The sequence below is a fragment of the Polyergus mexicanus genome, unplaced genomic scaffold (genome assembly GCF_030449975.1).
Source record: "Polyergus mexicanus isolate NDT 795.1 unplaced genomic scaffold, iyPolMexi1.0 SCAF_1, whole genome shotgun sequence".
NCBI lineage: Eukaryota > Metazoa > Arthropoda > Insecta > Hymenoptera > Formicidae > Polyergus > Polyergus mexicanus.
Window position 1 is genome coordinate 4,022,612 of NW_027223321.1, and position 1,048,082 is coordinate 5,070,693.

General features: G+C 35.4%; 86 protein-coding genes, 5 long non-coding RNA genes, 3 other non-coding genes and 1 pseudogene across 217 annotated transcripts; 44 read left to right on the forward strand and 51 right to left on the reverse strand.

Annotated features, from left to right (window-relative positions):
* Positions 1–863: 863 nt before the first annotated feature.
* LOC138932091 (uncharacterized) lies at positions 864–7,753 on the reverse strand. 3 transcript variants are annotated; one of them, XM_070293667.1, is made up of 7 exons: positions 7,500–7,753; positions 6,175–7,381; positions 2,984–3,181; positions 2,519–2,628; positions 2,292–2,370; positions 1,963–2,149; positions 864–1,742 (listed from the first exon to the last, which is right to left on the reverse strand). In XM_070293667.1, exons 4-7 carry the CDS (start codon positions 2,585–2,587, stop codon positions 1,541–1,543), a joined length of 537 nt encoding a protein of 178 aa, XP_070149768.1. In that variant the 5' UTR covers positions 2,588–2,628; positions 2,984–3,181; positions 6,175–7,381; positions 7,500–7,753; the 3' UTR covers positions 864–1,540. The 3 variants fall into 3 exon arrangements, with proteins under 3 accessions (XP_070149768.1, XP_070149761.1, XP_070149777.1); XM_070293660.1 differs by having other exon boundaries at positions 6,175–7,753; XM_070293676.1 differs by lacking the exons at positions 2,984–3,181; positions 6,175–7,381; positions 7,500–7,753 and adding an exon at positions 2,844–2,887.
* Positions 3,658–8,086, forward strand: LOC138932107 (dynein intermediate chain 2, ciliary). The gene is made up of 14 exons (XM_070293689.1): positions 3,658–3,784; positions 3,946–4,065; positions 4,135–4,336; positions 4,400–4,483; positions 4,581–4,747; positions 5,551–5,634; positions 5,838–6,024; positions 6,115–6,276; positions 6,347–6,490; positions 6,706–6,812; positions 6,912–7,089; positions 7,168–7,399; positions 7,495–7,728; positions 7,849–8,086. The coding sequence occupies exons 1-14, from the start codon at positions 3,728–3,730 to the stop codon at positions 8,024–8,026; spliced, it is 2,136 nt and encodes a 711-aa protein (XP_070149790.1). The 5' UTR covers positions 3,658–3,727; the 3' UTR covers positions 8,027–8,086.
* A 472-nt stretch (positions 8,087–8,558) lies between these two features.
* LOC138932081 (ribitol 5-phosphate transferase FKRP) lies at positions 8,559–11,887 on the reverse strand. Of its 2 annotated transcripts, none has more exons than XM_070293646.1 (4): positions 11,741–11,887; positions 10,789–11,583; positions 10,440–10,697; positions 8,559–9,981 (listed from the first exon to the last, which is right to left on the reverse strand). In XM_070293646.1, exons 2-4 carry the CDS (start codon positions 11,251–11,253, stop codon positions 9,211–9,213), a joined length of 1,494 nt encoding a protein of 497 aa, XP_070149747.1. In that variant the 5' UTR covers positions 11,254–11,583; positions 11,741–11,887; the 3' UTR covers positions 8,559–9,210. The 2 variants fall into 2 exon arrangements, with proteins under 2 accessions (XP_070149747.1, XP_070149737.1); XM_070293636.1 differs by having other exon boundaries at positions 10,789–11,594.
* A 233-nt stretch (positions 11,888–12,120) lies between these two features.
* LOC138932149 (N(G),N(G)-dimethylarginine dimethylaminohydrolase 1) lies at positions 12,121–16,637 on the forward strand. Of its 2 annotated transcripts, XM_070293715.1 has the most exons (6): positions 12,121–12,506; positions 12,733–12,835; positions 12,952–13,049; positions 13,761–13,817; positions 14,578–14,673; positions 14,861–16,637. In XM_070293715.1, the coding sequence occupies exons 1-6, from the start codon at positions 12,249–12,251 to the stop codon at positions 15,113–15,115; spliced, it is 867 nt and encodes a 288-aa protein (XP_070149816.1). In that variant the 5' UTR covers positions 12,121–12,248; the 3' UTR covers positions 15,116–16,637. The 2 variants fall into 2 exon arrangements, with proteins under 2 accessions (XP_070149816.1, XP_070149823.1); XM_070293722.1 differs by lacking the exon at positions 13,761–13,817 and having other exon boundaries at positions 12,123–12,506; positions 14,861–16,636.
* On the reverse strand, positions 16,267–35,856 carry Ncc69 (sodium chloride cotransporter 69). The gene is made up of 18 exons (XM_070293693.1): positions 35,286–35,856; positions 28,730–29,192; positions 21,989–22,148; positions 21,817–21,912; positions 21,028–21,219; positions 20,731–20,907; positions 20,474–20,613; positions 19,952–20,251; positions 19,526–19,751; positions 19,325–19,446; positions 19,081–19,216; positions 18,757–18,968; positions 18,431–18,672; positions 18,117–18,262; positions 17,706–18,030; positions 17,479–17,633; positions 17,278–17,386; positions 16,267–17,203 (listed from the first exon to the last, which is right to left on the reverse strand). The coding sequence occupies exons 2-18, from the start codon at positions 28,991–28,993 to the stop codon at positions 17,068–17,070; spliced, it is 3,138 nt and encodes a 1,045-aa protein (XP_070149794.1). The 5' UTR covers positions 28,994–29,192; positions 35,286–35,856; the 3' UTR covers positions 16,267–17,067.
* Positions 35,857–36,211: 355 nt separating this feature from the next.
* LOC138932134 (ubiquitin-like protein 7) lies at positions 36,212–39,627 on the reverse strand. 2 transcript variants are annotated; one of them, XM_070293703.1, is made up of 5 exons: positions 39,274–39,627; positions 38,756–38,961; positions 38,447–38,583; positions 37,652–38,299; positions 36,212–37,077 (listed from the first exon to the last, which is right to left on the reverse strand). In XM_070293703.1, exons 1-4 carry the CDS (start codon positions 39,419–39,421, stop codon positions 37,681–37,683), a joined length of 1,110 nt encoding a protein of 369 aa, XP_070149804.1. In that variant the 5' UTR covers positions 39,422–39,627; the 3' UTR covers positions 36,212–37,077; positions 37,652–37,680. The 2 variants fall into 2 exon arrangements, with proteins under 2 accessions (XP_070149804.1, XP_070149796.1); XM_070293695.1 differs by having other exon boundaries at positions 36,212–38,299.
* Positions 39,628–40,353: 726 nt separating this feature from the next.
* On the forward strand, positions 40,354–46,167 carry LOC138932162 (uncharacterized). Of its 2 annotated transcripts, XM_070293734.1 has the most exons (11): positions 40,354–40,616; positions 40,806–40,900; positions 40,969–41,123; positions 41,242–41,372; positions 41,445–41,580; positions 41,653–42,031; positions 42,157–42,692; positions 42,992–43,364; positions 43,458–43,786; positions 43,876–44,110; positions 44,198–46,165. In XM_070293734.1, exons 1-11 carry the CDS (start codon positions 40,538–40,540, stop codon positions 44,558–44,560), a joined length of 2,811 nt encoding a protein of 936 aa, XP_070149835.1. In that variant the 5' UTR covers positions 40,354–40,537; the 3' UTR covers positions 44,561–46,165. The 2 variants fall into 2 exon arrangements, with proteins under 2 accessions (XP_070149835.1, XP_070149844.1); XM_070293743.1 differs by lacking the exons at positions 40,354–40,616; positions 40,806–40,900; positions 40,969–41,123 and having other exon boundaries at positions 41,282–41,372; positions 41,664–42,031; positions 44,198–46,167.
* On the reverse strand, positions 44,950–46,930 carry LOC138932175 (protein FAM177A1). The gene is made up of 3 exons (XM_070293756.1): positions 46,591–46,930; positions 46,024–46,152; positions 44,950–45,935 (listed from the first exon to the last, which is right to left on the reverse strand). The coding sequence occupies exons 1-3, from the start codon at positions 46,873–46,875 to the stop codon at positions 45,663–45,665; spliced, it is 687 nt and encodes a 228-aa protein (XP_070149857.1). The 5' UTR covers positions 46,876–46,930; the 3' UTR covers positions 44,950–45,662.
* Positions 46,931–47,696: 766 nt separating this feature from the next.
* Fzr (fizzy and cell division cycle 20 related) lies at positions 47,697–52,087 on the forward strand. The gene has a single exon (XM_070293779.1). It carries the CDS (start codon positions 48,009–48,011, stop codon positions 49,497–49,499), a length of 1,491 nt encoding a protein of 496 aa, XP_070149880.1. The 5' UTR covers positions 47,697–48,008; the 3' UTR covers positions 49,500–52,087.
* Positions 52,088–52,101: 14 nt separating this feature from the next.
* On the reverse strand, positions 52,102–55,260 carry Nop5 (nop5 ribonucleoprotein). Its single transcript, XM_070293767.1, has 4 exons — positions 55,058–55,260; positions 54,417–54,493; positions 52,654–54,323; positions 52,102–52,252 (listed from the first exon to the last, which is right to left on the reverse strand). The coding sequence occupies exons 1-4, from the start codon at positions 55,100–55,102 to the stop codon at positions 52,197–52,199; spliced, it is 1,848 nt and encodes a 615-aa protein (XP_070149868.1). The 5' UTR covers positions 55,103–55,260; the 3' UTR covers positions 52,102–52,196.
* A 961-nt stretch (positions 55,261–56,221) lies between these two features.
* On the forward strand, positions 56,222–56,521 carry Nd-b12 (NADH dehydrogenase [ubiquinone] 1 beta subcomplex subunit 3). The gene has a single exon (XM_070306483.1). It carries the CDS (start codon positions 56,222–56,224, stop codon positions 56,519–56,521), a length of 300 nt encoding a protein of 99 aa, XP_070162584.1.
* Positions 56,522–56,613: 92 nt separating this feature from the next.
* LOC138932200 (meckelin) lies at positions 56,614–60,987 on the reverse strand. Its single transcript, XM_070293792.1, has 13 exons — positions 60,711–60,987; positions 60,471–60,638; positions 60,073–60,374; positions 59,737–59,931; positions 59,417–59,668; positions 59,193–59,347; positions 58,958–59,123; positions 58,559–58,843; positions 57,955–58,422; positions 57,599–57,867; positions 57,342–57,522; positions 56,976–57,186; positions 56,614–56,905 (listed from the first exon to the last, which is right to left on the reverse strand). The coding sequence occupies exons 1-13, from the start codon at positions 60,931–60,933 to the stop codon at positions 56,682–56,684; spliced, it is 3,099 nt and encodes a 1,032-aa protein (XP_070149893.1). The 5' UTR covers positions 60,934–60,987; the 3' UTR covers positions 56,614–56,681.
* Positions 60,988–61,012: 25 nt separating this feature from the next.
* On the forward strand, positions 61,013–70,771 carry LOC138932206 (uncharacterized). Its single transcript, XM_070293804.1, has 3 exons — positions 61,013–61,162; positions 65,705–65,910; positions 68,668–70,771. The coding sequence occupies exons 2-3, from the start codon at positions 65,730–65,732 to the stop codon at positions 69,384–69,386; spliced, it is 900 nt and encodes a 299-aa protein (XP_070149905.1). The 5' UTR covers positions 61,013–61,162; positions 65,705–65,729; the 3' UTR covers positions 69,387–70,771.
* A 60-nt stretch (positions 70,772–70,831) lies between these two features.
* Positions 70,832–72,195, forward strand: LOC138932213 (uncharacterized). The gene is made up of 3 exons (XM_070293817.1): positions 70,832–70,931; positions 71,195–71,391; positions 71,586–72,195. The coding sequence occupies exons 2-3, from the start codon at positions 71,356–71,358 to the stop codon at positions 71,973–71,975; spliced, it is 426 nt and encodes a 141-aa protein (XP_070149918.1). The 5' UTR covers positions 70,832–70,931; positions 71,195–71,355; the 3' UTR covers positions 71,976–72,195.
* A 497-nt stretch (positions 72,196–72,692) lies between these two features.
* Positions 72,693–90,100, reverse strand: Fln (flightin). 3 transcript variants are annotated; one of them, XM_070293958.1, is made up of 3 exons: positions 89,621–90,100; positions 73,423–73,662; positions 72,693–73,080 (listed from the first exon to the last, which is right to left on the reverse strand). In XM_070293958.1, the coding sequence occupies exons 2-3, from the start codon at positions 73,623–73,625 to the stop codon at positions 72,837–72,839; spliced, it is 447 nt and encodes a 148-aa protein (XP_070150059.1). In that variant the 5' UTR covers positions 73,626–73,662; positions 89,621–90,100; the 3' UTR covers positions 72,693–72,836. The 3 variants fall into 3 exon arrangements, with proteins under 3 accessions (XP_070150059.1, XP_070150052.1, XP_070150068.1); XM_070293951.1 differs by lacking the exon at positions 89,621–90,100 and adding an exon at positions 74,397–74,570; XM_070293967.1 differs by lacking the exon at positions 89,621–90,100 and adding an exon at positions 74,512–74,546.
* Beg (malonyl-CoA-acyl carrier protein transacylase beg) lies at positions 76,180–78,138 on the forward strand. Its single transcript, XM_070304899.1, has 2 exons — positions 76,180–77,249; positions 77,434–78,138. The coding sequence occupies exons 1-2, from the start codon at positions 76,417–76,419 to the stop codon at positions 77,873–77,875; spliced, it is 1,275 nt and encodes a 424-aa protein (XP_070161000.1). The 5' UTR covers positions 76,180–76,416; the 3' UTR covers positions 77,876–78,138.
* Smd1 (small ribonucleoprotein particle protein SmD1) lies at positions 78,325–79,971 on the forward strand. The gene is made up of 4 exons (XM_070304915.1): positions 78,325–78,435; positions 78,623–78,699; positions 78,876–79,073; positions 79,235–79,971. Exons 1-4 carry the CDS (start codon positions 78,422–78,424, stop codon positions 79,315–79,317), a joined length of 372 nt encoding a protein of 123 aa, XP_070161016.1. The 5' UTR covers positions 78,325–78,421; the 3' UTR covers positions 79,318–79,971.
* On the reverse strand, positions 81,687–86,135 carry LOC138932268 (superoxide dismutase [Cu-Zn]-like). The gene is made up of 3 exons (XM_070293938.1): positions 85,276–86,135; positions 83,030–83,254; positions 81,687–82,421 (listed from the first exon to the last, which is right to left on the reverse strand). Exons 1-3 carry the CDS (start codon positions 85,441–85,443, stop codon positions 82,167–82,169), a joined length of 648 nt encoding a protein of 215 aa, XP_070150039.1. The 5' UTR covers positions 85,444–86,135; the 3' UTR covers positions 81,687–82,166.
* Positions 89,065–101,698, forward strand: LOC138932248 (uncharacterized). Of its 4 annotated transcripts, none has more exons than XM_070293918.1 (6): positions 89,065–89,150; positions 89,644–90,106; positions 97,777–97,841; positions 98,449–98,664; positions 98,895–99,145; positions 101,078–101,698. In XM_070293918.1, exons 3-6 carry the CDS (start codon positions 97,785–97,787, stop codon positions 101,178–101,180), a joined length of 627 nt encoding a protein of 208 aa, XP_070150019.1. In that variant the 5' UTR covers positions 89,065–89,150; positions 89,644–90,106; positions 97,777–97,784; the 3' UTR covers positions 101,181–101,698. The 4 variants fall into 4 exon arrangements, with proteins under 4 accessions (XP_070150019.1, XP_070150028.1, XP_070150001.1 ...); XM_070293927.1 differs by lacking the exon at positions 89,065–89,150 and adding an exon at positions 89,222–89,238; XM_070293900.1 differs by lacking the exons at positions 89,065–89,150; positions 89,644–90,106 and adding an exon at positions 94,751–94,860 and having other exon boundaries at positions 101,078–101,695.
* Positions 96,331–116,871, reverse strand: LOC138932298 (uncharacterized). 2 transcript variants are annotated; one of them, XR_011446761.1, is made up of 3 exons: positions 116,851–116,871; positions 115,216–115,345; positions 96,331–96,469 (listed from the first exon to the last, which is right to left on the reverse strand). It is a non-coding gene; the product is annotated as an uncharacterized lncRNA (long non-coding RNA). The 2 variants fall into 2 exon arrangements; XR_011446762.1 differs by lacking the exon at positions 116,851–116,871 and adding an exon at positions 115,965–116,116.
* Positions 103,596–106,618, forward strand: LOC138938146 (CD63 antigen-like). Its single transcript, XM_070304925.1, has 5 exons — positions 103,596–103,822; positions 104,300–104,488; positions 104,886–105,050; positions 105,532–105,753; positions 106,057–106,618. The coding sequence occupies exons 1-5, from the start codon at positions 103,760–103,762 to the stop codon at positions 106,120–106,122; spliced, it is 705 nt and encodes a 234-aa protein (XP_070161026.1). The 5' UTR covers positions 103,596–103,759; the 3' UTR covers positions 106,123–106,618.
* On the reverse strand, positions 107,544–107,615 carry Trnad-guc (transfer RNA aspartic acid (anticodon GUC)). Its single transcript has one exon. It is a non-coding gene; the product is annotated as a tRNA-Asp (tRNA).
* Positions 109,835–109,907, forward strand: Trnav-uac (transfer RNA valine (anticodon UAC)). The gene has a single exon. It is a non-coding gene; the product is annotated as a tRNA-Val (tRNA).
* A 159-nt stretch (positions 116,872–117,030) lies between the features above and the next one.
* Positions 117,031–314,613, forward strand: LOC138932219 (uncharacterized). 7 transcript variants are annotated; one of them, XM_070293831.1, is made up of 16 exons: positions 117,031–117,397; positions 120,998–121,428; positions 197,055–197,135; positions 198,506–198,731; positions 251,516–251,626; positions 292,769–292,902; positions 299,113–299,203; positions 303,419–303,667; positions 304,543–304,807; positions 305,418–305,874; positions 306,262–306,529; positions 306,967–307,339; positions 307,566–307,858; positions 308,158–308,400; positions 308,676–308,826; positions 311,304–314,613. In XM_070293831.1, exons 2-16 carry the CDS (start codon positions 121,388–121,390, stop codon positions 311,582–311,584), a joined length of 3,264 nt encoding a protein of 1,087 aa, XP_070149932.1. In that variant the 5' UTR covers positions 117,031–117,397; positions 120,998–121,387; the 3' UTR covers positions 311,585–314,613. The 7 variants fall into 7 exon arrangements, with proteins under 7 accessions (XP_070149932.1, XP_070149941.1, XP_070149950.1 ...); XM_070293840.1 differs by having other exon boundaries at positions 307,572–307,858; XM_070293849.1 differs by having other exon boundaries at positions 303,419–303,643.
* Positions 314,614–316,599: 1,986 nt separating this feature from the next.
* LOC138932306 (tetraspanin 6) lies at positions 316,600–327,366 on the reverse strand. Of its 2 annotated transcripts, none has more exons than XM_070293998.1 (5): positions 326,724–327,049; positions 319,155–319,352; positions 318,596–318,769; positions 318,159–318,374; positions 316,600–317,865 (listed from the first exon to the last, which is right to left on the reverse strand). In XM_070293998.1, the coding sequence occupies exons 2-5, from the start codon at positions 319,281–319,283 to the stop codon at positions 317,791–317,793; spliced, it is 594 nt and encodes a 197-aa protein (XP_070150099.1). In that variant the 5' UTR covers positions 319,284–319,352; positions 326,724–327,049; the 3' UTR covers positions 316,600–317,790. The 2 variants fall into 2 exon arrangements, with proteins under 2 accessions (XP_070150099.1, XP_070150091.1); XM_070293990.1 differs by lacking the exon at positions 326,724–327,049 and adding an exon at positions 327,163–327,366 and having other exon boundaries at positions 316,607–317,865.
* A 395-nt stretch (positions 327,367–327,761) lies between these two features.
* On the reverse strand, positions 327,762–332,609 carry LOC138938154 (23 kDa integral membrane protein). 3 transcript variants are annotated; one of them, XR_011447650.1, is made up of 6 exons: positions 332,384–332,609; positions 330,724–330,912; positions 330,440–330,604; positions 329,975–330,190; positions 329,630–329,904; positions 327,762–327,780 (listed from the first exon to the last, which is right to left on the reverse strand). XR_011447650.1 is itself a non-coding variant. In XM_070304938.1 (5 exons), exons 1-5 carry the CDS (start codon positions 332,444–332,446, stop codon positions 329,737–329,739), a joined length of 801 nt encoding a protein of 266 aa, XP_070161039.1. In that variant the 5' UTR covers positions 332,447–332,609; the 3' UTR covers positions 329,226–329,736. The 3 variants fall into 3 exon arrangements, 2 of the variants coding, with proteins under 2 accessions (XP_070161039.1, XP_070161052.1); XM_070304938.1 differs by lacking the exon at positions 327,762–327,780 and having other exon boundaries at positions 329,226–329,904; XM_070304951.1 differs by lacking the exons at positions 327,762–327,780; positions 332,384–332,609 and adding an exon at positions 332,049–332,126 and having other exon boundaries at positions 329,226–329,904.
* A 685-nt stretch (positions 332,610–333,294) lies between these two features.
* On the forward strand, positions 333,295–335,489 carry Csn5 (COP9 signalosome subunit 5). 4 transcript variants are annotated; one of them, XM_070294195.1, is made up of 5 exons: positions 333,295–333,333; positions 333,836–334,001; positions 334,077–334,311; positions 334,396–334,590; positions 334,757–335,489. In XM_070294195.1, the coding sequence occupies exons 2-5, from the start codon at positions 333,850–333,852 to the stop codon at positions 335,213–335,215; spliced, it is 1,041 nt and encodes a 346-aa protein (XP_070150296.1). In that variant the 5' UTR covers positions 333,295–333,333; positions 333,836–333,849; the 3' UTR covers positions 335,216–335,489. The 4 variants fall into 4 exon arrangements, with proteins under 4 accessions (XP_070150296.1, XP_070150288.1, XP_070150270.1 ...); XM_070294187.1 differs by having other exon boundaries at positions 333,315–333,401; XM_070294169.1 differs by lacking the exon at positions 333,295–333,333 and adding an exon at positions 333,340–333,494.
* On the reverse strand, positions 335,469–346,955 carry Ap-1gamma (adaptor protein complex 1, gamma subunit). Of its 14 annotated transcripts, none has more exons than XM_070294056.1 (16): positions 345,879–346,088; positions 343,988–344,099; positions 343,643–343,704; positions 343,115–343,307; positions 342,884–343,030; positions 342,478–342,793; positions 341,677–341,694; positions 340,583–340,993; positions 340,265–340,495; positions 339,957–340,178; positions 339,646–339,773; positions 339,307–339,556; positions 338,722–338,998; positions 338,483–338,643; positions 338,294–338,386; positions 335,469–338,211 (listed from the first exon to the last, which is right to left on the reverse strand). In XM_070294056.1, exons 2-16 carry the CDS (start codon positions 344,005–344,007, stop codon positions 338,110–338,112), a joined length of 2,631 nt encoding a protein of 876 aa, XP_070150157.1. In that variant the 5' UTR covers positions 344,008–344,099; positions 345,879–346,088; the 3' UTR covers positions 335,469–338,109. The 14 variants fall into 14 exon arrangements, with proteins under 14 accessions (XP_070150157.1, XP_070150176.1, XP_070150149.1 ...); XM_070294075.1 differs by having other exon boundaries at positions 343,115–343,298; positions 345,520–346,088; XM_070294048.1 differs by having other exon boundaries at positions 345,520–346,088.
* A 287-nt stretch (positions 346,956–347,242) lies between these two features.
* Positions 347,243–348,847, reverse strand: Arfrp1 (ADP-ribosylation factor related protein 1). The gene is made up of 5 exons (XM_070294222.1): positions 348,554–348,847; positions 348,317–348,487; positions 348,071–348,152; positions 347,648–347,819; positions 347,243–347,504 (listed from the first exon to the last, which is right to left on the reverse strand). The coding sequence occupies exons 1-5, from the start codon at positions 348,644–348,646 to the stop codon at positions 347,405–347,407; spliced, it is 618 nt and encodes a 205-aa protein (XP_070150323.1). The 5' UTR covers positions 348,647–348,847; the 3' UTR covers positions 347,243–347,404.
* Positions 348,848–349,257: 410 nt separating this feature from the next.
* On the reverse strand, positions 349,258–353,404 carry LOC138932385 (lysosome-associated membrane glycoprotein 1-like). The gene is made up of 5 exons (XM_070294153.1): positions 353,253–353,404; positions 351,656–352,167; positions 351,289–351,514; positions 351,017–351,205; positions 349,258–350,896 (listed from the first exon to the last, which is right to left on the reverse strand). Exons 1-5 carry the CDS (start codon positions 353,299–353,301, stop codon positions 350,757–350,759), a joined length of 1,116 nt encoding a protein of 371 aa, XP_070150254.1. The 5' UTR covers positions 353,302–353,404; the 3' UTR covers positions 349,258–350,756.
* A 454-nt stretch (positions 353,405–353,858) lies between these two features.
* On the reverse strand, positions 353,859–356,845 carry LOC138932378 (coiled-coil domain-containing protein 7). The gene is made up of 6 exons (XM_070294141.1): positions 356,505–356,845; positions 356,129–356,416; positions 355,880–355,988; positions 355,304–355,651; positions 354,894–355,215; positions 353,859–354,818 (listed from the first exon to the last, which is right to left on the reverse strand). Exons 2-6 carry the CDS (start codon positions 356,395–356,397, stop codon positions 354,286–354,288), a joined length of 1,581 nt encoding a protein of 526 aa, XP_070150242.1. The 5' UTR covers positions 356,398–356,416; positions 356,505–356,845; the 3' UTR covers positions 353,859–354,285.
* LOC138932407 (P2R1A-PPP2R2A-interacting phosphatase regulator 1) lies at positions 356,680–363,471 on the forward strand. The gene is made up of 6 exons (XM_070294207.1): positions 356,680–357,257; positions 358,044–358,714; positions 359,551–359,614; positions 359,906–360,294; positions 360,463–360,606; positions 360,931–363,471. Exons 2-6 carry the CDS (start codon positions 358,602–358,604, stop codon positions 361,157–361,159), a joined length of 939 nt encoding a protein of 312 aa, XP_070150308.1. The 5' UTR covers positions 356,680–357,257; positions 358,044–358,601; the 3' UTR covers positions 361,160–363,471.
* A 357-nt stretch (positions 363,472–363,828) lies between these two features.
* Positions 363,829–369,930, forward strand: Def8 (differentially expressed in FDCP 8 homolog). Of its 3 annotated transcripts, XM_070294254.1 has the most exons (10): positions 363,832–364,156; positions 364,606–364,818; positions 365,023–365,314; positions 365,516–365,686; positions 365,878–365,931; positions 366,220–366,461; positions 367,231–367,466; positions 367,819–368,041; positions 368,752–368,823; positions 369,843–369,861. In XM_070294254.1, exons 2-8 carry the CDS (start codon positions 364,609–364,611, stop codon positions 368,033–368,035), a joined length of 1,422 nt encoding a protein of 473 aa, XP_070150355.1. In that variant the 5' UTR covers positions 363,832–364,156; positions 364,606–364,608; the 3' UTR covers positions 368,036–368,041; positions 368,752–368,823; positions 369,843–369,861. The 3 variants fall into 3 exon arrangements, with proteins under 3 accessions (XP_070150373.1, XP_070150355.1, XP_070150364.1); XM_070294272.1 differs by lacking the exon at positions 367,819–368,041 and having other exon boundaries at positions 363,829–364,156; positions 369,843–369,930; XM_070294263.1 differs by lacking the exon at positions 365,878–365,931 and having other exon boundaries at positions 363,842–364,156; positions 367,819–368,823; positions 369,843–369,869.
* Positions 369,859–372,858, forward strand: LOC138939031 (phospholipase A2-like). Its single transcript, XM_070306497.1, has 4 exons — positions 369,859–370,147; positions 372,042–372,201; positions 372,484–372,624; positions 372,789–372,858. Exons 1-4 carry the CDS (start codon positions 369,859–369,861, stop codon positions 372,856–372,858), a joined length of 660 nt encoding a protein of 219 aa, XP_070162598.1.
* Positions 372,859–373,405: 547 nt separating this feature from the next.
* Su(r) (dihydropyrimidine dehydrogenase su(r)) lies at positions 373,406–380,799 on the reverse strand. The gene is made up of 16 exons (XM_070294238.1): positions 380,470–380,799; positions 379,734–379,844; positions 378,696–379,028; positions 378,048–378,356; positions 377,642–377,968; positions 377,296–377,506; positions 376,943–377,127; positions 376,404–376,619; positions 376,158–376,322; positions 375,854–376,006; positions 375,658–375,778; positions 375,144–375,406; positions 374,545–374,721; positions 373,980–374,204; positions 373,741–373,898; positions 373,406–373,617 (listed from the first exon to the last, which is right to left on the reverse strand). Exons 1-16 carry the CDS (start codon positions 380,518–380,520, stop codon positions 373,545–373,547), a joined length of 3,078 nt encoding a protein of 1,025 aa, XP_070150339.1. The 5' UTR covers positions 380,521–380,799; the 3' UTR covers positions 373,406–373,544.
* Positions 374,818–379,254, forward strand: LOC138932461 (uncharacterized). 2 transcript variants are annotated; one of them, XR_011446776.1, is made up of 4 exons: positions 374,818–377,861; positions 378,071–378,304; positions 378,709–378,804; positions 378,905–379,254. It is a non-coding gene; the product is annotated as an uncharacterized lncRNA (long non-coding RNA). The 2 variants fall into 2 exon arrangements; XR_011446775.1 differs by having other exon boundaries at positions 378,709–379,254.
* Positions 380,249–385,044, forward strand: LOC138932426 (odorant receptor Or1). Of its 4 annotated transcripts, XM_070294285.1 has the most exons (8): positions 380,249–380,774; positions 381,367–381,545; positions 381,976–382,268; positions 383,252–383,778; positions 384,082–384,181; positions 384,246–384,353; positions 384,412–384,567; positions 384,881–385,044. In XM_070294285.1, exons 3-8 carry the CDS (start codon positions 382,008–382,010, stop codon positions 384,932–384,934), a joined length of 1,206 nt encoding a protein of 401 aa, XP_070150386.1. In that variant the 5' UTR covers positions 380,249–380,774; positions 381,367–381,545; positions 381,976–382,007; the 3' UTR covers positions 384,935–385,044. The 4 variants fall into 4 exon arrangements, with proteins under 4 accessions (XP_070150386.1, XP_070150402.1, XP_070150410.1 ...); XM_070294301.1 differs by lacking the exons at positions 380,249–380,774; positions 384,412–384,567 and having other exon boundaries at positions 381,254–381,545; XM_070294309.1 differs by lacking the exons at positions 380,249–380,774; positions 384,881–385,044 and having other exon boundaries at positions 381,254–381,545; positions 384,246–384,333; positions 384,412–384,557.
* Yip2 (yippee interacting protein 2) lies at positions 382,750–387,768 on the reverse strand. 2 transcript variants are annotated; one of them, XM_070294331.1, is made up of 8 exons: positions 387,572–387,768; positions 387,075–387,241; positions 386,854–386,985; positions 386,393–386,657; positions 386,059–386,234; positions 385,743–385,943; positions 385,446–385,600; positions 382,750–383,776 (listed from the first exon to the last, which is right to left on the reverse strand). In XM_070294331.1, the coding sequence occupies exons 1-8, from the start codon at positions 387,588–387,590 to the stop codon at positions 383,734–383,736; spliced, it is 1,158 nt and encodes a 385-aa protein (XP_070150432.1). In that variant the 5' UTR covers positions 387,591–387,768; the 3' UTR covers positions 382,750–383,733. The 2 variants fall into 2 exon arrangements, with proteins under 2 accessions (XP_070150432.1, XP_070150423.1); XM_070294322.1 differs by lacking the exon at positions 382,750–383,776 and adding an exon at positions 384,997–385,369 and having other exon boundaries at positions 387,572–387,764.
* Positions 382,858–382,929, forward strand: Trnag-ucc (transfer RNA glycine (anticodon UCC)). Its single transcript has one exon. It is a non-coding gene; the product is annotated as a tRNA-Gly (tRNA).
* Positions 387,769–388,519: 751 nt separating the features above from the next.
* LOC138932468 (E3 SUMO-protein ligase RanBP2) lies at positions 388,520–401,213 on the reverse strand. 2 transcript variants are annotated; one of them, XM_070294364.1, is made up of 14 exons: positions 400,974–401,213; positions 399,831–400,056; positions 399,559–399,735; positions 399,166–399,478; positions 398,668–398,972; positions 398,500–398,597; positions 398,300–398,420; positions 394,826–398,023; positions 391,700–394,738; positions 391,239–391,484; positions 390,478–390,834; positions 389,953–390,272; positions 389,420–389,545; positions 388,520–389,328 (listed from the first exon to the last, which is right to left on the reverse strand). In XM_070294364.1, the coding sequence occupies exons 1-14, from the start codon at positions 401,043–401,045 to the stop codon at positions 389,266–389,268; spliced, it is 8,661 nt and encodes a 2,886-aa protein (XP_070150465.1). In that variant the 5' UTR covers positions 401,046–401,213; the 3' UTR covers positions 388,520–389,265. The 2 variants fall into 2 exon arrangements, with proteins under 2 accessions (XP_070150465.1, XP_070150455.1); XM_070294354.1 differs by having other exon boundaries at positions 391,700–398,023.
* A 448-nt stretch (positions 401,214–401,661) lies between these two features.
* Positions 401,662–405,485, forward strand: LOC138938167 (zinc finger protein 260-like). 2 transcript variants are annotated; one of them, XM_070304962.1, is made up of 8 exons: positions 401,662–401,752; positions 402,291–402,485; positions 402,578–403,675; positions 403,746–403,850; positions 403,932–404,090; positions 404,226–404,494; positions 404,664–404,744; positions 404,827–405,484. In XM_070304962.1, the coding sequence occupies exons 2-8, from the start codon at positions 402,324–402,326 to the stop codon at positions 405,095–405,097; spliced, it is 2,145 nt and encodes a 714-aa protein (XP_070161063.1). In that variant the 5' UTR covers positions 401,662–401,752; positions 402,291–402,323; the 3' UTR covers positions 405,098–405,484. The 2 variants fall into 2 exon arrangements, with proteins under 2 accessions (XP_070161063.1, XP_070161070.1); XM_070304969.1 differs by lacking the exon at positions 401,662–401,752 and adding an exon at positions 402,101–402,188 and having other exon boundaries at positions 404,827–405,485.
* Positions 405,486–407,179: 1,694 nt separating this feature from the next.
* LOC138938177 (PEST proteolytic signal-containing nuclear protein) lies at positions 407,180–408,855 on the reverse strand. The gene is made up of 3 exons (XM_070304982.1): positions 408,681–408,855; positions 407,891–408,090; positions 407,180–407,759 (listed from the first exon to the last, which is right to left on the reverse strand). Exons 1-3 carry the CDS (start codon positions 408,715–408,717, stop codon positions 407,517–407,519), a joined length of 480 nt encoding a protein of 159 aa, XP_070161083.1. The 5' UTR covers positions 408,718–408,855; the 3' UTR covers positions 407,180–407,516.
* A 2,585-nt stretch (positions 408,856–411,440) lies between these two features.
* On the reverse strand, positions 411,441–418,408 carry LOC138939039 (aminopeptidase N-like). The gene is made up of 12 exons (XM_070306510.1): positions 418,325–418,408; positions 417,069–417,567; positions 415,925–416,392; positions 415,487–415,670; positions 414,839–414,992; positions 414,463–414,544; positions 413,638–414,005; positions 412,866–413,146; positions 412,458–412,648; positions 412,001–412,306; positions 411,842–411,911; positions 411,441–411,578 (listed from the first exon to the last, which is right to left on the reverse strand). Exons 2-12 carry the CDS (start codon positions 417,545–417,547, stop codon positions 411,441–411,443), a joined length of 2,721 nt encoding a protein of 906 aa, XP_070162611.1. The 5' UTR covers positions 417,548–417,567; positions 418,325–418,408.
* Positions 418,409–419,062: 654 nt separating this feature from the next.
* On the reverse strand, positions 419,063–429,085 carry LOC138939048 (adenylate cyclase type 10). Its single transcript, XM_070306522.1, has 30 exons — positions 429,079–429,085; positions 428,700–428,834; positions 428,319–428,594; positions 427,897–428,020; positions 427,519–427,679; positions 427,300–427,437; positions 426,978–427,197; positions 426,406–426,709; positions 426,048–426,175; positions 425,808–425,966; positions 425,616–425,721; positions 424,959–425,375; positions 424,576–424,667; positions 424,295–424,447; positions 423,923–424,010; positions 423,696–423,834; positions 423,337–423,477; positions 423,004–423,153; positions 422,839–422,920; positions 422,478–422,698; positions 422,134–422,289; positions 421,896–422,011; positions 421,504–421,824; positions 421,203–421,342; positions 420,739–421,031; positions 420,392–420,590; positions 419,740–419,879; positions 419,548–419,659; positions 419,276–419,414; positions 419,063–419,206 (listed from the first exon to the last, which is right to left on the reverse strand). The coding sequence occupies exons 1-30, from the start codon at positions 429,083–429,085 to the stop codon at positions 419,063–419,065; spliced, it is 5,001 nt and encodes a 1,666-aa protein (XP_070162623.1).
* A 5,578-nt stretch (positions 429,086–434,663) lies between these two features.
* LOC138938831 (golgin subfamily A member 6-like protein 22) lies at positions 434,664–440,250 on the reverse strand. The gene is made up of 6 exons (XM_070306143.1): positions 440,194–440,250; positions 439,010–439,958; positions 438,296–438,918; positions 437,725–438,078; positions 437,452–437,642; positions 434,664–437,063 (listed from the first exon to the last, which is right to left on the reverse strand). The coding sequence occupies exons 1-6, from the start codon at positions 440,248–440,250 to the stop codon at positions 436,952–436,954; spliced, it is 2,286 nt and encodes a 761-aa protein (XP_070162244.1). The 3' UTR covers positions 434,664–436,951.
* On the reverse strand, positions 439,856–502,147 carry Brp (ELKS/RAB6-interacting/CAST family member bruchpilot). 3 transcript variants are annotated; one of them, XM_070294375.1, is made up of 20 exons: positions 498,803–502,147; positions 482,513–482,662; positions 478,560–478,656; positions 477,332–477,387; positions 469,277–469,465; positions 460,873–460,947; positions 457,958–457,969; positions 454,934–455,101; positions 453,254–453,421; positions 450,026–450,289; positions 449,280–449,666; positions 447,653–447,955; positions 447,350–447,502; positions 447,063–447,251; positions 446,652–446,791; positions 444,165–446,373; positions 442,017–442,274; positions 441,477–441,664; positions 441,114–441,168; positions 439,856–440,842 (listed from the first exon to the last, which is right to left on the reverse strand). In XM_070294375.1, exons 1-20 carry the CDS (start codon positions 499,592–499,594, stop codon positions 440,807–440,809), a joined length of 5,889 nt encoding a protein of 1,962 aa, XP_070150476.1. In that variant the 5' UTR covers positions 499,595–502,147; the 3' UTR covers positions 439,856–440,806. The 3 variants fall into 3 exon arrangements, with proteins under 3 accessions (XP_070150476.1, XP_070150486.1, XP_070150491.1); XM_070294385.1 differs by lacking the exon at positions 457,958–457,969; XM_070294390.1 differs by lacking the exons at positions 457,958–457,969; positions 460,873–460,947; positions 469,277–469,465 and having other exon boundaries at positions 498,803–502,143.
* A 3,257-nt stretch (positions 502,148–505,404) lies between these two features.
* Positions 505,405–510,272, forward strand: LOC138932499 (beta-hexosaminidase subunit beta). Its single transcript, XM_070294402.1, has 7 exons — positions 505,405–505,678; positions 506,107–506,329; positions 507,548–507,669; positions 507,913–508,285; positions 508,552–508,844; positions 508,994–509,256; positions 509,633–510,272. Exons 1-7 carry the CDS (start codon positions 505,499–505,501, stop codon positions 509,808–509,810), a joined length of 1,632 nt encoding a protein of 543 aa, XP_070150503.1. The 5' UTR covers positions 505,405–505,498; the 3' UTR covers positions 509,811–510,272.
* Positions 510,273–513,680: 3,408 nt separating this feature from the next.
* On the forward strand, positions 513,681–517,292 carry LOC138945031 (transcription factor SPT20 homolog). Its single transcript, XM_070316200.1, has 3 exons — positions 513,681–513,691; positions 513,765–514,233; positions 514,635–517,292. Exons 1-3 carry the CDS (start codon positions 513,681–513,683, stop codon positions 517,290–517,292), a joined length of 3,138 nt encoding a protein of 1,045 aa, XP_070172301.1.
* A 2,285-nt stretch (positions 517,293–519,577) lies between these two features.
* Positions 519,578–551,763, forward strand: LOC138939055 (hydrocephalus-inducing protein homolog). The gene is made up of 78 exons (XM_070306535.1): positions 519,578–519,688; positions 519,776–519,994; positions 520,063–520,318; positions 520,436–520,574; positions 520,774–520,901; positions 521,047–521,248; positions 521,333–521,519; positions 521,906–522,030; positions 522,117–522,210; positions 522,447–522,670; positions 522,753–522,820; positions 522,883–523,097; positions 523,241–523,480; positions 523,598–523,725; positions 523,894–524,080; positions 524,189–524,427; positions 524,555–524,652; positions 524,716–524,821; positions 525,058–525,239; positions 525,485–525,723; positions 525,812–525,994; positions 526,146–526,284; positions 526,416–526,606; positions 526,720–526,941; positions 527,589–527,825; positions 527,900–528,052; positions 528,105–528,195; positions 528,311–528,493; positions 528,627–528,877; positions 529,085–529,224; positions 529,319–529,466; positions 529,527–529,744; positions 529,960–530,156; positions 530,341–530,631; positions 530,737–530,907; positions 530,970–531,141; positions 531,275–531,682; positions 532,480–532,670; positions 532,737–532,927; positions 533,188–533,308; positions 533,415–533,533; positions 533,655–533,732; positions 533,935–534,067; positions 534,148–534,240; positions 534,353–534,768; positions 534,942–535,042; positions 535,126–535,252; positions 535,357–535,467; positions 535,642–535,884; positions 536,110–536,330; positions 536,527–536,653; positions 536,894–537,030; positions 537,194–537,436; positions 537,562–537,865; positions 537,944–538,204; positions 538,284–538,611; positions 539,021–539,308; positions 539,590–539,834; positions 540,144–540,437; positions 544,200–544,467; positions 544,560–544,779; positions 545,157–545,384; positions 545,487–545,791; positions 545,880–546,039; positions 546,104–546,299; positions 546,374–546,607; positions 546,706–546,875; positions 546,953–547,157; positions 547,224–547,798; positions 548,134–548,269; positions 548,813–549,103; positions 549,245–549,445; positions 549,545–549,658; positions 549,778–550,011; positions 550,201–550,428; positions 550,494–550,639; positions 550,784–550,967; positions 551,677–551,763. Exons 1-78 carry the CDS (start codon positions 519,578–519,580, stop codon positions 551,761–551,763), a joined length of 15,336 nt encoding a protein of 5,111 aa, XP_070162636.1.
* Positions 551,764–551,825: 62 nt separating this feature from the next.
* LOC138932514 (neuralized-like protein 2) lies at positions 551,826–553,966 on the forward strand. Its single transcript, XM_070294427.1, has 4 exons — positions 551,826–551,901; positions 552,319–552,737; positions 552,875–553,207; positions 553,281–553,966. Exons 2-4 carry the CDS (start codon positions 552,365–552,367, stop codon positions 553,397–553,399), a joined length of 825 nt encoding a protein of 274 aa, XP_070150528.1. The 5' UTR covers positions 551,826–551,901; positions 552,319–552,364; the 3' UTR covers positions 553,400–553,966.
* On the reverse strand, positions 553,754–557,004 carry Nachrb2 (nicotinic acetylcholine receptor beta2 subunit). The gene is made up of 7 exons (XM_070294416.1): positions 556,734–557,004; positions 556,487–556,531; positions 556,170–556,279; positions 555,588–555,798; positions 555,277–555,451; positions 554,923–555,075; positions 553,754–554,614 (listed from the first exon to the last, which is right to left on the reverse strand). Exons 1-7 carry the CDS (start codon positions 556,953–556,955, stop codon positions 554,256–554,258), a joined length of 1,275 nt encoding a protein of 424 aa, XP_070150517.1. The 5' UTR covers positions 556,956–557,004; the 3' UTR covers positions 553,754–554,255.
* A 701-nt stretch (positions 557,005–557,705) lies between these two features.
* On the reverse strand, positions 557,706–564,458 carry LOC138939058 (uncharacterized). Its single transcript, XM_070306549.1, has 16 exons — positions 564,366–564,458; positions 563,891–564,087; positions 563,576–563,620; positions 563,395–563,504; positions 563,034–563,247; positions 562,508–562,685; positions 562,284–562,436; positions 561,637–561,968; positions 560,448–560,526; positions 559,997–560,202; positions 559,593–559,637; positions 559,414–559,523; positions 559,021–559,234; positions 558,563–558,740; positions 558,345–558,497; positions 557,706–558,043 (listed from the first exon to the last, which is right to left on the reverse strand). The coding sequence occupies exons 1-16, from the start codon at positions 564,412–564,414 to the stop codon at positions 557,706–557,708; spliced, it is 2,601 nt and encodes an 866-aa protein (XP_070162650.1). The 5' UTR covers positions 564,415–564,458.
* Positions 564,459–565,223: 765 nt separating this feature from the next.
* On the reverse strand, positions 565,224–576,235 carry Gogo (golden goal). Of its 2 annotated transcripts, XM_070294448.1 has the most exons (16): positions 575,332–576,235; positions 572,698–572,844; positions 572,201–572,447; positions 571,665–571,869; positions 571,241–571,462; positions 570,960–571,109; positions 570,428–570,770; positions 569,807–569,937; positions 569,493–569,738; positions 569,074–569,326; positions 568,657–568,872; positions 568,307–568,475; positions 567,965–568,141; positions 567,530–567,668; positions 567,030–567,228; positions 565,224–566,936 (listed from the first exon to the last, which is right to left on the reverse strand). In XM_070294448.1, the coding sequence occupies exons 2-16, from the start codon at positions 572,756–572,758 to the stop codon at positions 565,876–565,878; spliced, it is 3,819 nt and encodes a 1,272-aa protein (XP_070150549.1). In that variant the 5' UTR covers positions 572,759–572,844; positions 575,332–576,235; the 3' UTR covers positions 565,224–565,875. The 2 variants fall into 2 exon arrangements, with proteins under 2 accessions (XP_070150549.1, XP_070150540.1); XM_070294439.1 differs by having other exon boundaries at positions 565,224–567,228.
* Positions 576,236–579,076: 2,841 nt separating this feature from the next.
* Positions 579,077–582,977, reverse strand: LOC138932538 (SCY1-like protein 2). The gene is made up of 7 exons (XM_070294458.1): positions 582,338–582,977; positions 581,980–582,218; positions 581,445–581,783; positions 580,986–581,288; positions 580,467–580,851; positions 579,982–580,357; positions 579,077–579,885 (listed from the first exon to the last, which is right to left on the reverse strand). The coding sequence occupies exons 1-7, from the start codon at positions 582,759–582,761 to the stop codon at positions 579,366–579,368; spliced, it is 2,586 nt and encodes an 861-aa protein (XP_070150559.1). The 5' UTR covers positions 582,762–582,977; the 3' UTR covers positions 579,077–579,365.
* Positions 582,978–583,238: 261 nt separating this feature from the next.
* LOC138932545 (ubiquitin carboxyl-terminal hydrolase 8) lies at positions 583,239–592,202 on the forward strand. The gene is made up of 11 exons (XM_070294471.1): positions 583,239–583,978; positions 584,056–584,414; positions 584,507–585,407; positions 585,528–585,697; positions 585,968–586,106; positions 586,220–586,375; positions 588,618–588,854; positions 589,040–589,144; positions 589,225–589,431; positions 589,606–589,961; positions 590,221–592,202. Exons 1-11 carry the CDS (start codon positions 583,700–583,702, stop codon positions 590,333–590,335), a joined length of 3,024 nt encoding a protein of 1,007 aa, XP_070150572.1. The 5' UTR covers positions 583,239–583,699; the 3' UTR covers positions 590,336–592,202.
* A 1,391-nt stretch (positions 592,203–593,593) lies between these two features.
* On the forward strand, positions 593,594–675,108 carry LOC138932567 (uncharacterized). Of its 3 annotated transcripts, none has more exons than XR_011446786.1 (7): positions 593,594–593,904; positions 594,441–594,636; positions 595,545–595,635; positions 637,658–637,745; positions 669,030–669,181; positions 674,444–674,693; positions 674,815–675,108. It is a non-coding gene; the product is annotated as an uncharacterized lncRNA (long non-coding RNA). The 3 variants fall into 3 exon arrangements; XR_011446787.1 differs by having other exon boundaries at positions 593,594–593,864; XR_011446788.1 differs by having other exon boundaries at positions 593,594–593,864; positions 594,581–594,636.
* On the reverse strand, positions 599,233–631,916 carry Hgtx (HGTX homeodomain transcription factor). The gene is made up of 4 exons (XM_070294493.1): positions 631,130–631,916; positions 622,321–622,431; positions 614,463–614,674; positions 599,233–600,331 (listed from the first exon to the last, which is right to left on the reverse strand). Exons 1-4 carry the CDS (start codon positions 631,914–631,916, stop codon positions 600,116–600,118), a joined length of 1,326 nt encoding a protein of 441 aa, XP_070150594.1. The 3' UTR covers positions 599,233–600,115.
* On the reverse strand, positions 662,600–667,199 carry LOC138938186 (odorant receptor 13a-like). Its single transcript, XM_070304994.1, has 10 exons — positions 667,119–667,199; positions 666,520–666,663; positions 666,057–666,176; positions 665,316–665,433; positions 664,643–664,904; positions 664,210–664,332; positions 663,569–663,659; positions 663,319–663,455; positions 662,762–662,894; positions 662,600–662,693 (listed from the first exon to the last, which is right to left on the reverse strand). Exons 1-10 carry the CDS (start codon positions 667,137–667,139, stop codon positions 662,631–662,633), a joined length of 1,212 nt encoding a protein of 403 aa, XP_070161095.1. The 5' UTR covers positions 667,140–667,199; the 3' UTR covers positions 662,600–662,630.
* On the reverse strand, positions 668,697–675,288 carry Hop (tyrosine-protein kinase hopscotch). Its single transcript, XM_070294482.1, has 12 exons — positions 675,015–675,288; positions 674,304–674,602; positions 673,773–674,135; positions 673,337–673,546; positions 672,970–673,247; positions 672,545–672,863; positions 672,330–672,486; positions 671,861–671,982; positions 671,467–671,620; positions 670,490–671,194; positions 669,556–669,902; positions 668,697–669,357 (listed from the first exon to the last, which is right to left on the reverse strand). Exons 1-12 carry the CDS (start codon positions 675,117–675,119, stop codon positions 669,012–669,014), a joined length of 3,405 nt encoding a protein of 1,134 aa, XP_070150583.1. The 5' UTR covers positions 675,120–675,288; the 3' UTR covers positions 668,697–669,011.
* Positions 675,289–675,855: 567 nt separating this feature from the next.
* On the forward strand, positions 675,856–678,135 carry LOC138932577 (polyubiquitin). Of its 2 annotated transcripts, none has more exons than XM_070294524.1 (2): positions 675,856–676,009; positions 676,733–678,135. In XM_070294524.1, the coding sequence occupies exon 2, from the start codon at positions 676,740–676,742 to the stop codon at positions 677,889–677,891; it is 1,152 nt and encodes a 383-aa protein (XP_070150625.1). In that variant the 5' UTR covers positions 675,856–676,009; positions 676,733–676,739; the 3' UTR covers positions 677,892–678,135. The 2 variants fall into 2 exon arrangements, with proteins under 2 accessions (XP_070150625.1, XP_070150634.1); XM_070294533.1 differs by lacking the exon at positions 675,856–676,009 and adding an exon at positions 676,147–676,166.
* A 664-nt stretch (positions 678,136–678,799) lies between these two features.
* LOC138938191 (NPC intracellular cholesterol transporter 1 homolog 1b) lies at positions 678,800–686,832 on the reverse strand. Its single transcript, XM_070305008.1, has 23 exons — positions 686,616–686,832; positions 686,268–686,479; positions 685,706–685,836; positions 685,477–685,606; positions 685,165–685,357; positions 684,965–685,057; positions 684,450–684,667; positions 684,124–684,222; positions 683,852–684,054; positions 683,326–683,526; positions 683,025–683,233; positions 682,832–682,944; positions 682,320–682,500; positions 682,103–682,230; positions 681,580–681,834; positions 681,083–681,246; positions 680,697–680,812; positions 680,395–680,537; positions 680,019–680,209; positions 679,635–679,866; positions 679,312–679,425; positions 679,025–679,187; positions 678,800–678,935 (listed from the first exon to the last, which is right to left on the reverse strand). The coding sequence occupies exons 1-23, from the start codon at positions 686,830–686,832 to the stop codon at positions 678,898–678,900; spliced, it is 3,744 nt and encodes a 1,247-aa protein (XP_070161109.1). The 3' UTR covers positions 678,800–678,897.
* Positions 686,833–688,719: 1,887 nt separating this feature from the next.
* Sif (still life) lies at positions 688,720–727,699 on the reverse strand. Of its 8 annotated transcripts, none has more exons than XM_070294547.1 (29): positions 727,486–727,699; positions 725,618–725,802; positions 725,301–725,419; positions 724,864–725,071; positions 724,192–724,439; positions 723,292–723,847; positions 721,803–722,156; positions 721,168–721,224; positions 720,910–721,081; positions 717,860–718,087; positions 716,461–716,590; positions 707,586–707,731; positions 706,860–707,127; positions 706,150–706,293; positions 705,601–705,783; positions 704,347–704,622; positions 704,082–704,252; positions 703,415–703,601; positions 701,925–702,191; positions 701,120–701,400; positions 700,799–700,993; positions 700,284–700,392; positions 699,511–699,690; positions 699,314–699,432; positions 698,846–699,022; positions 698,569–698,756; positions 697,511–697,905; positions 696,925–697,146; positions 688,720–696,624 (listed from the first exon to the last, which is right to left on the reverse strand). In XM_070294547.1, the coding sequence occupies exons 1-29, from the start codon at positions 727,653–727,655 to the stop codon at positions 696,446–696,448; spliced, it is 6,114 nt and encodes a 2,037-aa protein (XP_070150648.1). In that variant the 5' UTR covers positions 727,656–727,699; the 3' UTR covers positions 688,720–696,445. The 8 variants fall into 8 exon arrangements, with proteins under 8 accessions (XP_070150648.1, XP_070150710.1, XP_070150668.1 ...); XM_070294609.1 differs by having other exon boundaries at positions 704,368–704,622; positions 727,513–727,698; XM_070294567.1 differs by having other exon boundaries at positions 727,513–727,698.
* An 8,441-nt stretch (positions 727,700–736,140) lies between these two features.
* Positions 736,141–738,783, forward strand: LOC138938196 (BRCA1-associated RING domain protein 1). The gene is made up of 8 exons (XM_070305021.1): positions 736,141–736,331; positions 736,645–736,830; positions 736,957–737,116; positions 737,296–737,376; positions 737,501–737,697; positions 737,789–738,007; positions 738,089–738,198; positions 738,274–738,783. The coding sequence occupies exons 1-8, from the start codon at positions 736,261–736,263 to the stop codon at positions 738,762–738,764; spliced, it is 1,515 nt and encodes a 504-aa protein (XP_070161122.1). The 5' UTR covers positions 736,141–736,260; the 3' UTR covers positions 738,765–738,783.
* Positions 738,784–739,437: 654 nt separating this feature from the next.
* Positions 739,438–741,842, forward strand: LOC138932612 (reticulon-4-interacting protein 1, mitochondrial). Its single transcript, XM_070294622.1, has 6 exons — positions 739,438–739,782; positions 740,114–740,346; positions 740,446–740,655; positions 740,718–740,830; positions 740,927–741,194; positions 741,279–741,842. Exons 1-6 carry the CDS (start codon positions 739,536–739,538, stop codon positions 741,384–741,386), a joined length of 1,179 nt encoding a protein of 392 aa, XP_070150723.1. The 5' UTR covers positions 739,438–739,535; the 3' UTR covers positions 741,387–741,842.
* On the reverse strand, positions 741,423–749,538 carry Trprs-m (Tryptophanyl-tRNA synthetase, mitochondrial). Its single transcript, XM_070294636.1, has 10 exons — positions 749,463–749,538; positions 748,987–749,223; positions 748,544–748,732; positions 747,918–748,329; positions 747,522–747,816; positions 742,791–742,958; positions 742,452–742,714; positions 742,258–742,379; positions 741,894–742,164; positions 741,423–741,715 (listed from the first exon to the last, which is right to left on the reverse strand). Exons 1-10 carry the CDS (start codon positions 749,536–749,538, stop codon positions 741,484–741,486), a joined length of 2,265 nt encoding a protein of 754 aa, XP_070150737.1. The 3' UTR covers positions 741,423–741,483.
* LOC138938316 (uncharacterized protein C18orf63-like) lies at positions 743,783–746,836 on the forward strand. The gene is made up of 8 exons (XM_070305209.1): positions 743,783–743,916; positions 744,547–744,700; positions 744,830–745,007; positions 745,183–745,297; positions 745,403–745,493; positions 745,672–745,899; positions 746,274–746,675; positions 746,753–746,836. Exons 1-8 carry the CDS (start codon positions 743,783–743,785, stop codon positions 746,819–746,821), a joined length of 1,371 nt encoding a protein of 456 aa, XP_070161310.1. The 3' UTR covers positions 746,822–746,836.
* An 805-nt stretch (positions 749,539–750,343) lies between the features above and the next one.
* LOC138932641 (uncharacterized) lies at positions 750,344–759,334 on the reverse strand. Its single transcript, XR_011446803.1, has 4 exons — positions 759,075–759,334; positions 751,251–751,363; positions 750,752–750,999; positions 750,344–750,587 (listed from the first exon to the last, which is right to left on the reverse strand). It is a non-coding gene; the product is annotated as an uncharacterized lncRNA (long non-coding RNA).
* On the forward strand, positions 750,761–757,479 carry Egl (Egl_like_exo domain-containing protein). 3 transcript variants are annotated; one of them, XM_070294648.1, is made up of 8 exons: positions 750,761–750,841; positions 751,333–751,429; positions 751,507–751,699; positions 751,841–753,331; positions 753,424–753,504; positions 753,599–753,843; positions 753,951–754,336; positions 754,496–757,479. In XM_070294648.1, the coding sequence occupies exons 4-8, from the start codon at positions 751,922–751,924 to the stop codon at positions 754,852–754,854; spliced, it is 2,481 nt and encodes an 826-aa protein (XP_070150749.1). In that variant the 5' UTR covers positions 750,761–750,841; positions 751,333–751,429; positions 751,507–751,699; positions 751,841–751,921; the 3' UTR covers positions 754,855–757,479. The 3 variants fall into 3 exon arrangements, with proteins under 3 accessions (XP_070150749.1, XP_070150764.1, XP_070150757.1); XM_070294663.1 differs by having other exon boundaries at positions 751,900–753,331; XM_070294656.1 differs by having other exon boundaries at positions 750,803–750,936.
* Positions 759,335–760,340: 1,006 nt separating the features above from the next.
* Positions 760,341–766,872, reverse strand: LOC138932644 (uncharacterized). Of its 4 annotated transcripts, none has more exons than XM_070294693.1 (6): positions 766,729–766,872; positions 766,106–766,293; positions 762,547–764,318; positions 762,302–762,472; positions 761,764–761,895; positions 760,341–761,633 (listed from the first exon to the last, which is right to left on the reverse strand). In XM_070294693.1, exons 3-6 carry the CDS (start codon positions 764,302–764,304, stop codon positions 761,475–761,477), a joined length of 2,220 nt encoding a protein of 739 aa, XP_070150794.1. In that variant the 5' UTR covers positions 764,305–764,318; positions 766,106–766,293; positions 766,729–766,872; the 3' UTR covers positions 760,341–761,474. The 4 variants fall into 4 exon arrangements, with proteins under 4 accessions (XP_070150794.1, XP_070150785.1, XP_070150805.1 ...); XM_070294684.1 differs by having other exon boundaries at positions 766,018–766,293; XM_070294704.1 differs by lacking the exon at positions 766,106–766,293.
* On the reverse strand, positions 765,362–765,932 carry LOC138939063 (phosphatidate cytidylyltransferase, mitochondrial). The gene is made up of 2 exons (XM_070306561.1): positions 765,480–765,932; positions 765,362–765,418 (listed from the first exon to the last, which is right to left on the reverse strand). The coding sequence occupies exons 1-2, from the start codon at positions 765,930–765,932 to the stop codon at positions 765,362–765,364; spliced, it is 510 nt and encodes a 169-aa protein (XP_070162662.1).
* Positions 766,873–767,526: 654 nt separating the features above from the next.
* Csn6 (COP9 signalosome subunit 6) lies at positions 767,527–769,572 on the forward strand. Its single transcript, XM_070294722.1, has 5 exons — positions 767,527–768,018; positions 768,255–768,538; positions 768,632–768,797; positions 768,874–769,067; positions 769,164–769,572. The coding sequence occupies exons 1-5, from the start codon at positions 767,799–767,801 to the stop codon at positions 769,302–769,304; spliced, it is 1,005 nt and encodes a 334-aa protein (XP_070150823.1). The 5' UTR covers positions 767,527–767,798; the 3' UTR covers positions 769,305–769,572.
* Positions 769,573–769,946: 374 nt separating this feature from the next.
* On the reverse strand, positions 769,947–778,420 carry LOC138932678 (uncharacterized). 5 transcript variants are annotated; one of them, XM_070294752.1, is made up of 15 exons: positions 777,835–778,420; positions 776,713–776,850; positions 776,395–776,591; positions 776,076–776,217; positions 775,874–775,988; positions 775,540–775,734; positions 775,147–775,299; positions 774,775–775,054; positions 774,378–774,653; positions 774,092–774,302; positions 773,037–773,224; positions 772,650–772,942; positions 771,921–772,157; positions 771,165–771,347; positions 769,947–771,089 (listed from the first exon to the last, which is right to left on the reverse strand). In XM_070294752.1, exons 2-15 carry the CDS (start codon positions 776,841–776,843, stop codon positions 770,931–770,933), a joined length of 2,760 nt encoding a protein of 919 aa, XP_070150853.1. In that variant the 5' UTR covers positions 776,844–776,850; positions 777,835–778,420; the 3' UTR covers positions 769,947–770,930. The 5 variants fall into 5 exon arrangements, with proteins under 5 accessions (XP_070150853.1, XP_070150861.1, XP_070150879.1 ...); XM_070294760.1 differs by having other exon boundaries at positions 775,874–775,970; positions 777,835–778,419; XM_070294769.1 differs by having other exon boundaries at positions 770,993–771,085.
* Positions 778,421–780,892: 2,472 nt separating this feature from the next.
* Jbug (filamin-type immunoglobulin domains fbug) lies at positions 780,893–811,253 on the forward strand. 3 transcript variants are annotated; one of them, XM_070294732.1, is made up of 40 exons: positions 780,949–781,191; positions 783,607–783,986; positions 787,073–787,197; positions 787,614–787,744; positions 788,240–788,453; positions 788,540–788,657; positions 788,871–789,058; positions 789,278–789,433; positions 789,680–789,821; positions 789,897–790,102; positions 790,280–791,765; positions 791,845–791,980; positions 792,193–792,272; positions 792,347–792,514; positions 801,565–801,711; positions 801,787–802,014; positions 802,086–802,400; positions 802,607–802,825; positions 802,930–803,250; positions 804,405–804,626; positions 804,706–804,893; positions 805,055–805,259; positions 805,326–805,463; positions 805,557–805,730; positions 805,808–806,115; positions 806,197–806,425; positions 806,514–806,642; positions 806,722–806,937; positions 807,076–807,252; positions 807,339–807,578; positions 807,660–807,803; positions 808,493–808,651; positions 808,746–808,894; positions 808,995–809,181; positions 809,268–809,530; positions 809,612–809,783; positions 809,867–810,085; positions 810,161–810,357; positions 810,547–810,849; positions 811,105–811,253. In XM_070294732.1, exons 2-40 carry the CDS (start codon positions 783,617–783,619, stop codon positions 811,171–811,173), a joined length of 8,838 nt encoding a protein of 2,945 aa, XP_070150833.1. In that variant the 5' UTR covers positions 780,949–781,191; positions 783,607–783,616; the 3' UTR covers positions 811,174–811,253. The 3 variants fall into 3 exon arrangements, 1 of the variants encoding a protein (XP_070150833.1); XR_011446818.1 differs by lacking the exons at positions 804,706–804,893; positions 805,055–805,259; positions 805,326–805,463; ... (15 more) ...; positions 810,547–810,849; positions 811,105–811,253 and adding an exon at positions 803,492–803,590 and having other exon boundaries at positions 780,893–781,191; positions 804,405–804,494; XR_011446816.1 differs by lacking the exons at positions 804,706–804,893; positions 805,055–805,259; positions 805,326–805,463; ... (15 more) ...; positions 810,547–810,849; positions 811,105–811,253 and adding an exon at positions 803,492–803,630 and having other exon boundaries at positions 780,893–781,191; positions 804,405–804,492.
* LOC138932721 (uncharacterized) lies at positions 794,564–801,153 on the reverse strand. Of its 6 annotated transcripts, none has more exons than XR_011446826.1 (5): positions 801,047–801,153; positions 799,954–800,877; positions 797,199–799,308; positions 796,824–797,029; positions 794,564–796,012 (listed from the first exon to the last, which is right to left on the reverse strand). It is a non-coding gene; the product is annotated as an uncharacterized lncRNA (long non-coding RNA). The 6 variants fall into 6 exon arrangements; XR_011446827.1 differs by lacking the exons at positions 799,954–800,877; positions 801,047–801,153 and adding an exon at positions 799,620–799,705 and having other exon boundaries at positions 797,199–798,343; positions 798,425–799,308; XR_011446828.1 differs by lacking the exons at positions 799,954–800,877; positions 801,047–801,153 and adding an exon at positions 799,620–799,705 and having other exon boundaries at positions 794,564–795,439; positions 795,646–796,012.
* Positions 811,254–813,363: 2,110 nt separating the features above from the next.
* Hey (Hairy/E(spl)-related with YRPW motif) lies at positions 813,364–824,534 on the forward strand. 3 transcript variants are annotated; one of them, XR_011446820.1, is made up of 7 exons: positions 813,364–813,598; positions 813,881–814,234; positions 815,148–815,391; positions 818,271–818,884; positions 819,462–819,676; positions 822,175–823,365; positions 823,819–824,534. XR_011446820.1 is itself a non-coding variant. In XM_070294798.1 (6 exons), the coding sequence occupies exons 3-6, from the start codon at positions 815,269–815,271 to the stop codon at positions 822,567–822,569; spliced, it is 1,347 nt and encodes a 448-aa protein (XP_070150899.1). In that variant the 5' UTR covers positions 813,364–813,598; positions 813,881–814,234; positions 815,148–815,268; the 3' UTR covers positions 822,570–823,757. The 3 variants fall into 3 exon arrangements, 2 of the variants coding, with proteins under 2 accessions (XP_070150899.1, XP_070150913.1); XM_070294798.1 differs by lacking the exon at positions 823,819–824,534 and having other exon boundaries at positions 822,175–823,757; XM_070294812.1 differs by lacking the exon at positions 823,819–824,534 and having other exon boundaries at positions 817,085–818,884; positions 822,175–823,756.
* A 1,576-nt stretch (positions 824,535–826,110) lies between these two features.
* On the reverse strand, positions 826,111–828,176 carry LOC138932716 (uncharacterized). The gene is made up of 2 exons (XM_070294827.1): positions 827,915–828,176; positions 826,111–827,441 (listed from the first exon to the last, which is right to left on the reverse strand). The coding sequence occupies exons 1-2, from the start codon at positions 827,957–827,959 to the stop codon at positions 827,187–827,189; spliced, it is 300 nt and encodes a 99-aa protein (XP_070150928.1). The 5' UTR covers positions 827,960–828,176; the 3' UTR covers positions 826,111–827,186.
* Positions 828,177–831,322: 3,146 nt separating this feature from the next.
* Positions 831,323–835,270, reverse strand: LOC138938204 (serine-rich adhesin for platelets). The gene is made up of 3 exons (XM_070305031.1): positions 835,055–835,270; positions 834,724–834,930; positions 831,323–834,620 (listed from the first exon to the last, which is right to left on the reverse strand). Exons 1-3 carry the CDS (start codon positions 835,164–835,166, stop codon positions 832,396–832,398), a joined length of 2,544 nt encoding a protein of 847 aa, XP_070161132.1. The 5' UTR covers positions 835,167–835,270; the 3' UTR covers positions 831,323–832,395.
* A 725-nt stretch (positions 835,271–835,995) lies between these two features.
* LOC138938211 (gastrulation defective protein 1 homolog) lies at positions 835,996–838,335 on the reverse strand. The gene is made up of 2 exons (XM_070305043.1): positions 838,215–838,335; positions 835,996–838,140 (listed from the first exon to the last, which is right to left on the reverse strand). Exon 2 carries the CDS (start codon positions 838,137–838,139, stop codon positions 836,181–836,183), a length of 1,959 nt encoding a protein of 652 aa, XP_070161144.1. The 5' UTR covers position 838,140; positions 838,215–838,335; the 3' UTR covers positions 835,996–836,180.
* Positions 838,336–838,573: 238 nt separating this feature from the next.
* Positions 838,574–841,896, forward strand: Polr1f (RNA polymerase I subunit F). The gene is made up of 3 exons (XM_070294888.1): positions 838,574–838,972; positions 839,347–839,489; positions 839,557–841,896. Exons 1-3 carry the CDS (start codon positions 838,746–838,748, stop codon positions 841,209–841,211), a joined length of 2,025 nt encoding a protein of 674 aa, XP_070150989.1. The 5' UTR covers positions 838,574–838,745; the 3' UTR covers positions 841,212–841,896.
* Positions 841,604–843,776, reverse strand: LOC138932761 (basic helix-loop-helix ARNT-like protein 1). The gene is made up of 2 exons (XM_070294899.1): positions 843,686–843,776; positions 841,604–843,428 (listed from the first exon to the last, which is right to left on the reverse strand). Exons 1-2 carry the CDS (start codon positions 843,729–843,731, stop codon positions 843,244–843,246), a joined length of 231 nt encoding a protein of 76 aa, XP_070151000.1. The 5' UTR covers positions 843,732–843,776; the 3' UTR covers positions 841,604–843,243.
* Positions 843,700–860,248, reverse strand: Cyc (basic helix-loop-helix ARNT-like protein cyc). 3 transcript variants are annotated; one of them, XM_070294861.1, is made up of 14 exons: positions 860,218–860,248; positions 856,456–856,903; positions 853,755–854,204; positions 851,936–852,007; positions 849,905–850,142; positions 847,613–847,705; positions 846,797–846,914; positions 846,015–846,197; positions 845,091–845,337; positions 844,833–844,971; positions 844,539–844,657; positions 844,392–844,468; positions 843,936–844,099; positions 843,700–843,873 (listed from the first exon to the last, which is right to left on the reverse strand). In XM_070294861.1, the coding sequence occupies exons 1-14, from the start codon at positions 860,231–860,233 to the stop codon at positions 843,700–843,702; spliced, it is 2,538 nt and encodes an 845-aa protein (XP_070150962.1). In that variant the 5' UTR covers positions 860,234–860,248. The 3 variants fall into 3 exon arrangements, with proteins under 3 accessions (XP_070150962.1, XP_070150971.1, XP_070150979.1); XM_070294870.1 differs by lacking the exon at positions 843,700–843,873 and having other exon boundaries at positions 844,037–844,126; XM_070294878.1 differs by lacking the exons at positions 843,700–843,873; positions 843,936–844,099; positions 844,392–844,468 and having other exon boundaries at positions 844,535–844,657.
* Positions 860,249–863,014: 2,766 nt separating this feature from the next.
* On the reverse strand, positions 863,015–870,648 carry LOC138939068 (uncharacterized; annotated as a pseudogene).
* Positions 870,649–871,095: 447 nt separating this feature from the next.
* Positions 871,096–872,554, reverse strand: LOC138932768 (nitric oxide synthase-interacting protein homolog). Its single transcript, XM_070294911.1, has 5 exons — positions 872,281–872,554; positions 872,088–872,199; positions 871,609–872,006; positions 871,412–871,520; positions 871,096–871,323 (listed from the first exon to the last, which is right to left on the reverse strand). Exons 1-5 carry the CDS (start codon positions 872,454–872,456, stop codon positions 871,252–871,254), a joined length of 867 nt encoding a protein of 288 aa, XP_070151012.1. The 5' UTR covers positions 872,457–872,554; the 3' UTR covers positions 871,096–871,251.
* Positions 872,551–874,187, reverse strand: LOC138932773 (protein SREK1IP1). Of its 5 annotated transcripts, none has more exons than XM_070294933.1 (2): positions 873,081–873,626; positions 872,551–872,641 (listed from the first exon to the last, which is right to left on the reverse strand). In XM_070294933.1, exon 1 carries the CDS (start codon positions 873,540–873,542, stop codon positions 873,090–873,092), a length of 453 nt encoding a protein of 150 aa, XP_070151034.1. In that variant the 5' UTR covers positions 873,543–873,626; the 3' UTR covers positions 872,551–872,641; positions 873,081–873,089. The 5 variants fall into 5 exon arrangements, with proteins under 5 accessions (XP_070151034.1, XP_070151058.1, XP_070151043.1 ...); XM_070294957.1 differs by having other exon boundaries at positions 872,561–872,641; positions 873,149–873,631; XM_070294942.1 differs by lacking the exon at positions 872,551–872,641 and adding an exon at positions 872,648–872,738 and having other exon boundaries at positions 873,081–873,627.
* A 323-nt stretch (positions 874,188–874,510) lies between these two features.
* Hsp90 (heat shock protein 90) lies at positions 874,511–877,323 on the forward strand. Its single transcript, XM_070294971.1, has 3 exons — positions 874,511–874,839; positions 875,142–875,260; positions 875,343–877,323. Exons 1-3 carry the CDS (start codon positions 874,690–874,692, stop codon positions 877,240–877,242), a joined length of 2,169 nt encoding a protein of 722 aa, XP_070151072.1. The 5' UTR covers positions 874,511–874,689; the 3' UTR covers positions 877,243–877,323.
* A 1,698-nt stretch (positions 877,324–879,021) lies between these two features.
* Positions 879,022–886,240, forward strand: Tudor-sn (staphylococcal nuclease domain-containing protein 1). Of its 2 annotated transcripts, XM_070295221.1 has the most exons (10): positions 879,022–879,160; positions 879,285–879,448; positions 880,143–880,264; positions 881,574–881,716; positions 881,785–882,279; positions 882,375–882,855; positions 882,959–883,589; positions 883,657–884,106; positions 884,188–884,394; positions 884,492–886,240. In XM_070295221.1, exons 2-10 carry the CDS (start codon positions 879,398–879,400, stop codon positions 884,597–884,599), a joined length of 2,688 nt encoding a protein of 895 aa, XP_070151322.1. In that variant the 5' UTR covers positions 879,022–879,160; positions 879,285–879,397; the 3' UTR covers positions 884,600–886,240. The 2 variants fall into 2 exon arrangements, with proteins under 2 accessions (XP_070151322.1, XP_070151313.1); XM_070295212.1 differs by having other exon boundaries at positions 879,022–879,448.
* LOC138932945 (methylosome protein WDR77) lies at positions 884,725–903,775 on the reverse strand. Of its 5 annotated transcripts, none has more exons than XM_070295293.1 (5): positions 887,873–888,614; positions 887,420–887,753; positions 887,220–887,347; positions 886,861–887,053; positions 884,725–886,732 (listed from the first exon to the last, which is right to left on the reverse strand). In XM_070295293.1, exons 1-5 carry the CDS (start codon positions 888,000–888,002, stop codon positions 886,528–886,530), a joined length of 990 nt encoding a protein of 329 aa, XP_070151394.1. In that variant the 5' UTR covers positions 888,003–888,614; the 3' UTR covers positions 884,725–886,527. The 5 variants fall into 5 exon arrangements, with proteins under 5 accessions (XP_070151394.1, XP_070151402.1, XP_070151419.1 ...); XM_070295301.1 differs by lacking the exon at positions 887,873–888,614 and adding an exon at positions 903,571–903,775 and having other exon boundaries at positions 884,726–886,732; positions 887,175–887,347; XM_070295318.1 differs by lacking the exon at positions 887,873–888,614 and adding an exon at positions 903,093–903,244 and having other exon boundaries at positions 884,726–886,732; positions 887,175–887,347.
* Vap33 (VAMP-associated protein 33kDa) lies at positions 889,265–895,498 on the forward strand. Its single transcript, XM_070295384.1, has 6 exons — positions 889,265–889,424; positions 891,722–891,877; positions 892,036–892,145; positions 892,308–892,490; positions 892,588–892,689; positions 893,119–895,498. The coding sequence occupies exons 1-6, from the start codon at positions 889,352–889,354 to the stop codon at positions 893,284–893,286; spliced, it is 792 nt and encodes a 263-aa protein (XP_070151485.1). The 5' UTR covers positions 889,265–889,351; the 3' UTR covers positions 893,287–895,498.
* Glut1 (Glucose transporter 1) lies at positions 898,457–930,430 on the forward strand. Of its 25 annotated transcripts, XM_070295017.1 has the most exons (16): positions 898,457–898,854; positions 899,144–899,451; positions 906,039–906,387; positions 907,736–908,652; positions 913,551–913,743; positions 914,235–914,345; positions 914,743–914,838; positions 915,017–915,177; positions 915,392–915,751; positions 915,988–916,219; positions 916,321–916,533; positions 918,193–918,417; positions 918,655–918,794; positions 920,307–920,339; positions 924,534–924,631; positions 928,064–930,430. In XM_070295017.1, exons 4-16 carry the CDS (start codon positions 907,835–907,837, stop codon positions 928,165–928,167), a joined length of 2,784 nt encoding a protein of 927 aa, XP_070151118.1. In that variant the 5' UTR covers positions 898,457–898,854; positions 899,144–899,451; positions 906,039–906,387; positions 907,736–907,834; the 3' UTR covers positions 928,168–930,430. The 25 variants fall into 25 exon arrangements, with proteins under 25 accessions (XP_070151118.1, XP_070151100.1, XP_070151131.1 ...); XM_070294999.1 differs by lacking the exon at positions 899,144–899,451; XM_070295030.1 differs by lacking the exon at positions 899,144–899,451 and having other exon boundaries at positions 928,076–930,430.
* Positions 930,431–930,778: 348 nt separating this feature from the next.
* Med27 (mediator complex subunit 27) lies at positions 930,779–936,442 on the reverse strand. Of its 6 annotated transcripts, none has more exons than XM_070295337.1 (7): positions 936,183–936,442; positions 935,948–936,064; positions 935,583–935,819; positions 935,151–935,423; positions 934,740–935,040; positions 934,394–934,576; positions 930,779–931,358 (listed from the first exon to the last, which is right to left on the reverse strand). In XM_070295337.1, the coding sequence occupies exons 3-6, from the start codon at positions 935,753–935,755 to the stop codon at positions 934,442–934,444; spliced, it is 882 nt and encodes a 293-aa protein (XP_070151438.1). In that variant the 5' UTR covers positions 935,756–935,819; positions 935,948–936,064; positions 936,183–936,442; the 3' UTR covers positions 930,779–931,358; positions 934,394–934,441. The 6 variants fall into 6 exon arrangements, with proteins under 6 accessions (XP_070151438.1, XP_070151472.1, XP_070151462.1 ...); XM_070295371.1 differs by lacking the exon at positions 930,779–931,358 and having other exon boundaries at positions 934,258–934,576; positions 936,183–936,291; positions 936,355–936,412; XM_070295361.1 differs by lacking the exon at positions 930,779–931,358 and having other exon boundaries at positions 934,258–934,576; positions 935,952–936,064.
* A 68-nt stretch (positions 936,443–936,510) lies between these two features.
* Positions 936,511–944,220, forward strand: LOC138932802 (breast cancer type 2 susceptibility protein homolog). Of its 2 annotated transcripts, XM_070294985.1 has the most exons (12): positions 936,516–937,025; positions 937,118–937,199; positions 937,427–937,568; positions 937,662–941,230; positions 941,370–941,520; positions 941,587–941,799; positions 941,872–942,082; positions 942,176–942,324; positions 942,410–942,672; positions 942,771–942,954; positions 943,199–943,477; positions 943,707–944,220. In XM_070294985.1, exons 1-12 carry the CDS (start codon positions 936,971–936,973, stop codon positions 944,112–944,114), a joined length of 5,706 nt encoding a protein of 1,901 aa, XP_070151086.1. In that variant the 5' UTR covers positions 936,516–936,970; the 3' UTR covers positions 944,115–944,220. The 2 variants fall into 2 exon arrangements, with proteins under 2 accessions (XP_070151089.1, XP_070151086.1); XM_070294988.1 differs by lacking the exons at positions 942,771–942,954; positions 943,707–944,220 and having other exon boundaries at positions 936,511–937,025; positions 943,199–943,286.
* Positions 944,050–969,428, forward strand: LOC138932911 (uncharacterized). Its single transcript, XM_070295232.1, has 6 exons — positions 944,050–944,115; positions 945,018–945,338; positions 946,115–946,162; positions 966,801–966,905; positions 967,357–967,820; positions 968,019–969,428. The coding sequence occupies exons 2-6, from the start codon at positions 945,051–945,053 to the stop codon at positions 968,803–968,805; spliced, it is 1,692 nt and encodes a 563-aa protein (XP_070151333.1). The 5' UTR covers positions 944,050–944,115; positions 945,018–945,050; the 3' UTR covers positions 968,806–969,428.
* An 11,441-nt stretch (positions 969,429–980,869) lies between these two features.
* On the reverse strand, positions 980,870–982,201 carry LOC138939072 (probable splicing factor, arginine/serine-rich 7). The gene is made up of 2 exons (XM_070306588.1): positions 981,999–982,201; positions 980,870–981,341 (listed from the first exon to the last, which is right to left on the reverse strand). Exons 1-2 carry the CDS (start codon positions 982,199–982,201, stop codon positions 980,870–980,872), a joined length of 675 nt encoding a protein of 224 aa, XP_070162689.1.
* Positions 982,202–990,781: 8,580 nt separating this feature from the next.
* On the forward strand, positions 990,782–1,038,167 carry LOC138932919 (thyrotroph embryonic factor). Of its 5 annotated transcripts, XM_070295271.1 has the most exons (7): positions 990,782–991,250; positions 997,114–997,143; positions 1,031,500–1,031,645; positions 1,032,966–1,033,203; positions 1,033,894–1,033,997; positions 1,034,169–1,034,306; positions 1,034,536–1,038,167. In XM_070295271.1, the coding sequence occupies exons 1-7, from the start codon at positions 990,890–990,892 to the stop codon at positions 1,034,620–1,034,622; spliced, it is 1,104 nt and encodes a 367-aa protein (XP_070151372.1). In that variant the 5' UTR covers positions 990,782–990,889; the 3' UTR covers positions 1,034,623–1,038,167. The 5 variants fall into 5 exon arrangements, with proteins under 5 accessions (XP_070151372.1, XP_070151345.1, XP_070151347.1 ...); XM_070295244.1 differs by lacking the exons at positions 990,782–991,250; positions 997,114–997,143 and adding an exon at positions 1,003,821–1,005,472 and having other exon boundaries at positions 1,033,849–1,033,997; XM_070295246.1 differs by lacking the exons at positions 990,782–991,250; positions 997,114–997,143 and adding an exon at positions 1,003,821–1,005,472 and having other exon boundaries at positions 1,031,500–1,031,633; positions 1,033,849–1,033,997.
* Positions 1,038,168–1,039,200: 1,033 nt separating this feature from the next.
* On the forward strand, positions 1,039,201–1,043,765 carry LOC138933001 (juvenile hormone epoxide hydrolase 1). Of its 2 annotated transcripts, XR_011446906.1 has the most exons (9): positions 1,039,201–1,039,307; positions 1,039,491–1,039,599; positions 1,040,229–1,040,421; positions 1,041,029–1,041,270; positions 1,041,468–1,041,583; positions 1,041,671–1,041,867; positions 1,042,137–1,042,371; positions 1,042,521–1,042,894; positions 1,043,543–1,043,765. XR_011446906.1 is itself a non-coding variant. In XM_070295397.1 (8 exons), the coding sequence occupies exons 1-8, from the start codon at positions 1,039,249–1,039,251 to the stop codon at positions 1,042,786–1,042,788; spliced, it is 1,419 nt and encodes a 472-aa protein (XP_070151498.1). In that variant the 5' UTR covers positions 1,039,201–1,039,248; the 3' UTR covers positions 1,042,789–1,042,945. The 2 variants fall into 2 exon arrangements, 1 of the variants encoding a protein (XP_070151498.1); XM_070295397.1 differs by lacking the exon at positions 1,043,543–1,043,765 and having other exon boundaries at positions 1,042,521–1,042,945.
* Positions 1,043,766–1,048,082: the final 4,317 nt, after the last annotated feature.

The following is a 1,048,082-nucleotide window of genomic DNA, read 5'->3' on the forward strand; positions in this document are numbered from 1 at the left end:
AAGTAAACGTAATATAATAAATTAATATACCTGTATTATATGTAAAGAGAGATATTATTTTGAATAACGAATGAAATGATGACCTTTACTGAGTATTACTTAATCCGTAAACGACCAAGCGCGCGTTTTGCAGCAGAGGAAGTCTTCAATTACTCGAGGATCTTTGTCGAACCCATAATTTCCTGTGACTTGGAAATGCGATTCCGCAAGGCCACATCGATATTTAGCAACGATATTACCAAAGACCATCCTCCCCATGATCCTCAGAATTGTAGAAAAATATCGGTTACCTGTTCTTCTTCAATTATAGCGCTTAATTATGGTTATTTTTTCTCGCCGTCATGCGCGAAACGTCTTCCTGTATTGCATTCAGTCGATGCGCAAGTCCCTCTAATGCAATTTAATAAAAGTGTAACATATAGCAAACTTGTAATTCCACGTTCCACATATTGTTGGCGATCTTTCAAAATCTAGCGTCAATCCTTTTCGTATTCTTTCGTAATGCAGTATTACGTATAATAATCGAAGAGAGCAAAGTCTTATAAAAGAAAAGATTATCTATTTTTCACGCAACTAAAAATCATCAAATGGATACTATTTCTAATTATATTAATAGTTTTGTAATATATTATATTATCTAAAACACAAATATTGTATATTCGTTATCATATAAAAAATATTTGTTATATATATTCGTTATATATAAAATAAAAAATAAAGTAATATTACAAATGAACTCTCTCTTATCATCTAAAATCTAAAGAAAAAAAGAAAGTTATAATTGAATGTAATATTTTTATAATTTTTTAATAAAAAAATAAATAAAAGGCATTTATCTAGAAACAAAAACAACACTGAATATATGAATAATATCCCTTAAAAAATTTTAACAAAATTATTTTTCATGTAGAATTTTAATTAGATGGAAATAGAGAATAAATTAAATTGTTATCTTAATTAATTTGCTAATTCGATACAAATGCGCTTAAGCAATACGCCGCCTAAAGCCCAACAAATATACCTGCCGCAATCTCACGCAAAACAGGTATTGCAAATGTCACTGATGCCTAGTGAATGTTGAGAAACACCATTTGAATAATATCCTTAGCAATAATTGCTTTGATCACGAAGAAGAAAGTATTGTTTCCAATAAATCGTTACATTCATTGAATCGGTTAATCCTTTTACTTGGATGTCACTTCGCAATTGCACTTCTGCACAAAGTAGTTGATACTCGAACGTTAAATAACGACAATAGGAAGCTTTATAAATGGAACAATTTGATAAAAAACAGCAGTTTAATAAAATAAATTTTTAAATTTAAGCACGTTTTCTCTGTAAATAATGTAATGTAATCTCTGTAAATAATTCGTCATAACACAAAATAAATTAATTTTATAACATAAAATAAACTTATAGAAAAAAATATAACTTCATAAAAAACATAATATATCTATATTCTCTTTGTTCAACAACGTATTATCACTTAAATAATAATCAATCAGTTTGAATTAATAATCAGTTCAATGCACAGACTATATTACAGTATATGGCAATGGCAAGCAAAACATCCAGTAGGTACGTAAGTTTGCATAAAGGGATGTGGTGGCTGCGCTGGGTCCAGGTTCAAAGAGTCTTCACTTTCATCGCTTAACTCCCCGATGCTGAATGTATCTGTGAGATCTTGTTTGTGCTTTGAGGAATCCTTTGATTTCGCAGGAAAAAGAGTCAATTCATCCTCACTATAATCATGCATCAAATAGAATGCATTAATTAAATTTTATTGCATGTTCTTCACATGTTTGTATAATATTCTTTATATTATACAATCAAACTATATTTATTATATTTTTTTAATGAAGAAACATATATGTATATATGATAATGAAGAATTAATTGTTAAATATAATAATATATGTCAATGTCATCTGATAATTCTTTGTATATATGATTATTTAATACCTTTCACTTTCACTATGCCAGTATTCAACTAGAGGAAGATGTTCCTTATTCTTATGCGGTATAGGCAATCTTTGGATTGATATCAATCCAGTAGAACTAGTACTACTTATATTTTCATTGTCATATTTTGGAAGCTTTATATAATCTGAATTACGTTGAATTCGCTTTGCCTGTTCAATGCGTGTCTCTGCAAAAAAAAAAAAAAAAAAAAAACGTTACTTATGTAAATATATATATAATTACGAAACAACAAAGATTATATAAATTACATTAATTAATGCAAGAAATCTTGCAATAAAATATGTAGAGTTAGAAGATTGTTTCAGTACCAAGTTTTTTTTGTAACTGTTTGGTTGTATTCCGCTGAGAAGCCTGCGTGTGATTACTGCTGCAACTGCTATCACTGCCCTATAAGAGATTAAAACATTCTTGCACCACTGAATGTTTTGTTTCGCACATATCATTATTTACATATAAATATTATAATCAAGTATCCCATATGATGTAAGACTAATAATGAACATCAGTCAATATGTTTATCGAGATGAATATTTACCAAAAAGAGTCTTTCGTCTTCCACATGGTTAACAGCTTTAGGATCACTATCAATACCGCTATCTTCCATACTTTAAGGCATTTATAAAGAAAATTGGCTTCTTAACTCATCTAAAATAGAAAGAAACCTTGACATTAATAATTTTGTCTTCTCACTGACCAAGCATGAAAGGATTATGTAAAAATTGATATAGCACAATATGTAGACATGTATTGCAGCTAGTAACACTATTATTTATAGTAAATCTTGATATTTAAATGTCAATATGTGTAGAGGTTGTGTAAATGTGTCAATACTCATCCACACAGAATTTCATATATATTACTTTGGAATTTTCAAAATCTAATAATACATATCATTTGTTGTTATGAGAATTAAATAAAACAATATGTTTTATATATTTCAACCACTGATATCTGCACGATTCTATACAATAATTTCCCTGCAACTTGTTGGAATGCTCACATTATTATGGTATAGTCCATTATTGATTTTCTCTGTGGCTAATATCCAAAGAGATATAACCGTGTTTGTCTCGGCGGTATAAAGAAAAAGCAATGATAACGATTAAAATATCATGTCCCAAAGGATTATGTAAATTTCAAACATTTTATACATCCTTAACAAGTTTACAAACCATATGATTTTCACATATTTACTCCCCTATATGTAACAGAATAAAAATAAACATTAAATAAACTGTAAAGTAACTGTAAATTTATTCATACTTTTAATAAAATAAAGATTATATTTAAACATATATTAAAATGTTGAAATATATTACTTCAAACTAGTATTATACACACTCTACAAACTGACATCTGACATCAAAATCAAAAATCAAACGTATCCTAGGAAACTGTAACAGACTTTTCAGTATTGAATGATATGTAGATAAAGGATATTTGGAGTTTTTATCTGTTATACCCTTTATACATTATCGTATTATATTTTGACAAATCATTGAAACATAATATTTTTGAGCTATAAAATAGATTTGATCATCAGATCATCGTTGCAGGATTAAGTTTTTACTTTTTCTTATCACTAAATAGTAAGTCATACTGCACAGATATTAGAGAGAGAATATACATATTGAATATGGTATCTCCTTAATAACAGTACATGAAGGAGTGATTTATCAGCTAATTATTCGCTACACTGTTGCACAATTACATTGATATAATTTTACAACACACAAAGGAAACAATGGCACCAACAATACCAAAAAAGATATCCTCCAAAGTGTCGGAGATAAGTAAAGAGGTACATATCTTTTGTCATCATGACAATATTAATAAAAAATAAATCTCGTATCTTATTAGAATAAGATCATATATATACACACACACATATATGTATATATATATATTTTTTATATATATATAGAGTTATATTTACAAACTCACATTTCATAATTTTAACAGCCTATAAGTTTAGGAAGAAGTATGTACATATCACGACAGGACTTAAGTGCTGGTGATATGGACTGGATGCGAGGAAAGATTTTGCTAAAACCAGATGATCAACTGCAATTAACAGAAACTGTATGTTTTATTCCTTTGCTTATCTCTTTTAAATGTTATTGAATGTTTCTATATCTGTATATAATATAGGAATTACAAGAGGAATTCGCCAAAATATTAACTATACACAATACAAGGGTACCAGACTCCTTAGTTGAATGGTCATGGAAATTACGTGAATTTGTAAGATTACCTCCTCCACCGCATTTATTAACTCTACTGAATGTAACCGGCACTATACTACACAAAGACTCTGAAGAGGCCAAAGTGCAATTGGCAGGAGGAATTATTGGTATAATCTTTCGTTTACTGATGTAATAATCAATGTGCTAAATAAAATAATCTCGTTATATAGCTGATGGTCAAGAGGAGGCAGTAGACGAGAAACTAAAGCATGATGAAGCTGAAGAAGAAACAGAATATAAAAAAGAGGAAGAAGGTAGACATAGAAGAAATATCAACTATATATAGTTATTTAATAAATTACGTATGATCCTTGTATATTTTTTAAATATATACATATTACACAAGAACAGCAGAGGAAGTCGACAAAACGGTGGAAGCGATAGCCGAAGCTGAACGCGAAATGGAAGCTGAGCCAGAACCTGAAGAGGATGAAATAGAAAAAGCAAAGTCTAAGAAAGTACCTAATCAATTCAATTTCTGTGAGAGAGCAGCATTGACATATGATAATCCTATGAGGGTATGTACATTATATCTCTTATTTGCAGGGTTGGGAAGTAACGCGTTACTTCTAACGCCGTTACCGTTACAGTTACTTTTTTTTTATAATGAATTGGTAACGGCGTTATTTTTCGTTGTCTGTGACGGTAACTGTAACGCCGTTACACTTTTTCACTAACGAATAACGATTTTAACAGTTACTGTTATCGTTACTTTGTTTTTGACTAATGGCTCTGGAACATAAAACGTGATAAGAATGCCGTAGCCAATCAATCATCTTCTTATATTAAAGCCGCAAAGATGTCATCTAAATGATGATACCGTAAAGCATCAACTTCTCTTAAAAATAAATAAAATATTTTGGTAAAATTTATTCGATAAAGGAAAGATTTACCTTAAGAGATTAAAAATTTATATGTTAAATTTATATGTTAAATTTATTAGTTAACAATTTATATTATTATTCAGTTTATGATTTATATCTATTATAAATTAATAAAAAGAAGTATAAAAATGTAAACTTGGTATTTCTATATTAATATTAAAAATTCATGTATTATATTAGTATTAATTGTAATATACTAATTTAATATTAATATATTATATAGTATCGAATTAATATATTATAAACAAAGTAACGGAAATAGTAACAATTCGTTAGTTTTTGAGTAACGGTAACGGTAACAAGTTACTTTTATAAAGTAACGTTCCCAACTCTGCCTATTTGTACGAAACAACAATGTAGATATTATAAACTCTGTTTCTCTGGAAAGTAAAAGTATTGAAAATGATATATACAGAATAAAATCAAATATTTTGCAGGATATAAGCACACAAACTATACCTCCACCTACTGCAACCTTCAATGCTAGTGTCTTTCAATGGACTATCTTTGACGAGTATCAGGTATAAATACCCTCTGTCCTGATTAGAGATAAATCATTTTATATTCGGTGGAATACACATGTACACAGTATAAATACTTTTATATTATGCTATTTTCTATTAAATAAATATATAATTAACAAAGAAAGTAACATTATTTTAATCGGAAACATATAAATAAAAATATTATATACAAATATCGATATTTTCATTATTGTTGGCAGGAAGATTATGCTCAACAACAACGCGAGAAAGAAAAGGAGAAAAGAGTGCCATTAACTCAACCAAAGAAGGAGGATGTGAAGAAGAAAGCACAAATGGAATCTTTAGCAATGACAAACAGAATGCTACAAGCAGTAAAAACATTGGAACGAATGGTAAATCAAAACATTTTCGACGACATATCTCAAGGTAGGCGCTCTTTTGCGACTCCTTCTTCAATAAAACTTTGTATAGCATTTCGAATACATTTTTTTTTCCAATTGTCCAATTGTTATTTAGATTATAGATATTGGGACGATCCAAGCGATGAATTTAAAGATGGCGAAGGCTCTTTATTACCTTTGTGGAAATTTTCTTACGAAAAGACTAAGAAACATGATGTCACGGATGTGTGCTTCAACAGCAGATATTACGATCTCTTTGCAGTCGCTTTTGGAACACGTTAGTAGAATATATATCGTGTTTTCCTCGCAATGTTCATAAACAGTAAATGAAAACTTATATATTCCAGTGTCATTTAATAATTCCATAACAAATGGCACGGTATGCTTATTCAGCTTGAAGAACCCATCGTATCCGGAATGGATCTGTCCAACAGAAACTCCCGTGATGTGCCTAGATTTCAATGCCCAACATCCATATCTTTTAGTTATCGGTGTGTAATATAATAATATCATGTATGAAACATTTATTTTATCCGTCATATGTATTTATTAAATGATATAAATGATAATTTCACTGAAAATCTTTTTTCAAAGAAATATTTAAGTCAAATAAAATTTGCGATCTGCAAGTTTCTGCAGAAACTTGTTATATTACTATAATACTGTGTTGCTACATATATTCTAGCATTAATTAATTAACATTAAGGTACCATGGATGGAGCGGTAGCGGTTTATAACATAATGTTACCATCGTCTACGCCACAATATAAGAGCAACGACGTTGTACAAAAGCATGGAGGGTTAGTATGGGAGGTCTGTTGAATCTTTTAGCTCTAACATTTCAACATACAATTGAAAAATATCTCTGTGAAAACTTTCAATTAGAATAGAAATTATATTGATTATATATAGATTCGCTGGGCGCCTGATACAGAAGAGGGAAACCTGGCATTCTTCAGCGTCAGTATCGACGGCAAAATAAATCACTGGGTGTTAAACCAGAATGATCTCGGTCTCACTACCGTTATGACATTGTTCCTAGATCGGCCGCCTATTCCGGGACCGGACGGCACGATGATTACACTCAAAGGTAATGCCAAGCAAATAATAATAAAAGACAAGCAGGAAATCTTCTTAAACGTTACGATTATATGGCCTTTGAATTCAGGATGCGGAACGTGCGTCGCATTTCATCCCGCCGATCAGAATGTTTTCCTGGTAGGCACGGAAGAGGGTACCATGTACAAATGCAATACGGCGTACAGCAGTATTTACATGAGGACGTATCACGAGGCGCACACTATGCCGGTATATCGAATAGTCTTCAACAAATTCAATTCCAGTATCTTTGCCAGTTGCTCAGGCGATTGGCGAATCAAAATCTGGGAAGATGAAAGACCGTAAGTTAAATCTTCAATATCCGCATATAAATTTAATTACGGCGATACATTATATTACATTATATTAATATATGTGTGTGTATGTATATATATAGGGAACCTTTATTCATGTTTGATCTGGGTGTTCCGATTGGAGACGTTCAATGGGCCCCATACAGTTCAACAGTGCTCGCCTGTGTATCAAACGATGGCAAAGTTACGGTGTTCGATTTAAATGTTAACAAGTACAGACCAATCTGCAGTCAGCAGATTGTCAGTAAACGAAAGAGCAAATTAACCCGATTAGCTTTTAATAACGCGTTGCCGTTTATAATAGTCGGCGATGATAAGTAAGTAATACTTTCCAACTTTTGCATATTATCTATTTAAATTAATTTTTTTATTTAATAAATATATATTTTATTTTATTTATAATTGTTTGTTTATATTTAATATTTAATTTTATACAGAGGCACTGTGAATACACTAAAACTATCCCCAAATTTACGGATAAAAGTAAAAGCAACAAAGAAACAACTACACTTGTCGCAAACAGAGTTGGAATCGATGAAATTAGAGAAGTTGCTCAGTTTTGTACGAGAACCTCCAGTATTGATTCCACCTAAAGATGTAAGAACAGTCAGCTAAAACTGATATGTCAAACATAAAACAGATTATAATTTTTTGTAAACAATAGTACTTTATTAATATTTGTTATAACAGATGGATATATATATATACATATATATATATATATATATATATATATATATATATATATATATATACATATATATATATATATATATATATATTTATTTACAAATAAATTGGCACTAATTATGCAATAAATGTCAAATAGTTCTACAAAGTAGTTTATGTACTTGAATTTATATATATTGCTTGAAAATATCATTATATAATAATAGAACAATTCCCAGCAGCCACTGCTTAATACGATGAAACTAAATAAATTGATTTAAATAATCCAAATAAAATATATTATTTACGTAATTTTCTGACTAAAACAACACATAATTTTTATTCTTGAAGTTTTTCCTTATTTCCTCTTAAAATTACGATTTTTGATTGAGCAGAACTGGAACAATCAAATTTCTATAATATATAAATATTTACGAAACATTTCTAATCTTGTAGAATTGTTCAAAATATATTATATTATTTTAAAATGCTTTTTCTCCTATCAAATAAAATATTTTTAAAATATTATGAAATTTTAAATCTGTTTTTAAAATCGTTAATATTAAATATTTATAAATCTCTCTCTAATATGGACTATATTAGTATCTATTAATGAATCAATAGTAAAGCTAGTTAAAAGTTAATATTCATAATAGAAGTGTATTGAAAAATCTATCAACATCTATATCAATAAGATTTAGTCAAAAATACTAAGTTTATTTGGCACAATATTAACAGTTCAATTCATGCAAGAAGGAAGTTTGTGAATTTCACTATTCTAAGCTGAATTATTCAGAGATGTTAAGATAAAATTTGATAACAATTATTTGTCGTTATTCCTTATTGAAATAGGGTCCGAATAAGGCAAATAGAAATGCGTTTACGAGTCATTCCCTTAGAAGGGAGACATTGCAAGAATATCGAGTTGCAATTTTTATTCAGATCTCAATATCTTCATGCATAAATAATTCCTAGTATCATTAGATACATGCATAATCGATATAATTATCAATTCGATAGCAACAATAAATGTGACTTAGCCGCAACAAGTACCAATTTCTTGATCAAATGAGGCAACTAATATTGCCATAGACTCCCGCGAATAATTCGCGCAATTATTCGAAAACGAATTAATTGAAAACAAATTTACCTGGTAATTCCGGATTCTCTATCACACCTTTGAAATATTTAAGCTCTAAAAAGTCCCTAATGTTATTTGGGCATGGCACTTGTCTACCGGCGAACTCGATGCTCGACATCGGATGGAGAAAGTGCTCCGGAAAGTCCCGGTTCTTCAGAAACCATGCGTCCTTCGTCATGGATCCATTGCGCGCGTAGAATGGCAGCAGGTTCACGTGCAAACGATTAATCCTGGAATACTGTACCTTGAAGAACTCGCCCTCCGTCGCCTTCTCCCAGATAAAACCGTCATCGTCAACAACTGGCTTACTCCTTGCCCTGACCAGCCACGGCGACCTCGCTAAATCGTCGCGGTTCAGTCCAATTTGTACTTCGTGATCCCACGGTAAAATATCGCCGTGTCTCATTCCTCCCAGTAGCGATTGACCCTCCAACCAGAATCGTATGCCGACTTCCTCCAGTTTGTCAATAACGTGATGGGCGACTTTTCTCAGTCCAGCCAAACAACAAGGCGGCGTATATCGATGCAGATAGAGATACGACGGTACGCCGTTTATTACCGAACCAAAGCACCTCGCAGTTTCCCGTGAACAACCATACCATTCCACAGAACCGGAAGCCCTCGTAATCTTCTTTATTCCCAATTTCTCAAACATCAATCGCTCCCGCGTACGATGCAATTGCTGCATCTTAGATTGTGCTTGTTGGTTTCTATATAACGGTTTTCCCCCGTTGAATTGATAGTTTTTCAATATATGTATCTAATAACACATATTACATCATCGTAAATACTTATTTAATCGCAGTGAACATAAATGCTAAAATAAAATAATAGGGTTTCTTTCTAGTAAAAAATATAAAAAAAATATTAATAATTTTCCACGTTTTTAAATGGAAATATGCAATGTATAAAAAATACTTACCACATAAATAAAATAGTTTTAAACACAAATTTGTGTACTAATAATCACTGACACAAGAACACATGATAAAAGACAAAATGTTCATAAAATATATGTTATATAGACATAAATGTCTATATTTTAATTTTGCATAAATCCATGCAAAATTGTTCCATGATTATTTAAATCTAATTTAAATAATCATGGAACTATGGCAATGCCACATATGAGTAAGTCAATGAATTTGTCATAAAATAAATGAAGCAAAATAAAAACAATAAATGATTATCTTAAATTAATAAAAATAGATTGCAAACCTTTACACCAATAGCTGCCATCTGGATGTACAAAGCATCCATGAAGGGTAGCAGAAACGGATCCGATAATCTCCTTAAAATTTTTGTTTCAAGCATAGTTACATGCTTGCCTGTTACACTATCACATTCTGTTCCTGTAATCCGTGTTATCCTCAAACTCCACTTTTTCACTCTTAAATCTAACTCGAGACAATGCAAAGCAACCTTCCCTATTGGTACAATAACTACTCCTAAATTTGACACTTGCGAAACGGTCTCCTGTAAAAGATGCACCAATGAAAATAAAAACGAGTTATATATCCTCTCTTAAAATATTTCTTTGCGTATATCGTAACAAATGTATATTTACCTGTATAACTTGCTTGGTTGACAATCTTGTTGCATCAGGCATAAATAGGACAAACTTGGTGCGTATGTAAAAGAGTGGATTTCTCTCGTCAAAAGACTTATTGAACTCGGGTCGTAAACTGATCAGCTTAACGTTCTTCATACTCTCGTTAGCGAAGTCCAGCTCCAACGGCGGATACGGCACTTCATCGCATACTATCAGGACGGGTATCTCCGGGAAGGAATTCAAAACTGACTCCACCATGGACGCTACATCGTTTTCGAAACTCTCAAATTGTCTGATGACAATAGTGACTAGACGGGCCAAGCGTCGATGAAGTTTCTGCGGGGGTTCGTTCGTCCCAACATTCGACGTCAATAAGCCCAGGGTGTTTTGCGCCGCGAACAACCGCCATATCCTGTGCCAGACGATGATGTTACCCAACAACGCGAGCACTAGGACCGCTCTGACGATTCTGAGCCGCATTATTATTACGGCACGCGACGCAATATCATCTTATGTCATCGGTGAAAGACGGGTATCTACATCACTCCGGTGTCGAGTTTCGGTGAACGTTTGACAGTTCGAGTTATTTTTGCCATGCTGAGACAATTTCCAATTGAATTTATGCGAAGGTCATTTCGTTTGGCCCAATAAAATTTCACGCGGTTACGAGGTTAACAAGTTTTTAAACGAAGCTTTATTTCTCGGTGTAGGTGAACGCCTATGAAGCGTTCCGATCGATTCCGAAGGTTAGGTATACTAGCTTGGTTAGCCCGATTAAATTTCATTTGCTCTTTTTTTTCATCGTGTATGCTGTAACATAACTTGTAACATATTACATACATTGATTGTAACGAGATTTTTTAACGGATATGCTTTCTTAAATATATAATACTATTTAATTTGAGATATAGAAATTGCGAAAACAGTATTTTAAAAATTTTGCAAAATTTTATCAAAGTTAGCTTACAGATCATTCAAAGGTTTCTTGAAACTAAAAATGCGATTTTTGACGTAATTATAGAAGAATATGCATTCGTAGACTAAATGCATCATTGTGATCTCATACTGAAAATTAGCGTAATTGCGCTTTATTGAAAGAAAGCAATCCTTGACCTTTTTCCTTTGCGCATTGAATACCGGCATTTGAATATCGAATAAGCTTACGTTTAGTGATTTTACATATCAAGTCATCATCTTACGCCATAGAAGTAATACAATATAGACTATGTGTATCGATCAGATTGAATTAGGATAAAAGGAACTAAGATTTCTTTGTCCTGATTGGTCAATTCAATGCTACTCTATCCTATGAGTAGTATTTTTGAACGCACCCTAAACGGGTATTCCTAGCAGATCGCGATTGCCGGGCCTGACCGCCGCCGTCATTTCGCATCAAACGTCAAACGTCAAATTCTAGCCGTGCGTCGCTTTTCCGCGCGTTTGCTCGTTGACGAAAATAATATATCTATACGAGCATGCCGCTGCACCGGTACACGCACGCAATCCTGTGCAGGATCCCGTTGTCGCTGCGCACACGGGGCGAGGTGACATTGGACGAAGCTAGGACGCAACACCTGGCCCTGGCGCAGCTCCTGCGCGAGCTAGATGTTGACGTCGTCGAGATGCCGCCTGACGAAAATTCGCCGCTTTGCGTTTTTGTCGAGGACATCGCCGTCGTCTGTAACGGCATCGCCTTGATCGCCCGACCGAGCGAACCATCACGTCTCAAAGAGGTATATATTATTATTTAGATCCTTTATTTTATATATATATACATAAGATTCGAATTGGTACCTCGTTGACAATTGAAACATTAATAACGTATGACTATGAATGTTGAAAAAAATTAATAAAATATATTGTGTTGTTAATAATAATGATGTTAGTAATAATAATCACATATTTTAAAATAAAGTTGACTTAATTATCGTTCCTATCTGAATTATAGCTATTTTTCAGCTTGATATCATCAGAGCTGTTTTGAAGAAAGAATTAGAAATACCGCTTATAGAAATAAGTGACAAGAATGCTCGCTTGGACGGAGGAGATGTCCTCTTCACTGGTAAATTCTACACTTTATATTAAATATATGGCTAAATACTTATATCCGACTTGTAAATATTGAAAATATTTTGAAGTTTCTCATTTGCTAATATATAAATAAGTGTCTTATTACAGGTAGAGAATTTTTTGTTGGGCTTTCTCACTTTACAAATGAAGCGGGAGCACGAGCAGTTGCTGCAGCGTTTCCAGAATATCCATGTGTACCTATTAAGGTCAGTAATACAATTCTGTAAAGCTTACAATTTAATATATGTATATTATGCGATATTTGGAAATTATTAATATTTTATATATTTTATTTATAATTTTACATAAAACAATCACATTCTTCCCATAATTTACTAATCAATCATGTATCGAGTATATATATGGCTTTATGCATAAAAATTAATATAAATGTGGGTCAAAATATTAATAAAAGAAAAGATATCTTTTATTTATAAATCTTTTATATTCACATTTTTTCATGCAATATTAATTTACAAGATTAATCAAATCTACATTTTGTATTACTTCGTAATATAATTCCTATTTCCATTTTTGAAAGCATTTACATCTTGCATCTTCATTATATGTATGTATGTATGTGGAATGTTTCATGATTATTATAAATTGCTTCAAAAATTAAATCAGTATTGAAATGCAGTTATATTTACTAATCAACTTTTTTTTCCTTGTCTTTCAGTACTAGATTTATTCTTGAAGTTGATCACATTTAGAATGAAACATCCTGTATATTAACAATATACATAGATGCATGTTTCAATTTAGTAGTAACAATAATTTTATGTAATTTTTTTTTTATAGCATATTATATGTTTTGTTTATAGAACATATAGCAATATGTGCCTTTTAGACTTGCTTTGAACCTCGATAGAAAAAATATCATATTCACTCACCTATTTTTCTAATGTTCATTTAAGGTGGGTGATGGTGGTGAAGAGGTGATAGTGGAGAATCTTACCTCAGCTCCTCTTCAGGTTTGGGTGCACTAAACTGTGATTCTTAATATTTTATTAATTATAAAAAGAAAAATAAAAGAAAGTAAATAACTTCACAAACTATAAATGCAAACTTGCACTTATTTTAAAGATTATTCTTTTTATATGAAATTATTTCAGATTTTTATAAATTGCTTTAGGAATAAAACAGGTTACATAGATACCTGCTTAGCACTTGAGCTGTGCACTTGAACAATATTGCAAACTTATTCACTCACCTTAGCATGCATACAATTTCATTTAATTTTAAATGAAATATTTAAGGGCATTTCTCATTTTGTTTCTATTATCATTGTACAGATATTATATAATTGAGTATAAATCTAGTGTATGCAATTTTTAGATTATACACATTTGCTTTTTTTATTACATAAAACACTGTGCATAATTTGCTGATACATTAAGAATTATTATACTACAATAATGCATTAAAAAAATCGTGTTATAATAAACATAACATTTTTATAAATATACATATAAAATATATTTAGAGTTTAATAAAAAATTGCATTAAAAAAAAAAATTTTGATTCATCAAATAGTTTATTAATAAGTAGTTTACAAAACTGAATATAATAATTATTTTCAGTTTATTCAGATGGTGTTGACAATTCTTAAGAATATGTAATGTATGAAATATGGTAAAATTACACATTGATTACGCAATACATTGCAATACTTTAATGATTATCTCCCATCATAATTTTTGAGATAGTAACTCATGGTGATCTTCTGCTTAGGTGGCTGAATCCAAACGCTTGAAATCACTAGTTACAATGGCTGGTCCAGATGTTATATGTGTAGGAGCTGGAAAGGAATCTCAAGAAGTTCTCAAGGTTAATCTTTATATATTAATGTAAAATGTTAAAAAATTATTTTACACGAGATATTATCCCAAAACTTTTAAATTCATATAACAAATATTATACTCTTTCTACAAATTTGGAACAAGGTTTTTTCTGAGACTAATGACTCAGTATATAAAAAAATTACGATGCTTATCTCTCTTGATTCAAAATATAGAGAATCGAACGAGAGGCAACATACAGTTACCAAACATTGACCGTGCCCGAAGACGCAGCTGCTAATGTGCTGTATGTGAACGGCACGCTCATTCATCGGTCGGAGGACGAGATCCCGCAATCGAGTAAGGTTTTCGCTGAGAAAGTAGAGTTCCCCACTAGATCACTGCGTTTGTCTGAATTGGCAAAGGTTAGTTCCGGGTTGTCGTCCTGTTGTTTATTAGTGCGCAGACCGCGACATATTCGTAGCATTTAAACGGGAAAAGAAAATGAGATATATTCCGCGATTTCTAATCGCAAGCTACATACATCGCCAGTGTTATCCGTGTACACAAAACGTAAAACCAAATTCTCTTTTCTCGTCGAGTCTGCGACGAAACACGATGCAATGCATGACATACAATGACGATACGTCATTCCAACATTCTGATAAATATTTTTTAACTAATTTAAAGAGTTACTGTATCATTCTTAGTATTTCTTATGAGAGAAAGAGATTTAGTATTTGAAGAGATTATTAATATATATACACATATATATACACAATTTTTATATATTTAGAGTAGAAATGTAATATATTCAGATTTTATATTAAGTTATATTTTATATCTATGCTTTTAGCAAAAAAACTACACTTGCCATTTATTTAAACTTTTTGTTTTTTTATATACATTCTTCAATAATTTCCTAAGTATTTTTTGCTCTATTTATTGTTTGTTTCGTGCAGCTTTTCCTTCTACGATATCCTAAAAAAATATACTATAATACATTTATATCTCATAGTCCTCAATATGAATACAAGTATGGCACATACTATAATATGGCACAAATCCAATTTTATATATAGAGATGAGGGGTTGGAATATTGATTCTTATTATAGCATAGAATCGAATCGAAATTAATGATAGATTATTTATAATATGAAAAATTTACACAATTAAGAAGGATAACGTAAATTATCAGTATTCTGACTCCTGCAACATATCTGCAACTAGTCTGAAACGTGTTCACATTAAAACATTTAAATAAATATATATATCTATCACCTAATAATATATCGCAAAGTTATCGATATGTAAAAGCATAATAGTTGTTACTGTGAAATCATGTTTATCAAAGTTACATAATTAAAAGTTTAAGCACAAAAATCGACATATAAAATTTCTGTTTAAAATTTAATACACATTTGAGACACTACGCAATATATTTCAATCATCCTTAAATCGCGATATCACCGATTTTATATCGTATTTATGGTTAAAAAAAATATGAAATGTTTGCTATGACAACTTATAGTATTTTGTACACAATGTACACAATAATAATGAGATTAGGTGATCTTATATATATAATGCTTTACAACTTGTGTATGTGTTCACTCTGTGTTTAAAGAAAAGAAATATCGGCATTTATTTTTTATATTATTTTCCATGATACAATATATATATAGTGCTTTTAAAACATTATATCAAGATTATAAAACAACACATATAAAAATAGGCAAATCTTTAATCCAGTCAGTTGTATGATATTTACAGAATCTATTATAATTTATATTCTGTATTATACATAAAGATTGTCAAAAATCTATAAATTCACATATGTTATACATAGGGATATAAAACTTTTTACAAAAATTGAGTTTTTTGAATATATAGACTATAATAAAAAGCAATTTTTTAAAATTACCAATAAATTACCAATTACAAAACATATTCCCCTTAAAAATTAAAAAAAAAATATTCATTTCAAAAATTTAAGTTATTTAAGATAAGGCGCACACAAAAAAGTTGCATGATGAACAAATAAATAATGTTACAGATTATATTTGTCACATTTTTATCATCGTTTAGTTTATAAAGCATAATTAATCTCTTTACAATCAGACTTTGTCGGAATTTTTGGGGGATAAAAGAATATCCTAGTCATTTAAAAAGATGTGACACAAATATCTATGAGAGATTATTTATGATGGGCACATATTCTTCAATAACAGTTCACTTGCATTTTCTCACAATAATGATGAAAGCAATAATAAACTAAAGCATATATCATTAGCATTATATATGTATGACTTTAAATTTCTGTGATAATCAAATCAATTTCCTCTGTATATACAGATGATTAAGTCTTTCTTTTTTCTTATAATACTGCGATTGTCACCAGCTGCGAGAATCTATTTTTACATGTAAATCTTTCGTCAATTATTATGAGTAAAACGTTAAAACTGATGTGTGGTTACCCCGTACTAATAAAAATGGTGGCATATCACGCGTAAGCGTCTCTAGCCATGCCATGTAAAGAGGCGCTGACACAGCACCTTTCCTAGGCATTGGAAGTGTCCTATACAAATACAGTACAAATATTAATTGAAATCTATCCAAATACATAACAAAGTATGCGATGTAAATACTTACATAACGACTAAGTTTGCTTCCATGGAATTTTCAAGTAATAATTCACGCAAACGTAGATGTCTGTTGGTTTTTTCTTTCATTGCTATAAGTTCCGAATCTTTAATAACATCTGAAACGAAAAAGTTGTGTTTAATATATAGCCAGTATTTATAGAATTGTTATTTATAGAATAAACTCATAAAGAGAGAAACGACTTAATACCGTCATCCGAATTTTTCGAATCAGTTGATTCCTGGAAGCCAGCTATTAATGAATCGAAGAATGTCTTTGTACTGGTTTGTGCCGGTTTTGAAATATCTGGTATGACTTTCAATGCGGAATAGTCTATCCGAAATTTTGATAGGAGACTTGCCACGCTGCGAAAAAATGAATATTAATTATCGAAAACATTATTTTCCGTCAAAACTATCGCTAAAAAAAATGCTTACTTTCTTTGCTCGTATTCTAATTCAGAATTTTTATTGGCGAGCGCAAATACCCTTAATTTGCTATTAGACCAATTACGCCTCGTGCTAATAATGTAGGGCAAGAGAAGCGTCAAGCCACCGTCATCATACAGCCACCACACGTCGATAGTACCTTTCTTATGCTTCCGTTGGAACTTCGTTACTACATTAAGTATATTCGTGATTGGCATTATATTTGATCGATTTTCACGCTGCTCCTCGGAGGAAGGATTGGGATATTCGTTAATGGTTTTCGAACGTCTTGGCGTGGGACTGCCAGGCATTGATATATCAGATACACTACTAGCTGCAATGATTATCATTCAATCATCATTTCTTAGAAAAAAAGGGAAATGATTAAAAAGATAAGAAAATATGTAATTTCTCAAGAACCTTGGCTAAGCTGCGAGAAACTTTGATTGCCTGGTATTGATGTAGGCATGAGTCTCTTTTGCTCCTCGATATCTCCGACCGCGCTGTAATCCAAACCTTCCTGAAGCCGAAGAAGTGCGACTGCTATGTGCATATCCAGAGCTTTGCTGCAAGATACAAACAGAGAAAATGAGAATGTAACGTAGCATATATTTTGTCGGAGGACTAATAAAGAAAGAAAAAAAGAGAGAAAGATTATCAAAATTAGAGCTTCTACGAAATTACAATTGATTAAGATATGACACAAGACTATATACGAAAACACAGCGACTTACTGCATAATGTTGAAATACATATTCAAATTATTTTGGGGACAAGTGGCCCAATCTTGCTTATAACCCATTAACAGAATATTGGGTCTCATTTTCCCGAGTCCGGCAGCTTGTAGAAGCGAAGTAGCACCATCTTGGAAGCTTGCGCCGTCCACTAGGGAGTAAAACGCCTTGATTTTGTTCGCTCTAAGCCAGGAAGAACAGTTCTGCACCATGCTATTGCGCGTCTTGTACGATATAGGTGTCTGAAATACACGAACATGAATGTGTTATGACACACATTCTATCGCGTGAATAATTTAAATCAAATAGAAACCAACGATGGGTACCTCGACAATATGGCCACAAATAAATAAACTTTGATGTTTGGTGATATGATGAGCGAAATCGACGAGCGAAGATCTCATATTTGGCGCGCCAGTGAGAACCAAGAGTTGCGGTCTATAATTTTTCACGTGCTCTTCTACTCGGTCCAATTGTTGCACAGCGGTCAACGCGTTATTGTAAGTTTGGGCTTGTGTGGTTGAACCCCAATTTACATCTATAATATATATTCGTCGAGAAGAACGTACGTCACACAATAAAACGCGTTACATAATCTTTTTTGCTTTTTAATCAATGCTTAAATAAAAATTAATTTTTATTGAAATTACCAGGCTTTCTATATGAGACTATTAAATATAGCGCTAAAACTACGCATAACGTTATTAGAGCCGTCCACCATGAGATCAGGAACATCACAGAAACGCAAAGAATAGCGCCAGCAAGACTAAGCCACATGTTGTAATACTAGAAAATAACAAAAATTATTATCAAATAGAAATAATGCGAAAAGATATAAAATATATAAAAATAAAATAACGCCGCAGAGATATGTATATTTTTATGATATTATACCTTGAAAGTTGGCCGCCATCCGATTGGCTTAGCAAGAGAAGCGTGAAAGGTACTGAAATTAATGAGAGTATAAGCTGCCAAAAAGAAGTTCGAAATAAGCGGCGCGATCGCGTTCAATTCACCTGAAAAGAAATCGAATTACACATATTTTTGAAAGAAACAAATATCTCGGTTAAATTATAGAATCTTTTTATTGTTTACCGATCAAGATGAAACCGACAGCAATGACAAAAGTGAGTAAATAACCGCGAATCGGTTCCTTGTCTTTTTCTCCACTAAACCACACAATTCCCGGATACAGCTTATCAAGACAAAGCGCTTGGAATACTTTCGGTGCTGAGACTAACGATGCTAAGGCACTTGAAATTGTAGCCGCAAAACAACCGGCATAGATGATAGGACCGAAAGCGGAAACTAGTTGAATCACCTATAATACATTCACTTATTTTTACATTCAATTTTATTTTTCGGTAATTGGTAATTGTTATTCATAAATTTTTAAATATCAATAATATATTATCAATACAACTAATATTTTAGCAAATAGTTAATTTCATATTTTGATCTAATTAAAATCTTCAGGGAATAATTTTATTCGAATTTCATTAATAATTATTATATAAGCACCTCGAAACTGTTATGAGTGCCGTAACTGCATCCTTCTGTACAGTTAAAAGCCGTTTGGTATTTACTCCAAGTGCGATTGGCATACTCAATGATAACCGTATCATTTTCGATCGCAGTACTATTGTTTGCGTTAAGTATTGATAGCACCGAAGAAGAAGTATACGTCGACCATAAATCAGTAACGTTGCCGGATGCATCTCGCATAACGGTACTCCCGACCATGATCGCCATCATAAGATATGACAGCGATGTTAATATAATCGCTAGTAGAGTGCCTTTCGGTATTGCCGTTTGCGGATCCTGTCGAATACAAAATAAAATTCCGAAACTGCGCGGAAGTTTCGCGTCACGTGTAAGATTCTCGCTGATTTCTGCGATTAATTGCGATGATAAAGAAACATAGCGCAAGTTTCTTCATCGCTCTTTTATTTAACTGATGAATAATCAAATAGACAATAATCGCATCGAGAATTGACAACATTTGAATATTTCTCTCATATATAGATGAAAGGATCAAGTTACCTTTAAGTCACCAGATATGTTCGCACCTGCCAGAATACCTGTTGCTGCTGGGAAGAAAATGGCTAAGACCGAAAAGAAATTATGTTCCACGCCTTCGCTATATCTATAATTCGGATACAAATTCTCCTTAAACAGTTCGGCTGCAAATCATAAGTAAAACTTTTAAATTGATACCCATACTTGTTAATTATGATTATGAGGTGTATATAAAAACATCGAGGGAAAGTATACCATAAGGAATATTAATGGGAGATTACCGTTGTATCCGATAAATCCTTTAGCTCTCTCCTCCTCGCTTTTGGGACCGATGAAGGTGCCGATCATAAAATCGCCGATAGCCAAAAGGAGGATTATTAGCAAGAATACTTGTGCCTTTGCTTCCCATTCCAAACCGATTATCACGATTATTAGAAGTACAACTATTGTTATACAGCCTAAAAATATAACGCGTGTTATTTGCATCGCGCTCGATATGATTTTAAAGCGTGAATTAAAAACGGGATCATTATTAAAATGTGAATCCTCTATCAAACTTTTAAAGCGCGCTTACAAACCTATAATCCTAATATCTGTAGTCGCACAATCGACTATACAGAGGTTGAAGGAACCAAGACAATCCACTAAACTCTCACAAAATCCGACCACGTACATGGAACAAGCGACAGCATTCGCCAAAGAAAATATAAGACCTATGGAGCCTCCAAACTCGGGTCCCAATGATCTGGAAATCATGTAATATGTTCCACCTGAAAAGAAACAACATGAAAAGTGATGTGTAAGCTTTGATCAATCATGCTAGTTACCGTCGTATCGACTTATAACAATTCATTGAAACGGTTTACATATGTGCACACAATTATGAAAGTATTAATTAGCCCGGAATATATTACATTATCGATCGTATAAACGAATTAATAAGAGGACGATCATTGGCTTTAATCATCTTTTATTCTTCTTGTACATTCTTGGGAAACTTATATTCAAGAGTCCTGATTTTGTTGTAACTGATATATGAGCAGTAAAATATTATAGAAATATATATTATAACATAATTCAGTAAAGAATGATATTTTTATATGTATCAATTTTTTGCGCGTAATTATTCCGATATGAGATAAAATATACATAAATTCTTTCATCTTATTGAATGATAAAAAAGATATCGCAACAATTAAATTGATTTAGTTGTCTCAATCCAGAATTATATATATATACATATACATAGTTTTTAAAATATATGTCCCTTTAATTTTTGGTATCATATAATCAAATTATAACAGCATCTTGTTAGCATCTTTTTTTTATTTTCTATATGCTCGATATTTCTATTGCATATTACATACCTCCTTTGATGAGACCATTCGTGCTGATTGCTGACATCGACAAGGATGTGATTGTCGTGACTGCTGTCGTCGTGAGAATCAATAAAATACCTTGACCTGGAATGACACTGACGACGTTAAAATCTCTAAGAATTCAATTAATCGAAGAATGATTCGATGACAGAGCACCCACCTATTCCGGTCTGCGCTATAACCCAGGAGAGTCGCAGGAAGAGCATCACTCCCCAGATGTTGAGAAGACATCGCATAAGCACTCCTTGAATCCATCCAAATTTTACTCCGGACGCCGCGGATTTTACTTGCGGAACAGTTAACGTGTGCGATCCTGGACCCTGCAAAAAAAATAATTATTTCGATAAACCGATTCGTTGAGGAACAATTTCATTCCTAAAACCGTGTCGTTAAAAAATTGTAGCAAGTTGATAAAATCGGCGCTTCGAAAGAAATGTGATAATTTTTATACTAAAAGAAGATTATAATAAATATGAATACGAATTACTTTTTTATAAGTAATATTTATTTATTTCGAAATATAAATATTCATATATTTTATCATAATATATAATTTCATGAATAGTATATATAGAATTTTACAGTAATATTTTATATGACTCCGTGATATATACATATATCCTTCATTCGATTTAATTTTCACCTAATGAAATTTTCATATTTATTATTTTTTATTTTATTATCATTTTTACATTTTTATTTAATTCTTTTTTTCTCCGATTTTCTTTAATTTCATTTTCATGTAATTTTCATTTAATTTCAAGAAAATGACATTTACTGTATTCTTGGCGCCGTATCTGCAATTAATCGCATTTTGTATTCCTACATCGTCAGCAACTTACAGATTGTCACACGTGTGCATCGCAAGGACGTGTAACTATGCGAGATTTTAACTTGAGATGAAAATAAAAAGAGAGAAGAAAAGAGATTGATGGGGTCTCTTCAGGAGGTCTCGAGTTGAGATTTTCTCGAAATGCCACAATCTCATGTGCCATCGAGAATTGATTGTTCTTCCATGCAAATCGCGTAATCGCGCCCATAAAGATTATGGACGCGGTCTGCTTGTAATTACGCGAGAAATTATGCTCCACCGTGTCGTCGGGATGTCTTCATCAATCCGATGGGTAATTGACGTACGGAGAGCCTTCAAGGTCGACGCTCTGAACGGATCAAAACGATTTCTCGCAGATGACGAGACGGCGACGTTTAGATGTCACCTAATGGACCGCGTACGTTTACGCGATCTCGCGCCTCATCTCGCGATTAACGAGATTAATTTGATGATGTATTGAGATTTAAAGACGGTTATCGAAGGCATTGAAGGTAATTCTGGAGGTCTCTATAGGAAGGGTCGCCACTCGGCCAATGAAGTCTTAACGATTTACGTAACCAAGCCTCACATCCGCTACGACGCTTCTCGATGAGAAATTTTTCGCGAATTGCACGCATGAACGACAATCGTTTGATAAAAAAAATTGGATACGTTCTTGTATAACAATGTCTGAGAAATATGAGTCTTTAAGCCTCCATGTATTCTCTCGAAAAACATTGTCTTGTGACAATATTTGAGCGATATTGACATATCATGATGATTAATTATTCCCGGACGACTTTGTTGAAATATTTACGGAAGTCTTTAAAAAGAAAGAATAATTAGATCGAAGCTTTTAAAATGTCAATGTGAGCAAATTGAAATAAATGCAACGAGAAGAAATATTTACGTATAATTTACATCAGGAGATGAGTAATTATTTAATAACGAGAATTGGATGTTTGATCAATTGCTTTCAATTCGATTTTGATTGGATTGTAAGCTTTCTCGAACGTTTTATAAGTCTCTCTCGGACAAATGATTATTTCAACCCGCAATTTTCCATACGATGTTACATACTTGAATATTTTATCTTATATATGTATAAATTCTAGTATACTTGCAAAATTATTCTTGCACATTTTCACAAAAACAATCTCGCGATAATTTGTCTTCTGTATTTGATGCGCTAAATCTTATAATTTTTTATTATGTAATCATAATAAAATATAATGTAATCATGTATCCTTCCTTTAATTGGACCCTATTTATTATGTTATAAAATCAAAAATAATCAACAATATACGATCTTTTTTCTTTCTATAAAAAAAAACTTGTAAAAAAACCCTATAAAAAAATTAAAAAGAAATATGATATTAAATCAAACCTTTCGTATTTATATACGTATGTACAAACGCGCATGTCGCACACAAGGAGCGTAAGTTGATTACGACAGTGTATGACATAGGAAAGAATAAAGACCTTCTATATAAATAAATCTCCTTTCACGTGTTCTCTCTCATATGTGTTTGTATCCTTCACTACGAACAAATACGAATAATACGCCTATCCTCCAGGGACCCATGATTTATTCGGGGCACGCGTTTTACTGACCCCATTGATACCGCCATATCGTGCAATTGAATCTGTCGTTCGCAAAATCATGTGGGTCGCAGAGAAGTAAAAGAAAAACCTACTAGGCATATTTTTTTTTCGACACGATAACGTAATTATTATGTATTTATATTCTTATTTTTATTCTATATTTTTGCAAGATTCCTTACGTGTTTAACAAATATCCAAAAATAAGAATGTAATATAATTATATTTTTTTTGTACATTTTGTGTTAAACAGATCTTTCACATGTTTGGAATTGGAAAACATATGTGCGCTTTCTTTCTATTTTGGAAACTAGGACTCTGTCTCCGTGTCCTTCGTGTGATCGATTTGATTTAAATCGGCAATTGATCGCGATCATGCATGCGAAACATATAGTCATTGAAAATTTTAATGTTTGCTTATTCATCAATATAATTATAGGCACAATTCCGGAAACTATTTATAATGACGAGTCACGGGATTTGATCAGGTATTTTTTTTACGACACGCAGAATCAATATGCATATCACGATATCGTATTAAATAAAAGCGTATTAAGAATCAATCTTGCGTGCAAATAAGGGTGAACGATATTCAAATAAAGATAAAACTATTTGCGTATTTCGTCTTTGGCGTTAAATACGAGATATAATTATCGATATCGATCAAAGTTGAACGATAAATGTAAACGGGGAAAATTATAAATATCATAATTTGCATTCAGAGCTCTCTATTTAGTTTAATTTACGTCAGATCGGTATCGAAGAGTCACGTTTCTTTATGCGAGATATTCGCAAATAAACTTTCTTTCAAATCTGTTAAATTCATCCCATTACTTCTGAAAGCAATCAATACTTAAGTTCAATGTAATAATCGCACTTGACGTGGGTTAATTGACTTTTTTATTTATATTACACAGAGCTTGTAATCTAAAAAAGAGAGACTCATTAATTAAAGTCAATTAACGGCATCAACGTGACCCAAAAAATTGCATCACATGACGATGTCACATGTAAGAGAAATGTCAATTATCAACAGTTTAGTTATGACTGTAGAACTCGTGACATATATATTCGTTTGTTTAATTATGATATCTATCAACGTAGCATAGGACAAACGGATCCGTGTGATCTCCCGTGTGATCACATTTCTGGAAGGGGATTGATTTCTCGGTTAAGAACTACGCCCTGTCTTAACAATGCGTATGAGCTGATGAGATCCCTCTGGGGATATTTGTCATCATTTCAAACGATGGACTTTAATTGTCCGAGTGAACGTGAGGGTCTTCACTTTGACCCAACGGTTGCCGCGACGGGTCGCGTGATTTCATATGCGTATATATTGTGTGTAATTCTTCTCTGAAAAAATTTCCTCACTCGCATTAATGAAGCATGACTAACGGCGCAACATCTGTTGTATAGATAATTCAGCTTTACGCATTGAACGTAACGCTTTCTATACGTATCTCGCGTTACGTCACAAGTGTATTATTGTGATATGTACAATTTATCCTTTTCTTTTCTACTGTTTACATTGGTATATTCGAAATTCAAATTTCTCTTCGCCGTTTTCTAATTACATTAATATATATATTTTTTATTCGTTATTTCTAATAATTACACTATCGTAATTTCTAGTATCTTTCAGATATAATTAAAATATATTTTTTATAAGAAAAAATGTTTAGATCTTCCATTGAATTTGAGATATTTTGCAAGATGTCATTTTTGCATTTACTAATATTTTCTGATTGATTTCGTAACTTATTTGTACGAAGCGTTCCGTCGATATCTATACAGGATACGCGTGAACGATTTACGTGACGCTTTTTCTAAATTTATTTAAATGTATATGAATTCTCTCTTCGTGATCGCGTCTTTCCTTCATGTGTAAACGGCCACCGTCCCGGCTGTACAATTTTATCCCCTTTCTCTGAGAGCCGTGAGAGAGGGAGTTTCCTTTCACACGAGCTATCTAAATTGTCTTACGATGTGTCGTATAAAATTTACAAAGTATTGAGACAAATACTTTTTCGTCGCTTTTCTATTCGATTGAAATTTTTGTACCGAGCAATCTCGTATATTTTCTACGAATCGTGCAAAATTGCACTCTTGAAAAAGTGTAAGTTATAATTATGTTAAAAGATGAAAATATAGTTTTTGAAATTTAAAACTAGTGCATGTATGTAATGTGTGCAGCCGAATTACAAAGTATGAATATTTATAAACGTCAAGTCAATCATTATTCTTCGCCGATTTTTGCAAAGAAGAAACTTTAGTTGCTGAGCAAACATAATTTTTTATGGGTATTGCACAATGAAAATGAAATCGAGCATTATAGAAAAACTCGGCGAGACCTTCGTATTTGAGGTATATCCAAGGATATCCACGCCTGAATAATGCGTATATACAATATAAATGCTTATGAAAAAAATCTGGAATAATAATGACTGATAAAAAAAAAAAAAAAATTATATACATAATTAATATCAAAATAAATTTATTTGAATTTAGTTATCATTGTGCAACATTGCAATTAGTGCAATATCGGTGTGTCGTATCTGTACCTAAAACAATATTATTAAAAGTACAAACTACATGTGCTCGAAATTAGTCATTGCAAATATTTAACGTCACGTTGCAGTGTTACGCCGTTTGATAACGGTACCACGTTGTGCCGTAAAGTTGTGTCGACGTAAACGGATTGTCACGTAAGACAATAAAGATTCCAACGGGCTGCGTTCGGGGAGCATGCTTTTAGCGCTAAAAGCGTGCACGCCGAACGCAGCCACGTTGGCATGACATTATGCTTTCAGCTCTTTTGTGAACGAAAAGATAGATATGTAAACCGAAAAGTTTTCCGCTTGTGAACAAAAGCGACGTCACTGCGAGACGAAACCTCGGCGCCAAACTTGCATTCAAGCGCGGATTAATTGCACAATTAACAATCTCGTAATCGTGCGATGATTTATGAGTTGTTCGCGCGAACCTAATTAATACCGTATGTCGTGCTGGAAATTCTCGAAAAAAATGCGCGCTCGTGCTGCTCTATTTACACATTATATACGCTATGACAAAAAAAAAGGAATATATATATATATCAGTGATTCATGAAGAAGAAAAGTTTCCTGGTATAATTTCAATCACGATCATATATAAAGAAATAAAATTATTTTATTTGAAGAAGTTATATATCTGAGTAATTAATAAACTGGAAAAAAAATATATATATATATACATATGTTTATTTTATATTTAATCTTTTTTATTTCTCTTTCGAATTTAAATAATTCTACAGTAAAGCTTCGGATTAAGTTTTCTGAAAAAAATCACACGTAAAGGATTATGCGAAAAATTCTTTGTTGGTACTCTGATATTGCTACGCTTTTCTGAATCATTTTTTTAGAGCACGTGTCTATTCCAGAAACTTTCGCGGTATGTACCAGATTACAGCCCGCACATACGGGACCGGTTAATTTTAGATATTAATTCTACCGAACAAAAAAAGAGAATGAAACAGATAAGAGTGAAAAATTCGAAAAGTCGGTGAATGTCAGCATACGCGCGATGTGTCTGACACGTAAGAGTATCGTCAAGGATACCATACATCCGGCGTGTATTGATAAATTAATATTTATCTGATACCCCTATATACATACATTTGCCCTTTACATCGCATCGTTTTTTCAGATTTACGATTTTCTTATATTTCTAGTTTCGTAATCGCGGACGATCCTTCCGAGAAATTCATTATGCAATTCGATACTTATATCTTTACCAAGCGAATTTTATTTATTACACCATGAAATATTCATATCTAAAAAAAAAAAATATCGATTTTAGACGAATTAATGACCGAACAATAGACAGATGTAGTACATTGTCCATGGATTTTCCTCGTAATGTGTCACTCTTTATCAATATAGGGTTTGGGTTTATCGCTTCATTATAATATAATCATGTAAAATATTAACATGTTACATTGCGTATGTAAACTTTGTTACGATACGCTTGGATTATCGTATAAAATATTTTATCAGAGAATTACGAGACGTTATAAATAAAATTCTCTGATATCGTAATCATTTTATGCTGTAACGTCTTGTATGAAATTCTCAAATCTTTCTCTTCTTCGTGTAGAAATAAACTTGATCTATCATAAATACAATTTTAACAACTAGCGCTACCACTCTTCATTGTATAGTATTTAAATTGCATATTTTCTTCGTCAAATTAAAAAAAAAAATGATAAAATTAATTTTAAATTTCCACTACAAATGCAATATCGTGCAGAATTATTCGAATAAAACTGAGAAATTATATTTGTAATTTATGAATTTAATCTAGCTAAAAAATATATTAATTTTATCTCAAATTTTCTTTTATACCAAAGACTTTCGTCAAGCAGTTCAAACATATTTTATTAACTATGATGGAAAGCTGTTTAACTCGCGGACAATATTGCCTTCAGAGAAACCATTAAAGTCTTACCTTGTTGAGAAGAGTGGGATTGTGCAACTCGTCCAACGAAGGCCTGTGAGCCGCCTGGATGCTCATGATATTCCTGTAATTGTCTAGTCTGGGCAAGGCCTCCCTGGTCATGTGCCTGAGGGACTTTTTGGTCTCTTGCTCGCCAAGGAGACTGGCCCGACCTTCAAGACTGTCGACCCGATTTACGTGAAATCTGGTTCTCCTAGGATTTAGCTCCATTATCTCCGAATCGGTATCGCCGTTTATTCCGTTTTCGTGTGCCATATTTTTGTTAATTTCGTCTTCTTCGCGTGTTCTTGTTCCTTTCCTTCTGATGTGATTGAAAAACGCACTGCGATTCAACGGCCCGATTGATCGCACGTACAATAGTCGTTCAAACAGCAATCTAATTTCTCTGCAGTTTCCTCTTCGGGAATTTATTGATTCGTCAAGGCGGTTGCCCGATAACACCGGTCGTGATTACCTGTCGACAATCGTTATTTCAATGTTACATTTAATCCTTTCTTTTTTCAGATTTTTCTAAATCTAGACACATTTTTTTTAACTTACAAAATAATTTTAAGAAATATTTGAGATATATTTTATTTCATTTTAAAAATATACTAGCTCCTTTTCTAGCGTTTTTATGTAAAAGACATTCTAAATTTTATGGATTTTTATTCTTATAATATTGAAACAATAATTTTACAGTATGTATTTTAAATATTAATTAAATATTCATTATTTGAAAATATTCTAATTATTAATTATAAAATAGCATAGTTGTGAATGAGCAATATTCATATATTGTTGTAAATTAATATGTCAAATTTGTTTCCATATGTGATTGCGAGGATTGCAAATTAAAAATAGAGTACTATGCTTCTGCTAAAGATTAGAGCTGGCAGTTTATTCGATTTGACGTAATGTTTTGATTAGGCTTAATCAAATATACTTTGTAACTCGCGGAATGTTTATGTTTTTATTATTTATATTACGTCTATAATTGCGAGTTCAAAGTTCGACTGAAATATCTCAACATGAGAAATAATGAAAGCGTAGAGATTTTGCCAATGTGATAACGAATGAGGAATTTCTGATAAAATACTGAATTGTCGATTTACCGATTTTAGCACACAGTCCCGATTTTATATAAGATAAAGTTATTTACATAAAACAAGTTGAATGTATCATGTAAAAATCAATCGAAAAATCACAACTAATATTATCAATTCTTTAACAATATATATTATCAATAAAAATTAATTTATTATTGATGGAAATTGATATTTATATTATCCCGACAATTTTCCTTTTTTAAAAAAACCTGTATGAAGTTCGAGATTAAAGTCTCACAGGGTTCAAGGTGAAAAGCCACAAAGCGAACCTCTTCGCGTTGACCTTGTCCACTTCACAATAATTAAATAACAAGCATCGGGTGGGTGTGCCAATTATAAAATTACTCTCGCCATTTAACATCGTAAATTCTACACGATTATCTCTAGTCCCTGGTGGGTTAATGCACGAGTTTATTTAATTATCGAACAAACCGGGTCTTTTAACGCACTATTTTCCGTGACACATCGCCTCGTATTTCCACGTGGAAACACGCGTGTGACAGCGATTTCCGGCCCCGACAGTCGGAGTTTTATCGAATCATTGTTACTGTAATTACGACAAATTACTATAAGTCAGTAATTTATCGTCACAAAAGGATCTACGGTTTATGCACTCTCTGGATAGATACGTTATTCTGAACGATATATAAGTTATTTTGAACGAATTCTGATAGATATTCATTCCTAGAATTATAATTATGATGAAGCATTTACATTGTTAATTATGCCGTTAGCTAAATTATATTCATTATTTGTGACAGTTTTAATAACTTTTATATCTTTATATAAAAAATATATATATATTATTCGCGATTTCTTATTCGCTATAAATCTTACCGTCACGAAATTTGCTGAAGATATCGATTAATATAATATGTAATACAAACGATAACATACCACGTGTGTCAATCGACGGCTATATGCGAGTGTGTCTAATTAATTCGACAGACTGCCGATGTAGCATCTCAATTTAAATCGCGTAAATTTCATAAAAAAAACTGACGCGATCTCAATGTTAAACTCCTCCATTATGACAATCGCGTGATTATTCGCATCGCGCTAGCCGTGAATGCAAATATGTTAATTAGCAGCTAAATAAACGGTATGGTCTTTAAAAAGTTCATATGCAAGATCGAAGTGTTTGCGCCTTCGCCGATGGCGCCTCTTTATTGATGCTTTATTGATGCCGCCGTGTTGAACAAGCGGATGCGAAATATTGCCGGGAGAAGCTTTTTTAAGACTATCGCGGCGCCCGCAAGACGCAAGCGACGAGATAAATCGTCGACAGTTAGGCGATTTATTCAGTGTATTGCATCAATTGCAACATTGCGATGCACCGTGCAAAGATGGACTTCGATGAGGGTGAAAAAAAAAAAACGCGAACCTACAATTTGTATCTAATGTATATTATCTGATACGAAAAATATTAAAATTTTGTGGCTGAAACTCAAAGCCTCAAAAAGGTAATAATTTTTCTCTCTTTCAGAAAATAAATTCTTCTATTGGATATCGACTGCATTCGAAGAATCATTTAAAAGAATAACCCAATCTTTTTCTGATGTACAATATCTTAAAATGTCGTTCACAATTAATTGATTTTAGTTTCTATGCTGCAGGCCCGAAATAAAACATGATATGCAAAAATAAAATTCATGGTCGTATAAAAGATTTCGGCGATTCAGAGTCGGATGATCATCCCAAAAAAAAAAAAAAAAAAAAAAAAAAATTAAAAAAATAATTCTCTCACGAAACGCAAACGTGACAAAATTATTACATCAGCATATTTTCACAATCGCAGACAATTAATGATAAAATATGCCAATCGCTAGTGTCATAATATCCGAATACATTATGAGTCGCATCCGTCATTTTCAAATAGCGACATGATTTCAAATTATCGTCGTCGTCGTCTTAAAATTGATGATGCGCGAAGAATATCTAATATTCTCAGATTCCTGAGTAACGAGTTAATCGGAGAGATGTTCAACAATATAAGTTTCAGTGCAATATTATAGATAATTTGACAATAAGAATAAGATCTAGTGGAATGAACATATTTATACATATCTAACGTTTCTTAAAAGAAATTCTTAAAAGAGCATTAATTAGTTAATAATATATAATTATATTGTTTCTGATATTATTTTCCTAATCTTAATTTTAGTATACTTTTCTAACGGAAAAAATATCATTTAATAATATGCGTTGATAATTAATTTCTATTTGGTAGATGTGTGCGAAAAGTTTAAAATGTAAATGCGCTGAAGAGTAGTTTAAACCGGTTTACATTCGGATTTAAATCCATATTTAATTGACGGGAATCTTTATTAAACCGCTTGGAATCACACACTCTCCTTCTGAATTTGCCATCGCACTCGTTGCGAATTTGAATAAACCAGTTTGTGTGAAGCGACCTCAAACTGAACGCATATATATTATGCAATGTTAAATCACATAAAATATATCGGCTTCTCTGAACTGGAATTTTAAGCCAATATTCACAGAAACATGATGATATTCTGAGAGTTGCTTTTTACCTGTAAAAAACAATTCTCAGAAAAAGATTTATAAAATAAAGCGCATCAACTTGCAATCTACAGTTATTCGATAATTTTATCCTAATCACATTAGTATAATTTAACCAATCGCTATTTAAACAATTTGTACACAAATTCCTAGCACATCCTGCGATGAAACTAATATTCTATATCATTCTCGAGAAAGATGATAACGTAACATATGCTAGTGCTGTCCTATTCTTAGCCGTGATCTGCAAGTAAAATAATCATTTATAATGCAATTGAAATTATAAACTTTCAGACGAATACGGCCTCTCGATAACAGCTACGTGGCTTTCGTTAAATGCATGATGCACGCCTGCCTACACTTTTTTTTTTACGAAAAAAAAAGTGTGTTCTCTCATTGCGATCAGCGAAGCGTTGCGATCATTATCCGGGAGGCTTGACCATCATCAAAATCAAGAGAGACATTGACGAATTTATTCCTATCTGCCTTTTATATAGTATGCCATAAAATACGTTCGACAATATTGCGATTTATTAATAATATTACAAGAGCCAGTAATCTATATTAATGCTAAAACACGAGATACAGAATATTTTAACTTTTAATACAAGAAATTATTTACATCATAAAATCATTAAGCACTATATGCTACAAGTTTGCAAAATAATTTGAAAGAAAATAATAATTTTAAATCTATAGTAAAAATTACTATTTTTATTACATAATTCAGTGTGATTGCCTAAATCAAGCATGCGAAATCAGAAATCAACATGCGGTTCTACTATTGATAAGAGCTAATCTCGGGAGGCTTAATTACACCGGTGATGTATAATCGGCTTTGGAAATTATTAAGATTTGAGGAATACTACAATTATTTTGTAGAAGAAGAGGGAGAAAAAGAGAAAAAAATATAGACGTTTAAGGAACTCGAGGGATTCATCCGTTCTATTTGCGGCTGTTACTTTTTACGCTTTCTTCCTTCGCATCAGCTGATCGAATTCCTATCGTAAAACATCTATATGAAATTTATATGTGTGTGTTTAAAATATTCTGGAATAATTCTAATAATTTAAAAATGTCCTATAATTGAAATTAACTTGTTATAAATCATATTTTTATTCAAAAATTCTATATAAAATTCATCTTCTGTAATTCTTCTCTCTTAAATTTATACTATCGTAAATAAAAAAAAAAAAAAGTTGTGACGAATTCTAGTAATCTGTTAAGACTAATTGATTAGTAATAATCCGTCGCATTTCTATAAATAAATATAACGAAGAAAATATACGCCGAACATGAATTATGCGAAAGGTGTTAATAAAACATCATAAAATATAACTTTACCGGAGGTAGATGTAACTCTGTTAGAGTAGCCATATTTAGTTCTAAACGCGCAATGCTAATCCAAGGATGCGTATATGGACATGAAAGATGACGTGCCATTAAGATAGATCTGTATAACAATCTATCGATTCGAGTTTATCACCATTCGTTTCGCCGAAGGTAAGCATCTTGGATATTGCCTCTAATAAAAAATAGTATCCTATTCTACGTAGTAATTTTACGACCTTTCGCTCGGCATTGTCGTCAATTCCATCTTATAAAAGAAGGCCGAGTGCATATTTTATTTCGTAAAGCGATTTGACAAGCTTTCGCTTTGCTCCTCAGATTTGGCCTCTTTACTCGAAGATCGTATTCGAAATCATTTTACTCTTTATATATCATTTTTTTTCTTTAATTTGTTCGGAAGGCGCGAAACGCCGATTGAAATTTACGAAGACAGTTTCGCGGAACAAGACCCACAGATCTCTTCTGTAACATCAGAATGATCTACGGGAAAAACAATCAGAGAGAATATCGTTTCTCGGAATTGTTGCTGCTTTAAAAAAAAAAAAAAAAAATTAGCATGTCAATCGCATTAAATATTTTATTTCATTTTATATTTCTCCTCAACATATTTTAAATGAAAATTGATAATAATAAGATAAAATGTACAGTGCAAAAAGGTTCTCCTCGTTGAAAGGAAAAAAATTGATATTTTTCTTAAAATCATGCCAAATAAAAATCGAAAGAGACCAAACAAAATATAAGAGACAAAGAATCACTGCGCGAGATCATCTCGTGGAACAGAGGTTGCAGAAGAGACGAATGAACATTTAAAAACTGACGGCTTAGCAACGCCGACCGATGCCGCGAACGGTGCCGCGGCCTTTATTGCGAATGCGAACATTTCCATGCAGGGCCGGTGCAAGGCTAAAATCCATCGTTATTTTTTTTTTTAATTTTTGCATCAGACAATACGTAGACAATAATCAAAAAATAATATATATCCAACAGCGCAGTTTTTTCAATCCTTTAAAATTCAATACAAGATATTTTCTCTTACTAAGAGAACTTTTCGCAAATTATGTCATTTATTAGCATCATTATTCTACTAATTTCAAAAGAGATGGAAGATGCATGTGTAGACGGTGATTTTTCGTACATCTAGGAACGGATACTGATAAGAAATGATAAATCTAGTCGTGGAAAAAATTGTCTACATTATACCGCGATTTAAAAAAAAAAAAAAATGAAAAATTGATTAAAATATAGAGCGAGAGCTACAGAGATTCGTCTTATGTGAAAGATCTCCGTAGATGTTTTTAAATCCGTCCCTGCTCTCGCACGCGACCGGCTCGTTTGGCCGCAGACAACGCGCCCACCCTCGCGAAATCAGGGAGAGCGCATTCTCGAAGCCGCTAAACGCGGCTGTCGGAGACCGGTCGTTCCCGTCCTCTTCGTCGTTTGTGAACTCGTGACCCTTGCTAACGTAAAATCCGCGAAGAGAAAGAATGAAGAAAACAAATTCTGATACTTCTGTCGCATGTTTACGAGATAAGAACCAGAAGGTTGAATACTTGACGTTAAACAAGCGGTGAAAAAAAACTCACGCGTTTTTGACTGTTGACCTTTTCGTTCGTTGAACACACGTTCTATAAGCGCGCGGGATATCCAAACGAGATTAGAATCTTGATTTTCCCATAACCTCTCGCACCATAGATCTGTCGCACGTGGTGTACTTTATCCTAACAACGAACTTTTCGAAAGAGCCATCATCGCGTCGAAATGACGAGAAAAGCGGACTGACAGATCCTTTTTCACGAATTTCTCCTGTTTCTCTAGCGATAGACACGTGTTGAGTATATCTCTGTATGTCAGACGTCGCGAACACGTGCTACTCGTGTCGCGCACTATGACTGCGAGATTTGAAGCACGCTCCGGACTAGCACGTCTAAACCACACGAAATCCCGATTCCTACTGACGGACCGTGGCACAAATCCCCTTTTACTTATGAGTCTCGTATACGCTCGACCCGCTTCGAAGCGTAAGCGCGCGTGGCCGGCAACCGGCATACGCACCAATGCAACGCAGTATTGTGTCATGTATATATTGCACCTCCTGCAATTGAAACTGCTTCATTCCTTTCCTTTTTTGAATACGAAAATAACTTTTGCTATTTATGCAATCTGTAAATACAATAACTAATGCTAAATAGATTTATATAATTATTACATTGACAAATCATAATGATACAAAGCTCTTAAAATATAAATTGATCATGCCACTTCTTGTAAATTTTATCTTTCCATGACATCATGTTAGATCTTATTAAAGTTTATATGAGAGGCTCATATATAAATAAAATTATAGAGTTATATATATATATATGAATAGAATAGAGAAAAACTGGAACAGAAAAAAAAAGGAAATTCTAGGATATTGAGATTTTTCTCTTATGATTCGATAAAATATCTTATACAGAATATCTTAATTTTTTAAAAATAAATATATATATTTTTTGCTAGAAAAGGAATTGTTCTATACATTATTTTTAACTATAAATATCGTGCCAATTATATTGAATGTACTTATTATTGAATATTCTATAAGTTTTCTTCAAAAATACGTACATTCAAAAATAATTTTTCTAACAAATTCTTCTTTATGTTTATGTAAAATTTGCTTCAACTGCCGAGAAAAATTATTAATTAAGTTCATATTTTTGCATAATTAATCTGTATAAATCCTATAATTGAGATTATTAACAGTGTTATTATATTTACAGATAATTACTGCTAATAGCTCTTAATGGTCAACATTGTGTGTCTTCGATTTAACCAATCTTAAATCTCGTGTAAATAATCAGATAAATCTTAATCTAACATCACTTATAAGACGCTTAAGACTTTAAGAACACTCAAACGATGATACATAAATAGTACTTGCAGATGTTATATCTATGCACAATTGTATAAATTTTCGCGACTCATGCGATTTCGCATTAACGCATACGTCACTGCTAACATGCGTGACGCATTTATTCTAAGAATTTTTGGCACATCTTGAAGCGTTACCCCACATGGCTCGCACATGTATTGATAATCTTCTATTACAATTTCTGCCTTATATTGCACACATTTGTTTGTTAAATAAAATTTTTTTCATATATATAAAAGCGGGGAAAATTATATTAAAACACTAAAAAATTAGTTATAGTGATTAATATTTTAAAAAATTATCACGACATCAATGTTAGAGATCTTATTAAATTACATGTATGTGTTATACGTCGATTATTTTTCAAATCATTATGTCAAACTTCCACTAAATCCCTGATCACACACACGTCTTTGTTATGCTATGTGAAATTGGTTGTTCGTACATAGGCGCGTTAAAAAGAACTGAAAGAGATATGGTATCAATAGTGATTAGAATTTAGAGATAGCTACGATAGAAATGACACAGGTCACTTACATTATAACAGCATATTAGCACATATAGTGCGGGAAAAATAATTTGTGAGTCAATGTTTTATTTAAACGAGACAAGATATAAAATAATCGAAGATATAATTGATACATAATTGTTAATTCAATTTTATTTAATATGATAAATAATATTGATCTTTCCGTATATCATATATTTTTTTGCAAAAAATGCTGAGTATATTGTATTTAGGTCTGAAAAATTAAGATAATCTTTAAACAAGCTCTTGAAAGATGGAAAAGTTTCATAAATTCTACTATATCAACGAAAACAGTAAAGATAGTGAATGATATATATACAATCTCATCAAAAATTATATAAAAGACAACCTTTTCTCAAGTAATAATTTTCATACTTGTACACATGTTTTAACAGCTTATATATATATAGTTTAATTGATTCTCACTATATACGGAGTATTGCAGATCTAGAATGAGATATCTAAATATTTTAAGACATTTTCTATTTATACAAAGTATGATCACTTACATATCTCGTCTCATTATTGTTGTTGCCCATTAATTATCATTAAAACCGCTAAATACGAGTTCAATCGCCGCCTGCACATCACCATTGGTAAACTGCAGAGCCTGTATGTTTACCGTATCATCTTGGAGACCCATCTCGTGCATCTGCCCCAACTGCCGTTGTAAGTCGGTGACCGGCGGTGAAAATGGCGGTAACATCGGTGGCAATGGAGCCACCGGAGATGCGGCTGTCTGTTGCAAATTTGGATTGGTCGCGATCGCGGCTTGTCTCATCGCTTCCATAAACATTTGAGATGTAATCACGCCAATATTCTGGTTGGCAGTTACGGGTTGATTGACGCTGCCGGATGTGGAGGATGGCGGATTGTCTGGCCGTTGTGACGTCTGCGAATTTGCGACCGCTGGTATGTTGGGGAAGCGCAAGTTGTTATCGTTTACAGGATGCGTAGCGAAAAAGTGTGCGATGTCACGCGCCATCTCCTCTTCGAGACTCATGTTATCCACGCTATAGGAACGCGCGGTTGTAGGTTGCGAACTAGCCACCGAAGTGCTGGAAGAGCCACTGGAAGCTGTATTTTGCGCTTCCTCGTGCACGGCAGCCGCGATGTTCTGAGCCGCCTCGATCAATACTGGATGCAACTCTGCGATTCTGAATATGTACGTAAGAAATTTAAGTTCATCGCGCAAATTTCATATGAATAAAGTACGAGATAATATATATTTTCCTGATGACAATTTTTGCATAAAATCGCTGAATATGTTAGTTGATGCAAATTAATATCATATATCTAATTACCTTTTGACAGTATCAACATCTGTGAAATGTGCCATTAAATCTGGATCCTGTAGCATAGCTATGGCGACAGAATCTTCGTGCAATCCAGGAGAAGAAGATATAATATTGTCTATCACCTCTGGTCTTTTACTTAAACGCTAAAATATATAAAAATATTTATTTATGTATAATTTCTGTACTAATATTTGATGATAAGTTATAAAGGATAATTATTTGATACAATTTATGATTATGATTTTTAAAAAATGAGAAGCATAAGACAACTAAGCAGATAAAAGTTAGCGGAAAAATTATTTAAATAATACTTACATGCAAAGCGCTTCTAAATGCAGGCATCTCATTAAAAGACTTAAATGCTGATGCCAATTGTAAGATAGAGTCTTCTGATATGTATCTATTTGGTGCTGGCAATTCTGGTTCCTTTTTTTTCAATGCATGCACCATCGATCCATTTTTCAATCCAATAGATTCTACTGTTGCATCATCCTCAAGTGTAAGTCCACAATAAATAAATTCTAAAGGAAAAGGAAGAGAGAGATAAGTATTACTATTATTTAATATTAGATTTATATCAAACATTTACATCAAAAATTCTAATCTTTAAGTTCATTAGGAGTTAATATTTTATCAGGGAAAAAATATAAAACAAGTCTATCATTTTTTTCTAAAATTTTTTAATTACTCTATACATAGAATAATTTTAAGAGATATATCCTAAATATAATAAATCCAAAAAATCTATCATGTTGAAGAGTCAAGATTAAGTAATAAAGATTACAAATATCTTATGACAAAGTTTATCTTCAAATAGCGCAACATCATTTTACCTAACGAATCCTTGGACAAATTCCATCTTCCCGCGGCTTCCCGTTTTAATTCCTCCACTTTCGTTTTCAGATTTATGCCACTCAATGTGATCGGCATAATCATCTCAGAATTTATTTGTATTCTGAATAATAATTCTATGGTCATCATAATTAAATAGATTCTAATTCACAATATGTGACCGTTCGATTACGTCTTTTATATATTTCTTTAATATTTTATTTAATAACTTTTTAGCCAAATTGCATAATCATCCGTTAGATTTTCTTCTTGTTTCACGTTTTCTCATTCGTTCTTGAACACAAATCCACGTATAAACAGTAATGCAAATTCATATGCGCGCAAGTTTATTGTGACAGCCATGATGAGTCATAGATCAAATATCGAATAAAGTTGTGGACACTACTTCAAAATTTTGGAACGATTATCCTAAGAAATTTCGCAATGTTGGGTTTCCTGTCTTTTCTTCTCTAGCAGGGGAATTTCTTACAAAATGGTTGGAAAACATGACGTAAATAAACGAGAAGAAAAAAATCAGATACAAACTTTCTATTCGAGCTTTTCATCGCACATTCGAGTTTTCTATTATTTCATGCTCGTATGATTATACATGATCTATACAAATGCAAAAATGCTTTAGAGATAATATAGGATTTATATAGGATTTGTCGTACGACAAATGTAATATCGGCCTTAGAGGTGACGTGTAAACGTAGTCTATGTTTCAGTTTTCAATTTTAATTTAAGAATCGGAAAGATTATGATGACCTCTGTCGGCCGGGCGTGAACTATTAGATTCGTTTTCTGCATATTACGGCTAAAATAAAGAGAAAATCGTATTCTAACTATGATATTTATAATCAGAAATATCTAAATATTTTTGCTACAAAACGATTTTTTGGAAAAATTATCAAAATAAAAATTCGAGAACTGAGGGTGCGAACCACAGACTTCTATATATTACTATATTTTGGGATGCTCCTGACTTTAGTCCATTCTATATATGTTTATGTTTTCTACATTGCCTATATATATATATATATATATATATATATATATATATATATATAGGGTGTCCGGCAAGTAATTGACCAAACTGTATACACCATCCGACATCGCATCGAACTGCTATGCTATGCGAGATCGACGATATGACCGGCACGATTTCTGACAGCTGACAGTGGAATAATACAGAATAATATCCCAACGATGCCAGGCGACGCGCCGCCCTGACCTTCGCAAACGGCAAGTTGAATTCGAGCAGAGATGCAAGGAATTTGCGAGAATATTCGCACGGCGATCGAACACGGACGTACTGACATTATCAGATCGCTCTTGGATGCGTGTATGTATTGCAAACGTGTCAATACGACGAAGTGTTTACGATGCGAACATTTTTCATCCCGCGTTAATACATGTTCGCATGATTGCACGAAAGTTCTGTTGTATTAGGATGTGATAGTGTATAGTGTTTGGATTATCGATCTTTCTATTATCTGTTTTATTGTTTATATCATCGATCTTTCTGTCATAGGTGATAATGGTAATGCAACAGAAGGCATTACGAAAGATAAGATATTAAACCAACCGGTTTTGGAAGAAGGAACTTTTTTATCATATGCCTCAAAGGTTTGTAATATATTCCACCATTTATTATTTTAGATTTTCTAATTAAACTATGTTTTCTTTATGCTTAGACCAATCAAGCAGACATTGTGCGAACACTCTTAAATTGCGGTGCTGATCCAGCTGTACAGAATGCAAACGGACATAACGCAGTAGATGTTGCTTCGAATGATACAATACGACGTATTTATATAGAGGAACTGTTAAGAGCAACAGCTGCTTCTGAGTATGTAAATACTTATTACAATTAATTTTAAAATGTTTTTTTCTTTTAAATAAAGGTATAGATATCTCTATGCATTAATTACAATATTAGATACCATAGCTATATACTTTTTTTATAGGGTAGATAGAGTAGTGCAATTGTTAGATGCTGGATTAGATGTTAATTCATGGGACTCGCAAGGTAGTAAGAACACACCGTTACACTGGGCAGCATGTTATGGAAACAAAGAAATTATCACGTGTTTGCTTGGTAATATACAAACCAGATATGATAATTCTGTGGCTCAACAAGGTTTTTTATTATATTAGCATCTTTATATAGATAAAGGAGCCAATGTAAATGCCGAGAATGGTTGTGGCGCGACGCCATTACATGACGCAGTGAATCGCGGCGATGTCGCTATTTGTCAGGAATTGTTACAGGCTGGTGCAAATCCTCACATACGAGCTACTAAAGGGTGTGCAGAGTAGATTAATTATATGTATATATCTTTTTCATGTATGTATTTGCAAAAGAAATGTTTTTTCAGAACGTTTACAGGGAAAACGCCATACGACCTTTCCAGAAAGAAACAATCTCTACATTGTTTCTTTCAAAGATTTATATCAAATTTCTTAAACGAAAACGAAACGATGCACAGTCCTACTACATCATTCACAGAGACAAACTTTTGCCAAAAAAGTCTCTCTAGCAATATGAGTCAATTGTCAGTCGAATCTAACAAGTCTTCGGATCCGGTGTATGATGTACCTTCGCGTGACATAGGTACGGATAGTCCTAGCAAGTCTAACGCCGATAAAGGAAGCATATATAACTTGTTGTGGCCACAGCCAAGGGCTGTGGTTGAATTGAAAAACTTTACGGCTCCATTTATTGCCGGAAAGGAGCTTTTTATATCAATAATACAAGTAAGAAAAGATATATTCGTTTCTCTTTTTCGAAATTATAATCTTCTGAATCTTTATCTTGTTGGAATTTTCTACAATTTTATTTTATATTCAATTTCTTATTACATGTATAATTTATTTCCTAGGGAAGTGAGTCTGTACATAAAATATTAGATATATGGGAGGTCAGTAGAACTCATTTACTCGAACTGGGTCACGATGTAAAAATTGGCGAGGTGCAACCTAGTTGCGGCAAACTGCTCAACGACAATACGATAGAATGCACTGTGAATAACAATCTATTTAATATTACGGATGGCTATCAATTGCATATTACGCAAAACTTCATTAAAGTGAGCGCCGGAAGTTTAGTGGGGCTGCATTACGCGGTCTGCACATTTGTGCAGATTCTACGTCTGAGTAAGAATCGAAATAGATCGGAGCTGTGCGAAATAGAGCCCGTCTTTATAAAAGACGAGCCGAGATTCACACACCGCGGTATACTGTTGGACATCTCACCCAGAGGACGTATACCGACCCTAGAATATCTTTTGCATATTATTGATCTACTGTCGTCGTTTAAAATCTCGCATTTGCATCTCTATTCCAGACTTATACCGAATTGTGACTGGCAGCTCTGTTACTCCAAATCTGAAATGGTAACACTGGATAGATATTGCAGGTACAATTACATGTTTGTTAGAAAAATTGTAAGGTTATTGTTCTCGAATAGATTCTAATATTTTATATAAACTTAATTATTGGAATTATTATTATTTTTCCTTTTAATTTTATCTTTAATCTATGTTTAATAATTCTCTATAACTATCTTCTATATATATTCAATTATTGTTTATTGTGTCATTATTTTTCTAAATATTTTTCTAAATATTGTAATCCCTAAAAATTTTCCGCTCGGCAATTACATAAAAATTAAAATTTTCTTTACATATAATAATTAAAATATATTAATTTTCTCAGGGATCGGCATTTAGATATAGTGCCCACGTTGGATGTCGATTCTAATGTCGGTCAGCATCACTTGACACAAATGTGGCCTATCTTTCAAGAATTACTTGCAGTATTCCCTAGTTTGAGTTACGTTCACGTCGGCCCGCGATTAGCGAGTTTATTAGTGCAAGCTGACAATTTCGACTTGAACGCGTCTGTTAACGATACAATCGAAACGGATATGTCGGAAGTATTCAAGTCCTATTCGTGCCTTCAAGAACTCTGGCATATTCTCAATCTAAGCGCGAACACAACTCTACTATTATGCTCCAATGGCCTACATTCTAAACCCGAATTCCACAATATTCCCACTAATATTATACTCGTTGAATATGGATTTCAGGTAATATTAAATTTCTTTTCGCGATTTTCAGTGATAGATTAGTAGAAATGTTTAGAAAACTTATGCAATATTTATTAAATATTTATGTTACAGGCTGATTATGATTTTTCTGAATGGACAGAAGCGTTCAGAGTAGCAGGCGGTAACGTTTTACCAAGCTCTGGTACGGCTAGTTACAATAGTTTAGCAGGATGCCCGGCGTCAACATATGCTAACACGAGGAATGCGATAAAGACTTCTTTAGAACAGAATTCGATCGGTATCGTTGTCGCACATTGGTCGGGTAGTCATCATCTTACACCGCATCCTTTCGCATGGATCGGTTATTTAGTGGCGGCTGGTTTAGCTTGGAACCCAATGACGGAAATAGACTTAGGTCCTGATGATAATTATGACATGCCTGAATTATCTCCATCAATTAGGTAACAATCGCCGTAAAAATTATAATTGTACATCATTATCAAATACATTATTGCTTATTTTGCTTAATAAAATAATTGTGTTACTTTAGGGAAAAATGTATCACGAAATTATTAGACATACACGTGTTTCAAGACTCGGAGTTTAAAATCGGTAGCGCGATACTAGAGTTAGGACGTTTAGACACTTTGGTATTAACGTTAAGCAAAAATCAGGCAGTTAAAGACCTGCAACAAATACCAGATAATCGCGGTTCTACCTTATATAGATTATTAACTGATCCAGATAATGTGAACCTAGAATATCTCTCAACTGATCTATTCGCTGTAAGTAGCTCGTTTAAATATAAATCTTAATTTATTAAGAATGAATAACACGAGATAAAATAATTGCGAGCAAATTACTGTTTGCAGAAAATGACGAAGCAAATTAAACGAATATCCCACTCCTTGTACGAGGCGAACTTGTCCTCCAAATTCGCATCAATGGAAATACAGGAATTGCAACTAACATCCGATTTGATGCTAACGGCCTGCAAGATCGGCAGAACTTTGATCGGAGTCGGCGTAAATCCGAATAGTAACATGGGGCTCGCAGTCATTAATCTAGGAGTATCTAACTTACCGCCTACTTTCAGAACTGACATAGCAAACAAGATGTTGGCTCACATAGAGCAATACAAAGGCTCTTGGCTGCAAAGACATTTGCCGCAGGGCCTTCAGAGCTCTTTGCTAGTTTTAACTAGTGCACTGCATAGATTTGTGCCAGACACGTAAACTTTTTTGTTTTTTAAGGACATAATATTTTTTATTTGCATCAAGCATTTTAAAGAACACAAATGTTTATTTTTAGAGCAATTTTCGTTTGAAACGTTAATCGACAAAAGACTGCAATGTAAAAATATACACATGGTAAATGAAATACATATAGGATTCTAAGATAAACTCGAAAATTGGTTACATTGAGAGCAATATGTACTTGGATATTTACATATTATTATATTGATTATTATTGTACATTCACTCACATGTAATATCATTTCCTGATGTTTGATTAGCTATATTTACTATGCTGGAAGAAAATAATAACTTTTTGTTACGAAAGCAATTTTATTTGTCAAAAAATTTCAAAAAAAATTTTATTTTAATAAATGTACATTTATTAATTTTAATAATAATTTTGTGAGAGTCATGGTTGATATAATTAAAACGGCAAATTATTATATATTTGATGGCTATATCATCTATTTCCATATGGACATATGTGCAAATGCAAAGTTTGAAATTATTTTACAATGAGGTAATATATTTTTTATAATATCAACACATTTGATACAATTATCATATATCTTGTAAGAAATATATATATAATTCATGCAATGTATAATATTAATACATAATGGTTAATTATTTTTTAGGAAGAATGATAAAACTTCCTATCATTATGAAGTAACACACACACGCGCGCGCGCGCACACATACACACACAGTTACATATTAACATTATTTAATCAAAATTAATTTAAATTTAAATCACTTTTTCTTATCTTTCATGTATTGCACATATTGTAATAATTCTTGTTTAATTTTTTGTCTCATCACAAATATATTTTTATACAACTGTTAGTTTACATTAATTAAAAATTGCATGAAAAAATAGCAGGTAAATTTATTCAAGCATATTATTTCCATTTGCAAATTTGCTAGTGAATTTTGAATATATGGAGTGACGAATTCTATATTTTTTCTATTCCTCTTTTTTTAATAATAAAGATTATACAACAATATTTTGATGCTTCTAAACATGGAATTTATGATACATATTTTAAGTCCTTAACAAAATAATTTTTTTGATATAAAATCTATACACATAACATCATTAATTATGTTCATTTGACAATATAATATCATTATTTATAAGATTATTTCTCTTTTTATCATTCCATCCACCCATCTCTAAGTCCTGCTTATTAAAAATTTCCCTTTCAAGTGCTTGTAATCTATAAAATTCATTGATCTCAAATTGATATTTGGGTGCTGTTATGCCAAAGAAGTTGGCCAGACATTCGCCGACATAATCACAACCATCTAACATTTTTGAACTGATCCATATGGTTTGATGCCATGCCCATGGTAACCAATTCATATTTTTCTATAAAAAAAATGTTTGTCATATATTATTTTTATATTTTCATTGTAAAACCAATTTTATTTTGTATAAAATTTGTATTTATAATTACAGTATCTATCTGTGATACGGTTTTACTATTTTCTAGTATGTCAACTTCATCTTCCGACGAATATTCCTCCATTACACCATCCGAAAACTGTAGTACCCTTTTTGGTTTCTTGCTTAATTTATGTGTGCACTGCATGTTAATATATTTATTACAGTTTAAAATCTATTACAGTTGTAGTTTATACAATTCTCTTATATGTATAAAAAAATTTAAAAGATCAATTAATGGCTCAATTCTAAGAAACTGTAATGTATTTCAAATTAATATATTTAAAGTGAAATCCTTAAATATTTTGCTTTATATAGAAAACACGAAAATATTCTGCATCATTAAGACAACTGTACAAACATTCCACTGTTATCTTATTTCATTACTGTTCCTATGCAAACCAATATAGTATCTCATACTATATAATACAGATTATGATAAAAATCCATTTATATCCAAAGCCTATGCGTCTAAACTTCTCTTATTTGTGACATTACTCATAAAAAGCTTGAAAGAAATGGAAGAGGTTATAAGCGATATAAAACGGATTTCAATGATTCATCAATGAACCGCATATACCTGCGTTTCGGTATCTGAGTTTTCCTGCAAGATAACGTTGCTCAAATCGCAGGCGTCGTCCTTTTCTAGCGTCATCGTATCTTGCGATCGTATCTTACAATAGACAAAACTTTCCGACCTGCGTCGCGTCTTGACAATTCTTGACAGTACATCGAATAAACTTTCTCTCTCCCTTTGTTTACTATCCAGATGATTCATACGCAATGAATGACGTTGAAAAATAGCGAACGCTCGCGATCGAAATCCCAGTAGTTTTTTCGTTACATCGATCGATGATACTCTCATAATGTATTTTGCAATGTACTTTGTTGCACATTCAAAAATGCCATTCTACAATCTTTTCTTTTTAATAATTCGTTGATAGCTGCATCGTGTATGCGCAGCTGCATACAATATGAATTATTGCTATGGACAAAGTTAAAAATCTATTTTAAAAAGTAATGTTTACTTTATGATTACGGTTTTTAATGAAGAAAAATTGTTAAATTGTTATTTATCTCTTAGTGGAAAAATTATTGTTATTATAATGAAAATTATTATTATAATCATCTTTTTGTAGCTCCTATCCTTTCGATTGTACATATACATATCTAATTTTGATATGTGTGTTTTTCCAGTTTTGTTTCGTACATCTGACATAAAACAAAATAAATAAATAAATAAATAAATATATATATATATATATATGTATATTTAAATGTAAGAAAAAGAGAAGAAAAGTTGTGGAAAAAAAATATAAGAAGTTAATATAATGAAGCTGATAAATCAAAATTCCATTATAAAATAATATTTATCCGTACTATGACATTTTCCATATATAAAATTCGATATCCCCACGTCATCTTTATTTCACAGCTACGTTCGTATTTCGCAGTGTCAGTAAGAATATTTCGATTGGATGCGTTCAAAAATCTTATCCATAGGATACAGTGGCTTTTAATTGACCAATCAGGATAAAGACATCTTTAGTTCTTTTTGTTCTGATTGGTCAATTAAACGTTACTTTACCCCACGGGTAGTATTTCCGAACGCGTTCATTGATGGAGCGAACGAACTCTCGATTCTCGAATCTCTCGAGAAGTTGAGTTCAACTCGACCACTCGACGTCGAATGGCGACATGACGGACGGTGGACGGTGGGTAACAGAAGCTTGAACTTCTGATCGCACATCGTACCAAGAGTCTAAACGGAACGTACTCCAAACTCCAGACTAGGATGAACCGTCGTAGCTCTTGTAGATCTTGAGGAGCGGTGGCTTCCCCGGGAGTCGAACGCGGAATCGAATACAGCCTATTCAAGTCTCGTGTAGATTACGGCAGAACGTGAACGGCAGCGCGACTGTGCGTTAAGTATGTGAGTACGGGTGTCGAGACGCTTCTCCGAGCGATAAAGTGTGCGGGGACATCTTTTGTCGTGTCATGTTCTATCACGAGTACGAGAAACGGCTAGTGAAGCCGGTGGTGGTCGGCGATGGCTCGTCGCCGACGACGGGTACGACGCTGTTACCTAGTTCTGCCGCCACATACTCGCCCATCTACTTTTCACCTACGAAGACGTCGGCCTGCAACAATAGCTACGACCGTTTCATACCCACTCGCTCAGGTAATAATTGGCAAACCACATTCTCCATGATCAGCGAGAACGGTCGAGGCGGTCTAGTGGCAAAGAAGACACGGGAGAATGGCGAGGGCAGTCGCGATGGAATCGCGTACTCCTGCCTGCTCAAGAACGAGTTATTAGGAGCGAGTATAGAAGACGTCAAAGGCCAATGCGAGGAGCGCAGAGTGCTATCGCCATTGGTGACCAAGAATCTCTTCAAGTATACCACACCCACCAAGGATCGGACATTATTGGATCAGAGCTCCCCTTACTCTCTGTCGCCTCTCAGTGCTAAGAGTCAGAAGCTACTGAGGTCACCTAGGAAAGCGACTAGGAAAATTTCGAGAATACCTTTCAAGGTACTGGATGCTCCAGAGTTACAGGACGACTTCTATCTGAATCTGGTCGACTGGTCCTCCCAAAATGTTCTCAGCGTTGGTCTAGGAAGCTGTGTATACTTATGGTCAGCGTGCACCAGTCAGGTGACGAGACTGTGCGACCTATCCAGCGATGGCAACAGTGTTACCTCCGTCGCCTGGAACGAACGAGGCAATTTGGTGGCGGTAGGTACGCATATGGGCTACATACAAGTGTGGGATGTAGCGGTGAACAAGCAGGTGAGCAAGCTGCAGGGTCACAGCGCTCGAGTTGGAGCTCTGGCGTGGAACGGGGAGGTTCTTTCATCCGGCAGCAGGGACCGGTTGATACTGCAGAGGGACGTCAGGACCCCGTGCGTTGTTGGCGAACGACGACTCGGTGCTCATCGACAAGAGGTGTGCGGTCTTAAATGGTCACCGGACAATCAATACCTGGCATCTGGTGGCAATGACAACCGGCTCTATGTATGGAATCTACACTCCCTATCACCCATTCAGACGTACACCGAACACTTGGCGGCAGTTAAAGCGATCGCCTGGTCGCCCCATCATCATGGTTTGTTGGCCTCCGGTGGCGGTACCGCAGATCGTTGCATTCGCTTCTGGAACACGTTGACCGGCCAGCCGATGCAGTGCGTCGACACTGGCTCGCAGGTCTGCAACTTGGCATGGAGTAAGCACAGCTCCGAACTGGTTAGCACGCACGGCTATTCTCAGAATCAGATTCTCGTATGGAAGTACCCGAGTCTCACGCAAGTGGCTAAACTTACCGGTCACTCGTACCGGGTACTGTATTTGGCGATGTCGCCGGACGGTGAGGCGATCGTCACTGGTGCGGGCGACGAGACTTTACGTTTCTGGAACGTCTTTAGCAAGGCGCGCAGTCAGAAGGAGAACAAATCCGTATTGAATCTATTCACGAGCATCCGGTAAATTGTAATCGGACGGTGATCATCGTAACGAAGCATCGCTAATCGACGTCGTCTTTTATTATGTATTTTGTACATAACATATATACACGTACACATGAATAAATATGTAGTATTTTCTATAAAAGAATTATATATATATATATAGGAACGTATATATATAATGACATTAATAGTAGACAGAAGATAAAGAGAGATTGGAGAGAAAGCTATATAAAAGTAAGAATTACGCGGTGTTCCCAACGTATAAGATAAGTTTGTGGATTCTTCGTACAGCTTACAATATGCGTTGAGTACTTGTGTGCAATACCCGTCGTTATTCTCCGGTAGAGGATATATAAATTGCCTTTACAAAGAAAAAGAAAAATTTATCCATTCCGGAGACTATCGCTACGAGACGCTTCATATTTTTTATGCACTTTATATACACTTATTTTTATACTATCGCTACACTATAGAATTGTGAATATATTTGTACACAGAGCATCCTGGAAAGCGCAATTTTAATTAGGACAAATCTGTGGTCGATTTTTTTGTTAACTGAATTAAAATTGTAAGAATATTATATAATTGAGCTCTCTCTTAGGATTTAATATAAAATCATTTTTTTATTTTTATTTTTGTCACTCTAATTCTGATTATTATATTATTTTGTTTAGAGAGAAAGAGAGACTCAAATTTTGATTTTGTTTTTTGCTTAACGAGGCAGTTAATCATAATCAGGGAACTTTTTCTTTAATGAAAATCGATTTCAGATTCGTCATCAAATCTAATCAAGTCGTTCTAGGACACTCTGCATAAGTTTAGATGTATTCTATATGTCATAAATAAGATGCATTCAAACTTCCTACAATGAACTATGAATAGAAATGTGTGCTGTTTTCTCGTACTATTCGGACGCCTAATTAAAAATTGAAATAATGAATTATTTTATTTACTATAAAGAGAATAAGATAAGATATATAAGACCGTAGACGCGATATCATTTCTATTAGATGTAATATCGTGTACGAAAATAGATTATGTATAGGAGAAACACTATAAATTATAAGTTGTCATTATCTATGTAAAAACGTACCTGAATGTGTAGGGGCATAATATTTCGCGAAATTTATAATACATATTAAAATAAGACAAAAAAAGGGGTAAAAAAAGAGAGATCAACGTGCGCTACATTAATATAATACGAATCAAAGTCCACTAGTCAAATCTTTTTCGGACTCGGTATAAATTTATTGATATAATATTTTCTTTAAATATTTATAGATAAGATTCCCTTTTACATGCGCAACGTGACATCGTTCTCTAAGTAATAAGATTATCATTTTTCCAAAATCAACACACACTTAAATATATCAAAGTAAATTAAATCCTTTCACTTATATTTTCAAATAGCAATATTTTATCTATCATCAATCAATGCTTATTGTATTTCTTATTGTAATTACATATATTTGATAGAAATGATACTGTCTACGGACTTAGCAAATGTGAGAATGATTTAAATGTTTGATAAAGGAAGCATCTTGTATTTCAAAAAGATATACTTTCTTTTTGTGCAAAATGTGTGAACTCTAGTATATATTGATACAGATGGAAATTTATTAAATCTATGATGTATTATCGTAGATGCAGTCATGCATGCATCATGATCTAATAAATAAAAAAAAATCAGATATTTATAGAAAATGTATAGAAAAAATATATAAAACGGAATTTATATTATTGCTTTCGGCAAATTATATACATTAATATCTATTATCGTACAATATTGTTTTCTGATTTTAATTCATTGCGTGCAATGTGTTCTCTATATAGAAAATATTTTATCATTTGTCATTCTGCAAATCACACAGAAATACAATCGTGCTAATTATGATAAAAATATTTCTTTCTTATGAATAGGCTTATATTCTAATGCAAGATATTTAGCTAGTTAGAAAGTTTTGTAAATCTATTATTAATTCTTCTTACTGACAAAGTTACACGCGAAATCTATCATATATATAATAATCATATTTGTGTATACAATCTAAATATAGTTATCTTTTCAGAAAAATATAAAACTGCGAAACAAAGTATATATTAATATATATACAAAACATAATTATACTTTCAAAACTATTGCGTAACTATTGTATAATTGCCTGCAAGTCAGATAAATAAATGTTAGAATAAAGTATTCAATAGATTTTCACAGATATATTTGAATATTATGGGGTAAAATAAAGTGATTCTGTTATAAAAACCTTTTAGTCTCCAATTTTAATCTACAATGAAAAGCGAGCAGTACACACACACACATACGCGCGCGCGCGCGTGTGTGTGTTAAAAATATATAATAATTAAATATAAATAGAATTATAATTATATCAAATAAAGAAGCTAATTTAATTTTATGGTTAATATTATATAATACTTTGCATATTTTATCATTCATTTACAAAAAATTGCTATCGATTTTGAATTTTCTAGGAAGAATGTATATAAAAATTATATTTATATGCATTAATGTATTTATTAAAATTATATAATATTTTACATAAAACAATTTTTTAATATATATGAGGAAGAAGCAGAAAATATTGATGTAGATCAAGTCTGTTATTCTGTTTGAATTCTATTTCATTTATTATTTTACAAAGCAATTGTCAAGAAATATTTAAAAAATTCTTTTTTTAAATAAACAGGATGAACAACTTTATTTATCTTGTTCCAACTTCTTTTTATCTTTCTTCCTTTTTTTCTTTTTTTGTCCTGTAAATAGAAATTTATATCATATTATATCATATGTTCTTATTCGGATTAATATTTTACCTAACCTGATTTATATAAAAGAGAGTTACTTTATTATAAGTTGCGACAATAAAGGAGTCTTGTGTTAGCATATGTTTCATTATAAGTGCAAAAATATATATTGAAAATCTATTTTAAAAAAGCTATAAAAATCTACTGCAAAAAATGCAGCTATTATTTATTAACGGAAAATTTTAAAAATGTTAAATATTTTTGGAAACTTTACACAATTGTTTTTAGTAAAATCGTATTTAAATCATGTAGTAGCAAAAAACTGAGATATCTAATAGAAATATTATATTATCTACATATATCTAAAATTTGATTATTATTCACTCATTCTACTAAATTTTTGCGCTTACCCTCGTTAGTTTCAGAAGCTTCAACTTTGATTGAAACGTTTGTTTCTATAGTTTCTTCAACTTTTACAGGTGCTGCCTCTATTGTTTCGACTGATTCCTGCATTTTTTTCTTCTTCTTTTTCTTTGATACATTTGATGAATCCGTTTCAGTTTGTATTTCTTGCATACCAGAAGATTCACCTACATCTTCTGTCTTGATCTGTTTGTGATCTGTACTATGTTTCTTTTTTTTTTTCGCTGAGCTATGCAGCTCTTCTTCATTTTCCGGTTCTTCTGCGCTACGTTTTTTCTTTTTTTTCGATGGCGAATCCATCTCCGTTTTTACTTCTATCTCTTTTTGCATACTAGAAGCTCCTTCTGTTTCTTCCTTTATGGGCTCTAGACTATGTTTCTTTTTCTTCTTTTTCTTGGGTTCTTCTTCGCTCTCCTTCGTATCGATTTCCTCAATCAATGGCCTCTTATTTGGTAGAGTCGAATCGACAGATGCTGAGTACTGCATGTATTCATTTTTGCTGTGATACTTCTCAAACTGTGCCTTCGCTTTAGCAGTGCCACTGATGCGGCGTATATTACCGGCCTCGAGTTGCTTTAGTCGTGCCTCTAGATTTGCTTTGTGTTGTATGCCAAGATCATTCCAATATTCATTTGGTTCGTTAGGATCTACCGATAAGAAAGCATCAAATCTGGTTGCTAGAGAGGCTTTCGCAGCCAACATTCTAGATATTTTGCCTTTGTTCTTACTCGACGATTGACCGACGAGTTGTGAATGATAAATCAAGCCATATTTGGGAGTATTCTTTTTCGATTTGAGTGCACGGAATAACGCTTTCTCCGCGCCGAGAATCTGCAAAGTGGACGCCGGATGTTTGGCGAGACTCGTCAAAGAACCGGCTTTTGATATTAGACGCGCGCCGACCAATTCGCCGACGAGAATGGACAGGTTCGGCGCCAATGCATTCATCCTGGCAGTCAGATAGTCGCTCAAATTGGCTCGATACTGGTGGAGCTCCATTATCTCTTTGCACAAATATTGCATATGCTCGGCGTCATATTCTGAAATCTCTGAGCCCATCGAGGTTTCCGCGGCTTTTTTCACTTCCTTTTCAATCTCTTCCGGTAGGATATCCGACAAATCACATGAGACGGCGTTCTCCCGTTGACCGATTGTTCGCATTGTTTGCACATAGAGCATGTTGTCAGTTACTATTCTGCCCAGTTCGGGAAAATGCCAGCCGTACCATTCGCGCGCTCGCATTATATAATTGTTAAGTTCCTTGTCCAGATCATCCAGTAGGCATACCGCCTGTATTACCATAGTATCGATCTTATCAGGCGAGAACTTTAGTTTGTATCTGGAAAGACTGTGTGCTAAGCCCAATGCCATGGCCGACATTTCCTTCTTGGTCACTCCAGTAATCAGACTGTCCATCTGATTCCTGATACATCTCATCAATTCTTGTATTGCTGTGTTACTGACGCAAGACAATTGCAGTTTGTCTCTAATAATGCAGCCCAGTTTTGCATCAGAAACTGCCAATTTTTCAAGTTCAGTGCAGCTGCTTTTTAGCGTTTTCTTCAGAGACTTGGATAATTTACTTTCCACAAGCGCCGTTGTAGCCGCTAGCGCTTCAGTAGTATCTTCAAACTTATGAAAGTATTTTAATTTAACTCTGTAAAATGTAAAAAATGAAGGTTGTTGTTTAATAAATTGTAATACAACCAACAAAATAATTATTTCATTAAAAAAGTTATAAAATAGTTACATTTTACTGGCATCTTCGGGAGTTTCAAAATCCTTATAAAGATTTTCTGATTCGGTAAGTTTATTTTCATCCAGTAGCTATAACAAGAAATAATGCATTGAAAACTTTATGATACATCAAATAATTTTGATACTAAGTATATATACCATCAAACTCAAAGAATATGTTAATATGAGCCACACATATATATAATATTAATGTATTACAATCTGAGTTAAATATTTACTTATTGCCAAGAGTACACGAAACAAAGCATCTTTGACTTTGCTTTATCTTCTTCAAGTAAATCTATATGTAATGTTTATAACTTTAAATAAAAACAACTTAAAGCAAGATCGTAAAGATTCCATGTATTTTTCGCAGGAGATTCGCATTGTGCTATTTGGTCTGTTCTGTTCTTAATTAATAAACTGAAATTTTGAAAAATCTGTAACGCGTTAGTAACGGTAACCCGAGTTACTTTTATAAAATATCTACAAGTATTAAAATCGATTAAATAAACCGGTTTTATAAAATAGTTTTATAATCCTAGAGATTCATAATGAATATCCAGTATTGAAAAGTAAGAAATGAAACATGACTGCCACGTGCATTGTTTAGGTTAAAAGCGCGTTCACGCTTTATAGCAAATATTGATTTACCTTGAAGATCGCGTACCCCGCCGGAGTCTCGAATAGCACCAACATGATCGCTGTTTATTATCTTCGTTACTTGTAACTTGTTTTTTTCATACAATTAACGATCTTGTCGACTTTAATGAAATCAATTCTAGCTTCTTTTCTGATAGATTTCTATTTTCCATTTGAGCGGGATGAAGACACGAAGAATTTTCTAGGAAATGGAATGGAAAGATAAGCCTTTATGGAAATAAAATACATAGATGGAGCAGTATTCCGATAGAGGCTCGGTTTTTCACCAGAAATAAGATGGCGCTGGAAGTTCATATTTTTTAATAATTAACAGCTCAAACGATTGCTTCTTAATTGCTTCATATTTAAGATCGTCTTAAGCCCGTATCAGACTTCGCATTAAAAATTGAAGATTGAGAATTAAAGATTGAAATTTGATTTTAATCAGAACAAAAGGGATTAAAATTTCTATGTCCTGATTGGTCAAACTTCGATCTAGAATCTTGAACCTCAATCTTCAATGCATAGTCTGATACGGGCTTAAAGCCTCTCTCTCATAAAGGCTCTCTAGTCTATATAATAATCACTAGCTGCGCTCGGAAGCGGTTGTCCAAGCTAAAAGCATACGCCTATTGGCCATTCGCTTGATTAACCAATCAACACGAAAGGAGGAAAAATATCTCTAAAAAGGTATACTTGCCCCTCTGAGTTAACTTTATTATACATGGTGTGTGTGTGTAAAAGCGAAACTAGTGTTAAAGGGATTTAAGGTCGGTTGCTTCTAAAGGTAATTATGTAATTTTAATTGAATAAATACTTATCATATTTATATACATGATAATAAATAATAATTTTCATAATGTATAATGTTACGATATATTTTTTATATATTTCTGCTATTTACAAAGTCAACAGTGTTGAAAAATTAACCTCTATGTAATAATAAAAAAAAAAAACATAATTAAAAATAAAATATAATCATTGAAAATCGTAATACATACTATGAAGTATTAAATCACCATTAGAATTTTTCATTAGTATACAATGTGAAATCGATTCTGTTTAGCATGATCCATATTAATCAATAATAAAAAAAAGAAATGAATAAATAATCAATAATTCTCTATAATATTTATGGTATATATAATATGAGATGTGGACACATATTTTCTACAGATGGGAGGTCACAAGACCCAACCGTACAAAATACCGAGTCCTGATGTTTATAAGATAGAGGATGTACCGAAACTGAAACATGTTCAAGAAGAGTTAGCTAAAAGGGGTCTGAAAGATCCTTGGTTGAGAAATTATGTGTGGCGCTACTATCGTACTCAACCATTATATATGCGTAGTCTAGTATGTTTAACTAGAGGTTGGAAAATTGGTATACCAGCGTTTCTGATAACCATAGCTGTTGAACAATATTTCGGGATTGATTACTCAGGTCATGGGCATCATGATGATGGTCATCATTAATATTCAGTTTCTATATTAATGTATGATATGGAATAATAGAGATATCATTGTAAAGGGGTGTTAGAGTTATACATTATACAAATAAATTGTGAAAGTAATATTTAATGTGTGTAGTTGATATTTGTTTAAATAAACAATATTGTTTATATAATTTTTATGGTTACATTAGAAATCTTTTATCTAGTAATGATGTGTTGCACAGATTTCTCTTAACATTACATTTGATAGCTATCAGGAATAGTTGTGATACAAGAACTGTCATTATACAGGCGAAACTGTAAGAATTATACGTTGCCAAAAAGAAGGCAAATATGGTGATCTCGAATGTCGCCAATAGCCATTCGTTTCCATAAAGTATCACTTTGTTGAAGGAATAATTGTTATCTGCAATAAAATTGCCTTTAAAAATAATAATTATATTTATTTTTTTTTATCATCAGGGATTGTGCATTACCAATATAGAAGACGGATTTATCTTTGGCATTCACGAAAAGAATGTCACATAATTTCTCTAGTATATGTTGTTCCTTAATTATATAATCCTCATTTTTCGAGTAATGATCTAGAAATTGCATTAGGAACAATCTTACTTTTGACCTCGTTTCTGATAATTGTTTCCAATTTTTAGAAGGTGAATTATTCCCTTTTAAAGTTCCTATGCTTCCCTGTGAAAAAATTTTAATAGGTATTAAATGTATAATAATTATTTATAAAATGCATAATATATTCTTGCTTTAAAAAAATATAGCGACATAAAAATTTCTTTAATTTTGTCATGTCTTTTTTTCAGTAATACATTGTGTAACGATCTTGAACGTACATTATCCTTTTGTCTCATGAGTTGATCATACAAAGATTTAAACGACTGGGTCAATGATACTATAAAAGTCTGATCAGTTGTACCCGGTACCAGACCTCTGTGTGCGCACAAGTTATCTTCCTCCTTTTTTAGATTGCTTATTAGAGTAGGAAGATCAGTATCCGCGAATCCATGTACTGATCTATCATAAAGTAACAAATATCGATTACATTTTTCATCATATTTTATTTTGCAAACGTCTTTCTTTTTTAAATTACCTTCCGTGGATGTAAAAACCGTAATAATTGTGCGCCAAGACAAATACGCTAATGTTTGCGACCGAACATAGATCTACAAACTTTTGAAGTCTGTTTCTGATATATCTTTCGTAAAACGTAACGCGGATTAACCATTGTACGAAATATGCGAATGCGTATACAAACATGCTAACGGCATATTGTAAGATAAAATTATTGTCCGCTTCGGAAGATTTATTCACGGCGGTCGATTCCGGTACCGCCAGCATCCACGATTCCATATTGAATATCTAAAATAATACATGAACGCGCGTATCATTCCTCGAATCTTTTATACGACAAATATGAAAATGTTGTTCTACGTTTATATTTCCGACCTGTAAAATACACAGGGTATAAATCGATTGCAACGCCACGTTTATTTTTCTTCTCGTTTGCAATTTGCACCATTCGTTCGCGACGAAATATGTTCTCCAAACGCTGATCGGAAAATTATGTACATAACTGTGCTCGGTTGCCTCCCGCAAGGGAGATCTCGCGAGCGAACAGACGGAAGAGAAATCCGGTGTGTATTTCTCAATCGAAGAAGACTTGGCTATTTCACTCGGGCTTATGTTTTTGTTCGTTTTATGCGATCTTCTCTTTCGCTTGGATGCGATTATATCTGACGTTATTCTCGAGGACTTGCCTTCGTTTCTCGGAAATCTATTGGAGTACAATTTCCGTAAAGAGGTATGCGGAGAATCATACTTCGATTCGTTATGTATCGTTCTCGGTTGCTCCCAATCGATGAAAAATATGCTCAAACCCCAATGCTGATAGACGAATCCCATCATTTCTATAATCTAAGTTTGAAAGAAAATCAGGGATTAATATTTTTAAAATATTATATATTTTATTAAACTCTTTGTTTCTATGCAGAATAGTAGAGTCTTATTTTCTTTATCAATTTCATATATATAAAAGTATCGCGTTACTTACTTTAAAACTGAATGCTATAGTAATGTATGTTTGGATTCTTTTCTCACTGTCTTCATCGGGGAGTAGAATATACGGTACAGTTTGGCCTTTGTAAAAGATAAATAGATATACACACACGCTGATACACACAAAAGTAATCATATTTCCAATCGCGCCCATAGCGCAGATCAAAAACCATAATAAAACTACTATACTGAGATTGCCATTGTAATTCCATTTATAATAATTCCAAGCTCTGATGCTGGAAAATATCAAAGCTATTCCCGTCAGCGCTCCAATAGTTATCTAAAAAAAAAAAAAAAAAAAAAAAAAAAAAAAAATTGTTTTTAATATAAAAAGATAGAACAAAATATAGAACAATGCATGTAATATTTTTTTCAACGGCTGTGATTTTTTTACCTCAATGTTATAATCTATATCGTTATCCTTTAATATAAATGTAACTTTGTAATTTATTAGAATGTCGGAATTGTTGAGGAAATCTTGAGATGTTAATTCATCATATTCCACGATTAAAAAGGGTGCAAATATTTTGCCATGATCTTTTCCACTTTGAACGTTCACTCTGAAAGAAGAATTTTTCTTATTTTTCGATTGTTTGTATTAAAAAGTGCTTTCCGTGAAAATCACTTACAAAATAGTTAGAGATTTCATGTATCGAAGCACGGAGAGTTCTGACGCTTTCGTGAATCTACTGTTCATAAATATTGGTAATGCTTTGAAACCGCTTACATTGTCGATTAAAAAAAATTTTCGCACCAGTTGCTGGCGTAAAACTTCCTTAATATTCTACGAAGAAACATAAAATCTTTCGTTATTATATTTCGTATTATTAATATGTAATGCACATAATTTTACCTGATCCGCCGATTTAACGATCACGGGCAATGCATGTATAAAAGATTTATTGTCTTCTCTAAATATCAAATAAGGAGACAGAAATTCCATTTGTGCGTTCAATAATTCTGCAGCGGTGGTCTTGCATTTTTTCTTGAAATTTACACCAAATCTCACGTTCCTCAAAAGTTGACACGGCAGAGTCGGCCTGCCCATAGATAAGAACTCGCCGTTCAACGCAAATCTTGCAACTGCGAAATCCAAGATGCTGCTCTACAAGTGTACAATAAAATTCGAGATATACATACATCGTAGAATACGTGCACATTTTTATATCTTACATTATCCCCTTTCTTCAGGCTGTATCTCTCGGATATTTTCGTATTGTTCATTATCGCTATAGTGTTCTGTTTACTATAAAACAACCATACAGGCGCCATAGGAGTATGCATGAAAAACATGCAAGCTATACCGTCACTATAAAGAGTCAAGGCGCATATATTTGACAAATGTTCACATGCCATTCTATCCTTTTTCTAAAAAAAAAAAATTATTAAGATTAATTGTGTTATAAAATTATATATATATTATTATTGTAAATATATAATATTTTAATTATGTGCAATATAATCATAATTATTTTAATATTTTTAAAAAAGAGTTTAAGTATCGTGTACCTTGCATAGGTGCACTGCTATTTGTAATTCACTTCTCAGATAGTAGCTGTCTACGCTTTCGCTTCGAAATTTCATCAAGTATGTGTTTCTGATATCTGGCCAGTCAGCGATGTCATCCTTATGTAGACAATAATTTCGTAATCTTACGTGCGTTGCGCTTGAACATACGCAATTAACGTGACCGTTATATTTGCGATTGTCGCACGGTAAACATTTGGAACAGTCGGGAGATGGATAAGTATCTTGGACGCATGTTACACAAAGTACAGTATCCAGCAGCACACCATTAATATTTCTATCCACTGTAAATAATAGAAGAAAAAGTATAAAATTTATTTGCTAGATAAATAAACAATAAAATAACCAAAAAAAAAAAATTCTAAAGTTGTTAAGATTACATTTTATTTGGTTCGAAGAACAGTTGCATGTTGCATTTGCACGCAGGATGCAATTTCCTCCATCGGTGGTCACGGTCATGTTAGGGCCGCAGGTGGTGCAAAGAGGATTGCCGTTCTCTCTCTCGAAACCGATTGTTCTGCTGAACCTGTCGCACACACATCGCAAGCCTAATAGAGAGAAAAGCGCGTGGAAATTAAATAATAAATATATAATAATCGCGAGAAAATTTATGAACTTACGATTCGCGGCTGGCTCGAGATTCTTACTGGCGTCGCATCGCGAGCAGGATAAGGAAACGGTATCAAAATACTCATCGTATTTACACGAATTCGGTTTCCAGTACTCGAATACCTCGTGATTGACATTGAAAGCGTTCGCGAATGTCGAGAAAATAATCGCAATCAACACCAGATGACTACTACGTTGGATGTAATTCATATTTGTTTGCCACGCGGTCACCATGCCGACGTAAGTATCGATCACCCGTTATGCGTCGGTTCCCTACCGGGGGAAGCTTCTTCAGCTACACGACCGCAAATCCGAATTACTACCAGGAGGATAGAGGTAAGTAGGGAGAGCCGCGGAGAGAGTGGGAAATAATTCGAACATCTCGACGACGATGTGGGAGTTGCGCCGCTACTTTCGAGGAAACAGCATCCTGAGGGATAACATCTCGTGACGATCGTTTTAGGTAAGGGCGTCCCGATTTTCGCGCCACGATTTTTCGACTCGAGGAAAAAGAATCGATCGCGTTATCAATCAATTGTCACGCGTACGAATGTATCACGTGTACAGATCGCCGATAGTGCCCGAACGCAGATCTCGATTGCGAAGATCTATCGCAAATATCTGCACGTATTACAGTGTATTGCATCGATAAAATATATATTAGGACGATTTTTTTACGTGGATTTTTTCTCTCTTTTACGTATTTTTATCTCGTATTATTAAAAATTAGTGTAGATTCTTGAAATTAAAATATATATTTTTTTTTAATCATTTTTCTGATCACTCGCATAGTGAACGAAATTAACAGCATTCATCGTACGCCATCGTTTACGTTCCTAATTAGCTGGCATCGTTAATAGAGTGCTGAAAGACATCATCCATCATAATTAAGATTGCTAGATTATAATCACGCGATTAAGATGCTCCGCAGTTATATATATTTAATCTTCTGCATGTATATAAGAAACGTCCTCTTTTCTTTAACAATCGATCAAATAAAATATATATAATTCTCGCGTGAATGTAATCAATTTAACCAGGCAACTTTTAATATTACTACAATATTTTGCGAATCTCATTAACATTTTCTACTTTTTAAAAATATTAAAATAAATTTTTTTCATATAATTTTAAAAAGGTTCATGTGTTTTCTAGTGTATAAATGATATATTAATAATACATAGTGTAATTAATTTAATAATTAATCCAAATGATATTAACAAATTCAAAATACAATATTATTATATGCTTATTATCGAAACTATAGTGCCGATTATATACACAGGGATTATTTGGTAATCGATATCATCGTTTTTAAGTGCCGTCTGTACCAGCTAAATTTGGCGGACTTATGCAACGAGAGAGAACTAACGCGGTCTGACACCATGAGTGCCGTTTCTACTGGCTAAAAATTCGATTTACACAACCATTTGTAAAACGCACAAAAAAATTTATATAAATTTCAGGAAATTAATAACACACATACACATATATATTGTAAAGTAATAATTAATGCGATAATAAGCATTATATGCACAGTATTATATTAATAATTATTTATTAATCAATTGCCATTCTTGGTTATTTAATAGTTCGCGGATTATTAATTAAGATATTTACATACTCATTCTCATAAAACGTATAACGATAACATTATTAACTTAATATCATAAAATATAATAGCATTGTTGAATAAGAATTAAATATTAGCTTAAAGTTGTGCCTTTAATATTATGAAAACATTACATTACATGTTTATAGTATTCTTTATCGCAGCTAGAAATTAATGTTAGATTTATAATATATTTTTTATTAAAAATTATTTTCGGGACTATTAAATTCTTATTGCATTTGCAGTCTTCCGTTTCTCTATGAGATATACGTGTATACGGACATCCGATACCTTGTGCAAATTGATACAAGAAGACGACGGCGCAATTGGCGACGATATATTTAAGTCTACCGGTCTAAGCGAAAATTCGGGAATTGAATAATTTACAGGATCTAGCGGTTGCTGAGTCAGAATCTTCTAAAACAGTTGGCATTATATCCTATACGCCGCGATAACTCATAACCGCATTTGCATGTCCGGCCTGTCGTTGATCTGTTTCACTGCCGTTGACGCTTTCTATACGGTATCGCGTAAAGCGAGTTTTAGTGAATCCCGGGATAATTCATCGCTCGCTCCCACTAATAGCGTGAGCCAAATATTTCACGTATTGTTGTAATAGCGTCAGTAATAGCATCATAATTTCGTTACTACTATTTGCGTAATGGTAATTCTTATTGTTAATCGAAAATGCCGAGAATTTTTAACAAACTCAGTTGTTAAGTGTGTAATTTTACAAATTAAAAAATATTAATTATATATATTATATTACTTAAATATATAATAAACACAGTATTTCGATATTAGTTCAATACAAAAATTTTTTTCGGTTTTTGCACATTTTTTTTTATATCGAGTTATATACTTAAATATTGTAATTAAATTTGATTAGTTTTAATCAAATCTAAGAATTTATTGTCAATTTGTACTCATGGTCGAATCGATTTATTTCTATTTTCATATTTATATATGGTCGTTTGCAATACTAATCGCGCATCTTATGCCATATGTTTTCCTTAATATTGTATAATCATCCATAATATCAATTTCCTTAATTTTATTATCATTATCACATACTTATTATTTTTAATATTAATTTTAAATAAATAATTTTTTAAATCGATAATTTTTTTTTTCTCGAATATATAGATATTACTTTTATATATTACGTGACTTTTCTGAATGATCGTACAACTTGGAACGTTTAAACACGACGGTTACACATCGCGTATAGTAAGATACCGAGGATGCATGAACGAATGATTGAGTAATGAGTCGATACGTTCTAAATCATAGCTGCTTTTCTAGCGAACGGACGCCAGACACGTACAAGCCAATTAAATCGAGCTAACAATCTAATTGAAAGAAGCCTGGCTATAGCTTGTCGTCTTTTGGCACGTGCAATTCGACAGAAAAACCTATTCCACCGAGGAAGAATACATCAGCGCAGATATCATTTTCACTGTTTATTCCGAGCTACGAATTTATTTTTGACGTATCGCGCGAGACGTAATGGTTATTTCGAACGATCGTTATTATTGGATATATTTGTGTCGATGATCCGTGATATCCACGAGCCAGCAATAATGCGCATCCCCTTGTGTATTGTACATGTAATAGATGAATAAATCTGCCGGTGTCTAAGAATCATCATTTGTCAAAAAAAGAGTTTCATCATCATCGCGTTTTTGTCGTGTCGTGTTATGAAGATGCTAAATTAAAGCTTTGAAAATTTTCACGGATTAATTCTAATAAAATTTGCCAGCATCAAAATAAAAATCATATAAATTTTATACTTATTGTTAGATAACTATTTTATTTATTAAGCTTGTATCTTTTTTCTGAAATCTGCAAGCTAATCTTAATTAATTGTAATTAAGAACTTTCCATTAAATATCAATGTTTAGTATAATTGACTCTTTAGGATTGTAAGAATTTTAAGCTCTTTGCTTATATATAAGCGAATACTCGAACACAAAAAAAAATGTACACATATTAATTTATTTATCGTTATATCAAAGAAATTCTCTGCTTAATATAGCTCCTCGATAATTTAGTCAACAAAAATAAATCGATCGACTCATAGCCCTCTCATTAGCCTACATTCGCGATAATATATTTCTTGCTCCAATAAGGCTACAACCGACTTAAAAATAATTTCTAAATGAAAGATCTCTCAGCGGAGGCGGTCGAGGAACATAAATTTTCAATATAAGTTGAAAATTTATAACACGACGACGTTATCGTGTGTTTGTTTCAATTAAAAATCAATTTAATCAAGAACAAGTGTAAATAGTTCGTGGATCTTGCCGCTCTGAGCTGTAATCTCAGAATTAAAGGCTGAAAATGCAATAATTAAAATCACGCTTTGAGTCATTATGTCTGATTTTTTTTACCGCGAATACAGACACAAAAATCGGCTCTGAAGAAGGAAAGAGTGGGCGCTCAGGGATTCACGCCTTGTATTCAGGGAAGCTGTGTTAGCCCGGGCCTCGTGTGCGCCGTGCCAGTTCAGTTCACGGGCACCAAATTAGATACGGGCTATTTTCGATCGGCGGTACAGTCGCTCGCTCCAGTTTGCCCACGATGACGACTTAAATCATCAAGAGAGAATTCACCGAACTTTTGTTACACGCAATATAGCCCGCGTCTCTTGGAAGCCACGTGGAGAACGACAAGAGAGGTTCTCGAGTCATCACGTGTCTTACTCTAACGGAGTTTGATTTTCAATAACCGAAACATTCGTTTACATGTTAGAATTAGAACTCTTATATTAATAACAATATTGTCACGAAATATCAATGCCTAGTCGATATTAAATCAACAGACTACATGTATCATTGTATGTATAAAGTTTATATGGCTAAATGTAATGTGATACGTATTAATCATTTGGTACATAATAATTAATTAGAGTATTTTATAAATAATTGATTTAATAGAAAAAGTAATTGCAAAAAAATATTTTATAAAAAGAATGTTTGATACGATAAAGTACATATATAAAGAAAATATCAATTTATATATTTTTATAGAATATTGAATACTATTTTGTTGCACAAAAACCAAAGACACACATATACATATCATTTTTCTTATAAAAACAATCTGCACTTTATATTCTTAATATAATTTTTATTATAATTTCATTATATAATAATTAAAAATAATAAAATTTAACGTAATTTTTTATCGATTATCATATGCAATTATTTCATTTAATCTTTCTCGTGTTTTGCTATAAAATATGATTTAAAGAGTTCTATTGAGACTGGAATTCGAGTTGTTCCGAAGAGATATCGTATATATATTCCTTCTTTCTTCCTATATCTTATCCCTTTTCCCTCATAATTTTATATACGAAAGATCACAGCGCAACGTGTATCTAATTTGCAGATAACAGAAAGACAGCCTAATCGAGATGTCGAGGCCAATCCTTAGCAGGCCGCGCACATTCATCTACGGCAGCAACTACGACAAGGGCGAGTCCTATTACAAGCCCATGGTCGACCACCTAGACCGGAAGTACAGCTCGCGGCCGTTGTTTTCGGAGCCGAGAAACTCTCTAGCCGACGAGATCGCGGCGCGCCGTAGCGACATCGGTAACCTGTTCAGTCGTTTTCCGAAGTGGTTTTGAAGGAGTGTTGCAAAAAAGACTTGCCAGATCCTCCTCGAGAGATTGTCGATGAGGCTCGCGCTAAATAGATATTCGCTATGCAAATCAAATACTTGAGAGAAAAACTCTTATCCCCTTCCCCCTTCCTGCCATCTCTCGTTCCGACTTCCACGACTCGCATGATCGATCCACTTTGCGACGAGGTATTTGTCAATTGTGATTACTCGCCTTGACATCGCCTCGATCATCCTCGATCAATTTTCTGATCAGAGGAATCGTGATACAGAGCTCGAAATTAGGATGTGAATGGAGAATCGTTGCCCAGGATTTGTCATCGTTAAATGAGATTTATATTAATAAAAAGAGATATCAAATACAGAAAAAAAAATTATTTTATCTAATATTCCCAGATAGGTCCGGAAAGAGCAAAATATCGTCATTTAATTCTAGCAGGATTTTCTCTAAATTTGTGTAACATATATTTATTACATATATATTCACAGCACAACACATTAAAAATAAATTACATATTGGATTCAAAATGGATCAAGCATTATTCCTGCATTAATAACCAATCTTATTGTATTAGAAGAAAATTGTAGATAAATTAAAATAGATTATGATGAAGAATTGTAACGAGAGATATGTAAATAGTTAGATATTTCTTAGACGCAGTCTCTTCTTTAGTATTATTAAGATTAAAGCTTGCTGTCCTGGTAATCAGCGAACGAGGTCTTCACATTCTAACGGTTTGACTAGATTTTGATGTCATCCTTTTGCGTGCATCGATCTTTATTGTTTTGCCTGCCGTCTATAGTTAGTCTTTTAATCTTGATGTATCATTTTGTTTGAATAAACGTTTTGTTTCCTAAGTACACGTGTCTTTGCGCGAAAAGTTTTAGTGTGATTATTGTACATACGTTGCGCTTGCTGCGATGATCGTTTACGAGATCAGCTTCTCAAGAATCGAGTCGCAATTCAGATTCTGACATCGTGAAACTTGATCTTCGCCGTTAATTTCCGGACATTTACACGCATGCACATAATAACATATACTCATGTCTCACATCGACACAGACACAGTGAGGTGATTTATGAAAGATATTTCACATGTCTTCTTTAGAGTAATACATCTGCAATAAAATTGGCAGTTATCGTCCAATTACCGACGAATAAATTTATGTCCCTACGTAGGCGAGCAAAAATCAGTATCAATAAATTATCGGTTGTGAGAAATAGCAGACTTCCTGGGTCTCGATCCTACGAGGATGTCCCAGGAAAAAGAAATAAGAAAGAGTATACCAGCATTTTTTCATTAGAAAAATTTGTCTTTTTCTTTAGTGAAAATTAATTCGTGATTAATTTATTTTTTTTACTTTGCATTGTTAAGAATTGTTTAAAAATTAAGAATACGTATCAGAAGAGATTCTTCTATATGTCTAAAAAATTGCCACATCTAAAAATAGCAAGATAAAAGATCTAAATATTTGATAATCTTACAAAATTTAAATAATTAAACGATATCTCTAATTTTTTTATCAAGAGAAAACGCGAATGTAATGTTACCTGCTATAACTTTACTTATTTGGAACATCCTGTATGTTTCTAATAGTCACAGATGGTGGCTAACGCGGAGGATGAGGATGAGTGTTGTGCTTGACGTTAGGTGCAACTTAGTTTATTAACATAGTCAGACACACATTAATGGGATTTTGTAGATGTGCCAGATTGTTAATACGATGCGCATCCGAATTTATTTTTGATCAAACGATGCTAAAAATACATGCAACCCGCGGTATAAAATTTACTTGGCCAAAGACGAATCGTAAGCAGAGAAGTATTGCAATGTAATTGATACAAAGACGGTGCTGGTTTCATATAAAATTTTACGAACCAATAAAATTTCACAGATAATAGCAATGTAATTTCAATTTTGCATAATATTTGCGTAATTTGCAAAAATTAAATAGATAAAATTATTTTCTAATGCACAATTTTTTTTATTACACGTAGTATATGGTAACATATGTAAGTTTCCTCTTTCTTATAATATCTATTTTTTACATATTTTATATAATTTAAAACATAATAACTTGTTAATCTTTTTAATAATTTTTATGTCACTGCAAACTTTTATTACGATTAATGCATTTTTGTTGCTGTTGAATCTAACGTCAAGATATATTTTTATTAGAATTCTAAGTTAAATTATAACCAGTGCTGGAAATAAAAATCTTTAATTTTGCAGAAAAAGAAAATTGGATTATGTCACACGATTTATATCTCGATATTTACTTATCGCATATAAAAAATGTGAAACATTATATTCTAAATAAAGACATTTCGAATGAAATATTGTTTTACCTGCATCTTCCCTCAGTATACCATCACTGGTTATAATTCATTATATCCTAAGAGTACAATTAAAATAAAATACTTAAATTTTATGATATATCTTGATGATACATAGAGACATATTTATTAATATATTTTTAAAATGCGCAATTTATAGCTAACATGATTGAATAGCGACCTTGCGAGATTCTCCATCTTTTCTTCCTCTATCCATCACTATCTCTCATCAATTGACTTTCATCATTTTCCATCTGAAATCGTTGACGCTACTTCGATCGATATTACTTCTCGGCGACATGCCCATCATCGCCCATCGTCCATCATCGCTCATTATCGTCCATCTCCACTCGCACAAGTCAACGCTCTTTTCTGATATCGGTTTTTGCAGGCACGCACGACCTCTCCGGTCCCCGGACCGGTTCCCTCGGCCGCGACCCTGACCTCGACCTTGACCCCCGTAACCGAGCTTCCCAACTACCGCTCTTGACCGACCCCCCGCTAGCCCTCGATGACGAGGACACCGTCTACGACAGCCGTGGACAACGCATATCAGCGCGACACAGGATGGGCGACGAGTTCGTGGACGACGTGATGGCAACGACCCGCCGTTTTCGAGCTCGAGTGGCGGCGATGAACGTCGAAGACGAGCTCGAGGCCGCAACCAGCGCGAATCAGGCCAGAAGAAGCGCCAGCGATCTTCTGGAGAACGCGATAACTGCCAGGAAGGGCATCAAGTCGGCGATCGAGGATGCCGAAAGCAGTTTTAAGAAGCGCTCGAAGCTTTTCGACGAGATCGATCGCGCCGACGAGGGTAAATCTACGTTCGCCAGGTGGACCAAGCTGGTCAACGAGGATGACGATCTAATACCGGCCAGCGCAGCCGCCAGCCGAGCCAAGCAGACGAAGGCGCGCCTCCATGATCTTCAGTCAGAGATGGATGAGATCGCCGAGAGGCAAGCCAAGAGGGAACGCAGAACGGCGGCTCTCAGGGCGTTGGTCAATGAAACAATGCCCGATACCGATGTCGTTCAACAATCGTTGTCGAACATCAGTAAGAAGGTGTCGGTACGCAGTGCCGAAAAGTCGGAGAAGCACGTCAGTTTCTAGACGAGGAGAATTTTGCGATCTATTTTAGTTTTCACGACGGTGTTTTACAATTGTATAGATATATTGTACTCCGAAGACTTCTGAAGTTTTCTGATCCGTGGAAGAGAAAGAAATCCGATTTTAATATAAAGTTTGTCACGGTTACCATGCAAAGAGATTGCTAATTTTTTGGAAAATGTAGCTAAAACAAAAGCAATCTTTTCGACCCATTATATGTTCTTATTTTAATCTAAAATATGCAAGAATACAATTTTATTGTTTGTTTAAAATTGTTCTTTAAATAATTGAAACATATGTGTCAAATACAATTTTTAAATTATTTAATTATTAGAATATCCGCATATATACATATATTGCATATAATATTTTTAATTTAATTAAACTTTTTGTCTATTTCAGTTACAATTCAATATTACGATTGTAACTCGACTTGTTGTAAAACACACACATTATTGTACTTTACTTAATATATGAATATAGAACTTTTCCAATATATGGTATATGCCATTAAATATAAAACGACCACTTTGCGTTGTTGGCAATCATGCAATTACAATGTCGTCAATTTGTTCGTGAAAGAAACGTACGTCAGCTATATTAATGGTATTTAATTGATAATAACGTATCTTGGTGCTCATATACTTTCATGATATACGTACGTTCGTTTCACGTAGCTCTATAATCATAAGTGTATTAATATGTTAATATGCGAGGCATATCTTTTGAAAATATATTTAATCTATCATTTTTTATTCAATTAAAGTATTTTTTTTTTTTTATTATAATTGAGATTTACTAGTTCTATTTTTATTTAGATTATTTTTATTCTTTTTATTATGATCTAATTAATTATGATTTTTATCTATTTAATCATGTTGTTTCTATCTATTTAATTATGATTTTTATATAAAATTCGACGAATGAGTTTAATTGATGTGTTTAATTGATGAGTTTAATTGATGTTGCGTCAACTGTATCTCTCAATATTTAATATGTATATATTTTCGATCGATATCCCTCGCATCGTGATAATTTTTTGCTTTTCTGCTCCTCGATCTGTGATTCGAACGAGCTTAAATGTTGATTGTTCCTAATGAAAGAGAAATACATTTTAGAAAATCTGCAAAAAAATATTCTCATATATTAAATATACTTATATAAATACAATAATCGTACTGTCATAATTGCTCCGAAACATTGCCGTTTTCAGAGAATTATTTTCCGTTATTATTTGGGGAGCACACACTTTGTAATGCAAATTTTTAAAAACACTGTTTTCAAAAGAAGCGCGACATAATCTACAAAACTTTTGCCGGAGAGATTCAACATATACATATATGTAAACTTCATCTTTCTTATTTATGAATAAATCTCGTTTGAAAATCTTTTTCGAGAAGAGCACTGGTATATATACAGACAATGAGTGACACGTGTGTGTACTACAAATTTTTTCATGTCTCCTTTATATATTGTGTATCTTCTTGTGTATCTCTTTTCCTTTCTTTTCCGCATGCAGACCTTTCACTAGCTGCATAAAAACTACAGGTAAGAATTTATTTTATGAAAGAAGAAAAATTGATAAATATGATTCTTGAAAATTATATAACAATAAATTAATATAAATCCATCTAACTTTATTAAAATTTTTATATATCGTCATATACAATGTATAACTGTATGTTTATATATATAACACAACTGGGGTAATTTTACACATATAAATGATGATAATTATTATAAGTAAAACATATATTTATTAATAATAATAATAATAATAATATCTTAACACGAATCCACTAACATTTTAGGTTCCCGTGATCTATCGGGAAATCATGACAATTTTTATGATGAACTGGATTTTCTGGTCGACGGACGTGGTCGACCCATTCAAGAAGATCCTTACGAAGACGATTTCGTGATAAGTCATCGACGTTTTAAGGAACGCGCAGCTGCCGCATTTGAGGAAGATATGGCGGAATTGAGACGCAAAAAACGCGATATGCAGGTTGAATTAAACGAAATAATATATTAATATAATTTGCAATTCAAAATTAGATTAAAATTTAAAATAGATTTAAAAAAGTGGCTGCAGCGTATAATTGTGCGTATATCTATGTAATTATAGATCGGCCAATGAAGTATGAATTACTTTACTTTATGAACATTTTTACCATATCTGGAGGACTTACTTTCTTACAGGATCGCATCTTTGACGTGATCGATCTAAACGCTGAGATCGAAAAGGCCAAGAGCACGCTGGAGGCAGCCGATATAATGTTCCAGCGACACGCGACAAAGTTCAACAATCAAGATAATGACGAACAGGAGATGTTGTTGACCCAGAAACTTGACAGAACGCGCAAGATCACCAATATGGAGCTGGTGCCGGAACAACCGAAGAAGCCCAAGACCTTCCTGATGAAGTGGTCCAAAGTACCGGTTGAGGAGCCAGAAGCTGGCCAAGCAGGCAGACAGCGCAGAATCAACTCGCTGATTGATACCAGCGAAATTGGCAATCCGCTGGAAGCTCTCGCGATGCAGCCGATGAAACGGAAAATGTTAAAGAGGAAGAAAAGTGTTTCGTTTTAAGAGCCGAGCGTGCTCTTTATTGAATATATTATATGTCTAAAATTTTTCAAAAAAGATTTTAGAGAAAAGTTTTTTTGTGGGATTTGAAGAATATTTTTCAACATATATATTAGATATCCTGAAATATATTAATATAAATATATTATAGATATCCTGAAAACAAGTTTTAAGATATGACAGTGTATAAGGACAATGTATTTTTTTTTTTTGCGACGAAAAATTGGTCATATTGTCAAAACAATATTCTGTAAAAGCAACTTGTTATTTTTCGTTATAATCCTTGATAAACATAATATTTAATAAATATTATATTTAATAAATATTAAATATATTTATTAAATATAAAACTATGCGAAAGAATATTTGGGAATTCTATTCTATATATATAATTCTAAGCGATAATAAATACAAATCCTATATAATTTTATCTAAAAGTTTCTGCTGGAAAAAATAAAATTAATTATATCAAGTATCAGCTAAAAAGAAAGATACAATAACGCGATAAAGATTCGAAAAAGCATTTTTTTTAACATTTGAAATGTTTACAATGCTGTATATTTTATATAATGCCAATCTCTATCCGGTCTCAGTTATATATTTTATTTAAATTACAACACATTATTGTCAATATTATTTTATAGAAAGCATCTAATAAAAATTCGTGGAATCGCAAAAATACGATATAATAAAAGCAATTATATTAATGTATGTGTCGAATTCGATTATAAGACATATATTAAAACAGAAATACTGATAAATAGATGCTTCCTTTGGTAGATACATATGTGTGAATGTGTGAAATTTAAATGGCCTTTTGACGATTACTTTTTTCGCTTTTAATAGAGCAGGAAATAAATTTCCTTACAAGATCTTTTGATATTTAAGGCTGTAATAAGCGCGAGTATGGTAACTGTAATGTCTGGACGTGAGTTCCATATTTGTGATGTACTTCATATCAGCCGAACGTTTGAAACTCTTATCCTTATTTTTCTGATCGTAAGTTCTCATGGCTCTTTCTGCCCATTCCTGGGGCCTAGGTGGCTCACGAAATATGCCCTTCTGCCTCTGATTGAGATAGTCGATCACATCGTCGTAATAATTCTTCCTATTGGATAAAGAAGATCGTTCCAAGAGAAGAGATCGAGTATTGAGAAATAATTAATCGATCGTCATCGTGATTTTAAAATATTACAAGTTTAATACTTGGTACAATATATATGATAATGAAAAAGACAATTATATATAAATATTTCTTATAATATTTAATATTATAAATCTATTTTTTAAAGCAAAATTTTACTTAAACTATTCAATTTTATGAAGTAAAAAAATTTTCTTTGCAGAAAATTACATTGTTTTTAATTTGAATTTCAACCTGTGCTTTAATATTCTGATTTAATTTATTAAAATCTTTGCTTTAATATTAATTAATAAACGATCGACTCACCTATAATCATAAAGATAGGCGTAGTTAAGGAACAATGGTCGAACCCAATGATGATTGTAATGGGGTGGTTCGATCTTTTCCAATTTTAGAACTGGCTTCTCAGGAGCAGCTCCTTCAGCCGGCGCACCTTCTGCTGCACCTTCGGCAGCTGCTTCGGGCGCGGTTTCTTCTATCTCCCATGCCGCAGGTTCATCGTCCCACATGATAGTTTTGACACAAATTTACTTCAATATTAAGCCTCTGCAAATATTAGTAAAGGAGAGGATAAACGAGTAAATTTGTTAAATAAATAAAATTAATCAATTATTTTCAGATTATTACTATTTTTAATAAATAATTAAAAATAGTTACTTTGGTAATCTCTATCTGGTTCTTTATACATAAAAATTTTTTTTTTTTAATATCAGATTTTTAAAATATTTATAAAGCTTTCCATTTTCTATTTATTGCCTTTCTATTTATTTGACAATATAAAAGTCTGATCAAATGATTCGATTAATTCATTTTTCAATAAGATATATTTAGCCGATTGTGCATATATATGTATGAAGAAACAGGTCATCGTAAGATACAACAAACCGTTTGGCTAAAGTATCAATTGTTATTTATGGCGAAACTAAATGTCGTACCGATCTCCGAATTGCGCTCAAACATCTTGAGTAATACTAAAGTAATACACATAGGTTACTCTCTCTCTCTCTCTCTCTCTCTCTCTCTCTCTCTCTCTCTCTCTCTCAATTATAATTCTCTCTTATCATAAACAAATCAGATAAAATAATGACGATTCGCAAAATCTATGAATTCTATATAAAATATAAATATCTATTTTGTCGTTGAAATTTTATAATATTTCCTACATGAATCAAAATCATAATTCTTTAAACGAGAAAGAAGACATAAAAATCTTAAAGTGAACGATTTAAAAGTGATCGCACAGAAAGTTCCGTAAAAATAACGACGAAAGGCAATCTCACTCTGTGTGAAAACTGTCGTTCACTTTGTATTTTTTTTTTTTTTTTCCCCGCGATACAATCGGGGGTAGGATGTTGGATTCGTGCGATACTTGCTTCTCGATGCACTTGCACGTACTGCAAAAAAGCCACCCTTCTGCGCGCCGCGGGCTCGCTACTCTCGCGGACCTAACGTTGTTTCGCTTTTATTTTAGCACTTCGAAATCTTTTGCGCCCCCTTTCGTACCTTCGAAAATGTGCGTATACCTATTTCGTCAGAGGGAGGAGGGGGGAGGGAGGGAGGGGGAATAATTTGGCACGCGATCCGCGACAATCATTGGCGTGCGGTGACTCCTCTTCTCTACGTGTGCACACGCACACTTATGTCGATAATTAACCCGCGATAATTAACCTGCGCTTTTCGTCGCTTGCGTAACTTCATGGACGCGTTGACATTGAAAAGTCAATAGTTAATCCCTTGGCTAGAAAAACCGATGTAGATGTTAAAATCAAAGAATGATGTAATTAAAATTTTTTTTCGACGTGTCAATTAAAATGTCCGATGTTTAAGTATCGATAGTGATCATTTCTCGACGTGTTATATTTCAAATAACTTTTTTTTTCACTCTACAAGAGTTTTTTATGTGTGTAAAAACATATGGAAAATATATATAAAATTATCTAAAAGGATAAATATTGCAAGTTAGCGTCGAAATAAAATAAATGTCAAGTTAAATTACATATATATATATAATTTTATTAATATCTTTCATAATTAAAAAATTCTTATTCTTGCTTTCATTCTCTTTAATATTCTGTAATGATTCTAAAATTTTTACGCACGCGATATTTATACATATATAAGAGATTTTATTGTTTGACACACACGCGAATAGTTATTACTATTTATAGATCAATTACTGTGGTCTAACTTTAAAGATTTGTGTGCATGAAATGATTTTGCAACAATATCATTGACATCGTACCCTGGTTTACTTACTATTTATGTGTAAACAAGATTAAATACATAATTGGCTCTTGTAACAGTTAAAATGTGCTATCAATTTGACATCATATCAGTCGACTGTTATAAAATGTATTTAATATCTGCATATAAAAAATACAATAAAAATGACTATATTAAATTTATTACTGATAGTAATTTTTTAATGTTACACTCACAGATTATTATTTAATTATCAGATTTAACAAACATTTAGATTTAATCGATTTAATCAATTACTCATTTCACTTGAAAGAAATTAATAAATATAGCTTTAAAATTAAATTTTTGAAGAATAACACAGTTTATTTTAGTTTTATACTTGTAAGAAGAAAATTACATATATATAATTTATTATCATCATTTTTCCTTTCAAATCGATAAGAAAAATCATTCAGAGAATCTTAATTCGTCGACACCATTTGAGAAAAATAAACTTCGCATAATAGATGAAAGAGTATGGATAGCATCAGAAAGAGATGAGTGCGAGGAAAAGAACACGCAGCGATGTGTAGAGTCGCGCGTCTACTTAAAGCAGATGTGTTTGGATTGATCGAACGCACGTGCAGTCGTGAAGCAGTGTACTTGCTTAAAGCAGATATGCCCTTCATCGAGCGCGCGCACGCGCGCGGAGATCGCGTAGCCGCGTACTTGCTTAAAGTAGATATGTCCTTCGTTAAACGCGCACGGATGTCATATAGTCTAGTGCACGTGCTTCCTTAAAGCAGATGATACGCGATTCATGAATATAATACACTAATATATATATATATATATATATATATATATGCATCAAAGGATGATTTTACCGGTAGTGCCAAAAAGTAAATGTGGCTAAATAGTTTCGATTCTTAAAAGTGGATGGGGTTGTTGTACGCCGGGGGATTTAATCATGGCCGCTCTCAGGCTTCTCTCTGATAGTACGCGTGGTTGCGATTTTAACCTCGAAATATTACACCACAAACATTAATGTAAACTAATAATTTGCACGTGACATATGAAGCATAGTTCGAAATACGTATTCGAAATCAGCATGCCAGCATGTTTTCGTCAATAACGATGCTTCAGCGAGCTCTGTTCGGTAAAACAACGTACGGCCTGTCTCGTTTGTTGTCCTTAAACCGGGTTAATAAATTTTCTGGTTCCGTTCCTGCGAAAGAAGATGACAGCCCGTCTAATACAGATGAATCGCAAAATAAATCTTCCACGAGCGACATCGAGACTCCCACGGGTGAGGAGAATGTTACTCATCTTTTGAAAGAGGCTGCCACTTACAGTGATGCTAAAGATACGAGTTGGATGACGAGTCCTTATCCCGCTGGTGCTCCAACATCTGTCGAGGAGGAGACAGTCGTGAAACCAAAGATCGATCCCTTGGATACCTCCATTGTGCTTTTTCCGGGACAGGGCACCATTAAAGTCGGCACAGTACAGAAGTACTTGCGCTTTCCGCAAGCGAAAGAGTTGTTCGAAATGGCCAATGAGATTTTAGACTTTGATCTACTAAAGTTGTGTCTGAAGGGTCCCCAGGAGAAGCTGAATCAGACACGCTTTAATCAGCCAGCCACAGTACTAACTTCTTTGGCTGCATTGGAGCAGCTCCGCGAGGAGAGACCTAGGGTGTTTGAAACTTGTATAGCGACTGCAGGTTACAGCTTGGGAGAACTGACCGCTCTGATTTTCTCAGGCGCTTTAAGCTTCGAGGATGGCGTCAGACTGGTCTCTGTCAGGGGCAATGCTATGCAATATGCCTCTGAGAAATCGCCTCAGGGAATGCTGTCGGTCTATTGTCACCCGGATGCTAAATTATCAGAGGCATGCATAAATGCTCAAAAGTGGGCGCTAGATAATGGTGTAGAGGAACCAGTTTGCCAGTAAGAATTATTACATATATTTTTAAATTATATTTGTATTACATTATGGGAATCTGATATAGATACTTGAATTATTACAAATTTTAATTTATAGTAATTGAATTGAAATTTGTAGTAATTTATAAACAATTGATAAATATAACATTATTGTATTCAGATATTGTATTGATATTGTATTTTATAGGGTGGCAATATATCTGTACACACAATCGAAGATATTGGCTGGAAATATTGAGGCCTTGGAATATATAGAAAAGAATGCAGGGAAGTATAAACTTAGTAAGTTAACCAGACTGCCTGTATCGGGAGCATTTCACACAAAACTGATGGAACCTGCGCTCAAGTCCTTTGGCAAGATGCTCTACACAACACAATTTGATAATCCTAGGTGTCAAGTTTATTCGAATTACAAAGCACATCCTTATAGCAATCCAAAGATGATTAAAAAATATTTGCTGAAACAAATTGTATCACCTTTGAAATGGGAACAGTGTATGCAATTACTGTATAACAGACCTCTAGGAACGGCTTTCCCACGAACGTTCGATGTAGGATCGGGAGGAAGAATGGCAACAATCTTGAAACTAATTAACGCAAAGGCGCACGATCACTGTATATTCGTCTAAGTTCTTTTCTGACTATAACATAAGAGAAACCATAAGTACACATTATTATTTTGTACATACTTCGCGAACTTTATTATAGTATTGTTTCAATTGTGCCTCTTACATGCAAGAAATAAAGGAGAGATTGGAATTTTATATATATATATAATATTTTACATTATTTAAATATATAATTTGACGAAAATCTCAACAAACATCTTTTCCTAATATTCTCTAATATAGATTCTATTATTTCTTATTAAAAAATTTATAGTGGATTTGTAATTTTATTTTAATTAATAAAGAAGGATATTTCTCTTGATGCTATAATATTTTATATATTTTTATAGAGTACTATTTATATAAATATATAAGAATATATATAATGGATAATCTTTATGAAAAATAAATAACATTTTTTCGCGAGATGATGCGTGGTTTACTGCCATCTATGATGACGAGAAAACGTTCAAGTTTATTTGGGTCCTCCATTTAAACTCTGATCAAAAGTGCCGGGCGTGGGATACTCGCTAGTATCTATAATTGTATCATTAAACTAGCCTTATCATGAAGCTCGTAAGGTATGTAAAACATATAAAAAAATGCAAAATTAAAGGAGATATTATAAGAAAATTAAATCGCTCAAGCACATAATGATTTATCTGCGAAAAATACATGTGTTTCTTTGTACAACATAACCTAAACGTTCAACACTTTCGTGCAAAAATATTATTTATCAAAAGATTAATGCCTTTGTGCTTTTTTCAGATTTTTGATGAAACTCAGTCACGAGACTGTGACAATAGAACTGAAAAATGGAACTCAAGTGACCGGTACAATTACAGGTATATCAATAAAGAATTTGTTATTATTTACTTGGATATTAAGTTAGGTTAGGACTTACAAGATTAATGTGTAATAATTCAATCTATAATTATGAAGCTTTAATACAGCATTTGAAGGAGGGTTATTGTTATTGGAACAGTTTATTAATTATAAATTAAATTTTATTCTATTGCAGGTGTAGACGTGGCAATGAACACACATTTGAAAACAGTGAAAATGACGATAAAGAACCGTGACCCGATACAATTGGAAACTCTAAGCCTGCGAGGAAACAATATTAGGTATTACATTCTGCCGGATTCTCTTCCCTTGGAAACGTTGCTGATAGATGATACACCGAAAGCTAAGGCTAAGAAGAAAGAAGCTGCAAGAGGTACATAAAATATATAATACATACTGAATATAAAACATTAATTAATAATTATAACTTTTTATATTATCTGACACAAAATGACACTTGTTTAGAGATTTTTTGCAATTGTAAAAATTTTCTCATGTTTTAAAAATTATTAATCGTATTATTTGTATTTGCAGGTGCGGCACGTGGCAGAGGACGTGGCGCTAGGGGTGGTAGAGGCGGCAGGGGTGGCCGAGGTAGAGGGAGAGGCAGGCGATAGTAACTTTATATTCTTCACAAGATGACATACAAATTTTTCTATCTTAAGAAGAGAAAACCAAATTTTTCTAATTTATATTACGATCATTATCCAACTAATTTTATAAAGAAGCATCTATAAAAAATTGTTTATTAATATAAAAGAATTGATGCTAAATTTCAAGATATGAGGTGGATATTTATTTATTCACAGATTTAAGTGTAGTGTACATTAATACAGGCATTCCAATATTTTAATTATTCGGTTTTGGAAAGTATACACTCAAAATGAATATTTGAAAAAATAATAATAATATGAAAAGATGACGACAATATGGAAAAATGTATAAAACTGGTTTCCTCTTCAAACAATAAAATCGAATTTCCTTTACTTACCATAAAAATTAACTTAGTTTTCAATCATGATTTATTTAATATAATTCTAATTTCTATCAATTTGTGTGAATCCAACACACTGTAATATTAAATAGCATTAATTGTGCACGTTTTCATGAAAAAAAGTCAAATCACAAATTATGGTCATGAGTATGCACGATATAAAATCACGATGGTACAAATTATACTTATTTCATATTGAGATTATCAATGACGATAGCATTACAAACTATTTGATTAAACTAGATTAATAAAACTTTTTCTGTACGAATTAAGTATTACGAGGACTTTCTGAATAAAAAATATTGATAAAAGTAATCAATGTTCCGTTAATTATTGCATTTAAAAGCGATTGTACATTATAGTAGACTGCTTTAAGAGTTCGCTTTTGTTATCCGCGTGACGAACTTCAACGTAAACTTGTGCTTAACCATTTCTGTCAATATTAACGTGAGGCGTAATCACGACAATTCGTGACAATGTAACCCATAACTCGTAACGATCCATCCAACAAAATGTTCGCGTATGATTATGTGGAGATCATCAAAAAAGTTAATCATCGAATGCGTACAGTTTGTCATTAGATGCGGTCGCAATAATCACGATATCGAAGACTTGGATGATATACCGGATTACGATGTCCAGGATGTTCCTAGTAATGTAGCGTTATAAGCCTAATATAGTAGTCTTTGCGCCGCGGTTTCGAGAAATGCATTGTCCTTGATTGTAAAGTGATAGTAGCGAAAAAGGGGGTCATTGTAGTAAAAGGAAATCGACAGTGCAAAGTGATTATTTAATTAATTTTTTATATATAATTTATAAGAACATATATAAACATATAAAATTACTTTTGTAGATATAATTTGAAAAAATACGATCATAGAATAAAAATATAATCAATAGAATGTCTGGAGAGATAAATTGTGTCAAGACATTGCCGAGATATACTTATTACAGTTCATAACATTGTAAAATGTATCGTGACGAAATGAGATTTCGCGATCGATTATTCCTCGAAACAATACAAATCATTGACCGACTTTGCTCGTTCTCGGTTCCGCGGCGCAATCCGGGGCGGAATCGATCGATATCGCAATTCCCTGGCATAGTTTAAAGTTGCGGCGAAATATAGAGCATTCAAACGGTGAGTTCAATGTCCTTGCAGTTCATTTCCAGCCGCGAACATTCGCGCTACCGTGGCAACCGTGGCACAACGACCTCCAGCATCGACCGGATGCACCGGGCACGAGGAGGACTTCGCCGCCGGAAGTGGTTACCAAAATGTTGCGAGCCCTAGAGGAGATGGGCGAGCCAGTGGGACCATTGGCGGTCGAGAAGATGCGCGGGGATGCGTCCAAGTCCTTAGAATAAATAACGAGGACGAATCCTCGAATCGCGCAGATTCAGCGACTTCGGGTCTTTTGAACCTGGATTCTCTAGAGTTCATTAATACTTTGGACTTCCCGTATTTGTGGATTCTCGATAGAAGTGAACGATTTATCTATGTAAAATATTCAACGTTTCGTTTTATAATCTTACTTTTCTTCTTTTTTCTTATTGGCATATTTAAGTTACGTCCTAGTTGTGTAATAATTGTGTGTGCGTATAGAAATAAACTGACGCGTACGATGCTTGAAAGATCCAGAAATTTGCAGTTTGGAATTCTTATTAAAAATCATTGATTAAATTTTTAATATACGATCGTGCATTGTGTGTTATATTACATTGTCGAATTTTTATTTTATCGAAAAATGTATATTGGCGATAAAAACTATAAAACAATAAAATCTCATTTTGCGATAAAACTCGGTCCGATTTCCGAATTGAATTTTTCTTCAATTCTTGATTAACCATACGTTGATATACGCTGGCAATGACTTCATTTTTCAAGTTTCCCAAATTTCATTGTAATGAAAAATTCGGACCATGTAATTTATCTAGAGAAAGGTTAAATAAGAATATACAATATATATGTGTATTCGATACACACTCTCGGTTATATTTGTAATTTATTGATCGGTACAAATGGACGCAATTAAATTAATAGTGAAATGGCAGTAGGCGATGTTTCTTTTAGTGAACTGATCGTGAATGTATTAAAATGCGCACTAGTATGATTCACAAATTTAGCTAACAAGAAGAGATATCAAAAAATAAAATATACATATAATAGTTTATTTCAAAACATTTTCGAGATCTGAAATATAGAAAGAGGAAGTTTCATAAAAATATTTCAACATATATAAAACAATAAAGAAGATATAGCATCCAGCTAAATTTTGGAGAGCAGAAAAGAGATTTTAATTTTCAACAAGAAATATATCGTCTCGTTCACTATGCAAGTACATTATTATTATTATCGAAGATGCCGCGTACTACGTAGTATCATTTCACGTAAATTTTAAGTACGACAGCCTTCAGTGAACAATGCATGCAATAATCGAATTCGATTATGCACTGTTTAAAAAAGTCCTTTTACAAAAATCCGATGACACCGCAAGCAACACGGGCACCCGCTGACCCGGTCTTGAGACTCTCCTCGGTACCGCCGCGACCGAGATCGTCGGGTTTCTCGTGGATCACCAAAGCCCTACCAATCGCCCCACGAACACCCACTAGGCTCAAGTAGTGATCTATGCCATCGATACGCGCCACTCCATCGTGCCCGACCTCGATATTACCGAGATCGCCGACGTGACGCAACGGATCGCTCGGTGCTCCGTGATTCACCTGAAACGTAATCGCTCTTCGTTTACCGTAATAGAATGGAGAGAGTTTTATAATATGTTATCGCGACGGCTCAATCCGCGTGGTGCGAGGCTATCAATTTTGCGCGATGTATTTGCATCTTGGAGAGTTTGATGAAACGACGAAATAATTTAGTTCTTTTTTCTTTTTTCAAATATTTGAGAAAATTCATATCTGCAAATTTTATATTCCCGATATTTTCAAATTAATTTCTCTTCGAGGTCTTAAGAAAGTAGGTCAGCCACTTTCATACAACCCTTCGTTTACGAATGCAAATCTCATCCTGTTACATGCATATTGCTGCAAAAACGGTAACTGCGAGAGCAAATAATCCAAAGAATGAATTTTTCATGATGCTATTCTGGAAATATTTCGCACAATTTGCAAAATTTTCCATTATTCTTGTAAACTTTTAATTTTATAAAACAATAAAACAATATGTGATTGATAAAACATAATAATAAGTTTTCTAATATGAAACTTGCATCTCGTATGTACATTGCTATATTTTCAGAAATGGCTAAAAAGATAATTTTATTTATATTTTGATTGCGAAGCACGTAATTAAAATTGCAACGTGATGCTATTACCATGTACGGATTGAAATGCGGTCCGGCCGAATTGCAGCCCTTCGTCAGATCCCCTTTCTCGTGCACGTGGAATCCGTGCAAGCCCGGCTTTAATCCCGTGATTGTTCCCGTGACTTTCACCCCTTCGGGATGCTGTTCTAACGTTAGGATCCCTCGGGGTCCATTTACTGCCATACCATCCTCACCGAGAGCTTTCAGCTCCACCACGGCCTTCAGGCCGATTGCCTTCAGACACATTTTAAAAAAGCATCGTATTTATCTACATGTCATTTTGGTATAAGTCAATGTAAATTTTATTTTATTTACTGGACCTATATTTAGACAGGCAACATCGAAAACAGAGATAGATAAGAAATATAACGAAATTTATAAACGTTTATATACGGACTATGTTATGTTTTTCAAATATTTCTTTGTCGATCTCAATAATTAAATTTTTTTATCAATCTCAACAGCCATCGAGAATCCACGGACTCGCAAGTTGGCGGAACAAAAAATCTACGCAACATGATCTACGAAAGCAATTTGTTACAGCTCGATTAATCCATGAATGCAGCGAGCGAAGTGTTCCCGTAGGAACACGTAGAGCGGAAATTGATAATAATACGTCCGCGTATCGAGTGATACACTATAAAGTACTCGCATGAACTTCCCGTCTAATTTAATTTATCTCCTGAATTGCATTAGTCGCGCCGCGACTTTACCTCGCGCGACTCCCATGGATGCGTTTTTATTTATTTATTTATTATTTATTTTCTTTTTTTACACAAAGTTGTACGGTTCACGGGTGAAGCAATTACCGGTGCGCGGCTACAGGGTATAATCTACACGACGATGAAACGACTAGTAGAAACTACGCGCAAGGTCGGACCGAAGGGAATCGTCGTGCAACTTTGTTAGAATTGGACGAACGGTCGCAGTGAAAGCGTCGACGGGGTGACCCGCGTTACTCGACGTCCTCGACGTGATGTTTAAATAACTTAATGGCTAATTATGGAAATTTCCGTATATTAATGATGCGCTATGTGGTTAATGACTAATAATAGAAGGCGCGCGCGAGGTGGATATGCATGGATCGACGAAGTGTATCGCCACGTTCGTCTCAGTATCCTAGAGAAGTCACGCGCGTAGAAATGTTTACATTACAAGTACATGAAGAGAAATAATAAGATAAAATAATTACACGATAATAAGTACACGAAAAGAGTAATATATAAAGTATTGTAGTTTAAAACGATGTATCGCTTGACAAGATTGAAGGAAAGCGTGTATATTTTTTTATCAATTAATATTCACAAAAGTGTCTATAAAAATAACAATAATGAAGTGTGTATATTTTTGTTTGCTTTCGAATTGGCTATTCACATTTTTTTATCCTTAATTTGTGACTGAAATAAAAATATATATTGATATAAAAGTTAAAAGTTGATACAACTCTGTGATATATATGTCTGCATATATAGATATTAATAATAAAATAAATATAATTTTAATGTATTATTTTGCGAGTAATGTTAAATAATTATTACTTCAATGACATTTGAAGAGATGACGCTTGTAACGATTATTAATAGATAGTAACCGTACGCCAAAAATTTTATACATACTGAATTGAAGATCAATAATTTATATTAATATCAATAAACAGCGAAATATACGAAATAATTGTAATGTTCGCTAAAGGGAGAAGTGAAAGGATGAACATTTTCATTGAAATCTGACGAGATTACATAATTCATTTCAGATCATGAAAGGATTCGCGTGAAACTTGGAATGATGTAAGGTGAAAAGATGGATCGGCAATTATCCGATCGAAATTAAGAATTTTAAAGTATGATTAAGACTCCAGAGATTGATTGCTTAAAACTTTCTTTCAAAAATGAAAAAGTAAAAACTGCGAATATTCCTTTGTATTATAACTTTATGATGGCATTGTCCTCCCAATGACATAATATCTTTTTCATTATAATTTTCCATTTATAGATATCAAAATATATCTATTATAAATTCACCATGAAATTTCGATGATAACAGAAATAGCGATTAAAATATCGAATTTTTATATTTATTTCTTATATTTTCAATAATTATATAAAAATAGTAAATTCTTTCAAATTATATATATAAACTCACGTGTAATTGAATATAAAATACATTATCGGAAACGATATCGATTTTCAGTAATTAATATCGGAATATTAATTGATTGAATAATAAATAAAAAAAGCAAAAAAACAAATACGTACGAAATAATACGGTTCCATGTAGACCTCGTAAAGATCGCTTCTGGTCCCAGGATAACCCGGTAAGCTTCTGATGAATAATGTTCTGTCGTTCATTGAGACCATCATCCTATCGTACGGTCCAGCCCTCGCGATCGCAATCATACCGATCACTATCGACAGCCGCCACATCTCGCGAGTTTAGGGAAGCGCGCCGGACAAATTAGCAGCGATTTGATCCTTGCGAGGAATTCTCCAAGTCGATCGGAGGATAAAGCGAGTCTGACGATAAAGCTCGATGGTGTCTTCGAGACTTGCCGCTGTTTCTCCTTCTCTCTTATTTGCTGTGCTATCTCCTCCTTCTCTTGCTCCTTCTCCTCTTCTTCGTTGACTAGATCGCAATAAGATCTGACAGTCCGAGACTCATCCACTTCCCGCGATAACGATCTTCGCGCCGTACCGATCAGGGAGCTGCCTTCAAGACCACCGCTCTTCGAAGACTGCCCTCCTCGGAGGAGAAGAATAGGAAGACGAAGAAGAAGTGGTAGAAGCCACCGGTTCGATTCTCCCGTGGCGTGTATTTATGCGTTACGTCATCGGCGAGTCACGACGAGGACGAGGTAAATTGGCTCTTGGGTACCAAGCTTGAGAGACAGCTGAAACACCGGGAGGTCTCGACCACGAAAACGAATAATATCGAATTCAGCGAGACACTATCTTGCGGATTACCAACCGCCACCAGAGCCGCGAATGCGAAACGCGTTGGCCGGTGTTCACTTTCTTCTTGAACGCGTCGAATCGGTGCTTCGACTGGACGTGCGTGCACTTCCATGCTCGTGGCAAGAGACCAGCCGGGTGAAAGCGAGATATACCCGCGGGCGCCTCTCGCTACGGGCTGACGGATCGCTTAGATGCAGCAAATTGATACTGCAGGTTAATCTCGCCAGTCACATCTACGCGAACACTAAAAACTGCGAAAACCGGGACGCGCAATTTTCGCGGTTATCCAACCGGAATGGTGATGGCTATTGCGCGATTTTTATCGCCATCATGGAGGATGGTAATTGACCCGAATGATACGTTATTTTTAAAGAGGATCTAAGTTACAGAATATTATTAATAGCTGCATCAGAGAATAAATTATCGTGCTAATTTTATTAATATTTCACGCGCTATGATTTATACAAAATCTTTCCCGCTTAAAAATAAGAAGCTTATTTTATCGAAAGAACGCAATTATATTACCTTATAAGAATGTAAATAATATCGTAAATAATAAATAATATATCGAGTAATCATTGATTCGTAGAATTCTTTTAATTATAAGAGAATATACCTTTAATTTTGGGCAAACACACACGAGCGAAGAAATAAATAAAAATTAAAAGTTTATGTAAAATAAAAATTACACAACATATCTTATACGATACCGATTCTGTGTGTGAAAAAAATGATAGAATCTTCGAACTCTATATTATTTGTGGGAATACGTATGAAAAAAATATATTAGTAATGCTATTAGTAATGCTCAAATGTATAGTATAATGTAATCATAATATAATGTATAGTCATAATATAATGTAATCATAATATAATGTAATCATAATATAATGTAGTCATAATGTATTAGTAATGCTCAATTTAAATATCAAAAGGCTAATAAATTTAATCTTATTAAAATTCATCATAAATATTAAACGGTTCTTTCTCGTTACCGTTGATACTGGCACATTAAAATTTTACCGAATTGTTTGATAGATTGTCAGACACGTTCAAACTTTCATTTCTTTCAAAGATTCTAAGCACGGCATATATGAGTTTTAGTCGGATAATCATGACAATTCACATACGCAAACGCGAACGAAAACCGGACTCCGAAGATCGTAGTGACGCGTTATTTATTGAGCACGCTAATGATTCGCGTTAAGTGTCCTTTAATTCCGACGATGCCATAATTCGATATCGTTGTCGGGAATACGCAATGAAATGCGTTGGATTTTTCATAGTATTAAAATAACGATTTACGATTATGCGCGACTATAAAACGTGGAAAACAATGAGTAATAGCTCGATGAGAGAGAGAGAGAGACACGAGGCAAAGGCTATAGAATCCCCCAGTATCCGAGTGTAGATAGGTAGGTCAAGCACGGCTGGATAATATCACTTCAAGGTGATTGTACTAGTTTGACAGTCTCGAGAGTACAATTCTAGATGAGAATGGGAACGTTTCGAATATATTACTTGGCAAAATTTGACCTGTACACAAACGGCCTTAGCATCTGTAAACGGAGTGCGAATACCAAGAAATCCGTCATTAATTCGGAAGAAGACGGTGCTATTATAGATATTTAACCGGTAATGCTAATGGAATTTGTTTTGTACCTTGGTGCTAATGAAAAATGATGCCTGCAAGGTTACTCAAATATTTCCAGTTTGATTTGCCGTAGTTAATTTTATCATTAGTAAAGCAGTTACTAAGTAATATATCGTTAGTATATAAAATGCATTTTATCTGAAAATAAAATGAACAAGAGAAACTTGATGAAAAATATGACTTTAATACTATACTTGAGAATATGATTATATAATTAAGAATTAAGAAATAAATATATTAAAAATGTAAGTCTTTATATTACATCTTTGATGATAAATTTCGAGATATAGATTCTGTCTATATATGAATTCTGGGATGCAAATTTTTCTATAAACGTGGGAAATTAACGCAATAATTGTGTCACGATTGGCACAAATATAGATTTTTCTACATATTGGATTTAATGGTAGTAATATGTAATTATAAAGTTTTTATTCTCTCTATGGAAGATAAGATATAATAGAATCTCTCTCTATAATGAGAAATGATACCTATCTCTGTTTGAACAACATAGCGTAATCATCGATTGCTGAAATTTATCTTAAGAGATATTTGCGACAATCTCGATACGCAGTTCGAAGTTGAAGGCTCGTATCTCAGAACGTCCAAGAAAATCTTTTATCTTGCAGCAAAAAGAATTGTTCCTTTGCTTATGCAGGGTCAAGGAGACTAACTGACGAGGTGCGTCGTAATTTCACTGTTTCAAGATAAAAAGAAACGTCTACGCTATTGCAACTTTATTATGTATAGCCGTAGCGCAGTATCGAGTGTGTATATATATATAAATATGTGTGTGTGTGTGTGTGTGTGTGTGTGTGTGTATGTCAATGAAAGGAGTCAACAGTTTATATTTCGTATTGATCGACAGGAATTTTTGCGCAAGAGAACCTTGTCAATCACCGCGTTCGTTATTGGCAGTGTTTCATTATCTCCGTCGTTTGAAGATCGAACTGTCCGATTGATTTAATCCTTTTTAGAGCGCTGAATCCGTATCCGTCGAGAGAAAATCTTCTGATTTTTTTATATATGAATTGTTTTTTCTATGGCTATAAATATTTCAAAAATTTTTTAGCACTTAATAAAAAAAATTATTAAAGAAATTACCTAATCAAAAAATATCATAGAAATACAATATATTTCAATTTCAAAAATTTTCTGAATTCTTTTCGTGATAGAAATGTACGATTGTTATATACGAATACATATGGAGTATCGTCCTTTCATCGATTTACGAAATTTATTTTTGTGACAAAATAACTTTTTTTCGTTCTAGTTTTAAGTGGAATCTGAGTGAAGTACTATAGAACGACGTTATTCGATCGGAATATAGCTTGAATATGAACTGATGCACAAGGCCTATAAAACCTTGATGCTACGTAACAACTAAGAAGAGGGGAGATAAAAGACACACGGTATACGCGTAGGTATGTGCAATACGAGCAATCCGTAATCGTCCAAGGAAGGCAAGTGTCGTAGGTGTTTTCCATAGGTTTCAGTTTCTTCCAACTAATGTTACCGTCGACGTGTACGTTTGTTATGTCTTTTCATGTTTGTGTCGCTTCTAACTCGTTAATCATTTATCATTGACGCATCTAATATAAAAATATTTATCGGTATGTTTATCAGCGTTATAATACAACTTGTTCATTCAGCAATTAAAATCTGCAAATTTTTTTGTGCCAGAGGGATAATTAAAAATCCCAAACGTTAGTCTCTCGATCCAAGAAAAGAAAAATATCTCTCTCAACAAATTTCTTTCACATTGGAAAGAAACAATTTAATTATATATTTATCTCGTGTAATGCATGGTTATAATTTAACTTTTATATTTGGTCTTTTGTTAAAATTCACGCTTTTTTCATTCTTGTCGCGCAAAAAAAAAAAATAACAGATAAGAATAAGAGCCTTGAATACTATCACCGAGAAACGCAAACGGATATTTCCACTTCATTTGCGGCTGTGTCGTCAAAAAGATAACACGTAACATTTACTTACTTATTGTGCCGTCGTTTTTCCAGGCAATTCGTCGGATCACAGTTGGAAGATATCCGCGAAATATTTTTCGTGAGTGGCATCGTTGCCGAAGAGAAGATCGTGAATCCACCAGAATCTTAAGAGGGGATCCTCGGGGTCGACGATCGATCAGGTGTACGCAGGACCGGCGCACCTCTGAAAAGAGAGAATCAACATTAAAGTCGCGTAATCGTGATAAAGGCTGCAACAGCGAGAGAGAGATAGAGAGCGGTCCTCCTTTCTCATCTCTTTCTTTCCCTTTCTCTTTTTCAAACTCGATTCTTCAAATTTCCTCATCGTCAGACGCAGTCAATGGTCGACAGTTTTAACTGCACGATCCACGTGAGTGTGCATCGATAACGTGTGTCGCAGAGTGAGGCAATATTAAGGAAAAGTAGTGTCAAGCTTGCAGTTGTCCGTGATAGACGAGTTTTAGCCACGTGAAAAATACAGCAGAATCTTCGCAAGGTAAGAAAACAATACTTTTCTTACATTCGCCAAAATGTATATAGTTTGTGTAAATTAGAAAAAAAACTTAAAAAAAGAGGGATAATTGACGGCTCCAATAAGTATACCGGAGAGAAAAAATATGTTAAATGCTAAATTAGTAACAATTATATTGATTAATTAATTCTTTTAATTCTTAAATATTTTATGTACCTAAAAACTGCTTAATATGTTAATACAAAAAATATATTTTTTAAAACGAACATTAACATTTCATTCGTAAAAAGTTTCATGCATATTCTTTCCGTTTTTATAATGATCCGTATAATTAAACTAATCAGAGAAGCGCTTTATTCTATGCTATTGGAATTTTTCACAACGATCAAGCGAGATCGATTGCTTTTGGAGCATATAAGAAGCGCCTGATAAAGAAAATATGTTAAGATTGAATAAGCATTAATAATGCATCATTAATTATGCAATTACTCCTATAACATTCACGTTTACATGTGCGCTCTCATAAATATCATACATGATTTCGATTTGTGCGATCAAATGAAATATTTCGATTATACGTTTTCATATTCTTCGCGTGAATTTAAATTTATAATATTGAAACGGTTGCATATAAATACCATTTAACAAACAACTATCTACTTTTAATTTTCATGATAATTAGACTTATGACTTAAGATAAAAATAAATGCACAGATAAGATAGAGCATCGAGCGGAATTAGCATAGTTATAACTGGAATTAAATAAATATGCGAATTTCTGTTCTAATATTTTTACCTTCTTATATTATTATACGTTTTTTCCCGTTTTTATTTTACAGCAATAAACCATTTATATCCAAATTTCTCCAATTTTATTTTATCGATTAATTAATATATATATATAGTCACATAACTTAATATATTTTATTTAAATAATATTTGAATATTTCTCACAAAATCCCGCATAAAATCTCTTTGTAGCATGTTAACTTGTGAAATTTCTCAATATATTTTCTTATTCAATTATCTGTAAATATTAAATTTACAAGAGGTAAGTTCTGAGTCATAGAATCACACAAAGCGCATATGCAAAGGCACAGCGATTATCTTGGTGACTTATTTATTATGTGAAACGCTCATTGTTGAACGGCATTGGACACTATGCGTTATACTATAACATGATCGTTCGAAATTATAAAAAACTCTTCATGTATTTTAATGAAACATTATGTATGCCCGATTTAATATTTAATGTTGAATACAGTTCTTTTCTTTAAGAAATAATAACTGAATGTTTTGTAGAGTTGCGATATAAATGCAATGTCATGACATGTTTTTTGTTTGCGTTTTACATGTTTTTGATAATTTGAGAAAGTGTTCGATGATTTAAATAAAATCTATGGAATTGTTCGGCAAAAAATTATCCATTCTACGAATATAAAAATTGCGTTGCAATCTTTTCCTTAAAAATATTTCAAACGTATTTTCACGATTCCAAACACGCTGGAAGTTAAAGTGTAGCTGTTCGGAATACCGTTTCGGAGGCTCATGAAATTAAATAAGGAATCGCAATACTTGGGCAACGAATTTTTCTCGTGAAATAAAAATCGTATCGTAATCTTCGCGCACGTGTGATTCACTTCTCCTCTTTTTTTTTCTTATTTTTTGATCCACAACTTGCTTAACTCCGTACCTGTGAGCGACAGCTACATTAATATTCGATGTCGACGTCATTTTACAAAGTCGCGTGCTTTTTTATTTTGCGACATATCATGTCACGCGCAACCGGAGTGCATATCCTTATATTCGCGCTCCGCTATTTCCAAGATCAAACTATTGTAGTTATAATTGTTGAAGGATTGCGTGTGAATACGAGCGTGCGTAATTTCCGATTAATTTCGCCAGACATAATATCACATCAATCATAATGCCCTGAGGATAAGTGTATCATAATAGTACGAAGATCGGAATAGATCTTTCAAACTTTTTTTACGAGACTATGTAAAATCGAAAAAGCATATATTTTCTCCACCATATCAAAAATTATCGAATATCTAATTTAGGAATATATTTTTATCATATTACATATTTATAATAACTAATTTATTAATTACAGTTTTAATATTCTTAATTTAATGTCGAAAATAAAAAAAATTAATATTCTGAATATATAAAGTAAAAAGATCATTGTTACTAGAGAATTTTAATAGTAAGTCCATCTCAGTGTAACAATTCTGTAAATATAAAACGTAAATGTATTCGAAATGTATTTTTTAATGTCTGTTCATTATGTGTTTGCTTCGCGAATTAATCGAGTATTACATATATGGATTAGCAATATTTTTTTGTCACTCAATATTTTCTTATCACTCAGTTTCATATTTGAATCGAAGTGGTAGAGCGATATTTTCCAATTTTTACTTTACAGGAAGCCGTGTTAATTTCCCATCTATGTACGCATATAGCAGGAAACAATAATTACAAAGTTCCAATTGTGCGAATACTGCGTAGTCAAGCTGCCAATCAGAGCTCTGCAAATGCAATATCCGGTTTCCTTTATAAAGAGAATCTAAGCACACAAAGGACACTTCAATCCGAAGCATAATTATCCCCACTTAGCCAGGATGCACTATAAACGTCCATCAATCTCGTTCGATTCACTCGAAAATATATCACGATCGTTCGGATTTTGCTATTGTCGATGCGATAAAATTTGTGATAATCACCAAAGCACGCTGATTCTCTCTGATCGTGATCGATCTCTTTAATAATTCGAATTTTATCTAGGAATATATTTAAGATTCGATTATGAAAAAATTCTGACTATGAGAAATAGCTTTCAAAAACTATGATAGGATCCAATATGTAGATGAGACATTAAAACATAAAAAAAATTATAATTAAAATTTTTCTGACGTTTCTATTGCACTTTTCCATTTCTTATAGTGTCAATTATTGTATTCTATAAAATTCAATTTGTGTCTTTGAGCATATATAATTACTATTTTAAATAAATATCATCTTATGACAAAAGGAATGTTCATATTTTTCTCATAATAAAGGATGTAAATTCCATGCAAATATGTATTTATGTTTGCGTGATTATGTGTATTCGTATATTTATAAAATTGTATAAGAGACAAGAAACCTCTCATCTATAAGTCTCACGTGATATAAGATATTATGTTGAAAAATTTATAGAACGCGAAACGGAAAAATCTTGAAAAATAATAACAACGATAAAAATAGAAGCAGCTCGATATTACTTGATAATTGTATTACGTGCGATTAATCGTAATAGGAAAGATGTTACGCCGAAGACAGTTGTATCAGTTATAATAGGTTTTGTTAAGAAGAAGAAGAAAAAAAAAAACACGAGACGGCAAATTATTTCTAATAATAAACTCGTGAATCACATACGTTCATTTTCAATACGATAATTATGCGATAACTAACATTAGTTTATGATATCGCTTACGTGTCGATTTTATATTCACCTCAACTTCGCCTCATCTATGCGATAACGGAGGAACGCATGAACATTCTTGCTGTTTTACGGAATTATGAAACAAAGCATTAGTTAACGGATTATGTAAATTAAGCCTCGAATTCTAAAACATTTTTAGTGTTGCTGCTATAATTGATGATACGCGGATATATTTTCTTTGTTTTATGAATGAAATGTCATTGTCGAGTCTCAGTCCATCGATCGACCTAACACGCGAAAAGATTTAAAGTTGACGGTTTCTTCGCGAGCGTTAATATATCGCTAACAATGCTAATCTCGCGTTCACTACGTCGATAAGTTCGTGTACGTTCATCGGCGACATACTTTACTGCAGGTGATTACTTCAACGGATTCGTTGAGCAGTCGTTCGTGAATATCTAATATCCTTCACTATTATCCTATTAATTTAAATGGCACGTTTGTACCGCGTGTGGCACGTTACTGCCTTCCTTGTAATAGTCAGCTTCAATCAAAAGTAAGCTTCTAACACTCAAGTCAGTAAATACATTCAAATCTACGTCATGCGATTTTACGCGAACTTTAATTAAAGCAATCATGTTTTCGCATGTTTACGAATACATGAAGTTTCTGTATATCTACTTTTTTTTATACATTAAGTTTTTATATATCTATTTTTTTACAATAAAATATAAAGCTACCGCGATGGCCAGTTTTAGAAATATTTTAGAATTCTATGCAATACGTATATTCCCGTATCATTTCTCAGCTTTAACAACATGTTGCGTAAATACATTACGCAATATTACCATAAATTGGTATACTACGTTTCAAAAAGTCAAATCTTCCTTTTTTTCAGAACGTATATAAGATAATAAAAATAATGTTACACATTCTACTAAGCTTAAATAATTGTGCATGATTAAATTAAAATTAACGTGCTAATTGTCAGAAGGGATAATAGAGAGTTGACCTAATTTAAATTATTATTATATCTTTTAATATATTTTAAATTATTATATGAGTCCCATATATTTCTGATCGTACGAAAGGAGACGATGCGCGAGATTGGTCGAAAGATCCGGAATCTTCCGTCATCTTCAATAATCGTCCGGTGGTGTTGGAGCATGATCATTTACGAGATACTTCGCGGCTGATTTATCTATGAGTTGCGGGTGGGAGATCAACATTGGGATCCTGTGACGATATAAGAGGAACATGAGTCCAGCAACTGCAGTCAGTCAGTCAGACAGTCAGTCAGTCAATCAGTCATTCGGTTCTTTAGTGTTCGGTAAAATTGTGTCCGCGCCCGGTAGGTTCCCTTTCACTTTTCGCGTGCATGCTCCTCTCGCCGATCGGTCGTCGATTTATTTTATCGCGTCGAAATTCCGTACCTGCGATGTCAAATGATTCGTTATACAATACGATTTATCTAATCGTGGCGCATCGTCACGTAAGATATTTTTCTTTTTTTTTTTTTTTCTTTGCAGTAGATCGCTATTTTATCTTCATTCTTCCTTGTCTTATTTTTAAGTTTATCTCTTAGCGAAAAATCTTCGAAGTTTTACAGTTTGCGTATGTTGTTGAACAAATTATTTAAAACGGCTCGATATTCGTTTTCTTCAAACAAATCCAAAAATTCGAAAGTTTGAAAATTAGCATAGACAAATGTTTAATTTTTTAAATAAAAAAAGAAACAAACAAACTGTAATTATATATTATTATATCCAAAACCGATAATGCGTGAATCAATATTTGCATTGCATATAGTAGACTTGGTACACTTACGTGTACATAAATAAAATATAGATAATGAATAAGTAATCATAATATTTGGTGTATAAAAAGATTTTCAAAAACAAAATTTATCTTGCTGTAGAGAGAAAGTCTAGTTACTAAATATAATGCATTGTTGTCGGAAATGCCATGGAAAACTACATTGGAAAATCGGCTCGTACATTAGACAGGAACAGTCTACGAGCGCGACACATAATGTCGATATACCTATACACATGGCGTAGATACGCTAATGTTAAATTCAGTAATTACGTGGTCAATTGCGCGGTTTATCAGGGTTTAACGTTAGAAATAACGGCTCTCAAATTGAAGGTTGCACAGGCTTTCCACGGTAACACTTTTAATTGTAAATCATGCAATTAATTAGAAGAATACGATTGAACATTCATATTATTTCTCGCAAAATATTATCCTATCGCATTAATAATATAAAAATTATACCGAGTAGAAGAGTTGAAGAAATTCTTTTGGAAGTGGATTTATTGAATTAATATAGTATAAATATATGTATGATATATTATCTCCAACTTTTTTGTGTTTCGGCGCTTCAATCTTTATTTGCATACATTATACACAAATCTATTTCAACATCATCTAAATACTTTGTAAATTTTTTTCAAGTCATGGTTCAGTGCTGAGAAATATGGGAACGTATAATAAGACATTCTCCTGATTAATCTAGAGATAATGTAGGGATATAGTCAATGAATATGTTCGAGTAATTTACGTAATATGTGAAGTCGTTTCCGAGGTGGGAATGAAAATATGTTGTGCTACGTGCTTGTTAAGTGTCCGCGAAACACGACATCAATTTGCGTCGCGCTTATACATTAAAACGCATGAATAAAGCTGATCGATGAAGTCGCGCAGGTGTTGTGGATGAACACCTTTAGCGTGGATCGATATTTCCCGGAAGCTATTTCATTCGCGAGCTCCATGTTCGTGTGTTCGCCGAGTTTGAATCGATGCTTCCACTCACCTTTTACGGTATCTGGTTCACTGTAGAAAAATTCCGCTGAAAATGTTTTAATCTTGAAACGACTCGCGAATCCGTTGCCGCTATTTCCTGGATCGTAAACTTTCCAACAATCCTTCGCATGTATTTTGTAAAGCACCGACAAAAACTGTAACAATAACAATAAAATAATTTATATATAATTGTATAGCAGTAGTTTTAAGATGATTACTAAAAACGGGAAATATATCGAAAAAAGTTTATATAATAAACCCTGAGATAATAGAAATATTTATATCGACGCAAAGTATATCAAGACTGATAAGAACCTTTTCAATAAATACACGGTTGTATTTTATAAAGGCGAGATGAGAAGAGAGCGCGTAAATTGGCAGCAATTTGGAATGCCTGGAATTTTATAACATTAACTAGAATTCTATCGAAACAAATTAAAGAAAAAAGTCTTTGTGTATTATAAATCCGCAAAAAAAAAAAAAAAAAAAAAAAAAAATTATGATAATAATGATATATATTGAGCAAAACTAATAGACTTAATAAAAAGTTGAAACATCAAAGTATACAACGACTCTATTTTTAACTCGATATAGTATCATTCGTTGCTATTGTTTTACATAAAATTACATAATCCTACTGATTAAACGTAAAAAAATTCTCACATGCGCCACTATGACGTAGCTTGTTATATATTTCGATGGTCATCTGATAGCTAATGAACAACAATAAGAGATTATACATCTAACAAGCGCGATAAAGGAAAATATAAACGATACGATATATGATTGACTGATTGTAACATCACTCGATAATATAAAGTGACGCGAAAGTGGCTTTTTCTTTTCCGTTAATCCAGTACCTTTTTTATCGTATTTATATGCGTATTACAAGAATATATTGATTAGTCTTTTCCTTGCGAGTCTACCACCGACGAGCAACGCGTAACACAAAGTCATTGATTCAACGTTAATAGATTCATCTGATCTAGATGCGCACCGATTAAATTACACTTGTGCACGTGACATGTGCAAATGGATCCAGATCCAGATCTAGAAATTACTAATCGTTTTTTAATAGACAAACGCGATGAGAAATCTTCCGGATTAATTTAGAATCGATTACTATCCGATTGTAATTTTTGATCGAAAGATTATTCGAATTTTTCGTATCTCCTCTCACAAACGAAATGAAATTATATGACAAAGTGTTTGTTATTAAAATTACATTCGTCATAAGATTTGTAAAAATATTTTTCACGACATATATTTTTATACCCTGTGACAAAGTTAAAGAAAAAATTATTTACTTGAAAGCGATAAATGATTATTATTGCAACGACTTTCGAGTAATCTTGATTATTACGCACGTAGCAATCACATTCGACGAAAAAAAAAAGAAAAAATTATTATAGATATACTTTTACACACGACGTCGTTTAGTTTTTTGTCATTCTATTTACAGTTCACACGATGAGTCGAATGGTCGCATTATTACTATTGACAGCTGTAACTGTCGTTACAGCCGAGGTATGTATGACAATCCAAATATTATGCATACTAATCCGTTTCCGCGATAATGAATAAATCATCAATCGATTTTTCAATATAATCTCGATATAATATCGTATAATGCATGACAAATTATTATTGTAACAGTCATTGATTGTAATACATGATATCCCATAAATTGGAATAGTCATCAAACGATCTGTGAATAACGATGCATTTGTAATATAATATATGGAAGAATATATAAAGTGTTTTTAAATAACATTACGAGAAAATTTCATCCACGATAATACACAAATGTCAGATAAGAGAGAATGTAGTTGATTAATTTTTTAGAAGAATAGAAATAAGAAAATAATTAACTTTATCTTTTTGACTTCGATAGCACTTTTTTATTTTTGAGTCTTAAATCTTAAAAGATTTAATATCGGAAATTAAGAATCTGTGAGAGAAATTGACATCCAATTAACTTTCCATTGAGAGAAATTTCTTTCACGATTTGGACGAAGCTTTTTGCTGTTCTTCGGGAAAAAAAAAAAAAAAAAAAAAAAAAAAAAAAAAAAAAAAAAAACGTTAGGGATTGTCGTTGATAATCGTACTGATCGCATCGAATCGGCTCGATTAGGAGATGGTGGCGGTCGTTCGCCTAACTCCGCACGACCTTAAGGGAAAGAACGTCACGGGTAACTTGAAGATCGTTCAATCCGTCCCGAATGGGCCCGTCACCATTACGGGCTCGATCCATGGACTTACCGAGGGGCTTCATGGTTTTCACGTACACGAGAAGGGAGATCTGAGCAACGGTTGCGCATCCACCGGAGCGCACTTCAATCCTGAGAATGTGAGCTCTCTCGACCAATTTGCCTTTTAATCTCTCGCTATACTACAATTAATTTCATTACTGTATCCGTCCACGTGAAAAATTTTCTATTCTGACATAAAATTTTTCTCACGATTGTTTCTATCTTATACTAAAAATTCAAAGATTCAATATGTTTCTGGACCATTTCTTGCTTCAATAATTTCATTGATTATATTCTTCGAAATCTGCTGACATTATTAATTCGTTAGGTGACTCACGGCGGACCGGATGACACTGTGAGACATATCGGCGATTTGGGAAATGTCCAAGCCAATTCTGCGGGAGAAGCGATGGTAAATATCACTGACAACATCATTTCGCTGAGCGGACCGAACAATATCCTAGGACGAGCCATAGTCGTTCATTCTGCCGAGGACGATCTTGGCAAGGGTAACCATACTCTCTCCTCAACAACTGGAAATGCCGGGGACCGTTGGGCCTGTGGTGTCATCGGTGTCCAGTAGGTTTTCCCTTCATTGTTCTCCCATTTTCTCTTGTACTCTCTATTTTTTAGACATTTTTTCGTATTTATATTTCCAGAGTATAAAATTTATATCTTTCTTTGTAACATCTATGTATTATTTATAATTAATAATTATAAATTGTACATAAGTAAGAAGTGTTTCACATTTTCAGTGAAATAATAGAATTGAATTCTTTTATTTTCATTACTTTAACGCTTATTTGTCGATCTATTAATTGTCGGTCACTTATTTGTCACCAATAAATGTTCATTGCAAATTTGCTACGTAAATATAATAGATAAATAAAAAATAACAGATAGCAATAATATATCTTTGTTTAGTGTAGTAAATGTTTTTCTAATATTTTGCGTATATAATATCGTTCATTATATTTTGTGTATAATAATAATGTTATAATATAATTAATAATATTTAATATTATTATCAAATTACAATATTAACGCTATTTGTGAAAATTCAATGTTTCTTGCATTTTTGCAAAAAGATCGTCGCGCCTCATTGTATTCTGCACATTACAGAAAGATCTGAAATACTTCGAAGGGAAATGTCAGCGGTCAATGGGACGAGAGAGAAGGAGCCCCGTAGATTTGATTAGAAATACGTCCCGATTAGGATTGAATCGATATTGTTGAAATGCTACTCACTTATAAGACGCTTCTTCTATAAAACACTACGTCTTATGTACGTCCTATGTCTTTTGTAAGAAGAACCTCGTCGTTTGTCTAATAAATTGAATCGTAGAATTAGTATAGGAGCGACGTTTTATGCGATAGAAATCTAATGTAATTCTCTCCCTTGACTGTGTTATTTTACGATGTCTGTCCGCCTTTTATATGTAAACTTGATGATATTTTAACACACAGTGTATGTTGTTTTGTCCTTCTATGTTTATTCCCCGATGCATCTCTCCCTCTCTGTTTCACATCTGTGTTTCTCGTGTATCTATCTGATAACTTTTCTGTGGTGACGATGATGTCGTAAAAAAGTATTACATTAAAAAAAAAAAAAAAAAGGATATGCGTTGTAATGTCAGAATACTACCTCTATAACATATTTCATGGTCACGCACATTTAGATCCAAACGATACGCGCATTATATATGTGCGAGTTAAGAGAGAAGCCGGTTAATCTGCCTTTTTTGTTCGGATTATATTTTAACGCTAATAAAGTAGTGTAGTAATAACACTTTGTTAATTTACGAGCTTCCTCAATGAGATAATATACAAATAAAGTTTAAGGTTGATATATTCCCGCTATTACTTCTCTAGCAATTATTCAAAAATAACGTCAAATAGTTATATCATATCACATTAATTGCAAAAGTTGTTAATGCGTTATCGATGTGATAAGAACCGTTATACTAAAAGAGAATATATTTTCCAAGAAATATAATAAATTGAAAAATATTTTAACAAGCTTCCTCGCAGATCACAATTTGTTTACATTGAAAGAGAAAAGCATATGTGTCTTATTTGTATCAATAACATTTGTCCCGCATTTCATACATTTATCTTCTTTACATATTATTGACCATGTATTCGTTATTCGAGCAATACCAAATACACACATTATTGTTTTCCAAAATGTTTGTGATATTTATTCACTTATGACTAATGCAGTATAATCGCGTATACTATTTCTTTGCAATTCATATCTACTTAGTGCGTTAAAATAGAACGCATCAGAATGTAATTGAATGTAGAAAAATCTTACGTCTCACTATGCATTAATACGTTTCTACGTAATTAGCCTCATTGTCAGGGCAAGCGAGTATCGTACAATGTAGTTTGCGCCGTGAAATGTTATTTCACCAATTTCCGAAAATCCCGATGTTTACAAACACGTAATAAGATGCGCAATTCAATTAACAATGTAATTATCGATCTCTTCAATATTATTGCTTTCAGATCGCCGACAGAGAGTTGGAATTCTGGTTCGTTTACTACGCCAAATATATCGACCCTTGTGATATTCTTCCTCGTCGTCGCTTATCAACATTTCAAATACTAACAATCCTGCGGAAGCTTGAAATAATTTCGCATCTTACGTACGAGGATAAATAAATTAGCTACAATTGTGTCCGCGCGCAGTTCAAAGCAGGGAGCAGCATAAGAGCTCTACAATCATCGATTATTCGTCAATTACACATCAGCAGTAAAGAATAACCAAAATTTTTAATGACAAACGAGACGTATGTGTATGTTACGGAGTAGCGAGGTGTTAGCGATTGTTATCTTAACGTAAACGTGACTTAAAAGCACTAACCGATTACACTATAAATCTCATTATGATAAATCGACGAAAAATGCAACGCAGTAATTGCATTTACCATGTACCTGCGAATGTCGAATTACTTGCTCAAGTTAATGCATCGAAGAATTAATATTTTGTCATATCTGGTCATTTAAATCAATTAAATAATAAATTTTTTTATATTATAGTATTTAATATTGTGCAATTTCAACATTATCTAGAAGCACTTAATTTGCGCATGCGTGCACCTTACATCTGAGCAAAAAATGATTTTTACTTGAAACTATAATATATGCATAAGATATATTATGTGTTGTAATTTGCAATATTGTACCTTAATTAATTAGGAAAAATGTGCAATAATTGAGCAATATATATATATATATATATATATATATATATATATATATATATAAGTGTCACTTATCATATAATAGTCAGTTTCGTTAGCATTATTCGTATACTTAAATATAATATAATATTACCTATTAATATAATATTATCTATTTGTTATTCGTAATGTGCACTTTTGCACATGTGCAAACTGCAAACTTTTTTCTGTATACGTCTCTTTTAGCTGAGTCTCTTTATTGTTAATATTACTTGTTAATAAGAAAGAAATTTGGTAAAATAAAATTCTTAATTGATGTAAACTTTATCTTGTTCTCTATTATCAGCGCTTTTATCTAACACATATGTACAAGCTTAATTATAAAATTATTTATCAGTGAATTAAAATAGTTAAAAAAATACCCTTATTAATATTAACAAATATATATGAATTATACAAAGGCCAGATTTTGGGGAAAAAAAAATGTTTGTGGCGATGAACTTTAAATCGTTGCGTGTTATCACTATGCATGTACTATTACGTAGATAGGTATAGCTAACTGAGGAATGAGCGCGGCAACTATATTTATCGCGCTCCCATTACCCTATATACGTGTTCATAGTACAGCACGAAACGGCGGATTTACCTGCGAATCTCATCTGCATGCGAAACAAGCCACTAAACAAGCCTCGAAAAAAAACTCTACGTATGTATTATAGAGACGCCTATCGCGGGCATTGAATCACGAAAACGAAAACGTGCTCGCAAGTCGTTTATGACCCACTTTGTGTGTGTACATATACAAGCGGACATATAGATAATGTGACATTATCGAACCGCCGAGAGGGATGATCGTTTAACGCGATGTGCTCATAGTCCGTCTGATCTCTGATAAAATTGTGGTGGTTTGCGTTCGCATCCACGCATCGAGCTGTCGCTTCGCCGCAATGCAGAACGAAGTAATTAGAATTAATTAAAGTATCCGCCGAGACAGCGTTCTGTCATTTTACAAATTGATAAAATAGCATGGCTATATCATATGTCAGTCATACGTCAAAACTGATATTGCCAAAAAATTGTATTACTAAATAGAACGAATATTAAAACGGAGTTAAATAAATGTGAAAAAAATTAATTTATTCATAAATTAATAAATTTTGTGTATAAATTAAAAGAAAAAATAATTTACGTAATTCTATTTTTTAAGCGTTATTTTATCTCTGTTTTAATAAATTACTTTCGAGTAATCAACATAGCGAGATATTGATTAAGTTATTTCCTCGCATGCAAATTGATCAATATTTTTATCTCGTTTCATCTATGAAAATACGTAATTTTTATTAATCTAATATAATCTAAATATTTCAAGTGGCATATCACGTCGATGTCTAAGAAAAGTTATTGAAAAAAAAACGTTACATATTTAAACATTTTAAATGTACGAAGAATCGACAGATAGAGGTCAACATTTAACGTCTCATCGACATGCGAAATGTAATCGACGAAAGAATTTTCGTGATTTCGCGCGTTGTCAGTTGACGGCCTTCGGATCGATGGCTCGGGTTAAATACAAGTCAAAGAGGACATCGAACCCGAAGCCGAGAGGGTGGTTCACTTAGCAAAGTGTGCTTTTACGTACGCTGGCAAATACCGAGTGTCCTCTTTTTTTTTTTTTTTTCTTTTCCCTGGAAAGAGCCAGGTTGGCCCGGGTTAGAGGTGAGCAAGGTGACCATGGTTACCATCGGTGACCACATAATATCTTTTGCCCGGGATCGCCGACCAATGATAGGCTGGTAACGTGACAGCCGTAGCAGCCTCGTCGCCTAGACTAAGGGGCACAACCTAGATCGCTCCCACTAACTGTACGGCTGTCGTACGGAACACAGAGTCGGTCGATTATGCGTCTGATTTCTTGAACCCCGCGAAGTGTCGTGACGTCGATTTCAAATTAGAGTAATAAAGTCGAGATAATAATATCAATTCTCTCGCGAAACAGATTGCTACCATGGAGTCCTGCGGGATGAATGTCATCAAATACATCCTCTTCATCTTCAATCTGGTCTTCGCGGTGAGTAGAGATGGCAAGAGCAATCTTCTTGATAATCTCGATAGCAAATGTCCTTTCAAACTGATTTAAGAAGTATCTTCTTTTATTTCTTCGTGCTAATTTTCTTCATGTGAGATTCTGAGGATTTATCCAATTTTTATTGATTTTTCTGGGAATGCACATGATATCTTCAGATGTCTGTCTTGTGCGTAAAAGGATTCGATGATTTGTGATAACATGTTTCTTAAGATGCATAGTAATCTTTGGAGGATTGTACCTCAATTAATATAGAGAATATAATTCCATTCATTTCTTAGTTAAATATTATAACAGAGATCATTCTTAGAAAATAATTTTAGTAAAAGATACTTTTATATAAAAATAAATATGCATATTTTTCATTTTTTAAGTTTTATTTTTGGAAAAAATCAAGATGTAAAATAGAATTTTGGAGATAAAGAAAAATGCGTACAATTAAGTTAAAATTAATTTTTCCAGATATCCGGTATAGGTATCATCGCGGCCGGCGCGTGTGTATTAGCGGATGTTGGTGAATTCGGTCACTTTGTAGAAGGCAGAATAATGGCACCGCCTATAGTACTTATAGTTGCAGGAGCTATCGTTTTCATTATAGCTTTTCTAGGGTGTTATGGAGCGATCAAGGAGCACTATCACATATTAATCGCCGTAAGTTAAAAAATCAATATACCGCATCAAATATAGCTCAAAAAGATACAATTTTATCCATATTAAATAATTATTGAAATAATAACAAATAATTTAAAACTAAAATCAACATATGAATGCCAATTTAGAGCCAGCACTGGTTTCGAAGCGTATACTTTACCTTAAATTATAAATTAGACATTTGTCATATTTTAAATGGACGTTTCGGTCCCTCTTTGGATCTTTTTCAGCGTAACATAATACTAAAACAATAACATCGCAAGTGTGAGTTATATATAAATTATAAAAAACCATCACATGAGTCGATTGCGAGAAAGCAAAAAAATATTGTTAAATAATAATTTTAATATGGTAAAAAGATTAAATAAATGAATGTAATGTCACACATAATTTATAGTTTGCGGCCGCGCTGTTAATAATTTTCGTGATTGAGCTCGCGGTGGGCATAGCAGCGGCGATGTTTAAAAATGATTTCAGCATGGCAATGAAAGACACTCTAAAAGAATCGATAAAGAATTATTCGGAAACTGACAGGATGGCCTGGGACAACGTGCAGAAAAAGGTCAGTATATTGAATCTGAAACGCAGCGCGCTAATGGATTTATCAATACAAAAGCGAGATGATAAAATCAAATGTACTTTCCATGTCATGGAGAAAACAATAGTAAGCCGGCAACTCCCATAATGATGATAGGTTGCATGAAACGATCATCGCGTGCAAATAGTCGGCGAGCAATTAAAGTCATTTCGTTATTGCGAATGTAATTACTAATATATTCACAATGTGCTCCACTTTATAGCTTTGCTACATTAATAATATTTTATATTTTAAACTTTTTATTTTTAAATTATTTTTTTTTTATATTCCTATATCTTAAATATGTTTCTTTACTTCGGAACCAAAATAATATATACAGTATATACAATATATACAGTACGCGAAAAGGATGATTAATTTTCAATTAAATTAAATTAAATTTTTTTAAAAATAATTGTTTAATTAAATCCCATTAATACGTCAATCCTGTCTGTTTATACGATAGTTGGAATGTTGCGGCGTGGACGGTCCTAATGATTGGACCCCGGCTAATGGATTTATGTTAAGTTTTCCGTCCTCTTGTTGCAAGCAAGATCCGCAAGTGATATGTCGGGTTGGTGATGATGCATCGGTGTATCAGATGGGTTGCTTTAGCAAGTTGGAAATGCGGGTCCACAAGGGCGCTACGGTTTTAATCGGCGTGGGTATCGGGATAGCTTTCGTGGAGGTAAGTAAACTTTTCGTTTTTACTTGTTATACAAGATATTTTAATTAAATATGTCAAGCCGATACCGTGTTAGAATTTGTTTGGTTCTTATTAAAATCAAACTAAACAAGTTTTAAGCAAGAGCGCAATAAGAAAAGATAAATAAATATCTGAACGTATTGACGCAGAAATAATGTATGTTTCTAAAAAACATGATTTAATTGAAAAATTATATACTAATATTTACTATAATTAAAATGAAAAACGTATTCAAAATTAGCAATATTTTAAATCTTGATATAAAAATATATTTTCTTTTTTTAGATCGCCGGTATCATCCTAGCTTGCTGTCTCGCTGCAACCATAAAAAGGGAAACCGATCATAAATGAAACGAGGTGTATTAATTTCATTTTTTATCGCGTTAGGCTAAATCCGCTGTCCCGTCAAATTAAAAATTCTGATGGTAATACGGTATAAAAAAATTTACATTTGATTTCGTATCGATGAATCAAGAGATCAATACATTCTTCGCGAACTAATTATTATGAAGTTCATTTATAATATAATATAATATCGCGCATTGTGACTTTCTGCTCGTTCTTCGCGCTCGTCTCTTACAATTAGCAGCACAATAACGGATCAAAAACCTCAGATTTAAACTTTACTCGTATTTATCACATTTTGTAACTATGCCGTGCTTCTGCTTTTATATACGCAATAAATATCCGTTCCCGAGAAAACTAGAGAAATATATTTCTAGAATAGACCAAAAGAAACATTATATATATTTCCTTTTAATTGAAAGTTATATCGCTAATTATTAGTTTATAACTATAATGTACATTTTACAACAAATACCACAATATAGAATAATTATGGATATAATTGGTGTGCTGTTGATATTTGTCATATATTAAATATTGTATCATTATATGGTATATTATATTATATAGACTGATATTTTGCTTATTAAAAAACCAATTTTTTGCGTGTTTCTATAAATGTGTGCCTAATGCAAATGTAGATTGTATAAGAGTGTGTTTTTATGTGCTATTAATGTATATCTGTATATTCCTACAATAACTATTTTGTTATATTAAGCATTAATAATTTTTATATATCGTTTCATTTTCCTATCTACGATAATAATTATAGATATTTTAATTTGGCATATTTAGTGCTTAATTTGTCTGTTATACTGTTTTATATTTTCTATAAGTACATAAATAGCAAGGTAGTGATTTTCTATATAAATAAATTATCTCTTATGTGTATATATGTCATATACTTAAATTATATATACAGTTTTATATTTACAGAAATTCTAACACACAGGATATTAACTTACAAAACTTTCTAAATTTTCCAAGTTAATATCCTAGCTAAACTGTCAATAAAATAATGACAGAATATATTTTTTTATTAAACGAGATTGATATGTATCAAAGTATTCTCTATTAAAAAATAGTAAAGATTTAAATCAATTTTATGTGTGTAATGCAAATAAAATATATTTAAAAAGAGAGATTGGGCATTAAAAAAAAAAATCGCGCACGTGATACAATATAAAATTTTCATTAAAGATAAATTAACTATAAATTGAAACAATTGAATAAGATTTTAAGAATATGTTTGTTTGTATGTATGTGTGTGTATGTATATGTATATATGTATGTGTGTAGTGAAAATGCTTCAATCGACAAAATTTTTATTAAATTTGAAGAATTTTGTAGAATTATATATAGATAAAAAAGCCAATTTTGGTTAATACATAATTATGATTTGGAAAAATATATTGACAAAAAAAGATCTCCCCGGCGGGGAATCGAACCCCGGTCTCCCGCGTGACAGGCGGGGATACTAACCACTATACTACCGAGGATCTTGATGTACAAGTAGCTTATCAAACATTATAAATGCCAATCAAACTTTAAAGTATTTAATTGTAAAAAATATAGATTTTATATATAATAATTATGCGCTACATTTGTTTAAGTATATCTATAATGTGTCATATGTATAAAATAAATTCGATAAATTTTCGTATTATCGATAAAGTCGGAATTACTAATACCAGTCACCGATTCATTAATTCAATGTTCATAGTTATATATTAATATATAATCTAATTTCATTCGAAATCTCGTAATATATTAATATTTATTAATGTGAATAATATGTTTTAAATACAAATGGCAATTTAAATAAATTATCATAGATATTTGTCATTCATTTCTTGATAATAAATAATTAGATATAATTATGATTGACATATAATCCGTGATTATGCGCATTGTAGAGACATAAATCATAATACAAATCCGACTAGTAACACAATTCATTTCATAAAAACACATTATAATTTTTGATATTTTATAATATTCCTGTATAAAATATAAAAGAAAGCACTCTACAATATAAACATTACAAATTAAAACATAGTTTCCAATAGCAATGTCGTTATAAAATGTCAAACGTTAATATTATAACGCATAAAATTATTATTATTATATGTTGATACTTTGTGATACTTTGTAAAATATTTTAATAAAAATACAATTTGTATTATTAACATATTATATTGTAGAAAAATATAGTACTGTTTTTGGATAATTAAAATATATTTTTGAATGTATTCTTCCATGTATGTGAATGTGATTTGAATGTGCGTGCGTGTGTGTGTGTGTGTGTGTGTGTGTGTGTGTGTGTGTGTGTGTGTGTGTGTGTGTGTGTGTCAAATCGAATAAAATTAAAGCGTCTCGTGAATACGCAAATGTTTCGACGAATTAATTTTGTCAATATGCAATTTTAACGTTGCCAATTTGGGCAGATGTAAATCGCGCGTGCGGAAAGTGACAGAATGCATTCGCAATTATTAATAAATGCAATGCGTTACATATAGTATTGCGTCAGGGGATGATTTAACGAGCCTACAGCGAACATCGATTTATGGCAATTTCTCACGTTGATCAAAACGGTCAACCGATTGCTAGAATAATCAAACAATCCAAGAAAACATTGATATTTATTCTTTGATAATGATCCAATATAAAAAATTTTATAATTTAAATTGTAATATCTGATTTATATTTAAATATAAAATAAGAGTAAATTAAAAAAAGAGATATATTAAAAATGTGTTACTTAGCATTTCAAACTCTCAAAAATACATAAAATAGAAAATATATAAAAATCTACACATATAAATTCTAATATACTAAAAAGTGTTTTTCCAGCTATTGACGGTTATTCCAAAACCTATGGAACAAACTACAATAATTTTACTTTTGTTTCGGTATTTTCCCTTTCGAAAAAAGGCATGAAACTTCGAACTCGAATATATCGATGCGTTGAAGCCTCTTTTTCGCGATGCGAAAATTGGCTGTCTCGCTTGTGCGCTGCGACTTGCTTCATTCGTGTTATTTGCGACTGTCAAATCATGCGAATTTTGAGAGTTTGACAGTTTGTGAAAGAAAAAGTTAAAGTTAGAAAAGAAAAGTTAAAAAAATTGGAAAATGTCCATAAATAAAAGCGCGCACGCAGCGCGCGCCTGTGTATTGTTCTAGTATATATAAAATATATATAAAATTTGAAAAATAAATCTCGTTTGATTTTTACACATATATACATGCATAGACATACTAAATATATCTAGACCGAGTGTTGAAAAGTGGGAGCCGAGGTGCACGTAGAAAAGAACATACTCTGTTTCGTGCCCCTTGCCTTCTCTCTCGCTCGCACGTTGCATGACGAGAGAGAGCGCTATGCTATGTCCTTTTCTACGTCCCCACTTCTTAAATAAAAGCAAACGCTCGGTTTAGATATGGTATACTATGTCTATGTATACATACGTGTATCACAGTTGCCATCTGTATAACATTAGACAAAGTCATATAATTTATCGACAGCGAGTACAAATGATATGTAAATAAATGTCTGAAATGATTTTATAACTCATATATACAGAAATGATTATAGATTCATATATGATAATGTCTTCATAAATTTTATAGTATTAAGTAACGCAATAATTCGAAAATAGGAACTGTATATAAATGTGTGCTGTTATTCACAGGCACCATGCTGAACCTAAGTTATCGAGGTTCCGTGGTGTAGCGGTTATCACGTCTGCTTTACACGCAGAAGGTCGCCAGTTCGATCCCGGCCGGAACCACTTACTTTTTTGCAATTAATATTAATGTAAGTAATTAAAATATAGGGCGTTATATATACGGTCACTGATAACTGTAGACTCTATAAATGTCGTTGCGCATGTTTTTTGATGTCAAAATACGTAGCCGTATACAAAATAGCGATTTTAATGGATGCTGATTAACAAATGTAAAAGTTAGGAAGCATACACAACGGACAAAGAGAGAAAAAATGTATTTACTTCTTCATCTTAAAATATAAAAATATAAGAGACTGAGATACTATAATCTTGACACTTATGCAATTCTTTTTTACGCGCGCGTTTAATTAAAATATATAAAATATCTTTCTAAGACTTAATTTATTAATAAAACATATAGAAATTGCACAGTCTTTATAAGAAAATCGTTATAAGAGAGAGCGTTGTAAGCAGAAATCTTCTTAATTTTTTGCCTTATATTCTTTTGTTTTAGAAATCAAAAGAAAGGAAGATCAAAGGAAAGTTTTTTTTCAAGCTTGACAAGATAAGAATCGCTGTAATATTGCGGTATTGGACGTCGGCGTCGTCTCCGACAAAGGCTTGAAAGATTATTATGACCCTCATTTAATTCGTATAAGATTGTATCAACGTGATACTTATGTACACGCAAAAAAAAACAGAGTAATACATATATAGTTAATTGTTAATTATTATATCATCAGTAAGTACGAATTTATTAAGCGTTACGTAAATTTTAGACTAGATGTTATATAATTTTGCGAAAAAAAGAATTCATTATAAAGTTGTAATTCTTATGTTTTACAAATGAACGAAACGTTCGCAATTATTATGTCATGATTCTTTGTTTTAAGTGGCACGCACACAAGATTCGACAATTTTGGCTTAAAAAAATGTTTCGCGAAATAATCTCACCATATGAAATATTTACAAATCTTTACCATACAAATGTTTGCAAATCTGTAACTATCTTGTATATCTGTTTTTCGTAAAAATTTCACTGGAAAAAAAAACACACACAAATTTATTCAACTCACACACTTGTGCCTCCGATTGTTCGAAATGCAAAATTTTGATCCGTATAGCGGAACGAGAAAGACAATTCGCTTTAAACACGCATCGATATTATCGCGTTCATTATATCTCGTCGTCGAGAAACAAGATACCGAAAGACACCCGGAATGAAAAAACCGGACCTGCTCTGGTTGCAATGGCAAAGAAACAGTTGGCTGAGCGCAGGTGGAAGACCAGATGGTACGGGTCCAGGGAGATAGTGAATGAAAGACCAGAATGTTTTTTTCTTCTCTCTCTTTCTCCTTCTCTCTCGGAGTTGAATATAAAGAATGTGACAAGATGGATACAAGTGCATGAGCTGAATATCAATTTAGGGTTTCCTGTCGCGATCCGCAATGCCACCGGTTGACCCTTTTGCCGCGACATCAAACTATGCTAATATGATTGATCGATCTCAAAACGTATAAGTTGAATTGAGATTCATTCAATGTAATTTGATTCCAAATCATATTTTAATGTAAAAACATAATACTAAAATAGCAATCTCTTTTTATTTTTTAAACGTCCGTCAAAATATTTAAATATCATAGATAAAATTTTTAATTTTATGTTAAGTAAAATGACATTGCTTATTGAGAAGATAAAAAGAAAGAATTTTGTATAAAAGTTTTCAAAAATACCAAACTCTTTCTAATTGGATTCTTATAGCATCGAAGAAAAAATTATTAAAAACGACGATCTCAGAAGATAAAAATTTATTTTAATTTGGACCGAATCTATTTGCGATCTACATAAGAGATCCCGCGATGTATTTAACTTAAAAGTTTTATTATCTAACTAAGAGCCACTCTCTCGTAGAAGTCTCTGATGAGCAACCAAATAGAGCATGAAACTTTCAATAGCAGCTCACTTGAAAGTTTTGCTCTCTGAAAGTCCCTTTCGATAATAAAGCTGTCAAGTATGAACATCGTCTTATTGACAAAAGATAAGATCAGTTATTCCTTAATATATAAAAATCTACCAAAGTGACATTATATAACAATTAATAGTTCAGAAAAAATAATAAAAAATAACAATTTTATTCAAAGAAAAAAAAAGATAAAGGAAGAAAAAAAAATCGTTTTTTTTTTTAATTAAATTTTATTTGGACTCTGAGTAAACTAATGTATCACGTATATATATATATATATATAGAAAATCAAAAAATCTTTTATTTTAATTTTATATATAACAGAATATCTTATGTTCTTTGTCTAAAAATGTATATTAAACTTTTCAAGTTGGAAGAATGCACACGTTTAAATCAGCTAATTATTTTCTCTTCTAAAGATTATTAGTTTCCCGAAAAATCATCATTAAACTCCGATATTATACGTATATTTAAAAGCTAAGAAATGCGCGCGATATACCTCGGAAACGATTGATAGTTACGATTTCACGGTATTATTTCGAGGCCACAGGTGGACTGTTGAGAAAGGATAACGCGCGGCGTCATCGTTCAGAATAAGTAGATGCTCGCTCATGAATAAGATGCAATTAGTGATATACCACCCGCGTAGAGCGATCAGTTTCAATGACGGGTTCACAAGCGAGCACTCGATCCCTTCGATTTTTTTCCACCCTTGCCACTCGCGCATACGTATCCTGGCGGGGACTACCTGTTCGAAGAACCGTGAAATCTCGAGAAACCAGTCCTACTACAACGTTAACATTGCCGGCGACGTTCACCTGCAGCTTCTTTCGTTCGGTTCATCATTCATGACGATTAAACTTGACCCCGAATTCTTTGATCCCATCCCCCCGATGAGAAATGATCCTCTCCTTTTTCCCGTGATTTTTCGTAACGCGTGTTCACGGCAAAAAATTTGTCCCACAATGTACGTATAATATTGAAAATAATGCAGTAATCAATTACATTTATTACGGTAAAATTCATGTCTTGCTAAATTTACACGAAAATTTATCTCGCATTATATATACACATATAAAAGTTTCTACAAAATTATTTTAATTATTAAATTCCTTTCTATATAAAATTACATGTATCCGTCTTAAGTTTATATTAAATTTTGTATTCAAATCACAAAAATTTATATCCGGATTATAACTAATATAGTTTTAACACGGCTAAATTTTCAATATTTTCAATAAAGATTTATTTTTTCGGGTAACCTTCCAGATCGCAAAACTCATCTAATCGACAAGCAAAAGTAAAATGATAAGTAATAAAAGTTTTTTTTTTTTTTTTACTTTTCTTTCCTCTTCAAAATGTCTTTTATGTCAGAGACGGTAGTCGTAAAGGCATTTCTTGTTGCCAACATTTTCGAAAGAGAATTTTAACTCTTCCGTTTGACGGAGGATGCGGAACGGAAGGAGCGGAGAAGAAGTGTGGAAGAGGAGAAGACGTTGGCAAACTACGCAAGGAGATGCATCCGCGGGCGGAGCTGCATCTCACCGGTGGTGCAGCGAACGAGAGAAAAATCGATTGCATCCGCGCCGAGAGTCCGTCCGCTCAGCTGTGCGCGGCCGCTCGGGAATTCGGCCGTGTCCCGAGAACGCGAATCCGAAACGATATTGAAACAATTGGCATACACGATTAGCCGTTTCGACGACGGTTAAGTTTTCGGGTGCAAATTTAGACACACGCGAACTAAATCATTCATTTGAACTTAAAAATACGCTCTCGTTTGCGCGCGCGACGAAATATCTCGGAAAACTTGACGCGTACCTTCATGCATACATATTTGCATTAAGGAAGAGCGACTGCATTCTCTCACTGTCGTCGAAATTGGACCAGTTATCATATCGAAGCAAAACTTTAAAGCGAAACGTTCACTTTTAATTTAATTAAAATTAATTTAATTTTAAACGTTTTAATGTTTTTTATTGCAATTATTCCAAATATGCGTTAAAACGAGAAAAGGAATATAAAACTTTTTCTTATATAATATATAAATACTACTCTAATATCGTAATATGCCTTTCGCGATAATAATCCATTTATAAAAATTTGCGTACAAATAGATATCTAAGATTAAATGCACGCTTCTCTACATATTTCTCTGGTTATTGCAGTAAGTAAATTGTACTGTATACATTAAATATATATTTACTTTAACCAGCATTTGCACACGGTTTCACTGCTCTGTTTCGAATGAATGCTGTGAAGAGGTAAAACACATGGATTTGCATAGGCACGTATATGCATATGTATGGCGTGGACAGATGTTAAATGTCCGGCACGAACGCCGGCAATGCAACGCGGTACGCATCTAAATTAATTTTGCTCTCTATGATAAATGGTTGCTATAAGTATCCGACAAATTGCGCGCACAGAGTTGTATTCAAAGAAGCGGCAACTCGCAATTACGCGCATTTGAACCACGTCAATCTTATAGATATTTCAAGGAAGTCTTTTTATAGTCGATTCAACATATGTACCCTATTATCTTTTTCCAAGATTAATTCAGCGATCAATTCAGTGGCATATCTTTCATGCCGTTTCGTGAAGAGCTTTGACCAGATAATTCTGATTAATACAAACGCGACGTACATTAGTTATCTTATCTTATCGCAGGTCGTTTTTCGCGATGTTATTCAATTACATTATAGCATGAGAGAGAATCGTTGCGTACTTTCATGAAATTTCCGTACACAATCAAATTATATAAATATATCATAGACAAACAAGATTGAATAGCCGAACAGTATGCATTCTATATATTGTACATACAGTTGTACATATAATTTGATGCGCCTAATTCCATTATTGATAAAATTATCATAACAATATGATAGTGTTGAAAATAATAATTGTGTGCTTAAAATAATAATGTCTCAAGGAAACAATTATTTCCATCAAGTTGCCGATTGATTAATCGCGTTAATTTATATTTTATGCTATTTAAAGGTATAACTTTTTTAAAGAGACATATATCCTTTTTTATAAATAACATAAAATCATTATCTCTGCTTTAAAACCGCGATATTTAAATACAATGATAAAAATCTTTCGCAATAAAATAAACTCCTTAAAATTCTTTAGATAATAAAATTTATTATATATGTATATTATATAATATATATTTTTCAACGCATCGACAAAAATCTTTCGCGATAAAACAAATTCCTTAAAATAATCTTTCGAGCAAGTAATTATTTCCATTTATATTTTATACGAATGTAATGTAGAATTCTTTTAACAGACATGATCTGTGAAGTCACTATCTTTGCGACACTTTAACATTTTAAGACCGTGATATTTGAATACATTAACGAAAATCGTTTGCGATAAGATAACGTTGCTGAAACATCTTACCTTGCAATATACGAAAAAAGAAATGTGCCGTTGCATCTCGGAAGCATCCGGTGTCGATGTTTCAACCTGGATCCATGTTCAGGGTCGTGCTTTGCATCGTCATGCATCGGATAAATTAACACAGAGTTTCCTATAAATGATTCATTCATTAGAGCTCCCTATAAAATTTGTATACTAGGGTTTTGTTCGTGTCTTAGCAATTAGCGTTTCTACATATCATATATCACTAGGCATTATTGGTTGGACGCCTCGTATCTAGATATAATCGTACTTCATGATTGTCCGTTAAATAATAATAAAAAAAAAAAAAAAACTAAATTTTTTATATTAATAATATATTTTAATATCTTGAATGGGTTATTTTTTTATCTTTAAATCTCGTGTCTATACATGTGTGAGTTTCCTTTGCGTATATCGGGGATCTTATAAATGCTAAATTTTCTCGGAATTCTGAATTACACGAAATGCACGAATCGACATAATTATTGATCCATAAGAATTAACTTGCGCGACGTATTTTCGCTAATACTCAAGAAGAAAAAGATAAAAAGTAAAAGACAGAAAGAGGGTTACATTGCTGTTATATCTGCGGCGAAAATATGAGAGGGCATCGATAAGCTTTCAAAGTGCTTTACAATACGAGCGTTCGTATCCAGCAATTGTATTGTAAAAAAAAAAAAAAAAAAAAAAAAAAAAAAATCGATCGAGCAAAAATCTAAAAATATTTATTAATTAAAATAAGTACGTACTTCTTTCCACCGCTTGCTCTTATCTACAATAATTGCTCCATAAACTTCCATACTGTTGAACTCGAGGCACGTATTAATGAAAATAAATATCCGGCGAATATAGGGCTTCAAAAAATCAACAAATATGCGTAACTCAGTATCACTTGATTCACTTGCGGAAATATTTCTCGAAATTCGCCTGCCTCGCGAAAGTGCACCTCGTGAAATGCCTAGGACGAGCAGTGGGGCCAACTTACAATTAGCCGTTCGGTAGTGTTCAAAAATCGACATAAATGCGATTGATGGAAAATGCCTAGTGATTTTAGATACCACGAGTGCTAATCCATTTTAATAATTCATAATATATATGTGACGTATTTCGATATTTGTGAAAAAATGTAAGTAATAATTCTATTATTACCCGCATTACGATAATACAAAGATAGGAAAGTAGAATCAAGTGCTTAAATATCATGTGCAACTCTAAAATTTATTTCAAGCTTGAATTGTGTACGCTTACTAATTTATGAGAAGTAACTTGAGTGACGGATCTTCGGTAATATTCAAGGAAGAAAAAGATAAGAAAAGGAAAAGACAGGTTTACGTGATTCTGTTATATTTCTGACGAGAATATATAAAAGAGCATCTACAAGGTTTCAATTTGCTTTATAAGACACAAGTGTTCGTATGTATCTAGCAATTATATTCTACAAAAATGGAAAATCTAAAAATTTACTAGTTTATTACCAATTTACGTATTTTTCTCCGCCGCTCAACGTCAATTTAATCGCTCGTAAACTTCCACATCATTGAACTCGAGGCACGCGTTAGCCAAAACAAATATCAGGCAAGACAATACGGCTTCAAAACATCAACAAAAACGCGTAAACCGATGAGTATCACTTACCAAAGTATTTCTCGGAATTTGCTCGGTTCACGAAGGTGCAGCTGCCTAGGACGCGCAGTGGGGGCAACTTAGCCGGTTGGTTGCGGGGAGAGTTCGTGGTGCGCGCGACCAAGAGAGGGGATAGCGGGATACGCATGTCTCTGTCTCTCGCTACGAGCTGCTCAGTCAGTCCGAGTTCGGCGCGCGGTCGGTACGTACGTCGCGTCATCCTGTGCGTGCGCGCGCGCGCGAGTTTCAACACGTCTCTCCGTCGATGCGTTCTCCGTTCAATATAACAACGTATCGTATTGGCGTCGCATCGCTCCTCCGTTGTCCTCTCGTTCGCACGTCGCGCGGAATCGCGGTCACCGGGTCGAATTTCGAGAAACGGGTCTCGCGTCGCGCGCGGGAGACGTCCGTCCCGTGCCCGCGCCTAAAGTCCGCAAGTCCCCGAAGGTGCCGAGATGCGTAGGAAGCCGGCCAGCATCGGGATCGTCGATCGCGTCGCGCATCCCGTGAGGCTCGTGTAACCGGAAGCTGTCCTTGGAAACAGAACCGGCGAAATGAGGTGAGTAATCCGATCGATATTCTCTTCGGCTCGTCCGCCATGTCCGTTGCTCGCGCTAATTTTTCGAGCGATTTCGAAAATCACGTGACGTGACGTCATTGACAAGAGCGGGGGTGAATCGCGTCGGATTTCAAGCGATTCGGAGCGCGCGAATATTGCGGGTACCTTCTCCGAATTGTCGGGAAGGCGAACGCCGATGTTCTAGTTTCGAACTTTCCGCGCGCGATTATTGATCGTCTCGTGATCCTGGGAGCGTTCTACGAGATGCGAGCGCAACTTTTAATTGACAATTCGATATTTTCAAACACGGACGATCGGTGAGTTACCATGTTAGAAATTTCATCATGGTCGTAATTTTTCGTACTTATTAACGAGCGACGAGCGCGAAGCGCGAGCGTTATCATTCATCGATGTTTGCTGAAATATGAAAGATTACTACGGCGGAATATAATTTCCGCTGATTAACGTGCGATATTAATTATTCCGATATAAATCAAGCGTTAAATCGTCCCCTTGTTTCTACGACTATATTTGAGATGGAGCTCGTGCTACTTGAACATCGATGCAATCGCGCGGTTAATACAAGTTAACGAACAACGGAGCGCTGCCGCTTGATATGCACGCATCCTACGTGTTTCGAAATATATAAAGCGAATATTTCAGCGATACATTGTTCGGATTTTCAAATGATCAAGTGAGTAAGAGGAGCAAGCGGAATACTTCATAATTATGAAGATATCTCTTTCGATATAAACAGATGCGTTGCAATATTCGTGAATATTTAGATCGTTCATTGGTAGCCATTTTGAATATTGATTTACTTGAATACATTAGCAGTTTGGTATATGATAATGATAGAGTATCTAATTTTTACACATAATTAAGCACACATAATTGTTTTAAAAAATATAATATTTTAATAAATTTTTACAACATTTTTACACATAATTGTTTAAAAAATATATTATTTTAATAAATTATTAATTATGTAAAATCGTACATATATTTAGTGATTTTTAATATTAATAAATTATTTTAGAATAGAGATTTTCTAAAATAAGAATACTTACTGTATTTAAATAATGAGTGGATATTTCTATAGATTTTTCTCTCGGTTAAAAAACATATAAAAGCTCATTCTAAAAATATCTTTTTATGAAGTCATAAAGTGAGATCATTAAAGAAAAATTGTTTCTGATTTGATCATTGTCTAGAAATTATTGATGAATTAATTTACCGGGCTAGAAATAAACATGATTTCTATATTAGAAATTTATGCTAAATATATTTTAATTATTTTTATTATTAACAAAACATGTTATTTATAAAGATATTGGTATCAATTTTTTAATAATTTCATATTTAATCTACTTCTACATTTTTTCAATCAAATACGAATAATTGTGATATATCGTTCGCGTATGTATGTATTTTGTTATAAAAGCGATTAAAATTATAACAATATTCAGCGATAGCTGTTGATATTTACCGTGATTTTTTTTTAATTTTTCGTCTCTCGGCAAAATGATTATAATCATATCATTCGTGTTCGTATATCGTGCAGATACGCTGTAATATTCATTATCAATATAATTTAAATATACACATACATAACAAATAAGGCCCGAAATAACCTTTGAACAAGAGGAGGAGAGAGGAGGATTATGCAATTTCGTGGCAATTGGATGTTCAGCCACATTGATCGTGATTGCTTGCAAACCAATAATCTCAGAAAGCAGATTAAGATCATTCTAATACGAGCCTAAACGTCACTTCCTATCCCGCTATTCCCGAGAATCGGAAATCAATGATTGCATTGCTCTCGTATTTGCAAAACACACGATCATGTTCGTTTAATTTTCGTCGTGAGAATTAAAAATTTTATTTCCCATCTATAACCGATATTGACCGATCAAATGTCAATATATTTGACAATGGACATCCCACCGCGTGAAACTTGGATGATAAACGAACGCAGATATATTTGACTATATTCTATAGAAATTTAACACGATGTAATTTTCAATATCGTTCCTTTTTAAAATTCGATTTGAGAAATCTTTCATCTAACGATAAAAAATTTCGAGGTAATTAAGAAGATACATAATTAAAATTTCAATTAAATTCTTTTGAAGAATATAGTATGTAATTAAGGCACTTCGTTAAATACAGTTTCTTTTAGCATTTATTAATAATACTTGCTTATTGTATATGTGGGATTTCACGCATAATAAGATAGCATTTTTTTTTTACAATTTATATAAGGTAAATGAACTAATAGAGCTAATAACTTGTCTTGCAATAAGAACATCCCTGTTATTCTTCGCTCAGAGAAAAAAAGCACGATGCAATATTTATCATAAAAGCGAATCAATTTTCCTCGGTAGCCGACAAAAGGTGCACGTCCCCTCGGGATGCTGTCGATTAATTATCGTCTTAATTAGAGGGACGTGATTTATTATTCGTTCTTTAATCATCGAATTTCTCAAGAAGCGCGAGAATTTTCGATCTTATTTATCGGTGTTCAATTAAAGCAACGATTTAAAAATGACTTTTTGATAAAAGCCCTTTGTACGTGCAATTTTGAGCAAGCGTTCGAGATATCGATCAAGTCTGTCCCGCTCGACGACGATGACGACGCTCTCTCGAAGGGCGATAAATTATTCCGCGACCCCCCCTCTCCCCCCGGAAACAGGATAAACATTTGTCGAGCGGCGTGCTTTATTATTTATGCGATCTTTTGTGAATGGTAAATAGAATCTTCGCGATCGTGTTGCGTTACGTACTACACATCGATTTGCAGTCGTGTCGCATAAAATGGCGCAACACAATGCTGCAGCGCGATGACAAAAAAAAAAAAAAAAAATAAAATGGATTATCGTTCGTGTAACGTTTCATGTAAACCTGTATATTTAACGGTTGCACGCGGAATTGTTGTTACTTGTTAGCAAACTTCCGCCAACGGAATAATACACCATATATATCAAGTATCGGAATTTATTCTCTGCGCACGAGAAACAATATCGTTCCTTATATAGTATGTAATATAATTTTGAGTTAAATGTTTTTTTTTTTTACATTTTAACGAATTTACGTGTGATAAAAGATTACGTGTGTTTATAAGAATCTAATTAATGTGAATATTTTTATAGTTTTTTAAGCAATAACCGTGACACACATACTGTAATATTAGTCAGAAAATATTTAAATTTTGCTATTTTGCAAGAATGTTCTTCTAACATTTCACATAAATTGTTTTGTGGAAATAAATTTTTTAAATAATTTCTTTAAAAAATATCTTTGTAATAAAAGAAAAAAAAATCTCTCTTACAATATAGATCTACACACTAAATTTTTTCTCTAATGAATTTATTAGCCAATTTTATAAAAGGCTATATTAGAAACCATTTTTAATTTAGTTATTTAAAATATTCAACACGTTAAAATTAAAAAATTATGTTTAATCGTAACATTGTTCTTTTATTTTGAGGGGAAAAAATCTCGCCATTAATAATATATTTTAATTATTTCGTACGTGTCTACATCTACATTTCAATTTTGCATTAATTTTAAGTACCATTGCTATTGTTCTGATTGCAGGTGTACGGATAAATAAGGACGCTCAATAACAGTGATAAAAAATTACTTGAAAACCACGCGATTCGTATTGTGATCGAAAGTGATTTCGCGAAGGGATTAAACGACGACGATTATTTATTTAACCGGTGAACGCCGATCATCGCAAAATCGATCAAACTTCGCGACGTGAGAAACCAGAGACCGCGCGCAAAAAAAAAAAAAAAAAGAGAACTCTCGTCCGGGAGAGATCATGGTGTGACTCGTGTACGATCGACAAAGAGATCTCCCGGGAGATCGACGAGATAATACGGTGATAGTGTGATTCGGTAGTGATCAGTTGTGATACTGGTGCTTGATAGCTGCAAGTCGGAGATCCGTTAGCGCTTGGGCCTCATCCTTATCGGTTTACTCATGCTGGGAGTGCTGAAGCGGCGCTGGAAGCCATCGAAAAGGTAAATGAATATAATCACGTCCTGTCGCCGATTTATTATGTCACGTTGTATTGAGCAGGCTTGTGAATAAATTCTCTATTTACATCGAGTAATCAAAAGAGACCGTGATTTTAACAAATATGTTTATAAAAAAATATTGCATGTGTGTGTGACATAATATTGACTCGTTGATTATAATATATATCAAGAAAATATGTTAAATTCAGATGTACATAATTAATGCGAGCTTTACAAATATTCTAAATGTTCGATGATTGCACGACTTTTTTCATTACCTGATTTAAATGAAAAATTTGATCAGATGACAAACCTGTTCTTTTTTTTATGCATTTTATATATATTTATTTTCTTACTTTAATTCTTTAATTATTGATAATCATATATTAATATTGATAATGGAATTACCCTCTCTCTCTCTCTATACTAGGTTATTAAAAATAATAATATACTTTTTAACGCGAGAGAGAAAAGAAAGAATAGAAAGTAAGAAACAATATATATAGATTTTTACAGAGGAAGATTAATAATTTTTTTCTCAATCAAAAATTCTTTCAACCTGAAGAATCGCGAAGTAAATTCAATATTTTACTTCTCTTGGAGTTTTTCTTAATTAATACATTAGATAATTAATGTAAAAATCCAGCAGTGCTTTTTTGTTCTTAAAAGCGTTCTTTAGCGGATCTATTTTTTATATCGATACAATTTATTTAAAAAACAAAAAGCATTTACTTATCGCGTTGTAAGCTATCTGAAATTTTTTTTATCTCTTTCGTATATATCTCTAACAGCAGTTGATCAGGAAGGTAATACATTAAAAGATAATGGTGCGGAAAATTGCATTAGTCTAGCTGGCTAAGTTCGATACAGCTTCTACTCGAACTAATTTATTCATTTTTCGGAGATGGGAATTAATCTTGGCTCAACTTTAATCGGTATCGATTAATTTTGAATCATCGTTGACTCTTTGTATATCGCGATGCAACGAAAATGAGATTAAGTGATAGTATTTCACAACAATAATTCGAGCACTCGCGCAGATTTGTTCGCTTTTTAAAGCGTAGAACGTACTCGATATTATTTTTAACGCACCTTTTAATGACGTTCCTTTAGCGATGCTTTGAAACGCCAGTATATATAATCATTAATCGTTTCCATTTTATCGCAATTAAAAATATCTCCACATGCGTCGAATCAATTTTAATTTCGTTCAATATTACGAGCGTATATATTTTTTACAATATTATTTATTATTTAATTTATTCATGCTAAATTGATGCTTTCAAGCATACAGTATGATTTTTTTCATTAAATCGATGTATGAGTCTCTCAGAAGCTAAATTGATAAACTCAACTATTTTTATTTTTAAAATTTTAATACATTAATTAGGGCACTCTAATTATATGTTCTAAAAAATTTATAAAAAGTGTAGCTGATCAGTTTGATTTCTGAGAGACTCTCGTATATGATAGTGTTATTTTTTTCTTGCTGATATTAAATGTGTGACTAGATATTAATACGCCTTGACATTTAAACGAGATAATTTATTAGTTTCTCATTCTCTTAGTATATGATATATATATACACACACACTTGTCGAAACAATTCAAAATACATAACTGTGACCCGCGTACAATCGCTCGTCACGACATCGCCACGAGACGAGTGAATCAAACGGCTGTCACAGGCCATATCGATAATGCGTCAACATTGCAATTGACATTGCAATTCCGCAACTGCCGGGGTTTAAATAGCCTCTCGGGGGATTAATACGTCGTGGAGCGTCTTAAAAAAAAAAGCAATCAACGCGCATCCTTATTCATACATGATAAATTATGCTAACGGTTGATGTCACCGCGCATACGCATCCTCGAGCAACATTATTGACAGTTGGATAAATAATTCCGTGCGAGGGACGAAATGACGCGACGCACGCCGCGGCACATGTGATTACGTATTGCCGCGTATTGCATAGCTTAGCATAATGAACCTCGTCTCGAGGCCAATTCGTAAGAATTATTACAACACCTGCTGCGCGCCGAGCCCTTAATTAATGCTCGTCTTAGGTCCCCGTCGCGCGGAACGAGACGTCAACGGCTGAAAAAAGCGGTAATACCGGAGGCGACGCGATAACGCGGAGAGCAACACACGAGAAACTGTGTGTGACACGTTGGGTATAAATTTTCTCACGAACATCGTAGCGCGCAACTCGCGATTAAGACTTCCATCTCTCGCTCGCAAGTTATCGATGATACTATCGTGGATTATAATCGCGTCTGCCGCTAATTGATAACCCAGAGCAGATACATCACGGCTTTATTAAACGCCGTTGCAATCTCCGTGAGAGCTACTCGTGCGGTAGATCGATAGAACATTTGTTTTATTTTCTTTGCACCGATGTTCCGCATTTTTAATATTCTTTTTCGGAATATATATGAAATCGGTATTAAAATAATTTTTCTAGTTATTAGTTATTGGGAACAGTGAGATGTTAGAAATATAATCAAAGAGAACTGAAAATAATATTTAAAAATTATATTTTAATGAAATATAGCAAAATATGAATAGGATTTACATGATAAAAAGTTTTATTTTTTTTTTTTTTTAGAGAAATATAACGATTAGCATATAAGAAAAAATAGTAAAATATTTGTAAAGATAGAGAAAAATATTTTTATGAAAAAGCGATACCATCTTTCTTATCATTAACATTTTTATCTTACTTATCGCTTACACTTTTTATCAAGATTTCATGTAAAATCGGACATCGATGTTTCGCGTTCTGAGAATAAGTCACTTTATATTTCTAATCCAAGCTAATATTCTTACGTCGCGTAAATATTGCCAGCTTATATACGCAAAATCATTATCGAGCCGCCGTCCTCCGAGCGTCGAGATAGAGTGGAAACACGCCGCGAAAGCAGCGGGTAGCCGGAAATTTATGGCATGGTGCGGGATTAGTTAGGCGAAGCGCGCTTTTCAAGGCAGCTTTTCTGAAGCTCGACGGCAATTAATTCGCGCGCGGTTTCGAGTCCACCACGTCGGCACGCAGGAATTTACGCGCACGACATTCGCGCGCACAGAGAGAGGAAGTTATACGCGGCTGCGGCGGCGGCGAGCTAATTTTAGAAGTATCACCGCGACCGATCTTTTCTTCGCGAGAGCATAACCGCTTAACTGCTAGAATGTACCAGCGCTTGTGATCTTGCGTTCGTATTCCGCGTAAAGAGAATTGCGAAGGAATGCATTTTATAATTTATTGCGGTATCGTTTGATGAGCACGGAATGCATTGCTACGTATATTAGGATGTTTCTAAAATAATCGATGCAATTGAATTGAGACGTCTGACAGGAAATAATCGCTAATCAACATTTACGTATTGCGCATAATGTTGAAAGATTATATATAATCAAGATATATATGAAAAAAATGTATTTTTCTTAAGTTAAAAAATCTAATTATTTCTATAGAGATTTTTATAGCATTTTGGAACTAATTGAAGAGTCTACATTTTTTATGTTTTTATATTTTTCAAAAGCTTAAAATGTTTGTTTTTTTTAGATACTAAAATTTTTTTGAATATTTTTTTTAGAATTATATTTTGACAAAGTTTTTTGCGTAGTGGAAAATATATACCAACTTCCTGAAAAAATACAGCTTTAAAGTTTTAGAGAGAAATCCTGTGAAACATTCTGTATAAATTTCATTTACAATGTAAATGTACCGCCGCGCACACTAAAAATTGATACCGTAAATTGCATTGAATTTGTTGATAACATCGGTTAGCGAGCCAAAGTTAAATGCAATTTTCACAAGCAGGCTTTTTATCGTCGAATTGTGGGAAATGCGTGGAAAATAGAAGATAAGACATAGAAAGTTCCGAGTATACTAATGAAATTACATACGTTCGTCGGATGCTCGGGGGGGGGGCATTAGCACTTAAGATTTTACCAGAGTAGTCACGGGTTAAATCGAGACTGGTTTAGACACGAAACCGATGCTCGAATAAGCAGTAGACGAAGTGGAAAAATTCGTGTTTTCGAGTAATTTAACCCTTTGCAGTTCCATGTCGAGATGCGCTTGACACACATCCTGGTTCATTCGTACCAATACTTTTTCGAACACACATTTGAAAGAGCTTCGTATGGAAATTGATATTTTTGAGGAACTCGGATTTTGATGTTATAAACAGACAAAGATGATCTATATATTTATATACCGACAATGATAATTCAAAAATTGATGTAAAGTGAATTTGTTTATATAGTATCGAAAGAGTTCAATTAATTGAGATTTTATTATTCTTTTAAGCTCTGTTGAAAAAATGAATATAGTTTTTAATCTTTTATAAAGCAGATGACAAGTCAAATTATAAAAACAGAATACTAAATATCGAGCGATTTTTCGAAATGTCCTTCGATCGTAAAGAATTGAAAAGCTTCACCCTTCTTTCATTCCCGTTTTGAAACCGCGTTTCACGCGTCCCGAGTTTGACACGTGTTTATACAGTGAGACACCGATGTTCGTTCGGGCCATCGCTCGTGAAAGTCGTGCTATGCATGTGTTTCGAGCTGCGTTTTGTTTTCGAACCACGTATGCATCTCAATGCACCGCAATTTATCAAGCGCGTGTGTTAACTGAACATTGCCAGGGTTTATTAAAAAATTTTTACGCATTTTACATAAATAGTTATGCCGTTACGAAATTTTCTTTATTTCAACATCCAAGTTTCCTCAATATAGTAATCGAAAATGTAGATTTAAAAAAACGTGCACGTTGTAAAAATATTTTAAAGATATTTTTCTTTTAATTCAGGATAGTTTAACATTCATGAACATTTTTACATTGTATTTTTTTATTTGTCAAAATAATAAATTCGTTTTCAAAAATATATCGATGGCATTATTACATTATTTGTATTTTGCTAAATATATTTGCAAACATGTGTGTGTTTATAAATTGATATACTAGTTTTGTATAAAATAATTATTTCTATAAATTAATTCTCTTGGAAATGACAAGTTATGTCATCGGAGAGCATTATTAGCATTTTTGGAGAGGGCAATGACAGGACCAGTTGGCGACCAGTAGGGTCAACGCGCTTTCTGATGCTGGGAACAGGTGGAGTGGCATTTTTTCAAAGGATGATGGTGATTTTTTTTGTAAAATGCATCTGCTCAGAGACGATGTGCAACATTTTAATGCAATATTTTCGATAATATTACATCTAAGTTATATAAGGAAATAAAAGAAGTTGAATCGGTTGTTTTTTTATAAATTTTTTATTAATTTTATTTTTTATTAATGATTAACCATGTATATTTAAAAAATGCAAGCGTAAGAAATATCTTACTGTTAGATTCAAGAATTAATTTCACTCTATTATATTTATTCTAATAATAAGTTTTGATCGATATATGAGGGCTATCAAAGTTTGTTTAATCCATCTAGGGATTTCAAGTTTAATAGAAATTGTGCCATAAATTGTTTCAATCGAACCGCATATACTAGCTATGACGATCAGTGTATAAGTAACATTAATCAAATCAATAATTAATACACTTAAATCAATGGTTATGTAATTAAATTTCTATCGATATACCGAATGTACGCATTGATTTATATTCTCCAGAGCGAAATTAGTAATTACGTTCGAAAATGAACGACGTATAAGTGCACATTTTAAAATTATTTACGAAAGGCGCACGCTAACTTCGCATCGTAATTGATCATCGGGCGATCAAAGGTCTTATTATGTGAACTTTATGAGATACCGCGTTCCGTATACTCGGATTGCTATCATTATTCAGTGCAATAATTGCTCTGTAATAACGGAACAGTTCGATGCGAAAAATTATTAATTTAACTGTCTCGTTTTAGAAAAAATAATGACAAAAAACGTAAGCAAAAAAATTGTAATTACGTGAAAATAAATCTTTGCAAAATGTTGTATTTTAATCAGATAGTATAAATTAGTTCAAAAGATGTTTAAATCTTTTACATGTTTTTTTCGATTCTTGTAATATTTAGATATGATGAAGAAGGAACATTTATTAATATAATTTTAATCTATTTTATAAGAACAAAAATGTGTCAGTATTTAATCTTTTTGCGTCGTAATATAATACGTTTTAATTTCGATTTTTTTTTTCGGGCTCGCGATATTTTTTCTGACGGCAAGTTTCTCAATTACTATCCCGAGCGAAAATTAAACGATGATTGCGGCACGAACCAACAGTATGAGGACGACGAAAATCGTAGAGCTGACCGACTACGAGAATAGTTTTTGGCGTGCGATAGAGGGTGGATATATAGGTTGCGGAAAATGTAAATCATGCGGGACATGCGGGAAGATGCACCACAAGCGTGCGATGTCTCAACGAGACGATCACGTTTCTCCATCTCATCGTCGCTCTTTCTCGTCGGAAGTTTCTAGTAGTTTCGTGTAGTATGCTCGCGATGACACGGCCACAGTAAACGAATTTGGCGGCATAAACGCTCTTTACGTCTGCGAAACACGCTCGGTTGTTAACACGAATGTCGCGTCATGAGCAAAACAGAAAATTAGTCCGTGAAACACTCATTTTCATAATCGTTGAATGGACAAGAATTTTCTTAAAATTAATTTTGTCATCATAATTGGGCGTATAATAGTAATGCAGCTACATAAATTTTAAAATTTTTTAATGCTTACAATTAAACGAAAATCTATTTAATAAAATCGACTACAAATTTTTATCTGTCAGAAATTTTTTTTTTTTTTTAAATTTGCGTAGCGTAAATTTTAACATATATTTTCTCCCCATTTTCTTCGACGCGTTTCCGCAATTTCATAGCATCTGTAGGATTCGGCGTTTCTTTCTAAAAACACACGGGGTAGTGCGACATTGTTGAATTTGTGGAGATCGTCAGGATTAAATGGAGCGTCACTGTTCGAATTGGAATTCGCGACTCGCGTGGGTAAAACGTGGATGTTATGCACCGACTAATTCGCTAATTGGAGGGCGCAGGGACGTGCAGCAAATTGGACTAATACAGAGCCAAACGGCGCCTATAAATACCGGCATCGTGCGAGTCGCGCACCATCTTTTCGACGGCTTTCCGGGGATCCGGACCGCGTTCTCCGCGTTAACGTATGTGGTGTTCCGGAATTTATAGCGCCGATTATACAGACGGCTAATGAATACACGAGCGGCCGGCACGTTTAGAACTTTTTGATTGAACCATGAATCCGTGAGCACGCCAGCGGATTTACGAGCTCGTCCTCCCTGTACGAGATGTACTCCATATCAGATGGTCGATCATATCTCCGTGAAACGTTTTATTTTATATAAAAAATTATATAAAAACTTTCGACTACGTATTGAAATTTAATATACGTATGTTCCGTGAATATTTTCGTAAGTATATTATACAACTTTAAAAAAAAAAAAAAAAAAAAAAAAAAAAAAAAAAAAAAAAAAAAAAAAACATTGCGCGACTAGAAGAACGATGATGATGATTCATACTTCAACGATGGTAACACGCGATGCTTCTACCGCAAATTCTCATCGCAAGTGATAATTTTTGCGCTGTTAAAAACCGATGACTAATATTTCGTAATCGTTGTTCGAATCTATTTAAGGTAAGAAAGGGGACATTTTTCCAACGGAAACGCGAATTGTTTTCGCTCGGAAATCGTTTGCGTGTTCTCGCTCGAAGACTCGGAGATTAACGGGGGCGATATGTTTGAACGTGCCACCGTGTATATAACGGTTCGACGGGGGACTCGAAGGCAGAAACCCGCTATGTACATACTCACCCTCGAGATAATACCGGGTGGCGCGCTCCTATAAAAAGTTTTTAACGACCTTTCTAAATGCATTCGGTGCCTCGTCGCGACCGTCATCGTGCGACAAGAGCATCCATTAGACCGGCCTTACTTACGCGTTTCATCGTGTCGAAGTGCGACAAGGGCGGCTTGACGCGCCAAGAGAATCTTCTTTAATAGGCAATAACTAATTTTTTCAACAGCCATCATTTTCCTTATAAGTAGATCGTCAAAATGAAGTTATTACTTGCATTAATTACGGCGTACAGTTTACAGCTCTACCGACGTAGAACCATAAATGTGCCTTCAGCTTGTAATCTTCCTTTATTAAATGAATTACTTAAAAAAAAATAACTTATTACAATAATTACATTCAGACAACTACCCTAACTTTTTTTAAAACATGTGTTTTTTTTTCCCCCAATTATATCGTAAATATAATAGCTTGATAAATTAAGATTGTAGGATAATTAATTATTTTTTGGCGTAACATGATAAATGAGGATATAGTAGGACGTATCTGAGATATTAGAAATAGCTAGCGTGGTGAAATAGTTAAGTATACGAAGCCATATATTTGACTCCGACGTAAGAGCTTTATAATCACCTTCCTTCGCGCTCCGTACAAAATTAGCGTCCGATTCAACGACCCAGGTAAAATCCGAGTGTTCTTTCGTCTTTCGTCTTTCGCGTCGGGTAGATGAAAGGTCGAGGCTTTTCTCGCACGCGTGATGAAAAAGGTAACGACTTGTTTCGAGCTGGGATCGACGATTTCGACATGATGGAGTGGGAAAGAGAAGGCTCCGCGACACGCTGCTCATTCTCAAACTCTCGCCATTCAGACCGCAAGAAATGTCGCAATCCATTACGCGCGGGGTTCATTCATGAAAATGTGGCCGGCGCACCTTCTGCCTTTCGGCCATCCTCCCAGCGACATAAATGGAAATGATTCCGAAGAAACTAATTTTGTTGGGAAAGATTTATTTATAAGTTGCATCTTTTAAAAAAATTGTTTTTTAAAGTTTTAATTATATTGTTGGTATCGGTTTCTTTTAAAAATGGAAGGCACAATCAGCCAATTTCGATTAATCGAAATTAATTATTTGATCTTTGGACTTTCAGATTTATTCGTAAAACAAAATCCGAAAAATAACAAATATTTATGATAGATTTTCGCACAAGCTGACATTGTTTTATATTTAATCACGATTTATTTGATCAGCTATCAATGAAATAAAATTCTATGCGAGAAAATATGATATCTGACTGAGAATACGAGGATTTGATATGTTGGAACGCGAGCAAGCAGGTCGTGCGAAAATTCGCGGACGATTCTATTTACGGTTCACGCGCGTTATCGATTAAACAAAGGCGCCTGTTCTCATTGACCTTTCGACTCGATCCGCGATGGCGGGCCCGCGATTCGTGCCAGCAGCGGGGAAAAGGTGAAAAGACCAGGCATAAGTTCATCCGCGTCTAAAGACGGTACAACGTACAGTCGCGTTGTCGCGTATATTTAAATCTACCTGTCTGTATTCGTGCGAGAATGCAAATTTTGTCGGACGATTTTAGTCGAGCACGATACGACGTTGATCGCCTTTTGCGTGCGAGCACATACGCGCGAGATAAGTATATTTAAATTCTTGTGTATTTGAATATTCAGATAACGAGGGGAAAGTTATTTGATCGGAATCGAAGAACGCTATTGTTTACAATTTATGTGCGATATTTGATGTTTAAAAAAAGATAAATATATATATGTATATCTATTTTTAAATTGTACTAAAATATATTTATTCCTCGAATTAAAATGACTTTGCTCTTGATTTTAGTATAGGATTTGATATTATTCCGTCTTATATATAATTTTTTTTATATTTGCAGTTAAACTTCGCTTTTCAGTATGATCTATCGGAAATATTAGTTTAATTTCAGAATTATATCTATATTTCTAGATTGGATATTTTTTCTGATTTAAGCTTATTGCACAATGCACACAATGTTGATTGATTATGTTAGAATGTTATAAATGTATTGAGCTATACTCGTCTTGGATTTAAGCCATCAAGATTTTTGAATGCTATTGCGCTGTATTTCGTTGCAGGCGTCATAAATTTACGTCAAAACATTTTGCAATGTATTTATAATCACTTTGAAAATAATTCTCTAAATTGATTTTATTAATATGAAGGATAAATATTAAATACAAAATAAAATAAAGTAAAATAATATTTTATGACATTTATATTAAACGCGATAATTAAATAATTATTTAAAACCTAATTTAATAAACTACTATTAAGAAATAAAACTCTCGCAGTCCATGCGGAAATTTATTACGCGTTTCTTCGTATTTTCCGGTACTTTCCAGGTCAGCAGACATCTCTTCCGTTTTCTTGCATAAGTTCATAAACATGTTTTCTTTCGTTCGTCGAAGTAATTGCACGTCTCGCTGAAGTATCCAGCAGACACCCGGACGTCGTGATCATTTCTTTCTAGCCTGAGCATGCCGGGGGACGTTCCCCGGAAAACGCATGGCAGAACAGTATATGCACGCCTGGCTGCATCTGCATGCCCGCTCATTTCCACTGTTCGTGTTTTTCCCGCGGCGGAACTAACAACCCCTAAATGACTCGTTCGAACCTTCTACAGCAGTGTTTCTCGATCTAATGCACGCGAGAAAAAATATAAAATTTTTTATACGATCCAATCTTATTTTAATTGTATGTTTCCTCTATTCTTTTCTCACAGGGAAGAATAAAGAATTTTTACACGCAATATTTTATTTATCTGATTCTGCAATATCTGATTTTTATCTTCTACTTCTATCATCTAATCAGATCTGACTTTATTTAAAAAATTCATATATTATTTATTACATAATTTATACAAAATTATTTTTATTATAATTAAATTTAAATAAGATAAAATTGTTTTACCCGATCAAAATTAATTTGCAATAATATTAATCAATATTAATATTCATATGTATTTATAGCTTTTTTCCTGAATGAAAAATAGATTAAAAAAAAAACGCTTGATGAAAAATGTATTTGAGAAACACTGCTCTACAGCATTGTACGAAACCCTCGCCTCGAGGGTGCCGCGAAATTACATGTTGCGCCAGAAAATTGAGCCGAACACGGGGAGACGACTTATGCCGGCAGACTATCCTCGGTTTGTTATAACGTGCGATGATGGTCGCGATTTTATAATCGTACATACAATATCTCTGCGATTCGTTCTTTGACGAGATTCGCGATGCGAGAGAATTCAACCCGCTCGTGTAACACGAGCTTAACTTCGCTCATTTGCAACATAAAGTAATTCGTTCATGCGAGACGATTGTTTGCGCAATAAATATCCCGGAGCAGTTTTTGAGAATGGCGATGGTCCTTTATGGGGATTGAGTCCCCTATGTTTTTTAAACGACGCACTTTAATTGGATGAACATGATATATGCATAATAGAATGTTGCGATAATAGACCGATATCATCTTTGGAACGGAAAATTAGACAAACATGATAGGAAAATATTATGTAGAAGAAATATTTATTATTTTAATTAAGGGGCGGCGGGGGGGGGGGGGGGTTTGAAAAATTGAGAAAATTGGATATATTTTTCTTGCGATGAAAAGTAGAATGGGAAAGAATTGATATAAATCTGAATTATAAATATAGTTTCTGGATATATATGATTATATTTTATTTTACAACTTTTACTTGTTTATTTTCTTTTCTACGATTTTCTTCGCTTATGCGACTTGATAGGAATATAGCGCATTACATTGCAGCGTTATTTAAAGTTTCGTGTCGTTTAGGATTACACGGATACAATGTGTTTCGTGAAACAACGACTCGTATTTCCGCTCAAAGATACGTCTGGTTCTCAGGTTGTCTCCCATCGAACTCAAGTGGTATTTTAAAGCCCATTCTGCCGGAAGTGGTCGGATACCGAAACCACTTCCGAGTGCCGGTGACAATCGCTTCTCTGAGAGCAAGTCTCCCCTGCATTTTAAGAGCAGTCTACCGATGAAAATTGAACGGGAAGCTGTAGGGATGCGATATTGATTTCTTCTTATTGAGCTCATCTAACAATAAGTTTATTTTAATCTGGGAAAAATTTCACATTTTTAGCAGTTTACAGCTTTTATACAGTAATTTAGTAATTTACAGTTGTATATATATTCTCTTTTTATTCGGCCATTATATTAAATCAGAATATAATGAAGATTAAGATTAATAGAGTAAAAAAAAAAAAGATCTACGAAAAACAAGATTATTTCAAACGGTTTCAAATTAATAATACTTGGATAAAGAAATTTAGAAATGAAATATATACTATACGAATGTATATTTATAGAATATTTATCAGATTAGTATAAGAGCTATAGTATAAATATGTATTAAGTAATACCATCCTTAATAGTAAAAATTGCAGAAAATTAAGATTCTTGTTCCTTTTTATCGTAGCTGATTCTGATTGATCGCAAAGTAAAAATCTCGTAATTTTATTTTGCCAATTAAATTAATACGGATATCTCTCCCTTTGCGATATTAATGTAATATACTTTCGCAAATATTACCCGTCGCAATTTCCATACCGATTGTGTCGTCGATATTTCGTTATCTCTGCGTGAGGTTTGATGCGGTTATGCGAATCGACGATATCACGAAATCAAGACTAAGTACTAACTTAGGCCTTCTTAAACGCTGGTTGGCGCCGTATGTAAACTTTCCGGTGCCGGTCTGGTACATCACTATTATCCATGGAATCACCATGCAATGCATCCTGAGGGGTTATAGGACGGTACTTTATGAATGGCGCGATAAATCTCGTGTTATAGCGGGGTGTACGTGTGCCGGCATTAAATGCACGCTTAATGCTCAAAGCGATTTATTACGAGGTTATTATGCCGCATTGACCCGTTCTTCTCATCGCGGTACAATAACCATTTCATAGGAGGGGAAAAACAATCGATCGGCAACGCGCTTTCCCTCTTCGCGAACAAGGAACTTTCCCGAGATTGTTATCTCGCGGATGTTCTTCGGCGCAGCCTCCAGTGATTCTACTCGGGATATATTCGAATAACGATTACAACCAAATTTTATATAAGTTGAAATAATTGACAACTTGTCGTGAGAGGAACGAATTCTTAAAATTATACAAACGAATATAAATTATTTATCATTTTTTTATAAATAAATTTTTAGAAAAAAAACTTTTTTTAAAAGTTTTAATTAAGATTATTATAGACTTCTTTATGCGTGGAAGCTTTAATTAAGTAAAGACTTCAGAGATTTAATCTGAATTATATATACATATTTGAAAGATATATTCCGCGTTTTTTTTTTAAATTAAGGAAAAGAAATAAAAAGGAACGCAGCGTAATAATAAATAGAAACAGTCACGATTATTCGCTGGGCGAATAATTTATGTCAGACCTTTTTACAAGAAGAGACGAACGAGTTCTTTTGGTGAAAATAACCTTGGCATTTGGCCGCACGATAGACAAGAGTATATTTCTCTTAATTTTCTTTTTTTAATCTTGCACGCTTGAAAATAATAAAAGCGTCGAATATAATAAACAATATAATTATAACTTTTTCAATATCTATATATTCAGTGCTATAATTAACCATGCATAATTATTTAATAAAATATACAGGGTTTCGTGTATCATAGGGATTCTTTAACTATCGATATGCAAGTTCATGATATTCGATGACAAAATTATAAATTTTATAACATTATTGGAAATATATTGACAAAAGAGATATTGATTTTTCTCTGATTGTTTCCATTTAATATTTAGTTTCTATTTAATATCAAAAAGTTAAATGAAATATGTATATACATAGTTGAATGAAATTGTAAACAAATGAACAAAAGGATAATTTTATAACATATTCTCTTTGATCATTTTTCGCGATTGGAGCGGTGAAAGCAGTGTATGCATACAACGAGAACCAATGCAATTCGATCATTTGTTACACGATTAATTTATTTTGCAGTTAATTAATGCATGAATCGCGACAGATAAAAGGAAATCTCAATCGCGCCTGTTAATGATCTAGAATCTAGATCGATATGTTTTGCCAGCGTCAAATGTTTCATTATATAATATCGCGAGTGAGATTTTTATTCGTGAACCTTATCGATATTATTCATAATTGTAACATTTAATTGGCAGTTTTTATAAATGTTTACAATAGAATGGACGCTCGCTTCTTTCGATTTGGCATATTCGATTATCTCTTTAAATGCTTCGACTATCTATCAATCGCAATCTCTTATCGCTGACAGTTTGACGATCTCAGAGACCGTTATGTGTTCTCTCTTATTACGCACAATGTGTATTGTGTATGTCGCGAGATGAAAACTCGCTAGCCATTTTCAGAGATGCGCCGCAAAGCGAAAGAGGTAAAGGAAACAGTTACTTGACCTGTAATATTTTTTATCTATAAGCATCGCGTAGTTTTTCAGTTTGATGGATCACATTAAAGCGAAGTAGCTCTCAGATCAGAGCTTGTAAGAAAGAGCACGTTCTTCGTCAATTTTGTTCTGTGAAATATGGTTGCTATATTATTGATTTCTAAGGAGTTTGTTCGTTCAAGTAGAAAATTGCATGTCATATAAAATTTCCTATCTTCGAGAAAACTACATGACATAGAAAATTTTCTATCCTCAATCTTTTGATCACGTAATGGCGTTGATTGTTTTTATTACAAGATATTCTTTTTTTGGAGTTTGTAATATAAATTTTATATATTGTTATAAAAAATATTTTTTTTCCGCATTTATTTATTTATATATATTATTTATTAAATTTATAAAACAAGCTTCTTGAAATAGAAATTATAAAATTTTTAATGTTTGTCTAATTGCTGCCGCAAGTGGAATGAAATGTTATTTATTTGACAGTTCTTTGGTATATTATTTAATTATTTATATTAAAATTTGTTATTACGTAAGTCACGTGTAATTATGTCGCGCCATGTAACAAATTTAAAAATTAAAATCGAAACGAGAGATCGTGTTATACAGTAATTTATATTAAAATTCTGCGCTATTATGTCACGCCATGCATTTGTGGCCTAAAATAAAATTTTATTTGTAGAATTTTTATTTTTATTTATTTTGACTCATTATATTAAAATTCAATATTAATACATTTATTTATATCGGCGACCTAAAAATTACAGTTCTTCGAAAACTGCGAATTCTCAATATCAACATTATATCGTTGTCATCATTATAACTATCTCAGAGAATGTCTGGTACTTGAAACGGGATCAATGAATCTCGATCCTAATAAATTCGGTTGCTCGCGCAAATTTGAGTTGATTCCGTACTCAAATCTGTGCTCTGAATTATTCGAGCGCGAGTGTAATATCATAAATGGAGATTGGACTCTTTTGTCGGAACAGCATTGTCGTGCGTCAATGGCTCTCCTCTCGAGGAAGATGCGAACGCGGATTGATTCGGACGGCAACCTCTATATCTCTCTTTTTCGCAAAAGGGGAAGCGAAAAGTTTGTCGTTTTCGCGTATTTGCCATTTTCCGAGCAAGCAAAAGAGCGAGCGAGAGGTCGACGAACTCAATCGCCTTACGATGAGCGTGCAAACTGTGTTCTTGCCTCGACACGCTGAATAAAGACTCTTGTACCTGTCGGGCTGCCGTTCGTACAGGGTGTCCGGTAGTCGCGCACTTTCTCTCATTCGCAGATGCGCGATACGACCAATACAACATCCTTTCACAATACGAGGAAGTAATAAGATATTCGAATTATTAATAAAACCGAAGTGCTTTACTTTGTGTTAAGAATTAAAGTGTTTGTGCATTTCTAATACGATAACGAACATATTTTTACAGCTTTTTTATGGTAAAAATAAATTGTGCCTGCTCTAATATTATTGCTCGTAAGGAGAGGGGAGGACTTAAAATTTTATAATATAATAAAACCTATAACGATTAATGACATCTAATTATATTAGTAGATCTCTTTATATTTTTATAATTTTATTTTAAAAATTATTCATATTATGACATTTGTGATGAATAAAATTGAAAAAATTGAGCGAAAGTGATATTTAATTTAGCGATATCAAAATTCAAATTTGTATTAGAAAAATTATAATTGGAAAAAAATGCGTTACTTCTTGGTCATTCTGTATGTTGAATAAATAAATGATTTTCTTTCGTGTCTTGCACCTCTTCGATGAGTTTTCTAAGCGGTCTATTATTCTTGACATAACATCATCGAGTCGTGAAACATTGACACAATAAGGGACACCTCGAGAAGAGAATGTTGTGAAACTTTGAATTTTTAAAAATTCATATTTTATTCTCGTATCAAGTAACATTGAATCCGATTTCAGATGTTTTATATCTTTGCTTCTGAATAATTTAATTAGTTTAATAAATTACGCATATTTCGAATAAAAAATAAATATGTACGTGTATTACGACTGTATTATTCGAAAAATTGTATATCATATGCATAAATCTCTCGATAAATTTCAGTTTATAATAGTAGCTAAATAAATTTTAGAGAAGGCAATTAAAAATTATAGAATATAATCTATTTTTTAATATGTTTTATAGAATAAAAAAAAAAGTTATAACATATAAATAAGTTATTTTGAATCGCAATATCATCTTTCTCAAGAGTTCGCATTTATTAAGAGAGATGCAAGAGTATTATTAGACGTACCTTTTTTAAATATTGATGTGAATCAATTCGCACTTTTATTTAAAAATAATTGTGCACGTGTATTTTTATATCTCTTTCATTGCATTTTGTCTTTTTAATTATTCTTTTTAACTCGATATACATATACACTTGTGTATCGACTAGAAACTAGATTCTTGTTAGGATAAAATTTATTTGCAAGTAACTACTGAAGAGAACAATTTGAAGAAAAAAAGAAACAATTCTGCTATTCTTAAATTGTATCTTTAAAATTAATTTTTTTGTAACTGTAATTGAGCTTTCTCTATAATTAAAGCGTAACATGGTAATTGGTTTCATGGATTAATTAGTTTTATGAGTTTTATTGGGGCATACAAAGGGATGCCTCGTCGTTTCATGGTTTTGTATGAGAAGAAAATTTATTTAAAGTACTAATATTTTTATTGATTTATCTAATGAAATAATATAACAAATATAAAATTGAGAATAAATTTTAAGTCGATTAAAGAATGTCAAGAGCAAAAAAAGAACATAACCTGCGCGATATATTTTCTGAGAAATCATTCAGGTTTTTGAATTTTATATATATACATTTGAACTTATCTTGAGACTTGTACGCGATCTCTCGAGAAAACTGGTGCACGTAGTCGGCGCTTGGAATTTTCCAGAGCCCGCGCACGTTCGCGGGACTACCCGTGACCGAGTCTGAATGTCGCCGGGTGGAGGTTTATTGATTGGGCTAACTCTCGGGTGCCCCACCCGTCGCACTCGTCGCCCGCGAATATAGTTCAGCTGCTCGCCCTCGACATTACTGACCTACTACCACGTAGCGGCCCTTACCGAAGAGCTTACGGTGTTGCTCTGAACGCGGAATTTCGTCTGGGGAAATTGAGAGTCGTCACCGCTATCGGATCCTCTGCCGAGCAGCTGCTCGGAATTAAGTTTAAATTCGAATTCTCTGCGCGCGAGAGCTAATTAGCAATTCGACTACGATCGATTCATTTCAGTTTCTTTCTTAACGAAATGAATTATTTTCAGATAAAGCAAGAAAAATTACAGAATGGAATAATGTAGTCATGCAGGCATTCCTGGAACATAAAGTTCGAACTCTCCCTAAACGTTGATTATATTATCAATTTACTGCTGATTGTTTATACTTTCCTTATTTAAAAGAGAAAGAGAGAATAGCTTTTTAATATAAGAAATTAATTATAATAAAATATAGATAAGTAATATTTTCAGAGAATGATGATATTGAAATTGCCTCAGCATTATAGAAAGCGTATTATAAAAAATACAATTGACATAAGTCTTTATAACTCAATCGTACGAAAATTACGGTAATTAATACATTGTCGGTATAACATTTGCAATATACATGCAATTAAGTCCACATATACGTTTCTTGAACTGTGAGAACGGATTATACCGGCCTATAATTTCTCTTAATTAATTACTCGGTGCGCAAAATAATACAGCTGTACTATAGATTATGAAAGAGACTAGAATACACTGTAAGTATTACGTAAGCGACAGATACGCCCGCCATAATCTACGCTCTTAGGCTTATCAGGTGGTGTAATGCACGCTCGTGTCGTAAATTAATGATAATGAAGATCGAAACGTAGACGCGCGCGAGTTTTGCCAGGTGCGCGAGCACATTCGGGCCATAATAAAATAATTCAGTATTACGAGACCGGGGCTCTCACGCGTAAGACTCGCGCGTTTATCTGTCATTCCCGCTATATTTTACGCAAAACTATTTGCGCATAGCCTAATACCTAAGACCGTTTATCACACTTTAAATAGCCAATGTGTTACGATTATTTATATCTCTGCCAGATTCTTCTCTCCTCGCGCGCGGCCATACAACTGCATTTGTTATAATAATGAGTACACATGTATTCCTCTCTCGCGAGAGAACTTTGCGCAGCACGTCGTAATGGAGAGTCCAATAATAATATCCAACGTTCGTGCATGAAATTCTAACGTTTTCATCTAGTCTAATTACAATACATGTAGGTACATCGTAAAATTACAACGTCGTAAATATCTAGCTAATATTGTGTTAAATTAGTTACATTATTTCACTGTTGTATTTATTACCCCCATTTTGCTCTTCTTTTACATTTTAACAGGAAAATGGAAGTAATTATCTCACATATATATATTTTTTTTTTTTATATATTTATATTTATAGGACGTTAATATAAGTTTGTTTCATACATAATTTTGTACGCGAATGTTCTACATACATAAGAAAATATAGAGAATCATGAATGAAACTCCGTGTATATGCAGATACGATGTCTGTCGAATAAGAAAAGATTTCATATTAATTACTCTTTCAGATCTCTCTCTATCGGTTAAATTTTTTACATGGAATAAAATTATCATATTTCTCCCTCCTTGCGTTAGTTTTTCACAATCGACACGACGATTTCAAGACCTCGAGAGAAGCCGAGAATCTCGGGGGGATGCAATATAGAGGATCCTTTGTTCGTTTTTTTATGCACTACAGTCGCGCCACTCTTCGTGTTTTACTCGTTGTTCGATAATCTCGACCTCGCGGCAACAATACGCGCTCGTTCGATGACGCATTATTTCATCGGCCGCCTAATTATTCGCACGATGCGCACACTCGGTCTAATGGGTCACTCGGCCAACGATCTATCGCTCGCCGTTAATTACGGTAATTCTTTTCGAGTACATTGACCTCCCTTAACATTGCTGGATGCGCAAGCCCGGAGGGATTCTCTCTCTTAGAAGGAAGAATTTAATTTGATTAGCTAACTTCTTGACAAACATATTGCATTTAATTAGTTCTGTTATGTACGCATTATTGATTTAATAACTATTTGATAAAATTACATTACTCGTTGATTTTTCATGAAAGAATTGAAATTTTTATTTTTTTAGATTCAAGAAATTATTTTTTTTTAATTTTATAATATTTCTTTTGGAAATATAATATAAATATAAATATAAGATTTTAACTTTCTATCGCTTTCAAAATACAACTGTTGTAGTATATCCTTTTTCAGTTCTCTTTGATTAAATTTCGATAGCCTGTAGCTTTAAATTTCTTAGATACTTTGTTTACTTTGCATACTGTATTTAGGTTATTTAGTTATTAGGTTATTTAGTTAAATCAATTTTTCTTATGTCGATCATTCATATTCATCAACATTGACGTAATGGCGCGCAAATATTTGATAAGCACGCATCGAGCCGATGAAATATTCGAGCAATAAAATACACGTGCTCTCGAAGTAACTGAGCTGCCAAAAAAGAGCCGCTGAAAGGCAATTTTCGGGTTGTTGGGTGATATTTCCTACTCTGCGATATGCTGAGTTTCAAGGATTGCCTGGGAGCGATCCTCATCCTACGACTTTACGAAAGGGTCGTTGAAAATTCAGAGCGCCATATGTGAATTTTATGAAAGGGTGAATCGGAGGCCTGATCAGCTGTACGGATGCATTTTATAGAGCAATTATTTTCCGTAAATGCCTGTGTCATTTGGTTTAATTTAAATTGCAATTTTGACTGTCCCAAAGCGTTAACGAATTGATTTTGTGAAATGCAGTTAGAGAATATTCGTCAATTTATTATACGTTCGTGCTACAGATGATTAATGATAAATGAACGAAAATTGGTTTATCATATTAATTAAATTCAGATATGATTTTTTAATACAATTTTATTATAAAGCTACAATATATTATTTCTATATTTCACATTTTTAATATTTTCTCAAGAATAATAACCTGATGATCAAATCAATAATTCGGAATATTTTGATTCTCGTGAAACTAAACACTTTACACATTCGAGAATCGTACAGGATCACTATTTAATTTGATTACGCGAAATACCTAATCAAACATTTATTCATGAATCTCCATGAGATCTGTTGTCTCCATGATGTAGCTCTCTTCGGTAACGGAGAAGAGATTTTCCGAGACTCTTAAACAAATTAATTAATTAACGCACTCGGTAAACTGCAAGCAAAGTCTTGTTTTTATGGCGTTGTTTAATTAAATTAGCGTACTTGCCATTAAAATGTCGACAAAAGGCGTGTAGCCTGTTTTTTAAAGCTATTTGTCAACGATAAGCTTATATTCCGGAGTTTATATTAAATTAATGTAATTTCTTTTTTATTCGAGATCACCATAACTTATAAAAAATTGACTTTAAAACGCTGATAAGTATGTTACATAATCGCTAATGCTAATGCAGTTCCGCACTTGCATGTAATATCGCAAAAATTACTCTCATTGTCTTATTAATGAAAAATAAAATTAAATTAAAAAATTGGATATAAAATATGGAAGGATAAGTATTAGATTAAAATAATCAAAATATTTTTCTTGACATTCTAAAATTGGATTTAGATCTTTTAGATCTGTCAAAATTTTGATATATAACCAGGACATTTCAAACACACGTTGAGACACTGACATTTATACACTCAAAGAGTTAAATAAACGTCGTGACGAAGATAAGCTCGCACTCTCACGAGTCCTCGGCGGTCCTTCGTAGCAATACTTTTAGCGTGGTTGACGTTTACACGACATAACATTACATAATTCACACTACCCCGGGGACCACTTCCGTCATTCCCACGCGTTCTCGTCGTTCATGATACAGTGAAATCGATGATTAAACTGCACGGCTGTCTGGACGCTTTTAAAGCTGTGCTTAAAAGTGAACGGTCCAGAGGCTCGAGTACGAGCGACCTGAAAAAATTATGATAACAGCAAGAGAGTCCACTTAACGTTCCCGTGTCGTATTAGTTTTTGATTTCGTGCGAGCGTATCGTATTATATTTTATCACCTTGTCGTGTCGCGCATAACGCGTTCGATACACTTCTTTTCTTCTGTCGGACACTTAAAATTTTTAATGTCTTATTGCAATATGATAATTAATCTTAATTTATTATAATATTGTTTCTTGCATTTTTCTCTATTATAAAAATTTAATAATTTTGTTTACTTTTTAGATCATAATATTCCAATTTGAAATATAATCTTATTTAAAGTTAATTTATCTTGTTTAATATAATATTAATATTGTAGGAATTATTTTATGATTGTTATATATATAATATATGATATTATTACATTTTATAAAATTATTTCGTCAAGTTTTATATTATTAATTAATGATACGAAATCTAGGCAACATTATCTACCATATATACCAAAAGCTTTAACACTCGAGTTGTGATGTCATGCTTGCCAGGCTAAAATTTAAAAAAAAATTAAAAAAAAAAAGGGTGAAGATTACTCTTATATTATTGCTATTATAATTTATTAATTTTAATGTAAATAATAAACTCAATTTTTTCAAAAATATAAATACGCGTAGGCGATACTATTCAACATTTGTTACATATTTGCGATTGGTCAATGTGAATTATTAGACGCTGATATTTTTCACGGACAAAGACGTTTATCAATCGTACATGATTAATGGTAAAAAAAGAGCATAGAAACGTTCGCTTGAAAATTGTCGCGATTAATCAACCCTATTCGAGTAATGCACCACTCGCTCGTTAATATTGGCGCGGACGGATAATTCAACGAGTGCCTTTAACAATAAACTTGGCTCATCTAGTTAGTCGCACGTACGCGCAAATCCGGCTTTCTCCGAAAGCTCCATTAAGCTCGGCGCAGCTCGAAAATCACGATTTCAGGCTGAGAAAGTGCGGCACGATCGCAGACGAATGATTCAATCGTGCGATTATAAAAATGAATCTGCACGGTTCATTTGGAATGATTATTACGAATGAATCATGCGAGGAAAAGTGAATGCAATATATGTAAATATTGTTTTTGCAGAAAAAGATGTATAGTTACTTTTCTACTTTCATTCATGATAGTTGCTTGGTTATCCGAGATGAATCATTTGGAATGAAACGCAAGTGTTTTATTTTGAATGATAAAAGAAGCTTTTCTTTACGCCAGGAGACTGTTTGCATAGAAATGATTTATATATCTACTTTGATTACACTATACGGCTTGTGGCAATGGAATGAAAGCTCATACGCTCGATGCATTCACTTGGGATGATTCATTGATGGTCGACTGTATAAATTGGCCTTAAGCTCGGAGGCGTCGATCGAACCCGGCAATCTCGCCAATTGCACATTCGAAGAAACGAAGGCGATTCCGCATGTAGGCTGATAAATATCATCCACGCGAGCACTCTCTCATTGCGCAATCCAAATAATCATCATTATTATCGCCGTCGTCCTCGTTGCACGGTGGTACAACGATAACCGTAATGCCAATTATTTTCTCTTTATGACGGATAATCGTGAGAGAAGTTATTGACTATCCAATTATTGTCACATCGATACTTGTAATTAATCGAAAGCAAAAATACGAAAGAGAAAATCGCCTAAAATTGCACAGACAAATCAGGTTTTTAGAATACATTTACATAAAAATATGATAAAAATAATAATTTTATAACGATAATAATAATATGCAATATAAAATTACATATCAAAAATTTCGGTCCATTTATCAATACAAGAAAAAAGAATATATATATATATATAAATTTTTTTTTTCAAGCGCTTAAAAATTTTACAAAAATTTCTGTGGTGACAAGGTTTTCGCGGTTGGGAATCGATGCAATTTGCAAACTCGATACATGTCCGGGAGAGCATCCGTCATCAGACCACACGTGTACAATGAAACGCAATACCGATATTTGAACGCGCACTGTCGAAGGGACGGAAAGTTCGGCTGACTTTCCAATCACGTCTCTGGGTTTTATTGAATTTCCCGATGCGATACGCCAATCACTGTTATAAAATAGGAAACGAGAAAAGTGTCTCGACTTGCGTAACGTATCGCCGCTGATGAACCGAGATACATCTCGACGTTCTGATATTGCGTAAGATAAATGTGGATGTGGAAGAGAATCTCTTGTCATGTAGAGTACGTTTAACGCTAAACGCGATAGAAAATACAATGAATAATTTTCGGTATATAATAACGAATAAAAGATTTTTTGAATCAAGAAATTATGAAATCGAAAATATTGATCGACACTTGAGAGAAAAATAATTTAAGAACAGCGTCTTTTCACGGATATATTAAATTTTTTTTTTTTGCGTCAAAGACAGCTAATTTTTGTTTTTCGAAATTGAACAAATGTCTTTTTTTTTTTTTTTTGGCCAATGGAATCTGATGAATAATGGGCTGCGCGTATCACATCCGACTTGGAACAACCGCAGAGAGTCGCGCGCGCGGTAACGAGACCGACGAGCAAATTGGCAAAGCGTAGCGATCGGTATCGGCAATCTCGCCGATTGCACTCGGAGCGGAATTGAAATGCAGTGTCGTTCTTGCGCAGCGTGCCGTGTACTCGCTGAAAATCACGATGAATCGTCGATGTCGTCGCGTACTCATAAATTTTTCAAAATCCCTCACTCGCTTTCGTTTAACTATCGATGAATTTTTCAATCTACTCGCGAGAGGTATATTATTGTAAAAACGTCTATCATTCAATTTTTTGGCATTTATTCGCGTCGCTATCGTTCGATCGTTCATTGATAGGCTTCTTCGAAATTCACGATGCTTTGTCTCGATTCAGTGCTATTAATTTTTCAAAATTTACACTCGACAAGGAATCGTTTCACATAATAACGACATCTGGATGAATACGACGATACACAAAAGTTGACAGAAATAAAAAATAAATTTTATTTTTGTGTGGTCGATCTCTTCTCATGCCACCTGGAACGTCAATTTACGATCGGTTTGATTAAGACTTGGATAATGTTGGCGATGCTGTTCATAAAGGGGAAGAAGGAAGGGAAAGGGGAATGACGACCTTTTGTGTTTTCTTGCCAGCACGTGACGCCGGCACGCATTTATAATCGTGTGGCTGTTCTTTCAAAACCATCGCCATTAATCCTGCGCCTATCTGATATATCGGAATTTCTGAAACAATATTGGCGGTGCACCTTCGCGCAATATTAAGGTTACATAAATCACCATTGCCTAAGCGGCGATACAGTGTACTGCGCGAACCGTGTGTACCGCCATAATTTCGCCGATGATCGATCGTCTTCCTGTTTCACTTATTTTTGAAAATGTCGTTCCCAAGGAAGCGGGAGATGGATGATTTATGTGGCTATTTAGCATTTTACGTTAACAGCTTTCGGCAAATTGGTCACAAGGTCTAGCATTAGACAGCTATATAATGGAAAATTAAGGTGGAAACAGCGCTTTGCGACAAGAAAAATATGCATTTCGGATAATAATAAAAAAGTTATATAAAAGTTAAATATAAAAATAGACAAAAAACACATCTGCAGTGATTAAAATTGTGATAATATACAAATAATAAAACTAGCAAAGGTTCGTCTTGCGAGAATTTAATTAATTAAAATATTTAATATTTGAATTAAAATTATTATAAATTTTAATTCTCTCTCTCGAAATTAGGTGTCTCTTGTCTGTAATTTTTATCATATCGACCTTTGCATCTTGCATAATCATCACGTTGAGCACACAATGTTTTCTAAGAAAAGAAATTCTATCTTATGCCCGTACGATGACGCAAACGTTTCTAATCGCGAGTATATCGACACTCGTCCGGGCATCGTCGACATCTGCACAATGACGTCTCGTGGTTTCCTGGTTGGTCTCGGGTGAACATATGCTGAACGCGACTACCAAGGCGAAATCGAGGTGGGCGAGGTGAAGGAAGAGATGAAGCGAAAGATGCTGAAGAGGAAGGCGAAGAAGAGAGAAACCGAACGAGCTGTTGGAGCGCAGACTGGTTGGCGTCCTCGTCTCCTTCGTGAACCGCATTTCAATCGGACCTTGTGTTAAAGCAACCCGCGCTTATACATTCTTTGACCTTCGCTGATGCAGTGGTAGATCGGTGCGTGTACATGCAATGCCGTAACTAGGGGGTTGAAAATAGAAATAATACGAAATATTCAAATTAAAAATATTATAAATGTATTATATATAACTCATTTTCATAATAATATTATGTCATACAAAATGTGACGAAATGAAATATCGTAAAGCGATGAATGATTTAATATTTAATTAAATTAATAACTTGAAAATTTCCAGACTACTTTTTAAAAACTTTCTTCATATATACGGTATATGTTTAATCTTTATGAAAGTATTAATAAAAAGCTATAATTTGTATGGAACATTTTTCATAATTTTTTCATGAATTTCTTTCTGAAAATATTCCAATTTCTGAGTTTGAATAACAACTTATCGCGACATTTTTCCAATTATATAAATAAACCGAGATAGTGCGGTGGAGGGAGATTTACGTTTCTTACGCCACTGCAGGATGCAATGTAAAAGGAAGTCAGGTAAATGTGAATCGATGGCGAGTCCTATTGAAAGCAGAAGCTCCGTCGACCAAGAACGGGCAGAACGTGTTCTTTTACGTCATTCCGGAGTCAACGCACTGCTTTTTCCGACAATGTGACAGCGAAGCACCTGCGTGCACACACGCGATGGAAGAATGACGAAATGAATTACTGATCGTCACAGTCGTGTGCGTGTAATTATTTTAATTACATGTTTGCGATAATTATTGCAGCGATAATTATGATATGCTTGTTACAATGGCATACAGGCAAAAACTTTCCGGAAACTAATTAATGGGAATCGGTTACGCAAATAATTAGTCCGCAAAAGTACAGAGAGTATTTTGACATTAGTAACGCGAAATTGTTAATGTTTTTACTCAGCATTACCAGTTTATTGTTATTTTTTTATTTGATATTTAACCAGATGTCGATATCTGGCTAAAACAGAATGACACTTACGCTAACAAGATATTATCGAAACGTCGAAACATTCCCGATAAAATTTAATATTCTTAGGCGATTCGCGAATTTAATATTCTCTATATTGTTAGTCTCGTTATGTAACAATTACAGAACAAAAATAGCAACATAATATCTACGATTTTTACGCTAGAGCTATATTATTACAGTAGGATATTTTTATCAGCGAAAATTTATTGCCCTCTGATTAATGTGGGAATAAAATAGTAAACGCAATTTAATATGCCGGGCAATCGTTTATTTATTAATACGCGACTGGAGTAGCGCGTAACTACTCGATAATTGCTCTCAGAAGTTCGCACGGCATAACCTGTCTCCTTTCTCTGCAGTTTATGCCAGGGCAGAGCAAGATTAATTGGGTCAGGGAATCGGCTGCGAGCTAATGTCGCGATAATTAACGGGATATTACGCAAATTATAAGTAAATGTCGTCGCTAGGATGATTCATAGCGCGCGAGCGCCAAGTTAAATACGGTATCCTGCCGATGAAAATAGTTCGACATGATAAAAATATGGATACAGGATAATTTATCGTCGTTGCAACCTTTTCTCCATATGTAATCCTATTCGCAAGCGTGCGTGAATTGTCTAGTAATTCTTCAACGTAATTTGTTCCTTTGATTGTGCGCTCGCGTAAAGTATGTCGCTTTCCTCAAGTGATTTAAAGATTATAGAGAAAGCTATTATATGCGCCACCTTAAAACTACTTTCAGAAGCTATTAAATAATTCTATATTAGTGATCTATGAAGGTGTCATTTCAGTATTTCTCTCTATAGTAGTAACACAATTTAATATAAATTTAAAATAAAGTAATACGAGCGAAATATATATAAAAGCTTTTTACATTTTTAATTATACTTTATATATCCATTTTTGTACAATGCACGATACACAAAATCTGCAGTATAAATATAAATTACGATTATCGCATCTGGATATTAAAGATCATTGAAATTTTTTTTTTTCCGTTATCCGAAATTACATAAGCCAAGTATAGAATTATGTGAAAGCAGGCGCAGGTGTTTTAGTTACGTAGAGAAAATTCATAAATATTACGAAAGTAGTAAATTACACGGTTAAAACTCGTAGGATAGTTTATTAAGCGAGAAATATGTTATTTCGCGTTGTTCGCAAAACGCGAGCAACAATTCACTTAGACAATCGCGCGGTGAATCGTATCTCGATTACGTATATTCGCAACAGGTGGACGATTTTGGCAAACTTGCTTCTCGCGCGCGAAAAATGTGACAGATGACACGCATGCAGTTTTACAACGTGAATTTCGAAGCACCGGCGAACGATGTATTTCGTCGCCGCGTGGCATGTAGATAAGGATCATATTACCATCGGGGACCCTTTGCGAACGCAGGACGTTAATATGCATATCTCCGTATGCTCTTATTCGGCACACAAGCAGGTGTGCACATTCGCATTTTGCAGTTGCGCCGGTTCCGTGGCACGTACTCGACTTGTTGCAATTACGAAACGACGATGTAACGATGCAATTTTTACTGGGAAATACTACGACGTAGATTGACAGTCAAAAATATTCACACCTCATTTTTTCCACGCGATTTAAATGCAAAGTCTTTTTTTTAGATTTTCCGAGTCTCCCGACGTAAAAATATTTCTTTCCCTTAATTTAAAATGTTTCATGCATGAAAAATCGACTGTTTAATTTATCGTTTTTTATATGTGTTATTCATTATATATTCTTTCTCGATTTTATATATGCAGTTTTACTTCAAAAGCACGTGCAGCATAATTTGTCGAAAATCACGTTTATCCATCGGCAGCTAATTTGTCGCAATAAAGTGGGAATTCTTTGCGTGAATTAACGTGACGTTTTTGGCGAGAAACGAAAAGTCTTTGCTTGAATGATCGCGGGTCCAGTTAACGTTAATTGAACCATATTACGGCACAGCCTGTTCGTCCGTATGTGGGCCGTATAGACCTTCGACGGGGACCACTCCTTCACCTTTGCTTTTTACAAAACTACCTCGCGTCGATTCTGCACGCGCTCAAGGTCAATGCATTCTCCGCTCGACAAGGTTCTTCCTGCATGAGTCTCATGAATGTTGAGATAACCACGCGTGAAATATATTGTATCCTGTCAATTTCATTCCACGTCTAACTTATTTACATCCTGATTACAATCACAACTCGTTTGACACTGATTGTGAGAATCCTTTCGTAATGTTCGCTTATTTTATATAATAGAATGTTAAACAGAATTTGTTACATGATATATAATAAAATTATTATACACATTTCTAATTATATCTTTTCTATAAATTTTTATAAAAATGTAATTATCGTATATGTGTATAACGACTTTCTTTTTTTGTTTATTATGTTATTCTTGCAAGTAAATTGGTATACACATAAAAATATAAAATCTTAGAATTAATAAACAAAAAATTATGCAATATTTAAAAAGAAGTTAAAGTAAAATATCAGAGAACTCAATCGTCTCTCCTTCTCTCTCACTTTCTTCTTTTAAACTTGGTGTTTTTAAAAATGTTTCTTTATGTACTTGAAATAATATACAAGAACTACTAATATATTATAATTATCATACAAAGCAATTTGTTACAAATAAGTTTATATTTTTATTAATGTATATTATTTATTTATGTTTTCAGGTAAATGATTGAAGACAACGCTCTTACAATTTAATGCTATATTGTGTCCATGGTCAAAACTTGCGCAGTGAGTAACGACAAATATAATTCTATGCCATTTATGCGAGCAACATTAATTTCGATCCGCTATTAGCCTAATATTTATACGCGTCAATTTTAATAATTTATTAATAATGAGATTTAAATTTCGTCGAGATTGTAAATTTTAATTAGGTTCCGCTTATTGATATTTACAACTTGTGATGAATCTAAATTATCAGTCGATCAACCTGAACCGACTACTCGATGAAAGAAATGTGCATTTTTATTTTTATCGTCATTATTTCTGCCACTATCTATTCACGTCACGCGCGTTAAATATCCATGCATGCAGAACAGCCGGATCGGCGTTAGTGGGTTAAAAAAAAGCGGCGGTTCGCGAAAACCAGTAGCGCGCGAGTAGCGCGTTGCATTACGAATGGATCGAGATTAATCGCTTCGCGCGCCTTTCGGTTAATCGGCCGGCGGTGTTGTTGCACTCGCACGCATCGCGATTCGGAGAGCGGCGTCCTCTGACTCACGAGCGAACTGTGTCAGAAAATGGAGCGCGACTTCCGAGTAAACGACATCTTGGCCCTCCTCGGTCGTCGCCTTTCTCTCTTCTGCGTTCCGCAGTTTACGTTTTCGTATTAGCAATTAGCGGCGTGCGTCGGAAGCTTAACGGGTGGCGCGAAACTACCGCTCTTAGTGCTCGACCGATGACACGAGCCATCCTTCATTGCAACCGTTCAGGAAACCAAGTGTCTTCATGACGATATTTCATTCGGGAAGAAATTTATCGAGTTATTAATATAAAAATATAAAATTTCTATTATTACAACGTTAGCAGTCCTTAATTTGACTTTTAATCTTCAAGGTAAAAGTATGTGACATATATATATATATGCACGTAATAAATCTTCAGCATTAATAGAAATTTGAAATATAAGCGAGTGTATATACGGCGCTGTTTTAAAAAAAAAACCGGATGGTTTATTATACGCGAGGGATCAGGCGTGATTTTTTGCGCCACAGGATGGTGCTCGTGTCGAGGAGGGGAGTCGAGAACGATAAGAAAAAAGGGCGGCAGGGGAGAAAGAGCGCCGAACGAGAGAGAAGTCGTTCTCTCAAGTATTTATACATCCTCGCGTTCGCGGCTGCGGGAGACAGGCGCTTTTCCTAGTAGACCCGGAATAGATGCAGAAGAGAGAAGGGGGGAACGCAACTGAGAAGACGAGAGAAAGAGGTAAGGATGCTCGTGTTTCGGAGGCCCTTCGACCTCTTACGACCGCATTGTTAATTACAATTTGTTTTCCTTTCGCTCGCCAAACGTGCGAGCACCTGTGCCTATATCGACGTTCCTGGAAAAGTCACGATGGAAATTGCCGACAGTCCCTTTAACGACGATTGTCGTTTATTCTTGCTACATGTGTTGTGGCTTACGAACCTGTTCGCGGAAACTTTGTCTAAACGGATTCTAAATATTGATTTCCCTTCAATGTTCGAAGCCAAACTTCACTGGATCGAACTTTGTGCAATTCTCTTACGAGCTGAAATTGTGGCCTTCAATTAGATAGCTTTTATGTTAAAAGAGAGGCAAAAGCTCTTTTCTTAAATTAAAGAATATTAAAGATAATTAAAGAAAGAGCTTCTTAAAGTTTTCTCAATAATAAAATATTATATATATATATATATATATATTATGTGACAGGAATAATTTAAAAAATAATAATATATAAACTTTAATGTATTTAACAAAGCAGTCTTTGAATATAAATATAAAATATAGATGAATCTATAAATATAAATTAAAATGTTAATAGATTATATCGACAGTCGTTTCTCGCTTAAAATAACAAGAGAGAATAATAACAAGAATAATAGCAGTACGTTTTAACGGAGATGGTTTTTCCGCTTGGTCGGAAAAAAGAGCTTGAAAAAAGAGCTAAATATCCAATTCCCACGGAAACAGAATCGTATTCAGTTTCGTAGGAATAATTATCTTATCTGCACGCGTATCGCATCATATTGCAATCTGGCGCGTGCATTATTTGCTTGCGAAGTTAGCGCACAGAAGGTAATCCGATTACTTAATTGCACCGATGAGCTTCTCTGTGCGAATTTAATTGCGGATGTAATGACGTTTCGTCGCTCCGTATCAAACGGTTTTACATATCGATAGATTTCCCTAACAATATGCGTAAACATATGCACACAGAGGCGTATAAAGTAATAAAAACTACACAAGCAGAAACTAATTTATTTATTGCATTTGTGTTCGATATTCCGATAATAATAATTCTCGTGTTATTAGCGGCAAAATTATATACTCGTTACAATTTGCATTCGCGTATTCAATGTACAATTTATCTCGAGTGCGTTTATTTTCAATCTCGCGCTACACTCGATTATAATAAACGCTGAAATATAATAAATGGTGAGGAATTTAAAGAGTCAACTACGCCTTTTAATTTTTGAAATATTTGCACGAATATTTTCTTTTCAGGGTTGCCGAGTGCGTTAAATGATTTTTCAAAAATCAGCTAAACATTTTTTTCATTGCTAGACCTTTTTGTGTGTAAAAATCTCGATTATATCCGCGATGCGGAAAATTAAATCCGGTGTAATTCCCCTATTCGTGAAATCCAAACAAGAGACAGTCCTATTTTTTTTGGTGATCGCGGTAGCAATTAACTAATTACTGGACGACATCTCGACACATCGCCGCGATTGTAAGGTCGAATTTTCTCCGATTACAAAGAGCACCGAGCAAGAACGTTGCTTTGTTTTCCACGTTGGCTTAGCCCGGGAGAGAGACACGTATACCATCTGCGGATCAATAAACTGCAGGAAAACGGAGTATACTCCCTCGTATGAAAAACACGGAGTATGCTCGAGCCAAGATTTCTCGTCTCAATCGAAGAATCATTAATTTAAAAAGAAACTAATTTCCTATATTAATATATATGTATAACAAATAGAATTAGAAAAGATACAGTTTATAATTGAATATTATAAATTGAATATTCTTTTAATTTAAAATACGCTACATATATTTTTAGTTATAATAATGTAGATAGTGACAATATAACAACGTTGAGAACACGTCTCATTTAATCATATATTTTTTATATGGCTGAAAAATATGACGAAAAATTAATTGTAGCAATTCAATTGATTGTGCGAGACGTACACATTATCAGATATATCTTTATATATTCCCAGTTCGAAGACATATTTAGGACATAGTTAACATTTGTCAAACTCCTTTCTCGCTCTCGTCTTTAAAGAAAGATTTATTTCCGTTGAAATAATTCAACACACTAGTTTTTTCGGCAACGTGAAACTTGAAACATTCTACATTTCATTCTACGAACGGAATAAATCTACCTAGCCTATCTTCTTTTTCCATTTGCAAGAACAGAAGCGCCTTCTCTCTTTCTCGGCAGGCCGGATAAGAGAGTCAAGTAAGACGGTCCGAGAGGCGCGGGAACGTTGAATGATAGAGAGAGCGTGGCGGCGAGCCGAGTGGAACCGAGCGGAATGAACTGAACTGGTGAACGCGCCTTCCTCTCCGCATCTCGTGATCGCGAAGAGAGGAGTAAAGAGTAGTTACCGAACGGATGAGTCACACTCACTGCCGCGATTGCTGCCGATACTCGGCGGCGTGTAACCGGCTGGCAGCAGGCCGCGATAGGTCGCCGCACCTTGCCTCTTCGTTCCTCTTCGTTCCCAAAGAGGCTTCCCCCCGTTTAACTCTAAACTCGACAAACCCAAGTTTAATTCATGTCGTGCTGAAAGATTGAGAGTTACAGTCGAGATTCGAAATTTAAGTTGATACATATCAATTGTCTTTGATATTCTTCTTAATTTTTTATTGCAGGCGTACCGCTTTTATTGTATAATTTTATTAATCGCATAACTTTCAAATAATTTTTTTTTTTTTTATCTATGGAATATCGAAATCTTTATTTGAGTATTGTCTCGATCGAGATTTCTTATGTTTTGGCTCAAGATGGAGTTTTCGCTTTGCTAGTGAAGTTTGAGCGAAGGTTCGGACACAAAAGACGCAACGCGTCGCTGAGAATGCAGCGGAGGGTAAAATTGGATCTACGTTCGTGGAAGAATGATTCGCGTCATTGATTATGAATCCGATGGGAATTCGCGCTCTGAGAAGGGCTGAAAGGGGGAAAAATCCTACATTTATTTTTGTTTATCGAAGCATATATATAATTGTTTCTTTTCCCGACAAATATTTTTTCGACGAATCGTGATTTATACATTTTTGTCAAGAATAATTTTTCGTTATTAAAACGTTATTCCGTTAAATTAAAAATAATTTAATTCGAGCATAAAGCAAATTCAACGTTATTCGTAAAACTTACTTTAAATATCCATATTTCTACAAATTCCCTGTTGTGTTAATCTTGCAAGAAGTCTTCGCATTAATTATTCATCTTGAAAAGTACTGAGAAAAATGCAGTGGCTTAGAGATTAACAAGAGACGCGATGTATTTCGCCATTGAAATATATCTCTGAAAAGGATGAGATATAGAGCGCTCTCCCTGGTCTTATAATGATTAAAAAAATCACCGAGATGACTAGCGAAGGCATTTGCAAGGGGGAGAGATAGATCTCCATATATTTCAAAGGGGTATTTTCGCGCACTTGGTCGGTTTTAATATACCGACCTGTCGCGTTTCTTCCGGCCGCGTCGCACATCTCTTCATCTCTCTTGAATTCTCTCGTCATCGCGCGTGTCACGAGTTCAAACGCCACCGGGCGTTATTACGAGGCTTGTATACCTCCCCGACGACCTCAATTGCGTGAGGTTTTAGTTACAAATGCAATGCGAGATTTCTCTACGAAAAGTCTGACAACGAAGTTTGTATAATATTTTACCTAAAATATATCCAAGATAGAATTCTTTGTTATCTATTTCTTTCAATTTATTGTACTTATATACGATTATTATATAATATTCTCTAGTCATAATTTTGGAAACACCTTTTTAATTAATATTATACATATAAAAAAATGATAAATATGTTTTTTTAAGATATTAACATGCAATAACGTATATATCATACGCCATATCTCCCTCCATATAAATATTTTATTTTTAATTATACACGATTGTCTTTCTCGAGACCGTAGAAAAGGTATACGCATAAATATCGGCGTTACGTTATCAATGGAGCGTCACTCTTGACACTTAAGTGAGGGAATGCATGATTATTTTTAAAACTAGGCAGGAGGCAGGATCTTGGGAATAGCCTGGTCTATGGTTGGAAGCGACGAACAGGCTCTCTCCGACGTTATTTCCATCTGAACTTGTTTTTCGACGCTCGGGTCTCTTCTGCTATAGAATTTCCTGACGAGAAACTCGCGTGGCTCGCGCTCGATCGGCGTTCCCGAGGAGATTGCTCTACGTTCTCGATCGTATCCATGCGATGAATAACTCATTCCATAGATCTCGACTTTAATAAAAAAAAAAAAAGGAAAGAAAACGCATCTTTCCTTATATTTTCACTTCTTTATTATATCCTTTCGATGTATGTATGACATTTGGATTATGGCGACAATAGAAATATGAGGTCGAGATACAAATGTATTACGTAAACTCTCTAGGATAGGATATAATAAATAGAGATAATATCACGTTATTCTTAAAGATATCCGCGAGATAGCGGTATGACGTAAAGAGCTCTCGGGTTAGCTTTGTCGCGGATAAAAGCGGCGCATTGAAACGGAATGACATTAATCATAGGGGACCGTATTAAAGTCTTCATTTAGTCGGGCCCACATCTCGGACGGTGGCACTAAACGAAGATGTTTTTTGCCGCTTAGTGCGTGGGCTCGACTGGATTTCGTACTACGCGCGTAGCACTTTTGTGACGCGTGTCCGTTCGTTGCCTGCGTAATCGCACGCAAATAAGCAGTAATTCTCTGACTCGATCCAGGAGCGGCTCCGAGAAATGTCGGTGCGATGCGCGCGAAGATATTTATAGATCTTTGAGCGTATGCATTTTACACCGTCATATTGAATAATGGCAAGATAAAATCCCTTTATAACGATGTACAAGTCCACAGACGCGAAATCCATATTCTATTGGGACAGGAATAAGCGATAAAATATTAACATGATTTTAATTTAAATCTCCAAGCGCTTTTATTAAATATCCGCAAGATGCGATGATTTGACTATAGACTTTATCTGAAATATAAATGCATTCCGACGAGAGAAATTTATATTGCAACGCTTTCCAGGATTTTAATATGATGTTGAGGTGGATAATAAGCGAGTCTGGTGGCGGTGTATTTCCGGCGATCGTGTTCACAGTTGGTTACTTTTTTTTTCCACGTGGCATTAATCGCTTCCATCGGGATATCGATTATCGGAGCCAACGCGACGTATCGTGAAATATAACGAGGGATCTGGAAAAAAAAAAAATACCCCACGTACACACACACACACACACACGCGCGCGAGATATTGACGTACACTCGCCTTTCGTTACGCGTGTCTTTGCGATTTAACTTCTTGCGCGATAAGATCTCGAGAGATTCGAACGGATCGATACTGTGACAAAGATCTGACCTGGTTTCCGCGATTTGACATTGTATTATCGACCCTCCGCTTCCGCCTTTGCTCCTCGAATCTTTTCCCCTTTTCCCTCGGGAGCATTGTCGACGAAGCGAATTAGCATTTTATCAGGAAATAGTAGTTCGTCCTTGCGCATGACCGTAGTTCCTGCCTGCAACTGTCCGAACCGTTCAAGCTGATATCCTAATCGCGAGATTAGCCGCGCCAGACGAATTAATCAACCTCTAAAGCTTATCGGTTCTAATTCCGTGGAGCGTACGTGAGATTGAAACGCATACCTCTCGATAGTTCCTTTATAAAGGAAATGAGATACCTCTATCTTCCTTTGTATTTGAAAATTATCGTGCTCCGCGAACTTTATTATATTAAGATTGATCACATAAGCTATATAAACTCGAGCTTTTCTATTAGAGATATCTGATAAAATTCTATCATAGATATCCGATAATTTATATCTCAGGAAGTCTAGTTTAGTTTCTTTCTACTTTATCATAGATAAAGATAAAATCTTGTAAAGTCGATATCGTTATGAAAGGAAGTAGTAGATTTTTGTGATTTTATTCTCTGTATGTTATATTGAAAATAAAGTAAACTAGAAAAATGTAAAGGAAGAGTATAAATGGACTTATAAGGATATAGGAGTAAATTCGATTCTTATGTGATTTCTACTTGAGCATTACATTTAATTAGAAAGAAAATTCGCGTTCCTCGAGCCCCGATCTCTCTTCGTCATAGCAAACGCCAATTATACCGGCTAGCTTTAAGTGCGCAAAATCTCGAATATATTCTTGTCTTAGGGGTAAGTTTTTTTAATCCAGTTTCCATCGAGAGATACGTAGTTACAATTTGAGGCACATTGCTATATTTTCAATAGTATGAAAAAGATATTGCAAAATCTTTCCATTATCATATGTATCTTTATATAATAATTAATCTTATTAAAACAAAATTTTCAATAATTACACGAAATACACGTAAAATTATGAAATATCTTTATAGCATTAAGAAGCTGATTTTAATTATACGTCAGACAAGATCGTTAAATGTTCACTTTGCTTAGATCGAACATAAGAGAACGTCGCGAATTTGTAAGAATCTGCATATAATTCGCATTGAAGAGGACAGATGTACGGTCGCATGGCGCTGCTCGTGTGCACTTAGCGTCGATTAAATCGACGTTTATTATAAACGCCGGTTAGTGTCTAATGAGCGACGGTACGTGCTCATTAACGATCCTAAAGGAATATCGAGCAAGGGGGATCGCGAGATCGAGGAGGCGATTCGTCCCGCTATCGGCGCGTCTTATCGTAAATGTGATCGGCCGCGGTGAATTTTTTTTACGACGTCGTAATGTACAATCAGCGTTGCGCAACCATCTCTCTCGTCTTACATCCACTACTCTCTCTCTCTCTCTCTTCCTCTTTTAGTGGAATAGTGCACGAACAGTGCATCTCGATAAAGGTCTATTTTTCTCCGTGACATTTCTCTTTTATGTCTGAAACGCGCACGCTTGGATCTCGAGGCGGCACGAAGATCGAGGTGTAGATGTTATTATGGAGATCGCGTTACCTCCGGTAGAAATTACGTAAGTTTTTATGCAGCTAGCTGCACTAACGAGAGCCTCTTCCCCGAACGCGTGTTATATCACCGTTATATCGCGCGCTCTGTAATACGATCGGAAGGCATCATCCTCCCCTTCGGCGATCTCAGCTCGCAATGCGAGCGTTCTGTTAATTCATCCGAGTTCTCATCTCCGATAATGACTTTCACGTCTACGTGTTCGCTATTGCCCTTTGTGCGACGAAGCTCGTTCGAAATTGCGCATTTTTCATTAAGTCCGCGGTTTCACCCTTTTGGCTTGTCCCCCCGTCGGGATCCCCCCCTCTCGAACGAACGGTGCGCGAAATGGCGTCGGGATGTACGGGTTCAATCGTCGATACGGGACGGCGTCGGATTTTCCACGATTGCACGATAATAAGTATTCAATTTTCGTCCGCGGACGAGGACGAAACGCTGGAGAGGAAAAGGGGAGGGATCATAGCGCTTTATGCTTGCGACGTACGTTATTACCGCGGGGCTTAATTGCTTTTCGCAGAGATAACATTAGCGCGCTAATTTCCCTTTTGCGGTGCGCAAAGCGACTCTCGAGATAAACTTGTTCGCCCCCCCCCCCTCTCATCCCCTTCTGTTTACCTACGTTCATTAGAGTCTCTCGTCTACGCTTTATATTATCTCTGTAATATCTTCCTTCCGCGGTACGATGCACCTGAACGAGGCTCGATCTAATAGGCCAAATAAGCAGTTCGCGTTTACACGCCCCAACTATTCTTCTCCGTAATATTTCAGCGGGGAGTGGGGGTATTAATGCCCTAAAGTATAATGTAATCCAAACAGCTCAGAAACACTTGAGACGTCGGACAAATAAATTGATACAACAATTATGACAATGGGATATATAATTAATTCTTGCTAATGGCAATGATTTACATTAATATGTGAATGCTTGATATTAAAAGCTATATAAAATGTAGCATCGTTTTCAATATTGAATTAAAGTTAGAATTTTTAATATCGAATTATATATTTTTAATTGTTATTATTAATCATGTTTTACCAGAAATACATTAAATATTCAATCTAGAAATAATTTACTGCTTCGAATCTCTCTCTTTCTGTTTATTATTTCCAACATTTTATCAATTCTGTTACGTTTTTTCGCTACCGAAGCACCGAGTTTTGCCTCTTGAATATTTCGCGCGCGTAGATGATATCGTATATTCATATTGTCATTGAAATTATATAGCTTTATCCTAATTATACGCGCGGCTCTCCTCAGGAAACATGCGCATAAATCAGTACGTAGTAGGAAGCGAATACGCGCAAACGGTTTCGGCGCAAGTCGTGCGCGAGCCCTTCGAGATTCGCGGAACGATCTTCCCCTCCTATTATCTCGCCCCTCTCCTCTCTCGACCCGCAACACATCCTGTCTTTGGGCGTCGCTTCCGCGCACATAATGCAACCTCGTGGATGCGCCTGGGCTAATGCAAATTAAGCCGCGCATGCATATTAACTACGTGTTGTTCGCGGCGCGGCGGATGCGTCGCGCGATATAATCTAGCTGTACGCAACACACATTTGCGAATCCGCAGCTACGACTACGGCTAGATTATTCGCGGATACCCGTCCGCGGAGCGAAACGATACTTCGGGATTACGACGCGGTCGTACTTTATAGTTTTAATGCAACTAACGAGCGGAGCCGAGGCGTCGCGCCGCGTCGCGTCGTTGGAACGAACGGACGATTACTCGCCTCTTGATCCTTGTTCCTGTTCAGAGAATTGCAGGGAGGGAGGGAGGGAGAGAGAGAGAAATAACAAAATGACGATTAAGGATATTTAATTAATCCTCTCGAATGCGAATGCCAACCGCGACGATTTATGTATTTTTTATATACACGCTAACTCTTGCGGTCGCACTTTGCGCATTGCGTTTCGCGGCAGCTAACGAGTTCAACGCGTCTTGCGGTTTATAGAGATAGTTATAAATCGTGACAGGTAGTTCGAGTGAAGAATCAGTGTCGCAGCTTCTTTTTTAAAATATTCTTTTTCTTTTTTATTATTTTTTAAACCTTTGAACTATTAATCATCGTGTAACTTTGAATAATGTAAAAATTTATTATTAAAACTCAAAGGAAAATAATGGATCGCGATTTTTGTGCCCAATAATAAATTAAGTGTCTCAATTCATGCCGTCTCTTGTTCGTCTCTTAAAAAAAAAAAAAAAAAAAAAAAAAGGAACGGTAATTCAGCCTCAGACACAGACTTCCGAGTTCGTTTCGTATCGTTGTTCGATTGCCACGTGATCATAGATCGGGCATAACGGCGCTATGCATACAATACCAGTCGTAGGATTTAGCGATTAGGCAGAATGCAACGGGTTCGCAGATTGCTATCGTCTCTGCGACAAGTGGGAAGGGAAGGCTCGATGCTCGCTTAACGCGGACGAAAACGTGTCTTTGCGATATAACCGTCTCGCATCACGCAAGTTGGCGCAATTAATAGCGGCGTATAGTAACTCGCGATGATGCCTGTCATTTACGCACAGTAACTCTTGCTACACCTAGGAATTTCCTGATTCGGGGCACGTCCCCGTTTACGTGTCTCGCGAGTTAATCGTCGGGCGTGCGACACTTTACGTTGCGAGCAACGAGAACTTTTGCAACTTCGGGAAGATGGAAAATATTTTAGATTTCTAAGAAATTCGTCCTAGAAATTTTCTAGACATCTTTTTAGTTCAAATAGTCATTAATTCTATTAATAATTATAATTGATTGTATTTTTATTCATTATTTAGAATGTAGTTTATGATCTATAAACTAGAGTTTTTCTAGAAATCTTATTATTATTTACATTGAAATAGATTTTATTGAAAATTTTGATTACGAGATTTCGTTGAGAGATTTCATTTATTAAAAAGATATTTAATACTAATTATATGTGAGAAGCAATAAAAAATACTTTTGTCGCGACAGAAATTAATATCGGAGATTAAATTATACATCAAATCGATCTAATTGATGACTGGACGGGTGATTTAATCGCTTACGGAACGTAATCTCTTCTATCATCATATTTATACAAACGGGATCAATCCTCGCATTTGCGATCCTATGTATCAAGCGTGGTACGAACGGGATCGGAAATTACCTTCATAATCGGACGACTCGTCAAATTAGCATCAGCTAACGATCAAACGGAGTCTAACAAACGGCGGCAACGAAAGCTCGGTAAGAATTCACCACGGGACACCGCAACGAGCCATCAGATATCAGCCGACCGTGTTACGAGATGGCGTAACGCTATCTCGACGATCACAGAACGAGTGTGTAGCGAACGGCTGATCCTGTCGGTGCGCGGTAGTATAACCATGGTCAAGGAAACTGTAACTGTATACGTATGTGTGCACTACCTGCTAAATTTCATCCACCGACCGATAAGATGAACCTTGGTACACGCGTGCTGCACTGGGATTCTCTCGAATCGCACTTGTACCACGTGAACGTGACTCGGGAGTATTTTTTCGAACGTCATATCATCGGATATGCGATAGCTTTGATCGCGAAAGCGAAAACATCGGGCGCACATAGTTAGCTGGCTAGGTCACGCTTCAACGAGCCCTGCACCGGAAATTCCCTTGCAATTAGCAATATCGCCTTCGCGATTCGTCTATAGAATGTCCGGAGCGGCATGTTCGGATAGTGCGACACGTGGTTTCGAGGGATTGACATTTAAGTCAAAGGCTAAATTTTAAGAACAAGATCACGCGACTGGCTCTCTTTTGAACGGATATGTTTCTTAATCATTAAGATCCCTTTGTAAAAAAGGCATGAAACCTCGAACTCGAATATATCATCGAAGCGTTGAAGCCTATCTTCCGCGATGCTGATTGGCTGTCTCGCTTGTGCGCTACGACTCGCTTCATTCGTGTTATTTGCAACTGTCAAATCATGCGAATTCTGACAGTTTGACAATTTGTGAAAGGAAAAGTTAAAAAAATTGGAAAATGTTCATAAATATCGTAAAAAAGGCGCGTCTGTGTCGTTCCAGTGCTAGTGAAATAAAATTGAGCGTGACGACAGGAAATATGTCATCTTTGCACGCGAGTGCGATAACACGCGACGATTTGACGTTTCTCGAGAAGAAAGGAAAAAGCACGCGTCTTTTTCGTAGATCCGATTGTCAATCGAGCGCGTGTTCTCCGGGATCGGTACTGCTCTTCCGCTTTAATTTCGTCGTTTCTCGCCCCCTTAAACAAGGCGTATTTCTTCGGATCTCGTTTTACGACCGTCGGGCGAGATCCCGTTTGTAAATCTTGCGAGCGATTCTTATAAATTTCTTTCCCGTCTTGGCGCGCGGACGTCGATGGACGGTCGTCGTTTCTCATTCGCCTCTCCCGTCCATTCGGACGAACATGTAAATATTTTCGGGTTCCCGGGGCACGCGAGACATACACATCCCGACTGTATATGCTTCGTAAAAGATTCGACGGCGTCAAGGACGCGCGATGCAACCGGGGTGTGCATGCTAGAAGAGTACGCATCTGGTCGTATATCAGAATCCTTGTATAGATCTCTTCGTGGCGCGGTTCAAATGCATCGGGGTCAGCATCGCAAGACCACACGCGTGCCTGAAAAAAGACGACGTCCATTCGCGAATCTCGGAAGAAATTTATATACATTCCGCGCGAGATCTCCGTACGAAATCTTGTTCGATTCTCTCTCAGCCAAGTCGATATCGAGAGATATTATCGTCTATTGTCGTAACGGGAGGATAAAGCATCGCTCTGGTAAAGATGCTTAACACATGAGCGCGTTTTATTGTTCGACGAATGGCGATGTGGGACGCCCGGAAGTTTCGTGAGGGATACGCGGGAGGTCGCGTGATCATTTCGAAAGTTGTTTTATGTAGGTGCGGCGTTATATATATATACGCTCGTGCCTTTATTGCCTCTTTAATTAAGTAGAGATGTCAAGGATCGTGCGCGCTTTCTTTTTATCGCCTCGGGAGAGATTCTTATATGACGGTTACATGGTACTATCGATGTTATACGTTTGATTAAATCTTGTATTCCGCCGATGTTTCTGTCTTAATTAACTTATTATTGTTGAAAACTTTATCGCGAATCTGTTTTATATTTTAAGAATTGAGGAAACTATACTCGGGATATTTATTACAGATATCTTTGCGCAATCAATTCAATGTAAAACAGTGCTACTCGTTTATTTGTACTGAATTTTTGCACGAAATTCACGCATTACGGACATTCCAATATTTTCACGTCGCAATAAAATACGGCGAATCGATTTCCGCGGTGAGTATCTCATGTAATATCCCGTACATACCGCGGGATGCACCCGGTAGGAGAATATGCGACGCGTCGAGAAGGGAGAATGGAATAAGAAAGGATTTACAGTGTCCTCGCGAAGGTTTGACACCAAGTGTCTCGGCGGACCTTCGGCCCTCGCAGATTCAATCGCTCGTCGTTAATGCAAATATCATTTATGGCCGATTGTCGAGAACGGTTGCATGCCAAATATTAAACACGCACGCTTTTGTAATCGCATAATACTCGATGCGTCACCCGATATATACAATACAAGATGTCTCGTAGGATTTGTGTCGTGGAGAAGAGATCAGAAATGTTTCTTAGCTAATTTGAAGAGTTGTATTCTTTGCGAGAATTCAAGATAATCTCGTATGATACATATAATTTGGTATATCAAATTAAAAAATAATATAATATAAAAAAATGCATTTAATTATGTATATACTTTCTCGCTGATTACGTATAAGTTTAGAAAGACATTTTTCAAGTTTTTTTGCGGATGCGATAAGAGGTAAAGCAAGGGGAAAAAAAAAGTGGCATCTTTTTATCCGTTGTATCGTTACTCGTACGCTACTTTCATCGACGGAAATGATTAATATGCGGAAAAATCATGTCCTTAATTCGCCTTGCATGATTGCTATATCGCACAGGCAATCTGTCGTGCATTTATCGCTCGGTTTATGCGCATAATGGGACAACGTAAGGGGAGCGAACGTAATTGATTGACGGAGGTGCAAGATGTCTGAAATCTGAGGAGAAACGGACACTCGTTGCGGCATTATTAACGCAAAAAGGATGATGATCCCGTTACAAAGAGAGCCACGAAATTAGATCCGACGAAATCGTTCGATGTTGGATTTTATCTCGAGCGTCATCGTTGATCTTTTTATCTCTTGCTACCTTAAGATTAAATGTATACTTGAGAATTTGGTTATCGAAAAATCTGGGACGGTAAAACTCAACTGTGGGCATCGATCGAATGGAAATAAGCGCTTTAAATCTTAATCTCAACCATAAAACAGATAAAAAATCACGTGCCTGTGTGCGACGTGAGAATCTTATATATAATCATATTAAAATATTTTATATGTATGTGTGTGTGTGTGAATAAAATATTACATATTATATAATTATTTATCACGCGATATCTGATATATGCGAGTATATAATTTTTTCATATGAAATAAGAGTAGATTGAATGAGTAATCATTGATGTATCTATCGATATATCCATTTTATTAGAGTTGCTTTCTAAGAATAAAGGTCGTAGAATCGCGTAATCTGTTGAGAGATCTACGACGGGACGATCTCGCGTACAGATCCCAATGCGATCTTTATCTCGCGTTTCGTCGAAAAGGGTAAATTCCTCGTTTGTTTTTTTTCATCGAGTGAAAAAATATGAGACCCGCTCACTCTTGCTCCAGTCACGCGGACAAAGCCGTCAAAAGTCGAGCAAGAGGAAGATGCGATCGTATCGGACGAATTTATTTCAATTTTTTTACGCCTCGCTGGGAACGATCACCGTTCCCATGTTAACCTGCTCTCGTTGCATCTCTCGTTTCATCTACTTACAGAAAAAAGGGACGATAATCGCGTCTTTCTCGCATTCCATTCGTTCGTCGCGACAAATGCCATAAAACGCGAAGAAAGAACAGATATTTTTACGGATAAAAAAATTCTAGAATGATGAGGGAACTGGAATATTTATCGAAAATTAAATACACTATCTCTATACAGAAATAAAATAAAATATTGTAAAAAATAAAAGCAATAATAAAAAAAAAGTACGAAAAATAATATCAAGATTATCTCTTTCAAGAAATTTTATTTAAATTTTAATAAAAATTTTATTTAAATTTTAATTGAATTTAATTATTTATTTAATGCTACGATGTGCAGAGAAGACTCGAGTTAATATTTCTTCAGAAAAAGACTAGAGAAACGGAACCATAATCTTACGGAAAATTTTTTTCTTTTTCTTTTTTTTTTCTCCCGGGAAAGAACACCTTTTCAAAAGATCTCTATAACAGGTATCCCAAGAAACACGTGTAAGGACCTTTTTGACAAACGTGTATTTGGTAACGAAAGGTTCAAATTCGAGAGAAAGAGAATTCGGGTATATCTACGGGGAGTACAAAATAAATTGTCAGCCCGAACTAATCCGGCATTTGAATCGGCATTTGGATCGTCGCTGCACGTATTGCACTAACGAGCAAACACACGCACGCACGCACACGAGCACGTATCGTGGCAAGGTGAGATCAGATGCTAATCCCGCTAATCCCATTAGGGAACAAAGTCCGAAACCAGTTTACTGAAAGAGGGGACAGGTCGAAAAGCTGTAGACAGCGGAGGAGATATTTCTCAGCGCGTCCGCCCGGTTTGCCATAGATGAGGAATTGAGATAGCAGGCCGTAGCTCTCGGGAAAGCCTAGAGAGCTGTTCCCGAATCGTAAATTTATTCGACCGATAAACTAACCGTAAGAACTGTGCCAGGAATCGCGACAGCACAATTATCGCGCGCAGTTGCAACGTCGACGAAATCGAACTGCGAAAATGCCTGCTGCCATTAGAAAGTTCTGGAAAAAACCATTAAATACTAGAAGCGCTCAATCAAATAGATTATTTGATCAAGTTGTAGTTTCAAACTTTACGTTTTAACTTGAAATAGAAAAATATCCAACGCCATCCAACATATTCACTTTATTATTATCTACATTAACTATGTTATTTTATAGCAATTCTCTCACTATTTGTAAAAATGCGGTTTACTTGCAAAAATTAGCATAATGTAAGAGGTAATGTAAAAGCGAAAGTTTTAGATGGGAGGAAAACAGACGACTCTGTTGCAAAGTAATTCTAGTAGATTATCAAGATTAATCATCATTAATTATATATATTTATCACTGTCCCAAGTAATTTTAAAGCATTAAAACGGCGAAATCTATGGAATTTCTCTTTTTACGGTTTTATATTTCTTCCGCGAATACATTTTCTTTTATAAAAATTCACGCTCTCTAGTATTTAGCGAAATCTATACTTTTGCGTTATTCTATTTTAAATTGCATTTAAGCATGTTTGATAAATTAAATATCCGTTAAAATAAATTATATTTTTAACGCGTTTTCTTTTCTTTTTTTGCATAGAAAAAATTCAGGTTACATAATATGTATTTTGTAGTGTAATCGCGTAATACCAGTTATTCGAGATACCTTGGACTTTTATGTCGCACGAAAAATGAATCGTGGCATATTTTAATACGGAAACATATAAATCATTTACACGCGTGCGCGATTCTCCGCACGCGAGTCTCGTATAAGTGCGAAGAACGTTGGTGAACGTCCGCCCGATGTGGTAACGGGTCAGGATTTTCCGCGAATGTTTCGTAATAAGTTCCCTGGAAGAAATACCACGGCGAGAGTCCCGAGCTCTCTCCGGTGCACTTCCAAAGGAAAACCGGTAGTCGTAATTCCAGTATATCCAGCGAGCATCGCACGGAGCCGAGCCTTAACGTCTAGACGCGCTCGAGAATACAGCTTCTTGCTCGGAGCTAAAGTCCGAAGTGAGATAGAAAGAGAGAGAGAGAACAATGGCAACGAAAGAAGCGCGATGATAGTTTACGTGCATTTTACGAGCCAGGTTAATTAATCGAACGGTATATAAGCAGAAATACATACGATTTATGAATATAATGGGATGTGAAAAATATCGACTATAATAAATCGCTCTCGTTTCTTTTATCGTGCACATGTATTAAAAGAGATGAATATTTATAAATTTACGCGAATAAAAGGAGATGTGTTTGATACGCGAGATTTATGACATTTAGTTATGGCATTATATTAATTATATACACCATATTTTATTTCAGTTATGCGCTAAAATGCATATATTTTCTATTGTTAAGAATTTATGATTATTAAACTCGTAAAGTGTTATATAAAAAACACGATATATATTTAATCGACACTCTCTTTTTTTTTTTATTTGAAAATATTACGAACAGTAGTATACGCTTAATTAATATGGGTTTGTAATGGGCTCGCCGCGAAATAATTTTATTCGTCGTCTATCTTCATAAGCCTCCAGCGGTAGAAAGTTAATTTAATGGTACGTCGTCGATCATTAGGCATAAATTGGTCATACGATTAACGTTTGCTTCTTATTAAATAGTTTAACGAAGCAAGTTCGCGCGAGCATGATTTTCTCGCCAAATAAGGAATATATTTAATAAAAAAGAAAAAAAAAACGCGCCGTATATCATACACAGGGATGAAACTTATTTTGACATCTCGTTCTATTTACGAAGAATTATTTCGAAGCGTGATTAATTCCTCGATACATATATACCGTTTGTACGCGAGTGTGAAAATTATTTCGTGATTAAATATCGTGAAAGAAAAAATGGATCATATAAAAATTTAAAAAACAAATTCTTAAAGTGCACTATAGAACGTGACATTTTATAGAGTCGAGTAGAAATCACCGGAAATTTCGAAGATTTTTTTTTCTCTCCATAAATCATGTCGCGATACCCGACGGGGTTACGGCTTTCCCATAATTCATTTTCACAGTTATCGGACTTGCGTCCCCGGAGATGTATCTGGCATTAAGCTACCGTCCATCGATGAGTTTCATCATTTTTTCGACTATGGGTTACGCGGCTTAGCGGGACGGTGTTCTCTCACCAGGAAACTTTTATACCGTCGTAATTATTTACACGACAGCCGTATAGAGAGAGGATTTCTGGTTGCGGTGGCAAGCGGTGGCAGGTAGGACGCAGGAAGTATAAATCACGATGAGGAATGGACGACATATTCAATAACCTCGCAATAAAGTGGGACGAAACTTTATTAGGAGACGCGTATATGGCGGTAAAAGAGAGCGGGGGCGGGAGGGGGGGATAGAATCATGAATTTTGTCCCTTTCGGTATTGTCGTCCTCTATAAATCGTCAGATTAATATCGTCCGTGTGAGAATCCGGGCAATCGAGAGAGATCGGCTCGGCTGTAAAAATCGTGTGATTTAGGAAATCGGATACGATTTCGCAGAATTACGATCGCAATATTCGTATGAGAGAGAACGCGCCGATATTTCCGTATATAGTCGCCAATCAAACGTGAAACTGTCGTTTGAAGAGAGAGAATAATGGGCGATTCGTACACCTTTATTTTCTATATTTTTCAGATAAAAAGATCGCCGCAATGATAAGAATTTTGTAACACGATCACATAATATTCTAAAGTAATGATACCAATATCGACGATGTTTTTATGCGACATAAATAGACGTTTTAGAGAACCACCGAGCTGAATTCTTACGATGCGTTCTTTGACCAATTTCAAAGGAATATCCCTTAAGAATAGAGATCGATATCAAATTCGATTTCAAATTACGGTATCCCCGGCAATTTTTCACTCGATTGCAACTCAACTGCGAGGATACGTGTACCTTGTATGTATCGCGACGTTTCGTCCTTGTACGCAATGTTGTTGCTTGACAAACAAGGTACGTCTCGGTCGCCGATTACACTTCGATCCCTTCGGAACGGCAATCATCGTCGAGGTCGAGACTCCGCGAGACGATAGAGACTCGTGCACTTGGCTCACGCTGCATTATTCCCGAGTGCAATCGTGGGAGAGTTTCCGGGCGGCGAGAGAGCGGCGATTTGTCCGCCTGTCAGGCGGGAGGAAACACGCCGCGTCTCGAAAAGGGAAGGAACACCCGAGAGAAGTTACTCGGGGGTAATAACCGAACGATGTGCCGGCTGAATTGCCTCGGACCGAACGAGCAAGCAAGCAAGGCAACCGGAGGCGGATCCGGTGTCACGTCACGTTCCCGTATATCCCGCGTCGGGATGATGAATGCATCGCGTGTCTTGTGGATCACTCTATTCCGCGCGAGAGCAAACTTGTCGAAGGTGATCCGGTCCGATTTCCGCTTTTCTTACCGAGCTTGGTAACAAATGGATATCTTTTGACAAAAACTAAAAAGTAATAAACTTTGATTAGCTTAGAGAAATTTCTTATTCGGTAAAAGTTAGGATATTTACTTTAATTCTGTTTCCTAAACTTGTTTAAATATGATAAACTAATCTAAAATCAATATTCAATTTAACTTTTTCGACTTGCTCTATCTTATTACATGACATTGTGTTGAGAATATTTCAAAATTAGAGAAGAAAATGCGTTTAATATTAAGAAGATTTCAAATTTCACGCATATCTAAAAAATAATATAATAATTTTATATCATAAAATATATCATATAAATAAAAAATTATATCGACAGGATATTATGACAGGAAAAAAAGGCGAGTGTCGCAGATATGTAATAATAACCACACGCGTGCCGATAATCTTTGTACTACACACACACACACACACACAAAAGCGTATGGCATCGAAACGTTGTTTTAAAGCCACGGGAAAAGCAGCTAAATGCTTTGAACGCGTGCCGTCGACGGCACGCATAATCACGTGGATTCCGCGACGGTCCCCGAATTAGCCTAATCGTCGGTCCTCTTTGATTTCGATTCGTTCGCGCGGTTGCATCCTGAATGAGCCATTAGCACCGAGGCACGTGCGCTTCACAGACAGTATGACGCTTTCGCTACTGCCGCTGCCGGTCTGCGATGTGTGAGCTTCGACGATCTCCCGAAATAACTCCCATCCCCTCACACATGCAGAATGCACTCCTCGGCAGGTGCAGCGCGCCGATGATGCGCTCACGCAATCGAAATGCGCTCGCGCGTTTTCGCGGAAAACACGCTCGGTGTTCAAAGCTGTCGTTCCTCGTTTGCCTCTAATTACGCCAACTATTAAATTTTATGACATTCTCAAGGAGTGAACATCTTGCTAAAAATATTAAAAGTATACGAGGAAAGAAAATAACTTGATGAAAATTTAAGCGACTTTTCGATATAAGTATTTTTATACGAAATAAGGATATATATATAATTTATATTTAAAGATATGTTTCAGTTGTTAATGTGAAATTTGGAAAAAAAAAATAAATTTTAATATTTATTAAATATTTGAAAAATAGAAATGCATTTTCTCCAGCATACATTGCCAAGTTTAATTATGTAATCGTGTGGATATTTATTAGTATCGCGAAATATGAATGTCGTAGCTGCATTTGTGAATTAACACGGAAATTCGAAGGAGGAAGGAAGAAGATTTCGACGAATGCTCGGATGACTTCGCGATAAATAAGGAGATCCGACAGTCGAGACGATGCGACGCATTGCATCGCGAATCAAGACACTACACAAAACAGCTGCATAAAATTCAGTTTGCGTGCCAAGAAGATAAATTTAAAGCGCGTAAATTTTAGCTGCACCAAAGTACAGAATCTTATTTTTTGTTTAGCATATCAGGGAGTGAAACATAAGATTAACAATAACATGAGATATTAATCTTTAAATATTTTCCCGTTTATTTTAATATACTCTATTCTATAATCTTAATCCTCAGCTAATTATTATACATGTATATATATTATATCTACTAAATAATTATTATGACTTATAATTCAATTTTTAAATATTAGAATTTTTATCCGGTATTAATTACCGTAATATTTCATTTAAAATATTGTACGAGGGTGTTACGCGACACCTTGTATACTTGGTATGTATATTTTCTATATATTGCCAAGCTTTTTCTACATTCTGTTTTTCCTATATAATTTTTATAAATTTAATATAAGAATTATTTTATTATTCCTATCATGTCTTCAATTATCGAACTTTGATAGTGAACTTTAACTAATAAGTAACAAAGATAATCGGAAAAAAAAAACTAGTCATATTATTTTTGGAATGTTTCTTTTTCTCTCTCTTTAAAATGCGCCAACAAATTCACAGCAATTTACATATATAATCAATGAATTAAATTATCGATAATTATCATCACAATTATATATAATTTCATACAATTACATTATAATCACTTATATACGAAACTCTTTTTATCGGTATAGAGAGAATATTTTTAATATTATTATTTTTGGTATAATTATTGTATATATATGTTAAATATTTTGTCAAGGACTCTCTCTCTCTCTCTCTCTCTCTCTCTCTCCCTCCCTCCCTCCCTCTCCCTCTCCACAATCAGCTCTAGTATGCGGCGACGTAAACACGCTATTGTTGATGCGCGATCGCTTTGTTGTCATTCGCGTGGCGAAATTGGAAGGGCAGGCAGTGGTATAAGACTCTCCGTCGTAGCATTACACATTTCGTGATCGTGCGAAGAGAGATGTCAAACGCGATCGAGTAATCGGAGTAATAGAAAAATGTGATACATCGACTCCTTATTAATACATATATGTGTGTATATATATTCTATATATACATATAATTCTATCTATTTATATATACGGAATCTATGCGTTTAAAGTATATTACGGATACGATACTGAATTTTGTTGGCATATTTTTGGACGTCTTAATAATCAAGATTCGCATAATACCGCGGTATTAAAACGAAGTTGTCATTTTTGAATTTCCGCTACTAACAGAACACATGGTATATATATATATATATATATTGTATATATGGAACAACTCGAACGATATCGCGATATATTTATTAATAAATATAATAGTAATTAAAGTAATTAATTTCGTATTTTATTAATTGCGTTCAAAAATTTATTTATCTATATTTTGTTTGTACATCGATGATGATTTGTTAAAATACGTATTTTGCAAAATTTATTCGATCGAAATTTATCGCGCGACCATTAACTTTGCCATCGTTTCTCTTTCATCGCAATATAATCAAATGCGTATCGCGTACGATACGTATCATCGGGAATGCAATTTGTCGCGCGATCGTCGCGTTCTGATGATGATAGTGTGCGCGCGCGATCGTAATTAACGTGGTTCCGTGAATGAGAATCGTGCGAGTGTCGTGCAAAGGAGCAGCAAAGGAGGAACATAAGAAAGGAGGAGGAGGAGATCTGAAAAACCATCTGTCAACGGCGGAATAACCGTCGAGTGAGTAATTTACGAGTGATTGTTAGATGGTAATTTATTCACGAATATTAAATTGTCGTGAATTCATCAGCGGATTTTCAAAAAAAGAACATTGAGAAAATAATACGCTATCAAAGTATTCGATAATTGAAGAAATAACGTATATGTTACATAATAGATTTTTTTTTTTTTTTTTTTTTTTTTTTACTTGAACTAGAACTAAATAAAATTAGATATATATTTGAAAGTTGGAGAAAAAGAGAGGAAAAACGAAAAGAGTGCCAAAAATTTGAATGTTGACTTTCTCTCATATGTTAAATATTTGTCATATATTGAATTCATTTTAAAACATAGGGCAAAGTATGTGAAAAAATTTCTCTGTGATATGTATATAATATATATGTATAAATTATATAATATTTAGAGCACACACTTAAATTTAATTTCCCTTGGTTCGAATATTCCGGTAACCCTTTTAAATAATGATAAAAATCGATATCTCAATTTTACGTCAACGTATCAATTTTTTGTTGGATAAAATCTCGTCTAATAGAGTCACTTCTCTCGCAATGACGAAAAATCTCGAAGGGCTTCTTGGAATAAAGGGAGAGTGCCACCGAGAATGACCGGTTTCACAATAGTGTCGTAACAAAACTAACAATGGCCACAATACCGCGTCGCCGAGCATGTATTCTAGAGTTCGCGGAGGGTCCTCTTACTCGAATTAGGGTGACAATTCCTTTCATCTGGGGTCGAGGACGTACGATGAACTCTCGTGTAATTCGTCATCCTGATAATATTAAAATTGATCTCATAATAAATTTAATAATCCCCTGCTTATAGTATTATGTAAGAGAGATATAAAACTACAGTTGGCGCGACAAAAGTTCTTACATAATGCGTAAAATTTAAAATATTAAATTCCTAAAATAACATTAAAAAAAAAAAAAAAAAAAAAAAAAAAAAAAAAATTAGAAAAATTACAAAGATTATAAATCTCGTAAATTTGGGAACTTTTCGTGCGCGCGAGAAAAAAGGAGATACGTCACGCACATTTTGTCAATTTCTTATTTCACACATACACATACACAAAATCACTTAATGCTAATTAAATTTTAATTAAGTTTGCGATATTCTATATTTTGATTACTCGAGATATTTGGTGCCGGCCATTCACATAGTGTTTGCTCCCGCAAATGATGAAGAAACGTTTGATATTAATATGATGTGCTAACAAAAGGCAAGTCAGAGAATCTGGTGGAACGTTGTATTCCATCAATTACACAGATATTTTAAAATTATAGAATTGCTATTTTTTTATGTGAAATTTTCCCCTGATTTATGTATCGATCTTGTTTGAATAAAAATATAGTAAATTTTTTTGAATAATATTTTTACGTTAATTTGCATTATAAAAGATTTCGAGAGAAAGATTCTGATAAACTAAATACCGGAATATATTTTGTGTGTATGTAAGATAAATATCTCTTTTCTATATCGCGAATCTGTATTTACGCACATATATTCTACCGTTGAATCGAACATTGAGGCTCGCGGTCCAGACATCGAGTGTCTCTAGAGCGGTTTGTACGTACCGCGGTGACTCAATCGTGGAATGTTGCACGCGCGCCATGCCTTGATTGCCTATCAGACCTCTCGGTCTCTGGTATTCTATAAATAATACGACACACGTACGCGTCGCTCATGAAGGAAGGTGTCGACGGTGTCAACGAAATGGCCGTTAATTAATGCCGATCGCGGCTCGGAGACGCGTCACGCGATGCTGTTCCGTCTTCACGGAATTATCGAGAATCATCGAGAGTGAAATGTGCATCCTATTTTAACGGACTTTACTCGCGTTACAAGGCTTTGACATTAATTTTGAGATATTCCAAATCTTATTTTTTTCTACTTCTTTTAATAATATAGGTATAGGAGAAGAAACGCGCGTGAAAAATTGAACGAAACAGATTAAGCCGTTAAAAGATCTATTACTAATTTTTTTTTTTTTTTTTACCAAGTTTGTGATGGAAATTTTATATTTAATCTGTATTTCTTTTTGGATTTTTGTGCAAGCTTCTAATTTTCATTTTTTCCACTTTCTCAATATTCATTTTTCTGAGATATTATTGAAATTAACTCTCAGTGATCGATTAATTATTTTCATGAAAACTCTGCACGTATAATTTCGTACATTTTAATAAGTTTTCTATTTTTTTAAACACGATTTGATAAGAAAATTATCTGTTTATTTTTTTTTCTTCTCTATAAAAATAATAATTAGAAATATATGTCTGTTTCTTTTCTTAAAGTCATATCTGTGTTGAAATTATATGTTATTCACTCCTTTAAAGAAGTGAATTTCATGGAGCTGATCCTAAATTGGCCATCGACGTAGCCTGCGCATTCTGACAATCGTGTATTTCACCTGTGCATTTTAACGCACATTTTTATTGTTCTAAAATGATACCTTATAAAATACGTCAAGAGAAGGATAATTTTTCTTTATTCATAGTAGTCAGGACTGAGATGAGGCTATTGGTTATCGAACGTGTCAATCGAGTTATCGAGTGCACGAATCGATACGAAGTTTAAGTTAACGATCGAATCGAAAATTGTTTAACCGCTTTAAGAGTTTAAAGCTTTTCTCGGTGTTATACCGCCATATGTAGCACGTGCATAATTCTTTTCAATGTTTGCGCGTCTCGCTGCTTTCTCTCTACCATGTATGATTCTTTTAATTTATAATTACTTAAAATTTCTCCGACAAACATTGTCTTGGTATATATAAGCTTTGGGTGTATATCTCTTTTTTAAGATTTGACTTTAAATATTTTTACTCAGTCTCGGAATTGTCCAACATTAAAGTTTGAATTATTTGAATTTCGAACAGCAATTTCACTCTCTAAATAAATAAATAAATAAAAAAAAAATACGATTTTGTTATAACATGCTCTGTAGCAACGATTGCTTATCCAACGCATAAGTAAGCGCACAACTATAAATTCGCGCCTCTTATTCATTTGATCTTGTAAAGGCACAGTCGTAAAATAAATGCTTCTCGTAGAAAAAGTTCGAAAGCTCATACGATTCAGACGTCTCGCATTTGTTCGTTTTTAGTGCCGCACATTGATAGAATGCGAATATGCGATCCGACTCCGCGACTATACGATTACTTTAGTCTCCTATCGTCTTTACATAACTTGCTGAACGCGCGTGATATTTTATGATCAATTTGGATCTCGTCGTAGTCGAAGCGTTTCGATATCAACCTTCTAGAATTGAGATAGAACTGAAATCGCTTTCGCATCGGAAATATATAATGTATGCTCTGTTTAAAAAAATATTTGTCCGATTACGGGCAATTTTCTCCGGCGATTTAAGATCTAAAATATCTGGTTCGAAATTTTGCTGGATCACAATATCTTCGGAACAACTCTTTTAACATTCTATTTACATATTTGATATTTTTATTTAAACATTAGGCGAATAAAAAAGTAAGTGGAAGAAGCGATTAGTTTTCGAAAATTTTCTTCTAAATGATCATCGAGAATAGATGAACTAATCACGGATACGAGACGGTTCGTATATCCAAGATGCATCGCTAGATGCACCCGGAGATGAGATGACGTACATGCGGTCGCATAAACGCGCGCATACGGTCATCATTCGACGACGATTTAAATGCAATGGGAGGTCGCACCGATAAAAGAGTGAGTCGTGACGTTGCACGAGAAGTCGCACAGGACGCGATACCCACGCAATGCTTTTCATGTTTGTTACATCGAGAGAAAGAGAGAGAAGGATCCTCTCATTCATGCTTTGAATGGCTTGCTTGACTGTTGATTTCGTTCGAAATCGTCGATCTAGCGCGATCGTCTCGCCGTGAATATGGAACAAATAAAAGGGATACGATAGTTTGATTTGTTGTTTTCGAACATCAACTACATACATGCTCAAAAAGTATCGTAATAAGAAAACTTTTATACAGCGATAACGTGTAACGCTATGTGATTTTATCATGTGATTTTATTTTTATAATACAAATTATTTATTCTATTTAGAAACGAATTTCTGCAGAAACGATCTCTTTATTGCAAAGTATTATTTGAGAAAAGTTGAAATTAAATTAAAATCATAGATAGGAAATATAAAATTATAAAATTTATTGTGGATTTTAAAATAATATTTACAAAAATTTATTATATATTAATTCATATTTTAAGCAATGTTATATATTGTAATACGGTTAATTAAAAAGTATGCTGTATGATAGGAGTACTAGTCGAGCTTGGAATTTTTTCTCCCAATGGCCACTTGAATACGATAAGCCTAAGATTTGAGATCCACTCTCGTCTACGTAACTTCCTTTTGCGCGCCCGCACCATTACTGAATAATCTCATTCCAACGACCATTTCGGTCAAATGGTGCCGGAGGGCGACAACGGTGTGCTCTTTTTCGGAATAGCAGCCGCACCCTAAAAACCGAGTGCCCCCTTTCTGCATCGAAATAGCGAGGATGATCCGTCGAGATATCTACGGTCGCCATAAAATTCGGGTTAAACGTGATTCGATTTAAATAAAATTCTGCGGTAAAGAAACCTTTTAATGCAGCGCTCCGTCATAGTTTTATTCTGTATCTGTTTATCGCAAATCCTCGAATATATTTTTGCTCCTTGATATCGCAAACGTTAAATTTACGTTTCCATAAAAATTATTATTTTACATTCGAGAAAGAAATTAAATTAGGAATATTTTCATTCAAACTTATTTATTTGAGATCTTTCAAAGTGGATCTTTTAATTCTTCAAATTTTATTGAACTTTGCATATATAAAAGAGCATAGAGAGTTTGAGCGATACGATACTCGCCATTTATTCACAATCTTCTGTAAACGCATCATGGCAGCCTATATGTCATCGCGTTCTCTCTCTGTCGTCACGATCGAGCGATATATTGGATCGGCGGGATCTTGTCCTTTGCATCGAAATGAACGCGCGGATAAGCCGATACGCGCGGAGGAGTAAAGAGTAAATTATCCATTGAGGATGAAGGTGGCAGGGGGAAGAGGGGTGGTCTTCCTCCTCCGGTCATTTATTCCGAATGAGGTGCCCTGAAGGCACTCCCGAAACGAGTTTCGGTCTCCTTTCTCCACGCTCAAGTCGAAAGGAGTGCCGATATCGGGGGCTCTTTTTTTTCCGTTCTCTTGCTTGATCGGATACGGTTAAAGCCGAACGATTACATCGTTGCTCTCTGTCACTAACTGTCACTAATATTGATTTTAACAATATCAGAGTTTTCTCTCTTTAGAACTGTATATTTCAATTATCTCGTACCTCCTGTAAAATCTCGCATGATCCGATGTGAAATTTTATTTTAAATAAATTTTATCTGCTAATACGATTTTTTAATAATATCGCTAAATTTTTGCTATATATATAGTAAATTTTTATATCTGTTTGCAAGAGAATTTAATCATGTTAGAATATAAAGACATATTAAAATTTTGTGGTGAACAACCATGACATATCCGATCGCTTTTGTTCGCGGGGACGCTTTGTTACGTGTGTGAAATCGTGTGTGTTCGACGATTTGATTGTTCTTTCTTTTATTTACTCCACGTCGATCTGGTATCTACGGCTCATAAAGCGACACGTCGAGTGCGAAAGCTCGGACGATTGCCCGACGCGTGATGGAACGCTGTGTTATTGTTTAATGATCCGTGCGCAGTTTAAGATCGCTATTGAATTCAGGCTTCGGTTGGTCCGATAAAACTGATTAACGGCGCTTTCGTAATAATTGCATCTCCAAATGTATAGCTATATGTGTCAATCAAGAAACGAATCACGTGTATATATATATATATATATATATGGCAAAAAATTAGCACACAGTATTACGTATGATAACGCGTACGATATTATTACGTCGAGATTGAAATGCTCCATTGAGAAAATTAGAGCCGTTAGTTAGGATATAATAAAAGTTACGATAATTTTTTCAATAAATGTGATTTTTGAAAAGAAATTTTTCCTCGACGAACATTTTCTCGTAAGTAAAATTTTTAAAATTCTGCTCACATCGTCTTCAAAAGAAATTGAATGACATCAGATCTTGCAGTGGATGTTTTCGGATGATTACAATTACAAAGTTGGCAAGTAGAAAAGTCAGATATGGACGGATACATAAGACTCAGAAATAACAGTCTATTTCTCGTTTGTATCAATCTTCTTTCTCTTTTTTTTTTTTATGTATATAAGGTTTATTTCTTATAGAAATATTTTCAATAAAATTTTTCGAGCACGTAAATTAAATTCTTTCTTAATCACCGTCTCAGAAACGTAAAAAATCATATATTTCGCGATTACAAATGAATGGAGAATAGAGATAAAAAATGTTTCACTAAAGAGATTATTTGCTTGCGAGGCTATTTGGTTCTACATGATGATCGTGTATGTAAACCGCATCGGAGTTATTAGTTTCTTGCCGGGTCGCCAGAAATTCTGCACATTACGTGGAACGGTCGGTGTTTTTGCGCGAGTCGCTCGCGGGTGCGATTAACGCTTTTTCGCGGCGACGCCGGGTCCAAGTTACGGCGAACAGTCGCGACTGCAATTTCGCGGTGACGCGAATCGTTTTCCCGGGTTTCTTTAAGGTAAGATTAAACCGCGGCGAAAAATTTAACGAACGCGCGAGACGTCGTTCATATCGTCGACCGCGAAGGCGATGTAAATCCTCGTCCCGCTTTTCTCCTCTTAATGCCGGTTATGTCGTCGACTTGCGGGCAGATGCGCATCGTGTACGCAAGTGAATGCGTGCGTGCATTCGTACATAAATTTCATGGAGACCGTAGCTAATTAGATATATTAGGAGAAAGCGGATTAAATAGAAAAGTCTCTTTTTATATATATATATATATATATATAATTGAAATAATTTTTATATTTTCTCTTTAGATTTATTTCTTTAGATTGTGATTTCTATAGTTTTGCGTTCTGTGTAAGCTTTGAAAAATATAATAAAAATGAAAATTATAACGCGCGTGAAATTGCGAAATCGTTTTTTTTTTTAATAATGGAGAGTATTGCTGTTGTGTAAGGAGCACATTTTAGTCCGCAAGCGATACAGATCTTATTTCGCACTCCAGTTTCGAAGTAACGAACCCACCTTATCATTTTATCGTCCATCGCGATTATATCCCGCAAAATAACATGGGGATATCGCGGTCCAACCGCAACCCACTCACACGGCACTATGCGACGACGCATTTTTTAAATATTGCATCTGAAATTTGATGGGCCGCTTTTATAGCGCAACGCGCGCTACGCTTTTACACATTTACAGCGTGTTTACGATACCCTCGCGCGAAATCGGCCGAGATAAAAATAATCTACTCAAGAACCGTCGTAAAAACACCGGCGTGCTCAATCTCGTTCGATCAAAGTGTCGATATTATATTCTAGTATCCTGTCGGTCTGTCGTCGTCATAACGCGGCGCCAGTCCTCCAGGAGCGGGCACCATTAATCCTCGATGTGAGACGGACTACTATAGTATTTCACGAGCTAAGTACGCGGTTGCGCAAGGCATTGACATAACTGCTGATAACAACGCTGACTCAGATTGACATCTGAAAGCACGGGCGACGGAGAGCGTGGCCGACCTTAATTAAAATGAATGTTTTTATCGAACCAGTTTCGCTACGTGTCTCGTAATCTGTCGTCGCCTTAATTTACGATCGATTTGTCTGGAAAAATTTTTGCTCGCGCCCAAGTCGTACATCGTGTATAAAGTCGCGCGTTTATAACGGAGAAAATGATCCTATCGTTGAATCGCATTTCGAACAAATTCCATATACAATATCGAGAGATAGATGTTCATTTATCCTACCACATTCTTAGGAAAGATGAGATATACGGATAATGTTCTATGTGCAATTTTTATTACCGAATACTTTATGTGAATATTCGAATATTGCTATTACGAATCATGACGAAATTCTTACGCTTATGTTTGATAGTTTCAAATGTAACAATAAACTTTCATCTATACACTCTCTTTCGCAATTAGATTATGTTAGATAATTTCTATATACTCGCATAACTTGTAGAGATGTCGACTTGCTTATATTCTTATTTTACATATCATTGACATACTTCTTAATTATTTTTTCTGTTATTGAGAAATTATATTCGCTGGATAGGCAACATAATTGCATAATCTTAACAGAATGAGATAAATGAGCTTTTGTATTCAATGTAATAATCTTTTTACAAAGTAGAGAGAAACTGAAAAGGGTATGAGGGAATGAAGGTAACGATCAAACAAATTTTAGACCGTAATTAAACTCTTAATTGCTCTTTAATGAAAATGTTCTTTCCATACGGTCGTCGGATTTTCGCGTGATCGACCGTGTCCGATGTTTCCCTCGTCGAGCAGTGCGTTAATCGACCGTATTACAATTACGTGAAATGTGTCTTTTTTTTTTTCCACGGGTCGCAGCTGATGTAACCCATCGAGATATCGAATTTGCGCACGCGTCGAACATATGTCGCGTATGAACCGCACGAGACACGTGATGATCTGGCAAGCCTTTGATCAGGACGGTCATTCGCACGCCCAAGGTACGTCATTCACAGGAAATCGATCTCTAGACCATCATATAGAATGTCTCATAATATAAAATCTCAGATCTTCCACATCTTTTTATATTAATCAATTAATTTTATTATCAATTAATTATTCTAATTTCGAGAAAATTAAAATTCTCTTATTCACAAAATTTTAAAATTTGAGCGGTTCTATCTCATTTTTTTTTTTGCATTGCGTTTTTATATTGGACGCATTCAGCGTCTTCTTTAGATTATTTAACGCAACATTATTTTTCTAGAAAGTAATTTTAACAGCCGTTTATTTAAAAGCGATAAGAAATGCGGAGACAGAAATGAATGTGTATTTATTTAGTGGGGAAAACTTGAGAAAGACTGCGGTGCCGCATATTGCACGTATATTTGTAAAGCGCTTATATGAAGTTACGACGGAGCGGCGAATAAACTTGCGGATGCACCGATCGCAGTATAATAAAGTAAGAGGCTTCCTGTGTGTGCGAGCAAAAGCGTTAGAGTCGCAACGCGGATAACCGCTAAGTTGTAAACGAACGATTTAGCGGGTGGCGCGTGACTGGTGTATAAATCGCTGTGTCTACATTCACAATTATTGCTTTACATGACACGAACCGCATTTTATACAGCGTCGCATTATTGCGACACATTGCGCTCGATTTTACATCTTGATTAACGGGGAGATCTATTTAGGTTTGAATATTGCAAGATAAATCTTTAACAGTTTGTATTTTAAAATTGCGTTTATATCTTCGATAGCACAGCTTTCATAAATTTTTAATCGTCCAAATCGTGCTGATTCGACGACTTTATCTAATTTAACAAAGTTGCTTTTATGTATTCGATGAATCTGTAATATAATTTAAGGCACGAAGACTGAGAATTTTCACGATTCCAGTATTTCTCTTCCCCCGTGGGAAAGGACCAGCTTCCCCTATCGCGGTTTTGTTCGCGCACACTCTTGATTTCCACCCTTAAAGAGGGGAACGCCGTTCCCACTGTTTGGAAACCTCTACCGTAACAGAGAGCAAACATATGCAAAACCAACATCCCGACTTTTTATTTGCATAGTATACTAGTCACGGAATAAATACATTTACATATTACAGTAACAGAGATATCAAATCCTTACTCGTTAAACGTGAAATTTTAAATCGCATTTTAACCTTTTTCGCAATTTTAATCTTCGGGAAAGATTAAAATTGCACTCTCTCTCTCTCTCTCTCTCTCTCTCTCTCTCTGTTTACACAGAGATAATTAAAAGTTTAATATTGTAAAGCAAGATGAAATTCGCGAAATAAACCTTGGCCGAAGTAATCTCTCCCGCGAGGTGATAAGCTTCCTTTACATATGCTTTTGTGCTCGTTATTAAAGCCGAAAAATAATTGGCCTCGATTACTCGCGTTATTATTCATTGCGAGTTTAGCAACTGCATATTAATCCCGCGAATGAACATTCGTAACTAATAGCTCGTTCCGCGCGCGCGTGAAATTGCTCTCGCGAACGATTTCGGGCGAGTGCTAACAAGGAAAGGTACGGGATTAACGGAGCTCGCTACCGCCTGCCCCGCTCGCCCTGCTCTCATGAATCGTAATTACTAATTAGACACGAACCGGCGAGCTTGCGGCAACGGTGGCGCAAACGGCAAATCCGTCGGGACGTTGCTCGTCGAATGAAGTTACGCGAAAGCATCTCTGCGGAAATTCCGTCCTCTGTTTGGTATTGAAACAGAGAGAGAAAGAGAGAGAGAGAGAGAGAGAGAGAGTGAGTGAGTATACATTCTTGTCATCTATCTCGCATTTCCCGTCTTGGAATCTTTCTCGAAAATGGTGACGAGCCTGACATTTCGTGTTAATGCACGAAAATGCAAACTGCGTGCAATCCTCTAATCGTGGGATAAATCAAGAGTATTTATATGTTTCGAGTAATATCCAGACATAAAATATTCATCTGACACGTAACAGAGAGATGGTAATATTTCATAGAAAATAAAAATTGGCTGATAATAAATTTAAAAGATTGAAAATTAAAAACTTTGATTTTGTGACATGAGATTTTTTTAATTTTAGGAGGCCATAATTTTTCGCCGTTTTTTTAATATATTTGAGATTACATATCATGATAATTAAATATATGTGAAAGCAAGCCATATGATATTCGCCACATTGACATTCGTCACAAGAAGCAAATATAAAAATTAAAAGTTGCATTTAATATAGTATATTGTTCCAAGTAATAACCGTATTATCCGTTGTATTATTATATCGCAGCCGTTAATTTGTGTCGCACGTAAGAAAATAGTTTAATACACTCCGGAGAGATTCTGGGAAGATGCACATAATCGAGGTTTATAATGTCCCACGAGAGAGGAGATCGTTATCGGGCGTTAATGGCACGCGAAGTTTCGTCCAAATAATCTCGTGACAAAGCTATAGTTCCATCATCTCGAAATTCCGTGATTAAAGTTAGGATTCAACGTTGGGTCAATAAACCGACAAGCTTAATCACATATGCGTTCAGTTAAACACACATATTGCGCGGCAGCTTCCGTGATTAAAATTAACAGTCGTAATGAATCCGTAAACAATTGCCCGATACGAAATTAATATCGCGCCACAAACACATTACGGGATAACCGCGCGAGGCGAGCGTTACACATTCGCTGCATTGTTATCGCAATTATCTCTATTCTACGTTCTTCTGCAAAGAGCTCGAGTAGAGCAGTGAGAATAGTATCGCGTCAAACTGATGTACATTGTCGTTCCTTATAACACCGGGGATTCACCCTCGCGGGTGAGGCTCGAGGGGCAGTCGCGAGAACATAGTTTCGCTTAATTTGGCGAGTCGCCGCGGATAATCTTGATAACAATACTCGTGCGATTTCGACGCACGTGGAGCATAACGACGGTGGTCGTCATCGTCGTCGTCATCATCGCTTATCCGCGAGCGGCAGTTAGCAGGGAGAAGGAGAGAAAGGGAGAGAAAATACGAGAAGAAGAAAGAGAACGGGGGAAGAAGGAGCAGGTTGGCCGTCTCTGTAATTTGTAACGTCGGCCATTCGAGCATGTAACTCTGTAATGACGAGTAACGATCGCGCCGATTGCGTGGCGCAGCTGCACGAAGCTCAAGCTAGTCCGCGCTTGGGTACCTCGGGGCGATCAGGTATGCGTATGTATACCCGCTCGATTGTTCGTCGGGTAGAGAAAAGGACGAGAGGGTGCCCTTGGTCCTGACTATCCTCGGATTATTCTCGGCAAAGGAACCTGACGTCGCGGCCTCTCTCAAACTGTAACTAGATGGATGGCTCTCGATGGGGAAATTTATTCTCGTAGGCTGTTTAATCCCCCTGCGAATAATTAGGATAATATTATATCGGAATGGAAGGTAATTATTAGATAATTCGTAGCAATAACCAGATGACGATTTTCTCTATTTTAATTCGATCGATAGCTATAACGCAGCGCTTCGCGCGCTCGAAATTTGCCGAGTGATTTAGATAAAAAATTTAATTCCGAAGCGAAAGAGCGAATCGAGCCATTAGCGAGAAAGTGAAATTAGGGATGTTCGATGTTCGATTAGCGTCATATAATTGAATCGTGCAGAGTGCTTGAATTTCTTACATATCTAACGTGTTGCATTATTTTCATCCATCGATTGTGTGTATTACGTTTTCCTGTGTAACAATATTTCATAACGGACGGGTATTACATGCGGTGGGCGCACTATTGTATTACGATCGTAACACTTAATAGAGATACGCTAGATAGAGATGCGCTTAGATTCGTTACATAATCCAGTCGCGTTTAGGCTCAGCTGCAGTTACGTTAACCAATCTCGGCTTAAGCGATGCCTCTTTCTCTCACTCTCTCTTTCTCCCTAGATCATCTATAATCCGATTTATAATATATAGAGAGAAAATTCAATCAATCATCCTACAGCTTGCTCTCCTCTATAATGTACCATAATCAGTTAGCATTAACGGCGCTAAACTGAATTCTCCTTTCCCTTTGTCATCGCTAAAATTATGATTCAGAGAGTATTATTAATCTGCTGTCAATGCTATCATGCCATCAAAATTAATACAGAATAGATTTTCTTTTATATATATATATATATATATAATGACGTATTATATATTATACACATTTATATACAATCGAAAAAATATATATAAATTATAAATTGAAAAATATATCTATATATGGCTTGTAAAGATATGCGAAAATATGATATAAATAAAATATATATATTTTGATCAACAAAAGTAAAATTTTTATGACGAGATTGAGAGAGAGATGCCTTTTTGCCGGGTGAAAAATAGGACAACATATTCCCTATCCCTTCATTGTCCCAGAACGTGTAGCCTATTTTCAACCTGAGCATCATTGACCAGAGTACCAATGGTCTCTATAACCATTGAGGACACTCGGCGACCAGCTCATTGTACTAAAGTACTAGTCCGCTTGGTCAACCAAAGTGTCATTTGTGGACCACATGGTACGTCTGACTAACACGAGCACCAAGAGCATACTCGCGGACATCTTTTCAGCCAGATTTGAAAGGCTTATCGAGTCGCATACGACGAACGCGACCAGTTTTCGAGGCACGTATAAGAGTGGTTTTTTTTTTCTCAGTCCGTATACTCTCTTTCGATCGTCGTTCGCTTCGTCGGCGCGACTCGGATAAATATTCAAACGGAGCATTTGGCCCGGTGCGTGCGTGGGAGATCACCCACGCGGCTCTCACGCATTCGTAATGTCTAGTGGACGTACGTATCTGCGTGCACGGGCATAAGCGCGATCGAATAGCGAGCGTGGAAAATTGTACTCGATAAATTCGCCCCCGGACTGGGCGATCGGCCCGGCCGTTGTTGTTGCAACGGATCTGCTCGCCAAATATTTTTCTCCGCGAACGACGGCGAGAGAAGGGTCCGGAACAAGCTACGTTTTCGCGTATCTCGGAAAATTCGACAGCGTGCGTAAAAATTCGAATCGCGATCATCCACACGCGATAAATCCGTGCGCTATTCTGTCAATTTTCTTTTGTCTTTCCGGACCGCGTATTCCGCGAATTGGGTCTCTCTCTCTCTCTCTTTCTTTTTGTGTCTCGTAATCCTCTATCGGAGAATTTATTGTTATCCGGAGAATAGAGTGGCGCAGACTTGAGGCTGTTCCCGTTGGTTTTAAATTTTTTCATAGAGAGAATGATTTCTTTAAAGAGGATATTATATAATAAATATATGTATATATAAGTTTCGATATATTATAATCTTTTTGTATTTAAGAGTATTAAATCTCTCTCTCGAATACGTAGATGATTATGAATTTCGATATAAATTATATGTGACACGAAGAAAGAATATCTTTTTGATAATAAATGCACTATTTAACATTGTGTGAAAGTAATAATTTAATAAAATCAACAAAAAGTTCTGTTTTACATTTTAAATTATTTCGTTAAAAAAATTGATAACTTTTAATCGTATTTTCCATAGATAATTAAAAATATAAATAAATTACAATTATATATATATATTTTTTTTTATGTAAGGAGATGATTTTTTTTTTCCCCAGAATCGAAATGGAGAAAAAATTATTATGAAATTATATATAAAAGGACGTATGAAAATGATAGTTTAGATTTTTTAAATTATTTTACGCTCAGCAAGCGAGATAATGAAAACGAAACGACGAAATTTTAAAATCTAATAAAGACCGATCGGTGCGCGATTTTAATGTTCATCGTGTGCTAATATCACAGTGTGCTCCGAGGATGCTAATGCTCGAAAAGTTATAATTATCTCCGGTGACTGTGGGGAAAAAAAAAATTCAGTCCGCGGGAGAACTGTCGGGAGAGGCCGTCGCGTGAATTGCCACGTGCACATCGGCCGGCATACGCGATAATATCTCTTCGTACATTATGCACAGCTTTCCGGATAGCATACGCGGGGCGTACACGCGCTTCGCGCGATGATGGGGCTGCCGGCGTATGGCGTTATCGGACGACCGCGACAATGGCTAGAATATTGCCCTGTCACGGAAGCTGTTCGCAGTTACAAATCTGATTTTCATTACCGACGAGATGAGAACTCGCCGCGCGTAAATCTTACGCCATAATCGACCGCGAAACTATGAATAGCTGCAACGCGATGCCTACGCGTCCGCCTCATAAACAGCCTGCGTTTATGCAATTACTTATCCCATTATAGGATGCATGGAAGAAATATTTGTTTTACTTCGACCCTGAAATTTGACAGAATAATGGCAGCAATAAATGTCTTACCGTAGGAACTTGTTAATGGAAATAAAATCATAAAACGACGCTCTCCCTCTCTTTATGGAATTGATTGATTGAAATATCTTGTCGAAACGATTATAAAATGCAAAACTTCAGGCTAGAAATTCGTAATTTATGTATAATAAATATTCGACGATTATGTTCGTTGAGTGATTTTTCTAAGCAGCATACACATATTTCATCACAGCTAGTAATAGCAGCGCACGTGCTAATTACAGTCCACCTGTCATTACACTTTTGCGCTTAATTGCGAGGTCACGCTTAATTATGGCTCAAGGAGACGATTAACCCGATCGCTAACGTCGTTCCTGCCGTCCGACATAACGCCTTGGAATTCACTGCTCGCCGAGTGCACGCTTAATCCGGTACACGCGGTTTCGTTAGATCTTGTGGAGAAAATGAAGAGAGGAAGAAAGAGAGAGAGAGAGAGAGAGAGTGTTCTCGAAGAGAGGGTGAATTTATAACTGGCCTGGATAGAGAAACCGTCGTGAGAGGCGGACTCTGTCAACAGCGCAATGACTCACGGACTTGAGCCAAGTCGACTCGCAATCCTATCGGCTTCGCTTAGAATTATAGCTGGTTATACCGAGCACTCGCATATGATTCAGCCGGTAATTACGTTTCGCGATGCGCGTCCCAGCTCCGAAATAGATTTTCCGGAACGCGGAGGAACGCGCTGCGCTCTCATCTGCTGATGGTGCATCTCGAGCGCCACGGTGTCTTCGAAAAATGTCGTTAACGTTGAATGAGAGAAACGAAGGAAAGAAAAAGTATCGATATTTCGAGATGAGAGAAAAATTCACACATTTAAAAAATTAATTCAGACGCCGGTATCGCGCTTTAATTCATTTACATAATGCAATGCGCTACATCTCGCGTCACGTCAACTTGTCATTGTCATTTTTAACATAAATTAACGCGAGAGCGCCGTCGATTGATAATAGGCGATCGATAATCATTCGTTGATGTATGATTCTTCGAAACGGCCGCCTGCCCCCGCTCTAACGGATGTCTACGACTCGAGACCCGGTTGACCCCCCCCGTAATTCATTCACGACGAAGCCGGTTGCGCAATTTCCGTACGATGCGGAAGACGATGATGCAAACTAAATCCATTCGCGCTCTCCGACACATCGTGTAAACTCGACATTTAAATATAGTAGCGATAAATTGATAAGCGTTGAATATAATGTGCGAAGGATAATATATATATATATATATATATATATATATATATATATATATATATATATATATATTAAAAATATAATAATTAAAAATTAAAAATATAATATATTAAATACAATAATAATAAAGCTAACAAAAAATATTTACATCACAAATATATAAATAAAATGTAAAGAGTATCAATAATATTCTTTTGATTAATTACGTGTAACAGACTAATATAAAACAGATAATTATTTTTATTATTAATTTTCGTAAATGTTTTGAGTAATTTATAATCGTAAAAAGTTTTATAACAAATGGAGAAATTTCGATCGCTTTTGATTAAGAATCACGTTTTTTTTTCGAACACGAGCTACGAGAGCATCAAATTAGCACGGTACTGTAAGTTCCAAGAGAGTATCCATGATGCAGTTTCAATATTTTATTCAAACATTCCGCCCTCGAGTCTCTTGATTAGTCACTGTCGATTCATCCGACCTGATCGGAATCGCGCTTATCAACTTGAAAGTCACGAGAGAAAAGGGAAGGACGGGGCGAGTTATAGCAAAATGATTCGCCCGCCCTTCATTTCGCGTCCCATCCCACGCATCGGGCGAAAGGTGTTATTCGTGAATGGCACATCCGGTCGGAAGTAATTATCGTTCGAAAATCGGATAGAGTATTTTTCAGTAGAGTATTTTTTCAAACGTACCGCTTCTCCCGCGCGAGTCATATTATGTGACTTGTCATCGCTGCCCTCTTTTTCCCTTCTTCCCTTCCGAAGCTCGTTAAGATCGGAGACTGGATGTGACTCCGTGGCCTTTGCTTTTCCGAACCCTGTCTGTTAACTCGGTTGTCAAGCATGTGACGGCAAGAAACGTAGGAACTTGTTGCAGTGCAACAAGTTAAAATAAGTGGGCTATTAAAATAAACGTTTACAAATATTATAAAAATATTATTTTTATTATTATGTAGAAAATTTTGATAATTCTTTTATTTAAATATTTATCATATTATTATACTTATACAGGAAATATGTTTTAATTATTTAAAATTTGGGTTATAAAGATAAATTATTGTTCTAAAGAATATCTTGATTTAAGATCTAATGTTTTCTTTAATATTTCAAAGCTTTTATTAACTCTCAACAATCTTTAATACATCTGTTTTTTTGTCTTTTACATATTATAATTTGAATTTTTATATGTTATAATTATACATAAATTTCTTATCAAATATCTTTTTTATTACGAGAGAAAACAAAATATTTTTGATTCTTGTATCTTCGATCCAAAACATGTGATATCTCCATTTTGATTTGTCCGCATTCATTTATCTACCTGGAGATCGAGTGAACCGCGAAAAATAGGAATTATGCACCTGCGTTGGAACATTTGTTGTTCCCATCGATAGAGAATTTCATTCTCACGAGACGGCTCGTTCTCCTCGGCTTTCTCGGTCTCGTCGTCTTGGTGTGGCGAGACTTTTGACCCAGAACGAGAAGGAACAGTCGAGGAACGATGCCCGAGCACGAGGAAGCGATAAATATAACGTTCAGCGTTTCAGCGACGCATGAAGTGTCCCGCGGTGCGGGCCGGGCGTCGTACACGACTAGAAATAGTGGCAGAGTTGTGTTTATTGCAGGTGCATTCTATGAGCGAGATACGCCTGTTTACGCGAATCCGCCTCATCTTGTCGTTGCACTCGAATTACCGGGGCGATGTAAATTTTCGCGCGGCAAGACCACGCGTTATTTCGAGCAATTAACTCTGAGCGATGTACGATCAAAGCGGGGTCGAGTCATTTTTAATTTTCAAATATAATTAATATAATGGAGAAACACAGAGACAGAGAAAGAGTAAACTTTCAATCGCATAGGAAGCCTCGTAAAAATTGCAAAAACCAATTGCATCGCACGATTGAGTTTAATATGCATATTATTAAATTTTTATAACGGGTACTACGATACAGAAGAAAAATTCTAACCGTTATACAAGTTATATAATTATATCACACTTGTATAATTATATTAAATGGTATAATTTAATTTAATGATCTTTTTTCCCGTTTTCTCTTTATCATTGTTTTTTTACAAGTACAGATGGTTAACTGTGTACATATATACATATAGTATACATGCGTATATGCACGCATAATTCATCGTAAGTTACGTGATTGTAAGTTATAAATTGGATGAAAGTTTAAATTGTCTCAATTTAACTTAATTGAAATTTTAATCGAAATAGAATTTGAAAGCACACTCTCCTTCTCTCGCCAAACACGAAGAGCCTTCTATCTCAATCTCTTTGGGAGATTTTTTATCTTTCGGAAAAAAAAAAGCTTCCCCGAGCCCATCTGTATAACTTCGCCCGCTATAATTTCCATAATTCGCGCGTTTTCCTGAAACGCGCGATCGCTGGTGTCCGTCGTGCCTCGCTTGTCGATTTTATCGAGACGACGGGGCGATGAAAAAGGGAGCTTCGTTGCGCGGATAAGGGTGGGAAGGGGAGGGACGAAAAGGGGGGAGGGTAGGGAACGGTGAATATCGTTCCCTTTGTAGCGGAGAGTGAAAATCGTAGGGTGTTTTTTAACATTTCGCGTTTTATCACGCGATCCGCGCGCGCAAAGCGTCTCCTTCCCTCGAAACGCGGATTCGCGCAAAATGTGCATTAAGGGCGCTGTCTCCCCTTTCCTGCCTTCCGTACTCGTCGTCTATCCCGGTTCCCCGGTTTAAAACTGCGAATGTCACACGCATTGGGAACGTGAGAGGGGAGACGCGGATTTTAATAAACGGAATGGAAGTGCTCGCTAGAGATCGTTCCTCGAGTTTACGCTTCAGTATTTCTTTCGATTAAAGCTGAGTGTATAGACTTCAAAGTATTATAAGGAATTATAAAAAGTATACACTAATTTTCATAACTTTACCGAACTACAAAATAATTAATCGAGAATATATAATATTTAACGGAGAAATGAATTTATCCCTTCTATTTTATATTGAATGCAGAATTAATATGATATAAAAATAAATACGTAATGATAGATTTAATTTAAAAACGGAATTGATATGTTGAATATAAAGTTCACTGGATAACTTTTGCACATTACAAAATTCCACATTACTGAGGAAAAGGGAAAATTTACATATTTTTTTGTTTTAATATTAAAATTAAATATAAAATTTTTAACGAAGCACTCATGGAGAGAGCTGATACTTTTTCATGTCGATTCACGCGAATCGTCGCGAGAGATATATACGCACATTCGAGGATTAAAAAGGGGGAAGCGCGCTTTTTTTTTTTTTTTTTTTCCCAACATTCGTCGTCACGGTCGTCGTCTGCGACAGAGGTCAAAAGTTCTCGCTCGTATAAGCCGATCATTTCATTTTTCGCAACTGGAGGGATGAGATCTCGTCGTCGCCGACGAGATATTCCGTTAGTTTCCTATGAAATATTTCGAAGCCGTTAAGATGGCGTCTCACGGGAGACGCGATCGGGGGATATGTCGTATGGGATTTCATGGGGTGCACACGATCTCTGAATGCGAAATCCCGTTCGACGGCCATTCGACATTCCGGCTTACGGCTCATTCATAAGTTATCGCGTACAAATGGACGGCGAAAGGACAAAATCCGATTATCCCGGGCGCGGGAATTTAATAATTTCCGAGGTTTTACACGGGATGTGGCAAATTGCGCCGATGTCTGAGGTATGTCTGCGGCTGTTGTCTCACGTAATGAATAGTTTTGATACACATAGTTTTGCGAGGAGTAACTTTTCGCACGATAACTAATGTTCGATCATTTCCGGGCTTGAAAAAGTAGGCACTTCTTGCCATATATATATATAAAAATGAGCAATTTCATGAACGTTAATCAACGTTTTAAAAAAAATATTTTTTTACACAATGCTAATATTTGACGATAATTTCTTGATTATATAAAAAGATAAATTCCATCGAAAAGAGTTCAATGCAATTTTCTCGATATTATAAACAGTTTGCATAGAATTTCAAATAAATGGTATTACATATACGTATCGTTATTCCTCGAGACGCTCTTTCACAAGAAAACTATGAGATCAGAGCAACAGAGAAATAACTTTAATGACGTTTTCTTGCTTTCAAATTAACAATATACCTCTCTCGCAAAGACATGAGAGACATACGGTAACGTAACTCACGCGCTGAGAAGTATCGCGGATCCTTTCGTCGTTCTCGTTAGTGCACGAACGAGTTGCACGAGCTGCAGCATCTCGACGCGCTGTATTCCTTTCCCTTTCTCTCTCTCTCTCTCGTACGCGGAGAGGAATATAGTGTTACATTGCAAAGACGAAGGGGACTCGACGCCCGCTAATGCACGTGCACATCCGACACCGGCATCGTTCGAGGAATATTCGCGCGACGGGTGTACCGTTACCGGGCTGCGGACACTCCGCTGTATCTCGGTTATCGCGGATTACGTTGCGCGAATAGGAAGGAGTGCGCTGCGATTTCTTCGGTAAATCAGACTCGCCTTGTCATCCGAGTCTCCGCAGGCATCGAGTATTTACGATTTATCCTTGCGCTCCCAAAACCGAGTCGCGATAAAGAATTCTTCTCGTTAATTTCTCGACAGGCATTATTGCTTAAAGAAGACTCTCTTTTAATTATCTCTCTTTGTAGAAATATATTCCGTTATATCTTATTATATATGCAATAGAAAAGATAGATTCTTCATTTAAAAGATATTTAATTTTATTTTAAAAAAGTGAGAGAGCTCTCTTTCATTCCTTTTTTTATACATCTTCTATTTAAAAAAATTAAATATTGTATTTTTGTATTAAATCGATTCGAGTTAAAGTAGAATTTTAAATTGTGCAGTTTGTTTTATGACATACATATATACGTTAAATGAGCAGGTTAAGCAAACTCGTTTCGATGTAATTATGAATCGTCGCGTAGGCTTGCAAATTTTTTGCAACGACTATGCGATACCGTCGTTACGTAGCCAGCATTTTTGCCGGCGGTAATCTTATTTTTCTGTCAACTCTTCAAAGGCGTCCGGTTCTTCCGTCGTTTTTACTCCCGTTGTGGAATGTCAGGCACGGCGAGCGCGAAATAACTCGCTCCCGATCGTCGCGTTTCCCGACGTCGGAAGACGTAACGTTGCAATTTTTACGACACGCACGTAAAGGCGGTTCCCGCTCGACAAATTAGGTTTCTCGAGCACACGAGGAACGTTTTCGTGCTCGACGACGACGTAGACGAAGTGTCGAGTTGTATTTTAATCCATAACGCGCGAATCCGAGACCGCTCGATTCTTCGCTAATTCCCGGAGCATTCTTCTCTCCCTTTTTCTCTATCCCTTTTTATTTTACGACTCAACGATCTAGCAGTTGTGCTATAAGTTATAAGAGAGCGAAGCGCAAAGTTGCTGAAAAAGAGGATAAACGGCGTGGCTAAGTGCCGTTGCACGTTTTGCGCAGAGTTGCCTCCTTGTCAGATGCATTCGCGCGGCTTTTACTGCGAGAGGAAAGGTCGGGAAACATTTGTGAAGAGATTTTTTTAAGTGTCGGATTTTTTCTGTTTCTTTCCTCTAATGAGTCGCGTATTATCGTAATGCAACGAGAAAACAGCATTTTTTTGCATCTTTTATAGAAAAATATTTTTGAAGCGAAACTTTAGATGCTGTTACATTTTGTCGATATAACTAGCATTCTTCCCCCTTTTTTCTTTCAAGAAAAGAATGAGATATGATATCGAAAAAACTTGTTCCTGTTTTTGCTACGAGTTGATAAAATGGAGCCGGAAAATACTTATGACCTTAGGATACTGAAAACATATATATAAAAGAGAAAGAGAGAGAGAGAGAGAAAGCGAGAGAAACAGTCCAAATATAAGACAAGATGATTTAAAGATGATTTAAATATTGAATTATTACTTATCGCCTGACGCGCGGTGGGAAAAAAGATTAATTGCGAGTCTTCTCAGAAAGAGAAGAGGATTCCATCGAACATCAACAAATCGGTAAATCACGGACGACGCACTTTTAGATAGCTCGCCAACGTGTACCGGGTGCAACGATCAGCGCAGAAGCGCGGTCGAGATCTGGCGTTAGACACAGAAATACCGTGGCGGTGCATGATTCTAAGTGCTCCGTAATAGACTTTTGGGAAAGAGGCGCTTTTAGAATTTCAGCGAGGGTGATTCACTTGCTCCTCTTCCATCTCCTCCCTTCCCCTCCCTGTCATTCCGCGTGAGAATGCGAGGAAGAAGAGGGTCAGCGAGATTTCGCCGCGCTTCCATATGGACGCAGCTGTCGCGCGACCCATGTGCGTGTGTTCGATGCTTATATCGGGTGTAACCTACGATCGAAGCGATCGTATGAATCGTATGAAAAGCGATCGATATTAATAGTACGACCCTTTTGATTTAATTAAAAATTTCCTTTTGTTTTTTATACTTTTTACGGGTTTGTGTATACGAACTGTTAGAAAAAATTATCCCCACGAATTCGCGTGTTGATATTCGACACCCGGTATCGCGACATCTCACGCATCGGGACTTCCTGGTTCCCAGAGCGTTATGCGCATGCATTCGCGGACGGGCGTAAACACGCACGCGCGCGCACACACACGCACGCACGCACGCACGTGCGCACGCACGCACGCACGCATGCACGCGCCGTGGAAGATCAAAGTCATTCGTGCTAGATATTTCATCGCGGCCGTCTGAGCGACTGCCAAGAGCTCCAAATGCGGCGGTCCGAGAGGATTTGCGAGCGGAAGTGAGAGATCGCGAGGAAAGAGCGAAAACATCGTCGTCGGACGCGGATCGAGATTGCACGATGTGACGAGGATGATGCTATTGCGATCATTTCTTGCGAGAAACTCACCGCATTTTTTGTTTTTGATTTTTTGTTTTGTTTTTATTATACCTAAATTAATGCATAAAATAGAGAGTCTCGACTTTTATCTCGATTTTTATAATTTTATAGAGGGAATAAAACTTGTTAGCGAATATGGGAATTTTGCTCTCATATTTTTTAATTACTTCCTAAAAAAATACGCAGAGCAATTCTGTCTGCGAATTTAAATTTTATTCTCATTCGATATCTAATTTTATTCGTCGCAGCTGCAGCACATTTAGCGTTCCGTAATATTTTTTTCGATATCGAGTTATTATTCCATCGAATTTCGCGATTATGAATTATTCGTCTGACCCTGGCTGGTTTGTCAAGCGACGGACGCCAGAATTATCGGTCGATATCGAGCGGTCGGGCTCGATGAAATATGAATATTGAAGTCGTAATGCACAAACGCAAAAATTATTACACCTCTTACGCAACGCGCGGAATGACATTTTCCGAGCCTCGCGCTTTTCATCGCGAGCGTTTCTCGAGCGCGATACTCCCTGAAGGCGCAGTTTCTCGGGGTTTCGCGGATGAAAGCGCATCTCGATCGTGACTCCCGTATCTCCGGGCGAAATTTATGCCCGAGTCTCTTTAATGATTCTCTCTCTAATCGTTTATCGGCCGCCATAAATCCACGCGCGAATGTTAAATCGGAGTTCGCTCGGTTTCAATCGGAAAGTCGTGATTACGTTGTAGATCGAAATGGAAAGTGCAAGGAATATGGATGGTGGTTTCTCCGGGCGGTCATAAAGGGACGATCGAGATTTCTAATCTATAAGCATTGACTAATTAGTAGTCTATTATTTTTATAATTATGTGGGAAATATATAGAAAAATACACATATAAAAAAATTTAAACTCGTTTTAAGCAAACTTTCCTTATTTTTGCGTTTTTCAATAATAATTATTATATAAAAATTTAGATATATGTAGATACGTTTAACTATCTTGGAATTATATTTACATCACGATTGTCGAACTCCGTTACCGATTAGCAACGAGAATAAACTTGAAAAATTACCATCGCGTCGTTATTCGGTTTTTTTCCATCAATCAACTAATCTTAGAGTACATTCAACTATGATATTGGACATAAAATAGTCTTGGATAAATTATTCGTTTGCTATTGTTAATAATAATTCCGTATACTTTTCAGGGCTTCCAGCGGCCGCGGACCCGACTCACCCCTCAGCTCGGATCTGGCGCTTGACAAGCCTCGTCCCATACCATCCCCTCGGTAAGTCAATTGATATTTTAACGGAATTACGTGATACGCTAATTGATATAAAATTTCTAAGTAATTTAAAAATCAATTACGATATTGCTATAAGAATAACAATCGATTCCAATATTTTATTTACACGCTACTAATTATCTTCTTCTTTTAACGTTTCTATTTATTTTTGATCGATTATATAAATATTTGTTTTCTCTTCAAAAAATCGCGACCACATTGGCGCTTTTTTAAATTTGCAAACTATAAAAGATACGATATTTAATTCGACACAACGATATTGAATGTTCTTCCTTCTCGTTCTTTTCTTTCAAACTTGACAGTTTCGCTGTTAAATGACGATATACTTCCATGTCTTTATCGATTTTGCATTTTTGTCGCCGAAAGCGACGAAAGAGCGGCATGGAAAAAAGAGACGAGCATTTGCATAGGTACTTATGCATTTGCATACGCGTCGCGCAAAGAGACTTAAGGCTAGGTGAATTTAAAAGGTTTGTGAAAGAATAAGCGTCGAAAGTGGAGCGGTTCTTACTCTGTAATCCTATCACGCAACGCCGCTCCTTCAGATTATTGACATTGATACGCAAATGCATCTGTCCGTGCAATATCGGTCATCGCGTCTGCACACTTGAACGCCGTGCGATGCTAACACTACGAAGTGAAAAAAATTGAGGGAATAGCCTTTGTCAGTACACTTAAAGTCGGTCACTCTCTTCCGCTTGCAAAATAACACTAGGTCGTGCCAGAATGCATGCGTGTCGATGCGAGGCTATTGCCCACTACTGCACTGGTACTGCAATTAATTGCAGAATGTAATTAAATATAAAGCATTCTTATTAAAAAAGTTAAATGGAGCAGTGAACATTTGTTATAGTACAATATATAAAATAATATATTTATAGTACTAATATATATATATATATATATATATATATATATATATATATATATATATATATTAAACATGTGCAATTTTAAAAATAAAATATTACTATATTAATAATTAAATATTACAATTAAATATACAATAATTATTCTACAATATTAGCTCCAATTTATTATTGTAATATTATATATTTAATAATACAATATTAATTTAAACGTTGAACATTTAAAACACATGTTAGAAAAAAAATAAGTTTGATAATTAAATTTCAAGTTGAAATTTCGAAAAAACCATGCAATTGACAACATTTTAACTTTGAATAATGTTTAATATCTTTTAAATACATTATATAGAATATTTTACATGTAAAAACAAGAAAAATGAGCGTATCACTATTTTTAGAAGATCGATAATTATCTGATACATCTGAAGCATCATCTGCTGTTATCGAAGCGTTCTTCAATCGTGCTTTTACCCTCTGTTGCAGACAAATTCACCCCTTGTACGGGGAGAAGGCTGGGCTTTTGGGTTACTGCGATACGGTCGGTAACACGGAGAATTTTCCACCAGCCCCCAATATTGTCGTCGAGGGTGGTAGAATCGAGTTTGTGCGCCCTTCGCAAGATGGCACGACGACACCACGAAGAAACACCATGTCCAGAGCTTCCCAGACCTTCAATGAGCAACCAGAGGAGAAGTCCGATCCCGCCAAGGTAAGTAATACGACGATTGAAGATACATATTTTTGCTATCTTTTATTATCTAATAATGATCCTTTGACAGAGAGAGAATAGGATCAATCGTAATAAAATTCGATGAATTTATAATAATAATTATTATTATATTATCTAAATGTATTTTTATGCTGCATCTAAATTCTTGGACTATAACACTTTGTTACCTTTATAATAATCCTTGTTAATTATTTGCGATCTTAAGACTTTGTCCTTTATCGAGTGAAGATCGAAAGCTTTTTCCACGGCGCCCCGAATGAACGAGACGAAAACTTTTCGGATCCTAATCACGAGCGTCGAGTCGAGCGTCGTAATGAGATTTGTCAGCGATGATTTTCGCGTCCTGACAAATCAGATCTGTCCGGTCTGCGACTCTCGAAATTCCTTTCTCGCATCCAATCACGTTGTTCGATCTCGTGTCATTCAAACGCTCCGCTTATCGTTCGCGGAGACTCGCGGCTAACCCTTTATACCCTTCATGTTGTATTCATTCGACGTAATTGATTTTCTCGATAGAGGAAAGGGCGACCGTAGGATTTCCATAGTAAATTGGATCGCGCTTTCTCTCTCTCTCTCTCTCTCTCTCTCTTTTACTCTGTCACCCTCGTCGTTGGAGCGAAAAGAAGAGAGCATTATTCGTCGTACGCGCGAATACGACGATTACTCCGAAATTAACAATGTTTCGCGTGTTGCGTAATGTTGACAACGACGACGACGACGACGGCAAATCTAATGAGTTAATGAAATTTATTCGACCCTCCTTTCGCGCGCGAAGAGCGATTTTATAAGGCACGTCACAGACATTAAACTCTTTTGCGATGTTGTCACGTGCAATTGCATTTGCATGCATTTAATCGAGCTTCTTTCCAATCAAGAACGTTTACGCGAGCACGATGATTTATTCGGGAATTGAATTCGAAGCAAAGTGATCGATTAAATTTTTACCGAATAAACTAAGCGATCGGCTGCACAGAAAAAAATAGCCGATACTCTTATCAATATTTTTATTTTTATCCTGAATGGTATAATAATGTGGAATAATTTATACGCCGAATTTTATTTGTGCACGCACTAAACAAATTCACGCAAAGTTATCTTACGCCATATTTTATTGCATATCAAGTTTCGTTCTCTTCGGTTCCAATCGCTGCGAAATGCAATTTTGCGTCCGAAATGAACGCATCCCTAAAACGTCACTACATGTAACAATTTTTCTCGCAATTCAATTTGTTAGACTTGTATAACTTTTCAACAAAGTCTTGATCGAATGAAAATATTGCTTCGCAAACTCATCAGACATGATCAGACTCCAGTTATGATTGAGTTTGGATTAAATTAAATGTTTAACAATTCTCCGATATGCATTTCGTATTAACGATTGAAATTTAAAGCCGAATAGTAACTAACAAATTTTATGCTTTTTCTTTTCTCCAAGAAAATATCTTACACGCCTCGCGATAAAATCAGATAAGCTTTAGAAAAATCGCTTCGATTAATGATCTTGTCGGATAACCTAAGTCGGGTCAGTCACGTATAGTTGTAATAGCTTTTATCTTGAGATATTACATCCTTTTTTAAAGATAAGAACATTGATCTATAGTTACTTAAAATCTAGATATACCTCGATTTACTTTAGAATAGTCACAGTTTTTATCGCGCAGTCATGTTTCTACACTAATCTCACTCGGTACATTAAAAAATTGAATTTTGATTTAATCTAAAATTTTATCCTGCTATTTAATATAGCCTTATTTTTTATTTTAATTTCTTAATATCTTAATTAATATCGTATTATATTTATATTTTAATTGGATTCATTAACAGTGGCCAACCACTGTATCAAATATAATTTAACCCAATTTGTGACTAAATAATTAATATATTCATTTTTCCTATATTTTCATATGAAATTTCGTACACATTTATAAAGATATTTTTGTAAAAAATCTTTCTCTCTTTCTTCGATAGATTTCTATTAAAATTACGTTATCTCGTGATCAGTGAACGAGAAATATCCAACGTTGGATTAATGTCCCGAGATATAGAGAGCCTGCGCTGTCATTTTGCTCACCTCGTATTAATTATTGCTTTAAACGTCTGCAGAACTCTCCTTTCGTCAATTTTATATCGCGCGATTTATTTAACGGGGTGACTCGTAATGTTTTCCGACAGGCGCACAAAGGCAGACGCGTTATTCATTCGGATAGCCGTGCAAGATTTCCGACAATGCCAACGGCCTTGGAGAAGAGCTCGTCTCGAAAGAAGTTGTACAAGCGATCGGTTATAATATTACGTCCGTTTCACGTTTCCGACAATGAGCATATAACCAGAGAGTTATAGTTCGCTAACTTTTCCTCGGTTACATCGATCTTGCTGCGCGAATTTTTTTTTTTTGACTCTGGGGGATTGATTTCGTTGAATTATCGATAAGTGTTTTCCTCGAGATTTGTTTTTATCGTCGAATTAGAGGTACCTTAAAGCACAAGATTCATGATATAATTATAATTAAAATTATCATTTTAATTTGTGAAAGTTGACTCGCTTGTGTTATCGCTATTAAAGAGATGATCAAATTTCGAATCGGTTGTTCTTCTTTCACCCTAAGTCGACACATTGACCTTCTTGACGATAGAAAAAAATTAATTAGATCAACGCTGGTGTCCACCCTCGAAATCCACCGATTTAATTTATTCAAATTTATGCGAACGCGGTTTCAAATTGAATTTCGAATATACGGATTTGCGAGAGACGTCTCGTTGCCATATTTTCGTCGCGAGCAAAAATGTTAGCTTTCAATTTGCATGATAATAACGTTCGAAACAGGTTCGGATAATGAGCGAGACATCATCCGGTAAAGGGATAGAGAAGTGGAAAAGTCGCGACTTTGGTTGCGCAAGCAGGGCTCATAGTCAGGGAGATTCGCATGGTCAAGTTAATACGCTAATTGCCACATTCAAAGAGCGGAACTAATTGAATTAAACGATGCAAAAAGTTTTCGAAATTAGCATGAATTAGCGAAACCGCGCGCTAGCCTCTTATTGTGGTGGTCGGTCATTCGGAACGCGTCTCTGTCGCGTCCGGAAGTTATTTCGTCGTTTGAAAAAAATTATTGCTTCCCTTTACTTTTACCTATTCGTAAGAATACCATCGTGTATTTCTATCCTTCAAATCTGCGAATATCAAGGTTTTTTACTCGGAAAGAATAAAGAGTTTCAGATTGAAACTATTTTTAAAGATTTAATTTAATTTTTTTTTTATACATGAACAATTCTTCTAGATAGGTCTCTTAAAATATAAATGTCATTCGATCGGCTTATCTTTTCTTCACGCATTCTTTCCCTCGTCGAATATACTCGAGAATATTTTGTTGTCGCGCGAATCGACGAGAGATTCCGCGACGTTTCGTCGATATGGCTTAATATGACGCGCGTGACAAGCAGTACGTCGGATAAGACGGATAAAAGCGCATATCCTCCTTTCTCCCTCTCGTACATTATTTCGGTACACAATGCAAGTAGTAGTACGCTTGGATCGGTGGAAAAAAAGCCGCTAGAGACGCGTCCATATTCGGTTCTCTCAGCAAGGATGACGGCGGGATTGGCAGGTTGGATCGACTCGACGCGGCGTCCCGTGAAACGAGAGGGACACCACGGGACGCGAAGCGTCGTATCGTGTCGTGTCGGTACACGCGCTCTCTCCCTCTCGAATACGCGCGCCATTTTCCGTCCTGACGGACAGTCCTATATTGTATCCGCGGACGCGTGCTTTGAACGACAGCGCTGATACTATATGTAGGCGTCGCCGAGAGAGAGAGAGAGAGAGACGAGTCACGACTCTCGTTTCGAGCCGACGAGCTCGTCGAATAAAGGCCGGAATTTCGGCTGACGAGCACCGTCCGTAACTATCGGGCAGGGACGCAACTACCACACGTTCGCAAACTATGTGAGCTATGAGGGAATTGTATCTCTTTTCCTCAACGAAGAAATCGAGGAAGAAGTTACGAAAAAAAAAAAAAAGAGAAATCTCGAATTTTTTACAATTTCACTTTACATATTATCGAAATTATCGAGATATCTTTATAAAAGATCTTTCTTAACAAAAATAAAAGATGAGAAGAAGACACCGTTATAAGATAATACTGTGTCCCTTACATGCAACCTAGTCGTTTTACTCAGAATTTGGCGATTAAAATTTTCCTCTTCCAACACATTCGAGTGGCACAAAAAAATAACAGATCATTTAATCTTAATATCGTATCGGCGCGCTTCGTAAAAGATGATTTCATGAAAATTGCAGCTGCAATATTCCTCGCTGCAACTGCAGCACGCGCGTTCGCGCGAATGCACGCGTGGCATCGTCGGCTTTATCGCGCTCTGCAGGTTGCTATTGTTTCGTTTACCGCGTCGCGCGATCATCGCTGCGAAAATATGACGCCCGCCGCCATCGTTTTGTCGCTATACGGCCGCCCATGACATGCCGAGGGGATAAATTAGTCCTTCGACACACTCGCAGTTTCATAACGCGTCGAGTTAACACCGGGGGAACCGCATTTCCAGTCTGCTAATATCGCGTTAAAAATTTTAGACGGTTAAAATGTTTGGGTGTATTTTTTACGCGTATGTGCAATAATAATCGAGCCAGTTCAAAAAAAATTAATATGGCATTTATGCAGGATCGTATATTAGATCAGAATTAGAGTCGAATAAAAATAATAATCTGTTATATCAAGATAAATGTGTGATACTGAATTTTCGATTGTCTTACGATTCGTACATTATCGTAAAACATTTCCGGACCGACACGTCTCGTGGCAATTGCACATCGTTTTCATGGATCATAAATATTGCACGATCACATGGCGCATTAGTCATAATACTAGTCTCACGCGTGACGTCTTCAAAAAACGGAAGCATGCTCGGCCGTGCAATGCGTCATTAATATCTCTCCGCAGAAATCGCGCTCTTACGCAATTACAGTGCACGAATGCAATTAGAAATCTCTGCAAATCATGCGATTTGTCATGTACGTGTGCTTCAAGGTTTACGCATAATTAATATTTTAAGTAGGCATTTAAATGGCGCCCTGTAGCGCCACGTAATTAAACATACGTATGCTTGTCATATGAAAGTCTTGAGATACTTCATGCAATTATTTGCAAGAAAACATGAGTTGAGTTAGTAGTTTACAAAGGTAAAAGGAGATTTGAGAAAGAGAGAGAGAGATAGGGGTCTCATTGAAATGGGAAATATTGATCACTATCAGACTTGGCGACACTAATAGTGCCATATGTCATCTTTATGATAAAGCGACTGCTGGAACGTTTTGGAGAATAAAACGCTTCTCTACATGCTCTCTCTCTCTCTCTCTCTCTCTCTCTCTCTCTCTCTCTCTCTCTCTCTCTCTCTCTCTCTCTCTCTCTGTCTGTGTAAAATCACGTTATTAGATTAGATAAAATCTTAAATCCCTTTTACTAAGCACTCAAGATATATCACTGTCACCACGTTATGATGGATGATACCGTATTAAAGTAATATATGTATAATCTATATGCTTCTAATTAATTATGCAAGATATCATCCCATGTCTTTCGCTTATACATATCTTGAAACAATTTTTATTTACATATTGATAAATTTAGAAGCGAATTTTACATAATGAAAAGCTCTTATTTGTATCGATCTCTTATTTGTTGCAATCTTCTTTCCTAACATTAATTATCTTGGCAATTTGTTTAAAAGAAAAGTTTCGTAACCGTCTCGTCGCAATCACGATCCATTTCTTAGTAAATTTCTAATCATTTGCAAATGTCAAAGATTATTGACATTTCATCCCCATAAAAGACGGAGGTTTAACTTTCCATACCTATAGAGAGGAAGTCTGGAAATTTTCAGACATTTCATACACACGCGACGAATCGACATTGTTTCTACCGTCATGTTTCACATGGGGAAGAACGAATTAATTATTACATCAGAAATTACCGAATGGGATAGAAGGAGAGGAGAGGAGGAGAGAGAGAGAGAGAGAGAGAGAGAGAGAGAGAGAGAGAGAGAGAGAGAGAGAGAGAGACTTCGCGATGAGAGGTAAATCTTATCGTCTCGCTTTCCAATTAACGCGCGGGCGAAAATCTTCGATTAATCAAAGTGCGGTAAAGTATACGCGCGGCGTTTTTTTTTTCGCGCTCCCTCGTTAAGGCCATTGTCCCCGTTAATTAGTGCGCGACGCACGTGCATAATTGCCGAGAGTTTATTCGCGACTAATTATAAATCCCTAATTAGCCAGCCGTCAGACGTGCTCTCGTTGACGACGAACGGCGTGTAATCGCGCGACGATTCTCCGGTGTTAACATGGATACGGTATCCTCGATGACATCAAAGGCGAAATCGACACTTCGTCTTTCTTTAATATATATAATTAATTAATTAAAATTCTGGCTTTATTTTCAATAATTCTATAGTTTTCGAAAATGATTCATACTATGAAGAAATATAAAATAAAATGAAAAACTATTAAAAATTAAACCAGAATTTTTTTAATTATGAGTTTCCATGAAACGATAACACCAGCTTTACAATATTATTCCGTATCATTCGTTCGTACAAAAATACACGGCCGTGCAACATAGTTTGATAGACGTAGATTCCAGTCAATTCGTAACGAGCCGAGAAGTGTCATCCGAATGCTGAAGGATGACACGCGCTGAGATATCAGCATCAAAACGGACATTTACGCGACACTCGTATGTGCCGCGCAAACTCGCCATCATCGTCATCGTCGCGATGTCCCATCGTTACGCCTACATTTATAAGCCTTTAACCACCTGCCATATCCACGACGAGAGAACGTGTTCCGCGTCAATGAATGCGAAAACTCCTCTCTACGGGAGGATAATTTGTGTGTCGCTCACACCGTTACTCTCGCGCGTAATGTTCATTAAACGCGACTCCGCTAGCATCGGCATGCTCAGCTAATTAGCGATGCAGTTAGCAATTTTGTATCGCTGCGCAGAATCCCTCAACTACTAGATGGGGGCAAAGAGTTAACGATTCCAAGCTAGTTCAGTCAAGCAGCCGGCCCTTACGACGTGAACTGTATAATTAACCTAAGCGGTAGGAGAGCCGGGTTTAGAAATGAATAACTTTGTCGATCTGGAAAGATTATTATCAGGATTATCAGGATTATTATCAGAGCTATCAGAATCTAGCATCTTTCTGCTTTTTGTTCATGATTACTTTCTCTCGACGATTATTTTCCAAGCTGATAATTATTTGGAAAAAAAAAATGCATTATCGCGCGTATTCTATTAAAATTAAAGACTAAATGAATTTTATCGCAAAATTACTACAGTTTGCTTTCTGTCTCAACGAATAATTATACCATTGTTATCATTGTATTGAGATAAAATGGAAACTCAATATGAATTGAATCTAGTTGATCTTCCCTAATGAATAGAATCGTCTCATGTCATGTCGGCGATTGGGAATTTTTTTTTTTTTTTTCAGATAGCATTTTAATTACGATGATGTAACGCGATGCGAATCGGAGAAGGCGTTGCTTAAATTTCCATTGCGATCAGAAATCACAGAGCGAAGTAACGAGTAGAGAACCATACGAGATAATCAGACCGTCTATGAAAGCGTGGAAGGCATATTATTCCGAGGAACGAATCTAATTACCCATTGTATAACGGGAAAGCTAAAAATAGCGTTGTACGCTCGCATAAATTTTTCACACAGGATCTATTCCACGATACTCTTTTGCGTGTATCACGTGTAAATTTCGTAACATTATTATATCGCAAATATTTTGCAGTTGAATTAAATGCGATATGATCTGTTCAGTAATTCGCAGCGAAAATTTCTTTTTAATCGAATCTGTTTTCATTATCAGAACAGAAGAGAAAGAGAGAGAGAGAGAGGAATATTACCCGTTCGAGTCGATTATTTCTATTTCAACGTTAATGACACCACAGCGTGTGCATAATGTTATTATCAGATTTAGTCTGCGTCACACGCGCAGACGTCGCTGATACCGGGGATTTTGCAATTAAATCGCGGACAGAAACGTAATCGGCAACGGACGGTCGTGGGATCGATTAAAAACAACAGCGCCGAGAATTATCTCCAATTATTTTGGCCCGGTCAAAATAACAGCGTTACGCGCCGCGTCGCGTCGAATTTTATAGGTGGAATTGCATTTGCGGCATCGATACAACTGCACATTCGTCATTGCACGTTCGAGCATCTCCGATTTCAATGCATTTTCTATCTAGGATTTACCGTATGGCTTAATACGCTAATTATCAATCGGTTTTTACGGAGTAACAAATGTCGATATTATACACCGGAAATATCGGTAGTTTATCATACAATATCGGTAATCGATATTCTTTATTAAGGATACAGAGAACCGCAGCAATGGTGACTTGATAATAATATCCGTATATAATGCGTATATAATTAATGTAAAAATATACGGAATCTTTATAAATTTTTTTTTCATTATAAATCTTTTACGGTTTATGTATTTCCAATTATTAAATAGCCAGTACAAAAGGACCTAATGACTAAAAGCCCGGATGCAGCGATTATTGGTGAAACTTGTAGTCTCAGGGGTGCATGAACGTCCGACTGACGAAATGCCATTTATCATACTTAGTGCAACGGCTTACGATCCGGGCTAATATCCCGTGAAAAGCAGCCGCTCGAATGAAAGTTCGGAAATTAATCGCGGTTGAAAGGACGAGCTTTGTATACGCGGAAGTTGGCTTAATAGATCAGATAGAAATCGAAATGATGTAATTATTCTGTTATTATTATTACGTAATCCCCATAAATATAATATACATTGTAAAATATAAATTGTATCTTCTATCTATTTTTCGCATTAAGATGCATTTTATAAAATAGTGTGAAACTTTTTTTTTTGACATTACGTTATTCTTTCAAGAATTATATTATTATTTAATATTTTATGACTATTAATTATAATAATATAAATATCATAATAATAAATTGCGATATAAATCAATATACATACAGCATTGTTTAATAAAAATTTATATTATATTTATTGATAAAAAGTTTTAAGCTAGCATTTATCTTTGGGTAAAAAAAAAAAAGATCATTTATCTGAGATATATGTATATTCTCTTTGTCTCTCTCTAATTTGATATAGAGTTACGTTAAATATCTTTCATATCTTAAGCAGGATATTAACGTAGTTTCGCTCAGTACACCGATACACTTTACGACGCAAGTGGCAGCATACGTGCGAATGGCGGTTGTTAATTAGCTACCATCTCGTTTCCTGGAAACCGGTATCATGTAGAATGTAGATAGCCGATTGCGCGGATGAAGAGCGGAAGATGCCATTGCGGGATCGATACGGCCCTGGGGGGGGGGGGGGAGAAACCAAGACGTATGTAGCCGATTGTGAGAGAGCAACTGCCTCGGGTCGTACAGGTGGTCGGCTAATAATAGCTTATACATACATACATACATACATACGTGTATCAGCGAGTTCTAGTACGGTATCTAGCTAGGCTGACGTCGTGTCTCTACGGAACGCGCGAGCGAGGTTTCGCTCGGCAAATGTTAATGCACGCTGTTAACGCGAACAGCCCGTAGAAATTTCCATTATCTATTAATGGCGTCATTAGTCAATCAGTCCGGAAAGTGCTATCGTGCCTATTAGAGAAGCCGCTGTGAGCGGAATAGGGATATAATTTACGAACAGAGTAAAAAGATGATCTTTTTTTTTTTTTTTTTTTTTTTTCCCCACGTGTATCATCTCTCAACAGGCGGATATTTTAGATATAAATACTCGACAATATTTATTATTGTCGCTTTGATAATTGTGTGTGACTAGATAAATTAAAATATATATATGAAATTTTACCGAATCTCTCGTTGATCATTCTAATTTGATTTTTTATATCTTTATAGATATTTCTCTCCTTCCTCGTGATTCTTTAATTTAGCTTTATATTTTTTTCGTATCATAGAGAAGGTAAGATTCGAGTTTATTAATAAATTCTTTGCATCGACAAACAAAATAAAAATAAAATAAAAAAGAAATACACGAGGATAAGTCACCCTGGCAAATTTTTGACCGCCCTTTTTGCAATTACCGAACGGAATGCGTTTCGAGCACTTTGGCGCCCACTCGAATATAACGACCGGTATATAGTTTGGCAGCAACAGACGTAATTACTCGACCCTTTGAGGTTTCGGACCCCTTGCCGAAGAGGCCGATATTAGTAGGATCGTAAACCCGAATTGAAGCCCCGCGTATAGCCCTCGCACTCTCTTCGGTCCTTGTATGTTACTCGTATAACCGATGCAAACAGGGCTGCGTTTTCGACTGTTTGTCAAAAATTCCCGATGGCAAATTGTGTAGCCGCCATTAACGCAACGGGGGCGTCGCGGTATCGCGTGTCGCTGCAAAATTTCCGAGCGTGAGATTCACGGAAAGCGCCGGTCACTCGTGACACGACCTATCAACGGTATTACACGATAATTGCGATTATTACGGCGGTTTGTATTGTTAGTCGTTGACCCCAAACTGCATAATTACGGAAACAAGTGCTTGGCGTAACCGCGTCGGTAGAAATAAAGTACGGTACTGATCCGCTGGGATAATTTACAGGAAGTTTCTCAATGTATTGTATAATAGATGAGATATTCTGAGAATTATTCATTGGGATATTTTATGCGCTGAAAGATTAATGAAGAAATAAAAAAATTTAATTGATGCAAAGTAAATAGAAAGTTTAATTTAATACAGGGGAGACTTTTAATACACTTTGATATTTTCAGATATTTTATTAAGAAAGAGATTATCTTTCTTCTTCTTCTTCTTCTTCTTCTTCTTCTTCTTCTTCTTCTCTCTCTCTCTCTCTCTCTCTCTCTCTCTCTCTTTCTGTAAAAATTAATCTATATTTATTATTTATATTTTTTTGCTTTTTAATTATTTTATATGCTAGTTTTCTATTAAGCCACAATCATAAAAGTTTACAAAGCATTTGTCGAAGCATATGACGCAAAGTCTACGTAATTCAGTTCATTAGTTGCCTGTTGGAATGTCCATTCAGTTAATCACAAGCGCTTTCCTGAAACGCGAAAATGGCGAGAGCTTCACTAACTTGAAAGTCGTCTCTTCAAATGGCGGGACAGGTGATGCAGGAAAGTAACATAAGTCTTTCTTTTTCACGGGTAATCAATGGAAGACAGGTTTCCAGGCGTACGACACGTGTATACAGAGTGTCTAAGAGTAAACGTGTGGCTCATTAATCTATCAATTTTATCGAGAGTTTTCTTTCTTCTTCTATGAATATTTAACATATTTTTCACTTTTTCATCAACTTAATGTTAAACATCAATCTGCAATTACACGCATTGAAATCGCATCAAAACAAATTACACTTAAAAGTAAACGTCGAGAACAAGCTTTCGTTATATATAATAGATGGGAAAATTAATTAATATAAATTATTTTTAATAACTTTAATAATTATTAGCATCTTGATAACTTTGTTGGGATATAATCGGCTTTTTAGATTAATCGAAGAGTTTGCGAATTAAAGCAATGCCGTTAAGTGCCGCGACACTCGGCGTTAAGTGCAGGAAGCCGGGAACCTGTTGCGGGGGCTGCACTTAACATCTATTTTCAACGGAGTTCTCGAATTACCGCATGCCGATCGTAATCGATTATGCGCTCGATTCGCGACCGATCATTGGATCGATTTGCGAAACAAACGCCCTCGCGTTATGAAATGACCATTATCTGCGATTAGTCACAATTGTAGAAGTATGCCCGTTACTTTGTTACGGTCGTCGAAATTGTAGGCAGGATAATCCCCCTTTCCCCTCTCCCAAATCAACTTTATTAATAGCACGAAGTGCTATTAACGTGAATGTGAAATTTAATAGAAATTTATTTCGGCATAAATACCGAACAGAAAGTTAAATATAAATTGACGTAACGACGATATGTCATTCGTATCACCAGACTTTGAAATTAATTATCTTAAAATATAATAAATGCGCTTTATTCATTTATTTCTTCAAACATTGTATAACGTTATAATATATTAAAAATAACGAAATAACATCACGAAATTCGATGTATGGTAATTTTAACTGAACGAAAGCGTGACATCTCATTTTGCACGATGTAATTGAAATATGTAAAGCAACGCAACGCGGCACACGCGGAAGAGACGGGTACGACGGAACGAGATATGTTTGGCCCGCTGTATTCAGGTCTCGCTGAATCGTCCACATCTGCCGGACGATATTTCCTCGTTAGGCGTCTCCCCGGTGATGTGTAAAAAGCAGCAGATATCCGCTGGTTGTACTATAGGGCGTCCTGCAATCCTTTAGGATGTTAGCAGGGTGAGGGCGCGCGGCGTAATTATTGTTAATTAACATTTATGGAGACACGTACAGGCTTTTTAGTATCTCTCGGTGATATAGACGGACGAGCCGTCATCGCGATCCATCGACGAAGCCGTCGACCCTATCTGTTAACGATAAAAAGCAGCTATAAATGATGTAGATTCTGCGTTGCTACTTCACGGTTTTTTGATATTTTTTATTCGTCGATTAATGAAAATATACATAATTAATAATGTATATCGAGACAGCGGGGTTAATTATATGCATCGTCTGCCAGAAGATATATAACCATCGAGCTCGAATAAAATTACCTGCTCAAAGATATAAACATCGTGAAACGTCTGAAGCAGCTTCGGTAGCTGCAAAAATTACGGTACCGTAGTAAAGTATAAGCATCGACAAGTATACGCCTCGGGGAAGCGATCTTAATTACCGGCCTCTCGCTTTATCACGATCGTTCGTTATCTCGTGACTTGCTACTACTTCCGTAGCCCTACGATTTTGTTGAAAACAAGCCCTATCGCGGCAACTTGCTCTTCTCGAAAACAACGTGTGCCTTTGATCTTTCTCTCTCTCTCTTTCTCTCTCTCTTCTCGTCGTTTGAGTTAAAATTAAACGCAGATAATCTGAATCGAGGTGTGTAGTCGACGGAGAACAATAGTCCCGGCTTGTTCGCGCGGTGACAACCTCCATCCTTCTTTACAGCGAGATCAAAGATCGCATCAGCTCTCGTACCGTGGATGTTTTTTGCCGAGAAGGGGAGAACGGGGATGGAAAAACCTTTTCTACTGACAAAGAGAGCCACGGCGCCCTCTTTTAACCGGGCCATCGAATTTCCATAAATCTACCCTCGCACGCGGTCCCTTTAACACCCCGTTTCCAATCCTCGTTGTTCCCGTGATGGAGGAGCGTCGAATTGGCGAAGAAAGGTTTAAGTTAATACGCGGCGACACGATCCAGGCTAGACACGGATCTCTCCCTCCTTGCGCGAAAGAAAGACATCGATTCTGTCTGACGCATCGTGCGTCGAAACTAGAATATTCCTTTCACAGTTGTTTAAACTTGACAGCTTAATCTGACGATTGATTTAATATTTGACATGATTGATTGAATCAAATATAAAGAAATAGAAATAAGAACCAACGTGAAATATCTATTTTACTCTTTTCAAATCATATTTTTACAATTACTATTTATAATTATTTTACATTTCTTTAATATTTTTCCATTAATATATTGTATCTCATAAATTTAACGTTGTAAAGTTTTTTTTCAAAATTTTCAAATTTTGTTCTTATAATTTTACGTCGTAATCATCGAAGATAGAAAGAGCCAATCACTGTGGAAACACTTTTGTATTGCCATGACAAGCAATCGAATGTCGATATTATGATCGTCTCTCCGATCGATGCTTTTAAAAATTTCGCTTCGCTCAAACGGCAACGGTGTTATCGATATCTTGTAAAGGGCTTCGGACGAACAGACAGGAAGGAACATCGATCCCGTCTATCGGGTGCATCGTACACTAGAAATCCCGATACCTCGACTTTCTCGTCCCCGCCGTCGTTTCACTCCCCTTGCTCTTCCGCCCCTTCTCGCTCGCGTTCTCTTCGACGTCTCGTCGTTTGCGCTGCAAACCGGGGGGGATTTACATCCCGACGCCCTCTGCCAGAATTCATTAGCCCGTCCCCCATGTGGCGTATTCCTAAAAAAGATGGCAAAGAGATTTTAATTGGCTACTTGGGCCACAGCGATAGGCGTCGCGACGTCGAAAGCGCAACGGCGTTGCGAAAAATCGGCGGTATATTATTATATTTGCGTTATATTTTCTTCAACTCTGCAAGACAATGCTTTCGCGCATGGTAACGATTGATTTGATTCTTGCATAATAAGGAAAAAGTGATTTCATGGGGGAAAAAAAAAAATTTATACTGAAATATTTTATAACAATATTATTCTTTGTTGAAATTATAATTTAATTAGTCTGTCTTTGAAAGAATTACATATTTGATAACATAATTTTTTATGTATTATATTCCGTGAAAAGAGATGGCGGCATCTCTTGCGCAGAGAATTGCGTTGGCTAAGATTCTATTTTCCATCGAAATTTGTTTTGATCTCATCGCTTTTAATTTACTTGAAAATATATGATCAGATATTAGATTTTCCTGTATTAAACTTCCTATAAAAATGACGAGAGATACACTATTTTATCACGCTCGTATTACGATCAAAGCGAAAGTTAAACGTCAAAGAATCGAGCGGAGGGCGAGAAGGGATGGAAAGTGCAGTCGCAGTAGCGATGCAACGGTTGACATTTTGCAACGCGTCGTCATCGTCGGAACATTTTGTGTATCGTGAGAGACGAGAGAGAGAAGGAGGGGGGGGGGGGGGAACGTTATCAGACACTATCGACGATGACAACGTCATGCCTTGTCTCTCCTCCCTCCTGCGTCTTCCTCCTCCCATCCTTATTCCTGTCATTCTCGTCACCCTCTCTGGACTTTCGACCGCGACTACCCCCGTTGTCTTCCGTCGGAGCCCAGTCACGCGCGACTACCGAGATAAGGCTCGCCATCATCGTCGACGACAAGGTCGAACAATACCGCACGCCCCGCGTCACGAAAACCGAGAGAACAGAAGAGAAAGAAGAGAAGATTTCATCTCGGGATAAGATTGCCACGTGATGCGTCGTGCTAATAGTGCATTTCGAGCTTCCCGTCTTCTCTCGTGATTAGAACATGATTTCCACCTCGGTGGTTCTGCTGATTCAGACATTTCCCTTCGATTGAGAAAGAGTATTCAGTGCTTTATTTTTTTCTCACTTTTCTAAGAATTCGATAAAATTAATGTTAAAGTTGAGACAATTTAAAGCAATGAATCAATTGGATAAAATTAGAATTTGTAGATCATTATAGCGAATTATAGAATTTAAATATTTTAATAGAGATCTGTCGATCTTTTTTAAATTAAATATTCGAAGAGAAAGCATAGAAATCAAAGATTTCAGAATCCAAAAAATTTTGATACAAAGAGTTCAAAATTGACAAATCCTTCTTAGAAAACAACTCAAGATATATAGGTTGTAAAATTTATTATGCCCATAACATTCGAACACTCGATTATCTTAGGAGCCAAGAAATTTATTAGATAGTTTTCTGAATCTCTCAATCTCTCGTTGAATTCCCCGAATCCCGGTGACAGTTCGAACGCGAAGGATTGTCCATACGAAGATTAAGCAAGCGTAGACGAAAAATTATGAAATATCCAAGGGTTCAACGAGCCGAGATTACGATCGACAAAAAGAGGTACCTAGGGAGAGAAGCACTCTTCGGAGGGAAATTCGTGCTGTCGACGTTGTAATCCCTCCGATTCCATTAAGGATACCGCACTCTCGTCGCTTTCGACGGCGCTTTTCTTCTCCCACGACGCGGTATCGAAATATAGCGCGATTTGTCAGGACGACAGAGTAACTCTTTTTTTTTTTTTTTCGAAGGCTTTCAACATGTCGCACAGCTTTTGTCCTTTGAGTCCTCCGGGACTCTTTCCGGAACCTTGCATACCCGCCAAATCGTCCTAATAATTCACAGCTTGGCGTTCGGAAGTTTTATTATTCACTTAAGAATAATTTTCATAAAATATAAACATTTATATGCGTTCTTGTGTTTGTATACATTTTTAAACAATTTCTCTTAATATTATTATGCAATAATATTGCCATCGTATCTTGATTCGCAGGATATTTATTATGAAATGTTTATTCTTTACGCAATTTTTTTTTCTTTATTATAATTTAATTGCATTAACTTGGCAGATATTAATTTTTTTTAATTATCATCGCGATATTAAAATGTGTTTTTTTTATCTATAATATTAAAATGTGCTTCTTTTTTTATGTTTCAGGTATGTGACAACATCAAATGTGCACATGTTTATGAATACTGTAATACGTGAGTAAATTTTTTTTTTTTTTTTTTTTTTTTTTTTTTTTTACATAAATATCTCTAAAAATTATTAAGATTATAATAGAAGTAACATGTCATTTTCTGTGAAGATAGTAACGCCGAGTTTCGAGAAGAAAATTTTTATTTTCCAATGTATAATCATTTATTGTTTTATATAATTGTGAGATTGTATGTTTTATTCGTCTATGAGATACGCAATATGTGTTTTATTTAAAAATTTAATTGTTCTGTGTCATGTTTGATGCAAGAATGTCAACAGCAATTTACATTTCTGATGAACCAGCAATGAGGAAATTCTGCGTTGCAGTTTCTCAGTTGCTGTTGTAAATTTCGACAAGCGAAGCGCTGCAGTTTACAATGTCTAGACTGAACTATCGATTTCCGTTAATACCGATCGTCCGAGCACATAGAGACGGCTTGAGGCGGTTGACGCATTTGCATCTTTATCGGTTGCTAGATAGAAAAAAGTTGGATTATAAAGTATCGCTACGATTTTACGGGATAATACATCTTAATATACATACGTAGAGTATATAAACTTAATCTTACGCTCTTCTGTATAATCGAGGCTATAATACAATTATATAATATTATCATTTTAAATAATTTTTTATACAATAATACTACAAAATGATATATAATAATAATAATAATTGAATTTCACAAATGCAATAATATCACCACTAATTTGCATTCAAAGTCCCATGAACGATAGCAATATACAAGTTTATATATTGCTGCCTGTAAAAAAGAGGGCGCGATTTATTTGACGCTATCGGGAGGATATTGCGACGCAACGATCGTTGCCGCAATTCGATATCGCATTAACAATCGTTGCGTCTAAAGGGGCCTTTATTCGGACACGTGGACGACGACGTGACGGGGACCATCCACCGCACGCCGGTCGACGCGATAAATTCGCGTCGTCGATCGTCGACAGTTTGCGTACTCGGCATCGCCGATAACGCCGGCCGCGGCGTGATTGACATACCGGATAGAGCAGGTGGAGCGACGGGCCGGCGGATGAGTTATCGATTTCGCTCTCGATTGTATTGTATAATACAACTTCTCCCCCACAATCGGCCGGTTTTGTATCGCTCTGTCTCTGTCTCCTCCTCTCTCCCCTTATGAACCCCCTTACACCCCAGACGTCTCTCGCTCCTCTACATTATCGAAACCGCGTTCGCTATAACGTCGCCATCACGGCGGTGGTGGTATTTTCCTAATGAATTTCCTGGCGACGATTGGCAGTCCACCGCGGCAGATGGCATGCGTCGATATACCGCAGGAGAGAAAAAAAAGAACATCCGCGCGAAATTAGCTTTGGTCGTCCCCGAGGGGGATGTCGAACAATCTGCAGCGGCATTTTAATTCGCGACCGCGATTCTTTATCGTAACTGCGCGCGCAGGTGGAACTCGTTAATTAAAGGATGTAATAATCGCCCCGGTACGCGCGCGTCTAGTTGGAAAAAGTGCCGACATCATTTTTGATATCCGCAAAATATGCGATCGACGATTTTAATTTCGCACGTCTCAAAAAGGATTGGATTATTAAATTTCTCTTTCTCTAAATTTTTTAAAACTATATAATGATTTTTCTGCTGAATTGTTCGAGGATTTTCTTAATTTTAAAGAAATCAAGATTTTGAATAATGTATGTTAAATTAATCAGTAATTAAAATTAGGTTAATTTTATTAAGAAGAATTTTTTATACAGACCGTGTCGAAAATTAGTCTAGTTTAAAAATTTTGATTGATATAACATGATATACGGTGACCGAAAATCCTAATTTCTTAAAAAGCATGAAGATTATTTGATGAAAACTTACGAAAATCATTCCAATTCGATCTCGAGCCACGGATTTGCATCGTTGACGAGCGAGCGCGTTAGACCATTATGGAAGATTAATCGCGTCTAGGAGATTAATCAGGAATTATTCTTCGATTAGGCAACGCTCGTCCTCCTTAATCTCGGCACGAAAATGCGTCGCTGGCGTGCCGTGCAATAATCAGTTCGATTGAAACAGTCGAGAGATTAATGATCGTCTCGATGGACGCGCGAACTACCGACGAGGATAACTTCGACAGAATTTTTCAGTCGATTTTTATGAACGATTGAAACCGACGTAATTTTTATGAATTCAATATTTCATGCTGTAGATGCAGAGAACGATTTTACGAAAGTTCTTTAAATATATCCCGATATTTTATAATATTTATCTAATAATTGCACAGTATTTTATTCGCATTTATTTATATGTTCCTATAATTAATTTAGAACATAAAATTGTGTTTCATTGCGAAAAAAAAAAAGATCCGATAAATACCGATGTCGACGCACAAAGTTATCCCGATTTCGGATTTTTTATCCGCTCTGTCTCCTCTCATGCATATATTCATTTAATTCGTCGAAAGCGAATTAAACGAATTCGCATATCTGTCGAGCAAATTTGCGGATCCATATCGGCCATTCACGCCATTTGTCACTGTTAGCTCGCTGCCCGCTTCATTATCTCGCTAAACCTATCCCGTCGAATCTCGGACGGACGGAATGAAGGATCATCGTCGCGGAGCGAGTTTGCCCGGAACTGACAACAAGACGGAGCGACGTCTGAAATACAGTACTCACCCTCGCAAACGAGCGGATCTCGTGATCGCGCGCGATGGCTCAACGATCTCGTATACATTGAAACGCTTATTTCGTCAGAATAATGAAAGTAACTTCCGTCAGCGTTGCGAAGGAGTTAGACGGAGGAAAAAGCAAAGCGAATACATCTTATCGCGATGAATTATATTTAGACTTTTTTTTTTCTTTCTCTCTTTCTTAAAGTCGATTGGTTCGAAATTTTCTTATTGACGATCAAAAGGATGGGTATGGCATTTAATACCGGAGACATAATTGAAAGAATATCAAATTAAAATTATTTCGAATGCAAGCTGATGCTTAAAACGTTGGACTTTTTTACTTAAAGTTATCTCATTATATTTTTTAATATTTCTTGATATACACAAGCAGAAAAAAATTTCCTTTTTTTTTTTTTTTTATATTTAAGATTATTATTTAAAAGAGCTATGGGAATTTTCATTTAGCTCTACGGTAGCCTTTCTATGAATCAATATACTTGACCATCGCGGTTTATACGCACAGTTTATACTATAGTTAGTAGCGATACCTTTCTCGAAGAGAGCTGTATGGTACTTTGTGTGAACTCACGGAAGAGCCGTTAAGGCAACATTAAAGCGACATTTCGACGACTGCGAGATTGCCCGCAGTTTCCAAGACCGCATCCTCTCCCTCTCTCTCTTTCCCTCTTCTTCTCCTCGATCTCTCTCGCCAGCGATACGCGCGTAATGTCGATTCTCCTAGGTGATCATTAAGGGACTTTACGACACCGTAAAGTTCCAGATACTCGCCAACTGACCTTTTCTGAATGGGTAACGCTTATTCGCCACCCTCTTCGATGAGACAGATGGGTACTTCATAATATAAAAAAGAAATCTGCGTCGAAATATATTCGCAAAATATCTATCTTCTATCTGTATCGGTTTATAAATATCACTTTTCTTTTGAAATATTGCAGTATTTTTAAAGAAAAAGATTTCTTCGTATTCTCGCGTATATCTTGGCTCACTATTTTTATTTATTCGATTATTCTTTATTTATTAAAGTATTACTTTGTATTAAGGAATCATTAACTTTCATACACGCGTATTGCAGTATTAATTAGTAAATACTTTGTCTTCAAATATAATATCTCATTTTAATAATTCATCAAATTTTATTTATAAGCTAATAATACATCTATTGCGGTTTTCGAACCGTGTTTGTTTTAACCCTTAGCTTTGCCTTCTCGGAAGCCTTGGGAGGGTTTCCTTTGTAGTCCCTTAGGAAACTGGAGGATTAATTATTTCATTGTTTGCTCGAGAATTTGATACATTATTAGTAGTCTATTTGCATAACTTCATATGTTGTGATTCAATATTTCACTTTTACCATTATCATCTCTTCAATCTAGAATTCATATTCGATAATTTCGAGATAACAAAGAAATATATTTTCTAAATGAATAACTTGTTATTTAATGTTCGTCAAATAAAAATTTACTTTATTACTCGTTTCAATGAATTTACGAATTATTACGTTATCGCGATCTAATAATTTCACTATTAGAAGTCGTCATCTTTTTTTTCGACGCAATCAGCTTTACGTGTTAACTTCGTTCCGTGATCTTCGCGCTCTGCGTGAAACTTCGTTTCGCACGTTTGACGAAACGAGGCTGTCATTTAATTATACAGTTACCGATTGCGCCGGTCATTGTCGTTTTCTCTCTCGAGAAAGTTTCGGCTTCCTCGGTTCCGTCTCTTTTATGTATTTTCCTCGATCCCGCGTGTTAATGAGAATTGGAAGCGAGAAAACTCGTCCCGTCGCGCATCGCGACGTTGAAATAACTAACGAGGTCCGGCCGCGACGCACAAAGGACATTACATTCGCCGATGAATTCCAACGAATCGGACCCACGAATCCCAATACGGGGTAGCTTTCCCTTCGTCAGATGGTCCCACGTCTACGCCGTTTCGCCCTCCTGTCTATCGCACCGTATTTCGTCCTCCCTTCGTTGTATCTCTCTTTCCCTCTCTCGTGCCGCTTGTGTGTACCTTGCAGTATTTCACTCGGCCAATTTAAACTGGTTATTCCACCGGCGACACACCAACACCTGGTACCCCGGGTACGCCAAAAACCAGCTGCGCCGAATCGTCGGAATACGACGTGTCGGCGATGCACTCGGATTACGGGTTTTTTCGCGGGGATCCTTAATGACACCGGTGACGGACGGCTGGATGATGCATCGCGTGATGTATGTATGCGCCTGCACATGGCAAAACTCACGTTGTGTGCAAATAGCCTTGGATGTTTAATTGCATATTGAGATGAAACGTTAACGATAAGGATCACCGAGTGAAAAGAAGATTGCGTCGTTTTATTAATTTTTGCTTTATTTAGTTGTTCAATTTTGTGTTAAGCAAATAACGATGTGGACCATTAAATAGGACTCTTGCGAGTTACGTATATTTCCCTTAGCAATCTCATAAATTGTCAGAAACGACGTCGTCGCGCCTCGTTTGCACTCGAGTCGCACTCTCGACTCTTTTCCGATCTCTTGAACAAAGCCCTCGCGAGGGTTTATCGAGGCGGAAAAGTGACTTGGCCGGTACGATACGCGATTAACGCGGTTTGCTGCGAACACTCGCGGAAAAGGCGGAAATGATCGTCGGCCTATTTAGAGCGCCTCGCTCGTAACGCGAAAATAAATGATCTCTTCTCATGCGACGCGACGAGGAGAACCGATCGTCGCGATACCGGATGCTTTATGACGTTACGTGCAATTGCGAAATCGGCGACGGAGTTTGCGAACGTTCATGCGATCAAGAGGAAAACAAGTAGTGGAGTGGGCGAATCTCAAACAGTTTCGAGTAAAATATAATAATTTGCAGGTAGAACTGTCTTTGCAATTTATTTCTTTTGGCTGTCTTTCTCGAATCACTAAATGATATATATAATAATGAATAATATTAATATATATAATAAAAAATATATATTGTGATATAATAATAAAAAATAACGTGGCGACGAAAAATCATGTGTCTTAATAAATGTTTCCGGAAAAAAAAAAAAAAAATTTATATACGAAGGTATATTAAAAATAATTATATTCTTTCAATATTTTAAAGATTTGTTCATATAATTTTGATATTATTAATTTATATTATAAGATATATTAATAATTTGATAAATGAAAATTCTTACTTTAACGGTAGAAAAGTATGCATTACTATTAACGCATTAATATACACTAAGAAAGCATTTGCGAATAATGAAAGAAGTTTGCGTGTAATAGTACATTCGTCAAATTCGAGCCTGCCACGGGTAACGGTTTTTCAACAACGCGCAAAAGGGCGGAAGAAGATACTTTCCTCTACCCGTATTTTGGGGCGGACAACATTACAGGGGTTTAGGAGTGTAATGGCCGACCGGCCCTTCGTTCTGCTTGTGGCAGGATGCGTAAATAATGACCGGCGTACCGCACAGGAGCACATCCTTGCGTCATGATTTATTGAGTCGTAAAAAATCGCGTGGCTATCTCTTGGCATTTCCCCGGGCCTCGGAATCGAAACATTTTCCTTATTAGCAACGTCATGTACAAGCATGGTTTCAGGACAAATCGAGGCTTCATACATTCTCTGAAATATATATTAAAGAAAAAAAAAAAAAACTAATTTTTATAACTGTAACGAATTATTTATAACTGTATTTTTGTCTACAAATTTTAGTTTTATTTAATGAGTTTGGATATTTTTTAGATGCTATAAAACTTTTTACATTCTCTTGATTGTTAAAAACTTTTTATGCAAAAGAAGAAAAGATATATTTGTATTCGTATCATCTTAATATAAAAGTAATAAGAGAAAATAATAATAAATTAGTTTGATCAAATTGCGAAATGTATAAAGCTTTTCCGCGCGCACACACACACGCATTGTTAATTTTATCTACATACTTATCTTACCGTGTCACCCAGGAAGGAAAGAATGAACGGTGCTTGAATTTCGCTTGAAAGGAGCGGCGCGTTATTCCGCAGTAGGTGCTCCTAGCGATTAAGCTCGTACGCGATCAGGATCCCAAGAGGTCTTCGTTACGCGGTTATAATACGCCGTTTTACGGAAAGCTCGTCGGAATGGCGGCGACGAAGATGAGAGGATTTCGTTAAGTCCTTTGCGCACGAGATAGGTCGGTTGTCCTTTTCACTCCGGCCTTTATTCTTTCAGTCAGGCTCAGCGTAGAAGCGATTCCGCCACGTGCTTCTTCCGAAAGAGCTTTTCCGCGTTTCTCTGCCACTTGCGGAGAAGAAAGTTAATCTGCGATTATATCAGAGATTCGCAAAAGCATGCCGAATAGAAGAAAGAGAAGTAATTATACTGGACGTGAAATGAGGTCAATGTATATATCTTTTATTCTAGTGTATTAATTTATTTCGATAAGAATAGATGAAAATAATAACAATAATATATAGAGGAAAAAAAAAATATATATATATATATAAATATGATAAAAAAACAATTTTATGTGAATATATTAGGTGTACAAATAAGTTTCCGCCGTTTTTTATCAAAAATTGGGCATTTATTGTGAAAGAACGGAACTTAATGTTTTGAGTCACTCCCAATGTAAGTGCAAGTTCTTCTTGCGTTTGGCACGAATCTTGATCCAATAATGCTTCCAATTCCGCGTCTTCATACACTTTCGGCCTTCCGCTACGTTCTTTGTCTTCGATGTCAAATTCACCGTTCTTAAACTTTTGAAACCACTCACCACAACTTCTCTCACTTAAGGCAGCCTCACCATATGCTTCTACAAGCAATCGATACGCCTCAGCTGCAGATTTCTTCAAATTGAAGAAGTAAATCAAAAGTTCCCGCAAATGACGCTTATTCGGCTCAAAACTCGACATTTTCGCACACAAAAGAATATATTATACTGATAAAAAATCGCTAATATTTTAAGGTTATGTTATTGACTGATGTCCAATCTTACGATAAGGACGTTTTACATCTGACAATTTTAACCATAACTTACTGGTGGCGCCAACTTTTGTCAAACGGCGGAAACTTATTTGTACACCTAATAGAAAATGTTTAATTTGATGAAATGTCAAAAGCACGTATCTACGCGTAATAATAATATAATTTAATACCGCAGAATTATAAAAAGAAGAATTTAAAAAAAGAAAGCATGCCGAAGAAGGTTTTTCGGTATATTTCGCATCCTGTTTCTTGTCGCGCGCGAAACTTTCTTATTCGCTGATTTTTATAGGACCTCGATTTCAGACGTCAATTAAGCAGCGGGCGGTCCCGTCGTAAGCTTCCTTTCGTACGATCTCCGCCATCGCTCGTATTTCAGCCGTAATTTTCGACAATATGCGCTATCGAGTGTCACAATATTGCCATGTTATATTACGGAAAGATTGAATTATATTCTTCATTTACGTTCAATAATTAATTAATCAATATAATATAAATCAACCGTTATACATTATTTATCCTATTGCGAGCGTTTAGGTATTTATGTTTTAGCAATAATTCAAAATTATATATAATATTATCGATGTGACGTTTTTCACTCAAAATTGGCTCCATATATATAATCGGCCAAGTGTTTCCACCGGGGTTTGCATGCGCGTACATATTAATGACGTAATAATTCGCATACGCGGCGGCAAATCTCGACAGCGGCGGCGGCGGCTGATTCGGGAACGAGGCAATTAATCGCGCCGTGGCGCAGTTGTATCGCGACGTGGTCGACCGAGCAATTAATTAACTGTTTAATTTAGATCCTATCGGCGGAGATCGTTCCGTTTGGCCAGCAGCCTTTCGATCGTCCCCTTTATCTTCGCCGATGCGAAAGAATTATCCTCGTGAGAGGAGAGAGAGAGAGAGAGAGAGAGAGAAAGAAGGGGAACGAAACGGAGAGAAAAGGGAAGGCAAGCAAAAAAAGGAAGAGGAGAGATCGAGAGAAAACAACCTGCTCTCTTCGTTCGTCTTCCTCTTTGTGTCGATATCTTCCCTTTTTTCTTTTGTCTCCTCTCTCTCTCTCTCTCTCTCTCTCTCTGTATGTGTGTGTGTCTCTGTCTCTCTGTCGACAGAATGTTAATTATCGCTCGCATGAGTCTCGTACTCTCGCGGTTCAACTTCTCTTAAAAATTCTCTCCTCTCCCCTATTTACGGCGCCTTCGTGGCTGGCCATTTTTTCAGCGACAAGTTTAATTATGCCCGCCGGGCGCTCTGTTTATCCCCCTTTTCTCCCGGTTTCTTTGAGACGATCATAACTGCGCCACGACGGTCTTCGATCCTTTTTTCCCGATGGTGATCGCATCGTCATTATTACACGAGAACGCACTGAACTTCAATTCAATTTAATGTTGCTGAAATAGAATTTTGAGAATATCTCATTATCTTTGATATTAAATAAAATTCTATGGACCATTCAAAAGGATTGAGTGATCTCGCATGACTTAAAGATTTCTTAAAACATTTTTAAATGTTACTTTTTTGCAAATTTACTTTGTTGGAGTTAAAAATGTTTTCCTTTGACACAAGATTATTTTAGTCTGAAATTCCAATAGTCAGTAAGGCAAATACTGAAATGAATTGAAAAGATGCAAAATGTGCTCCTTACTTAATATAATCGCTCGATAGGTAACGCGACGTTGCGTGCGACTTGCGATCCACGGCTTGAATAGCCACTTCAGGATCGCTCGACAGAAATCGAGACGATCCATTGTGCGCGTAATGACGTTGGGACGAAGCTTTAATTGAACCTGATTCCATGTAATTGCGAAACGGGCTCTCGGTCCTCAATATCTCCGGTATCATATTGATCGGGCGGAGTTCACATTTTTTTCGATAGCCACCAGGTACTCTATTTTATGATAGATTATAAGAAAGAGAGATGAAAAAAACATTTTCTCTATACTCGCATCTATGAACAGGATAAAATCGTTCAGTGATAAGATTTTGAGATATAAAAATTACATTTTCTTTTTTAATACGATATATTTTTTATTGTATAATTCTTAATTTAAATAATCTTTAATTGTATAAATTTTGTTTTTAATTTTTCTAACCGCAAGATGTATGTTTAAAAGAATTACATGAGATAAAGATTGAATTATTTCGATTATTTCAGAAATCATAATTATATTTAGTTTATAATCGCGATAATTATTGGGAAGATGTGTTTATATACTTGAGGATTAAACATATCTAGAAACACGATAGACATTATGATGATAATAGAACATGGATTCTCGAGTCCACCCTCCTCAATATTCTGTCTATTCGAGCATCAAAGTTTCCATGGTTAAGACCACGTGGTGTAATCGATCACCTAACGATTGTGCGATTGACACTGCAGGTCATCAAACAGAACTATCCGCGACGGAGAAAATCTCGGGTTTCACCCTCGATCAATCGACGCATTCGTCTCCGAAGATTTGATCTGCCGTGGTCATCGGCACGTGATCGACTTCGTCCCGATCCGATGCATCAATCATCGCGAGTTTTCGTTCAAGAAATCATTCGTAATAAAATTGCGGAAGAATCATCATCGCGTAAACTTTTTCTCGACTTGTGCATATGATAATATGAGAATTAGAGTTATATTTCATTATAAGGTTTTAAATTGAATAATTCAGATAGTAAACGCGAATTATTAAATTTCGAAAAACATTTCTCAATATTAATCGTTCTGCGATTAATAAATTATTTTCACGATGGGGTAAAATCGAAAACTTTTTCAGTGCGAGGAAAGATAATAAAAGATTTCTCGCGAATTAAATTTACATTTAAATTTTACTCTTTCTCTCTCTCTCTCTCTCTCTCTCTCTCGCAGTCCGTCGAGCAGAGATTTTTCTTACACCCTCTTCGAGAAGCACTTTCCTCCCTCGGGATCGACCCGCGTCGGCGATTACTAACTCGCGACAAGTCCGAAGCGATTCGTCCAATGATTCGCCCGCATGTTCGCAAATCCCAAACGATCTTTCATCGAATGGCCGCCGAGATTTAACTCTGATTATTAGGACGTGCGCCGGTAAATGCTGCCATTATTTCTGAATCGTTCTTAGGTCGTAGAACTATTGTTCTCCTCCATTGATTTCGCTTCCTGCTACTCGAGATAGAGAGAATGAGAAAAAGTGAGAGGATTCCATCTCGTCGCCGGAATGAGATGCTATAGCGACGCGATAAGCGACGATGATTCCTGTACGTGCGACGAGATATAATTCCTCTTGATCACGTAAAGCATTCTTTATTTGCTTGCTCAGCTCTTACGGAAGAGTAAGGAGAGAGTAATTACGAGCTCGCGAGATAACATGTGCGGAGATAAATGAAATGCGCGATCTTCTCAATCTGTTCATTAATGGTTGATGTGAGGAATTTATTAATACACTTATTAGACACAAATGTATTAAAGTATGAAAATTTTAAGAAGTATACTATATTGCCTGTGTGAAAAGTATGCATTAATAATAATTAATTGTCATTACCACTATAAAAAAAATTAACAATAAATTAATAAACTTTGAATTGTTTAGGTATAAATTATAAATATTAAAATTACATAAAATCTGAAATCGTATATATGATGTATTATATACCATATGTATATTACTAGAGAGAGAACATACTCATACAAAGCAAACAATTTAAAATGTCACGGTCTTAATTAAAATTCTAGTATTTTCGTTTATCTTAATTTATTAAAAGATAGAGAGGAAAAGAGAAGGAGACAGTTCATTATACCTTCTTCTAGCCATTTTACACATTGTCTACTGAGTATGACTACAATTTAAATCCATTAACTGTTCGCGTAAACACATACTTTATCGCGAAGCAGGAAACTGACGTGCACGTCGATCCAATCTTAAACATCAACGTCCGTCATTCCGCATAAATCGTCGACGAACAGATTCTACGCAATCGATAATTCGCTAATAACATCCGAGAATCTTTATTGCAATCCCGTCTCCCTTCTACTAAATATAACCGGAACGTCGGAATTCCGTGCTAAGCTCATGAGAAATTTCTCTCTGATAACCATAAATCGAGCGCCCTGTCAGGCCGGTACAAGTATGCGGCCGCTGGTAGGACGGGTTAATATTGGCGAGCAAGCGCTAGCAGCGGCAGTATGACTCCTCGGATATTCAGGAACGAGAACGATCTCGCAGAGCGAGAGCCGGAAAACCGAGAACCGCCTCTTACTTAGACGAAGGAAGACGATTATCGTAAATAAGACGCGCTAGCTATCTGGTTCGTGGGTGTTCCAGTAGCGGCTTTCCCCAGGTCTCGATTGACAAGCTAATTCAATGTTTTAATTTGGAAAAAAGAATCTCGGCTATCGTACTTTATGATTATTTTTTTTATTTGAGATACGTATTCTTGAACCCCCCTCTCTCTCTCTCTCTCTCTCTTTTAAAAATATATCTTATATATTTGTTATCGTCTCGTGCCAGATAGTGGCGTGAAAATTTTTGAAAAAGAGCCGAATCTCACGGCACGAATGAACACGCGTATCGAACGAGCGATAAAAAGGCAGAATAAATCGGGCCCGTCCGTCGTACATTTTAACGCATTGAAATGCATATGCGTTCTGAAAAAGCACTCGGAATTCTCCGGCTGTGCGCGCACCACTGTCAGTAATGCGGGATGTTGATGCGAAACAGGCCTAACGATTTTCGTCACATTATGCAAACGGGCGCGAGCTTGCAGCCACCACCCGGTGCGCACTCGGGATAATTAAAAGCACAGCGGTGCATCCGCGAAAAAACGAGCGACCGGATTATCCCTCCGCGGAACGTTCTTGCGAAATTTTATAAATGGAATTTATTTTAAAATCTGTACTTTTAAATTCTAGACTAATTAATCAATATTAATTTTGAAATCGTGCGTTCAAAATCAAATTAAATTCTATTATCTTAGTTCTAATTAACGAGAGGTATCGTAGAATAGAGAGAGGGAGAATCTCATTAACATTTCGTATGGCTGCTGCGAAGCGATTAGAAGATTATCGATGGCGATGTTGACTGCCGGCAAAAACGAGCATAAATCTCTGCTCCAAACATCATTACCGATCATTTGAGGTTCTTCTCTCGCGCCGAAGATATTTCTCTCGGCTTCTGCCTATCGCGTCTTATAACTCGCGAGGTAACCGCGAGCTATTTAACGCCGTTACCTTTTACGGGAAACAATTAAGTGCGACATATCTCGCGAGACGCCGACTTGCATATATTCGTTCGAGTAAATATCGTACATACATGCAGTATACGCGTTTATGTATGCGTATGCGAGTATGCATCCGCGAGATTTTCAACGAGCGAAGTCATTAATCGCGTTATGGGCGCCGCCAAAGCCAAGGTCATTGCCGCTGAACCTTGCAAGGTCCTGTCAACGTCCTTCTTCTCTTTTCTTTCCGCCATCCTTTGTCCTTCTCCTCACTTAAACCTTCTGGTCGCGATGACATTTAATCCCGAGACGCGCGTGCGAGATCTCCCTACGTTGAACACGCGAGGTCGATTGTCGGCCTTTTTAATCCTGCGACCATTCGCGAAAGTTTGTCAGAAGGAAACTTGGAGAACGATAGACAGAAACAGCTCTCTAATAATCATTAAATATTTTTATTTCTTTTTTAATTTTTTGATAGCTGCACTCGTAACTTCGATAGTCCCTATATAAAAATGCGTACAAAAATTCAACCGTTCGAACATCGAAATGCAATTCATACTGAAGGTAAAAAATTCTATTATGAATTATGAAATGTCATGTTTACGTATAGAGTGTCACACACTTCGCGATTTATATACGATAAATAAAATTAACTCAAATAATTCATCGCCAACTATAACACTCGATGCAAGAACCCTAGATTCGCTTTATCTATTCATCTATCTATCTATCTATCTATCTATCTATCTATCTATCTGCGTCTCATCTCGTCGGACGTGCACGAGTACGCGGATATAACCGCAGACTGAAGGAATGCCTAATGAGCCAGACATCTCACGTGAGAGCAATCATTTCCATAGGGACCGCTTATAAGGACTGCCGCCGTTGCCGCGCCGGCGAGGGGACGGTCGCGCGGAGAGAAAGGGGGAGAGAAGAGGGGGATAGAAAGAGCGGGTGGATAGAAAGAGAATCGTAATTCAGAGACGAGCGGAAGTTCTCGCGCGTGGTCCAACCCGAGAGACCCGAGATTTGAATGTAAAACGGGCCGAATGGCCGGCGATCAAGCCGCCGCCGAATTAACTTCGTCTCGCTAAATCCTCGGCGAAAGCGTGTGTTGCGTTTGTGCATGTGTGTGTATGCGTCTGTGTGTATTTGCATGCCCATCCACAGCCGCAGTTCTCCGCCTGCCACGCGAACGATAATGTCCGGCATAAACGTGGAATTTTAGATTTCGTCCGCGCATAATACCGTCTGGCGAATGCACTGCTCTCTCTCTCTCTCTCTCTCTCTCTCTCTCTCTCTCTCTCTCTCTCTCTCTCGTTGTATTTATTTATAATATTTGCGGGAAGAGAAATTGTGTATTATTTACGTTGTACAATTGTTTTATATAAAACGGTTAAATTCACAGTGGAAATATAAATGATACTGCCCTTTTGGTAATTACTTCTGCAATATAATTATTGATCAAATCGTTTACCAAGTTTACTCAATGGAAATAACAATTTAATAATATTTATTAAATTCAAACAATAATTTTTTAATGAGGGTACAGCAAATATTATTTTGTATGGTTTAAAAAAAAATTTATATATATGTATTATTCTATTTAATTATAATTTAAGCAATTAGATTGCGTAATAAATTTAATTAAAACAGATAAACACGCAGAAGTTTATTTTTTTTTTTGCAAAAGATTACAAAAAGACACGATTAAATATTCTCTTTTGGTATACAAAGAAGGTAAAGAATATCATTAAAAAATACCGCATAAATTGCAAAGATAAAATTTTACCTTTTCTCGACATTTCTTCAGATTTTCCCAATGTTCTCTGAAACATTGGATGAAATCAGTTCAAGCAAGAAGGAATAATGAATATTTATGCGAAAGGCCGTGAAAATGTCTCGTTCGCAGCTTTTTTTGCTTTTTCTTGATTACGTGGTCGAATCGGAAGTGTGCTTCCCATTTGTTCGCTGCCTTCAGAAAATGAGTTGGCACTGATATTATTCTATCGATCGATGCGATAAGAAGGATCTCAACGTGAGTAGTTATTCTAATGATTACTTTGCGAAACTTTCGAAGATATTGCCGAATTTAGCGTTGGAAAAGTTTAAATCTTTACCATTTTTTTTTCTTTTTTTTTTTTCGTTGTAAGAACAGAAATTTACGAGAAGTAATTCTTTTCTTGAGAGAGAGAAAATTTTCTCAGAGTATTCGCGATGAATAATTCAAAATAACAATGCACTTGGATCAACTCTTGAAATATTCCGAGAAAAGATAAGAATAAAAACTTGAAATTTTTTATTACGTAGCGCATATATAAAAGTATATCCTTGAAATATCGTTATCATATATAATACAATATCATATCGTATTCCCAACTTTGATCTTCCCGATGATTCTTTCGACCGATTGGTCCTCTCAACGAGTCAAAGTATGTCGCGATGTGTAATTGACACAACGCCTGTTTTCCGATTTCAACTTTTATCGAAAGGGATGTTGGACGAGTCCAGGAAATCTTTATCAGAGAAAGGGCTTGTTCGGAAATCGTAGGAGTGGATCATTACTCGTGCACTTTCTCGAAATATTTTTAATTACGCTTTCCAATCGCGTGATACAGGATTATGGACGACGAAGATTTCGTATACATTTCGAGTAAAATTATTCTAACTCTGGAATCAAATTTATCTTCTTAATCTCAGGGCGTATTCTCGCGGAGATATTCCTTTGTCCGCCAACACATAAACAGCTCGATCTTGAGAGTGGTATGCAAACGACGGGACTTATTAAAGCGCGACGACGCAGGGACTGTCTTAGCAGGCGCTTTATCTCGCGTGCTGCGTTTGGTCTCTCCTTAATTTGCGTTGCTGTTGCGATTGCACTCGTGCGCCCGTCTCAAATACCTGCTTGCATCTCGAGAGAGTCGAGGCGGCGGCTTACGTCAAAATACCATTCTGGCACTCGAATCAATTGAGCGGCGAGAAAAAGCGGCGCGCGGAGCGCAAACAGCCTCCGGCGGTTTCGCTTTCGTTGCTGACGTTGGCGTTGGCGGCGGTTACCGTATTTGCCGGCGGCGTCAATTTGCACGATGCTGTTGCATGCATCGCCAATTACAAACCGCGACGTACTTCGACTTGACCGATCGGTCGAGGGAATCGTCGAGAGGAGCGAGGTCGAGAATAATTCTCGAGAGGGGGAGAAGGAGAGAGAGAGAGAGAGAGAGAGAACTCTCTTACGTCGAGTACCAGATGATGCATATTCACGAGCAGTTCGCGGAACATCTTCTCCGGTGCACTTAATGCAGGCTTGAGAATCGACCCTCGCGAAATATTCTGATAAACTCGCGATAAAGGGAGATACTCTTAAAACGAACGAAACATGCGAATCTTCGATGCTGGAAATTTCACCCGGAATAACCGTACGATTAAAAGAAGCAAGATATATTCGAATAAAATTGTGTTAACGCTATAACACTAATGTGATAACAAACATTAATACTGATAAATAATATTCTGAACGAGAGATTATTTTCGCGCGTTATCTTAGACGTCCAAGAGAATCGTCGAATTATTCCAACGTCAAAGTATTGGAAACGCGAACGATACTCTGCGAAGTTGCGACCAAGTTGAACTGGAATCCAGAAAGTATTCCCAGGCCGCCTCCGGTAATCCCTTAATAACCGATCGTGGTACTCGGCGGTCTATTATCCGCTCGTTAGGCCGAGTCCAAGTTTCGCATCTCTTCGAGTCGAGATATCCGGATCGCCGCGAGCCGGTTAAGTGAGCGAACAAGGAGAGACTGTCGGGGCAATTACGAAGCGGGGGCTCCGTTACATCGAGATGAAGAGATCATCGAGGACCGCGTCGAGGGATACTATACCGAGATCAGGAACAGATCGAATCCTCGAAGGAGCCCCGGATAGATTGGCAAGAATGCTTCGAGCCGTAACTTGTCGTGAAACTGAAACATGAAACTTGAAGCATGGCGAATGAAAGGAAAATAGACGAGGAGAAAAACAGGAAAGGAAAGGAGAGAAGAAATGGCGAGAAAGAAGAAGAAAAGCAAGGAGAAGAAGAAGAAGATACGAGAGGATGGATACATGAATGGACTGGGCAGTCAACATTCAAGAGATGGAGAGATAATAGAGAATGGCGTGTTCTTGTTTGGCGCCGAGCCTTAAGCTTAAGAGGATTCGCGTTTTATGCAAACTAGGAAATTACGTCCGTTACGTTTGTCTGTATGACATTTAAATGAAGTTGCTATCACGTAAAATAACAAGTAATATAAATTGTACAAGAAACGAATAAGAGTTTCCTATACCGAATATAAATGAAGATATTTTCATTCGGCAAAGATCTCCGTCAAGACTAACAATATTCTGCGATTTATTATTTTTCGATATACTTATTTGGGAAACAAGAAAAGATATTTTTTTAATATGTGCTTTCGTCGCTTTGTCTGCATAGATTTACATATTAAAAAAAATATCCTCTCTTGTTTCCGAAGTAAGTATATCGAAAAATAATATTGTTAAGCTTGACGAAAAAATAGCTTACCCAGTTTACGCGTAAAGATTTGCAGGTTCATAAGACGATGTTATCGTTGGCTATTGGTTTGCTTTTTCCCCTCGCGGTTCGATTACCGATAATTTACGGCGTCGCGTGGATCAAATAATCGTCCTGGCATGGGATAGAAACACATCCACCCACCGGAATAACGCTCACAGCCGGACATTATCGTTGTCGACCGTTATCCTCCGCCTGGTCCTTTCGCTCCTTCTCCTCTTCTCGTTTCCCTCGTTTACTCTCGTCTCTATCTACTCTTTCTTTATCTTTTCCACGTGGTAGAGACCACCGTAGCGTAATTTCACGTTCGATCGGCCCTCAAGAAGAAAAAGAGACCGACGAGACCTACACGCGTAAGATCGTGGAACATGCTTCCTACTCGAAGTTTTCTCGAGGAAAAGCAAGGATGGTACGGCGAAACATTCATTGGCGGAATGGCTTAGCACGCGAATCGCTTTCTTACCTTCTCCGACAAAAGCGAAGCGAATAGAAATGGCTGTTGGGCATTTTGAGAAGCAAACGCTGCCTTTTATTCCGTTCGATTCTCGTTAAAACGGAAAAATGTATTACATCCCACGATAAGATATCTATCTACATTTTAAGTTCGTATTTAAATTAAGCTCGAATTCAAAAATACTAGAAATGCGTGGAATTTAAAATCTAAGAAATGTTTAGCTAAGCATTTGAATACTCTATATATTAGTAACCAAAAACTTTTACATTCACATAAATGTCATAATAATAATAATAATAATAATAATAATAATAATAATAAAAAAAACTTACTCAGACATTTATTAAAATAGTAGAAAAATAAGGAATTTCTGTAGAATCTATATATAAATAGTTAAAAATGAAAAATTTTTTATGTCGAATGACTACAGATCACTGGTTATAAAATAACTAACCAATTTGAGTTCTATCGAGATAGAAAGGCGCGTGACATTCGCGCGAATGGACCGATAATGAGAGATTCTCTCGTTCCTCTTTTGCGAAAGCGGCGTATGATTTACTCTCTCTCTCTCTCTCTCTCTCTCTCTCTCTCTCTCTCTCTCTCTCTCTCTCTCTCTCTCTCTCTCTCTCTCTCTCTCTCTCTCTCTCTCTCTCTCTCTCTCTCTCTCTCTCTCTCTCTCACTCTCACTCTCACTCTCACTCTCACTCTCTCTCTCTCTCTCTCTCTCTCTCTCTCGTGCGGCCACACACTCGATTATCAACGAACAATCCTATCGCTCGCGCGTGATTCATCGCGCTTGGTAGCAAGCCACAGGTCATCGGCTTGTGAGATTTCCCGAGCCGGTGGTCGAGGGTCGATTATATCGTTTCGCCGATACAACACCGTCTCTCCTAAGAGCATAAATAGCCATCGATTCGAATGCATACGTTGCTATAAATGTGCCTTCTTAATATTTGTAAATTATTATAACGAGGGCATTTTCGCGCGTTTAATTTTATTTTCCAGCTCGGCTTTCCGGAACCTTGCGATTCTCGAACGATAATAATATCCTCGGTATTTCATACACAGGAATTATATATATTTAGTATCGACTTCCACGTAGCAAAAACGATAAATTGATGATTTATCATAAATTTTTAACTTATGATACGTTGAACGATTTAATTTTTATATTGAATTCTTTTATAAGAGAGGAATGTAAAATATATAATCTCGACATTAATTTTATTAAATTGGAAAATGAGGCAAATATCCGAGAAATTAAAAATGCAAGGAACATTTTCACTGGTACGGAAAATTCCGAGCGTGCGCAAGTCAGCCCAACCAATATTCCGTGGACGTAAAGATTCACCTATAATAAATGCAATTCGACTAGAAATCGACTGCTTTGGTCGCGCGCGTCAGCCGATGCGAAAAATAACGTCGAGGAACGCGGGCGCGCAAAGGAAGGAGGGTACGGATGGAGTAGGAAATTTGCTTCGCAGACAGGCTCGATCGGTAGAGGGACTTAAAACGAGGTTCTTTGTCTAGAGTGACTGGAGTGAGTCTCGGATACTTTATAAACATAGGCTTTACCGAGCCCGCGGGATTACCGGCTTTACCAATTTTCAAGCCGAACGGTAAGTTGCAAGACAAACACGCTAGAAAAACAGATGTGGTTTTGCCGCAAGTGGCTCCGCGTCCGTTTAAATCCTTACGTCAAATAGTCGAAAAGTATTTTCTAATGTAGCCCTCTGGCTAGAATGTCGCGTTTAACATACTTGTCGTTGCAACCAGAGTCTTATATAAAAGTCTAGTTTATTAAAAGAGATGGTGTTTATATTTAAAAAAATGAGCGAATTCTTTTTTACACTTTATCAAACTCTCCAAGTTATTAAAATTATAATAAACACGTTATTATAACGAAAAGGTCCATTTTAATTTTACGCAAAACATTTTATTAAATTTTTATTATTCTTCACTATCTTTTTTTTTTTTTATTTATTAAAGATACACCGAAGTAAGAGATAATTTAGTCGTTACACAAAGATCCGCGAGACTATCGTGGTACGAGATGGCGGCGAAATTTCTCGTTTTCGCGCCGTCCGCCGTAAATTTCGCGAATAACGTCGATACGATAAGGACGAAAAACGTGCGAGCAGGGGTCCCGGCCGAGCCGGGGGCCACGAAGGGATTCATCATCAAGTACGGTGCTGCTACGGCGAACCCATAGGAGCAAGCCGAATCGATCTGTTAGCCGATAATTGAAATTCTCCTTGCGCGGGCTTTCATTTTCCATCCAGGGTTGGATGCCCTTTGTGCGCGCCCTGCGTCGAGGCTAAATCGCATCGATAAGCTGGCGGCGCAAGGTCGCTGCCCTTACTAGTCTAACATCGTCGTGTAATCAATCCTTTGTCTACCCCCGTCGTGCATCTACATTTGGCTTGGCATGCGTATCTTTAGATGTGCATCGACCTGCATACAATCTATAACCGTGCATCGCTGTGTATCTCCGGTAGAAAAGGAAGATCGAAGTTACGAGAGAGAGAGAGAGGGAAAATTATGTTACATTAGTTATACATTTCAAGGGAAGAGATTTATATATATATCTAAGAAATATTTATCTTTTTATTCTTTCTCGTTTATTTTGAGAAAAACATTAATAGCGCAAGATCGAGAGAGGGAATGATAACAAATGGAAGGTAATAGAGTTCGTAGAGTGATGCCAGACTGCAATTATCTGTAATTGTGAACGGATTAATCTGATTAAATGGTTCACGATGGTATCGTCTTGTCGGGTAATAGATTAGAACAACTATATATACGATCCGCACCAATGAATCGTGCGTGTGCTGCGTAATTTCATTTCCTTTCAGAGACTTATGTAATTTTATCTGCGAGAGACAGCAATAATCCTTTATACTTAAATCAATTTCGAAAGAATATAATTGAACATCTGCAGTACGAATTTTAGGAAAATATGGATTGGTTAATACAATCGTTTGCGTCAAAAATCCATTTTCTTATACAAATTTTATTTAATTTCTAATTAACAAAAGACGCGTACACAAAGAAGTTAATTCTTTCTAATGACAATTACAAATTACAAATATATATTTTTATGCATTGAAAAATATTCCGCAGACTTTTGCCATGTTAATCTTCGAATCTCTGTAGCCTTTGTGTCGTATCCATCATGTAGACACTTTTGACAGACAAGCGAACGAAGCTCGAAACGATCGCACGATCGACGGCAGGGTGCGTACTTATCGTCAGCAATATAAATAGCGCGACACGCGTGCATGCGTGCAAGCCGATGCATCACCCACCTGCGTGCACGACGCATGTGTACCGAGAGTAGTTTCATCTCCCGCTGTACGCGGCCGCTCATTTCGCTCGCGGTTATCATGTCGTTGCAATTAATCGAGCCTGATTGCGAGACAGACGGCGATACCATCGGCGATGGTTCACCGTGCGACTTGTTATCGCGCAGGGCCGTCAGTTTAGAAATTAGAAAGAGCAACGCATAATCGCGCTAATTTCTCGATGCGGCTTATTCCGGTCGCGTTGCTTTTATCCCGCGCTCAAAGTAAATTAGAAGCTACGAGAGAGAAAATTACCTCGCCGGAAATTCATTACCGGGGGCCTCTTGATTTAAAAAATTTCACGCCGCTTCGGAGCATTACGAACGGCTCTAGATATAAAGGCGGGATGAGATAGTTAAATTTTTAATTTTATTCTTTAATAACAGGTTAAGAATGTCGATTCTACTTTGTTAAGAGAGATTTACCTTAATTAAATATTAATTAAATGAGGATTAATACAATGCGTTCTCTAGATTTTTTTCATCTAAAGTATAATTTAATTATAAGTTTTCTCTTCTCTTATATGATATTAAATTTATTTTCAACGACTCATGATTCCCTTAAAAGTTAGCGTACGTAAATTTACAGGTATATTAATTGCATTATTCTAATCTAAAGCGAGCATGCTTCCCGACAAGAATGCACGGGTTAAAGACCGGATTCTTATTACTTACGCACTTGCAGCTAAAGCCGCAAACGCGTACCTATATCATCGCTAACGAACGGTCGCATAAATTCTCCTCTCTTCCCGTCAGTCCAAAACCAAGCGCCGAGAATATTTGCGCCTCGCGAGACGTGCAAATCGCGACCTTACAGATGCAAATGTAATTCGACGGTTTACATACGCGTCTGATTATTTACGATGTACCCTCCTCTCGCAGAGCTCGAATGGATCCTGCATTCTCGATATCACCATAATAATCGTAGGAATTTAATCGCGCGCTTTCCCATGTTAAATTACACTAATAGCAAAAATAAATTTTTCCACGCAATCTTACGAGTCGAGGATCTATCGGACTTACATTGAATTCCAAGTATATCGTATATAAGGTGCTGTGGAAGTCGCGTATATTCCCAAATAGCGCATGTTCCTCGTTCGTTCAGGATCACCGGTGATCTATTCGCGCCTGTTAAGGCACGATATCTTGCGCCTTCTTGGAAAGCAGGAAAGATCCGAGAGATGCCCGTGCATTAATCGCGTTATCTACTTATCCGCCTCTCTCTCCTTTCCCCTCCCGTTCATCCCTCTTTCTCTCACTTTCACGGCTCAACGACGACGGTAATTCACTTTGCACCCGCCACCTTGAAGAGGCATCGACGACCCTTTCGCAGCCGCTCGAGCACTTTCACGAGCGCAGGAACCATTATCCGGGCCGACCGTTCTGTTTTAACATAAGCCAGAACACCGAATCGTGTACGCCGTTAACCCTTGCGACCGCCGGCAAATCTGGTGTTCGTCTTGTATAAGTAACACTCCAATAAGTAGAGGGAATTTCGATTTACATTATTAAATATACCGATACAAAATCGATACAAATATATATATATATATATATATATTTTTTTTTCTCTTAATCTTCCAAATTATTCCTAGGAAAATCCAATTATCGTAATAGCTGATGAAGAAAAAAATGGCGCGGGAAAAATGGGGACGTGCCGCTTCGAGATAAGCGGCGCAAAACATCCGCGCGGTTTCTGAACGAGCGGTGAATATACAATACAAGTTGCCGTTTAGTCGCGAGATTGTAGAAGCAGTTAATGTTATTAGTTTGTTTTTCCGCTGCAGGTAGTCACACGTTTTGCGCTGGATATCTTTACGAGTAATAATGAGTCAGCCGGAGAGAAATTTCGCGCGCAGAGACTCGCCGTAATTTATTTCTCGAAATACTTTTCTCGCTCACATTGTGCTATCCGCAAATACTTTTCGCTACGAATTGTTGCGTACCCAAATGGTAGATCGAATCGCAAAACACAGAATTTTGCTCTGCTAACGTGTGATTATACATATATATATATAAAATATATGTATAAAATGTTATTTTATCTTCCTGCGTCCCATAAACTGTCAACCTGAGTCTCGAGAAACACAGAAATTCTCTTATAATATTTTATCATATATATAAAATGCGCAACCGTTTTATTGTCCCATATCTCATAAATTCTTGCTTCTATTTTATTACGCTTCGCGATGTTAATTCTAAAAATCAACTACGTCAAATAACTTGAGTCGAAGTTATGAGTAATTTTTATATTTCGGACATTTTTTTATTTTGACACACATTTCATGTGTTTTGTATAATTATTATTTCTCAATAAATATGTATATATAAATTATACGGAAGAGTGGAATTCAAAAGCTTTGAATTAAAATTGCAATTTTGCTTGTCCGCTTAGAGATCTCGAAAACTCGTTAGAGTTCTACGGAAGCTTATCATGAGCGGACGTAATTATTATCCCCCCTTTTAACAGAATGATAAACGAGCTATGACGTGAAACATGCGTGAGCGCGGTCGTTGCTGCTGTGCCGCAAAAATTAGATTGCGTGTCCGACGAAAAGACAAATATAGAGATGCGACCCTTTTCGCGGAACGACTTCGTAACGACTTCGAGGGCTCGTTTCGCGCTTCTGATTCGCGCTGGCTAATAAAATCAGCTGTGTCGCTTCGCGCAATGACGACAACGACGACGATTAACACGAGGATAATTGAGAACAACGCTTTTGAACGAAGTTATCGTCCCGAGAGGCGCGGGTTCGCGCGATTACGCGACTGCCTGGGGCCGTCCCGAATTCCTCGTTCCTTCTCCCTCTCTTTCAGCGCACAGAGAAACAGGTGGAAAGGGTTACTTTACCGTGAACTCCCTCTAATTATTTTGTTTCCGTAACCGTGGCGACAAATGACGAGGGCCACCGGATATGTAGGGTCACGGGATAGTCGGCAGTCTCGTGTCTTAATTCGGGAATTCGTATGTCGAAAGCTCTCTTTCTTGAAAACGATTTTCGGAGAAAATGACTTTGACTCCCCTCGCGTTTCTTGAATATATATACTTATATTCTTATTTAGTTATAATTATGTTTGCTAATATCGTTGTAGATGAAGGAACTGACAAAATTAGTTCATTAATAAGAAGCAAATAAACTCTCTTGGCTGTTTATTGTGTAATTTAAATTATTCGCAATATACAGGCGTTTAAAGTTTAATTTCGCGATATCAGCGGCGTGAATGATTCACCCTTCGATGGCGAGACGGATGGATAGATGATATGATTACCGTGTACAAAGGCACGAAGACTTTTGAATGTCCGTGGAGAGAGCAGCGAGACTACCCGCGGAGAAAAATCGCAGCAACTTTTGACGGCGTGTAGCGCATCGAAAGGCGCGAGGCGCTTCTCGTTCCGCGACGAGATGGAGAAAAAGAGAATGCTGAAGCTTTTTTTATCAAAGAACGTACGGTGTCGAGATCATGTTTTGGCTCGCGACAGGTAAAACCTTCTCGGCCCTTACGTCAGAACCGCATCGAAACGGATCCGACTTCTTATAATTTACCATGAGGCCTATTCTAAGCATACAATATTTAATGCAATTTTAATTACTTTTATTTATTTCCATCTAAAATACTTTATAAGTTTATGTCGAATGGCAAAAAACCGGTGCTTAGTCAGAGAAATTTCTTGTTAAATGTTATAAGAAAAGAAAGGGATATTAAAGAACAATAAGAAAAAGAGAGAGAGAGAGTTTTTATTTCTCTTAATTTATATTAACTAAATAGATAAAAATAAATATTTCAGTAACACTTAATATCTTTCGAAGAAAAACTCTAAAAACACAATAATTATCACCTAAACGCATATGTTGGAATTAAAATGTGATTTTGGAACATCGTATTTTATTTTCTGACCAGCAGCTGGTTGTTTCAGCCGAATAGAGTATTCGATATAAAGCGAGACGTTTCGCATAATTTCACCGCGAAGAAATCGCGCCATAATCCAGCGACGCAATCATCGCGCTCGATGTCGACACGTGTATCAGTCCGTGACGTGACGAGGGGAAAATCGCGCGAAATCACTTCTTCTTCATCTCCTCTTCTTCCTTTTCAAGATGCGCACCTGAGCCGAGTTGTCACCGAATGTGCGGCGAGGCGAGGTTTTTAACGAGGTGACCACCGCGAGAGAGTGAGGGTGACCGTATTATTACGGTCGTTTCAGAAACGCGAGAACGAGACGAAAAGATTGAAAAAAAGAAATACGAGAAAGGACAGTCCGAGAAAACTCGTAATAATTGAAGAGATCTCGCGCTCGATTTTTGAGAAAATTTGAAAATGAATTAATTTTCAGTTTTAAAGCAAATGTTCGCGACAATCAGCCTTTCGAAATGTATTAGCGTTAATAGCATATTCCACGATTAATTTGAAATCAATATTTGCTCTTACAAGGAAAACATCATGAATGAAGTAATTACATATTTTGATACTTGTTAAATAATATATGTACGATAATTGACACGATAATTATTACTGAGGAATAATTAACACAATCAACGCAATCAGGGGTGTGACTGTTAGTTATTAGCGGTTGGCGATGTTTAGATTTCTAATTATTAATACCGCCTTGTGACGTTGATTGTATCAAAATAATTGCGATATAATTTAATTGCGTGCACGACGTAATCGATTAGTATCGCAAGCGGCGAAGGTGAAGAACATATAGCGGCTCTACGCTTTGCGGATTAATTTATGAGCCTCGGGATCGACGAGAGGCGGTCGTCGCAATCTCACGACTCCCACGTGAGAGCGATGTCGCGAGTGCTAATCTGCGGAAGATGCAATAGACGAACGAGGCGTTCGGGGTTTCTTGGTGGCAAAGACCTAGGGAAGGTATAGCAGAATAGCAGTCTCTATACACGTGTCTTATTGGCCAAACAAGACAGGGAATATGCATGTTATATTCGATTTTTGCATTAACGTAGAAAAGATGCGTTATAATATTTATTTTATTTAGCTATAATATTTTTTTTTTAGTAGTTATTGTGCCCGGATAATACATTCGGATCTTTTTAGAAAAGTTTTTCATTAATATTAATTATTTTTTCTTGACATTTTAAGATATGCGTAGTTTCATGCTTTACATTTATCACATATTTCTATGAATGTTAATAATTTTTGTGAAACGTATTAATATCCTTTGAAATATATTAATATCTTAAAAAAAACACACACACACACACAAAAACAGAGATTATCGTTTTAAATACACATTTGTTTTTATTGTACAAGCATTTTGCCGGGATATTAAATTCCGATTAAACGCAAACAACTCGTAAAAGGGCAAATACCACAAAATTTGATGGTCGCAAAAAAAAAAAAAAAAAATCACGCCTGTTATCCTGTTATTTTTTTATGGTATTATTATATATAATTATGTAATATCTCGGTGTGTTATTAAAACAATTTTAATCAAGGCAAACCTTTCCACAATGTGCATCGTCGATGCCGCCCGCATCCTCGTCTCTTTGTTCCACCGAAAGACAAAGGCTTTTCAACGGTTAAAATTATCTTGCGTCCTGCCTCTATTTTATTACGAGCAAGAGACATATGTTACGAGTTTTAAGAGATTATTAAGAGAATATTAAGAAATATTTTCTTTTGCGCAGAATTCTTTTGTGCTATGAAATTTATGAAAGTGAAATAATATAAGAGCTGGGGAAAAATATTAAGAAAGAATTGCAGATAGGCGGAGAAAAATTTATTTTAATCGAATAATGAATCGAATATAACGTATTCGTATTTTTCGTGATATTAAAATTTTACAAATATCAAGTAGCTTCTTTTGTCTTCGAAATCATTGTCTTTTCGGATGATGCGAGAAGAAGTACCTTTTCACGAGTTTTCCATCCGCGTTTCATCCTTGATCGAAAATGCCGTTCTTACTCTCCTTCCCCAATCTCTTGTTCTCTTTATCAACGCGCTCCTTACACCAAGCTCCTTTCAAGACAACCTTCGATCTATCCTCTTGACATCATCTCGACTCGGCACTCCTTGCTGCTGGGCCTCTTCACGGCGGCTTTAGACTTTCATCGAATTATCTTTGGTAATTATTTAAGATACTCGAATTCAAAGCGGGTTCTCCCTTTTAATGGGCAGCAAATGTCCATGTGACATGCTATTATGAGGCTGTACGTTTGAAGGCCCTTTAAGACTTGAAAGGGGACGAGATTTAATCAAGCGCGTATTAGGTTTAAGTTGCCGGAGCTTCTGCGATTTCATAAAATCGATGAAATAAAGCAAAGAATCATTCTGGAAATTCTACTATTTTATTATTCCAAAATTTACAAAGCGATCTGTATTTAATATTTTCGTTCAATAGGAAATTGAAAATTTATTCAATTTAAAAATCTAATCGCGTTTTATTAGAGCTCTGGATTTCAAAATTTATCTGAAAATTCCCGTCTCACGATAAACTAGTTGCTCGACGACGTTGTCAACAAGTTATTCAAAGCTCGCCGCGAGGGAGCCGCATAAATTGCGTCGTGATCCTTTAGAGACTATCGATTAGAGCTGAGAGAGGGAGAGAGAGAGAGAGAGAGAGAGGAGGGGGGGGGGGAAGGAACTGTGTTACGATGTCCGCCATGTCCGGTCGTGATTTCGCCGAATAGCGATGTTTAGAATTAATGTACCGTAACAGATTCCGATGCGACGTGCTCGCGCTGAATGGACATTCACGAATTTCCCTTTACGACTATTGGGATCGAGCCGTGGATGGAGAACTGGAAGAAGGGATTAAAGACGATTCTAACAATTTACGGGAGATGTAATTTGCGAATTCAATTCGCGCCTCTCTCATACGACCGTCGTCGCACGTGACAGCAAACCGGATGGCGACGCTGATTTATGCGTCGATAAATCGTCTTAGGATTGAACGAATATTGCTGTGTTCCGTCGTGCGTGTTAAAGCATCTGTCAATGCGCGGAACTTGGAAGTTTGCACTGTCATTTGAAAAGAATTGCGGAAATTATCGCGCAATATCAACCAACTGTATAAAGATATCGCGGATTATCTAGGGAAATAATTATAATTATTCGTGAAATGAATAAAATTTTAAGTGAGATAAAATTGATGAGTATAATTAATAATAATTGCACATTCTTTATAATTTCCTAGATAAATCTTGTATCAGTTCAATTAGTGACTTAAAAATATGGGAAAATCAAAAAGTCGAATTTTTAAATAACGCACTTTTCAATTTTCATCTTGTCTAAAGCGTGATAGCCGTGACCACTGACGGTGCATCTCGCGACAGTCGTGTGACACAAGAGTACGCAGTCACGCTTTGCTTATTCGTCCCACGCTATGCAATATCCAACACGGATACGCGATATTGCGATCAATGCCATTGGCTTATCTGGAATAAGATCCGAGTGTCGGGGAGGACGTGTGAGAATCTCGCCGCGAGATCGATTACAGCGTATGTACTTACATGCTCGTTCCGTTCGAGCGAGAGAAACCGCTTTGTCATCCGCGCGACAGCATCGCGAGAGGAACAGACGCACATGTACAACCACGCGTCGCGGGAATATTTAATTTTATCCACGGGATTAATTTCTCGCCGGGCGGGTATTTTTTCCCTCTTCGTTATTACGAGGGCAAATGCTGTCGCGAATGGGATTTGAATAAAAAAGCAATTTTCCATGTGCTGTGTCATTATTTTTCTCCTATTCATTTTACGAGTACAGAATGATTTATTTAAATGTATTTTCGTAAAAGTAAAACAAGGTTCAATTCGTTATTAAACGAAAAAAATGAGATTGCACACACAATCCGCACGTAATAACTATCATATATAATTTTTCTTCTATTATCCATCGTATCATAATTTTTTTGTGAAAATGATTCGGAGATATTATTGAATCATATATTTTTTTTTTCTCATATATGGAATAATTATAAATTTTTTAAACTTTGATCTCCGGGGATATAAACTTGGATTTACCCTTATCAAAATCATTCCGGTTATTTGCCTTTCATTTTCGTTTAATTCGCGTTCATGCGCATAAAAAAATATTGCCGCACACGACTATATTTTTGGCATCTAATCTGCGTATAAACAGCTGCGGTGGCCGACTTATCTCCATCGCGACACGAAATATATATGCCCACTTAAGAAGGATTAAGGATTTCCTTTTCGAGAACGATGACGCCAGATTCTGAATGCAGCCAAGTGCAAACAAACATGCTCGCTCAGGCGGTTAGTGATATTAGATAACTGTCAAACTCTTGTCATTTGTTTTTTCATCGCTTTATGATGTCTGATAAGATAATAATTATCGTTTTTAAATTTAATAATAATTGATTAATTTTTTATAGGAACAGATATCAATTTCATAATTTTACATAGCAAATAAAGCAGCAGGGGTTTATGATTTTAATATCCTTCCAAGAATACCGTTAATATCGTTAAGACGGCAAAAGCCGATAGATTAAACGGCTAATAAATCTTTAATTTCACAAATTAGAAAGATAATCGCCGCGCTCCTGAGATTCTTTCCCGCTTTCGAGCAATAATCGTGAAATCCTTGCGAGCAAAATCTCGCTCATCCTGTCTTGGATAAATATATATCGGCTGATTGAGGAATGCACACTCGTTTCTTATTCGTTCGCTTCGTCCCGTCCCATGTTTTTCACCCCGTCGGGCTTTCGGGGATTTAAGGGTATTTCTTATTTCGAATACCGCGCATACCGTCGTCGAGATCTCCGAACGACGATCTCTCGCATTTCATAGCCTCGTAAGATTCCTCTCACAACCGTATACAGATTATTGGGACGTAGTTGAATTATCATCTACCACCCTCGTTCACAGGAATCGCTCAAAGCGATTCGTTCCGTGCCACTGGGTATATTATATTCGATTGATACGCAAAAAAATGATCAATAAATAAAATTTATCTTATATTAATAAGATTTATTTATAAAAAAAGGCTATCATATAATATAATTATTTATACAATTATTATATGTTTTATAATTATTGTGATAAACATGTATTTATCTTCCCGATTTTATTAAACTTTAATATCTGTAAAAATTTTTAGAGGGGAAGATCGGAAAAAAGCAACAGAATGACACACTGCAAGTCGAACGATACCGATTCGATATTTTGTATCGATCGTCAATGTTCTCTCTCTCTCTCTCTCTCTCTCTCTCTCTCTATCTCTCTCTTTCTTTCTTTTTTACATTGCGATCTTTCATCAATAGCACCTGTACGGCTTTGTTCCTCGACAGACGGGCCCTTCGTTTCTATTAGCCACCCTTCGAACTCTCTCGAAGCCACCCTTTCTCTCCCGCGTTTCTCGTTCACGAGTAAGCTTGAGCACCCATCCCTCTTCTTCCGCCGTCCCTGAAGCGACCTCGCACCCCTTTATCCAGCCCCCATTGTTCTTCGTCCTCTGACGCCGTGGCAGCAGTTGCACCTTAAAGGTGCACCATCCATCGAATTTTGCCAACGTCTAACTTCCTTTTTACGTGACGCGCAACGACTGCCAGGACGCGGACTACAGAACACGGCGAGATAGCTCGAGGGGTTGAACGAGAGATCAATGTCCTCGATAAAACGTCGCCTTCGCAGCTAACTTTTCGTTGTCGTTCTTCGCTTCACTCGAGGGGAACGAGAATTATGTCTGTATTTCGCATTAATTCTTTTTCTGGAATTTTATTCCGAGGTGCGGAATCCTTTAAAAAAAAAAAAAAAAAAAAAAAAAAAAACTATGATAAAATTTAAATGAGAAAATGATTAATAGAAAAATGTTGCGAAAAATACATAATATTTTATTAGAAATATGACGATTAAAATTTCATTGTGTATACAAAATATAATAACTGTCGGTATCTTGTTTCGAACAAGCAAGCGAGATAGTTGATTTTTGAATAATTTTTTATTTTTCTTAAATTAAAAGTGATATCGATCATTCCATGAATGTGTTGTACTTTATAAATAATAGTCGATCACTCGTAATAATCTCGAATAGACGAAATGAAAAAATAAATTGCGATAACGTTCCTCGCACATCGATCATGCCACGTTATTTGATCAATTCGTCGGGTTTCGCTCGAGAGAGAACGCGTTTTCTCTTTTTAACTTGCAAACAGCACGCGTTTTAATTGCGTTTCACGACATGAATGTATGGGCCGAGTCGCGATTTTAGTTGGCAAAAAATCACTCGCGATGCATCCGAACTGGATGCGTTCGGAGGAGATGGCGCGATTTCTTTTATCTCCCTCTTCATAAAAGATATCTCCGTGTCTTCATTTCTCATTCTTCGAGTACGACGATATGAATCGGATGATACGACGAGAGAAACCTGCTCCGACCATGTGGAAACGGAATTCGCGATATCATAATAGGCACCGTAAATTAAAATGTCTCCGTTCGACTAAGATATAAGCACATTGGAAGGGAAGAAGAAGGTCTTCTTTCCTTCTCACCACTCTCTTTCCCTCCCGATGTCCTAATCTTTAGTTCCTCCGCTTCTTTTATTACTTCCCTCGCCCCTCATCGTCCCTTTCGGTTTCATCTTTCGGGGGAATCAATTCTCTCGGGCGCGCTTTCGAAACACTCCCGCAACTTCTTTATAAAGCCCGCGAAAAGGGACCGAAAACGGGCACAAACGAGCAAGCTTATACACGTGGAGTTTCGGAAAATGGCGTGATAGAGCGACGACTAGAAGGATTCAATCCCGAGGGAATTTAACGTCACCGGAAATTCCGTCCGATCCATTTACGATGCGATAAATTCGCGAATGTGAACTAAATCATACGCAAATTACACTGAAACGAATATCTCGATAGTTAAAATCTCAACGAAATATTGGATCTACTTATTTCTTTGTTTAAAACAATTCTAATTTTATATTCTGTTAAAAGATATAGATTTATTTAGAAAGAGAGAAAATATGTAGATTTATAATGAGTCATGTTTAAAAAAAAAAAAAAAATTCAAATTATTTGTATCGTATTAATCGACCCAGATTAGATCCGAAGAAAGCGATTCCTCGATCGGCATTCACTCTCGCGCGTTATTGTTGCCCGATAAATATGTAGACGTGCAATCGTGCGGAATGGCCGTTAAAACGACGATGCGAGGCACGGCGGAGCTCCACGGGACAAGTTCGTAAATATCTGAAATGAAATCTGGACGGGCGCGAGTAAATAAAGATAACAATGTGTCGATAAAGCTTATACCGCACGGAAGGGAAACGTCACAAGACTTTCGTCTATAAATTCTATTACTATTACTCCTGTATAGAGTATATGCCATCCGCACGCCATGGCAATAAAACGCGATATAACGCATTCTCGAAGCAATTCTATGGTGAACGATACCTCGTCTACTACAGGTTGTCCCAGGAAGATGATGCGAAAAGGAAACGACAATTGTCTGAGTGAACTAGGAACTGAGGCATACGTGAAACAATATGATGTTTGAGAAATAAAGTATGAAAAATATTTTCAACGATGCGATAGATTATAAAAAAATTTAGAATTAACAGATTTTTCTCCATAAATTTATATATTACTTAATTTTTATTAGGATTTTAATTTTTGATAAATATAATATAATATTATATAATATAAGATAATACTTGTGTCAGATAAAAGTAATTACAATTCTCGAAATTCGCATCCAACTTTGATTTAATTATCTCTGACGCGTTAATTATGTATTCATATATCATATCTTGAGACTCGTGATTTTGTTGAGGCCTATAGAAGAGAGAGCCGGCAAACGCGGTGTGTATTTTTCTATCGACGCCGGTCGTCGCCGCCGCGGCGCCGATGATTTACATAGCGATAAACTAACGCCTTGCTACGGCGGCCAAAAAACGCGTTTGATTTATCCGCGCACTTTCGCCAAGTACTGGACTTTTGCCAGGCCGGAAGGTCCATCTCGCCGGAAATGACGATCATAATTCAGTGTCCATCCAGTGCGAAAGAGGGAGAGAGGTACGTACATTCGTACCGTGAAAACTCGGAAGAAAGTCCGTCTTGCCGGAATTTACATAAAGAACGCGCGCCTTTTTGTAGAATCGATTCACTTTTAGCACTTTTGTATAATATACATAATTGCCTCGAAGATTTTTGCGGACTCGATATTTGTTTTAATTTTTTTAATGTTAATGTCTCTCAAGTTTTTTATTCTTTTATTCGCAATCACGTTCCGGTGATTAAATTCGAGTCTATCAACACTCGAGAATAAATCGATTTACAATTGAATGTCTTTTTATTTACCTTGGACGATTAAAGTCAAGGCGCAGTTGATGGTGGAAATTAAAGCCGGGACGGTTTTTCCGTCATGTTTTTGCTTGCTTGGAAAGGAGGTCGCAGACGTAGAACGCTGCGGCTGATGGCGTTCAGGAGTCAGTTGGGTTTGATTAGACGTCGGTGAGGCAGGGCAATACCTTAACCCTTCCGTGTCGGGGTCCACCCTTCCGCCGGGATGCTCCGGAGAAGGGAGGAAGGAAGAGGAAACGGGCGTTTGCAATTTAACGGAATCTCTGCATATAGAGTGGATTCATCGCGGGTCCGCACTTTAAATGACGTCCCGGAAGTCCCCGTGCTAATTCTACGGGTCCTCGGACGTGTATACCGCCGGTGTGCCCCCTCGACCTTCTCTATACCGTCGGGTCCGCGCCTTAATGCAGGGCAAAACTGGTTATGCAACGTCGGCGCTCGTTATAATTGCGGTCCACGACCGGGGAGAGAAATAAGAGCGTTTCGCTAAACGGCCGTGGAACACTTGCTTGCAACATCGTTTGTCAATCCATTGATATTTATTCCCACCGTATAATATATCGCGAATTAAATATAGTCATTATTTCGACGAGCGGGCGAATAATATTTGCAACGAGATATCGATACGTGATATCGGTTACAGCTTGCTGATATTATCTCTCGGCTTTTGTGTTTTGTCGTACAAATAATTTAATATAATTAAATCGTTTTTGTCGAGTAATAACAGTGATACACAGATATTTGACGAGAGATATAATATTCTACGGTATTTATTTCAAATACATATGATATCATTTAAATAATTGATTATTTGACATTTAAATTATTTTACTCGACGTGCAAAGTTTATGGAAGCGAACAATCTTATGGTTTACGAGAGATTGACTTTACGGTGGTATCTGTCATTGAATTCATTTGCATTATTATTCTATTCTTTTAGTAATTTGTAATTGATAGCCCCGTGTATAATCTTTCATTCTGAATTCTCATCAATTCACTTCACATCGCTGGGTATCATATTTTAAATGTCGTATCGTTTAATCAATATCAAAACGTGTTTCATGAATTTGCTTATCATTCGTAACGACTCAGCAGAAAACAAAGTAATCAAACATTCGTACTTCAGTTTCATGTGTAGAGAGATATCGCGTACCGTTCTAGCAACATTTTCCTTCGATACAAAGAATGACTGTGCGTCACGAAAGTCTTTACACCTTTCCACCACGCAGCTTCGTAATTATTCGTGACGTGATATATTCTACAATAGAGTACGATCCACTCGATGATTTTCTTTTTTTACTATTAATAATTCTGAGTTTCTTTCTTTCTTTTTTTTTTTTTTTTTTTTTAAAGAATTAGAAAAATGAAAAATAATAGAAAAATGTAAAATTATATAGTGTTATTTAATTTTTTTTTAATTACAATATTATATTTATTTGATATAGGCATAATATGATATAATAATATAATATATATATATGCTTATGTGTTTTATCCTTCAGAAAAATATTTTCAAAAATAATAATTTTTTGTCGAAAATTATAGCGCATATATATAAAAAAACTTTTGGATATACTTTTAAAATTCTGTCGTCGAAGAGAATTTCTGAAGAGAGATTTACAAGTGTATAACCGGAGTTTCGGAAGCGCAGCCGACGAGAATAATTTCCGGTTCGCTCTGCGCGAATGCTCTCTCGCGCGTTACTGCGGATGGATTTAAAAATAAGTAGGCGCACGCGGAAACGCGCTGTCTGTTCTCGTGTGCGGGATACGGGAACCGTTGGTGGCAAACAATGAACGCGCGTTGTATGGGGTGGACGGAGGGGTCGAGAAGGGTGAATTGCGACTACGTGCCCGGGCATACGAATTCGTTTACGGATGTACGGGACGGAATTGGGGAGAGAGGATCCTCGACGCCGCGTCGGCGTCTCCTTGAATCTAATAGATCGCGCCCAATACTTATGGTCAAATCGCGACCAACAGCCCCCGGAGACTAGGCAGGGGTTCGCTCATTACCATTCCGTCCCGGCGCCGTGGCTTCTCTCCAATAACCGTTGTTGATAATCAGAAATGCCTTGCGAAGATTGTAAATCAATTCCAAGGACGGCTGCTATGGCGTCGCCAAGCAAAATGTTGGAAGTTCTGTATGCTCGTTTGGATAAGTTCCAATTCGATATTGGTATAAAAAAATTAATATCTCATTAATTAAAGTCTTCAAAGCAATAATCTAAATTTGAATATTTTTTGACAAGTGATAATAATTATTATTTGTTGACACAAGCAACGGATAAATAATATTTTTTTTTTTTTATTTAAGTCATTTTAACTTTAATAAAATTAAAATCCTAAGTGCGTTTTTTTTTTATATATAAAAAGAGTATTATCTCTAAATTATATTATTTAAATTAAAATGAAATTTCTCGCTGGTTTTATCTTGTGGCTTCTTTGGGATTATTTAAAAATATCGATGTCTTTCTCGGCGAACCGCAAGCAGACAAGAATCGACCTAACCGACAAGGTTTCTCGCTTTCAGGAATCCGATTGTCCGCCGTACATCGGCGCGGTAATCTCCAAGTATACGAGAGGAGAGTGTGATCTCTCTCTCCTTAAAGTTTAAGCCCCTGTTAAGGCAGCTTAAAACTCAAGTAACGGGAATTACGCCGAGAATATCCCGTTGAAAGTTACGGACGGATTTCGGAATTGCATCGCTCGAGACGGGAAGTTAATTAGAAATCAGTGTAATCGTGTTTTCGATCGATACGTGAGCTGCGTATGAAACATTGCATTCGAGTTTTTTTTTCGAATACGAATATAATCCCAAAATTTATATACCAATTTCAATTAATCTTCGTGCTACTTATGCGCGCGGCGTATGGAAAACTTGTCCCACAATGATAAATGCATACTATACATACGTAATTCTGTCACCCCTTGCTGTTTTACATTTCACATTTTGCATAATTCTTTGTTATCTGTTGTTACAGGAAAGCTTGGAAGAGCGAGTGCAAGAACTGGAACAAGCGTTGCTGGCGGAACGTATCGCGGCTCAACGAGATCGAGCGACGATTACGAAGTTGCAGCGGCAAATTAACAAGGTACGTTGTCCTTTTCAGGACGATAAACTCGTCTCTCGGTGAAAGTAAAAATTTGGGAAATAAACATGAAAGACTTAATTGAAGTAAAAGTATTAATGTTCATCTGACTTTTTGAGATTTCGAAAGAAAAGAAAGTTATTTCTAACATGATTAAAAGAAAGTTGATCGCATGAGAAATTTATTTATAATACAATGAAAGGATTTTTAACTCACAATATGAAATTATCCAATTTTAATAATGATCGAAAATTTGACTGGAATGGAAAAGTAAATGTATACAAACAGGTGTGGAAAAAAAATTATTTTCTAAAAAAGATTTACATATCGCATTTAAAATTTTTATCCCAAGTTTTTACTTTACTCCGCCACTTTCCTATAACGAGAAGAGACTAAAGTGACGGTAAGATACGTTAGTATCGGCTCGAAACCGCGCACAGCAGTAGCAGCAGCCAACTCGATCAAACTTGGAAAGTTAGTTCTATTCCTTCGATCGGTCGAAGCATCTGAAAACTATAGTCTCCGTCTTGCACGGAGTCGCCGATCCGTTAACTTGGACCAGCTCTCTCCGCAACGAGATTGCAATTGCGAGGACGGTTCAAGTGGTATGGTGTGGCGGGGTAGTCTCGATCTGGTCCAGACTCCAGACTTGCACGCGCGGCTGACTGCGCCGGCTCTGCGGATGCGGTGGCATTCGGCGCCGCGTTTGCCGTATCAGATAACAGGCGACCCTCGTAAACCAGACCCCGCAGACTGCACAAATACCCCGGGTCCCTCCGAGATAGGAAGCGAGTGGGAGAGAGCGTCCCTCGCCGTAATCACGTTTCTCTCCTTTCGCGCAGTTTATTCGCGTTATGTCACTTCCAGGGAGAACGTCCTAACGCCCGGCGCCCCGGTATAATCGCCGCCGACTGATTTATTCCGTTGCCATTGATAATCTCACGACGCCCGGGATCGTTCGATACGTTATTGCCGATCGTCCCCGTTGATTATAACGCGAAATTATCATCCGGAAGTGTGTGTCGCGATTTAACTATTATAGTGATCAGATTAATTCATTTAAATTCTAACATATTAGTATAGTTTTGTCAATAGAGTGGCGATAATTAACATGATTATTTTATATTTTTATAAAGCGACGTATTTAACTAATTACTTGTAATATATTATGTATATGATTTTCTTTTACGTTTATAATTTTAAAAGTACTAATTTTTAATTTTATACTTATCGGATATAAAAATTTCTCTATCATATAAATGACGCATAAAAAATCTTTTTATGCGTGTGTAACGGATTTCTTTAAATATTGAAGCTCTTCTCAAAGTCGGGTATAATTTCATGCTAAAGGAATCATTAAAGCAACGCGTACAACGTACGCTGTGACGCGAATAATAAAATTTATACACTTGCGTTACATTAAACGAAAAAGATTTTGCGTTTTCATATAACATTTCGCATTACGCGATATTTCATTATCGCGTACGAACGATACATATGTACTTGCACCACATTTCATTTCCCGTCGCGCAATTTCCAGCGTAAAGCATTTACCTCGCGATTGCCTCGACGTTTTCATCGAGATGAAAAGATTGCACGCGTGCACACCGAGCGGTGCAATAATTCCGAACTCATTCCGCGTTTTAATCCATTTTACCTTTTCCGGCTGAATCGGCGACGGAGAGAGACAAAGAGAGAAAGAGAGATAAAGAGCATCCCGAAACGCTCGCTATCGTAAGACGGACCTTCCGGATAGGATGAGGATGACGGGTACGTAGTGTGCTTTTGACATGCCCTTTTCCGCGCCCCTTTCGCAAGTCTATAAAATATCACGACAAAAACAAGCACGGGCGGACGAAGGGTGGCGATATCCCTTTCGGGTCGGGATAATCTCGCGTGATTTACGCGTTTTTCGCGAGTGTCCAAATTATTTATCGCGCGTTCTGCGATCGTAAGATGAAATTGAAAGAGTGCCCGTCGATTTTCCTCAAATCATCCTCGAAACTGTTACAGGATCACGAACGTCTCTTTACACGCACGTATAACACTGCGTACACTGATCGAGAAGGATGCTAAGGGTTTTTTTTGTGGCCCTTTATGCTCCTTTGTGTGAGATTGCACATAATTGTATAATAATATATATATATATATATATATATATATATATATATATATATATGTCGTTTTTATAAGCTGCATTTAAATTACATGAATATAAATTTATACCAACGATATTGGAATATCGGAAAAAAAGCTTGTTGATACTAAGACGAATAATTAAATAATTCAATTAACAAGAATTATTTTCTAAATCCTCTTCTTTCATAGCGCGAAAAATATTCTTGCGACGCGAGACGATTAGAATCGTGAGAACTAGCATGTCGGAGGGCAGATAAAATTAATTATGGTGCGTGGAAGAGCGGATACGTCCTTTTTTTTTTTCTCGAGAGACGCAACAGCTAATTATTCACCGGGCAAGCGTATAAATAATTCTAGCAAGATACACCATAAATTCACTGAATACTTTTCTAGTGACGAATGTTGTCGGTGTATATAAGTCGCAATAAATCTCAGCTACGCTATGTGGATTAGATCTGTACCTAATTTCTGTCGAAATTAAATCGCGCGACACAGCCCAAGAATTGAGAAAACTAGCCGGTGATCTCGCAAGATCGACCGCTTTTGAGTCGAGGACCGGTCGGAGGAGCTACTTGCCTTCTTATCTCGTTTTTGTTAACTTCATTTATCCTTCCAGGCATCTTTCCAGGCGTATAATTTAGATGCAGTTTCTGATAGTTGCCGATCTCATTAATCTTACGTGTACGCCGCCGCTGCGCTGGTTAGTTTATATTTACCAAAGATATATAATTATTTCACGTCATTATTAAGATTATGCGTAGGGGAAATAATTATAATTTATACGCAGCGTAAAAATATACGTATAATAGATACGTTTAATGATGAATAGATGAAAGATCGAAATAATATCTCTTTCGACAAAATTAAAAATTAATTACACGTTTTAATAATCGAATTTACCTGTACAATTGTTTTGATGTTAATAATATATACAATAATAAAAAACGAATCACTTGGAAAAGAAGAGGAAAAATGTAATCTTTTTGATTTGTTGTATAAAAATTGTACAAGAGGCAAATATATATATATATATATATATACGTGTGTATGTGTGTGTGTGTGTGTGCCTCAAAATTATAAAATATTTTACATGATACACACATAAATAATCTACGATAAAGTAATAATATAATTTATTAAAAGGCACCTCCCTCTCTCTCTCTCTCTCTTATACTCGACATATGTCTGCGGAATTATTGGATCATCTGTCATTTTGTCGTGAACGAGATATTGTATTTACAAAAGTCCCGGGAGGAAAATCTAATATACTCCGGAAAATGTGCCCGCGATAGACACGAGGACGTTAGAGGAGTCGGATGGATTGGTGTGGGGGAAAGGATAAAGAGGTTCCACGTGGTTCGACGGTGAGACGCGAGGACCCCCAATCCCCTCGAGTAAATTACATTCCCGGCAAGCCGTATCGGATTATCCTCGCGCCTCGGCGAGGATTCGTCCAGACCGTAGGAACTTCGCCATATCGCTGTTCTCGCGCGCGCGAGGATACGAAAGTTTAAAATCTCTCTGGCAGGAAGCGGGAGGGGGAGAAGGACGGAAGAGTTCGCCGGGTTTGGCGCATTTCACCGTCGGATTATACCAGGAGTGAGTTATTCTCGTGCCAATCTTACGACCATTCTTGGTAGAAGCGATAGAATTGCAACGCGAGTCGCGACACGCGGTAGAGAACATCCTCCTCTTTCTTTTTCTTTCTTTCCTTCTTTTTTTTTTCTTTTTTCTTTTTGCACGCGCGAACTTTACCGGAGGCGTTGTCGATCGAAGGCGACGAATGATAGTCGTATATGCCACAAGTCAAACGATATGAGAAAATTTATCGCGCATTCAAATGCTCGGCGTTCCTTCTTTCAAATTAATTTTTATAAGCGACATTTAATATCAATTATGGAGATTCTTCATAAATTTCTACTCGATGAACATGATTTCTTAATTACAATTACGATTAATATATATTTGATATTAATATACATCGTAAACTATAGTGGATATATAGTCGAATTATTATACAGGTATTGAATTGTATGACGTATGTATATATAACTATGTTGAGAGAAGCACTTTTCGCATTTTCCGCATTTTCGGCGGAGTGTGCAAAATTTTTTGCTCATTCGCCAGCGACGTCATCACGATGGCTCGCTAAAGGGCGATAATTCGCGCGTTCTACCGCGACAAAAAGCAGGAATTAGTCCTCCCTCGAGAGACTGCCGTCGTTAAGACTGCACTTATTGCGATGTAATAAGCGTCGTTTTTCCCGTCCCGAAGCTGGACGGAATTACTTCTGCGCGGTGCGGCTCGTTTTTCATTATTCAAAAGTAAGATGAAACTGCGATCCGCGTGCTTCTGCCGCGTTTTTCTCCCCGACTCGTCGCTCGTACAAGGAACAAAGGATATTTCTGGGGTGGATTAATGGCGGGTGAAAGCGAATTTAAACGAGACGACAACGATAATCCATAATACGAGTAGATGCAATTTCACACCCACAGAAAAGATTTCCGGATCTAACGCTATTACTCTTCAATCTATCATAAAATAGGATCGATATAACGACAATCATATTTATTATTGAAAAAGGAATATTTTAATCTTAAAAGTTATTCTAAATACAAGAATATATAAGCTTAGATTTGTATATGTTACTCTTGTCTCAAGATAGTAAGACAATCTTATTTAATTCGAGAGAGAAGAAAAGGAATTATTGATTTAATTTTAAAATTGTTTTATTTTTATACCGCATAAGGTTGCGATACGATTAAATATGTGAAGAATATTTTTTGTCTCGTTATCAGAAACGCAACGAGTGCGTTGCATCGAGAATTTTCTTTGGCCGTAATAATAATCGTTGCGCAAAAATATATCTCGTTTGCTCGTTATCGCATTCGAGATGATTCCTGACTGCATTTTCATTCGTACGCACATTTCGCCGCGCTCTACGCTCCGCGCATCTTTATATCTCGTAGAGATATCCGTGATTCCGATTATAAGGGAACCGCGACGCAATATTGAAAGGGGAAAATTTATTCATAAATATATATGTTTAAATATTTTTAACTCTTTATCAAGCAAATGATTCTTTCGTCTAATAACAATTATTATTTCGAAAAGCCTGTTTAATTATTTGCAGAGTTAGTAGAAGATTGAAATTGAAAATTTGAACTTTTTTAACATATATATCTTTGTTATCGAAAGTAGATTTATTTTAATACGTTACTTAAATTAAATTGCCACGTGCGTAGAGAGTATAATGATAGAAAGTTAGTTAGTTATTAAATTACTTTCTAAAAACACGTTTAAGCATTCCTTGGCAAGATTCTATTTCTAAAAGATTCTTCATTAATATAAAGATTTAATCAAACGTTAAGGAGTTGATACATGTCGCAATCTTCTCGCATGCGCGTTTCATCTCTCTGCATAAATAATGTTCGTATGAACTACGGACACTCATCGGTATTAGTTAACTGCGTCATTAAGCGAATTAATGATGCGCGCGCCTCGCGCTCTTCGCTATCATAACGGGAGACTAAGAGGTTCACGTTTATCTTGGCAATAGCCGTTTACTCGATCGCGACAAGCCTAATCACTGCTTTCCTCCTTCATCAGTGAACACCGGTGCCGTTTATGCGTGGAGATTGCAAATTATTGTCGCGATTAACGAGCGAACCTCGGACCCGAATGTAATTGATATTACACCCGTTAGCGTTAAACCGAAGAAACATTAGCTTCGTTTAGAGCATCAATTTGAATTACATTACATATTTTCGAAGCGCCATTTGCTTGCGACAAGCGCTGAAATATTTACGTGAAATTATTTATAACGTATTGGTGATCACATAAATTATCGTCGTATAGTAATAATTATAATATAAATTATATATATAAAGGATAGAAAGAATGACATACACATTACTGTTCAGCGATTTTCTATCTCTAAAAATATACTACTCTTACTATCATTATTATTGATCTTGTTTCTCTCTCCGCGTTTCTCCCTCTTATATATCGCGAGCATCGTACAAATATCGTGAAAAAGCCGCGCGTATTCGTGGATTCAGGAGCGCAATGAAAGGAATGCTTGTAAACGATCCTGTCTCGACGTCGTCGCCGACAACAGTGGGAAAGGAACGCGCGATGCACTTCGCATAGGAAATCCGATTCCTGGACGCCGCGGCATGCAAAACAGCACAATAAGCAGGCAATAACAGAGGACCTTTTATTCCGGCATGACAGCGCACTGACTGCTGCGTGTCTCTTCTCCTTGTTCCGAGAGAGACTCGAAAGGAGAAGTGTGAGAGGAGTTTAAAAGTTATTTTCCATACGAACGTATTCTATTGTAGTTTTACTTCCCAAAGTTACATTGCATTTTCTTGTACGATTATATCCCAGTTATAAACGTGAGAGGAGAATAAGAATATGCGTCTTTTTAAACGAAAAATTTATTATGCGATTGTAATATTATTTTATTACTAGCTAATGACATCTAAAATTTAAATCGATAAATTTAAATTCTTCCCGATTGTTTTTCTCGCGCTATCAATAAATCCGACTATATGTCTCCATCTTACCGAATAAATTACGTAAATCCAACGATCGCGCGTTAAACGATTCTTTTTTTCGAAAAAAATTCGCCGTAACTTTGGATTGACTCGTGGCTGATTGAACTCTTTCGGTTACCCCCCGATACTCTTAAATATCGATATGCTCGACGAAGCATCGAGTTCTGCGGCGGGGAAACGGTCCCGAAACTTATTGCCGTTTGCGGGGATGCGTTCTGTTAACCTAACCAGCCAGAACGAGCGGAACGAAACCGGAGGAGGGGTGAGTTTTAAGAGCCCGGCGTCGCCCGGGCCGACTTATGCGCCGGCTCTTCCACTTGCTCGATATCTGGCGCCGAGTAAACGAACGGTTGCTTCGGAGTCCGGTGCCAGGAATCCGCAGGAGGGTCGAACAAGAATATTATGTTTCCGTTACGACGTCCTTGTTTGGACAGGCTTGCTCCCGACTGGATCCGGATTTCGGGGTGTTCACGTGTCAGTATTAAGAAATAATGCGAGTATAACGAGGATTACGTAAAATATCGCTCGATTTCGTTGAAACTGCCAATTTTGCAATATTAGAGAATGACTGAGATTACACCGATAATTTTATAGTATAATATTGAGAAAAATTCTATTCAAATTATACCGGAATTGGAAATATTTTGAGATCGCGGTAATGGAAAATAAATTCCCCGGGATCGCTAGAATTGAAACCGAATTGCTAAAGTCGAAACTTTTTCAACATTATTGAAACTGATATTGATTGAAGCGGTGTGTAGGCAGTGCGAAAGCTACCTCTTTTTTTCCCCCGTCAAACTTTGATATAGTGGATATCGGTGGAACAAAGTTTCCATTGCGGTGTAATTTCATTGAATACTCGCTCGCGGTGTCTGCGCCGCTACATGACAACTCGATGCAACCAAGTTTTGACAGCGCTGACTCAATTTTAAGCTCCGATGCAATTCGGTGCAACGACACAACAATCGTTTTTTATAGATATAAAAGATTTTTGATTGATGAAACTTTGTAAATTTTGCTCTCTCTAGAGAGAGAGAGAGAGAGAGAGAGAGAGAGAGAGAGAGAGAGAGAGAGAGATTGTTTTTCACATGAAAAATATCCTTGCTTGTAAAGTTCCAATACATTGCGTGTCATGTTTTTTTAAATTGTAATTCCATACGGATTACATTTACTTTTTAATGTACATTAATATTAAGAATTTAATTACAATATGTATATTGTAGAGTAAAGACGCGCATGCAAATAAATTTCTTCATGTATTATATGTTAAATATTATGGTTAAACATTGTATATTCAGTTTTAATTAATAGATTATTCGCGACACGTGTTAGGTTTCTGCGATACGAGATATTGAAACTTTACGATCGATCTTCGCTGTTTTTCGTAGAAGTAATTTTCTAAATTAACTTTCCACACGAATGTGAAATAACTTGCGTCCCATACATATCTGGGATCCAAATCGTTGCGATGCTCCCCGAGGCGTAAAACGCGTATCTAAAGGCGCACGCGTGATTCCTTTAAGTGCGAAATCACTATCGCGGCTCCGGCCTGTCGAAGATCCACGACGTAAACATGGTACAGAAGTGGGTCGAAGGAACGTAGTCGCGTTATCCGGGAAGGCCGGATCGCTTTTAAAGCGACTTTACGGCCGCACTGGAAATTCGGCTCTCGATGGTCCTTTTACGGGACGATATCCTGGCGAGATGAACTCTCAGACGATACAGCGAGATAGCGAGAATTCTCGCATAAGAGATAAGCCACATATATAACCGTTTATGCGTCGTAAGATCTTTCCCGTATGTACGGTATACGTTATCTCTCTTTCGTTCTCTTTAACTTGATTTTTTTATCTTAGGCACAATTATATAGAACATATTATTTCTCAAAAGAATTCACTGTCTACTTTATATGATTTTACTTTATAGTTTCTTATTTTTATATAATAATAATTCCAATTTTCTTAGTCGCTAAATTTTTCAGGACGATAGTGATATTTCTTAATGCTTTTATCTCTTCTCTTATCTTCGACGATCTTTACCCCCTTTCTCGTTCGCGAGTTGCCTGGGGCATTAGACGTTAAAAGTCTGGTTTGTTAAAAAAGAGAAAAGAACTTCCTTAAGTTTGCGTGAAGAATCGAGAAAGAAAACTGAAGGCAACATTTTTCACACGGCTAGAAGTATCTCTGTTGGAAGTAAAAGTGCTTCGTCGCGAAAGCCTCTCGCGCTCAGTCGAGGTAGATGTACGTATTTCTCGAACTTTGAGGCATTTATTTAATCTCGGAGCGAAAAGAATCCCACTGTTAGATACACGAGAAAATACAGATATATAGTCGGATAAATAGACAAGCGTAGCGACTTATACTTACTTTAGTCGAATTTTAGATCGCGCTTTCGCTCGCGATTTTTCCAAACTTCGAGGAAAATGCGTCGGGATGAAATCTCTCTCGCTCGCAACTTTATTAACGTAATAGCGCACCATATTTCCTCGCAATTTTTATTCTCGTAATGAGATTTTTGCGGTACTCTTCCCCTTTTATCCCTCTTCGTGCCCTCCCCTTTAAGCACTCGTCGGTGATGTTAGGGGTTAATAAACGGGAAATTAATTCTCGAGGTTATACGAGTGTCGCGATTCAGGACCAGCTGTGTCGCGGCCAGATATAAATCTAATTAATCCCCGACCTTATATACGTCTCTCGTTACAGTCGAGGAGAGGATGTCGAATAACTGGTAACTCGGTGCGCGGAATAAGCGCGTTATTACGACACGTTGTTACGTTTGGCGATGAGTATCGCTTGACGATGCGACAACAAAGAGACCCCCGTACGGTGCAGATCGACGGGGCCCCGTGTGCGGGCGTGGATGTAGACCCTCTGCGAAAGAGCCAGAGATAAACTTAATTGAATGGCGCGGTCGCCGACACGAACTGCCGTTTCATCGTTCTCGTCGTTCTCGTCGTTCTCGTCGTCGTCCGCATTTCTCGTCCTAGAATAGCACCGTTTCTCCCTTGCGTTAGCCTGCGTGACATACCGTCCGGTGATCAAGGCCACTAAATACCTCGGATCACGTATGTCATTACGCGAAGGCGGCGTAGGGAAACAGCCGCCGGGTCTAATAACGAGACTGCGAATTTTCATTACGCGTGCTAATGAACGAAAGGATTATATTTGCATTTTGACGGAGAAAGGGATTAAGAGAATGTTTAATCATGCAATTTAAGATTACGATGTGCGAGAATAAATTTTTTCGCAGAATTTAAAAAAATTAGCGATGATTCGTGTGCAAATTATATGGGTCGAAATACGAACGCAGAATTTTGATCGATTAATATTGCTGTCGTATTTTTATAATTAAGATGTTATCATGTTAGAATGATAAAACATTTCTTAAACATATGAATAGATCGATTAAAGGAAAACGCGAATAATTGTAACATGAATAATATATTAAATGTATGATTATAAAAATTGCACAGATATATTAACAATTTTTTGTTTAAAAATCACAAAAATATGAAAAATTATAGAAATTGAAGATAAACTATTGTTAAACGTATCTATGGTTAATAATTTAAAGTGAAAAATGGCGAATATCGAAATGTGAAGAATAAACTTATAGCGAAAGACATGTTTGGTCCATTAAAAAAGATATCAAGAATATCAAGTTTCAACTGCGATTCGAGAACTCGTCTACTTATTCGCCATAAATGCGGCGCCGTGTCGACGATTGCAAAAAAGCACGAGAAAAGTTAGAAAGACGAATAGCGAGGAAAAATGGCCAAATACTCAAGGAAGCGTGAAATGTCTTACGAAAAACACTTTTAGTTAGTTGATGCGGGCTCGATGAAATTCGGCAGAGAATAATATACCGGAAATTTGTTGCTCTAGCCCGTATGAAATGCACAAGAAATTAATTATGTAAGCAATGTAAACAAAAAAAAAAAAAAAAAAAAAAAAAATATCATTTCTATGCATAATTTTTCCTATATAGCTAGTTTTATTTTTTTTTATATAAATTTATTTTATATAAATTATATGTTTTATAAAAAAATGTATGATATAATTTTTTAATATATAAAATGATACACAAATTACGTTGACGAACACTAATCGTGTTTGAAATGTTTTGATACTCAAATATGCATTTAAGTAATGAATAAATTGAAAGTTTTAATAATTAAGGACACGATTAATTATTAATATCCATGAATGACAAATAATTTTAGGCTCAAAATTGTACATCTGATCGAGTTGTTTAGATTCTTTCGTTTTCTTTTATTCTGTTGTATATTACCCGCGATCATTCGTACCATCGAATTGATACCGCCACAATATCGCTCCAATTGATAATATTGCCCGACTGATAGTTCGTAAAATAACTATACGAAGCAGGATGCTGGATAGAGAAGAGAGCATGTATTCAATGGCGAATCAGTAGGCGAGGGACGACTGTGCGAATCGTAACAATAAGCGTACGAAAATGTATCGGGGGTCGGGTGCGAAGATTGTCGATGAGCGTGTATATGGCCGCGTGGCGCCGTCGCGACGGGCATTTCCATCCCGTGAGAAGAGGAACGAAGGGGGAAGGACGACACATCGATATTAACCCGTAGCCTTCGGCGGTGGCAAAAACGAGGCTCCCCGTTTAAAGCCGCGAACGCGCGCCGTCTCTCGATAAAACGAAACGCGGGACACGTGTTTGTCGACGGCGCACAATAGTCGGTGGATCTTAACGCGCGTATCACGTTCAATACAGTCCCCATCTGGATGTAGCTATTTGTCGAATAAAAGAGAAAGAATAACATAGAAATGGAAAGGGAATGAGACAGAACGAAAGTACATATTACTTTTATTCTGTATAGCTCCGAATATAGTTCCTTTATATATAATTTAACTCTTCCTTTATAACGATCATTTTAAAATATTAGCTTTTTAAAATGAGTTTTTTCGCTCACTCTGCATATGTATGTATGCAACGCATTACATTTTTTTATATATTTCAAATGAAAATATATAAATGTCAAGATATTTTTTCTTCTCGCTTAAAATATATTTTTTAAATCTTTAAAAGAGAATCCATTCGTGCGTTAAAAAATAAATTTAGGTCCGCCATTTCTGCCGTTATAATTCGGCAATTTCTAACGTTTCCCCTCAAAAAGTTACGGGAATAATTTCGTGGCACATTTGTGCGTTACCATGACAGCCATGTCAATTATCCGACTGCATAATGACGCGAGCGGACAATAATGAGCAACGAGCCGCTCCTACGGCGTTGACGTATCGTTGATATTTGCATACGGCCGCAATTTATCTCGGACGTCGACGTAAAGTGAATCTTAGAATTGCCATGCCGTCAAATCCCGCTTCCACGCGGCGAGAGAGAAAGGGACAGATCCTCATCAGTCATTCATTCCCGCGGGAGTCACCCCCGTTCAGCCGGAGAAGGAGCTTTCCACGGGAAAGCTTCTTCTCTCGCGAGACGCGGGCACGATTATCGATTAAGCATCTTACTCGAACGAGTCTGCCAACAGCCTGTCGAGAAAACTTTGTCGGATCGCTGAAAATCTGTCGAGCGAAGAAAATTATCGAAAGATAGTGATGATACAGAGATGCGATACAGAGATAATCTTATACCATAACAGGACGTAAAATCTCAAAATATTTCAACAATGAACTCTATTATAAAAATTAATAAAAAAAGTAATATAATTTAGATTTTTTAATAGGCAAATATAATAAGCAAATATAATATTCTAATATTTTTTTATAGCTCTCTGATTTTTTGTAAGTCTCTTTTTTTTTAATTCTAATAAAATAAATTAATAATCATATGTGACAAATATAATGATGCGACATATATTAATAATACTTTGATTAACTTCTTCAACTAAAATTTATACATTTTTGTATGAAGATTACATTGTGAAAATTTTTGGATTTTTCAATTCTTGATAGCTTTCTTTTGAAGAGAAATATACCAAATTGCTCAAAGAATCTTATAGATGAAACGAAGTGCGAACAACCGGAAGCATGAAAGAAGATAATAACGACAAGCAACATTCGTTCCGCGAATTCCTTTGATCCATGACAGGCTCTCGAATGCAGAAATCTCCAAAGAAAACGAAACGAATCTGAAGAAATATTTCCACCGACGGGTTCTCAAAGGGATCGAACCAAGGGCTCGTGTTTTTAATTCGACGTCCGTAGGATGTCTTCGTTATATTTTTCCTTCTCTTCGATGACGACGACGACGATCGTTCCCATCGAAGTTTCTCGGAAATTTTCATCGGGGCGAGGGTCCGAACAGAGTGGAAAAAGCTCCGAACAAACGCTTTCTCCGGGTCGTTACTTTCTCCGAATGGGGCACGAGCAGAGGAAGGTCGCAGCCCCATCGTGAACCGGAATAAACGAAAGGACAATCCCGCGCGTACACGCCGCAGGACTCCCGCTTAATCGCGCTAATATCCTTTGTTTCCCATTTCGCAACTTCTTACGCGCCTCCCTTTTCTCCGCGGAAAAGCACGCCGACCGTGAAGGGAAATGCTACGAGGGATGCAAGAGGTGGATTAAAATTTCGCGCTACGATAATTCTCGCGAAACTTTCACCCTCGCATTTCATTTTCCAAGCAGTCTCGAAGCTAAAACCTGTCTTTTCCTCCGCATACGCATTCAACCGTTAAATATCCGAATCTACATATTGCCGAAGCAAAATGCTATATGACAACCAATGAAACGACGATAGATATAAAAGAGATGATAGTAAAATATAAACGTTATAAGCTCCTTCAAGTAGAAAGGAAGATTTTGAATATTTATTTTTCTTTTTTATTTGACAAGTTAAAAGAGAACAATAATATATCGTATATATATTTAAAATTTGTGTCAAAAAACTTATAAAGCGAAATGATTCATGAAGTTAATTGTGTATTCCATCAATTTTACGCATCTTACAGATGCGAGAAATCTTACACAAGTTGAAGAGAAGATGCGCCCAGTTTTCTTCGCAGAATCGCCGCTGTCGCACGATTTCGGTAAAATATTTTTTAATAAAAGAGATCTCAAAGGGAGACAACCATGGCGGCGTCGATTTGGCCGCATCTTCCACGGAAAAACTTGAAATTTATAGTCGAGTTCTTTCTCTATTTCCTTCCTCGAAAAAAGAGAAGAAAGGCGATTTCCGCTTGCATAATATTCAATTACGCTGTCGGCCTTCCGGAAATGGTAATTGCTTTCGAAACTACTCGGAGTGCCGCTTTACTCGCCGGGACGCGCCAGAATATACTAAAGGTCCCGAAGGAAGAAAGTGATCTCGCTAGCTCTTCCCGGGAGCTACTTCATCGCTTCTTCGTCGTTTCAAAATCTCGCCAAAGTTATAATGAAGAGATTTTTGCGTCGAGCGTTACCGGCGCCACGAACGTTTAATTAACATCGTGTTTGCACCTGAAAAACCGAGTGCGCGCATTTTACCTACCTACGGCCTACGGTAATTATTAATGTCAATCTCGATCAAAATCAGTGATCCAGTAAATAATCACGGCGAATCACTTTCGCTTCAGAATTATATTGAAGATTAATTACAGTGCGATATATGTAAAAATTATGGATATATTAGATATCATTCGACGAATACACAAAACGCAGAATATGGGGATGGAAATATTTTTCCAATTTTGATGATAATTTTCTTGCAATTCTTTGTGCCAATGTCTTTTAACAGACGTAAGAATTTTAGAAATTAAGAATATACGCGCGCAAAAATATAAAATGCCCAAATAAAATGATACAAATAGTATATATTACCGTTACGTTATTTTTACCAATATCTTTTTACGTTTTTGCTCTTATTGGATCGCAAACTTTGTAAATTAATATTTCAAAAAGCCGAAGAGGATAAAGCTTCGTCTCGGATCAGAGGAAAACGCCACGTGTTTCGAAAGCGATCGGGACGAAACGAAACTTAACCGGGAACCTGGCGCGCAACTTGTTAGCAATTCCCTTCTCCGGTGAAATGTATTTCTATGGAAGTTAGACAAGCGTCGTTTACCCGTCGGCGCACAAGGCAGGGATGATGGCGAGACAGACGGGAAATTCCGTTTCCGAGGAGAAAAGCCACGTAGTAACATAGAATATAGACGCAGAATAAATTAACGCCGTTACAGTTTCGTCGAAAGGTATTCGTGACGTATTACGTATGCGTGTAGCTTGATTTTGTAAACGTGACCAGCAGATTTGACGTTTTGAAAAAATTTACAGAAATATTTCCAAAGTTTGAACGATTAAAAACTGAGTGTATGAAAAAAGAAAAATGTAGAGAATATATATATAAATTGAAATATTTATATATTTATAAAAATTATCGTTCCGATTGTAAATTCAAATTTGCATACAAAATTCTAAAACAGATTGAAAATTAAATTGAAAATTCTCATCATTAATAGAAGAATTTTCGTAAAAAAATATCGCGTCGAGCAAGAGATGCAGGTGGGAAAAATCACGAAATCGCGAGTGTAAAAGGAAGATGAAGGAAGGTCGATGAAGAGACGACGAGAAAACCAAGTTTGACGTCGACGATGACGGCGAGTAAGGCGGAAAAGGTTAAAGGAAGGAAGACGAGAACTACGGAAGGGTGGATCGACCGCTTCTCTCGAACAAAGTTGAGGGCTGCGAGTGATGATGACTAATGTACGTGCGAGCAATTTACATCCCACTTTCTTCCTACGAGATATCCTCCCGTATCCAGGACCCACCCGTTTCAAGGCGATTCTCCTTCGTCCCGTAAGTTCTCGTAAGCGTATCGTCGACCTTCCTTCTTCACCCTACACGCCCTTCTCAAAACCCTGAACTTCCAAGTACTGAACGGCGACGTAATCCTCGTGTCGAGACTGTCTGCGGGAAAGCACGCCGTGCAACCATCAAGCCGACGTTTTGGCAAATTGCTTCTGTTTTTATCATGTGGGAATATTGCCGCGGCCGACAACCGGCACGGAAATATACACGGATGACCGGGACGACTTTCGCGGGATTAGATCGTTACGAGTTCTTTTTAGTTTGCCGTCCGCTGTAAAAGCGCCTCGCGCTCTATTGCCGTAAGAAACGTATTTGATTCTCGTGACTACTCTCGTGTAATTTTCATCAAAACTAGTAGCTATGCTAGGAATAAATATATTTTCATTTCCGCATCTTAAAGTAATAGAAAATATATTTGCTAGCACCGATACTGGATATATAACGTAGAAATGATATACAATTAGAAATTAGAAAAATAAATATTAGCTTTTACTCTCTCTTTTTCTTTACAAGCAAAAGTATTAGAGAAAATAAATAAATAATCTATCTTATTAAAATCTTTCCACAAGATAATAAATTAAAACCTGAGATATTCTCAGAGTACGGCAAGATTTTTTAAAGATATATTTATAAAATTAATACTAATATGTAATGAGTTATTATATTATTTTATTAAATATTATCTCTCGTGACTTTCATTTCATATCGATGGCATAGTAATAAAAGGAGTTATTTTTGTATTTCATTACACGCTGCATGCAGATAATGACATTGTATGTAGTGTGTCGCTCTGAAAAACTCCCCGCGGCTTTATTTCGCGCGGTTGTACATGACAGGGTTTGCGGTCACTTTTAGCTGCATGTGTGCATTGTGTCTCGCGAACAAAAGTGCAAATGACGTCGACATGCGGCCGGCTATTCGGAATATCTCTCCACCGCGGAATATCTTCGCGCGTCCCGTTAATCGAGTTCCCGTTACGAATTTGTATCTCAAAGGAAGCCTAACGACGTTACTTGGGTCCCGAAAAACGTTGACATAAAAGCCGGTGATTAGTTATGCAGATTTGTATCACACGCGCCGTTAGCATCGATTCATCGACGAGCGTTACAGAGTAACCGCCGAGACAACAAAGGACCTTCTTGCCTCTCGTGTAACGCTATCAAAACGCAGCATATAAGGGTGGTCCTCTCTCTCTCTCTCTCTCTCTTTCTCTCTCCCTCTCATGCGCGAATGCGATTTACATTCTAATCGAGTGCTGGATTCTACGGTCTTCGTGCTGTTTGTATTCTAATGTCCCTCATAAATTATATCGTAGTCGTTACAATAGCGAATTGTAAATAATCATTACATATTAATGTAATAATTAAAAATGTATTTATATAGGAATGGAAAATTAAGTGGAAAATAATAAAATATTAAGACTTTTTAAATTAATGTAATATTAGATTCTCCACAATAAGATTTGAAATTTTCGCGTATTAAAAGGATAGAAATCTTTTTCCATATAATTTTAGAGAATATATAATTGGTAAGATCATCCCCGTCTTCTTTCATTTGCTCCATGTAAAAGAATACAATATCGAGTTACAAGATAACGACTCTGTTTCGAAATCGCAGAGGACTGCCACGACAATCAATAATCCGTCTCGAGAATGGAAATCCGACACGACTCAAAACTATTCTTTTCGGGAGCTTTTGCGTCGCACTTTTCCGAATCGGTCGCGAAACATTGATCAACGCGATTCCGAGGTATAATGCGAATCCGAGGGCGACGATACATCAATACGCCGAGACAAAAAAAAAAAGAAAAAGAGAGACGAAGAGAGAGGGAGAGCCCTCGGGGGCGGACGAAGTAAATTCGAAGGCGTCAGGGATGAATGATAGAGGATGAGAGCCGGAGGGTGCGTGAAGGACCGAGGAGTGAAAGGAGGGAGAAGGGAAAATTCTCTCTCTACCCTCCGGATCTTACGGCGATGCGACGCGTCGCGTCGCGACGCGACGTCGCAAACAACCTGGGCGGTATATTGTCGTCACGAGACGCGTTCGGTCACATCGATCATTAATGTCAGGAAAAACAATCGCGAACGAGACTACCGTAATCTCCCTTTGCAAAGAGTTTTATTTCGGAGAAATTTACTATACAGGGTGTCTCGGAATCGATGTAAAATAGCTTGAAAATTGTATCGCTAAAAAAATCACTGGTACTGAAATATTTATTAATTATATATATATATATATATATATATATATATCAGAGGCTCTTTGTAAATACAATCTTTTTACAAAGAGTTTAGATTTTTTATAAAAGGACAGGCCTGAAAAGAGAGATTTTTATGAAAAGACTGATTTTTGATAAGGAGTTTGCAGCATATGTAAATAAATTAAGTATTAATTATCTTTGATTTTCAATAAATTGATGTTTACATTTTTTGAATTCACGTTTCGTGTTCCATGTAAATTAATGTACGAAGGAAGCTCTGAATTTATTTAATCCAGGATCGGAGAATTTGCGAGCAAAAGATTTTTTGGACCGCATACATACGTGACATTTTTGCACAATTTTTCTAGCAAAATTCTCTTATTTTTATAGCGCATGTGTTTTTTCCAAGAGAAAAATGGCGTTTAAAAAACGCAAGCAGTTGTTATATTTTCGTTTTTAAATCCCCAGCTTTGTGCCGCGCACAAAGCCGGTTTCATTGTTCCCGCGGGGGCTCTATCCTTCCGAATCACTCGCTAAGGCTAATTCACGTCGGAAGGTAATCTCTGTTTACGGTGCACGATTAATCTCCTATCGCTCACGCATATTTATTACAGCGACACGGCGTGCTGCGCGCGCGTGTGTTTGTGCACGGGATACCCCGCACGGATGCCCGACACGCGGTTGCGGCCGTGAGATAGAAAACGATCGGAAGGGTGGAAAAACACAGTGGCCGCGGTATTTTGCAGAAGGGTTGAATCATGCGGGGGCGGAGAGTATGAATGCATGAGGCTTGGCCACCGCATACACGCCGTGTTTCATAAATTGCGGCTCAACTCGCTCGCGCAGGGGAAACCGGGATGCTCCCCGATTCTTTATAATAACCCGGGTGGAAATTTGTGATGGATCCTTCGCGAAAGGGAATGTGTTCGATACTAAATTAAAATCTATATGGAAACCATTTAGTAAGTTACAGACGGAAGTATCTTATATGGGTTTGCGATTTTTAATTTGAAATCTATTAGAGGCATGAGAATGTGCTTTATAGTATCGCGATGTATCTAACAAGTATATTTAGATATAAAATATTTTTTATTATTTAAATAGACAAATATCAATGGATAAAATAAAAATATATATGTATTGAAAGATTGATTTAAAAATATTTTTTCATCGAGATGGGAGAAAAAGAGAGTTTTGTAAGACTTTGTTCGAGATTTCCCCATGTGACTCTCTTACGTCAATAAAACGGCGAATAACGTATTACCCGGTATATTCGACAATGTCCGCACAAAGCCCTTTAATGGATTTCTACTATTTCACTTGTAGCGGGCCGGACTGGTATTTAGCATGGGCCACGCGTATCCGATAATCGGGTGAAATTCATGCTCGTTGAATACTGTACAGACTCCGGTGTCGGTTTCAGCTATAATTCCTCGTTACGAAGCGCGGTTGTCAGCTCATAACGGTGGAGAGACGAGATAGGACGAGGGAGAAAGAGCAAGGAACCAAGAGAGAGAGAGAGAGAGAGAGAGAGAGAGAGAACATGCCAACATCCCTCGCCATTCTACTTTCAAATACCGCGAGAAACTTGCCAGCTGCGCGAATTTTATTCCGCACGACTCGCGTCTTTTATAAAACGCAACGAGTGCTCATAAATTTTCATCGGTATAGAATATAGAGCTTCAGCGTTTAACGTGCCTATTTTTCATATTTATCGAAATCATCGTATCACGATACATGCAATTAATTATCTCGTGCAGTATTTGTTCTCTCAGTTTAATGGATAATCCAGATTATAATTTTATCATGTTCAATGCATACATTAACATATAAGAACGAAGCTTTTCAAGATCACTTAACAAACACATGTTACTGTCATTGAAATTAATCTGAAAAAATTAATTTAATATAAAAATAATGGAAAACATTTATCTATACTTGTTGTTAAATAAAATATATAAATTGTAGATTATGTTTTATTACAATCTCTCTCAAGCCAGTTTTTTAAATTTTCTACCATACATAAATATTTTCGTAATTAAGCTAATAATTAAAGTTTTATCTTGGAACAAATTCCCTTAGAAAAATATTAAATATGCAGATTTTTTATTAATTTATCTCGACATCAAAAATTTATCATTCACGGAAGTTGCGCAATCACGCTGAAATAATATAGAAAAAATTGACAATCCGGCGATGATTTCAAATTGCAAACGACGGTCTCTCCCTCATATTAATCCCCACAATTTTGCTCCCGTTGCAGTTGCAATTGCGCTATTGTATCGTACGATCCGTTCTTACGCTCGAGCCGAATGACGATCTATTAATCACGGTTGCAGCACGCAAGGGCAAATCGTTATTGGCCATCGGTAGTTGCTGGTCCCAGATCAAAGGACGCCGTTGCGCAGTGAGCGAGGTCGATTGGCCGATACGTGAGCGTTTCACGTCTCGGCGACTCCTCCAGGCGACGATTAACCGCGGATCGTCATGCGTTCATTACCGGAGATCCTGTCCCGTACGCACGAATAACGCGCTTGTCCGTTATAGAGCCAACGCGCGATGAAGCGCGCACGCAATTTGCCCGAACTTCACGTGCGGATCTGGCATCCATATACAGGATGTCACTAAAATCCTCGGATAAACAAGCGAAACGTGTTTTAAGACACGTCTGTTTTATAGCATCGCGATAATTTTCTCGATCTTAGAGACTGAGAGCATAAATGGCAAAATCTGGTATTTTCCCTATTTAATTTCAAGTAGAATTATCGAAATTTTTTGATTTGATAAATATAAGTACGCGAGAGTGCTGTTGACGTTCAGATAATTGCGACAAATGAGAATTAACGGCGAAACATCCGTTAATTATCAAGATACTGAGATATTAAGTAGGAGCAAGTTACATAGCTCGGTCAAATTCCCGCAAGACTGTAAATCTTGTATCCCAGTAACCCATTCTTGATCGCGCCAAACTAGAGACCTAAGCAATGACTAACGACTGAACCAGATTAGGGCAAGGTTGCGCGATATGTTTGCGGTTTACGACAAGACTGCCTGATCGGTACACAACTTTGCACTCCGACTCGTAGCCATCATTTCGACAATGGACCATCTTGCATAATGAAATGACTATTTGCAGGATAATTTCTTGTCCCCTCTAGCACTGTATGCTCTTTGCAAGAAGCATTAAGGGGACAAGAAGTTACGCGGGAATCGTGGAATTAAACTATTATTTCTCTTTAAGAGGAAGACGAGAATATATAAAATATTCATTTGGATTTGCATTTTAATGAAATAATGTATCATTAAGAGATCATAATATTTCGCATATATAAGAATAATAATTCTCTGATAACTCTTGAGTTATATTTCATTTTTTCATCTTTTATCCAATTTAAAATTTCATAGAAATGTTATCGAGAAGATGATTCGATATTTACGGATACAAAGAACATTTTTGATATATACTTTTCGAAAAATATCTAAAGATATACAGACATTTACAATTCTAATTTCTAAATAAATTGGGGCATACATTAAATTTTTGTTGACTTGAGATTCTTTGTAAAAAGATTGTTGCAATATTACTACATATAAATGATAAAATTATTTTCTCTATGTTTTATGTTCACATAATAAGGGATAATTAAATCAATAATAATGATACGAATCTCGCTCATGTCGCTCCGATTCGAGGACGTGAGAGTGTGTAGCGCTGATTATGATTTAAACAATCCTGATGCGCCGTCGAATTCCGTCGAATAAATTCCCATCCCGTTTTTGTCCTTCCCTCTAATGTCCGGATTGCCGTAATGACGCGCGTTATACCTCGAGATTTCAAGCAAAGCCGCGCAATATCTCCGCCAAACTCGGCCCTACGATATTCCGACTATCTCTCCGGATCCGCACCCCGCGTCGCCCCCATCGTCACCCTCCCCACCCAAGGGGCTTTATATTACGCGATGGAGAGGTTTTTATCGGAGGGCCGCACTCCGCGCCTCTCGGTCCCTTTAATTAATGGCTAAACGCACGCTCGCAAAAATGCGCGCCGTTTCCGTCCGGCGAATTAGTCGGCGAGAGAGAGAGAGAGAGAGAGAGAGAGAGAGGGAGAAAAAGAAAGAAAGAAAAAGAGAAACCCTCGCGTGAGTTAGGAACAAAGGACGAAAGGGTCGCTCTGGCCTCACTGACCCACCGAAGGACACGAATCCCGTATCCACGATTGACCATTACTCTTCCTAGTAGGTGTCACACAACCAGCGCGATAAAATCGGAACGAGACAGAGAGATTAGGCGCGATTATGCTTTACGTGTTGGCGGTTGACGTGAAACGTGACGTGAACATTATTATTCCAGAAAGAAATAAGAAGAAAGAGGCCTTGATATGCAAATTATGTAGGTCTGGTGAAAAAAAAAAAAAAAAAAAAAAAAATCAATATTTAAAAAAAGAACGCGCTAAAAGCTGATGAATATTTAAAGCGTTTTTAAAAAGCACAGTGCTTAAATTCACAAGTTCTTCCAATGTATTGAAATAATAACAAATAATATTCGTATTTCAATAAACATGTATATAAATATTGGATATTAAAAATTCCTATATTAATACCAACTCGATTCTCAATGGCTTCTCCCGAGTTTAGTTAGTTGCTAGTCAGCTTGATTACAAGTTTGTTAATTATCACGACTTCTCCTGCCATTCGCTTAAGTATAATAGCGAGAAAGGTAACGGAAAGCTCTTCAACGTTATCATCACGTGCCATTCTTGTTCATATTCCGGTAGACGCTGAAAAGCTCGCGTCGAGCGTGTAAAAGCTCTCGACGAAGAGTCCTTCATGCGGAATATCAAATCAAGATTCCGCCTCCTTCGTCTTCTCTTTCTTCCTCTCCTCCTCCTGCCACTCCTACCGTTCATCTCCTGCTAGACTCCGTATCTTTGCTCCGTATTCCGTTTCCGCGAGACATGAAAGCGCGACGTCTTTGACATCGAAATATGTATCGCGGCGTGCTTGATATTTGATACGCAAACTTACTAAGCTTCATACGGCTTTGTCAAAAATCAAACTTACTAAGCCTCGTACGGTTTTGTCAAAAATCAACACGAGATAATATTACAAATTAAATATTAATTTTCAAAAGTAAATCTGGAATCCCTATTTTTCATAGATCATTCGATTACAACATATACGTAAAAATGTTGAAATCTAATATTTATCGAATATGTAAATTCAACGAATTTTGTGTTATTGTACGTATTCTTTCAATTTCGTATAATTTACAATAAATTTTTTTTACAGTAGATTACAATAGATTATTACAATTTATATAGATACAATCGTGCAGAAAATATAAGAAAATTGTGGAAAATATATAATATTATATTGTATGTAATTACAATTTACATATATAATTATAATTTATAGATGTAATTACAATTTATAGATACAATTCAATAATTGATGCTACCAGCATCTAATATCTTCAATATAAGAAATTTTAAAACTTTTATTATTTGATTATTATGATATATATTTGATAAAGATTCAAATAAATCGGAAATAAAAATGTTAAAAGTTATTTAGTTTGAATGACTTTTTTTCAATATTACAAATTATTAAATACCGATAACATTCATATTTGAATTTAAAATATAATATAACTTTGATTAAAATAAATTTTTTTAATTTACAGAGAATACAATGTTAATACAATTTAACAAATAAAATGTTACATAAAATATTAAATATTAAAGCTAATACAAATGTTATACATATGTATTTTATATATTTAAGGTACATTTTTACATTTTTCATAATTAAATTTAATTTTTATCTATAATTTTTTCATAATTGCTTTGTTCATCTCTCCGATATTTTAATAGTTTTAGTATTCTTTTAATTCTCAGTAAGATTTAATTCCTTAGAAATCTTAAGAAATTAAATGTCTATCTTAATTTAAAATAGTTTTAATAGTCCTAACAATGTTACTATTGCTGGCTAAGCCAACGGGAATCTGGGATCATCGAAATTTCGGTGCGCGCCCTAATCGCGCGCCCTGATCGCGTGCCCTACTCACGCGCCCTACTCGCGTGCCTTAATAAAATGAACCGTATGTTCCTTCCGTTGGGCCAGTTGGACCTACCTTTTGTTGATATTTATTATGGCTACATCTAACCAGAAATGTAGCTTCGATCTCTGTCAGAGATCAATGAAGGAAATAAATTCCTTCTGTTGCCGGCTAATTATTAGCGCCGGTGCATGAGCGTAATTTTACGCTCGTTTACGGTCGTGAAACATTATGATCGTTTGTCATGCATCGTTTTATAACTTTACTTTAATTAATATAATGCCAAGTTATCAATCAAAATTAATCGATTAAGAAATTTTTATACAATAATACAATATTATTTATAATAATATTATATACAATTTATAATAAAATAAAATTAATAAAACATTCATATGTTATATAATTTAATAGATTGATAATTTGGCTTTACATCAATTAAAGCAAAGCTTTAATTAACTTGAAAATATTGATGAATGGGCTATACGAAATTAGTATAAAATCGGCGCAATATAAGAATAAATTATTACTATTTCATATAATTCATAAAATTACTAGCGCCTTCTTCATTTCAAATTAAATAAAATTTATCAATTAAAAGAAATATTTTATATCTTTTTCAAATTTTTGCTTTAATTTATACTGCAAATTATACCTATAATATGTTTTAATGCATATTAAAAAAATCGAGTAAAAATTATCTAATTCAATCTATTTTAGCCCATCCATTTTGAAGCAACGGATCTATTTACAATCTACAATCTACATTTACATCTATAATATCTACGAATCCGTTACCTCAAAATAAAATAAAGTACATTACTCACCGGCACTGATGCGCAACAGCGGAGTTGATGGTCTTGAGGCTACGTTGTCTGTAACATACAAATATAAATCCCAAATTATAATTAATATTTCGTGCGGAATAGTTTACATCCGATGCGTCCAATACTAAACAGCTCTATATATATAGAACAATCTTATAAATTATAAAAAGACTTTTCTTCACATAGAAACTTTCATCGGATTTATATAAAAATCTTTCTTTTTAATTTTCTCTTGTTTATTTCATTCAAATAAAGAGATCAGATTAATGCGCGTACGCGATTTTTAACAACTGATATGCAAATAATGAATACTCACCCTAGAGTTGCTGCGCCGATGCAGGATGCCTCTCCTAGGCCTCCTCCTCCTCTCAGGATGCCAGGGTCCGCTACGTTGATCTGCAACATACAAATAGAAAATCCAAATTGTCACAGCATTCAAAATAATTAAATAAAATATTAGATAAATAAAATAATTTTATAAATTTTGAGAAAAAACACTACTAATAACTAAAAATTCCATATAAAGCCGTAATCTAAAAGTAGAAACTTTTACAAAATTGTAGCTTTTATATAAAATCTTTTTATCTAAGTCTCTCTTGTTTAAATCATAAATAAATCATCAATAAAAAATCAAATTACTATTTCGCGATTAACTGCTTGATTTAAATTGCACGTACGCAATTAATAAATAATTAATATACAAGTAAAAAATTACTTACGACAAAGTTGTTCCATCGGTGCCCGATGCCTCTCCTAGGCCTCCTCCTCCTCTCAGGTCGATTCACCCGCTTTAAACGGCACTCCCGCACTTTTATTAAAAGATCACTTCCGCACTTACACGCGCGATACTTTGAACGACACTCCCGCACTTTCGAATTTCGGTACGATCGAACCCCGCTTCACGTGAGAATCATACTTCGAGTCGACAAGTCGGGAATTCACCGATTACTTCGAGCAAAGGTTAAGCGGAAGCGGAAGAAGACGAAATCGATTGATGGAATCGACGCGAATGGGGTTCGCTCGACTCTTGACCCGCGCCTGCTCCCATCGAGGGCCGACTAGAACTTCGTTAGGAACGATTTCATACGAACCACCAAGTCTCTATCGTACAGACTGAGCCGGGTTTATCGTAAGGCTGATAGACGGGTCGAGAATGAAGATACCCACCTCCTAGGTGCTAACAATCTAGATCACTTCGAAAGCGGGAGATCAACTTCTCTAGCGAGCAAAAATCGAACCTAATTAATACAGCCGACTCCTCAAATGCCAAACATGTTAGTATTGCTACAATGTGCTGTTAGACGGTACAAGAGAAGGGACCCATTAACGACGATTCCAAAACAATCGACCGAACTCTAACCGATTCGGGCCGAACCGTTCGTCGGAGCAGAACGTGCCCTCAACAACCGATTCCTGAACCGAAGTTCAAGATTAACCGCGCGAACATGCATCTATACTATGCACGAACATACGTTGCTACGCGGCCGGCATTCACCTCAGCCGCGATACTGAGGCGTTTTAACGTTGCCCCTATATTAATATATTAAATTTATTAATACATAAATATTTATATAATATATAATATTAATATAGTATTAATATTAATTGATATTAATATAAAATTAATTATATTAATAGGTATTAATATATTAAATATTGCAACGCTGAGGGATATCCCATTTAGCCGGCAACGAAGTATGATCCTCGATTACAATCGTGAAAACGAGATAGAGGTCCAACGCGAAGACGCGACGACGCGATACCGCGCCGCGACAACGCGACGCATCGTTGCTCGTACGGCACGATGACGGCAACGACGACGCACTAATGTGCGTTCAACGCACAAATGCGCGTGCCACATATGAGCCATTGTGCGACTCGTGGCAATGCTGTACTGACACGCGACGCGAAAGACGCAAAAGCCGTCCGCGGCACGATGACAGCACCAACGATACGACGAACCGTCCACGGTACGATGATAGCAACAACGACACTGGCTATTTTCTTTTCCGCGATCGCGTTTAGAAAAAGAATTTGACCGAGTGTCTCGCGCACCACTACTTTACTGTTCGAGCGTCGCTGTATGAATGATAATAAGATCGTAAGCCGTAACACATTAACAATAGCGCGCACTAATGTTTACGCCGCCAAGGTCGAATACCGTGTTATTGATAATTCGCTGCCGAAATATTTTACGTACTATAACGTACATACAAGCGAAATATTAAATCATATAAGTATATTTTAAATTATATTTTAATTATTTATTAATCAATAGATATACTACGGAGCCTTTCGTTAAATTAATTACTCGATCTTGCGATTCGATTATTTCATTACTCGTTCCAAATGCGAGTAATATTTAGATCGTCGAATAGTCGAACGCGATAAAATACCGGAAGAGAAAGAGAGAGAGAGAGAGAGAGAAAAAAATATATTAACTTTACAATATTTAATTGAAATTTAATTGAACTTTAAATTATTTAATTAAATATTATTAAAGAAATAATTATTGCTCATAAAGAGAAATAACAACAAAACGATAGTTTATTATTTCGACTTCTATCACTACGTTTCTTACTCGAATAAATGAAATAAAATTTAATTAAAATTAAATGAATAAATTACGCTAAATACGCGCTTCGAAATTTATCATCGCGATATAATTAACCTATGTAAAGAATAATTAATTATTAATCATATTAATCGTATCAAATTATTCCTCGATAGTTGGCGCGATCACATTTGCAAAAGGAATTTAACGCAGCGTCTCGCATCACTACTTTTCTGTTCGCGTATCGTCGCGTGAATGATAATAAGTATTGTAAGAAAGGAATTTGTGACGTAGCATCCCCCATTATTACGGTACTATTCAAGTGTCGCCGCGCGAATGATAACAAGGCCTTAAGACGTAAACAATAGAATGCTATACGTCACCAAGGCTGAACGCCGAATACTTTGTTAATATGTTATACGTTGAAATATTTTACATACTATGACGTATATATATATACGCGGAATATTATATTATATAAGTATATTTTAAATTATAGATTAATTATTAATTGATAGATATACTACAAAGCCTTTCGTTAGGTTAATTACTCGATCCTGCGATTTGATTATTTAATTACGCGTTCTCAATCCGAATCACATTTAAATCGTCGGAAAGTCGAAATAAAGCATCGGACAAAATATATTTAACTTTAAATATTGTTAAAGAAATAATTATTGCTCATAAACAGAAATAGCAACAAAACGATAATTTATTATATTTTGGACTTCTATCACTACGTTTCTTACTTGATTAAAGGGATAAATTGCGCGAATTACTTGCATCAAAATTTATTGTCGCGATATAATTACGTATGTGATTTAACGTATGTAAAAGATAATTAATTATATTAATTATATTAATCGTGTCAAATTATTTTCCGACTTGTCACGATCGCGTTTGGAACAGTAATTTGACGAGGCGTCTCGCACCAGACGACTTTTCTATTCGAGTATTGTCGCGCGAATGATAGTAGAGTCAAGGCATATAAAAAATGGCATTCTAATGTTTACGCCGCCAAGGCTGAATATCACGTTATTATTGACAATTCGTTGTCGAAATATTTTCCGTATGACATGTACATATGTATATACATACAAAATATTAAATTTTATATATATATATATATATATATATATACAAATATTTTAAATATTAATTCCAAATATTTTAAAGATAAATTTTTTCGTAATTCCGGCTTTTTATTCTGGGTAGTATACCACGAGATATAAAAGAAACTCTTAATAATTTTATGCTCAAACTAATATTGCAAGAGATATCGTGATGTTTTAATCATTTTTATTATTATTTATAAAAACTAAATAGCCAATTTTATAATATTTTATATAACACACACACACACACACACTTTTTATAATATTCTAATAATATGCGCAGCTTTCATCGAGATATCCACTTTTAAAAAGGCATGTTCATAAAGGCAAAAATCGATACTAGCAAGTACTGTTATCTTTTTTCCGCGATGCTGATTGCTTATCTCGATGCTGCGCTGTGCATTATTTTATATCAATAAAAGCCTGTCATAACTGAGCGACGCATTTGTCAGTTCAAATATTAAATGTGTGTGTAATTTTTATTTAATTGATTTTGAAAAAAAGACGGAGAACTATGAAAGTTATAAAGAAAATGAATGGAGCGCGTACTTGTAGTGTTTAATATCTAAAAATGTAATGTTTATGTAACATTTATATATACTCCGTCCAAAGAGAGAATAACATCGGTTCGCGCATAGGCAAAGTGGGGAAAACATGGCAACATATTCAATACCGTAGATATGGCTTCTGTGCGTGGAGATCTGCGGATGAGTTTTCGTCCGACCCTATGTTTATTCTCTCTTTGGACGGAGTATAGATTATTTTTACATCAACTTTTTGATTATTAATTTTTTTTTTAATTGATTTACCAGAAATTTGAAATAATATGTTATTCAGACGATAATATCATTTTGATAAGTTATATATATATATATGTATGTATACATAGCTTGATAGTATCTTTCGAATTAAACGCTATTCGTGGGGAATATATTATTTACTCTACATATGGTGAATACTATTTAATTATCAGAAATCGGCGTGATGCTATTGCAGCCTTCGTCGGGAGCATCGCGATTTCCCGAATCGACAATAAATCCGTTATCCAACTCGAGATTCTCGAATCGTTATTAAACGGTGGTTACGGCCGATATGGTCCATCGATTTTTTCCGGGGAACAAATAAAGCCACTCGTGTCCGGTCCTCCCCCACCCGATCCCCACGGGAGAGGCAAATTATTCAAAGGGCCTCTGCCGCTCTCCTCTCCCGCGAGCGCCATAATGCGAGTGCCCGCCGCTTGTACACGGGGTTGTATGCGGAGGGGGGGGGGGGGGTTGCGTCAGACGGTACCATAAGCACACTACTGCATATGGGTATCGGAAATGCGCGTAGATCACGCAGGATTATTCGGACACCCTCGGCGATCCCTAAGCTTTGTTAGATGCATGCTAATTGCCATGAAGGCACACATCCATGTATGTCACGTACATCTACAGGGTGTCTCAATCGTAATTTTAATTATCGGTCTTTTTGGCTCGTCTTTTAGAATCGATTTTCTCTACATTAAAAAAATACTGTTTTTTTTTTTTTTTTTTTTATTCAAATTCAAGTAAGCGCTTTAGAGTTGCTCGAAGTTTTATTTTGAGATTTAATGCCGAGATGGTTTACACGTATGTACTGAATATTAAAAGAATTTTAACAAGTAGTGAGCTGCTTTAAATTTTTTTTCAAAGAATTCGCGATTTTAAATTCGCCTGGGAACACACGTAAACTTAATTAAATATTTATATTCTTTAAAATTAAGTATGTTGATTTTGAAACACCGTGTACATGTGTATATATATTCTTGTATCTATGCAGAAAAATGATATGGTCGGCGTACATGAACGTGTGTGTGTTTAAAAAGGAAAGGGCGGTTAATAGGGGACGGCGAAATCCACCCCTATAGACATCCTTTCGAGAGCAGTACGAGAATAGTGTAGTCCATAAACAGACACGCAACAAGGAAGGCGATACGGGGCAAAGGATCACGGGCAGGATTAATCTTGTATATCTCACTTTCTCTAAGGGGGTGCAAGTTTTTCCAATTTCGGTTTCTCTCCCATTTCAGTGAAAATGTCTCTTGAAAAATATCTCGTGTGAAAATAATTTTATGAAGGATTAAATTTTTATCGCTCTTCTTTCAGATTTGTATCAGATTCGCTAAGTACAGAACTAATTTAGAATTTAATGAACCAATTAAAACTATCATGACGAACGATTCGATCGGCGAGAAAAATACGAAATATCGATTATTCCACGGTATTAACGCATATAATCCCCTTTGTGTGTGTCGTATCACTTCTACGCATTAAAGAAATAATCTCTCATGTTTATGTATGTCGGTGTTCTCGCATCCTTTTAATGCGCGCTATGAATTTTTTTTCAAAGCGCGCCAGACGCCGGCGACGGCGGTCGAATATTTTTCGCATTATGTTAAAAATGAAAGTACGATCCTCGAAGGCGGACCTCGCCGCGGATAAATCACCATGTGGGGTCGACTCGGTCGTGGAGGAAGGCGGCGGAAACGGCAGACGGGGATGAGGACGGGCGTCTCGCGTAAAATCAGCTTAAGGGAATTTTCAGACGTCGAATTCCCGCAACGCGCGAAAGTTCTGGAAGAGAAGCCTTCTTCGCCATACTCGCGCCGACCCTAATCACTTTTAAAACGCCATAAAGCGGATTAGCCGTAAGGGATATTACGGGCCAATCGAAGTTATGAATTCATTAGGCGGAGGCGCATGGAGGTAAAACGAGATTACCAAGTCGTGATCGAAGTTGCGGCTATCTGTAATCGTCCTAATTCCTTTTAACGTCGTTCTAATCGCGATATTTATTGTCTCATACAATTGATACTCGAAATTTGCATAAGATGGTCGCGGACATTGGTAAAGCGCGATTTAAATATTTAATGAAAACAATTCGAAATGGTTATAAAAGAATGTATGATAAAAAGAGATTATATTTTTATAATTCTCAAAATATTCTCAAAGTAAAACAAAATCGAAATTAAGCATCGCCTTCTCTTACGTATCGTTTGGCGTGGCCGATCTTGTCGTAATTATAGAGTCAATCAAACATAAACCGATGCTTGCTTTGGATGGACCCGGTCGTAACCGTAGCTCGTATGGAACAGGACGCGGGGGTGCGATTTAATTAATTAGGGAAACGACAGTTGCTCGACGACAAAGGGGTTAGTCCTTAGTCTGTATCGCGCTATCGATTTTTTTCTTCACTACTTTTGTGCACCTGTTCCTGCTCGGTTTCTACAATTCCGGGGGAAAAAAAAAAAAAGCGTTTCGAAAAATTAAAATGTTTGTATTATATTGGCAAAGTTATATATGTATAATGGTAATATTGTTGCGACGTGTTGTGATTTACACGATGTAATATATTCTAGATTTATCTTTTTTTTTGTACTTAAGAGAATATTTGCACGAATATGTCCAAGAGAATGCATAAGGAAATATTTAAATAATTATTTAAATATAATAAATTTTAAAGAGATATTTATAAAAGAAAAATCATTCTGTGATTTTATAGACTTTGAAGAAAAGTAAATTCTGTTTAAATATATAACTTTGATTTCTAAACTAGAGTACAGCATTAGATCGTTCAATCTCCGCAATATTTGATATAAAACGTACGAATTAATAGCGATCGTGACTCGCTATCGTGAGATTTCACATTTTCGCTCGTCCATTCGCCTTGACTTTCCGCGAGTCACTCTGTAAAGTGTATTAACAGGTTGCCAATATCGCGAAGGGTCATAATCGATAAAAGGGGGTCGACGCGGTTGACGGTCGACATTGTGAGGCGAACAATTTAATATGCCGGGACAAGATCCTCTCCGGTACGCGTAGGCAGATTCTTAGGCGAGGTACCCTCCCGCATACCTTATCTGTCTTCTGGCAGTCACAAAGCCGAGATCTCTCCCGTTTATTGGAAAGCTCTGCCATCGACTAACCTTAGACGCGCGGGATAAAAGGGGAACCCCGCGAGCTCTCTCGCGGTATTATCGATACCGTCGCCCCGGCAGAGATCTACCAGTATGTCGTCTGAATGTTGATGCTTCCCGGGGCAATTTGGGAGAAGTCTGGAATTTGCATGACATTCCGTTTTGAGCGATCGCTCCGAACGAGAATGTCTCTCGACGACCTGAATAATTGACGAAACTTCCCCCCCAAAAAAGAATATATAAAAGGAAAAGAACGGATGTCAGATTTACGAGATATAATGCTGCGATGCGAAAGGAATGCTATTAAAAATAACGGGACATGGAGAGAGAGAGAGAGAGAGAGAGAGAGAGAGAGAGAGAGAGAGAGAGAGAGAGAGAGAGAGAGAGAGAGAGAGAGAGAGAGAGCTATTACATTAATCTATATTAATCTATAATATGTAACATTTAATATAACGATTTTAATATATGATTATTATAATATATTTTTATTATTTATAATAAAATCAATATATAATAATAATGAAATATTGATTTTATTATAAATAATAAAAATATATTATATATATATATATATATATATATATATATATATACTACTTTTATATGTATATAGTACTCATTTCTCTTAAAAGGAAATGAATATAAGATACACACGCGCGTATCTCTATAGCCGTTAATTTTTGCATTATTTTCAAACATTTTCACGATTTTCGTGATCCTTAAAAAATCTCACTTCCTGACTACTTTATCCACGTTCTACGTCTTCGTCAATCGGCCTCGCTCTCAGCGCGAGAATTTTGCAAACTGAACACGTCCGACTCGGCATGACGACGATGCGACTCAGCGTGCAAACGTGCAACCGGAAGTCCTCGTTGGCTGCACGCGGCCACACGTACGCGCGCGTGTACGAAGGTTGTAAAGCGGGTACACGGGTTGTGGGCATGCGCAAAATCGTGCTCACGAGGGTTGCAAATAGTGAGTCAGAGTCGACGAAGGGATCGAGAAGGAAGGGAGGAAGATCGCGCCGTCGCCGCCACCCCCGCCACATAGGCCGGTTAATCGACAACAGCGACGGGTTCGTCAGTCGGTCGGAAAGCGTCGTGGCGCGACGTGGCTCTTCGTGGCTTCTCTCGACGACGACGACGACGACGATAACGACGTGGATAGCTCGCTGTTGCCCGGTGTTACTCGACGACGAACACGAGGATGCACGTCGACGCCGCGCGTTTCGGATGACGGAGGCGGAGGAGACGGAAGGAATATGTCCGGTGGCGAAGTGCGGAGCGGCAGTTGACGGAGATGAGAAGGACGAGAGAAAGTGACAGGCACGTTTGAGAACGACTGAGAATGTACCTTGGCTCGCGGAGATGACCGATCGCTTGGCTCGACGTCGAGGCTGAAGAGACGAGTGCGTGACGGTGTAATTTAAAAACGTCTCTCCCTTGAGCGGAGAATTTTGATCGACGGGAAGCGTTGCCTTGGTCCTGCGGGGACGCGGGCCACGAAATCCTCTACCTCGAAAATTCGTGATATATCTTTTGTACGTATCTTCTAAGGGTTGCTTCTCTCAAGAGACCTAGATGTAAACGCGATCTATTGGATTAGCTTTCACAAGCTTGACGGAATCTGCTTGAGTGATCGAGCAAGCTTAGTAACAAGGCAAGTCAACTTGATGCGACGAAACAGGCAAGCTTAAGCAAGCGTAGGAAAACTCACTCGAGAATATTTTTAATCGCAGAAGGTTTCATTTCCTGGGAAGCTTTTCAATCTTCCAGCGAGATACTATTATAACAGCTGCGACGATTTACTAAACAGCTGCGACAATATCGCTTTAAGGGGTAGCTCAAATATATTGTTGAACGGTTCGCGTTGTCGTCCGACGTGTCGGAGTCGACGAAGAAAGACGCGAGGGTGGCGGAGACGAGGAAAGGTGGTGGTACGGTTGTCGTAGTCGATGGTAGTCGTGCCGGTCGAGAGAGCAGCTGCGGCGGCAATAGTCGTAACACTAACGGCAACTACAGTAGTGGTAGTACAAGCAGCGACAGTGGTGTTGACATTAGTGGTAGTGTCATCGACGTAGGTGCTGGTGGTGGTGGTAGTGGTGTTGCCGGTGGAGGACTGTCGTGCAGGGGTGGCTCGTTGCGACTCGCAATAAAGGGACCGGTGGAGGGCCCGGTGAGTAGCAGCGACAGCAGGGTGGCCGCGCGAGTACACCCGAGTTGGGGAACGGGCGCGAGAGGGGTGGGCCCCTCTGCAGCCTCAAGACAGGGGGGATGTCCCGCGGTCGACGACGTGCCCGGTCGCAACGTCGCCATCGGCATCACGACGCGGAATCGTTTGCCGATGGGCGCCAATCTCACTAAGCAGAGCAGGGTAAGTTTTTCTCCTCGGGGGTCAACACAGGCGAACGGCTTTTGAAATGAGTCTTTTTTCGTCAACGCATCGTGCATCGTGAGATGTAATCTATGGGGGAGAGACTGATGTTGTCTTCCGAGAGATCGTAAAGAAGATTTTCAAAATATGACATATAATTTTTGAATAAATCAACATTATCCTTGTTAGTTTTTATATTTCTGGATTATCTTTATCAGACACACATTCCTTGATATTCTTCAAAGAGATTAATTTTTTCAAAATATATATGCAGCAAGAAACATATACTTTATATGAAAAAATTATTTAAAAATTTATTAAATAATAAATATGAATATATAAAATATATCCATATATATATATATATGATTACAAATATTTTATATTAAATCTTAATATAATTATTAAAAGAAAACAAATGTATAATGTTTCATTTTCCATATCTAATACGAACATAATACATTTCTATCGATAATAAGATAACTAAAGAAAAATATTTATACAGAAACATTTAAAAATTGCGATCTGAATAGAAACGATATACGATGAATGAACGGTATTGTAATAAACACGTGGTTGTGAAAAAAAATAAACGAGAATATTCTCGGGCCATTAAAACGCTCGCAGGTATCTACGTAGATATCTGCGCTCGTGAGAGACAGCCATTCACCAGGGATCTTTCGGTGCCGATGAATGAAGCATTCACGCATTTGTACCCGCATTGGAAGCGCACTTTCATTCGCTTTCGTGACCTTTGCAATTTCGTCGATTGGTAGGCAAAAATCCTCACGAAAGTCTTGGTCAAATTGGCGAATACTTACAATTATTGATACAAACTAAAAACACCCGTGCGCGTTTCTTCTTAATTAACATACCAAACAGATGCAAAAATTTTCTAGAGGAAAATTAAAGAATTTAAGAACTTTATAACAAGGTAGAACTCTCGATAATCTAATAAATAATTATTACAAGGATCTATTACAATCTATCACTTTACTATTCTTTAAACTGGCTTTAATAATATCTTGCTATAGATAAAATGAATATCATATACAAAGCAAATTGATTTCAACAATATTTGCAAATCCACCACACGAACGTTTCGTTCCGAAATAAAATGACTTTGGCTAAATGCAAGAAAAAAGGAACGTCCCACGATATGTATATGTGCTTGGCTGTGGTAATTTCTGTATGATATACGTGTGCGTTTAGTATTGGATGATTGCATAAGTTCGTGCCCGATTTTCATAGATGGTATTAAGTTGCTGCATGGCGGAGTTCTATTGTTTTCGTGTGTTAATTGTTGCTTGCACCGAATAGATGACGTTGTTTTATGTCAATTTAGCGTCAGACATTGTTCAGATAAGTCCATTTGTGCATAAGAGAAATCATTAAAAATGGAGAACGAAAGGTGCATTTGTCGGCATGTAACGCTATATGAATTTCGGAAAGGCGTGAGTGTTGGGATTGCACAAAAAAATATTCAAAGCGTTTATTTGGACCGCGCTCCTGCTCTCCGAACAGTCAAAAAGTGGTTTGGCAGATTTCGAAATGGTGATTTCAACATGGAGGATCAACCCCGCTCTGGACGGCCTTCTGGCATTGATGATGACATTGTGCATGCCTTAGTGGAAAGAAACCCAAGGATTACTACTGATGATATTGCTGAGAGGCTGAATATCGATAATTCAACCGCTTTTCGTCATTTAAAAAAGCTTGGATACATTTCCAAGCTTGATACGTGGGTGCCGCATCTCCTGACTGAAAGGAATAAGCTGCAGGAAAACTGCAGGAGTCGCAATGGGAAATTCTGCAGCACCCGCCATATTCTCCAGATATTGCGCCTTCAGATTTTTATCTCTTCCGGTCTTTGCAGAATAGTTTAAATGGCAAGAATATCAATTCCGAGGAAGCTGTCGAAAACCACCTTAGAAACTTTTTTCAAGAAAAACCAAGTTCTTTCTTCAAAAATGGAATCGACAAGCTTACAGATCGTTGGAAAACCATTGTAGAAAAGAATGGAGACTATATAATTGATTAATAAAAGTGTTATCTCTAAAATATAATCTATTGAAGTTTATATTTAAATCGGGCACGAACTTATGCAATCACCCAATATATTAGATTAATTAGATAACTGTCAAAATTTCCTCGGAAAACAAATATCCGTATATCCGTATATTCGTGCCGTCCAATATATCGAGCGAACGTGAGACTTTTATTCGAGCGCTTTATTGATACGTAACAAATGCGTAGCGCATTATTATTACGCGATATAATACATCAACTACGAACATTGATAACGGGCAGTTTCACGTGAGAGCCGGTGTCGTTGCTCCCGAAACGTGCTCGTTATCATCGAGACTGTTAACATTAAATCACAACGATAGCGGCTCTAAAAATCACGTTAAATCAATTTTTTATGATAACATTAAAAGCTCGATTTTTGATGCTGAAACGCGAGATTCTTTTCTTTCGTACGATGCAAATTATATATCGTGCTAGAAGTGAAAGAAAGAGTTGTATCACGAACGAGTGTTATTTTTATCATTTTATTTTTATTTTTCCCGCGATAAATTCCGTCCGTTATCGTATAAACCGCAATCTTTTAACTAATGCGAAATTTTAACAACGCGCACGCGAGATACTTTGTATCTTAGTCTAGAAAGAAATTATTTTATAGTTTACAATCTTATATTGTTACCTTCGAAGCGACAGAAAAATCAATAGTAAAATGCACAGAATTTTATTGCAAGGAAATTTCTAACACTCGTAAATAGACTGCGGTAAAATCATTGCGGGTGAACAACGACTGCTACGACTACTGTCTTGCGCAAACGAGAACGCGAGGGATGTCTTATTGTATACCATGCTTTTCTTCCCCCCACCCCCCCACCCCCTCTCTCTCTCTCTCCCCCTTTCTTACAATATCCTTCTGTGTTATTCCCTCGTAACTTCTCGTGGGCGAAGAAGAGCCGTGCGATTCCCGGCGAAGGTGCGAAAGCGAGCCGGCCTGAAAGATTTATCGGCGTACTCGCGGAGAGGATCGAGGATCGCAGACACGTGACCTAGCTATCAATCCGGCGGAGAAGCGGAAGATGGTACTACTCTCTTCTGGCGGTAGCTCGTCCCTTCATCCTTCCGTCTTCATTCTACGTATCTGTCTCTCTTTCTCTCTCGACACTTCGCTCACCACGTGCACGTCGAAAAGCGACGGATCGACGAATCGCCACGAGTTGGGAGAATTATTTCGCTCGCGATGAATTATTAACGAGCGCTTTCCGCGATCGGATGGTCTCCCATGGAGAATTTTGCCGCTCATTAATAATTTGCCAAACTCCGATGATGCAGTCTCCCTTCGGCGCGTTGATTAGGCTTGACTTCCTCGCGCATCTTTCTGCAACCTTCCGCACGTGGCCCGAATGAAATTGCGGGCACACGTGCGTATCGTTCGCGATGGAAGGGAAGGAAGAGAGGGGGAAGGGGATTATTCGAACGCGTGTAGGACTTCTCCGTGGGGTGTCTTTGAGGATTAGATCAGTTTTCTCGCACGAAACTCGATTCGGTATATCCGATGAAACCGAGAGCTTGTTATCGCGTGGAGTACAATAAAGTCACGTTATAAATTTGTTCTTTAATTTGACTCAAATTTTAGTAAATTGCGTTGATTTGCTATTATAATAGAATCAAATCGTAACATCTTCAATAAATAGCCCTATAATTTATATTAAGTGAATAATAATCATAATATAGATAAATAATATATTTACGTATCTCTCTAAAAAATAATATTTTCTATCAATTCTTCTTATTTTTACAATCACTGTGTATTAGACAAATTCATTTCAATTCTTTCCAACATTCCACATACAAATACAAAAGTTTTTCTCTTTTTGATTTCATAATTTCACGTAATGGAAGGAACATTTGTCATCAAATCCCGTGATCTCGTGAAATTCTAATAAAAAAGTCGCTAGTATTCGCGATTCGTGTCGTAAAATCCTCGCGATTTTTCCGAGACGACCGAAATCACACTCCAAGTGGAAATAACCTCACAAATACGACATTCTCGATAGAAGACAGTCTCGAGGAGGGAGAGAGAAATTCGTCGGGGAAAATCCCGGGCAAGGGAGGGAGGAAAGAGCGTTCGTTAGGATTTAAGGTTGCCATAAATCCGCTTTGGCCATTTCTTAAACCCTTCGGCGCGCGAGTGGCGGCCAGTCTGGCTTTTACCAGATTGTATTCCTCGATATCTCTCCTTTGTACCCCACATCCTCAAATTCACCCGCGTCCTTTCTTCGGCGTACTTTTTCCCTGATCGCAACGATATCCGCCAACGTCGGCAGAATTTTTACGAACTCGATTGTAAACGCGACGAACCGCGAAAAATCGACTTTCAGAGCGAGATGGGTGAACGTTGTATAATTACGAAGATATTGGACAAAATTGAAGAGGCATTGTATATTGTGCTTTACAATTTTTTAATACGCATTATCTAATGTGTGATAATCTATTGATTTTCTATTTTCTCAAGAATACTTTTTATAAAAAAAATTTAATTAAAATTAAAATATTATCAGTATAAACGCTATATTTTAGATAGAAAATAAGAAAACGGTATTTTTATTTTCATGTTAATGACAATCATGTTGATAATTGATTTTCAGAAAATTGATTTTGATATAATTTATTTCGTCGAAGAACATAATTTAAAGAAACTATATACATATATATGAGAGAGAGAGAGAGAGAGAGAGAGAGAGAGAGAGAGAGAGAGAGAGAGAGAGAGAGAGAGATTATTGTGAGAAATTATTATAAGATTTTTATTCTTCTATCATCTCATTTCATTTCTTGTATCATTCTATCATTATTTTTTTTTTTTTTTTGTCAAAATTATTATCTTCTTTTAAAATTATTGCTTAAATTACAAAAATTATTACTTTTGTTGATATTTTTACTTGGCCCTCTTTTAATTTCCGCAGTTATTTCCAACTCGTCCATAGGTTTATCCGCTTATCCTCTAATAAGTCTTAGGAGACTCGTGTCCTAGAATCCACATAAATCTGACCATTCGTCTTTCTCCCAAAGCCGTTCGCTGCTATTGCAAATCTGAGAGCATTATTATCTCGCGCCGCATCCGAAACTTCGTTCTTCCCAGCTTCCTCCAGCCAGGGACAAACGACAATTTACGGCCGGACCCGAGATAGCCGCGGTTACCGGCGGGTTAAATCGCGTGAAATACTGCTTTCGGCACATTGGTCCGGCACAATTATTGATGGCACTTGGTGAGAGAGCGCGCGCGGATAGAGGAGTCTGGGTGGATCCCACAGACTCGCCACGCGATCCGGAAGGGCGCAATCAATGTAGCGTGCGGTGCTTCGATTTAAATTCATGAATAATTTCCTCCCTCACACTGTCTGCTTGCCGGTGCGACGCGGCGATCCAAAGATGGACGAGTTTTTCGGTTGTCGTCGTCTCTCGGTTTTCTCTCGGTCCACTCGCGGCCATCGATTCATCGGATTTCGCGAGGATCGTCGATAAATTTCGCCGAATTCAGATTACGAACCAGATTTAGGCGTGATTCTAGCAAGAATTACGTGAATTCACTATTCCCATTTGAATAATTTATTCGCGGACGACGATTATTTACATCATTAATCTATTCAATTGGTTATTTATAAATTGATAATGATATTAGTTATCTATTTTAATTGATAATGATATTAATTATTTATAAATTAATAATGATGTTAATAATTTATAAATTGATAATGATAGAATTATACACAATTGATATCTTTCCAATTTATTATCTATAATGATCAATCGCTATTCGAATAATTTATTTTTCAATATTTTCAAATAAAATAATTATATCCTTGTCATCTATGTATGAAATCATATCTATAACTTTGTTATATGTAGAAAAAAAAAATGATTTTTTTTTTCCATTTATATATATATATATATATTTGTGGAATATATCTATATTTTTTCTATATCACGGAAAATTTAGCTGATTGAAATTATATCAGGTTTAAATCTGCTGCGAAAAATTCCGCTGATTGCCCGTCAACAATATCGATCGCTTTCCCTCGCGATCGGGGGAAAATGAAAAGCGAGCCAACGATCCAACAATGATTTATTAATCTCGCCGCTCGTCGCACGTTACCACGAATAAATTATGACGAGTGCGCGCTGATTAATTACAAGTCAATTAACGTCCATCCTACCACCGCATCGGCGAAACGAATAACACGACAACGCACTGGCGTGTCCATCGTGCGACGCTACGAACACTTTATTAAATCCGCCATTAATTAATCACACTCATACCGACGATACCTTTTCGCGACGCGCGATTGCTCGTATCGACGTCATTATTACCGATTCATTATTCACGACTGTCGCAACGACGCAGTTTTTTTTTTTTTTTTCCCCCATGCCCGACGCACGTCGCTGAATTTTGCATCGCCATCGTTCCATCGTCGCGTTAATTACCAATTTCTCTCCCCCTTTCCATCCCTCTCCCTTTTACTATTTTTTTTTTCGTCTACCTGGCCGCCATTAATAAATGTCAACGTTTGGATTGTCGCAGAGGGAGGCCACGCAACGAGATGTGGAACGAGAACGCCGGCAACGAATGGAGGCCGAAGCTCGGGTACGCGAAGCTACGGCTGAAGCTGAAAGAACACGCTCGAGAGTTCATCATCTTCAGAGAGAGCTGGCCAGGTGAGAAATTTCAAAGTTTACCGCTTTCCGATAAAGAGTATGACAGAAAAATGCGAACATCATTAAAGCAAAAATCTCGCTGAATAATTCCGCTTTCTTTGATTTTCATCTCGTTCGTAAGATCTTTAGTCTTCTAAGTTCTTCGTTCCATATATTTTACTTCTTCTTTGAATGAGATATTGGAAAATTATTTTTTCTTTATCTAAAAAGATTGATCATCTAATCAAGCTTAATAATTTTTCTACTTCTGAATTATAATGTCTTGCATTTTTTTCGGACCATATTCTGGTGGCTAAATTTTCGAACAAGTATTTGTTTTGTAAAATAGATATATAACTCTCTTTCTTCAGCAAAAAATGATATAATATAAATTTCGAATCTAAAAGATATGTATAATATAATAAATAAAATAATGCAATAAATAAAATTACATAAATAATTTAAAATATAATTTTTTAATTTCTCAAATAATAATAATCTTTCTTAAAGCGGCGATTTTCACTTTTTTTTTTTCTTTCTTGTAGATGCCTAAATCGTTTTCTGGATGCGAATAAAAGTTTTATTTGGACATTTCTGATTTTTATCCGATTAACGTAAGCAAAAAGCGCGAAAAGGGTAACGGAATTAAAAATTGACAGTGATTGTGAAGCCTCGACCAATAATTCGAGATCGTCGTTCTTTCGCGTCCTCTCCATAATCATAGTGTCGCGAAAATCGCTTATTTCATCGGACGCCGCGCACAGACGGCACTTTATTTTCTGCGTGCAGACCGCGCGCGCGATACATAAATATAAAAGTATCAATGTAACGTATAAATAATGAGACCGCGCGCGTTTCCCACGCAATAACCAGCGGATCCGATGGTAAATCTTCGATATTGGCTCTCGTTCAACAACATACCACAACCCACCTAAATGATAAAATCCTCCCTTTGCTTCTCCTCTTTGTTCCCTTCTTCTCCCGCTCCGATTTATTATTATGAATATCGAAACACCATCGTGCGTTTGCGATGAAAAATTCGATAACATTGGTTAATTACATCGTTTTCGTGTTAGAGAAAAAGAAGAAAAAATAATTTTTGATATGAAAGTTATATTAACGACATGAAAATATATTATTTGCCCTGTCTTGTATATATTTTCTTGTATTTTAAAGATATAATTTCAGATTTTCAGAAAGAGAGAAACTCTCTCTCTCTCTTTCTCTCTCTGTTTATCAGCTTTGTTTTGTTAGATATTTTAATAAATGCATATATGCTAATACAATTTGAGAGAGATAAGTTAAGATATCAAATAAAACATTACAGATATTTTTAGAAATTATTTTAAATTTATATTATATATAATATATATAAATGTAATTTATATTAAATATATTATATTAATATAAATGTAATTTATATTAAAATCTCTAGTATCGTTTAATCGTTTTGTATGTGTGTTCAATATTTTTCCAAATATACTTTTATTAATCCCTGTAGGATATTCGAATCAATTTTGCGATATCCTTCTGGAGAAATGTTATTAGCGAACTGAAATGGATTTCTTTATCGAGACTGTATACACTTTGTGCGGATTGTTCGGCGAATTATTCGATAGATTAGTTGATCCCGAAGGAGAGTCCTCGTATATATTATTTCTGTCAAAACCAACGATACGTCTCGCCAAGTCCACGCTCGGAGAGCTTTTCAAACGCGGTCCTTTGATTCGGAACCATCGAGTAGACAGAAAAAAAAGACAAATCTTCTGACATTTTTTCCCATGGATCAATAACATGCCGTAGAAATTGAACTGGCTACCCGACGACCGGACTTTTATCGCTCTCGACTGGCAGATCGCAGACCCATATTCCAATGTAGGAAAATATCGATAGTGCTTTTATTGAAAATGTTATTGTTGTTGAACGATTAATAGATTGCTTTAATTTTGACAGAAATACTTTTCCTTGTACGAAATAGTTTGCGAGACACTATTATTTGTCCGTGTCTTTTTTTCTCAGAATTTTAGGATTCTTTTTTCCGCAAAATGTCAGAACAAAAATAAATTTCAGGATTAAATGTAGGATTAATGAGTGGAGTAAATGTAAAATTGTGAAACGCGAAATTTTCAGAGGTCTTCGCGTGATCTATACGAATTCTTATTCGTTCTGTACACGCGGTTCCCGGAAAGAATAGCCCGACCAACCGTCATACAACACGCATGAGCGATGCGTGTACAGCAAATTGATATCTCTGTTTTACAGCGTGCAACGTGACATAATGCATTACAACCAGCCGGATACGTTGGCGTGACGGTTCTTTCCGCTGCCGTGAATGAATAATGACGTGTGTACTCATCTCGTCCTTATCCCTCTGCCCGTATCCTTTACATCATTCCTCACGCCCTCTTATGCTCGTTCGCAATTTTTAATTCCGACGACAAATTAAAAATTGCGACCCTGTCGAATTTCAATCTTTCGGAGGCGCCTCCGCGAACATGCCTCGCATTTAAACTCGCGATACTAATGTGATTCTTGCTATATGTGTTGAAAATGTATAAAATGATAAAATATTAAGAGTATAAAGTGAATAAGAGAGTATTAACATATGTTAATTAATATACGTTAAGTATAATATAATTTTATATAAACTCTAAACATATACATATCATGCGATATCCTTTAAATTAAAAGTTTAAGCTATTTCCTTTTTAAATAAATATATATGTTAAAATTATTTGAAATTTATTGCCTTATATATTGTTAACAAGAGCTTTTATTAAAAATTATTGATAATAACGAATATTAAGCGATACATTCTTGTGGAACAGAAAATCTTCTGTATACATACTTTTACTGTTTTTTTTCCATCGTCGACATAAATCAGGACTCGAGTGTGCGCTCTAAAGTAGTTCGTCGAAAGTATTTTATGATAACGGCGCGGTTTTACAAAGGACCGACTGGGCCTTGGACGATACTTAAAATTCCAAGTTTCGGAGTCTCGGACTGTGCGCGCACCGTCCGCTCGATTAAACGTGATCTTTTGTTCCCACGGCGGTCACACGGTGGAATCTAGTCGCGCGATCACGGGGCGAATTAAAAATGCGGCCCTCGTACTGGAGGCGGCTTTTTACGAGCGAGGCGTCCGCGTGAGAGAGAAAGCGCGCGGCATTATTTTTACGCGGCCAGACATGAAATTGAATTTTCCAAGCCCTTTCGCCGACGCGCCACTGTAGAGGCTCCTATTAATGCACATGTAGAAACAATGCAACCCAAATAGCTGTACGAGCAAGCCGTGGAGAAAGAGAATGTGGAAGGTAAGAGGATTTCGCTTCTCAGAATTCCTCTCGCATAGAGACATTTCGGAAATACATTTATTTGTGATCGGCATAAATAATTCAAGTATTCAATGAAACAACTTATATATCGAGTAAATGATAAATTCAATACAGCAATAATTAAGTATCAAATCTACATTGAACGTATATAAAAAAAAAAATTCTAAAGTAATATTTATTAAAAATACTAATTAAGCAAATTTGTGTAAAAAAATTTAGAAATAAATTTTATGTTAATAATGATCGAACATTGATTAAAAATTTATTATTAGAATGTAATCTTTCTAATGAATATACAGTAAAATATAGGAAAATAGAAAAAATAATATTGCAATCGTGTATAGTCATGTATAAATCTAGCGAGAAAGATTAATGACAACTATGACAAGTATTGTATTCGCGATGCGCGTTAATTATTTCGCGCGAATGCGAAAGCAAATCGAGCGTTTTCGAAACGTTTCGCCGGAAATTAATCTCGCCCAACCGGGTCGTCGAATCCATTTTACTGGCGTCGATGAGATCGTTACGGGGTAATTTTAAAACGCGTACCCTGTGTATACGAATACATCGAACGTGGCGGAACGAACGTTAATTCACGACCGATGAAGTTTCGACGTGTCGTGACGGCGACGTAATAAACGGACGGACGGATCCGTCGCGCGTCGACGTAGAATCGTGTCCCAGCAGGACAACGCGTATAAAGAGAGCGGGCGTAACAATTTCCATATGATAATGACGCCGACGAACGCACAAACAACCACGCATCGCGTTAACGCGTCGTGCGCGACTCAATGGTGGGTGCGTTTGCGCCAATATCTGTTTATTCTGGCGAGTCTGAGTTTGCTAAACTCACACGTGCGTGTGCGTCGAGACGTGCGTGTGAGTATCACTCACGCGACTATCGACACGTGTAAACAGTAATTACAATAAGCGCGACCGTAAACCTAACGTCACCCTAACGTCACAGATTCGTTCTCGGAAACGGAAAACATAAACTTTATGCGTGAAATCTTGGTTCTCTTTTAAAAATGGAGATTTTCTAAATACATAATAAATTAAGAATAGAGTAAATAAAGAAATATTCGTAATAAATTAAATAAAGAAGATGTCAAATGTGAATTTCAATAAAATAAGCGAGCACGTATATAATCAAATAAATATATAACAAAATTAAATAAATACATGAGAAAATAAAAAATTATTAAACAGATAAATTTTAACAGCATCTTCAGAACAAATCAATCTACTTTAGATCTTTTTGAATGGCTACATCCGAAATTAACCAGCGTCTTTTCGTATGCAATTTGATGCTACGCTGTACCTTGGAATCATCGTAATCGAATTTGCCGAGCAACAGTTGTAAATCATGAGGACCGGCTTGCTCGTGCCATGTGTTCCGAGCGAAAACAGAGAGAAATAGAAAAGCGAACGAGAGAGGGAGATTGAGGGAGCAGCGTTGCTTGGGGGAACTACACCCTCTGCTTTAAGGGTGCAGCAATTGCGAGCGCTACTTCGACGATCGATCGCGCTCTCTCGCACGGTCTCTCGTACTTCGTCTAACTAAAAATGTAAAAACGACAAATGGCGAAATATATTCCGTGTTGTTTGTAAAACTTTATAAGGATTAAAATAACTGTGATAATCAGGAAGAAATTTTAAAGTATTAAGAATCGATAATTTTAATTACAAAATATTCTTAATGTAATTTCTTCAAGAATATTTATTTTTAAATTTTGACAATGATAGAATCTACGACGATATATTTCACTTTATAAATATTTGTGTGGCTTGATCACATCGAGCTTATTATTAATTTAATACAACACAGATATCTGAATTATTCTAGTCAAGATAATAATCACGTTAGAATATATATTGAAGATTTTATATAAATAAGTGAGTATATATTATAGTAATCCTTATAAATTCTTTATATTTAGCCATCCGATTAGTTAGCGAAAGACAATTTCCCAACGCGAGTTGCGAATTTATTCTTATTAAATGTCAACGCGGAATACAATCGAATTGAAACTCTCTCGCGTAACTGGCTCGAAAGTTACTTCGCCAAGGACATAAGCAAGGATATCTGTCCTGTGGGGCTCCCCGATGGGAAGATGGAGGGTGTTGCCAGGCGCTGCGTCAACCTCTCGCTCGGTCTCCCTCGAAAAGCTTAAATCGGCTTCATATCTCAGCCGCGCCCTCGCATCTCTAATCAGATCATTAACCTCGCGGTGCGTACGCGCATGAAAAGATTTGCCATACAAAAATTTTTGATCTTTCGATTTACTTTTTCATGAATAATGCGTCAAGAGAAACTGGTTTGATACTAAGAAAATGATAATATTGGATAAAAAATACAAAATGTATTCGGGAATAAAAAATAACAAGATTTGAGTTTTGAATTTCACGCGCAATCATCGAAAAGATATCTGCAAACATTTTTGTTTAGAAAAAGCAGTCGATCTTTTTAAATTGTGAAATTAAGCTTTTTTAAGAGAGAATAAAGAGAAGAAATATGTCTAATCCATAATATTTAATATTTTATTTGTTCGAAAAGAAATTGTAAATTTATAGAGAATAGAGTGGCATTTATAATTATAATTCAATTCTTATGTAGTAAAAACAAGATAAAAACAGATAAAGTCCGAAAGGAAAAAGAAAGATACTTCTTTTGCGCGAGTTTATCTCGCGAGAAGAAAATCCTTCTCGTCGAAAGTGAAGCTCTTCGACCAAGGCGAGGTCGACGAGAGAGCAAATAAATTTCCCGGCAGTACAATAGAAAGCTACCGAGGAGGCTACCAGAATGGTCTCAATGGCTCATTCAATTAGGATCTTTTCAACGGGGATTAAAATCCGGGAGCTTCCTCATGTGGACGCATCTGATTTGTTGTTGCAGGATGGAGGAGTCGTCGCGGAGCCTGCTGCAACAAAAGCACCGGGCCGAACAGCTGAAGCAGGAGAAAACGGCACTCACACTTTCCTACGAGGTAAATAAAATCGTATCTCGTCTAAAATTCTCTTTCGTGTGGAAGTTAAATAGCTCGCTATTTCTTTATTCATAATCTTTATCATATATCTCATTATCAAAAAAAAAAAAAAAAAAAAAAAAAAAATTAAATACAAGAGTTTATTGTATAGCGTTTAATTTATGAATATTGATTAAATTAACATTGTAGTTTACATATGATTTAGATTTTTTTATAAACGTCATGAGAAATGCAATGCTGCAACGAACTTATCTCCGGGATATCATCTCTTTGTCAATCAAACAGCGTGACATTACACGCGAGACAAACGATGTATGATAATCGCTGTTGATACTCGATCAGACGACAATCGTGTATTTAGGGAACATCGCGTATGTCGTCGTGGGAGTTCGGTTGACGGTGGAAGCCGGGTATGTCGCGCGCGATGACAGTCCCGTAAAAGGTTTCCCCTTATCCAATAATACTGCTCGCCTTCACGGCAACGTGCCCTTATTGTATTTCACCGCATGAGCACTCGGCCCGGATTGTCCCGAGCATTGTTACAAACGCGAATTTAGCTCGGTTCTCATTATTAAACGTCAAGTAGCATACCCTGTCGCGGCAGGCTTTTGTTCTCGTTTCGCGCACATCGTTTCGTATAATAAGGATCGAGCGTTCTATAATAATTTCTCTATCTCAGCCGCTTTTGTCAAAGATTTATATAACAATATTCTTTTTTCTTTTGTCGAAAAAAAAGTTTGTTTCATTATATTTTCTCTTTCGAAAGAATAATAATTTATAAATATGCGACTTTCAAGAAAAAATCGAGCAAAATGAAAAATATAATTCTAAAATAAATTATTTTATGAATGTATATATTTACCTTCAATATCTAAATTTATAAATTGCTATATTTAAAATTAAAATATATTTTTCTAAATTTGTATAAATTCCATTTACATTATATTGTATATCTTTTGTCAAATTTATTGTTATAATTATCAATATGACAATTTTATAAAGAATACGCATCTTCCACAGATAAATAATATCTTAAAAAAAAAAAAAAAAAAAAAAAAAAAAAAAAAAAAACATTCTGATCTCATTTTTTAATATTTTTTATATTCTTATCAATTTCAAAGTAATTTCCCTAGGTTAACCAAAGTTAAGAATGAATATATGGTAATCGTTGCAATATACATGATTCGCGAAACGAAACTATTCTAGAATCGATGCCGTCATTCTATTCCAAAAAAATAGCATCGATATAACGAGCTTCCCGCGTGCTCTCGCTTTTCGTTTCCGCAATTCGTGAGCCTCGTAAAGCGGGCGATGATTTTTGGCGTAAAACGCGTATGCGAAGGCATAGGCAATAAAGGGAGGAAACAGTAAACGCGGACGTTTATACTGCCGATCCTTACGGCACGCGCGCTATCTCGTTCACGGGCGGTTTGCCCCTAAAAGAGTCGTACCGTACCGAGGGTATTCTCTCTCAACGCCTCCCTCCCCCTCCCCCGCGATAACAGCAGTAGCAGCAAGGGGAACGAGCGAGCGAGAGAAAAAAAAGGGAGAGAGACAGAATATCGCCGTTCCCTACGAAATAACGTTTAATATCGATCGTCACTCGATCCCTGGGTTCAATGTCGACCCGCCATCGCCTGTCAGTGACAAGCCGCGCGCAATCCCTACGGGAAGCGATGTATAACGTTATATCTAAATGCACGAGTGTACGTACTTCTATCGTTGCACGCGAATCGGTGACAATCTGCGAAAAAATAGCCGAGTCGAATCGAATGACAGGTGAGATCCAATAATGGAGACGCTGAGAATTGTGAAATTAATTTTTTAAATGAAGAGAGAAATTTTGAGGAAACAACTAAACTTCAATTATAACATCCAATATGAAGAATATATAAAATATTGTAATAAAATTAAATATTATAATCAAATCAATTTTTTTCTCTCTATAAATTTATCTCTCTAGAAATCTCTTAAGGAGGAAATTCGATCTCTATTAATGAGTCCCAAATCAGCTGATTTTTTATTGCAAAAAAAAAAAAAAAAAAAATTTCAAAATCAATTCATTTTCCGAAATTAAATTATTTCATCAAGTAGAACGTACATGAGAATTTTGAAACGCTTTGTATTTCGAGAAGTAACGTACATCGACGAGAATTCGCAGAAGGCAGACGGTCTGCATTTTTTACTCCCCCTTAGACCAGGGAACGACAGAAAATCGTTGGTTTCCTCACTCGGTACGACGCGAAGGTGTGTTAGCGAGGGCCGAGTGTTATAAATCAGACACACGCACCCTCTATTAGCACCCCTGTCCCCGACAGAGGTCTCCGCAGCCCTAATTCAACGTTAAACTCCTTTCTGCTAATAACGGCCGGTTATTATTACCGCGCTCGAGAACGCGAGTCGCGAACGGTTCGCCGTCATCGCCGGTAAACAATGTGCTTGGATCGTTCGTCGAAACTTCTCCGACTTGTTTCCGCCGTTTAAAAACTCAAATCCTGATTCGAGGCAATAAGTAATAAGAGAAGCGAACGATCACGAGCCGCATCGAACGTAATTACTTCCATTCGAGGATGGAAGGAGGCCTGGTATATAGAAGTAGTGACGGGTTAAAGTTTTTAGAAGTCCCAGGTGCAAATTAAAACTCTTTATCCTTGATGATACTAAAAGTTATTAAACATTAAAAAAACATCTTCATCTTAAAAAGAGTGTATGAGCAATAGTGGCGTTTCAAAAAAAGATTTGAGAAAATATTCCATAAAATATAGAAACATTTTTCAAGAATAAAATTGGAAAAAGTAGAATCATATAATTATTATATAGACTCATATAATTGTTATTATATGTTTTTCATTAATTTCAAAAGCCGATAAAACTGATAAATTAATAAATATTTGTAAAATATAATTTTTAATAATTAATTAAATTAAAGAAAAAATAAAAAGCTGGATTCCTAAATGCATCTGAAGTCGTTATTCACATGTACTTTCACGAACGGACAATTTAAGAAGCAAATGGCAATCGTCACGAATGCCACGGCATAATTACATCGATTTAAGAATAGAAGTAAGAAGATACACTCGCGAATGTTCCAGGTATTTTAAGAATGGATAATTTAAGAACGGGTTCCCCGTTTTGTAATGAGACCGTTTGCCGAGATAATTGCGGAAACAATCGTTTTACTTTGAACGAAGTATTTAAATCTACGCGATCCGACCGGTCAATTTTTCTTCCCTACAGTGACCGAGTTAAAAACACGAACATGATCTTTAACACCCAGGAGCCAAGGAGCGACCACGGCAAGTGAGTCACTCAGGCTTGATAGGATCGAAACAATCCATTAGCGCTTAATTTTAACGACTGTCGGGAATTGAGCTCTAACGCGTGCTATAACGTGCGGGATATTTATGGAGCACTTCTGGCCTTCGTCGGCTCGCAATTTTTTACTTTCACGCCGAGATTATGATCATGTGTGAATGTGCTTTAAATAGGATTAAAACTACCGAATGTACACTCAATGGTGTTCACCGAGTAATATAATTTATGTCTTAAATTTATAGATCGGAAAATCTATAAAATCTTGTGTTTTAAAAATTAAAACATCCGGATGATGAATTTAAAATCACCTTTTATACTATATAAATTTTGATATTTATAACAAAATGCGATATATGGAAAATATCAAATAATTGTAATATAATTTTAAAAAAATATATTTTTATAATCTGATCTCTAAACTTTAGCTTCATATTTTTTTTCTCTCGATAATTTTAACTGAAATTTACTTCAGCAAAATATCCAGAGCTTCATCGTTAAAATGTTTAATATTTCGAAGTAAAACCTTATGTATATTTCATGTTCTAAAAGTACCAACAAGAATAATTATTATTATATTCAATATTAATTAATTAAACAATAATGATAATGTTGTATTAATGAACTAATAATAACAATATTGTAATAAAATCCCTAGATTATACATTAACATATTATTATATTGTCTTAATAAAATGTTACCTGGGAAATATAATCCTCTCACTGTTATAACAAATTCCACATTATATTAATCATTGTATATGTTATTACGTTGCGTTAGTAAAATATATTCTTATAGCTATAATTATCCTACGTTATTATATGTAACATTTCGTGTAATTGGAGACAACGATCGGATATAAATACGATAATTCTCGCGTGTCGCACACGCTTGCTTTGCAGGCACGCGTGCACCAGTACCAGGCGCAGATATCGAAGCTACAGCTGGAGAACGAGTCGATGCGAGGTCAGCTGCGCGGTCTCGAGGCAGCGTGCGCCGGTGAAGTGCATGCCGCGCTCGTGGCACGTCTGGCGACCCTGGAGACGGAGCACGCGGCCCTGGCGCGGGACGCCGACGCTCAGCGTCGGCAATACGAGCGGTGTCTGGACGACGTCGCCAACCAGGTGGTCCGCGCTCTCCTATCCCAAAAGGTTCATCGCTATGCTCTCGTTACCACACTTCCTCTCTCTTTCTCTCTCTTTCTGTCTCTTTTCATCCTTTCCGAACAGCTCGCATCCGCCGTTATGCGTAAAGACGCGTGCTTTATGAACTATTACATAGAATGCGAAAGAATCATGTCTTTAAATTTTGAAATTATCTAGAAAATTTGGAAGAGAAATTTCTGTAAACACATGGTTTTGGAAAGACTTTCTTTTTGCAGTATTAAGTTGAAAAAATACTTGACTTTGAATTTTGATTTTTATATAGAAGAGAAAAAATTCTTTTATTCAATTCTATTGTATATTTTATTTGAACGAACTTTGACGTCCGATTAATTTTTTTTATAGTTTTTTAGCATCCTATAATGTAATATCTAATCTCTCATTTATAGAGGATACGCGCTAATGTCGTTCGGGAATATTAATCCTTTGAAGACTCAAGGAGTAATGCCAAAAAATATGTTTTCGCTGATATTATATGCTATTCCCTATTTTAAGGAAATAAACAGTTCAGAAAAAAAGTACATAATTAATATATATCTTGATAAATATATTAAGCATTTTTTTGATACGAAAATAATTTATTAAATTAAACAATTAATATGTTTATTAATATTAAAATAAATATTTAAATTTTGCTGCAATATACAGAGACTAACTCAGTCTGCTATATTATTATATTTCGTCTTGCTTAAGTCGATCAAGCATATATTTATTTTTATCAGTTTCACTTAAAAAAACATCGTCTTAAAAGGATTAATCCGCCGCTAACATGCTTCTCCCTATCTGCTAATATGCTTCTTGAACAATATCACCGAGAAATATATCTGATAAGAGTGCTAACGGTCAGTTGGTTATCTTTTTAGGGTCTCAGGGAAGAAATAGGCGCATTGCAAAGACGTATACGAGAGCTCGAGGCTCAGAACCGAGCGTTGTCGGGACTCCTGGCGCAGGCTGCCAGTCCCGGAAGTCCCACCGAACTGATTCAAGGAATTCTTGAGGCTGGTCCGGCCGCCCTGGTGGCCGCTTTGGGCCTGGACCCCTCTTGGGTACCTTTATCGAGGCCGCGTTCCCTCAACTTACAGATACCCGTGATGGCGGCCACTAAGTGCCGACGCAACAGACCTCTTGGTATTAATCTTTCATTATGATTAACATTTTGTCTCGTAAAAAGTTAAGTGTATTTAAAATAGATATAATTAAATTTTAGATAGACCGCTTTGAAAATTTTGTTTATCAAATTGTATTAAATGCATGGCAGGATTGAATATAATCCATATCAAAAAGTGGAATTTAATATTTGCAACTAAAAATTAAATAAAATTGCAACTGCTAATTTCATAAAAATCCTCTATCAATCCAGATTTTCTTTTATGATTTCGTTTTTCGATTCGATATATTTTTCAGAATAAATTGCACTTTACAATCGCGGATAATTTATATTCTGTAAATTGTTGATCACATTATTACAAACGTCACATATTCCTAATTCGTACACGCATCCGAATTGTTATATAAGAAATTGAGAAATTAAATACAACCTATCCATAGTGGACTCTTAATTTTAATAATCTCTCTAAATCCTCAAGTTTCTCGCTCTTGAAATATCGATATTCTATTATGCTTTAGATGAAATTGAACATCAATAATGAAATACAATGCAACGCGATAAGATAAAACCGCGACATGCCTATTCGGAATTTCCTAAATTTTGGGGACTACTTGACCAAAACGTTCGCAGCGCAAAAACCCTCGGAGGAGGAGGGCAGCGAGAGTCCGGAGAGCGGTAATCGCGACGAGGGTTACTCGACCATGTCGAGCGACGTTCAGGGAGAGGGCACGCGTCAGGAACCATCCGCGCGCGGTCTCGAGGATCTAAAGGAGGCCACCGACGAAACTGAGGCCGATGTGTCGCCGGATGCGCGTCTCGTCGCCCTCGATGCCGGCGATCCGGACGTTCTCTTCCTACCTCTGAATCTCACGGTGGGCATCAATCCACGCCACAGTTATCCGCCGACCAAGGATTTGTTGCCGTATCAACACGTGATGCGCAGCTTCTCCGACAGTCACCTTTGCCTCAAGCTCACTACTACCGCGAATTTCACACCATATAAGCTGCCCAGTCCCATGGGCTCGTCCTCCCTTCTACTGGTAGAGGAGGAGGGTTGGGATGCCGAATACGTTCAACAATGGCTCAGGTTTGTTCGCGTGTAATTGCTGGATTATGATGGCTTGATTAAAGAAACAAGGAGAGCGGAATAAATAGAGAATATAAGTCTCCTTTGATATAAATTTTCAATTCTTTTTAGTGTTATTCGACTATAGTGCTTATATAAGTATGTTGCTTCACGTGTCATTAATTAGGTTAACATATTAATAAAAAATTCGCAAAAATATTTCGAAGATATATGCAAATTATGTTCACGTATTTGTTTATAAAATTCGCGTTACGATAATATAACAATGCACGTATTTTACGAAACCAATCCAGTCGAAAGAAATCGTATTCTCTTCTCTGGAGTCGGTAGATTACAGACACTCGTCGATTGAACGTGAAATTGATTAGATCTCTGCGCGGATTTCAGGCTCGATGACAGCAGAAGCGCGCAACAGCATCGAGACCTACTCGAATTGGAATACGACAGAGCGGAGCTGGAAGATTGGAGCTTCTCCCTGTCCACGGAGGACCTCGTACAAAATGAATCCGCAATGTGGAAGGAGCAACCGGCTGCTACAAACACGCCCGCTCTGCCGGCAATCAAGGAGCATAATCTCCTGGAATTGGAGGAGGACGCGAACGAGTGTCTGTGGAACGGTGCGAGCTATCTCGCCGATAGAACCGGGGGAGAACTGGTACGTTTATCGATTGCACGCGATAACGATAGAGAGTTTTGTGACGCGTTTGCTTAGTTACCGAAATAATAATATTACTTACATGGCAATTCTAATTCACTAAAGTTTAATTAATTCTGATGAATATAAATGCGCATACTATATTGTTTCACAAATCAACTGTTTATTATTATAATTTTTTCAACTAATATTTAATATTGAAAATATTTGCTCAATTATTAATTGAATAATTATTTTTGCTTGCTTATTATTTTTTCAATTTTTAAATTGTAATGTGATTTTTTTATATTTTATCAGAAAAAATATAACAAAACATCCAAATTTGAATTATAATTATAAAATCAACCTTATTTAATACGTTTGTGTTTTTTTTTCCGAGATATATCCTTTGCAAATAAAAAAACTTTCAAATGATAATTTTCTACTTCCCATCCTAGGTCGCGCTTTTAATGGATGCGAGAGCGACGGGACCCTGGCCATACGCTTCGAGTCCCGGTGCGTCCTGGAGCAGCGAGGAAGGGGTCTTGGAAAATTCAAGCAAGCGTTCATCAGCAGCGCTGTCCGGCTGCAGCGACGATCCCGATACTCCGTCAATCGGCACCGACTTTACTAGAGACTTTTATCGGCTAGTAAAGTTCGAGAGTACCAAGAGCTTAGCTAGTACATCGTCCAGGAGCGGCAGACCGCCGCCGGATAGAGAACAAGCACTTCAAAGCGTCTTATCTTTTATTGCCGAGCAACAGATGTATCTCGCGGAATTACCGAACAATCCCGTGGAACCGCATAATGTCATGTCTCACTCGGCCGAAGGTAGGCTCTAATTATATATAGTATCTATAAATTATTAGCAATATAATTAGTCGTATCTACTATTAAATTCGAAAAACCACATTATCCATTTCTCATTCGAATTATCATCGACATAATTATAATAAGAAAAGATAAAAACAATTGAAAAGTATTGTTTAATATAGCGATAAAAGACTGCGAAATGTCAAATACTGAAAAATATTTAAAGAAATTTTGAACGCGGTAGTTACAGAAGTGGGCACTAACAAAAATGATTCCGCGGGAGAGACAATGGTCATGGAAATGGAAGGATCATGCGCCCAAGAAAGTAGCGGCAATACCGGAAACGCGATCGAAACGAGCAGTAACGATGAGCTACTCGATCAGATACAAGTACCACCGTTGGCACCTGAGGAGAGGATTGTAAGTGCCGTCTCGTGTAATGGCGGCATCTCGTATACAACGGTAGCGCCGTCGGAATTGGGAGCCGTTCCCGAGGAAGATGAAGAGGTCGCGACTTCCTCTACGCCCAGTACGGTTGTAAGTTCTTCAAATAATACGCGAGTTTACGGGAAAAAAGAATTTTCAAAGAGTAATTTGTACAATTATTTATATTTTTTTCTTCTGTAAAAAAAAATAATTTGTTCACCCATACGAAACCTTGCTGGTATTTATTTTGCTTAATTATTTTAATATTAGTTATCAATATAATATTTTTTTAATAACGCTGTGATAATATCGGATTAGTATTAATTTATATTTCTGTATTTATAAATAAAATCAATATTTTATTTTCTAATAAAATGCCTTGCTGTAATGATTGCGAAATATTCACACAGGTAAGTCCGGCGCGAGCAACTCTTTTCGTGGAGGGTAGGGATCGAACATTAAGTTTTCACGAGCGCGCCACATCCAAAGATGTTATAGACGAGCTGAATCGTATGATTCGGAAGGGTGAGGATCACACTACCGCTATCACTAATAATGAATCGCAGGTAGTGCTAGAGAAACTGGATCTCGCTTGCTGCTGTCCGACAGGATGGGTTCACGTTGAACGCGATATTGACTTCACCGACCCTAAAGTAAGTTACCCGTCGAAATACAAAATCCTCATTTCAGTCATTAATAAATTTCAAATAAGATAACTAAATAATAATGCATTCGATAAAATAACTATTTGTTCTACTATTTTGCCAATTTATTGGATATAAAAACACATTATTAGTTACTAAAAATTATCTATTTGATGAAATAATTATTTTTGCATTAAAATAAAAGATTTTAAAAATATATTGCTTCACTTCATTATCGCTATGTTTTTATTTTCACACGAAAATGCAATTATACTTCCGTTTAGGCCAGAGCCAATCTCTTAGATGTGATGTTAGCAAGCAGCGAAAGTTCCTCGGCGACATCGAGCAGCGGTTCGGCGGGCAGCGATTCGGGGGATGAACCACCTGATTACCGCCACTTGCATAGATTACATCGGTACCGACGACAAAAGAAAGGTATTTGTCCCTGGGTGGTATCTATTCTTAAGTAAACACCTTTATTGTGCCGTTTCCGCGCATCACCATTCACCACCTTTTCACAAAACTCATAATTCTTAACCTTACACGATTTTTATCAATGTCAATGTCTAATGCTTTCTATCGATAACCATTCTTTTACGCTTTTCTTTTGAAATTTTCACGAAATTTACTAATCGTTAGTGCTGAAAGCTTGAAGCTAAAGTATTCGATTAACAAAAATCTAGCGTACATATTGCCTATATACAGAATATCTAACTTATCATTTTATACGCAATTCAATTTGATAGATAAAATAAAAATTGCTACACTGATTTTACATCAGACAGATTTTAGTTTATATAAGAGCTAATATTTTAATTCTTAATAAATTTCGTATTGTTCTTATAAGATTTACATATTATGTGCTTTATTCGAAAAAAAAAAAAACTATTTTATCATTATTAAATCCCAAAGAAAATAGATCCATAAGATAATAAATTAGATATTCTGAGACGTATAGTCATATATTGTTAAAGAAAACAACCTCAATATGACTCTTTAAAGAATTCTGTGGGTGGTGTGTGAGCAGCGCTTGCTTTCCTAAGCTTAAGATGGCAACACGTCTACACTGTTACACCTTTCCGCATTGACACACATTCGAAACTGACGTTGCATCGTCACACATTGTGTCATGCACTCATTTTGAGGTTTTATTCTTGTCTACTCGATACTAGCAATCAACACGGTACAATCACAGTACAATTGACGCTCGCGCCTAGTAGCTCTTTTGCTGTACATAGCCTTTTCCATATTTTCTGTTCAGATGGTAGCTCCTACGCGGTGTGCTTTGATTGTCACAAGAAAAGCTACGTAGTTCGGCTTAGTGACGATCAATTTCTATAAAAACGACATGACCAATTGGGAGGAATACATTGCCGCGCCGGGGAGCCTATTTCGGCCTGAACTGAACCAGTGTACGCCCACAACGGACTTATACGATTGGTTTATGCTAACAGAATTATTAACCGACAAAGAAAACGTTCCTGGCGTAGTGCCTTCACGCAATTCCAACTCTCTTCTTCTCGCTTACGTATATTTGCGTGACCTATTTGACATACCGTTCGAAAGTCTTGTGGACAAAATACAAGAGTATATTAAGTAGAAAAGACTATTGATAATATATATAGAATCAAATGAACATATAAATCAAATGGCATAGAAGGAGATTATTGTGTGTAATTAAACATAGTGCAATTATTTAAATGTACTAGTTTTATGGATAATCAAAGAGAGATGTGTGTGTGTGTGTGTATATAACTATCTTTCTAGAAAAGTGCAAATATAATAAAATTTAAAATATCCAGCAAAGACTTTTAGACGAGAATGCAAATTGGTGTGCAAATGTCATTTAATGTTTTTCCAAAGTAAAAAAGTACAGCGCAATATGAGACAGATATGAACGTTACGTGTATCTCGTATTATAAAATGGAATAGTTTATCACACATGGAATTGCGTCAGGGTAGATCGAGAATAATTACTTTCTCTCTCATTGTATTGCGAGCGAATCGACAATTTTCAAATCTTATTGGCATGTGCAAGACCGTTTTAGCATCTTCATCTTCCTTTCTGACCGCTTCATTTCATTATATGTCTGACTATATTTCATCATTAATCTCGTCGCACTAAGGATCATTTTTAATTTAGCAACATGAAATTAACCTATTCAAATGGATTCCTTTTTCCCGACTTCATGTAACATGTAACATGTTTAATTACATATTAATGCGATTTTAATTAATTTATCATTTTTGAGCGAATCATAATCATGTCATAAAGTAGATTGGACAAATAACGTGCGACAATTTAACACAAAAAATTTGTCATAAATTAATTACATGCAAATTTTAGAACTTTAATTCCTCAAATTGATACTTTTATAAATATAAAAATATATACATTACTGGTCATTTTGCACAAATAATTCAATTGCCATGTTTCAACTTGTATTAAAAAATTTGTGATAATTTAAACCTTAAGCTTGAAATTAAGATAAAAAGAAATTTTTAAGAATATTTACATGACTTTTGTCTATTATAATACATCGTACGCGCGTACAATTTGTCCGATTTACATCGTCCATTCGGTCGTGCACCCGCCAAATGCCTAAATTCCGAATAAAAAAAGTCCACGGAAGAAAGAGGTGTAACCGGTGCGGTGAAGCGATGGTGGAAAGCGATAGGCGAACGGATAGAGGAATCGTAAAAAAGAGAAAGAAGGAAGAGAAAGAGGATGAGAGAGAGAGAGAGAGGGGGGAGACGTGAATACGTGAGAGTGCTAAGCCGAGCTACTCTGTGTCTGCTAGAGCCGGTATAGAGAGAAGAGAGAAAGAGAAAGAGCGCAAAATCGAGTCGATCGAGTGAAGTCTGAGAGCAGCATCTGTTGACCCGCTGCTGTGTGCCCTTGGTTTCTTCAGCGTCGGCGGTCCAGGCGCACCGCGTCCTCCGGTTGCCATCTATCTGGGGCTCGTCCCGGCCATCGATCATCGGCCGTGGCGATGACTTCTTCGTGCGCTACGGGGACAAAGAGCGCGAGGCGGTGGCCTCCTTCGACTTCCTCGACGAGTTCGTTGCGGCAACGATGGCGGCCCCCTCCTCCTCCTCGCTCGGCTCGGACGGCAGCCCCTTCGACCTGGATGATGATCTGGCGCCGTGTGTCGATCTCAACAGCGACATCATGAAGCTTTCGCCACTTTAGGAATGAAATATCGGGCTGATTTCATAGAACGCACAACGATTTCCTAGATGCGCGCGCATAAGCCTTTTCTAAGTAAAAAAATCAATCCAACTGTCTTAATCCTTTTGATATCGGAAAATCTAGCTTTATTTTAATTTTTTTTTTTCGACGAAAATTTTTCTTATTTCAAATGTGTTAAATTCTCTATTTTTATATTTAACATATGTATAGAAATGAGAAAATTATAATTTTAAATCGAATTTCTTCAAAGTTTGAAAAAGAATACCGCACGATAAAGGCTCGCGAATCTATTAAATGCAGCATCATGGTAAGTTTGCTTCATAATCACACCAATTATAACGAATCAAAATGACGAACCACTTAGTGGTCTGATTCTATTTAACGCAGTGAAAGGTAAAACAATAAGTAACTATTCGCCACCGATTATATTATTCTTTCCTCATCGACGAAGATCAATTATTTTGAAATATTAGGCCAATCGTTCACCACGTGAACGCTATTCGTTTACGATGAATAATAAGGACGAAACATTATTCTACAATGTTTTCGATGTCACGTTTCGAGTCTTGAAATTTCGTATAATCGTGTGGATTTTCTTTTATCACATGATATAATCGAAAAACTCAAAACGTCGCGTGTCGAAATAAATTAACGGTTTAAGACAAGTGTTTATCTTGTCTTTTTTTTCTGCGAGCTTCCTCTTACTTGAGATACAAATAATCCTATAGTACAGTCGAATGTAAAACAGAAAAATGAGAAATCGATGAGAGTAAATTGATCCAAGCCAGATCCAAATTGGATTCAGATTCCTAGCTTTCCTAGATACAGGCAGAGTCCTGTTTGGAATTCAGCCTGCAGATCGGATTAAATAGGACAACGTCTATCTCTAATATCCGTTTTCAGCATGCAATCCAAATACATAAATTTTGTGTTACATTCGCGCTGTGCTTTGGTTCGCTAAATAAAAAGGATCTACTAATGGGTATGTGCGGATAAATATTAGTCAAAGAATTAGCGATAAGGATATGTAAGTTGTAGTCGATCTGTGACAGTAAAATAACGTGTACGGCGGGCACGAATCGCCACAATTGGAAGGCCCTCGAAGAAATGAACGCACACTAGCGTCGTAAATATAGCTGTAATCTTTTTACGAATATTTCGGATATTGTATATCACGGTTGTTACAAAGAGCAAGATCTTTCTGATAGCTTAAAAAAAAAGATTAGGCGACAAGATTCTTTTATAAATATTGGATTCGTCAGGAAATATGTTATGCATAATAGTTGAATTTCTTTTCGTAATGAATTAAGAGACGTAATAATCGTAATAAAACAAAGATTCAATGTTTGATAAATTATAAATCCAATATTTTATAATTAGGATTTTTTAAACTGAGAATTAAATAATTCCGACAAACTCCGCGAATTTAATATTTGTGAAAAAAACTGTGGAGAAATTATTTAATTGGCGCTAAACTGTCAGAGATCTTGAATGTGATTAAGAGAAACGTCGTTTCCATCGAGGATGGTGCATTTTAAACGATACAGGTTGTCATTGAATAATTGTGATGACTTCCGAGGAAATATATGTCGCAGCGCGGTCACCTTCCAAAGTGAGCTTAGAGAGCGTAGACTAAGAGGTAGTTGTGTCGATTTTTTATGAACCGTTATCTATTTTATACTCCTTTACTCCCTCCTCTTACCTTCCCGTCGTCAATCGTCAACGAGCGTCGAAAGATTCGCGAAGATCGTTAATCGATCATTCGATCTATGCGCGACGAACTATTTTCTTCTGTCCTTAGAGATATAAAAACGTAAACGAGCCTGTAAATTTCGCTTCCGAACTTTGTAATATAATAGATTGTGAGAAAGAGCGAAAGAGAGATAGAAAAAGATAATCTTGCGTAGAGAAAAAAAATTGACAAAATAATGATTATTTTGTCGGATGAACGAAAGGGGCAACTTCGGTGCCCCTTTCGTACGAAAATCGTCGTTTCGAGGCGACTTTTGAGTAATGCGTTTGGTCGAATTATAGACATAATATCATTAGTGTATACGTATGTTTAAGGTAACGATAGAGATCAAGATTATTTTACACGTAGTTGTATACCTGTATGACAAGAGTACGAGGATCAATATTCAAGGTGGTGAGGAGGCTGCATGGACTTTGAAAGTTGTCTTATATTTGCTCGCATTGCTACTGTTCTAGTCAAGCAAGTGAGACCATCAATTCATTTTAACAATCTTGTCAATTTTATCAACACACTACATTGTATAGTGTATTGATAAAAATGTATCTCCTCGTTCATTGAACAAACATTGAGATATAAAAAAAATATTCGAATAATTTGAAATGAAATTTAACCCACGGAGGATCTCATCCGGACTCTGTGATACATTTCATTTTCTTTCAGATAATATTTTGCAAATCTTGAAAATAATAACTTAGGAACTATTAAATTATCTTTGTGATGTCTAATTAATACCTTATACGATCATGATCATATATACATATATTACACTGTTATTATTTATTAAATAAGATGTAGATCTATTAAATGATGAGAAAATTTCATTAACAATTATGTAAAAAAGAATGTATTTTCTAATTTATGCCGATTAATCAATGCTAATTAGCGGCTATCTTAACACGCAAGATTACTTCCGATAAAATACGCTGTTGCTATGCTAATTTAAATCAAGAGAAAAAATATTGTAATTTATTTATTTTAGTCATTATATTTTAATACTAATAAAATGCAAAACCGGTTGTAAAAGAGAAAAATTTTATTTCTAAGGAAACAACTTTCGTCCTGCAGCCTGAAAATAATAGACTAACGACATAACTTTAAGATGTTTGTAAGTTTTACCTAGGGACCGTAGGCCCCACCTTTATTCCCGGTCGCAGTAGCAGCAAAGTCAAATGAAGAGAGACTTTTGCTGAACGACACGATGTACATAGTATGTATTATAGCTCAAAACGCAGATGTAAGCAATCCTCTCTTGAACTTAATAAATAATGACAATATATGAACGTAAAAAAAGCATTTGTCACTTGAATTGTTGTCGTTTATGTTTATTTATTGGTGTGCAAAATTGGACATGCAATTTTATTGCGCAGCAACAGCAGAAGCAATAGCGCAGCAATAATAATTGCATATATATTATATGTCGAAAACGATGAAAGAGATAATAAAAGCCAAGACATGCACAATACAATAGTTCAATATAGTGTAAAGATTTTAATTTTAATTCAATATAGTAAAATTATGTTCTTTTAATCATCAATAATAAATAATCCATTGATTTTGATTAAAAATAATAATTAAGCTTTGAGATAAGAGAATGTATTACCAGGAAAAATATTCTTCCTATACAATAATGCATAAAGATAATAATCAGTCAAAGTAATTCAAAATCCTGAAATTGAAATGATTAGTATCGGGGAAATTCAAAAAACAGATCATGCGATTAAATACAGCATAGTCATTCGCTCTACGTAATACTGATTGATTTAATCTCAAAACGTTAAACTAATTTATAATGTAATTTTTGACATAAATTTGGACGTGTCGATTTTAAATGTGATAAATTAACTCGTACGCGCGCGAGATAACATGCGAGAAAATTCAAAAAGTCGAACTTGACTCGCGAATTAAAAAAGATAGTACAATTTCGGTCGTTTACGCGGCAAACGTTCCCGCTAAAAAAAAAACAAAAGCGCGGAAATAATAATATCGATATTACGACACTGTTGTTGCATTGCATGTCGATTTTTGCGGGTACTCACCATGAGATAAATGCTAAATATGCACCAGAAAAATGAGCACAAAAATAGATATATTGATTTTATTTTTCGCATCTCTCGATCATTCATTCTAATTTTGCTAATCGCGAAAACGAGAAACTATTCGCGCGTAAATCGCGAATCACGTTTACTGAATTCTGTTCGTAATACATGACGTTATATCGAATTTAATTTAACGCGATAACGATTCACAAAGCGATCTAATGACATGTAAATGTAAGAAATTACATCCGGTATCTTAAATTTTTAACGATATGCAGCATTTATGAAAAGTGCGGAATATGAATATGGCGTCGTTATCGCAGTCGCGGAGAGAGAGAGAGATTTATTCACTTATTATTAGACAAAAATTAATGAAAAAGAATTTACTTGATTACTACTATTTTGCGTCCCATTCTGATTCTTGATTTCGTAGTTCAACGGGCACAAGAAGAAACACACACACAGTGCTTGTTTGAAAAAAAATCACTCGACCAATTTCTTCACGATATGATGCGACCGGCGGTTCGAGTTTAACTGACTTCAAATTCAAGGGGGCGTCTCGGTCTCATGCGCGCCATTCACGAGTCCGAAGATAGCCAGGCGGGAGCAGGCAGGCAACATACAAGTGAGAAAAATGATCGATGAGTGCCATCTTAAGTGAGGAGAATTTACCTAAATGAAAAAGACGGGATAGCATGATTGGCTACGCCATATTGTTATCACTTTTTAATAAAGACTATGTTCAGGAATTATGCCAACCCTGCTAGTAACATGTTGTCATTCTTGTTCACCGAATATTCATAGTTAATTCCGGAACACAGCCAAAGTGAGATATTTCAACTTGAAATAGCGCAATTACATTATACACACACACACACACACACACACACACACACACACACACACACACACATATATATATATATATATATATATATATATATATATATATGTATTTTATAACCAAATACTTGATACGCTGCTTTCGTGAATGTAAAACAGCAAACATGATGGAAAAAACAAAGCCGCAATAATCATAATATGATGTACTCCAGCATTATTCTTATATTTGTTAAAAACTCGCACAAATACATTTTCTCATTCAGTTATTTTTAAATGCTTAAATTCCAAATAAAACTGAAAATTACGAAAAAGATATCAGTAGAGATTTTGAATACGTGAAAGAATGCTAAATCAAACTAGTCTCTGCTGATGTAGAAAAGAAAGATCAATCGTATGAGCCTTTACCTTTTTTTTATGTTTATTTAATTAATGTACAAAACTAGACAGAAAGTTTGTCTCGCAAGAAAAGCGATGGTAATCGTAGGTGCGTTTATACATTATGTCGAAAACGGTAAAATAGATAATCGAATATACACGCGTAATGTAAAAATTCGACGATGAAAGATAATCTATGAGAATTTAACAATTTTATTTGAATAATTATTTATGTACCATGCCCAGCTTTTATATACGATTTATCGCCGCGGCTATTGCTAAAATACTTATATAAATGTGCGTCCCTTTATTTGTTTGTTTGTAGTGCACAGATACAATGATGGGATTTCTTAAATAAAGTAGCTTTTATTATAAGACAAAAATACATATAGATTTATATAGGTAATATCCGTACATACTGTGTGCTATACAAACAAAGTGAATTTTATGTAAAAACACATATGAAAACTTCGTGTTTTTTTTGTTTTGTTTTTTTTTGTTTTTTTTTTAATAGCAATGTTAAATCTTCTTTGCAGGTACGATCTTGTAATTCATTATGAAAAAATCTTTATAACGTTAACTTTGTAAAATACTATCGCCCCTTCGTAATAAGTATACCAAGTATTTTTGTTTAAACTCGAACGATTATTCGGAACGATTTCTATACGTTAAATAATCGCACAACAGACATTTTATTTTGTTTCGTATTTTTCTAATTGATATCGAGAATAGGTATAAATGTGAGTCAAAGTAGTACTGTATCAAAATATATAATCGTATAAAAAAATTTTTTTTTTTTTTAATATTTGATCTCGGAACATAATCATTTACGATAACTTTCATTGCTAGATCGTGCGTCGAGTTCTACATTAGATTCCTAATGTATAATTTAGATTCCTAAAGTTAGCAAATAAAAAAATATTTTATCGAAAATATATTATTTTTATGCTTTTTAGTTACGATTGGCGACGCGCAAAGAGACTCGGAAAATATAAAGAGGCACTTTGCTCCATATTTGTTTTCTGCTTGAAAAAAAGAAAAAGTATTTTAATTTAGCCTATTGTGTACGTAAAGCGTAAATATTTTATCACATATCTTATAGGCAAATAGACGCTGACAGTAGTAGATAAATAAGAACGTTGTTGCGTATTAAGAAGTTTCCCACCCGAAACGGTGTTGATGTTCGCGATGCTCCATTTTTATACGCTGTACCCTCTGCGTTCGGCATTCTTTATCGAATTCGCCAAACATAGCGCGAAGATGATGCCGATCAGCTAAGAAAAAATTGAATAACACACACATACAATAACTGTAAAATATTTATACGCGGGAGCAAACGAAAAAATTGAAGAGAGCAAAAAATTTATATATATTTGAATACCTGAATGATAAGAAACTTTTTTGAGCTTAGATAGATGCAAAATTATTATCTTTTATCGCATCTCTCTTTTAGTTATCATATCTCTTCGATATATATTATATATATATATATATATATATATATATATATATATATATGATAATTTTATTTAATATCTTTATAATCTTGTGCGTGGAACTTATTTACCTCGATTGCAGCGATAACCAGAGCGATGCCACCTAATATTGCGCATGCATTCTTAAAAAGGTCTATTAGCGCGTCTACGCAACCCTTGTCGTAAGCTTCATGTTGGGAACATATTGCATTTGCATCGTTTACATCTTTACCGCAGCAACTTCCCGGAATAGTCATATTAAGAACTTTGTTAAAATCTGCAGAACTTTCAATGCCACAGCATTCCAACTGTAAAAATTCATTTTACATAGAAATTTTGATTATTTATAAATCCAAACATGTATCTATCCATTTAAACTATTTTCAATGTTATATGCAGTTATTATATTCAAGATCTCTAATAGTATTTTACTCAACTACGGCTTAGAAAGCCGAAAATTCAAATAACAACGCAACATAATATATTGTTTTATATGCAAAAAGACTATTATTTCGAAGAACCATCTTACTTCTTTCTGTATTAAATCTACAAACTCCTTCTGTGGTTTATCTCGGTAATTGTTGAAGATTTTGAATGCATATTCATTCTTAAACTTGATTTCATCGGCATTCTTCAGTGCGACAAATGTATAGATCGCGACAGCCACTTGTATGATCAGGATCGTTAAAAGTAAAGATGCAAACTGCGTAGAAAATATATCAGATAAAATTGTCGTGTGTTAAATGATTATGCTGTTTGATTCAAGCATAATAATCGTAAATGTGTAATGTAATTGTTTGAGAAATATACTGTTAACAATGCAATAAACTCATGCGAACATATCTTTGAAATAATGAATAAATAAGGCAGAAACTGAATATAAGAAAATCAGTAAATATAATAAATTTGTCTTCACGCTTTAATTTCATAAATACGTTTGTTTCAGTTCTATAATATTTTCAAATTTATAAATATATTAAATTTGATGTTCCACTTTTGTTTAATATTTAAATTACTCAATGTATCATAGATAAATTTGTGCAATGCACGTAAAAACAAATCAAGATTGAAATTGATGAAAGATTTACCGTGACGATCATGCAATGGCTCTCGCGAATCGCTCCACAGCATCCGAAGAAGGCAATGACAAAGATGATGCTACCGATGACGATCAATGTTATCGATGGGAACACAAGATCACCAGTAATCTCTTTCATCTCTTCGGCATACTTTTGACCTCCTATACGCACTAAAACGCCTACGACCAAGATAGCCAGCCCGCATAACTGCAATAAGAGACATATCACATATCATCATACACACATGTATCATCATCATATATCTCCAATACCTTTCTGTTTTATATAATTTAATTCTGTTTTCTATTACTTTTTTGCTATTTTTAATATAATTTCATAATACACTTTATTTTATTAATAAAGCTTATAATGTGTCTTTCTCGCCATATAGGACGAGGATGATTATTTCACGATTTTCTTTTTTATATGGAAATTAATGATAATGATCGCAACGTATATATAAAAATCACAGAATATGCAATGTATTATTATATTAAAAATATATGACAATGTAAATTATTACAGATATCACATAAACGTTATAACAATATATCACAAAAATCATAATATATTATAAATATAAAACTGGAGATCAATATATATATATATATATATATATATATATATATATATATATATATATTCGCGAATGTAAAATTTTTTTCTAAGCAATTTCTATTATACTTGCATGCATTTATGTAGTATTTTTGATCTCGTTACTACTTAAATATATAATCATTAATAGAAAATCAATCAATCAAATCACGTACAATATATTTTAGAGCGAGTTTGGCCACTCGATTGCTAATAAGCTGTTGTTGCCAAGTTCAACATTGTTGCCCAATAATATAGGATAGAAATAGATAAAATGTATAAATGAACGTACATTTACTAATATTTACGTTAAACGTCCCCCGATATCTAGAAATAGTCCTTGAAACATTGCCTATGCGTTATTTTTACGTATTGCTATGCTCTCTCTCTCTCTCTCTCTATATATATATATAATGTGGTCGATCTTGAGATCGCCACAGGTGGATTAATACATTTACTCAAGACGTAAGTGAAACGCGAACGACGAACGCTCTAACATATGTGCGTTCGTCCGATCGAACGATTCAACATCTTTAATAATTTCCGTCCTAGTTTCAGAATAATCAGAACTCTATTGTAAAGTACATCGTCTATAAAATGACGCATGAAAAGGCACAGCTCAAGGAAAAAGGAGAATTCTCGGAATATTGATGATGTCAACTGGGATTTTATTAGTGGTCAACAAAAAAAAAGCGATAATAATGGTCAATAATTAATCGCTTTCGTTAATTAATTTTAATTACTTTTGGTTTTATTTCAGGACTCACTGAGCACGACGATTGTGCATTTGGTTGGGAAACATTACTGCAGAGAATACGATCTTTATTGCGGCAGGATATCGAAATTATGTGCATTGAATCAGTGTGAGTGATAAATGTGTGTATACGTTATACACACGTGTGCGCTGAGATGACATCATCGTATTCATTCTCAGATAATCAACTTTCTTCGAGATTAAGCATGCTTGGCGACGCCGATGTCCCCGCTTCCACGGAAACAACTCGTATTTCCATATTTTCTTTGCAATTGCCCCAATTTCGAGATGATCGTTTAATATAAGCGTGAAATTTCAGTTAAATGTAGTATTTTGAGATAAATTCTTATTGGCCACTTTTAATGCCGAATGTACGCAATAGAAGTATCGAGGTTTCAAAGAGAATCGAGACGGATTTTTCATACGGTTACTATATGATGATCAATAAGAGAAGTATCGATTGAATGGCTAGAGGATGACTGTTCAAGGTCCGAATTAAATATTTACTCACGTTCAGAAAGAGGTCGAAAACGCATGATTCACCTCGTTGCACAATATGCGAATGCGACGTATAGATTTTTCGATATACGTATGTGAAAGATACGAGACAATATATAATAATACAGAAATGTTTACGCTCTTCTTTGATAGAATTAATATTAATTTTAAAATTACTTGAAACATCACACATAGATAATACGATAAGTAATCTATTATCAAATATAGACTTGTTTTATATCATTTGTAAAATTAACAAGAATGATTAATAATATCTGAATTACATGTATCTCATAAAATTCTTTAGCTCCGCAGATATTTTCAGATAACGAATGTGAATAACAATTAATCATCGCCGATAACTAATTGGGGAGCTTATTTTGAGGATCATGTTTCCGCACAATGATTCGCGTTTCGAATCTGTGACAAAATCAACAGATGAATTTCGCAACTTTATAAATACAGGTCTTTGAAAAAATATATACATACGACAGTAAGATTACCCGCGTAAAATAATACGGTTATTTATATTACTTTTTTTTTCCATATACTGTCTCATTTTTCTCTTTCATAAAATTTCAGAAAACATACAAAAATAAAGAATTGTGAGTTTCATAACAAATTTAATGCGCATTGAGATCTATAATCACGAGTATGCAGACATGTAAATGTTATAATTATGGAAAATGATACATCGGGGAGTGCCCATCAGCGCGCGCATTAGCCTAATATCAGGAAACCTGACGAAGAACGGAAATAACAAATTACAATATTATGGAATACGCAATATAATACGAATATACAGAAAATTCATGCGCAGAGTTATACGGAAATCACGAGGAAGATATCTTTCATCGTAAAAATAAAAACTCAACATAGATAATTCTTGAGCGGGAGCGACTAGCTAGAATAATCAATATTAGAAATATTCAAAAAAGATAATTCCTTTTTAGAGAGGATTAAATAAATTTTCTCTAATCTGACAATGAGAGAAATAGTGATTCTTTTAATTATTTTTATTCATGCCCGATATTATTATTCATGATTTAATAGATGTGATATATTAATTTGCCAGAAACAATATTTCAATAAAATATTAAAATTGGAGAAGTCAGTTTAATTTATAAATAGGATTATCCGATTCTCAAAGACTGGCAAATCGTAATCCTATATCCTTTTCTCGGAATATAATCGCGTTGACAGCAAACATATCGTTTAGATAACATTTCGCTATATAATTAAATATCAATAATAATCAGAAACAAACATGTCACGAAAATAATCGATAAGACGACATATGATACTCAATGCTATCTGTAAAAAATGATTATATCGACATTCGAAAAAATATTAGAATAAAATGTCACAATTTTAACTGCACGAAATTTTTTTTTAATGCAGCTATACAATTAATTTTTTAATGCGAAGTACATTCGCATCGTTTATTAATCTCATTTATAATTTTGCAGCGTATATTATCTCGTAAAAATTATTGATTATTCTAAAAAATTGTGTGTTGCAAATAATTTTGAAAATAAGATCTGTTACTTATGTGTTCGGAAAATTTCGTCAATTTATATCTGAGAAAAACGTTGCCTTTATTAGATCATTATAATCTGCCTTAAATGTTAAGTAGCTTTTCATATATAAATATATTGCTTGATAAAACATTCGCCCTCGCGAATTGTTTCGTAAAACAAGATTGTCGAATATATCAGTTTTCTTGAGCATACCCAATATGCAGGCACGTTGCACAAGTTTGCATAACTAATCGAGAAATCGTAAAATAAATAATAACGGAAACGGTATCCTGGTTGTATGTCGCGGCTTTTGATAGAAGAAAAAAACGCAAAAAACGATGCAATTATACGCGTAACCAGAAACATATACATAAGCACTACAATGAACGAGTAACATTGAATATCATCTTTTTTTTGTATCATTTTTTTTTTGTAATGTATATCAAGGATATAAAAGAGCTCATAGAGCATTGTTATGTGTGTTTGTGCAATTTTTATTATTGAATATGTTAAAAAAGAGAAATTAGAACATTGTCATATATAGCGAACTAATTCATTAACAAAAATACATAATATATTTTATATCGAAGCATCGAACAATGTTTTTTACACGTTTTTGTATAACAATAAGATCTCATCTCTAAATATGATAGCTACTTAACTAAATTAATAGAGTTGTTTAATTAAATTAATAATAATGACTTAGCATAACATGATGTGTTCCTTCACGCATAATTATGCAAATAACTTCTAGTTACTTTATCCATATTTGAACAATTAAAACAATGCTATTATTAAATAATCAACTAAAATATAAAATAAAAAGAAAATTGAAAAAACCTGATCCTAATGATAAAGAAATAGATAAAAATAGATCCTGATTATAAAAAACGAGATAAGCAACATTTATGATATATGCCCGTTACATCATTTCACATGAATTGTTCGATAAATATTCATCGATTTTATTCATGATAATGAATAAACGTCAATGATTAATTAATTTGTTAAACAGAATATTCTTTTTGCTTTATCGAGACAATTGTGGCTCGACCTATAAATAGAAAATTTACATATACAATAATATTTTTCAACATATCTCATTGCAATGATATACGGCCGTTTATCTCTCAGCGAATAACTACAATTAACGAGACTAAACAAAGATGTTTTATAAAGGAAATAAATCGTGCATTAAGAAAAATTAATTTGCGAAAACGAGTCAGAGAAAAGGTGCTATAAGAAATGGATAAAGTCATTCTCAGGAAAGCAATTATTATCTTTTTCTTGCAATTATCTTGACCTTTTCGTGACGTTTCAGATTCTCTCGCAAGCAAATTCATTGATGTCAAAATGCATGTTATTGTGTGCAAAACTTATCAATCGTGATTTTTTAAAAAAACGAAACGCACAAAAAAAGGAAAACACAGTAGAGATAGATTTAACGATTAAGATTTTTCCGAAAGAATCGAACGAGCTTTGATTCTCCAATGGGAGATAATAAATATAGAAAATGAAAAGCGTGTAAAATATCTTCAAAACTTCAGATCAAAAATAAAATTTCTGGCAAAACAGAAATTGGAAAACGTCTGATTTTTAAAGAAGCATATATATTAACAATTCCGTATATATAATTAAATCTCATACAAAGAAATTTCGATTAAAAATTTCAAATTTATTTCGATAGAATGATCATAATGTATATCAATAAATATTATAGTGACCATTAATAGCGATGATAGATTAATCTTGACATGTTTCTCGATCACAATTTCATTCCTCATTAATTTATGGAAAATTTCTTACGCGATCGATATATCCATGCTGCTTTTTTTTTCGTGATAAAAGATTATCTCAATGTTTTTCTTCAGTCTATCGCTGCTGCTAAAGTTCGCGTATCAGTGCATAGCCAAGCAACAAGATCATGTCTGTTAATTTTAGCTACTCTATATATAAGTGTCTGTTTACTTCTACGAAACAAATGTATCTATCATCGGTACACGATAGATGGATAAATAAATGCAAACGAGGCGATATTAAATTACGCATAAACCTCAGCGAACAAGAATGTTGATAAGCAAATACAATGTCACAAGTTACCACAAATCAATTACTCAATTAATCTAATAGATCCTTTTCTTTTTATTAGAATTATAAAAATCTATTCCAAGTGTAAGATGTGAATATAATTATATTATAATCAAATAATAAAATTATGTATTTATGTCGAATGTATTTTAATTGAAACAAAATTAAATCTTACGCCAATTTTTAAAATAATGATCTAGCAATGGTATTTTTTTCTTCGATGCGTATATTAAATCGTATATTAAATTTACGATTACAGATTACAGATTAGAAAAGAAAGAAAATATTTAGCAATACCGATAATATATAAAATACAGGATTTTACACTCTATATTCTATACGCGATCAAACAATTATTCCTAGATTATTTCTCTTGGGATACATCCTCTTTTTATCCAGAGACGTACTTTTAGAATAATAAATTTACGATAATTCAAAATAATGATTTCAGCCTTCACTTGTATCATCATGTATCATATATCGACTTTCGACGAGGGGAAAAGATGAGATGGGAGAGAGATACCATAGAGTTTCTCTTACGCAACATGATTCTTTGTCCTCCGACGACACAACAAAAGAACGAGTTTCATGGGCGTTTGGCAAAATTCAATGGGCGATGATGACTACGACTATGTAGGAAAAGAACGAGAGGGGAGACCTTGGGAGTAGTAAGAAACGATTATTGTGAACAGGCCACGGTAAGCAAACCGAGCGGAAAGGAAGATCGTAAAGAAGGAGTCCTCGTGACGTTCTCAAGAATGTATCGAGTGAAAATGTTTCAATTACGTCATCAAGGATATTATCTTTTCCTCCGAATTAGGATCAGTTTATCGCAAAGAAGATGTTGCGCAATTATGAGTGTGTATGAGTTTTTAAATTACGCGACTTAAAGAGCTATATACTAATTGATACTTTGGTGAAACGATTATACACGTATCTCTTCTCCTTTTATCTTTCTGAACACATTAATGCATGATTTGTCGTTTGTTGTTACAAGTATTGTTTTTACTGCCAAGAACACAGCTCTCGACGAAACTTTTTCGTTCGTCTTTTCATTATTATTTGTAATTATTTTTATACACGACGAGATGTTAAAGGCCAGAAAGAAAACCATGATCGCTACTGCTAATGATAATAAGATTACAATGCGATAACAATGAATGCAATGGATTGGATGACTTTATCGATTGATAAATGAACACAATGATCGTTCTAGTCGTAGACAGAGAATAACAAAAAGTATGAACTATATAACTTTTGTGACAACAATGAAAATTCAAATAAATGTTATTTGATAACGTGCAAAGATAAATCGATATTCGCGATTGAAAAATTATGACAGGTGCAAGCGAAGAGATATGTAACACGTTCATTACGAGGTTTATATACGACTGGCTGTTGTCAACCTTGAGGTTTTCTCATTATGAGTCACGTTTACGTTTACGCGAAGACAGTTCTATATACTAAAAGCTGACTCACACGTGAACACATCTCTCTCTCTCTCTCTCTCTCTCTCTCTCTCTCTCTCTCTCTCTCTCTCTCTCTCTCTCTCTCTCTCTCTCTGTCTGTCTGTCTGTCTTTCTCTCGCTCCAAAATCAATTTACACAATACATTTATTGATCTAAAATAATTTAAATTTTATAATTTAGAATATTTAGATGTTGCTAAAGGAGCCATTATAAGACGTTGGGTCTTTAAATATTTAAAAGGAAAGTCGAAAACACACATATGCAAGAATGTACAATCATATGATCTCTCGTGGATCACGTGCTAACAAATTGCTTTTGTACCATCAATAACTATGCGACAAAATAGTGGCAAGTGACATTCTTTATTTAAAGAGATCCTTTATTTTATTCAATGAAAAGGCATTTCTTGTATCACACATATCATATAAATAAACTAAACGTTCAATATCTTTTTACACTTGTTGCAAAATTCTTAGAAAATGTTATTGTAATAATAATCTCGTTACTATTGTACCACAAGAAGACGCGATTCACGCATTTCAAGGTCGAAGGTACGCGAGATTGAGCAACAGCATCACCGACCAATTCGCCGAACGAATCGGTAAAGAAATTCTACGAGAAACTTGTTTTGTTTTACGTACAAAAAGTGGCATACCTCACATACTTTCGCAATTTACAACGTTAGATGCACCATCGTTCGATTTCGATCGTTTCACTCGAGCATTATCTTCGTGTCGGAGAAATAAAGCGAGAGAACGCACGGAGACGTCTATTCGTAGACGTGATAGCTTTTATAGAGCTAAAAGTAGTCTCTGCAACTCGCGTAACGGAATCTTGAGGAACCCGAATCCTTTAGACGGTACGAACGATTGGAACTTACGGCGATTTTGCAGTCGTTAAAGAGACGAAGATAAAGGGCCTATGTAACCGTTTTACTTTCACGCGATAACATGTAACCCTCGAGTTGGACGTTTTTATGCCGACAGTTATCGCTAAAAGCGAGACATAGATATGATACGGTGTTATCTCTATAAGGTTATGATGCCACGCAACGTCTCCCACGTCTCCCTTTCCCTTTTTTTTCTCATACTTACCACAAAAATGAAATTAAATATAAAGAGCAGATACTTGATCATTCCCATTCCGCACCCCATCTTGATCGTTGATTTTCTAATTCAATGGTCAGAAGTGGAGGAATTTTGCGAGGACGATAAATCGAAATTCCGATCGGCGGTGGGACGGATTCACTCGCGACACACCACGACACGATCGGCGGTTCGAATTTAACTGAGCTCTATTCAAGCGCCGCTTCGCGCGGCACCGTCACGACGATGGCGCCCGAGTTTATCCGAAGTTAACCGAAAGAGCGATAAAAAAAAAGCGCGCGCGCGCCAAAATTGCGCTAGATGTCGTGGAATTCGTTTTCGACAAATACATCGATAGAATATTGCCATTCATATTATCTGTGTATTGTGAAATGTTACAATCAAGCAGTACAATATTATTCCTATTTATAGAATACAATAATTTTCATATATCTTTAATTAATGTGACTGGAAATAATAATTGGGGAATTCTGACATGAATCGCCGATGATTAAATAATAATATCACAATATATATACAAGAATGATAAGATTTAGTAGCTGAGAAAAATACAATCTTAAGTTAATGTTATTTTAAATAATTAGGAAAGATTTTAAGTAGAAATATCTGAAACATGAATAAAAATTAAATAGAAGTATCATATATAATTATTTAATATCAATTAATAATTTGATGAAACACACACAAAAATATTTATGTGATATCATATTTATTATTTATTGTAATTGTATTTTAGATCAGGAAGATCTTGATATTCGAAATTTTTCTTAAGTTAATTTTAAATAGTACAATATTGTCTCAATCTAATCTTATTTGCCAAAAGTAGATGCCAAATTATAATTAAAAAAATTTGATTATCGAAGTTTCGAATTAATTTGATATATTGTATAAGTTAAATTTTTAATTATACTTGTAAAAATGAATAATTAGCACTAAATTAAAAATTTTTTATGTCTTGAAAGCGAAAGTTTTAGATTAAATATATAGAAAGAAGTAATATCTTTATAAATTTTTAAAGAGGGATAAATCGAGATATAGATATGACGTGTGTGATTAACGGGAATTTAGTCATCAGTATGAAATGCTAAATGACGTCGCTCTAAAAATATGTAGTTGAACTTCGTTTTCATTGTGCGAAATATTTCTTTAAATGAAATAGATAAGAAATTTGTTGAAATGTAACACTGAGAAAATTATCTTAGTGAAATTTATTTTGTCATATTCTAATTTTTTATTCATTTTTTGTAAATTATTTTTTAATATATAAATTATAGCCTTGACTGTAAGGATAAGGAAAGATAAGTATCAATGGGTATTAAGTCGCCTACTAAAATATCAAAACATCTTACTCAAACACATTTTTCTTAAAAAAGATTGTACATTCACGCGTTCTTAGTATAAAATAGTTTCCATTTTCATATACAGCACATATTACATTCCCAAAAACAAAAAAAAATTTGCACATTTAATATTAAGAACATAACGAAAAGAATTCGAAAAGGAATCAACAAAAAACATAAATAAAAAACTATAAGATATATAAATATGAATAAAAGTAAAAGAAAAAGCTGCATTCGTACTAGTTTTCCGATTATTCCGACAACGAACTTATCTCTCCTGATTGCGTTTCGTTAGTTTATCTAAAGTCAAGTGTTCTTAGATATTGTAAGATATACGAGAATGATGCGTATATACCGGATATCTATGTTACTTATGTCGTTGATTGTATAAAGCATTGCACGGTGCACTTGATTGCCTATGACTTTCGCATATTGTTATAAGATATTTTAAGTACAAAAACTAATCTAAAAGATGCAGACTTTGATATTATGCTCATTATACGTTAACAAACGGATGCTATATTTCTTAAACAAAATCATAATGTTCGTAGTGGGTTGACATTGCTAAATAAAATAAAAAATTAACAAAATATAAAACTAAATTTAAAAAAGCCGATATGTTGGTCGACTATTAGAATATAACAGCAGTAATGATAGGTAAACAATAACTTGACGCTATTTTTCAACTGCGAATATTTCAGTGTTCTAAACTATAAAAAATCGGCGCGCGCGCGCGCGCGAGATATTTTATTTAAGAGATTTAAGAAAGGCAGTAAGAATAAGATGAAGAGGGCTAGCACCATACAAAATAATATTTTTTCTTTCTTCATACAGAGAGTGAAAAATATTTTAGAGATAAATTTTTATGTAAGTAAATTAAAAAATTTTTATTTTCGTTTGATTTTAACAAAAATTTCAATTGAGATTTACTTGTGAAAAAAATGAATGTCAAAAGTTGCAACGAATAATTATGCGATCTCGATATTATATCCGAAGAAAAATGGAGTCGCAAATTTCTTCAAAAAATAAAATATTTGCTAAAATATTTCTTCACAAATCTGGAATACTCTGTATGATAGGAGTAATATCAATATCACCTGTACCTGTATCTGTACCTGTATACTGTAGATATTGTTACCATGCGAAATGTATTTCGCATATCGCAGTGACGCAACATCCGTAAATGACACACATCTTCGTCCTTCGCGGTTCGCGGCGTTGGCTAGGACTTGTCAGAATTGTGCAAATATTTTGATCGATGTGTTAAAAGGACGTTCTTAGTATCCGGCTCTTGCAAAGACAAACGCTTGGCTATTTCCGATGCCTTTCTTCTATCCATCTTATCTTTGTAAATTCTGGCATAGCAAGTCGTACACGCTATGAAAGAAACCTGGAATTGAAACATCAATTGTATGATATATTGATTCGTAAAAAAAAATTCCGAGAACGAGATTACGCACTTGTAACAGCACGGAACACAACGTAAGTAGAAAAACGTGAAGGAGGATCGATTTTGTCCGATTTAACACCACGTGCTGACATCCCCGCTTGTAAATAGTAGTACAAACGCCTTCAGTACCGTTGTCGTTCTCTAGGCTCGTCGTATTGCAACACGACCAAGGAATCGCATCCATACCACGATAATCGGAAGGACCGTCTATTCCGCAACAATGTAACTAAAATTAAATTTAATTATATTTGTTACATCTTTTTTTAATTTCTCTCATTTCGTTTTATTTCATTAAAATTGTTTTATTATATTAAGTTTATTAAACGTAAAATTTGTAGAAACAAATCTTTATAAAAGAAATATAGATGCTTCAGATAACCGCGAAATATTACGAGTCTGTGTATGTGTTTATTAAATATCATACTCGTAAGAAAAAACTTAATATTTAAATATGTGAAAAAAATGAAATTTTTACGGTAGATTGCATATGATCCCAGGTAGATTTCTCATCCGTGATTGCGAGAGCAAAGATCTCATCGTGTTGCGCGGATGGCAAGATCTCCACTTGTTCGTGTCGTACCAAGGCCCAAATTCCGACACCGGTTTCGACCAGAGCGATAATCGATAATGCTATGGCAAACTGAACATGTGGAAAAAAATTAAGTATATTCATATTTTTTCACTTAGAATTTAATTTCTATTTTTTTTCCTTTTTTTTTTTAATGAACATCAAAGAGAGAAAGTGAGAAATCGACTTACAATGATGACTTGGCCTCTGTTGGAAAAATTGAGGAATTGCCAGATGAACCAACCGATCCCGCAGGTGATAACGCCCATGGCCAGCAAAGTGGCGGATGAGCCACACACGTTATCAGGTGTGACCGGCGCATATTCATGCAGCTGGTAAATGAAATAACCGGCGAATACGCTCACGATCGCGCCGGAAATCTGTGAAAGAAATGAAAGATTCTTTATAAATAATAATCATTCTTGATATTCATATTTTATACAGTATGTTGTATCAAAATATATATAACAATGACTCGAAAAGATATTTCTCGAAACTATCTATTTTAATCAATACTTGTCAATCATGCCGCGCGCTTGTATAAAAATAGACTTCAAGATAAAAAGCGATTTTTCGAAATGATCACGTTCTCTTCTCCGAAATGACAAAGTAAACTTATATAGATGATGTAAGCTGTATAATGGGAGTCACTGATAAAGAGAGAAGACAAAGTCTTATCTAGACAGGCGTAATATATATAGTTTGATTAAAGTAAACTACGTCACATACTTCGCATCACTATCACGCTAATATCACGATTGCTATCTTGAATGGAAAAATAGGTGCTAATTATTAAATATCAGTGGGAGATTTATCACGAAATAAATTTTAATATTGAGAGAGAGAGAAACATGATATTTCAAGTAAATACATAAATAACATCTAAGTAATGCAAATTCAAATTTATAGAAGAAAAGAAAAGATTATATTATTATATTGTATATTATCTCGAAAATTGTCGCTTTGTTTCAGCGATATTTTTACGATCATAACGGAATATAGTGTTAATTAAGGTCGTTCTGCAATTGTTATAGTGTCTCCTTCAACTCTTATTGACTTTTATTAATCAATACATACGTAAATTAAGAGACCATGCATTTTTCTAATTGAGAAATATCAAACGATAAAAGAATTGTTTCAAGAGCCAAAATTAACTTGATATAGTTTGAAAGCCCCGAGTATTTTATAAATAATAATTTCGGATAATGTATAAAAAAAATTACAATGTCTATCTTTCTTTTTTAATGTTTATAATTATATATATCCATAATTCCAAATATACTGTGCGAATGTGTGTAAGTTTTGTATTTCGAAAACGATAATTATAGTTTTGAAAGTTGAGATTTAATTATAACAAGATACTTAAAAACTAAAACGTGATTCTTTTCGTTTTAACAAGGAACAAAAAGTTTGGATTGTTTTTACAATAAACAACTGGCTTATATAACAATTCCCATTAGAACTCTTAATAATTTAATCCTCTCTTTTCACATTCGTCCCAATAATATATATTTACTCGATTACTCCCCAACACACCCAACATAAGTATACATGCACATGCACCGATACCACCACCACAGGCAAATTATGGTCCGGATTGGCGCCGAGCACAAAAGCCACCAATTACATGCGACCTCGGCGACAGCTACAGCTGCGCGATCGATCATAATAATAGAAAGTCCGACTAAATCCCGATCAGCTGATTGACAACACGGTGGACAACTGCGCGACGAGGACCGTTTCGTCCGGTCGAGATTCGATCCTCTTCACGCGCAATTGTCACTCGCGATGGGAGATCGCGAGAGAATGAAAATAACGATGCTAAACAATGATGGATTCGGTGAAACTTACGCCGAGAAGGATCGCACCGGCGATCAGGCAGTAGCGGAAGCAAACGAACGCCCGTTCGCCCATCGCGTTTATAAATAGTGCAACGCGACAGGCTGCTATTCGCACGCGAGCGTCCGATGTTGTTGCGTGTCCGTCGTCGCCACGGTGATCGGATGTTAAATGGCCCTCGTTGGCACGCGGCAATATGCGTGCAACGCGCGCTAAAAAACGACGCGCGTTAACCAATCAACCGGCCGCTTTTCCGGAAGCAGATATACCCACTATTTGCGGAAAAGCGGGAAAGTTGATTAGTCACAGTGCGTCTTTAAAAAAAAATGACGATAGATTTATATACAATATTTATTAACTCTTAAATAGACTTTTATTAAGAGAAATCATATTCTGTCAACTCTCTCGAGATTATATTATATTGCTTTCTTACATTTTCTTATGTTATCTTTTGTTATGCTATTTTGTGTATACAATATTATTATTATTTCTATCTAATCTATCTGTCTAGAGAAAAAGAGAGAGAGAGAATTATTTCTTTTTTATGTATATACTTGATTCATTTCTTTACCTCATTTATTCATCCTTTCATTGTTGGCGAGTAAATAATAAGTTTTCATCAGGGTGATTTTTTAATTTAGGGATTAAAATAATTTCGATGATGTATTAAATATGCTATAATATTATATGCACTCTCAAGTATAATTTAATTTTTGACTTTTGATTGCATATATTAGTGATCCTACTCGTACCTTTATCAAGATTTTGTTCTTGATCGCAGGTGTAAAAATAAAATAAAATCAGCTGTACCGAAAGAATGTTGTCGCAGAAGGAGTATCGATATTATATTATATCGCAACATCGATATATCGATAATATCGGTCTATCGATACTATTATACTACAGGTATTTATATATCTATATATATGTGTGTGCGTCCTGTCCTAACCATTGAAAATATAGTAAATTGATATAAAACTGCCAACATAATAATAATTATTTTAGCTATGTCTAAGTTGATCAGTGGATTGTAATTAGCACATTTGTTTTAAAAAGTATAATTAATCGATTTATATACTGTTTGCAATAATTGTATTGACCGATGACAACTCGAAACCCTTCGGTATCCTTAACCTTACTCAATGTGTTAAAAATTTGAAGATTTAAAAGTGCTGAATAATATTTTGTAGAGCTGAAAACAATCTGAACAAAAAAAGAAAAACATATTTGTTTGGAGATGTGTTTATTACACGTCTCTAGTAAATAAAAATATTATGATATTTAACGATCTTTTCTTCTATTTACATCTTAAGGTCACTTTTCTTGTATTTAACATATAAAGTATATACTCGCATTTATCGCGTTAAGCCTACAGTTCTGATGTTATAATAAAATGGAGGTTCTGAAAATTATCGCAATAATTTGTATCATGATAATTATCATCAATGTTATTATCATTGGCAGATATATTTGGCGAAATGGCTGGACCATCCTCTGAACAGAGCGGTATTGCTCAGAAGACATGGGAGTTATCGAATAACATTGAGACTATCAGCACCATGGATGAGATTTACAGATACGATAGGAAAGAACAACATGATATATTAACTGCCAAACCATGGGAGAAAGAGTAAAGATACTAATGACTTGAATATAAAAAAATTAGAAGCATTGACTATTCTCTGCCTTTCCTTTTTGTTTATAGTCCTCATTTCTTCAAAGACATAAAAATATCTGCATTAGCTTTATTAAAAATGGTTATGCATGCACGATCTGGTGGAACGTTGGAGGTAATGGGCCTTTTACTTGGTAAAGTAGCAGCCAACACGATGATTGTAATGGATTCCTTTGCATTGCCAGTCGAGGGTACAGAAACTAGAGTGAATGCTCAAGCTCAAGCTTACGAGTACATGACAGCTTACATAGAAGCAGCTAAACAAGTATATATATAACTTCCTGTAATAAAAAAAAAATTTTTTTAATTTGAAAATAATCTATAGTCTGTATAATAATTTATCATTTAGGTCGGTAGGCAAGAAAATGCAATTGGTTGGTATCATAGTCATCCTGGATATGGATGCTGGTTATCTGGTATCGATGTATCCACCCAGATGCTTAATCAAAATTTTCAAGAACCATTCGTCGCCATTGTCATTGATCCTGTGAGAACTATTTCCGCCGGCAAGGTTTGCCTAGGCGCATTCAGAACTTATCCAAAGGTACATATAAAACTTTAATGTTTCAAAATTAGAATGAACAATCCATCCTTCTAAAGGAAGAAGATTAAAGATGCTCTATCTCGTTTCTAGAATTATTCGAATTCATGTGTTCTTTACAGCGAGAAAGCACTATAAATTATTTTACCAATCGTGTGTATTTGTGCAGGGATATAAACCAGCAAACGAAGAGCCGTCAGAATATCAGACGATACCGCTGAACAAGATTGAAGACTTTGGTGTTCATTGCAAGCAATACTATTCTTTGGAAGTATCCTATTTCAAATCCTCACTGGATAGACGACTACTCGATTCATTATGGAATAAGTATTGGGTGAACACTCTAAGCTCTTCCAGCTTATTGACAAACGCGGACTATACCACTGGACAGATATTCGACTTGTCGGATAAATTGGAACAGTCGGAGTCGGCTTTGGGTAGAGGATTCGTCCTCGGCGGCACGGATCCACACGATCGTAGCACAGTAGAAAAACTCATAAAGGCGACTAGGGATAGTTGTAAGACCACCATCGAAGTTATTCACGGTTTAATGGCACAAATAATTAAGGACCGATTATTTAATCATGTTGGTAGTAATGCAACTTGTGATCCTCAGCAGAAGCAATAAGGTGTATTCTGTGTGTGATAATCTGCTAGAGGATATGCATTTGTAATAAAGATATGTACCCTCCTTTATAATCGAAATTTTTTTAATTACTTCACAAAATATTCGATTAAAACTTTTTGGTTTCTAGAATTCCCTTCTTGAAAAATTGATAAAATTAAGATACTAGTATTGATGATATTAGTATTGAATATTTTTCTTTATGAAAATATGGTTCAAGTGCATGAATATATCGGATGTCAGAAACGTAATGGAATAAAAATACATTTTATTTTCACACCTTGATTCGCTAGAAAGTATATATACAGCATTTTTATCATTAATCAATATCCTCATATATGTATATATATATATATATATATATATATATATAATATATAATATATATATATATATATATATATATATATAAAACCAATATATAATATATTCAGAACAAGTAGGCAGAGCAAAACCCCCACTGAAGGGCTGACGCACTGTGTCATAGACTTTAAGGACAAGGCCACTCAGAAACGCACACCCACCTGTTCTATTTTATATACTTCTATACCTTTCGCGCATTCGCATCTCTCATAAAATATAAGGGACGGAGCTAAATGCATATAGTTATATCAATCAATCAATCGTAAACTTAATCGAGAAGTTATACAAAAGATATCCCAATTGAAAAATCAAAAATATACGCGATCGAAAAGAAAAGTGCCAGAACGACGTTCTTAATAAGAGATGAATCTTTGTGATATATACATACACATCTACACTTACATAATATTACGTGCTATAGTGTTTTGTCACATCTCAGAGCGAATTAAATAATTAAGTACAACAGCATGTTTTAACCTAATTCGTAGGAAAGTCTAGAGAAAATAGATATCTGAAAATCTGGCCTGCCACTCTATTGCTCCCGACGTACTATATATTCATCTGTCTAAATTGTATATACCTATTATAGAGAACTCACATACATATTTGTCGTTCATCATACGTGAAAATTCGACAAAGTAAGTATAAAATCGTACGAACATTATATTAAATGAGCGATTTTTTTATCCATACACATCTTTTTTTCCTCTTTTCGACACATATATCATATGTACAAGCGATATCTATGACATTGTAAATAATTCAAAGTGAGTCGAGTAAAATTAGAATTCACAAAATGAAATGATAAAAATCAATAGAGACATAAATATATACCGTTATACTTGGCTGTTAATTTTGTTAGTGTTTACACTGCAAAAAATACTTAAAAAACAAACTATTGTCGAGATATATATGTATATATAATTCTTTTTCGACTTTATGTTCTGACTTTCTTAGACTACAGTTTACAGATGTGAGCAAAATCAATCTCGAAACATCAGCTTTTATTTTCTATTTTGTAATAATTTTTCAGCCAAGATACTCCTCAAAACTTTATAATTTCTCTCGCGTTTATATCATAATTTTCATTAGAATTAATTTAATAGAATTACATAAAATGCATTGAAACACTGATAGAGATACTTCGTGAGAATTAATATTATTCGAACATGATAAAGAGGATTAATTGGTCGATAATGAATTCCCGATCTTCCATGATTGGATGCAACATACATACGCGAGACACATAACATGACAATCAGAATTCAGCCCTCCAATGTTACTCTGTATTCTGAATATGAATTTGAAATTGTAATCGCGTTACATACGTAACACACTCGTGCACTGTGGGCGTCATATGTATATGTTCAGTAGCATGTGTGTACATGTATATGTGTGTATGCATCATTTCCCTCGGCCCTCCAAATGATATTTCTCGAAGACGAAAACATGAATATTATCGTATTCGTTATTGAGTTAACAGCTCTATTGTATACACATATTATAAAGAATCCCGTTTCGAGCTTTTTTTTTCTTATTTCCCCATCGCATAAAAGAATTTCTTTGTTTTTTTATATGTCACGATTATATTTACAAAACGATTGCGCGAGTCTTATTCGCAATGTCTTACTTATAAATGTAGCAGTAGAAAAGATTGATTTGTTACAGTGAAAGTTAAGTTTTTTAAGTCAATGTTTCTTTTTGGGATAACAACAGCACTTTCGGTGACGAAACTTCCTCTGAATCTACCTACTTATCTATCTCTTCCTCCCTTCCATCCTTTCCCTGTTTTATGTTTCGTTTCTTGGCGTGTGATGCATCTGACATGTGTATCTATAGTGTGTTTTTTCTTTTACTCACTTTCCTATATTTTCGTTTTCTAACTCATTTAATTTATGTAAGAAATTACGTGCTAAATTAGTAGCCGTAAAACAGCGGGAATGCAAACAATCGGAGCACAATATTTTTCTCAACTCTCTCCGCATCTGTTTCGGTTAGAAAAAATATTTACATCTTTTGTTCTTCCTTTTTTCATACACTTTTGCGGCATGTTGCGAGAGTAAAATACTTTTACGTTCGCTCGTTGTAACGAAGCGGAAACGATAATGATATACATAACGTAATTTTGAAAGATTTTAAATGTTAGCATCACATTATTCGCGACTGGAAATTTACCGGAACTCGACCGAGCACAAATTCGTGATTATTTTAATATATATGCGGCAAGAAAATTAATACTATCGAAAAAATTTTTTGTTGCAAATGAACACACCGTACAATCGCATACGAAATTAAAAAATGTGTTTTTCATCCAAAATTTAGGTCATATCTTATTCATGCCGCATAAGCAAGAGTTTAGTTATTGAATTGTGCTGTTATGTATTAGATATATCCATTTGCTAACTTGCACGTTTTTGCTGTTTCTAACAAAGATGAAACTTGTGTTCCTTTTTTTTCTTCCCAGTTTGTCTTCAAGAATCGATTAATTACTTTTAGGCAGGCATATGTACAAATGTTGTTTGTATTATATCTTGTCACTGTGATGTTGAAGCTGGAAAGTTATTAACTTCTGTCTGTTCCAAAACTGGCCCAGCTGGACCTGTATACGATATACGCAGTCTCATCCTTAGCACTGCCTAAAGAATATAAAAGAAATAGTCGATTAAAAATTAAAAACTCAAAAGAATTTTTGTAAGGTAATAAGTATTGGCAACTGACCCTATTCATATTTGTGATTCTCAACACTTGAGTTACTTGACCATACGGTGGAATAACAGTACCCGATGGCGATAGCATTTGTAGTTGGAATGTCTAAAAGTGGAAAAAGTCAAGCAAATACATTAAACTTTTTTATATATGATAAATAATCATATACATATATGTAAATTCATATAAATCATGTCTAACCCTAGGAACTGCTGCTTGAAACAGAAAATCAGTTAAAACGGTGCTTCCAGAATTCTGAGCCGACATATTTATAACTAGCAGATCGGGGATATCCGGCAGTCTCTCTAATTTGAATGTTATCTTAAGCCCCGATTTGTCCAGAACAACCATACTAGGTAGTTCTACAATAAGAATCATAATTATAACAATTTACGACGCAAAATAAATTCACGATATTTTTTTAGAATTCCATAACAAACCATTTTGAACTGAGGAAGTACTGAGCAATCCATCCACTAAGAAGTTACTGGTATTGGTGGGACTAAACATCGGTGCAGATGATGCCTGCGGTTGTAACGGTAGCGTAGGAGTGACGGTAGACGTAGGCGTATTCAAATCCAAACTTCCGAGTAAGTCCAACAGATCGTTATTATGCGCTACCGCCGTCGTACTAGGCAAAGCATTTTTATTGGTGATCGTTGCCGCCGGTATCGTCATTCCTACATCCGTAGTTCCAAGTAAATCTAGAAGTGCACTCTGCAAAATTGTAAAAAAAAAAACGAAATGTTAGCGACACAATTTAATTCTCGATATATTTTTCATTATTTAAATTTGGTTTTCTGCCAAATGTATTTTTTTAATATTGTTAGAAATTTTGTATATTATATATTATTATTTTTTTAGTTTCTTCACATATATATCAAAAACAAAAAAAGAGAATAATTGAAAATATTGAGATAATTGGATATTAAATATAAATAATTATATATATATATATGTGTGTGTGTGTGTGTGTGTGTGTGTGTGTGTGTGTGTGTGTGAAAACATTAATACTATATGCTTACTGAATCAGATGTAGTCGTGGTTGATTCTAAAAGTGTAGAGGATTTCTCGTCTTCTGGTTCTGGCTCACCGTTCACCATGCCTATAATGCCATTAGCCTGTGGTCGAGCAGTCTCCATGGGCGGCATCCTCTCAAGTAACGCGGGTCGCAGATGATCATACTTTCGGAATAACTGCGAGAACTCGATACCTCTCTGCTGTAATTCGATATGCAAATTGCTACCAAACGTATCTATGATCTGACGAATTTTCCTGTAATAACAAAATATTACATGATTATACATTTTTAAAGTAGATCTTTTATATAGATAGTCGCGCGCGCAAACTCGCGCGATACTCACTCGTGACCTTTCTGAAATCTCGTACTCAATTTGGTAAGAGACAATAAGGTATATTGTTTCGTAACCACAGTGTTCTGAGGACTCCAGAGTAATCTCTGATACACATCGATAACTTCATCTTCTGTCAACTATAATAAAAAGTTTCATAATAAAATAATAACAATTATTACGAGAGATTAAATAATCGTATATACAACAAAATTTTCAAGAAAAATGTAATTAATGGCAAAAAATAATGATTTAAACATTCCATCAACAATATTGAAGTATTGTTATGTGTAGAATACCATCACTACTATAATCAAACCTACATTGATTGGAGTTTCGACATCTTCCGATGGCGGACTGTACAACAATAGATCACCATATTCGCCTATACACCATGTGGCAACTTGTGCCAAAGGTTGCTTGTCTGATGTATCTTTTTCTAGCGCATGCCACAACGCGCTAGCAGCGTAATTCTGTTGAGGCTGCGTCTCGGATATTAATTGTATCGTGCACGCCACCACATCGTCACGTACATAATTACCGGCCTAAAGATTAGAAGAAGATTCCATAATTGTTCCATGATTGTTTCGCGCGTTCGAATTCCACTTTACGATATTGTGAAAATACATACAGCGACGAGCACTTTAAATAGAGTTTCTAGATGCCAACGTTTGTTCGGAGCGAATCTTTCCGCGGACATCACAATATTGCTGCTGCATTGAGCTTTGAATTCCGGATCGGCCCGTTCCAAAAACAAGAGCAATTCTTTCATCATGTTTCTGATATTATTGGAATTTACGAGCGCGAAACTCAATTCCATTGCGCGCCTTCTAATTGACACATCCGGATCCTTTAGACATTCCTGAAATGAATGTCAAAGACAAGATATTAATTACAATAAATCATTTGATTTTCATCATAAAGAAAAAAACAATTATAAATATTTTACTAGAATTGTCGATCGATGCCTCTGCACTGCGCTCGTGTCCACATAAACCGTCTTCAGCAATGTGTTCAAAGCCACATATCTGATATTCTTGTCGTTATTCAGTAAAAATCTGCCCAATATATTGACTGCTAAAACTCGAAGTCCGCTCTCCGATTTGATATCCATGATGGACAGAACTGTTTCATACAATATAGTGTTACCAACGTTTTTGCTGGTTTCCGTATTGGTGGCGACTTGAGCAAGGATATCGTTCATGGCTTCGGACGCATCGACATCGTTGCGTCCCAGAATACGAAGAAGACGCAGTATTTTCACTTGCAGAAAGGGGTCTGATACTCCGGATACATCATGCTCGGGCGAGTATCCGGCTAGGATCAAATTCTTCAGGATTCTTACCAAATTTGGCACAATCTGCAATAAGACTTCTATTTATTTCCAAAGACATTGCGAATTTTTATTTAACGCCATTACTTACATCAAATATCAAACATAAGAAATAAGGTTGACAGAATACATTATGGAATAATATACACTATCATGTAACATATGTCAAAATAAAATAATGTAAGCACAATCGACTTAAATAATATTCAAAAGATTTGATTTCAGAGCTATATTTAAAAATTGTCTTGGATGCAAATGATATACAAGTATATATATTAAATTCATTAAATATCTATATCATATTGTTACAAATTATTTAGTTAAATATACAATAAGAGAGATAAAGAACTCGATTCATAAACAAGCTAAGATAAACATGCAACTATACAAAATACCATCATGCCAATTATAGGTATTACAATTATAACATCTCTGAACATATAACTACTTTTCCAAATAAAAAATTCATACATATAGAATAATAATATAAAAGATTTTATATAATATTCCTATATATGAGTAGAATATACATATATATAAAAACGTAATTTAATAATTAAAAAAATAATATAATAAAAAAAAGTAGAAACAAGATTTCACGATTTTTGGTAGTTCACATTTACAACATTTAGATGAAGTAAAAGAAAAGAATGAAGCCTGAGTAATAAGCATACATGCAAAAATACAGAGAACTTTTATATGCATATTACCTCACGGTGGCCGCATTCCTAAGAAAGACAAAATCAATGCTTATATTATATATATTCAAAATTTAAAAGAATCAAATTTTGCATTAACTTTCATAAGGAATATATTGTATAATTGTCCTATAATAAAATGACTTTTTCCCCGAGAAAAAAAAAAAAAAAAAGAATAGAAGAAAGAACTCGCGGAGATCTTTGTGCATATATAAATAAAGTTGCAATATAATTTATTTAGAACACAAGGAACATGTATCATGAAAGCAAAATAAAACAGAATGTGTTCAAAGTTTTGATGTTATATTAACATAAAGTAATAACGATTTCTTTTTCCTTCTACTGCTTATAAATTCGCTAAGAGAATATAATTTGTGGTACTCTAATATTTATGATTCTCTCTTTTTCTCTCTAGCGTTAATAAAATATTCTTCTGAATAACTATTTCGCAATTATCTATGTTCCTATAAAAGTTAAGACTGCATTCTTTTCCATCACTATCACGCGAACAGACCGTAATTATCTAACAAACGATATTCCATTTCCTAAATTATCTAATAAATAATTCCACTACTAGATACGTACACTAGATACTCCTCCAGCAGATTTCTCTACTACTACCAATCTTTGATATTGGCCACACTAGATAGATCAAATTATACGGTCGTATGATAATTAATCAATAAATGATGCAATAAAACTATGACTCGGCGAGCGAGATCATATTTACGACATCGAACTGCGTGTCTACAAAAACCTGTTCTAAGACTAATGAATGTTGTGCGTTGAAAGCGAGTATTTTTTTAAATATACCTTCTTGAAATGATTCAGCGTGTCAATGCTGTTTTCGCACATTTCCGTAATAAGAGTGACACCTGTAATAAGCACTCCGTGATTCTTCTCAGTGATCAAGCTGCGAGTGGCCGGCAAGAACATTTCCATTAACTCTGGCACACGTCTAATGATCCGAAAGGCGCAAAGCGCTGCTTTCTTCCGAATGTACGCGTTCGGTGATTTCATCAATCTTTCGACCTCGGATGCTAGATCTCTTGCCATTTCTGGCGACGCAATCGCACCGAGAGTGCACAACGCCAGACCGATAACGAACTGTGTAGAACTATTCAAATCACTGTCAACAGATAAGGAAAATAAAGTTTATTAACCTTTTTTCAAAAATATATACTGGACATGTTAACATCCGATAAAAATCCGGAATTACTTTTTTAAACAATTTGTGATTAAGAGATGTACGTCCTGCCGCTCGTCCAACAACAGCATGGCTCCGAGATAACCGATTCGTTTATCTGTGAATCTCGGGGAAGCGATGAGCTTCAAACATTCCAATTGACCGAAATGTGCCGGGTATCTAAAATGGGTATTTAAAAAATAATATTCTTGTGACAATATCACAATTAATATTGAACATTATAATTCATATCTTGGTACAAACCCCAGCATATGTATGTACAGCAACTTGGCGATGTTACGACATCTCCAAACGCTGTCCTCTTCTCTAAACGTCGAACGTATATATGCACACTCCTTGTTCACAACTGTCCTCTCTTCCGCTGCCGTTCGTGCGGCTCGAATTTGTCTAATCAGATCCCTCAACCGTGTCGGCGCAGGCATTCTAACTGTTGAGACTTTTAAAGCGTGAAAAAGTCATCAGTATAAATTATCACTAACTTTGGCAACCGCTGATTCCGCTTACAAATAACTTTGTAAATCAAGTGAAATAAAAGTGCAATAATGAAAAATTCCTGAGAAGAATTTGGATAAAGCACTTTTCTATTACTGAGAATCTCATTGCTTAAATATGTTACAATATAAAAACTCACAACTTTTAAAGCAATTTAAAAGATTAATTTTTAAAATATGGAAGAATATGAAGAAGCAAGTAGCAAACAGGCGGAATCAGATGTTCCAATGATTAGCTGTTACAGTCATTGTAAGTCAATTATATTAACAATACACCTACCTCTCTCCACAGCCTCATTGAAAGCTTGCTTTATGGAGGCCATATTAAAGGCTGGGTTAAACCTGAAAAAATACACACCCATGCTATTTTATTAGTATCAATATTCTACTGGTTAGATCTATTTATCATGCAATGACACTTGTTTATTTAACGACCTAATTTTATCGCAACCACTTTGATGTTTCATATTCTTGCAAAATATAAAATATAATGATGTAACAGTAAATATAAAATATAATGACAAAAATATTATAAATGACTTTCTCTCACTATCATTTCTGTAGCTATTGTCACAATTCAAGATTGATGTAAATACATGTGTGAGATTGTATAGTTATGTATTACCCATGTTCTGAGGCATTCATTGTTTCTCAACTTGAGTTTTGAATCTATGCCACAAGCTTCACAAAAAAAAACCAAGTGCAGACGAGTATAAAACACGAACTCTGCTATCCTCCTAGTGGACACAGGACAATGACAATATTATAAAAAATGTTAATATATTATATCAATAAATTACATTAATGAAGACTCTTATCAAAACAATGAAAAATATCAAAAGGAAAATAATTCAGTCTTCTGTGCCAATAATGCGACAAAATTGTAGCTTAGATTTTATATATATAAATTTTCCATAAAAGTGTGCGTCTAATGCTCTGTCCTAGTCCACAAAGTGACTTTGCAGTTTTCAATTGTTGCACATTTTACTTATAAAATAATGTTATATGTATATAGCAATGTTATGACCACATTTAAAAGACTTCTCTTCATTGCAAAATGATTATTATATACATTGTCAAAATTAACATGTAAGCATATGATTATAATCGTATTTTGTTACTGAGTTTTTCGCATAAAAGAGAAATATGAAAAATTGTTACGTAAAATCTAACATTCTCTATTAAAAATAATCTAAATATATATACAATTATTGACCACTCCTGAAAATCTAATCTCTAATCTGTCGCAACTTTGAGAGAGAAAAGCGACACAAGCACCTTGAGATTACCTTAATTAGAAGCTTATCCAAGAGACCATTAGCTACATATAGTGACTGTACACTTCATTAAACACAACTTGACACAGAAGACGGAATACAAGAGAGAAAAAGTTTCAAAGCCCTTTCTGAAATAGGACAGTGGACATGAGGATATATTACATATCGTCTCACGATGTGTCTCGCGTTAGGAGCGTGAGGGATATACCGGGCTTGGAATGCATTGTCGATCGCGATGGAAAAAGGGGCACAATAGCAATACCAATCAACTATAACGAATGATGTCACTGCGATTTCACGTGCCAGACTCCCGCAGCGCTCAACTCGGCCACGACAGCATATATCGTGTAAAAACACGAGGGGGGACTTGCATAAGGAATCGCGACTCTAAGTCGAGGGTTAGCCTGCAGCTGTCATGCATCGTTCTCGTCGCGATCGGCGCGAACGGTCCGGATCATCTCCCGAAGAGGAGAGGCCAGCAACTTCCTGCGTGACGTGTATTCGAGCGCGGGAATACATACGCGATGACAGAAGCGGACCCGAGTATTCGCCCGCCACAGGATCGGCGTGGCAATGTCGCGATTAGCCCCAGGTGATCTCGCTCTGTGTTTACATCACGAACGGGATTACACTTCGAGAATCGAATCCGATCCGAGGCGAAGTCATCGCCGGATGAATCCACCGTAGAAATCTCGGAAGACGCGAACTGTGCGCCCTCACGCTCCTGCCTTCGCGAGTATATATGTATATAATCGTATGCGTGTACTCGGAGTACTTGAAACGCCACCGGTGTCCATCCTCTCCCCCCTCCCCCTTCTATCCCGAGAGTCAGAAGATCTTTCGATTCCGGGAACGCGACGACGACAACGTGGATACGTACCGTGCGGCGTCGTCGAGTTCCGTAAAGACGGAGGCTAGTCTCTAGTCTCTAGTCAGCAGAGCCCCAAGAACATAGCTCCGAAATCCCTACCTATCACGGTCGTCGACCACACGGATCACATATATACACACACACACACACACACAACACTGCACACTAGCTGTCCGCCCGCGCGAAAGACGTGCACACCTGCACACCCGAGGTTTCTTCCCCTTTATCGCTCTTTCTACCTCGCACCCTTTCACTCTATCGCCTCTCCCTCTCTCTTTCTCAACCCTGTCTGTCTCGTCGACGACAGGTCGCACGGAATTTCGCGTGTCCGTGCGCGAGGACGGGAGGACTTAAAGATGGCCGATCACCTGTCGTCGACGTTGTCATTGACGTCGTCAGGGACTTTCCATGGGGAAGCGCGATGCGAGGGGAGGAATACGTCTCTCGTTGAATTATAACCTCGTGTACTTCTGCACTCGATTCGCGCGAGGATGACGACAACCGTCGAGGAGGAAAACACGCGGGAAGCGCCGTGCGTTACGCAAACTCCACTTGTGTATATAGGAAATAACATCGCGGGTATATGCGTGTGGCACCATTGCGCGCATACATAGGCGCGAAATTCAGATTCCGCGAAAGCGGTGAATCCAAAGTAATCTAAGATTTACGGAAAAAGAAAATGATAACGTCGATAATTGCGTCTTTGCTACGATTATACGACCATTATACGACCATACAAAAATCTCAACTTGCTAGAATTATTTTGACTACGGATTCGGGAAAAAGAAGCAATTCTTTTTCTCTGCCTCGTAATAAGATAGCGGAGTTTTGTTATATTCGACATTGTAAACCGTAAAGTCCTTTTTAACAAGTTTCACTGCACGATATATATACATACATACTGATAATATACTAACATTGTTCTTTTTTTTCAGATACATACAAAGTGTGTATAGAGGATATGTGATTAGAATAATGCAAGGTATTGTTTTTGATAAAGCATGAAAGACGCTTATATTAGAATTTACGTATCTATTTTCATATATCACATGAAGAATGAAATGTGATATGCAGTCCTCGTATGAAAACTAAATTTTCAACAGCCATATTTAGTACTTCGTATGTGGTATATGAATATATGTATTGCAAAAACGAGTTGACTAGTTTAATTTTTCCTTCTGTCTCCTCAAACATTGCTCCGAACAATGTTAATCTTCAAGAAGAGAAGGATCAAAGGCTAGTAGCTCGTATCATATACATTCGAAAGTAATAAAAGCCTTCCATCTGCTACATTATAAATCGAATAAATCACCTTCTGTTGAGTTCTGGCGGCAAGACGCTCCAATTCTCGGCTTCGTAGTAAGGCCACATGGTGTATGATAATGTTAAACAAATAAAGAGATCCAATCCAAAGAATGTATGTAGCGCAAAAATCACAATCTATATATCAAACAGCTTACAGCTGTACGATCAATTTTGTACGCTCTTTATCACTAACATAATAGAGCAACGGGATAAGGTGCGGACATTATCTGATCTCTTATCTCTTTGACTACCTCGATATCACGCACATTATCATTCATCTTATATCATTCTCATTCACAATACTGGCAATTTAAGATCTGGTAGTCTTTTTTTTAATCATTTTGCAATAGTATTGTAGACAATAATATTGTAAAAAATTATAAATAATCTTACATATACATGCAGTATCTCATATGCAAACATAACATAATTATATTTGTTTAAATAGAGGCCGATGAAAGAATACATGTTAAAAGAAATTCTTTACTTGTAGAAACACTGTACACACATGGCATGAATATATACAGTGCATCAATAGTATTATATATAAATTATAAAACAGGAATGTATTACACACACACATACACAACTATGATAAAGAATTGTCATCTTGATTGCGAGGCGGTCGTACATCACTGTTTCTCTTGACACAATCCACCAGCCAGTGTATACCTTCGTCTACACCATCCCTTTTTTGAAATAAGAACCATTATCTCATATAATAAATGCAGAAAACATGGTTCGTGAAATCTTATGTAGCATAAAAAGATGCTATTTTATTTCTCAAAATTCTATATACTATGCAACAAGATAAAAGGCTAATTTTACTTACCCATTAAGTGCCGATACAGGCATTACCATACAATCTCTCCGACCAATTAAATGCGCGTTTTGATTGAATATTGGTTTTACTTCTCTGACACCCATACAATCAGGTACATCCTGTTTATTTGCTAGCACCAGTAATGGTACCCCTGTTAGATGCTCAGACGATATCACTTTATCTAAAATTAAGTTTAATTTATATTGCATGTATTCTATCACTATTTGTTGTCTATTATATGTCTCATTAAAGTATGTAAAAAAATAAAAGAAATTTTTAATCTCACATATTAAAATATTTAAAATTTTATTAAAAAATACATTTTTAAGTATTAAAAAATTTGTTTTACATTATTATTTTACACACAATCTCTCTTATAATTTATTTAATTTATCATTAAACAATCAAACATTATTAGAAAGTGTACTTTACCAAAAGCTTCTTTGGAATCTGGTATTCTGTCACGGTCGGACGAGTCGACAATATAAATCACAGCATGAGATTCTGCGTAATACTGAAAATGAAAAAAAGTATACTCTTAAAATGCTATCAATATGATGTAAAGTATTATTCATACAATACCACAAATAAAAATAAGATATGGACATAATAATGCATAGAGAGAAGACAAGAATGACAATACGCAATATACAATGTATTAATTTCATTATTAATTACTTTATCCCATAAAGATTGTAGCTCCTCTTGGCCACCGAGATCCCAGAAGTTGAAGGAAACACCGGCGATGTCGATCTTACCAATATTCAAGCCTACGGTGGTCGTGATCTTGCTCGGATTCATTCCCTTATAATTCTTCGTGAATTTCGTTTTCGCCGCTTCCAGATAAGTCTAAAAGAATCGTATAAAGTTCCTCGTGTCGTAACCTCTAAAATCGCAATATCCTAGAGTAAATACCGTTTTTCCTGCATTATCAAGGCCCAAAATTAATATGAAATACTCGTCTTTTTGCACCAGATACTTGTACAAACCATGCAGCAACGTGTACATCTCAATTACCCGTTGTTGCGCTCGCTAATACAATTTACATTTCGTATTGTTTACATTTTGCATCTACATTTCTCAAAAGTTAGGTTGGCGGCCGCCATTAATAGGCAAGCAAGTGTATACATGTGTATATATATGCACACATCATACATTGATACGTATATTTGATTCTAAAATTTATTCGTTTAATTTAATAGAATAGTGTTTGATTGACCAATCAAGAAAAAATAAAAGAAAATTTTTATCAATCAAACGCTATTTTATTCCAATGAATAGATTTTCGAACAAGTGTCTCATCATATATGAATCAAAGCGTCAATAAAAAATCATTACCCTGATATTTTGACTCATTTGAGAAATTCTCTACCAGAAAATACTATACGATTATTCCCGTCATTAGTCATGTACATATACAGGCGGCATGAGACAACATATCAGCATATTATATTTAATATATAAATTGTGAATAGAGTAACTATATATATTACTTAAATTGTTTCAAAATTGCCAATCATCATTCACTTGGATGCAATTTCGATAAAAGAAAAATACAGAAAAGATTAAAGAATTTCGAGTATGCACAGAAAATATAATATTAGAAGAAGGAAGAGATATTTTGGAAATATTCCATTTTTTATTGTTTAGAATGTCGATTTTGCCTAGTCGCAATAAATGTACTTATATAATCCAAAAGTAGTATTACTACTTTGTTTTATATGTACAGTGCTTTATTCAATTATGTTTATACGTTTTATTTAACTCTTTTTGCCCTCTTTCCACTTTTGCTTCACTATTTGCTTTCACATTCAGTCTTGCCACAATAGATTACTTATGAAGCAGCACAGTGCATACGCAGAATTCCCGTTAAACTCTAAAATTTCATTTTTTTTTCTTTTTGTACAAACATTAGAGATCTTCCTTTATATCCTCACATTATTTTTTAGATAAAACTTTTCAAAAGCAACAATGGTTGTAAAAATACAGTACTTTCCATTAAATCCGTCGTTAAAATCAGTGCTTCTCTATAAGCAATTATTATAGCACATATTTATTTTCTTTTTAAGACTATCATTTACATTAAATAGAATAATTTATCCAGAAAACAAAGTTTCTGTAAAATTTGCCTAAATATATATAAGGAGTTGAGCTATCATTTTGAGATTATGTTTTATTTTTTTAACGTTAACTAATGATTTTTTATATCTAGAAGATTGCATTGTTCGCGTGTTTATTTCAAATTAAGTGAAGCACAAACTTTAACATTAAATCGACTTAGTGGAAGCGTGCTTCTTCATACTATTCCTGGTACGCTCACGCACGCATACTTAGGGCTATATAAACAACAGCTATTATTTCACAGTACATTTAATAAAAAGAATTCGGGTATGAACGTAACGAAAACACAGAAATATCGATATATGTATAAAGTGCGACTATAAAGGCATATCGCATTATAGTAAAATTAAAGTCAAGAAAATAATTCTTAAGAAAAAAAAAGAAAAAAAAAATATATATATATATATATATAAGGAAAGCTTCATGTTATAATGTATGTTGTGAAGCTATTGACCCAGCACGAATATCTACGTTTTAATGTCATATGTGTCGATCAAAACGAATTTCTTTCTTATTCTCATTCCATGTTATAAAATGTTTATGGAAAATCAAACAATCGTTTTCTCTCTCTGCTAATCAAAAATATAATAGCAGTGCAGATATAATGCAGATCTCATATGACTTATCTATATTAATTCATTCCTATCATAGAGTATATCGTCCTTTTGGAACAGAGCACGTTGCTTCGGAATTATCACCCACTCTCGAATATCGATTCAAACCGCTTTGCGATACATATCGATAACGCATTTTTTCCCTCTTTTTTAATTTAGCCCTTCCTTTCCCACAAATAGAAGAGATAACTTTATAAACATATAAACTATACTTTTTCTTTTCTTAATCGTGTCACAGCCTTCGTGGCTATAGAACACAAAAAGTACAACTACATAAATTTTCAATAAGACAATTGATTCCATTAATGGAAAATTGCATAAAAAAATGAATTTAACAATTAAAAGAAAGAAAAAAAAAAGAAAGAAACCTCACGAAACTCGGCTTACATACTAAGATAACCGCGGGACTGACTTCGTCTGCGGCCGACAAGGTATGCGATTAGTACGACTACCACTAAACCCGCCAATGCACAACCCACTGTTATAGGAACGATGTCGGGCGTGTCGAACGAACAGTCCTTTGCTAAAAAAAAAATATATATATATATATATATATATATAAATAAATTTATAAATTAGTAAATTATACCAATATGAGAATATATAGCAGAAAATAGATACGATAAAAACTTATGACACCCACCTAAACCAAAAATAGTGGTGTTGTCATTTCTAAAAGCTTGGAACTGCAAATTGGATACTTTGAGTTCTCCTACAGTATCATTTCCACCTTTGAAATTTAAGTTCAGCGACTGTTCCTTCAGACATCTATAAGAGTTGCTCAATCCAGTGCTGAATTGTGGTGCCATATGTATCAGCGTCACTGTTTTATCTGAAGTGGCGTAAAAGTTTGTCTTAGAAAAAAATGTGTAAGAGATCAAAGTGCAACTTTATTTACATTAGATGAACCCGTACTTGACTTATCAGTCGGGGTTTTTTCCGCTGCCAAAGAGATTTCTAAGTGATGAAGAGAATACAATTTATTCGTCTCATTCTTTATAAAGTGTAATGTGAAGTTATTTTGAACTGTTAGTGTAGAATTATCCTGCGATCCCCATGATAATGTCACATTTTGCTCAGATTCACCACAATTTCCTGTTGCATTACTATTACTGGGTATATCCATCACTTTGTGAAATGACTGTGAAAGAGAAGTACAGAAATAACATGGATACTACATATACTTGTACATAATAATGTAATCTTAATACTAATTTCACTTAAATTTATATTAAATTTTGATAATTATTTAACATATATATTGCAATTTTAGTATACTTACCATAGTGGTATTGGTATAAGAAACATTGAATTGTGCAGCCATTTGGACTATAATACACAACTTATTGTCCTGCTGAACTTTCCATTTTCCAGTGCTTGGGGGTGGGAGTGGTGTTGTCGACACTGGTGTTGGTGTGGTTGTACCAGGTACAGCGGTTGTAGTTGGTTTAGGTGTAGATGTTGTAGTTGGTGCAGACGTAGATGTAGTTGGCTGAGATGTAGATATTGTAATTGGCTTAGATGTAGATGTTGTAGTTTTAATTACAGTTGATATGCTTGTTGGTTTTGTTGTAGGTAAAATAATCATAGAATCATTTGAAGGCATATTTTCATTAGAAGAAGCCCCTAAAGTAGCTGACTTATTTGACTCTGATAGAACAGATGGCACATGTGCATCTTCGTCGATCGAAGGTAGTTTAGTGGTTCCAAATAGCAACTCAGAATTTGTAACTATATTGTCGCTGATCAAGTTGACAGGAACACTTGTGTTATTGATGACATTCGTGCCGCCAGCTGTTAAAATCATACATGTACAATTACATTTCTATATTATACCAGGCCAACTTTTTTCAACTTTCAAGGTCATATATAAATAAAGGTCTTCAAAATAGGAAATAATATAAGAAAAATAGTTTCTAAAAGCAGATTAATTATAAACCTGTTTTTGAAATTAAAATATTTTTCAATGTTTTCTTCCACCTCTAATTTTAATATACAAATTTAAAATACGATATAGACTATAAAAAAATTTTATATATATACACATTATATACATTATTAAAAATTGTATATATATACACAATATCTCTATATATTATTTTAAATATATAAATTTTTTCTAGAATTAAGTTGCTCATATTGCATATTCGTTAATGATAAACTGCGAAATAAAACTGTCAACTGTGTTAAATAAAAAAGAACAAAGTTAAAAAAAAACTTCAATACTATAGACGGAAACGTTATGCATATATTCAGCAAATTAAAATCATTTTGAATTCATAACGATAGATTTAATGAGAGAGGCGTCATCTGTAGCCGATTAAATCTGCAGTTTTTCGCAGAAAGGCGATAGTCCTTATCACGTAATATAACATACAATACAATCGAACAAGCGAGATGCGAGATTTGGTTTCCTCCTTCCCGGTTCCCGGAAGAACTTGTCGCAATGTCATCTCACGCATACGCCAAGTGATCGTTTTGTTTTAAGCATTAATCATCATGCAGTGAATCATGCGAGTGCTCCTGCACTCGAGTTTCCCGTTTAACAATATCCTTGTTCAAAAAAAGCCGAACAGTAGATAGATACGATCGCCTCATCATGGCGTCTCAAGAGAGTTGAAGGCGCAATTATTAATTTCATGCGCGGTATAGCTATTGCGATGCAAGAATAAAATTTTAGAAAAGCAATGTAATATTTCTTTCTCCTCTTTTTATTCGTTGCCAAGAATCGTGCACGAAGCGACAACGATAATAGCAATGACGATGGGAATCGCCCAACATCGCCGAATACATGTTGCGAGAGTATATTTCCGCGAATACCAGCTGTCTTTGTCACACGACGATAATGAAATCGCAAACTTCGCCGCAAATTTGTTTACCTGACATAATCGTCGCGGCCCAGCACAAAAGCAGCAGCGGTCTCAGCATATCGTCAAACGCTTGAATAAGTTAGAACAAGTCTGGACAAGTGAAGTCGGAAACTACTATGGTACCGTACGTATGTGCACAATCTGCGCGGTCCACGAAAATGAAAAGTCTATCGAAGAAACGCAAGGATTCGAGAACAGCGTTTTTACTGCCATCTGTCCCGACCATATTCAGTATGACGAGTGGGGATAATGGCGGTTTGTATGAATAAAAAAGTGATATAATTTTGTAATAAAGTACATTGAAATTTTTTTCCTTGTTATAGCTACATAAAAATGACGAGAAAAACGCGACAATTAAGATATTCAGTTTGCCAATTGATAATTGAAATACGACAATTTACAATTCTCTATAAAGAAATTTTTCATGAAATATGTATAGCTCAGTATATAACTTTATTTATAACGTAATTTATTTTTATAATTAGCTATTTTGTGTGAATACACAATTCATAAAATGAAAAAGATCACATACATTTATAATTTTTATTAAAATAATGAAGACAAAATCTTTAATATACAATGTACTAAATATCATTTTGAATAAAATTCCCCAAAACTAGTATATATATTAAAACTAATTAGGATAAATGAAAATACCAGCCATTTATTTTACAAAAACTTTATAAGACAGTAAAACTGTATGTGTGAGAAATCAAAAAAATAAAAGAAATGTTTTAGCATTAATTAATTCATAAACTAATATCATATAAATTTTGCAATTTTATATGCATACGATCATACTATCTATCACATATCACATATTCAATGTGGAAAAATATTTCACAGAATTAGTAGCAAAATCCGCTTATTGCTTCCAATATGAGTTTGCGATATATTCATTTTGATAATCTCACAGATAAAACTCTGTTGTAGCGATAAACATATATTTAGATATATAAACATGTAATATGTACATGCGAATATATTGTCTTAAGCAGCACAAGGTATTATTTACAATCGCTTTACAATAAAAGCAGAGAATTTAAGGCACAAAAATGTAGTGTGATACATCGTTAGTGTCTTCCATAACCTTAGATTGAAGTAGCTTGATTTCAAGCCTGAGTTTTTCCCTTTCCATCTCTTGTTTTCTTATTTCGTTTGAGTAGCAATTAATCTGCAACTTCAATTTGTCCTTCTTCAGTTTCAACACTTCAGTTTCGTGATATAGTTTTCCCTTTTCGGCGCGCAATACTGCCAATTGTTCCTGAAGCAATTGATGACTCGTTTCATCAGATAATACTACCTCTGGCGTCTCTATATCACACTTCACTATAGGTATCGACTTAATCGTCGTATTCGTCTCGCTCTCGGGCCCGCTTTCTGGTTCCGTTTCTATGGAAGTATTTTCCTTCATGATCCAAATTCTCGAATCCGCTTCGTGGAAGCTGTCAGGTGAATTTGGCGACTGTTGCAGCGTCAAAGGATCGACTTGCGATTTGTGATTAGGCGAAGCAGACGTTTCTTTTGTAACTTTCTCGATGGTGGTAGTCGGAGCGATGGTTTCTATGTCTAAAACTGATATGCGAGGTTTCTCTTTTAATTTTATCACATATTTTTATTGTAATCATTATAAAGAAAAAATCAATTTACCACGCGACTTCGGCGATTGGCTATCATCTACCGTGTGCGATAAGGAATCGTTGCAATAACTGTTGAATTCCCTCTCGTCGACGAAAACGGAACCATCCGCGTTAACAATAGATTCAACTATCACTGAAGGATCGCCATTCTCCATTATCAGGTCACCCACTATTTCTCCATCAGCTGTTATTATGTCACCTTCGTTATCCGCTCTTAATAATTTGTCCTCGTTTGTATCAATCTCATCGGCTACCTCTTCTTGCATCAATTGACCGCTATAAGAATCTTCACCATTGTTACCCTCGCTCACTTCTAACTCTGTCGATAATCTCTAAGAAAATAAATTTTTTTTATTCATATTATCATTCATACACATACTTGAAAAAGACGAATGTAAAATAAATATAGTTATGTCTCACATCTTGACCCCAGGCAGATTCCTGTTCTTTTTTCATTCTTTTTATGGTTTGCGCGATCTCATCTTCTGATTCAGGATACATTTTTCTATTGCTATTTCTGGTCTGCATCTTTTCAATGTCATGAATCTTCTTAAATAACTGATATGCTCGCTCTGGTGTGATATCTCTCTTCTGCTTATTAGCTGCTGCTATATTGAATAGATCTTTAGATCGCAATACCTTGTTAGTACGCAGTCGCACATACTCCCTCAATCTTTTACGATCAATGTGTAATTGCAGGAGGTCTTGAACTTCTTGTCTGATTTCACCACAGAGCTTTCTTTCTTGTGGAAGATTCTTAAATAATTCCTATTGGATAGAATACTTTTTTGTAAAAATCTAATACAAATATATAACATTGTATAGTATTAAAAATCATAAGACCCCTAAAACAATATTTTTTACTCAAAAATGAAATCTTGTATAAAAAAATATTGATTTATTTTGGTATCCAGAATCATTTTTTTTAAATTCAGAATATTATCATTCATTATAAAATTTTTCTCATACGTAGGATAATAAAATAAATCTGTGTACCTCTGAGATTTCATGATTATGTTCATTATTGACACTTGTTACTTCCAACTTCGTGCCATCTTTAGATGCCCTGAGCATAATATGAGCAGGACAATTTGTTCGTATAGATCTGTAACATGTATCAGTAAGAACAAAATATTGTATTAAAATTATAGACAAATATTGATACTTATATGTATCATGGATATATATATATATATATATATATATATATATATATATATATCCTTTAAGAAATAGAAAACTAACTGAGATTGTCTTCTGCCAGCACCACGTGGTAAGAATTTCTGGCCACCGTAAATGCAAGCATATTTTACAGAATAATATTTTAATCGCTCGCTAATGGGTCGTGCAGTCTTCATATGAGCTCCACTAACAGTTCTACTATCTCGCCTCCAGTAATGTACCAGACTGTGTTTTGAAAATCTATCTAACTTCTGTTCCAGCTCTTCGTAACTATCAAACATTTCCCCCAAGTGGAAGGATACATCATCATCATTGCCAGTGTTCACATCCATTGTATGGATAGCAGTCAATCTGCGCAACAAAAATCAAGAAGAGAATTAGCCAGATATTTTCAACAGAAATTCGCGACTTTCTTTCTCAACGCGAACAAAACTTTTACCATCATTATCGTGTAATCTCCGTGTCTCTTCGAAGAAACTACAACTTAAATCGCGGATTTTTTTAACGAATCAAAGCTCGAATTCGCGATATTAGAAGAAAGGTTAGCATGATGCAAATAAGCGTGAATTAGGATATTTGACTCAAGGATATTGCGACAATATCGTCGTCGGCGTCATTATCGTCGTTATCGTTGCTCGATCGAAATTTGAATCGCCGACGATCGAGCGCGATGCGAACGACAACATCGTTCACTGGGAGTCGGTTCGACCAAGGAGGACGAGAGGTGAGGTTATACAACGCGCTGTCGTTTTGACAATTGGCGTGGCAGAAGCCGCATGGGGAACCGTGAACACAGACAGATCGAGCTTCAAGAGGAGAACCGGGCGAGCAGGCGACCGGGCATCTCCGATCCTTAGCGGCCCGGAATGTGAGATTGAATCTACTATGGCGCGTGTGGTGCGATAAATTACAGCTATTTTGCTATAAAGGAAAAGCTCTACGTACCGCGCCGATCACGTTGCAATATTCTCGCGAAGAACGCGGACGAGTGACGACATCCGTCAAATTTTCTTTCACGGCTTCCGCTCGCAGCACGACAATTTTCGAAAAGAAAGATCGTCGCACTTGGTGGAACGGCTGGGAAAACTCTTTCTTAGAATAATTGTTTGAAAGAACCTTTGATTTTGAATTAGTGCAGAATTCGCTCTAGAGAAGTTTTCGGGACGCACAGTGCGATTTGTAAAAATACTACGTACGTATTTGGTTCGTTGTTGTTCCCAACTATAACGGATAAACATTCAACTAATATATAGATACATACAACTAATAATATATATAGATTATTGCAATATTGCATTCTTACAAATTATTCATAGAGATAAGTTGAATTGTAAGAAAGATTCCAGTCAAAATTCGGACATAATAAGAGAAATAAGAAATATGGCATTAAATGTAAGAATTTGTAAAGAATTAAGATTATGTAATATTGAAGATTGGAATATGATCAATCAGAACAAGAGTTAACATTTAAATTCCTTTTTAATCTTCCATTTTAATCTCTAATCTTTAATGCGTATAGTCTGATATGAGCTTAATCCTTTATAATTATTTATGCTCAATATTCCTTATTCCTTTTATCCAAGCCCTAAGATTATACAGCAATATATTTGTAATAATTTATAAAAAGTACTATATGCTAAAATGTGAATATATATATATATATATATGCAATATTGCAGTCATATCATATTTGCAATATTGCAGTCTTGCAACAAAAAATATTTCTGCAATACTCTCTCTAGAAGTTTTTTGATATTCAAATTCGCGTTTTGTCCGGAATAAAAAAATAACTAGAGGAAATCAAAAGGAAAGAAATGAAATATATGCCATGTTATTCTTGATACATCTGTAAAACAACATGGCGTGGCCAATCACGTTTCATCTGATCCTTTCCAAAAATTCTCCAAAAATTTACAGTTCTCTCCTCCAATTATTTCTCGTAGTACATACTCTATGATCTTGTCGCGTACTTGTGCAGAAGCCACAAAAGAGAGTGGTCGATAAAATATGTCGCATCATCGAACGAACCCCGTACAAATACAACAGCATCCAGCTTCTAATATCGACAACAGCAGCGACGAGACTTTGCCAGACTCGCCCGACTTTGATCTGTCGGCCCCTTCGCGAACCGGTCCCGAATCATCTCGATTACTTCTCCTTGGGTGGCTTATCTGTGAAGTTCGTGTACGACCGCGATAATTGTGTCTTCCTCCGGAAAATGAGTCTCAGGGAAGTCGTGAAAAAGACTCAGAGTATGTTCTTCAGTATCTTCCCGAAGATAATGAGTAGTTAAATACATCGATGCCCGCGACAGCAACGATAGCCGACGAAGACGACGTACGGTGCTACAGGGAGGATCGCATCTTGCCGCAATCGAGAAACCGTCGCGAGAACTTCAACGGAGTCGACGACGAAAGTGACGTTGTCGGGTACTTTCGGGCTATTCACGAGATCTCTTCTATGTGCCTCTACCACGTGGACGTTGCACCACGTTGTTTCAATATATTTGGGACTGCCGCGTGCCGCCCCGTCAATCATGGATGTTGACTGTCCGATCGTAAGCTTGAAGCGATCCAGCAGTGCGCCGATGATTAACGAGATTAGCAGCGCGACCATGTCCATCACTACACCGTCTACATCATCCTCGAGGTACGTCTGCAGATTCTTTTTGTTTGTCCAAGAGAATACTCTAATTGTGCCCTTGAGTATAGCACGGTTGTTGTTCCTGATTCAGGACAATGATACAAGAATCATTGGAGGTCTTTGAGATCCAATCCTAAAGACTAGTATGTACCGTGTAATTGTAATTATAATATTATTTTTCATCATCAGGTGTTGTTATTTGTGGTTCTTGTGAGCGAATAATTAATATATTGCTCGCTCAAATTGCATAACTCAAAAAGTATCAGCATTGCATGAAGTGTTAAATGAGACAACAATTCTTTTTCCAGATGCATGTTTATGTAGCAAGACAGTTTCGTGTATGTGTTAATATACATAAATATATTTATATAATATTAGATTATTTCCCCTATCGGAAGCAAAATCGAAAGATAAAAACATGAGTTGTATAAGAATATATAACCATATATAAGCATTATACTTATTTTAATATTAAGAGTTTTTAGAAATACATAGAAATGTAAGAAATTATATTATAAAAAATATATGTATCTATTTCTTATTATGATTATTGGTAACAATTTGCAATTATTTTAAATATTGATATAAGTATTGCGTATTAAAATACATAAATCTTTTTTTAAGCTACATTTAATAAATTGTAATTTATACAAATGCTGCACAACTTGTACAATATTTAAGATAAATTAATTAAGATTGAAATTCTGCCTATAATTTCAAACATTTGTCATATAATTCAATGAGAAAATCTTTCATACTATATGTCAACAATCCTGATTTTTGCGTAACTAAAAAATGTGCACTAAATTATCTTTAAATATTTCTTATGTTATTATTTGCAGGGATGCTGTGTCAACCTACAATATATTTTCTAATTCTACGCGTTCACGACGCTTCAGCACCAGTGTAAGATCATGTTACTTGCGTGCTCTCTTATTTTTCATTAATCAGTAGTCAACCTAATTATTTGATACTGATCAGGTATTATCTATATTATTTTTCTTGTTACTCCGATAAATGTATCATTTGTTTTCTGTTTTATAAGATAAAATTAAATTAACATTGTAATTAATGAGAAAAACCTGATCAATAACAAATATATAATATTTATTTCACAATGTTATATACATTATATAATTTCAAAGAAACTATTGATATTCTTTTATTTCAATATTTTTTCATTTTTTCTATTTTTAGAGTCCTGGTAATGTTCCTAGATTGACACCACGTGTGAGTCAATTAAGACAGGAAGAATGCGTAGACGTCGCTGGCCGGGAAGCTGCACACGAGAAGGAAATTCACAGTGCCATGCAAATATCGCAATCGTGGGAGGATCTCACTTTGGAGGCAGAAGGACTATCGTTCAAAGACTCAGAAACTTCTACACAGCAGCTTAACAAAATGGAACGACCAAAGAGGCCGTTAGATCCTCTAAGTCTAAATCTTTCCATTATTGGCTCATCGCAGTGTTCTTCACCTTCGCCCACAAGATCGGGTTTCAATCAAAGACAGTGTTATTCTCCCAGCATTCATATTTGGAAGAACAATTTGTCTCCTAGTCCTACGAGAAAAGCGTTTGCCACAAGGTAGATTATATTTTGCACACTGCAAGTTTATCTCATTTAAAGTTGTTGTTACTAGAAGATTACATAAACTTGTTAGTTTTATCCTAAAAAAAAAGACTAGTTATAATTTATACATTATTTTTTCATGTTTACATTATTATTTCTTATGGATATCATATGAAATAACAGGCGCAGCTTAAGTCCTATCGCGATAAGGCCAAGCTGCTTAGGCCCAGTTAAAAGAAAGTTTGAATTAGACGAGACGGGGATGGATCATAATTTGCAGCCACCTGCAAAACGTACTTCTGGTTTATTGACATCAGTTGTATCCAGGTACACTTTTACATTGATCCTTTTTGTATTTTTCCTAAAATCACAATAAGATTAGTAAATTATACTTTTTTGTTATATATATCAAATATTTCAAAGATTTGGACGAGTTACAAATTAAAGTTGAAAAAAAGGAGAAATTAATTTGTTAAAATTAAATTGCCAAGATCTTAATTTAATTAATTGACTGCACTGAACATCTCTAGATTTTTAAATATTGAGTCAAATTATCGAAGAAACGATCGTTTTCTAAACATAAAATGACGAGTATTTATGGGATGATTTTATAATATAACTTATCAAATTCTCTAATCATTTCTCCTGCAGGCTGGATACACTATCCAGCCCACTTCCAGGGACTATTAGTTCTGTTGGCACACCTGAGTCATTATCGAGCGCGGATTCACCTAGTTTTTCCTTCCGGCCAGTGGACAGTCCGTCACCGGTTCGCGCAGTTCCGAACAGTGACAGCGATTCCCTATCAGATGCGAGTAATCAAAGTAAACCGACAGATCACATGCGTGTCGATCAGATCAATCAGGACAATCACAGATGAACACGAGAGATCGTTGTCGGACGTGTGAGAGCTTAGAGATTTAATGTCTCATATTGGTTATTTTTGGCATATCGATGTAGGAAATATGATATTTGCATATTGAATCCAAAGCTCGGTGTATCCTTCTCGTCGATTTTGTTCAAAGTGACAAAAGACAGTGTTCTCATAATGGATCACTTGGAACTTTAGTGCAAGTGTATCTTATAGGACAAGCACCTCTAATAGTTCTTCTTTTGTATGAGTAACTGTAGCGCCAAGAGTGTTCTCCTCCCTTTATTATGCTACTTATATACATATCGACGGGAAGACGCTTCATGTGTCCCGTAATCGTATCGTTCTGTTAGATTTATTCCAGAGTGAAGCATGTTCGTAAAATGATTCATTCTTTTTTTTTTTTTTTTTTTTTTTTTTAAATAGCGATGTACAAATTCTGTATGTATGCGATAATTACTTCCTCCCTTTTATTATCCCCTGTTTTGCTCTTTGTCTTATCCATCCCTATTCTTTTTTAGCTTTTGTTATCTATTTGTAATGTTTGATAAATCATGTTTTGAACATTGGATAATTCTCTATCCAACGGGTTCCAACGATCGTAATTCTTGTAATTTAAAATGTATTTGTTACATAGATGATCAAAATTGCATCTCGCGTTTAATCACAATGGCTCTGTAATATTATATAGACATAATTTAAACATATACAGGTTGATGCCTTTAATCTCTTTCTTATTATATTCTTTCATTGATATCAGTGGGACTTGAGTTTGTTTGCATTTTCAGCATACATTTAGCGTTGAATGCGATAGTTTTGAAAATCTTCTTAGAAAAAAAATACGTTGAAGGCGATGAAAATCGTAAAATATGTAAGAATTTAAAATACATCTGAGAACAAGTTTAAAAGATTAGGATGTCTTTTGAATATTTATCTCGCTTTTCAGATGTCGTCCGAGCTTTTTAGAGAGAGTATATATATCCTGCAAAGAAATGTCTTTTCGAAGATCAATAGTAACATTAAGAAAATTTGTGAATATTCCCCGTTTTTCTTAGTTACAACTATCAATTCGTCAGAAGATCGATCAAATGTGAAATTCGAGTCCCAATGTGTATCTAATATTGTAATGTATGTACACACACATACATACACAATGCCCTTGTATTTCATGAGATAATGATCTTGTCCTGCATATAAATAATAACAATAATATATAGATGCGCATTTGTGTTCTAGATTTTTCGGAATACTATACGAATAACTCTTTCTCTTTTTCCTTTTTTCTTTGATGCTTTTTTACGAATAATGATGTCACATAGATTCTGCAGGATGTTTTCTTTACTTAAAAACCAAAGCATAAGTATTAAGTTTACTATATTATAGTTAGTATTCCCCTTTGCTCTCCCTCCCGCCACTGTTCTTTCGTTTTCGAGATGTGTGACTTCACGTCAACTTTCGTGAAATCGATTAAACTCTTATCTTTATATTTCTGACAAAGTATAATCTCTCAGAAATCTCATAATACAATATATTGTGCATGATTTTTAGATCAAACGGAGCATTCCATACAATTTCAATTGGCATTATTTTTGGAATATATATTTGTATAAATATATATAAATAAAAAAATATCAAGATTATATTTATATGTATTTATATAAAGCTAGATTTCAGAAGTAGTTTGACTGATAATGCTACGAGAATTTGACTGTGCCAGAAAATAATAATATGGAATATGCGCAGGAAGGATTGTATAGATCTTGTATGCGTTCTAAGATGTATACCTCGAACTTCCTCTCGCCTGTTAATAAATTGATAATAGGATCATATATTATTTATAATTTTAAGCAGTGTAACGTTAAAGATTTTTATTAAAAATCTGCATTTGGATTCATACATGCTTTGATATAAAATGTCCCAATCGACTTTTGAAGATTTTGACATACTACTTTCAGATTTTCGTGATTCCTTGTTAGAATATAGCTATCATAAATAGGACCGTAATTATGTAGGATGCATATTTTTAATAGGAAATAAATGATCTGGAAATGTGAATGTGAAACGTCGTCTTTGTGCATATAATGATTGTTTTATAGATTTTTCAAGATTTAATATAATTTAGTGTAGTATGGTCGTATAGTGTAAACCTTTAACGAGAAAAAGTGAATTTTCCAAAACATACATATGCTTCCTATATCTGAGACTGAACTAATTTACATAGAGTGTACACACATACATATACACACTATAAAATTCTTTCTCAAATATATATTTTGAATTCACACATGATTATGTTTTTTAAATATCTTTTGTAATAATATTTATGCGAAAGAAAAATTAAAGCGTCCTAATTTATGATAAACAACTTTTTTATGCAGCAGTGATCTTTTATTGTTTAAATATTTGTTTCGAACAAAAATTGGTAATAAAAAATTATTTATATATTATTTAATCATGAAAATGAAAAATTACGAAATATTTATTAATTGTACAGGCATTGTAAGTTCTATGTAAAATCTCGTTATGTTTTCTAATTTCATAGATATTACAAACGAAATCTTTTGTAGAAAAGAAATAAATTGTTTACAGTAAAATCTGTTTTTTTTTCCTTTTTTTAGATTTCTGTGGTAAAATTTTACTTTTAACTTTAACCGAATTAATAGATATTGATTAATTAAACTAGTTTTATTCCAGGAGTAGTTACAAACAATTTCGGGATAAGAATCAGAAAAATCAAATTTCAATTTCGCGCTATGAAAATGCACTTCGTTCATATCAGCTGATTTCGGAACACAGCCTTTTATTTGTCAAGTATAACCTGAATTGTCCATTGAGAGACATGCAAGAGTGTCTTTTAAAACTTGCATTTCATTCATTAATTTATTGTTAAATTTTCACTTTGTTGTTGTGAATTGTGCGTACATCATTATTAAATGCATTGAATATATTTAAGTGTATTGAGGCGGTGGCTTGTGCAGTTTCATCTAAAAAGCATAATTTAAAGTGGTATGTATACTTTTCCTTCAGATTGTTTATTTTAAAGCTAAATTGATAAAGAGTATTCTAAAAAAGAAGTGCAAAGAGAAGAAAATATAGAAGTATTTATATAATGGGTAATTATATACAATCGATATTTCAGTTTCCACTTAATTTTATTTTCAAATTGTATATTCAATTTTATCAAATTATATTTCTATATATATGTATATATAGTGTATAATTTTTTAAATATATCTATTAGCTTTACTTGATTGTAATAATAACATGATATAAAATATTGCTCTCTTCTTCCATGAATTAAAATGCTTGAAACTGATTTAAGGAATTAAGAGCAACAAAAGTTGTTATGAAATGCTTATCATGACAATAAATATGATGATATAGAAAGAACTTTTTTTTCGTAAGGAAATATGGCATATATCTTTATCTATTTCTTCTTGGTATGTGTTTTGTAGAAAATGGTAGATATAAAAAGTAATTCTCCTATCGTTGGAGAAAGTGATTCACATTACGAGTCAAGAATACGAGCAAATAGTTCTGGTACAGGAACGTCGACGCCGTCATCCTTTTCTGATTATATGACAGGAGAAGCAGATGATAGCTCTGACAGCAAGGGAACTATTCCATTCAGTCTAAAATCAGTGGAAACTATGCTCTCATTATCCAAAGTATACAAAATAATATTTGAATAAAGTCAAATCTCTAATTGATAAATTAATGTATATAAAAAGAGGTGAAATTTGTCAAACATCTATTTTAATTAATTATCAGTATATATCTTTTGATTAAAGAATGGTTAAATTTATTTAATTGACATTATTTTATTATAAATGAAAAATGAAGGAACTAACACAAATTACCTTCTCGTTTAGGATGCTTCCGAAGAGGATCTTAAAGAAATGGTACACAAGTGTAAGTTGATGGTGCTGGAGAGTGCCGAGTGTTCAGATGAGCGTAAATGGCTTGTTCGACGCCTAATCGAGTTACGTTTACGCGCGCAGGAGTTGCGCGAGACCTCGGACGAGAATCTTTTCGAAACTTGTGTGATTCTTGGGCATCACTTCGTGCCTCAAAAATACCACATCACCACATCTGGTCCGGTTTACTGCGATCACTGTAGCGGAGCAATCTGGGCGATGCTGCAATCGTGGTATATGTGCAGCGGTAAATGTTAAACAATTTAGCATGCCTCGATCATATTGATTAATGAACACTAATATCTATATATATTGTATATATATATATATATATATATATATATCAATGTAGATGTTGAGTTAATAGAATTAATGAATAACTGCAAATCTTGTTATATCTTGCTATATCTTGACGATTATTATGAAGATGTGATATTTTTAATTTCAGATTGCAAATTTAGTTGCCACTGGAAGTGTCTGAACAACGTGTGCCGTGTTTGCGTACATGTAATCGCCAGCGAAGCCGGCGGTTACACCCATACGAAAGATATCTGTCCAGAGCAAGGCCTTTCGAAACAGAGCTACCGTTGTGCAGAATGCAAAGTGAGAATAACATTTAGTAAGTATTCGATGACTTTAGATTACAAGAGAGTCAGATCAATATTTTGCTAATAATAGATAGATAAAATAAACAGATTGTCTATTTGTTGTTTATTTTATACATCTGCTTATTACTTCGTTTATTAATAATTGCGCGCGGAGATATCCTATGAGATAATAATAGTAAGTATATTGTTGTCTTCTTGCAAGCTTTCTCAAAAGGATTATCGCTATCTTGTTTCGGCAGTTCGTTTAAGCATACAGGTATTTGAGATATTAATATCTTTACATTAACAACGTTATCACAAATGCATATACATTATCACTTTGATGCAACTTCTTTATAACTCCGTTTTCATGTTTTGCTTCAATCTTTTATCACATGTAATTGTATTAGGAAAACTTTTGTAAAATTTATCGATGATAGTAATAGAATTTTCTGTTAAATCAACCTTACATCAAGTATTTACATTTCCTGTAAACATATTTTTGTTGAATTGCATAATATTTATGATTATGTACAATTTGTTAATGAAGAAATAACGGTTTTAGAGTCGGCGTGGGTAGAGCCGCGACTTTGTGACTATAGCGGTCTGTATTACTGTCAGAGATGCCATTGGAATACAGCTATGGTTATTCCTGCGAGAGTGATCAGAAACTGGGATATGGAACCGCGTCTGGTGTCCCGCGCCGCGGCACAGCTTCTTATGCTCTTGGAGGATCGTTCTGTATTGCCGTTGGAAGAATTAAATCCGAAACTCTTCACTCTGGTTCCGGATCTGTCGCTCGTAAAGGTGAGGCCCATTGTGTATGTACAATATATATCTGAAATATATACAAAAAGAATGCTTCGTTCAAGAGATATTGTCTTCTTAAGGTATAGGAATATAGGAATAAATAATGTCGAAATAATCTAGGTTTATTCTATTTATTGCTTTACAGTAACAAAAATTTAATTATTAAACGTTTTGTTCAAAATGATGGCCTCCACCTCGGAAACAAGCATTACACCTATCGATGAGAAAACAAGTGGCTGATTGATATTGTATGTTTGTAATTTCTTCGCATGCTTACAATATTTTCCGTCTTAGCTTTGTTTGCAATGTAAACACAAGCCTGTCAATGATCTTCGATTTTCAAAACAAAAAGAAGAAACATATTGACATTATTCATTTCTATAATTCTGTAATTTTAAATTCATATCTCAAATTTGGCCGTATAACCCAGGAATACCCTATATATATACTTAGATTAATAAAATCAACTTAAAAGTAACTATAGATAAATGTTAATTTTAGATTAAATATATTTTTTTTATATCTTTGATATAAAATTGTGAAGGATTTAAATGATGTATTTGCAATATTTCGTGATTACAATATACAATATATCAAACTATTAGTTATACTTCTCTGCAATAAATATGGTAACTTTAATCTGAGAATATTTGTATTTTAAATAATAATGTGACGAAAACTGCGCGAAAGAATTAATAAATTGATAATATCTATATGTATATTCAGATGCAAAGATTAAATCAAATTTTAATTGATTAAATTGTAGCGAATGCGAGGGGAAATGCAAATGATGAAGAGATACTTGGTTCTGTGCTTAGACGCTTGTGCTCAAGGATTACCGTGGAAAATCGGGTTGCGCACGCATATGATTGAGAATTCAGGTAACTATTCCATCAAGGATCTCATCGATCTTCAGAGTGGCATTCTTCTGGATGAACTTCGGGCCGCATATGATACGATGCATGCGCATATTACGCAGCAATGCGAGCTCTGTAAAGCAAGGTAACCATTTATCCTTTCATATCGATACAACTCAGTTTTTATGTCTAATTCATATATTAAAATCTTTGTTGCCAACTATTTTTGAATTTAATATGTAGAATAATATTTGTGGAATTTTTCTCTTTATTTTATAGTCGGTATCTTAAAACGTCTATGTTTCTAGTATCTTAAAAATTTCAATTTTAATTATTGTCTATAAGAAAATATTCGACCTCGACATAACTCAATCTTTATGCCGAATTCATTTGTAAAGACTTAGAACTACTAGAATAATAGGTGTAGAATTTCTTACAAAAAGTGTATTCAATTATTGATATAAGAGCTAATTTAAAGATGTTACAACGTTTCTCAGGGGACACTTATGCGAGATATGCAGCAATGACGAGATCATTTATCCGTGGGACGCGAGCTCGATTATCTGTTTGCAGTGTTCGGCGGTGCATCATCGCGTTTGCTGGGCTAAACGCAACCATTGCTGTCCACGTTGCGCGCGTTTGCAAAAACGTCACGCTTTACAGGGAGAGGATACTGCCGAAGACTGTAATACAGACGAAACCGCGGACTCTTGAATGACAGTATGAAATGCAGCAAAGCATTGTAGAATATGATTTGTATAATCGTGTAACGATTTATATTTAGTACCTGTTATTTTTTTTAAGCAGATCGAAGCAATTTTAGTCTTTTTTTATATATATATATCCATCACTGCATATATTAAGGGTTGTATAACATCTACTTGCGCTATTTTGTAATGTACGGTCTAATTACTGAGGTTATTAAATAAATGTATTTACATTTATTGCGTCTTTTAATAGTCGATATATATTCGTCGCATTTTTTTGATAGTTTTTTTAATGCGCGAAGTACCGGAAATGTATTTTACGTACACAAATAGCGTAATCGTTCATACACGCTGCGTGTTAACGATTAATTATGATGTTATATTTCTATTTTCTGCACAGAGAAGAATGCTGATAATAAATCATCCGGGATATTGTACAAATGTGTAATGCGTATCATTTTATCACATAATGATCTAAAGGATAAACAAAGAAAAGGAAAGATAAACATGAAGTCCATGCTAAATTCACCTATTGTCAATATACATCGTCGTTATTTACTCGAGCCTTTACACTTTTGCTACTTGTATACTTATTTAGATAATGTGACATGATATATGCTAGTAAAATTTTTTTGACTGTGTTCTTGACATTTGCACAAGTGTTAAATGACACTATTCTATTTATCGCAGCGAATTGTACATGCGATTGGTTTTGTTTGGTAGATGTACCGGCGGTATTTAAGTGAAGTGTCAAGTTGCTGGAACCAGTTCTTGTCATCATTTAATCGTAGCGAGGTAAGCGAACGCAACGTGTGCTACTACAATGCGCAAATTTTCGCAAATAGATTAATAAATATCGAGAAGGTTTCGTCTTTTCAGGACAAGTCTTGAAGAATCTTTCCAAAACTTATTAATTTATTTGACGGATAATATATTATACTTAATTTATTTCATGTTTTTTATATTAATTTATTTTTTGTTTGTTAAAGCATTTTGATACAAGATTGATATTTTATATTATATATTTTTTCTAATTTTTTCTATTTTATATTATATTCTTTTGTATTCTATTTTGCGTTAATAGCTTCTATATTAAATTCATTTTCAATAATTATATTAATTATTAATAAATAGTTTATTAATAATTATATATAATTATGATAAATAGTTTATTAATAATTATATATAATTATGATAAATAGTTTATTAATAATTATATATAATTATGATAAATTATTAGCTATTTATATCTTGTGTGTGAAAAAATATCGTTTTGTTTTTCCGCTTCTCGCAATGAAATTAATTAGAACACACACAACGTCGAATATTAATTAGTTAGATTTGAAACATCGTTAAAACATCTTCACACTTTGTTAATTTATATTATTTATTTTCAATAAATACATCTCCCTCATAAACAATTAAAGGAAGATTAGATATATGTATATTATTGTAAAAAAACTTTGTCTGAAATATTTTTACATATCATATTCCCATCTGTAAATAAGGTTCCGATCATTAAGATTTCCATTATAGACAATATACTATAGCTGTATTCCAAAATTCACTACTAGTACTGGAAATCTATAGTTTATGTAATGTATATTATAGATTTCCAGTACTGGTAATGAATTTTGAAACATGGCCTATCATTTGTATTGTAATGTCTTAGAAATAACAAGAAATATTAAAAGTTAAGTTTATTTTATCTTTAAATTCATCTTTTCTCGATTTGTTAGTCATATACAATATATAGCAACGTATGCATCGTGTTTATTAAGAGGATGCTATCGTTCTATTCTTATTAATTTTAGGTGAATAGATAACACGATGTCACGTATTTGCCTATTCGTACTTTTCCTCATCCTGAGCATTGGTGTACGATTCGGTGATTGCGAAAATAACACCATTTACGGAGATGATATAAATTGCGTAAAGAGCGTACCTGGTTTGGACAAAACTCGTTTATCATCTCTTGAAAAGATTATAAAAAGGCTGAATCTACCCATAGATGCTATCGACGGTATTATTAAGAGAAACAATAGGAACAGCAATATATTGCGAGGATCCTTCAGCAACGTCTTCGAAAAAGTTAAAGATCATGGTATTATTTTTCCAGGTAATTCAATCATTCCATAATACAAGAAAATTCGCAGAAAAAACACTGCAAATATTAAAAGCGAATATTTGAGGAGAAAAAAAACTTTCTGATATAGAGCATTATTTTATTAAAAATAAATATTTTATTAAATATCTGCACATACAAATATATAGAATATCTTGTTAATATTTAGGATTACCGAATCTGTTTTCAATATTTTGCCAATATCTTTTTTACAAAAAAATATTCTTTGAATTTATTTTATGTATTAAAAATATTCTTATACCCAGTGAAAGTTTTTATGACGCTATCAATTATGACAGAGTTTTTTAAATGAAAGAATATTACCTAAAAATATGACGGTTTTACGATCTTTTTATGTAGAGTCTTTAATTCTCGATTTTTATTTCTATTTTTATTAGCAGATTAGAAATGAACCAAAAAAAAAAAAAAAAAACTATTCGCTGCAGTACATACGAACGGATATAATTATTGAAGCTGATATATATCTGTAACGCGCGCGCACATCAAAATATATTTTTATTCTTTTAAGCTCGCGTTTCTAAAAAAATATAATGTTATAATTATTAAAATTGATAAAATGGAATACATAAGTATAAAAATGAAGTCACGGAAATTTTTTCGCAAGATTCAATTATAAAATATTAGAAAACCTTTACTCTTTGGCAGTCTCATAAAATTTAATTTAAAATGTGCAAATGTGAGTCTTCCTTCGCAGATAGAAAAAGAGAAAAATACTAACAATAATTATTTATTGGAATAGAAAGTTACAGTAAACGAGACATTAGGAACAAATATTTGCAAAGTTCCTAATATTAGAAACATGAAATTAATTTAAAAATTTTTTTAAAAATAAATTTCTCACATGTTTTTTTACCGCGATTAATAATTCTATAATTAAAGTAACGATATTGAGAGAAAAATAAAAAATAAAATTTTAATTACGAATTATAAAATATATACACAGACATCCCTGCCTTCAACATTTACATTATTTAAATTCAGATTAATTATGTTGGATCAATTATATACGGATAAATGAATATTTTGTATAATTGATTAAATTTATTTAAAGGTCATAGATATTTATGTTAATTGATGGTATGTGATACGATCACGCGTGAAATGCTTACAAAATATAGAAATATTAGAATTAAATTCTACATTCTAAATAAAATAGCAATACTATATTAAAGCAATTTTTACACATATGTGGAATTAGTATATTTATTAGATAGAATAAATATTAATTGTAAAAAAAGTATAAACGAGCTTTGAGAGATACATTTTGATCATTGCATACGTTGAAAAGAAGTTATTGTATTGCAAGTCATTGTAAAGACTTGTTGGAAAATTCCATGATAATAATAAAAAACATTGGATAGAATAATCGGTTACTGATATACATGATGTATATTCAAGGATTTTTTCAATAAATCTTTTTCCCTTTTTGTATGCAATCAGATATTGCCGTAAATACAATCAAACATGTATAAAACCAAACTATATAACTTTCGCAATTTACTTTTTTATGTCAAAAAATGTTTGGGCTAAATGCAATTAAATATTTTAAATTCTTTTTCTTATTATTACATTGATTTATGAATTTATAGATATCTTTTAAAAAATTTGAGATAGATAAGTTATACATAATACAAAATTTATTTCTTTTTATCAGTTACATATATTCCTGCAATAATGATCATTCGATTAATATTTTACTCACTATTCTCTTGCTCCTGCATTAGAAATTTATCACTTATCAAAAACATAAAACAAAGTGCATACGTACTTCTGAATCTTATAAAAAAAGAATTAATTATGTTACTATTGTTGATTAGAATTTTTTTGCTGTCGTTTTTTTTTATCTTGCAATGATCATACTTGTTAGGAACATTCTGGTGCGGCGGTGGAGATATCGCCGAAAACGAAAGCGACCTCGGCCGTTTCAACAAGACGGATACCTGTTGCAGGGCGCATGATAACTGTAAGAACAATATATTGGCCGATGACACAGAAGTCAATCTCATAAATAATGGTATTTTCACGAGGTAATTAAATGCAAGAGATAATTCGAGCATTACTTCCAACACTTATTGTGTTGAACATTCATATTTAGCATCATCTGAAAGAAATGTTATATGTATAACTTTATTTATGTATGACATGTATATATAAAAATCTACCAGTATGTAAGTTTTCTTATCAAATCATATATTTTACATATCATCCTTTTTCATAAAATGATAGATTTGTTTGATTAACGTTAGCTTTATCAATAATTTTTCATTAATTTCTTCTTTGTCAAATTGTTGTAATTTTTTTGACAATAGATCAGCTTGCTCCTGCGATCGCGAGTTCTACAAATGCCTGAAGAAAGCTGACAACATAATTTCTAAAACTATCGGAGATACATATTTCAATATATTGCAACCGCAATGCTTCGAATGTATATGCCCGATAGATGGTTGCCAGTAAGACAAATTTAAAAGATAAATAATAATAATAATGGAAATAATTTCACGTAGAATATATTAATATTAGAAGCTTATTTCAATTTTTTTGAATGTTTGCATTAGACATCTTAAAATATAATGTAAATTTAAACTAAGTTTTATATAAAAACAAATTTTTTCAGGCCTGATGATGATACGGCTTGTAAAAATCACTGCGAGAAGTACGGATGGTTTGATAATTCCAAGTTTTAGTTAATCATAACAAGTGATTCGATATTGGCGAAGTAAAGAAAGAGATCCTTGCATATATTTAATCGTGTACGTAAGATTTTAAAGAATCCTCGTACTTTTGTAGTTTGTTATTCTTGACATATAATCATATAACAGTTCGTTATTCGTAACATAACGATTACAGATTTAAAAAATTTATCATTTTTTAAATGAAAATCAGTTTTTAACCAGCCAGTTATCAGTTTCAATATTAACCAGTTTTAAATAACAATTAAAATTAACAAGAGAGAGTTAATCTAAGAGATTAATCTAATTTATTTGAGAGGCTTATTGCACACGCTTTACTCTAAATTTATGTTATACGATATGCAGTAGTGTGTATATCATAATACCCACAATTATATTTTGTGAAAGCAACAGAATTTTATCATCGTAAAGACTTATTCACATTCTTTATATATCCAACTTTTTAAATTAAATCCTTTATTAATGACGCTAATATACTTAATTCAGAATTGCTACATGGTTTATTAATAATAATTGCATAATGCCATTACACGATTGCTAAATATCATTTATTCTATTATTATACAATATAATTTTATTACATGTTGATGTTAACAATTATTTAATAATCAAGAGCTTGTATGTGAGAAAATTATGTTAATATAAAAATCGTTCGGTAATAATATTGAATAGATTATCGCTTAACAAATTTCGACTGTATTTTTTGGCGGTACGCCTCTTTTAATTACATGCGGAATTGTTTTTGGAACCATACTGAAAAAATTAAGGAACATATATATACATACAAAAATAATAAAAATAAGTTAAAAAATAAAACTGAAATAAAAAATAAAGTATAAAGACAGTTTATAATATTTTATTATATTTAAAACTTACGTGATGCAATCGATAATTGGACACACGGATAGACAAAGTGTACATCCGGTGCAGTCGTCTGTTACTTTGGGAATGTGGGTGTCAGGATCAAAGATGATCGCTTGATATCCGGAATCTGCGCAAGCCATGTAACATTTGCCGCAATTTATGCACATATCCTGAAAAGAAGAGCAATTATGTAGATGCGTGAGACAGATCTTAATATTAGGAGAATGATTATAATTTATTATTTTACGTACATCGTCAATCAAAGCAATTACTTGCTTCTTGTTATCCAATTCTCTGTAGCTGCCAATGTGTACTAACGCTTTGCCGATTATGTCTTTGACAGTGGGTACCGGCGTAATTGGTCTTGGGGTGGGTCTTGTTACTGTCATGACTTTATCCAAAGGATTCGAATTAGCTTTCAACTCGGCTATCTTTTGTTCGCGCAGTTTTTGGTATGCGCCAAAATACGGTATATTCTAATATAAAAGTTTTTAGATTTGAGGTAAAAGTATTGTAAAATATACAAGCTTAATAAATACACGTTATCGTAATAAAAGAAAGTACGCGTTATCATAATTTAAATATTTTAATAGAAATTATTAATTTTATTATTACATACATATAAAATATAATTCATTAATTTATTAATTTTATATTAATATTATTTCGAAAACAAAGAGAGGTATAACTATTTCTTAATCAAAACTTTATGTTTAAAATTTAATATCTGTAACTTTTTAATTTATCTTTGATTAAATTTGCTTTTGCTTACGTTGACATTTATCGAAAATTTGACAAATGATTGATAATACTTACTTTACCAAGAGCATGTTGCAAGAAAACAGGCTTGCCTTTTTGATGTTTTTTTATCGTTGGGCTCTGACCGTCCCAGTCCTTCATCTGTGGTAGACTTTTCAAGTATAATAACGCTTTTAAGCCGGTTACGTAATCATCTATCACAGTGAAGTCTTGATTCTGAATGGCACTGCAAATCTATGTACAATATTAAATATTTGATTACAAAATTGCAATGTAATGTTTAAAGCGAAAAATTTATATTTTAATTTATTTTTGATGAATAATATTTAAAATTATCGAGAGCTCCCTCGACATTTAAATTTACAATTTAAATTTAGTTTGAAATTTGTATTGAATTTTTCTCGGATACTTTTTACATCAAAATATATTTTCCCGATAATTTTGACGAATTATCAACGTTAATCAATAAGAACATCGGATAAAAAAGTTTATTATCGTTGAATTTTTCATTGTATTTTTTTTATTATCTACTCTTAATTAGTTCTTTTTTTGGAATTGCTCTGATGTTTTGTGCGCTAATTATTTTAAGTTGATAAGAGAGTAGTGGAAGACAGTGAATAAAATGAAGAGGAAAAAGAGATGGAAGCACGCTATACCTGGATGACCGATGCACCGCAATGCAAAAACTGCAAAGCGACATCGGCTGAGTCGACACCTCCGGCGCCAAGTATTGGAAAACCTGGAAGATGCTTCGAGATCGTCGAGATAGCCCTCAGAGCTTGGGGCCTGGTAGCGTTTCCCGACATCCCGCCGTACGTTGTGGACTTATTAAACCCTACCGCTGGCCATGGAGTCGCATCAGCGTGAAGTCCCATTAATCCTGATACCGTATTAATGGCGGTAACGCCATCGGCTTTACCTATATTAAATATTAATTATTATCTAATTATTAATTAATTATTAAAATTTCTAATATATGTGAATTTTTATAAAAATTTGACTACATTGAAAGTTTTGTAGTTATATAAAGTTGCTTTAAATATTTGATATTATTTTAAGAAAATAAAATATTTAAATAATTGTAATATAATTCTTGTTTCTGCAACGTTACGATTTATTTTTACATATAACGATATAATTTGATGTAAATTTCAGAATAATTTGTATTACCCTCATAAGCTGCCTTGGCAATCGATAGAATATCGGTGATGTTGGGCGTCAATTTTATAAAGAAAGGTATCTTGACGGCTTCGCGAACCCATCTGGAGATGTTTCTAACTAATCCAGGATCCTGAAAAAAAATCAGTTTTATTTTTTATCCGTTTATACTTTAAGCCTGAATATAAAAAAACAGGCACACACAAACCTGTCCACAGGCCAGACCCATACCAGACTCGCCCATACCATGAGGACATGATAGATTTAATTCCAAGCCGTCAGAACCTGCTGCTTCCGCTTTTCTCGCCAGTTCCGTCCAATCGGCTCTGTTATACGTGCACATAATGCTCGCGATAACAATCTGTGCAAAAATATATAATAAAATCTGATAAATAAAAGATTTATAAAACATTAACAATTTAGTTAAAATTCTTTTAATTTTATTATTATAATTCTATTAAAAATTAAAATTGTTAATTCAGCGAACAGCTGACACCGTTAACAGTGTATACCTTTGAAGGAAAATCTTGTTTCAGTTCCGTGATACTGCGGCACCAGTAATCGGCGGTTTTCTCGGATATCAGTTCGATATTCAAGAAGCTACCCTGCTCGGGTCCATAATGATGACGGGAGGTTGTACCTTTGATGATGCGCGGAGATACGTTGGTGACGAGATCCTGAGAAGAAATATTAAAAACATGAAGTTAGAATTAAAATATACATGTCGTTTTTAACTTGACTACTCTTTGATGAAATACTTTATCCAAGGAGAAGGTTTTCGTGACAGCGAAGGCCCAGCCCGCTTCGAAAGCACGTCGGATCATCGCGCTGGTGGTGCAAGGTGGCGCGGAAGCCAGACCAAAAGGATTCTCGAATTTTAGCCCACACATTTCAATGCTTAAGTCAACGTCATCGATAGCGGTATGAAATTTCGGTAATTGCGGAGTTTCCAGTACTGTCAAGCCGTAAGATTCCTACATGATAATCGAACCATGGAAAAGCAGTCAAATCGAGAACATAAATTTGAAATGACGAATAAAATATGAAATAAAAATTTAGGCAAGTAAAATTTTATTTATTGTATTTTTTGTGAATTTATCGAAATAAGATATTTGTAAAATAATTATAAATTTATTTTTATTATTTTAAATTATTGTTATATTATTACATTAATAATAATAGAGCTATATTTATTCAGAATTCGACAAAAAAAATCCACGCTTTTGTGTGGATATTTCTTGAAGAGTTTAGATTTTATAATTAATGGAGAGAGATATTGTATTAACTGAAGATATACCTGTATGTATTTGTGAATATACCAAGCGGCTGTCTTTCCGTCGTTCACGGATTCTACAGTTGTTTGAGCGACACCAGCAAGATCTCCTCCACAGAACACACCTGATACCGAGGTCATCATCGTATTCTCATCAACTTCCGGCAAATTCCAGCTGTTCATCTTAAGTGGCGCCATGGCATTCTTCACTGTTTTCATCATAAAGATTTTTTTTTAATTGCTACGATTTTCTCTTGCTTCTCTTTGTTTATTTAATTTATGATACTGATACATTATTATTATTTTTATACACTAAGAGGGAGAGATTTTTATGATATTACATTAATATTTTAGCCGAATATAATATTATCACTCACCAGCAGGATTGTATAATTCTGATCCAAAAGCCGAAATTACAAAGTCCGCTTTTAACACGAACTTTTGTTCTTCATCTTCTATCCATTCGCCTTTCTCGTTTTGTTCGGTTCTGCAAAATTCGATTGCAAAAATCCTTCCATTGCGAAGAATGACTCGGTTTGGCGATTGGAAAGGTATAAATTCGCACTTCTCTTCCTTTGCAAGATCCATCTGAGAACAATTTTAAAGTCTCAAATTTTGCTACCAAATATATGTGTGTTCTAAAGTTTAAATTCTTAAAAAATAAAAATGTTTAAATTACAATTTTTGCATTTTCAGATTAGAGTTTAAATAATGGAAGATTACCTCTTCTGGAACAGCTCGTACGTTGGTGAAGCCTTTCCGAAAGACGACAAAGACCTTTCGGGCTCCACACCGGAGAGCGGAAGTGGCACAATCGAAAGCAGTATCTCCCGCACCGAGGACAATCACGTTGCCGCGAAGAGACGGAAGTTCCTGGTTACTCTTGCAAGCGCACATTCCCGGCTTGCTACCTTTCGCGACGGCGGGCAGGAAGCTCTTTGAGGTAAAAAAGCCCATTTCCAGCGTGAGATTTTCGAAGATCGGTATATTCTTCGGCTCGGGTAATCCGATTCCTAAAAAAATTGCTTTATATCCGGCATCTTGAAGAGTCTAAAAAATTTGTAAATTTATTTATAATTTAAAAATGATAGATAACAAATCTCTCTATAAACTTTCAAATTAATTTTACTTGTATTGTCAAATCATTTTCAGATAACGATCTTCCTAATTCGATCTTCACTCCTAGATCCCTAACGAGATCCACTTCGAAATTGACAACGTCATACGGAAGTCTATATTGCGGTATTTCGGAGGAACTTAATCCGCCTATATATTTTTCTTTCTCAAAGATCGTAATATCGTCATAACCGAATCGGGCGAGAAATGTCGCGCATGAAAGAGAAGCTGGTCCACATCCGAGCAGGGCGATCTTCGTGTTTGCATGAGGTACTGTTTGATCGGGTATTCTAATTTGAGAAATATTCATCTGCTTGAAAACCTGAAAAAATGTATGAACGTATAAGCTACAAATTACATCCATTATTTAACCATTTCACATATACACAAAGCTAATTATATATTATTTAAAATACATATAAAAAATTAAGTAATATATGATAGATTCTATTATTGCATATCTTAAGCAAAAAATTAGAAAAATATTAAATCAAATTTCCATAGTACAAAATTTAGAATTTAGAAATCGAGAAATTTTATATGCAAAATATTTAATTATTTTAATTAAGATGTTATAAGAGCATTATTAAATTATTTCGTTTTATTGATGTTATATCACAAATTATCGAATTAAATATTACTACTAAATAATACTGCATACATCCATTGCGAAGTGTTGAAGACCGCCGATGTTGATGGGTCCTTCCTCGGTTGCATAAAGGTTGCATCCGCCCACACAAAGGTCGCTCGTCGGGCAAACCATGCCGCAGGTAAGTCCAAGAGGATTGTCCGACAGGATTGCCTTGGCCGCACCATAGTAATTCTTGTTGGAGATGGAAGTAATGAAAGACTTGATATCTAATTGTGTAGGGCAAGATTTTTGACAAGGTGCATCAGCGCACTTCAAACAACGCGCAGCTTCCCTCAATGCTCCGCGCTCGCTCAAAGTAGTATGCTTGATATCGTCGAAATTCTTTGTCAAAGACACGCAACTCTGAGAGAGGGAAAAGAAAAATCTATATAAAGAAATCGGGAAGAAAAGAAAAATCAAGATACAAAAATCAATGAAATATTCTTTGCATTATAACATATTTCATAAATTTTAAAAAATTATAAAAATATAAATATATCTTACAGGATATATTGTTAAGAATTACATATTATAATTAACATTAGTTTTATCAATTAATCCTCTTTATAAAATACCTATATGTATTCAATAAACGCTTTCTTGTTCTTGATCAAGATAAAAAAATATAATTTGATTTAGATATTAAAATATTTTATTAAATTAATTTTTATGTGATCTGTTAAATTTATTTTTTGTTATATTTTCTACTACGTAAAAACTATTCGATATAATTGAAAAGTACGATGAGAATTTAATGTAATTACACAATAGTTGTTAACAATATAAGAAAATATATAACGACAGATAATCTTATCAGTGGAAATTTTTTTATCTAATCTAGATATTTTTTAAATTATTTTATTAGGATATACAGAAAGTATTAAAATATACATATATTTTATATAATTATATTCCACGATATGAATTATAGAATATAACGATATAATGTACGATATAAATTGTATATATATATATATATGTATAATTTACCGTTTTATTTCAATCAAGCTACGAGAATAATTATTTATCAATTTTATCAAAGTAATTGATTCAATTTAAACAACTTACATCACATTTCTCGTGAACGTTTCTTTTCCAGTGCTGCTTGTTTTGCTTGGTCAACGCCGATGGCAAGAGATTTGCATAATATTTGGACTTTGGATTAATGCTCAATATATTCTAAAAGATATAATTCGCCCTTAGTTAAGAAAAATACCAGAAACATGTTATCATAGTTTCCGTTAATATAGTATAGTTCTAATAGTATAGTTCTTCTTTTTTCAAGAAATAAATAAAAGTTGCTTGAAAGATATCTTTATTTTGGAGATAAAAATAATAATTATAAAATAATGTCATATTTACAAAAATATATAAAAAATCTTTATAATTATTCTCTGTGAATACAAAAAGATATATAAAGAAAAAGTATATAAAGATAAAGAAAGAAAATAAAAAGAAGAATTTAGAAAAAAATTTTAGAACAAAATAGAAAATTATACATTGTAATTGATAATATCCATAAATATGAAAAATAAGAATAAGATAAAAATTACGTAATTTATTTGCAGAAAAAAAAATTTTTTTAAAGCTGAATTTTTTTTCCTGGGGCCCAAAAGAAAACGGTTTCGACATTAATCTGATAACATTCTAATCATTCAGAGTTTCAGATATCTTCCCGATTTTTCCGAGTCCCAGATCCTCTCCCGTCTTTTAGGAAATTTTAAATTTTGGAAATAATTAGGAAATCATTAGGAAATGATTTAATTTTACATCATCATTATTCACGTCGAAAATGCGTACTTACTTCGATATCAGGGACATCTTTGCTCAATATGATCGACGATAGTGATGCCATTCTTCAGAGCGTATACGAAATTACATAGAGTTTTATGCAACAGCTTTATGCACACATACACACACACACAGTGGATCGACAGCGGAAAAACCGGTATAGTATAAGGAGTTAAATTGCGATAAGTTTGCAAAGTGACAGGTAACTGAAGCAACTTGCCTCGAGTTTACCTGCTACAAATATCGAGATTCTTGGTCACGCGACAATTCACTTCGACATTTGCGTTTATACTGCTGTGTTGAATGCTGAGTCTGATTGTGAGTAACCACCACTCCTGATCCCTCACTATATGAATTATGACTACGCAGCTTGAGATAATCTTTATAAAAGTATTTAGAACATACGAGCTTAATTGATATAAAGTATAATTTATATTATATTTTATCTTATAATATTTTTAACATTGTTTATTATATCTAGAATTTTTATGTCTGTATCTAGAATGATAAAAAACTGATTTTTCCATAGGAAAACCCGAATATATTCACGCGTTAATATTATTCCATTCCATTTATATTTTGTATATAAAAGCAATTTATTTAAAAAAAAAAAATATTAAAAAAACAAATTTTTGAGATTTTGATTTAAGAAAAATTTATATTTATTAGATTTATGCTTTACTTATTTAAAAGTTTCTTGATAATATAAAAATAACTATATTATTATCGTTATCTCAATAAATTGTCTCAATATCACATATAGCTGTCACAATAGATCACGAGGAAATACTGTTTGCTTCGCATTGTCTTATTTCGTAAAATTACAAAGGGACTTATTGCTATACACACAGATAAATTGCTTTCGTAATTGCGCGTAATAACCCTGATAAGGCTTACGATTTACAAATAGTATGCGTGCATGATGAAAGTGGAGCGTTCCGATTGATTATAAAGCCAGCGTTACATCACGCTATAATTTGTATTGTGAAGATTTCATGGAATTTCAAATTAGAGGATTTCGATTGTTTCTCTCAAATTAGAGGATTCCGTCTACTATTACAGGAGCTTCCCAGTTCGATTGATTCAAAGGTACAATGGATTTTCGATTGACTATCGTATATTGTACCTCTTCGTCTCAGTGAATTATTACGAACGTTGAAGCAATTTTCTTAAACATAAAAAATACGTAACATAAGATTACACAAATATATATAAATTACACGAACACGGTTTTTTAAGCAATTAATATTTTACTTGTAATTAATTTGTAAATTATAAAATATTTGTAATTTAAAAACAAAATTAATATCCGTACGTGGAATTCCTGTGAAAATATCACAAGTTTTGATTGAAATTATTCAATATGAGAAAATAAAATAAATTAAATTAACGATCAAAGAGCAATAGTGATTGTGATGTATATATAAAGGAATATAAAAAAACTATATACAGAGAGTAAATTTATGTTCGTAAAATATTAATAAAAAAATACAATAATTGCCATCAAATTAAACTGTAGGTATTCATGACTTGCTGTTATTCAATTGGAAAATGACAAAAGAACGAAGAACAATCGAGCCGAATTTTCACTTGACGGTGAGCCTATCAATCATCTACTTTTTGGGAACCTGGCCACCACATGCGAGCAAATACCGGATTTTATATCTGCTCTATACCGTCTTCAGCTTTATTTTCCTTTTGGGTATATTGCTTGCCGCCGAGATAGCAAATGTAATCGCCAACCGGGGAGATATGTCGAAAATCATTGCATTTGCGACCATAATGATGACGAATTCCATTCACGCTTCCAAGGTCAATGCAATTATTTTTAATTATGATTTTCATGTCTAGTAGAAAGCATATAAAACGATAAACGACTCAATTACATATACATATATACACATATAGACTCATTGTCAGTAATAAATCTATGCTCTTTTTCTCTTATATCATATCTTTATCCGTTTATACAAGAAAAAAATAATTCAAAGGATCATTTTTGTGTGTAAAACTTTTGTACAATTATAGATTATAAGCATTAATTTGCTCGAGAAAATATGAGAGAAATAGGCATATAGGCATTAAATAATTATGTATATTTATATATAATTTACACATAAATAATTTTTAGAACAATGAATAAGAGAAATAATATAATCTTTGTATTTTTTTATTTATATTATCTTAAATATGATGTATTTTCATTCATTCTTCATTCAATCTTAATTACATCTTGATTATATGTACAAATATCAATATTTATAGTTTTCTTTTTATGTTTATGTTATTAAGCGATAATAATTGTAAATTACAATTTTCTAATTTTTCTATATTTAAAAACTAATTATTTTAATCGATTTTAAATGTATATCTAGTATCAAATATAGAACGAAATCAAGGTGCGATGGTGGTGTAATGGTTAGCATAGTTGCCTTCCAAGCAGTTGATCCGGGTTCGATTCCCGGCCATCGCACACCTCTTTTTTTTGTATTCTTTCTAATATCTTATATATGTGATAAAATCATTTAAATGATTGTGATAAAATTTTTTAAATGTATTCATTTCTTTCTATTAATTTTTACTGTCGACTGCTGCCAATCGCAGGTTGGCAAAAAATGGAGTGAGTACGCGTTTTTACGAATTAACATTCTCCCATCATACAAATATTTTTGTGCTTGTAACTTATAATTTTATTAGTGTAATTATAATACATTTTGTTAGTAATATTTATAAAAAATGTTTATAAACATTTTTAAATTTTTTATCTAATTTCTATTGATTTATAATATCTTTAGGTGATTATCTTTCTTTGTCGTCAAAAACGGATACGGGCTCTCCTGGACATAGCCAACAGTCCCGCATTCAGTCGCCACGATAAAAAGAATCAGGACCTGCTTATAAGCTATACGTGGAAAGGTATTTTTCACCACGCGGTTTATCAGAGCTTTGGCGCGATAGCAGTCTTCTGCTGGGGTATCACTCCAATTACCGATCTGATTGCCGGTCGTTCACGTCAGTTGCCCATGGAAGGATGGTATCCTTATAATGTAACAAGAACGCCGGCATTCGAGATTACTGCAGGACATCAGGGCATCGCGATCATAATCGCTTGCTTCCATAATGTAGCATTAGACACGCTGATCACGGGTTTAATCACGGTCGCCTGTTGTCAATTGGCAATCTTAGAGCGAAATATTATTTCGATAGATATGGGAAAAAGCATGCAGAATGATAAGGACAAATCATCGTTTCTCGCCGAAGGGAAAGTCTTGTCTTATCAGCAACTTAGACGATGCATTATCCACAACAATATGATATTTCTGTAAGTCAAAAAATATTTTTAAAAAGATGGACAAATATTATTATAAAATTTAACATATGAATACATTTTCAAAATTATATTAAATTGTGTAAAGAGATATGCACAATAAGAGATTCAAAAATTATGATTTATGTTGTGTGACTATTATATGCAGAATATTTAATATTAAAATCGGATAATTTATTACAGATTTAATGACCGTAAATTTATTTTACCATAATTATCAAAAATAAAAGAATCAATTAAATCAATTATTGGGCAACTGAACTTTCTTCCAAATAATTAGTTTTTTTTTATTTACAGTTTCACGAGGGAGATTCAAGACATTTTTAGTACCATTATCTTTTTTCAATTTCTCTCGAACTGTATTATCATTTGCCTCATTGCTTTCAACGTATCACAGGTAGATCTAATTTGTTTCAATTGGCCTGCATATGCTCAGTCTCAATTGATCCGTTGTGCTACAGATGAAAGTTTATATCCCAGCAGTGTTAATCGGTTTGGTAACATACATGTGTTGCATGACGTACCAGATATTCATTTTCTGCTGGCACGGTAATGAGCTACATCTCCATGTGAGTATTTAAACCGATTTTCGCGATTAAGTGCAAAAGAAACACACATGATTTTTAGAGTACACGTATAGTAACGGCCGCGTATTCGAGCAACTGGTTCTCCAATACTGAAGAATTTAAACGCAGCCTGCAAATCATAATGATGAGGGCTCATCGTCCATTTACTTTGAGCGCCGGCAATATTATGCTACTGTCATTGGATACTTTTGTAGAGGTTCGCGTTTTGTTAAAGATCTTAAGATATTTAAAATAATATTCGTTCTCTAAAGAAAATCCACTAATCATATTAAAACTACATTCTCTTTTTTTTTTTAAATCTGGTAAAGCATAAACGTCAATTAATCTTCAATTGCATGATTCAGAAATTTATATCTTAATTTCTTAATAGTAAAATATATACACATTAAGATTTTTTTAGATTGATTTTAAATATTTTATCCAAACCTAATTCTGAGATTGCTTTAAATTTTAAATAATTAACATTTTTAATTATTTATAATAAAATTAATAATTTTCGTGTATTTTAGATATTACGGATGTCCTATTCGATTTTTACAGTACTTCAAGGTTCTACTATCTAATGATGAATTCATCATTGACATTAAATTTTGTAGCTACATTCTGTTTTCTTTAAATTACACGAGTTTCAAAGAATTATTAATATCTTAATTTTATTTAACATTATATATATCACACTCTGTATAAAAATATGTAAAAGTGTTGTATATAAAAATATTTTTTTATGATTTGTCTATGTATATAATTATAAATCATTATTATCATCACAGTAAACGATAAAAAATTATTAATCTTGTTTGTTTAGCATTGATGAATTTTCTGCATATTACTTTTTTTTATTATTTCGCGGTGTTTATCCCGTTTAACGTTATTAAACGTCGAAAAAATTTAGTAGATCAGCCTTTTCAGTTGATTATAGCGTTTCTATCATCACAGCAATGCCTTGACCGCCGCCAATACAAGCGGAACCGATAGCAAACTTTCCGGCCTTTCGTCTTCTGCAAAAAAAAATATATATATATATATATATAAAATACTCCTATTAACAAAAATATATATAGCTTACAAATGTACCTAAGTTCGTGCACCAAATGAGCGGTGATCCTGCTACCCGAAGCCGCCAATGGATGTCCCACGGCAATAGCACCACCGTCCACGTTCAATTTATTCAAATCGAGATTAAGATCTTTTGCACAGGCCAAAGTCTGTGCTCCAAATGCCTCATTGATCTGAAGAAAATGATGTAATTAATGCACAGGAATGGTAAATATGAATATATTATATTATTCATTATTTTTCACGTTATTTATTTTTACACTTTCATGTTAAAAATGTTATTTAATGAGATAAAATTAAAATTAAAAATCTCACCTCAACCAATTCTATGTCATCGAGTGTTTTGCCTGTAAGTTTAAGCAAGTTCTTGATTGCGGGTGCAGGACCAATTCCCATTATACTTGGTTCTACGCCAACAATGCTGTATCCAACCAAACGCGCCAATGGTTTTAAGCCTTCTGTCTTGACAGCTTCTTCGCTTGCTAAAATAACAACGCCGGCACCATCACAGATACCCTAAAGAAAAATGAGAATGTAATTAAATTAATTAAAATCTGAAAGACAATATAGTTTATAGTATACACAAATATTGCTTTACATATTAAAAGAATTAAAAGAAAATGCAGCATACCGATGCGGAAGCAGCTGTGACTAATCCATCTTTTTGGAAAACTGGTTTTAGTTTAGTAAGACTTTCTATTGTCGTTTGCGGACGCGGATGTTCGTCCACATTGACAACTGTATCCTGTTTCTTAATTTTCACTTGCACAGGCGCTATTTCTTCATTAAAACGACCCGCATCGTTGGCTGTAATATGTTCATTTTTTTTCTATTAGACACTCTTAAGTTGGAGGAACTGTATTTAATAATGAATTAGAGATTCTATTCTATTTTCATTTATTTACTCTTTGGTAAATACAATAAATAAAATTTTATATTAAATAGAATACTATATTGATCTTTACCAGTTTTCCAGCGCTGCTGACTGCTCAAGGCAAACTGGTCAACCTCTTCCCTCTTTAAATTGTATTGAGCACCGAGTTTCTCCGCAGTCAAACCCATTGGCAAATTGCAATAGGTATCAAGTAATCCAAGCCAGAGTGAGTCTTCAAAATCAAATTTCTGACCCAAAACAGTTCCATAACGAATGTTTCTCACAACAAAAGGAGTTTGGCTCATATTTTCTGCACCACCCGTTAAGACAATCTTTGATTCTCCTGTTAAAATGTTCTGCAAAAAATTATATGTTGCTGTAATAACATTAATTTCTGTACTATTTTTTTACATTTATATATTTATAATTGCAATCTTTATTTTATATATTTTTAGAATTATATATTAATTTCTCTATAAAATTTGATATTGTACTAATATTCTTCTATTTTTACAAATTTAATATTTTTAAAAAATTATATAATCAACCAACCTGAGCTCCATTAATAATTGATTGAAAACCAGAACCACATAATCTATTTACACCAAATGCTGGTCTTTGCAACGGAATTCCTGATTTCAATAAAACATGCCTTGCTAGGAAACCTCCATCGGAAGATGATGACTATGAAATGAAAGTTAGAGGTATGTCAATTCGTAAGAATTGCAAAAGGATTCATAATTGTCAATTGTTGTAACGTGCACAACACTTACTACCAAGACATGTCCAAATATAACACTGTCTATCTTCTCTGGTTTTAGACCTGCTGCCTGAATTGCAGCGGTTGATGCAACAATTGACAAATCAGTTGCGCTTTTATTCACAAACATGCCACCCATTGTACCAAATGGGGTGCGCTTTGCAGCAACAATAAAAACACCTATAAAAAATTTCAATATCCTATAAATTAACAAGATAGCAAAACAGTTTACATATATATCTTTAGTTTTCTTTTAAAAAAATTAAGAAGTGCAATTAAAATAGACTTATTCTACCTAAAACAAATATACTCTATCTAAAACATGATTATTCACTTATTTTTAAAAATACAAAGTGTTAACAAAACACGATTTTAAGAGTTCTATTTTTAAATTGCGCATATTTAAACTTCGCGATTGTTTGCGAAAAGATTCTTTCATGCTATCAATAATATATATTATAAAATAAAATAAAAAGTATTTTTTCTCGCACGCGATTCACATATATATACCTTTTGTTACGACGGACATCGTGACAAGACACTTCCTCTTTTCTACAAATTTCTAGGACGCAATACCACCAGATTGGCGAGACACTTGGAGCTGTTCTAACTGGAATCTGATGAAAACGATGATATATTTACTTGTGACAGGGTCAAAGTCTGTCTGTGTAATTAATAATCAGTTGGTTTATCGAAGTATGTGCTACATCATGGATGGATCAGGAGAGGGGATCTGCATTTCTCTCTCACCTTCTTATCATATACGATCTCACACATGCATACGTATTTTGTACATGTAATTATAGGATGTTCAATAAATTATAATGCAGTCAAAAATACAGTTTTATATATATGCTATTTTTATATCAAAAATTATTCTCCAAAACCATGCAATTCAACGAAAATAATTTATCTAATATTCTTTTTCACTTGATTTTTTTTAATACGGAGCATTGCCTTCTTTCCATTATATTATAATTAGAGACATTTTGTATATAACGATGATTAAATAGGTGCTAAAATGTTTTGCAGCTCTTTTTTTGCTATGCTTATCTATTTTCTTCTATCTCTCAACAGTTTAATATATATATAATATTTATAAATGAAGTGCAATTATAAGAATGTTTTTCTCTTTGAATATTAAATATTTAATGAAATCATACCATTTTGTAAACTATTAAAATATATATATTTCACTATAAATGGCTTCTTTTATTATATAGTTTTTGTTATTATTACAAACTTTTTTAGTGATAGATAATGATATATGGATTTATTTCATCAAAATCTTACAGCAATTTTATTTCTCTCCAATATGCATATAAGTTTGTGATTGTGAGAATAATACACATTACTTACCTGACAAACAAATACAAATAGTTTTTAGAAGAAATACTTTAATGAAATATTTTACATTGCATGTGTTATATATTATTAACTATATTAGTAATGTCCTTTATTCGATAATTTCTATTTCAGTTCAAAAAAGATATTACATCTTATTACTAGATATAACCATAAAATCTTAATATTTACAATAATCATTAATTTTAGTGATGCAATGATTTTGTAATCTAATCAAGTATAAACATTAAGATTTTTGCGACTTAACGTGATCATTATAATCAATTAGTAAAAAATAATCAATGTGCTATTATCTTACTAGTGAGCATTCAATATGTACTTGTTGCCAATACAATTTTCAGAAATAGATTGTTCAAAAACATATATTTTTATATAGTTACCGATACAGTTTTAATAGTTCAATATAATTAAATGTCTTCATTACGAAAGTGTGTGGTTTTGGCACATTTCATTAAAAAGAAAAAAGAACGAGAAAGATGACTCATAGATTAGTACAAAAAATAAATTAAATGTGATGTTTAATCTTTTCTATTTTTTATATTATAAATAAAAATTTTTTCATAGCACATATAAATTATTACTACGGGAACTTGCACTTCTTCACATTCATATACAGATAATTATTGTACTTGTCAAACCATGTCTTGTGTGTGATTCTAAAAAGGAAAAAAAAGAAGAAGCTACATGTAACTCTAGCACATGTGTGTTTTCCCTTACTTATTGTTAAAACTTAAAGAGGAACGACGAAGAAACAGTACGTTTATTTTTATACTATAATAGGAAGATAGTGTGAAGTATCTATAATAACAGCGTGTCAATTATCAACTACTTATATTAGATCAAGATCCTAAGTCTTCTTCTTGATACTCGACAACACCGGCTTGTTTCGCGCTATCCACTCCCTGCGAAGTAGTACATCATCTTGCATTTTCCATACATTTTCAATCTTAACATAATGTATATGGATAAATTTTTTTGTCAAGCTTTACTTACATCTTCGAAAAACGTATGCATTTCTTGCGCTGCTTGCGCCGATGAAAAAATTGCTTTCAGAATTCTTCTCACTGGAGGTTCTAAAGCGAAATCGATCCCATTCCAAATACATTCTTTACCTTCCACCTTGATAACGCAAGAATAATAAGTAAAAAATATGATATATATTTTGCAAAAAAATATACATAATTTTGTTGATAGTTAATTTATATTAAAACAATGCATTCAAATCCAGAAAAATACGAAATATAAAAATTCTCAGACATATAAATTAAACCAAATAGACCTCACATATTTTTTCGAACAAGTTACTTATAAATCGCGTTTATTTTCAATGTAAAAATATTTTAAATCTCTCTTTTTCTCAATTATCTGTCACTGGAGAAAAAGAAAGAAACTTATTCGTATTATAGCTTAGAAACGTAATGACATTGTTCAAATCAATTGCTGCACGTTATGACTTTTTCGTATAAAATAAGCAAGAGAAAAATCAGACTTGCAACATATTATTCGTTTATGAATAAAATTATTACCTGCATCACTGAATCCATGCTGATGATAGTGTTACTGGCATATTCCTCAGAGTCGTCGAGCTTCAGTGCGATTCTTTCTGCGTAGATCTCGGAATCGTAATAGATCGCCAGATTTCCCAAGCCTACGATTTCCCACTCAGTTTCGTTCGGCCATCTCGCGAATACAGTGGCACGTTTTTCAATAATGGGAATCATTTCCTGATCATCTTCATCGTCTTCCTCTCCATTTTCGACATCTTCCTCATCATCTTCCTCCTGATTCACGTCATTACTTTGATCACGTTCTTCACTCTCCTCCACTCTGCCGATGCATCTCTCATCTATGCAGATATAAATCAGTATTAAAGAAGCCATATGTTTATGTAAATTTATACAAGTATTTTTAAAACATACACTTTAAATTTAAATAAAAAGTATATATACATCTCACTGAAAAGGAAACAATCATGTTCAAAGGAAATATTAAGAAACAATTAAAAGCATTTAACGTATAATAGAAAGATTATAGATTATTATAATTATTACCTTGAGTATTCTTCTTTTCTCGCAATTCTTGTTGAATCTTATCGATGTGCGCCTTAAACTGACGGGCCACATCGGATGATTTAAATTTAATCGCTAATTGTTCGGCACAGGCTTCCTGCTCAATATAATTAATGCCTGCCCACATCCAAGCCTGGTCCGATGTGGAGAGTGGATGGAACTCTACATCGGGGGTGAGAAGGAAGTTGCAAACAATCTTATGAACTTGCTCGCGGCGTAGTAATAAGCGATAACTGCCGTGACCCGCATGATACAGAATCTTCATCTCACCGACACCGCGCTCCTTCCACTCCTTCGTAGCGTTATCGTATCTGTATAACTTGGCTCTATGGCCGAACACTGCAAACCAAACAGAATTCAAATAATATATGTATAACTTTGGAAATAAATGATATTCCAATCTTGTCGTGAATACATTTTTAAGCAAATATGGTTTTATTATTACCATATTATTATTAGTTGATATATTACTAGTTGATTATTAAGTTTGTCCCTATAATAACGTATTTATTTTTTAGATAAACTAAATAATTTTCCATACTAAATAAAAGAAAAAATAATAATGTAAAAACACACACACACATATATATATAATACAAATTACAAATAATTTTAACTCGATAATAATATATTAATATAAACCAGACAATAATTATTTGATAATTATTTCATCAACAAAATTTTGAAATTTTTCAAATAATATTATAATATTATTTAAAAAGTATATATTTAAAGCAACACACCTTTCTCTTCATCTTCTTCTCCGGTTCGAACTTCAATGGCATCTGGTAAAGGTATAATAGGTTCAAATTGAGGATCGTGCTCCTGTTCGTTATCCACTTCACCATTGTCCTCTTCATTATCCTCCTTTTGTACGGAATCTTCATGCAATTTGTTCTGATCAGTTACCGAACTATTCAGCGATGATGATGCGACAGATTTCGAACCAAACACTGTTGATCCCGCACCGGCAAATGTAAAGTTGGGATCTAAAAGAAATACCAGTTCGAAATTTTATTATAACCAATTTCATACAATCAAGAATATAAAGAGAATAAAAATAATATCAATAACATTTTAATGAAATAGAAGGAAGAAATTTTCATTAACAAACAATTTTAATTACTTTATTAATCTGAATATCGGACCTACTTGAATAGCAATAGTTAATAAATAGTCTTCTTTGTATGATTTTGTGACGTACCAACTTTGAAGGCTTCTGGTTGCACCGCCACCGAAGCAAGTGCCATGAACGATACGTTGTTCGTCGAGAAAAAATTGGGGCTGTCCTCATTCTTCTGGACATTGTCTGACGATTTCGCTCCGAAAACGTTCGATGTCGTCGTTATGGTTGTCGCGCCAAAGATGTTCGTCGTTGCCGGTGTCGTACTGAAGATGCTTGTCAGCGTTGTTGGTGGCGCCGTACTGAAGATGTTTATCGTCGTCGTTGCCGGTATAGTACCGAAAATGTTTGTCGACGTCGTAGAATTATCGAATGGCCAAGGACCGAACGTTGGCACGCTAGTGATGGTAACGCTAGTGTTAAACACTGAGTTATTTGACTGATTAGATGTTGACGTGGCGACGATAATGTCGTTGGCCTTGGAAGTTGGTTGCATGACTGCCGAGGCAAACGAAAACGAAGGATCAGTTCCCATGGTAGTAGTTATGGTCGACGAGAGTGTTTTCGTAATAGAATTCGTCGTAGTGGTGGCAGTGAAAGTTGTCTTCGTGGTGTTGAAGGAGTTGCCATCGCTGTTCCCTCCAAACATAGATGTTTTCGGCAAAGTCGCGTTCGTGGTCTTGGAGGTGCCACCGAAGATATTCTTGTCAGCGTCAAAGGAGAAAGTAGACGCTTTAAATATGGACGCGGTCGAAATTGGTTGACTAAATATCGATTGTACAGGTGTGTTAACTATATCAGAAGTAGTTGGTTGCGTGGTTTCAGCATTAGAAAGACTGCAGATCTTGATATTCTCAAGCGAGGTACTCGTTGTCGTTTCGTTGCTGTTGAACTGTGGGTTCATGCCGAACGAGAAAGTTGTAGTTTTCTTATCGTTGAATGATTTCAAATCGCCAATGCCAAAGCTCATCGTGGAACTGTCAAAAATGCTCGATGTGGCTGAAGATGACACGAACGTCGTTGGAGTAAGCTTCGTGAAAGAGAATCCATTTTTCACAGACGTAGGCTGCGTTACATTCTGAGTAGTATCAATATTTTTAGGATCATTCGACGTATTCACGTTCGTAGCAAGTTTCGATAAATTTATCACTTTCTCTTCCGGTATGGACTTCCATTTCGTTGAGTCTTGTGCAGCGATATCCGGGTATAATACTATGCTCGGTTTTCTACAGCCTATGCAGCCGGGACAATCTTCCTTTCGTTTATAAGCGTAGAAGTTCTCCGGTAACTGCAATTTTAAGGCAGCCGCCTTCTCTTCCGAAGTGACTTTCGTTTCGTAGATGATTTCGATTTCCTCGACCGATGACCAGTTCGTCTGTATCGGTGTTCTTGTTGTTGCAGATTTGTTCACTTTCTCGTTACTGCTACTAGTAACATTCTCTCTGGCGTCATCAATTGCTTTCTTGAAATCCGTCGCGATCTCGAATGTCTTGAAGCGGCAGGCCAACTTCATATGCTCGATCTCGCCGTCGCTATAATCCGCTGCGGCCCACATCCATGTTTTTTCGTCCTTCCTTGTGAACTCTATCTCGTCGGACAAATGATGATTCAAACACAGCTTCAATACGTGTTCTCGTCGCATGAGTATCCGCAGCTTGCCAGTCTCTTTGTGGCGCAGCAACTTGATATCACCCAATCCACGTTCTTTCCACTCCTTCAACGCAGTATCGAATCTAAACAGCTTCGTCCGATGACTATAGAGCACTTCCTCATTCTCTTCGCCAGTTTTCACCTCGATCTTGTCCGGTAATGGTATAACTGGCGAGAAGTGAACGTCTTCACTTTCCGCCACTTCATCTTCGCTGGTCTCGCCGCCACCACTGCCAGGTGATTTAGCCGGTGACTTGGCTGCAAAATTAAAACCAAACGATTTGGTGGGAGAACCAAAAGTAAACGGTGAATCGCCCGAGTTAGCGGTAGTTTTCACCGGGGTACCAAATACGAAGTTGGTGCTTGTAGTCTTCTCGGATTTAGATGAAGCCGTTTTCGCACTATCAGCGCTTTTATCCTCTGTCTTCGGCATCCGGAAACTAAAACCTGTACTGACAGTCTCTTTAGGAATGCCGAAAGAAAACGTGGTCATCGTCGGCGATGCGATGGAAGAGGACAATTGGAAGAAGTTAGTCTGTTGTGGTTTGGGCGGTTGTGACGGATTCTTAGGCTTGTCACAGGCGACGCAATAGATGTTCGTGCTAGAATTGATAACATAGCAGTCCGGACAGGACCAGGAACCGGCGGGCGACTTGAACAACTCCGACAACGGCGGTTTATCGGAATCGATAAGTTTGTCGTTAGCGATGACGGAGCTGCTCTGATGACTCACGGTCAAAGACGGCGACAGAGCCTCGCAAGCCACGCATTTCATATCTGTAGCGTTATTCCTAGTATAACAGCCGCGGCATTCCCAGGAACCGATTGGTGGCTTGAATAATTCCGACAATGGGGGTTGAGATTTCGCCTGTGCGTTTTGATCCTTGTTATCGCTTGATGACGCGTTCTTTCCAAGCTCTTTTGCGACTTCACTTGGGCTGCAGCCCTTGGTTAGTTTCTGCTGGCAGCTCGATACGACATTGTAGAACTGTGAAGCTAATTCCGAAGTATTGAAGGTCGCGGCATGTAATGACCAAGTTTTACCGGGTTCCTTGGCGTCTCCCGGAACAGTCCAATTGACAACTGTAGTGCCGCTCTTATACGTAAACGCCATGTCCAGAGGTATTCCGTGACCATAAGCCATGGAGCTTTTATCGTCCGTCAGTAGCAAGCGAATCTTACCGGATTTCGTGTCTAATAATAGCATTATTAGTCCTGTACCTTTGTTTTTCCACTTAGCATTGGTGTTGCTACTGTACTGACATTGAAGACTTGCTGTTCCATTGAATAACTTCCATTCGCTTTCAGACTGCGGCTGTATTTCCTCATTGAATCTCGGCTTTATAGCACCGGGTGGTGGCAAACGAGGTCTTCTCAATCCTGTGGAATTTTGAGCGGATGTCGCGGATGAGGTAAATATCGGTGATATATTCGGCGTTGCACTTAAATCAGATGGTTGCGAGATCGTTACTGCAGTCAAAGAGAAAAGAAATTTTGCCGATTGCGTGGAGGCGCTCGTTGCTGTGGTCGTTATAGTTTTCACAGCTTCAGACTTACCCTGCGATTTGAACGTAAATCCGCTAAATGGACTGACTTTTGGCGTTTCTTCGATTTTCTTAGAATCATTCGCCTCGACATCTTTAACCTCTTGGATGATAGGTTTTGAACTGAAAGAAAATCCTCCTAATGTCGTCGTGCCCAGTTTCGATTGGTCCGATAAAGCTGCTTCTGTTGTCGAACTTATCTTGGCTTGTTGCGTCGGCTGTGCTTTCTGAATCTTGGACGTATCACTGGAAGGAGTGGAAGTTTTATCAGCGGTCTTTTCCGAAGATGTTTCGGTTAGACTGAGTCTTGCCTGATCAAAGGCCTCCTTGAACGCCATCGCTTCTTCAGTGGTCTTAAACCTGATGCAAAATTTTTCCAATTTTACTTCCTCGTCGGCAAAGTCGTTAGCGACCCAAAATAAAGCCTTGTTATTGTTTGTCATGGGGGTCAATTCCGTATCTGGTCTTAGCATGTGATTCGCACAGATCTTTAGCGTTTGATCGCGACGCATCAGCAAGCGTACCTTACCCTCCATGTTACGTAGCAGTTTCATATAACCGACGCCGCGCTCCTTCCATTCCTTATCGACAAATCGGAACAGTTTACCTCGGTTGTAATACAGAGTATCCTCGTCTTCTTCACCAGTGGTAACTTTCACTTTTGCGGGCAAAGGTATGACCGGTATAAAATCTGGTATCGGATCGTGTTCCTGTTCGCATATTTCTGCGGAGGTGTTTGGCGATTCAATCGGTTCGTAGATAGGCTTGGAGATATTATCTGCTTTATCAAGTGTCTTAATATTAGTAGCATTATTCTGAGCATTTAACAGAGTATTGCTGAGAGTTGTATGGGTGATCGTAATCGTAGACGGCGTATTGGGCGTTGTAAAATTGGCGTAGATTGGTGGTACGTTAATGTTAGCCGGTGTTACATAGACAGTAGTCGGCGGTAAATTGACAGTGGTCGGTATAGTGGCCTGCGAAGGCATGGCAATCTGATAACAATGTGGTGTGTTCAATGAAGATGACGATTTCGTCGTCATTGTTGTTGACGCTGTAGCTATTGTCGCTGTCGTTATAGGTGTAGAGAAAGTGACAACCGCTCCTCCTCCCAATCGATATTGCGGTGGTATGGTGACGCTCAAGGTCGGTTGAATAGACGGCACTGTGGTCGGTAATGTATCGGATGTCGTGATAACCACGTTCACGGGCGGCGCCTTGTTTACTGGTGCATCTTTGATGATCGTCGTGGTTGTTGTTGTCATCATCGTCTCAGGTTTCGTCCGCGGTGTCTCGATTTTTTGTTGCAGCGGTATCTGCAATGACGGATTCGTCGCCGTTGCTGCCGGCATAAGATCGGGCAATTGCGAAGAAAGCGTCGATTGGAAAAGACCCTGCTGCAACGGATTATCCGGTACTTTTGATTGATTAGGATATAGTACTGGCATTGGATAAACAGTATGCGGATACAGGGATGATATAGCCGCTTGAGCATTTGGATCAGTAAATGGTATTCCACCCTGATAATATCCTTGGAAGGCGGCGGCGGCAGCCGCTGCGGAAGGATATACCAGCGACGAATATGGATGCCGAGCGTGCTGGGATGCGAATATGTTACCGGAGATCGAAGATGCCGGTCCGGTTGGTTGATTCTGGTAGCTCAAATCGGTGTACTCGTCATCGTCAAGGACGTAGAAATCGTCGGGTTCGACGGCAGGTTTGACGTTCTGTTGCTGTTGTACACGCTGCTGCTGCTGCTGTTGTTTCTGATTCTCTTTACGTGATTCCACAACTTCCTTCGTCAGAGTATCCACTTTCTCATTTAATGTTTTTATCTGCGTCGTCATGTTCTTCATCTGTTCCATCAGCTCCTGCATCTCATTGTCCCGGGATTGCATGATTTGACGTATCTGGGCATCGAGACGCTCCGGACTTGGACGCGCTTCCGTACGATTCTTCGATAGATTCAAGTAATCTTGATATTGCAGTCTACATGGCGTGCTGGCATGACGCGGCGTGCGATGAGCATTCCTTTGAGGAGTGCTTAGCATATTTGAATTATTGCCAGTTAATGTATTCAGCAATGTCGGATTTGTGACTGCATGATCTACGGCACTGTGAGTGGGCGAATAACTTTCATCGGATATATTATCGATGTCATTTCTACTCAAATCGCCTCTGCCAAGATCCGGATCTATCCTTTTTAATTCGTTCTCGATGTCAGTAATATGAGTACCAAGTTCGGCATTCAGCGGGTGCTTGGGATTCGTGCCGGGACTACGAAGCCGGTCCAATGTGAGGTAGAAGCAGTTTCTTGCCTTCGTCAACATTATGATGTGCTGCGATCGCATCTCTGATGTCAGACTCTCACGAGGTGTGGAATTTACTATCTCATCTGCAAACATTTTGTAGATTTGCGCTTGCTGGAATGACGCCTCCGGGCATTTCAGCGCCTGAAGAGCGTCAATTGCCTGCTCATATTGCTTGTCGCGTACGAGCCGCTGCGCTAACAACAACTTGCCTTCTTCAAGGGCGTTTGTCAACTCGAAGTTATTCATCTCCTTGCCCTGATAGTTAAATAACTTTGATGATGACATACGTAAAGTTTGATTATTCTGCAGTCTCTCCAACAGCGGTATAGCGGCGGTCCAATACAGCTCGGAACGTGCTTCCCATCTAGGAATGTAGGCATTCGCTGCATCTTTCTCTTTCGTTACCTTCGCGCGATAATGGAACATGCGCGCCAAATGCACCAACAATACTGGATGCATACCGTGATTGCCGATGCAGCGAATGACTTCCAAACCTTGCTGCAACTCCTGCCGCAGTTCGCCGATATCGCTGTCTACGTCTTGTCGTTTAGAGCACATTTTATATGCGGCGGACCACCATTTTTCCTGATTGATAGTAGATAGAGTCGCGGTCAAATCGACCGGCAGTGTCGGTAGTCTTTCAGGATTGATGAAGCTACCGAGTTGTTGTTCCTCCAGAATGGCGGACGAACAGAGTATCGCTGCGTTGAGAAATGCGTCGATATCGAGGAGACATAGTGTGTCAGGTGCTGCCTGATTTATATTGAATATCGAAAACTGCAATGTTGGGAATACACGCGAGTATTGATCTGGATATGGAGCGTCTTTATGCTGAGGTCGATTCTCCATCCCGAACCAGATTTGATGATGTAAAGAAGCAGGCCACACTTCTTGTGCAACTGCAAACAAATAATCATACTTATTGTATTTTATTGTTTAAAATTATCGTTTTAATGATTTAAATTATTGCAATTATAATAAAATTGCGTTTAAAATTATAACTCTCTTTAGATATAATTCATTATTATTAACAAAAATCTTAAAACAAATATATAGATTTGCATGCATCATTATTCTCATACATATGTTGTGTGTAAAATAGTAGATAATATAATTATAGTACAAATTTGATTATTGAAATTCTTGCATATTTAAAGAAAGATTATTATACATACTTTGACTGTAATGTCTTAGTTGACTTGCAGTGCAAAAACGTAGAGGTGAATCAGAAGCTGAATAATTGCAAAAAAATGAACTCTGCATATGATCGAGATGTATTCTGGTTACGAAAATTCTCTAAAACAATGTAAATATATATTTAAGATAGTATACATCTAAAATTTGAAAACTCGCATAAAGTTAATCAGATATATACCTGATAGATACGCTCTCTCCAGAGTCCTGTGCAAAATTTATCAATTCTATCCAACAATTTCTTTGTATCATCCCTGGCATAGTTTTGAAGAATGTAACCTAAAAAGGAAGGATAGTATTAGTAAGGATATTTAAGGTATACAAAGTTTGTCAAACATCTCTTGCATACCAGCTTGACAGCAGCGATATGCAGCCTCTTTGATCCATATATTTAATTGATTCTTAGATGCGTTATCCTCTAAATGTAAGCCTATACGGGTTTCCAGCGGAGTCATATGTAAAGCAATTAATAATAAAGGCGCACATAATCTTCCCGCTTCGCTCCAGCTACCTTGTTCGCGTTTCGTTTTGCGCAGTAATAAACATGCCAAATGGAAATGCAATTGACCCCACATGTGTGTAAGCAAGTGCTCCATAAAGGGGTGCTGCTTAGAAAAGTTTTCTAGCTCCATCTCATATAGGTTTTGGTCAAAACTAAAACATAACTTTTATTTTATGCACTGCAAAAACAAATATATAAAAAGAGTACACATTATTTATGTAATTCATACAATTTGCTGAAAGTTATATTTTCTATAAGCTTCCATTTCATTATTATTCTACAAGTTCTAAAGTTGCATAATGCACAATTTAGTTTATTGTTAAATATATTACTCAATGCACATACTTGAATACCGCTTGTGTTGCTTCTGAAATGCTTTTCTTTATTTCATTGCCTTGTTCCTTGAGACACAATGCTGCATATCTATCCGATACAGATATATAGAAAAACCAGAAGGACCAATCAGAAGATTTAGTGTCTTTACATTTTGTTAATAGCTCGTACAGTATTTGATACCACACAATACTGTTTCTATGACAAATATCAGCCTCCACACTGGCAGCATATTCATAAGCTTTAATAAATTTGCGCTCTGATATATAATGATTTAACAATTTGAAGGGAAGCTGGACATCATTTGGTCTTGCAATCATTTCAGCTAAAAAATTATTTACATATATATTAATTCTTGATCTCTGTAATCACTCTTTATTATTCAAGTAAATGATATTTACTTACATCTGATAAGTTTCTCGAAATCTTCACCGTTATTGTTTGGTCTCTTTATAGTCAACAATTTCTCTTTTAATTGAAAAACTACTGGATGATGTGGAAATTGTCTATCAGCTCTATCTATCCAATATTCTATTTTATTGACATCCATTCCTATATCCATGTCAGCCAATAATTCACATACTATAGAATTAAAAAAAAATTATATAATAAACTTATTATATACTATTGCAAAAATATTTAAAGTATAAGAGACTATACAAATGTTAATTTATTACCTTTTAGGACAAGATCATCTTGTCTGCCTTCAAGTTCAAGAGAAATTTTGTACTCGTTTAAAGCTGCTTCCTTTTGGCCAAGAGCTTCATACGCCTGACCCAATAACTTATGTGCACTAGCTGAACCATCTCGTATTTCTAAATAATTGGATACATATCTTTTTGTGGATTCGTAATCACCTACTTGATAATACAATTTGGCAACATTGTAACAACGAAGATCTTTCTGTAAGGAAAATTAGATATTAGATTTTAGCTCACATCTAAAAATAAATTAGAAATCCAAAAATAATTAAAAATATAATTTGATAATAGATTATATTATAATTGGTTCATAGATTTTTTTATATTCAAGTAAATAAAAGATAAAATTCAGATAAATTTTTTTATCGTGATATTAAATAATTACAATTCATTAATTAAATAATTTACATTCATATTTTATATATATATAAAATATATCTTATTCTTTTTCTCTCTTACACATGTTTTTTCTATAATTTTTATCTTAAAAATATCAGTAGAAAATAAATTAATAAATTAAGAAAAACTTTAAATAAAAAATAAATTCATTTACTAATTAATTTCTTGAAAGAGGATCAAAATCTTGTATGGAAAAATTCAGAATTTCGAAATTATGTTTTCATCGTGAATCTGAATTCAGTTTAAAAAATGACAATCAGGCAAACATCGGCCTAACATCGACACATATCTTTACCATAGGACGTCTAATGTAACTATTAAATAAATAAATAAATATAAATACGACACTTGTCATTTCAACCATAAAAAACAAAACTCGATATTCAAGATTTTATTACGATAAATAAATCTATTATAAAATATAGCGAAAGGGCGATTGTTATTGTGACAATGGTTTCCCGCGAAAATTCGCCATCATCGATTTACGTGTCTACTCTCGCCTGGCTTTGACGAGATTCAAGGTCTCCGGTGTATCATACCTGCCGAGACGATATCGCGTGAGATAGGATGCCAAACATGTATTTGTTCGTGATCGGTGTCGTCGTTATTGCCGAGTAAAAATGATATGGAACACTCGTTCGGCCGTGTTAACCGCGCAAACGTTACAAGAGAGAAAGAAAAAAAAAACAAAATTCTCGCGCACCGACGAAGTAACCTCACCTCATTCTCGTTTCGTAGTTTGCTGAAGACATTTTGGACATGACGATCGACATCCTTCTTCGACCGAAACATGCTGTCAGCTGGCTGGATACCGGCCGATTCACGCGCCTTCACTCTTTCGTCACAATATTAACGATCACCACTATTCTTGTTCGTTCGGCTATTCGTACACTTCTTCCACAGCGGTAATCACACGCAAATTCGTTTGCAACGCACGTCTTTCAAACGGCTTCGTTGTATTCAATGCCGCCAATCGCGATGGTCGATGATGCGAATATTCCCTAGGAATTTCTGCAATCGGAAAGACGCTAGAAGTGCTTCGAAGCGTTTAATTGACCAATCAGGATAAAGAGAGTAAAGATTTCTTTATTCTGATTGGTTAATGCAATGTTTCGAAGCATCTCTAGCGTCTTTTCATAATTCATTGAATTGATCATATATGTTTATCATATATGCTTTGTTATAATGTAGGTACCATTTGTTGTTACTTTTTATCGTAATATATTTTCCATTACTGAAGATTAGAAATACGATGGTAGAGGAGATCATTAATCCCAGCAATAAACCGAAAGTAAGAATATCTATACTGACAATGGGATACCTGTTGCTAAACCTTTCATATACGCGAAATAGAAAATTTTCTTCAATACAAATTATCATTACAGAACAAAACAGCTCGACCTCGTCCGGTATACTTGTGGAATGTATTAGACGTGCAAAAGTGGTTGAGGCGACATTGCAGTGATTATTATCAGCTATATCACGAAAAGTTTCTACATGTGAGCATTTCTTTTTGTGAAATCTTTGCTCATTCAATCTGTGTTTTTTCCAAATTTTACGTTATTTTTTTCCTCTTATAATTACCTACTTAAACGCATTTGTTTCTGTAAGATATCAAGTTTGAGACAAGATTGCTAATTTTGCAATAATTTCTTATTTAAAGACAATACATTTTATAAAGAATAAAAACAGTTTCTATCTCTCTTTTTAAGCATGACATTACAGGAAGGGTATTGTTAAGAATAAACGAAAATATTTTGCTGCGGCTCGGTGTTGATAATGAGCAGCACAGGATGGACATATGGAGGGAAATTATGAAACTGCATCTCAAAACAGACATGCTAGAAATTAGAGATATAGAGCGACGCAATAATATGAACTTTGATTAAACTTATATGCAAAGCTTTTATACATTTTACATTTATATTTTTATATGTAATATGCAGTATATATTTGACATGAGTTATAAAAATAAAAAAGATTGAACCTCTAACATGTATTTATTTTTTAATATAATGCAATTTGTCTTATGAACAGAGAGAATTTGCGGATCTTGGTTAAAGATTGATCATGGAGACAAAAGTAAAATCTTTTAATAAAATTGAAGATGAGAAAATATATACATATAAAATATGCCGTTTGTGTGGAGAAAAATCAGTGTGCTATGTCCCAATTTTTGAAGAAAACAATTGCTGTATTCCAGAAAAAATAAGCAGATGTTTACCAATTATTGTAAGTTGAATAAGCTATATCACATTTTGTGTATTTGAAACTATACTTATGGTAATTTATAAACTGTAATATTACTTGATTCATATTTCTAGATTTCTCCAACAGATAATTTGCCTTCCAATATATGTAGACGTTGCCTATGTCACTTAAACATTAGTTATGGACTAATTCTTACTTCGGTGGAAATAGATGATTGTTTACGAACGCAATTAGACCAAAAACAGGAAAATATCTCTAAAGATCAATATGGTGTAATGTCTTGCGAGGAATCTGAAATATCTAAATTAACAAATGCTAAATTACTGTTATTAAGAGAACTAAAGAAACGAGCTATTGGTGGCCCAACTGAATGTGATCTATGTGATTTAAATTTTCAAGATGTAGATGCATTTGATACTCATATGGAACAATCTCATTTTTTAAAATGGAGATGTAATCTTTGTGATAGCAGCTTTTATCAATCTAATGAGTTGATAACACACAAAATGTTAAGGCACAGTGGTAATATTGTAATTTGTAGTAGCTGTGAACATGTTAATGATCAAGGAGATAAATGGAAGATTACAAATAAGAAGAATATCCATAATCAGGATAAGCAACAAAATATTGATGAGAACAATGATTCCAAGGAGGCAGTTGCAACTTTTACAGTAAATGAAGAAATAGCAACATCATTAATTAATATAGTACAAACTGAAGATGATATTATTGAAATAGAAACTGAAAGCAGTCCAGTACAAATAGACTCGGCAGAACAAAGTGATATTAATTCTGATTCAGATACAGATAGAATAATAAAAAATTGCAACATACTTTTGAAGAAACTTAAAATGTTCAACAAGCATAAAGAGAAAGAACGTTCATTTTGCGATATTTGCAAGATCTATTTCGGGGAGGATCGATACTTTGAAGCTCATAATAAAATACATGAAGAAAAATCTGTAACTTGCACCATTTGTTGTATAGAATGTTCGTCCATATATGAATTATTTCTTCATAAACGTACAATGCATGATATGTATAAAAAAATACAATTAAGATATGTTTGCAATAAATGCAATAAATTTTTCACAAACAGTTGGCATTGGGAGAATCACAATGAAAATAACTGTGCCAAAATGGCTAATAAGTATTGCAAATATTGCAATACAACATTTGCGACGCATTTTAAATTGACGCGTCATTTGAGGGTAATTTTGTTACAAATTATTAATTCAAAAATGCTTGCATTGTATATTAAAAGTTTTCACATACTTCTAGAAACATAAATGGGAGATGATCAATGATCCAACTGTGACTATTTATAAATGTGTTGCTTGCCCTAAAATATTCGTTGACAAAGAATTATATGAGAAACATAGAAATGTATGTATATATATTGTGCATTATTTAATTATGTAAAAAGGCGTTAACAATATTAGAGAAAACTTCTTAAATTATTTGTAGGTGCACGATCCTGAATGCTGGGATAAATTTAAATGTACCATATGTGACCGACCATTCAGCGACAAGTCTCGATTACGAAAGCATTTAACTATTCATGAAAACAACAAACTTCATCAATGTGATATTTGCGGCCGTCGTTTCCTGCACTTACACAATATGGTAAATTTACTAAAAATTTATGGCAAACAATAATATAAATATATATATTTGAATACTTTTTTATTGGAAGAGAAAAAATTTTTTATCATAATCATAATGTAACTAACGTTGTAAATTTGTTTCATAATTTTCAAGACAATGCATCGTAAAATTCATTTTGGGCATAAATGCAGTTATTGTGACACAGTTTTTAAAAAAAGACAGGATCTAATAAAACATATACAAGAGTCCCATGATTTGGAGCCAGATGTACAGAAACTATCTAGTAAACTGTACATGAGCAACATTTATATTTGCAGATTCTGTGGCAAGAAGCTCAGCACATATCAATCGGTAATTAATCATGAGAGAATTCATACAGGAGAAATGCCATTTAGTTGTCCCATATGCCACCGGTCTTTTCGGTAAGACACATTTGTATTAATTACACAAAGTTTTAATTATACAAAGATGTTTTCTGACTTATTTTTATAATTTATGTATTCTCCCTTTCCCTATTCCTCTCTCTCCCTCTTTCCCTCTCTTCTGCCTTTTCTGTCATTTTAATTTCACTGAATCAGGAAATTATTTCAGGAGTTATACTTCTAGATGGACTCATGTACAACGGCATCAAAAAGGGAACTTTATATGTGAACATTGTGGTAAATCTTTTAGGTAAATTTATTACAATTTTTATTTGTGTGTTTGAGAATGCATGTAAAGTAAATAAATACAATATTTTTTATTATGTTAATAGTTACAAACAAAATTTGACCATGCATATTCAGACACATTTGCCAGTGGAGGCTCGTAAATATCAGTGTAATATATGTGAGAAAAAGTTTATGAGAAACAGTCATCTGTCTATTCACAAACGTATCCATGAGGGTATACGACCTTTCAAATGCGATGTATGCTCATTAAATTTCACACAAAAGGGCGATATGAAACGGCATCGTATGCGGCATTTCAAACAAGATATAAAATCGAACAATTTGCAGTCTAAAAGAGAGAAAGAACAAGCTTAATAATTTTACTTTGATAATTATAAAATTAAGTTTAAACTTTAATAATTATAAAATTCATTCATGTTTTTTTATTAACATACAAATAAATGAAATAAACGCAGAATATATGGTATGTAAATTATAACAATATTATTATATCAATTTAATATTTTTCTTTTTAATATAAATGTGATTTGTAAGATCTCTATATAGAGTAATTATTTTTTTTTTAATAATAAAATTTGTTTTTTTATTCATCGTATAAAGTAAATAAAGTCTTTAATGTATTGTTTTATGAATTTATATTTTAGATACTGATAAAATTATTTCTGTTTTGTTAGCTTGGTTTAAATCAGTATAAATTCTGCAAGTAGAAAGTATTATATATAATATATATTTGGACTTTGTAATTATATACATATAAAATATATATATATATATACATGTATATTAAATAGTCTTATAATTTTTTATAATCTTTTTGTCTATATTTCTTTTCATTAAATTACTTTGTTATATATAATAAAACATTAAAAATTTCTATAAAGTAGTAATTTTGGTATGAATATATGTATGTATTCCAAACTTAATTGGAGAAGAAATATAAGAATATCAATAAAAAAAAATTTTGTTTGTTTGTTTGTTGAGATTTAGATAGTCAATAAATATCTATTTACCCTATGTTTATATGAATATGTAAAAATAAATGTCGTAAAGTTCTTTAATGAAAGTCAAACTTAACGTAAATCCAACCGGAAGTGCAATGGATCCGATTCCATCAGATTTTAAACTAAAGAGAGTTGCACTTCTACATTACTTTATGATTATAGCATGTTTCCGGTTTCGAACCTCTCTATGTAGTTTTCGACACGCAACGTGGTATTTTTACCCATTAGTGGACGGAAATTGACGGAAAATCAAAAAGAAAGAAAGCAGAAAGAAAATTCGCTATACAAAATGGTAATTTATATTGATTATCGTTGTTAATTCTTTTAAATTGGTACTTCGCGCATTTCGTATTCTCGAAATATTTTCGAGTGTGGAATGAAACCAAGCGCAGAACGTATTTTGGAAATGTTTAAATTTTACGAGAAATTAATATTCTTTTGTGTCAAAACTGTATTTATCGTAAAGTGGCCATGTGACTGCTGTACTATTTAATTATTGCAGTAATATTTTGCAATCTATATAGCATATTTTGAGCATTAAATCGTATTCCAATTATAATTTATTTTTATTAGATATAAACCTATTATGTATTTGTAATTTATTGCAACATTAATACATTTTAGTACATTTTGCTAGTGTATTAGTATATATTTGATTTAATTCTGTATATTTTTTACAGACTTGCAAACGCAGGAATGGTGGACGTGCCAAGCATGGTCGTGGTCATGTTAACCCAGTACGCTGTACCAATTGTGCTCGCTGCGTTCCTAAGGACAAAGCAATTAAGAAATTCGTAATAAGAAATATTGTCGAAGCTGCTGCTGTTAGAGATATAACAGAGGCCAGCTTTTATCAATCCTATCAGTTGCCGAAATTATATGCCAAGCTTCACTACTGCGTTTCTTGCGCCATTCACTCTAAAGTGGTACGCAACAGATCAAAGGCTGATCGTCGTATCAGAACACCTCCTGTTCGCAATTTCCCTAGGGTAACTATAAAAAAATAATTATTAATATAATTTTAACCAAATAAATTAATATATTTTATTAAATTCGGAATAAGAGATAAGAATATCAATGATCGGAATATAATTATTGCTTTATACAAATTTTTAAGTGTTTTGGTTATTATATATAACAAAATATTTAAATGTAAAGAATATAAAAGAAAACTAAAATTTGAAATTAATTGATATACATATGCAATTATATAATTGTAAAGTCCACAATATATTATATATATGTACGATATTTTTATTTTCAGGATTTGCGCCAAGGTCAACAGAACAGGAAATAATTTTATTATGTAAAATTGAAACTGCAATAAAAATTCATAAAACTATAATATTTAAGACTTTATTTATTTCATATAATAATTACAGAGCATGATATTATTGCTTTTATTATTTCAAGAAAAAGAGATAAATTACATGTATTATTTTATCAGGAATTAATGTAGCATCTGGCAATTCATTACACGAAAAAAACAATCGTCAGATTCTTCAGAACATGCAAATTTTAGATATAGATTTATTATACATAATGTGCATAGAGATAATAGTCTATAGATTAGCTAATATCCTCCTAAGTCTTGAAGCAAAACTTTAAATTTAAATTCTATCAATGAATTAATTACATTTCATAAAAATACATGCATTTGATTTTAGCAAGAACAAACTTTTAGTATTTATGTGAAATTAATGTACAAGTAATAATTCCCGAATATACATATATATGTATATATATTTAGATATATACTGCAATGGAAAAAGTCATTTATTTGCTTCTTCCATTGCCTTCTTCAGCGTTTTCTCAAATATTTTTTTCGAATCGCAGAATCCTTGCTTTGTTTTGCCGAATGAATTTGGTCCAGCTGATGTCGGTGTCTCACGACCGATATTTCGCATCCTCATCCTCGCTTCCGCCGGCATCTCCTCTGGTTCATCATCTTCGTCCGTATTAAAGACAGAAGCCACTGTTGGTTTTTGTACTGTTGTTGCTTTTGGAGCTGGTTTCTAATTAGAAAAAAGAGAACTTTGTGCAAAACAAAAAACAAGATAAATTTTTAAGAAAAAAAAGATTTTGCAGAAAACCAAATATATATGTGTATATATAGAGTATCAAATTGCGAAAATATGTCACTTACTGAAGCAGAACCTAATTTAATTTGAATTCCTTTCTTCTGTTCATTGCCAGTCTTTTTCCCGAAGCCAAATGTTAACTTTTGTTTCTTAGCATCGGATTGATTGCAGTCATCTGAATCGCAATGCTCCTCGGATCTGATCGGCGAACGGTCCCTATCCCTGTCATCTCCTCTCCTGTCCTCGGCTCTGTAGACACTTGACCCTGATAACGTCAAACACTGGCAAAGTTCAGATCAAGTTAAACAAAGTTGACTTTTTAACCGGAAATCTTTAAGCGAGTTATGCTTAGTACAATATTCATCTCCTATAAAAATTCAACAATTAGAAATTAGTTTTATAATCATAGTAATTTAATTTTCTGTAAAGTAATTATATTATTCATAGGAGATTTTAAAATCATAAAATACAAAATACTCTTGTAAAATATAATGTTACAATATACTTTTTAATGTAAATGTGCATAAAAATTAGAAATTAGGTATTTTATTTTATTGTTTAAAGAAAAGCAATAATGATCGCATTTTTGGTACAAAATACATCTGTCATAACGAAACGTTGTTAACTAAAAGTAGATGGATTAGCAAGATAATATATTCTAAGCATAATTAATGTTGCCTATCTTCCTTGAAAATATCAAATTAAAAATTAATTTTCAAGCAATTCTGCAATTAATATTTCATACAGGATTGTATATTAATTATCCTGAATATCTTCGCGCGCGTCGAGATATTCGCGATATAACGAGTGTTATTTAGATTGAATATAGCGCGTAATAGATAAAATGAACAAAACCTTTTCTATAATCGTCCCCGGGATTCCTCCTGGACATCTTGTTGAGAGCTGATATCTTGTGGACGAAGCTCGAAATAAGTTTATCCTGAACAGCGATCTATCCGGAATCCGGAGTATGCGAAATAACCTTCAAAAATCGTTACTTAAGTTATCCTTCCGATTATCTCGTCTGCCATTGTCGCCAACCTACGAGATTTGTGAAGCCATAGATTATAGACATTGTATAAGGATAGACTCAGCATAATAAATATTTTTCTATTAGCCAATCAACGTATTGATTCTGTAATTCAGGTGAGGATGAAAATAACAAAAACGAGCGTATTTACTAAAAAACTTACAATTTTATTGGTCCAAAATTTATATATTCGCTCATTTTTGTAATTTTTACCCTCACTTGAATTACAGAATCGATACCCAGAATATGTACGTATGTCAGTATCGCACTCGTACATGAGATATTAGCCTTTAAGCACGAAGGATATAACATTTTTTTCTTGTGAAACAATCTCAAAAATAATTTAATGTTATACAGAAAAATTATTTATTCCTATATATATTATTTGTGGAAGTGATAAATTCATACGGACAATTATTATTTTCTAGTAAGTAAGTTTAATCGACTAACGTAAATATTAACGTTAATATTTATTTCTTGATGCGCATTTTTTGTACTGTCTTTCATAAATAAATGTACATATACATTACTATGAGTAATTAAATTTTTAATATTTAGAGTTTGTAATTAATGTTACGAAGAATTAATTCGCACTATGTTTAAAATTTTGGATTGTTGAAATTAAGTTAGTAAATATTTTCTAATTATGCTTTTCACTCTTTTATAAAGAGATGAAGATCTCTACATATACTTGTTTTATTTTTGCTTATCTAAGATATGAGAAATGATTAAAAGATCCATACAACAGCACTAATATACATTAATTCTTTTTTACAGCAAAAATGAACATTGGTTTAATTCTTAGATCGGTGCACCAAACAATTAATTCTATTCCCAAAATTTTAACAACTGGAATTGTTCAAAATATATTGGTTCGTAGAATCCACTATATATGTGACAGGCAGAAATTAAGATACTTATTGAATAGTAATTTTAGTCACGACACATCCTCTTTTCTGCGACCAATGCTACCTATATATGACTCAATATGTGGTTTAAAAATGAAAGGTCGCTTGCAACTTCGTTGCAAGGACTGTTATTTTGTATGCAGAAAAGAAAGATGGTATGTGATGTGTAAAACACATCCGAGGCACAAACAAGTACAGATGAAAAAGAGAGATTACAAAACGTGGATTCTAACATCAGCTTCGCAAAAACCATTTCGAGGCTGGTAGTGAGATATATAGATTGTAAACCTTGAAATATAAAATACCAATGTACAGAACAAATAAAATATTAATATTTCCAACATATAGCACATGAATTGTTAATGTGTTTGTTAATCCAAAGTTATAATATCCATTATTTCAATTTTCTATACTTTTGTATAGGAAATTAATTTGCATAATAAAAATTTTATTTTTGTTTTTCTACCAAGACTAATATTTTCACATACACAAATGCATACACAACTCTTAATATAATATAAATTTTTAAAGATTTTATTAATAGTTATTCCATTTTTATTATTTAATGTTAGAAGGACTATGATACAGCAAATTTTGATATGATATTTGTATCAAACTGAGGAATTTTTATAATCTATGTATTTTCGGTATATTTGAATGCAGAAAGATTCTTCTAATTTTATTTTTTAAGTGTGTAGCGCACAATACACATAATGTGCATAGACAGTCTTATAAAAGTTGTACATGTGACACAACAAATTTACAGCATGCTATCATTCTTTCAGGAAATAATATTGACATAGAAATAATCACTCAACATAGATAATTATGGGAAATACATATATAAAAAATAGAAAACAATATCAATAAAAATAATACAATCACAATTATATAACAATAGTAATAGAACATAGGAAGAAAGTGTTAAATCATGGAGATTGTCCTACAACTATTGATTATTCTAAAAATGCTGTGTAATCAACAGTTATAGTTATATATTAACAAATAAATCTTGTTTTATAAAAATTGAAAAAATTAAAAAATGACTATCTCAGTTATAACAATAATTAGAAAAATACAATATAGTAATCAAGTTCCATACAAATTATTATAAAATAAAAATGCAGATATACTATAAGTATCAACAAAATATAACTAATAAAATACATTAATACCAAAAATATTTATATAAGAATACAAATATATATGCAAATATAAATACTATTATTAAAAAATTTTTAATATTAATATATAAAAAATTAATATTAAAAATACAAATATTAAAATTAATATTAAAAATTTACATAAATTTTACTTAACATTTACACAATATTAACATTTAAAATATAATATTTGTATATGTTATCCTTATATAAAATATTATAATAAATTGAAAATATTAAAATTAATATATTTTCAAAATATTAACATTATTATATTTTTGATATTATTATGGATGATATTAAATATTATTATGGATAATATTAAAAATATTAAAAATAATTAAAACAAAAACAAAAATAAATTAACACACCAAGTATTATATTTAATAATTAATAGTAAAATAAATATAAAAGTAATATAGAAACATTTACGATACAAATAAATATATATATATATAAGCATTGCAGTTATCATTTTCTGTTAATTATAATACATTATATATGAGTCTTCTGATTAATTATTGACTGTCTCCAATTTTTGTAAACTACGGAGATAGTTCATCTGACGTTTGATTTGAGACTGGCGTATTTCAATCTTGCGTTGAACATCCGAAATTAGTTGTTGCATATTGTTACTCACGAATGTATTTATCTAGAACAAATTATTGACAACAATTATTGATAAGAAATATATTATCGCGTCATAAGAGATAACATTCATTATAATATTTTTAATTTCTAAAAATATATAATTCTTTTTCATATATTCATTATAATCTTGATATATATAGAACAAGATATGTTTAAAATATATATGGCATATATATCTAATGATAAGTCTGATTGTGAGAAGTTAGTTTAATTAAATAAAGCTAATAAAAATAAACATAAATTATTTGGATTTATATAATTTACCTTGCCAAAATGTTCTTTAGAATTTACATGATTAATAATATAAATTAATGCTGCAACTGGACTGATTTCTCTGCACAAATAAAACAGCAGAATTATAATTAGTTAAATTTTCACATAATTATGAACAGTGTATATTTACGAGAAGAAAAATATTATTACCTCGGTTTAGCTCTGTTAAAATTTTTTAATATTTCGTCTAATACTTCATTCTTTCTTACATGCTTTGCAATAATAAAAGAATAAATACTAATACGGTCTCTGATATGTAAATTTAAAACACTACTTTCCCTTCCCATCAGCGTAAGAAACACCTGGATCGTTCTAAAATCATTAGAGCAAGTTAAAGATCTTAAAATTTTATCATCGCGTGTCTCTTGCCATAAATGTAACATATTTGTCCAAATTGGGTCGCTTGCTTTCTTCAAACCGTTACAATATGTCCATTCCTTCCACCACGGCAAAATACTAATATTTAGAAACAAAGAAAAAAACATATTACAAAAGTTTACAGTCTGGTATATCTCGCTCGATCAAATAATGTATCATAAAATATTGCAGATATGCAAAAAATGTGATTATAAGAAAGCTGTGATTTCTTTTATAAGAAAAAAATTACTTGTGCGTTTTAGGATATTTCAGATGCTGTACCAATACTTCTTTAGCCATATGCATACATTCGCGCATTTCGAAAGTACATGCCCATCTGGTGATCTCTTCCCTTAAAGATTTCGTATGATTAATATCGTTAGGATCTTCATCGTATTCTATATCCAGAAGAAAATCTTCCAGCATAGGCAATATTTTTCTCTAAAATCGTTAAATAATATAAAATTTGGCTTATGTTGTTACTTATGAAAAGCATGATATATGCGTGTGAGATATATATATATATATATATATATATATATATATATATATATTTTTTTTTTTGAGATCAACACACAATCATTGATACAAAATTTATGCTTTGTATGCAACAACTTATGAAATATTTCTTATTGAAGAAATCCATCACTATATTTACTTTGATCCGTTCGGTTCTTTCTTCTGGAAGCGAAAAAATACTCGATATGCGTTCAAAAGCTTTGATCATAGGATACCATGCTATGTAATCTTTTTCTTGGTATAGATAGCTTGCGATTTTCCAGAATAAGGAAGGACGAAGTTGTTTCGCTATCATAAAATGAAATGCGTCATCGATAATTTGAGCACGATTGAGAACATGTATTTCCGTATATCTTGGAGAATTCAAATAATCCGCAATTTTTTTCCAATTTTCATAATTATATCTGACGCGATAATATCCTGTTGTGAAAGAAATTTTTTTGCATTTATTTAATTGCACTTTCTTTTTGTTTTATATTTAAAGAAATAAAAAAGTTCGGCAGAAATTGTGTCTCTTATAAAAAATGTATGTCTTATATAATATGTGCTATCATAAAAAAGATTATAACTTGTACAATACTATTTATAAAATTATTGTGATACTTGATTTATAAAATTATTGTGATACTTGTGCTGTTCCGGAGAATAGTGTTACGTAGAATTTTGTATAAAATAAAATTGATTTTTTTCTCCAAAATTAATAAAATGAATTATATGCAAGAATAATTTATTAAATTAAATTTAATTAATTAAATAATTTAGTAAATTAAATATGACACATTTTATACTTTTATAAAAGATAACACGAATACACAATAAACATTCCAGCAAATGGTATCGTTAGATGTCAAAAGGACGTGCACTTTCTACCTGGGATAACAATATTAATGTACTTATCAGTTTATATTTACCAGCTTGTTGTAAGTTGGCTATTATCCAACCGTTTTCTTCGTACGGCAAGGAAAATTCGCAATACATAAAATTTTGCGTTTTTATCCACTGACCGTGAGAAAAGAAATTTTGGAAAAAATTGGGTTTAGTCTGCGTAGTAATAGTTACAGGTATCCACCAAGACTCATTTCTTATTTCGGATTCTTTTAGCAGCACTATCACATGTTTAGGATTATCTTGTATTAAATTTACTACAGGATAATATGTTTGTTTTATCCAAGTAGCCATATTCTGCGATACATTAAACGTGTATTCTTTAAATGGTGATTTGTCTAATGCAATTTCCATAGCGGTCCAGAGATCATTGGGAGTTGCCGATTGAAACATACTAAATTTATAAAAATTATTATTGTTGATAGTTACACACTGTAATGGAAATTGCATTAGAGAATATAACATTATTACTAATCATTTATCAATGCATTAATTGATGTGGCATAATTTATATATATGTAATCATTTAGAAATATAACTTAATTTTTTATTTAAAGTATAATCTGCATTTATTATGCTTAATTCTTTAATATTTTAACGATTTAAACAGCCAGCAATGTGTAGGGGATAGTGCGTATGGAAGGCCCCGGTAATGCAGCTAGCAGTACTCAAGGCCCTTTCACATAAAACATCATGGATTAAGGGGAGTCTTTTTAGTGAGCGCGTGTCCCACATAGCCCCCACCGGACGGCCGGCGGGGTGATATATAATGTATTTTCTCCCCTATGTAAAAAAAGATTCTCTAATGAGAGATGTGCGTGTATAATTATTATATCAGAATTATTACTTACTGATTATTAAAATATATATTGAGACCTTCTCGAAACACATCAGTGGTAAGTATATGTTGTAACATGCGCAACATTGCAGGTACTACAATAATTCATATCATAAAATATGATTAAATATGTTTAAAATTTATTTTAACGCCCAAAATTCGTGAACATATATTCATGATTTGATAGAGAAAAATTAATTTTATAAAAGTTTTATAATTATATGTTCTTTTCATTTTTTTTTATAAAATAAATTTAATGTACCACTACATTGTAAATAAATTTATTTAAGGCTAGTCTCCTCTATTCTTTTAGTCTTCTCTATTCTACATTCATGTTCACGAATTTATAAACTTATAAAATGTATAATTATATATTTACTTAGCCTTACCTTTAACGTAACGTGAAAAAGATAATAAATTAATTTCAGAAGAATTGCTTGTCTGTGATATAAGCGGTTTCATAATTAAATCAGTATCCAAATGGAGAGATTCGTGTTGAATCTGGACTACAAACAAATTCAATATCTGAAAATTTGGAAAAATCTGGAAATAAAAGTTTTGATGTGTATAATCAAATGGATACTCAAGCGGAAAAGATGCTCGCATTAACAATATTGCATGCTATTGCTGAAAAATATAGTTTTGTTATAATTTTTATACGTTATTAAATTTGAAAATATATATAATAAAGTTTCTTTATAAAATCATTGAAATTATTATATAATTTATATGTATATCATGGTATAATATTAAATGGAATTTTCTAATTAAAAAGAAAAATTAATCAGAAAATTGGATAAGATTAAGATTAAAGATTAATTTAAATTAAAGAAATTTAATCAGAAAACTTTTTGATTTTAATCTCTTTCTAGTAGAAGTTTATAAAAATTGAAAAGAATCTAATGATTAGTATTTTGATACTTATTTTTGTTTTGATATATTCAATATAACTAATATTATATATATTGATTAGGAATTTTAATTTTAACAGATTAGATATAAAAATAATTATAAAAATTTAATGTTAAAAAAAAAACCTTATCAATAGCATCCATTCCGAGCAATGTAGCAATACCATCGTTCAGCCAAAGATAAGACAAGTAATATGGGCTGACCAGATTACAAAACCATTGATGTGCTATTTTACGTGCTACTAAGGAAGCTACTTTTATTTCATGAGCCACAGGATCTATTTCTTCACTATACATAATATCTGTTTCTCTAAAAATTATTTATAGATAATAATATATATAAATATGTATATGTATGTGTGCATAAAATCTTTATTAAAAGCATGCAGTTTAAAATATTTGTTGAACTCAACATAGTCATTAAAATACACGCGTTTTTAATTTCCTTAATTTTGCATGCTAATAAATTAATTTTGTCTTTATATAAATGCCTTTATATTGTTCTTATATATATATTGTCTTTATATAATAAATTAATATTTTTATTGGTTACTTTTATATTACCTATAAAAAATAAGCCTCCAATTTTCCATGCCATTGTCTTGAAAACCCGGAATTACAATATGTTTCACTATTGAATCTTCTCTCAAGTTCTTCAATTCAAACGTAGAATTAAAATACTGTTCGACATTCTTAGTAACATTTTGTGCGAATTTTATATACTGTGCCGAAAGTTGTCTGCACCATACGTTGATATCGTTTTCGGCATCTTTATTTGCATACGGATTGCCATCATAATCGGAGATCATAATTGCTATGAGGTAAGTTGGCATTACAGGAGTAGTACGAAAAACTGACCACATCATGTCATCTTTAATTTGAATTAGGTTTTGTAACGGCATATTCGATTGAGCTGTCCAATTCTTATGATGATATATTCCAATGCGAAAGAGAGCCCTGAATTTCGGCTCATCCCAACATGGAAACATTCGTCGAGCTCCAATTGCCTTGAAATGTGATACAGCCAACCATCTAAAACAATTTAATAGCAATCTGTTTATATTGTTTGATACTCTGTTATACGCGTAGATTTTGTCATCAAAACAGAATTTTATAATTTACGTCCTGTTTCGGAGAGGTCAAAATTTTTATCTCATTTTAAAAAGATTTTATTTTGTTCAATAAAACTGCAAATAACATTCTATCCCTCGAATTTATTGTTTAAAACTGGATATATGAAAACATGAAATAAATTAATTCTGATCGAAAATTTCTACTCTTGTAATATATACATTATATAATGTTCATAAAATTTTGAAATATAAACATTTATAAATATTAACATTTTCTATTAATAACTAAAATCTCTTATCTAACTTTAATATGTTTCAATTTAATAAGATTTAAAATATTTCACAACATGTGTGTGTGTGTGTGTGTGTTAAAGAAATACAATAAAATCAACTTTTTTTTGTTTAAGATATTAATGTATTATTAGCATAGAGAAATATAATGTAATATATTTATTAGATATCAAGACATTTTTTGCATGTCATTGGAGAGCTATAAGTTAAATAATGTTTTATTAAGTTCTATGTAATATATAATTTAAAACTTTCGGCATGTCGTGGGGATCATATTATTGTCAATAGTTTTTATAGCATTATATAAAGATGCTACTATTTTTAATATCTTAATATTCACTCACCCTTTATCCCCTTTTTCGTTTATATAAGACGTTTTGTAGAAGACTTCTGTGTCATTATTTGAAATAGTCTCAAATTTTATATCCAAAATGTAATTCCCTCTTGATAATATATGATTGAAATATAATGTCAAAATGTGCGTTTTATTATGATATTCATATTTTATTGGTTTGATGGTTGCTTTATCGACTTCTTTTATCAACTTGGATTTACGTATTATTACGTAGGAATGTGCATGCAAACGTATGTTTCGCGTTGGATGAAAAATTTTTATCTTGATTTTAATTCTGCCGAAGAAATTTAAGGTGTTTGTATTGTTGTCTTGGGTAAGTATTGCCAGTTGGACGTCATAAAATATCGGTATCACATAGTCCGGCAAATAATGAACTCTAATGCTGGAATCATCTTTCCAGCTTTCGTTGACAGTATAAGCGCCAACGAATAATAAGCTGCTGCTCAATAACAGTCTTAATAATTCCATACCAGTTTTTATTCAAGTACCTACGAGAGAACAATTCTTTTGTTAGAAAAGAAGTACACATTCAAATCGTAGAATAGAATATATGATGGAATCTCTTTTATCTTTGATCTTTATATAAGAAAAATAAGAAATTAGCGCAAGAAAAATTATAGCAATTCTTTTTTATCGAAAGAATATACAATCTATTTAGAAGAAAAATTTGATAATTTATTACACACGATACGATATGTTAACGTTGGTATTTTTATCTTATTATATAATTACATTTTAATAAATATATATATCTGTATTTTTAAAGTAAAATTATTCTACTCTACTTATGATATTTGAATATTTGAATAATATCATATATAAAAAAGAAAAATATTTAGCTTGATAATCAAATGCTATTTCGAACGATTTAAACAACATTCATGATTAATTTATGTTTTACTTAGGTAATAACAACAAGTTATATTAAATAAACACGTTTCTTTAAATATATGAAAAATACAACTTAAATATTATCAGCTTGAGATACTTTAACTTGATATATAAGAAATCTAGTAAATAATATAAGCTATGATAATATAATTTCTCATGAAAAAAAATCAGCAAAACAAGAATAAATGAGAATTGTTTTGATAGCTCTTTGCATGTATTTGGGTATAAAATTACATGCCGATTAAAATACAGTTCTCTTCGTAATAATTAGTTATATTATTAGTTATATAATTGAAACATTATATTATCACGAGTTATTAAATCGAAAGTATATCTACAAAATTGCGATCTTACCATTTCCAGAGAGCATCGAGAACTGATGATATTGTCGGCGCTTCATATCATAATCGATCCGTAATCTCCCACATTTCCATGTCTTTCGACAAGGTCTTATAAATATTTTGATGGTAATAAACATATCAACAGGAGATAACTAACATAACAGTTAAATTCAAATACTTTTTTTCTCGAAAGACACATACACGAATATGTACACAGCCATGAAAATAATTTTTTTTACAAAGGATCATTTCTCTTCGTTTGTATCGCAACTTACATTTGTACATTTTGTATAAAATTAATAGAGAATCTAAAATTAACGAATTTTTTCATACTTTAATTTATACACAGAGATGTTTATAAATTTATTATGGGAGACAGATGTATTATAAGAATTTCATATATATATATATATATATATATAATCATTAAAAATATTAACATAAATATAAAAATAAATCTATAATATGTGTGATTATATATAATCATTAAAAATATTATAATAATATAAATAATATAAATATAAAGACAAAGATAAAAATAAACCTAATATATGTAAATGCACGGATTAAAATTTTTTTTATATTAATAAAAAATCTTATAATAATATTTATATTATTATATCAATCATAATATATTATTATAACATGTTATTAATTTATGAAAATATTTATTTTATTTTATTTAAGGTTACATAAAAATTAAATTTAACAGATATATTTATACAAATAACATAATATGTGTTATAAATATTTACAAAATATATTTCGGCAATGGAAAGGTAAAAGGTATCATGATCGATTCGTTAATATTTACTTCGTCTTGTTCATAATCTAACTTAATAGTTTTTTCTTTCCATAGATCTTCATGTATGGAAGACATGGCGCCCATCCAATTCTGAATAAATGATGTAATAAAATTTAACTATCGAAATCACATCAAATTATAATAAAAATTATGTCATACCTGTTGACAATGATTTGCCCATGTATAAATCATTCTGTTATCTACCTTCATAGATAATTTTTTCGCTTGTTGTAGCATATTTATCGCGGCATTTTTTCGCGATTGGGTCATATAATAGTAAGCTTTCATCAACATATATCTGCGACGATTTTGATATCATAATTATTCCAATAAAAAAAGTAAATTAAAATTGTAATGTTCTTAAAACATAATTTCAAATATTGCAAATAGATAAAATAGAAAAGACCAATTAATAGTTTTTTTTTTAATACCTGGGAATCGCAATTTTTACAATCTTTATCATATTTTCGATATGTTTGAATATATTTTTAATTTCTGTCATTGTGCTTAGCGCGTTGATGTTTCTATTACTAACTTCTCGCACTGCAAAATTGTGACTTTATCTTGGTAACGACGAAATACGAATATTGTAACGATTGAGTACTCTTATATTTTTTTATTACCGTACAAAAGTAGCAATCCCTCAAGTTTCTTCAACGCCGTAATCGTCGCCGTCACCTTGTGCTCGTCCACCACGCTCTCGGCTGTTACGTTCCTGCTGTTCCAAACTTTCACAGCTTCCCATTGCTCCGTTCTGATACACCTTTTATAAGATACACACACACATATATATATATATATATATATATATATATAGGATGTCCCGAGATCCATATATTAAGGGTATGTTTTTTATTGAAATTGTTTAATAAACATATGTTCGTAAATGTTTCTTAACAGGAACTACAATCATTGAAAATTGATGTGAATATTTAAAAAAGAAAAGAAAGAAGACATTTAATTTAACTTATTTATTTACAAATGTATTACAAACTTTTACAAAATGTAAACAATATCAGACTGACAAAAAATGTTTCAAATATTCACATCAACTTTCAATGGTTGTAGTTCTATTAGGAAACATTTACGGGCATATTTTTATTAAACAATTTCAACTCTAAATGACTTCAATGTATGAATCCCGATTCATGGGACACTCTGTATATATATATATTAAAATGAATCTCAAGAGTTTTGATTTTAATAAATATAATAATAATGATTTATTTTTTAATTAATCTCAATTATAATTCATAAAGTAAAGGTTTTCTTTACCACAGCCACATGGAGGTGAAATATCGTCTCTCCGCTTCGGGATCGTGCAAACTGATTATGGACTCTCCTTCTTTAAGATAATATTGCTCGCAATTTTGAAATGAGAGGATTGTAATGCCTGTGTCGAGTTGTACGTCGGCGCAAATAGCGTAATACCATGTGCGGCCCGATTTTTCTAAGTCATTTTCCGACGCGAATTCTATTATATATTAAATTTTTCGATATGCTTTTGTATACAATTAATTATATTTACTTAATCTGTTATATAGTTTATTGTATATGTATTTGATAGATTCCATTTGTTAATAACTGTTCATTTTCAACAATTGTGATGACTGAAAGCTCACCCAATTCTCTCAGCAAAACTACGACTTCTGAATGACGACGTGAAATCATGAGCAAGTGCGCTAATCTCGGTAGTATAAGCGTTTTGAGAAATACGGAATCCATGGTTTGCGCCATTCTCGACACGATAAAGCCGATTCTGATTGCTTTGCTAATCTCTCCTCTCAACCATCGCGAGAAAAATACTCCAGCATAAACTTCAGCGATGCCTTTGAGCTCTTGGAATTCGAGAAAGTCCCCTTTTTTTGCACATATATCGAGAGCCTGTTTTTCCAAATAAGGAATAACTGACCGGCTAAAAAATATTAATATTATTTTATTATTGTTTTAATAGAAAAGAAAATGAGATTTAATAACGCTACAAATGTGGATCATAATAGTTTTTTTATATCCGCGACGATTATCAGTTTGATAATTTTATGAAATTGAAATGGATTTTCTCTAATTATTTGATCTGACAATATACCTTTTTCGATAGACGTGAGCAGTAAGCATCATGTTCGTAAATGAAGTGCAAAGCGTAAGAAAATCTCTCGACGATTCTAACGTAGCATTCAAGCTCCATATAGCTGCTAATCGTGCATGGTTTCTCATTCCTTGTGTTCCCTGCAAATATTCATTGATTATAATTTTATCAAATCTCATAAAATTTTATGTAAAATAAGTTTTAATATGTAAAGCGATAATAATTTGCTTAAAAAAAAAAAAAAAAACTATAACTCTATTAACTCGGATATATCTTTGCAGAGCAAAACAACGTTTCTTACTCTAAAAACTTCAAACATTTGTGCTAAGCAAGTAGCCAATTGCTCGATATAATTTATAGTAAGCTCATCGACGGTATCGATTCTCCAAGGCTTGGGACAAGTCAGTTTCCATCTTAATAACTCGAGTTGAATTGTCGATTTCAAATTAATCGGGAAGTTGTGTTCAGGAAAATGATAACCCAGACTATTCATTGCCTCGTTCAGTTTTTTCTTCGCTTCGGAAAGTAGACCACTTTCCAGATGGCATCTACCTTGAAGCGTTCGAATTTTTGCAATGATATAAGACAGGAGTATCGATTCTTCTTTGTGAGTTTCGAACATCTGTCATTGAGAATCATTATTTTTTTTTTTAAGTTTATTGTTTATTCTAGGATATTTTTATTCCATCTTACTTGCTGAAGCACAACTTCAGCATCATTCAAAAGTCTACGAGCTTGAGGTATATTGTTATCTGTCAAACAAACCTCTACAAACTCCAGAATTGCCATCAAGATCATGTCTGTCTTTCCTAATGAAAATAAAGCAATTAAATTTATGTAATTTATAAAATAAATAAGGAAATACATAATTAATTATATAATCATAAAATAAAAAAAAATCTTTCTCTCTCTCTTTCTTACGTCGACTCACCGATTCCTTGACAATGATCCAACATTTGCGCGTAGACAGTTATTAATATAAGGTGGCATTGGCAGTTGGCAAAGTCAACGTTAGAGAAGGTTTTGATTGGTTTCCTGACTTTTCGGAAAATATTGAGACAAATCGGTGTTCTTTCTTGTCGCATATCTTGTGCAGATAATATATTTATACATTATTAGAAGATAGCTAACTTTTTAAATATCATTAATACACATATATCATTATTGCAACATGATATTAAAATCTTTGTCAATTTTAAGATTTTTGCATTGTAAACCAGATTCAATCTAGATTCAGAGTTGGTTTAGACTAATTCTATATATAATATATAATACCGTCGTCTGCATCTTCTTTGAGAGTGTAAGTCGCTTCTTCAAGTTGATACGTTTCGGGAAGCTCAATAGTTGTTCTCCTCTTTTTAATTTCTTGGACGATTGTTTTGCCTAATAATTTTCCAAATTGTAACTCACCACATGCCATACATCGTCTGGTATGTCTTTGAAGGAATTTTAATGCTTTGCTGTGCAATTCTATTTTCTGATTTTCTGTGAGTGATCTTCATATATAAAAAAGTAAAATACAATTTTATTAATATTTAAAGTATTATTTATTTGTAGAATTTAAGAAGGACAATTTCAAAATATCTTAATATTGTTATTGATTAGAATTATATGGCAATAATAAAACTATCAATACCTGTAAGTAGTTTCGCGAAACATTGACATTTTGAAACGGATTAAACCGCAAGACGCGTATCGCGGCAAGTCAGCTAATTCATCTGGATAAATTTTACTTTCATTATTATAAAGAATTTTAACGATACACATGATCTCTTTATACAAACTTTTTTTAAATATATACCTCGTATTATGAGGCCTATACAATCGCACTCAATTTCTGTCTCGACACTAATCTTTTTTATATTTCTGTAAAATACCAATGGCCTACCACTCGTAGTGAAATCACCCCGCGCACACCCAAAAATTCGAATTTCGAAGAGTTTTTGAATGGCTGCGATAAAAATAAATATTACCTTAAACATTCTTTTTTGTTTCCTTTTAATCGCGTATATACACGTGGTTAAATTGCGTAATTATTAATATAAAAGATAAAATGATACACGATAAATTCTAAATACATCACTTCAATTTAGAAGATTATTATATGATATTTGCATTTTCTTAATTTGTTTACCGAGTCCAATTTCTCTAGCAGGTTTATCTTCCATTAGATATCGTAGCATGTCTCTATTAACAATTTCTCCTAACACTGATGCGCATTTTAGTAATAGTTGATCCAATGGTGTTAATGAGTCGAAGAGTTTCAAGATCATTACTGCTAGCATCATATAATTGTATTATAATTAATTGTAATTGTTTTATATAGAAGAATAAATAACTGTACATAATGTGTCTATAAAATAATAAAACTATATATATATAATTATTTAAATAAAAAAAAAGTTATATTAGGAAAATATATAAATATATCCTTTAAAATTGTGGAATTCCATGCATGAAATGATAAATTAGTAATTATCATTAATATTTTACCGTCCATTGTCATCTCAGCATTTCCCTCTTCTGGTACAAAACCTTTCGCGAATTTACAAACAGCGATCTTTTCTTCATCATCAATTGTTTCTGATTTATGAACGGCCCGTTGCAGATGTAGCGAAGTTATTGGACCATTCTAAAATTAAAATCACGTATCACTTATTAACCACTTATTAATTACTTGTTATAGAATTATTGAGAGAAAATTTCTCTTTCTCTCTTACTCGATAACTTGTCCGATACATCTGCCATTTGTCTGAACGATTTTCTTCGTTAACATCGTTTTTTTGCACGATGTCCTCTGGGACAAATCTAAACAATTATTGATTGGCATACATTTGTAATAATTTTATACTAAATACTGTTAATTTAATATATTAATATTATATTTGTAATTATTACAAGGAAAAACATTTGTTAAAATACTATCTACGATAAAATTTATAATAGATATTATGTGTTAATTCGTATTCCGTATTATTAAACTTTAAAATTTGGCTTTTATGTAATTTTACGTTACATTGCTATAAAAAATTTTTGTTTTATATTTGAAAAAATATTATCGATTAAATTAGAATCTAAAATTAAAATTAAACCTTTGTAGCATAGTGATGGGGGGGAGTACGTAACCCATTTCTTCGGCTAGCGTTTTGCGTACATACACTATCAAAAGGCTGCCAGATTGTGTAAGGCTTACCAGATAACTTTCTATCCATCCTGGATTACCAAAACTTTTTTCTTGGATCAATCTAAAGAAACAAGAAGACATATATATATATATATATATATATAGATGCATAAATTATACATGCAAATAAAAATCCATATATCTTCCATTTTTTTGATAAATATTATTTGCATGTTTAAAATGACTAACTTTTCGAGTTCAGGAGGAATTCCGTACACATGAAGGATCTGACACGCTAATGCTGCGTGATACCACTTGTCTATGTGATTCAACTCAATAATCTGTTAATAGTAAAAGACAATTTATATATTTATGTGTATTTTTTTTACTGAATTGCAAATATAAAGAAAAAAATATATATTTTTAGTTGAAAAACAGATTTTAAATGTATATAATTGCTATTTCTTATCATATATGAATCATTTTTTTACCTAATGTAGATCAAATTTTTTACAATACACAGATTTAGAATATAAAATGATAAAAAATAATATTTATATAAACAGTTAAGAAAATATAATATTTTTAGATAGAATAATTTTTTGACTTTGTTTTTTAATTGATATTCATACTTGTGCTCTTTCGAAAATGCCAGGATGCATTTCGTATTCTCCGCCGAATCTGTGTCCGATGCTAAGAACAAAGAAGATCATGTTTCGTCTGGTCATCGTGCGAAATAATAACATGGATTCATTATCCCCATACTGAATGTCATCGATGATCATCACCCATAGTTCCCTAAAGCAGCTTCTCAGCAGCTTCAGCAAAAACTTTCTTAGCATCTTGCGCTTCTCTTGCACGGATAGAGCCGTGTAACGTGGGCTCATCGCGAAATGAACGTTGAAGGGCTGATTGAGGGCGCATAGAAATTCAGGTTCGCGTATCCGGCCTAGTTCTGACATCAATCTATCCTCGCGTTCTCTCGGGCTGGTGGTGATGTGAAAATTCAGCGGCTTAGAGAAGATCATGTGAATCAAATTGTAAGAAGCCTGTGCTAACGATAAGAGAGAAACCATTGATTTCCATCTATTGTAGTTCAGCACCAATCTTTAAAGCTTAATTCGAAGAATTAATGCCAAATAAATATTTTTTAAATAAATAGTTTTATATATATATATATATATATATATATATATATAACAAAATTTTTAAATAAAATAAAAGAGAAATATTTTAAGTGTTTCTAAAATTATAAATAAATTAGATAAAAGCAGAAAAATCTTGTCAACCTTAGCGTCGTTCATCATCAGGGAGATATAACTATGTGGTATATCTGTGGGAATATTCTGTGCTATTTCATCCAACAATCTTGTTTTCCCAATTCTCGGCTCGCCTCTGATAATTAAGAATCTTTTTAGCGTCATTAAAAATTAATACTTGTAAAAATTAAAAATATTTAAAAAGATTAATCTAAAATTTACTTTATAATTAATGTGTTGTATTCGGGCTTTGAATGTTCCGTTGTTTTGTCCCTGATAGAATATTCTATCATATTTGTCAGTATCTCTTGGAAAACCTTGATCTCTGCTTCTCGGCCGAGCAAAGGATAATTGCTCTCTGTTAATTCAGGCGTAGTAAATCTGCAATAATACGTCAACTTGTCGCATTAAAAAAAAAAAAAAAAATTTTACAAAGATAAATAATAATTACCAAAAAATTACTTTGTCTGTTCCTGAAACTCGTATACAGGGCCGATGTTCGTGATTCCTTTTAGATGTCTCGGCTCTTGCAATATAAAATGTCTCGCTTCGAGACGAGAATGCAGGAAACTCTCACGATCGCACACCACCTAAAAAAAAATTAAAATTACGTTAGTATAAAAGAGCCAAAGAAAAATCACTTTTATCACTTTTAAATGCTAAAACTTACTCTGTTAAAAAATAATCTATACCAGTTCTAGTTTTCAATTTAATTTTTAATTATAGCTAAAAATTTATCTATTTAGCATAATATGTATAATGAAGATATTTGCACACAATTAAAATAAAAACGGAGAGCGAATAATTATAATTCAGTTACTTTGTTATTGTACGCGACCATCAAACGTGCCGCTTTGTTCACTGACATTCCGATCACGGTATACTCCCTCCGTAAAACGTGACCGATTACACCGCAATATGTCATCCCAGTGGTAACGGCAATCGTAACGGATTTTATATTATTCATCGCTAAAAGATCTTGTCGCAATCTGCTGGCGCATCTCAATCCGATCTGCGATTCCAACTCATGTTTATCGCCTCGCAATCCGAATACGCAGAGGAATATCAGATCCTTGTCGAAGAGGGACGTCTTGTTCACGCATCCGTGCATTTCACTGACTAGTCTTGATGAAAAATATTACTAATTATACGCACTATTAAAACATAACTACGTATAATCCCTCTTTAAATTAATTTTTATTCAACAAATTGTGATAATAAATAAAATTAACATATGTATAATAAATAAAATTATTCGCAGCTTGATGCATATATATATATATATATATATATATATATATATATATATATGGATAAAACTGTGTATAAATATAGCTGCTTTTAATATAATTATGAATAATAATGAAATGATGATTTTGTAATTGCGCTTACTCGCAGACTAATTTATAAGTCTTGTTAACGAGCGAGATCAATCTTTCTTTATACACATTCGCTGTAATGACATTGATGAAGAGTATGACTACTTGTCTCATCTCTGTAAGATGCTCCAACGGCTCGTCCAATTCAACGGATCGTATCACTGGTCTGGGAATGTAGCTTCTCAATGAATCTTTCAATAGTGCTTTAGCTACCCTGATGACCTTGGGCCTCACTGCACAATTCATAATTGCCGGACGTGATCTTCATATCGAGATGATGTAAACGAGAGTATTATAACGAGGATGTTGTACATTATTATTCTTTATAAACTCACGACTATAATCGACTTGTTCAAAAGCATGTTCCTTCCAACTATCGTCTATCTGATCCATTAAAGTTATACTACTCACATCGGTATCGAATGATGCTAAAGCAAAATCTCTGCGTTCTAAATGTTCAATATCTCCGTCATCTAACGATTAAAATTATACAAATATTATTATTTGAAAGATTTAATACTTTTATTTATTGTTTTAAATATAAAATTACGTGCCGTCCTCAATGTCATTACGTATATCTTGAGTTTTAGATTGATACCACATTGCCGAGCAGGCTATGATCAGAGTATGTATGCCATCCGGTAACTTTTCGTGGATATACTCATTAGGATTCGCCCATTGCCAGCTACTGGGTGCCACAAGAATATCGCCTCCCCTAGAAAAAAGTTGTAATATTAATTTGGCATTTTTTTTTTATTATATTGTTTCCATGAAAAACAATAAAGTGTAATACATAAATTGGAAAAATACTATATTCTTGATATCCATTTATTCTTTCATATAAATTTAAAGATAATAATATAAAAATAAGTAAATGATTTTTTTTTATTTATTTGCACAATGTATGAGAAATTAAAAGTTTGTAATATTACCGACATAGTCCTTCGGCGAGTTTTACATCCCAGACAGGTTTCCCAGTGATAACATAATATGACAACGTTTCTGGATCACCAATAGACGTGAAGTACGTCTTTCCAGAAGCAATGGCAAGTTTTACTATCAAAAATATAATAGAGACTTAATAACTTATAATAAACTTTTAGAAACTGTCGGTTTTGACACACACACACACACACACACACACACACACACACACACACACACACACACACACACACACACACACACACATATATATAATCTTAGAAGTTATTCTTATATATATATAAAATATAAATTATTCAATCATATATTATTGAATTTTAATATAATTTGATTTTCATAATTTTTATAGTGTCAAGTTTCTAAAATGTTAAAATTTGACATTTTTGCTGAATTTTTAGCGCATTTAAACCTTTGAGAATTACGCCGACATCGGTTTGATAAGTTCCGAAATGTTTCTGTATGACACACGCGGTTTGCATTGCCTCTGTAGCGATATCGCGCATAAACATCCCCTCTTGGAGCTTCCACATTACTATGAACGCGTCGCCGGAAAATTTCACCACGTCTCCGTTATGCGAGAGAATTTCCTGCACCATCGCACCGATGTAGCTGTTCAAGGTTTCCGACAGTTTGGATGGACCGCCGACACCGGTTTTCGTATATTTTTCCGTGAGATCTGTAAAGCCTACACGCGTAGAATTAAAATTACGCGTGATATTATTAGGATAATGATATTAATTGTGCACGATTAATATATAAAAATCGGACAAATGACTGAATGATACCCAACCAGAAATGTCACCGAGCAACAACGTCGTATGATATTCCCTGGTTTCGTAAGTGTCATAATGATCAAGGATCTCATCGGGACACATAGATGCGAATATTTTAGTATGTTGCTCCAATCGAATACGCGAGGTTCGCTCTGCATTATAGATTGTCAATTAAACACATCTCAATTTTTATTATAAATTAAATATCTTATTGACGTTACTGATGTATATATGTGTTCAATATACTTTGTATTGCGCTACTATATATTTAACGCGATCTTTATAATCGAAAGCGGTAATTAAGTTAAAAAATTGATAAACTACGTTTCTATGCAAAATGTAAATAGGTTACATCTTAACTCAAATGTAACTTTTTTTTTGTATTAATCAACTTACCTTCCATTACTAAAGAATTCACATTTATTTCTATATATTCGTCATTTCTTTTTTTCTTTTATATAATATAATTTAAAATTCTTAAATTATTTACATTAATTAGATAATTACTTATAAACGCTATTAATTTCTATATATATCTATGTATTTGCAATTAAAATAAAAGAAATTCTATTCAGATGTAAGCTTCTAAGAAAACTTCAGATATTATATATGTTACAATTTCGTTGTTTATATAAATTTTACGAATTATATATTTTATATGTATAATAATGCATATATTATTGCACATAGTATATAATAAATATCACTGACAAAGTGCTGTTAAAACCATTCAATTTTTTTTTACAATTAAGCGAGCTTGATGAGCCTTTAGATAATTAAAAAGAACAATGATATTTCCAACCGTAAATTGTAATAATAATAGAAAAATTTTTTTCTCGATTCTTTTTGAAAATAATTTTCTTTCTAGAGTAACTGCATTTCTGTTGTTATCAACTATGTTTATTATTTCTTCTATACTTGATCGTTATATTTTCTGAAAGAGATCGTTAGTATACAATGGATTTTTCAAACTACGTGAGTATCCATAAGGCTGGCTATTTTTATCTTTGTCGATGATACATAGTTTAACTAGATATGTTCAAGAATAAAAACATTGAGGAATTAATAAATAAAAATTAGTTTTTCTTTTGTGAGATATTTATTCAATTCAATCGGATTGCTCGGAGGCTTGCAGAAAGGGAACGATCAGCGTCAACAATAAATACACTCGTCGGACAATAGACAATATGTGTTTATTTAATAGTCTCGCTATATATAGATACTTATATATACGACTTGTCCGCTCTAACAGATCGCTGCCTACAACGTGATGGCCGAATTTTATTGTGCCTGGCCCTACTAGTCCTTATTGTGCTTGAATCTATAATAGGTCGACGTCATCTCATTTGGTTTACTTGCATAGTTATTTAGTAATCCTTCCTCTTTTTTTTGCTTCAAACCATCGATCGCCAACTAAGCGAGAGTGGATTATACTCGCTATTGTAAGACATCGCGTTACACGAAATCGACTCGTGCTGTTACGGTGATCCGTTGCTACGTAACGAATTGTCATATTGATTCATCAAAATTTACTAAACACAAAATATGTTTTTATATTTTTAATTATCTGCATTTATACATTGTAAAAATAGGATTAATATTTTTTATAATTTGTAAAATATATTTTTTTCTAATTTACATGTAAATTTAAATTTATTTAAAAATAAAATATTTAATATGTATATTAAAATATAAATTCCACAAAATTTATATATCTTACATATATCAGATATACCAAAAATTATATTAAATTTGTTCAAGGCATGAGATAATTTGACAAATAAAATAAACAAGTTGTAAAAATTAAAGCATCTCATCGGTACTTACTTGCATCATAAGATATAATAACAGTATCTCCTGCGAATTTATATTAAGAACGACAGACGAGGCAATTACATAGGTATATCAAAAAAAGACAGCTATTATATAATAACAACATCGATAAATCTTCTACACAACACTATGCAATAACGAAACGACTCTTCTTATAGCGCGCAATAAATTATTATTATTAACAGATATTATATGTATATATGTACGTATATAATATATTTATATTTATAGAAAATTTGCGATTCAACGATTTATCGTAATCGCCACGTCAATCGGAGTATCTATTATACGGAGGAGAGTATTCGCAGGATACATTTTTTAAAGCAAAATTCTTGCCTCTTCTGGCAATCGTTTCGCCATCGTAGAAACGGATCGTCGCACCAAACTCCGTCTTGAATTTTATTTTTTTAGGACTTCTTTCATTCATATAGACCGTGAAGAAGAACGCAAAAATGCGAAGCGCATCGTGCACGTGCCTGCGCGCGTATTGACGTACATTAATTACAATATTTATTAATTGCGATGCGCCTCGGTTGTGTCACGTGCTATTTAATGTGCACGTCGATCCGCGCAAGCAAATGCACGCGAATATCGCGAGCTCGAGCGAATTCGTTCGCGATATCTGCTGCCAGGAATTTACTCCGTTGTTCTTCGATGTACTTTCCAGCGTGTATGATGCATTTTATCTGTAAAATTATCTGCAAAGCTAAGTTAGTATGTATTTAAAAAAAGGTACATTTTTCTTCGTTACGTTTTACTTATATATATATATATGTATATATAACATATATAAACTCTATCACTTCTTTTCTGTATTTATATTATTAGTAAAATTGTCATTTCGAGAAATTCTATGATAAATATTGCATTACATCAAGAGGAATTTATCGTAAGAACGACGATGTAAATCCAGCGATTTCGAAGCGGGGTGTAACTAAAAAATTTCAGACGAGAACGCGCACACAATTATTTCGCTTCATATATCTTCTTCTTCTTTTTTTTTGTTCTTTTTGCTTTTTACGACAAACGTGACTCGTTATATAATGGCACACAGCATGGCAGTTGCAACAATGTACTTTAATAAACTGTTACTTTAATTAGCTTATTTCTTAACTTACTTCGATAAATCTTATCTTTAGGTTCGTCGCACTCTTCATCGTAATTTGCCAGTATATTTTTCTCTTTCTCTCTCTCTCTCTCTCTCTCTCTCTCTCTCTCTCTCGTTTATAATCATCAACTCTCCTGCCCGTGGCCGGAAATCACCGAAAGGCGAGAAAAAATTATAAAAAATGAACGTGAGAGCAATTTGTTGGAGCGATTTTCGGCAATTTTCGGCGGATTAAGCGCAACACTCGCTCCATATATACGCGATGGTTAATTAATTGGCGTCGCAAAGACTCTCTCTCTCTCTCTCTCTCTCTAGGCAAAACAGGATCTATCTCACTCGTATTCTTGCTCTCTTTTTCTCCCACTTTCTCTCCCTCTCTTTCACTCTCTGTTCACTCTCAACGCGTACTTTTGTTACACACTTTCGCGACATTATACTTCCGCGTTGTCGCATATATTATTATCATCCGCTTAGATATATACACGCGATCGAAAGTTGTATTGCGTCAACTTTTCTTCGAGATTATTAACGATAAATATTACACAATAATTTAATCAAGCGTTCTCCCTCGTGCGTTTCTTCTTTGTTAAATTCGTTATCAATTGTTCACTTAACGATTAAACACGTAGAAATTGGAGAATAGAAAAGGAGTGGCTTGGAACCATATCGTACCGGTATCGAGCCTTATCAGATGCATTGGATGCTGGATCTATTCTTCTCAGTGAAAATTTTCTGCAATACACCGATTACCAGCATAATGGAGAAAAATGATGATAAAGATAAAAAGCCTCGATATTTGTTATATTCGACTTTTAAAAAATCAAACATTTTCATATATGATAATCGTCTTTTGATTTGTCGCACAGAATGTCGATTTCTGTTAAATCATGATGTGTTCAAAGCCTTAATTTTTTTTTTTTTATCTTAAAGCAGCATCCAATAAGGATTGCGATTACACCGGTACGGTTTTCCTTACAATATTCACATAAAAATCGTACTTTTTTGGTATTTTCTTATCGCGGACACTTAATAATCACGAGTCAAAAAATAATATCAAGACCGCTTTTCTTTCGCTCTCTTTCATTCGACCTCTCACTCTCGTCTCACTTTACAGTCTCGCTTTAGGATCATCTTGAGTGCCGTATAAACGGTGAGATTCGAGGGGAGGAAGATTTGAATAATAGCCGATGGATGATTTACACAGCGAAAGATCTATCATGATTTACGGGGTTAAATATCTTCTCGAGTAATTATTTTGGAAAACGATTTCAGGCGTGAGAGAGCATTAAAAAAAAATATTTAATGTAATGTTTCTCCGAACGAGAGCCACATTTTATTTAAAGATATAATTCGTTGACGGAAATGACAGCGCGATGTTTCTAGATTGTGAACAAGAGGATCAAGTGACGACGATTGTTGCTAAGAAAAATCGGGCCTAAAGTTTAACGAGTGCTTATTACGCTACCGATTATTACGTTTCTAACGATTTTAGGCGCGATCTGTTGCGAAAATCAGTCGCATCCTCCCTCTCCTTCGTTCTCTCACCCGAGCCATTTTCATCCTTCGGATGCGGACGACATTGATTCTATAACATCGAAAGAAACTCGTGGAGTGTGTATGTGATCGGATAATACATTACTATTATATTATATTACGTTAGTATTAGAATCTATTAAGTCAACAAGAAATTCGATCCGATATTTTGTCTGTCTGTCATTCTTCCGTTCGTGCATATATCCATTCATTCAACACGGTTTTTCGCGAAATAAAAATCGCAAGATTCAGATTATTATCAAATTATGTTTACATTATGTCTACATCTACATTAAAGAATTAATATCTAAATTCAATATTCACACGCAACATCAATCAAAATTAAATGAAACTTAAAAATTTAAGAAATACCCCATATACACTATCATAAAAGTGAGATATAAATATTATTGTAATTTCCAAGAATAAAAAATTTCAAATTTTAAGAAAGTAAAATGCTCTTAATTTTTTTTTTAAATTGAGATTTTTATCAGGCGCACATTTTCATGCATCAAACATTCATTCCGTGTTAACAATTGTGTCAATTAACGATAATATTAATTTTTTCTGCTTATTTAGCTATATATGATGTAACACGATGATATAGGCTTGATATGACGGTGGCACACATTAACTAATTGTTTCTTTTTATTTTTCTCCCATCTTCCTTCCTCTCCACCTCACCTTCGATCTCTTGATTCGTTTGATGCGAAAAAGATATTTAACAATTACGTTCTCTTTTAGGACAACAATAACCGCAATTCAATTCGAAAATTACAAAATGTAAACAGTTGGAGGTGGCATAATTAAATAACAACAGCGCTATTTTTTTGTAAAAATTAACTTTTTAATAATATCTCGCATATCACTAATAAAATTTTACTATTTCTAATATTTTTATAAAAATATAAAAAATTTCACATAAATAATATTTAGATGGTCCAAGCAATTATTAATATGTCAATTATTAGATTGTCTGTATATTTGATTTTTTTGTAGAATATTCACAAATTTAACATAAATATATTTCTTTCACGAGATTCTTACTTTACTTTCCTCATTGCTCTAGTGATATTGAGATTATTTCATCCGCATGTGTATCTATTTGAGATTAGAGGTCAGAAGTAAGAGAGGAAGTTTCAATCGCGGCGACGTATGCCATCCTTCGGACATAAATTGCAGCCAAGTATCGCAATAAATATATAAATATTTTTCTAGAAAATATAATTAAATTAAATTTTTTGAAAGAATTAAGCATTATATTTTATGAATTAAATATCATTGTTAATAAAAAAGTAATGAAAAATTTATAAATATTTTTATATATAGTTATTAATTTAAAAAATATTGATGAAATAAGAGAGTAGTAATACATTTTTATCCGATTTTTTAGATACATTTTACAGCTCGCGACACTTTGCTTCAATAAATATCTATATCGTGCACAATACGCACTTTGATTCCAGCTTATAGATGCCCTAACGTTTAAATATATATTAGAGTCGAGTTAATAAGTCTTTTTTTTTTGGATCTAGTGGTTCGTAGACATTTCGTCGAGATGCACAGAGGCGTCGGAATAATAAACTAATGAACGGGAAATGGATAAACTAGCAACGAGAGAAGTGCTGTCGTATACCCGCGGAATTCACACAAGAGGTATTCTCAAATATTAACGATAAAATTTTACACTTTCAACATTTCGTAATTAACTCACCGCAATGGCAGACGCGACGATATTAACGGCGAGCGAGATCGAACGATCGTGAAACGTATCATCCGACGAAATTTCTCTCCGTTATCGTTCCTATTTTACGATACGTTATCGCGTTCGAGTTTCCACAAAAAAGCAATTATTTACTCGATACTCGAAAATGTTGTATCTGTTTCAGACTGCTCGCTAAACTTGTCTTCAAACATTTCCAATTCTTTAAAACATCTTATTTGTATCAAGTTTTAACGGTAATCAATCGATTACTCGCATAAAGAGAAAAAAGAAAAAGTAATAAAATATCGCATTCTGCATGTTCAATTATGTCATCAAATTCATAAGCGATTATATATACTATATTATTACTCCTTAAATGCATTTTGTCGCAGATATATACAATGTATGATGACATATCTCGCTTTAACTTAATGTAAAAGAAGCAACGCTTATCATTAAATAATTTACATCATCACAAGTTTCTGTTAATATCTTTTTTAACAGATTGCCTTTATAAGAATCTATTTATTTAAAATTGAGATTTAAAAGATAAATTTTTTTTGCGATATTTTATTACCATCTGTTGTCCTCGTACGATATACATATACGTAGTAATTCTACAGTCTCGAGTATCCGACAATAAAGTACATGCAGATTTTGTTCAGTCAGATATGCATATACACGAGATGCTATAGCGATATATTCCGGGAGCGGATATAAATCTTTAAATGGGGATTCAAGAGGAATATTTCTCGACGATCGGGACTATCGCATACATGAAAGAATAAAGAAACATAAATATAATATTATTTGCAACAGACTTTTTAGTGCCTCGGCCACGTTCTCTTGGCTTCTTGCGACACGTATCGGTTGCAAGAATTTAATGCAACATTCTAGATAATATATTCAAAAATATATCTAAAAAAATGTTTAGTCTTTTAAACATTAATTTTTCAAAATCTTGAATACTGAGGAAGATTCTGAAATTAATTATATACTTTTCAATTAATTCTCGAGAAAATTAAAATAAATAAATAAAAATGAAAAGAATATAAAGTAATAATAATGAAGCTAATTTTTAATTAGGAATGCAACATGATATAAATTCTTATTAACTTTTTCTTATAATTTTCTTATTTTTTTCATCGCTAAGATCAAAGTAATTAAACAAAAAATGTAATTTTAATTATTAACAGATGCCGATGAGTATGCAAACTCGTATCTGTTCTAGCGAATCCTTTTATATATCCATGATAAATATTTGGATATTTAAAAAAATAAATGATATCCGGAAATATCAAGATCCAAAAAATATAAAATCGTAATTTATGCGAATCTTTTATTGTTTCTTTCAATCGTTAATCTAATCTATTTCTTTGCAGCTCTCTAATTTAATTATATATCTACTTAGGATTATAAAAGAGAATATCGGAGAAATAAATATGAAATAAACTCTTCTAACAAATCGTCAATTTTTTAACAATATTGTATGTTGCGCTGCAAAGAATTGTATAATAAACAAGTTGCACAAATATGTATGTTTTAATACATTATTGCAACAATAATAAATTATGACGTCTACGACGATCTAGACATTGCTGAAGCTGTTTAAAAGAGAGAAGATAAACTTATAACATATCTTCAAGCTAATCCATCCAAAATCATCGTACGTCATCCTGTTATTATCGTATTTTATACATTGTAAATAATCGGATGTTAATCAATTTGAATTACCAGCAGTTTGAAGAAGCTTCCGGCTTCTTGATCTTGTCAATTCTTTCAAGCACAATGTGCCACGTGGACGATGAGATGTCGATGTTAGTGATGGATGATGACAAAGAAGATGATGATGATGATGATGAGTAATGAGCGATATATAAACAGGCGTGTTGGTTGTTGCTGTAGTTATTATAGGTGATATATTGTTTTACTGTTGGTGTGTAGTTGTTGTTTGTTTCGGTTTCTTTTCCACTATGTTTCTAGGGATGCTCTATAGACTGTCTCTACGTTTGCGAATGTGTGTGCGTATGACAACATTGAGGTAACGAAGAAGCTGATACTGGAAATATCGTAGAAGAAACCTCGAGTACTTATCTGGCATCCTGTTGATGAACTTGCGAGTTATCTTCTCCGTCTCTCATATTGAAAACCGTCGATGCCTTTGTTCTGCAAAATGTCGCGATTCTTTGATTAATTAAATATCTGAAATATATGAAAATTTTTGGGATACTACACACAAGTATAACAATCACTTACAATAGTTTTTATTTTTTAAATTGTTGAATAAAAATTCTTGTATATATAATAATTCTTGTAAATTATATAAAAATAATAATTAATATATATTATAAATAAATATTATAAATTAGATATTATAAATTAGAATAAGATTCATAATATTATCATCATATACTGCTCCACACTCGATAAATTATTTAAAACTTATATATATATTGATTTTGTATTATTCTCTTTGTTCATCTTTCTAATCATATTTTAATTATATCTTATCAAGAAACTTTTGACTCTGATTATTTAATCACATAATTTTGCGAACTTTTAATTAAAAAGAAAATTATTGGCAACTTACGAATGTTCGCAACTCGCAGTAACTGTTACCGGCGAGCTGTCGCCATTCATAGTAGCTGGTCTGGATGGATTAATCTTGCTAGGATGATCGTCAAAGGGATTATTATTATTGTTATCGTTGTCGTCGGAAATTTTCTCAGTTAATTGCGGTATTGTTTCCAATTTCAAGTCCAGATTGATACTTTTTTCATCCTAAAAATATTAATATCAACGATTAATATTGTTGATATTATGAGTACAAAGAATTTTCAGCATTAATAGATTTCCAAATCACCTCCTTTCTTAGCCTATCGAGTAGTATCTTCTTATCAGCTTTTAGTTTCTTTGCTTGATCCGCTTGCGTCAGAGTTTTAATACCTGAATGTTCCAGCAAAGCTAAACGAGCGTCCTTTTCGGAAAGGGCAAGTTTTAAAGCTTCGCGTCTGTCGAAATCAAACTGTTGGCTTGAATTAACTTGAAAAACGCACTTTGTCTGATCCAATTCTTGCAGCTGATCGGTCTTTTCCTGGTTCGATTCGAGCAGTTTTTCTTCGGTTTTGAATATTTTATAAAGGAGCGGTTTGCATGTGATGCATTTCATGGCCGAGGCGGCATGCATAACTGCAATCTTTTTCTCCAAATCGGCGATCTAAATAACAGAAAATTTTTTGAGTATTATTCTACAGCGGCATTGTAAGTAATTAATTAGAAATTAAAAAATATAATTAAATTATAATTTATATTATCAATATTTTTTGGCAGATAAATAGATTTTATTTGTAATGACTATATATTATATCTCGTTAACTCAAACGTGTGCCATATAAAAGAACTGAATATATTATGTAAATATTTTCTCAACTCACCCTTTGATCTGCCTCCTTTCTAAGCTTCTTTTCATGTTTAAATTTTCTCTCGGTCTCGTCCGTAATTGTGATACTCTGGCGAAGAGCCGCGTCCAACTCTTCTATCTTGCTCTCTTTGTCCGCGAGATCTTCCTTCAATTGAACTTGTATCTTCTCTTTTTCTTTTAGTACCGCAATCAGCTCTTCAATTGCGACGTCAATCCTCTCACCAAGCGAAGTCTCCAGAGAATTGACTTCCATCTCCAGTTCTTGCACCCTCTCGTTTTTTATCCTGATCGTCTCCTTTAATGTATCGATGTCTTCTATCATGTACAATTCCTTTTCCAACTCGGCCATTTCTTTCTCCATTTTCAAAAGCTTGTTCTGTTGTTCGACGATCTGCTGCTCGTATTTCTGTATTTTGTTATCTTTTTCCGAAATGTCGTATCCCATTTCTTTCATCTTTTGCTCTTTCTCTCGCAGCTCCATTTTTAGGTTCTTATCTTGCTGCTCGACAATCTGGAGCTCGTATTCTTGGAATTTTTTATTTTCTTTAGAAATAATATGCGTCACATCTTTCATTTTTTGTTCTTCTTTCAGCTCCCAGGCCATTCTATTGTTGCTTTTTTTCGATGTATCTCCGTCTAAGAATAACGAAGGAATAAAAAATAATATATGGTACATAGATAAAAATTGAATAAAAATTGAATAAAATTTAATAAAGATTTTATTTACTGGATTGATTTTCCCTAAATTTCGACAGCTTCTTATTCAGGTCAATGATCTGGTTTTCTAACTGATCGATCCTGCACTCCCGATCTTGCAGCTTTCGCTTAAAACCGTCGACATCATACTCCCTAACGTAGTCTTCCAGGCTCGTCACCATCTCCTCCAGTTCTATGATCCTCGTTTTGTCGATCCCTGGATTTGTGAGACTGTATTTCTGGATACATCTTTCCAACGCCACGATATGTTCTTTATCGAACGATATCTGATAACGCAGATCGCGCATCTCCTTTACGTCTTCCTTGAGAAAGCCCTCAAGCTCCTTTACGGCGTCCTCTAGCTCCTCGATTCGTCTGGACTTTCCGTCCATAATCTTCTCAAGATCGCGCAGTATCTGTACGTCCACGTTTTCCCGTAGTAGGTTTTCCAGCAATGCCATTTCCTGCTCCAGTTCGACGATGCGTCGATTCTTCATCTCTATTTCCTGCTTCCAGGTCTCTTCGACTTTCTCGTTCATTTTATTATTGCTATCTTTCTCGGAGGATTCTGTCGTTTTCCTCGCGTGATTTTTTAAAGAATTATTCAAGGCTATCACTTGCCGCCTTAGCGCAACGAGTCGCCGATTTTTCGTATCTGGATTACAAAAATTCTTGTATATTTCCGTCTGCGTTTCGACGTTTTTGCTCGTTTTGTCGTTTTTTACGTTCTCGGAGCGTTCCAGTTGTTGTTCCAGTTGAACAATACGTTGATTCTTCTCCTCTACTTCCTTCTTCCAGGATTCATTATTGCTCGAGTCATTGAACAAATCCTGGGAGCGTGCGGTATATGTGCCGAAGCGATGTTTATTGGCAAAGTGGCAAAATGACGAAACATACGGGATGAAGATAACAGAAATAAAGAATAAGGAAACATACAGGAGAAAATAGAGGAAGGTGAATGCATGGTGTTTTAATTCAGGCTTTTATATGTATGTATATGATGTGTGTGCATCGGTCGGTGCGAAGGATGCAGAAGTATGCGTCTTCAAATAATTTCATGATAGATCCTCGATTTTCGTTATCAATCTATTTATTTTGCGAGAGTCTCAATATATTTTTATTATTATTATTATTATTATTATTATTATTATTATTATCCAATGAATTATCGTCCTTCTTTTCTTTGTTGGTTTTTTTCTTTTTCTTCGCGTCTGCCGTTTGCCATCTGATTTTCTTTTCCTCTTTTTCTCTCTTGAATATATTTAAACTCATATTTATATTTATATTTACGTGTGTGCATACATATATACACCTACATACGTATATTTTTTCGCGGCCGTGTAGATAATAGTATTTGTATATACAGGTAAATGCGCATGTGTCCGTATTTCTTGTGTGTACGCATATGTATGTATATATATACTTCGGTCTTTCTTCGATATAATAATAATTAATTAACGTTATTGTTGCCGTTGTCGTCTTCTCTCGCGTCGTCTCGTTAATATTTATATTTATAATTTATCCTCTGTATATTTATACCTGTATTTATATTTATATCTTCAATATTTATATTTATATTTATATGTCAAGTTATTGTTGTGTTATTATCGTTATTATCCTTTCGCTATAATTATTAAATACGTTAACAATGGTCGCAGCATTTTACGTAAAATAATTATATGTCTCGACGTGTGTTTTGTCCATCGGTGGATCTACGTCGATCCTTCGTTTAAGTCTCTCGTATATCTATACTCGTATAGTCTTGCTTAATAATATGCAAATTGTACTAAAAAGAACGGAGGAGAGGCGTCTCCAACAAAAATCGACCTTAGAACAAGCTTTTTAGGAAACCGGCGGGTCCCGCCTGTTCGCAATGTTTCGAAGACGCAACATATTTGTGTTTTGTTGTTTATTATATTGTTAACATTGAAGAAAAGCCGAATGGAAATACGTATAGGAAATAAGCAACGATGTGCATACAGAGTGTGCGATTGTCATGTATGCATCCGAAAGCAGCATGGAAAATATTAGAAGACACGTAGTTAGTAGAGAATAGATTATAATATGTAAATTATAATTAATTTATATATTTTTTATCATATATTATTGAACAAATAAATATAAGATATACTGACCTCTTGCTGTGCAGTTGTAGCTTGTTTCAATTTGGCTTGTGCGGTTTTGAGTGCACTGCAATAGAAAAATCAAGAGTGTTAATAATGTGAGACATAAAATTATTATTTTTTCTCTTGAGATAAATATCATTTAAATTAATAAAAAGTTCATATAATGCATATCTCTCTTTTATAAGTATATTATACGTTAAATATAAGCATATCTTAATGAGGAAAATCATAAAATCGTGTATTTTAAAATATATTGTTATTGTTTTATGTTTGCACTATATTGGTATGTTTAAAAGTAAAATATTAGTACGGTAAATAATAATTATACGAAACATATTTGTATCGCATTATCATATTTCAGATAGCACTCACTCTTGAAGATCTCTGATCTGTTTCTCCTTGGAGTTTTGTTCCTCCTGAGTCATCTGCACAAGCTGCAGTAGCCTTTCGGTTTCGGCAGAGCTTCTGCTCGATTCTTCCTTCGCCTTTTCCAATTCCTTCTCGGCAGCTTCTAAAGCCTTTTGCATTTCCGCTAATCTTTTGTCTGGTGCTCCACCACTCTATGCATGTCAAAGCAAACTTATTGCGTTAGAAAGAAACTGTCTAAGAATAAGATAAATCATAAGAAAGTTCATAAGAAATTTTATTAAATTTTATCTGAAAAATCTACATTATTATAGTAATAATTATATATATTAATAAAAATTTATTAAAACACTTATTTATTAACACTTGAATTCCATATTTTCTCAAATCTGAAAACATTTTGTGTTATAATTTACATTATCATTTTTGTGCTATTAACTTTTGTGAATTTTATTCCAAAACTATTCGAAAATTATTAAAAATTATTAAAATAATCACATATATAACTATGTTAGAACTAAAATGCTGTGACAAGAATGCAATCACCTTCTGTAGTTGCTGCTCCAGTTGGTCCATTCTTGCCTTTCTCTTCTTCAGATCCTGGTCGAGACTCTGGAGCATCCTCTCCTTCTCCTCCGTTGTTCTAGCTTTCTGATCTATGAACTTTGCCCGTTCCTCCATCTGTCTTCTCTGCTCTTCCAATTGTCGTTTTTGTTCCTCCATCTGTTTCCTCTCTTGGATAGTATCGGCGCCAGCTTTCGCGGCGCCAGCTTGAAGTTTCTTGTTCGCCTCGTGCAAGTCCACCTGCATTTATGAAGAGATCGACTGTAGCGTACTCCTCGCGTTTTTGTCGCATGCACGTTTTATTCTTTTTTATTTCTTTTATTTAGCAGAAAATCAATTGCGAGATAAGAGAGAAAGAGAAGCTGATGTGTGCCGTAATGATAATGACCATTCCAAAATGAAAAATCGACGATCGTCTACTTGCACTTTGGCTTAACGTGCTTTTCTATAGATATCTCGTTTATGCGTAAATTTCAATTTCCAAAGTGCAATTGGATCCCAAAAGGCTATCGTCAACCCTCGATCTTCTCGCTTTCGCAGAATTCATCAATACTTCATTTTTGCCAAATAATTCGTATTTTACATTATTGTAAAGATGTAAGATAAGAAAGTAAATTTTTAGAGAAAATCGAGAGTGTTGTGTTCTGCCGGCCAAATGATCGATGTGATAAAATTATGAATGCATGATAGATAAATTATAATAATAACAATAATAATAATAATAATAAAACGAATCAAACGCGACGTTACACACAGAAACTCTTCCATATCTAATGATTACAGCAAGATGTACATACACAGAGATATATCGTGATAAAAAACGTGGCGAATATAAGATAATGTATATCTACGATGAGAGATATATTTACATGAGCAAAAATGCCCAAAATGTGCACCGATCAGAGAGAGGAGGATACCGTTCATCGTTAAAATTAATTTACTTTAAAATACCGTTGCTGACACCGTTACATTAATTTCTTGCATGAAAAATATCTATGTATAAAAATTTAAGAGTTCGACGAAAAAATCTCGAAAGTGAAGCGATATTTCCCCATCTCATCGATGCAGTGCATGCTATCCAACATAAAAGTATTCACGATTACTTTTTGCTGTCATATTAAATACGCGACATAAACACAGCAGTAATAGTAATATGATTAAATATAGTAATAATAATAATTGAGAAAAAGCGAGCGGGTAATAATCAGTACTTTTATTTACTTTAATTTTTAATTAAAAATTGTATTACTTAAATTTCTTTTCATTCAATCTTATCAATTTCTTTTTATATTATATTTCTATCATCTATATTTTTCATTTTCTCACGCGCTCGCTTTCTTCAACAATATGATAATATAAGAATAATAATTACAATGCCGGTGCGGGCAACCAAAAATACAACCATAATGATAATAATAGTTAATAATAATAATAATAATGTATTACCGAGAGAATAATAATGACAATAACAATAACAATGACGTAACAACAAAGAGAATAATATAATCATAACAATAAAAACTTCGAACATATTTCGATAGCAATGAGCGACAAATAGCAGTGCTTGGAAGAAAGGAATAGTCTTTTCGAGAAGAGAGGAATCGTGAAAGGAAAAATTGGAACAAGAATCGACGAACTCCTTAGCGAAGGGACGTTGCGCTGTGCTGCGATATCGTTGTCAATAATGTAAGATAAAAGAGATGCGCACGCGTGAATGGTGCATAGTGCAGCATATCCGGTTGTCTCTCAACGTATGAGTTACGCATATATTTACACACATATATATCTGTTTATTATATGTATATATATATAAATATATTTTTTCTGTCAACGTGTGTGAAAGTCCATCAGGCGTGTCTGTCTTCGGAGAAGAGAGGGAAGAAAAAAGAGAAGAAGCGAGACGTTTTTCTCTTCGCTCTTTCGACGAAACGATTGACTCGATTGCATCGGGGTGATCTTTTTTTTTTACAGAATGCGGGCGGAATGCGCGGGATAGTGGTGATGATGGTTCAGGTACTGATGGAGATAGTGATGGTGCTTATGGTAATGGTGTGGATGGCGAGTGACGTGGACTATCATCAGCAGCGCGAGCGAGCGCGGCGTGAGATCGGCACTGCTGCGGCCGCTAACCTGATTCTTCTCCAGTTCCTGACACAGCATCTCGAGCTGCGCCTGGAACCGCTCGCGTTCCACTGTCGCCTGCTTAATCTCCTCGCGCGCGCGTTCCAACTCCTTCTTCAGCCTGGTAACCTCCTGGCCGTTCTGCTGCGAAGGCTGCTGCTGTTGCTGCTGTTGGAGCTGCTGCTGCTGTTGTTGCATGGTGACCTGCATCTGTTGGATCTGCTGCTGATGCGCGTGCAGCTGCCGCTCCGTCGCCTGTATCCGCTTCTGTAGCTCGCTGGCCTCGCGCTCAGCCGTGTCCGCTCGCTGCCGTTCCGTCTCGCAGAGTTTCCGCCACTGTTCAAGCTGGGCCACGTCGGACTGCGTCGTCTCGGCCCCGCGCGACGCCAACTGCTTCTGCAATTCTTGTACTCGCTTTTCCGCCTGCTCGGCACGTTGTCGTTCTTTCTGCTGCGCCTGTTGAACGCTCTGCACTTGTTGCTGCAATCGCTGTACTTCGCGCATCTGTGCATCGAGCGCTTCCTTGGCAGTGCGATCGGGCGTCTGCGCTTGGGCCCGTTGCTGAAGACGACGGGCCTCCTCGCGCTGACGCTCGAGCTCGGCCTCGTTCGCGCTCAACTCCTGCTGGAAGTTCACCAACATCTCCTGCGATTTCTCCAGCTGTATCACTAACTGATCGCGCTCAACCTGCAGCTGCTTCGCGTCCGCTTCTAGCTTCTCCTTCAACTTTTCCGAATGCTTCTCCCGATTCTCCAGGATCGCTGCCATCTTGTCGCGCTCGCGCTGCGCCAACTGCAGTTCGTACTGGAGTCGGGCGAACTCTTCGTTTCCAGCAATCTGCTGCTGCTGCTGTTGTTGCACGCGACGCAGTTCTTGGCGTAATGCCTCGCGTTCCTCCCGCAGTAGCTGAACATCCGCAGCGAGACGTTCAAGTTCCTTCTTAGTAGTTTCGGCGGCTTCCTGATATTTGGTGGTCTGTAGATGCGCCTTCTCAAGTTCCTTCGCTAGTCTACCGGCCTCTAGTTCGACTTGATCGCGTGCCACTATAGCCTTGTCCAGGCTAGCGCGCAGACGTTCTACCTCGATGCTCGCGCTCTCTGATCTTGTCTTACCCTCGGTTTGCATCAGCCGCTCCAGCCGTATGATCTCAACGCGCAATTTCTCATTATCCGCTTCGAGAGCCTCCGCCCGCGATTTTATCTTGTCGTGCCGATCACGTATCTTCTCGGCCTCGATCCTCGCGCGCTCGATCTCCGAGCGATTACGCTCCTGCTGCGCCGAAGCCTTGCCAGTTTCGTCGCGCGCCCGCTCGAGTTGAAGCTGCGTCTCGTGCAGCTTCGTCTCGAGCTCGGCATTGCTCGACTGTGTTCTCTTCAGCTCGGCCTCGCGGCTGTCTAGCCGCTCGCGCAGCTTGTTCACCTCCTGCTGTAGCCTACTACCTTCGCTTTGCCACTTTTCCTGCTCGTACTGGTATTTACCTCGTACGCCCTCCGCACGCTCCAGATCGGCGCGCAGCCTCGAGGCGTCCTGTTCGGCCTTCCGTGCGCGCTCGAGCTCCGCCAGCGCCTTCTCCAGACGGTCACGTAGTCGTTCCACCTCCAGCTTCGCCCACTCGTGCTCTTCCTTCTGCCGCTCCTGGTTCTCCTGGTACTTGCCGAAACGGGTCGCGTACCTCTCGCACTCCTCACGAGCGCTCTCCGCTTCGGTACGCAGTCGTTCCGCCTCGGCCTGCGCCTTTCTTACCTCAGCCTGCTGACGATCGTGCTTCTCGTACATTTTTTCGATCTCTAACTGCATACGCGCGAGCTCCTCCTGCGTCTTCTCCGTGGCCGCCTGCGCCTTGTTGAGCTGCGAATGCGCGCGCTCCAGCTCGAAGCTGATGCGCTCGTTGTCGCCCACCACCTTCTCACGCTCGTTCTGCAAGCGTCGTAGCTCGATCTGCGACTTCTCGTAACGCTCGCGCACCATCTCCAGATCGACGCTAAGCCGATCGATGCTCTCCTTCGACTTCTCCTCGTGCTCCTTGGTGCGGCCGAGCTGTAGAGCCGCGCGATCGTACATCTCCTGCACCCGGGTCAGTTCCTCCTGAGCCTTGCGTGCCTCCTCGCGCGACTTGGCCGCCAGCATCTGCTGCTTTTCCGCCTCCAGTTCCAGCCGGTCCTTGTCCGCCTCCATCACGTCGATGCGGTTCTGCAGACGGTACACCTCGCTCTGTCCCCTATCACATCGCCGTGAGATATTTAGCCTCGGAATAGCCTCTGCCTTTTTCGTTACGATCTACTTAATTTTCTACATTTGCGAAAATTCTATCATGTATAAAATTAAAATGTGTGCATAAAATTATTTGGAATATTTTTTTAAATATTTCTTTTTGTATGATAATATTGAATCAAATAAAACGTTAAGATATCGCTACGTTTACTGAATGTAACACTCGTCGGGATATACTCGAAACGATTGAATCCTTCCGATGCAGATACCCGCTAGACGTATTACCTATCATATTTCTCCAGCATCTTCTCGAATTCCTTTGTGGTGTTCTCCCGTTCCTCGTGAGCTTTATTCAGAGTGTATTGAGCTTTCTCCAGTTTCTCCTTTAAGATCTGGATTTCAGTCAGAGCGTCATCTCGCTCCAACTGTTTCACCGCACAATTCCGAGAAAAAAAAATTATTAATTTTATTTTTTTCTTTTATCGTAAGTTGTTTTTTTTTTTTTTTTTTTTTTTTGCAAAATGATATTATATCTACATTAGTCCATAAAGCGAAACATGCTTTATTATAGAAACTAAATAGTAATATAGAAACATATATATATGTTTCTTAAGACATTATAAATAAAGAGACTAAGAGATATAAAAAGATAATGCAGTACTATAACAAGAATAGGAAGAAATTAATTATTCTCACCGTCAATTTTTGATGAGTGTTGTGCGCCTTCTCCCATCTCTCCTTGACCAAATCGAGTTCCGACAGTATGTTCTCCTTCTCACGTTGCATCTTGCCAATCTGATTCTGCTGCAGTTCTATCCTCTCGTGCATCTTCTCCATCTCCTCCTGGAAGCTGTCCCTCTCCTTCTGCAGCCGTTGCATTATGATCTGAAGAAACGATCATGACACGAATTAAATTATTATTGACGGTCGATTTATAAATATAATTCTTATAGTTAATTATATTTTTGAATTATTGTACTCACTTGAGCCTTCTCGTATTTGTCCTGTAATCGATCGACCTCGAGTTGAATCGCTTCTCGCTCTTTCTGCATCCTCGTCGACTGTCCTAACGCCTTATCAAGCTGACTCTGCAGATTCTCGAAGTCGTAGTTCTGTTTCTCTCTCTCCATTTGCATCTATAATAATTATTTCATCGTAAGTAATTAAATCAATAAATAAAATATATACATAATTTAATAAAAGTGTTAACAATCTTTTGATATATATATAGGATTAAAGATGAAATAAAATGATAAATTATTTTTGATTTATTCGAAATTACTTACTCTACGAATTTCCGTCTGCGTCTTATCGAGCTTTTCCTGCAGCGTATCAACCTCGCTCTGCGTCTTATCCAAAAGATTTTGTAACTTGTCCTGCTGAAGTTGTGCCTTGCCTAAGGTGGCCTGTGTACGTTCGAGCTCCTCTTGCGACTTTTCGAGCTCGCCAATTGCCTTGTCCCTTTCGGCGTGAAGACGAGCCACAGATGCTTGTGCTCGATCGTATTCTTCCCGCAGACTCTCCTGTTCCCCTTGAGCGTTCTCCAGCCTAGCCTTGAGCCTGTACACCTCGCCTTGACTTTTCTCCACCTTGAACGATGAAAAGGAAAATTTTGCTGACGCTTTTCGCTTCGCATATTTAATCACAGGAAAGCAGTCTTCGAGCAAATTTGAATGCTTTTCCGCGAATTAATCATGCGTGCGTGTATTCGATACTCTTAAAAATTTTTAAATTTTGTAATTTGTTTAAGAATTTTTAATCTATAAAAAATTACATAAAAAGGAAAACAATCACATTTCTTTAATGTGAAAATTTATGCGTACTTCTAACATTGTTGATAGAAATGTGTCTTTTTTATACTCTTTAAATGGCGGTGGAGAGTTCCTCGATTACGAAGAAATTATTTGAAACACGAGACTGACTTTCCACTTTTAAAAAGATTTACATTATCCATTCTTGTAACACTTTTTACTCCCCGTCATTAACTGGTATCTTGACGCGTAAGAATCGCGCGGCAAACTCAACGGCAAGCCGAGCAAAATGTGAATTTAAGGACGCCGTTTAACCGTGTTCCTTCCATGTTCCAAGCGAGTGATATGGTAATGCGCGCGAGCAATTTTCCAGTCACTTAAGCGGCGGAATCGTTACTCTGCTATCGGTTGCAGCTCAGAGGCGTGATTGGAAATTGGATTCTATTGGAAGGATGAAGATAGCACAGCGAAGAAAAGAAGAACGAGGGAAAATTTTGAGATAGATAGATTAAGGAACGTGTTCGAATCAAACAGCGATTAAAATCGACTGCAAATACGCGACCGATACGGACTAGGTTCTCGAGGAAAATGCTCGTCGAAATGGAACTGCCGCGTCGTGGTCCAAAGCGAACCTTTAGTCGTCCATTAATAGACCACGGTGTGACGACGCGTGCTCCAGCAAAGTAGTTCAGTTTACTTCTGTGCCGAACAATCGATAAGCGTTGTAATTGGCATATAAATAGCGCAAGGGAAACGCCAGAAATCGAGATATTTCAGGCTTTTGCTAGATTGAAATGTTTCGAAAGAGAGCTTCGTCTCTTTCGCGATTTTCAGGACGAGTGATATTTTCATATTCCCGTAAATAACAATTCTTACTAGAACGTAATATATCAGTTTATCTTGGTAATGTATGGATCAACGATGTTAAAATGTAGCAAAATATAGCCTTGATGAAAAGTATGGAAAGTACTTTTAATAAATTATGACGAACTAAACTTAGCAGCCTTCGTAAAAAAACCGCAAAATTTTTTAATTTTTAATACATTTATTGGTGACGCAAGAGACGTATATTTCAAATATTTATTTAATATAAAAATTCATATATCATATTATAAAGACAAGTATTATGATAATAAAATAAAAAAAATAAAAAAAAAATTACCTTCTCTTGCAAAGTCGCGGCCTCGGCACGCGCTCTCTCGTTGTCCGCTTGCGTTACCCTCAGCTCCGCCTGAGCTCTCCTTAATTCGGCGGCTGCTTTGTCAGCCCGTTCCTGAATGCGCTCCATTTCCTGGGACGAATTCAATGTGCCCCTGCCGTATCCCTGCGATCGTTCCATATCATGCCGCAGCCTCTCGTTCTCGAGTTCCAACCTGGCTAATCGCTGCTTCGCAGCCTCCCAGTCCGCGCCGCTGCGTCCGACCTCGGACGCGGCCTTGTCCAGCTCGGCCTTGCTCTTGCCAAGTTCGGATTGCGAACTTTCAAGCTTCGCCTCCAGCCGGTCCTTTTCCGCCTGTGCTCGTTCCAATCGCGCGCCCAATTTCTCGACCTAGCGATGAACACGTAGACAATTGTTAGTGACAATGTATTCTCTTAAATAATGCATTATCTTTTTAGATTTCTATAATTTATGAAGTTTGTTATAAATGTAAACGTGCGACAAAGGTATATAAGAGATTAATTCTATATATATATATATATATATTGCAAAACAACAGTATAAAAATTAAATTAAGCTTAAATAAATTTAGGGAAGACTTTTGTATTTTTATCGTATTTTGTAAATGTTCTTGTTGACTTTATTTATTCATCACATAATCTTAATTTAGTCTTTTCTTTCTGAGCAAACGATTTAACTGAAAAAATTTATTAAAAATTTTTTTCGTTTAATTTTCCATTTAATTTCACCTCAGACTCCAAAGTATGTATCTTCATTTTATACTCGGCGAGCTCTCTTTCATGCAATTCCCTTTCTTCCTGCTTCTCCTGCTCGGCTCGGTCTCTTTGCTCGCGTAATTGAGCCATTTGCTTTTCTTTATCTCCGATCGCCTCCTCAAGGCTGCTAAGTGCACCCTCGCTACTGCAATGATGCGCCTGCATCGCCGTCAGTCTGGCTCTGGCCATGTCGACCTGATTATCCTTCTCCTTCAGCAGGTCCTCCAAATTCTCGATCTGAAGTCAACAACGGACTCAGTCATAAGACGAGAAGTTATTTATCAGTCGATTTGTTAGTATGAATGAAAATGTTAATTTGATCTTTGTATATACAAGTGATACTCTATCCTTTAGTAATTTAAATAATTTGATTTCAAAGTCAAATTTCGACGTTATGGAAACTTGTATATCTAATGTTACGTTTGTATATGTTAGTATAGTTAATTATATTATATATATTTTGTATGTGAAAAAAAAAATAAAAAGGCGTGAAAAGACAAATTGATATATCGCGGTTATACTACATTTAGAAAATTAAATTCGGGTTAATTTTTATACGAATCATAAATTCAACGCGTTAATCGCTACGTAGCTAATAAAGTCCCATGAGATATCAATGAAGTTGTTAATTAACATAAAGTCACCTCATCACCTACCTGCCAACGCACTTTCGTCGGTCTTCTTTTATTCACATAATCATATTCATTGTCAGACATCATCGTAACGACAGGCACGCTAATGTAAAAATAAATACGGTGCTCGTGTCAAAGCAAATAATACATTCTGTGAATAGCATACGTAACATAAATATTGTACAATTATATGATTACGATGAATAATGACGACACAAGAGACAATTAAATAAATGAAATATATAAATTACAAAGTAACTTATATACATACAAGCGCATATGATATTATATTGTAAATTATACGATAACATCGAATAAAATAATTGCCTTACTATCATCTATTAATCGAATAATAAAATAATTAAGAGTGAAAGGAAGGGATCTAGGATATTTTATATTTTTTTTCAATTAATATAATGTCTCCTCTCTTTTGCACAGAACATAACGCAAAATAATCGCAAATAATCGCCGTTAACAACATAAATTTTCTATTCACGTAGAAATAAATTCACTAATAAAAAATGGCAGCACATAATGCAAACTTATATTAAATCGCAGGACGAGTTTACTATCCGTCCTTCTATAAATCTACTGTCGTTTTATGGATTTAATTTCTTGCTGTCAATCGTAAAAGAAAAGATTCTAGAAAGCATACGGTAAAGAATAAGAAGGAAACTTAATTCTAAAAAATGATATTTTATCGTCTACAAAACGCAACAAAAAGGTGTGGTGCGAATTTAATACAGAAACAAAATGTGACGGAGAAACACATGCGGGCGCAAGCACAGTGCAAACGCAACGCAACGTTCTCGCAAACTGCATTTGCGCCCGCGATTACTGTACATCGACTAGCAAAAACATTGCAAGAAACGTCACATATAAACGCGCGCGCGCACATCACATGCCATCCGAATCGACGGCCGAATTTCCGACACTCATGCGCATTCTCTCTCTTTCTCTCTATAGCATTGCAACATCACTGGGAAAATGGTACATATTAACATTGAATACACGCCTCGCTCCTTCTCAATCGTCCCGACAATTAGTACTCGGTACTTTGCATGAATACACGTTGCGCGCCCCTAATTCATGAAGCTGATGAAGCGATAATCAAAAGCGAAGAAAGCTCTGTCAAAGCAGGTTCAAAATCATTTTCATACGGGCAATATATTTTTTTTATAGCATTTATTACATAGGCAACAAAATATAAAACAGAATTTTATAAAATTTATTGATTTTGCGTCTTGAGAATAATTAAAATTGCAAAATTAATTATAATGCATGATTTTGATACACCATTTTCATTCTCTGCTTGATATAATATTTTTTCACATCTTTTTTTATGTAGATTATTAATAATATTATTAGATATAGTTATACTCTCAAATTTTGCTTAGAATTTGGCGTTAGCAAAATATTTGTTTTTACGACGGGACATACGCGAAGTTCTCTCAGCTTACTATATCCTGGTCGTCGCACATGCGATCGATACCGATGCTGAATTACCTAGTATCAGTACACGTACGACATTCCTCGTCGGATCAACCCCTGGAATTTCCTCAAAGAACCGATTGCAATTCACGAGGCGATTGATTGAATTCGTACTTGTACTCATGCGCATTTTGTTTCTCCATTATGTGGAATGCGAAATATACTCTGGTCGATTATAACCCTTTCGTTCCGAATTATTTTGACATTAAAATAGATTTCGTATCTTATTTTGACAATAAATAATATTAGTTATTTGTTATATCTATTTAATCAAAATCTATTATATTTTACCTCTTGATATACTGAGACAAAAAGGTTCGCCAACATATGATGTGGATTATATTTGCTGTTATAGATGTAAATTTTTTTCAGCAATTATAGCTTTCTAAAATAAATAAATAATTTTTTCAAATAATTTTTTTGATAATTAAGATGATACACACGGAGCTATTTTATTATTTAATCTTACTGTTTGTAGCGCCGACTTTTTCATTCACATGCAAAAATCAGACAAAGATGATACTATCTATTATGCAAGAGCACATTGCAAGCATGATAAGGTTTCTATAGTTTTAGAAGAGATAATGAAGAAAAAGATATACGATAATAAAAATCTTTATAGCTCTTTCTGCAGTGTTTTTTTTTTTTTTTGATAATGAACAATTATTCTATCGACTTGCAATCTGCTCAAGGTAAATATTTCCCTAAGCGCTAATTGGCTCTCGCGTGATAAGAAAAGACACTTTACCGGACTCGTCCGTTTTTGCATTTGCATCTTTAGACGTAAGACCAAACGGTAAGAAAATTCATTTCGCGAAAGTTGTCTACTTCGTGCCGGCAATCTTCTCGCATAATGCTCGTTCGTTCCGAGAGTTATGAATCGCGATGAAGCGTGGTAGGATTCTTGATGAATATAAAAGTACGGGAACAAATAGCCGTGCGAGAATAGTCGTATTGTGAAAAGCGGATAAAAGTGGATGAAAGTAGACGAGAGCAGTATGAAAATAGACGAAGCCTTTCGAAGATTGCGACTTCAATGGGGAAGTTTAAGCGGTATAAGGGTGAGAAAGAAGCTCACCTTGCGCTGCAGAACGTTGATCTTGCGATCCTTGATATCCATGTGATCCTTGATCTCGGTCAGCTCGGTGTTCATGCGATTGCGCTCCTGTTGCGCCTGCATCGCCGCCTGCGTTTTCTTCTCAATCATCCGGTTCTTCTCCTCGAGCCGCTGTCGCATCTCCTCGACCTGCGGAACGCGCACATTTTTCAATTTCCAGGATTGAGAGTAAAAGACAGTTTTTGCCGAGGGCTTAGTGCGAGAAGGAAAGTCTTTAGGCGAGTCCAATCCGGAATATTCAACGCGCAATATGTACGACGCACGTACACGCGACGCGACGCGAAGCGCCGCGACGTCCTGGTCGAGGGTGGAGAGGCGAGAAGAGAGAAGCTCGACCCAGTTTTCCGCGACGGCTTGGCCTTTCTCTCGCCGTTGGTGGCCTCTCCCGGACACGTAATTTGCTGCAGCCTTAACTTGACTTCCGACTCGTCGGACCGATTTGTCAAATAGCTGATCGACATCATATGCCGATTATACTTAAGCCTTTTCAAAAGTTTCTTCCTCGGCCCAGAAAGGCTTCTTCAAAGGCTTAGGATGTTTTTCTCTTTTTCCTCTTCTCCCGAATTTATCTTACGAGATTAATCGAAAGAGATTTTCTTGATATCTTAGTCTGTTTGATGTTTGATGAATGATATCAACGTAAAATTTGAACAGAAATAAATAATCGTTTTCAATTTTTTTTATTGTTAAATATATTTTAATTATCATAAATTTCAATTTATATCGATTTTACAAAATATGAGACAAGGATTCAAAATTCTTATATCTTGCAGAAAAATGAAAAAATCTCTTTCCGAATTGGAAACAAAGATAAATTTACATTGAGAATTCTTTGAGAGTCAACATTTTTTTATCACCTCGTTCAAATTCGATTTCGCAGCTTTGTTCTAGTTTTGCTTCACGTTAGATTATCGACAGAATTTTTCAAACCTCCGTATTCATCCCGGCTTTTATCGACTTTTTCTAAAAGAATTCGTAAAGACTCAAGGAAAAATATAAGGGTTCGTGAAAGCTGAAAAAATTGACTCGACTTCTTTATTTACAACGGCAATCTCGTATGTACGTTTTCAGGTAATAGCATTAGGATACAGTATTTCACTGTTCTCACGTAATAGAGAATGTATTCGACAAACGTCTGAATTTCGGAGGTGCGGTTAAAAATTTGGTATCGATTGCGGGCGCGTTCTAGTTTCGAATCGGTGTGACAGAAAACAATAAAATCGATGGTAAACTTGTTTACCGAAAATACATTTGGCAAAAATCCTTGTAAATTCTCATGTATTTAAAAACTTTCGTAGTCTTGAAGAATTGTTCTCTTCGAAGATAGAAAAATAAATCTACGAGAAAAACGATCAATGAGATAATGGCAAATTTACTTTAGAGCTCAAACTCCTCAAATAAGATACAAAATAAACAATTATATAAATAATTATAATACAAAAAATATTTATAATAGTTTTAAAAAACTATTTTTTTTTTTTTTTTAGTAAAAGATTTAGAAATTATTATTTTTTATATGTATATCTTTCAAAATCTATTTCACAACTTGATATTATTTTCCGTGAATGATAAAATTCAAAAATATAATTTTGCAATTTTATCTTTCAACGTGAAAATTAGAAAGATTGAGCTTATACTCACATCGGCCTGCAGCATATTATAATGCTCCTCCTTGGCGCAGAGAGACTCCTTGAGCACGGCGATGTGCCTCTGGTAATCTTGGTGTTGCTCCTCCAGCGTTTTCATCTTGGCCGACATCCCCAGCAGCTCTTGGTCCCGTCGCTGTACCTCCGTTCGAAGCTCGTCCAGCTGCGAAAAGATTCGTCGTCCAGGAGAGGATCAGTCCCTGTGCCCCGACCGTCTTGGCGACGACGACGACGACGACAACAGACGGTGTAACGACGACGGCGACGAGCAACGGAGGCGTCAAAATTGCCTGCCGGCTCTCCGCCATGCGATCGAGTACGACGACGGCGATAATAAAAGTCTTATAAAAGCTCGGTGACAGATATATTTTATCGACAGCGATACTTCACGCAAGATCGTAGCGGTGGGTTCGTTTAGGTTTGAAATGGAGCGATCGATGACGGAAAAATGAAAATTCTCAAGAAAGATTGAAGAAATTAGGAAAAGTAGTCGCAAGATTTGTTACTAATTAGAAAAATTTAATGTTTCTAATTTTTTAATTTTTTTAAATAACACCGTAATAATCTCACAATAGAAAATATTTTCTCGTTTGCTTTTATATAATCACTTTTTTGTACCTGCATCGCGGCGCATATTTTAAAATATTCCTGATCCAAATTGTGCGCGAAATTGGTTTCCGAGGGAACAATCTTGCGGGATATAACTACGAAGTTACTTAATTGCCATTGGACTTTGACACGAGTTGTTCTTGAGAGAAAGATCGGGATTACTTTAATTAAAATTACGTTGACGTAGCGCGAGAGGATCGATCCGACGAGAAGTTTCCGTGTCGTAGATTAAAAATTAAATCGCATTGACACATCCTGCTTCGATCCCACCGCTAGTTTTCGTTTGCCTATGCGACTTTCTTGATTCTCGATCGACTTAACGAAGGATATTGATGTACGAGCTATTACAATCGTGACCTAATTATAAAGTCAAACAAGAAGCTACGTAAGCGAGCACCCCAGTTTCGGTTTCAGATCTAAATTCAAGAATTGCTCTCGATTCCTTGAACTTTAATCTCTCACATACACAGAAAAATTTATTAATACATTTTCTAATTTTAAAATAATTTTTTTTTTCCTCTTCTTTCGCATATCTTTGCGCTAATCACGGTTAACTAACTTCTATCTACAACGGCTAAAACTATAATCTAGAAAGAAGAACGAAATCGTTAAGTTAGTTAACCTGTCGAAATTGATCGACTTAATTGACCGAACTGGTAGCCTTGATTATACACAAATTTCCCGGGTATATAATAGAGAGACAAAGAAGAAATAAAAGGAAAAAGACATCGTCGTCGTACTCGGATAGGATTTGTACAAAGCATGCAGCGTAATCGATGCAAACGATACAAAATCACGAACAGTGTTTCTTCAGAGTGTAAAAAATATACATACATATTTTATACATGAAACTATATATATATATATATATATATATATATATATATATATATTCATATATAAGTATATATGTATATGCACAATGTGTATAGAGCGAAGTATGATGGAAACAAAATGTCACATAAGGAGGGAACAGGAAAGATAATCTTTCGAAGGTACACAGATGTTCAGGATATGTCATGTCAATGTCTCTTACTTTCGTGTACGTACCTACGCTCGTCTCTACACTGATGTTGTCGACAGGCCATGTGAATGGAGCTCGTCGCGACATAACGCCGTTGGCGAAATCTCGCGACGATCTCGAAGCAGAGTCGTAACATACGTAACAGCTACTACTAATAAATTAAGCTAATCTCTATCTAAATAAAGAGGCCCTCTTTGAATATAATAGTATTGCAAGAGATATTAGTTTTAATTTCGAAAACGAAAGAAATGTCAGCTTAATTGAAAAATAATAATAAAAATTGAAAAATTAAAAACACTTTTTTAAGGCAATTGATTCGGAATAGTATGCAATAATAAATTTGAATAGATTGTTCGATTTTGATTTTAATATTTAAGTAAGTAAATCTTATTTTCTAATAGTATCTTCTAAAATTTTTATTTTCACAAGAAATAATATATTTCGTATTTTCGGCCAAATATTTTTTTGGCCAAATGTTGCTTAGAATTTTTTCGAATGTATAACAGCCTTTTCTAGTGTATAACAAAATAATTTTTTTATTTCCTGTAAAATAAAAAATTGCGCTTTTGAATGTAATAAATGATTCTAATTAAATACGAAAATTACTGATATGAACAAGATAAAAGTAGAGGACCTCTGTCATGCGTTTTGCACTACATTTAATCAAGACACCAGAAGAGAAACGAGCGATCAATGTTTCTTTTCTCAAACGTGAGACTATTCGAGAAATATGCATTGCTGCATATATCCATTTGAGAAAAAAAAAATTGAGCTCGCTCCCGTCTAGTATCCAGCTATCGATTAATCGACAGCAGCTATTACGGCATTTATTACGGCGAGATTATCACCTCGCGTCTATCTTCAAAATCATCGGCGAAGTGACGAAGATCGGTGACTTCGTCGCTACGACGACGATGACGTCTACGTGATTATCTACGGTGTCATTAAGCCGCACACACACGCACGCAGACGCACATGACGATATTGGAATGATAAGCGGAGGTGAACGAAAGTCCTTCGTTCCTTTCGCTCTTCCGACAAGGGATTGACGATTGATCTTATGAATTTGACGATGAGTCTGGGAGTGTGACGGTCTTTCTCTAAGGAACCACATCGAGGTTTTGTCTAGAGACCGATGTGTAGTTTTTACGTGAGATGCGTGAGATATAATGATTGCGACACACAGTCGGTCAACGATTCACGCCAGTAGAAAGACAGAGAGTTTGAGACAGAGACAGAGAAAGAGATATACAGAGTAACAAGTACAGTGACTACGGTATACATCGAGACACTCCGTTACGTAATATGGTAATCATGTAGATGGAAACGGAGGGGGAACAAGGGTGGCTCGGAAGAGCTTCTTGGGCGGGTGAAGAATTTCCTTACCTCCTCAGAAAGCTAGAATATTGGGGCACCACGTTTAATAATGCTTCACTCACCACGAAGGCTGCCCAATTCCGCTATCCCTCTTTCGGATGAAAGTTTCCGCTCGTTATGTGTCCATAAGGATCTATCTTAAGAGTCCAGAATTTTCGATCTTAATTATTATGATAGATCCCTCGGCGAATTCGAAGTTGATTTCGCATTGAAGAAATTTTTCAAAAAGTTTATATCTTTCTTGTATATTGCAATCTTTTATTAAATATCTTGATAATCCATACAATTTTTAATTATATAAAATATTGAAAGAATTTACTTGAATTCACATGAGATATGACAGTAAGATTTGATTGTATAAGTTTATATAATTTCGCGAGAAATTCTTCTTTGTTATCAATATTATGTTTTATTTTAATTAAGGAAAAATCAACTTCAAATTAATCAACAAATCTAATATTTATATAATTAAGATTAGAAAATTTGGAACACATTTATATAATTTAACACGCACGGCTTAATTAAAGATTATTAGTTGTCATTAATTGTTTCACTAATTTACATTTCACTAAATTCTTAAATTTATATTTTATTATTTTCGAAACGTTCCTATAAACTATGACTCGTTACTATAAGATTCATTATTAATCTGTCCGATTGTAAGAAGAATTCTGCGGAATTAGGGACTGCCATTCAGTACTGACTTATCGTTAACTTAACTTTATCTTAAATGCTAGTTATACCTTAAGATCTATCGGGCAAAAGGTAGCATTTTGTTTATCTACGAGTCGTATTGTTAAACTTGTCATTTATCTCAAAGACATTATTTTGATATTTCAATTTTGTTCAATCTCCCCCAATTAACGATGTAATCGCAAAATAAGAGAAAATGATTCTTATAAAATAATTTTTGTAGAGCCTATCTTTTATTAATAGTAAATACACTTGCCTCGTAAATAATTAACGTTATCTTGATATAAGCGCCAAGTTCTTTCTTTTTCTTGCATTTCTTTAAAAATCAATTCAAAAACTATATATTTAATTCTTTTATTACTTATAATGTATTTTTTATTATAATATATTTCAAATTTCATGCATAAAATACGTTTTAAAGATAGACTCTAAGAAATGTCTGGACACAAACTAGATCGTAGTTACAGATAGCCGAGATTAAAAAATACATCTTTCTACGCGACCAAAGAAATTATTCTGACGAGACCCGTAGACAAACTGAATGATCCTCTCCGTCTTCTGTAGACGGGCTACCGAATTAACGGGCTCTCCCGACAGGTAATCCGACGTTCGTGGACGATGATCGTCGTCCCGACGTACACGTATGTCTTATGCGCACGTCCACGTGCGTCTTATCCGAACGGGACGACAGAGCTACATGGCGGATGCATTTTCTGCTCGCGCGTGCAGCATGCATACAGCGCCTCGAGAGCGAGGTCGGCGGGGGTGTATCAAAAGGGAATCGATAATGAGGCATGCGTCTCGCTAATTACGACACCAAGGTAAAAGAAACGGGAGAGACAATTCAAGAAATGGGGATACGAAACGATGACGGCGGGCTTGCTTCGTATACTTGCCGATGACGAGTCACGTGGTCGTTGCGCGAACGCTTGCGCTTAAAGCGACGCGTTTTTCTCGACGATGATCCTTGACGATTGAAAGGATGACGAATGGATAAGAAGCGATTCTCGCTTGATGACGCGATCTCGCCGAGAGAGTTTGCAAGATCGTTCGATAAAAACGATGCTGGACGAATGAGCTTGCGGCAATTCCTCGCGATTGGTCCTCTCGTGATAATACAATCTTCTAGATTTTCTTACAATTATCTTTTACTATAATTTAGATTCTGGATTATAAAATATTTTCACAATGCATATATAATTTTGATTATAAAATTTTTAATAATAATTTTCAATCAAGATTAATTAAGATAATTGGTCTTTGATTCTATTAACGAAAGGGTGATATCGCGAGGAGACTCGACGAGGAACCTCGGCGATTATCGATGATAAAGATAACGACGATAACGAGGTGAATAAGTGGCTGCTGCGCGATGATGTAAATTATATCCACGTAAACTCCTAACGACGCATGCAACATGCTGGATCTAAGTTCCCATGCGAGTTGCACGATCAAAGAGAGACGATAATGATCATCATGAAAGCTATCGATCGATCTATATCTCGTGCGATGATTCTCGCGATGATTTTCCATATATATTTATTAACTACTTTGCGACTCGATGATTATGAAGAAATGAGAGCATCCGATGAATTCGATGATTAGAGAGAATGATTCCATGGCGGTGCAAGAATCGATATCGAATCTGAATCCAGTGATTCAGATCTAATGATGCAAAGCTGATAAAATTATCGATGATAATAATGCTTTCATATAGTGACATCGATTATCGTGATCGAATACTATGGCTATTGAATTTTGTGGACCTTTAAGATGACGAGATGAGGCGAAGAATATGAAGTGCGTGGCGCGATGATCTTGACCCTTGATTGATCGTTTTTGGGTGTCGTATGGCGAGTATTGTATTGATGCTTGTGAGTCGATGTGATTTGGGTGCGTTCTTCTCTTAAATGGGACAGGAAATTATAGTGAGCAAGGAAAGGATAGAGAGAAGAATGAGAAACGTGAAGAATATACATGAATGCGATGTGAGACAGCATAGGAACGTAATTTGGGTTTTTTTTTTTTTTTTTTTTTTTACGGTTATCATGATAATATGGTGTGGGAGATTGTAAATTATCTTCGTTATTGTTGATTGTATTCTTGATCGGTCGAGAAAAAAAAAAAATTTGAGACAATCTGAATGTCTGGTAAGTTCGTTGACATGATCTAATCGGTTGGATGATATCATTAAAATTAAAATATATAAATTTTCGATGAAAGTGTTTTACCAATACTCGACTTGCGTGTTGAGATTTTTGCGTTTGGAATGCAAAATGCAGTTGTCTCATCCGCGAGTACTCGACCTGCGCAAACAAATTTACATCCACTATTTAACTTTTTTATGGATTTATTTTAATATTTTTTTGTCCGAGACGAATATATAAGGAAAGAAAATATTTTCTATAATTAGCGCGCAAAGCCTTTGTGTCATAATTCCATCTTTAAACTTTTAACTTTGGAATTATGATATTATTAGCAATACCAAGCTTTAGCTAAAATAAGAGTTACATAATTTTCCACAACATTATGTTCTGAAATAAATGTCAATAAAATATTTAATTATTTAGAAATACACAAATATATTAATTTAAATTTTTTTAAGAAAAAAATGACGTTTCTCGAAGAGAATTTTATGTAATATTAAGCAATTATAATGTATTATTCGTTATAAATTTTAACTAAAGAACCGCGATTTAGAATGAAATGAGCTGCAATGGATGTGTCGTTGCGATCTACAGCCAAAGAAATAAATAAATAAAAATCAATGATCTCTCTTCTCCTTTACGCGTGATCCATCACGGTGGTTCCTCCGTAGCATCCGCCAGGGTCTTGAACCTGCTGAGGATCTTAAGAAGGATCAGTTTCCGCAGAAAATCGCGTAAAAATGAGCGGAAACAAGAGGTTGAAAACGCGCGAAAACAAACTCGCCTCCTTGCGTTTTTTTTTCCATCACATTATTATTATCATTATCATCATCAGTATGGTGACATAACAATTTTCATAATTATAGTGCCGGTTTTCATTATCGCGAGAGCGTATATCGCTCGTCTCCCGTCCAGGAGGCGCAAACTCCGAAGAGGACCGTTTTGTTTAAGCTTTAAAGATGAGGCTGACCTTGCGAGCGTGTGAAGCAGTCGTCCCAAGGACGGCGTTTCGTCTTTCGCACGAGTGAGATCGCGGAACGTCGGCCGAGGCGGCGGAAAATATCCGGGTTGTCGGAGAGAGGGAGAAATCGGTCTTTCCCTCCCTGGGGAAACCGTCATCCCGGATCCCGGTCGTCGCGGTTCCATCCTCGAGATGATACGGGAGTTTCATGGAGCGGAGGGAGCGTGAAACGGATCGGTCAGGTCATACCCAGCTCGACCATTGCAACCACATTTTGCAAACGCTTCAATCAGGATGCGTTTAATCGTGTCAATTAGTCAACGTTCAGCTTCCAACGTACGAGCAAGTGAAATGACGTTGCGTGTCGGAGATCTTCGCGTTACATAATCGAATGTTCACCGATACGACGCCTTACGATCTTATACGAGTACACGGTAGAAAAATAAGGATTGTCACAACCTCGGAACGGCCTCGGCTATCCGGCCTCGGCGAGCGGGAATATTTTGAGCGTGATATGTTTGGAATAGAACGTGCGTCATCTCGAAAATCATCGATGTTAGAGACTCGACTCGATTAATGTATTATTCGTCTATAATTAAGCCAGGTATAGCCCGTAACACGTATACTATTTGGATGCGTTTGAGAAAGAGAAGGGTTTAGGAAGGAGGCTGGATGCAGAGTTAGATAAATCGCTGTGAGCTACGAAAATATACCGGCGGAAGCTTCAGGTAGACTTTTTTTTCTTACCTATCTACCTACACACGCATCGTACACGCACACGCATCTCTTCACATATTGTGTATGTACCATATATATATTTTTGATAAAAGTATTTGTGTGTATGTGTGTATAAGTATATATATATATATATTTATTTATATATAGACGTAATTCTCTGCGCTTCCCATTCAAATAATTTCTCTCTTCTTCTCTGGTAATCACCATTTTCATTATTTTCAGTTTCTCATCGCGCATCCGCAAACAACATCAACATTCGTATAATAGACATATCTTCAACAACGTTCTCGTAAACTCACGATCTAAGGCCTAAGAATTTTAGATACGCATGGTTTTTTCTAACCGCGTTGCAATATATCAGCTACCGAATTATATATGACTTTCTCGTTGACTTTCTCACCGCGGGATCTCATCCGAAATCCTCGCGTACCAAATCTCCCTCTTATCTCGCGCCTCTTCGATTATACTTCTCTGATCTAACAGTATCGATGTCCAATGCATGTTTTCTTTTTAATATTTCAGAATATTCAATTTTTTCCCGACATTTGTATATCCAAAATATCTCTATCGAATTTATCAGATATTCTGGATACAATGTCGCAATACCTAGAAGCTTATTATAAATTAATTGTTATTATTTTGTATATAAAAAAATATATTTATAGAAAAATTATTTTAGATAATTTGTATAACATCGAACACATTATTTGTATAAGAAAATTCTATTAAAATAGATATAAAAAATCCATTAAATACTATTTAATTTATTAATAACAATTTTATAATTTTATTTAAAAAAATATATATAATAACATAATTAAAAAAGGCATATTAATAAAGAAGAGAAATCTAGATATCAACTGATTTCTCGATATTCAAGAACAGCCATTGGACGTCTGACTGCATCGGTCTTGTTCCACTTTATTCGCGTAGCGGAAGCGGATAGCCTTTCTCTCTTGCCATCTGGAGGACCATTATCAGAAGTGAACGGAAGATCAGAGATCATCCGAAGACTTATCGCGTTACACATAAATAGAGGGATTCTCCGAGCGTATTTGAGGAGTACAATCTGAAAATTCCTCGCGTTGGAAATGATCACGTGTTACGCGGGCGCGACAGAGCTCGTTGCCGAGGAAGTAAAGTCTTCAGATCTGACATGCACGTTTATTAGATTGCCGTTATTTCTTCGGCAAAGCTATTTAAATCTTCAAGCGAATTTCTGACGTTTAGTAGCTATTCTATGACTTACAGAATTATGATCCCGCCGTCGTAAAATATCTACGTCTCAATATTGTGCGTAGTACAAATAAATTTTCCCGAGAGATACGTTGATTTGAGAGCTGTTACTTCAAGGAAGTTTTCAAATTATCATTTAAGAAGCCTCGTAAAATACAAAATTTTTATAAAATATTATTACAACGTATTTATATAAACTCGCTTCTTTTTTAAGGATTCTCTATTTAAGTTCACATGTTTATATTTTAATTCGCGATTTGATAATGGTATGTGGTAGCTGCATTATTATTAAAAAAATTTCGTTTCTGCCAAGATCTTGTATTTCGTCCACGAATGCGTGTACTTTTCCATCGCGAGATGTTTCATCTAACGCCCTGCACTCCATATATCCTATCGTTTAGGAATCACCCTGTAAACCTACGACGTCTAAATATAATTCGAGTCAAAAAATAGTGAACTCTGCGTTTCGGGATGTCGCGTGACGAGAAAAAGGATATCGAGAGGTAAAGAAAACAGGTACGTGTTAAAATGTATGTGTATGTATGTAAGAATCTGTGTATCTGTGTTTGCGTGTGTGTATATGTGTGACGGACACGGTCGACGAGAATCGGTGAGAAGTAAAACAACGCCCGTTCTACGAGTCGACACTATGAATACACTTATGGCGATATTATTTACGTTAATCTAATCCCATGCTAAAATGGCTCTTCTAAAGCTCTTCTAAGAAGGAAGACGGGAAAATTAGCGACGCAGCGGAGATAACGCGACGTCGGGAATAACGCTAGGCCAATCACACGCGATGAAATACATTTTCGCTCATCTAGATAATAACTTGTTCGCGTTGAGTCGCTCGTATCAAGCAAAATGTAATTTGCAAAGTTTGCAAGTTTATTCGTTTTAATTAACATATACTTGATGTGTTTTTCGAGTTTGTGTATCCGTACTCAAGAGCAATATATACTTGGGAGCAGGACGTTACGTTGTTTAGGGAACGTTCGTGCGATAGATTCTACCTAACGATTCCACTATTTACAGCTACAGACTCTATTTGCGATTAAATATTCGCGCTATCGTCTCATATTCTATAATTTAGATACTAGATATGCAAGTATTCGGCTTGGTACTAAATATTCAGCCTTTATTTAGATTTTGAAATTAGATATAGAACTTGTTCCATATTATCACAATACATATAATTTCGCGAAAAATGTTTCTTTCTTCGCTTATCACTTTGCTATGTTTAATTATCGCTCTCCAATTTTTTATTCTTTTTTTTTTTTACTTTTCTTTGAAATATAACTTCTTTCTTCCTTCCTCTTTTCGTCGTATATAATGATTTATTCAAAATAGAAAGCAATTTATAAAAAAAAACAAGTATTAGTACCAAGTGTCTCTTTCCGAAGACTTTTCAAACTATTTGTATCAATTGCTGATGAATTATTAACAGGGCTCTGTTTCGTAAAATTGCAATGTTTGTAATATTAGATGGAGAAATCTCTACAAAATGTCATTAAGTTATTTCTGAAATTTCATTTAAACTGTAACAAATAAAAAACTATTAATTATAAATAACGCTTTTAAGTATGCTAATAATATTGATTTAAGATCTAAGAGATCAATTTCATTTCTTAAAAAATACTTTTAAATGTACAGAAGATTGAATGAGTTATTTTATCAAAAATTTGATTATCTTATTGTCTTACCGATTAAATAATTGTTAAATGTCCGAGTTTAGTTAACATTTAATTTAGTTAACGAAATAGAAACTCGCGTAATGATACTCACAGACACATTTCTTAATCATTATATTAAAAGTCTAATTTTACGAAACGCAGCTCTTACTTAAAGTCAGGGATGTGTCGTGGCGCGTGGCTCGAGATCGATCAGATTCTCGTCGATCGCGTCGTCGTTTTAATTCTCACAGATTCCTAAACTTTGTACGCGTGTAATAGAGAAAAAGACGAGGGAAATCGAAAGACCCTCGCGCGCGGAAGTCGCCGTCTCGGCGATCCGTTTTTGCATCAACGCCAGCTCTTCGGCTTCCTCTCCCTTCAACGGAAAAAACTTCCTACATATTATGTACGCCCGCCCTTCTCTTCGACCTTCTGTCACCTCGATTCTTTTCTTCGCGACGATTTAGCCTCTTCACCGAAGACGATCATTTTCCTTGCTTTTGGATAATCATCCTCGATAAAAACAACATATTTTTCTCTCTAATTTTGTTTCCGAATTGCTCTCATTTCAATCCAGTCCTCCGATTTCAATGGCTCCCGAAACTAGCCGACGAGGATTACGACGACGACGACGACGACGATGATAACGATGAAGACGACGATGACGATGATGAAGATAACGACGACGACGACCAAGACGAAGACGACGACGCCATCGTGATCCTCGTGTACCTGTGTACCGGAGAAGAAACTCTCGACCTCCCGCGCCGTCCCAGCTGTCACCCTAGACGGTGTCGTTCTTTTCGATGCGCACGTTGTTGATGAAGAAACTTACTTGCCGTTTGAAGTTCAGGTCGTGCTTGTTGAAGGTGTGAGCGTGCAGCGCGAGGGCACCCGCCGCCGCCGGCTCTATTTGTTTCAAGTGTTGTTGCATTTGCTGCTGCTGCTGTTGCAGCTGCAACTGATGCAGCTGCTGCTGCTGCTGCTGCTGCTGATGCAAATGATGATGATGGTGATGTTGATGATGGTGCAGCTGATGGGGATGATGGTGGTCGGTGGCGTAGCGATCCGTATACGGATTGACCACGCCAGTGGTGGTGCCCGACGAAATACCTGCCAGGCAAGAGGAACCGCCACCGACCCCGACACCACCGCTCATACCCAGCCCGCCGCCGCTTCCGATGGTCCCACCTGTCGAACCGGCAAGTAACGAACTGGTTAGTGGCGCGGACGACGCTTGGCCACCGTACGGTACCAGCGAGGTCATCATGGACGGTCCCCTGACCAGGGCCAACGTGCCGGGCTGTTGCTGACCACCCAGGCCGGTCGGCTGCTGCTGCTGCTGCTGTTGTACACCGCTGCTCGGCACAGCGGTAGCTTTGAGCAATTGCTCCCGTAGTCTACCGCCGCACTCCTTAATACGTTGCAACTCAGCCTCCAGTAAAAGCACCTCCTTTTCCAGGGTCGTTATCCGCGCGTCTTTTGTCTCCATGATAGCGGTCAGGGTGGTGCTACCGGGCACGCCGCCTGGAACCGCCACGCTACCTCCGAGGACGGTACCGCCGCTCCCTGCACCTGCAACCCCCGATACGCTACCTAGTCCGATGATGCCGGACCCTGCGAATCCGCCTATGCCGCCGGCCACCGGCTGTCCCGAAGACGCAGTCGAGGCATACGCGAGCTCCAGCTGTGTCTGCAAACTCTTCAGGCTCTCGTTCGTCGCTTTGAGCTCCTGATATAACAGAAGCAACAAACGGAGAAGACGGTTATAGGTCGTCGATTCTTTCTCGCGCCGCAGACTTTCTCTGTCGTGTCTCTTTCTTTATTTTTATGTCTGTTTGATGATGTAGTTGAGATGTTGTCTGATTTCTTTGATTTTTATTTTCTTGAATGTGAAATATGCGGTGGTACGGTTCAGAGATGTGACTACGGTGGTTATGGTTGAGTGCAGCTTCGCTAACGCATGAGACTGCCCCTGTGTTTGTTGTTTCTTTTGAAGTTTGTTGACAAAATTTTATTTCGTTTTGTTTTGCGTGCTGTCAGCGATACCGTCCAATGCTTTTTCTATGTCTTTCTCTTTCTCTTTGTCGTGTATTTAAACTTTATTTAATAAAATAAACAAAAGTCATTTGGAAATCTCTGTTACATAAAATGTAAAAAGCACATTTTTGCTCATTTTACGCACTCTTCTCTTCCTGACATATTCATTTTTTTTAATCAACAAAAATTTATCACAAAGAATACGATAATTATATTGCATACGCAGATTTTGAAAAATATTGTAACACAAAATGATACATAAAAATATCTGTTTTATCTCAATTTCATAGGCGTATTTATATTAGAATAATAGCGATAAAATGTTCTGTGGTAATTTGTGCGGTAATTTTTCATCTTTTTATAAATAAATTGACGGTTTTTTATTAGAATTTTCATCTCTTTATAAATAAATACTAAAATTCGAAAAAGCATTTCTCTTCGCTATGCATGCTGACAGCGAGTGGCACAATTTTTGCGCAATTTTTATCCACCAATCTCTCCGTTCACGGGACAGTCTCGAGGAAGCAGAAGTGGCACCGGCAGCGTCCCGGTTGACGAAAGAAAAGCGACGTATCGCCGAGCTTCCTTCTTCCAAAACAATCTTCCTCGTTTTCTTCTCTGACATAAGGACGTTCTCGTCACTCCGAATAAAAAAAAAAAAAAATGCGATCGAAAAGTCAATCGATTCTCTTCGTCGATCAAAATTCCAAGATATCCCCTCATCCGCGCGTCTCGACATTCATTCTTCGTTCTCCCTTTCTCCCTCTCCCTCTCTCGAAATTAGTTCTCTATTTAATTTCAGATTTGTCTTTTTTCTCTTCGATTTTTTTGTTCTAAGATTCGATCGACACCACACTGATCACAGGCGATGATCGACGATCGTCGATCGGCAACGCCACGTTAAGTCTTTTTGACGATCTCACGGTCGCAAGGTCGCACGCTCTAACATTCCAATGTATTTGTGTGTGCTTGGTTTACTTTTTTTTCTCTATATTTTTTTTTTTCACAGTGATCCTCTTCCGGACGCCGGGCGCCGCCGCAGTTCTTTCGCCCACCGCGACGTACGGCCGACATCGTTGTCCATATTTCTGCGCGCGGCGTTTCGATGATTTCTCATCATCGCGTACCGTTAACACATTCCTTACGTCTTTTACAATTTTTTTTTTCCCCGTTGCGATCATAAGGCTTATTCTATATAGGAATACGCGAGGATCCATCATAGTATCGACGCACAAGACGGCGATTTCATAATAATTGCTAATTCGAAACGCGGCCACGTCGCATGGACAAGATCTCATTCGGATGCATGTGCGGATGCGTATCGGCGTTCCACGATTCTGCGTAAAGAGATTTGAGTTTTATCGATTCGATGTAAAGAAAAAAAAAAAATCATTATTCGCCAACGAGCCAGGGAAAGCATCCGCTATTCATCGAGCTAAGCAGTCGCACGCGGATACGCACCTTGATGAGTTCGTGTGTGATGAGTGACGGGGGTGCGAGCAGATCGATGTATTTTCTAGAATGAATCGTAATCAATATGATATACAACGAGCAAATTTCAATCTTAGAGAGAGTATATAAATATATAAAATATAGAATAATAATATATATATATAAAATAAGGACACAAAAATGTGAAAATAAAAAATGGAACAGACAAATAAAAATATAGAGGATTATGCAATCGAAATTCCTTTCAAGTCAGATCTCTAATTAGATATATTATAAAAATTATCAATAATGTTACGCGAACCCCGTGTGCTGGAAAACATCGATCTGTCGAAACTCCCGATACTCGGCGAATGGTGTTATGGTAGAGAGGATAAGACAGTAAGATTACGCGAGGAGAACGACGTCGTGTTATCGCGTCTCGCATCAGGTCGGTGCCAAACAGTCGCAAAGTCCTCCCTTGGGCCTGGGATCGGCTCGCCTTGACGCGACTTGACGACTTTCGGACCGTCCCGCTGCTTGTGCATCGATAACGACGGTTGGCGATGATAGCGGTAAGTCGTGATGGGCAAGAACGTGTCTGAGGCGTACAAGAACGAGAAGAGAGAGTATATATATATAACTGGGCGTTACATTCACAGTCAATCACAGCCGAGATGATATGGCAGAACATAAATATAAAAGGTATATGAGAATGTAAATCTATAATTTATGGATTTTTATACATATGTATATACATACGCGATAAATACGCTCATATGTATGTGTACGTACATATTTAATATATGAGACGGTGCATATATATATATGTATATACATATAAAGAGTCAAGACATTCCATATGTATAGAGATATATACGCGGTAGAATGAGAGGATGTGAACGGTATATATAGCGGTATAGATATCATATCAATGTGTGGCTTATATAGTGTGCATGTAAATATATTGAAAAAAGAGAAGATTATAAAGTGTAATATATATATATATATATATATATATATATATATATATATATATATATATATATATATAATATATATAGATATGAAAAATATTCTCTTACAGAGGATGAATCAAAAGTCTCGTACAGCCTGACGTGGATTCTTTCGCGTGGTGTATCTCGTCCATCCTCCTGTTCGTCAAAACTCGGCCCGAACGTTGTTTAAAATACGAATATGTCGTTGTTTATCACTTTTTCTTTCTCCCTCTTTCTTTTTGTCGCGCGTGTATGTACAAGCGAGAAGAACGTCAATCTCTTTTTTTGTCTCTGCTACTCTCCGGAATACTTTGCGTTTCCAGATTCATCGTGTATTGTCACGAAAGGTAAGTTTTAACGGCGCGATGTACATTCTCGAGAGTTTCGCTGTCCGGAATCGATAGGCGACGTGAAAATTCTCTGGACATGTGACTGCGAACGATCGCTCACTGTCACTGAATGTTTCGACTGTTTCGAGAATTTTATTTCTCGACATTTTTTTTTAGAAAGTTTCAAGCGTAGAAAGAATCAGATCTGATTGGTTAACATCGATAAATTGATGGAATATATGTTGACCCAGAAAAAAATATTTCGATCAATATCAGTGATATTTATTTTATACGAAACTAATTTCTGATTAGAAAGTTCCTCATAATTGCTAAAGATAACCGAATCGTTATTAAATTATTTGTATAATAATCATATTAATTAGATTGAAACTAATAACTGGAAATTAATATTATGCTGCGATAATAGTCAAATATACTAGTTGTACTTTTAAGGATTGAAGAATTTATAATATGATAATTAGCATGTATTTAATTTAACAGCATATTCGTCGATAAATATGAACTAATTGCAACAATATATTTGAATAAATATTTTAATCGCGACGATGAATTTTATAAATGCGGATCATTAATTATATGAATACCAATTCTTTCGAATGAATTTATTATTTGCGAATCAGTCAAGTCTTTATAGGATTGTGATCAATTATAATTTGTAAATATTGTTTAATATGATTGAATGATGCAACGTTGCATATATTTTTTTTATTAATACGAGAATTGATTACACGAATTAACTGTGTATATCATACACAGTTAATATATTTGTTTAAAAAATGCAATCGCATTTTTGCATAATCTCTTTTCTCTATTATGATTCGTACAACAATTTACAAATTTATAAATATTATGCGGTAAAATTTTGATCAGTAGCGTATCAATTTAGACATGTGACCAATTAAATCGATCTTTCTTACCCTTATCATTCCTAATATGCTTGAGTCGTGTGACGTAGCGATGATTTACGTAAACGTATCATTGATCGAGAGCCACTGTACGAGATACGCACATTTATATCTACACAGACACACGCAGAAAACGTAAAATGTCCGACAATGAATGAAATCTTGGCGAGGATTTTAGACAACGACAAGACGAGAGAAGACATGATGAGCGTGGATTATTTATCTTGATGTGCATAAGGAGAAAAAAGATTAGTCAGATTATTCTCGCGATGGAGTTTAATTTGGTTTTCAATTCAGCATGCGTATAATTTCGCGACAGTGACGGCAAACTTACGGTTATACGATTTTATTTCGATGGAATAATTTTTGTATCATGTAATAAATACTTTCTCTTATTATTAGTTGTATATCTGTTTTCATCTCGTAAATTTATATAAATAATAAATGTAATGAAAAATTTATTTTACATCATATAAATTTGCACTTAAAGAATATCCTTACATAATTTTGCAATTGCCACCTTTTAACTTTGAACTTTATCAAATTTTAAAATAAATCATACATGCAATCTTTTTTGTCATGTCTCTATCCTTTCTCTGTCTCTCTCTCTCTCTCTCTGTCTCTCTGTCTCTCTCTCTGTCTCTCTCTCTCTCTCTCTCTCTCTCTCTCTCTCTCTTTCTCTCTCTCTCTCCTTTTGTAAAATTTTCACATTACAATTGATTTCAATCTTTTCGTGAGTTGCCATTTTTGCATACGGTGGCTCTCTCAAAGGCAAATTACACAAAGCGTATATTATACGTACATATCTACATGTACACGTGTAACATATCCTTAGAAGCGTATTTAATTATTCAAATACTATTTCTATAAATTATTTTATTAAATTATTTATATAAAGTTACTAAAAATAAATATCTTGCTAAAGAAAAAAGAAATTTAAGTCAAAAAACATTTCACTTTTTACAAAGTAAATTTCGCAAAATTGATTTCAACTATTTTCTCCTGTATCTAGATTGCGTCCAAGTAGCATTAATGTGTGTGATTAGTGTACCTGTTAGGTCTTCCGTGGCGGAGCCTGGCGGGGGAGGAGGTCACGTGCGTGTCGCCGATCCCTAATTTCGAGCTACGTAATGGTGTTGTGCATGTAGTAGTAGTAATTGTTGTTGTAGTCGATGATGGGGATGACTCGCAATGACCGTGACGATGATGGTGAATGGTGATGGCTGATCATGTAGTGGTGGTAGTAATTGTATTTGTGATTAAAGGGAGATGAGTGACGTGATGGGCGGATATGCGGGCGTGATATTTCCCCACGTGAATGGGGATAGAGTGGCTCTAACGTTATTCTTATCGCCTACACATCCAAAGCAGCTCATTCCACGCATTCCAATCGCAGCTGTTGTTATTTTCGAATCTCGTAATTAAGTCTTGAATTTAATCATGCCGCTCGTTCGCTTCCTACGATCGATAGTGTTTTTTTTTTTTTTTTTTTTTTTTAATCGTTTTGTTCTTGTTGTCGATCGAGTTCGATTCTGTAGCGGCACGATTCGTCCGATGACTCGCTAATTCGGTGACGTATCGTATAACTGGATGATTCATCTAACGTTTGATCTATCAAATTAGGTTAATGGAACAAATTATGTAATTTAGCTTCGTTACGCACCGTGAGTTTAAGTTCTCACTTTTCATAGAATATTGTATATGTCGGTTTGTGGTATTGTTTACGGAGAGCTGATTGTTAGATAAATTATCTCGTTCGTCGAGGTCATCGAATAAAGAGATTGTGGACGAATCGTTTTTGAATTGTTCGACATGTATGGTGCAAAAAGAAAAAGGCATGGGAGAACATGTGGCTTTGCATACGGGATTAATGATTCGTATGAATTATTGAGGATTACGTGTTCTACTTTTTGTTTAATACATATTTTTCAAAAACTTGTTTTAATTTTGTTCAATGTATTTCAATACGACTAATTATCTGTTTCCTTTTATAATAATTTTTGTTATCTGTTTCACGATTAAAAAAAATTTAGATAATAGCGAAAAATATATAATTATATAAAATTATACAAGTTTTATAAATTAATGAATTACATTATTATTTATGTAGTTATAATAATTACATAAAAATATGGAGCGGATTTGCAAAAAAATTTTGTTATATAGCTTGATATATACATGCAACATAAAGGGGCAAAAAAAAATCTGTTAACATACCTAGTAACTTTAGATTTTTAAAAGTTTTAAAAAAATGTGCCATAGAGAGATTTATATTCTAATAATTTTCTTCGTTTTTAATTTGAGAAATTATTATCTCGAAGGATATCTAAGGTACATTATTTTGAAGACTTTGCTTGAATTACGGCAATTAATTACGCGCAACGAGATTGCAGCTATTAATTGCGCTCGCGCGCATTTGCCGCGTCGAGAGATCGGGTTATGCCCGGAGAAATTCGCAGTGAAAAGAGAGGAAATTGGACCGAGTAGTTTCCTCTTGGCATCGAATGTGTCCCGCTTCCTCGAGCTAATCAGAACGTCTTCTGCACGTTTGAGACGCGCTATTTCATTTATCTCTCAACGGGAATTTAGAATATTCTTATTAAAGATAATAGAGCATATTTTTCGTCCATGCGAATTTTATTCACCGATAATAATAGCAAATAAGCAGCTAATTACGAGATCGAAATTAATTAAAATTTTGTTATAATTTTGATGAATTTGCTCCATCGATGCTACGAACGTTACGGAAAAATACAACGATATTGTCATGTTTTCATTGTTTCTAGCATCGAGTTTCAAATTCTTGTCGAGATTATATACCGGTTTTAATCTCGGCGTAGAACACGAAGGACTTGTCGAAGGATTTTGAGGGATCGGTTGATATGAAATTGGACTAAGATACAACGATGATAACATGATACAACGCTCGTGCTGCTAAATTGTCGACACAATGAACAACGAGACAAGCCTTGATGCTAGTGCAATTGTTCGCGCAAGAAAGTTTGCTCGAAGATCGTAAAGTATATTTTCAGGAAGAGAAAAGAGAACATTGTGCGCGGCAGTATTTCAGTGATAGAATGACAGAAAAAATGAACGAAAGGGAAGATTTATTGTGCTATTAATGACTCTAATATAATGTTGACGTGCTTGTTACCTCTAGTTCGTGCTCGAAATTGCACACGGAAAAAAGGAAAACGGATCTATCAATTTTTCTCTTTGCCGAATCGCTCCCGAGTGCCATTCAAGCTATATGGATTCTAAGTCCTAAGTCTAACAGGCATGAATATGAGGGTGCAAGGAGACCGAGCGAAATAGCGAATGCGATGTTGTTCGTAAAGAACATTATTTATGCAATCGACTATGATAGATTAATTTGTAACAATTAGTTCTCTAATATATATTTTCTCTTTATTTCATAAAAATTTTAATTAAATAAAATGATAATTTCTACTTTTTTATTCCCTCAAATAAGTACGTTAAAATTTGCCAAAGCAATAGCGGAGAAAAAAAAAGATTTGCAAAAATAAAATTTAATATATAGAAAATTGAATCGTTCAATCAAATGTAATGCAAATAACTTTTTAAATTTTTTTTTTCAAATCCAAATTTTACTCAACAATATTTTGGACGCTCTGATAAACTACAGAAAAACTGTACAATAAATATAATAAATTTTGCAAAAAAGTATGTGGATCGAAAGCAACACTCATAAAGAAATCAAAAATCTAAACGCGAGCATGGCGCGCCGTGAAAATGGGTCAAAATATGTGGAAGAAGAGAGCCTGTAGGCGAAATAATAGTGAGTTTCTCGAACGACCTCGCATTCGTGTATCAAGACCGAACTATAAATGAAGGTAGGGCTCTATAAACGCGAGAACTTATCTCGGGAATGTATACGAACTACGTCTGCTCTAAAGAAGACCATCTAAAGACACGGATTGCGTGAAGAGCAGAGTAGAATATATGACAGTGATGACGGTGACAGTGCTCAGAGAAACTTTTTTACGACGTTAACAGTCGGTACGAATGCGCTCGTTTCGTTATGTGACGATATAGCGGAGCAGCGACAGTTGCTGAGTGAGAGTAAGCGATATGGGGAATTTATATATCCACGCTTCAAAAATTCACGTTGACGGATTTCCGTATCATTCCTATGAGAGTGTTGGATTTAACGCGAGGACTTTTTCCTGCGATCTTGTCGACAAATATCACCGAGATGTATGCAAATTTTCAAATCAAGCGAATAGCATTCGTTTGAAATATTTATCAATGCAATAGAGATAGTCGAAATTTTGTAATATAACCCCATGTAATTTTTATTAAATTTGCGACTTCTTTTCGCGGCAATTCTGATCATGATTAAACTAAGTTTACAGTTGCTATTTACGACGTCATCTGTGAACTCAGTAACGGAGATTTTTCTCGGCTTTTTATATTGTTTCGCGTTTCTTACTTCTACCATATAAGTTTATGGGATGTCAGGGCGCGCACACACACGCGGCGTTAAGATATTCGAGTATTCCGTAAAATTAAACGAGACGATAAACCAACAGCCGCAATAAAGCGAAGACTTGACAAGCGTCTCTGGGAAACGAGGCAAACTCTTTCTCAAGTTATTTTTCAGAGATTTTCGCGATCTTCGTTCGCAATGAAAATAGGAATAGTACATCACTGCGTTTACGGGCGTGAATTTTTGAAAACTCTTGTGACGGTGACACGAAGAGAAAAGTGCATGTTTAAAACACGCGTGAGAAAGTAAACCCACAATTACGTGCACATTGAACGCGAACGAGGGTGCGAGTATGTGCGTGCGTGTTGAAAGACGAGGGATGTACGTATGTATAGGTCTTGCATGTGTCTGTATACATATATACGCGCGCGTATGTATAATTCATGTGTAAAATTGCCGAGTAGTGGCGCAAAACCCGTCCATTTTCCAGCTCCCCTTTGATTCGATTTTTTTTTCTCCTTCAAGGAGAAAAATGTTAAAAACTCCGAAATAAACGGAACATTACGACCTGGCTCGAGACGCATCGAAATAGTTTGATTTCAAATAACGACGTGCGTTGAATAAAATTACGTTACGAAAAGAGATATCCTAACGAGATATCTTACAATTAGTTGATTAATTTCATTCTAAACTCGATTATCCTTTTAATTTATTTTCCCCTTGCGTAAGCTTGTATCTTTTCGAGTAAATTTTTAAAAGATTACAGAGAAAGAAATTGGGTGAAAAATAAATCGTAATTAAGTAAATTTTGGTATAAATGTTATCTCAGTCCTAACTATAGCAGTTTTATCCGCGAATTCTAAGATTCACGAATGTTTCCTTCGCTCGCGAATCTTCGAAATCCTCGAATCTTCGAATCTGATAATCAGATTTTTGTGTCGTGATTCTGAATCGGATTTTCAATCTGCCGATTACCCGTGCCTGTTGACCGAGGCGTTGCGTTAGTAGTATAGTTCAACCGTCTCTGCCTATCACCGGCCCCGATCTTGCATGTATACCGTACCTTAATCTCGTCCCTATTGCGAAACACAGAATGGAGAACCCTTCCGCTCGCGAGAACCCGATCGATTTCGGGGGCAACGATCGAGTCGAGTCGCACGAGACGGGCGGAGAGGCTCGCAAAACCCTGTTGTGGTCCCTGAATCGAGAGTGGACCGTCTGTATAAGGATAAGGGCTACTCCACTCACCCCCTGGCGCTCGCTTGTGCGTTTTCGCTTTTGTTCCAATTTTCTTTTTGTTCCTTTCTCTTCTTTTTTATTTTCTCAAATCAGATGACACAGAAGTTCAAGCGTGAGCACGATAATACGGGGCGAAAAGTAAAGCCACTGGCAGTGCGATAACTGCAAACTACTTGCAAGCAAACTACTCATACAGAATAATGAATAGCGATTAATGTTAACGCATACGTATATATACATATATATATATGTATATGATAGTATAGACAAATTTCGAGAAATAATTAATATGGATAAATAAATATATATATATATATATATATATATATACACACATATGCGCGCCGAAAATGCATAATGAGCGTTGATCGAAATGTGAGTGACACACACAGATATATATATATATATATATATATATATATATACATATATACGCGATGCATAATGTATATATACATATATATACATTTAAATTTATAATTATGAATATATGTATGGCGACACGGATAGAAATAGCTTAAGGACCTGCTTCTGGGCCATCGACTGCATTTGCTGGAACATGATCCTTTCTTCCTCTTTTCCTAAAACAGCAGAAAGTAACGAGGAACTCTTGGGGGAACTGTTTGGTTCCAGGTTCACGGATCATCGATGTAGTCATGGATGTGTGTGTGTGTGTGTGTGTGTGTGTGTGTGTGTGTGTGTGTATATTTGGTATGTATGAATAAAGATTTGATAATTATTGCAGTAATTTGCTCAAGCGCAATCTTTTTTAATTTTATTCTACCTCTACATATTATGATTACTCTTGTATAATAATTAATAGAATTATACAGTTCAATTAATAGAATGTATATACAATATTTAATCATAGTTCTCTTGCAATTATAATAGAATAATATTATATTAAAGATAATATTTGATAGAATTAATAGAAATTTAATTTAATAGAACAATATTATAATAAAAATAGAATAAAATTTCTTTTTTTATATTAATATTGCTTCTATCCATTTATAAAAATAAAATAGAGAAAACGTTTTGATATATTAGTGCAGCGCATTTGGAATACTTACGTATGCCAAATGCAAATACGATTTATTATTTTGATAATAATAATTGTGTCGTGAATATTGAAAGTTTTGTTTATGACACGACTTTTCCCAACTTTCCCAGTCGCTTTTTTCAACTTTTTATAGTATTTTTATATTTCTCCGTGTAGAATTATTTTGCGAGATTAATATTCTCTCGCGTGTTGAATCTTCTCGTTTGCGCGCTGTTATTTTCATAGCGAGTTTATATGGATCACAATAATGCTGTCAAAGGGAGCAGATTTGTCCGCTTAGACGAGTTACGGTCTACGAATTTAACGAAATAATTCGATCCACCTTTATGGTGCCTCGTCGAGGCTAACGACGGTATTTACGCGAAAAATTCGTTACAGAAAATTAGGTTCTCTTCGTTGGAAAAGGATGCCCGGTAAAATATCAGGTGATGTTCATTTGTAAACCAGCTATTGACTTCACAAAGTTTATTCAAATTATAATAAATTTGATTAAAATTATGCATATTATAATGTATGGATTTTGGCATTATGAGTAAATCTGTCTATTTTCCACTCAATTCATCTAATTTTTCGATTTTTCTCATGATTCAATCGGTCTTACAGTCACATATAAATATTTCTCAATAAAATGAGATATCGAGAAAAATGATTAATTAAGATAGTTTAAAGAAATTGCAAGCAATGGCTCACCCATCCCCTTGTTCTGGAGCATCTCGAGGAGCTTCTTGATACTCTCATCGCGAGCTTGCAGCGTTTGCTTTTGCGTTTCTATTCTTAATTCCAATTCCTGTAACAGAGCAAAATCAATAATTAATGGTAAACAAATTATAATAATTAAAAGTATTTTTTTTTTCACGTTTTGTTGCTTTTATTAACAATCATACTAATTCAAAAAGATTTTTGGTTTAAAAAAAATTATTATTATCTTATTATATTTACATCAATAATATCTAATTGATCATATATTGCATATAACAATTTTTACATAAGTTACGTTAAACATGTACCAATTTAGATATTTCCAAATTCATTTGATTGTTATATAAATTGTACAATAATATATACATATATTTAACAATGGAACCACATGTGTGTGTAATCTCGATGCTTTCAAAATGTTTTATGAATCTATTATTTTAAATCTACTGGTTGGCAAGTACAAGCCATGCATAATATTGACTATTTAACTAGTTGTGTGGAATGTCATAATAATTTATTTGAAACAATAGGCAACTTAATTACGCTGAAAATGTTAATAGACTATCTTAAGATCGTAAAATTGTTTCAGCATCTGCGGATGTATCACCGGGAACGTAGAATTGAAATGGATTAAGATGAAGATTCGACCAAACGCATACATGCATACATAAACATTAAAACAAAATTGGCACTACTTTATAAACTTTTCATATTATTGTACAAAATCCAAATCGAGAATAATTTAAAAACATGTAAAAACAGATTTTTTGTTAAATTTGAAAATTCGATTTTTCTTTAAAATATTTTCTCTTAAAATATTTTTTGATATTTGCAGGAAAAGCTTTGCAAAATATCATATGTCTTCCAAAGTTACATCAAATGCAAACTTTGACAGGATGGATAAAAAATATACTATATTACTACTATCATATATCGTCAGCTTTAAAAAAAAGATTAACATTTCGAATCATGTAATAAAAATCTGTTTTATAGCGAAGGACGAAGAACGCTATTTTTATAAGATTTCGTTATTTTTGTAAAAACTGATAATGTGTCTTTATAAGCTTTTTACACCCGATTCGCGCATACACACTATAAGAATAGAAATATCTTAACACACGAATTTATTAACATATACCGAAGCATATACGTTTTTTATATATGCTCCGATATATTCATATGTAAAAACATTTCTATGTGTTAGTCAACAGCGAATAGTGCCACCCGCTTGGCGCCCACGTAACAAATTTAGCGCGTCTCTTTGACGGCGAGGAAAGTAATTAGTCTGGAATTAGACGCCCGCTGCTGGCCTTCTGTCGGTATTTTCCCTCTGTGCGAGAAGGAACATTTGCGTACGATATTATCTGAGAGCTTGGACGATAGCGCACGCTGTGAAAATGCGAAAATTCTACGGCCGAGACATCAAGCGACACCTGATAATTAATTCGATTAAACTTCTTATCGAAAATCTTTAGAAACCTTTGTACAATCGTATATAGATATGCGTCTCTCATAGATAGTATTTCAAAAAATGCATATTATCTAGTGTCAGTCCTTTTAATCTCGAAGTACTATTACCGATATTGTCGACAAAGAACTATACAGTAATCTTGCAAAAATAAGATTATAAATCTAAAGTCGTATACTGAATCGAAATTATAGAATGGTGAAATAAAAACGCGGTTATATTGCACTGTCGTAATTAATTTTGGACATTTCAATTTCCAAAGACTTCATGACAACGGTAGACTCGGTTGTTGGTTTTGATAATGGCGAGAATTTACGGAAAGACGAGATATCAAGTGCATAAACTGGCGAATAGCCAAAGACGACCAGTTGCTTCTCTACTTCCTAATGTTGTTTCTGTACATTTGACCTGTCTGCGACGTTTCGGTCGCGACAATTTTCATGCTTACGGACAAATATCACTCCATTCTTTTCCAAAATGAACTACTTCCTGGAGGAATGTTTCAGTCAATTCAAGATCTCTTTAAATTATCGTGTATAGACAAATTGCACACGCATACACGCATTTAGCATAAATTGTTTTTATTTTGTAATAAAAATAAAATACCGTACTTGATAAAAAAACTGATCTAATTTTATAATATATTAAATGTAAAAATTATTAATAAGTATTATGTATCGAAAGTAGTATTTTGTTAAATAAAAAAAAAATGTAGTGCGCGCGTTGTTGAAATTAAAAATAATAGTATTTATATAAAAAATATTTCTACAATATTTTCTCTCTCTCTCTCTCTCTCTCTCTCTCTCTTAAAGTGATGTACTTCAAGTACTAGATAACACAAAGAGCTGTACCGAATAGCCGAGTATTGGTTTATATAAATGTCTTTATTTATAGTTAGATTTTTTTTAAAACAAAAATTGATATTTATATGTTTTTTAAATATATTTAAAATATTCATACTTTTTAATAAGTATGGAAGGTGTGTGGCGCTTTGATTAGATGCCTATATGCTGTAATTTGATGTTAAGCGTATCAACGACGCTGTTCCCTGCCGTCATAGGTGATGAACTTAACGAAATTATCACGGGGAGACTGATATTCGCGTTGCCAAGGTTCCCAGAAGCATTCTGACCGTGGTCAGATAATTTTGTTCGTTCAGACAATCGGTCGTTTACCTCGCACACGATCTAAATCCTTCGTCTATTTCGGTTCGAGCAAACCCGCATGGTGTACGAGAAGTGTCAATAAACCACGGGCCATATCGCCAGATTATTTCGCGAAAGATTTCATTGCGCGCATCACACGTGTTCACCAATAGATACCAATAGAATAATATAAATGGGCTTTAAATAAATCGACGATATATATACTCTCTTAAATGGAATCAGTGTATTATCACTTATAAACAATGGCTTCAGTTATAACTATAGTACTGCAAACAATGAAAGACTCTTACTGGGAAGAATCAATTAGTGATATAATTTTTTAATGACATTTTACTCCCATTTGAAATCTTACTGCCATAATTAACAAAACATAAAACGTAAAAATATAAATGTTTTTACTAAAGGTCAGTGAAATACTCACTATTTTTTTGGTGAAATCTTATCACTGCTTTAATCTATTAATTAAAAAAATCATATCGAGAAAAAAAATTTATCAAAACTGTAAAAATCAAGATCGCATTGCCACAACTATTGTTTTGAAAAATAATTATAATCCTCCCGCGTACGATTATTCAAAATAAAAGAGAGATATCAATTATATAAAAAATACATTAAAATTCATAAAATAGATGAAACAAAATGTATATAATAATAATTAAAGTTTTAAAAATATTCGTAAAAAAGATATCGAACGAAGTATTTCTTTTAAATATAGAAGCTGGGACATACGACAGATGTTTGCAGCGATATCGGAAGATCGAAAGATAATGCGAAAATATACATACATATAATATATCTGGCAGCCAAGCGCGAAAATGTTCACAAACATCGGGAATATCTTCGAGTCGACGAAAGAGAAAAAATAAGAATAAGAAAAAGGAAACAAACAATCCGACCATCTCAAATTTGCGCACCAACTTGGGAGTCTCCGTTTCTTTTATTGCTCCCTTTTATCGCACTTATATCCCTTTTATTTCCAAATCATAATGGGATCCCTCTTCTCGAAAATGCGAAAAACATTCGCGATGGCGTGCGCCATTCTATTTCGAGCCCATGACTGCATTATTTTTGACATAAGACGCGGAAAACCGACCTACGGTCACGCCGGCTAAAATTAATCTCGCAAACGCGCGGCCGGAAATTAATTTTCCTTCGAAAAAATTCGACCAGAAGCAGAAAATATTAGATTATAACGCCATTTTACAGAGATAATTTTACATCGCAGTAAAAAGAGATCAGTTTAAATTCATTTTATAGCTCAGAGAAAAAGTAATCTCGTAATAATCTAGACGTTAATGTTCATGACTTACCTTTATTGTATCACGGAGTATGGCGATTTCGCGAGTCAGATGCTCGTTCTCATTGTACAAAACTTCCATTTGCTGCTGTATCTCAACATTTGGCCCGCGCATTCTCATTCTGAGCTCCTCTTCCAGTTGACGGACCATCATGCTTTGTTTCTGTAACAAAAAGTATCCATAATTAATCTATGAATACGATAATCTACTATATATTATTGACAATATATTATAAAAAGAAATTAAATATCAAAAATTTCTTCATCGTCAAAATCTTTTATCTTTTGAATTCTTAAATTGTTTTAAATTTTATTAGTATTAATAAAAGTAGAGAAAGAGACAGAAAAGAATTTTTTTTTTAATACAAGCATTCAATAAAAGTATTAATAGAATAAATATCAATAAAAATATTAATAAAACTTGGAACAATCGTAATAACATAAATATTATACAATTGTTATTTTTAGATTTAAAATTATCCACATCTATAGCAAAGACTATAAACGCGTAAACTTTGGAAATTTTAAAACGTCGAAGTGATATAGTTTGTAGGAGTTTGGTTGTGCGCTGTTTGCACGATATATTCGCTTGAAATATTAGCAAGAAATAAAAGTTTAATTGTGCACGCGTTGTTACCCCGACAATTGTGTTACACGGCGGAAACTCGCTGTTTGTCCCGGTCGTATGAATGTTTTACTCTCGTATAAATGTATGGTAGACTCTCGAGTGGTATTGTTCCATCAAGATTCTCTGGTCTCAGCTCGTCAGACATCGTTAATGATGCCGGCGACATAAGCGCGTGGGTGGATAAAAGTCGCGTCGGGAAAAAAAAAAAGATTTCCGTCTGTACTTCTGGTGTAGCAGATTAACAATCGCTTGTGTTGATGCACACCGACGTGTTGTCTCGTTGATGAAACGCTTTGCGCATGCAACGCACGTCTCGTCACGCTGATTTAACGAAGAGTGTTTTAATTTAATCTAGATTCAGAGAGACTTTGTGTTCCTGGGAAAAAAGTAATATATTTTTCTGTATATGTTGTATGTTTCTTATAAAAAGAAAATATTAATGTAATGTAAATGCGTGAATGCTTCTTGTGCGCTTTATCGTAAAACATTCTTTTAGTCTTAATACGAGGATTATTTTTAAAACAATGAGAAATGTAGAAAAAGTTTAGTTGATTCGAGACAATATGTTTAAATCGGAAAAAAAATTAATTATAATTTTCAATTTTAAAATTTATAAAGATCTTCAATTCTGTCTTTTTCGTTACGTGACAATATGTTTAAATCGGGGAAAAAATTAATTAATTTTCAGTTTCAGAATTTATAAAGATTTTCAATCGTGTCTTTTTCGTTATATGACAACATGTTTAAATCTAAGAGAAAATTAATTAATTTTCAGTTCCAGGTTTTATAAAGATTTTTAATCATGCCTTTCGTTTTGTAATTGTAATATATATATTGGCCGAATATACTACGAATAATATGAATAAGCGACAATAAATTTAATCCCGAATAAAGAGATTGCTGTATCAAACGTTACATTTATCGCAATATACAGTATACGACAACGAGATTTAAAAAAAAAACACAATAAAACATTTTATATAAAGAAAGACATTAGCTTTGTTGTAGAAAATGTCTGTATGTATATACAATAAAAGTTTCGTTTGTCGAATATTTTCAATTGCACGGGAGGATCGCGCGCTAGAACGAACATCTACGAATGAATATTCCTACGGAAGCCAATATGTTCAATATTACCGATTGACCTGATTTGACATGCGTGGCATCAGTGCTATGCGATGTTATGCAGGATGAGATGCGAAGGAAGGGAATTGCATTCTAGCATGCGCAACGTCATTTCCCCCTTAATCATCCATGGTCTCTGCCTGGTCCGCCCGCCCTATGTTCGAATTCTTGTTTATAAATCTCCGCGAATAGTATATACAGAAGTCTATTACATCTTATTATTATCTTAATATTTATTATTTTATATTGCGATTTATTAATGCGGATTTTATTTTGTTAGTAGAAATTGTATATTATTTATTTATCGTATTTATTTACTTTTTAACGTTAAGTTGATAACTATATTTCAAACATTAAATTTTATTTATAATAAAATTTTGTTTTGATATGTTAAGGTTACTTGTCTATTTACATGTTTAAAGTTTTATTCGTCAAAATTCTTAAATTTTTGTTACACAAAAAACTTGATGCGCGATTACAACTTTAATTAAATTCTTATCAAAAAGAGATGAAATGCTACAAATTTTTTATAAATGTTTTGGAAGTATTACATTTATATTTTAATAGAATTTACAGGATATTTATGTGATATGAAATATCACGAATAAAACACGATGAAAGAATACATACGTATACATTTGATACATATTCACGGAACATAAAAATCGAACAAAGAGAGTTAAGTGCTCGTAACTCTTCGTCAAGATCAAATATCGTTTAACATCTAGCACGTCGTTTGGTGAAAATATATATAAAATTTGCAACGAGTGCTTAAGAATTTTTTTATCAATTTTATTAGCAGACTAAGAAAAGCAAAATAAGAAAAGATTACGATATATTCGAAGATGTTCAATATCGAGATATTCAAGAAATGTGCCGCACTAAATATTACTTTATGATTACAATGCGATAATAATTGTGCGATCGGAGTTGCTATAAATATTATGTAAATATTTTATCAAGACACGACGCGAGCGAAAGGTTGAAAATTCAAGAAAGAAAAAGAAAGATGTAAGTTTGAAGTTTAACTGAAGCCCCTCTTAAGACGAGATCCTATTAACGTTCTAGTCAACTCTAGTCAAGTCCCTTCCAACACGCATTTCCGATATGAAAATCGCTGGTCTATCTTGCATCTCATAGATACTGATAACTACTACAATTACAATTGCAATATCAATCAAAAAGCTCGCAAATATTTATCGAGAGGAACGATAACATCTCATGATGACTTAGAATTTTCGTTGTGCGCGCGTATACATTTAACTAAAAAGGAAAATTGTAGTAATTCTTTTTTATATATATATATATAATACATGATTTTATTTTTATGCAATTAATAATAATAATTAATTTTAATTAATAAAATTAATTTAACAACAATTTCTTAATCTGTAAAATATTATTAAACGTTAAGAAAAATTTTAAAAAATTTTCTAAAAGAATCTATCGTGTTGATTTATGGCTAATATATAATTTTTATTTTCTTTTAGTATCTTTAAATAAATTTATTGATATTGATTAATTTATATATATTAATATTGGATACATATAAATAATTTTCTTAAAAATTATTTTAAAACGATAATTGTTAAAGAAAAAAAATGCCTGCAATTTCTATTATCGGGTTGCTTGCGTATTTTTCACTGCTCAACCAGCTGTGTAAATATATACTATTACTGTTGACCCCAGCAAATCTGAAAATAGCATTAGTAGATTTTATCAGGGACTAAAACCGCAATCGACCGGCAATGGTTCTAGTGAACAATGTTCCACTGGTCAAAAAAACACGATTTTCGCGATCTGATTTTAATCAGCGAACGCAAGCATGAAGAATCGCTTCGTGTTCGATATCGATTTTCTGTGATTTACAAGGAGTATACAGATTCATACAGTTATGATGCCTATTTACTCACACTGTACGAATCGGAAGTTCTGGAAATAAGAGAGTACATGTATCGCCATTTCGCAAAATCGTTAAATATTGTATTTGCGGCTTTAATTTTTTATTGTTTTTTTTTTAATCTGAGCTTCCAATATTGTTTTATTTTAGATTGTAAGTACGTGAAAATTTTAAATACATAATTCTAATAAAGCTATAATGAAAAGTTAAAAGTATCCGTGGCCGTGAAATCAGAATGATAAAAAAGTCTGCGATCGATTCTTAAGTAGACATGGCGTATAAAGCGTCCGATCGTAAGAACTACATAATCGTAATTATATGGTATATCGAGGTCTTGGTTTTTCTTGGGGTCATTGTACCCGCAGATCGATCTCGACCAAGAAACGAGGTAGAGGCACGCGGTCACCTTTCTTAGGGAAATAACGATCGCCTTATCATAGCTTGAATACTTTATACATCCTTCGAGACAATTAATATTCAGAATTCTTATCCGTAATCTTCGTTCATCTTTAGCGAAAAAATACAGTACACGCATATGGTATATACATAAAGTATGTATACATTAATTTACGCACGTATATAAGAAAAAAAATATTTATATATATATATATATATATATATACATGCATACGAGAAACCCGGATCGATCTTGCTTGACAGGATGGAAACTCGAAGATGCTGTTATCCTGGGAAGTAATATGGTAGATCCGAAGATAGTCAGTAAGTAATAGTTTCCAAGGATGGGAAAATGATCGCTCAATTTTTGACAGCGGCCGCAATAAACAGCCCGACATTTAAAATGTTTGCATTACAATGAGTAATCTCGATATTTTTACCGCTCGAGGAAAAATATTATTTTTTCAACTGTCAAGGAAATATCAATCGAAATGCTTTTTTTAAAAATAGTAATATAATAATAAAATGTTTACTCTCTGTATTTAAATGATAAAATACGGGTAAATAAATCAAAATCATTGTACGCATTAAGTGAACCAAGGAGGATAGGCAAAGAAATATAAATGCTTATATTTATCCATGAGAATATGGGTAGATTGGATTTTCGATAAGACTTTCTGCGTGTTTCGAATCGAACACTTTTGATGATGCACCCCAACAGATCGTTAGACGATTGCAACTCCAGCGTAGAAAGTCTTTCATCGAAAAGAACCTCGTCTCGATCTTCTTTTCGCTTGACTGATTTCCGGGCGAGCTTCTCAACGAGGTTGTTATCGATCGATCGTGCGGTCCTTTGTCGTTCGTATCTTGTAAAATCCACCTTGGCGTAACCACCGAGTAAATGTAGCAAAGCGGTGGATGCAATCGCGCGCGTCGCGATTAATAACGTAACGTTGTAAGTACGCTTTTATGGTAGTTGTTTCGAATCGATTCTGATGGATCGTGGAATTAATTTCTGAATTTATTAGATTAACATAAAATGCAGCGGATTATAACAAAAATATTATGATGATGTTTTTATCAGCCATTACAATTTTAAATGTCAAGTGTAATATTTGAACAAGTAACAGACTTGTTTTGTTAAATTTAGATTTAATTTACATTTAATATTGAATTGTCATCGTAGAAAATGTACAATTTTTGTGCGCGTGTTTTTAAGTTAAATCAAATTAGATTATATCTAAAAAATATTATTTTCATTAAATTAATATTTTTTAATTTCTAAATTTTTAAATTAATATTTTTAAAGCGATGATCTTTTTAATTAATGAAAGAAATTTTATATTTTGTATTTTTGTTGGAAACTCATTGCGTTTACGCGGATTCCATTTACACAAGCAATTATTCATCTTGACATTATATTGTATATACTCAGCAATGACATTATACAATGACATTATATTCATTTATCGGAAAAAGCTTTTCTCTTGCAGGCTTTCTTTAAAGCTTCAAATTTTAAAAACACGTGTTAAATTCCGAAAAAGCACGTCGTATGAGAGAATGGGGACGAGACGGCGGATGATGGCGGAGGCAGAAGCGTTATCGAGCGGTACCGACCCACCCCCTCCATCCTTCTCTTGAGCTTTCCTTCTCTCTCCCTCTTCTTTTCTCTCGCTATGTGTCAGGGGTGGCATGCTCTTTATCGCCCTCTCTTTGTCTCGCTCATGTTTTCCGCCCACTCTTGGCCTCGCATATTACACTAGCGAAAAAGAAACCGGAGTACATCGGCCGGGGGCTTTCCAACCGATTTTCCTGACCGATCATCCTATGGCCACCCTCATCATCGCTCGCGTATCATCGACAGCTAAATGGAACGAAGCATAAACATCCCAATCCTAAATATTTCCCGAAACAGCATTTTTATGTTCCAAATAAAAAAGCGAATAATAGATTTTTAACTATTAAGTTTATATGATGTATTGATGAGATTTTTAACATCATAAACTATTAAACAATTTTTCAGATATTTGTAAATTATATATCCTACATAATTACATATTATGGAATGAAAAATGCAATTTTAGAATCTTTTTAATAATAAAAAATATCTTGTTTGTTTTTATATAAACGCTTACTAAATTCGATTTATACGGATTGAATTTATAAGTAAAATAGATTTATTGCCGCAATTCATACATTGTTCATATAGCAAATATTATTTAAAAAGTTTTGCACGCTATACACACGAAAGTATATTGGAATAATGATCGTAAAGCGATAAATTACACGCGCGCTGTTAAATTCCATACTGCATTGTGCTGGAGAAACTGACGTCACAGATCGATATTAATATATTTAAGAAGCTACGTTGAAATTTGCTTCCGGCTGGCAAATAGAGCAACTCATAAAATTTTCAAATGTTTTGCTGAGGTACCTTACTCTTTGTCGTTTTTTTCTCGCTACTTGACCTCGTTTTTCTTTAAAATGAAGGCTTAAGATCTAATATATACATATTATTGCAAAAGAATATCTCCAATCGCAAAAAGATATTCGAAATTATTTATAATCGCTATCTTCAAAGGAAAATTCAAAAATATGAGAACTTTCAGAACTTCTCGCTCGTAAAACATTATCGTGGATTTTTCCGATTTTATTACTAAATCGATATGATACAACGTTAGTTAAAGTTGTCAATATTTTAATGTATTATATAATATAATGCATAATTATTTTATATATGGACAATAAATGTACAGGATAATATAAAAACATATTTTCTTTTTAATGTAACTCTTTCCATTTGTCATTAAAAGAATGCCGTGATCATGATCTGTGAAAAGCAGGCTTCAAATGCAAAAAGTTAAAATCAACCTTTAATATTTTATGTATTGCATTAATTTTGCACGCAATTTTTATATATACGTAATTTTTATTCGTCGAAAATGCAATTATCTGTAAATATTTTAGGTTTCGTGATGGAGTTTAGTTTTCTTGAGAGTAACTAATTAAAAATCTTACAAAGCATAATAGAATAAAATTCTTCTGACAAACTACCTCTGCAATATTTTGAAATACTCTTAAATATTTTCAACAGATATGCAAAGTACGATAGATATCTGTTCGGGCGACCTGTTCTGTTTGTATTTCTTATGTATGTTATATTATTCCTTTCTCTCTTTCACCGAAGTATAAATTGTCTTTTGTAAAGAAACTCTCGGTATATTCGAGCGATAATAAAGCTCAAAATAGTTTTGTTTAAATTTTGTATCAGATAGAAAAGCTCGATTATTATCTTGCCTATTTTCTGCACGTTTAATGTGCATTCTCGAATTTTTAACCCGCAGCATTAATCTCGCGTCATATCGCGTGGTGAAATTACAACGAGATACACACGTCGACCCGTATGCTAATTACGTCAGTACGTGGAAAATAAATCGGGAGTGATATCGTTGTGACGAATCAAATACTGAGAAATAAAATTGTCTCGCGTTCATGCGGATCAATAATGTATCGCTCGCAATACGAAAAAGTCGACATATTTTACTATGAGATTTTTTATATTGTAACAAAATTGTTAACTAAAAATATTTATCAAATTGATCAAAAATTAATTAAAGAGATAAAATTAAAAAGAACATCTGTCTGTTTCTTTCCTGTAAAAAAATCACAAAAACAAATCACATCGATTATCGCAGTTAAAGCTACAATATTTTTGTTCATCGCGCAAGAACGGTCTCGTGATTCTCGACGTCTATTGGCAGCTTTGTTCTCTCTCTTTCTTCGTGTCTCCGCAAATCTATTTCAATCTATGTTGCAAACTGAAACGAATCGTTCGCGTGCGCATCCATTCGCCGGCGAATGTCAAGAGACAATTGATTTCTCTCCCCACCGTGTGCCAGGTGCATCAATTGCTGCAATTCGCATAACATCTGCGTATAGATGTGATGTCGCCGACAAGTGTTTCGACAATTTCATCGGTCGTTACAATTCATTGCTACTTTTATTGCCGAACACGTTTCCGTTACGAGCAATAATCTATTGTATAATAAGATGTATATGGAATATTATCAGAAATCTGGGCGTAGGCGATGTAAAGTGATACTGTATTCACATCTATCATCTGGTTTGTTAAGTTCATATTTTATTGTAAACACGCATAATAAAGAACGAATTAAATACATAATATAATTTTGGAAAAAAAACAACTGTATTAATATATCTTGTTTTATATCGTCGCAAATATCTTTTCTTGTCTTGTAAAATTTTGTCGCTACACAAATACGGTAAACCTAAGATTATTTAAAATATTTTTAAAATTACAAAGAATATTTTCTAACAGATAAAAATATAAAAATCTGTTTACATTAAAAAAAACATGCAACTTTAATAATTATCTCTCTATCTAATTATATATTTTAATTTTCAGCTTAATTTTTTAGTATCGAGGAAATCAATTTGTAGCAATAACAATTTTACATAAGACGGGAACATCCAACATAATACGCTAATAAAAATATATGTAAAGTTATTTTGTCAATGAAAACTGGAAGTATGGGATAAACTTGTAGAACGTTATTTAGATCGGTATTTTTTGTGGTCGATTAAACCGAGCAGCGCGCATACTGATTAGAGAATATCGATCGCACATATGCGGAAAAGTAAACGTTTTCCTTGATAACGTGCGAGTGAAAGCATCGATCGTAAATGTCAAATAAAAGTAGAGTTTAATGGATGTCTCCAATATAAACCAGATGTTCTAGCATTCGACCTAGATAGAAAGGCGAGTTTTCCAATAAAATACATTTCTCAACGCTCCAACATATCTCTGATTTATTGATAACATAGTTTATCTAATTGAAAAATAATGTACAGAATTTGTACATTGAATGAGCGCGTAAAATGGAGTATAGTTTGTAACTTTCGCGATTGAGAAGTGAATAAAATCACTTTTTGTTTTGTTTTATATATAGTTACTTATTACAATATATATTATTATTACTCTATAAGTTTCTTTAAATTATTACTCAAATTTTCTCTAAACCTTGACTAAAATTGATACTTGACTCTATAAAATAATTTCTCTCTGTCCATAATTAAAAGTAATAAGAATTCTATATATTCTAGAAATATTTTAATTTTCGCATTATTAAATATAATTTCATTGAAGCTGGATACGATAACGAGATAGGGAATGTTATTAATCTTTTTATCTCGCGCAAAAACAAGAATTTTTGAGATAGAAGCTCGAATTATTGGAAACGATATTTTCCTTCTACAATATATCGTTACATGAGATAATGTTTCCGGTTACGAGAGCTATCTCAAAACAAACATAATAAAAATAAACAATTTAATAGTAATAATAATATTTATTAGAATTTAATAGTAATATTTATTAGAAATAATTTATTTTTACAAGAGACAATATGTGTGTAACTCTCTCCAGATTATTTTAACTAAAATTTATTAATATATACATTCTTCAATATCTTGATATACTTGATTGGAAATACTATATACCTGCGTTTTGTAAATTCGGTTATTTTTCTTGTGAAAGAAGTTTTGATCGGTAATGGTCATGTAAGAATTATAGTGTTTTATATTCTGTGTCGCGACAAGCATTAGTAACTCTATCAAAGAGAATATATGGTACTAGATTTTTTTCTCTATTTAATAAAATGTTTCTCACATTAGTTTCTTGTGCTATTTATTATTTCACACATTTATCAAAATAAATAAAAACAAATTTTACAAATAAAAGTACAATAAGTATAATGATTATTTATTAATTGTTAAAAAATTCAGATTTATTTTTTAAAAATATCTTTTAACGATATTTAATTTAAAACATTAACAATTTGGAAAATAATTTTCAAGTTCTTATTAAAATTGTTTTTTTTTTTTTTTTTTTTTTTTTTCTATAGCAGAAAAAGATGTAACAATACATTATATTTTTTATTAGAAAGACGTTATACAAAATTCTTATATTTGACGGTTTATTAGCTTCGATGGTCATTTGAACTTCTTATAAAATTCATGTAAAACATTCTCTCTTCAGTATTCGCGTTTATCTAGAGCTCAATTTATTATCAGTGAAGTCAGCGAAGTTTTTTCCGTTCTCACAAATCCGTTCGATATCGATTGCGTCCGAGGCTGGGCTTAGTAAGCTGTATTTTCCATGCCTCAAAATTGTCGCATAATCGATTATAGTTCGCAGCTAAAAAATCTTTTTTCAAATTTCGACAAACATTTTTTCTTATATATAAATCGAATTATATATATATGTATATATTTTTTAAATTAAATAGCTATAATTTTTTGAAAGAAAAAGCACCTTATAAAAGAGCTAAGCTTGTGCAAATGCCGTCTACTGGCATATTGAAAAAGTTATTTTCTTATTAGGTAGATGCAGTGTACATATATATATTTATATGGATTTATCACACACACACAGTAGCGGTCATATTATATATATTGTTTATACGGTACTAACATCCCATATAGTTTGCATTTGCATGACATAATATATTATGTATGTGCATAAATAGTTTCTATAATAAAAATTATTTATATCAAGTAATCCTTCGCGTGTTTTATAGTTTACTATATAATTATCTGTAAATTATACCGTTAGACATATAATGAATATATTATGTGTCACGTGAATAAAATAAAATATTACAGTAAAATGCAGGTATGTTGCATATTAAAGTTGATATATGACATTAATAGGGTAATATTTGGCACAGCGTTTCCATATTTATTAAAGATTAATATAGTTTTAACGTCATAGATGTAAATGTTGAACAAAGATCTCTCAGCCAAACAGTGTCAATATGTTTTACAAATTAAAATAAAAAATTAGACAGCCAATAATTAAACGAATCAGAAGTAATGTAATAAATAATGTTTTTAAGATTTCTGCTGAGATCTCATGTATCGTGTGTCACTTGTATATTGGCATTTCACATTGAATGTATTATATATATATATATATTTCTAAATGTATACACTCTCTCTTGACAATTTAAAATAATTGGCACAGATTTATTCGCGCTATTATTTTAGCCGCCATCAATTGATAGTAAAAATTTTTCTCATTGAGGAACTCATTTCACGCTCATCTCACGCTCTCACACATGATATAGATTTTGTAGATTGTCGTCGTGTAGAGAGAAAAAGAGAGATGTACATGCTATATATCCGTATATATCGATCGGCCTAAATATAACAGAGGCGTATTAACGAGACCCTATGTTATATATTATAGTATAAATATGGCGCGACTGCATTGTTCCGAGTTTACAGCGACTAAGTCCGCGCGATTTGCCCTTGCCACGAGAAAACGTTTTCAACGTCTCAAGGATATTTCCCGCCGTTGATCGCCGGGTCCTTCGACATTCCGATATTTATTAATCATTCATCGGCGCCTAGAATAAACAGCAGCCCGATCAATAAGTACGACGGGTGTAAATACGGGTATATACGTAAAATAACATTAGCGGATAGAAGAAAGAATAATAAAACAAATATCGCTATTAAACTTTTATTAATAACCCAAAGTATAAATAAAGTCAATGAAAGTTTAAGAAATTTTTCCTTAGACAAACTTCGAAAGAGAGAGTTCCTTTAACATTATACATCGCTCTCGTCCCTTATATTGTAATGTGACATCGAGTAGACGAAACGGTTAAGAAACGGGAGAGACAGGGAGAATACCGGAAAGAAGGAAAGGGAGCGTATTTGTAACCAGACGACGAGATTCCCGACCTGGTTGTGAACGAGCAGATGTGAGAGAAGAGATGGAAACTACGAATTCGACAAGATCCAACGGATACGAAAATAGAAAAGGTCACTGGGTGGCTCGGTAGCAATTAAGCGAAACGAGAATCTTATTTTTCCATTTGGAAGAGATGCAACACGTGAGAAATTCTGTATTCGCCAAAATTAATGGCAGTATCCTTCAGTTGAAGAAAACAATGAATATATTTCAGCTACTTATCGGGAATAATGTTTTATCAGGTATTATTTGTTGGAAAAAATTCTTTTGAAAGTTAATGAATAGCAATTTCATGTAATATTCATTAAAAAAATCAACTTATTTTACTTCGACTTTTCTTTCAATGTAGTATTTAAATATTCGACGAGTTTGTATTAGTTATCTTCGTTGGTTCCTACAACATTGTGAGTACCACGCGTTATGACAGCGCAGGATGTGAACAATAAAAGAATAATTAAGAATACCGAATACAAGTGCTGCATTATGCCGCATTTTTCTTTCGGTGACAGCACAATAGCTGTCGTCCCTAAGTCAGCCGTCTTCGTATAGACGCGGCCCTGGATGGCAGCTGCAACTCCAAATGAGTTACAGTGGCGTGTGAACGTTCATGAGATGAGGGACGGTATTGTCGGCACTTAAACACGAACAGATTCACATTCTATGACTACGCCTATATATGTACAGTGTAAGCTTCACATCCAAAGAAATGACATAAGATAGATACAGCTCGCTCATTATTTGCTATTCATCTCGTCCATTCGCATTTATTTTTATCACTTTTACTTGAACGAGACAAATAGAGAGTTATTTGTAAATAAATTAAACTTTCTAATATGCAGAGATTTATCTGTTTATTTGCTCATCTCATAAAATATGATTTAATGTATTATTTATATTAAGTCAGATATGACGTTTAACCTAAGAATACTTTTATAATTATAATAAAAATAATATTAAAAATACAACATTTATAAAATTATGTGTAGAAGTTAAAATATATGTTTTGAGTAAACATTTAATATAAAATCAAAAATATCATTTAAGCAAATTATTGAATAAAAAGAAAAAAGAATTTTTAATTTTGCAATTACATACTTTAACATATAATATCGTAAAAAATTAAAATAAAAAGAAAAAAAAGGAAGAGGCAGGTTGCCAAGGTTCTCAACATGTTTTACGCATATATGGTATATATAATGTTTAGTTCATTGATGTTATGTTGCTATTGCAGCAATTCTCTATATAAAAGATAATTTTCGCCTTATCGCAAAATATTAATCGAAACATATTAGTTAAAAATATTACAAAATTGTAAAAGTTAAACGATATTTCTTACGAGGCACATATATACATCGCGCGTCAATATCGAGGCACCTTGAGATGGAAGAACTAATTTCGCGCTCGCGCTCGGGCCGCTTCTTTTCACCCCTGTCGCTGAGAGTTTAATGCATTTTTTGCACGTTCTCGGATTCCTGTTGTTAATGGAAGGAAGAGGAAGGACGCAGGAGGTCTACCGGAGGCTGTGCGGATCGATCGAAGACTTCCACTCGAGACGAGAGAGAAACGAATGAGGATTATTTCTTTCGACGTTTCTTTCTCGTCCGCGTGACTCCTCTTTCTCTCACGACGCGACAAAGCGATTATTAGCTTGCTCAGCAGGTTCTGCTGACTTTTCCGGAAAATTACACGCGATTTCTCGTACAGTTCCTCGCGATGACAGGTCGAAGAGATTCAAGAAGAATATCAAAGTAAATAAAATTGCGACGATTAATGTTATTAATGTTTGAAAAACAGAAATTAAAATAAAACCTTAATAATATTTCCTAGCAGAGAGCCAAGTGCTATCTCATATGAGATTATTAACATGAACACACACATCACTGGGAATATTTTACGACGAAGATTTCACATTTAATTAAAAGCATTTTTAATTGCGTGAGATTTTAGATTTAAAATAGGATAAACGTGGGCATTTTTATTTTGTTATGCAAAAATTATGGATATTATATTCGAACGAGATATATATGTTTCACGCGTGCGTTAATTTTTAAATTATATTAACATATTTTTTTTATAATTTAATATAATTATTTAATTATAATTATTTTTTATTGTTTAATTAGTTTTCATTGTCCTCGTAACAATAATAGAAATATCATTATTTTTATTTATATATTTTGCATAATAATATCATTCAACTTAAATCTTCATATTTTTTTAACAAGAGAAGCGTTCCGATTACTATTGATTGGACAGACAATATAGAATCGTATAAAAACGTTGTCAGTATAATTTACAACAACCGACTCGCCCATGATTGCGAATTTCGTACGAAGCAAGTCGGGAACAATGGATTGATGTGAATCCGGTAAGCATCCGAATACATACGTCACAAGAGAAATGCCTAACTGCGCGCGCATTTACTTCGATACAGGGGTAAATGCAAAGGGAGGTAGAGACATGGGCAACCGGCCAGAGAAATCTAACTCTGTGAAATTCTTTCACTCGCGGGAGCAATGACTCATTCGACGCCATCGTGCACGGGAAACGCGTGTACCTACGTTGACGAGAAAACGCACGCACGTACGCACGTGTAAATCGTGTGTAATCTTCAAGTATGAATTTCATTGATCTCGTCGAAGAAAAAGGATAGCAAGTAAAAGATATATTATTTTCCCCGCTGTTACAAACCGCGGCGGCATCGTTCTTATGCGGAGATTGATAATTTTTCGTCGAGACGATCTTATCAAATTTCGAGTTTACAGGAATATTTAATATTTTAGAATATTTAATATTTTAGACGTGCTGCGTCTGCAAAATTACAAAAAGGATGAGATAATAACACTTAATGAAATTTTTATTTTTAAATAATATTTAAAGGATTGCATAAAAATAATATAGAGGAGCTATAATTCAAATCAATGTATTATAATTATTGTCATATATTTCGTTATTATTCTGTCATACAGTTTGACAGAGCTTGCAGAAATATGATTTTATAAATTAGACAATGTATCAAATAATTCATTGTAAAATATCTTAAATAAATGAATACGAAAACAAATTATGGCGTGAGAATACGTATGTGCGTATATGTGTGAAACTTGTTGCTGTGCCGATTATAAATGATTAATTCAACATTCACTCAATACGCTCCGTATATTAATTGATACGGAATTTGATAAATGCACGCATCACCGTAATGATTTAATTACTACAAAAGCCTCAGTGGTCTCGATGGTGATTATGCGACGTTCTCGCGAAATCGGCATAAAGGTGGCTCCCCCTTCATGTTGCATTTTTAGCAAATCGATAATAAGTCTCTGCAACAGTATATTACTGCAGAATAAACTCTACCGCTATTTTAATCCAAGTAATGCATTATGAAAAGTTTTGATCATCTTAATGCCGCGGATTCTTAGTGACGTCATGAGACTGTAAAAGAATGTGATTCTGTATGTGTTTCAATTTTTAATTTTTAAAATTCGTCGCGAAATATGTAGAAGATACGTATTCTCTTTGTAAAATGAATATAAGATACTAGGAATGTTTCTGTGGAGAAAATAATCCAACGCCCTTGTAAAAATATCGCGCTGTTTCGTCAAAGGGTTTCTCCTCAAAAGAGGTTTAATTCATTTTCGTGCGACTTATATTTTAATATATCTTTTTATATGTATATGTAGTCTCTTTAGTTTCTTCATCTGGATACTGTTTTAACAAGAGATGTTATATAATTCAACAATTTCGGGAAGGAAAAGGGCAAATAATAATCTATTATTTTTCTAAAAATTCGTCACCCTTCTTTCATCTCGAGCTTAGCTCATTTTCGATTGATTAATGTTGCATATTTTTTACGTTATCTCTCTCATTCATTTGTCTGTATATATATATATATATATATATATATATATATATATATATATATATATATCACTCAATAGTTACACGCGCAACATAATTTCTGGAAGATAACGATTTCTCTTCAAAGGGTTAACCCATTTTCTGGTTTTCATTATGCCTCGTTACGTGCGTTTACTTTTTAAGCGTACTGGCTAAAGCAAAATAGGTCAAATAGACGCGTTAAAGCATGCGACTTTGCGGTTGCGAAAGGAATTATCGTGGAACATGGTGGATCCCGCGACCTGATTTTGAAAGGATGGCCTCGGCGCAAGGACGCGCGTGACATGTCAGCCGCGACGATCTCGGTCAGGATGACGTTCCGCGCATTATCGCGGTTTTCCGAGATGGACACTTCGCGACATTTCAACCGCAACGGCTCTTCGAGGGCTAATATACGTAGTTCGTATCCTTGCAAGACCAACGGAATCCGATAATCGAACGGCGATACGCACAGAGAGAGAGAGAGAGAGAGAGAGAGAGGGGGGGGGGGAGATAGACGACACACGCACTCGCGAAACTAAAACCGCGCGGATCGACCGAGTCGCAGATTAGAATTAGCAGAGTCTCGACTGACCTGATTCTCCGAGTTAAGCAGCTTGAGTTGCTCATTGATGAGACTGTACTTGGTACTTTCCTCTTTGCGCAGCGCTCGTTCCTTTTTCAATTCCGGGCTCCAAAACGTTTTGATGCTATGCATCGAGCTGCCAAGCTTTTGGTTCGTCAGCTCGAGTTCCTTCTTCAGGTTGCCAAGCTCCCGCTGCAGATCGTTATTCTGATGTTGAAGCTCGCCGATGTAGCCACCGCTGTCACGTAGCATGTGCGGATTCGGGCTCTGGCGGGCCGACCTGGAGCCGTAGAGCTCATCCTCGAGGTACAGGCCGCGATCGCGGCTACGCTCGCGGCTCGGCTCGCGTATCGGCACGAATTCGCGATCATGATCGAGTACGCCGGCGGAGGCACGGTCGAGGCTGGTGTAACGCGCTACCATGCCCGCCGAGCTGGACATGGCGGGTCTCGAGGCGCTTCTGGATCGGTGATGTCCGCCCCCACCGCCCCCGGTCGACATACTCCTGCCCCTCTCCTCGAGCATCACGGGACTGCCGAGATCCTCGTCGCGGGAGTAGTACGGGCTGCCCAGCTGATGGTGATGGTAGCTACCAAAGCCGATGTGCTCAGGCGAGTTGTTGCCGCTGCGTGTGCCCCGTTGCTTGCGACCCCCCAGAGGACTACCGCGACCGCTCGCATAACTACGCGACGGACTACGGTCGACGGTCGGCAGTTCGCCTACGCGACGACCGCTGCGTGGTGAGCGTGTGCCACCACCGGGACCTACCACGCCACTGCTCGAGTATGGGTCCCGTGACATTATACGAGAAACTCGTAACGCGCGAACCCGTACCCCGTTCTCCTTCTCTTCCTCGTTGTTGTCACCGCAAGATCGTTCCGAGTCAGTGTCGTCTCTTTAGCGTCTCGTCAGTATGGTCACTTCTTCCTCTCTTTCTTTCTCCTTCCGTCTCAATCTTTCCTTTCGTTCTCGCGCGATCGCTTTTAAATTAAACAACCTCCGTGTGTGTCTTTTTCTCTCCCTTTTTCGGCAGTGTTCGTTCCCCGCGAGAATCCAATTATTATCGGATCTCTAATATCTCATGCTCTCTTTGTCACGCCTCGTGACCGTTTCCCTCGTCTTCCTCGCGCGTTTTTACGCTCATATCAGCTCTCAATGGGTGATCCGATTAACGAGCGTTTTTCCGTTCGACGCCCGTGGAACGTCCGTTCGTCCGTCCGAGGATTCAGTTAGGGTAATAATCGAAGGATGGAAGCGTGCGGCTCCAATTTCGACGATCGTCTCCTTTCGGGCGACTCGATCTTCGCTTCGTTTCCAACTTCGTGCTGCAGCATCCGGTTATGGCCGATGACGACGTGGACGATGCGCTTCCGGTCTCTCGGCGTCTTCGTGATCTTCGATGCCAAGACGTGGACACGACGATGGTGTGTCCCAAGATGACACGCGAGGATGTTTCTATTCTACGTACGATAGTGTGTTCGCAAACGACGAGCATTGACGAGGTGGACGTGATCGATCCTCGGTCCTCGTCTTTATTCACGTCGCGAGACAGTTCTCTTTTTTTTTTCTCGTCGAGAATCGGCCGCGCGTATCGCCGATGTCAACGTAGACCGCCAGTTCGGTCTCTTCTTTGCCGGTCGATCGACCTCATCTTCCCGTCGCGACGATGATCCTCCGCCCGATCAATCTTCTCTCCACCCACGCCACCACCGTCACCACCTCTTTTTCACCTCCTCTCCTCAACGAGTACAACTTCCGCGTTTCTGACCGGCGTACTACTACTAGCGAATAGTACTATTACGCGCGTGGGTCACTTCGTACTCGGCGGCGGCGGCGTACGACGAGGTCACGACCCTCGTCGGCCCGAGGATCGATCTTTGACCTTCTTTCGATGGCGTAGCCCATCGAGCGAGGGCGAATAGAGATCGAGGGGGAGAGAGAGAGAAAGAGAGGCAGTCGACTCCCTCTTCCTCCGTCTTTCTGTTTTTCTGAGCCGACGCAATGCAAACGAACGAACGAACGAACGAACGAACCCTCTCTCGCGTACCCTCTCTTGTACCCTTTTCCGGTCTCTCTCGCTCTCTCCCTCGGCCTCCGGTCACGGCGTTCCGAATCCAAGAACCGCCCTTTCGCGAGCGAGCCAACTCGACGAACCGAACCGATTACGTTCCCTTTCTCGCGGACCTTGTTCCACCCTCGTGTGCGAGGTTCCGCGCCTGCGTGCGTATTACACGCGTATGTCGTTTCCGTACGTCGCGTGCGTTCGTCGTCGGCGCACCGCACACTCACACTCTTTCACAGGAGAATATATATATCGCCCTCTGTCTCTCGTCTTCTCTCTTTCTATGCGTCGCGCACCGGCGTTCTCGTTTTGCGAAACCAGCGCCTAAGGTCTCTTCTTATCGATTTCATTCTCTCGCTTCTTTCTTCCTCTCTCTCCTTCTCTCCGTTTTTCCGGTTCCGTCGTCGTCGTCTCGCCGCTCGCGCCTCGTGGACGATGCCCGATGCCGGTGGCTCTACTCGATTCCAAATGAGACGCGACGGCGACGCGAGACGAACGGCAAATCAACCCCCGTGACCGATCCACCGATCAACCGACCCATCGACCGACCGACCAACCGATCCAACCGACCAACCGCACTACACTATCCACCGTCCACTACCGGAGCACAGCCACTTCCGTGCACTGACGCCGCCACCGACACCGCCGTCGTTACCGCCACCGGCGTTCGCCACCCTCGCGTCTATCCACCCTCTCTGTGTCTTTTTCCTTCTCCCTCTCGATCTCTCTATCGTTCGCGCAGTCGAACACGGGCCAGCCACCCCACACGTATACACACACATACACGTTCGCGATTGCGCGAGCTCACGATTACTCCCCCGTTCAGCGACGCGTTTGTGTATGTATATGTCACCGGCCACCACTAAAATCGCGGAAGAGACGAGGAGGAGCTTCGGCACAACGCGCGACGGATACGCGCGCACTGAGAGAGTACTCTAATACCAGCCGGCGATTGTACAAGAGAGGCCACCCTTTACCTACCACCACCATCAGCATCATCGTCGTCACCAACCACCGCCACCATCACCACAACTACCACCACCACCGGGACGACTGCCGGCGCCACCTTCGTAGAAACGTCACCGCGAATCGTGTCCCTACCCCGCGAATATGTTCTACGTATAACGTCACTATCGTTATCGTACTAGACATACATACATATGTACGCATATGTGTGTATATATACATACACACGCACACATCAGTGGATCAAGGTAAAAGCGCTGGCAGCACCACCGATCGACGTCATCGACATCATCGCAACAGCTATCACGCCGAGGCGTATCACCCGCTCAATTTTTTTCTATAAAATTCTTCTTTTCCCCTTCTCCAATTGTACCCCCTCTCATACCGTTAATCACCCCTGACTACCCTACCGATGGCGCGACGTTCTCTATGGTGGTCGCCCCACCTTCGGGGTGCTTTTCCAACGCGCAGATGCACGCGCGGATCCGTGTGTAGTCGAGAATGCAGGGTACCATGCAATTGTACGATGCCACTGGATGGCAAAGTTTGCAAAAAAATTTCCGAGTTTTAAGAATTTTTGAGCGTTAAGGGAAAATAATAAATTAAATTAAATTAATAGCATTAAAGAAACATTTAAAATGGTTTGATCAATATTTCGAAAAAATTTGCGTTACTCTACACTTTTAGCAAAATCATTCAATGTCTAAAATAGATTGATGACAAATTTTTTTAGATCAATAATTAAAAAAAGCAATGCATGGATTATTAATTTTTATAAAAAATATGCTGTTTTTTTCATGACAAATTTTCATGCAAAAGTGATTAATTATCAATAAAATGCTCTCTTTTTATACGTCTTAGACTTTTCTTCCTTAAAAATCAATATTTTTAATTGTAAGCACGATAGAAAACCTTTAATTGTAAGTATAGTTGAAATTTAATCGCCTTTATATAGTATACATTTTTTATACATATATGCATTACTTTATATATACATCACAGATACATTTCAACACGATTTTTAATATAATCGAGTTTTTTTTTAAATATTGCTATATATATGTCATATTGTTATTACTATATTTTATAAAGTTTTTAATTTAATATTGAAGAAATATTTATCGGACATGTTCCAGAAAATACATGGAAGTTTGCGGATTATTAAAGTGATTTTAGTCAGACTTGTGTTATCGCTTGTTTCTGCGGCAGTTTTTAATAAAAATAGTTTTATGTATAAAAGATTAGCGAAATGAGAGCCTTTTTGGGGCGCTCTGATACCGTACTCCAACCCTGAATGCACGTTCATTTGGAGTTTCCTCTCCCTTCGCCCCTTGACGCCCGTTGACCCGGCGTACGAGAGTCGCAATCAATGAAGCTACGATTCACCGAGCAGTAGCGTATCATGACACAATTAAATTAAGGAGGTTTCTCTGACGTAATAAAAGTCGAGTACTGAGCATAGAACTATGATACGAGTTGTTACTATTTAGAAAAAAGATTTACAACATATTGCGTGATCAATTAACACTTGTCTTCGATCGCGCATTAGCGTGAGTCGTGCCGTTAATTTATAGTCTTTTCTCACGTGTCAATTCCATTCATAAACCTAGCAAGTAAATTTGCGATTTGTTTTGAAATATATAATATTAAGAGAAATATAAAACATTTATAAAAAATATAATAATTTTTTCATAGATTTAAAGATAAAGAAATTTAATAAAGTATATATATTTATAAAGTTTACGTCTTGCCTTTAAAAAAATCAGCAAAATTCTGAAACAAATAGTTGAATTTTAGAAAATTAGCTTGTAAATGGGTTTATTGGAAAAGTCACAGATATAAACAGCGAATATATGTGTATAGTCAAAGTTTGTGATGTTAATGATATGACGTTATAATTGTCATATCAAAATGTTCTGTACATTTTCATTGCATCTCAACGAAAAAGATCAATCGATTCCATTGATTAAACATATACATTAAATAAATATAAACATAAAGTTAAGGATCAGCTATAATTTTTAAATACCGTTGTTTTTCTTTTTAATATTTCGCAGTACTCTCATTTTACTTTTATAATCGGATCTAATTGCGACTAACCCATCAAATTGATTCACATTTTTTAGCTACGGAAGATTATGTGAGGAACATTAATCAAACATTTTTATATAATGCATTCTTGAAAGTATATCGAAAAGTTTGAAACAACTCGAAATAATTTTATCTATCGGATGTGATGTTAAATGGAAAATATTTAATAATTAGTAAAACTATCATGAATATTATCGAATAATTGATCGCTGTGCCATAATAATAATAATTCGTCGACGTCGATGCCGGAGCAATCGAGAGATCGTTGACCTTTGCACTCGACTGTTTGCAGCTTTCTGTTAAATCTTTCGATAGTGGCACATTTGTGATAAAGTGATCTTCTTGTCCACAAGATACATAATATCATTTGTAAATAATATACGATCAATAAACTATCAAATTTTTTTACGGATAAAGCGTTTAATAAGCAAAACAAATTTTATCGCTTTTATTGTTTAAATATTATTTAAAGATATGATAGCTAACAAATAGTACATTACATATATGTTGTATATTTGTTATATATTTTTTAAATAAATAAATTTAAAAAATACGCTTTTTATCATATTATTATTGATAAAAATATTATAAAACATATTATCAACAAATATACACATTTAAAGATAATTAATTAATTTTTTATACCTAAATAAAAAATATGATAAAAGATTGGACAAATATAGATAGAATTCAAGATTAAAGATTTTGAAAGATTAATCTTTCTAAGTGATTAATATTGTATATCGCAGTACTTTAAGAGTGTTTTTATTAACATTTAATTATATAATCTAATCGTGTTATCTTCTTTATGATATTAAAAAATATCAATAAATAATTACTTTGATAATTTTGTTAACATTTTTAAAAATCTCGTGTAACTTTTATTTGATGTAAAAATAGATTTAATATATGTGTGTATGTGTGTAAAGATAGAATAAGAACAAAATATCAACTTCAGAATTAATTAATATTTGACAGCTTTCTATTGCTATTTCATCCATATTAAAATCTATTTTAATTTTATTAATAAATAAATATATATCATTTACTTATTTATTAATGACAAATATTAAAAAAAAAAAAAAACGAAGAAATATAGCAGAAGTAAATTAAGTCTGCTTTTATCTAACTGATATTCATAACATAATTAAAGATTCATAATACAAATATTAAAAGTACCGCAAAATAAAAATATATAAAAGAATTAAGAATTTGAGAATTTCTTTATCAGTTTTCTCAAAAGTTAAAAAATTAGAATTATCAAGAATAATTGATGCATTCTCAAATGTTTATATATATATATATATGACAAAACTTTTCGAAAATGTGCAGCCAAAGATTTAAAGATAAACGGAGACTGCGGCAAGATTACATGAAGACTGGTTATTCCCACTTGACCGTGAAGCTCTCTCGGGGACCAAAGTGATAAAACATAAGTGGTGCAGGCTAAGGTCGTTACCACTATCATGCATACGTGCGTACGGTTCTGCAGCATCCTGTGATCGTCAGTAGACGATGACCACTCGGTGGCATCACATCGTTCCTCGATTGTGTACCTAAATTGCTTTTCCTGACGCAAGACGGACATGTGGAGCCGCGCGATCATTCTGATCCTGGTGACCGCCGTGCCCTGGGCGACCTGCGAATGGCATGCGGACGCGGGTCCATGGTTTGAAGCGACAAAGGGCGAAGTCTGGCCCATGCCAAATTCGCGTGTGGTAAAAGAAGATTTCTATTTGTTGCGACCATCCAACTTTGATATCCGAGTAAGTCTTATCTTTATTTCTTTTTAATACACTTTATCTCTTATCCAATATAGAGAATAAACTCATAATCAATTTAAATCTTTTCTCTATCGTAAAATTAGAAGATATGACAATATTTTTGTTATATACTGTTATTTCCAATTTTATGGTATCTTCGTGAATAAAAATGACACTTGCATATTCGCGAAGCGGTTGTCTTTTGAACTATTATCTCGTTCGATCTCCAAAAACGGAAAGATTTAATGGAACAGTGATCGATTTGTGATTATTTCACAGATTTCATAGCAGTAATTGTTTTGGCTTCTATGATTTGTTTTTCCACTTTGTTTATTTTATTTCTTCAACGTATATATATCGTAAAATAATATGAATTAAAAGCTGATATTCTGACTTTATGTCTCTTTTAAATAACATTATTATTCGCAAAGGTAAACGGCGAGACATGTGATATAGTAACCGAGGCGATAGAACGGTATATGAGAATCATCTTGACGGAAGCAAGAATAGCAAGATTAGTCACGGAAGGATCAAGAACATGTGTTCGGGATGATCCCCATTTCAAAGGCACTCTTGAAGCCCTAAGCATCCGTCTTTTGCAACCTTGCGAACAGAATGGCGATCATTGGCCGCACTTGTACATGAATGAGTCTTGTAAGTTTCTACACTATACAAAATTATGCTACGTAACACAGATGCGATTGGACATAATCTTTTAATTTTATTAATTTTTATTTTTATTATAATAAATAATTATATTTGTTAAGTTATAGAAAATAACTTAGGTGCATTTTAAAAACAGATAAATTCGATCACTTAATTTGTACACGTATTAATTAATTCATTTATGATTCGGATGAATGTTCCGTGTGCAGCGACTAAGTGAGGTTGCTCTCTTTGCATATGCAGCATGCATTACAAAGTAATAGTGCAACAGCAAATTAATTGAATGATGTCAGTGAGCAATTCACTCGTAGCTCTGATCTAACATTTGCCAACTTACATCGATAACGGGCTTGCGTGTGCGTAAATTAAATTTTTCCGGCTTTTAATAATGTCTCCTCTTATCGAAGCGATGTTAAACCGGTTTAACTTATTTAAGTTTAATTGATTCGATGGTTCTTGAAAGTCTGTATGCATTAAATAATACGTCGACTGACAAACAAACAATAAATAGTGACGAGTAAAGGATAAAAAAATCGTTAAATTGTTAAACACAAACTCCGGTATTATTAACTTTGTCTTCTCTTAACAGAGATAGAGATTACATATTTATCTTTTCTAATTGCCTATAATTCTCTGGTTGATTATATGCTTAATTATTATTTGCTTTATATATGTTTTACAATAAATAATTTTTAATAATTTTTTTGTATTTTAAAGAGTTACAGAAAGTATTTCTGTATACTGATAGAGGATTAATATTATATATCCGAAAATTACGAAATATATGAATTTATATTTTTTTATATTTGTGTGTGTAGGGTTTGTAACAATTAATAAATAATAATAAAATTAGTAGTTAAAATTAATTTTTTAGTTTTCTTAATTTATTTCTTGTGCTATCTGACTATATCTGAAATTTTCAAAACTTCGTTGCTTTGATATTCGAAACTGATAGTAGAGAAAATTACATTTAATTTAATTAGATTAAACCAAAGCGATTCCGCGTGATGCGAATGTGCGCAGAAACATGTAAGAATTTTCAGCGGATTACGTAAAATAATGCAATCGGGAAAACAAGGATAATTTTAAACCGCTTCCTAGTTTCTTATCGTGTGAAGCTGATGATATAAAGTCATCATCGATGATTAATGAGCAAGAATTCTACGATTTTATTTTTCTTTATGCGATTTAACACATCTTTTGCAGATAAACTTGAGATAAATGAAACATCATCAGTCGCCGTTCTCCGGGCCGAATCCGTCTGGGGAATCCTTCGAGGCCTCGAGACTTTCTCGCAGATTTTGGCACCATCCGGGGACGGCCCGAGCGTAAATATATAAATATTTATCATTCATTACCGTAAGCAAAATATTCCAAACTCGATTTCGATAAATATGCATGTTCTTGAAATTATTTGTTAAAAGAAAATAATTTTCAGGATGCAGCACTTATAATCTATTTTATATCAATTTTCTCTCTTTCTTTTTCTTTCTGCATAGATATTATAATTCTCGTTTGCGTACGATAAAATCAATTTAAATAAAAATCGTGAATTTAATCGTGTGTTATAGTTGAAAGTAAAATGCCAGATTATCGTGGACGAGCCGAAACTACCGCACCGCGGTCTTCTACTGGATACCTCTCGGCATTATCTACCCCTGTCTGACATCCTGTTGACACTGGACGCTATGTCGTACAACAAGCTGAACGTTCTTCATTGGCACATTGTCGACGATAACAGTTTCCCATACCAAAGCACTAGGTATCCCGACCTATCCGCTAAAGGCGCTTACCATCATTCGATGATTTATACGCCTAACAACGTGCAAAAGGTCGTCGATTACGCGAGATTACGAGGGATTCGAGTGATGCCCGAATTCGACACACCTGGACACACTAGATCGTGGGGTCTGGCCTATCCAGAATTATTAACCATATGTTACGGTAAATAAAACAAAATAACATAATTTACGTAAATTAATTGTGATATGTTTATAAAAGTCTGTTAACAGACACAAACGATAGTTTAGATGCGCAAAAATCTACACGTATTTCTATTTTATATTCTTCTCTAAATATTATTTCGTTATACTGGACTCCTCATTGAATAAAATCGATTAAATAATTAGCCGTTAAATCTATAACATAAAAAAAATTATAATATTATCTTCAATAAATTATATAAATTAATCCGTTTATATATTCATCAGACTCTTCCGGGAAGCCGAATGGTAAATTAGGTCCGTTGAACCCGACGAAGACGGCGGTGTACGATTTCATACGAAATTTGTTCTCCGAGATCGTGCAAGTGTTCCCGGATCAATATCTTCACCTGGGTGGTGACGAAGTACCCTTCGATTGCTGGGGCAGCAATCCGGAAATTGGCGAGTACATGAAAACGCACAATATGTCCAACAGATACGAATTGCTCGAAAACCAATACATAGCCAAGATACTCGCGATCAGCAAATCGCTGGACGCCAATACTATCGTATGGCAAGAAGTGAGTGTGCTTTTTTTGCAATCTTTCTTAAATTTTTTTTTTTTACCATTAATAGTTGACATACCCGTACCGTATAATTATTATTATTGTATAATAACATTGCTATTTGTAAGTTATTTTTTTATATATGCGAATTACACGGCTTATAGGTTTTCGATAATGGCGTCGTCCTACCCACAACTACCGTAGTGCATGTTTGGAAACTACCGAGCTGGCAGAAGGAGCTCGAGAGAGCGACAATCGCAGGGCATCCAGTTTTGCTATCCTCTTGCTGGTATCTCGATCACCTCGCTAGCGGCGGTGATTGGGTGAAGTATTATAATTGCGATCCCTTCGACTTTGTCAATGCGGCCAATGCTACTCATTTAATGCTCGGCGGCGAAGCTTGCATGTGGGCAGAATTTGTCAATAAGTGAGTATCGACTCTCTATTTTTTTAACGACGCTTGTATGCAAAAATCTATGGATAGGTTTTTATGAATAGGTAATTAATTGGACGACAGCGGAAATGATCTTGCATTTTACTTTCAATTGTAACACGCGATTTAAGATTTTCAGTTAAACTGACAAGAATTAAATTATAATTGTCAAGAATTAAAGCAGAATTATATGGCAAATTCACCACGATTAATTCTGTATAATTTTACTTTTTATGTGAAAATGTTTTCTAAAGATTTACGACAACGCGTACTAAGCAATAAAATAAAGTATAGACAGTAGTTTATTTGATCTTTGAGATGAGAGAGAATGTACATCGAGTTTTTTTGTCTAGCCACTGTTTATTTTTAGAAATAACGTACACTCGAGGATCTGGCCACGTGCGAGCGCAGCAGCCGAACGTATGTGGAGTTTCAACAAACAAGAAAATACAATTGCCGCTAAACGTTTGGAAGAGCATGCCTGCCGTATGAATAGACGCGGTATTCCCGCCCAGCCGCCGAATGGACCAGGATTCTGCGTGATATAGTCAGTTCCCTATCAATCTAATGCCCTGTTTAATTCATGTATTATATTATACTCGCGTAGCGAGGTATACGAACCGCCTTTTTGCGTTTATTCATTCATCGGTATTCATGTGTTTCTTAATAAATATAAGTTGAATATAATATGTATGTAACTTTATACTTTTTTACATCACGTATAAAATTAAATAAATTCAGCAGCGATATTCACAATCATGTATTAATAATAATTAAGAATGCGCTTTAAATAAATAAGCGCTGAAACTTTGAAAGATAATTATAAGTGTATATATATATATATATATATATATATATATATATATATATATATATATATACATACACACACAAACATAAATTATTATATAATTATAATAAACTATAAATTTGAAAAATGCAGTTATATTCGATGTAAAGTTATTTTGTATATTTTTAGATATTAAATAAAATTTGGTTTGATTATTTAATCCTTGATGTAACAATATCAAAATATCTACCACATCTTTCGTTTGCATTACATCTATTTATTATTCCAGCCTAGCAATGTCAAAATCATTATCTATTATTGAATGCAGATATTGCGACAAAGATACGATGTTGCTTTTGTTACAAGCCTTTTAGTCGAACTCGCGAACCATTACTGGAATGTATCACCTGAATGTATATCGAGAGTATTGTTGAACGTGGACATGCGGTGTCAGTTGCATTCCCTACAAAAGAAATCCCTTTGTCTAAAATCAAACAGTTGTGAGGAAATTGATTTCCGCTGACGATTAAAGTCCATTTCTAAATACTTTTTCATCAATAGTATGTAAATGTTGTTTATTAAATAATCAAATCTAAATGCAGCTAACGTTGTGTTTTTACTCACGATTGACAAATTAACATAACGCGTTTACAAATTATGGAAATTAGCTGACTAAGGAAAGTCTGTCTATATTTTAACGTATCCGCTTATTAAATTGTCTTTATTATCCACATCTGCATTAATTTTAATATTTTATCACAAATTTTGAACTTCTTTTATCTTAGAAAAAATTCTATTTATCGCAAATTCGAATATTTAATATTCAATATCTCTTGGTAATTAAATTTTTAATCATATTAATATAAATTATAAAATCTTGTTATTTATTAGCGATGCTTGTAATTTTTACAAATCCTTATCAATATTTAAACAGCGAATGTAGAGACTAGTCCAAGATCTCTTGCTATCGATAATAAATAACATTACTTAATACTTACATCTACTATAAAGATAGCAATCCATATCCGCTACGCCTTGTATACTTTGAAATGAGAAAAAAACGGGAATCACCGAGTGTGATTCTCGTGCGTAATTCATTCCACGAAAACGATCTATCGTTTTACGTCACCAAGGTTACCGTTAAATAATCTCTAGCCAATTAACGAACATGAGAGACTGACTTTAAAAATTTCGAAGTATCTCTGGACAGCAATCGACAAAATTCCAAGTAACTTTGAATGATTTTCACGACAATAAATGTAATTGCCTCTCGATGGATAAGAGGACCAGCTGTCATTGACTTAATACCAGTTCACACTTTTCTGAATTCTGAACAAATAAATTATCAATTATTAATATTATTCAGAATATATTCTTGGAGAATCATGTCGAGGTAAATTTTAATAAAATATTGTCATTCTAATATGATTTAATCAGAAAGATATCAATGCAATTTCAAACATCCAGGCAAATATTAAGCTAGCATTATTATTATATTAACTTTCCAGTATAAGTAACTTCGTTTATAGTTAATTTCTTAGATAGTGAAAAACAGAAAGAGTGAATATTTGAGTGAGAAATTAAGAAGCGTTTCACACACATAAATCATATTTAAACCGATTTTCTTCTAAATTTAATAAATATGTTATATATTTCAAATATGTGCAATGTTAATAAATAATTCAAATAATATTTATCTTGTTTATTAATTTGTAATAATTATCTTGACTTTTTCAATAATATGCAATAACGTGGACATATTAAATTCCAGAAATTGCAACAATTTGTGTGCTCCTCCTCAACCACCGTACTGTCTACCGGCATGTTCGACCCCATGCCCTATAATTTGTTGCACTCCACCTGTGAGCTATCCCTGCATGCCTTACGTGCCCCGTGTTCAATGTAAGATAGCTTGTCGGCCTCCTACACCGAAAGCTACTAAAACGGTGGTATGTTTGTTATGCGAAATACTAACTCCTGTTATCTCTATAATTTTTTCTCGAATAGAAATACTGTATATTGCGATAACAAAAAAAAATTATCAACATGTTTTTATTGAACATGTTTATATTGTTTATATTGAATTGTACTTGTGTGATTTTGTGATAAGATACAAGTTTATTTGTAACAGGCATTATCACAGAATATCTCATATCATTATTTTTTAAAGCAATTTTTCCATTGTAGTTTAGTTTCGAGTAAATAATTTTTGTTATTATTTCGTGTACATTGAGATATAACATATACAGACTCATACTGTGATAATATTTTATCTGATATATATATAAATAAATATATATATATATATATATATATAATATGTATATGACATGCAAATTTTTAAATTATTTTTTTGAAATTGATATACACGATTATTTTGGGCTAACCCTTGTTATTTCTTTAAAGTAAAAGATAATTAAGAAAGAATTTTTGAAAGGTTTATCTGCCACCCTGTTCAAACTGCCCCATGTCCAATCCGCCGAAACTAGAAGTGACATATTTGCCGCCCTCACCACCCCCTCCACCATCTTGTTTTTACGTTTGCAAAACGGATTGCGTCCCCTGCATTCCACCTTGCCCAAAGCCAGCAGCCATACGCCCCTCATCTTGCAGAATGCTTTGCCGTAAGTTTATTACCATATTTTTCGTTAGAAGAATATTTATTGTTGATATTAATGTAATTTTCTCTTTTTGCAGCACCTTGTCCCCCTTGTTAGAACAGTGTTCTAATTGGCAAGTCACTCATAATTATGCAACTGTATGCGTCATGAGTCTATGTAAGCGCAAAAATACGAGCTTATTACATGAAACGCTTCAGTGATAAGATTTAAAATTATGGAGTATTGTATTGTAATATACTTTGTGATTTCTGATAAATTAAACTAATTATATACTTATATTTTTTTCTGGTGTATTATAAAATATTATAATTTCTATGTATATATATATATATATATATATATATATATATACATGTTGTTTTTACAATGTGTATTATAAATTGTAAAAAAAGCTAATGTAATTGTTACTAAAATATAAAAATATACTCTTATGTTATATTTACACAAATTTTGATATATTTTATTATATATGCTTATCATAATTCCCCTGAATAAAGAAAATAAATATCTTTTAACCTTTTCTACAATTTAGTGTTATCCCTGTTAGTCAGCCGTTCTCTTGTACAATTTTACAAATAAAATTAAATATAAACAAAATTAATTCTACATGCTAATATATTTTTTTAATTATAAACAAATAAAATTTCTTTCTCTCCCTTTCTTGTTAATATAAGTATATATTTATAAGAAATTAATTTGTAATTTATATATATATATATATATATGTATATACAATATATTTACACTATATATAATTAATGTATACTTTATATGTATATAATATATATATATATAAATACATATATTATATGCTGTGATATACACACAAAATATATATATCCATGGTAACTAGGCACGCACTTGTCCCTCTTTTCTTAACACGTCAAAACTCGCGATTTCCTTTCGGCGGTAATGCAAAATCCGATCTGAGAATTTCCCTCGTCAAGTTTAAACGATGATTTTTTGACAGCAAGTATCGCATTACCCAATAAGCAAAATTAACGATAATGAAAAAGAGGTAAGAATATTTCGAAGAATATATGTTAAATTAATAAATTCAGAAAATTCCCATTTAACAAATTCTTTTTCAGGAAAGTCTCAATCGAGAAGAATTCTGGATACAAAGAGTTATCTGCACATACAAGCGTAGCAAATTTACAAACTATCGATATAAGCCATCAAGAAAGTTCGCGATCTACAAAATCGCCGTCTGTACAAAACTTGGACAAATCGCATTCGTTAAACAATTTCGCGAAATCAGAAAACAAAGATAAAAAAAGAATGCTACCGGATGAGATGCAACCTCCAAAAATCAGATTTAGCTCTCGAGACAAATCGAAAGAGACACATTTAACTTCTTCGCCACGACTCAAAAGTTTCCCTGCCGAAAAGATCAAGAAATTGGACAATCAGCCAATGTTCTTGCCCGAATCAAACGGCGCTTTAATCGTACAAAACCCTCAAGAAACTGACACCTTCTTCGCGAGTTCCTCTATCAGAAGTAACAACGGTCATGGTGACGCGATACCTGCTACATTATCATCATATCAACAATCGAAAGTAAATTTAAAAAAAATTTCTTTTTTCTTAATTTAAATATAAATTAATTGATAATTGATTTAAGTATAAATTAATTTATACAACCATTTCAATTCTTATTTAAAGTGATTTAATTTAAAAAAATAAAAAATAAAAAAAATATAAATATATCAAATTAGTTAATAATATATATTTCAAAAATTATATAAAAAATATTTACACATGTTAAACATATACCTTAATATATGTTTGTTTGTGTGTGTATATATATATATATATATATATATATATATATATATATATATATATAATACGATACATTTTTAATATTATTATTACTATTAAATATAATTTTGCTTCTATGCAGGAATATAGAGTAATCAATTTTTTTATTAATGCAATTTACATTTTTTTAACCGCAGAGTACATCCAATACGGATCAGCAACAGATTGTGGCTAACCATCAACAGATTTATGAAACAAGACCGCATTCTGAAAACTTGCTCACTCAACCCTTTGCGTCTCCCGAAAGACATCCTTTCGTATCAAGCATGTCCCAAGGAACAATCGCCTGTGATCGATCACTTCAAAACCCATCCGCGACGATTAATCAGCCGGTAATCATTGCAACTCCGACGCAAGTCACAATGTCGCAAATGCAACAATCTTCGAGTAATTCGCATGCAATTACCGATCAAAATCACAATGAAACATCCGCTCTTGTTAGTGGATGCAAAAGACAATCGATTGGCGGTCAAAACGTAGTTAATCATAAACAAATGTTTATACAACCGAAGCAAGCAGCGGTACAGGACGCAAACGCGCCGTTAAGTGATCGATGTGCCAGTAACTGTCAAAATGTATATCAATCTCAGTTGCATGGTCCATTTCTGCAAAATTCTCAACAAATAAATGAACAAACGCAGCACAACGCGTATCATCAGCAAATGTTGCCGCAAGCTCTGAATCAAGTGCAACCACCAATAATTGATCAGCGACATCTACATAATAATTCAGGATTCTATGGTCATTATAATCAACAATTATCTGCTACACAAGCTTCTGGATATGGAATGACTTCGCCACAAGACATGACAGTAAATCAAATGAGATTGATGCAACATAATTTGCCTATCCATAACCATAATCTTGGATATTCTGTCAATTTTCAACCGGCATGGCCGCAAAATGATCGATGGATACAAACGCCAAATCAGCAACATTTGCATCAACAATCCCCACAACAATGGCAGTATTATCGTCAAGATAATAATTTCAATCAAATAGATTCTAAAAGCCAAGGTCAGTCTAATCCATCACAGAACCATAAATATACTAATCAACAATCGGCCACGGAAGCTGATAATCAACAAAATGATGGGAAAAAGAAACTGCAATTCACATCTGATATGATACGCGATCAGGAGCTGCTAGTTTCCACTATGAGGCAACAAGGTATACCTGAGGAGATCATGCGTCGTCAATTTGACGCATTGCTGAACGAACAACAAAAGCATCTAGTTTATCTCACGCAATTTCAACAACAGGAAAATATTCCGGATGTAAAAAAAATTCGTCTTGTGCAAAGAAGAATAGAGAATGAAGAAAAACCGGAATGGATGATACATATTACGCCACCACGAATATCCTACAACGAGATTGAGAGACTGACGGCACGGCAAAGAGATCAAAAGAAACAATATCAAACAGACGGTCAATTGCCGGAAGAAATGAACAAAACAATGACTGCTCGACAACAAGATTATGGCCAACAAAAAAAGCAAGAAATAAACAATCAAGCTAATCTGCCTCAACAGATGTATGTTCAAATGAATCCTCATCAATGGCAGCAACAGATGATCAACTGGCCATATAAAAATGATCATCAAACTTATACAGCCAGTCATCCTTATGATTATCAGCAAAATACATTAAATAATATGTATCATCAGGCAAATCCGACTTTAAACAAATACATACCATACAATACGCGTTATAATCCATATTACTCGCAATCTGAGCAACAAAAAATTTGGCAAAACAAAGAACATAATCCAACTTCATCGAATTCAATTGATAATCAGAGACTATCAATGGACTTCGTACGTTTCGAGCAGAATAAGAGACCTACCGAACCTTCTAGCTTGCTAAAGATACGGATGTACAAAGAAATGATTCGTCCTCAGAAGCGGAATAACGGTTTGCAGGATCCAAACACTATACAAAAAGTGCTGGAAACACTGAAGAATCCGTCGAGTAGAAAAGGTCTCGAATATCTGGCCAATATTACTAAGAAAAAATCCGTCATTAGATTGAATGGTGCTCAAGATTCTAACGAGATTCCGGAAGATATGCAACCGCGACTATCCGTAGAAATGACCCCGCAGCCTCAGAAAAAGATCTCGGCAAACGGTTTGGAGAACACAAGGAATCCTAATAATCCTGTGCCATGTATTATGCGACCTAAGAGAGCCGATGAGCCCAGGATAAGAGAATATCCGCGACAGATGCAGAATGCAAAAATTTGTTACAGTATGCAAGCCGAAAAAGAGAACGGCGCGGTAGCGATTAATAGCGATCAACAGCAATGGCAACCGCGAGACCACGCAGTTTCCTACACGCAGGATGCGAGATCAATTCCTCACGATCGACAGAATGTACCTGTAACGCAAGGATGTCACGGCAATAATATCCCGGTCTTCCAATACGCAGGTGCTCCTCCTCAACATTATCATCAGATGCAGCAATATTATCTAAACGGACAGAATTTAGCCGGCCACAGTGGCCAGGGCGACGTTGTGAGCATGCAACGACCGGATGCACCGGGCGCGATGAGAATCGATCGCGCCGGCGGTGATACCGGTGAGAAGTCGAATGCCGAAGGGGCGACGAAGCGCGTAGATATGCAAGCGATACAGCGAACAAACGTTTATGGCCATCCACCGGAAATCCACGAGACAAGAACTATCGGAGGTATCACGTATCTCGCCAGGAAGCCCGAATACGCCTCCAACAATCTCACCATTTCACCAAATAAATTAATCGCGAGTAGACATTTGCAACCCCCGAGAATATTTTAATTTGCCAGCCTAATCTTATCTTACCGAGTTCAACTTTTCACTCTGTGTCTTGTTATGACGTTGAATATGCAAATTGTTGAAATTATTTTTTATACGTGCTTTCATTTTATATGACAAACGTAATATTTTATGCATATTTTATTACGCTTTTACATCTAATAGCGAATTTGATAAATAATAAAAGTGCAAAGTTAAGTCGTCATATTCTAACGCAAGAGAGTTAAAATGATTTTTTAATTTATATATTTGTATAATTCTACTTCTCTCTATATTTAAATTATTTAATTAAAACAAAGTTATTTATGTGAGTAATATAGCGAATTCATTATACGATAAAATATTTACTTAGAGTGCTATTTTTTATGTTGTGTTTATTTTTTATGTTATATTTATTTTTTATATTATGTTCATTTTTTTATGTCAATATTTCAAGAATATACCTTGCAATTTGACGTTTAATTTTTAAAATTTTATTTTTTATATATATTTTATGTGCGTGAACATTCCAATTTTTGATATATTGTGTTATGTATATTTCAAATACAAAATACTATCGAGAAATGTTCACAATTTTTGAAAATGTAATAAATAAATATCTAAAACGTTAAAACTAACAATTTATTGCAGTAGTAAATTTGTTATTGTCTCTTTCTTCTCTTTCCCTTTCTAAAAAAGGCATGAAACCTCGAACTCGAATATATCGAAGCGTTGAAGCCTTTTTTCCGCGATGCCGATTGGCTGTCTCGCTTGTGCGCTGCGACTTGCTTCATTCGTGTCATTTGCAACTGTCAAATCATGCGAATTTTGATAGTTTGACAATTTGTGAAAGGAAAAGTTGAAGTTAGGAAAGAAAAGTTAAAAAAATTGGAAAATGTCCATAAATAAAAGCGCGCGCGCAGCGTATTGTTCTAGTGTAATAAATTTAACAAAATAAGTAATTTTTATCATGAGAAAAATCGATAAATAGAACTCATATGTTAATTTAATTAGATAAATAATAGTGCGAAGTAAGCGATACAATGCGAAATCGATTATTAAGCGTGACAGATAACAATTTGTCAATATTTATCTTTCAAGTTTCGGTGCATAAGATATTTACCGGTATTAAAATTTATACAAAATTTAACAAGTATATTTAACATGGGCAAACAGAGGCGAGATTTTATGAATGAAATGTATAATATTATATGCGAAATAGAATGTTTGTAAGTATATATGTATATTTGCAACTTTTATTTATATTTATATATAGTTTGCTGAAATTAATAATTTATTAATAGAACGTTTGATCAAATAAAATCTTCGAGTATTATGATATTCATAAAATAGACAGACATTCACAGAATGTTCCTTCTTTTTTGTTTTGCCAGAAAACCCGAGCCCGAAGTGTGCAACGTGAGCTGCCCCCCTTTAGGATGTCCCTTAGGACCCTGTCCGGGGATGTGCTGTACAAAAGGAATCTGCGATCCTTGCTACGTGTCGAAGATGCCGTGCAATCCTTCGCCTCGTTGCTACATCCCATATTGTTTAAAAAACTGTGCACGTAATGGGGAGCGCTCGTCCCATCCCTGCGGTTCTTCATCGATATACATAAATCAACAGAACCCTTGTCCACCTTGTTCGCCTTATAACCTTATGCCGATTGTATCGCCTTGTTACATATGGAATCAATAATTTAGAACGCATAGTTTCAAAATGGAAATAAAATCTGTTAATTATATAACATTGAAAAAAATATTTCTCATTTTATTAAATAAATTGAAATAAAGAATCCAGATTATGCTTAAGAAAATTGTATTTTTTTTTCTATTTTTTGTTGTTACGATGTTTTTATATAATTTTATAATTTATTTTATATTTATTTTATATTTTTATAACTTAACATAATTTTGTTCTATTAGATCTCTATCTATGTGTTTGATATTACTATTGAAAATAATTATATTTTATATAATAATCCAAAATCTATACGAAAAAAAGCTTATATGTATGCTTTGATAGAGATATATATGTATTTTTATATGTATTTTTATACATGTTATTTTTTCAATCTTATAAATGAGGCTGACAAAATAATCAAATCGACAAGTCGATTATCAATTTTAGATATTAGATGCAATAGTATATTCTACTATTTTCAATGCGTATCGATGATATCTTGATTAATAATATAACCGATTATTTTAATTACATTTAGCAATAAATGAAATCTTTATTCGGGGAAAAGAAAGAGAGAGGTAATAACAAACTAAATACAACATCTTCATAGAATATTAATATAAAGAATGGATGAGAAAAAGAGAAGTCTGACTACATGTTACCCAATTATACATAATTCTACGAAGATACTCATGGTTTTAACCGATATAAAATCATGCGATCAGAGAGAACAAAAAGTCAGTTTTAAATGTAGAACAATTTATATATATATATAAAGAGTCTCAAATTTGCAATGTTTATCAATTTTATTAATGTTCTTGCAGTATGACATGATTCCCTCGGAATACATCGAACAGATGCTAATGAGCGTTCAAGAGAGGGTCGATTATTTACTAAAACCAGGTCGCAGTATAAACGTACGGCCTTTATGCGATAATTGCGAAAGCCAATGCTTCAAGGCTATACCTAGCATTGTTCTCTTTCAACAATTCATTCCTGGCAATGTATACAATATGATGCTCACAATTCGGAACGTGACAAAAGTAAAAGAGTTTCTTCTCTAAAATTTTAATACACAATACACAATTCAAATCATGTACTATTCTTCAAGTTATACAATATTCACGAGTTTAACCCCGAATCCCCCTTTTTAAATGTCACGTCGCAGATGTCGCGACGCCTAAAGATCTCGCGCAACCCCGATCCTTTCTTTTCCGTGGAATATCACGGGTCGAATTATAGCACTATGGTAGCGCCAGGACTCGTTCACGTTTATAACGTCAGATTCAACCCGGTAGAGAAACGAGACTACGAATATCGTGTCGAGTTTATCAACGATACCGAAATCTTTGCAGTGCCGGTAATTGGTGAGTAAAAATTACGTTTATTATATATATATATATGATTATTATATATACAATACAATTATTGAACATACGGTCACTTAACGCGGAATAATGCAGGTCAAGTTAATACTATTTTAGCTATCGGTCCGAGACCTATTCTAGATATTCCTGATCGGATCGAAATACCAGCCACCGCGGTGAAAATTCCTTCCTCAAAAACTATTTTAGTACGCAACGTAGGAGATATGCCGGCAATCTTCAATTTTTGCTCAGATAAGTATGTGTTATATTTGGTTAAACAATTTTATAACAAAGTTTTTTTAAGAGATTTTTAAATAATATCTCAATTTTCTAAAATGCCTTAAACAAAATAAATAATTATATGAAAGAATAATTTATATATGTGATTTATATTTGAATCTGTATATATATATATATATATATATAATATTATTCATAAATATACTTCGTTATAGTCCAAGTTTTTCCGTCGAACCGTCAAAAGGCATATTAGAGGAAGAAGAAAGTATGCAACTTACTGCAAACTTTTTATCCGAGAAATCTGGCGAATTCAAAGCAAATCTTTTTCTTAATTATGAATCAGGTATTGATAAGCAATTAACTGTGTAAAAAAAGAGAGAGAATTAATATTAAACTTAACGATAATAATTTTACGTGTTAATAAGATTAACTTTTTCATCAAAAAACATGAATTTATATGTAATACATACATATATAAATTATTGCAGGAGAGAAACTTTGCTTAACATTACAAAGCTTAGCAATAAACTGCACGATTCGAATTGATAGAGGTAGTGTCAGAATGGAAGACACTTATTTAGGTTTATCTAGAAGCAAACTCCTGACAATTCACAATAGAAGCGACTATGTCGTGAGATTCCAATGGATGCGTTTTAAAGACAAGAATGCTGATATACAACGAAAGGAAGAGTAAGCATAAACAATTATTATAATTATTTTTTCGCCTAAAGCTTTTTATATCTATTTTTGCAATTTCTCGATTTTTCGTGACAGATACAAAACGTTATTTCAATTGGTGCATAATACCGAGATGATGCGTTGTGTCAGTCTCGTTCATTACAATATTTGCCTGCCAGATATTCACGAACTTATCTGCCAGCGGATTTACGCTGACGAAATTGCTTCCTTGATGAATGAGAATTTTTACTACAATCATATGTCCTTTCTTCTTATGCCTGAGGTGACCTTTTGTGATAATTTTCGTAGCTCTTGCAATTTAATAACGTTGTAACGTCCTTATAATCATATAATAATTATTTTGTTTATTTTTTTGTTTACATATTGTTACCAATTATATCGTTGAAAGTATATGCCAAAAACATTTCTTAAATTTTAAATTTTTTTCTCTTTTTATTTGTTAAATATAATTTAAATTATCTCAAGTTAAAAAAATAATGTATAATATTTCTTTAAGAATACTTTTAACTAATATTTATTATAAAATATTCAAATAAAAGAAATATTTAAATAAATACGAAGATTCTATAGAAAATATTATAGTTTTTAATTTATACTTAATCACGTCTGGCTTTAATATCCTTTTTAATGTCCTAATGTATTTTTCAGAGAGGCGAAATTTGGCCTCAATCTTCTGCAGATATTACAGTGTTTTTTCGAGCCATGGAAGTAGGCGAGATATCGAGCGTTGCTTATCTTGAAGTAACAGGTCGCGAGAATAGAATAGCCCTGAGGTTACAAAAAGAACTAGTACAACATTATTTTCAAAAAGTTTCTCTTGTCTCAGAATTTTCTCATTAATTTTTCGCTTTGATTGTAGTCTCCATGGAACAGGCAAGGGGCCAGTTTTCCATCTCAATGTGATTACTATCGATGTTCAGAATATTTTTCTGTGTTCTGTGCACAATTACGAGGTAGTCCAATGAATTTATTTCCATATAAAAAATTTGCAATTTGCATTTGATACAACTATTTTATAAAAAATGTATTTTTATTGAATTTTTAAGATGTTACGGTCGACATTATTAGAATTATCTGACAAATTTATTTATCGAAAATTTATACTATTAGAAATTATTTTTCTCCTGTTTGTAGAAATACACATACGTTGCATGATAAATTATACAAACTTGAATTATTTATATTCTAGATTGTAGCGGCAAATAAAGGGCATATTTGTGGTACGCTGATTTATAGAGCAAAACCGACAGATTTTGGTGGCATAATTAATATTACTCCGTACGCTCTAACATTGAAACCAGACGAATATAAATCATTTAATTTATCATTTTCTTCAAATCGAAAAGGGGACTTTATAGAACGAATCGACTTTGTCGTTAAAGAGAGTTTGGAAGTATTATCTTTGCATATCAAGTACGATATTTACATTGGATAATTGTTACAAATTTTTATAAATTTGATATAAATGTTAATATATATATTTTTTTATTTATAGAGGATGCATTGTATGCCCAATATTATATTTTGATAAGAATAGTCTTGATTTTGGCGCAACTGCCTTAGGTATGCTTGTCATAATTAATACAGTTCAATTAAAAATTGCAATTTCACGTATACATTTGCAGGGTTTAGCAAAAAACAAGAAGTAAATCTTCGTAATTTATCCTTGGTTCCGGTTTCGTTTAGCGTAACAGTAATGGAAGATGGAGATCAGACACCTCTGACTCACGAAGAGTTTGCAGTATCTGAAGCGAAACCAAGTTTTCCAACTAATCCTCGCGAGTTTATAATAACTCCACAAAAAGGAGTGGTACAGGCGCACAGTTCGCTTAAACTAAGGGTAAACTACATAACGTCTTCGAACATATAGCTTATAACAATTTGCAAGTAAAAAGTTAATCGATACAATCTTAATTATTTTTTAATTCTTTCTAAATTAAATAATTAACGTAGACTGTTTTATAATTTTATATTAAAATATAGGTGACATATACAGCGAATATAGTTCGAAGTGGACATTTGAATATTCGAGTCGACATGTGGGATTCGGATTCGGATCCAGTAATACTACCGATCTCGTTTTGTGGTGCAATTCCCTCTCTATCTATTAAACCCACGGAAATTTCTATTAGATTTTCTTTCATCAACTTCCCTTACGCTCGTTCTATCAACGTAGAGAATAATTCTGACTTGGATGGATATTTCTATATAATACCGCAGACGGTAATTATTAAACTAATTTTGGAAGATAAAACTTAGCAACAGCACACTGTTTTGTTCACTATACAAAGAACATGTTATTAAATAATGCAACTATTGTAAGCTAATTTTATTCTTTAGATATCCGAGAATATATCCATAGTATATTCACTGTCATCCTACCAAGGTTTTTTGAAAGCACGACAATCGAAAACAATTGACACTACTATCATCACCAAAGTTCTGGGCAAACAAACAACTACATTAAAGTACAATAATTAATACAATAATTTTTAAAATATAAAAGTTAGAAAGAATAATTCTTTATCTTTTAATTCGAAAAGATAAGAAAAATGATTCTGATTTGTTTTAAGACGTTTATATACTGTTATTTCTTATTTAAAAACTTTATTGTATTTTTTTTTTTTTTATTTCAGCATGCTGACAATGGGCGAAGAGGCTCCAGTTACATCTTGTACGATTATATGTACTGGTCAAGGGCCAGTAGTATCCGCGCAACCCACTTGTCTCAATTTTGGGGAGATACAAGTGCTTGAAAATAAAATCATGAATTTTCGCATAATTAACGACTCGCCGATACCAGCGCAATTCAAATTAACATCAGTAAATATTTTTCGAATAAATTGCTTTAAACAATGAATTTATAGAATATACAAAAAAATAAGAGAAAAATTACATTTCAAAGTTATCTTATTATTATTATACGCTTAGCGTAAAAAAAAATCACTGTGGCTTGTCGAGCCAACCTCTGGCGAAATTGGACCGAACGGATCTACGGAGATTGAAGTTAAAATATTTTTATGTGACACTGGTAAATACATTGACAATATAATCGTGCATGTCATCAATAGTCGATCGATTTCCATTAGTGTGATTGCGGCTGGAATTGGCTGTAGTGTCGTTTTTGAGCCGCATATATTTCCAATGTTTGACATGGGTTTTCTTTTTAGGTAAAGAATATTGAGAAAATGTTAATGTCTAATTAATTTCAATGATCAAGTAGTAGCAAGAATTATTTTGTAATATTCATTACTTTAATATAAAGTGTATTATATTCTTGACCCAAAATTTTGACAGCCATCAAAGCCAGAGTCTGCCAATAACGATGAAAAACTTTGGCACGCGTCATTGCCAAATAATATGGTCAAATACTCCAGAAGTGCGCATTCAAAGAAGCCAAGAATGGCCAACGTAATCATATAATCTTTATTGCAATTCATAATTTAAATTTTGCCAAGATGCTAAAAATTGTATTTACAGTAGGAAGTTTCAAATTGAACCGCTCACCATAGAAATTCCAGCGAGTGGTTCTAATGTAGTCCAATGCAAAATATTCTGGGACGTGTAAGTTTCAATTAAAGACTTTATATTCTTAATTATAAAAATATATAGATTAATTATACAAAAAATTTGATTACAATTAAAAAATTATGGGCGTTGAATTTACTCAGCTTTCTTAAAGTCGTAAACTTAAATTTACAATTTCATATCGCAAAGAATTTTTTTCATATAGCGTTTTTGCAATTTTATAATTATTATTTTTAAAATAATAATATAAAAAAGTTATTTTTATATTAAAGCAATGAGATTTTGACAGAAGATTGGTACGTATTTGGGCAGATTTCTGGACAAGGAAAGCGAGAATTGATTGGAATTTCTGTATTTAAAGCCACCTTTACGGAGCCACGAATCGCGTTCAACAAGAGAGAATTAACGTTTCGCATTGATATATGTCCCGAGGGAGAAGAATTGCAACAGACAGGTAAAAAGTTGTAATATAGTGTACTATGTATTCAAAACTATTTTGACGAGATGAATTATACGGTAGAATAACGCAATTTAGTATTCCATATTCATATAGCATCTATAAAGTATTTTCGTATTAAAGTTTGTTTCATGTAACGTAATTGAGATTTATATATTATTTAAATTTAGGTATAACTTTATAAGACCCTTTTTTAAACAAAATAATAATAATATGGATTTTTACTTTGCTGATTCTTTTAGATGAACTAGTCGTTACAAATCAATCGCGATTAAATTTAAACGTTCTATTATATGTTGAAGCTCCCTTTTATTTAATAATCGATAAAAAAGAGTTCAGACATAAAAGAAAAATCATTCTAACGAATGGAAGCGTCACGTCAATTCCGGTAAAGTTTTTGCCAAATATAAATCTCGATAATCCTTATTCGCGGAATTATAGCAGTACACTTTGGTTCGAATATGATGAACATCCTAATAAGGTATAATGTTGAAAGATTCTCATTGTTAATACATATACATATAAATCGGTTTTATGCACAAAATTATCCACGATTATTTATTTTTTAGGACAAAATTAAATGTAAAGGTGCCGTAAATTTCCCACATATTAAGTTACTTTGCAAAGATTTGATTATCAATTGCGTTTTGGGTTCAAGCGCTGAGAAAAATTTGAGAATTACTAATAATGGACCAGTTCCTATAATGTACAAATTTCTGTGGGCTGGAGAAAGTATTGAAATTCAACGAAAGGTATGTGACATTGGGACAATTTTTTTGTCAAATTATAGTTATTTATATACATATAATTATATAGCAAAGAACTAGTATTATTAATTGTTACTCTTTTAATAATTTTGAATAACTGACAGCATAATTATATATATATATATTTCCTCAATAGAACCTTACAGATCGTTCAAAATTGGAAATTAATGTACAAAACAAGTTTAATCATCGCTTCTGTGAAATAAGAAAAAATTTGGAAACCCAGAAAAATGAATATGAATCTGCAAATACGTTGGATTTATCAACATCATACGGTATATATATAGGGTTAAAAAAAAGATTCAATATTTATATATCATGATTATGGCGATTTATAAAAGCTCTTGCAAAATTTTATATTTATTATGTAAATATGTTATCTTTTCTATATATATTTTCGTATCAGAGTTGCAAAAATTGGAATCGGAGAATTTGCTAACGGAAGTTCATTCTGAAACGCTAGATGAAAAGCTCGAAAAATTAAGAAATATTTTTGCCATGACAGAGATGCCTTGTTCACCGTGCGTAGATGATCCAAAGATTCTTACTCTGATAGATTCCAGTGTCGAACTTCCCTCAAACGAGTTACTCGACGATGTTTGTTTCTTTCTTATCAGTGAAATTTACTCTTCAATTATAATTTTCACGAATATTATATATATCCTTATTAAATCATTAATATGTTGAAGAGAGTTAATTTTGCAAAGTAATATGTTATCCAGATACTTGATATTGTTCCGCACGAAGGCACTCTTGTTCCATACTCTTCCCAATATGTGCGTTTTATCTTTCACGGTTATCAGCCTATGCAGATCAAAGTTGTTGCGCTTTGTGATATTTTTCGGGGACCTACCGAAATGGTTAATGTGTTTGCCAGTGCAGATATCGTTCAATATGCTGTTGATAAACAGGTTATCGACTTCGGTCAACAGGTGAGTCGTCTTTTAATTTTGATATCGTCATTTGTAACTTTTAAAAATATAATATTTGCATATTCCATTATTAATTTTTATCTTTAATTATATATTTCATTTTCATCTTTAATACGCCGCAATAAACAGATTGCAGACGATCCGCTGAAATTTTTGTTTTATCGTAATACAATATTATTTTATATAACATTAGCTTTATCATCATAAACATTATCTCTCCATTTCTACAATTGTTTATTAAGAAATTATTGCGATCGTGAGATTTTGGCATAACGTTTTCAACACTTTGATTAATTTTTAATATATATTTCAGTCAATATATAAATAATATTTTTTTTCATACTTTTTAATAGCCTGAACATTTTTACTTATGTTACAATATTTTCCATCTTATTCATAGTTGACAATTTAAATTGAAACTTCGTTAATTATGAGAAATAGTATAGAATTATATGTATTATATATATCATATATAAAATAAATAATTATACAAAAAAGCGATTACTATAAGTTTAGAATTCCAAAAGATTAAGTAAAATTAATTTATGTTTAATTAAAATTAATAAGTTTTAATTAATTAAATTTATTATTTGGTTATAGTTCAATATTCATTCGTAGTTTAATAATTCAATTGTGTTGATCCATAGTTATTCGGTGAATTGTGTCGGTCGAGTTTCACTTTGGAAAATCGGAGCATAATATTTCTGGACTATAAGATAAACAAGAGGGATTTAGTATCCATCGCAGAAAATGTCGACCGTACAATCGACGCATTAACAATCAAGTCGAGTAAAGGATCTATAGATCCTTTATCCTCAATAAACATTACGATAGAATTTCAACCGATGCTACTTGGCGCTTTCAAAATAGAATTTGAATTGCATGTAATTACACAGGGTATTCTTATCAAATTTTATAATTAAAAATTGTTTTTCATTTCGTTAGTATCATTATTTAGGTGGCTCATCTGGATCCACTGATAATTACTGCGAAAGGTGTTACAAGTTATTCCCAAATTTATCTCTGCACCTCACGTGAAGTTTTTAAGCGACACTCTGTAAAATTTGGATATTGGGCAATCCAATTATTAACTCCGGATTACATTGAAATGGTATGAAATTTTGGCTTTATATAAGAAAAAATTTTAATATTTTACATTGCAGAGAAAACAAGAAATAAAAATGCAATGTAATGAAATAAATAATGATGAATCAAAAAATCAAGTGCCTGAATGGGATAAGAGAATCTTATTAAGTAAGTTTGAATATGATTAAATCCTTGATTATGAGATAATAATAAAATATATAATTAAATATAAAATTGGTTCATTTAATAAAAATATCATAATTAAATATTAATTGTTTTAAAGATGACAGATGGGACTTGATTTCATACGATGAAATATTTCCTAGTATTATTGATATCGAGATGGCAATTGACAGATTTCTGGCAGTTCAATTTATCAAAGAGAATACTTCCACCTTGTTAAAACATTCTATTTTGCGTAAGAAGGCTGTTATTCCTTTTCTCTATACCCCTGAATATATCATAGGTACATTTACGAAAAATATTGATCTTTAAATTAATTATTCTCAAATTAACTACAATTTGATTTATAGATAATTACGAGACTTAATTTGCAACGCTCAGAATGAAGTAATTAATGATATAACAAATATTTTCAGACATGGGTTATGTTACGATCGATCTTCAAACGTGTTACTCGACAACGATTATTAATTACGGGCCTTGGAATGTGGAGGTTGCAATAAAAAAATTAGAAAGAAAGCAACTTGAATATTCTGGCATTTCTATGCAATTTGAGAAAGCTATGTTAATAGTTGGAAAAACTACATCTTTGACTATTACATGGCAGCCAACTTCGGCAAAATATACTGAAAGAAGCACGGAAGAACGGCATTCAATTTATTTAGAAGTAAGAATAATTTTTTATTTTGCTGTTTAAATAAAATATGAACGAATAAGTTATGATACTTTCTCTGGAGTGTGATATATTTTAACAATAAAATTTAATAATAAAAACAATACTAACGTAATATATTACGTAAAAAAATATTATATTTAAATAATTAAATATCATAATATATAATTTAAACAAATATGTATTATAATGTTTTTTTAGGTATCTCGTGGTTCTACAATTCCTGTTATTATAAAAGGCATCATTACGTATCCATTTGTGCATGTCAACACAAAATTATTAGATTTTCAAAATGTCATTGTGGGAGAATGTTTGATGATGAGCATTTTAGTGAAGAACGAGTAATATATCCTCGTTTAAATATACATATTTAAAGCTTTATTAAAAGACAGAGATAAATATTACAATAAAGATTATTTTTTTATGACGTTCTAGAGGTTTTGTCGATTGTTGCTGGGAAGCAAAAATATCGACCATACGTAAGAAACAAGAAGACTGTCCATTTCAGCTAAACTACAAATCTGATTTCCTTCCATCTGGTTGTTCAGAAATCATCAATGTTTTTTTTAAACCATATAAAACGGTACTGAATACAAATTTGTTAGTATGATATAAATACAAACGAATTATTCATCATTTCCAGTGTCGCGTAGAGGCGAGTCTAAAAATCATTGTTAAAATGGGATTGGAAACGCAAACGATAACGTTACTTGGTCGCGGAGTCGATCGTAAACTACGAATAAGCGATCTGGACATTAATTTTCCACCCACAATACTTTTTACTGAAGTGCAGGAAAAAATATTTACGATCGAAAATACTTGCGATTATCCCGTGGAATTTTTCTGGCATCATCTCGATAGGTAATCGATGTAGGCAAACATAAATTAAATATTAATTAAATTATAAACAAAAGCGAAATAAAAGAAAACAATAAAAAAGATTCTACGTATTTATGCAAATTGTCATAAATAAAGATATCTGGCTATTTTCTCATTCTGCGATTAACAAAAAAGCAATGATGATAGATGAAATGACGTGGAATGAATTTTACTAAATAAATCGATGCGTCTCGCAGTCTTTTTCTAGAGGAGGAACGACTTGCTGAGGCACTAACTCGTTACTACGGAGTTGAAGAAATCCTATTACCGCCTCGAAAACTTGGAGAGAGAATGTCATCGTTTTTAGTGGAATTCTATAATAATCTCATAAGTGAGATGTCGTATGCCTTGTCAGCGGAAGCAATTGAAGAAAAAAGTATCACCGCGTCGAATGGTATATATACCATTAAGAGTCCTCGAAAAAAAAATTTTTTTTTTCCTGGAGATCACCTATAATTGTAACTACAAGATGAAAAAGATCTTAAAAATTAATTATCTTATTTTTTTAACAAGCAATATTTGTTTGAAAAAATTTTTAAATTTAGATTATGACGTAATGTATAATGATGTTTGAATAGACAACGACGAACTGGCAGAACACATGGCTAGAATACGAGTAACAAGAAAGTCATCTAATACATCAAGATTATCTGATCAGCACTCTCGGCAAAAATCGAAAATAGATCTGCAAAAGGAATCCAACATCGATAAACGGCAACGGAAAAAATCTACCAATCATTCATCTACTTCCATAGATAATATAAAAAAGGATTGTCCACCTGTGTCAGTTTTCAGCGAATTGGATTTTCCTCGCGAACTGCTCATATTGCCAACAAGCGATCCCGAAGAGCTTCAAAATCTTCTCCTCTGTGAGTTATTTTATCATGAGAAAATAAATGTTTTTACGATGTAATTTTTATTTAATTTTATTTACTTGCTAAAATAATTATTATAGCCTTTATGTTTTTTTCAAGGTTATATAGAAACTTTACGTAAAGATCCCAGCTTCTATGAGAGAATGAAAAACCCTGTAAAAGATTTATTCGATAGTCTCGAAACAAAGACAATTCCAGAACTCGAGATAATGGATCCTTCGCAACCGGTCAAAAAAATTTGCATCATCTTTCACGGTGCACCGTTCACTGGTAATTTTATATACGGTGAAGATATACGTAAACAATATTTACTAAATTGTTGTATTGTTTAGAATATCAAGAAACTGCTTGCAGAAGCGCTACAATATTGCAAGTACCAATATTATGTATAGATAGAGTCATTATCGAAGGTATAGCACTCGACAATAGTTGGTCCTCCATTAAACTGCGACAGATTATCGATGAAGCTTATCAGAAATATTTATTAGCGCTGGAAAAACACAAGTAATTACAAAAAATTACTAAAAAAATTAAATTTCTATGTATAGATAAATTAAATAGTCTGTGTTTAGAAAAAGATTTTTATATTTTCTTATTAAAAATAAAAACGAGAGAGATTTAAAATTTTTCACATCAGAGATATTTTGGAAACTGGACTGTCAGCAAAAAAGGAGATTGGCATTGAAGTCGCGGAACATAAACAAAAAATAATCTCAAAGGAAGAATCACCTAAACAAATAAAATTATCGAAAGCAATTAAACTTGAATCAGAAGCGACGACAAAAATTGATAAACATATCGAGAATGACGCTCAAGAATTAATTATTTTATTTGAAACGGAATTTGCGAAGATTCCAAGAGAAGAGGATTTGAAATATTTGGATTCTGTGAGTCTTTACGAATGTAAAATTCAATCTATTTTGCTACTGCAGAAAATTCTTCCACATAACGCGGCGACAGTTGGATCAAAAGTCAACGAGAATGATCAGGATAACACTTTCCTCGGAATTGAAATTGACTTGTTCATTGAAATTCTTCGAGAAAGGTAACATTTGACATACATCAATCTTTAAATAATATAAAAATATTGCATCTCTCAATTTACGTATTATATTTAAGTAAAAATATACCACATATCACAAAATATATTTATAATATATATTTATATAAATATATAATATCTCTGCAAAAATGTTATATCTTACATTTAATTAATTATGCCGATATTTTATATTAATTGTAGATATTAATTCATGGTAAATATTCGGATTAATTTATATCTCACGGATCGTTTTCATTTTTATATATATTGTAAAGGATTATTTATATATATATATATATATATATATATATATATATATATATTGTTGAAATCATTTTTACATATATTGTATATTTTTAATTCATGTAGTCACATTAAAAGCTGTTAACGAATTACGAGAAATACATGAAACACATTATTGACAAAATATACATGACCGTGCACCTATCCCGTAAATGTAAACAAACATTTTTTCGTCTAGTCTACAACAAATACAATATACACAAACTTAACTTTTCTTAATATTACTTTATACTACCTGAAAGAAAGGCATTAAAACTATGAAACTTTAAAATCGCATATCTTTGGAACCAGAAGAAAGTGCCACAAAATTCAAAGCGTGTATTACTTAGAAATATACTCTCTACAATGTAGAAATAAAAATAATTCGTGAGATGTTAGTTAATCCGAACATTTATCTAATTCATTAAATATTTGTTTTGACTATAATTTTCTGCATATATATTTTAAACTCTTTTAATCTTTTCTTTATATAATCTATTGCTATTTTTAACAAGTAGATTATCGTCGTCAGATTTTAAGAGCGGTTTTATACTCCAAACTTTAAACAACATCTTCTTCGAAAGTGATGTTAGCACGCTAATCGTATTACTGAATATAGTAGGATACGTAGAATATTTGTTGTTTGTAACTTTTCTAAACTCAATGGATAATTATATTCGAAAAATAGAGGAATTACGAGAATTAAAAGGTAGATTGCAATATATTAGGTTAAATTATAAAAATTATTAAATTCATATATTGATTATCTAAATAGCACAAAAATTAGCTGAGGAAATTGCTAAGAAAATTCAAGAAATTGATGAAATGTCATTATCTGAATATGAACTGCTTGCGGAAGACGAAAAGAAATTCTATTTGGAATCAACTTTACCAAAAAAAAAACAAGAAGCGCTACAAAGGCGAATGCAATTTGTACAACGGATGACGGAATTAAAAAAAAAAGAAGTATTGACTTTACGATTTAACTTTAGGAAAACCTAAATTTTCGGATTTCTCTATTTTCTTTAAAAATTAGTGTGTAGAATATATTGTATATATATAACTATTAAAGATATTTCTATTTTATTCTTTATTGCCAATAATAATGTTGTAATTTTATATTTAATGTTATGTTTATGTTTTTCATTGCCATCAAATTGACAATGCATATTCTACAGACATTACCTCAGCAAACATTTCATAACACACGCATTAATAAAAATAAGAAAACAAATAAGAAAATAAAAGATGGAAAAACTAACAGTCAAGAGGAAAAATCTCAAACTTCTAAAGCACCCATCAGTGAGAAAGAAATTCGGGATCTCAAAGAGCCAAAAAGTAGAAACGATTCTAAATCAAGTAATAATAAAATTAAACAAAACATTACGATAAATTTATTTTTTAAACAAAGAAAATTATAAAATTTAACTTGCGATTTGCAATATTACATGACATTTAGAAAATGAAGAAGTATCGAAAGAATTGGAAAGTATTGCTAATGCTATGAATGATTACTATAGCAGCCTTCAAGCCATAGAAAACATCATCAAAAATTGGGATCCTCTTAAAAAAGTAAATGTCCGAAAATATTTTACAAAACTTTAATTGTTCTCCCTTAATATTTAAAAATTATTTAGTATTATGTTTACATGTTATATAGTATTATATAGTATTATTTTTACATATTATATAGGACGCACTGTTTACGGCAAAGAGCAAAATTTTGAAAATTGATAACAAAAAAGATAAGAGTTTTGATATCAATAAAGAGGTAAGATATAATTTCAATTTTAGTTCAATACAACTTATAAATTTATGTAAAAATCGTATTAAAAAATATAATAATTATATTTAGAATATAATAAAAAAATTATTGCATATTTATACAGAGTGTCCTAGAGTCAATTTGCCTTTAGCGGATGGTGTAATGGGGCACATGTATATATATTCGTACAATTTAATTATTTTTACAGACTTATACAAATGAATATATAAAAGAATATATTCATATCTGGTATGTAAATGCCACAGATCCATGGGATCGAGTGATGTATGATGTGATAGTTAATCAAATAAGCGAAAATAGCTTTATTAAGAAAGCTCTTTGTAAGAAATATAAATATCTTTTTAAACCAGTATTTGTGTATCACATAAAAAAATTATTGAATAATAATATTTAATATTAGCTCTTGAAATCGCACCAAAATCGGATCTTGAGCCGAGAAAATACTATATTCTTAAGCCACGAAACATAAAGAAACGGGATATTAAAAGTAATGGCAAGTATCTTGTCAATGTAATTTGTGATAATTGTCCATCTGTGATATATTCATCGCAAAGACGTACTAATCGTTAAATAGTTAATCGTAATAGTTTTATGTTATTAATTAGGAGCTTATCAAATCGTCTCGTTATCCACAATGTCTGACTCCATAATGGCGAGCAATTCTTCACATATTAGTTTAATTAATAAACAAGAAAATCACGCAGAGAATTCAAAGCGCAAGAAGCGTGTCATCGACAAAACTGAAGAACCATCATCAATATCATTAAATACATCAATAACAGAGAATAAAGATGCATCTACAAATGCAATCTTCGAAGTGATGCTAAAATCACGGTGGATTTTGCAACCCAATGAGAGTCAGAAATTCAAGATCCGATATCAACCCGAAAAAATAGGAATTCATCGACAAACGTACGCGTTATCTATCATCGATGGCAACGATATCAGTTATGATATTAACGTTCATGGCATCGCCGATGTTCCGCGACTGGATATGAATCCTAACACTATTTTTTCAAAGGTATAACAATTTTTTTTAGACTTACAGATGTACAAAAACGCAATTATTATTAATTAATATTGATATTAAATGATCATAAATTACATATGCAATTTTTATTAAAATATCGCGAATAAATAGGTATTTTAAAAAAATAGATAGTTTTAAAAGTAATAAAAGATGTTTTTTTTTAGGTTCAAGAAACAAAAATAAATAATATAATTGATCCTACATATTTTTCTGATACTGGTATCTACGATTTTGGATCCTTACTAGTTTTTCAAAAAGATAAAAGGTTCGGATCAAACAATATTAATATATCTAATGATATATTAAATTATTAATAAAATAAATTACGTATGCATAATTTGTAAACAGCGCCCATCGTCGCGAAGGGGAATTAAAGTTCTGCAATATATCTAAAATTGATGCAAAGGTGTCTTTTTTTCTGCAAGAAAATAATCCAGATATTTTTATTATAGAACCAGAGGAACTTTATATTCAGGTATGCTATTATCTTATATTTTTTTGTAATATGTTTAATCTCTTTTATAATTTAATGTATATATACACAAGATATCAAATTATCTTTTGTTATTTAATTTGTAGGCTGGACAATGTGGATTGCTAAAAATATCTGCAGGTGTTACGAAACTGAATTCATTTACTGATAAGTTGCATATATGTATTGCAAATAATCCGCATGTGGATGTAATCGAGGTTGTTATAAGAAAAATATACCATACGCTTTTCAATTTAAAAATATCTAAAAAACAATTGTTCTAAAAATTATTTTTATACTAAAAAAATTTTTTAATTATATTTGAATAAGAAAGTTTTATTTTTATTATTTAAAATATGCAAAATTACACCAAGAAACCCATAATATTTCAGCTTCGATGTAACGGCTCGAAATTGGACATTGAACTTGATGGCAAACAATTGTCCTTTGGTCAAGTGCTTCTGTATAGAAGAAATTATCTTGCTTGTTTTATTCGGAATAGATCTCCAGTTGAAATTTTCTGGCATTTGGATCCTGATGGACCCCTAGATCCTCAAATATCATTTACACCGATCAAAGGAATTGTTAAACCCCAGAGTGATGAAAAGATCGAATTTTATTATCACGCAAGCAAAGTAAAAAAATTCAGTTAAACTTTTGTTAAATGATATTAGCTAAATTATATATCAATATTTAGTATTAAAAATTTTAATACTTGTATCTTATTTAATTAAATACAAATTTTACAAATTATTTTAATACACAAAAATAAAAAAAAATAAAAATTTTCTCTTTCTCTTTCAAATATTTTTAAATTGAAAATGTGTGTAAAACTTTCTTTTCAATATATTTTGTCTTAGATTGGAGTGATCGAGGGAAGCTTAACTTTTAATGCTTTCTTTCACGAAAATGATGTGGAATCTATTTTTGTGGAAACTCTCACTTTATTTGGCGAAACGTACGATGTTGCTATCGACATTAATCATGCAAATCCAATCGACTTAAAGTGCGTAAAAGTTGGCTTTTCTACAAGTGCAAATTTCACAATAACTAATCGGGGACATTACGAAGTTAAATATGTGTAAGTAGAAAAATATATTTAGCAAGTTCATATATTCATATCAAAATACTATAATTAAAATTTCTTAATTGACATAATGTTATCAATATGTATGTAAATTGCAAAATGTTCTTATATAATTCTTTTTTAATATTAAATTTATGATATATTATTAATATGTATGTTATATGTTAATTAAATTAATAATTATAATCAGCATTCTTTTGGAAGAGCAACACAAATTGGCTAAGATCGCATCGAATTTGCCTTTAAAATTAAACGAAGACATTGAAATTAATCCTATTACCGGTTCCATTCAACCAAAAAAGGAGATTACAGTACAGGTATTTTTCAACACAATTCTTTTTTATTTCTTACATATGATAAAGAAGTAAAAGGAAATTTTTATATGTATATTTGTTATTTTTATACAATTATTTTATATTATTTAAATAGAACCATTAAATTATATTAGTGATAAATAATTATAGACAAATTTAGCTTTATCAAAATAACAAATAAAAGAAAATAAGAAAAATACAAGTTTTAAAATTAAACTAAAATATAAGCTTATTTAATTGCAGATAACTTTCCTACCAAAGAATGAAATTATTTTAAAAGAATGCCCAATACTTCGATGTCATCTTCTCGATATGAATAAAGAGACTGCTGTGATTGCGGAATTTCCTTTGAAAGTTTCCTTAGTTGCATATTATACTAGGTGGAACATTTTATCTGAATCTAATTAACATTTAATTTAAACATTTAAAGACCTTTTTTTTCTTCTGGGCATTTTTTTTTATTTTTTCTTAAGATCTTAATTTTTGTTATAAGGTAAATTATAGGTGCATGAAACTGTACTGATTATTTCTTTCCAAATATAGATTTCGCATTTATCCTTATCCCGAGATAAATTTTGCTTCACTCGGCATATGTACCAAAAAAACGATGTACCTTAATGTGGAAAATACTGGAGAATTTTTGCTTTATTATTTTATTGAAATAGCACCTATCAAACATCCATCCAATCTTTACATGACAGAAATCAAGCTGGAAGATGCGATCAAAACTGACCTTGACAAAACATCGGATATGCCAATGAAAAGAGATAAATTGCGAATTGATAAGTAAATTTTTAAATATCTTATTAATTAAATTTAATTAATAATTGTAAGAATAAAAGTATCTGTTCTAAGAATAAAAGTAACGAAAACATTTGTTTTAATACGCTAATATTTAATTATTCTTACAGGAGAACACCGGAATCTACGGCTATGTTAAAGATTGGTCCTTTTACTATAACGAAAACCGGAGGGAACATTCAACCAGGAGAAATCGATACTATAACAATCGAATGCTATCCAGAATGTGTGGGTTCACTTGAAGAAAAAATAATGATTCTCGTGCCCGATAGCATTCCCGAAGATAGAAATGGCAAATTAATAAAATTAACCGTTAACTCCTGCATACCTAGCGTCGATTTGCAGAATCTCGACGCTATGTTCCACGAAAATCACATTGTGGATTGCATTGAAGATTTTATTTGTCCAAAAGAGGTATCTAATTTTTTCCGAACTCTATCTCGTATCCACAGTTAAAATCAAAAATATTTTTTTCATTGTATGCTATATTAGATTGGTGCACACACCATATTCGTACGTCAAGAGAAATGCCTGTATTTTCGTCACGTTAGCGTTTCACACGCTCACACGACATATCTTGTGCTTTACAACCGAAACGTGATACCTGCTGATGTAGAACTGATCTTACTCGCAGAATCATTTATACCAGAAACTGCAAAATCTGACATCTTTGTGCTGACACCCGAGAGAGAACGCATTCCGCCGATGAGTCATAAAAGATTCGCAATTTCGTTTAATCCGACGTTTATGCAGGTAGCATTTTTGTTTTATAAACTCAAATATCAAAAATTATATTGTATTTAGTGTTTATAATCACTGTTTATAATCACAGACATGTTATGCAGCCTTCGAGATTGCAGTCGAGCTTCCCCCGCATTTAAGGGATGAAAAGTTTTTCGTGAAATTAGTAGGACAAGCTTGCGTACCACAAGTGACAATTATAGAACCACCGAGCGGAAAGCGAGAACGAATTGTTCTAAACTTTGGTCGTACGCTTGTGAATGATTCTAATGAAAAAAAATTCACTTTTGAAAATGTCGGTGTGATTCCAGCAAAAGTTATTGTCGAGATTTATGAGAATTCAAATTTTCTCTTTACTCTCAGTACTTGTGACAGTACAAGAAACTACTTGTCAAGTAGTTGGAACTATGGAGCCGATAGTTAGTTTTGTTTTTCTATATATTAATTAGTAATAATTTAAGAGAGAAGTAAATCTTTCGCAAGACAAATTTATGAGAATTTAGGCTTAAAAAATTCGCAGACATCTAATGAAACAAATCATATTTTTATATTTTTATATCTTATATAATTTCTCCAATTATAATTGAAATTATTTAAAATTATTGTTGTCTTTTTCAATAAAAAGTAATTTTTTTTTAAATCTAACACAATTATTTTTTTTTTTTATTTTAGATGTATTCTTTGATTTTTTTTTAAAGAATCCAATTTCTAAAAAGAGTAAAAAGAGTATATAACATACACAACATGACATAAATATATCTTAGTAATCCAAAAATGATGAAGTGATAGATAACTTTTACGTAACATGTATAAATTATTAAATTACAGTGTCGAACGATCGATGCGTTGTAGTTCGTTTAATGCCCGAAGAAAAGACATCGTTCAAAGTAAAATTTATTCCGCGAGACATCGGCAAGTATGAAGGTCAAGTGCGACTATTTATCACCGATAATCCCTACGAGAATTTGATAATTGATTTAAAGGGCGAAGCATACACAGAATCAGTTATATTAGAAGGGTTAGAGCTTACAAATATAAAACTTGATTTTATCAATGAAAAGCGCGAGTCTAATATTAAATCGCGAAAATCATCAAAGCCAAACAGTACAGTGGAAGGTAATGAAATTGCGAAAACAATAGATAGATAAGAGCACGGTTATAGAAAATATCTTAATTCTATTTTAAATTTTATGCCTCTTGTCTATCATTTAATTTTTTAATAAATTTTTATCAATAATATTTATTAATTATTATCCATTTTCAATTATTCCTAATTTCATAAGAGTTTTATTGTTTATAGCATCAAAACTTTACCAAAAAAATATTTATTAATTTATCATATTTTTTATTAATCTCTTTTTCGTTTCTTGTTTTTGCTTGTGATTTATATCTTACAGCTTTGACGCCGAGAACACTCCCAGTGTCATTGGCCTATAAGCTGGATTATAGATATTGCTTTGTCAATAAGATATACAGGAAGAGCTTCAAAATTGTCAATAAATCAGTGAATCGGTACTCACGATTTCAATGGAACGCACATCTCAATGTTGTACTTACCCCATCCATTGGTCATCTCCAACCCATGACTTGCAAGGAAATTGTTGCGACATTTCTTTCTTCGGAGCCAGTGAATTATGTCGACGTATTAAAATTAACAAGTTTAAATTCTGTCAATTACCACTAATCAATATCTTCAATTTGCATTTATTTGATAATAATATCCTTAATTTGATATAAAATATATAAATATTTATATTTTTTCAGTTTATATATTCTTGAAATTTCTTTTTGTAGATAAATTTAGAATAAAAGTAAAATATTGTCACAATTTTATTACAAAATCAGATTTTATATCTTTATATTAATTATAGTGGTAGTTGGAGTTTTCTTTATTTGGTATTGTTGCATATTAAATATATATAAACTAATTATTTCCAACAATAATTTACAGACGTGTATCGATTGCACGATTTGTGCGATTGATCTTGCTGATCCTTCGAAAGAATCATCCTGGGATGATCGAGAGACAGAAGTGCGATGGGTAGCGATGAATCTTGATAATGAACAAGAAATAAACACAGAAACGTTAGCTAGGAAAGCAGTCGAACCCGTTAACGAACCAAGCCATGAAGTGGTACCTGGTACGACGAAATGCATTCAAGTATTACTAAATGCGATTGTGGCATTCTCCAAGTATTCTTGTCCCGTTAAAGAGATCACTTTTAAGGACTCCTTAATGTTTCAGGTAACAATAATATATTCGATTTATATCATTTATCTTGCATCCAAATTAGACTATAATTATTTCAATATAATTAGATTTTTATAGTTGTATGTCGCGCGAGTATAATTTATATATTTTCTGATAGATTTTAAAATAATATAAAAAATATATTTATTAATTTATAAATTTTTGTTAAAAATTTATTATATATATCTTTTTAAATATTTTTTTAAAAATTTATTGCTCTATAACAAATTTTATTTTTATAGACATAAAAATTTTTAATTTTTTTCTCGATATTTATAAAAGTTTATAAAAAGTATTACAATATTTTAAATTTTAATTGTCATCAATCTATAACAATCTTTTTATATTCTATAAAATTGCCTTAGTTATTATTAAATTATTTTATCCCCTACGATTAAAGTCCACACATCTGATTATTTAATTAAAATATAGAATAAAAATTATAAATGACTTTGCAATCGACCGTTTGCATCGAGTTGAAATATTTATTTATAACATAGAGATTTTTTGAATTGGCGTGTCCGCGAACAGACGGCATAAATGTCACGGAATTCTAGCGATAAAATGCAGACCAGCTCACTGTTGGTTTTATATCAAATTCAATTCCGAGTGTTGTTTACGCGTAAAACAAAAAAATATATCCACTCGCCGACAATGAGTTATTCTATCATTTTTCGATTGAAATATGAATCTTCTACATATACATGAGTAAAATTTGATTTTCTTTTATTTGATTGATCATATTTTTAATGTTTTTTCTTTGAATTATATATATAAGTTATATATGTGTGTAGAACATATTTATCTCAATAACATATATTTTTAAAAAATATTTATATATAAAAAGATCTATTGTGCCAGAACATAAATTTTATTATGTATAGTATTTATATTATGTAATACCATATATTAATTTTTAATAGTTAATAATAATTTTTTTAATAAATTAATCAAGAAAAAAAACTTTATTAATAATGCAACAATACCAAACTATTATAAATATATAAAAAATAATTATTGCAAATGATAGGTTCGACAATATCACTTAATAACTGACATTTTTTTCAGTTATTTTAAAATAATTAATATGAAAAATTAATAATTATAGATAAATATATTAAATTATTTTTTAAATAATTTTTATTTTAAATTATTTTTAAAGTTTTTCTATATACCATATATATACATATATATATTTTTTTTTACGCATAATATTTATTATTTACCAAAAAGATGTCAGTCATTACAGTTCAAACCTCTCAATAAAATTACTCACCGATCATAATCATCTGCTTACAAGTCAGCTCCTGTCTGCTTACGCAGCTCCTGTAAAAATTATATAATTTTAATTTGTTTATATAATTTTCACTACAAAAAAATTTGATGTAGGCATATTACAGATATGTGCAGTGTCAAAATAGGTTCTAATTTTTGTTTGAATTTCTGTAAATAATTTATCTCAAGATAAATTAGATCTTCTTTCTTTACGTGATTTTATTATAAATATATAAATATAATTTTTTTTGTAAAATAATAAATTAATTTACTACAAGTTAATACATTAGAGTAAATAATAAATTTCTAAAAAAAATTAATTTACTCACCAAAGTTTGGCACTCGCCAAAGTTTTAACCCCTCTATAAAGGGATCCTCTCGGGACTGTGCAGTTTCGAATCTACGATGAATATCCGCTCTCTCACATGTAATTGGAATAAAAGTACAACTAATTACTATCGCGTACAACAATCGACATGATCATCGCGCGACACTTTATTCGGCACTCCCAATAACGGATTTTCCGTTATGCGCGTACTTTTACGGAAGAAAAAAAGGCGATTTCACACCATCGCGACGCGCAGCGACTTTCACGGCATTCCACGACGCATATCACGAGATATAAATGCCGCGTCGCACAGTTTAATAAAATTTCAACCACATTCACGCTACATATTCCCGATATGCATTAAATTCAACAATGCCACGTTTAAAAATTATTATGTTTTGCATTATTGCAATGCTAATTTTATACACGACTCATCTTTAATAACGGTTGCCCGCCGCGAAATAACGAAGACGATTGACTTTACTTTGATACGCAAAGCTCAACAATCAGCACGATGTAGCATTATATTTCGATCGATACGTACATCGATATCACGAATAGAATATTGTTACTATGATATAATTAAAACAATAGATGATATATATTTATTAAATATACGCGACTGCGGTCGGCAAATAACCGCCATGCATGCACAACCAACTTTACTCCGAATCTCGAAAAGCATATAATGTTTGGATCGCGGATCGAATATCGCAGAGAAACAACTACTTATTTGATACGCGTATTTTATATCATTATCGCTTGACAGTTTATTTAACATTTTGAATGTTTATTTATACGCAAAACTTACTTTTAATGGATAAATAATGTGAAAGTTGCGGAGCGACTTGGACCGCACTTCGACTCGTAGTTCGGAACGTTCGGCTATGTTTGGTTCCGCTCGGTTACCCACCCTATTATACTATACTATACGGTCGGCAAATGGCCACCACGCATGCGCAGCCAACTTTACTCCGAATCTCGAAAAGCAAATAGTGTTTGGGTCGCGGATCGAATATCGCAGAGAAACAACTAATTATTTGACACGCGTATTTTATATCATTATCGCTTGACAGTTTATTTAACATTTTGAATGTTTATTTATACGCAAAACTTACTTTTAAAGGATGAATAATGTGAAAGTTGCGGAGCGACTTCGACCGCACTTCGACTCGTAGTTCGGAACGTTCGGCTATGTTCGGCTCCGCTCGGCTTGCTTCGGTTACCCACTCTATTATACTATGCTATGCGGTCGGCAAACGGTCACCACGCATGCGCAGCCAACTTTACTCCGAATCTCGAAAAGCATAGTGTCTGGATCGCGGATCGAATATCGCAGAGAAACAACTAATTATTTGATACGCGTATTTTATATCATTATCGCTTGACAGTTTATTTAACATTTTGAATGTTTATTTATACGCAGAACTTACTTTTAAAGGATAAATAATGTGAAAGTTGCGGAGCGACTTCGACCGCACTTCGACTCGTAGTTCGGAACGTTCGGCTATGTTCGGCTCCGCTCGGCTTGCTTCGGTGACCCACCTTATTATACTATGCTATGCGGTCGACAAATGGCCACCGCGCATGCGCAGCCAACTTTACTCCGAATCTCGAAAAGCATAGTGTCTGGATCGCGGATCGAATATCGCAGAGAAACAACTAATTATTTGATACGCGTATTTTATATCATTATCGCTTGACAGTTTATTTAACATTTTGAATGTTTATTTATACGCAAAACTTACTTTTAAAGGATGAATAATGTGAAAGTTGCGGAGCGACTTCGACCGCACTTCGACTCGTAGTTCGGAACGTTCGACTATGTTCGATTCCGTTCGACTTGTTTCGGGACCCGCGCTATTATTCTCTAGACGCGTTTTCCACGTGACGTTTGCAACGCTCGCGAGATTATTTTTCTTTCATATTGTTCAAAAATTAAACAGATAATACTTGCGAATGGCAAATATTATAAGACATTCTATATTATATACAGCGCTCGGCAAGTAACTACCACATATTAAGCGCAGCAAACTTATATATGTATGAGGCAATATTATATTAATGTATGATTAGGCGCGTCTAGTAACTTTTAATTTCTACGATTAATTGATATACAAGAAAATACAATTAATAATTTTCTGATATGATAGACGCGCGAACATGTATTTACTTTTTCGAATATTGGCACCGTCGATGTGGAGTACACGTGGCAAATAAATATGGATGAGCAGTATCCAAGGAGATTGATCGCAAATTATTCGCGATCTACGCCGAGATCACGAGGAAATATTCGATCTAGAGCTAACTCATCAATATATACGTTTCATGAACGACGTCAGCGACATAATCCAATTTACACGATGACAGAAATTGCCGAAAATATAAAATTAAATCGTCAGCAGGTCCTATCGTCTCGAGGTTTTAATTTTCAAAAGTTTCAAAGATTCTAATTTGATGATTTTAGACAGAGAAATTATATTAATTCAAATATAAAAAAAAAATATTTGCAGAGAGTATTATCGAGGTAAAACCAACTGCTTGTCCATCCGATCTCTTCAGCAGCAGTGCCGGGTTGACAGAGCGAAGTAGTGACAGCTGGTCAGAAAGTGACAATCTGCCATATGGAATTCATCCTGAAAAGGGAACTTTATTACCGGGCGAATCTATAGAATGTATTTTGCGATTCTCTCCCATGGATGTATTCGATTATAAAGCTCATCTTACATGCAAGTATGATTACATACCCATATAATCATTACTCATTTATTTAATATGTCGTTTAATTTAAATTAATTTAATTATTTTGTGTTTTTATGTAAATTATATAATAATATATATCAAATATTTTATATAAAATTAATTATTTATTTGTAATATATATAATTTATTTAACGTAAATTGAAAGAGAATACCTGCGCAATTAATTTTTACATATTCTTGTTTATAAAACATTATTTTTAATAATAAAAATACTAAAAATCAGAATTAAATTAATCTGAAAATAATTTGGTAATAGAATCATAATTTGTTTATTTATGAGATTTATTGTATGTATAATCCTTAATATTATCTGTATATATATGCACTTCTGTTTATTTAATGGACAGAATACAGAATCTCGATCCAGAGCTGTCAGAATTGATTATTCCCATTGCGGGAAGAAGTTTGTTACCGTATTGCCATTTCGACATACCGGAAAGCGACTATTTATCCGGCAATAAACGTAACGCGAAATTGCCAGGACCAATCGATTATCAATCGATCAATGGATCTCTTCCGCAAGATACGAGAGTAATTGAGCTGAATGTAATCGGGATCGGCGACACTCACGTAAAGTAAGCAATAAATTTAAATATAAATATATATATATATATAAATACACAAATTGTATGTTATGTATTGCATATAAATATTACATTTATTATCACAAATCTCAGAAAATTTCGAATGATAAATCCAACATCGGACGACTATCATTTCATCTGGAAAGATCGAACTCGTCGTATTGAAAGCGAGATATCGAATTTCCATTGCGTGTTTCCTGAAGGAATTGCTGAGCGTGGGAAACAAGTCGATTTCGTTTTTACGTTTCTCGCAGAGAACATTGGCACTTTCGAATCCTTCTGGTTATTCTCCATTGAGAAATATAACTTGGAATATCTTTTTCTGTTTGTCGCGATTGTCAGAGAACCGTCGGTTTGCTGTTCGCTTGTCCATTTGAAGATGAAACCAACCGTATTAGGTAAAAGATATCAGTAAAAAAATTTATAAATATTATATTAATATTATATACAAATTTTATTATATATTTGTTTTTTTGTTCTCCACAGGCGTTAATATACGAGAACCGATAAGCGTAATCAACAACGAAGAACTTCAGCTTTCCTTTCAGATCGCACGAGACTCTTTGTATTCTGAAGGACGTGTTCAGAGCTTGAAAATAACGCCTATGAATGGTATTTTAAATCCAAAGGACAAACAAGTTTTTTGGTAAATGAGAATAATCTTGAATAATAAGAATTTTTTTGTTTAAATAACGCTTTTTATAATATAGGATCGAATATCAGTCTACATTTGTGGGTGAATTTCAATTTTGTATAAAATGCATTGTAAAAAAGTTGAAGATACCGTTGACTATATTTGTTACGACAATGACATATGATATTATCGTTTCGGTTACATACGTGGATCAGAATGGTCAAGTCGTGCAATTAAATCAAAATGAAGAAAATATCATTGATTGCGGAAAAGTGCATATTAAACTATTTTGACTAAAGCTAAAAAAATAATTTTAAGGATAATACACATTTTTTTAAACTTCTAGATAATGTTAAAAGCGCCCTTTAGTATCATATTTGAAATAACAAATTCAAGCAAGATGGCACTTTTTTATTCTTGGGACTTTGGCATGACACCGGAAATAATTAGCAGAAATATATATACGATTACGATGCAACAGAAGCAGAATCACGTGGTTAGCGAATCGCGATCCAATTGTTGCCTCATCATTAAGGCATTACAAAAAACAATAATAAAAAATCATTCCATTTTCTTGAAGGTATTATTCTTATTTAAATATTTAATACGGTATTTTAGTAAAAGATGTGAAAGAAAAGATGTTATATATATATATATAAATTTATTTTTTTTATTCAGATTTCTAGAGGACCGACATATCGATTAGTCTTGCGAGCGACTGCGAATAAACCGGGTTTAGAGTTCAGTTTTAATCATTACGACTTTGGACCTTGTTACATACGAGATATCACTGCGGCCGCATATCACGTCGACTTACATATCACAAATTTAGATGATATTCCATATATGTAAGTTGTTTTACAAGCTGTTTCGTGTGAAAGAAAAAAAAGAAAATTAAGATTAATAGACAAAGCAATTATCGCAGATTAGAATGCAAATTCGAAGAGAAACCACACATTTCCGCGAATCTTGACGCTCTTTCAGAAACAATAACTTCTCGATCAAGTATCATTATTCCAATAAAATTTCGTCCTCTAGAACAGCTGCATTATCGCGACAATTTACATTTTATAATTAATTCGACGATTGAGAAAAAGATTATTATAACTGGCGAAGGAATTACATATAAAGTATGTTATCATACATATAAAATATGTATTAGAAATTAATTTAATTCTATTATTCTATTATGACAGATTCGTTTAGTAAATCCGCGCGACAAATTAGTAGATCTTGGCAATTTATCGATTAACAAAGCAATCATCAGGAAAGTGCCAGTGATCAACGATGGTCGTGCTGCGCTCGAGTTGAAGTTCGATCTCATGAAGAATCTACCGGGATATGGACAATTTCGCGAACGAATTCAAGTGTGTCCAAGGAAGATCCATGAGGAAAACTCCAAACTGGATCAAACTCGAGCATCGATTAGTGAAACAAAACGTTCAGATACGTTTGATGTGATTCTTCAGACTATCGATCCCAATTTGTCCGAAGTTCTCGAGATTGAACCGGCAGAATCGATCGTACTTCAATCGGGAAAAATCGTGAATGTTATCTTGAAATATAAATCTATGCGAAGAATGCGTCCTTTTGTTACTAAAGTAGCTTTCCAAACCAATTCCACCATTCAGCCATTATTTATTCTACGCGGAAGTTGTATAGGAGCGGAATTCCGTCTGAATAGAACTTGTATTTCTTTCGGTATAATCGTTCAAGGTTGTCTCAGCGAAGCAAAAGTAGTGCTATTAAATATAGGAGATATTGGTGCTAGGTTGGTATTATTATAATTAATTATTGTTAATTAATTTAATAAAACAAAAACAATTAAAAATTGTAATAATATAGAACTTTTTATTCATTTTTAAAATGAGAAAACTAATTTTTTAAATCTTATTCTTTTTTTTCTCTTCTTATATGTGTTTTAAAGTTTTCGTGTGATTTTTTAGCGAATGATTTAATAATCATCTTTTACTTTTCATATGATTTTTATTCGTATATATTATAAGTAATTTTCATATTTTTATTATTAATCTATCGCGTAATAGAAATATTAATTATTCAAACTTATTGAAGTATCACATAATGATACATGATTTATTAATTCAGATTCAAGTGGAACACATTAAAATTGCCACGAGATTTTAGCATTGTTCCTGCGACTGGCTATTGCTCTCCCGGTATGAACGTCAACTTCATTGTCAGTTTCCGACCTACTCAACATGACAGTTTGATCGAGGGCGACGTGAGCACACATATAACTTTTAGCTTTCTGTTCTTGTATATACAAATACTCGATTAACTAAATTCCATTAAACTCGTACTTTTCGTATAATATACATCAGACATAAAAATGGTTTATTATAAACCACATTATTCTTTATTTTTTAAATCATGTTTAATTTTCCAAAGTATCTTTTCCTTTCAGGACTCGAGAATTTTGGAATTTCTCGTATATGTACTTGATATATATTCCTCCAAACTTTATTATGTTTTAATGAATTAGTTCAAAATTATTTTAATATTTATTTTAATCAATATAAATGTGAATATTAGTTCGAAAAAAATCATTTATTATTTCAAAAATACATTATTATATTTTATATTAAATAATTTAATACTTTAGAAAGCATATATACATATTCTAGTCTATTACATATATTAATAATATGCAAAATACATACAATGGTAAACAAATGCCAAAACCGGCAGAATCTCATAGAAAAATATAGATATTTTTATATAAGATACAGTTTTTAGTAAGGAGAAAATTTTACATTGTTTTCAGGCAATGCTTGAAATTGAGAAATATAGAGTTCTCGGCATAAAAATTACTGGAGGTTGTTGCAAACTACCTGATCCAAGTGACACCTTATTCTTTTCATGTCACGTTCGTGAGAAACTAATAAAATCTATAAACATCGAGAATGACACTGCAACTCCTTGGAAACTAAAGCCAGAGGTTTTCGGTGACTATTTCTTTATCAACGAGTTCTTACACATTCCTTCAAAAAATTTTGCTACCTGTACAATTACTTACGCCCCTTTGATTATGAACAGCGAGAACAATCCTCACAAAGTAATTAGAGAAAAAAGATACTTGACGAATTTCTCTTATAAAATCTTTTTTATAATTTTATAAAAAATAGAAGATTTTCTTATATAATTCTTTATATGAGCAACAAGTCAATAAATGTGATATTTCCATAAACTGTCTCAGGGTACATTGCTTTTGAAGCTGCCGGATGATAAAGCACCTTTGGTATATTCTCTTCAAGGGCTGAGTCTAGCTCCACAAGTTCTCCAAAGGATTACACGTCAGTTCCCTGCAAAGACAAAGTATACAGAATTATTACCTGTCTACAACTGGATGAGTAAGCGGCAACGATTCAAATGCAAGATTGAAGATTTGGAGAACAAAGCTTTCGTCAATGTATAGAAACTAACTTTGAGCGATTGAAAATGTTGTATTAATTATAAAAATTTTAATGTTTTTTTTGTAATTTCTTTACTTCTTTAGGCTATTAAAGTATATACTTTGGTTGGTAACAGTAAGATAGATGTGCCATCGAATAGTCAGCGAGACTATCGCGTAGAGTTTCACTCTTACAAAGAATCGGAATATAATTTTAAGGTAAATTATTAATTAAAAAAAAGAAATGCAAACAAATTATTATTAAAATGAAAATTTGCAATATACAAATAGAATAAAATTTTTTAAGTTTTTCTAAATATATATGATATTTTATTCAGATAACGTTCATTAATGAAGAGGGTGAATATCAATTTTATGAGCTTCAGTACAATGTTACAAAACCTGAAGAAATCGAGTCGATCAAATTGATTACTGCGGTGCGATCTCCGGTGTGCCACGCTTTAAGACTCGATAATCCACTTAAAGAACAATACATAATATACACAGCGAAGTGTGAGCATCCCTGCATCACGATCTACGATATACCAAAACTTGTGGCACCTTTATCCAGTGTTAGTAATATAAATATTTATCAAAATAATTTTTATTTTTCAATATTACTGTAAAAAATTGTATTAATCAAAAAGACTATATATACAATTTATATATATATATATATATATATATATATATATATATAAAAGAAATTAATTTTTTTTACTAACAAACAATATAACTAACAATGGACATAAATGCAACAGGAAACTATCGGTATAGAATATCATCCTATATATCCTAGCGAGGAGTCTGCAATAAACTTGGACGTTAATTGCGAAGAACTCGGATTGTTTCCCTACGAATTGCGATTGCGAGCGATGCCAGCACCTGCGGAAAAAACGACGCGCATCGTCGCGATGCTCGGTGCTTCTGCCACCTTTTCTTTGACCATAAGCAATCACGCCAAAGAGAATGCAACGTTTGTAATCAAGGTAAATATAAAAAAATATTTTTACCATAATGATTAAAACGTGAAAATTTTGTCTTCTCATTCTAGGTAAATAATGAATGCCTCATAACTCCGAGGAATATCGAAGTACCGGCGTTGAAAAGTGCCTCATTCGATGTGATTTACGAACCTTACGACATCGATAACGTCTCCGCTACTTTGACTGCCACGTCCGAGATCGCCGGGGAATTTATGTATGATAATTTGTAGTTAAATTATTTATATTTATCTTGTTAATTGTTTCGTTTTATTAAATGTATAGTTAAAATATAAGTTAAATATGTATGCAGGTATGTATATATGTAATATAATAATTATTTTATCTAAATTATGTACAGATTTCCTCTCGTCGGTACATATTCACTACCAAAACCACAAGGACCATATGTAGCTACTCCTAACACACCGATTTTTATACCATTTAAAAATATGTTTAGGGAAATTAAATCTTTTGAACTTATCTTGGACAATCCTGAAACTTTTGCGACAACGACATCGTTGGAAAAAATTAAACAGAAACAGGTAATCTATAGAGATATATATATATTTTTAAAGTATTACTTTAAATTTACTTATTTTTGAAAATGGAATTATTCGTCAAATACAAACGTACAAGATCTTTATCACTAATATATATATATATATATATATACATAATCCAGCTTTTATAAATTAATATTGCAAGGTAATCAATATCGTCGTTCGCTTGAAAGATGTATCAAACGAAAAGAGGGAATTGAAAAATGACAGCTATCCAATAACTGGAAAACTCTTAATATATTGTACAGACCCTAAGATTTCTCACATCAACTGGACTTATTATTTAAAAGGTGTATATGACTGACACAAATAAGAAACGTATCAATATTTAATATATGATGATATTAATATTGTAGCTTATCGCGTATGTCGAATTATTTAGAACACAATATAAAATTTTATGATTAATTAATGATTGTATAATCTAATTATATTATTGTAAAAAATTATTTACATTTAATATTCTACATATTCTGACATAGACTGTCAGTACTGACAATATATAAGAGGTCATTCATGTACGTATATATATTTCATTTATTCATATATAACACAACAGTCATCATATGCTTTCATAGTTGACGTTTTGTACTGAGTTGTGTTCCAAAATTTATTCCTTGGAGTAAAATAGCGTTTAATTGACAAAAAATTTCTTTGTCCGGATTCAATCAAACGTTATTCTGCTCCAAAGAACAAATGTTTGAATGTAACTTTGGCGAGGAGCGTCATATCTAGATGTCCGAACAGTATGATTGTTGACAGTCACAATCAGCTGTAGCAGAGGCGTATCGCGCACGCGTGGACAGTGCGGTGCTGTGGTGCTTCACTAAAATCACTAAAAGAAAAAGAAAAAAAGTACTAAGTACGTCCATAGTCCATGGTGATTTGCAATTTGCAATCTTTATGGTAACGACAGGTAACGAATCTTCGCTTCGTAAATATAAAAGTGTAATAAAAAACCGTTCTCGCTAGACAGCTGCTCGCATCGCGTGTCAACATGTGATTCTACGAAATCACGCCTTTCAAATTAGACAAGGCGATGGTTCCGAAAATCTAATCCTTGACGAAGACTTACGGCGGTCGCTAATTTCATATAATTTATCAAATTCATTATCTATCGAACACCGATCATTAATCTTTATGAAGAATATTTTTTTCTCAGACTCAAATTAAACTTTCCTTTCTTTCCGAACGAATAATTAATAATTATTGAACACAGTCAAGAAAATAAATCCGGCGAGTTCCGTTGAATGAAATTTGGAGAAACAGTTCATATTAGTTGATTTAATAAGATTAGGCGTGCACATGGTGCATGCTACCCTGCCACTTGTAGGCGATTTTCTTTGGATGAACATATCATTCCCCTGCATCGTGTCACCATGAGTGAAGAATTCAAGAAAATAGTAACAAGATTTCATCCTATCCATGGTGAGAATATTCTCTTGTGTGAGGACAGCACGGTGGCGATACGCACTACGAGTTTCGCCAACTCAGTGGCCTTCAGCGAGAAGCCATTGCAGCCGGGAGAGATCTTCCTCGTGGAAATCGAGAAAACAGAGAGAGGATGGAGTGGACACATGCGATTAGGGCTTACACTAATCGATCCTGCTTCAGTCAATAATAATCTACCCCAGTATGCGATGCCTAATTTAGTTAGATTAGGCAACACATGGATCCTCGCTATAACTAGGAATCAGACTATCTGGGATAACTTTGATGGTGGTCTATCATCTACATATACCTCCCTTACAGGTTAATATCTATGATAGCTATGATAATCTGAAACTATTTATATATTTTTTTGTTCTATGCATTTAATGTATTCTGTTCTATTAGAATTATTGTAGTGTATATTTTATTAAATATTATGTCTTTATTTATTATTAAAGGTATACCACCAGGAATACCAGCCAGAGAAAAAAAATTGGTCACAGATGGAGTCAACGTGCAGACATCACGTGGTGTCATTCCATTCAATGCTCTGAAGCCGAATATAGATGGTTCCTCCCAGTGTATCTTGCCCACAGACGTTGGTAGTCGAATCGGTATCATGTATGTGCCACAAGCTGGTTGTCCTGATAAAGCAGAGATGCATTTTATCATTAATGGTGAAGATCAAGGCGTATGTGGAAAGGATATTCCCTATAAGGCAGGACCTTTGCGTGCGGTAGTGGATGTTTATGGTACCACGAAACAAGTTCGGATAATTCAGCTATATGGGGGTGAGTATTTATATTAAATTTTGTTTTTTTTTTGCTTCAGCAGTTTCTATATTGTTTCTATATGTCTCAACAGTATCGACACTACAGAGCGCGTGCCGTGATGCTATATTGCAATATACTAAGAGGAACGCAGTTAATCTGCTTCCACTACCGAGACTATTAAAGGACTATCTGTTGTATCAATCACAGTGAGAATCAGCTCACATTCCACTTATACATACATTTTTATACATGTTTACGAAACATTTTCCATTAATTTTTTTTTTGTTCCCAGTATCATATAACATATCTCCAATGTTTAATATGCTTATATATATATATATATATATATATATATACACATACATACATACATACATGCATACATGTATATATACACATGTTCTAAGTTTTAAGTAATGAAGAATTATCTCGATTCATACAAAGTCTTTTTAATTTATTTAGACAATATTTGTATATGTTTTACTCACATTGGGAACGGTTGTCTGTGGCTTAATGTAAATTACGCTCTTAGTTTTCAACATTTGTTTTCTTTAATATGGACATTTAAATTATTGTGTGTACATAATGTAACGAAATGAATCGCTGCATCGAGAATATCAGCGAAATTGCATTGAAAGTTTAATTGTAAGTATCATTTGGACATGACTATGTTTATAAAATATAATATAATGCTACACTTATATGTAAAACTTAACATATTTTTTTACCTTTTACTTTCCTTATTTTGTTGCTTGTTATGAAATATATAATGTGGAGTTAAATCATAACTTTCACATTATTGAACAAAATTGAAAACAAATGATACTAACATAAGTATCCAAAGCAAACTTGATTTTATAAAATAAATGTATTTATAAAAAGAAAAGAAGAAAATCATCTGCGTCTTGCAAACCATGACTATGAATCTCTCTCCATCCAATATACTTGTTTTATATTTTTTGTTATATGAGAGATAATTACGCTATTTAACAAAATATTAAAAAATATTTCTTTAATAAACAATTATAATATTCAAATATATATAATTAGTTTGTACATTAAGGACTTATGGTATTACAGTATAATATGTAGGAAAACACGTGCTTAGCAATATGATATAAGTGAGAAGCACGCTTAGAAATGCAAACCATCCTACGAGTACTATGACATATCTCCATGGCGATTTCTTGTTACTTGATTGTACAAGATCGGTATTGTCGTCTGCATCAATCTCTATTTTTGCCGTTACGGCTGGATCTAGGATGCTGACTAAAAGAATCTGTCCGATTCGACTGCGCAATATGGATGTCGTGCCGACTGAGATCCACGTGGGCGGCTCGGTGGTCAATTCTTGCAAGTGTCGCAGGATACTGGTGAGGATGAGAGTAAATGATGCTATCGCGAAAGAGCTCTCGTAAAATATGACTAAAATAAAAATATATTTATAAGAGAGATATTTCTCTTTTACAATAAAACTGATAAATAAAATAAAAATTAATTATTAAAAATTATGATTGAAATTTGTAGGATTCTATGAATTAATTAAAAAATCATATTGAAATATTCTCCACAATTATGACTCCACATATTGTCCACAAGTATAGCTTCTAATTTTGAATGAATTATGTTAATAGAATTTTATTTCAGAAGATTTAATTGTCAAGATTATTTATTATTGAAAATTAAAATTAATATAAATGCAAATAGCAAGTAATTTTTATTGTTATCTGTACTTAGTTTAGGAACGTTGGAACCACTTTTCGGCACTTCCCAATGTACGTCATGTAAACATAATAAGTGACAAATGAAACTGAGATTAGCAATCATCATCCGCTCGAAAGATTTCGGTTCTAGCCACAATGCCGTCAGAGTTATCACCATTAGCACTGTGAACATTGTGTAAAATTTCAGATATCAAGGTCAACGAAAGAAGCACGTTGAAAATTTTATTTATTATATTTATTTATCAACATTAAATTAAAATTATTTAAAAAATGTAGTTATACATATTTGATTGAATTATATTTATAATTATAAATGATTTGATTAATATTATTAAAAAGTAACGCAATTTGCGCGATACATACCTATAGTAGGCGATATATACGCAATGCGTATGATGCCCCAATGTCTTCTTAGAATAAAATGATAAGACAGCATTTTAGCTGTGGAACCCAAATTGTATTTGTACCTGCCTTCCCATTTTGTTACGTACATTTTCAATAAATCCCATTCAACATCTTTGGAATTTAATTGTAATGACTGTAAATACCGATTTAATTTACAAATTTATAAAGAAGAAATAAATATTAATAAAAGATCATTTCATATATCACGCAGATATCACTGATCGAGATATGAAATTAATGGAAAATAAATAAACAGATAAATTCTATACCATGTTCTGTAAAGGAACAAGTTCGATTTCATCACCGGAATGCGACCACGATCCGATTTGTATGGTGCAGTTCATGGTGTTGTATGGCCACCATGTATTATCCGCGAAACAATATGTAATATATTTTGCTGGCATTAACGATTGAACCGTTCCCTCTTTCCTGACCCAACATTTCGCCTGACTATAACCCAATAAGCTTTCTCCGATTCGTCTAAATATGCAAATAACTCGATAAATATCTTGGAATTAAGTCAAGCAATATTGTTCTGCTTGGACATAAAAAAAAAGCAAAATCAAAATATTTTTTTATATGTTAATCTCAGATTGTTTAAACTTTAAAATATATATGGTTCTTATCACACTTGTGACTGAAACATATATAAGATTTAATTGAGATAAAGAAAAAGATATTAAACGAAATTTTTAATTTGAACTTTAATTATATATAATTTGATGTAATCATGATGAAATAATCTATGTTTGTTGATAAGTTTGTTGATAAGTTTAAAGTATAATGATAACTATTGATAAGTTTAGATTAACACATTCTTAATTACTAAGATACGAGAATATATTGCTTACTCGTTATGTATTAAAATGTCCGGAAACCAAATTTGACTACCTGATACAGGTATCGATTGGATATTATCGTATTGTTCAGGATTCCATGTCAAATGTGAATCATGCCATCTCTGTCTCAACAAGGTATTAATATATATAAATAGAACGTTTGTTTTAAAAATTTATATCAAATCATATTATTCATTAAAATGGAAGCATTCATAGAAACATAATCCATCGATCGAACAGCTTAAAATTAATATATGTGCATATCATTTTTCTATCATTTAAACTTATTTATAGGGATATAAAATATATATACAATTATGCAAACTTACCATTGCTATCCATGCATGTAACTCGATGAATTCTTCTTCGTTATTCTAGACAAATAATTTATAGCTTTAATTAATGTGTTCATATAATTTTTGGTTTTGTAGATTGTGTATTCTTAGCCTACAGTTTACAGTTTAAAGTTGCAAAGAACTTAAAACATAGAAAAGATGTTTTGATTAATAAAATATTGATTTTTATGGGGAATACGAGGAGTTTTTTATCGTAAAAATAATTTTCATAGATACTTACATAACGAAGAAAATGCGGTATCATTCGGAACGTTACTCGCGTCATGTTATTGTTGTTCTGGACTGGTCTTACTTCGGAGTCGTACTCGCAGAGGAGATGCCTCTTCAGTTGCATCATAGTCGATTTGCTTTCGACATCGTTGCAACTGCTACTTGCTATCACATCATTATATATAACATCGAGAATAAATAATAGGACAGAAAAAAGACCACTTCTACTCATCTCGAATATATGACGAACGATGGACGAATCTAAAACGACTGAATAATTTAACGAGTATTATGCGAGAACAGAACTGATGATAATCATACGCCCAGTGAAATATAAAACTGCAGATCTCGAAGACCGCCCCTTCAACAACAAACTCTTATCGCTTTCAATATATATATTTGGGTCATTTCTCATCCACAAATAACATATATTTTATCAATGAAAATATTTTTCATTATTTGTTTTTTACGATCTTCTAAATTCTAAATTATATATTTAATATATATACATATATAATATATATTGACAGTTTTTAAAATTATTAAATTAAAAGCTGTCATAATAATAATATTGTTATTTATATATTATTTATACGAATCATAGATAATTTTTAAGCAGGTAGAAAAAATAATATAAATAAGAACGTTTATATATATATATATATATATAGTTTATACAAATTTATTTATTTTTACTGAATCTTTATTATATGTGATGTTTACATACATTCATTATATATGGTACCTATTTCGCAAGTAAATCTTTCGAGATACTATATTCTTTCTAATAGTTATAGATATAATTATTAACTATTGCGTCTTTTCATATTACAGAAATTACTAACGTATAAGAGAATGTTATTAATAAGGTTGTACTTTAATTAAAAATAACATACATGTGATTATTATTTATTTTAATTAATTACAAAAGCAAAAGCAAGATTATTTAAAAGACTTTTACAAAGGAATGTTTTATCCTTGATTAACCTGTAGGTACAAGAGTAATTAAGATAATGGCGTAAGTGAGAAAAACGCAAAAGAACGACAACCATTCGACGATAGCGGCAAAATTTCTCCAAGTTTCTTTCATCCCAGATTTTGGAAGGTCCGAGCTGTCTTCAATTACTATGCTTTCACCTGATATTTTAGACTCTTTATCATTTAGGATTAGGAAACGACCAGCCTTGTTGCTCAAGATAAACATTGTTGTGGATGAGATCCAATGTGGCATATCTATACTCATATCTTGCAGTTTGCGCAACAAGATCGTCAAGATTAATGCGAAAGTAGCCAATGCCAAGGAGTCGCGATAGAATAGCACTGCGGAATGTGTGAATATGAAAAAAGTGATTTATTATTTGATTTAAGTTTCATGTATTTCAAATGTTTGATTAATTTTGATGAATGTTTCGATGTATTCTAATTTTTTATTCGTCCTAATGAAAAAAAATCTCATATATTAAATAAACTTAAATTATGTTTAATATATATTCTCTAGAGAGGTATTATAGAATAAAAAAATGTCATAATCTTAAAATTATGAAATTGGAATGTCTCGAAATTTTAATCGAAAATGTTCTTTAGTTCTGCAATTATCTTTCTTTACAGTTCTAATACTCACTTATATTAGGGGGATTTATACCATTATATGGCAATTGCCAGTGCAAGTCGTATAAGCAAAGTAAATGGCAAATGAAATTTACACTTGCAACTGCCGTTCGTTCAACTGATCTCGAGTCTAACCAAAGCACTGTCAAAGTGAGTAGTATCAAAGCTGAAAAAAGTATATAGTTAGTTTAAGTATATCTCGCGATTTTGCTTTTATGAGGAATTGCCTACCGATTGCCGGTGTGATAATAGTTTTGTGATTTATAGCGTGATGCTGAGTTAACAAAAATGTATAATCGATCTTTGGGAAAGTGTCGTTCGGACAACATTTGTATTTTTTAACATGTTTCACTGCATCTACAAATTTCAAGTCGTATAATGTATTATTTTCATAACTGTCCATAGAAATCTGAAATAAATATAACCAAACACTATTATTTTTCAAATAATATAATGAAATATATAAATCTACTTATAAATAGAATAAAAAGATATTATAGAAAGAATAATCAAATAGTAAAAAAACTCTTTTGCAGTAACCCCAGATATATCACATTAAATTAATTCTACAATACTTAATTCTTCAGCATTTTATTGAAAGTATTAAATATTCAAGAAAAAAAGAGAAAGAAGGATATTCATGAAAAAAAGAGAATTACAAATTATAATAAATACAATAATTTACATACTCCGTTTTCGTCCAAATGGAAATCTATTTCTTCCCCGGCATACGACCATGAGCCAAGTACAATAAGACATGTTTGTTGATCGTAAGGCCAATAAGTGTAATCGCCATCGCATTTGGATATTAATTTCACAGCCGGCACGCAAACGACGGAACCCGTATTGAAGACTAGACAATCCGTTATATCCAGCCCAAATAGATCGTTCGACATGTCACCACTGAAAGAATTATAATGGTAATTATTATTTTTTTATGTCATATAATTAATATATAGATAAAAATTGAAAAGTTTATTACGATAGATAATTCATCTTAAAATCGGAAAAAATATTTTAAATCTTTTTAATATTAGCATAACGTCCTATGTATTAATAATAGTAATACAATGCTAACTTACGAGTTGTATACGCTTAGATCGGGCACCCAGAGTTCATAGGAGTTTACGTGAATATAATTAACGCCGTCAAAATTATTTGGTGTCCAAGTAAGATGCGTGTCCGTCCAGGACTGTTAATTAAATATCTGATAATTAAGAGGAAAACGAGCCATAAAAAAATAAAATATTCCGCAACTTACAAATGACATCCAGCTGTGGAGTGTTAATATACCTTTGTCCTCGAGCTGTAAAAGTAAAATTAATTAATCTTTTTTTTATCCGTTACTATATGTTATTTATAATAATTGTAAAGATAAAAAAATTGCGCATGAAACTTATAGTTTGAATAATAATGGCGTTTCTAATTGTTATTAGAAAATAAAAATATATAAGACAAAGCCAGGTTAAAAAATGTGATAATACGAACATTGTTCCCAAAAATATCACGATTTCTTGAAATAATATATATATAGAGATGTTAAAACACACACACACACACATGAAACATTTTTTTTAGTTATTTTAAACCTTTATATATCTTTAATTCTGTTCATAGAATCCGACCTTTTTCTAATAATGATTTCTTTTAATGATTTACACTTACGAATTCCATCATCTTCGGTATCAACCTCAGAGTGACGTTGGTAACCGTTTTGGGATGATTTGGACGGACGGTGCTATCATACTTGCAGAAAAGATATTTCTTAAGTCGCAGTAATGGCGTTGTGTCTTCTAGATTTTTACATTCTCGTGTCACAACATCCTCTTGCATTTTTAGGAGAGTGGCAAAATCAGGAAATTTGATTGAATCTAAATATTTAAAAATCAATTTGTTAATTAATATATCTGATCGTTGTCAATTAATTTTAATGTATATATTATTTTTAATTAAAATGATTCTTCTTACAACGTTACGTTCACAATGTAAAAATGTTTTTTTTTTTTATATGAGAGATGATCACGAAATATAATTCTTCTATATTATTACATTGAAGAGATACGAAATAATATATAATTATTATTATTTAATCAAGACATGCAATTGTCATACGTACCAACACAACTCTGCCAGAGAATAATAAAAAATAGGAACATTCGTAATATTCTCATCTTGATCAGTATGAGCCAACGGCTCTGAGTCGACTAATTCTCTTTGTTATAATAACAGAACAATTTTATCAGATGCCTCATGAAATTCTACACTGTTGATATACTAGACGCCCCTAAAGTATCGATTTTAATTTGAGAGTTTTATGATAATTAACTATATATATATACAATCGTGTGCATGGCTCGAGATGAAAGTGTGTCTTAATCAATCAAAGTTTGCATTTTCTTGAGATTCTATTCTTGTAAATTTTTATTGTCTTTATTTGTAGAATGCTTCAAATCGATGTCATAAAACTCTTGTAGCAAAATATATATTTGTGATATTTTTTTGAAAATATTAATTTATATTTGAGAAAATATTAAGTTAGTTTCTTAAAACAAAATTTGAAGATAAATTAAAGATTAGATTAAAAATTGAGAATTTCAGCTTTTTTATACTACTATATTATAATTATGGGTTTAGTTATCAATATATCTATTAATATATTCATTTTTGTACAGATTTTTGAAATCTGCATAAAAGTAATTCTTTTATTTTGGATAAAATATAAATATTAGTAAAATGGTAAAAAACTTAGGATCTAAATTTTTAATTAATTAATATTTTTTATCACTTATATGTTTTAACTAGACACATACTAAATTTTTAAAAAATAAATACATAGAAAAAGAAAAATAATTGGGAAACAGATCTAAAAACTTTTTAGTTATATTTTATTTATTTTTTTTTTTTATTACAATTCAATGTAAAAAATGGGATTTATTTACATATTCTGTATGTGCAGAATAGATTATATATTAATAGAAATTGTCATTACAGATCTTATATTTACGTTTTAATGTATCACTATGTAAAATAGCACCACATTAACCATATTAAGGAAATTGATAAAGAACACATCTTATTTTTATAAAAAAAGATTTTATTATTATTATTATCATTTACAATTATTAATTAGTTTAAATCAATAGACTTGAGTCAAAATGATAAGCAAGAATTACGCAGAAAAATTATGATACTTTAAAAGGTGCTTCAAAAACATCAAGACAATACATTTTTTAAAACAATAGTGAAAATTATAGAGGGTATATTCTGATGTTAATATTTTTAAATATAAATTAACCAATGGGTACAAAAATGATCAGCGTGATGATATAAGTAAGGATCACACAGGTAAAAGACAACCAATCGATAATAGTGGTAAAATATCTCCAAGATGGTTCCTTCATCTCCACTTCAGATTTTGGAACATTTGAGTTCCCTTCAGTCATTGTATCTTTATCTACCATCTTGATTTCATCATCCTTCAAGATTAAAAAACGACTAGTCCTGTTGCTCAAAACAAACATTGTCGTAGATGAGATCCAATTTGGCATCTCCGTGTTCATGACTTCCAATTTGCGTAACAAGACCGTTAAGATAATGACAAAAGCAGCCAAAACAACGGATTCACAATAAAAGATAACTACAGGTAATAAAAGTAATTTATTATATCGAGAAAAAAATTTAATTATATATTTTATTTATTTATTTATTTTATAAGTTTGATTTTAATACTAATTGATATTTTTTCCTTTGCAATGTATTATAAACTTTATAAAGACATTATTTTGATTTAGTAAATATTTCATGTACGCGCTAAAGCTGTTAATTATAACAGATTTCTTGAGATTATTTAAATTAGAATATTTTTTTTTTTTTTGAAACTTATAATATTCTTTGACTATTATTTTCTCACATATTTTTTACCTTTATATCCTTTATGAATCTTATTACTCACCTATCTTAGGCATATTAATATTGTTGTAAGGTAATTGCCAATACACATTGTATAAGCAGAGCAGATGACAAATAAAATTGACGTTTGCCAATACAACTCGTTCCACCGATTTTAGATCCAGGCAAAGCACCGTTACAGTAAAACATATCAAAGCTGGAAGGAAGTATCAATACTTATTGTTAGCTTTATCCTATTTGGTTCTGCTCTCGCTAACTATTGCTCACCGATAGCAGGTATAACATTAGTTATGTGTTTTATGCCATGATACCGTGTCAATAAAAAATTGTAATCAATTGTTGGAAAAGTGTCATTCGGACAACATTTATGCGTTTTTATCTCTTTCACCGTGTTTATAAATTTGAAATCCCATTTCGTGTCATTGTCGTAACCGTTCATACTAATCTGTAAAAACAAAATTTTCATTTTACAGCAAGAATGTTTTTAGATGTCTAGATTTTAATGTCTCGAAATAAAATTATTCTTATATTATAATTCTTATTTATATAGCAATCATGCATTATATAAATTGCTAATTAAATACGTAGTAAGAAAATATTTCATTTTCTAATTAATTTCAGATGCATTAACGTGATTCTACAATACAAAAGTTTGATTAAAAGTAACATTTATGTGCAGGGAGAATATATTTTATGTAAGAAAAATTGATGAATTATTTTCTATAACTACTTATAGATTAAATAATTGCAATAGTAAGTAATTTTTAATTAATTTGATTTTGCAAATACATACGCCTTCTCTATTTAGCTGATAATCGACTTCCAATCCTGTATGCCTCCACGAACCAAACGTGATGCGACATTGATATTTGTCGTAAGGAAAATAGGTGTAATCGGGATCACATTTGGCAACGAATTTCACAGCCGGCACGCAAGTAATGGAGCCCTCGCTGTAGAGCAAACATTCCGTCGTAGGTAAGTGAAGTTGATTATCCGACAAATCGCCACTAAAAAAATCGAAAAAACGATCATTTATATTACATAATTATATGAAAAAATGAGAGTTGAAAAGATTAGTGCGCAAGAGGCAATTTATCTTAAAATGAAGAGAAAAAGATAAATTTTCTTCAGTTATTAAAAAAAAGTCAACTTACGAGTTGAAGACACTCAAATCGGGTGTCCAAATCTCCCAACTCTTTACACGAATAAAAGTGATCCCGTCATAATCGCTCGGTGTCCAAGTAAGATGAGGGTCAGACCAAGTCTATTAACAAAATATTTGATTAAAGCAAGAATGAGGGATAATAATGCTATCTATAAGAATTGTATACTTACAAGTGATACCCAACTATGCAGTGATAATATAGCATAGTTGTCTTCCTGTAAATAAAATAATTTAATTTTTTTTATACGCGCTATGTGTGATATATACTTTATTTAACAATAATATAGAATGATAAGAAAGAATAATAAATATGTGAAAATTAATAGTATAAAATCTTTATTTTATTAAAACACATGTTATATAAAGAAAAATTTATAAATTTCACATTTTTGGAAAATGATGCTTGACTCGTTATAACTTGTTATTTCATAATTGATCATAATTGAATTATATAATTCAAGATATTTTTATAATTACACTCTTACTAATTCTATTAACTTTGGCATCAGCCATAAAGAGATGATGGTGACATTGGTCTTGAAATTATTTGGATGGACCGAAGTATCATAATTGCAAAGAAGCTGCCTCTTAAGACGCAATTGCGGTAGTGTTACATCATTCAAATTTTTACATTTTTGTACCACACCATACAAATCCGAATTCTTGCCGGCAATAAAAGTGTCTGTAAAAAATTTTAAGAGAATTTTATATTAAATTTTAATTGATAAATCAAATACATACATAATGCTTTATTAATATTAATTAATATTAATATTGATTAATGTTACTTAACTTTAAATATTATTTTTTATTAGAATATACAATTCTTGTAAGATAATACAATCATAATGTAAATATTATTTTGAGATTTATATGACATATCTGGGATGTTACTAAACTTAAAAAAATATGTAATATCACGATTAATTTTATTTTGTCACAGACAATCGTTTCACGTACTAGATCGCCAGAAAATAACGAAAAATCCAAACACCTGTAGTATCCTCATCTTGATCGGTACGTATCAATGGTTCTGATTCAACTAATTCTCGTCATTATTCTGCCAGAATAACTGTCAAACGATTTGTGACATTCGATGTTACTGATATACCAGACGCCCCCAAAGTATATCGAGCGATTTGAAAACTTTATGTTTATGATATCCAACACAATAAAGACAATCGTAATTACACAATAATAATTAATCAAATCCAACAATTTTTCGAGATTTTAGTAATCTTGCGTTATTATTTTATAGAATATCTTGAATTGATAAGTTTTGCGACGAAATACCAACGATATTTTCGAAATCTTTAAAATGGGATCAGAAAAATAAACAAATATTTTGATAATTAAGTAATAAAAAAAGAATAAAATTAGAAACAATGCAATATAAATACAATACATCGAGACAAGAAAATCGAAAATGTTTTGAATACAGCATACCGTAAAAAATTTCAGTTTTTTATTTATTGCTAAATAAAATATCAAGGTAGCAGATAAAGTTGCAATTAAAATCTTAAACTGAGGAAATAAGAATTTCAGCTTTTATGTATGATACTTTATTAACAGCTTTACTTACCTTTAATATCGAGATATCTTTTTCTCGCGTTATTATAATTAACAATAATTTAGTGAAAGACTATGGAAATGTTACATACGAGAAATGTTTATTTCTATGTCGGGTACACGCGGTAATTTCACAAAACATTAACATATCACAGAAATTAACGAATATACAGTGCGTTTAATTCTTAGTGCATCGATTTTTGTGCAAATCTCGAATATTATTCCAGATTAGATATAAATTAGCAGGGTTGTAAAAATATCATAGCATCTAATTTTTAACTGACAACATTTTAAATAATTTGTACAATATTCCAATCGGGAACACAGAGAGTTCCTTTGAAACTCTATAATTAATATAATGAATAGTAAAGTATAGAAGCGAAAGTGTTATTGAGGCAGAGTTATAAATATTCAAAATGGCTATAATTTAATGCGATGGACGGAAAACATATTTACATATTTTGTGCAAGTAATCTACACATTTAGAAAAATAGCGATTAAAGCAATTACATTTGCTTTTCCGTCCTTCCGCGTTTAAAAAGAAAAATATTATACGTAATCATGAGAGACGAATTGACACGTTAATTGTCATTTACTTTTAAAGTCTTTAAATTGTTGGGTCATGATCATTATTGTCTATAATTACTTGATGAATAAAAAGTACACATGCAACATTTGCGGAATATTATTACGGGAATATTATTATGGGAATAATATATAACACATAATAAAAAAATTGAAAAAAATATTTATATAATCAAATAAAAATAAAAATATAGCATTTAACGTATCAACGCGTCTTATTTCCCGAAACGCGTCATCTTGCCGATGCAATGTTCTCAGCTGTAAAATAGCAATGATCTTTATTGCGTAACCATACGTAATAATTACAATATAGATTTCACAGATTCGCTCTGTTATCGATATATTCGTCATCGTCATCCGCGAATTTGATGCCGTCCTCGTTTTCTCGGATCAGATCGTAGAAGGAGTCGCGCGATTCCACCTTCATATCGCTTTCGACCCCGTAATCCGGACTCTGAATCTCCTTCTTGGACAAACTGATGTTGAGATTGTCCGTCGTCAGTCTTCGAGCTGTCGCCGGCGAGTTTAATCGCGGCCCCGAGAATTCAATCATTGGAATATTAGTGCAATCAGACAATTTATTAGTCTCTCGAGGTTGCGTAAACTGCATGAAATCTCGGTATTTGCACTGGTTGCCCGTTACGTTCAGAAGAATATCCGACCTGGAACCGTCTTTGGCATCCTGAAGATCCTTCTCTCTGCCATCCACGCATCCTTGTGTCTTCGAACTCGATTTACCGGACAATTTACTGGACGTGTTCTCGTTCTTGAAATAACGATTCCTCTTATCCTCTTGGGAAACATCCTTCGTCTTTTGATTTACATACGACCTCGAAGTAGCGTGATGAAGTATTGCGTCTTCGGCATGCCTCTTCGAAGTCTGCTTTGATTTTTCCGCTTTCTCTTCTGATTTCGCTACGTTATCGGTGATATTTACATAATTACCTTGTCGACTATCTTTCGATGAAGCATCTTGCTCCTGGGAGATATTGAATTTAGTGGCTTGAAGGCGATTAGGAATGATGCATTGCGTCCTGTCAGCCGCGAGCTGACCGCACAAAGATTCTTCGCTTACCCGGGTCCTGGAGTCTTCCAGGATCCGGTGGATCGGCAGCAGGCGTTCATTCAACCTGACAGCTCTGCTTTCGCTGCTGATGCTATCCTCGGACAAGGCGCTACCCCCCGACGACGAGTCGTTCTTCGATGACGAGGACGAAGACGTCGAGTCTTGGCGCTTCTGCTCGAAACTGCTCAGTCTGGTCTCCTCGACACTAGAGGCGAGCTTTTGTCGCATTCGCCGATACTCGGCTGGAGTCAAGGTCGCGCCCTCGGTGATCTCCTCCGGCAGTCGGAACAATGCCAGGCTTGCCGTCGTGCCTTGAAAATAATCCGGTTGATCCGCAGATGGATCTTCAGAATCCTCAGACATCGACAACGGGGGAATCCATAGGAGAAAAGCTGGATCCATACCTAAATACGAGCCCGGAGCGGCGCCGGCGTTGGCTACGTTGTAATCGTAATAGTCCAGTTCCATATCCGTCTCCGGATTAGTCAGGCTGAATTCCGAACCCGGTCCTTGAAGCAGTCGCTCGCGATTTCGACGATCCTTCGTCTCTTTACCGCTGCGTAATGTTGAAACGCCTGACAATGGACTGCTCGTCGACGAATCCTGATAACAATTTTACGGTCTTTTCAGGAGACGGCATAATTCTTCGATTTCTTTCTCAATTTTTTCGAAATTATATTATTTGGTTGTGAATTTATATAATTATCTTAAATTTCTCATCGTATTCAAATTGTTTCGATTTGTTCAACATCTATTCTCAAACATTTTATTATTACAATAAAATATTGCTATGTTATTAAAATTATATAAATAATATAGTTCCCATTCTTGATTGTATATACTAACTTCTGTTTTATATCGTTTCAGATAAAATACACGCATAATCGGATTAAATTTTCTTTACCTTGGATTGCAAAGGATTGAACGAGCGATGAAGTCTTGCAATATGAGGGCTATCGGTGATGCTCGCTATGCTTTCACATCTCGTATCGTCCAACATCGGCTTGTCCACTGCCAGGCTCTTAGATCCCAAAGTGCGTAATCTGCAATATGTAAGTAACATACAAATTATTAATTATCCATACAACTGTCAGAGATATTCCAAAATATATATAGCTAACGATAAGAGAGATATATTACTTGAAATATTTTATCTTTAACAAAAATTTAGTTATATACAATATTATTTTATATAATAATTGTTTATTGCATGACTTAATTCTTTGTTAATTTATTAGATATTTTACGATTTATATTGCTCAGCTATGTGTTTTACATATGTAGATATTATTAAAATAACAGATATTTACATAAAATCTGATAAATTAATTATAATTACTTGACTGGTTGGGCATATTTTACTTCTGGCTGACCAACTGCCATAATAGCTGATATTATCGATGGTGTTTCATCATTAATATGCAGTTTGTTCGGTATTATACTTGTTTCCATAGAGCTTTCTTCGTTATCTTTCATTTTCAAAGTAGTAGAGCTCAAACTGGTTTCATCTTCATATCTATTACAAAAAAAATATACATAGAACGCGATGATAAAATATTCAACGAGTTGATAGCGTATAGAATAAATAAATCATAATATTAAGTAATATTTATGCATTTTTCATATTATAAATGTTAAAGTATTAATTGCAATATATTAATCACACAAATTTATTACTTACTCTGCCAATGTTTCTGAACTATCATAGCCATCCTCTACCGCACAAGGAGCCAGTTTACGTTTTGAAAGTCTTGGTGTACATTTCCTTGACAATCCCACTAAAGACGCGACTTCCGAGATTAATGTCGTAGAAGACATCGATTTTGCTCGTTCCATCGTATCGCTACATTCTGACAATGAATAATTCGCATATTTTTAGTAATTCTAATATTTATGCTTATAATACACTTGTTGTAATTGTAATTAATTCAATTTAATTTTAATTGCGTTTATCTTTAATCTTTAAGTTTGTAATACGCAGTAATTTTTACCATTTCAACTATCTGTTTTGTTATTGTAAAAGATATTCACCGGAATATTCGCTTAGAGTATCCAAATCTTCCGCGATATGATACTTTCTATATTTCAGTGCAAATTGCAATGCTAGAAAAATAGATATAAAGAATATGAGTATCAAAAGAGATGCTGTAGCCAAATGCGCAGGTCCCCAGAAAATCCATCGCTCGACAGTAGGGGTGGAACTCGTTTCCGAGGAAAGCAATGTCTTGTTCTTTTCGTATAGTTTCTCTAAAAATAAATTGTGTAAATTATATAAGCATATCAAATAATTACAATTATATTTTTACAATGATGTTATAAATTAAAGGATATGATAATTTAATATAATTAATAATCCTATTAATTTATTTAATACCATAAGATTTTTCATTGAAAACACATTATTATTAAAATTTTGTTTTGTAATTTATGTTAATTTATAACGCTTACGAAACATGCTCGCGTGTCCCAGAAAACCACCCACGCAGGAGTCCCCCGAAGCAATCGACTCGTCGCTAAAGAATTCCAACAACAAATTTTGACCCGAGGAGAATATCGTTTCTGTGGGCCCGCTCTTGTCAAACGCAATATCCGTCAACAATTCCGCGCTTCGCGAATCACCGTCGCGGGCACGAAAGTATTGTCCTGGACAGGGAAATTGCGTTTGGTCCAAATGCAGTCGGATCACGTAGTCAGATTTTGCCTACGCAAATTGAAATTAATCGATAGATATCTCATCTTAAAAATGAGAAAGAGATAAAAAATCTTATACTTGTTTCATCTTTTGCGATTAAAAGTATTTAAAAAAAATTATATTCTGTTTCGAATATAAAAATAATACACTATATCCATACAGAGAAAGAATTTACCTGCAGCAGCCAGAAGGATCGACCGGGACAGGCTTGTGTATTCGCCGCTAGGATCTTATTTAAGATTTGATCGTGGAAATTTATAATACAACCGCATCGACATTGAAGGCCGATCTGAGCTGTAACTTCCGGTCTCGTGGCCGCTAATGTCGTTCCGTGTCGACACTCCCATCCCTCAGTGTTCCACGCTTCCTGAAAATCGATTCTGCCGGTGCCGCCGCACGATTCCGTCTCGACCGCTTTTCCCTGTTTCAGAACATTGTGTGTCATTAGCTTGCTTGACTGTCGTTCGTCGATTATATCGTCAAATTTACCTGACAAAATTTCGCCCCGTATTTCGGGGGTGGCGTATCGCAGAATCGATATCGATTACGCGTTCCACCCACGCAGGAGCTGCTGCAAGGACTCCATGCGCTCCAAGGACCCCAACCGGCCGCATCGTTTTCTACGTTAATAATTAATATAAGAAAAAAGAAAAATATATATATTTATATATAAGGAGATATGTTTCAGAGATTGAACACTTTTGTCTCTCGACACAAAAATTGCTTAAAAACTTTGACTTTGAGAGAGTGGAATATGTTTTATAATCTTCTATATTATTTTTAATCCAGAGAAATTTAATTAGATTATTTAACTTGATCCGTTCAGTTATCCATGATTCAGAAATTATAGATGTGATGTTGATATTTATAACTCGGGTAAATTAATTAAACATAACAATATACTAATCAAATTAACTTGTGTTTCAGATTAATTCCATCGGAAATTGTATTTATCCTATCGTCTCTTCTGACCTAGATCAAACAACGAACAATCGTGAGGCTCGTTAAGAAAATCAAATTTACGTGTCTCACGATCTCGACGGCAACTAAGAGGCGATAAATCCGTCGAGAATAGAGGTTTTGAAACGAGCGCATTTGCATGTCGCTTACCTAGAAGCGGGAAGGTGGGTATACACGCGAGCTTTACTTCCGCCATCGCGCCGGTGATCGCTTGGCTCACGTAAACGAAGCAGTACTCGATGAACTTCTCGGTGAAGATATCGCAATCGAAGTTCAATGAATGCTTGCCCGGCGCCGCCTTCAATTCCGCGATATAATGCAACGCGGACGGCGGCGCCAGGGAACTCACGTCTGCCCGGAGGCGACCATAGACACGCACGCGATCGCCCTGAAGACGACACGCTGGATACTGGAAGAGGACTGATATGCCCGCCTCGCAAGGATAGATCGAGCTTGCATGAACGTTGAAGTTGAACTCGTCGGACCATTCCACCTGCATGCAAAAGAAAAGAGAATTGCGGTCTTACAGATGTTTTTCCCAATTAATTTACTTAAAGTGCAACAAGCGCGCAAATTGTACATTAATAGTTTACTATCTTGTAATAATCACTTTTTTAATCAACGTCCTCTGATGATAATTCCGTTTTAATTACTTAGAGTTAGGAGCTCTTAGAAGAATTACCTTTATGTACGCGCTTGTCGTCGGCGCGGAAGGGTTAATGTCCGAGGCCTTTAATCTAAGTGCGTAATTTCCGGCTAATCCGAAAAAATCGCACTTTAGTTCGATGACCTTTGGCGAGGTGAAGCCGTTTATCTCTTCGTAATAGAGCACCTAAGAAAATTTAAAAATATGAGAGAGTAGATTATACGAGAAATTTTATCATTTGACGAACGCAAGATTCTTGCATACACTTTTCGCATACGTGGTTTACGTAATTTATTACTTTTATATGTAGCACTTACTTGCGTGCGGCTATTATTCTGTGGATCGCAGGCGGCGGGAGTGGTACCGCAATATATGAGCTGCAAAGTATAAGCCGCTACGGGAACGCCGTTGGCAGGCACACATGAGATTCCATTGTACTTTATAGTCGCTATTACCGGTTGACTAGGATATGTACCGAAGTGTTGGGATTCCAGGAGCATAGAAGGGATTGGCCACTTTACATCTAAGGCACTGCTCATCTAAATTTCATTCCAATTAAATCAATTCTCCGCAGATCATTAATGTCACACATGTAACGTTCATTAAGAGTTCATTAATAATCTTCGAAAAGAAAATGTATAAAATCAGAACGTAAGTTTAAATTTTGATTTTTTCTGTATACATTTTACTGCAATTATATATTTATAATTTTTTTTCTTTAACATTAGCTAATGTGCTCACCTCAATTTCAGGTAGCCCAGCAATGGCAGTGTTGTGTCTGGCAGCCACGGTTGAGAACTTGTACTGAAGTCGTAGTGTATAAATTCCGCCACGCGAGAAGACACCACAAGGTATTATCACAGAAATATTCTCACCCTTATGCGGTAAGGTATCGAGAGGGAAATCACCAATCAATTCCGACGTGAGGCCATCGACATATAGTACTCTGGAAACAACATATGTAAATGCAATCTATAATTTTATTCTTTTAATCATAATTAATTCTTCTCTTCTTCTTCTTCTTCTTCTTAAAACTAATAATTATTATTTCATCGTTATTTTATGCCTCGAAGAAAACGTTAGAAAATATCTATAAAAATTATCTCACGACTCTCTGCAGGCATGTATATATTGCAAATGTGACAACTTCATTTTATCGATATGCTTTTTTTATTTTAATGCTTGTTGTCAGACTTATTTAAGCATGCGTGTAAATTACAAAAAATTTCAAGACGCCGTGCGTGTTCGTTGAATTGTTTTATGGCTTTCTTACATACCTAAGCACGAGCGGTTCGTCACTCCCATTAATTTCATTTTTCTTCGGATCGATTTCATCTTTCTCATCTTTCTTCATGCCATTTGTGTCGTTGGTGATCACGATATTGGTAGATATCGTGAAAGATTCTGTTTCCGCCGAATCTAGGATAAAAACTGTCACATCGCCGGACAAGGCTATATAGGACGGAGGAGCGACAACTTTCAATAAAATCGGCTCCCTCGCGTCTACTATCGATCTCGTGATATCTGAAACCGGTAAACACGAGCCTAAAGACACGAGTACTTCCTTTATTAATAGCAATGTTGTTAGTCAATAATTAATTAATTAAATTTAAAAATGTAAACGCAGTATGTTATCTAAAATTAGACTTAATTTAATAGAAACATATGGACGAATAATGGTATTTTAATTATAAATTTAATATTTTATACAGCATTATTATTTTTTAAATCTTTTATATTAAATAATTTTAGTACAATTTTTAATGATTATTACCGCATTTTAGAAGAAGGATGATTAATAATCCCAATGATATCCGTTTGGATGTCCAATTCATGTCCGGCTCTTCATTGATGACTGCCAGGGCTTAACCGAGATATTTCGGTGCCCCGGACAAGATAATAATTCTGCGTCCCTATTTTGCTAAGAGTAATAAAAAGGTTAGCATTGAGAATTTTGGCAAAGTTAAATTAATATTCAAAGTACACAGGTAATTATTATAGCTCAATTAAGCTAATATAATTCTGATAAAAAATAATTTCAAATAAAGTAGGACATGATAGATTATGTTCAAAGAAAATAAGCCAACGTAACCCAGATTATGTCACGGTAAGCCAGAATAATGGATGTTTCTATGAAATCTGAAATATTTTTAACTCCGGCGATAACTATCGTGCACATCATGCGATTGAACCATGTATATGTATTCTTAGAAAAATGCCACATTCTGTGATTATACTTTAGCGTTTCTTAATAATATTAAAGAATACTTTATATAATTTAATGATTTTTTCAATTTTATTTTCAAAATGCAAATGATCCTCGCATATGTTAACGCAAGATATATACGCTCTTAGATGCAAAAGCAGTGTTTCTTATATGCAAATAAGCTAGTGCTGGTAGCAGGATCGCTTTGGGCCAACGATCAAAGTCATCGGGCGGCCTGCGTGCGTGCGTTTTGCACCCCCGCGTTTCGCTTCTGAAAATCTGCAGCCCTGTATAATTGCACATGTTGCACCCTTAGGGCGACCCCGCAGTCGCTTCTCGGAGGGAAATCGAAATCGGGCATCGTCCTTTCGCGTTCGTATCGATCGGCCGCGTCCCTATACTGTACACCGTTTCAGAAAATGAATGTACGTATACATCCAACTGCAATAAAGGATACGATTTTTTATATCTAAGATAATGTTTGCGAAACTAATGAATAATATAAATAACATTTACAAATTTGATGATTAATATATTTAACATAGAATTTTGCATTTTTAATGCACAATAGTATATGATATAAAATGTGGTATCTATAAAAAGAATATTTTATATAGATATTGTTTATAGAAATCTCTATGTTTATCTTTTATAAATTTATTTTAAGAACATTCTTTCCTTTCAGCAATGAATTATTTAAATTTTTTTATTTATTTTATATATATATATTTATTTATTTATTTTAAACTATATATATATATATGTGCGTGTTTGTTTGTCTAAATTATTTTTCAATGTATACAGATGTTCAAAAAATATTTGCACATATCTGTGAAAAACGTGACTGGTCTCTGCGGGGTGTCTCGAACCCCCTGACGATTCTTTTCACCGTGGCGTAAAAATGGATGGACCCTTCGATAAAAGTGCTTGTTAAAATCAGGATTTCTCGCTGCCTACGTGCCTCTGTTAATTTTCCAGAAACCACGATCTGTGCATGAATCTCTCGCTACTTAAAATATGACAATTAAAGAACTAGAAAAAAAGTATTTATACATATATAATATCACTATATTAATTAAAGTAAGAAAACTATATTGAATTAGAAACTGCGGAGAACATTATCACTTTTTATATTACCTTTATTGTAATTTGTTTTTCTTTTTTATTAGGCAAAAAAGTAAAATTATATTGTATTATTATCTTTTTTATTATTTAATTAATTAAAAGAAGTTATTATATAAAATAAGTAATTTGTCTTAGGATTCTGTTTAATATTAGTTGTTAATATTAGTTAATAGTGTTCAGAATTTGCAATGACTAATGTTAAGATAATAAATGATATCCAATGTAGACAGTCCACGTGTCGGAATGATGTAGAAAGTGATATTTGGCTTGATTATGCAATTGGAATAATGAGTTTGATGCCATGTGCGAAAGGGAATACCAAACGCACGCAAACAAACATACATTGCTTATCGCTGCAGACATGTATGGTGGTGATTAACATTGATATATTGAGATAAACATCGCCCCTCTATCGAAGAGGCGCCATCGAGTGCTTTAAAAATGACAATCACAAAACATGCAGAAAATATATCTACAACTTGTAGCGAAAATAAACCCTATTAATTTTTTAACGATGTTTATGTAAATTATTTTTATTATTTATGTCATATATTGAGTAAGAATATATATTCTTTCTCAAGCAAATCTTTAACTCAACTAAGAAAAAAATGTATTCTGAAAGTAATTGACAATATTATTTACATTATTTATATTCCTCTGTGTTTAATTGAAAATCTCTCTTGATTGTTAAAATCTAATCCGTGATTTTATTTTCTAACACAAAAAGATTTGAATGAAATATTAACTCAAAATTAATTCGATGCAATTAATTGATGTATGGTAATTAATTCCAAGTCTGCACAATTTTATTTTTTACTTAAAATTTGAAAGATCTCATTCATCATCTATGGTCTCAATTATTTCTAAATGAATCTTATGAGACTTATCCAGGATTTAATTAATCTCCAACCGTTATCAAACATCTTAACATACTTCTCAATAACAATATAAAATATCAAAATGAAAGATACTTTTAAATATTTTCAACATATTAAATAATTAATATTTTTTTATATTTTTAAGTAAAATATCTTTAAATATTTTCTTAATCTTTATATTTTTTGAATATCAACATACTTTGCTCACGTAATGGCCTTATCCGGATGCATTCCTCATCTTCGCCAGCGCAGTTTGATCGCATGGGATCAAAGCACAGTAGATGAGCTCGATCGCCAACTCCGACCTGATCGATCGATCTTGCCTCTCATCGATTCTGTGCGCAACGATGCGTCGACAAGCACGTCTTGCTGTCTTGCCGTCAATCGAAGGACGGACCGAGGGTGCGCGGCTACTTCGGCGGCGACGACCTTCTGGAATCGATATCGAGAGCCCGGCCACCACGCGCGAAATTACCGATTCGCCTATCCACGTCGTACAAACACCCTCGCGCGCATCCCTCGCGCGTTCCGAGGGTCAACCCTCCACGGACACGAAATTATCCTCCTGCCGAAAGGGAGAACGCCGACAGTGTTTACGAGACGCTAAGAAACTAATACTACTTTTACTCTTCTTTCTTTTTTCCCCTTTTTTAATAAATAATGAATGTAATGGGTTTCGATTTTTCTTTTCTAATAATTATTTTGTTACAGATTTAAACTCTGGAGATTTATCTTGAGAAAAGCATCCATAGCCACGATGTTTGAACTTAGCACAAAGAAAAATAAATATTCTTCGCCATATTCTTCGATCGTTCCCTTGGGAGAATGCTGTCAACACTATAATGATGATGACACCGTAGAAATTATACCATCTGAGATCGAGACAAGATTTAATAATTCAATGTCTAGCTTATTTTTTACAACTTTCTATAATCGAATTGTTTTATCATCACTGTCACTCTTTTATCAAACATTACAGTATTAGATTATTTCGAAAATTTAAGGGAATTTAATAAGATTCTCGCTCGACGACTGAGGGGTCCCGTGGAAACGCGAAACGGGGAGCAACTGCGCCGGGACGACGCGCACATCGCGACTAAAGCCGGGGTCGCCGACCACCCCTCTCTTCCTTTATCGCAGAGACGGGGTCGAATTGCCGCCACCACAGCCGCCCGCACCCCCGTTTATCGTTCGGGGTGCGCCTCGAGAGTGACCATTATGACAGAAGGTTGGCTTCTATGAATGAATGCTCGATCTATACAATGGCCGCGCCACGCCGTTGCGTGTTTTCGGAGCCGAAAAGGCAAGACTGATTCCGTCGGGGATGACGATTCGATCTTGCCTTCCTAAGGAACGATGAGGAGGTGATTGCAAAGGCGCCAGAATAGGGGGTGACTTTGAGCAATATTGGCGCTTCGTAGAAAGAGAAGAGATGATGTTGGTAACGTCAGATGAGAACGACCAATGTAATATTTACATTCGAGAGTAGAAGGAAAAAAATTATTTATATGTTGGATATATATAATTTGTTGACGACTTCTTTATCTCTCATTAACTATATTAAAATTGTTCTTTATAAAATCTAGATTATATTGATGTGATATATAGATACATATATTACGTGATATTATATATCGTATATTGTTCCTATTGAAATTATATTATTGGCAATATCAAATTATTAAATTAAATATGGATCAATATATATATCTCAATTTTATTCGTCTATAATAATTAATAAATATATTAGTGATTAAGAAATATTGTACAAACTGCGAAGAACTATATTACATTTCTATAAACTTATATTGCAACACTAACTTATTTTTATCCACTTTTTGTAGATAAAAATATAGCAAAGGAATTGGAAAAAGGAATTTATACAACGCGCAAAAAAGGATTTCGCGTTCAGAATGCCGTATTTTTTTATTCCTCAATAAGTCATCAGATAACGAGACGTAGCGATAATTATCGCGAATAATGTGTTCTCAAACCAGTGAGGGTTTGAGTACTTAACTTCCCGGGGTGCGAGCCACTTACTTCCATAGCCCTTTGTGGTGCAAGTCCAAAGAGAATGGAGGGCTGTTACAGAGGGAGACATACCCAGCCAATTAACAAACGGAGTACTCATTTAAAGTTTTCTTTTTTTTTCTTCCTCGTCGAATTTTTCCTATTTATTGTCTATCTGTTCGACAGAGGACAAAGGGTGGTATTCTTTTCGTCTCGGCACTTCTTCTTAGGCCATGATGGTAACGATAGTGTATACAGCTTGAATAATCGATACTTTCACCATTTCTCCGTCGTTGAACACGCAGACTGTTATCGGCGTCTGTGAAACCTAATTGCGTGGTGTTCCGAGAACAAAGGAATTGGTGGTTCTTTATGACGAACGATAACTACAACAATAGGGCGAATGTCCTTTGTCAATGCAAACCCTTGTTTTTTCGATTGTAAATCCGAACGAATTGAGTGTATGAAAAGAAAATATTAGCCGATGAAAGAGAAAACTCGTAGTTTATATATAAACATTTATATATAACGTAAAAAAATGATCTGAATTAAATATGATACAAATTATGCATATGAAAGCTAATTTTTATAAAAAGCAATTGGATAAAGATTGTAAATTCGTACGAAACGGAAATGCATTCTTTATATAATTATTAATAGCAAAAAGTATGATCTCATAAGAGTATGTATAACATCTGAAGCGATTTATTAAATTTAAACAGTAATGTACACACAACATCGAAATAAACAAGAATAAACAAATAAGAACAATAAAAACAGATTAGATAATATAATATTACAAATGCGTACAATCTATACAAATATATGCTTTTTTTACAATTTCGTCGAATTATAATATTATATATGATCCAAGATTCCTAACAGCACACATGTTCAGAGGACATCCAGAGACCATCCAGAGGTTATTCAAAGGATGTTAATATCTTCTGGATGTCTTCTGGATACTCTCCGGATGTCCTCCGGAGAAGGTGTGTTAGGGATATTACATATAACAATTACATACATAAGTACAATCAGGGAAATTTAATATTAAAACTCAGAGATATATATTATGTGTAAAATGTTGAATAAAATTAATGTATTGTTTTAATCACTCGTCACAAATAACATTTAATCATTTTATAATAATAAAGAAATATATTATTGTAATAAAGAAATATTTTTTGAATCTTTGTAGCTTATTTATAATATTGTTATATGATGAAGATTAAGCAGATGCTAGAAGATAATGTTAAATTCATTGAATCATGTTAATGAAATCTACAGATTATAATATATGTGAGTACAAGCAATGTGTTATTACAAATTGCAAAGTATGAAATAGAAACAACGATCTATGATTCTGGATTATATTTAATGTGAGTAATGTCTATATTAGATATTTCTTGCATTAAAGTTTTCCTTAACCCGCGACCAAGCTATATATACATCAAAGCGTGAGAAAGTATGGCAAATTAAATCACGATAAAAATATTATACATTTCTGTATAAAAAACTATATGACTTCCATTTTATTATCACATTCGAAGTTACTACTATTCTATTCTGCATTTGTAGTAACTTGTAACAAGTTTCATAAAGTATGGATTAATATTCTTTGAAAGATATACTTCTAGCAATTGTCGACTATATGTGTGAGAATGTCTTTATATATAAATATATATAACTACTTCAATAGTTTGTAAATATTAAAACGCGAAATATACAATAAAAGTGACGATCAAGAAAAGTCAAGAGAGGATTTCATATATAAAAAATGTTATCGATATAATATTGTCAGAATGTGAAAAATATATGAAATATTTCAATTTCGAGAAAATTATACAAACATATTAATTTCATGCTAAATGTGAATGCATTTTTTTTCTATAATTAATCTTTTTTAAAATTTCTTAAGATTCACAATTGAATTACTTTACACAAAACATTTTCTACAAAAATGTATGTAACAAAAATCTAATTTATCATTAATATATGTATAATATTGCAATTAATTGCTCGTACTGACATAAAAAAAAAGAGATCTATTATTTTATAATTTCTTATCAAATAACGGTAACTTTCATCTTCGATAAAGCTGCGAGAAATTCCAGAGATAAAGAGAATATAATATATTACAATCGCGATATCAACCGTGTTATCGTATCATTGCTACTATCTTTTTAATTTTATCATAAATTGCAAATGGATTTATGTTACTTATTAACTGAGTAAATCCATGATATCTTGTGTGGATGAATTAGATATGGGTGTATTGGTTTGTGTATTAGTTAGCGACATAAATGGCTGTAACGTTCCAGGAAAGTTTAAATTTGGCTTAATTTCTGGCTGTGTTGTAAAATTCATATTATTCTGGGGAGTGATAGCATTCCACATCGATGTGGATTGTTGCAAATTCCAATTTATAGGCGCGCTTATGCCATTGGAGTTCCAATTCATCGGTCTATTCGTGGGAACGTTATTCGGCATTGTTTGCGTTGGAGATGTTAAAAATTGTGAATGCGTTAAACTATTCTCATTATACTTGTACATAGTATTTTTAGAATAATCTGACTGCGACATAGTCGATTTTGACATGGATAGATTTAATTCATCTAAATTGTTTTTCAGCAAAGTGGCGGTTAAATCCTTTGGTTGTGGTTTTATAGGTTGTGACACAGTCCTAGGAGTCAATATAGATTGAGATTGCAATCTTTGATGCGCCTCTTGCTGCTGAATTAACCTAGAAAATAATTTTCAAAATATTTAATAATGCAATTATTAATACGAGATAAATGTATGAAATATATAGAATCTTCGAAATCTTGCTGAGACAAACCTGAGCTTATCCTCCATGGTTAATCCATTTTCAATGTTTACAGGTTTGGGATTAGCGTTCGAGGATAGAATTTCGGGCGTCAAATTAATGTCACTTAGGCTATTATTTTGCATAAAAGAGGGTGACGTTACTTGAGAAAGCGCTTGATCGAATTGTTGTGTCTCGCGACGTACTGCATCCAATTGTCGTAACGCTTCTCGATGTTCGCTAGTTACTCGATTTATCATATCAACGACCAATGTAGAAAGAGTTTCATACTGTGACATGCTAAGATTTTGCTCTATGCAAAGAGGCAATAGGAATGGTAGTACTTTTGTTGCCAGTATTTCTTTGCCCATACCTAATTTACTATGAGTGAGTAGCATTCTGTAAATACCTGGTGACATCAGAGAGATCTTTTTTAAAATAATATTCTAGAATAAAGTTGAAAAAAAAAGAAAAAAAATTAATTTTTTTTATATATGCATAAAATATATGAATATTACCTATAATAGCCATTAAAATGGCTGGTTCGCCAGAATGAGGAACTTCTTGTAGAAATGGTAATATCTGATCGAACACCAGCCAACGATCAAAATTCGGCAACATTTTCGCGAGACACAGTAAACAGTTAACGCGAATTCCGAGACTAGTAGATTTTTTTCCTGGCACCAAACAAATCTTTTTCATTCGCGGCAGTATAGCGTTTTTAATAACTGGTCCCTCGATCATCGTCACTATGTTCGGCAACGCCGATAAGCAGAGTTCTTGGAGCTGTTCCCATTCGGATTCCAATGCACGCAGTAGCATAGGCACTATATCGGTCTTAATGACACCCGTAGGGCACAATTTCAATAGTAAATTTATATTCTGCATGAGAACTAAACTGATCTGTAAAAGATACATTGTATAAAAATTATATAAATATTTATTATAATATCATTATTGCCTTATTTTTATTTAGTATCTACTGCACAATTTATTATTTCATTCTGTTTTGCATAATTATGAAAGTATGTACTTACTTGTGGCGGATCTTCTAAAGCAAGAACAGGTTTTAAATTAGGAAGGATATGTTCTCGAAATTCCTCTATCTCAGTAACTTCCATAACTTGCAGTATACTCGGCAATACAAAGGGTATCATAGGTGGATTAACCAATTCTTTATAAAGCGCTGGTAATACTCTATGAAGAGCAACCCTATGTGGCAATTGTTTCAATAGTTGTGGAAGACCTTTGTAAAATTGCGATTTTTGAAGATTATCCCATTGGAATAATTTGTCCAAATAATTTAATGTCTTAACACCAATATCAGTAAAATATTCAATCTGCAATAATGAAAACAACAAAATAGATATTATCAATTATATTTTAAGTATCTAATTTAATCAATTATTTTAAAAAATTCAAAATTTTCGATATATGCTGTAAAAAAATTAATTGCGGAAAGTTTCTCAAAGTATATTACTTCAAGAAAATGCTACCTTGATGAATTGATGAGCATCTAATCTCAATTCTGGACTATGACTCAACATGAGCTTTACAGTATCTCTCAGAGTCTCGGGAATTGGAAGCAACTTTGCCGAAATATTGGATCCTTTGAAATTTTCTAGAAAACGTCGGCACTTTCCCAAATCATTGTGTGATTCATAAAGCGATTGATGTTGCGAGGAATGTATTGTATATATCAGCATGCCTAATGCAAAAATATCGCTCGCTGGTCCGTTACTACTCGCTAATATGCATTCGGGTGCCTGATAATTTAACTGAGGTTGCACAACTGCTGGGAGTGTCGGATCATATTCCTGATACAACCATGATGGCTGTAACAAAAAAAGTGCAATTTTATTAAATTAGATCATTTAATAATAATAATCGTCTGCTTTGTAATTTTAACATATAAAATATAAAAATTGAATATAATCATTTATATATTTTTCTTAACAAGTATAATTAGTTTCTAGTTATATTAAGGTGTATTAATATAAATAGAATTTATCATATTGATAATTTTTCTACCTGTTTGCTGTCTGGATTTTGATTTAAGGCACAGAAGTCAAAGCCAAATATCTTCCAAGCTCCATGGATATTAATAACAATTGATTCTGGACACAGATTCTTATGCAACAATTTTACATCGCTATGTAGAAATGCCAGACCTTCTCCCAATTGCAACAATCCATAGCGTATTTCTATATCATGTAGTTTGTAATCTTTCAAATTTGCTGGAGTTGGTTGAGATATATTCTGATAATTACCTAAGATATTTTACATGTAAATATTATATATATTAAAAACTAAAACTCGCTTTTAATGCAATTAATTTAATATCTTTAATAATATAGAATTTAAAATATATGAAGAAAGATTTGTCTACCTAATACATTAGCCAGACTAGCAAATACTGGTTCAGTTGCAAACGCGAGACTGTCCCTCGATTCTTCCAGCGGATGTTGCACAATCAAAACTTGCGGATGTCTCAGTTTTGTCAACTGCATCACACCTCGTTTCAGAGTCTCCAATACAAGTTCACGATCAGCTTTGACAGACCATTTATCCAGCATGCGTTTCTCAAAGACAAAAATAGCGGCTTCCTGCTTAGTGGACTTTTTGTAACCGCTGTAAATCTTCCACAATAATCCTGGTCCAGCGCTCGCCACATGAGCGGTCGCTTCGAATTCCCTGGTAACAGGATTGCCAGGTAAAACGCTAGACAGCTGTGACAAACCGTACGCCGTATTTTGAACGGTATTGCTGATAGTATTGCTGACTGTATTTCGAAGTTTGTTAAGAACATCCATCCTGGTCTGGTCACTTATTACTCGATAACGATGTCTCCATAAAAAAATATAATTTTTCGGATTAAAATAAAATAATTATTTTTCAATCTGTGTGCTTTTAAAGAGATCGTATTCTTCTAAATATGAATATTTTTTCACAAATCCTCTCAAGCTGCACAAGTCACTGCTGTCAGTATATCACCATGAATCATCGCATCATCAGAGCATGAAATTCGTAGTACGAGGTTCTGAAAGATTATCTCTTTATACACTGCGATGAACTTTTCTATTTTCACTGCTAGTGACAGACAGAAAATACTAAACTTCAACAAACTTGATTCAGAACATGTCCAAAAAATTCGATGTGTGGAATTGCCTTAAGGTATCTACTAGAAAATTTTTGTTTCTGGATCCCAAAATATTGCTAGTTATAATCACTAGAAAACGAGCTCTTCTATTGGATATCAGACATTTATATGTCGAATGTCGTAGTATGAATATTACATTACGAAGAAGAGTTGCCGTCCTGTAGAATCATTGTACGTTATCGGCGACCTGACGATTAATGATGAATTAACCTCGGTCTCGGCGAGACTGACATCTACAATTCATGGAGAGATATTTTAAATCGCACCGTGAAATTTCTTTGATTTGGAGTATAAATTTGCATGGCACTGCGTAGAAAGGAAAATTTGACTGTGACGTCGCGGTTTCCTCGGTAACGTGACGGCAATACATAGTGGTTGATGGTTGACAGAATCTCGTCAATGTATCTTCCAATATGCATCCATTTCCACGAATCGCTATGACCTGTATGCAGTCCTAAATAGATTAAGCAATTAACATATATCTGTCCTTTGACTGACAGCAGTTTACACTGCTGTCACTATTATCACTGTGTATATTGCGTGTATATTGTCACTGTCCTAATCTTGTGCTGAAGATTGTATATCGTGAAAATGAGCATAATGTCTGACGTAACAAATTTACATAAAATAAATTGCATAAATGATCTCGTACAAAAAGCCATGATTAATTATGTGGGAAAGGAGCCACATAATATATATTCAAGACTTCCCACTTTGCGACAAAAATCTGAAGCAGCGAGGAAGAAAGGAGATGATGAGACTGCATACATTTTTTTAAAAAGATGGTTAAATTCGGTCGAATGGATAAAAAAAACACGGGATTATAAAACTGGTAAATCAATCTACTCCACAAATATGACTGTTGATCAGGTAGGAAGCTATACAGCATGTGTTGTTAGGATTGTATACTATGTATGTCGTATAACATATGAATGTTTATATTCTAGATAAATGAAGTGAAAAGCATACTTGCAGACTTAAAACAAAAATTAGAGATACGCTATGAGCTTAATTCCAAAAAGCATAGTAATATAGTAGAAAAAATGGAGGTTGAAACAGATGGGATAGAAGTATCAGAGATTTATGCACCAAACAGCGACATAGGCTTGAAATTACCAGAAACACCAACTGATGATCCTTTATATGGTGATAGTGATGAATTTATATCATGTACTCAATTGTATTATCTGTTACGAAAAAGTAACAGATATTTGATCATTGATATTAGGCAGAAGATTAATTATGACAAATCTAGAATATTATCTGATAAATGCATTAACATTCCACAATCTGAAATTAGACCAGGGTAAATAAATCTTTTTTCTATCTTTTATAATTTTATTTTTGTAAATTTATATTTGATATCTAAAATATTTCTTATAATAAATTTATTTTCAGAATATTGGGTTATCATTTGTTGAAATATTTACGTAAAGATAAGCATTCACATGATTTATATACTCATCGATCAGCACAGTATGTGGATGTTATAATCTTGCTGGACTGGAATACTACGCAAGAGTCTCTGACATCCACCACTCATATACATATATTAAAGAATATTTTAGAGGAATGGGATCCTGGTACAAAGTATAACAAAATTAAGATTCTAAATGGTGGATATCAAGAGTGGTTGCAGAAATACCCAGCATTCGCGACAAACCCCAATATAGATAATCAAATAACTGAATCTAAAAATATTGAGAACGAGATTTTAGAGACGATCGAGTATCCTGAATGGGTGAACGAAAACGAAATAGAGATCACAAAGAGCAAGCTAAATAATACAAAAGCCTCCAATGTCGATGTCAATGAGGAAATGAATAAAGGTGACAAGTCGGTAGTATCCAAACATGCCAGATCGAGTAGTAAGGATGTTATTTCTTCAACCAAATCCAAGAGTTTTACTAGTCAGATAACGATATCAATCGATGGCAAAGGATCGTCTTTGAGAGTTGGTGATAGTTCGAATGCACAACGATTAGAGAATCCAGATATATTAGTTCCTCAGCATAAAATATCATTGAACAAGGTGCCGCAGAACGAGATGAACGCAAAGCCAGTTATTGATCGCAGCAGCAAACCAGCTGCTTTGAAGACGTATGACCCGCGATGTAAAGAAATATTAAAGTTAAAGAAAGAACTAAACGAACTAGCAAAGTCAAAATTGAAGCTAGCTGAGGAACTATTAAATCAGGAATGCGAGCTCTATTCCCAGCGTGATGACAAGTACAGTGCCAGTGATGAAAATTATTTACGCAACGAGATAAAATCTCTAAAAGTTAAATTGGAGGACATGGTATTTATTTATTTAACAGTTTATTTTAATAGTTTTAATTTTATCACAGTATAGAGCCATAAATAAATTGTAATAAATTTTTATAAATATATAACATTTTTATTAATATTTACATTGCAGCACAAAATGTATCTCAAGATCGAAAATGAATTTAATATGTATGCAAAAGAAACAGATACAATTAAATTTAATCCTAGTGACGACAAAGAGAAGAATAATCTTGAATTCAATCTCTCTCTTTTGAAAAACAAAATCAAAGAAAATGAAAGCAAACGAAAAAAGCTACATGAGTAAGTATATATTCAATTAAAATATATATAGAAATTGTATTACACAATATATTTTAATAAAATAACAAAAAATACAGTTCGGTACAAAATTAGAGATAATGCCAGAAATCATTCACTTCTCTTATATATTAATTATTTTAAGCTATTATGAGAAGCGATTTTTTAAATAAGTAACATGTCTCTCTTTTTTATTTTATTAAAATTAAATTTTATAAATAGCAAGTTTGTTTTTTGATTTTATTGAATTCGTGTTATATTGCATGATTGTAGAGATTTTTTGGAAAGGGAGCGCAGGGAAATAACAATGAGACAAAATGATAGTGATATTCACAAGGAACCTTTAAAAACGGATAGTTCATCCATTAACACTGGCTTGGAGCGCTCTTATTCAAGTCCGAATTTACTGCAGGTACGAATAATTTTGCGGTACATTCTTACAATCAGTTTGTTCTCTTTTGTTTATCTATTTAAAATAGCAATCGCATAATTACACACGAACATTTCTGCGTTAAATTCCATTAGTTGGGAGATCGTAAAGCACCTCAGGTAGATAGAACTTCTAAGCCCTATATATCACCTCGCAAACAGAATGGATCTATTGGGAATGAAAACGTCAAAGTGTCTCCTCTTAATTGGGGGAATCGGGAGGAACGAATGACTCCTATTCACGGCAGTGTTGTAAGTACTTATCCGGACAAAAATGTGTGCGGGCGCTTTCCGGTAAAATTCTCTGATACGATCTCACAGACACTATTTATCGCAGCTTTTGCTTTCATTAACACATTGGGGTATTGGGAATGAATATTCATCTTTCAATACAATATAATAAAATTGATTACAAAACTGATAATGGTGTTGAGTTCTTAGTTTTCCATTTCATATGATGCTTGGCATAACATGTATGTATGATACTGAATGATATACTTCCATCATAATAGCAATACACGATCCTAAAATGCTCTTTATATAGATATTGAAATATCAATTAATGTTACTATTAGAATTTAATCTAAAAATGTTTTGAAATTTTTTTAAACATTATTTCAACAATTTAAAAATTGCTTATGTAATATAATTTAAAATATATAATTTTAAATAGAAATATATACACTGCAAAAAGCTGCTCTCATACACAAAAATAATGTAAATATGTGAGAAAGAGAGAGAAAGAGAAATCTCAGATTTATAATAGTTTGATGAAGAACTATTCTATTTTAAAAGTTATTTTAAAAGCAAATGTAAGGTAGTAAATAGCAGCATAAGAGGAAAAGATAAATAATAGTAAAAGTAGAAAGAAGAAGGGAAGGGGGCCGAAAGTATGTAATATATTGTATATACATACAGCTGATTATTAAAATTGTATTTAACAAGTATTGCAATTTTAATGGTCAGCAGTATATTCGTTCATATGTGATAATCGTCGAAATATAATCAATAAGATCTCGAAGATACCGATAAATATGCGAACCTCTACAAGAACATGTGTCTAATAAATATGTCGCGATGAAATGAAATCGAAAAACTTTGCGATTCGTGGAACACGTGTTCTACAGTCACGTGCTATATAACATAATGAATGTATGAGCACGTGTACGCGCACACATTTTAACACAAGGGTGAGGTTTCTTAATCCAATCTGCAGACTTTCGATGATTAGTGCTATGCACATGCACACGTGCTAGTATCCGAACAACATTAACCAGATTCGTGACCGCCTGTCAAAGGCGCAGTCTTCCGAAATTATCTACGATATTTACGTTATAAAGAGACATTTTCTACAATTATTAAAATTTATTATAGTGAAAATTTAATATTATCCCAAGAAAACCATTATATGAATAAATATCTTAAATAAATATATATGACTGTAAATTGCTCATTAATTTAATAGTATAATGTTTAATTATAATCTAATGCACGATAATACAGTCAAGCATATGTATGGATATAGTGCTTATTATCTTATGATCAAATAATCTTTTGTTGGAATGTGGTGGAAAATGTTAGACAATGGTGTATCTTCACAGAAAATTTATTCCACTGCAATTGCTTAATTATTTTAAAAAGGTAGTCACTAAAAAACAAATTGTGTAGTTTACATTAATGTTGAAATAATTTATCTGATACAGAGAGATATGTGATTAAAAAATTAATCACTTCGTATAATGCAGCATCTGGGATACATCAGTGCTTGTTTTAAAAATTATTGTATCTATGATATTGTGTGAATATATCTCTTTTAATACTTCTGTATAATTCTGTATAATTATTTATTTTGTGAAACTAATTAACTTAATGAATCTTTAACTTATAAAAATTCCCATACACTTCTGTCCAAGTATTAAATGCCATTTATATCGAAAAAAAAAAATTAAATAAGTCGTTTATTAAAAAGCAATAAATAGTAAATTATCTATTTATAGATATATCAAAATAAATACTTTATAAGTTTCGATTGACCATCGCATGTTGTTTAAATCGATATATCCCCTCGCTCTCTCTTAATTACATCATGCTTGAATATAGATCGCGTAGTTCTATTCTACAATTGCAAATTTCTAATTTTGAGAAGAATTAATTATTTGCGCGCATTTATTCTTTTATCGTATTTGAAAATTTTACAAAAAATGAATATTTAAGACGTTTTCGGTAATCATGAATATTATGAAAACACAATCAAAATTTGTTTAAAAGTTTTAATTTAAGTATGTCTGGAGTAGGCATTTAAGATTAAAATGGAGTGTTATGTATAAGAGACGAGTGGTAAAATTAAAATGTATCTTCCAACGAAAAAATCTCATTAATATATTATCTTTTGTCATAACATGAAAGGTGTATGGTATGCGTATGTGTATTTATGATACATTGATAGAGTTGATAGTGTGTTGTATCAGTAAAAGTAATTTTTTTATATTTACAGCATCCAGGCATAACCGGCTTGAAAAACTTGGGCAATTCTTGTTATATGAACAGTATCATTCAATGTCTGAGTAATACAACGAATTTGGCGAAATACTTCACCGACGATTCATACGCCGACGATCTCTATATAAGTAACGATAATATGACACAAGGCCAAGTCGTGGAGGAAGTGGCTCAAGTAATTAAAGCGCTATGGAGAGGCCAGTACAAAAGTATATCTCCTCATGATTTAAAGGTACTTTAGTTCTTATTTTTAAAATTTGAATTCTAATCTTATCTTACTTTCAAGCATTAAGTAAATTCTGAGTCACTCTATTTTCTATTTTTTTATTTATACTTGCATTTGAATTAGATTTTATTCTTTTATATTGACTTTTATATATATCAATGTAATTTTTTTTTCAATTCTATCATTACTAGGTCGCGGTCGGGCAATACAAATTACAGTTTGAAAGTTACGAACAACAAGATTCTCATGAGTTTCTCACGTTTCTTTTAGACTGGATGCATAATGATCTTAAAAAGGTAACAAGTCTATGCTTTAAAGTGATATAATTAGTGTGAAGACTAATTACAGAGAGATACCAGAAGTCTTTTGTTTATAGGAGGCGAAAATGCCGATCGAAATGACCAATGCGGAGAAAGAATGGGATAAGGCGATGAATTCTCAAAGATCCATAATATCGGATTTATTTTTTGGACAACTGAGATCTACCATTACATGTTCATTTTGCAAGCAAGCGAGTACTACATATGAGACATTTAACAGTTTAACCATGTCTTTATCTCAGTCTAATCGGTGTACTTTAAACGTGAGTATTTTACAAAATTGTATGATTATCTGAATGGAATATTAATCTTTTCTCTTTGTATTCATAATATAAATAATTCAATCGATTAAATTATTTACCGAAGCGAAAAGATATATTGCGTTTTGTGGGAATTATATGTTTCGTGTGTAAAAACGTTTCGTTCTTTTATGTTAGGATTGCATGGAGAAGTTTGTGACGGGACAGAAGGTGAGCGGATGGAAATGTCCCAAGTGCCAAACACCCCGCGACGCGACAAAGAAATTTGATTTCGTCAAACTCGCGCCCATCGTCGTGATTCACTTAAATCGTTTCGCCGAGAGTGGCGGATGGTTGGAAAAGCGCAATACCGCCGTTGATTTTCCTCTCACGGGATTCAACTTAAAACCTTATCTCGTTATGGAGAATACAAAAGCGATCATGACGAATAATATCCGCAATTACAATTATACTCTCTATGCAATGTCCAATCATTATGGAACGATGGATGGCGGTCATTACACAGCATTTTGCAAAAATGCTACTCAGAATAAGTATGTATGACAAATTTGAAAAATTTATTAAAAATATTAAAATTATTTAAAATAATTTTTAAAATAATTATTAAAAATTATTAAAAATAAAGCGTTAAATTTAATGTCAACTTTTTGTCTTTTTACAAGTTCTGTTATTAGAGAGTTATTAATCTCTTATAAAGCGTAATTATTTTTCGATAAATTTTTTTTTAATTTCTAAACATTTGTTAATGTATATATATATAATGTATATATATATAATAAATAATATTTACAGATGGTATAAATATGATGATCAAACTGTCACGGAGGTATCGCCGAGCCAAGTAAAATCTCAAAACACGAGTGCCTATTTATTGTTCTATACTTCATTTCCGAATACGATCATGTAGTATGAAGATGTGACCGCGGACGCGATTAACACTCGGTTATGACTAAAGTCTTAATTTTAATATAGTACTGTGTAATCTTTCTCTTAAGTATAATATTGCGCTAAATCTTAATCTTACTATTACGAGGAAGATTACACAGTAATGTGATCAATATTCTGCAGATATGAAACGGTATATTTTGTATTATAAATCCTGTACATGAGCAAAAAGAAAAATATGTATAGGGGCTGTGACGGTATTGAAAGCTTTATTGGTGCTGGCATTCATTAAGAATATGTAAATATATAGAACGGTGGCAATTCCTTTCTGTATTTCCATTGCAGTTTTTGCCTTAGAGAAAAAGTAAAATATAGTTCGAGAATATTTTAATACATATATGTATATATAGCTTCATATAATTATGTTTAGATATATTAGTCAGATTACATTGGATTCAGATACAAAATACAAATTATATTCATTAGCAGCATCATTTGTACTAATAGGTATAGTATTTTTTTTTTCGTCGATTGTTTCCTTTTTATTTGCTTTTGTATTGAAACAAAGCGATAGAGGCCATATAGTTCTTTGTCTTATCGAACAGTTTAGTTAAAATTTTCGTAGACGAAAAATTTATTTGAATTAAAATTCATTATATTTTTAATTGTATTTTTTACGGATGATCATCAAAAAAGTGTTAATTATTGTGAATAATAGGTAAAACGCATATATCATACAATTTAAACCGATTGGCAGCATTAACTGCCTTCTTTGCTGCGCTGCCAATATTGTTGTAATGCGACCATTTTGTACTTGAAACGCTTTATTGAAAGTTAGAAACTAAGTTTGAGAACTTAAATGTAATTAAGTTTCTTAATGGCTTGTATATAACAGAATGAGAGAAAAAAATTTTACTTAAAAAAATATAAATAATTAAAATTCCGTTATGTACGAGTCATTGTACGCTCATCTATGAATGGCTTAGAACAGCCCAAAGAAATTATGTTTGGTAACTAATCAAACGTAACATCTGGATATTTAAATTATTGTTTCAGTGGATATATAAATAATAAACCAAATATTCAGATAATTACGTTTATACACATATTTACATATATATATGTTATGAGATTCGCGCAAAATTTTATAAATCTAGCCATTAAATAGCACTCGCAAAGGCTAAATTAAGAGAATTTAACGCAAAACTCAATAAATTCATCATGCAACTCGCTTTGTTGCTATATACAATTATATGTACTTTATCTATCAGATGCATAATATACATTTAAGACCATAATGTTGTCGGAAATGTCAATAACATCACCACAACTATGTATAATATATCTTTTTGTTTAATTTTTCCCTTTTTCAACAATAACTGTAGTTAAGTATATGCAACTTTTCATTTGTTTATTTTTCTTTTATGCTTTATCTCTCACTCTGATCGTTTAAAAGTGTCTTACTAATTTATGTCAAATATACAATTCGAGATTTCTTTATGCATTTCTGCAGATATATGCACGCGAAGCGAAGAAAATTTGCGCGGTTCTTCCTATTTACAACTTATATAACGCAACTCTGAAAATTAATTTTGCAGACATACATTTAATGAATAATCGATACTTAATAAATATGAAAAAAGGTATTTTAAATATTTTTAATTCGATATTGTGAACCGTTTTGATTTTTTCATTGATCTTACTGTCATTCTATCTACGTGAGAATATTAACAAAAGTTTGCTTCCTTGTTGGATTAATACTTTTCTTTTGTGATCGGACGACTTATGTCTGTATTACAATTTAATAAATGAATTGCTTGATTTTGGACTCTGAATTATGTAATATTTTTGAACATTTATATTTACATAGAAAATAAGAATTAAACCCTAATGTTTTATTTTTTCAATTATAAATATTTTAATATTTCCTTCCAGAATTCATGCGTATACATTTGAAAAAAAATCAGATTTCAAAAATGTATTAATAATCAAATCAGTTTTTGATACATTAGAACGAAATAATAAAATTAATATATCTATTTAAATATATATATCAAACTATAAAAATTGACGATATAATTTTTTTTTAGTTTAGTTTTGCAATACTTTATATAATACTTGCTTACATCTCTATAAATCTAATTTACTTCTGCTATTATATTTATTATTATAACGTATATATGTTATTGGTGCTGTCTTGACTCTTTTACATTTTATGAATTACATATAAACACGTATTCGTATATTCGTTTATTTGTGCCAGAGAAACGCGATATAAAATCGGGATTGGGGGATTCAAACGTCGCGGCCCCCTCACAAAACTGTCGAACTTCAACGCGTCGTTAATAATTTTCGCACAATCTGTAGCTCAATACACGTTTGCGCGATCCGAGCCTTAATCGGAAACTTCTCGCTATTTTTCTCGGCCGCCACCCTCGTTAAGACAATTTATATTCTTTTATCCTTTAATGCGGCTCTCGAGTGCACCCCTCCCGAAACGCTGTCGACGGCCGCGCACGCGGAACACTCGGCCCCCTTCTTCCTCACAACTTTTTCCATATTCCAATTAGGGATATTTCCCATTGATTTAAGGCCCGGTCGTCGGAAGGCGAGCGAATATTAACGGCTTAACACTGCGATAAATTTACAGTGCCGATATGCCGCGGGTATATCTCCTCCCTCGTGGTACATACCCCTCCTCCCCCCCTCGCCGTTCTAGGAGCAGGGTGAAAAAAAATTCCCCGGAGAAACGCGACGGTCAGGACCACGCGCTTACGCGTACGCCGAGTACTTTACGAGTTGTAAAAACTCTCGTAACATTAATCACCGTACTTATCCGAAATCGATACCCCGAGGCTGCGAGTATGAGCGGGCCGTGCGTGTCACCGTCTGTTTACGAGTGTTTCTTTCGGCTCGTTTCTTTCGCCCTTACGAAAGAAGAAAAAGTTATTTCGCTCCCGGGTTGCACGCGATGCAGATTATATACATAGATCTCTATGAGAAATTGAAAACCCCATAAGTATCACGCGCTTTCTCTCTCTTGCTAAATATTCTTATTAACAGAAACCGCATTTCCCATATGCGTCCTTGTGTTTTAAATAATTATATTGTCTTAACATATTTGTATTATATATATATATATATATATATATATATATATATATATATGTTTTATTATATATGTGCTTGTAATTATACTATTCGCGCCCAAAGGACACTGAATGCGGTAATTTTTTCAAATGTGTGTGCCATTTGTCATGTGCAAATCATATATAAATAATTAAAAATATTTTATGAGATTATGAATTTCTCTCCTTCAATAGCACAGAATGAAAATAATCGAGCTACTCCACTGAAAAATGACAAGTAGTTAGGTCAAGGTTTCGTCCGCCGTAACATCCGTGGCGCCGGCAGATGGCGCTTAAAGCGATTCTTTTAGATGTGCGTCGAACGATCTATACAACAAATCGAAACATTTAGTTAGTGCTGCTGTTGATATTCCGACATGTATATCATTGCAGTTGATTACATGAATCACATCCATATTTTTGGTAAATATTTAACATCCTACTCGTGATAAAAACTTATTCCGTACGTAAAATATATACTCCTTTTGAACTTTAAAGTAGATCTACATCAATCTCACGAGTTTTTGTGTCGAAAGATCTTGAGCAGAATTTTGAAAGATTAAACGTAGCCATCTTGACTCTAATAAATATTGCATATTTATAATAGATATGTCGTGTATAATAGCATATGCATATTATATATTTATTTCACATACACAGGATTAATTTCTATAATCATATATCTGTATTAACTCTAACAACACATATCTTTAAGATGTCCAGAGGACATCCACGGGATGTAAACATCCTCTGGATGATGTTCGGACATCTTGAAAATGCGTACTATTAAGGAATATTTTCTTTGCATATTATATGGCTTAATATTAATTTTTACTTGCGACACTTTATGTGTCACATATATTTTATATGATTATGAGAACTGATTGTGAACATTATGTATTAGACAAAGTAGATTGCAAGAATTTTTTATTTCTGTATGCATTCCTTTTTCTTAACATATTAATTTAACATTACGGAAATAATCAAGCTCCTTTCTAGGAGACGAACAGTAGTTACGGTCAAGGTTTCGTCCGCCGTAGTTCGTGGCGCTACATACAGATGGCGCTCAAAACGGCTCCTTGTTTCAAACTAGATAAATAAATCGTAACGGTCAATTAGTGCGGGATTGTTGGTTGCAGGTTGCTGCTTCGATGCATATATCGTTATGATTCATCACGAATTACGTCGTATTTTGGTAAATATTTAATATCATTCACGATAGGAATTTATTCCTCACAGTAGATGCTTTTCTTAAACTTTGAAATAGCTCTGCAACATGAATTTCGCAAGCTTTTGCATAGAAAATTTTTGAATACAACTTCGAAAGATTTAAGGCAGCCATCTTAGCTGTAATAAATATCACATATCTAATAGATATGGAATGTATTATAGTGGTAATATAATTCGAAAGAGAATAACACATACGGGATTTATTTCTAATCACACTATGTATTAATGTGTGCATTCATATAAGCGCGAGCCTGCATATTGTGTGTGTGCGTATGTGATTAAATCAATCGATTATTTAGAAAAGAAAATTAAAGCATAAATATGTGATTAATTTGCGAAAAATAAATATCTTTTTAAAAAATTATTTTAAAAAATTGCATTTCTCTTTCTGTCTTTTATTCAAATTTTTTACATTCTTAAAATCGATTAATTACGCATTACTGCTCTTTCTTTTAATATTTAATATATTCGCGAACAGCAATCTCCTGGAGCTAACAAGTTGCAAATAATTTCACCAGACATTATATCATATATATATATATATATATATATATATATATATATATATATATATATATATATATGTGTACAGATTACAGTATAGCTGTGCTTTAATCAGAATACAAAAGTACACCAATTAACAGCACGTTTGAAAGTTCGTATTATATGTAAAAAATAAAAAAAGTATTAATAATTGCATTATATGTATTAAAAAAAATTATATTGTTGCTATTATTTTAATTTTATAATTTTATCACACGTTGCATTATATAAAGCCAAATTTCTGTTAATGTCATAACTACAATCAATATATATTACGTATTGATAAATAATAATATAAAATTTATACTAACATATATTTTTTATTTACAGATATGTTGGATGGGAGAAAAAAATCCATGGATGGGACAATCTAGGAGCATGTCTCCAAGGGTCTTAGGAGCACGAATCTGAATCATCACTGGTGAGCGATTATATATTTTTTTATTTTATGCCTCTTCCCAAGTTTTCTTTACTTTATTTACATTATTGCACAACATTAATTCAACAAATAAATACACTCCATATGTTTTTATTAGCTATATTTCAGACTTTATATTTTTTTTAAAGAATTTAATCTTCAGAATTTGAAATAAAATAAAAACACGCAAACATTTTAATTATGAATATTACTTAATATTGTCGGCGTTAAAACATCTAGTTTCAACAATGTTTTACTCTAAATTTTTTTATTTAAGATTAAATGAAAAACGATGTATTAAATAACTATTTTTCTCCAAAATTATAAAAAATTTCGATTGAATAGAAACGAAATTTATCATAAAAATAGTTTCAATAAAAAACTAAAAATTGTATATGTAATAATTGATAAACAGATGGGAGAGGGTAAATGAAGTGAATGGATTATGAGATATACAATATAATTCTACAATTACCATAATACGTGTTCCATTTATTAAATTGGAGATATAATACACAAGCGATAGATAACACGTATGTATAATTTATACAATATTTTATACAGATTGTCTCTACCTCTTCAAATAACAATTTACCTAAGTTTACTGTACAGCAATGTGTGTTGTCGGATACTCGATAGACGTTACAAGAGACTTTAGGATGCGCTTTAAGAAATAATCGCTCGATTAATTGCAACGCGCAAAATAACGTTCTTCACTGTCCTTTTTTTTTCTATGTTTAACATTTTTTGATCAGCCTTTTGAATTCAGAGTTTTGCCCATATGCTAAATCTTTCTGAACATGGCGATTAACGCTTATCAAGTTCTATGATTCGTATTCTCGTCGCACTTTTGGCTAAAGATGGCAGACTAAATTATAAATTTGCATTTCAGTAATGATTATATATATATATTTCATAATCATTTTTTACATATTTTAGGATAAAATTTTTTAATTTGAATTCTTCTTATTAATTAATTAAATTCTTTTATCAAATTTGTTTGGCACGTATATAAAAGTTTTTAAAAAGCAAAATTTTAATATTTAGTAATCACATCACACAGACACATAATTTTAATTATTTTAATAAAAAGGCTACACTTGGGTAAGTATGTATATTCGATTAAAATATCTTTATATTTATTGATGTATCATGAATATTCTGATATCTATATATTTTAAAATAGAATTATTAAAGTATATAATAAGGACTTCACAGCACGCATCGTATAAGTATAAAGTAAAGTTTAGTACATTCTGTTAAAATAATATCTTTAAACTAGGTAAAATAAAACTTGGGATCAGGCAACCATATTTAGCACTAATCTGCGGCAAGAATACAAAAGGTTCGTCGTTTTTAGTTGCACTTTCTGTATTTTGTTTTTCCTTTTCTTCATCTCTCTCTAAAACCAGAATATACACTTGTCTCATTTTAAATGCAGAAAATGTAAGAAAGTGCAGCTAGAAAAACGGAGCCAGAGTTACGAGTTTAGACGCACGCCACGTGCGATTTATTTGTGTGTGTATATGCTATATTTTTCTATATTTCTCAGTGTTTTTTTTTATATTTTAGTCTACAATAGACGATATCTACTTATTTCACTTACGCGTCTAAACCGAACGCCGTATTAAATACGTTAGATATCACATTCACGTTTATCGTTTATCTATTATACATAATATACAGTCCATAATATAAAGTCCATTTTTCGTAGAATTTCTCGACATGCATTTATTTTGGATGTATTTCGAATTTCATATAAATTTTTCCCCGATTATCTCTCGAATATCTTTCTTGTAGATCTCTGACTTTACCAAAATTTGCAGAGAAACAAAGCTAAAACGATAAATAATTGCCTTTATTTCTTGCAACTGGCATTTTTGATAATATAAATAAATATCCGTACATATATAAAAAAATAAATGAAATAATTTTCTAACGATTTTCAATCTTTTAAGCAAGAAAAAATGCCTTTAATGACTTTGCATAATTTTAAAATTCTCATAGAAAAATGAATATTTATTTCTAGAAATTTTTTCTTTTAACAGAAACAATATCTTTATATATCGATAACAAAAAAGAGAGCAAAAATCATGTCGCGTCGCGCAAAATATTTAGTATTTTATAATAGTTTACAGTTTACACTCATTAAAGATCATCAATTTATTAAATTATTACTTTGCATTATTTGAATTATAATTTCTCAATGCTGTTGAAATATGCGATCAGAAAATTGCAAGAAATTAACAGAGAAGGATATTTTCTTTTATTTTCTTAAATAAATAATATTATATCTCTGTCATATTCGTCATATTTTGTTATATTCGTGAATCCGTAATATTTAAACAACATGTTTCCCGATTGACCAATTAAACGCGGCACAGAAAATAATATTTTTTCCAATCCCCCAATATTTATACATAAAATTATTTATTTAACCGAGAGAATGATCTTCCCGCGTCATTTTCTCAATGATAGTCGACTAGTTAGAATGGCGTACGGATTGCCGGGTCCTTGGATTTATGGTTATCCATTAAAACACCTCCTTGACGGGGGCTGACGTTACGTCGTCGTGCGTTGTTTACCATATTTGCCGTGCGTTGTTTGTCAGATGGATAACAAAGCCCCAGCGACTAATCTGCCATCGCGTAAGCAGCTCGGCAAACCCTTCCTATCGATTCCTCCGTATGCTCTCGCAGCGACTAAATATGTACACACGATCGAGAGATTTTGAGAATGATAACACACATTCGCCTCTCTCGGAGGGTGTTAACGATATATATTTGAACGTGTCGCTACATTCTCTTGTCAAACACGACGCGTAATTAGAGCAACGAAGTTATCATACGATTCTATGTCAAGTTGATTTCAAATTGGTAGATACATGACAAGTTGATAAATTTACATGACTCTCAGGTTTTTATCGATATCACATTTTATCGATAACTTAAAAAATAATGTTACTTTATGATTGTATGTTATTTCATCTGTTCCGAAAAAAATTAATTCGTACATAAATGTCGGTATTTAAAATGCAATATATCTGTCTAATGAGCCAATTCAAATTATGTTAAAAGACTCATTTAATATACGCTAGATTCGTATTTATCTCTTGGAGCAAGGTAATCGTGAAGTATTACCATAGTCACAAAAGCAAGCCCAGTTTATGATAATAAATTGGTGTCGTAACTGTTCGCGATTAATTAGACTTTCTCGGGTCGATAACCGCGCAATCGTCCTTGAATCGTACTTCGTTTGATCGAGCGACACTTCAAAATTTCAGGACCGGCGACATTGATCGTGAAATAGCGACATAGTCTTTATTATTGATATTTTAAATGGTCACATCCATCATTCAGATCAATTAAACATGATATATGTATATGTAATCAAAATTCAAATGGTCACTAATTGTAAGTCATATTGTCGGATGGCAAAATTACAGCGCATCAATTTTTTTATTCGGTCTCTTCTCGAGAAATTTCTTTGCTCACTTATTATTCTCGATTTTTCTGAATTAATTCGAAAGAACAAATGCGGAATATATTTTACGCTTTACATATTAATTTATATATATATAATGTTCAATTCCGATATAAATAATTATTCTTTGGTTAAAATTTAGTCGAAACCGAGTCGCTAGTTCTTGAGCACTCACAAAATCCGCCATCGACAAAATCAGCGTGTATTCGCAATATTTCGAAGCCAATCGAAACATCCGTTAGAATCGATCAAAATTATGACGGTCGCCGTAAAGATCTATTCGCTCCAAGAAGCCACGACTATCCTCGACTATAACAGCACGATTGCAAACACTATCGCGAAATGCGAAGATTAGATATATCAGGCATCTTACAACTTGCGCGTTTTCTCTCGGCCGCCTTAATAATATCTTTTTTTTTCAAAATTAATTTTTAGGAAAGACTAGGGAATGATAATTAAAATTCTAATCAAAATCCAAGTATAAAATCCGCTCGAAGTTAACTGCAAAGAGAGTACACCCCTTCTCTATTTCTTGATAAATCTTTTATCTTCCGTTTATAATTCAACAAGAATCGACTCCACACAGCATAAATATTCTCGCGAGAGAGATTTCTGCTCTCTATTAAATTTTTTGAATCGTCTCTTGTGCTCTTCGCCGTTCGAAAAAGACGCGCGACCTCCCGGACATTCCGTACATCACTTGCGATGCCGCGTTAAGCGTTCGGCTAAATCACGAAGAAGGACACGCGTACACACACTCTCACGTACGTACGTCACCCCTTTTTTTTTTCTTCCTCTCTTTCTCTGCGCCGCCGTTCAGTCGTTCCGCGATCATTCGCGAGCCGACACGCGCATTGTTCACCGAACAAGCAGCGAGGAATCCTTTGATACGCGCCGCCCCCGGGCCACGCCTTAGCCTTCTCCTCCCGCAACCCTCTTTTCCCTTTTTTCGCGTCCCCGCGTGTCCCCGAGTCACCCCCGCCGTCCGGACCGGCGGTTCTCAATGCCTGTATTGCTGCTCGAGCTCCCTTCGCAGCCTTTTCGCGGCGGTTTCGCCGCCGGCGCCACCGCCGCTACCACCATCGGTTTCCGCGTCGCTGCAGCCGTCCTCACCCTCGGCGACGACGCCCTCGACCTCCTCCTGCCGCCGTTTCGCCGTCGCCATCTCCGCCGCGTGCTTCTTCCGCCACTTTGTCCGCCGATTCTGGAACCACACCTGAAAATCGGATGCTCGTATTAATAGATTTTCAATCATGATTTTATATTTCATGTATTCCGATATTTATTCGATTAAGATCGAGTTCAATATTTAATTCTCATTTACAACTTAAGGTGCTAATTGAATATTCGTGTTTTTTTTACGCAATTTTATATTGCTTGTAAAACGATAAATGCGTAAAATGATAAAATTATAAGCACTAAATGAAAATATATGGAGGATATTTGGTGAGATGGTTTTTTAAATATTTGCATTTATTATGTTAATTTTTCTCTCCCGATTTTTCCGAAGAATGAATTAATCTTCGATATAATAATCTCTATCGCGAAATGGCCGTTCCACACGGATTATTGAAACTGCCGACATCTCTAACCCTCGACATCTTTAACATTGCTCGCTCGCGATCTCCATTCGACCTCTCTCGATTAATACGCTGGCCTCCGGCTCTAGCGGGCGTCTATAACATTTGAATTAACGGGTCCCGGAGAAAATTCATCGGCGACCAGCCTCCCGCGGGGACTGGGGGGGGGGAGGGGGGCTTGGAAACGGCGTTAACTTAAGGTGCCCCTCCGCACCTATAAAGCTCGAGATACACAGTAGGAGTCTGTGTCCCCACAACAATGTATTTAATTAACGTAACGGGTGTCAGGGGAGCACGGGGGAGCTTCACCGTAGCGCGATTGCACCCACAAACCACCTCCGATCCATGCCAGCCCATGTGGCCCCGCTAAACTCCTCCTCCTCCTTCTCTTCCTGCTCTTCGTCCTCCCTCCTCTAGTCACCCCCGTTGCCGCCGCCACCGCCGCTTTTCCGTATCCAACCCCAATCCGCAGGCTTGTTCAATGGCCGCCAAGTCGAGAGCTTAAATTAAAGATATAAGCGTCTCGGTGAGCGAGCGCGGGCGCGAAGCGGTAAACGAATTAAAAAGTAAACGGCCGGCCGTAAAAGTTAATGGCTGTTCGGATGAAAATTAAAATACTCGAGGAATTAAGATAACGGAGAGGCAGGCGAATGGACAATCTGCAGGGATTGACTGCAGGCAAGCGTCGGACGTAAAAAAGCAGTTCGGCCCGGCAACGAAAGTCCAATTTGTATTTCATGCTCGGCCTTCATGAAGAAATAGAGAGAGAGAGAGTATAAAGGAAAGAGATAAAGGGTAGAAGAAGACAGGAGACGAGAAAAAAGATTAGGGGGCGCTAAATTTAGTCGTCGTTAAATTTAGTCGCTTGATAAACAAAAGATTACTCGATTGTTTTATCCAAACTAAATAGAATATCATAATTGCATATTTTAAAAAAATCTTTTCCGATTTAATAATTTTTCCTACATTTTTTAGCGTTCTTCTTTTCGAGGTATGACATACAGACATATCATCGATAAATAAATATCTCAATTATTATCGGAGGAAGAAAATGTGTTTTTGAGACACCGTGTTAATAATGCATTCATTTATGATATTATTGATAAAATATTGTATTCTTCGTAATGTATAAATATTTCGAAGGGAAGAAATAGATGCTCGGATGTGGATCGGTTACACGCAATCGCGATAAAGAAACTTCTTCCGTCCACGGCGATTCGTAATTTCTAAAATATCGTTCAATGAATCGGAGAAACTGAGGACAATCAAAATTGATGCTAAGTTTACCGAACTCTCCCTCGGGATCGCGTGCGCGCGTGAAACGACCTAGTTTCCCTCTATTAGTATCGACCCTGGTTTGCTTTGCTCTAAACAAACTTTAAAGACGATAAAGCATTTTTATAGTTACATCTTTCCTAAATTCAAATGCGACATTTCATTTTTCCAGAAACGCGCGAATGCTGTAAATAAAGAATACTATTATTTTTTTTTTGCAATACATGAATTGCTCGATGAAATATACATTTCATCAAGATTACTCGATATTTATAAAAGAATTGAAAAATTTATAGCCAGTTTATATTCCGTTTTATTTCTATCAAAATACATATGTAATATTTTATAAAATATTATATTATTTTTATCAGAAACATATATTTCAATAAAATAGCATTTGCTGCATAATGTTGAGAATACTCTAACATTTCTATTTTTTTTATTTTTTTTATCGTTTAAAAATTTACAGTAGCTGCGTTGCATAACATAGATACAAAGGTTTCTCAGCGATTTAGTGTCGAAAAAATAAAAAATCGGCGATTCGCCCTTTCTCGACGAAACGATAAAAAACCGATTTGGGGATGCAACCGCAAAGCCTTTCCGATCGCTATTCTTTAAATTGTCACGACTGATACAGTGCGAAAATGTAAATGCAAAGGAAGTCTTGGTCGGGATTCATCCATCTTATTTTTGAACGCATTAGTCACGCGCACATTGTGAAACGGGGGCGGGGGAAAAACCGGTGGTCGTCGTTTTCCCCTTTCTTCCGCCCTCCCTCTTGTTCGTCCCTCGTCGACGACGCTGCGCGTCGTCTCACAACTGTTCGATTTATTAAATCAGGATTATCTAAGCCCATTACATTGTCCCGCGAGCTAGATACAAAACCGCATTTGTAACTCGCGTAAAGCTCTTAGGGCGGACCCGCGGAGAGCGGCACTGATTTCCGCGGTCATCCATCTACCCTCCACCTCATCTCTCCATGTTTCCTCTCCCCCGTCTATAACAGATAATACCGATAGCATCTGATCTCGCAGTTGATATCGCCGCCGGGACAATTTATTATGCGAAAGATTACGGCCGTGTGACTCACTTTTCGCCCTCGTGGAGCGACAAAATTCGCGCGGCCAAGTTCTCGTTCGAATCGAAACTCTATGATGAGATCACCTCGTAACTAGGTAGTTTAGATAAGTGGTAAATTAACTGTGTAATTAACGTATGAACAAAATACAGTGTATAATTTTGATCCAATTCTCTAAGCAATTTTACCATTTTTATAATCTATTTTATTTTTATTATTTATTTTAATTGCATAGTGTGAAATAATTCAAACAATTTTTTTAAAATGTTTTTCTGGCAATGTAGAGAAAGAGATGAGCGATGTTTTTTGGACATTTTTGATGTTATGACAACCTCATTAAAATTATTTTATTAGGGACAGTTTATATTTTATATCGAAAATTTCTCTAGCAATTAAAAATATTTTTGTTTAAATATAATTATCATATTAGTAAAAATTTTCTTTAAATGTTCAGTTTCAAAAAAACAACTCTCATACGTCGATTTCGAAATTAGCTTCTTAATGAAAATAGAAAAACAATAAAGATAACCGATAAGTGAAGCTGAATAAAGTGTAGCAGAAAAAATAAAACGTCTAAAACAGACGCTCCAAGAAAAGGGATCGGAAAATAAGCAAAAATTGTAAGATGATGCAAAACATAGATGTAGATGAAAATTTGGGAAAACATAGAGAGAAAGAGGAACTTTGAAACGAGCGACAGATTGGGACATGCTATGGAAAGGGAAACGAAAAAGGAGCGAGTTAGGAGTTTGCGAGAGGGAGATAAAAAGAGGTAGATAGAGATAGAAGAACTGTGTAAGCGTAGAAACGGATTTCGATGTAAATGCGTGGAAAGGAAAGAAAACTGCGGATCACAGTTGCAAATTGCCCCTTCTCTCTTGCTCCACATTCGTGTATATTTATTGCGAGATGTCATCAGCGTCATTCTGATAATCCTAATCAGTTTTTATTTCTGCTTTCGACGGGAAGGAAAGATTACATTAGATATGTGTCTTTCGTCGTTACTTACGGAATACGAATTGTATTAAGCAAATAAGACTCTAAACGAAAAAGTAATAAGTAATAATTTAACAAATTTAAATTTATTTAAATTTGAAAATATCAAATTGTATATGAAACAAGTTGTTGTTAACATTATATATATAAAATGTTTTAGGACCGAATTGTCAATAACACTAATTATTCGGCCTTGGTGGGATATACAATAGCCCGCTAATGTTTACGTGCTTCGGCACTCGGCACTGTTATCATATGCGCGATATCACTCGAGCAAAATGTAATACATGCGAGACGCTCTGTCAAATTTCTTTTGTCAACGCGATCGCGAAAAGTATCGGGAAATAATTTGCAATGAATTAATATTAAATTACATATCAAAATATTATTAAGGTTAATGAATTATAATTGAGTAAATTATCAGAGACAAAACGACGTTAATAAACGAAAATTTGATGATTTTTTGTGGGAAGCGAATCGCGCTTAAATGGAGCACTTTCGCGAGAAGATTCTCGCTGATTGTCAAAAAGTCAATTAAACGGAAGCGTTGCCAGAAATACGGGAAAACTTCCGATCGATTGAATTACGGTATTAAAAGACCAACGAGCGCGCTCGCAGAACGAACAAGAGAAATGCATCTTAGCAGGTAAAATTCAAGGGAGCAAAAGGAAAAGGAATCATATATTTTCTATGTTTTCTACATTCAAAATAAAAATACGCATTATTAATGTCTTGGCATGCTTATCCAATAGCTATTACTCGTGTTCCACGTACAAAGCACTTAATAATCCAAATATAAATGCATTAATCTTTTTAACTTTTATTTAATTCGTTCAATAATTCTATCATATCTCACGTAATTGTGTTGATTATTAAATTTAAAATGGGAAGCTTAAAAATATTTTATGTTAATTATAATTTTTATGTCAAATTTCTTCAACTTATAAACTCGAGAAAATCGTAAATCCTTTATTTTATACGATTAATGTGCGATCAACCAAGATCAACCAACATCACTGCCGTCGTCGCGTCGATGAGGGAACACGTTACTCCCTTTTTTTAAAATTCATATTCGCGTCCGGCACGTAAAAAAGATGCATCGGAGCTTAAAAATTTATCGACGGCTCTTTTGAATAATAAGCGAACCGACCAATGACGTGGAAAACTTTCGAGTAAATGTCACACATGACTCCGCACGCATCATTAAGCATTACCAGCCCCAGACACGTTTAACTGAATTTTATCCTTATAACTCTTTCTCTCGCATATCTTTCACGCGTACGCGATCTTTATTTTAAATTTTGATAATTGTGACATATGAAATATGATATTCTATCTTATATAACGGAGGAAATGTCGTTTATTATTCGGTATAATCATGTTACTGTAAAAAATTAAATATATTCGCAGAAAGAAGTAACATTCAAAGAAAATTAATACGCTATAATCTTGGTATTTTTTGTATTGACAAACTTGTTAATCAGATCACAAATCACAATTAAGACTTTATTTTAGCAAGAGAGAGATATTGTTTTTCACGCACACAAAATATGCGACATCTATTAATATTGTCTACTAAACTAACTAAATACCTCATAAAATAACGAGAGGAACAATAGTTTTAATATCTCTTTTTTACGATGGCATTGTGACCGCGATGGAAAAACTTGAGTTTTGCCTTTTGTCATGTTGATGCGCGCGGTATGATAGTATAGCGAGAGATATATCTGTGTGATGCAAACAAAACTATTGAGCCTCGACCGATGCCCTTTAACGCATTGACTGCTCGGGCTTCTTTTAGTATAAAATTTGCATTTACGCCATATGGCGTGACGCGACAGCCTATTTGTAACCTACCGACCGGGGTGGAGTAACGAGAACTCCTAAATGCCATCAAACCGAGAGTGTTAACCGCCGCAAGCTCGATATTTGTGTCACATGTTACATTAGCTTTGTCGTAAAGCAGGTCGATGATGGTAAGAGCACGTTTCTATCGATTTGTCAAAAGTGCAGAGTGAATAATTAAACGAACGATAATTGCGAGATTATTTACGATCGAACAAGGAACTATGATTTTGTTGTCTTTGCTTATAACATTTTATTTTGCATTTTTTTTTTTATTAATATTAATTAAAATATAATATTGATAATTTATTATAATATTATTTTGTCCGTAATTTTTCTTTCACAACGTCTTTATAATTCACATTTTTTAGCATTACTAGAAATATGCTTGATATATCTACACATATATATTTTAATATTTAAATAATAAATTTAAAAATGTATTTATTGCGCGCATGTGGTTTTCGCTCATTTCTCCAGGTACAATTTAGTTCTACTAGGAATATATCAAGATTGCATAAATATGATATATATATATATATATATATTCATGCATTCTAGAGAATTGGAAACGATTCTCTCATTGCACGCACCCCTCGAGTGATTTGAACTACATGGGTGTCGCGAATCGCGAATCGCGGCCGCGATTTCGCGTCGTCGATCGCTTCGGAGTAATCCACGGTTCGCAATATTACAGAGTGCTAGTAGCAGAATGTTTCTTCGAGTAATAAGTAATGCGATCTCTTCGCGAGTATGGCCGGGAAGAGAGGGAGGGAGGGAGGGCGAGGATGTTCCGAGGACGACGGAGGGTAGTTGGCTTGCCGGCGATAATGCGCTCCTCTGTATTCCGTTGCCGTAGCGCCTCCCCATATCGATATGTTTCCTCTCCCTCTCATCCCCCTCTCTCTCTCTCTCTCTCTCTCTCACTCTCTCTCTCTCCCTCCTTCCCCCTTTCCTCCCGCGGCACCCCCGCGACTCCCGACCACCCATTTGGCCCCGCTCGGAGATCAAATGGCTTCACCGATTCGCGTTATCCCCAATATTCTATTTTTATTTCGGAATCAAATTTCACGGCGGCCGTCGCGATCTCGACGAAATTTTACGGCTCTCTTTCTCTCTCCTTTTTCCTCGGCAGAGGACATTGGTGGAATCTTTCGCTCTCAGAAGACTCTCGTCGAGACGATTCGATCTTGATATTCGCAACGTTGTTATGGAGTACGTTATGAGATTTAATAGCGCTTTGAAATGAAATAAGCATATCGCGATATTATTATTGTCTTTTTAACAAACGCATCGAACAAACTTTTTGCAGTTTAAAGAAATATATTTATAATTAATTTGTAAAGGATTTCCACGAAAGAATTTTGAGCAGCTGCTCTTAATTCTTCGAGATATACTCTCCCGCTCGCCGTACGTCTTAATAGGGCAAAGAATTGTTTCTCTCTTTTATGTTATAATCCCCATCGAGAGATGCTCCTGCGTTTATTAAAATGCTCCCTATTTAATTTCCACGTGGCGTGTCTTCGCGTTTGAAATATCTGTTGGTTAAAAACTTTGTCGGTTCAAACGGAAAAAAAAAAAAAATTGACCAGCATCTTATTGTCGTTTTATTGTCATTGTTTCTTAACATTTAATTTACACGTTATGATAGATATTGTTAACAAAATTTTTCTGCTTTAAAAAATATATGTTAAACGAGAGAGAGAGAGAGAGAGAGAGAGAAAAAAAATTGTGTCATTCTTGTTTTGCGATATATTATTTAAATATTTCATTCACACATAATTTACTTTGTCTGTCTCATACATTTGTAAAGTTATTTCACAAGTTTTTGAAAATGATACAGAGTATCTATATTTCATCAAATCGTCGCTATGATTCGCTTCGTTGAAAATCTTCTCTGAGCTATATGTATTCAGCGGTCCTCATCACCGATCCGCGAAGATGATATATGTAAATGCGATTCGAAAATTTATTGTCATCGTCTGTTCGCGGTTGCAAAAAGCTTGCTCGGTTCTTCTTATAAAATCCTCGAGAAATTGCTTTGCTATAAGAGGAAAAATTGCAGTAATTCAAGAGGAACCTAATAATCCTCCGCCATTGTTATCGTGCAAAGAAATATAACGGGGGAATATTAATATATATATGTTTGATGATACTGATACATTGATCAAATCTGATCGGAGGATTCTCTTCGATAATTTAGGAGTAAAACTTCCATTCATATCGAACATGACTAACGTCATAAGATTTGTGTGATTTCTTGAATCTCGATGAATTAATAGAATATCTATAACATCCACATGTTTATTAATAAAATATAAAATTGTTTCGAGAAACAAGAGAGTTTTTGCAATAGTTACTCTTGACTGACTTTGAATTAGTTTTTTGCAAATGCAGAATGCAACTCTAATCCGAATTTTCGGAAACGTATATTTGACACGTGACACATGTATGTGAAGGAGTGATACATGTCGACGCATAGCGTTGCTAATTTCGACAAGAAACGCATTATGTAGAATATCTTTAGACGTTTAAACACGGGCGGTCAACTGACTCGATGATGAACACCCGTTAATCTGAATACAGCGAAACGATCTTATAATGATATAGTATATAGACACTTCATATATGTGTTTCTTATGTATAATAATTTCCTTTTAAAAATATAAAGAGATACATAATAAATTATGCATCCCTGCATAAAATTATAAAATACATATTGAAACGCAGATATGAATATATGTCTGTGGGATATTTTTAAATTTATTGTAGTATTATTATTGCTTGCTATCGCGTGATTTATCTAATATTAATTTTTAAAAATTATAATCTGGAATTGTTTCTAGATATCTTTATATTTTTATATATCTGTTGCTTCTTATAAATTAATTCAATCGGTTTTATATTGGAATAAAACCTACATTTCCGGTATTTCGTATTTTTATGACGGACAATATATTTTTACCATTGCGTTATTTCGAAAAGCACAGCAAACATGAAAGTATCTAAGCATAGAGTGCATTATAATAGCTTCTATTGTGCCCTTCGGATGCAAATGATACGGTGTCATCGGAAAGCAATTACCGCGTGCATCATCGGGACGCAACAGCGACGCGCGTCCGGTTTATCAAATCATTCGGATCATCGAGATTTCTCGCTTTAATAATCGCAATAATCGAGCGAACGTAACCGAACTTTGCGCTCGCGAGCGAGATATTCACTTTCCTTGCATCGGTATCGAAATATTGAACCCCCGGAAAAAGGCTCTTAATAATTTCCCGAGGTCGGCCCATACAATTACGCGGCCCATAAAACATAATGGCGCCTCGGGCGCCCGTGTATACACCCCGATATAATTCCGAGCCGGCGATCACGACGAGATCGTTCCGCTGGGCAGGGTCGAGCGGAAGGAAGAGAACGAGAGCGAGAGCAAGGGGAGGGAGATAGATGAAGTAAGGTGAGATGCAAGATGAATAGAGAAAGAAAGATCTGAGCAACAGCAGCTACTGAGGAAGATGGTTGGCAGATTTGGCCGAAAAATAAAGTCGGTTCTGTCGAGAAGGAGAGAGAAAGAGGAGAGAAAGTCGAGGCCGAGTCGGTGGAATCGCGGGCATTATGGAGTCAAGTACATGTGGGCCAATTTCGAGGGTACGCGAAATGTGGTGCGGTGCGATACGTTGCGGTGCGGTGCGGTGCGGTGCGGTGCGGCACACTGATGGTAGTAGGAGTTGAATGAAGGGAACGCCGCCTGCTGCCGTGATTTATCACACTACGCCGCGCACCGCTCGGCGTACATACACCGCCATGATGATACATGGCGGAGACGGAGGAGACGCGGGGAGGAAGAGAGAGAGAGAGAGAGAGAGAGGCCTTCCGCCTCGTACTAATTGACGTCATCGATATTGGTATCCGTCGACGAGCAGATTACTCCGCCGTAAACAACTCGGCCCACCGATCCACCCGCCCCGAGCCTCGCCGGTCCCCTCCGTCCCAGCCGCCGCGCGTTCTGTTTGGATGGGGAACTACCGCGCCACTTTGCCATCAGCCATTACTACTACCGTCACGAAGGGTAAATAGGGATACGTAATGCACGTTGTAAGGCCATTGCGTTTCTACGTGTGCTGGTGATCCTATCCAGCGTTCGTCCCTTTTTGGAGGAGGCGCAGTCCTCGTCATAGCGCAGGGCCCATTTGCGACATGTAGTTTGATATCGTGTTTAATGTGTTGGGGATGCTGCTGTTTTCAATTAACTCGGAATGGTGTACGATGTTTTGCTTAAAAGTAGCGACGAGGGGGAATTGATTAGACATAGGAGCGAACGATAAATGACGATATGAACGTTCTCCGATGATAAGATATTGATTATTGTTTTTTTAATAGTTTTATAATGATATTAAATGAATAATCATTTCTAATAATTATGTAATAATCACAGATAATAATTTTTAGAAGCAGATCATTTTTTATAATCATTTTTTTTTATTTTAATAATCTTTAAATATTTATAAAAAATATTCACACATATACATTATTTTTATAAAAATAGAAAAAAAAATGTATAATATATACATATTTGTAAGATATTTTTTAAGATTTATTTCAATATTTCTTCTTCTCTAATGTATATATTTATATTCTGAATATAGGATATAGTATTAGGCTTCATTCATTTAAATCATTCATAAATATACAGAATATATTTAATGACACAAAACCAGACATTATTTTAAAAGCAGACTCTTCGCGAATTTATTCAAATCTGTAAACATAATTTATAATAACGGATAGGACCCGTGAACAATTCAGATAATAATTACACGACGCTGGAGATAACGGATTAACTAGCTCAGCAATATTATAATATAACCACCTCTAAATATTTCCATTCACCGTAAATCGCTTCGATAAAGAAAGAGATTGCGCAGAACAATCACTATAGTCGCTGACTTTCTGTCACAGCAATGAATCGCGACTGCCACACCCTCGACATCATCTGTACAAGAAAGTATCTAATCTCATTGATTCACGGTCGATGCCATCGCTACACACAACCCTGTTTAACCCGCTTCGTTTTCCGTTCTCTATCTCTTTCTTTCTCTTTTAACGAAAAGCCTCAAGATATCAGTCCGCTCTCGCGCTCTTTACCACCCTCGGAGCCCACCATCTATCCCTCGTTCTCCTCGTCGCGATATAAGAGAGAGATGTAAGATAGAGCGCCTGTGCGAAACAGGGGCGTTACGGTCTTTAACTCGCAAATGCTCCGCGTTCACTTTGCCGTATTAGATTCTAATAGGGGGATACACACGCTAGTCGAGAGGGTCATTCATACTAAGAGAGAGCTCTTCGTCTCATCTCGTCGCATCGCATTGCACTTGACTTGCCTTAACTGAAGGTTTACGTGGTCTCTGATTAAATCATGCTATATCATTGCCAATTTCATCGACGACAAAGTCGGTATCATGGCAGCGACTAATGATAGTCGGATTTGTTTTTCTCATGTATAATTGTCATGAAAGGAGTGACGAATCTAAAATATTTATTTAAGAAAATTTATATAAACAACTTACAGGTACATATACGAAGTGCGCTTTGATGTAGAATTATATTGAGATAGTACTTTAATTTTTTTTTTTTAAATAACGCACGCGACACTATCAAAATTTTAATTTAGAAAAAAATAAATATATTTCGAGAAACTAAATTATTTTGTCAAAAATTCCTTTCACTGATTTATTAACTGAGAGATATATAATTTATGTTTTAAAAATTTATACACAATACAAAGTCATAATAGAATAATTATTTGTATAGATGACTGATCTTAAATTTATTATTATATATACAAACAAATAAAATAAGTTTCACATGCGTACGTTGTATGCAACAAAGTTGCATACAAAGTACTACGTATGATACATTTGTATCATTTATATTAGCTTAGATTACGCGTATATATTACCGGAAAATATCTCATTGCGAGAATTTATGCGAACCAACCGTGCGCATTATGGAGAGAAGCTCCTTCCCATGAAGGATATAGGAGTCATATTCGAGCAGCGACGTTCGGTTGATCGAATATATTAACGTGCGGGCAATTTGTACAGCCTGACGGATATAACCCCGTACCGAGTACCATCGGCAAAATGTATTCCAGAGATTACAGCTACTGAAATCCGTCGCGCTATTAGACGAAAAAAAAAAAAAAGAAGCCTACTCGCGCGCGCGAGCATCGATAAGATATACGTTTCGATAATGAAAAAGTTATAAATCTGGAATTGTGAAATATATGACGGACCGATATAAATCTTCATCTGGCAGCGCTGCCAAATCCCTTCGTACCACGCGCAAATCCCTTTCCAATATTGAAAAAAGTGATAGGTCCAGTATGTAATGATCCGGTATTACCCGAAACCGCGAGGGAACGGTATCGATCTATCGTTGTTATTCCGCTCGCATCGACCGCGTCGTTCTGTATATCCTCTCTCGTGTATTCAATTACAAGATATCACTCGCAAATAAAACATTCGGTCTGCATGCTGCATTATACATATCGTTACAATTATACAATTTCCTTGACTACAAATCACTTAAGGGATTACTTGAAACATATTTTTTTTTAAGTTTTTTTTATAACGAGATTTTTTCCGCAAATTTTTATATTTCTAGGAATTTAATTCTAGTGATAGACAATATTTATTTCAGACGGATATATTTTTTGGATTGTGTTTTTTTTTTTTTTTTTTTTTTTTTTGGTGTAATCATAGAATTACTATACAAAGTGGCAGCTTTCAATCGATATCACAATTTTTTTTTTCTCTATCGTCTATCGCATAGATACGTGTAAGTTACTGCGAGTAACTTTGACGATCATCGCGCTCATCCTTCGAGAAACTTTAAAGCAAATCATATATCGCGAGATAACGGGGAATTCATTGGGGATGCTGATATAAACAAATCCACCCTTCTACCACTTTTTTTCCCCGCCCCGAATCGGCCGGTCACGCAAAAGAGTACGCGGGTATATATTGTCGTAATATTTCGAAAAACGCGCCGGCACACCGGGATCCGGGGGCAATCTCGCCCTCGAAGATGGCATATACGTGAAGGTGAATCGCCTCTTTCCGAGGAAATCCGAGGTAATTGAATGCTAACCCTCCTCATCCCCGCGACGCGTCTCCCCCGCCGCGCCCACGTTTCGCGCAACCCCTCCTCGTCCGTCCTCCGTATCGCGTCCCTCATCCACTTCCTCCCCTCTCTCACCCCGTGGGTTTCAGGGGGCGCCATGCTCGCACTCTCGCTTCCCCTTCGCCATCACTCACCGACACAGACTTGTAGCTTTCAATAAAAATGTAAATATGGCGGCGTAGAACGAGCCAATGACAGGGCTACATCGACGCCCGGAGTCTGTGAGGGATAGATAGATAGAAAGAGAGAGAGAGAGAGAATGGGAGAATCCTGCTATGCGGCAGGGGTTGAGGATTTTGGAATGGGAAGTTAGCTCTCTCTTTCCCTCTCTTTCGGAGGGTCGAAGATGGCGAAGGAAGAGAAGAAGAGAGGAACGAAGGGCGAGAGGTAGACTTCGACTCGAAGCCGAAAGTGGCAGGCGGAGGAACAGGTTGAGGAGCTTGCGGGGAAGGGGCGCAGAGACACATCCATGGAGGGGAAAGAGGGGTGCAAAAGCTTCCACAAACGAAAGATGGAGAGAGAGAATCTCTCCGTCCTTTCGTTCACCGTCACCGCGGCCTCACCCGAGTTTCATCCATGTCTCACCCGATGTTCCTCGTTCTCCTCTCTCCTTTTGGTATCAGGATGAGGGAGGCGAAAGGGGGAGGGTGCACCGTGGACGTCCGTGAGAGAGCGACGCCGAGGATGACGCAGGTGCCGCAAAGCTTGACACGTCTCCGGCTGTTTTGTCACCTTCCTTTATCCTTCGAACTTTTTTACCGACTACCTCGTTAGATGCCCTCCCTTTCCCGTCCCCTTTTTCTCGCACCCGTATGCCCTCTCCGCTTCGCGGGCGGGGCGCGTTGATGGAGTAAGCTGGGCGACGAGCGGGACGCTTTTTAAAATCGCGCATCCACGCGAGCGAGTCGCTTTTTGCGGGTGTCGTCGTGGTGAGTTCTTTCCCTCTTCTCCTCCCGAGCCGTCGACGGCCGATCGTGGAGGATTTCTTTTTTCGGGGGAGATTTTTCGGCCGCGGATTATTCCCGGCGCGCGCGGATTTGCGTTTTCGCACCGAGGCGATGGCTTGATCGATCTCTCGATGTCAGCAACTAACTCGAAGACAAATGTCTCTTCGCCTTTTTCTTCTCGAAGCGATATAATTTTGGACATTCCTTGAATTGCCGAAATATTTGAAACGTAAATCACGCAAAGCACCGTATTAAACTTTTTCTTATACGTAATCCTAAACTTTGAAAGAGATATCTTCATTTTTGCAGATGAATGTTAAGAATTACCTTCTCCTTTTATAAAGAACGTAGTATCTTTTAAATAAAAACTTATTATCAGGCAAATCAATCAAAATATTATTTGCGTTAGATTATCGAATGAAAAACGTATTATAATGTTACCTTGACTTGAGATTCCGACATTCCGAGGGCATATGCTAATTTGGCGCGCTCTGGGCCGGCCAGGTACTTGGTCTGCTCAAAGGTCTTCTCCAGAGCGAAGATCTGCTGTCCACTGAACGTAGGCCTCGTGTGCTTCTTCTTGCCGCCATCGTGTTCCCCGGTGCCGCCGCCCGCGCCTGTCATCGCTTGCTGACAGCCCAGCTGTTGCGACACTGCAACATTCGCGTCACCCGATCAGTGGTTCCTGAATATATCCGTTTCGCTTCGCTGCGAATGGAATAATTAGCCTTAACTGAGAGAGAGACGCCGCTTAACTTATCCTTCAATGCGCGCCAGCATGCGGAACACATATACTCATACAAGAGATTAAACATGTGATTAAGTATATCCGCGCTTTTTAAAGATACAATCATATCTTACAAATTTATTCTATTTTTCCTCGAAGTTTTTATATGTATATATATATAACCGATATTTCAGAAAAAATCGTGATATTTAAAATGTATATATATACGTTTGATACTAAACGCTAATTCTTTCGGCACCGATCGCGTCGACCATTAAAATAAAAATCGGCGACTTGCATTGAAATTCAGCTATCGCTTAAAAATCCACAGCGGAATTTTGATATCGCACTCACGACGAGCCGGCTGCGAATTTTCATTGCGCTTTCGGTAACCGCGTGCATCCGATCGTGTGTGCCATCGTATAGATATTCTATGGTATCCCCCATGATCTCTTGTCTGACTCGCAGAACGAAAAGGGGAAATTGCAAGCCCCATCTGTGACTTTCTGTCGCGACAAGTCATAGAGAAATAGTGCCACATTTTACTTTGTTACATTAATATCAATCTCTTCTCTAGATTATCTCTATAAGTAAGAACAAGTGTGTGAACATGTATATATATATATATATATATATATATATATATATATATATATATGTGTGTGTGAAGCGAGTGGTTATACTATAACTTCTTAATAAATCTGATTTTGTTATATTACTAGTATGCTAATTTTACAGCACAATGAAATTTATTTAAGAACGTGCAACGTGCGCGCTATTGTATGCACTTGTTCCATATACACACTCACCTTCATTTGTTCTACATAGGAAAAATATGCCTGCGATATATCTCGGGGCATAATTAGCTTCCGTGTTATAACTGTAAGAAGTATTTCATTTTAACCGCAGTTCGAAATTAATTCGCCGTTTCTGGAATTAATTACGGTCCTTATAACGTTGGTAATTATTGCCGCAGCCATTTAATATTTTTCTCTTTCACTGGACCTGCGATTATAACACTAATTTTTTAATGAAATGTCTTCTCTCAATTACTCATATTTTATCTGACATAAATCACTCTTTGCAAATCTTATTAAATCAATATTTAATAAGATCGATATCTCTTGTTAGTTTTAATTATTTATACTTATATATAAACTGATAAATAGAATGCGAAACAAGTGCTATTTTTCATATTGGTTTATTTTTCATATTATTCTCACAGTATAAATTATATTATATTTCTTCTTTGAGCAACATTAATAATTTAGAAGTTAAAAATTATATTTTTGGCATTTATAATTCCAAAATATTTAATTAATAATTATTAATCCCTAGTATCGGCAGTAAAAATCTTTCATAAATTAAACGACTTTATCCTATTTGTGCGCCCGGTTCATCATTTTTAATCTCGGCCATTCGGTTGCACGGTCCAAGTCTTAATAAGGTTGGAAAAAAGAGGTCCGAGAAAATTTTCGAGAACGACAATCGAAGGGGGGGAACGACTTATGCGGAAACAAAAGGGGGGTCGCACACGGTTCGATGTGGCATGTGGGCGCGTATATACAAGGGAGCAAAAGGGACTCGGAGGTGGATAGAAGGAAGGAAGGGTCGTCGTGACGCGGTACAGTGTGGGTTGTGGGACTTTAATTTAATAAAGCAATTTGTAACGGAATACGGAACGAGGCAATAATGGCCGGTCGGCGGGGAGGGTTCTAATGAGCTGCTTACCGCACTCCAACCCCCGGGGTCTTGGACGACGACGAAGGGGGAAAGGGGGTATACGTTTCCCGCCCTTGGATATCCCTCTATTCGTCCTACTAAGCCGTCGCGCATATTTCCGCAGCCACCTCCACAAAACCCGATAAGTCTGCGTTTTTTATCAAAATTTGTACGCGTCGCATACGATGCGCCGCGGGATTTCTTTCGCGGTATAATTTCAGACTTACTTCTCGAGATGAAGCGTTATCGGTATCATCGACGATCGCGTAATTCGTCAGGGAACTTGTGAAGAATAATTGCGCATTCGTAATTAATCGTTACTCTTAAATCCAGATTTGTATTCCTATAAGAAGACTTTAACAAGAAATCAAGATGAAATATTAAAAGTAAAATCGCGTGCGATTGTAATATTTTAATGATTGTTTTATTTTACAGTGTATAAATTTTCAAGATGTATATATATATATATATTGTATATAGAATTAATAATCGAGCAATATGTAAAGGAAATATTGCACCTCAATACACACGAAAGCTTTTTAATTAAAATACTTCCTTGAATTTTTTAAACAAGCCGGATATCCGGTTATGTTCGGTCGTTCTGACGATTTATTGCCCGACTTTTTCCACAAAATATTTTTTTCGCATGGGAATTTGAACCGGTGATATAAAGTTTTAACACATCCACATCGATACCATACCAATTCCAATTGAATCCCGCCAATGTCTCGCGCTAGCTTTTTCGGCAAAGAACAAATTAATAAGTGGAATGAATAAAATAAAGCGTCAATTTTCACAATCTCGAAAAAACGATTGCCATGCAACGAAAATATATAAAATTCTTCCAGATTATTCCATTTTTTCTCACACGCGAATAAAATCTGCTGAAAGGTATCCGTCTATTCATTTAGGCATTAATCAATCAAAGAACTCTTTATTTTCTGCACGTGGCAATATTTGTCAGCATATTATTCTTCACTACGCTAACGGATTCCGGATTAATCTTTATAGCGTGTCGCGGCGCAAAGTGATGGGTGCGGAAGGGAGGGCTACGCGTAGGACTATAATTTAATCAGCCGATTTAGAGTGAACAAGTGACACGCGCGTGTCAAACAGTGTATGCGAGCGAAATCACTCCGTATAATGCGTATATATCGATACATCTATACACATACGCATTAGACACGCATACTCGCGCCACCGCCGCGGATAACGCCCCGATGTCCGATTAGACGAAGTATCGGCAAATTGATGCGTCCGCCCGCACCGTGTCGATGTAAATCAGCGGCAGGTGACCGTATCGGGAACGTTTCAAAAAAAAAAAAAAGAGGAACGATCAAAAACGAGACACCGCGCGCGGCCATTCGTAATATTCGTTATCGGCGAACGGAAGTTCGGGTGCGAGGCTCGACGCGCTCGATTGTTCGATTTATGCGAGGTGAGCGACCCCCCGCTCGCGCGGTGTCACGGATCGTTTTATCCACCCGAGAGTTCGGGGGCGAAACAAATCATTCGTGGTAAAGATGCGTCGCGATTCGGACATGGAGAGAGAATGAGAGAGGTGGTTGACAATCTTTTTACTATTTTTTTGAACGATATCAGAATCTCTTTTTTTTTTGCGTATGAGTGTTTTAAAATAGCAAACAGAAATCGACGAGATAAATTTATAATAATATTAAATTATATACGTACAAAAACATGTAATTCGTTAATTTTGTGCGCACTAAGTCTCACATTAACAATTAATTAATCAATATCCAGAAATAATGACGCCTAAGCTGAAAAATAAAAATTTTCCTGAGAGGAGCTTTACACAAATACACACACACACACACACGCGTGAATTAAGATACAATATTAAAAGAAATAACTTCTAACGAGAAAAAAAATATTTCTATGCGCATATATGGTATACATTATTTATATTCCAAAATAACAATGATATTTGAATGCAATATTTTTATTAGAGTAAGAAGTCAAGGATGACGCAGGAGGATGATTCGTCACTTTGACGTAATTGAATCGAATATCACTCGGCCTCTAAAAAGCATGATAGCTCGTGAAGGGGCTGCTCGCTTCATCGACGACGTGAGTAATAACGGCGCGCATCGAGTCGACTGGCGTCCGAGAGAAATGCTTTATCGAGTGTACAAAGTATGTTGTCACCAAAAGTAAATGGATGCTTAGTTAATTCGAACTAACGAAGGCATTCTACTGCACTGATCACGCGATATCCATTATTGGGGCACCGGCGCGGATCGGAAGGGTCACGATTATTACTGATTGCGAGAGTACAAGAAAATTCACAATCATATTTTTATCAGCTTTATTTTACTAAATAATAAAAAAAATGTGAATATTGAAAATAATAAAATTAAAAAATTAGCATTAAATTATATTAATATCGGTTAATTAAATGTGTGTGTCCAATCATAAAAAAAATTTTTGTTTTTCATACAAAAATGCATAAATAAATAAATTTTATATACATATATTTATTTATTTAGTTTTGTATGTAAAATAAAATTTTATATATGTATAAAAATATATTTCTAATAATGGTATAAATTTTTATTTCATCGAGGAGAATCATTCTTGATTTTTCTGCCAATACTATATCCCATGAAACACACTTGCGAGATATTATTGGAAGCGGTCGTCTTCTCTCCCTGCTAGGATGATTTGCTCTCTCTCTCTCTCTCTCTCTCTCTGGATACATTGTGAGTAATAACAATATATACATTGGCCGACCTAAACCGCCGGAATCTCGTCGCGTCAGCGACGTTTTCATTACTGAGTTCGCTTACGTGACGCTTACCCAGACGAGTTTCATATCCATAAAGCCCAGCCGATGAGGAAACGGGGAAGAGACAAGAGAGTCGGTGAACGCGGGGGAGAAAAGGAGAAACGCGGAAAAGAGTGGGCGGTGATAGCGTGGAAAAAAAGCGGCCAAGTGAGAAGGAAAATACAGGAAGGAGAGCGGCAGGAATAACACAGTATACGTCGTCGATGTATAAACAGAAACAAGGTGCATGCTATCCGATGTTCTCGTTATGAGAATGGGAATGAGGGGAAGAACGTGCGGATGGATAGATGCCCATCATTTTTGGGAGAAGTTCGTGTTTTATGCATAGGATGTTATATGGAAGCGAGATCGGAACGTTATGTTTATACGGGGAGAATCTCTTATATATATTATGGAATAATATTAATTAAAATTATTAAATGTATGATAGAATATTTAATAATTAATATTGATATATAAAGAAACATATTTTGATATCTTTATATATTAAAAACATATAATACGGTAAAGTATTTATAATAAGAAGATTAATTTTTCAAATAAAATTATAAAAGATTCAAATTTAAGATTTTTTTACATTTAAAGAACGTGAATATACAAGTGGATAAAAATTTAAAAATTTTTGGACGAGAAAAAAATGCTTCTATAAATATAATTTTTATTTAATTTGATTTTAAACTGAGATTTTTAATCAATATTCAAATTGTTTTTTGATTATTTTTATATTTCTCTAATGCTTTAACTGGTAAAAAATGTGTTCTCAATTCGATGCAAGTATCAAATGAACATCGAAATGATTATTATCATCACTATCCTTTGTCATGGAAGTACGAGAGGGAAATAAGAGCGATGACAGGAGAAGAGAGGAGGGGATGGATGCTGGTCCAGAAGCTGGTGGTCTATGCTAGTTTATCTCGAGTATAGTTGTATCCCAATACATACGGTGCGGAGGCATAAATAGACGACGGTTCCCGTGGCGGTCGTTCGGCAATGCCTCGTGAGAGCCATGAGCCGATCAACGTTTTGCCCCAGAATATAAAATATACCGGGTAGCCGGCGTAACTCTTACGATTCGTACAGAGCGGGGTGCGCGTTGACTGGTTGGCCTCTCTCCCTATGGCAGGAGGATTTGAATCCGCCACCGCATGTACCGGACGATAGAAAAGGCAGGCTGGCAGACACGAACGCCTCCACCTCCCTTACCTCCACGCAGTTAAAATATTGCCGGAGTTATTCGCGCGAGTGTGGAAAACGTAGCCATGGGGAAGGGACGGCAGCTCCCCGGGGGTGGAGGCAGGGTTGATATTGAATACGATGATATCCCGGATCCCGATGCCGCAGCGCGGACTACCGCCACCACCCTCTTATTCGCCCTTCACGATACATACGACACGCACTCTCTCTCTCTCTCTCTCTCTCTCTCTCTCTCTCTCTCTCTCTCTCTCTCTCTCGTGGCCGTTGTGTAACAGCGAACATCCGAAACACACACGTGCGCCTCCACATGGTGTGTCCACGTCCGCGTTATACACGCCGGCATTTTACCGTCCTCCTTACGTCGCGGCACATGTGCCATCTCGCGCAAGGAAAGGGGGAGGATTAGGGGAAATTGACGTATGCGCGTGCTGTCCTTCTCCATCTTTTACTTTCCATCGCCATTCGTCTCCGTCCGTCTCACCGTTGGAAGGGAGACGAAACGAGATGTCACGTGTTCTTTTACTTTGTGATTTTTTTTCTGCGGTACCCTTAATAATCTTTTCGTAAGGGCGGGGGTGTATACACGATGAGCGATCGGCCGTACTACCATCGGGGATGTCCCGGTATGTATATCGGAGGAGGGGAAAGGATTCCACTGGCTAATTGAGCGTGAACCGTCCAAGTGCCCGAGGGAGTGCAAAGGGTGTGTGTCGGCACTTGATAACGATCGGGATCGACCTGCTACGATCGTCGCTGCCGATGTCTACACGTTAATAGTAATTCAAGTGCGTTAAATGTCTAAATAATAATTTTTGAATATTTGCAATTTAATTAAGTATGTATATATACAATTTTTGTTATACCAATGAAACTGAAAACTCATTAATTCAAATCAATTTTAAATTCTAATATTTCTCGCGTATAAAGCACGGTTTCATCTATTCTATTTCTAGCATTACAAAATTTTATCAAAATGTTATAAATTTCTATAAATATAAAATATTTTCAATTTTAATAATAGTCATTCTATATGATATTTTTATAAATTTTAAATTTAATATTTTAAATTTATAATATACATAATAGGCTAAAGGGGATACAATTTTTCTGATTCTCTTCGAATCGATTAACATACAGATAAAGACCATTAGTACAATTACATTTTCAAGCGGTCAAGTTTGTGGTTTATACGTCATATACATGTCGCCTTTAGATTGAGAATCCCCTATTCTTTCATGACCGCGGGTTCCTCGCCCTACGACTTCCTTTCCCGCGCTCTACGATGGTTTCCACGCATTTTTTAAATTCCTCCCCGTAGGCGACCTACGCCGGGAGAATCGCTTCAAACGACTTTCCGGGCACGCCGTTTCAAACGGAGACACACGTTTGGCAGCACGTGTTTCTTCACTTCGGCCCTGTGATTTTCCTACCGCGAAAGCAAACACGCACAGCTGTCAACCTCGCCGCAACGATACTCGGGGAAGGTAACGAAACATCCTCAGGCGGTCGAGATGTAGGATGACAATATACGTATTTAGAAGTAATAACAATATATCCCTCTGCCCCGAAACAATACTCGAATAAGATAAGGATGAGAAGAGAGTAAGAAAGAGAGAGACAAATATAAATTAAAGTATCAGAAAATGGAGCAAATGCAATTAAATATAATTTGGCATTTTAAATAATAAACACGTAACTGATTAACTGGTATTAATACGCTATTTTATATTTTATATTAAATATATTATTTAAGAGCATAAAATATATATTCAGTATCATGAATATTTAAAATGGTATTCTATACATATATATTATAATATTAATATGTAAGAAATACGGAAAACACTTACGTGTGTGTAATCTTGCTCGCCATGCGAGAGGATCGCTGACTAGTCCTTGAAGACCCGGCCAATAGACAGCGGGGTGTCGTGGTTCCGTTCTTTGTTGAAATTGCCCAATACCTGGGGAAATAGACAAATAAATACTTATATATATATATATATACATATACGAATTTAAGATTGTGATTATTTTAAAATCTGATTTGCACATCAGCAAACTTTCATTCTTGCTTGTTATTGCATGTTTACAACATATTAAATTTTAATCTTCAAAGAAAAATTGCAGTGATGCGGAAAATAAAAATGTGCTTTTTTAGGAAAAATATGCACATATTACGTATAATATTAATAACTGATATTGCGGGATTAGAAACGAATACAACAGACATATGCTTTGGTTCGATCGTCAATACAGATAATGATATTGGATTTATGATAATTTAGATAACAGCACATATATTGAAGCAATAATCGAAAGAAGCCGTAAAATGCAACGGCGAGATGTAGAATGTGAGCATGCGTTTACTGACGGAATAAAACAGCTTTCTCGGATCGATCGCCGGCCAAGCCATACCCATTTTTCCACGTAAAGCGCTTTATTAAGCTTCAGTTTTTTTTTTTTTACATCTGTGCGATTTATTTCATATCATTTTTATCATTCGTAATTTTCATACAACTCGCATCCGTCCGCAATGTGCAAACGGAATTTAAATGCTGCAATTTTATGAGCCGCACGTCATCTCGTAACAGATTTCAATCTCATTTTTTTTTTATATATATAATTAAACGCCAAATTGAGAAAATTACAAATGATCCCGTTATAATATTATAAATAGTTTTAATTTCACCTCCGGCTTTTATAAATTATAAGAATTGCAAAGAAAGGAGATTTTTATGCTTTAATTATGAAAATGATATGATCATTTACGTTGCACAATTTGAATATAATTCGCGATAAAAGTACTGATAAAGCTACACACACATACACACAAATGAAACCTATATAAAAAAATTATTGGAATATCAGGTGGAAGAATCATTTTGATCGTTTAAATCGAGCTAGGTATTTTAGCTCGATAAAAATTTGTATCTATATCGAATCTAATGTTTTCGTTTAGATTATCAGCGACTATACACTTGTACACACGTATACATGATACCAAATCCATTCGCATCCTCGAGAGAGATTTCTTCTCGGTAGTTCTCGCTATACGGAGACCTTAATGATCCGATCCCTTGAGCGCGAGAAATTAGTCGACTTAAGCCGGAGCTCTATACGAGAGAACGGCAGCTGGGAAATCAAATCGGTAAATATCGGTCGTCGAGATCCGATGGATTTTTTGTGGATTAAGGAGGATTAGATTGATCGACGGCGCAATTTTCCTCTCGAATCCATCGATCGAAATGCGTGAATCGAGTAAAAGATACGTCGGAGAATTATGATCGTTTGCTTTTCCAAGATTTATTATTCACTTATCGTCTTTAATAAAAAAATAAGTATGTACGTATGTGTAATATACATTCATGCGTGAGAATTTTTGTAATGTATGCTTTTAAGAAGCGATTTTTTTTTCTCGAAAAGAGTCTATTGTATGATTTGTGCATTTTTTGATTGATTTCAAAGTATACTTTTTTTTTTTTTTTTTTTTTTTTTTTTTTTTTTTTTTTAGAGAAACAATAGTTTTATTTGGACTAATTTTGTTATCAAAAATTATATTTCTCTGAAATAATTAATTCATAACTATTAAGAGATTTGAAAAAATGGATACTGCTTTTTGCACGAGATTATAAGTTACTGAATAATTGCTCTTTTATAAATTTTTTCGTGAATTTTATGTAGGATGATATTATATATATATACTCTCATAACTTTCAGTAAAATCTAACAAGTTATCTTTGTAATTTCGAAGGATTATCTGTACCCACGTTTAATTGATCATCACCAAATAATAGCCCATATATTCTCAATGTCTTTCTCGCAACATATCCTCTGAGACATCCACGATACAATGTCGTTTGCTATAGAAAGAAAATACTAATCATTCAGCGATCAACGACACTCTCGTCTATAGTCAGAAATTGGTCATCGCAACTGAAAGGATGATTTGACTCCCGGTTACGTGGGCGCTTAATTCGTTTCGGGTGCGCGTTTCTCTCGCCTATCTATGCTTGTTCGTTCGAACAATAAAGCGTCATTTCCATTTTATCCCATCGACGCCGGGAATGGATGGGAATACGCGTCCGATACGATCGTCCGATTGCCACTCCTTTTGTCCTTTACGCCGAAATCAAACGGAATTTATAGGATCATAAACGGCTAAACCCGCACACGCTCATCAACAAAAATACCCGCGATCGTGTTCTTTGTCTGCGAGCCCACGTGGCGGAATCCGACGAAGGAAAGTAGAGGAGAGGCGAGTTCTTCTTTCGATTCTTAAACGGACCCCCGGCACGCGCTTTTACGACGCGTCGCTCGAAAACGGATTTACTGTGTGAATCGGGCAATTAAAAGCGTTTAAAAGCATGTATACTTAATGTTCGCGAATCCTCAATCTTAATTTTAAACATTTCGATAAATTGGGCAATCAATTTTTCGGAAATTTTTAAGATAAATCATTATTTCTCATAGCTTTTGAAGATTAGAGGTAAACATCTCGGTTAAATATTCCAATTAAATTATAAATTTAAAAAAATCAAAATCCATTTAAGAGATCAAATTAAAAGAATAGGTCTTTTACATTTATTCGCAACTTCGGAGTTTAATTAGTAAGGATTTTTATGTCTGCTCAGAAAATCTATCGATACGTTATCATTTCTCTCAAAAAAAAGATCTACTCTAAATCGCAAGCTAGAACGATCTATATATATATGATGTCTCGTGTAATTCATCGGATTACTACTGATCAGGAAAACACGGCATGCATTTGATCGTAAGTCATAAATATTTGAAGCACTGTCGCGACGAATAAGCCACGTGACGATGGACGCCCCGGCGAAATATTTATTATTTAATACCGCACATTTTGATAGGCTTTTTGTCATTTATACAGCGACGACCGGCAGTCTCGCGCGCGTCCGGCGAGAATTTAATTAATGACCACCGGTGTAAAGTATGTGCGCACGCGGGAGATCGATCGGTATCAGATGTCAATTAGCGGCGCGCGTTGCGAATCGCATAATCGCGTTGATGATAGTGTGGTAATGTGAAAAAAGAAGAGAGATCCTTGCACGAACTTTGCGATATCAAATTAATTATAATTTACCATTTTTCTAGAGATTTTTGTATATAAATATCTTTTTTTTTTTTTTACAAACAATTTTATAAAATTATTTTTAAAATATACCGATATTTTTTAATGAAAAAAAAACAAAAAATAATTGTTTATTAAAGCACTTAGTATTGCATACTTAATCGAAGAAGAACGCAAATGACATCACTGTATCTGCATATCATATTGATATAAATAAAATGCAACGATGTTTTAACAGGGAAAATTTATACGGAAATAGATATAATATATGTAGTTGTGGAATACGTATGTATTGGGTGGCCGTCTATAATTCTAACAAAGCGAAATTTGCGCACCGCTACACCGCGTCGTAAATACGAGCTGCGCTACTGTCGTATTTGTAATCGTCGTAATCTGTCTAATACGACAATGAAGTCGGTTACCCATTAAACCGTTATTGAAACCGTATACGATTACGCGAATTACGGTAGTTTCGACATGCACCATTGTGAGAGACACACACGTGCACCAAAACGCTTAGGTATATATGTGCAACGCGTCAATTGGAAACACACAGGCAAATATCGCGCAAATGCGTTTGACAAGATTACACAGTAACGATATATGACTATTTTATTTCGCCATGCTGAAATTCTGTTCCGTACCAAATATATGGTATGTGTATCATTGTTTCAAAATACTTAATAATTTCGCGTTTCGACATAAAATATTCAGAAAAGTATTAACGTTTATAAGTAGATATTAGAACTGTGTAGAAGAGAACTACATAAAATCCAGTTCGATTATTAAACCATTTAGCAGCATAAATTATTCAAGATATAATCTTTTCTGCAATTTCTATATTTCAAGATTTAGCTCATTTGATTGAACATGGCTTTTTGCACAAATAAATATGTTCAAGAAGCTTTCCTCTTCTTCATCGATTCCCTTACTTCACTGGCTTCAAATTTATTCATCAAATAAGTACGTTTATTTCGAGCGATGGAACTTTTGGGGTGTCTTTTAACACAATTAGCAAAGACAATTCAATCGCGCGTGTATTTTCAATCAACTTTCATATAAATTTTCTCTATAAAAGGTATCTTATTTGGTAAAAATGCGAGAAAGATTCTAAAATTTAGCAAGATTTGGGGGGATGAAAACGCCGAAATTTACGATATAGAAACCAGAGCAGATGTCGCACAATATTTTCGAGGTTTCTATTACAGGCGATAAAAAATGGAAGACACACGTGAGAAGCCACATGGGGGTGCGTTGAGTAGTTTCTTTTCTAGGATGATGTGTGTGAATATCTGCTTTCAGGATAAACATACCGCCTCATGATATTCGATTCGGATACGTGGAGCATTGCTCTATTAAAACATATACTCTTACAGGATGATCTAACTTTAACATAAATATCTGATTCTAATTTTTGCGATATGAGAGAGATTAATATTAAATCCATTATTCATCTTTAAAATAACGGTGAGATAAATTTTCCCTTGTAACTTGCGGAATAGCAATTTTAAAAATGGATCGCGAAGTAACAACGGTAATAATACAACACGATTTCATCGACGTTGCAAAAATCCGTGAGATGTAATTCGTCACGAAGAACGGTACAAGAACGTAACCGCGATATTTTTGCAGCGATGTTTTCAAAATTGAATTGCTTTGCGCACACGTTGCATCGCATCCCGATACCGGGTTTTTGCTTTATTTTTTTTTTTTTTTTAGAGGGACGAAGAAATAAATGATATTTATGACAAGCTGTTTTAGCGTGGTCGCGATGATATAACGCGATTTATCATCTTTATTATTTATTATCGCTATTTTTTATCATCGTCGTATTGTTTTACTCGGCGTTTACTGCCGTAGTTTATCGTAATGCAATCTTTTTGTACATCCAACCGCAAGTGGACCATGTCTTACGCGTTCTCTCGCTCAAATCCGAATTCGCCAGCAAGCCACGTACGAGCATGGTTGTCAGTTGGTTAACCCGCAATATCCTAACTTCCGCTCGTATATGGTCGCCCTATTTGGCCATCACATAATTCGCGTTCTATTGTAAATTCAATCATCTATGGTATATACAATAATATATTGTTGGCTTATTTTATTTTTCTTCTTCGTATATTATTCAATTTAAAATATAATTTTATTATAAAAAGTGTTAAAAGAAGATAAGGAAAATTTAACAATAAAAATGGGAAGTAATAAATTACAAATTTTTACCATGCTGTAATCTTTTAATCGGATTTGATAATCAAATAATTATTTTTTCGATAACCACGAAAACAGAAAATTCTCAAAAAATATAAAGAATATAAGTGGCCAAGATTCTTAGGAATATATAATCTGCAAACTTTGATGCATTCGAATAAATAAAAATCTTTTTGTTTTCTTCCTAAATTTTATAATACTCTTAATCGAATTATTAGTATAATTATGAAGTCAATATTTTTTTAACATTTAAAATAAAACGTTATCATTGCAAGAAAATAAAATCAATTGCGTATTGCTGCTCTTAATGATAGCTCAAAATTTTTAAGTGTCGGAATTTGTCACGTTATCTTTGAGTCACTATATTACACACGCAGATATATTATCGTACGATAATATTGAATTCACGATACCACGATTAACACATTTCGACATGCGAAACTAATAAATCGCGAATATATTAGCGCGCGCTGCTTAGCGATTCGTTATTGCGAAGCATAATCGCGCTCTGTCGGGAGCGAATCATTTAGAAATTTAATGTCATGAATGTTAAGTAACGCCCCTCGTTTGCGTCGCTCGTTAATGTACCGGGGGAGCAGGTAATTCGGTAAGCATAAATTTTAGAGCCGCCATTCCACCGCGCTTCCGGTCAATATTTCGATCGTGCCATATTCTTATTCGCGTTTTTACTGTTTTTTTGATTGCTGTTACAAAAAGAGGCCAGACTGTTTATAAATTTAGCAATTAAAATTTGAACAAAATAATATAATACCAACGTTTAATCGATAATTATCTCAAAATGCGAGAATTGCTACTGTTATTCGCGTTACTCATTTAGTTATAATTATTAGATAAAGTTTTATAGATAAAAGCTGTTTTTATACAATTATCGAAGAATATTTTAAAGTTGTTTGAAATATATTATTACATCTGTATTATCATATTCCTAGAGCTTTGTAATATTTTCTCCATTGATTGTTACATTCTAAAGTCAATATATTTTTTTGATTCACAATATTCAGGTAGCGTTCGATAAAAGGAGTGATAAAGTTATTTTATCGGATTATAGATTATAGACCGTGATACCGACGTTTATGAATTAAACCCACGTCTCCAGATATTATCGCGATATTGTACGACACGTTATTTGTGAGAAACTTCATAATACGACCCTATCTTCCCTTCATTGCAACATCGACCCTCCGATAATTCTAAAATTAAATACACCCTACATATTTCTGATAGATGAAGAATACAAGGTGACGTGCAAAAAATTTTTTTTAATGAAAATATATTCGGAAAATACGATCTCATATTAATAATTCTTATTTTATGACAGATATTCTTCTAAATATTTATCGTGAAAGATAATAATTACACGAGCTTGTTAAACTGACATCGATTCTCTAAATAATCGTGTTTTATAATTTAATCTTCTGATTGATACTATTGGGATAAAATTTGAATTGTATTAATTATATCCTTTGTCGATTCGAGCGTTATTATTAATGACAAATCATTTAGTGTCGAGAATCAGTAATGCACTCTGTATTGTACTTTTGTATTTATCTTGACGTATACGCGCGGAGTTGAACGTTGCACGTGGGCACTCTTGAACGTGACATCTTTTCACAAGATTTCAAGGCGATGACAAATGTCTTTTGCTTCGTGGCACGTCATCCAATGGAAAAGTTATTATGCATAATTTGCGACATCACAAACGAAGCCTTGATGACATAGATTATCAACAATAAAATATGAGGAAACGACATTCTAAAAGTGAATCGAAAGCATGGATTTACATTAAAGAATATATTTCGCAAAACATTAGATCTTTCATTATGCAAACTTAATGATATATCTTTAACTCTGTCATGAGAGAGAGACGAATTTTAAGAAACTAAATATTTCAAATGGATATAATGATTGAATCGTTTCAGCAACAGTTTTATAATAACAACATTTTTATTAACTTTTATCATCTTTATACTTTACAATTAGTTAATATATATATTTTTATGATTCTTATTTATGTGCGTATTTGTGCTTCCTTGCTGCATTAATGAATGTAAAATTGCGCCTGAATTATATCTCTGTTCGTTAGATTGGAACGGGTTAAGCAGGCGATAGTGATTCGCGCGAATCGAAGCGGAAAATCAGACTTCGACTATGTAAATCCGTGAATTATATGCCGGTCGCGATCGTATCGAATGCAGAGATAGTTTCGTAATAGATTCGTAACTCCTAGTCGCGCTTTCGTCTGGTCCGCGGTTGTTCGATCGACCATCCCTTGGTAATTCTACGATTAATGCGTTCAATCCGTCCCGCATTACACGCGCGCTATCGCAGCACGCGACGATTTGCGTGGAGAACACAATCGGTTTCCAACCGATTTTCCGTTGCGTAAACGCGCGAATGGCGAATTTGTTACCGTTACAGATGTTACTAATATCTACGAACATCAATAATTCTTGACATTAATCTTCCGACGCAACGTTTACGATGTAATTTTAAACAATATTTCTGTTGAAAAACTGTGTTTGTTATTGTATGGTAGTTATTTTATGTTTCAAAATCAAGCTGTCGTAAGAAAATTCAGATTGTTTGAATTAAGTTTTTGTATTTTAGAAAAATGTGATCGCAACAAAACGCTATATATAAATTATTAATATATTTATTATCAAAACCGTTCCCATAAGATTTCCCAAAAATTATTTCCAGACTTTCAAGACGTTTCGATGGTACTCTTAATGAATAGTAATACAATTATTAGATACATTTACAAACATTACATAATATTCATGAGAGGGAGACTCTCGAGTAACAGCGAATTCTACGTTAAATATCGATGATACCATAAAAAAGTTTGATATAAAATGACGCGAAGAGTTGTTTGAGCATATAATATTTATATATATCTCTCTGAAATTTAATTATAACAGCCAGAAAAATCTACGTGCGGATTAGATATTTAGGAGATATTAAACGGAGAAATAAAATATTTTTTTTTGATTAAGTGGCATATATTTGAATAATCTTAAATGTTTGTATGTGTGTATTATATATCTTGACTTTATCTCTCTTTTTTCTCGCTAACAAGTTAAATTTTCAATACTGATTATAATTTTTAGGAGAATAATATTTCTTAGAAATATCAGAGAATGCCGAAAGATTTATCGATAGCGCAAAATATTTGTTATTTTAAACATGGTTCACAATCATATACATATATATAATATTTTCAAATACATCTCCGTCTGTGATATCGAGTATTTATCTTATCTGGATTAAGACGGTTAACCGCGTGTGTGTAACCGCGTTGTCCAAGTTTATTGAACTTGGAAAGACGGTAATATACGCACCCGAGGACGCCGTGAAGCCGGCGTGCATGGCGTACCGCGGCGCGGCCATGTGCTGGGGATGCGGTGCCGGCGGGAGGGCCCCGTGCGACGCCGGAACCGTTGCCTGAGGGTGGACCGTCGCCGTCGGTCTCGAGAGTATTGTGTCGATGCCGTGAGGGTTACTGCCGACGGAGGTGATGGAGGTCGCCGGGCTGTGTTTGCCGCTACCGGTGGGCGACGATTGACCCTGGGTAATGGTAGAGAGCGGCGGTACCGTGATACGCGACAGCTGGATGCCGCCTTGTTGCTGCTGATGCGACGTATGATGTTGCTGCTGGTGCGACTGCTGTTGCGGCTGTTGATGCTGCTGATGCTGTTGTTGTTGTTGTTGTTGTTGCTGCTGTTGTTGCTGCTGCTGTTGGTGATGACTTCTCTCCGCCATAGAATGCAACGCTGCCAGCGGCTGGCTACCGAGCATGCCACCGCCAGCTGCGCTCAGATTAAGGAACTGTAAAACGTGGGGCGCGGCCGCGGGAAAATCGTGAAGCCAGGGTGGCCGCGGTGGCGGCGGCGAATGGCTCGAGGCGGGCGGTGGTGAACACGAGCCCAGCGAGGAGCCCGCGGACGAGCTACGGTCGCCCTGGTCCAGGTGATGATTGTTGTTGCGTCGGTGCGCGTCACCGAGCGACGATGACATGTTCTCGGCGACCTCGAGTCCACCGCCCTCCGGCGTGGAGCGCGATGGCGGGTCCGGGCAAGCGTCTCCGCTGTCGGCGCAGGCCTTGCCGCTGGTCAGAGAACATACCATCTCGCACCACGCATAGTTCGGTAGTGAGCGAAAAATCTTAACTGATGCTTAGAGCCGCGTGTCTGATGAGGCGTGCGGTCGTCTCTTAGAGCCGCGGGGTTTCTCGCGCACAAGGTATACCCGAAGACCCTGACTGAACCAGCCTGATGCGATGAAGATTTTTCGACGCGCGACGGTTTTTCACTTAATTCGAGCAACGACGTTCGATTACACGGACGACACGAGACACGTCCGGCACTTATCGCGATCGCGATTGTCACTGCTGCCTAGAAGGAAGAGCTCTTTTCGCTCCTCCTTTTTCTTAGACCGTCGCTCGCACTTGGTTGCTTTGATTTCTTCTTCTCCTATCTCCTTCAGATCAATCACTGATCCCCATGATCCGCGAGCGCACGGCGCGTTGTCTGCGCGCGACAGGCTGCCGATGCACGTTCCGCGAGTTGCGATCGATGAGCGGAAAGGTAGTCACACCGCACACTGTGAACGGTCACCGGTTTGCCGGTTCCGTACAATGACATGGAGAACGGGTGATCGGCAAATTAGTCGCGGACTGGGTTGGTCGCTCGAACGATCGACTAGACGCGCGGTCAGGAAGTCGTCACCCGTGTCGCGCCGACGATAACCGTGAGCCTCGCCGAATGACTCGCCGTGTCGCCAAATGGTATGCGATCAGGGTGCATCGAGCGCGCGCACTCTTCTCTCTCCGGCGGGAGATCGAGTCTCTCTCCCGTGCCTTCGTCCTTGCCCTCGTCCTCGCGCGCGCGTTCCGGAAATTCCGCGTCAGGGGGAGAGGCAGGTCGGCCCTCGACGCCAGTGGATTGGCGTTCTATCCATGGGTCGTTTAAGTGTTTGGGGGCGGTACCATCATCGGATTGGTCGACCTGGTGGCGTTTTACCGGAAGGAGAGGTGTTCCGGGCGGGGCCTCTCAATCTCGCGTTAGCTTCTTGTTAAGCGTCTTTCATTGTGTGTTTAAATTCGTAATTTATGATCCCGACTGAATAAAACAAGAACTTGCTGGTTCGTTCGCTCACTCGCTCGTATGTTCGCTGGTTGCCTGGCTGGATGGCTGACTGGCTGGCTGGCTGGCTGGCTGGCTGGTTGGCTGAATGAGCCTCTTGGCTCTGAGACTGGCTCTCTAGTTTGTTCGACGACTGGGCACCTCTGGCACGACTACGGTGACACTACTGTCTCGATAACTTGCTTCCTTCCTTCCGTCGTTCCTTTCTCGCTATACCTACCCATCTCCCTTTTACCCTCTCGCTTCATTATGTCTCGCTCTATCTTTCCCACCCGCTTGACTCCTATCTACCTACCATCGCCCCGACCTTTCAGCCAGTCAAGTACGCGTAGACACACAGAGCAAATCGAATTATTTGCTGTCGATGGTCCATTTGGCCTGCTCCTCGCTCGCTATACATATGCCGATGCACGTGTCAACGAGAATTCGGTTACTTCATCCCGATGAACCATCGTCGCGCCGCGGCGCGCGGCTGACGTAACTAATGTCGGATGAACTCGCCGGCTCTCTCCGACTCTGGCAACCGACCAATGTAATGTCGGCCGCTTCGTCGCTCGCACCCGCTCGTCTATTGGATCCGCGTTTTAGACTCGCCTTCGACCGAACGGATAATTTACGGCGGTCGACTGCACTTTGCGCCCTCGGTTATTAAGCGTCGTGTAGGCGGCCGATTGTGCGCTTGCTTCTTTCTCTCCCTTCTTCCCTTTATCCTCGCGCGGAAAAGAGTTTCTTCATTCGACGTGCGACCATTTAAACCTTAAACATATTTCGCGCAAATTTCTTTCGCGCTGCATGCGCGAGCTAAATATTTTTAAACTTGGCGTAATTTCTATCAGTCTTATTTCGCTCGAACGCTGAAATCTGTTATTTTTATATTTTAAACGTAGATTTTTCTGTGGTATTACATGTTCTCAATGTTTTTACAAGTATACAATAGAAATTATAAACATTTAAATTATACAGTTGTGACATTTAATTTGTGAAATCTATGATATAGCTAATCCATAAAATAATACTTCGCTACAAAGCTTAATTCTCGGTAAAGCGTGAGTTGTGAAAGATTGAAAACTCTTCTCTTCTCATAGACGTGACATTTTGAATGACGGTTTATATTTGCAAACGCGCGATACTTGCATCATTAAACGCGCGCGTATCGAGATCGATCGTTTAAGAGTAATTATGCTAATGCGGCCCGATTATGATGAAGGCACGAAATAAGCTTACAGAGTATCATCATTACCACGTTCAAATACGTGCGTATTATTAATAATGAAACAATAATGGATATTATTAAAGCAGCATGACGCAATAATAGCCGGTGAACAGCGCAATTGCCAATATATTTGTTGCACCGTATTAATCACCAGTCATATTAATACTTATACACATTAGAAAGTCTCTTACAGTTCATTTCTTGCTGTAAATATTACATTATCTAAATCGCGAAGAAAAAGATTATTTAGATGTTTTTTTATTTATATAATTTACACAAACTCTATACTTTAATAAGGATTTCTAAAAATTTCTATTTTTATTTTTTATATAATATTTATATAGAATGCAAAAATCTATTTAAAATATACTGTGTTTACACATTATTATATCGTAAGTCGGACAATTATTCTTGTGAAATATATATTTCTGTTGTACCTTCCTTATTTAATTATCATGTCGATTTTTATACTTGGCAAGGGACAACGACGTAAAACGGGGAAAGGGCCGGCGGTAGCGGTCGGCATTCTTCCGGGGAGACGACCGAGCGGGATTTAAATCTATTTTATTTGACCCTGAAGGATCAGTCCTTTTCATGAAGAAAAGCGGCTTCTTTTCGTAGAGGGACGCGGACGGAAGAGAAATTCTCATCGTCCCCTTTTTTCGTCTTCCGGATGCGCTTCGGATGCTCCTCGAAAATTATGTAAAACTCGAGGAGCGGCAGGTATTGATTCCCATCGCCGAATATTTTACGGCGCGTATTATTTTCGCGAGGAACAATCATTCGATCCGGCGAAATCGTTCGGATTCCGTTTGCGCCAATTTTTCGTCAGCGAGAAATTCGGTTTCAATCGGGACGATATCTCGTTTACGCGTCGTATAACGGATCACTCTGACGACGAGGAAAATTATTTTCCCAACGAATGCGCATACATTCTGCAGATGCGTAATGACTTGTAATAAAGATTCGACATTGAAATGGAAAATTTCTCATCTCTCGGATTGAAGATTCCTTGCGCGATATCTTTTATATTATATTCTTAATAATTTTTTGAGTATCTCTTTTATTATTTAAACACATATTACTTCTCTTTATATTTCAAAATCTATTGGCTCGATGATAAATTATTGTACGATAATCTTCCTTTAATCAATTTTTTCATGGTTCCTTTATTTAATTATTACAAACAATTAAATATTGTGCCGAGATTTTTTTTTTTGTTATTATTGATTATTATATCTGTGTAGAGTGGCTTCTATTATGAGGTGGGTTTTTCTTTCGAAATGTTTGTATCGATATTCAATGCGAATTGAGTGGCAATAAAAGCGTTCTTATTTAAACAGTATTTGCGCAGGATTATGTCGAATAATTTGTTAGCTCCGATAAGCGCAATAAAACATACCATATGTCACTTGTGTTCGTGAAGTATTAGTTATGTCGCGTATTATTACGTCTACAATTGCTATAGCAAGCTTATCTGTCAAGTATGAATATATTCTTTCTTTTAATAATAAAACAAAAATAAAAAATTACGTACGGAAAGTGGCGACTATCGTAGTTTACGATATGAATATAAATAAAATTCTTTAAGATCTTGCATGATTTAAATTGTTATTATTATTTAAAATTTTTTTCTGTTTTTATTTGTTTGCATTTGCAAATACATGCGAATAATTTCGAAGGCGTTTCCAGCAGAACAAACAATCTTTAAACACTTTTGACACCCCGCGTAATCGCTTCGAGATACAACGCGTGCACGGGACATAAATTTGTCGTTAAAAACTACGCCCATTATTCGATTTCCTTTCCCTGCAGATAGTCGCTATACAAATTCGACTGCTTGTATTCTGGAAGTCCCATCCCTTAATCCTCCCCGTCGATGGCTGCCTTTTCCCTAAAGCCCCCTCCCTTTAGTGGACCCCCTTTCTCTTCCGTTGTCCCTACGTTTTGGGGCGGAATTATTATGCAGAGACCAAAGTGTCCCATAAAATCGCGCAAATTACACGCTCCGATGCGTGTCTGAGCTTCATCGTAGTGATTAACTGACAATAACGTTGAAAATCGGTAATTTGGCGGTGCCGATTAATCGTATATTTACAGCTTGCAGAGGATTCTTTGCGATCGTTTAGGGCTTTACGTGTGCATCAGCTGTCGTGGCTGCTTTATTGCGTGACGATGAGTTAATTTGTCGGAAGATTAACTTCTATTAAAGGTAACAAGGAAAGCGAATATTTACACGATCGTTAAACGCATAAAAATTACAAAATTCGGATTTTTCAATAAATTGAATTTTTAATTAATATTATATATATATATATATATTTTTTAATCAATTTAAGTATACATATAAAGGATAAAGAAAGTAAAGGAAGAGAGAAAAGAGTGCTTTTAAAAAATACGTGTTACAAAAAATAAAACTATAGCTATTTTTTATTATTTTCAATATTATTTTAATATCCGATTATCCATTTCTTAAATATTTTCAAACTCCAATCGATATTTCTTTCCCTTCCTCGATTGGAAAAATATCTTATTCAGATGAGGATTAACACTCGTGTTTTTTTTTTACGTACCTTGCTCTTCCTTATTAGATTGTAAACGCGGAATTAGCAGTCCGTTCGCACATCCGAGCAGCATTCACTGAAAATCTTCATCTACACGCGAAAGGAACACGTGGAACTCTACCGTTACCTATCTACCGTTGCCGGCGCTCTAATTCGTATTCACGGCACGACCGCTCGTCGCATGATCACGCCGTATGGATTCGAATCCGAGACGCATCGGAAGTTTGCGATATCGTTTTACCGCCTAACTCACAAAGGACACGAAACTTTTGTCGGTGTGCCCCTCGGCCGGATAATACGTTTTCGTCAAACTTTGAAACAAGTGTCCGGGAAAAGGGCAGCCGAAGAGACGCGCGATCGTCGTCAAACGTGATTTTTTTTCTCCCATCCAATCGATTCGCGATTATTACCTCGCAAATTGTTTTCGGATGGAAGTTTGAGAGGCGCGAAAGAGCGGTTGATTCTTAATTCATTATTGCATTTATGTATGTACGATGCCGAGAAGTATCGATTGGCAGTAATTTTGAAGGATGAAAAAAAGAAAGGAAACTGGAAGAGAATATTCAATGCAGTGTCCTTAATTTTTATTTCATTTTCATTTTTATTTTAGAATGATTACATATTCCAGATTAATGTTGATCATAGACTTTACAAATATAAAATAAGCATGGTAAAGCAAAGTGATAATTGTAAACTAAAGATTAGATTCTTACACGATAATAAATATTTTCCCGATTTTTCGTTCAACATACGAGCCAATTTTTCTTAAACATCAAGAGAGCAAAAAAGAACATCCATTTACATGAAATTGATTTTAATCTACCTTACGACAGGAATTCTGTCCCTTCGACGGGCAATCCATAAATTCTTTTCCACGCAACATTTATTTATATTATACAATATATGATATATATGTATATATACTACAATGCACGTATTCTTTGACAGGCGCTTCCTTCCGTCCGGGACGACGACGGCAGAAAATGGAGCGTCGAGTGCGCGGCGTCTCGTCTCGACATCTCGGGGGGCGGCTTCGGTAAGTGTGACCTAATTTTACGGAACATCGCCTCTTATTAATGACGCAACGAAGCGAGGGGCAGGTGAAGATAGCTATATAGCTGGCTGTCAGTGAAGAAGTCATTTCGCGCGGACACCGGGCCCCAGGCGCCATTGTGCGCTTGCGACTCGTCACACGCCGATGATTGCATTATATTAGGCGTGTAGAGTCGATCGCTCGCCCGTGGATAATCCATATCATGGCGGGCCCGTGCGGCAGTTATTCCCTTATTCATCTCCCCCGTAAATAGCCCGGGCTTTTTGCGCGGCCCGGGATCGCCTTTGCAGTTCGGCTGCATATGGCCAATATTGTTTTATTTCTACCCCGACATTATATCGATCGACTGCGTCGTAAAGATGTCGATCTCGCGACGGATATGATTTTTCGAGGATCGAGGGATGAGAGTTTTTTATTAGCTTCTCGCTATAAGATGTTTCTTTAAATTAATTAAAAATTTGTACTCGATATATTTAAAATATATATGGACGAGGGCATTTAATTACACGAATATGAAATTATTCCTTTTATCATAAATATGGGATTTAGATAACAGAAATATTTTTAGGTAATACAAAAATGGATATTTGTTTAATGATTTTAATCTCGAGTCATACTCGCGATATTGTTAATGAGCTATCTTAACCCTTTGGGGAACCATATCGCGTAAGCCTCATAATTCATCTCCGTGTAGACGGTAAACAATAAGGCAAACTTCGCGAAAACATGTGGTAATACCGGAAAGGATAGATATATATTATTGTACGAGATAGCTGTGCTAATTCGAAAATGAGAAGATCCATCCGATGTCAAGAAATTTCGTAAAATTAATATGCACCGGCTGGTACGAAGTGTGGCGGACACATAATTTTAACCGCAACGGTCCGAAATGCTTACATACGTGTATTCAACGAACATTATATCATCCGAAATTAAACATTATTTTATTTCTGAGATACAATTTCAGATACACACACATACATGTGTATTTTTAAAACCCTAACAGATAAATTATTATTTGTAGTTTTATGCAAAAATGTTAATACGTAACATGAATTATGTTTTTATTATATTATTAGATAAAATCCATTGCAATAGTAGATTTAACATCAACGACGATGATTTCCCTACGCGGCGCAGCTATAATGTCGCGGAAATAGACAGCGAATGCGATCCGTCTTTTTAAAATACTATTCGTCAGGAAATAATTCGACAACCCTCCTCGTTCATATTTTACACGCGGACAAAACGTGTCTAAAACGGCTATTTCGTCTCCGACACAACGGTGCGACCGAGAAGTAGTAGTCCTATCCCGGATTTAGCTGGGTAGCCCTCTCGACTTCAAAGGATTAGGCGAAGGATGCGATAGCAGGAAGCCGAGATGTTTCTCGATCAGTTGCTCTCTCTCTCTCTCTCTCTCTCTCTTTCTCTCGCTCTCTTTCTCTCTTGCATGTAGTTTTACATTTCGTCACATTGTTGCGCCGACATTTATAAATGCTGGTCCAGCGGCGGCCGATTATGATGACGAGCGGAAAGCGGAGAAAAGAGCACGGGGGACCGGAGATGACGTTAGTATGAATCGTAATGCGGTGGGACGATGGTGTGATTCAGCGAAATCAATGCGTCTTCAGGAATACTGAAACGTTTATTAGTGCCGCTTCATCATTTCGCGATAATATTCGCGGTCACCTCGCCGATTAATGAGCCGGGGGCTCATCATCGCTTTGAATACGGTGGTATCCTTTGCAGAAGTCTCTAATAGCCGTACATCCTTCTTTAAAAACGTATTATCGCGCGTGGATGATCTGCGCCGAATAATATTTTAATGAAATTCGAATTGAGATGGTTGGTATCATGTTTTCATTACATAAACAACGCGCGTCGAGATAAGCTAACATCGATACGGAAGATCGTTTTATATTGCATTATATGTATAAAGATAAAAAAAATTTTGCAGTATAAAAAACATATTGTTCAATGCGAATTCATAATAAATTCGAGAAAGTGATTCCACAGCTTTTCTGTATGTAAATTTTGTACAGATATAACGTGTGTATGTGAATACAAACATACTACGTAATTAATTCAACTGATAGAGTTAATGTAGTTAACTATTTGCATTTATAACTATTTATATATTCGCTTGAACGAGTAAACAATTAATGTATACAATTAACATACAGATTATTATACGGCTAATCGCTGTTGAATTTTAAATGCAATACGCTATTCATTGGTATCGGATTCGGTTGTCAATTCTGTAAATGACTACTAAAAAACGAATTGTGTATTTGTTCTATTTGCATAATTTTATATTATTATCTCCATAAAATATGTACTCAATAGCGTAAAAATCTATTGAAAATTATTATAAATATATAGAATATTTTTCGCTACGCGCACATTACGCATTCATTTCTATTAATCACATAAAGTCAAATCTAAAATGTTCATTCATTTTGTTTAGAAGAATAAGATATTCTCCAGCCACATATAAATTATTCATTAGCAAAAAAAAAAACGTTTACGATAAATACATATTTTTCTTTTATTTTAAACGAGAAACGCGTGTTTCAGACACCGATTATCTTTTTATCACAAATTTGAGTTTAAATCACTTTCGCTAAAATCGAGCAATCTCCGATGGAAACATATAATGTCGCGGAAATATCAAATTGAAAACAGCAATTGTAAAAAGTGCATTCCGGTGATCGAATGTTCGATTCCGAGTGCGGGTAATCGACGCTTCACAACATCGTAGCGCCATTAATGGCCTTCTGGTGATCGGTGCTTCTTTTCTAAGGCCACTTTATATCCATGGCTGTAAAATGTTTATACGATCTACCATAAAAGATCGAAACGCATATATTACGCGAACAGGGTGTATCGTATACATCGCGATACACAAAACACATACATGACGTTGAAGACCGTACGGGATCACTGGGACGTCGTTTTTACGATCAAACGCCATAACTACATTCGTCAGAATTATTGAAATTTCCCCACGTTTCAAGATATTAAAACCGGGATATAATATGGCCGTATTAATCATTCGTTCGTCGTCAAATCTGTTGAAGCTTGAACGCGCATATTCATGGTGTGCAAATCGATTTACGATTTATCGATGCATCAATATTCGAATTATTTCGACATTAACAGATAATCGAGGCGAATCAATTATATTTCCGGGAGATTAACAGCACGATTATACATATCTTTTTTTTTTTTTTTTTTTAATGTCAAAATATTTTATGTGGTAGAAGGATGCGGATAAGAATACTTTATTAATTTTTTTCTTTTGCTACAATGTAAACTTACGTAATACAATATTTTAATCTTATTTTTATTTCATTAATTCGTAACTTTACCACAGAACTATAATTAAATTTACAATACAAAATTTTGATAGCTCGCGTTAGCTGCGAAATAACGTCAGTTTCATATGAATCCGATAAATCCGATAAATAGCCGTCATAGTTGAAATTAACTATTTTAATTGTATTTTTGATCGCTCGTTTTTGCAGTGGGAAAAAAATTATTAAAAATTGAAGGTGGTTTTATCATACGACTTTAGCTCCGATCTATATAGCATTCTCGGTTGTGCGATCGCAACCCGTTTTTTTTTTACTTGGTGCAACACACACCCGACGATGCGATTCACGTTGCACCCAAGTTAGGTGTAAAAGCGAGACTTCCAGCAGCGTGCGTGTCGCCACCGGCCATCAGATACCCTATGAATGGACCTATATAACGCTCGGATGCTTTCTCCGTACGCTCACGATGACTGATAGACCGAGGAAGGACACTGACTTAAGCCTGTTTGTCGGCCCTTACCAGCCTCGGAGCAGCAGCTGTATCCCCTCTCCCCCTCTTCCTCGTTCTCGTTCGGGGCACCGGATCCTTTCAGGGGGCTCCCAACAAAAGCGGCTGTCGTATTTGGACAGTATTAGCGTTAAATTTGGTCAATGAAATGGTTTAACAGGAGACTGCCGTAGAATATGGTACTGGGGAGAATCTACCTTTGATCCGAGAGAATTTCTCGTCGCCGATACGTGATTGGCACAATTGTGTTATAACAATATAAAAGTGAAGCGCAGTAGTGACTCTTTTAATTCTAAAATACGATTAACATTGTATTAAAATTAATTATATGAATTGTCAAAGAAAATTCTCGTAACGATAGTTTATTTTAAGAAGGAACGCAAAGAACTGTACACCGTACAAAGCGCAACACAAGTGCAAAGATAAATCCGATGCGACCGGTGAAAGCGAGCTAATTAATTATGAATACATTGTACCACTTCCGGATTAAACATAAGAATAATTGGTTCGTTCAAGAAACATGATACGCGCCTCGCCTTCGAACAGTCAAGAGCTCGCTACTTTATTCGGTTATTTCAATTAACTATTTTTTCTCAGCCGTAAATTTTTTATTAATCACCTTAAGCATTCGAGTAGATTATTTTTAATTAGTATACAATAGATTTTTCACGTATAAGTTACGTAAAATGTTATAGGCAAAGTTCTAAAATTATATTCATTATTTTACATTTGACGTGTACATGAAATATGTAATAAACACGGATTTTTTTTTTTACAACATCAAAAATATGATCCTCTGAAATGTTGCAATTGATCTCACTGCTGATGTAACTTTTTTTTAAGAAACTATTTTCTCTCCAAGAGAAAAGAAACATTTTTTGCATAAAAATAAAAGTTTAAGAAAAGCAAATTGCACTAAATGTCAAAATAAAATTTGGCACGGTGTATTATAAATCATCCTTATTTTTTTAACATTATGCTAATATGCATATGAAGATGTGCGTGAATTGGAATATGGTATGATAAATTAGTAATAATACAGTTAGATAGAAGGAGTAATTGGAGTTATCTGTTAATCTTGACGCTATTGTATCGCCATGTTTTATTGTTATTACCGAGCGTTGTCTACGGATCGAGGGGACGGACAGGAAAGAGCGCGGGGTCTGCGACACTTAAAAACAAAATTCACGCCGTTAAATCGAGCTGTACGATCGCTATCTACCCATCCAGCAGCAAATCTCGCACCCGCCGCGGCATCCCTTCCGACATGGGAGAACATTTGAATTCTCCTCTCTGCCTCCGCTCTTCTCTCTCTCTCTCACGCTGCTGTTTATATCGCGGATTTCTGACAAGGGTGCCAGAAACATCCGCCTCGACCAAATTATCCTAAACAAATTCTCCGTTACCTTGTCGCACAAATTTAATTTGTTTATGTATCGATGCATATATCATTATTGGAAGTAATAGAAGAAGATAAAGTAATTCTTAGTCAATTGTTATTAACAATTGTTATTAACAATTATTATTAATTATATGAATATATAAAATATAAAAGTTTATTTATTTACGAAATATATAATTATACTTATTAAAAATCATGAAAGTTAAGTTCAAATCATGTTAAAAATGGTTTTTATAACAGAAAATATTATATTATCTCTTACATTTTCCTTTTTTTAAATTTTAGATTAATTGGAAATATTTCGGAAAAAGATTTGATTTTTATATACATATATAATTTTTTATATATATTAAATTTTCATACGATTAATCAGAAAAAAAAAATGTTTCTGATATTTATAAATATTTTAGTTACATGCTTTTGAAGTATTGTTTTAAAATCACCGGTGAATGAGTTTGTGTGGTTGATTACTGATAAAAAGAATGTACGTAACAATATATATACTTTTTATACAGAGATTCAATTATTATGGATGAGCAATCATTCATCGTTTTTTCCCTGACCGAGACGTGGATTTGTTACGCGCGACACCGTTGCCGTTATTATTATTTATCCACTTTATTAATTCTTTAATTCCTCCGGCATCCCGGCGGGTGCGGCGTCGTACGCGCCGCGGAATAAAGACGGGGGCCCTAATGCATCAATGTCATCGCGAGCAACATTGTTCCCGGCGCAACAACTCGCGCTCCTAACGACGTATTTATGACGTCACGTTGCGGCTTAAATAATAACCAGTCGGTGATGGATGGCCGCGGTGCGGTGCGGTGCGGTGCGGTGCGGTGCGGTGCGGTGCGGTGCGGTGCGATGCGGTGGCCGCGTAGAAAACCGACATCATTATTGTGATCGGAGAGGAGACGAGAGAAGGAGAGGGAGAGAGAGAGAGAGAGAGAGAATCCTCTCCCCCCCCCCCCCGACTACGTCGAGAGTTCTACGGCGGATTCCTCGCGAGCGAGTATACAATGCTTTGCACGGCTAACAGATGCAACTAATCTCTCCGTATTAGCGAGAGCTCGATCACGTCGATCTCCCACCGTTCGCGCTGTCCTTCGTCCTTCTGGTAGCCCGCAGGACACGCCTCTGATCGGTGCTCGCGCGATTTGATCCTACACAGGGTGTTTCTGATCTAGCGATTTACCTTTCACACATGGACTAATTTGATCAATCTGGAATCATTCTTGCCTTAACAAAAACGTAGAGGGATCAATAGCTCTCACATTATAGTAAGTGATGTTTCTCCGTATACTGTGTGTGAAAATTGTATTTTCTAAGAGAGAAAAAAGCTGAGGGGAATGTGCATATATATTTCTTAGTATATATGTGTGTGTACACAAATTACAATAATTAGAAGGATGTAATTTTTTTATTTATTTATTCTCCTTTTTATTTAATTAAATGTTTATATACAGAATCTATTTCTTAATAATCAGTAACAAGATAGCTTTCGATTTTTAATAATCGTTTTATTTATGAAATCACGTAAATTCTTAAATTATGGATAAATTATATAACAGTCTCTACATTTGTATTACATAAATACATATATATTTTCTTATTAACCTTAAATCAATTAAAGCAATCCTCCGCGACAGGAACCACTAGAAAATATGATGTACACTCGTAGAATCCAACGATAGGGCCCTGTGGGCGGGACCCTGGACAAAGCATAGTCAGCCGCAGGTTCATTACGATCTCGACAAATCGTATATATATACCAGGAGCCCGGGAATTCCCCGTATGATTTATAGCGCGCGCTCTCAGCCAAGGAGAGAACGAAGTGTCGAATAATCTGGTTCGCGCGGATCTGCCACGACCGAAAAGAGAAAGAGAGAGAGAGAGAGAGAAGAGGAAATGACTCCCGCATTGACTCGTGGGAGGGAGCGAGGGACGAGAGCTTCCCTCCGCGCTCTCTTTCTTTGCTCTGGCATTTTATGTTCGTGCGCCTTTTTCGGGAGGCATCCGGACAAACGATTCCGGAGCTGCACTTTTTCAGTCACGACGACGCGGCATAGAAACGCATCTCACACGCGGCACAATGGCCGAGAGCGTCAAATTAGACGGCGCAGGTCAACTGCATGGGCGTCTCGGTCCCCTCGTCTGGTTCGTGACTTTTGGCCGAACTCACTGAGAGCCGAAACACATCGGCGGCGGCGATGATGGCCCTCCTTGGCGCGGGGCCCAAAACCAGGGTTCTCAGTCCCCCGGATATAGGGTTGCCCTCTATAATGCCATAATACAAATAAGCAGTCAGTCGAAGTCAGTCGCTACTATGCGCCCCAGCCACGTATTGCCGCGCGTCGGTCTATTATATCGGTTCTTGATCTCTCTCCGGCCATTATACGTTCTGCCTCTCTTTCTCCTCTTCTCCGGGTACCCTTCTCTACTGAATCGCGTTGCAAAGTCACTCGCAGCGAGCTGTACTACTACGGTATGCTGTGTAACAGTCGCTCCCTGCCTCTTTTCATCCCTCGCATAAATGTACACGGTGGATATACACGGTGTTCCGTATATTCCGCTCTTAAATTTTAATGCTAGCTTCTTTGACGAATTAGCAAACGATAAATATTTTTTGTGATTGACATTTGAAGGAATTGTTATTTTTATAAATCTCAAATTAAAATTCTACTGAAGCAAAGTTTACTTGAAATTAATATAATTTCCTTATTAATTATTTGTCACTAAAACTGAATCGCTAATCGTTTAGAAATTATTTGACATTAAAATAAAAGTAATTGTCGTAAAAATTTAATAAATCAGAAAAGCGGAACACCCTGTATATGCACGGACACGAGCGCAATCGCACCCATGCAGTACGTTCTCTTTGTATGTTGAGCAGCCTGCAGAGTCGCTTCGCTGCGCTTTCGGATCATCGTCGGTGGTTTCGCGTTGATGTCCCTTGCTCGAGAGCATTGCGATCAGGACTGCGACATGCTTAAAGACCCCCGTTTGTTTCTTCAACATCCCGATTCTCACGTTGCTCCTTGTAATAATGATCCGAGAGAGATTTCTCTGATTTGAGTATCATTGAGAGATTATTAGCTTTTTATCAAATATTTTTACATTCAGAATTTGTCATATTTTTTTAGACATTCATATTTAACAGCTATTCTTAGATTTTAGATAATGTGTATAAAAGATGTTTAAACAATTATTGATATTGTAAGATTTACGGTTATATATAATTTTATATTATATATCAAAAATTATGAGAGAGAAAAAATTTTATACAAGGATAACATTCAAATTATTATATACTTCATACAATGTAACTTGACTTTCTTTTTTTTAAACTGATGGCTATAATTCTGAAATACAGAGATTGTTACTTTCGCAACTGGGTATTCGAATGAACGCGATAATGTCTTCGACGATGTCGCGATAGTAACGATGTAATTAATATGTCGTAAAATTTCGGAAAGATCGGAAGTCGAACGGTTGCTCAGCTCGATCGAGCGAACGCGCGAGCGGATTGGATTAAATAAAAATTCATTCCTTAAAGTTTATAATGGAATTTACTTACCGATTTCGCCTTTTTTAACGAGAAACTTTACAAGCCACGGCTGCTAAACACGGTAATGCCCCAGCGCGGAAACTTATTTAAAACTCCTCATATTTCGATATGCCCTTCGCTTCTCCCTTGTACCTTTCTAATATCCTGAAATATACGCGTGACATGGCGTTAACTAGAGAATCTCGCTTTTTGCGGGGTAGGATATAAAAGATATATCGGATTCAATGTCGCACAATACAAATAAATTTCTCAATCACAGATTTTTCAAGATAAAGTTTTGTCATTAGAAAAAATCCGACTTGAATTTTTAAAGTAGATTTCCACTTTTTCTTTACTTTCTTTTTTTTTAATTTATTTTAAATAGGCTTTAAACTTTAAGCTTGAAAACTTTATCTTGCATTAATGAAAAAGGAGATATTTTCAGAATCACTGGAATTTGATTAAATCTTATAATTAATATTTAATTAATATTATAATATAATTAATATTATATAATATGATATAGATTGATCTATCGATTGAGATGTTTATCTCAAATGTATATATGTATATAGAATGTCGAATCGGCGCATTCTTTTTATGTGAGAAACGCGATAGATCATTTCACTAATAATTTTTCATCGCACAATTCACGGCACAAAACTCCCAATTTCCGCGATACATTAGCTTCGCGTCGCAAAACGCATCCACTTACGCAAGAGACGCATCCCTTCCCTGTTCTTTCGTCGTGACAGAGACGGGGATAGAGACGGGGTTAGGCAGAGATCTATCGGAGAATTAGTGAGATCTACAAGTTGCATCCACGCGAGTGAGAGAGAAAGTGTGTATGTGTGTGGGAGCGGACTTAAACTACCGAGCTCCGAGTGCGGATTTTCCCCCATCTTCGCCCCGGTTTCACGGACGCATCCCGCGCCACCCTCGCCAGGAACTCTCCCTCTCGCCATTTGCCCTCTCCCTCCCCTTGATACCCTTGTTTCGCTCTCGCCGATTTAATCCGGGATTCAGCACTCAATTTGGTGCGTTACACGGCGGTTTGTATGCCTCAGCTCGCCTTACCAGCCATATTCGCTACATACACACATATACATACACATTCTCTCACCCTCTTCTCTCTTCCCACGCTTCCCTCCCGCGCGTATTACCTACCTACCTACCTATCCTTCTCACACACAGGAATATATATACGCAAAGACACACACACATATACATACACACAGCAACCCGCCCATATCTCGGATCGTCTCGTCTCTTGTTTCTACTCGGTTCCTCCTCGTTCTCTCGCGACCAAAGACCGCTACACGCCGTCTACCTTCTTTTTCTCCGTTCCTCCTATTCTCTTTCTCCCTCCTTTTATCCTTCCCCTCATTCTGTCCTCGATTTCTCATTCTCTCTCTCTCTCTCTCTCTCTCTCTCTCTCTCTCTCTCTCTCTCTCTCTCTTTCTGTTTTTATCCTTTATCAACATTTCTATATCGCCGTCTTTCTCTTTATCCCTTAGTAGTCACCGTCTCTATCCACGAGAGCAAGCACCCCTCCGTTCTCAAGCGCTCTTTCTATTTCTCTCTTATTGTCCCGAGAGAGAACACTTGCCGACGCTCCTGATGTTTCCACTGTCCGTCTCTTCCTCCCCTCTCTATTGCCACCGACGCAAACGGCGTCGTCACCACCGCCGATGTCGCCTTCCCACCCCTTTCTTCAACGGCACTACTTGAATCCGACCTACGTTTTTCATCCCCCTATGTTCCCCTCTTCCTTCCCTCGAGTGGAACCGAGCGAGCGCAAGGCGTCGTCGTCGTCCCCTCGTTCGCATTTAAATTAGATTAGATAAGTTAATCAATGCGGTATTCAAAGTAAAACCCGGGATTTCGTGTCGGCCGGCAAGAACGGACTGGCGGGATGAGGGTGAAAGGAAGGAAGAGGGGAGAAATTATTGGCAGTTAGAAGCGCGATCGCTCAATTTCTCGCGAGGGGTGAGGGAGGGGAACGAGGGAGGAAGCAGGAGTAAATGCGGGGGTTAGTCGACCGATGCGTGCTTTTACTTTTTCGCGTATCGAGCCGAAAAAAATCGTAGAAATCCTGACGTGCAGTCGTCACGCGTTCGCTTACCGAAATTTATAGCGAATGATCGCGAGTCTCATCGCGATGTTGAAGACGACAATAATCATCGTGATTCTCGGCTGAATTTGTTGCGTTTTTTTTTTTGTGAATAATCTTTTGAACACTTTGGATACTTGGCGATGGTGTTATCAGTCGTTGTCGGGGTCATAATCTCAGGGAATGTTGCGGTTGTTAGAGATGTTCGATCGGCTAGATAATTAGGGTGAGGAAAGAGTGTATACTATATCATTTAGAGCACAGAAGAGGGAAAAGTACAAGCTCGTAAAAATCGCGTATTATTATAATATCATAAAATCTCAATGATTTGTCACAATAGCTAAAAAAAGTCTTATTTTTATATTATATATATATTATATATATAATTTTATATTATAATAATTTTATATTATATATATATATTTTTATATTATATATATATATATATATATATATACTTGCAGAATTTGTAATTAGATAAAGCTAAATAATATTTCTTATTATTGGAATGGGATAATAAAAAATTGTTATCAGTATGCTATGGAACATTTAATGTATTTTTGAAATTTAAGTGCGATCTATTATTTAATATATTTGAAAATTTCAGACGTAATTTAATATTAAGGCTCTTGATTTGATTTTTATCATTTTGGAGTAATTAGTAATAGGAAATTTTTTTTTTAATACATTGTAATAGATTGTTTTATATTAATTTTTTATAGGCATAAAAGATATTATTTTAATAATTTCTGAATTATTATCAATAATATTACATAATTTGATTTGTGTGCATCTTATGTGAAACACAATACTATTGTTAATTAATTTTATAAAACCTAAGAGCTATTATATTTTCTGCGCATTAAATGTATTCGTATGTTTGGCAAAATGTATTCGTAATAGAAATGATAAATTGCATTTAAACTTGAGATTTTTTTTTTTTTTGTTTTTTGTCGCGCGAAACGAAGTTGGAATACGATCAGAATTTCTGATAAAGGCGAAAAGAAATCCGATTCATTTGGCCGGGAAACATTTGGCCGGTTGCCCTAACGCGACGCTCCTTTTAATCACCAGAAATGTCTACTAAAAGCACTCGAAGCCGCTCGAAAACATCGAGACGACCCACAACTTTAATCTTCCTTCGTTGTTAGTGCTGTACGAGTGTCTGGATGTTCGTTCTATTTAAAAGTCATATTCGTTTCATAAAAGGAACGCGTTACTGAAAACCGCACGCTCTCCACCCCGATTTACGCATGCATTTCCGAGACGAGGGCGAGATTCCCCTAAATTTCTTACACGCATCTATTTGCTGTGGATTTATAGAAAATAACGCAAATTATTCTTGTACTGTCAATCTTGCATTATAAATAATTCTCAAACTCTAAAAAAAATTGATAAAAATGTATAGAATAATTACAAGATTATTATATAATAGCCTCAATTTGATTCACTTTAATAAAATATTTGTGTCAAAAATATAGTCGGAAATTTTGTTAACGAAAAAAATGGTGAATTTTTATTTTTCTGGGATTATTGATTATTTTTTAAAATTATGTTGCAATTTATATAAAATTTTCTTTTATCTCTCGTTAAATGAAAACATGATACACATTTTGATCTAATATAACAACTATTTTTTTTATTCTAGACACAACTTATTCCTCTTTTAATTATAAAGTTTATAAGCAATATCTTGGTTTAATTAGGATCGCGTTTTCTTGCTGAATTAACTTATTAATGCGGGTTTTACATGTGATGTCTGATTGATCAAGAGTAGATTGCAATATTTGGCAATCATCTGTTCTCTTTTTTAATAATATATATATTTTTTAAATAATATGATTGATAACACGTATCTATTTATGCGTCTCTCTGAGCAAATAGCGGAGTATCTTTGAGGAACATCGCTCATCGCATAACGTGCGTGAGGGTGTAATCATTAACAAGCAAATCCGTTAATTTTCGAAATAAATTTTATTGGCAAATGGGCAAGATCCGACAGGGTGCACGTGCTCGCGCGTCAGATCGCGTCTACTTTTGAGAAATATCGGTGGCAGATTGCGTGAAGTTTATCCATTGCGGTGGAAGACAAATCGACGCAGGAGGAAAAGGACCCTCTTAGGTACATCGGTGGCTGACAAACTGACCAAAGCCATCCTCCCGCGACCCTCTCGACCGCCACATTATCGGAAGCTTGTGGACAGCGGGACCATTTATACTGTTAAAAGTCCGACGATAGAATGGAGGAAAGAGACCGTGAGACAAAGAGAGGCTAAAACGAGATGAAATCGTTCTCCATTTGGTAGCGATACGAGCGCAGTTTATTGCGCGTTTGCACAATGGCTGGCTTCCAAATCGCCAATAGCAATATTATCTATCCGTATGTGTTTTAGCGGTAATCCGTTTGATTTCAATCCGTCGAAAACTTACATGTAATTTAAACAAGCGGACTTTCTCTGTATATATTAAAACTCTTTCTTGTTATATTACTATCTGCGAGAAAAAATTATTCTTTATTCGTTAACGACATTTATTAAATATATTCAAAATTATCTAAAAATATCACTAATAATAATAATAGGAAAAAATTGTTGTGTAACACAAAGGCATTATAAATATTAAAAAATTGATTCAAATATTTTAAATTACATTATCTATTTATTGTTTGAAAAACAAAGTATCGTATAGTATTAGTATAGCTATAGCATATCAATGAATCTCATCTATGCTTCTCGTCACAATCTGCGCGAATAGTTTCATAGTTTCGGAATCAGGCTTGTTAGATAACTTTACAAAGGCGATTCGCTTGAGATAATCAGCGAACAAAATGTATCCCAGGCAGTCCGCTTTAACCCGGCGGCAATATGGCTGAACGAAATGGAGTGGAATGCCTGCCTGGGTGCCGGATGGAGTGAGTACGGTCGGCGTAGTAGTTGGTGGGCTATAATAACGTATAAAGTAATTAAGGACATCGGGCGACAGCGGGCGGAGGTGGAGGACGACACCAGAGAGGACGACGAGGATCCCGACTAGGGGGAGGGCAGGCAAGGCAGGCAGGCAAGCAGGAAAACGGACAGGTTAGGGAATGCGACATTTACATAGTAATTAAATCGCGGGAGCAAGTGGGGCCGTTGGGGGAGATACCGGTGCTCGAGCAATTACAGACGCATTAGATTGCGGTAAGCACTTGTTTATGGCCCGCCCTGCCTCTCTCCGCTCTCCTCGCTCTCCGCGCTCGATTCTGTTCGGCCGTTTCTATTCTCTAAAGCTGCTCTCTTCTCCTCCTACCCCTCTTCTCTTGCTCTTTTTTTTTTTTTTTCGAGTCACCCGCTACTGCGATGCACTAGTTTTGCACTTTATACCGAAAACACGCTTCACTTCTTTTTCAAGTATTAAACGCGGATTTTTAGGGAGTAAAAGAAATTTGAGGCAGGAGATAGAAAATATACATCAGGCTGTTATAAAATTACAAGAATTATCTTTTCAATTTGTAAGTAGAAAGTATGTCAATGAGGAGATAACATTTCATAAATTTTGCTTTATAAAATATCCATTAGTTTATTAATTAACGCGTTACGATTAATATGAAAATTTTTAGTTATTTTTTTATTGATTTTATTGTAGATAATAATAAGAAATTGTCGATATCTTAATTTTAAATAAATTATAATAAAATAATTATCCTAAGGTATAATTAGATTGCATCAGCAAGCGCTACTCTATTATTATCTCATTTCATTCTTTATTCTATTCTAATGTTTCGTTAATCGTTACGTGTTCCGCTTGAGCGATTTTATTCTCGAGAATCCCTGCGACGCGAGAGTATATACTGATAGACACTGATATCTACTGATGTACGCACGTGTTAATTCACCGTCCCATGATGGCCGACACGGTCAGTCGCTCTATCCCCTATAACCCACCCTATTACTGGCTTATGTTCTCCTTAATCCTGTGTTCTCGAATCAAATCGTTTGATCCTAGTTCGGCCACAAACCCCTCCTCGTGTCATTTAAGATTCAGATTTCGCCGCGGATTCAAATTTGATTTCAGATCCCGGCTTACTATGAGTACGAATATCATTTGAATCTCAAAGTGCTACCCGGGAATACGGGTTCTTAATATAACAAAAGAGTATCTTGAAAAAAAAAAAATCGTCTTCTCTATAACAAAAGAGATAATGTCGGAATAATAAAAATTATACAAATAATGAAATTCCGAGTAAATAATTCCAATGTTCTAATGTTTTGCATGGAAAATTAGCATGACTTTTTAATCCACATATATAAATATTATTAGGAGACGTTTCTAATTAGACACTTGCATTTTTTTTTTTTTTTTTTTTTTTTTTGAAAAATATGAAATTTAATAAAAATAAAAAACCTCGAGACTTTTTTGTAAAATTCGATAATTTTTTAAAAATATAACTCTTCTCTTGTTTTTTATATCGTCTTTAATTATTCTTGTCTTCTCGATTCGCGAAATTGCTTCCCCATTGCGTTTTAATCCTATCGATGTACGATGCGAAGTGGCGTTTAATATAAAAGCGCGCCGGGTGAGAGATCCCTGAATTATTAATTATAATGAACAACAATCGAGTGACGCCAGGCCACGGGCGGCGGTGGCGGTCGGCGGGCCGCATTTATCTTAATGACATCACGGCGTGATGCACGAGCGGTTGAAATGTTAAGTAACGATATTAATAAATAGTAGAGTCAGTGCGTGCAACGCGCGGTATAAATGGAGACCGGGGAGGGGAGGACTGCAACCCCTCGTAGTCGCGAATCCTGGCCTGCGGAACCACGCACGCACGCGCGCGCGCGCGTGTTCCGTGTGTACGCGCGCACCCCGGGTGCGAGAGAGGGTGTCGTGAGTTATGAGGGCTCTGTGATATCGATGCATCAATTTGACTAAACGAAGGATTAATTTAATAACAAGTCAGCGGATGAGTCGTCGGATGATGTATAGAAGGAGGGATGAAAGAGACGCGTTTCGAGAGGGCGAGGGAAAGGGGGGAGGGGATATATGGACCCACGACGTGTTCTTTGTACCGTCCACTTATGGTGGGTGCTTGATACTATGTAAACACGCGTCTCATCCGATGGAAAGAGAGAGAGAGAGAGAGAGGAGAAACGCGAATGCTCATATGGCGAGATTTCACGCCCTCCCCCTCTTCAATAAGATTTTTGACGTTATTGTATTCACGTTCTGTGATTTAGTATCATAATACTAAATGTAGCATTGCGTTAGTCAAATATGTTATTGTGGTATGAACAGGGACACGAATTATATACAAAGATATGAGTTATTTAACAATAATGAGAGGAAAATAAGAGAAAAAAAGATTTTAATGTAAGATTTTATAACAATGTTTTCCTGCAACTTGCAAATAAAGAAATTAATGTGTGTTCTATGCCTAGACAAGCAAAAATCTTTAATCAAAAAACGTTCACAATTTTTTAAGAGATTTAGCAAAAAAGAAAAAAATTTGCAAAACATTTTTTATCTTGTTTATAGCAGCCTATGTAAATTTTTTTTTTTTTTTCCTAAATAAAATAACGATTGATTAATTGTATGCATCTAACGTCGAGATACTTACATCATCTGCAATCTGCTTATCTTTTACCGCGGAAAATCGAGCATATTGTTTTACAGCGAAAGTTAGTCTCTTTTAAAAACTTTTGTCTCTCTATGAAACTGGAAAGTATTGTCTTATCGAGGCGTACAGAATATTTCGTGTATATGATACGATAATATATGGAATGAAAAGTTTCCCCCTCTCCTCGGAACTGTTCTCTAATAATACAAGGAATCGAGCATTCGTGCAATCCACTCTGAAACGTTTCGCCAATACGCGGAACAGCGGGTGGCGCAGAGAAGTAGCGACAGCGGCGGCACGAGAGGGAGGGTTGGAAATCACTTTCATCGCGACGTAATGTTACTAAGCGACAACTTCTCTCGCACCCTCTATCTGTCATGCCAATTAACCAGCCCTCCTCTCCAGCCGTCGTCCTACGGGCCTCTCTCTCTCTCTCTCTCTCTCTCTCTCTCTCTCTCTCTCTCTCTCTCTCCGGGAAAAGCTATCGGCTAGGATTTATGCGACCCTTCAGAGCGATATATTTTTCACGATTACGATACTTCTCGGGTCAATGGATTATATGATATTCCGAGTACGGGGTGCATCTCAAGGTGGTGCAACGAGAGAAACTTTTAATGAGGGGCATTAGTCGTCGAGATTCGTTCAAAAAATGGTGCAAAATTTGCGAGTGAGAAGAACGGATAAGAGGATAAGTGCCTTTTACATTAAAATGGAAAAATGAGCCATACAGTTGCCCAAGTGTGTTAAATATGTTGTTGCGAGAAAAATTAGCCTGCATATTTTATCATTAAAAAGCTTCCTCCTCCGAAATGCAGATTTGCACTTTTCCATTCTACAATTTTTTTTTCAACTTTTTACAAAATTGTCATAGATAAATATTACTTCAGAACATATCAATACATTATCGATTATTGTTTTGCAGGAATATTTGAAGCGGCAGATGTCTCATAAAAATTAAATTAAATCATTTTAGAATGAAAATTTTTTTATCCATAATAAATTTTAAAGATTATAGACAACAATAATATCACTAAGAACGATCTCTAATGGCAAGGGAAGGGAAAAGGGAGAGGGAGGGGGGAGGGAGGGAGAGAGAGAAGGAGCCTAAAGTGTGACGGATTAATCGCCAAAGAATCTCTTCGTACTCGCCATAAGGCGCGGGATAAAACACACTCGCGCGCACTCTCGCATCCCGATGATGACGCAGAGAAAAAAGATACAGGAAGCCATGATAGCAAAGATAAAGAAGCAAAGGGGAATAAGAGTGAGTGCCAAGAATGAGCGGAAAGCGTGTCGGCGGTTCGAGGAAGCAGGAGAGCGATATCGTAAAGTAAGTTCGTGACGTGGATGACCACCTCGGGCTCTCCTAATGGACAATAACCGCGATATATCATCTCATCCCGGAAGGATTCTCCTTCCCTTCTCTCCCTTCTCCCCGGGGCAACTGAGTGGCTATTTCCGTTTCTGTATCGCGATTTTAAGCATAATTATAAATACGCTATTATATTTTTGTACATTTGTGTATCATGCGTCATTTCGGCGCGATCGTTCGATGTCGAGGTTTATTTTGCAAAAAAATCGGTGGATTAAAAGAAATCCAGAATTTCGTAGTGTATTTTGCAAATTTATAAATTTCTTGCTTTCGAAGTCAGAGATTATTTAAAAAATTAAAAAAATTCTACTATTGTTTTATGTATTATATATGTGTCCTTTTCTATGTTATTTTTTATTTTTATATTAAGTTCAGAATATAATAATACATCACAATCATTTATTCGAATTTTATCGAGATTTATTACGAAATATTTGCGTTTTCTTATTGTCATTACTTTTCGTCAAGTTTCGTTATCATTGATACCGCCTCTTTATTTATTAAGAGATGATCTAATATCAACATCCGTAATATATATAGAGAAGCTTCCGTTTTACGATTTTTATTTCGGAAGAATGAAATTGCGTTAAATGGGATGCGTGTTGCGGTTTCATGAACGTTGGCGGAAGACATCGCGACGCTCTCGCGCAATCGCAAACGCAACGCTAACAATGCGATCGTTTGAAATTCAGTTAAAGGGCGTCCCTACAATTACGGGGCGTCGGACGCCGGCGCCGGCGCCGGCCGCATCAATAAAAGATAGACACGGCATATACGAGACTGCATCTCCCGCCGACGCGGACATTATCAGCGAACGTCAAATCGATTAGCGCGATTAATAACTGCGAGCTGCGGCGATCTTGGGGATGCGCGCCCTGTTCTCTCTTTTATTATTAAATCCCTTCGTAACCAGACGTGTGATTTCTTAGCCGTTTTGTCGAATCTTAAATGTTCGTATTCCTCGATGAAAAGATGGCAAGATAATTATGTAAATAAGACATTTTGAAACGCGTTAAAGTAAAATATGAAACTATAATTTAAAGAGAGAACTTATTGTTTTTATATTTCTTTAAATAAACAGATTTTTTGCCTATTACAAGATATAGCCCTTAATAGATTATCCTCGCGAAATAGGATGATGAATATTCTTCCTTCGTGCGTATAATGATTCGTACGAGATATCTATTATTTTAATTTAAAGCCATCCTTGTTTCATTGGCGTCACATTAACGGACTAACGAGTAAATCGAAAGGAAATTCCTCTCGCGATCCGCGTGAAATCGCGCATTCAGCTTCGAGAAACGAGACAGAACGGTATCGACGGAGAACGTATAGGATTCATCCATCGCCTTCGGCACTGACGTACGACGAAAAAAGGCTCGTAAAAAAGGCGAATCAATCATAAAGTTTAGCCTTTTATTCCGCAAGAGATGGGATAGAAGGGCGCGTTCGCGCGCGCTACGGGTGGATAGAGGGTGGCGCGGGGGAGAGAAAAGGGGGAAGAGAAACGGAATATAAAGTTACGTCGCACGTTTATTTCATTCCCGTTGATCCAATAAAAGTCCCAATAATAATTTCGGATGTTTTCCGATGCAACATGTTTGATTTAGTGTCGGACATTTTGTGATCGCATATCTGCCTCGTAAATCTCGTCGCGGTGGCGCCACTGCATAAAAATATCAAACGTCGATGTGTCCCGCGTTCAACCCCAATCCCGGACGGTAAAATATTGCCCGCGATTCCGCGCGACGGAAATAGCCTTTCATGCCCCGCCGCCTGATAATTCCAGAATTTCGCAGATTTATATCCCGGAAAGGTTATAGAAGATACGCGCTCGCTCGCGACCGATCCCGCCCGTTATTATTAATCGCCGCGCGTAACGATAAAGTGGGACGTTTAATTTTTTTTAAATTGCCCTCCCCTAACGAATATCTCGCCGTGCCGGCCAGCATCCACCGTAGCGCAGCTCGCGCTGTCCGGAAAAATATACGTCAAGATTATGCCGGCCGATTCGAGTACAATGTCGCGATCGAACGGTCGATCGGATCCGCGCCGCGCGTCGTGATTGAAAATAAAAAGAGTAAAAAAAAAACATTGAGAGAAAAATACGATCGCGCCACTTTGTGGCACGTGATTTTGATGGCGGGCGTATATCAGTGCTCTGATGGTTGCGATCGTAGTCCCGATGCCCATAATGGCAGCTGTGGTAGCTGTAGTTATGTTGTAGAATACGTTCAACTCTGGCAGGGGTAATTGCAACATATGCGTTTCCGGCATAATCTCTTAGAAATAACGCGAAAGCTGATTTATAACGTAAATTGTAACGAGTATCGCGATTAGTACTTTATAATTAATAAACGGAATTTTTTTTTTTTATGTATATTGTTTGGCAACGGCGTCTTCCCGGTTCGTACGGTAGACTCTCAATTTTCTCAAATGCACCGAAATAATACAATGAGAGCAAGAATGAAAAGATAAGCTCCTTTCTTCTCGATTCGCGCAATGATACTCCGAAATGAAACGATACCGCGTACGGACTAATGCCAAGAAGGAATTTATCCCGATGCGCATCTGCGATTTTACGTATTCTGCAGAATTATTATTCGCTTTAGCTCAAACACGAAGTGTATATGTAAGTGTACGACGATAAATTTCTTTTCCATATTTTTCACCGTTGCCAAATTATTAGAATTAAATTGTATTGATTAAAATTATACACTACGAATGAATCAGTGTAATTGTGTAATGGAACGAGCACTATCGTGTCTCTCTCTCTCTATGATAAATATTTCACGATCGTTCTTTTTTAATAATTCTACGATGAACATTTGATTAATAGCCGTGATTTCTTAACGACTTCACGGTGACTATCGATTTTATCATTAGACGATACTTCAACTCATTTATACCGCTGTTAATTATTCCCGTTTATCTTATGTTCCGTAATGTATCTTTTATTATCCAACCTTTATTATTCTACAATACTCATACGAAACGTATTTTCTTATGCTGTTTTTGTTTTTCGCGTAACACAAAGATAGAGAAAAATGTAGAAGTTAGTAACATGTTAATAGAACATGTTAATAATGAAGAGTAAAATATAGTAATCTTATTGATCGAGTCGATTACTCAGACATCACTGTTTTGGCAGCAACACTTAAAGCTTTCATGAGCCAACAGCTGCGTTATATCTGTTGTATTCTCGGCAAAAATTTAGCTCGAGCTACTTTGAACTCAAATAAACGGAGCACAGGACTCTTTTTCCGGATTCCTGGCAGAATTCGTCGATGCTACATATATTGGCTCATATCCACATCGCAAACTTAACGCTATGTTTGAGGCACGAATAGAGATTCGTATAAAGTACGAGAGTCGAATTTCGCGATTCGAAATGGGAAATTCTATCGGTTTAAACACCGATGCTTCTCGCGTCTTGGCAGATCTATTTATCTCTTATTCATGTATTAGACATCAACGAAAGGAACAAAGTGACAGCGTGTCTAGTTTAGAAATAATGACATTTCAGTGAGAAGGGTTTCTCTTAGGCGTGAAGATTATTGAATTGCACGAGACAATGCGAATGGAGCGCGCACTCCCATTGGAATATTAAAATAATCTGCCATTACTTTAATAAATCTATCCCTCCGCGTTTTCCAGTACTCCGTTCTCGAGTACCTCTCCTTCTGCCTCATCTTCTTTTCCTTTTCTGTTCACCCTACCGCTCTCCTCGACCCGCCTTCTCGAGCTCCTTCGCGCGAGGCAGGCAGTCGCAGATGTCACTGTACCCCTAATGAGCGCGCTATTTTTCACGAGTATTTTTATCCCGTTTATTGGCTGCCCGCTTCACAAACTGTCGGCTGGATATTAATCATCCGGCTCTTACAACTCTGGTTTTATTTCCTCTAAGGATAAAGAATGGTAGAGGAGCGGCGAGGAAAATCAAGGGGACGGGAACGCTCTCCCCGTCGCCTCCTTCTCCTCTCCCGACCCCTTTCTGTCTTGCTCCTTTTCGCGAGCTGTTCCTTCATTAATGTTATTAAACCGGCCTCCACAGACGCCGCCTCGCTTGCCGTGACTTTATCTCGCGACTTACGACCGACCTTTCGCCGATTTTGGTGAATCGTAAACGATCAGAGCTTCGTGTGAGTTATGAACGATGCAGCATACTTCGCTTCTACCTCGTACAAATTGCATCGACACATCTAACATAAGCGAGTTTTTCAATTTCAGCAACGCGAGCAAAATACTATATATCTCTTGCGATGTCGTGTGTGTATATGGTATATATATATTATTCAAATGTAGCTGTTGAAAATTGTCACTTTGGCGATTTGTATGTATAATATTATACATTATTTTTTTATTATTAAAATAATTAGGATACCTCTACAGTTAATGCATTTCTCTGATTTTTTAGTTTACATTTTGCTAATACTATCTTAAATACCTCAACGATTATTCTAAAAACATGGTTACATATTCTGTCAATATATGTTACAAACTTATATTTTTTCTTTATTATATCTACATACACTTATTTATATCTTGCAACTAATACATTTTTCTTTTTTATATAAAGAAGAATTTTCAATTCTGTCATTGATAAAAGTATCCTTCGATTTGTGTCTAAACGTGTAATACGAGATAATCGTTTGATGTATCTTAAGAAAATGAACATTCTTGATTCTTGATTGTCGTAATTCACGCATATTAATTACGGTGTACTTTTTCTTATCAATCCGAAATTCGGCAGGAAAATTACGCAAAACCAAGCAGTCAAGATAAACGGGCTGAAGCATCGCCTAATTATTAATAGCACTAATTTTTGCTAGAATAAAATAACTATAAAAAATCAAATCGCTTTTTATAGAATTTTTTAAATCCATTTACATAATTTAATAATCGTAATAAATAATCGTGTAATGAATCTAATAAATACATTTTAAAAGTGCAATCATGATTATATGAATGACTAAAAAAAAATGTTGCGTTAGATTAAAAATGATTCATGATAAAGAAATTTTTTATATATTTTCCTTATATAAATAATAATACAAAAGTGGATATATTATTTACCGTAAATTTTTTATGACTATATATTCGTTGCCGATAATGAAGAGAGCACGATAATCTCGCAATATCATGTGTAGAAATATATCTGCGATTTTATAAATAAGCGCATCTCTTGCGGATAAAGCGAAGTTTAACATTTTCTTACCAAAATAATGAAGCATCCATAATCTTGTGGTTTCAGCATGCTCGAGCATGATTTTGATTTCATCGCGTATCTGTCGCAACGTCTAATCATCCCACATATGTTCCAATAGTTCCCTAAATTGAAAAGTAAAATTATAAACAATAAATGATCATATGTTAATTAAAAAATATAATAAGAAGAAAAATATAATCCGGATTAATCTGTGTTTTCTTTATTAGGCTACCGATCGATATGTTAGCATATTCACAACAATCGAATTTGCATTTTTTTAAGAATCTATAATTTTATTTTATTATGACATATTGATTATTTTTGTTCTGCTATAAATATTTTATTATGTATAATTATTCGTACAAATGATAAGATAAATTGTAAAAATAACAATAGATGAATGACTTAATTGTAGATTTGACAAACGCGCGCACGTCTATGTAACAAAAATTTATTAATGCTAAAATAAAAAATTAATCTTGTTAAATGTCAAGTATTAGGAACGTAAATAATGATCGATTGAGCTACTTTGTCTATGAATTTGATACGTACATTTGATACATCTGGAACAAGAAATCTAATGTAGATAAAAATGTTAGTATCACACTGTCACAATTCCATAGTAAATTCAGATGTAAGAATATTTAATATCTAAAACATATGTTATTAGTAATTGATAAAAGTACAAGAAAGTGGACATTATTTATCGAGGGATAATTACTGAGACATATTGACTAAATTAATTAAATTGCTAACGTGATCAAATTCTTATGTATAAATTTAATGAAATAGTGTTGTAATATGTTTAATTAATAAATTTCACAATTCTCTATTAAAACAGATAAAAATTTTTTTAATCAATATTTACAAACGAATTATGTGAATATTATATTATATAATTGTGTATATATATAATACAGAAAATATATATAGATTATAAAATATACATATTTTTCATACAATTACAATTACATGAACAAATGCAGATGCTAGCAGAATGGTAAAGTTAACGATTCTCATCAAACAAGCGTTCCATTCGCTTTGATAAAGCTACAATAGAAGATAGTAATCGATTGAAGAAATCGCTTCAACTTGTAGTAACGTTCTCTACGAGATGTTCCATTTATTTCGAAGGATATAAATGGATTGATTGTCGAAATGAGAGTTCATTATTGATTGTCGCTTTATTGCTGCTGTTGTCTCATTCCTTTTTTAAGATTTACTCAATTATTCTTATCATTCATTCGTTTCATTCAATTTCGCGAGATTATTAAGTGAATTATTTATAAGAAAAATCCACGCGTTTTTTATAAAGAGAGAATTTTTCAGAGGCGTTCAGGTAATCGATTGATAGCGCGCGTACAGTATTCTAATAATATTATGGAAAATATATATATAATCACAAATAAATAACATTAACTTAAATTCATAGTATTCGAAGAAGGATTAATAAATCTTTAAATAAATGATGATTTTTTTTTTTTATTATTAGAATACTAATAGAGAGATCGCATAATATATTTTAATTATTTGATTGCATTACTTTTATTATTTTTATTTTTCGTTAATACTGCTTTATATTCCAATATTTTATTTTTTTAAAAAAGATTAACATGAATTTCGTCAACATAAATTTATTTTACTTATAATATTACATTTATTTCATGTACACTTATTTATCTGTACAGATAGCATTAATATACTTTTTCTTTTACTAAGAAAAATTTTTGATATGATATTGTATAAAAAAAAGATTAACACACGTTCGATATAGCATTTTTGAAATGGGTATTTTCTACATTATTTATAATTAGCAGAGGCATTTTTAATAAACATGCAATAGGAGATCGTCATTTGAAGTACCTTCAGGAAACGCACATTATTTATCTTTTGTTTTCATTTGCATGTATCGAATATTACTAATTTCTCACCATTCCAAAACTTTGTAAAGACATCACGTAAAACTTGCAGGCAGTCAGGACAAGTGGGTGGAGGGATCGTCTCATTATTAACAATAATGAATTCTGCTCCGAAATAACTGCATCATACCATGCAGAATTATATCTGCAAGATCAATTTTTTGTTTTAAAATCATTATAACTGTGCAATTGCCAATTAATAAAATAACGAGAAGACATTTAATTTAAAATAGATGTTAATTAAATAAAAATTGGATGCCGATTTAAAAAATGGATCTAAAAAAAAATTTTTTATGATATTTTATTAAAGAGAGAAATATTATAATTTATATACATATATCGTATATATTTTTGGATAATTCGTATATATATTTATCGTATATATTAATGGATGCGTTTATCTTACACATATATTTTTTCATTTTTAATAAATTTTATTAATACCAATTTTTTCTTTTTATTCTTAAATAAACAAATTTTATTATCAAGACACTATAAATATTATCGAGTGCCAAAAATACTTTAAAAAATATTAAATATATATTATTGAAGAAGTAAATTATACTTACACTTTCTCACATATACTTGAGTTCATATCTGTGATTCTTTGTCCCATGTAATTATGTATGAATAAATAACACAACATTGTACTAGTTAAACTGATAGATCTAATAGCTACTTCCATATCGTCGATAATGCTTGATATCTGAAAGTTTCGATTTTAGTACTTTGAACATTTTTAGTACTTGATAACTGATAACACTTCGTGAGATAAATCATCCAAAATATGTTACTAATCCATTTTCGCTGTCAACATACCTGCGTTAACGTAAAGCTTAACGTACATATACATCCTATGAGATCCACTAACAATATATTTGTATAACAAGTCTCAATTACATCAATGAATCTTGTGAAAAGAATGTCTTATGAAAAAAAATATATTATATTATACATATATTATATTATATATATATATATATATATATATATATATATATATATATATATATATGTGTGTGTGTACACATATAATATTTATATTATATGATATTTATTAAAATTATGATTTAAAAAAATCTTTTTACATTTAAAAATAAATATTGCTGACTATATACAATAATTTTTGTAATTATAAAATTAATAGACGAGTAATAATTATAATTTCTTTGTTTTCTATATTATTATATCGCGTGAATCATAATTTATAAATAGTACTTTTGAATATAATTAAAGAAATAATTTTAACAAATTTCTTAAAGCATGATTTGTATTATCTAATTTAATACAAGTAACGATTTTTTTTCTTATCTAAAGTCGTATAAAAACGGACAAATGCAAGTAAGAGTGTCATTGTTCAATTCTTTTTTAAGCTTGTTTGCAAAACACAATAAAAATTTCTTTTGCATTGAGGTCACGGAAAATTAAATTACACTTATGCATTAAATAAAAATACAAACTGTATGATGTTGTAATGTAGCCGTACAAAATACGCCATATTTCCACATCTTATTCTTGTTCCACAATTTAAATCATTTTCTGCTGCGCTCCCGATAACGTAAAATAAATGCTCCGCGCGATACCTGTCAAAATAATCTCAATATTACTTCTATATTATATAGAAAAGACCAAATTTATTCGAATAAATTTTTTACGCAGAGCAAAGGAAGAAATAATTAATTATTTTCTATGAGAAAAATAAAAAATAAAAGATAAAAAAATTAATCTAAAAAAGGTAAAAATGGGCTTATTTTTGACATTTATATAGAAAGTAGAAAGAAATGATATTTTTATCTACTTATATTCAAAAATTAATAAACAAATTGTATGATTTCCTTTGGGGGCAATATATAAACTACCTATTTTTTTTCAAAATAAGGCTTAATTTCTTACCCTAATAACTTGTACATTGCGCAAACGTGCTGTGTGAGAGCTAGAAACAGAGTGGAACCAGCAAGAAAAACTAATGGTGAAATAACAAACATGATGGACATGTAGAATCGAATTAAGTAAAAATACCGCTCCTCATCGATAAAGAAATCATAATCAAAAGGATTTTTTCGCGGCCGAGACTCATTCATGGGCGATATAACATCGAGAATTTCTGGCATATACATCCATACTAAGTACATACTCATAGTTCCATATGTTAGAACTGAAAAATTTGATAATTGTAAATCTTTTAATATAATCATTATACATATATAACCACGTGTACACACAAGATATAAATTTTGGTTTTGAAATCATATTAATATTTGAGTTCTCCATTTGAGAACCTTTGATAAGAGATATTAAAGTGATATAAGATTCAAGTGAATTACAATAAAATACAAGGCATAAATGATATTCAAAGTATGATTAATTTTTAATAATTACGAACATCATTTCTCTTATTATATTCAAGTACAAATGTCTCTCTCTTTCTCGAGAATGTTCAGTTTAATTATAATTCGATGTAGAAAAAATGTAAAAAGAATAATTGTCACATCGTATACAGAAATATAATTTCAAATTCACAAACAGAAATTTTTTAAATAATAGAGTAATTTAATATTTCTCTTACGTGTATAACAAATCGTAAATAATTTCGTGATTTCGGCATGTTGATGCATAATCCTGATTTCATCATCTGTTTTTTGCAAAGACCAATCTTGCCACATACACTCAAATAATTTTTTAAACTAAAAAGTACATGAAGCACAATAAATAGATATACATTTTATTATAAAATTATATTATTTTATTATAAAATAGTAATAAGGAAAGAGATGGAAGGAGATAATATATTTTGTCTATTCGGACATTTTCAGCGTTAGTATGAACATAATAATGAAATTTAAAAATTCTACAAAATTTAAAATTTTATTGATAATCATAATTTATTTATATTGTTTATTTTTATTGTATCACTTTTTTTACTTTATGAATATTGTTCATAATATTAAATGATAAGAAGAGTAATGTGATAATGGCATAATTAAAATCGGACTAGTTATTTAATTTAACAAAACATGTCGCAAACACACACGTATACTCGACAACAGAAATGTCTTAACACATAAATTTAAATATGCACGTCAGAGCATACATGGAAAATACATGTATGCTCTGAGATGTGCATAAATTCATTTTTAAGTGTTAAAGCATTTTTATTCCCGTGTGTATGTACATATACATGTAAAATTTATAAAAATTATTTTTTGGGAAAATTTTATTATTTAATATAAGTTTTATATACTAACAATGCAAGTAATATGTCTTATTGAATTTTATTAAGAATAGAAATAATAATAACCAAGTTTACTTTGTCTAAGTTCCCGATATGTATAAATATATGGTATAAGATCCCAATTGTAATCATCAATGCTTGTATCACAAACACCATGAACTCCCTACCGATATTAGACGTGAAAATGCTATTTAGCTGGAAATATTTTATTAATTTTTAATAAGAATGAAGGGATGAAGATATAATTGTTTTTCAAGAGATATTTATCAAAAAATGTTTGGCTAAATTTCTCGCATAATTAAATCTTATTTTAATGGATAATAAAATAAAAGAGGCTCTAATATATCAAATATTCAAAAAATTCAAGTAGAAAATGGATTAATAAGAACCGAGTGTCAAATTTATTTTAATGAATATAATGAACATAATATTTAGTTAAAAAGTTTTAATTCTATTGTACTATTATTTAAAAACCTTTTATTTAAAATTTATTAATTTATAATATTTAATAAAAAAGAATAGCGCGTTGTAATTATACCTGAACAAATATAATGGATAATGTGATGACAGCAATAATGCCTCTAATTAAGCGAGCGCTCCATACGCTTTGATAAGGCCATAGTCCACTGGCCATTAATAAAAATCGGTTCAATTTGTAATAACGCTTTTCAGGATGTTCCATCTATTTTAAAGAATCCAAAAGATTTGTTATAAATCGGGATTCATGGTTAGTTACTTTGTTATAATTATTGTTATAATTATAATTGTTTCATTACTTTTTTAAAGACTGACAGATTATATATACTTCTACTTTTTCCGGTCTCACAACACTTATCGAAAGAATATCAAATTATATTAAAAAATGCGAAAAGTTTTCGAAGGTATCAAAAATTAACAGCGTATGTGTAACATTTAGCTAATAATATGGGAAAAAATCTCGATAGTACGCGTAAAAATGAAGTAGTTTAAATATTTAATCACAATGTTTCGATTTTATATGCATTATGACTTATAAATCTTGCTAATTCTCTAATTTATAATATTCAAAATTAAAATAAAAATATCGTCAAAATCGGCAACTACTTGAACACAAATGATAACGTGATGACATTGATAACGCTTAAAAAACGAGCGTACCATTCGCTTTGATAAGACCATAGCCCAATAGTCGATAGGAGAAATCAGTTTAAATTGTAACACTCTTCGACATGTTCCATTTACTTCGAAGGATCCAGAAGAACTGATTGTTGAGGACGAGCTCGTCATCGATCGTTGCTTTGTTACTATAGTCGTTTTACCTCTTTTAGGATACACTCGATTATTTCCACCTTTTATTATTTTTTTGTTCTTACATTATTGGACGTATATTTATGAAAAATGCACGCGTTTGACATAAAAGCGAGAGACGTCTAGAATATCGATCGGCAGCATGCATGTAATATTCGGCTAATAGCATGAGAAGGAAAACATCAGTGCAAACAAAAATTGCCTTCATACAGTTAGTTTTTTGCACGCGCGATTACCTCGCGGTGGCAGTATCGCGAATATTCTTTAACTATTACTGAGTAAGAAAAGCGAGCAACGAAAGGGAGTTATAATGTAAAGAATATCCGAAATAGAAGAAAATATTGAAGTGATATATTTTACACAATATACGACGATAAAAAGTCGCCAGATAAATTCCTCTTATGATAGAAGATGCGTCGGAAATGGAATTCTAAACGAAGTTGTAATATGGTAAATTCTTTAATACATTTTTAGTACATTTCTTAAGAATAATTCAAAATTGAAATGTTGAAACCAAAGTATTTCTTTCGAAAAAATAAATGAACAGATAAATTGATATTTATCTATGTTTAAATTATAAAGGACTATCGATACATCGGAGGAATTTTTGCGTAAGACTAGAAATTAACATACGAGAATCTTGATTGAACGAATTTCCTATTGAAATAAAAATTAGTGTCTTCTGAAAACATCCTATATTTCCGTGACAACAAAAAGATCGGACGGAAACGCGAGATATTTTAGTATTCTATAAGTAACTCTTGCGAATATTGTGAGGTCTTTACATACAGGTATATCAGTTTCATGTGTACCTTGTGTGAATAGGTGAATTTTCTACGAGTATAAAGAATGTGTGTGGCAAGAGGAAGAACTTGAAAAGACAAGAGAGATTTCCCCATTTTCTCTTTCTTGTAATTTTTGTTTCGTGTGAGTCGCTACTTCATTAATATAATATTTGATTAAATGGACTTACATGTGAATGCTACTGCGTTACTCAACCTCGCAATTTATAATCGATTTTAAAATGAGCCCTCTTTCCCGATGCGTCATACTTTGCATGACAAAATTTTTTATTCCGCGATTGCGAAATAATATATCGTTTCGCGCGAAGATCGCATTTCAGTTCGACGAGGTAACTTCGAGGAAGGGTTATAAACTCGAAGAGGAGGAATACAAAATTAATGGATAGGATCGATGCAAATCGTATTTGCCTCAATTATTATCTCAGAGCATATTTATGTTTTTAAAAAGTAGTGAGAAAGGAGATCGCATGGTGTTCAATTATCTACATATGTAGATGTGATATGGCGACATCATATGTTGCATGTGACAATATTTGACATATTAAAATAAAATACTCAAACCATATATTTCATATAATACATAAAATAACGACAAAACCATCAACTAGATATATTTCTATGTAGAAATATTCTTAATTCTCATAGCAAAAATTTTTTTTATTCTTATAAAGTATATTTCTTAAAAATCTTGGATGTGGAGAGGAGAGAGACAGGAACAATAGTTAAAAATAGTTTTCTATATATTGATAGATACTTAGATACTTATACATCTATAGATTATAAAAAAATAAAGACAGCTTCTTGCGAAAGATTAATCAATTTCAAACTCGTCAAAGAATCTCTCATCGAAATAAAATCATGAATGGATGTCGCGGAACATTTATGTATTTTAAAAATAATAGCATTTCACGTCCGAAGCTGTGAATGAAAATAATGTTTTTTAATAATTCTTTAATAGTTCCTGGATGCGTCGGCACAGAATAGGGAACGGTGGCCTTTTATGACTGTCTTCATTCCAACATGGATACATCACTTCCGTATACACTTCTAGCGAAAGTCCGGCCGGACAAGGAAGGCGAATGCCGTTCTCCAACGCTATTATAAATTCAGGTAAAAGATTGTTCTCGTCAATATAAACCTCACCGTTCTTAATATTGTTAATTATCCGGTCAATCTTCAGATTCGGTTGCTTGCCGAGGCTGAAGATCTCGTACATCGTCACGCCAAACGACCATATGTCCGAGCGCGTTGAGAATATATTTTTCTTTATGCTCTCCGGTGCGTACCTAAGAATATCGTCCATTCTACACAATTGGGTATACTACAGATCGGCACTCGAAAGAATAACCCGGTTTTCAAAATCAATAAAAGTTTCATTCGCAGCGAAAAAATATTATGTTTAAGAAATTATTTCGTTATTTGACTATCATCGAAAACTATTAGCATAGTGAAGATTAATATATTTTCTTTTTTACTATACTTACCACCTCATTGGAAGATGACGCGATGTTGTAAAGCTATAATAATCGTTCTCTTTTTCTTGCGCGAGACCGAAGTCACTAATCTTCACTTGAGTTTCGCTAGCTACCAGAATATTTCTCGCTGCTAAATCCCTATGAATAATATTCTTGGAACTAAGATAATCCATACCAGTTGCGATATCTAGCGCGTAGTATAGCAGTTTTCGTGTGATCTTCAATACATTTTTATATTGTTTTCTTTGATCATGTAAACATTTCAGCAATGAGCCATGCTTGACAAACTCCATAATTAGACATTTGGGTTCCCATATAATGCCTAGAATTTGCACAATATTTGGATGCTTGAGAGCCTGAAAATAAAAAGATGTTTTATACTGTTTTCCATAATTGATTAATTTTATTTTATCATTCATATATATATATATATATATATATATATATATTAAGAATTAAAAATTAAAATAATATTATGAATTAAATATCATTTCTCCAAGAATTACATTATGCAAACATTCTCTCTTAGAAGTTTTTAAAATTTCTTCATACACTACTGTTGTAATACTAAAACTGCATTCTACATACATGTTATATCTTAATAATCAATACATATAGTAGCAAATTTAAAAAGAATAAAATATTTCTATATATATTAGTGTAGAAATATTTTATTTAACATGTATGTAGAACGTAGTTTCAATATTACAATGGTAGTGTATAATGGGTGCTTTCCATTTAGTGACTCAAGTCGACACAAGTCTAGTGAAATCATCATTTGTGCTTCTTTCAATAGTGAACAACAAAGATAGAATGATACTCTGTGTCGACTTGAGTCACTAAATGGAAAGCACTCAATGAAATTTTGGAAACTTCTAAGAGAGTGTTTGCATAATGCAGTTCTTGGAGAAACATTTAATTCAAGGCAATTTGTGTGATTTACCTTCATAATATTAAATTCTCTTTCAAAGTCCTTGTCAAACCTTAACTTATCTTTATCAGATATATCTATTGGAGGTTTGTTCGGTATTTTAACAGCTATCTGCTGCATCTCTTTGGTCTTAATATGCATACGCATACCTATGTATACTTTACCATAGAAACCTGTACCTATAATATTATTTTTATGCACAAACCAACATTCGTTCTTGAAAACATCCTGCATCAGACCGAGACACGCTTCGCATTTCTTTTTAGTGCAGCACTGTATTTCATCATTTTTCCAGTACATCATCTTATCACCGCAGCTTTGGCAGATGAAGTAAAAACTGGCATTAAATTTATTGTCGTCATTATCATTATGTATTAGGTTCGTGTGATTGGTGACTAAATTGTCATCAAACTTATTGTCTTTATTATCTTCGTATATTAAATTCGTGTAATCGGTGACCATACTGCTCTTGTACGATTCACTACTTGAAGTTTTCTCCTCTAAATCGTTTTCATCGTCGTCGAAGAATACTTTAGGGTATGGTATAGCATAAGGACGACACCGATTATACGTTGCATACATAATCTGATTCATATCTCGCGCAATGGCCTGAGGTTGTTTTCTTGTGTTTTTCTCACTCCAACATTCTTTCAGCAAAGCATAGATTTCACGCGGGCAGTTAGCAGGTTGCGGTAAATATTTTCCATCTTTATGAAACTGTAAATGTTGTTTAATCAGATATTCATGTTGTAATTTGATTTATTTATACGAAAAATCAAACGTATGCAAATCAAATTTGCAAATAATATAACGATTTGTATTAAATCGAAATATAGAATATATATAGAAAAACAATGAAGGTGAAAAGCGAATGTAAAATTTTATAGAAAAATTTAGATCATAATATGTAAAGCAATTTTATTTAAATAGATTATTTTTAGTACAAAATAATAATATAATAAGAGAATTTTTGTTTAGAATAAATATACCTTTTTGACAATATCAATATTAGTATATGTGGTTATGGAAATTCCTTTGGAGAATATCTCCCATATGGTTGTAGCTAGTGCCCATATATCTGCTTGAAGGTTTTTTTTTGCAGATGCTAGATCTGTGTAAAATTCTGGTGGTATCCAAGGTAGGCTGCATAAAATAAAATAAAAATCATAGAGAATTATATTAAACATAATCAAATAAAGCTAGCGCTAGACTATGTGCATATTCTCAATTCGCGATTCGTAATTCGCGATTCGTGAAGGGTATAAAGAAATCTAACTGGTTGAATTTGACGAATCATCCATCCACACTATTCACAAATTATAAACGAATCGCCAATACGCGCATAGTCTGGCGCTAGCTTAGGACTTTTATCTTTTGACTCACTCGGTCTCGGTATAAGTGAAAAGACCAGGGTCCCCCAATTTAACAGTCAGTCTGTTATCTGTATGTTCATGTACAAAAACTCCCGCGCATCTTATCTTTCCATGAACTATATGATTCTCCTCCTATGTCATAATTATTTATCTTATTTAAAATATTAAATACTTATTTAAATCTTATTTAAAATATTAATTTACATATATATATATATATATATATATATATATATATATATATATATATATATATATATATATGTTTATACATATGTCGTAATATTTTATTATCTGCCGAAGAATTTTAGTCTTTTTATTTAAAAAACGTTCAAAATTCCTAGCCAGATAGTAGAACATTTCATTTTCAACCATAATTTGAAAATATGATCACACTTTATAAAATGCCTAGACGTTTTATAAAACGACGGATTATGTAATCTGGCTACGACATATTCACTGCGAAGATACTCTCTTACCAAATGCCATAAGGCTGTTGCCAGACCGGCGGCGGCTTCGACCATATCGTGTCCTGTTATAATTTGAGAGTTATTGCGCAAATACTCATCTAGTGGACCTAACTTCACCAATTCGAGTAACATCCCGATTGTCGGAGCTACAGTTATACCGTACAGTCTAAAAATGAAAGATGAATAATTACATTTATTCCTCCAATATTTTTTAAAGATTTTACCTGATCAGAGCTTCCGATCGTAATTTGCCCCATTTGTCAGCTAGCTCTAGAAACTCTTTAGTATAACTATTATTTCTGAGTATCTTCATCACAACTTCGAGTTTCTTGCCTTTAGCGATTTGCCATATCGCTCGATGTACGCTCGTTGCGGACATGGTAGGAGTCAAATCTTTGTTATTTTTGCAAAACGCTTTGTATATCTGCAATTGATTCTGCGATACGCACCGCGGTCCACCTTTCAACAAAGCGATTATCTCCTCATTCGCCGCTAGTTCGTTCGCAACGTTTTCCGAAGCGCAAATTAACAATGGTGAGACATCTAAAGAAAAAAATAAAATAAATAAAATATATATAGAAACAATTAAAATTTCGACTTTCTCCCTCTATAGTATATGTTTAATTCATGTATAACTTTTATTGTGTACCATATTCTGAAGGTGGCAAGCATTCTACGAAATATAATGTATCGACAGGATTTTGCAATGAAGAAATTATATTCCCCAAAGAAGTATAGCTCTGTGTACATGAATCTATTCGGAAATCGCTGGGACCAATTTGCTTCACTTTTTCCGATTGTGGTTTCCCGGCTTTGTTGCAAACATCTATGTAGTAAACATCGTATTCAGTTTCACTCTCCCGCAATATATAAGTTCCTGGTTTATTGGCACGTTTTTCCCTGAGTTTCGCATATGCAAACTCTTTTCTGAAATATTTTTGAGAAGTTTCTTTGTTATATTACACATCACATATGCAGAATTATAGCTCTATGGCAGTTTATGAAAATTATCTTACCCGACTGGACCATGGCACTTTAATTTATATAATCTTCCCAGAGTAGGTGTGACAACGTTTTTACAAAGATTGAAAGTCCACTTGATGGACAAACGGTAATATCCGTCCAACACAGATACAAAGGACATTAACATCTCATTTGTATGTCCCATAAATTTTAAGTATGATGGTATGCCATTCTTCCTCGAAATTTCCACAGTGTTATCCTCTCTGAAAGATGAAGATTTGACAAACAAAAATTTATTTTTTCTGATATATACAAGTTTCTTGATCTATACAGGTTATATGATTATAAAAACGATAAAGTTATTTAAATGAATAAAACTGATTTGCATTTTAAGATCATATATTAAGAAAAAAATCTAACTCATTGAAAATCTTTTATTACATATGTAATCTTATGGAAATGAGAATTCAACATATTATATATACATACCCTATAGAAATAAAACAAAGATCTTCTATAGCACAAAGTGTTTTCCAATCATCAATGTCAGTCTCACTGTATTTTAATTCCTCTCTGTTAACTCTAAGTAAAACTTCAGATGGTGGATTAGGAACTTTATTCATTATTGCTTTATATTCTTCACATAAATAGTTTGGCGCCATATTTTCAAATTGCTGCAAATACTGCTGTTTAACATACGAAGCATCAAGGTGCTCTTTAGATATTCCTGCTAATGCATTATAAATAGGTTTCTTAACAAAAAAGGCATGCCTTTTAATACATTCTTTGGGAATATATTTCTTGTATTCTGATTCTACAGTTTCCCGTGGTAATTGTTTCTCGAGCATTTCTCTGCAACAAATAAAAAATATTGCTGTACATCATGTTTCATGTTATGTTCAATAACTATATGAAACAAAATATGTAATAAGTTTGCAAAAAATTACTTATGAAATAGGAAAGTTAATTATATTCTTTTTAGTTAAATATATATATATATATATATAACTTGTATATTACCTATACATATCACTAACTCCCAGACCAATCAGTTCATCTTTATGCTTCTCGTAGACAATATCGGGTACTTTATTATTCATTATATCTGTACGAACTTGCTGAAAATAATAATTGTAAGCTTGTTCATCTATCTGTTTCAGTTTTTGCATGCTGCATGGCTTGAATCTCAAACGAAAGTCGAATCTGTTCTTCTCCTTGCCTGTGAACTCGTATCCATAAGGAAACCATAGTTTTGAAGAATAGTTTTGCAATGCAAACAGATGTCTTGCCAATGGACTTATCTTGAAGAACTTGCATATCTAAAAATTAAACAGCTTTTTTGTTTATTGAGAAATCTTAGAAGATTTGTATTCTATGGAAAGAAGTGTAATAAAAAATTAATATATCCAGGTATTAATAAATAAAATATATGTATAATAATTATTAAAGAAAGAATTATATTAACATATTTAATACATATAATAATCTGATTTCTGATAAATTTATTTCTGATATATCTATTTTATTTCAGATATTGCTTTATAAGTCGATTTAATGATTACAATACTTGCCAAGTATTGTTGTTTACAGAATAATACCATGGTATAATTAATAGAAAATACGACAACATTACGGCATAGAAACCGCCAAACCAGAAAAATTATTTTTAGTCATAAAAACAATGAAATTTAACTTTATGTAATAAGAAAAAAAAACTCTACATATACATACCTTGATACATAAATCTTCAACAGTCTCACCGACGAAAAACGTAATATTTAATTGTTTTTCATCGGTGGCCACATAAATCACTGCTGATCGTTCGTTGTCCTTCATATTTTTAATTAATATATTATCGATGCCGAAGAAAGTACCTTATAGATACATGATAAAGCTCGTATTCCTTTTTCTCTTTTGTTAATGTATGATAATATCGCGATGTAAAGTCAAAGCAAATGAATCAAGGCTTCCATAAAATATCTCACACTCCACAATCACTGTGTAACCATATTCATTTAAGAGAAGAAATAAAATATAGGGGATTTCATCTTTGTTCAGAATAGAAAATTTCAATTGTATTTAAATATCATGCCTAGCCTTTGGAATATAGAATTAATATTTTTATTCATATAATTCGGCCAATCAGTTTAACAAACTCGTTCGTTAAATAAATTTTTTTTTTATATATATTTCCGTTCTTTGTAAGACATAGTGAATTCGATTGGATGATTAGTACGCATTACGAACTACGAACCTATTCAAACAGATTTGAATAGTCGCATACATATGCATAAGAACATTGATTGATCCACTTTTTATGTATTTATTTCTGAATCAATCAATTTCTTTATGCAGTTTTTATACTTTATACGATTATGCAAATCCGTCTGGACAGACTCTAAAGGATGCGTTCGAAAATTTACTCGTCAGGTATAGTATTTTTTGATTGACCAATCAGGATAAAGAAATCTTTGCTCCTTTTGTTTTAATTGGTCGACCAAACACTACTCTATACTCTGACCGAATGGTTTTGGAACGCAATCCAGGAGAAATTCCAGATTATTCTCTTCGTCTTCGTCACTTCGTCTGCAACGATATTATTGAGTATACGAGTACTGCTGTGAACTTTGAGAAAGTCGTTTGTCTCGATCATTTATCTGCGCTTCTTTTATCAAGGGGAGTGATCTCGATTGTGAATCGGTAGCTGCTAATCATCTCGATATCAGGTAAGCGTTTGGCGAACATCTGTTTCGTCGCGATACGCGAAAATCCGTCGCTGTTGGACCGGCTGGGAATTTCTTTCTTCATTGAGGCACCGCCCTCCATTTTCTGCGTCACGATTTCTTTCGTACCACATCGATCGATTATCCATTTATATATTAGGTTCGTAATTGCAAGCCTCGAATTCTTTCTTCATCATAAATATTATGATGATAACGCAATCTGTAGCGTTAAATTTTATTTCACGCAAGAATCCGGGCAAAATTCAAGATTTTTTTGTTTTTAAATCTTGTAATTACGACCATTTTGTGCAAAATGTTTCCTTAAGATATTGTATAAATTATACGAAAGTATAACTTATAAGATTTATATTAAATAATTATGGCTGATTGTACTATGGAACTAACGTTTTTCTTCAAATGAATATGGTTTGAATTGTGCAACTTGTACATAAATATTTTTTATTCTGTGAATAGTGTATAATGATTGGAAAAAGTAACATTCCTAATAAGTTTGCGATAGTGCAAAATCAAATTTCTCTAAATTAAACCTATATATTTTCAAATATCTGTATCATATGCAATGATTTTAATATGTAATTATTAATTTTTCACTAATAACAATATATAGATTATCATTTGATATTTAGATTGGTGTTAATAAGTTTGTTGAATCTAATAAACTTAAAAAACTTTTGTTATAAATTGAACATATTTCTTTTATTCTAGATTCATCATGCAAATCTTTGTGAAAACTCTCACTGGAAAAACCATCACCCTTGAGGTAGAAGCTTCTGACACTATAGAGAATGTGAAAGCCAAGATTCAAGATAAAGAAGGCATTCCTCCAGATCAGCAGCGCTTGATCTTTGCCGGAAAACAATTAGAAGATGGCAGAACTCTTTCTGATTACAATATTCAGAAAGAATCCACACTTCATCTGGTTCTACGTCTTCGTGGAGGAATGCAGATATTTGTGAAGACTCTTACAGGCAAAACCATCACTCTTGAAGTTGAAGCTTCAGATACCATAGAAAATGTGAAGGCCAAAATCCAGGACAAAGAAGGAATTCCGCCGGATCAACAGCGTCTGATTTTTGCTGGCAAGCAACTTGAAGATGGCAGAACTCTTTCCGACTATAATATTCAAAAGGAATCTACGCTTCATTTGGTTCTGCGTCTTCGAGGAGGAATGCAAATCTTTGTGAAGACACTCACAGGCAAAACTATCACACTAGAAGTCGAAGCCTCTGACACAATAGAAAACGTAAAAGCCAAAATCCAGGACAAAGAGGGAATTCCTCCGGATCAGCAGCGTCTAATTTTTGCTGGCAAACAACTTGAAGATGGCCGAACTCTTTCCGACTACAATATCCAGAAAGAATCTACGCTTCATTTGGTTCTGCGTCTTCGTGGAGGAATGCAGATATTTGTGAAGACTCTTACAGGCAAAACTATCACACTCGAAGTCGAAGCCTCTGACACAATAGAAAATGTAAAAGCCAAAATCCAGGACAAAGAGGGTATTCCTCCCGATCAACAGCGTTTAATTTTTGCTGGAAAACAATTGGAAGATGGACGAACGCTTTCGGATTACAATATTCAAAAAGAATCCACACTTCATCTGGTCCTGCGTCTTCGAGGTGGAATGCAAATTTTCGTAAAAACACTTACTGGGAAAACCATCACCCTTGAAGTAGAAGCTTCAGACACTATAGAGAATGTCAAAGCTAAGATTCAAGACAAGGAAGGCATTCCTCCCGATCAGCAACGTCTCATTTTTGCCGGTAAACAGCTGGAAGACGGTAGAACTCTTTCCGACTATAATATTCAAAAGGAATCTACACTTCATTTAGTCCTGCGACTTCGCGGAGGCGCGCATCTTTGAAGCAAATCCAGAGAAATATTGCTAGTCGCAAATTGCATAGTAGTAGTATCAGTAGTATGTAATATCAATAATCTTTTCTTTTTATTTACGCTTCAAGTCTCGAGCTTGTGTGCGCTTTTTATGATATTATTTTTCAAAAATTATTATTTGAGTCGAAATACACGATAAGAATGTAATAAATTGTAATCCATCTAAATAGATACATTCTCATGCAATTTAAGCATTAAATTATGTTCAGAATTGATTCATCTTGAAAGATTTTTTCTGACCTTTTTGCAGAATGATTGCTTTAAAACACAACCAGAATTTAACTTTATATATATATAGAGAGAGAGAGGATTTATTATGTATAACGTTACAAATATCATATAGTTTGCATGATATTGTCATAATATTACGAAATAAAATACTCTGTTTTAAGGTAAGTATTTGTATTTTACTTAGTCTTATATATCGGTCCTTGATATTTAATCTGGTAATGAATGAAAAATAAATATCAAAATACATATATTGTACCAGTATTATTTTTAAATGACATTACTATAAATTACTCGAATTCGGCTACTGATTTTTCATTAATAAATACAAATATCAATATCTTTTAGTTTTTAATACCAAAAAAAGAATGGCAATAGATAATAAAAAGGATAGTATATATATATATAGACAGAGAGAGAGAGAGAGAGAGAGAATTTCTTTTTACCAAGAAAAATTTATGAAAATTTATATTTCGTAGACATAAATAATAAAAGATATTTGATGAAAAATTGCATTTTGATTCGCGTTGATCACGATCATACGCAGTATGATCGTTACATTAATTCATGCATAGAGAACTATATATTCAGTCTAACATAATATCGTATATATTAAAAAATATAAGCGTAGCATTAAGTACAAATTCTTCATAGACTTATTATATTTACGATATAATTAACGTGCACTAATTATACTACTGATAAAATATCTAGACTAATGCACGTGACGAGTTACTTGGGATGGTCTTTTAATTTCTATTCCTTGTACTGTTCTTTCTCACAGGTCCTAAAATAATTATTGTATCATAGCTAGATGCAAAAAGATGTGTATAATATTAACAATTTTAAATGATTAGATTTATATATATCACTCACCAATAAAACTTAATAATACTGGTAAAAATATTAAACCGTGCGCTGCGCCAAATAGAACGATGCCGAGATACATTCTGAAATAAAATACACGGAAAATCTTCGATTTCGCGAATGCCAACACGATGATTCCCACGAATTTGGTCAAAGTGATCCCTGAGAATACCTATGGGATGAGAACACACGAATAAGTTCGATATATTTCATTTATCTGAAAAAAATTAACTTTTTACAAATTTTGATATGAAATATATATCGTTTTATTTCTTATGACATTTAATCGTACTTACAGAACTTCCCATAACAGAAAGCGCCTCCGATGTTTTACCGATCCTTGTCATGACTGTAGAAGTGACGTAGGATTGTACTATATGACTGCAAAATTCTACAGAGATACCAGCCGCCTGTAAATATTCATATTTTAGCCTCCAATCAATAACATATAAAAAAATTATTTAATTTAATAAATAAAAAAATATTAGCATTTGTATATTATGTAATTATATTATTTGACATTAATATAATGATAATTGTTATTTAATTATAATATGAGAGGGATTTTCTCACTGAAGAATAGGAAAAATATGTACAAATTTTACAATTTAACACGAACCATGATTAGATTTACAAGAGAAACCGCGTTCAAACTGATATTCCACCAGTACATTAGGCCTCCTAGATTGATTAGCGTCATCAATACAGTAAGAAGAACAATTACAGCGGAAAAGAATGATAATCCTGTGAGAAAAAGTGTCACTACAAAAATCACGGCAAGGGACAAACCTATTGACGACAATGTTTCCCACCAGATTGTTAAATATTGTTCGTAGAACACGTAGAAAATACTAAAAACACATCGAAAAATTTGGTTAATAATATATAGAATTAAAAAATATAAATTAAAAAGATACTCTCGGTAATTTGGTATTTGTTTTAAAAATCTTAAATTCCTACTTTCTTCTTATTGCTCTCATCTATTGAATGATATTAATTATACCTGTATGGAAATACTTTGACTTTTTCTTCAGACACTTCGGCATCATTAATCATGTTTGTAATTTTTTCAGATATTATCCTGGCAGCACGCAACGATTCGTACCAATCCGACGATTTTTTTAAAGGCGTATGATAACCCATAAAATACGAATCGCCGACATCAGTCAGATTAACATCGACAAAATTTATTGCCTATTTAGAGATAAGAATTTTAATAATCAAGTTTTTTTTCTTTTTGATATTTTTAATTTTTGCCATTTTTAATTTTTGCCTTTTATGATTTTTCGTAAAGAAATTAACAAGAATCTATTTTGGCAGAAGAAAAATTCTCTTCATAACTTATTGAAATGCAATCGTTTTTAATAATATTAACTCACATCGAAATAAGCAGCTTTTCCGGCTTTAGCACATTGTTCGTCTGGAATATCATTTATGAAATAAGAGATATACTTCCTGAAGTCCTTTTTATTCGGACGAGAAGTAATGTTATCAATAACAATCTTGCATTCCTCGCACTGTGCTGTATAAATAATATTATTTTCAGGGAATCGTATATTTATTATAATTATAATTTCTTCGGAATATAATTGATAAAAGACGAATAAAAGTTTGAAAAACATGTTTCTCAAAAGCTGAAATTATTATTATATATTATTGTGTATTAATATTAATTACTTACCATTAATATGCGGACAAAACGATTGATTGTTAGCGTAATATTTGCAACAATTATCATTCGCCGACCAATCAAGGTAGTCGTCTATCCAAGAGGAAGCTGCTTTAGATAAATACGATCTGCAATTATATATAATTAAGATTCATTCTGTGGATGCGTGTTGAACAATCAAAAAGATTCAAAAGAATTTCCGGAAAAGACCTTATAAGTCCCAAAAATCGACTAGTAATTATATTTCAATAAAATATAAAAGCAAAATAAAGAAGAATATTTCGCATTAAAGTGCAAGAAAATAGATATAGAGAATTACTATGTTAAAATTTTACTTATAACTTGCAAAAATATTTTTTCGAAACTTCTAAAAATATATGAATTAAGGAGATACAAACACAGAGGGCTGATTGGCAGCCGAATATATCTGCGTGTATAAAGAATCCGTATTGCATCCTTGACCGCCACATATGATATTCTGCACTTCCGTCTTGCTATAATCTAGTCCTTTTGTTAATATGAAATATACAGGTGGTCCCATTGACAAAAGATCGTCCATGTACTATGCAAATAAAATATAATATTTAAATCTATAATAGATATATATGATATTGTGTTGTGTTGACATTAATAATATATTTTAATTCTTTTAGTTCCTTCAATTATAATTAAATATATATTTTTTCAAATATTTATTTGCAGATATTAAAGTATCACGAATATACAATACAAAAAAGGGATCCAAACAATCTAGCTTTAAAATAAAAATCTTTAAAATTTCAATTTTTGTAGTTAATTTTTAAATAATGTATAAATGATTAATTGTATCTTTTATTTCAATAATCACAGATACAGATGAATTCCATTTCTTTCCTCTTTTTTTTTTTCTTTTTACCTTGAAGTATTTCAAAACGTAAGAGTCTTCAGGCATCGAGAGCTTCTGATCCAGTCCGATCTCGATCTGCGGTATGACTATAACGTGAGTAGTAAAAGCGGCAACGAAAATCACTAAAATGATTATTCGGACCGGTGTCTTCATAAGAAACGGTGTGTAGACACGTTCGAAGATCGTGTGAATCAAACCCTTATAATCGTCGGTTTCCGAATTTTCCTTAGTAGAAATACAGCAGAAAACATCCAGACGATTGTTCTAGGAATGCATATCAGTCATTATATTAATTATTTTAAGAATGTTACGCGAGAGAATCAAATTCCTCTTAAAGTCGCAGTATTAATCGTAACATAGGATAGTTAAATAATATTAAGTCGATATAATTACAATTAATATAATTATAATAATAACTTGCAGTTGTGTGTGCACTATATATGTATACATGAACTGTTATATGTTAGCTTTCTTCATAGAGAATTTCGCGAAATCTTTATCTAAATATTCATATTAAATTCGTGTAAATTACCTCAACTCTTTTCGAATCGAGAGATAATAAAGCGACAAAAGCGGTTGTCTGGAGCAAAAAATTAATTAAGATTGACAACGAGGCGTACATCGCGAAAGTGTTAACAGCCGGCATCGACGAAAACGCTCCTGAAATTTTCATTTTTCATAATTACACAGAAATATATTTTCCTTTTCTATATTGTTGAATAAATTTCTATCATATTTTGTACGCATACCTATCAGAAAACAGAAACACTCGGACATGCTAGTGAGTAACATCGAGGGTCCCACCATAGCCATAATTGTACCAATATGTTCGGAGATCGATTGATCGACGCGTCGAGGAGTCCTCTGATAGCTTTGCACCAGGATGAAAATGTTATCAACTCCGACAGCCAGGACTAAGAAAGGTATTACCTAAATAATAATTTACTAGATTATTATTTTTGTGTAAGATATCTCTTAAATATCATCTTTTTTAGGTCACACTCGAATGCGATTGTATATACACAAATTTGTGTAATAATAATTCTTTTATTTAAATTGACATTGAAACAGAGACAATTGTGTTAAATTTAACTATTTTAATTTTGCGAAATTACACACGCTTTACTTATATATTTATATTCAAATCTTTTTTAACACGCTTTCTTAATAATTTTAATATATTTGTAAAATTTCATTACACTTTATGATGATGCAAATGTTCAATATGAATTATATTAAAGTTCCAAATTGATCGTATTACCTCGATTGTGAGCAGAGTGGTTGGTACCCCAGCATAACCGAAAATTCCAAGGGAACAAGCGACCGATGCTATAACGATAATGATTCCACCGATGCTCAACACGATTCTGCTTTCTCTCTGAATTGGAAAATTATAATTGAATTACTTAAGATTCGTCGTACGTTTACGTTTATTTTTGTGATATTGATAAAACTTACGAAACAACCGACGAGGGAAACTTTAATCTTTCCCAAAGCGAGAGCGACATAAACGAACATGAGCAGATAGCTGATGACCATCGTTGTCACTTCCGCTTTTGAAGTTCTATCTAATTCGTCCTGTATTGATTTCTCCGTTGTCCATGCGACATCCATGAAGTTTGGTCGACCATCTTGATCCCATTTTGCCATAAAATCAAGAAAGCTAAAATAATCATCACTTAACAGATCCATAACGCATTAATAATTATTTTTGACGCTATTCGATTTTAATTTTCCTTTTCTCTTGACTCTTACCGTTCTTCCCATTTGATAACTGGCTCCAGATCCTTCTCCTTGAGCGAATTTCTCACCAGAAATGTTAAAATTAATCCTGTCGCTTTACTATAATCCGTGGAATCGTACTGAAATGTGCCCTCTCTCAGAAAACCTCCGATGGCTATGGCAGGTATTATCGGTCCCTTATACGGCGCTAGACAATCCGTATTAAATGGATTTCTGAAAATTCAATTTACTATATTAAAAAGCTATTATATTAATATATTAGAATTAGAATTTAAAATCAATTTTTTTAGATCGTTATTATGCAAAATATATTTTTTAAGAGAAAGACTCGATGATTTGTTAATTAAAATTTTGAATAGCATAAGAAACTTTCAAGTTTTCATTATATTTTAATTATCTATATTTTAATTTATATAAATTATAATGATTTAAGAACTATATATATAGAATTATAATTTATTAAGAAAATTATTGTTGTATGATTTATTAAACAATTAAACAAGCAGAAACTTATATATAAGTTTTTTCTATTACTTACTGCATACATTTATACAAGTGATCCAAGTAATTACTTTCATATTCCTCGATGGTTTCTGTCTTGTTAAATTTTTCGATGTTGTTTTGAAAGTAACCCCATATGTTTTGCACCGTACAGAGATCAAGGGTAACTGGGCCCATAAATTCGCTTTGTACAGGAGCATAGCAGATCTTTTCCAATCCTTCGTCGGTTTCTTGATCTAACTGTAAATATCAATTCGCACGATCTTTAATTATATTCCGCGTATTTGATAAAACTATATACTAACATACCTGAAAGATTTGCTGTTGCAGATCGTACACAGCTAGCAAGAACTCCTTATTATACACAGGTCCGAATTCTATAACTCCGTTCGGAGTATTATGTTCTATCTATCGTAGAGGGAAGATTTTTATATCAGAATTTATATATTAAAATTAAAGGTTTCTATTAAATACTTTTACTTTAAATATTTTGGATATTATCTATTCAGATGTGCAAAGATTAAAACTATCTGATCTATATATATATATATATATATATATATATATATATATATGTATATGTATAATATATAATACTGTAATTACAATCATAATTATCATAATAAGTATCTTACCGTGTCGAGACCAACGGATTTGATAAAAATCTGCTCGGTCCGATAAAACGGTTGAAAATGATTATCGAAATAATCTTTTTCTACTCTCGATCTACTGTTTGGCGCCGCCCAAATTTCTATTGGATTTACTGTCACCGACAGATAATTGATTCCATAACTAAGACCGAGAACGATGTACGAGATTACAAACAAGTTGTAATCAGGATACTTAGCGAATGCTATCAACAATATTAAATTTTATTTATAAATATCCATTTTTTCCGCATATTATTTTAACACATAATTTTGTGCAATAATATGACAAAGAGACCTAATTGTTTTTATCTTTAATATTAAAGATAATAATTTTGGCTTAAATATAATTGTAGTTATCCGTAGTTGACTGTATGATATAATCTAATTTTATTAAAAATTACACTATAAGAGAGAAAGATTATGTTGTTGAAAATTTTATTAGTAATAAATTATATTTTTTGAAAGAGAATTATATCTATATAAAAAAACATTTAAATTACCTTTTCCCCACGCGGCAAAGGCTATTTCAAAGATTTTTTCGTATCTCTGACTACAGTTTCGATCAGTTCTTTCCGGTGGCATCCCAGAAGAACCTAAAAGCTCAAATATATTGCAATAATGAGCAACTCGAGTATGAAACAAAATTCGCAAAAATCCCAGCGTTAATGAAAAATCGATTTCTCGAGAAAATTGTTCATACCTTTTTTACGACAGCACATTAATAAGCCGTATACAAAACTCGCTACAATTGTGAGTACAACAACAAGTATAGCCGCTATAACGGCGTATCCATTAAATTTGCCGATCATAAATATATTGTTCGAATCAATTTCGAATTTTATGGAGGGACACGCGATAGGACAGTCGACACAGCTGCAGGCTATAGATAAATTCTGATAAAACGTAAAGACGGTTTCAAACTTAAGATGAATAAGAATAACAAAAAAAAAAAAAAAAATACTTATGACTATTTAGGCGAGCCATTTAAAGAGTTCATTCTTCTTGAACTTACGTCGTAAGCGTCGCTGCATTTTTTTGTTTCCGGGTTCCATGGATCATCGCCCCATTTGTCAGCTATGTCATAAACATAGTTCATTTGGAAAGGTACGAAATCGGATACATCTCCCATGTACTTGTACCACCTTTTACGGATTTTTATGAATTGCATACAACAAATTATATTATATTCACGGTCTACTATATCTCTCATATAATTATATGTGAACATTTTCATTACTTACAATTTAGGAGAACATTTGCTGGCTGCAAGCGAGCCACAAGCCAAATCCATCGCCAAATTTCCACTGCTAGGAACGACAACATTTTTACAGGAATCGTATGTCGCATTTATATATTGTTCCGTTACGTGGATCTGAAAAACGTTCAAGGAAATTTAAACTCTCTTTTGCTATAATTTTTTAATTAATTAATTTTTATTTTCTCGATGCAATATTCATAAAATTTTTATAGTTATCATAACGTGAAAAAGAAAGAGTAAATACAAACATGTACAAAAAGATATATTTTTAACAATCCCTTTTTTTATTAGATAATTTCTTGAAATTTTTTCGAAATATTTGATTTTAATTTCGTGTGAGTCATTATATGTTACTTTATTTAATTTTATTATTTTTTTTATGCTACTTTATCATCTCTTCGCAAAAGCAATTTTATAGTTAATTATAGTTATATGTTTATGTCTATAAATAAATATTTTCTTCATTAGCTTTATACGTTAAAATTTAATTTTTCACAGGGATTACAAGATCAACAAAAGTCAAAAAATGCACTTATAAAAATCACCTCAGATTCTTCGACATACTCGATGCCATTCTCTTTGGCGCTCTTGGTTACTTTTACGAAACGACTTTGTTCGGGACTGCAGGTGATATCGCAAATCAATCGAAACATATTTTTGATGCAGGTTGTGCACCTGCTGAAAATACTCGCGGCAAGATTCATACTTCCGTCCATCGTACTGATTTGCTCGGCCGAGCAGCATGTTTCTGGCAATTCTATTGCAATTGCCACATTCCAATTAGCACGTGAGCGTTAATTTTTAATCGCGGAAGCGCAAAAATGTTGCTTAGCGACTTTCGATCGTTTCTCCAACGCAAAAGAATTCTTTAAATGAATAATCAAGATACAAACCATCGTTTTCGAAAAAGTGCGGACATCTCTTTTGCAGAATAGCTTTGGCCTTCGTATTGTTGATCGGTTGGGCCGTAATGTCTTTTGCCACACGAGGCCGCGGAGGTATCAAATCTGACATTTGACCGTACCAGGCACAATATTGCTGTTCCGCCGAGATCGAGATCAAAACGCCACATAACGCAAACAGGAGACTAAACACTTCCGGTCGCTTCATTTCGCGGGTACAATCAGGGATCGTTATTGATCGAGAGATTTGGAGGTCTCCCAATAACAAGTCGATATTTCGTGACAAGACAACGAGAATTGGACTCGTAGTTTCTCGGAGATATTATTTATTATGTTACATACGTCTATTATGCGATAGAGACACTTAATAAATCCTATCTCTTAACAATGAATTTTCTCAAATAAATCTTCATCTAGCTTGTATCTTCTCTTGCCTAAATCTTTTAAATTGAAGTACATTAATCATTTTAGCATAACAAATAGTGCAATTTCTTTGTTGTAATTTCGCTCGATTCTAACTTCGAACATCATTCACACGCGCGTTTCGTCAAAAATATATTACAATAAATATATAACCATATTACAAAATAATCCATGTAGTTTTATATTAATCACTATAATAGCTGCCTACGAATAGCATACGATCTCGTTTACTTTGCTTCACAAATACGTTATTCTTCTTGGTTTTATTTGCGATCAATTTCTCGAAGTGTTGGTTATATTAATTTCGAAATATTTAAAGTTGATTGACGATGCGACAAAAAAAAAGTAATTTATTATTCGTATCACGTGATAATTCTTTCGAGCCGTCACTATTCGCTCCCCGAGATCGAATAAACGACTATCCGGAATGGTCGACAAACATACCAAAGAAAATCAATCATATCGGGCCATCTGATGTCCAATAGCTTATCGTACAGGTGAGAATTTGAAGAGTTCTCTTATCGATGGCGAAACATAGTTTAGACGATAAATATGAGATCCTTTCAGTCATTTAATCAAGATGAAATTAAAGAAATAGATACTGAGAAAATTCATCGAGATAGAACGTAACACACATATGATGTATCTTTCATACAAGTATTCTGTTACATATTTCAGGAATGTACAAGATGTTTCAAGATTAAACGTTTTAATTTAAAATTTACGGAAAGGGTTTTAATCCCGAAATAAATAAGTTTTTCTAAAAATATGTTCGCAAATGCCTTTGTTTAAGAGATATTGATATTTTTTTTTGATCTGTTGAACACACTTCCTTATTTATTTTCTAAATTTTTATATCTTAGATTATATCATTTTAAAAGACGTTTAATTCTAAAATTCCTTGCATATAATATAAAATTCTTGCAATATTCATCCATTTTATTCCAAAGGCTAACGTTACAAATCTTTGCGAGATTAAGATCTATTCTTTTAAACACTCGAGGAATAGAGTGAAATTTCTCAATATATACAGAAGATTTATGTAAGAGTTACTTCTTGTGTTTAATCAGCTTAATCATTTAGTTTACTCACCTGCAGTATTTTTACTAATCATGATTCAATCAGGGATTATCGAACACCTGCGTGCTACCGATATCTCATAGTTTATATTAAACAATGAGATAAAGTTCTTTTTATATCTATTTGCACGTGTTGAGTAATGTTTGCCGTGTCGAGAAACGAGACGGAGCAAAATATTGTAATCCATGCGGGAAGTATCTAAATTTTATCAACTCTAAAATTTTTTTCTTATTTTTCATTTTGTAAAAAACCGCGATTTATCAATAGAAACTTAATATTTGCGAATTTAATTTTTAATGAATACTTGAAAAATATGTTTGCAATAATAATAATAATAATAATATAGCTTCATACAGCGCGAAACGAATTAAATTTTCTTACAATGTTGATTGATAATTTGCTCGTGCATTTAAGTTGCATTCCAATGAATTAATTGATAATTGATAATAAATTTCATAGATAATGTCAGCGCTATAATTTCATACGAAACAATAGGAAATTCCAAAACGTCAATTTGCATGTGTTTGTCGCCGATAATGGAGGCAACAGCAAAAAAAGGGGGCGAAAAATAAAAAAAGCGAGACGCCATCGCTTCCATAATGAATAATCATATTTTAATGGCTCAATGATTGTACAAATGGATCACTCTGAAACGTCTTCGCATACAACTGAAGAACAATAACAACAAATATAGCAATCATCGTAATCATAATATACATATTCATTATTAACGTATACCGTTTACGTAATAAGTGAGAAAACGTAAAGGGTTTTTTCTTTTTTTATACTCTCTTGCTTATCATATATTTCCGCTCGCATACATACAATATTTAATCTTATTCTTGGTTCTCCCAAATCGTTTTACGATTTCACAATGCAAGGAAGAGATTCTTCTTTCTCTCTTTCTCTCTCTCTCTCTCTCTCTCTCTCTCTCTCTCTCTCTATTTCTCTTTATCTCTTTTCTTATTTTATATCTCTGTCCTCTCTTCTTTTCTTTCCTGGAAAGACTCGTTACATCATTATACGCTATCTTCGTTTTCATTTCGTTATCATCCGCCCCCGCTCTTTCCCTCGACTGTGTGTATCCCTCTAACTCCCCCTCTCTTATATATATATATATATATTTCTTACCCCGTATTTCTCTTTTTCAATCTCCCTTTCATCTCTTTCCATACTCTTCCTTTTTTCTCTCTCGATCTAATATCCTCGGTGTCCTCAATAAATACCGAAGGTATCGCCCTAATCATATATCCCCAAATATTATTATGTTCAACGGTAGCGATAAAGTTTTTATATATATATATATATATATATATATATATATATATTTATCAATAAAATTTCTGGAAGAATGTCAATAATCATACAATAGACGATCAATCGTTCGACGATTTACTGCATATCCGGGAGGGGGGGGGGGGAGGGGACGAAAAATATGAAACTTGATACTAGGCCAACTATTGGGATACGTCTCCGAGCTAGAGTGTCTCGACCCTGTTCGATCTTTTATTCTCTGCTTCGATTCATCGTTGAAGAAAGTGCGTAAATGGAGATAAATCGCTAAAATCTTAAGTAGTTTAATAATTTACTTGGCGTTTTCAGATCCACTTTCGATACTTGTTGAATAACGCAGTTTTATGATAAGAGGATGACCATTTGATTCTTCGATCAAATTCGCTCGAATAGATTTCTGGTACAAAAATGTTTTAACTACTTTGTGATTTTTTGATAATTATATAATCTGTCATTTTTTGTTGAGGCTGACATTGTTATTTTTTTATATTGCCTGAAAAAAAGAATTATTATAAAAGAATACGCACAAAGAATATGATAATATGGTCTACGTGTCATCCATGTACTTTTGTTTAAAAAATTTCTTATATTCAATTTTAATTTTTTAATATTTAAATGTATATGAAATTTTTGTGTGTGCAATCTTTTAAACGTAATATATTAAATAAGTTTTGGAAACTATTTCACGCAAAATATTTTGTTTGTTTTTCTAAAAATAGCTGATTAAATGAATCTCTTAACCTTTATTCTATAATATCCTGTTTTTAAATTCTATATTTCTTAAGCGGAAAGATAAGATAAAAAATACGAGATGCACTATCTGCTTAAACTCGATTAAGCTCCAACTAGATAACATTTGCTCGTGATAAAGTGACGATGACGAGACACTTTTCGGCGCATACATATGTATATGTGGATTATAGATACAAACAAAAGCGCTTAGAGGTAATCTTACAAGAGACGATTATACTTCCTATATTGTTTTCCGTTTGTATCCAGGTTGTCAATTTATCAGAAGTTTAACAGAGATTATGACAAGATAAAGATAAATCGATTTATTTTTTATCGCATTTATTGTAGAATCTGAATTAGAGGGCATTCGCGATGGTCCTAAGACACTCTATACAATATAGAAAGTCTTTGTAGCAGCTGAATTATTACTATGCACGCAAAAGTGCATCCCTCAGTTACGCACTTTCCTCTATCTATGTGTCTCTCTCTCTCTCTCTCTCTCTCTCTCTCTCTCTCTCTCTCTCTCTCTCTCTCTCTCTCTCTCTCTCTCTCTCTTTCAAATGTTCTCGTAAATCCTTCCAGGAAGGTACGGGGATCGAGGAGAAAAAGTAACATCTACTCTTGCTCGGAGACGCGCCTCGACAGAATTTATACAATAAAATTTATATTTAGTAGACAATGCAATAATTCGAGCAACAGAAGATCCTCCGTAAATTCTTAAATCTGCACGTGTGTGTTCTCGCCTATAGTAATTAGTAAGTAGGTATCTTATTATTTTTTTTTCGCTGTCAGATCTTAACCGATGTCTTATTAGATATATTTTGTGTCTTCGTGTATATGTGCGCGTGATTGTACGTGACTGTGTCTATGTATATATGTATATGTATATATTTGATCGCTCCCGCCATCCTCTTTAACGCTTCGTATCAACGAGATTCCAAGCGATGACAAAATAAAATCAAACTTTAAAATTGCTAAGACAACTTGCTTTAGTTTTCCCTCATGATTGAATCGTACAAAGCGTAATTTTTTTTGCGTAATAGTAAAAAAGATTATCCCGCCACGGTATGACTTTTCTTCGTATCATTATTAAAAATAATTATAATCTTTTCTATATGTTCTGACTCTTTCCATTCAGACATTAATTTCACGTTTCAAAGAACTTCTTTAATATAATAAACAAAATTGTAAGATTTAAGTCTTGTCACAAATAATCACTCGCAAAAATCTAAGTACAAAGTCACAGCATTAAACTGCTTAAATCATTCGAGATAATAATTTTATCGTTTTCTTTTGTTCATATAATTCCAAAGTAAATTTCCATCAATATAAATATATTCATCATTTATATATCGATCGTTTATGTATTCTAGCGCCGTGATTCTTGCAATTCATACGTGCATCAATCGTGCTTTTTTTTGATATTGGGCATAATTTCATCATCAACGATTCGGTTATTATTAATTGCAAACACACGATTATCAATCGTGATATCCCAGCGATAAATCTTCCATTGGGATTTTACCTTTCGACAAACTCTCGCGCTTGAACACTTTATTATAAGTCAGTCTGGTATTAATCCTACTAATTATTGCTATACGACAATTTTGGCACCATATTCGTCACGCTTTTCCGACATAAATAAGTATTCTCAATAAATAAGTAAAAGAAAGAAGATTTCCGGTTTTCTTCCAAGAAAAATTTTTCTCCGAAGAAGTTCTTTTGCTCGAGATAAACTAATGTCCATAACATAACAAATTACAATTCAATTCTCGTTGACATTTGCATCTTTTTAAAGATTCTTAGGATGACAGGTTTCTCGCATATTCGATTTCAAGCGGAAAAAAAAAGAAAGAGCTCATTCTTGGACAACTCATCACATTCGTGATTCAAATTAAGTCAAGAGATCGATCGACTTTTTAGTATAAAAAAAATTTACAAGACAAAATCAATTTTCATATTCTTGACTGTCTGTAGTTCTCTTTTTTTTTTTTTGATAATGTAGTAATTTCAGAGATAATATATTTTCAGGTTTTTGTATTTTACTGTGTAATAAATGTGTGTCGAGATAATTTGTAAATTGTATAGTATAAAATAAATAGTTTTTAAAAATCTATTGATTATTACCAAAATTATTTAAAAAATTAATATTGTATAAGTTTATATAATTTAAATAAAAGCGCATGACTTATAACGCTTGAGAAAAAAGGGTTCTTATCGCAAATCTAATAAATAATATAAAACGTAAAAAAACAAAAGAACAAAAAATATTTTAAAATTATGTCGATTGGCAAGATCAAGGATCAAGTGTTGATGAATTTTACCACTTAATGTAATTTCGTATATACGTATCGCAGAGATTGTAAGAAATTTGTGTTAAAGCATACGCGATTATATACGTATAATGCGTATATCGAGAGATGGAAGCAATATTACAGCGTAAAACATTCGTAAACGTTATGGATAAAATTCACCGGATTCGTACAATCTGTTACGAGGAAGAAAGAAAAGATCGAATCTTACCCATTCTTATTCACCAATTATACAAACATTGTACAATCTCGACATAACATTCCGATATATAATCAGTACGCGTATAAATTTTCTTTGGATATATATTAATAATTGACGCGATTCTCTCACGAATGTCAGATCAACATGATTTTTGTATCGACGCGATCATCTTTCTCGACGAGCATTAACGTGGAAAATTCTTTGTTTTTTACGTTATTATATATGTTAATATATGAAATAGTCGATCGATTTCAGATTTTCAAAATGATTTCTCTCTTTCTTTTTTAGATATTATGCGCAATATTCGCAACACGATATCTCTCATTCATCGATCATCTTTTAATATTATATAAATATCCTCGTGTATAATATTTTATATCATTATAATAGTATAATATTGCAGTATGTTACGCTATTATAATATTAAAATGTTATACTATGAGACGTCTTTTTTTCTTTGCTTTAAAAACGGAAACACATGCGTTCGAGTCGTGGATCGACGCACCGGACGACAACATATGGAATGTGTGCGTGTGTGTGTCGGGTATACACTATCAAATCCCATTAATCGTCAATTAAATCCTTATTTGTCCGTCATCGGACGACGATCGTCGGCTCGAAACGTTGAACGAAGACGTTAACGATCTCTGGACGATAATTCTGAGACACTTTCGATATATTTTTTACGATACACGTTACTTTATTCTCATCGAACTTCAGTAATTTATCGTTTCAGATATTATTTCGATGATTATCGTAAGCAATACCGATACGAGTGATACTTGTGAGCGCAAATACCGAAGTTTTGTCATCTCTATTTTAATAAGATTTATATAACTTGAGACGTCGTCCTCGATTCTAACGTCGGATTAACGTCGAGGAAGGTCTAAGCTCGCAATTTATGATTCCGGATCCGTGAGTTGATTTGCAATGATTAACGTTGACCCTCTAGCTGGAACCATACGAATTACAGGTAAAAGGAAGATACCAAAGTTTGGAGATTCTTCGAGCGGAAGTGTATGCTTCGTGAAACGACCAGCGTGTTGAGATGATGCCCAAAGTATCGTCAGATCCGTTTATTGTCCTACTCAGGAAACACACGTTCGTCACAGAGACTCGTAAACGGCTTCGTTCGATAGAAAATCGAATCATGAGATCGATTATGGTCACGCATGCAACCACTTTCCACTTTCCTCGAATATGCGTACGTATCGTCCGTGATGATGCGAAGTGAAAGAGTATCTCTTTGGAATATATTTTGACTCTCCAAGAATATTTCCCAAATATTTTCACCCACGCGTGAAAATCTTCTGCAAATCTATTCCCTAGAATATTTTGAGAATATTTCATCCTCGAAATATCATCACTTCCGCATCACCAGTCGTTGTGTGTCTATATGTTACGCGCGCGTGTACGTGTGTGTGTGTATATTTTTTTTTTATTTATATATATTTTTGGTTGTAGGTATACGTCTATGTGGATACTTTCTGTCGTCTAATTTACACGTATTAATCCCTCGATACCATTCTTAATTTATCGTAATACCCATTAACAACGCGGTACAATGTGTCGGGTTACGTGAACGATTGCTGTCACCGACACCATCGATGCCCCTCGATCCACATCGTTCGCCGTCCCTAATCAATGTATATACGTTTAAAATCCGAGCGTGTGCGCCTCTCCTTTTCTTTCGCATCTCTCTCGTTTTTATCCTCACGGGTCTTGAATGCATCTCGTCGTTACGCCGAAGCATCTCACCTCGTAGCTTCGGTCTCGAGCACTCTGACCATTTCTCGCTCTTGCTCTCTTTCTCTCTCTCTCTCTTTCAAACATTCTCTCTTTCGTTTTCAAACGCTCTTATTTGTATCTTAAGTAACGTTAAAAATAAAGTCTGCTATATTGGCGAGGATGCTCGACCCTGAAAACAGGTTAATACGCGGCGAAACGTTTTTTTTTTTTTTTTTTTTAGGGGGAAACTGGACGACGTTACAATGCAATTCACAAACCCTTCTCTTTCTCTCTCTCTCTCTTTCTCTCACATAATATTCCATATTATATATGTATACATATATTTTCTGTGTTTCATCTTAATTGATTTCCTTTAACCGCTAAAACTTACTCGCTATACGCACGAATCGCTTCTTGGATTTACTTTTTTTTTTTTTTTTTTAATACGGATTTTAAATCTCTCTTTCTATCAGTTGCCTTTACGTCATCCGGCGATCGTCAATGCATAGTGCGTGACGCGCATCACGACAGTTTTATATAATAATAAAAAAATGGGGAGGAGGGGTCACATGGTAGAGAACAATGAGAAACAACGTAACGAGCGCGTTACGTGCGAGCGCTCGATCGCGATTGACGGTAATTATAGTGATGACAATATCATTATTACATTATATACAGAGTCGATAATTATCTCCCCGCCGATCATCACGCCGCCGTTCACGGGAAAGAGATCGAATGGGTCGAAGGACAATGCCCTCGATTACTGGCGATTTTCAAAAATTGACTAGATCGCGTCTCTTTACGTCGGTTAAAATTATGCCATTGAATCGTGTTAAAAAAGAAAACGCAGAATATATTAAAAACAATCTTATGTGATTACTTAATCTTGCGTGTGCCTTGGCTATTCTCTTTCAAATATATTTATTATGTAGAGTATGTTCTAAATTTGTTCTCCCTTATTTTATATTAAGTTTTGAGAATGTAAATATGTGATACCAAAATTTTATTTTTTATTTAATGTTAAATATATTTATTTTAAAGATTAGTTATAAAACTGAATGTTATATAACTATAAGATTGTCTATAATATTAACTATATAATAAAAGGAGAAATAAACGCAGAACCAAAGAATAAGCTGCTAACAAAATTACATTGTAATAACTAACAAACAGTAGGTTGAACAGTAATTTCTGGAAGAAAACATTATGTATATTAATATCTAAAATCACATAAACAGTTAATAACCAGAATTAAAAGATACAATTTTTTGACTGCACTTTTTCCTATATTTAAAATTAATTAAATAAAAAAAGAATTGTATGGGGCATACGTTTAAGACGAACAAATTTATACCATTTATTAATCGAATGTTTCAAAATTCAGATTCGCGATCATTTTGACAAATCTTTCGCGATCGACACAACGATTGGATATTTATTAACGATTCGATATTCGCTATTATTCAGAATCAGCGATCTGCTCGGCATTCTTTGGGATCATCAGCTTTACAATCTGTTAAATCTTAATTTGTAATGTATTTTGTAACGTTCTGTATTTTATTATACATATATATATATATAATTAATAACATAATTTTACAAATCAATTTTTAATTTTTTTAATTACTTAAATTTATTGACCATACAAAAACGTAACGATATAGTTTATAAAAACAAAAACAAAAAAATATTTTTAAGATCTATTCTATATAGATTTTACTCACAGAAGGAGGCAAAAGCCTGATCGAGCATCTCGCTGTCTCTCATACAAACATACATTCGTACACACGCAAGCAAGCACATACGAATTTCTGCTGGAAGATAAAACGAGGAAAAGTGCAGTCTTTTGCATAAATTCCACGTGAACAGCAGACGCGTATCTCTTGCGTATCGATATCGTGACAATCGCAATAATTGGACAATTATCTCTGTGTATTACGCTTGATAATGGTTAGGTGGTGGTGGTTGGATGTTGGTTGTGTTTAATGATGATGTGGTGGAACTTATAACGATATTACCTCGTTAGCGAGTCAGCCTCGATATTATTCAACTTAAACATGATTATTAAAGTTAGGTTGTTGAGCACAATTGTTGATTTCTATCAGAGATTTTCGGGAGGCGCTGTGGCTCGAGCTCATGTCCGCGAACTCGCCGGCCGACTTACCCTTGCGCGGCAATGTGGTAGCCTCCCCCAGAGAGGGTAGCTCCCGTGGTTTCCAGATCGGCGAACCTGCCATTGGCAATACGTTAGAGATCAATTCTTTCCGGCGCAACATATCTTTTGAAAAAAAAAAAAAAAAAATCCTATTATAGAAACACGTTGAAGCAAAATTCGGGAAACTATCACGTACTCGTGTAATTAAAATATAATTATTTATTATTATCAAACTCAAATGCTAGCTGTTTAGAAACAACTCTTAATTAATAAACAATTGAATAACTTTGTAACGAGAGAGTTTATCTAAGGATAAGTTAGAGATAACCGCTTTCGTTAGAGATAAAAAAAAATATCGATAAACAATACACTCACCAAGTTCCTTGACGGTAATGGGCTGATAATTCTCGGGCTGATGGGAGGACTGGATCAATCTAGCTTGGCTGCCAGTGCTTCCCGCCGAGATGGTTGACGTGGTGCTCAGCGTCAGATGATTAGGTGTGCGGCCGAGATTTGTTTTCTTCTCGCCTAAAAAAGCCTGCGAGTCTTCTTCACCTTCTGACTTCGTGCCCGAATCCATTTCGAGTTTTACTTCGCCTAAGCCCCAGACAAGATAACATCGTATTTAACAATTCATCAACAATGACATGTTTAATTATAAACAGATTGCATTGCATTTTTTTTTCCTCGTATTTTATCAGTTTTCTTAAAATTAAATTTTTACTTGTATTATAATAAATATTTATATTATATTTTATATATATTATATAATATTTTAAATATATTTTATTTTTTTTATAATAAATATATAAAAATTGGTTTATATATATAACACAATACTATTGTAACAGGAGAATTACAACAAGAGACCATAACTATAATAAGACTATAACTATAACAAGAGAATATCTCCGAAATTAGAATTAAATGATATAAGCCGAGAAAAAGCTTTTCGTCTTACTGGAGGTGTCACTTATAGTTTTGCTCCTGGAGCGGAACGTGGTTTGCTGCTGGACGACTGGCGTATCCTCCTGGTCCTTATCTTCCGAGCTCTCGTGTTCCACCGGCTGTTTGGAATGACTGTACTTGCGTTTGTGCGAATTGGCTAGTAATTGCTGCTTCATCGCCTTCTTCGAGAGCGTGCCTGTCGCCATGACCACGCTGCCGTTTCCGTTTTGAACCTGACCGATCTGCTGCTTGTCGAATTTTTCCACGTGACCGGTCGACATACGCGGCGCCATCGACATCGGAGCATGACTCATATTCTGCTTCGTCGAGGGTATGCTCATGTTTCTCACTGACTCTCGGATGATCTGCCGGATTGTCTTCAAGAACGCGTTTCGAAATTCCGTCGTACTGTAAGCAAAAGTTTAAGCAAAATATCTGGTAAAATAGTCACATTTAATTATTTGTATATTGAGAAAAAATATTCTTTTGAACAAACAGTCTTCAAAAATGTGCAAGTATATGAAAAATCAATTTTAGATTGTCGTTGGAGAGCATATATTTAAAAGAAAAAAAAAAAGAAAAACTGTAAGATAATTTCTAAATAAAAAGAGAGAAAGAAAGGAAAATGCATCATATAAATTTTTTTCACAGAAATGATGAAAAAAGAACAAAATATTGATTCGCAAGGAAAATTTAATCAGGACGTTATCACGAATTAAATGAAACTTAATCTCATTTATTCGCAATTTATTTCCAATCTGTCAATATTGTCAATTTTCGCGCTCAATCAATAACGTTAGTAAAATTGCGTTAGCTACATAATCGATTGTAACCATGTGCGATCATGATAATTATTTATTTATCATACATGGAAGTGGATTTATTTTATTGTACTTTTATACATGTAGTTTAAACAAATATATTATGCAAAAATAAGTGCGTAAGAAAAATATTTTATTCAAATTTAATATGATATGTTTTCAAGAATTTATTGGAATTTATTTAAATATCTGTTTGAATTTAAACGTTTATAAGTTAGTGATTAATTAAAAGTGATAAGATAAAAAATACCTGTTGGAGAGCACGTATACTTTCTCCGATCTCCTCTGTAATTGACTTCTTAGATGAATCAGTTCCCATAAGAAGTGGGACTCCATGTCTTTGGCAGAGCTGGCTCTGACCTGGACTTCCGTCACCGGGATCAGTACCTGATAACGAATAATTTCTACCTCGCTGGAATTAGCCTTAGTCGAAACTCCCTGAAAAATGCACGACGTAATCTCTTCAATATCACGAACGTTGCCAGAATTAATATAGAGAATTAAATCGTATATCGTATATCGGTCACCATGAGTTTCTTCTTCTGTCTCAATCTTTCTTTACACAGGAACACGACGGCTGATTTAAATACGAAGCACATCGCGTGCAATTCGAGACCCTTCTTTATCTTGCCGAGAAAATCGGAAATATTGAGCCACTCGACGCCGCCGTAATATAAAAGATCGCCTGGACTTAAGTCGATCGGCTGCCAAAAGATAGATATGTCGATTAAAGATATCTTAATATGCCATTCTAAAATCAAATTATTATTTAAATTAAAGAATACAACAAAGAAAATATATATAGAGAGTATAATATTTAGAGTTTAATTTAAAATCTAGAAAATAATTATTATATAATTAAGAAAATATTATGATATAAAAATTTTCAAGTTTTTTTGAGATTATTCACTTTTTATTTCTCTGGATAAATAAATTATTGTATAATATTTATTATATAATATTTTGTTTCTAAAGTGAAGTAAAAATTGACTCACCTGTTTGCAGGATTTTTGGTGTTGTCTGAACAAATGATCGAAAATAGCTCCGTATTCTTCATGAATTCTCTGCATCTCGTTTATGTGCTCCGCCACCTTCTCCATGCCTTTGAGCGCCTCTGCAATTTATATATTCGCGATTAAATTTTTGATGAAACTTGTACATTACATTAGTCGCGCGATATCGCAGTAATTACCGATCAAGTGTTGGTGTTCTTCGCTTCGTTCATCGGTGAGATTTCTAAGCTGCTGCAACAGCAACGGATACTTGAGTATTCTTTGTATAGGTTTTATCAAGTACGATTCTAAGGTCGACGAGTGTTGCTGCCGAGGATTTCTCGCTTGCAGGAACTCTTGTAAAGCTTGATTTCCCTCGTCTAAAATTGTCAATTACCCCTAATAATTATCGGCAGATCGCTTCGTCGAGTTTTACCGTAATTATATGAAACGGAATTTGTATTAAAGAAAAAATTGACTCGTCGTGTCAGAAAGTGCATTTCTAGGATATGTTGTGCATAAATTATGAATATTATGAATAATATGTCAGATACGTATAAATATTTTTTGCTCTGTATCACTCTAGATTACACTTTAAAACGAATAAACCAACAAACGGATATAATGTTTAATTAGCATATTAAAGTTTTAAACGACGAAATAAAATTTCAAGGAATAAAAAAATACGTGTACTGTGGTACATGGTCAAATAATTTCTTTGAATTTAACATGGCGCAGCCTCTATTTATAGCCGCAAAAATGTCACTCATTCGCGTAAGGTTGACATGAATAATAAATCAGCGAACTTTCCGGGAACGACATATTTATAGAGAGTGACGAGTGAGGTTGGACACAGTTATTCCTGGCGAGTGAATTATCGATCGCAAAGGATCAGGCGTGTTTACGTGGAGGAAGAAATCACCGAAGGTCATCTCTTGCGAAAAAGAGATGTATACTTGAAGAGAAACCTTACTTGGATGTAAAACTTTCTGAGCCTTCGAATGACTGGCGCAAAACGAGCTGTATAGCTTGAAGTGATTTACGTAATATAAGAAGGCACTTCCAATGGAAAACAGGACTCCCTGTAACAGCCGTAAGAAATATACATATATAAATTTTGCCCGGAATGCATTCTTGTCCAAGTTACCTTATCAGTTTTCAATATTACTGACGATATATTCAAGCTATTAAAATACGACAAATGTCGATTTTTATATTTTAAAAAGTGCGAAATATAAAGATTCTAACAAAGAGAGAGAGAGATTTAATATATAAATTTATTCTAACATATATATTGTGCTATAAGAATGATAAGATCTAACAATAAATATTATACCGCTTCAAAAATATGATGAAAAATAATTTTTTTGGCCAATTTTCTTTTTTCTAATCGAATAACGCTATTTTACTGAATAGCTTATTTAATTTCAGCTGATCATTAATAAGCGATCAAGTGATGTTGTTAGACTAAGATCGAAAGACGCGTACCTTAAATTGACTCGGATGGTCGAAGCTATTGAAATCAGCCTCCATCTCAATGGCATGATCGAGATTCTGCAGGAACTGCCGTTGAAACGTGACGATTTCCTGAATATTGCCAAACAGCGCGTTGATCTCCGCGTTTGACAGGAAGGTCTCGCGTTTAAGGGGTTCCAAATAGTTCTCCAGCAAATTATTTAAATTCTGTAACAAAAAAAAAACAGAAGGAAATCGATTAGATACAATATATATATATATGTGTATCTTTGTGTTTATCAAAAAATATTTCTCGTAATCTATTATAATTATATGACAATTAACTGTCGTTACCTTTACGTAAGTCCGTTCAGTCTCAATCAGTTCTAAAATCACTTTCTTCAACTTCTCAGCGTCGCTTAGTTGCCGACTCGGTGTGTTAAGGGCTTGCGAATGGGAACTAACGACGCTTCCGGTGGGACTCGATTTCCTGGTCTCTCCCGGTGAACGACAGATCCCTGTCACTTGTTCGGCAGTTTTCAAAAGATTTTCAATCTCGAAGGAATTGGTGCGCGAGGTTTGTTTGCTATTCTCCATGTGAGCAGCCGAGCATTCTTGCATAATATTCTCCTTACCTGCGTAACAAAGTAAGATATGCATTATATGTTGTGGCAAAATACGTCATCGCAATGATAAATTTACACAATTTAATATTTATCAATAATTTCATGCAAAAATTGTATTATCATTTACGGAAGATATAATTTATTGTTGTAAGAATAAAATATAACATATATATATATATATATAAAAAAACTATCTGTATTATAAAAAATAATACATTAGTGAAAAGATTTTCGTAATAAATCGACTATCGAATAAATTAAAAAATCGACTTTACAATAATATCTAACGATACTTAATATTATCACTTCTCTATATGTTAGAATAGAAGCAATGAGATTATATATTCATATTTACGGCGTGATATATAATATATAGATCAATTAGAAACGGGAAGGCCGACGCATCTTCCTGTAATCGCGATCTACTTTCGCCCCTTACTCACGTCTCATTTATTTAACAAGCTCATGTATCCAGAAATGGAATATCGTTCTTAATGTAACGAATTCTCAAAGAACAGCGCAAAAATACTCACTCCATCCCGGTGCCGGCACAATGAGACCGGAAATCATTTCCTCGCTGATGACTGGTGGATCGGTGGGTGGCGGCGGGCAAACTAGACTCTCGATTATATCGTCGGTGACTCGCATAATACCCGTGAGATCCGGTGGCTCTGTCCTGGAGGATCGCATCATCATACAGAGACCCACCTCCTCTTGTAGAACGCTCTCCAAGTACATCATATCCAGGTCGCTCACGATGGCGCCGTTGATTACCATAATCTCATCACCCTTAATGATTCCTGAAAGCAGAGTGACGTCGCCGAGAATGGCATGAGGATTCGAAGAAGGATTTACGTCGGAAAGAAATTTTTCCAAGTATGTAAAATTATGCGTTCGTTATCAACAGCGAAATATTTGTCGAAAAACGTCATAGATTGAAAGAATCAGCGGAGAGGTACGATTTGTTATCGCATTTATTAATTATTTTAACGTAAACATGAAAAATTCTTATATTATACATAGACAGTCGTCCACATACTTTTATCACTCTAATTCTCGCATTATTATCGCAATGAAGTGATAAGGATTAATTAGCGCGGTCGCGATTGTTTTATATCTCTTTATGTTTCCTAAGTGACTTTCCTAAGTGAATTCACTTTGACTGACATTCATCGCGTTTGCTTTGCGACCAGCTTGCGTAGACGATCATCCGCTCGGCTCGGTATCTTTCGCAACTATAATAAGTCGCTCCCTTCGGTCGTGCTTTAACGGTAAGCTCAGGTAAATTTAGACATACGGAAAGGCGGCGCTAAAATGTCATGCTGATTCGTTCGCGCCTGCGGCCCTAAGATCATCCCACTCCCTGTATACGTATATTTTTACTATATACATATTTCTTCTTTTACACGCGTTATACGCGCTTCATTTAACCGTAAGCACGAGACTTTGCTCAACGAGCGAGCGACGAGGCGCGAAAAATCGATGACTTTTCAATGGCGTCCTTGCGTATCCTGGCGCCGACACGGTCTAAAAAATTAATACGATCAGACCTCGCTATAGATCGTTTTCTAAGATTCGCAAGAAGTTAAATCGAGAATAGAAAAACGAGTTGAATATTGTGTAAAACTTGTAAAACTTTTGTAAAACGTTATACTGTTTTTCATTTTTTTGATGAAATTTTAGATAAATTTTTGTTAAATGTAATAAAACATAAACTTTTTCTGTCAGATTGATCGCACAATTGATTTGTTTCTTTTCGGTATAATTTTAAAGAGAAAATTGAATGAACTTTTTAATTAATTTAATACATTATTTTGAAATTATCATATAAGATTAATTAATTGTACAAAGAATTAACGGCGTTTAAATAATAGAGATTGATAAAAATATATAATGAAAAATATAGAATAGCTCTAATAAATAACCAGAAATAAAAAAACCTTGTAACGATCGAAACTTTTAATCGTCGCGCTCGAGGGACGTTTATTTTAGTTATGCATTGTCCTAGATAAGGGATGCTTACCATTTTGCATAGCCACGCTCTTGTCTTCCACTCTACTAACGTAGCAACAGAGCTCGTCCTGTCTGTCGGAGTTTTCTATAAGCTCGGCCTCGACGGAGAAGCCCCACATTTGCTCTAAAGTATTTCTTTGCAATTCCACTTGATATAAAATCTTGGCACAGACTTCCACGATTTCGTGCGTATGCAACTGCAGCAAAAGAAAAATTACAACATCGTCAACATTAATTTTCGTCGTACTTAACGATTTTAATTATATTATAAAGCAATCGATTACAAGGAAATAAAAAAATAATAATTTTATTCACGAGACAAGCAATAACATTTTTTTCTATTTAATAAATTTATTCTGTAATTATAGTCAAGAGAGTTAATATCTCTCTATATATACTGTTTCCAAATAAATTATTTATACATTTCACATTGCATCAAATTGTGTTCTCTGCTAAAATTGCAAAACTCTGCACACAATTGAATTAGAATTAGAGAAATATTGCAATTAGTTTAATTATTATCTCTATCCGTCAAAAAATATATAAACCAATAATATTTTATTATAATTCTAAAAGAGAGAGAGAACTCACACAATTTCTTATATAAATATTTTTAAATTAAAAATAAATCAATTATTCAAATTCATTATTGATTTACTTATTTATCTTTGACTTACATAAGTTTCTATTAAATCAGTCCTGTGTGGCACAAAATAATTGTGGTCCTCCATATCTCGGCGCTTCTTCACGCGCACAAAGTGCTCCATCGGATTGAGATTTTTCCTGGTGCACGCGCTTGCCAGAAACTCCTCCACGGTCATGGCGTCGCGCAGAAACACCGACACGAGCTGAAACATCGAACGGGAAACACCGGGTCGCGTTCTTCTTACCCTTATCTCATTCCAAGTGTCTTGTTAGCACATAGAATTTCTATCAACTCACCCGATGTCCTGATGATCGTACCTGATTTTCCGGCACGGACACCTTGACGCTCTTCTCCTCGTCCCTGGACGAGATCTGTAGCGAGCGTCTGCTGGAGCCGCTATTCGACCTCGACAGCAGCGGCGGTCTTCTCTTTGTCGCCCCGCGACCCGCCAATAGATTATTCAGCAAGGATGGACTACGCGCGCAGATAAACGCATGAAAGGACGATACCGTGAAGACGCCCAGCTTGTTCAACGTTTGCTTCGTAGCGCGAGACACGTGCGTCAGTAGACTCTGAGGGAGAAATGAGGGCAGCGCTTATTAAGTATCGTCAGCTGATTGAGTTAGGTCATTTGTCCTCAAGGTACCACCTTGAGAAATAAAATCTTTGAAGATTGAAATCAATCAAGACTTTCCATATAATTAAAATACAGAATGATTAAAAACCACCGATCTATGAATATTAACATTGAAGGGATGTTATCTTGAAAAAAAAGAAAAAATATAGTTTTTTTGTTTTGTTCAGATCGTAAAAATCGTAAAATCAAGAAAATAAATTATCTATACAATATTAGTAATAAATAGTATATAGTGTCTGTGTACTGTAGATTGCTGTTGTTTAAATAGTTTGATTGCAGCGAGAATGTTAATTTATCGTATATTCAGTACCATCGTACGAACGACTCTTGTCTCTCGCGCAACGATCGATAACATCACAGTACGAACGGCGCGAATTAGATACTCGCGATGCAGATGGATAGCTAACGAATCCTGGCTGCAAACGGGAGAGACGACCCCGCTTTTCAGACAATTAAAGCGATGGAGTGGACAATGTAGCGAGATTGCAGCGCGTAATGTTGTTTATCCGCGAGAAACCGAGAGAACGGGCTTTTCCTATGAAAGCTACATATACTCAAATCACGGCGTTCTGTTTGATTACACGATTGGAATCGATATAATACCTCGATTTCTCGTCACATTCGATGACGATTGGAAAAATATAATCGACGCCATACAATTTCTCGAAATCATTCTCAAAATAAAACAACACTTGCGCGCACATGTGTTACGCGTGGGTTGATAAATTTATCACAAAAAGATAAATAAATATATCAATGAAAATTATTTATTGATAAAAAATATTGATAAAATATTAGAGAGATGAATTTTCTGCTGAAGTAATTATATTCACACAATTATGCAATGTCTTTTGATATTGTACAGTTTAGTTTATATAAAATATTAATATTCTATGTTGTATTTGATACTTACTTTCGGATTAGGCAGTTCGCCACTCTGCAAACTAGCCATGTAGCACCGCAAACGGAATTGCTCGCAATGGAGCCGTTCCAGATTCTCTTCCCATTGTACTATTTGATTGTTGATTTGCTGCTTAGTGTCGACGTCGGAAACCACTGATTGTTGGAGATCCGCCATGTGTTTCATCTTGTGGTCCTGTAAACAGCCAGTACACAAATCGATAACGATTAATGTATCTTTCTTCTTTTTTATAAAAAAAATATTCCGTCAAAATGTGAAAATGTATAGTAATTAAATATGTTCAAACTCTATTAAAAATATATTTGTGACAATTTTTGTGAAATAAAAATCTAATAAGTTAGTGTAGTTGCAAAAGCTTTTTCCTACATCTTCGAAGGAAAAATTAACAAATGCTAAGACTAATATAAACCTTGTTCTTTTTAATTACTTTTCACTAAACAATGCTTAGAATATATATGAATCTCTCTCTTCAACATTTAGAATAAATCAAGCTCAATGAAATATTATATTGATCGATTCAACGACATTTTCTTAACATACCGACTCGATCGCCTTTTCAAGACGAAAGATCTCCTCCTGCAGAAGATGCAGCGTGCCGGTCTTGCCGCGATGACGCGCGAATGCGGCGGCACACGCCGAATGAATGCTGTTCACCCAATTTTCCAGCTCCACTTGACATGGCGCCTAAAAAACACAAAGAGAAGGTTTTTTTTTCCTGTAAGTAAGGATCAAGATCTTCGATATTTGGGCATCGGGAAACTTTGAAAGCAAATCGATATTGCCGCGAAGCAATGTACATAATGTCGCTCACATTTTTTTTAAAGTCGTGACAAGCTTTTAAGTAGGAGCCGCAGGCTATTAAAAGTTTGCCGTTGCGTGATCGAGAAACGGGAGTTCGTGAGACGGAATTAATTAAATACATCTAGTTAGCGATTCGCGTGGTTCGTGCACTCTCTCGAGCTGCCAAAGTGTGGAGATCAAACTGAACCGAAATTATTTGAATTTAACTTTATCTCGAATTGTTCCCCTCACTCGTCGATCACTTATAACTTGCTTCGAATTTAATTGCCGTGCCATTTGCAAAGATGCTTATTAAGAAGTTCATTCGCAAAACCGTTAATTAGCTATAAAGAGCGGTTTATCTCGTAGAGATCTTTTCTCACATATATATTAATAAATTTAATATATATATTTCTTTTTTTTTACGTTAATTTTGATCGTCAAAATTGAAATTGCCAAATTTTCTTTACCTGGAATAGATAGGCATCCCCGAAAGCGGTGCTAAGGCAAAATATATAATCCCTCTTCGGATGTTCGGGAATCGGCTGCATAATCGCACCGTCAACAATGATTAGATGTTTAGGTGCCGCTTCCATGGCTCTGCTCTCCTGGGAATCGCAGGGGTAAAAGAGAAGCGTGGTGCCCTTCAGACAGACCCAGTAACCCTTCCAGCCTCTCTTCCTAGCTAACTCGATCTGATGCTTTTTGCGCAGCAGCCATTTCTTCACACTGAGAAATCTATAATTTTTGATGCATCGTCATTATCTTATTATTCCTTTTATATTTAGGTGGTACTATTCCTATATAAAATACACGAATGATTTTCGATATATCAGAAATCATTATATGATATAGATATCATTATATTATTCTTGTGATTTTATATGATTTATTCTATGTCATATTTAATTTATCTTAAAAATCTCGCGAATATTTTTTATTTTTTATTTTTAAAATATATGTATAATTAATGACTAATATTTAAATATAAATTATAAAATTATTCTCATGTTAATTTATAAAGTAAGTAAATTTACAAATTATAATATCTCTTAAAATACAAGAAAAATATGATTTAAAAAATAATTCTTTGTCCATAGCCTTCGTATTTATCTTAACATTATCCGAGAGATATTTATATACATACAGACCCTCAAGGCTCATTATCTTTATAGAACAAAGTACAAACGACTTACCCTGCTTTCCGAACTGCACCGGTGCAATTGAACGAAGCTGCAGCTGTACCAGTCTGCTTCCCACGATAGGGTGAATTTATGACACTCTCGCCGTCGTCGTCATCGCTGACGGCGGTGGTGAGCGACATCCTATCGTCGTCTGACATCTGAAAAATACACCAGGCCTTATCTTTTGCCGCGACAAACGCATTTGTCACTGCGAGAATCAAGACAGATACGGGCGATCCCACGCCGTTAAATTTGACAGTTAATAATCGAATATTCTTTCGCTATACGAATTTTGCTTACGAATTTTTTTATACTTGCAAATGACACTTGCACGTGGAGTCACACATATATATAAAAGAAAGAATGTATATGTATATATATGTATCATATGGTATATATAAAAAAAGAGAGAAATGTGCATAGAAAAAAATATATTGTGCGATCGTATCGTAAAATAAAATGATGCTAATAAAAAATGATGATTATATGCAAAGATAACAGTCTACTCTATTACTGACAATGACAAGATGCTTTATATGTAAATAATTAACTGAGAGTGTCTCATCTATCTAAGAGTGCATATTTAAAGATTGCAAATATGGGTTGCGTTTTATTGCTATTTACAATATATATATATATACATATTTTTTTTTCAACAATTAACTAATTATTTTTTTATATACTGTATGTTAGGAATTGTAATATATTGTATTAGAAATATTATATTAGGAATTATAATTAGTGCAGAGTTTATAATGTAATAATTTACAATACGATTTGTTGAGATCAATGTTTAATATAATTTTGGCTCATATAACTATGTCGAACACTTAATTAATTTTTGATAAATACAAATATACTAGTATGATATAATTAATTAATATTATTGCAAATTGATTACATGTTAAACAAAAAAATATTACATCGAAGGAAGACATTTGCATTATTAATAATCAGCAGTGGAGATGCGAAGAAATCTTAGTTAAGGCTTTACTCGGCACATGCTATTTAAAAGTGGCAACTAGTTTTAATGCAACTTTAGCGAGGCCAGCTTAGAAGCCTTCTTAATTGCATAAGAAGATTATGTCGCTTTCAAGAGATTATTTCAACGCGATCATACATGCGAAAATATTATATTGCAACTAAAATCTCTATTTCACAACAAAGGACGAAATGCGAAAGTGCTTTATTTGGCAATTCCACTGTTTTCGTTGTCTATCCCCTCGTTATTTTCGCTCTTATTTTCCATCGCGTTGAAAGTGCGATTATAAATTTTTTACTTGCAGATACATGTTTTTAATGTGGCAAATGATTTTTCATTCTTTATACGATATGACGTTTAATGATATCGATGCAAATGAGATGCAATTCTGAGTGCGACAATGAGTGTGAGTAGTTTAGGGGGTCGACGAACGAAAGTCCAACGGAAACGGAACTCGGCGCAGATTTCATTCCTTTCTCTCCCTCTACCCTCGCTCCTGCCCGAAGCGCATGCCAAGTGATCGGTATCTCGCACGAGGATGGTATCCTCGATGTGCGATCGTCTCATACAGATATAGGCAGGGAAATGTGTATATATATATATATATTCGGGAACAATACACAATATATCAATCTGAATATATCAAGAGAAACATTCCTCCACAAGAGAATAGAGAAGATTCGCGATTCGTGTCCTCTACCTTTTTCGTAATATTGGTCATGCCGCGGAGCCTCTCGCGTATTCCCCTGAGGCTCTCGCCGGCCCAGAAACTTACGACTCTTCTGAGAAAATCGGCGTTGCACGCGTCCGCCGTCATGTGCGGATGGTAGTGGCAATAGCAGCCCTCCTTGAGCAGCCTCATGTTGTTGTCCGCGCTACCGTTGATCTTCAACATAATTTCACGACGCGCCACGCTTAGGCCGTCGATGTAACGTTGAGCCCAGGTGTTTAACGCGCCGTTTACCAGACGCAGTAGCTTGTGGTAATAACCCTCGCCCGAGCCGTACGTAACTTTTTCCTGGACGTTCCGGCAGTTGAACCAATACAATTTGCGCGACTCGTTAATGCATATCACGCTTATAGTATGCCTGCGACACCAGCAAAAGTACTTCCAGCAGCGTCGCCGATGCTGTGTCTTCAGGTCCGTGTAACTATCGTCGCTCGGATCCAGCAGGTCCAGGGTACTATTCGCACACTTGATCGACCATTTCGGCTCTACCATTATTCGTCGTTCTTCCGCCGGCGGTGACTTAAATTGAGGAAGAGACGTTAAAACCGTCCGCGACTGGACGATTCCTAAGGGAGGGAGAATTGTCGGACGGGATCCTCGGCTTCCCGATGACGGGGCAAAAGTGTCATTGCAACGCCGACCACGACGTCTCGTTCCTTCTCCGATGGCATTATTATTGTCTCGCGGACGGTAGAAGAATCACCCACGTGGCTTGGTGAGATATTCTTATTTTACGATCGATTGTCGCGATGTATAAGCTCGATGATATCGCTTCGCAAATGTTTTGTACTTTTTACGGTCTTATTATATCGCAAAATCCTCGAAGTCCAAATCCTCGATCATCTCAAAGTTTTCGTCGCGATTATACATCAGCTGTTCAATTTTCCATTTATCAAGCGTCAATGACGCGTTGATCACGAGTATATTAGATGAAATATTAACGATCCGTAAACATTGAACGGTTAACGAGGCGACCATCGATTACCAAGAAGAGCGAAAGTTAAACGACGGCAGAACAGCTGTTACACATCACGTTTATTCAAATTCATCAAGTTTATATTCACGATAGTCTATTCCAAACCCGAAAAAAATTTCCTCGAGTTTATCAATAAAGTCCTCTATTTAAGGCAAACATCTTTTGCACTGTTAAAAAGGATGCGTCAAATTCCTTAACGTTAACTTTACGAGATTACAATCTAATTATCTCAAGAATCTCCAAAGTTATGGGCGATGACGCACGAAAAAGCATGAGAGCGACGAAGAATCGCCGCAAGAGTCTACAGGTACTTATACGCAGAAGAAGAATTCTCTATTAGAATCCTAAGAGAATTTCCCAAGAATCATTATTCATCTAAGAAGCAGACAGCTCGCAAGATCGCTGTCGACGATGCTGGACGATCGTAGACGTCATAGATGCCATTTTAACTCCTGCCTCTTTTTGCAGGGAGAAAATTGATAATATATAGGATATTCTCTCTCTCTTTCTTTCTCTCGCTATACGCGTAATAGAAACGAATTTGCCATAGAAAAATACTCTCTTGCTCTGCTTAAGTATACATATAGATATCTTCTCTAAATGTTGATTCTTGCTCCTCCCCAGCTGATTTCCCTTCTTTCCCATACATCGCTATAGGTATCCTCTTAAAGCATCGATTTTCTCTTCTCTCGCGAAAAAATGCGCTGTAAACCGTTACCCTCTTTTACCTCTTATCTAAAATCTCCAGCATCTATTCAGAATATATAACTTCAACCTCTTTAACTGATCTTCATCTTCTTTCCTCCCAAGCTTATTTGATTTCTTTGTCTTCCCCTTCGTCAAATATATTAATTCTTCGCGTGATATTTTAATAAAGTGTCCTCGTCTTTTCTTTAATATATCAGTAACCTGGAATCAATCATTTGCCAATTGCGATTGATCTGTTTTCGATTCTCCGGAAATCATTCCGCGGCGGAAATCGACCTCGGGTTGATCGTAAACGCGAGAAAAGAAGAGAATCCAGGTACCAGTGACGATTTTGTCATCGTTGAGGTGCGCCAACACGCTGCGACGCATCTCGTTTCGATCTCGCACGCACGTGCGACCAAATCTCGTATACGCGAGACCCTTAAGTAGAGGTCGATGCGTTGTAACCGCGCAATTTCTAACTTCCAATCCGCAACGTGACACGAGGATTCGTTGTCAATTCCAATGACATCCTGCAGAAATTTTTCCTTCACTATCTCAAAAAATTACGCAATTATTGCGCAATTTCAAGAAATCGAAGAAACTCCCGATTGCGTTCTCCCCAGACAAATTCTTCCAGTATAAATCCTGGATTTCGCAGGATTTATTAGAGTTTCGATGAACGGCGGATGCACCTCCGCATTTCCGATTCACATTTCAACCTAAGGACCTACTCCAGGAGTCTATCTATTATTCCTAGACGCGTGGAAACATTTATAGTCTCGCGCGCGACAGGTTGCACCAGATTCCTACGTCTACGCTCGATGCAATCTCCGGCAAATATTCTCTTCGTGATCGAGGTGTGAACGTTCGAACACGCGAGGAGATCGGGCGCGTTTACGCGGAAACGCGCCTTTTCACCGCGTTCTTCGGCGAGCGGGTGACAGCCGTTGGCGCCGCTGCCGACGTGTCACCCGGGGATGTGTTCCGCGCGGCTCGGCGACTTCCGGCGCCCGCGCATCGACGCATCAACGGCGCCGTTTTCTCTCTCTCCCTTTCTCTCCCCCTTCAAAAGCGCCCGACTCGGTGATGCGAGTCGCGTTGGATGCTGCGAGACAGGGAGAAGAAGCTGCGTCGTGCCGCGTCGCGCTGCCACCGTCCCGTCCGTCGGTTTTCCACGAGGTCGAGGTTCTCGCTCGTGTATCGCGTCTAATAAGCATCCGTCGATCGATGGGCCCCGTTGCACTCGGGGTTGCGCCGTGACGCGGGATCGCCGAGGATTCTCGTCATCGTCACGGTCATTTTATCACCGCCTTTGGCGGAAAACAGCGGTATCGGCGGTTGAATCCGCGCAAATAAGATACTCCTCGAGCAAGGGTCTCTTTATTGTATTTCTTTCTTTATTCTTTCTTTTTCTCTTTTTCTTTCTCCCCTTTTCTTACGAGCGAATGTCACCAAGTCCGCAGTCGCGAACGCGCTTCGCTCCGGACTGCCGCTGGAGAACAGGGAAGAAGAGCTGCTACCGCGAGGGGAATCAATACCACGGTCCTTGTGGTGGTCGAAGGGGGATTGCAGGAACGAGAGGAGGAGGGTTAGCGGAGAAAGCGGCAGGGAGGCATGTCACGAAGAGAGAGGGTGGATGGCGCTGGGATATAGCCGGTAGTTCCCGCAACGTGGAATAGGAGAAGGGGGAGCTATGCTTCGGAAGCGAAACGGGCGAAGGGGTTGATGTGCAACGTCGGGGGTGCTGGGAAGGAACGCGACGCGTTGCATGATTGTTAATTGATAATAGCTAACAGCTGACAGCTAAACGCTTCGCGATGATCGTTACTCCGCTGCCTCGCATAGGTGAATATCCGATTTGAAAGAAATGATTTTTCGAAAGATCGAATCACAAATCTGCGTTAATTATTTGAATATACTTGTATACAAAATGCCGATTTTTTCTGAAGTCACATCCTTGCGGTAATTTTATTTTTCGATATCAAGGATGATGGCAAAAAATTATTATTAATTAAAAGATGTTAAAAACTCTTTAGATTCATTGCTCGCCATTGTTTTGCATCTGATTTTTGCAATTTTCTTCAGCAAAAGAATCACGTTATATCGTTTCAGAATTTTGTAAGATTTTTTACACTTTCCTTTAATATGAAGATCTTTTTTCGAATAACGTATTTTTTTCCATTTTTCGTAATCAAAATAAAATAATTATATCAAGACAATCTTTGGTATAATGAAAAAAATAGCCAACCGAACTAACACATGTATTCAATTTGTAAAATATAATTTTATGCAGCGTAAAACTTAAAATTACTCTCATATCAATGGATCGAATGCGCCGATCTACAGTTGTTATTTATTCGTAGCTCTTTTATTCTGCGCTTTGTGTCACGTATATATTTCGTTTTCTTTTTTACCATTGTAAAGGTGCTCGGAGGGGAAGGGGGAGATTAAAAAAATAATTCTACGCGGATTATATATTACGGGTTGACGCGCATGCGAGCGACGCGAAGTTTTATTGAATTTTATGGCATAGTTTCCTTGCATGACGAAAGACGATAAGAACAATCGGTTGTTGTAAAATTTATCGTGGCGAACAATAGGTCTTCTGTATCAGGGCAATAAGTCTGACTTATACGCGGACAGTTGAATTAGATATTATTACGTGCCAATTAATCATCTTCCCGATTCGCGATCATACTTTTTAACCGCGACAAAAGCAAAGAAACAAGAGAAGCAAAAGAAGCTAGAGTCACGGAAGATGCTGTGCGTTTGCGCATGCACCTGTTGGTGCAGGCTGCTGCTCGACTTGTGCAATCACAGATGCAGGGATGCTCGATTCTCTTATTTACTCTCGCATGTCGAGCAAGGGGTTCGGCCCGCTAATCTCGGCGCGACCTATTAACCCTTAAAGCGCGTATCTTTGCTCACGATGCGTCATAAAAGCCCCGATCTTTATACAAGATGTTGTATTTCGAGAGCTATATATAATTTCTCAGAGTAGAATTTCTTAAAACTTTTTCACACGTGAAAAATAATGTTTAAGAAATCCCGCCCCAAATAGTTTCTTAAAATAAAACTTCTTAAATATAGCCGCTATAGATAAAAAATAATGTCTCGATACAACATTATATTTTATTATTTTAATGAATTAATTATAATTTCTTGATATGTAATTTTGTTCTTTGTAAACATTTATAATTTTTCAGAAATATAAAACTGTTATTTTAAACCTTTTTGCGTTTGACATGTAAAAGATAAGATAAATTAAAATCGTACAATGGAAACTGCTATTTGACAATCGGTCAACCGCAAAACGCGAGAATAAAAGCCAACGCTTGCGTAAGGTTGCGATAATAGAATCTCTCCGTTGCTCTGCGGTTGGTTCTCGTAACGAGCACCACCGCATAATACATATACATATATATATATATATATATATATATATATGTTATATCTTTGCGAAGGGGTAGGTTTGCACATACATATGTACGCAACGGAATGCGTTCAGATTCTCATGACCTCGACTCGTTCCCCACCGTTATCTCCGCATCTATACCCATGCACCTACACATTTCTATTTGCGGTGCAAAATAATCGGAGAGACAACGAGGAGCTTATACGAATAGGGTTGAATAGCGACGGATTCGAGTGGCTAGCGAACGCAAGACACAGGGTCAGTAGGTTATCGATGTTTGTTGGCCACGTAAGCGCCCTTCATACGTAAAGATCATGAGCCCGCACATACATGTCAAAAATTTAAAATTTCTACGTTAATTCGGTATCGTTGCGAGAGAAATAAAAAAAAGTGCGGAGACGATCAACTTTTGTTAAAACGTTCGGATATTTGAACCGCGATTATCGACACGTACATGCATTTCCGTTTCCTCGATTCGCGTTGACCTCTTTTGTATAATGTCGTCGTTACACGATAGGCGTGGCCGGCGCGAAAGCGCAATTTGTGCAACCGGGAGTAGGTCCGAGAGTTGCGCAATATTTCATAATCGTTAGAAATAAGAACATCATTTCTGACGCGTTTGCAAAAAATTGACATTGCGTATATTAGTATCTCATTATATCAGTATATAAATCTAAGAATATAAATTTTATGAAATTTTATGCAATAGAGATAAAAATATACATATGAAGTTTCATTTTAAAAATTGAAAATATATTGAAAGGTGATTGATAACAAAAACAAATTTTATTATAGATTATTATAAATTACTTTTTAAATAATAAAAAGAATTAAATTGTTTAATAAAAAAGCAATTTATAACGATTATATTAATTTATTTAAAAAAATTATATATATTTATATAAAATATATTCATAATGTCATTTTTAGTATGTTTGCGAAGCGTTTTAAAGAATTGGATTTCTTTCGTCTTAAAGTAGACACCAAAGCGAGCTATAAATCAAAGCAAACAAACGAGATGTAAATTGTTTTATGCAAAAATACGTTTTCATCTATCCTCTTTTTAATGTAGAATAGAAAACTTCAAAACCATCAAGAGAACAATTTGCACCATCGTTCTCGATTCGAGTTTTTGCGAATATAGCAACTGGGTACTTTACTGTTTTAAATCACAAATGTATGGTGAGTGCGAGCGAAAAAGAATCTTTTCAAAGGGCTTTAAAAGTAATGCGCCACATCGCAAATGCGCCTTTTTACGTTTTGTGTTGTGTGTGTAGAAAGTAAAAGAAGAAGAAGAAGAAAAAGAAGAAGAAGAGAAAGAGAAAAAAGCTGGACAGCAGTAAAACCCAATATAAGCATAGCGCCTATTATAAGAAAACTGATATTATCATCACATATATTTAAATTACGATTGTAAAATATTTGTAAGAAAAATTAAAGGAAATTATAATAAATCTAAAATATCAATGCACTTTAAAAATTGTGTTGATATTTTAACAAAAAGTAAGAAAAACAGATTTATTGTAACTTATAGAATACTTATAGTAAATATTCCAAAAATTTTATTTTATTTTATCCTATTTTATATTCTATTTAATTTAATTTATTATATAGTTTTAGTCTTTAAAATATATGTTATATTATATATATGTATATATACGTGTGTGTGTTACATATAATTGTCCTAGTTATCGAAAATAAATGTCTATTTTTTCAATTAAATCAATATTCGCGATTACACTCCACATTCAATGTGCACTTATCGTCTCACATTTAATTAAGAGACTGCAGGTAATTAGATTTAATATTTAATACGCATCGTGTTCATGTGAAGTGATTCTTAAGTGCAGAATTAAGAATTAATTTCGCAGTAAATACATATCAAGTAAATTGTGGGAGTGTGATATAGTTTCGTAGTTATTTCCAACGTAGAATTATTTGGCATTAGCGTGCAAAATCAGTACAAGAAATCGAAACATGCTTTCGCGAATACTATAACGTATAGTATGAATGCAAACTGTGCTACAAAGGCATTATTGAGTGGCACTTGGATGTATCAGACTGATAAGGTCAACGAGTGCTTGGATAACTTACCTCGGAAGACGTCAAGTAGCAAAGCCTCGAGTCGGTGCTCTCCAATGAAGCTTGTTGAACGATTCCGTATCTGCCATCCCGGTCGGACATATAATCGGATCTGACGCTATCCTGTCTGTCGAAAGTACCTCTGGAATATGCAACACATTTAATTAAATGTCACGACATAGCCCACAAACGTATGAAGTAGATATGTATCTTTCAATTACAATCTCTTTTATGATCGCTCCTTTAATTAGAAGCCATTGCAAAATTAATTTCTAATAAATTCCTCCTTTCCCAGTGCGGTATTTTTTTTTTGTTTTGCATGGAATGCATTTTTAAATTATTTCAAAGAATATTTCTATTTATATAATACTAAAGTTGATATAATATTAAAACATATATAATAGTTGAGAGTTGGATCAAAATGAATTATTTACTGGGAAAAGAGAGAATATTTTGTGACAATCAAAAATAATAAAGCTGTTAATTAAAAACTATTATTTGTAATATAATGTAAACAAATTATTTTTTTATAACAATACACACATATGACAATACACGCTATAAAAAGCTAACAGTTGGTAATGGAAATCTATATCTCGTAATTTTAAAAGGCTAAAACTATTTTCAGTACCGCGATATAATACAGATAGTCGAGAAGTGCGATAAAAGTAAGAAGAGAGAGTACAATGGAAATATGGAAGACAATGCCAACAATATAGGGCGACAAAAGGTGGATGGTGAGCTGGAAATCAAAAAGGGACACTAAAGTATAAGTACGCATTGTGCCGAAAAAGGTCATACTTCTCTTTTACCTTCAGTTTGGAATATTTATATTTTTGCTGCGCATATCCGTCTTAAATTATATTAGAATACTTTTATATCTTATTTTTAAATAAAAATTTATATTACGCTATAAAATATGATATGAAAAACGATTTTTTATTAAAGAATGGATATATTCAGATTTTAAGATAATTTTTAACGATTTCTTCCGTAATAAAATTGGCCTTAATATCTTGCATTTTCTCGTTGATTATACATGTACAAAATTATATATATAATTAAAAAGATTTACGGTGGCAAATATGGATAATAAGAATTGCATAAATCATATTTATTTTAATATTTATATTTAAAAAATTTACAAGTACTCTCTCTTGCTATCTTGCTATCTTTTTGCTTATTTATAATACGAAAACTTGCTATATATTTTATCTTTTTTTTTAATCGTTTATACTTAGAAACTTATTTTTACTTTAATACATAAGCAAAAGTAAAAATTACCCCAAATGTATCAAAGAATCTATCATGTATTAAAGACAATTTATGTTGGAGTTTTTCAAACATCCTATACAAGAATCAATAACGATTCGATAACTTGATTCCAATACGAGGAATCTACTTCTCTTACCTTTGTTCCAGAGAATCAGTCCGGTTGGATTTATAACCGCTGTCGTTGAGGCTGCCCTCGTGTCTTAAGGAAGGAAGAGAATCCCAGGGTGACTCTCTCTTATATCCCGAATACCCTGGATTTATCGAACTCGAAGCGCCAGAGCCGAGAGTTGAGCTACCGGATTGCCATCCGTCAGAATGCCGAAACCATTGTGCACGCGCGGATTCCCCGATGCAGCTGGCGCATCTGCAAGCATCATGTTACAGATCAGTGTTGAATACAATACATTATTAATATTATTTATGAAAATCATTTAATAAAATAATCATTTGCAATAAAATAATTACTTTAATAAAAATAATTATTTATATGTATAATTAATATAATGTTAATAAAGAAAGATATTTTTTTACAAGATTATATATATTTCTTATTAATAATAATAATTAATAAAAATTATTAATAAAATAAATTTTAAACTTAAATAAAATTTATTTAATTTGTAATTCCGTGTCATACCGTAAGATTGCTTAAAATAATTATAATTTATCAGACTAATATTTCATTTATCATACGATACACGTATTCCGATATTTTCGAAAAATCAATCAAGTTATCGAAAAAAGTATATTTTGGTTATATCTTTATTTTATAAGCAATATCCGAGTTAAAGAAGTTACGTGTATCTTTGCGTATATTGTACACGGATGTGTAATACCGTGCAGGTACAGGTGAGAAATCCGAGCACGGTATGTCTGATGATATCTTCGCTTCATCATCTTCTCCGAGCAATTGGAATTTCACGTGTTTCTTATTTTGAGATTGATTTCCGGATCCGTCATCCAGAATACGATAGAAAATTTTTTCCGGCAGCCTCGGCATTTTCGGTATCTTTTTTGGCTCTCGTCGCCTCTCGAGCGATCGGTATTTGCGATAACTCATCGTTGCGATTTTCAACGTTTCAAATCGTATGTTAGATCAGTATTTGCACTGCGATTACAATGGTGTGTGCGTGATCAGCTGAATAATTAGTTTCACATTTGCAATTGGGAACAGAGGGATGATTATCGCCGGTGCATGGAAATGATAGCTGTTTACGCTATCGCACAGCAATGGTAAAATAATTATTTCCTCTCGTTATAATTACGACGCGACTGAATAATTATTTACGTCGCACTCAAAGATATCAATGTTTGCATACATCCGTGTCAAGCGAAATAATTATTAATTTACATTTTCATGCGATTGATTAGTTGCGCTGATTATCCTTGTTGTTTCAGAGATTGAAAATTATTTCCATCCAAGTCTTTAATGATTGAGATGAATATCTCGTCATCATTTTTTTTTTTTTTAACTCTTTTACAATATTATTTCTATCTATAATTAGTAACAGCGAGATTAATATCTCTTTCAGTTTGATTTTAAAATCATCATCTTGTTTAAATATTCTCGTTGACACTGAGATAGTTATTATGCATGAAAGAATATCCAAACGTAATTTGATTTTTATAAATATTTCTACTCTGAGAGTTAATAATTTTTTCAATTTGCTTTCTTTTCTCACTTCACACTTTCATCTATCACCATGTAATATACACTGCAATAACTGCATTTGATTGCAGCGATTAATGGCATCGATGATTTACCAACGTTGTCTTTTTGTACATCACACGTGCGTTTACCAGAAATTCATGCGACACATAGTAACTGCACATAGCGCATCTTTATATCGCAACGTAATTGCTCGGATAATTCATCATTTCACACTATCAGAATTATATTCAGAATTATACTTAGTTGATATCACGCAGGAAATGCGCCTTGTTCTTATCGCAAGACCAGGTATCGGGTCTTTCAAGATGCGCTTTGCACTTTGATGCACCGGCAGGAACACACGCAAAATCTCGTCGCGCGTTTTTTTTTCTTATTTACGCGACTACGAGAAACACCCTTCTTCTCTTCGTTCTCTCCGTCCAGCTGAGAATCGAAGTCCACTCGCGAGATTTCTAGATTTACTACGATGCGGCTTACTGCTGTCAGTCGCCGCCTTCGCTGACCCGTAATGCAGAACGCGCCGGCGGCCGGGGATGATGATGCATGCGCCGAGCGCTGTATCGAGAGGCGTACCTTCGAGAAAACTTCGATAAACGCCATGCGACGCGCGTCGCCTATCGATATAGTTTCACAGCGCACGGTGTAATATTTTTTTTTCCTTTCTTTTTTTACACCCGCCCGCGCGGAGTATCGATAGACGATAACTACATCCAGGGTGATATTAGGTCGCCCTTAATGGAGAGCGCGTCTCATCGACCGTCGCTGTTCCTGTGATCGGCGGTCATAGAGCGCAGTTCTTTAAATGTCAAAGTCTCTCGACGATGACTTTCGCGCCTTTTGATGACTCGCGATACGGACCCTTCGACGACCGAAGGGTCAATGGCTATTATCGCAACCACGTTAATTAATGTTGTACTACTTGGCAAGGGAGGAATTCCAATGGAGCAGATAGAAAGCGAATCAATTCCACAATAAATTCAGATCATATGAAAATTTCAAAATATTTAAGAAATATCATTAGAATGATTACGAAATACGTCTCTTAAATATCTTTTTCTTTCTCTTTTTCTTTTTGGAATCTTTTGAACCTCCGTTTTTTGTTTGATATAAAAATTGACTTCAAGTATAGAATCGTATTTAATCATTCTAATCTTTCATTCACCGTCTCATATTTGTTCCTAAAAATAATTTTGTTAAATAATTGAGAAAAGAATAAGATTTTGTAAATTTCATGCTACTTTACATATTCAATTTAAGTTAGATGAGGAGGAGTTCAATTTGTGAGGAGGATGTTCAAGATTATGTGTAAAAAATATTTTCAAGTTTGAGAAAGCCTATATTCTCTTATCTGATTATAAAAATATGTTTGCATGAATGAAATGCGTGTGATTTATTTATTCTTTGCATCATTCATTTATACGTGTTATTAAGATATGGAAACGTAATAAATTTAATTGATGCTTTAAATCTTTTACGAAGTTCTAGTGTTAATGAAGATTTAAACAATAATTTACCTAGAATTGTAGTCGCTAAGATAGCCGCGATCTCGATCAGAGTCTCGCTCTCTCTTCTCTCTCACCATCTCATTACGGTCGCTATAATAGCCATCTCGTTCCTTGCTGTTTTGTCTTTCATTGCAATAGCGATATGATAGCGGCAAAGTCGACGATTTATTGGAATTGGAACCTGTAATCATGATAATTTGATTATGAACAAAAAATAAAAAATTCTCTCAAGTACATTTTTAATTTTCAACATATATTTTAACTTACGTCTTCGTGAAACGTGAGGTGTACGCTGAACATTTAACGGTATGTTTTCCGCAAATTCTGGAAAATATAAAAAATTCGCTTCTCAATAAAATTGCTATTTATAATTAATAATCTCTTATAAAATCTTTTTTTATTACTTCAATAATTTTATGCAGCTTAATATGTTGGAAAGGTTAAAGCTAAAGTTTAATTAATCTATTCACTTGAGAAGAACAAGGGTCGGTGAGATAAAAATTATATGACAAAAAAACATATTTCTCGATTATACTAAAATAGCGTATAATTTATTCATCCAAAATTTTTAATTCATTAAATGCAACAATACTAAAATATTCTTAAAATCTCATCAAATCTTATTCATTCCTTTACTGATTTCTTGCAAATAAAATAAAGCTCTTAAGTGAAACTCCGTATTAGCCGGCAATTGATAATTAGTAAAAAGAATAATTTTTTATTTCTGAATAAACAACTCGAAAACAATATAAATTTCCAATTGATAGAGAATCTCTATACATTCTTTATATAATTCTTTATTACAGATATTAATAGTTTATAGACTTTATGTGGCTGTTAAAAGATTATTTGTTGCAATCAGAACCTGATCTTTTAGTATCGAAGCTTAAACGGAGTCTTACCCAAGTTTTCCATACTCTGCGTAAGCAGAGCCTCAAACGTACGCAGGCTGTAACTCTCCGCATCCATACCCTTGGCCAGAGTGTTCCTGAGATGCATCTCGTATTCGAGAAGCAGCCGGCTGGTTGGACTACCCGGAGTCGACACCGACTGCATATTCTGCTGCTGATATGTCTGGCCGCCGTTGCAACGACGGGAGTTGCAATGATTCGGTTGCTCCATGTCGGAGTTGCCGTTCGACGAGCTCGGCGTGGTCGCGTAGCATTGGTTGTCGAAGATGACATTGTCCGAGGGCGGCGACATATCACCTGTGCACCGATTACGTTCCGAATCTAAGTACGTCCTTCCTCTGCCGCCTGCGAGCAGAGAGGTGCAACCGAGAGTGCAAGATGGAATATGTGATGAGTCGTGCGCTGGGTGGTCCGCTGATCAACGGATGAAGGAGATGTATGTCAAGTTAGTCAGACTCGGCGAACGCGTAACTCGAGAAGTGGTCCATCCGCGAATGAGCCATGAGATTGCCGTCGAGTTGACAGGACGACCACGTTGTCGACCCTTAGTGCGCATGTTATGTAAGAAGGTTAAAAGCAAGACAAAATGTTAGGGGTGCCGCAAGTGGTGGTGGATGACCCTGTGACTTTCAGGGTGGAGCTGGCTGACTACCACGTTGTGGTTCACTCTGTGCGCATGTTAAGTTATGCCGAGGGTGTATTTAAAGGTTAGAGGTATACTGAGGATAAACGTCAGAGATCAGTTGCTGGTTAATTTTAGGAGACTTCTTACAGTGTTATGCGTTCGCCGGAATTATATGAGGACAGTCAAAGAGTGACATTATATATAGGATCGATCACGTAATTTTCGATATAAACTTTGTCATTTTTTTTTTTAATTTTAAAAATTACGTTCGAATCTTTCATCATTTTTTGCGGCGAATAAAAATCTCATTATGACAATATCTATCGCGCAAAAAAGAGAATGTTTTTTAAAATTGCTTTTTTTTATAAAAAAAATTATGTAATCAATCTTCTAGTTGCTTTTTAACGTTTTCATTGTTAAAATGTTTTTGAAAGTTTTACATATATTTTTTATCTTTGGTTTCAGAATTTTAAGAGAAATTTTTGTTTAAAGCGACTCATTATTCTATATCTATTAACAATAAATTATATAAACAATGATAACGTTACCCCATTCAAAATCAAACATTCTACCTATTCTACATATGTTAAAAATTATAATCTCTACATCATTATAATCTACGCAAATTATAATAATGTTTAAATATTAATCCTTAGATTAGCAAACTTTTGTTATAAATTCAAATAATTAAAAATCTTATAGAATAGACATTTCTCAATTATAAACGTGCGGTAAAAATTTAAAAATATAGGGGAATATTATGGAATAGTAAGAAATTGTTGCGCTTAAAAAGATTGTGAATAAAAATTAATTAGTATACAATAAACTAGCAATATCAGTGAGAAAAAATCGTACCAGTATATTGCCGGCTCATATCGTGAACGCTTCTCGATCCCTGAAACTTATTGTTATAGGGAGCGCGATAGGGATGCGCATAATTCTCATTGTCAACCTCTTGCATCATGTACTTCTGATTATTATTGCTCGGATGGTAGTGATAGCTATGGTGACTGTGACGTTTCCTCGTCATCTCCGGCGATGTCACCGGGCTGTCAATGCTCGGCATCGGCTTCAACATGCGCTTCAAGGTATTCGAATCCAGGCTTATGCCGCCATTTTGCGCATTCTCGATCCGCATGTCATCGGTGCTCTTGCTCTTCGATCTGTGACCGTGATTATTATTGACGATGTTGAATAGATTACCGTTCTGCATTTCCAATTCGGTATAGTCGGCCGACTTGGTATGGTGCAGTTGCTCTTTACGTAGCAACTTGCTCTGCAGGGTACCACCGGCCTGGGTGCCCTCTGATTTCAGCATTTCAGTGCCATTCTGCTGCGTGGACGTGTCCTGGCTCTGCTTCTGTAACTTCTTCGGCGATATCGTGGAACCTTTCTCATCAGGACTGTCGATCTATTGGAATGAAAAATCAATGAATTGATCAATTCGAAGTAATAATTTTTTTAATTGTAATAGACATGCTCTAAATTTAAGTTTCTGCAAAATAATATGATTTAATCTGTTATAAGATTTTGCTAACATATGTACTATATGATATAAAATAATATATATTATTACTAAAAACTAAATATAAAAGAAAAATCACAGAAAAATTGTTTTTCCGAAAAATGAATATTTATATAAAATGCTAGCTAAATGTAGAATAAAGAATAATATATTCTATCATCAAAAAATAATTAAAATTAAAAAATTGATGTAAAAAAATATATTGTTATATCGCTGTAACCGTTACTTGCCTGTGATCCCACCGTAACAGTTCCGATTCCAATGTTGGCAGTCTTTGGGGTTGTCTGACACGTTTCATTCTGTTTATCCTTTTGTTTGGCCGATTCGCCAGTCTTTGGTGTTTTCCCGGGTGTCGCGCTAGGATTATTGACGTTGTCGTAAAGAGACGCGCTGGATGTGGCCGCTGTTATCTTGTCTCGTCCCGGCGTCATTTCCATCTCCGTGGATCGCGCCATAGTCCGTGGAAGCGTAGACGGTCCTGAAATAACGTAGATAGATTTAATAAAAGCGCGAATCACGAATATAATAAGATTAGATTCATTAATTTGTGTCAAAACAAAATTTATGCGAAATATTATATATGTATCTTGCCTATTTGAAAAAAAAATATATTGATCTAAAAATTAAATATATATTATTGTTTTTATATGCAAATTAAAAAACTAAAAAATTAAAATTTGAAGATTTAAATTCTCTCAATAGATCTTCTATTTTGCCTTTATCAAAATTAAACACGTCACGAAAAAATTGAAAAATAAATTTGTATATATAAATTTGAGAAGCAATAAAGAGAGAAAGAAAGATATATTTTGATTATTTTAATTTGAACGACATAGAATAAGAAAATAAAGAATAGACATGTATATTGATATCAAGATATATATTCTATAAATCACACATACCGCACGGGCTTCGATATCTGGGATCTTGGCTACGTAGCCTGGCAAACTGCTCCGGTGTCATGCAGGTGCATTGAGGTTCTCTGGATCGACTCGGTGAGGCCGGTGTCGACAGTGGCTTTCGGCGTGTTTTGATCTTCTGCTTGTTCGGTGGCTCGAGCTTCAACGAGTAAGAAGAGGACGCTTTCCTTGAAATCTTGAACGACGGTGACTGTATGGAAAATTAACTAGTGACTGCAAATGACCTAAGAAGTCGAATTGGACTTGTATCGGACTTGTTGTGTGTCGCCCCTAAATCATCTCCGCTCAACTTCCTCGCGCGCGACCCAATGGGAGAAAGGAAATAGGCGGAGACCTCGTGAGAGTGATAGCGAACAATAAGGTTGTGGCACGTATGTACGTATAATGTAACGACATGCGTGTAGTATCACTAAACTTACGCAGCATTCTCTGAATTGCTTTGCGTCTATGGGAGACGTAAAGTTCAGCCCCCATGTATCATTTGTCACTGTGTCCTTCCAGTAAACGAAGCACTCTGACGCTTGGCCGATGCGCGTACCTTAAACATAATTACACAATATATTAATTCTTAAAAAATTAAACTCTCATTAAACTCTCCGTAATCGCACTTTTATCATTGCATTTTATCCCAGAAGTAAAATTAATTTGCAAAAACTTATATTTTTTTTCATATCTTTATTCTTTGTTCTCTCACAAAATATTAACTTTAATTTAAATATTTTCAATTATGGTTTACCTGGCTGGACCAACCGCACATCTAGAATCTTATCGACCTGGCTATTATATGCGGTGATATGGAAGACGCACTCCGGCGAATCCTGGATGCAAGTGATATTTACTGGGACCAGATCTTCGGATACCTGCTGCCACTTGACGGTACCAGCTCCGCTCGAATTTACATGGAACACTTCGGCCCACAGCCTAAAAACTCTCGTCATTACATCATGTGTCGCAACAACATGATTTTCGAACATCGACACATTATTTAAGGAAAGTTTCTAAGGAAAAAACGTGATAAAATAGAATAATTGTGATACATAAGAAGATAGAAAAGTAAAAATCCATCATTGAAAGTAATTATCGTTATCATTTCTTTTGTAATAGATATAACGTCGATGCCACGTTAAAAGTACACAAAAATATCACTACATCGCGTCGATCGTAATATCGCACTGTATCTTAAAAAAGATAAAACGAAAATTGTGCGCCAAAAGTCGCAATTATATATATACATTACGTGCACGCAGTAGTCGTATTTACCGAGTAAATCCCGCGTAAGCTCTTTCTGCATTAAAATTATGATTCGCAAGTATTTATCTTCGATTTCAAAGCTTTAAAACGGATAGAACTGGTATATTCTCAATGTCATTGAGTTGGATTAACGTGGACGAAAAAGTAATGACATTCTGTGCTAAAAATATTAATAATCATGCGAAGCATATATGTGTATAGATGAAATGTAAAATAGACGAGAGTATAGAGATCGAAGAAAAATATTTAAAACAAAATAAATATTCCATTTCACTTAATTTAAATAAAATGTAATTTATTACCGCAAATCACATAACAAAAAAAAATTATTACTTCTGTTATATTCAAGCATATAATATAACTCAATTTCTGTTTAACTAAATAAAGTATACATTAAAATTACACTAATATTGCTCAAAGTTAATTAAGTGTATTGTATCCAAATAAGAAGAAACTATCGGCCGTTGATGAACGAATTACCATTTTGATTAACTAGATAAAAGGTAGAGGAGAAAAACGAAACGAAACGGTCAGGATTAAAGAAATAAGCGTGAGCAAATAAAATGGCGAGAAAAAGAGACAGCGAGAGAGATAAAAGTGAAGAAAATGAACGAATAAAAGAAATGCAAGACAGTCTGAGAGACGGGAATAAAAAGCGACATTTCACCGATGTATAGCTACCGGCATATAACCGCAGCACAGAAATATTGTGTATAGTCTCTCGCCATCAGACGCTACAAAATAATATGTAAGTTCGGATCTGGATATACTGTATTTTGTAATAAATATTTCGAAGCATTTGCTAAAATAAAATTACTAATAACATTACGATGAAATATATAACACAGTTATACTTATATATGCGTACAAAAATTAAGATATATTAAAATCTAAGAAAATTGTAATTTTTAAAGTAAAGTATAAATAATTCTATCCATTAATATTTTCCTTTTTTTTTATACATATAAAGAAAAGACTTCTCTCTAATAATTTCTTAAATTATCATTATTAGGTAAATTGCATTCATTTTATTATCTATTCATCTATTGTATAATTCATGCATAATTATCATGCAAAATTGATGCAGAGATTCTGATTCTCGTCGCCCAGCGCTGCTGTTATCCATGCCGCTCACGAAAAGTAGAAGCAAGTAAAGAAAGAAAAAGAAAAAGAAAGAAAGAGAGAGAGAGAGAAAGAGAGAGAGAGAAAGAGAGAGAGAAAGAGAGAGAGAAAGAGAGAGTCAGCATAATGCATGTCAGTCAAGTGTGTACGAATGGTAATCATCGAAGAGAAAGAGTGGCAATATGGTCGAATGGAGAGTGATTGAATGGTTGAATGGTATGGTATGCGCACCTCTTCCTCTCTCTTAAGCTTCCGCACCTGAGCAAGTGGCCAGTGTCACCCCTGCGTCCTCCGCCGCCGCCCATTCCGCCCCTGGCACCGGCCTGCCATGGGCTGTCCTCGTAACGATACGTCTTTGATCTAATCAGGGGCGCGCAACTACAGGAAAGCTTGTTGCCCATTCTAATTGCTCTTATTCTGGCTTAAATCCTGCCACCTGCCCTGCCCCGCCACCACCACCACCACCACCACCACTCTGCGTCACCACACCACCCTCTGTACTCGTGATGCTCGTTTATGTTTCTGGCACGACACGCCTTAACACGCTTCTGACCTCACGTATCCTTCTTTTCACCCCGTTTCTCAGGATATCCGTGTCTTATCCTCCGTACTACGTTTATATATCTTTTTCTTTTTGTCTCGCTTTTCCTCTTTGTCTTTTTTCTCTCTCTTTATCTCTCTCCGTTCCACCCTGCGTTCAATTCCTCTTTGACACACTTTCGCGGGGTTGGCTCTTATGGCTTGTCTGTGTTAACTTTTGGCACCGATTTCCACAACGACGCCGACCACGGCCGACGGTTTGGCGTTGCTTTTTTGCGCGTAATCCTCGGATCGTGTGTGTTATTGGGAAGCACTGTGTGTAATAGGGAGATTCCCCAGTTAGCAGAGAGTAGGAGGAGGTAACTTTATTGTCACATCATTGCAGGCGTCGCGAAAATCATCACCTTGTCTCTAACATGATCGCTGCGAACATATGTGAGTCGATTAGCTGTGAGAAACATATATTTCAAACAGGCGCATAATATACAAATATTATTTACTTTATGTAGAGAAAATTACTTTGTGTATATAAATTATATTTTTCGTAAACTATTATAAATTATATAGTCATCTGCAATATGCAATTAAAAAAACTCATATTTTAATTAAAACAATATCATAAGATAAAATACGAATTATCAAAGAATTTACATAAATGCATAATATTATGCAAAATATTATATATATGTATAATAAATATTCTACATACATATTCTATAACATAAACAAATTTATAATAAAAATCAGTTTTTAAATTAACATAGAAATCACATGCATTATGTATATAAGTATAAGAAATTAAGGAGGTTTACGACGAGGCTGACCATATAAACGTTGCGATCACTGCGAAGAAACAAACTCGCTAATCGAATTTAAACAAATTGCAGATTTATTCGACGAGTTTATCATGTATTGATTTAATTAAATTGAATTTTTTTTGCAAACTAATTTATAATGTTATAAATATTATAATAGCTTCAGGAATACGAGGTTCAATTAATCTCTGATAAATTCAATGCTTTCGAGCGAACTTTTGGAAAAGGATACAAAGCTATCGTTTTTTCGTTGCTTGTCGCAATTTTAATTTCGCAATCAATTAAACAAATTTAGCAACGCTCCGGTTCAATGATCTTCTTTCGCACATTACGGCTTCATTCACATTTCTCGCGATGGACTTTTTCGCAACACGCTATCGATTATCGTGAACATCGTCATTGCAAGTATTTCATCCTAACGTTTGGCCGATACCAACATGAGGGAGGAGGTCAATAGCGTGAGATATTGTGCAGATATGTCGCGGATAATAAAAGGGGTAGCGCCACCGGAGGGTTACTGAACCGTCCCTGTCGGCCACGTAATACATCATTTCCCCCGGAGATATTCTCGACAATGCGGCGTATCCTAGGCTCTCATAACGTTCATCTCGCAACATCCATTACGAGAAGATAGGGGAGGCTTTCCGGGGGCTTTCTGGCTCGAAACATTCCTGCGAGAAATGCCAACACACAGCTGGCTTATATATTTTCAATTCTGTACTCGTTCTCCATAGTTGCACGTAAATATGGCATACGAACAATTGTTCCAGTAGTTCTAAAAATATGTTCAGCGCGAACATCCAGCACGTTGTAACATTAATCCCCTTGATAATTTTAGATTATTACAATGAGCGATGATACAAATATACGTACAATAATTGTTATGATAACTCCTTGATATAAATATATGTGCACCAGAAATACATTTTACTGTCAAATAAATTATTAATTATATAGAAATATTTTTTAAAAAGATTAATTAATTGGTCATCCACCTTTCCGACCAACTAGATCCGATAAACTCTACATCGTCGTTTCCGAGTTCGATCGCGGAGACCGAGCCAAAGGAGGAAAATTATTTTCAGACCGTCGGCTACCGTTGTTATCTAAGCTTTTTTACATAATCGGGCTTTCGTCTGAACTAAAGCGCGGATTCACCGGACGAGGGATTGCGCGAGAGTGGATAAATGTCAAACGGTGCGTGCACCCATGACTATCGGGGTCTCAAAGGATTAATTATGGGCGATGGAGACGGCGGAAAATCGCGGTTGTATGTCTGCCATCTGCAAAAATCCCAATAACGTTGTTGTTGCCGACATAATCGACACGCACGAGCAGACGATATACTGGGAAAACGGGAATTTGTAAATCGCCAACGGTTCGACCGACAGCCCGCGATAATTACGGTCGGCGTAGGCGCGGAGTCGAATGAAGACACGTAGATAGGTAGGAAGCCTTAGTCGAGCCCGGGGGTCCGCTCGTCATCCGACACGAAAGCCGGGGACACGAAAGGTAGGCGTACGACCGGCATAGGCGTGGGTGTGAAGAGAGAAAGAGAGAGAAGAGAGCTTTCTAAACACTATATCGATTTCGGCGGCGAGATGCGGTCGTTCGTGGCTAAACATGAATGGTGGGTGTACGGTTGCCCTATGGGTGAAACTAAATTCCTCACTGTCGAAGAATGTCGTGTGGAAATCCAGATGAATCTAAGGAGATTACTCGTTCTTACCGGGATGTGCTATTTGCGATAATAGAATTTCTAGTTGAACTCATTGAATGAATCAAATGCTGTGTTCAAAGCGCATTTACATTCAAAACAATGAATTAAATTATTTACATATGGATATAAATAATATTTACTACAGTCAAACAATAGATAAATTTAAGATAATTTTGAAAGACTCAGAAATAAGAAAGAAAATAACAATATGTTATATCGTATATAAAAATTTTATTATTTTTTTATATGAATTTAAGATTAATCTTTGCAATGAAATGTTCCATCAATTAAACACGATTAATGAGAATAAATGTTTATTATAATATGCGTTTTCTTTCTCTTTTACTCATTTAAGACTTTGACATTTTAATTCAATATTAATAATATAAATAAAGAATTATAGTGTATTTATCTATATAAAATTAGGTATTATCAATTAAACATCTCTTGGAAATTGCAGAAAAAAATTCATACACTTTTTTTCAGGACTGACGAGAACGAAAAACAGAATCAATAGCGTGATATTTTTCCGTGATCGACTCAGCAAAACGATATATGTACGTGTTTAAAACTGTATATCAACAATAAATAAAATGGGACACTATGTGCATCTTAGTATACTTCCTTTTTCAGAAAAATCGTACTTTTCACAATTTGTGTAAGTAGTTCTATTACGAATTTAAAAAAGCAAGTCATTATTTTCTATATGATGCAAATCAAAATAAGAAAAATTTTGTAACGTCCTGTAAAAATTTCTCATCAATTTGACAAGATAATTTCACCAATAATCATTGAATGTAAAATATAAAACGTAAAATTATTGAAACCCTAAATGTATACACTCGTATATTTTCCGTGTATAAAAAATAGTATGTTTTCCAAACTAAATATTTCCGTCACAAAACTGGTAACGAAACTCCGCACAGGACCGCAAGGAGATCATAGAAAATTCATGCACTTGCTTCAAAACATACGAAGAATATCGAAAGGAGAGCCAACGCCTTTATGTCGCTTCGCGAGTTTTATCGACTGACGAATTTATCCGCGGACATATTTGCGAGCTAAGGATTCTTCTGTGGATAATTTTATAAGAGACAAAATATATCGAAACATTTTTTTTAGCAAAAAAATCGAAAATATCGATAGATTTAGCGTCTCTCTTGTATGTGATACGTTGCCGTATGGTTTATTTTTGTATCCATGTTTGCAGAATAACGATGATGTCTTTGTCACTGAATCGAACAAAACTTTACAAAATCAGCCAGTCAGAAAATCACCGAGGATGTAGGACACTTATTTCCGCAGAAACTCGGACGCGGAAACGCGAGATGAGCCAACGCCTCTTATCTAGTCTCCTAATCGTTATCGACTCGCAGAGTTGGTACCTGAGACAAGTTCTTAAGTGAAGATTCTTCCAAAACGAAAATGCCAGCGAAGAAAGATTAAAGTATAATATCACAGCGGTATCCGGTTCTCCACTTTGAGGGTGGAGGCTGCTCGGGGCCGCCGCGGCAACGCCTCTTCTGACACAAACGTCAAACGATAAGTAGGAGAATTAAGTAACGTAGATACGCAGGAAAATAGAGAGCGGGCCACGATTAGAGATATACGTCGTTCCTCATCGCCGCTTCTTGATCGCGAAGCGGTCATGGGAAGACGCGAAAAGCGGAAGCGGGAGCGCGGACGGAGAGGTGCGACTCCGCCTAGTCGCGCGCGCGAGAGGCACCTCACCCTGGGTAAACACACTGCGGGATGCACCACTACTACCGTCCACCACCACCACCACCGCCATCACCACCAATACTACCACCACTATTACTAACGGCACCGGTGTGTGTACGATCAACGCCCCGCGCCACCCACCGTCTCCTCGCCGACGAGAAGATAGACGTCTCTTCTGTGTTTTCTGGCTTCCCGGCCTTGTGTACTTCCGTTCAGTTTCTTGGCGTCTCTAATCGTATTTTTATCTATATCTCTCTCTATCTATTTATTGCATCTTTACCCTTCGACCACTTTGCCCATCCGCGTGACGATGACTCACGCTCATCGACACGGCGACGCTTTCTCCTCAGCTTCCTGGCATTCTGGGTAAAATATACCGGCGCTTCGGTCAGGCGTTTCTCCCAAGAGTGAACGCGCACTCTCCGTCGTGTAAGCTTGGCCTGGATATCACGAACCCGAGTCTTCGCGACGACACCACCGCGACGGAAAAAGATAGACGGAGAACAGTCGGAGGGATGCTGGAAGCGCCGCGCGCGACAGTCAGAGAGGAGATCGTGGGCGGCGGCGGTGACGACGACGACGGGGTACGGGGGCGGCAGGGCTGAAGTTACGTAGCCTCCGCGTTAGCTTGCGGGGAGGGAAAGATAGTTTCTCGAGAGAAACAAGGAATGAAGTACGATATTCATCTTATTCTCACAGAGACAGATAGAGAGAGAAGTGGGTGAGATTCTCGTGAGACCCACCGAAATAAGACGCCGACGAAATATCGCCGAGACACTATCCGGGTGCCGCTTTCGACGGCACCCTTGTCGCTTATTGACGTCGCTGTTGTCGCTGCTATTGCCACCGCTTCGTCGTCCGCTGATCGTCGCTGTCTTTCCCTCTTTTTTTTCTCTTTCTCTTTCTATCCGCCCCTGTAGCTGGGCGACGGTTGTCGCCTCGCTGTGCGATCACGCTTCCGGTATTTCGCGGGAAATCCTCGCGGACGACGTAGCCATGGATACTGCAGGATCCGACAGGGAGAGGCGACTGCCCCGTCGCGCGCACATCCCGTGCCCCTTCCTCCTGTCTCCACCGCGATGCGCGCCCCACGACCGAAAATGTCAATATCCTCTCTCGCGTGCTGCGCCCGCGATGCGCTCTCCCACCCCCTTGTATACCCACCCCTGTCGTACCGGTGCGCCCCCTTATATACGCACTTTCATGCACCGTTCTCGTTTTCCATTCTCTCGTTTTCCGCTAACCCCTTTCGACACTCTCGCGATCCTTTCTCTTCGTACTCTGTTTCCCTATGGCGATCCTTGTCGCTTTCTCTCTCTTTCCCTCTTTTTCCTTTTTCACTCGCGCCACCATACCTTATCAACTTTAGGGGCGAACTTATGATCGTTGGAGGCCCCGTATATTATCGAATGTAAGATTTCGACCAGTAACGAGAAATAGATCGATGATGAGAAAATATTTCGTATTGATTTTCATTACTAGAGATAGACGTTGATTCGTGCAGATTTATTTAAAAATTACTGCTTCTCAACCCCCGGCTGCGTATTTTAATAATACGCCTCAAACACGACTGCTCATAACTCTTTGCACTGCCACCCTAGCCGCTCATTCTGTTTTTCTTTGTTATCTAATTTTGCAACCTTCTCAATTCTGTCTCATCAGGATAAGCGCAGATCGTGACAAGAGGGTGATTTCTCTTAAAGATTTACTCTTTTCCACCCTTTTTCTCGTTCTTTCTATACATTAGATTCCTTCACTTCGTAGCAAATGCACATGATCCTTTCAATCAATTCTGTTTTTCACTTACCATGGACATGTGCAGGGCGATCGACATTCTCGTCGTCATCATCATCGTCGTCATCGGCATTGTTGTCGCCGTCGTCGTTGCGCCAAGACGTAACCATAGAAATCAGTGATCGATGTCGAGCAGGCGCGTTTATTCGGAGAAACTCCGCGATACCCGCAATTTTATCATTTCAATGTTTAATATATCAATCTAATCCATCTACGTTGCTCCAGTGCGTGATAAATATGACTCCGCAAACATATTTCCTAATACAATAAATAAAAATATAAAAAGATAAAACTAAATCAATATTAAAAAACAAAACATCATTATAATATACAGGGAGGCCCTGAACGTTGATTATTTTACACATTTTTCCAAATATCATGGAAAATGTGCATCTTTTAACAAAAAGTATCGAAACAGAAGCTGTAGAAAATTAGATTATCTTTCAAATAAAATCAAAATGATTATTGTACGTTCCATAGATTTTGATATAACCAGTTTCAAACATACAAAAAGTGCTTTTGTTACTTATTGTTAGATCGATTAAAATTGAATCAGAAGGAAATCCGTAAAACGATTAGATCGGTCATTACTCGATGCCGAAAGTGTATTGGAGCTAGGGGGGGGGGGAGGGAGGACATTTTGAGAACAGTTAGTTTTTTCACGTCTTTATTCATTTTCTATTATTACGTACTATTTTAGTTTAAAAAAATTAATTTTATTTTCATAAAAGAAACAGATTTTTATTTTTATCGTTTTTTCAAGAAATTTATTAAGTTTCATTTTCTTTTCACCTTTTGCTCTTTCTTTGCATCAAAGGTTTTTGAGCGATAATTTCTTAAGGAAGCATTTTTCGATCCATGTTTATAGGAAATTTTTTGTTCAGAATTAAATTTCCTATAAGATGTCAAAGTCTGGTTGGAATGTTCGAGGCCACCCTATATATATATAATTTAAATATTTAATTTACTTGAATATTTTTTCTTTCTTCCTTCATCGGTTAAACTAAGCGAACGTAATAATCAAACTACGCATGTAGTCATGTCTGATCAAAAACGGCCTTCTTCTACTTGCAGATTTAAAAATATTTTGCGCAACTCGACGAAGTCACTGTCTAAAAAAATCGCGCTAAAAATTTAAAATACAGAATTATCATAATTATCTAAGTTATATCAATTTAAAAAATCTAAATCTCCAAAATTATTTGTTAGATGGAAGAACAATCGAGAAAAATTTCTAAGATTATAATTTGGATTACTTAAATTTTAAATGCAAGCTTAAAATATAGCGTGACCTTTATCTATGATAATAATAATATATAACTGCATTGAATGTTATTTATTAATCTTTATATCTTATTCTATGTATGTATCTGCTTATTTGATATTATTTGATATTATTTGATATTATTTTATTTATGCAATGTATTTTCATGAAAAAAGTCAGCAAATTTAGCAAAGATGCATTACATTTGTGTCGCGTTTTGTTTTATAACAACCTAACATGAATTATTTCGCGCGAAACTGTATAAATGTATAAATAAATGTATGTAAAAGCTCTTGGAGAGCAAGTATACTAATTGTACTCACGCAAAATGCAGCTTTTTTTTATCATCTCTCCGGCAAGAAAAAAGATAGTGAATATAATGTTGGAAGTTGAATTAAATCGTTTGATTATATTTCTTGCATTTCTCGATCTTGTTTATTCCATGTACGCTTATTTCATTCTGAATGAGAAAGATGCAAAAAATATAGCTAAAACAAACAAGCCGTGTTGAAATGTGCTCAGCACTTGGCGTTTGAAATCTCTGCTGCTTGAGTGCCTTCTGATTGGTCAATCAAGCATTTTGATAATGTTTAAATGCTTAATACTTTTCAAGAATAAAAAAAAAGTGAAAGCAATTTATTGTAAATATCTTCTACGCGTTACATTTAAAAATTAGGGAAAGAAGTATCGAAAAAATTAATTTAAGAAAATTGATTTCATTTTACACATGCGCACATATATAAAAATACTTCAATTATAATTTATTATGGCTGTAGTATATACTAGAATGACAAAACATCACGTGCAGCTAATAAAACATTAATAAATCTATAATATTCCTTCGTATTTTTGATCTACAATATGTTTAGCACGGACATGCACCAACCGATCGTTTTACCGTGGCATCATAAAGTAGATCTGGCCATATAGTTCCGTTGGCTCTAAAATGAATCTAGTTAGCGCCACTGTATCAGCTAGGAAAATTGTCTCACGAAAAACTGCGGGCCCTCTCAGGCTTCTCTTTGATAATATATAACCTAATATGTAATATATTCAAATGGAAATTTAAAAAAAATACATAAATAAAAAGAAGAATTGTTTATATGTATCTATAATAATATTATACAATTTGAAAAATTGGTAAAGCAAAAATGGATATTTCGTGGACAAATACCGCTAAAGCATTGCAGGATTTTGCAAGTATCCTGGTTTGTGGAAAATGGTAATTACATTATAAATTTCTCTTTATTAAAGATTATTTTGATTAAATTACAATTAATTTAATAATCAATAATTCTGTCCATAAAGAAAATATTGTAAGATATTACTGATAGATTAATGATTGATTAAATCAGAGTTTGGTTAAAGTAATTCAAAACAATATCAAATTGTATTCATGATTTTTTCACGAAAGTACGCTTTTTTTATAAACTTTATTCAGCAAATATTGCTTCTACACATTTTATATATATATATATTTATTGATATCTCTATTTTAGACTTATTATATTAATTATATATCAATCTTTTTCCAGTGGTTCTAAACCAATATCTCCTGTAAGACTCACAAATTGTGGACATTTTTTTTGTCATAATTGTATCAAGTATGAGACAATATGTGTTAAATGTAGTATACCTCTACAGCCATGCGAAATTAATCCTGATTGCCTAGTATCAACTCTTATTCAGGGATGCGATACTATTGCACAAATTATTAAAAGGTTTGACTCGATTTTCTTTAAATACAAAATTTGTGAAAAGTTGCTACTATGAAATGATTATTATTATATCATATCAATATGTATTTACTAATATTGTTAGTATAATTAATAATATAAATATATTAGGGAAAATATATGGAACAATATTGTGGATGTATCTAATATATCATTAGACAATACAGTGTCTGAAATATTTAGTACACCAAGAAAACATTCTTATATTAGGAAGAATATAAATAAACCAAACTCAAAAGGAGAAACCCAATTGCATATTACATGTTTAAAGGTACATATACCAAATACTGTTATAATCTCTTATTTTATAATCTATTATTTTCAGTTTAATATTACGATAATTTTTTTATTTGAATAAAATTACTGTTATATATTACATATTGTATATATTAAATATTAATTACAAATTATAACAAATTATTTATATTTATATTCATGTACTATTTATAGAGAAATGCTGAACAAGTTAAACATTTGTTGATAGCTGGTGCAAATCCTAACACAAAAGATAATGCAGGTTGGACACCATTGGTAAAAAAATGCTTACATCGATTATATAGATTTATATTTTTATATATTATATTTATTTTTTTAATTATATTTTTATACCATTGTCTTCAAGATTAAATTATCGTCTTTCTGTACAATATTTTAGCAAGAGATAGTCAATTATGGATATACTGAAATATGTAAATTACTATTAAGTTGTGGAGCATTGCCTAATATATCAGGTTATAATAACAAAACCCCACTACATGAAGCTGCTGAATATGATAGAATTGAAGAAGCTAAATTATTATTGGATCATCATGCTAATATGAACTTATGTGATCAATATGGCAAAAAACCTATGTATGTATATATATATTATAGTATTATAAGATAGAGAGACTATTTAGAAAGTTTTATTTCTCTTACGTAATCTCTTAATTTAACTATGCAGAGACTATTGTAAATCAGAGAAGATGCGACAACTTTTGATGAATGTACAGTCCTCATCTGAAAAGATATTGGACGAAAGTATTAATCAAACACTAGATACATCATTATATGTAAGATGTGATAAATTTATGATTTATGCCTCAAATTTAAAACATGAAAATCAGAAATTGCTTGGTCTCATAGCCACAAAACATAAATTCAAGATTTTGACTACATATAGGTAGAATTTTTCTTTCTTATAATTAGCAACAAAATGTCAGAGCATGTATAATCAAATCTATACTTCAATTTTATATTTCAGATCATCTGTTACACATGTCATAGTGGAAGTAAATGAACGGAACATTACAAAATTGACATTAGATATCTTATTTACAATTGTCCATGGCAGTTGGCTTCTTAATAGTGATTGTAAGATAAAACAATTATGTGTTTATAATCATTATTTTTAAAATAACTTAATAAAGTTGTACAATTTATTTAAAGGGATTAAACTGGCAGAAGATATGGTTGACATATCTAATATGGATTTTGAATTGTTTGAAGTTAATGGCGCACCAACTACTGATACCCCAAAAAGAGCGAGACAAAACGCGGAAAATCAAAATCCACGCCTATTCAACAACTGTTCCTTTTATTTTGCTTTACAAACAGATACAACTTATCAGATTGGCGAAGTAGAATTAAGAAAAGATGATTTGATACGACTTGTGAAAGCAGGAGAGGGAACAGTTCTCACTAGAGAACCAAATCCAGAGGATCTAAAGGATATGATGCGAGTGATACCTTTTCACATTGCAAATAATTTGTCTCATCCTTTGTATAAATGTACGCATTATATTATATATATGCCAGGCAAAGGCGAACCACGTATTAAATACAAAATGCCGCATATCAAGAGTCTGCCACTTATATGGCTGATTGAATGTATAGAGAAATTTACTCTGGTCAATCCGACTCACTTGGGATTATCCTAAGTATTTAACACAATGTATGCTATCATGCAATATTACTATAAAATATAATAGTTATTCTAATTTCTCTTTTATTCCAATAATTTCTTTCATTTTCATCTTATTCGGTAGTACGAAATAATTGTAGATAAATCACCCTCATAAATGTCAAATTTAGTTTAATGCATATGTCCAGGCAATTTTGTAAAAAAGTCTATCAGAAATTTGTAAAATATATTTAATAATATTAAAACATAAAATTGAGAATTTATAAAATTATAAAATATTGAGAATCTATTGAAAATCGCCAAACAGTTCTCGAACATTTGGCGCGGGAATTAAAATCGTTATTGAAATGGACGCAATACAAAATATCGAGAATTAACATTTTCCCTTCAAAATCGCATAAAAATGGACGTTTAATATGATTATACGCAATCGAGCGAGATCTCCGATTGTTTCTATTGAGTTTTATATTTTATGTATATTCACACAGAGAATTTGTAAGACAAATGTTAAACAGGGTAATATATAATTGAGCAAATAATTTTATTGTTATCGTATATTTTACATTAATTATATAGTTATAATTTTTAGGCTTTTGGGGCAAAGAACATTAGGTTACGGTAACATTTCGTTTCTGAATAAAAATAAATGAATATTTCACACTTGTATCTATTTAGCAAAAAATAGCCATGCCATCATAACCAAGAAATTTGTTTACACGTTTCATTGATCTCAAACATCTGACATGAACATATTCAATATTTAAGGAGATTTAAGATTCAATAAGAAATGTTACAAAAAACAATTCTGAGATTAAAATGCATTGCACGATCGGTGCAACTTCGCTCTTTAACGAAGCTATCAGTTAATCAGGAAGAAAAATGCAACAAAATGCAAGCTTGGCAAATACATTCATATAATGGTTTAGAGGATTTAAAACTGTCTAATATCAGAATACCGGTAATCATGCAACCAACAGATGTTTTGATAAAGGTTGAAGCTGCTAGTGTAAATCCCATTGATGTTGCGATGACAAGTAGGTATTCTATTTCTGATTGTATGTTTTTTGTTCTGAAAGTGACATAAAATTTTAATTCAGCATATATAAAATTATAAAATAAAATATTACACTCTACATTTTTAGCCGTTTGTGTATAAATAAATATAACAAACATGTATATTTATAACATTAGAAGCTGTATAAAAATTGTTAAAAACTAATGCTATTATGTTTTAATAAATTTTACAATATAGTTTTAATTCACATTGTTTTTGCAATAAAAAAGGCTTATTTAATCTTATATAACTAATGGTTACAATAAAAGATCTAAATGTTACAATAAAAAATTATATATATTTTATTGTAGATGGTTATGGCACAACTCTTCTAAATTTAATGCGCAAAACGAAAAATTTAACTGGTGGAACATACAATGGATTAGACTTGCCATTGATATTAGGCAGAGATTTTGCAGGGGTGATTGTATCAAAGGGACATGGTGTTGGAGACAGGCTTGAATTAGGCAAGGAAGTTTGGGGAATAGTTCCAATAGAGCAACAGGGCTGTCATGCAAATTATGTTGTGGTTAATAGTAACTTAGTAAGATATATTTCAATTTTTAAGTATTATCTGACAAAAAACTTGCAATTACATGTTGATAATATTTGCATTGCATAATATATTTCTTTTTTTTACAAGGTAAGTCCACGCCCTTTGAATTTGTCTCATATAGAGGCTGCAAGTATTTTATTTGCTGGACTGACTGCATGGTCCGCACTATGGATTACAGGAGGACTATCTTATAAAACGGCGATGGTCACGAAATTAAATAGACGCGTTCTAGTTATAGGAGGTTCAGGTGGAGTCGGAACTTTGGCTATACAGCTACTCAAAGCTTGGAACATGCATGTAATTTTTTTATTACGCATATTGCATTAAAATTTGCAACATATAAATTTCAATTTATTTAGGTAATTAGCACGTGTAACAGTAATGCCATGGATATGCTACAGAGTTTAGGCGCCGATATCGTTATTGACTATAAGCAAGACGATGCCGACATAAAAATTATTTCAGAAGGACCGTAAGTTATTTCATATCAAACAAAAATCTATTGCGTTCATATATATATACGTAGTTATTATATATATATATATATATATATTACATTTGCAATTAGGTATGACATAATCTTAGATTGCGCCAATCAAGGGCCGGAACATGTCAGAATGAAAGGATATCCACACAGTACTTACATAGCATTAAATTCGCCACTATTGAAAAATACTGATCAACATGGACTAGTCATAGGAATGGCGAAGAATGTGCAAGATTTTTTAAAGTTTAATATTCCAAGGCAAGAAAATAAAAGCTGTGTAAAATGGGGATTCTTTATACCATCGCAGACGGGTATTAACGTCCTTCAAAAACTTGTGGAAAATAAAAAAGTATATATTATTGTCTAGAATTTTTTTAAATATATTTATTCTATTAATAATATTGCATATAATTTGATATTTTATATCCTGCAGATTGTACCTGTCGTTCAACAAGTGTATCCCTTTCAAGATTTGCCATTAGCATATGAAAAAATGCGGCAAGGTCATTTAAGAGGTAAACTAGTCATTGATATCAGATAGCACAACATGCGTCATTAAATTAAATAAATAGAGAAATATCTAATAAATATCTATTTTATAAAAATTGTATAATTTATTTATAACAAATAGTTGTATTTTACATGATGTTTGCAGTACTTGTTATATTTTTCACTTCTTGTGTCATCATATCAGTACCAAGAACTTTGTTCTTAACTTCCTCGCAACAGTTTCTTGCAAGTTCTGTCGCCCTTTCTGTACCTTTTTGCAAAATCTCATCCAAATAAGCAGGTTCTTTCATTAATCTTAATATATCCTTACGAATTGGAGACAATTTTTCTATCACTACATCCGCCAACACCAATTTGTATCTTAAAATGAGATAAAAAAAGAAAGCTTTAAGAATTTACATCCATAAACTTTAAACTTTACTCATCAAATAGTCTACTCCAGAAAGTTCGTGTATATTCGCACACGCGTATATATGTATAAAAAAATATAGCTGCCTCTTTTGTTCTAATAAAAATTATATAATACATTTATACTCACTGTCCTGTATTTAATTCTACGGCTTCTTGACATATTTCATCTGATGTCTTCCCAGTAAACAGAGAATGTATATTAATCAAATTAGTCACTCCTGGTCGTTTTTCCGGTTCATAAGTCACTTCAGATGTGAAATCGGTCTTAGCCTTCTTTATTTTTTCCAACAATACATCTGGTTCATCCAAGATGTTTAATCTGGACTTAGGATTTGTATGTGACTTTGACATTTTTAGCTCAGGCTCACATAAGGACTTGATCCTTTGGCTTGGACTATCTAAAAATATAAAAATTTGTTAGATGAAAGATCAGATTACAAAATCAGAATTAACTTGACTGAATATTGAAACTTACTATCTTAAAAGCTTACCGCTGATAAGGGGATCTGGTATTGGAAAGATTTGCCCAAACTTCTTGTTAAATGTACGTGCTATTTCTCGTGTAAACTGTATATGCTGAACTTGATCTTGTCCAACTGGAACATGCGTTGCTCTAAATAAAGAATCTTTATATATATAGTTGCAGCATATGTAAACATTATATATTTAATATCAAAATATTTACTTGTATAATAATATATCAGCTGCCTGTAGAACAGGATAAATGAACAAGTCTAGTCTGCTATTCTTTAAGGTTTGACTTTTTTCCTTGAATTGTGGTAAGTGCGCTAATCTTGGCATAGTTGTGATACTACTCAAAAACCACAATAATTCTGTATGCATAGGTATTTTAGATTGTTGAAACAAGATACTCTTTTCAAAGTCTATACCACAAGCCACCAATGTTGCAGTCATCAACAGAGTATTTTCCCTCAATTTTTTTGGATCCTGCAAAATCACATATCATTAACAGATTATCTTAATAATAATATAAGAATACTGGATTTGTGCTATATTTTTATACTTGTAACGAAGTTAGTGAATGTAAGTCTGCTATAAAGCACAGAACTTCTTCGCCTGTGTTCTGTAATTCTACCCATCTTTGAATAGCACCAAAATAATTGCCTAAATGCGCGCTTCCAGTGGGCTGAATTCCAGAAACTATCCTTTTTGGGTATTTAATCTGTGATGTCTACGAAGTAAAATATACATAGTAAAAATAATCTACAATCAATTTATCTTATTTGTGGTAATAGTTCATGAAATGCTTGAAACTAATAATTAATTACATATTCATTAAATCTCCAGAAAGTTAAATAAATCCTTTAAAAACACGTTTACTTCAGAAACAAATTGTGGTCAAGATGAAACATGATTGAACCTGATAGCTATATTCTTTTATCCTTTTAGGTTGCACTATTCGAGCTGTTTCCAAACGTACAGCATTCTTAAATATTTTCAGCATATTTCGAATAAATGTAAATGTCAAAATAATTAATCTTCCGAATGTAAGGTTAGATAAGGTAAATATATCGCGATAGTTCGACTTTATTGACACACGAGACACGTGACACGTGGGGTAGAGTAATTTTTACTTCTTTTGTCCTGATTGGTCAATTCAATACTACTTTACCCTACGGATAAGATTTTTGAACGTACCTTTAACAGCTGTGATGGATTTATCATATAAAAAGATATAGAATAAAGAATTTTGTTTGTAAAAATATATATATATATATATATATATATATATATATATATATAATATTTATATAATTAATAAATTATTTTATTAATATATTCTATTTATTAATATTTTATATATAATATTTTATCAAATTGTTCATAATTAATTTGTTTCAAAAAAAGAGTGCAATAAAAAAGAGCGGGTAGTATATATTATATTATATTCTCCTCCCCCTCATTCTGTACAAACTTCATATTTAATCGTGGAATGATCGCATTTTCTATTGTACATTGTACTAAATATAAATATTTGATTATTAAAGATCAATCATGGCTTCTACCGTGAAAATATTTGATATTACTACACCAAAAAAAAGCAGTCTTTCCTGTGCGATTTGCAAAATCATCAATTCCGAAAATATTCTGATTTATTCTAAATTTTGTGCGAGGATGCTCAAATGCCGGTAAATATCAATTATTAAAAAACATTATCGTTCTCCAAAAAAATAATATACAAAATTATGTTATGTTAACATATATTACAAAATAATATAATATCAGCATTTCTCGTAATTAAAGATATAAATTAAAAACAAAACTGCTGGCAATTAATTTTTTGAAACGAATTTCTATTATCTCAGAGGCCCTTCTCCTCTAGTATATTAGGTTGAACGGAAAGTTTGTATCATTTTTTTGGTCTTCATCTCTTAGTAAAAAAAGAGAACGAACTTTCCGTTCAACCCAATAGTTCGTTCCATAAGTTTGCGAATAACCGTCAATAGCCGAAAAAATACTTTTTGGTACATTTGAAATTAGTTATAAATTGTTTTATTTCAAAACCAATAGAGAGACAAATATCAGGGAAAGTGTGCGTCTTTTAATAAAAAGTACCGAAACAAAAGTTGTAGACAATTAAATTATCTTTCAAATTAGATTAAAGTGACTGTAGTTCGCTCCATAGGTTTTGGAATAAACCAGTTAATAACCAATTTCAAATATACCGAAAAGTGTTTTTTCGGCTATTGACGGTTATTCGCAAACCTATGGAACGAACAATTTCTTCGCGCTATATACGTATATACGTTGGATTTTAGAGAATTTCTTCAAGAAACTCCTCAAGCAATGGCAGCTCCGATAACTAATCGAAAAATACTCGAATCTGGTGGTTCTATCTACATTATCGTTATGAAAGAGTTTTTCGAAAGCCACGCTTTCCAAAATCATTGCGATAGATTGAATATACAGGTGGTACGTATTTGCGCAATCTGCAAAACAGAGAGAAAGAGAGAACGTTATATGTAAATCTCTTTAAAATAAATTTCTCGCAAAAAATAATCGATATTATTTGTCCTGATTTGTCCGACACAAATTATACAGATAGATCTATTAGAGCTCATTCCAACTTATGTTTATAAAGCGTGCCTACTTTATACCATGGAATATAAAGTGGCACCACAGTGGAATAAAGTCGGGCCGTACCTTGTCGAAGGACAGGATTTTCTTAGCTCGACAGGAAATGTCAATGCAGTAATGTTGAATATTAAAGAGATTCACGGTATAAAATTTGATTTTTGGTATTATAATCAGAAACTTTTAAGTTACTACAGTCTAATGTTAAATACATATGCTATCTATATTTTACTGATATATAGAGTCTTTTATATACGATATAGAGAACGATTTATTGTTAGATTTAAATCGAGATATTATAGTACAGAAATAATTTGTAGATAACAGCGCTCAACTTTTTATGAAAGCAGTAAATCTAAAAATACCATTTATAAGATTGACTAGGGCACGTTCTTTACAATGTGATTTACAGCCACCAGTACGTGTTTTACCAAGGTATTAAAATTATGAATATGATTAAACTATTGTATATTATAAAATCGCAACACTCTATGTCAGTTAATTAATCACTTAAATACAATTTTATAATTTCATAAATAGTATGAAAATGGCAAATGTGCTTCGCATATCAAAAACAATCAAGTGTCTGTTTAAAGATTATGAGGACTTGCGTGCATATTGGAAAAATATGGTAAATCTTCCACTCATCATGAAAACTAATTTCTCTTAAGATTATTAATCATACCAAATTTTTGTTTTCTTATTTATATTTCTCACTCTCTAAAACAAAAGTCAGTAATATCGAAAATAATTGATTTTTTTACAAATAACTCTGTAAATTATAAGAAATATTTTTTATGTGATTCTAGTATGGCTATATGTTACCAAACTACGAAGACGGATTCTTATTTTACGATATCGAATTCTTCTATTTTAAGTCAAACGTTTTCCTATATCCTGAAATGTGTTTAACCTCAGGACCTTTAGAAATTCTTCCATCTGTGATGGATCCACTGTCCAGAATCTACAAATTTATAGGAGATTTAAGAGAAAAAGTGGCTAAATTATGCGAACAGCAATTAGATATATATCTAAAAGTAAAAAAATAAGCTACATATATATCTTATAATATAGTATATCTCCATTTTTATCGAATCTTTTCAATCAAATTCTTATTTAATTCTCGCATTAATTTTTTTCTCTAATTCAGATTAATATATTTTTTCTTACATATAATTATATTTTAATTGCTGTTATGGTTACGCAATATGTATAAAAAAAAATATCAAATATTTCATTTTTTTTAGATATATTATAATTAGTAAATTTTTTTAAAATAATTTGTAAAAGATTCTAATATATATCTATTATTCTTAAATCAGAGAAATTAAATCAATATACACCGTCTATAGTTATATACCATATATATTATAGTTACACTATATTATTTAATATATAATTTATTTGGCAGACTATGTTTCAAACAGCGGATCTAGCTTGTACTCCAATATTACCAAGAGTTAGATTTCCAGCCTACGATACAGGATATGGCACACAATCGAGAAAAATTAGCACTGTGACGCCTTTGCTTCGAATGCCCGATACCTGTGATATTCCTACGAAACGGTCGCGATTATCATTATCGAGAACTGATGACTCCTTTACGTGTGCGACCGAAATTGACAATTTCGATTTGGATATAAAGCCGTGTTCCACAAGCAAATTTAATCGGCTAAAAACTGCTGGCAGCATTTCGACGTTATTATGCGATGTACATAATGATATGGTCAGCAAACCAATTGTACAGAAAGATGAAAGTAAATCGTGTTATTTTAAAACTGAGGAACAAAAATCTGAGAATAAATTTATCATGGTAAATATATTGCACATATATAAGAATTTTTCATATAATAATAAAACAGTGTTGAGAAAGATAATATTATGTTTAAGGAGCTGACAGACAAAGAAGAAAAGCCCGATAAACTAAGTCTAAAAGAGAAGCTGTCAAGGAATTTTTAAGAAAATATTATTGTGAATTACTCTTTCAATAATAGTTATTTATTATTATTCATTTCTCTCTTTTTAAAACAATTGATTTATATAAAAAGAGAAATATTCCTATAATAGAAGAATTAGCAGAAACAAGAAAAAAATCAATGCCCATTCAAAATAAATATACATAAATAATAAATTAGTTATTAGTTATAAATTAAAATTTCAAATTTTATAAGTTATAGATAATTTATCTTAGAACTCATAAACGAGAAACATAACGGTTTAAATTTTTCACATTAAAGTAGTTACAATTGTAAATTCGCATTAATTTATGAATAAATATTAAGTTTTAATATGTTTTACGATTTTTACATTCTTTTATTGTCTCCAGCAAAGCATGTCTGTCTCTCTCGAACTCGATACCAATTTCTATCAAATCATTATCCGTAAGCGTTAAAAATAAATCAATGTCCACCTAAAATAAGATAACAAAAAAATGAATCATGTATACAATTTAGAAATTATAGCAATGGATATCAAAATCAGATTAGAATTTAAATGGAAAGGAGAGTTAAATAATAAATTCACTATTCTATTAGATATAATTTTGCAAGAAACGATATTAGCACTTATTCGTTTTCCGATAAATTTGATGCATTCTGATATAGAAATAATACTTAGTTCCGATAAATTTGATGCACCCTGATACAGAAATAATACTTACTTCCTGTTCAAGAAATATAGGAATATGTTGACTTAGTCCAAAGCGTCTCAATATCATAATCATTTTCGTCTCCGACCAATTCAGAAGCATTCCTTTCGGTGGTGTTTTACAGCGCGGCGGTGTCGGAGTATTTTCGCCAAATACATTCTCCTCATTAACATCTGGAGGTACATGGGGTGATTTCAGAGGGCTAAATTCGGGTGTGAATCCGAGAGTAATATTAAGATCGCAAGAGAAATTCTTCGTATCAAAATCAATAGATCGTGCCGATTGAAATCTGCTATAATTTGTGTTTCTAAAAAAAAATAACATTATTTTTTAAGAAATGTTAATTTAATGGAAGAGAGATGTTCTAATTTCAATAAATAATTACTTAATTCATTATATTTGTTCTACCTTTTAAATACAACAGAAGGTGATTCAAATTCGCTCGTCGTGTAATATTTTTCCATTGTCTTCTTGCTTTCATCTTTATTCTGAAAAACGACGTCCGATTTTTTTGTAAGATCGTTCTTTTCAAAGCAAACAGCATTCGGGGATAGCACGAATATGTCGTACGTTAAGTTTGGTGATATTAAATCTTGCTCATCGAATTCTGTAGGTACAGATAAATGCAACTTTTTGTGTTTTTTATTTTTATTTTTTGAAATCAGCTTAGAATCTTTCGTCGTATCGTCGATATTCTGTTCTATAATTTGGATATTATCTGATGTATCGTTCCAATAATCATCCATCGCAGAATCTGTGTTCACCAAAGCGGCTATCTCCGGTATCGTAGAATATTTCATCATAAGGCGAGTATATTCATCTGCGCTCAATACAAATTTATTCTTTTTAACTACAATTTTTATGTTTTCTGTATTTGAAATAAATAAATGATAAGAAAAAGAAGAGAACAAGTATAAAAGTATGTATCTAATAAAAACAAATCATATTTCTTTTGTATAACTTAAAATTTTGCAATATAAAAGCGATCAACATTCTGTTGGATCTTCATCTAAATTACTAGAAAATTTTCTTACTATCAGTCGAAAGCGGCATGCCTAATTCCAACAATCTAAAAAAGAGTTCCTTATCGTTTTTCATGGCAGCAATACATAATGGAGTAATGTCATCATTAGCCGCGCTCACTAAAGCGTCCGGACAAGCATTGTACACTGTTTCGAACATCTCCTTGTTAATCGCAACAGCTAATCCGAGAACTGACATACCTATAATAATTAATTGTAAATCAATAAGTAAATAAAAGATTTCGTTTCATTCGTTTAAAGACGTTGTAATATTATATAGTTTCTAATTTCGAAATTATTATATAATTACGTAACATATATAGTTTTTGTAATTTTTTTGAAACGATCATAAAGTTTTATAACGTTTGAAAATTTTTATGTATAAGCATTCTCTAAAATCGTTATTTTGATAACGAAAATTAATTTATGGCGAACGATTGTGATTGTTTATTTACCGAGATAAGTCACTTTGTCAACTTCGATGTCCTTCTCTAAAAGTAATTTTACAGTGTTAATATTTCCGTTACGAATTGCTTGCATCAGCGGGGTCCAGCCAAATTTATTTTTTCTATCAATAACATGACAGCTTTCCTTCTGGTTCAAAATTTCCTTCACGATTCGGAAACAATCATTCGCTGCGCTTACATGTAGCAAATTTTCATCATAATTATTTACAGTATTCAAGGAGTATCCTTTAAGTAAATTATTTTATATTTTACTTATTTTTATAATATATAATAATAAAATATTTACACATATAATGTGCGTTTTTTACAAATTTTAATAAGACGCATATATTTATGTATGCTAAAATGAATGCCTAATCTTTTTGCGAAATAAAAGACTCATATAGTTTAAGCATCAATTATTAAATACAACAATTATTTTACGTCATTTAGTCAATTCATATATTCGAAAAAAATACTATTACCTTGCTTCTGCATCGCCGCAATCACTTGTGTTTCGACAGTTTCTTTGACATCGTCGTGCGATTTTTTTCTCCACATTATCTCTATTCTGACTTATATATATATATTAAATTTATCAAAATTTATTCACATCATTTAGTAAATCTCTCTAATGTTTTAATATTTTTCATTATATCATTACTCATATATTTTGTAATCACTCACATTAAAATTTGTCTATTTTTATGTTTACTTACATTAAACTGATGATTACAATTCTTATACGTGTGGGAATAAACAGTTCTGACTTTCATATAATATGATACTAGTGTCTCGGCTATATTAACATTTACTTAGATTATATATATATATATAAAAGAAATATATTTATGTATGCTGTATATGTGTTCGTGCGTATATATGCGTACGCGCATATATATATATATATATATATATATATATATATATATATATATATATATATGCATATAATAATGTGTATTATAAATAATTAATAAATAAATTATAAATAAATTATAAATATATAATTTATAATTTATAAAAAAATATATTATAAATAAATAAGAAATAATTGATCTATTATAGTAAATGTTTCCTTTTTTTCAAACAGATACAGTTTATCAGGTAATGCATTTTTTAATCTATAAATATCATCCCATATTAATTTAAGAGCATTTGTACTAAATGTAAAATATAAAGACAAAAAATTTGCAACAAATATTAAATAATATATTTTTGTATATATGTTTTCTGTGGCTTTTTATTTTCAGAAAAAAGCGCTTTTGCACGACGAATGCATTAATTAGGGACATAGTAATTAGAGAAAATAATAATGAAATGCGTGACTATTTAGATTCCATCCTCTTTGAATTATTATTGATAGAAACATACGATTAATCCTACCAAATGATAAGAGATACAACTTTTTATCTGTGTGTGAATTACATAATCTTTTTAATCTCTCAAGAGACAAATTATGAAAAATAAATCCGAATAAGGACACACATGACCCAACATTTCCGCTTCCATATACAGCTGTGGAGCTAGAAGCCAAGTGACAAGTGACAAGGTCCTACCGGTTATGTTGTCTGTCATAGCTCACGAGGATCCCTCTAACGGTGTTCGTCCTAAACAGAGATTCATCGGATATGCTGGAATGTATTCAAAAATTCTACTTGTGGGATAAAGTAGCTTTTAATTGACCAATCAGAGCAAAAGGAGCAAAGATTTCTTTGTCCTGATTGGTCAATTCAATGCTACTCTACTTCATGAGTAAAATTTTCGAACGCACCCCTGGATATCCGCTCCGAGATATGTTACGTATTGGATGCATTGCATCGCATTAGGGTTAACTGTGATTCTGTCGTGCACCGCTGCCAAGGTACATACATCGTCGACGGGAGAGTCGATACTGCGACAGCGGCGAGGACACAGTTGTGGGAATCCACAAAGTTGCCCAATAATCTCCGGAGAATTGTTCGCTGTTTGCTCTTCTCGTTTTACATCCCTTCCTTTCTAGTTACGCGAGAATTGCTTGACCTATAAAAATTACGCTTTCAACAGATACGAATTTTTTTTACACACATACGCGTTCTTCTAATAAATTGCAAATTCGCGAGATTTATTCTTTGAGACCACTCGTCTCGGCTGCGTTCTGGTACAAAATAATGTCACTTGATGTATAGAAGCAAATGTGCAAAAGTATATGTCTCGATTATGACACTTGTTTGCATTTTATATCGAAACTTTTATAATTCCGACGATAAATGCAATTTTTGGCGTTAACTTACATTAGATGTTTCTGAATCAGATTGTATCAGAAATCTTAATGTCCTTCAGATTGAACAAATTTCTTTAACATTTCATCCACAGGAGGAGGAGAAGATCTTATAATGTATCGTTTCTGAAAAAGACGATTAACAATGACTGAAAACAAATTATCATAATGCAATTTTATCCATGAACTAAGGTACATATTTCATATGGGAAGATTCTTTTTATATGCTGTGCAAATATGAATCTTGAAATATTTAAAATTCTTTTCAGATTTACTTTTTCTTCCATTATGTTGGTTATGCAATTATTTAGTTCAATTAGAAATTATTCAACCTCAATAAATATATCCATTAATGGTCAACAAATATATATTTTGGATATATTTTTTATAAAGGCATAAATACAAAATGATGATAGTTTAGTGATGTGCCTTTATCTTCGGTATTTCAACTTTATTATGACGGTAAATATTACAATAAATTTGATTATGTTTAATCTTCATAAGCAATAAAAATGTTTTCAAAGAATCTAATATTTGCCATAAAGTTGTTCATTTGTTTTCATTTGTTTATCAATTTGTTTATTTTTTTTTTTGCTTCTACAGGAATCATCTTGACATTTTGAAGAAAAATTATATCTGATAAAAATATAAACTTTTCAAAGGTGTGAGTACATATATATAAAGATGGATAGCTCAGAATATGAAATGGTCAGAAACATGACTCTTCTCTTCTTCTTTGAACGACTGATGGACAAGGGTGGTCCACGTACATTGCATGACCTAAGCTGTCAGTTTGGAGCAAAAGGATTCACGAAGGAAATGCGTCAGATAGCAGGAGGATCGCAAAGTGGCCTTAAGAAATTTCTAGCACAATATCCGGCACTATTTTTAATCGACGGCGATTACGTGTCTGTTAATACGTTTCAACCGGTTGTGGAGGAGGAGAGCGGAAATAAATCCGGTAAACGTGATTATGCCCGCGAGGCCGTAGAATACTTTACGAATAAATTATTGCAATACGGAGTAGGCACTGAAGTCCCTATCAAAAGTCTGTTAGGTCATCGATCACAAGCCTCACCAGAGGTTAGGCATATATCTGGTCAACATTATAAAGAATTTCGCGATTTTCTTTTGAAGTATCCTGATGCATTTGTAATCAGCGAGGATAACGTAATATTGAAACAATATGAAGGTATGAAACCAGAACCTTTTCATGAATTGGAGCCAGATATCCCCATAGATCCAGATGTTACAGCCAAGCTGTTAGACTTTTTCTGTATATGCATTGAACGGAAAGGCTCAATTCTTATAGATCAACTATTTAATATGGTCAATGAGAAATTCTCGCATGAAAATTGGACAAGTATATTTAAAACGCCACAGGATTTGTCTACTTTTATAAAAATGTTCCCGGATGCTTTTCAAGTGCAAACCAATCTAGTGACATTAATAGGTCGACCGAAATCTTCTGTGACAGAGCCCGCGGTCACGAAAACGAAAACTACGAGTGGCAATCAGCGCAACAGCGTGATTCACACCAATAACGCAGTACCGATCGTTTCACCGAGCAAGATTCAATTCTCTCAACCGCTTTCAAATCAATCAGAGAATATCTGTAATAATGCAACGCTTCAATCTAATTCCGTGCAAAACGCGTTCACATTGCCTGTCGAGAGCAATAATAATAACTCGCCACCCGTTAGTTTGCAACAGCAGAGTCTTAAGCAAAGATTCAATACAATCGTTATGAGAACTCTGGCGGATAATACAGAGCGGGATCGCAGTTTACAAACCGCCCAGATGGGCGATGCATGGAAACTGAAAGTGTTACAACAGACTAGAGTGATAGCAACACCACGGGAAAGTCTGCAAGTTATAGAGGATATAATAAATCCTCGGAAGCCTCCTCCCGATGGTAAAGTGATCGTGTCTTTTGATTGCGAAGGCATAAACCTTGGTGTCAAGGGACAATTGACACTTGTACAAATTGGTACAATAAGCGGTCAAGCATATGTATTTGATTTATTCACATGTCCGAATCTTGTTCAAGCAGGAGGTCTTCAGAAATTGTTAGAACATCCTTATGTTATTAAGGTAACGAAAATATTATTAAAGTGATAATATAAAGAAAGATATATATCGTATAATATTAGCTCAAGCACATAAAATTGTACTTACTTTTATAGGTGATTCACGATTGTAGAAATGATAGTGTCAATTTGTACAATCAGTTTAAGATAACATTGACGAACGTTTTTGATACACAGGTAATGTTAATGTTTCTCGTTTTTTTCCAAATTAACATTAATATATTGTTACAAATGAAATATGTAATAATAGGAAATAAATATCTTGTATTAGGCGGCGCATGCAGTGCTTCAGTTCCAAGAAACAGGAAAACCTGTATACAAAGTTAAAAATGTTAATCTGAACACTTTGTGCGATCATTACGGTGCTCCGTGTAATCCGCTTAAGGAACAGTTGAAAAATATTTATCGTAAAGATCAACGCTATTGGTCCCGGCGGCCCATGACGCGAGACATGCTGATTTACGCGAGCAGCGATGTTTTGAGCCTTGTACCTCAAGTTTACAATGCCATGTCTAGGTATAGTTTTATTTGCTACTATCTTGAATAATCAAATTTTATAGATCTAATAACAGCAAATTTCATATAGGATTTCTCTAATAACAATTTCTGTATATTATTAACAGACTTATAAGGCCGGAAGTACAAGATCTTTTTGCAGAGTTATGCGAAGAACAAATTCAAATGCATATAAGACCAGCAGATGTAAAAGCGCGTAAGAAACAGCGAAAAGTGGAGACTGAAGTAGCAGATCTAAAAAAAAGAATGGAAGAAGCGACATGTAAAAATATTGTATTAAGTAACCGCGAGATTCGGCTTCTCCGTTATTTGGATCTTACCGAGGATGAAAAAGAAAAACTTAAAGGGAGTTACAAAGTTGCGAGAAAACTGGAAAAATTAGAGAATATGGGTCAGGATAAAATTGACAGTAGCGATGATGATGATGATGATAAGACGGACGATCCTGAATATCAGAGTTTGGAAAGTTACACATCAGAAAATTCTCATTCTGGTATATAAAATTACTACATCAATATATACATATATATAATCACTTTGTGTTTCACATTTCAATTAAAATAAAAATTATTGATTTAAACAAGGATTGTTTCTCGTTAATGAGGTTTATTTTGCGTAATGAGTTTAATGATTTTGAAATCAATTTTTCTAGGTGGTATATTATCCCCGCGAAATGTTGACACTCCAAGCTTAACCGAGTCGATGCAAATGATGGATGAAATACTATCAGATGGGCGGATGGATAAATTGGAAAAGATAGAAAAATTGGAGGCTATATTATCAGCTGTTACCAGCTGCACGACTGATCAGCTTTCTGCCAATAGTGCTGATGCATCACCTACCAAATGCATATGCATGTGTCAAAGTGACAATCCGCGGACAGATCGCCAAGCTGCTGGAACTAGTGTGGCTTGTCAAACACTTAGTACAGGTGATATAGTAATTACTAGAATTTTTGTCAGTGAGGAGGAAAAAGAGAGAGTAAGGTTACAGAATTCGCCAAAAAAGTAGATATTACAGCTGCTGTGAAAGTAGTAGAAAAGTTGCCATTTATAGGTTTTTTATAAAAGGGAATGAATGCATAAAAGAAAAAAAGTAGTTAAAATTTATCTATTTTATGTAATATAATAAGATTCATATATAGAGAGCAGAACTAGCAAAATTTATAAAACATATGCTTTCTAGCATCTCTGCCCCTTTAAAAAGTGTCTTAAATGAAATAAGCCTTGTTATATACGCCTTTTCAAATCTGATAGTGGAATATCAGATTTTTGAAAAAAGGTTATTAATTTTTTATATAAGGATATCGTTTAGTCAGTAGTTCTGCCTACAGATTATCTTTCTTTTACAAGCATTTAAGAAAGACCGAATCATGTTTAATGACAAGGCTTTTAATAGCCGCACATGTGATTTTTAACAAATTACAAATTGTGGCATTTTACGTTTGATTCGAAATTAAATGATTAAAAGATATATAAAAAAGTGCTATTTCTTTTTAGGCAAATATATATATATTTTGACAGAAGAATTGTCATACAATTTATATAAGCATGATGATTGCTGATGCTTTTAACAGCGTTGCGAGAAATTAACGGGGTGCATATCATGCCCTAAAAATTTTTTTATGTGAAGTACTGCATTAAAATCGCTGATTTTTTAGAGTTTTGTACGGGCCTACTTTGCATTACTTGTTTAAAAAAACGAATCACCGGCAGTAATAAAGCATAACAGCGACTTATTTAACAAGCAAATGCTTGTTCCATACAGAATGTAAATTTGTGCATGCAAGATAAATTTATATAGATCTCTTCTTCCTTACATCGATTCTACTTACAGATACAACTTATTTTCGTATATATATAGCTATATACACAAGTGCCAATTTAATATAGAATATGTACAGTAAATTGATTAACAAATAGATACATTTTATATTTCTATATAATTGTGTGCTTGATGAATAATTATGCTTGCACTTTTAATAAGAGATTATAATTTAATAGCATTAAATAAAATCTACACATTATTCATCATGCGGTATCACAAAAATCTGCTTTCATATTCTTATAATAGCTTATTAATAATTCTTATACAGCATATCATTAATATATGAACTGCCAGATGAACTGTCTGATAAAATGACAATTGGAAGAGACTTATGTAATTCATTACCACAAATTGAAAGTGTTTTTAGTGCAATACTTTACACATGCGAAAATAATATATGTTTATATAATATACATATCAATCGCACGTACCATCTTTTTTAATATTAAAAATATATTATGGAAATATATAGCCAAAAGGGAAAGTAACATAAATGAATCATCAATGAATCATTCTCATTATTGTATTTATCAATAGAGGGAGTCAGACTCAAGTAGTATCAAATTATTCAATTAAAAATATGTTAAAAATTATTACAATATATATCTGGACAATCTACATAAATTTTTATATAATCAAAACACTGACGATATATATCAGCAATATCTTTTACAATCTTAAAATTTTTAAGAATATAAGATCAGTACATAGGACGTTTCTTAATATTTTAATTATTATATTTCTCGTTATAATTGAAAAAGCAAAATAATAAGAAAAGATAATTATATAAGAACTTTGTTTTATGGAATTCATAACTGCATTGTTATTAGAAAGTGCAATTTAGTGCATTAAGCGTGTATAAAAATATTATATTTGATATTCAAATTATTATTCCGGCAGCTTTATTTATGCGCGTTATAATATTATTTTATATTGGCATAGTCTTGATCACATTATGAATGCTATTCGATATACGGGAACTTTATGGAAATGGCAACATCATATACACATACAACATTGCGCTATATGTAAATTATATTTGTAAAACAATCTATGTAAAATATCTTTATATAGATTTGGGTTTAATTTTACTCATATTATCCATCTGTGTTTAGATATACTTTAAATTCTTTTTTAATTTCTAGTAATTTATATCATAACACAAATTTTTATAAATATATAATACAGAACATTATATAATTATTATATATTTATAAAACAAATTTTTTCTGTATATCGACAATCATCTATACTTTTGTCCTTTGCATTCATATTTTGATTTTGAAATAATGCGCATATTCTATAGAATCATTAAATTCAATTAATTATTGTTAACTTAAATTTTTCGCTATTTGTTAAGATCTAGACAGTGTGTAAAAGAATATATCTTCTTTCTCTACTGCAAAACTTAGTCCAATTTGAATCAGATGAGTGCAACGGATTGACAGAAAGAAGTGTACAGTATTTGTTTGGTGATAATATAATTTGCAAGTTTATTAATTGATTTATTATTTTATTAATATCTGAGATTTTCGGAAAAGAAAATGTTTTAATGTTATTCTATATTTATTACTACATATTTTCCTTTCTAATTATCTGAGTGATTTAATGTTATGGGCAATATTTTAAGGATGGATCATCTGAATTATTTTATGATGCATTTATATCAAATTATATAATAATTATATTAAAAGCAAGAAACATCACAAAAATATTTATACGAAAGAATACTGATTCACATAATTATTAACAATGACTAATTTGTTGCATATTGATGCAAAATAAAATCTAAAACAAATGTACGTAATAAAGAGAATATTACAAAAAACATAAATATCTATTTTTTCATATATTGGCGTCGCGACGCTACCGCGTCGCTTGATATTACTTTTCCTTTACATTTTAATTTATACATCTACATATTTACAAATAGATTGAAAAAGATAAATTCTTTTTTTCTCCTTTTTATCATGTAGATACTGTGTTTAAAAAAATATATAAATATAAAAAAGAAATATTTAAAAAATATTGTAATAGAAATAATAATATAATATAAAAATTATATATATACCCAGTCAGCCAAGTCTGTTCTAACAGATATTGCCAAGTGCTTGCTACAAATTATTGTCAGCAAAAAGGCTACAAATTTGGTACAAGAGTTGTTATTACCGATTAAGCTGGCAGATTGCCGGCAAGAATCAAGCAAAGCTTGCTAACATAACTACACAGCAAATTGGCGGCAGAAACCGAGCAAAGCTTGCTGACATGACTGACATCAGATTGTCGGCAAAAACTGAGCAAGATCTAGAGTGCGCAATCTGATGGCAAATTGGCAGCAAAAACCGAACAAAATCTGCAGCTTATTACAAAGTATTATAAAATAGTTCAGTCGCTTATCGCTATGCGGCGCGTTATTCATTATCTATACCCGTATTCAAATTCTTGTCATGAGTGTATATAAAGCCTACAAAATGCTAATAATATTATAATATATATATTTCTATCAGTTCAATTTTTGACATAATTCTTATACAGGAAATTCAGATATTGAATTGATTTTTGGCAAATCGGACAGATAATTGTTCGATTTTCACTTATTCAAACAATTTCTGTCCAAAAAGATCTTTAATTTTATAAATTAAGTTATTTGAATTTACCTATATGTTTTAACATATTAATATATGATTTTATATAATGTCTAATTATCTAATGGTCATTTTATGACCAAAACTTATCATCATTTTGTTACTTAGGATTAAGGCTTTAAATCTACTTTAATATATACTTTTATATGAATGGCCAAAAGCTGCAGAATTTGTTCGGTTTTTGCTGACAATCTGCTGTCAGATTGTCTTGCGCAGATCTTGGTCGATTTTTGCCATCAATTTGACGTCAAATCATGTCAAGCTTTGCTCGGTTTTTGCCGTCAATTTGCTGTCAGGTTATGTCAACAAGCTTTGTCACCAAAACACAAGCTTAATGCGGACACAGATGGCACTGGATTTGTTACCAAGTTTTGAGCGAATTTGATGCCAATTTGGCAACAATTTGTTATCAAATTGCTTACTGGGTATATATATAGGCTCGAGTTTTTATCATACAAGAAAAATGTGGATCTTTAATACATATATAAAATATATAAAATAATTATAATAATAATGTAAAATATTATTTGTCAAAGAGAAAAATTATAAAGTAAATTAAAATCTATCATGTGATTGGAATCAAAATATTATCTCCAGATATTAAGATAAAAATGGCATGAAAATTTCTTTACACTCTGTTTTTATTAGGTTAGACAAAATTTATATTCTAATGGCGACTCAAAAAGAATATGTTCAGTGACGGGAATGCGAAAAGTAATGTCGTAAAAAACGATGACATACCTGGCAAAATGTACATACCTGATTATGCATTACACTTTCGTTGCATTTCTACGGGAAAACAATGGCGCGAAGAAGATCCGCGAGGAGAGGAATTCGCGGAGACACACACACACACACACAAAAACGGATCGACGACACTGAAAATCGATATAAAAATAATTAATATAACAATAATCGTACACGCGCGTTTAATACACGTTACAACGGACGCGCACCGACACTTTGCAAGAGACAGTCGCGATAATTTTTTTGCGAGAGAATCCGAGAAACGCGAAGCAACTCGCGGACGCGATTTTGCCGCGGCGCGATTGATCGTTGGCAATTTGAAATTGTCGGCCATCTTGTTATTGCTATGATTCTCGAAATATCGAAGAAATAAGCGCGTACTTCAGCGCTGACATCAATTTTTTTTCATCTACAAATTATTTCATTATTTCTCTTACCCTTTGTTAACAAATTATTTTTATCGAACAGAAAAGTAAGAAAATGATTGTTCTCAATAGTTTAATTATTAAAAAAAAAAAAAAAACGGTATACACATGGGATCACTAAAATATGAATAATATATGAATAATATATATTGGTAATATAAATAAAATATTTATTACACGATTCATAATTAATATGAATAATATATGTTTAAGCTCCGAAATATCCATAAATTCATGTATTAAGATATTGCGATAGCTCTATGTATACATATTCGAAAATATACGCACCTGATTGAGCATAGACACTTTCGTTGCATTCTAACGAGAAAACGATGGCGCGAAGTTTCCGAGGAAAGAATTTCGGATTACGAGTACGCGGACGCGGATTATCGTTACTGAAATCGCAACATTAATATATAATATACTCGTGTCTAATACGAGATGCAATGGCGATAAATTTTCGCGAGAAAATTCACTTTTAAACGGTAATAATCGCGAGAAACACGGAGCACGTCCGACGCGTGTCTACGTCTACGGTTTGCTGCGATACGTTCACGTCTTGAAACTGTCGACTTAGATATTTCGAAAATCGCAATATCGAAATTGTTCAAAATACGTAATTACATACATAATTTGAAACGATAATAATAAATAAATAATTTAAACACTATTTTTATAACTTAGATAATTTATAGCTAAATCAATTGTTATTTATATTAGCTATGTTATTTGTATCATTGAATATTGGATAATATTTTTTATAAATATATAAAACATTAGTCTAGAGACAATTTTAATCAACATATTTATTTTTATGTATAGAAATTCATAAATTCACGAAGAATTTCAACGAGATAATAAACGATTACTAAAGTATATATAGCTAAATTTAATAATATATCGCACAATATCATTTCTCTTGTGATATGATAGAAAAGTGCAATGACAAATCCACAGATTAGTACGCTAGCAAAGTTTCACTTCTGGATACCGAGTGTTTCAATTCTTTTCTCAACTTTAAAAGATATATTAATTATTTTGTCAATTAATGATATTAATTGGAATAAAAGAAATACGTATACATTAGTTTCAGGCTTCCGAAAATGTCAAACTGCCATTGAGTATATGAATTACATTTGTAATATATGTGTTTCATTTATACACATATACATTTCAAAGTGTGTGCAAATTAAATATACGTACGCAACATAGTTTTTCATATTTGCTATAATATGTATTACGAGATTACATATCAGCAGTGCTAAGTATCACACTATTTTGTACTGTCTCACTTATAAAAAATACATGTGACAAACAGATATAACGAAAGCGACGTATCTATCTAAACACGCGCAAAAATTCGCTGTACAATCGTTGTTATTGCTACATAAGTTACTCTCGTATTATTCTTTCATGATTCCTCATAAGAACACAATACTATGTACAAGATACAGACATATAGTGAATGCTATTTATAAAAGATATCCAATTGTAATTTACACATTTTATCGTATTGCATTACGAAATATAATTCGCAAAAAAGATCACAAGATTCCAAAACTTTCAATAAAATAATAGTTCGATTAATAACCTAATACATAATTAAAATGTATTTTCTGATATATTCGTTTCAAAAAGATTGTAAACGCAATCTATACGCAAGTGTATTTCATAAAATTAAAATCAAAATTGAAATCAAATTTAGGCAAAGTTAATCTACTTGGATATTTATTCTAAGATATAAAAGATCATAATACGAAAATACAAATATAATAATTAGGCTAAAGTGCACATTCTGTTAAAACACTTCCATAAAATTGGTCAATAAAGATGTTAAGAACTCTCTAATAATTCAAGGCACCGATCTGTAACAACACTCAACATCTGTCAATTTCTGAAAATGTACTTAATACAGAATCTAATTTCGTTAGCAACAATTATTTACAATTATCATAATTTTATATCCTTTGACGTGATAATTTAAACATTAGACTTGTCCATGTGAAAATCTATCGTCCAGCAACTGTGCCTTCATCAGAATAGTTTTCTTTTGCGCTTGATCAAATCGATTAACTTGCAAATCAATATCTCTATCAAATGGCCTTCTTATTGATATTCCAGTTCGTTTTGCCTCTTTTTCTTCTTTCTAAAAAACAATATACATATCTCTAATATCACTATTGTAGCAAAATTAGGAAAACAAATATATAAGAAATATTGATTTGATAATTAAATATATTGTATAATTTGAAAAATAACTTTAAAAAAAAACCTACCTTCTTTTTCTTCGCAATTTTGCTTTGATGCATTTCTAATAGCGATTTCTCGGGCTTTCTTTTTTCATTCACTTCTTTCTTGTGAAATTCTTTCACATATTCCGTATCTGATTCTTTGAGTTTCTTTACCTCCTGAAAAAATGTAATAAACTGAACATCAGTATACACATAAAATATATAAAGAGATTAATAGTAAATTCGGTTGGATATACTAGTATGCACTAGTAAACATTAAAACTTATTGTATACAAATTTACAATAAATATAAGCATAAGTATAATTAATACATTAAGATAATTATTGTATGAATTATTATTATTATTATTTGTATTTAACAACAATAATAATAATTCTCTTAATATTATTTTACTTTTTTAGTTACTTATGCCATTGTAAATTTGTGTACGATAACCTTTATATATACGTATCAGTGCGTACTAACATCAAATTCGCTATAAAATTTCTAATAGTAACACAAATAGAATGCAAACATTTTTATGTTTAGAAAATAAATAACAGCGCGTTATTTTATATTTACCGAATCTTTCTGTTTCTGAACTTTTTGTGCAGGAGTGTCAGTCCAACATGATCTATCTGACATATCTGGCCCATCTCGAAGTCTGAATTTACGTGGGCCCAATCCAAGATTAGCAGCTTGCGCTGGTGGTAACTCGATCATCCATTCCTCGCGTTTATTCCCAAGGGCAGCCTAAAATATGAATACATGTTTCTTTTCTCATTGATAAAATTGTTAATCTTTAATGTTTAAGTAACTCGTATTACCTCTGTCAAATATCCTTCGTGCCTAATCTTTTGCGCTCTCAAATCTAACTGTTCGTGTACGCGGCTATTTCTCAGAGCTGGATGATCAATAGGTAGAGGACCTATCGTACAATCATCGTCAGATGACTCGGTCGAAGCTTCTTTATGCGATTTCACAGTATCGGGTAGTACAGGTCCAATAATTTTATCTCGCGAATCATTTTCGTTTTGTTGCCTTTGTAACAAATGTGGTGGCAGTGCTGGTCCAAAGATAGTGTCCACTGCCATCGCAAGTGTAACAGCGTTTTCTGTATCTTCTTGCTTTCCGTTTTGACGATCATTGTTTAATCGAGGTGGCAAACAGGGTCCGATCAAACTCACGCTCTTGCCATTGTCATCGATTTTATTTTCATTGAGACTACTCGACAAAGTCTTTTCAAGTTTATCATCGTCAGTGACGTCGGTATTAGATGCGAATCTTGGTGGCAAAAATGGACCGTACACAGATTCAGTTTCTTCCTTATCTTTTTCCAACAGTCGCGTTTCCTCAAAAGAATCGAGACATCGCGAATATTTCTCTTCCAAATTCGAGCATTCGCCACTATCAGAATTAATCATTCTCGTTTCTTCATAATGCTCACAAGCCTTTTTTCTCACAGAATCCATAAGAGTTTCTTTTGTTACCAAGAACGTCGCGGAGGATGCGGAACCGAGTAAGGAATCTGAAACGGCACTAGGATTATTATTAGTGGAACCAGATGTCAAGTCGTAGTTCCTTCTTTTTACCTTTAATTGTTCCCGCCGTTTTTCTTCGCTCGCTTCATCGTCGTCGTTTTTTCGTTTCGTTCTCGCACGATTTTCGGACCGTTCTTCGGAATCGTGCCTTCTCAATTTAATTTTACGTGAACACGGAGATGACATTCCTGAATCTCGACCATCGGATATATTCTCACCAGTCTCCGACAGAACGTCGAACTGCGACAAATCCAAGTCCTTGCAGTCTTGAATCTCTGTTGATGAATCCTCTTTAGTGTTCTCTCTTGAATGAGCCTCACCGTAACTACGTTCCCGTTCAATATTCTTAGGACAATCTCTCGAATTTTGCAATCTATTTTCTTTTACCAATGTTTTCTTATAGCTATCGTGTCTTCCCTGATCCTCTCGGGATCGGTAATCGCCATTCGAGGATTTGATCAGTTTACTCGATTGATGGGATCTATCCCGACTCCTATCGCGAGAATGATGCTTGTGCCTTTCGTGATACCGACTTCTGTGTTTGTCACTGGACGCTCGTTCATGGTGATGGTTCCGTTCGTACGAATGTTCTCGTGGTCGTTGCATTTGATGGACACTTCGATCTCTGTCCGATTGACGTTTTGAATCCCGCGAAACTTTTTCTCTTACATCACTTTCGTTGGAATTCCTGTAGCTTCTATCGTTCGCGGCGAATCCAGCGGATGTGTCCCTGCCCTCTCTATAGTTCTTGTGCAAATTTCTGCCGTCCTCATGTCTTGAACTCTTCGACTCATGCTTCGAATGCTTTACAGAGTATCTGAGATCCTTGTCGTCCGTATTCTTACTGCTCTCGTGTTTTGACCGTTCTTTTCTGTCTGTTCGATAGTGTCTGCTGCTCTCGCAACAGGACGATTTGTGCTTGGACTTCTTTTTTGTTTTATCTGCTGTGTTTACAGGCGCGACTGAATCCTTACGCGTAGCCTCGAAACGAAATCGCCGTCCATCATCGCTATCTTGGCTCTCGGAATCAGAATCCATCGTCATAATTTAATTATATGCTGAAAGCATGACAAATTATTATATGTTGGACTTTTAACAATATATATATATATATATATATATATATATATATATATATACACATACATACACACACACACACACATAAATGTGTAAAATATCTTTATATCAATATTTATATATATATATCAAATAATATATTCCAGTATAAACGTTTTAATTTTTCTTAATAAAACAAAATTTCTTAAAAAAACAAAAAAAATTACTATTTTACGAGCGTATACCACAAATTAAAGGCAACTAATAACTCTAATTATGTAGAAAAAGAATGTTACGCTGTTGATAATAACTATCCACTTTATTTATGATACAAGCTGAGTTAAGAATTTACAAATATATATCATAAATAAATATTATATATATTTATAATGTTATAATATTATATATTTATACTATTATATTTATAATATTATATTTATAAATATATATATATATATATATCATAATCTTTTTCTGAGAAAATAATACAGTAACTATTCGACGTGCTTTTCAGCATCCTTTTTTGTTTCTGTTTTCTTCATAACAGTTCCAACAACTTTATTAATTTTACTCGAGTCAGAGATAGAAGGCTTAGGTAGAATATTGTTGGAGGAACTCGATTGTAGCATCTTAATTATTTTAGCGCCGCTGTATTTAACAGATTTTACAAATCCCGCTGTTACAATTCCTTTTAAGCTTTGTGTTACACTAGATCTCCAAACAATTTCTTTCAAACATTGCTCTAATATCTCGTAGCATTCTGGATCGTGTGCTATAGCACGCAAACAATCCTCTGTATCTTTCGATCTTGGGCCCTGAGACCATGCTCTGACTAATTTAACCTGCGGTATCCTGGGTAAATGATTCAAATGATAGATTTTAGTCGCTGGGCTGATATCTTGATGACATGTAACAGTCATATCTGACTTTGGAATATCTATATAATTGTCAAAGTGTTTCAAGATTGGTTCATACAATTGTTTAAAATGATGCAATTGTGGTAGCACGATATTACTGATTTTATCTTTGTTCTCGCCAAAGATCATTCGAAAATCGCCATGATAGGACAGACTGGTGATCTTCTTGAAAAAGTCAATCTCTGTGAAATGTTCAGGCAGTAATAGCAAGGCTGCGTGTACAGCCGCATGCAAATTCTGTACTAGAGCAGTGCGCAGTTGAGAATTTTCATCTGGTTCCACGATTACTTTAACCGGTTTATGTAATCTTCCTGCTAAGTATAAATCATTCCAGTCTAATAAATCTTCCACCAATGAAACCTCAGAAATTACTCCATATTTTATGAATTGACCTTGGCTTGTTTTGATTAATGTGTTATAAAATATTTTAGCTCCCAATTCTTCTTGTATGTTTGTGATTACTTTAGGGCCAAGGAGTCTCAATAATTGAGCGTAATGTTTGGGATTATTTGTTAAATTCTCTGCATGCCATTTGTTGGCGTTACGTACAACAAATATAAGATCCAACATATTATCGCTGTCATTATTAGCCTGTTTGAATGCACCTGATCCATAAGCGAAGCAGAATTTCATATTTCTAGGAAACTCTCTAATTATGTGTTTCAATTGCGACATCTCAGCAATTTTTTCCAGCATTTTGAGATGATTATTCAAATCTTTGGCTTTTTGATAAATATTTTCTAACTTATGCAAATTACATTTAATGCCATGTAACTCTTACATTGCCTGATTTAATTTGAGCTCGAACGTATCGAAGAATTCGCTTTGTTGAAAGATGCTTAGAATACAGTTGACATTATGATTCGCACCATGGAGCTAGATGATTCATGTCGTGGCAGTCAATGAAGTCCGAGGAATGCCAAACGAATGTTGATCAACAACTTCCGAGCTTTCACAAGCGTCTTTCGTAAGTGGAGTCCACGTGTTTGAGAGATCACGGATCTCTATCGGACTAATCGTGTCGTGTCTCGAGTCTCGAGGCGATCGCCCATTTAACCTAAAAACGCAGTTGATAAAATTCGTTTTCGAGTTACTTACTCAGAAAAAGATAGAATATATTTTCTTTCGCATCGAGATAGAGTAGTTTCTGTTCGTATCGAATAAAATACCGGAGCCAATTTTAGTTGGAGCCTTTAATTTTTAATTTTGAACGAGAGCAAACGAACATATATACGCGCACAAATACACAGCGGGATCGGGATCAGCTCGCACTCGCGTACGAGAGTATAAGTATATATGTGCCTTGATTTACACGATAATAAATTATGTATGATCGCGACTGGACTCATGCACGGTAAATCTTTTCGCTGACTAGGCTTCCGAGTATAATCGCGATCACTTCCACACGATCGAACGCGACAGAGGTTTTATTTATTGCCACACGTAACCACACACGTGGATCGATAAAAGACGAATCAAAATATCGGATTACCTCTTATAATCGCGATACGTTGATGGAGTTCCACAAATTTTCTCGCAAACAACTCCAGACAATTCATTGGGAAACAAAACGTGGGACTGCACTGGACGTTGTGTAGCGTGTAGCGTCGTGCGTGTCTCTGGTCTCTGGTTCGTCGTTCGTCTCTCGGTTCACCTAAAGTTAGAAATATTCTGGCACAGCGTGTATTCTCAACTTCTGTCTTGGAAATATTTCAATTATGATCAGGAATCTGACTGTACTTTCGAAAAAATTGTCAAAATTATTAGGACGATATATATTTCGGTGAGAAATAAGGCGACACTAAAACAAGGATTCAAATTTCGCGCTCTTCAGGAAAACATAAATCGGAAGAGATAGATCGAACTGAAGTAAGTTCCGGATTCAAAGACTGAATTCGAGATGTTCGGAGAACATGACTTGGCAAGAGGTAACGATCCACGAGGGAGTTTCAAGTATCAGTATTTCCATATATTTGTCGATATTACTTTCTTATCGGTAACAGATCTACATTTTCTTGACGTTTCCTCTGATATTCCTCGATATTCGTTGTTTTAGCTCTTTACGAAAATAAAAAAATAGTATTTGAAAAAAATAGACAGAGAGAGATTCACACATATACGCATACTCGTATTGTATTTTACACTTTTTGAATTCAAAATGGACTACTTAGCTAAGATTAGATATAAGCGTTAGATATAAGCCTAAAGCCTTGGAGAAAAAAGGAAAAGTATAAAAGATGAAAAGAATATATTTTTGTATGTAATTTAGAAATATTTGGTACTGTATCGCGCGAGAGACAATTGTATTTCGAGAAATCGATCTCTCTCAAATTCCCCCTCCACATGTACGAAGCTGAGAATAGAGAGAATCGACGCCATGGCCGTCCGTATTGGATCTCGTTGATCATTCAAATCAACATTTCATCGATTTAGAGAGAAAGAGATTCGTGTCTCTAATCTTAGCGACGCATTTAATCCTTTCTATCTGGACCTATTTATTCTGCGGGAGTTGCTGAATTCCACGAAAAAATACAGCAGAAGGAACGGTAACACAAAAGTGACATGGAGGTCGATGTGCCTACAGACAATACAAACGAGCAGACGCCGATGGAGATCGACGAAGACACCTCCGAGAGGAATCCGAAGGTATCCGGAAGCGTTAAAGTTATGGCGTCTTCGGGCACTGTCGGTTCCGTGTCCATTAGTTTGCATCCGCTGGTGATCATGAATGTCAGTGAGCACTGGACCAGACTTAGAGCTCAAGAAGGCAGTGATCAATTAGGTATGAAAAATTTTTATTCAAAAAGTCAGACAAAACTTTAACATAGATATGAAAATTTGTATTTTAATTAACTTATACATTGACAATTCTAAATTTGATTTGACGCATATTAATATACACAATCAAAATATGTAATTTCTAAAAAATATATATATATATATACATATGTCATAAATTTTATTAATAATATTCTATCCACTAGCGATGTATCATTTCTGGTAATGAAATATTTTCAGTATACGGTGCTCTAATTGGTAAACAGAAGGGTCGTAACATAGAGATTATGAATTCTTTTGAATTGCTGTTTACATGCATTGGCGATGATGTTGTAATCGATAGAGATTATTATAATACAAAGGAAGAGCAGTTTAAGCTAGTCTTTAGCGAAATGGACTTTTTGGGCTGGTATACCACTGGTGATATGCCCAATGAGAGAGATATTAGAGTGCACAAACAGCTTTGCGAGATAAACGAAAGCCCTGTATTGTTAAAACTAGATCCGAGACCAAAAAACACAGAGGTAAGTTTATTAGAACATTTTTAGAGAGAAAACCTTTTCTTATTAAATAAATAAAAGAATGTTATATTTGAAAAAGTATGATGATTATTGCAGCACTTATCTGTCTCTATGTACGAATCAGTAATTGATTTAGTTAACGGCGAAGCTACCATGTTATTTGTTCCATTAACTTATACATTAGCCACAGAAGAAGCTGAGAGGATTGGAGTTGATCATGTACAAAGGATGTGTAATAATGAACAAGGGGAATGCTCAGTAGGTGAGTAATACGCAGACAATTTATATATTTTGACAAACATTGTTAGAATCGATAATACATAAATATTATATTTCAGTGGCTGAACACTTGACAGCTCAACACAGTGCCATTAAAATGTTGCACGCGAGGGTAAAACTTGTTCTAAGATATGTGCAAGCAGTAGAGAGTGGGGAATTGAAAGGAAATCATGAAGTTCTTCGAGCAGCTTGTTCTCTGAGTCATCGACTGCCTGTCCTAAATAATCCGAAATTTAAGGCTGACTTTTATAATGTTAGTATATATTTATATGCTCTGAATTTATAGATTTATTAATCAGATACTTGATAATAGTATTTTTTTAAATAATATCTTTTTGTATTTTTTCAGCAATGTAATGATTTTGGCTTGATGACGTATCTTGGCATTATAACTAAAGGCTGTAATAATATAAATCAATTTGTAAACAAATTCAACATTCTGTACGACAGACAAGGTGTGGGACGACGTCTACGAAGTCTCTTTTTCTGATATGTAAATAGAATCTGTTGTTTTATATATGGTCTTTTTTACTTCTTAAATAAGTAAGTACCAAACTCAGGATTAAAATTTAAACAACCAATTTAATTGAGGGATAGTTTGAATACTACTGTAGATATATATTGTGTATCGAGTACATAAATAAAAGTAGAGAAGTTATGCAATTTTTTTCAAGTTTAATAACAAATGAGAAAAAGTGGAAAAAATAGAATTATTCGAAACATGCATTATCTCGGTAATATTATCCAGAAATAATATTTATGTTAAATACTGTTGTATATATAAATGATATGTTTAATACATTTTGATTAACAATAACGTGTGATATTAATAAAAACTGTGATGCGTTCCAAGAGATATTTTATTTTGTATTAACATCAATTTAATGTTTAGTCAAAACAAGAGAAAAAATAAAATTTATATTGCAAATTATATACATATTAAAATATAATCTGGAAATCTCGAATAGATGCAAAATTCTATATATATTGTAATATAAATTTATTAATATATACTTCATATATATATATTCTGCACATTTCAAATATATATATATATATATTTTTTTTTTAACACTCCTATCATTGCTCAAAATGAGAAGTATGTAGAGAGTATATATATTAGTTTAGGACAGATACTTTCACATGTTTCGCTTTAATAATGGAAGACTTTTTTTTTAAATTGATTTACATACTACAAAGCATATCTTTTTCTTCGTAAGCTATATTTACCCACTTTTTATGATTTTATAGCGATATATGTATGTGTATATGTAAGTTTCATCTTTATAAAAAAATGATCTATATTAATATTTTATTATAAAATACTAAAAGTTCCCCTCTAAAAATCTATTCACATATTACATATATATATATATATAATCGGAATATATATATATATTCCGATTTAAATAGAACGCGACTTAAAAATATTGTACAAAATATATAGTTTAATATATTGTGCCTCATTAATTATTGCATGTAACTGTATCTCACCAAACAGTTACTCGTTCCATACAAAGTAAAACCAGAATTGACTTCTAAACATGTGACACGACTAGACCATGAAATTCTCATGCTGTCAACAATGTGTCATTAATGATACAACACTAAGCTTCTGGTATATCACGCGTTATTTTTTTTTTCCTCCTACATTACTTCTTGGAAATGCAGCAAGTTCTTATAATGCAATCTGATCAGACAGCATGTCTCTATTCTACAGACTAGAAAATATCGCAGCGACTATACATTTTTCTCTATTTGATATATTGCCTTGTATGATGAATTGTGCGAGTTTGCCTGATATCATTTTGATATGCTATAGACGAGAATAATTTCCAACAGGAAGTGAAAACAAGGATCGATCTTTTTTGCGCTGAAATGAAACTCGTATAATACGTTTTGTCTACTAAGACTACGCTTATACGAATTACAATTATATAGTTCTCGATCTTGCGCATTTAATTCTACAGTTAAATATATATACCCGTTTATTCTTTTTTTTCTTTTGTATATATGTATTCCTCTCGCGGGAGAGCATGTTTATATATTAGGCTCTCAAGCTGTCCTCGATCATGGTAGCCAGCACGTCCACCAGAACGGACAGCATTGAATCGGGCTAAGGACTCGGTTTGTCCATACCAATAATTTCCTCAAAGAGACTGTTCCTTCCTTCCGTCTGTTCTTCGATTATTTGCCCGGCGTATTTCAATGTCGCGGCAGCCAGATCGCCCACCGACCAACGTCTGTCCATCAGAACTCTGCTTACGGTATCTAACTGAAAATTTTTAGTAATGAAAATTTACATAAAATCAATAAAAAATTGATATTGTTATAATATCGCTTTTTTTACCTTAGATAGATTGGGATTGCCAGAAGTATAATAGATTAATCTTGGTGCTCCTGCCAGGGAAGAGGCGAGCCATTGAATTACGAGTTTTAATTGCGGATCGCCCTTCAACCTAGTCCCGCATCCCCAGTTGCCTGTAGCTATGGGCAATAAATCCCCTCCTTGAGGACTGTTCTCCTGCGGTAACTATGCACACATTAAGATAGCCTGTATTAAATTATTATCTTGTTTTGTTACATTTCAATAACTTTTGATATAATTAGTAAAGATTTTAAATTCTTGCCGCTCGAAATGTGATTATCAAACATTAACAACATTGAAGCTCTTAATAATGCACATAACATACGAAGCTAAATAAAATACGAAATGTTGTTATTCTTTTAGTTTAACATAAGGAATTATACTATTTTTTATTTAATGATAGAGGAAGAAGCGAATGTGTGAATGATACTTTCGTTTGATAGTTAATATATTGAATAAAAATCAAGAAACAGGAAATGTGTGAGTAAAGAATTGTAAAAATCAGATAGAGTGAGAGACAGATAAATGAATTAGTTGTAAAGGTTTCAAACGTGTCAAATGAGAAGCTGATCTCAATCTTCCGTCATGCATCAAGTCAAGAAGACGGAAACGCGAAATCTCTCGAATAGTTTTATCTCGAAGAGTTATTTCTTATCGAAGAGAATCCTTAAGCCAGTTGCACTGCCTCATGCATTGCGATTGTACACGTGATGCGGTCAAGTTACATCTCTAAATCACCTCCGAGATACCGAGCACGCTCGCTTCGCGCATCTCACGCTTGTTTGTCATTTGGCTCGACTCGCACATTGGGTGTGTAGAGTTGAGGCAGACGGTCATCTGATCATCAACTAACGTTTGGAACACTTCCGACGTGAACGTGACGGTCCAAAGTTTCCTACGTTGGGCGTCCTTCGCCTCTCTTACCATCTCGCTCGAGGCATCCTCATAGCAATCTACATCTTCGGATTCAATCACCTGTATAGCATTTCAGGCTGCCTGTAGTCTAAACTCGAAACTTTCATTTACCGATATTGCCTTATAGATTGGTTAATTTCTCTCGGTCAAACCGATTTGGACTGTCTCTCATTCCATCTTAATATATTTACTATGAGATTTTGTAGATATTTATATGTTTATATTTTGAAGATATTTGTTTTTATATTATATACAAGTGTATTTTTTTAATTCGCGATTAAAGGACAATCAAATACGTATTAAGTTTATTAGTTTTCTGTCTTCAAAAGAAAGCATTTAAGAAAGCATAAAAGAAAGAAAGTTTCAATTTATTGGCTATTATAACGAGGCTATTAAAAAATTTTTTACTGATAAGTGTTTATATTCCAAAAATCAAAGAAAGTTGTAAACGCATTTGTAATTATTTCCACAAAATATAGTGAATCTTGTCACTCATGCCTTTCTAATTCAACGATTTTTGCAGGAAAACCTAACAGGTTTGCTGTTCCTTACTGATTGTTGTCGTCGATTTTTTTGTCGGGCGAGCTCTAAGCTGAGACTCCTCACGGCTAAAGCCAACTTGTGTTGTTGGTTCACATCGTTCGCATCGATGAATGGCTGCGGTTCGCCTTCCTGAAGCGGCACACCGGCGAATGACTCGCTTAGAGCGCGTTTCAGAAGTGAACCGGCGAATCGTACGACCGCCCGATCCCTCGCATCCAATTCCCTGCTCTCATCCGCCACTATCGGATCCTCCAGCCACTTTGACAATTGCTCATAGACCTCCTCCAGTTCGGAACAGAAATCTGCGTAAGTAAATTTAAACTTTGTTTTTAATTTATTTACTATTGCTGAAAACAAGCATCGTTCACCTACAAGCGATGTCTTTTGGATACTTGCCGGAATTATATTCCGTGCTGAAACTATATTTGCTACTTGCGCTTGTATCCTTTCTTTGAAACATGGGTCCCTGACTTTGCCGAAATCGGCCTAGCCACTTTTGCTCGGCCTCTAGAGATTCCTTCAGGAACTCTTCGTCTACCGTCTCGTCCCGCAAGACGAAACCTCTCGAACCTCCTCTTCTCACCCTGCAACATTGCATTCTCCATTGAAATAATATAACTATAAACATTTTATAACTTAAAATAAATAAAACGTGATAAGAGAGAGAGAGAAGATATTTACAATCACTTTTTACGCGCAATTAAATATGAGTATTCAATTTATTAGTTCTCCGATTTCATAAAAAGCATTTAAAAATGCAAAACAAGTTTTGATTTATTATCTTTTATGGCGCAATTATCACACACACGCACGCACACGCACATGCACATGCACACATATATATCTTATGTGTAGCCTATATTGCACAAAAAGAAAAAGTAATTAAATGATGCCTAAAAATCACACATTAGTCTCCCGACATAATATTTTTTTGCTATACAAAGATTTTATAATAAGTTATTATATTTTTTATTATCTATTACAAACAAAGAATATCAGGACCTTTTTGTTTTCCGGGTGACTGCTCTTACCATTAAGCTATCCAGGCCCCATACAATTAATATTCTTTCGCTCACCTAGTAAAGTTAGAAATTATCGGACCGTACTTTTTCGCCGCGCGCTTATGCTCACGCGAATTATCCGATATTTTTTAAATTAATTTTTCAATAATTATTACGAAAATCGCAAAATGTTAAAGAACTTTTTCTTCTCGGTTTCACCTACTCTACACACGAGAAGTGATATAGTTATTATAAGATATCTTGTATATACAAAGAAAGAATATTATAGCATGGGTGACTGGACCCGGGGATTGAACCCAGGGTCTTTCACTTACCGGGCAATCATTAAACTACTTAGGTCCTATTGTATTATTGAATACTTTTCCATTTATATATGTATAAATAAATATCTAGTAGTGCCGCATATCTATTTGCGGGGATTCAACTCACTTGATATCTTGATCGCCGACATGGCTACCGCTAACACTTATACCAACGGCATAACTGCTCTCGCCGGAGGAAGTATTCGAGGAAGTCATCCCGCCGGTCGCCGTGCTCTCCCGCTTTAGAGCGTCTTTCAGTCGCTGCGCGAAAGTTCCTCTTCTCTCGGGCGTGTCTAATTGCGCGCTATAACGTTTGTTAAGCTTTTGCTCCTCTTCCTCTAAAAGTCGTTTACTCAATATAAAAACTGTTCCAAGTTTCAGATTTATTTAAAATGTAATGTTCGTACACATACCAGGTTCTTCGTCAATAGTCTCCTTGGCGCTATGAAAACTATCCGTGCTCTGACTGTTGCAACTGCTGTAGACCGACATCTGACCGAGCTGTCGCGTTACCGGCAAAACCTCCCCGCTGGATCCTAGCACGATAAATCTATTCCTTCGGTTCGTGCAGCTCGCATCCTTGCATATTTTGTGAGGACTCGGCGGTCTCATCGATTTACCGTTAGGCCTGCTACGCACTTCCGTCGTGCTCTCTAATTTGTGATACTCGTCGCACGGAGACTGCTTATCTGCCAGAAGGAAGAAAAAGGAAAATTATTAGACGTTAAAGGAATATATATATATATATGTATAATTTGAATAAATTATATAAATTATACATAGATCGCCCTTCTCCACCGGGTCTCTTACCTATTTTAGAATTACTGCTCGCCGCGAAGATTTTTTCCTCGCTCTCCGTTTCCGGCGGGGTACTGCTAAAGCTTTCGCCGATCGGTGACAATCTGCGAGAGCCTAGGCCGACCTCTGCATCTGGATGATCCGTCTTGATAGGATCCGTGGGGCTACTGGGCACATGTCTTTGACGAAATCCCAATAACGACTTGTTCATCTCCCTCAAAATGTTGTCCTCTTCGAATTGCGTCAACGGTAGTCGAGAATAATCCTCGGGGTCTATGCAGCAGATCGTTACCTGCGCTCGGAAAACTGTACAATTGTTCATCTTCCCATCTCCGCGAATAACGTAAATCAAACTGCGCGGATTAAGAATCGTATTTCACTCACCACGTTCGGTTTCGAGATACTCTCAAATATTGCCTTGTGCCGCGGATCATTTATCCTCGATATGTGCCTGACATCCTCGATTATCAATACTTCATTGTCTTCTAAGGCCTCGACAGATAGTATCGCGGCGAGCATTTCTGGATGCGTCGCCACCTGAAAAAGGATATTCGAATCAATGTGACAATTTCACTATTCACATAGTTGCATTTCTCAATTTTTTAAAAATAGAATGAAAAAAATATTTCTTTTTTTTAGATAAAAAATGGTCGTTTCTGAAAAAATTAAATTTTTGATGCGATTCTATAAATCGTTCTAGAAATTTACTGCTATTAATCTATGTACGCCGATGCATGCATAATATAGGAATTTTAATAATAATTTGTCTTAATTTACATGTACAGTCTCCTGCGTGATATCGCCATCGAGTACACCGCCGCCGATCTTAGCGTTTGCAAAACAAACTTGCAGCACTTTGGATTCCATTTCAACTCTCTCCAACCGACCCTCGTGACGTATCGTCAGCGGACATAAAGGTACATTACTTTCCAACCAATCTTCAATGGTTAGCCATTGCCTAGATGTCATCACCTACAAATTGTATTAAAAGCGCATCTTTTATATTGCAAACTATTCTTACAAAAAAAAAAAAAAAAAAAAAAAAAATCCAAAATTAAAAAAAATGACTACTAGATAAAAATTCTAGGAAATTTCAGTTTAATGATTGTACCTGTCTTGAAATTATCAGACAACCATCGAGTGCATGTTCCGTCTCGAGATAGTTATAATAATGAAAGATACTTTTCAGTTTGGCTTTCTGTGCGTTTCTGGAAAAGAATGAAGTACTTTGGAAATTATGATTCTTTTTTCTTTTTTCAGATTGAAAGCAAACGGAAAATTTCTTCGAGAATTTAATCTCGAAAATCACTCACTTGTAAAGATGTCTGAAGAAGTTTGTAAAATTGAAATCGCGCAATGTGGGATGTGTCTTTGTGGTTCTTTTCGGATACGTCGAGAAGAACGCGTTTGCGATTAAGGAGGAGACGAAGGCGTAACTGTATTCGACACTATCACCTGTGTAAGATAGGTAACTCTTATTTGAAACTTATCTCTTCTCTCGCGTAAATGCGCTATCTTTATTTTAAATAGTGTGAAGGGCATATGTATAATGAAAAGATATATATTTTATAATACATGAAATCGCGATTTTCGGGATATCTGGGAGGATGTCGAATCTCGTGATAGCAATACCTTGCTGCTGCAGACTAAAGTGTAAGCCTTGCGGAGGTTTAGTACATTTTAAATCCTTAGCTCTTTCCACCATTCGCGGTATTGTTTTCGTGAACACCTGCTCCCTTTCCACAGGATCGAGATCTTTATTTAGGAAAGTCCTGAACATGGAAAATAAATCTGCGTCTTGCATGTCTTCTTCGGGATCGAGACTTATACTGAAAATAATACAAATATATAACAATTGCAAAATACTTAATCTAGATTTTATATATATATATATATTTAATGTAAAGATAAGCGCATATAGAAAGCAACGATTGAAAACGCAAGTCATACTTGCACATGTCATGCAATCGTTGCATCGCGTCTATTAGGTCTTCGGAATTTTTTGCCAGGGCAGCTTTATCTAGTTGTTTCACCACAGCCGGCCACCAAGGCAAATCACATGGTAACATTACTAGAGCCATTGTGAATCTGCGAAACGCAAAAAAGTAGTGAAAATATGCAATTTAAATAGTGATCATAATAATCGTTAGCAATTTTTCGCGTCAACATTTCACAAGGTTTCCAGAAACTAATATTACAATTTATGATGCATTAACTCGAGCGAATCTGTGAATAGCATCTTTGAAAGCGCAGTAATCGATTTGAATTTATAGTTGGCGTGATATGCCAAAGCTATGCGCGTGATGGATTTACAAAAGTAGCGCGATCGTAAAATATATAAAGGACCGGAAAGCAAATTATTTCTTCCCTACCTATAAATGTTTTATTCCCATAATCTTATTTTGATGCATTTATATACAATTTCGCAATAAAAATTTAATTCGATTATTGTATCAAACATCTATGATTATATAGTTTACATTACAATTCTTAAGATCAGAAAAATTGAAATTTTACATTTGAACTAATATGTTATTAATCTTTTAAAACCTCTGATTTTGAATATTTAGATTTTTAAAGCCTAGAAGTTTTAATACTTAATATTTTTTTAATTTTGAATCTTAAATTTTAAAGGAATTTCAGATATGCTGATTTTAATACTGAGATTGCACAATCTATTATTCTGGATATTTAGATTCTAAATTACAGATTCTGAAGTCTTGAATCTTAAATATGTCTAGATTTTTTTAAATATTGATTCTCATCAATTTTAAACGTTCAACAGATTAGACACAAAACATTCTGGATTCTGTTATTTTGTAAAAATCTTTATAATTATATATATCCTAAGTTACACCACACACATATATATACATATATATTCGTATTCCCTCTTGAAAAAATATGTACGCAAGCGCAGGTCGGAGGGTTGGCTGGTTAGTAACCTCGTCGCACGAGGCACGAATATAATTAGTCTGTCTCTTTTATCAGGAAGGAAATTCACCGTCCGTCAATGGGAATCACGGGACGATCGCTCCGCGTATTTCCAGCGCAATCCGTTTACATAATCACCTGTCTTATTTTCAGCGGCCGAATCAACTGATAGACCAGCTGTATAAACGGAGTCACGTCTTGCGTTCTGCCGACGCGACGACGCCGCGCTCGATCACTGACGACGACGACGACGACGACAATCTCAATGTTCTGATCCCCGCGAGACACCGGCACATAGTCGAGATACGAATGAATTCTCACACTCCTGATTGACCGTCTTAGCTGTCTAAACTGATTTTTAAATTTAAGTATATCTCCAGTATCAGGATTTCTCATTACAAATATCAGAAACAATTGTGTTCTTCTGTGACATCACGCCTTTTTGCGAATAAATTTCTAAATGCAAATAGAACTCTTCTTTGTAAATGATTTTTAAAAGCTAATTCTGGAGCTCGTCATTGGGTTCATTCTTTCACGTCACTTGCGTTGTATCAACTCACGCGAATTCGAATTCTTTTTTTTGGGGAGGGGGAGGGAAATTCGGAGAATACTCGGAATGTCTCTCACGTCATCCTTTGCCGGCTCGATTGATCGTCGTCGCGGCCGGATCGGAGCTGACGAATAGCCTACCCGTTACTACTATCCGTTACTACTACCGCTGCGCCGCTCGCTGTCCGTAACCACTGCCGCGCGCCGCTCACCCCCTCGCAATCACCCCTCATACTTCCACCGTCTTTGTCGCTATTTTCTCTGTTGCGAGCGGCGGTCGGCGTCGCACCTGCTATTTATAGAGATCGGCGCCGGCGCCCTGCCAAACTCTATATAGCTACTCTACATAGTGTGTAGTAAGTCAAAAATTGACCAAGTCACCCCAGCCAGATCGTTGGACAAAACGCTATACATACATTTGCGATTAAAATTCGATAATGCATAAGAGTGTTATATATGTATACATATGAAATTTCAATGATATTTTTAGTAGTTCCTTAAATATACAAAATTTCTAATTCATTTTTCGAACATTCATTTGTAGAATTTGAAAAACAGATTTGTATATTGAATATAAAATTATTACATGATCTGAACATATTCTGACTGAAGTTAATATATTATTCTGAATTAGACACTTGACTAATTTTTCAAGAAATCATAATTCTAAATCATATACAGCACGCAATGATCAGTCTTCAATGATCTTTTAAAGGGACTGTGATATATCAATCTTTTCACATAAATGTTTTTATAAAACACATTTTTGTGTATTTAAATACTATGTGTGCGTGAAGATTTGTTATCCAAATACAAGCTTATACTGATGGCACAGTGTGTATAACTTTATCTATGTCAAGATTAGAATCATATATTATCAAGGAATAGGATATGTCGCCTCGTCTCTTCAAGAGATTTTCTGGAGTGACAAAATATCGATGTAAAGGAGTACTACTCTGCCGATAGTAGGTCGCACAACTTAATAGACGCGAAATGACGAAAATAAAAATCAATACGACAGACTGTTATTTTTAAATTTAGAAATGTATTATGCTTGCAAATTAGGATATAATATAAACTATCGCTTTCTTTCAGCACTATAATCAGTCTTCAATAAAGACGCATCTGACTTGGCGAGAAAAGCTAGTAATTTGATACTAAGCTAGCAGTGGCAAATTATTGGCAACTAGCCATTAGCAACCTTGTACCAGATTTATTCAACGTTTACTCATAACTATTTATATGTATATTATACATTTGTATATTTGCATTTTATCTTCGATACGCTCTGCCGATTCTTTAATGATGTAGCTATTAAACATGCTAACTTTACAATAACTGCGATTTATTAAATAAAAATATATTATAATGCAGTATTTTTATTGTAAAGTTAACACTGGATTATAATGTTTGCTATATTGCAATATGATATCGTCTCTTTATGCTGTAAATCGTTAATCTTGTAATAATTATGTCAAGCATTGTGTTCCGTCGTTGTTGTTGCCACAATAGAGAATAAATTAGAGCGTTTCGAGATATATCAAGAGTGGGCTAAGCTTTTGGATCGGCGCGCTTGCACTCGCGCGGAGATATAAACGCCCGATCGAGAAAGATCTCGCTTAATTCGCATAATTGAAATTGAAATCTCCATCGCTATATCGTCGAATATGCAAACATAATATTATATAATATACAATTCGTAATTTTCCCTAATATCTAATGACGATAATTAAATTTGTCGTACTAACAGCATTTTGCAATGATAGATTTTGAAATTATTATATATTTTTTCTTTGCAATATTTTTGCTACTTTGTTTTTATTTATTATTTAAACTAAAAAAGAGTGCTAGCAAAAGCGTATTTAGTCAATTAGAAATTATTGCGATTAATGTGATTAATATTACTCGTTTGTGATTGCAGCATTATTGTTACACGTTAATCTTCTCAATTAAGAAGAAATGGATATACATCTTGATAGGTTGTTATATGGCTCTATTATGATCGTTCTAAAGAAACTCTTCTCCGATTAGAGTCACGCTGACGTCACAATCAACATGCCGGATAGAGCATGAAATGCGCAAAGTAAACGTTTATTAATATCGTCGTTCGCCAGGTGTAGAGAAGCTCGCCTGTTCGTATGCAGCACGACGTTTATGATTCCGACAGGTGCCACCACCTCGCGGAATGATTTGTGCGCTTCCACTGCCTATAATTCAGGAAAGTATTGTACAAAACTTGCTGAATCCAGATTATATAAATGTAGCAAGAAAAACATATATTTATGTACATATATACATATTTTGGCAGCAAATCCATTAAAGTTCAATTTGATTTAATTTAATTATTTAATTATATAGATTGTCACACACACACACACACACACACACACACACACACACACACACACATCTATTCTGACAGTTTTGCACAAATATGATTAAAGATTAACTCGAGACGCCTTTTTTTATAATATTAATATCTTCAGAATTCTCTCTTTCCATCGATTGTGCAACTGTCAATCAATATTGATTTCGGCAAAGTTTCTTTTAATCAACATGAAATGAAAAAGAGCTAAATTGGTGGAAAAGTTGTTAGCTTTTATTTTTCATTTTTTAGCATTTGATAGCCAGCAGGTCATGCTGTTTACCGATACGGACCTGCTGCCATCATAGCCGTGCGTACCCCACAGTCTTGCAACAGGCGATTGTATCGGAGAACTGCTGGAGAACGAGAGAAGAAAGAGGAAGGGGTCTCCATGTCGATTCAGTGAGCTCACGCACGTCGAACACTCATCAACGAGAGGCGCCGCGACGGTACATCCAAAAATGGCATTTCTCGCATAGCGATAGCCCGCCGTCGTCGGCGTTCACCAACATCGTCACGATCCGTTCGCTGAAATTCGCTGACCGATCTGGTGGAACCTTGCAAAGCGAGTAAGAGCTAACGTAAGTCCGAGGAAGAGTCAACCGTAAATAATGTATACTAGTTCGCATACCGTACGTTCCTGCGTTCTGCATGTGCGCGGTTACGTGGGTGAATGAGTGTATATTTTCGAAGTATTCGACCATGAAAGAGTATCCTCCGGATAAGCGCGCCGTCGTGAAATTCTACGTCGCTTCTGGAACAGCTAGTGAACAGTGGAACTTCGTTTATCAGAATGCTCTTGGAAAAGTGCCTAAATAATAAATTTGTTCAGGTGTTTCTCAGACTAATCATTGAATGAAGATACCTAGTTGCATGCTCGATAATCTTTAAAAACTATCACTGAGATTAAAGACGATATAATAAAGGTGCATGAAATAAAAAATTTTGTCTCAGGAGAATCTATGAACTTAATGATCTGCGGACTCAAGGATTTGATCAACTTAAAGCATTTAAAATACAAGTGTCAAATCCGCGCGTAAGATTTATATGTTGAAAATTTTCTTTAATAAATAAAATTAATAGTTTTAATAAGCATTTCATTTGTCGGCATGTCATTTCCCAGTAAAACGAGGTTCTGATATGAATGGAGTTCTATTGTTACTCCTAAGCACGCCGTCCCTTTGATCTCGTTCCATCGAGCGCAATCAACATTTTAAATGCTTTATTAAGCTAATGTACATGGAACAATCGATCATCGTGTAAATCAGGACGATCGCAAATTTTTCAGAAGATTTTTTTCGAGTGACGTGAACGACGCGAATAAGATTCGTGCATGCGTGAGTTCGTGCTTGGTAAGCAAAATTTGAGAGCGTAGTGAAAGTTGTGTGGTATATGTCCTAAGTAAATTTGATTCGCGATGTCATTCACGTGCGTGTGCGCGAGAGCGATCCTTATTTGAGTTCATCTATGACACGTTCTAATTAACATCAAGATTTTTCTTGCTCTTGCATCGCAATGCGTCTTTCTATTCTGCGTAATATTTGATCAATATATCTATAAAAGATATAGTCCTCTTATTAAACAAAATTTTCCCACGATACCTTTTTTATTATACTTTAATTAAGCTTCTTTTCGTTACAATTTATTTTACAGATTGTTACGTAATATATGGATAAAAATGTCGGAAGATTAATATTTGGATTTTAGTAGCTTATTCGCATCCTTCATTACTCAGCGAAATCAGGAAGAGTCCACTGTCTGCGTGGCTCACCGTAAATTTTTACGCACTTACGCAAGAGCATCACCGGTCGGACGAGCTTTTGAGACAACAATGATGTCATTCCGCAGTGTATCACGTTGAAATAATTCGTCGCTCTCGTGCATGTATAAATAGAAAATCACAGTGCACATCTCCGTTGAAAATGTTCGCGATTGTGCAATGCGAAGTTATCGTTACAGATTTAAACTTTTAATAGCAAATTTTTCACGACTCTTTAAATACAATTAAGCATCCTGTTTCAATAATAACAGAACCGCGAATTGGCCTTAAAAATAAAATCCAGTTCCACGATAATATCTCGGCAATTTTTTTCACCGGCCGCAAGTAGACCGCTGCGATATAAATTTAACATTAATATAAAAACTTTTTATTATTATTATTTGATACACGAAAACTCTCAAGTGTTTCGCGAACCGTATCGTAATTAACGGATTTCGATAATATCTTCGCGCTTTGCAAAGTTTAGGCGCTAGAAATGGACCGCTACGTTCACAATTCAAAATTAAATATCAATAAAAGAATTTTCTATCATTTTAAATAGCGCTTTGCGTGTCATTTTCATCGTAATTAGCGAATTCTATTTTAACCGCTTTCTTACGTCGTTTCTCCTTTTAATTCAAAGTTTAAACTCGAAGTCTCCTTCAAATTAACGCAATGTGACAATTAATAAAAAATCCGGCAGTATCGCACGCGAGGATAGACGAGGAAATAGATTATCCACACCATTGAACCAGAGATATATTTACCACAGGTGTATGCATCGCTTTCACCTCGCGCGGAATTTACTGATCTTTTCCTCGTTTCGTCGTGGATGCATAATGCACGCTCGTCAATTTTTTATCGCAGTAAATTGAGTTTCTCGTGATGGGACGACCTTAAAGGTCGGGATGGCTTATGCGCTTGAGCATTTCGCACGAGCAATCAAATGTTTCTCATAATTTATTCTTTATTCGGTGTGTGCTACACAGTTGCTTGTGCAATAATCTCCATGTTTGCTTAATCAAGATATGTTTAATTATGAATTTTGTATTATGTATTTTATTATGTATATGTTTAATTATTATTGTAATCATAAAAGTATAAAGCGTATTTGTAAACATTTACAATCGTGAACTTGCTATGAATTTTATTTTAGGTTGTAATATCACCAAAATTCTTAATATTAAATATTGAAAGAATTTTATATCAAGTATTGATCACGTGACCTCATCAGCAGGAACGCGAAAATGCAATCGACCGAACAGCTGCGACCGGAACAGCTGGTGGGTCTGGTGGCCCGCTCGGCCGAGGGCACGGCCGCGAAAGGGATGCCGATTAAGGGCCACGAGGACCTCTGGGTGGAGATCCAGGCTAACACCTTTCGGAACTGGGTGAACGAGCATCTGAAGCACGCCGGTGACATAGGCGGCGGCCCCGTGCTGGACCTCGCCGAGGACTTTCGGGACGGCACGCGTCTCTGCGCTCTGGTCGAGGTTCTCACGAAACGCCGTCTGCCGCGATGGAACCCGCGACCGGCGAATCAGCATCATCATCTGGAGAACGTGTCCACGGCGCTGCAGGCTATCGAGGCCGATGGCGTCAAGCTCGTCAATATAGGTAAACTGTATTCAATCGCTCTTTGCCAAAAATGAAATTATTACTGCAGCGCGAGCGCAGTTTAATAAAAAAACTGATTGATCTGATTTATTTAAATTTATTAAGATGCACCAATATATTATTATATTTTGTCGCGATGACTCGTAATGTTTTTGACGTAATAGATGTAATAGAAGAAATTGACTCTTTTGCATACGATCTACAACATAAGAAAAATGCCACGTTTTATAGAGATTGATGAAAATTACAAGAGTATAACGCGAGACAAAGGCCGACCATCCGTCCACGGTCGCGCGAGATCGTCAAGGCGTTGCACGTGCTCAACGTTCAATTATGAAGCGTAATTGAAACGACGGGCGATCGTTAGGATTTCTATATTGTGTATCCATTTAACTCAAAGTATCCGGTCATAATTTGCATTGGAATAAGAAGGAATTAAGTTAGCCTGCCATCACTACTTCTCTTATCTCATGAAAATGGAAATAATTTTCGATTAATCGATACTGATTGAAACGATTAGATCATTGTATCGCTTTTTAATTTCCTAACATGTAAATTAAATGTTAATTAAGAAAAGAAATTTAACAAATTATATTTTAAATCTTTCTGTCGTATAAATTTCTCGTAGTGGCATATTAAAAAAAGGGACGAGAGTTCGTTTGTTTAAAAATCATTTTATTTAGCGAAAAAAAGAAGATAAGAATGATTAAGTTTTAGTAATACAGATTGGGTTAAAAGATTTTATTTTATATTTTTTCCCTCTCTGTAAGCATGATGCTTAAATATGCATAATATGTACATTGCTCGAATGTACGTCTCCTTTCTTTTGTATTCGTTTGTTTCTTTTTTAGGATAACATCATTTTCATCGATTCGTTATCGTATTTCGCAACATGTTCGCTCTCGGTTTGTCGTCGATCGCTAACCGGTATGTCATGTGGAAGGAGCTCCTCGTGTTCGTTAACTCTCTGCTGCGGTGGTGTGTCAAGATGCAAGAAAAATGCGCACGCGTGAGAGACGCGTTATTAATAATGATACGCGATCAAAGTACGAGAGAGCCGCTACTGCATTTCTCGGGTAATGAGCAATCGCTAGAAACGAGCGTCTTCCTCGTCGCCGATAAAAGGACCACGTACGAATACGTTTATGCCTGGCCGATCTATACGCATTAATCGTTTTTAATTTTTTCCCGTAATACACACTTTTGTTGTGTAAATTATCAAATACATAGCGTATCGTCTCTTGATTGTAGTTCGTTGAGATGTTCTTCCACGATTTAATTCGAATTCCTTAAATTTTCTCTCTGCGATTTTCTCGAATCAACGTTCCCCTAGTCAAACCGACTACATTGAGATTCGCTTTGCAATGTACTTTCTTCGAGCACAAGTACTCGATAATCAAGATTGCTATGAATAATTATTCCGCTTTCTGATGATAAAATTATTCGATTTTTCAAGGGATCGTAGACTGCGAAAGCGTGCGCTGAAAGGATAATTTTCCTGCTCGGAAGTATCGGCGGCGATCCGGCCCATTACCAGCCGCATGTTGCAGATAATACGTTTTCTTCGAACTGTTACGATAGTATAATATATAATAATAACGCGCCCCAGTGTTATCCCGTCTGTGAGTCAGCACGCAATCACACGGCGACGTAATCGTTTCGAACATGCGGGTCATCATCAAGCGTCCATCTTTTAACGACGCCCGAAGGTTTGCGTATCTCTGTCATGATATTTTACATCTCGTGCATGACATCGCGAAACGTGACACACCAATATGCCATTCTGCAGATTTACCTCGACCATGAACGAGTACCTATTAGATTTGTAAAATTCCAGCAAATAAAAAATAAGAATTTTTAATTAAATATAAAATTAGAAAGATTGAAGAATAAAGAAGAAATTAAGTTCCGGAACGCGTTCATGCATCGCGATTTATTATGCACCGTCTAAATTTTAATGATCACGCTAGTCTTTCCTTTTTGCGTCTCAAACATACACCTTACAAATCGGAACTTCGAGGTCGTTGCCTTTCCTGTGTCGCACTGTTGGCGCCTACGAGACCGCTAAAAACCACCATGGTGTCATCATCTTCTTTGTTGTGAATACGCATGATTGTTACGGCGCGATGCAATCTGCGATGATATACAAATGATACAGTCTCACGAGACCAAGATGAGAGCGACGCTTATCTCGCATTTAGTAGGGAAGAATACATATGCGAAAATAGGCACGCAAATTTTAATTCTATCTTAATTATCGCATTCGCGTTCTTATTCGCTTTATCGCGTCAAACATCGAGAAATTTATGGATCTCTTTAAAAATTCCTATAAATGGAAAAATCGAATTATGGACATTTATGGAATATGAACTTAAAATATATTTTCAATTTATTTAATTTTTCTATTTATATCTCTATTCAATTTATATTATATATATGTAATTAATTTAAAAACTATCGAGCAAGAAAAAATAGAGTTAATGAAAGTTGTATACCCCCAAAAAAATAGACTTGAGTAATTATATATATAATTGCATTATAATATGTATACAATCATACCAAATTTCGAATATAACTTATATATGGCCATGTATGATTATTTTTTTCTCGGGTAGAATTATAAATTTACAGAATAAAATATTTCTGTTTCTAATTGAAAATCTGATGATAAAGATTTTTTTTTAAGAATCTGTGCAATTACCCAAATTTGTTGGAACACATGTAAGTTCTCACGAGTAGTGCATCCACTTTCTATGTATACACGCGTTTGACATCCAACATCAGTCGCGATGCGAGAATCGTGGCAATAAAGAATCAAATTCTCAAACTTGTTCTTCAAAGTCATCATAAATCTTTCCCGTGCAATTAAAACTGCGGAATGATGCCGTGCGTAAACACGCGTCTTCTCTCTTTCTTTCTCGAATTAAATCGCTTCTCCGTGCGTGCTAGACCGTTATTTCCAGACGTAAAAAACGAAAAAATTCAGACCGAGACAATAAATCAAATTGACTTCATTTCTCCTATAACGTTTCACCGTTCTTTATTGTTTAAACTCATGTTAACTTGATATTTTCCCCGATTTCCAGGTAACGTAGACATCGTGAACGGCAACCTAAAGCTGATTCTGGGCCTCATATGGTCACTCATCGTGCGATATCAAATTGGCAAGTCCAAGTTCCCGCCGAGGAAACTCATGCTCGCATGGCTCAAGGTCAGTATGTGCGCGCGATATAATTGCTATCGTCGAGGTCGCGGCATCGCGGCCGTAAACCAAATACAGAGATACTATTACTTTACTCGTGCTCAATCTGGCATACGCGCGTATGTCGACGTACATGCATATATGTGTGTATTAATATTAAGCGAGTAAACGCGAGTGTTTCCGTTACGAAAGAGTTCAGAGATGCCGACCGCATACGTTACGCGCTTACATAGTCGCGCGTAAGATAATATGTATGTATGTATAATATGTATGTATGTGCATGTTAAAATTTATGCCTTTGTCCGACCTTTGGATATCTCAGCTTGTTCGATTTTATTTATAATAAACGCACGCTAATAACCGTAGAGAGATAATTTATAAGGCGGCACCACCACAATTCGATTAAAAGCAATTCTATATTTCAGGCTGCTTTGCCGGAATGCAGAGTCAATAATTTCACGACCGACTGGAACTCGGGCGTGTATCTGAGCGCGCTATTGAATTATTGTAAACCCGATCTGTTCCCTCATTGGCGACAACTCGATCCGAATGATAGGTAAAACAAATAATAATAATAATAATAATAATAATAACTTTATTGAATGTAGAATATAAACAGGAGAGTAGTATAAATGTCACACATCAAAAAGCGGAGCATCAGCAAAAATGTTGCGCTTTTCAGTCTAAATATATATTATATTAATTCATAATCAAATCATTATAGGATGATGAGAGAAATATTCTGTATATTAATATAAGAAAGAATACTTTTAAATAATAGTATATATAACAATAAGAGTAATTGTGATAAATGCAGTAAAACTATGAGAATAAGATATAAATTATATATAATTGATATATAATATTATTTATTCTCTTTAGAATACATGTCTTATACATCAAAATCGTATGATGCACATCACATTGTTTCTGTAATCTTAAAAAATTGGCCTCGACAAATAACGGAAACTAATTACTATAATATAATGTCATGTATTTTATATTTCTATTATCTTAAAACATCATTATATTAATTCGCATAAATTTACAGTGTTTACAACTGTCACAAGGCCATGGAGATATCGAAACGGGAGTTCGATATTCCCATGGTGCTGGAGCCGGAGTATCTAGCGTCGCCGTACTTGGACGAGCTCTCGGGGATGACCTACTTGTCGTACTTTATGAAGGAAGGTTCGCCGGGCTTCCACGCAACGCTACGATGGGTCAATTCGCAATTATCACATACCTCGATACGGAACTTTACGGTGGGTGGAGTTGAGGCGTCTCGGCTTAACAGTACTTTGGTATATAATAGAACCTACGGTGATATTCAATTATTCCGCTTTCACAGACGGACTGGAACGATGGTAAAGCTCTCTGTGAAATCGTCAGAAATCTGGGTGGTCCGGCACCACCCTACGAAAAACTCGATACTGACCCGTCTGCCTGGGAACATAATTTGCAAATGGGTAAGATATCCATAAAACTATTCTCCAACACACTTTGATGTAAAATAATAATATATAAATTATATATATAATATGTAAAATTGAATAAATTTTTTACTACAAATAAATTCTTAAAAGAAAAACGATAATTAATTTATTTTTGTTAAAATTAAAGTAAAATTTGTCTGTCTGAAACAATCAAACTATATCATACAAATGTATATTCTCTGTAAGGTATCGACGGCGGTAAAAAACTTGGCGTGGAACCGATCTTGAAGGCGAAAGATATGACGGACCAAAACGTGGAACATTTAGGCGTGATGGCGTATGCAGCGTACTTTCAATGGGTGAAGCCTCGCCCTCAAGCGAGCCAACAGATTGCTGTGCACATCGATAGTACATCCGCCCGAGTGCAACAGCCGGTTGGTCAAGTCATTGTTTGTTAATTATACCTTCGCGCCACGGCTAATTTTAAACAGCGTTCACCGAATTTTCATCTCTGCATCGCAGTTCCTTCGTTTCGGTTTCATTTTATCCGTAAAATCGTGACTCGTTCGATAAAACAACTGTAAAGTTTCTATTTCACGATCTTTTCGATCATGTTATTTTGATAGTAAAAACGTTGTACGATCCGATCGCAGGCACACTTCAAGTTAGAGATGGTCACCAAAGATGTAAATGTGAGGGAGGTGCGCGGTGAAATTATCAGTCCCAGCGGACGCGTGGAATGTAGGCTTACATGGAACGGAGTTAACGGTAAAGGCACCTTCGTACCTACGGAAGTTGGCATGCACAAGGTTCGTTCAAAGAAAAACATAGTTAGAAAATGTTCGAAACTACCTTGGTAATTAAATCTAAATTTTAAGGTAATTGACTTCTTGTATGTATATGTGAATGAATCTGCGAGGTCTTAAAAATTCTATTATTTTTTCCGATCTTTCTACTTTCGAATTTCATATTTCTTAAAAAATTATAAATAAAAATATACAACACGCGATTATAATTATCTTTTGTATTATCAAAATTTATTTTTTGCTTTTCAGCTAATGGTATACAACGATGGCGAGTTGGTGAATGGGTGTCCCTATTATTTCAGAGTTCTGCCGCCTCTAACGAAAATCAAATCCCCGGGCATGGATCCTTGCGCCATAGGATCTATCGTCGAAGTTCTAGTCAACAGTTACGGTATGTACCTTCAAAGATATGTGAAAGGATTCCTTTTCGACAAATAAACTCAGAATGTTGAAATTCTGTGTTTAGGAACTAGTCATGATGGTATTGATGTGACCGCGTGGTCTCCGACCGGCAGATCTCTGCCGTGTCCCGTCAAGGAGAAGGATGGGGTTCATACGGCGACCTTCCAGCCCGACGAGACGGGAGAGTGGAGTATTGCGATAACGCATAAAGGAAATCACATACAAGGCGGTCCATTCACATGCTTCGTATTCGATCCTAATGGAATCAAGGTACGATTGGTAACATAATTCATTCATCGTTAGTAATAGTTAGTATAATTCTTTATAATTCCTTTTTTATGTAATTGATACACATTATTAATTACTTTCTCTTATATATATTAAATCAAAGTAATATCGTCGTTTTGTATTGTGAAAATAAGTTAACAAGAAATTAATCATGTTCAGCTCTTGGACACCGACGGTGCTATGCCCGGGCAACCATTCTCCTTTATCGTTGATGCGCGGGGAACTGGCGGACTCGGTGACGTGATCATCGACATTGTTCACGATAAGCAGTCGGTATCTTACAGGATGGAAGACTTTGGGCACATGCAGTATCGAGTGTCCTTTGTGCCCGGCGACGCTGGCAAGTACCGAGTGTACATGTACTTTAACGGCTCGGATGTGCGCGGTTCGCCGTTCTCTATACGAGTGGGCACGCAGAAGGGCTCTCGGAGATCGAAGGAGTCTACGTCCAGCCTAGAGCGATCCAAGATATCCTCTCTGGAACGTCGAATGAACGGACTAAACATTTCCGCGACAGAACAGACCAGTCCAACTCAGAAATTATATACATCTACTGTATATAAATCTATCAGTCCAACACAGCGTGGTTATTCGCCGATCCATCAGGCTAGCCCCATCTACAAAACATCGAACAACTATATCACCGAGAACTCCACCACCTCGACTTATCATAACACCAGCTCGCTGAATAGTACTCGCTCACCAAATCAACTCAGTCACAGTCTTATAGAGAGGAATGTGCACAGCCCGTCGGTGCTGAAGGAGACGAAGGATATTTACGGCAACAGCGCGTATAACCATAGATCGCCGAATCTGCAGAGTCCTACCTTCATCAAGGAGTCCAAAGATATTTATTCGTCTAGTACACTAAATAGATCGCGGTCGCCAAATGCAAGTCCGATTGGGCATATTATCAAGGAATCCAGAGATATCTACAACTCTGGATCTCTGAAGAGATCACACTCGCCGCCGCACTCGAGTCCCTATCGCAATGTCACGAGTCCCGCCCAGAGTCCTATAAATCGCAGCTTCAGTCCGAGAACCAGCGACAAGGACAACGGTGTCGTGGATACTAGTAGCAATGTGCGAGTGTCTTCGATGGTAGGTAGCACTTCTAGACGCGATTCCTGGGACGCGATCGCCAAGACAAAGTCGCTACTATCGTATGGTAGTTTGGAATCCCTGGCGAATCTAACCAACAGCTCGCCGACCGTGGAGAATCGGGATAACAGTCCGAACAACAACTTCCTGAACAACAATTATAAGAATGCGCAGAGTTACACTACGAAGAATATGTTGTCGCACTCCGCGACAACGAATTATTCGTCCGTGCAGAAATCTTCAAGTCCCGATTATGGCGCCGGACAAAAGTACGATAGTAATCAGGCTATTCGTCATCACGGCATCCTGAAGAACAAGAACAATAACTACTACGGTAAGAGCGTAGATACGACGGACGGTACCGCGACGCAAGATAGATACTTGAATAACGGCGGTTCCGTTTATGTATCCGCGTCATCCGGTAAAACGATGAGTTCAGCCATCGCCACCGGAAGCGCGCTGGAAACGCTGCCAATACATCGGCCGACCACTTTCAACGTTAACTCTGATGTGGATCTCAATAAGGTGTCCGTCACCGTTACCGGTAAATCTTGATGCAACTTTCGACATTAATGATGCGTGTCGCGAATGCACGATGATGTCCGGTTTTATACTTTCCGCAGGTCCCAGCGGCAAGACCGTACCGGTACAGAGATCGAAACTGCGTGGTTTGATGTACACTATCACCGCCGAAGAGGTCGGTGAACACATCATCCAAATCCTGGTAAACGGCCAGCACATCAATGGATCGCCCTTCAGGTTTGTAGAATGACAAAAACGATACTTATTTCTCGTCTTTATTATACGAGACGGATGTTTTTTAGACATTCCGGCATATAATTTCGATATATATTTTAAGTTTAAAAATATCGAAAATTAAAATAAGGGTTTTCTACATCCTTTATTAAACATTTATCGAAAAATTGAAATTAGAAAATTTAGATAATATGAGATATTTACGTAAATTTTAGATCGCAAGCGTATAATGCTCGAGCTATACAAGTTGAGAGTATCCCGAACGGAGTGGTGAACCAGCCGGTAGAATTCGAAAGTACGTATCCGACTATGCGCGTCGTGAAACTCTAAGTGCATTCGATAATGAAGGACGTTTTTTTTTTTTATCAGTTGATGGATCGAGAGCCGGCTCGGGAAACTTGGAGATCCTTGTGAACGGAGGACACGTTACGAGTTTCGTGAGAGCGCTAGGTAGCCAACGTTTCCTGGCGTCATTTGTGCCACACGAAGCGGTTACGCACTTGGTCGAAATGACATTCAACGGGGAAGTCATCCCTGGTAAGTCATCTTTTGTGATATTTACATATATAGTCTGAAATCTCTAAACAAATAAAACTATTAAACGCGCTTTTATCTCTAAATCGAAATTTATTTGAAATCAATTCCAAATGATTTCATTTTTTGCCAACAAAATGAATGTTTGGTAATCATCTCCTCGCACATAATAAACTTCGAAATTCAAGAATTACGTTAAAGGCAAAGATTTTAAGAGATTTTGGAAAAAATCATTAATATTTTTTAGTTATTTAGATATAAAAATTCGCGATTGTATCCCGGATTTCGAACGTTAACGCAACTAAAAAGTTTATGTTTGTTCCTTCGACAGTTGGAGCACCGTTAGAACTCAAACATTTATCCCGTTTCATTCGTGTAAAGCTCCACGCTAGCATTTGCGATTGCTACCTTTGCTCGCCGCGAATATCTTAATTTTCACGGTGCGGTTTTTAGCGCGCCTTTCTTTCGTCAAATTCCGACGTAGCAATCTTCGGCTCTTCTCTTCGCTAGAATATATTCCTAACACGTTCGCACACGCACACGTGCATGCACGTGCACGGGCACACATAACTCCTGGAATGCGCGATAGTCTTTGCCGTCACCATTAAAGAAGCTGGAATGCGCATTCAACGTTGAAATGTTGTTTAAAAGTCGCACGAACGATGATCTAAACCTGGAAGCGATTCATTGATATGTGTAAGAATTAGAATTAATGCGTCAATATAATTACGTCTTGATCGAAGCAAATCGATTTTAAAATGACTCGATTTATGAATATTTTTATTTATGAATATGTGAAGCGAAGAATACACATAGCAACCTTACAATTTAATCAATAAATTTTAGATTATAAATAAGCAATTATCTTCAATAATCTTTTACTAAAAGAGAAAGTAACATTATCAATCAATATTATATTAAATCATTCGATTTAATCTTATTTAGTATTAATATATTTAATTGTAATTTTTCTTAAAATTTGCAGAAGAGCCATATATGATTTATTACATTTTTAAGTATTAGCAGATATATATTCAGAAAAGTATTATTCGTTAAATAGTACGCCATTGGCATGGATCCACCTTGAGTTTTGCCATGCTTCGCCACATCCATAAATAAAATGTATATACTTTTCTCTCACGCGCGCGCGAGCACAATTCACAATGTAGGTACTCGCAGCGATCTTATCATGGAAATCATTCACTACGTTACACTACGAAGCGTTATTTTTCTTATGACCTTTAGTACTGTTAGACTACTCCGGCTCGATTTCCATTAACTATGATGTCGTAAGCGATTTCCGGTATTCTCCTTTGCGTCTGCTTCATGGTTCACGATAACTTTTAAAAACGGTTTCTGCAATATCTGCAAACGACAGTTTGCAAAATCTCCACCTCTTATCTTGCTCAATATGCGTACGTTGAAGTAATCCTACCATAGATATACACAACGTGCTCTTTCGAGAGAAACTCTTTCGCAAGCTATCCTCAATGCGGGTATTTTAATATCGAAGATGGAAAATTTCGAGAAAAAACAATGGCAAAAAAATTATTTCCGTTCGAGCTGATTTTAAAATGTTGGCGTTATCATGAAGAAACAGTGTTTTCTTTCCTCTCGCCGTGTAATTCTTCGTTTGTGAGGATGCATATAATTACCATCCTCCTCCGTAATAAGTACCTTTGAGCGATCCATGCTACTTTTCGTGCTTTGCGTACTTCTCCTTCAGACGAGAAACCATCCAGGAATGTACACAGGGTGATCGAGTTCATCCGCATCCCAGGCAAAGCAAGCGTGTCTCTAAGTCAGCGGGTCATCGAGCAGGTCGTTGACTTGCGATTTCACGCATTCACGTGACGTCCCACTGACCCATATGTAACGTCATCGTTTTCTTCGGCTTCCTGAACGCGAATTTTTCCGCCGCTACCCCACCGTCGCGAGGCCGTGATCCACAATACCGAATGACGAGACATTCATCTTCTTCATACCGTTTAAGTCACATTACTATACAACTTGATCATAAAACAGTACAGACGCATCCAGCCTTGTCTAAAAACGCGTAATGAGCAATAAATATTTCATATATAATTTATATTTAATTTAATTTCCCGCGGTCAAAGTTTTATTTGAAATTAAAATTAAATCCGAAAGATTTATATCCTATTTATATTTGATATCTATATTATTGAAGGATAAAAGTTAAAAGCTTCGAGAAGAGAAGAACCACTTTAAGAAAGTGAAATTGTTATCCATATAAAGACTAGAAGATACATAAATCCGCTACGCCATTGCACGTGCACGAATATATTATTTGGATGCCATGTATAGTTCACTCTCCGTAGTTGTGACTGCGTGTTGTTCACGTAGGGAAATAGCAATACACTCGGTAACTACATTATTATCTCTACTCTTTCCTCTCGCATTGCCAACGAGAAAAGAAGAATATAAGTTCTTCTTTCATCCGCATTTTTCGATATTTCTCGATTCACGTATGTTTCACAATATTAACACAAGTTATTTCTTACATAATGTCACTATCTTATCTGACAATCTTTTATATACATATATAAGAGTATGATACATATGTACAAATATTGAAAAAATTAAAATAAACTTTTAGAGAGAGACTAAAACAAAATTAAAAATTAAAAATAATTTTAATTCATTTTCATCACATTGCTTTAAAAATTACATATAGAGATCTTGGCAATTTATAGGAGAGTATGTCGAATATTATTGCGTAATTGTCGGTGCGCTTCAATGCATTCCTTCGATCGATATTTCACTTATATCCGCTATGGAAATTGCGCATAGAATATGAGCATGTAATGAATACCGTGTACGATCGTAGGTGTGGCTACGAAATCCATGTCGGCGTACAGACATATTTGGTTACGAATGAGGATACGCAAAGCCGCTCTATCTGCCTACCTATGTGAATATAAACACAATTCAGCACGCGGTCGTATACCTTGTGCAACACCTAGTCTCGGTATAATTTCTATATTAGCCCTTTATGAGTCATGATTCCTTTCTTTAAAATTACATTATTTAAAATAAATAACATAATGGCGAGAAACGCGAACATATAGATTAAAATTTGTACGAAGAATTCGATAATACAAAGATAAATTTACCGCAATAAAATATTCATCTTCGCTTTGCCACCGTCTTTACACGCCGCTTGCATTCCGCGGGATTTTATGTTCGGTTCTGCTTCCTTTCGCGTAATCATACAGCGGAGCGAACACGCGTGGACCGTTATCATCGATCGGAAGAAAGAAACGAACATGGTTGTTTCCCCGCGCGACACCCCATAAAGGTGCAGCCGCACCGATCGAACTACGTGGAATGCGTTCTTATGCGCTTATACCACGCCAAGGAAGTTATCGCCGATCTCCTCTGATCTTGTATAACTTTATCTCCGTGTTACTCTTTCCGAAAGTCTTCTCCCGCATCTCTCTTGCCGACTGATTATCTTTGTTGTAAAGTCATGCAACAGGCCTATTTGAATACAAGTAAAATACGCCAAGTTACAATCAATTAAATTTCGGATGTATCTCATGATCTCGCAAAATAATACTATCTTCAATCTCTGAAGCCGAATGACAGTCGTAAAAGATACAGAAGATAAAAACTTACGCGAATAAAAAAATACACATGTCTCTTTATAAGTAATCTCAATATTAATTAGGTCTTCCAACGTATGCAGAGCGAATTCTTTCAAGCTGCGATACGCATTTAAATTACTAAACCGCCTTACATAACCGCTGTGATTAAAGCAAGATCATTAATTTTTCGCTTTATGTAATCGCGATAGGCGCAGGTACGAATCGATGGAATCAATGGCACAAAGCGACACGAGTTTAATAAAAGTAATATTGTGTATTCAAGCGAGGTTTCTATTTGACCGTGACGCTCCAGAGACCGTAACAACTGATGAGAGAAAATCGCACACCCGGTTGCAATTATAGAAACTCAAGAGATCGATATTGATACGCGATGCGCACTTGACATCGTTAATTTTACGACTCTTCGTGAAGAATTCAATTAAATTATCAAATTAGTTCGAGAGAGATAATTAAGCGGCACATTAGCTTTTGCCCGCTTTAATAAAACTTAAAAAATAACTGTAATTCTTTTAATATAATGTAAAAAAATAATAAATTTTCTCGATATCTCCAAAAAGAAAATGAAGTATAATACATAAATTAATAAAATCGAAAACATACTACAGTGGGGACTCAAAGAAACGTCAATTTATTTCCAAATAAATTAAAGAGATGAACTTAAATTGGACAAGTATTTTTCTCACCCGATGACATGCTCCATGGATTTTCATCTTAGCTCAAGCACTTCGATAATGAGCCGCATCTTTAAAACATAATCGTGCTTGTAATTAATCGTCCGATGCTCGCGCAAACGTGTGTAGTTGATTCGCTCGAATGATCGCAATGTGGATTTATTCCGAGACAAATTTTTCTTCGTCATTCTCGCTCAAGGATCTCGTCATTCAAGGATCTAAAAAATATTCAAGAATTATATACAATAATAAAAAAAACATATCGATATAAGGTTAATCTAAATAAATCCATAAAATTTAGCTTCGACTTTTTCAAAATCCCTTTCATTTTATTTGCATAGGATATAATCCTTGTCCTACAGTAAAATTCGTCGTATAAAATGTTACCATTTCGGATTAAAAATTGAAGAAAAAGTAGAAACGGCAGCCGAAATTTCCACGATCGCCATTGTCGGTGATTTCAACGATCGAATCAACTGACATTAATACGTAATCGCTTGCAATATGCGAGGTGCAGTGTCATCGGTTCTCCGACTGCGATCATTTTAATAACAATAACGGCAATCAATCGATTACGCGGCATGGAGTGAAATTCGAGACTGATTAGATTTTATTGTTCGCTCCAAATGTACAGGATGTCTCGAAGAAACTATGAAATATTCATTTCGCATCTTTATTCTTTTCTACTACAAGTTTAATTTAAATTTTTACACGTACAAAATTTTTTAGTTTCGCGGATCTATATATTTGTAGAATTTCTCACCCCGCGTTTGATAATTATTGTATATTTAATAGTTTCAAATCGGCCAGTAAAATCTTATAATATATTGAGATATTTTTTAGATTCTTAAAATTATGGATCTATCTTCTTGAAATTAAATTTGCATTGTCGGTCTGGACACCCTGTATATCAATATATAAAGACGGAGCTGTAATATGATTAGAATCAATGAAGATCGCAGCTGTCCTTCGTGTGACTCGACTACGCAATCGAGGAATATCAGCGATACTTGTTCACATACACGAAGAATTTAATCCTTTCAGAGTATTATACCTCGACGTTCCCCGTGTGATTAACATATTAAACTACCTCGTAAACGTCTCTCATATTTTTATCCCAATTAACACGTATTTCGAGATGATATCTCTAGAACTGTTCTTCAACGAATCCGCATTTCCTTAATTAGTTCACTCTGGTTACAGTTAACTGACTTCGTTTCGGCAAGACAGTGAATTAGTTAATTCGCGAGTAGCCGTGATTATGTATCTTGGAACTTTCGGTATGACACGTGTGGCCGGGAAGTTTTCGACAATTTTGGATCTACTGGTTGCGTGCCGGACAACCCGTTATGTCTGGGAATGCAGCAGCGATTCACCGTGCACGGTCGCTTCGACGTAACTTCTCCATCGCCAAGAATCTAGCGTACGTCTCGGCGATTCAGCATAAAAAAAAATACTGTCTCATCAGTATATTCCAATATCATAATCGGAATTTCGATTGTAACGATGCTTTGGACGGAAAAAACGGGCACCTTGTATTAAAAGTCAAAATGAAATTAGCACGACAAACTTTTTCCGACAAAATTAGCAAACGTTTATTAATAAGATGCTACCACTAGATTATCGTTGCAACTATTGTCCTTAGTGACCACCAGCTGTTCTCTCCGCGAATGAAACAGCAACTGGCAGAAACATTCACGAGATTCTCGTACAACAAACTAGGATGAATTATTATATCTCAATCGAGAGCCACCGACGACTAATTTATTATCAACTTATCTCCACTAGGGCAACGTCTTTAATGATCGTCAGCTGCGTTTGCGTCTAAAAGAAGGAGCACAAACAATTATCCTTATGATAAACACGCAGCCCGCATGTTATTAACACATCGCGTTACATAAGAGCTGCGTATGAGCGGTAGCAAGCAGACGTCAAATGATTTATATATATAATCACATCTCTTGCGAATGGGTCACGTATGTCCTAGACTCTTCCTGCAGATTGTGTTATGCTAGTATCAGATGTACTTGTATAAGCAGCGCAAATAAAATCAGCCGCCGTTATTTGCCGTTACGCACCGGTTCTTTGCGAAACAGCCATCGCGCATAGATAAGGTCGATTCATTAATCAAAAATATAAAATGAAAAACATTGCATTGTATATTTGATTGACCGACTGTCGCGGAGTATTAGAAATTAATGATAGGCTTTTGAAAGAGAGAGAGAGAGAGAGAGAGAGAGAGAGAGAGAGAGAGAGAGAGACGCTCATTCTCTTTTCACTCGTGAGAACCGCGTGTTAGAGATGCCCAATTTTCTATTTATGATCCCAAGATATCGAAATACGTGGATCGGCTATCCCGCGAGAAATCGCGCGGTCTGCAGCCAGCCGATCGGATGAGTAAGAAACGGATGGGAGTAGTCGGATGTATCTTGTCTTCCCGAGGCCCTGCGGTTAAGATCTTCTCTTCCTCCTTATCCGCGTTCCGATCGCAAATAGACTGTAATGATGAATATGAAGATAACTTTCGAATGCACATAGGGATTTCATGTTTTATAAAAAGTATGCTAATAATGTGGAAAAGCGTGATTAAACACCGGATCGCAGGTGGAGAAAGTAAAGATATTCGAAATCGATCGATCATTGATTGTTGCAGGTAAAAGATCTAGAGAATATAATCGGTCTAGGAATCTCGTTCAATGTCAACGCGAGAGTAGAATCAGATGGTCGTATCCAATGATAAATTAAAGTAGATAAATAGGAATAGAACTTATTTGCGCTATGTATACTTGAAAGTTTTCATTGCGCTACCTCTCAACAAGTCGCTCCAAAATGATATGCTCGTGTAGTTAACAATATCCCGGATATAGCCAAAAAGACTAAAATTTTGGAGGATCTCTATAGATATATCTATAGATATATCTATAGATATATCTATAGATATATCTCGAATTGGGAGAAATCCAGAGAAATCCATCTCTCTTCTCGTTTCCATTGCGCAAATCGTTTGAAAATTATATCCCTAAAATTATCAAAAAACGATGGTTTTAGATTTATTCTTGAATTCTCCAGAAATTTGTAGAAATTTCTCCAGGTATTTTTGACAGAAATAAATTAAATTAATATTGCATCATATAATACATACCTCCGCTGTTAGGAATACAGGTCAAGCGTAATTGGAGAATCGCCGCTTATGTACCGTATCGGTGACGGGACCGCCGAGCTGGTTCGCGTGCGCCACGAGGACCTACGGCCCTGGTTCTGGGCCCGAGCGGCGGTGGGCCGCGGCGGTGGGCTGGGGCACACACGCTCGTCGTCCCGTCCGTCGTTCAACTCGGTCGAGTCCGCCGCGTTGCGTCGCGTCGCGGATCGCGCGAGATCCAGCGTTCGTCACGGGTTCGCTTTTCCCGCTCGGTTCTCCGGATACTGTGCGATTTTCGAGCGCGTTTCAGCGGGGTTCGTTTGCTCTTTTCCGTGGAGGATTCTCCCCTCTCCACGTCGTTTCGACGTGATGCAGCTGCGGGAAGCTGGCGACGACGCGATCGTCGTCCGTAGCGTGCGAGCCGATCTCGTACATTCCCGAGAGTGAGGTGGGACGTCCCCTCACCTCGCCATCCTCCTCGCGGTAGGTCCTGGCGACGCAGGATCGATGCGTGTCATCGAAGTGCATCTGTCGTTCGTTTCGCGTGCGTCTTCATTGGATCGCAAGATCGATCTGGATCCATCAGCCACACTCTTCCCTTTTCTTTCCTCTCCCCCTTTCTTTATAATCTAGGTTCTTCCAGCGTCTTTCCAGGTTTCCTCTCGCATCGCGACTCGTCAAGGTAATTGACACGACTCACCTATGAGATCTGTCTCCCGCTGTGATTTATCGGAATTCAAACATTCCGACAAGTTCGTTGTTCCCGTGATGTCATGTGCAGTGGAATCGTCACGTTAAAGCTCGTTTTTTTTCCGAGTCTCCGCGACATAATTTCCCATAATTTCGAAGATCGAATTCTACGGGGACTGTACAAGTTTCGATGCACTTTCAAACTTGTTTCGCGCGACGATACTTTTACCATGGAGTCTGGAGCAAAGTTTAGTAGATATATGTACGAGTGGATTTTTTTTTTTTTACCTCTTTTGGATGCGTTCGGAAATCTTATCCGTGGATCAGAATAGCATTTAATTGACCAATCAGGGCAAAGAAATTTTTATTTCTTTTATCCCGATTGGTCAATTAAATGCTACGTTACTTTCGGAGAAGAGAGCTGGTTTGACAGCGCGTACTTGGTGCGCGTGGCAGGAAGGTTAGAGGTCGAGTTCCGAGTCACGTTGCACTTCCGGGGATCTGGAATTCGATTCGAAACAGTGACCTATATCTTATATCGGCTCTACAAGAGTACAGTGTTATTATAATCGGAGAATCCCCCGGATAACGGTATTGGCGAAAGAACGTTGTTTACGCAAGAAAATACGTGTGGGAAGCACGAAACCGCTCCTATATAAAGTCTCGTTCTTCAAATCGAATGACAAGTCGATTTCTCTACGAGAAATTATTACAAATCTCTATATTTCAAAACAATTATTTAGCGATACATATAAATGTGGGATGATATAATAGTGGAATAATAAAATTTGTGTACGAAAGCATTGTGTGTGTTAAAAAAAATTATAATAAACAGTTTTTATTTTTGAAATAGTAAATTATGTGTGTGAAATGTTTTTTGCATCAGACTGTTGAACATTGATTACTTTAATTATATATTATCAGGTTCACCTTGGCGAGTTGGCATTATGCCTGCACCGAAGATGTCAGTGATAGGTGATTCGATCAGGCTGGTTCCTGCTGGTAGTCCCGCTATCTTTGAGCTGTCCGCATTAGGTTTCAGCAATAGCGAGATTGATGTTAAGATTATAAGTGAGTGTTAATTTGTTAATTGATTTTTGAGGCAATCTACAAATATGCTCAATATACTTATTCGATGAATTGCAGCACCCTCAAAGAGACACATTCCCGCGAGAATTGATGAAGAGCCAGGACGATCTGGCGAATTTCGTGTCGAATTTACGCCAACTGAAGTAGGTAGCCATCTCGTGGAAGTGAGCATCGCGGGACAAAAGCTACCGGCAGGACCGCTCGTCGCCAAAGTGTACAATAGTAGTCTGATCCAAGTTACTGATGTACCTAGTGCCGTAGTTGGCCATGCCTGTCAATTTAGAGGTAGATTATTTATCATATTATACATCTTGTGTGTTCATGAATGATATGTGTTGAATCTCTAATCTTTACAGTGGATGCCAGCGCTGCGGGAGAAGGCCAACTAGAAATCTCTATAAATGAGGGAGAAGTACCTAATCATGTTCAAGTAGTGGGTGGTGGCCGTTGCCTCGTATCTTTCACCCCTGAAATCGCTAAATCTCATTATATCGATATAAAGTTTAATGGAGAAGCAGTACGTGGATGTCCCTTTGTTTGCAATGTGTCGGACACGAGCAGAGTCACACTGAGTATGAACCATTTAGAACTAATTCCAGTCAATCATACTGCCAGTTTCCACATGGGAGTTGATGGAAGTGGTAGTGCGGAGCTAGCGGTTTCCGTAAGGGGTTAGTGATGCATTAAACGTTTACTATTGCGAATTGATAGGAACTGAAATTTATATATAAATTCTTAAATATGTAATATATTTCAAGTTTCATGGAAAAAATGAAGGGGATATATCTATCAATTTATAATAATAAAGACATATATATCTCAGATAATTGTCCAATAATTTTCTAAATACATGAATTTAAACAAAAAAAACTTTCAGGACCGAACAGCGAATTGCCGGTTAAAGTTACTGGTGATATAAGTAACGGTTTCACCGCCGAATTTATACCAAGGGACGTGGGTGTACATTCAATTAGCGTAGAATACAACGGTTATCCCGTGAATGGCACGCCGTTTCTAGCCAAGGCGTTCAATGCAGATAATGTACTAATTGGACCTGTAGCCAGAGGCAGTGTTGGTCAACCAACCCACTTTACTGGTACAAAATAGCGTTAAACTAGTAGTTAAATATTAGAACGTATTCTCTTAACACATGTTACATATTGATATTGAGTATCTAATGCATAATCTTCTTGTCGACAGTTGACGCGAGTCAAGCTGGTGAAGGAAATTTAGAGATTACGATATCGGCTCGCGGCCAAAATATACCGACGCAAGTAACGCCGCAAGGAAACGCGCGGTTTTCCGTTAGTTTTGTACCGTTCGAAGCGTCTGAGCACATTATCAATATAGCCTTCAATAAGAAAACTGTGCCTGGTTGCCCTATAATGACACGTGTGGGTGGCGACAGCCACGTAACCGTGAGTGGGCAAGCACTGAGCAGCGCTGGATTAGGACGGCAAAGTTATCTGACTGTCAGTAATGTTGCCGGTAGCTTGGAAGACTTAGAAGTTAATGTTGAAGGTAAATATCGCACGATTCGCACGAGTTCATTGTTCGTAAAATGATATAATTGTTAGCACGTATTTTGCGACAAAAATGCACAGAAGCATCCATGTGTTGATTCATCATGTCTTTAATACGGAGGGATCTTTCGTTTTGTTCTTAACGTCACGGGAATGTCGACGTAATTGTACAGGATTGTGTTCATCTGTGTCTCATTAATCTATTAGCTTGAGAGCAATTTTCTCTCTCTCTGTTGCAGGTCGGCCAGCTTTCAGACTACGACATTACTAGACTTCTCAAAAACTAATCTCGCTCTTATCTTAATTTATGGATTATAACATGAAACACACACATGGTGGTGGGCTCCTAACTCAATCTTTTGAAAGTCTTGTATAAGGGTAGTCTAATTATTTCTCTTCTCCACTCGCATAATTTGTCTTATATCTGTTGTTACCACTTGAAAGTATTACAATTCTTAATTTGTGGGTTTCAATAGTGGGAAAACTATGGAAGTCATCTAATATTTCATAATCACATTATTTTGTGTGCTTGTGAAATATATTTGACTTACATAAAGCCATTTTATAGTACTATATATTTATTTTAAGTTGTGTATAATTGTTAAATCTTTCAATTTAATGATATATACATCTCTAAACTGAGATTTTTAAATGCATAGTGCCTTTTAACAAGTGTGCCAATATATTTTAACTTTAGTATACATATCTATATCATAACGTTTTATATAACAAACGAAGGAAGCTGCTATAAATTTGTTTGTTTCTTCCTGATAATATTGAGTATAAATTACTATGATAATTATTTTTTAATATATTTTTGCTCTGTCTGGTTGCTTTGCTCAGCCAACCATGCTATAAACGAATTAGAAAATAATCTTACATTAGTTCTGCGTGCATTTAAGCTGAAGCAAATTAGAAATAATGTACGAGATATACGGCTTTCTCCCATTAATCGCAGTTAACAATTATTTATCGCAGCTATAAATCTCTAACGCGCAGTCTGTTTTCTTTAATGTTGCTTAATATGAGTTTATAACAATGCCGATTGGACGTATACGCGAACCTCTTCGCGAGCTGGCAGTTCCGGTGTCCACCCCAAGTAAATGGCTAACTTTAAATGATATTAAACGACTAACCCGCCGGACTTGATAGGGCCCAATGGACAGGCCGTACCTGCTCAGGTCACCGACAACAAAGACACAACATGCAGTGTGGCGTTTACACCAAGAGTCGTCGGCGAACACCGAATATCGGTGAATTACCGGAATATCCCGGTAGCCGGCAGTCCGTTCAGCTGTAAAGTGTATGATGTCGCTGCGATAAAGGTGAAGGATGCCAAACGCGGTGTCATCGGATTGCCGGTAACTTTCCTGGGTACGTTTTTTTTTTTTTTTTTTATGCTTTTTAAAATACAGTTTTATACTTAAGATAAATCTCGTTTTCTCACCCACAGTTGAGACCAGTCAGGCGGGACCGGGTAATCTGGAAGTCACTGTCAACGGCGGACGAGTACCGACGTCGGCTCAAGCGCAAGGTCCTCACACGTACGCGATCTCATTCACACCTCGAGAACCGATCGTGCACACGGTGGACTTGCGATTTAACGGGGAGGATGTGCCTGGTAGCCCGTTTACTTGTCAGGTATCTTATATCTTATTTTTCGAATTGTATGAATTCGCGTGATAATCTAAACATATAAAAGTTATGTTATTTAAAATTAAAACTATTTTAGTAACTTACTATTACGCGTTATATAATGCAAGACAAAATGCAGGTAAAAACGTTTTATTGAAACTATTTAGGTCAGCGATACGGCAAAAGTGTTAATAACCGAAGGACTTGAGAAAGTATCTGTGAATCTCGTCGCGACCTTTACAATAGAAGCCGATGCGTCTCTCGGTACGCCCGTCGTCGAAGTGCTCTCGCCTACTAGAGAAAGTTTACCTGTACACATCAAGCAGAACAGTCACGGCGTCTATACCGCCGGATTTACTCCAAGGGATGTTGGTGTGTATATTTAGTTTAAATATAATTATAAAATCATCATTGTTTTAAATGATGTCCGTGTTATAGGTGATCACAGCGTCGAAGTGAAGCTCAATGGATCGCATGTGGAAGGCAGTCCATTTCTTGTCAAGGCTTACAACGCTGATAAAGTCAAAGTGACAGATATAAATAGTGGAGTTGTCAGCAAACCAGTGTTCTTTAGCAGTAAGATCATATTTTTCACAGTAATGTACGACGAATTATTGTTGTGTAAGTATCGTTGTGTAAAGCGTATAAATTTTCTATTTGCTATTCTAGTCAACGCCAGTCAAGCTGGAGCTGGAAATTTAGAAATTATAGTGGCAGTAAACGGCAAGAATGTTCCGAATTACGTGCAAAGCGAAGGTAATGCAAAGTTTAGGGTCAATTTTAAGCCACAAGAAGCTGCTGTGCACAGTCTCAGTGTCCGTTTCAATGGAGAGCCAGTTCCAGGTATGAAAAAAGTCCGCACGCGTCTAATCGTATGATTTTACCTTCAGTTCTTTATATAAATATTTTGAAATTCTTAGGTTCGCCGTTCAGCTGTAAAGTAGTAGGTGCCGGTCAAGCAATAATTTCTGGTCACAATCTGAAGATGGGTGCAGTGAAACGACTGATGTCTTTCACTGTAGATCCGCAGACTCCGTCCACGAATTGCGACGTTATTGCAACCCCACCGTCGGGTATCGCCCTGCCTATCACTATCGAGCCCATCGACGGCAAGTACAATGTGAGCTTCGTACCCACCGAAGTCGGCAGGCATAATATCATCGTCCTGATAGACGGCGAATCGATTAAAGGCTCTCCGTTCGCTTGCAATATTTACGATGTGACTAAGGTAAGCTACCAAATACGTAAAATTAAAACTTAGATGCTCTTAATATGTTTAATGTAACGTTGGATATCATAATGCCTACAGGTACACGTATCCGGCCTCACGGAAGCATTACTGGGTCAGGCAACCACATTTACCGTCGACGCCGCGGAAGCCGGCGAGGGAACGCTAGAACTGGTCGTGAGTACAGAAAACAACACCGTTAAAGCCGAGGTGGTGGCCTGTGCACGTGGATTATATGACGTTACATTTGTACCACAAACAACAAGTGCGCACTACGTTAATATTAGCTTCAATGACGACAACGTGCCAGGTTTGTACGCGAACAATTTCATTGATCGATTTTCGAAAGTCGATTTGAAAAATAATAGATATTAATAATACCGATGTGTTTATATTAGGGAGTCCATTTAAATGTCCCGTGGTTAACAGCATGTTACATGGTCCATCGATGATCCGAATCGGTAATACAGCTTACATAGATCTGGATATGTCTGACTTGAATGGTCCTGTATCAGCGGAAGTTACTGGTAAATTATTTATCTAAATATTTATTAGGTTATCAGATACAATTTATTTTTCTATTGCTCCTTTATTCTTTCGATCCAGGTCCGGATGGAATAATTATTCCTTCCACGTTAACGAAGTTATCATCTAGTTTATATCGCGTGGAAGTTCGAACTCGACAGGTGGGAACATATAGTATAATATTCAATGATGAACATAAGATGGTCAGTTCGCAAACGCTTCAAGCTTTCGATCCCGGCAAAGTTATCATCAAAGAAATAGCAGACGCGATTTGTCATCGACCTGGAACTATTTTAGGTAATTATTCGAATGTATACAAGTTTCAATTATATATATATATATAATTTAGTGTACTAAATATATTGATTTGTCTAAAAGATAAAAAGTAGGAAATATATAAATATGTTTAACGTATTTTGTTTCTTTCTTGTATAGTTATTGCGTCGAAGGAAGCTGGTCCTGGAAAATTATCGGTCAACGTACGTGCGGGCGGTGCGGATGTCGATAGTTTGGTAAGAGAAGGGGAGAATGGCGTTTACGAAATCATATTCCATCCGACACGCGCCGCGCCTCACAAAGTTCACATAAAATACAACGAAGTCCATATTCCTGGTACGGTACTTTACATTACTCGCATTATACTAGGGTGTTATTAATATTACGAAAATTCTGAATTTTTGTTTTTATAATACTCACAGGTAGTCCATTAGATGTGACGGTACGTGGTCCTACTGGAGGACGGGAAGTGACGGCGACAGGTTTGGGTCTGTATCAGTCATGTGTCGGGAAAGTAACATCTTTCACTATCGAAACTCTCGGACGTCCTGGCAAGGAGTTCGACGTCGTTATTAGCGGTCCGCAGGGTAACGCTGTACCCGTACGTTGTTATCAGCATCGCGACGGCAATCTACTCGCTGAATTTACAACGAATAGCGTCGGTAAGATTAAAAAAGACTTTGTTGTTACGCGATAAAATATTTCGCGAAATAAAACTACTATTGCATGTTCTCTTCATCCAGGCACATACAAAATCGATGTGCTTCACGGTGCAAAACCAGTGTTGGGTTCGCCATTCTTTTGCCAAGCTTTTGACGCTGCCAAGGTGAAACTTCAAGAATTAGGTCCCATGACGATTTCAGTTCACGATCACATTGCATTTAAATGTAAGTATAAATAATAATATAGCTTGTAATGTGAATAATAGTTTTTCATGTGTGTTTTTTTGTGCAAGATAAGCGAAACACAATGCTGAAGAAAAATATATAAAATATATATAGAACTGACATCAATGAAATTTTAAGAAGTTATAACAATATTTCTGAGTTAAAAATATTTTTTATATAAATATTATTCTGTGCGCATTTTATTTACGCAACAATTTTCCTTATTTGTTAACATGTGCGAACAAGATCGTTTTCACGCGCGGAGAAAGTATGGAAGCTTAACCTAGATAAAAGCGATATGATTGAAATGAAATTATCCGAGTTGACCAAAGAACTGTGTTAATTGCTAAGTAATCGTTTGGCGAAACTTATCGGCGCGTGTAATGCCGCGTTTACTCGAGTAAGCGTAGATGTATCCTGTATTTATGTAAATATGTCGACATACTCGCATAGGCGGGAGAAAGTAACGAGCCTTTTCTAGTGCACCATAACTGTGCGACGTGCTTCAAGGCCGCGCTTAGAATGTAATTGCAGCTCAAATAAACTTAGACTACTTTCAAATAGTCTCGCTTCACGCGTTGCTCGAGCGAATAGTCGTGATACACGTTTGAGGGTCGCGTTGTCGAAGAAGAAAAGTCGCGGTGATTATTGCCTATGCCTATGCAATTCGGGGTGTACTATTATTACAGTGATGAAAGTCGACGCCGGCATGGCTGATTTGGACGTGACGGCGACGAGTCCGTCAGGCCAAGAAATCCCGCTGCAAGTCACTCCGCTCAACGACGGCGCCGAGATGATCGAGTTCTCGCCCAGTGTGCCCGGCACCTATATGATCAATGTCATTTATGGTAACGATCTTTAGGCATAAAATTTTTATTCTTTATATCGGAAAAGAATCTTATATCTTTTATATTTTTAATTTTATTACGATTATGGTAATAGGCGGATGTTCCGTACCTGGAAGTCCAGTGATATGCACTGTCGATGCGGCCGGGCAAGCTCGCGCAAAAGGTGAAGGATTACTGAGCGGTCACGTGGGTAAACCGGCGCATTTTATCGTCACCGGCACAAGAAGTCCTCCAGCGGTTCAGGTATTTACATACGACATAATAAGGAAGTTGCTTTATCAATACTTCATTGACATGTATGTAGAATTTTTTTTTACTTAATATAGCTTTGTATGCGTCGCAGGTGGATGGACCGGACAGTGTTTCTAAAGCTACCATTGAAGCGGGCGCTAATCCGGGTACATGGAATGTGTCTTATGTACCATCTGAAATCGGAATGTTTGACGTGAGAGTCGTCTGCGCTGGACAGCAGCTGCCGGGATCCCCATGGCATCCAAAGATCATAGACACACGGAATCTTCGTGTTATCGGTGAATAATTAAAGTGATTTGATATAGTTATAAAGTGATTTTGCTATCGATTTTACAGTATGTGCATACGATGATCTTGCGTGCAGGTGGCTGGTCCGCTGTATGTGACGATATCGGACGATTGAAACTGCATCCTTCGAACAAGATCAGCTTCGACACCGCGGAGGCTGGACCCGGTGAGATCAACGGAACTATCGGCGATCATTCTCTCACTTTCGAAATGACATCTAGCAACAGACTGAAGCTTGTTCCACCGCAGATAAGCAGCGGCGAACACCGTCTGGAGATATTGTTCAACGGTACACCGTTTCCCGGTGCACCAAAACTCGCGATCGTGCAGGACTTAGAGGTTTTTTATTAGCCAAATTAAATTCTAAAATCAACGTTAGATAACTGTATCATATAATTGTTCCCTGTCTATTCTGTCTAGCCACCGGTGCAGGATTCGAGTCGAGTGTTGCTCAAAGGACGAGGATTGACATCGGCCAAATGCGGTGAAGAAGTCAGTTTCACCATAGATGGTTCTCAAGCCGGTAACGGGACTCCGAAAGTACAACTGTTTTCGCCTACCAACGAACTTAACGTTACGTTGCAACATCTAGGTAAATAAAAAAAAGCATAGTAAACCTAAAAATGCGAATTAGAGAACGCAACTCTAAATATTTTTCGTATAAAACGCATACAGGTGACAGCGTTTATCGCGCAAGTTATATACCATTAACGCCGGATCCGCTCTTGATGACGGTATCGTGGAATGGAAGACAACTAAAGGGCTGTCCATTGCAAATTAACGTTACGAGCGCGGCCGACGCGTCTAGGGTTATTTGTTCCGGAGATGGATTGAAGCACGGGATCGTCGGGCAAGAGATACGAAGTTTTATCGATACTAGAAGAGCTGGACCAGGTAGAAATTTATTTCATGCTCGGATAAATATATCTATTGCTTCCGGTTAATTTTTATCGGAGACTTGTTCCGCAGGTGAGTTAACGGCGCATTGCGTCGGGCCACATAAAGTGGCATACTGCGAGTTGTACGACCACGGCGATGCTACTTTCACGTTGAACGTAAAACCACAAGAAGCAGGTCGGCACGCATTAACGATTAAATACGCTGGAGAACATGTTCCCGGTTCTCCGTTTACGTTGCGCGTCTCTGGAGCCCCGGATGCTTCAAAGGTACTTCCAATATCTAAACGTAAAAATTTGTCTAAAAAGAAATATCCCATCAATCAAACATGATATATACATTCTGAATTGAAATCAGAATAACCTTTTTCAATTAATAAAAATATGAATGTTGATTTTTTTTCGTTTTATAAAATAAATTTTAGAATTGAAATAATTTAATATTTAATGAAATATCAGGTTCGCGTTTATGGACCGGGAATCGAACACGGTGTGCTGGCGACGTTTCAGTCGCGATTTATTTGCGACACGCGAGGCGCCGGCGCTGGTCAGCTCACGGTGAGAGTACGAGGACCTAAGGGAGCGTTCAGGGTGGAGATGCAACGGGAGACTCAAAAAGACCGGATCATTCTCTGTCGATATGATCCAACGGAACCTGGGGACTACAGAGTGGAAGTTCGTTGGGCTGGTGTCTTGGTGCCAGGCTCTCCATTCCCCGTTAAAATTGTCGACACACAGGACGAATTGCTAATGCTTACTCAGGTAAAAATATATATTATATACACACACGATTATCTTTTTAAATTTTTATAGAGAAAATAATGATATAATATTGCAATTTTCTCACTATTTAATGTCATAAAAAAGAAGTATACGTTCAAGCGTAATTAAAGATTTTTATATACATTGTACGATAATAGAATGACGTATCATTTAAATAATGATATTTGTTAGATATGATACAACAAACGGCGCGATGTTTAGCTAAAATAGACGCTATTGATTCATATATTTCAGGGCGGAGATAATTATTCGACGGGCCATCATACTATCACATCGTGGCGTGGATCGCAAGCTATATTGTAGAAATGCCGCGGTTAACAAACATTGTTATTATTTTGTATGAACTAATATATATTTGATAATATATGTGGTAATTATTGTAACTTATGCAAACGTTTGCAATAAACTTTCAACATTCCATTTAAACATTCACATTTATTCTTTTCAGCTAAACTCTACATCGAGCTGTTACATTTCTATACAAAAAATTATGTACTTATTAGGAAATATCTTTTTAAAATATTTGTCTATTCATATTTTTCCTCACAGATCTCACCGATTCTTTTTCTTTTCTAGTTTATCGAGAACTCTGAATATCTCCTTGACATCTGCTTTTGCCTCTCCCTCCTCGATCCACGCCTGGTACGCCGTTATCCTGTTTGTCATGGCCTCCTTCGCTTCATTCTACTTTTGCGCGTAATTCATTCTGACAATCTTCATCGAATGCGCAACGTTTTTTTCATCGAGTACCACAGTGATTCAGCCCTGCTTAAACTTGAGGATTCTTCTGCAATTTACGCGATTTAAACACCTTAATTCACTTAATCGGCGTACATATGGAATCCTTGTTGCAGTGAGTAATTACAACCTTCTATCAAGTATCTATTATTTTCGGGTAATATAATAATGAATATTTTTCATACAAAATTAACATACATAAATATTGATTTTTATTTATATATTTTTTTCTCGAAAACATATTTTTTGTTACAAAGTGTGCTTTTTATACTAATTATATTCTATTAATGAGAGAAAAATTTATATTTATATTTGCAAAGCGATTTTACTGATTTTTTATTAATTATCGATTTTTCTTAATCAGTATATCAAGAATTTGTTAAAAAAGGATCTTTCTTTTCTTTTCTCTCTCTCTCTCTCTCTCCTCAGTCTAGCAGTCCACGTACACACGTTTAAAAATCGATTGTTATTATTTGTTGTTCGACCTACACAAAAATATGCTTCGCGTACTCAAACTTCCACATAAAACCGTAACCGCTGACTTTTACACATAATGTAATGCGGGCGCAGCATGTGTGTCATTTTAATCGGTTAAGAAATTGCACCGACGAATGTAACGAGACCGCGTAGACCCTTTAGAGCCGAACAATGCGGCGCTGCGATTGGAAAGTCATCGATCATATATCTTAATTCGCGCGTTGCGGCGTGATATTGTAAAATTTGAGACGGTGATCGATCGTTCTTTCGAACTCCCGGGAGATGACACGATTGCCGGTCGATCATCAGCAGCGATGGTGTCCCCTTCGTCTTACATTTCGCTTGTCTTATGATATAGTATATATGAGATAAATCTATAGCAATATATTTTGTTCAAGAAATATTTGTGTGTTTTCGGGGGCGGGAACCTATTTTCGAAATTTTTTACTAAGTATTTTGTTCATTTTTTATCACATTTCATCACTTTATCATCTTTAAAGTAAAAAATATAATATATAATAGTATTAAATAATAAAACATATATCGAATAACAGAGAGAAAGAGACCAATCTTCTTTTATGCTTATTTATATTTATTTGAACTTGAACCAGAGGATTAGAATACTCTTGTGAATCTTTTATATGTTATACACGCCCGATTGCCGAGATCTTATTGTATGTAATGCGCTGAAAAAAAATATTCGGGGACTCTATCGCCTCTTAATGAACCGCTCATGTCCGGTTCGCGCGTTGCGGTTTCGGTCTGTCAAGTTTTTCAAGCTGTCAAGTCTGACAGCTGTCATCTTTTAAAATCGTGGCCAAAAAAATTATTTAATATATGAGCGTACACATCGCACGACGCACTTGTCCGCAATTGAACTGCCCTGGAGCGCGACGAATCGCCATGACGATTGGGGGGCGACTTTTAAATGGGGATGTAATTTTAGGGTGCGCGAATTCCCGACGCGCGTATTTAAATTCAATCCGCATCGCTCGAGAGAGAGAGAGAGTCGTGTTATTTTCCCCAAACGCGCTGGTTTTTTTCTTTTTTTCGATGAATATCGCGTGCGTTTTTCTTATTACGGTGGGAACTCGGAAAGTGTAACAAATGGGCCGTGAATCGTTAGATACATTTTGCTGCCTCGCTTTAAAACAAAAATTCGTAACATTACGACACGCAATAAGCATTACTGAGTAGCAGCAATAAATATGCAATCTATAAAATATAAAATTTGCTAAGTTTTTTAATTTGTATTTTTTATTTTAATTCTAGAACATCAAATACACACGAACATGTAAAGGAAATATCTTGATTGAGAAATTTCCTCGCAGAATCAAGTGTAGTAATTGAATCCAATTAATTCAATGTAATGTTGTTAAGTGCGGATGTGACTTACACTGATGGCGAATCAATCTTTCAAAGGACGCAAGGGACACAGATGGTGCTAGAAAGCATGATTCGGTGAAATGAGGAAAACCCCGCCACTCTGTGTAGCCTTAATTGAGAAACAAAGGTATCTTTCACTCGTATTGTACGATCTTATTTTATACACGTGCCGATTTAACAGAATGAAATTAATTGAGGTAAAGACTTTAACAATTTAAAGAAACTAATTGTTACGATCACGAGAAATATCTGTGCAAATTTTAATAATAATAAAAAGATATACATATAATTTTTAGATAAAACAAGCGAGAGAGATATCTATGTTTAGAAAATTGCGTAAATAATGATATATAAAATCTGTGAAACAATATAAACAATATAAAAAGCAAAGTATTTTCTATAAATTTAGATTCCACCGATTTTACGATGATATCGCGCACATGCAGCATCCATCTAGTCATCGCGGCAGATTTACGAGGGCAAACACGGGAGCTGGAGGACAGCGCGGTTAATGCACAACACGTCATAATCGATACATTATTCGGACCGTCATCGTCGTAACATGATCGGCGATAAATTCATATTTCCGATCGGCCGTGTCACGATCGCGACGGTGGTCAACAAATCGTAAAGCGAAAGGCCGGTCCACTCGGGTCGGGTGCGTGTGCGTGCCAAACGCATTCAACAATGTCTGCCAATTATCGGACGATTGTCGCCGCCAACTGTCGATGGTGCTGGTCAAGTTGCCGGTTGATCGGGGGGAGTGAGTGACCACTGCCTTAGTCGTTAACTTTTGTCGGCCAGGAAAACGGTCGTTCATCCGATGTGTTTCGTTTACGCGAAGTTGCGATACGATTCGATTAAAGCGGATATCATATCGATGCTTAACAAGGAAGGATGTTCATCTATTTAATCATTTGCGATACGTATTCCTTATTTCGAGAGAAAAAAATATATAATTTGATTTCAAACAAAAATTTAGAAAAAAACTCAGTAGAATAAAAAATAAAGGCGATATCTAATAGCGGAGAGGAAAGACTTCGGGCGATGCTATGAAAAATCTGATATTGTTGCAATCATGTTCGACCATGGTCCGGCAAATGTATCGCGACAGACCATCCTTCTCCCTCGCCCTATCAATCGTGTTTCGTGTTTTTCTAAGAATACATTCGGTCGCGGACTGATACGCGAACCACGAATACGTAATTTTATGCGTGTTTGCTTTACGTATTGGGATACCCTCGTGTGTGCCTATATGACGCCGGTATTCTTATCCCTCCCGTTCGCGTTGTTTGTCCAGAAGATGGACTGACCAGCAGCTAAATCCACTCGACATCAGCGCGTATATATATGCATGATTGAAACGAAATTATGAATAAATATTTGCCGATAGAAGGTACCGGGCTTTCCGCGTCGGAAACGACAGATATGGGCGATTCCCCGGAATTGCGAAATGCAAAAATTATAAAGAGAAGAAAAGAAAGAGTTCTATTATATTTTTTTTATTTATTTAATATATAAAAATGCACATAGCATTTCTGAATTTATATTAATATAACGAATAGCACATTCTTTTTGTCTGCAAAAAGATCTAAACCAAAAAAGCTTATATTATATCAAAATTTTAAATTTTCGATAATGTTGGATATATATATAGCTTTATATTTTGTTTACAGAACGCAAATAATAGATTTAGACGATAGAAGAAAGTACACGCGCGGATATTGACGAACATCGATATTGGAACACCATGTCGTCTGTTTCCTCGAAGTAACGCAGATATGCACTTTGTGGCACATGTGTGTATATACATATATGCAAACGTCTCGATTTGCGCCACGTGTCTTCACGTGCAGAAGTCGCGTGCGAACCGGAAGCCGGATACTTTGGCCCTACTCACGGTTCGTAATACGGAACGATGTAAGTCATTGATATCGTAACCTGCACAATGCTTAATGGCCCGGTGACTCAGACATCATCCCTTCTTTTCGAATCTTTTTTTAAAATACTGACGAATATCGTGGTGCTTGGCGTATCGATTGACTGTGCATTTGACTGAGCGCAATCGATTTACCCGCAATGCAGAAAACGGGATAATTTATATAAAATAACGAAATAATAAAATACAAATTGTAAATGTAAAAAACATATACACAAGTTATGTCAATTAATTAAATATGAAAAAATGTTCTAATCGAAAGATATTTCAAAATATATTAATTTATAAAGAATGATTCGAGAGAGCATGATTTCTCGCAGGCTTTCTCTTAATCAGAATCCCCAATTGTTTGGATTTGCATCATCCCTTTATATAGAATTCCGGTCCGAAGAGCGCACATTCACGCGATATACCTATGGGAACTGGGCACCCTCCTGTGCTTCTATCCGGGAGGCATCAAAAGGCACGCAAGGTCCGCGGGAAGATGTTACATAATGCGGAATAAGGACTATCCGTGGGGTGGGCTCTCGTGAATTCGGAGCGACGAAGAATAGTCGATCGGTGGCGCGAGGTGCAAAAAATACGGGCACGCGATCCACCCTATGCCTTTCCCATTCTCTCTTTCTGTTTCGCGCCCTTGATCGCGTGATGACGTGTGCTGGACGTGTGTGCACGCGACGCGGTACACGTTTCGCGATACCCGCTGCGATCGTCGTCGTGCCGTTTTCATCGCCTGCCGCGCATGCAATCGCTCCTTAATATGTCAGGAAAATAAGCCAATCTCTTCATCGAGCCTCGTGCAAAACATACCTCTATTCACTTGTATTCATTTCTATTCACGACATCCAAGTTTCTCTTAAGAAACATGACGTGTATGATCCAAAAAGAGATCGCTTCGCAAGATCCTCGGAATTTTTCGAAATTTATATTGTATCAGATTGTGTTACAAAAATGAGAATTTTTTACGATATTGTATTACACGTACTTTAGACAATTTGATTTTCACAGAATAGCTTTTTCAATTTACTTGCCACCGATTTTATGTCGCGTAATCGCTCCTGGTCTACCTCCGCTGAAAAGTTAACGATACGATTAGTCAGCTTCGTTCCCAGGCGCCGATAATCATGTGAGCGCGTGCCGCGTACGATTCCTGTGTGAACTTTATCGTGATCGCACCCCCTCTCTCTGTTCCCCAAACGTTGCCCTTCCCGACACGCGTGAACGTCTCCGCGATGTACGCACGAGCGTGCGAATAAGGCGTAGGGGGGTTGCTCTCACGAGGGTGGCACTAGAGTGATTTCATAGTGGCGCGCGTATCACTTTGAAGGATCGGGGAGAAAGGGAGAAACTGATTGTCTTACCGGTTCTCTCAATTTCATTACTCATTTTCGAATAAACGAATAAAGACAAATCCTCCTTTTCTTTATTTGCGCAGACAGAATTGTGGAATTCATAAATAATGAGATAAAATCTTAATTTTATAAATTTGAGATTTTATAAATTTTGAAATCTATAATTTTATAAAATTACATAAATATAACTAATTACAGAGAAATTATAGTAAATATAAATTTATAAGAAAACGCATCAAATTAGGGGTATTATATTTTACATATATTCTTTTTTAAATATATATATAAATAAAAATCATACATATTTATTTTATTATAATAGATATTATAACCGATACATCGATGAACAGCAAGGATTCACACGGGACTGGAAAAGAGCAGTTTCCGGCTCCTTTCTTCTCGCATATCCGCTTGGCCTGAACGACGAAGAAGATCGCTTCCTCCACCTCTCGATCTCCTTGACCAAGTGCAACGCAGAATCCGGCCGGTGATCGCACAATCAAGGACCCACGCTCGCACGCACGCACGCACGCACGCACGCTCTCGCACACGAGTCGCCGCGAACGTTCCCACGAAAGTCGCCCCTCCCGATTTTCGTTCCCCCTTCGACGACGACGTGCGTACCCTCTCGCTCTCTCCCGTGCGCCTGGGTTTCGCTCTTTACCTCGACGAGCCGCACGGGGCCCCTCCGGTGCCCCACTCTTATCCCGAGGGCGCACACCTCCGATCATCCCCACCAGGATCGCGGGATACACCACGCGGTCGTGTGTCGTCCCTGCGTCCTCCCGCACACGACATACGTCCGCCGCCACGCGACCAGTGCACACGCACATCCTGCAGCAACTGCAGCAGCCGAGAGTGCGTCCAGCGCGCGACTTCTTCTTCCACGCATGCACGTATGCACGCGACCGCGAGCGACGTCGCGGGTAGCCGCAGCACGTGAACGCTGATAAACTCCACCGTCGTCGCGAGACAAGTGCCGGGACCGATTGCTCCTTTCGCGGTCACCGTTCTGCCCTGACCCTCCTCAAGATCCCGCGAAACGTTTGTCGACACTCGACGTGGAAACGTTGCACACAAATTTTGAAACTCACGAAAAATATGTCTCGAGGATTCAACAACAAACATACGACAATCTTCTCCAGGATTCGCAAGTTTAATGGAAATTAGATTCTTAAAGAAATTATCTCATCAGCAGCGAAGGCCCTTCGATCTTCTTCAGATTTTCCAGAGGAGATTCTGCAAATATTCATCTTTCAAACATAGATATTGAAAACTATATGATCTTTTATCGTGTTTGACATTTCATCTCGATTAATACTGCAAATTTATTCATATATAAACAGTGACTGTGTATAAATCATTCTCGTCAACGGCTATGGCATCTCATATCGTTACGGAATCGGTATCTCGCAGCATCCGGCGGTAGCGCGATCGATTTGAATATTTCTTTGATTCGCAAGAAGTTTGCGCTGTCCGATTGATCCTCCTCCATCCTCCTCTGACAGTGCAACATGTGGCGAGTGGTGGTCGCGCGTTCCGACGATAACAGCACCCTGCTATCCTCCGAGATCACTTCTGGCGCAGTCGCGCCCGGTCACCTGTCAACGCTACCGGCGCCGCCGTCGGGTCATCATTGGGGTTACCCGCCGCCGCCGCATCATCCACCTTATCAGCCACCGCAACATCCGGATATGCGTCATCATCATGACATGCGGCCGCCCGGGTCTCACGAGCTGCGACACGCTGCCGCGGTACCCGGCGACCTCAGGAATCAGGAGCTACGGCACGAGATGCAGCGACCGGATCTTCGACATCCAGAGATACAGAGGCATCAGGAATTATCCAGACACGACATCATCAGGCATCAGGACGTCCGACATCAGGATATGTCAAGCATGCGATCGGATATGACGGAGATGCGATCTAATCACGAGTTTTTGGAATTAAAAATTGATACGGAGTTAAGAAATCAAGATAGTAGCCAACAGCAACAGCAGCAGCAACAACAGCAACAACAGCAACCACAACAAAATCAAGGACACCAACAAAGAAATCTGAAGAGGACCATGAGCGATTCCGACTGCGACGATGTGTTTTCGGAGGAGAGCGGCAAGGAACCGTACGCATTTATTCTTTTATACAATCTCGCGTTATGTTATACAAAAAAAAATCCATACGATCGTTGTATTAAAATTAGAGTCTTCCAATGGAATAATTTTAAATCGTCTTATAATTCGTAAAAGTTCAGTTTCTTAAAAAAAAATTCCTAATCTACAGAATATCAAACAAGAATTTTTTGATTGTTCTATAAAAATCAGAAAAATGAAATAATTAAGATTACTTTTCTTTAAGATGAAGCAGTGAGCGTAAAAGTTTTTATTGAAATAATCTTTTGTTCTCTAAAAATTTCATCGGTCGGTCTTCTCGACGCGGCATATGTCTCTTTGTTCCGACGACAAAATCCTAATTAAAACAGCATTGTTTCAGTCTGGTCGAAATTAATTAAGCGAGTTGTCGCGCGGTCCACAAGGCGAATTGACAATATATAATTAAAATTGTTCTCTCTCGTTTCTTTTTACGATTAGAACGGTACCGTAAAATTCCGGACAAAGAAACCACGAAGTGTCTTATAACGCGCCCTTGAATGCCATGTTGCTTTTATGTGTCTCAACCCTTGCACGAAATTCCCGTTGCAGATGTAACTCGCCCGGAGGAGACTCCTGTCAGCACGCGTCGCGGAAACGCAGGAGGGGGATGATCGAGAAGAAGCGTCGCGACAGGATCAACGCGTCCCTCGGCGAGCTGAGGAGATTGGTACCGGCAGCCGCCAGGGATCCTCACAGCGGAAAGCTGGAAAAAGCGGAGATCCTGCAGCTCACTGTCGAGCATTTGCGCACGCTTCGCAATAAGGGTGAGTCTCTTCTCCTTTACTCTTTTTAATCCCTTCGCTTGAATTATTTCTTTAAATTAAATCGTTCGGTAAATACGGCGATTTTCTATGCTCCTATGTACATTATTATTTTTATTTCTAAATTCTGGGATGCCGAAAACATTATTTGTGATAAAAACGATTTAATTTATATTAATTTATTATTATTTTATTTTATTTATTTATTTAATTTAATTTTTAATTAATTCAATTTATTATAGAAAAATTTTTAACTGTGACAAAAAAACTTGTTTTGATTAACTAGTGTATGTGTTTTAGATTAACGCTATTATATAAAATGATTGAACGCGGAAACTACCGCTTCGCACGCGAGAACGGAAATGACATAACGGAAGTGCAGATCGAAAGATGTAACGGTGTCGAGTAATAAGATCCCTGAATCCGGAAGAAACGCCTTTTCTTATTATGAATGCGTAGAAGGATTCGAAGACGATTCTCCAAGATCAATGAGACCTCCCTTCCTTTCTAACTCGAGATTTCTCGGGCCTGACATTAATAATCTCTCGACGATTACTAATTTGATTCTTACGCCATTATTATGTCTCTCGGTTAGCGGTCTTTTTTTCCTACCGGAAGACACCTGTTGACCGTAAGGGTGAACAGAGAGAACACTAACTGTAACTGTGTAACCGAATACCCATCTGTCGTCTCTGCGTTTCCTTATTACGCAGATCCGAAATATATTAACGTAGATTTGTAAACGAGATCTTTGTATCATAATATCTGAAATGTGCGCAGATATATATCTCTTTAATTTTAAAAATTATCATTCTATTATAATATCAATATTTTTTTACAATTGATGAATATGTCACTTTGTTGTTAATTATTTTTTTTATAAAAATAATACGCGAAAAGTCAGTTAATTTGATCAATTCGCAAATATTAATTGATGGAATTCTTTCGGAAAAATATTAAACAAATTCCAAATGCAATTCTTTCAATACAATATTGATATTATTGCGAACGGTTCACAAGAAATATTTTCGAGAAAGAGGCATCGCGTAGAGAAAATCATGAGACAAGGTGTGGCATATGGTTTCCCGTGAAGGCCGCCATACAAACGGGATCCACACACGCGAGCAGGTGCTGGACCGGGCGCGGAGATCCTGTGGGAAGCACAGGAAGTCAACGACTCTCTGGAAGTGGTGTTCCCACGATTGGTGGCGGCGGGCCCGGGGGTGAGGTGTCCCGCGTGTTGCACCCCTCGCGAGGGAGGCGCTCGGCGGATCGGCCTGGGGCAGATGTCGAACCCTGTGGGAAACCAGCTAGAGAGCCGCGCATATATGAGCTTGCACGGACACGCACCACCAATACACACGTCCGCGATTGTGTGCGCGGTCTCCCTATTTGTAAATGCGTGCACGTCGAAGGGCGCGACGAGCACTGTGTGTCTCTTTCTCTCCTCCCCTTTCTTCTAAAAACGAGCGATATTAAATTTAATATCGCTAAACAAACTATTGCGATATTTCATTATCGGCCAGAGATTTACTGTAATATTTAAGACTTCCATAATGACATTTGTTGTTTCGATAATGATACTTGTCAATCAAGGATCAATATCGATTGAATAATATTTTGTTGTTATTTTGTTAATAGATTTGCAAAGGAAAATATTCACACGCTCGGTTCGACATTTTTATATCTTACGCTTATATTAATTTTTAAACGTCAGTACACACCGAATAAGTTCCTTTTTTATCATTTTGCCCAAAGTTTCGAAGTCACTTATCGCAGGCTTTAGCAAAGATCAATCGCGCGTGATTTTAACGCGTACCTAGTAGTCTACATACGCAATAGACTTTTCTTATAAGTGATGTTTGTATAGGGGGTCTGAGAACTTGCATAATAACGTGGGACACTCCACTCGTTTATTCGGTGCGTGCATATCTCGCGTACGAGATGCCTGGTTAGTCTATGGGGGTCTAAATGGTTCCCACGCTACCTGTCCCATTCCACGTGCACACAATGAACCGCCTGCTACTAAAGCTAAGGCGCCCATCTCGCCTCGGTGCACGATGCTGAGGCATTGTTGCGCCGCGAAAACCAAAAGTGCACAAAAGATCTCGGTCCGCAGATGCATTTCTTAATCTGCGAATCGTCCGAAGATGATTCGCGGGAAAAACCCCGGGAAAAACAGCGATATCATCTTTCGACACCTGCTCCCTTTCAAAGCGCGACACCTTTGTCGAAAAGTAATTTTCTCGTTGAAGTGTAAACAATTACATTATACAAAAAAAAATTACGTACTATTTTTTTTATCTATAAAAGTTTTCTTTATCTTAAACATATTTTAAAGACACGATATATATATGTATATATGATTTGTTATTACATATTTGTTATTACATAACAAATCTTAAATTATTATATATTATATATTTGATAACTATAGAGAAAGATATAATATATTTTTTTAATATTTTTATCATTAATCACGATGTAAATTGCAATTACAGGACCGGAGGGCTATGACAGCACGAAGCTAGCTATGGATTATCATGCGGTAGGCTGGGGAGAGTGTGCCGCCGAAGTGGGCCGATACCTGGTGACCATGGAGGGCCTGGACGAGAGAGATCCGCTTCGGCTACGGCTACTATCGCATCTGCAGAGCTTCCACCGGGAACATCCGCCGTCAGCCGTGCCCTCGGCGGTGCCCGCTGCGTCTACGACGTTGTCGTCTACCTCGACTGCCAGCAGTTACGAGCCGCCAAGCACGGTCTCCGCCGGGATGCCGCCCGGTCCGGGGACCATGCCGCCGCTTCTAGGCGGCTGGAGCCAATACCCGGGTCAGTATCCCCAGCAACAACACGGGAAACCCTATCGACCCTGGGGCGCGGAACTAGCATACTGACCTTGAACCCCCGATGCACAATCGACGGCCATGGTCGTTTAGTGCAAGAGCAGACAACAAGAACATTCTAATGCAAAATTGTAGAATTTACTTTCCCTTTGCAAAATTTGATGTATAAGGAGAACGACATAATGCATAAGTGCGTAACTGGATTTTATGTTACAAATATTTTACGAAACAAATGTGAGCGGCAAATTTTGTGTATATACGTATTATATATTTGTTGTACAATATTTTAATATTTTATGATTAACATATCTCAGGAATGTTCAACGACCAAAACTGTATATCAGTGCATTTTCAATGAGTGAGACAATGATAGTCATGTGTGAATACCTAACTTAAAAAGATATTTATTAATAGAAAAAATTTGTACATAGATTGTACATACATACGCTTAAATGTAAATAATAAGACATATTCGTAATTTTATCTCGTAAGCGATTGCGTAAGCGTGTAAAGTCCAGCGTGAATAAAAAAAGAAAAAAAGGCGAAGGAGAGAGAGAGAGAGAAACAGTTGTCGTACGCATGCCGGAACGTGCCATTTACGCATTTTAATGTTTACATATGAAAGAGGTCCAAGTATTTTTGCGATACGATTTTATAATAAAACGATAACACACGAAGATACAAATAGAATCTCATCGCATGTGATTCCTCTCCTTTGTACTTTTCCCCAAGAGAGTCCAATCGATATTACATTTCCGCGATGTACAGCCATTAATCGGCATTCACGCGAAACTGAAGCGCATCGGATAAGAATATCCTATATTCTCATCGGATAACTGACACTGAGGTAATTCCTGGGAACGTATATAATATAAATCGAGACTCGTAAATACAATCTAATCGATCATTTACGAATTTAGATACCTGACATATCAAAACATTATCGATGTTTGCACGACCCTATAGTGCGCACAACTGTGTACGTACCTGTTATGAAACTATTTACGGTCGGAAATACTCTTTTTTTCAATAAGATCGATCCACACTATCGCTTATTATGCGCAAAATAAACACGGATTCCTCTGGAAAGAAATTTAAGTTTAGTAAAGCATTGATTTTTGGCATTTAAATAGACTATTGTTGAAAATTGTATTCCCTGTGCGTGCTTCCAAGATATTTAACAATCCTAAAAAGAAATTCATCATTTTAATTTTTAATTAGATTTACAAAAAAGAAGTTTTGTCTTGATCAAAGTTTTTTTCAACTATAATAGCTACCAGGAAATAATCCTATGTTGCAGATATTTGTCGATAGTGAAACGTTGACAGTCAAATCACCTCGTTGTACTGCATCTTTTGTACGGATTTTACCCACCCGAAGGCTTTCAAGAGAGAATCGACGCAAATTTGCGGATGAAAGAATTTACAGCATTCGGGGAGGAGGACGCGCATCGTTTCTCTTCCTTTCTCATGCAAAATTCTCTTCGCAGACGCGGAATATTCCCGACTACAAAGAACAATAAGACTTACGACCCTCCCGCTCGCGTCATGTCCGTAAACCAGTTTTTCGAATCATTAGTTTCGCAGCACAGCTCGCGCGCACGTTTACTTCCTCTTTCCTTTTCTTTTTAATAAACTACGGTCAACGATTAGTCGCGAATATTTGTGCTCCCGCGCAGCGTCGACAAAACCTAATTTTCGGGAATTACTGATATTGCGTAGGCACGTGCGGCCTATTGTTCGCGCGTGCTCGTTACGCACGATTTTTTCTATAGGTCGCACGCGCGCATAATTGCGAAACGCGTCCATGTAACGCGTTCAACCGCGAGCTCTTGTCAAAACTTGACACTTCTCGTCAAATTAACAGTAGAAGAGCTTTTTCTCCGTTAGACAGTAATACGAGCTTGTTTAATCGTCAGAAGGCTACACAAATTAATATTTTAGTTAATATTTTATTTCAATCTTAATTATACATGTATATATATATATATATATATCATATCAATACATTGCAGGAAAATATATGAATTAAAAATAATAAATAATTATATACCCTAAATAATTTTTTTAGGGTATCAAATTTTACGTAGATTTGTTTCAAAAATCAATACTTGATTATATTTAATAGATTTATATATCATAATAAATAAAAAAGAAAATTTTTATTATTTCTTACACTAGAAATTTATTCTGAAGTCGAATAATACGAGATACAAGAAAAGTTAAAAATGCAAATTCCAAATTCCAAATTGCAATTACACATTAGACTCCAATCACAAATAGATATTAAAAAATAATGTAAAATGTAAAAAATAAATGAATATTAAAAAGTAAAGCAACAGGAGGATAGTTGAAGGTTCTTTCGAGAATCGCTATTAAATAATAAATTCTCTGCTCTCTCTGTAAATCATTATTATAGATATTCGCGAAAGTAGGACGACGAGTGGTTAAAATGTCACCAGAAACGACCCGAAATTACAGAGAAGGCTATAGTTTTGTAAAAGAAATACTATAATGCTTATAACACATCACCGGAATGATCGTTACAGAAAACCGTAACGAGACCGTAACGTGAAAATCGCGCGCGGGTCGATAGCTATTACCAATTCAAACGAAGGTTCCGCGTGTCGTGTTGCTTGGTGTGTGACACTGGTATATATTATACTGCATATTACGCTATACGACACATACATGTATGCGGTACACATTGCGCGATCAATGAAACCGCGATGACAGGGGTCACGGGAACGCTATATGTCGGAGATCGTCAATAAAACCGTTTTATTCATGACACTCACATATCCATTACAAAGTCACAGCCTTATCGAAAACGCTCTTACGTAAAGTATGTATCAACACGCATCGCGTACAACTACGTACACATCCATATACATATATATTGTATATATATCCTGTGTCTTTTATTTTATATATACATATATAAATTCTGCATCTATACATAGATATAAGTCGTTAAAGCACTTCTCTTCTCCCCTCTTACAAATCGACCCGTAGGAAGAATAAAAATTGCGATTACCCTTCAGTAAGGATTGACTTTGCGTTTTGAGCAAAAGTGCGGGAAATAGATCGGAAATAGAAAATCTTAATTCGGGTGACCAGGCCGGTGCGATTTATTGCGTAAACATCCTCGATATCCGTAGTAACTCGAATTTGTCGAAAAGAATTGAAACGAAATCGCAGAAAAGAGAAAATGCGTTTTTTTTAATTGTCTCTCGCGAAATATACACGATGTTCGTTTCTCGGAATGAATGTATGATGAGTTTACCTATATCGAGGATCAGTTGTATCGACTAACTATAATCTAACGGGCGCACGAGATATTGAATACCTAGGACGATCAGCGTGACGACGACATCGAGTTACAAAGTCGGATTCCCTCTCGCTGATAATTAACGGGGGAAATTATTAGAGTATCCAACATGAGATTGATGATCAAATTTTTCATCGATATCCGGCTGTTCCGGAAAGATGTATGCGAGTATATGTATAATTTATATATTGTAAAAAAATAAATAATTTAATCTTCTTTATTATCATTTTAATTTATAATTATTATTCTAATGATTAAAATTTAATTTTCTTACGACCATATAATTATGAATTATTTGGACACAGCGAGGAGGCTCTGTCACATTCGACTTTGGTGTAGCTTTCGAGCGTCTCGCGCGAAAATAAATTATCAATTACCTGAAACAGTGCACGATATCGAAAAGAAATAATATCTTGCAAAAAATTAATCTATGAGTTAGATTCGATGTGATAAAATCACACGATAAGTGGAAAAATTCTATTATATTTCGAACGTCATTCTTCCGTGATTGATAACACGCTAGGCGATATATATATTTTTTGTACTACGTCACATATTGCTATTCTCTATTCTATATTGAAAGAAATGATGACGCGCGAAGAGAAGAAACGTCGCACTTTCTTTCTTTCTTTCTTGTACAATAAAATGTAGGAAAAAAGACGATCGTTGAACTGAATAAATTAAACCAACTAATTTAATTATTAATATAACCGCGTTTGCGTATTCATAGCTAAACTATTATAATTGTAATGAGACGACTGTGTATGGTAATAAAGAAATAGTGCGTCTATTACGGAGAAAGTTATGCGGTTAAATGAGATCAAAATTATCGCAAACGTCAGAATGCAAACTATAAAATAAATCGATAAATCTAGTGTTGGAAGACTAATTGGAAATGAAGCATCATCTCTTCTTCGCATTCTTATCTCACGATAATATGTTGAAAGATCGTCTGATAGGATGATTATTGATAATAATACAAGGTCTATAGAATTTCTCTCTCTATCTTTCATCCTCCCTCATCCCGACGATATGTTACATCTCATAAAATAAAAGAGAGCGTAAAACCTGTGCATGGAACGGATTACGGATGGATTGTGATTAATCCTTAACCGAGTTCTCGACGAGCATGTTCTTTGGTGCTGCTATTGCATTAACAGAGATACTGTCCAGAAAATAAAAATGACATACTCGAATATTCACCGGTTAAGGGTTAAATATCGTTAAGAATCGTACATCCGCGATTCTTTGCCACCCTTTTGGACGGCATGCGATTGCCGGCGAATTTAATAGTGAGACAAACGAGCGAGCGATACGTGTCGCTTATGGGCACGGATGTTAGATTATCATCTCGTTTTCTCTGTTCTCGTTCTTCTGGTTCTCCTCATACTCGTCGCAGCAGCAACAATTCGACGTGCAGTCCTCCTGGTTCTCGGCGACATACGTCATATAGGTGTCGATACTCTTGGCGTCTAAGGACGGCAGGGACCACGAGAGCGAGGTCGTCTCGAGGTCCGGAATGGCCGTGTGCCAGGAACTGGGATCGCGCGATTTTTTCGCCTTATGATTCTTGGTGGACAGCTTTTTTATCGCCTGTAAAGTGAAAAAAATGAAAAAAAGAGAATACATCGCTCTCTTAAATAACGAAGGGAAGAAACGGAACGCATCCTTTCGCGGGGAAAGGTCGACGCAAGTTCTCACTGTTTCACTAATTACACGACAGAACTCGTTCATACTCGAAATCACGCAACGACGCGTATATCTATAAGGACATCGATCCGCGATAATTCAACCGCGCGCGAAAATTTTACACCTAGATGAAATGACGTAAACGAAAGCATGCCACGTGTGTCGTAATTCTACACGACGCAAAACAAGACGCGTAAAATTCGTGTTAACGAACGTTGCGCCCTTTAATCGAGCCGAGGAAATATACGAAAACGGTCATGTGTGTCCGGATGGAATTAGGCCACACATGCGCCCGAAAGAAACACGCGTGCGTGCGTGCGTGCGTGCAACAGTCGATCGGAGAGCCGATTGACGTCCGATGACAGATAACGGCTTACCCGCAGAATCCTGCGACCGGACTTGCCGAGGAATTTTTTCAGCATCGCGGCCGGTTCCGACGTCAACGTCACCGCTTCTCTTCACACCTCCCCGAGAAGGAGAGCAGCCGCGCCGATTATTCTCCTCGTCGTCGTCGCGCGCGGGTATACACGCGTGCACGGGATTGATTTTCGGACGTGGTTGCGCCTATCCGTCCCGCACCACCGTCTTCGATCCGTGAATCGACGCGTACACAATACGGCGTCGCGCGACGAAATACCGCTCCGGATCGACGAGCCGCTCTATTTATTACCTCGGCTTCAGCCCCAGACTCCGCGTCCGATCCCGCACGATCATCCCCGAACGCGACAGCTCGCGGATACATCACGTCCCACTCCGTACAATCTCTTGCGGAAACGCTTTCCTCTTGTGTGGTACGCTCGAGGCAATTAACCCTTACGAAGATAGAAAGGTTAATGAGCGACCGGTAATTACGATTGACTTAACGCAATTGTAATTTTCGCGGCGCCGTCATCTCCGGCCGGGATCATTTTAATTGATAAAGTTAAATATTGCGAACAGGGAGAGACGTCTATTTATGTATCCCAATCTACAGATTGCGCGCTACAAATTATTTACAAGAACGCGGAAAATATGTTTTCCGTTATTTAAATCAAAAAATTCATTCCTCGAAAAATGAAAATGTTATGAAATTTTTCGATCATACAAATTCTAATAATTTTCATTGTCGAATTTTTTTGAGTCTAATTAAATAAATATTATATCAAGATTATTAATATAAATATTTATATCAAGATATGCTATAATGTAATAAATGTTCGACAATTTATTAATTCGTAAAAATTATGAGATATTAATAAAGGAAAAAGAAAATTAAAACGCGTGATTTATCTATCCCTAACGAGAGATTGCAAGATACAGCGAATAATCAATGCACAATTGAATAAAGAAGAGGTACGCGTGCGTGAAAATCCATCTGCAATATACACTATACGAAAGAATATAGAACGAGAGTGCTCAATGGCCCGTAGGGAATAGAGATGAGAATAAGAACGAATTGGATTATAATCTACGAATGATTGACGAGAATTCGTCGAAAGGCACAATCGCCAATTGACAAGACGTTGATATGTGATAATTTTATCTTAATTCCGATTGATTTAATTACATTTAAGTTGCATCCATTATATTATATATGTCTGTATATCTCTCGATGTATGTGTGTATGTTATTATTTCTCTTCTCTGAATATCTCAAAAAGCATTTATAATATGAAATATAATATTAAACGGTAACTCCTGTTATTAATTTTCGGATGTATATTTGCCGAATGCAATATATTAAAAAATATTTCAATAATGTGAAATGTTGCCCATTACATGGGCAATATATTACATATATTGTCATTAAATTGCACATATACTTTTTATATATATAATATTATACAATATCTGTTATATTACTTGAAAAATATTGTATAATATAGGAAAATATATAACGATTATTATATAAAATGTAAAAAAGATCTTTTCGATAGACACGCATTTATCTAAACAATAGATTATTTGAGAATGAGAGATATCTTGCGAGCGCACGTGAACGAAATTTAATCGGCGCTTCGGGATGAATTAAACTAAGGCAACGAGCGAGAAGTCTAGAGCGAGCGCAAGAGTAAAATCCCGGTAAGGCGATGCACGCACACACGCTTCTTCCTTTCTCTCTCTCTCTCTCTCTTTCCCTTTATCTCGCGGCTGCGTGCACACACGTGCGTGTGTCGCGTGTGAGCGCGGCCGTTCTCACGCGGCGGCACGCGTCGCGCCGTGAGTGTCCCCCTCTTTCCCCCTACCGACACACGTCCGGGGGCCACGTGCCGCCCCCGGCCCCCGAGTGGCCCCACGAAAAACTCATAATTGTCATAACATTCGAGCGCACCGTCGATGCCACGTCGTCGTGAAAAGATCGCTCCCCGGAATTGAAATCGTAAGTACACTTCGATTCGTTAATCAGACCCCCGGTTCCGTTAATCTCCCCAGCCTAGCATTATTTAACGCTATCGCTAAAGTTTATTTCTCCAATAATATACCAATAATATATACTCAATAATAATATATTCACAGACAAAAAAAGAAATATATATATATATATATATATATATAGACAAGATAAAACAATTTTCGCGAAAATATTATGTACGAATCTCCTCCTCTCGACTCGGTCCATGAAATGGATTATGATCGCGATGCAAAGTCCGCGGCAAACGGATCCGTCATCGAGGCAAATCTGTCGTTTGCGTGATTCACTGAAACCGTTTTACGATTATTGCAACGCGAACCGGGCAATCATTTTTTCGCGGACGGGGGGAAACAATCGCCATAGGCGACCATCGGGGTATAACGAGCGACGCGTGGCGCGGTCGCGTGGCTACACAAATGCGCGCTCAAACATCGCGGCCCAGCGAAAATAAGTCCCGCCTAATTGAGGCGGCTGTTCCATTATAGAGATTAGAAACTTCAAACCGGTGACTACCGCACCCGCTGGCCTTTGAGAGCCTCGCGCGATTAATTAATGCAAGATCGTGTTACTGTTTCTCGTTTCTCTCGAATGAACGCACCCGGTACTCCCTCCGTAAGAATCTGGAAATCTTTAGGGAGAAGAGGGAGTATGGTGATTTTGAGAAAATTTGAAAAAAAGACAAGTTATACATTAAATAATGAAAATCAATAGGATTAATCTTTTCGCAGATATGTATCTCGTTTAGCAGGATTCATTAATAAAAAAATTAATGAACTTCAAACAAACAATGCAAATTCTATTTATTCGAACAGTAATTTAAATTAACGAAAGTAACATTAAATTTATTGTCGGAGACCAGATTTGTTATCTCATCAATATTATCGAAATTATCTACGTAACGCAGAAAATCCTATGTATTTCCTGAGGTCAGGAGGTCACGGTAATCCGTTTTTAGCTAACATATATATATTGCACAAATTTGAAGCTAATCCACGGTTCGTACGCGTCACACGAATTGCGTGAGCGCTGTTACGTTAACGAAAAGTTCGATTTATCGCAAATATTTGCAAAGTCGGTGAAATGCCACGATATCATTTTATTGACGCGATACTATCGCTCGCATAATTAAAGTACTTGTAACACAAGCGAAACGCAAGCTGTTGTAATATTCACGTAGATTTTTCATTCTACAAGTTTAACTTTGTATAATAAATTTGCTTTTTGGCAAGAAATTTAAAATATAATTTCCACATTAGCAGAAAACTCTTCTCTAATCAGATTTACTTAAAACAGAAATCGATTATTTATATTTTCGAATGTATCTCAAATGAAAGGAAATGTTACTGGAATCATAAGGTAGCAAATTTTAAACTTGTTAGATGTCAGGTGTTTATTTTTATAACACGTTGATTCGTATATTTATATCAATCGCTATTTCGGAAAAGCTGTAATAATTATTCGAACTATTTCACACTTTTGTTTTTAATGTCCTAATAAATTACTTCAATTTTAAGAAAAAAAAATTTTTTTATAATAACTCTTGTGTATCTATCGACAATTCACCTAATGTTATTTCATCCATACTCATAAAGCGCAATATATGAATAATTTTTGTTGTGAACGCCGAGGAAAAACAAGATACAGAGCTAACACGATTAGAATGATATTTATAATCCCGCAGAGATCACACAGATCTATATATAACGTAGCCACGACATACGCACGTTAACCGGAATAAGTAAATAAACACGCGATATATACATATCGGATCGTTTAAAGTGGCTAAAATGGAAATACGAGTATCTTTCGAAGGCGTGGGAATAGTGCGTATCGAACGTCACACGTGCCCGAGGGACGCATGCCAAATGGGGCGCCGACAGAGACAGCGAGAGCACAAATATTGGCTGTTCGCGCGATGTACAAATAATTTCCGGCTCGTTCATTCGCACATATGATAATTATTAATACTTAACGCATATAACACATATACACAATTAATTAAAGTCCGTCTTCTATTGTTACTTGTAATTTTTGTATTTTTTGACTAAAAAATGCAAAAATGACGATATTATATATAATATTATAAATAAAAATATCCATGTGTTTATTCAACAGTATAGTTTATATGCAAAACTTGTGTTATTTTTTGATGATATCTTTCGCGGTTGTTTTTTTATAACGACTTAAAATGAAAATCGATTATATCTGTACTTTCGAATAACAAACCTGAAAGAAAATATTTTTTTATATATTCTAGATTTTATTTTAGATTTATCAAAAATATATTATCATTTATCTATTCTAAATAATATTATTTTATATGGATTAATTATATATATAATTAATCAATCGGCAATCAACACAATTTTACAACGCATATGAACATCAAGAGCTTGAACAAAAAAAACTTCATATATAACATTCTATCTCATTGCAGAATCATGTTTTCGCATTATAGTTCAAATCGTTAAGTTTCCTCAAGCAAGGGAGTATGCAATTTTTCTGGCTCGAAAGGAATATTTTGCTTGTTGCCAGGCAATAACATAGGAACGACTTTAATGCGAAACTCGTACGGCAAAAAATCCTGACAGAAATGATGAAAATCGTTACGGGTATTGATGATATTTAAACGAGCCATCTCCTTCATCAGGGCTTCTAATTCGAACTTGTAATTCTCATACTTTTTACGGCGGTTTATGATGGATACTATCTTGGACAGCAGCAACATGAATTTCTCGGATCGCACTCTAGTCGATAATTGATACTTCGGCTCCATGTGTTTCCATAAGAACTTGTAAAGATGATCCGTAGCCCAGTGTTTTGGACGAGGAAGTCTTGGTGGTTTGTACACTTTCCCATTTACCAGGTATGCCTTATCCACTACCTTTGGACAAATGTTCTTCTTTGTAGATTGTTTACGCGTAGCACCAAAGAGTTTCATAGTTGTCGCTTTTAACGTAGATTCTTTTTTTTCGGTAGCCATTTTTATCGCGGCCATCTCACGAATCTTTAATCTGTCTACCTCTGCCTTAATCTTCTCAAAATTCTCAGCATTAACAAATTGCGAAGTTAGCAAATTCCGAACATTCGATGTAGATGATGCATCTTTCGTTATAAAAAATTTGTGATCACTTATAACTTTACATGCTTCTATCTCATTAATATTTGTTCTATCAGCGAGCGATATTATATTTGTATGATCCTTCAAAGTTTCAGAAATGTCTCTTATAGATTTACGACTAAACGAAAGTCGTTTCTTTTGTGATACATTAGATCTGTCTTCAATTATTATGTTCCTTCGTGAATTAGATTTGGATACATTCATGGTGTCATTACTTTCTGAGAGTCTATTTGGTTGCACATTAAGATTTTCTGATACATTTTCCACATTGTTTGACGGTGATATCATAAGAGATATATTAGAATCTTCACTTACACTTCCTGTTTTTGATAATGAATAATTTTCCACCATTACCTGTTCATGTCCTTGACTAATTTCTGTTGTAACTTTATCTTGCTCAACAGAAATGCGATTATCTTCAGCTGACACAGCAATATTACTCTTTCGTGCATTGATATTGCCATCCTCCATAAGTATCTTTTTGAATGGATTAGTCAAATTTTTTTTATGTAAGATTGGAATTTTTGATTTCAACTTCAAATGTACAGGCTTTTTAAAGTCAAATTCATTATCTAAAGATGAATTACTTATATTTTGTTCAATATTATCTTGGACTTGTGTTGTAATATCTAACAAATGTTTCTTAGTCTTTTTTAAAGACCTTGGGCTTCTACGATTAGGTGAACTTGCAAGCATGTTTTCATGTGTGACATCAGTCTTTCTCTTAGATCTATTAACAATCTTTTTCGAAGGACTGCTTAATGATTTTGTTTTTAATGGAGATGTTGCACTATGAATATCAATCTCCTTATCCTGATCATGTTTAGACAAAGATGTATCTCTGTTTTCCTCAAGAGCATCTTTAAAAAGATCATTACTCATGCTTCTTCGCACGCGTTGCATAAGATGGGATTTAAATTTGAAACGTTTACGTTTGCTAATTTCAAAAAAATCGCTTTCATCACTAGTTTCAACAGTCTTATTAATATCAAATGCAACATTATTTTTAAGCATTGTATTTGAAGTTGATAAATTTGAAGGACCAGCTTCATTATTTTCCAGTGGTAATGTTTGCGACACTTGTATTGTTTCCCTTTGATCATCAATATGATCCTTATTTGTATTAATATTTTGATGTATTGAACGTTTTGAAGTTTTTTTTTCAAATGTGACAGATTTTCTCTTAGCATTTAAACTATCATCTTTTACTATATCCTGAAAGGGATTTTCACCACTTGGTCCTTCATCCCTTCTTCTCTTAAAAATATATGGCTTTGATTTCAAAATATTTGGGCTTGGATTTAAACTCAAATTTGAATTATCTTCCTTATTTTCATCTAACTTCTTTTCCAAGACTTCTTTATCTGAATTGCTATACAAATTGGAATACCGTGTTTGCTTCATTCGCCATTTTATTGGAATAGCTACTTCGGTATCATTTAAAGCATCCAAAAAAGCCTTACTATTGCTCTTTCTACTTGCTATTCTCAATGGAACTTTTCTCTTTCTCAAACTAAGTTCCTTTTCTGATTCAGATGTAGAAGTTTCCAAAATATTATGTGTATTTATTGCTGAAAAAAAAAAAAAATATGTATATATATATATATATATATATATATATATCCTATTAGTATTATAACATTCACATTATAAAATTGTTTTACGAAATCATACCTGTACTTAACTTCGATCTTGATCTTCTTGAAGTATCGCTTCTACTATTAGGGGATTCCAAATGTTTCCACCATTGTGATATGTTGTGGTTAGATTCTAATTCCGAATTAAGATTCAGTTGTTGAGATGTTTCATTGTTGCTATTATGTATGAAGGAATGCTGCGAAGACATATTTTCGTCCAAGTTCTTCCACCAATGTGTTGGCTCTAGAAAAAAAATATATTATACTGTTGAAATTTCATTAAAACTTTGTTCGCGAATTCAGTTCACAAAAAATAAAGTACTTAATAAGTCACATAAAGTAGAAAAACAAAGGGAAAATATTCTTACCTTCAGATATAATGTTTGTGTCCGGATCGAGAAATTTAGAGCTGATGGAATCATTCGATTTATTCTTGGAAAATCGTTTGGACAATCGATTAATAGTTCTTCTTTTAGCCATCACTTCTTTTTATTTTGCCCTTAGAAATATTTGCATTAAAATTGAACAGACGAACGTATGTTCAGATGTGGAAAAAATACAAATAACTAGAAAACTTATTGACAATTTTTCTATATATATATATATACGGAAAAAATGCGGAACAGTTTTATCGCCGTTTGCCTTCGTAAACAATAGACATATAAAGGTACATTTTCATGTGCTGCAACTTAGGCAGCAAAAAAGGTCACGTGATCGAAATGGACGAATCAGCGGCCAGACCATCGTCACTCATTCGTCCATTTCAATCACGTGACCTTTCTACTGCACGAATTTGCAGCACATAAAATTGTACCTTAAGATTATAAATAGTCCCTTCCCGAGAAAAACGCAAAATCAGTGTGCCTTTCTCCGGTTTTTTGCACATGCGCAATCTGCAATACGTGTATGGCTGTGGTCGGGAAGATGCTTGAAATGCTTCGAAGCATTACATTAACCAATCAGAATAAATAAATCTTCACTCTTTTTGTCCTGATTGGTCAATCAAACGCTTCGAATCGTTTTTCGAACGCTCTAGCGTTTTCTCGACTCCGCAGCCTGTGTTTATAAAATATATTTGTGTGTACATATAGTATACGAGTGCGAATATGTATATTTGTGCGATAGTAATTAATTTTTATAAATTATATATATACATGTATCCTTTATAAAGAAAGTATAATTTTATATATATATATATATATATATACATATAAGTGATATATCATACATGTCAGAGATATATGTGCAAGAAATGCTAATAAAAATAAAATATAAATCATATGCAATATGTAAAAAAATTTATCAAATATAACATTAAAAAATGTCCAATATAATATAAATACAATAGATTCTTGCGAAATATGTATAACTTTTATAATACATATTTAATAAAGATAGATCTTCATTTAATTAATTCATATATAAGTCCTACTGTACATAATTAAATTGTTGAATATAATTACAAGTTACACAATGTACATAATAAATACAAGTTTATATCTTTTGTTTTTTATTACTCGGTCCACCATCTTGATCGTCAGCCTGAAAAATTGTTTTCGGTTGCGTTTTCTTGTATGCTGGTGCGATCCAGTACGGTTCTTCCTCGGCTATTTTCGCATACTTCAGAATAGCTTCCCTAGGGTCTTGATCATCCTCTATTCGTTTACTCAATCCGAGATTACGTATGACATAAGAGCTGAGCGTTCCTCCCGAAGATGCTACTCTGCCACCCTGTCCAGAAGTGATAGGTAGATCAGGACGCCTCGATTTAACTGGATCTAGCCTATCCTTCTCCATCTGCTTGCGAACCGACTTTGGTCTATCCTGGCGGAATAGAGGAAGCGCATGAGGTGTTATAATCTGTTGGGTGGACATTATCTCAATGTGCTTCTGTTTCATGTGTGTCTTGACGACACACAGTTTGGCGCCTCTCATGCTCTTCTTGGGATTGTAATACACCTTGACAATGCCATTACCACATCCAACAAACACCTGATTCAATTTTGGATGCCACAAAGTCTTGATCACGTGTGAATTCGTCACAGGGATTTCTCTGACTAGATCAAATGTCTTACTCTCATAAAACAGCAATCTGCCAGTCGTTTTTCCCTTGCTCAACGATTCTCCAGTAACGATCATTGAATCATCTGGACTAAACATGCAATCTGTTGTGTCGTAACGTGAAAACAATCCTTTTGCTTCAAAGACTGGCGATTTGAACGCTCGTAAGTCCCACAGTTTCAAAGTATCATCACAACTTCTACTTGCTAGCATCTGTCCAAGATACGAAAAACTCAAGCTTGATATCTCGTTACCTTGTGCATGGGCGCCTCTCAGCATGAGAGATGGATTCACAAAATTCTTTCTGCGATCCCACATCTGAATCGAACCATCTATACATCCGCACGCGACAGCTGCACCCTCTCGACTATAAGCGCAGGTGGTCGGTATAGTTTTCACACCATTCTGTGCTCTGCATTTTATCAGATTTTTATGCCCGCGCGGTCTATATAAAATCCATATTCTGCAAGTACTGTCTTGCGAACAAGTCAGATATTCTTCTTTAGTAAACGGGTGCCAACAGCCGCTATTCAGACTGGCGGTATGACCCTTTGTACGTGCCATATCTGTAATATACTGATCCCCCTTCACAGTCTCGCACTTCTCGAAGCCGTCCCGATCCAAAACTTTCGCCTGTGCCGATCCAGATATCACTAGTATCACATCTCCAGTCGTGGAATACTGCAAACATTTGATAGGGTGATTCTCGCAGGGCTGCAAAGTCCTGAAACTCTTCATGGATGTATCCATACCGGCAAAATCCCAGAAACAGACATCGTAGTCAACGGATCCAGATGCTAATCGGGCTCCGGATGGATCTGCAGCAATGGCGATGACCGCTTTAGTGCCGTGAGTCATTGAGACCTCGTGAGTACAGGGAATTTTGTCACTTAGCATTACTTCGTCCTCGATATCGGACGATTCGTCGTCATCATCGTCGCTCTCGTCATTCTTCTTTTCTACATGCTTCTTCTTTTCCACATTCGAACTAACGGGCAACGATGGTAACGGTGGGCCGATAAAATCGTCGTCATCATCGATTTCTTCGTTGTCATTCTCCTTGGATTCGGTACTCTCGTTGGGAGACTTGTCCGTCACAAATGCAGCTGTTTTATTGCTGCTGATGGTCTTAGTGATGTTCTCCAGCATTTCCTGTACGTCGAACGACTTGGCTTTCTTACCGAAACCTGTGATGCCCATCAACTTCTGCATGTTTTGAATCTCTTCCTCGTCCTCCGGCTTGATCTCTTCCATCTTCTTCACATTGTTTTCTTCACGTTTCTTGCCAAACGTGCCGAATCCGGAGGTGGAGGTTTCGACAGATGCCTCGGTCGCCGGTTTTTCTAAATTGGCGCTTATCTTGCCAAAGGTTATAATCTTCTTCGAATTCATACTACCGATTTGATTATAATGATTTGGTGTTAAAGTTAGCACAGTATCTACTTACTTGTATAATATGACACTTACTTGTATAACAATCGGCATAAAACCAAAAATTCAACAATATATATGCAATTTTATTTATTGTTCGTTCTTGTGTTTGTTGTGGAAAGTAATTTTCAGAGTAACCAACAATTGAATATGACAAATGTCAAGCTCTGAGACTATAGCGACACCTGTCGGCCGGCCGTGAACTACTAGTTTCGTTTCCTACATATTTCGCTAGTGAAATAAAACTGATAACGGCTGCGATCGGGAAGATGCTAGAAATGCTTCGAAGTGTTTGATTGACCAATCAGGACAAAAAGAGTAAAGATTTCTTTATTCTGATTGGTTGATGCAATGCTTCGAAGCATCTCTAGCATCTTCTCGACCGCAGCCAACATCCCTATTTACATGCGTTGATTTCCATAGACATGGAATATATAGAATAGATAGACTTCATGTATAATCATGCATAGCAGCCTTTAGTTTGCATTAATTCGGCGTAGTGCGGATGAGTGAACTGGTTATTAATTTTTGATTCTAACTGTGCAATTATAACCTACTCGTGTTTTTATGTTATTTCGTGCAATTTCGCGAGTTCGAAGCAAAATGGATTCTCAGACAAATAAAGAAATAACATGGTCCTTGCTGGAACTTACCGGACTCTTGGAAGAAGAAGATGCTCACGTGCACTTCGAGAGAACCACCAAGCATCTCGCGTTACATCCGTACCATTTAATTAACATTCAGCGGAGTCTGAATCAAATATTAAAATCATCATTGAACAACTACGACAAAGAGTATGTAATATTACACATACATTCATATTTTACATATATTTTATGTATTTTATAAAAGAAAACAGTATATTATTCATATCTTTCATATTTGAAGTGCTTTTTGTCATTCATTCATAAAATCAAATCCAGATTTAATGTTTAAAAAAGTGAAAAATAGAAAATTCGAGACTCTATTATTAATATGATTATTCTTGTTGCTACTTTGTTATTATTATATCATTAATTCATTCCTTGTATGTTTCACAAATAATTGCATACTTAGTTCTATTGTAAAATTATGAACATAAAATTTTCTCTTTTTAAAAATATATATTAAAACAAATATTGTAAAATTTACAATAAAATTTAATTAAACAATTCTGTATTTTTTTTAGATTGGATGGATTTATGCTCGCTTTTAAAAATCCGAAATTACTTAGTAATTTTGGGGAGCTACTCTATGACTCTCCCTTTATTCATGTTGATATAGAAGCAGATTTTTATTTGTTTCGTCCAATGGTTGGATCTTTTCTAAAAGGTAAATTATACTTTTATATACTTACAAATTAATTATAAAAAGATCTAAAATTATTTTTGATCTATAGGTATAGTGAACAAGAAAGGTTTAGATCATATTGTAGTCCTAGTGCATAAAATATATACTATATCTATTCCAAAACCGGATAGTATGGAGGAATGGTTAGGAGATTCGGTGGAGATTGGTCAAGAAATAAGATGCTGCATAAATCAAGTAGACAACAAGAGTAAGCCTCCTTTTATCTGTGCCACTTTAAATTCTGATTATTTGCAAGGCTGCAGATTATCAGAGAGCATAAATGTCTATAATATGGAAAATGTTATTGAAAACGACAACTTAGATAGTACTATTAAGCTTGAGAAGACAAACAGTGAAATATCAGAAGATGATAATATTTCTGCTAAAGAGAAGAAATGTGGAAAGAAACATAAAAAGTCTTGTGAGATTAATACTTTTAAAAATACTAAATATGAAGATAATAATACGGATAGTACCACTGAAAGACATGATATGAATAGCACTGACTCAATCAATGAAGATGATACAGTTTCTAATAAAGAGAAGAAGAAACATCGAAAGAAACATAAAAGGTTCAATGAAATTGCTTCAGAATCTTGTTTTAAAGATCAGACTAAAACCGAATCAAGCAACAATACAGGAAACGATATTTACAGGTATATCAAATGTGAAATTAATGATGATACAGACAGTATTATTGGAAGTCAAAATCTGAATAATACTATCAAAATTGATACTTCAACCAATCAAATATTAAAAAGCGATACTATTTCTGAAAAAGAGAAAAGAAAATATCGAAGAAAACATAAGAAATCTAGTGAAAGTGATCTAGAATCTACTTCTGAGGATAAAAATAAATCTAAATTGAATAACAATACAGAAAGTGATATTTATATAAATATTAAATGTGAAAATAATATCCATAATAGTGTTATTGAAAGCCACAATCTAGATAGTAGCATTATTAAGATTGACAGTTCGATGAATGGAATATTGAAAGATGATGCTTTCTCTGATAAAGAAAAACAGAAATTTCGAAAAAAACATAAAAAATATCATGAGATTGATCCAGAATCTATCTCTGAGAATAAGAATGAAACTAAATTGAACAATAATGCAGATAGCAATATTCACAAAAATATTAAATGTGAAGATAACATTCATAATAGTACCATTGAAAGCCATAATCTGGATAATAACACTATTAAGATCACCAGTTTAATGAATGGAATATTAGAAGATGATACTTTTTCTGATAAAGAAAAACAGAAATTTCGAAAAAAACATAAGAAATATCATGAGATTGATCCAGAATCTATCTCTGAGGATAAGAATGCAACTAAATTGAACAATAATATAGATAGCAATATCCGCAAAAATATTAAATGTGAAGATAATATCCATAATACAAACAGTGCTATTAAAAATTACAATTCGGATAGAGGTATTAAGATTGAAAAATTAATCGATGAAATATCAGAAGATGGTACTTCCAACAGAGAGAGGACTAAACATCGAAAAAAACGCAAAGAATCTCCTGAAATTGATACTGCATCTGATTATTTAGAAAGTTACAAGAAGAAGAAAAAAACATCCATATTTTCGGATTCAGAATCAAAAACTCATATCAAAATAAAAGCTGAGAAATTTGACTCAGATGTAGAATTTAAAATTCCTATTAAAATAAAAGTAGAAAAAGTTTGAGTTAACTATATTCTAACTGATACTAGAAATACCAATACTTGTACGTAGATGCAACCTCTTTGATATAACACATAGAATTGGTTTCGTCTCCGACTATGTTCATACTGCGAATAAAGTAAAAATGTACAGCAATATAATTATTTTTTTAATTAATTTGTATGATAACTTTACATTTTTTGACGGATTAACGATAAGTTTGATGATAAGACGAAATAATTATGTACAAACATGTAATATGAAACATAAAAATATTTTTATTAATAGATACAAATTATTTTAACGTACACAACATAATTGTCATCATGTACCTTGCGAATTGAAGATTTGTTTCATTTAGCTCTGAAACTATGTACTATCATCATTGATTAATCAGAGAATTATGTAATTTTTCAAATGTATATTGTATTACTGTAAATGTATACTGATTACTGTAAATAATCACAAATAATTTTTCTATTTTTGTGCTATACATAAGAAAGATATTAGACATGTATATCTGCAGTGTATTCTTAAATAGTTTAAGCTTTTTTTTATACAAGAGAAAAACTTTCGCAATTTTTCGGATTAGTCCAAGAGAGAGAAAGAATTCATGCACCAAATTTATTCATACCGAATAATTAATGTATGAAAATGTAAATATTTATCTCTTTTTTAATGTTGGACAATAAATTACAGCAGAATGTTATATTATGTACATTAGAATTCTTATATTAACACACACATTTGCATTTCTTATAAACATATTATTATAATATATTTTTTGATTCGATAATCGTACGTCCTGGCAAAATAATATATAATTGTGGCGTTAGATGTATACTTTGTTCCTCAGGAGATTAATGTTATAAATTAAACTTTACGACATTATTGCGTTTCTAGCTCGATAATCCGGAAAGCGGTTTGCATAACGAAAAAAAGAAATCTCTTATCCTATATGTCCACTGAGTTTAAAAGTTTTATTTTCGGGATTGTTTGTACTTCATCCTTTCGTACTTCATTGATAGCCAACAATATTCGAGAGAAAACCATTATATATGTATAGTTTAAAAAAAACCACAAATTTTAAGAAGCTAATCAATTGTTGTTCTTATCTTTTTTTTTCAGTAACAAAACAATGGAAAAATATGAAACTTAACTACTATCTATTTAACGGTGATCTTTGTTCAGTTCACACATCGATATTTTCGGCATCATTCAAAATAGCATAGTACAAAACGAAGAATGTCGAAAATAACAAGCGGTTGCTTGCGCGATGAGCGTTGCTTATTTTCCTACGTTATAAAAAAAATATCTTTTATAATTTTCCAATCTATTATTTGCACATATAAATGCATGTATTAAAGTATAAATATTCATATTTATTTTTTATTTTTACAACGCATTAATTAAACACGAGCAACCGCGACGCGCGCACATATCTCGGCAAATCTCTTATTCACTGGTAGTTGACATTTTTTCGGAATTCTTAGGAAGAATTGCTTTGAAAATTGCGCGCAGACGTTTCATTCGGTTAGATAAAAGCCTCTTCAGAACAGAGAGATATTCTTCGAACAGATATATATATATTCTTACAATTTAATTAGGTACACTGAAACGTTATATCACACGCGTACATATACACGTGCCTACGTATTTATACGTATAACGTCAATTAGTCACTAAAACGTAATTACTATTCACACGATATTGTCCATTATCACTACTATATACTTTTTAATATGGGGTTTCGTCTCAGCATTCGCCTGTTTCTCATTGCTGACTACTACGAATTACCTCGTCGTACGAACACCCCTTTTTCAAAAAGATTGACGACGAGAGATAGCTATATACATAGTTGTATGAATTCACGATCATTTTTTTCTCCGTTGAAAGAATGTCGTTAATTGAGTCGATCGCGATAATTCCATTTAGAAACTATACAGTTTGCTTAATTTAACACAGTTCTTATTACTTACAAGCACCATTTTTCAGCACCAAGTCTTCGATCAAGATGTGTCTCGTTATCCACATTCTAAAATGCGTATGGCAAACACTATGGCAACGGCCAGGGTAATCCGGAAAAGTCCACAGGACCACCTAGGCCGGCGTCCGCCTCCAGCAGACTCATAATGACGGCCATTGCTGCCTCGTCGTTGCCGTCAGACGGAATCGGATTTGGCGATTCATTAATCGTGGTGCCTCCAATCATATCTATCATGTCCTCGTCTGGTGACGCTCCTGAAAGAAAGTGGATGTTACGTTGTGCGTGATATTACTAATATACACGGTTGTTCTGTGTAACAACAGAATTGGCGCTACATTGCCGTGTGGTAAGCAAAACAGCTAAAAACGCACGCGCGTTTCTCTTTTCTATATGTATATATATAGATACATAGTCGCAAACTTCGCTCTCTCTCTCTCTCTCTCTCTCTCTCTCTCTCTCTCTCTACAATCTCTTCTCTTCTCTGAGTAATTTTGGCAATCGCACTACACACCAAGAATCGACTCCTTAGAGACAGTAATAGCTATGACCTTGGTCATTCGCGATGCTGTTGAGCTGCACGTTGTTCGCTACGTGGTTGAACGTTGATGTGGGATTGCTGCTACAATTGTCGTTGGCAATGCTGCTTGACTGGGACACGTCGAGAGGGTTCTCCGGCGACGTCGTCGTCGTGATTTGCGACTTTAATCAAAAGTAAATAATAAAAAACTTGAATCGAGACCGATGGCCTAAAACATATTTACCTCTGTGTTTAATAAAGCGGGCTCTGTCGCAGCTGGACCAGGACTACTACCCGAGGAAGAATCTTCCCCACGTCTTTGTAGGTCCAGTACCTCTTCCGCTATCTGTCGACCGATCTTACTTACCTCCACGTGGCTCGAGATCAGTCTCTCTAATCCACCATTACCTGCACAAGTTAAAAAGCGATCTCACACTGAAAAAAAGAATTGTTAACTTGACTAAATCCGTTCAACGAATTACCATTTTTTTAATTGAAATATTTATATAACATTTAAATCAAATATACGTCATGTTAGATTTAATATATCGTATTTGATTTAAATATATAAATATTTTGATAAAAAAAATGGTAATTAGTTGAACGGATTTAGTCAAGTTAACAATTTTTTTTTCAGTGCAGTTACTTCGGCAATATACTTACGATTTTGCGAAAGCATATACTTTTAAAACACACTTACTCTGCGTGAAATAATGGTAGTTGTCCTGCATACTCGAATCCTCGGATCCATTATTTCCACTCGGACGCGCATCGCAACTGAAAAAAGTAATAGACAGCTCTTTATCGTCGGGCGAGATGTGCGAGAGATGATATAATCGTTACTCACAAGATAGCAGAATTCTTGGCGATTAGATACTCGATATCTTTGGTCCATGGATTTCTGAAGGATTTCCACTCAGATTGCAGTCTGACAAAATTCGCATCCTTACTTCTGAACCTGTAGAACTGCAAGAAAAATAGCACAAAAGTTTTGTCACGGAGTGTGAGATATCTACATAAAAATGTATAATTCTCGACTAAATCGCGGAAACGCGAATATTTAATGACGGATATAATTATAATTTTAATACGGTCGTATATCATTGCAAAAAAGCGATTGTAAATGATTGATATTAATTACCTGTGTGGTAACGCGCTCAGAAGTCTGCAACGCAGCTTTGTGAGATTCTGCTAGATGAGGAATATCATCGTGGTGATAGTATTCGTACATGCTAGTGCCCAGCAATTCCTGAGGTAGAAAGCCCAATACTGGAGTAGCTCTAAACGACCGAGAAAGTTTTTTTTTTTTTCATATCGATATATGTACACGAAACGTACGATAACACCTCGGAGATTGTCCAAGATAGTAGCCTTTAAACAATTTATTTAAAGAATATACCTTTGGTCCACGAACAGAAATTTTCCATCCATCGCGTGTCGTGAGACGAACTGTATGGGTCTTAAATGAGGTTTTCTCGATGGCAATGCAGCCGTCGATATCGCCATTTGGACCCGACCGACCGCGACCAGGCAGGACAAATTGCAAACTTCACCGTCGACCTCGCCTTCCTGCTCCTCGAGACCGATCTTCGCGGGTGCCCAAGATTTTAAATAACCCGTGCATTGAATCACGCAGTACTTTCGATCTGAAATATATATTTATGCCGATTGAGAAATTTACAAATGATATATATCTCCACTATATTATATAATTAATTAGAAACACATAAATATATTATTATTTTATATACATATTTTATTTCACTATATCTTTCATATATATTTATATATAAAAGATGAAATTGCAGCAGTACTCTCGCGAGAGACTTTATGATTGCCGACGAGCTATTTGTGATGAGAATATATCGACGACCCTTTCACCGATGACTATGATACTGTACGGTCTCCACTTTTCACCTTTGACGAGCCACATCGAGCAAGCATCGTTCATACCATATCTCCGATTGTGCGTGCGAGTTTCAGTGTCCGAAAGACCCTTTTACATCTCCGTTTCAAACCCTCTGAATCGTCGCGCACATATTTTTCCGCACTGCAAGATATCTCGTTTTTCGAGAAAGAAAATTGAACGTCTATGGTAGAAGGACACGGGCATGAATTCTTTCTTTCTTTCTTCTAAAAAGCTATTGTGTCATTTTACAAGAGCACATAATGATGAAACAGTCATATTGTGCTTCAATTGCAATTATCTGTATAAAATATAATGCGATGAAAATCAGATTTTTAATTTTGCTTTCTTCCCTGGATTTTGTGTGCAAACTCAATTACAAAGGATTATGAGAATTCAACAATTAATCGTACTCACCTACGTTTTGCTGCTTCTTCCGCCTATGACAGCCAGTGGTATTATCGACTTCCTCTTTCACTTGCATCTCGCCGCAACGGACCCCGTCGACTTTACGCTTCATCCGACAGAAGAAGGATCTTCGCGCGCCAGGACAGAGTCGCGATACGCCCTGGGGCACATCGGTTTTCACCGGTAACATTGCTGAAACAATCGGGATGACAGAACAACAGTCCGTCCATCGATCGTTTACTTTTACTTATCGTCGTTTCTCGTGCAAATGTCTTTCCTTCACTTTTATCATATCTCTCTTTATTGCAAATCTTTAATTACAAGGCTTTCGTGTTGTAATTATTAGCTTTAAATACTCGGAGGAAAATTCTCATCACATATGCAGATCGCGATGTAATGTCCGAGGAATCCTGACATTAGACCCGTTCGGCAAATCTTCGTCTCCTTTGGCCTCGTTTGAACTCGTAGAACTTTCGCAATGCTCTTATCTGATAGGCACGCTAATTCAAAGATATTTATCGACAGGACTTATACGCGAGCAAATGCTGCCGAGCGACTGACATTTAGCAGGTGAAGGTGGATGCGCGCGCGTGAAAATAATAATTTGCGCTCGGAATGATTGACGCGCCAAGCGTGAGGCAACGTCTCGAAAGAGATGCTATAATTGATGGTTTAGAGGCGAAAAGTTTCCGCAACTGGAGAAGTTATCGTTCGCGCGCAGCTAGTTGATCAACCGTATCGAGATTCGGAGAGAGTTGCGGCAGCAACTTATGGTCACAGTAGTTACTTACTCTTCGCATCGATTAATCGCTCCCTCGGACTGAGATCGGAGGACGAGAGCTGCTCCTTTACCTTCGCGACATCCTTCGGATGTAGAATATCGAACCAGCTTTGACCCAACAAATCACTCTGCAATGACGTAAATATTTTTCTTATGCACACAGTTTTGTGAAAATTTCCAAGAATTAACATAATATAATCGGATCGAGAGATCATACAACCCAACTACAATATTATGTTAATTATGTTAATTTTTAAAGAAAGAGTTCATCTTTAATAAATTAATAGTCTGAACATTTATTTAATTTACATATGTATATAGCAATTTAAATAACTTTATCCTCGATTATCCAGAATTTAATTAATACACGGCAGACATTTAAAAGCGCAAAAATGACGAGTGGTTGATAAAATGGCGAATTAAAATGTTGTGACATGATAATAGCAATTGCTGTCAGTCAATCCGGCAGTAAATACACGTTTCATATACAACATTTACTTAATTAAATTAATTACAGTCAATGGAATTCCAATGAAATTACGTAATTTTATTCCAACATTTATTCTAATTGTTTACTTAGGATTAAATTTTATTAAAATTGGAAAGATATTATAATTTATAGAAATATTTATATATATATAAATGTAATTTATAGTAATATATAATTTTTCATGTAGAAACTTTTGAGAACCGGAGATTCGTATGCGCGCATACAAATAAACTCGTTTTATATACGTAACTCGATATTTTACGTACGCTATATTAGAATCGCGGTTCGAAGAATAAAGAGAATTTAAGAGTTAAATACAGTGGTAAACTCCCTTACCTGAGAATAATTGAGAGTCTGCGAAACGGATTCGGAAACGTAGAGGATTCTTCCACGATCGCAGCCCACTACAAAGACAAAACCCTCCGCGGCCTGAAATGAAATAAGTTGCTTTCCGTTTTGCTGTTGAGATTAAATTCTTTGTAATTAAAGGGCTCTTATATATTTTTCTGTGCCTTGAATTTATTATTTCTAAAAATTACAGATTATATACGAGCTCTTATCACGAACTTTTCGCGAATTTATAACGCATAAGTTCCATTTTTGAAGATATATTGTAGATTCAAGATGGCTCTCGTTCATTAATAGACAAATGCAATGTTAATAAAAGAGCGGTTAATGCATTTCGCATTAGAAATTGAAGAATAAATAATGCGACTAATTTTTGCAGAGCATATAATAGTATTTTAGTAATTTAATAGTACTTTTTCGCATTGACCTTTTTGAAACAAATAAATATATCGCCTGACATTTCGCGTCCTGGGTACTCGCGATTCCACGGGTGCAACATAATCGCCTCGATGCTGTATCGTTTATCATTGCACTAGCTAGACCCTTAATAGCGTTCGTATTGCGTAATCGCGCACGATGTTTTCGATATATCTCGTCGATCGTATATAACATTCATTAATGCCAATGAAACAGCTTGAAGAGCCACGTTCGCGTTCTGTTGCGACGTAAATACGCTCGAATTTCATGCTCGCTTCTTTTTACAGTTTCTTCATTCGCACACCTACGCATTTCTCTTTGTTTCATAAGATTCCACCAGATAACTTCATCAGAAATCCCGATCCGTATAGTCTTCGCGAAGATATTGATATTGATATTGATTAAGCCCCGATTATGTTTAATCATTAAATTGCGAATGACTTGACGTAATTTATTTCCAACCTAAGCCGGATCTCGACAGTAATAAACGTATCGATTCACAATAGAGGGATTTATGCCGCAGTTATGCGCGTTTAAAGCACCATGCCGATCTAACTTGGTATGTCGGGCGTGGTCATTCTCATTTCTCTCGGATATTTTCCTACGGCGAACGAGCGAGAAAAATTTCGATAAAAGATAAACGTGTGCACGCGTACATGCATGACAATGAGAAACGTTCCGAGAGCGCGAACTCTATATATGCTGAATCTGGGGTAAGTAAAAGTCATTTCTCGGTCGTCGTAATATTTTTTTCGTGCCGCGCGATCTTCCAAGGGAAAGAGAGAGAGAGAGAGAAATTAATATTGTCGTAAATTTATAAGGAGACAATTATGATTATCCGTAGACGTAACAAAATGTTTGTTTTACATCGTTTCCTATAATGACACGTCATTTTTTTTACGTCTACAAAATCGAAATCTGACCTTGTTGAAGCTATAGTGATATCCGACGAATCTTAATTTCCAGGGGAAGGATTTCTCTATTATTATACATATTTTTCTCTCCAAATGACTTCTTAAATTCGCAAAGAAATACTCGAATGAATAAGAAACTGGCGAAACTCTAACAATAAGATTAATTCAATACATTTACTATCGCTTAAAAAATCCAAAAAAGGCGTACAGCTTCGTTTGCAATTTTTCTACTTGTTGACACACGAGTCCTTTGCGTTCTCTTTCATACTAATTGGTTCGGAATTAAAGGCGTAGGTGATTTGAGAGTGCCTCGGAGATACTAAAGTACTATTATCGCGATCCTATAAATCCACATGCTTCGAGCCTTTCCTTTTGCCGGCACGAGACCAAATTCAATAAAAATCTGTAGCACGCGGGAGAAAGGGAATTATCCGCCGCTGGTTTTATCTCCATTCGATCTCGTGCAAAAGGATTACAAAAGATACCAACTCTCTTATGAACCGCGCGAAAATGCACGTCATATGTAAATTTCACGTTAATGATACTAGGAACTAGTGCGTTGAATTATACCGATACGATCGTTTAACTTGCTTAATTATCGCGTATATAACCGTCGAATAATTTAGAAACATCGCTTTTAAAATTAAGAAAAAAATTAAATGAAAGATAATGCGACGAAACAAGCGTACATATTTCATTGATTTACCATGGAGCGTTTATAAAGAAAAACATATATACGAAATTTTAAATTTCACGCTTGCAATTGTCGAAGATAGAATTATAAAAAAATTGAATTATTTTTTAGTTTCTCAAAGTTGTTGGATAATAGAAGGAGACCATTACATCTATATTTAATACTTCCTCGTTCAATTATGTTTTTATTGATAATGGTAAAAATTAAATTTACAACACCGTTTTTATGTAAATAAATATTAAATACTGAACTCACTTGAAGTATGAGCGTCTTGAGTTCCTGATCGCTGAGAAACGCAGGTTTATAGTGACCCTCTGTGTATGAAGTAACCGCACCGAGGATGGTTTTGAGATGCTGTACCGCCATTCGCAGCACGGTCAACTTGTCCAGCTTTCGAGACATAGCGTGACACATTGGCACCATCGCCGAGAGCTCGGTGATATACGTGTTCATCTTGTCTCTCCTGCGTTTTTCAATTTCACTGTGGTTCTGCCTGAAGACATAGATCCAGCTTTAATTCTGTATTTTGATAGAGATGAAGATTGGAAAATGAAATTTATTATTTATATCTTTGTCTCAAGCTCTTAAAATAAAATAAAATAATAAAAAAAAAGTGTATAATGTATAATGTATAATGAAACATGTATAAGGCTTTAAAATAAAAATTAATATAGATTTCTTTTTATTGGGACTTATCGTTAGTGTGATAAAATTACAGAATTTATAGTAGAAATCCGTAGCTAGGAATTATATAATTGATATATTATTAGTCTACTTTGCGTATCTATTGCTATTTATAAGTTTATTAATAGAAAAACTGGAATTTTACGAACAGAGTTTAATACAATTCATCGCTTAGTCATCGTCGATATAGTAATATAACAACTTTCATAGTTGCATAAAACAGGCTCGTGTAAGAAATTTTATGTGTATATGTCCATTAAAAAGTAAAATATAAATATAAATTAATATAAGTTATACAACATATATGTGAGTTCGATAATATTTTTTAATATTCTTTTTAAGAAGGGTCACGAATGATTCTAATATTTCATCTAGGCCGCCGTTATTCTCTCTCATATTTCAACCTTTTCATTTCTCACGTAAGTTCCTGGAATTAAATGTATGTACACGTACACCGTTCGTTACGTTAATCGCGCGGAATCCTATTGCCATCGTCGTTCCATGCAAACAAAAAACGGAAACAAAATCGGAATCGTGCCGAGCTACCGAACGACGGTATAATAACGTATCTCGTCGACTTGAGCAAATTTTCTGCTTCTCCCAGATCCACGTGAATCTGGGATCCACACGCCTTTTAACTCCAAAGTTATGTCGACTTGCTCGTAAACAGGTCAACGGACAGATTCGAGCAATCGTGTGGATAACAATGATGATCGGCAACAACGATTCAACCGGTAAAATAAGGTCCTTTTTAGAGCGCGCTTTGTAAATTTGTCTCCAAAGAATTCGCATTCATAGTACACGCAAGGATAAATTGCACAGCGGAAATTGTTGCGGCGGCGAAAACTGGTTTCGCTCAACTATGTCCGACTTTCTGTCATATCGTAATTATATCCTGATTATGCGATCATATCGTAATACATATCGTAATATCCGTTATATTTTTACATTCAGCTTTAATGAGTCTATAGAACGTACGATACGTTATGTCTTGGTTACCGATCCTTTGCCGAATGTATATAAGATGAAAAAGAAAGAGAAAGAAATTTCTTTTATATAATATTGTAATATATTATATGTGTGTATATATATATATATATATAAACCGTGTAAAGAAATATATCTAAAAATCATCCGATAAAATGTCCAAAGAATTAAGACATCTTTTAGATATTTTTTACGAGAGATCTTTTAAATTTTTTTTTTCAAATGTTTATATAATGTCTCCAGATAAATTCGCTTTAGTTCCTAACAGATTCCTTCGACTGTTAATACGCAATAAACGAGCACATTGTGTTAAAGCGCAAACAAACTGTTGGAACACTTCAGAATCGAATGACCGCTCGAAGCGACAGCATTTCGCATACAACATGGCATATAATACAGTGGATTAATGACGTCACTGATGAAGCCAAAGTAAAGAATCAAGGTAGGTCAAGGTGGTACTCACCTTGACAATATCTGACATAATACTACGTAATCGCGCTGACTGACGTTGCATTTGAAAGCAATCGATTGAGTCGATTGAATCACGAAACGCGTGCCGCTCAGAAATTCCGATCGTTAAATATTATTATATTTTTCTCTTTCGGCACCACTTACTTTTTACTATCGTCATTTGTGCGAACAGATTTGGCGTCGTCTCCCAGATCGTCCAGGAGATCGCTTCCAGCGCTGAAACAAATATAGATAATGCTTCGTCGAGACAATTATCGCAAGAAAATTAAAAAACCGATATAACGTAATAAGTTATTTGAGTTAATAAACATTAGATATGATACGCTGATCATTCTATAACTTTGTTCTCTTCGGCGAGATATAAGTCCATCAATTTACACACGCGGAATAATCTAAATACGTAATTGGTGAAGTCCCACCGGAACGATCAAAATTCGGTCGAAACACATCACAGAGAAATAATTTCTTTGATAATTTATACAATCTTCGCGGAGGGTGTTACCCCTTTGACGGGAAATTTCGCGAAGTTTCGCTCGTGTAGAGCTTCTCTCTCTCCCTTCTTTTGTATCTCGAAGCTCGAAAAGTCGTACGTGGGTTTCTCGTTTCTCGCGAGACGAAACATTCGTCTTCAATTTCCTCGTCGACAAAAGATTCGCCTCGGAAATGAGACGCGCGTAGATATTTACAAGAATAAAAAAGGCATATGCATTTGCATCTCAATCTCGTTTAGTGTCATGAACGATCATTTTCGGATCGAGTACGTATATCTTTCTAATGTTTACAAGTTTATAAATTTTATTATTGCAAAAAATATCAACATCATAAATTATGTACTTTATCTCCGGATTGATTGCAGCTTGGGGGAAGGGAATGGCAAAAAATTCAATAAGATATAAACATATTGCGCGGATGATGCAAGACGGGATGCACAAGAAGATATCGCTCGATGATAATCGCACTCAATGTCAAATCGAGTTAAGAATTTTCAACGCTATTCGATGCTATTTGTGATGAATATACGTAACCCGCACGCTATCCCGAACAAGGTAATGGATGTAATTGCCGTAGGCAATTTCGACCAGCCGGGATCTCGGGAGAGAGAGAGAAGGCAAATCTTCCGTCCTATCAACGATTAAGTTAACCCTTTGACTGCGTACGCGATACCTTGATTGACTAATTACTCGAAGCTATCGGGTATTTTGCGCGAAACATTTCGAAACATCGCTATCGATGGGTATCGAGAGAGATGGAATGCGGGAAGAGGAGAAAAGAGAGGAGGAGTGAGAGGGAGAGGGTAGTTGCTAGTTGTGTTGTTTGCTGTGCGAGATTTCAGACTTGGCTTGGAGACATTTGGTGGGCTTCGTTTTGCGAGCCACGCACGCCATGCTAATGTGTAATATTCCGATATGACTTTCACCTACGTGCTCTACACGGAGCAAACCGTTGACTTTACGTGCCGAGAAATTGCCGCGATTGTTACCATCGATACCGAATTCTTAGACATAGGCATTTGCCTTCCTCCATGGACAAAGAAACGTTATTCCATGTGGTGCGAAATTTCGCGTTAAGATCCTCATTTCTAGCACTCTAGCTATTTTTTATTTAAAAATATACAACGATAAAATAAGTGAAAAAGATCACAATGGATTGCATTTAACTTTTTTATCTAACAAATTTAATAAATAAACTGATGAGATCTTTAGATATTACATTAAAACCGAATAAGCAGCTTACGTTTTACGTTATAAAAAAAAAAAAATAAAAAATAAAAAAAACTTAAATTCAAAATAGTTTAAATTTATTAATAATGATGTAACGTATTGTCGATAGTAACGATAGTTCAACGATCCGCCCAAGTTTAATTAGAACTGCCTGGCTTGATAGAGATCGGTGAAATCAACTGTTAATTCCTTAGAGACAGGAGCTTTCAAGGTTCTTCGACATATATTACGATTAAACTTACTGGCAAGAAAGCTTCCGCTTCCTAGGGATCGGCGCAAACTCGTCCGAGGTATTTGTCGTCGGTTGATGACTAGTCGTGGACGTGCTATGGTGATGCCGATGATGATGATGATGATGATGGTGATGATGCTGGTGATAGTAGTGGCCGGAGGCGGGTGCCTGCTGGTCGGGGACCATCGTCGGGGGTGTCTCCATGTGCCGGGGCGGTTCAGCCCCCGTTGCAACCTGCAGGATGCTGGTAGTGGAGGTGGTAGTGGTAGTTGTAGCGGTGCTCAGACTTCTGGGGGTGGTGGTGATACTGACGCTACTGCCACTGCTGTTGCTGCTGCTGCTGTTGGCGGGGGTTGGAGTCGGGGCGAGACCTTCGCCACCCCCCGCCGAGGCGGTGGTTAGCTCTCCCACCCCGGAACCCGTGTTTATCTCGCCGAAATAAACCGTGGAGCACGAACTTCTGAAAATAAGTTCCATTTGTCGAATAGGTGAAAGAAAAAAAGACGTCATAAACATATATATTTTAAAATGTTCAAGTTGTGTTTGCAAAAAAATATGTAATTATCATAACGAGAGAATTATAATTATAAAACAGGGAGAAACTCCATTCCTTCTCTGCTATATTCTGCGTAGTAAATAGTCATTAAAATTTCTAATCATTATCTCCTGAATAACGAGCAACTCATTCAGTTGTCAGCGAGGTGATCTACAATATATATTTTCAACATAAGGGAACGAGAAAAGTCGCTATCGTGTAGGAGTGCGTAATATTTTATGCACCACAGGTACGCTAATCATATACGAAGCGTGTAATATATAATTGCACTAGTGCCGTGTCCGGGAGTATTGAACTATCGTCATCGATCTACTCTTCTACGAGCGATATTGATCTAATATCCCGATTTATCTTATTCCTTTGATTGCATATAAAACTTTTCGCTGATCGATTAAATCTTGATCCCATTATCACCTTGTCAATCGGGTTCAAATGCACAAGGATATATATGTATGACAAGTTCAATAGATAACTGTATAATTGATCACGTGGTAGCTTGGTACTTTAAACTCGCGGATATAGCTATAAAAAGATTTGAAAAATTCCAAAAATTAATCTTTCAAGAAATCGAAGATTAATTTTTTCTTTTACAAAATAAAAGATCGAAAAAATAAGGATATACCTTGATTCTGGAATGCCAGACATCTCTTGAATTTTAAGTTTCATTCTTTTGATTGTTTTTTTCTCAACTACATACTTTATCATTTTATTAAAATACATATGTTTTTGTTATTTTTATTTCATTCTTAATAATTATTTCGAAAACTATGATAGATTTTGTTTTATGTTTATGTTTTATCAAGGCGATGTTTGCGCATCATTATGGCTTTCTGTGTCTTTTTACAAAAACGGGAGATCAAGGTCTGCCAGCTATCTCATCATCGGCAACAGTTCCGTGTATTATGATGTAATGCAAGCGATTAGCGTAATTCTATTTATTTATAGATATACGGCAGCGACAGCGACGACGTCTTGTCGCATGCGGCGCGAAAAATGAGAGCCTCGCATGCAGGCGATGACGATGATGCCGTATCTGATAGTCAAGAGACTGCGATTCTCTGTATTTAATCCTACTTCCATTCTCTAAAATATTGTATTGTATTTATTGTTAAGCTAACGCCATATCGCAGATGAAATAACTGAATCAAATAGATAACCGTTACTACGCGTTTTATTTATTCAATTACGATGATTCACTAGTCTCGTTTCGTTCTACACGTCTGTGAAAATTTTCCGTCACAAAATAACAATTACGCAAGAACGATGGACAGCCGGGAATATTCAGTAAAGAGCTCTAATAAGATGTCGATGACGATCGTAATAAAATTATACGATTAATCGTTATTATTTTCTGCCCGAATGATTGATTTAATCGGCGAGTTCCGCATTAACTTTTTATAATCTCTTTAATAAGTTTTCACTAAAAGAATGCTTAAGAAAAACTTAAATATATACAATCTAATTACGGTACAATTGTATTAGCTAAAGTTTTTGGATAAATAGTTAGTAGGAACAAGTAGTTACATATATATTATTATTTCCCCTTTGGACCGATAAAATAAATCAGTTTAAAGGTGTCAAGTAAGAGAGCGTGTCCGATCGAACGACCAGCGTAGAAAAAAAATCAATAGCATAAAAATCGCATTAGTCCCGGTAATACGAAACAATGATAAAGACATATTGCACTATGCGGCTCGTATAATATCAGGGGAAAATGCGGAGCCTCATAATATGCGCTCCGTAAATTAATATATTAAAATAATCGTGCGAATTTATAATTTACCCGAGTAAAGGTATCCAGATATTATTCCGATGCCCGAATAACTGGTTTCTATTTACTGATTTCAAGTTTTATTAACTAGGCGAGTATTGACAACACGTGTCATAATTTCAAAGGCGATTTAATACAGCTTGCCAATTATCATCATTATGCGCGCAATAAATATATCGTAATATCGCATAATAATGTTGTAGTATTGTTCCGTTTTTACGATTAAACCCCTCGCATAAGCGATATTTAATCCAACATTGCGATATTTGCAAACAAATAATATTTCGATATATCATATGAATATTCATTAATAACGTAACGAGAGATTCTCTCCTTCCAATATTTTTTTTTACATGAACAAAGGAACACGACAACCAAACTTACTCCTGCACGGATGAGAGATTATAATAATTCCGTGCTTGTTGATCGCCGTTCGATTGCTGTTGTTGCTGATGATAGAGCTGAGAGACGGACGAGACGACTTGCGCGCAGGTATCCTGATGAGGAATGCGCGGCTGTAATTCCTGCAGCAAGACGAACTCCTGCGGTTCCTGGACCGTTGCCGAGTGCAGGAGCTGCGTGTAGCCCTGTGCCATTTCCTGGGCCACCATCTCCTCTCGTCCCGGCCCGGTCGTCGTCCCGGTCCCGCGAAATTGCAAGAGATCGTGCAGCTCCGGCTCTGTCGGCGAATGCTGCTGCTGATGGGGATGCTGCTGAGGGTGCTGATGATAATGATGGATGCGATCGTTCACGCAGGCGCCATCGCCTGCGGCGACTACCGTATTGTCATTCTCGATGACGCCACCGCTGTCCGATAGTAGACCCCCCTCATCTGAAGAACGATAGAGCAGTTTGCTTCTCTGGAGGATCTTCGGGGAAAAGGCACGCGATAGAACGCTCGCGACGTGCGAAAGTTTTTTCTTATCCTCGCGCGACGAAGATTAAACTTCTCATCGGCGTTCAAATTGAAACGAACTACGCGATCGATATGAACCTTCAACGAGATCGCTAACTTGATCGTCATTAAAAAAATTCTACGCGCGATACTTTTCATACGGAATAATCTTGAGTTTCGTAAAATTAGATAACGAATCGACGATTGTCGTTTATGTTAATGGAAGGGAACGGCGCGGAAAATGCGCCGTTTTTCAGATGCGTTATTAAGTCTCTTTATGTGACGCGTAAAGTCGCGATATAATTTGCGTAATGTAAAACACGACGAACTATGTTATTGGCGAGCAATCATCTGGGCGTTAGAAGGCATAATTATCCTCCACTTGATGGAAAACACGAGTCTCTAAATCGGTAGTTCCTTATTTAAACAGTCGCTTTTTCCAACGTGCCGCGAGATTCGATCTTAGCGATCCTTTTGCGAAGATACAAAGAGTTCTCGCCGATTGAAAAATAATTCAGAGATGAAATTCGCATTGTAGTTTCTTTCACATCGTCACGCACAATATAATACAAGTCGATAATAAATTTCATAATTCAATTTTACGAAATCATAAAAGGTAACGTAATCTCGCACATAATAGAGAAGGAGACAAATAAAAATCTGTCTGCGTATATATAATCTCCAACCTTGAATGTCATGCCAATGTCACGATTGCGAATGCAATCGGTTGGACATGTATTGTCAGATCTCGCGCGACTTCGGAATGCGCACGAATCATCGTCAACAGCACGTAGAGTACTAATAATGATGCAACAATCGTATACGCGAGAAAGAGAAAGAAAGAGAAAGGCTCGTACGCTCTCCTAGAATATAGCGGGAAAAAGAATCCGCAAAGGATCCTCGTCCGAGAAGCCAAACGCGCGTAAATCACAACCGAACGAAATGCGAAAGGTTACTGGCCTCCATCGGCATTAATATACTTTCCCGTTCGAAAAATTCCACGTTGACCGGCACTCATCGCGCTCTCGCGTACACACATTGTGCGCATTAACGGGGAAAAGGCTCGCACAAAGGGCGTTGCGCAAGATTGCGGCCCTAGATTGGCAAGAACGGCGGACGACGAAATCGGCAATTAATCAACGATTCGCGCGCGAAATCCATGGCGAATTGTTCACCTTCGGGCGCGCATTAATTGCTACCTATCTTGCGCCGCGGCTCGACTGCCAGGCAATTCCGTACTTTTATGACATTTCGCTTCGCAGCGCAGCTTCGTACACGCGCTATATTAACAAGCGCCGTATGATGACAGCTCTTGCGAGAGAGCGAAGAATGCTTTTCTTCGTCTGAAAGACTTCATCTTTCGAGAGACGAAATTTTTCAGACAAAGATACAAATCCGTGTCAATTCAAAAATCAGTTCCGGGGTTGAAGCCGCGATATAGACGGCAGAAGAAACAGATTTCCTCCTGACGTAATATTTCAGACGCGTCTTCCAAACCACACGGTGTTGTTATATATGAATCCTTTCACATGTAACTTTTAATACCTTCCCTTCTCTAGAAAAATCGATAAAACGACGGTAATAAAATCGTAAAGACCGTGCGAGTATTATATTTTAAATACGACTTGTCGTAAACGGCTTTATTAAATAAAGCCTTAACACATGTATCGCATTCCGTGATTTCTATACTGAGTTAAAAGATACGATTAATACAAGTTTTCCAGGCGCGAAAGATTACGAATATCTTCTAATTAGAATTTTTTTTTCCATTTTACAAAGATATAGGATACACTAGTCTTAAGCCCGTGCTACGCGCGAAAGTACTTTTTTTTTTTTTTTTTTTTGCAAGAGAAGGAAAAATATATTATATACACCCCGCCACCAGATGTGGCGGGGTAATGTGGAACTTTCACCTACTAAAAACCCTCTCTGTACACGACTTCCTCAAGTCAAAATTAACAATCTTATTCCTTTTTACGACATAGCAATCTAAAGACCAATTTAACATTATATAATTCAGTGTATATCAGTCATTCTATGTGTATCGGTCGAAATCACATAGTAACCATCCCCGAAAAATTAGCAAAATTTTTGTATCAATTTCGAGAAAATCCGGAACATAGCATGTGGGTGCATGGGTGGATGGGTGAGGGTGTAAAACTAAAAAAAAAAAAAAATGCACGTCCGAGTGTCAACGACACTCGCGTACGCGTAATTGATAGAATATGATGATAAAGCATTAGGATAAAACTATGATAAAGATCTTTATCGCGCAATGTAAACAATATCTTGCCTTGGCGAGTCTGATGGTGCAAATTTCCGAGAATGCGATCATGAAAATGACTAAGATAATAGCAACAATGATTTTCACTGGGAGCCGCGATCTTTGATAACGCGGTGCTTCATCGTTAGCGAGTCTTTATCAACGTGTTTAGAATCGATGGAATAGTATTATCGGCTGTCATTCGTAAGGAAAATGAATTCATTGTGTCGATTATTGAGGGATGATCGAGAACGGAAGACAAAGTTTCAAAAGATGGACGATATTCTTCTCGCTCCAGATTTTAAAAAATCGAATCGAAAGCTATCATTGTTACAATTTTCGTGATTTAAAAAAAAAAAAAACCTGAGATGGCAAGAATATTCCAGCAATTATTATTAAAATGATGATACATCCATGAAAATTGTATCTGACAGATGACGACGGCATACGACACGTTACTGACACAAGTTTCTCAATTGTAGGAAACCAATCCGATAAGAAAGCACTCTTTATACTTTAACACTTTCTCCGATTCTGCTTAATTGGCGATCGCTATCAAATCCATTTATAAATTATAATTTTTGCAGAAATAATTGATTGAAACATGACGACGATTTAATTTGACAAGTCTATGATAAGTAAAAATATAAATAATTGCCATCAATCATACTATCATCGGTGTTCACTGTGACAGCTGTCGAGAAATATAAACATGCAAAATATATACTAATTAAAGAGATAAATGGATCTTCTTAGCGCTATTAAACGTGTAATTAATAAAAATTGCGCGATGAACATCGAATCAACTTTTTCGATGAATTGCGGAAGATAAATCTCGCGAAATAATCGTCCTGAGATACACGCAGAGACCAAAACAATTTTTTTCAAGTTACTCTTATTGCCTTCGCTATTTCGGCAGAAAGAATCCTCGCGGAAGAAAAATCATGCTCCGCGCATTACGAGCGTTCAACCGGGGAAAGCCTCTTACCAAGAAGCGTATACATCCATGTCGTCGCCGACGACGAGGAGACGGCGGCATCCTCGAGGAGGCCAGGTCTGTCGCCTTCCCTCTTGGCGGGCGATGCCCTCGGAGGATCGGGCCTCCTCGACGACGACGACGACGACGACAACGGGGTCGTGTCGATTCTGAGTCGTATCGCGAATTCCCGATGCCGGCACGTGACGCCGAGCAAATGACAGTTGGTTAATATGCGAAAGGAGAAGACGAAGAATGATACCGGCGCGTCAAAATTTCTTCTCTCGAGAGACTAAACGATTACCGTATCGTATCGGTATCTTGATAGGCGCGATATCGACCGATAAAAACGCTAATCGCGGAGGAAGATCTCTCCTCTCGAACTTCTCGCGCGACGGACAACGCACTCGTCATCAATAGACGCGTCGTCTGTTTGACACTGAGAGCGCGGGTGGATGATGATAACGATGTTGGTGATGGCGGTAGCGGTGGTGGTGGAGATGCCTTCGCCGACGACGGTGATGATGACGACAATAGAGAGGTGCCGGTCTGTCGTCAACAGACTGAGGTACACCGGGGCGCGGATACCACGTGGTCGTGCGATGCCGACACAGGTGGGAGTGACTAAAACCGCCCTGCGCCGCAAAATCGCTCCCGCGACGACGAGAAACGTACCCCCGTCGTCACTCTCGCATGCGAGAGGGAAGGAGGCCGCGATGGGGAGGATGCGTCGTGGGTCGTGGGAATTCTTTTGAACGCAAGAATTCCTCTTCATCTTCGTTGAATGAGATCATTTGAAATGGAATAGCAAAAACCGCTAATGTTAAAACTTAAATAAAACTTATTAGATAGAAATATGTCATAATATAATCAATAGCATTATCTACGTTTAAATAAACTTTACGCTTTATCAGCGCAGCCTATTTTTGGTTTAGTTTTTGATTTTTAAAGACACGCATGAAAAAAATCACGAGAAAAAATATATATAATGTTGCTAGAAAACTTAAAAGCTTGTAATAATACATCGTTACACTTGTCGGTATAAAATATAATTAGACTGTCAAATCTACTAAAAATTATATTGTCAAAATAATTAAAAGATAATAATCCCTGGAGGAAATGTGTTATTAACGTATTCGCCGTAAACCTGCACGTGCAACCAAAGGAAAATGTATATCTCGTGATTTCTTTACCTGTTTATATGTTGAGAAATCGGATATAACAGTAGCAATCAGTCACTACGTGATACAACTTACAACTTATAACTAACTTACAACACATAATTTACAAATACATAATATCTTTCAAATACTTGTTAACATTTTTGAGCATTATAGAATTTAACCTGTATATTCTTGGTTTTGTATCTCTCCACATTAAGATTCAAAAATTATTATTCTTTTTTTAATAACTGCAAGTAAGAAAAATTAATGCAAATAAAACCAACGTCTATGTCAATTTTCCTGTATGAAAAGGAAACTTTTTAAAAATATACAAAATTTCAATATATATATATATATATATAAACTCTTCTCTTCTCTTTTCCTTTGAATGGATTGAATAATTTCGCGCAGTATTAATTAATACGTAACCGTTTCATCACATATAATATGCAATAATACGTATGTGCATTTAAAGCCGATTAATTAACGCTAATTACATTTAATATCTTGCATAATTTGGTTAACATAACTTAATTGGAGGTAGCGCTAACGTTTTCATATCACACGTTGTGGAAAAGGTACGAAATAAACAGCTGGCATAATCTCGTTCCCCGTACGCGATCATTCTTTATAAAACGCACATTCGCAAGTTTATCTTTTACTTTATACAGAAACGTTTGAAACTGTCAGCCTTCGGCTAACCGGTTTACTGTTGCGCGCAATAATAATAACCGTCACTGTACAGGATAAGCCATTTGTGAGAAATTTCCAAACTGTCGGACGAATTTTAATAATAAAAAAGCAAAGATTCATCCGGTATTTATCGACGATCTCGATACGCGAGCGATATGTCTTCCGTTTTTCTCGCAAAAAACAAGGGGTAAACGACATCCAATTATATCATAACCGTGATATCATAATCTATGGTTATAAAAAAAAAAAAAAAAAAAGATATAAGTTTACACATAAAGGGATTTTCCGTATTTTTTCTTAATCGCATCCCAGACCCTCTGAACGGACGTCGCCGAGATTTCGAAGCGAGCCGCGATCGCGCTGTATTAATTAGCGTTAATTACAACTGGCTAAGCCTGCCTCAACCATCTGCACTGACCGGAACCGTTTGTAACAGAATGGTAATTGTTATCATCAATACGCTTATGCGCGATACGATCCGCCGGTTTACGATCGGCATTGACGTTTGAAGTGACCGCAGCCTGCTGGCGATCCTTTCTCTCCCCTTCATCGGGCTAAATCTGTCTCGTCCATTCATTAGCGTGATTTTTCGGCAACCGAAGAGATCAACCGCCTTCCTCATCCCTCCTCTTTTCCCCGTCGATTAATTTTCAGTGATTTCATAGCGCTTCCCGCTTCCCGCGCGCGCGCGCGCTTATCCAATTATTCGGCGAAAAGCAACAGATTTTAAATAATGATCTTGGACCTTTGTTAGCGTTTGCGGCACACATCGTCGACGAAAGTGGAAAATAAAACGTGTGATTTTTTTTTTTTTTTCCTGGATCTAAAATGTGATAACGCACTCTCGATAAAAATACGCCGCTCGGTGAACTATCGAAATAAATCGTAAATAAAAATGATGGAGAGTAATTTTATTCTTTCTGTTATCTATAGAATTATTTCTATGTATAATATCAGTTGCCTGTTCGCGATGTGAAAAAGAATTAGAATATATCTTTTTTTATTAAATATTCTAAAAAATTTGTTTTCCTTGAAACAAAATTAATGTCATTTCTAATCGTATGTTTTTTTTATACATGTATAATTAACACATACGCGTGTAATTATACTTTTCTTTACTTATTCATTAAATATTCAAAAGTTTATATACCGATATCTTTTCAATAAAACAAACGCGTTTATAATAACACCTACATCGAAACTGAACCATCTCATTATATTGTACTATCGGTCAAGCTACGATTAAGATATCGCGAGACGGCATAATTGATGTAACGTCATCAACATTGGCGCGTCGGATATAATTGAGATCGCATTGAAATCGCTTGTACTCTTCGTACTTCTCTCGTATTTGAGTGTCAATTTACTTCGATTACCGCCGAGAATATCGATTATATTCTCAAATTCCGAACTGACCGGCGATTCCGGAATTCGTTTTTCGGCATTGATTGGTAAACTGACACTGACCGTCTTCTCTCGTAATACAATACTTTCTCAGAAACAACTATAATCATTGTGTCATTCTATATAGCCACGTAATCTAGCGACAACGCTATAAGGCTCATATCATACTCTTATTATCTCTCCCTTAATAATTTCAATTCTCTGATGTGTTATCGTGATTAAGGAGAAGATGTTAATTTATTTGACAATTGAAACATGAAAATAATTAACAAAGCAATAATAATCTTACCTTTAGATTCGTATCGAGCCCTTCCATACGTCCATTCATTTAGCTGGACCGTACCAGTGCCTGGAAGCAAAATCATCGTGAAAAGAATTATTAAATCTTAATTGATTCACTGGTCGCGCGAATTTTTATAATTGGACGCCCATCGTCTCTGACGATTTATCGTTTGTGCATCGAAACGCGAAAGGAACAAGACGAGTAAACTTTACGCTCAAATGAACAAGACGGCGAATTAGGAAGTAAATTAAGATTCAGTAATAACGCGCGCGAGAAGAAACTAACGATATTTCATAGATAGAAAAAAAAAATAGGATAAAGAAAAAATAAATATCAATAAGACATCTGTTTGCTCGAAATACATATAATTTGCAATAAGAATTGACGTTAATATACTCGTACAAATTAATATGATCAAATCTATTAATCGCGATATAATCGAAAGGATGGCAGAATTTATTCGCAAGTCTAGTACAAAAAAATTTGCCTCTTGTAAAATTATATTATAAAAAAAAAATATATTGCGCGCTTCCTGAAATTATATTAATGATTCGATGCACACAATACGAGCGTAATAACGAGGTATAAGCGTCATATGAGGTGCAACGAGCGCTTGTTAGGATTTTATTTTTCATTGTCACGTCGCAACGAGCATCTGCGCCTTCGAAGAGGATTGATTCTTCATGTGTGACTGCGTAAAGGGATCTCTATTTTTTTGTCAGTGGATATAATACGCGAGCACTTTAGACAATTAATTTTTAATCCAATTAACGATAAATAATATATTTATTGTTCATAAATAAAAAGCATATATATATTTCTTTTTTAAATAATTTTTTATTAATTTTTCTTGGGATGCTAAATAAAGATTGAAAGTAAGCGATAATCGTACCTTCGAATCTGTTTCGGGACGTGTTACACATCCATTCGTGAGGCCTCATAGTATCAGTATCTATAAAAAAGAAAATGCATGATTAAAATATAATTTCTTACGAGTTAATTGAAAATTCCTACTTCGCTAAAGGAAAGATTAAAATGTATTGTATTTAATCCGGCGAAGCTTTCGAAAGGATGCACCCTTTAAGCACGAATACATAGTGTTAACACACTTTTCTGCAGGTAGTATAATTAAATTCCAGTTATGTAAGCGGGCAGACACAATATGCAATAATTTAACCACGTATATGTATTATGTAAAAATTATCGGCGTCTGCGCTTGACAGATTATACCTTGCCGGCGACATCCCCTATCATCGTGTCAACGAATTACAAAAATAGCCCCTTTCTCCTACCTATGCTGATCCTGTGCTTGTCCCGGTTTAGGATATTATTAACGCAAGAAGAGATTCAATATCGGTCTATCGAAAATGATTCCTGGAGAAATTAGAGGAGAGAGATATGATTTTGAATAATACGACAAAATTTTTTCACAAGCATAAACCGCACAATAGTGATATATATTAATAGTGATATATTGCGATATTAATTAAAAAAATATCGTATTAGTAATCTTCATTAACGATTATTACGTCATATGATCGTGTAAGATCCTACGAGAGACAGTTCAAAGAAAAAGTTTATAACAAATGTAGAGAGAATGAAAATGTCACAGATGGTGGCGGCAATTTGTTAGCATCCCTCATGTAGAAACGTGCAAATCGCACACCTGTGCTCAGAAAGCGATCGAATCAAATCTTTATCGTTCTTCTATCGGATTTAATAAACGAGGGAGAAACTATGAAAGAGGAAAAGTCCCAATTATATCGCAAAGGGGAAAAAAAAAAAAATTAATCCTAAGCAACTTTAGAAATAAAGATAACGCTTGATAAAAATGATATTGTGTAATATTCTCGCGGGATAAGCGATATAGAGGAGAAGAAATGTGGCAATATTTATCAGCTTGAAAAGTGTATTACGTTAACGTTGATTTTCGCATAAGTGGCTAAGAATACATCGGTGAGAAGACGTTGCGAATACTGATCTTTGACAAAAACAGCCGGATCGCGCTCACGAGTCGCCAATGTCAAGGCGAACTGACTCGCTTATTTCCTTATCAATGCACAGTTACGTAATCCCCGGCCACCGAAGTGCGATGCACTTCGATATCCGACACGACGTCTTCCATGCTCGCTTCATGCGCTTGACCTGTGACGTAAAAAAGAAAAAAAAAAAAATACGCACGCACACACGCAATCAAGGCCGTAACGTAACATTCGCAATGATTTCGTTATGTAAATTTTAATCGCGCGCTTTTTCTGCATTAATAATACCACGTACTCACTACTGATCGATCCAATTTGGCTCGTTGCATTGGCACAACAAATAATGATGTACGAAATGAAAAGAAGAAAAAAGTCGCTGAACCCGTATAATCATCGCGCAGCCTCGCAAGGACACCTGTCGACAATTGAATGCTTACGATGTTATGAATATATATTGTTACCCCGTACGTAGACGTATGATTGAAGAAGTAATTTCAGATCATCGTCCCGCATTGATTACGGAAGAGCAATTCCGATGAAGTGGACACGTGCGTCCTTACATGACGTTAGAACGGCCGCAACATGCGCACGTTATCGCATGCGGAAAAACCGCGCAATTCAAAAATTACATTTTACGTTCCCCGCACAAAAATAATTATCGCATGCGCGGGAGCCGCGTGGACTTCAACGGAAAAGCCGGCTGGATTCGCGTCCCGCATTTACTGGCCGGTATTATGTACCCTTACGAGCGTAATGCGATTTGCATTTGAAATACTTTGACCTTTTCGGACCTGCGTGTATGTGTGTAATGCAGTTCGCGGCTAGCCGGAATTTATATCTCCCCCTACGGGCATCCAGCTCGCTGCATATGAATGATAGAGAAAACCGACCACGCTCTGACAACTCGAAAAATAGCGTATTCGACTTAAATCGTAGAATAAAAATAATTATTATTAGAGAAAGAGAGAATATAAAAGAAAAGAGTTTTTCTCTTATATATAATATAATAATATATTAATAATTTTATATATAATTAATTATTAAATTATTTATATATAATATAATAAATATATATCTGCATATATTATTTTACAAAAATTGAGACTCGAGATTTTCCGGAATAAAATGCGAGTTCTTGAGATCCTTAAAGCGAACGTTTTTCAAACAATGTGCGTTTCAGAGACGGAGTTTAAATCACGGCGTTTACTACTAATTGCCCCTATAAACTATTGGCCACCGATCGGAATCCGTCACCGCGATCGTTTGGAAATCGAGCCGGCCGAGTTTCTTTACGGCGGAAGCCACGAGAGATCTCTCTCTCTCTCTCTCTCTCTTTCTCTTTAATAAACATACTAAAAGCAATACACACGATCGCGGTCGCCGCCGTCGCACATACACACATTAAACGTTACGTAATGTTTCTTGCATGTTTTGCGGTGCGCATTACCTCACATCAAAGCAATTCTCGAGCACGGCGCGGCGGCGGTCATTTTCCCATCGGACGGCGATTCCCTTCCGCGATTCGTGTGCGAGACACCTAAGATCCTACGTTAGGATTTAAGACCGATCGCATTCCGATTTGCACGATTCCACGGCAATCGATCCCCGTTGAAATCTTCCGTATTCATTCGATGCGTGAAAGTTGACTCGCCGATGCGTCTCTCGCATTCTCGCGTCTTCGATCACGCAAAGTATCTCGATCGTGTGAAACGATCGCGATCCTTACGCGAGCGATAGTCGTGTCACGTGTATAACACAACTTGGAGTAACGCGCGTAGTATAATCGCGCTTTCGATAATACTTTTCTTTGTCAGTCGGTCACGATTCAAACGATCCGCACGTTCGGATCGCGAAATGTTACGTAACGAGATCGGCCCGAGAGCGGAGAGACGGCCGGGAAAACTGAATCATCGATTACACTTGCGAGGCTACTAGCGTGGACGATGGCTTCCCCGGCCAACCTTGAATAAGTAATCTGCTTCTTAGGGTAATGCGAGTAGGTCGGAAAAATCGTCCAGGTTCGCGGATGCAAGCGCGATATCGGTCGCACGCGGTGAAAGTACATTCATATCACGATTGTATCGATATAGATATGTGTATATCGCATAGCATATGCGTCTCATTCGATTTCAAACCTTAACACGATATAAATCTGTAATACAGCACAGTCGTGCACGCACTTTCATCAATTGAATTTAAATATGCGAGAATATGAAAAAATTGATAGTGTTTTTGAAATATAAATTATTAAAAATAAATGTCTTGTTTTATTAAGTTTTAAATAGAAATCTTATTCGTCGTTTAATCGTGCGCGAACTTTACACTTTACACATGTCGATATTTCAGGAATTAGAGCGCTCGCTGAAGAATCAAAGCAGATGAATGTAAGATACGGAAAAAGATACGAAATCTACCGGTCAAGTACCCATATCGTCTCTCTGTAATGGAAAGAATCGTTCTTCAAGCCGTTCTGTGAATTTCTGTGATGTAACAGATCGATGTAATAGACGATATGTAGAATACGTGGTATAACGTTAATTGTCTTTATTAAAAAACCGAGTCGAGTTAATGAAAAAAATATTAAGGAACAAAGATACTGTGTTGGAGAAAGAATATTGTTCGTGTCAGCCTAAAAGAAATGAAAAGCGTCATCGGATAATCATTGAATACGTCTACATATATCGTAATAATAGATAATTTTGGATAAAAAAAAAAATCCTTTTAAAATAAAATCAACGCTCTCGCTCACGCGACACAGCTATAGGATTTTTCGTATAAAATATATTTTTCCGAGCTTTTCACAACTAGTTTGCTGCTTATATAATCGTATCTCCATTTAGTTCTTTGTATCTCATCGTTTTTAACCATTATGCAACAAGGTAACTGATACGCATGGCACAATTTTTCACTTATATATTTCGTGATACCAGTCGAATACATCCAGAGCGACGTGGCACGTCGATTCGCGTTTTTCTTGCGATAATATTCCCGCGAAGGATCCAAGTGTTAATGATGAACTGTTTAGCAAATCGAAGAGCTTAATTATCCGAATTTTAATTATCTTCAAAGTGGTATGGATTGTTATATCATCTCCAAGTATTTCAGCATCGTTTACCTATGTAATACACACAAGTTACAAATTAATATTCAATTAATTTCCTCTTTAAAATTTCTCTCTCTCTTTCTTTCTTTCTCATTCATTAACTCTCGCTCGAATTTAATCGGCGTAAAAAGCATCTCGTTCTCGTATGTCTGTCAGAGGTTATCGTAAAAGCAATTTCCAATCGAGAGCAAGGACGGATTTGAAATCTATCTCTTAAAATTTACCCCCGTACACGCACACATTGTTTAGAAAAGCCCGGATTCTGTATGCAAAGTGCATGCATAATACGGGCGCGCAGCGTGTGCGTGCCCGTAAGTTTACGAGTCGAGTATATTACGCGCGTGTGTGCGTACGCGTGTGTGCGATAAGAGCCGCGTCGCGACGCGACCCGGCGCGTTATATCATCCTCTACGAACTACTGTGTGCGACGTGATACGTGTCGCCTTCGGATTTTTGAGCCATTGAACAGCTCGCTCGCTCGCTCGCTTCAATCGCGCAGGTTTACAAATTGAACGGATGATAAGCATCAGTCGCGAGCGACGTATTAAAATATAAAAAAAATACCCCGAACGTCATATCTATGCGCAACCGATAGAACGAACGGCATCGTGGAAGTTGATTTCATATTATTTCGCTCGATCTTGTCCATTACGTGTGTGTCATACGCATCATGTCAGATGATACTCGTGTTGTCTCGCTGTCGCGGAGAACTCGCGCTTTCCCGCGCTTTTTTTTTTACTCGAGTAACTTCGCAATTGTTGGAAAGGGAGAAGGGACCGATGAATGTAATTGGCCAGAAACGTTGATTCTGTTAAAATTGCGTCAAGATTGCGAATTGATATATATAAGGAAATGTTTTGAACGCGAAAGTTCAAAATAAAAGATGTTTAAAAAAAGAAACGCAAAAGAAAAAAACGCCATCTTGAAGGATCAGAACGTTCCCTTTTTTAACGGGGCTTTTATAATATCTTTCAGAAGCCTCTGTCATATATATCAGCGTGTATAAAACAGCTGACGATGTACGGATAATCAAATTATGCAGAGTTAAATGCGCTCGCGAGATTCTCTTCTACCTCGGCTACTTTTTATATCCGACACAATCGATGTATTTACATGTCCCACTTACGTATTTATATCGTCGGCTGCGAGTGTCATAATGATCCGTTGCGATAGATGAAAACGCGAAGGAATATCGTCACCGCCCTCCGAGATTGATTCCGCGAATAAAACTGCTTCCGCGTAACTTTATTATTGCTAACAATGGACACACACGCGCCGGAGGCACTTTTGCGTCGCGCGATACTCGGATTGCGCTGATTCGCGGGCCACCGATTCCTGTTCCGGGAATCGCGAAAGTTGAACGCGGGGAACGCACTCACCTCGCCGTCGTCGTCGATGTCGCCGTTCGGTGTTCCCAGATCGCTCCAAGTGTCTTCCGCGCAGTGTAAATCCACATGACACAGCGTCGACGAAGCTCGTTTTTTCGCGCTCGTAACGTTTGAGCGCGAAACCGTGCGAAAATACACGCACGCACGTAACGCACCGTCGTCTTTCGAACGCGCGCGCCGATCCGACCAACGAATCGTCCAACCGTCGTCTCGAAGATTGCCGCTTACCCGGCAGAGCGCGCGGGTTTCGCCTACCGAGATGGCGCCACTGTCCCCGTCCGCCGCCGATTTCAAAGCACGCCGTGATCCGGGAATTATTCGGTGAAGGGTGGGGGAAGGAAGGGTTTCTTCGAAAGTCTCTCTTTCTCTTTCTCTTCTCTTAGCTCGTTTTTTTTTCCTATATTTTTTCAGACGCATTCCATGATATAACTCCACTTTGTCGCTACAAATATGAAAATATTGAAACGATCAGCATTATGATAAAATTATAATTTAATATTTTTATATTTTATTTTAATTCTTTTTTTTTTCTATGTGCGAAAGAAAATCAATTCGGAATCTTCTTTGTCTGAATGTATATTTATTTTATTTTAGTCAAGTGCGCAAGATCCCGAGATGATTTGTATTTTTCTCAATGTAAATTTAAATTTTAACGATATATTAAGTATTCGCATTTATTCCGTAGAATCGCGCATGTTTTTAGCATTATATCCTTTATATGTATATACTTTCGTGTATTTTACAATATGCTCCCTATATTCTATTAATTGAACTAAATAATTATATCATATTTTTCAAACATATATATATATATATATACACACACACAATAAATATATATATATATATATATATATATATGCAAGAACGCTAATGCTTGTAATGTTTAAACATATTTTATTTAAAAATATATGTATTAAATAAAATACATATATAATAATTAATTTGCTGATTTTTATCTACATTCAAGTTTGTACATTCTTAATTACACCTGTAAACCTATTTACCATAAAGCTATATAAATTGCCCCTCACGCCTGCAACACCGGTCTTTCGTGCTTACCCTCTAATGAATCATTAACAGATGCATAACCAGTACCACCCTGGGAAATAACAGACGTAGATATATTTTTTAATTATGTATATATTAATCTTCGCAATATTATATTACTTGTTATTTATATTACTTACTCTTTGTAAAGGGATAATATCAGTTGGCATTAGTTTAGAATTGTCCAAGGGATTAATCCAATCCTTTTTTATTAATTTTTCTACACATTCCATAGTGACCACATCACCGCTATAAACAAGAAATATTTAAATAGCTATAACATAATGAAATTAATATTTGCAACTTGTGAAAGAAATTAGAAATTCAATTCCCTTACGTTGTCCTTATTGCAGCGCAAGGCACATTATTGCCCAGGATGTCGTGTGTAATGGGACACATGTATCGTGCTTGTTTGACGATAAGCGATCTCTTATCATCTGGATCCTTAACTTGTGTGAATTTTATAGGAATCAAATCTTTCACTTTCAATGGATTTCCACTGACAGGACAATAGATAGTCTTGTCAGGCTTCTGTAAAGAGGTTTCCGTTGCTTCCGGTGTCTTAGAAGGTATCCAGAAGCTTGGTAACACTTTGTCTTTGCCATTTTTCATATTAGACACAGAAACTCCGTCTATCGTTGTGATCGAACCATTTGATACAATAGTTTTTTCATCTTTCAGAAAATTCTGCAGCTTCTTCAATTCTTCATTAGCAGTTTGCTCTTGCAACTGTTCCTGTAACAAATATATCAGTAGCAATATAAATACTGTATTAACTAGTTAAACATTTTAAACATGAATGTACAACTTGCTCACCTCTTTTTTCTGCTTCTGTTTTTCATACTCCTTTAATTTTCTTGCATATTCCCTCTTTTTAGTCAAAATATATTCCAGTATTGACTCTTTATCAAATAGATAGCCATCCTTTCTGTAATAATAACATAGATTGTGACAAAAATATTCACCTAAGCAGAAATATGCAAATATATATGTTCCATAAGATACGTACGTTATTACTGGATTCCTACAAGGTTGCAGAGTCAAGCAACAGCAATCGAAATCCTTGACAGAGTCTTTACCCACTCGTTGAGTGTTAGTACCATAACCTGATGCCGCAGCATCCTTCTTTTTTTCGTGATACGTGTATACTGCACCCGCAGTACAATTCCTCGCATGTCGCGTCATTGTTATTAATAATTCACAAAATAATTCTTCTCAGCTTCGAGAAAATCTTTTGCCTATATTTCCTCGAGTAGTATGTGATGAATATAGCGAATCAACGAAAAAAGCGTCATCTAAATGTACCTGATTGGTTGACACGTATAGTAATTTTAGCTCGTAGACCAATCCGATGCTTGGATTCTTTCAGCCTAGAAAATCGATTACTATGATGTAAGGAGTCCAAGCAAGACGATTAAAAAATCTGTTTATTTTGCCTATTGTCATGTGTCGCCTTTATTGTAGACTCTGAATATGATGAAAAATAGATCAATTAAATTTACAATTAGAGATCAATGAGATTAAGATAAATTGACGGAAGATGTAAAAAGAGCATGTTTTCATGGAATAATTGATATTTGGTAGGATAGATGCAGTTTTTGATGCAATCGCTGAAAAGGTTTACATAAAAATATTACAAACGTATTCTTCGTCTTTTATATATGAAAAAATATTCGTGTTACATGTGCCGAGTCAGTATACGTAAGAAGGAGATGCATATATAATGACAAAAAGTCATAGTCATTCATCGTTTAATATTCAATGATAGAATAAATTGGAATGAACTGGAAGGATTGGCTCATAACTCACGATCACAATTTATTTTTTATCACTGTCCACATTGCTCTCGGATGAACTGTCCTTTTTGTGCTTCTTACGTTTCTTATGTTTGGAGCCTTTCCTTTTCTTTTTATGCCTATGTCTCTTTTCTTCCTCGCTGGACGCTTCTGACTCGGACTCGCTGTCACTGCTATCCGATCTCTCGTGTTTCTTATGCTTTTTCTTGGACTTCTTCTCCTTGCGCTTCTTCTTAGCCTCCTTCAGCTTCTTCTTTAATTCACGTTCCCGTAATTCTGTCAACGGGGTTACATAATTCTCGTCGCTGTCCGAGCTCGTGCTACTGACGTCCAGCACGATCTCCTTGTTGGGATCGATCTTGATAAAATTGCGACATTGATAGGTTAAGTGTCCGGCGTATCCGCATTTTTTGCAGGCGGGTCGTACATGCTCTTTGTTCTGAGGGATCAATCTGGAAAGTATTCCGGGATCCATGAATCTGCAAAAACGTTCACACGGATGCTACGTAACAATGGAACGTGAAATATGCATAGACGTTGAGACTCTTTCTCTCTCTCTCTCTCTGTACATCTAATTCCGATACTTTCGTTATTGAAGTAAATGATTCAACGTGCCATAATAAAATTTGCCTTTCGACTCAATTCGTATTCATGTCAAGAATAAATACAATTATGGCAAATATTTGTTATGTAGAGATAAAGAAATGCCACAAGGTCGATCGTATCGATAAAATAGAAACTGTTTTCCAGAAATATATGAAATATCAGGAATCGAGGATACTCGTGAATAATCATCTAAATATTTAGCTTGGAAACTGCATGAATCATAACTTAATTACTATGTAAAAATAAATTAATTTCACCTACGTTCATGTATAAAAAATTCTCTGATAAGTCTCTCTGAATTCTTTGTGACAAAAGAAGTTTGGGTAAAAAAATTTTCTCAGACAATGCAAGATTGCATTGTATTCAAAGCGTATGAAACGTCTAGATGATTCCTTGATACGTTTAACAGAAAATACTGGAATCCTTCGACGCCAAAACGCGGTCGATTACACGTGCGTGGACGCACGCACACAGACGACACGCAGGCGACGCCGCGCACGCGCTCGCACCCGAACGTTTATTCGAAAAGCATGTTTCGAGCTATCGCGATGGTTCTAGACGCCAGGAAGATGTCGTCATTTCCTGTTACCGCGCTAGTCGCGGGAGTGAAGCTACGAATTGATACAAGCGGACGCGCGTTGCTCGGAAAATCGCGCGCGACATGTCGTATTAATCGACTCTTGAAATTGTGCAACGATACAATTAACATTGCCGTCGTAATTTCCTGTTCCCAAACGGCCCCGAGGAGCTAACTTGATAGAAGCTTCTAGAAGCCGGGCGGGCTTCCGTTCTCAAACATTCTAGAATCTTCAGAACTCAATAAAAGCAGCTGCTGCGCGCCACTATTCAATACTCTTCAAAGTGACCGCGTGCAGGACGCGTCGCTGCTCCAAGGAAATTTTCTCTCGTCGAGCTCATCTTTTTCTCGAATAAGGACTGCGAGTGCATTCGTGTGCTTTTAATTCAGCTGTGATCAACGTCTCTCTAACATCAGTTAAATAATAAACTGAAAAAGAATGCCAGAAGACGTAAGCATGGCGGATGGCAATGATGTTGAGACCTTCGCCTTCCAGGCCGAGATCGCTCAGTTGATGAGCCTGATTATTAATACCTTCTACTCGAACAAGGAAATATTCATCCGAGAATTGATCTCCAATTCGTCCGATGTAAGTGGCTTGTATATTATCGTTAAAAAAAAATCAATGATCATCGTGCCCCATTTTCGAATTTTTTTTATTCGAAATTATTTTAACGAGATAATTTTATATTTTATTAAATTTTGATAAACCCGTTGTATTTATATTTTAATCTGAAAGAAAATTTTTCGAAAACACTTTCTTTTTTATTATATATATCTAGAAGTTTATGAAAAGCATTATTAGAAATATTTGTATAAATTTCAATGTGTAATGAAAAATCGAACCTTGTTAATAATACAGTGTACTAATTTTTTTATAAATTTATCTAGGCATTGGATAAAATACGATACGAATCTCTCACGGATCCATCCAAGCTGGATACATGCAAGGAACTGTTCATTAAGATTGTACCAAACAAAAATGATCGTACCCTGACAATTCTTGATTCGTAAGTATCAATTTTCTATAGAGATGTACACAATGTATATCGGTTACAATAATTATTAAATTTTTTTTTTTTTTTTTTACAGTGGCATTGGTATGACCAAAGCTGATCTTGTAAACAATCTGGGTACTATTGCCAAGTCTGGTACAAAGGCATTCATGGAAGCCTTGCAGGCAGGTGCTGATATTTCCATGATTGGACAGTTTGGTGTAGGTTTCTACTCGGCGTATCTCGTAGCTGACAAAGTCACCGTAATCTCGAAGCATAATGACGATGAGCAATACTTGTGGGAATCTTCTGCTGGAGGTTCATTCACTGTTCGTCCTGACAATGGCGAACCCATTGGACGAGGCACAAAGATCATTTTGCACATCAAGGAAGATCAAACGGAATATTTGGAGGAACCAAAAATCAAGGAGATTGTAAAGAAACATTCCCAATTCATTGGCTATCCCATCAAGCTCGTTGTAGAGAAGGAGCGTGATAAGGAACTGAGCGAGGATGAGGAGGAGGAACCTGCAAAGGAGGGCGAGACTGAAGACGAAAAGCCAAAGATCGAAGATGTCGGTGAGGATGAGGAAGAGGATAAACCCAAAGACGAGAAAAAGAAAAAGAAGAAGACTATCAAGGAGAAGTACACCGAAGACGAGGAACTGAACAAGACGAAACCAATCTGGACGAGGAATCCGGATGATATTACACAGGAAGAGTATGGTGAATTCTACAAGAGCTTGACCAATGATTGGGAAGATCACTTGGCTGTGAAACATTTCTCTGTAGAGGGGCAGTTGGAGTTCAGAGCGCTGCTGTTTATTCCACGTCGTGCACCATTCGATCTGTTCGAGAACAAGAAGAGGAAGAACAACATCAAGTTATATGTACGACGTGTCTTCATCATGGACAACTGCGAGGACTTGATTCCTGAGTATCTGAACTTCATTAAAGGTGTTGTAGACAGCGAAGATCTCCCTTTGAATATTTCTCGTGAAATGTTGCAACAGAATAAGATCCTGAAAGTTATCAGGAAAAATCTTGTTAAGAAATGCTTGGAGCTCTTTGAAGAATTGTCGGAAGATAAGGAGAACTATAAAAAGTGCTATGAGCAATTCAGCAAGAATCTGAAACTAGGTATCCACGAGGACAGCCAAAACAGGAAGAAGCTTTCAGAGTTGCTGCGCTATCACACTTCTGCATCTGGTGATGAAATGTGTTCGCTTAAAGATTACGTCGGCAGAATGAAGGGAAACCAGAAGCACATTTACTACATCACTGGTGAGAGTAGGGAGCAGGTAGCCAACAGCTCATTTGTGGAGCGCGTAAAGAAGCGCGGTTTCGAGGTCGTCTATATGACTGAACCTATTGATGAGTACGTCGTTCAGCAGCTGAAGGAATTCGACGGAAAGCAGTTGGTATCAGTCACAAAGGAGGGCTTGGAATTGCCAGAGGATGAAGAGGAGAAGAAGAAACGCGAGGAAGACAAGGCCAAGTTCGAGAACCTTTGCAAAGTCATGAAGGATATCTTGGACAAAAAAGTTGAAAAGGTAGTTGTATCCAATAGATTGGTCGATTCGCCTTGCTGTATCGTCACGTCACAGTATGGTTGGACAGCGAATATGGAAAGGATTATGAAGGCACAAGCTCTCCGAGATACATCTACCATGGGATACATGGCCGCGAAAAAGCATTTGGAAATCAATCCCGATCATCCTATCATGGAGAATTTGAGGCAAAAGGCTGAAGCTGATAAGCACGATAAGTCTGTTAAAGATCTAGTCATGTTGCTGTTCGAGACTGCCCTCCTGTCATCTGGTTTTGCGCTCGAGGATCCTCAGGTTCACGCATCTAGAATATACAGGATGATCAAACTCGGTTTGGGCTTTGATGATGAGGATACGCCGATTCCCGAAGATGAAAAGATGGAGACGGAAGTACCGACGTTGGAGGGTGATGCGGAAGAAGCGTCGAGGATGGAAGAAGTAGATTAAGATTTATGTATTAAGTTCTTAATTAGATTCATCCATCCATAAAAAAATACAAAAAAATATTTAGCGTTTTTTTTTTTTTTTTTAACATTAAAATAGTTAGAAGATATTGCAGCTTTTTATTATCTTTCATATAAAATTTTACAAATGGATGTAAATTCGAAAAACAGATATAAATTTATATCTAAAAAAACAAAAAGAAAACAATATATTAATTTTATTTAAAGTTCAAAATATTCTTACGAAATACTTTTCTGATCGAGAATGAGAAAAAATGTTTAATACTTGAAATAAAATTAAATATCAATTTTCAAGTAAAACATCTTATTTTAAACTTAATTTCAAGTTAAATTTAAGTTAAGTAAAATTTTGCTTTAAAATTAAGTAAAAGTCTTTCATTTTCTATGGATTTTAAAACTAAAAAAATAAAGATTATTTAATTATGCTTTAAATATTAAGTATGCTTTATTTTTCCCTTTCTCGATGAGGAAATTGTGGATATTTTAAACTTTAAATAGGATTAATATTTCCATTAATAAAATGATTAAACATTATGTTTTTCTAAGTTTACAACTATTTTTAGAACTCTATGTGGAAGATAATAAAAAGATACAAATATTAATATATTTATTATATCACCTCGTTGGTGATGGCATCTTTCCCATCTTTTCCATTTCTTTGTTCAAGTCAAAGAACATGCGCTAGAATATATAATCATCGTAGGATATATAGAAAAATGTAATAGACAAGAAAAAATTATACTGTTCATAATTACACTGAAATACCATACGATTATTAGTGTTCATGTCTCATTGCAATGCTAAACAAGATATATTATAGATATATCGAAATTTTTATAATATGTTAGTTGAAAGCTTGTTAAAGATAATTTTAATATCTATGGCTAATATATTCACTAAGAGAATATAAATTCCAAACTTATCACACAAAATTGTACTTAAAATTTAATTCGTTTATTTCAAAAATGAATGAATGAAAATATACATGTCTGTATATGAAGATTTTGTGAGTTTGAAATGATATTAAAGACTGATATGTGCGATGATAAATTAGTTGTTTTCATTTATTAAAGTCTGTTAACCTTATGGTAATTAGCGCGTATTAGGAAAACTCTACGCTCTATTGTGAATATGAATAACATTGTCAATGATATGATAATAGATTTGATATAGGGTAAAATATTTCGTATTTATTATTCTTCAAATAGCTATATAAAAGATCGATATATTCAGTAATAGAATATTCGCGTAATAAAAATAACTTGCCAATTATTTTCGATGTAGACAAAATGGTTAATAATGTCAATGCTCTTTATAAATTATCTCCAAGCTTATATTTAGGGAGCTTTTTAGCAAGAAATATATATAAACATAATGTCACACAATTGGCTACCAAGTAGAACAATTTTCAAGTCTTCAAAATTCTCTATTTGATATCCAATTGTATGAAGGTCTGTTCGTTTTACTCGCACTTTCTAGAATTCTTTGCATTTAAAACGAAATAAAATATATATTCGGGTATTAAAAAAAGGATCGAAGGATATCCTGTTCTCTTTAAAAGCATAAAAAAAATAGTCCCTTGATAGTCACGAAAACTTGTTCGTGATTGGTCGTCCTTAATAATAATGTCGTTGATAATGCAGTTAAAAGAAACGATTCGTTCGATCTGCATACGATCTCGATCATTTCGATTCAATTTCTCGCTACCTCCTCTTCTCGTGCTCGACGGCTCGAAGCTCGAAGCTCGAAGTCGTCGCAGCATAGGGTGCGACACCGTGCCGCGTGCTGTATGTCGCGTGTTGCCACATCACCACCAAATCAAACGAATTTCTCAGCATGTTTTCGATGTAGATTGCGCTCGTGCCGGACAACTACACTACTCCGCACGATACGTGGAAAGCGTGAGTGACCGCCAGTCTTTGCTTCTCTCACTGTATTACATCTCAACATGTCAACTTACTTCTGAGCGTAATCTCTCGTATTTTTAATAATAATACACAAGAGGAGCGATAAATTCTCTCACAGAACTCGAGCTGCAGCTATACGTAATTGGATCCGAGAGCGCACGAGCGGAGCGCTAATAGAATCGACGTTAACTGCGAAATTCCCTTTCTTCGGAGAACATCGTGGAACGCATCATGAGCGCACCTCAGGCACCAGTAAAATTGAGAAATGGAGTGGTGAAACAGGTGAGAATTCACACCGTGGATCATGTCGACCTATTGCGGTGAATTCACGCGTGTTTCGTCAGCGATTTTTGTGACTCGTTATTGCCGCCGTGCGATGTTGACTTTTTGTCTGCTCGCCCAGCTGGTAGGAAACAGGCTATAGAACATATGGTTAACAATATCTGAAGTATCATCTTAGCGGCATTTTCAGGGTTGTCAGGTCGGTATAAAGGCTCGTCCAGAGATTATCTAAAAAAAAAAAAAAAAAAAGAAAGATTGCATAATCAAACAAGCACAGAAATGTTGGCTAAAAAATAAATAGTGTGGTCAGGCACATGAAATTGTAAGAATGTATACAAACAAGAAAAAAAAAATCTTATTAAGAACGGTCGGGAATTTTTCTATTTTTTGTCTAAAAACTAAAGTCTGGCAATCCTGGTGACATTCCATGTGCTTTGAAGCATTGTACCACATATTTGTAAAATATTAATGAGAATACTTAATATAATTTTTTTATTTTGCTTCCTTATCTCTTCCTTTACTTTCTTTATTTCTTTAGTCAAATATTTTTGCTAAGAGTTTGTTATAACTTGGAAAAGTTCCATGAAAATTATTAACAATTGCATAATAAATATTCTCATTCAATAAATTATATAGTTTTAGATATTTTTGAAATACCTAGATTTTCTCATGACACTAAATTTTCCTTCCAAAGGTAACATCTGGAGATACTGTCGTTATCCGTGGACAGCCTATGGGAGGTCCTCCACCTGAAGCAACAATTACTTTGTGCAACATTACTGCTCCAAAGTTAGAACGTTGGAAAGGAAATGATAGGTATATACAGTCATAACATTTAGATATAAATACAAAATTTTTACTCATAAAGTTTCTTTAAAATTATCTCTAAATTCTATATATATATATATATATACAGGATGCTAAATTTCAAACATAACAGGCCGAATATCTCGATAACTAAATAAAATATTAAGGTCCGATTTTTTTAAGCTGTATTGTTTCGAGGCAGACAAACCTTGATAAAAAGAATTTGACTTTGGATGGACGCGTAAAAAGAAACCGGATCTCGACATTTTATTTAGTTATCGAGATATTCGGCCTGTTACGTTTGAAATTTAGCACTCTGTATGTATATATATATATATATATGAATTATAAGCAATTTTAATAATTTTAAGATAACTTAATATATTAAACTTTAAATAATAAATATCCACAAATAAATAAGATGAGATGGGCAAACAAGAGTTAATACGCTGAATAAGAAATGCCAAAAATATATTATTCCTCATATGTGTAATTAATTGTGTTTATTAGACGTTCAGTCCGAATATTGGACCATCTTCAATAATTATATACAAATATAACATAAAAGAGACTTACATAAAAGAAGTGGACGTATGTATATTGACATAAAAGTATAAATAATATTAGGAGCGTGTCGAACGAACTACATTTGTCAACAGTAATAATACTAATGATATGTGAATTTTCAAAACACGAAGGTTACAGTGGAGATATAAACAGACATACATAATATTGCGGTGACTTAAATTTTTTTCAAGTTGCCTATTATTGATAAATATCTTTTGTTTAATTGATCTGTATTGTTGTAGAGATTTAAATTTTATTAAACGACAAAAAAATAGTTTAAATCTCCACAACGATATAAATCAATTAGACAAAAGATATTTACCAATAATACATAAATTGAAAAAAATTTAAGATACCATAATATTATGTATGTCTGGTTAGATATCGATCATAACGTGTTTCGAAAATTCACATATCATTAGTATTATCACTGTTGACAAGCGCGGCTCGCTCGACGCGCTCCTAACATTCTTTATATTATGTCAAAATACATACGCCCACTTCTTTTATGTAACTCTCTTTCATATTCTGATTTTATTTATTTTTATTTTTGTATTTATATACAAACTGGTCTAATATTCAGACCGAAATATCTACTAAATACAATTACACATATGAGGAATAATATATTTTTGGCATCATCTTAGCTTTCATTTGTCCATCTCATCTTATTTATTTGATAATTTTGCAAACAATAATTTAATTGTAAAAATAATAAAATACTAACTTGTACATATATATATCTCTGTAGTACGGATGAAACCAAAGATGAACCGTATGCTTGGGAAGCGAGGGAATTCTTACGTCGGAAGTTGATTGGTCAAGATGTCACATTTGCCACTGAAAAATCGGTCAATACAGCTAGAACATATGGAACAGTCTGGTTAGGGAAAGGTATAATCACAATAATTACATGTGATAAAATTTGATCTTTATATTTAACTGCAATTATTATTTCGTAGATAGGAACGGCGAAAATGTGATTGAAACTTTGGTATCCGAGGGTTTGGTGACTGTTAAAAAGGATAACCGCAATCCTACAGCCGAGCAGCAGCGATTGGTCGAGTTGGAGAACATTGCGAAAGCTGCAAAGAAAGGAAAATGGTCGGATTCACCGACCTCCGAGCACATACGCGATATCAAATGGACGGTCGACGATCCTCGGAAATTGGTTGAGAAATTCGGCAAGAAACCTGTCAAAGCGGTGATTGAGTTTATATTTGATGGCTCCACCGTCAAAGCATTCCTCTTGCCCGATTTCTACAATATAACACTGATGATCTCGGGAGTTCGTTGCCCTGGCTGGCCCAATGGACGCCGTGAAAATTCCGTCGGCGATCCTTACGCGGACGAAGCCAGATACTTTGTGGAATCACGACTCTTACACAGGGATGTCGAGATAGTGCTAGAATCGATCAACAACAATAACTTCATCGGTAGTATTATTCATCCTAAAGGTAAATAATTCATGATATGTTAGTTAACGACCATCAATATATTAAAAATTAGATACTCGAAACTGAGTTTATGTATATTGTACTTTTTATATTAGGAAACATTGCCGAAATCTTGTTGAGCGAGGGTTTTGCCAAATGTCAAGATTGGTCGATCAGTAATAGTAGAGCTGGTGCGGAAAAGCTATATCTCGCCGAAAAGGCAGCGAAGGAGGCGCGTTTGCGCCTTTGGAAAGACTACAAACCGTCCGGTCCACAGATTGAATTTACCGGCACCATTGTAGAAATCATTAATGCGGACGCGCTCATTATTCGAACGCAAAATGGAGAGAATAAGAAAGTATTTCTGAGCAGTATTCGACCACCCACCCGTGAGAAGAAGAACACCGAAGACAGCAATAATACTGCTCGGCCAAAAGATTTCAGACCACTTTATGACATACCATGGATGTTGGAAGCGCGAGAATTTTTGCGTGAGAAATTCATCAGGAAGAACGTAAAAGTAGTTGTCGATTATACGCAACCGGCTAGGGACAACTTTCCGGAAAAATTGTGCTGCACTGTAACCTGTGGCAAAACGTAAGTAAGAGTAGAGAATAGAGATTCGCTATTACTTTTAATGATTTACATCACGAACTACTAAGAATTATTAATCATTTCTATTTTCTTACTATATCGATAGAAATATCGCAGAAGCATTGGTCGCTCGCGGTCTTGCACGAGTCATCAAGTACAGGCAGAATGACGATCAGCGTTCCTCGCACTATAATATTCTGCAGGTCGCTGAGAGCAAAGCGGAGAAATCACAGCATGGACTGCATGCAAAAAAAGACATTCCAGTTCACAGAATAGTGGATCTCTCGAACGATCCTTCGAAAGCGAAGGCGTTCTTGACTTCGCTCAAGCGAGCGCAAGGAATTAGAGGGGTTGTTGAATTCGTGACGAGCGGTTCGCGTCTGAAACTCTATCTTCCTAAGGAAGATTACGTTATTACGTTTGTGTTGGCTGGAATAAGAACTCCGCGTTGCCAAAGAACATTGCCTGGCGGCGGAGTAGTAAAAGCTGACGAATATGGCGAGAAAGCATTAGCTTTCACCAAGGAACATTGTTTCCAACGAGATGTAGAGATTAAAATTGAGAACACGGAAACAAAGTTAAGCGGTTTTATTGGTTGGTTAACAGTGAACGACGTTAATATGTCCGTCGCTCTGGTTGAAGAAGGTTTGGCTGAAGTTGTGAATTTCCCAGACTCCGGAGAACTTACGAGAACTCTTAAAGCTGCGGAGGAACGTGCAAAAACAAAAAAACTCAATGTAAATACACGTACTTACTATTAATTAGATCATAAAAGAAATAGAAATATAATATTTGATTTTGTAGATTTGGAAGAATCGCGTGGAAGCGCCAGTGGAGACCGACAAGATTATGGATGAAAAGGAAGGGCAGGAGCGCAAGATTGATTACCAGAAGGTCGTGATCTCCGAAGTTACCGATGATCTTCACTTCTACGCCCAGTTCGTGGATCAGGGTACCTTGTTGGAGAATATGCTTCTGCAATTGCGTCAAGAGTTAGCTGCTAATCCGCCACTTCCTGGCGCTTACAAACCGACCAGGGGAGATTTAGCGGTCGCAAAATTCAGCGGCGACGATCAGTGGTATCGCGTGAAAACAGAAAAGGTCTCTGGCACTAATGTTAGCGTATTCTACATCGATTACGGTAACAGAGAGACCCTTAATGTTACGCGGGTCGCTGATTTGCCTGCGCGCTTCGCAACCGACAAACCGTACGCCCACGAGTACACTCTCGCGTGCGTAACTCTTCCGAGCGACGTAAGTAACATTTTTGTACAATCTTTTTTTCGAAATATACATCGTTATGCTCAGATAATGCAGACTGGCGACTGTTTGCAGACTGATGACAAAAGAGCGGCAGTGGATGCATTTAAGGAAGATGCACTGGATAAAATTTTGTTGTTAAATATCGAATATAAATTAAGCAACAACGTAATTGCCGTGACACTGATGCACCCAAGCACAAATGAGGACATCGGGAAAGGGCTTATCTCTGACGGATTTTTGCACGTTCAAAAGCATCGGGATAGGAGGCTCACTAAATTGGTTAGTCAACTTTATATTTCGTCTCGTAGTTTAATCTATATCGATAAGAATTATTATGAGAAATTATATTTATACGGTTGTGTATATTAATTTGCAGCTTGAAGAATACAAGAAGGCTGAGGAAGATGCGAAGCACAACCATCGCAATATCTGGATGTACGGAGACGTAAGGCCGGAAGATGACGAAAAAGAGTTTGGGTTGTAATTGATATAAATGCTCAAATATGGGAAAAACATTATTGACGGGGAAGAAAAGGACAGATTATGTTATAAAAACAAAAAAAAAACAAGAAAAAAAATACAATATATAAGGTATATGATACTATGTATGCTACATAGGTATAAATAAGGATAATGAATGTCGATACGGGAGTTACAATGTCGCGTTAGTCGCAAATTGCAATTATATATTTCAGTATATAAAAAGAAAGGATTGTACATAACGATTTTACTAATTTCTGTAATACAATGAACAAAGCGCGTATGTGTGTGCAGATAGTTTTTAAACTAGGCTACGCGATTGTTGACATCACATCGTATTCTCATCGACATAAGCATTCATTATTCACTTGGTACCGCAAATACAAATTGTTTAAGGATCCAATATTTTTTATTTGTATGAAATTTTCAATGTGCAATTCAACACGTTAGATACGTTCAATCATGTTAGATACATTAATTATTTGCTTTTTCTATAAATGATCATGTTTAACTAATGTGTGTGTGCTACTCTTTTGAAGTTTTTATATGCAAGGATGATGATTAATATATTGCTGTAGAATATTCATAATCGCAAGTATAATTGGGCACTGATATCTAAACAGAAATAGGAAAAATTCATATCAGCAGAATATCAGAGTATCAACAGAATATTTTCAATTAAAGTGATATTCGGCATAGTGTCATTCGAGAAATAACAGTTTTCAGTTTTTAAATGACATGATGGTATGTGTATACGAATGTTTGTGTGCACGCGCGCGCGCGTGGATTCAACATGACATGAATACATAAATATGGGAATATAATAATAATCCGAAAGGAAGATACTGTACAATTATATTATCTTTCTCTATCGTCCTTTCGAATAAATTTCACATTATATATGTACCGCGTTATATCCATAAACGAGTTTGAAATTAATGTACTTACACGAAATTATTTATGCAGTTGTCCTATAAATATCAGTCCTACACAAATTACAGTACAAGACAAATACGAAAATTAAGCGTTCAAAATATTTACAATAAACAAATGTTATCTATTGCTCGGGTAAAGTATAATTTTCTGTGGCACAAAGAATATATATTACAATACATATTATAAAAATATATATTATTCTCTATGCACCACAGAATAAACATTTATTTTACCAGAGTTATTTTATATATTACATTATATATTACATCTTTAATCTATTATCTTCTATTATTAGTCGACATAATCTTTTTAGACACTTCATATTTATAAACTTTTATCTGCGATATTTTGTTCACTTTATCATTATTCTCTTGTTGACTTCATTATGTAAATAATATCCTATTGGATATGCTATATACATTGTACACATTGTAGGACCAGAAAGCAAAAAAAGACTTGTTTGAATTATTTTAAGAATATTGCGATATTTAAGATCCATGAGAATTTTTGTTGGCTCTCAACTATCTGTCTCTTTTACATTACTGTTATATGTAACGATAATACTATATACTTCAAATACACGACTTTTGTGTGTTTCCGCAATAATAGCATATTGAATAATCACAGAGAGCATAATAACTATGTTGTAGAAATGTCTGAAATAATGATCAAGAGATTTGAATAAATACAAAAGGAGAATGTTTTCCAATATCTTAAAAGCAATAAATTTTGTCACATCCTATATCATCGGTTGAACAATGAAGATATCGAAATTGAATCCACATTCTTTGTAACTTTATGTTTTAAATCAATACCATGTATATTCCCCAATTTGAAATCAGTAATTCATCATTTATTTGTGTATAACATATAGTATTTTCTTTAATACATTGAAGGATTCAGTTCAATTAATAAAAAAGAAGTTGAGTGATTTTATTATAAAGTTAAATATCATTTCAATAATTACTGTTAAAAAAATTTGATACATTATTATTATTAACTTAAATTATCGGCACTAGAAAATACTACATGTTTAATTACGCTTCCATCCCAAGAACATGAAAATAAGTCATCTTTGAACCATGCGAGTCCTTGTACAAAATCGCTATGACTATTATCCTCGAATATAGGTAGCATCTCTCTATAGGTATCAAATACTTTCACAAAAGTGTCGTCGGAACAACAAGCTAATTGATCTTTCCTACAAAAATGCAGAATATCGTAAGTTATCAAATTCGTTACCATTGAGAGATGCTAAATTCTTTTAAGTCTCAAAAAGTCTCATAAAGTTATGTTATGTAGATTGATATTTATAGTAAATTCTCTTACCTCTCCGGATTTGGATTAAATAATAACTTATGTATGCCTCTGTTAGATTCAACTGACTCATATAATGGATTCTCTGTTTGTCTCACATCAATTAATGCAATGCTGCCATCAGCTGCACCCACCGCTACAAGCTGATCCGAAACAGTATTCCAGGTTGCTGCTAATAACTGGCAATCGGGTCTCTTGAAGATACCTAAAAAAAAAAATAATAATAATAATAATAATGGATGTAAATATGAAGCAGACTGTTATAAAATAAATGTAGACAACGAATTTATCGTTGCTGTTTTATTTAAAAATCTAGTGATAAATACAATGTGCTGGTTTGGCCCGTCTAATATCCCATAATAATGATTCACCATCTAAAGACGTGGATATGAATTCGGAACTACACATAGGCTTTACATCTGTACTAGTGATAATATCTGTGTGTGCAAAACTATATGAATATGTCGCTACTAAATCTTCAATGTCCCAGACTTTTAAACTGCAATAAATGTAAGATTAATATTCCTTCTTTGCTCGGTCAACAGAATATCATACTTTAGAAACATTTTACCAACAATCCATTCCTCCTGTGACAATGTTTCTTTTATTAGAAAATCCAGACACTGTCAAAACACTATCGTCATGCTGGCATTCGCGTTCGAGAAATACAAATTCAGACTGTTTGTCTGTTGATTGAACTATTTCGTTGATTTGTACTGCACCGCTATCTTCCACAACAACAAATTTATTATGTCCTAGGTAAACAGCATCGCAAATGCCATTGCTCATTTGCTGCGTTATAGCAGCTTTTTCCCTAGCAAAATCTGAGATGTCATTATAATGCCAGAGAGTACCAGTCCAATACAAGTCAACCATGTTAGTGCCTCCAAGAAGAGCATTGTGTTCTGCAACAAAAATCGATACATATATATATATATATATATATATATATATGTATATGTATATATATAGACTGAGAGATATGTAAAGAAAATGTTAATCTCTTGTACATGTATCTCTTTACCATCATAAATTAAGAGAAATTGCAGATTCTTATTCACGACAGGTGGTCGATCTGTGAATAACATATTTCTAAAAATATCCCCGTTTGTATTAGGCGCATTATCAGGCGTATTCCAATTCTCCTTCTCCATCGTATATTATTCGCGATAATATCGTTCTTTTCAAATCACAGGAACGGCAACAGCAAAAGGATTTTATTTTACCGCGATTTTCAGCGCAATACGATCTCTATTAGCAATTCTCTTTTCTTTTCTGTATTCTAATATTAAATTAATATTTCGTAAGATTAGTATTAGGTTAGATTAGGTTATGGCCACACATGGACATGTAACGCGCACCACACGTGTTTATTCTGCGCATGCGCCGCTAGAATATGAATGAAGAAAATTGAAAAAAAGTTAAAGGGGGATCGAAAGATACGAGAAACTGTAGTTTAAAAATTCATGCCAGAGAGGAAACTTATCGCGTCACCTTTTATCAAATCATATCGGCCTATCAGAGCTCGAGGAATTTAAATGTCAATTAGTAATTTACTTCAGTTCGATTTACTTTTCATCGAAATATCCCTCTAATACGTCATTCTATATGCATCATTCTATCAAAGCCCAAATCCCCGATTTTTAAGATTTGAATTAGCGGCTTAATTATTAGTTCGTTTCATCTCTTATCGAAACGTGTTCTTCTAATATATCTTCTCATTTGTCAAGAATATTTCTTTTTTTTAAATCTGTATTAGTCGCGTTATACACACCTCCGATGACTGATAATTTCTCGAAGATATATAGCATATATGAAATAATAGAATAGCAACAGGCACATAAAATGCGGAGGTTCGACTAATTGTAAGTAAATATGGAAAATACAATTAACAAATTGAAATGTAATTAAGAAATAAATATTGTTCTTTTAATTGCAAAAAATTATAGCGAATAAAACGAAGCTATAGCCAACAATCGCGCTAAAAAAAAAAAAGAAAATATATGAAATAGGAAAGTAAAAAAAAAGTATTAGACAAATGTGTGCACTTTCTGACATTTTCGGAGCAAGAGATGATGCATAAGCGTATAGGCCAAGATTGAAGTTAAATGCGAATCAGCCGCGTTACCGACCGCGACGTGACGTAATACGGTCTCTAGTGCCTCGGGCAATATCCGTCGCGACGCATGCGTATTGAGCACCAGCCGCGAATCAGAATCAGTCCAACGGAATCTCGGAAAAGATACGGCACGTAACGACACGACGCTACACGACATATACGACGTAGCCGAGCGAAGAATCACGACGAGCGGAGCAGCAAAGTGAGACTTGTCAATACGCGGGGTCGAAACGCGTCGACCACCGTTGGCGCTTCAATAGACAGGAGGAGGAGGAGGAGGAGGTGGTGGTGGTGGTGGTGGTGGTGGTGGTGGTGGAAGAGAAGACACCAACAACGCCGTGACTCGTCGTTCGTCGAAAAGTTCGTCTTGATCCGCCAGTCAGGATGTCATCCAAGCCCGTGGAAAAGCCCGAGCAAGTTTTAATTATCGAGCCGCAGAGCGAGCTACGATTCAGAGGTACGTCGAGAGAAAAAAGAAACACGGCGGAGGATCATCCTCCTCCGTTACGTCGTATATACACAATTCTTTTTTCTTCCTACTTTCTTTCCCTCCTCTCATCTCTCTGTCTTTCTGTGCCGAACTCCTCGCACCAACGAGTAGCGCGTAACGCCGCTCGTCGCGCGAGGTGAGCTTGCACACGGAGCGGGTGCTCGGCTTGACGTCGTCAAGATGACGTAAGGCCGATTTCTGTCTCGCACGCGTGGCCGTTGGCTCCATCGCTTTTCTCGGATAGCGCGACAGAATGCGCGTTACAGCGCGTATCAATGCGTGGATCCGAGGTCGCGCATCGCGCTCCTCGACAAGAAACGTGCAATGTCGCTAACTCGTACCTAACCCTATCTGTCCGTACGTCAATTCGCTGTCAGAGCCGCGGGAGAGAAGGAGAGAGAGAGAGAAGGAGCGAGACTCGTCGTCGCTTATCGGCGCCGACGTTTCGATTCCTTTGTCCCCTTCTTCTCTCGAGGAAGGATTTCAATGAATCTCGCTGTACATATTCGGCAAAACGGATGAATAAATAGCGGAAAAGTCGAACGGCTCCCGCGCCCTCTCTCATCGTTTTCGCGAGCCGAGGCAGAAATTTTTTTTCTTACGATGAAGCAAGGAGAATACAAAAGATTGAAAAACGGATCGGTTTGAAAAACTATAGGAGCACGCAAGTGCCATCGATCGATTCAACGGTCTACATTGTCCCGATACCTTTTCGCGACGATCATTAATCGTGGGTATGAGGAAAACCTATTTATTGAATTTATACCACTGCTCCACTTAGCTCCGCTATACGCGCCACTAATCCATAAGGGCTTCGTTTATTTATGTTTTGTAACGGAAAGCTCCGGTAATAGATCGCAATTCTCTTATAACGCCGAATCTCTCTCTTTCTTTCTCTCTCTCTCTCTCTCTCTCTCTCTCTCTCTCTCTCTATTACCGCTATTTTGAAATCGTTTCACTACGAAATTTCAACGATGTCGCATCCACCTACGCATGCAATATTCATCCACGCGTCACGTGTTTTCCTTAGAGACGATAATTCTATGTAAAGCAAAATAAATATTTGCATATGCGAATTTCCTCAAGGTTCGCGATGCACGTACATGTAATGAGTTTCGTTTAATCTGGAAAGATGACGGCAGGGCTGTCTGGTTTCGTGCTTCTTACTGTAATTTGTCGCCAAAGGATAAGAGTACTTATTAATTATGCTTAGATGCTATGTCCTTCGACTATAACCGGTCTCACATGTACTCGTTATATGTACATTATAAGAGACAAACACTTTCGGTCGATCGCAAACAGCATATCAGCGCTTATACGATGAACGATTAGCCAATGTGACATTTTCGTTATCAAGATTAAAATATTCTAGAATCGAAAATAATCTATAATTGTATGTTAATTTAATTAATATATGCCACGTACTTTTCCTCATTTCTCTGTTATATTCTAATTTTTTTTTTTTTTTTCTTCTGGGCATACTGATTTGCATGTGTTGTAACTTTTGTACATATAACTTATGATAAAAGATAATACGATAACACACACAATAAAGTTTATAATAATATAAATTAGTAACGACACTCTTTTTATAGTCAATTGGCCTATTCTGTTCAATTGACTTTGTCATATCGTCAAATGATATTTACGTTGTTGTTAGATTATATTTGTCAAGTTTTTTCATTGTTTTTTTTTATGTATACTTAAAATAATGATTGACATTTTATGTATACTCTTATAAAGAAACTTTGTACAATGACTATGAAATGATTAATAATATAAATTAATGATTAAAAATTGATGACTAATGAATGACTATGAAATGACGTAACTTTTATTATTAATTAATGCAATAGCGAGTAGTCTTTTCTTAAAGAATAAATTTATCGAATCTATAAATGTAATGTATATTTATTAAACTTAATAAATATGTAATATTTTTGAAAAAGAAAAATATAATCTTTAAGGAATACTGGCTAGGATAATATAGCGGAATAACAAATATGTAGCTTATGAAAAAAACAATATATATCGAATAATTATATTTGCTGCTGATATTCCAGAATATTATCCCCTTTTTAGCATTTGTTATTGATTTATTATTATTGATATTTCTGTACTGTATTAATATATAATTTTTATTAATATATAAATATAAAAAGAGAAATAATATTTCTCTTTTTGTCCTTCTGAATTTAGTTAATATAATATAGCTTTATGTTTAATTTAATTAATAAATTTGTTTACCATTTATTTTGTTACAGGCCCTTTTACAGGAGGTCCAGTCACATCGTATATAAAATTAATTAATCCAACGAATAAAAAAGTATATTTTAAGATAAAGACAACTGCCCCAAAGAGATACTGTGTACGTCCAAACTCTGGAGCTCTCAAGCCAAAGGATGTCATTGAAATAGCAGGTTTGTCTATATCACATAAAATTTTAGTTTATTTTTATATCTATTGAAGAATACTCGCCTAATTTCCTAGCTAATTACATATAAAGTCTATTATCTATATTCGTAAAAATTTTTAAGAGATTTATTTTTTAATTAAATATTAAACTATTTTATTACAGTATGCTTACAACCGTATGATTTTGATCCGTCGGAGAAAAACAAACATAAATTTATGGTGCAAACTGTAATAGCACCAGACGATGACGACGATGAATATCCAGTTGATGTAGTGAGTGAATATTAGTATTAATACATTTATTATTTAACAAAGAAATGTGCTATTGGAACTGTTTTAATATATAATGGTTCTTTATAATTTAATTAGATAATAAATTTATTTATTTATCATAATAAATTTATTATAATAAATCATGTATGTTTATCTTTACAGTGGAAGGATATAAATCCGGATCAGTTAATGGATTCCAAACTGAAATGCGTCTTTGAAAATCCCGTGACTAGTACTACTTCTACAGCTAAAACGACTGCAACTTCTACGACAACTAAGGCAGATTCTAATGCGACTAACGGAAAGAATAAAGCAGTCGGCGATTCCGTCAAATCGTCACCTAAGGTGAGATGTAATTATATATATTATGTTGTATATATAATCTTGTGCAATAATGATTTGTTATATCCTGAATTAATCTGTGATTAATAATTCTTTTCAGGTACTTGGTGAGGCAGAAGAGAAACTGTTAAAGGCTGCACAAGAAGTTAATCAGCTTAGGGTAGAAGAAAGCACGCTTAGGCAGGAAAATCTTCAACTTAGGGTAAATATCAATGATATTAATTCAACAGTTACGTGTTTAAATATTAAATATTAAAATTAAATATTATAAAAATTTAAATAGACTTGTTATATTTCAGTTTTGTTGATTTGTATAAAACAAATTCATCGCACTTTACATTTAATAATTAAATTCGTCAGATTTATTAAAATTTTAACAATATTAAAAATAGAAATATTAAAGATGTTGAACTTCTGGGGGGGAGGGGGGGTTTATATATATAGATAGAATTGTTTTAATAACTCATTTTTCTTCCTCTCCCAATGTAAAATCTATTTTAAAAATGTTATATATTTAGCAGATATGTTATCTACTTAAAAAATCTGTGAAGTTATAAGTTTTTATGTTGTTAAATTAAAAATCACTACTTTGGAATCCGTCAACAATGTGGTCGTGTATGTTTGTCTGCAGGAAGATTTAATGAAGTGGCGAAACGCGGCGTTGGGTAACGATAGTAACCTTGCAGCAGCTAGAGGTCTAACCTCACAGAGCAATAGCCAGTTATCTCCGACATCAACTAGTGTCCTCATCGCCATTGCCATGGTTATAGTCGGCTACTTGTTGGGAAAACTAATCTGAACAACCTTTATCTTATTGTATACCTCAGTGTATCCCCACCGCCCCCAAGTTTTTTTAGCCTGTTTTCTGTCATCGTTCGATCGCAAACACAGACTTCAAACGTTGCGTTATTCGAATGTTCATAATAAATGCTATAAACATGAACAGTAGTGGTCTACATTAATAGAGTTGCTCGTTACGGATGTGTGCTTAAGCTGGTAATATGCTTGGTTAAAAATTGTTTTCATTTATCTTTGTCTTTTTTAAGAAATAAATTTGATTAAAGAACGATTAAGTAACGCTCGGTTTTGTATTTATTACAATTACGTTTTCGCTCGTGTGCTTTTTGTAAATGGATTTTCGCTTTGTAACTTATGTCTATCCTTGAAATAGTGTTGAAAAATGTATTCTTGCAAGTAACAAATTTAAATTCACCAATATGTATCCAAAATCATTACTCGTTATCTGTATTATTTTAAAACCTCTGGAATTACAAATTCTCTTTCGCCGATTGTACCGTATTCTTTCTCACACTTGTAAACCACTTATTCGGAATAAGCCTGGCTATACTGGTGCAAAAGATCATACACGAACGAGTGATGGTGCTATTACTGTCACATAGCATCTTTATACATATAATATGACTCTTTTCTCTTTCTTACTACACATAAATAACATTGTACAACCTGGGAACCAGAAAATGTGCGAATGTACCGAAGCGGTCGAATCGCTGTTGCTTCGCTCAGTTTGGTATCAAGCGCTGTTCTCGTTCCCTGGTTGTACACGTACTGTGTCCATTTGAAAATGTATAATATATATAGTCGGGGTCGGAGGGGAAGAAGGGGTTATCAGAAGCGAGCCTGGCTGATGAAGAGTAGTGGTTCACGATTCAACAATTGGTTGTGCTGGTCGCTATGTAATCGCCAGCGTTGATATATTAAATGAAAACAAAAAAAGAAAAAAAATACAAGAAACCGTTAAAATGCTTTTACTTGACGCTTCAAAGAAAGTGTACTTTTTATTTCTTTATGTTTGTCTTACGAAAATAACAAATAAAGATATGCCTCGGATATCACAAATGGCGAAGGGTTTTGAATTACGCACCTCTCTGTTTTAACTATCGTTCGAACTAAATTATGATACATAATGATTTTATATAAACATGTAGTATTTGTCGAGAAGTTCACGAAAGGAGACGAGTCAGTCGGATTAATCGAGTTTTAAAGTTCGCGAGTGACGGGCTGATCGAGCAAGTTGTCACGTTTAAAAGTATTATTGTTGAGCACATAACACTTATCACACACAGATATAGAAATATTTATATAACTATGCCTTAGAACTAGAGGCAATATAGTGTATAACACGATTTCAACTTTACCGGCTTCCTCTATCGCTCCGAGAGTTTTTTTTTTACATCTTCCAATTAATCTTCGGTAATCTTTTTAGCAAACTACGGATCCCGTGGGTGTGTGTGTTCTCGCGCGGCTGTAATATACAATACATGCTGTAAGCACGTTTATCGAGCGCGTTTTTTGTTAGTTGGGAGCGCGCGTTAATAATTCAAGAGCCTTTCGATCAACATATTTACTTTATATTGGTGTGAACTTCCATCGCTGTACGAGTTTCTGATTCGGAGAGACAAGAATATATTTCTCTCTCTCTCCCTCAATAGTGTTATTTTTACAATTCCGACATTTCTGTTACGTTCAGTCTCGGCATGTGGCAAGGACTCAGCGACTCTTACAGCGAAAGAACGATCTTAGATTTTGAATCGTGTAAAACTCGAGCTGTATCTCTCCTTACATATATATTTTACGTGTATATCCCGTGTATTAATTATGAAATTAATTGATTCGAGCCTGATCTATGTCGCGTTTTTGTAAAACAGAATATTGTAACATATATATGAATTTGAAACATATAATATATATGTATATTCACGCCTAAGAGGGGCGAAATGCACGTTTCTCATCTCGTGCACCAAAGATATTCTCCATATTCCGTAGAAAAAAAAGCGATGCAATTAGTATGCAATGCATATATATAAATATCTCTCTCTTAGATATATATACATATACTATGTTAGAGAGATTTTATTACAGATATCAAAAGAGAATTTGTTGTATATGATCTACACATACGATTGTTATACGTATAATTATATATGATTACACCGAGAGAGTTTTGCTTTATACGTGACTAAATCGTCACGCGCAACTAATTAACAGCGTTTTCGTTAACATTCGTGTTTAAATAAAAGTATTCTATTAAAGAATGTACTGTATAGACTTTCTGATGTGTTTCTCGAAACCAACATACAGATATATAATTATACAATTATACTCCTTCAATTACATTTGCGAATGATTATGTCATATTGAAATTGTCCAAGGCCTAAAATCTAAAATCTATATCGAAATTCTTAAGCGATCATCATTGAAAAACATTTTGTCCGACATTTGATTTTTACCAAAGACTTCAACATAAAAAATGACAAAAATATAATCCAACGTTTGTGCGATAGATTTTTTTAAGAGCAAGAATACGGGCGTATATTTATGGAAGGCGGCTGTTTGGATGAGTTTTTTTTTTTTTATAGAGATAGATACGTTATATTTCTTGACTTATATTTATATTGTTGATGTTTATGTGTATCTTTCTAACTCATCGACCGTTCAATTGTAATGCGTATATGAGTTTTAAGAATCGTAAATATTAATATTTATAATAATGTTTACATATTATAAATTAATATTTATTAATATTTATATTATAATATTTTATTAAATATTAATATAGTTTCAATAATATTAAGTTTTAGTACATTAAAAGAAAAAAATATAGATTGCACAGACGAAACCGAAGAATGAAAAGACATTCATGTGATAAGATAAAATGCCGAGAAACGATTCGAGCAAGCACCTTCAACTGACGCGAGACAATTTCCGAGAGGAGTAGCATTTCCTACAGAGAGAGAGAGAGAGAGAGAGAGAGAGAGAGAGAGAGAGAGAGAGAGAGAGAGAGAGAGAGAGAGAGAGAGAGAGAGAAAGAGCGCGCAGATAGCTTCAAAGTAGAGTAGGTCAACTCATAACCAGACTGCAATCTACGGATGCCTCTACGCGTCTGTATTTTCGGTCATATCGAGGAAGGTCGTATCCACCCCCGCTGCGGTAAAAACGTCAAAATATAAAGTTTCCAAATGTAGGACGCTGTCGCCAATTGGCCAGCCGAGGTGAGTCCTTTTCATACGCTCTTTTCCGTTCGGCATTTAATTCATCGATTTAAGTATATAATAAAATTTTCGCTTATCATTAACGTTAAATATTTTCTACTAGTTAATTATGTTATGGCTGTTGCGTTTGCGCTTGTTTAAAGATTTTTAGCAGTAGTATAGCTTTTCGATAAATACCGCGTTATGAAATATAGACGTTGCGAGCGATATAACGTGACTTTAGATAAAAATTATCTCAACAGCTCACATGATTCAACATAGAAGAACAATTTTAAACTGTATATTTCAAACGTTTGCTTTACCATGTTTCGAAATTAGGAAATTGTAGACTTTTTTTCAAAATAATATTCTTCGGTTACGGTAAATCGCGTCGAGTCATACATCGAGAGGGCGACAATGCAAATTCCTATAAGAGATCACTCGAGCGCTAACATGCCGTATTTGTTATTCATCCTGTATGTAATACGGCGTCGTAGAAACTCATTACAGATGAGTTGCGAAAGCAAAAACAAAGTCTACAATTGCGCATAAAAAAATATCGTGACCGTTCGTAATCGTTCAGCCGAAATCGAATCTGTCTTATTTGAGCGTTCACCATATGATTCGAGATACGGTATCGCATGGAGTCCGCTGCCATACAAAGCAAAGACGAAAAGGGAATATCTAACGCGTCACTGATTGTCGTATAATAAAGTTTCCGCGACGCGTTCTCTCCCACGACACAGATGCTCCCCTTCCCTCCTCGATGACAGATGACCGATGGATGCTGGATACCGAGAGACGTTCGGCTGCGAACTAAACTTAGACGCGAGACGACTTCTTCTTCGGCTACATCGTGCGGATAAATCGGGATACGGGAAGGGAGCGAAGGAGAGGGGGAGGGAGGAGGGGGCAGGAGGGAGGGAGGGAGGATGGAGGCGGTGGAGGCGGTGGCGGCGGCGGCGCGACGGATGTAGCGCAGAGCAGCCTGATCAGGGTGGCGGCGGCAGTAGCGGCTGGCTATTGATTTCAAGGGCTTCCTTAGCCCCCCGCCTTGCCGCTGAGTGCCCGACGGCTTCAGGCCGCCCGGAAGGACTCGCGGTGCCCGCGACTAAAACCATTCATCTCTTTCCCCGCGCGAGATAGCCGAAGGAGAATCTTCGAATGCGGAGAGAAATTATCCCGCGAGTTACGGCGATTCGTGAAAATGCTCCCCCATTCAATCGATCCGATGTGTGAAATCGATAATTTTCAATCATACATCCGCTACATGGGATTTCGAATAGAGAGAGGGAGAGATCGATTATCGAAAGACTATGGGATTTAGAATGTTGCAAGAATATTATTTCGAGGTTCTCGAATAAACGGGCATATTTCGCGAGAATGTAGGATGCTCGAGGAAGGGTCGAGGTAAGGTCGCGCGAGAGGGGGTGCGTCCATCTACCCCCGTCAGCGGCGGGCACGCGCCTCCGCGCGTTCTACGGCACTGCGCGAGTCGGGCCGAGCACAGACGCGGATCGCGGGGTGAGCCGTCGCTCGCCATACGTCGAACTGGGTGCCCCGCGTTGGGGCGTCTCCTGGCATCAGCGGGCATCGGTGTCGTGCAGTCGATCGGGGGACGAGCACCGTCTTCTGCGAGTGCCCGTGCGTGTAATCGCCGCGAGACGAGAGCGAGAAAGAGCGTGAGAGAGCGACGAGGAGGAGAGAGAGAGAGAGAGAAAGAGAGAGAGGGAGTGCGTGCGTTCTGTGCGTTCGTTCGTTCGTTTTTTGCCCCTTTTTTTTTTCTTTCGTGTTTCCCGTGTCGCGGAAAACACGGGGCGATCGAGCATCAGCAATAACCAGCAGACGAAAAAACGGAGCGCACGCCGAGGGGCGCGACGACGATGACACTGCGACGATGTCACTCGGTGTGGTAGCGCGATCACGGTGGTGCCATAGCGTGGTCGTCGTTACGCGGGTCAGCAGCAGCAGCAGCAGCAGCAGCAGCAGCAGTGCGGGCGTCGGCGTCGTCGTCGTCGTCGTCGTCGGGTGTGCACGCGATCGGACGGGCAAGGAGGAGATGGTGTCCTCTCCGGATCGTACGGAGGTGAAAAGTGACTACTGCTCGTCAGTTTATCCTAACGCTAACGTCGCTCGTGGTGCCGCCGTCGCCGTCGTCGTCGTCGTCGTCGCCGCCGCCGCTGCCGTTGTCGTCGCGTCCTCCGCGTACAGCGTCGTCGACGTCGTCATAACTGCCATCGTCGCTGCCGTTGCCACCGTCGCCGTCGTCGTGGATACCGCCAGTCCTGACACTGCCACTACTGCCGTTTTCGATGCGAGTACGATGGTCGTCCGCGCTGCCAACGAGGCTTCCATCGCGACGGTCTAACCCCGTGAGGGTGAGTGTCGTCATCCCCGATCTGTCTCTTTCCTCCCTTCTCAACGATTACGAGCCTCCCTCTCGACGATGATCGAGAACAGGACACGATGGGTGTGCGAGAAACGGGAAAAAATGTCGAGTAATGTAGATAATGGTTTGTAGAACGAGGAAGAGGGAAGGAAATAATAAGGGGAGAGAGATAAAAAGAGAGAGAGAGAGAAAGCAAGGGTGGAATTTCCTCGCGTTCGCTCGCTCGCATCTTTAATCTTTTTTTGTCCTTCTTTTTCCTTCCACCTCTCGCCTCCCAGGTCGTTCTCTTGCTCGCGTCATGATTGCCGTGCCCCGGCGGCTAGTCGCCTCCACGTAACTTTCGTCAATCGATAATACAAGACGTCCGCAACGTCGTGCGGCGCTCGCAAGATCGGGTTAGAAACAGCGAGATTTCTACCCTCGTGTTCTCGTGCGAGGCAACGAGAAGGACGATGCCGAAGGGAAATGCGCGAGAGGCTGCCCCGACTATTACCATCGTACGAGCGCGTTCGAGTCGACTCGAGGGGGCGAGCCATCGAGGGTTGCGTTCGACTCGCGGACAGACGGACGGACCAACGGACGGACGGTGAGCACGAACGCACCTTCGCCTACCCCCTCCTGGTACTCGACATCGTGCATCTTGCATTTTCCTTTTTTTTCTTTCGCTCTCCTCTTGAGGACTTGACAGAAATACCCCCTCGTTTTCATCTCCAGATGCGAACTCGTAAGATAAAGGCCTTTTATTTCGCGTAAATTGAATCTCTCCGTTTTCTCAGGACGATTTAACTCGTAAAAATAAGAATAAATTAAGGTTTCTTGTTCGATCAAAAATTCTGGTATTTCGCTCGTGTAAAATATAATATGTTCCCTCACAATGGAAATATCTACCAATGGCTTTACAAAGTAAAAAGCGAATACTAGCAAAGATATTCTTCGTTGTTCAATTTCAAAGCAGATTTTATTTTGATAGGATTTTAATTCGAGAGGGTTGCATTTCCGCCGAGAAAATATCGACTCTGAATATGTCGAAGAATCTGGTCGTGAAATATTATTCGGTTTCGGAGCGCATATCCCGTGAAGAGAAAACGAACGAAGGTTTCTACGTGCGTGGATCGCATTTTCTATGGAATGAATGTTGGCGATCGTGTTACCCGGATACGATGCGTCCCAGTAAAAACGGTGCAGCGCCGAGAGAAAGAGAGAGAGAGAGAGAGAGAGAGAGAGAGAGAGAGAGAGAGAGAGAGAGAAAGAGGAGGAACTCCACCCGGTGCGACGCGTCGCGACGCCGAGGTTCTACACCGCTACATTCGCGAATCACGTTCTCGTCGCTCGCGTGACTCCCTTCGATGTTGCTTAATGAGATTCGGGATACGAAGAAATCTCGAAATTCCGCAAACGAATATCGTGGTTGCCCCAGGTGCGAGGATCCATTTTTAACCCGCCGCTTGGACTCGATAATTCGTTAGATTTCAGGCTAATGATCGTATCATATGGCGTTCTTATTATAGGACGAATCTATAGAATGTCCTAGAATCGGCCGACAATCGATATATCTTGTTGGAGTCAATCTTTCCTTCGAGCGAAAATGTTGAGGGGACGTCATGACATTTCGCGATCTTTTCAATTCCAATGTTTGATGGCAATTAATTAAGTTGAAAAATTTTATCAAAATTCTGTCGAAATAAAAAGATCAGCTCGTTTAAAATTGAACGACGATTGAATAAATTTTATAAGAAGAATAACATTTGTAGTTTTCAATTTCGGCGCATCTATGCGAAAACTAACGTTTAAGGCTTGATCTTTATGTCGTATCGTCTGCCAGGAAAAAAATCTCGTAGAATATTTTATTTCACAGAGACATTCGTCAATTTTTAAAAATACTTACGAGAATATCCGCGACTCTTAGAAGAAGGGGGCACGCACAGTCGTTTCGCGCTCACAAGCATCTCCAAAAATATATATATTCACTCATACGCCTTAAAAAATGTATAACAACTCCTTGCTCGGTTATATCCTTCCGCGCACGTCGAGGGTTCCGTAAAAATTATTAATTTAACACGCCCCAGCGAAGAATTCCCGTTCTTTATTTTATTTGCTGTACGTGTCACCGCGTTTCGTCGCGTTTCACCTTTGAAAAACTTTCCGACCGATGCACCAGCAAAGGGATGTTCTTTGCGCATCGGTGACGCGTTTTTTCGAGTAACGTATATCTTCGTGATGAGAGCAAATAATAACATCCAAGAGAGGGAGGGAGAGCGGGAGGGAGTGATGGATAAACTAATGACGCGCGGAGACGTTAATCCCGTTAGTCATGTCGGCGGCTTGGATCTCGCTGCTTGAGATGGGTTACTGAAATACCGATGCACTCGGGCTTTCGTTCATCGATACAGGATTACACGGCGCGTGTATGCGCCGTATGTATATACGTGCAGAAATGCACACATCTTTACTCGATGCACCGTAACTAGGGTGTATGCGACCGAGCGTATATATACCTAGCCCTTATGTAGGGGATTCGAATGGAGTATACGTGTAGCAAGCTTTGCTACGTCGCATCCGATGAGAGAAGATCGCGATTACTTTCTCCGATTAGATGATCGATGATGCATTGTCTCTCATCAAACGCGATGCAAATCAATAACGCGCCCGTGTTTCGCGGTAAAATTATTGTCCGATGCAGCGAGACTAATTATTCGTTGTCGCGCGTCCTTCGTGCATTATGAAGGAATAGCGATTTGCAAAAGTTGTTTCTTTAATCGAGAATTACTTGCGTTATATTCACATTATTTACGCGAATAATAAATTATATATTTATAACAAAACAAAGAGAGACTTTTTTTTTTCACGGCAAAACTGTTTATATTGTTTTTGTCTGATTGGACATATCTACTTTCTACGTGCAGACGAGTGTATTTATCGCGGATCCTGATTACAACTAGTGAAATATAACGTGTAATAAATATCGATGAAGTTCTCATATTCTCGAGAAAAATATCTTTGAAACGAGACGCGCATTAAAAATCGTGTAGCGAAAAGAAAGCATATAAATAGGACGAAGACACGAAATCTGCGGCCGGTGCACGCGGGAATAAAAAGTTTGGCTTAACGGGATGCATACGGATGATCGAGGGAGTAAACAGAGACGCAAGTAGGGCGTACATTGTCTCGTCATAAGTACAGAACGTCTTCCGCGTCTCCAACTTTGCGACTTGGCGGCTAAACTCCGTCCACCGGATGTCACGCAGCCGAAGATGTATCGCGAGAATCTCCGCGCAATGCGAGGCGAGATGTTTCGCGAGAGCGCATCCTTTCCCATTACGTTCGCGGTCGTGTGTAAATATTTCTATGTCATTTATAACGTTGCGTTCTTACAGCCGGTGTCTTTACGGCCGGTGCTTATTAAACTTTCTTGAAGCTTCCGTTTACAAAAGTAACGCGTACAGCCTGTTTTTTACAAGACACATTGCATCCAATGCGGATAAATTAATACTCGTGACATTTACGAGCTACGCTCGGAATGAGGTTTCTTAAGGTCATTACTGCATAAGTGTCGATCTGGGTTGCATTAGTCGGACCGTGAGCGCAAGAAACTTTATTTTAAACCATTATTTGAAAGCTTTTGTTCTGTGCAATGTGTCCAGAAACCGGGAGATATAGCAGATTATTTCTTGAGAAAAAAATAAAAATTATTGACGTATAATAAATCTTGTTTTGAAAATTAAATATATATTATAAATAAAATATTCAACAATTGGGATCGATGATAATATCTCTCGAATAATTCCATACGATACTCATGGAAATAAAGCTAACATTAACTTATGTAATGATAAAACTGATAATTAAAGATAAGGCATTGGAAAAATCAACATTATAACGTCTGCATAATGACATTGTTTGTCGATTTTGCAATATGTAGATAAATGTCTACAGTGTATTCGGATAAATCAAAGAAACGAGTCAAGTTTTTGACAATTGATGAAATGAACATCAGAATCGCACTTAGAAAATTCGTGATTATTTAGAAAATACGACAGAAATATTTTAAACCGAGAATCGATTCGAACAAAAGTTTTTAAATAAAATATTAAACATGTATCCAAGAACTTACTTCACGATTACAATTTTTCCTTAACACTTTGCGGTCCGAGGAATGAATCACTATTATTTCAGCTTTATATGACAAATTTTATGTTATGCAACATAACAATTAACTTTTTTATGTACGTTGGAAGAATTTGACAAAGACATAAGACAGTTAAGGATCAATATATATCGTAGAGAAATTTGACTGCACAATACTATAGATATCCAGTATCGACGTGATTAATCAAATTTAATTGCGTTGCATTTCTGCACGCGCTCTTAATCTTCAAGTGTAACTGCGAAACATCGCGAAAGAGAGAGACTTGGTAGGCTCATTGTCAGCGCGCGTAAACCTTGACGGGAAAACAACGAATGACGGGAAGGAGCGAGGAGGAGAGATCATCTCGTGATTACTAGTCAAACGAGGAACGATGCGTGCATGGTAGGAGAAATCGAGACAGAGAGAAACTCAAATGGATCAGTCTCAGTTCAGTCACAGAGTCGCGACGGGCCGAGAAAGACAAGCCGAGGCTCGTCGTTCAACTCGTAAACGTGTTCGCGAACGCGTTTGACAAGCCTGCTGCAACCGTATGCAGCTGATATCGTGTGTGCAGCTTACCGTTTCGTATTTTTCTCGTCATCGGTGCCGCGAACGTCCTATGCTCCGATTAAGAATCAGGATCTGCAAACAGATGGCGAGTTCGGCATTGAGCGACAGGTGAGAGCGATTGTAGATCATCGCAATAGAAACTCATGTGTGCACGTGTGTCAGCGTTCGTGAACGCTTCCCTTCCAGTGTTGACTGACATTTGTTTGAAATTTCCATTCATCCTGAAATAGAATTTTAATTATGGTTAAAATATTATTCGATATCATATATAATTGTTTATAATATTGGACTGATAATATTGATAAAAAATAATTACGTAAATGGGAAAAGGTTGGCAGATATTAGTGTGCGAACTTATTTCCGCGTCTTGGCTCTTATCTGCCAGTTTTCCCACTTAATTATTATTACTCTGAGCCTATTGATGTTATTAATGATAAAAAAATATCTATTATAGATACATCATATATATTTCTCTTTCATGTTTTCAAAGTACCGATAATAATCGATAAAAATCTCAAATATGTAATACGAGAATCGATGCTTTATTTTAAAAATTAAATTTGATACTTCGCCTACATGTTGACATATATATTATCTCTGGTAGCCATATGATAAAAATATATTATTAAACACATCGTGTATCCTCTAAGAAGCGATTATTTTTGGAATTTTACTCCTCGTTATCAAGGCGATTATATCGTGCGGCTAATGTAGCGCGTTAATGGCGGAAATTAGTATTTTATTATGTAAGCGATAAACACACGAGATGCTTCGCATTATTTTACATTACCAATAGAATCGTTTATTTTCTTCTTGTTCTTCGTAAAATCGCGAAATTGCAGTCCGGGAACTCGATATGCTAAAATGAATTTTAATCGGTGACTTGACCATGAGTCTTAATTATGGTATAATCATTACAATGGATCTTTCTTTGTATTCTAAAAAACGCGCTCTTTTATTATTTACTCACATTGTCGAATCTTGTTAAGCGGAATTTAATATAATACAATATTCATAACGATATATATATATATATATATATATGAGAGATATTAGCCAAGCTGATATGTCATCGAAAACGGATTTGATACACCGAGGAGAACGATGATAAGGCGGTATCATATTTTACATGCCCAGTCTACTAATCAATACTTTCTGTTATTGTTTTTCGCACAAGATGAAATTTAAAAATCGAAACTGACAGTTCGCGCTGTAACGAGCTTCGATGCGGACCAGATGACAATTCTTTGGAATCTAAGACTTGCGATATGCAATTTCGAAATATTGACAAACATTTGCGAACGAAATTAATCTGCGGAAACTCTTGGATACTTCGACGTTTGCGGACAAACTATTGTCAGAATTTATCTGTAGATAGTTAAGCCATTATCAGAAAAGTCACGAGCGAAATACGCAGAATGGTAATAGATTTACAAAACACAAAAGTTTCCAAGTCCTCGTTTCTTTTTTTTCCTTTCCTAACATTCGCCGCTCCTCGTCTGCCGGCACGAAATTATGACCAGATTATTGAATATCTCTCGAATTCGCATGTCCTCGACAAATAAATATATTTATTTAATGACACGTGTAATTTACAATATAATTGTTAATTTTGCTCTCTCGTCTCCCGTGCATGCGGCGACAAAGTTTTAGTCACGTTTCATGGAAAATGCGGATAGAAAGTTTCGCAACGGCCGGGAGCGCGTTGCGGATGTAATCTTCCTGTCACGATATAATTTCTATCAATTTTTAGATTTACAAAACACAAAAGTTTCCAAGTCCTCGTTTTTTTTTCCTTTCCTGACATTCGCCGCTCCTCGTCTACCGGCACGAAATTATGACCAGATTATTGAATATCTCTCGAATTCGCATGTCCTCGACAAATAATTTTCTAGGAAGAGAAATAATTTTACGTGGTTTCCGACAGGAAAAAAGAAAAAAGCGTTACAGAAAACACATTCCTTCTTCAATCAGAGTAAAATTTCTATAAGATCAATTGTAAATGTGAAGATGACATTTCCATAATTGAATTTAATTAATTTTAAGATAATTTTTAAGGTCTTATTGTCTTTAGTAATTCTCATAAAATGAGTGAAATTCCGGTAAAATTGAGCTGACATTTATAGAAATCGTTTCTAGCTCGATCTTAGACAATTGGTATCTTATTCCGATATCGTAATTACGATATACGTAGCGACGATATCTATAAAATTGCACAAAGAACGGATGGAAAAAGAGGCATCTTCTTTCTTTTTATCTTAAAGTCCATAGATGAAGATCACACGTATACGTTGAATGCTTTTTCTTCGCGAATGGAATAGAGACAAAAAAAATATACGATATAAAAAGATAAGCGCTATACTTATAATAGAGTCTGAGATTGCTATCATTTTGAACTACTGTTAATTATCGTAATCGTCAGATATTTTTATTTCGGATATCTCGGCGACATTAATCGATTTCTCTGTCTGTTACAGATTCTTATCACTCGCCGTCTTGTACTGAGTCCGATACAAGTCCGATCGATCGGAGGGAAGGGGCCCCTCTGAAAACGCGATACGTTAGTGCTCCGTACAAAAGCGGTGGAAATTCCACCGTGTTCTCCATTTTCGCATCCGTGTATATTGTGCGTTTACGCCTTCCCGGCCCTTTCCCCGTCTTGTTTCGCTGTCCTCTTTCGCGTCGCGAAGCAATCTTTCGATAGCTGATAGATCGAAGGATCCACAACGGAGTTCCTTCATCGTCGAGCGGGTGTAAGCAGGTGCGAGACGAACGTCGTGGCGTGATATATCATCGCCGGGCACAATGGCTTGCGAATTCTTTAAGGTGAGTCTGTATTTCTTCATTTATGATAGATGGCTTGTGTTTCGAGACAATAAAGGGTCCCATGTTACATTCGATGGTATCGGTCGTTGTGAGTAAAAGAAACTTCTGTTCTAAAATGTAAAGTTTTGAAAATGGGGAGAATTCTCAAAGATTTTATATATATTAAGAGTAGCGCTCTATATTTTTTTTCGCATGACCCTTAAAAAAAAAAAAAAAAAAAACGCTGACGTTGAATTTATTAGGGCAGTAGTTCGAAGTACACGAATGAAGACCAAGTTCGTAATTTATCCTCTTTAAATATGAAACGTCCCGTTTGCTTGAAAGTCGTGTAAAGTGAACCTTACAAATTACGGACTTCCATAACCGTGGCAACTCTGCATACGTTATACAATAATATCGCTCCTCTTTTCTAATCATTATTCGCGGAGTAGCTTTAAAATCCAAACCTCGCTACGTAGAATCGGAAATTTTTTTTACTCGCAACGACCAAAACCATGTTATTCGCATAAGTATTTTATTTTTTTTTTCCTTAAAATATTTATGTATCAATCCAGCGAGACTATCGCTCGATGTTGCGTAGCGTGCAATCGAACATTCTTTAAAAAAAAAAAATAAAAAAAAAAATGCCGTGATTCTCGAAACGGCGATTCAATACCATCTCGGAAACTTTTGTGTTTCGTAATTCGCCTGCAGGCGATGTCATTCGCAGAATCCCTCTCATTCTCGATGCAAGCCGAAGTTAGCGGCCGTTCGAATGTGACGAGTCTATAGTTTGTTTGCAACCGTTTACATCCTCTACGAACGGAGTAACTTCTGCTCCATCGGGATCGCGAACTTCGATAGAGGGAAAAGGCTATTATTTCAGTTATCCTTATGCCAAGCCGGCGTCTCATATTATTAGCTGCGACGCGAGCGAAAGCTGCCCGTTGCAAAGTTGAAGCATTTTGTATGCATGCGCATCACGCGGGCAAACTCTCCGTGAATTATTTCCGTTCCGCTGTGTCTGCCAGACGGCTCTTACGATAGGACGCGAATTTTCTAAAATTCGTTTTATTCATTTATTAACGCGCGTGATGAATTTTCTCGAGGGCTTAATTTGCGAGGAACGCGGATCGCGATAGGCGTTCCGTCAATGAGCAAGATATCCCTCGGATTGTTTATTTATATCGCGCTACGATATGATTCGCTTGGACAATCTTGCCACCGCGATACACGATATTATTTTTCGTTGTATCGCGCATTCCGTCGATTTCGCCTGGTTACTATAGAAAAATCCTGTTCCACAAATAATCGCGGAGACAAGCGTCACGAAAGGATCGTCACTGGCACTTTATCGAAATGTCGTTAGTTATCGCAATGGATACGCAAACGGTAAAAAGAGGAGAGCATGATCGGAGAGGACCACTGTATGTACGGCTTCCGTCTGTCTTTGGGCGCAGCTTGAACGATGGCCGATTCACGCGGCTTCAAGCCAATAAACCAGTTGTGGCAGAGCGCGACAGTGCCGACGGATCAGGATTCGGAGTGTCTCTACGAGGAGATCCCGGGCCTCTCGGGGTCTCAGGATACGGATCAGCCGGCTGGTGCCGCCATTGGGCACGCGGTGCAGGGGGAAGAGGAAGAGGAAGAGGAGGAGGAGGAGGAGGAGGAGGAGGAGGAGGAGGACGAGAACGTCGGCGGCAGCAGGGGAAGTCTCGATTTCGGGGTCCAGGTTGGAGGTAGCGGCGACTGGTGGGGCGATCAGTCGGGGGACCGGGAGGACATCGTCACCAGCGGCGGTACCGTTCCCCGTAGCAGGACAGTCGGCAGGAACGGTCGGTTGGGATCGGGAACGAGCGGCGGCGCGAGATCGCGCAGCGGATCGGCCGATCGGCGTCGGCCATTGGATCGGGCGCGCCAGCGGGACATCGTCGTCGTCGGCAGAGTGGAGGAGGAGCGGTATGCCGCGCGCAGGATCCACGTGGAGCCCGGTACAGGCGCCGTATTGCCGCCTCCCGCGGCTACCGGCCTCAAGCTGACCAGGGGGCGACCAACGAGCCAGAGCACCGTCGCCCGTTACTTGCACTCGGCCAGCACCAACGCCTCGGCGACGCACCATCATCATCATCATCACGGGTTGCACGGCCAGTACCCACCGGCATCCGGAACCAGGACGACCGGCAGGCAGCACCGCCATCATCACTCTAGTCGCGGCGGGTTCAGTAATGAGACGCAGGAAGAGGTACAGGAGGACGATGAAGCCACTCTACGGGAGTTGCTCGTAAGGTACGTTCGTACGATCCACGCGAACGACCACTCTCTCGCACTCTCTTGGTTTCCCCTCCTCCCCTCAAATCGGTGTACACTACTCCAATCGCGCAAATTATCGCGATTATCGAGCCAACTTCCACACGCCACGTGCTCTACGCCAAGAGGAAGAGTTGTTGTCCAAGTTTTGTTGATATCTTCGGTAGGATTATCGTAGCGATACGAGCCGTTGGACCGAACGATTATTATCATCATCGTATTCCCCTCGTTTTTGAGAAACGAGAGAATGTACGAAAGGATAATGCACAATATATACTTATTTTATTACACTGCTTTTTTTAGGATCGCAAAGAGAAAGATTTCAGGTTTTTATGCTATGCAAAAAATGTCTCGCTTATTACTGCTGATTTATATCGCAATTTCCGGGCTCATATGGCGGTTTAGTCCTCGGCTGCTGGGCTTCTTAGATCTTTAGCATCCTTGGACTTGACATAATCGTTATCGAAAAACCAACAAGGCTTTTATAACAACCCGAAAACACAAATTACGTTACCCAAGGATGATTGGCGTCGCCACCGAATGTCTCTAAGAATTATCTGGATTGTTGGACGTTAGATAGCGTCGATAAAAGTTTGCGAAGAATTCGCGCTATCGTCAATTCCGCAAACTTTTATCGACGCTCGTAACGTTGCAAATTATTCGCGATTTTTGCAAAAAAAAAAAAAAAAAAAAAAAAAAAAAAAAACTCCCGCTTATTAAGGCTATTCAGATCAAATTCGAGCGACCAAAAGCTTATACTTATTCACTTATTATTCGCATTGTTCGTGTCGGATGATACGTTAAGCTTCTACGACAAGATGTAATTCTGAAATAATACACGAAATAACATTTGCGGTGTTTTACATGTAATCTTACAATAATCTCTCATAATAATTTTTTTTCTTTTCCAAAGACCGTAGAAGATTAACCCGGCGAACGTTGCGAAAACGAGTGATCATGAATTTCAATTTGAAATATTATTCTAACATAGTTTAGCCTTAGAATTCTGTATTGATTCTCACATTAGTAGTGATTTCTTTTTAGGATCTTGTATAGAGAAATCATACTTTACTCTTTTCATGACGAGTGAAGCGTAGAAAGTTTTCTTTTAGTTTCTATACTTATGTCTAAATAATCTCGTGTGGCATGATAGAGTCGCAGTTATTTTTCGACATTCAATTCCCGAATGATTTATTCTCGGCTTGCTCCATTTCTGATACAAATTCTGAGTTTGATTTAAATTCTCTCTCGAAGAATATTACATTTATTGTTAATTAAAATTATACGAAGAGCTGTATATATGTTACAATAATCGAGAAAAAAGATCGCGGACAAATCCATTAAGAAAAAAAAAAAAAAAAAAAAAAGAAATAATTATCTTTCTTCCGACATCCCACGCTTTCATTATCGCGAAATTTGATTATTCCAACATGCCTGTCTACTGGATATTCATATTGGATGGAGGCTCCGGCTAATATTAACAGTCACGAGAGACTTGGCATTTTAAATCTCTCGCGAGTGACTTAGCTTAGTACTTCCGGTAAAACAACGTGTATACGAGCTCTCGAAACTTGCATACTAATCAAGGAGATACTTCTCGTTCTCTTTTATCCGCCGTGTTTAAGTGCTCTCTCCTTGCCGAATCGATAACGCTTACTTATCGATCAAATAAAGCTTCGCCACCGACGAAAACGACTTTACGAACGTACCATTTTCCATAAACATCGTTCTCCCGAGAACCTAACTGTGTTGCAAATGCATCCAGGTAATTCCGGCCTAAGTGTGGCGGTGCCTTTTACTTTACGATAATCACGTGACGGCAAAAGAGAAAAGAAAGAAAGAAAGAAAAAAAAAAAAGAAGAAAAAAGAAAAACGGACGCGTCTTCCCCGCTTATTATTTTATATAGACTCTCTATGTATCCGAGAATGCAATGCAAGGCTTTGTGCCATGCCATTCATCATTTATACATAAATCACACTCGCTCTTAAGCTCTATTCTTGTACATACTACACACTCTCTCGGTCTCATAACAGTCGATAATCAGACACTACCGATGCCGTTGTTATGGAATTTTTTGGCTGCGGCGCTCGCAGGCTTACCACTGATTGCTCATTTCATTCAAAATCATAACTCCCTTTCGAAGTCAGGTGCACAAATAAGCTCGCAATAGCACCACTAGAGCTTGAAATGAGGAAGAAAAACCGGCCAGCCTACCGGTAATGATATCCGGTTTGTGTACACGGGGATACAGGCAATTGATTGCTAATAAAGCGATTCGCGATGAGATTTTATTGTCAGTTGCACCGCCATTGTTAAAAGAATCCGTGATTATGCAAGGAAATTGCGTACATAGTCGAAAAATATCCCAAACGAAAATAAAGAACATATTCTTGTGGGATATCGTCGAACATAATAGATGGATTGTGACTTCACTGTATAAGAATCTCAAAATGTTACTCACTTTTTGTGCGACACAAATAATTTTAATCACGATTTTAAGCACGATTTCGCTCGAGGATCTGCTCGTAGATCCTCGTAAAGTGACAGCACTACTACATACTTGTTGCTCGATGTGCCGTCGCTGTGACTTATTTGTGTGCGTGTCTGAATACTCTTTATCACTCTCATGAGATCATGCTGATTTTTTTGTAAATTATTTTGCCGACTGTTCGTTCCGCATAAAGTGATGGGCCATTCAAATTGTGCAAGCTCGCTTGTGGACGCGGGCGGCTAGGCAGGGGTGAGTAAGCTGGCGGTGCGTCGCATGGTGATGTGTGAAAACGTCTCTTTCACACGTGACGGCTCCGTCTCTTTCTTTTTTTTTTCTCTCTCTCTCTCTCTCTCAATAGAAGTGAATTGGACGTCACGATTACTAAATGCGAGCGAATATATCATTATGACATGATTTTTTTACTGAACCACGACTGTGTTTCCAAACTAGGTAAAGTTTTACAGAGTGAGTGAAATAAGAGAGGAGGCAGGGGCGGGCGTCGTCGGGCCTTATATACCCCCTCTCGCCGTGTACACGTTACCTCTCCACCTTTGGTTGTGGACCACTTGACAACAAGCAGTTCAGAGTCAATTGATTGGATTTGGTGGATAATCCAACGTACGTACATATGTCTCGTGTGAACAAAGCAAAGAACAAATAGATCTCTGTGAGAATAAGACGAAATACTGAATCAAGAGGAGTGAGTGGGGAGGCATAGAGGCTACTGTAGTTTCGGAACACAGCCATGGTCTCCCTACCTCCCAGGTACATGACAACATCATCACTGCTCTCTCTCTCTCTCTCTTTTTTTTTTCTTTTTTTCTCTCCCATCTTTCTCCTCCTTGTCTCTATCTATCTATATATGTACACGTATCAAAACTAGTTTCGTACCACTCTTGATTACTTTTCTTAAATATGATAAGTAAAAAAAATTAAATACCAAGTTAAATATCAAGTTAAAATCAAGTAAAATGTATCATATATGCAAAAACGATCTTTCATCTCTCTCTTTGAATGCATAGGATTTTTAAATATACATATTTCTGAATGCATTTCTCGATAAACTCTTGGATGCTTAGATTCTCGATTTCCCAGTCTCTTGTCATTATCATTTTTCATCGTTCGAATAGCGGTACAATCTTTTGTTTGATAAGTGTACATATTTTCGTCTCTCTATGTCTATATCTGTTCGTCACCCCTATATCTTTTCCTCTTCACATCTTTTACATTCTATCTCATCTCTCCTCGCGTCTCTTCGAATCATGTGCTCATTCATTTCTGCTATTCACCTGCTGCTAAAAAAAAAAAAAAAAATCTTTTTCTCTCGCTCTATTCTATTATATCTCATCTTAAGTCACTCTTTCTGCTTGGCTGTGCACATCGATCGATGAGTTTGCCAATTCACCGTTCGTTTGAAAGTCTCATGATCCTCCATGATCACACATGTATACGTATTATGTATATTGAGCGCGTGCGAGATATCAATCATTTTCACTCACTTGCACATTCCTGCATCGTGGCTATAGAAATAATTGTATGTGCCGGGAGAAGAGATCCGAAGGCGATATAGTTATAGGTATGCGAGATTCTAGAATTTACGGACAAAGAGTATCATTTCGACATTCTCTCTCTCTCTCTCTCTCTCTCTCTCTCTCTTTCTCTCTCTTCAATAAATATTGAAGCATTTTATATCTACACATACGCGAATTCACAAACTTCCATCTAATATGTGCACAGCTGCAAAGAATATATATATATATATATATATATATATATATATTTCCATTGTAGTGTCTGTTACCCCTCACACTCATCACACACACCTTAGACGTGCTTTTAGTGGCGTTTATATTTTTGTCTGCTATTGTTTTCTGCAACTTGACATTATTTACTACATAAATATATACTATATATAGAGAGAGAGCCGATTGTACATATATATATGTATAGATATTTATATATATATATATATATATGTTACATCCCAACATTCCCATGAGCTGCCGAGCTAACGCTCGCCGCGTTTTCGAGTTCTCGAGGGACAAACGTGTTCCGGCACTTTTGCACCTACATCAAATCATCTTTTACTTTTATTCTTCTCTTTATTCTTCTATAATGTTACGTAAGTATCGTTACGGATCTTCGTATACGTTACATACGCAATATAAATTACGTACGCGAGAAAGCGAGATGACACGCTAAATCATCTCGCAGACGAAGATGCTCGGCAGTTAAACGCGGAGATAGTTGGATTTTATCTTAGGGATCTATAGGCAAATAGCTTTAGCCTTGTACGTCTAGTGTCAGTGTGCTCGACAATGTTGTCGATCTGCTCGCCCGTACGAATCAGCGAGATTCACGCGGGGATTATGTGTGTGGGAACAGTCTGCAGAAACAGGTCAGCGTTATGAGTATGAACTTGAGTGCCAAGCTGGACGAGCTGCAGCGGGGTGACCGCCAGCTGGAGACTACCGTCGCTCTCTGCGAGATCCGCACGCAGCTGCAGGAGCTCACGAAGAGCGTAGAGTCTTGTCAGAGCGAGGTCAGCGAAGTGAAGCGGGACATGGTCGCGATTAAGGTACTCTATTCGATGCATCTATTCTTTTGGATTTGAATATTGCCGATCCAATTATTTCTGATTTAAAAATTGATCTTTAATTTGCAAATAATAATATCGAAGCAAAAAGAAATATAATATAAGCATAAAATTATTATTCCGAAAAAATAATTTAATAATAAATTTAATAAATGTTTTTTTTTTTTTTTTTTTTTTTTATATAATTGCGATAATGTCATTTTTAAAAATTAATATCTAATGATTAATATATAGCGAAAAAAATTTGGCTGTAGGACTATTTCATAGTTTGTTTTAAATAAAAGAATTATAGAGGCGTGTAATCGAAAAAGAAAATTCGGTTATATACATAAATTGACATGGAAAATATCACATTTAAGAATATAAAATTCTTGCGTCAGTTGACGTACTCTCCTTTTAATCATGCAAAAATCGTATTTGGTATGTATGGAAGTGTGTCTCAGGTTTTTTTTTTTCCCCCCCCTGACACGCAGCACGAACTAGATACGGTACAGCAAGTTAAGGAAGAGATAGAGGAATTACGGGAGTACGTGGATCGACTGGAAGAGCACTCCCATCGGCGGAAACTTAGACTCCTGGAGCAGGTGATTTCCGGCTTTAAAAAATAATGTTATTTTTTTTTACACAACTTTTGTTTTATGTTTTAGAGAAATGCTTTAACGCGAAGTTTGAGTTATTGCCTTACAAATAGTTGTCTCTCACGTTATATTACTTATGCTTTAATTTGTTTTATCGATGTGTATGATTTTTATCGATAATGTGTGTACGAGAAACCGTTAATAAAATTTGCAGAATTAAATCCTATGTCCTTGTATTTTTATTTGATTTGGCAGTACTCCATTGCTCCATTTATATTTGATGCACCTCATTAACTTCCTTTCCTTTTATTACATTTTGCATTTGTTAAAGATATGCATGTTGAAAGAAATGTGTATTTCTCACGTATGTAAACACGTGAACGATAAATCCGATTACTTTCAGGGACTGACACTTTTCCTATCGTATGCGATACTGGCAGCCGTATTGGGAATGTTGCAATTTGGATATAATACTGGAGTGATTAACGCGCCTGAAGTGGTATGTTTTTTTTAAACATAAAAAAATGCGGCTTTCTCTCTCTCTCTCTCTCTCTCTCTCTATCTATCTATATATATATATATATATATATATATATATATGTACAATAAATGTCATAAATAATTTTCATAAGCGAACATTTATTTCTGTAAATTAATCGGGCTCAAACTTTTTGCAGAACATAGAGAATTTTATGAAAGATGTATACAAGGATAGATACGGAGAGGATATTTCGGATGATTCTGTCAAGACATTATACTCTGTGGCCGTGAGCATATTCGCGATCGGTGGTATGGTGGGTGGTTTCAGTGGAGGAACGATCGCCAACAGATTTGGCAGGTTGGCGTCAATATTATATCAGCCTCCCGATTTTACATATAATTATAATACTTTGCAAATTATAATTTATATATTTCTGTACGCTTTTTTTTTATTATCTATCTTTTCGCTCGAAATTTCTACTTATTGGAAAATCTGGATAATAATTGTTGCATAATTATATAAATAGAAGAACACAGAAATTAACTTCGGCCTTCTGTTTTCTGAATCATAGAAAGGGAGGCTTACTGCTAAACAACGTGCTGGGCATCGTGGGGGCGTGCCTGATGGGTTTCACAAAGCTCGCTGAGTCGTACGAAATGTTGTTCTTCGGACGGTTCATCATCGGTGTCAATTGTGGCTTGAACACCTCGTTGGTTCCCATGTACATATCGGAAATAGCGCCATTGAACCTGAGAGGCGGCCTAGGCACGGTGAACCAGCTCGCTGTTACGGTGGGCCTCCTGGTCTCCCAGGTGCTGGGCATCGAGCAAATCCTTGGAACAAACGAGGGTTGGCCCGTTCTCTTAGGACTAGCTATCTGTCCTGCCATTCTACAGCTATTGCTGCTTCCAGTTTGCCCGGAATCTCCAAGGTGAGATATAAAATTCATATAAACGTAATTTCAAAAAAACAAATCTTGTATTTTCGACTTGAATAGGCTTTTCCAAGAGTTTAATCGAAAAATTCGTCGAATTCGAAAAATTAATCGAAGAAATTTGAGAATAAAAATATATCGATTTTTAACTCGTTTCATTTCAGATAATTCTTTGCTCGCGCAATTGATATATACAATCGATATTACAATTAATGAGAAAAAAATGCTTTCAGATATTTGCTCATTACTAAACAGTGGGAGGAAGAGGCTCGGAAAGCTTTGAGAAGGTTGAGAGCCAGTAACCAAGTAGAAGAAGATATTGAAGAGATGAGAGCGGAGGAACGAGCTCAACAAGCTGAGTCTACAATCTCGATGACCGAGCTTATATGCAGCCCAACTTTAAGAGCACCTCTCGTTATTGGTGTGGTTATGCAACTTTCGCAGCAGCTTTCGGGTATTAATGCCGTAAGTAACGATTTTCATGATATAACTCGTCTATAATTTCTTTTTTATTATCAATGTTATAGTTTTATGGAATCCGATATAAAATTATTACGCTTTTCCAGGTATTTTATTATTCCACGAATCTGTTCACTAGTTCTGGTTTAACGGACGAGAGTGCCAAGTTTGCAACCATTGGCATTGGTGCCATTATGGTTGGTATGACACTAGTGTCCATCCCGCTTATGGATAGAACAGGAAGGCGTACATTGCACTTGTATGGTCTCGGTGGCATGTTTATCTTTTCAATATTCATCACAATTTCGTTTCTCATAAAGGTAAGTTAAAATTTTAATGCGTTATTATGAAATGTATTCATCGTTATTTTAATGATAAGCTACAGCTGATAATAATTTAGGTTTGAAATTTTCTTGTTACTTGCTTTCGACAGTCGTAATATTATTTTAGGAACGGTTACGAAAAAGGTTCTACCGATATTTATCGCATGTTAATTTAATTTAAACTAACAACCGTAAAAAAAAAAAAAAAAAAAAAATTGAAGTACGCTATTCTCTCTACATAATTCTATATATTGATATAAACATTTATTTGACGTTATTTAGAAGACTTATAACGATAAAGATTCTATCGATTACAACTAATATATTTCTATATTGTTAAGAACTTTGCGCTTTACTAAGGAAAATCGCATCACAAACGACAAATGAATTGTACATAGCTACGTATTTGCGCTTTGACACTTTATGCACCTTGGCGAAAGGTGTACTTAACACTTTGTTCACAGCTGGAGTGCAGCACTGCACCGACAGTGAGAATCACTATTATATTTATACGAATTTTTGCATCACTATGTCAATTCATGTTAATTTCTCCCCGCCATTCATGTAATTAATAAGTCACGTCCTATACCCGCATGTCATTTCTTTCATTTGCATTGTAGATATTTTATATTTCGATATATGTGAACATTGTCTTGCTCGATATAAATTTTCAAGCACGATAAATATATATTTAAGAATCGTTTTTATAAATACCTCTGCGCCGGTAACTCTTAGCTAAAGATGAAAGTAATCGATATTATAAAAGCGCGAGATAAAATACGGGAATAAAGCAATGTGTCATATATATCATACGCTTGCACGTCGTTTTGTTATTATGGCTTACTAGCGGTTTTGCTTCTTGATAATCCATTTCCCTTCCCTCCCCTTCACCACTGACGACCTCTTTCGTGACTGTCTGGAGGAGACATTTCCCGTTTATTAACTTATGTTCTATTTGGCTCAAACCTGTCACTTTGTATGTCGCATCAACAATTACATCCGCAATTAACATACTTTCTAAAAATAATCTCTCTTATAATATGTTTATATCCATTATTTTTTACGAATAAAATTCCATGATTCTTAAGCTACTGAATGTTTGGCACCGACGCTTTCACACTTTACAGAATTTGATAAAGAATAATTTATTCTTCGATTAACTACAAGAGCCATTCTGTACAATTCGCACCTTATATTTTTTTAACGATATTATGTTGAGGATGATTAATTTCACTCATACAAATTGTTCGAGAAAAGATGTACACTGTACACATCAGATTTGTATTTCCGAGACTGCTTGCACACGTGGATGTTTTGTACGTACAACAACGATAGCATTATATAAATATATTATAATCGAGGTCAATGCAAATCCTGGCACTCATCATGAAGAGCAACTTCACCGCTTAACGAGAGATCGTATTGTACATAACAAGGCACTGTCATATACGAGGAGATACTTCTATCGCCTTCATTACACAGGGTTGAGCTACGCACTGCATGCGGTACATTACAAATTATTACGCATACGTTCGACATGTGTTTCTGAGTTTTCAATTGATTTTTGGGGCCTGCCGTACGGTTTATTTTATTTATTTTTTCCTGAGGCTCCTCCAGCTGCTCAGGAAAGAAGAACACGATTCTACTGCCTGATAGGAGTTTTTTGGCTATGTGCAGGAAATGATCGATTGGATGTCCTACATCTCGGTAGTGTCTACTCTGTGCTTCGTCGTGTTCTTCGCCGTAGGACCCGGATCCATCCCATGGATGATCACGGCGGAACTGTTCTCCCAAGGCCCCAGACCCGCCGCTATGTCTATCGCGGTCCTCGTCAATTGGATGGCTAATTTCTTGGTCGGCATCGGTTTTCCAAGCATGAAGGTAAGACGACGACGACGGATAATCATCAATTTTTTTCTCAATAAATTTCCTCTATTCGCGAGAAGCGAATAAATCGGAAATCGTAGAATGTAACAGGCGAAAAAAACTTTTAATCATATATAATTATTGTACGTTAGCGTGTTATTTAATATAACACAGTAATATAATAATTAAATATGATACGAGTATTGTTTCAATTTTCTACAAACTTGCTACGTCGGTATTTGTGTGTTACAGACTAGCCTTGAAAACTACACGTTCCTACCGTTCAGTGCATTTCTAGCCATCTTCTGGATCTTCACGTACAAGAAGGTTCCTGAGACCAAGAATAAAACATTCGAAGAGATTCTAGCTTTATTCAGGCATGGTAATGACAGGTATGCAGCACATAAGCAACTTACTATCATCCCGTACGTACCACAATAGCAAAATGTTATATACATAATCGAATACTCTGCATCCGCCTCTCTCTTTAGTTTCTTTCAAAGGGAATTCTTTGGTACTTTACTACGTACATATACATGTATATATACTATACATATGTATAGCTTAAATCCTTAAATCGATAATCCCTTCAATGTGTATCCCGTTCATTTTTGACTCGATACATTTTGAAGCTAATTAACAATAAGAGAAACAAAATTCACATTTTCGAACTAATAATCGCACAAGTTCTTAACCGTTAATTGCACAAGGAGAGGGAGAAGTTAGAGGGCTTAGATAAAATAATCTTAAAATATATATCGTACTTTTGACGTATAATGTACTGTTATCATATCCGTCCGAGCATTCATCCGTCCGTCGATAACGAAAATGATGTTCGTCATATTTATAATAGAGATTTTCTGGACTCTTCAAAAATGAGAAAGAGTTTTATAATTTGTCGAGACAATCGTGGTGTATTTTTTTTTTTTTTTTTTTTCTATATATAAATATATACTGTATTATATATCGTTGGGATAGTACATTAATACGCTACGCATTTTTGCATGCATTGCTGTTCTCGTTCGAAGCAATAACAGAAGTCGAACTGTGATAAAGTTTCGTTCTTTTAAGAGGAGGAAATTGATTTCTACTTATACGGATTTGTATATAGTACTTGTAAGTACGAGAGCTAAAGTAGAGTTGTAAATTCCACTTAAAAATTTTGTCACGCGCTTCATTTCCCTTCGTTGCATATATCCCAAACTTGTTTCGTTAAACTGTTGCAAAGAGAATATGTTTTTGCATACAATTTGCAAATAAGACGCAACGCGCTAATAATCGATAGCAAGTAGAAGAGGCAACGTGCACGACATTGCGAATCATGTAACAAAATTATTACACGAGAAAAGCGTTAAAAAAGAAAAAGAAAAAGAAAACAGTCAGTATCCCGTAGGTTATTAGCTTCTGGAAATGTAAAATACGAAGAACGTAATTTTAGCATCTCATTTATGGAATATTGCGAACGAAGTACAATCTTCGCTCTTGATCCTCCTATATCGGTCTATAAGTCTAGAGATGATACTCTGTTAGATTTCTGAGAGAGGATCGTGTAAGAATTTATCCGCTCTATGTTACGTAAAAGAGCGATCGATCATGTAAACGCCGTTATTTGACTTATTAACAAAATTGCGATTTCTTTCGTATAATGTAATTTGTAAGAAACACGTTATTTATTCGAGTCGCGAGAGTTCGAGTTGAAGATCTTATAGTCTTATCATTATATTTTCAAGGCCAAATGTGGATATATTTTGTTTGTTTAACGTACTGTACATGTATCGTTTCAATAAATTGATTATTTCATAGTTCTCTGGGTAACCGATTTTCGTTGATTTCCGTGTTTCGTTATTACGATGACGACGATCGTATTCGATATATCGTAATTGTGCTTTCTGTGTTATTCGGAGCAGGAGCAGCTTGCGGGACAGCAGACTTTATGGGTGAGTCCTGCTACACACGTTACCCGTTACTCTGTGGTGGCTTTGTTACAGTATATTATACGAACATATTGATTATATTATTTAACTGCATGAAGATAAATGATCAAAGACACCACTAATTACATATTCAAAAAGGGGATTATTTTTTATGCATTGAAAAGAGAAAATTTCCATAACTATGCAGCGAATAATTAAAATACTTTTCTCCTGCAAAAAGTTAATTTAAAAATCTCCCATAATATTCTTAGAGAATATTTCCGTAAGAGATACAAAATGGAAATTGAAGTAAATATTTTTCCATCTCTAGCTCCGTTTTATATAAACTTTATTATTCTTATTCTCCTTATTAATTCTTTTTTAAGGTGTGATTGAGAGAGATTGATAAAGTGCTTTAAAAAATAATCTCGATTCGATCCCAGCGATTATCATAACTTTGGTCTAAAGGCCTGGCATGTCGAAACATCTTTACTTACTATCCAGCTCATGCGAGTCTCCATTTTATTGCGTAATCAGTCAGGCTGATTAAGAGGGAGAGAAAGAGAGAGACAGTTATACATACATAGCTGCATGGACATAAATTGTTACCATATAAATTGTTCGTTTTTCTCTTTTGTGGAGATACATTTCACAGTTTCTAAAAGTTCGTCAGGGCTATTATGTAACCGGTATATAATCCGTTGCGATTGCGACAAGTCGGACGGTGCCGTATAATTCCGCGGGTCCATCACTGCCGTTTGCCGCGCTCTTCTTACCTCGAATAAATCCTCGTATTTACAATTACGTGACAATCGACACTCTGTAAACTTTACGCTCGAATACGAAAACACGGAGAGAATGTTTTTCGCTTCCGCGAACACACATACACACACACCGTTGGCTAAAATCATGTACATAACAGCCCCGATCACTTGACTTCCTCTCCTGGAGCCTCGTATTTTACAGCATGCTCCTTTTAGTATACATACAATGCCCAGTAAGTGTTTCGGCGACAGGCAGAGTCTTGAAACAAGTTTTTATGTCGATAGTTGGCACGAGTTTATTGGCGCTGTATTGTGCGACTTGCATGTTAGTGCTTACGTTACTGTTTGGCGTACCAAAGCGTTTTCTGAACTGCGTTAAGGGATACTTGACGTACTACTACCACGACAAATTTTTGCGATCGGATGCGGCCGTCGCTCATCGTCGTGTAAAAATCGCGTGCGACAATTCAGTGTTCCCTTAATTTCTACGACGGGAGCTTCTTCGTTTTATAAATGCGATCCTGATACGAGGCGTATTCTTCCTCCCCATCGTTCCCTCGTCTCTCACGATTATCTTCGATCAAGGTTTTGCCGAAACATTCGAAGAATTTTACTCGTCAGGGATGAATCGGTAACTGGTTACATTGCTTACGATTTAACAAAAGTTTCTTAAAGTCATTTGTTTCTCGAGACAAGTTAATTAAGAAGCGCCAGCTTCTAATATTAATAAGGGCCAAAGATACCGCATCTGAGCTTTCTCGCATTTTAATTCGTTTCTATTTATCGTAAGAAACTCTTTCTTCAAAAGCACTCTCGCAAAGATACGATGATGGAGAAAATCCAAGACATAAATACAAAGTGTTTTATGAATTTACTAATTTGCTTGCAAATTTATTTCCTCAATCAATAACAAACTAACAATAATGCATTCTACAGCTTGTAACAATTCAAAGCTAATATTGATGTCGAGTTATATCAACAATCCGGTTTAACCGGTCTTATATTAGCAACTCGGTGTTTTCTTTCGCTTCACAATTTTATATCTACACTACAATATAAGCGAGGAAAAGTAATATAGCTATAGCACAGTTATTGCAATTTAATATCGACACAACCGGTTTGTATTTTTCAGCAACAAGGAAAAAGTTTCGAAGCAGTACCACAGCAGTCCTTCGAAAATTATTTAATCGGCAAAAAATAATTATAAAATTTCGTTATTAATTTTTTTTTTTTTTAATTGAAATATATTTAAAATTCATCTAAATTTCAGACAAGTAGCTTATCTATAATGCTATGCTATTGATTAGGAATTATCTTATTGTTGGATATAGATCACACGTTATTTATCATTTATCTTATATGTCGTTGCAACGCTAAAAGTTTCTGATTATCAATTATCGTTTTATCAGAAACGTTATCGTTTTACATTGCATAGACATCAATTAGTATAGATTATATTATGATATTCAGCTGACGTACTTCGAGATACGAGTCATCGAATACACTAAAGAGGAAAGCCGAACATTTTTTTTTTTTTATCCGTTCAGAATGCATTATACGTACACGTTGCAGCAAACGAGCTTACGATACGTGTGCAATTATCCGCGTAAAGATAAAAGTAGGATCTCTCCGAAACCAAAGCCAAAAACGACTCGAGGTTCGTTTGGACATGTAACGTTATTGTCTTGCAGGGAAGAGGAGCTCGCCACTAACTCTAGCACGGAGACCGTCCTATCTGACGCCAAGATTGTCAACCATACCCACGCTACCGATAAACTATAGATCTAAACAATGAGAACGTATCTATAATCTGCAATCGATTTATTCGGAGAAAAATATCGTGGACGCTCTGGCGTGGTTAGCCAGAAACTATTATTGATCTATACATATTGTTATATACATATATATACATATATATATATATATATATATATATATATATCGAATGCCGGAAGAGAGCTGTAGCGTTCATTATATAGCGTGAGAAACTGTGTTAATCGATACGCACTGTGTAATTTCACATTATAAGCTACGATCCGATCTCGAGACTAGGCTCTCGCTAGCATTTTACTTACGAACTTTTACGAATATTTCGGCATCACCGAACCAGACCATCGCGTTCATCATATTGTGAAATAAATCTGTTTATTTAATTATCCGGATTGAATTTCTTTCTCTTCCATTCGTGTTGTGCGCCGCGAAATGTATTCATCGTCAGGATGGACTCTGATTTCTCGTTCGCGCGAGTCGGCGAAGCCAAGTCGCCATTTTCACGCGGCGACTCCACGTGAAATCGTATTATCCTCTGCACTAAAATGTTAATATACGCGCGTATCATAATTTGCTGTTTGTCAAAACTGTGACTTTATTTATTTGTAAATATTTCCCTTCATCTTTTTGATAGGAGATTATCTCTCGATGATTTTTTTTTTTTTTTTTTACATGTATAATTTGCCACAGGTTGCCGAATATAATGTTTGATTCTTTCTCTCTCTCTCTCTCTCTCTCTCTTTTTACCTCTCTCTCTTAGTATAAGTATACATATACATAAATTTTACTACACAGGCCAGTGAAACGCTGTACGCTAGTATTGCAAGATTAGAAACTGTGAAATGAATCATTATATACATATACGTATTTATATATTATATTGTCAAGTGTAGAAATACACGAATATCCGTGAAATTCGCGCACGGATTCTTGACGCTGCTCGTGATTTCAAGATCCGTGAATCCGTCCAGTTGTGGATCCACGGATCTCTGAATTCGAGAATGATCGATACGTACGGTCACAATAGATGGTAAAGAAAAAAAGTAAAATGTAATTTATTCTACGTACAACATTTGTTGTAACTCTCTCTAAAACGTTGAATAATATTTAGGTTCGGATAACCAGCTGAACAGTCGTTTGGGATATCAGTGGGTTAAAAGATATCAATTCTCATTCATTTATCATCTCGTCAAAATCGTAAATCGCGCAATCAGCATAAAGACGAACCTACATTTTCCCCTCTATAAATTTCGCATCTTGAGTTTTCTTTGCATCTGTAGCTGTGTTTCTCCTACATTTACTCATCATTCATTGTTTAAAATATCATACATCATCCAATTTAATAAGTTCAGCTGATCATATCGTAGTCTACGGTAACATCCGTCATGGTAAAATTGTAATAACGGTATAGCTGGCTCCAATAGATTTCCGATTCCTTGGATTCGAGTAAAAGCGAATTAAATTAGGAAAATATTGATGGCGAATGATAAGATAAAATTGTCAACTCTAGCGATGTATTTCATAAGATGCGACACAGTGCATAGTGCATGTCGAGTCGATGCTCCGGAAGAAAATTCATGTGATGAGAAAAGCGAAACAAAAAAGAGAAAAGAAAAAAAAAAGAATCAATAGAAATGTGATTTAAAGAAATGGAAACTTGGACAAGTCGCGTGATGTTTTACAGGAGCATGCTAAACTGTGTGAATGCATTAGAGGGACACATACCGCCAGCAGAGAGCGCAGCCCTGATGGTGGCAGAGGAGAAGCCACATCCTGATTCATGTAAGGCTTTAAAAAAAAAAAAAAAAAAAAAAAAAACCCTGATCAACATCGTTAACACGATAATGTGTAAAACCCTGTCATCTTCGTCCGCAAGAGCAAACAATTCTTTAAACACGGCTGTGAATTTATCGAAACGGAATTTTATTCTCTTTCGATACACTTTGTACGATGATTACGGATGATCAGGTGTTCTCGGTTCAACAGACGAACTCGATCCTTCGTAAACTTTATATCCTTATCTGTTAATGGATCGTTGACAATGTTTTGGCAATTTAAACGCATGGATGAATTAAATGAAAATTGACATACGAAAAGTGAAATATAAATCGAAATTAGATATTTCGGATTAGCTTCTTTTAATTATATGAGATTTTTGCATTTTTATCATTGCTTATTTATTTTATCATAACTCTTGCATATTATGTTTAAAATATTTATTAATAATTTTTTTAAACACCTGATCATCTTATCTATCGCACATTGAACTTTTGCATTAAATTTCTCTGCGTGTATTAAATGAATAGGATCGAATATTTTTAAATCATTAATAAATAATCGAATATCAGATCATTTAGTGTACAAGAATTGTTTGCCATGCGTTGCTTTACGCGCATACTCATCATTCTGCATGCCATATGTATGTTCGTAAGTTTTCCTGATTTGTAGTTTCATTGTGGAACATCTGTTTTGAATTTATTTGCGAACGTTACTTTTCTGCTTTCAGTATAATTCGAAAGTGCAGAGGCGTCAAAGTGCTGGTTATACGACAATCAAAGTATACATTGTGCTGCTTCGACATGCAAGACACACACGAGTGATTATAGCGAGAGAGAAAGCATTATCAATACTTTATTTATCTTTTCGCGATAACAAGTTAATTAAGAAAAGAGAAAGACAGATCATAATGTCGCAACGTGTACTCTATATTGAAAGATCCCAAAGAGAATTTAATCTATTTATAACATCGTCCATCTATTAGAATAATTGCACAAATAATTGATCAAATATTTTTTTTTTTTTTTTATTCTCTGCGAGAAAAATTGAATTTCAAACAAAATCTCGTTGTTTTCGAGAAACGTCACTTTTCAGTGGCATGCTTGCTTACATTCACATTTTCATTTTCTCATTCTACGTGTAATAATTTACGTTGAACATCGATCTAGTAATTTTCTATTTTGGCTTTTTTGGTTTCACACACCGCTTGAGTTAGGGTACTCTCGCGACATATACCGAAAACTCTCGCTGGATTTTCAGAGTTCACTAGAGCTTATTTTTCTGACAATGCATAATCATGTATCGAAAATATAGAGAAGCAAGCTGATATAATTACGTTACACGTCAATCGAACAATCGAAAATATATTGCCTTTGAACAGCAACAGATTCTCGGCGATATCTTCGCGATAATCTGTAATAAACTGTAAACGATATCTGTATCACACACACACACATATACACACAGAATAATAAGCTCTATATGTATTACATACGTACTATATTTATCGTCATCTCTGTACAACATGACAGTTTCCCATCCTGTATTGTATTTACACATTTTGAAATTAATTAATGTTACGTAATTTCGCGCTAAACGAGAAATTGGGTATAGATGTATACTCATATACTGCTTTATTTATACGAATATTATATCGTATATATATTATATAAATATATCTTATGCGCTATCGACACTGGCCTTTGTAGTAGTTTAAATGGAAGGCAGGCCAATCTCTCATTGACACATATTATATACTGACATAGCATCTCTGTGAAATTGATGTGGCAATCCGGGGCGAGGATTTATTTCGTTATGTAATGAATTCTTAGGCCAATGTACATATACATACGTATACTTGGCGTTGTTGCTGTTAATTTTAGTTAAATGCTGTACAATAAACTCTCGCAGCATGAATGGTGTAACGGGCATGCGCGCATGAGTGTAATCTCTAGTGCGTAGAAACGAAGAGCAGTTTCATCTCCCGTGACAATTTTCAGCTTCGGACGTTTGGCTTTGAAAACTTTAAGTCACTTAATCGAATTTCATTATTAATTTAATTATTAATTAATAATTGTAATTAAGATATCTCGCGTGTTGCAAGAGGAAGACACGAATATCTTGTTAATTGTATATACGAACGAGTGTACACAATATGTTTTCTTAAATTGAAAAAAATTTGCTAAAACTGCATAAAAGGTAATACACATCTAAATATATTGTAGGGGAGGTTTTTCTGAATAATCCCCCGCAAAAAAATTTGTATAGGGGACATTAGTTTGGGATGTAACAAATTAAAATTTCATACAGTTTTAATGCTTTTTCTATTATAAAATAAGGAAGAATAAAGTATGTTTACGTTGTATTCGCGTAGAGCAGACGTGGAGAAAGTGTTCGTTTACATTTACAGGATAGGTATACCCTCATGGATTCGCCCCTCCCCCGCCCACGCATTCAATAAATAATATTTTTGAGGACATGAAGAATCTTAGGAATTCATGTAGTCGTATGTTGAAAACTGTTAACGAAACGCGAGAAATAAACGAAACACATTATTCATAAAATATCCATGACCGAGTATCTATTTCGTAAATGTAAACAAACACTTTTCCGTCTGCTCTACAACAAATACAACGTATTACAAGCTTCTTCGCTTTTCCTAATTATTTTATAATATTTGAGAAAAAGCATTAAAACTGCGAAACTTTAATTTATTACATCTCTTAAATCAATGCTGTTCCTTATTTATTTCTTGCGGGGAATTACTCAGGAAATCCTCTCCTATAATATATTTAAATTAGCGATTAAATCGAAAATATCTTATCTTTTATACAATTTTACCAAAAATTTTTTTTAAATAAAGCAATATCCGGACATCGCGCGCGTGCATACAGACAGCGATAATACACTAATCCTTGTTTGTTGCTTGGAAATTTCGTTTAAAAATATTCGTAGCAAACGAATATTTATCTTGCGGCAGAAACGCTTATCTCTTGTCTTAAACATCGATCGCGTACATCCGGAAAACTTCTAGCATCGAACAGAATAATTCCCAACGCGATTAACCTTCTTTTTGGCCAGTTTATATGAACGCGCTTAAAAATTGCATGGGATTAGCTCTGAGATTGTTAAGAGTAGCAATGGCTATAAAGAAGGAGTTTATCACTCGACGCCGTCTTGAATTTCGAAGATAATTGCTAAACACATATATACAAAGACGAAGTGTCATTTCCCAGCAACGCGGATTAATCCGATCGAGGAAATACCGAGGCACAAGGATCGAGAGTGCGGTAGAAGCTTGCTTGTTGTCCTGACACCAGAGACATATACATATTCGAGCATATACTTTAGCAATGTGTCCGGAAAGTAGTTGACGAATAATTGATACACGCGTCGAGGGAATCGCGCACATACGTGAGATTAACGTGCACCCCACAGTTGTGTTTGCAGCTGGATCCGAGCGCTCTTCCGTCGCTCCCGCTCAGCCGGAGAGACCACCGCCCCCGCTTCCCCCGCCACGCTTTCCGAACAGCGGTGTCTGACAATGGGAAACAGCTCCTCTTAATATCGGTAACCTAGTGATCATGAACGCGCCGATATCGCTGCCGCTGCTGCTCACTACCAGCAGCCTTAGCCTAGAGACGCAGCTGTACGAGATCATCACCGAGAGCGGTAAGGCGTGCGCGGCCTTCCTGCGGAAGAGTCTGCGACGCGCGACCAGCCTCGGCTGGAGCGCGACCGAGGGCTTCGAGACAACGGGGATGACGATGGCGACGAGCGGCGCGATTTGCAGCGAGCAGTGAGAGGAGAACCGGAAACGAGAAACGCGAAGCGGAGTATTGCGAGAAATCTCATCATCGGTACAGGCGATACGTACGAGTGACGAGTGTTCCTCGTTTCATCGATCGCGATCTCTCTCTGTGTATGTGTGTATGTCTGTCTGTCTGTCTATCTCTCCGCGAGTTGAATTAGGATGAACGAAGGGGGCGTAGGCGGTCGATCGGGGCAATTTTTCCAAGTATCATGGAACGAATGCACTCCGATGTTTTAACAAGGCAGTGCGATATTTTTTTTCAATCGTGTAACCGCGCTCGATCAGGCGCGAGATCGTTTCTTAATCGTATCGTGATATTTATTAAATAAGTATAATTGCGACTTGCGAGTCGTGACTTCGTAACGATTATTGGGATCGTTAGGAAAAATTCCGTTCGTGATGTCGAAATTATCCCGATCGAGCTTGCTCATCTCGATGATACCTAACGACGATAAATTAATTCGAGATGTCATGAAATGTTTCGAATATCAAATGAATGCTTCGAGCTCAATTTCCTAGCAGGTTAATATCGAAAGATGCCAACAGGTCCAAGATATCTCGGCGTAGAGACACGATCCTCCTCCTCGTAGGAGCGAAACGATCCGATCTTCCCTCGGGTATTCGAATCGGGAAAAGACGTAACCGCGCGCGCGGACGATGAGAAGACGAGCATGAGCGATCGAGAGATAGATTAATCGAGATGTGGCGAAAGTGATTTGTGCCTAGACGAGTATGTTTGGGGAAATGGAAAATGCCTAAGAATCGCTGCATCGGCGATCGCGCACTAATATACGAGTACTCGGAACTTTCTGCGACATGGAAGGATATCGAAATGTGAATCGGCAGACACACACGCACGCGAGGAGACAGGAGAGGGGGAGGCACAAGCTTGGCGAAGGCGCACTCTTTGTCAGTTAGCACCCCCTTTCCCAGTAGCAACCCCTTCGTCCTCGAGAGAGAGAGAGAGAGAGAGAGAGAGAGAACGAAGGCGACGATATCTATAATAATATATCCCTTCACTTTTATATCATTAATTTTCTAGAACTCATGTGTCGTTTTTTGTATCACACTCTGTCCTCTGTATCTTACGATTCATCGCAACGTGTTGTGTATTTATTAAGCCGCGCGCTGTTACTTCCGCGACGACGACGATGGGATGGGATGGGATAGATATACTGTGCGCGTGACTGCCATAAACCCGCGACAAATTCAGAAGATTACGCGACCTACCCTCGAGACACTGTGATATTTTCTTTTCGTCGTTTCCGGCGTTCGATTCCGGAATTATCGAGAGCGAGTCTATGCTATATAACCGGAGAGACGGAAACGTATCGAATTCGTTCGCTTCGTGGAAGGATTGATTAATTTCCGAATGAACGATCGGAATATTTAAAAGCGTTGAAACGATAAAAAAATTCGCCGGTTAAAGGTGCTTCGACTTCTGTGAAAAAAAAAAAGAAGAAATGGGGAATTAAAAGGAATTAAGATGAAGTCCTGCCGATTCTTTTTAATCCGCCTATTTCTCGTTGCGAGGGAAGGCTAGCAATTTTTCGAAATTTACAAAATCAAAGGGGACGGGAAAAAGAATTACTTGCCTTTATAAATCGCGGTGCGTAACAGTGCGTTAACGAACAAGTAGCAGCGACTCTCGTATCGAAGATCTCAAATTGGGCATCGACCAAATGCATTAAATTAATGTCGAAAGAAACCGCATGGAATTATTAGCTTTATCTTTCCATTAGCCGCGACCTCGACGACGTTAGCGATCACGTCGCAACTCATACGGTGCCTCTCGACCGCAGTATATTCACAAACTAATCAACCATACTTTATCTCTCTCACAAGAGACGCAGGGTACAATTACAATACACTTTCGGCCGAGTGAATGTGCCGATTCCTTAATTATTCGCATCTCAAATATTTCCGCAATATATTGTATTTTGAAATTATTTTAAATCGATAATGAACGATAAGATCCAAACGGAAAAAAAAAAAAAACACGGAAAATATGCGAATAAAATAATGTATCAAAATTTATCTAAAAATAAGTTATGAATTGAAGTAAAATTGTAAATCTTTTTTCGAAAATTGATTTACAATTGTAATTACGTCTCTGACTTCAAATAAATCCATGATATATCGATCGACATTTCGGGATCGTCGATGCATTTTTTTATCGCGATAGGAATCGATACTTTCTCGTCCGAATCGCGAAATCAATAACAGCAGCCTGTCTGCGCATAGGCATGCCTTTTCTTACTCCGTCATTGATCTCTCTTCCCTCCCCCCCCCCCTCCCTCTCCCCCTCCACCGCTGCTATCGATCCTTTTAACGGAAGTGCACACGATTCGATATTTCGGGACTCCAAGGGAGACGTCGATCTCTCCCTACGTGCTGTACATATACGTGTATATATACTTGTATACTTTTACTCTGTACTTGAGAGACGTCGCCGGGCCATAGCAAGTGTATAATAATCCAATATATAACCGGAGAACTAGCGTATACTCCGTTTCCCGCTAAAGTAGCCTTACCGACGAGTGACACAAACGAGGACAAGTATATCTGCGCCGACACCGACTCAGAGCCGTTTTAGATCCCAAATAAGTCGATCGAGCAACCGTGGACTCCTTCGAGAGAAGCTCCCTTCCTCTCTTTCGCGTTAGTACGAGCTAACGAAATCGGCGGTGATTGCGCATCCGTGGCTTCTATCGTTTGTCGTTTTACGTTGCGTTCACGCCTATCCGCATGCAAGAGCTCAACGCGATCTGATGAATTCGTAGAACCGTTAATATTACGCAGAAATGTCTCACCGATCTGACGACTGTCGCGGTCCGCGTCTTTTGGTACATCCGAGCATTGATGAATAAATCTTGATATCCGTGAAGAGCCATTGTCTCAGTCTTCATCCCGATTAATCTGTAAAAAAGAAAGAAAGAAATGGATGGTTATTTATCTTGTACGAGTCTCTAATTTTCCGAAACAGAAATTAATGTTTAAAAATCTTATCATTCCTTTATCCATCTCTCTACTAATATTTACATATCTCTCTTAATAGAATTAAATAAATTAATATTTCCCTTAATCAGGATTGAAATATTTTACAGAGAATCTTTTTTATATTTTGTGTAATGATCGTTTTTTAATAAAAGCATCTTTATTAGTTATGCGAATTTTTCGATAATTGAAATATATATATATATATATGATGGCCAAGTATTTCCGAAACTTAAATCATTTTTTTGTTATTTTATATAAAATATTTCCGAAATTTTATATATATATTAGCCTTTTTCTAATATCATTGCTTAAATTTTTGTAAAAAAAGTGAGCCGAGATTAATTTCATACCTTTGTTAATGAAAAGATTATTTATCCAAACACGCTCATAAAGAATAAAAATTGATGCTAACGTATTAAAAATAAAAAGGATATGATAGAAAGACAAAGAAAGCCTAAAATTTCAAAGATCAAATTTAAATTCCTGGTGATTTTTTTTTTCTAAAGCAACTCTACTTGTGCGAGGTAAACGTGATTTAAATAAATACACTGTTTCAAAGATCACGACGTAAATGCAATATTTAGAATAGAGAGGATAAATGAATGTGAGGAAAAGAAGATCCAGATGGGATCACGCACGAAACGCGTCGTACGATCTATCAGATATTCGAACGAGAGCAACTATAAAGGAAATTTTTAATTATAGGCTGTCCAAAACATACAGAATCAGTGAGAAAGGCAATAAAGCTATATTGAACTGAAAAAGAAAAAAATATACTAAAGTAGATCTTCTTGCATTATATGAGTATTACCAGAGAATTCAGAATATTATATTAATTATCGATAACTCTAGATTATAGATATATATACATATAGAAACTATATATAGCTATTAGATGATAGTATATATATATATATATAGCACGACGTATAACAAGAGCTAATTAATATAATTGGAAACTTCACCGAGACGGGCGAATAAACTCTCTCTCTCTCTCTCTCTCTTTCTCACACACACCTGTGCAATGACTGTATAATAATTATATCGCCGGTGGTATATCGCCATTATATCACCATTTTGGAATCATCATTACAAGCTTATTAACTAACGCGGTAATTACCGAGAGATATGATGTACGTGCGATTATATTTTGGTTCAAATTAGACGCGTCGATTCCGGGAACTCTCGCAGATTTTCAAACCCGACGTGTATGCAAATTATATCGCCATAGTAAAAAGAAATAGCGAAAGCGCATCGATTATTATTGTAGCTGTAAAACTATATAACCGGCTCCCAACATCGTACTGCGGCGACACACACACCTGTTGAAGAAACCTTCTTTCGATTACCACCTCATCGAGAAAAGGCATGCTGCGATATGTGTTCACAAAAGATAGATCATTGGCACCAAAACGTTATCATTATCACACGCGCGGTAATTTCTATATCCTCGAGAAAATGCAGTATGCCGTAACGTAATTAAAAAAAATAAAAAAAAAATAAAAAAAATCGACGCGACATCCGTAAGCGAGTTACGAAAGGTGTTTCTGTCTGGGTGCAATTATGCATCTCGAGAAAGAAAGCATCAGTATGAAAGGCCTTTCTTAATCCTTACGTGCGAAAAGGATTACACTTATCTATAATTGAGACCCACGTATATATAATATTATAACGAGAATAATTCGTTTCTAAAAAAATTGTAATAACGCGCGCGCGTATACATATATACATATATACATATATATTATTAAAAAAAAAAAGAAAAAAAAATGGCTACTTTAAACGCGAAGATCTAATAATGTATTTCGCACTCATCACGACTTTGATAAAAAGATAAGCAATGATCGCATCAATGGTTTCGAGTCAATGACATAATATTAAACTCATTGAGTATTACAACGTTTATAGAGCCTTAAAGAGGGAAATAAAAGAGAAAAGAGAAAAAGAGCAAGAGAAATTTTCGAACAGTCCAGCAAAGTATAAGTGATTACAATAACGATTTGTAAAATAAGTTCACTGCCACTCAAACGACTTGCGCCCCTTAGGAGAGCGCCAATATTCCAAGATGTGAATGTGTACAGTTATGTGAAAAGTATATTATATAATAACGTAATTATATTTACATATGATATTAATTAGTATTATGTAAAACTAAATAGCATGTAACGATACTAAGAGTGGTATACATACGTAGAACATAGGTAACGAGAAAGAAAAAAAAATACACTCACGTACATACATATACTGATCGCAGATTTATTTCAAGGAAAATATTTACGCGCCCGTTCATTTCTACATTACGATTCTAAAAATTAGTACTAACACATATAGGTTTCCTTTGCTGAACGATAATCATTCGATTGGTATAATATATACCTTTTCCCTTTGACGTCGCTTTTACAATACGAAAAAGGGCATCTATTTTTATCTATAAATATAAGTTCGAAAACCGAGATTTCAAATATCGTCGCTATCAATAAATCTGACGAAATTTAATCGTATATTTGATCAGCTTTCCATTGTGAGCGCGATCGACAGTGCCCGCGTAATATGACGTACGTTGTTTCCGATTAATGTTGTCTAATGCTTTGCAATTTTTCTCTCACAGAACGTAAATATGTGCGATTTGCATTTGTTAAATATTATGTAACTGAATTCTTTTTATAAAAGCCCTTACATTCTCTCTGTGAAAATGTTTTACTTTACCTTGTCATCATCCTAACAACGAACAACACGACAGAGCGCGCGCGTTATTATATTATCGCAAAATCAATCAGTAAAAACGTGCGATATTTATTGAAATAGATAGGAGTGTTTTACTATTATTTATTAAAAATTTTCATATCACATTGACATATATAATATTCCAGTCGATGAATGTTTTTGGACAAAAAATATAGGCATTAAATATTATTATACTTCATTATTGTATATATTATTAATAAAGTACTTGCAAAGATCCACATTTATTCAACTGAAATGCAAGACACTGAACTTGTGTCTTACGGCTTGCATTCCTGATGATAAGGCTCCAAAGTCCGAAAATCTCTCCAAGTTGGAGGCAGCGCGCTGTGCAAATGCAAACCACAGCGTTTGCAAGGTTCGCTAAATAAATTGTTTAGACCATGTAACCATGTCTGAAAATGAGAGAAAATATGATAACGACTGCATAAATCGCGCGCATCCACGATCTCCACGAGGGATTAAAGTAATTTAACAGGCAATTAAAATAGCAATCAAGCAGATTCAGTAATATAATATTCATGACACAAATACACATAATCATTAGCGAGTCATTACCATAAATGATCGCACTGCTAATTCGGGTAATGCGAGCGAGTGGAAGTGCAACATTGCCGCGTGCGCGTTCTCCGTCACTTTGCGGAAGACTTTATGCCTAGATTCCGTCCATAAATCCATCGTTTCACCGTAACCCTTGATTACGACCCGCTCTATCATCAATCCTTTAAACGCTATCAACGCCTTCAGGACATGCCCCAATGTAACATGTAATACAGCATTCGATGCAAATGGACGGGATACAGACACTGTCATGTCACTAAACTGCCGTTCGACTGTTGATAGCATGGAATCGACTTGCCTATTTAGACGCACATTAAAATACATTCAAATCAAATCAATCTCATGTTCCAAAATTAAAGAATCACGTTTTTTTTGTCTCATGCATCATTAAAATTAAGAGGAGCTTACGCTTGAGACACATTATGACTACTGGTGTAGAACGGTCTTGCCTTCTTTGTTCTACTTGCAACCATATAAGATCTCTTTAGCGAATTTTGATTGAGCAATGTATAAGCAACATTACTATACTCATGAATCTTATCTGTCCACTTATAACAATTGACAAGTGTACTATAAAGCGCTTGTCTTTCTTGTGTCGTTTCCTGACTAAGATATGTTGTGCTAGCTAAATTAAATGGACCTGGTGGTGGATTTAAACTACTTATCACCTGTTCTACATCCCTGTGTTTCAAACGGCAAATATTAATCGCATAATTGAATTGTTTCATAATAATATAATCCAATAATGAAACTATTATATTATCCCATTAGATATGAGAACAAAATTATGTCTCATTAGTTTGATTTTTAGTGATTATTTTATTTAATCTATTTAGTTACCTCAAGTTATGATTCACAGTAGTCAATAATTCCTGTAACTCTAATAGATACTTGGATTCTTTATTTTCGTCTCCATGCTCCGCCCGTAAACCATTTCCAAGAGAATCAAATACTTGTCCAACATTTGAACGAAGTACTTTGATAGCTGTTAGCGCTGTCTGTAGCTGCTCCATTTTTACACCTGTTAAAACGTTGTACTCTCTTCGCAATGTATATGTTTTTCAATGTATCACAAATCTGCACTTAACGTAATATTTATAAAAGGCTTCGGTTAATGCAATTAACGATTCATTTATGTTTTGTGAAAAATAATTTGTATTGATGATGAAAGTGTTTTTAAAAATATTACACCAAATATTGCATACCTACTGTTTTAGTAGAGAACAGCGTTCAATTTTTGATTTTAATTTCTTATTTTATATCAAACACACTCCATATAGAAAAGAATCTGTCTATTCAGATACGATATAATGCTTGATAACCTATAATATAAGAACATATTATATTTAATATATCCTATCCTGTGCGTGTGGTGTCAATTGTAAAAGTATACAAAATCGCTGAAATGTATGTTTTTATTAATTTTTAATCTTTTCTCACACAATCGTCGACTAAAGATGATAGCCTTTGATTTTTGGCAAGCGCTTATGATGTGGACTGTAGTCGATAGTTTTGAATTCAAAATAAACTTGGATAACAACAAATATATCTGGACAGATTAATTAATATATCAAGATCTTTCTCTAATGAAAAACTGGCGATGCATATTTACTTTCCACATCCTTCTTTTCTTCGTCCTGACGGGACGCAAAATCATGACACTATATACCGCCATCTGCCATATGATTTTCATTCACCTCCGAGTATGTAAATCAGAGAACGTAATAGTAACTCTATAGTTTCTGATTGATCCAGTTAAGTAGCACGTCGTCAGATGGCATTCATTGACCAATCGTCATCCACGATGCTCGTTACTTCTACTTGTCGTATGTATAGTTGTCCAAGTTGTCCAACTGTGTATTTTCTTTGTGCAAAATGAAGTCATATGAGATTTATATGTTGCACGAGGGAAATTCAAAAGAAAGACAAGCGCTGACAAATACTCCCCACGTGACACGAGCATAATTTGCTATGGGCACGAGTAGTTGCATTTCACGTGACTGTGTTATTGCCGGTTGAGGAGGTTATAACGGTATTAAATAAAGATTTATCTGATTTTATCGTGTTGTCTTCACATATATTCGAAATGACGTCATTGGGATAGTGCAGTGGCGCGCAAAAATTACACAATTTTTGTTTATATGACACACGATTAATGAAGTGAATCGATAAATAAATAAAGTGCAAGTAATACAAAATTTGGAGAAACTGACGATTATAACACAATTATGGATTTATCGACATTTGACAAGACTGAAGACGAATCCGATGAATTATTCTCAGGTAATGATTATATACATCTCACGAATTGTTTATGCGTGTGTGTGTGGGTGTAGCATAGTTATGGTATTTCTTTTTCATATGTAAATTTTTAGATGACGAACAAAAAAAAGAGATCAAACGTGATGCCCCGATTTTAAATCGATTTGAAACAGCATGTGCTAGTACCAGCATGATGTAAGACACATTTTTATTTTGTTATTTTAGAGTTTTGTAATGAAATATGTAAGAGAGATTTCTCAGCATCTATATCTAATAATAATGATAATACAAAAATATAGAATAATAATTTGTTGTAAACAAAAAAAGTTTTATTTATGTCATCGATCAAAAATTTGCTTTAATTTCAATAAGTAACATGTTTTATTGTTGAATGCTTGATCATTTTATATTGTTGACAACAGAACATCAAGTGATGATGTAATTCCACGTACACCATTAAGTTTGTTACCTCTTTTAAGTAAGATAAATGAACAGTGGAGTAGTGATTTTGAAACACCACAAGCTCAGCCATACATAAAACCATTAACAAGTACAACAGAAAAAGTAATATATCTTTTTAAATGAAATATGTTACACTTTTCTACATTGTATTTTATTATTTAAATTACAATGTCCTATTTATTATTAATATTTCAGACAGAAGAAACATCTAAACTTAAACAACATACACCTGATATTTCAACTGTTAAAAGCGTAGACAAAATTATCTCTGATTCTCCTGTTATTGCAGGAGAATCTGGAGCATCACGAAGACGCTCTAAACGTCGTATATTTAGAACTTCTATATCTATAGATCCATTAGTTGTAGCTAACAATGAAGATATTACCATAAATGATAAACCAATAGATATATCTTCTATTTCTGAAAATATTAATTCTGCAGTACAGAATAGTGTTATAAATGTTGCGAAACCTATTTCAGTTATTGATAATCTTGAAGATTGTGAATCAAAAGTTCTCGATAAAATTCAAAACTCAGGTAATAATGAGGAATTAGAAAATCTTACAAATACTGCACCTGACAGTTTGGATACATCAACACAAGAATTTTTTAAAAATGCCTCGTTCAGTAATATAGATCAGATATGTTTTAACACTTTTGATAATCAAACAACAGTCCAGTCTAATGCGCATTGTAACCAGAGGATCAAAGATATTGATAAAGAAAGAAATATTGAAGAGAATAAAAATATAGGTTTCTTTACTGCTCATGGTGCTTCAATTAATGTCTCAAAGCAGGCAGTATTTAAAGCAAAGAGATTGTTTGCAGATGCCTTTGATATAGAAGAAAATCAAGCACAGAATTATGAATCATTTGCCAAAAGAAATTCTAATGGACAGAAAAATAAGCATTTATCATCCTTTTCATTTACTGATACCGTTTCTATAAATACTACAAAAGAAATATTATCCAAATCAGAGCGACTATTGACAGAACATTTGAAAAATTCTGATAAAATGCATATTACAGATTGTGAAGAGCCATTTGTAAATAAAAATTCTGTTGAAGAAGTTAATACAGTTCCTATTTTATTCTCAACTGCTAGTGGTGCTCCCATCAACATCTCGAAGAAAGCGTTGTCTAAAGCAAAATTGTTATTAGCAGATGAATCAGAAAAGGATAATGATAAATTAATAAAATATTCTGAATATTCATCTATGGATGAAAATTCTGTGAAAAATATAACTTTACCATTATTTTCCACAGCTGGTGGTAAACCTATCAGTATCTCAGAAAAATCACTGGTCAAAGCAGAAATGTTATTGGCAAATGAGTCAGAAAAGGAAAATGACATATTAATAAAATATCCTGAGAAATCATCCACAGATAAAAATTTTACGAAACCAAACAACATAACTTTGCCATTATTTTCCACGGCTGGTGGTAAACCTATCAATATCTCAGAAAAATCACTGCTCAAAGCAGAAATGTTACTAGCAAATGAGTCAGAAAAGGAAAATGACATATTAATAAAATATCCTGAGAAATCATCCACAGATAAAAATTTTACGAAACCAAACAACATAACTTTGCCATTATTTTCCACGGCTGGTGGTAAACCTATCAGCATCTCAGAAAAATCACTGTCCAAAGCAAAAATGTTATTAGCAGATAAATCAGAAAAAGAAAATGAGATATTAATAAAATATTCTAAGAGATCATCTACGGATGAAAATTCTGCGAAAAATATAACTTTACCATTATTTTCCACAGCTGGTGGTAAACCTATCAGTATCTCAGAAAAATCACTGGTCAAAGCAGAAATGTTACTGGCAAATGAGTCAGAAAAAGAAAATGACATATTAATAAAATATCCTGAGAAATCATCCACAGATAAAAATTTTACGAAACCAAACAACATAACTTTGCCATTATTTTCCACGGCTGGTGGTAAACCTATCAGCATCTCAGAAAAATCACTGTCCAAAGCAAAAATGTTATTAGCAGATAAATCAGAAAAAGAAAATGAGATATTAATAAAATATTCTAAGAGATCATCTACGGATGAAAATTCTGCGAAAAATATAACTTTACCATTATTTTCCACAGCTAGTAATAAACCTATCAATATCTCAGAAAAATCGCTGGTCAAGGCAAAAATGTTATTAGCAGATGAATCAGAAAAAGATAATGACATATTAATACAATGTTCTGTAAAATCATTTACAGATATAAATTCTCTGAAACCAAACAATATGACTTTACCATTATTTTCTACAGCTGGTGGTAAACCTATTAATATCTCAGAAAAATCACTAGTCAAAGCAAAAATGTTATTAGCAGATGAATCAAAAAAAGAAAATGATATATTAATAAAATATCCTGAGACATCATCTACAGATGAAAATTCTATGAAAGCAAATAACACGACTTTACCATTATTTTCCACGGCTGGTGGTAAATCTATCAGTATCTCAGAAAAATCATTGACCAAAGCAAAAATATTATTTGCGGAACAATTAGATACTACTGTTGAACAGATCAAACAATGTGATATGCATACTTCAAATATTAGATCCTACATTGCCTCTGATGAAAAGATTAAAAGATGCGATTTAAAAACTTCATATGGTAAACTTGACTTGGAAAACGATCAAGAGATAACAGTGTCAAATAACATTCTATTAAAATTACAACCATTCGTCTCTAACAACCATCTAGATGATAATAGCCCTGATTTGAGGTATATATCATTACAAAAGCGCACCAGTGATTCAGATGAGAACACACCCTTGGGCAGGAACTGCCCGTCTGAATCAAAAAAAGCTCGTATCGGTAATGAATTTCAAGCTAGAAAATTATTTTCTGATAATCTGAGTATCGATATGAATAATCGAAATCCAAACGAGAAAAAGCAAACAGATTCGATTATAAATTCTGCCTTAAGATCACCCGAAAGAGATGCTGTTGAATCAATCGAACTGGACGTGGTGAGTAGTCCTGTTTTAGGAACACGTTCGAGAAAGCGAAAAGAGTTAGGACATCGAAGGGATAAGTATACTGCATCACGAGCGCCTAAAATAACGCTAGATGATGTAGAGAATGTCACACACGAAAACGCATCTAGTAAGAACGAATCAGATATGGAGATGCAAAAATCGATGCAAACAGAGAAGCGAAAGGCAGAAAACAATACGGAATGGAGCGAGTACGGTGATACTCAATTAATGATGTATTTCGTCGACGAATCAGCGAAGATACTGCAGGATCGCTTGACAGCCGCGTTAGATCAAGAAAAGATAATCACCGCGAAAAGGAGACGCGGATCGAAGCAATCGATCGGCCATCTGTATCGTTACAAACGAGATAATTCTAACGCTCGTTTATCTTTGAGAAAACTCAGCAACAGCTCGCCGCCCGTGCCGCTCTCGTATCAGGAACTCGTCGATCGACAAATATCGCCGAATATCTTGGCGATCACCGCCGCGACAGCCGCGTCGTACATATTCCGATGCTCTGATTTCTGCGGGAACGAAGTGGCACGGACTAACGTTCGCGGGATAGAGATGGAAGACGAGGTGCGTCTGATTCTAGATGAGAACGGTTACGCGGGAATTTGGGAGTTCCTCCGCGCTTTCCTCGCATGTCCAGGCGTAAATCCAAATCTCGTTCCCGCACGCTGGGTCGAGAATCATTACCGGTGGATTGTATGGAAATTGGCGTCGATGGACAGAATGAAATTCAGCTCGGCCGAGTTACCTAGGTACAATTATTTGATGAAATGAGTACACAAGAACCGTTTCTAATTCCTAGAAACTAAAGAGATTGAATAGAGTTGTACGAGATCTATGTAGATGTTAAAAGAAATTAACGATTATTGAGTATTTTTTTCTATACTTTAGGGCATTAACACCTTCGCGCGTGATGGCACAATTAAAGTATCGGTACGATCGAGAGATCGATCAGTTTCAACGATCGGCCATAAGACGTATCTTGGAAAAGGACGACGTGGCGTCTAAGAGAATGATTTTATGCGTGTCATCTATAATAGAAGTAATATATATTAATCATATAAAAATTTAATGTATCGGTATATGTTACATGTATCTTAATTTGCAGAATAATAATATAAGCACGGAGATAGGGAAGAGTCCGCGCCTAGGAGTGCCAAAATGGAGAATAGAATTAACCGATGGCTGGTACAGTATACCTATTTGTATCGATATAGGATTGGTAAAGAGCATATCGACGGGAAAAATAAAAGAGGGCACGAAATTAGTAGTGTCCGGCGCAGAATTATTAAATTGCGATCAAGGTTTCTATCCATTAGAGGTAGGCATCGATTTTTTTATTGGAATTGGATGTGCATACGATTAATTTCTTTTTGTTAATTTTTTATCGCAGGCACCGGCTACTGTATGCCTAAAATTGCACACAAATTCAACGAGGCGCGCACGATGGTATGCGAAATTAGGATACGCGCCACGTTCGGGACCGATACCCATTAAGTTATGTAACGTATGTCCGAACGGCGGTTTAATCGGCAAAATGACAATTATTGTCGCTAGGGTGTATCCGACGTTATATCACGAGAAAACTGCATCCGGAGATTCGAGTAAGACACGTTTGAATTAAAAGCTGGAATTGCAAACGCGAGTTAGCGAGACAATTCTTATTCTATATTATTTTTGCTTATTTTTCGCGACAGTTGTTCGAAACGCTAAATGCGAGGAAAAAATGCAAAGCACGTATGAACAGCGATGTTTATCCAAGATAGAGGCATTTTACGCTAACGCCGAGAAAGATTTTCAAGAAAAACTTGCTCGAGAAACTGAAGATTACGAAAACTCTACGCAAGTACGATTTGATTAACTTATTTAAATCATTTTTATTAGCTTATAAAAATTTTACGCGCGAGTTATACGTTAATCGTTATAAATAGGAATCCGTCTCGAAGAAACGACGCAGCGAAGAATTATTGCAAGAATTACACCAGAAAAAAGAGAGATTTATGCAAGACATGCAATCAAAATTGCGCCAAGATTTACCAGGGCCACGACAAATATCTCAGTTGCTCAAAGTTCGAGTATACGACGAGAATGTAAACGCGATTCTGTCAATCTGGTCGCCCAACGAGGAAGTTGTGAATGCCCTCAAAGAAGGAGCGTGTGTCTCGCTCTATAACGTCGTTGCTTCTGGAAAGAGGTATTATTTTCTCACAAGAGAGGAATATAACTGTATCGCACGCGGTACATACGTAAATGCTGGATTTTTATAAATAAATATGTATAATTGTTCAACAGAGGAACCGAATTGCAAATCACCGCGCGACGGTCCTCAATTTTTAAACCGGTAAAGATGCACGCTATGTCATATCCTGCTAGAGTATGCACATCTTTTTGCGAAATGGCCAATTTCGAATTTGTTCCACCTTACGGAGAATTCGACACGGTCGGTTTTGTATGTTTCGTCGGTCCTGCTCCTTATGTAAGCGTTTTGATCATATTTTTCTCAATTTTCTTAGGCGATTTAAATGTAAATATTGTTTAAAAGATTGTAAAAAGATATTTAAAAAAATACAAAAAAAAAAGGAAAACAATGCACGGTTTGATTTTGAAAAATTGAATTAAGCTATAAAGTAATTTTGTTGGAATTTCATATTTGAGATAGCAATTGTTTTATACTTATAATTCTTAGTATATTTTATATGGACGCATATATATCTTTGTAGGGCATGAAAGATTTCGAAGTCGCACATTTAGCGTATCCGAAAACGAATTCAAACGATTCTTCATATCTCTCGATATTGTTTTGGCAAGGCATAGCCAGTTATGGCTACACAGAGATTCTTACTGTCGGATCTATTGTGGCATGCAGTAATTTAGAATGGCGAAGAGCAACTTCATGGAATGTCCCAGCGGCGTATTGCACGGACAGAACAATTTTTACGTGCAATCCTCGCCGAAATCATCTGTACGAATCCTTTGAAAATTTGCAAAATCTGATCACGGTATGTTATATTCTTTTTTTCTTTCTTTGTTTTACGTGCCTTTTATAATTTCTAATTTTTATACTCTCTCTCTCTCCCATACACATTCTTCCAAGTTTTTATTTTATGATTGTTCAACCAATTAATCTCTCATAAAAAAAGTTATTAATTTTTTATAATTTTATCCAATTAATATAATTATTTCTCTTAAACTAACATACATTTATCTATATTAAATTTGATTTTTAAGGATCCAGTTAAGTACGCTGAAAGATGCACTTCCGCGCTTAATGTAGAATTGCAAAAGAAGTCAACACCGACGCATTATGTGGCGGGTAAAAATACTCCGATTAAAATATACAATTCGATCACACCAAGCGTGGACAAAAGATTAGTCGACTACACGCCGCCATTGGCGGCGCCGAAATTAGGAGTCGGCAGCAATCCGAGTTTTATCGCATCTAATCCTTCGATCCAGAGACGACTGGAAAAACTTCAATACTATGGGGAACCGCCCGAACTATCTCCTCTTATACTCAGAAAATCCAAGAGGGTTTCTTTAAATTTCCAATCGCCCGTTCGCATCTCGACGAAGGATACGTCGAATATTAAGGAATCCGAGGATTCAAATTCATCCAACGCATCGGAAAAGCAATGATGTAATCACAAGTTGCTCATTTGTTTTCATTCTAGTTATAAGCGAAACTGTTGTAAAAATTTGTTAATTATTATTACATAAATATAAACTATTTCGTTTTTACGTACATTCCACTGCGTTCGAAGGAATGTTCTTTTCAAGAGAAAATTGGTCGATAAACTCCCTAATATGTAAGGGTCCAGGTGTTAGCCAGCTGTTACTCCCGGCAGCTGATCACCTACATTTTTCCTAGATTTATTGCTGGTTGGAAAATGTAAAATATTCGTTTACAGCGATTTTCAAAAAGTAAGCTTGCTGGGTGGTCATGATACTCGGAATTAATCGAGAAACGAAAGAAAATTATAATTCTAAAGACATAATAGAAAGTTCTTTTTTTATAGAAAGTGACATATACCTATATATGTATAAAGAGAGAGAAGAGTTGTTTCTCTGATTTTTCAAAAAGTTTTCCTAAATCTCATCATTTTTTTTCAATCCAAATAAATTTTCTCATGCTGACAAGAGTGAAAACAGGAGATTTTCTGTTTTCTTGGGAATAATATCTGACAGTTTCGCGGATCCTCGCGGATCGTCACGCGATTGGGCCGCATGCGCGCCGGAGGGGCAGGAGAAACTAGAAAAGGACTGCGCGCGGACTTTGGCGCTCAGTTTGACACGCACCGGTGTACAGCGTGTCTCGTCTGCGATTCTCCCTCGTTGCATCTGGTCAGATCGGGCGATTTAAAAAACCGCCCGATTGACTTTTGAGCTGGGGAGAAAATTTATCGTGTTGTGTTTTGTTTCATCTCCTCCTCGAATCTATCCGCGACCGATGATTCGCGACGCGATTGTTCGCGTGTAGAGGCGACGTTCCGTGATACACGCATTTATTAGTGCTTCTCTGTGCGTTCGATCGTACCTAAGGTTTTCATCATAATCATCATTAGCAACGGCGCGATGACGACCGAGATCCCGAAGGTGGAGTTCGCCCTCGGCAGCGAGGTGTCACCCGGTCGCTTCTTCAAGAGCGCGTTCGCGCGCAATTTTATCAGCAGTGGCCGCGACTGCAAATCCCTGGATTACGAGCTGCTCGATAACGCCGTTGTGGACCAGCGGGATGATCGCAACAACAACACCCGGAACAACAATTTCTTCTCGCTTGTGACTTTCGCGGATGACAAGCCGATAAACGATGGCGGCAACGACGCCGCCGTTCTCTGGCAGCAGCCGAAGCCGAAAAATCAGGTGAATATCTGTTGCACTGTTTTACAATGTTTTCTTTCGCACAACGTGCTCCTCTTTTACTATCGTCCTAACGGTAACTTTGTACGTGAAAATATCGTGCACTTTAGAGATGTCGCAGCATCCTGTCACGTATATCAGGGACTTATCAACGATTCGATATCAAAGATTCAAGAGTGCAAAAATATAATTTCATGAAAGAATACAGATTATACATGAATTATCCCTTTATCTGCTTGAAGATTCCTTGTCAAATTTTCTACGATCCTGAATAAAATTTATTCCCGATTCAAGAATCTATATAAGGGAGCTGCAATCTCTCTGTATATTTGTCTGAGTTAAATCTTTCATGCATACGATTATGAAATTATTCTTATTTGCTCCGGAATTGTTTAGGAGAAGTTTAATATCGCGCTTGAATTACGACGATATAAGATCATAAGAATAATGATAGCAGCAGCAGTGTACTTGGTTACAGTGCGTGCGTTTCTGTTTTACGACTAATTACGAAATTGGAAGCAAAGCGCAATGAAATCCTTCGAGCGTTAGAACGTGCGCGCGTGTTTTGTAACTCGATTTAAATACAATAAACGGTCTTTCTGCTGGATATACTATCGGCGTATCCGTTATTGTGATCCGAATCAATTAAATGTCGAAACATGCAACGGATAATCAATGGAGAAAAAGGAACCTTGGCGTTCTTGTTGAAAATTCTCTTTTATAATGTGATACATACAGCGACTGTCAAATAATAATTTGTTACTCTCTATTCTTGACAGGCGGCACAGTCAGCTGCAGATACGAACGAATTGGAGAAACTTCGAAAGGTGAGTTGATTTTATGCCTCGTCGGCTTTCTTATCGCATATTCATCCTCGATGAACGTTTTCGCCAAACGGAAACTCGAAAGTATGCATCTGTCCTAATATCTATCTTTATATTGTATATCGATCAACGCATTGTCATTTCTCCCCGTCATTTTTCGTCATCCAACAATGGATTTAAATTTATTAAATCCAAAATTATTTAAATTTGAAAAATTAAAATAGATAAGAAAGCGAATTTTTTAATACTAATTTTTAGTTTGAAAAGTTTCATGACTCTAAAGAATAAATTTCCGTTGAAATTTTGCGAGATTTTCATCTCTGTCCGCCGATTCTTCTTTCAACGATAAGATAGAAGAGGACTAGGTATTCAATAACTGTGGGGCATTTTATAGATCGAAATGAGAGAGAATTCTTTCATGTATACGACTGTTTATGCTGAAAGTAACCAGACCATATTTCCGTTTGTCTTTATTTCGTTGTTAAGCATTTCCCGATCGGGCAGACGGTAACTAATCATTCGAAACCACGTCAAATTATCTGAAATCCCGTATGGTATACCTTTACGTGCTTATTTCCTACTATGGTACTATTATTATCTGCACATTGATGTATCGAAACGAGCGAATCTCGTTAGCTTTGGAATAATTTCGACGACCCGAGTACCATTCGATCATCGAATATTTACACAATGAATGGACCATCTATTCTGAGCCTTGTGAACTCTAACTATCTAGCGTCACTCGAAATCCCGTGTAATAAAAGACAAATAATTATATAGTATATTAATACTGTTTTTTTTTTTTTTTTTTTTTGCTAATACCCTTAGTGGTCGCTTCGGATTCCGAGTAGAGAGGAAATCAAATTCATCTATAAAGCATTTGCAATTATTGGTGCGAATAATAATCGAGATATTAAAAATCGTGAATAAGGCACGCCAATCTTTCGGGAAAAAATCTGCAGGATAAAGAGTCGCTTTTCGCGACTCGAATCGAGTCGAGCCTGAAACATTCGTAGATGGTTTTGTTCGCATCCGTGACACGGCCACTTCGCCACAGATCGAGTATATATATATATATATGTACATTTGAACGGAAGTCCGCTTCAGCCCCTCCCGTAATTATTATCAGTCGGAGGGACCGTGCAGGCCTTTGTGGGACCTATCCGAATGCACGCACGTGTGTTTGTGCACTGTGGCACGTTTGTCCGACCGCCGCCAGTGACCGAAGCGAGTTTACGTGTGACGTCATCATCCTGCTTTTTTGATTCTACATGCACGCGCACAGTAACACACGTGGCACAGCCGGTACGAGAAAATTATCACCCCCACCCTCGTCCCCTCTGGTCAACGCGATGACCTGTTGCGTGCGAAACGTAAAAGGGTTGCGTTAAATGGCGATGTCTTTCTTCGCGACACGTTTGCATTTCTCTCGTGAGTTCGCGTAAAATAATCACGATTCTATCGTACGATACACAATACGTTGAAGAGGAAGATAAAATGGATTCGTCGGAAATCGATTCGACTGTAAAATTACAGTCACGAGCTGCTTAAAGTGGTGCGTATTATCGTCGCAAAGAGACGATTAAATCCCTTTTACCCTCTTTGCACACGCGCTATAGAAGACCTTTATTACGGTAGAGGCAATTAAATAGTCGCACGTCTAAAGAACGACGCTATTATTTGCCTATCCTCGAGAAATGCTTGTCTAAGGATACTTTATTGCCGCTTCCATTTGCACACCTGTGTAACGCGTACATCACGGTGCGACACGCACCGTGATTCCCTTCCTGATCCCCGCCAACGGTTTCGCACGTTTTACGAGTCACGCGGATAAGATAGGATCGGCCAAGAAAGCTTCGTAAGGGCCGGAAGGGATCCTTCCTGCCGATTGCGAAATCGCGTCGCGGCAACCGGTTTGTAACAAAGGATAACATACAATGCAACCCTTTTACGGAAATTTCCCTCTCCAATTCACTCTTCTAGCTGGAGAAATTCGTCATTTATAGGTATTCATCATTCCAGCCTCTATCAATGCTCTCGAGACGCGAATTGTTTTATCCTTTCGAATTTTTTATTCTTCCCTTTGAATCGATTCGCGAAAGAGTCGTGATCTTTGTGTACCGTTCGAATAAAAGGAAGCTCGACATTTTTACGACATAATTATATTTTCGTCGGTAATTAGTGAACGCGAGGCCGAGTCTAATTAGCTGCGGCAGTAACGAAACGAATCCCGTTGCTCGCGCGACTTCTCATATCTTTTATCCCGAAAAGATTGTTGCCCGTTGCAGCACGCTCGCTGCTAATGAAAGGCAAATTGCACGTGTCTTCTCGCTTTATTGACGATATTAAAGCAGTATCACGCCATTCCTTTGATCAACTTTTTTTCCGATATCCGTCTCGATGCCTCACCTATATCGCCTCGCGATATTATAAAAGGGAACACTTTTTTTTTTATAGTTTCCTGGCCTTCCGCGTTCGCGTGTTATGTCATCCGCGTCTACGATGTTGTGCAATATTGTTGAATCGAACATAGTGTGCGTTTGACATTTTTTATTTTATATTCTCGTCGGAGATATACGTATATAAAAGATATATCGCTCTCTCAAACATTCCCGTGCGAGTTACCATAAAACAAAAGAAAAATAAAATCCCCCTATTTATTAGAATTCTTGGAAGCTATATTGGTACGTCGAAGAACGGAGAATATAAATATTCCACCGTTGTCTTTTATATAAGCAACTAGTAAAATCCATTAAGTAAACCAAATACACCATGACAATCCTGACAGTAAAGTATCGCAATTAGTTTCCTCTTGCTCGAATTCTAATGGCGCCACTATTTTTATGTTGCTCCCTTCCGAGAAGAAACGAAGCTACGCAGTTTCTCAATATTCGTTTAAGCTTCTCCCCGAGATATACGATGTTTACGACGCCAAGTAGATTCATGTGAACGGGCCGCGAACTTTGTAAGAAGGGAACAGATTAATCTGTCGGACGAACCGAGGTGTTATTTCATTTATGGTATCGACGAAGTTTGCTTCTCGCTTCGCGACGCTAACGTTTCAGGAACGACAGAGAGGAACGCAATGATTATGTGCGGAAATATTGATTTTGCCTAATAGGCGATCGAACACGCGTGTAAGAATACGAAACGAATAAATATAGCGAGATAAATTTGGCGCAAATTTGCAAAACGCGTGAAAAGCCAGCTTCAAATATATACAAGCGATTTGATTAATATTAGATATATCGCATACCGTTTTATTTTAATACTTTAGAAGAAAATTTATTTCGCTAACTAAAAAAATTTGTCCTAAAAATATCACTTTCATTAAATATGCGATTTCATTCATTTTACGGTTGTTCCTCATTTATTCGATCGCAAATTTTATTCCATGCAACGAGTATCGCCGCATCAACATCCTTCGAGTATACAATACATTATCCTGCACGCGAGATGCTCCGGCAAATTTAATCATCGTTACCTCGCGGCACTAGAATTTCATCGGCATCGCGATGGTAAAATTACACGTTCCATTCAATTGCATTGTTTGCAATTTACCACTTGCATTGTTAGACCTTTAACGCAGGAGGAGAGAGGTGGTATCTCGCGCGGAGGAGTTACACTTTCCGCGATGCGCACCGTTATTTCGATATTACGGAGATGGCGGCGAGAGCGGGCGCGCTTAATCCGGCGCGTTTGTTCACCGGATTGCCGGCTATTTACATAACCGAGTCCATGCATTAGTGCACTCTCGGGAATGCAGCATCCAGCGGCGCTAGCCTCCACCTCCACCTTCGCCTCATTCTCTTCTCTCTTTCTCGCTCCGCTCTTCCGTTCCCCGTAGCCGCATAATATCATTGCGTGTTACAATAATAATAAAGCCGAGCCACGTAATATTCGATTCGACGTCGCTCGTAGCCTTCGCTAGGTATTTTAAATAAACAGCGATAAGCGGCCGCGCGATTATCGTCGATGCAATTTTGGTCGAGCGAATCGTCGTCGGATCGAAGCGATGAAAAAATATTGAGAACATCCGGAAGATGCGCGTAAAAATAGCGGCTCATCCGCCGTTCTCTTCGGCAAAAGGTTCATTTTAATTTCACCGTTTGTCACCGCGCCCCGTCTCTTGTCGCGTGTTTCAGAATTAGGTGAGATTTGCCACGCTGTGTTCCAACTTAGCGTCATTATTCATACGACTCGCTAAACGCGCCTGATGTTTTCACGCGGTTAAAATACGCGGAGAGAAAAATAGGTCGAATGTAGATTACTTCGACTCTTACTTAGACCCGTGTGATGGTTAAACGATAACCGGGATGGCGCTAGGGACGAATTAGGACAGCGATATTATTAGCCAGGTAATCGATACCATATTTTTTCCGGTAGATTTTTCTTTGCACGCGATAAACAGCTGCATGGGAATTAGTTTTTTCGTTAAAAGTATAAATGGTGAGAATTTATAACTTCCTATAGGGGATTCTTATTCGCGCAATGCCGATCTCAGCGTGAGAGAGGGAAACTTAACTCGTAAATTAGAGCTGTTATCCCTCCCCGATATTAGTCTGTTTAATGTGTACACTACATTCGTGCGTGTTACGATGCGTACGATAAGCAGGCGAGCCGGTGAGAAAATCAAACGGATTTATCAGCGTGTAAAGTGTATTTACAAGTGAGTACATTTCCTCGAGATCGTTCCGTTCTTTATTGTTAGCGCATTTGTTGATCGAGATAATGATCGGAAGATCGAGATTTTGTCGTAACGAAAATATTTAACGAATGTTCATTTCATATGTGTATGAAACAAATTACATCGCCTCGTGTATTTTTTTTATTAATGCAAAGCAAATGAGAAAGAATTTACTCTTTTTAAGAATATATTCTATTTCCGGAAGATAAAAACAATGGAAAAGCGAGAAGTCGCTTGCGTTCGTACCTTTTCGCCGAGATTGCTATGGGAACATTTATCTGATCTAAATATGTAAATTAAATTCCTAGAATAGTCAGGTCACACATGCCGGATAAATATATACTAATCCTTCCTGTATTCTCGCGCGCGGTACTAGGCACATTTCTAGTTTCGTTACGTAACATATATAAACGCGAACATAAAATGGAAAATTCATACGCGAACTCATTCTCAATATTCGCGAGAAATTAGTTACGGCGAACAAAGTGATTTAACGTTACGTCACATCGTACATTATTGCGCTCGTAAAACGCAGTTCAATGATCCGAGTGATCTAGTCCGCCGAGATTATAGCGAGCATTTCGCTATTTCTCTCATCGGCTACTCGATGAAAAATGATTTGCCATCAACGTCAAAGCCTACCTAATCCGTGACGTCCAGTCGAGTTAACGTGAAACACGTTTTTCTTTTCTTAATCGAAGGATTCCGAGCGGACAAACGAGCGGTGTCCATAATCCTATTTCAAATTTGACATTTCGGAATTAAAAAAAAATTCTTATAAAATTATATACGCCTTATTAACCGCGTTCCAGCTTAGGAGGGCCCTTATTTGACGATTACTTACATCGCGGTGTCATTACTCCTCTCTGCACCGTCGGGCCCCGTTTCGCTCGGTTGCCCTCAGCCTCTTCCGGTTGCCTCTATCCACGAAATACGCACCTTCACGAGTACGTACAACACGCATTAACCGCGCACATTCCTGCGTGCACACATTCCGGCAGCCCTATCTCTCTTTGTTTCTTTTGCTGGCAACGTTATCGAACATCGACGTATACAGATCGTACGAATTTATCGCGTATTAATATTAATTTACGTGTGATTATTAGAGAAAGAGAGAGAGAGAGAGAGAGAGAGAGAGAGAAAATTAAAATGCAAGAAATTTTTTTAAACATATTTACAAAATTTTTTTAACATAATAATTATAATCCTATCTTCTTCCCCAATTTCAAAACAATAATTTTCTACGTTTTATATTTGGATTAACAGCCAGCTGTTTCTCGATTACGAAGCAAGATATCGTCTAAGGGCTGCTTCGTTCTTTTCACTTTTATATCTCGAGAATGAAAGCGCGATTCTCCTTTTCCTTTGTTTTCACGTTGACGAGTAGCCGACGCGCGATAATGAGGGAGAGAATCTTTAAATGCCAACAACCATGACTGTCAAGGAAGTTATGATATATAGCATCACGTTGACATCCAATTTGCATCTCCATAATTGTGATTCCTGACGCGTCTGTATAATATCTCTGCCGCTCTCGCGATTTTCATTGCCCCCTTTGATTGCCAAGAGAATAATTAGAAAATCGAGGGTTTCGAAAAGCAGTTAATTATAATCACAGCACGCAGACGCAGACGTTTATAAACGATGCTAATTTAATCAACAATTTGTACTCTTACGAATTTTAATTTTTCGTACTGAAATTCTTTTATAAAAATAGTAGAATATAAAATACAAGCTTGCTTCTCCTTCTAGAATTCATACAACTCTTCGTTTGGGAGTTGCTGGGTTATCGAATGATCTATCGCAATATATTGTAGAACAGAGAGAGAGATTAATGTTACGGTCGCTTTACGGTCAATAAAGAGGCGACTGCCAGAGTGGTCACGAATCGATCAAGATCGAGTCGAATCGCGCTGTTCACCAAATAAGTCGGTTGCTTTCGCGCGAGACGGCGATTGAAGGCACCCCGATGATAAGGACGAAGGTAAAAATGGCATGAGTCATCGAGTTGCTTAATTTTTATGAGCGCACGCAAATTCTCCATGGCCATCAAGATCAATTGCCATAACCGATGGCCGTGTACCTAATTGCCGGATGATCTCGCGCATTCGGACCACGTACATAAGTAACTCTTCGATGCAACAGAGACATCCGCGGCCCATACGCCATTTGCTTGAAAGCTGATAACTGTAAATTCATCCCAAGTAATATTCTGAGACTAATAAAGTGCCACTAGGAGAGGCGAGGAAGTTTTTCGCGCGGATGAGAAGATCCTCATCGTGTGTCGTTGACCCCTACACAAACGTCAAAATAGACGCGAGGCGTAAAATTACCTGCAGGCAGTTAATCCAGGCATCCTTAGGAACATAAATCATCACGCGAACTCAAAATTCTTTCGAATTCTTCGCGAATAAATCAAAATTATATCTTTCTAAATTTTTACTCCATATAAATACTCGTATATCTCTCTCGCCTTTTCATATCTTCCGTTTGCAATATCGATAAAATTTTAACGATAAGAAAAAGTCATTTTTAATAATTGCGTTAACGAATAGTAAAGACGATGAAAAGGGATGATCGGCGTAAGAGCATCGCGAAGGATTTTTTCAACATTATCCGAGCGAGAGCCGACGAATGTAGCAAACGCACCTATAATTCTGCGCGTACACGCACGTAACTGCGCGTTTTGTAATAAGCCGGCTCGGATAGTCGTGCGCTCTCATCGTGCATATAATAATTCGTCTGCCAACGCGCGTCCTCCCGCGAAACGATCATTATTCCAGAGCGCTGGTCATGTAGGTAATCTCTCCTCCCGCTTGCCGCTTATCTCATACTCGATAATGAATAAACTGTTAATCAAACATTTCCGGCATCATTGTCAAGTCCGCGAGAAACATAAACCGTCTCCTGCGCGATGCGGGTTTCGCGGACGAAACTCCGAGACATCCTCGAATCATAATGAATGATCGCGGGGAATTATATTTATCAAGTCAATTATCACATTTATTTTTTAATTATACAAATTATTTTAAAAAATTAATAAAACGATGTTATAAACGTATAACTATTGTATCAAACAAATATATATATATATTGTGCACAGTCTGTGTATAACGCGATTCAACCGGATGCCAGTAATCAAAAATTGCATATTGAAATATTTATCAAAAGCGGGAACTTTGCAATAGAGGAGGAGCTTTCCTATTCAGTTACCGTGCTATTAATGTTGACGGGCCCACAAAGACGTCTCGAAACTAGCAATTCATTGCGATCTCCCAACATAACAATAACAATAATAATCTTTCGCTTTCATACGCGACCAGCAATTAAGTCGAGGTAAAAATAGCGTCGATTCTTAATCTATGAATCGTGACGATCACATTATACGTATATATACAATACATATCGAATCGTATGTCGGTTTTCCCCATAAGCATCTCGATGTCATTTATTTCGACGAGCGATACGCACAAAGAGGATATATATATACGACCAAGAGAGGATATAAAAGAGCGATCTATTTCCGTCTCTAGTACGGCCTTGAGCGTCTCCTTCCAGGTCTCTCCTTCGTTCTCCTACGTTTCTCATCGTCGAAAGTCTCGAGATTCAAATCCCTTTTTTTGCTCCCTTTTCGATCCCTCTAGCCGGGATAACTCGCTATGCTTCTCTTCATCACGCTCCGTCTGATCCATCGATGCTGCGAATTCCTGGGCGTTTTATGGGTCTGCTAAAACGGCGCGGATATCGTTTCACGCCGGGATTTATCTGTCGGGGAATTTCGCCACGCTTGCTTGCGTCTGGAAACAGCTCAGGGTACTTCACGTTTCCATCATTTTCTCTCGTACGCGGATTTCGTGCGATCATGAAGTAAATTTGTCTTCAAAAATATCAAGATATCGATCGATTTTGTATTGTACGTAAGTACGATTGCGAAAATATCGCGAAATTTTTTTACAGCGATTTTTTAAAACGATGATTTAAATTATTTTTTAATCCGACTTTAGGCGAGGAGATTAATCCAACGATAATGTGACACGAATTTTATTCTGACATATATCTCGTATCTTCTTATTTTTATTTTGAATATAGCGCGTAATCCTCTTTAACGCTTCTTTGCCTCGTTATGCTTTTTTGTATAGTTTGCGAAATTATCAGCTTTACTTTACGAGAGGCCATCGTACGCTTCCATTGAGCACGGCTCGGCTCGACTAGTTAGCGTGTTATGTATCGGCAGCTCATAGCGCGGGAATAAAGGTCGCGTTCGGTTGATCGTCCTAATTACACGTCGTAGCCAAGGCCGGACAGGACGTCGTTAATCTAATCATTGTCTTCGTTAATTTATCGGACGCGCGCCACCCCTGAACCACGAGACGGCGGCTGGCTATTGACACAGTTCGTCGCAATTAACATCGCGCGCCACGTATCCCTTAATTAAGCGCACGCCGTGCATCAATTAAGGTCCGTTTAACGTACGCCCCGACATTCTCGGCGGCTGAAACGCGATTCAATATGCGAGCCCGCATACGCGTTCTCTCTCCGGTTTTCTGCGCGACTGTCTCATTTTCTGCCGAGGTTGAGTCATCGCACGCGGGGGACTATCGTAAAATATAATCTGACGTGCCTTGCAACGCGTGCGGAGACAACCGTATTGTGCAATCGATAATTAAGAGTTACAGGGGTAGCCAGGTGAACTGTATGGCTTTTTCAAAGAGTTGCGCTGACATGTACAACGCAGCGTTTTATGTATAGAAAAGATTGTTAAAGTTATGTGCGCAAAGAAAAAAATTTTAATCCGCATGAAACGATGATAAATTTTTAAGATTGTGTACGCAAAAAAAAAAAGAAGCTTAATTCGCACAAAACGACGCTTTATACAACTTTAAATATTTTCGTTTGATTGTAATAAAATATCGATTTATATCGGGAGTTTTAAATTTTTTTTTTTTTTTTGGTCACTCGCAGTCGTGTAGATCGCTCGATCAAAGATTTTATTTCTTTTAAATGTTCGCGAATTAATGACCGTGTATAGTTACGAGTCAAGCTAAGCCGCGATGTGAAAGCAAGAGCGCATGCAAATATAAATGCAAAAAGGTCTTTTATGGGATGTTGCTGGGAATCGGATCAAGGAGAGTGCCTCTACGATTTGGTCACCGGCACGAGCGATTTCTCGGTACAATCTTGTCCTCCTGTAAGCGACTTGACGCTTTCGTGGACAACGAATTTCGCGATTATGGATATACAAACAATTGCCTTCTTATGACCTTTACGCGCTTTCTGCTCTCGCGAATTGAACGACGCGCAGAAGAAAAATGGTAGTCGGACATTTGCATGCATTAGCTAGACTTTTCATAAATCTTTATACGACTCACGATGAAAAATTTGTTCTTTTTTTTTCTCTGAAAAAGTTCCGTTACGTAAAGTCGATCCTTGGTACCATACACGATGCGGGAAACGTAAAATTTCAATAAAATTGAGAGAATTCCGCCGATCTCACGACAAGAGTAGATCCTTGTCCCGTGGATCGAAAGACCGGATATTGCAAATGCAATACGCGCTTGGTATGTAATATCACACGCAGGTGTGCAGGTTCACGGTCCAACAGTCGTAATATGTAATATCCGAGCTGAGAGAATCCGATCTCGTGCGACGCAGCGAGAATCTCAACGATACGAAGCGCAGAAACGTTATACGATAATAACGACTGCTCTCAGTCTTCTGGCGAGGCATTTTCGATACTCGTAGCGAATGCGAAGAGAAATATTTCTATATGTTATATATATGTACGATCGGAATCTGTATGTATTGTGTAATGCATGAAATTAACCTGTGCCGTTCTCCATTTCTATCTCTCTTCCGAGGTCGATTTCGCAAACCTCTCCCATTTTTAACGCGATATAAATTTTTCATTTCCCAAGAATATATGTCACTCGTGTTACTTTACGTGTTTGACATCACGCGGTCATAAAGTTCAAGTCGACTGGAGTTTTAACTCATCATCCGTTTCTCTCCGGAAAGACAGAATTAGAAGAGAGATTTTCAACCAGTTACATTATTAACATAGATTCGTGATAACGTTGGTCAACAAAATCTTTTTTTCCTTTGTCGATGTTATAGATAGAACTATACTTTAGAAAGAATGCACAGCGTTAATTCGGGATTAATTAAATTGAATAAAATTAGTTGCGACTAATGTTTATAGGCACGACACGTAGACAAAGTTCGTTTGTTTGTTGACGAAAATATTTCGATTTTATATCCAAAGGAGATTAGAGTCATGGCGAGTTATACGAGAGATTTTATCTTACTTGTAATTCTAACGACAGTTCCGGTAACGACAAAGGGAAGCCGTTGAACACATCTAGATGGGTGACACAAGCGCGAGGAGTTCTTCGACTTGCTGACCCAGATGGATACGGATGGGACTAGGTTCTAAATGTAGTCTGATAGAAATTCTTTTTAATGACCCGGAGAATTTAATGCGGGTGCCATCGTTCTCATCTGATAGCCGGAAATTTACTCAATCAACCTCATCGTCGGATCCGAATAGATAGAATCAACGGAACAATCTATTTAATGTATTCGAAATTTATGTGATTATTTGCCGCACGTTTATTTGACATTGTTCTTTTTTTTTTTTTTTTTTTTTTTTTTTTTTTTTTTTTTTAAATTCAAGAAAGAAAATATATCAAATAGCAAAAAGATTACGAATTCAAATATGCAAACGTTTCAAATTTGTTCTTTGCGGAAGCAATTATTTATACTGTTGGTTTGAGAGATTAATTTTTTCGACAAATATTTTTCGCGTAAATTCCTTAAAAAAAAAAAAAAAAAAATGTTGCAATGTTACAAGAGTAATCCCACTGACGTACGTCTAGAGAAGTTCCGGCAGCGAAACACTCACTTTGAGATCCGGCCAAAAGAAGAGCGTGCCGAGCGCAGCACAACGCCACAATTGTGTGGAGCGCGGTCTCTAATCGCACGCTCTGATTAGCGTATGCGTATGTCCGCGCAATGATCTCTCGCGATGATGATCGAGATGAGTCATCTGGACGCTATTCAAGTGGCAGATCGATCGTTTCGCTCGACAAAGATCTCGCCGTCCCTCTCTCTCTCTCTCTCTCTCCCTCTCTCTCTCGTCAACTGGTATTATGAATTTTCCGAAATTATCGAGAAGAGACAATAGCTTATCGTTCCGTTGTTTAAGGCTGATTTGACATTTGTCGTACGACAAATTTTTGAAGTATCACGGAGAAAGAGATGTCAAATAAAAACTTACATTGTTTTGTAAGAATTTAATAATCTTATATTTCAACAGTATTACTGTTAGTTTTATTTCAATATTATAATTGTCATCTAAAGAATACAATATAATTATCTTGATAATTATTATTATAATTTTCGATTTGAAAATATGTTATTTTCTATCCAATATATATTTTCCTTTTCATTCAAGAAAATTATTTTTAAATTTATAAGAATATATTTTTTGGTTGAACTATAATAAAATGGCTTCGTTCAAGCAAGTTTTTTTTTTGTTTTTGAAACTAGTTTTGTTGTTGAAAATAGAAAATTTCTTGAATCTCTAGAAATCAGCTAATCAAAGCGCTTAAAAAATTCGTCGCACGGCCGATGTAATATTACGTTAACGGTGCCAGTCATTTGCTCATTATGTAATATTTCGAAAATCGTGCCGAGATTAATTCAAACTACCGAAAGAATTATAATATATTACCTCCTAAGCGTAACGATGGCGATTTATCCATCTCGTTTCGCGCTCCAGATATCCCACCGCTATTTGCATTTGTTTTTTAATTCGCCGAAGAAATTGCAACCACGAGGCTCGCATCTTTTATTTCGTTCTCCGTCACGCGGCTCTTCCCTCGTCCGCGAATCCCGCGTGTCGCGTTTTTATTTCCCCGTCTCTTTCCTGCCTTTGCGGCAGATGCCATCCACGAGGCGCGACCAGCCGTCGCCGTCTCTCGTTTCCCTTCTCACCCTTGAAATCTCGCTTAATGCCACCGGCACTTTTCGGCGCTCTCCTCCTTCGGCGCGATGCTCCGTCGTGCGTACAAACCCGCCGGCGAACTCATGAATGGCGTTGCTATGAACTATTCGTGAAAGCCGACGACTTATTTTCGGATCCGCGTTATGACACGCGTGTGCGCGTTTCAAATGCACGCGAGATACGCCATAACGCTCGGCGTCGTATCGCCACCGCTATTGTCTGCACATCGCCGACTCGCCTCGGACATTGCTTTGTCGCATTTTACCTTTGATACCAAAAAAAAAAAAAATAAATAAATAAAGTACAGTCTAGCTGCTTTTTAAACGCAACGAGACATCAAAGTTATAAATTTAAAAATGTTGATCATTTTCATTATTTAAATAGAATTCTCTCTCTCTCTCTCTACGAAAAGAATTACAATCTCCCCTGTACAAAGAGCAATTTATTTCATATTAGAAAACATATCCAGAATTGTCTTTCTCTCTCTTTAACTCCGCGCGGGATATTTATCCCTAATTGATTCACCTATTTTTTACAAAGTCGCTACACCGTGCAGAAGTGAAAATTACATTTAGAAAATGCGCGGCACTAATCGCGTCGTCGCGCTTCATATGCAGCTGCTATTCTATCATAAAAAAAAAAGAAGAAGGGATAATAATTCCAACGCATACAGATGCCGTGAGCCGTTTCGGACGAGATTCACGGAAACTCGCTTCGTGAATCATCGAGCGACGATTTGTATGCAACACGTGGCGCCGGCGCGCTACAACTTATTGTGCGAGGGAATCGCATTGTTACGGCGGATATGATTCTCAGGTCGCGTAGGTTTCGATAGATTCGACGCGTTTCGTGTGCACATCGTCGTATCGTTGAATAAGTACCTTGTACTTGTACACGAAATCCCAAACAATCGCGACAAGTGACGCGCGATATATTGTAACTTGTACAAGTAGCGGCGTTTAATATGCGCGTCGCTCTCGCGAGCGCGGTCTCACAAGTTGATAAACTTGTGAGAGAATTCTCATAGCTCTCGAAGAAGAGAAGCGATGGTGGAGGGGAGGGGGGAGGGGGGGAGAGGACAAAAACGCCGGCAAACTCTGACGGCTGCAAAATGGCGCCCAGACTCAACCTATTTTCGGCGCATTCCAGCTGAACGGATGGAGAAGTCTAACTCGCGGACGATGTTTCGCTGGGAAACGAATCGCTTCTCATTTTATTGGAATGCCAAGAGCCTCCCTCGGGCCCTGCCCCCTCCCCCTCCTTTCTTTTTCTTGCTCTCCTTCTACCGTTTCCTCTCATTCCCCTTTTCGCGCTGCTCCGTCATCCTCGCAATGATTATAAAAACGCTTATCGGTCCGCTAGTAACGATGTAGATATAATTCAAGATATAATTCTTCAACTTATTATTTCAAGAATATAAATGAACAAAAATACTTTTGATATCGTATTGATATTATGATTATCCCTCGTTGAAGAAAAAAAATTACGCCTCTCTCGTGTGACTTTTTCACACTTTGAAAATTTCAGTAGAAACGCCTATGAAGAGTCAGACATGCTCGACTTGCACGCAATTGCTTGAAAGGTATTTGAAATGCTTCTTTCAACTCCTTTCGTCAATTTTATGAAAGAAATGAGCGATGAAAGTATCGATTATTGATTTTCGCACGATCTGTATATCGTACAAAAGAACAAAGATAATAATCGTTGAAGACCTGTTTCGCTTGATTATTTGAACGGAAACAATTATAAAGTAAAATTAGATGGATTAATTATATCCCGCTCCGCGACTCGACAATAAACCGTTTCTAGGGAATAATGAGAGAAGTAGATGGGTCATAATTACGTGGCGGATGTCAATCTTCAAGTGAAAATAATTATTTATATAGACAATAGAAAAGCGATTTGTGTCGCAGCCATGAACTGTCACACGCGGCGAAAGCCAAATGCGCCAGAAAAAAGCGGAAATGTATATAAGAAAATATATATAAGAAGCATTTGTAACATATAGAATTTATTTAATGTTGAGGCAATTTGATTTAACTTTATATAATTTATACTTTCTCATCGTATTTAATATAAAATCTACTTTTAATTTTCTTGAAACCAGAAGAAACGACATCTGTACTGTATGTATGTTCCTCGACATATTTAAAGATGTCATTGTAATTTTTTATAAAATTACAAAAGTTCATCTAAATATCTTGCGATCATATTTTGTCTCATAATAATTTGATTTAAATTGACACACTGTGACATATATTTGTTGGATCAAGCGTTTTATAAATTTTACACGCGTTACTTATCAGATTTAAAATCGATTTAGTTTCGTTGATTCAAGTTCTACGTATACAGGGTATCCCAGAATTACCGCACCATTCGCTAATAACAGATCCTTGGAGATCATTTGGAGACGATTTTTCCTGAGCGAAAATATCGAGGCATCAATAATTCTCGCGATTCAAAAAGAAAGAGCTTTCTGCAAACTAAACTTTGTAAAGAATTAAGACTACATTTTTTAGTTAATTTCAGGTAGACTTTACTTTAATAGAGAGAGAGAATTTTAATTTAAAGCTTAGCTACAAAGATATATGGTGGAAAAAATTGCAAACTCGATGGAAACTTGCGAAAAATAATGACCTCTCTCGAGATTTTCGCTGAGGAAAAATCGTCTCCAAATCTCAAGAATTATCATTAGCAAATGATACGGTTCTGGGACACCCTGTACATATGACGTATTACATTACGTTGTATTAACATTATTTCAACATTACATACCTCACGAGTATCTTTCGCATTGTTCAAGTCGAACGGGACGTTCCTAGTCACGCTCGACCGCGCGCATACCGGCTTTTAATCGCGCGATTGTCTCTGTACAATCTTTATCTCGCGCGCAATCTGTTATTATTTGTAAATTCCCATTCAGACCCTCCTACGTCAAGCTCTTCGCGGGTTAACGACTGCCGGTCGTCGCTGCGAACTCGTTCTCTTATTGTTAGTGTTGTTTGAAAACCGTTTCGTACGGTACCAAAGTTTTTTTCTCATTAGTCTCGTCTCATTCTCTTTCGCTTTTTTTTTTTCTAGCGTTGTTTTCGAGATTATTGACTACGTATAGAGCACCTATTTTTATGAAGATTATAGGTTAAACCACATCTTTTTATTGTAATATCTTATCGATTGTAATTGAACACGACTTCCTCCGGCTCTATCGTAACGCGATATCTCTCGACCATATAATTGACACAACGTAATTGTTACGTTTAATTAAGTTACCAATAAATTCTCCCGATTAATCTATAAATAATATGTGTTTAATATTAATCCCGCCTTCAATAAGAATCAACAACGTTATTAAATGTAAGAGTAATGCTTTCGCGATCCTCTCTTTCTCTCTATCTCTTCCGCGGTCGAGTATATATAAATGCGAGACGGTGCCTATAAGCCCTCGACTATCGAAGCTCCGCAAAATGAATGAATTAATGGATAACGGATCGAGATAGATCGTTAAAGGCAAATCGTCGAGTGCCAGCGTGCGGTGCTGCAGTCTTACACCTATCGTCCAGAACAGATCGTAGCTGGAATATTTACGATGGCGCGAACGAGTCCACGTGTGCACGAGTTAATCTCGAAGGATGCTTCGTGCGAGATTTACCTTCCTCTCCCTCTCTCTCTTCCTTTCCTGCTTCTCTCAAGACTCGTCGTCCTTCGCGAGCTGGGATAAAGACTTTTTTACAAGCTGACGCTTAAAGAATTAAGCTCCTTTCGGAGCACGATGCCGAATGCGAACCGAATGATGCATTCAACGCCTTCTGGCTTCTACAGAAGATGGAAGGAGGAGGATATATATTTACGAGGCCTTCGTGCAATTTCACTCCAATTCCAATAACGGCCGTACGAAATTAAGAATTAATCCGCGAAGCCACTACCGTCGTACTCGCGCGCTGAACCTTGTGTGATTTTATGTGTAATGCATTTAATGAGTAATCTCGGCGAGGTCGCCAAACTTCATCAATTTCTTCCCCACGTATTCCTGCAAGAATGCTAAGCATCCGAGAATACAAACGGAAATTAAGAAAAGCGAAAAATCGCTCATACGTTGCAGCATATTTTTTTCTAAATAATAAATTTCCGAGAAATATAAGAAATATACTTCCCGTAAATGTGTGTGTGTGTGTGTGTGTGTGTATATGTGCGTGTGTGCAGCGTATAAATAACAAATTAATCTTCGTGCGATCGGGAATGAATATCTACGCCAACGCGCTTGATAAATATTCCGCACCACTTTCTGTGTGCATATCCTTCCGCGTGTGAAGGATCCTCCAACGTAATGTGAAACTTGAAATATTAATGACGAGTGCCCAATGGATTAGTAAGCGCGATTCTCACGCGTTGGGCAATTCGGATAAATTTTTCGAACGGCCGTTCGAAAAATCGGCGATTCTGATTTGCATGACCTCGACGAATGCGTTCGCGTTTCGCGCGTGGGTCGCGAAGGCATCCGCTGCTCTCGGTAATAAGTGAAAGGAGCGATGCAATTCGAACGATCGTTTTATCCGAAAGCGAAAAAAGGACGGATTCGAGGAACGAGGTATGGAGTTGCAATTACGTTCATTTTAATTAAGGCTTAATTAAATCTAATAAACTTGAAGAGCGTAAGAGAGAGATGTATAAGGAGATATTAATTAATTAAATGGTTTGTGTAGAGGCAACAGACTCAATATAAAAACTTCTTTCAAAAAGTTATTAGAGATGACGAATAAAAGAGAGCGGAAGTGCGAGGAAGATAAAATCTTCAATGTCAAAGTTTTCGATCGAGCCCGACAAACGGTTGACATTGACGTTGAACTATTTAGGGAACGATGCGAATATCGAAACAATGGCGCGGACACGATGTCGTCGCTAATTACTGTCGTATTTCGACTTGTATTCGGTCGTCCTTTGTAATTGCAAGCGGGTAGACTCCGCGCGAGGAACACATGGCGAGAGAGACCTCCTCCTAGCATTTCCATACAATAGCGGGGAAAAGACGGTGTTTGTTGCGAGATCCATCCGGTGATGGCCTCCGACTGATAACGAGGCCAGGATGAAAGATGTCGAAAGACACGTTCGTACGTCCACGAGAGAGAATCTCGCGTCTAGATCAGATTTTCGCGACAAGAGTGCGTCGCTACATGACCTCTCCTTTGTAAATAAAAAAGATTAAACGTTGTGAAAACTAAACGTTGTTACGGCACAAATATAACACAGATAAAGATAAACTTCAACGAAAATCTGTTCTCAAACTCAAACATCAGTGCGACCGAGGAGCGCGATTCAAATTTAGATAAAAAAAATCTCATTGTTTCGTAATAAGCGCGAAAGTACACGGCTTGCCTAAATTTTTTCCCCTTAATCGATGTTTCCTCCGCCGTTTCTTGTCGACGGGAATACGTGAGGGTATATTTACGGAAAGCTGAAATTTTCATCGACGGCGGCCGAGCGGATGGGGTCACGCATGGTCGCTCAGCCTGAACAGTCCACCGGCTGAATACTCTATCGTGACGTCACTCGCTACGGTCACTGCCTGAATTATTCACTATACCTTCGTTTCCACTCGTTTCAGCGATGCCGCGTGCGAATCTCGTACGAAAGTTTGTTTTTACGCACGCGGCGCGCATTCTGGTGGAGGGCGTTTTATCCACTCGCACGCGGTAGAGCCGAAATTTAAGACGATTAGCGATGAATTATATAAAGCTACGCCAAAATTTTTCCATTCATCGTTCCTCTTCTCATTGTGAAATTTTCAAAATTCGGATTGTCAGACTTTTCGTTGGATTGATTAGAAATACCGGGAGAGATAGTACCGTGTGTCAAGGCGGCGCAGCATTATCGCGAGCGATTCCAAAGCGAACATTCCAGGATGTAATCAATGGCGATCCTTGTAACGAGCTATCCTCGAAGGACGGCCGTAGCCATCCGTTAATAATTACAACGATCCACCCCGATGCTCGGCCGCGGTGCCGCGATAGCTATCGAAATTAGATAGAAAATTGCCTTCGTCCTATTGGACTTTAGCCGGCGGTTTCATTAAATTCTGTGAGAGATGCGGAATCGATAGATTCCGCTGGATCCGCTATCGCACGGTATCTCATTGCGCGCGGCCAACAACTGCCGTGCACGATGTATATCGATTAAGCGTGGAAAAATGCGAGGGATGAAATGATAGGATCCCGGGGATTAAGAGCGGAATTTTTTCGCGGCGTCAAGTGAGACGGGATATAATTTCGTTTAGACGCACGTGGAAAATGTGGAAAATGAAGCGTGTTCATTTAAAATCGTAACTATCAGCTCCGACTTCCTCTCTTCGTGACCTTTTCTCAATACCATGCTTCTGATTTATCGATCGCTCGCCATGGTTCTCTTGGAAACTCGACAACATTATTCGCCGGCCAATATCCCACGCCAGGATGGAGAATATCCAGTCTCTCTCGGTTAAGGTTGCATAATAATCTATGCGGCGAAGGTAATGAATCGCCGCTTCGTCGGATATTAATAGCCGCCGCTGCTCCTTTCGCGTGAATTTTATCCTTTTGCCATCGTTATTTTTGTCGCTAGTTTGGCGATCCTTGACCAAGAGTCATGTGCTACAGGAGAATAATTAATCGCTTATAAAAGATAATTAATTAGCGCAATGATATCTTAACGACAAAAATCGGTTTATTAATTATAGCGCTTGATACGAAATATTGTTTAAATAGGAATTCTCCATTCTCGCAAATGTCGGATGACTTTGCGAATCAACATGTAAAATTATGATGAATTTTATCACGAAGAGGCAGTATTATTTCTGTAAATTAGATTACGATATAATAATTATAAAATAATGAATAATAAGTAACAAGACTTATGTGGAAAAATTAATAGGTTAAAATTGATGTATGGATATATTGAAAAAAATTCAATCATATAAAAAAAAATGTTTTTTTTAAATCTCAATCTTGTTTAAAAATTTGCACAGTGTCAAACAAAAGGAGACAGTAGAAAATCGCGCGAATATATATATATATATATAAAACATACACACGCACAGGAAAGTTAGTAGAAGGAGGTTTGTAGGTCTATGCCGATTACGATTGAATATAATTAATTAATCGACGCGCGATGGGTTATCTCAAAGATCCCATTATATAGCTCGTTTAACGTAGAGTATTATTTAAAAACGCCGCCATTAAAACATCGGACGTGTTATTAATCGACATAAGTACTCTTCGCAATGAGCGGAATAGCGTAAAATTCGTAATAACACGCTCACACGCCAGCAACGTCCCGTGATTAATCGCGGGAAGCTATCGACGCTTGTGCGTTTTCTGCGTTTTGTACCTCGTTCGCATCCATCCGGTGTCTCGTTCTTCGCGCGACGCACGTGGACATGTCATCGAAGCATTCTCTTAAGAACCATAATTTCGGAAAAGTAGCTCTACAAATTGTCCGGGTCTCTTATCTCTATACCTTTTTCTCCCTCAAAAATCCTTCATTTCTCTACATTTATTCCTCAAGCAGGTCATTATTAGCGCAGAAACGAGCGAGTTCTTACTATTGTATAATAGTAAAGTAAAATGAAATGCTTGACAACGTTTAATGGGTCTATAAAATCCGTTCCGCGAATTTAGTTATGCGTGACACAAAATAAAGGAGGGGGAAAAAAAAATTAATAAATAAAAAACAAAAATTTAAAAAAAAAAGAAAATCGCTGCGGAAATTTATTGCGAATTTTCTTCCTCTGACTGCTGAATGTATTTTCTTTCTAAAAATGCAACATTGAAAAATTCCCCAGAAAAGTATTTCCGCCAAAAAAAAGTTGGAAAATTCTCTATAATTTATTTTCTTCTTTTAATTGATAGAAAACCTAAAATATCTACGAATCCGATTCGAGAATGTGTAAATAACACAAATCTTTTTCTTTCTCGTTGCAGCAATGCCAGTTGCTGAAAAAGGAAAACCGGAGGTTGCAGAGCGCCTTCCTGCAAAACGTCTTTCTTCAAGCGCGAGTCGACACGCTCCAATGGCAGGTCAAACAGGTTCGTAATCGTGCGAGGAGTTTGAAAATCTTCAGAAGAAGAAGAAGAAGAAGAAGCGACCGATAAGATGATCACAACCGGTTTACCTCGCTCCGGTTATGCGATATCGCGTCACGTAACAACCGATCGACTACCCTTTTCCCTCCATAATCTCCGCGCGATTTTTATCGAGCCGATATTTTTCCTATTATTTCATTATCGCTTTATGAATGAACTTACGCGCACGCATTTCGCGATTTAGCCTCGCGATCATTTCCGATATAAACTTTAAAACTGTCCTATCGGTCTATGATCTTTGCTGCATTTTTTCTTTCTCTTTCATTTTTTCTTATTTCTGATTAAAGATCATTTTTATCAGCACTTATCTGTAATCTAAAATTAAATTATTCCTCGATTGATATTAATGGACTGATATAATAAAGTGAACGTTGACGCTTTCGTTTGTTCGCAGGTCGAGTCGAACAGACAAATGTATCGTTCTACGATGGAGCAGGTCGCCCATTTCTTGGGTCGAGTTCACAGGAGCCTGGAGATCCTTCACTCCAAGGAAAATACCAAGGACAAGAGACGCGTGCCGCGTAGTCGCAGCGTGCACGCAGTGGTGCACGCGGATCCGTCGCCGAACCGCAGTACCGCGACGCCGTCGTCCTCCTCGTCGACGTCCTCGCCGTTCACACGCGCCAAATCTGTCACGCAGATCAGCTCACCGAGCGCTGTCTGCTTCCGCGAGTTCACCTGGTCGGTTCTGCGAAGGAACGACCCGGTGCACTGCACATCGCCACGTGCCAAGCCACCGCAGGATCTCAACAAGACGAACGACCCCGTTCCCGATAATGTCGTTTATCGCGAACCCAAGCAGACGGAAATGAATCCGGACGAGATACCACCGGAGAAGCTGTCTCAAGAGGCGTTTAGGTGCGCATGAAAGATTATGAAAGATTTCAAAAGAATCCCGCGTTCTTCGTAGATCAAATCATTAATTTATCGTTTGTCGTTTTCATTATTAAATATTTAAATTATTAGTTTATTGATATCGGTATTTTTTTTTTTTTTTTTATTAAAACAATATCAATATTAATGTATAAAATGTGAAAAATATATGTCTTCGCATAGGTTACTGAGAACCGTCGAATCCTTGTTGGCGATGCGAGAGCCCGATCTCGCGAGAGTGATGCCGATCGAGGACAACGGATCCTGCCCGTCCCCGACAATGGACCATCGTCATCGCGACACGTCTCTATCCCTACCAAGCGGTAACTTTGCCAATTCGACGATGCTGCAAGAGGCTACTTATATTCCCGGCAGCGGACATGGAAACGAATCGATCAGCAGCGGTCAGCAGGACGACGGCGGATCGACAAACCTTATCAAACCGTCCGTCATCGAGTTCACTCGATCCTTCGTACCGGGCGTGAGAAGATCACCCGACACCGCCTCCTGGAACTCGAGTAGCAGTAAAACGACCGAGGAGGAGGACACCGTCGCGCTTATCACACTGTCCAACGGAATTACGTCAAATAGCACACCAACCTCGACTCTCACTCGAACTGCGAAGCGGCTAGAGAAGAAGGGATCTAATCAGGGCAATGCTAATCCTGGCAAGACTAAGGTAAAGCCGGCCAGCAGTCCGGTAAGCAGCGCCGAGGGCGAGAGCGGATTCTTCTCGATCAGCAGCTCCTTTCAGGAGGTCGGTCTGCCGCCTTCGGCTGCCGCGCCGATTACGCCCGTCAAGGGCTGCCACACGGAGATAGGCTTGCCGGAAGTGCCTCTCGACAAGGCCAGACACCGACGGTGGTCCTCCACACCGGCTGAAATCCAAGCGCTCCTCAAGCAGCATCGAGCGAGCTTCGGCGGGACGCCACAAACCGCTACCGAATCCGTCAGCGTCTGCTGGGTTTGAATCCTGCGGAATATGATCACGCCGAATACCATCCCACCGCATACGATCGTCATGGTCTCCGCGGAATTCCGCAGAATAGATTCGCTCGAAATAACGAGCCAGACTTACATGATCGATTTTCAGGAATAATATTTAGATAGATCGATAGGGAATATTCAAGTATAAGCAATAAGATTGTAAATACTTCCTACTCGCAGTCGTGCTCTTCTCTTATGTTAATAAGATATGAAATAGAATCATAGTAGCTGCGATTCGTTGGTAGAAAAAAATGAATCGAAAATACACGAAACGTATATTTCATCGGAACGATACCGATGCTCAAAGTATTAATTAATGGTGGAAAATCAAGAATTTATACACTATGTCTGCGTAATCGAATTTCGTAGATAATGTGCGGGGGCCATTCTATAAGTATAGAAAAGAAGAATACTTTTCATATTTTGTAATCAGCCATATCTCTCGTAGTTTCGTAAATTCCGCGCATATCAGTATCAATGAAACTTTACCTATCTATCGATGACTTCGTACACTGTAGTTTCGTTTGTTTAAAAATTTAAAGGCGATTTTGAAAGCCTGTTAAGTACGTTCTGCGAATGACGATCGTTCATCTATTGATCGTTTAATTAGTCATTATTTAATAAATTAAATCGTTATTTGATTCGCATGTGTTGATTTCATCTAATTTTCAAAAGTAACGAGAAAGTAACTTTAATAATTTATAATACTGTACTTCGCAAAATATAGTTTAAGTTAATATGACTTGATTTATTAAACGCGTGTATATAACACAATTTAGATTTAGAAGAGAATGCGAGAAAAATACACGCGCAAAAGAGAATCTTTTCTATTTTAATCGATAAACTGCCAGAAATTTTCTTTTTTTTACAAAAACTTATATCTTGCATTATCTGTCTCTCCCCGTTATTTCATCTTTCCATCTCTTGTGCGTATTAAGATATACTATGATAAGATATTTTTAATTTACCCACAGCTATGTTACTTAACTATCGAAATCAATCATTTCTTCACATACGACAATTGTAATAATAATTGTAATAATAATGGTTGAATTCATTTCACGACATTCAATTTTTGACGACGTCTATGAAATTAATAAGTTAAACTATAATTCTCACAACTTCTCTCTCTCTCTCTCTCTCTCTCTCTCTCCCTCTCTCTCTCTCTCTCTCTCTGTGTTTACTATGTAAGGCTGCGTACTGTACCGTAATTCACGAGAGGCATATCATAGGCAACGTATCATTTTATATAATAAAATCACGCGTGATCTGAGACCATCATAGTTCTAGAATTTGTAATGCTGTTCTCTGTATATTTCTCATCGTTCGTAATTTGTCACATTATCATTCGTAATTATATAAAACAGCTGAATATCGTACTATTGCGTCTTGATTCTGTTGCATTTTCCTTATCTTACTTTTTTTTTCCTCCCCCCACGAAAATCGATTACTGACGCGACATGTGATTCCCTTTAAATTATACATATATCTGTTTTTAATAAAATAATGGCCTGGGGAAAATCTATTATACCTTTATACGAGAGAAACTGTGCGCTACAGACATCTAGTAGGGAAATGGAAAGCTGCAGATGGCAACCAGACATGCACGCGTGTATCCGAACACATTTATCGTTCGATAGGAGCTTCAGTTATCTTATCTATGAAGATTTAACGCGCGTCAAGTGATTTTAATTTACGTAAAATGATAGCTCTTATCGAGATAAGTCAATAAGATATACAAAAGTGTTTTTCTTTCCAAATAACTGAGATGCCATGGATCGATATCTAAACATATATAATTAAATATATTAACTATAAAATAGATCTGATTTAGGTAAGAATAGAGATGATCTATAAATAAGGAATTTGAGCTTTCATGAAATAGATCGTTATATCTAAGATTTTTTAATATCACATTATTAGATCAATAAGATGATAACATAATTAAAGAAATTTAATCGTTGTTGAACATTCGTTAAATGGATGATATTAAAAGAGAAGAACTTTCGACAAAATTTAATTAAATTTGTTCAATCTTTCATGCCACGGTAAAGTAGAATATAAATAAAATCGCAGAATAATTTGATCGAACAAGTATAAGAATCGAATCATCTCTCTTTAATGTTGTGCGCCGTTTGGAACGGAATCTATATCGAATAACCACAGATGACCCCAATATCCGCAAACGCGCACTCGTAAAGGTCCACTTTTTATCGGAGGCGGTCACAAAAATTATACCGACACACGTATCTCGAATATGCCTACGCAACACATTGAAGCCTCCTGCTTTCCGATGTCACACACAACACGCTCCATCATTGGTTATACAAAAAATAAAAAAAAAACTTCCTTCGATATAATATATACGAAAATATCTAATCGCGTCCTCCGGCGTCGATTATTTGACAAATATTGCACAAAAGGCGGACGATAAGGATCGAGACGGTAAAGGGGGAGCAAAATCTCGTCGAGAGCAAGCGATCGAACGCAATTCGGCACCGATCGACGTCGGCTTTCTGGCGCGATGCGGCGTGCGGCGTCGCCTTGCGGCCCCGTTAATGCGGGATGCGGGATCACGACGAGGGGTGGCGAGACGGGGCGAGGCGAGGCGAGACGAGAGAGCGGGGGTCGCGGCTGCGCGCGCAGCCTGATAACGCTGAGACAGGCAAGGCGAGCGTTCTCGGGTCGGGTGCTCGTTATCAGTGCGGCAGGCGTCGGCAGGCATTAAAACGGCACTCGGTCCGCTAGTCGGCCAGGAGATCGCGCCACGAGGCGAGCCACTTTTAGATTGATTTTCAAGAGCACCGCCAAGCCACGGGGCCAGCGCTCCGCGTTTATTTTAACGCGCCCAAGAGGAGCGGGTACAGGGAATCTACACTGATAGAGATAGTGCGGGAGAGCAACGTGACGGCGAGGCGAGAGGTTCGGCGACGGACGATAGGCCTCTCCTCCGCGGACGCAAGACCGATCCGACGCTGACTGGTACCGTCGTATATTTTTCGATCGTCGTGTCCGTCTCGGCGAGGAGACAACCAAGCGCGCACCTACAACATACGCGACACGGCAGCACGGCACTCGTCGCGCGCGTGCCATCGCGACGAAATATACGCGTATACGTATCCCCGCTGTCTCTGCCCGCCCGTCTGTCTTTTTCTCCATCTCTCGAGTTTCTCCGGTCGTCCCTAGTTCGTCGATTCGTTTCTTTCGACTCGCGTCCCGTCCGCCTGTCTCTCGCGCCGCACCGCTCCGATCCACTCCGTTCCGTTGCGTGCCTTCTTCTCTATCTATATATTATTCGTGCGCGGTGTGTGCCATCGAGTGTATCCTCGCGCGTGTGCCGCGGCAATATAGGCCCCGAGGTGTGCGTGCGCTAAGTAGGCTTCGTGGCGCAGTGCGTGAAATGAGTGACAAGGACCGCTCCTCTCCCACTCTCGTCGAAAACAGTCTCAAGTCGCTGCTCGACCAGCCCAGCATATTTCCGCTGATCGGTAAGTGCTCCGAAAATTCTAAGGATTCGCGGGATAATGTCGCGCGTGTTACACACGCGCCTGTGTAACGCGACCTTTTCACGCGCTGATAGTCGCCGCGTTTCCAAACGTTCTCCGTTCTCCACGCGTCTCCGGCGTTTCCTCCTCCTCGCTCTTCCCTCCCTCCTCACCCGGTAAACGCGATCGCGTCTTTCTCCGGGGTTCAAAGGACAACTCGCTCGCTGCTCGATCCGCGATGATTCGCGAGAAACACGCGCGCGCGCGCGCGTTAACTCCGGTCCATTTCCCATTCGTAGCGCGTGCTACGCTCGTTCGCCGGTAGCGCGAGAGCACGTGATTTTCGCGCTATCCGCGCGCCCTTTGCGTCGCGTCGCGCCGGTTGCTCTTTCGAAAAATATCCGTCTCGCCATTCGCTTCGAAATACGCGCTAACACCGCAGATACCGCAGCGCGGACTAGCGAGCGCGTTGTGCGTAGCACGCACGTCGCAAGTTTGAATATTCGACGCGATTGCATTTGAATTTTTCGGGTTACGCTACCACGTCAAGCGCTACAGGAACTCGCGCTTTTTCCTATTATCGGATCACGCGACTGCCAAGGAGGGCCAAAGGGCAAAGAGTGAAAATACGAGAGAGAGAGAGAGAGAGAGAGAGAGAGAGAGAGAAAATAGAAGTCACGGAGAACGACGGAGAGCGTGTGCTCGTCGTCATTGCGCCGACGCTGCTGGTCTGCCGATTAACCTCGTTTAGACCCCGTGGCGGACCACGTGACACGCTGCCCCAGCCTTACCTCGCCGCGAACGTATCCAACCTACATGCTCGATTCCGCTTCGCTTCGGCGGAGCGCGAGGCGACTAATCTTACACGATACGGCTGAGAAGACCGAAGGGAAGCCACGAGATGGTGTTCTAACGTCTTCCGCGAAGGGAAACGAAAGAAGAAAAACTCAAGAGTAATCGATGAGAATTCATTCTACAAAGTTATAAACATTTAATCTTTGAAATTACGGATTAACTCAAAGTATTTTGCGTTTTCTGTCTTTCTATTTGGATTTTTCTAACAAATGCAACGATAATTTTCCCTAATCGGGAAGAAGTAGAGATATTTTCGAATAAATTCTTTCGTATTTTGCATCAAAAATATTCGAGTGTATCGTGACATTTATTTCTTTATATATTAAAAATAAATAATTAAAAAGATTATTTATTCGATCGCTTGTGATGAATATAAAATTCAGGAAGCTTAATTATAGAAATGAAAGAATGAAAAGATGCTCAAAAATTTTTGATTCATGATTCGGCGATGAGGAATCAATTGTGCCGAATGTGCTTCTGCCAACTTTTTCTAAGCTACATTTTTTCAAAACTTATTTACCGTGCTTTTTTATTTTATTTTATTTTTTTTCTTAACCCGCTGTAACAAATGTACTCTTCCCCTTGTTTTTATATAGAAAAAGAGAAAAAAATTCGCGTAAATCAACGCAGAAATACATTTCGCGAAAGTTATACTACAAGAAGTAACATTGTACAGTTAATTCCTCTTAATTCATCTATTTTTTTTCCGATTAATCACGGATGCGCATTTTCCAGGAAACGGTGTATCGTTTGACGTAAGTTGCAATCGGATGATGTAATTTTTGCGACGCAACTCGTTTCATTGCGCGAGCGATACACGAAACTAGTTACACAGCCGAATGGGAAGTAACTCGTTACGTTGATTCAGGAAAGCGTCCCCAATTCACTACCTCTCACCGAATCGTATTATTAATGCAATGCACGATTAAATAATTAGTATGAAACGTGAATGCGCGTGCGCGCTCGAAATTTTTATCCCGGCCAACAATATATTGTAGATTACATACATTACACTTTTTCATTAGGAAGATTACAAAGTCCGCTCGATATTGCTTCGTCGATTGCGCAAAATGCGATTATCTAAAATGGGCTCCGATCTCGTGTCAAAGACAAAAATGAACGAAAACATAATGCTATTTTTTTTTTTTACCGATCAACGCGTTACACGGAATCCGATTAACGTGTATTGATTTGTTAAATTGTATTAATCTTTTATCTCGATCATTATTTTTTTTATATCACTTGAAAGATACACGCTAAACTTTCGGCGCAAAAATAAACTTTCGTCGCTAGAATAATTCGGCCTCGAATTCAATTGGCACTCACTGTTCGCCGCTCAAGTTTGGGGGAAAAATACGTCCTCGTCGTTGTCGCGATATCTTTTTGATAAAAGATACTATATAGCTGCAAACATACATGTGATATATCGCGACAGAAAGCAACGCTTCGCATTAACTCTCTGATATTGCAGCGTCGTAAGAATTAAATCCTTTAAGTTTATCCACACACAGCGGATGGTTCGTTTCTATTTATTTACGGTATTACGCTAACGCGGCGTTAAGTTTTTATAACTGCTTATATCGCGATAGTGAATATATATGCATAATAATGCAATGTTTTTTTTTTTAGCATATCCTACGGCATAATTTTTTTTTTTTTTTTTTTTTTTTTTTTACTTCACTCGAGTGTCTCACATGGATATTTTGATCCACGGACGATTTATCCGCTCTTATCATTATATATACATAGTCTATGAATATAATAATAAAAAAAATCGATCGTATATATATATATATATATAATCCAAAAATATCATACTAAACGTAAATAAAATTGACCATCTTTTTTTACACGCATGCACAAGCACGTATACAAAAAGAGAGATCGCCAATTTTATTTAGTATAATATTTAAAAAAAAATTACGTATAAATTACATACATGTATACGATCGATTTTATATATATATCCCAGATATGTATCCCAGATCCCTCCCTTGACTTTAAGACGCTCGCACGCAGGCAATAGAGCTTCTAATCGTGGCCTACATTTAGAGAACTCATTTGATTTGATATAGAAATGTGTGTTAGTTCAGCTGGGGTTTAATGGCCCGTGCTTTAGAATTAAATTATTGCTGATCGATGTAACATTATGCGGAAACGTGAAACAAGACGTACCGGGGCTCCCGAAGGGACGAGGCAAACTGCACTTCGTATATTTATACCGATCAATAAGAGGGATATATAAACGAGAGTAATGGTAGAAGGGCAAAGAGCCAGGAAGTCCCCAGACTTTCCAATTCGGCCAATAACGCCGTATAATGGCATATTTCTGTTTATCCATGTTTCGATTCTTTCCGATACTTTCACCCTTCCCTTTGCTCTTGCTATTCGCTTTCTCTACTTCTAATTTGGCCTGTCCTTTCTCCTATTGCAAGTTCACTGCGTAAAACGCACGCTTCGCAAACATGTTTATCAATTAAGAACCGTAGATATTAATTAAAATTAATTGGAGTCTAATTGATTCTCTCTTTATTTCAAGATTTTATCTTCACTCACGTCCTGTGGGTTTTTCTTTTTATTTTTTTATTGCGATATCTATTAAAATGCAAAGTACTTTTATTTTAAAATGTATACGCAATTATTTTTATACGTACACAGAATGTGGGATTGTAAGAATGAGAGAGGAGAACAATTCTCTTTTATTTATTTCTTAACGCGAACAAAAGATTGGCGTACTATTTGCTTCGAGTCTACGCGTCAGTAAGTGATCGATGTCACTTATGGTCACTGTCGCGGACGTCATTGTTAGTGACCCTACGATTGTCGACGACGAGAAATGCAAAGTCAGCGAGTAGACGCCGATAAGTCGCGCGTGCTAAGCGCCGTTTCATTTTTCATTCACTTTCTTACGATCGATATATACTTATGTTGCTATCGCTTTCTTATTGTCTGGGATAGCGAAATAAATCATAGATTTACGCACGCATTGTTAATAAGGTATACGAGACGAATAAATAGCTTGCCATTGTCGTATACCGCGATGAAAGCTTAAAATCTTGAGCTATTATTACTTTAATAAGTTTATCATAATGTATGATAATTGTAATTGTTTTTATCTCTCAAAGGATAAATCCGCAAAGCTTTACAATAAAGTGTTTTCAATGAAAATATATGTCTATAAAATTATACAGCCTTCAATAAGATTTTATTTCATTATTGCCTTAGTTATCTATTTTTGAGGCCAATTATACTTGACGTACATATCACAAAAAAATGTTATTCAGCAATATGTGTAACTATATATATTATATTATATAATCTGTCCCCCTAAACCATTAAGAATCTCACGCTCTATTTTAGAAACCGTCAATCAATTCTGGTTGGAAACAGTTTTTTTTTTATTTCTTTCCCTCGATTTTTTTTTTTTACACCCTTGTCACGTGTAAAATAAAAAAAGGCACGAGGTAAATGTTTAATCGCTTTTATTTTTATGGTTGGATAAATAGTTTCGCATTCCATCAAATGGACCTTAATAATTTGACAACACTATGATATGTCGCGGTTATAAATCGTTATCTCAAGAATGATTTTTTTCAAGTGAGCCTTATACGAAAATGCGAGCTTGTATTAATCTGAATCATTGAAAAAGTCACGATAATACGAAGGGGGACTTTGTATAGTTGGACGAGTGTATCTTTCGCTTTCGGATAATTATCGGCAGATGAATCGCGTCGAAAGCTTAGCAACGGCATTACGTCCTGATCTCTACCGTTGCTCGTGCTCTTTCACAATATGTTGGACGATTATTTTTGGCGTGCCAGGACCGTACACACGTCAATCTGTTTGATGGATAGACTGGAAGATGAGAAAAGAGTACCGGCAACTCGAATATGTCCCGGCATAGTGGAGCCGCTTCGCGTGCGACGCAGCTGAAGAAATAATCGTATTGATTTAATAATTTCTACTCTTTGTACCAACTGCGTTTGAATTAATTTCCGCGATTCGATGCGATCACTGATACTTCATATACATATATACATATATACATATATGTTTATATATTAAACAATTTTTATATCTATATATAATTACTGTTTAATATATTCCCAGCTGTAAGTAGGTGTTTTTAGTAATTTATGAATAAGGCTCTTATCTGATAACGATTTTGTCGCACAAAAGATTATCTCATGTTTGACTATAAATTTCACGTTTTGTCAAAACTGACATGCGGTGCAAGATTATTTCGGATTTATTAAAGTAGAAAAATATAGCGAAACGACAAACAATTCATTATCTCGGCATTATTCTTCAAATTAAATAATAGTCACATAATGGTTACAATAGTGCCAAACTAGTGCATCAGATATCCATATGATCGTTTTAAGTTGGCTCCAACATCTGCTATTCACCAACAGTGCTGGTTTTCGATGCCGTTCTAAATCGTTCGTAGATCGTACAAAGACCAAGGTAAAGGTTAATTACCTTGTTTCTCCCGTCTTCGATGACGATTTCTATAATCGCAGTAGAGTCTTGTAAACACTTGTTGTCATCAAAAGAAATCGATAAAAATCTATTTTATCTATTAAATTATAAATCTATAATCCGTTCGAAATTGAAAACTAATTTTTTTATATACATGGTTCTTTGCATTTTCTATTTATTTTATTTCTAACAAGAAAGTAATTCATTCAATTCTTTAATAAAAAATGAATCATGTAATATTTTATTGACAACAGATATCTCCGATGTCTGGAGAATTTGTTCTCGCAAATCGACTTGCTGTCTATTGTTTTTAATCTATCAATTTTTTCGCAAAGACACGTTGAAAGCGCTAACGACGCTTTAATGATCGAAAAAGTAATGATCCTCAAAATTATATCTTATATTTCGCTATTATTAGCCGTAAGCCAATCGGAGAGATTATTCGTTGCGTCTCGTACACCTTTAACTGTTTCAAGGTCTCTCGCGATATCCGCGAGTCTCTCTCAAGAAACGTTTAGCACCGCGCGATTTTGCTCGTTAGCACGTGTTGCTCGGTTCTCGTCGAGGTACTCATCCACGAATTTTTTCGAATGTTGACAGAGGGAGAGAGAGAGAGAGAGAGTAGAAAAGATTTACGGAGAGATTATATATTGCGACGCATATCGGCTATACGCTTCACAGGAGAATTTCGTAAATAAAATAAAATAAGAAACAATAAATTCTTATTTTATTATTCAATTCTTTCGCGAACTTACGAGTAAGCTAAGATTTATCTCACTAGGAAATTGTTCGCGGAACAATAAACTTATCAGTCGGAACGTAATGTTTCAGTTTCAGCGGATATTAAATTTAGACACGTCTATCGCTTTATATAGCCAACAGGTAAACCTGTACGTTGAAGATACGACTTTAAAGTATCCGATAAGAAATTATTGCGAGGGTATTCCGTCGAATTCCTTGATACATTACTCGTTTTAGTCGCAAAAATACAACGTTGATAAATATCGACTAATATTTATATATCCCATAGTTAACGTTACTCGATCGATTCGCGATTTTTGTAGGCGATCCTCCTTTACCTTTAACTAAAGATTTGGGCTGTTGAAGCCGATCGCTCGTGGCCTGGCGTGGCCTCCAAGCGTGTACCGCTCTCCTGGCAACCCGCCAAAACTTATGCCAGGTTTCAACATACCGGCCGACATGAGTATTTTCGGTTTCGCGGCGAAACGACGACGAGTCCCTCTCTCTCTCTCTCTCTCTCTTTTTCCGCGTCTCTTTCTCTCTCTCTCTATTCGTCTTCATCTCGATACGCTTCTTTCAAGAAAAACGAACGGACGATATGTATCATTAGATCGGCAAACAAGTAGACCCATGATTTTTCCAACGATGTAAATGGATTATTTCAATTTTCGGCGCTGCGTTATGTAGAGGTCCTTGTTTACTATTCTTATCATTTTACGTAGCGCCGAAAATTGAAGCAACCGAAATTAACTGGTTTTCAGATTCCCCCCTCACGCTTGTTCAGCTACTTGTCGAAGCTCAAGTGTAAATACTTAATTAACGTTCGGCACGAGGAGTGTGACGACAATACATGATTAGTCTCGTGATAAAACGTTCTTTCGTTACACTAGAGCAGGCTATTTTATCACCATTACACGGAAGGAAAATAATACGCAAACGTTCCTTTTCACGTTTTATTTTCCAAGAAATTTTTCTAAGCAACTATCTTGCCACATTTGCATATATAACACATGTAAACGAACGGCCGGTTGAAATTGCAACGATTTATTATTTAATATCATTCGTCATTTAATGGTGATAATAATAGTTCTCGTATAAGATATTCGACATTAACAGAAGATCATTAGCTGCGTCAATTCAAACGTAATTCATTAATGCAACAATCCATCATCGCAATAACCACTCTTTACATTAGTCATCGTCTGTTAGTCAGTTAGTTAATCAGTCAATAATATACGAAGAAAAGATTAAAATATAATTGTATAAATCACACAATATTATGCATTGCGAAGCTTCAATAACGAGACATAGCTTCCGTATTAAAGCCGATGAAGTATACGACAGGCTGGAAATAAACTTCAGATTATAATTTTACATAATTATTATTCAATATTGCGTATAAACGTAATATTTATAGATTATCATCTTTCGATCGCTCTATTGTTTGAACGCAGGTTCACCGAACCTAAGTTCCCTTGAACGAAATATGCAAATAATTATACGATAATATTCGACAGTCTTGTCCCTGTTCAACACGTGATACGCGATAAATAAGATGATTATTTAAATTCAAACATATACGCAATCTTTTTTCAATTTTGTTTGCATCGGGTATAAAAAGTAATCGTAATTTAAAATTATTTATTATGGAAAGACTCGAATTGTCGTGTTAAAATCATTTACAATAGAATTTAAATTATTGACATCAGAAAGATACTATCGCCGGGGGGGAAAAAAAAAAAAATGTATTTTTCGTCGAAAGGATCTGTCTCTAAAATACCATCGTTCACCCGCATTTCGAGATGTATACGAGGTGTTGGACACGCACCTATCATTCATAGCTGGCAACGCGAAACACCGACAGTCGCAATGCATTTTGCGTCTAGTCCTAGAGTTGCTAGGCGAAATAGTCACGCGGTATGCGCGTACATGCGTGTGCAGACTCGTCATTAGCGCGACTATCATTAGCCGACAAGGCCGTGTTCAGGTCTGTCGACAGACGCCGCGGGCCCCCGCGTCGTTTCTCAGGGGGCTCGAGTTTCAATGCCATGTGACGGGCAGCGTAATTTCGATTAATCTCCCTCTGTCTTTTTCTCTCATCTCAAAATCGCGCCTTTTTACTCGTAACGTTCGTTGCGTTTACAAACGTACGAAGAATAAAGAATGGACATACACATACGTTATAAAAAACCAATTATAATAATTTATATGGAATATAAAAGATATTAAAGTAAAAAGAACATGTATAAATACATGAAGTCTCAAAAGTTGTGTAGAGTTACAACAATATAACACGCTGTCTTGGATATTATAATTAAAAAAAAAAAAAAAAATTATATACCCGCGTAAGAGATTCAATTAAATTTGTAAAATATTTCGTGGATAAAAATACGAATAAACGAACGAATAATTCGTTCATTGATTTACGGTATTTACACATATTTTCCTTTATCTCCCGAAAGAAACTTTACCCTCCCTTGATCTCTAGATATCACCGGGCGTATTCAGAGACTCAGAATCTCGAGGAGAATCTTGCAAACGCATTTCGCCCGAATGTTCGGATATGGATGTCTCGCTTTTGCGCTGGGCATCGTCTTTGGAAGCGTTATTTTCCTTCGATTCCGAAACCATCGCCTCGTTTTCTATCTCGTCGGGATCAGCGCGCGTTCTAGTTCTTTCTCCGCTTCTTCTTCTGCTTCTTCTTCCGTCTCTTCTTCTTCTTCTTCTTCTACCGCGTCTCCTCCTTCGACGTCTTCGAGATGTGTCTCTCCTTTGTCTGGCGCGTACCTTTCCGCGTCTTTGTCTTCTTCTTCGTCTGCTTCTGCTTCCGCTTCTTCTTCTACCACGTCTGCCGAATCGCCGTCTTCGCCATGGACAAGGTTCCATCACCCCATCACCCGTTCCATCCCCCAATGATAGCTGTCCGAGATAGTCGCGATTGCACGAATAATATCCGCTAAGAATCCCAGTGAAATATTTTGGTATATATATAATAATAATCATTATCGTGTCTTACAACTCTTATCGTAAAAAAATTATAGAATATACGCGTATATTGAGAAATAATTTAGATATAATCCCCTTTTTGTTTAATTACTCGATATTTGAAAGTTAAATTCAAGCCTCTCAATGACTACATTAAGAATCATTATTGATGTACACCATCGTATGATACAGCAGTTATTTGATCAAGTGAAAGCATCGTGTGTGCAGTGCGATCAAAATATTTTTTCACAAAGTGGGTCACGTATCTCCCACGCAATCGTGACTTAATCTATTGCGCTTCATTTTTGACCCAGCGGCTTTATCATTAGCGCATTGATAACCGAGCTTTTTCTGATGCAGAAAAAAAAATAACATCGTAAATACATCCAATACATTAAGCGAGATATAATGTCTCTCTCTTTTAATCGATCATAATTTTCGAGAAATCAAAATATATAACGTTTCAAAATAAATTTCGTTCAAGTGTCGATGTCAAGACAATTGATCTTGTTCAACTAAATATTTACATAGTTATAAATATCTTCAAATAATTTATTGAGCAAAAATTACTCTAGTGAAATAAAAGCTTTTATTAATGGAATCGACATGTCACATCGGTGATTTATACCTCGATGACTTGTGCAGGATTCCGTAAGCTAAACCGCGTTGTAAAGCGAGCTGAACCTGCCGTCTGATCTCCTTCCTAGGAAGATCGTACTCCTGGGAAATATAGTTGCTAATTTCCCGCGACGTCGAGCCTTGCACATCTTGCAGCCTACGTATAGCGTTTACAACCAGTGCCTCGACCTTTGGAGTCCGCCTGGCAGGCATCTCTACTAACGATTTTAGCAAAGATAGAAGTATACTCTGCCTACAGTCGTCATTTCCTTTGATAATTTTTTTCATTATCAATGTCGTTACGATCAATCATTAAAAACATGTAAGATCCGTGACTAAGCCTTATCATTTAATGCCAGTGTAAATTTTTATTGAAGAATTTAGAAGTCTGAAACTCTCCATGGATTTATAAAGATCTAAAGATCTCGCTACGTAAGATACCTTAAGGGTCTACTTATGTTAGGTTGAATGTAGAGATTTTTACCTGCGTTGAATAAAATATGACAGGAATGTGTATTTGATTATACTTCCTTTCCAAGAACACGTGTCGCAATCCATCAGATACAAACGTCGCAATCAAATATTAATAAAATACTAGAATATAAACGATCTTAAATTATTCTATACCTCTTGCATTTTTTTTTTTTTTTTTTATCGACTCTTTCAATTCAGCACGCGAAATTTTGATTTCAACAAAACAGTATCCAAGGGAAATGATTGTCATTTTCGTGACCAGGCAACCATAATATTATTGTTTTCTCGTTCTTTTTTATGGAAAATATCAAAATCGCTATAGCTACGGAAATTTAAAATGCAATAAATGAGTGAGTCCATAACCATATTACGCATATTGTAATCGACACTAACTTCGCTATAAAAATACTCTGAAATATTATTATGGATCTCATAAAGAAATATTTTTGCTTTCAGGAAAAATCGCGTAAAAGTTTTCAGTTTCGTATTCGATAATCACTATATAGCTTTTACCGGTTTCCCTTGAACTTCGTTCTGAGCTATCTAGCGCGACTCGTGTAATCAGACAATCAAAGTACGACGACAGTGGAACTCCTCGCCGAGGCGAATAAGTTGCGATTCAATCAAATATGTTTAATGTTTCAAAATCTCTCGCGAGTTAATTGACAGACTTCAAATCAATATTTACATTCGGTCTAAAAATAGTGAGTAAAAATTTGTATATATAATTACTCTCATCTCTCTATAAATTACTATTATTAACTATTTTATATAATTCTATACATTATTATTTTTTAAATCATTATGTTTCTTCGAAAATTATTGAGTTTGTAAAATTACAGCTGAAATGGATTTTTATAGCATGAAAGAAAAAAAGAAAGGAGAAAAAGATTTAACCAAATTCCAATTAATATTCAATTTGATTTAATGTATTCATATTTAGCAACATAAAGCCACTATTATTTCAACAAAGACAATACTTTATAGATTAAAATGTCTATTTGTAGCGAGCCTGCTCGTTCTCCTCTTTCCTCGCTCTTTTTCTGCTATCTCGAACAGAAATAAAACGGCACAAAATGGCACGAGGGAAGCATGTCAGATCTTTGTACTGTGACAGTCCGAAATTCTTTTCTTATATACCTTCGTAAATATAGTTCTCTTCCGGCTGTTTGAATTATCGAAAACGAAATGCCGAAATATTCTACACAAGTTACATTATCTCGATGTAAAAAATATTCGTGTTTTGCTTTTGGACGAGTACAATCGACGCAACGGAAACGTGTATTTTTATTTTAGGAATACATTATTCGGGTTAAATTAAGCCGTATCAAGTTATTTATGCGTACAAGAATCTCATCAGGTGTCGCATACAATAAAGAGAGAGAGAGAGAGAGAGAGCACATATGTTTAAATTACCAATCCATTCTCTTATAAATGCGTATAGTGTGATAACGATAGAGGTATGTCGATCTTATCACGAAACGGCGCGACTTATCGTTTTATCGATGGTGTTGCAGCTATGAGCATTGGCGAACGATACGTTTTATTAGATTTATTTATATTAATATAAATGTGATGAAAATCTGTTAAAAGTGTTGGATTGATTTTTGAAGTACTTTTAACAAGATTATCAAAGACTGATTAACTTATCGTTATATATTATTTTGACGACCGGAAAGAAGGAAAAAATATATATCGCTTTAAGCGTGCATTTTTTTTTTATGTTTGCACTATTTATATAGAATAAGTCTCATACTTATTATCGCGCTTTCGTTCATTTATTGATTTTTTAACAAAGATAACTCTTTTTTTTATATAATTTAACGGATCTCTTGATTAAGATTACATTTTTCACAATTATTTCTTTTCAATATTAAAAGTAGCTCGATAATTAAATTAAGTTAAAATATTTTCTTGTTTTACGTAAAAAAATTATAATTGAAATTGCTATTAAAGTTTTTATTATTTAAAATTAATTATTTGGTGTTTTGGTATTTAACTTGGTTAAAGACAAGTTTTTAATATTATTCCAAACATTTATATATTTCAAAGCAAGTCTGGGAAAGCTGAGCATTTTATATATGTATATACAATATATATATATACGTTTATATATTTTTTTGCGATTAGTTTTATGATTTTATGGGCTATAACATATAAAAATCAAACTCGATGATGGATCTTTTATTGAATAATGCTAGCGCAAGTTCCTGCAGAGAGCAGCACGAAGCGCGCGTAGACTCTACTGGCATCTGGTACGGCTTCGAGGAAATTGGTTTCGTCGAAAGTCCGTCTGATACTATATTGATACCATACTCGCAATGATAACACAGAAACCGTCAATATCTGGGTCTGATAGCATCCGTCGCGCAATTTTTTTCTACGCTGTATTTTATCGATAGTAATAATTAAATGTCTATACCCCTAAATCGAAACAGCCGACGAAATATTGCGACGATTATTTCTCTCTCGACACGCAAACGTCTAGGTTGTATACAAGAAAAAAAAAAAGAAAAAAAAATATCTAAAAGTTATTAATAAATTTCCACGAGACGATATATATGTGCGTCTTTACAGCATTCATCTGCGCGTGTGCAAGGGCACCGGATACGAGAATCGCACACACAAACGTGTTGCGGATCACTAATGTTGCCGCTGCGCGTCTGTCACACGCGACACACGTACACGTTCCCGGACAAATGATGATTACTGTCGCTACATCAATGTTATACGCTCAATAGCAATGGAAACTAGCTACAGTAAAATCGCCACGTTTTTGCATTATTTATATTTGCGCTCTTATAATTGATTCGAATTTTTAGCTTTAAGTAAAATAAGATTGTAATGTATATTTAACCAATGGAGATAATATTGAAAAATAAATTCTATGATTGTATTTCACCGAGAAATACTAATCGTCGAGCAAACGCTGTTCGTAAAAGATACAAATTCTACAAAATGACAAGAGTGACAGAGTCTTAATGTGAAATGAAGAATATTTTTTACCATATATACGTACGCTATTAATGTGCGTCCATTGTTAGCATTTTCGACCTTGCAGCACGCGAGAATATGCACGGGGAACAATCGGTATGGTCAAGGAGAACTTATATTGAATAATCAGCTTTGCGAGGGAAAAAAAAAAAAAAAAAAAAGATGATTCCACCGCCTATGAATGAAAAGAAGGAAGCCATGAATTTCTGATTACCGTACACTTTGTAAACACCATTTCGGAACGGAGATCACGAATAACGATGTATCGTCTGTGGACAGGCAAAAACCTTTACCATAATCGTATCGTCGCTTCCTCCGTCCGTAAGGATTTTTGCGACAGGACAGTAATGACCGCGGAACAGAATCTTTAAAAGGAGGAGAAAAATATTACATTCTCAGAGCAATCATATATCCTAAGCGAGATGCCTTTTTTTACCGCCAAATGTCCGGGATGTCTTGAAAATGTTACGTCAACTTTGCGAGTACTAATGGATACAGAAAAATTCTCGGCAACGATGCTAATAAACGCGATAAATATCGATAGAGGCATTATTATCTGCACAAACGAATGTATGCCGCCGAATATGGTATATATATACTTTCTCTCTTTTTTAGAAATCCCGAAAAATCTCCATTGTCCCCTCCGTAGGATTATTTATGAATACCAGCGAGGCGAACGCGCGCGAGGATTTAGAGCGTAATCATCGCGCGCGCCTCTCTTACGAGATACTTATTATCGCTGTAAGAATGAATCCGTAATATCGAGACGAGCCGGCACAGGCCGAGCGAAAGTGCCTCGGCCGCATAAATGTCGGGCCGAGAACACCGGGAGAACGTGGGCTTAACGAATGTAGAGAGATCGGAGAACCGGAAGCGAAAGGCGCGCGCAGCTTCACGATTCGCTTGGTACGACGTATACGCAAGATCGTCAGTCTCCCAGTCTTTAACGCTTCGCGGAACTAGAAATCTCCTTTTCACGCTTAAATCGCGCCAACTTTGTTCACGCATTTCTATAGCTCTATACTAATTCGCGCGCGTGAGCGACAATTTTTCTTTGTCATCGCACGAGCCGCGTAGCTTGACCGTAAAGAGACGCGGAAAGAGACAGGTTCTAATTTTGACAATTAATTGTAATTGATCCTAAACTTTTGACCGTAATTATTTTTCACCCATAGACAATAGAGATATATCTCGATTATATGATAATTCACAGAATTGTATATCCAACTTATTAAATCGGATTGATCTCGTCGGCGTATCACTTTTATTACGTTTACATTCATCGCGAGATATAATTGTTTCCACGTGTCGATTAAAAGCTAATTACGTTACGCTTGCGATGCAACGCGACCTTCGGCGCTGTCGAGCCGGACACGGATATTTCTATAAGCGCGCCCGCTCATCGTCGGATTATCGTGCGCGCGCTTTCGCGCAATCAACGCGCGCCTCGTAATTTCGCCACGGTATCCACTCCGATCTTTTCTGTCGCTCTAAAACGACGATTCTTACGAGAGAACAAAGTATCCCCCACAAAGGCTCTCTTGAAAATTGGAAACGCGATATATATGAAACGTGACTTCGTATATCTCGAACGAGACCCGGGATGATGCAGCGCGGAGATACTCGGCGCGCGGATCGGAAACGGCTGCCCACGTGCGCTATTTAATGCAGCGCGATTCACGTGGCGCGACACGTGAATCCGGCGGCAGTGCTATCGCGACCATCCGGATTTCTACCGAGGCGAGGGTAGATGGATTCGCGGGTGGCGCGACAAGACGGAGGGATCGTTAAATGCGAAGCGAAGGGGGAAAGGCGATGAGGGGGACGAGAGAGGGAGGGGGAGGGGGGAGGCGAGAGAGAAAAGATTGCTCTCCCTCCCCACGGCTACTCGTCACTCTCTATTTCAGATATCTTTGCATCAATTATAATTACGGAGCGAAATAAAGAAATCTTCCATATTATGCATTCGTTCCGATTCTCTGCGTGTCTTCTTTATATATGACATTATTTCCGTCGCAGTGTCGAAATTTTATCAGTAGCTAGATACGAGTAGGAACTTCTGTATCAATCATATTCTTCTAATAAATAAGAACTGGTTTAATCCTAGTTAAATCTTAGTTTAATTTTAACCGGCAGCGTTATCTCAATTCTGATCTCTTTTAAAAATATCAGAATCAAACGGTTTTTAATTTTTTCATTCCATACACGTTGCATTTTTTTCGCGATGTATATTGCCGGCGATAGAAGCGACGAGGAGATTACTTTATATATAGTACTGGTTCGGACATAGGGAACCGTCAGAACAATTTATATTTTAATCGTCCCATCTCGCGACACACACCGAGAAAGAGAGAGAGAGAGAGAGAGAGAAGAGGGAAGCTTTTATCTGTCGCATAGCAGGCGATGGCCTATACGATTCATCTGCTTCAATCAACGAACGGAGGAGAAACAAATGCGGCATCACGCACGACGGAGTCAGAATCGCATGGCCCACGCCCATCTCCGCGTCTAACATAAGCATCGACGTCTAGCGGAATAAAATCTTCATTCGACCGGAAAATACAAAGGGATGTGCGGGCGACGTCCATAGATCGGCGGGCGATGCTGCAGTTGACAGATCGAATCGGGAGAAAAAAAGAACGCTCATAAAACCTAATAGGTCAGACAGCTTATAATAACTGTCGCTTATTCATGACCTATATTAATTATTATTAAATGTTATCCTCGGATTCGTAGGAAAAATTTGAAGTAAATGTGAACACATAAAATGCAAATAGTCTGATCTAGTTGATTTGACGAAAAATATGATACATCTTTCTTCGATTTTTAAGTATTAAGGTATAAACATCGCGGTGATTAATTTTTAAACTAATAATCAAAGCTTCGCTTATTTCACGGGGAATATTATATTAATTATTTCTAACTCGGGAACTGTATCTATTATTAGTAAAGGATTGCTTTCGAATTGATTAAGAGATCTCTCGCCACATTTATTCGTACAAAATTATTTTTCGTTTATCACTGACTATTAAATGCTATACTAAATGCTACGCTCGATTTATGTGAGCGATTGTTAATGCGCCAGCAATGTAAATAAAATGTCAAAAAGAAAAGAATAAGAAGAGAGGTTGCCAAGCGAGAGAAATTCCGAAGATCGGAAATATGTGTACGCACGAGTACGTTGACCTGAAATGACCTGACCTGCGACAACCTAACATGTCCGGCGATAAACTGCCGTATATCAAAGTAATTTCATGCGCGGATCATCGGTTCCGATATACATATGTATGTATATGGTATATAGGTGCGTTACGCAGTGTGTGGCCGCGGTGCGCCACTTTTACGTAAATGTGTGCGCGCGGTCTTCTGTATATCTGTGCGCGTGCATACGCGTATGTAATTCGATGACGTTGCACCTACTTCGAGCACATTAGCTATCAATGACCGCGCTTTTCTTACAATCTTTTTCGCAAGATCACTCGTCGAAAATATTTCTTGCAAATTTTCTTCGCCAAACTTAAAAAACGTCTCAAATTTAATACTATTATATTATGTAAAAAAAAAAAAAAAAAAAAAAACTGAAACTTTCGAAAAAAGAATATTTTTTTCAGCAATTTCAGAGACATATAACATAGATTCGTACATAAATGGATATCGACAACTGTCACTGATCATCGCGTTAATTGCGATTACGATTTCGAGCAAATGCTATTCACGTCAAAATAAGGGAAGCTAACCATTATGTTTTGGTACGCTCGATGCTCCCACCTGTATATTCAACCCATGCGGAATTAACACCGGAGCGCTATTCCCAGATATATATCCGAGTGGGGTTGCGGGCGAACACGTGACCGAGAAACGTGCCTCTCCCGGTGCACGTGGACCCGGGCGCATCCCCCGATATCGGCCGCTGACGCGCCTCGTGCCTTCAACCCTCTTTCGTTCAAAGGCGTAAGAGAAGCTACCATTCGTCTCAGTCATCGCCGAGTCTCCTCAGGCTGTGTATGTACGAAACTGCATCGTCAGTATTCGAGAGTTGACGCGCTACGAGAATAGAACACAAAGTCGAGAACGATTGGACACCACATTATTCGCGCGCGTAAAAATTCACCCTAAATTATATACCGAGAGACGCATTAAAACCTTGATATCATGGTGCATCCGTCTATAATTCTTCGCGGTCGCGACTGCGTTCTCGATTCGGGTCATGACGTGAGAATGATAATCGATAGATTTAAACGACGTTATCTCAAAGAAGCTAGCTACCGGGTTCGCGTAATGACGCGACGAGTTTAATCCGCGAATCATAGAATCGAGATCGATCTGAACGCAGCAAAGGCTTCCTCTCGCGGCGATAATCGACACGGCGGAACATAACACTTGTTCCTTTATTTTATGCGACAGTGATTTTCTACATTTCTTATTTTTGCACGCCCGTAATCACGCCGACACATCCGACTTGTCATCTCTTTTTTAATATAAAGAAAAAGAAATTTGCGATTAGCCAATTCATGGTATAAATTATAATTTTATATGTTTCGAGCAATCGGATAATCAATTCTCTCAAATTTACACACACACAGGCATGTTATATTATTTCAAATATAACACAAATATGGATTAATATTTTGATAATATTTATAGCTAGTGAAAATTTATATTGTAATTACTTCGCATTGAATTTTTTAATTTGTCTATTTTCGAGTTTTTCATTTCCATTTTTTTTCCAGACAAAAAGATTTCGTTCAGTCGAATAGATTCTATTCTATGTCACAAATGAGATAAAATTAAAATAAATCTAAAGCAAAAATTTAGTTTTTTGTTTTTTTCACGTACCTCGTATCAAACGGACAAAGTCAAAAAAATAACTACATCTAAACAATAAAATATTTTGCTAATTTGCGTGATCGGATGGAATATTACGGAGGTATATTTGAAAAAAAAAAATATATAACTATTTACATAAATGAGAAAATATTTTTAATTTGCTTCTATCCACTCGTTTTTTATAGAACTCGTGAATAGTTTGACGACAATTTTTAGTGATGAAATATAAGAGAATATAAATGTGCATTGTGAACAAAAACTGCTGTTACGATTAAAGCGATAAAAGCCAATCTTTCGTCACATTGTAATTAATAAATTATTTCGCTAAGCAAAAACGTATCGAAAATAAACATTAATATTTTTGTAATAAAAAAATTAATAATCCGTAAAGATAAACTTGCTTATCGATAAAAAAATATTCCATTATCTAAAAAACGTCGTTGCATCGAAATTAACGAATATCACGTGAAGTAATAACGGACAATCTTTGATTAAAAATCGAAGGCAGATATGATGTCGAATCTTGGAGTGATTGTATGAAAACTGTTCATATTCAATATACATCTTATATCCGATAAGAGAAAAAGGAAAACTGTCGAATCCAAAATGGATTCCTGCGGCTGGACGCGAATGGGTAACGAAGAGAGAGAGGAGATGGCCGGTGCGGACGCGGCCGCCGCCTCCTGGCAACAGTGTTATACCTGGTGCACGCCGTACTCGCATCCGCATCCGCAGCCCCACCATCACAACCCTCATCATCCCCGTCAATACCAGGGTAGCCAGTATCAGCAGCTACCGGGGAGCGCCTCCACCGCCGTAAACGCTTCCACTACCCAATATCCGTCCTCTCAGCAGCATCATCTGCAACTGCAAACCGCCCAGCCGCCGCCTCTGGACCAACAGTCGCACATTCACCCTATTAAAGGACAAGCCGGGCTTAGGAGAGCAGTTGCTTATGACGGACCAGGTATCCACCAAATTACACTCGCGCATCAATATCTTGATATCGGCGATATCGATACGTTTTGTAATGGAAGATTAGATGAAATTCAGCAATTTATCATATTCCGATCACGCTATATGCGTTCTATAAAAAATACTAACGATTAATAATAATCTCTTTCACGAGAATCCGATCTGATCCTGCGTAACGGAAGCTGATTACATTTCCAACAATTCCCGCCCCTTGCCTCCTGGATATTCCAAATTATCTTTCTCGCCGCGATCCGGGGAGAATTCTCCTCGGACGCGAAATTATATAAGTGCCTCGGTCGATAGTCACGCAACGTCAATCACCAAATGGATCGATCCTATCGAAAGGGTTAATATACCCCCGATCGGTCTCGAGAGCTGCTAGCCTCTCCTCTGTACACATATCTTAAAAATATCATGTTGATTATAATTCCATTCTTTCATACACTCTCGCTATGCCCAGGAGGCTCGCGTTTCTTCCTCGCGAGTTTTTTTTTTACGATATCGTCTCTTTTATCGATAATACGAAGATTATTAAAGATGATAGAGAAGATGTAGGATCCTAAAATTTATATTTTTGGACGATGAAGAAACTTCATTTGGCTAATAAATAAAAATAATAATTCTCACATGATGCATATATTGCTACTGACAATCCTGTTCGGCGCCTATTTTTTATCGCCGATGCTACTCGAGAAGATCCAATTGTCCAAGAACCCGATATGGCGAGCGATTAAAATAATGAAAATTCTGTAGCTGTGTGCGGGAAAAATATTATTAGACGATACAAAAATGTGTTTCACGTAGTACATTCTATCAATGAATTTTTATCCTCTGTATAATAAACGCGAAAGTGTAAGCAAGAATTTATGCGACGACACGATCTATACCTTGCAATGGCAATAAAATTATAGATTTTATTGTCTCTATAGTGGCAGCAAAATATAACAATGGAAAAAAACATCGATTTTCGTGTCAGCTACTTTTATATGTTCTTCCTTCATTAACATAGGTTGTCAATGACAAGCAATCACGGATTAGGAATTTTTATCTTCGCGCGACACTGGCGTCGGAATGGCGAAGATGTCGGACGCAATTTTTCCGAAAGCGTGTTGCGTAATGCGTTTCGCGACGAAAGGGATTGCCCTGTCGCGGAAGCCCTCGCGAAGGGGTAAGGAGAGAGGATAGTCGCCCACGCAACCATCGGTAAATAGTTCGCTGAATTATTCATAGGAATCTGTTGCTTCCATCTAAACGGCTGTATCGCGCCGGTCTCGCATCGCGGATTCGTTTAACCAAAAAATATGTTAAGAAATAAATTGACTCCCTTAAACACAGAGAGAAGTAAATATTTATAAAGTTACTTATAATTCATTTTTGCGCAATACACGCCAGACATGATTTATTAAAAATTTGTTATCAATTCGTTCTTTTTATTTTGGATCATCACAGATCTTGGAAATCACAGACCCGTGAAATTGATTACATGTACGATAAATATTTAATTGCTTCAATTAAAACTTCACTTTCAATATCTTAAGCCGCGTGTTTGACGTAAAAAAAAATTGTCGAAAATAGGAAATCATGAATTATGGTGTAAAGTTTGATGTATGAATAGGAAAACGGAATCTTTAGATTAGCAGCGCTATGATGTGATGACGCGTTCCGATGACATCATTAAAATTGCACGCACAATTATTATACTTCATTGTTAGTATTTCTCGCCACGCATCTCTTGTCGGTAGCACTTTTCGTATCTACGAACACATTATTTATTCTCACGACATTCTTGTAATATAAATGTTTATTAATTCGTTTGCCGCCTATCTAATACAAACTTTTTTCGCATTTCTTATGATCTCATGATTGATCTCTTCGACTCAGGAGCGGATAATTGCTTATCGTGACCCGGGAATTTATTATATACATATTTACAATCCCGATTGAAAACATCAGTTTCCGACTGATAAATTGTCGACGATAATTTTTATAATTGTATTCCGGTCGGAATTGGAGTTTTCGCTCATTCCAATTTACTTGCTTCGAAATTATGTAACGACAGTGTACATCTCGGTTTATCGTTGAATAGAATTGTCCAAAAAGTGCAGGGGATGTATCGAGACGACGTGTTTATTCGAGAAAAGCGATTGCGAATGGAAATCGTTGTTACGCGTTCAACGGCGTTATTTTCTGTCCCATGGAAATTCGAGAGATAATCCGGATATCGAAATAAACAACAACGTCCATCATGCGAAGCGACATAACACGGAAAATGTATCTAATCGTGCACCATTTCCATGAACGGCATTCTTTTCACCATGTCGTGCTTTCCGCGCGCGCGATGCTCACTTTTATATCACTCCGTTATTCAAATCACGCCACGTTCGGTCAGTTTTGAGATGTATAAGAGAATAAATTTGCCGTCCTTCGCAAACGGACCGCGGTATCTAAAATTTATTTCGGTTAGATACATATCGTCTTTTTATTTTACACTCTATTCAAATTGTGATTATATAAAGTAAATAAATTAGTTAACTATCTCAATTATACAATAAAATATGTATGATCCTTATAAATTCATAAAATCTAACAGAGGGAGCATTAAAAAAACATATTTTGTCTCTCACAAATAAATTTTACAAACAATATAAAAATGAATAATGAATGACTTTTTTTTTTTTTTTTTTTTTTTTTAATGATTTTAATCTTAACTTTACACCTTGAAAGATGCTAAGAATCGAAACGCGAATACGCGCGTTAAAATCTGAGAGTAAATGATTAATTGGACAGTACGCTAACGACGTTTAACGACAGGAATGGTAAACCGAGTGAAAATGCTACCGCGAGGAATCCACGATGGATTACACGGTGATCGCTTGATTAGAGAGATTCGCGTGTATCCTCGAGCGGGAACATAAATTCATCCGCCGTCAGGACGCAATTACGGCAGCGCTTCTAACCAGCCGCGCATGACTTATTATTGTTTCTCCGCTGCCATATGTGCGTTACGTTCGTACGTACATAGGTTACGAATGCGTGCTACAGGGATTGGGCGGACACACGTGCGAGAGAAGCATCGGGAAGGAAAGTCCCCCTCCCCCCCCCCCTCCCGTTCGTAAAAGTCTGCTTTACGCAATTAATTAATTAATTATTTCGCGGCGTGTTGTGCATCCGCACGATCATAATCTACAGATTTCTCAGAATCGGGTATTGTCGAATCAATGAGATCCTGCCGGTAAAGAATTGCTACAAAGTATTAATCCGTGAAAAAGTTTCGATTCCGAAATATTACATCTTGATAATCTTAATCGTTACGATAATAGTCGGAATATGTAAAGGAAAGTATTTATTATAATTAATATATAATAATAATTAATCCAACGTTCGTAGAATATATTACGCGAAGACGTATAGCCGTGAAAATTATTTGGATTGATCGGTGAAAAAAAATAATAAACAAGACCATTATCGTCGTAATTTTTTTTTTTTTTTTCCCCCTCCCGAATAGTAATCGGAATGGAATTATCGTACGGATTGCCCGTTAGATTCTCGCGCAAGGCGCGTAATATTTCGTCGTTTTTTTTTCTTCCACGTTCGTATATCGTATCGCTGAATCGCGAAATTTTCTGTCGTTTTCCGTCTCATCGTTATATGGAAAAAGATCGGATTTAAGATTCGTGGAAAAGAGACGTATCGTGGGAGGTGAACACGCGAGACGGATGAGGGGCGGTAACGACATCGCGAGAGAGAAATGATGGAGGCGGCCGGGGGACAGAGGGATCGGGGGGCTAAAACGGAGGAGGGGAAGGAAAGCGATTACCCCGCGATGGTTCGCGTCTCCTGCGTCGATCGTCTCGGTTAGAAGTAAACAGCGCGGCCGACGCGTTATCCTGAAACGTTGCATTATCCTCGGCAGCGAGATGGAACGCCTTGGACAACGTCCTTGAGCGCGGAAACGCACTCGCGACACCGTGACGGTACCGTAGGCGAGCGGAAAAATCAACGATACAAACGCCAAGGAGGATCGTGTCGTTTAATCGTGTCCGGTCCGCGACGCGGTTTTACCTCCGTAAACTTTTGCAGGAATTCAACATCGTGTCGTCGAATGACATTTCTCGAAATTTAGTCGGTAATGCTTTAATTTAATTTTGCAACGGAACGCGGAACCTTCTATGCGTGTATGTATATGTATGTGTAAATACAATCGTCGCGTTTAAACACTATCTATAATTATACGAATAATTATATAATTAATATGTATGGAAAACAAATATACAAATGATTAGATAATTATACTCAATGAGACATGTCTGTTTTACAACGAAGGTCTCAGCGTGGTTGCTTTACCACACATACACATACACACATTAACACCTGTTAATATATTTAGTTAATAGAATTCTTAGCAATTCCCCGATCGAAGTCTTTGGACATTTTAAACGGAAAACCCTGATTATGCCAATTTATTCCAAGTTAACGGTCACACACAACTGTTTTCTCTCTCTCTCTCTCTCTCTCTCTCTCTCTCTCTCTCTCTCTCTCTGTTATTCTCTTATGCAATATCAACAGTATATTCGCTGTTAATGAAAGAGCGCTGCGCTTGATATTTCTTAACAATACCAGTTTAATTATTTGCATCTGACATTATCAGAACAAAATATACGCGGGTATTAACTCGATTTCGAAGAATTTCCATTAATATCCAGAGTTTATTTCTCAATAAAACTAAAAATAAAGTAAATATAAAAATAGTCTTGATTATGTAGTTCGAATTATTATTGAATTTTATTCAGAATTTTATAACAGTGTCTTGGTTGAAATCGCGGTCTGGAGTCGTAGATGCGATATGGGAGAATCTAATCATATGTAGCATTAATTTATTTTTCTAGAACAATAGTTGTGCGAAAAATATAAAAATACTTTAGATAAATATATTTTACAATATTTTTTTCATCGCGCGGTTACGCGAAGCATTTTCACCCTTCGTAACAGTCTTTTAATGCTGATATTTTTAAGGCTGTCGGCACGAAAAAACACCCAACGGTGTATTAATGAATAATTAATAATTCCGAATGGATAATATCGTGGCACACGCACACACACACACACACACGTGTATGTGCGACATGCGGCACGACACGATTCTCTGTCGCTGCCTTGCACATTCTCCGTTTTGAATAATGAATCCAAAGAAAAATAACGATGGCGCGCGCAGACAGAGAGCATTGCGGGTATATCCCAGCGACCTTAAGGTCGACGGAATTCGCTGCGCGGAGAAATCCGAGAGCAGGAGCGTGCCCGCGGGCGCGTGGGCCCGGGTGGGCAGGACCCCGGGGTCAGGGATCACCGCGCGGGAGAAAAGTACCGGGAAAATGTTTCTGCCGCGAGAGATACTCTATCTCTCGTCTTACAATGCGCAAGTGGGAGGCTGCACGCATACGCGGCGAGGAAGAGAGAGAGAGAGAGAGAGAGAGTAAAGAGAATGCTGTGCGCACTTCGTCGTCGTATGCACCGCGAGATGCGGACCTGCAATCTCCGTGAAAGAAAAGGACCCTTTTGTCCGCTCTTCTTCCCTCCTCCCTTTATTGGGCTTTGTTTTACTTCGCCTCCACCTCCGGACAATGCGATTCGTTGCGCCACGGGGACGGCTTGCGATCTTCGACATAAGCGCGCGCGGATATAATATGTCGTGTAATGGAACGAGAGAGGAGAGAGAGAGAGAGAGAGAGAGAGAGAGAGAGAGAGAGAGAGAGAAAGAGATTGAAAGGGAAAAGTTCGCTTAGCAATTTTTTTCTTTTTATCTCTTTCATTTTCAATCGTGACGTTCAATAGCAATACTATAATTGTATCGTTTTCAGGTGACCCCATGATAACATCCTCTCTGAAGGGTAAGTGACCATCGACGATTTTTTTTTTTTTTTTTTCCCTTATTTGCGTACCTTCCCTATCGAAGGATCCATGAAAAGATCCCCGACGCAAAGTATAGCTAAAAACCGAGAACGACGATATACGACGAGTCGCTTCTTGTTGCATGCGTTTTATCAGTTGCATATATTGTATGTATGTTCGCTTCTTTCACTCTACTTATGTAGATCGTAGAGAAATTTTAACTAAATGAGAGAAACGATAGATATTCGATAGATGGTCCATTTTATTTTTAAATTATTTCAGAATCATGACAATTAACGCGATAGAAATAAATTTAATATTTTAACATTTTTATTCGATAAAATAATCACGTGAAATATTCAGCTGTTACATTTTCATTCTTTCGCGAACGATAAAACGATGTAAAAATTCGTAAGATCGTCTTTACTTGTAGATGATGAAAAGCAGCAAGCTTTTATTGTTAGTAAAAGATAGAAGGCACAATTGACTGAGAAGAAGTAGAAAAATTCGCGGCTGAGATCGAGCGGATATCTCCGGCTACAGAGCGGCGGATGCATCGATAAATTATCAACATGCAGGTAGGCAATAGAATTGCATCGAATTGACGCGTACGGCGATATTTCGCGGGAAACACGAATGGGTTGGGAGGGAAGCAGCAGATAGATACGAAGCATGGCCCGGCCCTGTGACGCTTCACATCCTGTCATATCTTCGTATTCACACTCACGTTACGATAGTCATAGAGAGGAAAATTTCGCGCGTAAATCCGAGTATCTTTAAAATCTTATTCCGTCCTTTATGCAATTTTTACGTATTCAACAAAATAGATATACAAATTGTTGATAATATGCGCAGGTTTATATAAACGCGATTTATATAAAATTAGTACTATATAATCAATTATATAATTTTTTATAATGTTTTTGACATATCCAATGTAACCGGTATGTGGAGATGTAATTAGTATCTCTCTTAAAAGTACGATTTTAACCAAGCATCGATAATTACAGCTTATTTTATAATTATAGTTCTCGTTGCCATTTATGATTTAAACAACTTTTAATCGCGTCTTGCCAACACGTGTTCGCGTCATGGCAACGCAAGTCGAGATGTAATCAATCGTAATTATGATACGTACACGTCTTCGTTTCCCGTTTATTCTATCGTATAGTAGAAGTACCTCGTCTCAATTTCGATGATAATTTCTCTATTGTTGTCCGGTTGATTGGTTGGTTATCGAGCGTGTTGCGTGTTTGTGCCTTAAAGCATCGACTAAAGGAACACGTGAAACGTGTTTAAAATTCCCCTTTTTACAAATTGTCTAATAAATTTTTTTCAATATTATTGTCTCAAAGCAACTCTTAATTTAATAATTATCATCGAAGCTTGAAGCGTACATTAATCATCATCGACGTCGCGGTCTCGTATTTTGTCGCCGGATATATTGCTGAGACGTGGCCGTGCGCGCTATACGAAGAATCAAATCCCATGCGGTTGACGCTTGGACTCGAGTTTCGCGTGTCAAGGATCGACCAAAGACAAGCAATGATCTTGCTTTTTATTTCGTTACTACGATTCGTGTGAAAAGGTAATGCGAGAATTGCGACAGAAGTCTCATGTCAATCCAAGCGTCATATTAATATTCATATCATGAAAGTATTTGATGCGTTGAATTTCAAAAGCTCATCATCTTAAAACATTCAAAAATTAAAAAAAAAAAAAATAATAATAATAATAACTTCGAAATCATTACAAATACACGCAAAATCGTTAAAAAGTCATAAAATTAAAGCGATAAAGCTATTGTGGTATTTTTTATACTATTTCTCAAGCAGTCGAAGAAATTTACGCGAATAGATACAATTATATAGATCTTAAAGAGTCCATTCTACGACTATCCATGCGTGCGTCGCTAATCACAATTGTTTCTAGCAAATTGTGTGTCTCGAATATGTGTATATACATATATCGCGCGGCTGCGAAACTCGATCTATTTCGGCATCGTCTAGGATCTTACGCGCATCTTTTTGATCTAACGGCTTCGAGTTCGGCGTAATTAACAGCTGACAAGCAGATGTGTTAGCGTCATCGCGAAACGTTTTATGTCAAAACGATTATAAAAGCTATGCGTGTATCTGAACGCGGCCGCTGCGCTTTCCGAAGCGACGACGACTCGCTGAAAGCACGTACCGAGAGATTAGCGAATAAAATGAGAAATGATAAGCCGTTTAAATAATCAAACCTTGCTTAAACGCGCCACATGCGTCTCGACAAAATTGATAGGGATAATTAAATCAATTTTTATTTGGAACAGATATACCGTCCTAATTAATCATTTACGAGAAACTCATATCGATTGCAAGAGGACGATATACACGATATCTCTATTTTTTCATACATTCACAGATATATTGTAGAAGAATCCGAGATACTTGTATGTTTTCGATCGTAAGAGAAATGTTTTGAAATTGTAACGTGTAATTAGCTATAGAGAAAAAAATTCTATTTATATTCCAAATATAATAATCTCGAAATAATACTTTTCTGAAAAAAAAAAAAGAAATTATATATACGACTGTTGAAATTTTAAATCCAACCTGCTTTCGGCAAGAAAGACGCAAGAAATGGTTCAAACGAACGCAAATGGGAAACGATCGCGCACAAGTATACGTATGTACATGTCAGGTACCGGCAATCAATCCTAACGATAATGAATACGTGCTGGCCCTCACGTACACGTGCGACCGGCGGCTGAGAGTGTGCGCGGTAAGCGTCGAACGGATGCGAAATTATTGCCAGGATCGCATTCGAGTCCCTGTCACGTACGCGCTGCATCCGCGTGTGCGAAAGGTCGCGAACAAAAGTACCGCAAACGATATTTACCGAAAGGTAATAATTAATAAATGCGCTGCCGCTTCCAGGTTCATGATTCGTATCGCGAGCTCCTCGATTCTTCGCGGATCAACCGACGATAATCTCGATCCCGTTGAAAGGCCGTTTTTTAAATACGATGATATTATCTAATCAAATATTCCGCTTTGCATATGCACACACTCTGCGATCGCAAAGTAAACGGCGAAAAAAAAAAAAATTATAAAGAAAAAGAAAATTCTTTCGAGATTATCAATGCAATTATTCCAGCGCGGCATAAATATTGATGTGTCTGTATGATCGAGTAAGTTTATGGAATGCGATAATCGTTAAGAAAAATATCTTCGAGATTTCCGTTCTGTTTCTTTTTTTTTTTTGCTTTATTTTATAAATAGATAAACACATTTACTTTACGCGTATTTGCATGTCGAGAGCTTTTCACGAGTAGGAAAGAAAAATAAGACTGTCGCACGTCTGATTAGCAAAGTATATATGACTTTAGATTGCACTGTTCTATAATTATTCGCCTTTGAAAAGAGAAATAAAATGATAATTAATGCATAGATATCATATTGCTGCTGGATAAACAGAACTGGAGAATTTTTTTTATCTTCTGTAGAAAAAGAATACTTATATTTCGATTCGGAATAACGGCCAAATTATAATCGCTTGAGTAGGTTCGAAGGGAAACCATGTATTTTCACCGATTCCATGTTTTGCGGTTAAAATATTGGCCGAAAAAAAACGAAAATGGCGTGTTGAAAAAAAATGCAGCGATCAAGAGGGCAAAGCCCACATTCGATTTTGTAACGGCGAGAAGGAGGAGGAAGTGCCTAGGAGAAAGTAAGCCGCCGAAAGTTTCGTTTTCACGTCTGGCCCGGTCCTAAAGCGACCGGTTCTGATCCGATCGCGGAACGCTGTTTTAAGCAGAATTGCGAAACTCGCGATTATCTCGAGATTGGAAATCGAGATCGGAAATTGATTAACATTCACGTTGACTTCAACACTTTGAATATCGATTAAGTCGTTTTCATATTATTAGAATGGAGAAAAATAATATTTAACCAAGACAAAGAGCGAATTGTGAAATGTCGGATATCGTGCTCCAATAAATCAATGCCACAATCTGCTCTCATTCTCCTCCTAATACGAATTAGAGATGCGAGTGAAAGGGTCCAGGATCAACAGGTTGCTGCTCGTTTCAGTTCCCGAGCGACCTTTAGCCGGAAAGCTGCGGCATCTTTGCTCGCATTAAGATCTCTCAAACCGACAGAATGTTGAGTCTATTTCACGCGCGCAAAGTAATGGAAAAGATTTTTCGATACAAGTCAAATCGATAAGATAAATCGAAACAAGCGGAGAAAATAATTACGTGCCATCAATTTAGCGATCAATTATTCGATGGAGAATAATTGCAATTCGACCAAGTAAAAATTTCTTTAAACTCGCAATCAATCAACTCTAAAATAGCAACTGCATTAGATCGCCATTTAAAATTCTTAATAACAATTACGACATAATAAATCATAATTTAATAATAAAAAAAAAATGCCAGACAAATATTTGACGGATCTTTCCAAAGGAAAGAAAGAAAGAGAAGCGAAACGCGGAAGAGAGGGAATGAGAGAGAGAGAGAGAGAGGACTAAAAACGAGGTAAGAGACACAAAAAGAAGTTACGGCGAGCGAAGAGGAGAAAGGAATCCTTCCGTGACTCGCGAGAGTCCGCAGGTCTCTCTCGTGGTTTCCGCGTTCGCACAACAGGCATCGCGTCTACCAGACCGGTTTTGGTGATTCAGAGCCTCGTGCCTTCACTACGTAACTTATGTAGAGCCCTCCCGCACTCTCTTTTTTTCTCTCCTCGTACCGTGCGACCGAAAGAGGAATAACTGCGCGATCAGCATGATCGGTCGATAAACATAACTTTAAACAAGTATAAAAGAGTAGCGAAAAATCATATTTTTTAGACGTTTATAAAAATTCCACGTTTCACCAGCGAGAGAGAACCTTATTAAGCGATGTTGAAAGAATATCATTTCGAAGAAAGTTGGCAAATATTTCTAATAATAAATAAAATTATTTTATGGCATCTCCCGATGGAATCTAAATCTTCATAGCTAGATAAATATATATATATATCGTAATTAAAAAGATACGGTATTTATATGTATAAAAAAACCCTCGTGAGAACACACCTTTCGTTTCATCGTTTTCTTTTTTCGGTCCACCTCACCTATCTTTTTTCTTACTTCTTATTTATCTCTCTTTATCATCATCTTTCATCGAAGCAGCTCAACTACGACCAACTTCCGCGTACGTCGGAGGTAGAACAGAGATGGCGGTGATCCTTTTTGGATCCTGCCCACGGATGCCGGGCCCTGATGGCCCTGACCTAAAGTGAGATACGCTTTCGCGGGTTATAATGGCCGCCACGGAATATCCCTGTCTTCGCTCGAAACATTAAAGAATATTAACGACTGCATTTTATTCAAATTAAAAGGATTCCTTCTCGATTTCATTACGAAATAAATCTTGAAGATAAATGATAAATGAAAATATAAAACTCACCTTGTTGCATCAAATTAGACATTCGAGTGTCTTGTAAATTAGCCGCTAGCATACATTTTATAATGTTCATAATTTAGCTAATCTTGTTATGAAAATAATGTTAAAATGGAATGTGGGTGTTTTGTAATAATAAAAAATGATATAAGTAAATTACATAACTAATTAAATAAGTAAAATGAAATAAGTAATTTTTTTCTCTATTTGCATCTGCGAGAAAAGCCCGAGGACAAGTAATTGACGGTTAGTAAATCGACCGTTTTCATTCTGTACGCAGTGTCATACTTTCTGTAACGTATTTCAATTAGCTGATTTGTGAAATTAATGATTAACCGTATACGCTCGTGCTTTGCTAAGTAAAATTGAAAGTGCCAAAATGCCATAGGGTCGACACGAGGAGCGTTTCGATTTTATAGAGAGAAGCGCATTTATTTGGAGGGGAAAATAAATACGCGACCTCCCTTCTCCTCCACCTCCTGCCTCTCTTAGTAGTTGTACACAATACGGATGAGGATGACGTCAAAGCTTTAAAGACAATATCGGCACATAAATGTTTGTCTACTGTTGAATAAGCGTGTTTCGAGACACGAATGTCCTCAACTTTTCAAGCAATGCTCTCGTAGCTTGAAAACTTCGGAAGGAAGACCGAAGAAATAACATGGAAAAAAACGATACAGCCGACTTACATATTTAAAAACGATCGGAGCGTGATAATTAAATTCGTCAAAGGCCCGACGAGTCGGAGCGTAGCGACAGAATCGAGAGTAAAAGCTCCCGTGTTGTTCTTCCGCAAACCCGGAGCTAGGCGTATTGAGATAGAGAGAGAGAGAGAGAGAGAGAGAGAAAGAAGCGATAAAATAAGTAGAGACGGAAGGAAAGCCATAGACGCGAAGTGAAAAAGTGCGGCGCGATCAGCCGGAGCGCAGCAGGCGAGCAGGCCAGATAGATAGACGGAGAGGACGGTGGCGTTCTCCAAGCGAGAAGAGAAGGAGGACTAGGCGGCCTGGATCCTAGAGGCTGGACGGAACAGGGACGTTGATAGACCGGGCTCTCGCCAGGGAAAGAGAGACACCGTCGGTCGTTGGCAAAGCGGAGAAGAGGAAGAGATCGCGGCAACGCGAACGCGCACGGCGATGTGCGCGCTCGCGCTTTTGCGCGCCGAGAGGGGGGGCAGGTTTCAGATGCGTAGTGGGAGGTGGGGGCGGGAAAAAGCGGATGTTGGGGCGGTGGAAGGCGAGACGGAGCATCGGCGGGTATGACAAAGAGGAAAGGAGACTCTCCAGCGGCGAAACGGCGTGGCGCCTGCGACTCCAGTGTCTTTCCGGACGCCACACGTTCGGGACACGCACGCGAGTTTCCCTCTCCCTTTCTCTCTCTCTTCTTCTCTAGCCTTCTCCTCTCACCCTTTTTCTCTCCCTCCTTGTATACGATCCTCTCGCTCTGTCTTCCCCCCTCTCTCTCTCTCCCCCTCCCTCCCTCTCTCTCTCTCTCTCTCTCTCTCTCTCTCTCTCTCTCTCTCTCTCTTTCTCTGACGTCTCGTCCGGACGCCCGACTTCTCTCTATCTTCCTCACTACGTCTTTCCTCGTGCTGTCTCTCCGCGCTCACCTCCAGGACGACGTCGAAGCACGTCGTGCCCTGCCTCCTCTCGCCGGGCACGGAGCGGGGACCAATAGGAGCGCCGCTTCCGGCAACGACGACGCTCCAATCGGCATACGGCGCCGACGGATAGACGCTGACGAGCGGCGATTTTGACAGTCGACACTGTGCTACTCTCGGCGCTCGCGGTTTAATCGGCGCACTGGGACTTACTAGTACATTCCTGTGACTCGACTCGACCTCGACTCGACTCGACTCGACTCGGGTCTGGGATTCGGGAATCGGAGCAGTGCCCTCCGGAGCAGGGACCCTATCGGTCGTCATCTCGCGTGCTCGCGGAAGTGTTTCTTCTTTCTCTATCCATTGGAAATATTGGATTTTTTCGGTGAATTACGCGATCCCGTTTCTTGTTTCGGACCTATACTGGTGAGTGCAATAAGGAAGATTCTTTCGCGCGTCGATTCTCTCTCGACGGGGGAACGGCGAGGAGATCGATAACAATCGCGAAATCGTGATCGAAGAAACGGAGAGATTTATTTCGAGAATTCGCGAGAATAATTTAATCGAGCAAACGCAGACCGATCGCGTCCGATCGGGACCGAAATTAAAATAAGATAGACATTTAAAAATATTTCTCGCCTTCGATGTTTGGAAATAAATCGTAGATCTACCGCGATTCAACGCGCCTCGTTCCTAAAGTCGAATCTATTCGGTAACGGGCCTCGGTGAACAATCGATCACCAACCAACCCTCCCCCCCTCCCCCCTCCGGATCAATTAAATTCTTTCGCCGAAAGACACCGAATATCGTCTCGCATTGCGTGAATATCTCCCAGCCAGTGGAGCGTCGTTCGCTCCGATACGAGTGAAAGGAACATCTCGTCGTTATCCGCGCTGGACATCGCGGCCGCGGTGGAGGATAGAGGTGGGGGGTGGGGGGAACGGGGGGTACCGCGGGAATAATTAGATGCGCGCGTGAGGTAATCGGATGAGCTGCGCGATGGAGTATCAACAATTGGCGCCGCCGCCGGTACCAGCTGGGGTGGTGCTGCACCCCCAGACGCACCATCCTCCCCAATCTCAGCATCAGCAGCAGCCGGTGCAGCCGCCGCAGCATCCGCACATCGTGGTAGCGCCGGCTCATCAACAGCAGTCCCAGCAACCACCGCCGCCATCTCTGCCGCCGGCCTCGCACGGCCACCAGGTGCATCCGCTACCGCCCATTCACGATGACAGCACGAGTTCCAGGTGGTCCCAGTACCAGCACTTGTGGAGGCAGCATCATGTTTATATGAACGGTAGGCATGCCGCTGATGCGACACGAAATTAGACAGATACGGTCTTCGAAGAGCTTTCAAAGATAGATCGATGGATAAAAATCTATCGATAGTATATAAATATTTATCCATCATCTATCGAGATAGATTTTATCCTGCTAATCGTACGTACGGATGGAAGCTGAACGTGAATTTTATAGCTAACGACTATAAATCAAACAGTATACTGCACGTAAAGTGCTTGGAAAATTGGCTATACAACTAGTGGCCGTAGAGAGGGAGAAGTCGTCGTTCAGTAGAGAAACGCCCACCTGTTGCTTACATTAGCCAGCCTACATTCGATCTGCAACTACCGCAGCACACGTTAATCAACCGACTATACGTTTATTAAACATTATACGCATAAACATAACGCGTGTTCATTTATTCGCGATGAAAATTTCACGTTAGAAAAAAATAATATAGCATTGCGACGAAAGTAGATTTTTGGAACATTCGACATCTCTTTAAAAAAAACATGTTATATTATGTATGGTACGTGCGTGTGTGTAAGGCAAGAGGAGGTGTGCGTCCGATGTTTGTGAATGATTAGTCGAAAGAACAAACTTGTATACAAAATATTAATTAATATATATAATTAATTTCTTTTATTTTTATTTATTTATTTATTTATTTATTTCTTTTTTTTAATGATGGTTGTCTAAAATATACTGCAAGAAACTGTTTACCGATTGTCGACATAGGATTGTCGTTGAAAAATATTTGCATCATTTATCGCGAAACATATCTGTTAACTAGGCGGGTCGAGTTAATCGAACATGGAGCTTGAATGAATCATCCGTCTCCATGTATGTAGACGTGTGAATTCACCTATGCACCTATCCTAGTTACGGCCGATTCGACTCAAGGCTCTTTGCATTTGCATCCTCCCACGTCCTCAGCTCGTTTCGCTTCTGCTCGCGTTCGCGCTCTTTTTCTTTCCCTCGTCCATTCATCGTCTCCTTTTGTTGCGCGGGTAGAGAGAATTTCCGTGGAAAAAAACTATTATTGTATCATTTATTTGCGTATATTCTCAAGCCATGCTGAATTAAAACAAAACGTGTGTTCTATTCTCTATTATTATTCTCTTTCCTTACGTATACGTACATATATACTTTGTTCTCTATTCACTTCTATACATCTATTATATTTTAAACAGCAAGTGTAACAAATTTACTCGCACAAACAGATTAAATATTTATTCACAGTGCGAAAAGATAAAAATTAGTCACTACTACTTGTCGTTTACATGCTCTTTAGTATCGTGAACATTTCGGAAAATACTCGTTACGAAATTTATGAAAGCGTCTCTATCGATGTCAAATATTTTCTCGGCAATTTCTATAGCTTTTTATGGCTAATAAAATTTTGCCAGAAACGTTGACAAGAGTTAAAGAGTTATCTTCCGCGAGATGAAAGCAAGACTAAATGAATGAAAGTGACATTTCACTTCGTTAAATTGCGAGTTCGCGCTTTGATCAAGAATTTCCTGCATAAACTCTCATCGTAATTTCGCATTATCGAATAGCCGCACATCGAGCGTGATGTTTTGCAAGACGCACGCTGAATATTAATGACACGAGGAAATTCTATAGTACTGTAACAGAGATGCGAACAGGCCTCTTCATACTTTCTTCTTTATCGATTTCATTCACGTTCTCTCTCCTGGCTCTCTAATTTACTATTATCAGTCATTAATATACAACATTTGTGGAAAAATTAAATTTTCGTGACAAAATAAAAAAATAAAAAAAAAACGATAAATTTACATAATCAAATATTTAATCTGATAAGTAAGTTTTTCCGACGCGAATTATTAATTAAAAAAATATAAAATGTAAGATAGAAAATATAAAATTAAATCCTGTGTGTGTAATGAAAGAGAAAACCGATTTATGTAGATTATCTTTTTCTAAAACTTTTGTCAATTTATATTCACGAATTAATGAACGAGATAGCTTTTGATTGAATGACTATCGGAATGGCGATACTGTCGGTGTCCGCGAGTTGTATTGTCATCGTGCACAATAGATTAGAATCGTGTTTTAGGATGCACAATACAAGGGATGGGTCAGCCTAGCCTCTCGTAGTCCTAAAGTATCACATATTAGTGATCGTAGGCCCGACAAACCCACAACCCTACACCAATTTAAAATTACGCTTTTTGCGAGGTCCACGGTAGTTTTATATCGAATCGTGCTACTATTTACACGCTATAATATGTAGTGTGTCATAAGAGATATAAGAGGAAGATATTTTAAAGATCCATTTAAAAATTCGGAACAAGAAAAAAGAAGATGTAACCAAGAGTGATTTCGCATTTTCGAATTAGTAAAAGGTAGAAAAGGATTGCAAATCCGAAAAATGTCCAGAGTTTGCAAAAACGTATTAAATAATTGAAGATTAGATATATTTTCAAATTTTGCACGTAAAATCATGATTTAAAAAAAAATTAAATTTTATCTGTATTACGGGGGTAATTCTTGCAAGTATCGGTTAATATCGTGTTAACGTTCCTGATCGAAATTTTCAATTATAATTTCGTTATCATTATTGATTGATCGTTCGTGTTTACGCACAAAGCGCAAACTCTAGCATTGTGTTACAAATTGATATTAAAAATTATCGAGAGTAGAAAAGTTGGCTATATCGTGACGTAAATCTAGTCGATATCGAAACGCATCTCCGGCTAACGAGATGAAGTTTCCGACTTAACTCGCTGGCCGACCTACGACCTCGGGATATCGTTGCCGGACCTTGATGACGTTACATTCTTGATCGAAATTAAGAATCGCGATAGACTCAATTTTTTGAATATGAAGAGAAATAGATATATTTGTCATGTCGTTGAACGAGAGAAAAGTAGAGATACTCGCCGCGAAAAGATACTCTTGTCACTCTATACATGTATATATACATACTATTTATACAATATAATATAATTATAAACGATCTAAGATGCGACCGTAAAAGTGCATACTCTCCGTATTTTCTTTAGGCATAAAGTTGCGACCTTATGCACAAAGTCCGTTATACTGATTTATAAACACGCATATCATTAAACGCGTGATCTTCAATAAGACGAGCGAAACTATACATATGTCATATAACTATATATATATATATACACCAGCGAACAATAGTACGTTGCAAAGTGCATCTGGAGCACGAGTACATTCGCGTGTTCTGTCTTTTAAAGAAAGCCGATTCGCGAAATCCGATTTCGCCGGACGACCTCGCCATCGTCTACAAACGATTATTTGGATTACTCGTCCAACACTCACCCTGATCCTTGAGAAGCTTCGATGAATCTTTGAAGGCAGTTGAGGAGATCCTGCAAGAAACATTATTCATTAATTAGAACCTCCAATAATTGAAAGATGATTATATCGAGAGATAATTGGATACATAAAAATGTATACGTAATATTTATCTAGTTATTTATATATACGAAGCATATGAAAACTTTCTTCCTCAGTTCTTTTATTACATAATCGCGAATCAACGACATAGCGATAGTCAAGTGCATACTTGTTCTAACAATAATTGACTAATAGCTAACAACTGACGAATCGCTCTTATCTTTAGGTAAGTTTCGTTTGCAAAGCGGTAAATTAAGTCAGGCTATACATATGCTAAATCGATGGAATTGCGTCAGAGAATAAATTCTACAATATATATTTATAAAAAGATATTGGACGCGGATGTTTAATGAACGTGACAATTTTTTATCGACGAGTATAATTGTTATTAATTATTAATTCCTAATTGTTTCTACCGCGAATAGACGGAAAACGACCTTCGATAAGCCCGTGATCGGCCAAGCATTAATTATAGCTAGGCCAATAAATTCCACTGGCGCCTTATGCCGGTGCCGAGATGAATTTTTCGAGGGGCAGAGAAAGCGCATTGCGCAAAGCGCTTTCAATCGCTCGCGCAACAATGTTGCGATTACTCGCGAGAAATTCAAGCCTAAAAACTCCGACTTATTCATGTATCGCGATATTTACGCGATAAAATCTTGAAATCCCAGGTATCCGGTTACTTAGATTTCCGATAATCGACGCGTGTAGTTATCTCATATAGTTCGCCTCTATCGCGCTATCAGCTGATAATTGTCTGACAATTTATTACGACACACCGTCATACATTTTTTACAAACATTAATAAATCTAAAAGTTTCAATAATATAAAGTACTTGGAATATTATTTACGCGATTATTGATGTATCCTCGATTTAACATAATTTATGTCAGACGCGTATTTTTTATTATTATTATTATTTTTTTTTTTTTTTTCGAAATATGCGAGTACATCGTTCAAACGAAACTTGAAGCGGAGAGCGCGCTTGAAATCTCATGAAACTTCACAAATTACAGTTGCACGTGTGCATATCGACTGTAATTTAGCATCGATGATAAAGGCAGTATGTAAATCGGCTCTTTTGCTATCGGACGACCCGACGGCATGATAGCACGAGTCTCCTCCGAGACCCTGACGATAAACTTTTCTCTTTCTACAGTCGGATTCAACGCATGTAATGCCGACATGTCATTTACATCCATTAGCATTCTGTTGCAGCGTACAAGCTCGAAGAAAGCAGTAGAATCGTAATCGCAATGATCATAATTCGAATGCTCGTGCTCGTCTATCGATGCAAAATACGCTAAATCCCGTTATTATTCAAGCATCCAAGGTTATTTCGCCGACTAGGTCAGCAAGGCCACGGTTAAAGGCTGTCTTTCGATAGTTATCACTCGTATCAGCTCGAAACGTGCAATCGAACTATTGACACATATAAATCTTTTTATACGCGCAAAAAATATATATATATATATATACAATATATTCTCGATAAAAGATTACAATAAAATTTGTGTTATACTGAAAAAAGATATCAAATGTCCGATTGTGCTTTATCTCTTTTTCAACATTATTTAATCAACGTTTTGCTAAACGACTTTGCTTTAGCTTTCGTCGTTCGTCAGATCTGACGTTTGAAAATCTCGACGGGAAACATAATCCCGCGATAGCAATTTTCGCCCTTATGTCGTTTCGCGTAAGGTAGGAAAAGTCTTTCGATCTCGCTCGTCAAGTCGCGCGAATCTACAACGCCGTGGAAAAGCCGGCTGTTCGGCCTCAAACCCGGAAGAGACAGCTGGCGTTGCGCGCGCGCACGCACGCACGATTCTCGACTACGTCCGTCATCGTTGCGTCGTCGTCACCGTCGTCGGCGTTGTCGACTGACGTCGAGTTGCGCAGGTTGTCGGTGAAAGTAATCACGTGCCATTCCTATAGACACCTTCGTGCTTTCAGCTAGCGGTTCTCGTTACTGTCCGTAAAAAGTTTTGTCGCGGATAAGACAAATTGCATTGATTTTGAAAGAACTGAAAAACTATATAAATGGTAACTTGGTGCTTTAAATAATTTTATCTACAAGAATATAAAATACTTTTTTTAGTAATTTTTCCTAAATTAATTTATAGATGAGAATATATTATTTATATAAATGTATACATAATATGTGCGGTAGATAAATAAGAATGAAAAGTTTTACGTTAAAATTAAAATTAAAAATGTGTGCATTATATTAAAATTTTATGCTAAAATTATTTTCTCTATGCATAATAAAATAAGTCGCGAAAGCGAAATCGTCAAAAAAGTTTTTCAAACTTCCTAGATACGTAAGAGCACGCAGGACAACCGGTTTTGCTGCTGTGATCGACGTAAAGATATACTAGCTTCTGTAGCAGAGCAAGACGAAAAAAATGACCACTTGATGGCGATCGGCTCTTGGAATTGAAGAACATTTTACGATAGCGGTCAAAGAATCTTCCCGACAACGAAAAAATGTCTAATGATTAAAGAAAAACAACTAATAGCTCGATATCAATATCGCGATAAATTTACGCGCCGTAAAAATACGTCGCTCTATGAATGCAAAATCTGCTGATTCGGCATAAAATCGTCACGAAATTGCTTAGTATCTTCTAATGACAAACTTCATTAAAAAAAAAAAAAATTTCTTTTTAGTTATCATTTATGTAGAAAATAAGATTTGCTCTAATATCTTCGCAAATGATATTTAAATATGTAAAACGCGTTGAACTTACGAAGGAATAATTTCATATTATACAATTTTGTTCAGGCTGTATAATTAAATAATCTATGTCCGTGAGTAATATAAATAAAAATGTCTTTAAAAGATTATAATTTAAATAATGTAAAAATTATCGTATATCACGCTCGCGCATGCATATCGTTGATATATAATTACGCAAAATAATGCGAAATTACACGCGATATATTGATGAATATTAATTTGAGATTTACTTTTCCTGTCTTTATACGACATAAAAATGCGAAATTTAATTTTATTAACCGGCCGACATCATCACGATCGCGAAATATCGGTCGGCGTAAAAACGGCGTTCAACCTGCTCGAGTTAGAACTAGTTGCCGGCGTACTTCATAAATCAATGATAAATTCTCGGCCGAGTTCCAAGGTTTTATGGCATATATATATGGCATGTTCCGCATGTCAGTCTCGACAAATGTTAATGCCACAAATAATGTTTATATGCTATAACAGCACACGCGTTGTGTCGTAATGTATAAAAATTTAACGGAAATAATTAATCTTCGAGATTAGCATCGGCGAAGAGAAAATCAATCGAATTAAAATACCTGGTGAATCGTAAATTAATGTAAAAATTTTGAACCGTGAAATCTTCTTTAATTCGAGAAAAGATCTGTGTGAATTTCAAACTCCGTGATTATTTGTGAAAGTTGAGAGCTTCGTTCGACTGTGCAGCGTATAATTCTCCACATTCTTACAATAAAAACGAATGTAATGAAAATGTAGCGGCAAATGTATAGTAGCTATATATTGCGAAAGATTGCGTATATAGCTTCGTCGCCATTAATCCGCTGGTTTTTCTTTCGCGCGACGTTAATCAACAGGAGAGGAAATCTACCGCTAATTCTTGGCTATTATCGTTATTACAGGCTGTCTTACTTAGGCTGTTGTGCGCATTCTTTCTAAAGTCGCGGCGAGAACCGGAAGATACTACGTTTCGCGATACGTCATAACCGGACAAACGAGATAGCGAAAAAATGAATTCAATAAATTCACCGCACGCATGTGTGCACGCGTACAGGTGTACATATAATGCATACTTGTGCACGTATTATTAAGTGCTATTATCTGAACTTTCTTTAAAAAAATCTTCAACAAAACGAAATGGAAACGCTAAAACGCAAAAGACCATCCAAATGGTAGCGTATTTCATGCTAAACAGAAGCATATTAGTTGCTTAATCTTTTCATTTTCATCTTGTATATAAATAGAGTATTGGATTAATTGGTAAAAATTATTTATATATATACATATATATAATAATTTATATATAATAATAATAATAATTTGTATATATATATATATATATATATTTAATATTGGATTAATCCGTAAAAATATTTTTCGGAAAAACTCTATATAATTTAAGAAACAGATTTCTCGAGCGACGAAAGTTAAATTTACAATGAGAAGAGAAGGGTTTACTCTCGCACGAGAACCCTTCCTTCTTTCGATAACGCCATGTTCGAAAAGTAATTTAAAGACGAGTTTCTCTTTTCGCACCGGAAAAAGGAACAAATAAAGAACAAGAGAGAGAATGAGTCGCGCTGTTTACGAGAGAAAGGCGAACCGTCAGAGGGACATACATATATGTGCGTGTTCGCATGAGACATATGCCCGCGGATATACGCAATCGTTCCTGCGTCTCCGTTATTTTTCGGTGAAAGTGAAAGTCACGCGGCACGCGACTTCCTACTTCGATCAAGCTCGCTAGACAGATAATTCGCGATGCGACAAGATCTTTCAAAGGCTATAAAACATTTTAGAAAAAGATCGTCGCTAGCCACTCGTTAAGACTTGTCGTGAATCGAGCTTCTGATGTCTCGATAAATGAGAGAAGTCTTATTTCCCAGATTATTTCAAGCGGATTTTCCATCTTTGTTGAAAAAATTTTCAATATTTTTTTGGCGCATTTAATGTATCGTTAAATGCATTATTATTATTATTATTATTATATTTAATACATTTGTTCTGAAAGCCACACAATCCTTTACTTGTTTCAATTAACATAGTTAAACGATATATTTATTCAGTAATCTATTTATCATCGCTTTTTATGGTTAGCAAAAATAATATATATAATAAAATTACGATTATAATTCTTGAAATTTAAAAATGGAAATAATTATATATCGAGTGCGGCGTCAAACGATTAACGACAACCGGGAGCTATTTAAGTTAATGAAGAAGAGAACTAACTCTCTCTATTTCTCGAAGAATCCAGAAATGTAAATGATGTTTAAGAACTCCACGCGTATAACAACAGTCGAAATCGAGGATAGAGTGCGTTCACTGAAAGCATGGCCAAGACTTTCCACTTTCCGAATGTCACGATCATTGCTTAAATCGAAAAACTGCAATGCGAAACACCTCGAAGAAATACGTTTAATAACGTTATTCTCTAACTAAATTATCACTATAATGGCTATAAGATTGAAATAATCATTTCGTTTATTATATTGTTCAGTTTTGGTAGCACTACGAAAAAAATTGCGGTTATCGTATCCCGCTATTATATCTATTTATTTACAAAATGAAACACGGATATCAACAACGAGATAATTTTCCGTGTTCCAGATCTTACACTATCCTGCTTCTCCATCTAATCGGTTTTTTTTTTTTTTTTGCGTTTACTTGACTCTGGCAATTAACGAAGAAATGCACACGATCGAGCACAGCTGTTTGCGCAGCTTTATATCCAGCGGTATGGAATAGCAGATGGAAAGAGTTGGAAAAGTTAATCTTTCATTGCCGGCAAGTCTCGCGAAACATGTTCGGTTTTTTTCTTTTTTTTTTTTTTGTAGCTTAATAAACCGACAATTTTATTCTCGATAAACAAGCTGCGTTATACGAATCTCTGTTTCACTCGTGCATTTGCCATACATATTTTATGCGCGTATCGTTTTTCGCTTGATTTCAAGCGAGTCTTCTCTATCGATGAAAAATTTGTCAAGTTTGATGAAGTTACGTCTCTTAGCGAGCCGTCGTCAAAACTTTTACCCCGTACGCGAGATGTGTATTCGAGACGCCGTTATGCAGGGCTGACATTTGGATGGCCTCCTTTCTCCAAGTGGCACGTGGGCTCGTACTTTTCGGCACAGCAATGAGAAAGTTGTTGTCCGTTAGATATGCTGACCCGTTGCCAACGATACGTATGGGTCCACGCTCTTGTGAAATCCCTTTTTTTCTGATACAATCCCGGAACTACATATCTCAAGAGTATTCGGTGTGAGAAAACTTTTTCGTAAAAAAAAAAAAAAACCTTACTAAGAGACAGTATTTCTAATATACAATACATTCCGATGATTTTATTTCGACGATTTGTTCGCGATAAAAAAATTGGTTTTTTTTTTTGTATAGCGATTTGTGAAAGAAATCCGGATGCATCTAACATCGTTAAGAAAACTATAAAATAAAAAAAATATATTTTAAAATGTTATCGAATAATTCTTCACGACTCGTCCAATTATTCTAAAGTATCCACTAATTCCCTCATTTTAATGAATAAATAATACGAATCTCGTCGCGGGATGGTTTGATCGAAGCGAAGGAGGAAAGACTCCGAGGGAAGACTATCGAAGGAAATAATTGGCATATCTTAATTATCCGCCTTGTACGGGATTCCCTCAATTAAAGGTGTCTCGTGACGAGCGAATCGAATCAATTAAAATCGACCTTATAAAGCACTGATATCACCTCGATCTCGCCGTATCCTCTATCCAGTAAAAGAAACAGTAATTGTCAATTATTGTCGTAATAAATTGCGTATTCTGGTGGAGCGCTAGGTGAGATAAGAGGTCGATTATTGAGCAAAAGGTAATTATTGCGAGCGACAGGATACGTCTTGAAAACGATCGGCACAACAATAAGAAAATATACTCGGCCCTCCTTGCAATGACACAGCGAGTTCCATTCGTTTGTATAAAGATAAAAATATCTCGATTTTCAGACAAATCGATATCAATATTTCGCATAATTATTAAAGTAGAAACGGAAATCCTACGCGGGTACGAATTAGAAATGAACGGCTCTACGCCGGGCAACAGGTGAGAATATATGTTACGCTTTTTTCGTAAACACAAAATCAATTACTACTTATCGCGCTCGTGCGCAATAAAATATATGCGTAATTAACACGAGAGTGTTATTCAACGCTTCCTCCTTTCCCTTTTTCCGGTTGACGCATTTTTTTCTCGTCGCTTCAACGCGGCAAAAGGTTGAGGAGAGAAGCGGGATGCGGCCTTGACACGGCATGAAAATAATAAAAGTTGGCAGAATAAACGTGGATGTGCGATACACGCACATTAGCCGGCAGCAGCTGTTAGGAATTAATTTTAGATTAGACGGTCGGCGGGTGCCTGACTAGGTCAACTTCGTTCGAGTCAACGAGCGTCGTAAATGCATCGGGTCTTTCTACCAGAGGGTTAAAGTAAAACCACTCATAGATTCTTTTCGCGATCGCTTCGAAAAAGAAGCCAAATTACATTTGAGTCTGACGTATAATGTCGCATTCGAGTTTGCGATACTATTCGCGTTTAATGTATAAATTTTCAGTTTGTGAAAATTAAGTTTAATCGTCATAATGTTATTTATGTCATTAATTGATTTCATTAAATGACAAGCTTTAAATTTTTAATGAGTTCAGAATGAAATTCGTATCGCGCTCGCTCTGACATGTGCTTTATTAGACGTCAACTCTATGCTTTCTAGATCCATATAGATAGCACGCCATATTTACGGGTTACACATGGCATATGCGTGCGCCACAAACACGCATCAAGTGGCAAACTCGACTCGTTTCCGTGAGTTTTACACGCGTGAGAAAGGGAAAAAAAGAAACGTTCTACCGCGAGTAGGGGCAGACAAGCACAGAAGAAGGAAAGACTTGGTAAAACTCTTCCTGGCCTGTACCCCCTTTCGCTCGTTCCTTTCGACTTCTCTTTCTCTTTTCCTCGTTCTTTAATAAACCTGTGCCCACCTCCTGTTCCGCTACGAGCGCGGATTTCTCTTTCATCCTTGTACAATCTGATTTCTCTGAGCATACGCACAAGCATACGTTTATATTACGCACAAACAGATCGATAAATTCGCCACGTAAAGCATTCTGTTGACGATATCTCTAAATATTTTCAAAAAAAAAAAGAAAAAAAAAACGCGGCTTGATTGATTCTATCTCGGCTTTAATAGCGTCAGATATATTTTACATAAAAAGTTTCTCTATTTAAAATACATTTGCAAAAACTACCTGGCGGTTGGCTCGATAAACTGCAAGAGACAAACGGTTTTACAATGGAAGAAAATTTTACAAGAAATTTTTCGCGATAACTCACTCGACATAAATGTAGTGTGTAACAATGTTCCGCACGAATTGGTCTTTAGCGTTTGTCCACGTTCATTACGGTCTCTTTGGTCTCTTAGTGAATTAAAGCGAACATGTTAGTTTTCTCACTTTAGTTGGTTGTCGACGAGACGCGAACTTGAGAATGACAAGAATAGAACAAGATGAATCAAATAGAGATTCTATGAATTTATAGTTCTTCAAAACTTGCTAGTAAAATAGTATATGTAAAAATAATAAACATTTATATATATATATATATAATAATAATAAAAATAAAAAAAATTTACAATTAAAATATCGTGCCGTTTAAGGCAATAGAAGGTGTAAATTTCTTACTACGCAATTAATCATGCAAAAATATCGCGTTGCGACCGTCAAACGGGTCTCCTTCTGTCCACGTACACGATACAATGCTCCGAGCTCTTGTCATAGCACTATTCGCGAAGCGGTGATCTGGCTTGCCAGCAAGTGAAAGTTGCTCGAGCCACTTTCCCCTCTAGGGAACCGAGCGATCGCTCAGCTGGCTTCCGGGCTGCGAGAGAAGTCGCGATAAATGCCAGAGATCCACCGCCCTGAATCGGCGACACAACATTCGCGCTTAAATTCTTACAAAAGAGAATCGATTGTAATAAAATATTAGATTAACCTATTCAATGGAATGATGATCCTTAAAATAGCAAAGAAATAAAAATATGAATTAATTTTTTTTATATTGTAAGAGAAATCTTGTTTGTGTGAGAGCAGTTTTATGTTTTACTTTTTGCCAATTGGATCATTATTACACTATTAAGTATTTTAAATTGTTTAATAATTTAAATATATATACAATATATATTTAAATTATTAAACAATTTAAAATACTAAAATTTCTGTATTAAAAATTTCTTTTTTATATTTTATATGTTAGAAGTATGACCTTTCAATAGTTCTCTTCAAATCAAAGTTTACATTCACGTGTTTAAATTTTGCAAGAGCGAATTCGGTATACGATCGCTTGCCAAATAAACAATACGATCCGCGAATTAAATGCCCAATCGAGTGCGCGTAAATTCCTTCAAAAGACAAGTCGAATGCCAAACTTATGTCACGGCTTTCACGCGTCTTAGCGTTTCGATTAATAACAGTAATCGCGCGAAGCAACCCTCACCAACGGCTTCCGCGTGCATCTTTTATAGGAATCCGTGTGTACCGGAAACCGCGCGTGTGGGGACGCGTGTGCGCGCACGTGTTCGAGCAAAAGACCGGTGTGTATTGTATATGCGGCGCGTTGCTGTCCTCCGCGTCGTCGTAGCCTTGTAATTTTCCGGAGAATTGCGTGTACTCGCGGGGAAATGATCTGTGAAATTATAGCCGCGGCTTCCTCAACGCGCGCAAGCGCATAAGAAGACTAGAACGCGCCGTGTGTTGTGTGTGTATCTATGCGAATAAAGTGGCGTCGCTTCGTGGATTTTGTACTTTACATCGTGAATTCCTTCCGTTAAAAAAAAAAAAAAAAAAAAAAAAAAAAAAAAAAACACCACGTCCTCTTTCTCGCGGACTTTCTCCCGGGATCGATCCGTATAATTTAATTGGCTCGGTTAGGCGCGTGTGCAACGCGCGCGCGCCTCTAATCTGCATCGATAACGCGGAACCGATGTGCACCCTTCAATTTTATCGTAGGCGTGGAGGAAATTTTTAACAGGAGTGACGTTTTTCGAACGAACGACGCAATATTCTTTAATATTGCATTTGTACAACGAATTGGCACAATCGCTTTTAATTAATCGCCAAATATCAATTTTTGCTGAATAATAATTTTAATAATTTAATAATTATTAAAATAATAAAATAATTTATTTTAATATTTTCTTTCACTTCATTTCGTAAATGAAAATTGTCGATAGAATAAAATCTTTGAGTTTGTACGCGCTAATCTTGTATTCTAATGCACCGATTGCATCAGTGTTGCCGCGCATGAATGATTGATGTGTACCACATTAATCTTTCTTCTTCTACTCTCTCTCTCGAGAGAGAGAGATACCGGGTGCGAATGTCGGACGATAATCGGAAGATCCTATATTCAGCGAAACGCGGTCAAGCGCATTGCCCCAGGTCAGTTTCCGCGTAACTTTCGCGCGCGCTTCTCGTTACCCAACAATTACCTAATCGTGTCGTGTACACAACGGCCGATCGAGGGACACATCGAGACGTAACACATCGATAATCGAGATTCGCAACCTGCTTGCTATATACGGGGAGAAAAAAAAGAGGCGAATCACGCGCGGCGCGTTACACTGTCAAGGTTACATACGTATTTGCCTCCTCCAACCAGTCACCAGGAAACGAAATAATGATGTTGCGCTCGCTTGCATTAAAGAGAGAGAATGTATTATATTTAATCGGACGCGCATAATCGAGATTCCTACGATTATAATAAAACACGGATATCCTACGACGTATGTACGCGAATTTCGCATACTTATTTGCAAAGCGTATAGCCTATGGAAGGTATATTCGTAGTTAACTTCTCGATCATAATGCTATATAATTATCAATGTTAATCATATACTTGCGCGTTTCTTCACGCTCTATTATTATTGATCAAAGAATATGCAAATTTATATCGGTGGCGATTACGAATATTGTTCGCGTGTAGAAATCCATTCAACGTTCGTACTTTTGTATAACAAACGCACGGACGGTATAATAAAAATGATAAGAGCTAAAGACATGCGAAGGAAATCTGTGTGTCGCGTACGCATATCGATATGTTGGGTTAAAGGCTGACAGTAAGAAACACCAGGCGTTCGGGATGTGTCATTGAAAAAAAAAAAAAAAAAAAACGACGATTGCAGAACGCGCGTTCGCAAGCTGTAAAATTACGTATTGATGGGGGGGAAAAAAAAAAATTGTGGCCTTTCACTTTCGTTCAAGCACTGACGAGATATTCATGCTAGCGATGTCCAGCACCGCGATTGCTGTACCACCGATGGCCGTGTTCTCGATACACTTGATCGATTGATTGAGAGACACCTTTTCCTAGAAAGCGAAATTCCTCAGATTCCGTCGAATAATTGTTTCGTTTATAATTGAAAATTATCGTAGTGTTCAGCGATTTGTGAATTCTAAGCAACTCAACTCTTTTCGATGTAAAATATTAAACAACATTCGGGACGATTGCGAGTTTGCGTAGTCGACGCGAATTGCGAACGAGCAGACTGAGAGACACGCGAACGAACGTATTACGTCGTTTACGTGGAAGGTAACGGTTAAGAATTACCTAAAAGGATCAGCATACAGAGTTACGAGTGGACTTACGACGGCCATGCTCCATGGCCAAGGACGAGGCGCGATTCCGCGTCCTTGAAGGATAACGCGCGCCTTTCGAAACCAGTTACTGAGATTGTAAAAGAGATACAGTCGGATACGGATTCATCTCTGTTCTCGCGGTCTATCGGTTTCCTATAAATTATCAAAATTTTTTTCCATACGAATTACAGATTCTCGCATACGCTCGCGTCGCGAGAAAGATTCCCCTTTAATTTCTCGCTTTAATTATTTATTACTTTCGCCATCGAGTCGCGCGACGTATATTTGCTCATTTTTTTTCGGGGGATCTCCGAGAAATATGTTTCCTGCTAAGGTATATGTAAAGGTATATAAATATATCAGGGCGTACACACTTTACGCGGAAGAAATTCCGGCGAACGTTTATTGCACGCATAATGTATATCTACTAGCTAGCGTACAGTTATAAATCTCGTCCAGATCCTTTTTAAATGCTAACGTTCAGCACAGGCGGAAAACTTTCTACGGCGAGATTATCGAACCGGCAATCATCGTAAATACGCCCACGTACTTTCTAATCAAGGTATTATTTAAAACACCTGTACGAGGAAAACGAAAAGGGGCGAGCGAAAACGAGGAAAAGAGTTATCCGATTAATAATGATAAGTAAAAGTATGAATAAAAAAAAAAGGAATAAAAAGTCGAGCCGCGAAGCATCGATCATTTTGCGGACAAAAAGACTTTCTTTCGAAAACAACCGTTTCATAAGGAAAAAGCATACTAAAATATCTAAACAAACGATGCTTTAATTAATGCTATGTAAGCTCTTCTCTCATCGTGAGATGAAATTTTTTTAATTTTAATGTTTAATGGAAATATAAATAAAAATTATGAAAAATTTTATTCAAAAAAGTTTGAGAAAAAATTTTATAATAATTAATAGAAGTAATTTAGAAATTTAAAATTAAAAAGATATCGAAATTGGTGATTTTTGGCTAAAAATAGAAAGAAAAAATATTTATTATATATATATTAATATAATAAATTTAATTATCCTTAATATCCTCTTTCTCTCTCTACAATATTATTTCTTTGGAATAATATATATCAATTATATATATCATTATTTTTGACATTTATAATTGCATGATATTCTACTAATATCTGCCTTCCGCAAAATCGTTTCGATGATAATTCGATGTGTTTATTCTTCGAGCTCACGGTCGCCTTTCCAAAGATTGGCAAGCTACAGGTTGTCGTTATCGCGATATAGCAACACTACAACGCAGACAGGAAGTATCGCCGTGAGCGCGAAGGAAAGGGTGAAAGCTAGATTAGGAGGGGAGAAAACGCAAACAGTTTGCGCGGCTGTACTTCCGCGATCTTAACCGATTCGAGGCGTTTTCTCCCGCGTGACCGATCTTTCCATCGATCTGACTGGGCAACCAGAACCATCTTTAAGATTAATTCATTAAGATTCCTTTAGAGCATCGATATTTTCATTACTGTTTGGTCTTTACTCTCTGTCGCACCGATATAGCTGAAAATTCAATTATTTTCCATGGGAAAATTATCCTTTTGTAAGAATATAGGTATATCCCGGTATTTTATTTATCTTTATAAATAACGTCGCGATAACGATAGAAGAAGAAATGTAGAGCGACTTATATTAAGCAACGGTTAATCAAGGCGAATCGCATTCGTAATCCGGACGGCTCACCGTTTCCGGTATAGATCATTACGAACGTCTGCTCTCACGATGCGTGGATGACTTATTGTAATTTAGATTAGTGTGTGATATCGTTCACTGTTTCACACTGTTTCACTCGACAGGATCGCAGGTAAAACTAGAAAACTCGCTCGTAGCTGAGCCGCGATGCGTGAGCGTTCATGGGATCGCGATTTTTATTCTCCCGATGAATAAGCTTCCGTTGTACATTCGCGCAAGTTCCGATTCGCAAGAGGCCTTTCAGTTTTAATCGCTTAAAAGTCATTAGCGCGTTAACGAGAAATTTCCTTCAATTCCGTTTTTAACGAATGCATTGTTTTTTAACATACAATACATTTCGGTTTAATTTCCAACACGAGTTATACAGTATACAGGGTGGCCCCGAACGTTCCCCAGCCAGACTTTGTGATCTTATAGGAAATTTAATTCTGAAGAAAAAATTTCCTATAAACACGGATAGAAAAATCCTTTCTTAAGAATTTATCGCTCGAAAACTTCTAAATTCGTAATTATATTTTACCACATTTTCCCAAATATCATAGAAACAAAAGTTGTAGAAAATTAAATTATCTTTCAAATGAGATCAAAATGATTGTTGTACGTTCCATAGATTTTCATATAATCCGTAAAGCGACTAGATCGGTCATTACTCGATGCCAAAAATGTATTGGAGCTAGGGTGGGTGAGGGGGGGGGGGGCTATTTTAGTTTAAAAAAATTTATTTTCTTTTCATAGAAGAAAGATTTTTATTTTTTATTTTTATCGTTTTTTCAAAAAGTTTATCAAGTTTCATTTTCTTCTCACCTTTCGCTCTTCCTTTCGCATCAGAGGTTTTTGAGCGACAACTTCTTAACGAAGCATTTTTCGATCCATGTTTGTAGAAAATTTTTTATTCAGAATTAAATAAGATCTCAAAGTCTGGCTGGAACGTTCGGGGCTACTCTCTATAATGAATAAATATTAATATTTCACCTGGCAAACATATACGTGCGAGTCGAGTCGTCGCGTTGTCTGCTGTCTTCTATCGCAGAGTAGGTCACCGGGTAAAGAAGAAACGCGCGAAAGAAACTATCGCTATGTTCTATTCTATGTCGTACTCGAGGAAGCGGGAAGCGGAGGCCAACTTCAACGAAAGCGAAAACCTCTTTCACTCTCTTTCGTGTTACGCGGATAACTAGCGAGCCTAGTTTCACTCTTTATGAGGCGAGCGCTTGTCGCTCGAGACACGACTAACCAGGTTAAAGAGGCGACCGATTCTTACTCGATTCTCTATCAACTCACGTATTTCATATACCTCCCCCACTTCTATTTGTTTACATTTTTCCTTTAACTATTTTAGTGAGTAGGGGATGTTTATATTTGTAACCAAACATACAAAAAAAAAAAAACTTGCATATATTCTCGATATTTCTTTTTCTCGTGTGATTTTGCACGATAATTTAACAAAGATGAATGTATTTAAAAAAAAACGTAAATAAAATATAGTGATTTCAGCAAAAGATTTTCTAAAGCCGGAATATAGAATTTATTTTTTGCATAGCTATGCGATCACCGCGATTGTAATAATATCGATACAATAAAGCGACGCGAAGCGTATTTTACGATCGTCTCAACACCGTTTAATTCTACGACGCGAATCCTTTAAATTATACTCGCACGTGCGTATGCACGTTTGTACGTTCGAGGAAATTTACACAGGATGCGGCTTTAAATCCGCAAAGGCAGTTGTATCCGTTAAACGCACACGAGGTACAATATTTTCACGCCCATAAAACTCTTCTACTCTTACTGATGTTTATTTACAACATTAGTTCGCGCAAACGTTGGCCTCTGACGTTCCTCGAAGAAATCGAGATTTTTCACTTGTTAATTACACACGTTATATATACGTACGTTAAGTCATCGCATTGAAACAGCCGGGATTATTACAGTTCGCGCGTCAACTCCACAAACGGAGCCCCGTAATAATTATGATAATAATAAAATTACGACATTTAAATATATTATAATTTTCTCGTAAATTTTCGCGAAATCGGATAGCTCGATGTTGAGAATACTTCGATTAAAGTTTGATTAATACGATATAAAAGCTGGTTGATTTCAAAACTCCAAGAATTTCGCGCGCGCTTCCGTCTAGTTCTCATTGTGCGAGCTTTATTTGTACGACGAGCGATAGGAAGCGAGTATTTCTAAGAGGTCTAGCCGCACTCGGAGGAGCGGCCAAGGACGACTTCGTGGCTCACTGCGTGCTAGTTCGTTACGTGCAATCGTAATACTCGTTGTACATCCACGGTCCGCGATTCTTGTTTCCTCTCTCGTCTTCGATCATGTATGTATAACAAGCTAAATCGCCGTAGAACGTGCCAGGGTTTCGAAATACCAATGACAGATTGATTGAAAGAAGGAGAAAGTAGGAATACGAAATATATTTTTTATAGTTTGCACTCTCTCTCTCTCTCTCTGTCATAGATCTCGAAATAGATGTAGCTTGTAAAAATTAACATTTACATTTGAGAAAATTTATACAGACTCTCTCTATTATATATATATATATATTCAAAACAGTTTTACTTTTTCTTAAGAGAAATATTCAAAGAAATATATCGTCATATTTCAAATTTCTAACATATTTGACGTCCCTACTATCTTGCCTATGAATTGCGAAAAAAAAAAAAAAAAAACGTGAAAGAGAGACGAAAAAGGCAAAATTTGCTTTGCAATTATTCGACAATTTCGTACATATCGTTTTCATCGACAAACGCCATCTTTATTTTATCGCTTGCGTTCTATTAATGAAATACATCGCTTTTCAATGTCGCTGAAGGCGACAGTGATCTGACACATTATTGATCGCTATAATCGGTTTAGTCATTTGACCGTCCCATGCACGTTTACACTGTTATATGCACGTGCGCGACCTTTCAAGATTTTTGCACGTGAAATAAAAGGATTCTTTAATACCCTTAATGGTTTCGCAGAAAATCGCCTGTTGCACTTTGCACGATCTTCTAATCCGTGTATATCATATATTATCATTATAAATATAATATTTAATATTATAGCACACAAAATCAAATTTAATCACATTTATTCATTTTTTATTCTATGCCGTTTTCGCACATTTATATGCGCGAAGTCAGAATTAATCGAAGAATTAATTTCTTGTAAAGCGAATCGAGCGCAAAGATCATCAGATTCAACGGATAAAATTATTCAAGATATTCGGTAAAAATTGTGAGAGAAAATTATGAGTCACTAAACTTTGGTCGCGCCTAAAAAATAGCGATAGGAATAACGAGGTCGCGTCAGAACTAGAGATAACGCCGCGTACACACGCGCACGCGTATAGTGGAAATCTAAGAAAATATACGACACACTCCCAGACTAATTCTCGCTTGCATTTTCACAAGGCGCATTTTCTAGATGCAACGGCTTTGAGATAAGGCCGATAAACGTATGCGCCATTGTGCAAAGCCGGCGCAGCAAGGCGATAGGTTAACTTTCTAGGAAACGTCTTTCGGTCGCCTAGAACGTAGGTGCATTTTATACGTACGAGCGTAGATTCGCGCAGAACGAGGAAATGCCCTTTGTTGACGTTGCTATATGAGAAACTTGTTGTGGTGGGAATGTATAGATAGCATAATAATAATAATAATGCAATATGATTATAGGCTCTATAAATATAACATATAAGCACCCAATTTCGGAGAATGAAAATAATAATTATATTACGATACAATTATTTATGGCAAAATGTTGCAAAAATGTAGTGTGACGTCTCGTCGTAATTTCTTTCTCTTTCCACGTGTAATCATCATACGCGCCAGCGCGCGTCTATAATTAGAGAAGACCGAAGCTAATTAGAGCGTGCTCGAAAGGAGAAAGTGTTTTTAGAAGGAAGGGAGAAAATGAAACGATTGCCTCGCTTCCGGCATTCCGATAAAGCTCATTGCGCGAAGACTTTAATGCGACGAACTTAATTACCTCGAGAGAGAGAGAGAAAGAGAACTTACCTAAATTTAATAAAACTCGTTTCTTCGTCGATGCACAAAAGAGGGAGGAAGAGCGAAGCAGCGAGTTATGCAATAACTAGGCGCACTGCTCGACATGAATTTTTCATCCGTGCAATTTCACCATACGATATATCGGGTGTGCCTCGCAATTGCGGGCAGGGTGTACCGAGTCTGCGTTCTAATAGAATCTAAATTAATGTTATACGAGCCGTACGTCAAAAGGGACGATAGCGGCTTACCGCACGCACAAATCATCGGATTACTGACAGCGCGGCACGAGATTTACAGATCGTAAGTCAAGTTCCTCTCGTTTATCGCGTATTTCGCGTCGCGTTGCCTTTTGATTTTCCTTTCCGAGTACAGTCGACCGCAAGAAAGTGCCGTCTCAGAACTTGACATTCCGCTCATCCATCGAGCTTATTTATCTCCCGATCCTTTCCCTTCACGGAGAAACGGTAAAGAGTATAATTAAATTATATCGAGCAAATTATAATTTTAAAAATCTATCTTGAATTTCTCTCGAGTTCTTCTTTGATTTTTTTTTATATTTCTTTTTATATATATTTACACAAATAGTATTTTCTTTCAAAGTTTAAGATTAATAATTTTTCTATATTTTTTTCTTTTATCTCTCTCATGTAGAAAATAATCGTATTATAACAAAAATTAACATATGTCCTGAAAAAGTTATTTCACGCGAGTCCGATTTTTTTTTTTTTTTTTTTTTTTTTTTTTTTTTTATGTATATATTTACAAGTAATATTTTCTTTCAAAGTTTAAAATTAATAATTTTTTTATATATATATATTTTTTTTTTCATTTCTCATGTAGAAAATAATCGTGATATAAGAAAAATTAACATATGTTCTGAAAAAGTTATTTCATAAGTCCGATTAACGGAGTTCGAGCTTCTAAAATCTGAATACGATTAGCTTAGGTGATGAAATGTTTATTATGTTACAAACGATTATCTCGCGATCTCAATCGCGGAAATAGATCGCGATGATGGAGTCGCAGCGGCAGCGGAGTCGACGACGGCTAAACAATCGCATTTGTTTGGATTTGTTTGGAGAAGGTTTCCTGCGGCCTTGGTCAATGGTTATTTTGGACGGGAGCTAGCCTATCCCACGAGCTATTGTGTCGTAGATTCGATTGATTGAGAAAGGTTTATCGACGACGCGCCGCGTGTCTATTGTAACGGGGAACCACCATTGCTCTTTGCGGTACAATCGACGTTTCCAGCTTCATTTCAAACTAACGAGCTCGAGCTGAAAGTTTATAACGCGTCTAAACCGATAGATCGAAGCGGATTCGCGCAAACGGATCGATCTTTATCTCGATTTTTTTAAAAACGTTCGAGGAACACGGCCATCGTTTACGGCGCTGGTAAAATGAATTGGCACTCTGAGAGAAGTACATTTAGACGTTGGTGAGTTATTATATCGAGAATTTCTCGAGAAAGAAGATGGGAGTTGGGCCAGAAAAACATTCACGAGACACCCTCGCGTGTTCACCTGCCTGGACGTTCGCGTGTCGTCGATTACATAAACGAGTAACGATATTGGACGGCGACTTTGGGGGAAAAAAAAAAAAAAAAAGAATAAGAGCGAAAACGATTTCTAAGCACGACTCAACATCCTCGAGCGTATCCGAAAATATTTCATGAATTTTGCTACGCGAAACGAAAGACAAATCGTTTAAAAAGATAGCGCGAAGAGTCCGAGGGGTGAAACTGAAATTTTGAGTCGCGAGCGATGATGTAACGTGCGTTCGCGAAAATCGATAAATTCGCGACGACAGATACAGATGTGCGGTAAACCGTAGCGATGTGATGCGGTTTTGTCACCTTCATCGTAAGCGTAATCTTAAGAGCGAATTGCCAAGGCAACTATCTAAATAACGAAGCGGTTTCCCGCTCATATCGCAACGGGTTTATTGTTTTCAACATTTTAACAGCGTTTAAGTCTCAACGATTTATTAGCCGATCTATCATTTCCGCGAATTACCGAGAGATCGCCGCGAGGAGAGACGCGGTCAATTTCTTTTTCAATGCCACGTTTGTGTAATAGCTCCCTCCTCCAGAGAATCCAACGAATTCTTACGCATCTCATCGAGATTCTCTTCGATTTCTATTTAAGGAAATGAATTTATTAAGATATTGACAAGTGAACGTTATACCTACATTCGTTAACTGGAGTAAACAATAAATATTTTGCTCATCGCGTAATGTATAGTATAGTATAAATAATATTTCCGCCGCAGAGAAGTGGAACGTGTGTGATATGCGCGCCTTTATGTCCGCTATAATTAACTTTGTTATCTTCGCGATTTTTATCTATTGGTGCAATTAACAAAATGCAACAAAGTGTCTCGACCGCTAGTTAGTCGGCTAGTCCGTCCTACAGGTTTGCGCAAATAAACGCAAATTAGCAATGTGTCAATGAAACTTTTCCAAGTCTCTTATGTATCTTGATATTTAATAGTCGGATTGTTGTAATATTACATTTACATTTACAACTATTTCTTTTACACAATTACTTAACATATGTATAGATAAATTTATTAAATGTACGAATGTGGAAATATGGTATATATTAAAATTATATTTCTTGTAATATATAAAATAATAATTAAATAATAATTTTTATCTCTCATACGATTAAAACCATCAAGAATTATAAATAATGTATTTATCTAATATTCTTTTTTTTTTATTTGCAATCACATTCTGGTAAGGAAATAATGCGCAAATAACTAATATTATGCAAATTATTATTAACTCTTATATAAATAAATGTGATTTCTCTTCCTCTCTCTCTCTCTCTCTCTCTTTGTCTCTCCGAAACTGCTATAATTATTGTAATATATTATAGAAATATTTTTAAATCGAACAGAATTAAAATAAAACGAAGTAAAGTGAACGAAAACGTAAATTAAATTTTTTTTGACGGTGAAGATGCGCGATTAAATAAGTCTCATTGAATATGTATTGATTTAAATATAATCTGCAACGGACTCGAGCGTGACAAAAATAAATCGCTTGTATAAATACATTTAAGTTTGTTAAAAATAGTGATTATAGGGTATATAATATATTCATGCCGAATCCGCATAGAAATTGCGTGTTTCTGCTACCGCGCGCATAGTGATAGTAGTTGCCCATTACTAAAGACCGATCATTGTAAACAAACGAGAGACAAATGGAGACGCTAGCACGAGAGAGAAAGAGAGACAGCGATGAATGAATGGATAAAATCAGGAAGATATCCCCCCGGATCTCCCGCCCTCGATTACATCGTACCCGACGCGCCTCCCCCTTCTCCCACCCACCCTTCCCACTCATTCTCTCGACGGTGCTGTCCCGCAACACGAGATTAATTCCGCGGAGCTAGTCGTTCGGCCGACGAATCAGCCTTGAACCAAATTACGGACTGCCGTTGTTTAGTTGTTTAGCCAGCGTACACGCTGCACAGAAATCTCGGCCGGAGGCACCTAAGGCGACTGCGATGCGAGAACGGCAACAGGCGCGATCCGATCGCGATCTCGATCCCTTTGTTCTTCTAATCGGCAGCGATTATTTTCGATAATCGATCGATTATTTCGGTTTAACGACGCGCACGAGAATGCGCGACGTTGTTAATCTACGACCTGTCGATCTAGCCTCCCGAGAATCCCTCTCTCTTGTTGGTTTTTTTAAAAGAAAAGCTGTATGTCGCGCATCCTAATCCATTGCGATGTTGCGCAAACGTACATTTGCACACTTGTCGCGACAGGACGCGGTATTGTGAGCGTAGCCTTGAATTTACAGGCACGACTGCAACAATAGTTGAATAGAGCGCATTGGCACGCCAGAAACCGCAAACCTCGGCGAAGCGTACGCGCGACAGCCGAGGACGGTTAGAGCCGATATTCCGCGAACCGAAGCGAAAAGGTAGCGAGGTGGCGAAAATTAGCACGGAATATTAGCGGAAAATTAGCGTCGAATAGAGATTACTTCGTAATCCGGTATCGAGGACGATTCACAAAAAAAAGGCATATACAATAGTTGGAAAAGTTTTCTCGAACCGGATCTATCCGACGAGATCGTTTGACAATTAGGACCTAAATTTCATTGTTTCTCATATTTATCATTGCCTGGTATATTAGCTATCTGATAGAGTTTTACCGACTATCATCATTATTATTATTATTATAGAGATCGTTGTCATACATAATTGTTATCATCAACGTCGTCGTCATCGTCACTATGATTATTATCATCATCATAACATAATTTTTGTTATTTCCATTCGATGTCTTAGCAATTAACACGCATCATAACGTGACAAAGCACATTCTCATAGCCTTGACAGCCGACCCGAATACTCCCCAGACCTCGATGACTCTCGAAGTAGAAGCACGAATCTAAATGATCAAACGATTTTGTCAAGTCTTATTTATATACCAAGTCAATCAAGAAATATATAAAAAGTATGTTTGCGTGATGTAGTTAATTTTTCGATGCAATTATTATGTTAATAATTGAATTTACCTATCAATAATTTATAATATGCCAAAAATGAAGACACATATAGAGAGGAAAACGAAAGGATAGGATGGAAGATGATGGTTCTGGTTAGCTATTTTTGGATGAGCATCTTCAAGGCTACCGACTATCTTTATACTCTTCTTTCTTGTTTTTTTTGCATGACAGAATTTGATGTAAGAAATATGATAGAAATATTGATACGCCGACAACGTCGTCGATTAAATAATATAAAATGTCATATGGAAATCAGATATAAAAATTACATTTATAAAAATTATTAGATAAAGAATGCTTTTTAACGATATGTACTGGCATGTAAATTATTAGATTGTTAATTATTAGATTCTTTTACATATATATATATATATATATATACAGAAAAAAATATATATGTATTCTCATGCATAAACTTCGACAATATTTAGCATAAATTTAAAAATGAAATAAAATCAAAGAACTCTTCTCTGCAAAAGAATATTAATGACATAGAAAGCCACAAGATGTGTAAAATTACAGACCGTCATCATACATTGTAGAACAAGTCCCCAATTTCGTATGGAAAATGTATTATACCGTATACCGGAAGAGTTTTGGGAAAGAATGCATTACACAAAAGCAAAAGAGTATAGTGTATAGACTGATTGTCAATAGCATTCTTAGTATGCTGCGTGCCAGTACGTATCGTTAAAAAAGATTCTTTAACGGTATGAACAGATTTTACACATAATCCCGATCTTATTCGTAAAAATAGAAAGTTAGTGGCTTGAGAGTTGTAAAATTCTCATATTCTATTAAAAAAAGATGTCAAATTTTGCAAAAAAAAAAAAAAAATAATATGTATTTAACTGCACACGTGCTTCTTCATTAATATTGTCCGAATTTGTTATTCACGTTTTATATTAGATGATATTATTAGATGTTTATATATTATAATATATATAATTAGAATTATGAATATCGTTAGAATTAATAGAATAAAATTGAATTTTCAGGGAAACAGGGCAAAGATGGACCGGAGGAAAAGAAGGATGCCGATGGCGAACTTTGGGGCAACGTGGAAGCGCAGGCCGCCTTCCTCGGGCCCACTCTCTGGGACAAAAGTCTGCCCTACGATGCCGACCTGAAGGTATTAAATCATGTATGTACAAAGGTGCGACACGGTAAGCCTTCAATTTGGCTGAATCTAATCCCAAAATTTCGAAAATTGAAAACAAAACTGATTGTTTGTTCTCATCTCTTGATCTGATCCATTAACTATTTATCAATGACGTCCATGCTCTCTTCAAATTTATGTACATCGTATAATACGGCGCGAAACTTTTTTATTTTATACTCATTAAAAAGATTATTTCAAATAAATCCGCATGTGCGGATCTGTAAGATTTTCTCTCGTCGGTTTCGGAAATGTACTTCGTAAAGCTCGCGTGTATCCCGGAAATTATGTTGTATGTGTATACGGCTACGTAATAGAATGTAGAAACCGATGTAGCGGACCACTGCATCGCCCCGTTGTAACACTTACTCCGTTATAATTCGCCTTCCTGGATCGAGAAACCGGGAAGCCGAATATTAAGCCGCTATGCAATCGTGACGATAGCGGCCCCGCTTTCTCCGTTACGCTTCGGCGGAATCGAGAAGGGAAGTTTCGGCTATTCTTTACTATTTTCCCCGTTATTATTTTTAGCTAAAATTATCTAAATAATTTGTCAAAAAATTAGAATTTTTTTAATAGAAACTGTCGAATAATAAAAAATTTATCTATCCCGTAAATAATATTTTTTATAATCTCAAGTAGATATAATAACATTATATAAACGATTCATCATCGATTAATTTATATGTGACCTTGATTTACGTGAAAATACGTGTATATTTCATAATGAACAATTGAATCATTTTTTTGTAGAATATGAATAACGTAATTTTTGAAAAAACATGCAATTCTTTAAGGCAAACCGTTTGTCAACTTTCACCACTTGCATTCCTTATTCCATCGCGATACGCTGCTGCTTCAATTTCGATAAAGAAATACAGAAAAATTACGAACGTGCAAAATAAATTGAGATGGAATGCAAAGATATTTTTCGCAAAAAAGTATCGCAAGTTTTTTCATTACACTTACAAGTTTCTCACGATGCTGTGTGTTCTTCTAAAAAGTAACAACACGGAGCGTAGACAATTTTCCCATCAATATTAGTTTTACGATAGTTTTATTAGGCGTATCTTTAAAGAATCCATATCCTAAACGAATTATATTATCCGATTGTGTATTTTAATAGACAAAATTTACAATTCTTAATGTTAATGTAAAAAAATCTTGCCTTGAATTCGTTATTGATAGTACTGATTTAAAATCTATCCAAATTTGTCCAAGAGTGTAAGATATAGGGCTCTGCTTAAAATTGACAAAATTCCGGGAGACCATCTCGAAAATAACATCTCGGATCTTTGTTAATAGTACGTCGATCTCGATGAGTTTCTTTCCGAAAACGGCATCCCCGTCGATGGTGTGGCTGGTGGTGGACAGGGCGCCATGCAGGGTAGCCAGCTTCATAAAATCAACAATACCGAGGCCGCCGGACATCAGGGACCAGCGGGTTTGCACTTGGAACCAGTTACTAAACGCGAAAGGTCACCATCGCCCAGCGAATGCTGCTCGCCAGACACCCTGAACCCACCCTCTCCCGCGGATTCCAGTAAGTAAAAAATTTTCTCGCTCTGTTACTTTTTTATCTCTCGTCGTAGCCGTCGCTCGTGATATCGAGATCCTGAGAAGTGTTTCACACGATTTCACGTATATGTATATAAATATATATATATTTATAAAGGAATACAATTTTTTCGAATCTCTAATAATATCTACAAGCATGTATGAATTAATCTAATATTATTTTGTTACGTATTATTAATTTATTTACTGTGTGCAAGCATGTATGAATTGATCTAATATTTTTTTGTCGCGTATTATTAATTTATTTATTGCGCGTATCTAGAAAATTTGACAAGAACGAATGACGATATATACATATATATATATGTAAAATTAAAAAGAATAAAATAAATTGCAGGAGCATAAAATAAGGGATGCGATAGAACGACGTACAGTTTTATCGAAAGTAACGAAGCTACATACATATAAATAGAACGATGAAAGAGAAGCGTAACAAAGCGCCACTGATGTAATCGTAATTCATAAAAAGAGAGAAAGAAAAAAAATAAAAAGGGAAAGAAATACACGCTATCTCAGAATCTGTATCGCGATAACGTCGTGCTTGTCGAGTATACGAAAGCGAACGTAGACTAACGTCGATATTGTCGATTGTTCCTCTTCCGCGCGATAGATTCCGAGGACTCGTCACGAATACAATATGGCTTGTCTCTTGTAGCGCTCTCGATGGCCTCATCGGGGCGAGACTTCGATCCACGTACCCGGGCCTTCTCCGACGAGGAGCTCAAACCCCAACCTATGATCAAGAAATCGCGGAAACAGGTAAGCCTTCATCGACGCTATTTATTTCCTTTTTCGTATCATCGTTTTCGAGATGTCAATTTGTTGGATGTCGCGACAAATGAAAATTCGTAACGCTTCGCACGACATAATTGAATACGAACGTTCTAACGTTCTTATGTTCTCTTTCTCTCTCGTTTCCGTTTGCGGCAGTTCGTTCCGGATGACTTGAAGGATGACAAATACTGGGCGCGTCGTAGGAAGAACAACATGGCAGCGAAACGATCGCGAGACGCGCGTCGCATGAAGGAGAACCAGATAGCACTCAGGGCCGGCTTCCTCGAGAAAGAGGTGAGTTTTCTCAGGGAAATTCGAAACCGCTACAGTACTCGTCTTGGCTACGCTCCCTCATTGAAGTGGAAAAAATAAAAAATCTAATAACTGCTCTTATCAATTTATCTACTGTTCTTTTTTTTTTTTTCTCCGCGAATGATCTGTGAAGGATTAAAATGCATCGTTCTCATGGACATTATACAAGAAAAAGATTTAATCGAATCATCACTTCTCGCTTCATTTGCAGAACATGGGTCTGCGACAGGAGCTGGACCGGTTAAAAAACGAGAACATGTTGCTGCGCGACAAACTGAGCAAGTACACGGACGTCTAACATCTCGCTCTTGATCATGCATCAGTCCAAGCGATATACAAAGAAGGAGAGAGACATAGAGAGAGAGAGAGAAATAGGGAAGAAAGGGAGAAAGAAGGACACGAGGGTGCATAACACCAGCTGCAGCCCCCTTACTTATACTCGCAGCACATAGCAGTCTTCGCGTCTTTGCGGAGAAGCCAAGAGGATGCAGAGCACGTTGACGAATGTTACCAACTCCCGGATCCGACTACCGCCGTCCTACAGAGCCGACAACTTTCAGAGAAAAATCTTCGAAGACCTCCGTTCTCTATATTTCTCTCTCTCTCTCTCTCTCTCTCTCTCTCTCTCTCTCTCTCTCTCTCTCTCTCACTTTCGCGAATAAATTTATCGAGTCCTCGCTCCTTGTCCCGCTCTAGAGAAAACCCCTTCTCTTGTAAATAGTTATATGTATAGTTAGATTACACACACACACACACACATACACACACATATGCGCGCGCGCATACCCATACATATACATACAAACACACATACCTACGTTGCGTGCGAGCGTTATATATGGATATATATATATATATATGAAAAGAAAAGATTATATACACACACACACACATACATACACGAGTATTTACATCTGAGGAAGGAGACGATAATGTCATACGTACATAAATTCGCGCATGCAACGCTCGACGAGATACGCCGATTTCGCGAGCGAATCGAGTCTTCTCTAAATTTACACATCGCGCTACTATTTGGAAGGAATTATATTGTGGCGAGAATCAGCTGTCTATAAGGCATAAGATTCTACCTCTAATTCGACGAAGAAAGGGCAAATCTCGTCGACGTTGAGCACTGCCACACATAAAGGAGCTATATCGTTCGATTAAATCGACATGGAGCGGAGGCGAGCGAAGGCTGGAAGAACACGACGCTTTTCTGCGCACGAGTTAATTTTATCCCCGTTCCTCGAGAATGCGTTAATTACTGTAGCGTATCCCACGTGGTGATGGTAACACAAGTGATTCTAGTTGTTTTAATCGTAAGATAGATGATATATACGTGTTTTTTTTTCAACGCTTCTCTTTTTTCCTCTCTCTCTCTCTCTCTCTCTCTTTTTCTTTCTTTTTCTCTTTCTCTCACTCACTCGCTCATTATCGATCTATCTATCTATCTATCTCTATTTTAGCGTGTAGCGAATCAATCCGGCCACGCGAAGAGTGCGCGAAAGGCGTCGCGACGCGACTCCATTCTTTTCTTCTTTCGTAATATCGCCCAATATCGGCGGCTCGGGATACGAACAATGAACGGGCCCATCCCGAGATATCCTTCTGCCGCGTAGCGAACAAATTTTGTACAGGATGCCCTCTTTTGTAAAATATATTTTAAGATGCATCGAGTCATCCTGACAAGAGCGACGGTTACGCGCTGTGTGTCTTCGATGGGATTTATCTTCGCGGGGCTGAAGACGAATGGAATGAAACCGTACCGTGTCCGACGATCGAATCGCGTAGCCTCTAACACAGATGGATGCGTGCATCGTCGATGTTAATCGTAGGCGTCGTAAGCAAAAAGGAAAAAAAAAAAGAAAATGTTACACGAGAATACGAACCATCCGTGCTTAAACATAAGCTAGTTGCACAGGCTCGCGTGTACACTGGCCCCTTTCCTTCCCCGACCCTCTTCTCTTTTTAAGTTTTTAGATGTTTATTTTTTTTCATCACCGTGAGAGCTCGGTGACGGTGATGGAGAGAGCAAATGCGAAATCGACTAAGAGAAATGCGCTTTTTTGCGTGAAATAATTATATAACGAGAATCTATATTGTACAGATCAACGCGAGCTCGAGAACACAATATCTGAACTAGTTCTGCTCGTTGCAAAATTTAACGATAATAATTAAATACCGTGCGTTTCGAACACATTTCCAGCAGCGTGAATCCGGGACAGCCAAAACAACGAGCGGAATTTGTAATCCAATCGCTGAAATTAATTTTCGCGAATGATTACGAATGGCGAGATGACACTTTCAGTTTCGTTTGACGTTTGGGCATACCGGCGATACGTAACGGCCTTGTTTTCCTCTCGACCGCACGATGCACAAACGCGAAACGCAAACTTTTGTACATATATTCTTTTATCGGCCAGGAGGGTAAAAAACAGATCGTGTTATGAAATTTCAATTTAACTTGGCGTTTGATCGACGGCAAACCCGCTTTAGATATTGCAGGACGATTTCGCGCGCAAAAACTTAAATTTTATTCTCGTTATCCTCGTATTTTAGATATTATTGATATTCATTTATCACGCATATTTTTATTATATACATTCGTTATATACGTATAAAATCGTATACGTAATTTTATCGGAGTGTAGAATTTATATTTTGTAGATATATGTATATGTAATAGATCATTGTACGTTCATGCGCGAACGCATTGATCTCGTTGTTGATTGATGATTTATCGTCATTAAAATGATTTGCCGAAAGTCGCGCGCGAAATCGTTTCATCACAATTTTCCACGATTGCCTTGCACATTTTGACAGCGAGATGCTGCGCATGTGACGATGAATTCGACAAGCGATGAATTATTGAATCGATATCTTGCGTCGGCAGATTTAGCGAATGCCTTCACCGATCTAGAATCGTATATAATTTCGGTAGCGGCACAAAATTTTACTTTCCAGAAATGTTACATCGTAAATTAGCGTTACCTGATAACATAATCATTGCATGGCTTTTCATTCCGACGCAATGGGTTAAAGAGGAAAAAAAAAAAAAAAAAAATAGTACGATATTGCGGCGTGAAAGCGTAATAGCGAGAATGAAATTTCGCGTTTCATTGTATACGAAATTTCTCACATCATTCTTATAAAGAATATAACGTAGAATGCAGAAAAGTTTTTAATTACTTGCGATATCTATTGAAGATTAACGCGAGCCAATATCAAGTTCGTGGGATACGTGTTCTGCTTTTCACGCACGCTCGTCATCATTAAGGGCAATACGAAATTTTGCAAAAGACAAAAATGATCTTTACGTGTCTACAACATTTATAACACGGTATAACACGGTAAAGTATTTAAAATAATTTTTTTTTTTTTTTTTTTTTTAGTCGCGGGCAAGAAACAAGATTTATAATATCGAAAATCGATCGTATTGTTGATGTACAAATCGAACTTATTATCAACTCATTTTCCGATCACACCGTCCCGGCGCCATTAATGATGCTGAATATGCGGTATGATGTGGATCTCGGCACAAGTTACTGGCCTATAAAAAGCGCATTAGCATGATTGACATACACTGCAATCCGACGATAGTAATAATAAATAAAATAGTAGAGAGTTATATAGCAAGCGCGACAGACGCGGCCGCCGGCTTTGCTCCAAATAGAATGCTAAGAAAATGAGATAGAGGACACTGCCGCGTCTTCGATATAAATAATCGTCCGATCCACTTAAACAAAATATGGAAAAAACATGAGAAGAATTAGATATGACCACCAACACGAGAAACCTATTGTATCACATTTCGAGAAATATATGTATTTGTTATTGTTTTAATTGAACCCTACGGTTGTACACCATATCCCATTTTTCCACATATATTGTATATATATCTCTTAATTTTCTTATAATATATCACTAAAAAGTTTTAATACATCTTATACATAGAGAGAATTTTTCTTTGATTGGAAAATATTTTATATATGAATACGTGTATATGCTCTACGTGTGTGCGTATATTACAGAATGATAATTAGATTTTTTTATCGATACCTTTCGACGGCAAAAATGTAATCTTTCTACGTCAAGTAAATTTAATTTTTGTTTTTCAAGCCTTATTATTGAATTTAGTCGCGTAAACATTTTTTATATGTTTAGCTGTTACCATCGATGTCTCAAAATTTTCAATGTCCGTTGAAAATATATTTGAATGGTAGAGTATATACAGAGCAATTTGTCATTTATTATTATTTAGCGTGCTTCGTCCACTGAGTTTTACTAAATTCGCTTCTCGAGGTACTTTGCATCTCGATAAATTAAATTTTGAAAATTTAATGATTATTCTTAAATTTTCGAAAAGATGGGCAAATATGATGTCATTGATTATTTTAAAAACATTAGATATTAATAAAACTTAATAGCGCGAAAACAATGTCAAGTAAATACATATTTAAATATTAAAATATTCAAGACTACAAGAGTATAGTAAATGCAGGAGAGAGAGAAGCATGTAAAAGTAAAAACGCAAAAATATATTCGTTAAAAAATATATGCTATGTTTTCTTTAAAATGATTGAAGAACATCGATAGAGAGTTTCCTTGAATTATAAGTGATTATTGAAAAAAGTTCTATATAATTTGATATAAAAAAAGATAATAGAAATCTTAAATAATAAAGATGTGTGTGTGGTTGAGCCTTGGAACATATATTGTAAATTGCAACGATACAATATATCTTAAGAGATTACGAATGCACATACACATACGGATCACACACACACACCCATACACAGTATACAAGCGCCACTTTCCCCTACCATTAAAACTGACTATGATGACTGGGCGCTGTTGCCTATAGTCAATTGTACGCAGTTCAAGGCAGTTATACGTTCCATGTAAGACGAGACGGACGTACACCATGTGGAAGACCACAACGGTGATCTTGGTTCTTACCATTGGTATAGCTTTATTGTTCCGGTGAGTGTCCAAGTATCGAATAAACTCGTCCGAAACATTTTATCAGAGACCTTTACAGAGCGCAGCGTTTTATCTTTGATTAATAACTTTGTAAACGACATTTCAATATTTTCGTGGATATTATAAATAAGTAATATAATTTATTATCGATCAAGATGATTTTAAGTATTAATTCCGTTACAGCAATAAACTTACAAATGTACCAGATTTACCTGAAACGTTCTGGGGACCGGAAAAAAATAAGGGGGCCTCGAAAGAAATAAGATCTTTCGTTATTAATATACCAAAATCGGTAAGTCGTGCGAAACAAGTATAATAAATGTATTCATTAAGATAAATAATATGTTTTCAAGATCGTTATCTATATCTTTACTTATCTGTTATGTAAGATATATCATTGCAATATGGATAAATAAACACGTATTATTTTTAATAAATATTAATTTTTCAGTCGAAACTATTGTCAATGTATATTTGCGTCGGATGTGTTGCCTTTGCAGTTATTATCATTATTTAACATTTTATACCGAATAATTATCATATATTATCATATATTAAACGATAGCGACGATCAATTTTTTTGAATAAAGATGTCTTGAATTGCATCAACAACTTTATTACATAAAATAGCTCTAAACTTATCGTGAATATTTTTAATCGATTAGATATAGCAAAACAAAAATAATCCAGCGAAAATGCTCCCCCTTTTTTTTTTTTACAAAAACATCACAAGTCTTTTAAGGACTGTTATTTATATTGTCGCATAATTCAGAATGTTATTCTAAAAATATATACAAAAGCTAAATCAGAGTTCTTAGTAAATTGTGGCCGAAAGGAAAAAAAATAAAAATATTAATTTAAAAGAACGCGAAGAAATCTTTTTTTAAAGAAACACATATTCTCTACGATTTCTTGAATAAGGTAATCGATGATCTGAACGAACGGCTCGTAAAAAAAAGAGAGCTGGTGGAACCGTTGGAAGACGTTGCGTGGACTTATGGTATCAGCACGACGTATCTGAATAATATTCTTGAACATTGGCGTACAAAATACAATTGGACTGAACGGCAGACGCTTCTCAACAAATATCCTCAATACATAACCAATATACAAGGTAATAAATTCCGTTGCCATTGTTCAGCATTATATTTTTAACAATAGCGTTCGCGAATATTTTGCGGATGGAAAAATTTGTTCCAGATGCAAGTAGTGGCATCGTGCTCTCGTTATAATTTTTTTTTTCTTCTTTTCTCGGTATTTTATTGTTTCTTCCGTTTACTATTAGAGGAACATAATAAATGTTGACCTAAATAAATTTATCCACCATTTGACCGTACAATCCCGTTAGAATGCTTTTCGTTATTCGATTGAGACGAATCGATACTAAATAAACTAGAAACGCTGATAAAAACAAGGATGCATGTTTTTTGTGTGTTTTTCTTTTTGTTATTGTTACGCTAAAGTTGATCATTGAATTCATGTAAAAGAACAATCGCGTTCGTTAAATGTATTTTTATTTACACCAATGAAAGTTGGACTATTATAATTAGCTTGTTTATTAGTTACTAATCGTCTGTTATCTGTTAATTAGCTGTGTAATATTATTTTTTTCTTTTTTCTTGTCAAATAAATCTATTTAATTATATATAGAGTTAATTTTTGAAAAACTCAACTCTAAACGCGAAATAAAAGTAAATGGAGATTTTTTTTCACATTTACAGGTCTGGACATACATTTTTATCACGTGAAACCATCTATTCCACCGAATCGAAAAAATATAAAGGTTCTTCCGTTATTGATTATTCACGGTTGGCCAGGATCCGTGGTGGAGTTTCAAAAAATTATTCCCGTATTAACGACGCCACGTCTCGACAGAGATTTTGTATTTGAAGTGATTGCACCTTCGCTTCCGGGATATGGATTTTCACAATCGGCTGTACGACCCGGATTGGGCACACCACAGGTAAACTCCATTTAAAGAATGCGCAATGGTCTTGCTAAATGCTACATAGTGTATTCGCTATACTATTCAAGACATTGTCACAAAAGAACAAACTGAATTAACAAATATTTAATATTTACCCTTGTGCGGCGTGAGCGTGTGTGTATATATATATATATTTACAAACATTAATAATTTATTTATTTATTTACTTTCAGATAGCTGTTATATTTAAAAATCTCATGTTGCGTCTCGGCTTTAACAAGTTTTACGCGCAAGGAGGAGACTGGGGCTCCTTTATTTCTGCGCATTTAGGAAGTTTGTTTCCGGACAAGTACGTATTATATGTATATATGATAATACTAATAAGTGGACAAGATTTCATGTACAAAATATAAAAGTAACAATCGTTTTCTTTTAGTATTCTTGGCGCTCATATGAACATGTGTGTGAGTTCAAGCAAGTCTATGCTCTGGGTGTTACTCGGCGCTCTTGTTCCACAATTCGTCGTAGAGAATCGATATTATTCTAGAATGTATCCTTTGAGTGATCACATGAGTCGATTAATCGAAGAATCGGGATATATGCACATACAGGCTACCAAACCGGATACTATAGGTACTTGTTTGTAGGGAAAATTTTTTTCTAACGAAAATTTAATATAGAAATGTACATAAATGTTTATGAAATCTTAATTTTTAAATATTAAATAAAACTCACACAAATGCATTTTCATTAAAGTAAAATTGCAACGACTATCACTTTTCTTTTCTTCGGTTAGATAATAAATATGATATATCAATATCTCACATTACTAAATATTCGAAACAATGTACGCAAATGCAACTTATATTGAAGAGTTAAAGTGATCGAAAATTTTTTTTAAGGCACTGCCGTGGCAGCCTCACCAGTGGCACTGGCAGCATATATCTTGGAAAAGTTTAGTACATGGACAAATAACGAATACAAACTTCGTCCTGACGGCGGTCTACTCGAGAAATACACTTTAGACGAGCTTCTAGACAATGTCATGCTTTATTGGGTTACCAATACTTTGACTACGAGCGTCCGAATTTATGCTGAGCAATTTACCGCGAAGCATAGATCAAGCAATATAGACGAGTGAGTGTGTCTTTTTCTCTCTCTGTTTCTTGCAAATTTGCTTTTCTATAAAATTGAAATTTTTTTTCCTTTTTTGAAGTTTATTAAAAAAAAAAAGAAATAGTGATTTTATCTATATCTTCAATAATATACGTCGATCTAATTTTTAGATTACCAGTTCATGTACCAACGGCATGTGCAGCATTTCCTCACGAACTAGCGTACCAATCGGAGAGTATCCTTCGTGACAGATTCATTAATCTAATACAATTTAATCATTTGCCGCGCGGAGGTCATTTCGCCGCGTTCGAAGAACCGGGCCTCTTGGCGGATGATATCTTCGAATTCGTGTCTAAGACTGAAGATATTAGGAAGAAAGCCGATAATAAAGATGTACCAAACACAGGAAAGAAAGTAAAGGAACCTACGAAAATTTGAAAACAAACTATACTATACTACAGTATATGATATGAACTAAGGGCACAACAAAATCTATCATATTGGAGAAGCTAAAATTTTTTATTACTAGCAGAATCAGTATGTGGTAATATTTTTTCTATTTTCGCACGTGTAAAAATTTTTAAAATAAAATGATTATATTTTCCATAACGCTATATTCTCCATTTAAATAACATTTTCTCTAATACACATCGCGATTATTTTTCCATAAACTTTTATTTATTAGAATTATTATTTACAAATCTTTTTTTTTTTTTTTTTTTTTTTTTTTTCAATAATTTTTCCGAATCATTTTGAAATTAACATACGTTTAATGAGAAGCATATTTTAGTATAAATAGCTATGTCGACGAACGCAACGAGTCATATTGATAATTGATAAAGAGAAAAAGAGAGAAAGAAAAAGGGGGATAGGGAACGCATATGATAGAGATTCTTTATCAATATCCGTTTTTTACAGTAATACTTTTTTCTGTGAGCTGGTCATAAAATTACGATAATAGAATAATCCTATATATGATACGTGTGTATATATTTGAATTTCTCGATTTAATCTTTTATCAATTATATAATCTTATGTTAAATATTTATAACTGTAAAAATTATAGAGAGAGAAAAAAAACAAATATTTTTTTCGGCCACTTGCTTTTGAAGGAAATCAGCTTTTATATAAATATGCAGTTTTTCTTCATACTGTGACTCTTGGAAATTGAGGCTTTCCGATCCATTCACAGGATGCGACCGGATCTCACCAGGCGGCAAGTAACAAAGGACCCCCTAAGAATGCGTAGAAGGGACAGCGATAGACCCTCGTCGAACCCCAAATGTGACGCATTGCGTGCACGCAAGTGCGACGAAAACGAACCGTATGCGTTAAACGTTAAATAGTTGTGCGACACTCATAGAAATTCGAATCGCTCAATCTCAGTTTAATTTTCGATGCTACAAATAAAAATACATCCTTTATGCAGATTAAAAATTATTTCAAATATTTGTAAATTCTATACTGATTTGCAAGGAGAATTGTTACAAATAAATATGGAGAATATTTTCGTGTTGAAGTCCAAGCTACGATTTTTTCATTTTTTTCTTCGGAATGTCTACAAGAAGATAAAAGAGCAATAAAAGCGTTGACTAATGTTCGTAGAAACTTGTTTTTCGGCGCCAACTGAGATTTTCACCGAAATTCCGATCCGTATTACTTGAAATATCTCTGTTAGTACATCTTTCATATAAATAACGTAGTGAGAAAAACATCCATTGCCGGTCTATTCGAAAAGAGTAGCAACTGCATAGAACAAAGAGAGAGAGAGAGGGATGAAAGGAGGGGATGTTATTTGTGGAAAGTTTCTGGAGGGTTCCTTGATGACCAGGCACACGGACCTGGCATAACAGAGGCCGAAAGTCGTCAGTTGTTCACAGATTGTCGATGTGTAGACAGACTGCGAGAACTCGCCGTGCATTATAAGCTCATTCCTCTGTTCGTGGTCGTGTGATCCGCTGATTTTATTACGCAACGACATACGTCGTATTCGGAATATAACGCCATAAGAAAGTTAAAGATATTACCGACATTGTACCAGGTAAATAGAGATTCTCGATCAAAATCATACTCGTGATTATTAACGTATAATGCAGTGAGATGAGGTGTCGATATCATTGATATTGCGCGAAAGATAAACAGAAATCTAGTTTTTTTTTTTTTTTTTTCCCCAATCAGAATAATCGTATATTTTCGCAGTAGTTGCATCAATGACGTATAACATTATTTTTGGTACATATCACATGCTTTTTTATTTAACAAAGAGAATACTTAGTCATCTCGCGTGTGGCCTGCAAAAGATTCCAGCCACGTGAGACGATCGGTTTGAGACAGGAGTGAAAATTGCATCGACCAAGCGAGGAGACAAAGTACAAGAAGTCGGCGCGCTTTAATCATTTCGTTCCGGCGATATGACTGGCAAGAGGATGGGAGCAGAAGGGAACCCGACCACGATAACCGTCCACGCGGATGTTTATACGCAAGAAGCTCCGAGCACGTCGGAGCACGAGTTCAGGTGAGTAACATATATAGGATGGATAAAAATGTATGCGTGTGTGTATATGTACGGTAAGCGTGCGTGTGATGTTACGTTACGTCGAGATTACGAAGCTCCCCGTATGTGTATATACACATACGTACAGTGGTCGAATCATCATTACACCCACGTTGTCGTTTGTCGTAAGGAAAAGGGGTAAATGAACTGTTCGGCGAGAGACACAACTGTCAATAATAAGCGTTACAAGCCTTGCACGTAATTGAATTGGATAAATAAAGATGTACGTTTAAAAAAATTTTCTTTTTTTTTTTTATCTCACAATGCGATCTCGTCGAAGCGACAATTTAAAATGTATAATCGATTAGATTTTGCTCCTCTCTTTCATTTCTTGTTAAATAATGTAGAAATAACGTAGAAATGCTCGCGTAAAATTATAAAGACGATTCGTCCAAAGATAATTTTTCGTCAACCAAGCTGTTCCGCTTATAAATACGAAGCTCGTAGCTTTTTTAGCGAGTGTCCGCGAAACGTCACGCTGGTTCTAAAATCCGGTCTAGCTAACGCGGAGATAACGCACGTGCAAAAGTTTTCTGTTACGGTCTGTTTGACGTTTGTGGTCGACGATTCGGATCGTGGTGCGACGTGTAAGGCATAATATGCAGATATATACACATCTCTTAACATCATACATATGTTTTATCCCTTTTCTTCCGAGAGAACGCGATATCTCGTCCTCGGCGGTCAGCTTCAAGTGCCGGTAGTGGTGTTACGTGTTTCCGAGACGAGTGCTTTGCGTAATACGACACGTGCTAACTCGACACAGCCGTACGTGCGCGAATTTTCCGAGAACGCTTACGCAGCGCGAACGAATCTCACACGTGTTAAAATCATATGCGCTAAAAGTCGATTTAGCGCGCGATTTAAGAAACGGTTTTATTAAAGTATGCAGTTTCAGGCATACGAACGGTGGTGAATAGTGGCGATTCCGAGCGGAAAGCCGGGAATTTCTGCACGCGAATGCGAGCGCGTTTGACAATAAGCTATTATAATTTCTACGGGATATATTCTCGTCGGGAGACGCGTTGGCATAGGAGTTCCAATTTTTTTATCCTCGCGCGCTTCTCTCGCTTGCTTGAGAACCGGTTTCATATCGACCACGTTTACATGCGCGTCTCAAAAAGGAGGCGCGACGTGAACTGAGAAAGGAGCGGGTAAGGTAAGGTACGTTTCGGCGAAGCGCAAACAGACTTTATTTGATATTCGGCAGAAAGGAGAGAAGAGAAAGAAGAGAGGAGAACAGAAAACTGAGAAATTCCGATGCAAAATATAATTGCAAAATGAAAGAAACGAAATTCTGGCTGCTATAAAGTTGCAACAATTTATCGTTAAATTAAATATCGTATACTTCATCATACGTTTTATCATAATCTTCGTTATTGATTTTCATTCGTAATTGTCATTTGCTTGATTTCCGAACGATTTTCTCAGCTAATCGTAGAATTAATATCATTTACAAAAATTTTACATTATCGCAAAATTAAATACTCGACGAAATTAAATGCACTTTGTATGCCGATAAAGCTAGAAACGAATCTTTGTTGCAAGTATAGTTGTAAACAACTGCTATATACAGGGTGTATCTGAAATGATGCGGTAAACTTTAGGAGCATATTCTAGAGGTCAAAATAAGACCTTTTTTTTCCTACGAAATGGATCCGCAAATGAACCCTCCTCCGAGCTAGAGGCTCCTAAAGTTTGGGGAAAAAAATTAAAAATTGGCTGTATTTCAGAGGGGGAAAAAAAAATGGTAGAAGGTTGAAATTTGGTATAGCCCAGTAAATTGTAAAGTAAAGTAAGCCACTAAAATGAAAAAATAAATAAAAACGTATATTGAATGAAAACATTAATTTACCAAACTCGAAGGGGGGTTTATTTGCGGATCCATATTCATAAGAAAAAAAAAAATCTTATTTTGATATCTAGAATAGTTTAGTACATCATTTCAGATACACCCTGTATATACATAAATGATTGCGTTAACGTTCGAGTACTATTGTATGTATGTACATTCTTGGACAAATATGGTACGTCGCGCGATTATCGGAAGAAGAAGAAAAAAAAAGATACTAAAATAGGAAACGAGAAACATGATATTTGGAGAGAAAGTGGAGAGGAAAGAGAAAAGAACTTAAATTTGTTGCTCGTGTATTGTACCCAGCCCATATCCAATTCATTGGATTTTTAATCGCGATTTATCTCGTTTAACGCGATGAATGATGAACGAGCGTCAGCGACCCGCTAACATATCGAGGGAGATTATTTACGCGAAGAAAATAATTAGTGATAGGATAAAATATTGCAAAATCAATTTTACAACTGTGATAATAAGTGTCAGAATATAATCTTCTTAAATTATGAAAGCGTGAGTGATGAAAGCGCGATTTTGATATGCACACATTTTTATAAACATAATCCTCGTTTGAAAGAAAGAAAAAAAAAACGCATTAATCGTAAATAAAGCTTACGGCGAGATTTATTTGAATACTCGTGTTATTATCGACTGACAGAAAGTCTCATTGGCTGACGAAAGTACGTCCGCTTAATTTGTATGTTAAAATATGCTCTGTCGAAACCGCTTAATCTACCGCGGTATATCGGCGCGTTCGGAGAATATTACGGATCATTCTCAATATTCCTTCGAAACGTTTCACAGAGTATCCCGCGATTCACGTTCAGAAACATCGATAGAATTGCTTCGATTTCGAAACGATTGCTTTTCCAACCGAGCGAAACCGTAACGAGTTAAGAAAATCTTCGATTGCAATTGAGATCAAGGATATCTCTCGATTGGTAAGCGCAAATACGAGTAATTCATTAACCGTTTAAACGCCATCATCGTTGATACTATGTTATATAATAATTTTGTGTTATAATCCCCGCAATTTCCGTATGTATCGGTAATGAACAGCAGATTACAGAAAAGAAAATAAGCGCGTATACACGAATACATTTTTCAAAAATTCCATTTATTTACTGTAATAATAGATAATTCTAGATGCAATCTTCCTCGATAGATTCTTAGAGTAAATAAAAATACATTCAACGCGTTAAATTTAATCAGCCCCCCCCCCCCAATTATTCTCTTCGCTTCACGCTACGCACATTCACATACATATCGCACGTCGCACGCGTGTACAGTTAGTCGATCGTGGCTGGATCTGGATCTTTCTCTGTT

Coding starts and splice junctions, on each gene's coding strand:
- Gogo (XM_070294439.1), bottom strand. CDS start 572,758: ATGAATTGGACATCCAAACGGATATCATTGGGATTATTAATCATCCTT. Junction 569,327..569,492: donor GATCCTTCTGGCTGCTGCAG/GTAAATTCTTTC, acceptor CAATTTGCGTAG/GCAAAATCTGACTACGTGAT. Junction 567,229..567,529: donor TCAATCCTTTGCAATCCAAG/GTAAAGAAAATT, acceptor AATTGTTATCAG/GATTCGTCGACGAGCAGTCC.
- Yip2 (XM_070294322.1), bottom strand. Junction 386,235..386,392: donor TCAGCAGCGCTGGAAAACTG/GTAAAGATCAAT, acceptor AACATATTACAG/CCAACGATGCGGGTCGTTTT. Junction 385,944..386,058: donor TCACAGCTGCTTCCGCATCG/GTATGCTGCATT, acceptor ATTTTTCTTTAG/GGTATCTGTGATGGTGCCGG.
- LOC138932802 (XM_070294985.1), top strand. CDS start 936,971: ATGGATTTATCGACATTTGACAAGACTGAAGACGAATCCGATGAATTA. Junction 937,026..937,117: donor ATCCGATGAATTATTCTCAG/GTAATGATTATA, acceptor GTAAATTTTTAG/ATGACGAACAAAAAAAAGAG. Junction 937,200..937,426: donor TGTGCTAGTACCAGCATGAT/GTAAGACACATT, acceptor TGTTGACAACAG/AACATCAAGTGATGATGTAA.
- Nd-b12 (XM_070306483.1), top strand. CDS start 56,222: ATGGGAGGTCACAAGACCCAACCGTACAAAATACCGAGTCCTGATGTT.
- Hey (XM_070294798.1), top strand. CDS start 815,269: ATGTGTGTATATACATATATGCAAACGTCTCGATTTGCGCCACGTGTC. Junction 815,392..818,270: donor GGTTCGTAATACGGAACGAT/GTAAGTCATTGA, acceptor CTCCTCTGACAG/TGCAACATGTGGCGAGTGGT. Junction 819,677..822,174: donor GCGCACGCTTCGCAATAAGG/GTGAGTCTCTTC, acceptor TTGCAATTACAG/GACCGGAGGGCTATGACAGC.
- LOC138938177 (XM_070304982.1), bottom strand. CDS start 408,717: ATGTCCAGGAGGAATCCCGGGGACGATTATAGAAAAG. Junction 408,091..408,680: donor CGGGGACGATTATAGAAAAG/GTTTTGTTCATT, acceptor TGACGTTATCAG/GGTCAAGTGTCTACAGAGCC. Junction 407,760..407,890: donor TTAAATTAGGTTCTGCTTCA/GTAAGTGACATA, acceptor TTTTCTAATTAG/AAACCAGCTCCAAAAGCAAC.
- Jbug (XM_070294732.1), top strand. CDS start 783,617: ATGCAATCGACCGAACAGCTGCGACCGGAACAGCTGGTGGGTCTGGTG. Junction 805,260..805,325: donor ATTTACTCCAAGGGATGTTG/GTGTGTATATTT, acceptor TCCGTGTTATAG/GTGATCACAGCGTCGAAGTG. Junction 807,253..807,338: donor CAACGAAGTCCATATTCCTG/GTACGGTACTTT, acceptor TAATACTCACAG/GTAGTCCATTAGATGTGACG.
- LOC138932162 (XM_070293734.1), top strand. CDS start 40,538: ATGCAAGGAATTTGCGAGAATATTCGCACGGCGATCGAACACGGACGT. Junction 41,124..41,241: donor AGAGCAACAGCTGCTTCTGA/GTATGTAAATAC, acceptor CTTTTTTTATAG/GGTAGATAGAGTAGTGCAAT. Junction 43,365..43,457: donor TCGTTGAATATGGATTTCAG/GTAATATTAAAT, acceptor TTTATGTTACAG/GCTGATTATGATTTTTCTGA.
- LOC138932407 (XM_070294207.1), top strand. CDS start 358,602: ATGGATGTTGACTGTCCGATCGTAAGCTTGAAGCGATCCAGCAGTGCG. Junction 359,615..359,905: donor CACGACGCTTCAGCACCAGT/GTAAGATCATGT, acceptor TTCTATTTTTAG/AGTCCTGGTAATGTTCCTAG. Junction 360,607..360,930: donor TTGACATCAGTTGTATCCAG/GTACACTTTTAC, acceptor TTTCTCCTGCAG/GCTGGATACACTATCCAGCC.
- Glut1 (XM_070295017.1), top strand. CDS start 907,835: ATGGCCGATTCACGCGGCTTCAAGCCAATAAACCAGTTGTGGCAGAGC. Junction 918,418..918,654: donor TCGGTTTTCCAAGCATGAAG/GTAAGACGACGA, acceptor TGTGTGTTACAG/ACTAGCCTTGAAAACTACAC. Junction 918,795..920,306: donor TTCAGGCATGGTAATGACAG/GTATGCAGCACA, acceptor TGTTATTCGGAG/CAGGAGCAGCTTGCGGGACA.
- Beg (XM_070304899.1), top strand. CDS start 76,417: ATGTTTTCGTCAATAACGATGCTTCAGCGAGCTCTGTTCGGTAAAACA. Junction 77,250..77,433: donor GTAGAGGAACCAGTTTGCCA/GTAAGAATTATT, acceptor TGTATTTTATAG/GGTGGCAATATATCTGTACA.
- LOC138932768 (XM_070294911.1), bottom strand. CDS start 872,456: ATGACGCGACATGCGAGGAATTGTACTGCGGGTGCAGTATACACGTAT. Junction 872,200..872,280: donor TGTAGGAATCCAGTAATAAC/GTACGTATCTTA, acceptor TTATTATTACAG/AAAGGATGGCTATCTATTTG. Junction 871,324..871,411: donor ATATTATCCCTTTACAAAGA/GTAAGTAATATA, acceptor GTTATTTCCCAG/GGTGGTACTGGTTATGCATC.
- LOC138938146 (XM_070304925.1), top strand. CDS start 103,760: ATGGAGTCCTGCGGGATGAATGTCATCAAATACATCCTCTTCATCTTC. Junction 104,489..104,885: donor ACTATCACATATTAATCGCC/GTAAGTTAAAAA, acceptor CATAATTTATAG/TTTGCGGCCGCGCTGTTAAT. Junction 105,051..105,531: donor GGGACAACGTGCAGAAAAAG/GTCAGTATATTG, acceptor TTTATACGATAG/TTGGAATGTTGCGGCGTGGA.
- LOC138932468 (XM_070294354.1), bottom strand. CDS start 401,045: ATGTTTCGGTCGAAGAAGGATGTCGATCGTCATGTCCAAAATGTCTTC. Junction 400,057..400,973: donor AACTACGAAACGAGAATGAG/GTGAGGTTACTT, acceptor TTTTCCTTACAG/AAAGATCTTCGTTGTTACAA. Junction 390,273..390,477: donor AGAAAAGAAGAATACTCAAG/GTAATAATTATA, acceptor ATATCTGCATAG/ATGAGAGATGCATCGGCAGA.
- Egl (XM_070294648.1), top strand. CDS start 751,922: ATGGATAGCTCAGAATATGAAATGGTCAGAAACATGACTCTTCTCTTC. Junction 753,332..753,423: donor AACATCCTTATGTTATTAAG/GTAACGAAAATA, acceptor TTACTTTTATAG/GTGATTCACGATTGTAGAAA. Junction 754,337..754,495: donor ATCAGAAAATTCTCATTCTG/GTATATAAAATT, acceptor CAATTTTTCTAG/GTGGTATATTATCCCCGCGA.
- LOC138932644 (XM_070294704.1), bottom strand. CDS start 764,304: ATGACGATGGATTCTGATTCCGAGAGCCAAGATAGCGATGATGGACGG. Junction 761,896..762,301: donor TTCAGAAACAGAAAGATTCG/GTAAATATAAAA, acceptor ACATTTTTTCAG/GAGGTAAAGAAACTCAAAGA. Junction 761,634..761,763: donor AAATTGCGAAGAAAAAGAAG/GTAGGTTTTTTT, acceptor ATTGTTTTTTAG/AAAGAAGAAAAAGAGGCAAA.
- Nop5 (XM_070293767.1), bottom strand. CDS start 55,102: ATGTTGGTGCTATTCGAGACTCCGGCGGGGTACGCGATCTTCAAG. Junction 54,324..54,416: donor CCCGAAGATGCCAGTAAAAT/GTAACTATTTTA, acceptor TACATTTTACAG/AGTTAAATTAAAATACTTTC. Junction 52,253..52,653: donor AGCTTCTGAAACTAACGAGG/GTAAGCGCAAAA, acceptor TTCTATTTACAG/GACAAAAAAAGAAAAAAAGG.
- LOC138932716 (XM_070294827.1), bottom strand. CDS start 827,959: ATGCTGAAAAAATTCCTCGGCAAGTCCGGTCGCAGGATTCTGCGG. Junction 827,442..827,914: donor CCGGTCGCAGGATTCTGCGG/GTAAGCCGTTAT, acceptor TTCACTTTACAG/GCGATAAAAAAGCTGTCCAC.
- LOC138932206 (XM_070293804.1), top strand. CDS start 65,730: ATGTCGAGGCCAATCCTTAGCAGGCCGCGCACATTCATCTACGGCAGC. Junction 65,911..68,667: donor GGCGCGCCGTAGCGACATCG/GTAACCTGTTCA, acceptor CGGTTTTTGCAG/GCACGCACGACCTCTCCGGT.
- Def8 (XM_070294254.1), top strand. CDS start 364,609: ATGGTAGATATAAAAAGTAATTCTCCTATCGTTGGAGAAAGTGATTCA. Junction 364,819..365,022: donor CTATGCTCTCATTATCCAAA/GTATACAAAATA, acceptor CTTCTCGTTTAG/GATGCTTCCGAAGAGGATCT. Junction 366,462..367,230: donor CGGATCTGTCGCTCGTAAAG/GTGAGGCCCATT, acceptor ATTAAATTGTAG/CGAATGCGAGGGGAAATGCA.
- LOC138933001 (XM_070295397.1), top strand. CDS start 1,039,249: ATGTGGAAGACCACAACGGTGATCTTGGTTCTTACCATTGGTATAGCT. Junction 1,039,600..1,040,228: donor TTATTAATATACCAAAATCG/GTAAGTCGTGCG, acceptor TTCTTGAATAAG/GTAATCGATGATCTGAACGA. Junction 1,042,372..1,042,520: donor AGATCAAGCAATATAGACGA/GTGAGTGTGTCT, acceptor TCTAATTTTTAG/ATTACCAGTTCATGTACCAA.
- LOC138938204 (XM_070305031.1), bottom strand. CDS start 835,166: ATGGCTAAAAGAAGAACTATTAATCGATTGTCCAAACGATTTTCCAAG. Junction 834,931..835,054: donor CACAAACATTATATCTGAAG/GTAAGAATATTT, acceptor TTTTTTTTCTAG/AGCCAACACATTGGTGGAAG. Junction 834,621..834,723: donor AAGATCGAAGTTAAGTACAG/GTATGATTTCGT, acceptor TTTTTTTTTCAG/CAATAAATACACATAATATT.
- LOC138938831 (XM_070306143.1), bottom strand. CDS start 440,250: ATGAGTTTAAATATATTCAAGAGAGAAAAAGAGGAAAAGAAAATCAGA. Junction 439,959..440,193: donor AGAAAATCAGATGGCAAACG/GCAGACGCGAAG, acceptor TACATATAAAAG/CCTGAATTAAAACACCATGC. Junction 437,064..437,451: donor ACTGCGAGTTGCGAACATTC/GTAAGTTGCCAA, acceptor CATATATTTCAG/ATATTTAATTAATCAAAGAA.
- LOC138932577 (XM_070294524.1), top strand. CDS start 676,740: ATGCAAATCTTTGTGAAAACTCTCACTGGAAAAACCATCACCCTTGAG.
- Trprs-m (XM_070294636.1), bottom strand. CDS start 749,538: ATGTGGAGAAAAAAATCGCACGACGATGTCAAAGAAACTGTCGAAACA. Junction 742,380..742,451: donor GCTGATATATTATTATACAA/GTAAATATTTTG, acceptor TTCTTTATTTAG/AGCAACGCATGTTCCAGTTG. Junction 741,716..741,893: donor GTAGAATTAAATACAGGACA/GTGAGTATAAAT, acceptor TCTCATTTTAAG/ATACAAATTGGTGTTGGCGG.
- LOC138938196 (XM_070305021.1), top strand. CDS start 736,261: ATGGATATTTCGTGGACAAATACCGCTAAAGCATTGCAGGATTTTGCA. Junction 736,332..736,644: donor ATCCTGGTTTGTGGAAAATG/GTAATTACATTA, acceptor ATCTTTTTCCAG/TGGTTCTAAACCAATATCTC. Junction 736,831..736,956: donor ATTGCACAAATTATTAAAAG/GTTTGACTCGAT, acceptor TAAATATATTAG/GGAAAATATATGGAACAATA.
- LOC138939055 (XM_070306535.1), top strand. CDS start 519,578: ATGGATGAGAAAAAGAGAAGTCTGACTACATGTTACCCAATTATACAT. Junction 521,520..521,905: donor CCTTTCTTCTTATGCCTGAG/GTGACCTTTTGT, acceptor TGTATTTTTCAG/AGAGGCGAAATTTGGCCTCA. Junction 537,866..537,943: donor ATTTTATTTGTCCAAAAGAG/GTATCTAATTTT, acceptor ATGCTATATTAG/ATTGGTGCACACACCATATT.
- Fzr (XM_070293779.1), top strand. CDS start 48,009: ATGTTCTATCACGAGTACGAGAAACGGCTAGTGAAGCCGGTGGTGGTC.
- LOC138932219 (XM_070293831.1), top strand. CDS start 121,388: ATGCTGGGAGTGCTGAAGCGGCGCTGGAAGCCATCGAAAAG. Junction 306,530..306,966: donor ATAGAACCGGGGGAGAACTG/GTACGTTTATCG, acceptor TTCCCATCCTAG/GTCGCGCTTTTAATGGATGC. Junction 308,827..311,303: donor GTACCGACGACAAAAGAAAG/GTATTTGTCCCT, acceptor TGGTTTCTTCAG/CGTCGGCGGTCCAGGCGCAC.
- Brp (XM_070294375.1), bottom strand. CDS start 499,594: ATGTCACGGGACCCATACTCGAGCAGTGGCGTGGTAGGTCCCGGTGGT. Junction 442,275..444,164: donor AGGAACTGGAGAAGAATCAG/GTTAGCGGCCGC, acceptor TCATAAATGCAG/GTGGACTTGCACGAGGCGAA. Junction 441,665..442,016: donor TGGAGCAGCAACTACAGAAG/GTGATTGCATTC, acceptor TGACATGCATAG/AGTGGTGGAGCACCAGACAA.
- Hop (XM_070294482.1), bottom strand. CDS start 675,119: ATGAAGGACAACGAACGATCAGCAGTGATTTATGTGGCCACCGATGAA. Junction 673,547..673,772: donor CTTTGTTTTATTTCTATAGG/GTATGTATATAT, acceptor TTCATCTTTCAG/AGAGGATAACACTGTGGAAA. Junction 672,864..672,969: donor CTTGCCACCTTCAGAATATG/GTACACAATAAA, acceptor TTTTTTCTTTAG/ATGTCTCACCATTGTTAATT.
- Vap33 (XM_070295384.1), top strand. CDS start 889,352: ATGTCATCCAAGCCCGTGGAAAAGCCCGAGCAAGTTTTAATTATCGAG. Junction 889,425..891,721: donor GAGCGAGCTACGATTCAGAG/GTACGTCGAGAG, acceptor ATTTTGTTACAG/GCCCTTTTACAGGAGGTCCA. Junction 891,878..892,035: donor GGATGTCATTGAAATAGCAG/GTTTGTCTATAT, acceptor ATTTTATTACAG/TATGCTTACAACCGTATGAT.
- LOC138938167 (XM_070304962.1), top strand. CDS start 402,324: ATGGAGACAAAAGTAAAATCTTTTAATAAAATTGAAGATGAGAAAATA. Junction 403,676..403,745: donor AATTGACGCGTCATTTGAGG/GTAATTTTGTTA, acceptor ACATACTTCTAG/AAACATAAATGGGAGATGAT. Junction 404,091..404,225: donor TCCTGCACTTACACAATATG/GTAAATTTACTA, acceptor ATAATTTTCAAG/ACAATGCATCGTAAAATTCA.
- LOC138939048 (XM_070306522.1), bottom strand. Junction 426,710..426,977: donor ACTTATAAATTAGTCTGCGA/GTAAGCGCAATT, acceptor TTTTTCATCAAG/ACTAGTCAGTGAAATGCACG. Junction 420,591..420,738: donor AGTTTTGCTGAGAGAATTGG/GTGAGCTTTCAG, acceptor AATATATAATAG/AATTCGCGTCGGAAAATGAC.
- Csn5 (XM_070294195.1), top strand. CDS start 333,850: ATGGCTGGACCATCCTCTGAACAGAGCGGTATTGCTCAGAAGACATGG. Junction 334,312..334,395: donor ACATAGAAGCAGCTAAACAA/GTATATATATAA, acceptor TTTATCATTTAG/GTCGGTAGGCAAGAAAATGC. Junction 334,591..334,756: donor CATTCAGAACTTATCCAAAG/GTACATATAAAA, acceptor GTATTTGTGCAG/GGATATAAACCAGCAAACGA.
- LOC138932268 (XM_070293938.1), bottom strand. CDS start 85,443: ATGTGGCGGCTGTCGATAGTGATCGGTATGATTGCGATCGCGAGGGCT. Junction 83,255..85,275: donor ACATGGAACCGTATTATTTC/GTACGTATTTGT, acceptor ATGTGTCTGAAG/GCAATCGGCCTGAAGGCCGT. Junction 82,422..83,029: donor CGCATTTCAATCCGTACATG/GTAATAGCATCA, acceptor ATTACGTTTCAG/GTGAATCACGGAGCACCGAG.
- LOC138932612 (XM_070294622.1), top strand. CDS start 739,536: ATGTTACAAAAAACAATTCTGAGATTAAAATGCATTGCACGATCGGTG. Junction 740,347..740,445: donor TTGTGGTTAATAGTAACTTA/GTAAGATATATT, acceptor TTTTTTTACAAG/GTAAGTCCACGCCCTTTGAA. Junction 740,831..740,926: donor AAAATTATTTCAGAAGGACC/GTAAGTTATTTC, acceptor ATTTGCAATTAG/GTATGACATAATCTTAGATT.
- Arfrp1 (XM_070294222.1), bottom strand. CDS start 348,646: ATGTACACGTTGCTGCATGGTTTGTACAAGTATCTGGTGCAAAAAGAC. Junction 348,488..348,553: donor TTGATAATGCAGGAAAAACG/GTATTTACTCTA, acceptor CGATTCTTTTAG/ACTTATCTGGAAGCGGCGAA. Junction 348,153..348,316: donor TACAATCTTTATGGGATAAA/GTAATTAATAAT, acceptor TTTCATTTTCAG/TATTACGCAGAATCTCATGC.
- LOC138932175 (XM_070293756.1), bottom strand. CDS start 46,875: ATGAGAGTATCATCGATCGATGTAACGAAAAAACTACTGGGATTTCGA. Junction 46,153..46,590: donor ACTCAGATACCGAAACGCAG/GTATATGCGGTT, acceptor ATTAACATGCAG/TGCACACATAAATTAAGCAA. Junction 45,936..46,023: donor CCGTATCACAGATAGATACT/GTAATTATAAAT, acceptor TTTTTTTTATAG/AAAAATATGAATTGGTTACC.
- Nachrb2 (XM_070294416.1), bottom strand. CDS start 556,955: ATGAGTAGAAGTGGTCTTTTTTCTGTCCTATTATTTATTCTCGATGTT. Junction 556,280..556,486: donor TACATGCATGGATAGCAATG/GTAAGTTTGCAT, acceptor TTGTTGAGACAG/AGATGGCATGATTCACATTT. Junction 555,799..556,169: donor GACATTTTAATACATAACGA/GTAAGCAATATA, acceptor TTGCATATTTAG/ACGAATCGGAGAAAGCTTAT.
- LOC138938211 (XM_070305043.1), bottom strand. CDS start 838,139: ATGAATTCGAAGAAGATTATAACCTTTGGCAAGATAAGCGCCAATTTA.
- Cyc (XM_070294861.1), bottom strand. Junction 852,008..853,754: donor AAGCGGAAGCTTTCTTGCCA/GTAAGTTTAATC, acceptor TATTTGTTTCAG/CGCTGGAAGCGATCTCCTGG. Junction 844,100..844,391: donor CTACCATTATTTCACGCAGA/GTAAGTGTGTTT, acceptor TAACTTGTGCAG/GTAATGGTGGATTAGAGAGA.
- LOC138938154 (XM_070304938.1), bottom strand. CDS start 332,446: ATGGGCGAACGGGCGTTCGTTTGCTTCCGCTACTGCCTGATCGCCGGT. Junction 330,191..330,439: donor GGGATCATATGCAATCTACC/GTAAAAATTTCA, acceptor ATTTAATTTTAG/TTACATTGTTGCGGAATAGA. Junction 329,905..329,974: donor TGTGTTCCGTGCTGTTACAA/GTGCGTAATCTC, acceptor TTTCAATTCCAG/GTTTCTTTCATAGCGTGTAC.
- LOC138932378 (XM_070294141.1), bottom strand. CDS start 356,397: ATGGATGTGAACACTGGCAATGATGATGATGTATCCTTCCACTTGGGG. Junction 355,216..355,303: donor AATCTGCCTGGGGTCAAGAT/GTGAGACATAAC, acceptor TTATTTTCTTAG/AGATTATCGACAGAGTTAGA. Junction 354,819..354,893: donor CCAATCGCCGAAGTCGCGTG/GTAAATTGATTT, acceptor CTCGCATATCAG/TTTTAGACATAGAAACCATC.
- LOC138938186 (XM_070304994.1), bottom strand. CDS start 667,139: ATGGTCTTATCAAAGCGAATG. Junction 666,177..666,519: donor TATCCATTATATTTGTTCAG/GTATAATTACAA, acceptor AAATATTTCCAG/CTAAATAGCATTTTCACGTC. Junction 662,694..662,761: donor CTTTACAAAGTTTTGGAATG/GTGAGAAATTAG, acceptor CGTTTCCTGAAG/GTACTTCAAATGACGATCTC.
- LOC138939058 (XM_070306549.1), bottom strand. CDS start 564,414: ATGAGGATACTACAGGTGTTTGGATTTTTCGTTATTTTCTGGCGATCT. Junction 563,505..563,575: donor TGCATAGTTGGGTATCACTT/GTAAGTATACAA, acceptor TTTTGTTAATAG/ACTTGGTCTGACCCTCATCT. Junction 559,235..559,413: donor GATCTAAGCGTATACAACTC/GTAAGTTAGCAT, acceptor TAATTCTTTCAG/TGGTGACATGTCGAACGATC.
- LOC138932149 (XM_070293715.1), top strand. CDS start 12,249: ATGCCGCTGCACCGGTACACGCACGCAATCCTGTGCAGGATCCCGTTG. Junction 12,507..12,732: donor AACCATCACGTCTCAAAGAG/GTATATATTATT, acceptor GCTATTTTTCAG/CTTGATATCATCAGAGCTGT. Junction 12,836..12,951: donor AGGAGATGTCCTCTTCACTG/GTAAATTCTACA, acceptor GTCTTATTACAG/GTAGAGAATTTTTTGTTGGG.
- LOC138932306 (XM_070293990.1), bottom strand. CDS start 327,222: ATGGGGTGCGGAATGGGAATGATCAAGTATCTGCTCTTTATATTTAAT. Junction 319,353..327,162: donor TATTTAATTTCATTTTTGTG/GTAAGTATGAGA, acceptor CTCTTATTGCAG/TTATGCGGGCTGGCTATCTT. Junction 318,770..319,154: donor GCCATTGCATGATCGTCACG/GTAAATCTTTCA, acceptor TTTTCTACGCAG/TTTGCATCTTTACTTTTAAC.
- LOC138932919 (XM_070295271.1), top strand. CDS start 990,890: ATGGATTCCTGCGGCTGGACGCGAATGGGTAACGAAGAGAGAGAGGAG. Junction 1,031,646..1,032,965: donor ACCTGAAGGTATTAAATCAT/GTATGTACAAAG, acceptor CTTTGTTAATAG/TACGTCGATCTCGATGAGTT. Junction 1,033,998..1,034,168: donor TCAAGAAATCGCGGAAACAG/GTAAGCCTTCAT, acceptor CGTTTGCGGCAG/TTCGTTCCGGATGACTTGAA.
- LOC138939063 (XM_070306561.1), bottom strand. CDS start 765,932: ATGCTGGAAAAAATTGCTGAGATGTCGCAATTGAAACACATAATTAGA. Junction 765,419..765,479: donor CTCAACTGCGCACTGCTCTA/GTACAGAATTTG, acceptor AACATTTCACAG/AGATTGACTTTTTCAAGAAG.
- LOC138932385 (XM_070294153.1), bottom strand. CDS start 353,301: ATGCTGAGACCGCTGCTGCTTTTGTGCTGGGCCGCGACGATTATGTCA. Junction 351,515..351,655: donor CTTATACCAATACCACTATG/GTAAGTATACTA, acceptor TCTCTTTCACAG/TCATTTCACAAAGTGATGGA. Junction 351,206..351,288: donor AACCCCGACTGATAAGTCAA/GTACGGGTTCAT, acceptor ACGCCACTTCAG/ATAAAACAGTGACGCTGATA.
- LOC138932213 (XM_070293817.1), top strand. CDS start 71,356: ATGGCGGAATTGAGACGCAAAAAACGCGATATGCAG. Junction 71,392..71,585: donor GCAAAAAACGCGATATGCAG/GTTGAATTAAAC, acceptor ACTTTCTTACAG/GATCGCATCTTTGACGTGAT.
- LOC138932761 (XM_070294899.1), bottom strand. CDS start 843,731: ATGACCAAGGTCATAGCTATTACTGTCTCTAAGGAGTCGATTCTTG. Junction 843,429..843,685: donor CTCTAAGGAGTCGATTCTTG/GTGTGTAGTGCG, acceptor ACTTTCTTTCAG/GAGCGTCACCAGACGAGGAC.
- LOC138932134 (XM_070293703.1), bottom strand. CDS start 39,421: ATGATGACCATAGAATTATTATTCAGAATACAAATAAATTCTGAGATG. Junction 38,584..38,755: donor CATTTAGAAGCGCTTTGCAT/GTAAGTATTATT, acceptor TATATATTTTAG/CGTTTAAGTAAAAGACCAGA. Junction 38,300..38,446: donor GATGTTGATACTGTCAAAAG/GTAATTAGATAT, acceptor GTACATATTCAG/AATCGCAGAGTTGCATCCAG.
- LOC138939072 (XM_070306588.1), bottom strand. CDS start 982,201: ATGCCTGCCAGGCGGACTCCAAAGGTCGAGGCACTGGTTGTAAACGCT. Junction 981,342..981,998: donor ATCCTGCACAAGTCATCGAG/GTATAAATCACC, acceptor TGGGATTCTTAG/CGGATATTATTCGTGCAATC.
- LOC138945031 (XM_070316200.1), top strand. Junction 514,234..514,634: donor CATCATATCAACAATCGAAA/GTAAATTTAAAA, acceptor TTTTAACCGCAG/AGTACATCCAATACGGATCA.
- LOC138932091 (XM_070293667.1), bottom strand. CDS start 2,587: ATGGAAGATAGCGGTATTGATAGTGATCCTAAAGCTGTTAACCATGTG. Junction 2,150..2,291: donor ACAGTTACAAAAAAAACTTG/GTACTGAAACAA, acceptor TTTTTTTTGCAG/AGACACGCATTGAACAGGCA. Junction 1,743..1,962: donor TGGCATAGTGAAAGTGAAAG/GTATTAAATAAT, acceptor GCATGATTATAG/TGAGGATGAATTGACTCTTT.
- LOC138932945 (XM_070295284.1), bottom strand. CDS start 888,002: ATGGAGAAGGAGAATTGGAATACGCCTGATAATGCGCCTAATACAAAC. Junction 887,348..887,419: donor ACAGGAGGAATGGATTGTTG/GTAAAATGTTTC, acceptor CATTTATTGCAG/TTTAAAAGTCTGGGACATTG. Junction 887,054..887,174: donor ACGGGCCAAACCAGCACATT/GTATTTATCACT, acceptor TTTTTTTTTTAG/GTATCTTCAAGAGACCCGAT.
- Ncc69 (XM_070293693.1), bottom strand. CDS start 28,993: ATGGCACACGAAAACGGAATAAACGGCGATACCGATTCGGAGATAATG. Junction 22,149..28,729: donor ATCCCACTCTTCTCAACAAG/GTAAGACTTTAA, acceptor TTTTTTTTGCAG/GGTCCAGGATCGCACACGTT. Junction 17,387..17,478: donor TTCGAAAAATTCGGATGACG/GTATTAAGTCGT, acceptor TTTTCGTTTCAG/ATGTTATTAAAGATTCGGAA.
- LOC138932911 (XM_070295232.1), top strand. CDS start 945,051: ATGACGACCGAGATCCCGAAGGTGGAGTTCGCCCTCGGCAGCGAGGTG. Junction 966,906..967,356: donor TCCAATGGCAGGTCAAACAG/GTTCGTAATCGT, acceptor GTTTGTTCGCAG/GTCGAGTCGAACAGACAAAT. Junction 967,821..968,018: donor CTGTCTCAAGAGGCGTTTAG/GTGCGCATGAAA, acceptor GTCTTCGCATAG/GTTACTGAGAACCGTCGAAT.
- LOC138932773 (XM_070294933.1), bottom strand. CDS start 873,542: ATGGATCCCGGAATACTTTCCAGATTGATCCCTCAGAACAAAGAGCAT.
- LOC138939031 (XM_070306497.1), top strand. CDS start 369,859: ATGTCACGTATTTGCCTATTCGTACTTTTCCTCATCCTGAGCATTGGT. Junction 372,202..372,483: donor AATAATGGTATTTTCACGAG/GTAATTAAATGC, acceptor TTTTGACAATAG/ATCAGCTTGCTCCTGCGATC. Junction 372,625..372,788: donor TGCCCGATAGATGGTTGCCA/GTAAGACAAATT, acceptor AAATTTTTTCAG/GCCTGATGATGATACGGCTT.
- Med27 (XM_070295337.1), bottom strand. CDS start 935,755: ATGGAGCAGCTACAGACAGCGCTAACAGCTATCAAAGTACTTCGTTCA. Junction 935,041..935,150: donor AGTCATAATGTGTCTCAAGC/GTAAGCTCCTCT, acceptor GCGTCTAAATAG/GCAAGTCGATTCCATGCTAT. Junction 934,577..934,739: donor TAGCAGTGCGATCATTTATG/GTAATGACTCGC, acceptor TCTCATTTTCAG/ACATGGTTACATGGTCTAAA.
- LOC138932200 (XM_070293792.1), bottom strand. CDS start 60,933: ATGGTGACCGCGTGGCAAACAAATATGAATTACATCCAACGTAGTAGT. Junction 58,844..58,957: donor ATATAGATTATAACATTGAG/GTAAAAAAATCA, acceptor TTTTTTTTTTAG/ATAACTATTGGAGCGCTGAC. Junction 56,906..56,975: donor TAAATCCGTCTTCTATATTG/GTAATGCACAAT, acceptor ATTTTATTGCAG/ATAACAATTATTCCTTCAAC.
- Smd1 (XM_070304915.1), top strand. Junction 78,700..78,875: donor AGTGACCGGTACAATTACAG/GTATATCAATAA, acceptor ATTCTATTGCAG/GTGTAGACGTGGCAATGAAC. Junction 79,074..79,234: donor GAAGAAAGAAGCTGCAAGAG/GTACATAAAATA, acceptor TTGTATTTGCAG/GTGCGGCACGTGGCAGAGGA.
- Csn6 (XM_070294722.1), top strand. CDS start 767,799: ATGGAGGTCGATGTGCCTACAGACAATACAAACGAGCAGACGCCGATG. Junction 768,539..768,631: donor CGAGACCAAAAAACACAGAG/GTAAGTTTATTA, acceptor TGATTATTGCAG/CACTTATCTGTCTCTATGTA. Junction 769,068..769,163: donor TTAAGGCTGACTTTTATAAT/GTTAGTATATAT, acceptor GTATTTTTTCAG/CAATGTAATGATTTTGGCTT.
- LOC138932107 (XM_070293689.1), top strand. CDS start 3,728: ATGGCACCAACAATACCAAAAAAGATATCCTCCAAAGTGTCGGAGATA. Junction 4,337..4,399: donor ATTGGCAGGAGGAATTATTG/GTATAATCTTTC, acceptor CTCGTTATATAG/CTGATGGTCAAGAGGAGGCA. Junction 5,635..5,837: donor CTATCTTTGACGAGTATCAG/GTATAAATACCC, acceptor TATTGTTGGCAG/GAAGATTATGCTCAACAACA.
- LOC138932248 (XM_070293900.1), top strand. CDS start 94,767: ATGAGTCCAGCAACTGCAGTCAGTCAGTCAGACAGTCAGTCAGTCAAT. Junction 97,842..98,448: donor TAACTGTCGTTACAGCCGAG/GTATGTATGACA, acceptor CGGCTCGATTAG/GAGATGGTGGCGGTCGTTCG. Junction 98,665..98,894: donor CGCACTTCAATCCTGAGAAT/GTGAGCTCTCTC, acceptor TTAATTCGTTAG/GTGACTCACGGCGGACCGGA.
- Fln (XM_070293958.1), bottom strand. CDS start 73,625: ATGTGGGACGATGAACCTGCGGCATGGGAGATAGAAGAAACCGCGCCC. Junction 73,081..73,422: donor GCCTATCTTTATGATTATAG/GTGAGTCGATCG, acceptor TTTATCCAATAG/GAAGAATTATTACGACGATG.
- LOC138932514 (XM_070294427.1), top strand. CDS start 552,365: ATGAGTGAAGAATTCAAGAAAATAGTAACAAGATTTCATCCTATCCAT. Junction 552,738..552,874: donor TACATATACCTCCCTTACAG/GTTAATATCTAT, acceptor TTATTATTAAAG/GTATACCACCAGGAATACCA. Junction 553,208..553,280: donor GATAATTCAGCTATATGGGG/GTGAGTATTTAT, acceptor ATGTCTCAACAG/TATCGACACTACAGAGCGCG.
- LOC138932678 (XM_070294752.1), bottom strand. CDS start 776,843: ATGGCTCTAGTAATGTTACCATGTGATTTGCCTTGGTGGCCGGCTGTG. Junction 773,225..774,091: donor GTCGGCGATCAAGATATCAA/GTGAGTTGAATC, acceptor GCAATGTTGCAG/GGTGAGAAGAGGAGGTTCGA. Junction 772,943..773,036: donor CAGCACGGAATATAATTCCG/GCAAGTATCCAA, acceptor TTACTTACGCAG/ATTTCTGTTCCGAACTGGAG.
- LOC138932545 (XM_070294471.1), top strand. CDS start 583,700: ATGAGCATAATGTCTGACGTAACAAATTTACATAAAATAAATTGCATA. Junction 589,432..589,605: donor CTAATCGGTGTACTTTAAAC/GTGAGTATTTTA, acceptor CTTTTATGTTAG/GATTGCATGGAGAAGTTTGT. Junction 589,962..590,220: donor AAAAATGCTACTCAGAATAA/GTATGTATGACA, acceptor TAATATTTACAG/ATGGTATAAATATGATGATC.
- LOC138932081 (XM_070293646.1), bottom strand. CDS start 11,253: ATGCGGCTCAGAATCGTCAGAGCGGTCCTAGTGCTCGCGTTGTTGGGT. Junction 10,698..10,788: donor CAACCAAGCAAGTTATACAG/GTAAATATACAT, acceptor CATCTTTTACAG/GAGACCGTTTCGCAAGTGTC. Junction 9,982..10,439: donor TGGCAGCTATTGGTGTAAAG/GTTTGCAATCTA, acceptor ATGTGTTATTAG/ATACATATATTGAAAAACTA.
- Polr1f (XM_070294888.1), top strand. CDS start 838,746: ATGTTATTTCGTGCAATTTCGCGAGTTCGAAGCAAAATGGATTCTCAG. Junction 838,973..839,346: donor TTGAACAACTACGACAAAGA/GTATGTAATATT, acceptor TATTTTTTTTAG/ATTGGATGGATTTATGCTCG. Junction 839,490..839,556: donor GGTTGGATCTTTTCTAAAAG/GTAAATTATACT, acceptor TTTGATCTATAG/GTATAGTGAACAAGAAAGGT.
- LOC138932538 (XM_070294458.1), bottom strand. CDS start 582,761: ATGGATGTTCTTAACAAACTTCGAAATACAGTCAGCAATACTATCAGC. Junction 581,784..581,979: donor AAAATCCAGACAGCAAACAG/GTAGAAAAATTA, acceptor TTTTTGTTACAG/CCATCATGGTTGTATCAGGA. Junction 579,886..579,981: donor ACCATGGAGGATAAGCTCAG/GTTTGTCTCAGC, acceptor ATTATTTTCTAG/GTTAATTCAGCAGCAAGAGG.
- Ap-1gamma (XM_070294011.1), bottom strand. CDS start 346,881: ATGTGGCCTTACTACGAAGCCGAGAATTGGAGCGTCTTGCCGCCAGAA. Junction 340,179..340,264: donor TATTTAAAGTGCTCGTCGCT/GTATGTATTTTC, acceptor TCTAATCTTTAG/GCCGGTAATTATGTACGTGA. Junction 338,999..339,306: donor CCACGACTACATCTGATTCA/GTAAGCATATAG, acceptor ACAATTTTGCAG/AGTGCACTTCTAGATTTACT.
- LOC138938316 (XM_070305209.1), top strand. CDS start 743,783: ATGGCTTCTACCGTGAAAATATTTGATATTACTACACCAAAAAAAAGC. Junction 743,917..744,546: donor GCGAGGATGCTCAAATGCCG/GTAAATATCAAT, acceptor GTTGGATTTTAG/AGAATTTCTTCAAGAAACTC. Junction 745,298..745,402: donor CCAGTACGTGTTTTACCAAG/GTATTAAAATTA, acceptor TTTCATAAATAG/TATGAAAATGGCAAATGTGC.
- Hgtx (XM_070294493.1), bottom strand. CDS start 631,916: ATGGTATGTTCTCTGACCAGCGGCAAGGCCTGCGCCGACAGCGGAGAC. Junction 622,432..631,129: donor CGGCTTCACGGCGTCCTCGG/GTGCGTATATTA, acceptor CTATTTCCCCAG/GTATTGGGCAATTTCAACAA. Junction 614,675..622,320: donor GCGAGCAAGATTACACACAC/GTAAGTGTTTTC, acceptor CGAATGTTGCAG/TGTCGCAACAGCTGGGCTGT.
- LOC138939039 (XM_070306510.1), bottom strand. CDS start 417,547: ATGGAATTATTAAGACTGTTATTGAGCAGCAGCTTATTATTCGTTGGC. Junction 414,993..415,486: donor GAATGGATGCTATTGATAAG/GTTTTTTTTTTA, acceptor TTTTATTTCCAG/ATTTTTCCAAATTTTCAGAT. Junction 411,579..411,841: donor CTAAAGAACATTTTGGCAAG/GTAAATTATATA, acceptor AATTTGTTCTAG/ATAAATACATTCGTGAGTAA.
- Hsp90 (XM_070294971.1), top strand. CDS start 874,690: ATGCCAGAAGACGTAAGCATGGCGGATGGCAATGATGTTGAGACCTTC. Junction 874,840..875,141: donor TGATCTCCAATTCGTCCGAT/GTAAGTGGCTTG, acceptor AAATTTATCTAG/GCATTGGATAAAATACGATA. Junction 875,261..875,342: donor ACCCTGACAATTCTTGATTC/GTAAGTATCAAT, acceptor TTTTTTTTACAG/TGGCATTGGTATGACCAAAG.
- LOC138932426 (XM_070294285.1), top strand. CDS start 382,008: ATGACAAAAGAACGAAGAACAATCGAGCCGAATTTTCACTTGACGGTG. Junction 384,182..384,245: donor TTGCTTTCAACGTATCACAG/GTAGATCTAATT, acceptor GTTGTGCTACAG/ATGAAAGTTTATATCCCAGC. Junction 384,568..384,880: donor CATTGGATACTTTTGTAGAG/GTTCGCGTTTTG, acceptor CGTGTATTTTAG/ATATTACGGATGTCCTATTC.
- LOC138932499 (XM_070294402.1), top strand. CDS start 505,499: ATGTGGAGCCGCGCGATCATTCTGATCCTGGTGACCGCCGTGCCCTGG. Junction 506,330..507,547: donor CTTGTACATGAATGAGTCTT/GTAAGTTTCTAC, acceptor CATCTTTTGCAG/ATAAACTTGAGATAAATGAA. Junction 508,845..508,993: donor ATACTATCGTATGGCAAGAA/GTGAGTGTGCTT, acceptor CACGGCTTATAG/GTTTTCGATAATGGCGTCGT.
- LOC138938191 (XM_070305008.1), bottom strand. CDS start 686,832: ATGAAGCGACCGGAAGTGTTTAGTCTCCTGTTTGCGTTATGTGGCGTT. Junction 679,867..680,018: donor GTCAAAGTATTTCCATACAG/GTATAATTAATA, acceptor ATGTGTTTTTAG/TATTTTCTACGTGTTCTACG. Junction 679,426..679,634: donor CTCTTGTAAATCTAATCATG/GTTCGTGTTAAA, acceptor GAATATTTACAG/GCGGCTGGTATCTCTGTAGA.
- Sif (XM_070294547.1), bottom strand. CDS start 727,655: ATGGGCAACAAGCTTTCCTGTAGTTGCGCGCCCCTGATTAGATCAAAG. Junction 725,420..725,617: donor TGTGCGGTTGGTCCAGCCAG/GTAAACCATAAT, acceptor ATTATGTTTAAG/GTACGCGCATCGGCCAAGCG. Junction 700,393..700,798: donor ACCATCCGAGTCAATTTAAG/GTACGCGTCTTT, acceptor CGGCTGTTACAG/GGAGTCCTGTTTTCCATTGG.
- Tudor-sn (XM_070295212.1), top strand. CDS start 879,398: ATGAGCGCACCTCAGGCACCAGTAAAATTGAGAAATGGAGTGGTGAAA. Junction 881,717..881,784: donor AACAGTCTGGTTAGGGAAAG/GTATAATCACAA, acceptor ATTATTTCGTAG/ATAGGAACGGCGAAAATGTG. Junction 882,280..882,374: donor TAGTATTATTCATCCTAAAG/GTAAATAATTCA, acceptor TTTTTATATTAG/GAAACATTGCCGAAATCTTG.